Raw genomic sequence first — 1,084,334 nt, forward strand, 5'->3', positions numbered from 1 at the left:
TCTCGTTCTGACTGGTCTCATTAGTAGCAAAGTGTAAGTGGCAGCCCTGGCAAACATGGCATCGATCACCTGGGAGATGCACATGTGCACCTCAGATTATGAAATCCTGCAGATGTCACCAGCAGATCCCTGGAAGGAGCCAGGGTTGAAGAAGTTCAGGGCTGTGGTGACATTGACTGCCACTGGTAATGCGTACCCACCTGGTCCACTTGGAAGGAGGTCTTGTTTCAGGAGATTGCAGATGTCAGCAATGACATCTTGAGCCACTGTTGGCTTTGTCATGTCCAGAAGGCTGATCCTCTGTAGATATACCCTGTGTTGGGGGTAATGCCACCTGCAAGCTTAAGCTCTGTGTTCATCCACTCTGACCTGTGGAGTGGTAGGTTTTTTTTTATTCATTCATGGGATGTGGGCATCGCTGGCCGGGCCAGCATTTATTGCCCATCCCTAATTGCCCTTGAGAAGGTGGTGGTGAGCTGCCTTCTTGAACCGCTGCAGTCCATGTGGGGTAGGTACACCCACAGTGCTGTTAGGAAGGGAGTTCCAGAATTTTGGCCCAGCGACAGTGAAGGAACAGCGATATAGTTCCAAGTCAGGATGGTGTGTGACTTGCTGGGGAACTTGCAGGTGGTGGTGTTCCCATGCATTTGCTGCCCTTGTCCTTCTAGTTGGTAGAGGTCACGGGTTTGGAAGGGGCTGTCGAAGGAGCCTTGGTGCGTTGCTGCAGTGCATCTTGTAGATGCTGCCACTGTGCATCGGTGGTGGAGGGAGTGAATGTTTGTAGATGGGGTGCCAATCAAGCGGGCTGCTTTGTCCTGGATGGTGTCGAGCTTCTTGAGTGTTGTTGGAGCTGCACCCATCCAGGCAAGTGGAAAGTATTCCATCACACTTCTAACTTGTGACAGAGGAGCAGGCACCTGCTGCTCCTGCTGCTGGTGTTGCTGCTGTTGCTCCTCTTGTTCCTCATCAGAGGTCCAAGGTAGAGCTGCTCCTATCTTGCTGTGAAGACTGGCAACTAGGAAATGCAGATCAAAGTCAAAAAAGTCTAACAGCAGAAGTGACCTCCAAAATGCTGGAAATCACCTGCAAAGCCATGAAAGCACACTCTTAGAACAAGTCCTGTGAGCAAAAGCCTTTCACTTAGGCAAAGAAACAGCTGTCCTGAATCAGTATTTAAAGGCTTTCCAGCCTGTCAATTTCACAACTTTGTCAATCCCTGCTGTGCTCTCACTTTGTTGACCCTGTCAGGTTTCACACAGCCCAGGAAACCTCTGCGGTGGCAGTTAAAGCCAGAATGCGGGATTAAATCTTAAATCAGTTGCCTCTTTACATATTTAAATTGCTGCCTGGATTGTCCCACAGGTGTTTACCGCACGTCTCCAAAAGAGCACTGGCTAAATCTGGAGGTTGGTGGGTTCCTGTCAAGCTCCCGACACTCCAGCAATGTTTGGGAATTTATCCCCTTGCCTGCACCTTAAAATCCCCCATTTAGGTCTCAGCTTCCCTAGGCGCTTTCTCTTGTAATTTTTCTTGTACTGAACTTACTTATCTAACTTGTTTCAATTAGATATATAAAAATACACAGTATTCAACAATGATAATTTTGAAGCTTTAGAATTGATTCCATCAAGACAGAACGTTTGATAGTAATTTATTTCAAGTCCACCAGGTGGCAGCAATATTTTCCATTACATGATGTATGATGTAATGTCGGGAAAACAGGCCTCTGCCTAATATATTCATCACCAGCTGTCAGATTTCAGTGTTATAATGCCTTTAAAAATATCTTAAATATTTCAGAATATCAGGGCTTTGTGTGTAGATGTACTGCCTGTTGTGGCATCAAACCAATACACGTTGAATAGAATCCGAAATGGAACCAAAGACTGACAGGAAAATTGGTAACAGAACAATGGGTCATCTTTAAGGAACAGACTAGGTACATTCCAACAAGGGTGAAAGATAGGGGAACCAAAGCCAGGACTTCTTGGATAACAAGAAAGATAGAGAATATGATGAAACAAAAAAGAGGGTGTATGATGCATGTCAGGTGAATTCTTCAAGTGAGAACCAGGCCATATAACAATAAGTTGAGATGGGAACTGAAGCAGAAGATAAGACTGACAAAGAGAAAATATGAGAACAGAATGACAGTTAACATAAAAGGAAACCCAAAGATCTTCGACCAGCATATAAATAATAAGCAGGTAGTAAGAGGCAGGTTGGGGCCTATTAGGGACAAAGAAGGTGATATATGCTTAGAAATGCAGGGCAAGGCTAGAATACTTAATAAGAACTCGTATCAGTGTTTACAAAGGAAGAGAATACTGACAAAATATCGGTAGAAGCGGAGATGGTAGAGGTAAAGGATGGGGTGAAAATTGATAGGCAGGACGTACTGGAAAGGCTGGCTATGCTTAGAGTGGATAAGTCACCTGGTCTGGATAGCTTGCATCCCAGGTTGCGAAAGAAAGTGGAGTGGAGATAATGGAAGGACTTGCCATAATCTTCCAATCTTCCCTCGATACGAGGGAGGTGCCAGAGGACTGGAGTGTGGCAAATGTGACACCCATATTCAAGAAAAGGTGTAAGGACACTGTGAGTAACTGCAGGCCAGTCAGTTTAACATCATAGGCAAGGCTTTAGATACAATATTCAGGGCAAAAAATCACAAGCACTTGGAGAAGTTGGAGTTAATTCAGGAGAGCCAGCATGAATTTGTGAAAGGCAGATTGTTCTTGACTAATTGATTTTTTGGTGAAGTAACAGAGAAGGTTGATGCAGGGAATGCAATGAATCCACTTGCCAACCAATCAGCATTCTCTTCTCATACAGTATAAATTTGTTGCTTCTCTTACATTGGTATTTTGTCCTGATGAGTGCAAGATGAAAAGCTTCGACAAAATGTCTCTATTTCCAGCAATACTCAAGTTCTGTACTACCAAACAACTAATCTATTTTTGTAAGAAACGTGGCACTGCCCACTCTGTGAATACAGTCTTCCAAATGAGGAATTGGGTAGGAGTCTGCCTTTGTTACTACATTAAACTTTCTGTAATCTATGCAGAATCTAGTTGAACCATCAGGTTTAGGTACTAACATGACTGGGGAACTCCAGCTGCTTTAACTGGGTTCAATTAGGTGGTTTTCCAACATGTATTGGATTTTTGCTTTTACCTGAACCTGTTGCTCTGGACTTAAGCGATAAGGATGCTGTTTTATAGGAAAGGATTCCCCTACATCCACGTCATGTGTGGCTAAGGTTGTACATCCTGGCTTATCCCGACAGACTTCTTTAAATGTTATGAGCAACCTTGTTAGGTCTTCTCATTGTTCTGCATCTAAATATGAAAGCACAGTGTCCAATCTCCCAAACAGTTCAGTATTAGCTAACCAGACAGTAGGAGGTTCAATTTGAGAATGGTCTAGGCCTCTTCCAGCCTCATCCTCACTATCCCTTTCATCCTTCACGGTCCCTATTACCTGACATACCAATGCTTGCTTATTCTCCTCCCGGCGTTACTATTGTTTCAACATATTGATGTGACACAGCCGATTCTTTTTCCAGCAATCTAGAGTATCAATCAAATAATTTACTTTACCAATTCTTTTGACTCCCTTATATGGACTACTGAACCATGCATTCAGCAGTTCACCCTGCACCTCATCCCCTGGTTGAAATGTACGATCTTGTCATGCTTGGCTGTCCATTTCTTCATGGTTGTTTGGGAAGCTTTCAGGTGTTCCTGAGCCACTTTGCAGCCTCTCGTGAGCTGCTCCCGGAACACGGGTACATAATTTAATACAGAAGATTCGTCCCTGTTCTAAAAACTTTAATTAGTTTTAGAGGACCTCTTATTTCATGTCCATAAACTAATTCAAAAGGACTAAATCCCTAGTGGCAAACAAAATAAATTCTACCTCTTTATCCCAATCATGGGGTATTCATGACAATATGCCCTGATCATTGTTTTGAGGGTTTGATGGTACCATTCTACCGTTCTGTGGGTGGTATGCTGAAGACTTTAATCGTGTTATACCCAAATTATTCATAACTTGCTGAAAAATTTTGGAGATGAAATTGGGACCTTGATCCAACTGAATCTCAATCAGTAATCCATATCTAGTGAAAAATTAGGTTAACTTTTCTACCACTACCTTAGCAGAAATTGTTCTCATGGGAATGGCCTCTTGGAACTGAGTAGCCATATCCATGATAGTGAGTATATATTGGTATCCTGCTTTTGTTTTCAAATAAAGGTTCTACACAGTCCACCAACACCCTACTAAATGGTTCCTCAAAAACTGTTATGGTAATTAGAGGTGCTTTGTTTATGGCAGGTTGCAGTTTTCTCACAATCTGGCAGTATGGCGCGTTTTACAAAACTGCACCATGTCCCAAGAAAGACCTGGCCAGTAGAAATGTCGCCATATACATGATTGGGTGTTTTGGATCTCCACATGTCCCGCTGTAAGAATTTCATGGGCTATCCCTAATATTTCTCGGCGATACTTGGGCGGTACTACTATCTGATGAACAACGTTTCATTCTTTGTCCGCAGGTCTGTGAGGAGGTCTTCATTTCCTCATCAGAATCTCATTTTTAATATGGTAGCCTTCCTGAACTCCCTTTGCTTCAGCTTCAGTTAGAGCTGATTGCGCCCCTTTATTTAACTTTGGATCGGTTTGCTGAGCCTTGATCACAGAAAACTTACTGAACATTTCCTTCAGAATATCCAAATCCCCAAAGAAAGTTTTAGATATTAGGCTATCGGTCTGTGGTGCCACTTTTACCTCTGACAATGGAACTTGTTTTAGCCATTGCTTGGGTCACTACACATGAAGGAAAAATTCCTGGAACCTTTTCCTGGAACTGTTCTGTCTCTTTAACTTCACTTGGTTTTTCTGTGACTACTGGAGAAACTACTACCTTCACTCTGGCCAAATCATTTCCCAGGAGTAGGTCAACTCCATCTACAGGCAAACTATGGACAACTCCTACAGTGACTGTTCCAGACATTAGGTCACACTCTATGTGCACCCGATACAAATGTACGGGTATATACTTCCCGCCAATACCATTCACTAAAACCTTGGCATCCAATGCGCTCTCTGGTGTAAAAGTTATGCCTTCTACCAGCAAAAGAGTTTGGGTGCCATCTGTATCCCTATAAGTTTACCTGCCTCACCTGAGGAATAAGGTGCTACTTTTCCTTTTGACAAGCATTCCCTATAACTCTCAGATATCCTATTCACATTCCCTGCACTCTCAGCGGTTTTTGTATTTCGCCTTACAGCTGCAGTCAGAGCTACAGCCTGATCTCTCATCCTCCCAGTCAAGGCCCCTTTCTCTGCATTGGCCTTGTGCACCCCAATAGGTCCCATGGGTTTACCCCACAACTTCCAGCATTCTGCAAGAAGTTTTCCCACCTGATGGCAATGATAACACTTAGGCTTCCGGACTTCACTTCTACCTTCAGCACCTTCCTTTATGGCCTGAGGAGGAGATCCTGGGGCATTTCAGCTGTCCCTTCTTGTCCCCAGCTACTTGCCTTCCTTTCACTCTCCCACCTTCTATCCTTCTCAGGTTTGGGCTTGTAAACCAGCTCGTAATTATTAGCAATTTCCGCTGCCTGTCTGGCCATTGAAACCTTTTGGTTCTCTACATGGGTTCTTACTAACGAAGGGAGTGACCTTTTAAATTCTTCCAGGGGAATTATTTCCCTAAGGTTTTCATCGTAGCCGCTACCTTTAGTGCCTGCATCCAACAATCAAAATTAATTTGCTTTATCCTCCCAAATTTTATAGAAGTCTGCCCAGGCTGTCACTGGAGGTTCCGAAATCTCTGCCTATACACTTCAGGGACGAACTCATAAGCAGTGAGAATAGCTTTTTTTTGCATCTCATAATCTGCAGATGCCACCTCAGAAAGCATGGCATAAACTTCATGAACTCTGCTTTCAACCTGCTTTGCATAAGCAGTAATAAAAACAAGAAATGCTGGAACCACTCAGCAGGTCTGGCAGCATCTGTGGAAAGAGAAGCAGGGTTAACGTTTTGGGTCAGTGACCCTTCTTCAGAACTGTTCAGAACTGTTTCGGTTTCGGGGCGGCACAGTGGCGCAGTGGTTAGCACCGCAGCCTCACAGCTCCAGTGACCCGGGTTCAATTCTGGGTACTGCCTGTGTGGAGTTTGCAAGTTCTCCCTGTGTCTGCGTGGGTTTCCTCCGGGTGCTCCGGTTTCCTCCCACATGCCAAAGACTTGCAGGTTGATAGGTTAATTGGCCATTATAAATTGCCCCTAGTATAGGCTGTTGGGGAGGGTTTAAACTAATGTGGCAGGGGGATGGGAACCAAAGGAGGTCAGTGGAGAGTAAGGATGTAGTAACTAAAGCCTGTAAGGAACCAGATAATGAAATCAGCGTGACTAAGGGAAAGAGTAAGCAGGGAGCAGATGATGAAAGCAAAGGGACTGGTGGTCTGAGGTGTATTTGTTTTAATGCAAGAAGTGTAATAGGTAAGGCAGATGAACTTAGGGCTTGGATTAGTACCTGGGAGTATGATGTTATTGCTATTACTGAGACTTGGTTAAGGGAAGGGCATGATTGGCAACTAAATATCCCAGGATACCGATGCTTCAGGCGGGATAGAGAGGGAGGTAAAAGGGGTGGAGGAGTTGCATTACTGGTCAAAGAGGATATCACAGCTGTGCTGAAGGAAGGCACTATGGAGGACTCGAGCTGTGAGGCAATATGGGCAGAACTCAGAATTAGGAAGGGTGCGGTAGCAATGTTGGGGCTGTACTACAGGCCTCCCAACAGCGAGCGTGAGATAGAGGTACAAATATGTAAACAGATTATGGAAAGCTGTAGGAGCAACAGTAGGGTGGTGGTGATAGGAGATTTTAATTTTCCCAACATTGACTGGGATTCACTTAATGTTAGAGGTCTAGATGGCGCAGAATTTGTAAGGAGCATCCAGGAGGGTTTTCTAGAGCAGTATGTAAATAGTCCAACTCGGGAAGGGGCCATACTGGACCTGGTGTTGGGGAATGAGTCGGGCCAGGTGGTTGACGTTTTAGTAGGGGACTACTTTGGGAATAGTGATCACAATTCCGTAAGTTTTAGAATACTCATGGACAAAGACGAGAGTGGTCCTAAAGGAAGAGTGGTAAATTGGGGGAAGGCCAACTATACCAAAATTCGGCAGGAGCTGGGGAATGTAGATTGGGAGCAGCTGTTTGAAGGTAAATCCACATTTGATATGTGGGAGGCTTTTAAAGAGAGGTTGATTAGCGTGCAGGAGAGACATGTTCCTGTGAAAATGAGGGGTAGAAATGGCAAGATTAGGGAACCATGGATGACAGGTGAAATTGTGAGACGAGCTAAGAGGAAAAAGGAAGCATACATAAGGTCTAGGCGGCTGAAGAAAGACGAAGCTTTGAAAGAATATCGGGATTGTAGGCGCAATCTGAAACGAGGAATTAAGAGGGCTAAAAGGGGTCATGAAATATCTTTAGCAAACAGGGTTAAGGAAAATCCCAAAGCCTTTTATTCATATATAAGGAGCAAGAGGGTAACTAGAGAAAGGATTGGCCCACTCAAGGACAAAGGAGGAAAGTTATGCGTGGAGTCAGAGAAAATGGGTGAGATTCTAAATGAGTACTTTGCATCGGTATTCACCGAGGAGAGGGACATGACGGATGTTGAGGTTAGGGACAGATGTTTGATTACTCTAGGTCAAGTCGGCAGAAGGAGGGAGGAAGTGTTGGGTATTCTAAAAGGCATTAAGGTGGACATGTCCCCAGGTCCGGATGGGATCTATCCCAGGTTACTGTGGGAAGCGAGAGAGGAAATAGTTGGGGCCTTAACAGATATCTTTGCAACATCCTTAAACACGGGTGAGGTCCCGGAGGACTGGAGAATTGCTAATGTTGTTACCTTGTTTAAGAAGGGTAGCAGAGATAATCCAGGTAATTATAGACCGGTGAGCCTGACGTCAGTGGTAGGGAAGCTGCTGGAGAAGATACTGAGGGATAGGATCTATTCCCATTTGGAAGAAAATGGGCTTATCAGTGATAGGCAACATGGTTTTGTGCAGGGAAGGTCATGTCTTACCAACTTAATAGAATTCTTTGAGGAAGTGACAAAGTTGATTGATGAGGGAAGGGCTGTAGATGTCGTATACATGGACTTCAGTAAGGCGTTTGATAAGGTTCCCCATGGTAGGCTGATGGAGAAGGTGAAGGCGCATGGGGTCCAAGGTGTACTAGCTAGATGGATAAAGAACTGGCTGGGCAACAGGAGACAGAGAGTAGCAGTGGAAGGGAGTTTCTCAAAATGGAGACGTGTGACCAGTGGTGTTCCACAGGGATCCGTGCTGGGACCACTGTTGTTTGTGATATACATAAATGATTTGGAGAAAAGTATAGGTGGTCTGATTAGCAAGTTTGCAGACTACACTAAGATTGGTGGAGTAGCAGATAGTGAAGGGGACTGTCAGAGAATACAGCAGAATATAGATAGACTGGAGAGTTGGGCAGAGAAATGGCAGATGGAGTTCAATCAGGGCAAATGCGAGGTGATGCATTTTGGAAGATCCAATTCAAGAGTGAACTATACAGTAAATGGAAAAGTCCTGGGGAAAATTGATGTACAGAGAGATTTGGGTGTTCAGGTCCATTGTTCCCTGAAGGTGGCAACGCAGGTCAATAGAGTGGTCAAGAAGGCATACGGCATGCATTTTCCTTCATCGGTCGGGGTATTGAGTACAAGAGTTGGCAGGTCATGTTACAGTTGTATAGGTCTTTGGTTCTGCCACATTTGGAATACTGCGTGCAGTTCTGGTCGCCACATTACCAAAAGGATGTGGATGCTTTGGAGAGGGTGCAGAGGAGGTTCACCAGGATGTTGCCTGGTATGGAGGGCGCTAGCTATGAAGAGAGGTTGAGTAGATTAGGATTATTTTCATTAGAAAGACGGAGGTTGAGGGGGGACCTGATTGAGGTGTACAAAATCATGAGAGGTATAGACAGGTTGGATAGCAAGAAGCTTTTTCCCAGAGTGGGGGATTCAATTACTAGGGGACACGAGTTCAAAGTGAAAGGGGAAAAGTTTAGGGGGGATATGCGTGGAAAGTTCTTTACGCAGAGGGTGGTGGGTGCCTGGAACGCGTTGCCAGCGGAGGTGGCAGACGCGGGCACGATAGCGTCTTTTAAGATGTATCTAGACAGATACATGAATGGGCAGGAAGTAAAGAGATACAGACCCTTAGAAAATAGGCGACAGGTTTAGATAGAGGATTTGGATCGGCGTAGGCTTGGAGGGCCGAAGGGCCTGTTCCTGTGCTGTAATTTTCTTTGTTCTTTGTTCTTTGTTCTTTGTAGGTGATAGGGAAATATAGGGACAGGTGGGGATGTGGTAGGAATATGGGATTAGTGTAGGATTAGTATAAATGGGTGGTTGATGGTCGGCACAGACTCGGTGGGCCGAAGGGCCTGTTTCAGTGCTGTATCTCTAAACTAAACTAAATGTAAACAGCTCTCCACTGGGTCCTGGGCTGGAGTCCGATCTTTCCACACCAAAACTTTCACTAGAGTCAAGACCGCCCCTTCGTCTTAGTTCCATCTTTTTTAATTTGAGTTCCCTTCCTTCTCTTTCACTTACTCTTTGAAATTCAAGCATTAAGTTTTTCCAATTCTATTTCTTTTTCTTTTCCTTTGTCAAGTTCAAGCTGCCTCATCTGCAACTGAATTTTAGCTAATTCAACTGTACTACCATGTGGTTTGCCTTCTTTTTCTTCTCACTGCAAATGCTGTGCTATTACTGCAATTATGTCTGCTTTCTTAGCTCCTGTTTTAACTCTAACACCAAGCATTCTGCCAAATCCTTGGTTAAGTTTCTCAAATCACTCAGGGATACATCCTCCTTCCCCAGAAAGGTCGTAGCAACTGACAAAGACATTCCAGTAGTGTAATCTTCACTCTACTGCATAAGAAACCTGTTTTTTTCTTTTCCTCATTTCAGTTAGTATCACCCCACTTGTCTGTACACCCTGTGCACAGCAACGGTTTTCGGCATCCCGGACGATGAGCCCCCAAATAGATGTTGCAACTGAAGTGGGAGCAGTGCACTGTCTTTTCTAGTTCCACTTCTCTACAGGTCACAACATCTATTTAAATATTTACCCAGTTACCAATACCAATGATTTGGAGGAAAATGTAGCTGGTCTGATTAGTACGTTTGTGCACGACACAAAGGTTGGTGGAGTTGCGGATAGTGTTGAGGATTGTCAGAGGATACAGCAGGATATAGATTGGTTGGAGACTTGGGCGGAGAAATGGCAGATGGAGTTTAATCCGGACAAATGTGAGGTAATGCATTTTGGAAGGTCTAATAAAGGTGGGAAGTATACAGTAAATGGCAGAACCCTTTGGAGTATTGACAGGCAGAGAGATCTGTGCGTACAGGTCCACAGATCACTGAAAGTGGCAAAGCAGGTGGATAAGGTAGTCAAGAAGGCATATGGCATGCTTGCCTGCATTGGTTGGGGCATAGAGTATAAAAATTGGCAAGTCATGCTGCAGCTGTACAGAACCTTAGTTAGGCCACACTTGGAATATTGCGTACAATTCTGGTCGCCACACTACCAGAAGGATGTGGAGGCTTTGGAGAGTGTACAGAAGAGGTTTACCAGGATGTTGCCTGGTCTGGAGGGTATTAACTATGAGGAAAGGCTGGATAAACTCGGATTGTTTTCACTGGAACGATGGAGGTGGAGGGGCGACCTGATAGAGGTTTACAAAGTTATGAGTGGCATGGACAGAGTGGATAGTCAGAAGATTTTTCCCAGGGTGGAAGAGTCATTTACTAGGGGACATAGATTTAAGCTGAGAGGGGCAAAGTTTAGAGGGGATGTGCGAGGCAAGTTTTTTAAACAGAGGGTGGTGAGTGCCTGGAACTTGCTGTCGGGGGAGGTGGTGGAAGCAGGTACGATAGCGACGTTTAAGAGGCATCTTGACAAGTACATGAATAGGATGGGAATAGAGGGATACGGACCCCGGAAGTGCAGAAGGTTATAGTTTAGACAGGCATCATGATCGGCGCAGGCTTGGAGGGCCGAATAGCCGGTTCCTGTGCTGTACTGTTCTTTGTTCTTTGTTCTTACAGCCAATCATATACTCTAATTTTTAAATCCCAGAACAAAATTACAACCAAGTTTCTCTAATAAACAACAAAATTATCAGTTTATTGTAAAACAAGAGTTAACCAGTAATGAAACAAAGCATTAACACACCGATTAAAAAATGAAAGTTCCCTTTTTAAAAATTTTCCAACTACATTCACACTGGGAAAAATACAGAAATTCATCTGCAGAGGTCTGTTACAAAAAAAGACAAAAAAAACTACTTTGGCCAAATACTTGCTAACTCTTGATGATAAAAGAAAGAAGATATGGAAGGACAGTCAGTTGTCCTTTTTTTGGTCTGGCATCCGGGTATATGGAAACAGGTCACTCGGATTGTTTCAGAAGCAGTCCATTCTGGCGATGTCAAGAAATATTCTAGTTGGCTTTCTAGGAAAAATGTGGCATGAAGGTTTTTCTGCCAGTGCACACTTAAATCGCATGATTTTTTCTCAGCTCCTCAGGAGCTTTATGGCACCAGGGATCTTTTTTCCACTAAATTTTGGCAGGCTTTCTTCAAAAAGGTGGAGTTGGAGGTGAGCTGGGTGGTTTCCTTTTCCTTAGCAGTTCACATTCTTCAAACAGTTCCCACCACAACTAAAACTGAAAAAAATGTTCAAACCCCAAACAGAGAGTCGACCTCCTGACCTCCATAAACCTTGACATGTGGCTTCTCTGCAACCATTTCTTTTCCAGGCCACCAAGAGTTCTGCTGTTTTCTGAGCCCAAATCAAAAGTGGCCTCCAGCACAGGTGGCTTTCAAACAACATGTCCTGTCGGTGAATATGGTTAAAAAAAAAAGTCACGTGCATGGAGCTTTTCAGCTTTAACACAGTCCTCAAAAAATAAAAATATTAAAAATAATAGTTACAGCAGGGAAGGAGGCCAGTTGGGCCATCGTGTCCATGCTGGCTCTCCGCAAGGGCAACTCACCTAGTCCCACTTCCTTGCCTTTTCCCCATAGCCCAGCAAATGTTTTCCCTTCAGGTAATTATCCAGTTCCCTTTTGAAGGCCTTGACTGACTCTGCCTCCACCACACTCTCAGGCAGTGTATTTCAGATCCTAAACACTTGCTGCGTAAAAAAGTTCTTCCTCATGTCACTGTTGCTTCTTTTGCCAATCAGCTGAAATCGGTGTCCTCTGGTTCTTGATTCTTCTGCCAGTGGGAACAGTTTCTCTCCATTTACTCTGTCCAGACCCCTCATGATTTTGAACACCTCTATAAAATCTCCCCTTCTCCAAAGAGAGCTTCTCCAACCTAACCATGTAACTGAAGTTCCACATCCCTGGAACGATTTTCGTTTCATTTCATACTTCATCTCATTTGGTGCTTTAACAAAAATTGTTCTATCTTCCTTTCGGGCATGAAGAATCTCACCCCTTGGTGTGTATTCATGATACCCTCTGATCTTCCTCTCTCTGAGTCTGAACAATCTGTCCTTAGCAAAGGCCTCAGGTTCATCCCCTTTCCCTCCACTTCAATGAATTCCGAATACGGCACGATGCAGAGCTCTTCTTCCATCACCTTTACCTCCGTGTCCACATCTTTAGCCAGGAGTCTTCCCCCTACACAGCGACTCTTTTACCCGTCTCCAGTATTCTCGCTCTATCTGGAGGCCTCCCTCTGCTTCTTACCTTCTCTAGATCTTTTCATTGAGAACTACCTCTGCTACCATCATTCACGCTAACCTATCTCCCTCTGAACTTGCTGCACTCTGTCCTCTCAGGTCCAACCCAAACACCGTCATCAAACCTGCTGACAAAGGTGGTGTTGTTGTTGTCTGGTGTTTTGACCTCTACCTTGCAGAGCCTCTGACACTTCTTTCTACCTTCCCCTGGACCATGACCCCACCATTGATCATCAAGCCATCAGCTCCAGGGTTGTCATTGACCTCAGCTCCTCTAGAGATCTTCCCTCCACAGCCTCCAACCTAGTAGGCCTCCAATCCTAAACAACCTGCTCCTAACAGCCTTCCCAGAATCCACAAATCAGGGCTGTCCTTGTAGACCTATCGTTTCAGCCTGTCTTGCCCCACTGATTTCTTCTCAGTGTGACTGTTTTTCTAGCCTTTTCCAGTCCTTTTCCACCTACATCTGTGACTCTTCCGATGTCTCTGTCTAACAGTTTCCTGGCCCTAATTGTCTCCTTTTCACCATGGACATCAAATCTCTCTACACCTTCGTCCCCCACCAGGACCATCTGAGGGCTCTCCCCTTTTTCCTTGAACAAAGGCCCAACCAGTTCCCATCCACCACCCTTCACTGCCTGCCTGAACATGTTCCCACATTGAACAACTTCTCTTTCAACTCCACTCACTTCCTCCTAATAAAAGGTGTTGCTATGGGTACCTGCTGTACCTGCCTCTTTGTGGGATATGTAGAACATTCTTTGTTCTAGTCCTACTCAGGCCCCCTCACTCACCTCTTTTTCCAATCAGTTGATGACTGTATTGGTGCTGTTTCTTGCTCTCCATCTGAATTGGAAAATTTCATCAACTTTTTCCCAGTTCCCACCCTTTACTTATCTTCACATGGCTTCCTTTCCTTGACTTCTCTGTCTCCATTTTTGGTGCTAGGCTATCAACCACTGTAAGCCCACTGACTCTCACAGCTACCTTGACTGTATCTCCTCACACGCTGCTTCCTGTCAGGACTCTTTTCCATTCTCCCAATTTTTCCCTGTTGCATCTGTTCAGGTGATGCAACCTTTCATACTGGCACTTCCGATATGTCTTTCTCTTTCCTCAACCTGGTGGGAATCTCCCCCACCATGGTTGATGGGACCCTCAGCTGTGACCGTTCTATTTCACACACATCTGCTCTCATTTCTCCTCCTCCCTCCTAGAACCATGATAGGGTTCCCTTTATCCTCACCTTCCACCCCACCAGCCATTCAGTTCACAAGTGTGACCCCGAGCTTCCAGTCACCTATCATTTTAATGCTCCACCTTGCTCCCACGCTGACCTTTCTGTCCTCTACTTCCTGCAGTGTTCCAATGAAGCTCACTGCAAGCTTGAGGAACAGCATCTCAACTTTCGACTGAGCACTTTACAGACTTCTGGACTCAACATGGAGTTCAACAAAAATTTTTAGATCATAATCTCTGCTTCCATTTTGTTTTGTTATTCTCTTCTGCTTTTTCCCTCTTGTTTCTCTCTTCATTTCCATTTCTTTGCTTTTGAGTGGTAGCTCTTCAGGATCCTGCCATTCACACCTCTTCTAGACACATCATTTGTTTTTTCATTTGTCCCATTACCATTCCCTTTGGCCTTGCACCATGAAACCTTTTGTTATTTAATCTCTCCTGTCTTCCACCCTGTCACAGACCTTCCCTTTTCCCACCCTTCCCCCTTTCACTTGCTCAAAACCTATTAGTTCTAACTTTTCCCAGTTCTAATGAAAGGTCACCGACCTGAAACATTAATTCTGTTTCTCTCTCTTTAGATGCTGCCAGACCTGCTGAGTATTCCCAGCATTTTCTGTTTCTAGGTATGTTTCAGCATTTCTAGGTATGAAGTTTGAATCCAACTCTGTAGAAGGGCTTAACTCATCTAATGAGTTTGAATTAAACTGCACACTTAGAAAGCTGTCCATGATGGAAGGCAGGTATTACGTCAGTTGATCATTGGGATGTAGCCACAGTATTACGCACAGACCTTGGAGCTGGCATTGGCTGGAAGTTGTGACTGAACCAATTGAGATTGGGCATGGTAATTTTAATGGGGTAAATTTGATGGGATGCTATGTTGATGCCCATGATAGAAGTGGTGGTACACGTGAAGAGCTTTACAATGTTGCACAAAATAAAGTAAAATAAAAACTTTCGATGGAGCCAAGAGACTATAGGTTTACTGAGGTCTGTAGAAGAGAATCAAAGAAACTGATATGGAACAACTTCATTCATCCATTTTTCTTCTTTGTTGTCCATTTATGGGATGTGGGCAGCACTGGATGTGCCCATCCCTAACTGCCCATGACATGTTTATCTTCTTAAACTGCTGGGGTTTGTTCCAGTAGTTTTGATACAAAGAATGAGAAGTGATCTCATTGACATCTACAAAATTCTTACAGAGTGTGACAGGGCAGATGTGGATAGGATGTTTCCTCCGGCTGGTGAGTCGAGAACCAGGGGACTCAGTCTCAGAATAAAGGTAGGCAATTTAAGACTTAGATGAGGAGGAATTTCTTTACTCAGAGGATGGTGAATCTGTGGAATTCTCTACCCCAGAGGGCTGTGGAACCTCAAACACTGAGAATTTAGATTGGGGGCGGCTGTTTGAGGGTAAATCAACATGTGACATGTGGGAGTCTTTCAAACGTCAGTTGATTAGAATCCAGGACCAGCATGTTCCTGTGAGGTAGAAGGATATGTTTGGCAAGTTTCGGGAAGCTTGGATAACGCGGGATATTGTGAGCCTCGTCAAAAAGAAAAAGGAAGCATTCGTAAGGGCTGGAAGGCTAGGAACAGACGAATCCCTTGAGGAATGTAAAGACAGTAGGAAGGAACTTAAGCAAGGAGTCAGGAGAGCTAAAAGGGGTTATGAGAAGTCATTGGCAAACAGGATTAAGGAAAATCCCAAGGCTTTTTATACGTATATAAAGAGCAAGAGGGTAACCAGGGAAAGGGTTAGCCCACTCAAGGACAGAGAAGTGAATCTATGTGTGGAGCCAGAGGAAATGGGCGAGGTACTAAATGACTACTTTGCATCAGTATTCACCAAGGAGAAGGACTTGGTGGATGATGAGCCTAGGGAAGGGAGTGTAGATAGTCTCAGTCATCTCATTATCAAAAAGGAGGAGGTGTTGGGTGTCTTGCAAAGCATTGTGGTAGATAAGTCCCCAGGGCCTGATGGGATCTACCCCAGAATACTGAGAGAGGCAAGGGAAGAAATTGCTGGGGCCTTGACAGAAATCTTTGCATCGTCATTGGCTACAGGTGAGGTCCCAGAGGACTGGAGAATAGCCAATGTTGCTCCTTTGTTTAAGAAGGGTAGCAAGGATAATCCAGGAAATTATAGGCCGGTGAGCCTTACATCAGTGGTAGGGAAATTATTAGAGAGGATTCTTCGGGACAGGATTTACTCCCATTTGGAAACAAATGGACTTATTAGCGCGAGGCAGCATGGTTTTGTGAAGGGGAGGTCGTGTCTTACTAATTTGATTGAGTTTTTTGAGGAAGTGACGAAGATGATTGATGAAGGAAGGGCAGTGGATGTTATCCATATGGACTTCAATAAAGCCTTTGACAAGGTCCCTCATGGCAGACTGATACAAAAGGTGAAGTCACATGAGATCAGAGGGGAGCTGGCAAGATGGATACAGAACTGGCTCAGTCATAGAAGACAGAGGGTAGCAGTGGAAGGGTGCTTTTCTGAATGGAGGGATGTGACTAGTGGTGTTCCGCAGGGATCAGTGCTGGGAACTTTGCTGTTTGTAGTATATATAAATGATTTGGAGGAAAATGTAGCTGGTCTGATTAGTAAGTTTGCGGACGACACAAAGGTTGCTGGAGTTGCGGATAGTGATGAGGATTGTCAGAGGATACAGCAGGATATAGATCGGTTGGAGACTTGGGAGGAGAAATGGCAGATGAAGTTTAATTCAGACAAATGTGAGGTAATGCATTTTGGAAGGTCTAATGCAGATGGGAAGTATACAGTAAATGGCAGAACCCTTAGGAGTATTGACAGGCAGAGAGATCTGGGCGTACAGGTCCACAGGTCACTGAAAGTGGCAACACAGATGGATAAGGTAGTCAAGAAGGCATACGGCATGCTTGCCTGCATCGGTCGGGGCATAGAATATAAAAATAGGCAAGTCATGTTGCAGCTGTACAGAACTTTAGTTAGGCCGCACTTAGAATATTGCGTGCAATTCTGGTCGCCACACTACCAGAAGGACATGGAGGCTTTGGAGAGGGTACAGAAGAGGTTTACCAGGATGTTGCCTGGTCTGGAGGGCATTAGCTGTGAGGAGAGGTTGGATAAACTCGGATTGTTTTCACTGGAACGATGGAGGTGGAGGGGCGAAATGATAGAGGTTTACAAAGTTATGAGTGGCATGGACAGAGTGGATAGTCAGAAGCATTTTCCCAGGGTGGAAGAGTCAGTTACTAGGGGACATAGGTTTAAGGTGAGAGGGGCAAAGTTTAGAGGGGATGTGCGAGGCAAGTTCTTTACACAGAGGGCGGTGAATGCCTGGAACTTGTTACCGGGGGAGGTGGTGAAAGCAGGTACCATAGAGACGCTTAAGAGGCATCTTGCCAAATACATAAATAGGATGGGAATAGAGGGATACAGACCCCGGAAGTGCAGAAGGTTATCGTTTAGGCAGGCATCAAGATCGGCGCAGGCTTGGAGGGCTGAATGGCCTGTTCCTGTGCTCTATTGTTCTTTGTTCATGTTCAAGACAGAAATCAACAGATTTCTGGATACTAACGAATTCAAGGGATACGGGGATAGTGGGAAAAACGGCACGGAGGTAGATGATCAGCCATGATCTGTTTGAATGGCGGTACAGGCTTGACGGGCTGATGGCCTACACCTGCTTCTATTTCCTTTAATCCTATGACACTGATTTAGTGAGATACCTGGCATTATTTTGCTTGCACAAGTAGCCAATGTCTGATCACACACTTGTTGCAGCGATGTGCAGCATTCCAGATAGATGTTCATCTGTCAGGAGTGATCTTGATCGTTCTCTCTCCCTCCTCTATCAGTCTTTCTCACCTTCCCTCTCTTTGATCCCCCCCCTGTACTGTTCCCCTCTGACACCCGCCCCCTCTCTCTCTGACCTTTATCTCTTTCCCCTGCTCAGTTCCCTTCTCTCTGCTCCTGACCCCCTGATCCTCTGCCCCTTCTCCCCTCTCTCTACCCCCTTCCCTCTCTCTGTTTCCTCCCCCCTCCCCCCACTTCTCTGACTGTTGCTGAGAGCAGGAGTAACAGTTTTGGAACTTCTGACAGCTTTGTGGTTTTCCTGTGGTCTTTAAAAACGACAATTGAAACCCTTCTGAAAATCCTGAAGCTGTCCTGACAGGTGCTGGGAGCTGGAACAGCAGTTCCCAAACTTTGGAAAGATTCTGGGTTTCTGGCAGATTCTGATGTTTTGAAAGCTTGCTGGAAATCCCCAAATCTGTATCAAGTTCAGAAACTGCTGTTACCGCCCTCATGCAGTACCTGTCAGCAGTGAACATGGAAAGGAGAGATAAAGATATGAGCTTAGAAATTCCAATTCAGCTGTGAAATGGACAGTATGATTTTTTTTATTTTAAAGCGTCTGGTCGAAAAGAAGCCAATGGGAAATTTCTCATCCCTGAAATTACCAGTCGTGGACCTCAAAATATTTTACCACAGAAACTGGTGTCTGTGTATGGACACACTGCTGACCCCTGCTACCATTCATAATGGCAAGACTTGACTTCAATAAAAACGTACAGCATCTCACCCAACACCTGGTCAGATTAATTACCTGGCTGGCAGGTGGGAGGGGAAATCCTCAGCAACAGGTCACATCTGGGGACCTGGCAATTAGTGTGTGGTCTGGCCGTGATCTTAGAAGGGGTGAGGGTTTGGCTGCAATCAACAACTTGTTTTCATATAGTACCCTTAACATAGTAAAATGTCTCAAGGCACTTTACAGGAACGTTATCAAACAAAATTTGACAATGAGCCACAAAAAGAGGTATGAGGACAGATGGTCTAAGCTTGATCAAAGAGATATGCTTTAAGGCATGTCTTAAAGGAGAAAAGAGAGGGAGAGCGGTTTAGGGAGAGAATAGTCTTGGCAGCTTAAGGCATGACCACCAATGGTGGAGTGATTAAAATTGGAGACAGTCAAGAAGTTAGAAATGGAGGAGCTCTAGTATCTCAGTGTTCTAAGAGATTACAGAGGCAGTGAGGGGGCGAGGCCACGGAGGGATTAAAAAAGTGATGTTGAGCAAGCTCTGACAATTTAGAGACAGTGGAGAGGGACGTGGTGGTGAGGTAAAGCTAGGTGTCAGCAGCGTACATGTGGAAACCAATGCTGTGAATCTGTATTATGTTTCTGAGGGATGCATATCGATGAGAATTGGAGAGGAGTCCAAGTTCAGATCTTTGGGAACACAAGAGGTAAAGGTGTGGGAATGGGAAATGAAGTCATTGTGGGTAATTAGATTAGATTAGATTAGAGATACAGCACTGAAACAGGCCCTTCGGCCCACCGAGTCTGTGCCAAACATCAACCACCCATTTTATACTAATCCTACACTAATCCCATATTCCCAACAAACATCCCCACCTGTCCCTATATTTCCCTACCACCTACCTATACTAGTGACAATTTATAATGGCCAATTTACCTATCAACCTGCAAGTCTTTTGGCTTGTGGGAGGAAACCGGAGCACCCGGAGAAAACCCACGCAGACACAGGGAGAACTTGCAAACTCCACACAGGCAGTACCCAGAATCGAACCCGGGTCCCTGGAGCTGTGAGTCTGTGGTGCTAACCACTGCGCCACTGTGCCGCCCTGGTAACGACTGGCTAGATAAGAATGGAAACAGGCAGGTGCAGTCCCATCCAGTTTGGCAATGGTGGAGAGGCATTGGAGGAGGACAGTGTGGCCAAAGGCTGCAGACAGGTAGAGAAGGATGAGGAGGAATAGTTTACATTTGTCACAGTCATTTATGACTTTGATAACAGTTGTTTTGGTACTGTGGCAGTGCAGAAATCTGATTGAAGGGATTCAAATATGGAGTTCCGGGAAAGATAGGCACCGATTTGAGAGTTGACAGCACGGTCAATGACTTTGGAGAAGGGAGGTTGGAGATGGGCCAACATTTTGCAAGGATGGAGGGGTCAAGGATTGTTTTTTGAGGAGAGAGGTCATGACAGCAGATTTGAAGGAGAGAGGGACTTGAGGAGAGAGAACCATTAACAATATCAGGGGAGCCAGGGAGGAAATTGATTTGTCAGCAGTTTGGTGGGAATAGGATTGAGTGAGCAGGAGGTCAGTCTCACAAACAAATGAGGTGAGAGAGCGCATGAGGGGAGATAGGGGCAAAACTAGAGAAAAATATGACTTCAGGACTGGGGCAGAGAGGAATGAACAGGAGGTTTGGCTTGGTGGGCTCAGGGAAGGGAGGGAAGCAGCAGAGCCAGCTGATTGGATAGTCTCAATCTTGGTGACCAAGTCCATGAGCTCCTTGCACTTGTTGTGAGTTGAAGGTGGAGACTTTCCTTAGAATCACTATAAAATATGTTGCGCAGCTTATATTATTCTTTCAGTAGTCCAATAATAGCCCTCTTTTGCACTGAAGCACAAGGAGTGGACAAACTGAAACTGATGCAGTAAAATAAAAATCTGTGTTGCGTAAGTTTAATTTTAACAAACAGATGGCAGAAAAAATATTTACAGCACATATTTGGGGAAACACTTACTGGATGTTGTACAAAAGAAACATACATGCAAAAACAGATTTCAAATTAAAAAGCAGACTAGCAGGCTATATAATACATTAAAAAATAATAATGCGAGGTTGACGTGACAATACATCCAGTTTTGAGTTCCCATTTTCCTTCTCTCACAGATTTATTTCTTGAGACCCTACAGTACAAGTTTATGCTTGATATAAAAACATACTGCATAGCTAAAAAAAATACTGGGTTTGGTTCATTGTTCATGTTTCACAATGACTAGATTGTGATGCAATTCCTAGTAGTCAAGCACCTTTTTTAAAAGGTCAAAGCGATAAAGAAATCAAACCACTGTGTAGTTTGCAGTACGAAGTACGTGCTTTTTTAATATTTATTACAGGTACAACAGAGGTCTTCATAAATAGAGTTGCATAAAATGTTAAAGCCACAACATTGCACATGATATGAATTAAAACATAAAATACAATGAGTGCATTTACAGTACATATTCCTCCTTAACTGCTCTGCAATCTGATTGGCAGGTAAAACTCCAAAACCCCCCTCCAGAAATAAAAGAGCATTTGCCTCTTGGCTTGGGGGAGTTTGGGGAAAGGTTCCAGAATGGCAAACCAGCATTAAAAATACAGACTGAAGGCAGATAACGGTTTTTATACAAGTAAGGCTTATATATAATCAGAGCAACACAATTTGTTTCTATTATATGCAAAAGGTCCATGGTTCAACTTGCAGCAGTAAAAACTTGAGCCATATCTGGCTAAATGCAAGGGATTATAATTTAAATTCATCAGTGAGACAATTGGAAAGCTTTATGACCAGTAAAAATCAGACGTTTCACAGGAGATCATATTCAGTGGCTGTCTTGATTAAAATCAGTCAAGGGGGGAAAAAAAACCTTGTTCTTTGTTGGCTAATTTTTAATCACATAATTAAATTTTCAAAGTCCAGCGAGTTAATTAAATACATTAACAACAATGATTTGTTCTCTAAATTTTCCTAGGCGATGTGTGACAAATGGTTTCCTGCGATCAAAAACAGAATACTGTCAAAATAATGAGAATCCAGCTGGTTGTGCAGAGCTTGTGAAGTCCTCCCCACCAGCTTTGCATTGCATGGGTGGCACTGAATCCCAAGTACTGTTTGTGCAAGGTTCCTTGGCATGCAATTCCACACAATGACACATGTATAAAGCAGCTGATTTGCTGTCAGTTTTATTTCAAGTGAACAGCTGACTGGCTGAAGACACAGTCTCCAACCGTATTGGCAGGTGAAAGAGAATGAGCAAAAAAATCTCCACGTTAGGGTCACACTCTTGGCAACAGTCTACTTTGTAAGAAGTTCTTTATACTACCAACTGGCCGAACATCATTCTGGTGTTTGCGCCGTTCAATGAATGAAGTCAGTCTTGATGTGTTTAGATTTTCCGTATCTCTGTTGAAGCCTGGCTGCAGCCAAGGATCCTGGAGGCACATTGCAGCCGAGGGACGTTTGTTTGGATCTCCCTGCAGTAAGAAACAAACAAAATCTTTGGCAGCTTGACTGACCCCTCTGAAGTAGTCGTCAGGGAAGCTAAAGTCCAAACGGCATATGTTCAAACATGTTTCTTCTACACTCTCATCCAAAAAAGGAGACACACCACTAAGAAGGACGTAGGCAAGTACCCCAACACTCCATGTATCTGATGTAAGACAGGCAGAATTTCCTAAAATAATTTCTGGCGCTGCAAACTCAGGGTTTCCGAGCAACTGATGGGTGTAATATGTTGTGGTTAGCTGCATGGTATCCCCAAAATCAGCAAGCTTGATGAGTGGTTTGGCTCTGCTGTGGTCCACCAGCACATTTTCTGGCTTTAAATGATGGAAATATATAACAGATTAGTATTCAATAGCTCACTAACATAACAGTTTACCATAATAAACCAATAATAACTCACTAAAGAAATCATTTAACAAACACAAATATTTCAAGGTATGATTTAATCAGTAACTAACAAAATACAGTTTTAATTTCGAAACATAAAATCAAAGAAGGTTTAAGGCACAGAAAGAGGCCACTTGGCCCATCGTGTCTGTGCCGGCTGAAAAATGATCCAACCATTCTAATCCCACCTTCCAGCATTTGGTCCGTAGCCCTGCAGCTTACGGCACTTGAGGTGTATATTCAGACTCCTTTTGAATGAGTTGAGGGTCCCTGCAGGCAATGAGTTCCAGACCCCCACCACCCTCTGGGTGAAAACGTTTTCCCCTCACCTTCCCTCTAATTTTTCTACCAATCACTTTAAATCTATGCCTTCTCATCACTGACCTCTCTGCTAAGGTGAATAGACCCTTCGCCTCCACCCTATCCAGGCCCCTCAAAAGTTTGTACATTTCAATCAGATCTCGCCTCAGCCTTCTCTGTTCCAAGGAGAACAATCCCAGCCTATCCAATCTTTCCTCAGAGCTGCATTTTCCCAGTCCTGGCATCATCCTCATAAATCTCCTCTGTACCCTCTCTAGTGCAATTACATCCTTTCTGTAATAAGGTGAACAGAGCTGCACACAGTACTCAAGTTGTGGCCTAACCAATGAATTATACAGTTCCAGCATAACCTCCCTGCTCTTGGATTCTATACCTCGGCTAATAAAGGAAAGGATACCATATGCTTTCTTAACCACCTTATTGACCTGTCCTGCTACCTTCAGGGATCTGTGGACATTCACTCCAAGGTCCCTTACTTTCTCTACACTTCTCAGTATTTTCCCATTATTCCTTTGCCTTGTTTGACCTCCCCAAATGCATCACTTCACACTTCTCCAAGTTGAATCCCATTTGCCACTTTTCTGGCCATCTGACCAGACCATCAATATCTTCCTGCAGCCTACAGCTATCCTCCTCGCTATCTACCACACGGCCAATCTTTGTGTTGTCCGCAAACATCTTGATCATGCCCCCCACATTTATGTCCAAATTATTAATATACACCACAAAATGCAGGGGACCCAGTAGTGAGACCTGTGGAAGACCACTGGAAACAGCCCACCAGTCGCTAAAACAGCCATCAACAATTACCCTTTGTTTCCTGCCACTGAGCCAATTTTATATCCACCTTGCTGCATTTCCCTGGATCCCATGGGATTTTATTTTTTTAATCTGTCTGCCATGTGGAACCTTGTCAAAAGCCTTGCTAAAGTCCATGTAGACCACATCAACTGCACTACCCTCATCTATCTTCCTTGTTACTTCTTCAAAAAATTCGATCAAGTTGGTAAAACAAGATTGGTTAACAAATCCATGCTGACTAACCTTGACTACCCTGTGCCTTTCTAAGTGACAGTTTAGCCTGTGTCTCAGAATAGATTCCAATAATTTTCCCACGACTGAGGTCAGACTGACCGGCCTGTAATTATTCAGTCTATCCCTCACTCCCTTTTTAAATAGAGGTACAACGTTAGCAATTCTCCATATAAACAGTATTGAAAGAGAAGGGAAAAGGCCATATACTGGATTCCCAACAAGCTGCTCCATGAAATGGTAGGATTCAAGATGAAATAAAATATTGGGCGAGATTTTGTTGTGAGCATCGAATGTCCATTTGATTGCACTTGCCGTAGACTTTCTATGCTATTTTGCACAGCAAGTTGATGTCAGTGGAACATGCAAACAGTGCAGCACCCTCTACAGGGAATCAGGGACTTGTGTGAACAGGGCAAGCAACTGTGTATCTCCTTTACCAATCAGATTGAAGAATTGTTAGTATAGGAATTTCACACCATTCAATACATTTGAATGGTGAATCACATAGCGAGATGCTGTTTTCTCGCAGTCTACATAGGAGCAGTGCATCTTGGACAGCAACTTGCAGATTTTTGCTTTTACCTGTGCATGTGCTAAAAGTTGCTGTTCAATTTGTGCCTAAATAAGCACTGTTAGCCTCACCATTATTTTCACAGCAAAATCCAGCCCAATGTAGATGAGTTCTGAAATGGGTCTGACCTGTATATGCCAGCATATTATATTTTCAATTGCATTAAAAGTGGTGTCATTTTTTAGTAAATTTTACAATTGGATTACAAAATATAGATCAGAAGTTGGTATTTTTGTAAGTCATTTATTATTTTCCTGTTTTTTTCCATAGCACTTACTGTGCTACACAGTATCTCTGCATAAGTTGGGACCCAGGCCACTGCCATTGCCTTTCCAAATCAGCTACCAAAATGTGGTCCAGAACGATTGTCAGAGATCCTTCCTCTGCTTTGCCTTTATTCTTGCCAGTAGTATACCTGCTCTCTACTTAACACTTACCCACAATTTGTGGCTGAGTTGGTATCTGAGAATGTTAACCCACACCCTACCACTGCACCATATAGCGCATTACAGGTCCAATGTGCCATACAGAATTTGACACATTGCAGAAATTCAAAGTGAAAGAATTAAGTTATCCCTATTAGTTACAACATATGCCAGTAAAAACACATCATGTTTTCTGAAATACAAATTTTACAAAGTTGTTAAATGAGTCGATCTCACCAACCTTTATATCCAGATGAGCTATTCTGCAGTGGTGTAGATACTGCACAGCTTCGAGAGTCTCTCCAAGATATGATGTCACCTTCTCTTCAGTCAGATTCCCCCACTCTATTATATAGTTAAGAAGGCGACCTTGGTCTGCTCTGGAAAATAAAAATATTAATTAGTATTACTAACAAACCCTACTTTGCAATTATGGTGAGAAAATTCATTTTTAAAAAACTTTTTTATTTATTTCCCCTCTTTTAAGCACTGACCCTGAGGAGAAGCAAATGATCTGCTCTCACATTTCTGAGGTGTACCGACTTCCTCTTGGAACTGCTCAAATGATGGTGTTGCTAAGTTTGAACTGTGCAGAATTGCTAGTGTAAAAGAATAACAGTTCTACTGTACAGTGTTTGTGCACTTCATTTAAGTAAATCAACATTGAAAAAATTACTACCTTGGCCAATCCGATACAAACACAGCTTTAAAGAAGCAATAAGTAGAAAATTCCTGTTGGTGAAATCTGCTTTTCTTTATTGAACATCAGTAGCCTCAGCACTCTGCAGATGCACCAGAGAGTTTATTATTTCCATTTACTTGATGCACATAAAGATAGGACTAAAAATGCTCCCAAAAACCAACTGCAGATACTGAGATAGGCCCTGATTTATTACGCCCCAACATGTCCTCCAGTTTCTAAAATCATTGCCCTTCTACCTCAGTAAGACATTTTAAACTTAATGGTAAAATAACAAACTCACGATTCTATTGTGTCTTTCATGACATCAAGATGTTCCAAAATGCATCAGAACCTTTTGAAGTGCAGCCACTGTTGTAGTGAAATGTGGCTGACAATTTGTGCATAGCAATGTCCCACAAACAGCAATGAGATAAACAATCAGACAACCTAAAGTACAATTAGCTGCAACATGCAGAAGTTACCACACTGGGCTGGAATATCGGGCCGGGCCGCTGGGAATATCGGGCCGGGCCCTCCTGGCATCAGGGTGCAGCATGGTGGCCCTCTCCTGGAGGTATTTTCTGGCCCCACCCCCGCACTCCAGGCATGAAACCCGACGTTGGGGGGGTCGGTAAAATCCAGCTCACTATCTCAATTATAACATGTAAATTTATGGAGCAAAACTAATTCCAGACTTGATCTGTTCTGTATACCTCACTTTATGACTTTTCATTTCTGTATTTGTGATCTGCAAATACTTTTTTCAGTCAGTGCAAATGTTAGCCAATGATCAGAAATACTATTTCTTTTAGAAATATTATTTAAAACCAGTTTACATAAATGAGTTGAGAAAATTTATAGGAAAAATACACAGTAAAGTCTGATTGTGAGTACCGCACTCCAACATTTAAATCCACGTCAACAGCTTGAAGGAAGATCAGCAATGGTTCAGCAGATGATACACAGGTCTCAGGATCTTAATTATGATAAGAGACTGGGTATATTTGGGTAATAGTCCTTAGAGATGAGGGGGTTAAGGGGTGATCTGAGTTTAAAATAATGAAAGGAATTGACAAGGCAGATAAGGAAAGACTTCTTTGCAGATCCAGAACAAAATGACATCATCCTCAAATTTGAACTAACCCAGTTAAAAGTGAAACCAGGAAAAAAATTCTTCACACAAAGCATTGAGAATATGTGGAATGTTTTTCATCGAATCAATTGAGGTGTTTAAAAGGGCAATAGATACTTATTTTAGAAATAAGGGAATTAAAAGAATTGGAAAAAGAGTAGGAAAGTTGGAATTCTAAGATAAAGTGCTGTCACAGTTAATAACATGGCAAAGTAGGCTTGAAGGATTGAATGGCTTACACATAATTCTGTAGACTCAGTAAAAACACATATAGTGAAAACACAGACAGTAAAAACACATAAGAACTTAATTAAAACAAAGGGACCAGTAACACAACAATGAACAGCGTGTTAAAGCATAGGGAGAATGGGTAAAAGAGGCCACAGCACACAGATGACCAAGGAGTTGTAGATATGATTATAGAAAAGGTATTGAGGAGGATCCCAGAAACTAGGAGTCGTCATGGACACCAGATATGATTAAACTCATAATAGACAATGGGAAACTGTGAAGTTTTGAACAGGTTCTCACTGAGCCAAATAAGGAATTATCATTATACCAGACCCCTATGAGTAAGTAAGAGGGGTGGTCTTAGAAACAAGATTTAACCCCTGACTGAAACTGAGGAAGGTACGAGAACCCCGGGGAAGAACACTCGAGAAGATACCCTGAGACAGGGGCTCAGAGAACAGAAGAGCAGCCGCAAGTCCGAGACTGATCACCTCGTGTCTTGACAGGTAGTATACTGTACAAGCAGTGAGAGCTTGTACTTTGATGAGTTTTGATAATGTACAAGCAGTGAGAGCTTTTACTTTGATGAGTTTTGATAATGTACAAGCAGTGAGAGCTTGTACTCTGACGATTTAGTGTGTGAATAAAATATTGATATACCTTTCACCAAACAGATTCCGTGGATTCTTTAAGAGTAGAGTGCGTGTTCGGCACAACAGTTCCCATGTCAGAGTTACTGCTGACATAAAAATACAATAATCCTTTCCTCACAACGCACACAACATATATGACACCAGGGTGTTAAGGTGTTCAGATAATGGTCAAACCGTGTCTACAGGGTTTATGCTATCTGAAATAAAAGCAAAATACTGTGGATGCTGGAAATCTGAAATAAAAGCAGCACTTTCTGTTTTTATTTATGCTATCTGAATTGCCTAACTGGTTACAATAGTCTTGCAGTCAGCTCCCAGGTACTTATTACACTGCATGGAATCGATAACATATATGTTCATGTTACTCCACTCACTCTTTTACAACCGATGCAATTTGAGGCTTTTTTTAAAATTTAAAAACCATATATATATATATATATATATGAACACAAGATTTATAATTTGCTCCTTGATTGGATCATTAACTAAAAACAGTTAAGTGGTTTATTCACAGATGAATTTTTAGTAACCAGACACTAAGGGCTGGATTATATGTGCCCCGCCCGAGGTGGGATCGGAGGTGGGGGAGCCATAGAAACGTGAAGGGAGATGGGGGATGGGGTGGGGCGGAGCGCCCGTCGTCAAGCGATTTTCCTTGGGCTAGAAGAGACCAACGATGGCCTTCCAGCCCAAATACCAACTGAGTCTCTTAAATGGCCCACAGGGAGGGCGCCTTGTAAAATGAGGTGCCCTCTCTGCGGGTTTTGGGGAGTTGTGGGGGGAAGGGAGGTTTCCTTCTCCATGAGCAATCTGTGGCCCACGGAGGACCCCCGCCGGCAAAACCTACACCTCGATGGAGCCCCCCCCGCCTCCACCGGACTTCATGCTCACCCTCCTCACACTTCCCTCCCCCCCGCTTCCAGACCGGCCCTGGCGACCCCGCCTCACTTACCTGAGGTCTGGGGTCTCCAGTGCTGGACCTGGGTACAAGGCAGTACTGGTGGTGGCCACTGCTCCCCGTGGTGCTGCTGACCCTCTGATTGGCCATCCCAGCGCCGGGCACTTAAGTGCCTGAAGGACGGAGGATCGGTCTGCTGGGGGATGGGCTCAAAAAGGCCGAGACGGGGTTCCTCCTGCCTTTTTGGCCCAGTGGCTGAGCTCCACCACCTCCACAAAATCCAGAAATAAATCTATATTAAACAGAAAATGTTGGCAATACTCAGCAGGACTGGCAGCATTTGTGGAGAAAGAAAAACTCTGTGACCTTTCTGATGGAAGGCCACCGACCTGAAATGTTGACTGTTTCTCTCTCCATAGATGCTGTCAGACCTGATGAGTATTTCCAGCATTTTCTGTTTTTATTTCACATTTCTAGCACCTCCAGTATTTTGCTTTATCACTAAACCTGTACTGCTTTGTATGTGGACACAGGTTTTTATTTTACTAGGTGACTATTTGATATAAAATGTAAAGCTATTAATAATCAGACCTGTTTTTTGGCAAATAGTAGTTGCTTTCATCCAAAATATACATGCATCCTTGTGATGCAGCTAACATCTGTTATTTTCACATGCTAAATCACCAGCTGTCACTTGTGTATTAGCAACTACTCAACAGAATAATATAGAAACATAGAAAATAGGAGCAGGAGTAGGCCATTCGGCTCTGCGAGCCTGCTCTGTCATTCATTATGATCATGGCTGATCATCCAACTCAGTAACCTGTTCCGGCTTTCCCTCCATACCCTTTGATCCCTTTAGACCCAAGAGCTATATCTAACTCCTTCTTGAAAACAAACAATGTTTTGGCCTCAACTGCTTTCTGTGGTAGCGAATTCCACAGGCTCACCACTCTCTGGGTGAAGAGATTTCTCCTCATCTCAGTCCTGAAAGGTTTACCCCGTATCCTTAGACTATGACCCCTGTTTCTGGACTCCCCCACCATCGGGAACATCCTTCCTGCATCTACCCTGTCAAGTCCTGTTAGAATTTTATAGGTTTCTATGAGATCCCCCCTCACTGTTCTGAACTCCAGCGAATATAATCCTAACCGACTCAATCTCTCCTCATGTCAGTCCCGCCGTCCCAGGAATGAGTCTGGTAAACCTTCACTGCAGTCCGTCTATAGCAAGAACATCCTTCCTCTGATAAGGAGACCAAAACTGCACACAATATTCCAGGTGTGGCCTCACCAAGGCCCTGTATAATTGCAGCAAGACATCCCTGCTCCTGTACTCAAATCCTCTCGCTATGAAGGCCAACATACCATTTACTTTTTTTACCGCCTGTTGCACCTGCATGCTTACATTGTGACTTGTGTACGAGAACACCCAGGTCTCGTTGCATATTCCCCTCTCTCAGTTTATAGCCGTTCAGATAATAATCTGCCTTCCTGTTTTGTTACCAAAGTGGATTACCTCACATTTATTCACATTATACTACATGTGCCATGCATTAACCCACTCACTCAACTTGTTCAAATCACCCTGAAGCCTCTCTGCATCCTCCTCACAACTCACCCTCCCACTCAGTTTTGTGGCATCTGCAAATTTGGAGATATTACATTTAGTTCCCTCATCTAAATCATTAATATATATTGTGAATAGCTGGGGTCCTATCACCGATCCCTGCAGTACCCCACTGGTCACTGCATGCCATTCAGAAAAAGACCCATTTATTCTTACTCTTTGTTTCCTGTCTGCCAACCAATTTTCTATCCATCGCAATACACGATCCCCAATCCCACGTGCTTTAATTTTACACGCTAATCTCTTATGTGGGACTTTGTCAAAAGCCTTCTGAAAGTCCAAATAAACCACATCCACTGGCTCCCCCTCATCAACTCTACTAGTTACAGCCTCGAAGAATTCTAGTAGATTTGTCAAGCATGATTTCCCTTTCGTAAATCCATGCTGACTCTGCCCGATTCTACCACTGTTCTCTAAGTGCTCTGCTATAAAATTTTTGATAATGAACTCTAGAATTTTCCCCACTACCGATGTCAGGCTGACTGTCTATAATTCCCTGCTTTCTCTCTACCTCCCTTTTTAAATAGTGGGGTTACATTAGCTACCCTCCAGAGTCTATAGAATCTTGGAAGATGACCACCAATGCATCCACTATTTCTTGGGCCACTTCCTTAAGTACTCTGGAATGTAGATTATCAGGTCCTGGGGATTTATCGGCCTTCAATCCCATCAATTTCCCGAACACCATTCTCGACTAATACTGAGTTCCTTCAGTTTCTCTCTCTCACTAAACCCTGTGTTCCTCAATATTTCTAGTATGATATTTGTGTCCTCCTTTGTGAAGACAGAACCAAAGTATGCATTTAGTTGGTCAGCCATTTCTTTGTTCCCCATAATAAATTCCCCTGTTTCTGACTGTAAGGGACTTACATTTGACTTCACCAATCTTTTTCTCTTCACATACCTATAGAAACGTTGTCAGTTTTTATGTTCCCCGCAAGCTTACTCTCATACTCTATTTTCCCCTTCTTAATCAATCCCTTGGTCCTCCTTTGCTGAATTCTAAACTGCTCCCAATCCTCAGATCTGTTGTTTTTTCTGTCAAATTTATATGCCTCTTCCTTGGATTGAATGCTATCCCTAATTTCCCTTGTAAGCCATGGTTTAGCTACCTTTCCCGTTTTACTTTTGCACCAGACAGGAACAAACAATTGTTGCAGTTCATCCATGCGCTCTTTGAAAGTTTGCCATTGGAAAATGGAAGTGTATTCTGCTGAAATACTGCACAACGCAAATTGTTATAAATTTGACCCTAAACTGATGTGTCTCATTTCTGTTGCAGAAATGTTAGAGGCAGTCAGCATATAGACATTCATGTCACAGGTGGAGGGGCGACATGATAGAGGTTTACAAAGTTATGAGCGGCAAGGACAGAGTGGATAGTCAGAGCTTTTTCCCAGGGTGGAAGAGTCAGTTACTAGGGGACATAGGTTTAAGGTGCGAGGGGCAACGTTTAGAGGGGATGTGCGAGGCAAGTTTTTCACAGAGGGTGGTGAGTGCCTGGAACTTGCTGCCAGGGGAGGTGGTGGAAGCAGATACGATAGCGACGTTTAAGAGACATCTTGACAAATATATGAATAGGAAGGGAATAGAGGGATATGGGCCCCGGAAGTGCAGAAGGTGTTAGTTTAGGCAGGCATCAAGATCGGCGCAGGCTTGGAGGGCCGAATGGCCTGTTCCTGTGCTGTACTGTTCTTTGTTCTTTTTTTCTAGGACACTTTACCACATTAAATGTGCTATCTAAATCCAAGTTGTTGTTGAAAAAGACTTACACATACAACATTAGGGGTGTTACATCAATATTTCACTCAGACTCCCACTAACCAGTAACTTTAAAGCATTTCCTAAGGTAAAAAGGACCAGTACATTGATGATTATCAAGCTATCTTCCTTTATAAAATTTAGAATTATATATAACAAATCAGTGCAAGACACTTTCCCTTCAAACCATCCAAGTAACAGGTATCAAAACATCACCACAGATGTTATTCCTGCTCTTCATGAACTCCAGGAAGTTGAGAATCACTAGAAGTTATGATAGCCCAATTTCATTAAGGTGTTTTTTTTTTACGTTGTTCACAAGCTTTGTGAATTCTGTCAGCAAGACGTGTATGTGAATGTTCACAGCAGTGAAATTACTGACACTGAAATGGAAATGGTAAACTCAGCCTTCACAATAACCTTTCATCAATTTTTAGAAAAAAGCTCAGAAGAAACATTGAAAATTCTGGTCTGTGGAAATTAAACATTTTTAATAAGTTCTACGCCAACATAGATCTAATGATCAATCTGCTGCTGCTGTGGCAACACCACAGCAACATGGAATTCAAGGACTTTATTACATTTCGCTGAGTTTTTTGTTTCTAAACATAACAATTCTTGCGTGAAAATTAGGAGGTTTCAACAATAGTTGCACATTTAGAAATCCTAAAGGAAATGTGAATTTTACTCATGGAAGCACACAGCCTTAAAACAAAAATAGAATGGGCTGAATTTGAATCTGCCAGGGGAGCGCATGTGGGAGGGTAAAGAGGCAAAAAATGCTGGTGTGTCAGGAAGTTGACAGAAACCTGCTGATTTCTGCATTTAACTTGTATATGTTTGTTAGTGCGCGAGAAATCTCTGTGAGCAGGTGGGTCAGTGATTTAATTTGCTAAAAGGCAACTAGCTGTATCTTTAACCGTTGATTTTGACTTTAACCGCCAGTGCACTGGTTTCCCGGGCTGTCTGAAATTTGCCAGGGTTAACAGGCGAGATGACAGCAGGCATTGATGGGGCTGAGCAATTGACAGGCTGGAAAACCTTTAAATACTGAGATCTGACAGTTGCCTCTTTGCCTATGTGAAAGACTTTTGCTCACAGGACATTCTGAGCGCAAGCTTTCACTGCTTTAGCGGTGATTTCCAAGACTACCTTGGATTTTTTGACTTTGATCTGCCCAGCCCTGTTTTCAGCCTTCACGGTAACATGGGAGCAACTTAGACACCTCTACCTTGGACCTCTGACGAGGAACAAGAGCAGGAGCACCAGCAACACCACCAGCAGCAGCAGCAACAGGTGCAGGAACAGCAGCACCCTTCTCTTCAGTCAGGGCAGAGGGGATGAACTCAGAGCTCCAGTTTGCAAGATATATTTACCTCCAACACAGGGTATATGTGGAGAAGCTGAGCACCAGTACCTCAGGAGGCTCAGACTTTCACAACAGGTCGATGCTGACATTTGCATGTGGCCTCCTGCCAAGTGGGCCTGTGCCAGTGTCTGTCAAGGTCCTTGCAGCCCTGAATTTCCTTGCCTCTGACTCTTTATAGGGGTCTGCTGGTTATATCTGTAGAATTTCATAATTTGCTGCGCACAAATGCATCTTCCAGGAGACCAATGTCTTGTTTGCCAGGGCCGCCACTTCACATCCACTTCGCTACTGATGAGGCCAGTCATATTGAGAGGGTCCTCAGATTTGTTGCTCTGGCTGAATTTCCACAGGTGCAGGGAAACACAGAGTGCACGAATATGGCAATCAAGGCATCCTCAGATCAACCAACAGTCTTCATCAATAAAAAGGGATTCCACTCCATTAATGTTCAGCAGGTGTATAACCACTGAAAGACTGGCATGAATATTTGTGCAAGATACCCAGGAAGTTGCTATGATGCCTTCGTTCTGAAACCAGTCAAGTCTGCCAAATATTTGCATCTCCAAGCTGAGTCAGTTGGTGGCTCCTTGGAAACAAGGGCTACCCTCTAAGGACGTGGTTGATGACACCTGTGAGCAGCCCTACTACTGCCGCACAGGGAATGTACAACAAGAATGGTTATTGAGCAAGCAATCGGGATGCTGAAGATGTTATTCAGGTGCCTAAACAGATCTGAGGGTGCCCTTCAGTATGCACCAGCAAGCATGTCCAGAATGGAAGTGGTCTGCTGTGTCTTGCACAACATAGTGCAGCAGAGAGGAATGCAGCTGCAGAAGAAAGAAGGTGCTGGCCGCTCTGCATCTTCAGAGGAGGAGGAGCAGGAATAACCTGCTATCGCCAAGGCTTCCGTAAGTGCAAACTTAGCTGCCAGGGATGCCTGGATGGACTCATTCAGGCTGTTTCAGCGAAACTGAGGCAATGCAGCCATCTCGCATACCAATTCTGGATCCACTGTGCCCATCCCTAGCACAAAGCAGTTCCACAGTCAACAATCCATCCCTCCAACTGACACCCATTTCTTGTCTTCTACTCATCATAGCATTTTCCTCAAGGCTGAAGACCAGTTAGAAAGTGCCAGTTAACAATGGGAATGACTAGACGATGGAGCTTTGAAATAAAGTTTATAGTGCATAAACATTGACAATAAAAGTGACTTTTAAACACGCAAGTGATTTATTTCCCTTGTGAAACTACAAAGTCTTTCTCTTCTTTTTCCTATTAATCCTATGTGGTGCTCCCCTGTGGTTTCAGCAGAGCTGGAGGCAGGCTGCTTGGTGCCCATGGCCGATGTCCTCTGGATTTTGGAGCTTGTGAGAATCCCGTCAAGGATTGCCACACCTGCACCTGTGCAGGGGCAGACTCAGCCATCTGGATAAGATCAAGCATGTGGAGTTCTGACTGAGGAAGGGTGTGGGCTGGGAGTGATGGAGTGAGTGCATTTTGTGCAGAGTCCCCTCTTCCTTGTGCTGTTTCTCCATCTTCCCTTTTATTGCCCACCAGCAGTTCCCTATGAGGCAAGAGCTGCAGAGCACTTTGCTGCACTTCAGTGAGGCATTGAACAGGTTATCCTCCATTCAATTTAAAGCAGCAGACTGAATATGCAGGCCATTGGTAAGGGCAAGCATGCACTCGGTTGCCTATCATGTCTGATGCTCCATGCAAATCGCCACTTCCTCCATGGAGTTGGACATCAGCGCAAATGCCTGAGACATCATGGCACTCAAAGTGGAGATGGACTCCTTCAATCTCTCTCCAATTGTGTGCAATGCCTCTGGAAATGCTGACAAATCCTCACATTTTCGGCTGCTACTCCAGAATAATGCTCTCCGTCGATGACCTCCCAAGGCACAGCACCTGCGCCCAACTAAGCACAGCTTGGAAAATCTTGCACCCTTCGACGGGGACTTTCCACTGCTGTTCCTATTTCCAACACCTGCTTCTATTCACTTGTGATGTGTGGCTCACCATGTGACAAAACAGCTACCTTGCCAAGGCTCCTTTGACAGCACCTTCCAAACCTGCGACCTCTGGGCAAGGGCAGCAGATGCACAGGAACACCAACACCTGTAAGGTCCCCTCCAAGTCACACACCGTCCTTACTTGGAACTATACTGCTGCTCCTTCACTGTCACGGAGTCAAAATCCTGGAACTCCTTCCCTAACAGCATTGTGGGAGTTCCTACACCACATGGACTGCAGCAGCTCAAGAAGACTGCTCACCACCACCTTCTCAAGGGCAATCAGGGATAGGCAATAAATGCTGCCTTGCCAGCGATGCTTACATCCAAAGAATCAAATAAAAAAACCTGTCTTGGAGATCCCACCAAGGTACATGTGTCCGACTGGTGGAGGGTGTGCATGAGTTGTGAAATGGTGCTTCCTCCAAGTGCGTAACCTCCTCTGAGGAGTCTTCCTCCTCCAGCACCAGCTCCTGAGTGACATTTGAAGGACCTGAGAAAGATGAAAGACATGAACTGACAAGGTGAAAGGTTTCAAAGTCAGAATAATGTCGCTCATTATATTTCAGTTGCTGTTGCCATGTGGCTGCGTGATATCCAATTTTGTTATCAATTTTGTATTGAGATCTGGGACAGCCCCATCTTTCCATTGCCAATAGCTATGCATTCCGAGACTCTGCGTATCTCCAGTGCTTCATTCTTTGTAGCAGTCAGGATGACTATCCCTAGAGTGCCACCCCTGGTGTTCTGCACTATCTTCTCCTGCAAGGAGAGAAAAAGAGTTATGAGTGTGAGAAATGGAATATGTTGAAAGGATGGAATGACGCCTTTGTGGATCATGACTGTGATGGAAGGGTATGAGATGGCAATAAAATGAGGGTGAGTGGTAGTGGTGGCTGTTCGCATGAGGTTGTGAGCAAGAGGGCAGGATGGACGAACCTGAAAGGCGTGTTTGTCTGAGGAGTGCTGTGCAGGAGAAGGCTGCTGAAGTCAGACTGAGAGGGTTGGTACTTGAATGTGGCATGTCACTCACTGTTCCAGCCCTGATGAGGTCATTGAACCTCTTGTGGCACTACATCCACAAGCGAGGGAGCACAATCTTGCTGCTCACATCCTCAGCCACTTCTAGCCATACCTGCTTGGCTTCAGAGGCAGGCATCTTTCTCCTGTCGGCTGACAACAATATTTCTGCCTGCAGCATGATCTCCAGGGATGCATTAGAGAAGCTGGAGGGGCAGACTCTCTTTGAGACTCCATCAATCCAGTTGTTGTCTCTCAGTTTCCAATTGTAGAATGCTTCCATTCTGTACCTCATTGAGGCCCCTTTAAATACTGAGACTTCAACAGTCAGGTGCGAGTGTTGATCACGCCTGCCCGTTCCAATTGGACGGGAATCCAAAGTGGGATGCTCATGCTGGCCTGCCCTGTTGTGAATGGGTCCGAACATTAAAATTTAGCCCAATGTACCTCTTATTATAATGGAGAATGACAAAGTACTATATAAAAGTGAATCATAAAATGTATGAATAGATACCATCAAGGGGCATTTAGGAAGACTTTAGTAACCTGATTTTCGTGAGTATATAAAATTCTGGGGAGACCACATGCAGATTGGGTGACCGCTTCACGGAACACCTCCGTTCAGTCCAAAAGCATGACTCCGAGCTTCCGGTTGCTTGCAATTTCAACACACTTCCTCACTATCCAAGGCCCCAAACATTCCTTTCAGGTGAAGCAACGATTTACTTCTTTCAATTTAATATACTGTATTCGCTGCTCACAATGTGGTCTCCTCTACACTGGGGAGACCAAACGCAGATTGGGTGACTGCTTTGCGGAACACCTCCGCTCAGTGCGAAAGCATGACTCCGACCTTCCGGTTGCTTGCCATTTCAACACACCCCTGCTCTCATGCCTACATCTCTGTCCTGGGATTGCTGCAGTGTTCCAGTGAACAACGCAAGCTCGAGGAACAGCATCCCATTTACCGATTAGGCATGCTACTGCCTGCCGTACTGAACATTGAGTTCAACAATTTCAGAGCATGATGGGCCCCCTTTTTATTTTGTTATTTTTTCTTTCTTATTTATTATTTTTATTTGTTGTTTTTTTAGTTTGTTTCATCATTCATTTTTTTTTTACCATGTGCCTACCTATTGTTTTTTTCATGTTTGTGCTTTGGGCCGGGGTGTTCATTTTTCTGTCAATTAACACCCCCTCTCCACTAACACTTTGTCTTTCAACACACCTTTAACATACCCTTTGCCTTTGCTCCATGACCTTCTGGTCAGTTATTCTCTGTGACCCTCTGTCCTATCAACACCTTGCCCTTTGTAATCTCTTGCCCCACCCCCACTTTATTTGCTTAAAACCTAATAGATTTCTAACATTTGCCAGTTCTGTGAAGGGTCACTGACCTGAAGCGTTAACTCTGCTTCGCTCTCCACCGATAAGGCCAGACCTGCTGAGTAATTCCAGCATTTCTTGTTTTTATTTCAGATTTCCAGCATCTGCAGTATTTTGCTTTTATAAAATGTATCGAATTTAAACTTGGAAGATTTCAAGAAATAGCATTATTCGAGAACAAGTCACTTGATGCCTTTTTGTGAAACTTTCCTTTGCCAGTTTTTACTTGCAATTTGCTGTAACACTGAGATTCAACTGTTCAGTGCCTGTTTTTCGGTGCTAAATATAGCCATTAGTTTGATGAACAGAAGAAGCTGCACAAAAAAAACTCCTGCCTTAAAAAAATAACAGATGGTGATGACATCATACCAACAGCAAACTAAACTGTGAATACATCCGGAATGATGTATTTTTGGAAGGCTTAAAAACAATTTGAAAAATTCCAAAGCAGCAGGATGTTGTAGTGTTCATTACATTTGTGTGGATTTTCTTGCAGCAATACCATACTGCAACTTAAGTCCTAAAAGTTTAGAGTTCAAAACCCTTTACCGGTGGGCTTCATTAGCTTTTTCCATTAGGATCTTTCACAGAAACACAGTGCTCCATTTCAGAAAAAGTTACTGGGAGCTGAACCCCTCTAGTTTAGGAATTACAATGTGCCACTGATGATGGGGTGGAGAAGATAGTTTGCCCTGATAAACTGAGCCAACTGCTTTGAAGTGAAATAGAGAATGAAGGCTACAACTGGGTTATGACAATCATCACTTACAGTTCGAGTATGACTATGTAGTTGGATGAGGTTTCAAAGGTATCCAGAAGGCTAATGAGCTGGGGATGCTGGAGATTCTGCATAATCCCAAGTTCATGTGTAACCTGGTCCCGTTTCATCATTTTTTTGTTGATGAACTTTGCAGCCACCTCTCGTTTTGTTCCTTTTTGGTCACATCTTTTAACCACAGAGAATCTTCCTCTGAAACAAAATCAAATTACTGTCAATGTAAACAGTCTTCTATATCTCACTATCTATTATTCAAATATACACATAAAAAACCATTGCGTACAACATAGTTCATTTATTTGTAACGACTGGACTTTAAACAGTTATGAATATATTATAATTCAGAGTGGTAGGTTCAAACTTCAATCCAGCACTTGAACCCATAATCTAAGATGACATTTCAGTGCAGTCTTAAAAGAATGCTGCATTGTCAGAAGTGCTCATTTTTGAAAGAATTGTTAAACCCAAGTGCTGTCCATCTGTTCAGGTACAAAGAACAAAGAACAGTACAACACAGGAACAGGCCATTCGGCCCTCCAAGCCTGCGCCGATCTTGATGCCTGCCTAAACTAACACCTTCTGCACTTCCGGGGTCCGTATCCCTCTATTCCCATCCTATTCATGTATTTGTCAAGATGCCGCTTAAACGTCTCTATGGTACCTGCTTCCACCACCTCCCCCGGCAACAAGTTCCAGGCACTCACCACCCTCTGTGTAAAGAACTTGCCTCACACATCCCCTCTAAACTTTGCCCCTCTCACCTTAAACCTATGTCCCCTAGTAACTGACTCTTCCACCCTGGGAAAAAGCTTCTGACTATCCACTCTGTCCATGCCGCTTATAACTTTGTAAACCTCTATTATGTCGCCCCTCCACCTCTGTCGTTCCAGTGAAAACAATCCGAGTTTATCCAACCTCTCCTCATAGCTAATGCCCTCCAGACCAGGCAACATCCTGGTAAACCTCTTCTGTACCCTCTCCAAAGCCTCCACGTCCTTCTGGTAGTGTGGTGACCAGAATTGCACGCAATATTCTAAGTGTGGCCTAACTAAGGTTCTGTGCAGCTGCAGCATGACTTGCCTATTTTTATACTCTATGCCCCGACTGGTGAAGGCAAGCATGCCCTATGTCTTCTTGACTACCTTATCCACCTGCTTTGCCACTTTCAGTGACCTGTGGACCTGTATGCCCAGATCTCTCTGCCTGTCAATACTCCTAAGGGTTCTGCCATTTACTGTATACTTCCCACCTGCATTAGACCTTCCAAAATGCATTACTTCACATTTGTCCGAATTAAACTCCATCTGCCATTTCTCCGCCCAAGTCTCCAACCGATCTATATCCTGCTATATCCTCTGACAATCCTCATCACTGTCCGCAACTCCACCAACCTTTGTATCGTCCGCAAACTTACTAATCAGCCCAGCTACATTTTCCTCCAAATCATTATTATATACTACAAACAGCAAAGGTCCCAGCACTGATCCCTGCGGATCTAGTCACATCCCTCCATTCAGAAAAGCACCCTTCCACTGCTGCCCTCTGTCTTCTATGACCGAGCCAGTTCTGTAGCCATCTTGCCAGCTCCCCTCTGATCCAATGTGACTTCACCTTTTGTATCAGTCTGCCATGAGGGACCTTGTCAAAGGCTTTACTGAAGTCCATATAGATAACATCCACTGCCCTTCCTTCATCAATCATCTTTGCCACTTCCTCAAAAAACTCAATCAAATTAGTGAGACATGACCTCCCCTTCACAAAACCATGCTGCCTCTCGCTAATAAGTCCATTTGTTTCCAAATGGAAGTAAATCCTGTCCCGAAGGATCCTCTCTAATAATTTCCCTACCACTGACGTAAGGCTCACCGGCCTATAATTTCCTGGATTATCCTTGCTACCCTTCTTAAACAAAGGAACAACATTGGCTATTCTCCAGTCCTCTGGGACCTCACCTGTAGCCAATGAGGATGCAAAGATTTTTGTCAAGGCCCCAGCAATCTCTCAGTTCCGATGAAGGGTCGCTGACCCGAAACGTTAACTCTGCTTCTCTTTCCACAGATACTGCCAGACCTGCTGAGTGGTTCCAGCATTTCTTGTTTTTATCCCAGCAATCTCTTCCCTTGCCTCCCTCAGTATTCTGGGGTAGATCCCATCAGGCCCTGGGGACATCTACCTTAATGCTTTGCAAGACACCCAACACCTCCTCCTTTTTGATAATGCGACGACTGAGACTATCTACACTCCCTTCCCTATGCTCATCATCCACCAAGTCCTTCTCCTTGGTGAATACTGATGCAAAGTACTCATTTAGTACCTCACCCATTTCCTCTGGCTCCACACATACATTCCCTTCTCTGTCCTTGAGTGGGCCAACCCTTTCCCTGGTTACCCTCTTGCTCTTCATATACCTATAAAAAGCCTTGGGATTATCCTTAATTCTGTTTGCCAATGACCTCTCCTTTTACCCCTTTAGTACACATTAAAGATTCCATTAGGGAGTTCTTGTGGTGTCCTTGCCAACATTGTTGTTGTGGGATTTTGGTGTTCACAAATTGGCTGCTACGTTTGCCTATGTAACAGTGACTCCACTTCAAAAGTAATGTGTGAAGCACTATGAGAAGTTTCTCAGATAAATAACTATTTAAATAGATACAAGTCTTTGCTTCAGTTTAGAAAGAAATTAGAACAAATCAGAACTACCAAGAAAACTAACAATGTGCAATCCTGTTGTTGAAGCAGATTCTAATGAAAAAAATCTCAAATACTGCAACATTGTATCTTTTAGCAATACCATCAAAACAGCATAAGAACTAAATTATGTCATTTAAATAGGACTGAGTTATTAAATTCTTAACAGCAGAGCCTGAAATATGGTTATTTTTAATTTGTTCATGGGACGTGGGTATCACTGGCTAGGCCAATAATCATTGCCCATCCCTAATTCCTCTTCAGAAGGTGCTGGAGAGCAGCCTTCCAAACAGCTGAAGGTCCATGTGGTGTAGGTACATCCACTGTGCTATTAGAGAGGGAGCGGCAGGATTTTGACCAAGTGACAATGAAGGAACCACGATATAATTCCACGTCAGGATGATGCGTGCCTTGGAAGGGAACTTGCTTTTGATAGCTTTTGACAAGGTCATAAAATCAAAAGTTCATGGAATCCAAGTGAAAGATGCAAGTTAGATCCAAAACTGACTAAGTGGTAGGAAGCAAAGGATAATGGTTGACGAGTGTTTTTGTGACTGGAAGAAGTTTGCAGTGGTGTTCCACAAGGCTCAGTACTGGGTCCCTTGCTGCTTGTGGTATATATCAATAATGTAGACGTAAATGTAGGGAGCACGATAAAGAAGTTTGCAGATGATACGAAAATTGGCCATGTGGTTGTTCATGAGGAAGAAAGCTGTAGACTGTAGAAAGATGTCAATGGACTGGTCAGGTGGGCAGAAAAATGGCAAATAAAATTCAATCAACAGAAGTGTGAGGTAATGCATTTGGGGAGGACAAACAAGGCAAGGGAATAGATAATAACTGGTAAGATACTGACAAGTTTAGAAAAATAAAGGGATCTTGGGCTCCATGTCCACAGATCCCTGAAGGTAGCAGGACAGGTAGATAAGGTGGAATGAAAACAAAAAGTGCTGGAAAATACTCAGCAGGTCCAGCATCTGTGGAGAAAGAAACAAAGTTAACGTTTCAGGTCAGTGACCTTTCATCAGAACCGCTGAAGGAAATGAGGTAGATAAGGAGGCATACGGGATACTTGCCTTTATTAGTCGATGCACAGAATATAACAGCATGGAGGTTATGCTGGAACTGTATAAAATACTAGTTAGGCCACAGCTGGAATACTAAGATGTGATTGCACTACAGGGAGTACAGAGGCGATTTACACGGATGTCATCAGGAATTAAGAATTTAAGGTATGAGGAAAGTTTGGATAGGCTGGGGTTATTTTCTTTGGAACGGGGGGCTAAGTGGATGTTTAATTGAGGTGCATAAAATAATGGGGGGGCCTACACAGAGTGGATAGGAATGTCCTTTTTCCATTAGAGTAGAGATAAGGAGAGTTTGTCTCCCATAATACTGAGGGAGGCAAGGGAGGAAATTGCTGGGGCCTTGACAGAAATCTTTGTATCCTCATTAGCTATGGGTGAGGTCCCAGAGGACTGGAGAATAGCCAATGTTGTTCCTTTGTTTAAGAAGGGTAGCAAGGATAATCCAGGAAATTACAGGCCAGTGAGCCTTACATCAGTGGTAGGGAAATTATTGGAGAGGATTCTTCGGGACAGGATTTACTCCCATTGGGAAACAAATGGACTAATGAGCGAGAGGCAGCATGGTTTTGTGAAATGGAGGTAATGTCTCACTAACTTGATCGAGACTTTTGAGGAAGTGACGAAGATGATTGATGAAGCAAGGGCAGTGGATGTTGTCTACATGGACTTCAGTATAGCCTTTGACAGGGTCCCTCATGGCAGACTGGTACAAAAGGTGAAGTCACACGGGATCAGAGGTGAGCTGGCAAGCTAGATACAGAACTGGCTCGGTCATAGAAGAGAGGGTAGCAGTGGAAGGGTGCTTTTCTGAATGGAGGGCTGTGACTAGTGGTGTTCCACAGGGATCAGTGCTAGGACCTTTGCTGTTTGTCATATATATAAATGATTTGAAGGAAAATGTAGCTGGTCTGATGAGTAAGTTTGCGGACGACACAAAGGTTGGTGGAGTTGCGGATAGTGATGAGGATTGTCAGAGGATACAGCAGGATATAGATCGGTTGGAGACTTGGGCGGAGAAATGGCAGATGGAGTTTAATCGGGACAAATGTGAGGTAATGCATTTTGGAAGGTCTAATACAGGTGGGAAGTATACAGTAAATGGCAGAACCCTCAGGAGTATTGACAGGCAGAGAGATCTGGGCGTACAGGTCCACAGGTCACTGAAAGTGGCAACGCAGGTGGATAAGGTAGTCAAGAAGGCATACGGCATGCTTGCCTTCATCGGTTGGGGCATAGAATATAAAAATAGGCAAGTCATGCTGCAGCTGCACAGAACTTTAGTTAGGCCACACTTAGAATATTGCGTGCAATTCTGGTCGCCACACTACCAGAAGGATGTGGAAGCTTTGGAGAGGGTACAGAAGAGGTTTACCAGGATGTTGCCTGGTCTGGAGGGCATTAGCTATGAGGAGAGGTGGGATAAACTCGGATTGTTTTCACTGGAACGACGGAGGTGGAGGGGCGTCCTGTTAGAGGTTTACAAAGTTATGAGTGGCATGGACAGAGTGGATAGTCAGAAACTTTTTCCCCAGGGTGGAAGAATCAATTACTCGGGGACATAGGTTTATGGTGCGAGGGGCAAAGTTTAAAGGGGATGTGCGAGGCAAGTTTTTTAAACAGAGGGTGGTGAGTGCCTGGAACTTGCTGCCGGGGGAGGTGGTGGAAGCAGGTACGATCGCGATGTTTAAGAGGCATCTTGACAAATACATGAATAGGATGGAAATAGAGGGATACGGACCCCGGAAGTGCAGAAGGTTTTAGTTTAGACAGGGATCATGATCGGCGCAGGCTTGGAGGACCGAAAGGGCTGTTCCTATGCTGTACAGTTCTTTGTTCTTTTGTCTCACTTAGACAGTGGCGGGATCCTGGAATTCACTGCCTTAAAGGGTAGTAAAAGCAGGACCACTCGTCGCATTTGAAAAATACTTGGATATAGATTTGAAGTGCCATAACCTACAGGACTCTGGACCAAATGTTAGAAAGTGGGATTAAGCTGGATAGTTCATTTTCAGTCAGCACAGTCACAGTGGGCCGAATAGCCTCCTTCTGTTCCATAAACTTTCTATGTTTTTAGGCCTTGGCTAGTTGCTGCAGTGTATTTTGTAGATGGCACACACTACAGCCACGGTGCTCTGGTGGTGGATGCGGTGCATATCAAGTGGGTTGCGTTGTGCTGGATGGCGTTGAGCTTCTTCAGTGTTGTTGAAGCTTCACTCACCTCGGCAAGGGGAAAGCATTCCATCACACTCCTGATCTCTGCTTGTAGATGGTGGAAAAGCTTTGGGGATTTAGGAAGTGAATTACTTACCATAGAATGCTCACCCTCTTATTTGCTCTTGTAGCCACAGTATTTATGTGGCTGGTCCAGTTAAGTTTCTGGTCAATAGGGCTGTTAAGAAGGCATATGGTGTGTTAGCTTTTATTAGTAGGGGGATTGAGTTTCGGAGCCACGAGGTCATGCTGCAGCTGTACAAAACTCTGGTGAGACCGCACCTGGAGTATTGCGTGCAGTTCTGGTCACCGCATTATAGGAAGGATGTGGAAGCTATGGAAAGGGTGCAGAGGAGATTTACTAGGATGTTGCATGGTATGGAGGGAAGGTCTTACGAGGAAAGGCTGAGGGACTTGAGGTTGTTTTCGTTGGAGGGAAGGAGGAGGAGAGGTGACTTAATAGAGACATATAAGATAATCAGAGGGTTAGATAGGGTGGATAGTGAGCGTCTTTTTCCTCGGATGGTGATGGCAAACACGAGGGGGCATAGCTTCAAGTTGAGGGGTGATAGATATAGGACAGATGTGAGAGGTAGTTTCTTTACTCAGAGAGTAGTAAGGGCGTGGAACGCCCTGCCTGCAGCAGTAGTAGATTCGCCAACTTTAAGGGCATTTAAGTGGTCATTGGATAGACATATGGATGAAAATGGAATAGTGTAGGTCAGATGGTTTCACAGGTCGGCGCAACATCGAGGGCCGAAGGGCCTGTACTGCGCTGTAATGTTCTAGTTCTAATTCTAATGGCAAACCCCAGTATGTTGATGATGATGGTACTGGTGTTGAATGTCAAGGGGTGGTGGTTAGACTCCCTCTTGTTGGAGGTGGTCATTGTCTGGCAATTCTGCAGTGCGATTATTACTCGCCACTTATCAGTCTAAGCCTGAATGTTGCCCAGGTCTTGCTACTTGCGGGCACAGATTGCTTAATTATCTGAGGAACGGCAAGTGGAACTGAACACTGTACAATCATCAGTGAACATCCCAACTTCTGACGTTATGATGGAGGAAAGATCATTGATGAAGCAGCTGAAGATGGTTGAGCCCTGGACACTGTCCTGAGGAACTCCAGCAGTAATGTCCTAGGGTGAGATGATTGGCCTCACAACCACAAGCATCTTCCTTTGTGCTAGGTGGAGCACCACCAGGCATACCTAAAAATGAGGCGCCAACCTAGCAAAGCTACACATAGGACTACATGCATTTGCAACAATCTACATGATCCATCTCGGCCTCCTCCTGAAGTCCCCAGTGTCACAGATACCAATCTTCAGCCAATTCGATTCACTCCGTGTGATATCAAGAAACAACTGAAGGCACTGGATACTGCAAAGGCTATGGGCTCTGACAACATTCTGGCAATAATACTGAAGACCTGTGCTCCAGAATTGCCGTGCCCCTACACTGGCATCTACACAGCAATGTGTAAAATTGCCCAGGTATGTCCTGTACACAAAAAGCAAGACAAGTAAAACCTGGCCAATTACCTCCCCATCAGTCTACTCTTGATCATCAGCAAAGTGATGGAAGGTTTCGTCGACAGTGCAATCAAGCGGCACTTGCTTCGCAATAATCTGTTCAGTGACGCTCAGTTTGGGCTCCATCAGGACCACTCAGTTCCTGACCTCATTTCAGCCTTGATTCAAACATGGACAAGAGAGCTGAACTCAAGAAGTGAGGTGAGAGCGACTGCCTGTGACATCAAGGCAGCATTTGACCAAGTATAGCATCAAGGAGCCCTAGAAAAACTGGAGTCAATGGTAATCAGAGGGAAACTCTCTGCTGGTTGGAGTCATACCTCGCACAAAGGAAGATGGTTGTGGTTGTTGGAGGTCAATCATCTCAGCTCCAGGACATCACTGCAGGAGTTCCTCAGGGTAGTATCCCAGGCCCAACCATCTTCAGCTGCTTCATCAATGACCTTCCTTCAATCATTAAGTCAGAGGTGGGGATGTTCGCTGATGATTGCACAATGTTCAGCATCATTCGTGACTCCTCAGATATTGAAGCAGTTCATATAGAAATTCAGCAAGAGCTGGACAATATCCAGGCTTGGGCTGATAAGTGGCAAGTAACATTTGTGCCACACAAGTGCCAAGCAATGACCATCTCCAACAAGAGAGAATCTAATCACCTCCCCTTGACATTCAAATGCATTACGATCGCTGAATTCCCCCACTGTCAACATCCTGGGGGGGGGTTACCATTGACCAGAAACTGAACTGGAGAAGCCATATAAATACCGTGGCTACAACAGCAGGTCAGAGGCTAGGAATCCTGTGGCGAATAACTCACCTTCGGACTCCCCAAAGCTTGTCCATTATCTACAAGGCATGTTGGAATACTCTCCACTTGCCTGGACGGGTGCAGCTCCAACAACACCGAAGAAGCTCAACACCATCCAGGACAAAGCAGCCCGCTTGATTGGCACCCCATCTACAAACATTCACTCCCTCCACCAGAGACGCCCAGCAGCAGCAGTGTGTACCATCTACAAGATGCACTGCAGCAACGCACCAAAGCTCCTTAGACAGTGTCTTCCAAACCCGCGACCTCTACCACTTAGAAGGACAAGGACAACAAATGCACGGAAGCACCACCACCTGCAAGTTCCCCTTCATGCCACACGCCATCCTGACTTGGAACTATATCACCATTCCTTCACTGTCACTGGGTCAAAATCCTGGAACTCCCTTCCTAACAGCACTGTGGGTGTACCTACCCAACATGGACTGCAGCAGTTCAAGAAGGCAGCTCACCTCCACCTTCTCAAGGGCAATTAAGGATGGACAATAAATGCTGGCATACCCAACAATGCCCACATCCCATAATCTAATTTAATAAAAATGAAGATCACAGCTCGCTAGCATTTTAATAACAATCACGTGGTTATTCCATCCTTCTCAAACCATCACGCACCACATATTGGGCATGTGAAATAACTGAATTCAGTATAAATGTTGAACCTTACAAAAGATTATTTTTAAAATAAAAGACCCAGGCCATCACTATGTATCATAGCTAACATAAAAACAAAAAAACATTTTTCATTACAGCATTCATAAAGTAACATGTACTTGCTGAGTATTTATCTATCAGTCTGTGGAATCAGTTCAGAGATTTAGTTTCAGCCTGTTTCTGCCCCACTGAACTTATTTCCTCCTATCTTGACTCTATCTTTTCTCCCCTGGTCCCACCTACATTCGTGACTCTTCTGACGCCCTTCGTTATTTTGACAATTTCCTGTTTTCTAGTCCTAACCGCCTCCTCTTCACTACGGATGTCTATTCTCTCCACACCTCCATCCCCCACCAGGATGGTTTGACGGCTCTCCACTTCTTCCTTGAACAGAGGCCCAACCAGTCCCCATCCACCACCACCCTCCTCCACCTGGCTGAACTTGTTCTCACATTGAACAACTTCTCCTTCAACTCCACTCACTTCCTTCAAGTAAAAGGTATTGCTATGGGTACCCACATGGGTCCTAGTTATGTCTATCTTCTTGTGGGATATGTTGAACATCCCTTGTTCCAGTCCTACTCAGGCCCCCTCCCCCAACTCTTTTTCCGGTACATTGATCACTGTATTGGTGCCGTTTCCTGCTCCTGCCCTGAACTGGAAAACTTTATCAACTTTGCTTCCAGTTTCCACCCTTCTCTCATCTTTACATGGTTCATCTCCGACACTTCCCTTCCCTTCCTCGACTTTTCTGTCTCCATCTCTGGGGATAGGCTGTCTACTAATATTCATTATAAGCCCACCGACTCCCACAGCTACCTCAACTACCCTTCTTCACACCCTGCCTCCTGTCAGGACTCCATTCCATTCTCCCAGTTTCTCTGTCTCCGACGCATCTGCTCTGATGATGCAACCTTCCACAACAGCGCTTCTGACATGTTTTCCTTTTTCCTCAATCGAGGACTCCCCCCCCCCCCCCGCTGTGGTGGACAGGGCCGTCAACCATGTCCAGCCCATTCCCTGCACTTCTGCCCTCACCCCTTCCCCTCCCTCCCAGAATTGCGACAGGGTTCCCCTTGTCCTCACTTTCCACTCCACCAGCCTCCAGATCCAAAGGATCATCCTCCGCCATTTCTGCCACGTCCAGCGTGATGCCACTACCAAACGCATCTTCCCCTCCCTTCCTCTGTCAACATTCCGAAGGGATCGTTCCCTCTACGACATCCTGGTCCACTCCTCCATTAGCCCCGACACCTCGTCCCCTCCCCACGGCACCTTCCCATGCAATCGCAGGAGGTGTAATACCTGCCCATTTACCTCCTCTCTCCTCACTATCCCAGGCCCCAAACACTCCTTTCAGGTGAAGCAGCGATTTACTTGTACTTCTTTCAATGTAGTATACTGTATTCGCTGCTCACAATGTGGTCTCCTCTACATTGGGGAGATCAAATGCAGATTGGGTGACCGCTTTGTGGAACACCTCCGCTCAGTCCGCAAGCAGGACCCTGAGCTTCCGGTTGCTTACCATTTCAACACCCGCTCCCTGCTCTCATGCTCACATCTCTGTCCTGGGATTGCTGCAGTATCCCAGTGAACATCAATGCAAGCTCGAGGAACAGCATTTCATTTACCGATTAAGCACGCTACAGCTACCAGACTGAACATTGAGTTCAATAATTTCAGAGCATGACGGGCCCCCCATTTTACTTTTATTTTTAGTTATTTTTTTTCTTTTTCCTTATTTATTTATATGCATATTTTTTGTGTTTATTTTATTTTATTTCATCTTAGTTTGTTCAGTTTGCTTACCCACTGGTTTTTTTTCATGTTTGTACTTAACGGCTGTTCGATTTTCAGTCCGTTAACACCCTATCCGTATTAATGCTTTGTCTTTCAACACACCACTAACATATTGTTTGCCTTTGCTCCACGACCTTCTGGTCAGCTATTCTGTGACCTTGTCCAATCTACACCTTCTCCTTTGTTATCTCTTGCCCCACCCCCGCTTTACTTACTTATAACCTTTTACATTTCTAATATTTGCCAGTTCTGAAGAAGGGTCACTGACTTGAAACGTTAACTCTGCTTCTCTCTCCACAGATGCTGCCAGACCTGCTGAGTGTTTCCAGCATTTCTTGTTTTTATTTGCATTTTTATATTGCTAGCAGATCTCTCAGGACTTCCTGAGATATCTTTATCACTGTAAAGTTTGCTTTAACAATAAGTAAAGGATGACATGCCATCTGCTTTAACCTCTTCTTGGTAGTTTAATTTCTTTTGTTCTTATTAGTTAATCACGTAACTTTCCTGTTTTTGTTATCAGAGAAACATTGCCTGATGAATCTAAATTAACAGACATTATAATGTTCTCAATGCCTTCAAGTTATGAGTGTCTGATATTAATTCAATCTGAATAGTACATCAACAAGAATGTTGATCGAGATATAAGAAACTGACAGCAACATATCAAAAAGGACCACTGAGAGTATGTAGAGGACAAAATGGGACTCTGAAAGGTTTTCAAAAGAAAAATAAAATCAATGGAAATTATGAGAATTAAAACGTTACCTGCCAATTTCTGCTACTTCAGTATAAATAGAATCAAAGTTGTCTTTCCAGATGACCCTGATTCCATCACTTCCAGGTCCTGAAAGACGAAAAAAGAAAACTTTTATACCATTAATCAAATGAAAGTTTAAGAAATTAGTTCAATGTCTGCTTTGGAAGTGAAAGCAGCCAGAATATCAATGGATTGGCTTCAAAGAATCATGACTGCAAATTATCTTTATCTCCTACTGTATCTTTCCACGAAATACATGGCACTCAATATTTGTTTGTGTGTTTCTGTGAGGGGGTGCGGTTTCTTCACATGTATTGGGTACATAGAGCATTTGAAGCACTTAGCCAACAGGCTTTTTACCTCCTCTCCAGACCTACTCATTTTCTACTTGCCCTGTATACCTAGTGGTAATTACAAAATATGGAGTGGTTGAGTATTCTTAATTCTGGATGATGGAGCAGCATTAATTTAAAGATTATTGGCTAGATAGGTGGAGCTGAAGATTTGATGGAGTGAGTAGTGGGAACCTGGTGGGATATAGGGTCATAATTATGTAGCGATTAATCCAAGGGAAGTGAGAAAATAAATTGGAAAATTTGTGGTAGAAGCAAAATGAGGGGGAAGATCAGAGATTGTTATGGGTGAAAGGAAGAACAAATCAATTGTTAGTTTTTGCAAGATCATCACAAATTACATGGAATACATAGAAGCTACAACATGAAAACAGGTCATTCAGTTCAACCAGTCAGTGTTGTATTTATCTGCCACACGAACGAATAGTTCTTATCATGTTTACCCACCTTATTCTTACATCCCTTCATCCACCTATTTCCCTCAGAATTCAGAGCTCCCCAGCTCTTTCACTCTTCTATCATCACGGTATGGCCCCGGAAAAAATTACTCCTTAGCTTCCTCTCCACCACATAGTTTAACTTGCAACTTCCTTTCCTCAGGCTTTTCTAGAGATGGTTGCTGCCGTCAACTCACCGAAAAGGCACACACTGCTAATGTCTTGTGCTGCTACTGCTCAGCATCTGTTTTTCACCTTCCTGAAAAGCCTTGTGACACTATATTCCATTAAAAACTCAAAGGCCTAGATTTTGCTGTCAGCATCAAAGGAATGGCACTCGCCTGCAGAGTTTTTGCAGGTTATTAAATTTAGACTTGCTGTTATTGGGCGCCTGATCGGTTACAGCACCCTCTTAAAGGGATGTGTGGCGTCTGTGAGTAGGGCAAGAAACAGCGAGGCCCTTCAGCCAATCAGATTGAAGAATCCTCAAAGAGGCATGACTGGGGTGCTCTGTGTTAGCAGAGGGGTGGTGGGGGGGGGGATGGTGGAACATGGTCCCTGCCCGGAAACTAGAACCAGCCTGATTGACAGACTTGGCTCCCTGTCAGGTGGGAAACACTCTGGTGGAGGACGCAGCTGCAGGTAGGGAACCTGCACTAGTGAGAATGTTGGGGGTCTGACCCCTGAAGGGGTTGCCTTTTGATGGGTGGCATCTGATGGCAAGAAATGGGGGAGCCGTGGGATGGGAAGCACCCCTTCTCCTCCTGGGCAACAAGCAGTGCTGTTAAGGCACTTATCATTTTTATGAAGCAGTCCTTGCTTCCCTTTGGCTGTCAAGTTAAATCTGGAAGGCAGGTTAAATCTGAGCACACAGCCTTATTATAATATTTAAATGGTCAGCCCAGCTCCTGGGAATGGGGTGGTCGTCTGCCCCTCGGTTCCACCTCCTTTAAACTTGGAAGTGGGTAGGGTGGAGGCGGGTTGGGGTCACGTTTGTAGTTTTAAAATTTTTCACATCTCTCCTGACCTCAACTCATCCGTTTTTGGAGTTAAAATTACCCCCGCAGTATAAACCAGTAAGTATAAATTAGATTTAAACCAAGTACAGAAAACAAGAAAGAAAGATGGAATTAAGAAAGATGAGACAGAAAATGCAAAAAAAATGCAATTAGACTTTTAAAAAGATCTCCAACTCTAATTAAATTCTGAAGGAATGCGACTCCACACTTGTAAAATTAAACTTTCAGGGCCAGATAGGTTGCTTGTCAGTAATTATCACTTATCAAGCCATTAAAAATGTACTTACTCCTGAATGCACCGACTTTTACTTCATCTAGTGTGCTTAGTGGGTGACTATTAGCTAAGTACCACAACTTCACACTGTTACATTAATTTCAGCATTAAGTCTATTGGAGAGGACCGTGGAAGAGTGGTGTATTTCTGGCAGCAACTTCTGGATTTCCATGCTTAAATTTGCATGCATGGACATTGGAAGTTGCTGTCCGATTTACTCGATAACAGTGAGTAATCTTAGCCCCACCATTATCAATGCAAAATCCAGGCCCATATAAATAATTTTCTGATGAAACCCTAGGGTTCTAATATTCTCCTTGTTTTTTTTAAAACTCATTCTCACGATGTGGGCAATTATGGCAAGGCTGGCATTTATTCCAGATCCGAAGTTGCCCTAAGCAGGTGGTGGTGGACATTCTTCTTGAATCACAGCCAGCCGTTTGATACAACTGAATGGTTTGCTAGGCCATTTCTTTGGGCAGTTAAGAGTCAATTAAGTTGCTGTGAGTTTAGAGTGACATATAGGCCAGACAAGGCAAGAACGACAGCTTTCCTTCCTTAAAGAACAGTGAGCCAGTTGGATTTTTATGGCAATCTGACAGCTGCATTGTCATTTTTTGCTGATACCAGATTATATTTCCAGATTTAAAAAACTAAATTTACATTCTTTACATAGAATTTACATAAAGTTACATTCTGTAACTATCGTGATCTGAATTTATTATTGGATTAATAGCCCAGGCTTCTGCATTATTAATGTAACCACTACGTCCCACAAGATCATTATCATATAGGCGAGTAGCATAGGGACTAACTCGAGACCACACTTGAATTCCTGGACTTATCCACCTGTGGTAAAATAAAAATATGCAATGGACTTCTCATTTATTCATATAAACACTAAGGTCTGGATTTTATGGGCCCCCTAAGATGAGGTCAGAGGTGTAGGGGCCCACCAAATCACGACGTGTCTCCAAGCGATTTTGTCGGGGGCAGGATAGCCGATGACGGCCTTCTCGCCCAGTGTCCAGTTGAGGCCCTTAAGTGTTCTATTAACAGTCACTTCAGGGCGGCTTCCCCCCACCACTGGGATTTAATTAGCAGCAGGGGGTGCCTCTGCCACGCGAGGAGGTCACCTCTGAATACGAGGCGCCTTTCCTGTGGGCTGGGGTGAAGGAAAGTTCCCTCCTCTGTGGCCCACAGAGGACCCCTGCTGGCAAAAACTGCACCTCCCTGCCACCCCACCCATCCACCTCCGGACTTCATGACCACCCCCCACCCAGAGCCTTCCAGACTGGCCTCAGTGACCCCGTCTCGCTTACCTGAGGTCCGGGGTCGCAAGTACTCGGCTTGGGTGCAAGGCCTCTGCAGCATCAGCAGTAGCCATCGCTCTTGGTGGCATTGCCAATACTGCTGAGCTGCCAGCCCTGTGATTGGCTGGCAGTCCTGAAGGCAGGATCCCCGTCTTTAAAGGGACGGGGATCCCAGCTGGGCACTTAGGTTCCAGAACGACGTAGGATCACGCTGACGTGGGCTCAAAAAGGCCGAGGCGGGGCTCCCCCCACCTTTTCAGCCTAGTGCTGGGAGCCCCGCTGGCACCACAAAGTTCAGCCCTAAGAATGTGAAACATCATTAACAGCCAAAGTCAATGACTAGCCAGCAATGCAATGAACAGGATATCCTGGAAAAAGGTATTAAAAGACCACCTAAGAAATCAATAAGAAATGCCATACAGCCTTTACAGAGAATAATTTAGACAAATTAGATTCTGTTATGAATATTATGACGATGATAAAATGCCAAAAGTCTCACCTAGAACTCGCAGTATTGCAGAAGAGGAGGTTGATCCCATATCATTTACAGCTACACAAGTGTAAGTGCCATCGTCATCAGTGGTTACGTTCAGGATCTTAAGTGTAGCTTCACCAGAATCACTGTAACCACCATCATGTAACAAAATTATATTAATAGTCATTGGTAGTACAGAATTTGAGTACTGCTGAAAACAGAGGCATTTTGTTGAAGCTTTTCGTCATGCACTCATTAGGACAATTTGCAAGAATACCAATGTAAGGGAAAGCAACAAATTTATACTATATGAGAAGAGAGTGCTGACTGGTTGGCAAGTGGACTCTGATTGGTAGAGGCATTGCCATGGAGAATGCACCAGTTTATAGTGACTGACAAGCTTTGTTTGAAATTTAATCCAGGCAGCTTGACTCTGATTGGTCAAGGCGTTGCTGAGGAATGACCCAACGAATGGCTGTCACTTATTTTGTTTAGCTGAAACAGGCGTAATATTGTACATGTCCTTTCTGTCTGCAAAGAACAGGGTCCTGTATATTAACATATGTAGCTTCCAGTACACGCAAATGCGCCACACTGCGAGTCCGACTGACAATCTTAAATTGGTTGTCAGTGTAATTCTAGCACACTGAGGATTATTTAGCAAATGTTGTCCAATTGCGGAATCACATCTAATGTTGGACATTGTGTTTTCAGTTTTGCAAGCACAGGCTGGTTGGTTACGGTCTGTACATTGCCCGTGCGAACAGTGGAAGGGACTTTCTGCCTATCACACAAATGAGTAATTTGATATATGAATTTTAAAGCCACTATGATACTAGGTATATAAGCCGTACGTCCCAAAGGCGATCGTATCAAACAACGTGTCCCTTCCACTGTTCGCATGTCCTGATGAGTGCAAGACGAAACGCTTTGACAAAATATCTCTGTTTTCAGCAATACTAAAATTACATTAGTTGTGAAACTATCCCGAAAACCAGCAACATACTTTCTCATAACAGAAGATTTGTTCTTTACCTGTATAAAATGCTGTTACGGCCATCATTGCTCAAAATGCTGTGGTCTGGGGCCTTCCACGTTATCGTAGCTTTGGGACGACCACAGACTTTGCATTTCAGTGTAATTGTCTCCCCTGTCTCACAGGTCACATCAGTCAGTGGGTTGATGAACTCAGGGGGAACTGGGGGAAAAACGTAGTTTACAGAATTAGTCAGTAAATATATAAGGTATGAAAAGCTGCAAGGAAGTCATGAAGTACTTTATAATACAATCCTATTCCAACAACGACATATGACTGTGTTGCCTGGATGGCACACTCACTTTTATATGAATAAGTTAAGTACAAACCAGTAATGTTACAATCAGCTACACCTTTTCAATTAACCTGGATAGTATTACATGAATTTGCTTGAATTTTACAGGCATGAGTCTCCTGTTGAAATAATGTGACAGTCCCATATTAAATGGCAGGAAGGGACAAGAGTAGAAGCAATGGGGAGCAGAGCTGACATGACAGGAGGATTAGGCAAAATTAGGCTGAAATTGGCCATCAACCTGCTCAGCACTACTTCTGAACTGTCTGACTCAAAGATGATCTTATGACAGAAACAAGTCAAATACACATTTATTTTGCTAATTAAAGCCTGAATTTAAGATCTACCCAAGCTCTGTGTGTGTAATCAAGATAATAAATCTATGCTAGTGTAATGATTCCCTGGTTTCAAATGCAGTTCCCTTTTAGAAATTCCTTACTAGTATGTGATTCTGATATATCGAGCCCAAAGAAAAGCTCACATTTTTGGTGCAGACTACACCACCCACTTGAATATATCTAATATATTGCACAGAGCCATGTGAATCACTGAGAGGAAGCTGAGAATTTTGTGGGAATTTGGTGGTGAGGACGATAATGGCTTCTCACGACCAAATCAAAAGGAATAGAGCCACAGAACAGAGGATTCTAAGATAAGCATCTTGGTTAAGTATTTAGATATCTGATATTTAGGTCTTTGTGTTCAGTATCTTAGTAGTTATTGTTAAGCTTGAGTAAATAATTTAGCCTTCGGTTAGTTTGCTTGCAGGAGAAAATAGAAATATAGCTGTGTAGTTTAGACCTAGTGAACAGCAATTATATGAATAATCACCTTGTATCTAAGGAGTTTATTTTAAGTTTCTAATTAGAATGAACTGACAGCTGTGGCCCGTAGTCTGCAATTCCTGCATAATGTAGGAACTTCAGGATACTTCATGTGTCCTGGAAGTCCATGATTGCAGCATGCGCTTCCAGCTGTTCAAACTCACGCTGAGGTTTTATGAGCTTGAAAGGCAGCTGGATTCACTGCAGGACATATGGATGGCTGAATGTTTCCTGGATTGCAGGTTCCAGGAGATGGTCACCCTACAGCCAGATAGAATTCAGACTAGCAAGTGGATGGCCACTAGGAAAGGCAGGAAGAGGCAGGCAGTGCAGAAATCCTTCAGGTGTGTGACACACTAAAACCAATATTCAGCACTGAATACTAGTGAGGATAACAACACCTCAAATGAGTGCATTAGACTTTTCTTGATCAGTATGTTCCCTGCCCAATGAGCAGGGAGGCGTTACAGGATTAGTCCTGGGGAATGAAGTGGAGAATGTTCACCTTGGGAACAGAGATCATAGTATTGTAAGGTTTAGAGTCGTTATGAAGAAGGAAAAGGAGAAATCTAGAATAAAAATACTTAACTGGAAGAAGGCCAGTTTCAGTGAACTGAGGAGGGATCGGGACCAGTAAGTCGGTATCAAAGACCAGCAGGTAGAAATGTAATGGAGCAAAGGGCAGTCTTCAAAGAGGTGGTTTGGATACAGTCCAGGTGCATTCCCACAAAGGGGAAAAGGAGAGCAACCAAAGCCAGAGCTCTCTGGATGGCAAAGGAGTTCGAGAGTGGGGAAAAGCAGAAAAAGGGGGTTTATGACAGATAGCTTGATAATTCAAGGGAAAATCAAGTTGAATACAAAAAGTATGAAGGAGAAATGAAAAAGGAAATAAGAAGGGCAAAGGGGCAGTACTACAATAGATTGGGGGCTAGCATAAAAGGAAATCCAAAGGTCTTCTATAGACATATTAACAGCAAAAGGGTTTTCAGAGGAGCGGTGGGCCAATGAGGGACCAAAATGGAGATCTACTGGTGGAGACAGAAGTCATGATTGAATTACGAAATTAGTACTTTACATTGGTGTTTTTCAAGAAACAGGACTTTGTCAAAGCTATGGTAAAACGAGAAGGTTGCCGAAATACCGGATGAAATAAAATTAAAGAGGAGGTACGAGGAATGCTGACAGCAATTAAAAGTAGATAAGCCACCCGGTGCGCATGGGATGTATCCCAGGTTGCTGAGGGAAGTAAGGGTTGAAATCGTGGAAGTGCTAGCCACAATCTTTCAATCCTCCTTAGATACAGGGCTTGTGCTAAAGGACTGGAGGATTGCAAATATTAAAGCATGGTTCAAAAAAAACCCTGGCAATTACAGGCATTAGTTTAATGTGGGGAAGATTTTACAAACAATAATCTGGGAGAGAATCTGGACAAACAAGGACTAATAAAGGAGATGCAGCTCCGATTTGTTAAGGGTAAATTATGTGTGACGCGTTTGATTGAGTTTTTTTGATGAGTTAGAGAGGATGGATGAGGGCAATGCAGTTGATATGTATATGGACTTTTAAAGGGCGTTTGGTGAAGTATCACATATTAGGCTTGTTCACAAGACTGGAGCCCATGGGATAAAAGGGGCAGTAGCAGCATCGATAAAAAATTGGCTAAGGGAGGCAAACAGAGAGTTGTGGTGAATGGCTGTTTTTTGGATGCAGGGAGTTCCCCAGGGTGCAGTACTAGGACCATTGCTTATTTTGATATACATTAATGAGTAGGACTTGGGGGTATAGGCCACAATCTTGAAATTTGCAGATGACATGAAACTTGGAAGTATAGTAAATACTGAGGAAGATATTAATAGATTTTAAGAGGATACAGAGAGGCTGGTGAAATGGGCAGACACAGTGCAGATGAAATGATGAGGTGATACATTTTAGCATGAATTCTGAACAGTCCAATTTTTGAGGGGGTGCAAGAAGAGAGAAAGGTGTGCTTGTGCATATATCTTTGAAGGTGGCAGGACAGGTTAACAAAGCAGTTAATAAAGCTTTGTAAATGGAAGATAGAGTGCAAGAGCCAGGAAGTTATGCTAAGCTTATGTAAAACATTAGTTCAGCCCTAGCTGAATTATTGTCTCCAATTCTAAGCACCACATTTTAGGAACGAGGTCACGGCTTTAAAGGCGATTCAGAAGAGTGGGTTAGTTCCAGGGATGAGAGATTACAATTACGCAGATAGACTGGAAAAGCTGGGGTTGTTCTCCTTAGTGCAGAGAAGACTAAAAGGAGATTTTGTAGGGTTGTTTAAAATAATGCAGGGTTTAGACAAACTGTTCCATTGGCAGAAGAGTTGAGAACCAGAGGGCACAGATGTAATGTGATTGGCAAAAGAACCAGACGTGACACGAGGAAAAACTTTTTCACGCAATAAATGGTTGGGATTTGGAATGCATTGCCCGATAGGGTGGTGGATACAAATTCAATAGTAGCCTTCAAAGGGAATTGGATAAATACCCGAAGGAGAAAGAAATTGCAGCGATATGGGGGAAAGAATGGGGAAGTGGGACTCTGAAAGAGCCAGTGCAGACTCAATGGGCCAAAACATCTCCTTCAATGCTGTACTATTCTATAATTCTGTGATAATGTTTCTCACTCAATTTTCACCCAAGAAACGTGTAAATATTTTCTGCTTTCAATGGCTATTCCCAGATGTGTAACTGTGGAAAAGCTCAACCAGTATATTCAGGAAAATTGCATTGTAAAAGGGAAAGAAAATAACGATAGCCTATTGTACTGAAGCAACTCACTTTTAATCAGTCCCTCCCTGCTTGGGGAAGAGCTGACATGGACTCTTATTTAACAAATTCACAGCACAGTACATGGGAGCACCAACCTGCTGTACAAAATCCCAACCTTTAAGACAAAACTGTTTCCTTGTGCTTTGTGAAATGCGAAGTTATTTTGATAACTTACCATCATAGATATAATTAGGGTTCAAGAGCTGAAAAGAAAGAAATGAGAATAATTTAACACAATATGCATCTTGCTATTCACCTCAATCACTCCTTGCAATAGCAATGTTCCACATTCTCACTACTGAGTAAAGAAGTTTCTTCTGAATTCCTTCATTGACCGGCATTACCATACATTGGGTAATAGATTACTGAATGTAAGAACTTAAAATAAAAGCACAGCCAAAATTTGTATTAGCTGTGTAAAAGTCACTAGTCCATTTTTGAGAATATATTAAATGGCAGTTATTCTACATGTCTTTCGTTGGCAGAGTAACTTTTGCTGTGTAGAGATTTTATAACTTTAAAATGCAATTAGGAACTAGGTGAACATAGCACCATGCATTTATTTAAATATAATATAAAGGGGGAGTGGGACAACTAAGTTGCTCTTGCAGAGAGCCAGCACAGACATGAGGGGCTGAATGGCCTGCTTCAGTGCTGTAACCATTCCATGATTCGATGAACTGTGCCCTGCTGGCCAGTAAACAACGTGAGCAGGCAGCATAATTGTTGTTTCCTTCTACTACTCTAAAAATGACACTAGAATTATAAATGCAGCGGAAGACCAGCAACTCATTCACCAGGTCTTAAGAGTAATTATCAGATTATAGTGTGACACTTGGCAATGACTGTTAATTAAGATGTTTCAAAAGCAGATGGCATAATTGAGTTTACTCTGCATGGCCTCTAACTATTGCCGCACAATATTCCCCCTGCTAAGGCAGTTACAGAGTTAATGATTTTAGTCACCAGATGCGAATGAGAAATGCGCCGGCTAACCAAGGAAATGCATTTCTTACTAGTATTTACCCAATAGGTATATTATGGAATATTAGTGCATGTTTGATTACCTCATCGTCACTTAAATCATGATATTAGCCCCAATCTGAGGGAAAATGGAAAACCAAGCCCAAGTACTTGCCCACAAGATGGGGAGAAATTAAAAAAGAGTTGGCCCATTGCTGCTTTCATAGGGTCATCCCGTTGTCAGTTCAAGAATGACACTGACAGAGACCCATTGATGGACTGCCAACCGGCTTAAATTTGACTGGTGCATCAACAAACAAGGGAGATAAAGGGTAGTTTACCCTCATATTTACATAAGAACATAAGAACTATTTGAGGGCTAAAATAAAAAATAAATAAAGGATGGGCGCTTCAATTAAAAGGTTTCTAAATGTAAAGTAGTTCCAGGACTTCCTAAATTAACTGAAAGCAGCAACATTGTTATATTTTTATGTATAGTGTGAAACTGGCCAAACTGCACAATAAACAATAAACTGTTGGTTAACGGTTGTGAGTTTAGTGGAAGTTAATGATCAGAAACACAAGTCAAGGTGAATTTGACCTGATTAACTGAATGTTCGGCCATATTTTGAAAACAAAACAATTAGCTTTACCGCCAAAAATCTAGCATAGCAGATATAATATTTAGGGGGAGGAACTGAAAGAAATCAGTACTAGTAGAGAAATGGTGTTGGGAAAATTGATGGGATTGAAGGCCAATATATCCCCAGGGCCTGATAATCTACATCCCAGTGTACATAAGGAAGTGGCCCCAGAAATAGTGGATGCATTGGTGGTCATCTTCCAAGATTCTATAGACTCTGGAACAGTTCCTACAGATTGGAGGGTAGCGAATGTAATATTTAAAAAGAGAGGTAGAAAGAAAACAGGGAATTATAGACCAGTCAGCCTGACATCGGTAGTGGGGAAAATTCTAGAGTCCATTATCAAAGATTTTATATAAAAGCACTTGGAGAACAGTGGTAGAATCGAACAGAGTCAGCATGGATTTACGAAAGGGAAATCATGCTTGACAAATCTACTAGAATTCTTCAAGGATGTAACTAGTAGAGTTGATGAGGGGGAGCCAGTGGATGTGGTTTATTTGGACTTTCAGAAGGCTTTCGACAAAGTCCCACATAAGAGATTAGCATGTGAAATTAAAGTGCATGAGATTGGGGGTAGTGTATTGCGATGGATGGAAAATTGGTTGGCAGACAGGAAACAAACAGTAGGAATAAACGGGTCTTTTTCCAAATGGCAGGCAGTGATTCGTGGGGTACTGCAGGGATCGGTGCTAGGACCCCAGCTATTCACAATATACATTAATGATTTACATGAGGGAACTAAATGTAATATCTCCAAATTTGCAGATGACACACAACAGGGTGGGAGGGCGAGTTGTGAGGAGGATGCAAAGAGGCTTCAGGGTGATTTGGAGAAGTTGAGTGAGTGGGCAAATGCATGGCAGATGCAGTATAATGTGGATAAATGTGAGGTTATCCACTTCGGTAGCAAAAATAGGAAGGCAGATTATCTGAATGGCTACAAACTGAGAGAGGGGAATATGCAATGAGACCTGGGTGTTCTCGTACACCAGTCGCTGAAGGTAAGCATGCAGGTGCAACAGGCAGTAAAAAAGGCAAATGGTATGTTGGCCTTCATAGCAAGAGGATTCGAGTACAAGAGCAGGGATGTCTTGCTGCAATTATACAGGGCCTTGGCGAGGCCACACCTGGAATATTGCGTGCAGTTTTGGTCTCCTTATCAGAGGAAGGAAGTTCTTGCTATAGACGGACTGCAGTGAAGGTTTACCAGACTCATTCCTGGGACGGCGGGACTGACAAGAGGAGAGATTGAGTAGGTTAGGATTATATTCGCTGGAGTTCAGAAGGGTGAGGGGGGATCTCATAGAAACCTATAAATTTCTAACAGGACTTGACAGGGTAGATGCAGGAAGGATGTTCCTGATGATGGGGGAGTCCAGAACCAGGGGTCATAGTCTAAGGATACGGGGTAAACCTTTTAGGACTGAGATGAGGAGAAATTTCTTCACCCAGCGAGTGGTGAGCCTGTGGAATTCGCTACCACAGAAAGCAGTTGAGGCCAAAACATTGTATGTTTTCAAGAAGGAGTTAGATTTTGCTCTTGGGACGAAAGGGATCAAAGGATATGGGGGTAAGCGGGAACAGGTTAATGAGTTGGATGATCAGCCATGATCATAATGAATGGAGGAGCAGGCTCGAAGGGACGAATGGCCTACTCCTGCTCCTATTTTCTCTGTTTCTATGAGTGATTGAAGTGATGGCTATAAAATGTTCCAAGTGCTACACATAACAAACCAAAGGAATCTGCATACACTTCTGCGAAATAAGAAGCCCAAGTAATATTTTTGCGGTCATCACTTGTTGTATATTGGGCTGAATTTTACGCCACCCCAGCGGGTCAGATGACGGCATGGGGTGGCGTAAAATTGATCTGCGCTCTGGGAGGCCTACTCACCCCACTTCCGCCTCCGGCCAAGTTTACGGGGGTGGGTGGGAAATGGCCCGCCAGCCCGAGGTCAATCAAAGCCCGTATGTGGCCACTTAAAGGTCGTGCTGGGGAGGTGAAGGGCCACCCAGCGATAGCTGCCAGCCTTTCCGCGCCCCAGGGGAGGGTGCCCGATTGAGGGCTGCCCCCGCCTCCCAACCCACCCCCAGGACCCAAGACACTCCCCTCTCCCCAAACGACCACTCCAGCCTCACCAATGAAGGACTGATCCCCCTGGTGAGGCAAGCCCTACTTACCTTCCCTCCTGGATCCATGGCGTTGGCTGGACTGCAGTCCCAGCAGTGGCCATCACTCCCAGTGGCACTGCTGGGACTAAGAGCAGCTGGCCTGCTGATTGGCCGGCAGCTCACTGAGGTGGGACCTCCTCCCTCAAGTGAGTGGAAGTCCCGCCTCGGGACAATTAAAGCCCGGGGACCCATAAAATGCGGGAAGGATCCCCGGGTTAGGCGGAAGCGGGTTTGCCACCGACATTCAATTGCCAGCCCATTGTTTTCGATTTTAACATACACATCAATCCAATTCCTACTGATCAAAAGCAGTTACATGGGAGACATTTTATTTATTTATTTATTTAGAGATACAGCACTGCAACAAGCCCTTCGGCCCACCGAGTCTGTGCCGACCATCAACCACCCATTCATACTAATCCTACACTAATCCCATATTCCTACCACATCCCCACCTGTCCCTATATTCTCCTACCAACTACCTCTTCTAGGGGCAATTTATAATGGCCAATTTACCTATCAACCTGCACGTCTTTTGGTGGTGGGAGGAAACCAGAGTACCCGGCGAAAACCCACGCAGACACAGGGAGAACTTGCAAATTCCACACAGGCAGTACCCAGAATTGAACCCGGGTCGCTGGAGCTGTGAGGTTGCGGTGCTAACCACTGCACCACTGAGAAAACCAAGACCAATTGAGTGCATAGTGAAGCAAAAAGGGTCCATTATTCTGCCAACATTCTCAATCAGACTCAGAGGCGGTACATGAACAAAAGACCAAAGAACAGTACAGCACAAGAACAGGCCTTTCGGCCCTCCAAGCCTGCGCCGATCTTGATGCCTGCCTAAACTAACACCTTCTGCACTTCCGGGGCCCATATCCTTCTATTCCCTTCCTATTCATGTAATTGTCAAGATGTCTCTTAAACGTCGCTATCATATCTGCTTCCACCACCTCCCCTGGCAGCAAGTTCCAGGCACTCACCACCCTCTGTGTAAAAAGCTTGCCTCGCACATCCCCTCTAAACTTTTCCCCTCTCACCTTAAACCTATGTCCTCTAGCAACTGACTCTTTCAGCCTGGGAAAAAGCTTCTGACTATCCACTCTGTCCATGCCGCTCATAACTTTGTAAACCTCTATCATGTCGCCCCTCCACCTCCGTCATTCCAGTGAAAACAATCCGAGTTTTTCCAACCTCTCCTTTTTAAAAACACAAACATCTAATGAAATATTAGCAGCAGATTCAGGAAAATTAAAACAATTCAGCATATATTTCATGCTGATCCCATAGAATGCAAATTTCTTTGGGGACACTGAACAAGCAACATTTTCACCTGGGCCCTGCACTAGTTGAGACTATCGCAGTTCTTGGTCTGAGTTGTTAATCAGTTAGGAGTTAGGATTTACTATGATCAGTAAATGGGAACATAAGCTTCACTCCCGAGTCCTATTTATTTATTTAGAAATACAGCACTGAAACAGGTCCTTCGGCCCACCGAGTGTGTGCCGACCATCAACCACCCATTTATACTAATCCTACACTAATCCCATATTCCTACCACATCCCCACCTTCCCTATATCCCCCTACCACCTACCTATACTAGGGGCAATTTATAATGTCCAATTTACCTATCAACCTGCAAGTCTTTGGCTGTGGGAGGAAACGGAGCACCCGGCGAAAACTCACGCGGTTCACTGGGAGAACTTGCAAACCCCGCACAGGCAGTACCCAGAATTGAACCCAGATCGTTGGGGCTGTGAGGCTATGGTGCTAACCATTGCCAACCACTGCGCCGGCTATCTAAAAGCAGGCCTGGTGTCCCTCTTTAACTACCTACAGAGCTACTTTTCCCTGACTTAGCTTGAAGAAGTGTGCAGTTAACAAAGAAAATTAAGTTGTATCTTATGGCATTTGTGTCTGCCTAATCATGTTTTACTCCCACTTCATATTTTGTTGGATAGCTAAATGATTTAATTGCTAAATGGGGCAACGAACCTAACTCTCCTCGACACTCCCCCCGCCAAAAAAAATTTCATTTAACAAGAGAAATGGACAAAAGACTTTTCAGCGACAATGGTTTTCTCATGAATACTTTGAGGGAATTGTAATCTCATTGTCAGTATGTTGACTGTTTAACTTCAAAAGATGCTGGATGGAATGTAGGCTGATACACTATTGTGGAGAATTTCCAAACAATTTAACTAAGGACTGCTACTAGGACCTACCTTAACTGATACCTTATTGGGTAATCCTTCTCGTGACTTTCGGAAGCCATTCTCCAGCTTTCCTTCTTTTTTGCCATCTTTATCCTTCTTCTCATTTTTCTTTCTTAAACGGAGTGCAGTGTGCCAAGATGTTGACTTTCTAATGTGCCAAATTTCAACCCAGAGGAAAGAGGACAGGAGAAAGAACACATGCCATTTTAGAAATGTAAATGTAAAAAAAGACTGATAATCAGTGCATATAAAATTCACATTATAATTAATAAATTCTATTTACTTTGGAATGTAGCACATTGGAGGACCAACGCACTGATCGAGAATGATGGGATGTTTGTTCCCCCAGATACTGAGGCAATGATTGGAGGCTAAGTACTTTCACTGTAGTGTGGTTGGAGGCAGGGGTAATAAAAATCAGATCGCATTTTCCCAAGGTATTCTCATGTAGCTTCCTCTGGTTTTTAAAAAAAAGCCCATGGGATCCAGGGAAATGCAGCAAGGTGGACACAAAATTGGCTCAGTGGCAGGAAACAAATGTTAATTGTTGACGGCTGTTTTTGCAACTGGAGGGCTATTTCCAGTGGCATTCCGCAAGGCTCAGTACTGGGTCCCCTGCTTTATGTGTTGTATATTAACGACTTGGATGTAAATGTAGGGGGCATGATCAAGGGGTTTGCAGACGACACAAAGATTGGCCGTGTGGCAGATAGCGAGGAGGATAGCTGTAGGCTGCAGGAAGATATTGATTGTCTGGCCAGAGATGGGGAAATGGTAAATCAGTCAGGGTTCCTGCTTCTGATTGCTATTCAGTGCTTTCTGCTGGAAAGTGTGCATGTGTGTGGACTTTGGGGAAGGTTAGGATAGAAATAAATGTAATTCTTATGCTCCTGCTCTCTCTCACCACCCACCACCTGTTAATATTGGCTGTTAAAAAGCTCGAACACAGGCGGTACAGTGGCGCAGTGGTTAGCACCGCAGCCTCACAGCTCCAGCGACCCGGGTTCAATTCTGGGTACTGCCTGTGTGGAGTTTGCAAGTTCTCCCTGTGTCTGCGTGGGTTTTCTCCGGGTGCTCCGGTTTCCTCCCACAGCCAAAGACTTGCAGGTTGGTAGGTAAATTGGCCATGATAAATTGCCCTTAGTATAGGTAGGTGGTAGGGAAATATAGGGACAGGTGGGGATGTGGTAGGAATATGGGATTAGTGTAGGATTAGTATAAATGGGTGGTTGATGGTCGGCACAGACTCGGTGGGCCTAAGGGCTTGTTTCAGTGCTGTATCTCTAAATAAAATAAAAAATAAAATAAAACAAAGTACAGCCACTTGCATCAAGTACCAGAAAGCTGTATCCATGTAGCCATACCTCAGGCAAGAGAGGGCAAGAGAAAATTAGGATAGAGAAAAGAATTCTGCCCACTTGTTATCAAATGTAAAGAAGTAAGGGAAATAAGAGATAATTTTTGGATGATTTGGAAGAAATTGCCTGAAAGATTGACAATTTAGAATTATGCAACCAAACTATAAATGAAAACAGACTAACTTTAATGTTCCTTCAGGGTTGTCTGGGATTATAATAGTTGTGTGACCTAGTACATAGCCAGGAATCCATCCCTCAGCTGCAGGGCACTGGTCAGTGGCTGCCCGAAACACCAAAAACATGTTCTGTTGGTTGCTGGCCAAAATCTGCACCACCTCGCCCTGGCAGACATTGATCTCATCCTCTTTCACGGCGGTGTAATCATGTGTTACCAGCATGGTGGAGATATTACTGCTGCTGCTACTTTCACTCTACGGGGAGGAAAAGACAAGGTTGCAAAAATAAAATGTGTCTATAGCAATTCACATAATAATTCATAAATTGGTAATTTAAACATGGCTCACTGCTTAAATTTCATAAAGAAGTTGCTTCCTCACCCTCCATCAATTAAAAAAAATGGCTTTAACATGAACCTCATTTTATTGGCTTGCAACATTTCAAATAATGCAATACTTTTGCTTTTATTAAGACTTACACAAATACACAGATACAACAAACTGACAAGTAAAACATTAAAAATGGCCAAAGCACATTACAAAATATCTGTTCAGGATTCTAATACAATTAAATAAAGAAAATGTTTCTATCAGATAATACTTCTTTTAAGGATGGAGTTTGTACTTGTTTCCTAATACCTACCTCTCGGGCATTTCAGCTCCTTTACATTGACCACTCAAAGATTAAATATACAGTTTTAACAAAAGATGAGAAAACTCTGGAGTCTGGGCTGTTTGTAAGTTTCAGAATTTCCCAATTTTGATAAGCCTAAAACTAATACTTTATGAAAAAAATGCTGCCACCTTCCAGTTTATTTTAACACTGATATTGATGCCCTTCTTTTTCTCCCACCAGTGTTCTTTTTTCCCTTCCTCCTTTTGAAGCATTGCTTCTTTGTTGAGGCACAGTTCCAGAGGTAGCAAACACCTCAGTTATTTGGTACAATCAGCCAGACTTCAGGTAGGAACCTGGATGGGGTACTCAACTATGCGGGGCATCACACAGGCTCACTTCCCCTTCCTTTAAACAGAGACATTGAAGCCAATTGTCCTGCCTTTACTGCTGCCTTAGCTAAGATCAACTAACTCAGCACAGACTGTAGACACAGCTGTGACTTTCCTGATCTGTATGGGCTCAGTTATTCGATGTGTTAAAATGAGCTATTGAGACAGCTCTTCAAAATAATACAACTTGCCTACATATGAATCAAACAACTTGTGGAAGAATGATGAGTAGCCCTTATTTTAGTAATAGTAGGACAGTTCCAGAAATCAATTAAAACATGGACAATTTATAAACAAGGCCTGTCAAATCCAAATATATCCCTTCTCCATAAATTTGCAGTTGGAACAGAATTTGGAAAAGTGGCTTAAAGTTCCATTCCAAGGTCTGCTCTCTACAGTGCTTAATTTACTTAGTACCAATATAAGTTATTTTGAAACCCAACAGCCCTTTTCTTTTGAAAACAGAGAATGCTGGAAATACTAAGTATGTCTGGCAGCATCTGTGGAGAAAGAAACAGATTTAACATCTCAGGTCGATGATTTTTCATCAGAACCGGAACAAGTCAGAGATGTAACAGGTTTTAAGCAAGTATAGAGACAAGGGAAGGAATGGGGGGGAGGTTGCGGAGGAACTAAAGGGAAGGTCTGTGATAGGTTGAAAGGCAGGAGAGATTAAATGACTAAAGGGTTGAAGGTGCAAGGCAAAATTAGAGGCTAAATTGGGAGACAACAGTAATGGGACAAATAAAGAAGCAAAAGATGGGTCTAGAAGAGGTGTAAATGGGAAAATCAGAATCACCACCAACAATTGCCATCCAAAAACAACAAAAAAGGAGTGGAGGTTATGATCTGAAATTGTTAAATTCGATATTGAGCCTGGAAGGTTATAAAGTGCCTAATTGAAAGATGAAGTGCTGTTTCTCGAGGATCATATTTCATTAGGCACTTAACAGTCTCAGTCTTTTTTTTTTGTCTTTGGATGGCAGCTGTTAATCATGCTGTTTTTCCCATTTACATCTCTTCTAGACCAATCTTTTGTTTTCTTCTGCTCATCCTATTACGATCCCCTTTTGACTTCCTGCTTTCCACCCTCTCAGAGATCTTCCCTTTTGTTCTTCCAACCTCCCCACTTTCCCTGCCTCTGTACTTGCTTAAAACCTGCTACACCTTTAACATTTTCTAGTTCTGATGAAAGGTCATCAACCTGAAGTGGTTGCTCTGTTTTTCTCTCAGATGCTGCTGCACATGCTGAGTTTTTCCAGCATTTTCTGTTTTTATTTCAGATTTCCAGCATCCACAGTATTTTGCTTTTGTATTAGCCTGTTTCATTTGTTCTATTATAAGTTTAAAACTAATGGGGACTTGCAAGGATTAATACCTATCAAGGTACATTTACATGCACCTGACCCAGAGATTGAGGATACGCATGGACAGAAGGTGAATGATTCAGCTACATGTTGCAACTGGCAATGGGAGCGGGTGGAGGGTGGGGGAGAGGGCGGGGAGGTGGAGAATACTCTCACCTCTTCACTCATGCATATTTCCTCAGTCAAGATGAAGGGCAGGCAACCAACTATGAGGCCTTTGCAACTACCCTTCATGAGGTAGCTGCTAGGAACCAAAGAAAATGGACTACAGAGATTCACACTCTTTATCTCCTCTGTGGCAGAACTGTTTCACCTCTCCTTGTCATGTATTCTTTCCTGCACCATACCCCAATAACCCAGCTGCTATTAGGGTATTTATGACATGTACCTGTGTCTGTGGCATAGTATATAGGTAATGTCAATATTCTGCCTTTTGTACTGCCTGCAGGAACAAATTCTCATACAAAACAAATATCTGCCTTAATTTTTCTGTGCTTAATGTATGAAGTCATTATTACTAAAAACAACCAAGTATTATAGTCCTTTAGGGGTCAAATTGACATCCAGTTTTTGACCACAATGTTTCATAACCTCACTCCCACCTACATGACAAGTCAGCACCATGAGAACTCTGCACATTTTAATTGTGGATTACATAAGACCATTTTTGACAAACAAAATACAACAAGAATCATTTTTTTTTGACACAGCTGGTACAAAGTTGCTCCCTTAATTGAGACAGAAAAAACATACAAATTGAAACAAAGATGAAGGGAAAAAGGAAAGTTAAAGACTAGAACATAGAAAATGGAACAGAAGAATGCCATAGTGTACATATTATTCTAGCATCTGCTAATGCAGCAAGAAGCACATGCTTTCAAGCAAATTGGATCAATACAGTGGAACTTAACATCCTTTCCAAAATGCTGTGCTAGGAAACTGAGGGACATGCAATGCATAGTGAGCATGCAAGAGTTTAAAATAAATAAGCTAGCTAAAAATATAAGTAACAATGCTTTTGAGAATTGTTACACTGTTCAGTGAAACATTTTCATCTTGATTATTTGTATTGTAATTGATACAATGGTTCCTAAGCAAACAAATAATGGAAAAAACAAATTTTGGAATGACATTAGATAAAATTGCTTTTTCTTTGGAAGGGAATACTGTGTCCCATACCATAAGGTAAAGCATTACAGATTTACAAGATATTGAAAAACAAAGTATGCTTGTGAAGAATTCTGAGATTAAAAAAAACTAAAATTAATCTGAGACGGTCAGTGCATTTAAACCTTCGGATGTTATGGCACCCTTAAGCAGTTTCAATGTCTTACATTGTAAGCTGGACAGCTTCTTGAACAGAGGACTCCATATGTCAGCTGCAGAAACTGGGCTGAACAAGATGGGAGATGATGCATTGAATCAGCAACTGGCAATAAAAAAAAAAGTTGCAACTAGCAAATTTAAAGTAGCGCGACCAGTCCAGAGAAATGCCCCGTTAATATATGCGATATGCTGGTCTATAAGGGAAAAGGGTGAAGATGCAGGTTTTTTTTGCCGAAAGTTGCATTAGCTGTTATTTGCCTTCTGTAAGGGAGGCAGTTGCAGGAGCAGTGGTTAGTAGATGTTTAGGCTGATAAGTTTTTTTTAATAAAGATCTTGACAGGTAGACAGTCACAGCGATGAGTAGTTAGGCAAGTTTTAAAGTTTCAGAACAGAGCAGTTTTTTTGCAGAGCCAGGAGGAATTAGTACGGAGAGTGATACTGACGCACAGAAGGAGAGCGTGGGAAGGTTTTAGAGGAGCTCACAGGACAGACGTGCTCCGCTCTTACCCCGTTGCTCTGGGTGGAATGCACCGACTGCTCGCTGGTCGAGGAGCACGTGCTCATACGATCAGTGTCCTTGCTGTGCGTGGAGTGGCGGTGGACCTGGCGCTGCAGGGAGTCCATGTCCCCTGGGAAGGTGAAGGAGCCGGGGCGGCTGGCAGGTGAAGCTGGGTGTGAGCTCCAGAAGGAGCCCTTAAGAACAGGACTGCTGGGAGGGAAGGGTTCTTTGTTGAAGGGAGAGGTAGGGAAGGTTGTAGACAGTGGTGAATTCAAGGGTGAAGTAGTGCCTGGCCGTTGCTTTCCTATTGTCAGAGAGCCCACACTCCCTCTTGGTGATCGGTTCTCTTCTAGACTACCTCGTGATTCCTTTAGGCTTCCATCTCCTGTGTTGGTGAGCGGTCCTAATGTTTTCCGGGGGCTCTCAAGGACTTTTTTCCTAGGAATCTGTTCCAAGTCCCTTTCGCTGCCTTCTCGTTCCAGGTGCCTGTCAGATTGGCTGCAGCCAGAATCTAAGGTGCTGTTGAGTGTCGTCAGGGTAGGGTTGCGAGCGGACATACCTGTCAATCTGTCTGCCTCTGCCTGGGCCGAGGCCGCAGAGGAGACCAGGACTGGGGAATGGTGCCGGATGGGTTGGGGGATCCGAGATGGTCTGGAACGGCTTGTGCTGCTCATTCCACTACAGCTATTGGGTCCACTAGGGCCGACATGGTTCCTCTGGTACTCAATCGGAGATGTCAAAGCTGAAGTCAAAAAAAGGTTAATTAGACAAATTGAATATTGTAAGGTTGGGATGAATGATAAGTGTGGATTAAAGAAGCCAAGTTGGGATGAATGGCAAATGTGGATTAGAAAGGCCCTCTCACGGGTCATTTATACTCAGCCATTTTCAAATATTTCCTGATTATGTGAATGTCGTAGTTTTGTGAATTGAATATCATGGATGTCTGTTACTGACATGAATTACACAAATAACTCAATCCGAACAGGTGATATATTATACAAATGCAATTTTTCAATAAGTTCAAATTTTCGAGGACTGCCCATTGAAAGAGTTCAATTATTAATCAGCAACCTTCCTATAACATTACCACATATGATGAGAATGCTTTCATAAATTTCCATTGGGAACTCTTACGATATCATAGGAACAGAAGTAGCCTATTCAGTTCCTCAAGCCTGCTCTGTAATTCAGTTAGATCATGGCTGATCTGTATCTCAATTCCATTTACCCATCTTAGCTCCACGTCCCTCGATACACTTAGCTAACAGTTATGGGCTGTACTATGCAGGTGATTTTGAAAAGTTCAGTTAGAACATAGCTAAAGCTGAAACATTACAGCATACCTGTGCATTCAAACTGATGTTCCACAGTTTTCTAGTGCTCAAGTTTCCAATGCCAAATTGCCCTAATTCACAATATTCACTGACTAAATAGAAGATGTTAAATTTCCATAATAGGAAGTTACTGCATTTTTAAATACTTAAAAGTTTAAAAAAGTTGTTCTTGCCAGGGGATCCATGAAGTGATGGGATGCAGGTTTGATCTTTCACTCTGTTAAGTTCACAATTGCAGCCAAGTCACTGTGGGCATATGATGGTTGGAAGCTAAGTATTTCCCAAATGGAAGGGAGGATGAAAATCAGTAAATTACTTCTTCACTTCTTGGGTGAAGCTCATGGCAGCTAACTCACAGAGACCACTTCATCTTTCCCGTGGCCACAATTGCTACATCTCTTGGGGGAAATCAGGACTGAAAAATAGGATGGAGGGCAGGCGGGGGCGAGGAAATAAGACTGAAATCACCTTCACTTATTACAATTTAAAAAAATTGTGTTTTACAAAAACATTAAATATTCTAACTTATCCACACGCTACAAAAATATAGTAAACACCATTTATGCCTATATAAATACACTTTTATATATATATATATATAATGTTCATGAAAAAGTCCATTAAAAAAAAAAATCATAATCACTGTTAGAACCCTAACAGAGAACCCTTAGGGCAAGGGAAGAGAAAAGACCAGGAAGAGAAAAGACCAGTCTGTAGTTTCCAAGACAGTTATTACATTACAGCCTAGCCTCAAACAATTTAATGTGATACTGACTGGACAGACTTGATTATATGAATCACAATTTAGGTTATGCAATTAAGTAATGTAGATGCATATGTATATATGTATGAAGAGTTAACAGGGATGAGGAACAATGAGGTTCTGTTTAATGTATTTGTTGTAAGAAACTCTCCAAGTACCATTTAAAAAGTTGCGCTGGTTTTCCAGAATTTGGTTGATTTCATGGATCCACATTTGGCGGACTGTAGGACTTGATGCTTGTAGAATGTAGATTTCCACACCGCCTTCAGCTGATCGTGAGGTAAGCGCAAATTTACATGGATCGTTCTCCACATTCTCTTCTAGGCCAAGGCAACTCACCTGAAACACAAACCAATAAGCCCTCAGGCATTAAATGGTCTGACTTCTAAGTCCAGAAGATCAAATTTCACCTACCTAAAATGCCACATGTTAGGTTATTCATACAGAGGTAAAAGCTCTACTTGTATGCTTCATGACATATTGCAAAATTGTTCAACACCAGGCCATGATTCTCTGTCTATTAAAATTAATCGGGAGGATTTAAACTAGTTTGGCAGGGGGATGGGAACCGGAGCTACGGATCAGTGGATGGGGTAGCTGTTGAACAGGCAGATACCGAGTGCAGAGTCTGTGAGGAAGGTTAGACAATTGACACGACAAAGTTGCAGCCAGTATGATGGGTTGAAGTGTGTCTATTTTAACGCAAGAAGTGTCAGGAATAAGGGTGATGAACTTAGAGCATGGATCAGTACTTAGAGCTACGATGTTGTGGCCATGACAGAGACGTGGATATCACAGGGGCAGGAATGGATGTTGGATGTTCCGGGGTTTAGATGTTTCAAAAGGAATAGGGAGGGAGGTAAAAGAGGTGGGGGAGTGGCATTGCTAATCAGGGATAGTATCACAGCTGCAGAAAGGGAGGTCGTCGAGGAGGGTTTGTCTACTGAGTCATTATGGGTGGAAGTCAGAAACAGGAAAGGAGCAGAAGTAACAGGGTTGTTGTCATGGGTGACTTCAACTTCCCTAATATTGATTGGAACCTCCTTAGTGCAAATAGTTTGGATGGAGCAGTTTTTGTCAGGTGTGTCCAGGAAGGTTTCCTGACTCAATATGTAGATAGGCCGACTAGAGGGGAGGCTATGTTGGACTTGGTGCTTGGCAACGAACCAGGCCAGGTGGCAGATCTCTCGGTGGGTGAGCATTTCGGTGATAGTGATCACAACTCCCTGACCTTTACTAAAGTCATGGAGAGGGTCAGGAGCAGACGGGAAGGGAAAATATTTAATTGGGGGAGGGGGAATTACAATGCTATTAGGCAGGAACTGGGGAGCATTAATTGGGAACAGATGTTCTCAGGGAAATGCACGACAGAAATGTGAAGGTTGTTTAGGGAGCACCTGCTGCGACTGCTGGATAGGTTTGTCCCGATGAGGCAAGGATGGGATGGTAGGGTGAAGGAACCTTGGATGACAAGAGATGTGGAACAGCTAGTCAAGAGGAAGCTTACTTAAGGTTGAGGAAGCAAGGATCAGACAGGGCTCTAGAGGGTTACAAGGTAGCCAGGAAGGAACTGAAGAATGGACTTAGGAGAGCTAGAAGGGGACATGAACAAGTCTTGACGGGTAGGATTAAGGAAAATCCCAAGGCGTTCTACACTTATGTGAGGAACAAGAGGATGGCCAGAGTGAGGGTAGGGATGATCAGGGATAGTGGCGGGAACTTGTGCCTGGAGTCGGAGGAGGTAGGGGAGGTCCTAAATGAATACTTTGCTTCAGTATTCACTAGTGAGAGGGACCTGGTCGTTCATGAGGACAGCATGGAACAGGCTGATATGCTCGAACAGTTTGAGGTTAAGAGGGAGGATGTGCTGGAAATTTTGAATGATATGAGGACAGATAAGTCCCTGGGGCCAGACGGGATATACCCAAGGTTATTACGGGAAGTGAAGGAAGAGATTGCTGCCCCTTTGGCGATGATCTTTGCGTCCTCACTGTCCACTGGAGTAGTACCGGATGATTGGAGGGTGGCAAATGTTATTCCCTTGTTCAAGAAAGGGAATAGGGATAACCCTGGGAATTATAGACCAGTCAGTCTTACGTCGGTAGTGGGCAAATTATTGGAGAGGATTCTGAGAGACAGGATTTATGATTATTTGGAAAAGCATGGTTTGATTAGAGACAGTCAGCATGGCTTTGTGAGGGGCAGGTCATTGCCTTATTGAATTCTTTGAAGATGTGACAAAACACATTGATGAAAGAAGAGCAGTGGATGTGGTGGATAAAATATGGATTTTAGCAAGGCGTTTGATAAGGTTCCCCATGGTAGGCTCATTCAGAAAGTAAGGAGGCATGGGATACAGGGAAAGTTGGCTGTCTGGATACAGAATTGGCAGGCCCATAGAAGACAGAGGGTGGTAGTAGATGGAAAGTATTCAGCATGGAGTTCGGTGACCAGTGGTGTTCCACAGGGATCTGTTCTGGGACCTCTGCTCTTTGTGATTTTTATAAATGACTCGGATGAGGAAGTGGAAGGTTGGGTTAGCAAGTTTGCCGATGACACGAAGGTTGCTGGAGTTGTGGATAGTGTGGAAGGCTGTTGTAGGTTGCAACGGGACATTGACAGGATGCAGAGCTGGGCTAAGAAGTGGCAGATGGAGTTCAACCTGGAAAAGTGTGAAGTGATTCATTTTGGAAGGTCGAATTTGAATGCAGAATACAGGCTTAAAGACAGGATTCTTGGTAGTGTGGAGGAACAGAGGGATCTTGGGGTCCATGTCCATAGATCGCTCAAAGTTGCCACCCAAGTTGATAGGGTTGTTAAGAAGGCGTATGGTGTGTTTGCTTTCATTAACAGGGGGATTGAGTTTAAGAGCCACGAGGTTATGCTGCAGCTCTACAAGGCCCTGGTTAGGCCACACTTGGAATATTGTGTTCAGTTCTGGTCGCCTCGTTATAGGAAGGATGTGGAAGCTTTAGCGAGGGTGCAGAGGAGATTTACCAGGATGCTGCCTGGACTGGAGGGCATGTCTTACGAAGAAAGATTGAGGGAGCTAGGGCTTTTCTCATTGGAGCGAAGAAGGATGAGAGGTGACTTGATAGAGGGGTACAAGATGATGAGAGGCATAGATAGAGTGGATAGCCAGAGACTTTTTCCCAGGGTGGAAAGGGCTATCACCAGGGGACATAATTTTAAGGTGATTGGAGGAAGGTTTCGGGGAGATGTCAGAGGTAGGTTCTTTACACAGAGAGTGGTGGGTGTGTGGAATGCGCTGCCAGCGGTGGTAGTAAAAGCAGATACATTAGGGACATTTAAGCGACTCTTGGATAGGTACATGGATGATAGTAGAATGAAAGGTAGGTCGGTAGTTTGATCTTGGAGTAGGTTAAACGTTCGGCACAACATCATGGGCCGAAGGGCCTGTACTGTGCTGTATTGTTCTATGTTCTAATAGTGGGCTCTCAGTCCACAATTTACAGCAAGTGCTCTTGGCTTGTGTCGGGAGCACAGTAGAACCTCTACCCCACTTTTATAACGTGGCTGATATTTTACACCCCCCAAAGAGCGGGAAGGTGGCCGGGGGGCGTAAAATGGAGTGGGAGGCTTGGGGGCCCATTCCGACCCACTCCACTGCCATTTTACACGGGGCAGCGGAGGCGGAAAATGGCCCGCCCATCCCAGGCCAATTAAGGCCCTTGAGTGGCCAGTTAATGGCCACTTAAGGGGCTCCGTTCACCAACAAGGGGATTTTATTGTTGGTAGGCGGGTGGCCCAGGCCTGAGGAAAAAGTAGGCGGCATTCTGACAGCCTGGGGGGGACGGGGTGCGGGGAGGGGTGGGGGCTCCCTCCTGATCGGACCAATCACCCCTGGCAAGGCCCCAAAAACTCACCTCTTTTCTGGGGCCATCCTCTTCACCTTGAGGCTGGCTTGCAGTCCTAGCAGTGGCCACCGCTGCCAGGACTAACAGCTGCCACCTGCTGATTGGCCGGCAGCTTCATTAGGCAGGACATCCTGCCTCAATGAGGTGGAAGTTCCGCCTCAATCAATTAAAGGCCTGGGGACCATAAAATGCGGTCTGGATCCCCAGGCCCGGTGGAGACAGGATTGCCATCGACTTCTTGGTCGGTGGCCGGCTCCTGTCCGATAAGAGTAAAATTCCGGCCTATGTTGCAGAGTGAGCTGTTTTTTAATGTAGTATATTTGTTTAGATAACTATATAAAAATCATCCCAACAATACAATTTTTAAACAAATGGTGAGAAAATTATTTTAAAATGGTATATTGAATCTGAAAAATGTATACAGAACATTATGCAGTGAGGAGAGATGATCAAGGTAGGTGTATTCTCATTAAAAAGACTTGCTCAGTTTATAACCATTATCTGAACCCTGAAATTAAATTGACACCTCAATAACTCACCTAACATTTTTTTAGTAATGTATTCTATGAAGGTGGACAATGCTGTAGTCAACGTTCTCTCTAATTTTTTGGGGAGTGCTTGGGTGATTTAAATGCGTGGACCCAAAGAACAAAGAAAGTTACAGCACAGGAACAGGCCCTTCGGCCCTCCAAGCCTGCGCCGATCCAGATCCTCTATTATTTTGTGCAGTAACTTAAAGGGGCCAACCTGTGCGCAGGCACTTTCAGGATTGATTTGTTCTCTGATTTATTTCTCCCCAGGGTAAGCGTCTCGCCGTAGCAGCCTACTGAGGTCAGAGAAATCCTGCGAATGATGCTGGACTGTATCATATTGAATCATCAGCACCTCGTAATACCAAGCAAGAATATGGCTGTGACGGTGATATTTCAAATTATGACACTGTCACAATACCAGGAGTCACATGATAGTTTGTGCACAGTATCTTACCGACGGCAATATCACACATTTCACAGGATGTGAAATCACCTGTGATTAGATTACATGATACATCTGTGATAATTGACCTTCTTCTTGATGATACTGATAAATTTAGCCACCCAAACTGTAGCGCAAATCCTTTGTAGATTTAAAGGTCAGTCATCAATTGGGGCATAAGCAAGATAACCATGAATAAATTAAATCTGCCTAAATTATATGGAGTAACGCATTATTCTTGGGGTATTTTTAATAGCATGAAAAGATATCCCAGGACTCTACAGATAGAATATTTGATTACCTTGACACTGTTCTTAAATAAATAGCCAGGCATGGAGAAGCCTTTTTTCTTATCTAAAGGCTCACTGAATATTGCAATCTGTTCAAACAGAAAGACTCTCCGCTCTTTACTGCGTGAAAGCAGCCCAGCGTCTTGATCAGCAACAAAGAATGTGTCCTGGAGAAGCAATCTTCCCTGGGCTATAATTTTACCCTGAAAATAGAGGGAAAAACATCATATACCTTTACAATTTCACAGAATTTAGGATGTCCAATATAAAGATTTGAAAAATACCTTAGTCATCCATGGTCTATATAACTCAAAAAGGGATTCTGGCACATCTAATGAGAATGGCTAAGATTTGCAGTAAATAAATGGACTGCTAGTCTTCCTTTGTCTATGCTGAGATCACAAACCTATTAGTAAACCATACCTTTCCCACACATAGGGAAGAGAAATTCTCATTCACACTGCAACTATCTCTTACAGGACAACCATGGCACATCAAAACTGATAATAAAAATAATTACAGCAAGATAAGCAATTCTGAGAAGTTTCATTATAATCCTGTTTTGAGTATGGTTTACCATTATACATTATTTATGAAGTTGTGAAATACCCAATGTCGTGAAAATGGTTATACATTTACAAAATACCAAACATATAATATATAATAAAAAAATCATAGTTAAACTTATGTTATTTTCATCCTTGCTGTTTTGCTTCATGTAATACATGGAATAATACACATTAAAACAATCCACTTCAGATTTAGAAAATGAAGCCGAGCTGTTGCAAATAACAACAGGGGACGCTTTCCTAAAACACGATGATTGAGGAAAATCAAACTGTCCAAATTACATCGAATCCTTGCAGCCGTCCAACATTCATCATATCGTTGCATCGTTTTGGTACAACACACATGACCTCCACAGCTTTCTATATATAGAAGATAGAGGAAAGAAAATATCAGCTTTTAACATTCTCAGCGATGGTTAGTTTTAAGGCATTTTAATAAACATATAAAAATATTGTCATCCTTCCATGTGTATCTTTCTTAATGATATTATTCTCTGATAGTTGTAAACATATGAAAAGTAAAGTTCGAAATCCCAATAGTGTAAGATTACACTGGCTTACATTACAAGTTCATAACGTCTTCTGAGCATTCTTAGCCACAATGTAAGATAGTGAAGATTAAGTGACGCCGGGCAGTGGGGCGGAATGGAGTGACCTCAAGCTGGTAAATCGACTTGGTCTAATTCCAACGCCACCCATGAACCATTGTCGCTGGGTTGTTTGGGGGGGGGGGGGGGGCTGTTGGGGAGGTGGTTTAAGTAGAGACCCATGTGTTTTCCCTAGAGAATTCAACTGATATTGCAAAACTTATGATTGCTTCATGGAACACAGGAGCAATACTAGCTCTTTAACATCTTATACAGCATAATCTTTTGCAACCATTTGTGTTACACTGACTTCTAAACCAATCAGACTACATATGTCATGTTTACTCTCTACTCAGTATGTTTAAGATTCAGCAACAAGACTTGTTTTCTGATTACACCTCTGTTTTTCTGTGTCAAAGGTGCGATATAAAAGCAAGTTGTTGCTATATCTAGAGATTTACATGTTGTCCTCTGGGTAGAATAGTTTATTCAATATTACAATGCTATCCAGCTTATATATTGATGACGTTTCCATTACATGATAAGTATCAGTTTTGGCACTGATGTGATAAAACAATACCTCCAGCTCTGCTGTGTCTACAGCAGCCTTCCTCGAGTATTTAAGGAAGTCCTGCACAGAGAAAAGAAACAAAATTAGTCAATGTGTCTCTGCTAATTCAGAAATCTAACTTCACGTTAATTAAAGCTCAAGAAGACAGCTTTCCCCTCATCATAAGAAGATTGCATAAATTATTTGTAATTTTCATTGTCAAAGAGTCATAGAGAGATACAGCACTGAAACAGGCCCTTCGGCCCATCGTGTCCATGCCAGCCATCAAGCACCCAACTATTCTAATCCCATTTTCCAGCAATTGGCCGTAGCCTTATATGCTATGGGGTTTCAAGTGCTCATATAAATAGTTCTTAAATGTTGTGAGGGCTCCTACCTCTACCACCTCTTCAGGCAGTGCGTTCCAGATTCCAACCACCCTCTGGGCGAAACATTTTTTCCTCAAATCCCCTCTAAACCTCCTGCCCCTTACCTTAAATCTATGCCCCCTGGTTATTGACCCTGCTGCTAAGGGAAAAGGTTTCTTCCTATCTAACCTATCAATGTCCCTCATAATGTTATATACCTCAATCATGTCCCCCCTCAGCCTTCTCTGCTCTAAGGAAAACAACCCTCGCTTTTTCAGTCTCTCTTCATAGCTGAAATGCTCCAGCCCAGGCAACATCCTGGTGAATCTCCAGTGCAATCACACCCTTCCTATAATGTGGTGCCCAGAACTGTACACAGTACTCCAGCTGTGACCTAACTAGCATTTTATACAGCTCCATCATAACCTCCCTGCTCTTATATTCTATGCCTCGGCTAATAAAGGCAAGTATCCCATATGCCTTCCTAACCGCCTTATCTACCTGTGCTGCTGCCTCCAGTGATCTATGGACAAGTACACCAAGGTCCCTCTGTACTTCCTAGGGTCCTACCATCCATTGTATATTCCCTTGCCTTGTTAGTCCTCCCAAAATGCATCACCTCACACTTCTCAGGATTAAATTCCATTCGCCACTGCTCCGCCCATCTTACCAGCCCATCTATATCGTCCTGTAACCCAAGGCTTTCCTCCTCACTATTTACGACACCACCAATTTTCGTATCATCTGTGAACTTACTGATCATACCTCCTATATTCACGTCTAAATCATTAATGTACACTACAAACAGCAAGGGTCCCAGCACTGATCCCTGTGGTACACCACTGGTCACAGGCTTCCACTCACAAAAACAACCCTCGACCATCACCCTCTGCCTCCTGCCACTAAGCCAATTTTGGATCCAATTTGCCAAATTACCCTGGATCCCATGGGCTCTTACCTTCTTAACCAATCTCCTATGTGGGACCTTATCAAAAGCCTTACTGAAGTCCATGTATACATCAACTGCTTTATTCTCATCTACACATCTAGTCACCGCCTCGAAAAATTCAATCAAGTTAGTTAGACACGATCTCCCCCTGACAAAGCCATGCTGACTATCCCTGATTAATCCCTGCCTCTCCAAGTGGAGATTAATCCTGTCGCTCAGAATTTTTTTCCAATAATTTCCCAACCACTGATGTTAGACTCACTGGCCTGTAATTACCTGGCTTATCCCTCCTATCCTTTTTGAATAATGGGTAAATAGACTAAAAGGCATGGCAGTAAATAGAATCACAGAATGGTTACAGCACAGAAGGCTGCCATTTGGTCTGTTGTCTTCATGCTGGTTCTCTGCAAGAGCAACTCACCAGGTTCAACTCCCCCACCTTTTCCCTGTAGCCCTGCAAACTTTTTCTCTTCAGATAATTATCCAACTCTCTTTCGAAAGCCACAATTGAATCTGCCTCCATCACACTCTCAGGCAGTGCATTCCAGATCCTAATCACTCGTTTTATCAAGGTTTTTCCTCATGTTGCCATTGCATCTTTCGACAATATCGGTGCCCTCTAGTTCTTGATCCTTCCACCAACAGGAACAGTTTCTCCCTCGCAACTCTGTCCAGGCCCCTCATGTTTTTGAATACCTCTATGAAATCTCCTCTTAATCTTCTCTTCTCTAAGGAAAACAGCCCCAGCTTCTCCAATCTATCCACGTAACTGAAGTTCCCCATCCCTGGAACAACTCTCGTGAATCTTTTCTGCACCCACTCTAATACCTTCACATCCTTCTTAAAGTATGGCGCCCAAGAACTGGACACAATACTCCAGTTGTGGCTAAAGGAGTATTTTATACAGATTCATCTTAACTTCCTTGGTTTTGTACTCTATGCCATATTTATGAAGCCTAGGATCCGATATGCTTTATTAGCCACTTTCTCAACCTGCCCTGCCACCTTCAATGATTGGGACACAGATATCCCTAGGTCCCTTTGTTCCTGCACCCCTTTTAGAATTATAGCCTTTGTTTTATAAAAGCAAAATACTGCGGATGCTGGAAATCTGAAACAAAAACTAGAAATGCTGGAATCACTCAGCAGCTCTGGCAGCATCTGTGGAAAGAGAAGCAGATCTCTTTCCACAGATGCTACCAGACTTGCTGAGTGATTCCAGCCTTTGTTTTATATTGCCTCTCTTCTGCCTAACAAATGAATCACTGAATCACAGTGGGAAACATTTAAAGAAAGAATTCAACTTGTTCACCAAAAATACATTACATTAAAAAAACTCAGCAAGAAAGATTCATTCTGCGGCTTACTACGGAAATTAAGGATAGTATTAGATTAAAAGAAGAGGCTCATAATATTGCAAAAAATAGTAGTAAGCTTGAGGATTAGGAGTGTTTTAGAAACCAGCAAAGGACAAACAAAAAGTTGATAGAAACAGGAATATAAAAAACAAATTGTAAGAGCTTTACCAAGTATATAAAAAGGAGAGTAGCTAAAATAAACATTGGTCACTTAGAGGCAGAGACACAAGGAATTATCATGGGGAACAAGAAAATGACAGAGATATTAACAAATATCTTGTGCCTGTCTTCACAGTAGAAGACACAAATAACATACCAGAAATAGAAGGTGGTCAAGGAACTAACAAGAGTGAGGAACTTAAGATAACTAATATTGGCAAAGAAAAAGTATTCCAGAAATTTAAGGGACTAAATGCCGATAAATCCGCAGGACCTGATAGCCTACATCCTAGGGTTCTAAAAGAGGTAGTTGCAGTGATAGTGGATGGACTGGTTGTGATTTTCCAAAATTCCCTAGATTCTAGAATGATCCAAACAGATTGGAAGTTAGTAAATGTTTTTCAAGAGAGGGAGAGAGAAAACAGGGAACTACAGTCTCATTAGCCTGACATCAGTCACTGGTAAAATGCTACAATCTATCAATAAGCTAGTCTTAACGCTGCACGTAGAAAATCATAGTATGATCAGACAAAGTCAACATGGTTTTACGAAAGGGAAATCATGCTTGGCAAATTTATTAGAGTTTTCTGAGGATGTAACTGGTAGGGCAGATAAAGGGGATCAGCAGATGTAGTATACTTGTATTTTCAAAAGGCATTCAATAAGGTGCCACACAAAAGACTAATACACAAGATAAGGGCACATGGAGTTGGGAGTAATATATTAGCACAGATCAAGGATTAGTTAACAGTCAGGAAGCAGACAGTACGGATAAAAATAGACCATTTTCCAGTTGGCAAACTGTAATGGTGGAGTGCGACAGGGATCAGTGCAGGGGCTTCAACTATTCACAATCTATATTAATGACTTGGATAAAGGGGCTGAGAGTATTGTAGCCAAATTTGCTGATGATATAAAGATAGGTAGAAAAGCAAGTTGCGAGGACATAACGAATCTGCAAAGGGATATAGATAGGTTAAGTGAGTAGGGAAAAATTTGGCAGATGGAGTATAATGTGGGAAAATGTTACGTTGTCCACTTTGGAGGGAAGAATAGAAATGCATAATATTACTTAAATGGAGAAAGACTGCAGAATGTTACAGTACAGAGGGATCTGGGGTGTCCTCACATATTTTTTTTTTAGAATTAGAACATTACAGCACAGTACAGGCCCTTCGGCCCTCGATGTTGCGCCGACCATCTGACCTATACTATTCCATTTTCATCCATATGTCTATCCAATGACCACTTAAATGCCCTTAAAGTTGGCGAGTCTACTACTGTTGCAGGCAGGGCGTTCCACGCCCCTGCTACTCTCTGCGTAAAGAAACTACCTCTGACATCTGTCCTATATCTTTCACCCCTCAACTTAAAGCTATGTCCCCTCGTGTTTGCCATCATCATCCGAGGAAAAAGACTCTCACTATCCACCCTATCTAACCCTCTGATTATCTTATATGTCTCTATTAAGTCACCTCTCCTCCTCCTTCTCTCCAACGAAAACAACCCCAAGTCCCTCAGCCTTTCCTCGTAAGACCTTCCCTCCATACCAGGCAACATCCTAGTAAATCTCCTCTGCACCCTTTCCAAAGCTTCCACATCCTTCCTATAATGCGGTGACCAGAACTGCACGCAATACTCAAGGTGCGGCCTCACCAGAGTTTTGTACAGTTGCATCATGACCTCGTGGCTCCGAAACTCGATCCCCCTACTAATAAAAGCTAACACACCATATGCCTTCTTAACAGCCCTATTAACCTGGGTAGCAACTTTCAGGGATTTATGTACCTGGACACCAAGATCTCTCTGCTCATCTACACTACCAAGAATCTTCCCATTAGCCCAGTACTCTGCATTGCTGTTACTCCTTCCAAAGTGAATCACCTCACACTTCTCCGCATTAAACTCCATTTGCCATCTCTCAGCCCAGCTCTGCAGCCTATCTATGTCCCTCTGTACCCTCCAACACCCTTCGACACTATCCACAACTCCACCGACCTTCGTGTCATCCGCAAATTTACTAACCCACCCTTCTACACCCTCATCCAGGTCATTTATAAAGATGACAAACAGCAGTGTCCCCAAAACAGAACCTTGTGGTACACCACTAGTAACTAAACTCCAGGATGAACATTTGCCATCAACCACCACCCTCTGTCTTCTTTCAGCTAGCCAATTTCTGATCCAAAGCTCTAAATCACCTTCAACCCCATACTTCCGTATTTTCTGCAATAGCCTACCGTGGGGAACCTTATCAAACGCCTTACTGAAATCCATATACACCACATCCACGGCTTTACCCTCATCCACCTGTTTGGTCACCTTCTCGAAAAACTCAATAAGGTTTGTGAGGCACGACCTACCTTTCACAAAACCGTGCTGACTATCGCAAATGAACTTTAAACCAAGTTCTTGCTTGCCAGTGCCCTCTTGCGTCCCTGTAACCTTACCCCTACCTCAATACTCTCAACAGCCTGTGCACTGGAACTACAATTTAGGTTCCCATTCCCCTGCTGATTTAGTTTAAACCCCCCCGAAGAGCACTAACAAATCTCCCCCCCAGGATATTGGTACCCCTCTGGTTCAGGTGAAGACCATCCTGTTTGTAGAGGTCCCACCTACCCCAGAAAGAGCCCCAATTATCCAGGAAACCAAAACCCTCCCTCCTACACCATCCCTGCAGCCACGTGTTCAACTCCTCTCTCTCCCTATTCCTCTCTTCGCTAGCACGTGGCACGGGCAACAACCCAGAGATAACAACTCTGGTTGTTCTCGCTCTAAGCTTCCACCCTAGCTCCCTGAATTTCTGCCTTAAATCCCCATCTCTCTTCCTACCTATGTCGTTGGTGCCTATGTGGACCACCACTTAGGGGTGCTCCCCCTGCCCCTGAAGGATCCCAAAAACACGATCAGAGACATCACGTACCCTGGCACCTGGGAGGCAACACACCAACCGTGAGTCTCTCTCGTTCCCACAGAACCTCCTATCTGTTCCCCTAACTATGGAGTCCCCAATGACTAATGCTTTGCTCCTCTTCCCCTTTCCCCTCTGAGCAACAGGGACAGACTCTGTGCCAGAGACCTGCACCCCATTGCTTACCCCTGGTAAGTCATCCCCCTCAACAGTATCCAAAACGGTATACCTGTTGTTGAGGGAAACGGCCACAGGGGATCCCTGCACTGCCTGCTGGTTCCCTTTCCTTCCCCTGACGGTAACCCATCTACCTACTTCTTTTACCTGAGGTGTGACTGCCTCCCTATAACTCCTGTCAATAATCCCCTCCGCCTCCCGAATGATCCGAAGTTCATCCAGCTCCAGCTCCAGTTCCCTAACGCGGTCTGCGAGGAGCTGGAGTTGGGTGCACTTCCCGCAGATGCAGTCAGCAGGGACACTCTTGGCGACCCCTACCTCCCACATTCTGCAGGAGGAACATACAACTGCCTTTACCTCCATTCCCACTATTCTAGATTCCCAACAAATCTACTGAAAAACCACAAAACCACCATAAATCACAAAAAGTTAGCATGCAGGCACAGCAAATAATTAGGAAGGCTAATAGAATGTTGGCCTTTATTACAAGGGGGATGGAGTATAAAAGTAGAGAAATCATGCTACAACTGTGCAGAGCATTGTTGAGACCACATCTGGAGTACAGATTTGGTCTCCTTATTTAAGGAGGGATATACTTGCATTGGAGGCAGTTCAGAGAAGGTTCACTAGGTTGATTCTTGGGATGAAGAGGTTGTCTTTTGAGAAAAGGTTAAGCAGGTTGGGTCTGAACTCATTGGAGTTTAGAAGAATGAGGGGTGATCTTATTGAAATATGTAAGATGCTCAGGGGGCTTGACAGGGTAGATGTTGAGAGGATGTTTCCCCTTGTGGGGAAATCTGGAACACAAGAACATAAGAAATAAGAGCAGGAGTAGACCATATGGTCCCTCAAGTGCTCCACCATTCAAAACGATCATGGCTGATCTTGGGATTCAACTCCACTTTCTCGCCTGCTCGCTACAGCCCTTGATTCCCTGAGAGACCAAAAATCTGTCTATCCCAGCCTTAAATGTAGTCAACGATGGAGCATCCACAACCCTCAAGGGCAGAGAATTCCAAAGATTTACAACCCTTTGAGTGAAGTAATTGCTCCTTATCTCAGTCATAAATGATCTTATCCTGAGACTTTGCCCCCGTGTTTTAGATTCCTCGACCAGCGGAAATAATCTCTCAATGTCTACCCTATCCAGCCCCTTTAGAATCTTATATGTTTCTATGAGATCATCTCTCATTCTTCTAAACTCCAGAGAATACAGGCCCAATTTACTTAGTTTCTCATCATATGACAACCCCCTCACCCCAGGGACCAATTTATGAACCTTCGGTGCACTGCCTCCAATTCAACTATAGCCTTTCTTAAACATGGAGACCAAAACTGCACATAGTATTCCAGATGTGGTCTCACCAAAACCCTGTATAATTGTAGCAGTACTTCCTTATTCCTGTACTCCAATCCCCTTGCAATAAAGGCCAACATGCCACTTGCCTTCCTAATTGCTTGTTGTACCTGCATGTTAACTTTCTGCGTTCCTTGTACAAGCACACCCAAGTCTCTTTGAACATTGACACCTACGAGTTGCACACCTTTTAAAAAATATTCTGCTTTTCTATTCTTATGACCAAAATGCATAACTTCACACTTCCCTACATAGACTCCATCTTGTTGCCCACTCACTTAACCTGTCTCTATCTCTTTGCAGCCTCTCTGTGTCCTTCCCACAGCTTACCTTTCCACCTACCTTTGTATCATCAGCAAATTTAGATACATTACTCTCTGTCTCTTCATCCAAGTCATTAATATAGATTGCAAAAAGCTGAGATCCCAGCACTGATCTTTTCGGCACTCCACTAATTACTGTCCGTCAACTTGAAAATGTCCCGTTTGCGTCCACTTGTTGCTTCCTGTCTGTTAACCAATCATCTATCCATGCTAATATATTACCCCCAACTCCCAGAGCCCTTATCTTGCCAATTAACCTTTTGTGTGGCACCTTATCGAATGCCTTTTGGAAATCCAGGTATACTACCTTTACTGGTTCCCCTTTATGTACGCTAATAGTTACATCCTCAAAAAACTCTAATAAATTTGTCAAAAAGGATTTCCCTTCAGTAAAACCATGTTGACTTGTTCTAATCATACTGTGCTTTTCTAAGTGCATTGTTAGGATTTCCTTAATAATAGATTCCAGCATTTTCCCAACGACTGATGTTTGACTAACTGGCCTGTTTTCTCTCTTCCTCCTTCCTTGAAAAGCTGTGTAACATCTATCAACTTCCAATCTGATGGGACCGTTCTTGAATCTAAGGAATTTTGGAAAATCATAACTAGAGCATCCACTATACTGCAGCAATCTATTTTAGAACCCTAGGATGTAGGCCTTCAGGTCCTGGAGATTTGCCAGATTTTAGTTCCTTAAGTTTCTCCAATACTTTTACTCTGCTGATATGAATTTCCTTAATTTCCTCACTCTTTTTAGTCCCTAGATTATTGCCTATTTCTGGTATGGAACTTGTGTCTTCTACTGTGAAGCTGACACAAAGGGCTGGATTTTACGTGGCCACCGCGACCTTAAATGTGGCAGCTTACTAACGTGAGCAGGGCGGCCAACCCCCACCCCCTGATGACGTGGAGGGGACGGATGAGCCGTCCCTGGCAACGACGTCCGGCACCACTGCGATGGTGCCAGCACCACTTTTAAAGGGCTTAGAGCCCCCAATGACTGTTTCAAATCTTAACAGCAAATTTCATTTAAAAGTCTTAAAAATAACTTTAAAAATCTTTCCGTCCCCTCCCCCCCCCAATAGACTTAAATTTAATTCCTTGCCCACTCACTCCTCAAAAAACTTGACTACATGACCTACCCCCCAAAACAAAGTTCACAAACTCTAACCATCAACCCCTTCCCACCATCCCCCCAACCAATCCAAAGAGTTTGACCTCGCTCTCCTCCTCCCGCACTGAGAAAAGTACCTCCTACCCCCTCCCCATAGGAGTCGTGCCTCGTTTCCAGGAACGGGGATCCAAAGGTGTGTCAATGCTGGCCACCAGGATGAAAATCTCAACCTGCTGTCTGAATCGCAGTAGCCGGCATGTTAATGAATGGTAAGTGCCCATCTGCCGAGTGGTGGGTGGGTGCTGACACGAGGCTTTGACGCCGTCACAGAGATTGGGATGGGCCCTGCCGAGTGGAAGCTGTGTCATTAAATATGTTGAAGGATGACCGAGACAGATTTTTGGTCTACAAGGGAGTAAAGGATTATAGGGGGCAGGCAGGAAAATAGAGTCAAGTCCACAATCAGATCAGCCATGATCTTATTGAATGGTGGAGAAAACTCAAGGGGCTCAATGGCCTACTCCTGCTCCTATTCCTTACATTGTTATAAACAGGGCATTTTCAAGTTGGCAGGCTGTAACTAGTGGAGTGCTGCAAGGATAAATCTACATTAATAAGTTAAACTAAGTGACCAAGAGTAATGTAAAGTTTGCTGACGATACAAAGCTAGGTGGGAATGTAAGCTGTGAGGACACAAAGAGGCTGCAAAGAGACAGACAGGTTAAGTGAAAGGGGAACAAGGTCGCAGATATTGGCAAGTGTGAAGTTAGGCACTTTGGCAGTAAGATCAGAAAAGTAGAATATTTTTCAAAAGGCTGGAAAGTTCTAAATGTTAATGTTCAGAGAGACTTGAGTGTGCTCAGACATGGAACACAGAAAGTCAAAATGCAGGTACAGCAAGCAATTAGGAAGGCAAATGGCATGTTGGCCTTTATTACCAGGGGATTGGAGTATAAGAATAAGGAAGTCGTGTGACAATGTACAGGGCTTTGGTGAGATCACACCTGGAGTAGTGTGTGTAATTTTGGTCTCCATATTTAAGGAAGGAAACACTTGCCCCGAGGGCAATACAGTGGAGGTTCACTAGATTGGTTCCTGGGTTCAGAGGGTTGTCCTATGATGACAGGCTGAGTAAATTGGGCCTATAATCTCTGGAGTTTAGAAGAATGAGAGGTGATTTCATTGAAACATGCAAGATTCTGAAGGGAATTAACAAGGTAGACACTGAGAGGTTGTTTTCCCCTGGCGGGGGAATCTAGAACATGGGGCACAGTCTCAGGATAAGGAGACGATCATTTAGGACTGAGATAAGGAGAAACTTCTTCACTCAAAGGGTTGTGAATCTTTGGAATTGACTACCCCAGAGGGTTGTGGATGCTCAATTGTTGAGTATATTTAAGGTTGAAATAGACAAATTTCTGGTCTCTCAGGGAATCAAGGGATAAGGGGAGTGGGCAGGGAAGTGGAGCTGAGGCAAAAGATCAGTCATGATTGTACTGAATGGCAGAGCAGGCTTGAGGGGCCATATGGTCTATTGCTGCTCCTATTTTTTATGTCCTTAATTGCAGGGTTCCCATGAAGTACTAACCTTCAGCAGGAGCTGGTATTTCATTATCCGTTGCACTGGTTTTATTAGCAGGTCTGTCAGTTGCAGTCGATGACCAAGCCGCTGTTTTAAGTCCTTAAGGATTACATTAAAAAGTATTATTTAAATCAGATTTTTTAATGCAGGTGTAATAAAGATGTTTCTTTTTCTACTCATGTCCTATTCTTCTGCATCTCAATTGCATTATATTATATTATATTATAAGTATGACACATACTGGATGGTTATCTTTGGATAATTGTAGATGTACAGTAAAGCAAACACAATCATGAAAATGGGGAGGCAGTGGCGTAGTGGTAATGTCACTGGACTAGTAGCCCAGAGGCCCAGGCTGGTGCTCTGGGGGCATGGGTTTGAAACCCACCATAGCAGATGGTGAAATCTGAACTCAATTAATTAAAAAAAAATCTGGAATTAAAAAGACAGTCTAATGATGATCATATAACTATTGCCAGATGGTAGTAAAAACCCATCTGTAGGTCTGGCCTAGTGGTTGACTCTTAAATGCCCTCTGAGAATCAAGGCAATTCGGGATGGGCAATAAATGCTGGCCTAGTCAGTGATGCCCACATCCCATGAACCCATAAAAATAAACAATACTTGGAAGCCTTTTGCAAATATTGGGCTGAACTTAGCGAGCCCGCTGCAGGGTCCGGTAGAAGATCCGGCTGTGCGTCGTTCCTGCTAGTCATGTGGGCAGCTGGCCTACCATGATCATGCAGCGGACAGCCACTTTGCACAATGAAGCGTGGGGCCTGGGCTATCATGTGGCAGAGGCGGGATGGGAGATGCCGAATACAGCGTCAGATGACTCCGGTGCAGGTGCTGGCGCCATATTTAAAGGCGTGCCAGCCCTGCTTGCATTGCTTCCTTGCACTCATTTGCTGCTACCTCTTCACGACAGAGACTTGACATCACTCCACATGATATCAAGAAACGACTGAAGGCACTAGATACTGCAAAGGCTAGGGGCCCTGACAACATTCCGGCAATAGTACTGAAGACCTGTGCTCCAAAACTTGCTGCGCCCCTAGACAAGCTGTTCCAGTATCGCTACTACCCGGAAATGTGGAAAATTGCCCAGGTTTGTCCTGTACACAAAAAGCAGGACAAATCCAACCCGGCCAATTAACGCCCCATCAGTCTACTCTCGATTATCAATAAAGTGATGGAAGGTGTTGTCGACAGTGCTATCAAGCGGCACTTGCTAAACAATAACCTGTTCAGTGATGCTCAGTTTGAGTTCCGCCAGGGCCACTCAGCTCCTGATCTCATTACAGCCTCAGTTCAAACATGGACTAAAGAGGTGAACTCAAGAGGTGAGGTGAGAGTGACTGCTCTTGACATCAAAGCAGCATCTGACCGAGTATGGCATCAAGGAGCCCTAGCAAAACTGGAGTCAATGGGAATCAGAAGGAAAACTCTCCGCTGGTTGGAGTCATACCTAGCGCAAAGGAAGATGGTTGTGGTTGTTGGAAGTCAATCACCTGAGCTCCAGGACATTACTGCAGGAGTTCCTCAGGGTAGTTCCTAGGCCCAACCATCTTCAGCTGCTTCATCTATGACTTTCTTTCAATCATGTCAGAAGTGGGGATGTTCGCCGACGATTGCACAATGTTCAGCACCATTCGCGACTCCTCAGATACTGAAACAGTCCGTGCAGAAATGTAGCAAGACCTGGACAGTATCCAGGCTTGGGCTGATAAGTCGCAAGTAACATTCGCGCCACATAGGTGCCAGGCAATGACCATCTCCAACAAGAGAGAATCTAACCATCTCCCCTTGAAATTCAATGGCATGACGATTGCTGAATCCCCCACTATCAACATCCTGGGGGTTACCATCGATCAGAAAATGAACTGGAGTAGCCATATAAATACTGTGGCTATAAGAGGTCAGAGGCTAGGAATCATGCGGCGAGTACCTCACCTCTGACTCCCAAAAGCCTGTCCACCAGCTACAAGGCACAAGTCAGGAGTGTGATGGACTACTCTTCACTTGCCTGGATGGGTGCAGCTCCAACAATACTCAAGAAGCTCGACACCATCCAGGACAAAGCAGCCCACTTGATTGGCACCCCATTTACAAATGTTCACTCCCTCCACCACTGACGCACAGTGGCAGCAGTGTGTACCCATCTACAAGATGCACTGCAGCAACGCACCAATGCTCCTTAGACAGCGCCTTCCAAACTCGCGATCTCTACCACCTAGAAGGACAAGGGCAGCAGTTGCATGGGAACACCACCACCTGCAAGTTCCCATCCAAGCCACACACCATCCTGACTTGGAACTATATCACCATTCCTTCAGTGTCGCTGGGTTAAAGTTCTGGAACTCCCTTCCTAACAGCACTGTGGATGTGCCGACCCCACATGGACTGCAGCGATTCAAGGAGACATCTCACCACCACCTTATCATGGGCAATTAGGGATGGGCAAGAAATGCTGGCCTGGCCAGTGATGCCCACATCCCCATAAAAATGAATTAAAAAAAGAGACCCTACTGCAGTGACTCTGGATCCCCCATCCCTCTGAGGCAGATCCCACAGGATGGTAGAGGCAAGACACAGAGTGGCCCCATGGTTTAGCAATGCCTCACTCAAGATACTCCTCCAGGTTGCAAGGGAAAGGTGGGAGGTCCTCTTCCCCAACAATGGCAAGTAGAGGTCCTCCCGCCTGATCAAGCAAACATGGATGGAGATCGCCGAGGAGGTCAACAGCCGCAGAGTCATCCCCGAACATGGGTACAGTGCTGCAAGAGGCCTTTTTAGTGATTGCAAGTGGCTATGTAGGAGGAAGCGGGACATGGGAAGGAGGCACTACAAAGTTGATTGCAGAGGGGATTAGGCATCACCTCATCCTGACAGATGCATGGCTGTATCTCAGTCACAAATCACCTTCTTTCACAACTCACCCCCATTAACTCCCAAGAGTGGATGGGAGCATGAGCTATATGTGATACCCTAGTAGAGGACGAGGGGTTCACAACAGCAGAACTGCCATGGTGATCTCTCTGCGAAATATGACAATCTCCCTCTTTCCACTTGCAGGACAAGAGGGCCCATAACAGAAAGAGACAGCATGGACTGGCAGAGGCATCCCAGATCTTCGACCTCTCTCCACAACAGAGGAAGAGACATTAGAATTGGCAGGGACCCAGGGCAGCCGCTCAATATCTGATGGAGAGACTGGAGTCACCCGCAAGATAATGAGGATTGGCTTCCATTAACATACAGTTCACTTCACTTCTGGAAACTCACATGATGAATGGTTGGCATGATGAGATCTGCACAGCCCAACCCATATGTCTGCATTCTTTCATGCAGGTTGGCGTCTGCAGGAAACTCAGCTAGAAAGTGGACAGCGCTGAGGATGAGGAGCACTCAGACTCTCTTGCACCTTCCACCAGGGCAGATACTTTCACCTCAGTGGGTTTCTGCTCGGCTGTAGAATCAAGGTCACAAGCTGGTGAGAGCACAGCACACGCGCCCGAGAAGCTGCCTGAGGTTGAGACAGCTGAGGCCTGGAGACTTATCCAGCTCCTCGTCCTTCTCTCGTGAGCAGGGAGGTTCAAGTGAGCTTTGAAAGGGAGGAAAAGTGGCTGTCCTCCACGGCTGGGGACTGCTCTCAGGATGTTCCGTGTGGACCCTGGCTCCTTACCCCTCTGCCATTGGGCCTAGCTCCAGCAGCCGCAATGCCTGAAGAGAGTCCTGCAGGAAACCCTCAGGCAGCTGGGGCCCTCCAGGCCTCAGGCAGCTACAGGACAGCCGCCGAAGTCATCCCAGGCCAAGGGGCATCCTGCCTCCAGCACAGCTGCTAGCGATGGGTTCACACCTCGTAGAAGCACTCGTAAACGTATAAAGAAAACCACCTGAAGACACCTGGGTGCTGACGGATGTTTGAAATTTGACGTGTGCTGTATCACATAAGGTTCTTTTGTTCAACCAATTAACCTTCATTGTTTAAAACTGATTATTCTAACAGGCATTAATTGTGAGCTACTGACGTCACCTTTCCCCCTTAGCGGAATACCAATGTGGACACAGCCCTCATTTGAATATGATCTCCCATGGGCACTAGTACATGGCTTAACTGGGCGCTAGGCATGGATCACCAATAGAAAGGAGGCGACAGACTGCATGCATTGAAGTGAGTCTTTATTGTTTTTTTCTCTGAGCAGCCTTCAGGGTGGCTGGAAGAGGGTAAATATGAAACTGTCTCTTTCCTCCTTGGCCCAATGCTCAATCTGCCTGGCCTCCAGTACAAGGGCTTCAGCAGCCAGTGCTGTTTGCTCATCACCCTCTTCGTCCTCCTCGTCAGTAGAGGAATGTTGCTCAGCCATATTATCATCATGCAACGGCTCCGCCTTCTGCAGTGCTGGATTGTGCAGAGCACAGCAGACCACCACGATATGCGAGACCCTCACTGGGGCATTCTGCAGGGCTCCACCGGATTGATCTAGGCAACAGAATCGGTGGACTCATGGCAAATGTTGTACCTCTTCTCTGCTGCATTGCGAGGGTTCCTCACAGGCATGAGTAGCCAAGTCTTCAATAGGTAGTCCTTGTCCCCAGGACTCCATCCCTGAAGGCGAATGTGGGGCATGAAATGTTGTGGCACCTGGGACTGCGACGTATGTAGGCATTGTGGCTGCTTCCCGGGAAGTGGGCACAAACCTGCAGGAAACGCTTTTGGGGGTCGCAGATCAGTTGAATGTTGATGGAATGGAAGCCCTTCCTGTTGAAGGCGACGACTGGCTGGTCCGTTGGAGCCTTGAAGGCCACATGCATACAATCTATCACACCTCACACTCGGGGAAATTCACTGATGGCCCCAAACCCAATGGCCCTCTCGGTCTGACTGTCAGGGTCGGTCTGGTAGTGCATATAGCCACCAGCCCTCTTGAACAGGGCACTGATCACCTTGTTGATGCAGTGGTGGGCTGCTGCCTGAGAGACCCACACATGTTCCTAGCAGATCCTTGGAATGTTCCAGATGTGTAAAAGTTTAGCACCACTGTGATCTTCAGGGTCACTGGCACGAGGTGACCCCCCGAATCCCATAGGTTGCAACGCATCCTGCAGCACGGCACATAAGTCGGTGACGGCCTCCCTGGAGAGTCGTAGTCTTCACTGACAATGCCGCCTGGACATCTGGAGGTAGCTAATGCGAGTCCGGTACACCCTCTGGTGTAGGTGCGCCCTTCTTGGCATGGCCAGCTACTGCGGCTCTCGTCGTGGAGCTTCGTGGTCAGGCGCAGCTGCCTCTTGGCCCTGTGTCAGAGGAACTGCATCATGCCATGGGGGTCTAAAAACTCAGGGTGTATAAGACCCATGCCCATTGATCAGTGGGCCTACAAAGTGCTGTCAACGCAGAGATGACCCTGCTTTGACAGCTGAGCTTTTGTTATTTCTCCTGGCAGAATCCGTGAGAGCTCTCAGTGCCCACCTTTGCAGCTGGTGACCCTCTCATCCAGCAGCATTGGCAACCAAACACCTCACAACAGTTTAGTCACCCGATACAGCCACACCCGAGACCCACGAACCCCCTTGTACAGAGCCCCCCGATCCCCTTACAGAGCCCCCAAGACCCCGACTACCCTTGCAGAGCCCCCGAGACCATGACCACTCTTGCAGATTCCCCGAGACCCCGACCCCCTGGCAGAGCACCTGAGTCCCTTGCAGAGCACCCGAGACCCCGACCCCCTTGCAGAGCACTCGAGAACATGACCCCCTTGCAGAACCCCCGAGAACACGACCCACCCCGCCCCCTTGCAGAGCATCCGAGAACACGGCACCCCCACCCCTTGCAGAGTGCACAGCACTATGGTCCAACAATGGCCTCCCCATCCCCCCTTCCCCTAATCAGTGCTAGATATGACTGTACGTCATGGCACTGAGGTCTCGACATGGTGCCGCCAGCTTTTAATGATTGGGAATCCCAAGGCATGGGAGGGCCGCCTGCCGTCTTAATCCCATTGAATCGCAATGAATTAGATGCAAATGTATAAAAAGTAAGCTCTCCAATTTAAATTACTTTCCCGTTGCGTCAGGCTGGCGATGCCATGTTGGTGCCTTCCCGCCACTGACTAACTCCGGAACTGACGTCATGACACTGAATTTCCAGGCGGACGCTCCTGATGCGATTCTCCGTCCCCCAAGCCACCATTCCCACTCCAAATGGCCGTACTAAATTCAGCCCATTATCACTGCTTTGAATTATAATACAAAGTTTCTTCAGCATGTTATAATGGCAAAAGATTGGCAATAAGTTGGTCACCCTCATTGGCGAGTTCCTCACTGTAGTTATGCTGCTGTGGGAAGGAAATGTCTGAAGGACAATCAATCTGGGGCTGCTCAGGCACCTCTTAATTGTTCAGAGCAGCACTGGAAGTGGCCAGAGAGAAAGCCACAGCCAACTACTTGGGCAGAGTCAGTGGTGCGGCCTGGGGAGGAAAGGACGTGGGAACAAAACGGGGGACTTCATACTCTCAAAACAATATAAAGCCATCGGTTTTTTCTCAATATTTTGTAGCAGAAAAGCACAGAAGAGAAAAATAATATTTCCCATGTCACAAAAAACATTACATTAAATCCTGGGCTGGCGAACTTACAAAATGGCTGGTGCAGACACTCTCCCCTCCCCTCCATCTCCCAATAACGTGTCCAGTGCCACTGCGCAGGCACCGGCGCCATTTTTCAAGGGCTTCCAGCTCTTCAGTTTAATTAAAATTTTTCAAGTTACAGGAGTTATAAATTTAAAGAGAAAAATTTAATAAAAGCTTCAAGCCCCTCTCCCGCCCCACCATTGACTAAAAAATGTATTACTTTCCATCACCCCCACAAAAAAAACTTACCTTGCGATCACGACCTCCCCGCCCCCAAAGTTTATAAACTATGAACTTAACCCCTTCCCACCAGCCCCTAGACCAATCAGAAATGTTTAACTCTGCTCCCCCACCCCCTGCCCTGAAACCTTACCCACTCCCCATCAGCCACCGACTGTAATATGGGAGCGGGATGGCCGGCGCGATGAGGTATTAATTCTTTAATTTACATGCATTAACATATTTTAATTATGTTCCTGTTGCTGAGCGGCTGGGGGGTTGCCGCCACAAGGCAATATGGTGCTGGGCCTTCCCGTCGACGAGGCCCAAGGCGGGCCTCTCCCGGAGGTAATTTCCAGGATCCCCGGCACGACCCCCAATATCGGGGGCCTAGTAAAATTTGCCCCCTGAGCTTGTTTAAGTTCTAGAAATATCAAATGTCAGTATCAAAGCTCACATCTATCATATTTATTTAAAACACAGAACAAAATGTTTCTAAAATTCTCACCTCAAAATAAGTGTCAATATATTCAGACACAATGTACTCAGATTTGGGCTTGTTTTGACAGTAAACTATATACATATGCAATCTTCTCTCCTTTGTGGTTGATGAGAAAAATAGAAAAGGTTGTAAGTAATAGCATTACTGAAAAAGTACATTTTAAAAAATACCAACAAGCCCTCTTTGCTTAGCTATCCTAAGTTGAGGATATATTTTCAATTTGCATTGCATGTTGTCATTCAGGCTTTTAAAAAATTTCTCAGGAAATCCGGCTGGCTGGCGTTACTACACAAGTTTTCACCCAATATGTTTACTTGCTACATATTTCAGTGTGTGAGAAACACTTACAAGAAGGATGCTACAATCATGCCTTATTAAAGGAAAATTAATATATCATAGGATGTCAACAGTACATTGAACATATGGCTTGTTAGTATTAAGTTCCTTTCCTGTAACAATGGCCTGATATTGTGGCATCAATCACACTGAAGTAAACTCTGCTTGTATGAATGTCAAAGCTATCTGAATTTGGAATGTTTATTGAAGGCTGAAATCATTTTTCTGCAGTTACTATAGCAATATCCAATTTCTGCATTTTAACTATTCCTTAAAAATGGAAGGATGGAAAGGAAGAAAAATATTTTATTTTTGCAGAAAACGCAACTTACATGTTTGACAAAGAGGGAAGCTAATTTATCAGGATCTTCAAGGCACTTCTCTAGCTCGCCGAGAAAGAAGCTAAAAATCAAAAAAAGAAATAAAAATCAATTACACAATAGGGCAGATGTTGCTGTCAAAATAACGGTGAGTTGATCTCCCTTATTTAAGCACAAAATGGTACAGGAACTTCAGGAGCAGGTTAAATGGCAAGATCAAAAAGTTGCTGTCCGAGTTGTTGTAACCGCTCTGCTGTTAGCTTTGCGAAAATTAATTTTGCTCTCTGCCTTACCACTGAATTGCACTGAATGTTTGCATGGTGGATACAAACTAAACTCACCACAGTAAGTGAATACTTGTTATTTGAAACACCTGCACCTGCAAGTTTCCCTCCAAGTCACACACCATTCTGACTTGGATCTGTATCGCTGTTCATTCACAGTTGCTGGGTCAAAAGCCTGGAATTCCCTTCCTAATGGCAGTGTGGGTGCACCTACACCAAATGGTCTTTAGTGGTTCAAGAAGGAAGCTCACCTTCTCAAGGGCAAGGGATGGGCAACAAATGCTGGTCTTGCCAGTGACACTCACATCCCATGAATGAATTTTTAAAAAAATGCTTTTATGACGTGATAATTGTTAATTACTACCAATCAACCCTCTTGCACTGAAAATTAACTGCAAGGGAGGAGCCTCATTCCTTCAAATAGTAATTGTTATTGGAAGATTTTAAGAATGACAACTTTATTTTAAAAATATTTTCCTTGCTTTTTTTTACCGCTCTGACTTAATCCAATCTTTTTCTCCCTCTCTTTATTTTTCTTTTTGTACCCGATTTGAATTCTCCCACTCTATTGACAGAGAGATCTGGGCGTACAGGTCCACAGGTCACTGAAAGTGGCAATGCAGGTGGATGAGGTAGTCAAGAAGGCATACGGCATGCTTGCCTTCATCGGTCGGGGCATAGAGTATAAAAATTGGCAAGTCATGTTGCAGCTGTACAGAACCTTAGTTAGGCCACACTTAGAATATTGCGTGCAATTCTGGTTGCCACACTACCAGAAGGACGTGGAGGCTTTGGAGAGGGTACAGAGGAGGTTTACCAGGATGTTGCCTGGTCTGGAGGGCATTAGCTATGAGGAGAGGTTGGAAAAACTCGGATTGTTTTCACTGGAACGACGGAGGTGGAGGGGCGATATGATAGAGGTTTACAAAGTTATAAGCGGCATGGACAGAGTGGATAGTCAGAAGCTTTTTCCCAGGGTGGAAGAGTCAGTTACTAGGGGGCATAGTGGGCGGCACAGTGGCGCAGTGGTTAGCACCGCAGCCTCACAGCTCCAACGACCCGGGTTCAATTCTGGGTACTGCCTGTGCGGAGTTTGCAAGTTCTCCCTGTGTCTGCGTGGGTTTTCGCCAGGTACTCCGGTTTCCTCCCACCACCAAAGACTTGCAGGTTGATAGGTAAATTGGACATTATAAATTGCCCCTAGTATAGGTAGGTGGTATGGGAATATCGGGACAGGTGGGGATATGGTAGGAATATGGGATTAGTGTAGGATTAGTATAAATGGGTGGTTGATGGTCGGCACAGACTCGGTAGGCCAAAGGGCCTGTTTCAGTGCTGTATCTCTAAATAAAATAAATAGGTTTAAGGAGCGAGGGGCAAAGTTTAGAGGGGATGTGCGAGGCAAGTTTTTTTACACAGAGGGTGGTGAGTGCCTGGAACATGCTGCCAGGGGAGGTGGTGGAAGCAGATACGATAGCGACGTTTAAGAGACATCTTGACAAATATATGAATAGGAAGGGAATAGAGGGATATGGGCCCTGGAAGTGCAGAAGGTGTTAGTTTCAGCAGGCATCAAGCTTGGAGGGCCGAATGACCTGTTCCAGTGCTGTACTGTTCTTTGTTCATTCTAATTTAGACTTCCTTCTTTGTCCTTCCACTGTTTATTTCCCAATCCTTCATTCTGATTGGTTAAGTTGCTCACCCTGTTCACTCAGGTCGCAAATCCCTGTTTTCCTCACTACACTGTTATCAGCTCCCACTTTCAGTAACTTATTAGGTAAAAATGTTTTGAACTGAAGTATGCAAATCGAACTAACGGAAGATGCCATTAGATGCCCTGTCACATCAAATTTGACCCAATATGCATACTTTGCCAATACATGCGGGTGGAATTTGCTTTTAATAGCGATTATTTTGCACTTGAAATATCGCCCTGTTGTCAAATAATTTTGTTTTCCTAGTAGAGATCAATTTTTTCCAACATATAAATAAACCACTTGTTTATGGCCTCCACTAGTCATCCTGTTTATTATCAATCACAGAGGTTAGCATTAAGAGTAAAAAAAAATAAGGCTTAGAACATAAAAAACACGGATCAATAAAAGGCAATTGGGCCATCAGAGAATTTTCTTCCCCACGTCCAGCAGTACATTAACCAATTTGTGCCACTAAGCATCTGATTGTCTCAGCCAACACTTCTATTCCTATCGATACCACTTCTACCACTAAATAATCATTTATCTTACTCCTTTTTAAAGGAAGATAGAATGGCTGGGTAAAACCTTGTAATCTTTACCCTCATGTGAGCTTTGTTAAGTTTGAACCTACACCCCAAGCTCTGTGCTCAAAGTCCATGTCCAATAGCCAAATTATGTTACCAGTTCTGCCTCCTAACATGATCATATTCCTGTCTCCCTTGAATCTACTGAAACCAAGTTCAGCTTTTTGTAGCTCTCTACAGAACCTGGGATCATCCTTGTCACTTTTCTCTGAACAATCTCCAATGCATTAAGTGATTTGTACAAAGTTAAAATAACTTGAAGAGCTCTGCACACAAAAAAAAAGTTAAGTATTTGGTAAAAACAATTCAGTTGAAGTTTAATGGGCTAAATAAAACCCTATTAATACAAAGCTTTAACATGTAATAAAAGGTGATTTTAGGCTGACAACAGGCAGAACCTTGTAGGATTTATTTTATGGTTTTCAAATGCCTCAGATCTGTCACGACACATTTCCCTCGAATAAGAAACAACATTATCATGTAAAAATCAGTGTAACATCAAAATACATTAAAAAGTACCTGCTTCAAGTCAGATATAATTATAGTTAGCGTCTCTATTATAGTGAAAAAAAAAGAAAAGACTTGATTTTATATAGTGCCTTTCATGATCTCAGTTGTCCCATAATACTTTACAGCCAATGATGTACTGTTGAAGTGTAGTCACTGTTGCAATGTAGGAAATGCAATAGCCAATTTGCACAAAGCAAGCTGCCACAAACAACAATATAATGAACAGATAATCTGTTTTAGTGATACTGATCGAGGGATAAATATTGACCAGGTCCCCTGCTCTTCTTTGAAATGGTGTCATCGGATCTTTTACGCCGACCTGAAAAAGCAGCTTAACGTCTCATCTGAAAGATGACAACTCTGACAGTGCAGCACTCCCTCAGTACTGCTCTGGAGTGAGTCTCATGAATTACAGTGCTGTAAAAAATTTAATCCGCTCTAATAAGACAAATTTGATGAAGAGTGAAAATGTTTAAATACCAATAATCTTGCGGATACAACAGTGGGGTTAAAAAGCTATTGTCGGGGGCCACTATTTTCAAAACTTTTATAAATTGAATATTTTCCTACCTTTAATATTTTAACAGTTTTAAATAAAACTTGCAACACCCATGCCTGCTCTGATGGTTTGTGGGATAAATGCGCTGTTAAGTGTGGTACTGAGACATTCAGACCAGAAATGTTCTAGATCTAATGCTATTACCTGAGGTTAAGGCATCATAAAAATGGCTTTTCATCTTCAACTGTCAGGTTAGGAAATAATGCCTGCTTAAACATGTGTTACTCAGCACAATTTTTTTATGCCAAGAGAAAGCTTACATGTTGATGTAAGATATGACCACAGCGCATGTGGAATGAGCTTTAATTCTACTTGTTGCTCCTGATTCCAATGAAACAAAGAGAATTTTTATTTTACAATCCAATTTGCCTCTGTGTATTCATTGGTTCACTGAAACTAAATGAAATGAACAACTGCTTAGATTCATAGTAACTCTTAACTAGTCTGTATGAACCATGAAGTATACATTCTTTCAGTGCAAAAAACATTGGGTAAATGGTAAAACTTCAGTACCTAATCCTAAAATAAATGAAACTCAGATACAATCTCAGGCAAGATTGGTAGATGCTGTTTTAAGACATATTATAATGCCGATCATGTCAAAGTGGGTCTCTGAGCAGAGCATAAATTTTATTAACCCTCTGATTTGACATAAGAACAGATTTGAAATAAAGAATTTTAGGTTACAAACATACATAACATAAGTTTATCATATGTATTTTGATGTTAAGGTGGCTTCCATGAACACCAGTCAAATTTCCCAATGGTGGTAACAGGCTGAAACAGTTACCACATGAACACTCAATAATCTGTCTAATTGGCATTCAGTAAGAGCTGAAAGTGAATTATAATAGTCACATCGTCACAACATATTTGCCCAGATCTTATGTTAAGAATAATGGTGAGGCTATCAGCACACACCATTATTGGTGAGTAAATCAGACAGCAACTTCGAGCACCCACATACGCACAGTTAAATGCCGAAATCAGGAAGTTGCTGTATAATTTGTCCTGCTCTTCCACAAACCTCGCTACACCAGTACCTTGCCGACTCAGTATTAAAACACATGAAGGGCATGAAGTTACCCACTAGGTATCCACTAAACATGCCAGAAAAGTTAGGGTTTGTCCATTCAAGTGTAAGTGAATTTTGAATGGCATGGTAAGTCTAATTACTTCCAAACATCTCACTGTCACTGAAAATTTATGTTACAAGGTGAAGTCTCGTTCCTTCAGATTTTAATCATTGGAGATTTAAAAAAAGTTAAAATAAAAACTTCTTTTAAAATAATTCTTTGCCTCTTTTATAACTCTTAGTTAATCCTATCTTTCTCTCGATTTTGCTTTCTGTGCATGATTTTACATTGAATGAAATATTCTAATTTAAACTTCTTGGTTTAGGTTTTGCATGTTTCAGTAAGGATTCTTTAATCTAATCTGACTGGTTGAAGAACCACAGTGTCGCTTGCCCTGTTCACACAGGTCCCAGATACCCAGTAACAGGCGCCATGATGAAAAGTTCTTTGATTAACGTAAGTTGCCAAAATAAGCCAACTAAAAATGTGTGGGTAGCTGTAAGCATCATGAATTGCAACTGTTGTTTGTTTGTTGCCGACTACAAAATCTGGGTCAATGAATTTTTGTTGCACTTTTGACACCAATGTACATTTTCTTTCCCCTGTAGCATTATAACATATTAAGATAGAAGCTTTTGGAGATTCTAATGTATACACCACTGAATGAAGGAAATCTTTTTTGGTTAAGCAACAGTTTTGTTGCTAGTCCAACGAGAAACGAGGCACTGCTAAACTTGGTTCATGGGAATGAGGTGGGCCAAGTGGATCAAGGACAGCATTTAGGGGATAGTGATCATTGTATCATAAGTTTTAGGCTGACTATGGAAAAGCAGTCTAGGGTAAGAATAATTAACTGGGGGAAGGCCAACTTCAATAGGGTAAGAATGGAGCTGGGGTGAACAAACTGGCGTCAAAAGCTGGCAGGAAAATCAGCAGATGAACAATGGGCTACCTTCAAAGAAGAGATAGTTCGGGCACAGCCAAGGTATGTTCCCTCGAAGGGGAAAAGTAGAGCAAACAAATCCAGACCTCCCTGGATGACAAAAGAGGTAGAGATTAAGATAAAGAAGAAAAAGTGTGCTTATGACAGATGCCAGGTAGAAAATACTATTGAGAACCAGAGGGGAAGTGAAAAAGCAAAGAGAGAGCATGAAGAGAGACTGGCAGCTAGCATTAAAGGAAATCCCAAAGTTTTCTACAGGTATATAAATAGTAAAAGGGTGGTAAATGGAGGATTGGGGCCAATTAGGGACCAGAAAGGGGATTTACACATGGAGGCAGAGAGCATAGCTGAGGTATTAAATGAATATTTTGCATCTGTCTTTACTGAGGAAGATGATGCAATCCAGGCAATATTGAAAGAGGAGGCAAGTCGTCTTACTAGAGGGCTTTAAAATTGCTAAAGAGGAAATATTAGGTAGGCTGTCTGTACTTAAAGTGGATAAAACACCAGGACCAGATGAGACGCATCCAAGGATACTGAGGGAAACGAGGGAGGAAATCGCAGAGGTGCTGGCCATAACTTTTCAGTCTTCCTTAGACTTGGGGGTGGTGCCAGTGGACTAGAGAATTGCAAAAGTTACACCCTTGTTCAAAAAAGAGTGCAAAGATAAGCCCAGCAACTACAGGCCAGTCAGTTTAACTTCGGTGGTCGGAAAACTTGTAGAAAAAATAATTCGGAACAAAATCAATAGTCACATGGACAAATGCGAGTTAATTAAGGAAAGCCAGCATGGATTTCTTAAGGGAAAATCATGTTTAACAAACTTGGAGTTTTTTGAGGAGGTAACAGAGAGGGTTGATGACGGCAATGCTGTTGATGTGGTGTACATGGACTTTCATTTGATATAGTGCCACACAACAGACTTGTGAGCAAACTTGTAACTCAACATGGATACGAAATTGGCTGAGTGACAGGAAACAAAGAGTAGTGCTTATCAGATGTTTTTCAGGCTGGAGGAAGGTTTGTAGTGGAGTTCCCCAGGGATCAGTGTTGGGACCCTTGCTTTTCCTGATATCTATTAATGACCTAGACCTTGGTGTACAGGGCACAATTTTAAAGTTTGCAGATGATACGAAACTTGGAAAGCATTGTGAACTGTGAGGATAGTGTAGAACTTCAAAAGGACAGAGACAGGTTAGTGGCAGATGAAGTTCAACGCAGAGAAATGTGAAATGATTCATTTTGGTAGGAAGAACATGGAGAGACAATATAGAATAAAGGGTACAATTCTAAAGGGTTTGCACAAGCAGAGGGACCTGGATGTGTATGTACAAGTGTCACTGAAGGTGGCAGGGCAGGTTGAGAGAGTGGTCAATAAAGCATAGTGTCCTGGGCTTTATTAATAGGGGCGTAGAGTACAAGAGCAAGGAAGTTATGTTGAACTTGTGTAAGACACTAGTTTGGCCTCAGCTGGAGTTTTGCGTCCAGTTTTGGGGTTGCACTTTAGGAAAAATGTGATGGCATTGGAGAGAGTACAGAAAAGATTCACGGGAATGGTTCCAGGGATGAGGAATTTCAGTTATGAAGATAGACTGGAGAAGTTAGGACTGTTTTCCTTGGAGAAGAGAAGGCTGAGAGGTGATTTGATGGAGGTATTCAAAATCATGAGGGGTCTGGACAGAGTAGATGGAGAGAAACTGTTCCCACTCGTGAAAGGACCGAGAACGAGAGGGCACAGATTTCAAGTATTTGGTAAGAGAAGAAAAAGTGACATGAGGAAAAACGTTTTCATGCAGCAAGTGGTTAAGGGCTGGAATGCATTGCTTGAGAGTGTGGTGGAGGCAGGTTCAGTTGAAGAATTCAAAAGGAAATTAGACAGTTATATGAAAAGGAAGAATGTGTAGGGTTACGGGGAGAAGGCAGGGGAATGGAACTGAGGGATTGCTCTTTCGGAGAGCCAGTGCAGACATGATGGGCAAATGGCCTCCTTCTGCATTGTAATGATGCTGTAATTCTGTGAACTTGGTTGGCCTGACTCCTACAACTAACTACCAGAAATCTTTCATTCTTAAAGAAGGATTTTGTGATAGAGTGATTGAGGAAAGACTAATTCCTCGGTGAAAGCAGTAATAAGAGATCATCAATTTAAAATTGCCACAAATAGAGTCATGAGAAAGCTTACAAGAAATGTCCTTACACAGAGAATTGTTGGAGTGTGGAATGCTTCACCACAGGGAAGTAAGGCAGAGACAATGGAAATGTGGATAAGTATTTGAAACAGAAGATGATGCAGGGCTACAGGGAGAGAGTGTGGCACAGTGCAATTAGTTTTGGATTATTTCAGCATAGAGCTTGCAAAGACACAGTAGGCCAAATTGTATACTTCTGTGCTGTAAACTGCCACAAGATCTATTTCTGGACAACTTTACCACTTGAAGATTTAAGACTCATGATGGAATGTTATTTTTTTATGGGTGAACCTTGCCTTAAGGACATCCACTGTGACACTCAGTGCCATGTGACATGATTGAGTGGTCAAGGCTGTGACATTTTGCTGACATCAGTTGTCATGACATTGAAGGTTGCGTAGTCATCCTATGAAATGAGGTCTCACTTGTCTATAGGTGGTCTGATGTAATCCTCCAATATCAGACTTGTCAAGTAGTATTAGTGGAGGAGAAAGCAGGAAGGTCTACTTCCTTTCTGGATCCTGACTGGATCCTTGTTTGAATTTGAATGTAATGCTCCCTCTGGCGTAAAAGGATCTATCCATGCACTGGAAAGCAGGAGTTTAGCCATACATGAAGTGGTCCAAACCTTTCCACAGCTTCCCAATGTACCTTGAATTGGCTGCTAAACAGACTTTTCTTCAGTGAGATAAGAATTGTTAAACGTTTGAAGTGCTGAATAACAAAATTTGATGTCTTAGTACAGTAGTAACTGCTAATATTAGATCTGAATAGGGATATTGTACTATACATAGTTAACAAAGTTAACAAAAAGTCCTGCACTGGCTGGCTTGAGCCATGATCTGATCTAGAAATGCTTAATGCAGATTCTTAGTAGAGTTAATAAAGAATATTTTCCCTCACTTTGATAAGGACAAAGAAATGAAAATAAATAAATTTACATACTCTCTGTGCCAGTCGTAGATCTGATGTATGTTACCAAACACAATCTTATCCTTTCCCTTCATGTCATCAGGGACACCATCTTCTTTCATCACGGTTATGTAGCCCTGAAGAGAGAAACCGTTGCCTGAATTAACACTCTTTGTTCTATTAAACTTCTGCCTTGAGAAGATGTAAACTTGTGCATTTAACTGTCACGGAAAACAGTAGAACCATAGAAAGTTACAGCACAAGAGGCCATTCAGCCCATCGTGTCTGCGCCGGTTGGAAAAAAACTAGCCGCCCATTCTAATCCCACCTTCCAGTAATAGCATTCACAACTGCATTAGTGTACAAGCGATAAATTGAATTAGTGATCTGCCACTTCTGGTCTTACACTGATGGTGACAATACGTTTTTGGCACTCTTTATGCAGTGGCATGAGGACGAAGCACACTAACATGCTGCATACGACTGGATTGAAGGCAGCCGGCAATCTATTTTCTATTGATTAAAAAAAGATAAGTGAGGTTGCACCAGCTGCATTTATACTACTGCCAGTGTGAAACAAAGCCTCTGGCAGGTAGTTTCATTAAAACTGATACATGCCAACTTGATCTTGAATATATCAGTAGTGCTGTGCTGCATGTTTGCCACCTGGATAGTTCAAAATTCTCACCACGGAGCTCATGCCAGATATGTTATATAACTGCACCATCTGTTGCTCTTAAAATATGGACATCACGATTCTTTCGTTATAAAGTACGGAATAAATGGATATAACTAGTAATTTCTTATGAATTATACATATATTCACCTCTACCACGCATCCCAGATCCCGTACATAATCGCGCTCAGTTTCCACCAACTCCTGTAAGACATAGCTAGAAGAAAAGACCAAGATTATAAGACGATGCAATCATAAAAATCAGCTATATATAACGCTATCTCACATCAAAAAAATCTATCTACTTCATAAAAATAGATACTGTCATCACCAGAAGCATCTAAATATAGTTTAAAAAGATAATATTTAATGAAGTTATATGTGGATGGCATTTAAATACTTTTAAACCCACCTAACGACATTAAATAGCAGCTATAAAAATGAAAATAAATTAAAAAGAAATAATTCCATTCTACCATAAATGCTCACTGCAATCTCCAAATGTAGCCCTTATTACAACTCATAGCTTGTCTAATAACTGCATTTATGTCTCAATCTACAATTGAACACACTGAAAATTGCCAAATCCTCACTGATTGGCTTATGGTCTGAAACGAGTTTCCCAAATCAAGATCAATGAAAAATGCTTTGTTGCAGATGACTTACTGGCGCCTTTTTAAGGAACTAGATTTCCTTTCTTCCATTTCATCAATGGGAGAGGAGGAGGAAGTACATAGCAGGGAGTTATCAGATGGGTTGAAAGATGGACTGCTGCTGTCTGCCTGATCCACAGAGAGGGACGTTGGACGATCCTCCAGTGCCTGCAATTTTTTGGGGTGGGTGGAGGGGAAAAGATATTGAATATTTTTAATAGCTGTAATATAAGTAAAAATAATTAAAGAAAAAAATTGAAATAGCTTAATGCCAAAAGTGCTTTAGATTGCTGTCACCATATTTACCAGGTTACATTTTGAAAATATAATTCTTTGGGATGTGGGCATGACTAGCAAGGATGCGTTTATTGCCCACCTCCAATTGCACTAAAGATGATGGTGCCGGGCCTTCTGTAGCAATCTGTGTGGTGAAGGATTCCCGCAATACTATTATCTAGGCAATTCCAGCATGTTGATCGAGCAACAATTAATCATTTTGTACTGGATAGATATCACACTGGCTGCCCTTTTATGTCTGAGACCTGAGTTTGAATCCAATCCTGATTAGCAAGAAAGTCACCTCTGCCGCATCTTGTGGACCAAGGACCACAGTACTAAAGTGCTTATAATTTGGTAGAAATTGGTTAAAACTGGCAATCACACTTAGAATAGCCATGAGGATAATTAATATGGAAAATACATGATGCTATACAGGGGATGCTCTTCTGAAGTTGGAGTTAAGGCATGTTTTTGGAGCAGAATTGTAGGAGATTTACGTTGCAGCTGGCCATGCTGAATCAGACACAAAAGCAAACTACTGTGGATGCTGGAAATCTGAAGCAAAAACAGAAAGTGCTGGAAATACTCAGCAGGTCAGGCAGCATCTGTGGAGAGAAAAACAGAGTTACTGTTTCACTTCGGTGTGACCTTTCATTAGAACTGGCAAAAGTTAGAAATGAAACCTTTTTTTTTTTATTACATCTCTCCTACACTCCACCTTATCACAAACCTTCCCTTTTGATCATCTTCCCACCCACCCCCCCCTTTCACTTGCTCAAAATCTATTACCTTTCTAACTTTTGCCAGTTCTGATGAAAGGTCACACAGACCTGAAACATTAACTCTGTTTTTCTCGCCAAAGATGCTGCCCGACCTGCTGAGTTTTTTCAGCATTTTCTGTTTTTGCTGATGCTGAATCAGACAATGGGTTTAATACTACAGTGGGTGCTAATCATTGAAAAATGCTCCATTTGCTGGCATGGAGATCTTCAATGTAAGGAACGCAAAAAATACCCCCATAAATATAAATACAAAAGAGAAAAATTTGGACAGTATATCATTAATTCTCAACTTTTTTGGAGGACTTATATGAAGAAATGACATATACACTGAGAACTTAGCATTCAAAAGCAATACTGAGTGTTAAAAACAATGGATTTGGGAGAACCTGATTGAGTTTTATCTGTGACAATAAATGGTAATATCTCTTACCATTTTACTTTTCACAAGTTCTTCAATAGCACTAACAAGCTCTGCTGCGCTGGGTGTCTCTGAACTTGTGGGGCGCACTGATAAACGAGAGGATGTCTGAGAAAGAAGATATAGAGAATGTTGATAGACAGAATAATGTGACTTTTGAAAACTCCTGTGTTGATAGTAGCTAAAGAAAAAATAAAAAGAGCATTACAAAAATACTGTATAAAATCGTTTATGAAGGGTATCCAGGCATTTCGAGTAAACAATTGCTGAGTTTTACTTTTTTTTTTAAAGGGGACAAGGCTCACCATTTCTGAGGCATCCTCAAAGTATATTCGGATGTATGGATTTGTTTCCAGACCAGGACTGCAGGAATTTAGGAGATCTCTGGCCTCAAAAGCAATCTGACGTCAACTTATGTCTAGTTGTATGGAATTGCATGTAGCTGGTAGAATATTGTGGGAACCAACAGTAAGGTTTTCTGGGTAGGGACATTTAGCCAATCAGAGTAAAGTACAAGTACATGGCCTTTATGTGCTTCATGTACCATTAAGTGCACAACAGACTGGATTTCCACATAATGACTTTTAATAGAAAACGAAAGGTATTTGCGACACAGGAGGTTCATTAAACACAACAAACAACTTCCAACATACTGTTTTTTAAATAAAAGATTGACATGGTTAAGTTGAACCTTGCAACAAAGCAAGCTTCACACAAATGTTGGCCAATATGGTATAGAAACAACAAAATCAATTAAAGAACAAATGGGCCAAGACTGGGGAAACATAATGATTTAAATAGAAAGATAAGGAAACTGAGAAAATACAGAGACAGAACATAAATCAACATAATGCTGTGATGAGTACATTTAAAAAAAAGAGAAAACAAAGCAATTAGTTATAGCATATAAGTTATCTTTCCACATAATGAACAGACTTCACGTGATACACCATTACATATTAATTATTCTTCAGTAACCACAAATTTCTGTGAAGCTCTAAATAGACTGCAGGATAATTAGTTAGGGAATGTCTAGCAATGTTAGTCAAAACCACTGATGCAAACTTCAGTTTTAAATACAATGAAAATAATTTACCTTTCATTGTATAACATCAATCTTAACACCTAGTATTCACCATTTATGCACGCATTGTATGCCTGGGCAGCAATTTGACAATTATGTTACTGAAGAGAAATTTGTTCTGATGCAGTAAGATTTCCATTATTTGTTTACATAGGTAAAAAAAGCATTCAAAATGATTTTTCTATTTTTTCTAAAAATTTGTTGTTAATAATCAATACATAGAAATTTAATTTTACTACTTTAAATTTTATAAGAATTAAACATTAAGAAGGAAATTTTTAAAATCAAATATTTAAATTAGAAACTTGGATTTTTGAAAGAAATGTCCAACAGACATTACTTCAGAAATGTTACAATTTGCCTTTTGTTGTTTAAATATGTAGGGATGTGATGACGATGTCTTACCTTATCATCCTGCGAGTCAGGCTGGAGAAGACTGTGTTGCTGAATTGCCATTGGAGGGGGAAGAGGCACTGCATCTGCCCCCTCTTCACCTTCCTCTTCCCCACAGCTCTGCATCCCTGAAGAAGAGGATTTTGACAGTGTTCCACTGCTGAGTCCTTCATTGCGCCCCCTCTGTGGGAAAAAAAATCGAAGCAAATAAAATCATGGGTCACGAATGCAAACCTAGTTAAGTGCTGCATAATGAGTAGTTCTGCAAAAAGACATTCAAATCACCTGTGCTTGCATTGTGTTCAGCTCTGTTCTGCAGGTGCAGGCATTTTCCAATTTTATTGGTAAGACTTGAAATGACACCACATTTATCCCATTGCTGTATTTTAAAATTAATAATTTCTGCCTATCCTTTTATGTTCTGAAGTGAATACAGATCTTTTTAGCTAATTTTGCTCCTTTAACTCTAAATTTGATGATTTTGGTAAACACATTCCCTCAGTTTAATCACCATCAGGTCGGTTTGATCCTCTGCACTTTAGACTATGGCTATGATGGCATTTCTTCCATTGCCCTTAGAGCTAACGCCAATCCAAGCTGTTTCTTATTTTTAGTCTATGTTTCCTTCTTCTTGGAAATTTTCCAAGGTTCACTCTATCCCTTAAGAAAGGTGACCCCACTAATTTCTAACTACTACTCCATTGCCCTATTTCAGAACATTATAAGGTTAGGGAATTTGTTGTTAACTTACAAATTAACATAATCTGAAAGTTCTGATCTTTGGTAAGATTTTCAGCAAGGTTGGTCTAGTGGTAATTTTGTTGTCCACACTATGCATTTCTGGAACTCTGCTCTTCAAAACTTTTAGTCACTGGACATCTCCAAATCCCTTGATAGGGTCTGGCATCATACACTTCCAAACAAGTAATCATTAGCATTCCATCAAACCTACGTTTATAACCATTTAGTTTCCTCCTAAAACTTTAGCTTGTGGCTCATCTTTCAACTTGATTTGCCATTAACTCAGGAGAATCTTGGACCTCTGTTCTTCTAGTAACATCTTCACTCATCCTTCAACACAATTAATTATTTTGCTGATAATTCCACTCGACATTAATCAACCTCCTTCAGATTGCACAAACTGATCACAGCAACTTGTTCTTCTTGCAGTAGAATGAATGAATCACTATATTGTGAACTCATCCAAGCTCTTCAACTGGACATTAAAATAACTGTTTCTTTCAATCCTTCAAATACTTGTTTTGCAACAGCGATCACCTCTTACCTTTGATGGTTCTACTGTTAGTAGTGCTTCTTTATTGACACTCTTGGTCTTTCTCCTCTGACTTCACAAGGAACACTACCATATCTTCCATTGCTGGTTACCCCCAAAGAAGCTGGGTTTCCATATCATCTGACTGACTTTTCCTTTAGCAACTTGTTTATGAATTTCAAGTCTGTTCAAGACTTAAATAGTGCCCCTGTATCTGGAAGGCTCTTTTAGTATCTTTCTTACACTCACAGATAGGATATAGGAAAACATTGTGTCTGATAGATTATACCTATTATTTTGCATGTTATCAACACTAATGGTTAGCACTACTCTGTTGTTTTGTTCTATCAAAGTTGCAAAAATGCCATCCTATTGACTCTTTCGCTTCCTGGCATCCCATGATGTTGAAATTGCGGTGCATCAGTCTTCTATTTTAACTAATTCCTTCCTAGGATTATAAAACTGCAAAACTATTAACATTACCAGTCTTTCCTCCCTTCTACAATCCTTATGTTTTTAAAATTCATACTGCATTGTAGTTCACCTCATGGAATCCTTTCAACTCCTGAACTATGGATCTTGGCCCTTCATTTTGGCTTCTCTGTTAAAAAAAAATGTTGTTCTTTAATGTCATTTTCTAATATTTTGAAAGTTATTCAACAGAGTGGGATGTTTCTGTTAGATCATCAGGGGCCATTGTTATCATTACACAAAGAAAAATCAGAAAGTCTCCTGGATTTTTCACATTTCATGCAATTTTTCATATATTTTACTAATTCTCAAAGTAAACTATGAAATATGATATATTTAGATAGCGTTAAATTATGTAATTAATGTTATAATGTTTCTGTTTAACTGCTGACCAGATGAAACCTGAATGCAAAATGTTTTATCGGTTTCAGAAAGAGCTCAATGCCTTTTTGGGCTTCTGGGTATCGAAATCAGATCTGCTTTTCTGCTTGCTTAAATTGTGCAAAGTTTCAACCAGATTTTAAAGTTCTCTGTTACTGACCTCATCCACAGTTTCTTCCTGGGGTGTAGCAGCACTCTCATCAGAGTCTTTCTGCGCCCCAGTATCGGCACTTTTCCGGACATCTCTGCTCTTTTTATGTTTGTGAGCCAGTTTCTTCACATGGCCATCTGCTTTTCCACTGCTGAGACGCCTTACAGGGCTGGTGAGCCACTTCCGTAGAGTGTTACCAGGGCGCTTTGGTCCTGGTGAGCTTTGCGTTGTACTCACAGAGTGGGGCTGAAGTGAGGTCACTGAGGCAGGGGGGCTTGCATCATTGCTGGACACGGAAAGTGAGTCTGTAGAAGAAAAACACACAATAACGATAACACTGGATACAGAAGTGATCAAGTATTAGATTTATTTTGGAAAGCCATCTTCTTCAAACAGTTTGTTGGTGAACTATAAAAAACAGTAAGCATGTAATATTCACAATGCAAACTATTTGAATTTTGCACAATTTTTTTTTTAGAATTAGAACATTACAGCGCAGTACAGGCCCTTCGGCCCTCGATGTTGCGCCAACCTGTGAAACCATCTGACCTACACTATTCCATTTTCATCCATATGTCTATCCAATGACCACTTAAATGCCCTTAAAGTTGGCGAGTCTACTACTGTTGCAGGCAGGGTGTTCCACGCCCCTACTACTCTCTGAGTAAAGAAACTACCTCTAACATCTGTCCTATATCTATCACCCCTCAACTTAAAGCTATGTCCCCTCGTGTTTGCCATCACCATCTGAGGAAAAAGACTCTCACTATCCACCCTATCTAACCCTCTGATTATCTTATATGTCTCTATTAGGTCACCTCTCCTCCTCCTTCGCTCCAACGAAAACAACCTCAAGTCCCTCAGCCTTTCCTTGTAAGACCTTCCCTCCATACCAGGCAACATCCTAGTAAATCTCCTCTGCACCCTTTCCAAAGCTTCCACATCCTTCCTATAATGCAGTGACCAGAACTGCACGCAATACTCCAGGTGCGGTCTCACCAGAGTTTTGTACGGCTGCAGCATGACCTCGTGGATCCGAAACTCGATCCCCCTACTAATAAAAGCTAACACACCATATGCCTTCTTAACAGCCCTATTAACCTGGGTGGCAACTTTCAGGGATTTATGTACCTGGACACCAAGATCTCTCTGTTCATCTACACTACCAAGAATCTTCCCATTAGCCCAGTACTCTGCATTCCTGCTACTCCTTTCAAAGTGAATCACCTCACACTTTTCCGCATTAAACTCCATTTGCCATCTCTCAGCCTATCTATGTCCCTCTGTACCCTACAACATCCTTCGGCACTATCCACAACTCCACCGACCTTAGTGTCATCCGCAAATTTACTAACCCACCCTTCTACACCCTCTTCCAGGTCATTTATAAAAATGACAAACAGCAGTGGCCCCAAAACAGATCCTTGTGGTACACCACTAGTAACTAAACTCCAGGATGAACATTTGCCATTAACCACCACCCTCTGTCTTCTTTCAGCTAGCCAATTTCTGATCCAAAGCTCTAAATCACCTTCAACTCCATACTGCCGTATTTTCTGCAATAGCCTACCGTGGGGAACCTTATCAAACGCCTTACTGAAATCCATATACACCACATCCACTGCTTTACCCTCATCCATCTGTTTGGTCACCTTCTCGAAAAACTCAATAAGGTTTGTGAGGCACGACCTACCCTTCACAAAACCGTGCTGACTATCGCTAATGAACTTTTTCTTTTCAAGATGATTATAAATCCTGTCTCTTATAACCTTTTCCAACATTTTACCCACAACCGAAGTAAGGCTCACAGGTCTATAATTACCAGGGCTGTCTCTACTCCCCTTCTTGAACAAGGGGACAACATTTGCTATCCTCCAGTCTTCCGGCACTATTCCTGTCGACAATGACGACATAAAGATCAAGGACAAAGGCTCTGCAATCTCCTCCCTGGCTTCCCAGAGAATCCTAGGATAAATCCCATCTGGCCCAGGGGACTTATCTATTTTCACACTTTCCAAAATTGCTAACACCTCCTCCTTGTGAACCTCAATCCCATCTAGCCTAGTAGTCTGAATCTCAGTATTCTCCTCGACAACACTTTCTTTCTCTACTGTAAATACTGACGAAAAATATTCATTTAACGCTTCCCCTATCTCCTCTGATTCCACACACAACTTCCCACTACTATCCTTGATTGGCCCTAATCTAACTCTAGTCATTCTTTTATTCCTGATATACCTATAGAAAGCCTTAGGGTTTTCCTTGATCCTATCCGCCAATGACTTCTAGTGTCCTCTCCTTGCTCTTCTTAGCTCTCCCTTTAGATCCTTCCTGGCTAGCTTGTCACTTTCAAGCGCCCTAACTGAGCCTTCACGTCTCATCCTAACATAAGCCTTCTTCTTCCTCTTGACAAGCGCTTCAACTTCTTTAGTAAACCACGGCTCCCTCGCTCGACAACTTCCTCCCTGCCTGACAGGTACATACTTATCGAGGACACGCAGTAGCTGCTCCTTGAATAAGCTCCACATTTCGATTGTGCCCATCCCCTGCAGTTTCCTTCCCCATCCTACGCATCCCAAATCTTGCCTAATCGCATCATAATTTCCTTTCCCCCAGCTATAATTCTTGCCCTGCGGTATATACCTGTCCCTGCCCATCGCTAAGGTAAACCTAACCGAATTGTGATCACTATCACCAAAGTGCTCACTTACATCTAAATCTAACACCTGGCCGGGTTCATTACCCAGTACCAAATCCAATGTGGCATCGCCCCTGGTTGGCCTGTCTACATACTGTGTCAGAAAACCCTCCTGCACACACTGGACAAAAACTGACCCATCTAAAGTACTCGAACTATAGTATTTCCAGTCAATATTTGGAAAGTTAAAGTCCCCCATAACAACTACCCTGTTACTCTCGCCCCTGTCGAGAATCATCTTCGCTATCCTTTCCTCTACATCTCTGGAACTATTAGGAGGTCCATAGAAGACTCCCAACAGGGTGACCTCTCCTCTCCTGTTTCTAACCTCGGCCCATACTACCTCAGTAGACGAGTCCTCAAACGTCCTTTCTGCCGCTGTAATACTCTCCTTGATTAACAATGCCACACCCCCCCACCATTTTACTTTAGATTCCCTCTGCTTCACCTCTTCCAGTGTGTCAGCAGCCACAGCTTATGTCACTCGGCATTCTTCTACAAGTATGAGTGCCATGTGACAGGCTCACTTTGCAATTTCCCCTTTCCTACAGGAAGCATCCAGGGGCGAATTTTACCAGCCCCCGACTTCGGGGGTTGTGGCGGGGGCCCTGGAAAATGCCTCCGCAGAGGCCCGCCACGGGCCTCAATGACGGAAAGGCCCTGTCCCATATTACCAGCTGTGGTGAGGCCTCGTGGCAGCCCCCCCACCACTCGGCGATGGGAGCAGGATTTAAATATTGAGATGAATGTAAATTAATGAATTAATGACCTACCTGGTGGTGGGAAGGGGTAAAGTTCATAGTTCATAAACTTTGAGGGGGGAAAGGTTAGGATCACAAGGTAAGTTTTTTGTGGGGGAGAGGGCAAATAATAAATTGTTTGTCATGGGAGTGCGGGAGAGGGGCTTGGAAACTTTTATTAAAGTTTTTACTTTAAATTTATAATGCTCTCACTTGCCGGCGCCTCCATTGTGGCGCCAGACGCATTTGCCGGGGACGGAGCACCCTCCCACTCCCACGTCATTGGTGGCGGGGGTCCGCCCCGGCCATGTAAATGAGCCGCCGCGTCTAATATCGCAACGGCTCCACGAAGCAAATTCCGCGCATGCGCCTCACCATCTTAGGAGCTTGCCGCCAAGATTGGTGGAGAGCTAGTAAAATTCAGCCCCTACTCTGCAATCAGTACTTCCCTTTGACCAGACTAGATTTGAGCGGAAACTCAACATGTTGAATGCTTAGATGGAAGCGCTAGGGTACTATAGGGGTGGAGTTGGGTTGAATGGCCTTTTTGTACCCTCGCTATTTGTGTTGTGCCATGCATTGTCGGAATAAATAGGTTAAAATTGAGGCAATTGGATCTAAATCTTTACGTATACCTTTTAGTTGAACAAAACAATTTTTGCCAGTTCATACTAGAGTATTGCATCCAGTTCTGGGCGTCATACATTAGGAAAGATGTGAAGCCATTAGAGAGAGTGCAGAAAAGATTCATGAGAATGGTTCCAGGGTTGAGGAACTTCAGTTACGTAGATAAGATTGGAGAAGCTGGGACTGTTTTCCTTGGAGAGGAGAATGTTGAAAGGAGATTTGATAGAGGTATTCAAAATCCTGAGGGGTGTGGGAAGAGTAGATAGGGAAAAACAGTTCCCATTGGTAGAAGGATCAAGAACAAGAGGGCACAGTGGTGGAAGTGGAGACAATCAATGATTTCAAAGGAAATTGGTTGGGCACTTGAAGGAAATAAACTTGCAGGGTTACAGGGATCGAGCGGGGGAGTGGGACTGACTGGATTGCTCAGCAGAGAGCCAACATGGACTCGATGGGCCAAATGGTCGCCTTCTCTGCCGTATATATGACTCTATGACTCACAGATTTAAGGTAATTAGCAAAAGAAACAATGGTGCCATGAGGAAAAACCTTTTCATGCAGCGAGTTGTTAGGATCTGGAATACACTGCCTGAGAGTGCAGTGGAGGCAAGTTCAATCCAGGCATTCAAGAGGGAATTGGATTGTTATCTGCTCTTTCCCCATAGCCGTGCAAGTTTTTCCTTGTATTTATCCAATTCCCTTTTGAAAGTTACTGCTGAATCTGCTTCCACCACTCTTCCAGACAGTCTATTCCAGACCATCATATTACACTGTGTGAAAACAATGCCCCCTCATTTCTCCTCTGGTTCTGTTGCCTATTTTCTTAAATCTTTTACATCCTTTGGTTATTGACTCTCCTGCCACTGGAAACAGTTTTTCCTTATATACTCGATCAAAACCCTTCATAATTTTGAACTGGATGCAACAAAGGCTACGGGCCCAAAAACATCCTGGCTGTAGTGCTGAAGACTTGTGCTCCACAACTAACCACACTCTATCCAAGCTATTCCAGGACAACTACAACACTGGCATCTACCTGACAAAGTAGGATATTACCCAGGTGTGTTCTGTCCACAAAAAGTAGGACAAATCCAATCCAGCTAAATACCGTCCCATCGGCCTACTCTCAACCAACAGAAAAGTGAGGAAAGGTATTGCCGATAATGCTATCCAGTAACACATAACAATACTCAGACTGGGTTTCGCCAGGATCACTTGGCTCCAGCCCTTATTACAGCCTTGGTCCAAACTGACTTCAATGGAACGAGACTGAGACTGTCCACAGTAAAATGGGCAAATCTGTTAATGGGTAAAATGACAGAAGACCAATGGGAATTGTTCAAAAAAGAATTTAACGTGATACAGAACCCGTTTATACTCTGAAAGCACAAGGTGATGACCTGAAACGTTAACTTTGCTTCTCTTTCCACAGATGCTGCCAGACCTGCTGAGTATTTCCGGCACTTTTTGTTTTGTTGCTAGAGAACAAGGGGTTGGAAGTCATGCTTCAGCTATGCAAAGCCCTGGTTAGACCACACATGGAGTACTGTGAGCAGGTCCAGGCACCACACCTTCGGAAGGTTATACTGGCCTTGGAGGGAGTGCAGCACAGAATTACCAGAATACCTGGACTCCAAGAGTTAAATTATGAGGCGAGATTACATAAACTAGGGTTGTATTCTCTGAAATTTAGAAGGTTAAAGGGCAATTTGAGCAAAGTTTTCAAGATACTAAGGAGATCAGATAGGGTAGACCAGACCTTTCAGGAGTGAAATTAGGAAACACTTCTACACGTAAAGGGTGGTAGAAGTTTCAAACTCTCTTCCACAAACAGCAATGGATGCAAGATCAATTGTGAATTTTAAAACTGAGATTGATAGTTTTTTCTTAACCCAGGATATTATAGGATATGGGGCCAGTATGTGGTCTCAGATCAGCCATGATTTCATTGAAAGGTGGAACAGTCTCATAGGGCTAAATGGCCTACTCCTGTTCCTATATTCCTGGGGGTCATCATTTACCAGAAACCTAACTGGATCAGCCACATACATATTGTGGAAAAAAAGATCGGAGACTGGGGTATTCCAGAGTGGGTGACTCACCTCCCGGCTTCCCAAAGCCTTTCCACCACCACAAGTCATGAGTGTGATGGAAATACTCTCCACTTGCCTGGTTGAGTGCTGCAGATCCAACACTCAAGAAGCTCCCCACCATCCAGGCAAAGCAGCCCACTTGAATGCCACTCCCTCCACCACTGGACATTCTGGCTGCAGGGTCCATCATTTACAAGATGCACTGCAGCAACTCGACGAGCCTTCTTCAACAGCACTTTCTAAACCCGCAACCTCTGCCGTCTCGAAGGACAATGTCAGCAGGCGCATGGGAATACCACTACCTCCAAGTTCCCTTGCTCGTAATACACCATTCTGACTTGGAAATATATTGCCATACCTTCATCTCTGCTGGGTCAAAATCCTGGAACGCCATACCTAATAGCACTATGGGAGTACCTTCACCACATGGACTTCAGCAGCTTGGAAGGCTGCTCACCACAACCTACTCAAAGGCAATTAGGGATGGGCAAAAAATGCTGGCTTTGTCAGCAATGTCCACATCTCCAGAATGAACAAAAAGAATCACATAATTTAACACTTGTTCTTCAGTTATTCTTGCTGGAAAAAACATCAGCTGTGAAGGCCAGTGGCAAGTGCCATTCCTCAAAAAAAACTGCCCAAGATGATTTAGTAGGTTCTAGAGTGTAGGCTTCCCCTCTACTGACATCAGGTTCAATTTGGTGCCTTCTGCGGGGACTGTGTTGAGTTCAGCACCAGGGCAGGCGGCAGGCAGTAGGAAGGCTGATCAGCCAATCAAATTGAAGAATTCATAGAATGGTTACAGCATAGAGGGAAGCCATTTGGCCCAATACAGCCATGCTGGCTCTCTGCAACAGCAAATCAGCTAGGCCAAGCAAATCATTTTCTCTTCAGGTGCTTATCCAAATCCCTTTGGAAAGCCATGATTGAATCTGCCACCACCACACTCTCAGGCAGTGCATTCCAGATCCTAACCATTTTCTGCATAAAAAAGGATTTTCCTCATGTCATTGCTGGTTCTTTTGTCAATCACCCCAAATCAAGTGTCCTTTGGTCGCGACCCTTCCACCAATGGGAACACTTTCTCTATATCTACTCTGTCAAGGCCCTTCATGATTTTGAACACCTCTATCAAATCTCCTCTCAACCTTCTCTTCTCGAAAGAGAACATGCCCAGCTTCTCCAATCGATCCACATAACTGAAGTCCCTCATCCCTGGAATCATTCCAGTAAATCTTTTCTGCAACCTCGCTAAAGCCTACACAGCCTTCCTAAAGTGCGGTGCCCAGAATTGAACACAATACTCCAGTTCAGGACGAACCAGCGTATTATAAAGGTTCATTATAACTTCCTTGCTTTTGTACTCCATGTCTCTATTTATAAAGCCCAGGATCCCATAAGCCTTTTCAACCACTTTCTCATTCTGCCCTGCCAACTTCACCGATTTATGTACACATATCCCCACATCTCTCTGTTCCTGCACCCCTTTCAGAATTGTATCCTTTATTTTGTATTGCCTCCCTTTGTTCTTCCTACAAAAATGTATCACATTACACTTCTCTGCATTAAATTTCATCTGCCACGTGTCTGCCCATTCTACCAGCCTGTCCTCTTGAAGTCTATCAATATCCTCTTCACAGTTCGCAATGCTTCCAAGTTGTGTCATTTGCAAATTTTGAAATTATGCCCTGGATACCCAAGTCGAGGCCATTAATATATATCAAAAAAAGCAGTGGTCCAAGTACTGACCCTTGGGGAACCCCCTGTATATTTTTGTCCAGTCCAAAATACAGCCATCCACCACTACTCTCTGTTCACTGTCACTCAGTCAACTTTGTTTCCATGCCACCACTGTCCCTTCTATTCAACTGGCTTCAACTTTGCTGGCTAGCCAATTATGTGGCACTTCATCAATTACCTTTTGGAAGTCCATGTGCACCACATCAACTGCATTACCCTCATCAACCATCTCTGTTACCTCATCAAAAAAATCAATCAAGTTAGTTTAATACGATCTGTACTCGCTTTCTTTAATTAACTTATTAGCGAGAGACAGCATGGTTTTGTGAAGGGGAGGTCGTGTCTTACTAATTTGATTGAGCTTTTTGAGGAAGTGACGAAGATGATTGATGAAGGAAGGGCAGTGGATGTTGTCAAGATGGACTTCAGTAAAGCCTTTGACAAGGTCCCTCATGGCAGACTGGTACAAAAGGTGAAGTCACACGGGATCAGAGGTGAGCTGGCAAGATGGATACAGAACTGGCTCGGTCATAGAAGACAGAGGATATCAGTGGAAGGATGTTTTTCTGAATGGAGGGATGTGACTAGTGGTGTTCCGCAGGGATCAGTGCTGGGACCTTTGCTGTTTGTAGTATATATAAATGATTTGGAGGAAAATGTAGCTGGTCTGATTAGTAAGTTTGCGGACGACACAAAGGTTGGTAGAGTTGCGGATAATGATGAGGATTGTCAGAGGATACAGCAGGATATAGATCGGTTGGAGACTTGGGCATAGAAATGGCAAATGGAGTTTAATCTGGACAAATGTGAGGCAATGCATTTTGGAAGGTCTAATGCAGGTGGTAGGTATACAGTAAATGGCAGAACCCTTAGGAGTATTGACAGGCGGAGAGATCTGGGCGTACAGGTCCACAGGTCACTGAAAGTGGCAACGCAGGTGGATAAGGTAGTCAAGAAGGCATACGGCATGCTTGCCTTCATCGGTCGGGGCATAGAGTATAAAAATTGGCAAGTCATGTTGCAGCTGTACAGAACCTTAGTTCAGCCACACTTAGAATATTGCGTGCAATTCTGGTCGCCACACTACCAGAAGGACGTGGAGGCTTTGGAGACGGTACAGAAGAGGTTTACCAGGATGTTGCCTGGTCTGGAGGGCATTAGCTATGAGGAAAGGTTGGAAAAACTCGGATTGTTTTCACTGGAACAACGGAGATGGAGGGGCGACATGATAGAGGTTTACAAAGTTATGAGCGGCATGGACAGAGTGGATAGTCAGAAGCTTTTTCCCAGGGTGGAAGAGTCAGTTACTAGGGGACATAGGCTTAAGGTGCGAGGGGCAAAGTATAGAGGGGATGTGCAAGGCACGTTTTTTACACAGCGGGTGGTGAGTGCCTGGAACTTGCTGCCGGGGGAGGTGGTGGAAGCAGATACGATAGTGACGTTGAAGAAGCATCTTGACAAATACATGAATAGGATGGGAATAGAGGGATATGGTCCCCGGAAGTGCAGAAGGTTTTAGTTTAGGCAGGCATCAAGATCGGCGCAAGCTTGGAGGGCCGAATGGCCTGTTCCTGTGCTGTACTGTTCATTGTTCTTTGTTCTAATCCACACTTGTTCGAGTGACCTGTTAATTTTGGGTCCCGGATTATCGTTTCTAAAAGCTTTCCTACCATAGAGGTTAAACTGATAGGCCTGTAGTTGTTGGATTTATCCCTACACCCTTGTTTGAACAAGGCTGTAACATCTGCAATTCTCCAGCCCCGAATCTAAGGAGGATTGGAAAATTAAAGCAATACCGTGTCAATTTCCAACCTTACCTCCCTCAGTATCCTTGGATACATCCCATCTGGTCCTGGTGACTTTAAATGCAGCCAGCCTAATGCCTCTTCTTGATCAATTTTCAACCCATTGAGTATCTCAACTACCTCCTCTTTCACTATGACTCTGGCAGCATCTTCTTCCTTGGTAAAGACAGATGCAAAGTATTCATTTAACACCTCAACCATGTCCTCTGCCTCCATGCGTAGATTCCCTTTTTGGTCCCTAATCATCCCCACCCCTTCTCTTACTATTTATGTGTGTATAGAAACCTTTTGGATTCCCTTTTACATTAGCTGTCAGTCTCTTCTCATTCGCTCTCTGTGCATTCCTTATTTTATTTTTCACTTCCTCTCTGAACATTCCACATTCAATCTGAATTTCACTTGTATTCTGAACCTGACATGTGTCATATTATCCCTTTTTTTCTGGTTCATCTTACTCTCTACATCTTTCTTCATCCAGGGAGCTCTGGCTTTGGTTGCCCTATCTTGCCTGCACGTGGGAATGTACCTTGACTGTATCCAAACCATCGTCTCTTTAAAGGCAGCCCATTGTTTTGTTACACTTTTGCCTGCCAATCTATGATTCCAATTTACCTGGGACAGACCTGTTCTCACCCTATTGAAATTGGCACTCCTCCAATTAAGTGTTTTTACTGTAGATTGCTCCTTGTCCTTTTCCCTAGCTAGTCTAAATTTTATGATACTATGATTGCTGTTCCCGAAATGTTCCCCGACTGACACTTGATCCACCTGGCCCACCTCATTCCCCAGAACCAGATCTAGCAATGCCTCTTTCCTCTTTGGGCCAGAAAGGGCGGCACAGTGGCGCAGTGGTTAGCACCGCAGCCTCACAGCTCCAGCGACCCAGGTTCAATTCTGGGTACTGCCTGTGTGGAGTTTGCAAGTTCTCCCTGTGTCTGCGTGGGTTTTCGCCGGGTGGTCCGGTTTCCTCCCACCACCAAAGACTTGCAGGTTGATAGGTAAATTGGCCATTATAAATTGCCCCTAGTAGGTGGTAGGGGAATATAGGGACAGGTGGGGATGTGGTAGGAATATGGGATTAGTGTAGGATTAGTATAAATGGGTGATTGATGGTCGGCACAGACTCGGTGGGCCAAAGGGCCTGTTTCAGTGCTGTATCTCTAAATAAAATAAATAAAATTCTCCTGAACACACTTCAGAAACCCTTCCACCTCTCTGCCCTTACACTATTACTATCGCAGTCTTTATTAGGATAATTAAAGCCCCCATTATCACTACTCTATAGTTTTGCACCTCTCTGAAATTTCCCTGCAAGCTTGTTCCTCTATTTTTTCCCCTCTAGTTGGTGGTCTATAGAATACTCCCACCAGTGTATGGTACCGCTATTGTTTCTTAACTTCAACCAAATAGATTCTCTCCCTGATCCCTCCAGGACATCTCTCTCTCCAGTACTATAATATTCTCCTTAATCTACCACCCTTCCTCCTTTCTTTCCTTCCCTATCTTTCATGAACACTGTATATCTAGGAATATTTAGTACCCCCAGTCCTATCCTATTTTGAGCCAGGTCTCCAATATTGCCACAACATCATATTCCCACATGGCTTTCTGTGCCTGCAGCTCACTAACCTTATTTACCATGCTTCATGCATTTACACACTTTAGAACATAGAACATACAACAGTACAGCACAGTACAGGCCCTTCGGCCCACGATGTTGTGCCGAACCTTTAACCTACTCTAAGATCAAACTACCTACCTACCCTTCATTCTACTATCATCCATGTACCTATCCAAGAGTCGCTTAAATGTCCCTAATGTATCTGCTTCTACTACCACCGCTGGCAGCGCATTCCACGCACCCACCACTCTCTGTGTAAAGAACCTACCTCTGACATCTCCCCCAAACCTTCCTCCAATCACCTTAAAATTATGCCCCCTGGTGATAGCCCTTTCCGCCCTGGGAAAAAGTCTCCGGCTATCCACTCTATCTATGCCTCTCATCATCTTGTACCCCTCTTTCAAGTCACTTCTCATTCTTCTTCGCTCCAATGAGAAAAGCCCTAGCTCCCTCAATCTTTCTTCGTAGGACATGCCCTCCAGTCCAGGCAGCATCCTGGTAAATCTCCTCTGCACCCTCTCTAAAGCTTCCACATCCTTCCTATAATGAGGCAACCAGAACTGAACACAATATTCCAAGTGTGGTCGAACCAGGGCCTTATAGAGCTGCAGCATAACCTCACGGCTCTTAAACTCAATCCCCCTGTTCATGAAAGCCAACACACCATACGCCTTCTTAACAACCCTATCAACTTGGGTGGCAACTTTGAGCGATCTATGGACATGGACCCCAAGATCCCTCTGTTCCTCCACACTACCAAGAATCCTGTCTTTAAGCCTGTATTCTGCATTCAAATTCGACCTTCCAAAATGAATCACTTCACACTTTTCCAGGTTGAACTCCATCTGCCACTTCTCAGCCCAGCTCTGCATCCTGTCAATGTCCCGTTGCAACCTACAACAGCCTTCCACACTATCCACAACTCCAGCAACCTTCGTGTAATCGGCAAACTTGCTAACCCAGCCTTCCACTTCCTCATCCAAGTCATTTATATAAATCACAAAGAGCAGAGGTCCCAGAACAGATCCCTGCGGAACACCGCTGGTCACCGAGCTCCATGCTGAATACTTTCCATCGACTACCACCCTCTGTCTTCTATGGGCCAGCCAATTTTGTATCCAGACAGCCAACTTTCCCTGTATCCCATGCCTCCTTACTTTCTGAATGAGCCTACCATGGGGAACCTTATCAAACGCAGGAAGGATGTTCCTGATGATGGGGGAGTCCAGAACCAGGGGTCATAGTCTAAGGATACGGGGTAAACCTTTTAGGACTGAGATAAGGAGAAATTTCTTCACCCAGCGAGTGGTGAGCCGGTGGAATTCGCTACCACAGAAAGCAGTTGAGGCCAAAACCTTGTATGTTTTCAAGAAGGAGTTAGATATAGCTCTTGGGGCAAAAGGGATCAAAGGGTATGGGAGGAAGCGGGAACAGGTTACGGAGTTGGATGAGCTCCATGATCATAATGAATGGCGGAGCAAGCTCGAAGGGCCGAATGGCCTACTCCTGCTCCTATTTTCTATGTTGCTATATAATATATACTGTCTCTCCCTATCCCTTCTGTGAAAATACATCACTTTGCACTTCTCTTAGATTCCATCTGCCCATTCTGCTAGCCTATATGCTGTTGCAGTCAACTGAATCATCCTCACTGTCTGCCACACCTCTAAGTTTGGTACCATCAAAAATTTTTGAAATTCCACTCTGTATTCCAATATCCAAGTCACTAATTTCTATCAAAAAAGTAGTGGGCCTAGAATTGGCCCTTGGGGAACCCCACTGCCTACCATCCTCCAGTCTGAAAAACAACCATTTACAACGAATCGCTGTTTTCTGTCCTTAAGCCAATTTTTTATCCAAGCTGACACTGACTCTCCTATTCCATCAGCCTCAATTTTGTTTACCAGCCTTCTATGTGGTTCTTTGTCAAATACTTTCTTAAAATCTATATCGAGAAAATCCATTGTTTCCTCTTTTACTTCATCTAAACTAGGGCACTCTTTCAAATTAGAAGCCAGAAAATTCTTAACCTCAAGCAAGCTGCATATATCAGTGAGTGAACCAATATGAGTTGTAGCGCAGAGCCATTCTAGAGGCATTAGTTAAAATTAATAGTTTAAACAAGGTACCAACTAGACTATAGAGCGGCACAGTGGCGCAGTGGTTAGCACCGCAGCCTCACAGCTCCAGGGACCTGGGTTCGATTCCGGGTACTGCCTGTGTGGAGTTTGCAAGTTCTCCCTGTGTCTGCGTGGGTTTTCTCCGGGTGCTCCGGTTTCCTCCCACAAGCCAAAAGACTTGCAGGTTGATAGGTAAATTGGCCATTATAAATTGTCACTAGTATAGGTAGGTGGTAGGGAAATATAGGGACAGGTGGGGATGTTTGGTAGGAATATGGGATTAGTGTAGGATTAGTATAAATGGGTGGTTGATGTTCGGCACAGACTCCGTGGGCCGAAGGGCCTGTTTCAGTGCTGTATCTCTAATCTAATCTAAAAGAAGGAGCAAAGGTTTTTTTTAGATCATGGATGGGCAGCTGTGACCTGTTGCTTGCAATTTCTGCACCATGTGGGAACTCCAGGACATTTCACTGAAGTGTACTGAAGCATTTCTTAGAGTCATAGAGAGATACAGCACTGAAACAGGCCCTTCAGCCCACCGAGTCTGTGCCGACCATCAACCACCCATTTATACTAATTTATGCTACATTAATCACATATTCCCTCTCAGATCCCCACCTTCCCTCAATTCTCCTACCACCTACCTACACTAGGGGCAATTTACAATGGCCAATTTACCTATCAACCTACAAGTCTTTGGCTGTGGGAGGAAACTGGAGCACTCGACGGAAACCATGCGGTCACAGGGAGAAATTGCAAACTCCGCACAGGCAGTACCCAGAACTGAACCCGGGTTGCTGGAGCTGTGAGGCTGCAGTGCTAACCACTGCGCCACCCTTAAAGATAACCCATTGTTCCATTACAGTTTTCCCTGTCCATCTTTAGTCCCATGTTATCTATATGTATTTTAAGAAGGCATTTGATAAAGTACCACATAAAAGGCTGGTTAACAAAATTGAGGCTCATGGAATTGGAAGGTCAGTATCTAACTGGATAAAAAATTGGCTTCAGGACAAAAAACAGTGAGTCGTGATAAATGGTTGTTTTTCCGACTCGAGGATGGTAGACATTGGTGTTCCCCAAGTGTCAGTGCTAGGACCACTACTTTTTATGATGTATATAAATGAACTGGATATTTGAATACAGAGTAGAATTTCAAATTTTGTCGATGATACCAAACTTGGAGGAATGGCAAACAGTGAGAATGATATGAATCAACCGCAACAGGACATGGATAGCTAGCAGAATGGGCAGATAAGTAGTAGAAGTAATTTAATACAGAGGAGTGTGAGGTGATGTATTTTTGGCAGAAGGAATAATGTGAGGCAATATGGACTTAATGGCATATTTCTAAAGAGTATGCAAAAACAGAGGACCTGGGGGTTCATGTGCATCGATCTTCGAAGGTGGCAGGACATATTGAGAGAGTAGTTAGCAAAGCATATGGGATCTTGGGCTTCATAAATAGAGGCAAGAGTACAAAAGCAGGGAAGGTATGCTGAACCTTTATAAAGGTCTGGTTAGTCCCCAACTCGAGTAGTTGAAGGTGGCAGGACATATTGAGAGTTAGCAAAGCATATGGGATCTTGAGCTTCATAAATAGAGGCAAGAGTACAAAAGCAGGGAAGATATGCTGAACCTTTATAAAGGTCTGGTTAGTCCCCAACTAGAGTAGTTGAAGGTGGCAGGACATATTGAGAGAGTAGTTAGCAAAGCATATGGGATCTTAGGCTTCATAAATAGAGGCAAGAGTACAAAAGCAGGGAAGGTATGCTGAACCTTTACAAAGGTCTGGTTAGTCCCCAATCCAGTTCTGGTCACCACACTTTAGGAAGGATGTGAGGGTCCCTGAGAGGGTGCAGAGGAGATTTACTAGAATGGTTTCAGGGTTGGGGGATTTTAGTTACAAGGTTAGGTTGGAAAAAGTAATGTTATGTTCCTTGAAGCAAAGGAGATTGAGGGGAGTTTGATAGAGTTGTACAAGATTATGACAGCCTTAGATAAGTTAGATAAGGAAAAACTGTTCCCATTAGCTAATGGTACAAGGACTGGGGGACATAGATTGAAGGTTTTGGGCAAGAGATGCGGGGGAAATATGAGGAAGAACTTTTTTTACGCAGCAACTGATAATGACTTGGAACCCAATGCCCACGAGGGTCGTGGAAGTGGAAACAATCAATGATTTCAGAAGGAAATTGGATGGGCATTTGAAGGAAATAAACTTGCAGGGCTACAGGGATTGAGCAGGGGAGTGAAGCTGACTGGATTGTTTCACAGAGAGCCGGCATGGACTTGATGGGCTGAATGGCCTCCTTCTGTCTCATAAATGACTCGATGACATAGTTGCCAAAGTAGCATATTTGATTTGCGGAGTAATTCTGTCATGATATCATTGCATTTTATAATCAAGATTCAAAAGTTGAAAAAAAGTCTTTCTAGTTTAAAACTAACCCTGAAAATCTGCATGTCCAAATACTTGCTCAGCTCTAAAATGTAAATATTTAAAAGTGATACTTAATTTATCTGCTTGTTTCTCATTGTTTGCTTGATATGTTCACTCACACTGCCAACATTGGACACTTAAATCATCAATAGGCAGATACATAGCATTCCCTTGTAAATCACTGGCCCCGTTCCATATGGACTATGAAACCTTTTTTTCCTTTTATGTAATTTAGTGCCTTATCTTGCACCAGATACAGGAAGACAGCATTAGGGCTATGCTATTTTATTTGTAACACAGTGTCTGACTCCCAACTGTGGCTGCAGCAAAGGGTCAGAGGATTCAGTGACAACATACATCTGGTACTGTTGAAATGAAAGGCGGGTGGGAGTAAGAAGCTCCACAGCCATGTATGCTGTCCCCCTTCCCCTCTCTTTCACATATGGTTATTCAGTTCCCAAGCCTTAATTTGATGAAGTCACAGTTCATACAAAGTTCACACTGGCCACTAAGTTTTAATATTAGTTATTGTTTGTTTAGCATATGTGGAGTCAGCATACAATTCCAGCCACCTTAAAGCATTGTCATTGAAGCCTGGTTTGGGTATAAAATTAAAACCCGACAAGGGCCCGACCCGACAAAAGCCAACCCGAACCCGTCCTTTAATTTTTTAAAATGCCCGACCCGACCTGAAAATAACAAACATATTTTTGAAACAGAAGAAGATCACAGACTAAAACAAAAACAATACGAAACAACAGTACAGCCCGACCCGAGCCCGAATGCTGGCAGCCGAATTCAGACCCGACCCGACCCATTTGTAGGTTTTAATTGTCATCACCAGTATACAAAGTGTGTAGCCCAACAGTCTAGTTCGTGGGCAAGATTCAGTGACGTGGGACATGGTTTATATTTTCCTGCACGGACATTTGTCTTGGCATGAAGGCCCCACACATTTGAGATCTTGCCCAATTCATAAGAAGTTGAGAGGTGATCAACTGCTTTGTATCAGCGTTCTTGTCGCACCCTCTCTGAGTAATCTTTTTATTGGGGGAACTAATGATGAAACCAGCAGAGTGAATCAGAGAATCTTCAAATCCTGGTCAATTGGCCAATAACGATAATTAATAAATAAATGTAGATAGGGAGGGAAAAGGATCCGAGAAAGTAACTAGTTTTTAGTATTTCAGCTTGAAATACATTTCTCTGGATAATGCTCGATTAAGCCCTGTCAGCTGAAGCAGATTTTGGCTGCTTCCCTTACTGATGTTATATTGTTTTCTCTCTTGAGAGAATACAATATGAAATGACCCATTTACTCACCGATTCATTCACATGCCAATTGTGGCATTATTCAAACTGATTCAAATCTGGCCATCTTGAACCATTTAAAACGAGTACCATGTTACCTCGGAACACGAAGGCAAAGTTTTTTTAAACTTAATAGCTTTGAACGCAGAATTCTAGTTATATCCCAACAAGATCACTGGCCCTTGCTAGTTGTGTGAAATAAAAACCATAAAAATAGGAAGCTTTTCAGAGTATTTACAGAACTTCAGATTTTATCAGGTGACTCTCATTTTCAAAATGCTGAGGAAGAGTTTTAAATAAAATCTATGCATCCCTAAACCATCCAAATAACATTTCATTACTACCTCCAGAAAGGCATGAACAGCTGTTCTTCTGTTGACACCTCAGAAAGTACATTCCAGCAATGGCTGATGTGACCATATCCTGGACAAGATTTTCTTTTCTCCCTTTGCCAGATAGGATCAATGAAAGACTTTCAGAGAAACCTTAAGTGTGAAATAAGTTGTCACAGGTTGGAATTTTACTGGCACGCCATGGGTCACACTGCCAGGACCAAATGCGGGTCCTGACACCACGCAGGTGAATGGCAGGCTGTCTGTACGAGCTGCCGGTCCAGTCAGATGGCCGACAGCTCTGCAGCGCCACTGATAGAGGTGGCCACTGCTGAGGTTGCAGGGAGAAGGAGAAGCCGCGGCCATGATGAGGTGCCCTCGAAGGGCTGGTGAGAATTTTTTTTTTAATGTGCTGGGATCAGACAGGCAGATCCTGGCGATCACAGGGGTGAACCTACCAGCAGTGGTGGTGGATTGTCACCTGGGAGCCCCTCTGTGGGACATAGAGCCTGAAGGAAGGAAGGAAGGAAGGAAGGAAGGCAGGCCCCCCCCCACCGGGCGGCTGCTGGAAGTTGCTCAATGTACGTGGCAGTCTCCCCTCGTGGCTGTTCCAATGCTGGTTAAATGTTGTCGGGGACATAAAATGGCTATTAATAGGCCACCCGTCTTTGATCAGCTGGTGGCCAAGCCACTGCCATTCCAGCCTTTGGAAATATCCTGTGGCGATGGGAAGACATCGGGCTTCCCTCTGGCACCTTCCACTGCTATTTTACCAACCCTCCTGCCTTCCATCTCTACAGAACTGGTAAAATCCCAAACACAAATTCTGCTTTGATTCCTAGTTGAGATGTGGATTCTATTTTGGCTATTATAGCCCCTCAAAATTCTGTTTTTCCATGGAAACTGCTCTTTAGTAATATTTTTTTATTAGATTGATTCACTAATAAACAAAACTCATAATAAAAGGTTACTTTCTGTAAAAATCAATATAAAACCAAAAAAAGCACTAAGCTAAGTGTATAGCCATGTCTTCTTCTTCGGCCTCCTTGTCAATGGGTAAGCGCCTGGAGGTGGTCAGTGGTTTGTGGAGCAGCGCCTGGAGTGGCTATAATGGCCATATATAACATAGTTTTGTTGTAATATATATATATATTTATTTTAACATTTAGTATCTTGGTAAAAGATTACATACTGAACAAACTTCAGTTCTGTTTGCAACATTTATTCAACAGCTTTCTCTGTCTCTCCTTTCTCTCCTCATTCGAGTAGCAGTAAAGAAGTATTAGTTATTTTTTCTATAATTTTCTATAATGATTTGGAAAATCATAAAAGAAAACAGATTCATCAGTGCTTATGGCAGAATCATGTTTTAATTCGTTGAACGTGACTGTACACCTCAGTGCTCTCAGAAAGAAAGTACAGTGTTGTTCTAAAGGTTCCGTGCCACATGCTGGAGTCATGGCAGACCGTGCCCTGTTGAGCATTGCTTTTCATTCCCACCATTTCAGTGCTTATTTGCTTGTTCCAGACTGTGCAAGACACTGCACAGACCATGAGCATAAAAGCACAAAATAGAACCATCTGACAGTCACTGGGTTTTAACTGCTGTCTTCAAAAAGTTTTCCTTCCTTTTAATTTCTTTGAATGCAGCTTAAATCTCTGGGAATAACTGACTTCCTGCAGTCAGCTGTAAAGTGAGCTTGCCTGAGTCTACAATCATAAATCTCGAGTGTCTTCTGACAATATATCAGCTTCACCACTAAATAAAAGCTAAAATCATGACCATAAGACCCAACACATTCTCACTTCATGCACAACTAAGTACATACTATCAGTACATATGCCAAATTATAATTTCATCCAAGCACTACAGAAACATCAATTAATTAACTGAATTAGCGCTCGATCAAATTGAAGGAAGAAAGCTTCACCAATACACCCCCATAAGTTGCTCAAGGGATGAAAAATACCCAGCTGCCCCAAATTTAACAAATGCTAATTTCAGTGTTTAACCTGTGACAGAATAATTGAGTATTTTATTTAACAGTTATCATCACATGGAATTTAATACTGTTTAGGAACGGCAAATATAAGTAAATGCCATGTTCCTTTCTAGTGTCAGACAAATCTTTCAACAACAGGGATCAGTTCTGGGTCCTCTCCTGTTTGTGATTTTTATTAACGACTTGGATGAGGAAGTCGAAGGGTGGGTCAGTAAATTTGCAGATGATACAAAGGTTGGTGGAGTTGTGGATACCGAGGAGGGCTATTGTCGTCTGCAAAGGGACTTGGATAGGTTGCAGTGCTGGGCTGAAAAGTGGCAGATGGAGTTTAACCCTGAAAAGTGTGAGGTCGTCCATTTTGGAAGGACAAACACGAATGCAAAATACTGGGTTAACGGTAGGGTTCTTGGGCATGTGGAGGAGCAGAGAGACCTTGGGGTCTATGTGCATAGATCGTTGAAAGTTGCAACTCAAGTGGATAGGGCTGTGAAGAAGGCATATGGGGTGTTAGCGTTCATTGGCAGAGGGATTGAATTTAAGAGCCGTGAGGTGATGATGCAGCTGTACAGGACCTTGGTAAGGCCTCATTTGGAGTACTGTGTGCAGTTCTGGTCGCCTCATTTTAGGAAGGATGTGGAAGCCTTGGAGAGGGTGCAGAGGAGATTTACCAGGATGTTGCCTGGAATGGAGAATAAGTCTTACGAGGAAAGGCTGAACATTCTAGGCCTCTTCTCGTTAGAACGGAGAAGGATGAGGGGTGACATGATAGAGGTTTATAAGATGATCAGGGGAATAGATAGGGTAGACAGTCAGAAACTTTTTCCCCGGGTGGAGCAAAGCGTTACAAGGGGTCATAAATTTAAGGTGAAGGGTGGGAGATATAGGGGGGATGTCAGGGGAAGGTTCTTTACCCAGAGAGTGGTCGGGGCATGGAATGCCTTGCCTGGGGAAGTTGTTGAGTCAGAAACTTTAGGGACTTTCAAACGGCTTTTAGATAGGTATATGGATAAAGGAGAATGATGGGGTATAGATTAAATTGTCCTTGACAGAGGACAAAGGATCGGCACAACATCGTGGGCCGAAGGGCCTGTTCTGTGCTGTATTTTCTATGTTCTATGTTCTATGTTAACACTGATCAAGGAGAACCCTGTGTAGAAGCAAAAGCCCTTGAAAGAGACATTGGGCTGGATTTTACATCGGGCGGACAGGAGCTGGCCACCGACATAAAAGTCGGTGGCGAACCTGCTTCCGTCTAGCCCGGGGATCCGTCCCGCATTTTACGGCTCTCCGGCTTTAACTGATCCGAGGCGGGACTTCCACCCGCTTGGGCGAGGAAGTCCCACCTCACTGAGCTGCCAGCTAAACATCGGGCCAGCAGCCCTTAGTCCCAGCAGCACCACCGGGAGCGGTGACCACTGCTGGGACTGCAGCTTAGCCAAGGACATGGAGCCAGGACTGCAGGTAAGTTTGGGTTGCCTTGCCGGGGTAATCGGTCTGACCCTGGCGAGGCAAGGGTGGTCGTTTGGGGGTGTCTTGGGTCCTGGGGGTGGTTGGGGAAGCGGGGGCGGCCCAGGGCGTGGAGAGGCCGACAACTCTCACCTAGTTGCCTTTCCCGGCTCCGGGACATTCGCTTGCCACGGGTAAAATCGCTGTGGAGGAGGGCGAAGGCCCTAAAGTGGCCGTTAAGTAGCCACTTAAGGGCCTTGATTGGCCTGGGGTGGGCGGCCTGTTTTTCACGCCCCCGTTGCCCTATGTGAAATGGGGCGGAGGCAGGAGTGGGTCGGGAAGGCCTCCCGGATCCTCCCGCTCAATTTTATGCCACCACCATCCGGCTCGCTGGGGTGGTGTAACATTCCGGCCATTGGGTCACTTGTTTTTTTTTTATTTCCAAAATATACGTTATTCATAAAAATCTGTAAAAATTACATTGCCAAACAGTTTCCAAACAGCACCAAAAAATACAAACATTGCAAGGGAGATCAGTTTCCTTCAATACTGTCATGAGTTTCTTCCCAACCCTTCTGTTTCACAATTGTCATGTCAATTACAGTTTTACATTTACAGCAATTGAGAATATTAACGATACAGTTCGAGGGGTTTCCCATTGATCCAGCCCCTCAGTCCAGCTTGGTGGGGGAACCTTACACTGTGGTCTTTCCCCATTCAGCCTTTGCTGCGGCTGCCCCAAGCTTTAGTGCGTCCCTCAGCACGTAGTCCTGGACCTTGGAATGTGCCAGTCTGCAACATTCGGTGGTGGACAACTCTTTGCGCTGGAAGACCAGCAAGTTGTAGGGTCTTTCAAAACAGTTTGTCAGAAAAGACTCATATCTTACAAGTGATACATAGGCCAGTCAGTTATGATGACTACACAGTAAACAAATGCTGGTCACACAATGTCAATGGTGCATAATTTGATTTGTTCCATCGATTAGTCACATTTCAAGTTTTAAAGGCATTTTAGAACTGAACTGCTGACTGATAACTTAATTCAATAAAGAGTTCCCTTTAATTTCACTACTGTAAATTATTGTGGTCCTGGATAAATAAAAAAGGAAGAAAGGAAGAAATTATCACTGGTGAAGCAACTACCAATGTGTTTTGAAGACCATAAGCAACTCAGAACTGACAAGTATCAGGGAGTCAAATGAGTTGTGATGTTTTAATGCAAGAGTCAAAGAAGACCTGGAACTTAATGTCACCACTGAAATGTTTGGTTTATTCTGTAGAGGTTAATAAACCCTAGAATGTTAGCATATCCTTTATGTGAGTTCAAGAACTTGCCAGGCTGCTTGTCTGTTACTCTAAAGAAATTATACTGTGCTTGTGTGTTATATTATTTTTCAATTGTGTTCTGATAAAAGATCATTGACCTGAAATGTTAACTCTGTTTCTCTCTTGTTGCTTGTGTTATTTTGCTTGTACAAATTAACTGCCATATTTGTCTTCATAACAAGCCCCTGCACTTCAAAATAATACATTATATGAAGTGATACAGAATACTTCAGTGAGACAAGATAAGCCACTATATAAATGCAAGTCCCAATTCCACTACTAAACTCTCTGCAAGTAGGCAGCTTCGCATTTTTGTAATCTAATCCACCCTTGTGCAGCAGAAAAGCCATCATCAAAATGGCCTGATTTATTTATGCATAAAATGAACACCAACAGAGATAAGCAATAAAGTACTATACCAAAATATATCAGTGGTTATGAACATTCTCTTCAACAACTTTACTGCTGTTCACGGAACACACTGATATTTAATTTCATGGATGTGGTCCAAACAAATGTGTGCCAGAACTGGGGGTTCATGTGCATAGATCGTTGAAGGTGTTGCTAGTTTACAATTTCTATTCATGAACCAATCACATGGAGGGAAGTCCAATTACAGGGAAGAAACATTTTTTGAATGTTGTTCCATCAATGCTACACCTTTTAAGAAATATTTTATATCTAATAGTGATTTTTCCATCTTTTTAACAGAAATCAATTTTGATTTTATATAAGACTAGCTTGAATCAGCATCCTGCTATGAAAATCAACATCACTCAATCAGAATGCTTGATTAGGTTCTTCTGAAAAAGGCACAAGTTGAAGATTTATACAAATTTTGGACTAAGATTAAACAGCCAACAGCTTCGTAAGAAACAGAATCTCAGACTATTACAACATGGGCAAATCTCTACAAAATGAAATACAAAATGGGATATATAGATGACTAAATTGAAGATGCAGGAGGAAGCTGTTTAACAAAATTAAGGGTCATGCAATCGGAGGACCAGTGTCAGCTTGGATTAAAAAAAATGGCTTAAGGACAGAAAACAATGAGTCATGGTAAATGGTTGTGTTTCAGACTGGAGGAAGTAGAAAGTGGTGTTCCCTAAGGGGCAGTACTAGGACCACTGCTTTTTTAAAATATATATATACAAGTGATTTGGATATTGGAATACAGAGTAAAATTTCAAAATTTGCCAATGATACCAAACAGGAAGTGTGGCAAACAGTGAGGATGATATGAATCAACTGCCATAGGACATAGATAGGTTAGCAGAATGGGCAGACTAGTGGCCAATGGAATTTAATACAGAGAAGTGTGAGGTGATGCATTTTGGCAGAAGGGATAGGGAGAGACAATGTCGATTATAAGGCACAGTTCTGAAGAGTGTACAGGGACAGAAGGACCTGGGGGCTCATATGTACAGATCTTTGAAGGTGGCAGGACATATTGAAAAAACGGTTAGCAGAGCATATGATATCTTGGACTTCATAAATAGAGATACTGAGTACAAAAGCAGGAAAGTTATGCTGAACCTGTATAAGGTTCTGCTAAGGCCACAACTAGTGTGTCCAGTTCCTTTCACCACACTTTAGGAAGGGTGTGAGGGCCCTTGCAGAGGAGAATGGTTTGCAGGGATGAGGGACTTTAGCTACAAGGTTAGGTTGGAGAAGCTGGGGTTGTTCTCCTTGGAGAAATGGAGATTGAGGGGAGATTGAAAAGAGGTGTACAAGATTATGAAAGGTTTGGATCAGGAAGACAAAGAAAATCTGTTCTCATGAGCTGATGGTAAAAGGACGAGGGGACACAGATTTAAGCTTTTGAGAAAGAGATGCGGGGGGATATGAGAAAGAATTTTCTTTATGATCTGGAACTTGCTGCCTACGAGGGTGGTGGAAACAGAGACGATGTATGATTTCAAAAGGAAATTGGATGGGCACCTGAGGGAAATAAACTTCCAGGGTTATGGGGACAGAGCACAGAGCGGGGGAATGGGACTGATTGGATTGCTCTACAGAGAGCCGGCATAGACTCAATGGGCTGAATAGCCTCCTCTGTGCTGTTATGACTTTATGTTCATTAAAATGACAGCAGCGCATTTTTAGTTTGTGGAGTTGGAAGTGGTTGCACCTGAAACAACTACCTTCTGTGACTTGGACAGTGTAAGTTCCATTCAGAGATAGAGATATATACAGAGTTAAGACTGGCGAGGTAGAGTATGGAAACGAGCAAATTTAGCCATAACTTGTTTACATTTAAGCAACTTGCCAAGCCTCCTTCGACAGCCCCTTCCAAACCCGTGACTTCTACCATTTAGGAGCACAAGGGCAGTAGACATATGGGAACACCACCACCTGCAAGTTCCCCTCCAGGTCACACGCCATCCTGACTTGGAACTATATCACCGTTCTTTCATTGTTGCTGGGTCAAAATCCTGAAACTCCTTCCTTAACAGCACTATGGATGTACCTACACCACATGGACCGCAGCGGTTCATGAAGGTGGCTCACCACCACCTTCTGAAGGGCAATTAGGGATGGGCACCAAATGCTGGCCTTGCCAGCGATGTTCACATCCAAGCATGCTTTAAAAACATTTTTACAGTAATATTTCCAGTATGGGTGAAATGCAAGTGTCATTCTGTAGCAAGGAGAATCATGTACACACCATCATATGCTAACAAACCATAATAACAATAAAAGTAGACTGCAACGGTGAAACTCTGCATTCTGGGATCCAACTGGTTCATGATAAAAGTATGACCACCAATCTGATTGGCCTGTTCCATTAGCAGTGGCCCTCAGCACAGCGAGAGGCTCAACCAGCACTCCTGCTGCTATCCCTAGCCTGTGGTTGCTGATTTCTCCTCGGCCTCTTCTCATCTTTCCCATCACTGCTCTGAGCTTCACTGATATTTTCAGGCCCCTTTTCCAAGACATATCAAGAAGTGGTGATTGAGGAGATGGGAGACTGGCTTACAAGAGAAATATGGAGAAAAAGAGCTTCAGCTCTGAGCACATGGGTTACATTCTACTTACAAGCAATGCTAGCGGCTATCACTAGTATTTTATAATAAATACCACTCACTGTTTAATTTAGTAAGCCAATAACTAAGACTAATGCACCTAGATAACCTCAGGTAGACACAGCTACAGACTGGAAGCCTGACGGACTCTTTAAACTGAAGTCAGAAATAGAATTTGCTTGGAACAACAATGCCCATCCTGACTTTATGAAATGGCAGAGATGAAGTAAATTGTCATATTTTTTAAAGTACTAGCTAGAGCTAAGTTGCTGTTCTACAGTTCTGCAATTAGTATAATATGATCAGGGACACTTGTTTATGGTGACAGTGAATCAACACTATGTTTTTATTACATGGGATTCCAAGATTTTAAATAGTGTCTCAGGACTGCATTCACAATTCCAGCTTTTTTTCTGTGAAAAGCAAAAACGAGGCCTTGACTATGTACTATTATATCATAACAGTTTGTAAACTTACGTACAAGAATCAAACAAAACTTAAGTTACATTAAAATACTTTCTATTGACAAAAGAAAAACATTATTACAGTTTTTCCATTATGTGTATAAATAATTATTTTTAAATTCTACTCAAATGCGGGAAATCAGAGAAAACAAAAGCTTTATTTTGAATGCACTGGAGAAAGAATTTGTGATGATCATGATAAAATCAACAGAAATACAGCTGTGAAACATTTTTGTTTGTGAAAATACCACAGTGGAACACTCCATGATACCAGAGAATGTTTATCACTTAGGCAGACATATGATCCCTTTAGTTCTGGACAAATCAGCCTGATATCATCACAAATTTTGAAGGGCTGGCCCTTTCCATATAGTTCTTCAATTACTCTTGTTCAAAAGTTGCCACCCCTTCCTTCTCTCCCTCCCCAAGCCTGCACATTTTTGGTTGGGGTACATTTAAATTTTTCTTAAGTTGGAAATGGTCATAAGGGACTAAAACAGAATTGGCAGATGTCCTGAACAGAAAAGCACAACCACAACTCCAAACTGTCCAGTCAACTGACTAAATATTTTGTCCAATTTTCATAATTAAAAACAAACTGTAAGGGATCAGTGGTGGTCAACAAAAGGAAGAGCTTATTGCAGTGAGGTACTTTCAATCAAAATAATTCTCCCAACTGTTGGTATACCAATACTGTAGAATTATAGAATAGTGTTTCAAGCATATGATTTATCAAGCACCTCTGCTCTTCTTGGGACCCAAGGAACCTTAAGAAATTTTTTTTTAAATCAAGTTACTTAAGCCTCTGCTGGCTGGATGCTGATTGCTACCAGCTTTTGCCCCACCTAGGCCTTCTGATCACGGGAATTAAAATTGTCTCATAGCACTGATGATGTCATCTGTGACTTTCCCATTAAATTAGGCCACCAGCAGGAGGTCTATATGCTGTCGGAATACCAGTAGTTAAAATTTCTCGGTGCAGGAAAACGTCAGGAATGCAGGGTGAACACACCACCACCACTCCTTATGCCTCCTGCTCAGTTCATGCTGGGTGGGTTGGATTAAAATGTGGTTTTAGATGTGTGGACAATTGCAGATATAAACTTGAACCCAATATCACACTACAAAAACATTAAGACTTCTGTATCAAAGAGGGAGGATCACTAAAAAGAATTCTAATTAACTAACATTTTATTGTTTTTCGTTTGTTGTAAATATGGAATATTTTTATTCAAACTTGCCAGTTGCAAAATTAATACACTAGCAGATATGGTCATCATTCCAAATACCTCAGCCATATTCTAATTTCAACTGTTGTATAAATTCAACTTCTCATCTGATAAATAGTTTCTCAAATCTAGATGCCCTTTGTCATCTTCACTGGCACTTAATTTTAAACAAAAAGTGGTTCTTTTCATCGCAGTTTTGTGATCAGTTATACCCATATGTACACAAACTAGAGCTCTCGCTTGGTGATGTTCACAGTGAGTTGGGGGGGGATAACATTTTATGCAAGGTACTGTAAAAGTTCTGATAATCTGCTGATTCTTGGTGATTGAATAAGTGAAATTATACTTTTATTATAAGGCATCATGGGAGTGTTAGCAGTATTTTCAGGCTCAAATGTGATTAAATACCCAGGTAAAAAATAAATAAAAATGGTAAATGGAATGTTAGCTTCTACCTCAAAGGGGGCTGGAAAGGATATTTGCCTGGGAGGGTATTCATCTGTACCTCAACTCCATTTAACCACCTTTTCTCCTTAACCTTTGATACCCTTACCTAACAAAATTCCATCAATCACAGTCTTGAAAATTTCAACTGACTGAGTCTTTTGGGGGAAAAAGTTCTAGACTTGCACGACCTATCCTGATTTATCTCCTAACTGCATTCAAACAAAATAGTTCTACCCTATGGAATCCCTTTAACATCACGATTAGGTTACACCCTCAACCTTCTAAATGCAGGGGAAGACAAACCTGTCCTCATAATTTAATCCTTTAAGCTACACCCCCCCTCCAAGGCCAATAAACCTTTCTTGAGGGGTGCTGCCAAAACTAAACACTGCCCATCATACTTTATTTTCATTTTAAAAAAACCTCTGACAAGTTAAAAAGAGTTGCAAGGATGCATTTAATTTGAAAATAGAATACAAGGCTTCCATGAAAATAGTTTATTTCACATAGAGTTATACAGCACAGAAACAGGCCCTTTGGTTCATCGTGTCCGTGCCGGCCATCAAGCACCTATCTACTAATCCCATTTTCCAGCACTTGGCCCATAGCTTTGTATGCTATGGCGTTTCAAGTGCACATTTAAGTACTTCTTAAACGTTGTGAGGGTTCCTGCCTCTACCACCCCTTCAGGTAGTGTGTTCCAGATTCCAACCACCCTCAAAGAATGTGGATTTTTTTAAAGATTCCAGCCAGCTTGCTTGTCCTGTACAGGTTGAGCGGATATTCACTTGTGAGTTTCGAAATACTGTTACTTTGGTCTGAAGAAACTATCTCCAAATGTTTATCTTTGACCTTGGAAAACACACAGCTCATACAGCCCAGTAGTTCTGACTGCCTGATACTCTGCTGAATTTGCAGGAGAAGGGGTGTGCCCACCCAGCATTCAAACACTTGCTGCCCCAGTTTGGTCTTGTATTGTATTGCAGCTCTTTGGTCATTGTCTTGCAACTGGGCTGAATCTTATGGAAACATGGAAGAAGTATACTTTTTCTAAACGTACAAAAGTAAGAATGACCATTTGGAAAAATGAAATAATTACAATGATTGCTTAGGTAAGAAAATGGGAAAAACCATTTGCCTAGACAAGAAGTCACTGGGGGAAAGTAGAGGAGAATGCAGGTGGAATCAAAGCCCAATGCCTTTGAGTGAAAAAGCAGAGAAGATAAAAGTAGTAGGGAAAATTTATATACAGTAGAAGTCTACCAGAATATTGGAGTCAGAGCTATCTTGTTTAACTGGAATAATTTTGAAGAAGGGTTTCAGTGACGACAGTTGGAGGAGAAGACGATAATAACAACAGTACAGAAGGGTACAGATTTAAGCTACTAAGAGCTTATTCAGACAACTGCAACTTCTGAAATTAATCAAACTGAAGAGGTACTTTGAAAGCCTGTTGAAATTGCTTAGTCAAGCCTAACTGCAGGTGGTAAATCAATGTCATGGAGCTATGCTATTGTGTGACCTATTGTTTTAATCTTGCTTTACTTTGTTCGTGGTACTGTTTAGGTAACTCATTCACCATGAAACCCAAACATCAAAATCACAAACCTGAAAGGGATAATAAAATAAAATTTTAAAAAGAAATACTAGTCTTTGCTGCAGCTGATTAGTCAAGTCAAACCAAATTGGTCTTCTGTACAAAATCTCCTCCAACCATTACAATGAAATATTTTATAAATATATAAAAGAGGACAGGGTAAGACCAACTCATTCAATGGACCTGTCCATCCTACCATGGTGTAATGTCTGCACAGCATCAGCTCTATGCAATTTGTTGTTGTTCCATACCTTTCCAAAGTATAAAGCCCCAATTCTTTGAAGGCTCTTTGAATATTTTCTAAAGCTTCTATATGGAGGGGATCAAAACTGGATATTGGACTCTGAATGTGCCTTGGCAAGGTCTTATACAATGAAAATACAGTATTTCTCATCTGATAGATTAATTGTTGTGGCAATACATCCTAAAACCCTATTTTCTTTCAATAGTAGCTTCACAGCACTGGTCATGGACTTTCAATACTCCTGACATATAATCCGCAGGGTCTTCACCTGCTCAGCAGCCTTGAGCTCAAGACCCTGTGTGGAACTGCCCCGACCCAAGCGCTTAATGCTACATTTATGTATTAAAAAAACTCTGCCAGAAAAGTGTCCATCCTTCCATCACATCCAAATTCACTTGCAACTTACTTCTTCTAATATCCCTATAATTGCACATATCTTCATGTCATCCGCAAACATGTTGGTAATTCCCCTGATGCCTTCACCCAGATTGCCGATAAATATGGTGAAGAATGACAGCCCTAAGACAAATTCTGTGGGACTCCACTAATTATTTGTCCTAACAGAATGTCTACTATTCAGAATTAATTTCTGTCGACAGAAATGCAATCAGTTCCTTATCCAGTCCAAAATTTACCAACAAATCCACAAGACTCAACCTTGCTAAGTAGTCTTTTGCAAGCCACTTTGACAGAGGCTTTTTTGAAAGGCTTCCAACATCCACCAACTTTGTGACCTCCTCATAAAATTCAACCAAGTTTTCAAAAAGCCATACCGAGGTTCCCTACTAAATCCTTTGCTTTCAAAGTGGACATGTGGTGCATCACTAACAAGAGGCACATGGCTACCACATGTGCCTCTGTCCAGTCCATGGGAAGAATGCTAGACCCCAGAGAACTACTAAATATGACATACTGACAGCACAGGAACAGGCCATTTGGCCATATGCTGGCATTTATGCTTCGACCCACTTTATTTATTTCATCTCACCCTATCAATTTATCCTTCTATCCCTCATGTATTAGCTAGTTTCTCTTTAAATGCACCTATATGAGCTTTTAGAACACAGCCTCTATTTATTTGACCATTCTAGAGAATGCAGTCAGGGCCCGCAGCCTGATTGTAAACAGGAGCAACAGTCCTATGTGGTATGTTGCCTATCTGGTGCCGGAGTGAGGGCCATCTCTTTAAAGGATATTGGAAAGGAAGGAGGAGAGGGAGGATCCAGTTGGTGTGATCCATGCTGGGGCCAACAAAATTTGCCAAGAAGAGGCAAGTGGTCCTGTTTTGAGAGTACCAGAAACTAGGAGCTAAATTGAAGAACAGGACCTTAAGGGATATAATCTCTGAATTATTACCCTAGCTGCTGTGATATTGCCTTAATAGAATATGTAAATAGTGAGTGTGCATCATCACTGCAGGAAGTGATGTCATCCAGCAGTAGGAGTTGTGTTGAACCCTCGCAAGATGTGCATATAGAGCTCTACTGTAACTTGTATATGGTATTATGAGTTTTCAATAAAAGAACCCAAAGTATTTGTTACCATTCATCAGTGTGTGACAGGTAGGTTTGTGTGAAGAACCCTGTAACACAATATGGTGGCAGCTATGCGGTTTTCAAGACCACATTCAAGAAGTCAAAATACAACAGTGAAGATCGGAATCGTGGTGATTCGCTTCAATGCAGAGATCATGGTGTAGAGCCAGTCTGAAGATCGGGAGAAGTCAGAAAAAAGAAATTGGGACAACGCAAGCTGTCTGCTATAAATACAGAAGCAATACAGTGAGACACCAAGAGGTAGAAGTACTCTCAAGGATCAGTGCTTGAAAAAACAGTAAGTACCCGATTCGGAGGATAAGTGGATCGGTGCTCAGTATGAATACAAAGTTAGCTTGGAAATGGGCTGAAAGGTTGTGCAGCCACTGGGGCGTCGTGGTGCGATTCCCGGTGAAAACAGTTTCGTGGACAGGTCCAAAGGAAAAGTACACAATACAGGCTACAGCACCAGAGAGCTACAGCGATTGAGAGCCTGGGGCTGGGCGTGGCGAGGACTCAAGCTGCTGGCACAGCAGTTCTGCAGTACTGTTTAGTGTTTCCAGTGAAGGAAACCCCAACCCACAGTAAACCAGAAGGATCCTTGAGAAGCAAGGAGCATCGGAACAATCACTACTAAATTTCCTGTCATGAATTAGAAGGCCACAGAAGTTCCATCTGAGTTTAAGCTTTATTCCCAAAGAATGGAGTTATATTTCTTGGATTTACTCGTCACTGAACCTCACAGACAGGCAAAGAAGATTAAAATAGCCATTAGATATGAGGGACTCCATCGAATTAATATATCAGAGCGATCCGATGAGAGTCAAAAAGATCTGGTGAAGCTCTGGGATACACTGGAACATCAAATCTGCGTAAAGTATGAGGCCACTGTGGCAGGTAAGCAACACTTGCAAGTGTTGGGTGTGGCTATGACTATTGGTGAAGTGACTAAGGCCCCAAAGCAGTGGGTGGTGTGGTCTTCTACATGAGCCATGGAATTGTCCAATTGTTTCAAGACCACTGCAAGGCTTGTGGCTTTAAAGGGCATTGGGCACGTCAGTGCAGGAAATTTGGCTGTGACAGTGTGGTCAGAGGCTACAATAAGCCACGGTCAAATAAAAAGTGTGCACAGCATACTGGCAGCAGCAACAAGGGACTAGATTTTGTTCCCGGCCCAACATCGGCTTACATGGCGGGGGTACTGGAGAATCAGAGCAGCAGTGGCTGCCAGGGAACCCGACACCAGGATTGCCAGGCCCAATCTTCCCAGGGGCAGGATAGGCCGACATTGGCCTTCCTGCTCAGAGGCTAATTGAGGCCCTTAAGTGGCCTAATGACGGCCAATGAAGGGCCTCTTCCCGCTGTCGCTGGGATCTCATCTGGAGTGAGGTGGGGTGGGCATGGCCTCCGCCAGGTAAGATCCCAGCAGGGAGGAAGGCTTGGTAAACGAGGTAAACGTGGGGGGTGTCACTCCTTTGTGGGCAATTTGCGGCCCACGGAGGATCACCCCCACCCCCAGGAACCACTATGCCCCCTGGGATCCCCCTCTCCCTGGACCGACCCCCCACCCCACCACGAGCCCTCATTGGGGCCTTCTGGACTGGTCCCAGTGACCCCACCTCACCTACCTTGAATCCAGAGTTCCAATTTTGGGACTGGGTCCGAGGCCTCTGCAGTACTGGCAGCACTGCTGATACTGTTGAGCTGCTGGCCCTGTGATTGGCCAACAGCTTTTGGGGGCGGGGTTCCTGTCCCAATTAAAAGTTTAAAGGCTCAGGGATCCCACCTCCTTAAACGTTGACCCCAAAAGACCGGAGTATCGCTCCAGGAGTCAGAAAAAATGCAAAGGCGGGGTTTCCCCCATCTTTTCGGCCCAGCACTTGAAGCCCCGCCTCCTGCATAAAATCCAGTCGAAGGAGTGTGCCAGAGGTCTGGTGTAGCTCTATTACTTGTGTACTGAAGAAAGATGGTACAATTCAGGTGTGTTCAGATCCAAGATCTTTGAATTGTGTGCTTAAAAGGTGTCCACATAAATTTCTGACATTGGAAGAATTAAACCCAAGATTTGTTGGAGCAGTTTTTCTCCAATTAGAGGCAAAACAAGGTTATTGATCTGTGCATTTATCAGAAGGATCACAGGAACTAACCACATTTACAACACCATTTGGAAGCTATTGCTTCCAGAGATTACCATTTGGCTTATCTATAAGTCAAGATCTATTCCAGCAACATATGGACAGGATTACCAAAAATGTCCCAGGTTGTATATATATAAGGGATGACATTGCAGTCATGATTAAATTGTCATGAGTTGATGGAAACAGCTAGAAGGGAAGGTCTTGCTTTCAGCAGCAAAAGTGCAAAATAAATGTAAGCCACATCAACTTCTTCTGCTCGATTTACTCTGGAAATGGAATATGTCCTTATCCAAGCAAAATAGAAGACTATGTCTACACTCCAAGACCAAGAAGATTTGCAACTTCTTTGCACCCGGGTGGCGCAGTGGTTAGCACCGCAGCCTCACAGCTCCAGGGACCCAGGTTCAACTCTGGGTACTGTCTGTGCGGAGTTTGCAAGTTCTCCCTGTGACCGAGTGGGTTTTCGCCGGGTGCTCCGGTTTCCTCCCACAGCCAAAGACTTGCAGGTGATAGGTAAATTGGCCATTATAAATTGCCCCTAGTGTAGGTAGGTGGTAGAGAATATGGGATTACTGTAAGGTTAGTATAAATGGGTGGTTGTTGGTCAGCACAGACTCGGTGGGCCGAAGGGCCTGTTTCAGTGCTGCATCTTTAAATAAATAAATATACCCAACTTTGCCGAGAGACCATCATCATTGAGAGAACTGCTGAGAAAAGGTGTTCCATTTGTTCAGGAAGACCACCTGCAAGTATTTGAATCACTTAAGCAATCACTGTCAGAGAAGACAAGTCTTCTTCAATACTAGAAACCAAGAAAGAAAATGGTCTTGGAAGTTGATACATCATAGAAAGGGCGAGGTGCATACCTTATGCAGGAAGGAAAACCAATAATGTTTGGATCAGAGGTGAGCTGGCAAGATGGATACAGAACTGGCTCGGTCATAGAAGACAGAGGGTAGCAGTGGAAGGGTGCTTTTCTGAATTGAGGGCTGTGACTAGTGGTGTTCCGCAGGGATCAGTGCTGGAACCTTTGCTGTTTGTAGTATATATAAATGATTTGGAGGAAAATGTAGCTGGTCTGATTAGTAAGTTTGCGTACGACACAAAGGTTGGTGGAGTTGTGGACAGTGATGAGGATCGTCAGAGGATACAGCAGGATATAGATCGGTTGGAGACTTGGGCGGAGAAATGGCAGATGGAGTTTAATCTGGACGGCACAGTGGCACAGGGGTTAGCACCGCAGCCTCACAGCTCCAGCGACCCCGGTTCAATTCTGGGTACTGCCTGTGTGGAGTTTGCAAGTTCTCCCTGTGTCTGCGTGGGTTTCCTCCGGGTGCTCCGGTTTCCTCCCACAGCCAAAAGACTTGCAGGTTGATAGGTAAATTGGCCATTATAAATTGCCCCTAGTATCGGTAGGTGGTAGGAGAATATAGGGACAGGTGAGGATGTGGTAGGAATATAGGATTAGTGTAGGATTAATATAAATCGGTGGTTAATGGTCGGCACAGACTCGGTGGGCAGAAGGGCCTGTTTCAGTGCTGTATCTCTAAATCAAATCTAAAAATCAAATGTGAGGTAATGCATTTTGGAAGGTCTAATACAGGAGTATACAGTAAATGGCAGAACCCTTAGGAGTATTGACAGGCAGAGAGATCTAGGCGTACAGGTCCACAGATCACTGAAAGTGGCAACGCAGGTGGATAGTCAAGAAGGCATATGGCATGCTTGCCTTCATCGGTCGGGGCATAGAGTATAAAAATTGGCAAGTCATCTGCAGCTGTACAGAACCTTAGTTAGAATTAGAATTAGAACATTACAGCGCAGTACAGGCCCTTCGGCCCTCGATGTTGCGCCGACCATCTGACCTACACTATTCCATTTTCATCCATATGTCTATCCAATGACCACTTAAATGCCCTTAAAGTTGGCGAGTCTACTACTGTTGCAGGCAGGGCGTTCCACGCCCCTACTACTCTCTGCGTAAAGAAACTACCTCTGACATCTGTCCTATATCTTTCACCCCTCAACTTAAAGCTATGTCCCCCCGTGTTTGCCATCATCATCCGAGGAAAAAGACTCTCACTATCCACCCTATCTAACCCTCTGATTATCTTGTACGTCTCTATTAAGTCACCTCTCCTCCTCCATCTCTCTAACGAAAACAACCCCAAGTCCCTCAGCCTTTCCTTGTAAGACCTTCCCTCCATACCAGGCAACAATCTAGTAAATCTCCTCTGCACCCTTTCCAAAGCTTCCACATCCTTCCTATAATGCGGTGACCAGAACTGCACGCAATACTCAAGGTGCGGCCTCACCAGAGTTCTGTACAGCTGCAGCATGACCTCGTGGCTCCGAAACTCGATCCCCCTACTAATAAAAGCTAACACACCATATGCCTTCTTAACAGCCCTATTAACCTGGGTAGCAACTTTCAGGGATTTATGTACCTGGACACCAAGATCTCTCTGCTCATCTACACTACCAAGAATCTTCCCATTAGCCCAGTATTCTGCATTCCTGTTACTCCTTCCAAAGTGAATCACCTCACATTTCTTAGGCCACACTTGGAATATTGCATGCAATTCTGGTCACCACACTAACAGAAGGATGTGGAGGCTTTGGAGAGGGTACAGAAGAGGTTTACCAGGATGTTGCCTGGTCTGGAGGGTATTAGCTATGAGGAGAGGTTGGATAAACTGAAGATATTGCAGGTGCAAATTCACCTTGTACAGCAAGACATGGTAGTCATTTCTGAGACATGGCTGCAAGTTGACCAGGAGCGGGAACTAAATATGCCAGGTTATAAGGTCTACAGGAAAGACAGGGAAAAAGGTAGAGGAGAGGCATGGCCTTACTGATTAAAGATGAAATCACTTCAATGATAAGAGAGGATATAATGAGAGGTAAGCAGGCAGTGGAGACTTTAGGTAGAATTAAGAAATATAACAGGATTTAAGACTGAAGTGGGAGTTCTGTACAGGCCTCCTGCAGCAGCTTTGAAGAGGGATGCTGCATAAATGCAGCGATTAGATAAGCATGTAGGAAAGGCAGAGTCGTTTTAATGGGACATTTTAACTTTCATATAGATTATGTTACGAGTTTACTTCTATTTTTTGTAAAATATGTTTTTAAGGTCTAATAGTTGAATTATTAACATTGATTCATCTGGAAGCTTGAAGAGATGCTGAACTTGGTGGGGTTTTTTTTAAGAAGAGGTCACCAGAAGGTTTTCTGCACTTGGCTTGTAAACAAGCCCTTAGTGGAAGGCACCTGTTTTCAGATCAAATACCAGCAGGGAGCTTGTTGTTCTGACTTGGATTACAGAGAAGTGACAGGTCAAGAATTATAGAGCTTAGGAGGCTTGACTTCTGGAATGTTTCTGGTTTCACTTTGAATTGTTAAAAGTGACAGTTGATTTTTGCCAGCTCATGTCTTTCTCTCTCATGGAAAGAAACCCTGCATATCCAGTGTCAGTCTCCACTTTCCTCCTGTATTTGAAGAAACCCTCATATCGAATGTGGGAACCGAAACCCTTGTTGCCGCATTTCTGCTGTAAGGCCTATCTGAAGCCTCTGTTTGCTGCATTTCTACAAAAGTCTACCCAAACTTATCTTCAACATTACTTGGAAAGAACTGTTCTAGGAAGATGCCAGTGACAGCGGTCTATACGCATTTGCAGCGCCAAACTAAAACAAAGGACATCTTTCCATATCTTCTCTTTCTTCTTCAAGAATTAGCAAGTATTTAACCCAAGTGTTTTTCTTTTTGCCTATTTTGTTTTCTAACAGAGCTCTAAACAAAAATCCCTTTTACTTTTCTGGTGAACCAGTGAGGGGCTAAAGTAAAAAGGGAACTTTAATATTTCAATCTGTGTTTTGCTTTGCTTCATTACTGGTTAAGACTTGTTTTATAATAAACTGATAATTTTGTTGTCTATTAAAGAAACCTGGTTGGTGTGTTTTATTCTGGGATAAAAATAAAGTCTATGATTGACTGTATCGCTAAGTGGGAAAAAAATTAAATATAGGTTGTGACCCGTGGAGAACTGGAACTAGAATAAACAGTGCACTCCTCCCGCCTCGGTCGTAACAATTGGGAGAAGCAGACCAGCACAAGTCAGAAAGGTAGTAAATTTGTTAAGTGTATCTGGGATAGTTTTCTGTAGTAATACAGCCTAGAACCAACAAGAGAGCTTGTGATATTAGATTTAATATTGAGTAATAAGTCAGATTTAGTTAACAGCCTAACGGTGTGTGAACATTTATCTAACAGTGATCATAATATGAACAAGTTCAACGTAGTGTTTGAAAGGAAGAAACATGAAACAGCTGCTAAGATTCTAGATTTAGTTAAGGCTGACTTCAATGGGATCAGACAGACACTGTCCACAGTAAACTGCACAAATCTGTTAAAAGGTAAAATCACAGAAGATCAGTGGGAGGTGTTCAAAAAACAATTTAATGAAATGGGGAACGAATTTATACCCCCAATGGCCAAGAGCTCCACTTTCTAAAAAGACAATCATGGACAACTAAAGAGGTAAAAGGCAACATAAAACTAAAACATAAAGGATACTAAAATGCAAAATAACCACAGATCTTGGCCAAAGTGAAAAATATAAAGAACAGCAAAGGGTAACAAAACAGATAGGAAGAGCTACAGAAATGAAGTATGAAAAGAAACTTGCAAGGGATATCAAAATCAACACAAAACATTTTTATAATTACTTTAGGGTAAAGAGGGTGGCAAGGAGCAATGAGGGCCGCTTGAAAACTGACAAAGGTGATATTGTCAATGAAAGTAAAGAACTGGTGGACATGTTGAATAATTACTTCGCGTCAGTACTTACAGTAGAGGAAGAGGTCAGCATGCCAGACATCCCAAGGAAACTATTAGGGCCCTGACAACATCCCAGCAGTAGTACCGAAGACATGTGCTCCAGAATTAGTAGCGCCCTTAGCCAAGCTGCTCCAGTACAGCTACAACACTGGCAACTACACAACAATGTGGAAAATTGTTCAGGTATGTTCTGTGCACAAAAAGCAGGACAAAGCCAACCAGGCCAATTACTGCCCCATCAGTCCACTCTTGATTATCAGCAAATTGATGAAAGGTGTTGTCGAAGGTGCTATCAGGCAATACTTACACTGAAACAACATGCTCACCGATGCTCAGTTTGGGTTCTGTCAGGGTGACTCAGCTCCAGACCTCATTACAGCCTTGGTCCAAACATGAACAAAGAGCTGAATTCCACAGGTGAGGTGAGAGTGACTGCCCTTGACATCAATGCAGCATTTGACTGAGTGGGGCATCAAGCAGCTCCAGCAAAATTGAGTCAATCGGAATCAAGGAAAAACCTTCCACTGGTTGGAAGCATACATTGCACAAAGGAAGATGGTTGTGGCTGCTGGAAGCCAATCATTTTAGCCCCAGGACACCACTGCAGGAACTCGGCCCAACCATCTTCAGCTGCTTCATTAATTCCCTCCATCATGAGGTTCGAAGTGGGGATGTTTGCTGATGATTGCAGAGTGTTCAGTATTATTTGCGACTCCTCATATACCGAAGCAGTCCATGTCCACATGCAGCAAGGCCTGGACAACATTCAGGCTTTGGCTGATCAGTGGCAAGTAACATGCACGCCACACAACTGCCACGCAATGACAATCTCCAACAACAGAGAATTTTAACCATCTCCCCATGACATTCAACAGCATTACCATCGCTGAATTCCCCACTGTCAACATCCTGGGGTTTACAATTAGCCAGAAACTGAACTGGACCAGCCATATAAAGACTGTAGCTATGCAAGGAGGTCAGAAGCTGGAAATCCTGCTGTGAGTAACTCACCTCCTGACTCCCCAAAGCCTGTCCACCATCTACAAGACACAAATCAGGAATGTGATGGATTACTCTCCACTTCCTTGGACGAGTGCAGCTCCAGCAACACTCAAGCAGTTCAACACAATCCAGGACAAGGCAGCCTACTTGATCAGCTCCCCATCCACCACCTTAAATATTCACTTCCTTCACCACTGGTGCACAGTGGCAGCAGTGTGCACCATCTGCAAGATTCCCTGCAGCAACTTGCCAAGCCTTCTTTGACAGCACCTTCCAAAACTGCAACTTCTACTACCTAGAGTAACAAGGGCAGCAAATGCATGGGAACACCACCATCTGTAAGTGCCCCTCCAAGCTGCACACCATCCTGACTTGGAACTATATTGCCATTCCTTCATTGTCGCTGGGTCAAAAACCTGAACTCCCTTCCTAACAGCACTGTGGGTGTACCTACACCAGATGGAATGCAGCGGGTCAAGAAGGCGGCTCAGCACCACCTTCTCAAGGGTAATTATGGATGGGCAACAAATGCTGGCAATGCCAATGATGCTCACATCCCATGAAAAAAAAATCAGGGAGAGGATTTCACCAAAATTAATGTTAACAACAGTAATGAAGAAAATAATAGCACTGAAGAGTGACAAATCTCCAGACCACACTAGTTCCATCCCAGGATTTAAAGGAGGTAGGTGCGAGCATTGCAAATGCCCTAATTATAACCTTCCAAAGTTCTTTTGATTTGGGAACCGTTCCTTTAGATTGGAAAACTGTGCATGTCACTTCGCTATTTAAGAAGGGTAACAAAGGGAAACCAGGAAAATATAGACCACTTAGCCTAACATCTGTTGTCAGGGAATTTCTAGGGTCTAAATAAGTAAGGATATGGTGACTGAACATCATGAAAATTTTCAGCTGATCAGAGAGAACCAGTATGCCTGATGAACCTGATAAAACTTTTTGAGACATGGAACGGTTGCAGCACAGGAAGCCATTCGGTCCATTGAGCCCGTGCCAGAAAAAGCAATCAGCTAGTCCCACTCCCTCACCCTTTCCTCTGTAAATTCTTTCCCTTCAGATGTTTATCCAATCCCTTTTGAAGATCATGACTGAATCTGCCTCCACCATCATCCACATAGTGCTTTCCATATTTTAACCACTCACTGCATGAAAAAGATTTTCCTCATGTCAGCTTTGGTTCTTTTGCTAATCATTAAATCTATGTCACAACAACAAAAAGTGCTGGAAATACTCAGCAGGTCTGGCAGCATCTGTGGAGAGAGAAGCAAAGTTAACGTTTTAGGTCTGTGACCTTTCATCAGTTCTGATGCTGCCAGACTTACTGAGTATTTCCAACACTTGTTGTTTTTGTTTCAGATTTCCAGCATCTGCAGTATTTTGCTTTTACTAAATCTATGCCCTCTGGTTCTGAACCCTTCTGCCACTGGGAACAGGTTCTCTCTCCCTACTCTGTCTGGATCCCTCCTGGTTCTGAACACCTCTATCAAATCTCCTCAACCTTCTCTTCTCTAAGGAGAATCCTCAATCTATCCACGTAACTGAAATCCCTCATCCCTGGAACTATTCTTATAAATCTTTACTGCATCTTGTCTAAGACCTTCACATCCTTCCTAAAGTGCGGTCGTGGTGACTAAAGTAGTCATAGAGAGATACAGCACCGAAACAGGCCCTTCGGCCCAATGAGTCCGTACCGACCATCAACCACCCATTTATACTAATCCTACATTATTAATTCCATTTCCCTCTCAGATCCCCACCTTCCCTCAATTCTCATACCACCTACCTACACTAGGGGTAATTTACAATGGCCAATTTACCTATCAACCGGCAAGTCTTTGGCATGTGTGAGGAAACCGGAGCACCCGGAGGAAACCCACGCGGTCACAGGGAGAACTTGCAAACTCCGCACAGGCAGTACCCAGAACTGAACCCGGGATGCTGGAGCTGTGAGGCTGCAGTGCTAACCACCACAGGGGAATGTCTATGGATGTTATTTATATGGACTGCCAGAAAGTATTTGACAAAGTCCCTCATAAGAGACTGTTAGCTAAAGTTGAAGCTTATGTAACTGAAGGCAACTAATTGACCTGGTTAAGAAATTTGCTGAGTGGGCGGCACAGTGGCACAGTGGTTAGCACCGCAGCCTCACGGCTCCAGTGACCCGGGTTCAATTCTGGGTACTGCCTGTGTGGAGTTTGCAAGTTCTCCCTGTGTCTGCGTGGGTTTTCGCCGGGTACTCTGGTTTCCTCCCACCACCAAAGACTTGCAGGTTGATAGGTAAATTGGCCATTATAAATTGCCCCTAGTATAGGTAGATGGTAGGGGAATATAGGGACAGGTGGGGATATGGTAGGAATATGGGATTAGTGTAGGTTAGTATAAATGGGTCGTTGATGGTCGGCACAGACTCGGTGGGCCGAAGAGCCTGTTTCAGTGCTGTATCTCTAAATAAATAAATAAAAAAATACGAGACAGAGAATAGGGGTAATGGGCAGATACTCTAATTGGCAGGATTTGACTAGTGATGCATCGAAAGGATCTGTGTTGAACCCTCAACTATTCACTATATTTATTAATGGCTTAGATGATGTGACAGAAAACCACATACGCAAATCTGCTGATGACACAAAGATAGGCAGCATTGTAAGCAGTGTAAATGGAATCACAAAATCACAAGGAGATATTGATAGATTAAGTGAAAGGGCAAAGTCATGTCAAATGGATTTCAATGTAGGTAAATGTGAAGTTATCTGCTTTGGGCCTAAACAGAATAGAACAGAACACTAATGAAATGGTGAAAAGCTAGAAACAGTGGTGATCTATCGAAGTAAAAACTGAAAGTGCTGGAAATATGTAGCAGGTCTGGCAGCGTCTGTGGAGAGAGAAACAGAGTTAGCATTTCAGGTTTGTGACCTTTCATCAGAGCTGGCAAAGGTTAGAAATGTAATAGACTTTGAGCAAGTTGGGGGGGGGGTGGGGAGAACAACAAAAAGGAAGGTCTGTGATAGGGCAGAGGGCAGGAGAGATTAAATGTCAAAAATGTTACGGAACAAAGGCAAAGAGAGTGCTCATAGTTGTATTAAAAGACAAAGCATTAGTCCAGAGAGAGTGTTAATGGCAGAATAATTGACAGTTCTGTCCAAAAGCAAAAACCTGAAAAACAAGTTTAAGATAGGCCCATGGTTAAAAAATAAAATAAAATAAAGTAAAATAAAATAGGCAGTCATGCTCTGAAATTGTTGAACTCAATGTTGAATCCAGAAAGCTGTAGAGTGCCTAATCGGAAGATCGAATTGCTGCAGTGATCCAGTGAACCTCAATGCATGCTTGAGGAACAGCACCTCATCTAGGGTGGATAGGAAGGACCTAGTTCCCTTAGCAGAGAGGTCAATAACCAGGGGGCATAGATTTAAGTGATTGGCAGAAGGATCAGTAAAAGGATTAGAGGGGAGTTAAGGAGAAATGTTTCCATCCTGAGGGTGTGGGGGCCTGGAACTCATTGTCTGAAAGGGTGGTAGAGGCAGAAACCCTTAAGCGTGGCATTTAAAAAATAGTTGGATATACACTTTTGTGGCTGGCACAGACACAGTGGGCCAAGTGGCCTCCTTCCGTGTCGTAAAATGTCAATGTTTCTATTTCTTCATTTAGCAAAAACAATACGGTACAAGTCAAAGGAAGTCATGCTTAAAATTGTAGTGTGTTCTGGTCAGACCACACCTTGAGTACTAAGTCCAGTCGGGTCCTTGAAACACAAGAGAGATCCTTAAACCCTGCAAAAGTTAAGAGAAGAATTTTGAGACTGATCCCGGTAGTCAAAAGACTGAATTGAGGAAAGACTGGAGAAACTCAGGCTTTTTAGTTTTGAAAGGCAATGATGGAATGAAGTTAGCGAAAGGTACCGCAAAAGGTAAATCAGAACATTATTTCAACCTAGGCCATTGCAGTAGGACAAGGACACATGCTCAAGTCCGTAAACGGCACATTTAGATGAAATGTCAAGAATTCTCCACGCAAATTGTGATCAGCACAAGTGGACTTCCAATTAGGGTAATGGAAATAAAATGTTGGGAAGCATGTAAGAAGCAGTTGAATATTGTGATGCATGGACTGTAGGATATTTCAGGATAAATGTGAAGATGGTTCTTGAGATGGTAGCTCCTCACTGAGTTCCACTCCTTTGTAATTATATTCATGGCTATCTATTGCAAGCCTGTGCCCTTAAGCCAATTCCCTCTCTCCTCTCCACTACTGCTAAAGATCCCTTAGCACTAATCGTGGATGCATTTTATCTCAATCTACATTCAAACTATAAGTTTAAAGATACCTGTGCAGAGCACACTGTCCAACCCCAGACATGTTCATTTTTACTTTGCTCTTTGAAACAGCTGGAATTCTGTTGGTGTTTGTGTTGCCAGACAACTCTGCTATCAGGACTGCACTGCTCTGTTGGCCTATATTGTATGCTGAGGTTGCTATCACATTGCTCTACCACTTAGTCACTTTAAACTTAATGTAATCTGTTCCAGCCTACCATACCAACTGCTGCTGGTATCTGTTGAGCTTCAGGACTGTACTTCAGTGTTTTGCTAGTTTTTAATCTACTCTGCTGTTCTGCTAAGTCCTGAACAGAAATCCACTTTTTCATGAGCTGAAGTCCATTTCTCGACTGTCATCTGGGCCTTACTCCACCTTCACTGCTTTCTACTGAAATTGTATTCTCTGCTGGACTGCCTTTATTCCAGTATCTGCTTTGCTTTTGTCGGCTCAATATTCTATTTTTCTGCTGGGAATTTCGCACTCTATGCTGAGTTAGCCCTGATCTGTCCACACTGGATCTGATCCTGTTCTGAATTATCTAGTGTGCTCCTTACCTCCCTGCATCAGCCCCTCGAACAAGCTCTCTCATCTGCATTGATCCCATGGATTTACCTTCCACTTGCCCTCACTTCCTGGACTTCACTGCTTTTGGTCCTTGTGTTTCATTCCCTCTGTTCCTTGGTCCTCTGCTGGTGTACACTGCTAACACGTGAGGCCACCATGCATGTCTGCTGGATCAATAGTGAATGCTCATGATCAAATGTGCACTTTTTCTTCCCTCCGTTTCAACTGAACAACTTCCAGGAATGACCCCACTAATACTCTAGCTCTCAAATAGCTCCTGGATTCACATTGTCCCAACAATGCTTTCTGAACTGATTTGTTGCTGCTCCAAGCTGACTCCATCGTGTCTACAAGTCAACTTTATTCCACCAAGAACTCAGACTTTAACTTTGAAGTCTCTAACAACTTCTCCATGTCCACTAGTTATATATAGAACATGTCTGCCCTAACCGATGCTATTTTAAATATTGCCATTCCTATGCAACCTTATACCCTGTGTATCCATTCATGTATACATTTTGGTTGCTACTCCAGGCCTGAGCTTATTCCTTCTATCTTCCTTTTTTTAATCTCTCATCCTGTCTGTTCCTTCTCTTTTATCTCCTCCTCTTCCTGTCAGCCAGTCATGCCACCTTTTATTTATCCCCTCAGCTACTTTCAATCCCAAATCCCTACCACAACTTCTGCATATCTATTTTCCTACTGACCCTAGACTTGAAACTGCTTTGGATGCCAGACCTGCTAAGCATTTTCCAGCATTTCTGTTTTTTTAATTTCAGTTTTATTTTTGTTTTGTGCATCCGCAGAACTTTGTTTTGATTTTAGTCCATTTTTCATATTTCATTGCTCGTGCCCTCCTCAAATGTGTCATTTATCACAATTAAGCCCAATTCTGTCGTTACCCAGCATACTCATATGTGTATTTCCAAAAGGGGTCACTGAATATTAATCAGAAGTAGGAACCTTGCCTAATTTTTTCTTCGCCCTGATCCATAAGGTGCTAAAGCCAAAGCAGCATTATTTTTGCAGCAGAATCAAACCTAGAACCTTCCTTGTTCATTTGGCTCAGTGGCAAACTATATAACAGTTATTGCACCCAGTGAGTCACTCAAATGGAACTGCTGTTTAAAAGTATAAGAAAAGCATCTACTAATAAACAACAACCACCTATATTTATATAGCGCCTTTAACGTAATAAAACCTCCCAAAACACTTCACAAGAGCAAAATATGACACCAAGCCACATAAGAAGATATTAGATCAGATGACCAAAAGCTTGGTCAAAGAGGTAGTAGGTTTTAAGGAGTGTCTTAAAGGAGGAAAGTGAGGCAGAGAGGTGTAGGGAGGGTATTCTAGAGCTTAGGGCCTAGGCAACTGAAGGCACAGCCACCAATGGTGGAGCAATTAAAATCGGGGATGGTAGGTCATGGAAAGATTTAAAAGCAAGGATGAGAATTTTAAAATCAAGATGTTGCTTGACTGGGAGCCAATATAGGTCAGCGAGCACAGAGGTGATAGGTGAATAAGACTTGGTGTGAGTTAAGACATGGGCAGCAGAGTTTTGGATGACCTCAAGTTTACGGAGAGTATAATTTGGGAGACCAGCCAGGAGTGCGTTGGAATAGTCAAGTCCAGAGATAACGAAGGCATGAATGAAGGTTTCAGCAGCAGATGTGCTGAGATGGGGTGAAGTCGCATGATGTTACGGAGATGAGGTCGCAAGCTCATCTTGAGGTCAAATGTGACACCACGGTTGCTAACAGACAGGCTTAATCTCAGACTGTTGCCAGGAAGAGGAATTGAATTGTAGCTAGTGACTGGAGAGAGTTAAAGAGATACACCATCTTGAAATCGACAGAAAAAAGGCAGTCCTAATGTGTAAGTACCATTTCTGTGTTTGTTAACATGAAATCTGGTACATAGCGTGCACTGTCAATGTTATTATTATTCAAGCAGCTTTACCAAAATGGTAATTCTAAGACAGGGGAGTAACTTGTGTGCCAGTTTAGTATATAAATCAGATCTCTGATTTCCTGACATCATCACTCAAATAAATATATGAACAAAGTGCATTTTTTCCTATTTCATATCGCATACACAAAGTACAGCTAAATTTATGTAATTATGTAAAAATGGAACAAAATTCAACATACGAAGGTGAAAATTGTAAATAGTAAGGATACATTAATTATTGCATTTCTGAGTTATACAACACATAAATAACTTTGTGCACTTGCTATCACCTTTTTCTTTGTTACTTTGCGAAATAAATTTCTCCAGCATTAGAAATATAAAGCTCTATTTCAGCAATGGATACAGCCAATTGAACAAAAACATTGCTAGTAAATACTGTTACTAAAGTGTGAACAAATCAAAGGTTCAGTTCTTTATCATAAATATTTATTGAATAAATCAAAATTAATGCTTACTTCAGTCTGTTTTTAAAAAGTCCAAAATGGATCCGACCACAGTGTCCATAATTATGTAAAAACACAAAAAAGGTAAAAACTTGAGACAATCTAAAAATTGCCACTGACTCTTACCCAAATCAAGAATCCAGAATTTGCAGTTGCTGGAGGTTCTGGGACTACAAGAAGAATTAACTGAACAAACAGACTGCAGTGCATGGATCTCTTTTCTGCCTTTTGGCATGGTTAGGGCTCAGAAGCTGACAGCATCTAACTTAAATATCTAGGAGACTGCACTTCTCTTTATCCTACACTACTACTTCAAGCTCCTCATAAAAATACTTTCATTGTTTAACATTCTTGACCCATTGTCATGACTTCATGAAGCAGATACCATCCAGAGTGACTCAGACACAGCTCTGGAGGCTAAGCCTTTCATCGGAGGATAGTTATATATGCATGATTCACATACTACCGTAATTACTTTAGTTGCAGCTCCAACTTACCATTATTTGGTCATATTCAGTATGGAAAGCTACTAAACCAAGAAATATATGCAATACTAGTTTATATACATTCATTCTGATGAGGTTTACTATACTTTATTAACTCTGATTTACTGATTACATTCTGTTCAAGCTGGATTTTGAGGGGTGTTGGCATTTTGAATCAACTTGTAAAACTTAATGCTTAAAGCTATGAATAACAATAATTACTTGCATTTATATATTGTTTATGAAAAAACACAAACTGGAAGCTTTTCCCCCTTGTTAAAAAAATGAACATTAGAACAACACATACTGTTTTGTGTAATCAAATCAAAAAGATAGTGTAAATCCTTGTACTATTGAGGAAAACAGCACACTATTCTGATCAGGATGGCTTCTAGAATGCTCATAACATAACAAATGTAAAAATAAACTGCTGTAGAGCACAGAATTGCAGTTTGGTTAGGCAAACGACATTGGAACATAGATTCCATCAAATTGAGGGGGGTAGTCAATACAGAGGAGGACTGCAACAAATTATTGGAGGACATTAATAAACTTGCAGAATGGGCAAGTAATTGGAAAATGAAGTTCAAAACAGATAAATGTGAAGTAGTACATTTTGGTAGGAAGAATAGGGAGATCCACTTAATACTTAGGAGGTGCGTGTTTAGGCGGGGTAGAGGAACAAAGTGATCTTGGAGTATAAATACAATTACTGAAAGTTGCGCCATAGGTTAGCAAGGCCATAAAGAAAGAAAACCAAGTGCTAGGCTTTATTCTAGAGAGATAGAATTGAAAAGTAGGGAAGTCATGACAAACCTGTATCGAACCTTAGCAATGCAGTTCTGGTCACCATATTATAACAAGGATATAGAGGCACAGAGAGGGTGCAGAGATGATGATACCAGAAACGTGTGGGTATACATATCAGGAAAAGATGAACAGGGTCTGTTTTCTCTTGAAAAAAAGGCTGAGGGCTGATAATCGAGGACTTTAAAATAATGAAAGGTTTTGATAGACCGGATACAGAGAGAATGTTTCCAATTGTGGGGAAATGCATAACTAGTGGCCATCAATATAAGATAGTCACCAAGAAATCCAATAGGGAATTCAGAAAAAATGTCTTTATCCAAACAGTGGTGAGAATGTGGAACTCGCTACCACAGAGAGTGGTTGAAGGGAATAGTGTAGATGCATTTAAGAGGATGCTAGACAACCTATGATGGAGAAGGGAATAGGAGGTTACGATGATAGATTTAGAGGAGGAAAGATAAGAGGAGGCTCTAGTGGAGCATAAATGCAAGCATGGACTGTTTGGGTTGAATGGCCTTTTTCTGTGCCTATATCCTATGAAATCGTATGTAAGTTTGAAAATAGAAATGCTTCTTGTTTGATCTTACTTTTATGAGGGTTTGATACAAAGATCTCTGCAATAATCTGATTTACCTAGTACTTAATTCAAGTAGCAGGAACACATTTAAAAAGTTCCAATGCATGATACAAATCATGTGTAAAATAAAACAGCCCAATTCAGTTTTTTTTAAAAATAAACAGACTTTCCATTGAGCATTATCAGCAAAATGCAGAGTAAAGGAATTCTTTATTCAGCAGTCTATATTCTACAGTACAGACGTGGTAAAAGCTAAATTACTCACACTTCACATTTTGTGAATGGAACTGCTAAAGGTGCTCAATAAATGTACATCAACAGTCTTACTTCCCAGTCATCCAAAATTAGATATTTCACAAAATAATTCCATAACAGGTAAGATCCTTAGCTCGTCAAAGGATTGCCTGTACCTGGTATAATGTTAGATTATTTACTTCAAATACAAAAAAAATTAACATGAGTCACTTTTCAGAATTATGTGGTGGATTACGACTGAAACAGCAGAACTGCTAACAGATTGTCATTTTACAGGGTAAGGGAAAAAAAATAAACAGCCTCACGGTGAAAATGGAAACAAACAGAACAGTACTAACACTATAAAATGTTCACTACTATCAGCAGACTATTGGCAGCTGAAATTCACTAAATTATTGCACTTATATGATGCAGCAACTCTGTAGATTAATTACTCGAATCAGATGTCCAGGAGCAATATAATTACAGTTCAACAAATAATATTTGTTTTACCAGTATTTCATAGACATGGTTTGGTATAATTTTGTAAAACACCGTATAATCTTAGCACAATTCCTGCAGAACTTAAGTGTCGAAACTGCTGCAATAACTTGACTTCAACTCATGATTTATTAGGTTTAAGACTCAATTCCCGATCACTTGAATGATGTGTATTTGCTTATTACAGGTCAGCACATCCAAACTGTAGCTCAGCTGAAGGCTAAGACTGACTTAAGTAGTTTAAATTAAGATGATTGGGAGAGAATCTATTTGGCTTGTATAAATAAACCCTGTAAGTCTATAACTCAGAGAGTAATTCTTGTGCCACCACAGACCTATTGTTTTAGCTCTGGATGGCTTAAACCTATATTTACTACTTGTTGTGTAGAAGACATGCACACTGAGTGCAATTTTATACATTTGTCACTTTGTGCATTAAATCTATAATAGTAACACTCAGTTTTTGTCTTTCTGGATTGTTTTGATTGGTCAATTTAAGGGGGGCATCTGTTGGTGGGTTTATTTGGTTGGCGTGGCTGGTTCACGCGGAGGCACGTTGGGTGAATGGAGGACTGGAGCACATGATGCACCATGTGCCTGCTAACGGTTGCTGGAGAACAAAAACAGCAGAAGGTAAGGAGATCCCAAGAATGGTTGCTCTGGCTGGACAGATTGTTTCCATGAGGGATGGGATGGGACTAATGGGAGGGATGGGGATGGCATGGAATTGATGGAAGGAACAGGATGGACAAGGCAGGGAAGGGATGCCGCGGGAAAAATGGAATGGCGTGGGATGAGGATGGCATGGGAGGGGTGTCATGGGAAGGGTGATGAGATGATGGAATTGCTTAAGTGTGGCAAAATGGCAGGGACAATTATTTGATACAACTTATTATTCGAAAGATATTGTGATGGAATCCATGGTTTGCGAGAGCAGTGGAGGAGTGTGTACAAACTGTTGTCTGAACAAATGACTTGTTGAATGTTCTGTTATGTGCACAGGCTCTGGTTTCAAAGCTTGTTTTTTTGAGATGGTCCCTAAATAAAAGTGAAGCAATAAACTTCAGGGTTCTGGGGAGACAGAATTAGTTGGAACCAGATAAAACAGATTTTCTGAGCCATCCACGCTGATATCACAAGACTGCAATGTGCAGGTAAGCTGAAGAGAGTGGAGGCTGAATCCAGGAGATGGCCATAGGCAAATACGACTGGTTGCAGCTGTTTTGGCTACTTAAGGTAATGCTGCTGTATCCACACCATCAAGACTGTCGTGAGCAGAGCTGAAGAGGTTCTAGAGTAGTGTGCTGTTTTTGGTGAAGAGCATACCCATGGAGTTCGGGTTGAAGGGAAACCACTGTCGGATGAGAATCAGTGGCTACATCTTGAAAGAAAGAAGATGGAGATCTACCTGAGGAAGTTCTAGCTTTGAAGGACTTTGTGGCCGTAATTGGTGCCATATATGCTGAGTGGACTGCCCAGTAAATCTGTGAGACCTACCTTTGTTATATCCAAAAGTTAATCTGTAATTTGTAATTTAATATTTTGACTTTGATTTGTCTGTTAATTCATGTTTAATTTATGTTGATTTTGGTTTGATTGTTAAAGTAAAAGTTCTTAAAGTGAAATCATGTCCATTGGTTTTTCTGTTGGGGTCGTTCAATAAATTTGGTCCTTTTAGTTGTTGATCTCCACAGGGATCATAACTATTCTTTGTGCTAAAAATGAAGATTCACTAGATTTGAATGAAAACGTATTTAGAAAAGCTGTCAGGGGAATTAAAAGAATATATCAGCATTGATTCTATAGACAAAGATGTAACAGTCTATACCTTCCAGAGTTTTTACACAGTTTAACTCCAATGGGCATGACACTGCACAAACTTAGACTCAAGGAAGGAGCAGCTATAATGTTGCTACAAAATGTGAATCCTAAACAAGGACATTTTCATTGAACAAGATTGGCAGTTAGGAAGCTGTTTCCTTTGTTGATGGATGCTGAAATGATAACAGAAATAGCGTGTTTATTCCTCGAATATTATTGAGTTCATCAGATGAAAACCTGCCTTTTCAACTCAGCAGAAAACAATTCCCAATTAGAGCTCATATTCTATGACTATAAACAAGTCAGAAGGCCAGACTCTTGACAAAATTTGTATTTATATTCCTAAGCCTGTTTTTCCACATGGACAGCTTTATGTAGCTTTTTTCAGAATGAGAAGTTTTGACTCTGTTCAAGTCTTTGGTGAAAGAGTAACTAGAAATCCTGTATGTAAGGAAGTTCTGTTGCAATAAAGATAGTAATTTGACAGCAAATGTTTTGCAGGTCTCTGCTAGTTCACATTAATTTGATATGACTGAATGGAAATATTATCAAAATTATAAACTAATGAAGAAAACGACCAAAGAAGCATTCAGAGACAATATATAGTAACCTCAATGGTAAATTAAATAGCTAATGCAAGTTACAAATTTATATTTTCTGCATCCCTATAAGTTCTATTTGAACTAAGGAAATGCACTGCAGATTAGTCATGAAGTTATTAAGAAATTCTTCCAGCCACTCATCTAAACCAGCACAGATGTCTGCATTGAACCTTGGCTGCAGTGAAGACAATTCATCTTCTACATACTGAACTGTTAAGCAAAATTAAACCAAATTCCCTGACAAAGACCGTCACTTGATCCCATGCCCAAATACATAAGAAACAGCAGATTTGATTCTAGCCTGTTCTGATGAAGCACCATATTAACCCTTAAGGGCTAGCTGTACTCTTATTACATCAGAAATACATTTGTGAATGAAAAGTCAAGATTTACCACAAAGTTCTGTTCTTTTTCTGAATTGGTTTACTGAAACAAGTAACCTTTCAATTTGCACTCTAGACTTTACTTCAAGATAATCCTAAGTGTGGATTTAATCCTGAACAAAGTATGTAGAATAAAAAGATTGAAAGATGGCACAGGAACCTGGCTCCAATATCATATCTAGTCCCTAATGCCTGCAGTATAAAGGTTGCCCTGAATGCATGCACATACAGGTGCGTTGGTGTCAAGCTATTATCCTATGATCCAAATCCTCTCTAATGTGCTCCACATACAAGTGTTGAAAAGAGCAGTTTCCTTTTCTTTTTAAAAAAACATTTTTTTACCTACAGTCTCTCCCCATATCACAGACCGTTTTATAGATCAGGACAGTGGCCAATTTACTTATTCACAGCAGTATGCCTGTGCTATTTTAGGACCAGGTTGACTTGTCCTATAATTTTTCATTTCAAGAAAGCATAATGACTTCACAGTGCCTGGTGCCTTTTCCAATTAAGATGGTGAACTTGCTAATTGGGCAGTCACATAACGACATGGGAAATTATAATGATGTTTCAAGTGACACCCATAGTTGCCCCAAGTCATGTAATCAGAATAAATAACATTGGAGTTGCTCCATTTACAAATATCAACAAGGTTAGGAATAATTTGATTGTATTATATATAGTTTACACCAGGGATGTCCTTTTCGTGTGAGGGACCACGTTACAACTTTTGCCCTACACGGGGGGGGGGGGGGGGGGGGGGGGGGGGGCGCCGGTGAGCAAATTTTGGAAAGATAAAGACATTCAAAATTTATCCTACTATCAAAACAACAACTAATGTTGTCAAGAAGTTTTAAATGAGAAGACTAATTTATTGACTTACTTTCTCATCATTATATTGAAAACGGATTTAGTGACATACCTGGCATTGTTTTTGCTTGCATATGTAGTCAATCTCTGCCCGCACACTTGATGTAGCGATGCAGAGTATTGTGGATAGATTTTCATCTGTCAGGAGAGAGCTTGATCTCTCTCCCCCCGCTCTCATTGTATGTCTCTCTTTCCCCCTTCTCCCTCTCCCTCTCTAGGACTAGGGGACACAGATTGGAAGTTTTGGGCAAAAGACGCAGAGGGAATATAAGGAAGTACTTTTTTATGCAGCGGGTGGAGAGGACATGGAACTCACTACCCACAAGGGTGTGGAAGCGGAAATGATCGAAGACTTTAAGAGGATGTTTGGTCACCTGAGTCTATGGTGGATCGAGATGGGGAGTGGGACTGACTTCACAGGTGAGTTGGCAAGGACCTTATGGGCCCAATGGCCCTCTTCTGTGCCATAAATAAATGACTATGACTCTCAGGCTCTCTCTCCACCCCCCCCCACCCCCACCCTCTCTCTGTCTCTTCCCCTCTGTCTGTCTGCCTCTCTCTCCCCCCAGCTGTCTCTCTCCAACACCCCCATCTCTTTCTCCTGCTCTCTCTCCCTCCCTCTCTCTGTGACTCCTTCGCTCCCCGCTGTGTTCCCCACTCCCTGCTCAGTGTTCCCTGCTCCCTACATCCCACTCTCTCTCAGTGTTCTCCACTCCTCGGTGTCCCTGTTCCCCACTCCCTAGTGGTCCCTGTTACCCGCTGTAAACCGTGTCGCGCAGTCAACTCCCCCTTGGCCCCTTTATTCCCTTCACCCACTTGATCCTGGCCGTCACGTGGGACTAAGTCCTCTTAATTCAGGCTCAGGCTGGGTGTTTGGGATATCGGGGTTACAGGAGAGCCACCCTCCACCTAATCCACCGGCTACGGTTAATGGCTTAGTACAAAGAGGAGGAAACTCAGTCCTTTCTTTAACTATCAATTTACTTTATTTACGTTGTTGTACAATGTAAGAATAAGGCTTATACACTTGGTTAGACAAAAGCATGCAACTCAAACTGGGTTATACAGTTAATAACAAAGCTAGCTAGAATCGATCAGCACACCCACTAGGTTCCTCTGACCTTTCCCAGACCTAGTCACAGAAAACAAAGGATAATACTCGAAAAAGGGGAGAGCTGACGCTGGCCAGGCGTTCCGTTCTCTCTCTCTTTTACGTCGTCGCCGCGTTGCTCACGCAGGGTCTTCCACTTCCGCGATGGTTGGTCTCCGGAGTTTCTCGTTGGCTCTATGCCCGAGATTCTCCATACTTATTCTCTTTCTTATCTCTTCAAACTGTGCTGTCTCTTTCCTGTTGGTTTAGGCCTGCTCACCTCATTCGTATCTTCTCCTTATTGGCCCAGGCCCAAAGACCCCAGTATCACTCCGTGTCCAAATAAGGCTCAATTCCTGTGATCTCTCCCTTGTCTTTCACATAAATTAATTAGTTCAAACTGGTTTTTTTCCCACCACAGGCCAGTGTCTGAGCTCAGGTTACTTCAGTTCATGAGCTATGCAACAGTTTGTAACAGACTCTGTACTTCTTGCAGCCCCTGGCCAACACCGCAGTGTTCCCCACTCCCCAGTGGTCCCTGTTCCCCACTCCCCAGTGGTCTCTGTTACCCAATCCCTGCTCAGTGTTCCCCACTCCCCAGTAGTCCCTGTTCCCCGCTCTTCAGTGGTGTCTGTTACCCGCTCCCTGCTCAGTGTTCCCCACCCCCCAGTGGCCCCGTTCCCCTCTCCGCAGTGGTCTCTGTTACCCGCTCCCTGCTCAGTGTTCCCCACTCCCCAGTGCCCCCTGTTCCCCACTCTCCACTCAGTGTTCCCTGCCGACGGACTCTACTCCCCACTCTGTTCCCCGCTCCCCACTCAGTGTTCCTCGCAGCAGCCATTTCCACAACTGGATAATTACCATGCCTGTTTTATTTAAGTTGCGGCGAGTGGAGGTGGAACCTGTCCAGTGTGCAGGATATGGGACATTTACTAAACCGTGCGAATGCACAGGGGCGGCCGATTCCAGGGTGCCTGCGCCGCTTTCCACCAATCAGCGCTAATACCGTGCAGGCAGCACACCAGTCACAAGAAGTGACCAATCACAGACTGGGGTCCCCGCACATCAGACACAGGTCCCGCCTACCCCTTCCGCCTGATGGGAGCCATCAATCAGAGCGAAGCCATAGGCAGATTGGAGTTGCCGGATGGAATCCTTCGGCGGGCCGGATTCTGGCCCACAGCTGTATGTTGGACAACACAGTACCCTTCATGGATTTGTGAGCTGAGATAACATTACATTGGGCAACACAAAATTCCAGATAGGTTCTTGATTAAAGCTTTAGTGATTGAATTCTTTTGCAGCATAATTTCTGTGCTTCCTTTTACCAAAAATAATTTAAAAAATCTTTGTTCTGTAGATCCTTGCGATTTTTTGCCTTCAAATTGTCCAAAGAAGGGCAAGATTCCCACAAGAACTTTTTTGATTTGGGAGCAACTGTAGTAAAATGAATGTAAAACTTCAGACATGATCAGGCAGAAACATACCTAATGCTTTGTATTTTTTCATAACATTTAAAGCAAGGACACAACACGGCTGGGGTTTTAGTCTTAAGGCACAGATGTGCAATTAATGGGATTCTTTCGGGTTTCTTTGTGCCCACAATGCCAATATTACACACAAAGATGCTGCAGTTCTAGGAGGTAGTTTTTGCTGAATTTACTTTTTCCACAGTAATATATAGGATGGACCCTTCCTTTCCAATTTACGCACCACAATACTTGCGCTCATTGCTTCATTCACTTTGGTCAAAAACAAAGAACGCTATATTGGACAATCCAGGCTTGCAACTGATAAACCATTACCCAGTCAGCAATGATATTTTGGAGACGTTGGAGAGGACATACATGGTTAGTAATAAAGCAAACCTGACAGCACCCTAAACTACTTTATTTAAATAGGTGAAATTGTGTTAAGTCACATCACAAAAATAATCTGTGATTTAAATATCAGATTGTTTCACTTTTCAGAACATTGTAAGATTCTCCTTCCTCCCTTTATAACATAAGATCAAGTTGAACCACAGGCTTCTTTAAGTTATACAGAAAGGGCAAATTCAGCAACAAATACACATCTTTCCTGAGTGCACACTGTAAATTGAGGTGCTTTGGAATCAGCAATTTTCAGCTACCAAAGCTTGAATTTTATACCCTTGTGCTGTCTGAATCTGAGAATACCAAACCCCCATTGTTTAAGTTGGAGTGTGAGATTTCAGGAGGGTGGAGCATAAAAATGTTGCTAATTTGATTAAAGGTACAAAGGGAGTACACAGATTTTATAATGTGGCAAAATGTTTCAGTACATCAGTCAAAGTGGGAGTGCTTTCTGTTCATTGCACACCCCATTTCTATGTAAAAAAAGATTGATAAATAAACATGTTAGCATGAAATCATAATTGACTATCTTGCTTGTTGAAGATCTACAAATTGAAGTTTCTTTTGCTTAGAAAATAACATAAGAAATAGGAGCAATAGGCCATTCAGCCCTTCAAGCCTACCCCATTATTCAATAAGATCATGGATGATCTTCTACCTCAACTCCACCTTCCTACACTATCCCCATATCCCTTGATTCATTTAGTATCCAAAAATCTATCAATCTCTGCATTGAAGATAATCACCGACAACTCTCTAAGACAAGGAATTCCAAAGTTTCACAACCCTTTGAGTGAAGAAATTTCTCATCTTAGTCCTAAATGTTCGTGCCTTATTCTGAGACTGTGACCCCCTAGTTCTAGACTCCCCAGCTAGGGGGAACATCCTTCTAGCATCCACCCTATCAAGCCCCTTAATAATGTTTTATGTTTCAATGAGATCACCTCTCGGTCTTCTAAACTCCAGGGAATATAGGGCTGGACTACTCAATCTCTCCTCATTGGATAATCCCCTCATCCCAGGAGTCAGTCTTCTGAATCTTCTTTGCACTCCCTCTAAGGCAAGTATATCCTTCCTTAGGTAAGGAGACGAAAATTATACACAGTACGCCAGGTGCAGTTTCACCAAGGCCCTAAAGAACTGTATTAAGACTTCTTCACTCTTGTATTCCAATCCCTTTGTTATAAAGGCTAACATACCATTCATTTTCCTAGTTGCTTGCTGTATCTGCATGCTAACTTTCTGTGATTCATGTGCAAGGAAACTCAGGTCCCTCCGAACACCAACATTCCCAGTATTTCAACTTTTTAAAAATATTTTGATTTTCTATTTTTCCTATTAAAGTGGATAACTTTACACTTCTCCAAATTATGTTCCATCTGCCATGTTCTTGCCCACTCCCCTTTGCAGCCTTTTTGCATCTTCCTCAGTTTATTTTCCCACTTAATTTTGCATCAGCAAACTTGGATAAATTACATTCAGTACCCTCATCTAAGTCATTGATATACAGTTTAAAAGAGGCCCAAGCACTGATTCTTGTGGTGTTCCACTAGTTGTGTCAACCCGAAAATGACCTGTTTATTCCTACTCTGTTTTCTGTCCTTTAGCCAATCCTTAGTCCATACTAATATATTACTCCCACTCACATGAGCCCTAATTTGTGTATAATAACTTCTTGTTTGGCACCTGATCGAATTTTAAAGCTATTTGATGATATCAAGTATTGGAAGGGGTGACCTGCATTCGAAAGCAGCACCAATCATTCCAATGGAACTTAAAATTGACTGGAACTCGAGTCCAAGGACAAATACACTATTGTTGGCAGCAGCACATTCAGCGAAGGAGGATTTCTCAGAGTTGAATTACTAGGGATCAGTTCCCACGCCTGTCCACGTTTTTGGCCTTTTCAAAAATGAATGGCAGCTCTGGAGCACATGTACCACTCCCCATGACTGATATCACTAGATTGGCTTTGGAGGGCAGGAGATCCAAAATGACATGCGTCTGTCAACCATCAATTTAATGATATTGTACTAATAACAGGTATGTGCGTGTGTGTAGATATATATATATATATATTCCTCGAAATGTTCTCTCTACATGAGCCTATTTAATTTTGATCCACCCTGTGAAAAGGGCTCCAGAATCTGTGGATCAAGTCTAGGTTATCACACACATAGCAATTATGCTAAAAGCAGTTCTGATGAAAAGTCACAGACTTGAAATGTTAACTCTGCTTCTCCCTCTACAGATGCTGCCAGACCTGCTGAGTATTTCCACCACTTCCTGTGTTTATTTCAGATTTCCAGCATCTGCAGTATTTTGATTTTATTAGAGCAATTATGCTACTGGGTATTAATACAAGTTTGGGCTCAGAGAAATATTCAGATTTTAATAGGGTTCAAAGCAACCGTGAAAATAGTCCTTCTCAGTGGCGATTTCATAGTGATAAACAGGTGTTTATTAATAATGAATCTGCCTTCTCTGCAAATTTCAATTTGCAAAGGAGCAGATGGAAAATGGAAAAAAAACCTATGTTAAATAATAATCAGACTGGGTGAGCAGAGAAAGGGAGCGATTGAAAATTTACAAAGGAAGAAATTATATTATTGGTAGCTAAGGCAAACAGAAGCAAATAAAATCAAAACAATTTCCCATGTCTAACAAAATGACTACTTTGGCTCTCTGAAAGACTTCTGTTATCTTTATATTTGTGAATGCTGGAAGAGCTACCTTAGATACCATGGAGAATAAATATTTATCTTTAGCGCTCCTGTCGTGCAGCTTTGTTTGCTGGCACAGCATATTGATAATTTAGGCAAGTGCCGAAAGTGCAGGAGAGACATGTTCCTGTGAAAATGAGGGATAGAAATGGCAAGATTAGGGAACCATGGATGACAGGTGAAATTGTGAAACTAGCTAAGAGGAAAAAGGAAGCATACATAAGGTCTAGGCGGCTGAGGAAAGACGAAGCTTTGGAAGAATATCGGGAATGTAGGACCAATCTGAAACGAGGAATTAAGAGGGCTAAAAGGGGTCATGAAATATCTTTAGCAAACAGGGTGAAGGAAAATCCCAAAGCCTTTTATTCATATATAAGGAGCAAGAGGGTAACTAGAGAAAGGATTGGCCCACTCAAGGACAAAGGGGTAAAATTATGCGTGGAGTCAGAGAAAATGGGTGAGATTCTAAACGAGTACTTTGCATCGGTATTCACCGAGGAGAGGGACATGACGGATGTTGAGGTTAGGAACAGATGTTTGATTACTCTAGGTCAAGTCGGCATAAGGAGGGAGGAAGTGTTGGGTATTGTAAAAGGCATTAAGGTGGACAAGTCCCCAGGTCCGGATGGGATCTATCCCAGGTTACTGAGGGAAGCGAGAGAGGAAATAGCTGGGGCCTTAACAGATATCTTTGCAGCATCCTTAAACACGGGTGAGGTCCCGGAGGACTGGAGAATTGCTAATGTTGTCCCCTTGTTTAAGAAGGGTAGCAGGGATAATCCAGGTAATTATAGACCGGTGAGCCTGACGTCAGTGGTAGGGAAGCTGCTGGAGAAGATACTGAGGGATAGGATCTATTCCCATCTGGAAGAAAATGGGCTTATCAGTGATAGGCAACATGGTTTTGTGCAGGGAAGGTCATGTCTTACCAACTTAATAGAATTCTTTGAGGAAGTGACAAAGTTGATTGATGAGGGAAGGAAGGGCTGTAGATGTCATATACATGGACTTCATTAAGGCGTTTGATAAGGTTCCCCATGGTAGGCTGATGGAGAAAGTGAAGGTGCATGGGGTCCAAGGTGTACTAGCTAGATGGATAAAGAACTGGCTGGGCAACAGGAGACAGAGAGTAGCAGTGGAAGGGAGTTTCTCAAAATGGAGACGTGTGACCAGTGGTGTTCCACAGGGATCCGTGCTGGGACCACTGTTGTTTGTGATATACATAAATGATTTAGAGGAAAGTATAGGTGGTCTGATTAGCAAGTTTGCAGACGACACTAAGATTGGTGGAGTAGCAGATACTGAAGGGGACTGTCAGAGAATACAGCAGAATATAGATAGATTGGAGAGTTGGGCAGAGAAATGGCAGATGGAGTTCAATCAGGGCAAATGCGAGGTGATGCATTTTGGAAGATCCAATTCAAGAGTGAACTATAGTGAACTATACAGTAAATGGAAAAATCCTGGGGAAAATTGATGTACAGAGAGATTTGGGTGTTCAGGTCCATTGTTCCCTGAAGGTGGCAACGCAGGTCAATAGAGTGGTCAAGAAGGCATACGGCATGCTTTCCTTCATCGGACGGGGTATTGAGTACAAGAGTTGGCAGGTCATGTTACAGTTGTATAAGACTTTGGTTCGGCCACATTTGGAATACTGCGTGCAGTTCTGGGCGCCACATTACCAAAATGATTTAGATGCTTTGGAGAGGGTGCAGAGGAGGTTCACCAGGATGTTGCCTGGTATGGAGGGCGCTAGCTATGAAGAGAGGTTGAGCAGATTAGGATTATTTTCATTAGAAAGACGGAGGTTGAGGGGGGACCTGATTGAGGTGTACAAAATCATGAGAGGTATAGACAGGGTGGATAGCAAGAAGCTTTTTCCCAGAGTGGGGGGTTCAACTACTAGGGGTCACGAGTTCAAAGTGAGAGGGGAAAAGTTTAGGGGGGTTATGCGTGGAAAATTCTTTATGCAGAGGGTGGTGGGTGCCTGGAACGCGTTGCCAGCGGAGGTGGTAGACGCGGGCACGATAGCATCTTTTAAGATGTATCTGGACAGATACATGAATGGGCAGGAAGCAAAGAGATACAGACCCTTAGAAAATAGGCGACAGGTTTAGATAGAGGATCTGGATCGGCGCAAGCTTGAAGGGCCGAAGGGCCTGTTCCTGTGCTGTAATTTTCTTTGTTCTTTAGAGGATCCATATTTTATCATCCATAAAAATTAAAACAGAAATTGTGGGTTTGCAAATCAGGCATGCACCCAAATTCCCAATATATGGTCTCAGCAGGGGTCGGCAACATGTCCATGATAAAAATATTTTGAGGTCCATGACTGGTAATTTCAGGGAGAAATTTCCCTTTGGCTTCTTTTTTCCGAACAGATAGGCTTTAAAAAAAAAATTGCAACCATCGGTTTCAGCTGACAGGTGCTGAGAGCAGGAAGGGTGGCTTCCGAACTTCGGACTTCTTAGGGGTTTTCTGGCGGCTTCCGATTTTATTTTTAAACGCCCGCCAGAAAACCACGAGGCTGTCTGAAGTTTGCAGACCACTGTTCCAGCTCTCAGCAAAGGTCAGAGAGAGAGAGAGAGAGAGAGAGGGGCAGAGAGAGAGTAAGGGGGGCAGAGAGAGAGGGAGCAGAGAGGGCGCAGAACGAGATAGAGAGGGCAGAGAGGGGGCAGCAAGAGAGGGCAGAGAGAAAGAGGAAGGGGGCAGAGAGAGGGAGAGAGAGAAAGGGGGCAGAGAAAGAGAAAGGGGCAGAGGGCACGAGCAGGGGAATAGGCAGAGAGAGAGAGGGGAAAAAAGAGAGGGGAGAAAAAGGGGGGACAGAGAGAGTGGGATGACACAGAGCCGGGAAACAACACAGAAAGGGGAGGTCGACGCAGAGTGGGGGATGACATGGGGTTGTGGGGATGACATAGTGAGGGAACAATGACATAGAGCGGGGAAACAATACAATGGGGATGATGCAGAGGGTTGGGACAACATGGAGGGTGAACAGAGGGAGGGGACACATAGAGGGAGGGGGAGAGAGACAGAGAGAGAGGGGAGGGAGAGAGCGCGATCAAGATCACTTCTGACAGATAGACATTTATCCAGAATACTCCGCATTGCTACAAGAAGTGTGCGGGCAGACATTGACTACTTGTGCAAGCAAAAATAAAATGCCAGGTATCTCACTAAATCAGTGTCCGACATAGTGATGAGAAAGTATGTCAATAAATTTGTCTTCACATTTAAAGCTTCTTCACAAAAATGCACATTTGTTGTTGTTTTGATTAATAGTAGATAAGTTGTTAATCTTTCTGAAATTGTCTCACCGCCCCCCCCTATCTAAGACCAAAATTATAATGTGGTCCCCTAAGCAGAAAGGTCATTAAAGGACAGGTTTTACAAGTATGTCAAAGATCAGTAACTGGAATGTGCATTATTTATTATCCAGTTTGAGGACAGATAATCTGAGTGGCCAATGTCATTTGAAAGTTGTTTGTATCATATAATTACATTACGTTAAAAGTGTACCTTTGCTAACAGGTAAGAGATATGGCTTGGAAATAAATTGGTTAGTCTGAAGTACAATCCCACAGACAGTGACGAAACATTTTGTAAGTGAATAATACAAGCAGGAGCAACTGCTCAATTTTTTGTCGGAAAGCTTTTTGTTAATTATCTTTTCAGAGCTGAATCGGAATAGAAAATGATAGACTGCGATATAGACATAAGTGAATTTGAGAGAATGACTTTATTGGAAGAACTGAAGGGCGCTCTTCATTTGTAATCGTGGTTATCTAATTTTGTCACCAGCTTTGGTAAGTGCTATTTTGCCCATGAGAGATGCTGTTGTTTCTGCAGTTTACAATCCAGGACTTAGTTTAACAGCTTGTCAAAATGAATAAACTAGTCTTAGTTACTTACTGTTAATCTCTCTGTCCCTTCCTGTCCCACTCTGCTTTTCTGTTTTACATGACTCTTCTGAAGTACTATCTGCTCCGTCCTCTAAAATTCGCCTGATTTGGAGCTCATTGCTCTTTTGTTGGATGCCCTGTTTTCAGACACACAGGGTTGAGTTTTACAGACTCCCTGACATCAGGGGTCGTAGCGGTGGGAGCTGGAAAATGCCTCTGGGAGAGCGCCGCCACACACCCCGATGCCAGGAGGGCCTGGCCCAGTATTACCGGCGGTAGCGAGGCCTCGTGGCAACCCCCCACTGCTTGGCGACAGGACCGTCATTTAAAAAAATTAAAATCAATAAATTAATTATATTTACGCTCCTGCCGTTTGTCATGGTGCATTCTTCATGCCGCTGGCTGGCAATCCCAAGCCTTTGGATCCCCATCCAGGGAAACGAGATGTAACACTGGTGGGGAAGGGGGAGGAGGTAAGTTTCTCGGTGCGGGAGTGGGGTCAAAGAAACATCACTGGTGTAGGGGATGGTAGGCAGGGTTTTCGGTTAAATTTTATGCACTTTGTGGGGGGGTGGGGGGGGAGGGAGGGAAGGAAGGTCAGGTGGTCAAGTTGTGATTTGGCAGGGGGAGAGGGCAAGTATTTAATTTTATGGTTATTGGGTGGGTGGGAGGGGCAAAATAAATGTATTTAATTTTTTATTAACTGTTTCCTTAAATATTCAAATTGAATGGTAGGGATCAAAGCCCTTTTAAAAGTGGCGTCAATGCTTGCACACAGGCAGCTGACGCCATTGCCCGGGATGGACAGCCCGCCCCGGCTATTTAGATAAGACGCCGCGCTTAATATCGCGGCGGCTCCGTGATGTATAGGCCGCCATTGTTTTCGCCTGCCGCCGTAGTATAAGCAGGTGGAGAAGTTGCACAAACATCGACCAACACGGGTTGAACTGTCTTGTGACAACAGCAGTGTGAGAAATGGTCCATATTCCTATTGCTGATTTTTCTACTGCCTTTGCTCAATGACCACAATAATAATCCTCTACTTGAGTTTCATGGTTTATTGGAAGAATCTGCACTCATTGGCACAGTGTGAATCCACAGTGGTCCTCCGATAAGGTCCATCTACCACCCCATGACATGGTGTAGCTAGCTCTATTCTGTAAACAAAAGTAATTTGCATTGGCATTGCATATTATTTTGCTTGCTAGCTAGATAATACAATTGTGCTGCTCTCCAGTGATGTTTGTATGCTTAGCTACTTTATTTATAGGGAGAAATGTGTTATAAATCAGACTGTGTTTTGATGGTATTAGATTGGCTATACACTTTATATACAGATTAATTGCCCCCATGTCCGTGGCTGAGTCAATAATTTTGTCAAATATCCATGGTGCAACATGTTGGTGCCTATCCTTGGGTCTCAACATGCAAAGCCCTGTGTCAGGAGTGTTAAAGAGAAATACATGTTACCACTTGTGTGAAGTGGGATGTAAATTAAATGTGCACTAATTCTTCAGAAAACCACTTGTCAAAAACATACACCTGAACTCAATCCTAAATACAAATGTCAGAGACATCAATTGTCTTTTTGGTTGAATTCCAATTTAAATAGCGGAAATAACTTCACTACTGATTCGCTCTCTGGACACTGCATTTGACCTTGTTAAAACTTTTTACAAATGATACAAAGTTTAGGCTTTTCAGTTCAAAATCAAAAGTTTGAATTGAAAATTCTTGTCATAGTTTACCAATCTCTCCAAAGCCCACTCTGCAACCTGTGTATCCCTCACTCATTGCTCCTCCTTATGTCGCATACTCAATTTCAATCCTACCATCTGGAACTCCTCCATAAACCTCTTTGCTTGTCTACTTCTCTTCCCACCTTTCAAAACTGACCTTTTTAAACTGCATTTGGCTACGGCTCTAAATTTCTACTTCTGCTTAGTGTCTGCATTCTTCTATGAGAGACACTTGGGATGTTTTATTGTATCAAAGATGCCATGATAAATACAGCCAGCTGTTTTCTGTATAATAAAAATATTTTTGCACAACATGTAAATATTAGGTGTTTATTTTGTCTTCAGATCATGCTTGTTGTACATGTTATATAGTTGATAAATCTGACATAAGGGGGATTCATAGTACATGTAGAAAGCATAAAAGTTCAAATACATGGCATGCAGTTATTCATGATCTTAGTGACTATGCTCCTTGGGTGGGGTTGGGAGGACAGCAAGGTTAGTATAAGGGATCTTTTGGAGATCAAGTTGGCTGCCAAATGAAAAACTGGCAATGGAAGATTGGAACTGAACCAATCCTCTGTGGTAGACTTGGTAGTCCAATATCTATGCAAAGCAGGTATGCTGTAACTCCAGGGCATTGTTGATGATGGATAAGCCAGCCTGTTTTTTGAAGGTACTTTTGTGGATTACAATCCACTGGGCTTTGAAATTGTTTCCATGTAGAACCAGACAGGCAAGACAGTGCCCCCAGTGGATAGCATGTTCTAAACAGGACAAATGGTGATAAGCATATCTGTGGTAAACTGTTCTTTTTTAGCTGGTTAAACTCTAGCAGTACCTCTGCACACCTGAAGTTTCCTAAGCCCTGACCAATTTATATTTAAATTTTTTGTGTTTCTCACAGAAATTATGGCTTAGGAAGACTCACTGGCCCCATGATATTTTAAACCCACATCGTGCATGTTTTTTGCTTTAAGAAGATTCCCCGCCTGGAAGCCAGCTTGATTGACAGAAGAGGCCACTGCCCAGGAGCTCCTTGGAGAAGTGATTGTGGGGTGGGTAGGTGGTACAGTTGGGTTTGAAGTGTCAAGGAGTAATCCCAGGGAGTCAGAGAGAGAACAGGAGCAGAAATGGGGTTCAGTGATTGCGGGGGAGGCAGGAAGCAAGCTAGCATCAGGGACCGATGGGTGGGGGGAAGCATTCCTGATCCTTCTAGCCTACAAGCAGTGCTGGAAAAGTACTTCACTCTTCCATGTAGAAGTCCTCACCTCCCTTTAGCTGCTGGGTTTTGTAAAGGCTGGGAGACCTGGCTGGCCAGTGTTAAAAGCTGGACAGATAAAATTTGAGACACACAGCCTCATTCAACTCTTTAAATGAATCACCCGCCTTTTGGTAGTGAGTTGATTTCCCACCTCCTGTTCCATCTCTGTTAAAACCCAAAGTGGTTGGGTTCAAGGTGGGTTTGGTTTGGGTTTGAACTTTTAAAACTTTAACATTCCATGTGATACAAACCTATCCATTTATGGGGGTTAAAATTAGCCCCGTTGTGCTTGTGCTGGTCCAAGATCTTCATTTAGAACTCTCTACTCTAATCCTATTTCCCCCTCACCTTTTATCTTCTGCCTTTTCAATTACTTATCCGTTTTATATACTTTCCTCTTCAAACATGTATCCAGTTCTCTTTTAATCGTGTGAAAAAAATCTTCTATTTCCCCCCTCATTCTTCTAGTAATAACATGCCCCTTGGTTAGTGGAAACAATCTTTCGCTTACTTATCCTCTCAAAATCTTTCATAATTTTGAAAACCTCTATTTGATCTCTATTAATTTTCTGTGTCTGTGAATAAAACACAAGTATTGAACTTTTCTTCATAATGATAACCTCATATTATTTGAGTGAACCTGCATCATATTCTTTCCATAATGGAACGTCTAGAACTACATGAAATACATCAATGTGGCCCAACCAATGGCTTATACAAATTCAACACAATTCTCTCACTTTTCTATTCAAAGCCCTATACATAAAACTACTTTGTTGCCTTTTCAATGGCTTTTCCTTCCTGTGCTCCCACCATTAAAGACCTATTTGTTTCCTTAGATTGCTGTCAACTCTTAATAATCTTACTGTTTAGGTACACTTCCTTTGACAGTTTCTTCTCCCATCAAAAAAAAATTACTTCATGTTTCTCTAAAGGTTAATGCCAAAGGAAAGAACACCAATCTTATGTAAGTCTCAGGAAAATTGGATGAGTTCTACTGGCAAGAGTTTACACTCCTTAGATGCCTAAAAAAACGTTGCCAATTTCTCAGTAGTTTGGGGAATTCTTACAATTGTATTCGGCTTTTGCCTGTTTCCGATACTCAGATGATCAAAAAGAAAAATTTATGTTTAGTTCTGCAGTTCAATCAGTTTTGAATTCTTGGGATAACGACACAGACTCTACCTTCTCATTGACAGTGGCCTCTCAGTACTTTGGTCCAGCAGCTCATAAGTTTCAGTAATATTTAGAAGCTGGTATTAGTTTTGTCAAGAAATAATATGCTTAACTTCACTTCAGTTCACATATATATAGCCACACATCAGCACCAGGTGCGCACTACTATCACTTACATGAATTGAAGGGAAAGATTGCTAGATCACTAACTAATTGAGCAGCTGGATTATTTTTAATATGAGATGTATATAAACAATAAAAAAGGATGTAATCTCTAAACAGATTATAAATTAGTCACTTGTCAAACCAAGTGAGATTAGAGATATGGGGAAGTGCAACCAAAATTCAATATTTCAAATCCACTCGGTGAATTATAATTAGAACATTACAGCGCAGTACAGGCCCTTCGGCCCTCGATGTTGCGCCGACCTGTGAAACCATCTGACCTACACTATTCCATTTTCATCCATATGTCTATCCAATGACCACTTAAATGCCCTTAAAGTTGGCGAGTCTACTACTGTTGCAGGCAGGGCGTTCCACGCCCCTACTACTCTCTGCGTAAAGAAACTACCTCTGACATCTGTCCTATATCTTTCACCCCTCAACTTAAAGCTATGTCCCCTCGTGTTTGCCATCATCATCCGAGGAAAAAGACTCTCACTATCCACCCTATCTAACCCTCTGATTATCTTGTACGTCTCTATTAAGTCACCTCTCCTCCTCCATCTCTCTAACGAAAACAACCCCAAGTCCCTCAGCCTTTCCTCGTAAGACCTTCCCTCCATACCAGGCATCATCCTAGTAAATCTCCTCTGCACCCTTTCCAAAGCTTCCACATCCTTCCTATAATGCGGTGACCAGAACTGCACGCAATACTCCAGGTGCGGTCTCACCAGAGTTTTGTACAGCTGCAGCATGACCTCGTGGCTCCGAAACTCGATCCCCCTACTAATAAAAGCTAACACACCATATGCCTTCTTAACAGCCCTGTTAACCTGGGTAGCAACTTTCAGGGATTTATGTACCTGGACACCAAGATCTCTCTGTTCATCTACACTACCAAGAATCTTCCCATTAGCCCAGTACTCTGCATTCCTGTTACTCCTTCCAAAGTGAATCACCTCACACGTTTCCGCATTAAACTCCATTCGCCATCTCTCAGCCCAGCTCTGCAGCCTATCTAGGTCCCTCTGTACCCTATAGCCTACCGTGGGGAACCTTATCAAATGCCTTACTGAAATCCATATAGACCACATCCACTGCTTTACCCTCATCCATCTGTTTGGTCACCTTCTCGAAAAACTCAATAAGGTTTGTGAGGCACGACCTACCCTTCACAAAACCGTGCTGACTATCGCTAATGAACTTATTCTTTTCAAGATGATTATAAATCCTGTCTCTTATAACCTTTTCCAACATTTTACCCACAACCGAAGTAAGGCTCACAGGTCTATAATTACCAGGGCTGTCTCTACTCCCCTTCTTGAACAAGGGGACAACATTTGCTATCCTCCAGTCTTCCGGCACTATTCCTGTCGACAATGACGAAATAAAGATCAAGGACAAAGGCTCTGCAATCTCCTCCCTGGCTTCCCAGAGAATCCTAGGATAAATCCCATCTGGCCCAGGGGACTTATCTATTTTCACACTTTCCAAAATTGCTAACACCTCCTCCTTGTGAACCTCAATCCCATCTAGCCTAGTAGTCTGAATCTCAGTATTCTCCTCGACAACATTTTCTTTCTCTACTGTAAATACTGACACAAAATATTCATTTAACACTTCCCCTATCTCCTCCGATTCCACACACAACTTCCCACTACTATCCTTGATTGGCCCTAATCTAACTCTAGTCATTCTTTTATTCCTGATATACCTATAGAAAGCCTTAGGGTTTTCCTTGATCCTATCCGCCAATGACTTCTAGTGTCCTCTCCTTGCTCTTCTTAGCTCTCCCTTTAGATCCTTCCTGGCTAGCTTGTAACTCTCAAGCGCCCTAACTGAGCCTTCACGTCTCATCCTAACATAAGCCTTCTTCTTCCTCTTGACAAGCGCTTCAACTTCTTTAGTAAACCACGGCTCCCTCGCTCGACAACTTCCTCCCTGCCTGACAGGTACATACTTATCAAGGACACGCAGTAGCTGCTCCTTGAATAAGCTCCACATTTCGATCATCCCCTGCAGTTTCCTTCCCCATCCTACGCATCCCAAATCTTGCCTAATCGCATCATAATTTCCTTTCCCCCAGCTATAATGCTTGCCCTGCGGTCTATACCTGTCCCTACCCATCGCTAAGGTAAACCTAACCGAATTGTGATCACTATCACCAAAGTGCTCACCTACATCTAAATCTAACACCTGGCCGGGTTCATTACCCAGTACCAAATCCAATGTGGCATCGCCCCTGGTTGGCCTGTCTACATACTGTGTCAGAAAACCCTCCTGCACACACTGGACAAAAACTGACCCATCTAAAGTACTCGAACTGTAGTATTTCCAGTCAATATTTGGAAAGTTAAAGTCCCCCATAACAACTACCCTGTTACTCTCGCCCCTGTCGAGAATCATCTTCGCTATCCTTTCCTCTACATCTCTGGAACTATTAGGAGGTCTATAGAAGACTCCCAACAGGGTGATCTCTCCTCTCCTGTTTCTAACCTCGGCCCATACTACCTCAGTAGATGAGTCCTCAAACGTCCTTTCTGCCGCTGTAATACTCTCCTTGATTAACAATGCCACACCCCCCCCCTTTTACCATCTTCTCTGTTCTTACTGAAACATCTAAATCCCGGAACCTGCAACATCCATTCCTGCCCCTGCTCTACCCATGTCTCCGAAATGGCCACTACATCAAGATCCCAGGTACCAACCCATGCTGCAAGCTCTCCCACCTTATTCCGGATGCTCCTGGCGTTGAAGTAGACACACTTTAAACCAAGTTCTTGCTTACCAGTGCCCTCTTGCGTCCTTGTAACCTTATCCCTGACCTCACTACTCTCAACATCCTGTACACTGGAACTACAATTTAGGTTCCCATTCCCCTGCTGAATTAGTTTAAACCCCCCCGAAGAGCACTAGCAAATCTCCCCCCCAGGATATTGGTACCCCTCTGGTTCAGGTGAAGACCATCCTGTTTGTAGAGGTCCCACCTACCCCAGAAAGAGCCCCAATTATCCAGGAAACCAAAACCCTCCCTCCTACACCATCCCTGCAGCCACGTGTTCAACTCCTCTCTCTCCCTATTCCTCGCTTCGCTATCACGTGGCACGGGCAACAACCCAGAGATAACAACTCTGTTTGTTCTCGCTCTAAGCTTCCACCCTAGCTCCCTGAATTTCTGCCTTAAATCCCCATCTCTCTTCCTACCTATGTCGTTGGTGCCTATGTGGAACACGACTTGGGGCTGCTTTCAGATCTATAAAAAAATAGTTTTGTGCAAACAATCTATAAAACAAAATCACTTTAACCATATTGACTGCAACTATGGATTGGAAAGCTGTAAGTTGTGATGTAAAAGACAAGGTGAAACTGGGGGCATTTGACAGGTGCTACTAGAGGGCAAACTGTTGGCAAGTTTGTCGAACATTTGTCTGTAACCCCTGAACTGTATCTTCAGGCTGACACCAATATGGAACAGGTAAGCCAACAAGTAGTAGCAAGTCTCATTTTAAAAAAAGAGTATCTTCTGCCTCCTACCACATCACAGACCTTCCCTTTTGTTCTCCACAACCATGTCGCTACATCCCTTCCTCTGTACTTGCCTAAAACCTGTTACATGACTAACTTTTTCCAGTTCTGATGGAAGACCTGAAACATTAATGCGGTTTCTCTCTCCACAGATGACTGACCTCCTGAGTATTCCTGACATTTTCTGTTTTTATTTCAGGTTTCCTACATCCACAGTAATTTGCTTTTGCTCACATGCTTGCTTTAAATGGATTCCAGAACTTTACATAGAAACATAGAAAATAGGAGCAGGAGTAGGCCAGTCGGCCCTTCGCTCCTGCTCCGCCATTCATTATGATCATGGTTGATCATCCAACTCAGTAACCTGTTCCTGCTTTCGCCCCATACCCTTTGATCCCTTTAGACCCAAGAGCTATATCTAACTCCTTCTTGAAAACATACAATGTTTTGGTCTCAACTGCTTTCTGTGGTTGCGAATTCCACAGGTTCACACTCTCTGGGTGAAGAAATTTCTCCTCATCTCAGTCCTGAAAGTTTACCCCGTATTCTTAGACTGTGACCTCTGGTTCTGGACTCCCCCACTATTGGGAACATCCTTCCTGCATCTACCCTGTCAAGTTCTGTTAGAATTTTATAGGTTTCTATGAGATCCTGTATCTTCTGGCTGACACCAATATGGAACAGGTAAGCCAACAAGCAGTAGCAGGTCACATTTTAAAAAAGAGTATCTCCTGCCTCTTAGCATATCACAGACCTTCCCTTTTGTTCTCCACAACGACACCCCCACATCCCTTCCTCTGTACTCTGTATTTGGCCGGCACAGTGGCGCAGTGGTTAGCACTGCAGCCTCACAGCTCCAGCGACCCGGGTTCAGTTCTGGGTACTGCCTGTGCCGAGTTTGCAAGTTCTCCCTATGACTGCTTGGGTTTCCGCCGGGTGCTCCAGTTTCCTCCCACAGCCAAAGACTTGCAGGTTGATAGGTAAATTGGCCATTGTAAATTGTCCCTAGTGTAGGTAGGTGGTAGGAGAATGCTGGGGATGTGGTAGGGAATATGGGATTAATGTAGGATTAGTATAAATGGGTGGTTGTTGGTTGGCACAGACTCGGTGGGCCGAAGGGCCTGTTTCAGTGCTGTATCTCTCTATGATCCCCCTCACTCTTCTGAACTCCAGCGAATATAATTGTATCTGACTCAATCTCTCCTCATACGTCAGTCCTGCCATCCCAGGAATCAGTCTGGTAAACCTTCACTGCACTCCCTCCATAGCAAGAACATCCTTCCTCAGATAAGGAGCCCAAAACTGTACACAATATTCCAGGTGTGGCCTCACCAAGGCCCTGTATAATTGCAGCAAGACATCCCTGCTCCTGTACTCGAATCCTCTCGCTATGAAGTCCAACATACCATTTGCCCTTTTTACCGCCTGTTGCACCTGCATGCTTACCTTCAGTGACTAGTGTACGAGAACACCCAGATCTCGCTGCATATTCCCCTCTCTCAGTTTATAGCCGTTCAGATAATAATCTGCCTTCTTGTTTTTGCTACCAAAGTAGATAACCTCACATTTATCCACATTATACTGCCTCTGCCATGCATTAGCCCACTCACTCAACTTGTCCAAATCACCCTGAAGTCTCTCTGCATGCTCCTCACAACTCACCCTTCCACCCAGTTTTGTGTCATCTGCAAATTTGAAGATATCACATTTAGTTCCCTTTCAAACAGTAAAGGCTATTTTGTTACAAATTAGTCAAAATCTGTGTGTAATTGCAGTCTGATAACACTCAAATACTGAGATTCTTACTAATGATCACTGAATTGATAAGTTTTCAATTTGAACCGCTTACAACAGATTTATGCTTTAGGTTCTTTCTGCATTCAGAAATTTCTGGTAGTTTCATTTAAGAATTGAGAAATTAGTTTACTGTAATATTTATTTGTGAATTTAGTCATCATGTGCCCTGATGATTGTGTTACAGCTACCAAGAAGGACAGCTCTCGAAGTCCAGCTTTGCAAAGTAGTAATTTGTTAGAATTGACCAGATTTTATTCTTTCAGCTAGTGTTATGAAAATGCTTCCTTTTTTAAAATATTTTATTTTTTGAGGACTTGTGTTAAAACTGAAAAGATTCCATGGATGTGTTTTTTTACCAAATTCATCGAAGCGACACTTGGACATATTGTTTGAAAGCCACCTGTGCTGGAAGTCATGTACTTTGGGCTCAGTAAACAACAGAAACCTTGGTGACCTGGGGAAAAATGGTTACAGAGAAGCCACTTGTCACGATTTATGGAGGTCAGGAGGTCGACTCTCTGTTTGGGGTTTGGACCTTGTTTTCAGCATTTGGGTGTGAAGTGCTTGAAGACAGTTGGTGTTTTCCTGCCAGGGTAAAAAAAAAGAAACCACGCAGCTCATCTCCTTCTCTACCTCTTTGAAGAAATCCTGCAAAGATTCAGTGTGGGAGAGCTAAAGTCTCTGGTGCTGCATAGCTCCCGAGAAGTTGAAAAAAATCCTGCAATTCAAGTGAGTGGTGGCAGAGAACCCTGATGCCACATTACTCCTAGAAAGCCTGCTAGAATAATTCACAACACCTCCAGAACGGACTGCTTCTGAAACGATCCCAGTGATCCGTCTCCGTATACCCGGATGCCAGACCAAAAGAGGGACAACTGACTTCCTTCCATATCTTCTCTTTTTTCCATCAAGAATTAGCAAGTATTTGGCCAAAGTGGTCTTTTTTTGTCACAGACCTCTGCAGAGAGAATTGCTGTATATTTTCAGTGTGTGTGGGAGTGTAATTGGGGAATTTAAAAAGGGGACTTTCATATTTCGATCTGTATGTTTATGCTTTGCTTCATTACTGGTTAAAACTTGTTTCATAATAAATTGATAATTTTGTTGTTTATTAAAGAAACCTGGTTGGTGTATTTTATTCTGGGATACAGAAAATAGGGTATAAGATTGGCTATATCGGTCACCGGTTAAATATTTAAATATATGTTGTGACCTGTGGAAAAGTGGAACTAGAAAAGACAGTGCACTCCTCCCGCCTCAGTTGTAACACTAGATTGATTGGAATTTAAACTGGGAAGACACAAAAACTAAGACCCTACAAAATATTGACTGTTAAATTCAATAATTTTTAACAGAAGTTAGGTTTCATTATTTATCTCTGGTAAACATTGTAATTACCTATATACTTAATGAATGTATGGTATTGATAAAAATGTATTGTGTCATGCCTGCATTATGTTTGGTGTTTAATAAGACTGTTTTCTAGCACTTCCTATTCTTATTTCATATTTCCAGTATCTGCAGTATTTGTTCCTGTTGCTGATTCCACTTTTCCTATCTACAACTCCTCTAGACCCACCTTTCGTTTCTATACATAACCATCTCCTTTTGCCTTGCACTAGTGTCACTTTTGCCATTTAATCTCTCCTGCCTGCCAACTTATCACAGACCTTCCCGTTTGTTCTTCTCCACCCATTCGCTGCTTGCTCAAAACATGCCACATCTCTAATTTTTGCTAGTTTTGACAAAGGGTCATCAACCTCAAAAATTAATTCTGTTCCTCTCTCCACAGCCTGACTTGCTGAGTATTTCTACTATTTTCACAATTTATTAAACAAATAAGCAGACTGTACAAAAAATATAGTTTTCAACTAGAAAGGACAGCACAACAAAACAAAGCTTAAACTCCATATGTATTACAGTATGGTCTCCATAGACAACAGCATAACTTAGCAATCACTAAGGCATGAATCTATTAAGGGAGAGAACGGAAATCAGTCCCAAAGGTCAGCAACATGGACAGACTAGACAGAAAAATGAAAGGGTTTTGAAACCGTGGCTGACTTGTCTCTGGTTTCATTTAAGACATCATTAAAATGATTAGTTTTGCAGCTTATGGTGCTAGACGTTAATAGCCAAGACATTAGTTCTGCATCATGTGAACAGAATTATTGCCAAGTCCATCACATGAATGTTCAGTAATGACCTAACAATCTGACCCAGTATTTCACTGAGCAATTAACAAAGAAGCTGCATAAACAACTAAAATGAAATGCCGTAACTAGCACTGACAAAACCAACTCAGCTATCACTTTGAGCTAATTTGTTGGAATTGTTTTGTAATTTATTTCTGCTCCCCCACTGCGCTCAACAACCCCAATCATACAGTCTTATCCCACATCCCATTTTCAGGCTTATGAGTCAGGGATATGTCAATGCCCTTCTGCAAAGCCCTCTAGGTAGTATGTAAAAACAACCTGGGAACCGACTGACCTGGGTTGTTACTCAATTTGGAATGGATTAGAACTTCACAGTGAAACTATGAAATATGTTGGGCAATTTATAGTGTTTATGTGTTGTTAAAAGTGACAATTGTTTTTGGGGTATTTTAACTCCTTCAAATTTCTTGGTCTTCCCCACACCAGATATCATACCCACAAACACGATGAGTAACATGCTCCTTGGTCTCCACTACTGCCGTCCTGAACCCAGCTGTTAGGAGCTACATGAAATGACCTGGAGTAAACTCCACCCTCCTTTTTTAGGGAAACCCCGGTCTTCCAACTGCTGCCCTCCAGCTAGATGCAGCAGAGATTGGTGCTCCAATATGCTCCATAACATAAAAAAATTGGAACCATTATATTCAAATAGTATTATGTTTAATAATTTAGGAAGTGTCAATATTTCACAGAGATGCACATTAATTAATTCTCTTCGGCATCATTCTTCTTTTGTCTCATTAGGAGGTAAACATAAAGCTTGCAAGAAGGTCAGTAACTCAGCTTTGAAAAATGATGAACAGTTGATATTTAGAAAGGTCATCTGCTTTATTCCAGGTACTTAAAAACCATCACTTCCTTTCACTTCTGGAAAACTAGGTGTTACTTCCCCAGCAATTAAAGGGGAAGGTGAGTCAAAAGTGAATACTATTTGTGCAGAGTACTATGTTATTCTATAGTAAAGAAAATGTCAATTATTTTCTTTGACAATTTTATACCCATCTTAAGAGAATCTCAAATCAATTTTCCTTCTCATTAGGCTGCTCTGATAATATCAGTCCTGGAACAGTTCCATTAGAAATAGGAGAGATTACTTCGGACCAGCCTTCAGCTATAGGATCTTGAGACATCACTCTACAGGCTGAGTACTTTGATCTCTTATCAGCCACACAGGGACAGAGTTGAACTGAGAGCCTCAATGCACAGAAATTCTATTGAGTATATTATGTTTTCACGCTACAATTAGGGCATACTTTGAACAAAAAGTATCCCCCTAGACTTGGTTTTTGTTTTTAAGCATCAGGTAAGCAATATTTGAGCCTATTTGAACACCACTTCCTAAATGGTGAGAGGCTAGAAACTGTAGAGGCCCAAGTACAAAAGTCACTAAAAACTAGTAGACAAGTTCAAAAAATAATTTAAAAGGCCAGTGGAATGTTGGCCTTTACCTCAATGGGGATGGAACACAAATGGGTGGAAGTTATCTTACAACTGTATAGACTGCAGCTGGCACCTCACCTCAGGAAAAAGATAGTGGCTTTGGAGGGGGTGCAATGTAGATTCACCAGAATGATACTGGTGCTAAAAGTGTTAAATTATGAGGACAGGTTGCACAAACTAGGCTTGCAATCCTTAAATATGGAAGATTAAAGGGTGATCTAATTTAGGTATTTAAGATGATTTGATAGGGTAGAGAGAAATAATTTCCTCTGGTGGGGAGTCCAGCACCAAGAGGCATAACCTTAAAATTAGTGCTAGGCCATTTGGGGTGATATTTGGAAGCACTTCTTCACAGAAAGGGTAGTGGAAATCTGTAATATTTGGAGTTGTAGATATTTTAGATATGGAGTTAAGTTACAAATCAGTCATAAACAAATTGAATGGTGGAACAAGCTCAAGGGACTGAATGGCTTCCTCCTGTTCCTAACCTATTATCTCCTAACTTGTAAGAGTCAAATTTAAACCCAGATCCTTTAAATCCAGATGCAGGAACATACTGTTAACTTACACTCAGTTGAACTCTGGATAAATATAGACCTGTTTATAAACCTGTTAAAAATGCCTGTTTTATAAACCAGCTTCACATTGCACTCAAAGTTACTCAGCTGTGCAAACACAGATGCTTGTTCAGAATAATTTTGCTGTATAAACAGAGAAACTTCCTAGAGAAATTAAGAGGGAAAATGTCGTACAATTCAGGATGTAATTAGTTTGCAAGAACTGGCAGAGAAAGCAAGGTTAATTCCGAAGGGAGAGTATGGGGTAAAGGGAAGAGACACCTACAGGTTTAGATCATGCAGAACCAAAGCAGGAGAGATTTGCTGTGTAAAACTTTTCTCTACCTCCCCATTTTTAAGGCATTTTGTTGTCAATGATCTGGAGATTCCCAGACTTGAGAGAGATTGGGAGGTAACCTGCTCCTGAATTTCTGTCAAAGCTGCCATCACCCAATAATTTCCTCCTCCTTTCTAAGGGGAAACACCCAGGCTACATGTTTGCTTCATTGCTGCAACATACTGTCTGGTAGTTGTTGACAAATAACACTGCCTCACCATTGTGTGGAATGATGTTGCAATACATTATATAAGGCAAGGGCCACTCACATTCAGTTCTGAACAACAGTATGGTGAACAAAGTCTCGACTTTTGCAAAAGCATTGGTCAAAGTTTGCACCTGTACTTTTCCCTACAATACTGAATATTCCAATAATTTTAATAAAAATCAGGAGACTCCTGGATGAAAGAAATGGGTGCCTCCAAGCTGGAACGTGTTGTTTTTGTCTCATACAATTCTCCACCCTACCTCCCCCACTCCTGCTAGAACTGTAAAGTTGGAAAAAAATATCTTGGAACAACAGACACCCAACCACTGTCAGTCTGCCTTATGATGCAATCAACATGTGCATTCAAACCATATCATGTTAAAAATCTAAAAAGAAAAAAAGTATCTTTGTCAAGTTCCTACCCCTTCCAATGTTTATTAAGAAGCTTGTGGAACCGCTGCCTATTTTTGATGAAAAGAAAATTACAAACTCTCCATTGTCATTGCTTACATGTAATCTGTTGATGCAATACAGTTGTGAAAATATAAAATAAAACATTTGACTCCACTGATAACTCCATGCAGATAAAATACTTAAATTACTACAATTGATGCCCTTCTTGGAATATTCTGTATTGCAGGGAAAAGTACTCCTTGGTACAAGACACAGTGCCTGGACTGTGAGAGGCTGTGTTAGGTTAACTTGTGTGCCTCAGGAGAAACGTATCGGTATGGCTGGAACATAATTAAGCCATTGAACACTGGTTGTAAGGATTTTTAACCAAAATCACAGAGCTGTAAACATTTTTGAAATTCCAAATATTGGTTTATGTAGTGGAATGCATGAACAGTTTCCTAGATACTAATTATTGAAAGTCATTAACTATATCAGCAGTATTTGTAAACTGGCCCCTCTTGCCTATTCTATCTCTGGGCCTTTATTCTAGCTATGCAATATTGCCAGATCCGGGATTTAGTGCTGTTGCTTCTTTTGTGATCGAAGGAGTAAAAACCAAAATGTGCTAATAGGAAGTAGGAGTTTCCCAGCATCCACGATAGGTCCTGTAGTTTTAAGAGAAGTTGATTCTATGCCTTTTGTCATGCTCACGTGAAGTGCAGCGATTGAAATACAGAACCCAAACTGAACAGTTATTAAAAAAATTGACTATTCCTTTAAAAGGTGGACAATGTGCTGCAAAATGGCCACTGAAGATCAAATTGTCAAACTGGCGAACTTCGAACTGTCTTATTGTCTGGTAAGGACAAAAGGATACATTCCAAGCTAAGAGGTGTCAATTACACCCATCTTGAACCCATCAAGCGACATTTTTGCATTGAATGGGTTCTTCTGAAATAAAGTAGGTAATAAGTAGCCACATCCTGGGCCATTGTTTGTCACCACAGGGAGAGGGCTCTATGTCTCCCAACAGAAGCAAGATGTGAGGAATTTTTAACCTTAAAAATGAGCTCTCTGGAGAGGGAGAGATCAAACAAACATTACAAAAGCCTGTCCAGCTGAGAGCTGAAGAAATCCAGCAAAAGCCAAAGAAGGTGCCCTGTTGTGAATTCTACACTTCAACTTGTGAAGCAGAGAACTGAAAGTGACCCCCCCCCCCCCATCTCCAGATTGAAATCCCAACTAAAAGAAAAATCTACAAACAACCCAGGTTTGCAACTTTAAAAGAGAAATGACCTCCAAGAAGATTCAATAGGTTTACCGTGAACCCCGAAAACCTACCTCACTTCAAACCACTTACCCCCTTTCCCTCTCTATCAATCTTTTCTTGTGTGTGCGCGCGAGCGAATGTGTGTGGGGAAGCGGTTGCGACAACTTCAGGAATGAATATTGCTCAATAAATAGTTAATCTTCTGTTTTACACCTACCAAAATACCTACTACTGTCTGTTTATTTGAGAAAGAAAACACAAAGGGGTAAAAACCCTAGTAACAAAGACACTTGCTGCGGTCAGTTGGGAGTTGAACAGTGGGAATGACCCACACCCCTGATCATCTGGGCGTAACACCCTTCCCCAGGTGAATAAATGCAGCATGCTTCTGGGCTGAGAATGGTCTCTGAGCAAGTTAACAAGGTTGTGACATAAACTTATTGAAGTATACTGAATTATAGAAAGGGTATTTAATTTATTACAATTGTGAAATCTAATGCATGCTCATTTCTGTTTGGATTGCTTTTTTATAATTAGAAAATTATTTATTTAACCCATATACTTCCACCTTCCTCCACCAGCTCAGTCATTTTACCAAGGGGTAACTGATAGTGCAGGGAGGTCTGCTACTGCTGGGATTGAATTTTCAGATGTGCAAGTACTTGAATTGATAATGGTCAAACCAAAAATGATTTGGATGAGATCAGGATAACAACAAACACAAAGAGAAATCACAGAAGGAGGCCATTTGTCCTACTGTGTCTGTGTTGATTCTTTGAAAGAGCTATCCAATTAATCCCAATCCCCTGCCCTTTCCCCATAGCCTACAATTGTTTTTTCCCTTCAAGTATTTATCCAGTTTCCTTTGGGAAAGTTGTTATTGAATCTATTTCCACCACTAGTAAGAAGAGTTTTAAATGTGTTCAAGATTCCTTTCTTATCCAGTAGGTAAGAAACCCAGGAAAGCAGGAATAACTGATTCAGAAAGACATAAGTAGGACAAAGGCCAAAGTAATAAATTGCAAAGAAGCTAATTTTGAAGGTATGAGAATGGAACTATAGGAGATTAACTGGAAAAGGTTTTGGCAGACAAAGAGATAGAATAGTAACATAGCACAGTGGCGCAGTGGTTAGCACTGCAGCCTCACAGCTCCAGCGACCCGGGTTCAATTCTGGGTACTGCCTGTGTGGAGTTTGCAAGTTCTCCCTGTGTCTGCGTGGGTTTTCTCCGGGTGCTCCGGTTTCCCCCAAGCCAAAAGACTTGCAGGTTGGTAGGTAAATTGGCCATTATAAATTGCCCCTAGTATAGTATAATACCGTGACAGGTGGGGATGTGGTAGGAATATGGGATTAGTGTAGGATTAGTATAAATGGGTGGTTGATGGTCGGCACAGACTCGGTGGGCCAAAGGGCCTGTTTCAGTGCTGTATCTCTAAAGTAAAAACAGTGAACATGTAAATATCCTTGTGAAAAGTCAAAGCTTCCATTTACAACTGATGTCACACTAAAATAACAGGTTTTGTTTGGTCAGCTGGATGCCTTGCATGCCCAGACACCCACAACCATGGATAAGAATCTCCAGAGTACTGGAAAATTTGTCCATGTAAAAATTGTGTTTGCCCAATGTGAAAAGCACTCACATTGTGCTGGGAGTAGCTGGGAGTAGCTGACTCATTCAAATCCGAGGTTTAAGGCCACCCAATTGTGGACAGGAATATTGCTGGAGTTGAATAGCTAAAACCATGCATCTTACCAGTATGGAGCAATTGTTAGCTTGCAAAGTTGCCTGCAGCCAAATAAGAATCTGCACCCCCCACCTCCCTAAACAATTTTACCTTTGTCAACTCGCAATGACTTCCTGGTGGTATTGAATTACCTAAAGTGTCATAAATGATTGACTCAATTCAAAACTTTCACCAGGTTTGCCATCCTGCAGCCAATTCGACCCTAAAAAGAACCCGCTTACCTCCAGTCCCAAGGGAGATAGTCACTTGTTTGCCATTAAAATAGATGAAAATGAAACATTTGATTGATATGGTACTTTGGAAAGCTATTCTATCAGAATTCTAAAAGTTTAACTAAGCAAAGAATTCTGACTCAGAAGTGTGACATTTTCCATGATTTGAGTGGCCTTTCTGAAGGTACATTTTAGGATTTTTCTTAAAAAAACAAACCTCAGCCAGTTCCCTTCCTTTGTCAGATTACCTGGTTGTGAGACTGGCAAAACATCCCCACTGTGGGAATCACAGATGTGTGAAAGTCAATGGATATAGGAATTTGCAATCAGTTCTCTAATTTGGAGGCTGCTTCCAAACACAAGGACAAATACAATATTAGGCAGAACTGCCAAGACTGGACAATTTCCAGATTTGACATTTTCAGTTGTGATTCAGCCCTACATTCAAAGTATTACCTTAGCCGAAAAACAAAATATAGATATTGTTAAAAACAGCAAGTAGTGTCACATGGACTGCAACTAATCCCTCTTCGGGTGTTTTTTTCACTCTTCCTTCTTTTTGGTTCTCTCTTACTTACTGTGCTCCTGTGGTATTTCCTTTTGACTAGATTTATCTTTTCCTCCCAGTCGTCTTCCTATGTATAAGCATGCACATTATCTCGCTCTCTGATTCTGTGCTTAAAGCAAATTATTGCCCAGCATGGAAGCTTGTTTCAGGAGATAAACATGCCACAAGGGCTTGTTTTCTTTTGGCTTGGATTTAAAAAGATTTAATATTTAATAGAAAAAGAAACAACCACATAATACACTGTTCTACGCCAATATTCCAGTGGTGAATTGAAAAGCAAAATTTACTAAGAAACTGATTTAAATACATCACAGAGAGGATGGTGGTGCAGCCTATGGCCAATCAAGGTCAAAAATCATATAGTGCCTTTGTATAACTGATAACACTCAGAAAAATCAGGATTAGTGAATTAAAAAATAAAAATAGCCTTGATTGCTTTTAATTTTGTTTAATGAGATGTTTACAGGGCTGACTGTTTGTAACTCTTTCATCTCATGTAAGCATCAGGTGATTTGTGGATGCAAATCTTGGTAGCCATATCCATACTTGACGAGCTGCTGTTCTACCCAACATACTGGGTTCAATTTCAATGCACACGGATACATATAAACTCTCTGTAGCGACAGCAATGCAAAGGCTTGCTGCCATTCTATGTGCTGGAGAACAATATTTCACAGAAAATTCTAGAGAGACCTTCTAATGCAAAGGGAATTGAATTATTTTGTTTAAATCTCTATAGAAACGGCACACCAGTAACCATTTACCAATCAGACTGGATAGTTCCATGCCATCAGTGTGTGTGTGTGTCTTTCTGCTTTAAGATTAAAAATCTAGCGTGAATCAATACATTTTGCCATCACTACTGTTTTGAATTTTTTTTTGGGGGGGGGGGCAGTGTGTGGGTGGGAGGGGGTAGGTGAACAACTATTATAATGAACTTAATTAGCTTTTACCTGTTTCCATGAGGATATTGGCAGAACAGCGCAAATGGCATAAAAAAGATAACACTTCATACTTTACAGGACCTTCTGCACTAGAATAATGGTGCACATTTTCATTCTAGGCAAATGCTTCTAGGAAGATTTTCCTGCGCATAGACACCCAACATTCCCTCCCCAGCCCCCACCCACCCCCCGCCCATAAACTGCTGTAATTTTCACCTGCCTGTACAATTTTAAAGCAGGATAGTATGTTTTTTTGTGCAACTCTACATATGGTAATTAGAATTCTCCATCATAATCAAGTGACAATCCTCAGATAAGAATAAAATTGTGATCTTGCATGGGAGTTGTTAAATTTCTATTTGCACAAACAGTTTGTATACATTTAGCATCAATATTATGATTGAACTAAATACAGCAGAACCTTTATCTGCCATACAGCAGTGGCCCTCCAAGTAGATAATACAAATTAGTAACGACAATTCCCAAATTACAGTGCTGATTACAGAGAAAATTTAAATGTGTTCCTTCTCCTCACCCACTTGCTTGAGCCTTTTCTAGCAGTGTTCCCCTGTGTTACTCTGCTTCTACTAGCATGATCACAGTCGACACTGGAAAAGTTGAAGCGTCAGCTCAATGTCCTCCCATGCACTTACTTGTGACTTCAGCCATTGGACCTGTGCATCCCCAACACCATCCATAGGCATACACAGGTTCAGAGATGAGTGCTAAAGACAATGTGCTCACCTCCAGTTAAGCTGTCAATAGCCTACACTAATGTCAGTGTAGCTGTAACTGACTCCACACTGCCTTATCTCTATAAACAAAAACAAGAAATGCTGGATTCACTCAGCAGGTCTGGCAGCATCTGTGGAAAGAGAAGCAGAGTTAACGTTTCGGGTCAGTGACCCTTCTTCGGAACCGCCTTATCTCTATAGTTGGGAGACTGTGAATTGCGTAAAAGGAGCAGTTTGGGCCATCTCTCTTGGGTCTCTGCGAAGTACAGTAGTTAGAGTTGCAGGTGGGTGCCACTGGGAGAGCACTGAGCCAGTAAATCAACAAATTATTCTCGTGGCATCTAGCCTTGCCGGCAAGAGCACAATACAGATAGCCCTGCTCCCAAAATGACGATAATAGGAGTCTGGCTAATTGGGTTCCACTGTAAATCCAAATAAATAATTACGAAACAGAAATACTGTGTTTGGCTTGCTGACTTCAAAACACCTCACCCAGGTGAACCAGATTCTGCATTATGTTTTTCCTATGTAGCTCATCAACAAAGATAAACACAATATAAATTGGAATCATAATTAATGAATCCTACCTTTGTGGTTGAAAATGCCCTCCATTTCCATACTGCTACGTGAATGTGCAATACATAGAACACTGCTGGGAACAACTCCTTCTGCAGCAGGAGATCGATCAGTTGTCCGGACCAGGCACCAGTCTGGCTTATCATGAGGCCTCTCTAAAACCTCTACGGTCTGACCCCGACGAATGCTCAGCTCATTGCTGTTGGTTGCTGAGAAATCATGAATGACGACTGTTAACTCGCACCCACCGGACAGCTGTGAAGGAGAGAAAGGAAAGACACAAATGATGCAACGCACTGACCGTAACAAAAATTAAATCTTCTGAAATGGAAAAACTCCACAGTGATCTACTACAAAAAGCATGATGCATCTTTGTCTCAAAAAAAAGTCAGACATTACAAAGTATTTAAACACTACATAAGTCACACAATTTATTTCAAATACAATCATGCAAAAAAGTTTGTGTCAGAAATCTAAACTTAAGACTAGTTTTTTTACAGTTCCACCAGTGCATCTTGTCAGAGTGGCATCTAGGTTGAAGAGGAGACTGGCCTGCCCATGCAGTGATGTCAGGTGTGTAGAAGGTGGGCCTGGGTAGAGGGAGCTCAATTGGTGATGCCACATTCGTGTTCCCCATATTACAACAGTGACTACACTTCAAAAGAGCATTTAATTGGCTGTAAAGTGGTTTGAGATGTCCTGAGGTCCTGTAAGGGGCTATATAAATGTAAGTCTTTCTTGCTTCCTCACTCACTCACTGACACCTCATTTACGCAAGTTCCCCATTTTGCTACCTCCGGGTCATTCATTACCTCAAGGTAATGGATCAGTGGTAAAACTCAAAGTGAGAAAGTTGTGGATTCAAGTGCCACTCCAGAGGCTTGAGCACATATCTAGGCTGACACTTAAGTTTATTATGAAGGGAGTGCTCTACTGTGGGAGGTGCAGATAAGATGTTAAACTGAGGCTCAGTCTGCCCTCTCAGATGAATATAAAAGATCCCATGACACCATCCAAAGAAGAAGAGTTCCCTCATTGTCTTGACAAATATTTATCTCTCACCCAACATCACTAAAACAGATTACCTGGTCATTATTCCGTTGCTGGTTGTCAGACCTTTCTGTTTCCTACATTACATTAAGGAATTCAGGAGAAACTTCTTTGCTCAGAGAGTGTTGAGTATGTGGAACTCACTACCACATGGAGTAATTGAGGCAATTAGCATAGATAAATTTAAGGGGAAGCTGGATAAGTGCATGAGGTAGAAACAAATAGAAGGATATGTTGATAGGGTGAGATGCAGTACAGTGAAAGGAGCATAAATAATAAATAATGGAAAATGGGATTAGGATAGGTGTATGATGGCCAGCATGGGCACGACAGGCCGATGGGCCTGTTTCTGGGCTGTATAACTCTATGACTCTATAAATACCAGCACAGACCTACTGGGCTGAAAGGCCTGTTTCTGTTCTGTAACTTCTATGTAATATAATTGTCACTACACTTCAAAAAAAGTACTCAATTAGCTGTAAAGTGCTTTGGATATCTTAAGGTCATGAATAATGCTATATAAATACAAGTTTATTGCTTCTTGAATTGAACAAATGTTCTCCACTGGTGTGAGCCCAATCTTCTTCCTGATTTTAGGCAGTTTGGAACTGCAAAGCTAGTGTTAATTAGGTACAATGGTGAGCTCCCAACAATACCTGAATCCCCAGCATTAAAAGTCTCTGCTACCCATGTAAAGAGTTGATCTCCCTCTTCTCACTCATTCCCACCAAAGAGCTCAGGGGGCGGGTACCTCGTGGACTGAGGTGTGAGGTGGAGCTACAGAGAAGGGGGTCTGAGACTTGGGACTTCAAAGTAACAGACAGCCCAGTGTGGGATAATCTGGACCCAGAGCTAGGACTGGAATGGATCATATAGTGGTCACTGAGAGAATATGAGTTTGACACCAAGGTTTGGAAGATTAGGGCCGAGGGTTACAGGCCAGGGAGCTAAATAACTGCTGATAAATACTTTATCTTGGACACCCAGAGATCATATTTACCAGAAATAAGGACAGATTTTGAAGTTGTGATGGTGCAAAACAGGTGATACCAAATCAACAGCCTGTTTTACATCTTCGCCGATTTGCTATTAGCCATTTTACACAACTGCATACCCATATTTCAATCACAGTACTCAAACAATTGCACATACATCTAGTGCATTCTATATATATTATATAGAGAGACTGCTTTAACTACTCAGGTATTGTTCTTTTAATTAAATTGTGCAGCTCCTTTATTGGCTCTTAAAAGAGTCCAAACAGTGAAAATGTTTCATTTCTGAAGTGTGTGACATCTTAACACCCGGATCTAACTTACAGATCTTAAGTCTCTGTTCATCAATCACTTCTGGTGAAAACTGACTGTAGATGAGGCAGTCAACGATGCATGTATGTCTGGGCAGAAGCTGTCCTTTACAAGTTTTCACAAATATACTTGTTGCAAATTTTGGGTCTGCCTTCTACAACATCTCAAGGGCAGAGGTGCTGATTACTCCTGTAAATGGTCCAGGCATCTTTTGTATTGTGTCCAGTACCTTCTTATAGAATCGCATAACTCAGAGGTGGAACAGTAAGATCCCTTGTGATCTGAACATGTCTTTAACACATGCCCATTTCCAATCTTTGAGTGCAACTAAAACAATTAGTGAAAGGCCAATTACAAATTAATTTATATTTATGATACATTTAATGAATGACACATGTACAGAAAAATTGATGCAAGTAAATTTCATCTTGATTCAACTAACTACAGAAATCTTAAGAACAAGGAAACTAATTTAAAAACTGCCACACGGGCGACTGTGCGCTCACTCAATTCTTCCTGGTCACTCTTCCAATTCTGATCAGTTCTGGGCTTCAGATGAATGATTTTCCCTTCACTTGGTCAGAATTATTCCCTAGACCTAGCTGGGTGATTGACTTATTATGCGTCCCTTTGTCCTCGACTGTCTTCCCAGCCAGTAGAGAGCTATTCCTGTGACACCTTTTTTATTTTATTTAGAGATACAGCACTGAAACAGACTCTCCGGCCCACTGAGTCTGTACTGACCATCAACCACCCATTTATACTAATCCTACATTAATCCCATATTTCTACCGCATCCCCACCTTCCCTACATTCCCCTACCTACACTAGGGGCAATTTATAATGGCCAATTTACCTATCAACCTGCAAGTCTTTGGCTGTGGGAGGAAACCGGAGCACCCGGCAAAAACCCACGCGGTCACAGGGAGATCTTGCAAACTCCGCACAGGCAGTACCCAGAACTGAACCCGGGTCGCTGGAGCTGTAAGGCTGCGGTGCTAACCACTGCGCCACTGTGCCGCCCTGTATCTTCACCAAGCAAAAATTCACCAGTAGGTCAGTCAAAAAAGATGGCAACATCTCCTGCAAATCTCTATCCCAAATTCTTTCCATGAAAAGAATGATTAAAAAAAAGTCCGAAAAATGATATCACCATTAGCTTTGTTAAGGGTGGAGTGCAGAGACTGTGGCGAAGGTTATAGAGTCATACAGCATAGAAACAGGCCGTTCGGCCCACCGCATCCATGCCGACCATAATGCCTATCTATACTAATCCCACATGCCTGCATTCATTCCATATCCCTCTATGCCCTGCTCATTCAAGTACCTGTCCGGATGCCTCTTAAATGCCACTACTGTTCCTGCCTCCACCACCTCCTCAGGCAGCTCATTCCAGATACCCACTATTCTTTGTGTGAAAAATTTACCTCTTTGATCCCCTTTAAACCTTCTCCCTCTCACCTTAAATCTATGCCCTCTAGTTTTGGTCACCCCTACCTTGGGAAACAGACTCTGGCTATCTACCCTATCTATGGTTGTTTACATACACACTAGGAACCACAATGTCTTCAGAGTTATGTACTTCAAATCTGATGCAAGTATCATATGGGGTTTTAAACATGTATTTCAGATGTTTATTCTGACCATGGTGGTGGTTACAATTTGAAGCATGGGTTTAAGGGACTAAAAGCTAAGCTTTCGTCAATACATTTCTCATGATATAAAAAGAATTCCTAATATCTCACATAAGACTTTACGTAGGCATCAAATGGTGTGGAAGTGGTTCAGATGATTTCTGCACCGCCTCCCTCCCTCCCAGGAGAGGCATGACAAATGGAGGGATTGCAACACATGGATGATGAATCTGAATTTTAAAATCAAGGTGTTAGTGGACAATGACCTATGTAGGTCAGCAAAATCATGGATGATTATTGAGTTGGACCTGGTGCCGGGTAAGATAAGTATAACAGAGTTTTGGATGATGCGACAAAACCACACCTACCAAATGGAAACATATCAATTTTGTCATATGGAACACTATTTGGACTTTTACTGGATATTGAACATAACTTATTTAAAAAGCCGACAGAGCTGAATGGCTGAAAACATGGCTGCACATTTGCATTCTGAAAGACAGTTGCATAGAGACAATGGGCGTGCTCCCTGATTCAATTAGCCAGGTGGGTTTTGTCAATAGTGATGATCAAAAGACACTGAGAATCATTGCCCATGTAAGAGCCAGCACTCCAGCCCTCGCCCTCCCCCCCCCCCGGCCCCCCCCCCACCACCGAGTGTGTCCAGTAAGCTTTGAAGAATCAACAACTCTCGCAGGCGATACTGTTTCAAACAAAGAGCAGGTCACATGACTAACCTGCTGGCCAACCTGGGAATTGATTGAATTGTGCCTCACAGAAAGGTTTGGGGCAGACTGCAGTTGAACTTAAAAAAGAAAGTACCCCTCTCTCTCCAGCAAAGTTTCAGGGACCTACGGAAGCAACTTAAGCCTCAAGACAGGGGACCCCACCCTACAGCCTTCTGGTACCAGTGAAACAAGTTTGAAAGTGTGCACTGGGCCCCAACAAGAATTGAAAGACTTAACTTCAATCAAGAACTTTACATCCAGACTAAAACCAGTAACTGAGTTCCATTTATTACTCCAACCACCACCCCGTTTACTGTTTCTCCCCTCCGTATCTACTTGTGTGTGTGTTTGTCGCATATGCATGCTAGCATGGTTGTATCGCGTCTTTTTAATAGTTTCAACTGAGTTAGAGTGTTAAGGTTAATAAACTTACATCTTACAGACATAACAGATTTTAAGTAAGTAGAGTCGGAAAGGTTGGGGTGACAACAAAAGGGAAAGTCTGTGATAGGGAGGAAGGCAGGAGACATTAAATGACAAAAGGGATAATGGTGTTAGGCAAAAGGAGATAGTAGTGGGACAAGTAAAGAAACAAAAGATGGGTCTAGAGGAGGTGTAAATGGGATATAGCAGAATCATCATGACCAGCTGTAGCTGTCCGACAAAATGGGGGCAGCGGCCATGAACTGAAAATGTTGAACTCAATGTTGAGTCTGGAAGGCTCTAAAGTGCCTAATCAAAAGATGAGGTGCTGTCCCTCAAGCCTACATTCAAATTCATTGGAACAGTGTAGGAAGGTGAGAACAGAGAGATCAGTGTGGGATGGGGAATTAAAATAACAAGCAACTGAATACTTGCTGACTAAGCGGAGATGGTCCACAAAGTGGTTCTATCTGCATTTGGTGTCCACAGGGTAAAGGAGATTGCTTCGTAAGCAGCAGTATACAAAACTGAAAGGAGTGTAAGTAACCCACTGTTTCACCTGGAAGGAATTTTTGGGGTCCTGGACGGTGATGGGGCACGGGTTGTTCCAGGAGCGGATCAGCACATCACAGAGGGTAATGTCCCTTCGGAATGCTGAAAGGGGAGGGGAGGGCATTCTGGAGGTGGCAGTAATGGCGGAGGATGATCCATTGAATACATTGGTAGGATGGAAGGTGAGGACAAGAAAAATCCTATTATGAGTCTGGGAGGGACAGGAAAAGGGAGAACAAAAGTCTGGGAAATGGAACAGACATGGTTGAGGGCTGCGCCCATTACGGTGGAGGGGAATCCTGGGTTGAGGAAATAGGAAGACATATCTGAAGCACTGATATGGGAGGTGGCATAGTCAGAATAGATGCAATGGAGATGAGAAAGTGTGGTGGAATGGAATCGACTCCTGACAAGAGGTATAGTCAAGGTATCTGTGGGAGTCAGTGGACCTACAGTGGATATTGATAGCCTATTTCCAGAAATGGAGACAGAGAACTTGAGGTAAGGAAGGGTCGGAAATGGACCATGTAAAGGTGAAGGGTGAAAACTGAAAGTAAAGTTGATGAAATTTTACAGCTCAGGGTGAAATCAGCTAACAGCACTGATATAGCAGAAAAAAGATGAGGGAGAGGACCTGAAAAGAACTGGAACAAAGAATGTTTCACATATCCCATAAATAGGTAGGTGGTTGGGCCTCTGTTCAAGTAAGAAGAGAAGAACCCTTAGGCCATTCTAGTAGGGGATGAAGGTGTAGAGGGATTGGACATCCATGGTGAAAAAGAGACAGTTCAGGACAGGAAACTATTAGATTAGATTAGATTAGAGATACAGCACTGAAACAGGCCCTTCGGCCCACCGAGTCTGTGCCGAACATCAACCACCCATTTATACTAATCCTACACTAATCCCATATTCCTACCAAACATCCCCACCTGTCCCTATATTGCCCTACCACCTACCTATACTAGTGACAATTTATAATGGCCAATTTACCTATCAACCTGCAAGTCTTTTGGCTTGTGGGAGGAAACCGGAGCACCCGGAGAAAACCCACGCAGACACAGGGAGAACTTGCAAACTCCACACAGGCAGTACCCGGAATCGAACCCGGGTCCCTGGAGCTGTGAGGCTGCGGTGCTAACCACTGCGCCACTGTGCCGCAGAGTGTGTCAGGATTGTTGGTATAGATGGAAGAGACTGGACATGGAGAGAAAAACAGACTTGAGGGCAAGAAATGGCTGAAATGATGGGCTGAATTTTACCAGCCCCTCAATAGCGCAAATCGCGGTGCGGGGCCGGTATAATGCTGCGGGGAGCGGCCCGCCTCAACCCGCGGCGTCGAGACTGGCCCGCTGCATTTTACCAACGGCAGCAGGACCTCAGTGCGCCTCACCCCCCCCCCCCCCCCCCCCCCCCGCCCCCCGCTTCACGGTGGCGGCACCACAATCAACATGTGGAAATGCTTACTTACCTTTGCTGATTATGTAGCCCGCTGCCTCTCTACCGACACTGCCGGATTTTTCTTTGAACGGGCAGCCATCACGTGCCGTCCCTGAAAATCTGGTGGGTCCTCACTCTGCATTACGGAAGGGTGGAGGGAGGGGGGATACACAGGGGTCTAACTCCGCATTCTGCAAGGGAGGAGAGAGGGGGGGATATACAGGGGTCTCTCTCTGCATTTCTAAAGGGGGGGAGGGGTAATACACAGTAGTCGCATTCTGCATTCTGAAAGGGAGGGGGTCTGCGATTACTGGAGTGAAAGCTGAGCTGGCATGAAGGGAGGTACCGTGTACCCTCCATTAACAGTGTACGCTCTGTGTTTGTGAGGGGGCAATGGCACAGTAGGCACCCTGTGTGTGGGGAGGGTGCCAGAAAGGGCAGAAGCATTAAGGTTTTATGGACGGTGGGGGCAATTAATTCAGCTTGTAGGATCTTGATGTGGTCATGCTGTGCCACTCTGAGTGTTGACCAAGATGGGCAATGCCATGGTATGCCACATAGTTGATCCATGAAAGCAGCTGATGTACCCGTCAACACCAATCCATGCCTTGTCAGGTACCTTCGAATACTTGCAGGGTTCAACTTTATTTATCAGTTGGAAATAGGTATGGCTCATCCTACATTGTGTGATCCTCTGCACGTGAGGATCTGTATGCGCCGCAGGCAATATCAACAAGCAAGTGTGATCCACGTAGAGACCCCCAGTCATGAGCAGCAGCCCCCAAGGGGAGCCCGCCATTACGTTTGCCATGCAACTACAGGCCCCACATGAAATTCCATCGGATGTCAGAGCATCAGTGTCAAAGGAGATTGTGCATATCGAGAGGGTGGTGACACGTCTCTGTGCCCTGCTCAAGGATGATGTGCAGCCCATGGGCTTTGGTGGACATCCTATGCCTTTGTTCCTCATAGTGGTGGCGGTTCTCAAGCCTGATGCCTCTGCAGCCTTTTAGGGGCCCACCAGTGATCTTTGTGGGGTCACAGAGTCAGCATGGAACCACTGCATCAGGAAGATCACCAATGCCCTGCACCGGAGGGCCAGTGAGGATGTCCGCTTCAGGATGGACTCTCACAGCCAGGCCTGGAGGGCCATTAGTTCTGGCAGCATTGCCAGAGAACTATAGGTTGTAATGTTCACAGAATGCACTCGTGTGGCCATCAGGCCTACTGCCATGCTACCACCTGCAGAAATCACCATTAAAGGAGCCCTCTCAATCTAGTTGAAGTTGGTATGTGAACACCGCAGATGCGTGCAGCGTATGTATGACCGCTTCTCAGGCAACTGACATGACATCTGGGTCTTGCGCCAGTCGGGCTGCCACCGCTGTTCACTGAACTGGCTCAGATGGAGTGGTGGTTTCTTGGAAATTAGGGCTATCCTTTGCAGACATGACTCCCGACACCGGTGAGAGATTCCACCACTGCTGCAGAGGAGAGATACAATGCCAGCCTCTGAGCTACATGAGCCTCCATTGAGCAGGAGATCGGCATGCTGAAAGCGCGCCTCCAATGCCTGTTTGGATAGGATGATGCCCTGCACTACGGGCCAAAAAGGCCAGCTCCTTTCTTTGCTGCTCACACACCCAATAAGCCTGGCATGATGAGGAGAGACGTCAACAGGACTGCTCCTTGGACTATGAGGACCTACAATATGAAAGACGCATGGGAGGGCAGATGGCATCCAGGGTCTGCACGCAGGGCTAGCAGTGAGATTGGGATATATGGAGGTGGCTTTTCAGACAAAGGCTGTCGTTTCCTATGGAGCAGACATGAGCTCTGCAAGCCACACATCACCCTCGCTCACCTGCTGTGCACCAGTCCACATCTGCAGCATCCCTGTGTATACCATTAGAGGCAGCAGCTGACTGAGCCAATGTCCATGTCACTGCATCCGTGGAGACGCTCATGTGTAATGGTGGCATGGCAATGCTGTTATTGCAAACGTCGGCTCTTCTGAAGGGCCAACGGTGCAACGGGATGTGACATTGGCGCTACATGCTGGCACACATCATTCGCACAGAGAAAAGGACACACATGTTGGTGAGGAACATTTAGTGAAAGTCGTATTTACATTGCTGTGACACCCGTGCATTACAATGTGTTCTCTGTAAACCTCTGTAATACCTTTTATGGTCTATTTAAGTCTCACGTCCTGGAATGTGCAAATTTAAGATTATTCACCCAGGTGCAGCATGCCTTCAAGAAGAAATGTTACACTTGAGGGGGAGAAGAGGAGCGCAACTGGGACACAGCAGGGTAAGAATGTGGCAGCAAAGTGGAAAGTGCTGGGGTAACTCAGCAGGTCAGACAGCATCTGTGGGGAGAGAAGCAGAGTTAACTTTCAGGTCTATGAATTTTGACAAGTTAACTCTGCTTCTCTCTCCACAGATGCTGCCTGACCTACTGGATTTCTCCAGCACTTTCTGCTTTGCTGCCAGATTGACAGCAGCCCCACTTTTCAACAGAGGTAAGTATTTCTTTGACAGCTGTCAGGAAGCAGGTGCTGGGGCACTTAAAATAGGGCCCCAGCATCTGCTGCACAGCTGTTGAAGGGTTCCTCACTGCGATGAATGTCCCGCCTCTCCCCACGTAATATCGGGGTTGGGGGGCTTGGTGTAGTGATGCTATTGAGCCCACGTGCGTAATCATGGGGGCTCTGTGGCAGCCGCTAAATGTGAAATATTAACTGTTTCTCCATCCCCAGATGCTGCCTGACTTGCTGAGAATTTCCAACATTCTTTGTTTTATTGGAATAGTTGAGCCTGGAGTTGATAAAGCTATGGATGAGGGTTTCAGCAGCAGACAAGCTGAGGCATGGGCAGATTCAGGCGAAGTGACAAAAGTGTAAGCCGGCTGTCTTTGTGATTGAGAGGATATGAGTCTGAAGCTCAGCTCAAAGTCTAATTCTTACAACACTTCAAAAGTACCCATTGGCTGTAAATGAACAATTTAGACATAGGTACAGGGAAACACAATATTAAAATCTGATGACATAAAAGTGGAGGGGTTGACAAACAATAAAGTAAAGTGCAAAAATCTTCAATTGGACATCAACATATTAGCAGAATAGATAGACAGTTGGCAGATGGAATTTAGTGTGGGCGTCTTAGGTTATTTATTAAGGGCATTAGTTGGCAGATTTTGGGTTGGATAAGGAATTGGTTGCAGTCTTGTAGACACAATCATTATCAATGGCAATGGCTCGGCATAGGGAATAGTTATGAGTGAATTCCCGCTGGGATCAGTATCAGCTCTCTTCACCATCTTTGTCCATGATCCAGCTGTAGGTATTTGGGGAACTGTCTGCAAGCTCACTCATGATACATAGATCTGTGTGGCTGTTATGACCTTAGTTGAGAAAAATGGATTACCGGCAGATCTAGATGCGATAGGGGAATGGTTCTGCATTGGAAAGATATAATTTAATTGTTGTTTCGTGCACATGGGTAGAGCCAAGCATGTGTATGCCACACGTTGCAAGCTTAAGACTGTTCAGCATGAAAGATCTATGTGTTATAGTACATGAATCTCTGAAGGTTCACTACCAGTACTGTGAGAATATTGCAAATGCAAATACAGTGCTGGGATGTATTGCATGGGTGATTAAATACAAGACAAAAAAAAACTATCCTTGTATAGGACAAAAGGAACTATACTATCCTTATACAAGACCTTGATCAGGCCTCATTTAGAATACTGGGGTTAACTTTCAATTTTGGAGGTATACAACTGGTAAGATCAGATATGCCTATTATTATACACACTTTTGTATTTTCTTCTCCACTGACTTCAATGTATGGGAGGTTTGGTAGATGGCTGTGTCCATTTTTTCCCCAATACCACCCCGCCCCCACCGACCCCCTCAGATGGTTGGTATAGCTCTGGAAAAACTTCAGAAGTGGGCCAGTGGATTAATGCCCAGTTTAAAGGCCATTGGTTACCACGATACAATGAGATCTGAATCTAGCTAGTGTTCGTAACCCAGACTTGAAACCGCATGGGTAGCTATGGGAATTGATGGTTGAACCAATTAACATTAAACTATAATTGAATGGCATATAACTCTAAAATATCTCTTCCAGCCCTAACTGTCTTCTACCCATTGAAAAGACTGATTGATTCATTTATACTTATAAATGGTAAGAGATTAGAAATTGTAGATGTACAAAGGGACCTGGGTGTCCTTGTCAATAAGTCACTGAAAGCGAACATGCAGGTGCAGCAAGCAATTAGGAAGGCTCATGGTATGTTCGCCTTTATCGCAAGAGGATTTGAGTGCAGGAGTAGTGAAATCTTGCTTCAATTGTATAGAACCTTGGTTAGACCACACCTGGAGTACTGTGTGCATTTTCTGTTCCCTTACCTTAGGAAGGATATTATTGCCATAGAGGGAGTTCAATGAACGTTTACCAGATTTGTTCCCAGGATGGCAGGACTGTCCTATGAAGAGAGATTGGGGAAATTGGGCCTGTATTCTCTAGAGTTTCAAAGAATGAGAGGTGATCTCATTGAAAGCAACAAAATACTTAAAGGGATAGATAGGGTAGATGCAGCGAAGATGTTTCCCCTGGTTAGGGAGTCTAGAACCAGGGGACACAATTTCACATTAATGGGGAAGCCACTTCGGACAGAGATGAGGAGAAATTTCTGTACCCAGAAGGCTGTGGAAACTCAGTCATTGAATATGCTTAAAGCAGAGATTGAGATTTCTAAATACCAATGACATAAGGGATATGAGGATAGTGTGGGAAAAAGGCATTGCAGTGGATGATCAGCCATGTTCGTATTGAATGGCAGAGCAGGCTCGATGGGCTGAATGGCCTGCACCTATATTCCTACTCTCTATTTTCTGCTTGTTAACCAATCCCTAATCCATGCCAGTATGTTACCTCCTATCCCATGTGCTTTAATTTTGCTAACCAACCCCCTGTGGGAGATGTTATCAAAAGCCTTCTGAAAATCCAAGTATACCACGTCCACCAACTCCCCTTTGTCAATTCTGTTACTAACATCCTCAAATAACTCCAACAACTTCATCAAACATGATTTCCCATTCATAAATCCATGTTGACTATGCCCAATCAGATCGTTATTATCCAAGTGTCCATTTATCACATCCTGCAGAATAGATTCTAGCATTTTCCCAATGACTGATGTAAGGCTAACAGGTCTGTAATTCCTTATTTTCTCTCTCCCTCCCTTCTTAAATAGTAAGGTGAGATTTGTTACCTTCCAATCTGCAGGAACTGCTCCAGTATCTATAGAATTTTGGAAGATGATCACCAATGCATCCACTATTTCCATAGTTACCTCTTTCAACACTCTGGGATGTAGGATATCAGGTCATGGGCACTTATCAACCTTCAGCCCCATTAATTTCTCCAATACAACCTTCTTACTAATACTAATTTCCTTCAAATCCTCATACTCCCTACCCCCTTGGATCTCTAATTCTGGGAGATTTCTTGCATCTTCCTCAGTGAAGACAGACATAAAGCTTCTCTGCCATTTCTCTATTCCCCATTATAAATTTTCCTGACTCTGCCTTTAATGGATCCACATTTGTCTTAGCCAAACGTTTCCTTTTTACGTACCTATAGAAGCTTTTACAGTCCATTTTATATTTTTTGCTAGCTTACATTCATATTCTACTCTCCCTCTCTATCAGTTTCTTTGTCCTCCTTTGCTGTATTTTAAAATCCTCCCAATCCTCAGATTTACTACTATTTCTGGCAACTAAATAGCCTTTTCTTTTAATCTTATACAATCCTTAACTTGCTTTGTTATCCACAGTTGACTGCCTTTTCTTTTGGGGTTTTTGTGCCTTAAAGGAATCTATAGTTGCTGTAAACTATGTAATATTTCTTTAAAGACTATCCATTGTCTATGTACTGTTATATCCTTTAATGTATTTTCCCAATCCACCTCAGCCAATTTGCCCCTCACACCTTCATAATTTGCTTTGTTCAAATTTACCACAAATTTTAATTCAAATGTAAAATTCTATAATATTACGGTCACTCATCCCTAAAGGTTATTATTAATTATCCCTTTCTCATTACATAATACTAGATTCTACAAAAGCCTGTTCTCTAGTCGGTTCCTGAACATACTGCTCTAGAAAACCATCCCTAACACGCTCCAGAAACTCGCCCTCCACGGCATTCGTGCTCAATAGGTTTACCCAGTCTTTATGCAGATTGAAGTCAGCCATGATTACTGTATAATCTATGCTACATGCTTCTCTAATCTCCTGATTACAACCATGCCCATACTACCACAACTGTTTGGTGGCCTATAAACAACTCATACCAATGTTTGCTGCCCCTTGCTGTTTTTTTAGCTCTACCCAAACAGATTCCACATTTTGTTCTTCTGATCTGAGATCCTCCCTTACTAATTACTGCTCCCAGCCCTTATCAGTGCAACACCACCTCCTTTTCTTTCTTGCCTGTCCTTCCTAAATGTCGAATATCCTTGAATATTCAGTTCCCAGTCTTGGTCACGCTGTAGCCATGTTTTCATGATGGCAATTAGATCATACCAATTAACCTCTATTTGGGCCTTTAAGTCATCTAAATTGTTGTGAATGCTGCGTGTATTCTTGATGGCAATTAATTCGATGAAACTTGTCCAAAACGCAGACCAAATACAGTGAAAGTAATGAAAAAAAAAATTCTCTTATTAACAAATTATAAACTTTGCACACACGTTTTTAATGCTCCTGATTGTGTGATGGAGAAAAAGACAATCTGCAGCTTTATTATAGAAATTGGTTGAAAAAAAAGAATATTTCATGAGAGAGGTTATTTATAACGCAGGAAAACTTATTCCAATGGAAAGGAAAATCAGACACAATGTAAAATGGGCTACTGATTCATTGTGAACTCTTTTCCCACTACTGGTGTAGACGAATTTCGCTCCAGAGTGTCTAATTTTCTACGACTAGTGGGGTCCTTGCTGCCTCGTAGAGGATAACAAAAATAGGAAAAATGCAAATCTTAGATCTCCTTTGGCTTTTCTGGTGGGACTTGGAAATATGGTTTGACGTTTATCAAGGATTCATCACAGCCAAAATTTAACATTGTGTAAACTGCTACTGTAATACAGCAAACATGAAGAAGCCATATATCACATGGCTGCTAAGTAAAAATATGACACAGCTTAAAAGATACAGGGCCTCAGATATATTTGTAAATACAATTTTATTTACCTACAGCTTTACAAAACTTGTTTAAGATACAAGTAATCATGTTTTTCTTTGCCCAACACCTCTTAGTCAGCTATTTTCATGATGTATATTATTTGTTCTCCCACCCATGGTGGATTTGTATAATTTTCTGAAGATTTTTTTGGTTTTAATCTCCTCCAACCCCAGAAAGATATTTCTTCTCATTTGTATTTCTCTGGTGGATTTGTAGATTCTACTAAAGCAGTAGTCAATGTGTTGCTACACCAAGGTAACCTTCCTAAAGTCAAGTCTCTAATGGCCAGCAATTTGAACAAGAGGTCATTTGCTATAGACCAGGCTTATTTAACTGACTGACTGCATCCACAATATCCAAGTTCAACTTTCAAGCCTTTCTCTCACCTCAGTGCAAACGTGTCAACCTATCCTAAAGTAAGACATTTATCTAACAATTTTTTATTAAACGTCTTAAATAGAATCTTCTGTATGGCTGATTTGTGATTGTTGTTAGAAAGGCTCGGTTGCTCTATAGGAAAGGTGTGGAAACTCCAATTATGGAGCTCCCTCTCTCTCATACACACACAAAAAATCTATCAACAGAAGCTAGAACTCTGTGGATTCAAGGTCTCGAAACAGAATGGAACTCAAACCTCTGGCTCCCAAAAGGCACTTGAATGTATTTCTAATTTGTTCCGGGAATATAGAAAAGACTGCATTGATTGCACATCTCTAGTTGCCCTAAAGTGGCAGTGAGCCTTCTTTTTGAACCTCCGCAGTCCTTGTGGTGATGGCGCTTCCAAAATGATGCTAGGTAGGGATTTCAGAATTTTGACCCAGAGGCAATAAGATAAATGCCAAGTCAGGATCGTGTATTACTTGATGGGAATGTGGAGATGATGGTGTTCATACAACACTGCTGTTCTTCTTCCTATGGTAATGGTCATAGAGGAGGGAGGTGCTGTTGAAGTAACCTTAGTGAGTATCTGCAGTACATCCTGTAGATCGTACATAGTGCAGCCACAGTAAATCGATGGTAGATGGGTGAATATTGAGTTCAGTGTCGGTGCGTCAATCAAGTGAACTATCCTATCCAGCATGGTACTGACCTTCTTGAGCGTTGCTGTGGCTGCACCTTTCCAAGCGAGTGGCGAGTATTCCATCACACCCTTGAGCTTTGTAGATCGTGGAAAGGCATTAAGGGAGACGAGTCCCTATTTCCAGAATACCCAGTAAGGTAATATCATAGCATAGAAGTTTAATTTCTAAAACGTAATAACAACTTGCCTTTATAGAGCAGCTTCAATGTACAAAAATGGTACAAAGTGCTTACGAAAGACTAGCAATGAGTCAAAGGAACAGAAACTAGAAGGGATGACCAAAATCTTGTTTGAAAAGGTGGGTTTGAAGGACGAAAAGAAGGTATGAGGCTGATAGGTAGTGAGGAAATTCCCTTGTGTGGGATCTAGGCAATTGAAGACATCGCCACCAATATTGGGCGGGGTGGGGGTGGGGGGGGGGAGATTGGCGGGGAATGGGGAGGGATACACAAAAGGCCAGAGTGGAAGGAGCAGTGTTCTAGGGGCAAGGGGATTTTAAGGCAGGAGGAGGTCACAAGATAGGGAGGTGTAAGGCCATGAAGGGATTTAAACAGGAGAATGGGAACTTGGGGGAATGGGAACCAATGTAGGGCAGATGAAGGGTCACTGACCTGAAGCGTTAACTCTGCTTCTCTCTCCACAGATGCTGCCAGACCTGCTGAGTATTTCCAGCATTTCTTGTTTGTGAAGGACAGTGATGATGTGAGAGTGGGACTTGGTGCGAGATAAAATAGACAGCAGAATTTTGGGTGAGCTACAGTCAATGGACGATGGCAGCCTTGCCAAGACGATATTAGAATTGTCAAGTCTGAAGACCTAAACAGCCTTTATGATGGACAGGAAATGGGGTCAGAAACTCAGTTTAGGGTTGAATTGAAAACCAAGGTGGCGAACAGAGTGTCTTTACCTAACACAGTGGCAGCAGGGGAGAGGGTGGTTGGAATCGCTGAGGAGAGGGAGTCATTTACAATGTCAGCGAGCCTGGGGGCTAGTGAAGCTTGAGTGATTAACAATTTAGTTTTAATGGGTCAAGGGAGCAGCAGGTGGGTGCTATGGGCAAGATGAGTTTGGAGAAGACACAGGGGGAGATGGGAGAAAAACTAGAGAAAGATGGGGTTCAGGTCTAGAGCTGGAAGGTGGAGCCAGTGGGAGGGTGTGGGTATCAGGTTGGTGGAGGTTTAGCTTGGCTGGTGATGGGATGAAGAAGCAGCAGTTGAATGGATGGTCTCTATGATCAGATTAGATTAGAGATACAGCACTGAAACAGGCCCTTCGGCCCACCGAGTCTGTGCCGAACATCAACCACCCATTTATACTAATCCTACACTAATCCCATATTCCTACCAAACATCCCCACCTGTCCCTATATTTCCCTACCACCTACCTATACTAGTGACAATTTATAATGGCCAATTTACCTATCAACCTGCAAGTCTTTTGGCTTGTGGGAGGAAACCGGAGCACCCGGAGAAAACCCACGCAGACACAGGGAGAACTTGCAAACTCCACACAGGCAGTACCCGGAATCGAACCCGGGTTCCTGGAGCTGTGAGGCTGCGGTGCTAACCACTGCGCCACTGTGCCGCCCTCTTAGTGATAAAAATAAGTCCATAAGCTCCTCGTACTTGTTGTAATTGAGGATTAAGGAAGCAGGGAGACAGATGTAAGGAAAAGGTGACAGTGCAGGAAATAAGCCAGGATATTCCTGAAGTAGTGGTCAGTTTTGGCAGAGGTCTTAAGGGCTTGATTTTATCCAACCAGATTTGGGATGGGTGGCAAATCAACCGAATGCCAAATATAGTCAAATCTGTACACCTTAGACGTGAGGTAGAAAACACGGAACCATACGGCGGCACAGTGGTTAGCACCGCAGCCTCACAGCTCCAGGGACCCGGGTTCGATTCTGGGTACTGCCTGTGCGGAGTTTGCAAGTTCTCCCTGTGACCGCGTGGGTTATCGCCGGGTGCTCCGGTTTCCTCCCACCGCCAAAGACTTGCAGGTGATAGGTAAATTGGCCATTGTAAATTGTCCCTAGTGTAGGTACAAAGAACAAAGAACTGTACAGCACAGGGACAGGCCATTCGGCCCTCCAAGCCTGCGCCGATCTTGATGCCTGCCGAAACTAACACCTTCTGCACTTCCGGGGCCCATATCCCTCTATTCCCTTCCTATTCATATATTTGTCAAGATGTCTCTTAAACGTCGCTATTGTATCTGCTTCCACCACCTCCCCTGGCAGCAAGTTCCAGGCACTCACCACCCTCTGTGTAAAAAACTTGCCTCGCACATCCCCTCTAAACTTTGCCCCTCGCACCGTAAACCCATGTCCCCTAGTAACTGACTCTTCCACCTTGGGAAAAAGCTTCTGACTATCCACTCTGTCCATGCCGCTCATAACTTTGTAAACCTCTATCATGTCGCCCCTCCACCTCCGTCGTTCCAGTGAAAACAATCCGAGTTTTTCCAACCTCTCCTCATAGCCAATGCCCTCCAGACCAGGCAACATCCTGGTAAACCTCCTCTGTACCCTCTCCAAAGCCTCCACGTCCTTCTGGTAGTTGGTAGGGAATATGGGATTACTGTTGTGTTAGTATAAATGGGTGGTTCTTGGTCGGCACAGACTCGGTGGGCCGAAGGGCCTGTTTCAGTGCTTTATCTCTAAATAAAATAAAATAAATAAATAGCAAGGGACACGAGCAACAAAGGTGAAAATGAGGGAATGATTAAGCAACTTGATGGCTACAAGATGGCCGCAACAAATGGAGAGCCGAAAGCTAAGCATTTGGGATTTTCAAAGTGAAATTGTAAGTGACTTGGGAAGATGTAATTGTGGGTTCTGCAGGGATACAGCATGGGTATTTAAAGGATAAAGAAAACCATCAGCTGCTTCTTTTTGATTGCTAGCTTTTTCACAGCTGCTTTCATAGCTTTTTAGTGAATACTAATATTTGTAAAGTAATGTAGGGACTTTTAAAATTGATAGTGATTTGTGGTTGGTACATGCTTAATCACCAGAGCATTTCAGTTAATCAGCATGGTTTGCTTACCAGATCATGATGTCATTTTTTTGAAACATTGGAACATTAGAACTAAACAGAACTTTCTGCCTTTCAGAGACTTTTAAGTTGAGACCTTAGAGACAAATTTTCCCATACCCTATACATTTTCCAATAGATGCAAACTTAATTCTGTTGCTGCAAAAAAGCAACATTTGATAGAAAAGACTTCCTGTGTTCCTGGTAACCATTCAGATCAAACTGCGACACATGTACTTGCACAGTTGTTAAGCTGCACACTGATATGCGAGACTCAAGGAAAATCCATAGATATATAGGTTTCTGCTATAATATTAAGAAAGTAAAAGTTCTTCACCATATGTTGCCAGTTCACTTAATAAGTAGTAATTGTGCAGAACATTTTGAAGTGTGCTGAAGACATCTAGTGGCAACTGAAAAGAGCTGCATCCAGCTTCAAAAATATGTCAGATCACTCTGTAAATATGACACAAATGGCTAATCACAAAGTCTTCAATACCTTTGACAAGCATTAGAAAATTAATAGATAATTTGTTTTTCATCACTAATATTAAGATTTGATGAAAGTTATTTAACAAAACATCCAAACAGGATGAGATAACTGCCACTGCATCACTTGGCACTATTAAGATTAGTTCATGGCCATTGTCAGATTATCAGGGCTTTTTCCAGGTTTTTATCAACATATTTAGAGTTTTATTATTAAAGCAATCAACAATTTTATCTTTGTCAACTATATACAATTATAACCCAAAAACAAAGGTCACGCAAAAGCTAATATTAATTAGAAAAATACAAATTGTAGTCTTGAGATCAGTGGGCTAAAAAGTCAATTTTATTCAGCCTTGCAGCAGAAAGGGATACCACCACCATAACAGATGTAAAAATGATAAAAGAGATGGCAGCCCAATCCTTCAGCTGGTTATAGAAAATGGCAGTCTTAATCTGAATGCTAATCACTAGCTTTTGATCTTTTTGCTAACATAAGGCTGTGAGGCACACACGTTGAAGTAAGTTTTCAGTTCAGTTTAATTCAAAGAATACTAAGTATTTGTTGCGAAGACATGGTCAAGAATAAAACCACAAAGATATGGATTGATTGAGAGAAGATATTGAGGAGCATGAGAGTGTCTAATCAAAGCAATTATTGGGGCATATCTCAAAAAATCCAGGTGTCTATCTAAAGTATGTGGCAATGCATAGAACAGTACAAAGAAGCCAAGGCACAAAAAATGCTTCTGTTTCCAGCAGTTATACAAGGAATGCTTGAGATATTCCATATGGATTTGTTGTGTTGACATGATAATAGACAAATTGCAATAAAACAGAATACATTTTTACAGATTCTACAAATTGTGAGTACATGCCACATTTCTCAAAATTTGTAATGAACAGAATCACGTCTTTAGGTTCCTCCTTTAAGTCATACAATTGCTAAGTGAAATGCTTGTGCGCTGACAAAGTCATTTAAAAAGTCCTCAGAGATTTTTTTATTTCCTGCCATTGACATCAATAAACTTGGATTGTTTTGAGGCTTTAATATTCTTCTTCACTTTTGTTGAGTTTTTAAACCAGTAACAGCAACTTAAAGATCACAGTCATGCCATTTTAAAAATTATTCAATAACTCACTACATTCCAGCTCTTCCAAAATTTCTGCAATGACATTATTGAATAATGACGACTACTTTTGGGACTTATTTATACAGCTGTTAGGTACATCAGATTTACTTTGACTGAAATAAATTGTTTTTACAATTTCACTTTGTTTTGATAACAATCTGTCAATTTTTTTAGATCTTAAGTATAATAATCTAATTAACTATGTTAACATAAAAGAGAATCCAAAGATCTTCTATAGGCATACTAACAGTAAAAGGGCTATCAGAGAAGTGGTGGGGTTCTTTAAGGACTAAGACGGAGATGTATTGGTAGAGCAGAAAGCATGGCTGAGGTACTAAATGAATACTTTGTATCAGTGCTGGTCAAGGAAGAGGACTTTGCCAAAGCTTCAGTAAACAAGGAGGTTGTTGGAATAATGGATGAGATTAAAAATTAAAGAGGAGGTAATGGAAAGTCTGGCAGTATTTAAAAGTGGATTAGTCACCTGTTCTGGATGGGATGCATCCTAGTTTGCTCGGGTAAGTAAGGGTAAAAAGTGCAGAGGTGCTGGCCCGAATCTTCCAATTCTCCTTAGGTGGTGCCAGAGAACTGAAAATGTTGCACCCTTGTTCAAAAAAGGGGAGAAGGATAATCCTGGCAATGACAGACCAGTCAGTGTAACGTCAGTGGTGGGGGAGCTTTTAGAATCAATAATCTGGGAGAAAATTAACAGCCACTTGGACAAGCATGGACTCATAAAGGAGAGTCAGCATGGATCTGTTTGACTAACAGAAGTTTATGAAGTTACAGAAAGGGTGGACAAGGGCAGTGATGCTGCTGATGTGTACATAGACTTTCGAAAGGTGCTTGATAAAGTACCACATATTAGGCTTGTTAGCCCATGGGATAAAAGGGCAGTAGCAGCATAGACAAAACTGGCTAAGGAACAGAAAGCAGAGAGTTGAGATGAATGGTTGTTTTTCACATTGAAGAGACGTATCCCGGGGTTCAGTTTTTGATATACATTAAAGACTTTGATTTGGGGGCACAGGGCACAATTTCGAAAGTTGCAGATGACACAAAACTTGAAAGTGTAGTGAGCAGTGAGAAAGATAGTAATAGATTTCAAGAGAACATAGGCTGGTGGAATGGGTGGACACATGGCAGATGAAATTCAATGCAGAAACATGTGAGGTGACACATTTGGCAGGAGAATGAGGAGAGGCAATACATTTTAAAGGGGGTACAAAAAGAGACAGATCTGGGGGTGCTTGTTCACAAATCTTTGAAGGTTAACATAGCAGTTAATAAAGCACATGGGATGCTGGGCTTTATAATCAGAGGCATACAGTATAAAAGCCAGGAAGTTGTGCTAAACATATATAAAACACTAATTTGGCCCCAGCTGGAATATTCTGTCCAATCTTTTGAGGGAATTAACGTTAAGATGTATAATGATGAGAACAACAGGCAAGTTATTCCTTCAGGAATTGTAATTCAAGGTAATTTATGGCCAATTACAGCTAAGCATGTCTCCACAGTAGCAAATAATGATGTTTTTAGATCTCCTATTTAATAAACACAAATTTTAATACTATAGCTTTTTGCCACTTGTGAAGTGAATCAATAAATGAAGAAATCATATTTATTTTCAGGGTCGTAAACAACTTGAAGAGCTAATCTGAGCTTCATTATAAATAAACTTTCTTCTGAAGGAAATAGAATGATAGGGCATTTTCTGCTGAAGGTTGCATAATGCCAGGGTTCCCAAATTTCATAAAAGAAAATCAGATTACTGGCAAGATATAACCCAATGCCCTCTCTCTCATTCTCACCTTGCAAAAAAAAAACTGATGAGATATGCAGTAATAAAATTACTGTTTATTGATTTTAGAGGTGAATTTACTTAATTTTATTTACTTACAAAAAAACTATCGAAAATAGAGGGCTACGGCACAATACTCCAAATTCTAGGACGAAACACTGCATTAACCTAAAGTGATTAAAAAAAAAATGAAGTTGGATTATTTAGCCATTTTATGGGATCTGAAAATGGTGACATCCCACGTCTGTAATGATAATACAAGGAACACAAATTGAACAGTGTCCTTTGTCTTGGTTCCATAAGGAAAGGAAAATCTAAAGTTTCACTTTTTGTAATTGGATTCTAAACAAAGGGACTAAAGCTAGTTGAACTATCCATTAACATTTTATGCTATTCTTACCCAGTTACAATTTGAAATTAAATGGTATTTAATCCAGATATTCAATATAAAAATAATTCAAGGACTTCCTGAAGCCTACTGTTTTTCTGGGGAAACAAAATCCTTACTCATACAGTGGCAGGGACAGAAAACCACCCAGTAAACAATATTTACAAATTAACATGCTAACATTTTCCAAATGTTATCAGCAATGACCAATGTGATTCTTAAGGTCAAACATATGCAGTTCATAAAAGACAACTGAAATCTAACACTTTACACCCGTCTCATGCTAAACAAAGCTTTGAGAAAGTGAAAGGATTGTCACATTTATTTTTCCACAAAAAACTCCAAAATAGTTCATTATATTTGAACATTGGGTCAAGTGACAATAGTTATTAATATTGAAAACACTAGAAATTTTATATATAATAGTTCTCTTAAATTCAATTGATGACCTAAATCATCTTTGTATTGATGGACTTCAGATTATATATTCGGATTATGTAACATTTCTGGAATTATGTCTCTTTATATCAAAAATACCACTAGGGAAATTCATTAGAATGAAACTATGGCTGAATTTTACTTTCCCACCACTGGGAGTGGCAGCGGGCGGTATAAATGGCTGCCTGCATGTGTGGGCCACGCAGCAGCTCATCTGCATATGCTGGGGGCGATCCACCCCCCACAATCATGTGGCGGGGCGGGCTCTGTGACGCCAGCAACGGCATCAGCTGCCTCTGCTGGCACCATTTTTAAAGGGCTGCCAGACCTGCACATTTGAAGCCCTTACCTCCCCCAATCCCAAAACACTGTGAAATGATTTTTGGCCCATACGCCCACCCCCTCAATACAAAGGAAATAAGTGGCATTCCCGTTCCCCCCCCACCCCCAAACACTTGTATGTAATCATCCCCCCACAACTGTGCGAAATGCAGAGGTCACCCCTTCCCATCTCTCCTACACTACACATGCAGACTTGACACCTCCCCCCACACTACACTAAAAATCCTAAATTTCCCTCACTTCCCCACCTCGGCGGCGGCGGCGGCAGCTTTCCCTGGACGGGAAGAACACAAGATCGTGGACAACCAGCAAGATCGCAGTGAAAGGTCTGCTAATTTATTCATGTCCTTTATTGAAATATTTAAAGTTGGGTCCCATCGTCGATCGGTGGGGGGACCGCCACGGAACCTTGCCGCCGCTGGTAAGATCGGGCCCGGCAATCCTGGCATAGGGCTCCGTGGCGGGCTACTGCTGGTGCGACCTTCCAGCAACCCCCCTGCCCCCCGGCCACGGAGCCCTACATCGGTAGCTGAACAAAATTCAGCCCTTTGAGTGCAATTTTCCAATAACAGTAACTTTGACAAAACTGAAGGACAAAACTCTAAAATTAAATGAGATAATTCAATTGGATTAAACTCAAGATAAAAAGATTCAAACAACTTGTGGCGGCACAGTGGTTAGCATCGCGGCCTCACAGCTTCAGCAACCTGGGTTTGGTTCTGGGTACTGCCTGTGCAGAGTTTGCAAGTTCTCCCTGTGACCGTGTGGGTTTCCTCCGGGTGCTCCGGTTTCCTCCCACATGCCAAAGACTTGCGGGTTGATAGGTAAATTGGCCATTGTAAAAACAAATTGCCCCTAGTGTAGGTAGGTGATAGGAGAATTGAGGGAAGATGGGGATGTGAGAGGGAAAAAAATGGGATTAATGTAGGATTAGTATAAAATGGGTGGTTGATGGTCGGCGTGGACTCGTTGGGCCGAAGGGCCTGTTTTGGTGCTGTAACTCTCTCTGACTCTATAACCCTGGGTTCTGTTTCACTTTTGTAAAAAGAATGGCGAAGCTTTATGCATGTACTTTAAATATTCACAATGCATTTTTACCTGAATATATAATTATTGAAATTGTTTCTATAGAATACTGAATCCATCAGCTTACAAACGATCTTACAAAAGCAAGAGCTTTTTGTGCCCACGCCATTGTCATTTTTCACTCGCTCTTTACAATTTGCATTTACCTCTTGGTGAATTTATTGCGACCTTTCATAATGACTGACCCTTTATCCAATTAGAAGGCTACATTTTATTAAGTGAAAAAAATGCAACCAAGCTCACAAAGCTTTCTGATGACTCATTATTAAGCTTGTGGTGAATGTTTTGCTTTCGGTTTTTCAACACTGTCATTATGACAAATTACTGCACTTAGGTATATATAACTCAATTTGTGGCATTTCAGAATCCATAGCCAATTCCAAACACAGTTCCATATAATTGACATGTTAAGTGTTTACCAAATAAGAGTACATCCTGATTATTATGCATGGCGTGAAAACCACAGGTAGCTTGCAATTATAGCAATTAATACCTTCAGTCTACCAACAATTTGATAATGTTTTAAGATGTTTAAATATAAAAGTCATCCATCACCTCAGATAACAAATTATTTCGTTTACTTTTAACTTTTACTTTCAATTAATTATTAAGCTGAGTTATTCATACTTATTTGAGAATAAACTGATTATTTTGTGAAGAGATTACATTAATAGAAAGGCAACAAACGTTCTTTAAACTGCATACACTAATTTTTCACCTTCTCTCTACATTTCCCTACATTAAAAATAAAAAAAGCATCTACATTTAGTACTATTTCAAATTAAGATGACAGTGTACAGTTCCTCCGTGCACCCTGCTCCCATGTCTAGCCCTCCATGTATTCACCCCTCATTACAATATAGCTCCAAGACGGTCATTCACTCTCCACTACCTTGCCCAAATGTCCATTATTCCTGCGTGAGCCTCGGGCATTGAGAGCAGTCTTCCATTTCATTTTCTAAGCATAATCTCTAACAAGGCAACTTACTTTAAACATAAATTGCCTTATTTTAATCTCCTCCAAGCATGAGGCCAAATGAAAACATTGATAACACTGCCTTGTGAAACAAAGAATTCTCACAGAAATTAAGCTGAACAAATTGATATATAACTTGACAGTGTTACAACTCAAGCTTGGCAAATACAGACATTTTAAAAATGGATACTTTAGACATTTACTCCATTAGATGTTTGAATGCAAATTATTCATAACGTTGGATCAAAATAGATTTAAATAATTTTTATAACCTCCTCACTAACACAATTCTGAAAGTCAATACTCAGAGCTTTATAAAGCTCAGAAGATTTTTATTTTGTTGAAGGACAACATTTGAACAGTGACTAAAACAGATTATTAAGACTTTTGAAGAAAAAGTCCTTCCACAAAATATGTTATTCTCTTTCAAATTTCTCCCCAGAATTGGATAATTTTTGGGAAGTTTTCTTAATTCTTCCAGACTACTTTGGTTGTACTGAAATTAAAGTCACAGAATGGTTGCAGAAGGAAGCCTGTGCTAGTAGAAAAAGAGCAGGCTAGCATTCAAATAGATGGGCATTCGGTTATTTCTCTTCATTTGAATGTTTAATACCACTGAAATTAAAATTCAACAAGCTGAAGTGTTGTAAGGCTATCATAGGACTTACATGAATATGCAGAGTTTTGTTTCCCAACAGGCAATTTTTTATATTTTTCACAAAGGGCAGTAAGTCTCTTCTCTCTCAAAACAAAAAAAAACTTCTGCTTAATTATATGAAGTGGCAAGGAGGTTCAAGGAATTCCCCGCACACTTATATATTTCATGGGATATCAACCCCAAGTGGTGTGATGTAGCCTCCACAAGGCAATCTCACACCACTCCATTGTAGAGTCAGATCAGAACCTGACTCTGGAATCATACTGGTACCCTTAATTTCTTTTTAAATAACTATATATAAAGGGGAGGCAATGGTGCAGTGCTAATGTCAGTGGACTAGTAACCCAGAGGCCCAGGGGGCATGGGTTTGAATCCTACCATGACAGATTGTAAAATTGAATTCAATTAATCTGGAATTAAAAACCCATCTGGTTCACTAATGCCTTTCAGGGAAGGAAATCTGCCGTCCTTACCTGGTCTGGCCTATATGTGACTCTAGACCCACAGCAACGTGTTGACTCTTAAAATGCCCTCTGAAATGGCCTAGCAAGCCGTTCATTGTATCAAAACATTACAAAGCCTAAGAAAAGGAACAAAACTGGACAGACCACCCAGCATCGACACAGGCATGGGAAAAAACAAAGGGATGAAAGGGAAACCCAGCTGCAAAGTCCCCCATACTAACACCTGGGGGCTTGTGCCAAAATTGGGAGAGCTGTCCCACAGATTAGTAATTATAAAATCATACCTGACAAACAATGTCCCAGACACCACTATCACCATCCCTGGTCTTGACCTGCCGGCAGGACAGACCCACCAGAGATGGTAGCACAGTGGTATACAGTAGGGAGGGAGTTGCCCTGAGAGTCTGCAATATTGAAGTCTCATGGCATCAGGTCAAACATTGGCAAGGAAACCTTCTACTGTTTACCACCTACTGCTGCTGCCCACCCCCACCCACCTCAACTGATGAATCAGTGCTTCTCCATGAATTGGAAGAAGCACTGAGGATAGCAAGGGCACAGAATGTACTCTGTGTGGGGGACTTCAATGTCCATCATGAGTGGCTTGGCAGCACCACAGCTGGCTGAGTCCTAAAGGACAGAGCTGCTAGACTGGGCAGGTGGTGAGGAAACCAACAAGAGGGAAAAACCTACTTGACTTCTCCTCAACAATCTACCTGTCACAGATGCATCTGTCCATGACAGTATTGGTAGGAGTGACCACCGCACAGTCTTTTTGGAGACAAAGTCCCACCCTCACATTAAGGATACCCTCCATTGTGTTGTGCAGCACTACCACCATGCTAAATGGGATAGATTTCAAACATATCTAGCAACTCAAAACTGGGCATCCATGAGATGCTGTGGGCCATCAGCAGCAGAATTGTATTCAACCACAATCTGTAACCTCATGGCCCAGCGTATCCCCCACTCTACCATTACCATCAAGCCGGAGGACCAACCCTGGTTCAATGAAGAGTGCAGGAGGGCATGCCAGGAATACCTCAAAATGAGGTGTCAGCCTGGTGAAGCTACAACACAGGACCACTTGCATGCCAAATAGTGGAAGCAGCATGCAATAGACAGGGCTAAGCGATCCCACAACCAACGGATCAGATCATCTCCTTCCTCAGTGACTGTCTCCGGCTCCGACTGATTCCACGTGGATTCCAACTATAATCTGTGACTTTTCTAATATTTGTCAGTTCCGAAGAAGGGTCACTGACCCGAAACGTTAACTCTGCTTCTCTTTCTACAGATGCTGCCAGACCTGCTGAGTGAATCCAGCATTTCTTGTTTTTGGATCAGATCTAAACTCTGCAGTCCTGCCACATACAGTCCTGAACGGTGGTGGACAATTAAACAACTAACAGGAGGAGGAGGCTCCACAATATCCCTATGCTCAACGATGGGGGAGCCCAGCACATGAGTGCAAAAGACAAGGCTGAAGCATTTGTAACCACCTTCAGCCAGAAGTGCCGAGTGGATGATCCATCTCGGCCTCTTCCTGAGCATCACAGATGCAAGTCTTCAGCCAATTCGATTCACTCTACGTGATATCAAGAAACAGCTGAAGGCATTGACTACTGCAAAGGCTATGGGCCCTGACAACATTCCGGCAATAGTACTGTAGACTTGTGCTCCAGAACGAGCCGTGCCCCTAGCCAAGCTCTCCAATACAGCTACAACACTGACATCCACCTGGAAATGTGGAAAATTGATCAGGTATGTCTGGTCCATAAAAAGCAGAACAAATCCAACCCAGCCAATTACCGTCCTATCAGTCTACACTCAATTATCAATAAAGTAATGGAAGGTGTCATCCACAGTGCAACAAGTAGCACTTGTTCAGCAATAACCTGCTCATTGATGCTCAGTTTGGGTTCCGCCAGGGCCACTAAGCTCCTGACCTCATTACAGCCTTGGTCCAAACATGAACACAAGAGCTGAACTCCAGAGGTGAGATGAGAGTGACTGTCCTTGACATCAAGGCAGCATTTGACCGAGTATGGCATCAAGGAGCCCAAGCATAACTGGAGTCAATGGGAATCAGGGGGAAAACTGGCCACTGGTTAGAGTCATATCTAGCACTAAGGAAGATGGTTGTGGTTGTTGGAGGTCAATCATCTGAGCTCCAGGACATCACTGCAGGAGTTCCTCAGGGTAGTGTCCTAGGCCCAACCATCTTCAACTGCTTCATCATTGACCTTTCCTCCAGCATAAGGTCAGAAGTGGGGATGTTTGCACAATGTTCAGCACCATTCGCGACTCCTCAGATACTGAAGCAGTCCATGTCCGGGTGCAGCATCCAGGCTTGGGCTGATAAGTGGCAAGTTACATTTGCACCACACAATGACCACCTCAAACAAGAAAGAATCTAACCATCTCTGCTTGATGTTCAATGGCATTACTATCACTGAATCCCCCATTATCAACATTTTGGGGGTTATTATTGACCAGAAACTGAACTGGATCAGCCACATAAATGCTGTGGCTACAAGAGCAGGTCAGAGGCTGGGAATTCTGTGGCAAGCGACTCACCTCCTGTCTCCTCAGTGCCTGTCCACTATCTACAAGGCACAAGTCAGGAGTGTGATGGAATAGTTTCCACTTGCCTGGTTGGGTGCAGCTCCAACAACAGTCAAGATGCTTGACACCATCCAAGACAAAGCAACCCGCTTGATTGGCACCCCATCCACCACCTTCAACATTCATTCCATTCACCACTGACGCACGGTGGCAGCAGTGCATAGCATTTACAAAATGCACTGCAACAACTCACAAAGGCTCCTTTGACAGCACCTTCCAAACTCACAACCTCTACCACCTAGAAGGACAAGGGCAGCAGATGCATGGGAATGCCACCACCTGCAAGTTCCCCTCCAAGTCACACACCATCCTGACTTGGAACTATATCGCCATTCCTTCACTGACGCGGGGTTAAAATCCTGGAATTGCCTTCCTTACAGCACTGTGGGTGTACCTATTCCCCAAAGACTCCAGTGGTTCAAGAAGGCAGTTCACCACCACCTTCTCAAGGGCAATTAGGGATGGGCAATAAAAGCTGGCCTGGCCAATGACACCCACATCGCATGAACGAATAAAAAATAGTAATTAAGGAGAAACTGATTACTGTCAACTATACACAGACTTTGTAATCATTATTGATCCTGTTTTCTTTACCTCCAACACACACAAATACTTTTTAACATGCTATCCATTATTTCCTCTGGTGCATTCTGCAGGAATACCTGTGGGCCTCTGCATGGAATAATAATGGATATAAATACTCATTTCATCCTGCAGACAAAATTCTTCTTTCATCAACTATATCAAAAGTACATGAAGCAGAATGACCTTTTCTCCAATTTATGATGACTTTTCACCAACACACATTTCAGTGGGCTTTACAATCTTTGCCCGAGGTGGGAAACCACTGCTGGGAATTATTTTGTTGGGCAGCTTGTTTTTGCAATGGCTTAAATGCAATAGATAAATGAAATATAAAATATAAAACCTTTTCCTGATTTTGGCTTAAAAAGCATAAAGTTTAATTCAATGACTAACTTACATTGGATTTCAACTTGGGCTTGCATAAAATCTGAATTTAACATCTTAATAAAATTAGATCAATAAAGATTTCATATTTTATTTTACTGTACAGATAATGTACAGTTTATCTATAAATTAAGTACCAGCTGTAAAATGTACATTCTTATAATTATATTTTATAATTTATGCTTTACGTTACTGGATTAATAACCCAGAGGCATGAACTAATGATCTGGAGACCTGAGTTCAAATCCCACCACGGCAGTTGTGAATTTAAATTCACTTAATTCAATAAATCTGGAATAAAAAACGATATCAGTAATGGTAACCATGAAATTACTGGATTATCGTAAAAACCCATCTGGTTCCCCAATGTCCTTTACAGAAGGAAATCTGCCACCCTTATCCAGTCTGGCCTATATGTGACGCCAGATCCACAGCAACGTGGCTGACTCTTACCTGCCTTTTGATATGGCCTAGCAAACCACTCAGTCGCATTCAAAGTAGTGGCTCAGCACCACCTTCTCAAGGGCATTGAGGGTTGGGCAATAAATGCTGGCCTTGCCAGAGACACCCACATTCTGTGAATGAAAGAAGTCTCTTATCTATGGATAAATAAGTAGCAGTAAAGTAACAAACTGAGGTGTATACAGTTTCGGCACATGCTCTAGCAGTAGATCACTCTTCTTGTTTGACTATTTTGTGTCCCCTGTTTTCTGGTTTAATAAATACAGAGGATATGATTTCATGTTGTGTCTAAAATAAGGATGAGCAATACATTAAATGCACAGTATACCATTTCACCCAACATATCAATTCTGATATGCTGGCACTGTCAATAAATCAATAGTGAGATATTCAGCCTTTAAATATCCACTGATCACTGGGTTCCCTTAACAGAATACCCAATTAATCAGAACAAATCTAAATGTCATGCTGGGAAGGAGCCGTGATGAAATAAACACTAATTAGAGGAATTATGAAATAAAAGTCAACTGTTGAATTGAACCACAAGAAAATGGGCATATTTATACCACAGACAAAATGTAGTACAGGTCAGGTGACCCTCCTATCTGCTCAATAAACACATCCGTCTGTTGAGGATGAAACTCGTTAACCTCTTCTGAATTAGCTCTGGGGAGAACCCACTGAAATTGAAAGGAGACAATTACATATTGATGACTCCTTTCTACAGGAATGAACTAACAAAGGTTCGGTTGATGGACTGATTCCCAGCCCAAACCAAGATGAATAAGTGCAAGGTGGCACCATTGTAATAGAATGGTCCCCACCCAGACGTTTCCATATCCTAGACTATTGAGTGATCACACCAGGGGAGAGAGCCCTTTGTCACCCGACAGTGACTCAAATGTGATGGATTTTAACCTTAATAGGTTGCTCTCTGGAGAGAAAGGGCAGATCAACAAAAGACCACAGAAAGCCAGTTCCAGCCACAGGCTATGAGATACTGTCCAGCTAAGTAGAAGATCCCTGCTGAATAATAACTTGAACAAACACTGCAGCAGAGAAATTGCAAGGTGACTTTGAGACTCTCCTATCTGTGAAAGTAAACCAGATTCACACCACCACCTTTGGGCTGAATTTTAACCACAGAAGACTATAACACTTCAGCTACTCTAAGACAAGGAACATTCAGGCCTGTAACACCATCATACAATTTACTCCCGAAAGAAACTCTTTCATTTTTTCCCGCATCCGACCCGACCCAACCACCGGAATAAAGTTAATTGTATTAAAGAGGTTGTATTCTACCTTGGATGGAATCGCTCACTGCAGTACTCTTATAGAGTAATTTGGACTTTAATTGCATTCTACCATTTTCTCTCTATCTATCTATTCTTGTGTATGCATGTGTGTGTGAAGGAGTGTGTGGGTGAGGTTGCGACCATTTGGGGAATTCTTTAAAAATAAATAGTTATCTTCCTTTTTTTGGCCTATGAGGACACCTATTGTTTGTTTATTTGACACTACAAACACTCAGGGACTAATGCAACCTTTTTAAAAAACATTATCTGCGGTCAGTTGGGAGGTGAAAAGTGGAAGCCACCCACACCACTTACCATCTGTCCGTACTATAATACAGTCATAGTAAGTTCTGGCACTAAGTAGCTCTGCACTAAATGTACAGTTGTAATAATTAAAAACATGGTATAAAAAACAAAAGCTCTAAGAATTGTGTATTTTCTATAAACTAAATTAGAATTGATGAAACAGTCAGGGTCGTGCAAATGACTACTTATCTGTGGACTGAGATACAGATGAATGTAACAATAAAAGAGGCATGGATACTTAATATTGTAAAAAGAACAGAAAGACTTGCATTTACATAGCCCCTTTCACAACCTGAAGATGTCCCAAATGTGCTTTACAGCCAATAGTGTTGTTGTAATGTACATTGTTGTAATGTAGGAAATGCAGTAGCCACTACATGCACAGCAAGCTCCCACAAACAGCAATGGGATAATGACCAGACAATCTATTTTAGTGATGTTGGTTGAGGGACAAGTATTAGTCAGGACACTAGGAAGAACGCCCCTATAGAGCATGGCTACCCGACCCGAACCCGACGGGACCAGACAACATGTGTTGGGTTCGGGTCGGGTCACTCGTCCGGGTCCGGCCTTCGGGCTCGGGTCAGGTTGGGCCGGGTCAGACACAGTGACAGCCAGGGCGTCAAGGCGGGAAACACTCCGCACTAGTCTGCAGTGAGGGATTCCATCCAAGGTAGAGCACAACCTCTTTAATATAATCAACTTTATTCCAGTGGTCGGGTCGGGCGCGGGAAAAAATGAAAGGACTCGAGCTGGGTTGGGCTCGGGTCGGATGCGGTTCTGTCGGGCTCGGGTCGGATTTCATTTGCTGTACTTCAAAAGAGTGCCAAGTGATCTGTTACATTTATCTGAGAGGGCAGATGGTACCTCAGTTTAATGTCGCATCTGAAAAACAGCACCTCTGACAGTGCAGCATGACCTCAGGATTGCACTGGTATGTCAAGAGAGAGTGCTATCACTGAGCCAGTTAACACCAATGTTCTTTTCTTTCTTTTCTTTTGGGCCTCCTTATCTCGAGAGACAATGGATACGCGCCTGGAGGTGGTCAGTGGTTTGTGAAGCAGCGCCTGGAGTGGCTATAAAGGCCAATTCTGGAGTGACAGACTCTTCCACAGGTGCTGCAGAGAAATTTGTTTGTCGGGGCTGTTGCACCAATGTAGTCACATGATAACACAGTAAAACTCCTTTATAGACAAATTCTATTTGCTACAACAATATCAAGAGAATCAAATTCAGTAGTGGTTATGCAGACATTTTAACTGGATGTTGCTACATTGCTGGCTAGGATTCTGAAGGCAAAATGGAGACTCTGAATATTGAAACACAGTGGGATCTTATGCTCGATGTGGTTCGGTGAAATGTTCTACATAGTTTGTAATAATAAAAACTGAATCCTGAAACTGAACTAAACTGAACAATTAATAAAAAACCTCTTAATACACAGATAAAATATTACCTCCCCACGACAGGATACCAATTTCCACCTGTGAGTCACATACGATTGCTCTTTCTGAACTCAACTACAGATTGCCACTAGGATTTTCCTTGTGAGCGCTACTTCTTTATATCAGAAGGATCATTCTCATCATACACACAGACGTACTCAAACTGTAAAGATGCATGAATCAGTGAAAGATCAAAATCTAAATGCAAGAGTTATCCTTGTAACTGTAATGTACCTATAAATTGTTACACGTTCACTCAAAATGACATTTTTAAAAAATCATTTGAATTATATTCAATGAGGAAGTAAAATAAAGACACATTGTTTTACTATAAATTGGCTACACTGTAAAATCACAGAGCTTTTTTTTTTACATTATTCTTAGAGTTTCCTCCTAGGCTAGGATTTAACCTATTTAAATATCAAAATAATGGAATTTCAGCTCAGTGGATATGGAATTAATTGAGGATCAAGGCATAATTAAAACATAAATAGAATTAAAAACATATATTGGCGAGGAAGAAATAATTTGGCAATTTAACTTTCCACAACCATACAGAGATCAACCAGGTTTTAAGTGGGCTCCATCGGGCAAGCACTAATAAAGAAAAACTTGCATGTATATAGTTTTTTTCATGACCACTGAACGTCTCAAAGTGCTTTACAGCCAACAAAGTACTTTTTGACGTATAAGTCACTGTTGTAACGTAAGAAGCACAGCAGGCAATTTGTGCAAGCTCCCACAAACAGCAATGTGATAATGACCAGATAATTTGTTTTTTGTGATGTTGATTGAGGGACTGAGTGTTTTCACTGGTCAGGACACCAAGGATAACTCCCCTACTCTTCTTCAAAATAGTGCCATGGGATTTTTTACATCCACCTGAGAGGGAAGACGGGGCCTCAGTTTAATGTTTCATCTGAAAGGTGGCACCACTGACAGAGCAGCACTCCCTCAGTACTGATTTTTGTGTTTAAGTCCACGAGTGGGACTTGAACCCAGAATCCTGTGGCTCAGAGGCGAGAGTGCTGCCAACTGAGCCATGGCTGACATTCGTAATCTATCATTCATTCTTTTATTAGCATGGCCATTCACTAAATCATGGCTAATCCACAACATGAAAAATTAATTGTTTTGAAGACGTAACATTTTTAGCTATATGAAAAATATCTGATTATTTCATATACTACCATGATGAATTCTGACCTGAAAATAAAATTTTATACAAATTTGTTAAGGGTTAATATATTATCTATACCTTTAAGATATGCATATTACACATGAGGTAGAGTCAACAGGAATTTCAAGAATTGGAAGATATCTCATAAATTGAAGAGGAACAAAATTAGGTGATTAAGGTTGAATTATTCTCTTCTACACACAATTTTATGCAATTCCAAATGCCACATAATTATTGCACAATTATTTGATTACTGGAGTTAGATTAGGTACACTCTGACCAGCTAACAATGTTGTAAAAAGCATAAGAAATGAAAGCCACTGGTACATTTTATTTGATATAGAGACATGTGTACCCTGGAAGTATAAACATGGTACAAGAAACTTACCCAATTTTGATGAGGCACAGCTAATGAGCTCAGAAGCTGGCTCACAGATTCCATGCTTCTACTTGTACTTCCAGCGGAATCGTTTAAATCCTTCATTGTTTTCTCGTATTACTTCAAAGACTGAGATTGCTTCAGAGGTTTGCACCCACACTGATTAGGATCCTTTGCTTATTTTGCATCAAAGAGGAACTACGTTCATGCCCAAGAATTCTGAGCACAATGGGTAGTCTTTTCAATTCCCTTCACATTAAAGGTAAAATATCATAACTAAAAGGCTCTGTATTAATGCAATTTCCAACTGAGGGCATATATAGTTGTACAATAACAGTGCTTGATGAATACTCTTAACAGCCGCACCAGTAACTGCAGAACAGCTTTTCCTACCTTCAGCTAATGGGTCTGCATTAAAAGCAGTGAGCGGGCAGTGGCTGCCTTCTGTCATTATAAGGGACTGCCTATTTAACTTATTGTTCACCACAGAGGACCTACCCAATTATACAAACACATTCAGACAAGTTCATCAAAAAGAGGATGGATGAAAGAAAATCTAGCGAAAGACTGTAGCCCTGATTTGGGAGCAATCTCGGTGCAACGCATGCTGCACATACCTAATGAGGTCATTGGCAGGACAGTGGCAAACTGATCTGTTGGCCTCACTGGGATAGTATTGGTGAGCTGCGGTTTCCATCTACATCCCCAGAGGCGGCTCGCTGGTTGTAGGGGCAGCAGGATAGGCCTGTTTAGGTGCCGGTTGAGGTCCTCAGGTCAGTCTGGGGGCAGGGAGGAAAAGGAGGCAGGCAATCAGGAAGGGGGCCAGCGGTGGCCTACAGATCACCATACGGAACCTCCTAGTTCCACATTAAAAAAAGCAGAAAACTTAGAACTTTCCTTTCAGGTGACAGCCTCCAGCTGTCCCTTTAAGGACTGCCAGTTTGGCTGCAAGTCACAAAATAGTTACAGCACAAGCAGTCATTTGGCCTGTCGTGTCCCTCCGTGCCAACTCTGCAAGAGCAATTCATCTAGTCCCACTCCCCTGTCTTTTCCCTGTAGCCCTGCAATTCTTTTCTCTTCAGATGATTATCCAATTCACTTTTGAAGGCCTCCAATGAATCTGCCTCCACCACACTTGCATTCCAGATGCTCAGTACTCGCTGTGTAAAAAGGCTTTTCCTCATGTCGCCGCTACTTATTTTGCGAGTCACCTGCAATTGGTGTGTTTTGGTTCTCTACCTTCCACCAACAAGAACAGTTTCTCCCTATCTACTCTGTTCAGACCCCTCCCTGATTTTGAACACCTCTGTCAAATCTCATCTTAATCTTCTCTTCTCCAAGGAGAACAGCCCTGGCTTCTCCAACCAATCACGTAACTGAAGTTCCTCATCTCTGAAACCATTTCTGTGACTCTTTTCTGCACACTCTCTAATGCCTTAACATGGGATGGTGTGTTGACCTGTCAATTTTGGGATGAAGGTCTGGACTCAGTTGAGAGTGATGGGATGAATATTTAATTTTTTGATGGCTGTGAATGCCCTATGTGAAAATGATTTATGCAGTTGCAATTCATTTTGCAGTCCGCAAAAACCTACTCAGAATCTAGCATTAGTTATCAGTCACATTCAAAAATATCACAAGGGTGTCCAGAGTAGTACACTGTCTTATCTCTTATTTCTTTTGAAGTCATGGTTAAGACACAGTCTAATGTGAAGTGCTACCCTGAATCTAATGTGTTCCATCTGAGCTTGGGAAGGGTAAGAGGAGAGAGACCTTCCTAATACTAGGTGGAAAAGCAGGAAAGATATTCCATTGCCTGGTACTACCACTTAATAAAGGATTGCTAAGGAACACAGGAACATAGGAAATAGGAGCAGGAATAGGCCATTTGGCCCCTCAAGCCCATTCCACCATTCAACTAGATCATGGCTGATTTTCTCCCTCAATGCATTTTCCCGCACTATCCCCATATCTCTCGATGTCTTTCATATCTAGAAATCTATTGATCTCTGTCTTGAACATATTCAATGACTAAGCCTCCACCACCCTCTGGAGTAGAGAATTCCAAAGATTCACCACCGTTCATCACAGTGAAGAAATTCCTCCTTACCTCAGTAGTAAGGGCAGCACAGTGGCGCAGTGGTTAGCACCGCAGCCTCACAGCTCCAGCGACCCAGGTTCAATTCTGGGTACTGCCTGTGTGGAGTTTGCAAGTTCTCCCTGTGTCTGCGTGGGTTTCCTCCGGTTTCCTCCCACATGCCAAAAGACTTGCTGGTTGATAGGTTAATTGGCCATTATAAATTGCCCCTAGTATAGGTAGGTGATAGGGAAATATAGAGACAGGTGGGGATGTGGTAGGAATATGGAATTAGTGTAGGATTAGTATAAATGGGTGGTTGATGGTCGGCACAGACTCGGTGGGCCGAAGGGCCTGTTTCAGTGCTGTATCTCTAAAACTAAAAAAAAAACTAAAAAACTAAATGGCCCATCTCTTATTCTGAGACTGTGTCCCCTGGTTCTAGACACCCAGCCAGGGGAAACATCCTTCCTGCATCTACCCTGTCGAGCTCTGTAAGAATTTTGTATGTTTCAATGAGATCACCTCTCTTTCTTCTAAACTCCAGAGAATGACAGGCCCAGCCTCCTCAATCTCTCCTCAAAGGACAATCCCACCATCCCAGAAATTAGTCTGGTGAACCTTCGTTGCACTCCCTCTGTGGCAGGCATATTCTTCCTTTGAAAAGGAAACCAAAACTGTACAAATACTTCAGATGCAGTCTCACCAAGGCTCTATACAATTGCAGCAAGACTTCTTTACTCCTGTACTCAAATCCTCTTGCAATAAAGACCACCATACCAATTGTCTGCCTAATTGCTTGCTGCAACTGCATGTTAGCTTTCAGTGACTTACAAACAAGGACACCCAGGTCCCTTTTTACATCAACACTTCCCAATCTCTCATTATTTAAGAAATACTCTGCATTTCTGTTTTTCCTACCAAAGCGGATAACTTCACATTTTTCCACATTATATTACATATGTCATGTTCTTGCCCACTCACTTAGCCTGTCTAAATCCCCTTGAAGCCTCTTTGCATTCTCCTCACAACTCACATCCCCACCTGGTTCTGTGTCAATAGCAAACTTGGAAATATTATGTTTGGTCCCCACATCCAAATCATTGATATAGATTGCGAATAGTTGGGGCCCAAGCACTGATCCTTGCGGTACCCCACTAGTCACAGCCTGCCAACCTGAGAATGACCCGTTTATTCCTACTCTCTGTTTTTTGTCCGTTAACCAATTCTCAATCCATGCCAGTATATTACCCCTAATCCCATGTGCTCCAATTTTGTTTACTAACCTCCTGTGTGGGACCTTATCAAAAGTGTTCTGAAAATCCAAATACACCACATCCACTGGTTCCCTTTACCTATTTTGCTAGTTACATCCTCAAACAACTCCATCAGATTTGGCAAACATGATTTCCCTTTCATAAATCCATATTGATTCTGCCCAATCCTACCATTATTTTCTAAGTATACAGTTATCACATCCTTTATAATAGATTCTAGCATTTTTCCTACTACTGATGTCAGGCTAACAGGTCTATAGTTCCCCGTTTTCTCTCTCCCTCCTTTCTTAAATAGTGGGTTACATTTGCTACCTTCCCATCTGCAGGAACCATTCCAGAATCAACAGAACTTTGGAAGATGACCATCAATGCATCCACTATCTCAACAGACACCTCTTTCAGTACTCTGGGATATAAATCATCAGGTCCGGGATTTACCAACTTTCAGTCCCATTAATTTTTCCAGGACTACTTTTTTTTTTAACTAATACTAATTTCTTTCAGTTCCTCATTCTCACTAGTCCTTTGGTTCTCCAGTATTTCTGGGAGGTTTTTGTATCTTCCTCTGTGCAGACACAAAGTATTTGTTTAGTTTCTCTGCCATTTCCTTGTTCTCCATTATAAATTCTCCTGTCTCTGCTTGTAGTGGGCCCACATATGTCTTTGCTAATCTCTTCCTTTTCAATTACCTATATAGAGGCTTTTACATCCCTTCTTATGTTTCTCGCTAGTTTACTTTCATATTCTGTGTTCCCTTTCTTTAACAGATTCTTGGTCCTCCTTTGCTGAATTCTAAAATGCTCACAATCCTCAGGCTTACTACTTTTTTTTGGCAACTTTATAAGCCTGTTCCTTTGATATAATACAATAGTTAGCTTCTCTTGTTAGCCACAGCTCGATCACTTTTCCTGTTGTGTTTTTGTGCCTCAAAGGAATGTGTATTTGTTGTATACTATGTATTAATTGCCTGTCTACCATCACACCTTGAAATGTAGTTTCCCAATCTACCACAGTCAATTTGCACCCATACCTTCGTAGTTTCCTTTGTTTAGATTTAAGACCCGAGCTTTGGACTGAACAACAACACTTTCAAACTTAATGTAAAATCATATCATATTATGGTCACTCTTCCCCAAAGGCTCCTTTATGACAAGATTATTAATTAGCCATTTCTCATTGCACAATACTAGATCTAAAATAGTCCGTTCTCTAGTTGGTTCCTCAACATACTGTTCCAGAAAACCATCTCATGTATGTTCCAAGAATTTGTCTCCACAGCATTAGTTCTAATTAGGTTTACTCAGACTATATGTAGATTGAATTCCCCCATGATTACTGTATTACCCCTATTACATACACCTCTAATTTCTTGCCCTACATTACCACTACTGTTTGGTTGCGTTAAAAAAACTGCCTCATCATATTCCCCCTGCATTTTTTACCCAAAACTTTCAATCTGTGTCCCTTAGTCCTTGCACCATTAGTTAATGCGAACAATGTTTCCTTATCAAACCTTTTTTTCTTTCATGGGATGTCGGTTCAGTCGGAGCAGCGCGAATCAGCGGGGCTATAAACAGTGAGGGAAAGGAGGGCGAGAGTTTAGTTGCAGCAGCGCGCATCAGCGAGACCAGCGGGGCTACAATCAGCGAGACCAGTGGGGTTACAATCAGCGAGACCAGCGGGCTAGCTGTTGCCTGTAACCAGTCAGAGCCCGCATTCGGAACGAGAAAAACCGTGTGACATCACAGGGAAGCCAGTAGGTGATTGGTTGGTGAGAAGGGCAGCTTCGGTGTTGTGTCTCAACAACTGGCAGACTAAAAGTTATAAAAAAATTAAGTATTAATAAAATAGGACAAGTGAGTAGCTGGGGAGTATTTTTTTTAATGAAGGTTTATTTTAACTAGTGAACTGTGTTGATTAGTAGTAGAATTTATCAGTACTAGTAAGGGGTTATTAATAGTTGTAAGGTGTTTTAGTATTGGTAAGGTTTCTTTTTTAGCAGTAGCAAAGGGTCAACTAATAAATAAAGGAATGGCAGGGTTGCTTCAACCTCGAGAGTGCACCTCCGGTGCTATGTGGGAGCTCCTGGATGTTTCCAGTACCCTGGATAACCATTTGTGCAGGAAGTGTCATCAATTGCAGCAGCTTGAGCTCCAGGCTTTCGAACTTGAGTAGCAGCTGGCGACACTGCGGTGCATTCGTGAGGATGAGAGCTAAATGAATAGCACGTTTATGGATGTGGTCACCCCACAGCTTAAGAGTATGTAGGGAGAGAGGGAACGGATGACTGCCAGGCAGTCAAAAAGAACCAGGCAGGTAGTACAGGACACCCCTGAGTGCATGTCACTCTCCAATAGGTATTCAGTTCTGAATACTGATGAGAGCGATGGTTCATCTGGGAAGTGCAGCCAGAGCCAAGGCCATGGCACCATGGGTAGATCAGCTGCATGGGGGGGGGGGGGGGGGGGGGTTACAAGGAAGACTGGAAGAGCCATAGTAATAGGTGATTTGATAGTCAGGGAAAGACAGGCATTTCTGTGGCCACAGACGTGAATCCAGGATGATGTATTGCCTCCCTCATGCCAGGGACAAGGATGTCACTGAGCAACCACAAAGCAACCTGAGAAGGGAGGGTGAACAGCCAGCAGTCGTGCTCTACATCTGAACCAACGACATAGGCAGAAAGAGGCATGTGGTCCTGCAGTCAGAATTTAGGGAGCTAGGTAGAATATTAGCAAGCAGGACCTCAAAAATAGTAATCTCCAGATTACCTGCAGTACCACGTGCCAGGGAGGATAAGACAGATGAATGTGTGGCTGGAAAGTTGGTGCAAGAGGGAGGGATTTAGATTCTTGGGGCATTGGGACCAGCTCTGGGGGAGATGGGACCGCTACAGGCTGGACGGGTTGCTCCTGAACAGAGCTGGGACTGAGTTCCTTGCTGGACGTTTTGCTAGTGCTGTTGGGGAAGGTTTAAACTAGTTTGGCAGGGGATGGGGACTCGATGGTAGATTCTGTTGGGACAAAATCAGAAATGAAAATGGAAGGCATAAAATTAGTGGATGAGCCTGGAAGGCAGAGGAAACAAATGTTAGAAAATAAAAATAGGTTTGGCAGTGAGCAAGGGTATGTGCACCAATGCAAGCAATATAGTAAATAAAGCAGATGAGCTGATGGCACAGATGGAAACATGACAGTATGATATCATAGCTACTACAGAAACATGGCTTAAAGAGGAACAGGAATGGCAGCTCAACGTTCCTGGTTACACGATTTTCAGACACAATACAGAGGGGGTTAAAAGAAGGGCGGCACAGTGGCGCAGTGGTTAGCACCGCAGCCTCACAGCTCCAGCGACCCGGGTTCAATTCTGGGTACTGCCTGTGTGGAGTTTGCAAGTTCTCCCTGTGTCTGCGTGGGTTTCCTCCGGGTGCTCCGGTTTCCTCCCACATGCCAAAAGACTTGCAGGTTGATAGGTTAATTGGCTATTATAAATTGCCCCTAGTATAGGTAGGTGGTAGGGAAATATAGGGACAGGTGGGGATGCGGTAGGAATATGGGATTAGTGTAGGATTAGTATAAATGGGTGGTTGATGGTCGGCACAGACTCGGTGGGCCGAAGGGCCTGTTTCAGTGCTGTATCTCTAAACTAAACTAAACTAAGGAAGGGAAGCGGCAATTTCGGTCAAAGAAACAATTACAGCTGTGAGGAGGGATGATATATTAGGATCATCAAATGAGGCCATATGGATTGAGCTAAGAAACAAAAAAGGGGCAGTCATACTGCTGGGAATGAGACCCCCAAACAGTCAGAAGGAGATAGAAGAGCAAATATGTAGGCAAATCTCTGCGAAGTGCAAAAACAATAGAGCAGTAATAGCAGGGGATTTTAACTACCCCAATATTAACTGTCATGAAGGTGCTTCCATTACTCATATTTTTTTTGAGGACCTGTGTGTGAAAGACTGTGGAAAATACCTGAGAAGGTGCCTGGACATTTTTTTTTTTTAAAGTGTCACATGTCTGGAGCTAAGTAAACAGCTGGAGCCTTATGGACTATGGAACTATTTGGACTTCGAGAAGTCACATGTCTGGATTTAAAAAAAATTCATTCATGGGATGTGGGCGACGCTGGCCAGGCCAGCATTTATTGCCCATCCCTAATTGCCCTCGAGAAGGTGGTGGTGAGCTGCCTTCTTGAACCGCTGCAGTCCATTTGGGGTAGGTATACCCACAGTGCTGTTAGGAAGGGAGTTCCAGGATTTTGACCCAGCGACAGTGAAGGAACGGCAATATAGTTCCAAGTCAGGATGGTGTGTGACTTGGAGGGGACCTTGCAGGTGGTGGTGTTCCCATGTATTTGCTGCCCTTGTCCTTCTAGTTGGTAGAGGTCGCGGGTTTGGAAGGTGCTGTCTGAGGAGCCTTGGTGCATTGCTGCAGTGCATCTTGTAGATGGTACACACTGCTGCCACTGTGCGTCGGTGGCGGAGGGAGTGAATGCTTGTAGATGGGGTGCCAATCAAGCGGGCAGCTTTGTCCTGGATGGTGTCGAGCTTCTTGAGTGTTGTTGGAGCTGCACCCATCCAGGCAAGTGGAGAGTATTCCATCACACTCCTGACTTTTGCCTTGTAGATGGTGGACAGGCTTTGGGGAGTCAGGAGGTGAGCTACGCGCCTCAGGATTCCTAGCCTCTGACCTGCTCTTGTAGCCACAGTAATATGGCTATTCCAGTTCAGTTTCTGTTCAATGGTAGCCCCTAGGATGTTGATAGTGGGGGATTCAGCGATGGTAATGCTGTTGAATGTCAAGGGGAGATGGTTAGATTCGCTCTTGTTGGAGATGCTCATTGCCTGGCGCGAATGTTACTTGCCACTTATCAGCCCAAGCCTGGATATTGTCCAGGTCTTGCTGCATTTCTACATGGACTGCTTCTGTATTTGAGGAGTCACGAATGGTGCTGAACATTGTGCAATCATTAGTGAACATCCCCACTTCTGACCTTATGATTGAAGGAAGGTCATTGATGAAGCAGCTGAAGATGGTTGGGCCCAGGGCACTACCCTGAGGAACTTCTGCAGTGATGTCCTGGAGCTCAGATAATTGACCTCCAACAACCACAACCATCTTCCTTTGCGCTAGGTATGACTCATAGCCAGCGGAGGGTTTTCCCCCTGATTCTCATTGACCTCAGTTTTGCTTGGGCTCCTTGATTTCCAAAAGGCCTTCGACAAGGTGCCGCACAAGAGGCTGCTGCATAAGATAAGGATGCATGGCGTTAGGGGTAAAATATTAGCATGGATAGAGGATTGGTTGACTAACAGGAAGCAGAGAGTGGGGATAAATGAGTGCTATTCTGGTTGGCAATCAGTCACTAGTGGTGTGCCTCAGGGATCGGTGTTGGGACCGCAATTATTTACAATTTATGTAGATGATTTGGAGTTGGGGACCACGTGTAGGGTGTCAAAGTTTGCAGATGACACTAAGATGAGTGGCAGGGCAAAGTGTGCAGATGACTGTGAAACTTTGCAGAGGAACATAGATACATTGAGTGAGTGGGCAAAGGTCTGGCAGATGGAATACAATGTTAATAAATGTGAAGTCATTCATTTCGGTAGGAGTAACAGTAAAAAGGATTATTATTTGAATGGTAAAAAGTTGCAGCATGCTGCTATGCAGAGGGACCTGGGTGTCCTTGTGCATGAATCGCAGAAGGTTGGTCTGCAGGTACAGCAAATAATTAGGAAGGCAAATGGAATTTTGTCCTTCATTGCTAAAGGGATTGAGTTTAAAAGCAGAGAGGTTATGTTGCAGCTGCATAAGGTACTGGTCAGGCCGCACCTGGAGTACTGTGTGCAGTTTTGGTCTCCTTACTTGAGAAAGGATGTACTGGCACTGGAGAGGGTGCAGAGGAGGTTCACTAGGTTGATTCCGGAGTTGAGGGGGTTGGCTTATGAGGAGAGACTGAGTAGATTGGGATTATAGTCATTGGAATTCAGAAGAATGACGGGGGATCTTATAGAAACATATAAAATTATGAAGGGAATAGATAAGATACAAGTAGAGAGGATGTTTCCACTGGCAGGTGAAGCTAGGACAAGAGGGCATAGCCTCAAGATTAGAGGGAGCAGATTTAGGACTGAATTAAGAAGGAACATCTTCACCCAGAGGGTTGTTAATCTATGGAATTCGTTGCCCAGTGAAGTAGTTGACACTTCTTCAGTAAACGTTTTTAAAGCTAAGGTAGATATCTTTTTGAACAATAAAGGAATTAAGGGATACGGTGAGAGCGCGGGTAAGTGGATCTGAGTCCACGAAAAGATCAGCCATGATCTTATTGAATGGCGGAGCAGGCTCGAGGGGCCAGACGGCCTACTCCTGCTCCTAGTTCTTATGATGTTATGATCTTAAGATGCCATACTCGGTCAAATGCTGCCTTGATGTCAAGGGCAGTCACTCTCATCTCACCTCTGGAGTTCAGCTCTTGTGTTCATGTTTGGACCAAGGCTGTAATGAGGTCAGGAGCTGAGTGTCCCTGGTGGAACCCAAACTGAGCGTCACTGAGCAGGTTATCGCTAAGCAAGTGCCGCTTGATGGCACTGTTGATGACACCTTCCATCACTTTACTGATGATTGAGAGTAGGCTGATGGGGCGGTAATTGGCCGGGTTGGACTTGTCCTGCTTTTTGTGTACAGGACATACCTGGGCAATTTTCCACATTGCAGGGTAGATGCCAGTGTTGTAGCTGTACTGGAACAGCTTGGCTAGGGGCGCGGCAAATTCTGGAGCACAGGTCTTCAGTACTATTGCCGGAATATTGTCAGGGCCCATAGCTTTTGCAGTATCCAGTGCCTTCAGTCGTTTCTTGATATCACGTGGAGTGAATCAAATTGGCTGAAGTCTGGCATCTGTGATGCTGGGGACTTCAGGAGGAGGCCGAGATGGATCATCAACTCGGCACTTCTGGCTGAAGACTGTTGCAAATGCTTCAGCCTTATCTTTCGCACTGATGTGCTGGGCTCCCCCATCATTGAGGATGGGGATATTTGTGGAGCCATCTCCTCCAGTTAGTTGTTTAATTGTCCACCACCATTCACGGCTGGATGTGGCAGGACTGCAGAGCTTCTATCTGATCCGTTAGTTATGGGATCGCTTAGCTCTATCGCATGCTGCTTACGCAGTTTTGCATGCAGATAGTCCTGTGTTGTAGCTTCACCAGGTGAACATCTCATTTTGAGGTATGCCTGGTGCTGCTCCTTGCATGCCCTCCTGCACTCTTCATTGAACCAGGGTTGGTCTCCTGGCTTGATGGTAATGGTAGAGTGGGGGATATGCCGGGCCATGAGGTTACAGATTATGTATCAGTACAATTCTGCTGCTGCTGATGGCCCACAGCGGCTCATGGATGCCCAGTTTTGCATTGCTAGATCTGTTCGAAATCTATCCCACTTAGCACGGTGATAGTGCCACACAACACTGCTCCGGTTTCCTCCCACATGCCAAAGACTTGCAGGTTGATAGGTAAATTGGCCATTAGCAATTGCTCCTAGTGTAGGTAGGTGGTAGGGAAATATAGGGACAGGTGGGGATATGGTAGGAATATGGAATTAGTGTAGGATTAGTATAAATGGGTGGTTGATGGTCGGCACAGACTCGGTGGGCCAAAGGGCCTGTTTCAGTGCTGTATCTCTAAACTAAACTAAACTAAACTAAACACAACGGACGGTATCCTCAATGTGAAGGCGGGACTTTGTCTCCACAAGGACTGTGCGGTGGTCACTCCTAATAACAGTCATGGACAGAAGCATCTGCAGCAGGCAGATTGGTGAGGACGAGGTCAAGTATGTTCTTCCCTCTTGTTGGTTCCCCCACCACCTGCCTCAGACCCAGTCTAGCAGCTATGTCCTTTAGGACTCGGCCAGCTCGGTCAGTAGTGGTGCTACCAAGCCACTCTTGGTGATAGACATTGAAGTCCCCCACCCAGAGTACATTTTGTGCCCTTGCCACCCTCAGTGCTTCCTCCAAGTGCTGTTCAACATGGTGGAGTACTGAGTCATCAGCTGAGGGAGGGCGGTAGGTGGTAATCAGTAGGAGGTTACCTTGGCCATGTTTGACCTGATGTTATGAGACTTCATGGGGTCCGGAGTCGATATTGAGCACTCCCAGGGCAACTCCCTCCCTACTGTATACCACTGTCCCGCCACCTCTGGTGGGTCTGTCCTGCCGGTGGGACAGGACATACCCGGGGATGGTGATGGCAGTGTCTGGGACATTGTCTGTAAGGTATGATTCCGTGAGTATGACCATGTCAGGCTGTTGCTTGACTAGTCTGTGGGACAGCTCTCCCAACGTTGGCACAAGCCCCCAGATGTTAGTAAGGAGGACTTTGCAGGGTCGACAGGGCTGGGTTTGCCGTTGTCGTTTCCGGTGCCTAGGTCGATGCCGACTGGTCTGTCCGGTTTCATTCCTTTTTATTAACTTCGTAGCGGTTAGGTACAACTGAGTGGCTTGCTAGGCCATTTCAGAGGGCATGTAAGAGTTAACCACATTGCTGTGGGTCTGGAGTCACATGTAGGCCAGACCAGGTAAGGACAGCAGATTTCCTTCCCTAAAGGACATTAGTGAACCAGATGGGTTTTTACAACAATCGACAATGGTTTCATATGACTGTTAGGAGTTCTGGTTTCATTTTTGAATATTGTTTGGAGTTCAGTTGGTGTGTATCCTGCTGAGAGAGAAGCCACCCAACTCATCCTCTTCTACTTTGAAAAATCTCCTGCGAATCCAGTGTGATAGCTGAAACCATGGATGCAGTAATTCTCCCGAAAAACCTGCAAGACTACTCCTCAACGTCTCCTGAATAGAAGTGCTTCTGAAAAGATCCCAGTGACAACTGTCTATGTGTACCAGGACACCAGATCAAAGGGCCATCTGGAGCATTCCATATCTTATCCTTTTTCTTCAAGAATCGACAATAACTTGGCCAAAGTATTTTTTTAAAAGTTGATCTCTGCAGAGCCAGCTTCTTTCATTTTTCTTTATTTTTTTCTTTAACTGGTCTGTGTGTGGGTGGGTGTGGTCGGATATTTTAAAAGAACTACTTTCATATTTCAAACTGTGTGTTAATCAGCTTTGCACTTTTATTGAAAGTCTTGTTTTATAAGAAGTCAACAATTTTGTTGTTTATTAAAGAAACCTGGTTGGTGGATTTTTATTCTGAAACTAATAAAGTACATAATTGGCCGTATTGGTAAATGGGTAAAACATTTAAATATATGTTGTGACCAGTGGAGTAGTGGGACTAGAGAAAGACAGTGCATTCCTCCAACCTCGGTCCTAACAACTGGGATAATTGTAGTGTGAAAGGAATTGAGGGAGCAGAATTCTTCAGGTGCATTCAGGAGAACTTTTCTGGCCAGTATGTAGCAAGTCCAACAAGAGAAGACGCAGTTTTGGACTTAGTTTTAGGAAATGAAACTGGGCAGGTGGAAGGAGAGGCAGTGGGAGAGCATTTTGGTGGTTGTGATCATAATTCAGTCAGTTTTAGCATAATTATGGAAAAGGACAAAGATAGAACACAAGTTAGAGTTCTTAATTGGGGCAAGGCCAATTTTACTAAGCTGAGGAGTGATTTAGCAGAAGTGGACTGGAGACAGCTACTTGAAGGTAAATCAGTGCCAGAGCAGTGGAAGGCATTCAAAGGGGAGATTCAAGAGGTACAGAGTAAACATGTTCCCACAAAGAAAAAAGGCGGGACTGTCAAATCGAGAGCCCCATGGATGTCAAGCTGCTTACAAGGTAAGATAAGGCAGAAAAGGAAAGCTTATGTGCAACACCGAGAACTCAATATTACAGAAAGCGGAGAGGAGTATAGAAAGTAGAGGGGTGAAATCAGAAAGGAATTAGAAAAGCAAAGAGCAGGCATTAAAGAATATTGGCAAGCAAAATCAAAGTGAACTCAAAAATGTTTTATCAATATATTAAGAGTAAGAGGATAACTAAGGAAAGAGTAGAGCCCATAAAAGTAACCTATTTGTAGCGGCGGAAGATGCTGGTATGGTTCTTAATGAATCTTTGCGTCTGCCTTCACAAAAGAGGGAGACGATGCAGATATTATAGTTAAGGAGTGTGAAGCATTGGATGTGATAAGCACAGGAAGAGAGGAAGTGTTAATGGGATTAGCATCCTTGAAAGTGGTTAAATCATCAGCACCAGATAAAATGCACCCCAGGCTGTTAAAAAGCCAGGGAGGAAATAGCGGAGGGTCTGTCCATCATTTTCCAGTCCTCACTGGATACAGGTGCGGTGCCGGAGGATCGGAGGACTGCTAAAATTGTACCTCTGTTTAAAAAGGGGGCAAGGAATGGACCAAATAATTACAGGCCAGTCAATCTAACCTCAGTAGTGGGCAAATTATTGGAATCAGTTCTGAGAGACAGGATGAACTGTTACTTGGAGGGGCACAGATTAATCAAGGATAGTCAGCATGGATTTGTTAAGGGGAGATCTTGTCTGACTAACTTGATCGAATTTTTTGAATTAGTAACAAGGAGGATTGATGAAAGTAGCGCAGTTGATGTGGTCTACATGGATTTTAGCAAGGCTTTGACAAGGTCCCACATGGCAGACTGGTTAAAAAAAATAAAATCCCATGGGATGCAGGGAAATGTAGCAAGGTGGATACAAAATTGTCTCAGTGGCAGGAAACAAAGAGTAATTGTTGATGTGTGTTTTTGCGACTGGAAGGCTGTTTCCAGTGGCATTCCGCAGGACTCAGTACTTGGTCCCCTGCTTTTTGTGCTATATATTAACGATTTGGACGTAAATGCAGGGGGCATGATCAAGAAGTTTGCAGACGACACAAAAATTGGCCGTGTGGTTGATAGCGAAGAGGATAGCTGTAGACTGCAGGAAGATACCAATGGACTGGTCAGGTGGGCAGAAAAGTGTGTCACAAGAATTTTTTTTAAACTAAGAGATCTGTGTGCCTTTCAGACTGAGAAAGAAGGAATTTCTGTGACCACTGAATGCTGACACTTGGTGTTTGAAATGCAGGCTGTAAAACATGCATCCAAGCAACCAGACTGTCTTGTGACAAAAACAAGAAATGCTGGAATCACTCAGCAGGTCTGGCAGCATCTGTGGAAAGAGAAGCAGAGTTAACGTTTCGGGTCAGTGACCCTTCTTCGGAACTTCTTCGGAGTTCCGAAGAAGGGTCACTGACCCGAAACGTTAACTCTGCTTCTCTTTCCACAGATGCTGCCAGACCTGCTGAGTGATTCCAGCATTTCTTGTTTCTGTTTCAGATTTCCAGCATCCGCAGTATTTTGCTTTTATATTAGACTGTCTTGTGAATTGGTTGTTGAAAGTTCAGTTTCACTTTTGAGTGGAGCCAGTTGCTGCTGGAGACCTGTGTTTGCAGACCAGAACAAGACCACTCCCTGAAAGAAAGGCTTGTGTCTCTCGCAAAAAGGGAATCTTACATTGGAGTTGGGGCTGTGTTCTGCTTAAAGAGAGAGAAAAGACCCAGGAAAAAAGGACTTGCAGCACTCTGTGGAGAAACACTGCTTTGGAGAAAGGAAGCCTTGTGTTTCGGGTGTAACAGATTGCTGTTGCCTCCAGTCTCAAGAATCCCTGCCTCAAGAGTGAGTCCTGTTGCCTTTTCGGGAGATCCTGAAATCTCAAGAAAGTTTCTGCTGTTAGACTGCTACTTTAAAATTTAAGTAGATCTGTTGCTGCACCCTTCTGCTGAAAGAACTATGAGACCATCATATCACAGACTGTTCATTAATTTCACCAATAGAGACTCTGAGCGGCATCTGACTATTCGATTCTGGGACACCTCACCGATCTGGAAATATCCGACCAGAAGTTATCCAGTTATGCTATTATTCCTAAGAAACAGTTCTAATTTAAAACAACCCTTTAAAACTGGTTAACAGAATTTTGAATGTATGTGTGTGTGCATGAGGGTTGGAAGTTATAAGAAGTTATAAAATTTTTTCATACATATAGATTTATCTCATCATTTAAAACTTGGTTTATTAATAATTAGTTAATTTTGTCGTTTGAAGAAATCTGGTTTGGTGTGCTTTATTCTAGGGGATAAATAAAGTGTTTAATTTGGCTATTTTTTCGGTAGGTGGGAAGCTTTACTAATATGCTGTGACCTGTGGAGTAGTGGGACTGAATTAACAGTGCATTACTCCCGCCTTAGTTGTAACAAGTGGCAAATGGAATTCAACCCGGAGAAATGTGAGGTGATGCATTTGGGGAAGTCAAACAAGGCAAAGGAATATACAATTAATGGGAGACTACTGAGAGATGGAGGGGAAGTGAGGAACCGTGGAGTGAATGTCAATGAAGGTAGCAGGACAGATCGATAAAACGGTTAAGAAGGCATATGGAATCCTTTCCTTTATTAGCCGATGTATAGAATGTAAGAGCAGGGAGATTATGCTGGAACTGTATAAATTATTAGTCAGGCCACAACTTGAGTACTGTATGCAATTCTAGTCACCTCATTACAGAAAGGATGTAATTGCGCGAGAGAGGGTACAGAGGAGATTTACAAGGATGTTTCCAGGACTGGAAAAATGCAGCTACGAGGAAAGATTGGATATGCTGGGGTTGTTCTCCTTGGAACAGAGGAGGCTAAGGGGAGATCTGATTGAAATGTATAAAATTGTGAGGGGCCTGGATAGAGTGGAGGTGAAGGGCCTATTTACCTTCGAAGAGAGGTCAGTGACTAGGGGGCATAGATTTAAAGTGATTGGTAGAAAGATTAGAGGGGAGAAAAGGAAAACTTTTTTTAGCTAGAGGGTGGTAGGGTCTAGAATTCACTGCCTGAAAGGACAGCAGAGGCAGAAACCCTCAACTCCATTTAAAGGTGTCTGGATAAGTGCTGTAATTTTCTTTGTTCTTTACATGTTTAGATAGAGGATCTGGATCGGCGCAGGCTTGGAGGGCCGAAGGGCCTGTTCCTGTGCTGTAATTTTCTTCTTTAACCTGCAGGGCTATGGACCAAATGCTGGAAGGTGGGATTAGGCCAGGTGGCTTGTTTTTCGGCTGGTGCAGACACGATGGGCCAGGTGGCCTCTTTCTTTGCTGTAAATTTTCTATGATTCTATGTGGGCATCGCTGGTAAGGCCAGCATTTGTTGCCCATCCTTAATTGCCCTTGACAAATGAATGGCTTGCTCGGCCATTTCAGAGGGCAGTTAAGAGTCAACCACATTGCTGTGGGGCTGGGGTCACGTGTAAGCCAGATCAAGTAAGGATGGCAGATTTCCTTACATAAAGGACATTAGTCCTTGTACCATTAGTTAATGCAAATAGTTTTTCCTTGTCTAACTTAACTGTCATAAGCTTGTACACTTCTACTAAATCTCCCCTCAATCTCCTTTGTTCGAAGGAGAACAAACCCAGCTTTTCCAACCTAATATTGTAATTAAAATCCCCCATCCCTGGAACTATTCTGGTAAATTGCCTCTGCATCCTCTCAAGGACCCTCACATCCTTCCTGAAGTGTGGTGCCCAGAACTGGACACAATACACCAGCTGGAGCCCAACCAGAGCTTTATTAAGGTTCAGCTTAACTTCATTCAAGAGTAGGCATGTTTGGAAGAAATTAAAAACTTGAATAAAAGCTGCACACCTGCTTAAAATGGTCCAGGAAAAATAATCAAGCATAGAAGATGTGTTGACACTGTCTGAACAGAACACCTATTGACAAATAATTATTGAATTGAACCGACTGCCTTGGTTCTGTGCTAACTATTTTCAGGAATATGATTGATGAAGTCCATTTTATGGCATTCTGGGTTAAACCTCATGGATATTTTAAAGTTTTTCATGTAAAGCCTCCCAAAAAGGCTATTCCAATGTCAACCTTCCTGGTGAAGTTGGTTTAGTTGAGTGTTTTGCATGGGAATAAAAGTATTCTCCATCCTTTCTCAAAACCTTAGCTATCTAATAATATGTAATAACATGTTGTTTCCAGGTAGCACCATTAGTATCTGCATCCTAACAAGCACAGATATTATGCAATCAAAGGTATCCTGCATTGGAAAAGATCCCCAAATAAGGAGGTAAATCACCAATATAGAAAAGCAAACTTCAAATATTTTTCATTAAGAGGAAAACTATTTACATACAAGTTCCACAGAGATGAACAATTAAGGGAGGAGCTCCTCAAATAGAAAATATATATTTGCTAAAATTCTGCATTATTTTAGATGACTATTAGTTTTGTTAAAATTTTACAAGTCAATAAATGTTGAGAAAAGCACAGTAAATGTTTGTTCTAATTAAATACTTAATTAAAAAACTGCTGTTGGCAGGCTTTAATTTAGATTTGGAAACTCAACTGTTTATAGGTGCAATATTCTTAACATCGTACAACCGAACATCCAAAACGGTATTTACAGCTTCAACACATATTATACATAAAATATATATCCCTCAAGCAAAGTTTGATAGATCAAAGTTGTTTCTGATCATTTTATATTGGTCCAAATCTTGCTGGAGCAAGACACCTCATGCTGTGCGCTGTTAGTTAGACTTGCTCCTGAACCCTTCAGCTCATATCATTTTTGCCCTTTAAGTGTGAGCTGATGGCAATGGGGCATCTGGGACCTTGGCAAATGACAGGGCCAATAGTATATCTCCTTAATCCACGAAATTTAAGGATTGAGAAAGAAAGATAAACAATTAGGAGCAAGGGTGAATTAAAGTGGATGAATTAGTGTCAATTTAGGTACAGAATGAGTAGCAAAGAGAAATTGAATGAAGAGAGAGAAAGTTCACAGATGACACGAAAATTGGTGGTGTTGTAAATAGTGAGGAGGAAATCCTGAGATTACAGGGAGATATAAATGGGCCGGTAAGATGGGCGGAGCAGTGGAAAATGGAATTTAATCCTGAAAAATGTGAGGTAATGCATTTTGGGAGGACTAACAAGGCAAGGGAATATACAATGGATGGTAGGACCCTAGGAAGTACAGAGGGTCAGAGGGACCTTGCTGTACTTATCCATAGATCATTGAAGGCATCAGCACAGGTAGATAAGGTGGTTAGGAAGGCATATGGGATACTTGCCTTTATTTGCTGAGGCATAGAATATAAGAGCAGGGAGGTTATGATAGAAATGTATAAAACGCTAGTTAGGCCACAGCTGGAGTACTGTGTATAGGAAGGATGGGATTCCACTGGAGAGGGTGCAGAGGAGATTCACCAGGATGTTGCCTGGGCCACAGCATTTCAGCTATGAACAGAGATTGAAAAGACTAGGGTTGTTTTCCTTGGAACAGAGAAGGCTGAGGGGGGACATGATTGAGGTTAACAAGATTATGAGGGGCATTGATAGGTTAGATAGGAAGAAACTTTTTCCTTTAGCGGAGGGGTCAAGAACCAGGGGGCTTAGATTTAGGGTAAGGGGTAGGAGGTTTAGCGGGGATTTGAGGAAAAAAATTTGCACCCAGTGGGTGGTTGGAATCTGGAACGCACTGCCTGAAGTGGTGGTAGAGGCAGGAACCCTCACAACATTTAAGAAGTATTTAGATGAGCACTTGAAACGCCATAGCATACACGGCTACGGGCCAAGTGCAGGAATATGGGATTAAAATAGTTGGGTGCTGGATGGCTGGCACAGACACGATGGGCCGAAGGGCCTGTTTCTGTGCTGTGTAATTCTATGACTCTAAAAGGCACAGGAAAGAAAAGAAAAAAATAATAATATTTTTAAATCTCCAAGAATTTACTATATGGAGGAATGAGGTTCAGCAGTTTAAATAGTGCACTTTCTGGCTGGAGAGGCTGTTTAGCATTGAATTAACAATGATCATATAATCATAAGAACATAAGAAATAGGAGGAGTAGTTAACAATACAGCCCCTCCAGCCTGCTCCGCCATTTGATACGAATTGCTGATCTGCCTCAACTCCACTTTCCTGCTCGCTCCCAATATCCCTTGATTCCATGAGAAACCAAAAATCTGTCTATCTCAGCCTTTAGTATACTCAACAATGCAGCATCTACAAACCTCTGAGTAGAGAATTCCAAAGACTTATAACCATCTGAAGAAATTTCTCCCTTTCTCAGTCCTATATGATCGATCCCTTATCCTGCGACTGTGCCCATGTGTTCCAGATTCCCCAGTCACAGGAAACAATTTCTCAGTGTCTACCCTGTCAAGCCCCTTCAGATTCTTGTATGTTTCAATCAAAACACCTCGCATTATTCTAAACTCAAGAGAGTATAGGCCCAATTTACTAAGCCTCTCATTGAGCAACTGTCCCATCCGAGGAATCAATCCAATGAACCTTCACTGTACTGCCTCCAATGCAAGTATATCCTTCCTTAAATATGGAGACCAAAACTGTACACAGAATTCCAGATGTGGTCTCACCAAAGCCCTAGTACAATTGTAGCAAGACTTCCTTATTCTTGTACTCCAATCCCCTTGCAATAAAGGCCAACATGCCATTTGCCTTCTTAATTGCTTGCTGACTCTCTGTGTACCCTTGTACGAGTACACCCAAGTCTCTCTGAACATCAATATTTCGAAGTTTCACGCCTTTGAAAAAATATTCTGCTTTTCTGTTCTTACTACCAAAGTGAATAACCTCACACATCCCCACATTGCACTCCATCTGCCACCTTGCTGCCCACTCAGTCAACCTGTCTCTTTTTTTAGCCTTTTTGTTTTCCTCACAGCTTATTCAGACTTAGCTTTGTATCAGCAAACTCTCGATCTCTTTGTCAAACTCATTAATATAAACCGGGAATAGCTGAGGCCCCAGCACTGATCCTTGCAGCACTCCGCTAGTTACAGCCTGCCAATTTGAAAATGCCCCGTTTAGCCCTACTCTGTTTGCTGTCTGTTAACCAATCCTCTCTCCATGCTACACTCAACTCCATGCACCCTCATCTTGTGTATCAGCCTTTTGTGTGGCACCTTATCGAATGCCTTTTGGAAATCCAAGTATACTACATCTACCGGTTCCCCTTTATCTACCTTACTAGTTATTTCCTCAAAAAACTCGAATAAGTTTGTCAAACACTATTTCCCTTTCGTAAAACCATGTTGACTCTGTCTGATCATTCTATGATTTTTTAAGTGTGTTGTTAAGACTTCCTTAATAATTGATTCCAACATTTTCCTGATGATTGATATCATGCTGCCCGGCCTGTTGTCCCCAGTTTTCTCTCTCCCTCCTTTCTTGAATAGCAGTGTTATATTTGTTAACTGCCAATCTGCTGGGAGATGAGTTGAGAGCACTGATTGACACATGGCAGTATATTATTTTAGCTATTACTGAGACATGGCTGAAAGAAGGACAGGAGTGGCAGCTCAATGTTCCTGGTTACAGGGTTTTCAAATGCGATAGAGGCAGATAACAAAAATGGGTGGAGGGGGTCGCAATATTGATTAAAGAAATAATTATAGCTGTGAGGAGGGAAGATATGGTAGAGGAATCATCAAATGAGGTTGTACGGGTTGAACTGAAAGAAAAAAAAAGGGGCAATCACACTACTGGGAGTGTATTATAGACCCCAAAACAGGCAGAGGGACATAGAAGAATATATAGGCAAATCTCTGAGAAGTGCAAAAACAATAGGCCAGTAATACTGGGGGATTTCAACTACCCTAATATTAACTGGGATGGAATTAGTGTGAAAGGCAGAGGGAGCAGAATTCTTAAAATGCATTCAGGAGAACGGTTTTAATCAGTACGTAGCTAGCCCAACAAGAGCGGGCGATTCTGAACTTAATTTTAGGAAATGAAGCTGGGCAGGTGGAAGGGTATCAGTTGGGGAGTACTTTGGTGGAAGTGTTCATAATTCAGTTAGATTTAGGGTCATAGGATAGATACAGCAGGAATAAAAGTTCTCAATTGGGGAAAAGCTAATTTTACTAAGCGGAGATGTGATTTAGCTAAAGTGGACTGGAAACAGCTACTTAAGTGCTGATCAGTGCCATATCAGTGGGAGGTGTTCAAAGAAGAGATAGTGAAGGTTCAGTGCAAATATATTCCCTCAAGGAAAAAGGGTGGACTAACAAATCTGGAGTTCCCTGGATGTCAAGGGGCTTAAAGGAGAGGATAAAGAGAAAAAGGAAAGCTTATGACAGATACCAAGGGCTCAATTCTGCAGAAAATCTGGATGGGTATAAAAAGTTCAGGGGTGAAATTAAAAAGGAAATAAGGAAAGCAAAGAGAGGGCATGAAAAATATTGGCAAGTAAAATCAATGAAAACACAAACATTTTTATAAATACATAAAGAGCAAGAGGATAACTAAAGAAAGTGTACGGCCTATTAGGGGCCATAATGGCAACCTGTGCATGGAGGCGGCAGACGTTGGAATGGTTCTTTATGAATACTTTGTGAAATATTCAATGAAATATTCATAGTGACAGAGAGAGGATTGACATTTTTGAAAGTGGATAAATCCCCAGGCCAGGATGAAATAGCGGAGGCTCTGACTATCATTTTCCAATCCTCTTGGGTTACAGGTGTGGTGCCAGAGGACTGGAGGGCAGCTAACATTGCACCATTGTTTAAAAAGGGAGAAAGGGATAGACTGTGTAATTACAGGTCAGTCAACATAACCTCGGTGGTGGGGAAGTTACTGGAAAGAATTCTGAGGGACAGGATAAATCATCATTTAGAGAGATACAGATTAATCAAAGTCAGCATGGATCTGTGAAGAGAAGTTTGCGTCTGACTAACATGATTGAATTTTTTGAGGAGGTAACATGGAGAGTCGATGAGGGTAGTGCATTTGATGTAGTCTCTTTGTATTGTAGCAAGGCTTTTGATAAGGTCCCACATGGCAGATTGTAAGTGAAAGTCCCTAGGATCCAAGGTGAAGTGGCAAGATGGATGCAAAACTGGCTCAGAGGCAGGAAGCAAAGCGTGATGGTCGATGGATGTTTTTGTGACTGGAAGGCTGTTTCCAGTGTGGTTTCACAGGACTCTGTACTAGGTCCCTTGCTTTTTGTGGTATATATCAATTATTTGGACTTGAAAGCAGGGGGCTTGATTAAGAAGTTTGCAAACGATACAAAAATTGGCTATATGGTTAATAATGAAGAAGCTGTTGACTGAAGGTAGCTATCAATGGACTAGTCAGGTGGGTGGATAGTGGAAAAAGAAGTTCAATCTGAAGAAATGCAATGGAATGCATTTGGGGAAAGCTAACAAGGCAAGAGAATACACAATAAATGGTAGGATGCTGAGAAGTGTAGAGGAACAGAGGGGCCTTGGAGTCCATGCCCACAGATTCCTGAAGGTGGCTGGACAGGAAGGTATATGGGATACTTACCTTTATTAGCCAAGGTCCAGAATACAAGAGCTGGGAGGTTATTATGAAACTGTACAAAATACTAGTTAGGCCACAGCTGGAGTACTGTATGCAGTTCTGATCACCGCACTATAGGAGGGATGCACTCAGAGAGAACACAGAGGAGATTTACGAGGATGCTGCCTGGACTGGGGAATTTAAGTAATGAGGAAAGATCAGATAAGCTAGGGTTGTTTTCTTTACATCAGAGAAGGCTGAAGGGAGACCTAATTGAAGTGTATAAAATTATGAGGGGTCAAGATAGAGTGGATAGGAAGGCCCTATTCCCCTTGTTTGTTTGGATATGCATTTCAAGTGCCGTAACCTACAAGGCTACGGACCAAGAGCTGGAAGGTGGGATTGGGCTGAATGGCAAATTGTCAGCCAGTGCGGACACGATGGGCCAAATGGCCTTCTTCCATGCCATAAATTTCTATGATTCCTTAATTTACAAAGCACTCTGCTTGCCGATCACTCTGTGCTCCACATTATGTGTGGTGGCAAACACTGTCTACTTATATGGAGAGCTTATGACTCCCCTGAAGTTACAACTGCCAAGTAAGCTTCCTGATACAGTTATTAACATTGTATTATCACGCAACATTTTATGGCATATCTCGTTAAATGAGAAGGATCCCCCGAGCACCAGTGATTTAAATGGAACAGTGGGAAGAAAATAGCAGCTGAAACTAGACAAACAGAGATAAAAACTCAAGAGTTACGTCATAGTCAGCACTGCGTGAGGAATGGCTGAGCACGAGGAATTAGCGATAAATGCTTAAGTTATCATTCATCTAAGTATTAAGAGCATAGTAACCTTTAGGTAAACAAATAAACCTCAGAAGCTAAGTCGCCCAAGTAGATCCAATGAGTCAGAATGAACTAAGTGGAAGAAACCAAAGTTAAACGGATCCAATTTGCATTGAATAAGTAATTGCAGTATTGCAGTACATAAAGAATTGTTCTGAATGGCAGAGTAAGCTTCAAGGGTCAGGTAGCTGTACCAAGTAGAGATAACATAATGCCAGTAGAAAAAAGGGACATAACAAACAGTAGGTTAGAAACAGAATCTATATGGATTAAAACAGAAGAAGGGATCAATCACACTAATGGGGATACACTCCAGACCACCAAACAGTGGATAGGAGGTGGAGAAATAAATGTGCCGTCAAAGATATGCAAGATAAGGGCTCATGGAGTTGGGGGTAATATATTAGCATGGATAGAGGATTGGTTAACGGACAGGAAGCAGAGATTAGGGATAATTGGGGCATTTTCAAGTTGGTAGTCTGTAGCTAGTAGAATGGCACAAGGATCAGTGCTGGGGCCTAGAATATTTACAATCTATTTTAGTGAGTTAGACAAAGAGACCAAGAGTAATGTATCCAAGTATGCTGACAATATGATGTTAGATGGTAATGTAAGCCATGAAGAGGACACAAAGAGGCTGCACAATGATAAAGACAGGTTAAATGGGTGGGCAACAAGGTGGCAGATGATGTATAATGTGGGGAAGTGTGACGTTATGCACTTTGGTAGTAAGAAAAGCAGAATTTTCTTAAAAGGTGAAAAACTTCTAAAAGTTGATGTTCAAAGAGACTTGGGTGCACTCGTACAAGAAACACAAAGTTAGCATGCAGGTACAGCAAGCAATCAGGAAGGCAAATGGCTTATTGGCCCTTATTGCAAGGGGATTGGAGTCCAAGAATAAGGAAGTCTTGCTACAATTGTACAGGGCTTTGTTGAGACCACACTTGGAGCACTGTGAGAAGTTTTGGGGTCCATATCTAAGGAAGGATATACTTTCATTGGAGGCAGTACAGCAAACGTTCACTAGATTGGTTCCTGGGATGAGAGGGTTGCTCTATGATGAGAGGCTGAGTAAACTCTCTGGAGTTTAGAAGAATGAGGGGTGATCTCATTGAAACATACAAGATTCTGAAGGGAATTGACACGGTAGACACTGAGAGGTTGTTCCCACAGACTGGGGAATCTAGAACATGAGGATACAGTCTCAGGATAAGGGATTGATCATTTAGGACTGAGATGAGCAGAAATTTTTTCAGATAGTTGTAAATCTTTGGAATTGTCTACCCCAGAGGGTTGTGGATCCTCTCCAAAGGCTGAGATAGACAGATTTTTGGCTTCTCAGGGAATCAAGGAATATGGGGGTGGGTGGGAAAGTGAAGTTCAGGCACATCAGGCATGATTATACTGAATGGCAGAGTCGGCTTCAGGGGTCGTATGGTCTACTCCTCTTATTTCTTATGTTCTTAAATATGTGAAATGAGAAAAGGACTTAGAATAATAATCATAGGAGATTGTAACTAACCCCAAATAAACTGCTAAGAATAGGTACCAAATGGGAATTGAGCTTTTACAACGTATACAGAATTCCTTCATTACCCAAAATCTAAAGTGCCCAACAACAGAGGGAGCACTGCTGGATCTAGTAATGGGAAATGAACCAGAACAAATAAGAGAAGCAGTCATAGGGGAAAATGTAAGCACTAGCAATCACAACATAAGATTTACCATCAAAATTGAGAAAGACCTAAGTAAGACAAAGACCAAAGTAATAAATTGGAAAAAAGTTGATTTTAAGAGGATGAGAATGGAACTGGGAAAAGTAAACTAGAAACATTTACTGACAAAGAAATAGAACAGTAGTGGGAAACGTTATAAAATGGTGATCAAGAAAATCCAGGAGAACTATATCTCACTGAAAAGCAAGAACAAACTAACTCCATGTAAATCAGTGTCAACCCACCAACTGTGAGTCACCCAATGTTTAAATTACTGAAATTGACTTCAAAAAAATACAAAAAACTGTTTTCCAGTTTAATTGGGGTACAGTAGTCAGCTCCTTAGTAAATTAAAATGATGCAAAACCTTTTAAAACATATGTATTAGTGTCCAGCTTAATTTTTGGAGCTTTGTAGAATGCCTGCAAATGAGTACAATTAGCAGAGACTCCCAATGGTGATTAATTCACCTGGGGCCATGGCCTGCTTCCAGCGTGATTTTTTAAAAAACGAACACTAAAGGTCATGGAAACTCGATTTATGCTGAACAAAACTTGTGCTTAAAACTCCGCAGTCTTTTGCGCTGGAATCAGGGAAATTGCACTGAAAAAAACAGTGCAGTTGAGTGGAAACTCCAGGCCATATTATCAATTAGCTTTATCTCTGGCACTCAGCTTTTAGAAGTATTTCCAGTGGTGATTTCAGTTTACTGCATGCAAATTTCCTTCTTTGGAAGGTGGCTCTTGCTTAGTTTAGCTCTAAAAGTTGTAGTGTGACAACAGTTAAACCCTAATGTGAAGTGAAGCCCTTCAACTTTTGGAAGTTTGTCTGATCACATGAGAATCATAACAGAGCTTCATTATGTCCTCATCCAATGTCCAGATATAAGCATTCTTTGGTTTGGTTCACTGGATAAAGATCAGTATCCAGAACCATGATTTATTATTGCTTTCTCTAGCCAATTATGGTGTTTCAGCCACCATTCCATCTAACTCAACACAAATCAAAGATTGAACCTGGTACTTTCCTCATTCATATGGCTCAGCACCATACAGTATTCTTGTTGATCGTTTTCCAGCTGTTTTCTGAAGTACTTTGATGCTTCCAAAGCTTCACTGTCACTTTCAACTGAAACATTGTGAAATTGTGAGCCATAGAGGGCTTAAGGAAATAAGGTGCATGCTGAAATCGGAGGCCTGGCTTTCAACCATTTAAATATCCATACTTCTGGTTATAGGCCAGGAAAATGAATCTATACCCAGCCTTCTTTGTTTTCTTACAAGCAGTATTTTTCTCTGTGAATAACACTGAAGGTACAAGAATGTAATCAGCAAAAGCAACTTCTTTGGACTTGCAGCTTTTTAAGCACCAGCACAATAATCATAAATTACAATTTTTAATTAATTTTTTCTTGCTGCAAGCATATAACATGCTTCACCTTCCTCTTTGTAGCACATCAGTGTTTACGTTCACATAAACCTTTCAAGGTTTGTAGTGGCATTTTGACAGCAAAATAAAATATTACATAAGCTTAACACATCTTAGTTTCTGGTCACAAATTCATCGATGTGATGTTGGTGACCTCTAACCACAAAAGATTCATGAAAATCCTACCTATCGGTTGACAACTGCATTTTAATTGTGAACAGTACTGTTTCTGGAGTCAATTCATTGCAATGAAGTCAAACTGTGAAAGCTTAATGTCGCTTGGTTGAAAATTACAGAATGTCACCTACCTTGTCACTGTCCAGTGTGTTCTGTGAAGTCCGCGATGCAATGGAGATTGTGTCGGGCTGACTGCTTGCATCTCCCTGACTGTCTAGTTCTTCTCCATCCCTGAAATAAAATAAAATGTCTCATTGTCATTAGTACTTCAGATAAATGTTAACACAGATTGTAGTTCTTAATTGTGAAGATATCTTCCTGCTCAAGCAGATGTTAAAGATCCCATAGCACCATTTTGAGAACCAGCTACTACTCTTACACTGTGACCAACATTTATCCCTCAAACAGCTTATGTTTAGATAGAGCACCGTTAATGTGGTAGAACACCCCAAGGTGCTTCACAGGAGCATTATCAAACAAAATTTGACAGCGAGCCACATACGGAGATAATTAGGACAGAAGACCAAACGCTTGGCCGAAGAAGTAGGTTTTAAGGAGCATCTTAAGAGGAGGAAAGAGAGGCACAGAGATTTAGGGAGAGAATTGCAGAGCTTAGGGTGCAGGCAGCGGAAAGCACAGCTGCCAAAGGTGCAGTAATTAAAATTGGGGATACACAAGAGGTCAGACTTGGAGGAATGCACAGATCTCAGGGGGTTATATGGCTGGAGGAGTTTATAGGGGTGAGGCCATGGAACGATTTGTAAAAAAGGATCAGAATTTTAAAACTGAAGCACTGATGGACCAGAAGTCAATATAGGTCAGTGAGCACAGGTGCAAGTTAGTATATGGGCGGCAGAGTTTTGGATGAACTAAAGTTTATGGAAGGCGGAAAATCAGAAGCTGGCTAGGAGAATGCTGAAATAGTTAAGTCCAGAGGTAACAAAGGTATGGATGAGGGTTTGAGCAACAGATGAGCTGAGGATCCAGCACAGTCAGGCAATGTTACGGAAGCGGACGTTGGTGGTCTTGGTGATGGCGTGGATAGGTAATCGGAAGGTCATCTCAGAGTCAAATATGACACCACGATTGCAAACTTTTGTATGATTGCTTTAAGAGTGATGTCCCCTTAAGAACTCAGTATGCTAATGAGCTATGTACCAGGATGTAGTCATGTGACTAGAAGCCATAGTCACTCTGCACTGGAAACAAAGTTCTGTATATAGTTTGCTCTGTAATGTATATACTAGTTTAACTGTTAATAAATCCTCTACAGATCTTCAAGGAACTGGAATCCAGGTATCTCATAGTGTTGCTTAAGATTACACAAAGAAACTCATGACACAAACAGTCTAGTTCAGCCTCACCAAGACCAACAGAAACAGAATAACTAGTCATTTAACTCATTGCCATTTGTGAAACATTGCTGCGCACAATTTCACTGCCGCATTTGCCTTCAAAACAATAACTACAATTTAAAAACAATGAATTAGTTATAAAGCACTATGGGATGCCCTGAGGGCATTAAAGATGCTACATATCCCCAGTCATATCTCTCCCAACACGACAGCTCCTGAGTGGAAACAGAAAGTGCTGGAAATACTCAGCAAGTCTGGCAGCATCTGCGGACAGAGAAACAGAGTTAACATTTTGAGTTGGATATGAATCTTCTTCAGAACCGAAGGAAGGTAGAAGGATGGGTTTTATGCTGTTGAAAGGGGGGGGGGGGGGGGGAGGGGGAGGAAGAACAAAAGGGAAGGTCTGTGATAGGGTAGAGGGTGGGAGATATTAAATGACAAAGATCTCATGGAACAAAAGGCAAAGGAAGTGGAAATAGTTGTAGTACCATACAACCATATGAATTAGGAGCAGAAGTAGGCCATTCGGCCCCTCAAACTATTCAATAAGATCATGGCTGATCTGTTTCTGACTTGAATTTCACACTCCCATCTACCGCCGATAATCTTTGATTCCCTTGCCTAACAAGAATCTGCCTTCTGTCCAACCTTTCCTCATAAGACAACCCGCTTTTTCCTGGTATCAATCTAGTAAACCTCCTCTGAATCGCCTCCAATGTCTTTACATCCTTCTTTAAATAAGGAGACCAAAACTGCACACAGTATTCGAGATGTGGTCTCACCAATGCCCTGTATAACTGACGCATTTGTCCAGATAGAGTTTTAATGGCAGAATAATGAACAGTTCAGCTGGAAAGCAAAAACATGAAAAACAAGTTTGAGATTGGCACATGGTTTAAAAAAAAAACATAATAAAAATGGGGGTCATGGTCTGAAATTGTTGAACTCAATGTTGAGTCCAGAAGGCTGTAAAGTGCCTAATCGGAAGATGAAGTTCTGTTCCTCAAGCTTGTGTTGAACTTCACTGGAACACTGCAGAAGGCAAAGGACGTGACAGCAAAGTGATGAATTAAAATGGCAAGTAACCTGAAGCTCAGGGTCATGCTTGCGGACTGAGTGGAGGCGTTCTGCGAAGCGGTCTGCATTTGGCACCCCCAGTGTAGAGGAGACGGCATTATGAGCAGCACTGTTCAATATTCGGCTATTAACACTCTCTCTGGACAAATGCTTTGTCTTTTACTACATCTATTATCACTCCCTTTGCCTTTTATTCCATGACATCCTTATCATTTAATCTCTCGCCTTATACTCTATCACAAACCTTTCCTTTCGTTCTCCTCCCGCCCCCACCGCCAACCCCTGCTTTCAACGAGATAAAACCAATCACATTTCTATTATCCTTCAGTTCTGAATAAGTCATATCCGACTTGAAACGTTAACCCTGTTTCTCTCCGCACAAATGCTGCCAGACCTGCTGAGTATTTCCAGCACTTTCTGTTTTTATTTCAGATTTCCAGCAACCGCGGTATTTTGCTTTTATCTCCAAAAGTGAATTCTCTTCTTGCTCCTGCATAGTTACAAGCAGGAGTTTTACAAGCATCTATCCTCAGCCTCTTCCTGTTTCTCATCTTCAGACAGCCCCTCAGTGCAGTCAAAACGTCAGCTTCCAAATGCTCACACCACCCAGCCGACCACTGCATTACTAGCCTCAATTTCCCTTGTGCTGTCAGATTGTCTGCCTGCCTGACATGAAATCAAGGATGAGAAAATTTCCTCCAACTTGAATATTAGGACAACCCTTTGGCCCCACCATAATATTCACTCCCTTGCTGCTTATTCTACTCCCTCTATGGTTACTCATTCAGGTCAAATTAGGCTGTGCAACACCAAGGCACCTTTCAGGATCCAGAATGAATTTTTGAACCACCAACCTATCCATCACAAAGGTTGCCTACATCCACATCTGTGTCCTGAATGCCTTCCACCTTAAACCACTGCTAACAAAATCCTTATCCATGGTTTTTGCCACATCCAGATTTAATTCCCCTACATTCTCCTTGCCCTCTTTCCAACCTCCTTCGTTCATAAACTGCAATTTATGTAAAACTGAGTCAGCTGTATCCTATCCCATATGAAGGTTCATGTGCCCATCACCACTACCCATGCTGATCTATACTGGTTCCCTGTACCCCAATGCATTGAGTTTCAAATCTTTGCTCTCATCTTCAAACCGTTTTACCGGGCTATGTCTCACCCTAACTCCAACTTGGCCTTTGCTGCATACCCATTCCCTTACCATTGTTGGGGGGCGCCATGGGCCACCTTCACCTTACTCTCTGGAGCTCCCTCCCCAAAACCCTACAATTCTCTTCTGTTCCACCTACGTTGAAAACCCTTGTTGTGATCCATATTTTCAAACAAGCATCAGTCACCTCTTCTCATCATGGCTCAGTGTACATTCCTTTTTTATTTTTCCCCTCTATAAAGTGCCTTGGAACAATTTTCTACATTAAAGCTACTATACAAATACAAGTTGTTGAAGAATAGTATATTCTGACAATTCCCAAAAATCAAGATATTTTCCTTTTAAAGAAGTTAAAAATATTTTATATTCATGCCATTTTCTAAAGAAAAAAACCTGACCGATAACTGTACAAGAAATAAGGACGATTTTTTGTTTACCTGTGCAGAGGAAATGAACTGAAATGTGATAAAGCTGGACTCTCTGGCTATTTGGCAACATAATTATTCACTGCTACTTTATCCACTCACAAGTCAGGCCACTATATTTGAGGTTTGAATAATTGCTCACATTGTATGGCACACAGAAACCTAATTTTCATACACCTGCTTTAGTTCTGCTTCTTCTGTCAAAAAAGTAAAAACAAATATTCCTGCAAGAAATATCATGTCAATATGTAATGAGGCAAATTAAATTTAGAAACAATGGGCCAGAGTGGATTGAAATGGAGTAATATCAGTGATTGAATGATCTACTCTAGAACGAGAAGCTAAATGCAAGAGGTTTAGGACAGAGAGTAAGAGCAACCTTTCAACACAAAGGATTTAAGGAGTTAGGAGCTAAATTAAAAAGCAGGACCTCAAAGGTAGTAATCTCAGAATTACTTCCTGTGCCTTGTGTTAGTGGGTATAGGAACAGGAGAATAGACCAGATGAATGCGTGGCTGGAGAAATGGTGCAGGTGGCAGGAATTTAGATTCCTGGGACATTGGGACCGGTTCTGGGGAAGGTGGGATCTGTACAAGACGAGTTACACCCAGGCAGGACCGGAACCGATGTCCTCGCAGGGGCATTTACTAGTGCTGTTGGGGAGGATTTAAACGAGAATGGCAGGGGGATGGGAACCTGAGCGGGGAGACTGAGGAGGAGGAAACAAGGATAGAAACGAAAGACAGGAAACAAAAAGGCAAAAGTGGAAGGCATAGAAATCAAGGGCAAGAAACAAATAGGGCCATAGTGCGAAATAATGCTAAGATGACTAAGAAAAGTTAAAAAGACGAGTCTAAAGGCATTGTATCTCAATGTGTGGAGTATTCGCAATAAGGTAGGTGAATTAACTGCGCAAATAGATGTAAATGGATACGATATAGTTGCGATTACGGAGACATGACTGCAGGGTGACCAAAGATGGGAACCGAACATCCAACGGTATTCAATATTTAGGAAGGATAGGCAAAAAGGGAAAGCAGGAGGAATAGTGTTGTTAGTAAAAGAGAAAATCAATACAACAGTGAGGAAGGATACTAGCTCAGAGAATACTGATGTGGAATCTGTACGGGTGGAGCTAAGAAACATCAAGGGGCAGAAAACGTTGGTGGGGATTGTATATAGACCTCCAAACAGCAGTGATGTAGAGGATGGCATTAAACAGGAAATTAGAGACGCATGCAATAAGGGTGCAACTATAATTATGGGTGACCTTAATCTACATATAGATTGGGCAAACCAAATTAGCAATAATACTGTAGAGGAGGAATTCCTGGAGTGCGTTCGTGATGGTTTTTTTGGACCAATTCATTGAGGAACCAACTAGAGAACATCCTAGACCAGGTATTGTGTAATGAGAAAGGATTAGTTAACGATCTTGTTGTGCGGGGTCCCTTCAGAAGAGCGACCATAATGTTCTAGAATTCTTCATTAAGATGGAGAGTGAGCAAATCTGAGGACTGGGAGCAGTTCAGAATTCAGCAAAGGAGGACAAACAGATTGATTAAAAAGGGGAAAATACAGTATGAGAGTAAGCTTCCAGAGAACATAAAAACTGACTGTAAAAGCTTCTATAGATATGTGAAGAGAAAAAGATTAGTGAAGACAAATGTGGGTCCCTTACAGTCAGAAATAGGGGAATATATAATGGGGAACAAGGAAATGACAGACCAATTAAATACTTGCTTTGGTTCTGTCTTCACAAAGGAGGACACAAATTACCTCGCAGAAATGTTGGGGAACATAGGGTCTAGTGAGAAGGAGGAACTATATGAAATCAGTATTAGTAGGGAAATGGTGTTAGGGAAATTGATGGGACTGAAGGCCAATAAATCCCCAGGGTCTAATAATCTGCATCCTAGAGTAATTAAGTGGCCCTAGAAATAGTAGATGCATTGCTGGTCATTTTCCAAAATTCTACAGACTCTAGAACAGTTCCAACGGACTGGAGGGTAGCTAATGTAACCCCACTATTTAAAAAAGGAGGTAGAGAAAAAACAGGGAATTAAAAGATAAAACAGTGACAGGATCGGACAAAGTCAACATGAATTTACGAAAGGGAAATCATGCTCGACAAATCTACTGAAAATTTTTGAGGATGTAACCAGTAGAATAAATAAGGGAGAACCAGTGGATGTGGTGTATTTGGATTTTCAGAAGGCTTTTGATAAGGTCCCACATAAGAGATTAGTGTGCAAAATTAAAGCACATGGGATTGGGGGTAAGGTACTGACATGGATAACGAACTGGTTGGCAGACAGGAAACAAAAGAGTAGGAATAAACGGGTCTTTTTCCAAGTGGCAGGCAGTGACTAGTGGGGTACCGCAGGGATCAGTGCTAGGACCCCAGCTATTCATAATATATATTAATGATATTGATGAGGGAATTAAATGCAATATACTTGGAGAAAACAGACTAGGTGAACAATAAGAAATAACTCAATGTATACAAGTTTGATGTTTAGAATACTTTAATTCAAAAATAATGTTTTTGTTTAAAAGGGGGAAAATGTGATGCTTGATTGATCTGGGTTTGATTGAACTAGTCTGTCCACTTATCAGTGTTCACTCTGTTTGATTGTTTAAGCCTAGTTGAAACTGAAACTAAAAGAGACAGAGACGGTTCTGAGAAATGCATTGTAATGAAATCTTGTAAGTGCTGTGACATTTTAAAGTACTGTAAATAAACCAGTTGGTGATTTAATACAACTGTGATATCTGCATTGATCTGAGATAAGTCAGCTATATTATATATCCAGCAACCTGGCGAAAACATAACACAGGCCATGGAGGAATCTGAAAATAAGGGTTGGGAAATTAAAATTGAGACATTGCTTAACCGGAAGCCAGTGTAGGCTAATGAGCACAGGGGCGATGAACAAATGGGATTTAGTGAGAATTAGGATACAGGCAGTTGAGTTCTGGATGAAAATATGGGAGGCTGGCCAGGAGTGCACTAGAATAGTCAAAAGCATGGATAAAGGTTTCAGGACCAGAAGAGCAGAGGCAGGGCCAGAGTTGGGCGATGTTACAGAGGTGAAATAGGGCAGTCTTAGTGACAGCGCGGATATATGGTTGAATGCACAATTCAGGGTCAAATATGACACCGAGGTTGTACACAGTCTAGCTCAGCCTCAGACAGTTGCCAAGGAGAGGGATGGAGTCAGTGGTGAGGGAGTGGGGTTTGTGGTGTGCACTGAAGACAACAGCTTCTCAATATTTAATTGGTGGAAGTTTCTGTTCATCCAATACTGGATATCAGACAAGTAGTTTAATTTAGAGACAGTACAAGGGTTGAGAGGGGTGGTAGTGAGATAAAGCTGGGTGTTGTCAGCAAACATGTGGAAACTGGCATTCTGTTTTCAGTTGATGTCACCGAGGGGCAACATGTAGATGAGAAATAGGAGGGAGCCAACAAGTCCTTGGCAGACGCCAGAAGTAACTGTGCAGGAATGGAAAGAGAAGCTATTGATGGGAGATTCTTTGGCTACGATTAGACTGATCAGCATGAAACTAGGTGAGTGCAGTCCCATCCAACTAGATGATGTTGGCGAGACATCGGAGGAGGATGGTATGATCAACTTTGTCAAAGGCTGCAGACAGATTAAGGAGGTTGAGGAGGGATAGGTTTGCCTTGGTCACTTCCACATAGGATATCATTTGTGACATTGATAAGAGCCGTTTCAGTGCTGTGGCAGGGTGGAAACCTGTTTGGAGTGACTTAAACATGGAATTCTGGGAAAGATGGGCACAAATTTGTGAGGCTATAACATGTTCAAGGACTTGAGAGAGATTGGAGATGGGTCAGTAGTTTGCAAGGACGGAGGGGTGAAAGGTTTGTTTTTTGAGGAGGGGGTGATGATGGCAGATTTGAAGGACAGATGGACAGAACCTGAGGAAACAGAACCATTAACAACTTCAGCAAACATGGGGGCCAGGAAGGGAAGTTTGGGTGGTCAGTGGTTTAGCGAGAATAGGGTCGATAGAGTAGGAGGTGAATCACATGGACATGATAAGCTCAGAGCGGGCATGAGAGTAGGTTTGGGCCAGTGGCAATATACAAAGGTGCTGTACATAAATGTTTATAAAATCCGGAATTCTAACAGGAGTTATTGCCCCACAAATGCTCAAACCTGAGAGTCGCATAACTGGAAGAGAATAGAAAAAAAATCCTACAATTTTACTGGCTCAGTGTTGAAGATGAGAGATGGTGAAATAATCTGCAGAAAAATAATTTAATTTTACAAATATCTTGTGGGGCAATGAAACTTTTAACTATGCTAGGAGGAATGATTTTTTAAATAAATGTTGTTCCAAGGAAACTATGTGTTAAGAAATATTCTGCATTTTTGTACACTTATTTCTGTGACTGAATAAATATATTTTAAGTTCTTTTTGCTGAATTCAAAAAATCACAATTTGAAGGGAGCAAAAGATGTTCCGTGTTCATCGGGTGGCACTACAAAGGCTCACACAAAGCACTTATCCAAGGGAAATTCATTTACCTGTCCAAATGAACAGCCAATTTATTGAATGCAGAAATTTCTTTACAGAGTGATGTGGGACACGCAGCGTTATACAGTGATTGAAGCAAATAGCATTGTCACATTTAAGGGGAGGCTTAATGCATAAAGAACATAATAGAGGGATAGGGTAGGTAAAGATAATCAGAATGGGAGGAGGCCTGTATGGCTTATAAACATTGGCATTGAACAGCTGTGTTCAATGTCCTGTTTCTGTGCAGTAGATTCTATGTAACACTTTGTAAATGAAGGGATATATGGTAAATCTGAATTATGAAACCTAACTTAAATCCCTGTGAAATCACTCTGTTGTGAATTTAGGCTCAAACCAACATACCAGCAAGATGGTTGTGGTTGATGGAGGCCAATCATCTCAGTCCCAGTACATCACTGCAGGAGTTCCTCAGGGTAGTATCCTATCATCCTGACTTGTAACTATGTTGCTATTCCTTCATTGTCGCTAGGTTAAAATACTGGAATTGCCTTCCTAACAGCACTGTGGGCGCACCTACACCACATGGCCTGCAGTGGTTCAAGAAGGTAGCACACTGCCAGCCTCTCAATGGTATTAAGGATGGGCAATAAATGTTGGCCTTGCCAGCAACACTAACATCCCATAAACGAATATAAAAATTAGTAAATTAATATTTAATATTAACATGCATCAGCATATCTCCAACATCCCTTTTTATATTTTACCACATTGTTGATAAAAACACACAAATAGTGACACACAAACAATGCCCTTGGTCATCTCTCCAATTCAAATTAAACAATTACTGAGTCAGCAGGTTTTGGAAAACAAGTTATAGAAATCAGTAAATGTCCCTTTGAGCCACATCACATTCTTCTGCTATAAAACAGGGGCAGTATATTTTGTTACCTCTATACTACAATATTTGGAGGTGGAACATCAATAGAATTTGAAAGCAACCATAAAAATGAAACAAAAATAATGAACCAGAGAAAAAGCCAAGCCTAAAGTTCAGATTTTGAACTGTGAATCAAGATTAACCTGTGTTTCCTGATTATAAAAATACTTCTAGACATCACACAGTGCACAAAAATACTTCTTTAAATGTCGGGCCCATTGTCAGGTGTTGCTGCAGTCAAATTGCTCTCTAATTTGGCGGTTGCCGTGGCAGCCCACTAACATTTGTGATATTCAGTACTACTCAGTAATATTTACTGAAAATGTCTTCCTTCAATTTGCAAGACAAACAGAATTATTTAACTACAAATTCTGTGCTGTGGACATCAAAATCTTGTGAAATTTCACTTTGTTTAGCAAATGCCCTCTGTCTCTTCACAGTGCAATGGTAAAGTTTGTAGCAACCCCCAGATGGCCCATGGACCTGTGCCTGTCATTACCTGCTTGCATATCCAATACTATTATTGCTAAACAATCATGCTGCTAAAGATTTAACTATAGACATGCAGCTAATACTTCACAAATAAAATTATCTTCTTTAGCAAAGGAGATATAGCACACAAATGTCAAAATATAATTTACAATCTATTCAAGATACTTCTGCATTTTCTGACAATAATATTCTTGCAAGCTACACACCTATCTACTGGAAACTGCAGACTCTTCTACAGATATGTACAAGACATGGATGCCTTCCACTCCTGCCATGTTGTCACACACCAGTAGTTCCCTTAGTAGTAGCACCAACTCAAGTGAACAAAACCAGCAGTCAATTAACACAATGTGCACTTCCTTCTGCAGCAGCTCAGTTTAGCTTTGCGTGGTTTTTCATCCACTCGGTGACACTGTATTTGCATTGTTAACATTAAATTATGTGCATTTTCAAACGTGGGTGAAAAAGAAATATATGTATTGTCGAGCAGTCTGCACTGAAACTTAAATCAGATTTACAACAACCTAACTCTTCATCTGTCACTTAAGGAGTTAGCTAACTCAGACCTAATGCAGATGCACAAAATAAGTTAGTTAGTCAAGCGACTTGACTCTTACATTCTGATGAGTAAGCAGTTGTTGTAAATTTGGTTTTAGTTTCACTGTTCAACATGCATATAACTAATTTGGGCATTTACATAGGAAGGCAGGTTTAAATGGTGTCACTAAGATGTCTATTTGCTTGATTTAGTCAGTGATCGTGTCCCCTGATTTAGACTTGAGGGGGGCAATCTTTTTGATGGTTGGCCCAAAAGCTCTCCTAATGCCATCATACAGTCTGATGTTTCCGGTGTCGGAGGTCAGCTGAATACGACTGCATAGGTGTTGCCAGTAGTCATTTCCACAGCGCCTGGCTGTTCTTTGTGCTGCGCATCTGGCTACTTTAAGTACTACGGATGTTAACTCGCTCGGGGCTTTCTTGTAGTTCAACAGTGCAGTGCGCTTAGCAGCTATGACAGGTTCCAGCTCTTCAAAGTGAGATTGAAACCAGTCTGCATACTGCTTCTCACGTTTGCCAAAGGTGGTCATTGCTGAGTCATAGATGGCACCTCTGATGTGGGCCCACTTGGTCTCTGCATCCCCTGCAAGAGTGTTTTGAAGGGTTTTTTCAAGTGAATTTAGAAACTTATGTAACAGCTGTGGATAAGAAATTCTGTTAGTGTTGATGCACGGGCGGCCATTCTGCTTGCAGTGATGCAGCTTCTTTGGTTTGAGTCCAACTTTGCTGCACATCAGGGAGTGGTCGGTGTCGCAGTCCGCACTGTGGAAGCTGCATGTGATTTGGATGATGAGGTCCAGCTGGTGCCAACGACGTGATCTTGGGTGCCTCCAAGAAACCTGGTGACAGGGTTTATTATGAAAGAACGAGCTGGTGATGCAGAGGTTATGATAGGTACACAACTCCAGCAGTCTCTGTCCATTCTCATTCATCCTTCCAATGCCATAGCGCCCAAGGCAGGAGGGCCATGAGTCATGGTCGGCCCCAACCCTGACGTTAACGTCCCCCAGCAGGAACAAATGTTCGGTGTTGGGAATGCTGCGAATGATATTATGGAGTTCCTTGTAGAACTGGTCTTTAACTTCAGGTGAGGAGCAGAGTGTCGGAGCATAGATGCTGAGTAGGTGTACTGGACCAGAGGCAGTGAGCAGTTGGATGGACAGTATGCGTTCCGAGCCATTTGAAGGTGGCTCTAACATGCTGAGTGAAGAGATTTTGATGGCAAAGCCCACTCCATGCTGTCTTGGTTCTTCAGAATCCCTACCCTGCCAGTAGAAGGTGTAGTCTTGCTCTCATAGAGATCTGCTCGCAGGGAGGCATGTCTCCTGAAGTGCTTCAATGTCCACAATGAGTCTACTGAGCTCGTTGTTAATTATGGCGATCTTCCGAGAATCTTGATTTGTGTAAGGTTTTCCAACAGGCCAGGACACATAGTTTTGACATTCCAGCTTGCAAAACAAAGGGCTGGTACCTTCTTTCCTTTTTTTGTGGTGCTGTTTGGTGCGGTGTTACAGTCCACTTGTTGGGCAATGACTGGCTGGGTGGAGCACTACCTAGAACAGTACTCCAGGGAAAATGTTGTCACCGAGACCACCCTCAATGCAGCCCAGTCTCTGCTAGTCATGGATGAGCTGGACAAACAGCCAACAAAATCGGAACTCTGTGATGCCATTGATTCTCTAGCCAGTGGAAAAGCCCCTGGAAAGGACGGCATTACCCCTGAAATAATCAAGAGTGCCAAGCCTGCTATACTCTCAGCACTCCATGAACTGCTTTGCCTGTGCTGGGATGAGGGAGCAGTCCCTCAGGACATGCGCGATGCCAATATCATCACCCTCTATAAGAACAAGGGTGACTGTGGTGACTGCAATAACTACCGTGGAATCTCCCTGCTCAGCATAGTGGGGAAAATCTTCGCTCGAGTCGTTTTAAACAGATTCCAGAAGCTGACTGAGCATGTCTACCCCGAGGCACAGTGCGGCTTTTGAACAGAGAGATCCACTACTGACATGCTGTTCTCCCTTCGCCAGCTACAGGAGAAATGCAGTGAACAACGAATGCCCCTCCACGTGGCTTTCATAGATCCAACCAAAGCCTTTGACCTCGTCAGCAGACGTGGTCTCTTCAGACTACTAGAAAAGATTGGATGTCCACCAAAGCTACTAAGTATCATCGCCACATTCCATGACAATTTGAAATGCACAATTCAGCATCGCGGTGCCTCATCAGACCCCTTTCCTATCCTGAGTGGCGTGAAACAGGGCTGTGTTCTCGCACCTACACTGTTTGGGATCTTCTTCTCCCTGCTGCTCTCTCATGCATGCAAGTTTGCAGAAGAAGGAATTTTCCTCCACACAAGATCAGATGGCAGGTTGTTCAACCTTGCCCGTCTTACAGCGAAGATCAAAGTACGGAAAGTCCTCATCAGGGAACTCCTCTTTGCTGACGGTGCTGCATTAACATTCCACACGGAAGAGTGTCTGCAGAGACTCATCGACAGGTTTGCGGCTGCCTGCAACAAATTTGGCCTAAACATCAGCCTGAAGAAAACGAACATGGGACTGGACGTCAGAAATGCTCCATCCATCAATATCAGCGACCACGCTCTGGAAGTGGTTCAAGAGTTCACCTACCTAGGCTCAACTATCATCAGTAACCTGTCTCTCAATGCAGAAATCAACAAGCGCATGGGAAAGGCGTCCGCTGCTATGTCCAGACTGGCCAAGAGGGTGTGGAAAATGGCGCACTGACACAGAACACAAAAGTCCGAGTGTTTCAAGCCTGTATCCTCAGTAGCTTGCTCTACGGCAGCGAGGCCTGGACAACGTATGTCAGCCAAGAGCGACGTCTCAACTCATTCCATCTTCGCTGCCTCCGGAGAATCCTTGGCATCAGGTGGCAGGACCATATCTCCAACGCAGAAGTCCTCGAGACGACCAACATCCCCAGCGTATACGCCCTACTGAGCCAGTGGCACTTGAGATGGCTTGTCCATGTGAGCCGCATGGAAGATGGCAGGATCCCAAAGCACACATTGTACTGCGAGCTCGTCACTGGTATCAGACCCACCGGCCGTCCACGTCTCCGCTTTAAAGACGTCTGCTAACGCGACATGAAGTCCTGTGCCAGTGATCGCCAGAGCTGGCGGACAGCCATAAGGGCGGGGCTAAAGATTGGCGAGTCGAAGAGTCTTAGCTGTTGGCAGGAAAAAAGACAGAAGTGCAAGGAGAGAGCCAACTGTGTAATAGCCCCGACAACCAATTTTATCTGCAGCGTCTGTGGAAGAGTCTGTCACTCAAGAATTGGCCTTTATACCCACTCCAGGCACTGCTCCACAAACCACTGACCACCTCTCGGCGCTTCCCCATTGTCTCTCGAGACAAGGAGGTCAAAGAAGACGAAGAACAAAGATGTCTGAAAGATTACACACACCCCATTTCATGATTTTTAAAAAAGGATTTTCTTAACAGTCAATGGACACAAAGAATTGATGTTATTTTAGTTTACTAGCACAAATATGCAAAACAAGTACCATATTGGTGTGCAATGCTGCAATATGCCTGCACTCACCTTCTCCCTTTATGTTTGTGAGATGTAGGTTTGGGAAGGTGGATTGCTTCTTTCAGGGCACCTTTCAGATGAATGGTCCGTTCCTGTATAACCTCTCGTATATGCTTGATCCAATCTTGTTTATTTTCAATGCTGGATGCCTTCAACACAAACAGGAACATTCAAGAGCCAAGTGTGCACACAAGAAAATAACCAAGATGAAAGATTTCCTTTGCACACTGTGTGTAAATGAATTGTAATGCAATTGTATAAAAATGGGCTTCATTTATAAAATTTAAATCTTACAAACATTTGTACATTATTTCCAAAGGTTAATAGAACTAAAATGGGGTGGAAAATTAAATGATAATCTGTTGCTTCACTATAATGAACAAATTATGAATTCATTCATTTAGACTATTGTGTTACTATCTTCTTGTTGAGGTCCAAAATCTCAACCAATGTTTTGATCAATGTTTAATCTACATGGACTTCAGTAAGGGTTTTGCTAACGTCCCACATGGGAGATTAGTTGAAAAGGTAAGAGCCCATGGGATCCAGGGCAATTTGGCATATTGGATCCAAAATTGGCTTGGTGGCAGAAGGCAGAGGGTGATGGTCGAGGGTTGTTTATGCGAGTGGAAGCCTGTGATCAGTAGTGTACCGGAGGGATCGGTGCTGGAACCCTTGCTGTTTGTAGTGTACATTAATGATTAGATGTGAATATAGGAGGTATGATCAGTTCGCAGATGACATGAAAATTGATGGTGTCGTAAATAGTGAGTAAGAAAGCCTTAGATTACAGGACGATATAGATGGGCTGATAAAATAGGCAGAGCAGTGGCAAATGGAATTTAATCCTGAGAAGTGTGAGGTGATGCATTTTGGGAGGACTAACAAGGCAAGGGAATATACAATGGATGGTAGGACCCTAGGAAGTTCAGAGGGACGTTGGTGTACTTGTCCATAGATCACTGAAGGCAGCAGCACAGGTAGATAAGGTGGCTTGGAAGGCATATGGCATACTTGCCTTTATTAGCCGAGGCACAGGGAGGCTATGATGGAGCTATATAAAACACTAGTTAGGCCACAGCTGGAGTACTGTGTACAGTTCTGGTCACCACACTATAGGAAGGATGTGATTGCACTGGAGAGGGTGCAGAGGAGATTCACCAGGATGTTGCCTGGGTTGGAGCATTTCAGCTATGAAGAGAGACTGGGTTTTATTTATTTTTTTATTTTATTTAGAGATACAGCACTGAAACAGGCCTTGCAGCCCACCGAGTCTGTGCCGACTATCAACAATCCATTTACACTAATCCTACATTAATCCCATTACCCTCTTACATCTCCACCTTCCCTCAATTCCCCTACCACCGACCTATACTAGGGGCAATTTATAATGGCCAATTTACCTATCAACCTGCAAGTCTTTGGCTGTAGGAGGAAACCGGAGCACCCGGCGAAAACCCACGCGGTCACAGGGAGAACTTGCAAACTCCGCACAGGCAGTACCCAGAATTGAACCCGGGTCGCTGGAGCTGTGAGGCTGCGAAGCTAACCACTGCACCACTGTGCCGCCCAATGGGTTGTTTTCCTTAGAGCTGAGAAGGCTGAGGGGAGACCTGATAGAGGTATACAAAATTATGAGGGGCATAGATAGGGTCGATAAGAAGAAACTATTTCCCTGAGCAGAGGTCTCAATAACCAGGGGGCATAGATTGAAGGTAAGGGACAAGAGGTTTAGAGGGGATTTGAGGAAAACATTTTCACCCAGAGGGTGGTTGGAATCTGGAACACACGGCCTGAAGGGGTGATAGACGCAGGAACCCTCACAATATTTAAGAAGTATCTAGATGAGCACTTGAAACGACATACCATACAAGGCTACGGGCCAAATGCTGGAAAATGGGATTAGAATAGATAGGCTTGTTGGCCAGCGCGGACACGGTGGGCCGAAGGTCCTGTTTCTGTGCTGTATAACTCTATGACTCTAAAGTCCAATCTTATGAATGGTGCAATGGAGTGATGTAACTAAGTTAGGCGTCTGGGTTTCTTCAGGTGGTGAGCTTTTGCCTATTTAAACTCGTATTTAAAAATTGTGGAAATGGATCCATTTGAAAAACAGAAAGAGATTCCACAGATGCTGGACTTAGTTTTTTTTTTAAAAAAAAGGTCACTTGAGATTTTGTTTAAAAACAAACCCTTACTGGATGTCGCATGTCTTAAGCTAAGTAAACAGCAGGAGGCTTGGTGACTCGGGGAGTTGTTTACAGAGAAGTGACATGTCAAGATTTATGGTGGTCAAGAGTTGGTTTCATTTTGGATATTGTTTGGAGAAGCCACCAGCTCATCCTTTTTCCACTCTTTGAGAAACCCTGAGAATCCAATGTGATAGCTGAAACTCCAATGCAGTGATTCTCCTGGAAAGCCTGCCAGACTAACTCCCTTACAGTCAGAAACAGGGGAACAAAGAAATGGCTGACCAACTAAATGTTTGGCTCTGTCTTCACAAAGAAGGACACAAATATCATACCAGAAATGTTAGGGGACAGGGGGCTTAGTGAGAGAGAAATGGTGTTGGGCAAATTGATGGGATTGAAGGCCGATAAATCCCCAGGGCCTGATGGTATGCATCCCAGAGTACTTAAGGAACTGGCCCTAGAAAAAGTGGATGGTGGTCATCTTCCAAGATTCTGGAACAGTTCCTACAGATTGGACGGTAGCTAATGTAACCCCACTATTTAAAAAGGGAGGGAGAGAGAAAGCAGGAAATTATAGACCAGTTAGCCTGACGTCGTAAGTGGGGAAAATTCTAGAGTCCATTATCAAAGATTTTATAGCAGAGCGCATTAGAGAACAGTGGTAGAATCAGGCAGAGTCAGCATAGATTTACGAAAGGGAAATCATGCTTGACAAATCTACCAGAACTCTTCGAGGATGTAACTAGTAGAGTTGATGAGGGGAAGCCAGTGGATGTGATTTATTTCGACTTTCAGAAGGCTTTCGACAAAGTCCCACATAAGAGATTTGCGTGTAAAATTAAAGTGCATGGGATTGGGGGTAGTGTATTGCGATGGATAGAAAATTGGTTGGCAGACAGGAAACAAAGAGTAGGAATAAATGTTTTTTTTCCCGAATGGCAGGCAGTGACTAGTGGGGTACTACAGGGATCGGTGCTAGGACCCCAGCTATTCACAATATATATTAATGATTTAGATGAGGGAACTAAATGTAATATCTCCAAATTTGCAGATGACACAAAACTGGGTGGGAGGGTGAGTTGTGAGGAGGATGCAGAGAGGCTTCAGGGTGATTTGGACAAGTTGAGTGAGTGGGCAAATGCATGGCAGATGCAGTATAATGTGGATAAATGTGAGGTTATCCACTTTGGTAGCAAAAACAGGAAGGCAGATTATTATCTGAACGGCTATAAACTGAGAGGGGGAAACCTGGGTGTTCTCGTACACCTGAAGGTAAGCATGCAGGTGCAACAGGCGGTAAAAAAGGCAAATGGTATGTTGGCCTTAATAGCGAGAGGATTAGAGTACAGGAGCAGGGATGTCTTGCTGCAATTATACAAGGCCTTGGTGAGGCCACACCCGGAATATTGTGTGTAGCTTTGGTCTCCTCATCTGAGGAAGGATGTTCTTGCTATAGAGGGAGTGCAGCGAAGGTTGGTGGGACTGACGTATGAAGAGAGATTGAGTCAGTTACGATTATATTCGCTGGAGTTCAGAAGGGTGAGGTGGGATCTCATAGAAACCTATACAATTCTAACAGGACTTGACAGGGTAGATGCAGGAAGGATGTTCCCGATGGTGGGGGAGTCCAGAACCAGGGGTCATCGTCTAAGGATACGGGGTAAACTTTTCAGGACTGAGATGAGGAGAAAGACTCCAAAGACTTGCAGGTTGATAGGTAAATTGGCCATTGCAAATTGCCTCTAGTGTAGGTAGGTGGTAGGAGAATGGTGGGGCTGTAATAGGGAATATGGGATTAACGGAGGATTAGCATAAATGGGTGGTTGTTGGTTGGCACAGACTCGGTGGGCCAAAGGGCCTGTTTCAGTGCTGTATCTCTCTGTGACTCTATAAATTTCTTCACCCAGAGAGCGGTGAGCCTGTGAATTCGTTACCACAGAAAGCAGTTGAGGCCAAAAGATTGTCTGTTTTCAAGAAGGAGTTAGATATAGCTTTTGGGTCTAAAGGGATCAAAGGGTGCGAGGCGAAAGCAGGAACAGGTTACTGAGTTGGATGATCAGCCATAATCATCATGAATAGCGGAGCAGGCTCGAAGGGCCGAATGGCCTACTCCTGCTCCTATTTTCTATGTTTCTCTGTTTCTAATCCTTGGCGTCGCCTAAAAAGAACTGCTCCAAAAAGATCCAAGTAACAGCTGTCTATTCATATCTGGACGCGAGAATAAGGGACCACCAGGGAACATACCACATCTTATCCTTTTCCTTCAAGAATTAACAAGTATTTGGCCAAAGTTTTTTTTTTTGTAAACAGATCTCTGCAGAGAAAACTTTTTTTTTCTTTAACTGGTGTGTGTGCACGTTAATGCTTTGCATCTTTATTGAACAAGTCCTGTTTTATAATAAATTAATGATTTAGTTGTTTGTTAAAGAAACCTGGTTGGTGGATTTTATTCTGAAACTAAAACAGGTAAAGTAAATAACTGGCCATATTGGTAACTGGGTAAAACATTTAAATATATGTTGTGACCCGTGAGAAGTGGAACTAGAGAAAGACAATGCACTCCTCCAGCCTCGGTCGTAACAAGAAAAAGAAATAAAAACAGGACCAACACTTTTATTTGAAGGTTCTTTTACTTGCTATATGGAAGGGGTCCTAATCTTGATCTATATTACCATTTTTTCATGAAGAACAAGAAAAGGATATGGAACAGTGCTGAATCTCAGTCAACTTTGCACAACTGAGCAGAGCATGAACAGAACTAGGCCACAAATGAACTTGTGCCAATTTATCATAAACTTCTCAAATTCTAAAAAAACAAAATTACCTTTAAAACAATTTTGTTGTCTGAAGTCGGAGTCCGTCCAACCCACAATGCAAACTTACAATGATCTCCTTCAACATGTTCTGTGACCCCAAGTTCTGAAGTCTATAAAACAGAGGAAAGTATTTGCTCAATTCTCACTCGTTTCCAAACTGTTAATGCATGCATGGGCAAGAAATATTTATATTTTACAGGTCTATTTTCTAGATTATTATTGCTACACCAATTAAATTTCTGAATGAAGCATAGCAGGTGCATTTGTACATATACAAAACTAACAAAATAAAACATAAAGGGTACAATTCTAAATGGGGTGAAGGAGCAGAGGGACCTGGGGGTATATGTGCACAAATTATTAAAGGTGGCAGGGCAGGATGATAAAGGGATCCTGGGCATTATAAATAAGGGTATGGCGTACAAGAACACAGATGTTATGACAAACCTGTATAAAACACTGGTTCAGCCTGAACTGGAGTACTGTGGCCAGTTCTGGGCGCAAAAAAAAAACTGTCTGAAGGGGTGGTGGTAGAGGCAGGAACCCTCACAAAATGGGCGGCACAGTGGCGCAGTGGTTAGCAACGCAGCCTCACAGCTCCAGCGACCCGGGTTCAATTCTGGGTACTGCCTGTGTGGAGTTTGCAAGTTCTCCCTGTGTCTGCGTGGGTTTTCGCCGGGTCCTTCGGTTTCCTCCCACCACCAAAGACTTGCAGGTTGATAGGTAAATTGGCCATTATAAATTGCCCCTAGTATAGGTAGGTGGTCGGGGAATATAGGGACAGGTGGGGATGTGGTAGGAATACGGAATTAGTGTAGGATTAGTATAAATGGGTGGTTGATGGTCAGCACAGACTCGGTGGGCTGAAGGGCCTGTTTCAGTGCTGTATCTCTAAATAAAAAAAAATAAATAAAAAATTTAAGAAGTATTTAGATGAGCAGTTGAAACGCCACAGCATACAAGGCTACGAGCCAAGTGCTGGAAAATAGGATTAGAATAGATAGGTGCTTGATGGCTGCACAGACACGATGGACCGAAGGGCCTGTTTCTGTGCTGTATAACTCTATGACTCTATAAAATACTAATACCAAAATGATAGTTGCCTGGATGAACATGATTATTTGCTGCACTACTGTCTAATTATCTTCACAAAACAGCCACCAAAAAATTAAGTATTGCACTGACTTCACCAAAATATAACACAATTTTTTTTTACTTGGAGAATATTTCAAATAATGTAGAGCAGAAGAAATATAATGCTATGTTGAGTTTACATAGGATGTTATTTAAGACATTGCAAATTGTTCAGTACTCTGAGGGTTTCTACTAGTGCCATACTAGTCAAAAATATTTCAGAAAGGAAGAAGTATAATGTAAAGCACTGTTTACTACCATGCATTTTTTGTGGGATGGACTGCACATCATGACTATATGCCACCATGTATTCAGCATATAGGGCAACATTTTGTAATGATGTCCCTCCATTTTGGCTGGGACTCTGTAGCGGGTCAAGAAACTGTTGGAATCTGCTGTGGAGTTTGCCATAGCTTTGTAACTGAACTGTAATTGGTATCCTGCTTCCGGGTTTCCTGACCAGGCAGGGTGGGTGGGATGACTTGCTGAATCTGTCAAAGGAAGGATTTCTAGTTCAAGGGACCATGGCAGAAATCAGAATGGATGAAGTCATTATGGATTCCAGAGTTTCAGCAATGACTGAAATGGAAAAAAGACCTGGAAATTCTGCCCCCCGGGTCTTAGCTGGAGATCCTGTTGTGGGATCTGAGAGACTGAAACTGATGTTTGCCAAGGATGGGAGGAAGAGGACAGTTTCTCAAGGCAAGCAAGCATGGATGACGTAGCCGTGATAGTGAGTCACAGAAATGTGGTCCCTTAAACCTGGAGACTGTGCCCCAAGAGATTCAAGGACCTCAGGATAGCATAACAGGTGAGTGGCATAACACTTTTAGGTGCCAAGCCTGACACTCTGACTTACCCAGCATTTTTTGTACAGTACTCCTTCGACCAAAGCACCTTGTATCTGCACTCATTCCTCTCTCTCCAGGCAAGTCCTCACATCCTCATCTGAACAGCCAATACTCACACTCACCTTTCTGCAATTTCACACCCATGCCTCACAGTCACCCTCCACAAATGTTGTATTTCTTTCCTCTCCATACAATTCATTTCTCAGACTCAAATCTCTGTTTTCTTTCCTTGCAGAAGAGATTGCAGAACTCTAGGGAGAGACAGAGAACTGGGGGAGGGGGATGGCCCTCCAGTGATAGTTACCTAGATGGCCACTGGCACTCCATGCCCATCTGGTCCACTGGGGAGGAAGTCTTGTTCCACGAGGCTGCAGATATCAGCAATGAGCTGCTGTGAAAGCCTGAGCCTTCTTAGGCATGTGTGCTCACACATGTCAAGACAGCTGAGTTGATCCTCTGCCTATAGAACCCGTGTTGGGGGTCCCACCTCCTTCGAGCAGGATTTTTGTGCCCACCCCCCGTCCTGTGAAATGGCATGTGTTGCCTCTGTGTTGCAAACATTAAAAAGGGTTCATCAAGAAAATGGGCTTATAATCTTGGTTGGGGACCTTGGGAGAGGCTGCAGCTGTCGAAGAGGCAGCTGTTACTCCTGCTGGTGTTGCTCCTGCTTCTCCTAATGCTGTTGCTAGTGCTGTTCCTTTAGTTCCTCATCAGAAGTGCAAGGAAGCGCTGCATAAGTTGTTCAAATGCCACAGCGAAGGCTAAAAGCAAGAAAGTGCAGATGAAGGTGAGTGAAGTGCAAGACAGGTGAAATGGTATCCAAGAAGTTTGAAATCACCTGTTAACCAGTGTAAGCACTCTTTCAGAAGTGCTGTGAGCCTCACACAGGAGGGCTGCAGCTCTTCAGTTTCACTCTCTGATGGATTCCCAGCCTGTCAGTTTCAATGCACAATGGCTCCCCGCTGTGCTCTCTCCGAGTTGCATACAGTTTGTGAAACCCAAGCTCTGGCTGTTAAAGCCAGAACTCTGGGTTAAACAAGAATCAACTGTCTACTTGATTATTTAAATCACTAACCCAACGGATCCACAGGGATTCCCCACTCAGCTCCAATCCTGCTCCAGTGAAACCCAGAAGTGGGCAGGATCTCGTGTTGGGTTCCAGCCCACTGCCACTTTTCGGGATTTTAACCCACTACCCGCACCTATACCCCCTGCCCACCGGCAGTCAAAATTCCACCCATACTATCACTTAAATTAACTCCTCATGGCCAATTAAGTCATGGAGTGTGAACTTTCAATACTAAATTGATCCTTTTGCAGTCACACAGAGAAGGAAAATTAAATTTTAATGTTCAACTATGTATTTAATATATGCCAGAATGAACAAATTCACTGGGGTTTAAAAAGTATTTTAGTAAAAGTATCTACATTTTAATTACTGGAAATATAAATACCATGCCAAAAATTGTAAAACGAAGGATATATTGTATTTTAGCCTGATAAAATGTAGAAAATAAAAATGTAGTTGTGTGCCTTGAGAATCTGAGTGCTTTGCAATCTAGTTGACTATTTCAATAACAGACCTATCCAGTGTGACTTATTAATACTTCAAAAAATAGTATCCTATTGTTCAAATGTTTGTACTCCGTACACACAGAAGCCTTGTGAAGTATGAATCAATACTCCGAATTACCTGTTATTCTTACAGATAGGGTGGATAGTGACAGTCTTTTTCCTCGGATGGTGATGGCAAACACGAGGGGACATAGCTTTAAGTTGAGGGGTGATAGATATAGGACAGATGTCAGAGGTAGTTTCTTTACGCAGAGAGTAGTAGGGGCGTAGAACGCCCTGCCTGCAACAGTAGTAGACTCGCCAACTTTAAGGGCATTTAAGTGGTCATTGGATAGACATATGGATGAAAATGGAATAGTGTAGGTCAGATGGTTTCACAGGTCGGCGCAACATCGAGGGCCGAAGGGCCTGTACTGCGCTGTAATGTTCTAATTCTAATTCTAATAATTTTAACTCTCAAATTTGTTAATTCTGATTGTTTTCTTGTATACTCTTTCAATGACATGAAAAGTTGCCATGAGACAAACGTGGAACTAGTCAATTTTCGGGCCTGGGGACAAGTACTTTCATTACAGTTGCAGAGATAAAAGATAATTCCTACTTAATTAGTCACCATATATGATTCAACATCCAGAAGGCATTTTTAAAGTAAAACCCCTACCCCAAGCCTTCTGCACTCCTCGACCTTCCTGCTGCTGTCCCAGGCTTGACTCCCTCTTAGATAAGCCTATAACTTCCCTTTGTGCCTTTCTTGGCATCCTCCATTGGCGCACTTGTTGCCACCTCCTTAACTCCTTACAACCAGCAAACCAAACTGCCTGTTACGGTCAAGTGAGGAGGGGTCAAAGGGCTTCCCTCTTTTCGCTCTCCTTGTTTGACCAGAACAGGTTTAATTCTTTCTGAAAGTGGATGTACTGGCCAATTCAGTAGGTGTTTAATTACATACTTGCTATGATCATAACAAGAACCAATCGGTCAGGTTTTCTTAAATTAAAAAAGGGAGGTGGAAGAGCAGATTGGGAAACAGATTTTGGAAAGGAGCAGAAGTCACAGGGTAGTAATTATGGGGGATTTCAACTTCCCAAATATTGATTGGCAACTCTTTAGATCGAATAGTTTGGATGGGGTAGTGTTTGTGCAGTATGTCCAGGAAGCTTTTCTGACTCAGTATGTAGACTGCCCGACCAGAGGGGAGGCAATATTGGATTTGGTACTAGGTAATGAACCAGGGCAAGTGATAGAGCTGTTGGTGGGCGAGCACTTTGGAGATAGTGATCACAATTCTGTAGCATTCACTGTGGTAATGGAGAGGGATAGGTATGTGCAACAGGGCAAGGTTTACAATTGGGGGAAGGGTAGATATGATGCTGTCAGGCAGGAACTGAGGAGCATAAGTTGGGAGCATATGCTGGCAGGGAAGGGCACGGTCGAAATGTGGAACTTTTTCAAGGAGCAGATAGTAGGGGCCATTGATAAGCATGTCCCTGTCAGACAGGGAAGGGATGGTCATGTGAGGGAACCGTGGTTGACAAGAGAGGTTGAGAGTCTTGTTAGGAAGAAGAAGGATGCGTATATAAGGTTGAGGAAAAAGGGCACAGGCATAGCTCTGGAGGGATACAAGATGGCCAGGAAGGATCTGAAGAAAGGGATTAGGAGAGCTAAGAGAGGGCATGAAAAATGCTTGGCGGGTAGGATAAAAGAAAACCCCAAGGCCTTTTACGCGTATGTCAGAAATATGAGGATGACTAGGGGGACCGTAGGTCCGGTCAAGGACAATAGCGGGAGACTGTGTGTTGAGCCGGAAGAGATAAGTGAGGTTTTGAATGAGTACTTCTCTTCGGTATTTACGAATGAGAAGGGGTGTATTACTGAAGAGGACGGTGTGAAACAGACTGGTAAGCTCGAGGAAGTGCTCGTTAGGAGGGAAGATGTGTTGGGGTTTTTGAATAACTTGAAGATAGACAAGTCTCCCGGGCCTGACGGGGTATATCCAAGGATGTTATGGGAAGCAAGGGATGAAATTGCAGAGCCGCTGGCAATGATCTTTTCATCTTCTCTGTTGACGGGGGTGGTACCAGGTGATTGGAGGGTGGCAAATGTTGTGCCCCTGTTCAAGAAAGGGAATAGGAACAACCCTGGGAATTACAGGCCAGTTAGTCTTACTTCGGTGGTAGGCAAGTTGATGGAAAAGGTGCTGAGGGATAGGATTTCTGAGCATCTGGAAAGACACTGCTTGATTCGGGACAGTCAGCACGGTTTTGTGAGGGGTAGGTCTTGCCTCACAAGCCTGACTGAATTCTTTGAGCAGGTGACCAAGCAAGTGGATGAGGGTAAACCAGTGGATGTGGTGTACATGGATTTTAGTAAGGCATTTGATAAGGTCCCCCATGGTAGACTTATGGAGAAAGTCAGGAGGCATGGGATAGTGGGGAATGTGGCCAGTTGGATTAAGAATTGGCTAACTGATAGAAGGCAGAGAGTGGTCTTAGATGGTAAATACTCAGCCTGGAGCCCAGTTACCAGTGGCGTGCCACAGGGATCAGTTCTGGGTCCTCTCCTGTTTGTGATTTTTATTAACGACTTGGATGAGGAAGTCGAAGGGTGGGTCAGTAAATTTGCAGATGATACAAAGGTTGGTGGAGTTGTGGATACCGAGGAGGGCTATTGTCGTCTGCAAAGGGACTTGGATAGGTTGCAGTGCTGGGCTGAAAAGTGGCAGATGGAGTTTAACCCTGAAAAGTGTGAGGTCGTCCATTTTGGAAGGACAAACACGAATGCAAAATACTGGGTTAACGGTAGGGTTCTTGGGCATGTGGAGGAGCAGAGAGACCTTGGGGTCTATGTGCATAGATCGTTGAAAGTTGCAACTCAAGTGGATAGGGCTGTGAAGAAGGCATATGGGGTGTTAGCGTTCATTAGCAGAGGGATTGAATTTAAGAGCCGTGAGGTGATGATGCAGCTGTACAGGACCTTGGTAAGGCCTCATTTGGAGTACTGTGTGCAGTTCTGGTCGCCTCATTTTAGGAAGGATGTGGAAGCCTTGGAGAGGGTGCAGAGGAGATTTACCAGGATGTTGCCTGGAATGGAGAATAAGTCTTACGAGGAAAGGCTGAACATTCTAGGCCTCTTCTCATTAGAACGGAGAAGGATGAGGGGTGACATGATAGAGGTTTATAAGATGATCAGGGGAATAGATAGGGTAGACAGTCAGAAACTTTTTCCCCGGGTGGAGCAAAGCGTTACAAGGGGTCATAAATTTAAGGTGAAGGGTGGGAGATATAAGGGGGATGTCAGGGGAAGGTTCTTTACCCAGAGAGTGGTCGGGGCATGGAATGCCTTGCCTGGGGAAGTTGTTGAGTCAGAAACTTTAGGGACTTTCAAACGGCTTTTAGATAGGTATATGGATAAAGGAGAATGATGGGGTATAGATTAAATTGTCCTTGACAGAGGACAAAGGATCGGCACAACATCGTGGGCCGAAGGGCCTGTTCTGTGCTGTATTTTCTATGTTCTATGTTCTATGTTAACTGTACCTAAACCAAACTAATAAAAATAATAAATAATGTGCCAACTTTCACTCACACACACACTCTGAAGGGTTCCACACACACAAGTAGGTTACAGAACGGGGAAAGGTAGATTGGTTGAGTTAGGGTCCGTAGAAAAAAAGTCTGTGGCATTTGGTGATTTGGCTGGTTTCTAGCTGAATTCGGTGGTCCTGAGGCTTTTTGTTTGAAGAGGTAGATAACTGGTTCAGTGGGTCTCTTGGAGACAGCGATGCAGATGATTTCCACCAAATGGGTTTCTGATTGTAGCCGGAGTATGCCGAATTGATCAGTCAACAGGCAGAATTTGAATGCTTTCAAGCTGGAATGGAGAGAGAGAGAGAGAGAGAGAGAGAGACAAACCCCCATTCGAGTCTGCACGTGTCAGAGTCCAGTTGCTTCTCCTCTTTCTGCTGCAGAAACACACAAGCTTAAAACCACAGATGGGGAGAGGCCTGTCACATGACAGTCACTCAGTCATTCAAACATAGCAGTTCGCAGTATTTCTCTCTTGCTAAAAAGAACAGGTAGTTCCTTTAAACTTCCTGGCTCGTAGTTCTTGCTGGGGCATGTGCAGACATTTCACCCCCCTCCTCACAAGCACTGATTACAGTGTAGGATACAGTGTTGAAAATGAGGTAGCCATCTTAAGCCGCCAACAAAGTCATCATTTTAGCTGGTCTTTTTAAAAGGTCTTGTAAAAAAAAAATTCAAATCTCCAGTCAGTGGATTCAACAAAGTACATTGACGTAACACTGCCCTATCCTACTTTCTCGCAGACATTCCCATCCAGCGCTCCCACTGGGGGATAATCTTTCCTACCTCTTTCCCACCCCACTCACTACTCCCAATGCTGACTGAGAACTCTGCCAACAGGTCAGCTATCACTGACCCTCTCCACATCACCCTTCAGAATGGCTCATTCACGTATGAACAAGGCCCTTGCCATCCATGAACTTATAGTGAATAATTGTATCGACATCATGGCCTGAACAGAACCTGGTTGAAGGATGATGACACCTTGCCCCTAAATGAAGCCTCCCTGCCTGACTGTAACTTCCACCACTTGTCCATCCAAACAGCCATGGTGGTGGTGTGGCTCCAATCACAAAATCATACCTTGGTCTGTCCCCCTGCTCCTCTGGAACTTTCTCTTCCTTTCAGCATCTCACCTCTCCAAAACCTTGAATGTGCTTTCGCCTCCCAAATCTGTGCCCATCTTTACTGAAACTCCATGTTTGAATCTCTCCAATCAGGTTTCCACCCCTGCCACAACAACAACTTATTTTATATAGCACCTTTAACATTATAAAACCTCCCAAGGCGCTTCCAAGGAAGTTATAAAACAAAATATGACACCGAGCCACATAAGGAGATATTAGGTAAGATGACCAAAAGCTTGGTCAAAGAGATAGGTTTAAAAGAGTGTCTTAAAGGAGGAAAATGAGGTCGAGCAGCAGAGAGGTGAAGGGAGGGTATTCCCAAGCTCAGGACTGAAGCAACTGAAGGCATGGACACCAATGGTGGAGCGATTAAAATTGGGATGCTCAAGAGGCCAGAATTAGAGGAGCGCAGATATCTCGCAGAGTTGCAGGACTAGAGGAAATTACAGAGACGGGGTGGGGGTGGCAAGACCACAGAAGGATTTGAAAGCAAGGATGAGAATTTTAAAATCAAGACATTGCTTGACCGGGAGCCAATGTATTCAGCAGCACAAGGATGGTAAGTCAATGGGACTTGGTACGAGTTAAAACACAGGCAGTAGGATTTTGGATGACCTCACGTTTACGCAGGGTAGAATGTGAGAGACCAGTCAGCACAGCATTGAAATAGTCAAGCCCATAGGTAACAAAGGTATAAATTAAGGTCTCAACAGCAGATGAGCTGAAACAGGAGCAAAGTTACAGAGATGGAAATAGGCAGTCTTTTGATGGCAAAAATGTGAGTTCGGAAGCTCATCTTGGGGTCAAATGTGACACCATGGTTGCGAACAGACGAGCTTAATATCAGACTGTTGCCAGGGAAAGGGATTAAGTCATAAGAGTTATACAGCACAGAAACAGGCCCTTCGTGTCTGTGCCGGCCATCAAGCACCTATCTATTCTAATCCCATTTTCCAGCACTTGGCCTGTAGCCTTGTATGCTATGGCATGTCAAGTGCTCATCTAAATACTTCTTAAATGTTATGAGGGTTCCTGCCCTTCAGACAGTGTGTTACAGATTCGAACCACCCTTTGGGTGAAAAGAATTTCCTCAAATCCCCTCTAAGCCTCCTGCCCTTTACCTTAAATCTATGCCCCCTGGTTATGGATCCCTCCGCCAAGGGAAAAAGTTTCTTCCTATCTATCCTATCAATGCCCCTCATAATTTTGTATACCTCAATCAGGTCCCCCCTCAGCCTTCTCTGCTCTAAGGAAAACAGCCCTAGCCTATCCAGTCTCACTTCATAGCTGAAATACTCCAACCCAGGCAACATCCTGGTGAATCTCCTCTGCAATCACATCCTTCCTATAGTGTGGTGACCAGAACTGTACACAGTACTCCAGCTGTGGCCCAACGAGCGTTTTATACTGCTCTATTATAACCTCCCTGCTCTTATATTCTATGCCTCGGCTAATAAAGGCAAGTATCCCATATGCCTTCCTCACCACCTTATCTACCTGTGCTGCTGCCTTCAGTGATCTATGGACAAGTACACCAAGGTCCCTCTGACCCTCTGTACTTCCTAGGGTCCTACTATCCATTGTATATTCCCTTGCCTTGTTAGTCCTCCCAAAATGCATCACCTCACACTTCTCAGGATTAAAATTCCATATGCCACTGCTCTGCCCACCTTACCAGCCCATCCATATCGTCCTGCAATCTAAGGCTTTCCCCTCCTCACTCTTCACTATTTACGACACCACCAATTTTCGCGTCATCTGCGAGCTTACTGATCATACCTCCTAGATTCACGTCTAAATCCAGGGAGGCAAGGGAAGAAATTGCTGGGGCCTTGACAGAAATCTTTGCATCCTCATTGGTGACAGGTGAGGTCCCAGAGGACTGGAGAATAGCCAATGTTGTTCCTTTGTTTAAGAAGGGTAGCAAGGATAATCCAGGAAATTATAGGCCGGTGAGCCTTACGTCAGTGGTAGGGAAATTATTAGAGAGGATTCTCCGGGTCAGGATTTACTCCCATTTGGAAACAAATGAACTGATTAGCGAGAGGCAGCATGGTTTTGTGAAGGGGAGGTCGTGTCTCACTAATTTGATTGAGTTTTTTGAGGAAGTGACAAAGATGATTGATGAAAGAAGGGTAGTGGATGTTATCTATATGGACTTCAGTAAAGCCTTTGACAAGGACCCTCATGGCAGACTGGTACAAAAGGTGAAGTCACACGGGATCAGAGGTGAGCTGGCAAGATGGATACAGAACTGGCTCAGTCATAGAAGACAGAGGGTAGCAGTGGAACGGTGCTTTTCTGAATGGAGGGATGTGACTTGTGGTGTTCCGCAGGGATCAGTGCTGGGACCTTTGCTGTTTGTAGTATATATAAATGATTTGGAGGAAAATGTAGCTGGTCTGATTAGTAAGTTTGCGGACGACACAAAGGTTGGTGGAGTTGCGGATAGTGATGAGGATTGTCAGAGGATACAACAGGATATAGATCGGTTGGAGACTTGGGCGGAAAAATGACAGATGGAGTTTAATCCGGACAAATGTGAGGTAATGCATTTTGGAAGGTCTAATGCAGGTGGGAAGTATACAGTAAATGGCAGAACCCTTAGGAGTATTGACAGGCAGAGAGATATGGGCGTACAGGTCCACAGGTCACTGAAAGTGGCAACGCAGGTGGATAAGGTAGTCAAGAAGGCATACGGCATGCTTGCCTTCATCGGTCGGGGCATAGAGTATAAAAATTGGCAAGTCATGCTGCAGCTGTACAGAACTTTAGTTAGGCCACACTTAGAATATTGCATGCAACTCTGGTTGCCATACTACCAGAAGGACGTTGAGGCTTTGGAGAGGATACAGAAGAGGTTTACCAGGATGTTGTCTGGTCTGGAGGGCATTAGCTATGAGGAGAGGTTGGATAAACCCGGATTGTTTTCACTGGAACGACGGAGGTGGAGGGGTGACATGATAGAGGTTTACAAAGTTATGAGTAGCATGGACAGAGTGGATAGTCAGAAGCTTTTTCCCAGGGTGGAAGAGTCAGTTACTAGGGGGCATAGGTTTAAGGTGCGAGGGGCAAAGTTTAGAGGGGATGTGCGAGGCAAGTTCTTTACACAGAGGGTGGTGAGTGCCTGGAACTTGCTGCCGGAGGACGTGGTGGAAGCAGGTACGATAGCGACGTTTAAGAGGCATCTTGACAAATACATGAATAGGATGGGAATAGAGGGATATGGTCCCCGGAAAGAAGGATTTAGTTTAGGCAGGCATCAAGATCGACGCAGGCTTGGAGGGCCAAATGGCCTGTTTCTGAGCTTTACTGTTCTTTGTTCTAAATCATTAATGTACACTACAAACAGCAAGGGTCCTGTGGTACACCACTGGTCGCAGGCTTCCACTCACAAAAACAACCGACGACCATCACCCTCTGCTTCCTGCCACTAAGCCAATTCTGGATCCAATATGCCAAATTGCCCTGGAACCCATGAGCTCTTACCTTCTTAAACAATCTCCCATGCGGGACCTTATCAAAAGCCTAACTGAAGTCCATGTAGACTACATCAACTGCCGTACCCTCATCTACACATCTAGTCACCTCCTCGAAAAATGCAATCAAGTTTGTTAGACACGATCGTCCCCTGACACAGTCATGCTGACTATCCCTCTCCAAGTGGAGATTAATCCTGTCCCTCAGAATTTTTTCCAATGGTTTCCCTACCACTGATATTAGACTCACTGGCCTGAAATTACCTGGTTTATCCCTGCTACCATTCTTGAATAACGGTACCACATTCGCTGTCCTCCAGTCCTCTGGTACCTCTCCTGTGGCCAAAGACGATTTGAAAATTTGTCAGAGCCCCTGCAATCTCCTCCCTTGCCTCACAGTGGCGCAGTGGTTAGCACTGCAGCCTCACAGCTCCAGCGACCCGGGTTCAATTCTGGGTACTGCCTGTGTGGAGTTTGCAAGTTCTCCCTGTGTCTGCGTGGGTTTCCTCCCACATGCCAAAGACTTGCTGGTTGATAGGTTAATTGGCCATTATAAATTGCCCCTAGTATAGGTAGGTGGTAGGGAAATATAGGGACAGGTGGGGATGTGGTAGGAATATGGAATTAGTGTAGGATTAGTATAAATGGGTGGTTGACGGTCAGCACAGACTCGGTGGGCCGAAGGGCCTGTTTCAGTGCTGTATCTCTGAACAAAAAAAGAATAAAAAGAATAAAATCCCCCTCCCTGATCTCTACACCTACATCGTCCTTCTCCATAGTGAACACAGATGAAAAGTAATCATTTAAAACCTCACCTATGTCCTCCGGCTCCACGCACAGACTGCCACTCTGGTCACTAATGGATCCTACTCTTTCCCTGGTTATCCTCTTGACCTTAGTATACTTATAAAATGGCTTGGGATTTTCCTTTATCTTGCCCGCTAATGTTTATTTATGCCCCCTCTTCGCACTCCTAATTATTTTTTTTTAAGTACCCCCCTGCACTTTCTATACTCGTCTAATGCCTCTGCTGTTTTCAGCGCTTTGAATCTGTCATAAGCCTCCTTTTTTTTCCCTTATCCAATCCTCTATATCTCTTGACATCCAGGGTTCCCTGGACTTGTTGGTCCCACCTTTCACCTTAACGGGAACATGTTGACCCTGAACTCTTATTATTTCCTTTTTTGAATGACTCCCACTGGTCTGATGTAGACTTTCCTACAAGTAGCTGCTCACAGTCCACTTTGGCCAGATCCTGTTTTATCGTATTGAAATCGGCTTTCCCCCAAGTCAATACTTTTATTTCCGGTCCCTCTTTGTCCTTTTCCATAACTGCCTTAAATCATAGAGAGTTATGGTCACTATCCCTGAAATGCTCCCCCACTGTCACTTCTACCACTTATCCGGCTTCGTTCCCCTGGATTAGCTCCTTCTCTTGTAGGACTTTCTACGTACTGGCTCAAAAAGCTCTCCTGTATGCATTTTAAGAATTCCGCCCCCTTTAAGCCTTTTGCACTCAGATGATCCCAGTTGATATTGGGGAAGTTGAAATCCTCTACTATTATTACCCTATTATTTTTTACACCTCTCTGAGATTTGCCTACATATCTGCTCCTCTATCTCTCCCTGACTGTTTGGAGTCAGTAGTAAGGGAACAGAGTTTGCAACGGGAACTGAAAACAATGGCTTCAGTCTTCCTAATATTTAATTGCAAAAAATTTCTGCTCATTCAGTACTGGATGTTGGATAAGCGGTCTAATAGCAGGGATAGGCACCAACATGTTGCACCATGGATATTTGATAAAATTATTGACACAGCCACAGAAATGGGGGTAATAAATCGGTATATAAAGTGTATAGCCAACCTAATGCCATCAAAACACAGTCCAATTTAAAACACATTTCTCCCTATTTAGTGAGATACCTGGCATTGTTTTAGCTTTCACAAGTAGTCAACGTCTGCCCGCACACTTGATGAGCAATGCAGAGAATTTGGATAGATGTCCATCTGTCAGGAGTGATCTGGATTTCTTTCTCTCTCTCTCTCTCCACCCCTCTCCCCTTCTGTCCCCTCCCTCTCCCGCTTCTTTACCGCTCTTCCCCAACACCCCTCACTCTCCCCCCATGCAACACATTGCCGCTCAGCGCTGGCCACGTGCTCTGAGGGAAACCAGTGTGTTTGGAGAGCTGAGAACGTGGACTGGCTGCCGAAATTAAAAAAAACAGTTTGCTCTGGCTCAAAGAAGTCTCTCCTTTCCAGTTCTATCATTGCTTTCCTGTGTGCTATCCTATCTGTTCTACTCACACCAACACTCTCCATGGCTGATTCTGCAGGTTGGACACGAGCAGGGAGCAGCTGATTGACGGCTCCAGTCTTCCCAGAAAGTCCCACCTCCCCTGCGGTCCGATTGGATGGAGGTTCACGGGCAGGCAAACCATTCGCGCTTTTGATTGGCGGGCCGGACACAAAACTTTGGCAGGCTGTCGGAACTAGCCCAATGCCCCGATCCTTTGTAATTACTTTCGCTCCTGATAATTATAATTGTCTTGCTGCAAGCCTTTAAACTTGTGTTTTAAAATAAACTAGCCATGAAGTTATTTTAAAAAACAAGTTTAGAGGCTTGGAGCAAGACAAATAAAATTACCATGGACCTCAAAATTTTTACCATGGACACTGGTGTCCATGTATGGACACATTGCTGACCCGTCTGATAGTTTCGCAACATTGGAGGAGTCGAGAGGTGGTGATGAGGTAGAGCTGGCTGCCGTCAGCATACATGCCACAGTACCGAAATGGCTCTCATCAAAGTCACGAATGACATATTATTTGACTCAAACTGTGGCAAACTATCCCTCTTTGTCCTATCTGTAGCATGTGACATGGTGGATCACACCATCCTCCTCCAACACCTATCCTCCTTCATCCAGTTGGGCGGCACTGCCCTTGTCTGGTTCCATTCTTATTTATCCAGTCGTAACCAGAGAATCCCCTGAAATAGCTTCTCTTCTCAGTTCTGCAGCATTACCTCTGCAGTACCCCAAGGATCTACCCTAGGCTTCCTTCTATTTCTCATCTACATGCTATGCCTCGGCAACATCTTTCGAAAATACATCATCAAGTTCCCCTTGCATGTTGATGACACGCAGCTCTACCTTACTACCACTTCCCTCAAAGCCTCCACTGTCTAAATTGTCAGACTACTTGTCCAACATCTAGTACTGAAAAAGCAGAAATTTCATCCAATTAAATATTGGGAAGATCAAAGCCCCTGTCTTCAGTTCCCTGACATAAACTCCAGTTCCTCTCCCTGGCAACTGTCTGAGGATAAACCAAACTGCCCACAACCTTGGTGCCATATTTGACCTCAAGATGAGCTTTTCACCACAAATCTGCACGAAGACTGCCTGCCCCACTTCCGTGACTTCACCCGACTCTGCCTCAGCTCACATGATGCCAAAACCCTCATCCATACCATTGTTACCTCTGGACTTGACTAGCCCAAAGCACTCCGAGCTGGCCTTCTATCTTTCACCCTTCATAAACTTAACCTCATGCAAAACTCTGCTGTTCATATTCTAACTCGCACCAAATCCAATCAACCCATCACTCGGTGCTCACTGACCTACACTGGCTTCCAGTTGAGCAATGCCTCGAGTTCAAAAATATCCTTGCCTTCAAATTCCTCCATAGCCTTGCTCCTCTCAATCTTATACCCTCCTCCAGCACTACAACCCTTCGAGATATCTGTGCTCTTCCAATTCTGGACTCTTATGCATCACTGATTTTAACTGGTTCACCATTAGCAGCCGTGACTTCAGCTGTCGAGGCTCTAAGCTCTGGAATTCCCTGCCTGAATCTCTCCTTCATCCTTGAAAACACTATTTAAAACCTACCTTGTTGGCCAAGCTTTTGGTCATCTGCTCTTGTCATAGAGTTATACAGCACAGAAACAGGCCCTTTGATCCATCGTGTCTGTACCGGCCATCAAGCACCTAATCTATTCTAATCCCATTTTCCAGCACTTGGCCCGTAGCCTTGTATGCTCTGGCGTTTCAAGTGCTCATCTAAATACTTCTTAAAGGTTCCTGCCTGTACCATCTCTTCAGGCAGTGTGTTACAGATTCCAACCAGCCTTTGGGTGAAAAAGGTTTTCATCAAATCCCCTCTAAACCTCCTGCCCCTTACCGTAAATCTATGCCCCCTAGTTATTGATCCCTCCGCTAAGGGAAAAAGTTTCTTCCTGTCTATCCTATCAATGCTCCTCATAATTTTGTATACCTCAATCAGGTCCCCCCCTCAGCCTTCTCTGCTCCAAGGAAAACAACCCGAGCTATCCAGTCTCTCTTCATAACTAAAATGCTCCAGCCCAGGCAACATCCTGGTGAATTTCCTCTGCACACTCACCAGTGCAATCACATCTTCCTATAGTGTGGTGACCAGAAGTGTACACAGTACTCCAGCTGTGGCCTAACTAGCGTTTTATACAGCTCCATCATAACTTCCCTGCTCTTATATTCTATGCCTCAGCTAATAAAGGCAAGTATCCCATATGCCTTCCTAACCACCTGATCTACCGGTGCTGCTGCCTTCAGTGATCTATGGACAAGTACACCAAGGTCCCTCTGTACTTCCTAGGGTCCTACCATCCATTGTATATTCCCTTGCTTTGTTAGTCCTCCCAAAATGCATCACCTCACTCTTCTCAGGATTAAATTCCATATGCCACTTCTTCGCCCACCTTAGCAGCCCATCTATATCGTCCTGTAATCTAAGACTTTCCTCCTCACTATTTACGACACCACCAATTTTCGTGTCATCTGCGAACTTACCATACCTCCTATATTCACATCTAAATCATTAATGTACACTACAAACAGCAAATAGCTTGTATTTCCTTATGTGGCTCTGTGCCAAATTTTGATGGGTATCACTCCTGTTAAGCACCTTGCGACGTTTGGCAACGGTAATGGTGGTATATAAATGCAAGTAGTTGTAAAAACAATGAAGAATTTAAATGATGAGGTTGCTTAAAACTTTAAACACTAATGTAGAAGCTGCTGAACATGAACAACTGATTAATCAGCAACTGGAAGAGAATGATTAGCTCCATCTGAAACGGTAACCTTTCATCAGAGTTCAAACTTCTGCGCTCCAGTGAACAGTCACACCTGAAATACTTTCTGATCAGCCACATCCTAACTGCACAAGACAGAATTTCCATCCTCATTCTGGAGAGCGGGCATTCCAGCTTCCATTAATTGTACTTACAAGCAGCTTGTGTTTGTAGATATATTTACTCCTCCCATTGGAATCTTTTATTTCTTTGCTGAAGACGAGTGACATTTCAAACAGGAAGAGGTGTCTCTCTCGGCCTTTACGGATCAAAGATTTAGGATCCCACACTTGGAAGGATTCTTGGAGGATCAGCTCTCCCTGGGATTCCAGATTTTCATCAAAGCCTAATGACAACAACAACTCTTTCATATTTTTTCTTTAAGATCCAAGAACAAGTCATTCCCTTCACATTCTGATTTTGCTAAAAAAGGCCTTTGTGCAAATATTCTGATCAATCAGTCCTTCATGAGTGCGCCTTTGCATTAAACACAATGAACAGAGTGCAGATTGCAAGCTGAGTGTGGAGATTCGAGTTTGGTGAGTGGGGATTTTAAGTGTTGCTATCTTTATAAAAGTCTGGTCTGCAGTCAGTATTTAACTGGGACTTACCCTCTAGTTAAAGTAGGGGTAAGCAAGTAAAGTAAGCTTCGTATATTCATGGGCAGGGATAACAGGCTCTACTACAGAGTAGCTGATTAGTTAAGCAGTTGACCAGTCTAATCTGGTTTCTGCAGTTCCAGCTTTGAAAGGTATAAATAGGTCTGGGTGCAGCCTGTAAAAGGTGTGCAGATTGCAAGCTGAGTGTGGAGATTAGAGTTTGGTGAGTGGCGAGGTCAGTGAAGTGATGCTCCATTTTTTGACTTTTTTCACCCTCCAGTATTTGGTTCCTCCTTCAGTGCAGGGGAAGGAGCTGTTTGGTGAGTAGCTGGTAAGCTATTCTACTTATAATAGATAGTCCGTAAAGATAAGGTATGGCAGGGCAGCTCTGCCGAGTGGAATGTACATGCCTGTGGCATGTGGGAAGTCATGGACGCACCATGTGTCCTAGACAAGCACATCTACAGGAAGTGTCACCAGCTGCTTGAGCTCCGGGTTTCAGAACTTGAGTGGCGGCTGGAGTCACTGTTGTGGATCCACGTGGCGGAGGACTACGTGGATAGCATGTTTAGGGAGGTGGTCACACCACAGGTTAGGAGCATGCAGCCAGATAGGGAATGGGTCACCACCAGGCAGTTTAAGAGAACCAGGCAGGTAGTGCAGGAGTCCCCTGATATAATCTCACTCACTAATTGGTTTTCCGTTTTGGATACTGGCGTGGGTGATGGTTCCTCAGAGGAGTGCAGTCAGAGACACGTATGTGGCACCACAGGTGGCTCAGCTACACAGGAGGGGAGGAAGAGGAGTGGAAGAGCAGTAATGATAGGGGATTCGTTAGTTGGGGCAACAGACAGGCGTTTCTGCAGCAGTAACCGTGACTCCAGGATGGTGTGTTGCCTCCCTGGTGCCAGGGTCAAGGATGTCACAGAGCGGCTGCAGGACATTCTTCTGGGGGAGGGTGAACAGCCAGAGGTAGTGGTCCACATTGGTACCAATGACATAGGTAAGAAGGGGGATGAGGCCCTGAAAGCAGATTTTAGGGAGCTAAGAAGGAGATTAAAAAGCAGGACTTCAAAAGCAGTAATCTCAGGATTACTCCCAGTGCCACATGCAACTGAGCATAGGAATAGGAGAATTAAGTGATTGAACACGTGGCTGGAGAACTGGTGTAAGAGGGAGGGCATCAGATTTCTGAGACATTGGAATAGTTCTGGGGCAGGTGAGACCTATACAAGATGGACGGGTTGCATCTTAGCAGGACTGGGACGAATATCCTCGCAGGGAGATTTGCTAGTGCTGTTGGGGAGGGTTTAAACTAAATTGACAGGGGGATAGGAACCTGAGAGGGAACTCAAATTGGAGGGAAGCAAAACTGGTAACTTGTCAGGGGTGTGGGACCAGGAGCAAGTATCAGAGAGGAATACCAAGGTGCACAGAATACTGGGGGGCATAGAGAGCATGAGAGTAGGGAACAGTAAGTTATTAGGTGGGGTCAGAGTAAGGGAGAAAGTAATAAAGTTTGAATCAGGGTTAATATATGTATGTGAATGCACGGAGTGTGGATAATAAGACTGGTGAGGTACAGGCGCAGATTGCATATGGAAATATGATGTTGTGGCTATCACAGAGACCTGGCTCAAAGAAGGGCAGGACTGGGTGTTAAATATTCCTGGATAAAAGGTGTTCAGGGAAGATAGGAAAGGGAAAAAAGGGGGGAGGGGTGGCAGTATTAATTAAGGAGAGCATTGCAGTGCTGGAGAAAAAGGATGTCCCAGAGGGGTTGAGGACAGAATCAATTTGGCTAGAGCTAAGGAACAAAAAAGGTGCTGTTACATTGCTCGTTGTTGTCTATAAGCCACCAGCTAGTAGGAAGGACGTGAAGGAACAAATCTGCAAGGAAATTACAGAGAGCTACACAAATTATAGGGTAGTTATAATGGGGGACTTTAATTATCCAAACACAGACTGGGATAAGAGTAGTGTAAAGGACAGTGAGGAGCAAGAGTTCCTAGAGTGTGTTCAGGAAAATTTTCTACAACGGTATGTTGCTAGTCCAACGAGAAAGGAGGCACTGATAGACCTGGTTCTTGGGAATGTCGTGAGCCAAGTGGATCAAGTATCAGTAGGAGATCATTTAGGGGATAGTGATCATTGTATTATAAGGTGTAGGCTGATTATAGAAAAGGACGAAGAGCAATCCAGGGTAAGAATAATTAACTGGGGGAAAGCCAACTTCAGTGGAGTAAGAATGGGGTGAATAAATTGGAGTCAAAACCTGGCAGGAAAATCAGCAGATGAACAATGGGCTACCTTCAAAGAACAGACAGTTTGGGCACAGTCAAGGTATGTTCCCTCGAAGGGGAAAAGTAGGACAAACAACTCCAAAGCTCCCTGGATGGCAAAAGAGGTAGATATTAAGATAAAGAAGAAAAAGTGTGCTTATGACAGATGCCAGGTAGAAAATACTGATGCCAGGCTGAATATAGAAGGTCTAGAGGGGAAGTGTAAAAGCAAATAAGAGAAGCAAAGAGACAGCATGAAAAGAGACTGGCAGCTAACGCTAAAGGAAATCCCAGTTTTCTACAGGTATATAAATAGTAAAAGGGTGGTAAAAGGAGGAGCGGGGCCAATTAGGGACCAGAAAAGGGATTTAAACATGGAGGCAGAGTGCATAACTGAGGTATTAAATTAATATTTTGCATCTTTCTTTACCAAGGAAGATGATGCAACCCAGGCAATGTTGAAAGAGGAGATAAGTCAGAGACGAGAGGGCTTTAAAATTGATAAAGAGGAAGTATTAGATAGGCTGTCTGTACTTAAAGTGGATAAAACACCAGGACCAGATGAGATGCATCCAAGGATACTGAGGGAAGTGAGGGTGGAAATCGCAGAGGTACTGGCCATAATTTTTCAGTCTTCCTTAGACTTGGGGGTGGTGCAAGAGGACTGGAGAATTGCAAATGTTACACCCTTGTTCAAAAATGGGTGTAAGGATAAGCCCAGCAACTACAGTTTAACTTTAGTGGGGGGAAAACTTCTAGAAAGAATAATTCGGGACAAAATCAACAGTTACATGGACAAATACAAGTTAATAAGGAAAGCCAGCATGGATTTCTTAAGGAAAATCATGTTTAACAAACTTGCTGGAGTTTTTTGAGGAGGTAACAGAGAGGGTTGATGAGGGCAATGCTGTTGATATGGTGTACATGGAGAGACAATATAGAATAAAGGGTACAATTCTAAAGGGGGTGCAGGAGCAGAGGGACCTGGGTGCATATGTCATTGAAGGTGCCAGGACAGGTTGAGAGAGCAGTCAATAAAGAATACAGTCTCCTGTGCTTTATTAATAGGGGCATAGAGTACAAGAGCAAGGAAGTTATGTTGAACTTGTAAAAGACACTTGTTCGGTCTCAGCTGGAGTAATGCATCCAGTTCTGGGTGCTGCACTTTAGGAAAGACATGAGGGCATTGGAGAGAGTACAAAAAATATTCACAAGAATGATTCCAGATATGAGGAACGTCAGTTATGAAGATAGATTGGAGAAGTTAGGAGTGTTTCCCTGGGAGAACAGAAGGCCGAGAGGTAATTTGATAGACCTATTCAAAATCATGAGGGGTCTGGACAGAGTAGAGATAGAGAAACTGTTCCCATTCGTGAAAGGATTCGCAACGAGAGGGCACAGATTTAAAGTAATCGGCAAGAGGGGCAAAAGCGACATAAGGAAAAACTTTTTCCCGCTGCGAGTGGTTAAGATCTGGAATGCGCTGCCTGAGGACGTAACGGAGGCAGGTTCAATTGAAGCATTCAAAAGGGAATTAGACAGTTATATGAAAAGGAAGAATGTGCAGGGTTAGGGGGAGAAGGCAGGGGAATGAAACTCAGGGAATTGCTCATTTGGAGAGCCAGTGCACACATGATGGGACGAATGGCCTCCTTCTGCATTGTAATAAACCATGGATATTTATATGGACTTCCAGAAGGCATTTGATAAAGTCCTACATAAGAGACTGTTAACTAAGGTAGAAGCCCGTGGAGTTGAGAGCAAATTATTTACATAGTTAGGAAGTTGGTTGAGTGGTAGGCGACAGAGAGTGGGGATAATGGGTAAGTACTCTCATTGGCAGGATGTGACTAGCAGTGTCCCTCATGGATCTGTGTTGGGGCATCAATTATTCACATTATTCATTAACAACTTGGATGATGGCATAGTAAGTCATATATCCAAATTTGCTGATGATACAAAGTTAGGCAGCATTGTAGACAGTCTAGATGACAGCATAAAATTGCAAGGATATGGACAGACTAGGTGAATGGGCAAAACTGTGGCAGATGGATTTCAATGTGGGAAAGTGTGAGGTTATCCATTTTGGACCAAAAAAGGATAGAGCAGGGTACTTTCTAAATGGGAAGAGGTTAACTACAATGGATGTGCAAAGAGACTTGGGGGTTCAGGTGCATAGATCTTTAAAATGCCACGAGCAAGTGCAGAAAATAATCGAAAAGACTAAAGGCCTTTATATCTAGAGGATTGGAGTATAAAGACACAGAGGTTATGCTGCAGCTGTACAAAACCCTGGTTAGACCCCACTTGGAGTACCGTGAGCAGTTCTGGGCACCACATCTTAGGAAGGATATACTGGTCTTGGAGAGAGTGCAATGTAGGTTTACAAGAATGATACCTGGACTACAGGGGTTAAGTTACGAGGACAGATTACACAAATTATGCCTGTTTTCGCTGGAATTTAGAAGGTTATTGGGTGATCTGATCGAAGTCTTCAAGATATTTAGGGCGGCACAGTGGCGCAGTGGTTAGCACCGCAGCCTCACAGCTCCAGGGACCCGGGTTCGATTCCTGGTACTGCCTGTGTGGAGTTTGCAAGTTCTCCCTGTGTCTGCGTGGGTTTTCTCCGGGTGCTCCGGTTTCCTCCCACAAGCCAAAAGACTTGCAGGTTGAAAGGTAAATTGGCCATTATAAATTGTCACTAGTATAGGTAGGTCGTAGGGAAATATAGGAACAGGTGGGGATGTTTGGTAGGAATATGGGATTAGTGTAGGATTAGTATAAATGGGTGGTTGATGTTCGGCACAGACTCGGTGGGCTGAAGGGCCTGTTTCAGTGCTGTATCTCTGATCCCAAAAAAAATAATATTAACAGGAAAAGACAGGCTAGATAAAGATAAACTATTTCCACTGGTTGGAGATTCCAGAACTAGGGGGCATAGTCTAAAAATTAGGGCCAGACCGTTCATGAGAGACGTTAGGAAGCACCTCTTCACGCAAAGGGTGGTAGAGGTTTGGAACTCTCTCCCACAAACAGCTGTTGAAGCTCGAACAGTTGTTAACTTTAAATCTGAGATAGACAAATTTTTGTTAAGCAAAGTTATTAAGGGATATGGGCCAAAGGCAGATATATGGAGTTAGGCTGCAGATCAGCCATGATCTCATTGAATGGCGGGACAGGCTCGAGGGGCTGAATGGCTTACTCCTGTTCCTATCTTGCTATGTTCCTATGTAATGATTCTGTGAACAGGTTACACACAGCATTTGTTTCTAAATGGCATGGAAGTCTGTTTTACTGTAGAACAGAAGGAATTTTGCTATGGCTTTAAGTGTTTTATTTCCTTAACAAGCTTAATACCTTCAAGTATAAAACCTGGTTAAATAAGACAACTTTCAAGTATTTCATACAATTCAATTTTTACTTTGAGATATTAACTCAATATAGGCACCTGAACATAAAATGAAAAATATATGATCTCTTTTGACCAATTTCTTAATAATTTTGAAATTGTGTTCAATTGTAAATAAAAAGCACACCTTCTAGCATGCTGAGATGCATGGCATCGTTGGCTCGTTTTGGCACGCTCAGCATCACTTCCAGGCCATCTTTAATTTCTCCCTTTCCTTCTTCACAGCATGTTAACAGCTCCTACAAGTTAACAAACCAATGCAGAACTCAGATTTATTGCTATTTAGAAACCTTCATGAAAGTGGAGACACAGAAAGTCTCAACAGATCTAGTTCCACTGAATGACATCATTTTTGATTTATTGTGTCATGCAGGCCCCCACCTGCCAAGAATTAGGCACATTAATTTTTCCACATGCACATTAAATTTCAAACTGTTGCTGGGGAGAAGAGAAGGCCCTTGGCTGGAAAGACATTTTTGCATATTAACAGACAGTGTTTGTAGACAAAGGACCATTCCCTGGCACACAAAGCCAGAAGTGGTTATACTAGTCCGTCACTTGACTACCCTGCTGGCCAACTTGGGAGTTAGAAATTGTAGAAACAGTGTCTGAACTGTCAGAAAGCTGAATGCTCTTGGACTGAAGCAGACCTCCTCTCCTGTCTGCTCCCATCTCTTTCTCACAAAACTGAATCCACTGAAGACACATGAACCCCAAGAGAGAAAAGACTCCTACAGCCAAAAAGGTTTAAGAAGAATACTGGGCCCCAATGAAAAGCAAGATCTCCCTACAACCAAGGACTCTATATAGTGAGCTCGAACACCCGTAACAAAAACTCTTCAGCTATTGCTTCAAACGTTTCCACTTTATTTTTCTTCTGCACTTTTCTGTCTCTATTTGCATGTGTGTATCGCGTGGGCGCGTCGTGTATCCATAGGCGTCAACCAAATTAGAGTATAAATTTAATAAAATTTCACTTTTCTTCTTTAAACCTGAAAAAAAACCTGTTGTGCTGGTTTCTTTGCCTTATAATTGGAAAGCAGTGGAAAAGGATTCACCAAGGGGGAGCTGAAAACACAGTATGTTTAAAAATTAAACCCTGTTACAGTAGGACCAGGTGAAAGCTGAAAGGGAACCCTAGACCTCTTTCTCACCTGGTCGTAACAACTGAAAGTCCAGGCAGCAGTACAAACACACAAAAGAGGTATGCTGATATTGCAAAATAGGGTATTTAGTTCTGAAGTGCATTCTAATAAAGCACAGCTGCCCATCTGTAGATGGAATATGCAGACCCATTACTCACATAAACGATTAGACACGCTATATTTGAAGCTCCGCAAAACAACTGGTTAGTCCTGTCTTAAGACATTCCCAAAGGTTACTTTTTCCTACCTTTAAAAGCAGCTGATATTTAGTTATTCGCTGTACAGGTTTGATAAGATAGGAAGAGATTGAGTTGGCCAGTCCATGACGATGTTGTATTTCCTATTTTTAAAAAAAGTATTTTTAGACTGCAATAATCATATAGTAGTTAATACTACAAAGATAGAAAAAATGTAATAACTCTCAGGTAAGACAATTTCTTAGGTACAAACAGCTCTCACTGCCTCCAAATGTTTGATAGCTGAAAATCTGTATTGAGAAAACCCGCATTGCTGTTGGTACATCTTCTAGAAACACTGGGGTTTAAATTCAACATCGTTGTTCCCAATTTCCAGGTGTAAAGTTGGTGCAATGGTAACCAATTTAACAGGGCAGAGGCCTGCACCTGATCTGCATAGCTTTTAAGGGACCTTTGGTTTTCAGGCAGTTCTTTCCGAGCTGGCATGCCATTGCTGCTCAAATGCTGAGATCATGCCCAATGTTGGATGCCCTCCAATTTCTACCCCATTTTTTTGTTGATTTATGACAAGTTTAGCACTGATGTGCTTTTTCATTTTAAAGCACTGTAGCCCATGTTATTGCTGCAAGGGTGGAGGGGGAATTAAGGATATAGACCACACTGAAACCCATGGATCAAAGTTCCGTCTAGCAGACAATGATCTTACAATGTCTATGGTTCTCCCTCTCTCCCACTTCATGGTACTGCGTTTCCAATCCTAATGAAGCCACTTTGGGAAAGTGACAGCTAGAGGCAAGTTTTTCACCATGAGGGGAAAATATTAATGGAACAGTTTTTACCTTTAGGTAGCATTATTAGACCACAGGGCAGGTTGCCTGCCTATCTGTAACATAGGAACAGTAGGCTATTCACCACCTCGAGCCTGTTCTCCCTCCCCCCCCTCCCCCCCACCCCACCACCCAAGGTTGATCACAGTTGATCAGTATCTTAACTCCATCTGCTTTCCTTGGGTTCAAAACACTCAATATCCTTGGTTAACAAAAATCACTCTCAGTTTTGAAATTTTACTGAAAGGAAGTTAAAATATTACTAAGAATGACCATCATAAGCAATGGGAACAGGGAGGGTTAAAAAGCACCATGCCTATAAATGGTACTGACATCAAAGTATGCTCCTGCATGCTCCAGTATGAGCTGGGTAGAGTCTGGCTTGTTCCTACAGTATGTTACGTACATCTGGAACTTGTCAGCCTGTTTGGGGGAAAGAAAAATGACAAAGTCACAAACCATATCCTTTTGCTTCATTCATCAAATTTTGAAGGAATGTTAACATCTGGACCATCAGTTTACATGGGAAAAATAAAATTAAACAAAAATCATTTGTTAATAACTGTTCAGACAATAAAATGCAGAGACAAGCCAAGCATTTCAATTTTAAAAAGTAATGACTTTTAAATGTGACTTAATGGTGAGGGAAGAGTAGAGAGACAGACAGCTATGACGTACACCTTCACACTGGTCACCTTTTACATAGGAAATCAAGCAGCATCCCTTCGTATGGGTCGGGACAGAAAAAGGAGAATTTCAGATTTTTCAAAAGCATGTGCATTGCATTTTGGCAAGTTTGTTTTGAAGATATGCATACAGTACATACACGAAGAGCCAATGTTGCCAACTAACTTACCCCATTCCCTTTCATGGTCACATAAACATCACAGCAGAATACACTCTTGCCTCTGAGTCAGAAGGTTGAGGGTTCAAATCCCACATAATCTAGACTGACATTCCGCTGTTGGAGGTGCTATCCTCTCGGATGTCTGTCATCGCAGGCCGACGCAAAAGTTCCCAAGGCACTATTTTGAAGAGCAGCAGCGGAGTTCTCTCTGGTGTCCTGGCTAATATTTATCCCTCAGCCATCATCATTAAAAAAATTACCTGGTTATCATCACATAGGCATTGTGGGACCTTGGCTGTAAAATGCTTTGCTACATCCTGAGGTTGTGAAAGATACTATATAATACTAGATACTATATACTATATGTTGGTGTGGTCCTGATACAATAACTTGCATTTATATAGCAGCTTTAACATAGTAAAATATCACAAGGTGCTTCATAGGAATGATTATCAAACAAGATTTGACACCGAGCCACTTGAGAATATATGGGACCGATGCTGAATTATTGGTCAGAAATAAGTTTTAAGGAGCAACGCAATGAGGTAGAGAGCCGGAGAGGTTTAAGAAGGGAATTGCAGAGCTTAAGGCCTGGGCAGCTGAAGGCACGGCTGCCAATAGTGCAGTGAAGAAAATCAGGGATGTGCAAGAGGCCAGAACTGGAACTACACAGTGTCACGCAATCCAGAAGTGCGATTATACAAATTATGGACTAACTCTGACAAGTTATGAAAAACTGACTTTGTCTTAAAAAAAAATGAACTTTATTTTAAAAAGTGAACAATGGTCCAAAAAGGTCACCAAAGAAAAAAGGGACTGGCCTTTTTTGTATTCAAAACTGTCTGACAAAGACAAAGAACAAATCTTCAAAACTAAGAGGTGTCAACTGCACCCCATCCGAAAATTATTCCAGAATTGAATGTCTTCTTCTGAAACAAAGAAGGTGTGAAGTAGCCACGCCCTGGGCCATTGTGTGATCACCATGGGGAAGAGATGAGAATGTTTCATGCCAGGAATTGGCAACTTTAAAAAAAGACAGCCAGAGAGAGAGATAGAGAAGCAACATCCTAACAGCTTGTGTTCCAGCCAAGCCAGTAGGCATGTGCCCTGCTGCAGAATCCTACATCTACATTATTCGGCACTGAGAACTAGAAATGACTCACCGTCTTCAACTGAACCTTCAATCAAGAGAGAAATCTATAATCATCTCAGGCCTGCACCCATCGAGAACTTGATTTCCAAGAAAATTCTCCTGCCACTAAAAGTCACCTTCCTTTTTTCCTTCTCTATCTGTCTCTTGTGTATGTGCGTGCGTGAGCGAATGTGTGAGTGGATGCACTTACGACAATTTCAGGTTAAGGTTAAACAATTGATTTTCTGTTTTTTAAAACCTACAGGAAAACCTGTTGTTGCCTGTTTATTTGAGAAATAAAACACCAAGGGGCTAAACCCTAATAAAAATACACTTGTTGCGATCAGGTAGGGAGTTGAACAGTGGGAACCACCCACATCACACTACGTGGCTGTAACAACAGAGATATGACGGTTGCAGGGCTGGGGAAGGTTATACAGATAGGGAGGGATGAGGCCATGGAGGGATTTAAAACATGGCGGAAAATTTTAAACTCATGGCTTTGCCAAATGTGAGCCAATGTCGGTCAGCGAGCACAGGGGTAATGGGTGAAAGGGACTTGTTGCAAGGTAGGGTATGGGCAGCCGAGCTTTGTTTATATAGGGTCCAAGGTGGGAGGCCAGCCAGGGAACTACTGGAATATTAAAGTCTAGAGGTAACAAAGGCTTGGTCAAGGGTTTCAGCACCAGTTGAGTTGAGAAGTGGAGTCAGGTGATATTTTGGAGGTGGAAGTAGGCAGTCTAAGTGATGGAGAGAATATGGGGATGGAAACTCAGCTCAGGTTCAAATGGAACATAAAAAACACCAGAAATAGGTGGAGTAGGCCGTAAAGCCCTCTGAGCCTGCTCTGTCATTTAGTAAGATCACGTTTGATCTTCAATCTTAGCTCCTCTTTCCGGCTGATCACCATATTCCTTGGTTCCTTTAGAGACCAAAAATTTATTGACCTCAACCTTGAATATATTCAATGACTGAGCATCCACAGTCCTCCCGGTAGAGAATTCCTAAGATTCACAACCCTCTGAGTGAAGAATTTTCTCCTCATTGCTGTCTTAAATGGCTGACACCTTATCCTGAGACTATGCCCACAAGTTCTAGAATCTTCAGCCAGGGAAAACAACCTTTCTACCCTGTCAAACCCTCCAGAATTTTCTATGTATCAATGAGATCACCTCTTATTCTTCTATACTCCAGAGAGTACAGGCAAATTCTACTCAATCTCTCCTCTGAGGACAACCCTGTCATTGCAGGAATCAATCTAGTGGACCTTTGTTGCATGCTCTCTAACACAAGTATATTCTCCTTCAGGTACAGAGACCAAAACTGTACACAGTACTCCAAGTCATGCAGCAAGACTTCGTTACTTATGTACTCCAACCCCCTTGCAAATCGGACGCCAATGGTGCAAACAGTCTGGTTCAGCAGCAGACAGTGGGCAGGGAGAGAGATGGAGTCGAAGACAATGGCGTTGGTCTTCCCAATATTTAGTTAGGACACACACAGAACAGGAACAATATTTAATTTCTGATTCGTTAGCTGATCTCAGTCCCTGCAGGTCTGCGGACAGTGGACTGAAAATCAGCTACTGTTCCCCTTCAAATTATTATTTGGTGAATTGTGCTGAAAAGCGTGCATGTAAACATCAGGTGAAAATAAAGGCAGACACTCTTTGTCTAGCTTCACACAAGATGAATAGTCACTTGGATGAGGTATCAGAGAGCTGCTACTGCTTATAAAAGTTAATCCAAACAATGAATGACTGTTGAAGTGGGGAAAAAAAACATTTTGAACAAGCAAGGGCATTTGCAGGATGCCAAACCGGAATCATACTGCTAGGGGGTTGGACAGAGCAGTGGTTAGTGACCGTAACTCAATTTCCAATCATTAACAGTTAAGACCGTCACTGTTACTGACCTCATCTCCTCTGGAGATCTTCCCTCATGGCTTCCAACCTCACAGATCTCCAACTCCAAACAGCCCGCTTCTACCTCTTTCCGAAAATCTACAAACAGAACTGCTTCAGAGATCTATCGTTTCAGTCTGTTCTTACCTGTTCTTTACCCTGACTCTACTGTTCTCCCACCTACATCTGCAACTCTTTCAAAGCCCTCCGCCACTTGAACAGTTTCCAGGTCCTAAAATTAAACAATAGGCGTCCAATCTCTTCACAACTCCATTCCCAACCAGGACAGTCTGAAGGCTTTCCTTTCTTTCTTGAATGGAGGCCCAACCAGTTCCAAACCACTACCACCCTCCTCCACCTGACGAAACTTGTTCTCACATTGAACAGTTTCTCCTCTAACTCCACTCACTTCCTCTAAATAAAGGGTGTTGCTATGGGAACTCATGAGTCCCCAGCTATGCCCTTCTTTCTTTAGTACATATAATTTAGTATACTGCATTCGCCACTCACGATGTGGTCTCCTCTACATTGGAGAGATCAAATATAGATTCTGTGACCACTCTGCAGGAACATCTTTGTTCAGTCCACAAATGTGACCCAAGCTTACAGCAATTTAATTCTCTGCTCCACTCCAACGCTATCCTTGGCCTACTACACTGTTTCACTGAAGCTCAAGGTAAGCGCAAGGAACAGCACCTCATCTTTCAAAGAAGCATTTTATAGCCTTCAGGACTCAACACTGAGTTTAACAATTTCAGATCGTAACCTCTTTCTCACGTTTTGTGTGTTTTTTTTTCCTTTATTCGATTTTGGGATGGCCACTCACAGAATGGTTACAGTGCAGAAGGAAGCCATTCGGCCCATTGTGTCCGCACTGGCTCTCCGAAAGAGCAACTCCCTCAGTTCCATTCCCCTGCCTTCTCCCCGTAACCCTGCACATTCTTTCTTTTCGAATAACTGTCTAATTCCCTTTTGAATGCTTCAATTGAACCTGCCTCCACCACGTCCTCAGGCAGCGCATTCCAGACCTTAACCACTTGCTGCGTGAAGAAGTATTTCCTCATGTCACTTTTGCTTCTCTTACCAAACACTTTAAATCTGTGCCCTCTCATTCTCGATCCTTTCATGAGTGGGAACAGTTTCTCTCCATCTACTCTGTCCAGACCCCCTCATGATTTAGAATATCTCTATTAAATCATCTCTCAGCCTTTCTTCTCCAAGGAAAACAGTCCTAACTTCTCCAATCTATCTTCATAACTGAAATTCCTCATCCCTGGAACCATTCTCGTGAATCTTTTCTATACTCCCGCCAATACCCGCATGTCTTTCCGAAAGTGCGGCGCCCAGAACTGGACGCAATACTACAGCTGAGGTCGAACTAGCGTCTTATACAAGTTCAACATAACTTCCTTGCTCATGTACTCTATGCCCCTATTAAAAAAAGCCCAGGACACTGTATGCTTTAGTAACCACTCCCTCAACCTGTCCTGCCACCTTCAATGACTTATGCACACAAACACCTAGGTCCCTCTGCTCCTGCACCCCCTTTAGAATTGTACCATTATTCTATATTGTATCCCCATGTTCTTCATACCAAGATGAATCACTTCACATTTCTTTGCATTGAACTTCATCTGCCACTTGTTTGCCCATTCCACCAACTTGTCTATGCCCTTTTGAAGTTCTACACTATCCTCCTCACAGCTCACAAAGCTTCCAAGTTTCGTATCATCCGCAAACTTTGAAATTGTGCCCTGTACACCAAGGTCTAGGTCATTAATATGTAATGGGAAAAGCATGGGTCCCAACACTGATCCCTGGGGAACTCCACTACAAACCTTCTTCCAGCCCGAAAAACATCCATTAACCACTACTCTTTGTTTCCTGTCAATCAGCCAATTTCGTATCCATGTTGCAACCGTCCCTTTTATTCCATGAGCTACAAGTTTGCCACAAGTCTGTTGTGTCGCACTGTATCAAATGCCTTTTGAAAGTCCACGTACACCACATCAACAGCATTGCCCTCATCAACCCTCTCAGTTACCTTCTCAAAAAACTCCAGAAAGTTAATTAAACATGATATTCCCTTAAGAAATCCATGCTGGCTTTCCTTAATTAACTCACATTTGTCTATATGACTACTGATTTTGTCTCGAATAATTTTTTCTAGATGTTTTCCCACCACCAAAGTTAAACTGACTGGACTGTAATTGCTGGGCTTATCTTTACACCCTTTTTTGAACAAGGGTGTAACCTTTGCAATTCTCCAGTCCTCTGGCACCACCTCTGAGTCTAAAGATGACTGAAAAATTATGGCCACTGCCTCTGCGGTTTCCACCCTCACTTCCCTCAGTATCCTGGGATGCATCTCATCTGGTCATGGTGTTTTATCCACTTTAAATACAGACAGCTTATCTAATATTTCCTCTTTATCAATTTTAAACCCCTCTAGGGATGACTTACCTCCTCTTTCAACATTACATGGTTGCATCTTCTTCCTTGATAGACAGGTATTCATTTAATACCGCAGCTATGCCCTCTGCCTCCATGTGTAAATCCCTTTTCTGATCCCTAATCGGCCCCACTCCTCCTTTTACCACTCTTTTACTATTTATATGCCTACAGAAAGCTTTGATTTCCTTTACTGCTAGCTGTCAGTCTCTTTTCATGCTCTCTCTTTGCTTCTCTTATTTGCTTTTTCACTTCCCCTCTGGACCTTCTAAATTCTAGCTCCTGAAAATCTCTTTCAGGACCTCATCCCCTTCTTACCTATGTCATTGGTATCAATGTGGACCACGACCTCTGGCTCCCTCCCCCAGAGGAATGTCTGCAGCCGCTCCGTGACATCCCTGACCCTAGCACCAGGGAGGGAACACACCACCTTGGAGTCATGTTTACTGCCGCAGAAACACCTGTCTGTTCCCCTAACTAATGAATCCCCCATCACTACTGCTCTTCCACTCTTCTTCCTCCCCTCCTGTGCAGCTGAGCAACCTGTGGTGCCACAAACATGGATCTGACTGCACTCCTCTCAGGAAACATCACCCTCACCAGTATTCAAAATGGAAAATTGATTAGCGAGTGAGATCCTATCAGGGGACTCCTGCACTACCTGCCTGGTTCGCTTAGACTGCCTGGTGGTCACCCATTCCCTATCTGGCTGCATGCTCCTAAACTGTGACTCCAGCCATCGCTCGAGTTCCAAAACCCGGAGCTCAAGCTTCTGCAGCTGGTGACACTTTCTGCAGATGTGTTTGTCTAGGACACATGGTGCGTCCATGACTTCCCACATGCCACAGGCTATATATTCCACTCAGGTGAGCTGCCCTGCCATACCCTAACTTTACAGACTATTATAAGTAGAATAGCTTACCAGGTACTCACCAAACAGTTCCTTCCACTGCACCGAAGCAGCAATCAAATACTGGAGGGTTAAATGGGTTAAAAAAGTAGAAAAGAGGTCGAAAAATGGAGCACCTCCTCCCTCCTTCAGCGAACTCACCACTCACCAAACTCAAATCTCTACACTCAGCTTGCAATCTGCACACCGTTTCAAAACTGTTGGTAATGATTCTGCTATTTCCATTCACAGCTCCTCTGGACACAACTTTTGTTTCTTTACCTGTCCCATTACCACTTGCCTTTGCATTGTACCATCATCCCTTTTGTCATTTATCTCTCCCGTCTTCCACTCTATCACAGACTTTTCCTTTTGTTCGTTCCTACTCTTCCCCCTTTTCCCTGCCTCAATACTTGCTGAAAACCTGCTACACCTCAACCTTTTCGAGTTCTGATGAAATGTCATCGACTTGAAACATTAACTCCACAGATGGCTGATCTATGAGGAGCAGACTAAGAAGAACTATGAAGAATACAAGGATAGGTTCAGAATGATGTAGGGAATATGATGTAGTGGCAATAATGGAAATGTGGCTCAAAAATGCTGAGGGCTGGACGCTTAATATTCAAGGGCTCAAAGTGTTCAGAAAAGATAGAGAAGGAAAAAAAGGGAGTTGGCGCGGCAGTACTGATCAGGGAAGACATTGTCATGTTCGAAAAAGAGGATGTCCTTGAAGGGGTAAGGACAGAATCCACTTGGTTAGATTTGAGAAGCAAGAAAGTATGATCGTGCAACTGGGGATATGCGATAGGCCTCCAAATAGTGAGAGGGGGAAAGAGGGGCAAGTCTGCAGGGAAATCTCAGAGATATGAAAGAATTATAGAGTGGGCGTACCCAAGTATTGATTGGCATAGGGTGGCGCAGTGGTTAGCACCGCAGCCTCACAGTTCCAGGGACCCGGGTTCGATTCTGGGTACTGCCTGTGACTGCGTGGGTTTTCGCCAGGTGCTCCTGTTTCCTCCCACAGCTTGCAGGTTGATAGGTAAATTGGCCATTGTAAATTGCCCCTAGTGTAGGTAGGTGGTAGGGAATATGGGATTACTGCAGGGTTAGTATAAACGGGTGGTTGTTGGTCGGCACAGACTCGGTGGGCCGAAGGGCCTGTTTCAGTGCTGTATTTCTAAATAAAAATAAAATAAATAATGTTGTAATAAAGTAGGGGGAGGAATTTCTGAAACGTTGACCAGCACATTCTCAGTCGAACTAGGAAGGAGGCATTGCAGGATCTGGTGCTGGGCAATGAGGTGGACCAAGTGGACCAAATGACAGTGGAGGAACATTTGGGTAAGAGTGATCATTGTATCATAAGGTTTAGATTAGTAATGGCGAAGAGCAAGGAACAATCAAAAGTAACAATTCCAAATTGGAAGAGGGCTAACTTCAATGGGATGAGAAGGGATCTAGCCAAGGTGAAATGGAACCCACGACTGACAGGGAAACTACCATGGAACAATGGGTGATCTTTAAGGAAGAAATATTTCAGGTACAGGTTAGGTACATTCCAACAAGGGTGAAAGGTAGGGGAACCAAAGCTAGGGTTCCTTGGATGACAAGGGGTATAGAGAATATGATGAAATAAAAAAAAAAAGAGGGTGTGTGATGCATGTCAGGTGAATTCTTCAAGCAAGAGCCAGGCCAAATACAAAAAGTTGAGAGGGGAACTAAAGAGGAAAATAAGACTAGCAGAGACAGAATATAAAATATATTGGTAGTTAAAATAAAAAGGAACCCAAAAATCATGTACCAACATGCAAATAGTAAATGGGTAGTAAGAGGCGGGTGAGGCCTATTAGGCACGAGGAGAATGCAATATGCTTAGAGACGCTGGGCAAGGGTAGAATACTTAATCAGTACTTTGTATCAGTGTTTATTGAGGAAGAGGATACGGATAAAATATCAGTAGAAGTAATGGGTGGGGTGAAAACTGAGGGGCAGGATGTATTGGAAAGGCTGGCTATCCTTTGAGTGGATAAGTCGTCTGCTCTGGATGGCTTGCACCCCAGGCTGCTAAGGGCAGTGGGCGTGGAGATAGCAGAAGGGCTTTCTAAAATCTTCCAAAGATGCCTTGATATGGGATAGGTGTGAGAAGATTGGAAAGTGGCAAATGTGACACCCTTATTCAAGAAAGGGTGTAAGGGCAGTACTAGTCAACACAGGCATCAAAGGAGGGTAAGGTTTTAGAAAAAATAATCAGGGAATGAACGAATAGGTACTTAATTAAGGAGAGCCAGCATGGATTTGTCAAAGGCCATTTGTGCTAGACTAGTCTAATTGAAGTTTTGATGAAGTAACAGAGAAGGCTAATGAAAGGAATGCGGTGGATGTTGTCTATATAGATTTTAAGCGTGTGACAAAGTACCACATAAAAGGCTGGTTAATAAAATTTGAGGCTCATGGAATAGGAGGGCCAGTGTCAGCTTGGATAAAAAAATTTGGCTTAAGGACAGAAAACAGGGAGTTGTGGTAAATAGTTATTTTTCAGACTGCAGTATGGTAGACAGTGGTGTTCCCCAAGGGTCAGTGCGAGGACCACTGCTTTTTTTTGATATATATAAATGACTTGGATGTTGGAATAGAGAGTAAAATTTCAAAATTTACCAATGATACTAAACTTGGAGGAGTGGCAAACAGTGAGGATAATACAAATTGATTGCAACAAATCAATGATAAGTGAGAAGAATGGGCTGACAAGTGGCAAATGGAATTTAATAGAGAGAAGTGTGAGGTGATGGATTTTGACAGAAGGAATGGGGAGAGACAAAGCAGACTTAAAAGCACAGTTTTAAAGTGGGTTCAGGGACAGAGGGACCTGGGGGTTCATGGACATAGATCTTTGAATGTGGCAGATCATACTGAGAGAGTGGCCAGCAATGCATATGGGATCTTCATCAATAGAAGTATTGAGTACAAAAGCAGGGAAGTTATGCTGAACCTTTAAAAAGCTCTGATTAGGCCACAATTAGAGTATTGTGTGTAGTTTTATTCACCACACCTTAGGAAGGATGTGAGGGTCCTTGAGGGGCGCAGAGGAGATTTACCAGAATGGTTCTAGGGATATGGGATTTTAACTACAAGGTTGGAAAAGCTGGGATTGTTCTTCTTGGAGCAAAGGAGATTGTGGGGAGATTTGATAGAGGTGTACAAGATTTTGGCAAGTTTGGATAAGGTAAACAAAGAAAAACTGTTCCCATCAGTTGATGGTACAAGGACTAGGGGACCCAGATTCACGGTTCCGGGCAAGAGATCCAGAGGGGTGTGAGGAAAAACATTATGCTAGGTGAAATAATGACCTGGAATTCGCTACCAACATGGGTGGTGGAAACAGAGACAATGATTTCAAAAGGAAACTGGATGGGCACTGAAGGACATAAACTTGCAGGATTACATGGACAGAACAGGGGAATGGGACTGACTGGATTCTCTATGGAAAGCCTGCATTAGCTCAATGGGCCAATTGGCCTCCTCCTATGCCATAAATGACTCTATGACTCGCCATAAGTACTTCTTTAAATCCACATCCCATGCTATTCCATTCCACTGTTGCTAAACTCATCCATTCCTTTCATCCCTCTCATGCATCCCCCTTCCCAGTCCTTCTTCCTAGCAGATCCCCTATTTTATCCCTTGAATGCCACCATATCCTCATCCTCTCTCTCCTGTCTCATCAATCCAATGACTGCTTCATAAAGTCTCCTCTCATCGGCCCAGCACATGGGTTTGGGGAGGGGGGGGGGGGGGGGGGGGGGGAAGAGAATGCATGGGTAGTATGGAATGAGGGATGGGGTGGCATCGGAAGAAGAGGTGGGATGGGGAATGGGATGGGGATGATGAAGGGATGAAAGGAATGGGATGGGTCTGGCAGGAGAGAGCTGGCAGTGGAATTGCATGGGATGGGGATTTAAAGAAGTACTGTTGCAATAGAGTTGGAGGGGTGGATGACATCAAGGTGGGGGGAAACGGCATGGGGGGAGTAAGAAACGGCATGGTGAGAGTGAGAGACAGCATGAGACGGGGTGCGGGGGGGGGGAACAGCATGGGAGGGGTTGGGGGAATGGACTCTCTCTCCCTGGGGTATGGTCAGGCGTAGTGTCGCCTCTTTCTCTCTCTGCCGTACAGTCTGGCAAGGTGCTGACTCTCTCTTTCCCTCAGGGGTATGGTCAGGCAAGGTGCCGGCTCTCTCTCTCACTCCCTCTGGGGCACGGTCAGGGCAGGTGCCGATTCTCTCTCTCCCTCCCTCTGGGGTATGGTCAGGCGAGGGACCGACTCTCTCCCTCCATCTGGGGTACGGTCAGGGGAGGTGCCAACCCTCTCTGTCCTCTGGCTTATGGTCAGATGAGGTGTCGACTCTCTCTCCCATGCCACCTCACCCTGGTTATGGTCAAACAAGGTGCTCCATCCCTAGGGTACCGCACCAGCCTTTAAAGCAGCTCACCGATGTGCCCGTTCCTCATGCGTATACCCGATCAGCAAATGTCCTCAAGTTATTCGATCATCAGGACATCGCAGCCCAGCCTGACCCTGACACCACCTTATGTCCAAACATAGTTACTTTCTGCTGGAGTGAACTGTAGCCTCACTACATAGATCAAAGCTCCCACTTGAAACATGAACCTAACTTTGAGATTGACTAATCTGCATATCACATGCACCACTGCAGGAGGATGCAGTGTTGTTCCATAACTATCCTTTACATCATGGGGGGGACAGGGGGGGAGAATGGCAATGAGTTTGGGGGGGATGGGGTGGGTGAGTGGCATCAGATGGCATAGGTGTAATGGGGATGGGATGGCATGCAAGGAATGGAATGGGGAATGGAGATGACATAGGAAGAGGAGTTGGGATGGGGGATGGGATGGGCATATGAGTGCGATGAAAGGAATGGGATGGAGATGGCATGAAAGGGAAGGATGTAATGGCATGGGATGGGGATTTTAAAAATTACTGTTGCAATAAACATACTAATTTTACCGCAAATGGTTTGTGGTCTCTGCTAGTAATTAATCATAATGGAGACATTTAATAATAGACCACAAAAATAAAATTATTTTTTCAGGGCAAGATCTGTTGTTCAGCAATAGTTATTATTCAGAATACCATTATACTCAGTTACACCTGATTGTAACTTTTTATGGGGTTTCTAAGAGCAATTTGAGAGTGGAAAACCAGAAGTCCTCGTCAGATCAGGTGATTTCAATGATTGCTGGCTCTGGGTGGGGTTCACAGCGCAGACTGTGGCAGAGCAGTGAATGACACAACACAACTTCAGGATTTCCATGTTAATCTGTGCTTGCGCTTAATTCTGACGTTGCAGTCAGTTTCAGAGGGTAACAACAGCAAATGCTGATAGTTCACTATCAAAAATGTCCAAAAAATCTGGGACATTAACAATTACCTGTATTTTTAATTAAAGCAAAATACAGCAGATGCTGGAAATCTAAAACAAAAACAAAAAGTGCTGGAAATACTCAGCAGGTCTGCAGCATTTGTGGAGTGAGGAACAGAGTTCAGGTCAATGTTTCAGGCCAATGACCTTTCATCACGCCTGAATTTTTAAAATGCTTTTAACATAAACATCTCAAAGTGTTCCATGGAGGTGACAACAAAGCACTAACTTGCAATGAGAGAACAGTTAGATGATGTAATTAAACTCACTGATGGTCTTAAGGAAGCTTTTGAAGGTCAGAAGCGAGGCAGCAAGACTGACAATTCAGGGAGAGTGTGGAGCCAAGACAGGTGGAGGCTTGGGGAGTAAACTGCAGAAAGTAAGTTCATGGGGACTGCATTGAGAAATCTCTGGCTATTGCTCTGGAAATGTTCTGCAAAGCAAGGGGATCTTAAATAGAAGTCAGAGGACAGTAAGAGTGTGGGAGGGGATACAGTAGCTGACAAGGCTGCAGAGTATGTGTGGTTCCCTGTCCCCCAAAGCATTAAATTTAAAATCTTAGCTCGCATCTGAAAACCCTTCCACAGTTTTGACCCAAAATACACAGGAATGTAGAGTCTTAGAAAAGACCAGTGCAGCGCATCAACCTAGATTTTCTTACTACTACGGACTATGCTCTCACTTATTTGGGCTACCAGCAGCCTAGATTTTTCAATCCTAATGTGCAATAATATCTCACATAATCCTGTATCAAACTTTTGGCCTGGTACTTTTCTAACTTTCTCTTGAATTCACTGGTACAATCAGTCCCCATTGCCTCTCTTGGCAGCCCATCTCAAATATGTACCACCCTCTATGTAGTTAAATGAAAAGTGTCTGCTCAAACCATTTTCTAATTTTGGGCCTGTGCCCTCTGGGTGCAGAATCTGCAATTAAACAGCATCAACAAAAACTCATATTTATGTAGCACCTTTAACATAATAAAATGCTCCAAAGCTATTCACAGGAATGTTATAAAACAAAATGTGACATTGAGCCATATAGGAGAGATATTAGGGCAGATGACCAAAAGCTTGGTCAAAGAGGTAGGTTTTAAGGAGCATCTTAAAGGAGAGAAGAGACGTAGGGAGGCAAAGAGGTTTAGGGAGAGAATTCCAGAGCCTTGGAAGTTGAAGACACCAATGGTGGAATGAATAAAATCAGGGATATGCAAGAGGCTAGAATCAGAGGAGTGCAGATACCTTGGAGGGTTGTGGGGCTGGAGGTGATGACAGAGACAGGGAGGAGCAAGGCCATGCAGGTATTTGAAAACAATGAGGAGAATTTTAAAATCAAAGCATTGCTTAACCAGAGCCAATGTAGCTCAACGAGCATAGGGTGATAGATGAATAGAACTTGGTGCGAATAAGGACACGGACAGCAGAGTTTTGGATGACCTCAAATTTACAGAGAGTAAAACATGGAAGGGTGGTCAGGCATGCACTGGAATAGTTAAGTCTAGAGGTAAACAATGCATGGATGAGGGTTTCACAAGCAGATGAGATGCGATGGGGCGGAGCCAGGCAAAGTCATGGAGGTGGAAATAGGCTGTCTCACTGACAGAGCAGATATGAGGTCAGAAGCTCACCTTGGGTCAAATATGACATCAAAGTTGCGAACAGTCTAGTCCAGTCTCAGACAGTTTCCAGGGGTAGGAATGAAGTCAGTGGCCAGGGAACATATTTTTTGGCAGGGACCGAACATGATGCTACTGGGTCTTCCAAATATTTAGTTGGAGGAAATTTCTGCTCATCCAGTACTGGATGTTGGATGAGCAGTCTGATAATTTACAGGTAGTGGAGGGGTTGAGCAGAGCGGTGATGTTGGTAGAGCTGGGTGTCGTCAGCGCACATTCGGAAACTTACACTGTGCTTTCATATGACGTCACATGTAGATGAGAGACAGCAGAGGGCCAAGGATAGGTCCTTGGGTGTGGGGGGGCCGGGAGGTTGTCAACAAAGGTGGGAGTGTAAAGAGAAGCCAATGTAGGTGATCCTTTGGCTACTATTCGGTAGATAAGAATGGAATCAGGAGAGCAAAATCCCACCCAGCTGTCTGCCATCGGCAAGGTCATGTAAGGATCCTCCTCAATCACCTGCTCCTAGTGGCTGAAGAGCTCCTTCTGGAGTCGCAGTATGGTTTTTGCCCATCAAAAGGCACCATAGTCATGATCTTCACTGTGTGGCAAATCCAAGAAAAATGCTGGAACAATGCCAATTTTGTACATGCCCGTTTTCGAACTCACAAAAGTCTCTGACTCTGTCAACTGCGAAGGCTTATGGAACTTCCTGTTCAACTTTGACTTCCCTCAGAAGTTTGTCACTATCCTCCATCTACTCCACGATGACATGTAAGCCACGATCCTCACCAATGGAACCAGAACAGATCCTATCTCAGTCAAGACCAGGGTCATACAAGACTGAGTAACTGCACCAACTTGCTTCTCCATTTACCTTGCTGCAATGCTGCACCTCACCTCCAGCTAACCACCTGCAGACACAGAGATAATCTGCAGAACAGACGGGAAAATGTTCAAGCTACGCCATCTTCAAAATCTCTCCTTCAGTTGTCGAGCTTCAGTATGCAGACGATGTTTGTGTGCGCACTCAAGCTGAAACAGAGCTCCAGGACATTGTTGACTCCTTCTCCGAAACATATGAGAAAATGAGTGTCACACTCACAACAGTGTTACAAAAAATAGAACAATTTAAAAAGACTAGTACACTTGCCTTCAACAAGATGGAGGGCAAAGACACATGATGCATACCTTCTGCACTGAAATACACATCCATGTCTGCTAGAACTGAAACTCATTAACCTCGTCTGCATTGAAATTAAACAGACCACACGTGGATGTGAGCTATCAACCAAGTGAGCTAAAAGAAAGTGTGACGGAAAACCCACATGCCAAATGGAAAATATTAATTTCGTCGTATGGAACGTTGTCTGAGACTTTTTACTGGACATTATAAATAATTTTTAAAAAGCAGAACAGAACAGCTAAAGATGGCCACTCAATTTGCATATGAGAAGTCAAAGGCCGGCTGGGAGACAGAGGTAATTACCCAGTCTAGCTAGAACAATAGGGGTACGCTCTGATTCAATTGCCTAGAATGTTTTTTGTCAACATTGTCCATCAAAAGCCTCAACACCCATTGACTTTGAAAGAGCCAACCCCCCCCCCACTCCACCAAGTATGTTTGCAGAGAGAGAAGAACTTGGAATTTCAAAAAAACCTTCCAGAAACATATTTCAAAGAAAGAGGTGTTCACATGACATAGCTGCCTGTGTAACTCTTGAGTTTGTGAACTGTGCCTCAGAAGGAACACAGTAACTGAACTCCAAGCAAGGAATATCTCTCTCTCCTGTCTCCCTCTCCAACAAAGTCCCAAGGGAGCCTCAGCTGCAGCTAAACTTCAAATCTACAGACCCTCATAGGCAACAACCAAGAGGATGGATAAAGCCTCTCTTCGGCCTTCCAGAACCAGAGAAGCAAGCCGAATTGTGCGTGGCCCAGCGAGGATTTCAAGACTTTAACTTCAACTAAGGACACTGAAACTCAGCATTAGAATTCCATTTATTACAGACTTTACTTCAATCTCCCAAATCTTTTTCCCCTCTGTATCTATTTGTGTGTGTGCCTCTCACATGAATGTGAGTGTGAATGCATCGCGTATTTTAGCAATTTTAACCAGTTTAGAGTGATAAGGTTAATAAACTTACATCATCTTTCTTGTTTAAACTCAAGAAAACCTGTCTGATTGGATCATTCGTAATTATAATTGAGGAACAGTGAGCAAGTGCTCACTGAAGTGGTAAGCTAAATCACTGTGTTAAAAGAATAAACCCTGTTGCGGTCAAACCAGAGAAGGGGCAAAAGGGGAGCCTGAGACCCCTTCCTCACCGGGTCATAACAAAAGGCATTAGCAGATGTTCCGTCTCCAACTACAATCACTACAGTAAGATGTGGACATCCTATTACATCTTCCAACCTCACAGTCACGCAACCCCGGACAGCCCGCTTCTACCTCCTTCCCAAAATCCACAAACAGGACTGTCCTGCCAGACCCATTGTTTCAGCCTGTTCCTACCCCACTGAACTTATTTCTTCCTATCTTGACTCTATCTTCTCTCTCCTGGTATAGTCTCTTCCCACCTACATCCGTGACTTTTCTGACGCCCTACGTCATTTTGACAGTTCCAGGTTTCCTGGCCCCAACCACCTCCTCTTCACTATGGAGGTCCAATCTCTCTACACCTCCATCCCCCACCAGGGCGTTTTGAGGGCTCTCCGCTTCTTCCTTGAAAAGAGGCCCAACCAGTCCCCATCCATCACCACCCTCCTCCGCCTGGCTGAACTTGTTCTCACACTGAATAATTTCTCCTTCAACTCCACTCACTTCCTTCAAGTAAAAAGTGTTGCTATGGGTACCCGCATGGGTCCTAGTTATGCCTGTCTTTTTGTGGAATATAGAACATAGAACAGTATAGCACAGTACAGGCCCTTCGGCCTACGATGTTGTGCCGAACCTTTAACCTACTCTAAGATCTAAGTAACTACCTACCCTTCATTCTACTATCATCCATGTACCTATCCAAGAGTTGCTTAAATGCCCCTAACGTATCTGCTTCCACTACCACCGCTGGCAGCGCATTCCACGCACCCACCACTCTCTGTGTAAAGAACCTACCTCTGACATCTCCCTGAAACCTTCCTCCAATCACCCTAAAATTATGCCCTCTGGTGATAGCCCTTTCCACCCTGGGAAAAGGTCTCTGACTATCCACTCTATCTATGCCTCTCATCATCTTGTACCCCTCTATCAAGTCACCTCTCATCCTTCTTTGCTCCAATGAGAAAAGCCCCAGCTCCCTCAATCTTTCTTCGTAGGACATGCCCTCCAGTCCAGGCAGCATCCGGGTAAATCTCCTCTGCACCCTCTCTAAAGCTTCCACATCCTTCCTATAATGAGGCGACCAGAACTGAACACAATATTCTAAGTGTGGTCTAACCAGGGCTTTATAGAGCTGCAGCATAACCTCGCGGCTCATAAACTCAATCCTCCTGTTAATGAAAGCCAACACACCATACGCTTTCTTAACAACTCTATCAACTTGGGTGGCAACTTTGAGCGATCTATGGACATGGACCCCAAGATCCCTCTGTTCCTCCACACTACCAAGAATCCTGTCTTTAAGCCTGTATTCTGCATTCAAATTCGACCTTCCAAAATGAATCACTTCACACTTTTCCAGGTTGAACTCCATCTGCCACTTGTCAGCCCAGCTCTGCATCCTGTCAGTGTCCCGTTGCAACCTACAACAGCCTTCCACACTATCCACAACTCCAGCAACCTTCGTGTCATCGGCAAACTTGCTAACCCAGCCTTCCACTTCCTCATCCAAGTCATTTATAAAAATCACAAAGAGCAGAGGTCCCAGAACAGATCCTTGTGGAACACCACTGGTCACCGAGCTCCATGCTGAATACTTTCCATCTACTACCACTAAATGTCGAACATTTCTTGTTCCAGTCTTACTCAGGCCCCCTCCCCCAACTCTTTTTCCGGTACACTGATGACTGTATCGGTGTCGATTCCTGCTCCCACCCGGAACTAGAAAACGTTATCAACTTTGCTTCTAATTTCCGCCCTTCTCTCACCGTCACATGGTCCATCTCTGACACTTCGCTTCCCTTCCTCGACTTTTCTGTCTCCACCTCTGGGGATAGGCTGTCTACTAATATTCATTATAAGCCCACCGACTCCCACAGTTACCTCGATTACACTTCTTCACACCCTGCCTCCTGGAAGGACTCCACTCCATTCTCCCAGTTTCTCCGTCTCATCTGCTCTGATGATGCTACCTTCCACGACAGTGCTTCTGATATGTCTTCCTTTTTCCTCAACCGAGGATTCCCCCCCACTGTGGTTGTCAGGGACCTCAACCACATCCGGCCCATTTCCCACACCTCTCCCCTCACCCCTTCCCCTCCCTCCCAGAATCGCAACAGGGTTCCCCTTGTCCTCACTTGCCACCCCACCAGCCTCCACATCCAAAGGATCATCCTCCGCCACTTCTGCCACATCCAGCGTGATGCCACTACCAAACGCATCTTCCCCTCCCCTGTCAGCATTCCGAAGGGATCGTTCCCTCCGTGACACCATGGTCCAACCCTCCATTACCCCCAACACCTCGTTCCCTTCCCACGGCAGCTTCCCCTGCAATTGCAGGAGGTGTAATATCTGCCCATTTACCTCCTCTCTCCTCATTATCCAAGGCCCCAAACACTCCTTTCAGGTGAAGCAATGATTTACTTGTACTTCTTTCAATGTAGTATACAGTACTCGCTGCTCACAATGTGGTCTCCTCTGCACTGGGGAGACCAAACATAAATTGGGTGACCGCTTTGCGGAACACCTCTGCTCAGTCCGTAAGCATGACCCCGAGCTTCCAGTTGCTGGCCATTTCAACACCCCCACCCACCGCCCCGCTCTCATGCTCACATCCCTGTCCTGAGATTGCTGCAGTGTTCCAGCAAACATCAACGCAAGCTCGAGGAACAGCATCTCATTTACCGATTAGGCACGCTACAGCCTGCCGGACTGAACATTGAATTCAATAATTTCAGAGCATGACGGGCTCCCCCTTTTATGTTTAGTTATTTTTTATTTTCTCTTTTTTTTGGTTATTTTATTTTAGGTTTTTTTAGTGTTTAGTTTGCTTCTACTGTGCCTTCTGTTCTTTAATTTTTTTAATGTTTGTGCTTGGAGCGCTTTGTGTTTTACAGTCTATTCAAACCCTCTCTGTCTTTCAGCACATCATTAACATACCATTTGCCTTTGTTCCATGACCTTCTGGTCAGTTATTCTGTGTGACCTTGTCCTATCAACATTGTCCTTTTGTCCTTCTGTTATCTCTTGCCCCACCCCCTACTTTACTTGCTTCAAATCTTTTAAATTTCTAATATTTGTCAGCTCTGAAGGGTCACTGACCTGAAACGTTAACTCTTGCTTCTCTCTCCAAAGATGCTGCCAGACCTGCTGAGTATTTCCAGCATTTCTTGTTTCTATTTCAGATTTCCAGCATCTGCAGTACTTTGCTTTTATTAAGATGTGAACATCCCTCATCTTATCGAAATGGGCTAAGATCAGAAGCCATTGTTTAGCCCCTCAGGAACTGAAAGCCTAAAGTCACATGGGTGAAGCAAACATTTTATGAATTTACCTTTAAAGGTAATCTTTTTGGAGAACAAAGGGTGCCAATCAGTGATCAAGACGCCAGAATATCAGTCTGGGATCTCTTGCCACAGAGAGACTATCGAAAGCCATCTTGAATTCCAGCATAAGGCTGACAGCAAGAGCAAGACCAATTCTGGCTAAGGCAGTTGAACCCTGCTGAGATGAGTTGGCAACCAGCTGCCTTTTGAACAACTCCTCCATCTGTGCAAATTAAACGAAGAAATACCAGCACCTTCTTTGAACTGAAGTATTGACTGCCAGGAGACTTCTTCAACCCAGCAAGGCCAAGACAACCAGCAAAACAGGCCTGCAACTTTAAAATTTAGCTTCCAAGAGGATCCCACAGTTTTGTTCCTGAAAACAGCAGGCTTTTACACTTTGAACTCTTAACGCCTCTTACCCTTTACCCTATCTAACTTTTCTTGAGTATGCATGAGAGTGAATGCATGCGTGGGTGGTGTTGCAAACATTTCAGGTGATTATTATTCAATAAATATTTAATCGTCTGTTTTAAATTCACGAGAAAACCTGTCCCTGTCTGTTTATTTGGGCAACAAAACATAGGGGCTGAAACACTAGTTTAAACAAAAGCACTATCTGTGGTCAGTTGGGAGGTGACCAGTGGAAATCAGCGATGCCATTTTCCATCTGTCCATAATATGGGTCTTTCACTAAGCACTTGGAAAACAAATGTTATTGTTCAACCAGCTCCCACAGTACAATACCTACCCATGTCAATCAAGATCAATGGCAAGGTCCTGGAAAACGTGGACCATTTTCCATACCTTGGGGCCTCCTTTTGGCGAAGGCAGACATAGATGACGAGGTTCATCATCGCATCCAATGTGCCAGCTCAGCTTTCGGCCAACTGAGAAAGAGAGTATTTGAGGATCAGGATCTCAAACTTGAGACTAAGATCATGGTTTACCAGGCAACAGTGGTCCCTGGGCTTCTATATGCTTTGGAGACTTGGAAAACTTATAGCAGGGACCTCAAAGCAGTGGAGAAGTACCACCAGAGGTGACTCCACAAGATCCTCCAAACTTGGTGGCAAGAAAGGCAGTCCAGCAGCAACGCCTTCTTCCAAGCCAACCTGCCCAGCATCGGGGTGTTAATCACCCAAAACCAGCTCTGCTGGGCGGGACATTTCATTCACATGCCTGATACCAAACTCCTGAGGCAGCTGTTCTACTCAGAAGTTAGTCGCAGCAGGAGACTCCCAGGAGGACAGTGGAAATACGTTAGAGATGTTTTCAACGTATCCCTGAAGAGATCAAACATCCCTGTCAACTGGTGTTGAGTCCCTGGCTCGTGACCATCCTAGAATGAGAAGGCTCATTCGGGAAGGTATTGTACACCTCTAGGGACTTCCATCGGGAACATGCAGAGGTGAAGTTGAGGCGTCAGAGGGAGCGCACAAACTTCCAAACTACTCATCTACCTGACCCTTCAAGCATCACTTGCCCCTCACGTGGCAGAATCTGCAGATTACGCATTGGACTTATCAGCCATCTCAGAACCCACTGAACCGGAGTGGAGCAAGTTATCCTCAATCCCGAGGGTCTACCTAAGAAGAAGGGATGAAGGTAGAGAGACACTGGAGGAGGATGGTGGTAGTCAACTGTGTCAAAGGCTGCAGACAGGTCAAGAAGGATGAGGAGGGATAGTTTATCTTTGTCACAGTAACACAGAATGCCATTTGTGACTTTGATAAAAGTCATTTCAGGTCTTTGGTAAGGTAGAAACCTGATTGGTGGGATTTGAACATGGAGCTCTGGGAAAGATGAGCTCGAATTTGGGAGGTGAAAACACATTCAAGATACTCTGGAAAGGGAAGCAAGGTTGGAGATGGTAGTTCGCAAGTATGGAGGGGTCAGGGATTGGTTTATTGAGGAGCGATGATGGCAGATTTGAAGGGAGAGAAATGGTACCTGAGAAGAGAGAACCATTATCAATATCAGCTAATACAGGATGCAAGAAGGGAACAAAAACAAGAAATGCTGGATTCACTCAGCAGGTCTGGCAGCATCTGTGGAAAGAGAAGCAGAGTTAACGTTTCGGGTCAGTGACCCTTCTTCGGAACTGACAAATATTAGAAAAGTCACAGATTATAAACAAGTGAGGTGGGGGTTGGGCAAGAGATAACAAAGGAGAAGGTGCAGATTGGACCAGGCCACATAGCTGACCAAAAGGTCACGGAGCAAAGGCAAACAATATGTTAATGGTGTTTTGAAAGACAAAGCATTAGTACAGATTAGGTGTGAATATACTGAATATAGAACATCAGCAAGTGCAAACCTGAAGAAAAACAACCTGGTTTCTTCAGGTTTGCACTTGATGTTCTATATTCAGTATATTCACACCTAATCTGTACTAATGCTTTGTCTTTCAAAACCCCATTAACATATTGTTTGCCTTTGCTCCATGACCTTTTGGTCAGCTATGTGGCCTGGTCCAATCTGCACCTTCTCCTTTGTTATCTCTTGCCCAACCCCCACCTCACTTGTTTATAATCTGTGACTTTTCTAATATTTGTCAGTTCCGAAGAAGGGTCACTGACCCGAAACGTTAACTCTGCTTCTCTTTCCACAGATGCTGCCAGACCTGCTGAGTGAATCCAGCATTTCTTGTTTTTGTTTCAGATTTCCAGCATCCGCAGTATTTTGCTTTTATGCAAGTAGGGAAATTGGGTGGTCAGCAGTTTAGTGGGAATAGGGCTGAGAGAGCATGGGGTGAGTCTCATGGGCTAGATGAGCTTGGAGAATGCATCATGGGAGATAGGAGAGAAACTATCTGGAGAACAATGTAAGTTCAGGGTTAGGGCAGGTGGCAGTTTGGCTCAGTGGGCTAGGGGAAGGGAGGGAAGTGGCAGAGGCAGCTGATCAGATGGTTTCAGTCTTAGTGACAAAGAAGTCCTTGAGCTCCTTGCACTTACAGTCATAGAGAGATACAGCACTGAAACAGGCCCTTCGGCCCACTGAGTCTGTGCTGACCATCAACCACCTATTTATACTAATCCTACATTAATCCCATATTCCCTACCATCTACCTACACTAGGGACAATTTACAACGGCCAATTTACCTATCAACCTACAAGTCATTGGTGGTGGGAGGAAACCGGAGCACCCGGTGGAAACCCACGCAGTCACAGGGAGAACTTGCAAACTCCACACAGGCAGTACCCAGAACTGAACCCGGGTCGCTGGAGCTGTGAGGCTGCGGTGTTAACCACTGCGCCGCCCAATGTTAGAAACATTGAAAATTTACAGCACAGAAGGAGACCATTTGGCTCATCGTGTCTGTGCCAACTGAAGAACAGCTACCAAGACTAATCCAACTTTCCAGCTCTTCGTTTGTAGCCCTGTAGGTTACGGCACCTCAAATGCATAACCAAGTATTTTATAAATGTGATGAGGGTTTCTGCCTCTACCACCCATTCAGGCAGAGTTCCACATCTCCATGACTATCTGGGTCAAAGAATTTCTCCTCAACTCCTCTCTAATCCTCCTGCCAATTGCTTTACGTCTATGCCCCCTGGTAATTGACCTTGCTGCTAATGGAAATAGGTCCTTCCTATCCACTTTATCTCGGCCCCTCATAATTTTATACACTTCAATTAAATCTCCCCTCAGCCTTGTTGTTGGAGGTGAGGCTGGAGGAGACGAGGGAGTAGAGTTTAAGACGACAGTTTGCAGTAGAGAAAATAAGCCAGCTTTGTATTCCAAGATGATTCTGAAAGTGAGCAGTTTCAGCAGATGAGAGCAGGAGCTGATAGTATTTTATGTGGTCTAGCCAGATCTGGCCATGAATGGCTAAACCAATTGTCTGCCAAACCCATTCAAGTCTTCATACCTTGGACTTAAGGGAGCTGAGATGAGGGTTGTTCCAGGGACAAAGACCAGGCTGAGAAACATTAATAGTTTTAACGGGAACTAGAGCATTCAAGGTTGTGTCCGTCCTTGTTGAGCTGGAAATGTACGGATCAAGAAAGTTCTCCTGAGCACAGTTCAGAAGTTTTTCCCCCTCTCAGCCTTTTACATTATTACTATTCCAGTCTATATTAGGACAATTGAAGTCCCCCAATTATTGCTAATCGATAGTTCTTGCACCCCTCCCTGCGTATTTACCCCTCTATAACCTTCCCACTAGTTGGTGGCCTATAAAATACTCCCAGTATTGCAATGGTACTTCTATTTTTTCTTAATTCTAACCAAACAGATTCTGTCCTTGACCCCTCCAGGACATCCTCTCTCTCCAGCACAATAATATTTTCTTTAATCAGTACCGCCACCCAAATTCCCTTCTTTCCTGAACACCTTGTATCCAAGAATATTTAGTACCCAATTCTACCCTCTTTGGATCCAGGTCCCCATTATCGGCACAATATCATATTCCCATGCGGCTATTTGAGCCAGCAGCTCACCCACCTTATTTACCACGCTTTGTGAGTTTACACATATGCATGTGATTTTTTAAGAAGTTAAGACATTAAAATAGTTTATATTTTTAAACAAAATTACATAATTATGGGTTTTGAAGACCAACACTTAGCAGGTTTGAATAATTAGTATACACATGTGAGCTCTCATCAACTTGTCAAACCTATATTGCCAGCTGGAAAATGTAAATATATCAGTGCAACAAGAGAAAAATCACAAAGAACCTTTCTTGATATGCAGATCTCAAGAGATGTGATGCAACCATCTTTCATCTACAAATACTAATTAACTTTATTCATATCTAGACATGGCAAAAGGGAAAATATTTTCCACTGCATAATATAAACTACAATTTTTTGATGATGGTAAAGTACACTGCATTTAATCATTTGATACCTGAAAAATAAACAACTTCTGATCAAGAAAGTTCTCCTGAGCACAGTTCAGAAATTCTTCCCCCTCTCAACCTTTTACATTATTACTATTCCAGCCTATATTAGGATAATTGATGTCCCCCCAATTATCGCTACTCTATAGTTCTTGCACCCCTCCCTGCATATTTGCTCCTCTATAACCTTCCCACTAGTTGGTGGCCTATAAAATACACCAACTAATGAGTACTTAAGATCATAAGAAACAGGACCAGGAGTAGGCCATACAGCCCCTCGAGCCTGCTCCGCCATTAATAAGATTATGGTTGATCTGATTGTGGCCTTAACTCCATTTTCCTGCTTACTCCCAATAACACTCAAAAATCTGTCTAACGCAGCCTTGAATATTTTCAATGTCCCAGCATTTTGGGTAGGGAATACCAAAGATTAATAACCCTCTGAGAAAAGAAAAATTCCTCCTCACTTCTTAAATGGGAGACCCCTTATTTTGAAACTCTGTCCCCTAGTTCTAGACTCCCCCACGAGGGGAAACATCCTCAGCATCTACCCTGTCAAACCTCTTCAGGTTATCTGTTTCAATAAGATCTCCTCTCATTCTTCGAAACTCCAATGAATATAGGCCCAATCTGTTCAATATTTCCTCATAACACAACCCGTTCATCCCAGGAATCAGCCTAGTGAACCTGCTCTGAATTGCCTCCAATACAAGTATAACCCCTCCTTAAAGAAGGACACCAAAACTGTACGCTGTACTCTCGGTGTGGTCTCACCAGCGCCCTGTACAGTTGTAGCAAGACTTGCCTCTTATACTCCATCCCCCTTGCAGTAAAGGCTAACATTCCATTTGCCTTCCTAATTACTTGCTGTACCTGCATGCTAACATTTTGTGATTCCTGCACAAGGACACCCAGATAATTCTGTAATGCAGTATTCTGCAGTCTCTCTACATTTAAATAATATTCTGCTTTCTATTCTTCCCATCAAAGTGACCAAAGACAACCTCATAATTTCCCACATTATACTCCATCTGCCAAATTCTTGCCCACTCATTTAACCTATCTATATCCCTTTGCAGACTCTTCGTGTCCTCCTCACAACTTCCTTTCTACCTATCTTTGCATCGTTAGCAAATTTGGCTATATACACTCGGTCCCTTCATCCAAGTCATTAATATAGATCACAAATAGTTGAGGCCCCAGCACTGATCCATGTGGCTTTCCACTAGTTACAGTTCGCCAATCAGAAAATGACCCATTTATTCCAACTCTGTTTCCTGTTCGTTAGTTAATACTCGATCCATGCTAATATATTACCCCCAACACCATCAGCTTTTATCTTGTGCCGTAACCTTTTATGTGGCACCTTATTGAATACCTTCTGGAAATCTGAGTCCACTACATCGACTGGTTCCCTTTTATCCACCCTGCTTGTTACATTCTCAAAGAACTCTAATATATTTGTCAAACATGATTTTCCTTTCATAATACAATCAAGCAGAGTCAGCATGGTTTTATGATTTTCTAAATGTCCTGCTGCGATTTCCTTAATAATGGATTGCAGCATTTTCCCAATGACTGACGTTAGGCTAACTGGCCTATGAATTCCTGCTTTTTGTCTCTCTCCTTTCTTGAAGAGAAGTGTTACCTTTGCAGTTTTCCAATCCGCTGGGACCTTTCTAGAATCTAGGGATGTAGGAATCGAAGTACTGCTGTGGAAGGCTCAGTTACACCTGTTTTAACCAACTAATCCTTCAGGGAGCTCGAACAAATTATTTTAACTTATTTAGATAATAGAGGAGGATTCTGGATACTAGGATGTGTTTATTAGAGAGTTGTGGGTAAGCCAATTTTCAACTGCAACACAGAATCCGAATTGTGGCTTGATGAAAATACAACTTTTTAATATACTGCCACTCAGATTATGGTTTTAAGTGGTGGACTATATTATTTTTGCACTATATAAATAAATAATTTAACTGCATAGATACACTGCACCAACTGTCCATCTTGTTGTCATAATTTTTATAATTACCTGGTGCAAAGAGTCTCCTGAAAGCAACAAGTGACTTACCCAGGTGACAAAACAATGCCCCACATCTTCTGGCAGCTGCTCATACTTCTCCAGCTCTTTCAGAAATAAACTGCAAAGATATTTTGAAGTACATAAAATCAAACAATTGAAAAATATAGTTTCAATTACGGTTTACAACCAGGATGCTCTGCACTCAGATCAATATGATGAGGATATCCTGCCAGTCAATTTACAACTGGCTTGTAAAGGAGGTGGACAATGTTTTGATAAAGATTTCAAATTAAAACCCTTAATTCATACTGCACAGTTTATATATTTTCTTTAAAAGAAATTCAAGCAAATTTATTCTAAAGGTAGAACTGTTCACTTTTATTTACCTATATAATCTATCTATACTTACACATTTTTACTGCACCAAAATTTCCCTTACTCTAATTTGTTGCAGTATCTTGTAAACGAAACATGGTTGTAGACTTCTAGACAAACCAGTTAACCCCATCCAAACCAATGGTATTATGAGAGCTAGGATACGTATGTCAGGCTCATTTAGCTGTACTATGGAAAAAGCTGTTGAAGCATCCACTTGGGAAATCCTCAGCTGAGTCATTATAAAACTGGAAATGTGCGAATGTTCAGAAAACTTTCTTGAAAGCAGTCAACAGAGTAATGCTGGAGCTTGGTCAATTAAATGCAAACATGTCATATAAAGGAAATAGAAACATCTTCTAGTATATGTCTATTATTTTAGCATCTGCATTCTGTCCATGATGCTACTATCCAGATTCTCATGCTGCATTCTCCCATTCGTCACTTGCCATCACTGGCCTCCATTGCGTCACTAACTCCAATTAATTCAAAATCCTCATTTACAAATCCTTCCATGGCCATTCTATTTCTGGAATTTCCTTTAGCCCACGACAGCTGGTGCCTTCTGCATTTCCAACTCTGGTCTCCATGTAACCCCCTCCTTCCTTCACTCTACATTTTATGGCAGTGCTTTCAGCCAACTTAGCCCTACACTCTGGAACTCTCCCCCTATCTTCAAACCATACTCAAAACCTACCCCTTCAACTCTTTCATTAGTTACCTCTCCTATTATTGCTCAGTATTAATTTCCTTCCCTGTTATGTGCTGTAGACATTAATGACAAGTTGCTGTTGATTATAATTTGAAAACATGCATTTTGCACCAGCATTATGTATTAGGTAGTTTTTCAAATAAGCTTTATTTCAGAATAATGGTGAGGGTGTTTGCAATCATAGATGGAAGTTCATTCTAATTCATTATTTTTAATTGATCCAATGTCTGATGATGGACAAATACTTGGATTACAATCCAATCAAGCCTTCAACTTGCTGGATGTTGGAAGTCATTGGGCTGGATTTTCCCAACCCTGTGGAGATAAGGTTGGAGACTGGGGCAGGGGGATGACCAGGAAAATAGGGAAGAACCATGTCGGGACAGCTCCCCAACACCTTTCTGCCACCGGGGAACTAGCCTGGGACGGGCTGGGAAGAGGACTGTCTGCCTGCCACACAGAGGCGGGCAGCCAATTAGGGTGATTAAGGCCCAAATTTTGCAGCGTCACCAGAACTTTCCCACCGGTGGAATGGCCCCCTCACTGCATGCAGAGACCGCCATCTCATTGGAGGTGGCCTCCCTGTGGCAGATGAAAGGGACATTGGAGCCAGAAGCTCCATGCCCCAATGATGGGGTTGCAGGGATGAAAGACCACAATTACAGCCATGCCCAATCCCACGGAGGGATTTCCCCTCCACCCCAATGGCCCAAACGGTTTCGGGATCTTTTAATCATTATCTTCTCTGCAGGCAAATGAGGGTGCCTCCATGTTGAGGCTCTCCTGGTGGGACTGCCAAGACTCCAGGGCTGCTGGCTCTCTGATTGGGCCTGCAGCCTCAGGGACCCGCATACTGTCCTCAATAGGATGGCAAGTTTGGAAGCGGCCAATTAGGAGGCTGCTACGCAGGAAGTTACCAGCCAGTCTTGCTGCTAACAAGTTTGGGCTCCGCACCCCATATGGTCCCGACATCAGGGTCACAAGGCCTGCAGTAAAATTCTACCCATTATTTCTATGAGAAGAGAAACATAGGTAAATGAACTGAGTTTGATGAGAATCACGTCCTTCTCAAGTTTGATGACATTATCCAATAATATAATGTGTTGAACTTCACTTATTTTATGTTTTAATCCTCGCAGCTGCTGCTGCTCACGTCTGACTCCATCAGGTGTTTTAAGCTGTCTTTCTCCTAAAAGGCTGACTTTTGTTTCCCCCTGCAGTGTGGACCAGATCGTCCATAATATTTCAATTTAGTCTTGTTTGAATTTTTGTTTTCCAATAACACATTTGTATATTAACGGGGCTACAAGTTTATATTCAAATGCAGAAAGTTATCAAACAAATCATTTGACAATGTTCTAAATAGTTCTAAAAGTCTTCTATGTTGCTGAGGTGTGCTATTACTTAGAAGATGGGAAATTATCCCACCTGACCTTGGGAAGCTTTTCACAGCATGACTGCGATCAGGTGATTCAGTGGAGTAAGGCATCAACATGACATTTCACCATTCCCTGTGACAATTTTATTTTTATTTAGAGATACAGCACTGAAACAGGCCCTTCGGCCCACCGAGTCTGTGCCGACCATCAACCACCCATTTATACTAATCCTACACTAACCCTATATCCCTACCACATCTCAACCTGTCCCTATATTCCCCTACTACCTACCTATACTAGGGGCAATTTCTCTTCTTTTTCTCTTCTCTTTGGCCTCCTTATCTCGAGAGACTTTGGGTAAGCGCCTGGTGGTGGTCAGTGGTGTGTGGAGCAGCGCCTGGAGTGGCTATACAGGCCAATTCTAGAGTGACAGGCTCTTCCACAGGTGCTGCAGAAAAATTTGTTTGTCGGGGCTGTTACACAGTTGACTCTCCCCTTGCGCCTCTGTCTTTTTTCCTGCCAACTGCTAAGTCTCTTCGACTCGCCACACTTTAGCCCCGCCTTTATGGCTGCCCGCCAGCTCTGGCGAACGCTGGCAACTGACTCCCACGGCTTGTGATCAATATCACAGGACTTCATGTCGCGTTTGCAGACGTCTTTAAAGCGGAGACATGGACGGCCGGTGGGTCTGATACCAGAGGCGAGCTCGCTGTACAATGTGTCTTTGGGGATCCTGCCATCTTCCATGCGGCTCACATGGCCAAGCCATCTCAAGTGCCGCTGACTCAGTAGTGTGTATAAGCTGGGGATGTTGGCCGCCTCGAGGACTTCTGTGTTGGAGATACGGTCCTGCCACCTGATGGGGCAATTTATAATGGCCAATTTACCTATCAACCTGCAAGTCTTTGGCTGTGGGAGGAAACCGGAGCACCCGGCGAAAACACACGCAGACACAGGGAGAACTTGCAAACCCGGGTCGCTGGAGCTGTGAGGCTGCGGTGCTAACCACTGTGCCGCCCATGCAGGTCAATTCCAATATACTACCCTTGACAAAGCATTTTGAAGTTTTTGAAGTGAGGATTTATTATGCTTGGATAGACGACACAAGAACATAAATCTCTTCCTAACATCATCCCAGCATCATAAGAAACATAATGGGTAATTTGAAAAACAGATTGTTTATGGTTTATGTTGCAATTTGTTCCAAGAAATTCCAAATGTGTGCTGTGCAAGAAAAATATTGCCAAATATGAAGCCTACTTACTTATTATGGAATTCATAGATTTCCTGCATGTTACCAAATATTACATGTTCTTTATTTACAATCCCAGGTGGAATTTCATCTACACCGCTCGTCATTTCCCAGAGATATGTCTAGTTTGGAAAAAGAAAAACATTTTTGAGGAGTGCACACTGAACACAGTAATTGTAAGCAGTTATATCTTTATCAGAGTGAAACATCATTAATTAATAAGAATTTCAGAAACTTCTAAAGCAAATGGTCACGCTCTCTCTCTCTTGAAAAACTTATGATCCAGGTAAAAGGACAGAATGATTTTTTAAATTCTTCTCAGAGTTATATTTGATAATGCTTAAAGCGTGTTACTTTCAAGAAATCCACACTGAAACAGTAGTTTCAAGTTTCTAAGCAAGATCTAGATCTGCAAATGCAGTAGTTTCTGGTTCTCATCATCCAGAGTAAATGGTGCCAATAGATGACAGCCTAGTTTGTTCAAAGTCGGACAAATGTTAAAGAAAACTACTTCCGTGAAAATACTGCAACCGTAGCTGAAAAAAAATTGATTACAAATTTTCAAAAATAGTGAATAATAGTGAATAAATCTATGCAAGACTTCATAAAATTTTCCAAACTAATTTTTAATATTAATGTTATTTTTAAAGTCATTAAATATACCACTCAATAAGTGGAAAAGACAACAGAGTTACAGGATTTCTGCAACATAGCACACCATTTCTATAAGTGTGTCCTATAAACAGTTATAATAAGATAAACTTACTTCCAAACACTCCCGAAGATCTCGCACATAAGCTTTTTCAGTTTGGATCAGTTCTGCCATAATAAACCTGAGGACAAAGCGGTCGATTACATTGTCGGAATTCATAACTATTATTATTTTCCAACTAGAGTCATAGAGAGATACAGCACTGAAACAGGCCCTTCGGCCCACCGAGTCTGTGCCGACCATCAACCACCCATTTATACTAATCCTACATTAATCCCATATTCCCTACCACATGCCCACAATTCTCCTACCATCTACCTACACTAGGGGAAATTTACAATGGCCTATCAACCTGCAAGTCTTTGGCTGTGGGAGGAAACCGGAGCACCCGGTGGAAACCCACGCAGTCACAGGGAGAACTTGCAGTGCCCAGAATTGAACTCGGGTCGCTGGAGTTGTGAGGCTGCGGTGCTAACCAATGTGCTGCCCAAATTGCTGAAACCCAGGACTGAACCTGGGACCTTTAAATCTTCAGGCTAACGCTCTCCAAACTGAGTTATTTCAGACCCGCTGTTTAAAAATAATCTTAATCAATTCCCACCTACCCACTCTGACTTAAAGAAACCAAATTTGTATTAGGCATTTAACAGTCTCAAGGTTGCATTATTTCACCAATTATACACGACTTAAAGCAGAGAAGCCAACATAGTCTGAGCATTAAATATTAATAATTTTGACAAATGTTCTATCATTACTTCTTCATAGAATATTCCTTCCATTTTACAATAAATATTAATTTACAGTGCTATTAAACATAGTCAACATTCATATGCCAATACCCATGACTATAGATTTGTAAAGATGTAAAATGAGTAGATCCTGTAAAACAATTAAATACAATTTTGTTTTCCTATATCAGAACTGGGAAACTCAGACAACTTGACAGAAATCAGAACATACTCTTTCCTGCGAGCTGATTTTCGCCTTTCTTCATTGAGCTCATGTGCGGCATCACGGAGTTTCACCTCTGAACCAGGAGCACTTGCCGGGATGATGTCCAATTGTAAGTCTTTGCTCTGCATTGGGAGGTGGAGAAAACAGTACAGGAGTTCTCTAAGCATGAGAGAAACATAGTGGAAGTAAAAGAACAGAATATCTGGTTGCCACATTAACTCACCGCTTTGGAGTCTGAGATTCCCAGTGCTTTTTCTAATGCTACACGATATTTCTCCATGCGAAGGGAGAAATCCCGATATCGCTTATCAACTGCTGTGACCCAATTTTTAATTTCCACTGCATGGGAGTGCCCTTTTTCACAAAAGCCATCAGCCAGTTGTATCAACAGTTTCACACGATCTTTGGTTTGCTGTAAACAAGAACAGAACAAATTTCAGACATTGGCATTTTCTCTTTACGAAAAGCCATGACAATTCAAGTGTTAGCATTAAGGTTACCCAGTGTAAGAGTACCATATATTAAAGCACTGATATTATGGGCTGATTAAAAGTTTTATTTTCATACAAGTCCATTTAAAAAACAATGCTAAGATGTAAGCAAGTTGCATGAAACTAAAAAAATTTAACTTTGTGCATAACAGCGCACTGAGAACTGAACTAACCAAGAAAAATGAACAAGAATTAATATGTGTGATGATGTTACATCCTTAAACATCATTAATCTGGTCGAAATATACTACATTCACTAGAAAGTGCAACTAAGCATAAGTGTCCTCCAACTGTTCCTCCATTGTAGCTTCTGAACGCTCAAAATGCTCAAATTATTAAAATAAATTTCAGGCACTGAAAGTCTAATTTTTAAAATGGAGGTATTTTTTCCCCATTTACACCTATGCCCTATGTGAAAACCCAGCTATCAAGAGCGTTAGTACATTTTCAACATCAACAGATGAAACATCAGAACTCAAGCTACGATCTTACCCGTCATGGTCCTATTCTACCTCTTATCCTGCTTTGAGTTCAGCAAAAAATGGCAACGTTGCCATTCAGGACTAAGTAAAAATCCAGGTTTTGCTTCATGTGTGGACTGAAAGTACATAATTCTTTCAAACCCAGGCATCTTGCTTACCTTTGCAGTAATTTGGAATTCTTCATGTTCTTTTAAAAGCTCTTGAGTGTGTGGAATGCTGGAGCCTGTGGATGTGTGTGTGGACAGATAGAACTCTCCAGTATCATGGATCCACTCTAGAGCCTACAAATAATTGAAGCATATTGTGTCACAAGTAGCCATTTATAGCCATTAATATGAGGACCAATTTCCATTAAAACTTTTAACTTAATTTTTCAGTAATGTTGGATTAAACTCTTCTGGATATACTTTCCACCTGCAGTACAGGCCTCTCTTTCCACACACACACAAAGCGTTACCATATTACTTTTTAAGCTACATGAGACATTATAGCATGTAACTTGCTAGAATGTACAATATGCTCAATTTACGGGGATTGTATTAAATGTGGGTTTGACTTTTTGAATCAATCATTCTGAATTATTACAATTTCTAAAATTGGTGTGCGACAATCTCTAATGTTATGTTGATACATAGATTTCTCTACATTTTAGCTTAATTAGAAACTGTAAAGTGTATAGCATGTACTAGGCAAGGAACTGATACATGTATTTAGAGTCAGCTGCAATATTACAACCTGTACGCTACTTATTTTGTTACAGACATATTCATGTAATAGGCTTGAAACTCAGCTAAGGCAAGTACTGAGTTCTAGTCCATATTGTGAGTATATTTTCAGTTAGGGTTATTTATTAAACTAAACAGATCAGGTTACAGAAGTTAAAAACTACAGAAAGACTAAATTAACACTTATTTTCCCTATTAGTGTGTAACGTATCATTCCATACTACTTACATAACATGCAACATATTTTAATATAAATTTAATCTATACTGAATTAAATGTAATTTGTTTATGCGAAGTGCAAATAATTGTGAGCAACCATGTGAATTAAGATATATCAGTTAATTGCCATATATTTCCCATTTTATTTTCAGATAAAATATTTTACTGATCGCACATCTCTATTGTCTGCACAATGGAAAAAATTCTGATATTTTCAAAACATGAACATTTCAACTTGTTTAAGACTATGCTTTCATTAAACACATGCCATTGCTTTAAAGTTATATTTGTTGTTGTCAATTCAAGAATGTAAAGCAGTGAGTGTGAAAGAGTGAATAAGAAAAAGGAACATAAGAAATAGAAGCAGGAGTAGGCCATTCAGCCCCTCAAGCCTGCCCCATCATTCAATAAGATCATGGCTGATCTATCCCAGGCCTCAACTCCTCTTTTGGGCCTGCTCCGCATAACCCTCGACTCCCCGAGATTTCAAAAATCTATCTACCTCCTCCTTAAATATATTTAGTGACCTAGTCTCCACAACTCTCTGAGGCAGAGAATTTCAGAGAATTTCCTTCGCATCTCAGTTTTAAATTTGTGACCCTTATTCTATGTCCCCTAGTTCGAGATTCCCCACCAGTGGAAACATAGTCTCAACATCTACCTTGTCAACCTCCCTTAGAATCTGTTATGTTTCAAAATAAGATCATCTCTCATTCTTCTAAACTCCAATGAATAAAGGCCTAACCTGTTTAGCCATTCTTGATAAGACAACCACTTCATCCCAGGAATCAGCCTAGTGAATCTTTTCTGAACTGCGTCCAAAGCTAGTATATCCTTCCATAAATACGGGGACCAAAACTGTACGCAGTATTCCAATATCACCAACACCCCGTACAGTTGTAACAAGACTTCCCTACTTTTAAACTCTTAACCCCCTAGCAATAAAGGCCAAAATTCCGTTTGCCTTCCTAACTACGTGCTGCACCTGCATGCTAACCTTTTGTGTTTCATGCACAAGAACACCCAGACCCCTCTGTACTACAGTATTTTGTAGTCTTTCTCCATCTAAATAATAATCTGCCTTTTTATTCTTCTTACCAAAGTGGATGACCTCACACTTTCCCACATTGAACACCATCTGCCAAGTTTTTGCCCACTCACTTAAACTATCTATATCTCTTTGCAGATTCTTTGTGTCCTCATCACAACATGCCCTCCCACCTATTTACGTATCGTCAGCAAATTTGGATACTCTGCACTCTGTCCCTTCCTCCAAGTCATTAATATAGATAATAAATAGTTGAGGCCCTAGGTCCGATCCTTACGGCACCCCACTAGTTACGGCTTTCCAACCTGAAAAGGACCCATTAATCCCGCCTCTCTGCCTTCCGTGTGTTAGCCAATCCTCAATCCATGATCCCCAATACCCTGAGCTCTTATTTTGTGCAATAACCTTTTATGTGGCACCTTATCGAACACCTTCTGAAAATCTAAATACACTGCATCTACCGGTTCCCCTTTTTCCACGCTGATTGTTATATCCTCAAAGAACTCTAACAAATTTGTCAACCATGATTTCCCTTTCATAAAACCATGCTCTTTTGTCCAAACTTCTATTGTCTCAGAGTTAACATTTATTGAAGGAATTTCAAATAAAGATGAAAAACTGGAAATGCTAGAAATTCAATTTTAAAAATTTACTGAAAATAATCGGATTTATAGGAGTTAAGAGACCATAGGATTGAATGGGACAGCACTGTCTCATTAGACATGTTTTTTTAATCTTAAATTTCTGATGTTTGGAGGTCTGTTAGAATATATCAAGGGAAAGACCAATTCTAATGCTTCAAGCATTTCTTGTTTTGTTTCAGAAGTTTCATTTACTGAGTGAAAGAATAATTCTGATTGTTATTAATTCAGTAAAACTATCTCTTAACACACACAAAAAAGCTACAAAGTACATTACTTACTTGTTTAGCACTCCTCTCAAAAACCACATACTGCTGGCACTGGTCCAGTCTCTTCTTCCTCATGGTCCAAAAATGCAACACCCGGTTCTCCCTTTGTAACAACTCGTTAAGAATGTCTATAATATGCAAAGATTTTACCACATTAAAATCAGAAAGTCTATATGACTACACCAATTTGAGTTCAAATGAGAAAGGAAATCTCTAAGAGTCAACATGGATGTACAAGGATTTACAGTAGGAGGGTGCTACAGATTCCTAGGAAGGATGACAACTTGCATTTATAGTGTATAATTTAGAAAAATGTTCCAAGTACTTCTAAGAAACATGATCAAAAATATTAAGAGGGGTTAAAGAGATACATTTTAACAAGAGTGTCAAAGGAGGAGGTGATGGAGAGATTTAGGGAGTAAATTCCAGAGCACTGGGCCTAGGCAGCTGAAGGCACATCTATCAATGATAACATGGTCAGAAGGAACGGAAATACACAAGAGGCCAGAGTCAGAGGAATGCAAAGCCTCGGGGGAAGGGTTGAAGGGCTCGAGGGGTTCACAGAGACACAAGGATGAGGCCAGCAGAGCGGGCTTCTTGCTCCTGACCCCAACAGAGTTAACAGGAAGTAAGCTGTTGGAGACAGGTCGTGCGTAAAGTCATTAAAACTTTTCATAAGATACAGATGTTGTACCCAGGAAAATTTACATAAACATCCTCCAAAATGAATGAACATGCCAATTAAGATGGGTATTAAAAGAAATTACACCAAGCTTGCAGGGTAAAAAGGAGCATGTTCTGGGAGGAGTATAGGAATTTGCTAAAACAAGTGAAAAGCAATATTAGAAGTGCAAAGAGAATCTTAGAGATGAGTACAACTGACAATGTTAAGCATATTACTAAAAGGTATAGAACTGCCAGAATCAGAACTATAAAACCACAGTTAGAAGTTAGAAAAGCAGATGATAAAACATACCAGTGAAGATAAAATAGCTAAAATATTTAATAAACATTTAATAATTTCCAGAAGTGTTGCTTTGAAAGGATAATACTAACTCGCCATTCTGCAGTACACCCAACACAGTAATATAGAAGATTTTGAAGACAGTGTGACTTATGACAGGCAAATCTTGTGGCCAGATCATATATATCCTAGGCTGCTGAAGGAGAGCAGGGAGGAAATTGTGGGGTAAAACTAAAAAGTGTTGGAAATACTCAGCAGGTCTGGCAGCAACTGTGGAGAGAGAAGCAAAGTTAACGTTTCAGGTCAGTGACCTTTCATCAGAACTGACCTGAAACATTAACTTTGCTTCTCTCTCCACAGATGCTGCCAGACCTGCTGAGCATTTCCAGCACTGTTTGGTTTTATTTCAGATTTCTAGCATCTGCAGTATTTTGCTTTTATTTTAGGAAATTGTGGGGCATTGGTATTGTCATGAAAGAACCATTAACCACTGGTAAGGTTCTGCAGGACTAATAATAGTCAAAAGTAATACTTAACAGTAACAAATAGAATCCCTAAGAGATAGATGTGTTTAACACTGGATTTAGATGGGAAAGATGCTGCCTGACTTCTTTAAATATGTTACAGATAAAATGAATAGTGTATATTGGAGTTGCAGGTAGTTTTGAACAAAGTTCCATATTAAAGTCTTCCAATTAAATTAAACACATGAATATAGGACTGAATTAGGAACCAGCTGAAAAAAATAAGAAACAGAAAATATTTATAATAAGTCAGACAATGAGTGTAAGTGTTCAGTGGAATCCTATAAGATTCAGTACTTTCACCACAGTAATTTCTAATCTTTATAAATAATCTGGGCATCAAGCTAACTGCAGGGTAATCACACTTGCTGATGACAGAAAAGGAGGGATAGCATTACAGACAGGGGATACGGCAACAAATTTTAAATAGAATATATTTCTAAGCCAGGATAGTGTGTGATTTGGAGGTGATGGTGTTCCCCCATGCACTTGCAGCCCTTATCCATCTAGGGGGTGGAGGTCACAGAAGTAGGAGTTGCTGCTGAAGAAGCCACAGTGACATCCTATAGATAATACACTGAAGTCATGGTACAATGGTGGTGCACAGGATGGATATTTAGGCTATTGGATTAAGTGTTGATCAAGCATACTGCTTTATCTTGGATAGTGCTGATCTTCTTGAGTGGCATTACAGCTGCATCCATCCAAGCAAGTGGAGAGCATTCCGTCACAATCCTAATTTGTGTTTTGCAGGTGGTGGAGATGCTTTGGGGAGACAGATGGCGAGCCACACACCACAGAACATTCAGCACTTCTGACCTACTCTAGTTGCCACCAGCTTGGTCCAGTTGACATGAAATGTCATTCAATACCAAAGGGAGGTGGTTAGATTCTCTCTTGTTGGAAATGGTCATTGCCTGGCACTGGTGTGGCATGAATGTTACTGGCCACTTGTTGTCTAGGTCTTGCAGCATGCAGGCATAGACTGCTTTATTAGCTCAGGGGATTACAAATGGAACTGAACACTGTACAATTATCAATAAACTGCAACACTGCTGACCTTATGATGGAGGGAAGCTCAGTGACAAAGCAGCTAATAGTTGGGCCTAGGATGCTGCCCTGAGGTACTTCCACAGGAATGACCTGGGGCTGAGATGATTGGCCTGCAACAATCACACCCATCTTCCTTTGTACCAGCTATGACTCCAATCAGTGGAGAGTTTTCCCCTGATTTCCATTGGCATCAATATTGCTAGCGTTGTCACACCTGGTTGATTGTTGTCCTGATGTCAAGACAGCCTGTCACTCTCACTTCACCCCTGGAATTCAGCTCTTTTGTCCATGTTTGGGCCAAGACTATAATGAGCTTTGGAACTGAATGTCCTGGGAGAACTGAAACTGATACATTCATTAAGTGCTGCTTGATGGCACTGTTAATGATTCTTTCCGATATGTTGCTGATGAATGAGGAGGTTGCTGGCGTGGGAAATGGTCGGGTTGGATTTGTCCTGACTTTTGTGCACAGGACTTGCCTGAGCAATTTTCCACATTGTTAGGTACATGCCAGTGTTGTAGGTACAGAAGAACAGTTTGGCTAGAAGCACAGCTAGTTCTGGAGCACCACATCTTAGTTCTATTCTTAACTTTGGCAACACTGCACAATGTCTCAGGTATTTGCATTGGAAAATACAATAAACAAATATGAAGAAATTTGTGATATGTCATAAAGCGAGAAAGGTAAGTCATAATAAACTAAAGTCATAATAAACTAAATAATAAAACATAATAAACTATATAATAAACTAAACCTGGTTCTGGTCCAATCTACTAAACATGCCTAGATATGATACAAAATCTAAACTATGTCACTAATCGACTAAAACAAACAGGTAAATATCCATTACAGACTTTCTCCTGATGAAGATTAGTTCAGGTTATTGCTCCCCTCTCTAGCACCACAAAGCATTATATAAAGAGAGAGAGAGCAAGCCTGTGGGAAATCCATGTGAGAGACCAAAGATAAAAGAGAATCAGTGACAGCAGAGAGAGAAAGCCTGAGGGTAAACAGTGTGAGAGTCAGTGAGAATGGAGAGCACAAGCCTGAGTGGAAAGAGTGAGAGTAAATGAGAGCAGAGAGTGCAAGCCAGAGAGGAAAGAGTGAGAGAGTCAGTGAGAGTGGAGAGCACAAGCCTGAGTGGAAAGAGTGAGAGTAAATGAGAGCAGAGAGTGCAAGCCCGAGAGGAAAGAGTGAGAGAGTCAGTGAGAGTGGAGAGAGCGAGCCTGAGGGGAAAGGGTGCAAGAGGGCAAAGTCAGAGTCAAAGCAAGACTGAACCCGGAAAACTGAGAAAAATTCAAAAATGCTGTCACTGCCACAGAGGTAATGGATTGGTGGGTAATAGTTAAGTTGGTTTACTAAATTGTTCATTTTTTTTTTACACTGGAGAAATTCACTTTATGGTTGCTTCCATTGTGGTTTAGATTTGTAGATACAATTGCCCTGCCTTTAGCTAATATTTTACTATTTTAAAATCTCAGAGGTCAGTTTCTTAAGAGTTTTATAGGACAGTGTCTTAGACATCAGTTTCTTAAATCTTTAGAGTTCAGTGTCACGTGTTTTAGTGGTTAAGGTCTAGGTAATTTTAAGGTCAGTGGATTAACTACCATGGCAGGCCAGCAGAGATGTGTTGCATGCACACCCTATTCTATGTGGGAACTCAAAGACACTACATGCATCCTGGATAACCATGCATGCAGGAAGTGCCACTAGTTGCTTGAGCTCAAGCTGGAGGCACTGCAGTGCATCCGGAAACCTGAAAGCTTCCTCAAACTTACGTTCCAGGAGGTGGTCACTCCACAGTTACTAAAAGTGCAGGAGGTGAGGATGTGGGTGACTACCACACAGGGTAGGAGAAAGACACAGATAATGGAACTCACTAACCAGTTATCAATTTTAAATACCGAGGAGGGTGATGACTCTTTGGAGGAATGCAGTAAGAATCAAACCCCCGGTACCACAGGTGATTTGACTGCACACAGGAAAAAAGAAAGTAGAAATGCAGTCGTTGTAGAGGACTCAATAGGGACACAGAAAAGTTTTTCTCTAACTGTAAACATGATTCCCGAATGGTTTGTTGTCGTCCTGGTACCAGGGTAAAGGATATAAATGACGGGGTGTAGAACATTTTGTGAGGGGAAAGGGAACTGCCAGATGTCATGGCTTATATTGGAAGGAATGATATAGGTAGAAAAAGCATTGAGATCCTTCAGGCAATGTTTAAGGAGCTAGGAAATTTTTTTAAAAAAGGACCTCAAAGGTAGCAATCTCAGAATTACTCCCAGTGGCACATGCTCATGAGTTCAGAAACAGGAAGATAGTGCAGGTAAATGCATGGCTGGAGAAGTGGTGCAGAAGAGTTTCAGATTCTTGGGGCATTGGGTCTGATTCTGGGGGAAGGGACACCTGTGCAAAATGGATGGGTTGCAAGTGAACAAAGCTGGGACTAATGTTTGTGCTGAGAGGTTAACTAGTAATGTCAGGGAGGGTCTGATCTAATTAGACAGGGGGAGGGAAACCAGAAGAAGCATAAATTAGATCAGAGAACAGAGAGAGATAAACAACAGTAAAATTAGAAATATCCCAAAAATTGCAGCAGCCAGATAGAGGAAAATAGCAAAAGTAGCAAAGGAGGGAGTAAATTGTATGTACATCAATGTCCGTAGGTAACTAATATGGTTGATGAAGTACAGGCACAAATTGCGACATAGGATTATGATGTGGTTGCATTAACAGAGAGATGGCTCAAACAAGGACAGGAATGGGTTTTCAATATTCCTGGTTACCAAATATTCAGGAATGATAGAGAAGGAAAATCAGGAGGGGTGTGGCAGTATAGAACATAGAACAGTACAGCACAGTACAGGCCCTTCGGCCCATGATGTTGTGCCGAACCTTTAACCTACTCTAAGATCTAAGTAACTACCTACCCTTCATTGATCATTGATCTAGGACTGATTCTATGCGGCTTGAGTTACGGAATGGCGGGGGTGGGGAAGCTGCTCCATTATTGGGAGTTCTTTTTTTACAATTCCATACAGTGAGGAGATAGATGAGCAAATCTGTTGGCGAATTTCAAAGGTGTGTAACATGAATAAAGTTTTAATATTAGGAGACTTTAATTAGCCTAATATAAACTTGGAAAAACATAGTGCTAATCAGGGGAAGGTGAAGAATTTCTGATATGTGTACAGAAGAATTTTCTCAATCAAAATGTCTCCAGTCCACAAGGAAGGAAGCAGTGTTGGATCTGCTTCTGGGAAATGAAGTAGGGCAAGTGGAATGTGTTACAGTAGGAAATTATCTAGCTAACAGTAACCACAACATTATTCGGTTTAAAGCAATTATGGAAAGAGACCAAAAGAAATCAAAGGTAAAAATGCTCAACTGGAAAACAGCTAATTTCAGTAATTAGGGTAGATTGGAAAAAGTAATTGCAGGGTATTGCAGGAACAGAGCAATGGAGGACATTCAGGAAAAAGGTAGTTCAGGTACAAACTAGACATGTTCCTTTGAAGGGAAAAACATCCAAAGCTAATGCAACCTGAATGACAAAAGAAATAAAAGTTGAAATAAAACGGACAAAGTAAACTTATGACAAATATCAGGAGAAAGATTCAGTTAATAACCAGATTATGGAAAGTACAGGAGAGATTAAGAAATTACGAGAAAAGATTAGCGAGCAACATTAAATTGAACCCTGAAATATTTTATAAACATATAAAGTGCAAGCAATTAGGAAAAAGTTGGCCTATTAAGGACCCAAGGAAAATCATCACGTAGAGGCAGAGGAAGTACATAGCTAAAGTATTAATGAGTACTTTGCATGTGTCTTCACAAAGGAAGTGGATGATGTGAAGGTTATACTAAGAGAAGAAAGGGAAGTTACAGACAAGATTGTAATAGATAGAGAAGACATGTTAAAATAATTAGCATTACTGAATATCTCCTAGGCTGCTGAGGTACCATTACACTACTGGATGTATTCTGTAGGCCACCAAATAGTGGAAAAGATAGAGAGGAGGAAATTTACAGGGAAATTACAGAGAGATGCAAAAACTATACAGTAGTGATAATTAGTGATAATGGGGGAATTCAATTATCCTAATATAGACTTGGATAGTAATAGTGTAAAGGGCAGAGAGGGGGAAAGAGTTTCTGAAGTGTGTTCAGGAGAATGTTCATTATCAGTATGTTTCCAGCCCAAGGAGGAATGAGGCATTGCTGGATTTGGTTCTGAGGAATGAAGTGGATCAAGTGTCAGTAAGGAAACATGTAAGGAACAGTGATCATAGTATCATCAGGTTTAGGTTAGCTACAGACAAGAACAAGAAGCAATTTATAGAGTAAAAATACTTAATTGGAGGAGGGCCAATTTCAGTGGGATGAGAACAGATCTATCCCAAATAAACGGGATTCAAAGATCAGCAGGCAAAACTGCAAGGGAACAGTGGGCTCCCTCTAAAGAGGAGATGGTTCAGGGATGGTTGAGGTACAATCTCATGAGGGGGAAAGTTAGACAACCAAAGCTCCCCGGATGATGATAAAGATAGAGAGTTAGGTGAAGCAGAAAAAGGATGAATATGACAGATGTTAGGTTGATAATTCAAGTGTGAACAGGTTGAAAAAAGAAAGTTCAGATGGGAAGTGAAAAAGGAAATAAGAGAGACAAGGAGAGAGTCTGAGAAGTGGGACTGGCAGCTAACATAAAATGGAATCCAAAAGGCATTTAAATGGTAAAATGGTAGTAACAGAAGGGATGGGGCCGATTAGGGATCAAAAAGGTACTAAATTAGTACTTTGCGGTATGTTTTTACCAAGGAAAAAGATGCGGCCTAAGTCATAGTGGTGGAGGAGGTAATTCAGATACTGGATGGGCTAAAAATTAAAAAGGAGATATTAGCAAGGTTGGCTGTACTGAAAGTTGATAAGTCACCAGAACTAGATGGGATTCATCCAAGGATGGCCATAATCTTCCAATTCTCCTTAGATATGGGTGTGGTGCCAGAGGACCAGAGAATTGCAAATATTTCATCCTGTTCAATAACAGTGTAAGGATAAATCCAGCAACTACAGGCGAGTCAGTTTAATCTTGGTGGTGGGAATGCTTTTTGAAACAATAATTGGAATAAAATTAAAAGTCACTTCGACAAGTGTGGATGAATTAAGGAATGCCAGCACGGATTAGTTAAAGGCAAGTTGTGTTTGACTGAGCCAGATGAAATTTAATGCAGTGAAGTGATACATTTTGGTAGGAAGAACAAGGACTTGTGATAAATAACGGGTACAATTCTAAAAGGGGCTGCAGGAATACAGAGACCTGGGGTTATATGTGCAGAAATCTTTGAAGGTGGCAGGGCAGGCTAACAAACTGGTTAAAAAGGCATACAGGATCCTGGGCTTTATAAAGAGAGACATAAGAGTACAAAAGCAAAAAGGTTATGATGAACCTTTATAAAACACTGATTCAGCCTCAACTGGAGTATTGTGTCCAATTCTGTGCACCACACTTTAGAAAGGCTTTACAAGGGTGCCTAAAAGTATTACAAGAATGGTCCCAGGATGAGGGACTTCAGGTATGTGGATGGACTGGAGAATCTGGGTTGTTCTCCTTAGAGAAGAGAAAGTTGACAGTAGATTTGGTAGAGGTGTTCAAAAATCATGTGGGGTCTAGACAGAGTAGAACAGTCAAGAACCTGTGGACACTAATTTGAGGTGATTGCTGCTTTTGCCAATGACGACATCAGAAAAACATTTTTACGTAGCGAGTGGTTAGTATCTGGAATGCACTGCCTGAGAGGGTGGCAGAGGCAGGTTCAATCATGGCTTTCAAAAAGGAACTGAATAAGCACCAGAAGAGAAAAGTATTGCAGGGCTATGGGGGGAAAAGGGCAGGGGAGTGGGACTCCCCTGTTTTTGGAAACCATCATCAAGAATAAAATAAACTTTCATTGGGAAAAGCACAGGTTAACCAAGGAAAGCCAACATGTATTTGTTAAAGGTAAATCATGTGTAATAAACTTGTTTGAATTCTTTGATGAGGTACCAGGCAAAACTGATCAAAGTAGTGCAGTGGATGTATACAAATGGACTTTCAGAAGGCATTCAACAAAGTGCCACACAGAAGGTTTATTAAGAAGCTGGAAGCTCATAGAATTCAGGGGAAAGTAGCAGTATGGATACAAAATTTTTTCAGTAACAGGAAGCTAAAAGCGGTAGTGAATGAATGCTTTTCAGATTAGAAAATGGCTTGCACTGGTATTCCCCAAGAGTCAGTTTTGGGTCTATTATTCATTTCATTTTTTATAAGCAACATTAAAAAGTTGGTGGATGATATGAAACTTGGTAAAGTAGTAGATAGTGAAGATAGTTATGGATTACAGGATGACAGACAGGATGGTGAAATGATCATAAGCATGGCAGATGGAGTTCAATACAGAGAAGAATGAAGTGATGCACTTTGGGAGGACTAATATGGAAATACAGTATATTATAAATGGCACTATTTTGAAAAATGTGGATGAGCAGAGATACCTTTGTGTCCATTAAGATCCTTTAAGATGGTATGGCAAGTTGATAAGGTGGTTAAAAAAGCATAATGGTTACTTGAATTTATAAATAGAGGGGTAGAATATAAAAAGCAAGAGATCATGCCAGAACTTTATAAATTACTGGTTAGCCTCAGTCGGAGTACTGTAGACAATTCTAAGCACCACACTTCAGGAAAGATGCAAAGGCCTGTGAAAATGTACAGAACAGGCTTAAGAGGATGTTACCAGGGAAGAGGGACTTCAGTTATAAGGGGAGGAGGGAAAGTAAGGAGGTTTTCAAGATGAGAGATTTTGATACAGCAGATAGAGAAAAACTATTTCCTCTGGTGGATGGGTCAATAACCAGAGGTCATAGATTCAAAAGATCTAGAAGGGAGACGAGGAGAAATGTTTTTACTCATAGTTGGTGCAATCTGGAATGCTCTATCTGAAAAAGTGGCCCATAAATAATTCTAAAAGGGAGTTGAGAGACAGGTACTGTAGGATGAGAAACTTACAGGGTTACAAACAAAAAGTGGGGATTAGGGACTAAGTACAACTTCTCTAAGAGCCAGCAGAGGCACGACAGATCAAGTGGCCTCCTTCTGTGCTGTACATTTCTTTGATTGTGATAAAGCTCTCGTTTTCTATCTGCAGTAAAAGAGGTCTTACTTTTTACTTGCTGCTCAGGTGCTTTGACATGACTCATCATTCCTGGCATGTTGACACTATTTCTATGGAGATACTTCAGGAAAACATCAGCATTCCTCCTTGCTAAAGTGCAGGCCTATAAGAAAAGGTTAACTAAAATTAACCAAAGAAACTAAATGTCACTTGATTAGCTCAGTTTTGCACACAAGCACAATTTTACTCATCACATATAGATATCGAACCGCTTTAAACGATTCATGCCCACATGACATTTGATTACAAATTATTAAATATTGCTAACAGTATTAACAGAATCCAAGAGATGATTTAAAATACTCATTCTCAATACCATGAAGGAGGAGCCAGTCTCAAGGCAAGCATGGCTCCTTATCAAAACTCATCACATAGGAACCTGGATTTAGTTGTCACTAAATAAATATGTTATAGAGCAGTAAACCTGTGCATCTAGCAGAACAAGCTGCCATGTGTAGGTCTTGCCAATACGCTGAAAGCAGATGTCCATTTTTTGACAGCTGAGGCAGATCTGAGATTTGTAACAACAACTGCTGGTGTTATTTGGAGGCCGGATATGAGAACAAGTGCTTGTATAATCCAGGGGCTTGCACCTACAAATTTGGCTCATAGAGAGATAAGCAACTACTGATAAAACTTTGGACCTCCAACAAGTGGAATCACTATTCAAAGGGTATCATTTGCATCCACATTGTGGCCAGAAGGGTGGTGGACGAACATATTTTATGCTAAATGGTGTTGCATTTGAGGAACTATTCACACCTGCAGACCATCTAGAGAATACTCAAACCCTTGCAAGAATAGACTTGTCCTTGGGGGTTGGGATTTTTTGCTAATCTGCACCTCAAAGTCCTTGAAGAGTAGGGTGGTCTACTGTATGAGTAGCAGGAAGCTTATTGGGATATGTGCTGGTAAACTGTGTGGTCTTAGCTAGCTGTAGTCCAGCAGTACCCCGTACACCTCAGGATTCTGATGTAAAGTTTTCATACCATCCCTTTATATTTTTGAATTTTAATTATTATTTTCGGGGTCTCAGTACTTTCTCTGTTCTTTCCAAACAATGCCTCTAATGTTCTGGTGTAACATTTCTATTTCCTACTCCAGGCAATCTGCTGCTGGCTTCAACAGAAACAGAAAATGCTGTAAATACTCAGCAGGTCAGGCAGCATCTGTGAAGAGAAAAACAGAGTTAACGATTCAGGTCTGTGTGACCTTTCATCAGAACTGGCAAAAGTTAGAAATGTTTGAGCAAGTGAAGGGGGAGGGAAGAAGAACAAAAGGGAAGATCTGTGACAGGGTGGAGGGCAGGACATATTCAATGACAAATGGTTTTGTGATACAAAGCCAAGGAAGACATAATGGGACAAGTAAAAAAACAAAAGATGCATCTGGATGAGGTGTAAATGGCAGGACAGCAGACACCCAAACAGAAAGTAAAGGTATTAAGAACGAAACAATGGGGCGGGGAAAAACGAGCCAGTAAAATAAAAAGGAAATAAGAAAAAAATGGGGGAGGGGGTGAGGGGGGCAAAGGTTATGTTGAGCTTCATTGGAACACTGTAGCAGACCAAGGACAGAAAGGTCGGGTGTAGGGGATGGAGGTGTAGAGGGTCTCGATATCCATGTGGAATAAGAGGCGGTAACAGCCAGGAAACTGGTAACTGTTGAAGTGGCAGAGGGCATCGCAAGAGTTATGGATGTAGGTGGGAAGAGACTGGACAAATGGATAAAATATACAGTCAAGATAGGATGAAATCAGTTCACTTGGGTAGGAAGGCGCTGAAACAATGGGTCTACCAGGCAAATCATGTTTGTGGATTGGGGAGACTAAACGCAGACCGGGTGACCGCTTTGCAGAACACCTTCATTCTGTAAGCGCGATCCCGAGCTTCCTGTCTCTTGTCATTTTACTTCTCCACCATGCTCTCACTCTGACCATTCTGTCCATGGTCTGCTGGAGTGTTCAAAGCAAGCGAGAGGAACGGCACCTCATTTTTCCAGCATCCACAATATTTTGCTTTTGTAAACTTGTGGCTTCTCTGATCCCTTGATAGACAATTACATTTGTGATAAATTTACAGTCATTATGATAAAAGAAACGTTAAAAATCACAGCACAGAACTGCTAAATTGTATTTTGCAGTATTGGCAATACAAAATTCCATTCAGGTGGTAGTCGGGTAGTTAAATAACATTATGTGGGCTCCAGTATAATAGCTAATGCTGATGCAAAATCCTCAAATCCAGTGTATGCTATGACATATTGACACCATTCTACAACAACCTACCATGACAAATCCAACCCCATCAGCACATTGATTTATACTATAGGTAGATGAAATGTGTGTACAGATAAGCTATTTTGGCATCCTTTGATAGTCAAAGATCCACTGCACATGGGTAGGTATGTACACATGCTGTGGCATTATTTAATGTATTTCACTTGAGTTTTCCACATTCGTATAACAATGTTAGTCAGAACCAAATGCACGTACATGATGCCACCACTCAACTAATGCGATGATGTAATTAGTGCAATATGCACGTGTCGCATGATCCACAAGCAGCTGGAGATTTGGGCAAAAAAATCAGTTTTTAAATGTCTGTTTCAATCCAGAAATATCCTGGAACTTATTGGTTCAAATCAGTATAAAAACAATTATAAAGATCTCTTCCCCACCTACGTCACTGATTTCTAGAAGAGAAATTTTTAAATGCCCACTTTAGAACTGAAAGTGGAACGGCTGCGTATAAGTATTAAATATTGTATCCGATACCTTTTACATGTTTATTGTATATTTCTGAAATCACACTTTCCCCTTCACCTGGTGAATGTCTATCTGGAAACGACTAATAGTGAGCAAGCACACATTGTGTTTCCACCTACTTTGAGAAAGGCTTCTTTTTGTTCCAGATGTTTGCTGATCATGGGTGTCACGTGATCACACTCTGAATTTGGACCAAGCTTATCGATTCCTCCACACCAGTCCTCTTCTCGTTTGTACTCCTGCTCCAGACTTTCCAGAACACTGCAGACCTATGCACAGAAACCACATCAGCAGTTGTAAATTCAATTAAAGTCTTTCATGGGCGGCTAAAAGCAACAATAATGACATTACTGTGCCGAGGTGGGGATCTGTGACAATTAGAAGGCATTTTACAATTGTAGATATGGAACTTAGAGAGAGACTGTGAGGTTCTGATGTAGATACGGAACTTAGAGAGAGACTGTGAGGTTCTTGCGCAAATTGTCATAGGGAGTGACAAGGTATTGGAGGTTTTGGAAGGCTTAAAAGTGGACAAATCTCCAGGTCTGGACGATTTGTGTCCCAGGATGCTGTGGGAGGCGAGGGTGGAGATTGCAGGGGCTCTGACCCTAATTTTTAATTCCTCTCTGGCCACAGGGGAGGTGCCAGAGGACTGGAGAACAGCTAATGTAGTCCCACTATTTAAGAAAGGTTGCAGAGATAGGTCAGGGAACTACAGACCAGTGAGTCTCACGTCAGTGGTAGGGAAACTATTGGAGAAATTTCTGAAGGAGAGAATCTATCTCCACTTGGTGAGGCAAAATTTGATTAGGAATAGTCAGCATGGCTTTATCAGAGGAAGGTCATGCCTAACAAATTTGATTGAATTTTTTGAGCATGTGGCCAGGTGTGTAGATGAGGGTAGTGCAGTTGATGTAGTTTACATGGATTTCAGCAAAGCCTTTGACAAGGTCCCACATGGGAGACTTATCAAGAAAGCAAATGCACATGGGATACAAGGTAACTTGATAAGGTGGATTCAAAATTGGCTTAGCTGTAGGAGACAGAGAGTGATGACAGACGGCTGTTTTAGTGACTGGAAGTCAGTGTCCAGTGGCATACCACAGGGATCTGTGCTGGGTCCCCTATTGTTTGTCATTTATATAAACGACATAGATGACTATGTGGGGGGTAGGATCAGTAAGTTCGCGGATTACACAAAGATTGGACGAGTGGATAACAGTGAGGTGGAGTGTCTTAGGTTACAGGAAGATATTGACGGGATGGTCAAATGGGCAGAAAAGTGGCAGATGGAACTTAACGCTGAAAAGTGTGAGGTGATTCACTTTGAATACTTCCGTGTCACATTACTCCTTCCAATGAATGGCCTGACACTGGGAAGTTCTGAGGAACAAAGGGACCTTGGCTTGCTTGTCCATAGATCTCTGAAGGCAGAAGGGTAGGTGAATAGGGTGGTGAAAAAGGCATATGGGACACTTGCCTTTATCAATCGAGGCATAGATTACAAAAGCAGGGAGGTCATGTTGGAGTTGTACAGAACTTTGGTAAGGCCACAGCTGGAGTAGTGTGTGCAATTCTGGTCGCCACATTATAGGAAGGATGTGATTGCATTGGAGGGGGTGCAGAGGCGATTCACCAGGATGGTGCCTGGGATGGGACATTTAAGCTATGAAGAGAGGTTGGATAGGCTTGGGTTGTTTTCACTGGAGCAGAGAAGACTGAGGGGTGACCTGATCGAGGTGTACAAGATTATGAGGAGCATGGACAGGGTGGATAGGGAGCAGCTGTTCCCCTTAGTTGAAGGGTCAGTTACGAGGGGTCACAAGTTTAAGGTGAGGGGCGGGAGGTTTAAGGAAGAACTTTTATACGCAGAGGGTGGTGACGGTCTGGAATGCCCTGCCTGGGAGGGTGGTAGATGCAGGCTGCCTCACATCCTTTAAAAAGTACCTATATGAGCAGTTGGCACGTCATAACATTCAAGGCTATGGGCCAAGTGCTGGCAAATGGGATTAGGTAGACAGGTCAGGTGTTTTTAATGCATCGGTGCAGACTCGATGGGCCGAAGGGCCTCTCTGCACTGTATTATTCTGTGATTCTGTGAATTGTGCATATAATTTACTGATATCGCTTATATTAAAAAAACGTTCTTAACATGAATAATACTCCATTGTTTTGGTTTTATATTAAACAAAAAGAAAACTTCATTTTATATCTTGGTCTCTTTTGATACTTTTGTAGACCCCAAAGATAATATTTTACTCCAATGAAAAGCATCGGAAGTACAAAAGAGCACTTAACAGTTTACATCAGGTGTCGTGTCGTGTTAAAGACTGTTTATATCTTCAGCCCTGCAATGGTCATACAATAAAAGGATCTCCCACACAAGATCAAAGTTCAAGTTTTTCTGCGGCCTTGCTTTTGAGGTTAAATGATCTGGATATTCTCAGAGCCAAATGTGAAGATGCAATCCTGCTACTTTTTATTCAAGTCTCCCTAGACCAATCGGGAACAGAACTAACGGCATGCTCATCTCCATACCATCATGAAACTAATGCATAATACTGGCCAATCAGCATACAGAACCATTAACCATTATCAATGTCGACTATGCCTCATCATCAGCAAGAAAGGAAACCAGAAGTGCATAAGACTACTAAAAATCCAACTATACATACGAAACCAAGTGAATACATGCTGACCTGACAGATTTGGTTCACCATTTACCTCTTTGGGGAAAATAGTGCACATCCAATAAAATCACCACCTTTTGAGTTAAAAAAAAAATTAGCTTTAGCTCTGGAAATTTTTGGCAGTTGCTTGCTTGCTGCCAGCCATGAAAATCTATGGTAGTCATGGACACATAAACAGAGGGATACTCATGAAAAAAAAACTGAGTTCCAATTCCCAGTCAGGATCCAGTGATCTCTTAGAAATGTGGGTTTGTGCATGTGTGGATTATGCAGTCAATTAGCCTGCCCACACTCACCACCAAAGGTCCAACTTGAATAACTACTACTTGGAAGAGCTATTGGAGGGTATATTACACTCATGGAACAATAATTCAGTAAGAAATCAACCAAGAGGGCACAGCATAAAAAGGTGAAAAATGTTGATTAAAGGAATAAATTTGAAAAAAAAAAGGCACGTCAACAATTCTTAGGAGAGAATTCTATATGAGCAATTTAGAGAACTTAAGACTCCTAAATTTTGGTCAATTCAGGCTTGGAATTTTTCCTTATGAAAGGTCATTGACCTGATATGTTAACTCTGTTTCTCTCTCTACAAATGACGCCTGACCTGCTGAGTATTTCCAGGTTTTTCTGTTTTTATTTCAGATTTGTAGCATTCGCAGTATTTTCCTTTTGGAATTTTTCCATACTGTTTTGGATGCTACCCCAAGTTGTTTATTCACTTGCAATAAAGGCATTCATAGTCTGTTGCATAGATTGCATTTAAGGACCCACGATCATCAATGGAACTGTCTCATCAATGGTGTAATATACAGATTATCTCAGTATCACCAAATAAAAATGTTTCCACAGCTTATTCAAATTAGTACTATGGCATCACTGATACTTTTACAGCAGTCTTGTTTGCAATTGAGTCAACAGCCAAAAGCAGTTTTTATTTTTTGTTAGACAAGGCGGCCAAAACTAATAGTTAAACATGATAATTTCATTTTTTTGGGTTGTCAGGCCATCCCCTACCATAAAAGTAGACAGTGGACAAATGACTCTTTCTCAAGTATTTTTGTGCTTGATCTAGTCCCTAGAAGATGCGTGACGGTGACAGTGATCAGATATACCTTTCAGCACTCCTTATGAAACAAACTGTCTCTAGTTAATGACTACAACTACAATCAGAAACCTAGTACATGCAAATTGGTTGGAGTTGCACCCAGCACAAAGAAAGATGATTGTGGTTGTTGGATGTCATCATCTCAGTTCCAGGACATCACTGCAGGAGTTCCTCAGGGTAGTGTCTTAGGCCCAGCCATCTTCAGCTGCTTCACAAATGACCTTCTGTCAATCATAAGGTCAGAAGTGGGGATGCTCACTGATGATTGCACAATGTTCAGCACCATTTGCAACTCCTCAGATACTGAAGCAGTCCGTGTAGAAATGCAGCAAGACCTGGACGATATCCAGGCTTAGGCTGATAAGTGGCAAGTAACATTCGCGCACACAAGTAACAGGCAATGACCATCTCCAACAAAAGAGGACCTAATCATCTCCCCTTGACATTCAATGGCATTACAATCACTGAATCCACCACAATCAACATCCTGGGGGTTACCATTGACCAGAACCTGAATTGGAGTAGCCATATAAATACCATGGCTACAACAGGTCAGAGGCTAGGAATCCTGCGGCGAGTAACTCACCACCTGACTCCCCAAAGCCTGTCCACCATCGACAAGGCATAAGTCAGGAGTGTGATGGAATACTGTCCAGTTGCCTGGATGGGTGCAGCTTCAACAACACTCAAGAAGCTCGACACCATCCAGGACAAAGCAGCCTGCTTGATTGGCCCCCCATCTATAAATATTCACTCCCTCCACCACCGACGCACAGTGGCAGCAATGTGTACCATCTACAAGATGCACTGCAGCAACGCACCAAAGCTCCTTAGACAGTACCTTCCAAACCCATGACCTCTACCAACTAGAAGGACAAGGGCAGCAGATGCATGAGAACACCACCCACCTGCAAGTTCCCCTCCAAGCCACACACTATTCTGACTTGCAACTATATCGCGATTCCTTCACTGTCGATGGGTCAAAATCCTGGATCTCCCTTCCTGACAGCACTGTGGGCGTACCTACTCCACATGGACTGCAGCGGTTCAAGAAAGCAGCTTACCACTACCTTCTCAAGGGCAACTAGGAATGGGCAATAAGTGCTGGCCTGGCCAGTGACCCCCACATGCCAAGGTCGAATAAAAATAAATTTAAGAAAAATCTAAATTAGATAACTTCAGATAGGAATACACCAAAGTAGTCTGCCACTTGAATTGTGAACTTTTAAAAAATGTTGAACCACATCCATTAAAAATGTTGCAAAGCTTTAGATTTTTGAGCAACAATATCAACCACCCCACCCCCAAACCACTTCATCTGTACTATTAATCCAAAGCAATTTTCCACAAATAATGGAGTCGATCGAGTCATGTTTCACATTTTAATATAATCAATCATAATTATTCCAATTTTAAGGTCCAATCTGAACTCAGAGCTAAACATCAAAGCTGCAGTACAGTAAAATGCTTGAAGATAGCATCACTCTCATTCTGATGTTGCAAAATAGACTTGTCCCAATAGCTATAGATGAATATTTGTTATGGTTCACATGTTCATGCTATTTCATGCATCATTCAGCCTTACATTTTACATTTGCCTCCACTCAAGGGCAGTGTGCTCGCTTTTTGAAATACCCAATGAACCCTGTATCATCATTGCTTGCAAAATGTAGCCATACAATGAAGATTTGAGTCAGGACAAAACACCCCTGGTATAAGGCTTTAGAATTATTTGTTTACCTGCTCAGAAGTTTTATAGAATGCAACAGACGCATTGACAAGTTTCAAACGATCTTCCATCTTTAGCATGAGCTGTTGCCAATTGGAAGCCACCTTCTCTGCGCATTCCCGAATCATTTCCATATCATAGTGATTGGCCTGCAGCATGCCTTCTGCTTTCTGCTGCACTTGAAGTGCACTTTGATGGGTTTTCTATTACAAAGAAATGATAGGAATGTCAGAAAATAATTTCAAACTTCAAGTTCATCCATTAACATTTTGTGTAAGCAGAACTCATCAATGCAAGTAGCTCCAGCAAAATTGACCATTTAAATGTACCTTATTCATTACCTTAATAGCTTCTGGACTTCATTCACAACACCAGTCTCCGAAATCAGACAACATTTCACTAATGCTCCATCCCACCTACCTCATCGTTATCCCACCATGGGATCTCTGACCTTGACTCTGGACTCCTTCCTATTATCTCCTATCTATTTCCTATTTCCTGTTTACTATCAGGCTTTATGTATCAAAATCTCTCGCCATTTCAGCTTACAAGCTTCAAACTCTGCCTGTTGACTGATCACTTTTACACACTTCGGCTAAAATCAGAAACCCCGTTGGAGGAAATCATCCACATCACTGTCTCCAAGAGACCCACTGAACCAGTCACCTACCTCTTCAAGCTCAGGACCACCAAATTCAGCTAGAAGCCAGCTGAATCACCAAACCCTACAGACTGTACATCCCTTTTTCTATGGACTCTAAGTCAACCGAATTACCTTTCCCCACTCTGTAACCTATTTGAGTGTGTGTAAACCTCTAGTGTGTGTGCGTGAGTGACAGTTGGCACATAATTTATTATTTTTATTAGTTCAGTTTAGGTACAGTAAAGTTAACCTCTTTCTTTGTTAACTCAAGAAAACATGTCCGATTGATTTCTTATTTGCTATGATCATAACAAGAACCAAACACCAGAATAGGCCAATGCATCCACTTTAAGAAAGAATTAAACCTGTTGTGGTCTAACAAGGAGAGGGAAAAGAGGGAAGCCCTTTGATCCCTCCTCATTTGGCTGTAACAATTACATTGATTTCATGCCCTTAATGGAAACCTGACTGATGGCTGATGACACCTTTCCCCTTTATGAAGCCTCCCCGTTTGACTATATCTTCCACTACTTGCCCTGTAAAGACCGTTGCAGTGGCAGTGTAGTTCTTTATCACCAAATATAATCTTGGCCTGATCCCCAACTCCTCTGGCACTTATTCCTCATTTGAGCATATCACCTTATTCCACCCCTCTTATCTCATTCAAAATCTACAGCCATCCCAATCACAATAAAAATTTTATCACCGAGATATTTTCACTGCTTTCCTCCCTCAGCACCGAATGACTTCTCACCCTTGGTGATTTCAACCTCCATCTCAAGTCATCATGCTTTTTCTCCTCTGAGTTCACTGCCCTCTTATCCTCCCTAAATCTCTCCCTCCATGTAAACTCCCCAACCCATATTTACAGCCATCCCCTTGACCTTGCCATCTTACATAGTCTTGCTAGTCATATCGATCACAGACAAGGCCATTTCTCATCAATTCCTTGTATCACTCTCCACCCACATCCCCCTTCCACTCCCTATCTCCTTCTGTATCCACCCCTGGAAAAAACTATCCCCAATTCACTTACAACTGCACTTACAAAATCCCAACTATCTAGCCTTTGGCCCTCCATTTGCCACAACATTTCTGCAGCTACTGATTTACTCAACCGCACCCTCACCTCCACCTTTGATGGCCTAGTACCTAATAAAACCATTACACTCTCACCCTGGCTGTTCCACTTGGTACGGCCCTCATCTCTGCCCCCTTAAGTCCAAGGGACGCTGACTTGAAAGAATGTGGCAGACAAGTCATTTAGTTGGCTGGACCACAAAAAGCATTATTGGGTCCTGTTCTCATCTGCTAAAGCTGCTCACTCCTGGAATGCAAAGACAACTCCTGGCCTTTTTCTCTACTGCAAACCATCTTCTTAAACCCATTTCCCCTGCCCCCTCCACCCTCACTTCCAGCATTGTGCGAGGAACTCATGGACTTCTTTGTCATCAAGATCAAGACTATCCGATCGCTGCCTCTGTCACGTCCCTCCCTTCCACCAGCCCACTGGCCAAACTTCCTCTAAAGTTCCCCACTGCCCTCACCCTGAACTAGCATTTTTTTCTAGTTTCCTCCCCTCACACCCTCTCCATGCTCATCTTGTCCATGAGACCCACCTCCTCCTTGCTTGACTCTATTCCCACTAAACTGCTGACCACCCAACATTCCTCCTGGTCCCATGTTAACTGATATTGTTAGTGGTTCTCTCTCTTCAGGTGTTGCCCCTCTCTCCTTTAAATCTGCTATCATCACCCTTCTCTTCCAAAAAACAATCCTTGATCTCACTGTCCTTGTAAAGTATCACCTGAGGTCCAACCTCCCTTTCCTCTCCAATGACCATGAATGTGTTGTTGCCTCCCAAATTCATGCCCATCTTTCCCAGAATTCCATTTCTAAATCCCGTGGATCAGGTTTCCACCTCACTACAGTTACGAAATGGTTCTTAAAGTCACAAATGACATCCTATGTGACTGTAACAAATGTAAACTCACATTCCTCATCCACCGCGACATGTCTGCAGCCTTTGATATGACTGACCACACCATCCTCCTCGAAAGTCTCTGCATTGTGGTCCAGCTGGGTGGGACTGCTCTCACTAGTTCCATTCTTATCTGTCTAATCACAGCCAGGGTAACATTTGCAAGGCTTCTCTTCCTGCTCCCACATCGTTACCTATGGTGTCCCTCAAGAATTTATCCTCGGCCCCTTTCTATTTCTCATCTACATACTGCCCCTCAGCAACATCATATAAAGCACAACATTAGTTTTCACATGTACGCTGACCGCACCCAGCCCTACCTCATCGCCACCTCTCTCGACTCCTCCACTGTTGCTAAATTATCAGACTGCTTATCCGACATCCAGTAAATATTGGGAAGACTGAAGCCAATTGGCATTTGCCCCCACTACTAACTCGGTTCCCTAGCTACTGACTCCATTCATCTCCCTGGCAACAGTTTGAGAACAAAACCAATCTGTTTGCAATTCTGGTGTCATATTTGTCCGAGATGAGCTTCTGACCACATATTTGTGCCATTACTAAGACCACCTATTTCCACCTCTGCAACATCACCCAACTTTGCGCGTCTCAGCTCATCTGCTGCTGAAACGCACACTCATGCCTTTGTTATCTCTAGACTTGACTATTACAATGCACTCCTGGCTGGGCTCCCACATTCTACCCTCCTTCAACTTGAGGTCATCCAAAACTCTGCTGCCTGTGTCTTAATTCGCACCAATTCCCGTTCACCATCACACCTGCAATCGCTGAGTAACATTGCCATAGAGTTAGAGTCATTACGGCACAGGAAGAGGCCATTCAGCTCTGTTAGAACAATCCAGTCAGTCCCAATCCCCCACTCTAACTCGACAGCCCTGCAAGCTTATGTCCCTCAAGTGCCCATCTAATGTCCCTTTGAAATCATTGTCTCCGCTTCCGCTACCCTCGTAGGCATCAAGTTCCAGGTCAGTACTACTCATTGCATAAAAAAGTTCTTCCTCACATCCCTCTTGCATCTCTTGCCTAAAACCTTAAATCTATGTCACCTTGTCCTTGTGCCATCAGCTAATGGGAATAGTTTTTCTATGTCTACCTTATCTAAACCGGCCATAATCTTGTACACCTCAATCAAAACTCCCCTAAATCTCTTTTGCCCCAAGGAGAACAACCCTAGCTTTTCCAACCGAAGATTGTAGCTAAAACCCTCATCCCTGGAACCATTCTGGCAAATCTCTTCTGCATCCTCTCAAGAACCCTCACTTCCTTCCTAAAGTGTGGTGAGCAGTACTGGACGTAATACTCCATTTGTGGCCTAACCAGAGTTTTATAAAGGTTCAGCATTACTTCGTTGTACTCAATATCTCTATTTATGAAGCCCAAGATCCCATATGCTTTGCTAATTACTCTCTCAATATGTCCTGCCAATTTGGCTCCTGGTCAAGCAACGCCTTGATCTTAAAATTCTCATCCTTATTTTCAAATCCCTCCATGGCCTCATCTCTCCCTATCTCTGCGATCTCCTCCAGCCCCACAACCCTCCAAGATAGCCTTGCTCCTCTAATTCTGGCCTGTTGAGCATCACCGGTTTTATTCGCTCCACCATTGGTGGCCGTGCCTTCAGCGGCCCAGGCCCTAAGCTCTGAAATTCCCTCGCTACACCTCTCTGCCTCTCTACTTTGCTTTCGTCCTTCAAGACGATCCTTAAAATCTACCTCTTTGACCAAGCTTTTGGTCATCTGACCTAATATCTCCTGATGTGGGTCGGAGTCATATTTAGTTTTGTAATGTATCTGTGAAGCATCTTGGGACATTTTATTATGTTAAAGGCGCTACACAAATATAAGTAGTTGCTGTTATTTTGTTGTTGTTATAACTGACATGTTGCAGATGTTTTTAAATGATCAAAGGCACAGCTTCCATTTTGGAGAAAATTTAACAATGCAAGAAATCTTTTTAAATATGTTTCTAAGCACTAAATAGAAAGAAAATCCAACACACCAAATTTGGTTAATGTATTTTTAAGTGGTTATTGGCAATTTCAAAATGGTTAAAAATCAGCAACTTTCTGGCCTACGAAATATACATCTTTTAACAACTGCCGACAGCCAGAACAACTGCAAGTGACAGCTGAAAAACATATCTGACCATTATAATTAACAGTCAAAAATGAATTTGAGTATCCTGGGTTCATCAGTGATATCAACATTAGAGGAGCCAGGGAGGGGTTCGCATAACTCTTTAGTCCTCAAGATTGGCAAATACAACATTCAGTTTGGTCTGCTGCAGTTTGATTAATAAGATTAGTCAGGATGGGGAGGGTTAAGAGCCAGACTGTTGTCAGATGGTACTGGAAACAAAATGAATTGCCAGTAAATTTCACACTGTACTACTAATTTTTTTTATCAGTTGATGCCAGAATTCTGGTGCCTTTTATCTGAAAATGAGAACACCAATAGATCATTCCCTACTATTCCCTAGATGATGAGTCAATGAGCTGCTCATTTCAGCTGTACGTCAGATAAAGGTGAAAAGCAAACAAGACTGCGGGCTAATATCAGAATGCAAGTCATCCATAATGTTTTCATTCTCTTCATAGCGCTGAATTCAAAACATTCATCAGCAGAAATCTTGGAGTAGGCCATTGGTCCGCTCTCTCAGTCCAGGCTAGTGTATACTGTGGAAAATGATAGAGAAGGCCTGGGAAAAAAAAACTAGAGAAATGGCGAAGGCTCCTGTGGTGGAGATAATGCTAAGTTCCAGGTCTTCTAGTCCAAGCCGTTAAGCGTCACCACAGCTGCAGAAAATCAGACTACCAGTTGCTCTGACCACCAACCAGTTTACTCTCCCAAACACTAGCAGTAGATCCGCATTACTGAAACAAAAATAGCTTGATTTTACTCCTCCCAATATTCAGCACCCCAAGCTGTATATCACATTACAATGAATGTCCTTCAAAGAGAACTTGCACCAGGTACAGAGAAAATAAGAACAAAATATTCCAGCAAAACAAAAACTAATTTAATAAGAATATAGGAGGTATGATCAGTAAGTTCGCAGATGACACGAAAATTGGTGGTGTTGTAAATAGTGAGGAGGAAATCCTCAGATTACAGGGAGACATAGATGTGCTGGTAAGATGGGCAGAGCAGTGGCAAATGGAATTTAATCCTGAAAAGTGTGAGGTAATGCATTTTGGGAGGACTAACAAGGTAAGGGAATACACAATGGATAGTAGGACCCTAGGAAGTACAGAAAGTCAGAAGGACCTTGGTGTACTTGTCCATAGATCACTGAAGGCAGCAGCACAGGTAGATAAGGTGGCTAGGAAGGCATATGGGATACTTGCCTTTATTAGCCGGGGCATAGAATATAAGAGCAGGGAGGTTATGATGGAGCTATATAAAATGCTAGTTAGGTCACAGCTGGAGTACTGTGTACAGTTCTGGTCACCACACTATAGGAAGCATGTGATTGCACTGGAGAGGGTGCAGAGGAGATTCACCAGAATGTTGCCTGGGCCACAGCATTTCAGCTATGAAGAGAGACTGAAAAGGCTAGGGTTATTTTTCTTGGAGCAGAGAAGGCTGAGGGGGGGACATGATTGAGGTCTACAAGATTATGAGGGGCATTGATAGGTTAGATAGGAAGAAACTTTTTCCCTTAGCGGAGGGGTCAAGAACCAGGGGGCATAGATTTAGGGTAAGGGGCAGGAGGTTTAGGAGAGATTTGAGGAAACATTTTTTCACCCACAGGGTGGTTGAAATCAGGAACGCACTGCCTGAAGAGGTGGTGGAGGCAGGAACCCTCACAAGGTTTAAGAAATATTTGAGTGGTTCCAGCATTTCTCGTTTTTATTTAAGAAATATTTAGATGAGCACTTGAAATGCCATAGCATACAAGGCTACGGGCCAAGTGCAGGAATATGGGATTAGAATAGTTGGGTGCTGTATGGCCGGCACAGACACGATGGGCTGAAGGGCCTGTTTCTGTGCTGTAATAACTCTATGACTCTTAAGTATTTGACTCTGGTTTCTACCTAAGAATCCACAATCTAGCCACTGTACTGTATTCAACTGAATTTAGTGTGCAAAATATTTATATTTCTCTTCATTATGGGTACTTGCATACCCGAGTTAAATGGAATTCAATATTTATGGTTTCTCTGCTGGCAATAAATACCCTCTTTTTGATCATTTTAACCTAGAGAGTGGTTAGTATGTGGATGTGCTACCACAGAGTAATTGGGGCGAACAGCACAGATGTATTTAAGGGGAAGCTAGATAAACACGAGGGAGAAAGAAATAAAAGGATATGTTTAAAGTGTGAGTTGAAGTAGGGTGACAAAAGGGTTGTGTGAACATAATCTCAAACATGGGCCAGTTGGGCTGAATACCCTGCTTCTGTGCTGCACATTCTATGGTAAGTGTGCGACTATTCCTATTAAACAGCCAATAGATAGCTGGTGCTTTTAGCACCATAGCAACAGGAGGAAAATGACACTATAATAACAAGAAAAAGCTGCTGAGCAATACGAACCGTGTGAATGAATGCATCCCACTGGAGGAATAAACAGGGGTCAGAAGAGCTCCATTTTTCTGGGGTAAAAGCAGCAAAGTTTGCCACTGGTGTTATTTCCCTCATAATTAGTTATGAGTGATAGCATGTATAGATTATTTCTAATACTTTCCCACTTACAGCTCCCATTTCAAGGCACATCCAGGCTCTGAAGGAATGCTCTGCTCCACAGTGCCACATTGTGGCCTCAATATTATTAATCTCATCAGCCATCATGTGTTTCTTCATAGTAAAGGGGGAAATAAAAAAGCTGGTCATTCCAAACTAAATAGAGTCATAGAGTTATACAGCACAGAAACAGGCCCTTCGGCCCAACGCGTCTGCGCCGACCACCAAGCATCCATGCAATCTAATTCCATTTTCCCACACTTGGCCCGGAGCCTTGTATGCTATGGCGGTTCAAGTGCTCATCTAAATACTTCTTAAATGTTGTGACAGTTCCTGCCTCTACCACCCCTTTAGGCAGTGCGTTCCAGATTCTAACCACCCTCTGAGTGAAAATTTTTTTCTTCACTCCCCTCTAAACTTCCTGCTCCTTACCTTAAATCTATGCCACCTGGTTATTGACCCCTCCGCTAGGGGAAGAAGTTTCTTCCTATCTATCCTATCAATGTCCCTCATAATTTTGTATACCTCAATCATTGACGTTAGGGATGTTCCTGGGCTGCCTCCTCTGGTTAGTTGTTTAAATGTCAACCATCATTCACGACTGGATGTGGCAGGACTGCAGAACTTTGATCTGATCTGTAGCTTAGCTCTGTCTGCAGCATGCTGCTTCTGCTGTTTAGCATGCATGCAGTCCTTTGCTATAGCTTCATCAGGTTGGTATCTCAAGTTTAGATATGCCTGGTGCTGCTCCTGGCATGCTCTCCTGCACCCATTATTGAACCAGGGCTGGTCCACTGGCTTGATGTTAACGGTAGAGTGAAGGATATGATTGGTCATGAGATTACAGATTGTGGCTGAATGCCGTCCGCTGTTGTTTATGGTCCACAGCGCCTCATGGATGCCCAGTTTTGAGCTGCTAGATCTGTTCTTCATCTATCCCATTTAGCACAGTGGAGGTGTCACACAACATGATGGAGAATGTCCTCAGTGTGAAGACGAGACCAAGACCTTTATGGACAGATGCATTTGCGATAGGTAGATTAGTGAGGATGAGGTCAAGTAAGTTTTACCCTCTTTCTGGTTCTCTCACCACCTGCCGCAGGCCCAGTCTGGCAGCTATTTTAAACTCATGCATTTCTCTGGTCGGCAGTTTCAAATGGCCTTGTAGCTTTTCCAGCTCTCTCTCACTGCAGTATTGCATGTGATAGGAGGAGACCAAAAGGGAAAAGAGCAAAATACAAAGTAACTTGCAATCCATAAAACGTTACTATTTATCTTTAATTAGGGAGATTTTCTATTAAAATAAATCTAATAAAACTAGCTTCTCCAATAGCTAATTCAGTAGCTTATTCAAATGCTAAAGTCCAATTGTTTCACTTATTTTTACAAAAATTCCCAAAAGGAATATATAGCTTGTTGGCTCCATTTATAAGTAACTTAGATTTCAGATAATGTGCAAGATTTTAAATACTGACTGTATAAGTGTAGAAAAACAGCTGTCTAATGATAATTGGGCAAATTACCTTGTCAATTGGACAATTCTTGTGGTAAAAGAGGCATTTTTGCACAAAAAAACTTTCTTTCCTGTTGCTCACCTACACCTTGCATTTATATAATAACTTTACATGTCCCGAGGCCTTTCACAAAGGTGTTGGAAAAGTCAGATGCCAAGAATAACAGAGAGAGAGATTTGCAAGAGGTGATAAAAGATCAAAGGGAAGGGCTTTAAAGAGAATCTTAAAAGAGGGAAAGATAGAAAGGTGAAGAGGTTTGGGGTAGAAATCCAGAGACTGGGACATCAATGACGGGAGGCACAGTCGCCAATGGTGAGGCATAGGGAGATTGAATCTGGAACAGCCTAGAGTCAGAGGGACAGAGAATTTCAGTGGTGGGGGGTGGTTACAGAGGTACAAAGAGGTAAGGTCATTTGGAAACTAGGACAAAAATTCAAATTGAGATTTTGGTGAACTAGGAGCTAATGTAAGTCAGTGAGGAAAGGGCTAATGGGCAGACAGCAAGCTAGCATCAGTACAGGTTTGGAGTTGGAGTATGTTGACAGAGGCAGATTGGAGGCTGATAGGGAGTGCATTGGGATAGTCAAGTCTGGAGGTAGCAAAGGCACAATTTAGGATTTGAATGGTTGAAGTACAGGCAGAGCTGGGCAATGTTACAGACATGGTAGCAGACTGCGGCGGGGGGGATTGGATGAACAGATCTCCCTCCCTACCATCGCAATATGGAGCACTCTGTTCCTCCAAAACAATCCTAGCCAACTGCTACAAAAGTCACCTGGGTCAAGAGAACTGAAGAGAAGCTTTAAGTTGAGGGGTGATAGATATGGACAGATGTCAGAGGTAGTTTTTTTACTCAGAGAGTAGTAGGGGCGTGGAACGCCCTGCCTGCAACAGTAGTAGACTCGCCAACTTTAAGGGCATTTAAGTGGTCATTGGATAGACATATGGATGAAAATGGAATAGTGTAGGTCAGATGGTTTCACAGGTCGGCGCAACATCGAGGGCCGAAGGGCCTGTACTGCACTGTAATGTTCTAATTTTAATTCTAAAGACCGGAAATTCTGAGATTTAAGCCCAGAGTCATGCCATGTGCACTTTCGGATGTGGTCTAAAATAAATAGGTTATGTTGACAAACATAACCATTCTCTTTTGATTAGACAGAAAAAGATAATCCTAAACCATGTATGAAATATGTCTGAAATCTATTACTGTTTTAGACTAGGAAAGTATCAGAGTTTTACTAGGAAAATATCTAAATTGCTTGAAGATGCATTTAAGCTGTTCACCAGTGCAATAACAACACATTATTGCTAGCAACTGTCTTACCTCAATAGCATGTTGGAACTGCTCATGCTCACGCTGTAGCTGCTCAGCTTCCTGAAGTGAGCTAGCAGTGATAAGGCCTGCATTTAGCATGGATTCTCCATTCCGAATCCAACCCAGTACCTGCAACAATAAATAAATAAGCTGATGTGTATAATGAGGCCTCAGTTGTAAAGAAGTGGGTTTTAAGGAGGAACTTAAAGTGGGAGCAGGAGGAGAAGACGCAGAAAGGTTTAAGGAGAAGATTCTAGAGTGTGCGGCTAGACAACTGAACACAAACTGCCAGTGGTGGAACAAAGGGAGAGAGGAATGCACAAGACAGTACTGGAAGAGCCAGCAAGTCACTGTTAATACAACTAGCACCAAAAAGTATTGTTTTATACTAAGCCTCAGTATAATGTACTTTAACGAAATTGCAACTACATGGCATAGAGAAGTGCTTACCTTTCGCCTCTGATCCTTTACCTTTAGTATCAGTATGAAGCAACACATTTACAACATGCTACATTTACCATTATGACCAGTGAACAAGACGAAAATTTATAGCAAGCGAACAGAGACATTAGCAAGTCCCCACATTGCAAGAGTTGAATATAAATGGGAGCATAAGTTTAGGAGTGTGTGTGACTATATGGAGTACTCCAGATAAAAAGATTTATCCCAGCTTTGACACCTAAAATCTGTTCCTTAGCAAACTTAGATCTATTCCGTTCAACATAAGTAATCTATTTTTCTATTCAGGCCCATCATGTGAAGTGCATCCATTATCTGAATTGGTAAACAGCAACTGTACCCTGGAAATGTGTCGAAGCAGGTCTTACATCGCAACTGCAGACGATTGAGGCAATCGTGGTGATTTGTCATAAACTCCATTTGATGTAGAGTTAATCTAGGATAATCCAACTATAATTACAGGAAGTGAGTAAGAAGGAAATGTGATGTGCTTTACGAGACTAAACTGGATGGTAAACAAATGGAGAAATGAAAGGTTGTCGACCTGAAATGTTAACTCTTTCTCCCTCCACAGATGTGCCTGACCTGCTGAGCATTTCCAGCATTCTCTGTTTTTATTTCACATTTCCAGCATCTGCATTATTTGGCTTTTGTAAAAGGAGAAATTATGCAGTTTTTCAAAATCACATAACCATTGCCTTTAATATTTCCCCAACATCTGTGTTACAACTCACAGGATGGCTATAAGACAATCTCAGCTCTATCTGAAAGTGATGATTTCCAATCACCTTCGCCTAAAATAAAACTCAGTGGAAGTAAATGACAAACGTGTTGCACTGTACCCCATATAAAATCATTATCTCAGCTGCAGAAGCAGAAGGTCCAGAGTTAAATATCCACCACTTGGAGAAAATGGGAGCTTCCTAGTGTATTGATCTCAATCAGCAAGCACAGAATTCTGCTAGCATTCACACATCAGTGCTATTAACATCTCTGAAACCATATTTGCACCAGAGGAGAACGAGAGTTCTGTGACAGTGGATCTTTTTTATGGCAACAACAAAATCTATTTGAATATTTGCTGGAATTCATCTATTTATGAACAAAGAGCATGGTTGGTTGGTTGACATCCTTCCATCCACGAAAGGTAGTCAAGAAGGCATACGGCATGCTTGCCTTCATCGGTCGGGGCATAGAGCATAAAAATTGGCAAGTCATGTTGCAGCTGTACAGAACCTTAGTTAGGCCACACTTAGAATATTGCGTGCAATTCTGGTCGCCACACTACCAGAAGGACGTGGAGGCTTTGGAGAGGGTACAGAGGAGGTTTACCAGGATGTTGCCTGGTCTGGAGGGCATTAGCTATGAGGAGAGGTTGGAAAAACTCGGATTATTTTCACTGGAACGACAGAGGTGGAGGGGCGACATGATAGAGGTTTACAAAGTTATGAGCGGCATGGACAGAGTGGATAGTCAGAAGCTTTTTCCCAGGGTGGAAGAGTCAGTTACTAGGGGACATAGGTTTAAGGTGCGAGGGGCAAAGTTTAGAGGGGATGTGCAAGGCACGTTTTTTACACAGCGGGTGGTGAGTGCCTGGAACTTGCTGCCAGGGGAGGTGGTGGAAGCAGATACGATAGCGACGTTTAAGAGACATCTTGACAAATATATGAATAGGAAGGGAATAGAGGGATATGGGCCCCGGAAGTGCAGAAGGTGTTAGTTTCGGCAGGCATCAAGATCGGCGCAGGCTTGGAGGGCTGAATGGCCTGTTCCTGTGCTGTACTGTTCTTTGTCTTCTTTTGGTTCACCTTTGCTGATGGCTATGAAGGCCAATCCATGAAAGGCAGGTTTTGCCACAAGTGCTGCACGTGAAGCTGCCAAGTGACACTGTGAGTTGTTGTTTTCGACATTGACTCCTGTTGTCAAGCTGCCGTAGCAACTGGTCATCGTGGTAGTGCACGCCAGTCCACAGGATGCGTCACCATTTCCCTCTTTCGCCAGCTAGTGACTCCCAAGTGCGATAGTCAACATTTAGGACCTTCATGTCATGCTTGTCAGTATCCTTGAAGCAGAGCTTTGGGAGTTCCACTGGTTGTCTGGCCCCGGCTACCTCACCACACAGAAGGTCCTTAAATATGCGACTGTCTTCCATCCATGTCCGATCCACCAAAGCCACCTCTGTTTGATTAATGCCAACACACTTGGAATCTCTGCCTTTGAGAGGACTGCCACATTTGTGATTTTGTCCTGTCAGGATATAACCATAATGCACCGCAGGCAGCAAAGATGGAAATTACTGAGCTTCTTTTCCTGGTAGCTCTAAGTTGCCCATGTTTCACAGGCATACAGCAAGGTGCTGAGAACGCAGGCCTCATAAACCATCAGCCTGTTCCTAAGGATCAGCTTGGTGTTATCCCATGCACATTTTGCAAGTCGGCCAAAGGCGGTAGCTGCTTTCCCTATGCGTGTACCGAGCTCTGCATCAAGGGACAGATTGTCACCGTGGACCCAAAGTAGCATAATTTGCTAACCACTTCCAGTGGGGTATTATTTAGTGTGATCAGGGATCAAAGAGCTTACTATAATGTATTTCAGCACCCCAGGATTAGGTAAAGAGAAACTATTCCCCTGATAATTCTTCAAAGATCTAGCTGGAAGTGTGGGCAGGTGGGTGCAGAAAGCAAACGATCCGGCTTTGCTATAAGGCTCCCGCAATAACATTCACTGCCGAGATGACTGAAAGGTGACAGGAACCCAACTCTGGCAACGCTTTCAGAAGGGAGGGAGAAATTGCCAGAGTAAATTGGGAAGATTTAAAAAATAAAAAGAAGCAACCTCCGTCTCCACAAGTCTTATCTACCAGCAGTTTCTTGAAATGAAAGGGAATTGAACTTTTTGTTTCTAATTATTCACTTTGACCAAGCATTTCCTTTAACAGAATAAAGCAATATGGCATGTGTCCCATTTATGAGAAATTTCCATACTTGGCTTTTGTACCCAAAATTGCAAACATATTTTGCAACAATTAATTTGTACAATACACAGGAATTCAATTAGTGTACCAACTCATGTATAATGACTAGCTGGTCAACAGCATGGTACTACTGTTTCACTTGTGGGATCCAGGCTTGAATCTACTTCAAATGGAAGAGATGAAGGATTCCGCTCTCTGCTCACTGCAAGGCCTTTCACAGAATGAATTCAGGCAGTCTCAATCCAGCTGCTAATCAGCTTTGAATCTGAAAGTCCAAAGCTGTCCATGATTTAGCAATAAATGTGTAATCATGTTCAGACCATTAGGATGGCTGCTGTGAGAAACATGTGGCAACCTTATAGTCATGACAGAGCTCATTACAGCCTTGGTCCAGTCATGAACAAAAAAGCTGAATTCCAGAGGTCAGGTGAGAGTGACTAGCCCTGATATCATGGTAGCATTTGAGTGTGGCAGCAAGGAGCCCCAGCAAAACTGAAGCCAATGTGAATCAGAGGGAAATCTCTCCACTGGTTGGAGCCATACCTATCACAAAGGAAGATGGCTGTGGTTGTTGCAGGCCAATCATCTCAGCCCCAGGATATCACTGCAGGAGCTCCTCAGGGTAGTGTCGTAGACCCAACCATCTTCAGCTGCTTCATCAATGACCTTCCCTCCATTATAAGGTCAGAAGTGGGGATGTTCACTTATGATTGCACAGTGTTCACTTTCACTCTCAACTCCTCAGATACTGAAGCTGTCAATGCCCACATGCAGCAAGACCTGGACAACATTCAGGCTTGGGCTGATCAATGGCAAGTATCATACGTGCCACACATCTGCCGTCCAATGACCATCCCCAAAGAGAAAATCTAACCATCTCCCCTTGGCGTTGATCGTTGAATCCCCCCACCATCAACATTCTGGTGGGGTACCATTGACCAGAACTTTAACTGGGGACCAGCCATATAAATACTGTGTCTACAATAGCATGGTAGAGGCTAGGAATTCTGTGGCGAGCAACACCTCCTAACTCCCCAAAGCCTATCCACCATCTACAAGGCACAAGTCAGGAGTGTGATGGAATACTTTGTACTTGCTTGGATGAGTGCAGCTCCAACACTCAAGATGCTGTGCACCATTCAGGACAAAGCAGCCCACTTGATCAGCACCCCACCCACCACTTTAAACATTCACTCCCTCCGCCACAGCTACACAGTGGCTGCAGTGTGTACCATCTACAAGATGGCCACAACTTGTCAAGGTTTCTTTGACAGCACCTTCCAAACCCACAAACTCTACCACCTGGAAGAACAAGGGCAGCAGATGCATGGGACACCACCACTTAAAAGTTCCCCTCCAAATTATACACCTTCCTAACTTGGAAATATATTATCATTCCTTCACTGGCACTGGGACAAAATCCTGGAACTCCCTCCCTAACAGCACTGTAGGTGTACCTATTGCAGTTGATTCAAGAAGCCAGCTTACCACCACCTTCACAAGGGAAATTAGGGATGGACAATAAATGCTGGCCTTGCCAGCGATGCTCACGTTCCATGAACTAATAAAAAAAAAAGTCAACCTAAAGTATATCGCAGTCCAGATTTTTCAATTTCTCACAGCCAAGGGTATTAGTGCTAATGAACAGAAAACATTCTTTTTCCATTGATGGCTGTCCAATGTCAACATCATGCATTCCCAGATCTGGTATAGCATGCCAAGATGTGCAGAAAATCAACTTTTACTGCACCCAAACAATGCACCAAAAGCGGAACCTCAGAACAGCAACTATTAATCTATCAATGTGAGATTTCCAAGTTCCCCCTATACAAATGCTGCACTATCAAAAAACAAATTCACTCACATTTTTGCTCATAATCTTGCAAAGCACCCTGAATGCTAACCTGTTTGACCTCAGCCTGTAGGTGCCTCAGCTGCACACACTGCTCCAAGTGTCGGCGGTGCTGTTCTGCAGTGAGGTCCAGCTCCTGCTGCTTCTCGTGAAGAAATTCTAGCAGGTCCTGCACACGGGTAGCCATATCGACATCTCTGTCACAGGTTAACTCAACACCTAAAAGGTAATAGCAAATACAAAACATAATTTATTTGAAACTTTTATTCATTCCTGAACATCTGCCTTCCTCTCATTACAGGCTTCATTACAGTATTAATCATTTAGGTTTTTAATTTATTTTTGTAATGAACTATTTAAATTGTTCTTTGACGAAGAGGAAGTATACATGGTCTAAAGGCTTCTAAGGTTTTTGTCAACACCTTTGTAACCTATGTTAACAGGCTCACAAGAGCGACCCTTTATTATTCTTTGATCCTGTCAAGAAGCAGTGTTACTTATTATCTATCCCAGGCTGAGATGAGAAATTCACCAGCTAAAGTGTTGGTCTTTTACGTGGAAGTAATTTCCATCTGTGGCAAGCTGTGCAGGTTAACATTGTGCTCACTGAAAATCCTACAAGCTTTCTCAACATGCACAGCTTCCAACATGCTGTGCCATGGCATGCTGGATGTGGGTTGATACCAATAATATATGGTAATTTCCTAGTTTCAATTATACTTAAGCCACTTTTCTCCAGGGAGAAAATATCTGCACCTTCTCGTGACCAGGTAAAAACTGGAGTTCTTCTTCAGGCCATCCTGCCAGCTGGGAAAACACACAATACAGTAAGACTACGATAAAATCTAAGCATTTAAAATAAAATAAGCATCGCTATTTTCTTCATTAAATAAAAGCTGAAGTCATACACACATATTGACTTAACAAGAACTTCTAATATGATCACAAGATACCTATAAAGATCCATAACTAGGAAACTGTTACCTATTCCAAACAGATACCTTATTAAAATGGCCCAGTTGTTACTGTGCTCTTCTTTTTGTGTATGTCTGAATCCATAAATAGGAATTACTTTAATCGCAAGGTTTTGACAAAACAAACAAGGCACAAAATAACACCTTACCAGGATAGATAATACAAACCTCGTGTCAAAAACACTGGAACTTTAAATCTACTCTTTGTATACTGCTAAACCCTATTTCATAGTAATCCTCAACAGAAAACTGCAGCAAGTGATAAAAGTAAAAAAGATCATTTGTTTCGGTTAATTGAGGAAGTTCTGACAATGTCCATGTTTCCTAATTACTATTCAATAAAATTAGTTTCTCAATTATTCAATTAAATATTGGGAAGCCCAAAGCTATTCTTCGGTCCTGATTACAAGCTCTGTTCCCTAGCTACCAACCTCATCCTTCTCCCTGGTCTCTGTCTGAGGCTGACCCAGAATGCTTGCAGCCTTGGCGTCCTATTTGACCCTGAGCTGGGTTTCTGACCCCTTTTCCTCTCAGTCACCTAAACCACCTACTTCCACCTCCAACATTGGCTGTCTCTGCCCTTTCCTCAGCTCATCAGCTGCTGAAACCCTCATGCATGCCTTTGTCAACCCTAGACTTGACTATTCCATTGTTCTCCTGTATGCCTCCCATCTTTCACCAACTGTAAACTTGAGCTCATCCAAACTTCTAAGAATGACCCCTTGTCAACTATCCAATTTTAAACATTTCCCAATGTGGATACAATCTAGTCCCTTCATTATTTTATAGACCTTAATCAAATAGCCCGAGTTTGGAGTTAAAACACAATGAGTGGAGCATACCTGAGGCCTGTACTTCATTCACATACTGGAGTAACTCCTGCCCCTGATGGATGACGTCAAAGGTCAAATTGTTCATGGTTAGGGCTTTATCAGCATGGTGCTGCAACCTCTGTTCCGCAAGGGTCAAATCTTCAGTGTCAAAGTCATTCATCTGTTGAGACAGCTCATCATTCCAAGACTCGAGGTCTGAAATGATCTGAAAGAAGCAAGCCATTATAATTTATGGAAAACTATGCTGAACTGGTGCACTGACTTGAATGAAATCTTCATCTGCAAGGAACACTTCCAAGGTGAATAGTTTAGCATCAAAAGCTTAACACGGTCACATAGACACTGGTTTATATATAATGTTAATATGTAATGTTGCAAACATAATGTCCTATATTAAAACAAAACAGATTAATGAACACTGAGCTTCAATATACAACAATTTTTAGGCAAAATCAGAAGATGTAAAATTAAATTCATTAGAAAACATCAATTACTGCAGCATTCATTTATACACTTGTTCAGTCTCAAGATAATCAGACCAAAATATTATATAATAGATTGGTTCTCAGTTGAAATAGTTTCATTCAAATTACACTAACGTTCATATTATGAAGGTGAACGTTAGGATTATCAGCTTTTAACAAAAGCAGCATTTCAAAGTAATTATTTCATGGTCAAGGTTTGGCTCTGCATTATTTAAATTATAAAAACGTCACCTTTTATAAACTACCGTAATTTCACAAAATAACCCTCACTTCAATAGAGCCATAAATGCAACTTTCAATTCTATACATATATATTTTTAAAACCCCAAGTCTGGCCTGTATGAACATGCCCTCTGGCCTAAACTCTACAGCACAAGATGCAGCTGATCATATTTTTCCATTAGCTATGTACCAAATCTGAAGTAAAACCAATTAGCTTGGGTCATATACCGACCACAGCATTTCTAACTAAGTTAATTTAATGTATTATGCAAATATGTGGTAAAAAAAAATAAGACTACTGACTTTGGAATTTAGGGATACAGAAAATAGTTGAACACGAAGGGGGTAGCCCTGTTGATAACCTGATGGAGTAGTTTGCCCGCCCATTGGAGTGCCTGCCTGATCTTCATTCCATTAAAATCAATAAAGGGCGAGTGATTTGCATCCCAGGTTATTTCAGTAAAGTTGAAAAATTAACCTCTAAATGTCAAAAATGTTATCCCAATGCCACTTTATGGAATACTTCATTCTCTATTGGTAATTCTATAAACGGACACTGACTGCTAATTCATATTTACATAGACTCACATGTAAATACTGATTCACTCACCCTTACAGATGAACTTCACAATCACCTGTTTACACATACAAACACAATCCAATCCATTTCCACACTTACAAATTCTTACCTGTGAACTGTAGGGAAATTGGAACTGGCCAACCTTCTGCAAAAAAAGTCACATTTATAACCCAGACACAGATGTAACCTGAATCACATCCAGACAAATTGAATGGTTCATTTTGCATAACCTATGTAGGTTAGTTTTGTGAAATTACGGTACTGTTCTGAAAGGCAGCACAACTCAAATTACACACCAATAGAAATTGATTTTAAATATTTCTTGATTCTAGTTATTAGCATTAATTTAGCATATGTGCAGTAATTTTGATGTGTTAAATTGTTACTGTATTTCATTTTCATTTACAATTTTTTCCCTCCTCTGCTGCAAGTATCAACTCTTGCTGCAGTATAATTCCTCACAAGCTGGGTACCCATTATCACCATTCTTCTTGCGTCAGTACACACAGTGTATGTTGGCAAACTATTTGACTGTGGAGGACACCACAGCTGAGCCCAATTTTGGCTTCACCCAACATTCAAACACATGTATTTTCTAACAAAGGTCACCAATGGGAGTGAGAAGCTTGACTGATTCAAGGCATTAAAGCCAGCTGAATGTTCGACTGAGAATAGCTGACTCAGCACAAATCAGAGATTGGACCTGCCAATTTCTGGTCAGGAGAACTCGATCACATTGGGGTCAGATTTACTTACTCAGCTATTAGGAACATTACTTCATTTTGAATACTATTAAAAATTGCCCTTTATTTGCTAAATATTTGCTATTGCTCCTAGAAATATCATGCATGCTGTTCTCTTTTCCTTTGAGTTTAGAATACAAAGCTATAGCCATTGTTTGTTCTTACGCAGTTACAGCAGCAGGGGGAAAGGCACGAGCAAAGAAAAAAGTAATGGGCATAACAAATATTGGCCATCTTCCCTCCAGAACGAGCCATTTACTTAACAACTGCAGAAAGCAAAGATCCACAACACAGACGACTAGGGATGATACACTGAGATGAAATATGTTGACTCTATCTCTACAAAGAAAAACGGATTCCTTTTTCAATCTACTTTTTTTGTTAGCATGTCCTGAGTTTTTTTTTTTTACTGGAGATTACTAATTGCACATCACTACATTTACATTTGTAATTCCAAATCAGGTTGTTGGAAATGGCCAAAAACAAAACAAAATGGGGCGGCACAGTGGCTAGCACCGCAGCCTCACAGCTCCAGCAACCCGGGTTCAATTCTGGGTACTGCCTGTGTGGAGTTTGCAAGTTCTCCCTGTGTCTGCGTGGGTTTCCTCCGGGTGCTCCGGTTTCCTCCCACATGCCAAAGACTTGCAGGTTGATAGGTTAATTGGCCATTATAAATTGCCCCTAGTATAGGTAGGTGGTAGGGAAATATAGGGACAGGTGGGGATGTGGTAGGAATATGGGGTTAGTGTAGGATTAGTATAAATGGGTGGTTGATGGTCGGCACAGACTCGGTGGGCCGAAGGGCCTGTTTCAGTGCTGTATCTCTAAACTAAAAAACTAAACTAAACAAAACATAAATTGTAAAATGTCTGGAAGGCAGCAGTGAAACACAGTATTTATGCAATTTAGGAGTATATTAACCCACAACAATCTAGTCCAAATATGAACTTGACCATCAGATAAAAATCCATGCTGAAGATTCACTCTCATGAGTGAAGAAAATGACTGATAAATATTTGATCACTCAGTTGCCTAGCAAGAGTTCATTGGAGCCCTTAAAACGGTAATCATAGAAACTCAGATTTTAAGATTGTTATCCCAAAGTGAATTATCGTTTTAAAAAATGGATTAAGCCATGCTCCCTCCATGCATCCAGGCCAAAGAGCAACTTTACTGTGCTCATGAAAGATTAACTGATCGCTGCTGATCAACAGCTAACATTACAGGGTTATTGTCATTTTAAAGTGACAACTAATTAGTAAAACCAATTATGATTGATCATTCCATTAATCAAAAAGTGTACCAATATGGTTGGGGCAATTCTTTTAAGTATCAAAGGTCTTTGAATCCCTTATTGGTACATTTTTTAAACCATTTATTATTGTCAGTTCTGGCTGTATGTTGAAAAAAGCTATACCAAAATTCAGCTCTGGTAATAAAGCAGCTAAAATTTTTAAAGACCAGAGTTTGTCTGCAAGTGGTTCTCCCGGTGTAAAGACACATCACTGCAGTTTTTTTGGGGGGTGCAGGATGGTGGTTATTTGAGGGATATATCAGAAAATAATTTTCCCAAATGTTACTGTGGCATAATATGAATCTAAATTGGATTAATTTCATATTAAAACAGTCAATGTTTATATGCTCAATATTCAATTAATTTAGGTGAAGCTCTTACAAAGGGGCTACCAGTGTCAAATCTAAGAATTCACAAACCGGATTAATGTTTGGGAGGCCAATTATATATATATATATTGAAAACCTGTTTGATTTTTGTATACATTTATCTAGACAGACACAGAAGGCACTCATAGAGATGTAAGAAATAGCAGAGAAGATGAGAATTGGTGTTGTTGATTGGTGCATAGGGGAGTGGAAATTAAAGCCAGCGGGGAATTATTGGAGGCTAGAGAAACTTGGACTTTTTGACCTAGGAGAAAATTTTGGCAAGCAACAGCTAACTGTAAAGACTGACAGGGGACAAATGAAGCACAGCAAGAGAAACTATGCTTACTTGCACATGAGAGGATCAAGCATTGGAAGTCCGACAGCTGGAAGTGATTGTGAACTCTCTATCTTTTTGAAAGTAGTATTATTTAATTTGAAGGTTAAAACTTAAAATATATTCATATGAGCAAATCCAATCTCTGCTCAAATTAAATATTTATTTTTTCACGTGAAGGTAATCAATATTTCACTGAGTTTAGCAACTACAGCGACATCAATACTGCATGTTGTCGCACGATTCAGAGAAACTATTATCACAAGTTATATTTGTCCTATTAACAAGTGACAATTTGTGAGACAAAATCAACAGGATTTCACCTCAAAATAAGACAAGTACTTTGAGGTAACTGTGACTGCAATCTTGTTGAGCTTTTGAATACCAGGTCATTTAAGGGGAGCTATGAGAACTTTTTCCAACTGGTGTGATAAATCGTGACAATGGTGTAACCTGCTAGTGCTGTGCCAAAGTGCAACGAGGGCATGGGTGTATCTGTTTGTGGACCTGTCTTGTAGCGTAGGAGATTGCATTTATTCTGTGTACATGTCATGTACTTTCCTGCCAAGAAGGAAGGACAAAACCAAAGAGATATCAGCATGGAAATAATTACCCAAGAACTTCAGAGATCTATGAGTTAAAGCAGATGCTTAAGAAAACCGATATGTTTCTCTATGTGACACCTACATCTATTGCATCCCGTTCAAATACTCGGAGCTGAAGGAAGAGATCCAGCTTGATCTTGCGCTCCTGAAAAAGATCTTCCATCTGAGCCTGGGCTTCATCCAGTTGCTGAAGAACACTCTCTATGTGATTAATGGAGCTGTTGTGTGGAGTTTTGTTGCTTGAAATGGCTGAATCCCTAATAAGAAGATATGACAGTAAGGTAACTGCAACAGGTAGTACACACAATGACTGAATTCCTGGTACATTTTGCAAACAAAATTCTTTAAATCCTTTGATATCATTACTTAGAAGTCAACTGAATGTTCCTTTTAGCGTCCTATTGTCCTATCAGTAAGATGTAAATACAACAATCATATTTCAAGTGAGAAGTGCACTGTAACTTTGTTTACAGAATCACAGAATTGTTACAGCGCAGAAGGAGGCCATTCGGCCCATCGTGTCTGCACCAGCTCTCCAAACGAGCAATTCACTTAGTGTCATTCCCCTGCCTTTTCCCCATAACCCTGCACATTCTTCCTTTTAAAATAACAATCTAATTCCCTTTTGAATGCCTCAATTGAACCTGCCTCCACCACTCTCTCAGGCAGCGCATTCCAGACCTTAACCACTCGCAGCGTGAAAAAGTTTTTCCTCATGTCACTTTTGCCCCTCTTACCCATGACTTTAAATCTGTGCCCACTCGTTCTCGATCTTTTCATGAGTGGAAACAGTTTCTCCCTATCTACTGTGTCCAGACCCCTCATGATTTTGAATACTTCTATCAAATCACCTCTCAGCCTTCTCTTCTCCAAGGAAAAACAGTCTCAACTTCTCCAATGTATCTTCATAACTGAAGTTCCTCATCCCTGGAACCATTCTTGTGACTCTTTTCTGTACTCTATCCAATGCCCTCACATCTTTTCTAAAGTGTGGCGCCCAGAACTGGACGTAGTACTCCATCTGAGGCCAAACTAGTGTCTTATACAAGTTCAGCCTAACCTCTTTGCTCTTGTACTCTATGTTAATGAGAAGTAATTTAAATGGAGAGGAGGGAGAGGACAATGGGAGGGCTAACAATTGCAGATCACCAGCAGACTCTCCATAATGTATTTTCCTCCTATCTCCACAGGATTTTTTATTCAAAATTACGTTTTAGTAGTAGTTGCTGCTTGGGCTGTAGTGACCAAATTTACAATGGCCAATTTACCTATCAACCTGCAAGTCTTTGGCTGTGGGAGGAAATCGGAGCACCTGGCATAAACCCACGCGATCACAGGGAGAACTTGCAAACTCCACACAGGCAGTACCCAGAACTGAACCCATGTCGCTGGAGCTGCGAGGCTGCGGTGCTAACCACTGCACCACTGTGCCGCCCCATGGTGTTTTGGAGAGGAGTGGGGACGTTGACCCCAGTGTCCTTGCCAGTGTTTATCCCTCAACCGACATCACAAAAAGACAGATTGCCTGGTCATTGTCGCCTTGCTGTTTTGCGGGAGCTCAGTGTGTGCAAATTGATTGCCACTACACTGCAGCAGTGACTGCCCTTCAGGAGAGCTTCATTGTCTGTTAAGCGCTTTGGGACAACCTGAGATTGTGAAAGACACTACATAAGCCAAAGTCTTTCCTTCTTTACTAATTTAGTGGTAGGGTCCTGAAACAGGTGCTATGCCCTCCATTTAGATATATAAGGGAGCTAACACCTGTTTCAGGCAAGCGCCTGGGCAGCCGTCTATACTGATATGGTGGCAGCCATGCTCCTGAATTGAGTCTGCTGTGGGATGTTGCTCCCAAGACTGGCCCTTATTGCACTCTTTTACATCAGTAAAAGGGTGCAACAATGCCCAGTTTCTATCCCTCAATGCCTCCTGCTGGACCACTGACCAGAAACATTCATCAATGGCAAACAACTATTTTTTCCTCTTTGTAATGCACTGGAAATAGGTGGGCACAATGCATTAGTCAGAGGAAAATCAGCCCCTGTATGCTAAAATCAACAAAAATATAAATTTTAAAGAATATTATGTGGGTGTGGGAATGCTGTTTATTTTATGCTGTTGCATATGTGACAGTGAGAAATAATTATTGCAGAAATTTGAGTTAAGAGTGCCAACTTAAATAAATGTGTGCTGGCAGTGAGAGCCTTACCCATCATAATCACATCTTAGAATACCATAAGAAGTACAATGACAATTTTCCAACATCTATGATGGTATGTACGTGGTATTTCTAATGCGTCCTCTCACTAGTAGCAAGTATCCATAAAAAAATGACCTGATATAATTAATTCCAGGTGTGAGAATAACAACCAAACCAAAACTACTTGACTATAATGCACAGGCACTCTGAGTATAAGCAGCTCTGCACTCACAATAAGCACCAATCATAGAAACTTTCATACACTAACTAGCTGACTAAGTTACTGAATAAGCAGACACTTTCCACCCTTAACACAGAACACGCTGGACCAAAGACAAATTAAATAATCCAAACATTCAAGTAACTATAATACCCAACGGCACATCCTAGTCAGGATTATTGCTGCATCATCCAAGTACTATTTCACTGTTAAGAATGACTAATGACACACTTAAGATGACATCACACATCACTTAAGAAGTCATGCTTGACACTGAAACAAAGGTAGTAGCATATATATATATATATTTTATATTTATAAAATCTGTAGAGATACAACGCATTGAAAATGTTTAATCATGCAATTATCCAGGGATGAGGGATTACAGTTATGTGGATAGACTCGAGAAGCTGGGATTGTTCTCCTTGGAGCAGAAAAGACATGAAAGAGGTGTTTATAATCATGAAATGTTTAGATAAAGTAAATAAAAAGAAACTGTTTCCAGTGGCTGAAGGGTCAATAACCAGAGGGCACAGATTTAAGGTGATTGGCAAAAGAACCAGAAGCAACGTGAGGAAAGAGCTTTTTACGCAATAAGTAATTAGGATTTGGAATGAACTGCCTGATAGGGTGATGGATATAGATTCAACAGTAGCCTTCAAAATGGAATTGGATGAAGACTTGAAAGAGAAAACAATGCAGGAAAAGGGGTAAAGAGTGGGACTAACTGGCTTGTTCTTTCAAAGAGCTGCCACAGACTTGATGGGCCGAAAAGCCTCCTTTTGTGTTGTATTATTCCATTCTATCTGAGACAGCTAGCTGCTTCTTGTCAGGTGTGGCAAAGTTAAATGCAGAATCAAATTCCCTTAGTTCTGCCCCAATTATATGCCTCAGCCCTAACTGGCGCAATGGGCGGCACAGTGGCTAGCACCGCAGCCTCACAGCTCCAGCGACCCTGGTTCAATTCTGGGTACTGCCTGTGTGGAGTTTGCAAGTTCTCCCTGTGTCTGCGTGGGTTTCCTCCGGGTGCTCCGGTTTCCTCCCACATGCCAAAGACTTGCAGGTTGATAGGTAAATTCGCCATTATAAATTGCCCCTAGTATAGGTAGGTGGTAGGGAAAAATAGGGACAGGTGGGGATGTGGTAGGAATATGGAATTAGTGTAGGATTAGTATAAATGGGTGGTTGATGGTCGGCACAAACTCGGTGGGCCGAAGGGCCTGTTTCAGTGCTGTATCTCTAAATCTAAAAAATAAAAAACCTTAGCGGAGCACCCTCAACTGCACTGGTGTGTCACCTTTCAATTTCCCATATCAGCTGTCCTATGACAAACTGAAGTGCAAAATGAGGGATAGTATTTTGCTCTGGACCCATGCCTACAAAGAACTGGACTGACATGGTCCAAATTCATTGCATGCAAGACATTCAGAACGATGAGCCACTGATTTATGACAAATCAAATTCCATTTTTATTACACCTATTAATTACATTTCTAACCTTTGCCAGTTCTGATGAAAGGTCATCAACCTGAAAGGTTAACTCTGCTTTTCTCTCCATAGATGCTGCCTGAGCTGCTGAGTATTTCCAGCATTTTCTGTTTTTGTTGCAGATTTCCAGCATCTACAGTATTTTGCTTTTATTCCACTGGGATTTTTACCAGTGTTTTAACCCAGAGATACTGAGGCCAGCTGTGATGCCATTGTAGCTGCACTAGCTAAGAACAACTAACTCAGCAAAGATCAACTAACTCAGCAAAGACCAGAATCCGTAAAGAATATTGCTTCTTTGCATGGTATTTTTAAAATGAAAAGCATGTGTTCCTTCAAATCATGCCTGGGTAACATTGTATAGTAATGGTATAGATGTAATAAATAAATTCCTCATGTGCTTGAGCAAGGAAGGCATGATGTGAAAGAGAGCAGGCTTTCCATTTTAAAAGCAGTATCATGAAAAGGAACAATGTCCTTGATGGCAATATCATTCATGAGGTATACCAGCCAGTGCTGATTAAGAAAAGTTTATGTTGCTATTTATGCCATAAGTTTTACTTAAGAAAAGTACATCATACTTCCCCTGCATATTGTGTAACTGTGACTTCACATACAATTTACTGCCCATGAAACCTCATTGAATTCTTACTTAACACAGGATTTGTTCCATGCAATAATATTCTCATATGTGACAATTTAACTCTGCCATCAGGTTACTGTTAGAATGATCTTTGATATATCAGAAAGAAAAATGATCACAAACTGAAATTAAATCAAAGGAGTCAGATCACATTTGCATCCAAATGCATGAAAGGTCTGTGTTTTACAATAGCAATCAAGATCCCCAAACTCTGATGTCTTGAATTTTCTTCGTTCTTGCATTTATTTTAAATTGAAAGAAATGCAGTTTTTAAGATTTATATTTTTCAAGAAAAATACATTCCCGCTCCGTTTATTAAAATTAAAACAAAAATATGCTGGAAATACACAACAGCTCCATCAGCATTTATAAAGAGAAAGACAGGATCTGTTGAGCCTGGTTAGCATTTTCTATTTTTATCTCAGGTTTCCAATATTTGTACTTCCTTTTAGCTCCCATTTCACTAATCTCTGCGTGCCAAGCACCTTTCATAGTAGAATCTCACTGCTGAGTGCAGAAGTAAGCGCAGTGAACAGATAAGGCATAAACTTGTAGATGATCTGCTCCTAGGACTCTGCGATTCTGCTGGAATATGTGCAAGAAAAGGCTGCAGTGATTAATTTTCTCTCCCTGAAGGGAAGGACCTGCATGTCTGCTCAGTTGAGTCTGACAAAATATATGTCCTGCAGATTTTTTATAATCGCTCATGGGATGTGAATATCGCTGGCAAGTCCAGCATTTATTGCCCATTACCAACTACTCTTGAGAAGATGACGGTCAGCCGCAGCCCGTGTGGTATAGATACACCTAGAGTGCTGATAGATCGGGAGTTTCAGGCTTTTGACCCAGCAACAGTGTTCCCATGTGTCTGCTGCCCCTGTTCTTCTAGGTGATAGAAATTGCTGGTTTGGAAGGTGCTGTCAAAGCAGCCGTGGCAAGTTGTTGCAGAGCATCTTGGAACTGGTACACACTGTCGCCACTGTGCCTCCACTGGTGGAGGGAGTGAATGTTTAAGATGGTGAATGGGGTGCCGATCAAGTGGGCTGCTTTGACCTGGACAGTGTTGAGCTTCTCGAGTGTTGTCGGAGCTGCACTCATCCAAGCAAGTGGGGAGTATTCCATCACACTTCGGACTTGTGCCTTGTAGATGGTGGGCAGAGAGTCAGGAGATGAGTCACTCGCCACAGAATTCCCAGCCTCTGACCTGCTCTTGTAGGCACAGTATTTTTATGGCTGGTTCAGTTACATCCCCCAGGATGATGGTGTTGGGGGATTCAGCGATGGCAATGTTGAATGTCAAGAGAGATGGTTAGATTCTCTCTTGTTGGAGATGATCATTGCCTGGCACTCGTGGGGTGCCAATGTTACTTGCCACTCCTTAGCCCCAGCTTGACTATCGTCCAGGTCTTGCTGCACACAGGTACGGACTGCTTCAGTATCTGAGGAGTTGTGAATGATACTGAACACTGTGCAATCATCAGCAAACATCCCCATTTCTGACCTTATGTTGGAGGGAAGGCTATAGATGAAGCAGCTGAAGATGGTTGGGCCTAGAGCACTACCATGAGGAACTCCAGCAGTGATGTGTTGGAGCTAAGATGATTGACTGTCAACAACCACAACCATCTTCCTTTGTGCTAGGTATGACTCTTGACCAGTGGAGAGTTTTCTCCCTGATTCTCACTGACTTCAATTTTGCTAGGACTCCTTGATGCCACACTCAGTAGAAAGCAGCCTTGATGTTAAGGGCAGTCACTTTCACCTCACCTCTGGAATTCAGCTCTTCTGTCCACGTTTGGAGTAAGGCTGTAATGAGGTCTGGTGCTGAGTGGCCCTGGTGGAACCCACACTGAGCATCAGTGAGCAGGTTATTACTGTGTAAGTGTCAGTTGATAGTACTGTCAATGACCCCTTCCATCACTTTGCTGATGATTGAGAGTAGCTTGTTGGGGTGTTAATTGGCCGCTTGGATTTGCCCTCCTTTCAGTGGACAGGACATAGTGGGCGATTTTCCACATTGTCGGGTAGATACCAGACCTTTAGTTGTACTGAAACACCTTGGCAAGGGGTGCAGCTAGTTCTGGAGCACAAGGCTTCAGTACCACAGCCAGGATTTTGGCAGAGCCCTTAGCTTTTGCTATATCTAGTGCGATCAGCCGTTTCTTGAAATCACGTGGAGTGAATGGAATTGGCTGAAGACTGGCATCTGTGATGCTGAGCAACTCAGCAGGAGGCCGAGGTAGATTATCTACTTAGTACTTCTGGCTGAAGATGGTTCCAAATGCTTCAGCCTTATAGAAACATAGAAAATAGGAACAGGAGAAGGCCATTCGGCCTTCAAGCCTGCTCCGCCATTCATGATGATCATGGCTGATCATCCAACTCAGTAACCTGTTCTCGCTTTCGCCCCATATCCTTTGATCCCTTTAAACCCAAGAGCTATATCTAACTCCTTCTTGAAAACATACAATGTTTTGGCCACAACTGCTTTCAGTGGTAGCGAATTCCACAGGCTCACCACTCTCTAGGTGAAGAAATTTCTGCTCATCTCAGTCCTGAAAGGTTTACCCCGTATCCTTAGACTATGACCCCTGGTTCTGGACTCCCCCACCATCGGGACCATCCTTCCTGCATCTACCCTGTCAAGTCCTGTTAGAATTTTATAGGTTTCTATGAGATCCCCCCTCACTCTTCTGAACTCCAGCGAATATAATCCTAACCGACTCAATCTCTCCTCATACGTCAGTCCCGCCATCCCAGGAATCAGTCTGGTAAACCTTTGCTGCACTCCCTCTATATAAGCAAGAACATCCTTCCTCAGATAAGGAGACCAAAACTGCACACAATATTCCAGGTGTGGCCTCACCAAGGCCCTGTATAATAGCAGCAAGACATCCCTGCTCCTGTACTCGAATCCTCTCGCTATGAAGGTCAACATACCATTTGCCTTTTTTACCGCCTGTTGCACCTGCATGCTTACCTTCAGTGACTAGTGTACGAGAACACCCAGATCTCGCTGCATATTCCCCTCTCAGTTTATAGCCGTTCAGATAATAATCTGCCTTCCTGTTTTTGCTACCAAAGTGGATAACCTCACATTTGTCCACATTATACTGCACCTGCCATGCATTTGCCCACTCACTCAACTTGTCCAAATCACCCTGAAGCCTCTCTGCATCCTCCTCACAATGCACCTTCCCACCCAGTTTTGTGTCATCTGTAAATTTGGAGATATTACATTTAGTTCCCTCATCTAAATCATTAATATATATTGTGAATAGCTGGGGTCCTAGAACTGATTCCTGCAGTACCCCACTAGTCACTGCCTGCCATTCGGAAAAAGACTCTTTGTTTCCTGCCTGCCAACCAATTTTCTATCCATCGCAATACACTACCCCCAATCCCACTGACATGCTGGCTCCCCCATCATTAGAGTCACAGAGTTATACAGCACAGAAACAGGCCCTTCGGCCCAACGCATCTGCGCTGACCACCAAGCATCCATGCAATCTAATTCCATTTTCCCACACTTGGCCCGTAGCCTTGTATGCTATGGCGGTTCAAGTGCTCATCTAAATACTTCTTAAATGTTGTGAGAGTTCCTGCCTCTAACACCCCTTCAGGCAGTGCGTTCCAGATTCCAACCACCCTCTGGGTGAAAATTTTTTCCTGAACTCCCCTCTAAACCTCCTGCTCCTTACCTTAAATCTATGCCACCTGGTTATTGACCTCTCCGCTAGGGGAAGAAGTTTCTTCCTATCTATCCTATCGATGCCCCTCATAATTTTGTATACCTCAATCAAGGACGTTGGGGATGCTCCTGGGCTGCCTCGTCTGGTTAGTTGTTTAAATGTCCACTATCATTCACAACTGGATGTGGCAGGACTGCAAAACTTTGATCTGATCTGTAACTTAGCTCTGTCTGCAGCATGCTGCTTCTGCTGTTTAGCATGCATGCAGTCCTTTGCTATAGCTTCACCAGGTTGGTATCTCAATTTTAGATATGCCTGGTGCTGCTCCTGGCATGCTCTCCTGCACCCATTATTGAACCAGGGCTGGTCCACTGGCTTGATGGTGATGGTAGAGTGAAGGATATGATGGGTCATGAGGGGCGGCACAGTGGCGCAGTGGTTAGCACCGCAGCCTCACAGCTCCAGGGACCCGGGTTCGATTCCGGGTACTGCCTGTGTGGAGTTTGCAAGTTCTCCCTGTGTCTGCGTGGGTTTTCTCCGGGTGCTCCGGTTTCCTCCCACAAGCCAAAAGACTTGCAGGTTGATAGGTAAATTGGCCATTATATAAATTGTCACTAGTATAGGTAGGTGGTAGGGAAATATAGGGACAGGTGGGGATGTTTGGTAGGAATATGGGATTAGTGTAGGATTAGTATAAATGGGTGGTTGATGTTCGGCACAGACTCGGTGGGCCGAAGGGCCTGTTTCAGTGCTGTATCTCTAATCTAATCTAGTTACAGATTGTGGCTGAATGCAGTTCTGCTGCTGTTTATGGTCCACAGTGCCTCATGGATGCCCAGTTTTGAGCCGCTAGATTTGTTCTTCATCTATCCCATTTAGCACAGTGGAGGTGTCACACAACATGATGGAGAGTGTCCTCAGTGTGAAGACGAGACCAAGATTTTTATGGACAGATGCATTTGCGATAGGTAGATTAATGAGGATGAGGTCAAGTAAGTTTTATCCTCTACCTGGTTCTCTCACCACCTGCCGCAGGCCCAGTCTGGCAGCTATGTCCTTCAGGACACGCCAGCTCGGGCAGTAGTGGTGCTACAGAGTCACTCCTGGTGATGGACATTGAAGTCCCTTACCCAGAATAGTTTCTGTGCTCTTGCTACACTAAGTGCTTCTTCCAAGTAATATTCAACATGGAGAAACACTAATTCATCAGCTGAGGGAGGGTTGTAGGTTGTAATCGGCAGGAGGTTTCCTTGCTCATACTTGACCTGTTGCCATGAGACGTCATGGGGTCCGCAGTCAATGTTAAAGACTCCCATGGCCACTTCTTCCTGACTGTATACCACCTCTAGGATGGTGGAAGAGGAGTCTGGGACATTGGCTGTAAAGTATGATTCTGTGAGTATTATAATGTCATGCTGTTGCTTCACTCATCTGTGGGACAGCTCTCCCAATTTTGGCACAAGCCTCCAGAAGTTAGTTTCCGATGCCAAGGCGGTCAGTCCAGTTTTATTCTTATTCAACTTTTCTATAGCGGTTGGATACAACTGAGTGACTTGCTAGACCATTTCAGAGGGCAGTTTAGAGTCAACTACATTGCTGTGGGTCTGGAGTCACATGTAGGCCAGATGGGTAAGGACAGCAGATTTTATCCTTGTAAGAGATGAGTGAACCAGATGGGTTTTTACGACAATCCGGTAGTTTCATGACCATCATTACTGAGACTGGCTTTTTATTCCAGATTTAATAATTGAATTTAAATTCCCCCAGCTGCTGTGATGGGATTTAATTGCACTCCAAAAGAGGGAATATACTGCTCTTCAACTGTATTTTTCATTCTAATGCAGCAGTCCAGTCTCAGAAAAGAATATATTTAACTTCTGCAATAAGCTGCATGAAGTCTCATGACAATAAGCTGCATTTTTATTGTTGCTTATTTAGTTTACACAGCTATAACAGCCTCTTCTCCCAGCAACAGAAACGTAAACCCGGTTTTTCATCCATCTATAATCTTGTCACTAAGATAAGAGGGGGATTTAGCTGTGAAAATGGACACCAAGCTCCACAAATTCAAACTAAGTGAGAGTGACAAGCCTAAAGACTGTAATAACCTGATTGCCAACCTCAACTGTTGGATTAGGTCCTCCCCTTCTTTGATGACATTCACTGTCACTTGCAGGGTGGTCTGCTGCTGCTGCCCAAAGCGCTTGATCAAATCCTGCACTGCCTCCACAGATTCAGCATACACATCATCCAGGAGCTCCTTCTGTAAATCCTCCAGCCATGTCCAGAGCTGCAAAACAGCAAACACCCACAGGCAAAACATTAACAATGTGGAATATGATAGAGGCCTGTGACTAAGAACAGGTTTGAGAGGAAAACTACTCTGCTGTACACATCTCTTTAAAGCTCCAGTTGAAGTGATTACCTGCCACACAGGGTTCGGATTTTTTGTGTGGACCAGTGACGACAGAATTGTGTCTTCAGATTTCGAAAACAACAGGCCTACTTTGTTTTATTTCCTGCTTTGCCAGCAGCCAAGCACAATCAGCACTGGCTTCCCACTTCAAATTTATTGCAAAATGATCTACTAATGGACTTTTTACAGCATTCGCTGCTGCTATTCAACATGTTCACCTTCTGAGGTTCAGGTTCAGGGCCATGGCTAAACTGCTGAGATTACATTGAAATGAGAACAATGTAACAAAGGGAAGAAGAAATCGCTCAGCACACAACCAAATTAAAATGTAAAACTCCACACTACTCTGAAAAGCTGTAGGCGGGCAGGCAAGGTCACAGGACAGTGTGACAACTTGCAGCACCATGGAATGATGGAACGCAGGCTCAACCCTCCCATTCTGCCAAGTTCCTGATAAACTACAATGCAATGATGGGACAGGAACAAGAGAGTGCTTCTTCAATGCACACTTAATTTCCTGCTAGCAGTTAGCCAAAAGCCACATTAACTGTGATGAGGCAGAAAGGCTAATGCATCTTCTCATTTTTGTGCTAAAATAATAGCGAACTACTGCTGTTGCTGGAAATCTGAAATAACAACAGAAAGTGCTGGAAATAGCAGATCTGGCAGCATCTGTGGAGAGAGAAACGCAGTTAACATTTCAAATCGATGACCTTTTATCAGATCTGGCAAATGTGAGAAATGTAATAGGTTTTGAGCAGGTGAAAGGGGGGGAAAGTACAACAAAAGAGAAGGTCTGTGATAGGGCAGAGGCCGAGAGAGCTTAAATGACAAAGATGTCATGGAACAAAAGGCAAAGGGAGTGTAATAATTGTCGTAAAAGACAAAATATTTGTCCAAACAGAGTGTTAATGGCAGAGTAATGAGCAGCTCTGTCCAAAAGCAAAAACATGAAAAACACGTTTAAGACTGGCACACGTTAATAAAAAAAGGCGGTCATAGTCTGAAATTGTTGAACTCATTATTAAGTCCAGATGGCTGCAAAGTGCCTAATCAGAAGATGAGGTGCTGTTCCTCAAGCTTGCATTGAGCTTCACTGGAACACTGCTGCAGGCCGAGGACGTGTGACAGCAAGATGATGAATTAAAATGGCAAGCAACCAGAAGCTCGGGGTCATGTTTGTGGACTGAGCAGAGTCTCAGAGTTCTGCAAAGCGGTCACCCAATCTGCGTTTGGTCTCCCCAGTGTAGAGGAGACCGCACTGTGAGCAGGGAATACCATATACTAAATTGAAAGTACAAGTAAATCGCTGCTTCACCTGGAAGGAGTGTTTGGGGCCTTGGTTGGTGAGCAGAGATGAGGTAAAAGGGCAGGTGTTACACCTCCTGTGATTGCACGTAAAGGGGCCATGGGAAGGGGACGATAAGGTGTCTTGGATGATGGAGGAGTGGACCAGGGTGTCGTAGAGAGAACAGTCCCTTCGTAACGCTGACAGGGGAGGAAAGAGGAAGATGTGTTTGGTGGTGGCATCATGCTGGAGGTGCAGTGGATGATCCTTTGGATGTGGAGGCTGGTGGGGTGGAAAGCGAAAACAAGGGGAACCCTATCGCATTTCTGAGAGGGAGGGGAAAGGGTGAGGGCAGAAGTGCGAGAAATGGGTCAGACACAGTTGAGGGCCCTGTTAACCACAATGGGGAGAATTCTCGGTTGAGGAAAAAGGCATATCAGAAGCGCTGTTGTGGAAGGTTGCACCATCAAAACAGATGCGACAGAGACAGAGAAACTGAGAGAATGGAATGGAGTCCTTACAGCAGGCAGGGCGTGAGGAAGTGTAGTCGAGGTAGCTGCGGGAGTTGGTGGGCTTATAATATTAGTAGATAGCCTATTCCCAGAAATGGAGACAGAAAATGGAAATGTCAGAGATGAACCATGTGAAAGTAAGATAAGGGTGGAAATTGGAAGCAACGTTGAAGAAGTTTTCCAGTTCCAGGTGAGAGCAGGAAACGTCACCGTTACAGTCATCAATGTACTGGAAAAAGCATTGGGGGGAAAGGGCCAGAGTTGGACTGGAACAAGGAATGTTCGACATACAAAAAGACAGGCATAACTAGTATCCAAATAAAAGCAAAGTACTGCAGATGCTGGAACCTGAAATAGAAACAGAAAGTGCTGGAAATACTCAGCAGGTCAGGCCTTCATCAGAACCATCATAGACCTGAAACGTTAACTCTGCTTCTCTCTCCACAGATGCTGCCTGACCTGCTGAGTATTTCCAGCACTTTGTTTTTATAACTAGGATCCAGGCAGGTACCCATAACAACACCCGAAACATTAACTTTGCATCTCTCTCCACAGATGCTGCCAGACCTGCTGAGTATTTCCAGCATAAAAACAAGAAATGCTGGAAACACTCAGCAAGTCTGGCAGCATCTGTGGAGAGAGATGCAGAGTTAACGTTTCAGGTCAGTGACCCTTCATCAGAACTGTATTTCAGTATTTCCAGCACTTTGTTTTATTTCTTATTTTTGTGGCTGTCACGAGTCAACCCAGCAGCTCTTTCAAGAGGGAGAGACACACCACAATGGTTTCAAAATGTTCAAAATTGAAGAATGAAGATACGTTTGCCCTTATTGATCATTTTTAGGCTCCAGTTCTCTTCCCTAAAATGCTGAGGGAAATGTTTGAGGGTTCCTTTGTCACAGTTACCAGCAGCCTTCTCATAGTTTCAGCCAAGGACATTCTTAATGTGTCAGTATTAGGTTAACAGTGAACGCTTAACAGCTAAGCTCAATCCTGCCCTCCTCCGACATTCACACATTCCTAAGATGCGTAACTAACAGTAATAAACTTACAACACAATCAGCTGTTCTAATACAAGTGTGCATCACATTTCTCCTTCTCCCGACTATGCTGTACTCCCATTCAGCTCTCAACCATTGCATTTTTATACAAATAACAGCTCAACATGCTTAGTATAACAAACATTGTGACTAGAATTGCAGCAATTATTATAGAACCAAAAAAGTGCCATTAAGCAGGTAAAGTGCCTGGAATTATAACAAACATCACAAGGCCGATTTAAACCAGCTCTGCAGAGACTGGTTAAGATGGAGTGGAGGTTTACTCACTTCTTTACTGCCCTGATCTGACCAACTGCAATTTTAAACATTGGGCCACCCCGCTACAGGTTTCCCTCACTAGCCCCACAACCCCTCTGCTGACCAGAACTCCCCTCCGGAGCACATACACTGCACCAGGGACATTTCCCAGGGTCCCCGATAGCAACCTCCAGATATTCGACTTACAAAGCTGGGCAGCCATGTCTGACTGACTTCAGGGTCATTTTGGTCAGTAGGTCGGCAAACTGCATGATAACAAGACATGGCCGTTAAGATCAGCTGAACCTTTCTGCTACTGCTCCTGGTTGGACAAACTGCAGAGTTCATTGCATCTTGCCTGGGAGTTAAAATTGAGCCCAATATTTCCAAGGAATAACTAATGGGAATTGCAACTGCCCGTATGATTTATGTCTATGGTAAAAGAGTATTTCACTTGATTTTTGGGGACGATAATAGTTTTGCATTTGATTCCAATTCATGATCATAATCTGAAGTAGTATTGCAATTTTAAAACCGAACTAAACAATGTAAATTTATTACAGGTAAGATATAATTCTGCAATATCCTAGTTCTAAAAGAGGTGACTCTTTTACTAGTACAGGAAACACAGCACAGAAGTTATATGCCAACAAACAAGATCTATTTAACATCACACACAAAGCATGGGAAACTGGTATCTCTCCTTTGTGGAACAGCACAGTCCAGGGTTCTTTCACAGTGCTAATGCGGAGATACTAAAATGGTTTCCCATTTCAACTGACTACCTGCTTGTACAAGCTCTAATATTTGGGGCAGGATTTTATAGAGGCCTTGATGTCAGGATCAGTGGTGGGGGGGAGACATGAAGATTGCCCCGGATGAGGCCCGCCGCCACTGACCTCAAAGTCAGCAGGGCCCATCCTGATATTGCTGGCGATGGCAAGGCCTCGTGGCTGCCTCCCTGCCGCTCGGCAACGGGACGTAATTTAAATAGACAAATAAATTGACTTAACTGCATTAATAACTTTCCCATTGCCTCCTGAAGCGCCGCCGCAATCTTCATCCTGGCGGCTGGCACTTCCATGCCTTCGGACCCCCGTCGGGGAAGCGAGGCACAACATTGATGGGGAGGGAGGAGAAGGTAAGTTAATCAGTGTGGGGTGAGGGGGGTCAAATGAATGTCATGGGTGTAGGGGATGGTGGGAAGGGTTAGAGTTGAAAGTTTGTGCAGTTTGGGGGGAGGGGAAGGTCAGATTGTTAAGGTAAGTGTTTTTGGGGGTGAAAAAGGCAAATCATTAACTTAATTGATATTGGGGGAATGGGGGAGGGGCAAAAAAAATGTATTTATTTTCTTTCATTCAATGTTTCTTTAAATATTTAAATTTACTGGTAGGGCTAACAGCCCTTTAAAAATGGTGTCAGCGCCTGTGCACGGCGGGGGGAGAGAAGGGGGGCAGCCCTCACCCCAGCTATTTAAATGAGCCGCTGCGCTTAGAATCGCAGCGGCTCTTTGGCGGGCGTCCCGCCATTATTTTCGCCCACTGCCAATTTCGGCGGCGGGCATAAAAATTCAGCCCGTGGTCTTTTTCTTGAAATTTACATAATAGATGTATTTTAATTGATGGTAAAGTTCAAGGGGAAAGGTTGACTCATACTGTAATCAAAACAACTGTCCTCTATTCAGAGTCTAAATGCATTGAATAATAGCAAAATATTTCATAGGTACTAATTATAGCATATACCTGTCAAAAGGAACATCTGTTCAAGCATTAACTTATTCTTCATTATGCCAATGAGGTTAGGAACAAAAGAGGGGAAAACCGCAGTAGTAGTTCCATGCGTTATGTGTAGTGTTTAACAAAACAAAAGCAAAATATTGCATTATGCTGAAAATCTGAAATAAAAACAGAAAGTGCTGTAAACACTCAGTAGGTCAGGCAGCATCTATGGACAAAGAAATAGAGTTGGCATTTCAGGTCAATGACTTTTCATTGTTTCATCGACCTGAAATGTTAGTTCTGTTCCTCGCTCAACAAATGCCGTTGTGCTTAACAATAGATTGCCTTTAATGTGGAGACAAATTCCAAGGTGCTTCATACAAGTGCAATGAAAAGAATAGGATTTGTTTAGACTGAGCTTGGAAATCTATTCTAATGAAACTGATGAGGAATCTGCATAGGTAAAATTTCCATTTACCTCACAGGGAGCGCTACCTGACTCGTCATATTTTGTCACACTTTACATATCAACATTTTTCATTATAAATTCCGGTATTAACATTTATCATAGAGAATGCCTGTGTAATCTGACCACTGGGTTGCCACAAATTGTTTCAAAATATTTCCCCAAAAAAACTTAATCCACCATTTTTTCTCCTCAGTAACTGAAATTTATAGGGTTAGAAATTGCATAGTCCTGTTTTTCGGGCCTGGGAATCGAGAAGGCCAACATGCAAACTTGGCGTGCCCACCTCACCTGAACATCTGTAGCACTGGGCTGAGCGGCTCCCACGCTGCTTTCTACTCCCGTCACTGCCTGCTGCCTCGGCACACAGGAGGGGGGCCTTGCAGCATTGTTTCCAGACCATGTGGTACTACCAGCCTGCTCTTTTTTACAGGCAGACTCTGCTTTAAAGGGAAGTTGCACTCAGTAATATTGCTGCAAAGTAAATTATTGCAAAGTGAACATCAGGACAGAGAGAGGGTTCAATAGGGGCAAATGCGACGGTGGAGGCATTAGTGGTGAAGATGGACAGGAGGCGAGACACCTTGGGTCCATAGGGGACCTGAAGCCCTCAAGAACCACCCACAGAAGGGTATGGGAGCAGGAAGCCAGGAAGGTCAACTCCCAGGGTCTGGACCTGGCAGCAGTGCCACAAGCGGTCTAATGAACTCATTCGGGTGGTCAATGCCAGTGAATTCATCTTTACCTGACATCGCCGATCCACCACAACACCAGCCTCTTAAGCTGCTCAACACTCCACACCTCCATCACTCACCCAACAGCACTCCCCAACACTAGGGACTCACACCTAAAACCCAGATACTCCACCTTACCCTCACAGACCTACCAAAGCTGCCAGCTTCACACCCACCTCTCATTGCCTCCACATACTTCCAGCTATTCAGCTGTGGCAGGAACATCACCCAAACACAGTGCTAAAAAACCACAAAAATTCTGCTCTTTCTCTTGTTGAACAAGGTGGCACACAACAAAACAGAGCAGAACAGAATTGGCTGGGGACAAGAATGCCTGCATCTTCTGAGCCGTATAGAGGAGATGGTTTTTCACATCATGGGGCTCGGTGCATCAACACCCATGGCAGCTGACATCACTGTGAACACTGATGATGATGACATGCTCCTGTCTTCTGCTCCTTCTCAACTCCCAGCACACCCTCATCCTGCTTGCTGGCCTGATAAGCAAGTTATTGATGGCATGACCATGGACCTCTTCCTTCCCACCCCATCCACCCACTTCACCCCCCAGCCCCCACCCACCCCCCCAACCCCCCCACACCAACCTTCCCCTTCTGAGTTCCTCCTTTCAGGTATCCAAGTACTGCCTCCTGCCCAGCCCCAGTAAGAAGAAAGAAAGCAACAGTACAGCATTAATGAAGAGGCCCCATGACTTGATCTGACACTCGCAGCCACAGCTCAGACATAGGCACTACAGGTACCTTGGAGGCTCGAATAGAGTTGGGATCAGCACATGGTGAGTCACTAGGCATCAGTGGGCTGCAGCCAGACCAGGGGTAAAGGATGGTTCATTTGCTAGCTCAGTGAAGGGCAAGGTGGCAGGTGAGTACTGCTGCACAGGACTCAGATAAGGATCTCGATGGAGGGGCATACAGCAATGATGGACATGCGCACCAAGATACTGGGTGCATTGCCTGGCATGCCAGACAGCCTCCTGTCACCACATGCCGGACAGTCTCCTGTCACTGTTGAGGAGCATGGTGGAGTCCGGCTCCAACATGGCAGAGGGCACAGCGCAGAGTTGCACATTCCACAGCCTTGGGTCCAATTCCTTGTCATCCTCCAGACCCAGACCACTGCCAATGTTACCTTAAATCTGTTGCAGTCTTTGTGTGGACAGGTCACCTACTCCTCTGCCCCCACCCCAACCTACTGTGAGGCTGCAGCAACACTCTCTGGCAAATCCACTTCCAAAAATACTCCAGAGAACATCCAGACACTTTGCAATAGAAAAAGTTCCAAAAAAAACCTGCCTTATCTACAAGTTGGGTGCCTGGCCCTTTAAATAGTACTGGTGTGGGGCCCATCTTGCAGTTGCGCACTTCTTGTTTGCAGAGTGAAAACTAAGAGGCTGCCTGCACATTTATTAACCAAATTTGGGATCCTGACATCACATGAGCTGGTTGGGTTGTGTGATGTCAGGATAGCAACCATTGAAGGTCCTCCAGCGCATGCAGGCAATGCACCAGTGCGCACCGCTCCTCCAGCAATGCCACACGGACCACACAGGAAGCAGCTTGCAGCGCGGGCAAACAGGTAGAGTGAGCAATTCTGTGCCCGCAAAGGAAGAAAAATATTTTAAAAACCTGTCACAATAATATGATTAAACTTATCCATTGAGTTATCTTTTGCGTCTTTTAATAACTTTGTGAAGTTTTGACTTGAAGGAACAGCCTCTCCCAAAAGAGAAAGCTAGCCAAGTGGTAATGTTACCGGACTAGTAATCCAGAGGCCTGGATTAATGCTCCGGTGACACAAATTCAAATCCCACCACAGCAGCTGAGGGAATTTTAATTCAATTAATTAATAAATCTGGAACATAATGATCATGAAACTACCATGCCTCACCTACATGCGACTCCAGACCCACAGCAATGTGGTTGACTCTTAACTGCCCTCTGAAATGGCCTAGCAGGCCACTCAAGTTGTATCAAACCACTACAGAAAAGTTGAATACAAGAATAAAAATGGACAGACCACCTGCTATCGACCTAGGCACTGGAAATGACAAAGGCATACTGTGCCCAGTTGACCCTGCAAAGTCCTGCTCACCAACATCTGGGGATTCATTTCACTCTACCGTTACCATCAAGCCAAGGGATCAACCCTGGTTCAGTAAAGGGTACAGGAGGGCATGCCACAAGCAGCACCAGACAGACCTAAAAATGAGGTGTCAACCTGTTGAAGCTACAACACCGGACTACATGCATGCCAAACAATGGAGGTAGCACGCAATACACAGAGCTAAACAAACCCACAACCAACAGATCAGATCTAAGCTCTGCAGGCCTGCCATATCCAGTCATGAATGGTGGTGGACAATTCAACAACTAATCGGAGGAGAAGGCTCCATAAATATCCCCACCCTCAATGATGGAGGAGCCCAGCACATCAGTGCAAAAATGCTGAAGCATTTGCAATCAACTTCAGCCAGAAGTGTGGAGTGGATAATCCATTTAGGCCTCCTTCTGAGGTCCCCAGCATCACAGATGCCAGTCTTCAGCCAATTCCATTCACTCCATGTGATATGAAGAAATGGCTGAAAGCACTAGATACTGCAAAGGCTGGATTTAGTGCAGGAGGTGGGGCCCCCAGTGCCAGGCTGAAAAGTTGAGGTAATGCCCCTTGGCATTTTTTCAGAACCTCCGGAGTGATTCTCCAGTCTTTTGGAGTCCAAGTTTAAGGAGGCGGGATCCCCGTCCCTTTAAACACTTCATCAGGACGGGGATCCCACCCCCCAAGAGCTGCCAGCCAATCACAGGGCCGGCAGCTCAGCAGTATCGGCAGCAGTCTCACCATGAGGTGAGAGTGATTGCCTTGGATATCAAGACAGTATTTGTCCAAGTGTGACATCAAGGAGCCCTAGCAAAATTGAGAATGGGAATCAGGGGGAAAACTCTCGTTCCTGACTGCACAATATTCCGCACCATTCGCAACTCCTCAAATACTGAAGCAATCTGTGTCCATACGCAGCAAGACCTGGACAACATTCAGGCTTGGGCTCATCAGTGGCAAGTAACATTCGCACCACATAAGTGCCAGGCAATGACGATCTCAAATAAGAGAGAATCTAACCATCTCCCCTTGACATTCAATGGCATTACCATTGTTGAATCCCCCAGTATCAACATCCTTGGGGGCTACCATTGACCAGAAACTGAACTCCTGAAGCCACATAAATACTGTGGCTAAAAGAGTAGGTCAGAGGCTGGGAATTCTGCAGTGAGTAACCCACCTCCTAACTCCCCAAAGCCTGTCCACCATCTATGAGGCACAAGTCAGGAGTGTGATGGAATACTTTCACTTGCCCGGATGGGTGCAGCTCCAACAACACTCAGGAAGCCGACACCATCCAGGGCAGAGCAGCCTGTTTGATCGACACACCATCCACCATCTTCAACATTTACTCCCTCCACCAAAGACGCACAGTGGCAGCAGTACCATATACAAGATGCATTGTAGCAATTCACCAAGGCTCCTTCGACATCATCTTCCAAACCCACAACCTGTTCCACCTAGAAGGATAAGGGCAGCAGACACACAGGAATACCACCACCTGCAAGTTCCCCTCGAAGTCACACACCTTCCTGACTTGGAAATATTTTTAAAATTAATTCATGGGATGTGGGCATCGCTGGCTAGGCCAGCATTTATTGCCCATCCTGAATTGCCCTTGAGAAGGTGGTGGTAAGCTGCCTTCTTGAACCGCTGCAGTCCATGTGGGGTAGTACACCCACAGTGCTGTTAGGAAGGGAGTTCCAGGATTTTGACCCAGCGACAGTGAAGGAATGGCGATATAGTTCCAAGTCAGGATGGTGTGTGACTTGGAGGGGAACTTGCAGGTGGTGGTGTTCCTATGCATTTGCAGACCTTGTCCTTCTAGTTGGTAGAGGTCACGGGTTTGGAAGGTACTGTCTAAGGAGCCTTGGTGCGTTGCTGCAGTGCATCCTGTAGATGGCACACATTGCTGCCACTGTGCGTCGGTGGTGGAGGGAGTGAATGTTTGTTGATCAAGTGGGCTGCTTTGTCCTGGATAGTGTCAAGCTTCTTGAGTGTTGGTGGAGCTGTGCCTATCCAGGAAAGTGGAGAGTATTCCATCACACTCCTGACTTATGCCTTGTAGATGGTGGACAGGCTTTGGCGAGTCAGATGAGTTGCAGGATTCCTAGCCTCTGACATGCATTTGTAGCCATGGTATTGATATGGCTAGTGCAGTTCAGTTTCTGGTCAATGGTAGCCCCGAGGATGTTGATAGTGGGGGATTCAGCGATGGTAATGCTATTGAATGCCATGGGGAGATGGTTAGATTCTCTCTTGTTGGAGATGGTCACTGCCTGGCACTTGTGTGGCGCGAATGTTACTTGCCACTTTTCAGCCGAGGCCTGGATATTGTCCAGGTCTTGCTGCATTTCTACACGGACTGCTTCAGTATCAGTTATTCCTTCTCTATCGCTGTATCAAAATTCTGGAACTCCCTCTCTAACAGCACTGTGGGCGCACCTGCACCAGATGGACTACAGCAGTTCAATAAAGTAGCTCAACACCATCTTCTGAAGGCAATTAGGGATCGGCAACAAATGCTGGCCTAGCCAGCGACGCCCACATCCCATGAAACGAATAAAAAAATTAGGAGAGATGCCCCACAGACTCGTCAAGCAACAGCCTGACAGTCGTGCTCATCGAATCAGTCAATCTCCCAGACCTCTCCATCACCATCCCTGGGTATGTCCTGCCCCATCAGCAGGACAGAGTCGGGAGGGACTGGCCCTGGGGGTCCTCAAAATTGACTCCAGACCCCATAAAGTCTCATGGCATCAAGTAAAACATGGGCAAGGAAATCACCTGATTAGCACCTACTGCCCTCCCTTAGCTAGAGAATCTAGAACTAGAAATCACTATTTAAAAGTACGGGGTTGTCCATTTAAAACAGAGATGAAGAGAAAATCTTTTCTCTCGAGGGTCGAGAATCTTTGGAACTCTCTTCCTCAAAAGGCGGTTCAAGCAGAGTCTTTAAATATTTTGGAAGGCAGAGGTAGATAAATTCTTGATAAGCAAAGGAGTGAAAGGTTATCAGGGGTAGGCGGGAATGTGGAGTTGAAGTTACAATCATATCAGCCATGATCTTGTTGAATGACGGAGCAGGCTTGAGGGGTCGAGTGGCCTACTTCTGCTCTTAATTTGTGTGTTCGTTTGACTACAATGTCCATCACCAAGTGTGTCTCAGTAGCACCAGTACTGACCAAGCTGGCTGAGTCCTGAAGGACATATTTGTCAGACTGGGCCTGCGGCAGGTAGTGAGAGAACCAAAAGAGAAAACCTTACTTTAACTCATCTTCACCAATCTAACTGTCGCGCATACACCTGTCCATGGCAGGTAGGAGTTGACCACTGCACAGCCCCTGTGGAGACAAAGTCGAGTTTTCACACTGAGGACAATCTCCATCGTGTTGTATGACACCACCACTGTGCTAAATGGAATAGACTCAGAATAGATACAGCAGCTAAAACTGCACACCAATGAGGCACAGTGGGCCAGCAGCAGCAGAATTGCATTCAAACACAGCCTGTAATCACATGGCCCAGCATATCCCTTACTCTACCATTACCATCTAGCCAGGGCACCGACCCTGGTTCAATGAGGAGTGTAGAAGAGCATGCCAGGAGCGGCATCAGGCATATCAAAAAAAAAAAGGATGCCAATCTGGTTAAGCTACAACACACAACTACATGCATGATAAACAGCAGAAGCAGCATGCCTTAAACAGAGCTAAGTGATCCCACAAGCAATAGATCAGGTCAAAGCTCTGCGGTTCTGCCACATCCAGCCGTGAATGGAGGTGAACAATTAAACAACTAACCAGAAAAAGAGGCTCCAAAAACATCATCAATAATGGGGAAGCCCAGCATGTCAGTGCAAAAGACAAGGCTGAAGCATTTGCAACCATCTTCAGCCAGAAGTGCCAAGTGGATGATCTTTCTCGGCCTTCTCCTGAGGTCCCCACTATCATAGCCAAATGGAGTCACTCCACATGATATCAAGAAACAGCTGAAGGCACTGGATACAGAAAAGGCTATGGGCCCTGATAACATCCCAGCTGTAGATCTGAAGACTTCTGCTCCTGAACTCGCTGCACCCTTAGCCAAGTTGTTCCAGTACAGTTACAACATTGGCATTTAACCAACAATGTGGAAAATTACCCAGGTATGTCCTGTCCACAAAAAGCAGGCCAATTACTGTCCCATCAGTTATTCTCAATCATCAGCAAAGTGATGGAAGGTGCTGCCAACAATGCTATCAAGCGGCACTTACTCAGCAACAACCTGCTCACTGATGCTCAGTTTGAGGTCTGCCAGGGCCACCCAACTCCTGACCTCATTATAGCCTTGGTCCAAAAATGGACAGAAAAGTGCAGAATTCCAGAGATGGGGTGAGAGTGACAGCCCTGGACATCATGGCAGCATTTGACCGACTGTGAGCAGCTAATTGTAGGAAAGTCTACATCAGGCGAGTGTAAGTCATTCAAAGAGGAAATATTCAGGGTTCAGAGCCAACATGTACCCGTTAAGATGAAGGGTAGGACCATCAAGTCCAGGGAACCCTGGATGTCAAGGGATATAGAGTATTGGATCAGGAAAAAAAAGGAGGCTTATGGCAGATTTGGAGCACTGAAAACAGCGGAGGCATTAGAGGAGTATAGAAAGTGTAGAGGGGTACTTAAAGTAATTAGGAGAGCAAAGGAGAGCGAAGAGGGGACATGAAAAAACATCGGTGGTCAATATAAAGGAAAATCCTAAGGCATTTTATAAGTATATTAAGGGCAAGAGGATAACCAGGGAAAGAGTGTGACCCCTTATGGACCAAAGTGGCAATGTGTGTGTGGAGCCGGAGGACATAGGTGAGGTTTTAAATGATTACTTATCATCTGTTTTCACTGTGGAGAACGACAATGTAGATGTAGAGATCAGGGAGGGGAATTGCGATATATTTGAACGTACTAACATTGAAAGGGAGGAAGTATTAGGTTTTAGCGGGCTTAAAAGTGGATAAATCCCCAGGCCCAGATGAGATGTATCCCAGGCTGTTGTGTGAGGCAAGGGAGGTGATAGCAGGGGCACTGACACAAATTTTCAGGCCACGGAAGAGGTGCCAGAGGACTGGAGGAAAGCGAAGGGTAGCAGGGATAGACCAGGTAATTACAGGCCGGTGAGTCTAACATCAGTGGTTGGGAAACTACTGGAAAAAATTCTGAATGATAGGATTAATCTCCACTTGGAGAGGCAGGGAATAATCAGGGAGAGTCAGAGGGAGATCGTGTCTAACTAACTTGATTAAATTTTTCGAGGAGGTGACTAGATGTGTAAATGAGTGTAAAGCAGTTGATGTAGTATACATGGACTTCAGTAAGGCTTTTGATAAGGTCCCACTTGGGAGACTGGTTAAGAAGGTAAGAGCCCATGGGATCCAGGGCAATTTGGCAAATTGGATCAAAAATTGGCTTGGTGGCAGGAAACAGAGGGAAATGGTAGAGGGTTGTTTGTGCGAGTGGAAGCCTGTGACCAGTGGTATACAACAGGGATCGGTGCTGAGACCCTTGCTGTTTGTAGTGCACATTAATGAATTAGTCGTGAAAATAGGAGGTACGATAAGTAAGTTCGCAGATGACACGAAAATTGGTGGTGTCGTAAGTAGTGAGGGGGAAAGCCTTAGATTACAGGATGGTACAGATGGGCTGGTAAGATGGGCAGAGGTGTGGCAAATGGAACTTAATCCTGAGAAGTGTGAGGTGTTGTATTTTGGGAGGACTAACAAGGCAAGGGAATATACAATGGATGGTAGGACCCTAGGAAGTACTGAAGGTCAGAGGGACCTTGGTGTACTTGTCCATACTGAAGGCAGCAGCACAGGTAGATAAGGTGGTTAGGAAGGCATATGGGATACTTGCCTTTATTAGCCGAGGCACAGAATATAAGAGCAGGAAGGTTATGATGGAGCTGTATAAAACGCTAGTTAGGCCACAGCTGGAGTACTGTGTACAGTTCTGGGCACCACACTATAGGAAGGATGTGAATGCACTGGTGAGGGTGCAGAGGAGATTCACCAAGATGTTGCCTGGGCTGGAGCATTTCAGCTATGAAGAGAGAATGAAAAGGCTAGGGTTGTTTTCCTTAGAACAGAGAAGGATGAGGGGGGACATGATTGAGGTATACAAAATTATGAAGGGCATTGATGGGTTAGATAGGAAGAGACTTTTTCCCTTAGCAGAGAGGTCAATAAGCAAGGGGCATAGATTTAAGGTAAGGGGCAGGAGGTTTAGAGGGGATTTGAGGAAAAGAATTTTCACCTAGAGTGTGGTTGGAATCTGGAATACACTGCCTGAAGTGGTGGTCGAGGCAGGAACCCTCACAACATTTAAGTAGTATTTAGATGAGCACTTGAAACGCCATAGCATACAAGGCTACGGGCCAAGTGCTGGAAAATGGTACTAGAATAGTTAGGTGCTTGATGGCCGGCACAGACACGATGGGCCGAAGGACCTGTTTCTGTGCTGGGGCGGCACAGTGGCGCAGTGGTTAGCACCGCAGCCTCACAGCTCCAGCGACCCAGGTTCAATTCTGGGTAGTGCCTGTGTGGAGTTTGCAAGTTCTCCCTGTGTTTGCGTGGGTTTCCTCCGTGTGCTCCGGTTTCCTCCCACAGCCAAAAGACTTGCAGGTTGATAGGTAAATTGCCCCTAGTATAGGTAGGTGGTAGGGGAATATAGGGACAGGTGAGGATGTGGTAGGAATATGGGATTAGTGTAGGATTAGTATAAATGGGTGGTTAATGGTCGGCACAGACTCGTATGGGCCGAAGGGCCTGTTTCAGTGCTGTATCTCTAAATCAAAACAAAAAAAAATCCCCTTGACATTCAATGGTATTACCATCATTGAATCCCCCACCATCAACATCCTGGGGGTTACCATTGATCAGAACTGGTCAAGCCATATAAATACTGTGGCTACAAGAGCGGGTAAGAGGCTGGGAATTCTGTGGGGCATAACTCACCTCCTGACTCCCCAAAGCTTGTCCATCATCTACAAGGCACAAGTCAGGAGTGTGATGGAATACTTTCCACACTCCTGGATGAGTGCAGCTCCAACAACAGTCAAGAAGCTTGAAACCATCCTAGACAAAGCAGACCACTTGAACGGCACTCCATCCATCACCTTAAACATTCACTCCCTCCACCACTGGCACACAGTGGCAGCAGTGTGTACCATATACAAGATGCACTGCAGCAACTTGCCAAGGCTCCTTCGGCAACATCTTCCAAACCCATGACCTCTACCACCTGGAAGGACAAGGGAAGCAGACGCATGGGAATACCACCAACTGCAAGTTCCCCTCCGAGTCACACAGCATCCTGACTTGGAACTGTACCACCATTCCTTCACTGTCACTGGGTCAAAATCCTGGAACTCCCTCCCTAACAGCAGTGCGGGTATACCTACACAACATGGACTGCAGCAGTACAAGAAGGCAGCTCACCATCACCTTCTCAAGGGCAATTAAGGATGGGCAATAAATGCTTGCCTTACCAGCGATGCTCACATACAGACAACAAATTTAAGAAAAAGCTTGGCCTCGGATTTGATACTTTTGCCCAGAGTTACAGCTTTGGAAACTTAAGTTGGATTGTGCCATTGCTGCACGTGCAGTGTTCCAGGATGCTTCAGTAACTTTCAATCAACTATACTGATTGAATATTTTTTCATTAATTTCTGGCAGATCCTGACAGAGAAAGAACCAGCAACAAGACAGCAAAGACCAGCAAGAGATCATATTCTCTGAATTCTCTTGTGCAATGCCATGAAAAATTGATTTATATATGTCTAGCTTGCATCTTATCCAATGCACACCAGATGCAAAATAATCTCAAGAAAATGAAAAATAAGGCCCTACATTTATATCATGAATTAGCTAAGTAACTAACATAAAAGCTTCAGATGGTGATTCCAATTCATGGCAGAAATTATATGGGAGAAATTTAAATGCTTAATCACAGAACATACTACCTCCCCACAACATGGCATAAAGGAACGTAGCTAGAAAGCCATTTAAACCAACAAAAGTCCTGAAATGAACTAATCTCTGAGAATCCACCCAGGAGTTCCAGGAAATTGCTCTCAAATAGAGTATCTGAACTAATCTTCCCAGGAACATCAGGGAACTTTCTGACTGAGCACTTGAAGAGGCACGCCTAGCACCCAAAGAAGACAGAAGCGTAATTACTGGTCCCAGTAAAGGTTACTACTTTCCTCAGAGTGAGGACAACGACCCCAGCTGAAGTAGAGCCAATGCCATAAAATCTCTGAACAGAAAGCGACAAGCAAACCCTGATACAACCAAGAGATTAAATAAACGACCCATTGTCAGGAGTAGAAAAATCTCCTCTGACACACCAGGCTAACTATTATGAGCAGGGTGACTAGTCAGCAAAACTCCCACCCTCCTAATTCACCAAGGAGGTGCAGTCACTGGACTCCCCAGTAGCAAAAGAAACATCCAATATGGGAACGTTCCTCACCTAGCTAGCTATCCAGTCGTATTCTACAAGGCAATAGTTCCCCAAATGACTTTAACTTTTCCAACATGATGAACAGACAAGCAATCTTCCAGAAAACTTGCAACAATCAACACTAATCCACAAAAAGCCCATGAGCCACCAGTTCTTCATCTTGCAGACCCACATTACTGCTCAACACAGACTACAAAATATTGTTTAACATCCTAGTTAGCAGACTGGACGCAGTTCCCTGACCATTACCAAAGCCAGTCAAACAGTATCACCATTCGAGACTGCAAGATATGCTTGCAGTGACCGTTTCAATTATAAATGTGGTCACAAAAGTTTCAAATGGAAAATGTTGATCGGTTGTATGTGCAGAAATTAGACTTTGAATATATTAAGTAGATATACTTAACAAAAAAATAATTTTGCCTCACCTCTTTGACATGGGTATGAAAAGAGACTGACATATCCAATAGAATCTTCCGCTGCTCCACTCTTCTCACAAAGTCCTGAATCCGATCTTCCAGTTGATGGGCTGCTTGGTAAATCTCTTCAGGGTCACACTCCCCAGTCTGAGCCAATTGCTCTGCTGCTTCCAGGAGTTTATCTGCATTGGTGTATGTGTTCTGAAGAAGAAAAGAATGTTTCTATATTTCCTGGCATCATTCAATTGAGCTCTGCTGCAATACAATATCAATTATATAAAACGTTAACTCCCAACAGCAGCTGCTGTGTTTATTCAAAAATGTTAACTTTAAATATTTAATTAGTAATTTATTTTCGAAACTTGGAGAACACACATGAAAATTTGGATAGCTTTTGCTGAAAATCTCAAGTTTTCACATAAAATAAAGGAGGTTTTCTTCTCAGTTTAATTATAGACTGAATGTTACATTTTCCCAACATGCTGGTGCTCTACAGAATGACAGGGTAGGATTTGCACAAGTCCTTAGATAATGAGCTCCGAATACAAGTTGTGCCATGAAGGGATTGAAATGAGTGAAAACTACGCTTGGAGTTATGAAGAAAGAGCAAGTGTGAGAGTAAAAGACAGAACAAACTTCAATTAGCTCATGATGGACAGGCCCAGTGATGAAACAGCATATACACTCTTTATATTTAGAAAATATTGATATTTGGAATTATCTACATTTGGAAGCAAATTTGGCTTTTTTAAGTTAATGACAAAGACTTTTAACATTGATTCTACACTGGGATCCCGCAATAGTGCGGAATTCGGTATAACGCGGGTCCTTCTTGGACCGCAAAATTTTCATTTAAATAGGATTTGTCCCATGTGGTATTAAAGTACACAAGTCAGGAAGGCTTCCAGCTTAGTAAACTGAGCTCTGCTGAGGCAGCAGTAAAGGCATTTCAGTTGACCTCAGCATCCGTTAGGAAAGAGACGAACCTGCTAGTGTCTCTGCTGGCTGTCCAGTAACTCCTGCTGGATAGCGTATGTATGTGTAAGCCTGAGCACAAGGAATCAGCAAAAAACACAGTTACGAGTGGCCCCAATGCATACACATCTTCCTAGCCTGAGAAGAAATGCTGATTGATCTAGGAAATAAAATATGCACATACCTATATCATTTATACCAAGCCAGATGTGTTTCCCAGCAAATACTCTGAGGCTCTGTTATAACGCGGTCTCACCTAGAATGCGGACTCGAGGTATGAACCCCATGGACCGTGTTATAGCCAGCTCCCAGTGTTCTACTAAACACGCCAGCAATTAAGACAGCTCCCTTAAATATACCTTATGTTCACCTTATCATAACCAAATAAGCCAGCTGTTTATAATTTACCCTGCTTCACCTTTTCTAGCCAACAAATGAAAAATATTTGTCATTAGAGGTATATGGTGGTGAAAAACTATACTAACTTTTGTACTGGTGACATCCACAGGATTTTAAGTTATGCTGGGAGATATATTGGCCGGGATTTTGTTGAGCTCCCGACGTCGGGCTCTGTGGCGTATGGGGGCGGGAGGGTGCCAGAAGATTGCAGCAGCAGCGGCCCGCCACAGAGCCCGACGCCGAGATTGCTGAGCCCGATCTTTTTGGCAGTGGTGAGGCTCTATGGTGGCTCCCCTAACCATTCGGCGATGGGACTCAACTTTAAATATTTAAATAAAGGAAATCAATACATTTAAATACCATTCACTGCGATCTTACCGGCTGTCTGGGATCTTCTGTGCGATGGGCTGCACTCATGCGCCTTCACTTTCCCATCCAGGGAAAGCTGGTGCCACCGAGGTGGGGAAGGGGAGATCTTAGGATTTTTAGTGAAGTGGGAGTGGGGTCAACTTTGCATTTCTACTGTGAGGGGGTGGGTGGGAGGGAAGGGATGACCTCTGTACTTAGTGTAATTGTGGGGGTGGGGGCGGGGTTGGGAAGAGGTCAAATCTTCAATGCAAGTGTTTTGGGGGTGGGGGTTGGGAAATGGGGCGACCATTTATTTTCATTGCATTGGGGGGGAAACAGGTCAGAAATTTATTTACAGTGTAGTGGGGGGGGGGGGAGGGTATGGGATTCAACTCTGTAGTTTCTGTGCAGGTCTGGCAGCCCTTTAAAAATTACGCCAGCGCCTGCGCAGAGGCAGCTGATGCCATTCACAGCATTGCTGTGGCCACCTCCACCACGTGATTTGGGGGGGGGGGGGGGGCCTGTGTATTTCAGTGAGCCACCGCGTGCTAGATTTCAGGGCATGGTGGCGCATGGCCCGTGTGTGTGGCCTCGCATTTTTTCCGCCCGCCACCGCTCCTGGCGGCGGGAGAATAAATTTCAGCCCATCATCTTTTAAATAATGATGAAGCTGTTATGCAAAATCATCTGCAGCCTGCATCTTAAGTGTCAACAGTGTTGTGGGCAAGCTACAGGACTCGCAACCCAGGAGTTGAGAATTTAAATCCCAATTTTGCAAGTTGTTACATAGATTTGAACAAATCTGGTAATTTGTTATCTAGGTTGGCACAGAAAATGAAACTTGAATTTCTGTAAAACTTCAACTGATTGTCTATTGTCCTTCCCTTCGGAGAAGGTAACCAGCCATCCCTACCTGGCTTGGCCTACATCTGACACCAGTCTCACACTGCATGCTTGCCTACAAAAGCCTTCTCCAACAAAAGCCCTCTAACTTCTGTCACTCCCTCACAATCTTATCTGCTCTATGCTGAGCTGGGCAAACCTCAATGGGTTTGGTCTTTTAACAAGTGTTAATAGAATAGCCAAAACCAAATAGGAGCTGATTCAGGGATAGATAGTATGGGTTTGTAAAGAGTAAGTCATGTCTAACAAAGCCAGTTGAATTTTTTGACGCAGTAGCAAACATGGTAAACAAGGGACTGCCTGTGCATATTACTTATATTGCTGTTTAGAAGGCATTCAACAAGGTTCCACAAAAGATACTGTTGACCAAAATGTTTGGATTTGGAGGCTACCTATTGTCTTAGATGGGGAATTGGTTAGGAGGCAGGAAACAGAGAATAGGTATAATGGTTATAAAAACAAGAAATGCTGGAACCACTCAGCAGGTCTGGCAGCATATGTGAAAAGAGAAGCAGAGTTAACGTTTCGGGTCAGTGACCCTTCTTCAGAATAATGGTTATGTGCTTAAGTTGACAAGATATAACAAGTGGTGTCCCTGAAGGATCTGTACCGAGGCCAAAGCTTCTCACAATAGTTACATATCATAAATAAAAACAGAAAGTGCTGGAAATACTCAGCAGCTCAGGCAGCATCTGCGGAGAAGCAGAGTTAACGTTTCAGGTCGGTGACCTTTAATCAGAACTGGCATAGGTTAGAAAAGAATAAGGTTTTAATCAAGTGAAGGGGACAATCATAGAATGGTTATGGCACAGAAAAGGCCATTCAGCCCGTCGTGTCTGTGCCAGCTCTCTGCAGGAGCAATTTAGCAATCCCACGACCCTGCCCCTTTGCCATAGCCCTGTTTTTTTCTCTTCAGGTGCTGATCCAATTCCCTTTTGAAAGCCATGATTGAATCTGCCTCCATCATACTCTCAGGCAGTGCATTCCAGATCCTAATCACTTGCTGCGTAAAAAAGGTTTTCCTCATGTTGCCGTTGCTTCCTTTGCCAATCACATTAAATCAGTGTCCTCTCTTGACCCTTCCGCCAATAGGCGCATTTTCTCTCTACCTACTCTCTCTAGACCCCTCATAATTTTGAACACTCCTATCAAATCTCTACCCAACTTTCTCTTCTCTAAGGAGAACAACCCCAGATTCTCCAACTTATTCACGTAACTGAAGTTCCTCATCCTCTGAACCATTCTCATAAATTTTTTCTTCACCCTCCCTAAAGCCTTCACATTCTTCTTAAAGTGCAATGCCCGGAATTGGACACAATATTACAGTTGAGGCCGAAGTTGTGTTTTATAAAGGTTGAACATAACTTCCTTGCTTTACCCTCATCAACCTGCTCGGTTACCTTATATAAAAAAAACGCAAGCAAGTTAACTAAACACGATTTGCCTATAACAAGTCTATGCGGGCTTTATTTAATTAAACTACACTTGTCTGAGTGACTGTTATTTTTGTCCTGGATTATTGTTTATAAAAGCTTTCCCATCACTGAGGTTAAATTGACTGGCCTGTAGTTGCTGGGTTTATCCTTACACCCTTTTTTGAACAAGAATCTAACATTTGCAGTTCTCCAGTCCTCTGACACCACCCCCTGATCTAAGGAGGATTAGAAGATTACAGCCAGTACCCTCCGCAATTTCCTCCCCTACTTACCTCAGCGTCCTCCAAAGCATTCCATCCAGTCTTGGTGACTATCAATTTTAAGTACAGCCAGCCTTTTTAATACCTCCTCTTTACCAATCTTTAGCCCATCCAGTACTCAACTACATCTTTTTCCATTGTGACATTGACAGCACCTTCTTTCTTGGTAAAAGCAGATGCAAAGTACTCATTTAGTCCCTGAACCATGTGCTCTTCCTCTATGCGTAGATTCCTTTTTGGTCCCTAATCAGCTCCATCCCTCCTCTTACTACCCTTTTAATATTTAGAAGACTTCTGGATTCCCTTTTACGCTAGCTGCAGTCTCTTTCATACTCTCTCTTTGCTTCCTTTTTCATTTCCCTTCTGAACTTTCTATATTTGGTCTGTCTCTCACTTGTATTATCAACCCCACATCTGTCATACACCCCCCGCCCCTCCACCCTCTTTTCCTGCTTCATCTCACTCTCTACCTCTGTTGACATCCAGGGAGCACTGGTTTTGGTTGGCCCACCTTTCCCCCTGTGGGAATGTACCTGAACTGTATCTGAACCATCTCCTCTTGAAAGGCAGCCCATTGTTCCATTACAGTTTTGCCTGCTAATCTTTGATTCTAATTTACCTGGGGCAGATCAGTTCTCACTCCATTGAAGTTGGCCCTCCTCCAATTAAGTATTTTTACTCTAGATTGCTCGTTGTCCTGTTCCATAGTTAACCTAAACCTTATAATACCATGATCATTGTTACCCAAATGTTCCTCTGCTGACGTCTGATCCCTTTGACGCAGCTCATTCCCCAGAACCAGAAATGCCTCCTTCCTCATTGGGTCAGAAACATACTGATCAGGAAAATTCTCCTGAATACACTTCAGAAACTCTTCCCATGTCTGCCTTTTAAACTATTACTGTCTAAGTTTATGTTAGGTTAATTAAAGACCCGATTATCACCACTTTGTAATTTCCCTGCAAATTTACTCCTCTGTATTTTTCCCACTATTTGTTGACCTATAGAATACACCCCGTAGTGTAACAGTGCCTCTATTGATTAACTCTAACCAAATTCTGTCCGTGACTGCTCTTACAGCACTGTAATAGTCTCCTTAATCAATAATGCCACACTTCCTCCTTTCTTTCCTTTGTTATCTTTCCCTAACAGCTTGTATCTGGGAGTATTTAGTACACAATCCTGTGCTTTTTTTGAACCAGGTCTCCATTATCACCACAACATCAGATTCCTATGTATCAATTGTGATGGAATCTGCAGTCTGCAATAGCCATGAGGAAACATGTACGAGCTGTTATCTGGACAGATGGCTTTTCGAATGATCTGGCAGGTGCATTAACCCTGTCTGCAACAGATTGTTTCTGTTTTTGGAACAGAATGTCCTAATAGAAATTGAAAAGAAATACGTCAGGTTGCTGAGGTAACTGACCTGCGAGTCACTGACCTGAAACGTTAACTCTGCTTCTCTCTCCACAGTTGCTGCCAGACCCGATGAGTATTTCCAGCATTTCTTGTTTTTATTTCAGATTTCCAGCATCTGCAGTATTTTGCTTTTATTATTATGCTGAGGTAACTACAACTGGTTGGGACCAGAGAAAAGGATGAGAACAGTGCCATCCAAGCAGACGGCAGGAAGACTGGATCCAGGAGCAGGTTTTTATTTAGATGAAATGATTACCCAGACCTGGCCAAACAGTGCAAAGGGTTTCCACTGAAGTGCACAGATAACAGTGACACTGGGAATCCACGCCTTCAAGCCTGTCTTGAGGAGAACTGAGGTGGTTCTGGAAAAGTATGCAGTTTTCGTTTGGTAAAGACTGCACCTGTGGAGTTCGGGATTAAAATGAAACTACTTTCAGTCTGTCAGTCACTGTGACTGTATTTTAGGGTCATAAATGCTGAAAGGACTACTCAAGGACTCGTGAGACCCATCTTTGTCACATCTGATCTTGTAATGTAATCTTTAAGATAAATGATTTAATTGCAAGATCATGTTTAATTTATGTTGGTTTGAGTGTTAAAGTAAAATCTATGAAAGTGAAATCTTGTCCACTTGGTGTTTGGTTCCTAAATTGGGGTCAGTTATTGGATTAGATTCTGTTGGTTTGTTGGTGATCTCTATGGGGATCATAAGACTATCTGCATCGGCACCTCATCAACTTTATTCGCCAAACTTGTGCGTTTACATACATGCACTGTAAACCTAATTTAGACTTTATTGCATTCCTTCTTAGTTTGACCAGACCTAATACCTTATTATTTCTTACTCTACAGCTATCTTATAATCTATTGCTAACTGTCTCTTCCAATCCTTTGTTCACCTTGTTTCTCCTTCCAAATACTACTTCCTGGTTCCCATCGCCTTGCCAAGTTAGTTTAAACCCTCCCTAAAAGCACTAGTACAAGGACATTGGTCTTGGCTCTGTTGAGGGCTTGTATAGGTCCCACCTCCTCCAGACCCAGTCCCAATCTCCCAGGAATCTAAAGCTCGCTCTCCTGCACCCTCTCTCCAGCCACACATTCATCTGCTCCATCTTTCTATTTCTATACTCACTAGCATGTGGCACTGTGAGTAATTCAGAGATTATTACCTTTGAGGTCCTGCTCCCTAAAATCTGCCTGCAAGACCTCATCCCTCTTTCTATATAATTGATATCAATATGAACCACAACCTCTGACAATTCACCCTCCCACTCCTAGGATGTCATTCAGTGACATCCTAGGCGCTAGCACCAGGAAGGCGACATACTTTCCAAGAATCATGCCTGTGGCCACAGATATGCTTGTCTGTTCCTCTACCACTGTTGCTTTCCCAATCTGCCTCCTGCCCTCTCTGTACAGCTGGGCCTCTCATGGACTTGTCCCTACTTCCTCTGGGCAGCTATCACCCTCATCAGTACCGAATGGAGAGCATAGTGCACTCACAGGACTCCTGCACTACATGCCTGGTCCTCCTTCACCCATTCCACCTCTGCCCGCACACCTTAAGCTGCAGGGTAACTACCCTAAAAAGCACAATCCATGTAGCTCTCAGCTTTGTGAATGCACCAGTGAGTCCAGCTGCTGCTCAACCTCCGAAACCCAGAGTTCAAGCTCCTCCAGCTGAGGACACTTCCTGCACATGTGGTTGTCCAGGACAGAAGTATCCTACAGTCCCCACATGGAGCAGGATGCACATTCCACAGAACTGAGATACCCTACCACATCTCTATTAATTAAACTTAACTAAATTAACAGAAGTAAACTAAAGACTTTAAAAAAACACTCAGCAGCTACTCATTAATCTGCACCTTCCTTTGTGCAGACGTCACTTCAGGTTTTTTTTTTTAACCTCACTCCCTGACATTTGTGCTCTCTCCAGGTTCAGGCCACTCTGGCTTCTCCTACCCCAAACTCTTCAGGTCCACACTGCTTACCTTCAGGCTCTCCTGCTGTCCTGTAATGTTGCTCCAGATTACTCCCTCTATCACATGCTAAGGGTAGAAATTGTGGAGGTACTGGCCATAATCTCCCAATCCTCCTTAGTTCCAGGGGTGATGCCAGAGGGCTGGAGAATTGCAAATGTTACACCCTTATTCAAAAAACAGTGTAAGGATAAACCCTACAACTACAGGCTAGTCAATGTAACCGTGGTGGTGGGAAAGATTTTAGAAATGAAAATCGTGGACAAAATTGACAGTCATTTGGACAAGTGCAGATTAATTAAGGAAAGCCAGCACAGATTTGTTAAAGGCAAATCGTATTTAACTAATTTGCCTGAATTTTTATTTTTGATAAGGTAATGAAGTGGGTTGATGAGTGTAATGCAGTTGATGTGATGTATATGCACTTACAAAATGTGTTTGATAAAGTGCCACGTTAATAGGCTTGCCAGCAAAGTTGAAGCCCATGGAATAAAAGGGACATGGCTGCATGGATATGAAGTTGGCTGAGTGACAGGAAACAGAGTAGTGGTGAACGGTTGTTTATCAGACCGGAGGAAGGGGTCATTACTATGACCACTGCTTTTCTTGATCTATATTAATGACTTAGGCTTAGGTGTACAGGGTACAATTTCAAAATCTGCAAATGATAAAAAACTTTAAGTATATTCAACTGTGAGGAGGATAGTGATAGATTTCAAGAGGACACAGACAGGCTGGTAGAATGGGTGGACAGGTGATAGACGAAATTTAATGTAGAGAAGTGTGAAATTATACATTTTGGTAGGAAGAGTGAGGAGAGGGAATATAAGGGTACAATTCTAAAAGGGGTACAGGATTAGAGAGAGCTGGGGGTATATGTACACAAATTGTTGAAGGTGGCAGGGCAGGTTGAGGAAATGGTTAAAAAGGCATATGGAATCCTGAGTTTTATACATAGGGGCATAGAGTACAAAAGCAAGGAAGTTATGGTGAACCTTTATAAAACACTGGTTCGACCTCAACTGGAGTATCGTGTCTAATCCTGGACACCTCACTTTAGGAAGGATGTGAAGGCTTTAAAAAGGGAGAAAACAATTACGAATGGTTCCAAGGATGTGGATAGAAGCTGAATTGTTCCTCTTAGAGAAGGCAGAGAGGAGATTTGATGGATGTGTTCTAACACATCAGGGTGATAGACAGAGTACCTAAAGTAAAACTGTTCCCATTGTTTTTTAAAATTTATTTAGAGATACAGCACTGAAACAGGCCCTTCGGCCCACTGAGTTTGTGCCGACCAACAACCACCCATTTATACTAATCCTACATTAATCCCATATTCCCTACCACATCCCCACCATTCTCCTACCACCTACCTACACTGGGGGCAATTTACAATGGCCAATTTACCTATCAACCTGCAAGTCTTTGGCTGTGGGAGGAATCCGGAGCACTCAACGGAAACCCACGCGGTCACAGGGAGAACTTGCAAATTCCATATAGGCAGTACCCAGAACCGAACCCGGGTCGCTGGAGCTGTGAGGCTGCGGTGCTAACCACTGCGCCACCCAAAGGGCAAGTTCCTAAGGGCAAGAACCAGAGGACACCAATATAAGGTGAATGGCAAAAGCAGCAACGGCGACATGAGGGAAAACTTTTTTTTTTACGTGAGTGGTTAGAATTGGGGGCTGAATTTTATGGGCTCCCCTGGGACGGGCTCGGAGGCGGAGGGACTCATAGAATTGCGATGGGAGGCAGTCACAACGCAGTTTTGACCGGGACGGGATAGGCAGAAGACAGATTTCCTGTCCAGAAGCCACTTGAGGTTCTTAAGATGCCTATCAACAGCCTCTCCCCACCACCGCTGGTTTAAGCCCACCGGCGCAGGCTTGGAAGGCCGAAGGGCCTGTTCCTGTGCTGTAATTTTCTTTGTTCTTTGGTCCCCCCCCCCACCCCAGCTTCGCCGGTACCAGTCCGGCAGGCCCCGACGGCCCCGCCTCACTGACCTGAAGTCCGGGTCTCCAGCGCTGGGCCTGGATCCAAGACCTCCACAGTACTGGCAGTGGCTACCGTTCCTGGTAGCATTACCAATACTACTAAGCTGCCGGCTCTGTGTTTGGCCAGCAGCTTTTGGAGGCAGAATCCCCGTCTTTAAAGGACAGGGATACCAGTGCCGGGCTGTTAGATGACCTGGCGCATAGAATCACGCTGGGGTGGGGGGGGGACTCCAAATAGTCGAGGCAGTGTCCCCGCCGGCTTTTCGACCCTGTGCTGGGAGCCCCACCGTCGGCACAAAATTCAGCCCTTGGAATGCACTGCCTGCAAATATGCAGGAGGCAGATTCAGTCATGGTTTTCAAAAGGGAATCAGATAAGCACCAGATTTAAAAACATTTGCAGGGCTACGGGTAAAGGGTGGAGGAGTGGGACTAGTTGAGTTGCTCTTGCAGAGAGCCAACACGGACATGATGGGCCAAATGGCCTGCTTCTGTGCTGTAACCATTCTATGATTCCATGTTACTACTTTTGAGGTCCTGCTTGCTAGTCTCCTTCCTAGCTCCTTCAAATCTGCCTGTAGGCCCTCATCCCTCTTTATACCTATGTTGTGGATGACTTGGATGAAGGAATTGAGAGCTGTATATCTGTTTACTGACAACGTTAAGTTAGGTGTCAAAGTAAAATGGTATAGATGGGAACAGAGAATTGCAAAAAGACACTGATGCATTAAGTGAGTGGGCACCCTGAGCTCAACATAGGAAAGTGTGAGGCCATCCACTTTGGACCCAAGAAAGATTGATGAGTATTTTCTAAATGGCAAGAAGCTAGGAGCTGTGGATGCAGAGAAATTTACAGGTCTAAGCAAATTAATTACTAAAAGCTAGTGAACAGGTGCAAAAATTAATTTAAAAAGCATGTTGGCTTTTATTTCAAGAGAGATTAAATACAAAGGGGTGGAAGTTATGTTGCATGCATTGTTTACACCCCATCCAGAGTACTAACTTAGTTCTGGGCACCACACATCAGGAAAGGTATATTGGTCTTGGAGGGGGTGCAGAGCAGATTCACTAGAATGATACTTGGGCTAAAAGGGATAAACTATGAGCACAGGTTGCATAGACTAGGCACTTATTCCCTTGAACATAAAAGACTTAAGGGGTGATGTAATTGAGGTGTTTAAGATTATCAAAGGAGTTTATCGGGTAGATAGACAGAAACTGTTTCCTCTGGTAGAGGAGTCCAGAGTAAGTGTGAACCTTAAAATTAGAGCTCAGCCATTCAGGGGTAATGTCAGAAAGCACTTGTTCACATCAAGAGTAGTGAAAATCAGGAACTCTCTCCTCCAAAAAGCTGTTGAAGCAAGGTCACTTGAAAAATGTCAAAACACTGATGGCTAGATTTTTGTTAGACAAATGTTAAGGGTTACTAACCAAGATGGGTAGATGGAATTGAAATATAGATCAGCCATGATCTAATTGAGTGGCCAAACAGGCTTGGGAACTGAATGGCCTACTCTGTTCCCATTTTCCGAACTGAACCACAGGAATAAATTGTTAATGTAAAAAGCAGAGATGATTTTTAATTTAAAAAAACCTGTAAATGATACAGAACCATGATTAACTAATTATCTTATACCAATTATATTAAAAATCTCAAGCACAACCTCTCTGATACTCTGCACTTTCAAACCAATTTTTCTTTGGATCAGAACATATTAAGGACTAAATTAATCCAAAGCACAGATACGGATTTCAGTCTCAGCATTTTCATTTATTAAATTCTCCTCACATCATACTCTTTAGATTAACCGCCTATATATTTTACAGTATGTTTCTGTGAGATGCCTATGAATTTAAATTCTCACATAGGTTTTCATACTTAGTTTCAAAGGTCATCTGAGTAGCTTCTTTTTTGATCATTATAACTGTCTGACCACTACACATGAAGCTGTTGTATACAGTTCTGCTTAAAAGTTATCTAATCTTACAAAGGTATTACCTGTGTATATATGGAGTGTTTTGTTGAAAGTAACACCAACCGGTTACACATGTGCTCCACTGCTGGCACTTGAGATGCCCTCTTCTTTAAAACTGTCACTATCCCCAGTGACCTTATCACGTGTTGCTAGATAAAGAGCAACCAGCTGGTATTATCTTCAATGATGCACTCCATTCATTGGCATTTTAAGCATATAGAACTTTAATTTCAAATAGCAGTGCCAGGGAGCAGACCATCAGAGCAGAATATTAGTGCACTAGTGCCTATTCAGCATCACACACTCCAATTGCTAGCCCTCAAAGGATTTTTGCTCATGTCAGGCAGGTTTGAGAGAGATTTGAGACTCAGATGGATGTGTAAAGAGAAGATTGCGAGCAAATCTATGCTTGTGTTCTGATACTAGCCTTTGCTTTGCAAAGGCAACAAATTAGCAGCAATGCTGATAGTCTATGTTTCAAGTGTGTACACCCTTTCAGGAAATGTACCCAAAACAAGAATTGTTCTCTCCATAGGTGCTAAGTGATCTGATGTGCATTTCCAGCTTTTGCGATTTTTGTTTCAGGTTTCCAGCATCTAGAGCAGTTTGTTTTTTTTTACTTAACAGTAATGTTCCTCTAATCAGTGTCTTTTATTTCACCACAGGAAAGAATTTCACAACTTGGTGACAGAATGAGCTGCAAACTCTCATGCTGAAACTAGCTAACTGATCAAAGCATGGATCATTATGAACAAAAACCACAGGGTTTTGTCAAAGATGTCAGACTAGATTACTCGAAGCAATCATCAATAAAAATAACCCTAAATATGACTGAACAAAATTACTCAGATAGAATGCAGCAGTAGCAATAACAAAATGTGTAATTTGGACAAAATGTAGTCATCTAAATGACTTTATGACAAAATGAAAACAAATAAAGACAAGAAAAACTGCAAATACAAAGAACAAAGAACAGTACAGCACAGGAACAGGCCATTCGGCCCTCCAAGCCTGCGCTGATCTTGATGCCTGCCTAAACTAACACCTTCTGCACTTCCGGGGCCTATATCCCTCTATTCCCTTCCTATTCATGTATTTGTCAAGATGTCTCTTAAACGTCGCTATCATATCTGCTTCCACCACCTCCCCTGGCAGCAAGTTCCAGGCACTCACCACTCCGTGTAAAAAACTTGTCTCGCACATCCCCTCTAAACTTTGCCCCTCGCATCTTAAACCTACGTCCCCTAGTAACTGACTCTTCCACCCTGGGAAAAAGCTTCTGACTATCCACTCTGTCCATGCCGCTCATAACTTTGTAAACCTCTATCATGTCGCCCCTCCACCTCCGTCGTTCCAGTGAAAACAATCCGAGTTTTTCCAACCTCTCCTCATAGCTAATGCTGTCCAGACCAGGCAACATCCTGGTAAACCTCCTATTTAATACCATAAATTAAATACAGAAAATGCTGGAATTACACATTAGCATCTAAAAAGATAGGTTTAATATTTCTGGTGTGAACCCTTTTCCAGTTTCTGGTATTTTCTGTTTTTACTTAAGATCATTGGCAGATTTGTTTCATAGTCTCGACTAAAGGTGAATGAAAACAAATCTTCACATTTAGTGAATTACAAATTTCTAATTCAATAAGCTGAGGCCAACCACCAGGTGGTGCTGCAGTAACAAAACAACTTTTTCAAAAAGGTATTGCTTGCAAGAAACATCAACTCTTCTTGCCACACCTAATGAGTACATCCAGCATTTTCTGTTTTTATTACGTTATTACTTCAGTAGCAAGTGTGATTACTTGTAATCATTGTCTTTTCTTAAAATACAAAAGCAAAATACTGCAGATGAAGGAAATCTGAAATAAAAACAGAAAATGCTGGAAATATTCAGCAGGTTAGGCAGCTTCTGTGAAACAGAGTTAATATTTCAGGTCCATGACCTTTTGTCCGAACTGGAAAAACTAGAGATAGAAGAGATTTTAGGCAAGTGCAAAGCCAAGGAAAGGGTTGTGGGGGGGTGGTGGGAGGAAGAACAAAAGGGAAAGTCTGTGACAGGGTGAAAGGCATTTAGAATCATAGACAGATTAAATGATAAAAGGGATGATGGCGCAAGGCAAAAGGAGACAGTAATTTTAAATGCTGATTCAAATGCATAGCCAACAGAGTTCAGCACAAGCAGAGCCTGGATCAGGATTTTTTTGTGGAGGTCAACATTTGTAAATCAGAGAACACAATAGTAGTTTCTAGAGGAGGGTTGAGATGGGGGGGGTGGGGAGGGGGGGAGGGTGGGGAGGTGGGAAGAGGGAACAAAAGTAGATTCCATCTGTAAATTACTACGCTTAATTTCTTAGTTTTCTTCAAGGCGGGAATTCCAGAAAAAATATATGGGGAGCTCTCTCATCGTGGAGTAGAAAAGAGAATAGTCATTTATAAACAAGAAAGTTACTTCAAAAATATACAACTGAATTGATTTCAGAGATGGGAACAATTTGCTTTCATGCCTTAGATGTACTTTTAGGCACTTCCTGTAGTGTGCGACAGCTCAAGACTGACATTTTTATGAAGAAACCTTTTAATAAAGCTTACAACTTCTAACTTCCTCGACTTAACTTTTTGTTAAGAAAACAAAATTATTACAAGCTTTATCAACAGTGAAATGACGCAGAATAAACAAAGTTTCAAAGTGAACAACATTGTAAAACTGTTGACAGCTGTAACTTGACTTCTGTCAGCTTGGCCCACTGACAGCACGCTCACCTCGAATCCAGTAACAATTGGTGACATTTTTCTTTACAGTTGAGGCACAGCTATACTTGCCCAACCAAGTCTGCATAGTACCAAGTAACACACAAAGCATTTATTTTTCTGTCCAAAGACTCAAAGAAATATCAGTTTGTGCTTGTCCTATTGGGGTAACTTATTATGCAGTTAAACTAGTTTAGTTTAGTTTAGTTTAGAGATACAGCACTGAAACAGGCCCTTCGGCCCACCGAGTCTGTGCCGAACATCAACCACCCATTTATACTAATCCTACACTAATCCCATATTCCTACCACATCCCCACCTGTCCCTATATTTCCCTACCACCTACCTATACTAGGGGCAATTTATAATGGCCAATTTACCTACCAACCTGCAAGTCTTTTGGCTTGTGGGAGGAAACCAGAGCACCCAGAGAAAACCCACGCAGACACAGGGAGAACTTGCAAACTCCACACAGGCAGTTCCCAGAATTGAACCCGGGTCACTGGAGCTGTGAGGCTGCGGTGCTAACCACTGCGAAAGAACTCCAATAAATTGGTTAAACATGATCTCCCTTTCACACAACCATGCTGACTCTGCCCGATGACCCTGAATCTCTCCAAGTACCCTGCCATAACATCCCTAATAGCTTCTAACATGCTCTCCATGACAGATGCCAAGCTAACTGTCCCGCAGCTTCCTGCCCTCCGCCTCTCACCCTTTTTGAATAAAGGAGTTACATCCACCACTTTCCAATCCAATAGAACCTTCCCCGAATCCAGGGAACTTTGGAAAATTAAAAGCAACACATCAACCATCTCATTAACTACCTCTTCCAAGACCCCAGGATGAAATCCATCAGGACCCGGGGACCCGTCAGCCCGCAGCTCCAACAACCCGCTCAGTTTTACTTCCCTGCTGATTGTCATTTTCTTAAATTCCTCCCTCCCTTCCATTTCCAGACTTACAGCTATTTCAGGGATGTTCCTCATATCCTCTAAAGTGAAGACCAATGCAAAATACTGTTCAATTCATTTTCCATCTCCTGATTTTCCATTATTAATTCCCCAGACTCACTTTCTGGAGGACCATCGCTCACTTTGTTAACTCTTTTTAAAATATCTATAGTGTTGGCCAGGGGCTGCAAGAAGAACTGAATCTGTTACAAACTGTTGCACAGCTTGTGAACTGAAGTAACCTGAGCTCAGTTGCTCATCTCTGCCTTGCCACAGCCAATCTGATGCTGAAACCAACATCCTTGCCTTTTAGACTTGCAGAATCTATTTTGCCAATCTTTTCCTTGCCAGCCTCCTAACCCCACTCTCCAGAAACTTCAGCTGATCCAAAACTGCACCACATTCCCACTCACCCATCGCTGCTGTGCTTGATCGACACATTCATCCATTGCTGCTGTGCTTGATCAACACATTCACCCATCACCCCTGTGCTCGATCGACACATTCACCCATCACCCCTGTGCTCGATCGACACATTCACCCATCACCCCTGTGCTCGATCGACACATTCACCCATCACCCCTGTGCTCGATCGACACATTCACCCATCACCCCTGTGCTCGATCGACACATTCACCCATCACCTCTGTGCTCGATCGACACATTCCCTCATCCCCCCTGCTCGATCGATACATTCACTCATCACCCCGTGCTCAATCGACGCATTCACCCATTACCCCTGTGCTTGCTGATCGACATTGGCTCCCAGTCCCCCGATGCCTCTAGTTAAAATATTTTCCTGGCATTTCAGACTCTCCAACTGATCAGAACATTTAAATAGTGGCTTAACTGCATCCACTTCTTTTGCATGGATGATAAATTATGTTTCTGTCTAAAAAGAATGCATTAGATTTTAAAACAATATCCCTTAATTAGCATTGTTAACAGCAAAATTTCTATGCTACCAATTAAATTAAAATATTTAATGTTAGTGAATCCCAACATAAGTTGCAAGCTTCAATCAAAGGAAGAAATAGAATGAGAGAGAAAGCTAATGTCCAGGAGGGAACGGTGAGAAACAGGCATGTTTGGCGAAATAGGAAAAGACAGGAAAAAGCAATAGGAAAACTCCAAAGAACTCCAGCAGAGAGAACACAGATCAGTCCTCAAGAAGTCCAAAACTTGGACAAAGTCAGAAAACGAAGCTGAGGCAAAAATATAGAGTTATTATTGAAGAAATATTATGACTGTGAGAACTGAACTCATTCTATCCCACAGTAAATAAACACATGTTTGGCATTAATGTTTAGCGACTTTAGTTGCTCTAAGCATTTTAAGTGTTACAAATTGGCTTTACTTCATGCAGTTTATGGCATCAGCTAAGCAACCTGTTGACATTATTTCCGGATCATGTTTCTCTCCAGAACATTTTATTTCAATTACAATTTTAAAAATATTACTGTTATTCCAGCAGATTATCACCTTGACTTCCCTGTAAGAGCCTACATTTTGAATCTCAATGATTCCAACCATAGAGTAATAGGAAACGATGGATCCAGTACATTCATTATGATATAAAAACAAGAAATGCTGGAAATACTTAGCAGGTCTGGCATCTGTGGAGAGAGAAGCTGAGTTAACTTTCCAGGTCAGTGACCCTTCATCAGAACTGGCAAAGGTTAGAAATGTAATAGGTTTTAAGCAAATAAAGTGGGGGTGGGGCACGAGATAACAAAAGTAAAGGTGTTGATAAGACAGAGGGTCACAGAGAGTAACTGACCAGAAGGTCATGGACCAAAGGCGAACGGTATGTTAATGGCATGCTGAAAGACAAAGCGTTGGTGCAGAGAGGGTGTTAATGGACAGAAGAATGAACAGCCCTGGCCCAAAGCACAAACATGAAAACAACAGTGGGCGGGCATCTCTTTAAAAAAATTCAAAAACTTACCTCTCCGTCCTCCAAGCCTGCATGAGCAAGAATATTTTCATACAGGCTTTGCATATCCTCACCTGTGCAACTTCTTCAAAATCTTCATGCCGTTTCTGTAAAGCCCTGGCTCTGTGCAGTGATTTTCCTACTCCAGTGTGTTTGCTGAGAAAGGCCTCCCCATGGTTTTCAATCCAGTCTAATACCTGCAAAATTTAATGAAAGCACTGGATTAGGAACACTCCATCAGATATGAAATTCTAGTGATCATCAACAGATTCTCACTTTTTGTAACAAATGTAATCATCAATTAAAATAAGGACCATTAGCAGACAGATAAATCTCTTTGTATATTTATCTACCACAGTTGACATGTTGTAGACTGCCGTAATGAAGAGGCAAAAACAATGACAATGACGAGAACAACTTGCACTCCTATAGTGCCTTTAACATAGAAAAAAGTCTCAAAGTACTTCAAACATTCCTTCTTTGATATGGGGTTTCACAGATGGCATATTGATGGCCTGAGATTTTTTTAGTTTTTTTTAATTCCTTACAGTCAAAGTCTATTCTCACTTGCGCACATGTTTTTATGACCTGCAAACCTGGTGATATGTTTATGCACTGGTGAAACTTTTCTTTTTCCATCCAGCAATCTATAATAAAAGTTGCAGATGGTGCAATCTATGCACCAGATTTAAGCTAACTACTGAGGGAACATAGCTAAAGGGGGCGCAGGAGCAGTGGGACGTGTGTGTGTGTGTGTGTGTGTGTGTGTGTGTGTGTGTGTGTGTGTGTGCATAAGTCACTGAAGGTAGCAGGACAGGTTGAGAGCGTGGTCAATAAAGCATACAATATCCTAGGCTTTATTAATAGGGGCACAGAGTACAAGAGCGAGGAGGTTATGTTGAACTTGTATAAAACACTAGTTTGGCCTCAGCGTCCAGTTCTGGGTGCCACACGTTCAGAAAGATGTGAAGGCATTGCAGAGATTGCAGAAAAGATTCACGAGAATTGGTCCAGGGATAAGGAACTTCAGTTATGAAGATAGATTGGAGAAGTTGGGACTGTTTTCCCTCGAGAAGAGAAAACTGAAAGGTGATTTGATAGAGGTATTCAAAATCATGAGGGGTCTGGACAGAGTAGATAGGTTGAACTGTTCCCACTCGTGAAAAGATCGCGAACAAGAGGGCAGTTTTTAAATAACTAGCAAAAGAAACAAAAGTGATAGGAGGAAAAACTTTTTCATGTAACAAGTGGTTAAGTTCCGGAATGCACTCCCTGAGAATGTGGTGCACGCAGGTTCAATCGAAGCAGTGAAAAGAGAATTAGACTGTTATCTGAAAAGGAAGAACGTGCAGGATCATGGGGAGGTGGTGAGGGAATGGCACTAGGGAAGAGCCAGTGCAGACATGATGGGCCGAATGGCCTCCTTCTGTGCTATAACAATCCTGTGATGTTTTAAAAAGACAAAGCATATAAAATACAAAAGACAAAGCAGAACAACCTAAACAGGAAAAACATTTCAATTAAAGCAAAATACTGCAGATGCTGGAAATCTGAAACACAAACAAGAAATGCTGGAAATACTCAGGAGGTCTGGCAGCATCAGTGGAGAAAGAAGCAGAGTTGAAAAACATTTCAATGCTTTCAACAACAGCTTATATTTAAATCATGCCTTTAATGTAATAAAAAGTCCCAAGGTGCTTCACAAAATATCAAACAAAAGCTGAGACCGGTTTTAAAGAGCATCTTAGAGGAAAGCGAGGTAGAGATGTTTAGTGAGGGAATTGCAGATATAGGTCCTAGGCAGCTGAAGGCACATTCGTCATTAGTGGAAAGATTAAAATCAGGGATGCATTCAAGGTCAGAACTGGAGCAGTGCTAAGATCGCACAGGGTTGTCGGGTTGGAGATAAGGGGTGTGCAAGGCCATCGGAATTTGGAAACAAGGATGAGAATTTTAAAAACAAGGTGTGCCCAGATGCAGAGCTAATGTAGGCCAGTGTGCACAGGGGTGATAGGTGAACGGGACGCAGTGCGAGATAGGATATGGGCGGCTGAATTTAGGATGAGCTCAAGTTTATGGAGGGTGGATGATGAGAGGCCAACCGGGAGAATATTAGAATAGTCAAGTGTAGAGATAACAATGAGTGTTTCAGCAGATGAACCGAGGCTGGGGCGGAGTCAGACGATGCTAGGGAGGTGGAAGCAGACAGTCCTGGTGATGGAGCAGATTATTTGGTTGGAAGCTCATCTCGGGGTCAAATACAACACTGAGTTTGCAAATGATCTGGTTCAGCCTCAGACAGCTGCCAGAGAAAGGGATGGAGTTGGTGGCTAGATAACGCACTTTGTGATGGAGACTAAAGACAATGACTGGGGTTCTTGCAATATTTAGCTGGAGAAAAAATCCAACAGTACTATATATTTCTGTCAATTTGTAAAAGAAAAAGCGATTTGACTACACAGTGCCATGCTTTTTTCCTGCTAGCACAAATGTCAATGCTGGAAATAAAGCTGTATGTATATTTTATTGCATTACAGGCAAAATAGGAAATAAAAGTAATTCTGTACAACATACACAGCTGCATACACAGTTCTGAAGTGAAGTTGCTGAAAACAGACTTCTCTTACAAATAGAAATTGTAAATCTCAGGTTATATTTAACTCTGAAATCCATTTCCTAACTGTACTGCGACCTAGCCCTTTAATATTACAGAGAAGTGTTTCAATGATTGTGCCAGTTCCTGCTGCGTCAAATCTGGAGGTGAAATGAAAGAAGTTACTTAATCTCATGGTTTATATGACTATTAAGGCACCAAACACAGGCACTGTGATCTGAACTTGCCTCACACAAAGTTTAAGATTCAACCAACTTATCTGCAATTATTCACCAGTATGATACCCAATTGTGTTCAACCACAATCTGTAACCTCATGGCCCAGCATATTCCACACCCTACCATTACCATCAAGCCAGGAGACCAACCCTGGTTCAATGAAGAATGCAGGAGGGCATGCCAGGAGCAGCACCAGACATTCCTAAAAATGAGATGTCAGCATGGTGAAGCTACAAAAGGACTACTTGCGTGGCAAGCAGCATGCGACAGACAGGATTAAGCGATCCCACAACCAACAATTCAGATCTAAGCTCTGCAGTCCTGCCACATCCAGTTGTAAATGGCAGTGGACAATTAAACAACTAACAGCAGGAGGCGGCTCCACAAATATCCCCATTCTCAATGATGGGGGAGCCCAGCCCATCATTGCGAAAGATAAGGCTGAAGCATTTGCATCAATCTTCAACCAGAAGTGCCGAGTGGATGATCCATCTCAAACTCCTCCTGAGGTCCCCAGAATCACAGATGCCAGTCTTCAGCTAATCCGATTCACCCCACGCGATATCAAGAAATGGCTGAAGGCACTGGATACTGCAAAGGCTATGGGCCCTGACAACATACCAACAACAGTACTGATACTTGTGCCCCAGAACCAGCTGTGTCCCTAGCCAAGCTGTTGCAGTACAGCTACAACACTAGCATCTACCGGCAATGCGGAAAATTGTCCAGGTACGTCCTGTTCACAAAAAGCAGAACAAATCCAACCTGGCCAATTACCGTCCTGTCAGGATACTCTCGATCATCAGCAAAGTGATGGAAGAGGTCGTTGATAGTGCGATCAAGCGGCACTTGCTCAGCTATAACCTGCTCACTGACACTCAGTTTGGGTTCCACCAGGGCCACTCAGCTCCTGACCTCATTACAGCCTTTGTCCAAACATGGACAAAAAGCTGAACTCCAGAGGTGAGATGAGAGTGACTGCCCTTAACATCAAGGCTGCATTTGACCGAGTATGGCATCAAGCAGCCCTAGCAAAACTGGAGTCAATGGGAATCAGGGGGAAAACTTTCTGCTGGTTGGAGTCATACCTAGCACAAAGGAAGATAGCTGTGGTTGTTGGAGGTCCATCATCTCAGTCCCAGGACATTACTGCAGGAGTTCCTCAGGGTAGTGCCCTAGGCCCAACCATCTTCAGTTGCTTCATCAATGACCTTCCCTCCAACATAAGGTCAGAAGTGGGGATGTTCGCTGATGATTGCACAATATTCAGCACCATTCGCGACACCTCAGATACTGAAGCAGTCCGTGTCCAGATGCAGCAAGACCTGGACGATATCCAGGCTTGGGCTGATAAGTGGCAAGTAACATTCGTACCACACAAGTGCCAGACAATGACCATCTCAAACAAGAGAGAATATAACTATCTCCTCTTAATGTTCAAGAGCATTAACTTTGCAGAATCCCCCACCATCAACATCCTGGGGGTTACCATTGACCAGAAACTGATTTGGACCAGGGATGGGCAACAAATGCTGGCATAGCAGGCGACACCCACATCGCATGAACGAATAAAAAAAAAGTAATTCTCTACTCTTCCCCATCTCGAAAAGTTCAATATATTTGCTGTAAATTTCTATGAATAGCAGCGAATTCCAATGTATACTGATCCTGTTGGATCCTTACATAATACATCCTGCACCAGATGCCACAGTTTACTCTGTCTTTAATATTAAGTTAAATAACCAAAGACATTAATAATGTGTCCCACTTTCTCTAAAACAGCTCCAACGATTATCTTTGGGTTCTCCTGAGTGGTCTCGGCACTGGAACTGTTGTTTTAGAATACCAATGGTTTGCTCCATGACGTTCCTGGTGGCAGCATGACTCTCGTTGTACGTGTGCTGTCCATGTGTGATCAGGTTGTGGAGAACACAGAGGCCCTGTACACAAGGAGAGGGACTTAGTAGTCTTTTCTCTGAGCGTGTTCAACTTAACGTGCTTCAGAGAGGGCATTAACAGGACCTGCAAGGTCCAAAATGGCAGGTCAGGCGCCGAATTTGCATTAGAGGCTGAGTGCACTCTGCATGCTCCTGTACGACACACCCACACTATTGCTATTCCCAGCATGGCAATCCGCGTGAACATCGCTGGAAGTGGCCGGAAGCAGATCGGTCGCCATTTTCAGCATCGCTAGACTCCCATAGCAACGGCGCTACGGAGCCCAATTTTGCAGCCATAACCTCCTAAACAAAATTATTTGGGTGCATATTTCTGGATCTGCAGGATCAATACAATATTGAACAGGATTTCACTTCAGGGTTGAAGTTACAAGTAACCAAGATATAGCAAAACAAGTCCCCATTATAATGAGAAATCAAAAACTTTTGACATAATATTTCTAGTTAAAAACTATGGTTCGATTTCCCGAGAGGTATTCCTCCATACACATTCAGCATTTCCTCCACCAATGAAATAACTAAAGAGCTGTTGCAGCTGTGTGAAGGAAATAGCACAGAGGCAGGTGGTCAACTTTGCAACCATGTAGCATGCTCTCATTGCTTTGCATTTGATTATGTTCTCTCTATAACCTCCACACCCCCGCATCCCCCCCCATCACCGTTACCAGCACCAATTCCCAGCAGAGAGAATCTGCAGGGCACTGTACTCAGCAATGAGCCCCAATATGCCCCCAGTTCACCATTTTCTAGCCTAGGACAGCTTCAAACAATGTGGTCTACAGTTTCACATTTCAAATTTCCACTTCCACCATGGCTGTATAAGAATGACATCTGCTGAGAAAGCAGTTTGAGTGGGAAAGCACTGTAGAAGTGCAATGGAGCTATTTTCAAATGATGCAGGTGCAGCAGCCTCTGGAGGTGCCTCCATTGGCACCTCGACAATGAGGACAACCACCATGTGCACCTCAGACACAGGCAGAGACAAGTGAGCAGGCTGCCTGCACCTCCTCCACAAGGGGAGCACCGCATAGAAGTGGCCGAGAGCAGAGGCCCAGAAAACTGAGTGTGTCATTGGGACGTCTTCTGCCTGTAATGGTGCACTGTTTGCCTTTATAAGCACCATGTAAATTTTGACACATGAAGGCAGACGGGTGAGTCTCCTTTTATTAATGGCAGGACAAGAAAAGAGGTATGAAGTGGTGAAGGCAAGCAAGGGTCCATATACAGTGACGGTGAAAACTCTGGACAGATGTACATCCTTCATTGGCGACACAAGTTTACATATTCAAGGCTGCATCTTCAATAGAAGCATTCGCACAGGCAGCTCAGAGTGAATTCCAGACCATGCTGTTCCTGTTGGTTCAGAGCAGCTCAGTCAAAAAGAGCCTGAACCAGATGATCCCTAATGTTAATGACATCCTGACGAGATCTTCGCGCCCCGCACCGGGCCCGGGCACCTCCCTGTGCAGCCGGGGCACCTTCATGTTCTGCATCTTCCCCCTCCGCCTTCTCTTCCATGTCCTGTTCCTCCATTGAGCTGTGGCCCTCCAGGGCCTCAACCTCTTCAAGGTCCACACCTCTATGTTATGGAGAGAGCAGCAGACTACCACAATGACAGACACTTGCAGGAGTATATTGCAGGGTGCCACCTGACCAGTCCGGGCACCGCAACTGCATCTTCAAAAACCCAATGGCTTGCTCATTGGTTGTCCTCGTGAGCAGATGGCTTTGGTTGTACCACGATTCTGCCTCTGTCTTCGGCTCTTGTAGAGGGGTGAGTAGCCAACTCTTCACGGAATATCCCTTGTCCCCTAGAATCCATCCATGCAGTTTGGGGGGCAGGGAGGGGTGAAGAGCTGCTGCAGCCTTAACTGCCAAAGGATGAAGGAGTTCCGGCACTGCCAGGAAAGCAAGCGCACACATGGGGAAGCTCGTGTTGTGGTCGCAGACCAGCCAAACATTGAGGGAGTGGAAACCCTTCCTGCTGATGAATCTCACTGGCCAGTCAGCAGGTTCCTTGATGGCCACATGGGTGCAATTGATGATGCCACGTACCTGGAGGAATCCAGCTAGGGAGGCAAAATCCACTACCCTCTGTGCCTGTGATGCCACATCTGTCTGGAACTGAATGTACTGTTCAGCTCTCGCAAATAGGGCATCAGTGACATGCGAAATGCAGCGGTGTACAGCCAATTGCAAGATGCCAAAAAGTCTGCAGCTGATCCTTAGAAGGAGCCAGAAATGAAGAAGTTAAAGGCCACAGTAACTTTGACGGCTACTGGCAAGGCACGATGAGCAGTGCTGTGAGGTATGAGGTCTTCAGCAACGAGGGCACAGATCTCTGTGACTGTCTGCCTGGAAAGTCTCAGACTCCTGCAGCACTGGACCTTGGTCATCTCAAGGTAGCTTCTATGCTGAAAAATAAGCTGAGGGAAAGGAACTCACACTTCAGAAATATCTTTCATAATCTGGGCCACCATAGGGTGCTCCCCCATTGTAGATAACACCAAAGTTTGGTGCAGAAAATGCAGCACACAGAATGCTAACTCAATTTGGAGATGGTCACCGATGAGCTACACTTTTACATGCTGGGTAAAATGGGGTTGAACTGACGCTATGTACAGGCTTGCCTCTGGCATGTAATCCCTTACCATTGCCACAGGCACAGGAAAGGTTTGACCATAAAGTGTGGTCTATGGCACAGAAAATCCAGTGAAGCAGCAGCTAGCCATTACAAAGCACCAACAAGTGGAGAAATTGATTTCATTTGTACAGTTATATGGGCAACACTGCTCCCCTCTGATGTTAAAGAGGGAGCTGTACTGTTGGGCCGGGCTTCACTTGAACTGTGCTGGGATTAGTGTCCTGGCAAAACATACAGCTAGGGCTGTAGAGGCTGCAGGGAGGGCTTAAAACAAAATAGTGGGGGGGGGGGTGCACAGTGGCTAGCACCGCAGCCTCACAGCTCCAGCGACCCGGGTTCAATTCTGGGTACTGCCTGTGTGGAGTTTGCAAGTTCTCCCTGTGTCTGCGTGGGTTTTCTCCGGGTGCTCCGGTTTCCTCCCACATGCCAAAGACTTGCAGGTTGGTAGGTAAATTGGCCATTAGCAATTGCCCCTAGTATAGGTAGGTGGTAGGGAAATATAGGGACAGGTGGGGATGTGGTAGGAATATGGAATTCGTGTAGGATTAGCATAAATGGGTGGTTGATGGTCGGCACAGACTCGGTGGGCCGAAGGGCCTGTTTCAGTGCTGTATCTCTAAACTAAACTAAACTAAAGGACAAGGCAATAGTGCAGGTTAGCAAAAAAGGTAATGATAACCAGATTGTGACAGAAAGGAACACAAGAGTGCATCAGCAAATAGAGTCAGACTAGTAAGATAAAGGCTCTTTATCTAAATGCACATAACATTCGTAACCAGATGGATGAATTGATAGCACAAATAGAAATAAATGAGTATATGATAGCTATTACAGAGACACGGATACGCGGTGACCAAGGTTGCGAACTGAATATTCAAGGGTATTTGACACTGTGGAAAGATAGAAAAAAGGAAAAGGAGGTGGGCTAGCTCTGTTAGTAAAGAATGAGATCAGTACAGTAGTGAGAAATGATCTTGGCTCAGAAGATCAAGATGCAGAATCAGTTTGGGTGGAGATAAGAAATAGCAATGGGAAAGAAGTCACTGGTGGGAGTAGTTTCTGGTCCATCAAACATAGAGAGAGAGAGAGAGAGAGAGAGATACAGCACCGGAACAGGCCCTTCGGCCCACCGCGTCTGTGCCAACCAACAACCACCCATTTATACTAACCCTACATTAATCCCATATTCCCTACCACATCCCCACCATTCTCCTACCACCTACCTACACTAGGGGTAATTTGCAATGGCCAATTTACCTATCAACCTGCAAGTCTTTGGCTGTGGGAGGAAACCAGAGCACCCGGCGGAAACCCACGCAGTCACAGGGAGAACTTGCAAACTCTGCACAGGCAGTACCTAGAATCAAATCCAGGTCGCTGGAACTGTGAGGCTGCAGTGCTAACCACTGCGTCACTGTGCCACCCAAGAAATATCAAGAAATAAATCTGGCAGATGGAGTATAATGTGGGAAAATGTGAAGCTGTTCACTTTGGCAGGAAAAATAAAAAAGCAGAGTATTACTTAAATGGAGAACAACTGCAGAATTCCGAGGTGCAGAGAGATCTAATGTTCTAGTGCATGAGTCACAAAACTTTCGTATGCAGGTACAGCAAGTAATAAAGGCGGCTAATAGAATGCTATCCTTTATTACGAGGGGAATTGAAAATAACAGTAAGGATGTTATGCTTCAGTTATACAGGGAATTGGTGAGACCACATCTCGAATACTGTGTGCAATTTTGGTCTTCTTATTGAAAGAAGGATGTAAATGCGTTGGAGGCAGTTCAGAGGAGGTTTACTAGATTGATACTTGGTATGAGCGGGTTGTCTTATGACGAAAGATTGGACCGACTGGGCCTGTTTTCACTGGAATTTAGAAGAGTGAGGGGAGACTTGATTGAAGTATATAAGATCCTAAATGGTCTTGACAAGGTGGATGTGGAAAGGATGTTTTCTCTTGTGGGTGAGTCCAGAATTAGGGAGCACTGTTTTAAAATTAGGGGTTGCCCTTTTAGGACAGAGATGTGGAGAAACTTTTTCTCTCAAAGGGTTGTGCGACTTTGCCTCAGAAGGTGGAAGAGGCGGGCTCATTGAATATTTTTAAGATGGAGGTAGATAGATTCTTGTTAGGCAAGGGAATCAAAGGTTATCGGAGGGTACATGGGAGTGTGGAATTCGAGACACAAACAGATCAGCCATGATCTTATTAAATGGCAGAACAGGCTCGAGGGGCCGAATGGCCTAGTTCCATTCCTATTTCGTATGTAAGACATAATTTGTAAGAAGGGTACTGCAATAATCATGGGAGATTTTAATCCTCATCTCGATTGGACAAATCAAACTGGCAAAGATAGCCTTGAGAGTGGGTTCATGGAGTGTATCGGGACAGTTTCTTAGAACAATACGTTCTGGAACCAACAAGGGAACAGGCTATTTTAGACGTGGTAATGTGTAATGAGACAGGATTAATTAATGATCTCATAATGAAGGGTCCTCTAGGCAAGAGTGATCATAACATGATAGAATTTCACATTCAGTTTGAGGGTGAGAAACTTGGATCTGAAATGTAAATAAAGGCAATTACAAAGATATGAAGACAGAGTTGGCTAGAGTGGACTGGGAAAATAAATTAAAAGGTAACACTCTAGATCAGCAATGGCAGACACTTAAGGAGATACTTCATATCTCTCAACAAAGATATATATCATTGAGAAAGAAAGACTCTATGAGAAGGATGCACCATTTGTGGTTAACTAAGGAAGTTAAGGATGGTATCAAATTGAAAGAAAGGGCGTACAATGCTGCAAAGATTAGCGATAGGCAAGAAGACTGAGGAAATTTTAGAAACCAGCAAAGCGTGACAAAGAAAATTAACAAAGAGGGAGAAATTAGAATGAATAAACTAAGAAACATGAAAGCAGATATTAATAACTTCTACAAGTATATAAAAAGAGAGTAGCTAAAGTAAACATGGTCCCTTCAAGGATGAGATTGGGGAATTAATAATGACAAGCAAGGAAATGGCAGAGACTTTGAACAAGTATTTTATATATGTCGTCATGGTAGAATACACAAAAGAAACCCAAGAGCAGCAGAAAATAAAGGGGCAAAAGGGAGGCAGGAACTTAAAACAATCACTATCACGAGAGAAAAAGTACGAGGAAAACTAATGGCGCTAAAGGCCGACAGGCTCCTGGACCTGATGGCCTGCATCCTAGGGTCTTAAAAGAAGTGGCTGCAGAGATTGTGGGTACATTGGTTGTAAATCTTCCAAAATTCCCGAGCTTCTGGAAAGGTCCCAGCAGACTGGAAAACTGCAAATTTAACACCAACAGTCAAGAAAGGAGGGGGACAGAAAGCAGGAAACAATAGCCTATAGCCAATTAGACTAACATCTATCATTGGGAAAATGACGGAATCTATTATTAAGGAAGTAGTAGCAGGACTTTTAGAAAATCATAATACAATCAAGCAGAGTGCAAGCTATTTTTTTAAAAATTTATTCATGGGATGTGGGCATCGCTGACCAGGCTAGCATTTATTGCCCATCCCTAATTGCTCTTGAGAAGGTGGTGGTGAGCTGCCTTCTTGAACCGCTGCAGTCCACGTAAGGTAGGTACATCAACAGTGCCGTAAGGAAGGGAGCTCCAGGATTTTGACCCAGCGACAATGAAGGAACGGCGATATAGTTCCAAGTCAGAATGGTGTGTGGCTTGGAGACGAACTTGAAGATGGTGGTGTTCCCATGCATTTGCTGGCCTTGTCCTTCGAGGTGGTAGAGGTCGCGGGCTTGGAAGGTGCTGTCAAAGCAGCCTTGGTGCATTGCTGCAGTGCATCTTGTAGATGGTACACACTGCTGCCACTGTACGTCTGTGATGGAGGGAGTGAATGTTTGTAGATGGCGTGCCAATCAAGCGGGCTGCTTTGGCCTGGATGGTGTCGAGCTTCTTGAGTGTTGTTGGAGCTGCACCCATCCAGGATAGTGGAGAGTATTCCATCACACTCCTGACTTGTACCTTGTAGATGGTGGACAGGCTGACAGGATTTGGGGAGTCAGGAGGTGAGTTACTCGCCGCAGGATTCCTCGCTCCCGACCTGCTCTTGTAGCCATGGTATTTATATGGCTACTCTAGTTCAGTTTCTGGACAATGGTAACCTACAGTATGTTGACAGTAGGGGTTTCAGCGAGGGTAATGCTATTGAATGTCAAGGGGAGATGGTTAGATTCTCTCTTGTTGGATATGGTCATTGTTTGGCGCGAATGTTACTTGCCAGTTATCAGCCCAAGCCTGGATATTGTCCAGGTCTTGCTGCATTTCTACACGGACTGCATCAGCGTCTGAGTCGTCGCGAATGATGCTGAACATTGTGCAATCATCAGCGAACATTCCCACTTCTGACCTTATGATTGAAGGTCATTGACGAAGCAGCTGAAGATGGTTGGGCCTTGTACACTACCCTGAGGAACTCCTGCAGTGATGTCCTGGAGCTGAGATGATTGACCTCCAACAACCATAGCCATTTTCCTTTGTGCTCAGTATGAGTCCAGCCAGCAGAGAGTTTTCCGCCTGACTCCCATTGACTAGAGTTTTGCTAGGACTCCTTGATGCCATACTCGATCAAATGCTGCCTTGATGTCAAGGGCAGTCACTCTCATCTCACCTTGAGTTCAGCTCTTTTGTCCATGTTTGAACCAAGGCTGTAACGAGGTCAGGAGCTGAGAGGCCCTGGCGGAACGCAAACTCAGCGTCACTGAGCAGGTTATTGCGAAGCAAGTGTCGCTTGATGGCACTGTTGACGACACTTTCCATCACTTTACTGAAGATTAAGAGTAGACTGATGGGGTGGTAATTGGCCAGAACAAAGAACAGAACAGGCCAAGTTGGATTTGCCCTGCTTTTTGTGGACAGGACATACCTGGGCAATTTTCCACATTGCCGGGTAGATGCCAGTACTGTAGCTGTACTGGAACAGCTTGGCTAGGGACGTGACAAGTTCTGGAGCACAGATCTTCAGTACTATTGCTGGAATGTTGTCAGGGCCCATAGCCTTTGCAGCATCCAGTGCATTCAGTCGTTTCTTCATATCAGGCGGAGTGAATCGAATTGGCTGAAGATGGCATCTGTGACGCTGGGAACCTCAGGAGGAGGCTGAGATGGCACTGCTGGCTGAGGATTGTTGCAAATGTTTCAGCCTTGTCTTTTGCACTGATGTGCTGGGCTCCCCCATCATTGAGGATGGGGATATATTTGGAGTCACCTCCTCCAGTGAGTTGTTTAATTGTCCACCACCATTCACGACTGGATGTGGCAGGACTGCAGAGCTTAGATCTTATCTGTTGGTTATGGGATCGCTTAGCTCTGTCTATCGCATGCTGCTTATGCTGTTTAGCATGCAAGTAGTCTTGGGTTGCAGCTTCATCAGATTGACACCTCATTTTGAGGTATGCCTGGTGCTGCTCCTGGCACGCCATCCTGCACTCTTCAATGAACCAGGGTTGGTCTCCTGGCTTGATGGTAATGGTAGAGTGGGGGATAAGCCGGGCCATGAGGTTACAGATTGTGGTTGAGTACAATTCAGATGCTGCTGATGGCCCACAGCGCCTCATGGATGCCCAGTTTTGCATTGCTAGATCTGTTCGAAATCTATCCCATTTAGCACAGTGGTAGTGCCACACAACATGATGCAGGGTATCCTCAATGTGAAGACTGGACTTCGTCTGCACAAGGACTGTGCAGTGGTCTCTCCTACCAATACTGTCATGGACAGATGCATGTGCAGCAGGCAGATTGGTGAGAACAAGGTCAAGTATATTTTTCCCTCTTGTTGGTTTCCTCACCGCCTGCTGCAGACCCAGTCTAGCAGCTTTGCCCTTTAGGACTCAGCCAGCTTGGTCAGTAGTGGTGTTACCAAGCCACTCTTGGTTATGGACCTTGAAGTCCCCTACCCAGAGTACATTCTGCACCCTTGCTTCCTCCAACTGCTGCTCAACATGGAGGAGTACTGATTCATCAGCTGAGGGGGGGGGGGGGGGGGGGGGAAGTCGGTGGTAATCAGTAGGAGGTTTCCTTGCCCATCTTTTACCTGATGCCATGAGACTTCATGGGTCTGGAACAAATGTTAAGGACTCCCAGGGCAACTCCCTCCCGACTGTATACCACTGTGCCGCCACCTCTGCTGGGTCTGTCCTGCCGGTGGAACAGTGTCTGGGACATTGTCTGTAAGGTATGATTCGGTGAGTATAACTATATCAGGCTGTTGCTTGACTTGTCTGTGGGACAGCTCTCCCAACTTTGGCACAAGTCCCCAGATGTTGCAGGGTGGACAGGGCTGCGTTTGCCGTTGTCGTTTCTGGTGCCAAGGTTGATGCCGGGTGGTCCATCAAGTTTCAATCCCTCTTGACTTCGTAGCAGTTTGATACAACTAGATGGCTTTCTGGGCCATTTCAGAGGGCATTTAAGAGTCAATCACATTGCTGTGGGTCTGAAGTCACATGTAGGCCTGACCCAGTAAGGATGGCAGATTTCCTTCCCTAAAGGACATTAGTGAACCAGATGGGTTTTTACAATAATCATCAATGGTTTCACGGGCATCATTAGACTAGCTTTTTTTAATTCCAGATTTAATAATTGAATTCAAATTCCACCTTCGAACCCCATGTGCCCAGAACAATATCCTGGGTCTCTGGGTTACTCGCCAGTGACAATACCACTATGCCACCGCCTCCCCATAGAGCTGCATGGAGATAGGTTGCTGATCAAGTCTATCCAGTCATCCGTGTCCCTTACACCTGGGTGCAGCCCCTTCAGTCAAAAAGGGAGAGAGACAGAAAGCAGGAAACTACAGGCCAGTTAGCTTAACAGGAAAATGTTAGAAGTTATTATTAAAGACGGAAAAGCAGGGCATTTAGAAAAATTCAAGGTAATCAGACATGGTTTTGTGAAAGCAAAATCATGTTTAACCAATTTATTGGAGTTTTTAAGGGAGTTACATGTGCTGTGGATAAAGGGAACCCAGTGGATGTATTGTACTTAGATTTCCAGAAGGCATTTGATATCAAAGGTTATTGCAGAAAATAAAAGCTCATGGTGTAGTGGCTAACATATTGGCGTGGATAGCAGATTGGCTAGCTAACAGGAGAGAGTAGGCATAAATGGGTCATTTTCTGGTTGGCAAGATGTAACGAGTGGTGTACCACAGGGATCTGTGCTGGGGCCTCAACTTTTTACAATTTATATAAATGAGTCAGATGTAGGGACCGAAGGTATGGTTGCTAAATTTGCTGATTACACAAAGGTAGGTAGGAAAGTAAGTTGTGAAGAGGACATAAGGGGGCTACAAAGGGATATAGATAGATGGAACGGGCGAGCTGTCTTACGAAGAAAGATTGGACAGGCTAGGCTTGTATCCGCTGGAATTTAGAAGAGTAAGAAGCAGCTTGATTGAAACATATAAGATCCTGAGGGGTCTTGACAGGGTGGATGTGGAAAGGATGTTTCCCCTTGTGGGAGAATCTAGAACTAGGGGTCACTGTTTAAAAATAAGGGGTCGCCCATTTAAGATGAGGAGAAATTCTCTTTCTCAGAGGGTCATGAGTCTTTGGAATTCTCTTTCTCAAAAGGCTGTGGAAGCAGAGTCTTTGAATATTTTTAGGCAGAGGTAGACAGATTCTTGATAAGCAAGGGGGTGGAAGGTTATTGGGGTTAGGTGGAAATGTGGAGTCCTCAGTTCAGCCATGAACTTATTGAATAGTGGAGCAGGCTCGAGTGGCCTACTCCTGTTCCTAAATCATATGCTCGTAAAACCCTGCCCACATGGGTGCCATATGTAACGCAGCGTCCTATAAGCTTATGTCCTATCTATGATGAAAGCGATGTAAGTGGTGCCCCTTGCAAACACAGCATTTATTATCTGCTTGATACAGGCCTGCATAGCAGAATGATTGACTGGGACATGTCCCTGGGACAGCTTGGAAGGATCTGGTAACATTAAAACTTTGTATTCTGCCAACTGGCTCCAAAAGCTGTCTGTGTGTCATCCTGCAATGATACAACTGTGAAAATCTGACTTGATGCAAAGTCAGTGCAGACAGGGCACCTCCGACAAGTTCAAGTGCTGTAAAGGAGACTAGAATGTACATGCTAGTGTAGTAATGGGTAGGAATACATCACCTCAGGTACATAGGAACATAGGAGCAGGTGTAGGCCATTCAACCTGTCGAGCATGCTCCACCATTCAATTAGATCATGGTTGATCACGTACTTCAATGACAATTTCCCATACTATCTCCCTATCCCTTAATGTCATTAGTATCCAGATATCTTTTGATTTCTGTCTTGAACATGCTCAATGATTGAGCTTCCGCAGCTCTCTGGGGTAGAGAATTCCAAAGATTCACCACGAATTCCAAAGATTCTCAGTCCTAAATGGCCTACTCCTTATTCTGAGACTATGGCCCTTCGTTCTAGACTCACCAGCCAGGGGAAACATCTGATCAACATCTACTCTGTCACGCCCTATAATAATTTTGTAAGTTTCAATGAGATCACCTCTCATTCTTCTAAACTAATGCCGCATCCCAGGGATTAGTCTGGTGAACCTCCATTGCACTCCCTCTATGGCAAGTATATCCTTCCCTAGTTGAGGAAACCAAATCTGTACACAATACTCCAGGTGCAGTCTCACCGAGGCTCTATACAATTGCAGAAAGACTTCTTTACTCCTGTACTCAAATCCCCTTGCAATGAAGGCCAACATACCATTTGCCTTCCTAATTGCTTGCTGCACCTGCATACTAGTTTTTAGTGACTCATAAACCCAGGTCCCTTTGAACATCAACACTGGGCGGCACAGTGGCGCAGTGGTTAGCACCGCAGCCTCACTGCTCCAGCAACCCGGGTTCGATTCTGGGTACTGCCTGTGTGGAGTTTGCAAGCTCTCCCTGTGACCGATGAGATGTAGCTCATCTGGTCCAGAGGATTTATCAACTTTCAATCCTGTTAATAAAGAGGTAGTATTCAAAAAATTAATACTAATTTCTTTCAGTTCCTCATTTCCACAAGTCCCTTGGTTCCCTAGTATTTCTGGGAGATTTTCTGTATCTTCCTCCATAAAGACAGACACAGAATAATTGTTTAGTTTCTCCGCCATTTCTCTATTCTCCATTATACATTCTCCTGTGTCCACCTGTAATGGACCCACATTTATCCTTGCTAATCTATTCCTTTTCACATACCTAAAGAAGTTCTTACAGTCCACCTTAATGTTTCTCACTAGCTTGAATTCTCTTTTCCCTTTCTTTATCAGTTTGCTTGATTCTAAATTGCTCCCAATCCTCGGGCTTACCACTTTTCCTGGCAACTTTATAAGCCACTTCCTTTGATCTAATGCAATCTTTAACTTCTTTTTGTTAGCCACGGTTGATTCATCTTTCCTGTTGGGTTTTTGTGTCTTAGTGGAATGTATATTTGTTGTAGACCATGTAATACTTCTTTAAAAACTAGCCACTGGCTGTCTACCGTCCAATCTTTCAGAGTATTTTCCCAATCCACCATAGCCAACTTGCCCCTCATACCATCACAGTTTCCTTTGTTCAGATTTAAGACCCTAGTTTCAGAATGAACTATATCACTTTCAAACTTAATGTAAAATTCTATTATGGTCACTATTTCCCAAAGGCTCCTTTATAGCAAGATTATTAATTAGCCCTTTCTCATTACATAATACTAAATCTAAAATAGCCTGATCCCTAGCTGGTTCTTCAACATACTGCTCCATGAATCCATCCTGTACACAATCCAGGAATTCATCCTCCACAACAATAGTGCCGATTAAATTTACCCAGTCTTTATGTAAATTGATGTCACACATCATTACTGTATTATCCATGTTTCACGCAGCTTTAATTTCTTGATTTATACCGTGCCCAACATTACCACGACTGTTTGGTGGCCTATAAACAACTCCCACCAATGTTTGCTGCCCTTTGCTGTTTCTTAGCTCACCCCAATTGAGACTATACCTTGATCCGTCAATCTAAGATCCCCTCTCACTAAAGAACTGATTTTGTCCCTTATTAAGAGCGCTACCCCACCTCTTTTTCCTTTTTGTCTATCTTTCCTAATTGACGAATATCCTTGAATATTCAGTCTTGGTCACCCTGTAACCATGTCTCTGTAATGGCATTTAAATTGTTCCCATTTACCTCTATTTGTGCCTTCAAATCATCTACCTTGCTGTGAATGCTGTATGCATTCAGACAGAGTGCCCTTAACTTTGTCTTTTTAATATTATTCCGCATTCTGATCCTATTTGATGCTTGCCTTCGCTTTGTCTGTCTTCTAATTTCGCTTAGTACTTTTCTACTTGCTGTTACCAGTTTTCCTTCCCTCCAATCTTCCCTTCCTGCCACAATCAGATTATCAATTCCCTTATTGCTACCTTGCTCTCCTGCCTTCTATTTCTTTAAATTATCACATCTTCCCTCACTTGATCCCTCGCCCCCACTATTTGGTTTAAGATCCTCTCCAGCGCCCTAGTTATATGACTCACCAGAACACTGGTCCCAGCACGGTTCAGGTGAGGACCGTCCCAACGGTACAGCTCCCACTTTCCCCAGTACTGGTACCAGTGCCCCATGAATCGAAACCCATTTCTCCCACACCAATCTTTGAGCCACGCATTTAACTCTCTAATTTTACTTACCCTACTCCAATTTGCTCTCATGCTGACCTCTCTGTACTCGGCCTACTGCGGTGTTCCAATGAAGCTCAAAGTCAGCTCGAGGAACAGCATCTCATCTTTCAATTCAGCATTTTACAGCCCTCCAGACTCAACACTCAGTTCAACAACTTCAGAATGTAATCTCTGCCCTATTTCATGTCGTTTTCTTTGCAGGATTCTGTTTTAGTTTCATTTTTCCGTTGTTTCTGCTTTCAGATGGCAACTGTTCATCATTCTGCCATTCACACCTCTGCTAGACACATCTTTTGGTTCTTTACTTGTCTCATTGCCACTCCCTACGGCCTTGCACCACCAATTCTTTTGTCATTTAATCTCTCCCGTCTTTTACCCTATCACTGACCTTCCATTTTTGTTCTTTTTCCACTCTCCCCCTTTGCTTAAAACCTATTACATTTCTAATTTTTTCCGGTTCTGACGAAAGATCAAATGTTATCTGTTTCTCTCTCCATAGATGCTACCTGACCTGCTGACCCTTTCCAGCTTTTTCTGTTTTTATTTCAGATTTCCAGCAGCTGCAGTATTTTCCTTTTGTATCAGTGGGGAAGTTTCCTTGCCCATGTTTGACCTGATGCCAAGAGACTTCATAGGATTCACAGTAAATGTTGAGGAATTCCAGGGCCCTGATTGTTTGGTCTCCCTCTGGTGGGTCTATTCTGTTGGCGGGACAGAACATACACAGGGATGGTGTTGGAGGAGTCTGGCTGTAAATTATGATTCTGAGAGTATGACTATGTCAGGCTACTGCTCAACTAGTTTGCGGAATAGGTCTCTCAATTTTGGCACAAATCCCCAGATGTCGGAGAGGAGGACTTTGCAGGATCACTGAGCTGAATTAGCTTAGAGCTTGGATTAGTATTTGGAACGATGATGTTGTTGCTATTACAGAGACTTGGTTGAGGGAAGGACAGGATTGGCAGCTAAATGTTCCAGGATTTAGAAGCTTCAGGCGGGATAGAGGGGGGTGTAAAAGGGGCAGGGGAGTTGCATTACTGGTTAAGGAGAATATCACAGCTGTACTGCGGGAGCACACCTCAGAGGGGTCATGCAGCGAGGCAATATGGGTGGAGCTCGGGAATAGGAAAAGTGCAGTCACGATGTTGGGGGTTTACTACAGGCCTCCCAACAGCCAGCGGGAGGTAGAGGAGCAGATATGTAGACAGATTTTGGAAAGATGTAAAGGTAACAGGGTTGTAGTGGTGGGTGATTTTAACTTCCCCTATATTGACTGGGACTCACTTAGTGCTAGGGGCTTCGATGGGGCAGAATTTGTAAGGAACATCCAGGAGGGCTTCTTGAAACAATACGTAGATAGTCCAACTGGGGATGGGGCTGTACTGGACCTGGTATTGGGGAATGAGCCCGGCCAGGTGGTCGAAGTTTCAGTAGGGGAGCATTTCGGGAACAGTGACCATAATTCCATAAGTTTTAAGGTACTTGTGGATAAGGATAAGAGTAGTCCTCGGGTGAAGGTGCTAAATTGGTGGAAGGCTAATTGTAACAATATTAGGCAGGAACTGAAGAATTTAGATTGAGGGCAGCTATTTGAGGGTAAATCAACATCTGACATGTGGGAGTCTTTCAAAAGTCAGTTGATTAGAATCCAGGACCAGCATGTTCCTGTGAGGAAGAAGGATAAGTTTGGCAAGTTTCGGGAACCTTGGATAACGCGGGATATTGTGAGCCTCGTCAAAAAGAAAAAGAAAGCATTCGTAAGGGCTGGAAGGCTAGGAACAGACAAATCCCTTGAGGAATATAAAGACAGTAGGAAGGAACTTAAGCAAGGAGTCGGGAGGGCTAAAAGGGGTTATGACAAGTCATTGGCAAACAGGATTAAGGAAAATCCCAAGGCTTTTTATACATATATAAAGAGCAAGAGGGTAACCAGGGAAAGGGTTGGCCAGAGAAGGGAATCTATGTGTGGAGCCAGAGGAAGTGGGCAAGGTACTAAATGAGTACTTTGCATCAGTATTCACCAAGGAGAAGGACTTGGTGGATGATGTGCCAAGGGAAGGGAGTGTAGATAGTCTCAGTTATCTCATTATCAAAAAGGAGGAGGTGTTGGGTGTCTTGCAAAGCATTAAGGTAGATAAGTCCCCAGGTCCTGATGGGATCTACCCCAGAATACTGAGAGAGGCAAGGGAAAAAATTGCTGGGGCCTTGACAGAAATCTTTGCATCCTCATTGGCTACAGGTGAGGTCCCAGAGGACTGGAGAATAGCCAATGTTGTTCCTTTGTTTAAGAAGGGTAGCAAGGATAACCAGGAAATTATAGGCCGGTGAGCCTTACGTCAGTGGTAGGGAAATTATTAGAGAGGATTCTTCGGGACAGGATTTATTCCCATTTAGAAACAAATGGACTTATTAGCAAGAGGCAGCATGGTTTTGTGAAGGGGAGGTCGTGTCTCACTAATTTGATTGAGTTTTTTGAGGAAGTGACAAAGATGATTGATGAAGGAAGGGCAGTGGATGTTATCTATATGGACTTCAGTAAAGCCTTTGACAAGGACCCTCATGGCAGACTGGTACAAAAGGTGAAGTCACACGGGATCAGAGGGGAGCTGGCAAGATGGATACAGAACTGGCTCAGTCATAGAAGACAGAGGGTAGCAGTGGAAGGGTGCTTTTCTGAATGGAGGGATGTGGCTAGTGGTGTTCCGCAGGGATCAGTGCTGGGACCTTTGCTGTTTGTAGTATATATAAATGATTTGGAGGAAAATGTAGCTGGTCTGATTAGTAAGTTTGCGGACGACACAAAGGTTGGTGGAGTTGCGGATAGTGTTGAGGATTGTCAGAGGATACAGCAGGATATAGATCGGTTGGAGACTTGGGTGGAGAAATGGCAGATGGAGTTTAATCTGGACAAATATGAGGTAATGCATTTTGGAAGGTCTAATGCAGGTGAGAAGTATACAGTAAATGGCAGAACCCTTAGGAGTACTGACAGGCAGAGAGATCTGGGCGTACAGGTCCACAGGTCACTGAAAGTGGCAATGCAGGTGGATAAGGTAGTCAAGAAGACATACGGCATGCTTGCCTTCATCGGTCGGGACACAGAGTATAAAAATTGACAAGTCATGCTGCAGCTGTACAGAACTTTAGTTAGGCCACACTTTGAATATTGTGTGCAATTCTGGTCGCCACACTACGAGAAGGACGTGGAAGCTTTGGAGAGGGTACAGAAGAGGTTTACCAGGATGTTGCCTGGTCTGGAGGGCATTAGCTATGAGGAGAGGTTGGATAAACTCGGATTGTTTTCACTGGAACGACGGAGGTGGAGGGGCGACATGGTAGAGGTTTACAAAGTTATAAGCGGCATGGACAGAGTGGATAGTCAGAAGCTTTTTCCCAGGGTGGAAAAGTCAGTTACTAGGGGATATAAGTTTAAGGTGAGAGGTGCAAAGTTTGGAGGGAATGTGCAAGGCAAGTTCTTTACACAGAGGGTGGTGAGTGCCTGGAACCTGTTGCCGGGGGAGGTGGTGGAAGCAGGTACCATGGAGATGTTTAAGAGGCATCTTGACAAATACATGAATAGGATGGGAATAGAGGGATACGGACCCCGGAAGTGCAGAAGGTTTTAGTTTAGGCAGGCATCAAGATCGGCGCAGGCTTGGAGGGCCGAATGGCCTGTTCTTTGTTCTTTGAATGTGCTTTTGTTGTGTCCGGTGTCCAGATCAATACCTAGTCCGTTGGGTTTTATTCTTATTCGACTTTTTAAAGTTGTGGTTTAATCTAAATGAGTGGCTTGCTCGGCCATTTCAGAGCACAGTTAAGAGTCAAGTACATTATTGTGGGTCTGGAGTCATATTTAAGGCCAGCCTGGGTCAGGAAGGCAGATTTCCTTCCATCAAGGACATTAGTGAACCAGATGGGTTTTTGTGACAATCCGGTAGTTTCATGGTCACTGTTATTGATCTGAGCTTTTCATTCCAGGTTTATTGAATTAACTAAATTTAAATTCCCCAGCTGCCATGGTGGGATTTGAACTCATGTGGCTGGATCATTAGCTTAGGTCTCTGGATTACTAGTCCAGTAACATAACCACTATGCTACTATATTATTTAAATCAGTGGCTCTGGATGTAATTTTAACATAATGCAGAGAAATCAGTTTTCCACAAATAGGGAAAAAGACTTTCAAAAATAAAACAACCTGTTTAAAATTCCAAAATGCATCAGTACTTTATCAGTAGCCCGAAAAAGACACCAATATACATATACCTTCTTGTTAATTGTCCAATTAACTGTTGACTTTCAGACAGAAACTATTGAAAATGTAATGCATGAAAAAAGCGGAGTTAGAAAAAACATTCAATTCTTGAACTGCCAGAATAAGCACTCCATTGCTTTCATTTTACGTCAAGAGCAGCAGCAAACCTTTGCACTCACCTGATGTACATCCTGTTGAAAAACGCAAAGCTGAAGCCGCTGGTGAAGTCGAACCTTTCGATGCTGCCAGATGTTCTCAAGCTGTCGCTGATGGTGGAGGACTTCGTGAATAATATCCAAGACATGATGAACAGCTTTTGAATAATTAGCTGTTGCCATTAGTGAGTCAGCACTGCCAGGGGTCAGGGGTCGCTGGAGTTTATCCAGCAGAGCTTTCCCATCTTGACTCACCTGCACAAGTTAAAACATCATGAACATGAATTTAAAAAATAGATACAAGCAAAAATTTAAAATATAAACTGATCTAAAGTGAAATCCATTTTCCCTTCTGCTTCTGAAGGCAGTACATAGTGGTATACAGTTCAACAGTGGAATTATTCTTTATTTATGAACCATGACAATGAGTGCCAGCGGACCTTTTGACTGCATCAGCCGTGGGCTCAGTTGGTAGCATTCTCGCCTCTGAGTTAGAAGGTTGTGGGTACAAATCCCACTCCAGGACTTGAGCACAAAAAGCAAGACTGACACTCCAGTGCAGAACTGAGGGTGTACTGCATTGTTCGAAGTGCCGCCTTTCAGAAGAGACGTCAAATCGAGGCCCCGCCTGCCCTCTCAGATGGTAGCAAAAACAGGAAAGCAGATTACTAACTGAACGGCTATAAACTGAGAGAGGGAAATATGCAACGAGACCTGGGTGTTCTCGTACACCAGTCGTTGAAGGTAAGCATGCAGGTGCAACAGGCTGTAAAAAAGGCAAATGGTATGTTGGCCTTCATAGCTAGAGGATTCGAGTACAGGAGCAGGGATGTCTTGCTGCAATTTAACAGGGCCTTGGTGAGGACATATCTGAAATATTGTGTGCAGTTTTGGTCTCCTTATCTGAGGAAGGATGTTCTTGCTATAGAGGGAGTGCAGCGAAGGCTTACCAGACTGATTCCTGGGATGGTGGGACTGACGTATGAGGAGAGATTGAGTCGGTTAGGATTATATTCGCTGGAGTTCAGAAGAGTGAGGGGGGATCTCATAGAAACCTATAAAATCTTAATAGGACTTGGACAACAGAGTGGCGCAGTGGTTAGCACCGCAACCTCACAGCTCCAGCGACCCGGGTTCGGTTCTGGGTACTGCCTGTGCGGAGTTTGCAAGTTCTCCCTGTGACAGCGTGGGTTTCCGCCGGGTGCTCCGGTTTCCTCCCACAGTCAAAGACTTGCAGGTTGATAGGTAAATTGGCCATTGTAAATTGCCCCTAGTGTAGCCAACTGCGTTGGGCGGGTCACGTTGCTCGGATATACAACAGTCGTGTTACATGGAGAGCTGACCACTGGTAAAAGGAACAGAAGGGCCCCATGCAAACGTTTCAAGGACTCCCTGAAGAAGTCCCTTTCTGTGTGCCACATCGATCATCGCCAATGGGAAGTGCAAGCCATAAATCGTGATGCCTGGAGATGCTATATCTGGAGTGCTACAGACACCTTTCAGACTGAGCAAAGAACCAGCATGAAAAAGAAAAGGAGAAGGTAAGATCCATTTGCCCCCAGCAGCGACTACACCTTCACTTGCACCCGCTGTGGGAAAATCTGCTGGTCACGGATAGGCCTGATTAGCCAATAGCGGGCCTGCAACTGATGAGTACAACCTTCCAAAAATAGTCATTCGTGAAGAAATGCCAAGAGAAGAGCTGCTTGAGCTCAAGCTTAGGGTTTCCAAGCTTGAGGAGCAGCTGGAGTCACTGCGGAGCATCAGGGAGCAAGAGAGTTTTCTGGATTGTTTGATCCAGGAGGTGGTCACCCCACAGGCAGCGGAAGTTTTGGGATAGTGGATGGGTGGCCACTCGGACAAGTAGGAAGAGGCAGAACGTGGAGGAGTCTTCGGGGTGTGTGCCACTCTCAAACTCAAGATTGGAGACTGCTGGGAGTGACAACACCTTGAAGGAGAGCATTCCAGACCATGAGACCAATGGGCAAGGAACTGCACAAGGGGGAACAGCAAAGTGTAGAAATGAGGTCGTTATAGGGGATTCAATATAGGGGACACACAGGCGTTCCTGTAACCGTCATCGTAAGTCCCGCATGGTGTGCTGCCTCCCTGGTGCCAGAGTATGGACATCATGGAATGGGTGCAGAATATTCTGCAGCGGGGAGTGAGCCAGAAGTTGTGGTACATGTTGGTACCAATGACAGAAAGGACAGGTACTGAGGTCCCACTGTCAGATTTTCAGCATTTAAGGAGGAAGTTAAAAAGTAGGGCCTTGAGGGTAGTAAACATTGGATTATTCCTCCAGTCCCATGTGCCAGCAAGGGAAGAAATAGGAGGATAGGGAGGATCAGTGTGTGGCTTGAGGCATCATGCAGGAGGGAAGGCTTCAGATTCTTGAGGCAATGGGACAGGTTCTGGGGCAGGAGTAACCTATTCAAAAGGGACAGGTTGCACCTAAATGGAAATGGGACCAATGTCCTCACGGGGAGGTTGACAAGTATCATTGAGGAGGGTTTAAACTAAATTGGAAGGGGGGTAGGCACTAGCATATAGATATAGAAGAGAAGTAAGATGCACAGAGGAGTGAGAATATATTGGATAATGCTAGAGAAGGAAGTAGTACCATATTAGAAAGGAGCAGACTTAGAAGGACTACGAGGAATACAAAGTTAGGTTTAAAATATATGGTGAATATGGTTGGTGTGCTAGAACTGCATATAGCTGTGTGGGAATATGATGTAGTGGCAGTAACGGAAATGTGGCTTAAAAATGGCGAGGACTGAGTGTTTAGTATTCATGGACACAAAGGGCTGAATTTTAGAGCCCCCCCCAGCGTAACACTGGTAGGGAGGGGGCAGCAGGTAGATTTTGCAATGCGGGAGGGGTGGGAACGGGGTCTAACTCATCTGATTGATTTAGGGATGGTGGGAAGGGGGTAAAAACTAAATTTATGACCTTTGGGGGGAGGGGGAAGGTCAGGTGGGCAGGCAATTGTTTGGGGGGGGGTGGAGGGCAGGTAGTTAATTACATGGTTATTGGGGGGTTGGGAGAGGGACAAATTAAATGTTTTTAAAAAAAAAATTCCAACATTTCTCTTTAAAAATTTTAATTAAATGGAAGGACTCAAAGCCCTTTAAAAATGGCGTCAGCACCTGCACAAAGGGTGCTGATGCCATTGCCAGGGATAGACCGCCCACCCACTCCACGTCATCGGGGGGGGGGGGGGGGGGGCGACTCCACGACATGCAGTGTGCACGGGCGGACCACCATTGTTCACGTCCACCAGCCAGCCCAAAGTGTGCAGAAAACATAGGAAAGGATGAAAGGAAACTGGGGTCGCGGTACTGATTAGGGAAGACATTGAAATAAAAACAGAAAGTGCTGGAAATACTCTACAGGTCTGGCAGCATCAGTGGAGAGAGAAACAGTGTTAACCAGGTCTGTGACCTTTCATCAGAAATGGCAAAGGTCAGGTTTTATCCGTGACATCTTTGTCATTTAATTCCTCTTGTCCTTCTTCCCTCCTCCTCCCTTACACTTGCTCAAAGCCTATTACATGTCTAACCTTTGCCAGTTCTCAGGAAAGGTCACAACCAGAAACGTTAACTCTGTTTCTCTCTCCATAGATGCTGCCAGACCTGCTGAGTTATTTCCAGCATTTTCTGTTTTTATTTCAGATTTCCAGCATCTGCAATATTTTGCTTTTATTTTAGCAAAGACATTGAATTGTTTGAAAGAGAGGATGTCCTTCAGAGGGTAAGAACAGGATCCATTTGTTTAGAGTTGAGAAGCAAAAAGGGTATGATCACGTTACCTGAGGAATTCTATCAGCCTCCAAATAGAGAGAGAGAGGGAGAGATAGAGAGCAAATCTGCAGGGAAATAACAGAGATGTCCAAGAACAAGAGTGGTGATATTGGGTGGCTTTTTTTACCCCGAATATCGATTCAGATAATGTTCAAGGGTAAGGAGAGAAGGAATTTCTGAAAGGTGCTCAGTCCAACTAGAAAGGAGGCATTGCTGGATCTGGTGCTGGAGAATGAGGTGGGCCAAGTGGATCAAGTTTCTGTGGAAGAACACATGGGTAAGAATGATCATCGTGTCATAAGGTTGCAATTAGAAATGGCAAATAGAAGGAGCAATCTAAAGTAGAACTTCTACATTAGAAGAGAACTAACTTCAATGAGACCAGAAGGGATACAGCCAGGGTAAAATGGACCCAAAGATTGACAGGAAAATCTGTAAAGGAACAATGGACGATCTTTAAGGAAGAGATGTTTCAGATGCAGGCTAGGTGCATTCTACAAACAAGAAACGGCAGGCCAACCAAATCCAGGCTCCGTGGATGACAAAGGAGATAGAAAATATAACGTAACAAAGAAAAAGTGCATGATGCATGGCACGTGAATTCTTCAAGCAAGAACCAGGCCAAATACAATAAGTTGTGATGGGAAGCGAAGAGCAAAGCAAGACTGACAAAGAGAAAATATGAGAAAAGAATGGCAGTTAATATAAAAGGGAACCCAAAAATCTTCTACCGACATGTAAATAGTAAGCGGGCAGTAAGAGCAGGGTGAGACCTATTAAGACAAAGAAGGGCGGCACAGTGGCGCAGTGGTTAGCACCGCAGCCTCACAGCTCCAGCGACCCGGGTTCAATTCTGGGTACTGCCTGTGTGGAGTTTGCAAGTTCTCCCTGTGTCTGCGTGGGTTTCCTCCGGGTGCTCCGGTTTCCTCCCACATGCCAAAAGACTTGCAGGTTGATAGGTAAATTGGCCATTATAAATTACCCCTAGGATAGGTAGGTGGTAGGGAAATATAGGGACTGGTGGGGATGTGGTAGGAATATGGAATTAGTATAGGATTAGTATAAATGGGTGGTTGATGGTCGGCACAGACTCGGTGGGCCGAAGGGCCTGTTTCAGTGCTGTATCTCTAAAAAAAAAGGTGATTTATACATTCAGAGACGCAGGGCAAGGCTACAATACTTAATGAGCACTTGCATCAGTGTTTACTAAGGAAGATGCTGACAAAATATTGGTAGAAGTGAAGATGGTAGAGGTAATAGATGGGGTGAAAATTGATAGGGAGGATGCACTGGAAAGGCTGGCTATGCTTAGAGTGGATAAGTCACCTGGTCCAGATGGCTTGCAACCCAGGTTGCTAAGGAAGAGGAAGTGGAGATAGCGGAAGGGTTTGCTATAATCTTCAAACCTTCTATAAATATGGGGGAGGTGCCAGTGGATTGGAAAGTGGCACATGTGACCCTTGTGCAAGAAAAGGTGTAAGGACATTCTTAGTAACTACAGGCCAGTCAGATTAACATCAGTGGTGGGAAAGGTTTCAGGAACAATAATCAGGGAAAAAAATTAACAAGCATTTGGAGAGATTTGACTTAATTGAGGAGAGCCAGCTTGGATTTGTAAAAGGCACATCCTGTTTGACTAATCCAACTGAGCAAAGAAGGGAATGCAGTAAATGTTTCCTATACAGATTTTAAGAAAGCATTTGACGAAGTCAAAGAGTCACAGAGAGTATACCACATTAAAGGCTGATTAATAAAATTGAGGCTCATGAAAAAGAAGCGTCAGTGTCAGCTTGGATAATAAATTGGCTGAAGGACAGAAAACAGCGAGTCATAGTAGATGGTTGTTTTTCAGACCGGAGGATGGTAGACAGTGGTGTTCTCCAAGGGTCAGTGCGAGGACCACTGTTTTTTTTATTTATATAAATGACTTAGATCTTGGAATACAGAGTAAAATTTCAAAATTTTCCAATGATATCAAATTTGGAGATAGCAGTGAGGATAATACCAATCCAATGCAACAGGACATAGGTAGGCTAACAGAATGTGCAGACAAGTGGCAGATGGAATTTAATACAGAGAACTTAAGATGATGCATTTTGGCAGAAAGGATAGGGAGAGGACATATATACTTAATGGCACAGTTCTAAAGACTGTACATGGACAGAGGGACTGCGGGGATACACATACATAGATTTTTGAAGGCGGCAGATCATTTTGAAGAGTAGTTAACAAAGCAAATGGGATCTTGGGCTTCATAAATAGAGGTTTTGAGTACAAAAGCAGGGAATTTACGCTGAACATTTATAAAGTTATGGCTCGGCCACAACTAGAGTATTGTGTCCAGTTCTGGTCACTACACTTTAGGAAGGATGTGAGGGTTCTTGTGAGGGTGCAGAGGAGATTTACCAGAATAATTCCAGAGATGAGGGAATTTTGCTACAAGGTTAGGTTGGAGAAGCTGGGGTGTGTTCCTTGGAGCAAAGGAGGTTGAGGGGATGTCTGATAGAGGTGCACGAGATTATGACAGTCTCAATAAGTTAGACAAAGAAAAGCTGTTCCCATTAGCTAATCGTAAAAGGTCTAGGGGACATAGGTTTAAGGTGTTTTGGCAAGAAATACAGGGCGGATGTGAGCAACAACTTTGTTATGCAGTAAGTGATAATATATGGAACTCACTGTCCACAAGGGTAGTGGAAGCAGAGAAAATCAATGATTTCAAAAGGAAATTGAACGGACACTTGAAGGAAATAAACATGCAGGGTTATGGGCATACAGCAGGAGAACACATTATGCTCCATCTGCCAAATTCTTGCCCATTCACTTAACCCATCTACATCCCTTTGCAGACTCTTTGTGTTCTCCTCACAACTTGCTATCCCACCTATCTTTGTATCAACAGCAAATTTGGCTGCAATACACTCGATCCCTTCATCCAAGACATGAATATAGTTTGTAAATAGTTGAGGCCCCAGCACTCAGCTCTGTGGCAACCCACTAGTTACAGTTTTCCAATCTGAAAAAGATCCATTTATCACAACCACTGTTTTCTGCTAGCTAGCCAATCCTCTATCCATGCTAATATTCTTTTTTCTTTTCTTTTGGGCCTCCTTATCTCGAGAGACAATGGATATGCGCCTGGATGTGGTCAGTGGTTTGTGAAGCAGCGCCTGGAGTGGCTATAAAGGCCAATTCTGGAGTGACAGGCTCTTCCACAGGTGCTGCAGAGAAATGTGTTTGTCGGGGCTGTTGCACAGTTGGCTCTCCCCTTGCGCCTCTGTCTTTTTTCCTGCCAACTACTAAGTCTCTTCGACTCGCCACAATTTAGCCCTGTCTTTATGGCTGCCCGCCAGCTCTGGCGAATGCTGGCAACTGACTCCCACGACTTGTGATCAATGTCACACGATTTCATGTCGCGTTTGCAGACGTCTTTATAGCGGAGACATGGACGGCCGGTGGGTCTGATACCATATTACCCCCAATATCATGAGCTCTTAGCTTGTGCAGTCACCTTTTATGTGTCATTTTATCGAATGCCTTTTGGAAATCCAAATGCACTACATCTTCTGGTCCCTCTTTATCCTGTTTGTTACATCCTTAGAAAATTCTAATAAATTTGTTAAACATGATTTCTCTTCCATAAAACCATGTTGACTCTACCTGATTGTATTATGATTTGCTAAATGTCTTGCTCGCTACTACTTCCTTAATAATGGTTTCCAGCATTTTGCCAATGACAAATGTTAGACTAACTGACCTACAGTTTCTGGCTTTCTTAAATAGGGGCTTTAGATTTGTGGTTTTCCAATCTGCTGGGACCTTTCCAGAATATAGGAAACTTTGGAAGATTACAACCAATGCATCCACTATCTTTGCTGCCACTTTTTTTTTTAAGACCCTAGGATGCTGGCCATCTGGTCCAGGGGACCTGTCAGTTTTTAGTCCCATTTGTTTGCCTAGTATTTTTTCTCTAGTGAGTTCTCTCTCCCTTTTGCCCCCTGATTTTCTACTACTACTGGGATGCTTTTAGTGTCCTCTACTGACGATACAACGGTCGTGAACAGCCTGGTTCAATGTATGGTAGTAGCTGGGGATGTGGATGGAGTCAATGGTGAGGATAGGGAGCTTGCAAGAGTTGACGTAGATGGCTTTGGATTATCAATTGCACAGCTGCAGCAAAGTTTGCCTTCTCCAAGACTGGGTGTTGGAAAAGCAGTCAGATAGCACAATGGAGATGAGACGGCGATTGTAGAGAGGTAGCATTATGTATCATCAGAAATCAAATAAGTTAAAAGTCATGGAGTTTGCGGTCAGCAGCGAAGAAGGGTTCTCAAGGCTGACCTTGAAGTAAGCCTCGCTGAGAGAACTAGCGATTTCTCTGGCAAGCATTTCACCTCTATTGCAGTGCAGTGGTACTGCACCTGATTGCAGCATTCTTTACTTGGGAATTGCCAGCATAGGGCTGGATGGATGTCATTATGCCATCTAAGCAGCCAATCAGATTAAAGAATTTTCCCAACCACGAAACATAAAGCAGTAAAATAAAATCACTTTTAAAAATGATTACATAGAGCAAATTAAAGATTTGGGGCATACACATGGGGAAAAGGTAGATGCTAAAATCATGGAATTATAGAATGATTACAGCACAAAAGGAGTCCATTCGATCCATCAAGTCTGTGCCAGCAATCTGTAAGAGCAACTCAGCTAGCCCCACTCCCCTGCCCTTTTCCCATAGCCCTGCAAATTTCTCTCTTCAGGTGCTTATCCAATTCCCTTATGAAAGCCACGATTGTACCCGCCTCCACCACGCTCTCAGGCTGTGCACTCCAGATCCCAACTTGCTGCATTAAAAGAGGCTTTCCTTCTTTTTGCCGTTGCTGCTTTTGCCAATTACCTTAAATTGGTGTCCACTGGTTCTTGACCCTTCCGCCAATGAGTAGAACTTCTATTTACTCTGTCCAGACCCCTTATGATTTTGAGCATTTCTATCAAATCTCCTCCTCTAGGGAGAACAACCCCAGCTTCTCCAATCTATTGCATAACTGAACATCCTCATCCGTGAAACCACTCCTGAAAATCTTTTCTGCATGCTCTATAAAGCCTTCACATCCTTCCGAAAGTGCAGTGCCGAACCAGAGCTTTATAAAGGTTCATTGCAACTTCCTTGCTTTTGTACTCTATGCCTCTACTTATATAGCCCAGGATCATCTTCTTAACCACTTTCTCAACCTGCCCTGTCACCTTCAATGATTTTTACGCATATACCCCCGGTCTCTATGTTCCTACACACACTAGCGAATGTGCCCTTATTTTATATTGCCTCTCTGCATTCTTCCTACCAAAATGCACCAATTCACAATTCCCTTCATTAAATTTCATCTGCCAAATGCCCATCTGTTCCACCAGTCTGTCTACGTCCTCTTGAAGTCTATCACTATCCTCTTCACAGTTCACAATATTTCCAGTTTTGTGTCATTTGCAAATTTTGGAATTGTGCCCTGCACACCCAAGTCTAGGTCATTAATATACATCAGGAAAAGCAGTGGTTCTAGTACCAACACCTGTTGTAGCCCAACCTTCCTCCTGTCCGAAAAACAACCGTTCACCACTAGATTGTTTCCTGTCACTCAGTCAACTTCATATCCATGCTGCCACTTCCCTTTTTATTCCATGGGCTTCAAACTTTGCTGGCAAGTCTATTTTGTGGCACTTTATTAAATGTCTTTTGGAAGTCCATATGCACCTCATCAACCACAATACCCATCAATCCTCTCTGTTAACTCACCAAAAAAAACTCAACCAAGTTGTTTGAACAAAATTTGCCTTTAACAAATGCATACTCTCTTTCCCTGATTAATCCACACTCATCCAAGTGACTGTTAATTTTGTCCCAGATTATTATTTCAAACACTTTCCTACCACTGTAGTTAAACTGATTGGCCTGTAGTATTTTTTGAATGAAGGTGTAACATTTGCAATTTTCCAGTCCTCTGGCACCACCCTCTCATCTCAGAATGAACGGAAGATTATGGCCAGTACCTCTGCAATTTCCACTCTTACTTACCTCAGCACCCTCAGATGCATCGCATCCAGTCCTGGTGATTTATCACCTTTAAGCACAGCCAACCTGTCTAATACCTCCTCGTTATCAATTTTTAAGCCCATCCAGTATCGCATCTACCTCCTCTTTCACTTGACTTTGGTAGCATCTTCTTCCTTGGTAATACAGGGGCAAAGTGCTCATTTAGTACCTCAACCATGCCCCCTGCCTCCAAGCGTTTTTTTTATTCGTTTATGGGATGTGGCTGGTTAAGCCAGCATTTGTTGCCCATCCCTAACTGCCCTTGAACTGAGTGGCTTGCTAAGCCATTTCAGAGGACATTTAAGAGTCAACCACATTGCTGCAGGTCTGCAGTCACATGTAGGCCAAACCAAGTGAGGATGGCAGATTGCCTTCTCTGAAGGACATTAGTGAACCAGAAGGGTTTTTACAATGGTCGACAATGGTTTCATGGTTGCCATTAAATTAGCTTCTTTTAAAATTCCAGATTTATTAATTGAGTTCAAATTTCATCATCTGCCATGGTGGAATTTGAATTCATGTCCCCAGAGCATTAGCCTGGGGGTATGGAGAACTAGTCCAGTGACACTACCATTACACCATGGCCTCCCCTTTTTGGTTTCTAATTGTCCCCACCCATCCTCTTACTACCCATCCGTTACTATTTATATGCTAATAGAAGACTTCTGGATTCCCTTTTATTTTAGCTCACAGTCTCTTCTCATACTCTCTCTTTGCCTTTCTGATTTCCTTTTCACTTCTTCTCGGAGCTTTCCATATTCAGCCTGGTTCTCACTTGCATTATCAACCTGACAGCTGTCTTACACCCACTTTTGCTGCTTTATCTGTGGCGCAGCACTAAATGACACACTGCAACTTCCAGATTTCTGTGCATGTGCTACATTCTGAAGCTGCTGTCAGTTTCAGAGGAGTAAGGATGTTGAATGCTGACAGTTTACCATTAACTCCCCCACTCTTTCCCACCCTCCCCCACCCCACCCCCCCCCAACCCTAAGCTAAGTCGCGACCATTGCTTCAGGTCGATGACCTTTGGTTGAAAGCAATCTGAAATCTTAACTTTGTTTATCTTTCCACAGATGCTGCCTGACCTGTTGAGCATTCCCAACATTTTCTGTCTTTATTTCAGATTTCCAGCATAGATGTATATGCAAACATCAGATATTGAAAGAACATTTTATTTAGCATAATCTTTTTAGTGACAGAATTGCAAAACGTTTACTTCAACATTCAGCTCAAAATGAAGGCATGACTATCCTTTAACAGTAATATTCCTCTAAAAACATTCATCATTGTTAGTTTTTTCAAAAAATTATTCCGAACATACAAATTTGGAGCAGGAGTAGGCCGCTCGGCCCCCCGAGCCTGCTCCACCATTCAATAAGATCATGGCTGATCTGACTGTAACCTCAACTCCACATTCCTGCCTGTCCCCAATAACCTTTCACCACCTTGCTTATCAAGAATCCATCTCTGCCTTAAAAATATTCAAAGACTCTGCTTCCACTGTCTTTTGAGGAAGAGAGTTCCAAAGACTCACACCCCTCAGAGAAAAAATTTCTCCTCATCTCTGTCTTAAATGGGCAACCCCTTATTTTTAAAACAGTGACCCCTAGTTCTAGATTCTCCCACAAGGGGAAGCATCCTTTCCTAATCCACCCTGTCAAGACCCCGCAGGGTCTTATATGTTTCAATCAAGTTGCTTCTTACTCCTCTAAACTCCAGCAGATACAAGTCTAGCCTGTCCAACCTTTCCTCAAAAGACAACCCGCACATTCTAGGCATTAGTAAACCTTCTACACAATATTTTACGTGAAAGCACACAGAGCATTTGTATCTGTCTAGTGGAAAGCTGACTACCCAGTAATCAATCTAATAAAAACCTAACTATCAGAGTATTCTCACTTCAAATTGTACAAATTATATAGACTCTAATATTCCAAACTAGACTTCTGGTTTGTAAGGAGAGTAGCAATAGGTTGCTCCTTGGATTAAAGAGTTTAAAAAAAAGTCAAACTTCTTGCTCTTGACCACTTTCCACTGGTCCCTGCTGGAAAGTGCACACATGTACACTTTGATTGAGAACAGGATTTAGCTTGGCTTAATACCCTCACTATCGAATCAGCTAATAAATAAACATAAAAGAAATTCTTAAGACTGGCCACTCATGACTGTTGAAACCCATGAAATCGCACCACATCGACAATTAGTGCTGTCAGAAGAGGGTAGAAAAGTTAGGAAAATAATTATAAGCATGTCATCCCCTCCAAAAATGCTAGTTGTGGTAAACTAAGTTTTTGTAGGCCATTTTGATTCATTTTCTGATCATTTTCAAAACTCTCACGCTTCATAAGTCGTATAAGAAATTTAAGCACAAATTCTATTTGCTTTTCACAAATTGAGCTTCCTGAAATATAGAGACAACATTTACTCATTAATTATGACAAAGGTTATTAATTTGACAAACAAAAAGTTCAAAAACAATCAGTCCCAACAAAAGACTGACTTGGAAGTCTCAAAAAGGATTCTTCATTTAAAACCACTACAGATCTCACAGGGGAATATTTTGAATTCCCTCAAAACGTGTGAAAAACAATGGCCTAGGTGCGGCGTAATGTTGATGTTCAAAACACAAAAGATTGAGTAAATTTGTATGCAAGTGCCCTAAGGCAATTTTTATGCTATGTCCGCATTCCCTTTTACAGCAATTTAACAAAACCTCTGCCTAAATGCTCTGTCTCACATTAATAAAACTCAGTCATCCATGTAAAAGGCCAGGGGAAGGTCACTTCTGAGTGGGCTGTAAATTTTAGGTGCAGCTAGATCCAAAGTCATATTTCTGGTGTTTAATGGTGATATTTTAAATTTCTCACTGATACCTGTGTTGTATTTTCCTCCACACAAGATCAGAGGGCAGGTTGTTCAACCTTGCCCGTCTAAGAGCAAAGTCCAAAGTACGGAAAGTCCTCATCAGAGAACTCCTCTTTGCTGACGATGCTGCTTTAACATCTCACACTGAAGAGTGCCTGCAGAGTCTCATCGACAGGTTTGCGTCTGCCTGCAATGAATTTGGCCTAACCATCAGCCTCAAGAAAACAAACATCATGGGGCAGGACATCAGAAATGCTCCATCCATCAATATTGGCGACCACGCTCTGGAAGTGGTTCAAGAGTTCACCTGACGGGGTGAAAAGTGTGAGGTCGTCCATTTTGGAAGGACAAACATGAATGCAAAATACTGGGTTAACGGTAGGGTTCTTGGGCATGTGGAGGAGCAGAGAGACCTTGGGGTCTATGTGCATAGATCATTGAAAGTTGCAACTCAAGTGGATAGGGCTGTGAAGAAGGCATATGGGGTGTTAGCGTTCATTAGCAGAGGGATTGAATTTAAGAGCCGTGAGGTGATGATGCAGCTGTACAGGACCTTGGTAAGGCCTCATTTGGAGTACTGTGTGCAGTTCTGGTCGCCTCATTTTAGGAAGGATGTGGAAGCCTTGGAGAGGGTGCAGAGGAGATTTACCAGGATGTTGCCTGGAATGGAGAATAAGTCTTACGAGGAAAGGCTGAACATTCTAGGCCTCTTCTCATTAGAAAGGAGAAGGATGAGGGGTGACATGATAGAGGTTTATAAGATGATCAGGGGAATAGATAGGGTAGACAGTCAGAAACTTTTTCCCCGGGTGGAGCAAAGCGTTACAAGGGGTCATAAATTTAAGGTGAAGGGTGGGAGATATAAGGGGGATGTCAGGGGAAGGTTCTTTACCCAGAGAGTGGTCGAGGCATGGAATGCCTTGCCCGGGGAAGTTGTTGAGTCAGAAACTTTAGGGACTTTCAAAAGGCTTTTGGATAGGTATATGGATAAAGGAGAATGATGGGGTATAGATTAAATTGTCCTTGACAGAGGACAAAGGATCGGCACAACATTGTGGGCCGAAGGGCCTGTTCTGTGCTGTATGTTCTATGTTCTATGTTCTACCTAGGCTCAACTATCACCAGTAACCTGTCTCTCGATGCAGAAATCAACAAGCGCATGGGTAAGGCTTCCACTGCTATGTCCAGACTGGCCAAGAGAGTGTGGGAAAATGGCGCACTGACACGGAACACAAAAGTCCGAGTGTATCAGGCCTGTGTCCTCAGTACCTTGCTCTACGGCAGCGAGGCCTGGACAACGTATGCCAGCCAAGAGCGACGTCTCAATTCATTCCATCTTCGCTGCCTTCGGAGAATACTTGGCATCAGGTGGCAGGACTATATCTCCAACACAGAAGTCCTTGAAGCGGCCAACACCCCCAGCTTATACACAATACTGAGTCAGCGGCGCTTGAGATGGCTTGGCCATGTGAGCCGCATGGAAGATGGCAGGATCCCCAATGACACATTGTACAGCGAGCTCGCCACTGGTATCAGACCCACCGTCCGTCCATGTCTCCGCTATAAAGACGTCTGCAAACGCGACATGAAATCGTGAGACATTGATCACAAGTCGTGGGAGTCAGTTGCCAGCATTCGCCAGAGCTGGCGGGCAGCCATAAAGACAGGGCTAAATTGTGGCGAGTCGAAGAGACTTAGTAGTTGGCAGGAAAAAAGACAGAGGCGCAAGGGGAGAGCCAACTGTGCAACAGCCCCGACAAACAAATTTCTCTGCAGCACCTGTGGAAGAGTCTGTCACTCCAGAATTGGCATTTATAGCCACTCCAGGCGCTGCTTCACAAACCACTGACCACCTCCAGGTGCATATCCATTGTCTCTCGAGATAAGGAGGCCCAAAAGAAAGAAAGAAAGAAAGAAAGAAAAAGAATTTTCTGTATCACTGAATGCATTTTTATAGAATCAGAACGAATTACATTAAAAACTTCTACAATTGCATTTTCTTAAATATGATGTGCCTAATTCGTGTCAAAGATGATTTGACACTTTAATCTTTCCATGCTATCCTTGGGCCCATAATGATTATGCTTATTTCCACTTGTTTACTTTTACATTCTGGCGTATGCGAATGAGTTGATCTGGAAATTTCAGTATAAATACTGATCAGCAAGATGGTTATAGAGACCTGCATTAAATCTGGTGTAACTTGTTCTAATTTACCCAATATCTCACCATTTGCTCAACATTAGATCACTTACCTCAGAGTATGCCAACGTTATTTGTTCATATAAACCTTGATGATGGTGAATGGAATCTTCCAGATCCTGCAGTTCAGAGGGAAGTTCGACCTCTCCACAGGCCTTACACCATGAATCCACATTGCTCATGTACTGAGGAATAGAAATCCATTGTCAATGATTGTCTCTTCAGTTTATAGCACCTTGTTCTGAAAAAGTTTCTGGGGGAGAAATTTATTTGTGTAGCACCATTTCTTATGCAGACTACATTGATTCCTATGGGGCAGGCAGCACCACGCATGGCATTCTTCAATGATATCAATCGTTGCCAGAAGTGGCACTACACAAACAAATTTCCTCCCACCCGTGTTACCGTATATTTTTATTTTAAACAAAACAGAAATTTTAATAAAACAGAGCAGAAGTGAACTTTACATCTACTGTACTTACAATATTAGGATATTTCCCATGGCGTTACTTACAGTAAGTCAGGGTGTACACTGTTTTATAATGTTAAGAACAATAGATTCGGTGCAGTGTAGGTGTAGCCCTTTAAGAGTCACTGGCATAGAGTCATTTACGGCACTTAAGTAGCCCATTCGGCTCATCGAGTCAATGCCTGCTCTCCTTGGAGCAATCCAGTCAGTCCCACTCCCCCGCTCGATCCCTGTAGCCCATCCAATTTCCTTTCGAAATCATTGATTGTCTCCACTTCCACCACCCTCAAGGACAGCAAGTTCCAGGTCATTACCACTCACCGCGTTAAAAAGTTCTTCCTCACATTCCCCCTGCGTTGCTTGCCCAAAACCTTCAATGTGTGTCCCCCAGTCCTTGTACCATCAGTGAATGGGAACAGTTTTTCCTTGTCTACCTTCACTATAAAGTACTTACCTAGCGATTCGGCAGCTTCTTTTTGAACAGCGGTAGCAGTGGGAGTGCGAGCCGGGGGCAGCTGGGAAGGTAAGTTTCACTATAAAGTACTTACCTAGCGATTCGGCAGCTTCTTTTTGAACAGCGGCAGCAGTGAGTGTGCGAGCCAGGGGGCAGCTGGGAAGGTAAGTTTCACTAAAAAGTACTTACCTAGCGATTCGGCAGCTTCTTTTTGAACAGGGGTAGCAGTGAGAGTGCGAGCCAGGGGGCAGCTGGGAAGGTAAGTTTCATTATAACGTACTTAACTAGCGATTCAGCGGACACGGACACGGGGACTGCGGGGTAAGTGAACTTATATATTCGGGCAGTGGCTAAACCCGACACACTACACCTGTAGTGTCTCCCACCCATCCTCCTCCTCGAACCAAAAAAAAAGGACTCTTGTGTGGAGGGTTTGGTAAGGTAAGGTTTTCCTTTATTTTTACTTAATCTCTGTGTCAATTTAGAGCAGAGGGGATGGAAGCTAGGGCAGTTGCATGCTCCTCTTGCAGGATGTGGGAGGTAAGGGTCACCACTTGTGTCCCTGCTGACTTCACCTGTGAGAAGTGCACCCAACTCCAGCTCCTCACAGACCGTTAGGGAACTGGAGCTGGAGCTGGATGAACTTCGGATCATTCAGGCGGCTGAGGGGGTGATAGAGAGCAGTTATAGGGAAGTAGTGACACTTAAGATACAGGATAAAGGTAGCTGGGTGACCGTCAGGGGAGGGAAAGGGAATAGGCGCACAGTGCAGGGATCCCTTGTGGCCGTTCCCCTCAATAATAAGTATACCGTTTTGGATACGGTTGGGGGTGGGGGGGGGGACCTACCAGGGGAATGCCACAGTGGCCAGGTCTCTGGCACTGAGCCTGGCTCTGTGGCTCAGAAGGGAAGGGGGGAGAATAGGAGAGCGATAGTGATAGGAGATTCAATGGTTCGAGGAACAGACAGGAGATTCTGTGGTCACGAACGAGACTCCCGGATGGTATGTTGCCTCCCGGGTGCCAGGGTCAGGAATGTCTCGGATCGAGTCTACGGGATTCTTAAGGGGGAAGGGGAGCAGCCAGAAGTCGTGATACACATCGGTACCAATGACATAGCTAGGAAAATGGATGAGGACCTGAAAAGCGAATATAGGGAGTTAGGTTGGAAGCTAAAAGGCAGGATAGTAATCTCAGGATTGATACCGGTGCCACGTGCTAGTGAGGCTAGAAACAGGGAGCGAGTGTAGCTGAACACGTGGCTACAGAGCTGGTGTAGGAGGGAGGGCTTCAGATATGTGGATCATTGGGATACATTCTGGGGAAGGTGGGACCTGTACAAGAAGGACGGGTTGCATCTGAACTGGAGGGGCACCAATATCCTGGGTGGGAGGTTTGCTAGCGCTCTTCGGCAGGTTTTAAACTAGTTTGGCAGGGGGATGGGAACCGGAGCTACGGATCAGTGGATGGGGTAGCTGTTGAACAGGAAGATACAGAGTGCAGAGAGTCTGTGAGGAAGGTTAGACAGTTGACAGGGCAAAGTTGCAGCCAGTATGATGGGTTGAAGTGTGTCTATTTTAATGCAAGAAGTGTCAGGAATAAGGGTGATGAACTTAGAGCATGGATCAGTACTTGGAGCTACGATGTTGTGGCCATTACGGAGACTTGGATATCACAGGGGCAGGAATGGATGTTGGATGTTCCGGGGTTTAAATGTTTCAAAAGGAATAGGGAGGGAAATAAAAGAGGTGGGGGAGTGGCATTGCTAATCAGGGATAGTATCACAGCTGCAGAAAGGGAGGTCGTCGAGGAGGGTTTGTCTACTGAGTCATTATGGGTGGAAGTCAGAAACAGGAAAGGAGCGGTCACTTTATTGGGAGTTTTCAATAGACCCCCCAATAGCAACAGAGACACGGAGGAACAGATTGGGAGGCAGATTTTGGAAAGGTGCAGAAGTAACAGGGTTGTTGTCATGGGTAACTTCAACTTCCCTAATATTGATTGGAACCGCCTTAGTACAAATAGTTTGGATGGAGCAGTTTTTGTCAGGTGTGTCCAGGAAGGTTTCCTGACTCAATATGTAATAGGCCGACTAGAGTGGAGGCTATGTTGAATTTGGTGCTTGGCAATGAACCAGGCCAGGTGGCAGATCTCTCGGTGGGTGAGCATTTCGGTGATAGTGATCACAACTCCCTGACCTTTACTATAGTCATGGAGAGGGACAGGAGCGGACGGGGTGGGAAAATATTTAATTGGGGGAGGGGGAATTACAATGCTATTAGGCAGGAACTGGGGAGCATAAATTGGGAACAGATGTTCTCAGGGAAATGCACGACAGAAATGTGGAGGTTGTTTAGGGAGCACTTGCTGCGACTGCTGGATAGGTTTGTCCTGATGAGGCAAGGAAGGGATGGTAGGGTGAAGGAACCTTGGATGACAAGAGATGTGGAACAGCTAGTCAAGAGGAAGAAGGAAGCTTACTTAAGGTTGAGGAAGCAAGGATCAGACAGGGCTCCAGACGGTTACAAGGTAGCCAGGAAGGAACTGAAGAATGGACTTAGCAGAGCTAGAAGGGGACATGAAAAAGTCTTGGCGAGTAGGATTAAGGAAAATCCCAAGGCGTTCTACACTTATGTGAGGAACAAGAGGATGGCCAGAGTGAGGGTAGGGACGATCAGGGATAGTGGAGGGAACTTGTGCCTGGAGTCGGAGGAGGTAGGGGAGGTCCTAAATGAATACTTTGCTTCAGTATTCACTAGTGAGAGGGACCTGGTCGTTTGTGAGGACAGCGTGAAACAGGCTGATATGATCGAACAGGTTGATGTTAAGAGGGAGGATGTGCTGGAAATTTTGAAAGACATGAGGACAGATAAGTCCCCGGGACCAGACGGGATATACCCAAGGATATTATGGGAAGCAAGGGAAGAGATTGCCGCGCCTTTGGCGATGATATTTGCGTATCACTGTCCACTGGAGTAGTACCAGATGATTGGAGGGTGGCAAATGTTATTCCCTTGTTCAAGAAAGGGAATAGGGATAACCCTGGGAATTATAGACCAGTCAGTCTTTCGTCGGTAGTGGGCAAATTATTGGAGAGGATTCCGAGAGACAGGATTTACGATTATTTGGAAAAGCATAGTTTGATTAGAGACAGTCAGCATGGCTTTGTGAGGGGCAGGTCATGCCTCACAAGCCTTATTGAATTCTTTGAAGATGTGACAAAACACATTGATGAAGGAAGAGCAATGGATGTATATGGATTTTAGCAAGGCGTTTGATAAGGTTCCCCATGGTAGGCTCATTCAGAAAGTAAGGAGGCATGGGATACAGGGGAAGTTGGCTGTCTGGATACAGAATTGGCTGGCCCAAAGAAGACAGGGTGGTAGTAGATGGAAAGTATTCAGCATGGAGCTCGGTGACCAGTGGTGTTCCGCAGGGATCTGTTCTGGGACCTCTGCTCTTTGTGATTTTTATAAATGACTTGGATGAGGAAGTGGAAGGCTGGGTTAGCAAGTTTGCCGATGACACGAAGGTTGCTGGAGTTGTGGATAGTGTGGAAGGCTGTTCTGGGTTGCAACGGGACATTGACAGGATGCAGAGCTGGGCTGAGAAGTGGCAGATGGAGTTCAACCTGGAAAAGTGTGAAGTGATTCATTTTGGAAGGTCGAATTTGAATGCAGAATACAGGCTTAAAGACAGGATTCTTGGTAGTGTGGAGGAACAGAGGGATCTTGGGGTCCATGTCCATAGATCGCTCAAAGTTGCCACCCAAGTTGATAGGGTTGTTCAGAAGGCGTATGGTGTGTTGGCTTTCATTAACAGGGGGATTGAGTTTAAGAGCCGCGAGGTTATGCTGCAGCTCTATAAAGCCCTGGTTAGACCACACTTGGAATATTGTGTTCAGTTCTGGTTGCCTCATTATAGGAAGGCTGTGGAAGCTTTAGAGAGGGTGCAGAGGAGATTTACCCGGATGCTGCCTGGACTGGAGGGCATGTCTTACGAAGAAAGGTTGAGGGAGCTAGGGCTTTTCTCATTGGAGCGAAGAAGGATGAGAGGTGACTTGATAGAGGGGTACAAGATGATGAGAGGCATAGATAGAGTGGATAGCCAGAGACATTTTCCCAGGGTGGAAAGGGCTATCACCAGGGGGCATAATTTTAAGGTGATTGGAGGAAGGTTTCGGGGAGATGTCAGAGGTAGGTTCTTTACACAGAGAGTGGTGGGTGCGTGGAATTTACTGCCAGCAGCGGTAGTAGAAGCAGATACATTAGGGACATTTAAGCGACTCTTGGATAGGTACATGGACGATAGTAGTATGAAGGGTATGTCGGTAGTTTGATCCTCGAGTAGGTTAAAGGTTCGGCACAACATCGTGGGCAGAAGGGCCTGTACTGTTCTATGTTCTATGTTCTTACCTAAACTGTTGTAATCTTGTACACCTCTATCAAATCTCCTCTCAATCTCCTGTGCTCCAAGTAGAACAACCCCAGCTTTTCCAACCTAATGTTGCAACTAAAATCCCTCATCCCTAGAATCATTTCGGTAAATCTCCTCTGCATCCTCTCAAGCACCCTCACACCCTTCCTAAAATGTGGTGACCAGAACTGGACGCGATACTCTAGTTGTGATCTAAGCAGAGCTTTATCAAAGGTTCAGCATAACTTCCCTACTTGGTACACAATGCCCCTATTTATGAAGCCCAAGATCCCATATGCTTTGCTGACCACTCTTACTATGTCCTGCCACCTTCAAAGATCGATGCACACGCACCCGAGTCCTCTGCTCCTGCACACATTTTAGACCTGTGCCATTAAGTCTATATTGCTTCACCCTATTCCTTCTGCCAAAATGCATCACCTCACACTTCTCCGGGTTAAATTCCATCCGCCACTCGTCTCCCCATTCTGCTCGCCTATGTCCTCTTATAAGCGATTCATATCATTCTCACTGTATGCCACTCCTCAAGTTTGGAATCATCATCAAATTTTAAAATTCTACTCTGTATTCCAAGATCCACGTCATTTATATAAACCATAAAATGCGATGGTCCCCGCACTGACCCTTGGGAACACCACTGTCTACCATCCTCCTGTCTGAAAAATAACGATTTACCACAACTCACTGTTTTCTGCCCTTAAGCCAATTTCTTTTTATCGAATTAGACACTGACCCTCATATTCCATGAGCCTCAATTATGTTAAGAAGCTGCTATTTTCAAGTAAACACTGAATGAGTTCATTTGGTTATACTCTACTTTGAAGTACGGCACAAAACTATTGATTCACTCCTACCTGTAACGAGTGCCACTGCTCCCACCTTCTTTCCACAAAGCTCGGTATCATCATCCATTTGAAATATTTGTCCAATTTTTCTTTTAAAAATGCAATGGTTTCTGTTTTAACTACTTTCTGTGGAAAACTACTCTCATGCTCAAAACAACCCTCTATATTTAGAAAGCCCTCCTCACTCACTGATAATTTTACATTGATAACCTCCGTCACTGACACACAAATCAGAGTAAATAGTCTTTTCATGTTCATGACCGAAAACCTTCATAATATTAAAAAGTATGTTAAATCTCCTAGCCTTCTCTGCTCCAGTGGAAACAGTCCGAGTATCTCACTTTTAATAAGCTTTGCATTATTAAGGTTTTCCATTGCTAACATCATCTGGTGAATCTTTGCTACAGGCTCCCTATGGCTTTTGATGATAATCTTAAATTTATCGCTGAGTTACACGCCAACAAGTAGATACAATTCTATTACGATTTACCTTATCAAAACCCCCTACCAGATCTCAATTTCTTTTATCGTTCATATTCCTGGTATCATCTCAGTGAATCTCTTGTCGACCCTCTTCATGGTTTTAGCATCCTTCCTAAATTGAGATCCCCAAATCTGGTCAATGCTCTATCTTTAGCCTAACTAATAATTTGTATTGATTTTGTACTCCCTGTCCCAATATATATAAAACCTGAATTTCCATATGCTCTTTTACAGCTTGATTGCGTCTTCCCAAGTTTAAAGACTTATATATCTGAACCCCGAAGTCTTTCTGCTCCTCTAACATTTGAACTTATATCAGAGTGACAATGCCCTTTATTTATTTTTCTTCCCAAAACTTATTACCTCCCAATTCTCCACATTTGCATCTGACATCAATCTGCCCAACCTAACCAAGCTATGTCCTGCTATAGTTGCATACAGTCCTCATCGCATCATGCTCCCTTTTGTGCTGTTTGCAAATTTTGTTATTGGCCCAGACTTTACAGTAGTAATGACTGCACAATTGTCAGCGTTCATAGAACATAGAACAGTACAGCACAGTACAGGCCCTTCGGCCCACGATGTTGTGCCGAACGTTTAACCTACTCTAAGATCAAACTAACTACCTACCCTTCATTCTACTATCATCCATGTACCTATCCAAGATTCGCTTAAATGTCCCTAATGTATCTGCTTCTACTACCACCGCTGGCAGCGCATTCCACGCACCCACCACTCTCTGTGTAAAGAACCTACCTCTGACATCTCCCCGAAACCTTCCTCCAATCACCTTAAAATTATGCCCCCTGGTGATAGCCCTTTCCACCCTGGGAAAAAGTCTCTGGCTATCCACTCTATCTATGCCTCTCATCATCTTGTACCCCTCTATCAAGTCACTTCTCATCCTTCTTCGCTCCAATGAGAAAAGCCCTGTCTCCCTCAATCTTTCTTCGTAGGACATGCTCTCCAGTCCAGGCAGCATCCTGGTAAATCTCCTCTGCACCCTCGCTAAAGCTTCCACATCCTTCCGATAATGAGGCGACCAGAACTGAACACAATATTCCAAGTGAGGTCTAACCAGGGCTTTATAGAGCTGCAGCATAACCTCATGGCTCTTAAACTCAATCCCCCTGTTAATGAAAGCCAACACACCTCACGCCTTCTTAACAACCCTATCAACTTGGGTGGCAACTTTGAGCGATCTATGGACATGGACCCCAAGATCCCTCTGTTCCTCCACACTACCAAGAATCCTGTCTTTAAGCCTGTATTCTGCATTCAAATTTGACCTTCCAAAATGAATCACTTCACACTTTTCCAGGTTGAACTCCATCTGCCACTTCTCAGCCCAGCTCTGCATCCTGTCAATGTCCCGTTGCAACCTACAACAGCCTTCCACACTATCCACAACTCCAGCAACCTTCGTGTCATCGGCAAACTTGCTAACCCAGCCTTCCACTTCCTCATCCAAGTCATTTATAAAAATCACAAAGAGCAGAGGTCCCAGAACAGATCCCTGCGGAACACCACTGGTCACCGAGCTCCATGCTGAATACTTTCCATCTACTACCACCCTCTGTCTTCTTTGGGACAGCCAATTTTGTATCCAGACAGCCAACTTCCCCTGGATCCCATGCCTCCTCACTTTCTGAATGAGCCTACCATGGGGAACCTTATCAAACGCCTTGCTAAAATCCATATACACCACATCCACTGCTCTTCCTTCATCAATGTGTTTTGTCACATCTTCAAAGAATTCAATAAGGCTTGTGAGGTATGACCTGCCCCTCACAAAGCCATGCTGACTGTCTCTAATCAAACCATGCTTTTCCAAATAATCATAAATCCTGTCTCTCAGAATCCTCTCCAACAATTTGCCCACTACCGACGTAAGACTGACTGGTCTATAATTTCCAGGGTTATCCCTATTCCCTTTCTTGAACAAGGGAATAACATTTGCCACCCTCCACTCATCCAGTACTACTCCAGTAGACAGTGAGGACGCAAAGTTCATCGCCAAAGGCGCAGCAATCTCTTCCCTCGCTTCCCATAATATCCTTGGGTATATCCCGTCTGGCCCCGGGGACTTATCTGTCCTCAAGTCTTTCAAAATTTCCAGCACATCCTCCCTCTTAACATCAACCTGTTCCACGCTGCCCTCACAAACGACCAGGTCCCTCTCACTAGTGAATACTGAAGCAAAGTATTCATTTAGGACCTCCCCTACCTCCTCCGACTCCAGGCACAAGTTCCCTCCACTATCCCTGATCGGCCCTACCCTCACTCTGGCCATCCTCTTGTTCCTCACATAAGTGTAGAACGCTTTGGGATTTTCCTTAATCCTACCCGCCAAGACTTTTTCATGTCCCCTTCTAGCTCTCCTAAGTCCATTTTTCAGTTCCTTCCTGGCTACCTTGTGACCCTCTAGAGCCCTGTCTGATCCTTGCTTCCTCAACCTTAAGTAAGCTTCCTTCTTCCTCTTGACTAGCTGTTCCACATCTCTTGTCATCCAAGGTTCCTTCACCCTACCATCCCTTCCTTGCCTCATCGGGACAAACCTATCCAGCAGTCGCAGCAAGTGCTCCCTAAACAACCTCCACATTTCTGTCGTGTATTTCCCTGAGAACATCTGTTCCCAATTTATGCTCCCCAGTTCCTGCCTAATAGCATTGTAATTCCCCCTCCCCCAATTAAATATTTTCCCACCCTGTCTGCTCATGTCCCTCTCCATGACTATAGTAAAGGTCAGAGAGTTGTGATCACTATCACCGAAATGCTCTCCCACCGAGAGATCTGCCACCTGGCCTGGTTCGTTGCCAAGCACCAAGTCCAACACAGGCTCCCCTCTAGTCGGCCTATCTACATATTGAGTCAGGAAACCTTCCTGGACACACCTGACAAAAACTGCTCCATCCAAACTATTTGCACTAAGAAGGTTCCAATCAATATTAGGGAAGTTGAAGTCACCCATGACAACAACCCTGTTACTTCTGTACCTTTCCAAAATCTGCCTCCCAATCTGTTCCTCCGTGTCTCTGTTGCTATTGGGGGGTCTATAGAAAACTCCCAACAAAGTGACCGCTCCTTTCCTGTTTCTGACTTCCACCCATAATGACTCAGTAGACAAATCCTCCTCGATGACCTCCCTTTCTGCAGCTGTGATACTATCCCTGATTAGCAATGCCACTCCCCCACCTCTTTTACCTCCCTCCCTATTCCTTTTGAAACATCGAAACCCCGGAACATCCAACATCCACTCCTGCCCCTGTGATATCCAAGTCTCCGTAATGGCCACAACATCGTAGTTCCAAGTACTGATCCATGCTCTAAGTTAATCATCCTTATTTCTGACACTTCTTGCGTTAAAACAGACACACTTCAACCCATCATACTGGCTGCAATTTTGTCGTGTCAATTGTCTAACTTTCCTCACAAACTCTCTGCACTCGGTATCTGCCTGTTCAACAGCTATCCCATCCACTGATCCGTAGCTCCGGTTCCCATCCCCCTGCCAAACTAGTTTAAACCATTACTACTCCTCTGAAACTGAAAGCACCGCCTGCGGTCTGCACATGTGCAGTTAAACACGAAAATCCAGAAGTTGTTGTCAATGATTCTACACTTCCCCGTGGGGTGTGCTGTTGAAGTCCCCCCAAGACAGCAATCAAGTAGAAATCACTCAGCTGATGAGAACTTGCCCTTTTACATTATTAGCCTCACAGTAACAAATCCTTGAAAAAGCTACACCCTATTCAATAAAGTGTAACTGAGTTTTTAACTGAGTACTAAGCTAATAATTACTGTTGAGCAGCCTCACTGTTCCCTGTAAAGCTACTTTTATATTTGTGGAAGGTTAAACTTCTCCATTATGATAAAATATCCTTTTAGAACAATACTTTTTAAAGTTTGTTTGATTTTTCAGATTCTACCTTAATTCCATGTGTATGTCCCAATCATTTGTTTTGCTCTCTGTAAAATGTTTAATTAGAAGTAAAAAATTCAGTGCATTTTACGTCCTGGTGTGTGTATATACACACACAAATACATGCACACATATTGAGAATAGCGATTGTTCCAACACTGATTCATGGGGACACAAATGTTTACCTCCTTTCAAGCTGAGAAACATCCATTGATAGCTACACTCTGGCAGGGATTTTATGTGGCCCCGAGGTGGGATCGGCATGGAGTATCGCAATGGGTGGGGGGGGGGGGGGGGGTGCTGGAGGGCCTGTCGCCAAGCCATCTTGTTGGGGGTGGGATAAAGATGGGTAGGAATGTAAGTTGTGAGGAGGACACAAGGAGTCTGCAAAGGGATATAGATAGATTAAGTGAGTGGACAAAAATTTGGCAAATGGAGTATAATGTGGGAAAATTAGGTTATCTACTTTGGCAGAAAGAATAGTGAAGCAGCATATTACTTAAATGGAGATAGATTGCAGAATTCTCAGGTACAGAGGGATCTGGATGTCCTGGTACATAAATCACAAAAAGTTGGTATGCAGATGCAGCAAGGCACAAGTCAGGAGTGTGATGGAATACTCTCCACTTGCCTGGATGGGTGCAGCTCCAACAACAATCAAGAAGCTCGACACAATCCAGAACAAAGCAGCCCGCTTGATTAGCACACCATCCACAAACATTCACTCCCTCCACCACCAACGCACAGTGGCAGCAGTGTGTACCATCTGCAAGATACACTGCAGCAACGCACCATGGCTCCTTCGACAGCACCTTCTAAACCCGCGACCTGTACCACCTAGGGTGGCACAGTGGTTAGCACCACAGCCTTACAGCTCCAGAGACCCGGGTTCAATTCCGGGTACTGCCTGTGTGGAGTTTGCAAGTTCTCCCTGTGTCTGCGTGGGTTTCCTCCGGATGCTCCGGTTTCCTCCCACATACCAAAGACTTGCAGGTTGATAGGTGAATTGGCCATTATAAATTGCCCCTAGTATAGGTAGGTGGTAGGGAAAATACAGGGACAGGTGGGGATGTGGTAGGAATATGGAATTAGTGTAGGATTAGTATAAATGGGTGGTTGATGGTCGGCACAGACTCGGTGGGCCGAAGGGCCTGTTTCAGTGCTGTATCTCTAAAACTAAAAACTAAAACCTGGAAGGACAAGAGGAACAGATACATGGGAACACCACCACCTGCAAGTTCCCCTCCAATCCACACACCATCCTGACTTGGAACTATATTGCCATTCCTTCACTGTCGCTGGGTCAAAATCCTGGAACTGCCTTCCTAACGGCACTGTGGGTGTACCTAACTCACAGGGACCGCAGTGGTTCAAGAAGGCAGCTCAAGGGCAATTCAGGATGGGCAATAAATGCTGGTCTAGCCAGCGACACCCACATCCCATGAATAAAAAAAAAGCAAGTGATTAGGAAAGCAATGGAATATAAAAGTCGGAATGTTCTGCTACAGTTGTATAGGGTATTGGTGAGACCACATCTGGAGTACTGTGTACAGTACTGGTCTCTTTATTTGAGAAAAGATATAAATGTGTTAGAGGCAGTGCAGAGAAGGTTCACTCGACTGATACCTGGGATGGGGGAAGGTTATCTTATGAGGAAGGGTTGGACAGGTTGGGTCTGTATCCATCGGAGTTTAGAAGAATGAGACATACAAGATCCTGAGGGGACTTGACAAAGCGGATGCTGAAAGGATGTTTCCCTTTGTGGGAGAGACTAGAACTAGGGGATACAGTTTAAAAATAAGGGGTCGCCCATTTAAGTCAGAGGTGAGGAGAAACTTTTTCTCTGAGGGTTGAGAGTCTCTTCCCCAGAGAGCGGTGGAGGCAGGGTCACTGAATATTTTTAAGACAGAGGTAGATAAATTCTTGACTAATAAGGGAGACAAAGGGTATCGGGGTAGGCAGAAAAGTGGAGTTGAGGCCACAATCAGATCAGCCATAATCTTATTAAATGGCGGAGCAGGCATGAAGATGCCAAATAGCCTGCTCCTCCTCCTAATTCATATATTCGTATGTTTGTATAGGCCGACGACGGCAGTGGCGGGGAGTGCAGGGATCCCGGCTCGTGAAACTTGGAGGTTAAAAGACTGGAGGATCCCTCCAGGAGGTGGGTGTCGTGAAAAGGCCAAGGGCGGGCATCCCACCCTCTGTTTTCTGTCCTTTGGCCAAATTCCTATCCATTTCGCTACATTCCCTTTAATGACTTAATTATATTCGCTTGCCTCCTTTCTAGCACCATTCAAATACCTTTTGAAAATCCATATACCCAACAGCCATTGCACTTCCTTTACCAATCAACTCAGTTTTTGACATTTTGTCAGACACAATTTGCCCTTTACAAATGCATGTTGGATGCCCTTAGTTAAGCCACAATTTTCTGGGCAAGTATGAATTTTATCCTTTATTATGGCCTCTAAAAACCAACCGCTACCAATGTTAGTTACCTGGCTTAGCACTTCTTTCTTTTTTGAATAGAGACATTGTATCGGCAACCAACATTCCTTCTAAGATGTACACTTATCATGCACTGAAATAAACAGGACACTCACAACTTTGTCAGTTCGCCAGGAGAAATTTCCAGCGCAAGGTAAGTCATGATTTTTAAAATGTAAACTGCCTGTGGACAAAAAAGTCGTGCTCAGAGGAATTTGCAGCCTGCCAGTACAAAGAAAATTTAGAGGGAACATTGTTGGCAACCCTCCAGTCCTCTTACGCAACTTCCACTTCCCAAGATGTCTGAAAGACTTTGGTCAGAGCCATTACTACTCCCTCTCTGACGTCCCTGCGCATTTTGGAATGCTGACTGTCAAGGAGTTTTTCCACTCAAGTTTCACTGCTACTTTTTTTATCTGCAATTATCCTATCTAATTGTTCCACATTCTCTTTGTATCTTTTCATTCCCACGAGCACACCCTTCTTGAAAAGTGAGGCAAACTATTCATTTAGTCCTGTTACTATTCCTTCATCCTCCATAAAATGATTTTCATTTTATCACTTGTAGCTGGCCCTAATTTTCCTTTGATTTTTGTTTATCCTTTTATGTGTTTATAAAATCCTACACGATTTCTGTTTATGTTGTCCATCAGTTTTTCTTCTTACCCCGGTCTTGTCATAATAAATAGGAATTTAAACAGCAAAAATGAAAGTATCTTCAAGCTACTTTCAATAACAACTCCAGGAAAATATCTTTTCACTCTGCTGACCTCTTTAATGCCCTTACGCTTCCAAGTTCTACTTAAACTCAATAAAGCAGCAGTCAACAATCAAATAATTTAAACGTAAGTACTGCTTACAAAACAGCTGTTCAAACTTCATCGATCCACCATACTTTCAAACCTAATCATCTTAAGATACTTCGCATAGATCATCTGCGAACAACATGAATCAGTCTCATTGCTTTTCCTGTATCGTCTCCAGGGGAAGGGCAGCCTCTTGCGTCACAACACAACGATATGTAGCATTCCAGATGGGCCGAACCAAAGCACTGACAACATTAGTATGAACTCTGGGGATTTAAAAATAAATGATCTGACAACATAATTCAGCATGCTGTACCCTTTATTGCTATGGGGCGGCACAGTGGTTAGCACCACAGCCTCACAGCTCCAGCGACCCGGGTTCAATTCTGGGTACTGCCTGTGCGGAGTTTGCAAGTTCTCCCTGTGACCGCGTGGGTTTCTGCCGGGTGCTCCGGTTTCCTCCCACAGCCAAAGACTTGCAGGTTGATAGGTAAATTGGCCATTGTAAATTGCCCCTAGTGTAGATAGGGGATAGGAGAATGGTTGGGATGTGAGAGGGAATATGGGAGTCATGTAGGATTAGTATAAATGGGTGGTTGTTGGTCGGCACAGACTCGGTGGGCCGAAGGGCCTGTTTCAGTGCTGTATCTCTCTATGACCTCAGTCAGTTTGGACACGGTAAGTGATGGCTCAACTGACACTCCCGGTCTTTTACACTTAGTATTTGGTGAGCTCTTTCCCAACCAAGGAAAAATGCCTTCTATTTTACATCCGATGTCCAACATATACCTTCAGCATTAATGGTATTACTGCCTTCCACCTGACCCCACCACAAAAACAGTTCAGTGTCAGAAGTGACTGTAGCTTAGATATGGGTGCCCTGAACCAGGGTTTGAATTCATTCTAAATACAACAGGGAAACAAGGATTTATACCAACAAATTTGAAATTTGCATAAGTTTTCTATAATTCCAAATCGTTTAAGTGCCATTTGCATTTTAATCTTCCAACATGTACTCTTGCAGTTTCATGGGGTATGCAGTGCAAAACTGTTAAATAATGGGCCAAATCTTGCTGGAGCAGCGCATCTAGCAGTGTGCGACGTTAGACTTTTTCCTCTACTTTTCAGCTCAGAAATAATTTGTGTGATAATCAGCTCGCACTTTCAACAAGTTAACAGCATGGGGAGAACAATGACACCAATAATGTATCTCGATAACTTTAAACAATGAGATTTCAGAAGTGAGAAAGCAGAGAAGGAGGGTGAATTAGATTGGGTGAATTAGAGTGAGATCAGGTAAAGAAAGAGAAATAAAGACAGAAAAAAATTGACTGAAAAAAGACAGGTAAAGAAAGAAAAAATAGAAGATTTTCAATTTTTCAAACCTTTACGGGGAATTTACAACATGCAGGAATGAGACTCAATAGTTTAACTGCTCCATTTCTGCATGGCCAAAGAAATTAAGTGGAATTGCTTTAACAACTACCACGTCATTAAAAGGGTACTTATGTTGTTAATTATGAGCCCTAACTTTCTGTGGCAAGTTTAATGGACAGTTAATGTGAAAACCCATCTGTCAAGTTCTTACAAAAAACTGGGGGGGGGGGGGGTGCAGGGACGTTGAGGGCAAGCTGCCTCATGTGCAGTTAAGGAGATTTGCAACCCACAGCGTATCTTATCTTCGCTTTAACTTGCTGGATAATTTACACGTTAATATCATAAATCGTGAACTTACTGCTAAGTTCCCAGGATTATTTGGCCCAATGATTGGCCAAGTAATTTTATTTAATTAACCATTCTATTCTTTTAACCGTTTTAACAGCTGCATTCAAGCTTAGCAAGAATGTATCAATGGAACTTAAACTGGATTGCAATTACAGCTCTGTAGAAATAGTCACGTGGATAGCTGAAAGTATATTTGTCATTTGCTTCATTGCAATCCATACAATATAATACAGTTCAACAAATCTTTTTTAAAAGGACCTAAAACAGATTAATCACATCTACCAGTACTGCACAGTATTTAACAATTCATCATTTATAACAAAGTTCTTTGTTTATCACATGCCCTTTAGCAAGCCACATGATGAACTGTTGAGTAAGTTATAGGCGTCACAAAGCTTCAACATTGGCACCTGATGAAGGGTTTTTTCACATCTAAACAAAAGAGCTTGTCACACTGATTGCCAAAAGGGCCGGATGAGGTGAAAGACTGTGTTCCATCACTGAATTGGTAACTGGGCAACCTTCACATCTACAAAAACAACTTATATTTATATAGCACCTTGAACGTAATAAAACATTCCAAGGCACTTCACAGGAGCATTAAAAAAATTATGATAGTAAGAGTTTCTATATTTAAAAAAGAAAAGAATTAACAAAGTGACTGTAGGTCCTATAGAAAGTGAGTCTGGCTCGAGAGTCCGAGTGGCCTACTGCTGCTCCTACTTCGTATGTTTGTAGTCAGGCATGAATAAGGGTTTCAACAGCAGATGAGCTGAGACAGGGGTGAAGTCAGGTGATGTTACGGAGGTGGAAATAGGCGGTCTTAGCGATGGCACGAATAGGAGGTTGGAAGCTCATCTCGGGGTCAAATGTGGCACCAAGTTTGTGAAAAGACTGGCTTAATCTCAGACCGTTGGCAGGGAGAAGGATGGAGTTGGTACCTGGAGAATGAAGTTTACAGCAGGGACCAAAAAAATAGCTTCCTTCCCAACATTTAATTGGGAGGAAATTTCTGCTCATCCAGTGCTGAATGTCAGATAAGCAGCCGAATAATTTAGCAACAGTGGAGGAGTCAAGTGAAGTGGTGGTGAGGAAGATCTAGATAAAAATGTTTATATAAAGTGCTTAATTGGCATAAGGGGGCTTAACACATTGGCTTCAGCAAGATGGTACAACAATTAAATGAAAAGATCCAGACTTTTGCAATTCATTTAAATATTCTATTCAGTTAACAAGGACAGAAAACATTGGAAAAGATAGAAAATGGAAATGTTCTTAAACATTTTATTATTTTATCAATTATTCATTTAAATAGATGTGATTGCAGCCAGTTTTGTTTCCTTTAAAGACTTCCCTCCACTAATTTTATCCTGAAGGTGCTGCAGGGTAAGGTTCTGCAGGTGCTGACAGTTGAGACTAGACCAATGTCTTGTTCTTAACCAACATATATGCACACAATCAAATGCATATTATAAACAGCAACCGGGAGCAGGAACTGGCTGATTTCTTTCCTGCTTCCCCACACCTGCAATATCCCACCCAAGTTACCATTTTCTCCTTACGCTACTGACTCATAGAAGAAGATCAGTTAGTTCATCAAACACCAGGAATTTTATTGGTCTATATGACCCTATACCACAATAAGCAGTAAGCTTAGTGCACTGAGCCATTGGGGAGCCCCAATTCCATTTTTGTTCATGTTTCACTTCCAGATCTCCATTGCATGTGATCCCCAACCAAAGCAATTTAAGTAGTCTGACAAGGTCCATGTGTTTCTCGGCCTGTTATTCCTGATCGGTTAAAAAAGACTTCAATGAGTATCTGTGCTTATTATATTTTACCACAATTTAATCAAAATTACCAGTAAGACAACTGTCCTTTAACAATGAAGAATAAAGCAGAACGTTTATTTTTGGAAGGCTCGATTTATGAATCTTAATTGGGTTTCAACAATGTCAAAAGTGCTGCTATAAGATGCAGCAACTACTATTTAAACCAATAATATCACTGCACATTCTTTGCTGGGTGAATACAGAATTTCTTTGGTCTTCCTGATTCAGAAATTGATCAAACAGAAAATAGGTATTCAACATATAGCACAGCATAAGAAATTATACGCATGGTGAGAATGATTTCTCCTTTACTAGTTTCCTTATTGGCTCCTTCAGATATTATTATAACGGGAGCAATCTGTAGCAGCTGCAATTAATGCTGCACAAAAGGGTTCTTAAGAAAATTAACTTCATACAGCAATGTTTCAAAAATATGTATGATAAAAATTCGCTACTAGAGATATGAACATATTGGCCAGAATTTTACAGCCCCCAAACGTGTGGGCTGGTGGCGGTGGGAAATAAAATTAAGTGGGAGGTGGGGGGGGGGGGGGGCCGTTCCCGCTGCAAGTTTACATGAGGCGGTGGCAGCGAGAAACGGCCCACCCGGCCCAGGCCATTCATGGTCCTTAAGTGGCCAATTAACTGGCACTTAAGGGCCTCCTTCCACCGCCACGGGTATTTTACCCTCAGCGGCTGAATGGCAAAGGCCTCAAGAACCCTGCTTAGTAAAACCAGGCGGCCTTCTTGCGGGCTAGGGGGGCCCTCCTGATTTGGCACCCTGGGCCCCACGGAGAGCCGCCCCCAACGCTCAGTACTACCCGCCCGCCACAATCCCCATTGCCTCACTGGGGCCCAGCCAATAGTCCCTGGTGAGGCCCTAAAAACGTACTTTTTATCCAGGGCCCTTCTTCCTGTTGCCTGGGTGCAGTCCCAGAAGTGGCCACCACCCGGTGGCGCTGCTGGGACGAAGAGCTGCCGGCCCGCTGATTGGCCGGCAGCTCCATTAGGCGGGACGTCCTGCCTCGAGGAGGTGGAAGTCCCGCCCAAGACCAAGTAAGGGCTCGGGGAGCGAAAAATCCCGGCCTGGCTCCCCAGGCCCGGCAGAGGTGGGCTCGCCATCGACTTTTCGGCTACGCCCAACGTAGAATTCTGGCCATTATCTTAAACTGACAATTCAGTGCAGTACTGCGAGAGTGTCTGACTGTAGGAGGTGCTGTCTTTCAGTTAAGACGTTAAACCAAAGCCCTGTCTGCCTTTTCACGTGGACAGCAAAGATCCCACAGCACTATTCAAAAAGGAGCAGGGGAATTCTCCCAGAGGAATGGCTAATATTCATTATTTATCCTTCAAGTATCATCACTAAAATAGATTATCTGGTCATTTATCTCATTGCTGTTTGAGGAAGAAAGGCTAACAAAAAAAATCAAGGACTGAATTAGATCAAAGGAAGAGGTGTATAAAGTTGCCAAAAAATGGTAAGCCTGAGGATTGGGAGCATTTTAGAATTCTGCAAAGGAGGACCAAGGAAAAGATTAAGAAAGGGAAAATGGAATAGGAGAGTAAACTCACGAGAAACATAAAAACGGACTGTATAAGCTTCTTTAGGTATGTAATAAGGAAAAGATTAGCAAAAACAAATATGGGTCCACTACAAGGGAAGTCAGGAGAATTTACAATGGAGAATAAGGAAATGGCAGAGAAAGTTAAAAAATACTTTGTGTCTGTCTTCAGAGGAAAATACTAAAAAGCTCCCTGAAATAATGGAAAATCAAGGGACTAGTGTAAATGAGGAACTGCAAGGTATCAATATTAGTAAAAAAAAAAGTACGAAGGAAATTAATGGGAATTAAAGTAGATAAATCCCCTGGACCTGATAATCTACATCCCAGAGTGTTGAAAGAGGTGATGTAGAAATAGTAGATGCATTGATGGTCATCTTTCAAAATTCTATAGACTCTGGAATAGTTCCTGCAGATTGGAAGGTGGTGAATGTAACCCCACTATTTAAGAAAGGAGGGAGAGAGAAACGAGGCAACTACAGTCCTGTTAATCGAACATCAGTCGTAGGGAAAATGCTAGAATCTATTATAAAGGATCGATAACAGGACACTTAGAAAATAATGGTAGGATTGGACAGAGTCAACATGGATTTATGAAAAGAGCTTAAAGCCGTGGTTTGCTCCTCTTGCTGCATGTGGGAATCCGGGAACATTTCCAGTCCCTGGGACCAGCATGTGTGCAGGAAGTGTGTCCAGCTGCAGCTCCTGGAAGCTCGGGTTTCAGAGCTGGAACAGTGGCTGGAAACACTGTGGAGCATCCGCGGGTCTGAGAGCATCATGGATAGCACGTTTCGAGAGGTGGTCACACCGCAGCTGAAGGGACTTGAGAAGGAAGGGAATGGGTGACCACCAGGCAGTCCAAGAGAAACAGGCAGGTAGTTCAGGAGCCCCCTGGGGACCCGCCTGCATATCGGTATTCCATTTTGGAGGCTGATGAGGCTGGTTCCTCCAGGGAGTGCGGACAGAGCCAAGCTTCTGGCACCACAAGCAGCCTGTCTGCACAGGAAGGGGGAAAGAGAGGAAGAGCAATAGTAATAGGGGATTCTATAGTCAGGGGAACAGATAGATGCTACTGTGACCGTCAACGTGACTCAAGGATGGTGTGTTGCCTCCCTGGTGCCAGGGTCCGGGATGTCACTGAATGGCTGCAGGGCATCCTGAAGGGGGAGGGTGATGAGGCAGAGGTCATGGTACATGTTGGTACCAATGACATAGGTAGAAAGAGGGATGAGGTCTTGCATCAAGAATTCAGGGAGTTAGGCAGTAGACTAAAAAGCAGGACCTCTCAGGTTGTAATCTCTGGATTACTCCCAGTGCCACGTGCTAGCGAGGATAGAAATAGGAGAATAGCACAGTTGAATGTGTGGCATAAGAGTTGGTGCAGGCGGGAGGGTTTTAGATTCTTTGACCACTGGGTCCATTTCTTGGGAAGGTGGGACCTGTACAAACGGGACGCTCTACATCTGAACCAGACGGGGACTAACATCCTTGCTGGCGGGTTTGCTAGTGCTGTTGGGAGGAGTTTAAATTAATTTGGCAGGGGGAGGGGATGCAGACTCCTAGCAGAATAGGGACACAGCTAAACACAGGAAAGTAAACAAGTCAGAGGGAATAGAGCGGAAGTAGGTTTCAAGGGAGTAAGACCAGGATGGATGGCCTCTACTTTAATGCCAGGAGTATTACAGGTAAAACGGATGAGTTAAGAGCAAGGATTGACATGTGGAATTGAGATATAGTAGCCATCACGGAGACATGGTTGAGGGAGGGGCAGGATTGGCAGCTCAATATCCCGAGATATAGAATCTTCAGGCGAGACAGAGGAGGGGGTAAAAGAGGAGGGGGTATTGCAATATTCGTTAAGGAGTCAATTACTGCAGTAAGGAGAGATGATATCTTGGAGGGGGCATCAAATGAAGCTTTACGGGTAGAGTTTAGGAATAAAAAAGGGACAGCCACATTGCTAGGTGTTTATTATAGACCCCCAGATAGTCAGCGGGAAATTGGGAAGCAAATATGTGCGCAATTCACAGAGGTGTGTAAAAATAATAATAGGGTAATTATATTAGGTGATTTCAACTTTCCCAACATTAATTGGGATAGTCATCGTGTTAAGGGCTTAGATGGAGTGGAGTTCTTAAAATGTATACAGGAGAACGTTTTAGCTCAATATGTGGAGGATCCAACAAGGAAGGGTGCAGTGCTGGACCTAATTCTGGGGAATGAAGCCGGACAGGTGGTTGATGTGTTGGTGGGGGATCATTTTGGTGATAATGACCACAACATGGTACAATTTAAGCTTGTTATGGAGAAAGAAATAGACAAGTTGCAAAAAAAGATTTTGGATTGGGGGACAGCGAATTTTAGTAAAATAAGGCAGGATCTGGCCAAGGTAGACTGGAAAGAGTTACTTGTCGGGAAATCTACAGAAGAGCAGTTGGGATCATTCAAAATGGAAATGGGGAGGGTACAGGCCCAACATGTTCCCTCTAGGGTAACAGGTAGGAGCAACAAGCCCACAGAACCATGGATGACCAGAAACATTCAGGGAACGATGAGAAGGAAAAGAGAGGCTTTTAGCAAATATAAGGAGAGCAAATCAACGGAAGCATTAGTGTAGTACAGAAAGTGCAGGATGGAGCTTAAGAAAGCAATTAGGAGAGCAAAGAGGGAATATGAGAAAGCTCTGGCTGGTAAAAGTAGGGAAAATCCCAAGATATTCTATAAGTATATCAATGGGAAGAGGATAACCAGGGGAAGAGTAGGACCCATTAGGGACCAAGGGGGAAATCTGTGGGTGGAGCCAGAGGACATTGGTAGGGTGTTGAATGAATACTTCACATCTGTCTTCACCCAAGAGAATGAAGATGTAGATATGAAACTGAGAGAGAGAGACTGTGAGGTTCATGAGCAAAATGTCATAGGGACTGACAAGGTATTGGAGGTTTTGGCAGGCTTAAAAGTGGACAAATCTCCAGGTCCGGACGATTTGTGTCCCAGGATGCTGTGGGAGGCGAGGGTGGAGATTGCAGGGACTCTGACCCAAATTTTTAATTCCTCGCTGGTCACAGGGGAGGTACCAGAGGATTGGAGAACAGCTAATGTGGTCCCACTATTTAAGAAAGGTTGTAGAGATAAGCCAGGGAACTACAGACCAGTGAGTCTCACGTCAGTGGTAGGGAAACTATTGGAGAAAATTCTGAAGGAGAGAATCTATCTACACTTGGAGAGGCAAAATTTGATTAGGAACAGTCAGCATGGCTTTGTCAGAGGGAGGTCATGCCTAACAACTTTGATTGACTTTTTTGAGCATGTGACCAGGTGTGTAGATGAGGGTAGTGCAGTTGATGTAGTTTACATGGATTTCAGCAAAGCCTTTGACAAGGTTCCACATGGGAGACTTATCAAGAAAGCAAATGCACATGGGATACAGGGTAACTTGATAAGGTGGATTCAAAATTGGCTTAGCTGTAGGAGACAGAGTGATGACAGACGGCTGTTTTAATGACTGGAAGCCACTGTCCAGTGGTGTACCACAGGGATCTGTGCTGGGTCCCCTATTGTTTGTCATTTATATAAACAACATAGATGACTATGTGGGGGGTAGGATCAGTAAGTTCGCGGATGACACAAAGATTGGCCCAGTGGTTAACAGTGAGGTTGAGTGTCTTGGGTTACAGGAAGATATAGACGGGATGGTCAAATGGGCAGAAAAGTGGCAGATGGAATTTAACCCTGAAAAGTGTGAGGTGATACACTTTGGAAGGAGTAATGTGACACGTAAGTATTCAATGAATGGCCTGACACTGGGAAGTTCTGAGGAACAAAGGGACCTTGGCGTGTTTGTCCATAGATCTCGGAAGGCAGAAGGGCATATGGGACACTTGCCTTTATCAATCGAGGCATAGATTACAAAAGCAGGGAGGACATGTTGGAGTTGTACAGAACTTTGGTAAGGCCACAGCTAGAGTACTGTGTGCAATTCTGGTCGCCACATTATAGGAAGGATGTGATTGCATTGGAGGGGGTGCAGAGGCGATTCACCAGGATGTTGCCTGGGATGGAACATTTAAGCTATGAAGAGAGGTTGGATAGGCTTGGGTTGTCTTCACTGGAGCAGAGAAGACTGAGGGGTGACCTGATCGAGGTGTACAAGATTATGAGGGGCATGGACAGGGTGGATAGGGAGCAGCTGTTCCCCTTAGTTGAAGGGTCAGTTACCAGGGGTCACAAGTTCTAGGTGAGGGGCAGGAGGTTTAAGGGGGACTTGAGGAAGAACTTTTTTACCCAGAGGGTGGTGACGGTCTGGAATGCCCTGCCTGGGAGGGTGGTAGAGGCAAGTTGCCTCACATCCTTTAAAAAGTACCTGGATGAGCACTTGGCATGTCATAACGTTCAAGGCCAAATGCTGGCAAATGGAATTAGTTAGACAGGTCAGGTGTCTTTAATGCATCGTTGCAGACTCGATGGGCTGAAGGGCCTCTTCTGCACTGTATTATTCTGTGATTCTGCGATTATTGTTATTCTATGAAAACGAAATCACGTTTAACAAACCTGTTGGGAGTTTTTTTGAGGATGTAACTAGCAGAATAGATAAGGGGGAAACTGGTGGATGTGGTATATTCAGATTTTCAGAAAGCTTTTGATAAAGTCCCACAGAGGAGGTTAGTAATCAAAATTAGAGCACAGAAGATTGGGGGGAATATGCTGGCATGGATTGAAAACTGGTTATGGGACAGTAAATAGAGAGTAGGAATAAATGGGTCATTTTCAGGTTGGCAGGTTGTGATTAATGAGGTACTGCAAGGATCAGTGTTTGGGCCCCAGCTATCAATAATTTGGATGTGGGGCTAAATATATTTCCAAGTTTGCAGCTGACACAAAATGAGATGGAAGTGTGAGTTGTGAGGAGGATGCAAAGACACTTCAAGGGGTTTGGAGAGGCTAAACGAGTAGGCAAAAATTTGGCAGATGGAATACAATGTGGAGAAATGTGAAGTTATCCTAATGCTAATATAAATGCTAATTCAAAAAGGGAGGGAGGCAGAAAGTAGGAAACTATAGACCAGTTAGTTTAACATCTGTCATTGGGAAATTGTAAGAATCCACTATTAAGGAAGTAATAACAGGACATTTAGAAAGCAAAAATGCAATCCGTCAGAGTCAGCATGGTTTTATGAAGGGTAAATTGTGTTTGACTAATTTGCTAGAGTTCTTCGAAAATGTAACAAGTAAAGTGAATAATGGGGATCCTGTAGATGTATTATATCTGGACTTCCAGAAGGCATTTGATAAGGTGCCGCACAAAAGTTTAATACACAAGGTAAGATCACATGGGGTTCGGGGCAATTTATTAGCTTGGATAGAGGATTGGCTAACCAACAGAAAACAGAGTCAGGATAAATGGGTCCTTTTCTGGTTGGTAAGACATAACTAGTGGGGTGCCACAGGGTTCGGGTCCTCGGGCCCCAACTATTTACAATCTATATGAATGAATTGGATGCAGGGATAGAAGGTACTATAGCCAAATTTGCTGATGACACTAAAATAGGTGGCATAGTAAGTTGCAATAAAGAAATAAGAAATTTACAAATGGGTATGGATAGGTTAGGTGAATGGGCCAAAATTTGGCAGATGGAGTTTAACATGGATAAGTGTGAGGTTATTCATTTTGGTTGGAATAGAAAGACAAATTATTATCTAAATGGAGAGAAGCTTCAGAGTGCTCGGGGCAGAGAGATCTGGGTGTTCTCGTGCATGCATCGCAGAAAACTAGTATGCAGGTCCAACGGGTAATAAGGAAGGCAAATGGAATTTTGGTATTTATTGCTAAAGGAATAGAGTATCAAAGTAGGGAAGTGTTGCTGCAACTGTAAAGGCATTAGTGAGACTGCACCTGGAGTATTGCGGACAGTTTTGGTCCCCTTACTTGAGGAGGGATGTAGGTGCATTGGAGGCAGTTCACAGGAGGTTCAGTAGATTAATTCCAGAGATGAGGGGTTTGTCTTAGGAAGAGAGATTGAGCAGTTTAGGCCTTTACTTTCTAGAGTTTAAAAGAATGAGAGGATATCTAATTGAGGTATATATGATTAAGGGGATTGGCAAAGTAGACGTAGAGAAGATGTTTCCTCTGGTGGGGCAATTAGAGGTCATAGTTTTAGGATAAGAGGTAACAGATTTAAAACAGAGATGAGGAGAAATTATTTCTTTCAAAGGGTCTTGAGTCTGTGGAATTCACTACCCCAGAGTGCGGTGGATGCCGGAACATTGAGTAAATTTAAGGAGGAGATAGACAGATTTTAATTAGTGATGGGTTAAAGGGTTATGGAGAACGGGCAGGAAAATGGAGTTGAGGCCGAGATGAGATCAGCCATGATCGTATTGAATGGCGGAGCAGGCTAGAGGAGCTGAATTGCCTACTCCTGCTCCTAGTTCTTATGTACTTAGGTATTTTGGTAGGAAAAACAGAAATACACAGTATTTCTTATTTTTTTTTCGTTCATCAGATGTGGACGTCGCTAGCTAGGACAAAATTTATTGCCCATCCATAATTGCCCTTGGTGGTGAGCTGCCTCTTGAACCACTGCAGTCCAGGTGCGGTAGGTACACCAACAGTGCTGTTAGGAAGGGAGATCCAGGATTTTGATCCAGTGACAGTGAAGTAAAGGTGTTATAGTTCCAAGTCAGGATGGTGTGTGGCTTGGAGGGGAACTTGCAAGTGGTGGTGTTCTCATGAGTCTGCTGCCCTTGTCCTTCTAGGTGGCAGAGGTCGCGGGTTTGGAAGGTGCTATCTAAGGAGCCGTGTTGCTGCAGTGCATCTTGTAGATGGTACACACTGCTACCACTGTGCGTCGGTGGTGGAGGGAGTGAATGTTTGTGGTTGGGGTGCCAATCCTGCTTTGTCCTTGATGGTGTCGAGCTTCTTGAGTGTTGTTGGAGCTGCACCCATCCAGGCAAGTGGACAGTATTCCATCACACTCCTGACTTGTGCCTTGTAGATGGTGGACAGGCTTTGGGGAGTCAGGAGGTGATTCACCCACCGCAAGTTACGTAGCTTCTGACCTGCTCTTGTAGCCATGCTCTTTTGTACTTCCAAAGCTTTTCATTGGAGTAAAATATTACCTTTGGGGCCTACGAAAATATCAACAGAGGCCAAGATGTAAAATTAAGTTTTCTTTTTGTTTAATACAAAACCAAAATAATGGAATACTATTCCTAGCCTCTGACCTGCTCTTGTAGCCAAGATACTTATATGGCTACTCCAGTTCAATTTCTGGTCAGTGGTAACCTCCAGCATGTTGACAGTGGGGGATTCAGCGATCGTAACACCATTGAATATCAAGGGGAGATAGTTAGATTCTCTCTTGTTGGAGATAATAATTGCCTGGCACTTGTGTGGCGCCAATGTTACTTGCCACTTATCAGCGCAAACCTGAATATTGTCCAGGTCTTGCTGCATTTCTACACGGACTGCTTCAGTATCTGAGTCGTCGCGAATGGTACTGAACATTGCGCAATTATCAGCGAACGTCCCCACTTCTGACTGAAGGAAGGTCATTGATGAAGCAGCTGAAGATGGTTGGGCCGAGACACTACCCTGAGGAAATCCTGCAGTGATGTTCTGGAGCTGAAATTATTGATCTCCAACAACCACAACCATCTTCCTTTGCGCGAGGTATGACTCCAACCAGTGGAGAGTTTTCCCCGATTCCCACTGACTCCAATTTTGCTAGGGCTCTTTGATGCCATACTCGGTCAAATGCTACCTTGATGTCGAGGGCCGTCACTCTCACCTCACCTCTTGGAGTTCAGCTCTTTTGTCCATTTTTGAACCAAGGCTGTAATGAGATCAGGAGCTGAGTCGCCCTGGTGGAACCCAAACTGAGCGCCAGCGAGCAGGTTATTGCTAAGCAAGTGGCGCTTGATAGCACTGTTGACGACACCTTCCATCAGTTTACTGATGATCGGGAGTAGACTGATGGGGCGGTAATTGGCCGGGTTGGATTTGTCCTGCTTTTTGTGGACAGGAATTTTCGAAATTGCCAGATAGATGCCAGTGTTGCAGCTGCACTGGAACAGCGTGGCTAGAGGCGCAGCGAGAGGCTGGGAAGTGCTGAACTTCAAAGGGACTTGGGTGTCCTTGTTCATGAGTCACTGAAAGCTAACATGCAGGTGTAGCAAGCAATTAAAAAGGCAAATGGTATGTTGGCCTTTATTACAAGAGGATTTGAGTATAGGAGTAAAGATGTCTTACTGCAATTATATACAACCTTGGCGAGACCGCACCTGGAGTACTGTGTGCACTTTTGGTCTCCTTACTTTAGGAAAGATATACTTGCCAGAGAGGGACTGCAACGAAGGTTGACCAACCTAATTCCTGGGATGGATGGACTGTGCTATAAGGAAAGATTAAATAGACTGGGCCTTTATTCTCTGGAGTTTAGAAGAATGAGAGGTGATCTCATTCAAACATACAAAATTCTTACAGGGCTTGACAAGGGTATATGCAGGAAGGATGTTTCCTCTGGTTGGGGTGTCTAGAACCAGGGGACACACTATTTAGGACTGAGAGGAGCAGGAATTTCTTCACTCAGAGGGTGGTGAGTCTTTGGAATTCTCTGCCCCAGAGGGCTGTGGAGGCTCTACCGTTGAGTATGTTCAAGACTGAGATAGATAGATTTCTACATATTAAAAACACCAAGGGATACGGGGATGGTGCAGGAAAATGGTGTTCAAGTCGAAGATCAGCCATGATCTCATTGAATGGCAGAATGGCCTACTCCTGCTCCTATTTCCTATATTCTTATGTAATATGTCAGCAAATTTACAGGTATGCTTGCCAACATTAGAACTTTGACTTCATTAGTTGTGAAGCACGTTAGGACCTCCAGAGGTCATAAAATGTGCTATATGAATGCAGGTTCTTTCTTTCTTACTTATTTAAGTAGGAGAGAAAAAGGTCTTCTGTCTGAAGCACTCAGACATACAATGAAATGTAAGATACTAATGCAGAGAGACAATTAGTTCTTCAATTGTATTTGCCAATAAAAAGATTAAAGATTAAAGAGAAGCTCCCTGCTGAACTACTTTAACTGTACCTGCTACCATCACATCTGCCTTTCACTAAGAAATGGTTCAGTTTTGCACCTTACCCAAATTAGCTATCTTGAAATTTATAATGGGTGATCTATAAATGGGGCAAAAGTTTTGTTTTCGGTGCAATAGGTGATCAGGGCACAAAAATTTGCATTGGTTTTGACAAACATTTTTTCCCCAAATTTCAGCACAAATTTCTTTTGCGTATCGCCGAATGTAAAATTTTCCATGAACCACCTCAATTGGTAGCACATTTTAGAATATAATATTTTTTAATTTTGCGATAAAAATTTTTGAGACATATTTAAGAGTGGTAACCAGGTGTCACTTTATCAATACAACTAAAAACAGATTTAACAAAAAATTAACAATTTTTAATCAGAGTGTCCAGTCCACCACCTGTAAATAATTAAAAATGACTCTAAAAAGCTGTACAGAACCATTTACTAGTTACATTTGGTGCACAGCAGTCAGTTTTGTAGAACATTAAAAAAACGTAAAAGCTTTAAATCGTGCCTATTAGTGTCATTGTGGCTTAAAAAAAGGTCCATTTAAAGAGCCTCCTCAGCGGTCCACAAACAAGGTGCAATTAGTGGAAACTCGTACTGGTGATTAATTCATCCTGGAGGCATGGTCACTTTGTGGGCGAGGCCAGCTTTTACTGTGACGTTCTTTAAACTATATCAAAATATCGCAGAAACTCAATTTGCACTTAGCATAATGGAAGCTTCAAATTCCATGATCTTTTGCACTGGTTTGGTCGATCTCGGGCAAATTGCACTGAAAAAACCTCGCACAAACTCCTGCCCATAAACTTTTGATGCATTTTGAGTGCACGATCCCAGCCTTGCTGTTTACTTAAGATCTATCCAGTCAATTTTTATTTTCCAAAATCTTTCTAACCTGCACCATAATTTGTTTTTTAGACGCTCCAATTTAAGCTCCCCTAACAGCTTTGCCAAAGCCATTCAGTAATTGAGACTTCAGGAAGCAAGGTGAATGCTGTGTGGTGATTTCCCACACCACCAGCTGAAGGTCATAGAGAGATACAACACTGAAACAGGCCCTTTGGCCCACCGAGTCTGTGCCAACCATCAACCACCCATTTATACTAATCCTACATTAATCCAATATTCCCTACCACATCCCCACCTTCCCTCAATTCTCCTACCACCCAGCTACACTAGGGGCAATTTACAATGGCCAATTTACCTATCAACCTGCAAGTCTTTGGCTGTGGGAGGAAACCGGAGCACCCGGAGGAAACCCACGCAGACACAGGGAGAAAGATGGTGCAAACCTACATCTTTGTAATTTTGGGGATATCTTATTGGTTACACTGATATTCCCCCAACTTTACCTGTAGTTTTATGTACAATTCCTCATACAATAATTACAGATCTATTACAGTAATAGCCAGATGACAATGAATTTGCATGTTACATATGTCACTGAAATTACTTTCTGGTGGACAAATCTGGTTATAACAAATTCTTACCACATTCAATGCAGGTTCCATTCTATGAACCATGAAATCTAGGGCTTTTCAGCCTTGAAAACAGGTAATGAGAAGGAATTACATAATGGTATCTAAAATAGTAACTGATGTAGAAAATATAAATCCAGAGTACAACTTCAATGTGAACTACAGGAGCAGCAGAAGGGAACACAATTTCCTTCAAGTGACCATCCAATTTCCTTTTGAAATCATTGATTGTCGCCACTTCCACCACACTCATAGGTAACGAGTTCCAGGTCAATATCACTCACTGCGTAAAAAAGTTCATCCTCACATTCCCCCTGCATCTCTTGCCCAAAACCTTCAATCTGTGTCCCCTTGTCCTTGTACCAACAGCTAATGGGAACAGTTTTCCCTGGTCTACCTTATCTAAACCTGTCATAATCTTGTACACCATTACCAAATCTTAATTTCCTTTGCTCCAAGGAGAACAACCTCAGCTTTTCCAACCTAACCTTGCAACTTGCAAAATCCCCCATCACTGGAATCATTCTGGTAAATCTCCTCTGCACTTTCTCAAGGACCCTCACATCCTTCCTGAAGTGTGGTGACTGGAACCGAACGCACTACTCCAGAGTTAAGTTAAACTAAGTAGCACTCCCTTAACTGTATTTATTTTGTGATCAGTTCAGGCCTGCAAACTTTAATGCCACAAAACATGCTTGCACACTGTCAATTTACACTTTTACAGGAACCACTGTACAAATCTGATCCGGCTGACTACGATTTAGTTACTAATGCAAGTAGCATGGCTTTTGGCAATTGTGACCAATTAGCAAAATGGGCTACTAAGTCTTTCATGACTTTCATCCACAGAAGATGTCCCATCGCGCTGATCACAGCAAGTTGGATGATGCACTTTTTCATAAAAATAGAAGTACTATTCCACCTGCTGCACAATGTATTATTCTATTGTTACGTTTAACAATACTATCGACAGAATTTTATTCTCGTTGGACGAGAGCCGTCCACCAACCGAAAAGTCGGTGGTGATTCCGCCTCCGCCTGGCCTGGGGATCCAGACCGCATTTTACAATCCCCAGGCCCTTAATTGGTCTGAGATGGGACCTCCACCTCATTGAGGCAGCAAGTCCTGCATAACGGAGCTGCCGGCCAATCAGCAGGCCGACCGCTCTTAGTCCCAGCAGCGCCACTGGGAGCAGTGGCCACTGCTAGGACTGCAACCCAGCTTCGAGAAGAAAAGGAAGGACGGCCCAGGAAGAGGTAAACTTTTGGGGCCTCGCCGGGGGTGTTCGGTTGGGCCCTGGCAAAGCAAGGATGGTCAATTGGGGGCACGCGGGGTGTGTTGGGCGTTGGGGGTGGTTGGGGCATCGTGGACAACCCTCCGTCGGGCACAGGCCGTCTGATCAGGAGGGCTCCCCCCTCCCCAGGCTGTCAGAAAGTCACCTGCTTTTCACAGCCGGCTTTTCTCGGGTCTGGGCCGCCTGCCAATGGTAAAATTCCTGTGGCGGCGGGCGGAAACCCTTAAGTAGCCTTTAACTGACCTGGGACGGGCGCGCCATTTTTCATCTCCGCCGCCCCATGTAAAATGGCAGCAGAGGTGGGAGCGGGTTGGGAAGGGCCCCCAGAGTCTCTCAGTCCATTTTACACACCCCACTTTCTCCCCCAACCCATCACCCACCCCCCCCAACCCGCCACAATCTTGCTCTTTGGGGGGGTGGCTGGGGGTGGTGGAGAGCGTAAAATTCCAGCCCATGTCCTGTCTGTTCTATTAAAGGTCACAAAATCTATTTCTGTAAATAGTCTCATGCCAATTAGTGGCACAGTGGTTAGCACTGCAGCCTCACAGCTCCAGCGACCCGGGTTCAATTCTGGGTGATGCCTGTGTGAAGTTTGCAAGTTCTCCCCGTGTCTGCGTGGGTTTTCTCCGGGTGCTCCAGTTTCCTGCCACATGCCAAAGACTTGCATGTTGATAGGTTAATTGGCCATTATAAATTGCTCCTAGTATAGGTAGGTGGTAGGGAAATATAGGGACAGGTGGGGATGTTGGCACAGACTCGGGGAGCCGAAGGGCCTGTTTCAGTGCTGTATCTCTAATCTAATCTTACGTATGCTATTATTTCTCTCTAGACTGACAGCTGCCAATCTCAATCTTCTCAAGGCCAGAAAAAAAAGCAGGAAATGACGAGCTTTTATTCTAATTTTTTTATATATACTAGCTGCTGCTTTTGCATTTCAATTATATACCTGCAGTCATAAATTCCATGTGGCAAATTTCAGGATTATTTGGCCATTTTTTTCCAAAGAAAGAATTGAAAAAGAGTGTTAATTTTTTTAAGTTAAGTGTATTCTTACAAGTCTTAAAGCATCTGGACAAAAGCTGATAATATGTTAAATGGACATTTTAAATAAAGAAATTGTTACCTTTTGTCTGGGTAATCAAAAGGATATCAAACTCACTGTTTTTAAGTCTTATACTTACTTCAGCAAATGAATAACACGAGATAAAACAGAAACTAGGACAGAGGCTGGCAGAGAAAGGCTTTTTGAAATAGGAAGACAATCAAATTTGTTGAAGGAAAATTGAGAGATTTCACTGAGGTGAAGAGGTTACAAATGCTGGAGTATCGTTAGGAGCCATCTTGCTTAAGTCAAGTGAGATAATTAGGTACCTACAGCAACCTAAATTTGTAACAATGGAGAAATCGTCTAGTCATAAATTCATAACACTCATCATTCATCTTGTGAATGGATAATAAATAATGCAAAGCAGGGAGGATTTCTCGCCGAAAACAGAATTTAAATCCAGGAAGTGGTAGTGTAACAAGAGGTGGACCTGGTTTTTAAAATTTTCCAGCTTTCTTTAACCTACTAGAGAACAATGAACTGTCACAGTCGCCACAGTGCTAACTAGTCCTACTTTGCATTTTTAAAAGCGTGCATTGTGAAGCCAAACTGCAAACGACGAACCTTTATCAAAACATGCACACACCTTAGAATTCATCATAGAAATCAAAACCCAAATTTTAGAATGCCATTTTAAGATTTTAATTGGACCTATTGCTAAGTATGTTGATAGAAGCATGGAATGGTAATGGTTAGCTACAAATCATAAAAAGTTGTAAGAATAAATATGCTCCATATTTGACAAAACCACTTGGTATTGTTACAAGAAGTCTTATTTTTGCACGAAAATCTTAGAATTCTGTGTGTTTTAAAAAACTGAAAAAAGGATGATCAGTGGACATGGACACCTGCAAATTTTTGGATGTTGACTTTGTATACAAGAATAGGAAAGCAAGCAGTTTCAAGGAAGCCAGCTAGGGGTTTTGACCTCCTCAGAGCAACACTTTGAATGACAGGGAGGACACTGTGTCTGGTCATGTGATCGGCTCAGGAAGGTTTCCTTTCACTTTGGACCCTTTTAAAAACCAGTGAGTTGGACAAATAGCAGGCATTTGAAATTTGGTTTCTGACCTGCCTGGAAATCAAAGTGGAAGACCCAGAAAAAGATCTGTCTCTATAAAAAGGAAACCTGCCTCTCCTGAAAAGAAATCTTGTATTTGAAAGATGACAGATTCCTATTGCCTCCTGTCTCTTAAGAATTCCTGCAAAGAATGGTGCCTGTTGCCTCCTGTGTTTTGGAAAATCCTGGAACCTGATGAAAGCTTCGACTGCTATACGGCTGCTGAGAGTCCTAAGCAGACCTGCTGCTACACCCCTGCTGAAAGATCTACGTGCCGCTTGCTATCGTCGAATTGCCTTGAACGTCTTCCCATCACAGACTGTTCATCAACCTCACTTGGAGAGGCATCGAGTGGTATCCGACTATTCGACTCTGGGACACCTTACCCTACTGAAGAATTTCCTACCAGAACGTGACAAACTGAATTATTTTATTCCTTTTATTCATATATAACAGCTGTAAATCAGAAGCCTTTTTTTTCCAGATTAACTTTTTTTTGCGTGTGTGTGTGTGTGTGCATAAGGGTTAGGGAAATAAAGAGTTTTTCATATATATGGATTTATTTCATTAGTGGCTATGACTTTTTTTTCTAATAAATAGTTAATGTTGTTGTTTAAAGAAAGCTGGTTGGTGTGCTTCATTCTGGGGGACAAATAGTGTGTCTAATTAGTTACTCTGCGATAGGTAGGAAAAATGTATTGATATGCTGTGATCCGTGGAGAAGTGGGACTGAATTAAGAGTGCATTTCTCCCTCCTTGGTCATAACAGTATTTAAAAATCATTCCATACCAGTGAGATTTTCATTCACAGGAACTACAAAGAAACCTGAAGAACTATAGCAGAAATATACAAATTTTTCTTTGAAAGATAAAATGTCAATAAAATACAGAATTCAATGCCTAAACAAATAGCAGAATGTAACCTTGGACACTCAAACACTTTAAGGCCATTAAATCTCATTTTACCAAGGTATGACTATGAAGCTCAATGGTCATTTGGAGATACAAAAATTCTCTATGGTAATTAATTGGGCAGAATCTATAATATGAATGCTGGGCTGTTACATTCAACACAAATGGACTACGGCATTAGGAACTCACAAAAAAAATCAACCACTAAGTATTCAGTTATTTTCTTGAAATAATTTGTTAGTCTCTAAATATGTCAACTAAGACTCGTGCATAGTAGAAAAAAAAACAGGCTATTTCATGACAATATCCCATTATAGTCAAATGTCTTATCGTTAACTTTGATGCATGTTTTACGTTACAATTACAGTAATGGGTTTTGCTGTCAACTAACAAAGATATTTGGCACAAGACGTACCAACAGCTAGTTTTTTCACAGTAACAAGCAGTTGTTAGAACAGACAATTGGTGGCTCCGCTATATATTTCAGACTTTTAGTTAAATCATAGGCCTCCAGGCTAAACCACTATATCAGACTACAACTAAAGCATGCATAACAGACTTCAGTACAAAGAAAAGAGTGGCATATTTTTCCCTGAGAGATAAATATTTTTTTTTAATGATCACAAGTTAATGATAAAACTTTGGACAAATAACAGCCAATTTCTGACATAAGAAGTGACTAGACAGGTCTTTCTTGCTTACTTCTTGGTAAAGGGCTCCATTAGTTGTAGTCTGATTACAGAATTCATTACAACACAGACATTGAGGTGCCAATGAAAAGTCAGCCAATGAACAGGGGATAAAGTTCTATGTATGGTAACCACTTAACTCTAAGGCTGTCGCAGGTAGCTTTTTTTTTTAAACACCAATTATTTTTCAAAATATTCAAATTTACAAACATCCTCTATGGAGCCTATAACGTTGAATTGCTATGTTGCTGGGAGAAGGATAGAAAACAGACTGCAGCTTCCAAAGGCATTTATTGAGTATGTCTAGTTGAACGAATTGGTGGAGGTCACCCTGAATGAGGGGGACCAGGTAACTCAGTTGGCTAGATGGCTAGTGTGTGATTCAGATCAACAGCGCAGGTTCAATTCCCGTTCTGGTCTGATGAAGGTAATGGGAAACCACCTCATATCCCCTCTTCCCTAGTCATGCTCATCTCTCCTGGTGGAGAAAAAGAGCAGACAACCTGCCCTCGGGCACACCACCACCACGGCACCCTAAATGGCAATACCCCAATGTAGTCAATCCCATTGTTTCATGAACAAAATGCACAAATAATACAAACTTACCACCAGCATTCCATTAACAGCAGTTATTGTCTTCTATAAGTCAATTCCCACAATATAATTTTTTAAAATATTTTTGAGGTAAATTACTCAAATTAATTATTTGATGTCCTTTGCAAGGCAGCTGTTCTCTACTCTAGATCATGCCACTGAAAAGTGGACAGTGGGAGATTTGAAATAACTTTAGACTGCTTTTAGAATGAAAGAACTTGCAAGGAATCAGCTTGCCCTGAATCTTATCTATTTAGTGCAAAATGGGTCAATATTAGTCTGCCTTGCCCAGCTGAAATGTTCTGACTCTATAAGAAACCTATAAATGGAATAAAGCACCTTAAAATAAAACAGAATGGCTTACAAATTACCTGTGGTGCACTGTCCATATAAACAGCAGTTGCATATATTGTGAACATTTACTGACCTGTTCAGCTTTCTGATGAAAGACAGCAGACATGTCAAGCAAGGTGCTGCGTTCATCTAGTGCTGCTGCAAATGCCTTCCACTCCAGCTCCAGCTGACTGGCAATCTGCTTGATTTGCTGAGATGCGTAATGGTTAGATTCCAGTAATCGATTGGCCACTGACATTATGCGGTTGATGTTTACATATACATTCTATGGAAAGACACACAGAACAAACAACTGTTGGTCTTTGTCAAATAATATATATTTGGATAATATATGAGTCTTTTCTTGTGATGGTACAAAGCAACATGGAAAGAATCATCACACTCCTGAGTTTAGGAATTCCAAAAAGAATTTAAACTTAATTTTCACTTTTCTTAAAACAAAGGCAGGGATTTAAATTGTCAAAATAAAACTTTTTTTTTTGCTTAAGAGCAAAATACTGCGGATGCTGGAACTCTGAAATGAGAACGGAAACTCTGTTTCTCTCTACACGTCCTGCCAGACCTGCTGAGTATTTCCGCCACTTTCTGTTCTCATTGTTTTTTTGCTGAACTGAAATTTGCACCGAGATGGATAACAGGCTCATCAAATGTATATTTGCAAGGTCTAAACAACTAACATGTTCAGATTAGCGATTAAAAGATTTTATGTTATAATATAAAAAGCTTACTATCACCATCTTTATAAAGACAGCTGTGTTTTTACACTGAAGGCCAATATTAGGAACACCTGGCTAGCGTAATCATACTGATGATGCCTGAACACCTACCACAGCCCCCTGTATTTCTGCCAAAGATACTTCAAGATCAGACGCGCAAATATTAGGGGTCACTGCCATGCATTCTTGAAATGGGTCCCTGCTGAGAAAAGTCAAATATTTGCAGAATAGCTATTACTATATATAAATGTTTTTAACAAGTGTGCTCCTCAAGCTCCAAGTTGTACAGTAAAGAAATTACCAAATTCCAAATATAAATTAAAAAGGTAAATGTTGGTATATAACTATTATGTATTATAAATAGTGAGTCACTTCAAGGTTCCATATGACCTGCAACGTTAGGTAGCACTGTAAAAATAACACTAATGACAGATTGAAAACAATGGGGTACCATTGAACATTATGGGTCAACCCCAAACATGACCCTTAGCAATCAACTTGTGTTATTTCATATATATATTTAAAAAATCACAAGTACCATCTTCCAGAATTGGTAAAACAAATGTGCAGAAATGCAAAGCAATGCATGCGGTCTGAATGTGATGGCCACAGCTGAAAAAACAGATGTGGGTCTCCTAAAATCTTAAACAAGAAGTCAAAGAGCCGAATTAAGAAGTGGAGATGGAATCAAATAAACATAGAAAGTGCAGCCATGCCAGAGGAGCTTCATGGTGGACAAGGTTGTCGACAGTTTAAAAAAGTAAATCAAACTGGCAATGTTCCAAACAGCCCATTGTTACAAAAGGTTTTTTTTTGTACTAAAATTTTGGACTTCTATGTGTTTCAAAAAAAAACTGGAAAAAAGGATGCTGCTCGGTGAAAGATACCTGCAACAATAATTGGAATTCCAGCAATGTTTTGAAAGGAAGTTCAGAACAAAGAGTTGAACTTTATGGGTGTTTTGAAAGGAAGTTAAACTTGTAAAAGGACAGGAAGGTCAGCAGTTTCAAGGAAATCACAGGGGTTTGACCTATCTTCAGAGCAGCGTGAGTGACTAAGGGGAGACATGTGACCATGTTCAGGAAGGTGCTTTTTTCACTTTGGACCCTTTAAAAGCCTGTGAATTGTACAAAGAGCAGGCATTTGAAGTCTTTGCTTGACCTGCATGGAGCCAGAGAGACAAGACCCAGAAAGGTGTTACCTCTCCCTGAGACGCGCATCTCTTGAGACTCTGCATTTGAAAGGTTGCCTCTGGCCTCTGAAGAATTTCTGCAGCCAGTGAGATCCCTGCTGCCTCCTGTGTTCTAAGCAAATCCTGAAATCTGAAGAATTCTTCTACTACGAGACTGCTGTTTCAAAACCCAAGTAGACCTGTTGCTGCACTCCAATGGAAGACCAATGTGATGCCTGCTGCAGTTAAATTGCCGTGAACACCTACCCATTACAGACTGTTCATCAACCTCACCTGGAGAGACTTCGAGTGGCATCCGACTATTCGACTCTGAGACACCTCACTGTACCAAAAACATCGTAACAGAACGCAATCGTACTCAATCATTTTATATTATTCCTCCTATTCCTAAGAAACAGTAATAATCCAAAACCCCCCTTTTGAAACCGGTTAAACGTTTCTTTTTGAAAGTATGTGTGTGTGCATGAGGGTTAAGGGAATAAGGGTTTTTTTTTCCATGCATAGATTTATCTCGTTAGTAGTTACAACTTATTATTTCTTTTCTAATGAATAGTTAATGTTGTTATTGTTTAAAGAAACCTGGTTTGGTGTGCTTTATTCTGGGGGAAAAATACATAACAAAGCTGATTACCTCCGAGCTGACTCGGAGGGCGGAGTTCCGGAGCGGTGAGTATATAAAAAAAACTTACCTCGGGGATTCTCGGAGCAGACTCGGAGGGCGGAGTTCCAGAGCGGTGAGTATATAAAAAAACTTACCTCGGGGATTCTCGGAGCAGACTCGGAGGGCGGAGATCCAGAGCGGTGAGTATATAAAAAAAAACTTACCTCGGGGATTCTCGGAGCAGACTTGGAGGGCGGAGTTTCGGAGCAGTGAGTATACAGAGTAAGTTACCTCGGGTGGGAAAAAAAACTGAAAAAGTGACGTCACAGGAAAGCTGTGACCTGATTGGCTGGTAGGGAATCTGTACCGAATTTGAAAATAAAACTGATAAAAATTGATTAAAACACTAATTAACTAATTAATAAGTAGAGTAACTAAACCAGAGGGAGGAGATTACTGTATTTAGACAGCATTGAATATTTATTGCAGAAATTTAGCACTAGGGACCACATAGTGAAGTGGATTTAATAAGTATTTATTTTATATCAATTAACTAATTAGTGATAGAAATGTCAGTTAGAGGGGTGAAGTGCTTCACCTGTGAGATGTGGGAAGTCCGTAACGCTTCCAGCATTCCGGGCGACTACATCTGCAGGAAGTGTACCCAGTTGCAGCTCCTCACAGAGCGCATGGATCGGTTGGAGCGGCAACTGGATGCACTTAGGAGCATGCAGGTGGCAAAAAGCGTCATAGACAGGAGTTTTAGAGAAGTGGTTACACCCAAGGTACAGGCAGATAGATGGGTGACCGCTAGAAAGGGCAGGCAGCCAGTGCAGGAATCCCCTGTGGCTATCCCCCTCTCTAACAAGTATACCGTTTTGGATACTGTTGGGGGGGATGGCCTATCAGGGGAAAACAGCAGCAGCCAGAGCAGTGGCACCACGGCTGGCACTGTTGTTCAGCAGGGAGGGACAAAGCGCAGAAGAGCAATAGTTATAGGGGACTCTATAGTCAGGGGCACAGATAGGCGCTTCTGTGGACGTGAAAGAGACTCCAGGATGGTATGTTGCCTCCCAGATGCCAGGGTCGAGGATGTCTCTGAACGGACAGAGGGCATTCTGAAGGGGGAGGGTGAACAGCCAGTGGTTGTGGTACACATCGGTACCAATGACATAGGCAGGAAGAGTGATGAGGTCCTGCAGGGGGAGTTTAGGGAGTTAGGTAGTAAGTTAAAAAACAGGACCTCAAGGGTTGTAATCTCTGGATTACTCCCTGTGCCACGTGCCAGTGAGGCTAGGAATAGGAAGATAGTGCAGCTAAACACGTGGCTGAGCAGCTGGTGTAGAAGGGAGGGTTTCAGATATCTGGACCATTGGGCTCTCTTCAGGGACAGATGGGACTTGTACAAGAAGGACGGGTTGCATCTAAACTGGAAGGGCACTAATATCCTGGCTGCAAGGTTTGTGAGCGTCACTCGGGAGGGTTTAAACTAGTGTGGCAGGGGGGTGGGAACCAGAGCAGTAGGACAGCTAGTAAAGTAAATGAGGAGGACATAGTAAATAAGGCCAGTAGGACTAAGAGGAAGAGCAGGCAGGGAGATGTTGCAGAGCACAACGGGACTGGTGGTCTGAAGTGCATTTGTTTCAATGCGAGAAGTATAACAGGTAAGGCAGATGAACTTAGAGCTTGGATTCGTACTTGGAAATATGATGTTGTTGCTATTACAGAGACTTGGTTGAGGGAAGGGCAGGATTGGCAGCTAAATGTTCCAGGCTTTAGAAGCTTCAGGCAGGATAGAGAGGGATGTAAAAGGGGTGGGGGAGTTGCATTACTGGTTAAGGAGAATATCACAGCTGTACTGCGGGAGGACACCTCAGAGAGGTCATGCAGCGAGGCAATATGGGTGGAGCTCAGGAATAGGAAGGGTGCAGTCACGATGTTGGGGGTTTACTACATGCCTCCCAACAGCCAGCGGGAGGTAGAGGAGCAGATATTTAGACAGACTTTGGAAAGATGTAAAGGTAACAGGGTTGTAGTGGTGGGTGATTTTAACTTCCCCAATATTGACTGGGACTCACTTAGTGCTACGGGCTTGGATGGGGCAGAATTTGTGAGGAGCATCGAGGAGGGCTTCTTGAAACAGCATGTAGATAGTCCAACTAGGGATGGGGCCATCCTGGACCTGGTATTGGGGAATGAGCCCGGCCAGGTGGTCGAAGTTTCAGTGGGGAAGCATTTCGGGAGCAGTGACCATAATTCCATAAGTTTTAAGGTACTTGTGGATAAGGATAAGAGTAGTCCTCGGGTGAAGGTGCTAAATTGGGGGAAGGCTAATTCTCACAATATTAGGCAGGAACTGAAGAATTTAGATTGGGAGCGACTGTTTGAGGGTAAATCAACATCTGACATGTGGGAGTCTTTCAAACGTCAGTTGATTAGAATCCAGGACCAGCATGTTCCTGTGAGGAAGATAGACAAGTTTGGCAAGTTTCGGGAAGCTTGGATAACACGGGATATTGTGAGCCGAGTCAAAAAGAAAAAGGAAGCATTTGTAAGGGCTGGAAGGCGAGGAACAGATGAAGCACTTGAGGAATATAAAGACAGTAGGAAGGAACTTAAGCAAGGCGTTAGGAGGGCTATAAGGGGTCATGAAAAGTCATTGGCAAACAGGATTAAGGAAAATCCCAAGGCTTTTTATACATATATAAAGAGCAAGAGGGTAACCAGGGAAAGGGTTGGCCCACTCAAGGACAGAGATGGGAATCTATGTGTGGAGCCAGAGGAAATGGGTGAGGTACTAAATGAGTACTTTGCATCAGTATTCACCAAGAAGAAGGACTTGGTGGACGATGAGCCTAGGGAAGGGAGTGCAGATAGTCTCAGTCATCTCATTATCAAAAAGGAGGTGGTGTTGGGTGTCTTGCAAAGCATTAAGGTAGATAAGTCCCCAGGGCCTGATGGGATCTACCCTAGAATACTGAGGGAGGCAAGGGAAGAAATTGCTGGGGCCTTGACAGAAATCTTTGCATCCTCATTGGCTACAGGTGAGGTCCCAGAGGACTGGAGAATAGCCAATGTTGTTCCTTTGTTTAAGAAGGGTGGTAAGGATAATCCAGGAAATTATAGGCCGGTGAGCCTTACATCAGTGGTCGGGAAACTATTAGAGAGGATTCTTCGGGACAGGATTTACTCCCATTTGGAAACAAACAAACTTATTAGCGAGAGACAGCATGGTTTTGTGAAGGGGAGGTCGTGTCTTACTAATTTGATTGAGTTTTTTGAGGAAGTGACGAAGATGATTGATGAGGGAAGGGCGGTGGATGTTGTCTATATGGACTTTAGTAAAGCCTTTGACAAGGTCCCGCATGGCAGACTGGTGCAAAAGGTGAAGTCACATGGGATCAGAGGTGAGCTGGCAAGATGGATACAGAACTGGCTCAGTCACAGAAGACAGAGGGTAACAATGGATGGGTGTTTTTCTGAATGGAGGGATGTGACTAGTGGTGTTCCGCAGCGATCAGTGCTGGGACCTTTGCTGTTTGTAGTATATATAAATGATTTGGAGGAAAATGTAGCTGGTCTGATTAGTAAGTTTGCGGACGACACAAAGGTTGGTGGAATTGCGGATAATGATGAGGATTGTCAGAGGATGCAGCAGGATATAGATCGGTTGGAGACTTGGGCGGAGAAATGGCAGATGGAGTTTAATCCGAACAATTGTGAGGTAATGCATTTTGGAAGGTCCAATGCAGGTGGGAGGTATACAGTCAATGGCAGAACCCTTCGGAGTATTGACAGGCAGAGAGATCTGGGCGTACAGGTCCACAGGTCACTGAAAGTGGCAACGCAGGTGGATAAGGTAGTCAAGGCGGCATACGGCATGCTTGCCTTCATCGGTTGGGGCATAGAGTATAAAAATTGGCAAGTCATGTTGCAGCTGTACAGAACCTTAGTTAGGCCACACTTAGAATATTGCGTGCAATTCTGGTCGCCACACTACCAGAAGGACGTAGAGGCTTTGGAGAGGGTACACAGGAGGTTTACCAGGATGTTGCCTGGTCTGGAGGGCATTAGCTATGAGGAGAGGTTGGATAAACTTGGATTGTTTTCACTGGAACGACGGAGGTGGAGGGGCGACTTGATAGAGGTTTACAAAGTTATGAGCGGCATGGACAGTCAGAAGCTTTTTCCCATGGTGGAAGAGTCAGTTACTAGGGGACATAGGTTTAAGGTGCGAGGGGCAAAGTTTAGAGGGGATGTGCGAGGCAAGTTCTTTTACACAGAGGGTGGTGAGTGCCTGGAACTTGCTGCCAGGGGAGGTGGTGGAAGCAGATACGATAGCGACGTTTAAGAGACATCTTGACAAATATATGAATAGGAAGGGAATAGAGGGTTATGGGCCCCGGAAGTGCAGAAGGTGTTAGTTGCGGCAGGCATCAAGATTGGCGCAGGCTTGGAGGGCCGAATGGCCTGTTCCTGTGCTGTACTGTTCTTTGATAATCCTCCCCCATAAAGTCAAATATGCACCAATGTATCTCAGATAACACAACAGGAATTACCTAGTACAATGTTAAATGCATTTAGTTTCACTGTTCAATTCAGGGAATTTATGTTGATCGCTTCCCTCTGCTAAAAGGTTCTTAACTCTGATTTTCGGCAGCTCGTTTTCATACACTGCCTGCGACTCCGTTATTCAGCAACAAACCATGCCCACGAGCATACTTAACACCCTGTGTTCTCGCTTCACAAGCATTGTATGATGCAACATCTTTTGGGAAAGCCAACCCTGTATGGAACAAAGCTTCACCACCCCATAACAAAAATGTAACACTGCTAACCAGCATTCATGATACCAAACGACCACTGTAACTATATTATAATTGAAGTTATGGCATTGGCCTAGCCATATTCTAACACCATCAGGTCCTGGCCTCGACAATAGAACTTATATATTCAGATACCGTAACAATCCTCAAGAACAAATATTTTAAAAAACATGAAGCTATAAATAAAAGTTAATGTGCAAAAATAGTTCTGTAGCATTTCAGTAATTTGAAGTTGGCTTTTCTGTTTAACTAAATATATTTTAATCCTCATTACAATGTGATGTTCGAGTCAGTCATGACAGTTGTATACAATAATCTCGAGAAATGTTGGAGGCTGCAACAACAAGTGTTACACAACATTTTCAGTGTCACTGTTTTACAGTCACTGAACAAAGATAGCCAAGAGCAGAGACAGAAGGCTTGATTTTTAGGTCCTGCTGGGGCTGGGATCAGAGGCAGGCATATGCTAAAAATAGCACCACCAGCCTGCGTGCTGGTTCCCCAAATCCATTCTGCCCCTGGGCCGTTTTTAGTTTTAGTTTTAGTTTTAGAGATACAGCACTGAAACAGGCCCTTCGGCCCACCGAGTCTGTGCCGACCATCAACCACCCATTTATACTAATCCTACACTAATTTTATATTCCTACCACATCCCCACCTGTCCCTATATTTCCCTACCACCTACCTATACTAGGGGCAATTTATAATGGCCAATTAACCTATCAACCAGCAAGTCTTTGGCATGTGGGAGGAAACCGGAGCACCCGGAGGAAACCCACGCAGACACAGGGAGAACTTGCAAACTCCACACAGGCAGTACCCAGAATTGAACCCGAGTCGCTGGAGCTGTGAGGCTGCGGTGCTAACCACTGTGCCGCCCCTTTTTGCTGACACAGGATTGGACATGCGGCAGGTAGCCGACACAGCCGTTGAGGGCCACTTAAGGCCAATTAATGGAGGCCAACTGGGATTTTCCAGTCGGCCTCCAGGTTTCGGCAAGTGTTGGGGGCCAGTTTAACTACTTGGAGGCGAAGTCCCTGCGACAGAACAGGGGCCAACACTCCAGACACCCAGAAGTAGAAAACAGAAACAGAAGGCAAGACAAGAAACAGTATCAGACACACAGGGCTGAATTTTACCAGCTCGCTGCCATTCTTGACAGCCAGCTGCAAAGATGGCAGGGCACACGTGCGGGATTTGCTCCGCGGAGCCACCACGATATTAAACGGGGTGGCTCATTTACATGGCCTGGGCAGAACCCTACCCCTCCCGATGACGTAGAGGGGGTGGGTGATCCGTCCCCAGCAATTGCGGCTGCACCATTGTGCAGGCGCCAATTTTAAAGGGCTTAGAGCCCGAAATGACAAATTACATTTTTAAAGAAACCGGATTTTAAAAAACAGAATAAAAACATCCCCCACTGACCTTAAAATTTATTACTTGCCCTCTCCCCCCACCCCCGCAAAAAAACACCTTGCGATCCCAACCTTCCCCCCCCCCAACAAAGTTAGTGAACTGTGAACTTTACTCCTTCCCACCACCCCCAGACCAATTAAAAAGATTTGACGCCGCTCCCCTACCGCCCTGAAAACTTACCTCCTCCCCACCAGTGTTCGGCCATACTTCACTTATCGGGGATCGGACTGCGCGGGAATGCCGGCCATCAACCATAACATGGGAGTGGGACGGCCAGCGTGACGAGGTGAGTAATTATTTCTTCATTTGCATTCAGTAACATATGGAAATGTTGATCCCGTCGCCGAACAGTGAGGGGGCTGCCATAAGGCCTGGTCGCCACCAATAATATAGGGTGGGGCCTTCCCGGTGTCGAAGCCTGTGGCGGGCCTCTAGTTTGAGTCACCCCTACCATGGGAAACAGACTCTGGCTACCTACCCTATCTATGCCTCTCATAATTTTATATACCTCTATCATGTCCCCTCTCAGCCTCCTTCGCTCCAGGGAAAACAGACCCAGCCTATCCAATCTCTCTTTATAACTCAAGCCCTCCAAACTAGGCAACATCCTTGTGAACCTTTTCTGCACCCTCTCCAGCTTAGTCACATCTTTCCTGTCGTGCGGCGACCAGAACTGCACACAGTACTCCAAATGCGGCCTAACCAATGTTATGCACAACTGTAACATGACGTCCCAACTCTTGTACTCAATGCCTCAGCCGATGAAGGCAAGCGTGCCATATGCCTTTTTCACCACCCTGTCTACCTGTATTGCCACTTTCAGGGAACTATGTACTTGCACCCCAAGGTCTCTCTGCTCAACAACAATCCCCAGGGCCCTGCCATTCACTGTATATGTCCTGCCCTGGTTTAACTTCCCAAAATGCATCACTTCGCACTTATCTGCGTTAAATTCCATTTGCCAATCCCTTGCCCACTTTCCCAGTTGATCTATATCCTGTTGTAACCTTAGACAACCTTCTTCACTGTCCACGATACCACCAATTTTGGTGTCATCTGCAAACTTACTAATCATGCCCCCTACATTCACATCCAAGTCATTAATATATATGACAAACAACAGAGGGTCCAGCACCGATCCTTGCAGCACACCACTCGTCACCGGCCTCCAATCTGAAAAACAACCCTCCACTACCACCATCTGTCTCCTATCACCAAGCCAATTTTGTATCCAATTGTCTAACTCACCCTGGATCCCATGTGTTTGAACCTTCTGGACCAGCCTACCATACGAAAGTCCATGTAGACAACGTCCACCGCCCTCTGCCCTCGTCAATCCTCTTGGTCACCTCCTCGAAAAAGTCAATCAAAGCCATACCGACTATCCCTAATCAGACCTTGCCTTTCCAAATGCATATAAATCCTGTCTCTCAGAATCCCTTCCAATAACTTTCCCACCACTGATGTAAGGCTCACCGGCCCGTAGTTCCCTGGCTTATCCCTGCTGCCCTTCTTAAATAAAGGCACAACATTAGCTATCCTCCAGTCTTCCGGTACCTCACCCGTGGCTAACGATGATACAAAAATCTCTGCCAGTGCCCCAGCAATCTCCTCCCTTGCATCCTAAGATACACCTGGTCAGGCCCTGGGGACTTATCCACCTTAATGTGCTTCAAAACCTCCAACACCTCCTCCTTTGTAATGTTGAAAATGCTCCAGGATATCGCTGTTCCCTCCCTTGAACTCACTAGCTTCCATGACCTTCTCCATGGTAAATACAGACGAGAAGTATTCATTTAAGACCTCGCCCATTTCCCGTGGCTCCACACATAGATTACCAAACTAATCCTTAAGACGACCTACTCTCTCCCTCACTACCCTTTTACTCTTAATATACTTACAGAATCTTTTAGGATTCTCCTTTATCTTATCTGCCAGGGAAATCTCATGGCCCTTTTCCGCCCTCCTAATTTCCTTCCTAAGTGTACTCCTACATCCCTTGTACTCCTCGAGGGACTCGCTTGATCCCAGCTGCCTCCTTCTTTGTCCTGACCAGACCCTCAATATCCCCCGTCAACCAAGGTTCCCTAAACTTGCCAGCCTTGCCCTTCCATGTAATAAGAACATGCCGGCCCTGAACTCTTCCTATCTCACTTTTAAAAGTCTCCTACTTGCCTGACGTCCCTTTACCTGTAAACGGCCTCTCCCATTCAACTTTTGAGAGTTCCTATCTGATGCCATCGAAATCAGCCTTCCCCCAATTTAGGACGTCAACTTGAGGACCAGTCCTATCCTTTTCCATAACTATCTTGAAGCTAATAGAGTTTATTTCTTTATTTATTTAGAGATACAGCACTGAAACAGGCCCTTCGGTTGTTTTTCGGACAGGAGGAAGCTATACAATAGGGTTCCACAGAGGTCAGTACTGCAACCGCTGCTTTTCTTGATAAATATTCATAACCTAGACTTGGGAGTGCAAGACATAATTTAAAAATTTACAGATAACACAAAACTTGGAAGCATTGTGAACTCTGAGGAAGATAGTGATAGACTTTTAAAGGACATTAGCTGCTGGAATGGGCCAACATGTGGCAGATGAAATTTGATGCAGACAAGTGTGAAGTGGTACATTTTGGTAGCAAGAACAAGGAGCGGCAATAGAAAATCAAGGGTACAATTCTAAAGTGTGTGCAGGGGCATATGTGCACAAATGACCTATTGTTAAATTAATATTTCACTTTGTAGGTATCTATAATATTAATGACAATTCTCCTCATGTTCCCAGTCAATTTCTCTTCATACCTCTTCCTAGCCTTTTCAATCTCTATTGTTTACCTCTATATTTTCTAAACTCTTTTGTATTGGGAACTCCACCACCTGCAAGTTCCCCTCCAAGTCACACGCCATCCTGACTTGGAACTACATCGCCGTTCCTTCACTGTCGCTGGGTCAAAATCCTGGAACTCCCTTCCTAACAGCACTGTTGGTGTACCTATACCCCAAGGACTGCAGCGGTTCAAGAAGCCAGCTCACCACCACCTTCTCAAGGGCAATTAGGGATGGGCAATAAATGCTGGCCTAGCCAGCGACGCCCACATCCCATGAACAAATAAAAAAAACTCATTGCATATGATAGGAATTAAACTTTGTTGTGTCTTATACAGTATGGAAGTGTATTGGAAGAAGTTTGTAAAATGTCTCCAAAAACGACAGCAAAATATTAGAAGGCAACGACATATTTATGGCCTACACCCACTGTGATTAGCCCAAGGCTAAATCTATTGTTACGACCGACCGCTCCACTCAAAGCCCCCAGTCAAAATATACGATTCTGATTGTGGTGGGAGAGACGCACTGATAATTCAATCCTGTTGTTCCACAGATCGGCTAACATATCATTTAAAACTTTCCAAATTTAAGAAAGACCCAACCAAATTGTGCCATCTATTAAACCCCAAATGAGGCTAACCAAACCAGGTGTCTTTAAATCAACAAACTAACTCTTTAATTAGAAGAACTAAATTCTTAAACACTGAGAAGATATAAATAACATTTAAAATAGAAAAAATTAGAGTCCTTGCAAATTTACAGTCCAATGTTGCTCAAAGTCCTCACAGGATGTTGCTCAAAGTCCTCACAGGATGTTGCTCGAAGTCCTCACAGGATGTTGCTTTCCTTCTTCAGCGAATTTCAACGATTAACGACTTGCAAACACTTTCAACAGAATCAATCTGACTTGGGTTTTTGAGGATTAAAAGATTGTCACAGTCTAACTTCCCTTCCTTCGGTTTAAATTACCAGAGATCTGTGTTTTGGCTTGACTTTTTTTTCATGAATTTTGAGAGATAATAATAAACAGACAAAAAATCCTATTCCTTCAGTTTAAATGGTTGAGAGTTCTTTTTCAAGTGCTAAATACCACAGCTATGTTCTCTGCGTCTTAGAACAAACTGTCTTCAACTAAAAGCCAGTTCAAAACTGAACTGGAACAAATGTATCGTATGAGACTCACTCCCAGTGGTTGTATCTATGGTAATGAGGATGTACCCTTTGAATTGCAGTCTCCAAATGGCTGTTTCCAACGGCAACCGAAAATACACCTTTCTATAACTCCTAAGGCTTGCTGCTTCTTAAAGCAATACTGATCCTCTGCAAACCTCAAAGGCAAACCGGATGCTCCCGAAAAAAAAAACTACAGGACCATGACACTATAGACTAGGTCTTAATGAGATTTGTAGCACAGTTTTTTTTCTTACTCCAGCACCTTAAAGCTGTAAAATCTAGAAAAGCAAGAGGAAATTGATTTCATTCCCAAGAGAATTTTATCTTCAATAAACTATGGTGGCACTCAGAAAATTATGTCAAGTAAACAGAATATCCTGTGAATAACTGCTCTGAAATGTTTTCTCGAACAATTGTCCTTGATTTTTCTTTTCATTGTGTACAATCTTTGTGGTCATTGTAACAAGAGATCCTAAATAAACTTATGGCATGTGGATCTCCTGTGACATTGTTGACAGATAAAAATGTAACAGTCATTAAATAAATCTATTTCCTTTCCTACCCCATCTTACTTACAAGAGTAACCAGTAATAATTCTTGCAATTATCACAACAGAATCACAGAACTTTTACAGCGCAGAAGGTGCATCATGTCTGCACCGGCTCTCCGGATGAGCAATCACCGTGTGCCATTCCCCTGCCTTCTCCCCATAACCCTGCACATTCTTCCTTTTCATATAACAGTCTAATTCCCTTTTGAATGCTTCAATTGAACCTGCCTCCACCACACTCTCAGGCACAGTGTACATGTATGGTTTGCTTTATATGAATCAGTTATTTCTACGAAAGCACAATATCATATACAGTTATTAGGTGTTCAGATGTTAGTTCACAATTACAGTTTTCCAAAGGTGCATTCTTCACTTCAGCTGTGCTGTTATAAGATGTCCAGCCATGTTCCCTTGTAGATGAATGAAAAATTAAAGTGACAGTTGTTCGCTGCTGTTGAAAATGTCCTAATTGACAGTCACAGAGCAAAAGGGGCACATCGTTTTGTTGCCTTATCAGCAGGGAAAGATGTATTCAACACATGTAAGGATATGGTTTTTATTGTATTCTCCTCTTGCATCATCAAGGTAAAGGTAGTTAAGGGCCTGGTATCTGTCCAGCATTTCCATTAACAATAATCCATGTCCTCCAACAAGGTGTATTGCTTCTTCCATGCAGAAGATATGTTTAGAGATACAGCACTGAAACAGGCCCTTCGGCCCACCGAGTCTGTGCCGACCATCAACCACCCATTTATACTAATCCTACACTAATCCCATATTCCTACCACATCCCCACCTGTCCCTATATTTCCCTACCACCTACCTATACTAGGGGCAATTTATAATGGCCAATTCACCTATCAACCTGCAAGTCTTTTTGGCCGTGGGAGGAAACCGGAGCACCCGGAGGAAACCCACGCAGACACAGGGAGAACTTGCAAACTCCACACAGGCAGTACCCAGAATTGAACCCGGGTCGCTGGAGCTGTGAGGCTGCGGTGCTAACCACTGCGCCGCCCTTGTCTTCCATTCTAACATGCTAAGCTTCCTGCTATGAGAGCAACTGGTTTAAATGTCAGTAAACGATGGATGTTAATTAAGTAGACAAGAAACCACGTTATGCAGATTTCTGAATACCTGTTCAAAATGTTTCATATTATTTTTAAGTGCAAAATACGTCACTGACCATATTTGGCTTTAAAACTATTTAGTAACCAGTGTTACAAGTCACTTTACTACAACAGTTTGCAATTTTATAGCACCTTTAATGTAGTAAAACAGACGAAGATGATTTCAAACAAAATGTGACACTGAGCAACATAAGGAGATATTAGGGCAGGTGACCAAAAAGCTTGGTCAAAGAGGTAGGTTTCAAGACGCGTCTTGAAGGAAAAGAGTTAGGTAGAAGCGGAGAGGTTTAGGGAGGAAATTCCAGAACTTAGGGCCTAGGCAACTGAAGGCATGGCTGCCAAAGGTAAAGTGATTAAAAATTTGGAGTGTGCAAAAGGCCAGAACTGGAAGAGTGCAGAAATCATGGGGAGGGTTGTAGAGCTGGAGAGGATTACAGGGATGGGAGGAGGGGGGTGGCAGGCGAGACCATGGAGGGATTTGAAAATGAAAATAAGAATTTAAAAGTCAAGGCATTGCTGGACTGGGTGTCAATGTAAATCCACCTTTGTTCCTATGTATTCTGTTTTTAGAGAAAGGCAACAACCACCCAGGAACCCACTCCTATTCTGTGTATAATTCTACTTACAGTGATTAAAATTTATTGTTCTATGAAATGTCAATTCCAAGTAAAAATGTAACATGCTGGTGGATTTTCTTTTAGGTCTCAGTGAACGACACTGCATTTGGGTTGTCAGACTAGCTTTGGAGAACTGCCGCTTCTGGCATTTCCAAGCTCCATCTAATGGTTGACGTCTGTCACTGCAGAAATGAATGAAGGTGGCATAAATAGTTTGCAAAGTCGATTTCTAAAGAGAAAAATCTGGCAAGTTGTGAACAGTCGAAAAAGCTTAAACTAGGGTCACTATAGTAGGAATAACATCTTAACAGGCATTCAAAGGAACCAGGAAGCAATAAAAGATGAAAACAGGTTGCATAAGGTAGTGGGAGATTGCAAGAACAGCCTACAGAACAGATTTCTCAAGGCTAATAGTTTTGTGAATCATTTACTTACACATAGGGGGAAAAAGTGAAGCAAAGAAAGAAGGAAACGATGAATAAATGAATAACTTACTATTATCCAGGAGAAGGTTTGGAATGTTGGTAGTGTCTTGGAGGTTGTAATGCTGTCTGAATAGTGCTGCTGTAAATTTAGGTACAAGAATCTGTAACTTCCGAAACTCATGAGATTGCATCTAATGGTGAAAGTGCAGGACTGCAGAAGTAACTGTGTGTGTGCATGTCACAGTGGTAATGCCCAAATAAGGAGTGTCATCCATATCAAATGTAGTACTACATAAATTTGTAGGTAAAACTAAGCAATTGAATTAGTTACAATAGCAGACATTAATGTCATTATCTACTGAAAGTAGCAATGAATGCCCTACTACTTAAAATTACAACAGTATCCATTCAGACAAAAGGCATCCAGATTATTCATCACTAAAATAGCATTCACCTTGGAGTGAGTTGCAGAGCTAAAACCTAATTCGGGCGAAGGCTAACGCCACCAGACATAAAAGTATGAACTGCAGTATTAAGTTACAAGTTTTGCTTCAACCATAGTATCTTATTTTGTACAGTATGTTCTATGTGTTATAAATTGAAGGATTTCTTGGCATTTGAAAGTATCTCAATTTCAGTGCAGTGTTGAATGGCACTAAACTCATTGCACTGAAAGATTTCACATAAAGGGATTGTACTGTTCTGTGGCATAGTCCAAGTTTATTGGAAAATATCTTGCTGTTGATAACAAGGAAACCCAATACATAGTACAGAATCTAACGGAAAACAGATGCTTATTGATTACAAGAACAAAGAACAAAGAACAGTACAGCACAGGAACAGGCCATTCGGCCCTCCAAGCCTGCGCCGATCTTGATGCCTGCCTAAACTAAAACCTTCTGCACTTCCGGGGTCCATATCCCTCTATTCCCATCCTATTCATGTATTTGTCAAGATGCCTCTTAAACGTCTCTATGGTACCTGCTTCCACCACCTCCCCCGGCAACAAGTTCCAGGCACTCACCACCCTCTGTGTAAAGAACTTGCCTCGCACATCCCCTCTAAACTTTGCCCCTCTCATCTTAAACCTATGTCCCCTAGAAACTGACTCTTCCACCCTGGGAAAAAGCTTCTGACTATCCACTCTGTCCATGCCGATTATAACATTGTAAACCTCTATCATGTCGCCCCTCCACCTCCGTCGTTCCAGTGCCAACAATCCGAGTCTATCCAACCTCTCCTCATAGCTAATGCCCTCCAGACCAGGCAACAACCTGGTAAACATCACATTTGTCCGGATTAAACTCCATCTGCCATTTCTCCGCCCAAGTCTCCAACCGATCTATATCCTGCTGTATCCTCTGACAATCCTCATCACTGTCCGCAACTCCACCAACCTTTGTGTCGTCTGCAAACTTACTAATCAGACCAGCCACATTTTCCTCCAAATCATTTATATATACTACAAACAGCAAGAGGACATGGATAACTGATGTTATTATCCTTCCATATACTTGCCATAGAGGGAGTGCAACAGATGTTCACCAGACTAATCCCTGGAATGGCGGGGTTGTCATAAAAGGAGAGATTGCAGAAACTGGGCCTGTATTCTCCAGAGTTTCGAAGAATGAGAGGTGATCTCATTGAAAGCTACTAAATTTTACAGCGCATGACAGGGTAGATGTGGATAGGATGTTTCCTCTGGCTGGTGAGTGGAGAACAAGAGGACACAATCTCAGAATAAGGGGCAGGCCATTTAAGACTGAAATGAGTGTTAATTGCGTGTCGATGGTTTGATTATATGCAGGTGAAGGGTGTTAATTGGGGGTTTAGTTCAGCACTTATAAGCAGACACACAGTGGGACTGGGAAGGGTTTTGAGTGAGGAGCTGCATGTTTATAATCCTTTTATCCTGTGTGAGGGAGAGGGTTTTAGATTCCTGGAACATTGGGACCGGTTCTGGGGGAGGTGGGACAAGTACAAACTGGACCGGTTACACCTGGGCAGGACCGGGACTGATGTCCTCGGGGGAGAATTTGCTAGAGTGATTGGGGAGGGTTTAAACTAAAATGGCAGGGGGGTGGGAACCTTTGCAAGGAGTCAGCGAAGGGGGGATCAAAGACAAGAACAAAAGACAGTAAGGGAAATAAGAAAAGTGAAACAAAAACAAGAAATGCTGGAATCACTCAGCAGGTCTGGCAGCATCTGTGGAAAGAGAAGCAGAGTTAACGTTTCGGGTCAGTGACCCTTCTTCTGAACGTTAACTCTGCTTCTCTTTCCACAGATGCTGCCAGACCTGCTGAGTAATTCCAGCATTTCTTGTTTTTGTTTCAGATTTCCAGCATCCGCAGTATTTTGCTTTTAAATAAGAAAAGTGATTGGCAGAGAAATCAAGGGCCAGAATCAAACAGGGCCATAGTGAAAAATAGTGGGAAGGGGACAAGTAATGTTAAAAAGACAAGCCTTCAGGCTTTGTGCCTCAACGCGCAGAGGATTCGCAATAAAGTGGATGAATTAATCGTGCAAATAGATGTAAACGGGTATGATATAGTCGGGATTACGGAGACATGGCTGCAAGGTGACCAGGGATGGGAATTGAACATCTAGTGATATTCAGTATTTAGGAAGACAAAAAGCAAAAGGCATTGCTGGTTAAAGAGGAAATTAACACAATAGTGAGGAAGAATATCAGCTCTGACGATGTGGAATCTGTATGGGTAGAGCTTAGAAACACTAAGGAGCAAAAAACGTTAGTGGGGGTAGTACAGAGACCCCCAAACTGTAGTGGTGATGTTGGGAATGGCATTAAACAGGAAATTAGAGATGCATGTGATAAAGGAACATCTGTAATTATGGGTCACCTTAATCTGCATATAGAATGGGCAAGTCAAATTAGTCACAATACCGTAAAGGAGGAATTCTTGGAGTGTATACGGGATGGTTTTCTGGACCAATACGTTGAGGAACCAACTAGAGAACAGGCCAGCCTAGACTGGGTATTGTGTAATGAGAGAGGAATAATTGACAATCTAGTGGTGTGAGACCCTTTGGGGACGAGCGACCATAATATGATAGAATTCTTCATCAAGATGGAGAGTGACGTAGTTGATTCTGAGAGTAGGGTCCTGAATCTTAGTAAAGGAAACTACGAAGGTATGAGGCGTGAGTTGGCCATGACGGTTTGGGAAACGTGACTTAAAGGGATAACGGTGGATAGGCAATGATAAACATTTAAAGAGCGCATGGATGAACTGCAACAATTGTTTATCCCTGTCTGGCGCAAAAGTTAAACAGGAAAGGTAGCCAAACCATGGCTTACAAGGGAAATTAGAGATAGCATTAGATCCAAGGAAGAGGCATACAAATTAACCAGGAAAAACAACAGACCTGAGGATTGGGAACAGTTTAGAATTCCGCAAAGGAGGACCAAGGGGTTGATTAAGAAGGGGAAAAATAGAGTACGAGAGCAAGCTTGCGGGGAACATAAAAACTGACTGTAAAAGTTTCTATAGGTATGTGAAGAGAAAAAGATTGGTGAAGACAGGTCCCTTACAGTCAGAAACAGGGGAATTTATTATGGGGAACAAAGTAATCGCTGACCAACTAAATGCATACTTTGGTTCTGTCTTCACAAAGGAGGACACAAATATCATACCAGAAATATTGGGGAACACAGGGTTTAGTGAGAGAGAGGAACAGAAGGAAATCAGTATTAGTAGAGAAATGGTGTTGGGGAAATTGATGGGATTGAAGGCCGATAGATCCCCAGGGCCTGATGGTATGCATCCCACAGTACTTAAGGAAGTGGCCCTGGAAATAGTGGATGCCTTGGTGGTCATCTTCTAAGATGCTGTCGACTCTGGAACAGTTCCTACAGATTGGAGGGTAGCTAATGTAACCCTACTATTTAAAAAGGGAGGTAGAGAGAAAGCAGGGAATTATTTTAATTTATTTATTTTTTTATTTAGAGATACAGCACTGAAACAGGCACTTCAGCCCACCGAATCTGTGCCGACCATCAACCACCCATTTATACTAATCCTACATTAATCTCATTACCCTCTCACATCCCCACCTTCCCTCAATTCCCCAACCACCTACCTATACTAAGGGCAATTTATAATGGCCAATTTACCTATCAATGTGCAAGTCTTTGGCTGTGGGAGGAAACCGGAGCACCCGGCGAAAACCCACTCGGTCACAGGGAGAACTTGCAAACTCCGCACAGGCAGTACCCAGAATCGAACCCGGGTCTCTGGAGCTGTGAGGCTGCGGTGCTAACCACTGCGCCACTGTGCCGCCCCAATTATAGACCAGTCAGCCTGCAGTCGGAGGTGGGGAAAATTCTAGAGTCCCTTATCAAAGATTTTATAGCAGAGCACTTAGAGAACAGTGGTAGAATCGGGCAGAGTCAGCATGGATTTATGAAAAGGAAATCATGCTTGACAAATCTACTAGAATTCTTTGAGGATTTAACTAGTAGAGTTGATGAGGGGGAGCCAGTGCATGTAGTTTATTTGGACTTTCCGAAGGCTTTCGACAAAGTCAAACATAAGAGATTTGCATGTAAAATTAAAGCACATGGGACTGGGGGTAGTGTGTTGCGATGGATAGAAAATTGGTTGGGGGACAGGAAACGAGAAGGGGTAAATGGGTCTTTTTCCGAATGGCAGGCAGTGACTAGTGGGGTACCGCAGGGATCGGTGCTAGGATCCCAGCTATTCACAATATACATTAATGATTTAGATGAGGGAATTAAATGTAATATCTCCAAATTTGCAGATGATGCAAAACTGGGTGGGACGGTGAGTTGTGAGGAGGATGCAGAGAGGCTTCAGGATGATTTGGACAAGTGGGCTAATGCATGGCAGATGCAATATAATGTGGATAAATGTGAGGTTATCTACTTTGGTAGCAAAAACAGGAAGGCAGATTATTATCTGAACGGCTATAACCTGAGAGGGGAATATGCAGCGAGACCTGAGTGTTCTCCTACACCAGTCGCAGAAGGTAAGCATGCAGGTGCAACAGGCGGTAAAAAAGGCAAATGGTATGTTGGCCTTCATAGCGAGAGGATTCGAGTACAGGAGCAGGGATGTCTTGCTGCAATTATACAGGGCCTTGGTGAGGCCACACCTGGAATATTGTGTGCAGTTTTGGTCTCCTTATCTGAGGAAGGATGTTCTTGCTATAGAGGGAGTGCAGCAAAGGTTTAACAGACTGATTCCCAGGATGGCGGGACTCACGTATGAGGAGAGATTGAGTCTGTTAGGGTTATATTCGCTGGAGTTCAGAGGAATGAGGGGGGATCTCATAGAAACCTATAACATTCTAACAGGACTTGACAGGGTAGGTGCAGGAAGGATGTTCCCGGAGGTGGGGGAGTCCAGAAGCAGGCGTCATAGTCTAAGGATACAGGGTAAACCTTTCAGGACTGAGATGAGGAGAAATTCTTCACCCAGAGAGTGGTGAGCCTGTGAAATTCCCTACCACAGAAGGCAGTTGAGGCCAAAACATTGTATGTTTTCAAGAAGGAGTTAGATATAGCTCTTGGGTCTAAAGGGATCAGGTTACTGAGTTGGATAATCAGCCATGATCAGAATGAATGGTGGAGCAGGCTCTAAGGGCTGAATGGCATACTCCTGCTCCTATTTTCTATGTATGTTTCTATGTATTCTGCACAATAAATGTGAAACTGAGTTTCCAGCTCCAGCATTATCTTTCCATAACAAGCTTTCTGGAATTTAACATGGTAGCAGAGAATGGTTGCCTAAAGCTGAAGGTTGTAAAATAGGACTTTTTTTTTTGGATAGAAAAATAAAATTTCAAGGGCTATTGTGAAAAATATGGCAGAAAGCAAGTGCAAATTATCAGGGTCTGATTACTGTTATGACCTAGTGAGAAAGGAGTCTAGGGTTCCCTCTCAGCCTTCACCTAGTCTTAACGCAACAGGATTTAATTTTAAACACACCGTTTTTAGCTCCCCCTTAGTGAATCCTTGTTCACTAACTTCCAATTATAAGACAAAGAAACTAGCCAAACAGGTATTCTTAGGTTTAATGAAAAAAGGTTGAACTTTATTAAACTTAAGCTCTAACCCGGTTAACGCCTACGGACATGCGACGCGCCCACTCTCGCATGCATACGCGATACACACATGCAGGTAGAGACAGAAAAGAGAAGAAATAAAGTGGAAAGGTTTGAGGCAATGTCTGAAGATGGTTTTGGTTACTGTTCTTCAAGCTCACTGTAAAGTCCTTGATTGTCGGTCGGTCTTGTTTTTCGTTGGGCCCAGTATTCTTCTTAAACCTTGTTTGATGTCGGAGTCTTTTCTCTCCTGAGGTTCATGTGTCCTCAGTGGGTCCAGAGGCTTGTGAGAAAAGAGATGGGAGCAGACAGGAGAGATCTTCACACTCCAGCAGCCAACAGTCTTTGAGTTCAAAAACTCTGTGGCTAGTTCAAAAAAAACCCTGGACCAGTCATGTGACCAGCTGGTTAAACCAGTCCTGGCTTTTGTGGATTGTATCACCTTAGCAGTCTCTGGAATGCTCTTCCTTACACTTTCAATGTCTGGTGATCAAAATCCATTGCGTGTTGAATGTGTCAGGGAATGGTCTTTTTATCTCCACAAGCACTGTCTGTTCGCATGCCAATGTTTTTCAGCTAAGTGTCTGGCAGCGCTTGTAACAGGCCTTCTCTTCTTCCTAGCCGGTTTAAAATCAATGTTCATATGCCAAAATTAATATGCCTCATTCTTGGCAGGTGGGGGCCTGCATGACAATTACCCTCCAGTGTTTTCAGAGTCTGAACCATATGACCAGTGGTAGAATGAAGTGGAGATGTGGACACGGGTTACATCGCTACCAAAATGGAAACAAGGTATGACCTTGGCGTTGTCACTTCCTACCAAAAGTAAAATCAGAAGTGTTTTTTGAACTGGATGATCGTCAGTTGGATACTGATGAATGGTTGGATCTTCTGGGAGAATTTTTGGGTGAAAGTTACAAGAAAGATGACCTATTGAATACGTATGAAGCATGGTCAGACTTTGATAGATTTCGGAAAACAGATGGTTATTCAATGGAGGAATATATCATGGACTTCAACAGGCTGGATAAAAGATTGAGGAAATTCAATTGGAGATCCCTGGTTCAGTGCCAGCTTTTAAACTGCTAGATTGTGTTAGGGTGTCGCATATGGACAGGCTCCGAGTTCTAACTGGGGTTTGGTTCTTGGACAAAGACTCCACGTTGGACCAAATGTCCACGGCCTTAAAAATAAAGTCTTGGGGAAACAGTCATTTCCTGCAGTCCTGGTATGGAGAACTCAGGGTTTACAAGATTTAGAAATAATCCAGGTACTGGAAGCAGGTCGAAGTACAATGGGAGAGTTAAAGACAGGAGGAATGAGGATGAAAGCACCTTTAGCAGGTCCAAGTATTACATTGGAAGACAGGGTTGGAACAGCAATCAAAGGCGAATGAATCCCAGGAATGCCGAAGAAACAGTTAAAAGGTACTTCAGATGTGACTCAAAGTATTATTAAGCAATGAACTGCCCTAAGTGGAGGGGCAGAGTCTTCAAAATAACACATGACGCAGAGAATTCTGAGGCAGAAGAGTAAGATACTGATGGATCTGAACGAAATGTAACAGTCACAAGGAGTTTTAGTCCTGTGATGAATGTGTTGGTTGTGGATTTGTTCAATTGTGCAGTACTGGATAGTGCTTGTACTTCGACAGTATGTGAAACTGATTGAATCCAGATAACACTGTAACCACTCAGTAGTGAGGATCGACACAAGGTTAAGGAGTATAAAAATACTACCAGCTTTATGTTTGGTGATGAGAACACATTGAAGTCACTGAAGAGAGTAGTAATCCCATGCAAAATAGCTGGTGTAAGCCACTTTATCAGTACAGATGAGATACGTTTACTCTTGAGTCAGCCTTCAATGTAAAAGGCACAGATGAAACCTGATATGGAACATGATAAGGCAATTGTTTTTGGGAAGCCAGTGAATTTGAAATTTACCCAGTCAGGGCATTATCGTATCCCCTTAACAAAACCTGATATTTCTAGTCAGAGTGTTAGAGAAGTATTGATGGCATCAGGTGTTACGAATCAGGGATAGAGGCAAATTGTCTTAAAGTTGCACAGACAATTTGCTCATCCTTCTTGTCAAAGATTAAAAACCCTACTAAAAGATGCAGGTGTGATTGATGAAGAGTCTTCTTCTTCGGCCTCCTTGTCTCGAGAGACAATGGGTAAGCGCCTGGAGGTGGTCAGTGGTTTGTGGAGCAGCGCCTGGAGTGGCGACAAAGGCCAATATTAGAGTGACAGACTCTTCCACAGGTGCTGCAGAAGAAATTGTTTGTCGGGGCTGTTACACAGTTGCCTCTCCCCTTGCGCTTCTGTCTTTCTTCCTGCCAACTGCTAAGTCTCTTCGACTCGCCATACTTTAGCCCCACCTTTATGGCTGCCCGCCAGCTCTGGCGATCGCTGGCAACTGACTCCCACGACTTGTCATCAATGACACAGGACTTCATGTCGCGTTTGCAGACGTCTTTAAAGCGGAGACATAGACGGCCGGTGGGTCTGATACCAGTGGCGGGCTCGCTGTACAACGTGTCTTTGGGGATCCTGCCATCTTCCATGCGGCTCACATGGCCAAGCCATCTCAAGCACCGCTGACTCAGTCGTGTGTATAAGCTGGGGATGTTGGCCGCCTCGAGGACTTGTGTGTTGGAGATACGGTCCTGCCACCTGATGCCAAGGATTCTCTGGAGGCAGCGAAGATGGAATGAATTGAGACGTCGCTCTTGGCTGACATACGTTGTCCAGGCCTAGCTGCCATAGAGCAAGGTACTGAGGACACAGAAGAAGGGTTCCGAAGAAGGGTCACTGACCCGAAACGTTAACTCTGCTTCTCTTTCCACAGATGCTGCCAGACCTGCTGAGTGATTCCAGCATTTCTTGTAGAGTTCCGAAGAAGGGTCACTGACCCGAAACGTTAACTCTGCTTCTCTTTCCACAGATGCTGCCAGACCTGCTGAGTGATTCCAGCATTTCTTGTTTTTGTTACCGAGGACACAGGCCTGATACACTCGGACTTTTGTGTTCCGTGTCAGTGCGCCATTTTCCCACACTCTCTTGGCCAGTCTGGACATAGCAGTGGAAGCCTTTCCCATGCGCTTGTTAATTTCTGCATCTAGAGACAGGTTACTGGTGATAGTTGAGCCTAGGTAGGTGAACTCCTGAACCACTTCCAGAGCGTGGTCGCCGATATTGATGGATGGAGCATTTCTGACGTCCTGTCCCATGATGTTCGTTTTCTTGAGGCTGATGGTTGGGCCAAATTCATTGCAGGCAGCCGCAAACCTGTCGATGAGACTCTGCAGACACTCTTCAGTGTGAGATGTTAAAGCAGCATCGTCAGCAAAGAGGAGTTCCCTGATGAGGACTTTCCGTACTTTGGTCTTCGCTCTTAGACGGACAAGGTTGAACAACCTGCCCCCTGATCTTGTGTGGAGGAAAATTCCTTCTTCTGAAGACTTGAACATGTGAGAGCAGCAGGGAGAAGAAAATCCCAAACAGTGTGGGTGCGAGAACACAGCCCTGTTTCACGCCACTCAGGATAGGAAAGGGGTCTGATGAGGTACCGCTGTGCTGAATTGTGCCTTTCATATTGTCATGGAATGAGGTGATGATACTTAGTAGCTTTGGTGGACATCCGATCTTTTCCAGTAGTCTGAAGAGACCACGTCAAAGGCTTTGGTGAGATCAATGAAAGCAACGTAGAGGGGCATCTGTTGTTCGCGGCATTTCTCCTGTATCTGACGAAGGGAGAACAGCATGTCAATGGTCGATCTCTCTGCACGAAAGCCACACTGTGCCTCAGCCAGCTTCTGGAGCCTGTTTAAAGCGACTCGAGCAAAGACTTTCCCCATTATGCTGAGCAGGGAGATTCCATGGTAGTTGTTGCAGTCACCACGGTCACCTTTGTCTTTATAGAGGGTGATGATATTGGCATCACGCATGCCCTGAGGTACTGCTCCCTCGTCCCAGCACAGGCAAAGCAGTTCATGGAGTGCTGAGAGTATAGCAGGCTTGGCGCCCTTGATTATTTCAGGGGTAATGCCGTCCTTCCCAGGGGCTTTTCCACTGGCTAGAGAATCAATGGCATCACTGGGTTCCGATTTTGTTGGCTGTACGTCCAACTCATCCATGACTGGTACAGGCTGGGCTGCATTGAGGGCGGTCTCAGTGACAACATTCTCCCTGGAGTACAGTTCTAGGTAGTGCTCAACCCAGCGGTCCATTTGCTTGCGTTGGTCAGTGATTGTGTTCCCTGATTTAGATTTGAGGGGGGCGATCTTCTTGATGGTTGGCCAATAAGCTCTCTTAATGCCATCATACATTCCTCTGATGTTTCCGGTGTCTGAGGCCAGCTGAATATGACTGCATAGGTGTTGCCAGTAGTCATTTGCGCAGCGCCTGGCTGTTCTTTGTGCAGTGCTTCTGGCTGCTTTAACTGCTACGGATGTTAACTCGCTGGGGGCTTTCTTGTAGTTCAACAGTGCAATGAGCTTAGCGGCTATGACAGGTTCCAGCTCTTCAAGATGAGATTGAAACCAGTCTGCATTTCTCTTCGCACGTTTGCCATCGGTGGTCATTGCTGAGTCATAGATGGCGTCTCTGATGTGGGCCCACTTGGTCTCAGCATCCGTGGGAGCCTCTACCAGTCATGGATGAGCTGGACGTACAAGTAAATTTAGAAATTTTTGTAACAGCTGTGGATAAGAAATTCTGCTCGTGTTGATGCGCGGGTGGCCCTTCTGCTTGGAGTGATGCAGCTTCTTTGGTTTGAGTCTAACCTTGCTGCACACCAGGGAGTGGTCGTCACAAGGCGAGCCTCCTTAAACAGTGTTCAAGTGATGAAGAGTATACAAAGATAAAAGAGATTAGTGAAAAATGTGAAATTTGTAAAAAGTATGGGAGGATACCATCACGTCCTATTGTCAGCCTTCCATTGGCACATGGCTTTAACAAAGTAGTTGCCATGGATTTCAAGGTATGGGACAAAGACAAGAATATTTTCATTCCACATTTTATAAACCTAGTAACGAGATTTAGACTTTCTACAATAATAAATAGTAAGGCCAAAAGGGTGATTATAGAAATTATGGAGAAATGGGCAGGGACTGGGCTTGGGGCACCAGCTAAGTTTCTGACTGATAATGGAGGGGAATTTAGATTCAGATTCAGAGATACAGCACTGAAACAGGCCCTTCGGCCCACCGAGTCTGTGCCAACCATCAACCACCCAGTTGTACTAATACTACACTAATTCAATATTCCTACCACATCCGCACCTGTCCCTATATTTCCCTCCCACCTACCTATACTAGGGGCAATTTATAATAGCCAATTTACCTATCAACCTACAAGTCTTGTGGCATGTGGGAGGAAACCGGAGCGCCCGGAGGAAACCCACGCTGGGAGAACAGGGAGAACTTGCAAACTCCACACAGACAGTACCCAGAATTGAACCCGGGTCGCTGGAGTTGTGAGGCTGCGGTGCTAACCACTGCACCACTGTACCAATGACAAGTTCGGGGATATGTGTGAAAACATGAACATTACAGTTATGAATACGGCAGCTGAAAGTACTTTCAGCAATAGGCTCTGTGAAAGGAATCACACAGTGGCTGATGAAATGTTACATAAAATCTTAGCTGACCAGCCAAACTGCAAGTTGACAACTGCTCTGGCATGGGCGGTTCATGCGAACAATTTGCTTCAGATGGTTGGAGGATATCGTCCCTATCAATTGGTCCCTGGTAGGAATCCTAAATTACCTTCTGTACTGTGTGACAGTCCGCCTGCTCTAGAAGGTACGACAATTAGTTCCATTTTTTCTACACATTTGAATGCTTTACATGCAGGACGACGGGCTTTCATCAAGGCTGAGGTCTCTGAGAAAATTCGCAGAGCTCTGAGGCATCATATAAGGGCATCTGAGGGGGAATTTAGTTCAGGAGATTTGGTGTATTATAAAAGAGAGGGCCATAGGGAATGGAAGGGCCATGGTAAGGTATTCGGTCGGGATGGTGAGACTATAATTATCAAACATGGAGATCAAACTGATATGGTTCATTCTTCACGATTAACTGGGGTTGATTACAAAATCTCAGAATCTGAGCAGCTGATAGAGGGAAGAGAGGCACCTTGTACCTCAAATACCCATGTGTTTTGTGATGAAGGTCCTGAGGCACAGAAAGATCAAGAGTTGGATAGTAATGTAACTGATCATGATGCTCAGGAAAGAGCTATTCAAAGGCCAATTGCCTCGAGTAGATAATCGGGTGACATATATTCCAGAGGGGTCTGATAAATGGAGGGATGCGACAATTGTGGGGCATGCAGGAAAATCTACAGGCAAGTTTAAATATTGGTTAAATGTTCAAGAGGATGGCCAAGAAGCCAGAGCCATGGACTGGCAGAATGGGGTGAAAGAGTGGAGGGTAAGAAGCACAGTGCAAGTTTTGACAGTGGGTCTGAAAGTGACTCTTGCGTAAGGAAGCGATCACGTACTGGAGAAAGAGCCTACGATAATGTGCGAGGGAGATCTTCTAGCAGTAGTTCCAAAAGACATCGAAGTGCTAATAGAGGCCATAGTATGAACAGATTCCACATCGAAACGAAGGCTAGAGGCCAGTCTCGGAATAAAACTAGAAGCAGAAGTCCTCATGATCGTGAAGTTTTAGTGGCTGCCAATAAACTTGAGGATAAACTCATAAGCGAAGCAAAACATAAGGAATTAGCGAGTTGGAGAGAGTTTTGGAGTTTATCCTGAGGTACCAGATAGGGGACAGCCAGCCTTGTCACAGACAGATTTGTACTGAAAAAGTCCTTCCCGATGGAACTTATAAGACTAAAGCGAGGTTAGTTGCGAAGGGTTTTGAAGAGGGACTGGGTGATACCAATGTTAGAGTGGACTCTCCTACAGCTGGAAAAGTAATCCTGAAAATCTTTTTTGCTCTTTTGGCCACATATTCATGGGAGTGTAGATCCAGATAAAAGCTGCATTTCTGCAGGGTGATACTTTTCAGAGAGAAGTGTTTCTGAAACCACCCAAAGAGGCAGCACATGCAGAAGGAAAACTATGGAAACTGAATAAATGCATCTTTGGCCTTAATGATGCTGCCAGGGTGTGGTATTTCTCGGTGAGATATGTTTTGTTGAAAATTAGTTCAACTAAAAGGAGAACCAGCAATGTTTTATTGGTATTTCTGAAGGGGGAGGGTGAACAGCCAGTTGTCGTTGTGCACATAGGCACCAATGATATAGGTAAAAAACAGGATGAGGTCCGACAAGCAGAATTTAGGGAATTAGGAGCCAAGTTAAAAAGTAGGACCTCAGAGGTAGTAATCTCCGGATTGCTACCAGTGCCACGTGATAGTCAGGGTAGAAATGAAAGAAGAGTCAGGATGAATGCGTGGCTTGAGAGATGGTGCAGGAGGGAGGGGTTCAGATTTTTGGGACATTGGGACCGGTTCTGGGGGAGGTGGGACTATTACAAATTGGACGGACTACACCTGGGCCGGACTGGAACCAATGTCCTTGGGGGTGCTTTTGCTAACGCTGTTGGGGAGGGTTTAAACTAATGTGGCAGGGGGATGGGAACCAAAAGAGGTCAGCAGAGAGTAAGGATGTAGTAACTAAAGCCTGTAAGGAACTAGATAATGAAGTCAGCGTGACTAAGGGAAAGAATAGGCAGGGAGCAGATGATGAAAGCAAAGGGACTGGTGGTCTGAGGTGTATTTGTTTTAATGCAAGAAGTGTAGTAGGTAAGTCAGATGAACTTAGGGCTTGGATTAGTACCTGGGAGTATGATGTTATTGCTATTACTGAGACTTGGTTAAGGGAAGGGCATGATTGGCAACTAAATATCCCAGGATACCGATGCTTCAGGCGGGATAGAGAGGGAGGTAAAAGGGGTGGAGGAGTTGCATTACTGGTCAAAGAGGATATCACAGCTGTGCTGAAGGAGGGCACTATGGAGGACTCGAGCAGTGAGGCAATATGGGCAGAACTCAGAAATAGGAAGGGTGCAGTAACAATGTTGGGGCTGTACTACAGGCCTCCCAACAGCGAGCGTGAGATAGAGGTACAAATATGTAAACAGATTATGGAAAGCTGTGGGAGCAACAGGGTGGTGGTGATAGGAGATTTTAATTTTCCCAACATTGACTGGGATTCACTTAGTGTTAGAGGTCTAGATGGAGCAGAATTTGTAAGGAGCATCCAGGAGGGTTTTCTAGAGCAGTATGTAAATAGTCCAACTCGGGAAGGGGCCATACTGGACCTGGTGTTGGGAAATGAGCCCGGCCAGGTGGTTGAAGTTTCAGTAGGGGACTACTTTGGGAATAGTGATCACAATTCCGTAAGTTTTAGAATACTCATGGACAAAGACGAGAGTGGTCCTATAGGAAGAGTGCTAAATTGGGGGAAGGCCAACTATACCAAAATTCGGCAGGAGCTGGGGAATGTAGATTGGGAGCAGCTGTTTGAAGGTAAATCCACATTTGATATGTGGGAGGCTTTTAAAGAGAGGTTGATTAGCGTGCAGGAGAAACATGTTCCTGTGAAAATGAGGGGTAGAAATGGCAAGATTAGGGATCCATGGATGACAGGTGAAATTGTGAGACTAGCTAAGAGGAAAAAGGAAGCATACATAAGGTCTAGGAGGCTGAAGAAAGACGAAGCTTTGAAAGAATATCGGGATTGTAGGCACAATCTGAAACGAGGAATTAAGAGGGCTAAAAAGGGTCATGAAATATCTTTAGCAAACAGGGTTAAGGAAAATCCCAAAGCCTTTTATTCATATATAAGGAGCAAGAGAGTAACTAGAGAAAGGATTGGTTCACTCAAGGACAAAGGAGGAAAGTTATGCGTGGAGTCAGAGAAAATGGGTGAGATTCTAAACGAGTACTTTGCATCGGTATTCACCGAGGAGAGGGACATGACGGATGTTGAGGTTAGGGACAGATGTTTGATTACTCTAGGTCAAGTCGGCATAAGGAGGGAGAAAGTGTTGGGTATTCTAAAAGGCATTAAGGTGGACAAGTCCCCAGGTCCGGATGGAATCTATCCCAGGTTACTGAGGGAAGCGAGAGAGGAAATAGTTGGGGCCTTAACAGATATCTTTGCAACATCCTTAAACACGGGTGAGGTCCCGGAGGACTGGAGAATTGCTAATGTTGTCCCCTTGTTTAAGAAGGGTAGCAGGGATAATCCAGGTAATTATAGACCGGTGAGCCTGACGTCAGTGGTAGGGAAGCTGCTGGAGAAGATACTGAGGGATAGGATCTATTCCCATCTGGAAGAAAATGGGCTTATCAGTGATAGGCAACGTGGTTTTGTGCAGGGAAGGTCATGTCTTAACAACTTAATAGAATTCTTTGAGGAAGTGACAAAGTTGATTGATGAGGGAAGGGCTGTAGATGTCATATACATGGACTTCAGTAAGGCGTTTGATAAGGTTCCCCATGGTAGGCTGATGGAGAAAGTGAAGGCGCATGGGGTCCAAGGTGTACTAGCTAGATGGATAAAGAACTGGCTGGGCAACAGGAGACAGAGAGTAGCAGTGGAAGGGAGTTTCTCAAAATGGAGACGTGTGACCAGTGGTGTTCCACAGGGATCCGTGCTGGGACCACTGTTGTTTGTGATATACATAAATGATTTGGAGGAAAGTATAGGTGCTCTGATTAGCAAGTTTGCAGACGACACTAAGATTGGTGGAGTAGCAGATACTGAAGGGGACTGTCAGAGAATACAGCAGAATATAGATAGATTGGAGAGTTGGGCAGAGAAATGGCAGATGGAGTTCAATCAGGGCAAATGCGAGGTGATGCATTTTGGAAGATCCAATTCAAGAGTGAACTATACAGTAAATGGAAAAGTCCTGGGGAAAATTGATGTACAGAGAGATTTGGGTGTTCAGGTCCATTGTTCCCTGAAGGTGGCAACGCAGGTCAATAGAGTGGTCAAGAAGGCATACAGCATGCTTTCCTTCATCGGACGGGGTATTGAGTACAAGAGTTGGCAGGTCATGTTACAGTTGCATAGGACTTTGGTTCGGCCACATTTGGAATACTGCGTGCAGTTCTGGTCGCCACATTACCAAAAGGATGTGGATGCTTTGGAGAGGGTGCAGAGGAGATTCACCAGGATGTTGCCTGGTATGGAGGGCGCTAGCTATGAAGAGAGGTTGAGTAGATTAGGATTATTTTCATTAGAAAGACGGAGGTTGAGGGGGGACCTGATTAAGGTGTACAAAATCATGAGAGGTATAGACAGAGTGGATAGCAAGAAGCTTTTTCCCCAGAGTGGGGGATTCAATTACAAGGGGACATGAGTTCAAAGTGAAAGGGGAAAAGTTTAGGGGGGATATGCGTGGAAATTTCTTTACGCAGAGGGTGGTGGGTGCCTGGAACGCATTGCCAGCGGAGGTGGTAGACACGGGCACGATAGCGCCTTTTAAGATGTATCTAGACAGATACATGAATGGGCAGGAAGTAAAGAGATACAGACCCTTCGAAAATAGGCGACAGGTTTAGATAGAGGATTTGGATCGGCACAGGCTTGGAGGGCCGAAGGACCTGTTCCTGTGCTGTAATTTTCTTTGTTCTTTTGTTCTTTGGTATCATAAAGGGAAACTTTCAGGCATCTTCATGGTGCATGTTGATGATTTCTTCTGGGGTGGCATCGCGGATTTTGAGAAATATGTTATTAATAAAATTAGGGCAGAATTTAAGATTGGGAGTCAGGCTTGTGGGGCCTTTAAAGATATTGGTTAAGATATTAAACAGACTAAGTCTGGAATAACTTTAAATCAACAATCCTATTTAGAGAGTGTTACTCCCATCCCGGCTAATCGTGTTAGGTCATCACAGAAAGATGATGATATATCTAAAGCAGAGATTGAGCAATTGCGAAGCCTGGTGGGTCAATTAAACTGATTGTGCTCTCAAACTAGGCCTGATGTAGTTTTGATGTGCTGGAGTTAAGCACGATGTTGAAACATCCAAAAATTTACAATGTTTTAAGGGCAAATAAAATGCTGAAAAAACGAAATCTGGAGAAATGTGTACTGAAGTTCCCATCCTTAGGTGACCCAAAGAACATGAAGCTAATAATTTTTAGTGATGCTTCACATGCTAATCTTGCTGATGGGTCTTCGAGTGCAGCTGGCTTCATAATATTTCTGAGTGGTGAAAATGGGAAATGTTGTCCTTTAGCTTTGGAGGCTAAGGAAATAAAATGGGTTGTTAAAAGCACGTTAGCTGCGGAAACACTGTGTCTTGTGGAGGCAGTGGATGTGGGGTTCTATTTGTCAAATATTTTGGGTAAAGTTCTGAACAAGGGTCATCCGGAAGACAGGATACCCGTTGAATGTTATGTGGATAATTGTTCTTTGTGGAATAATGTACACTTCACAAAAAGTGTGTGTGAGAAAAGACGACATAATGACGTTGCTGGATTGAAACAAATGCTGGAAGAGAAAGGAAATCTCCAAACTTAAATGGGTAGATGCAAGTCATCAGCTATCTGGTTGTACTAGCATTTCTTTTTGTGAAACAAAGAAATTGTTAGAGGTGTTAGAGAAGGGGCATCTCACAATGTAAAAAAAAACTTGATACCCAATATGGAATTTATTTTGATTTAATTTGAAATATTCTTTGATCATGTTAATGCTTTTGTGCATATGAAATTTACTTTGAAATATCGTTCGAGTGTGTTGATCTAAATTGTATTGCAAGAGAAAGAAGGGAATCTGTTCATTGTGTGTCAATGGTTCGATTATGTGCAGGTGAAGGGTGTTAACTGGGGTTTTCGTTGGTCTGCTCCTATTTCCTATAATCCTATACAGTACAAGAAGCAAGGCACTATGTCAAATTTGATCCAGCTGCAACTGAATATAGTCACATGACCTATGGCAGCAACTCAAAATGGCTTTATATGTCAAATATGTTTTTAGTTTTTTAGTTTTAGTTTTAGAGATACAGCACTGAAACAGGCCCTTCGGCCCACCGAGTCTGTGCCGACCATCAACCACCCATTTATACTAATCCTAGTCCAGATAAATTGGCGTAGAAACTGGGCGCCACGGGTTGCCTTTGTCGGTGGGAGAGGTCATTGCACCTCACTGGACAGCTACCGCCCGCCTCAAACCGGGCAGCCCCCGGTCAATAAGGTTCTGTCCCGCCACAGTCTGCCTGCTTCAATGGGTACTTGGAGCTCAGGGTCATTGCCCGAAAGGTGGACTGATACACCGCACCAAACAACATGAAAAAAGGAAAGAAGGTACCAGCCCTTCGCTTTGCAAGCTGGAACGTCAGAACTATGTGTCCTGGCCTGTCGGAAGACCTTACACAAATCAACGATTCTCGGAAGACCGCCATCATTAACAACGAGCTCAGTAGATTCAATGTGGACATTGCAGCACTTCAGGAGACTCGCCTCCCCGCGAGTGGCTCTCTAGCAGAGCAAGACTACACCTTCTTCTGGCAGGGCAGGGATCCTGAAGAACCAAGACAGCATGGAGTGGGCTTCGCCATCAGAAACTCCTTGCTCAGCATGATAGAGCCTCCCTCAAATGGCTCGGAACGCATACTGTCCATCCGACTGCTCACCACCTCTGGTCCAGTACACCTACTCAGCATCTATGCTCCAACACTCTGCTCCGCACCTGAAGCTAAAGACCAGTTCTATGAACAACTCCATAACATCATTAGCAGCATCCCCAACACCGAACACCTATTCCTGCTGGGGGACTTTAATGCCAGGGTTGGGGCCGACCATGACTCATGGCCCTCCTGCCTTGGGCGCTATGGCGTTGGAAGGATGAATGAGAACGGGCAGAGACTGCTTGAGTTGTGTACCTATCATAACCTCTGCATCACCAACTCGTTCTTTCACACTAAACCCAGTCACCAGGTTTCATGGAGGCACCCAAGATCACGTCGTTGGCACCAGCTAGACCTCATTGTCACAAGGCGAGCCGCCTTAAACAGTGTTCAAATCACACGCAGCTTCCACAGTGCGGACTGCGACACCGACCACTCCCTGGTGTGCAGCAAGGTTAGACTCAGACCAAAGAAGTTGCATCATTCCAAGCAGAAGGGCCACCCGCGCATCAACACGAGCAGAATTTCTCACCCACAGCTGTTACAAAAATTTCTAAATTCACTTGTAACAGCCCTTCAAAACACTCCCACAGGGGATGCTGAGACCAAGTGGGCCCACATCAGAGACGCCATCTATGAGTCAGCTTTGACCACCTACGGCAAAAGTGCGAAGAGAAATGCAGACTGGTTTCAATCTCATAATGAAGAGCTGGAACCTGTCATAGCCGCTAAGCGCATTGCACTTTTGAACTACAAGAAAGCCCCCAGCGATTTAACATCCGCAGCACTTAAAGCAGCCAGAAGTACTGCACAAAGAACAGCTAGGCGTTGCGCAAACGACTACTGGCAACACCTATGCAGCCATATTCAGCTGGCCTCAGACACCGGAAACATCAGAGGAATGTATGATGGCATGAAGAGAGCTCTTGGGCCAACCATCAAGAAGATCACCCCCCCCCTCAAATCTAAATCGGGGGACATAATCACTGACCAACGCAAACAGATGGACCGCTGGGTTGAGCACTACCTAGAACTGTACTCCAGGGAGAATGCTGTCACTGAGACTGCCCTCAATGCAGCCCAGCCTCTACCAGTCATGGATGAGCTGGACATACAGCCAACCAAATCGGAACTCAGTGATGCCATTGATTCCCTAGCCAGCGGAAAAGCCCCTGGGAAGGACAGCATTACCCCTGAAATAATCAAGAGTGCCAAGCCTGCTATACTCTCAGCACTACATGAACTGCTATGCCTGTGCTGGGACGAGGGAGCAGTACCCCAGGACATGCGCGATGCCAACATCATCACCCTCTATAAAAACAAAGGTGACCGCGGTGACTGCAACAACTACCGTGGAATCTCCCTGCTCAGCATAGTGGGGAAAGTCTTTGCTCGAGTCGCTCTGAACAGGCTCCAGAAGCTGGCCGAGCGCGTCTACCCTGAGGCACAGTGTGGCTTTCGTGCAGAGAGATCGACTATTGACATGCCGTTCTCCCTTCGTCAGATACAGGAGAAATGCCGTGAACAACAGATGCCCCTCTACATTGCTTTCATTGATCTCACCAAAGCCTTTGACCTCGTCAGCAGACGTGGTCTCTTCAGACTACTAGAAAAGATCGGATGTCCACCAAAGCTACTAAGTATCATCACCTCATTCCATGACAATATGAAAGGCACAATTCAACATGGTGGCTCCTCATCAGAGCCCTTTCCTATCCTGAGTGGTGTGAAACAGGGCTGTGTTCTCGCACCCACACTTTTTGGGATTTTCTTCTCCCTGCTGCTTTCACATGCGTTCAAATCCTCTGAAGAAGGAATTTTCCTCCACACAAGATCAGGGGGCAGGTTGTTCAACCTTGCCCGTCTAAGAGCGAAGTCCAAAGTACGGAAAGTCCTCATCAGAGAACTCCTCTTTGCTGACGATGCTGCTTTAACATCTCACACTGAAGAATGCCTGCAGAGTCTCATCGACAGGTTTGCGTCTGCCTGCAATGAATTTGGCCTAACCATCAGCCTCAAGAAAACGAACATCATGGGGCAGGATGTCAGAAATGCTCCATCCATCAATATTGGCGACCACGCTCTGGAAGTGGTTCAAGAGTTCACCTACCTAGGCTCAACTATCACCAGTAACCTGTCTCTAGATGCAGAAATCAACAAGCGCATGGGTAAGGCTTCCACTGCTATGTCCAGACTGGCCAAGAGAGTGTGGGAAAATGGCGCACTGACACGGAACACAAAAGTCCGAGTGTATCAGGCCTGTGTCCTCAGTACCTTGCTCTACGGCAGCGAGGCCTGGACAACGTATGCCAGCCAAGAGCGACGTCTCAATTCATTCCATCTTCGCTGCCTTCGGAGAATACTTGGCATCAGGTGGCAGGACTATATCTCCAACACAGAAGTCCTTGAAGCGGCCAACACCCCCAGCTTATACACACTACTGAGTCAGCGGCGCTTGAGATGGCTTGGCCATGTGAGCCGCATGGAAGATGGCAGGATCCCCAAAGACACATTGTACAGCGAGCTCGCCACTGGTATCAGACCCACCGGCCGTCCATGTCTCCGTTATAAAGACGTCTGCAAACGCGACATGAAATCGTGTGACATTGATCACAAGTCGTGGGAGTCAGTTGCCAGCATTTGCCAGAGCTGGCGTGCAGCCATAAAGACAGGGCTAAATTGTGGCGAGTCGAAGAGACTTAGTAGTTGGCAGGAAAAAAGACAGAGGCGCAAGGGGAGAGCCAACTGTGCAACAGCCCCAACAAACAAATTTCTCTGCAGCACCTGTGGAAGAGCCTGTCACTCCAGAATTGGCCTTTATAGCCACTCCAGGCGCTGCTTCACAAACCACTGACCACCTCCAGGCGCGTATCCATTGTCTCTCGAGATAAGGAGGCCCAAAAGAACACTAATCCCATATTCCTACCACATCCCCACCTGTCCCTATATTTCCCTACCACCTACCTATACTAGGGGCAATTTATAATGGCCAATTTACCTACCAACCTGCAAGTCTTTTGGCTTGTGGGAGGAAACCGGAGCACCCGGAGAAAACCCACGCAGACACAGGGAGAACTTGCAAACTCCACACAGGCAGTACCCAGAATTGAACCCGGGTCGCTGGAGCTGTGAGGCTGCGGTGCTAACCACTGTGCCGCCCTATAGGGTTTATAGGGTGAAGCAGCTTTCACTCCATGCATCACAGCCCAACATTAAACATATTTCTTCATGAAGTGAAATAGATGACTTATACCATCATTCAGAGTAACAGCAATAATTAACAAGAAAGAATGTTACATTAGATAGGACAAGATAAATCTACATTTAACCATTCTAATTAAATCAGCTGCATGCTTTTAATTTTCCAAATGTACAAACTTAGCAAATCATCTTTCCTCATGAGAGCAGTTTTAAAAAATATTGTTCAAAAACGGCTGTCAAATTTAAATAATTAGGGAATCATGCAGCTCGCCTTCTCTCCCTACAGATGAGTTGCAGTAAGAATGAGCTACTCGTTCTGCCACAGTATCTCACTCTATTAGGGAAATAGGTCAAATTGCAAATGCATGGGAACTTAAAGCATTAGTTGAGGAAGGAAAGTTAAGGAAGTACTCATCTTGCACTGCAAATAGATAGAAAAATATTTGGGTCTTTCTTTTTTTAAAATAAGTCCACTTTCTATTTAGAATGGTGATCTGCCATGTTGCCAGTGTGCATGACAGGTCAGTTCACAGATATGTTCAAAGATAGGCCCAATGGAGCCATTCTGGATGTCCAATCATCTATGATTGCATCCTCAGCAGCAAAAAGACTCAGTTTCCATTGAAGGATAGAAAATTAATTTTAAAAAGCAAATATTTTTGTTCCTATTGTTTGTATACATTGAACAAAAAACACTCCCTACAGACTTTCATTCTTGCTTCAACTACCACCCTGCTTCTTGTGTCCTGGAGAACCACATGTGCAGGAACTGTCGTCAGCTACAGCAGTTCAAACTCCAGGTTTTGGAGCCCGAGTAGCAGCTGATGTCATTGCGGCATATCAGTGAGGTTGAGTGTTTAGTGAATAGCATGTTTATAGATATGTTCACGCCACAGCTTAAGGGTATGCAGGCAAAGCAGGAATGGGTGACCTCCAAACAGTCAAGATGACCAGACAGGCAGTGCAGGGGTACTCTGAATGCATCTCACTCTCCAACCAGTATTCAATTCTGAATACTGATGAGAGTAATGATTCCTCTGGGGAGTGCAGCTGGGTCAGCTGTGTGGGGCAGCAAGAGGAAGATTGGGAAATCAACAACAACAGGGGATTCGATTGTTAGGGGAACAGAATGGTGTGTCTGCAGCCAGATATGTGAATCCAGGATGGTGTGTTGCCTCACTGGTGCCAGGGTCAAGGATGTCACTGAGCGGCTGCAGAGCACTCTGAGGGGGGAGGGTGAACAGCCAGCGGTTGTGGTGCATTTCAGTACCAACGACATAGGTAGAAAGAGGGATCACAACCTGCAGGCAGAGTTTAGGGAGCTAGAAAAGAAACTCGCAAGCAGGACCTCAAAGGTAGCAATTTCTAGACAACTTCCAGTGTAGAAATAGAAGGATAGAGTAGATGAATGCATGGCTGGAAAGATGGTGTAGGAGAGAGCTTTTGACTTCTGGGACATTGGGATCAGTTCTGGGCAACATGGGGCCTGTACAGGTCAGACGGCTTACACCTGAACAAAACCAGGACCAATATCTTTGTGGGGCAATTTGCTAGTGCTATTAGGGAGGGTATAAACTAACTTGGCAGATGTATGGGAACCAAATTTTAATACTGACGAGGAAAAACAAGGTGCACAGAGAAAGGAGAGAGACAGATAGCACCAGAGTAGGAAATAGTAAGGTACTAGGTTGGGTCAGAGTAAGAGAGAATGAAAGAAGGTCTAAATTAAGTTTATTGTGATGTATGTGAATGCGCGAAGTGTGGTAGATAAGATCAGTGAGCTGCAGGCACAGATAGCCATGTGGGAATATGATGTCATTGTGATAACGAAGACCTGGCTCAAAAAAGGGCAGGTCTGGGTGCTAGATATTCCTGGATACAAGGTGTTGAAGAACGATAGGAAAGGAGGAAAACGGCATAGGGCTAGCTGTATTGATAAAGGAGAATAATACAGTGCTGGAGAGACAGCATGTCCTAGAGGGTTCAAGGACAGAATCTATTTGGTTAGAGCCAAGAAACAATAGAGGTACCATTACATTGCTGGGGTTACTCTAGAGGCCACCAACTAGTGGGAAGGGTATAGAGGGCCAAATTTTCAAGGAAAATACAAAGAGGTGCAAGAATTATAGAATAGTTATAATGGGGAACTTTAAGTACCCAAATATAGATTGGGATATTAATAGTGTAAAGAGCAGAGAAGGGGAAGAGTTTATGAAGTGTATTCAAAATAATTTTTTACATCAGTATGTTTCTGGCCCAATGAGGAAGAAGGCGCTGCTGGATCTGGCTCTGGGGAACTAAGTGGATCAAGTATATGCAGAAAAACATTTAGGGGACAGTGATCATAGCATCATTACATTTAGGTTAGCTATGGAAAAGGACAAGGAGCAATCCAGAGTAAAAATAATTAATTGGGGGTGGCCCAACTTTAATGGGGTGAAAACACATGTGACCCAAGTAAATTGTAATCAAAGATTGGCCTGCAATACCGTTGCAGAACAATGGGCTGCTTTCAAAGAAGAGATAGTTCGGGTACAGTCACGGTACATTCCCATGAGGGGAAAGGTAGGACAAACAAATCCAGAGTTCTCTGGATGATGACAGTGACAGAGAACAAGATAAAACTGAAAAAGAGTGCGTATGACAAATGTCAGGTCTGTAATACAAGTGAGAACCAGGCTGAATATAGAAATATAGGAAGTTCAGAGGGGAAGCGAAAAAAGAAATAAAAGCAAAAAGAGAGTATGAGAAGAGACTGGAAGCTAACATAAAAGGCAATCCAAAAGTCTTCTGTAGGCATATAAATAGTAAAAGGATGGTAAAAGAAGTGGGGCCAATTAGGGGCCAAAAAGGGGATTTACGTATGAAGGAAGATAGCATGGCTGAGATACTAAATGAGTACATCTGTCTTTACCAAGAAAGAAGATGCTGCCCAAGCCAGTAAAAGAGGTACTTGAGGCACTGGATGAGCTAAAAATTGATGAAGAGGAGGTTTTAGATAGGCTGGCTTTACTTAAGACAGAAGACTGAAGAACTGCAAATGTTACACTTTGAACAAGGGTCGAAGGATAAGCCCAGCAACTACAGGCCAGTCAGATTAACCTCAGTGGTTGGAAAGCTTTTATAAACAATAATTCAGGACAAAATTAACAGTCACATGGACAAATGTGGATGAATTAAGGAAAGCCAGCACAGATCTGTTAAGGCCAAATCGTGTTTGACTAACTTGAGCTTCTGATGAGCTAACAGAGAGGGTTAATGAGGGTTTTACGGTTGATGTGTGTACATGGACTTCCAAATGGCTGTTGACAAAGTGCTACATAACAGGCTTGTCAGCAAAGTTAAAGCCGCATGGATATGAAGTTGGCTGAGTGACAGGAAACAGAGAGTAGTGGTGAATGGCTGTTTTTCAGACTGGAGGTAGGCATAGAGTGGAGTTCCCCAGGGGTCAGTGTTAGGGCCACTGCTTTTCTTTATTTATATTATTGACCTAGACTTTAGTGTACAGGGGACAATTTCAAAACTTGAGGATGACCCAAAACTTGAAAAATTGTGAACTGTGAGGAAGATAGTGATAAACTTCAAGAGGACTTGGACAGACTAATGAAATGGGCAGGTACGTGACTGATGAAATTTAATGCAGAAAAGTATAAAATGATTCATTTTGGTAAGAAGAACAATGAAGAGAGGCAATATAAATTAAAGGATGCAATTCTAATGTGGGTGCAGGAGCAGAGGAACCTGGGGGTATAAGTTTCAAATCACTGAGGTGACAGGGCAGGTTGGAAAAAAAGGTTAGAAAAGCATACAGGCTTTATAAATAGAAGCATAGAGTACAAAAGCAAGGAAACTATGATAAACCTGTATAAAACACTGGTACAGCCTCAACTGGAGTAGTGTGTCCAATTCTGGGTGCCACACTTCAGGAAGGATGTGAAGGCATTAGAGAGGGTGCAGAAAAGATTCACCAGAATGGTTCCAGGGATGAGGAACTTCAGTTACGTGGATAGATTGGAGATGCTGGGGCTGTTCTCGTTGGAGAAGTGAAGATTAAGAGGAGATTTGATCATGGAGGGGTCTGGACAGCATAGATAGGGAGAAACTGTTACCATTGGCAGAAGGGTCGAGAACCACAAGACACCGATTTAAGGTGATAAGCAAATGAAGCAATGGCGACACGAGGAATAACTTTTTGTTACACATCACGTGGTTAGGATCTGGAATGCACTTGCTAAGAGTGTGGTGGAGGCAGATTCAATTGTGGCTTTCAAAAGAAAATTGGATAATTATCTGAAGCGAAAAAATTTGCAGGGTTACGGGAAAAAAGTCGGGGAGTGGGACTAGGTGCCCTTCCAGAGAGCCAGCACGGAAACAATGGGCGAAGTGACCTCCTTCTATGCTGTAACCATTCTATGATTCTATAAAATGGCAGTGATGATGGGATAACAGAATTGCTACTCTTATTTTACTTCCATCTTTTTGAATTAGATATTATTTGGCAGATTTATTTTATTACCAACAATGTGACTATTTTTCTCCTTGCCTTGCACTATATATAGTCCAGAAGTCAAGCTACTTGCCCCGTGGCATTTGTCAATACTACTCTGAAATTGGCGATGTAACTCTCCCTACAATTTTCCTAAACTATATACAGGGAAGAAATTGGTCGTCACCTAACAACACAAATAATACTTGTATTTGTACAGTATCCTAATGTAGAAAATTTTCTGAAACCATAGGAGAAATTAGAAAGGATGGCTAAAAACTTGGCCAAAGGTATGGGTTTTAAGGAGGGTCTTAAAGAAGGAGACGGAAATGATTTGGGATTAGTAGCTCAGATTGGAATCAAATAGGATGCTGAGTTTGCAAACAATTTGGTTCAGTCTGAGACACTGGCTAAGGTGAGTGGAATTGATGGCAATATCCCAATACAACACCATTATTGTCAAAATCCCAATGTGTGCGAACACAGACCCATATTCCTCTCTATACTATCACAACCTACTTGGTAATATATTATTTCTTTCACCCTTTCCCTCCACTTAGAAAGCAGCGACTTCTACTGATCTACAGCTCCACAGAGAGAAAAGCTCAATAGTATCTCAATCAAGTAATATATCAATTTAAACAGTTCTGTTTAACCTCATTAGTCACCAGAGCGAAGTCTAATCTTGTCTTGATCCAAGATGCACAACCCTGTACTTATATCAGCAACTGTTGGGCAGCAATAGACAAATTAAGAGAAAAAATCCAAGACCGCTTTCATGTCAGAAATGCCAAGATCTATACGAGCATTCAACATACTCAGTCATCTGGTGCTTCAATATATTATTTAATAATTACATGTCAGAGAGTCAGAGTCGTACAGCAAAGAAACAGGCCCTTCGGCCCACCGCGCCCATGCCGACCATAATGCCTATCTATACTAATCCCACCTGCCTGCATTCCATATCCATGTAGTTTGGGTAGTATAAAAACTGGAGATCTGGATCAAAACTGTTGCATATAATGTGTGTCCTCCATTAATACTTGATTGAACTCTTTCATCAGCGGAGTTAGTAATTTGCCATAACACAGCATCCCTCACTAAATCCCACGATTGTCTACCAGGTGCATTGCAAGTTGGTATCAGAATACTGTTAATCTTGCATAAAAAGTATCAGAGCTGGTGAAAATCTTTTCGAAGGAATCCAAGCAATAATAAATCACTTGCCTTATTAATTAGTGAAACACATCACAGTTCTCAGCCAAGCACTTCTCTTTTTGCCCCACCTGAAAAGGAGGAAAGCTATATCTACTGCATCAACCTTTATCTGTTTCTCATCTATAGGCCCTTACCATGCAGTTCATTGCAAAGTGATTGTGCTGTGTTTGAAGTTCCATCGCGTGCTGATGAGTAGCACCAATCTCTGTGTAGCTGTTCAAAAAGAGGCCTTTGTTGTGAGAGATCCAGTCAAACATCTGAATAGAAGCAAGAAATTTATTAGACACATTGAATCTCAATTATCTTTATGAAACAACTCATCACAATTGACACTGGGTTACTTTTAAGTGATCGCACGTCAATGACTGAAAACAAAAAAGGTACAGCATGCAAGATAGACCAGTCTAATTTAAAACAGGCTGCTTCTCCTTCAGCTTCACATTTCCTTTATAAACAACTTGTTTGAATAGCAACAGGCAATTTTACCAGGAATTTTGGGCACCCTTTGATGATGGAGTTATGGCTGCAGCACTACACATGCATAGTAATAGCAGAATAACTTGAGAATTTAAAGGAACCTGACATCTGGCAAACTGTTTTCCAAGACAACAAAACTGTTTTAGTAAGTACAATGATGACATTACATCAACTGTTTGAAACTAGTTACAAGTAGGAAAATAACCTGACAACTTCACTGCAAATTCATGTTGGAGCATATATAGCTGTACTACTGATTAATCACTGTAGATACAGTATAATGGAAAAGAAATCATATAGCTGAAGGATTTTTTAATTATTTGAATGACATTCAAGCTTCACAGACTGTAGTATAGCCTCATTTGATAGATTCTGGGGAAACTATGCATTGAACACACACACAAAATGAGAAAGACTTAGCTCAGTTAGTAGTACTCTTGCTTCAGAAAATTGTGGATTCAAGCCCTATTCCAGGACTTAAGCACATAAGCTAGGATGATACATCAATGGAATGCTGAAGGAGTTCTAGGTGGTTGGACGTGCTGTCTTTCGGCTGAGATGTTAAATTGCTGCCTGATCAGGTGGATGTTAAAGAATCATTATCATTGTGCCAGATTTTGCAGTCAGCGGCAAAACAAGGGCACTTGCCATTGACCATGAACTAAGTCTCACTGAGAGGTTCAGCGATCTCCCTGGTGAGAATTTCACCTCCAGTGCCATGCAATGGTACTGCAACTGACTGCAGCATTCTTTACTGGGTATTCACAGCGTGGAGTTGAAGTGATGTCACCACTAAGCAGCCAATCAAATTAATGTCTAAGCAGCCAATCAAATTAATGAATATTCTCAGAACCCCTCCCTGCAATAAAAGGAAACTAAAAGCACTAAAATAAAATCACATTTAATTTATTTTACGAAGAGCAAACTAAAAGATTGGGACATACACGAGGTGATGGTAGAAGATAAAATATTCTGATTTTTTTTAAGTTATTAAAAGTATTTAGTTTTAAAAATCTACTAATTAATCATTTAATGGCACGCCACGATTATGACATTATTTTTTCAGGGCTAATTCTGTTAATCACATTTTATGAATCAAATCAGTGTTTAAAACCTAGTTACTCCTGACTGAACACAGTGTAACTTTTTAAGGAATTTTTAATGAATGCTGACAGCTTGCCATCAACCACCTCCAACCCCCAACTGCAAAACCGGTCCATTATTCAGCAGGCATGTATTTGTCCATTTACGATATCTGGATGATGTACATCAAGAACGAGGGCAACCTTACTAAGTAGGTATTCTTAAGTTTCTTCTTGACTTAGCATCCTTCACATGTCATAGGTACTCAAAGCAGTAAGGTACATGAGTCATTACACCATTATAACAACTCTGCTAGTATGCTGCAGCTAAATTTAAACAATACTAATTTGAAATGTGAGAGCATTGCTCCACGTGGTAGACTTACATGTGCTATCAAATGTAAGCTGATTGAAAGAAGACTAGGAAGCACCCATGTGTTACATTTAGAAAACTATTGAGGTTATTGCAGCAGTAACGTAAGATTTGGGGCCTTCCGGGAGATTGTTACTTTTTTTTGACAAATTTCCTGAATTGGCTACAGGTCTCTCTTTTTGTCAGAATGTCTCAGAGGAGGGAAGGAACATAGGACTTAGGAGCAGGAATAAGCCATTCGGCCCTTCGAGCCTGCTCTGCCATTCGACAAGATCATTGCTGATCTGGTATGGTCTCAACTCCATTTTCCTGTCTGCCCCCATAACCCTTCACTCCCTTGTTGATCAAAAATCTATCTAACTCAGCCTTGAATAAATTCACCAAGGTCCTGTACAGCTCTAGTAAAAGTTCCCTACTTTTATACTCTTGCAATAAGTGCCAAAATTCCATTTGTCTTCCTAATTGGGCAGCACAGTGGCGCAGTGGTTAGCACCGCAGCCTCACAGCTCCAGGGACCCGGGTTCGATTCCGGGTACTGCCTGTGTGGAGTTTGCAAGTTCTCCCTGTGTCTGCGTGGGTTTTCTCCGGGTGCTCCGGTTTCCTCCCACAAGCCAAAAAGACTTGCAGGTTGATAGGTAAATTGGCCATTATAAATTGTCACTAGTATAGGTAGGTGGCAGGGAAATATAGGGACAGGTGGGGATGTTTGGTAGGAATATGGGATTAGTGTAGGATTAGGATAAATGGGTGGTTGATGTTCGGCACAGACTCGGTGGGCCGAAGGGCCTGTTTCAGTGCTGTATCTCTAATCTAAAAATCTAATCTAATCACTGGCTGTACCTGATCCTAATCTTTTTGTGATTCATGTACCAGGACACCCAGATCCCTCTTTACCAGAGTTCAACAATCTCTATCCATTGAAATAGTATGTAGCTCTTCTATTCTTCCTGACAAAGTGGACAACTTCACATTTTTCCACATTATACTCCATCTGCCAAATTTTTGCCCACTCACTTAACCTATCTATATCCTTTTGTAGACTCTTTACCTCCTCTTGACAACTTACTTTCCTTTCTATTTTGGTATCATCAGCAAATTCAGCTACCATACATTCATCCAAGTCATGATATAATTGTAAATAGTTGAGGCCCCAGCACTGATCCCTGTGACACTCCACTAATTGCAGCTTGCCAACCCAAAAAAGGCACATTTATCCCTACTACAATAAATAAAAACAAGAAATGCTGGAAATACTCAGCAGGTCTGGCAGCATCTGTGGAGAGAGAAGCAGAGTTAATGTTTCAGGTTAATGACCCTTCATCAGAACTGGCAGAGGCTAGAAATGTAATAGGTTTTAAGCAAATAAAGTGGGGGTGAGGCAAGAGATAACCAAAAAGAAGGTGTTGATAGGACAAGGTCACAGAGAATAACTGATCAGAAGGTCATGGAGCAAAGGCAAATGGTATGTTAATGGTGTGCTGAAAGACAAAGCGTTAGTGCAGAGAGAGTGTTAATTGACAGAAAAATAGACGAACCTGGCCCAAAACACAAACATGAAAAAAAGTGGGCAGACAGCTCTTTAAAAAAATTCAAAAAGCAGTGGGAAAAAAATGAATGATGAAACATAATGAAATAAAGTAAACAAATAAAAAAAAAGAAAAAATAGCTCTGAAATTTTTGAACTTAATGTTCAGTCCGGCAGGCTATATCGTGCCTAATCGGTAAATTAGATGCTGTTCCTCAAGGTTGCATTGATGTTCACTGGAACACTGCAGCACTCCCAGGACAGACATGTGGGCATGAGAGCAGGGCTGTGTGTTGAAATGGCCAGCAACTGGAAGCTCAGGGTCATGCTTTCAGAATGAGCGGAGGTGTTCCACAAAGCGGTCACCCAATCTGCGTTTGGTCTCCCCAGTGTAGAGGAGACCACATTGTGAGAAGCGAATACAGTACACTAAATTGAAAGAAGTACAAGTAAATTGCTGCTTCACCTGAAAGGAGTGTTTGGGGCCTTGGATAGTGAGGAGAGAGGAGGTGAATGGGCAGGTATTACACCTCGTGCGATTGCATGGGAAGGTGCCGTGGGAAGGGGACAAGGTGTTGGGGGTGATGGAGGAATGGACCAGGGTGTCGCGGAGGGAACGATCCCTTCAGAATGCTGACAGGGAAGGGGAAGATGCGATTGGTAGTGGCATCACACTGGACGTGGCGGAAATGGCGGAGGATGATCCTTTGGATGTTGAGCCTGATGGGGTGGAAAGTGAGGACATGGGAAATCCTGTCGCGGTTCTGGGAGGGAGGGGAAGGGGTGAGGGTAGAGGTGCGGGAAATGGACCAGACACAGTTGAGGGCCCTGTCATTTATCCCTACTCTCTGCTTCCTGTTAGCTAACTAGTCCTTTATCCACACGAATATGTTACCCTACACCAATGTGCTCTTATCTTGTGTAGTAACTTTGGAAGTAACCAGGAAGGGAGGCTGCCGGAATACAGGATTGAGCCCAGTAAGGAATAAAGGAAGCTTGCATTGGGCGGATTGCCTTTTCTCATCCTGAGTACATAGAATATAGTTATGTCCAAAAACATGGTTCTTATTGATTCTGAAAAGTCACTGACAACTCATGGAGTCAAATCAGTCCTGTGGTGTCACTTTGCTCCCTTGAATATTGTCTGGGCAGAATGCAGGTTTCACCTTTCTTTCCTCAAGTACTTTCCCTTAGTGGGAGTCAGTAGAAGTCTGGCAAATGGACATCCCCAACGGTTTGGATTAACACTGAACGGCAAAAATAGAAGTGTGTTGTGCCCACATTGGGAAACTAATACAAATTCAGGATTATTTCAAAATACTTCCTTGGGCTATGGTTCACGAGCATAATACTCAATGCTTGCAGGTGGTGTTGACATCTCTGAGCCAAGGAGGTCCCTATCTAAGGGGAGTACCATGCTGTTAGACTGTAAGTAACCCTTTGACACCTAGGGCCAGAAAACAGCCTGTGATGCCTCTTAGTACCACCATCATTTTATGCTGGTGAACTCCCATAGAGCGCTCAACACCTTCAGGTCAATAAAGTGGAGTTTGGCAACACCCAAATTGGAGTATCTGAATTTTCTCCACTTACTGTGTTCACTTATCTTGTTCTGAATAATATGGCAAATATGATGCATGATTCTTTACGGTTGTGTTTCATTAACCACAGGCAAATGTGGCAAGTCATGAAATTGTATGTTGGCAACAAGAATTTTATATAGTGATCATGGGAAAAACAAATGTGAATTAATCATTGCATTTTAGACAATATTTAAAATCTGTGGGCAGTGTTAAAAATCCAATCCTACTGTTAACAGCAAGCAGTTGAGTAACAATATTACAAATCACTGATGGTAAAAGTCTTCACCATAAAACAAACCAGATTTGAGCACATGTGGTCATGGAACGTGTGATCAACTAGAGATCAAAGGAAGAACTTGCATTACATAGTCCTTTTTACAACTTTAGGATGCCCAAAGTAGTTCACCACCAATTAATTACTTTTAAAGTGTAGTCGCTATGGTAATGTAAGGAAACACAGTGGTTAATTTTCATTGTGCAAAGTCTGACAAACAGAAATAAGATAAATGATCAGATTTTTTGGATGGTGTTGGCCAAGGAATAAATATTAATCAGGACACAAGAAATTCCCTGAACTCATTTGAACAGTGCCATGGGATCTTTTATGTCATCTAAGAAGGCAAACGGAACCTCAGTTTCATGCCTCATCTGAAAGATGACACCTCAGACAGTGTAGTACTCCCTCAGCACTGCAAAGAAGTGTCAGCTGAGATTATGGGCTCAAATCTCAAGTGATCCACACCCTTCTGTGTCAGAGGTGAGTATGTGCTACCACTGAACCAAGGCTGACATTTCAAAACAGATATTTACAAATACAATAATGATCTCAACAGGGGAGAAAATCTCTACTATAAATATTTATACATTTCACATTTACATATATTGTGTGTATTTTTAATTAATTGTGTGGAGGAACTTTTGCCTTATCAAAGTGAGCATGACAATGCTAGAAAACAGAATGGTAATTTTTTTCAAAGATATTACAATTATAGTGAATAATGCAGGATTATGCCACTACTCCCATCTGCATTTGTGCAAATGTGGTGGGGGGGTGGGGGGGGGGGGGGGGGAGGGGTAAACTCTACAATTTTAGTGCAGTGGAGGGGGTGCAAGCATTATTTTCAATGTAGTGGGGGGGGGGGGGGGGGGGGCAACTCTGCATTCTCTACGCAGCCCTTTAAAAACGGCGCCAGCACAGACAGTTGATGCCGTTCACAGCGTCACCAAGGCCGCCCCCATCACGTGATTGGGAGGGGGCGGCCATCCTGTATATTCTAATGGGCCACCGGGCTCAAGATCGCAGCGGCGTGGCACATGTGTGCCGACCAGCATTTTTTTTTTTACAGTCGCCGTCGCTCCCAACAGTGGGAAAACAAAATCTAGCACATAGAATGATACAGAAAAGAAGGAGGCCATTTGGCCCATCATGCATGTGCTGGCTCTTTCGTAGAGCTATCCAATAAATTCCACTCTCCTGCTCTTAGAGCACATTAAATTTATATAAATTTATATAAAGTTTCGATTAAAAATGTGGACAATAGGAATTTACAGCGCAAGTATAAAAATAAGGACAGAATATAGGACTTTAAAATGGTGACTCAAGCGTGATTGTATGCTCTGGTTTAATTATCCCCTACCGTCTAGCCCTGCTTCTCCTTGGTCTTGACTCCAGGGGTCAGCAACTTGTAATATATTAAAACCGCTATATGCATCACATATTCCATTGAAAAATTCAATCTAAACACCTCCTATCCCATGTGAAGATATGTGCATGTTTTCTCGTGATGCAAATAAATGGTGCTATATTAGAATGGAAAGATCAAACTTGACTGTCACATTACAATCAGTATTCTCTCGGGTGCTGAACTGTTCCAATAGATTCAGTGCAGCAGCATCTTCTTTTTAACTGATGAGTTTAAAAAGTATTTTTAAACATTTAATTGTTTTATATTTTTCAATTAAAATTTTAATTGGTTAGGGGGCAGCAGACAGAGAGTAGAGCTAATAGGTATGCACTCAAATTGGCAGGATATGACTGGTGCTGTCCCCCAGGTATCTAAACTGGGCCTCAGCTTTTCACTGTATTTATAAATGACTTAGATGAAGGAAAAGAGAGCCACATATCCAAGTATGCTGATGACACTAAGTTAGGTGGCACAGTAAATAGTGTAGATTGGAGAAGAATGTTGCAAAGGGAGATTGTTAGATTAAGTGGATGGGTAAAACTATGGCAGATGGAGTACAATGTGAAGAAGTATGATGTCATCGACTTTGGACCTAAGAAAGATAGATCACAGTATTTTCTAAAAGGTGAAGAAGCTAGGAACTGTGGAGGTTTAGAGGTCTAAGTACAGATATCACTAAAAATTAATGGGCAGGTACAAATTATAATTAAAAAGGCTAATGGAATGTTGACCTTTATCTCAAGAGGGTTGGAATGAGGACTGGAATACAAAGAGGTGGAAGTTATGTTACAGTTATATAAAGTTTAGGTTAGAACCCATTTAGAGTACTGCATTCAGTTCAGGGCACCGCACTCCAGGAAGGATACATTATGGCCTTGCAGTGGGTGCTCCTGAGATTCATCTGAACACCTCTGAATAGCCTAGCTATAATTTTAAGGTTTATTCCGGATTCCCCTACCAGAGGAAATGGTTTCATTCTATCTACTCTATCAATTCCTTTAATCATCTTAAACACCTCACTTAGGTGTAGCGTCCTTAAATTTTTTTTACACAAAAGGGAGTAAAGGCCTGATACAGAATGATACCGAGGCTAAAAGGGTTAAATTATGAGTACCATTTGCATTGGCTAGGCCTTTAGTCCCTTTCGTGTAAAAAAAAATTAAGGACGCGACACCTAATTCAGGTGTTTAAGATGATTAAAGAAATTGATAGAGTAGATAGAATGAAACTATTTCCTCTGGTAGGGGAATCCAAAGCTGTTGAGAGGTGATGTCTGGAAGCACTTCTTCATACAAAAGGTATCGGAAATCTGGAAAATATTCCCCCAAAAAGCTGTTGAGGCGAGGTCAACTGAAAATTCCAAGACAGATTAATAGATTTCGATTAGGCTTATGGAACCGAGGCAAGTAGATGGAGTTAAGATACAGACCAGCCATGATCTAATTGCACAGTGGAGCAGGTTTAAAGGGCTGAATGTCCTATTCCTGTTCCTACATGCTATTTAGATTAGTTGAAGGTTTGCTTTTCCCCCCATCTCCTGCCACCACTAATAGCAGAGTGCTAAATTGTTAAGGATTGCCCCTTTGTGGTAGTTGGTACCCCAGCTTGCCCAAATCCACCCATCTCCGAGAGAATATTGAGAATGATATTTTATTTTCATGTATACAAATATATATTTTTAATTGAGAGGGAAGAAATAATTTGCATGAATATAAAGCGCCCATCAAACCCTCAGGACATCCCAAAATACTTTGCGGTCTGTGAATTACAGCAATATCTCACAAAAGCAATTGATATAATTGACCAGTTAATCTATTTTAATGATGTCTAAAACCTAATTTTTGGCCAGAAGAACTCGGCAGCTGTTTTTTGAATAGCGCCTGAACAGCTAAACTGGACCTCAGTTTAATATCTCATCCAAAAGACACCATTCTGACAATGTAGCACCGCTCAGTACTGCACTGAAATGTCAGCATAATGTGCAGAAGTAAAAGCAAAATACTGCAGATGCTAGAAATCTAAAATAAAAACAGTGTTGGAAATACTCAGCAGGTCAGGCAGCATCTGTGGAGAGAGACGCAGAGTTAACGTTTCAGGTCAGTGACCTTTCATTTTATTTATTTTTATTTTTTTATTTTATTTAGAGATACAGCACTGAAACAGGCCCTTCGGCCCACCGAATCTGTGCCGACCATCAAACACCCATTTATACTAATCCTACACTAATTCCATATTCCTACCACATCCCCACCTGTCCCTATATTTCCCTACCACCTACCTATACTAGGGGCAATTTATAATGGCCAATTTACCTATCAACCTGCAAGTCTTTGGCATGTGGTAGGAAACCAGAGCACCTGGAGAAAACCCACGCAGACACAGGGGGAACTTGCAAACTCCACACAGGCAGTACCCAGAATTGAACCCGGGTCGCTGGAGCTGTGAGGCTGCGGTGCTAACCACTGCGCGTGCTGAAGCCCTGGAATGAGGCTTGAACCCATGAACCTCTGACTCACATGTGAGAGTGTTATGAGTCAATCAGGCACTTAGCTGTTTGTGTACACTTCATATTTTTATAATTTGTTGCTGTAAATTATTGCCTTGCTGCCTTTTTGTGTCTTAGCTCAATATTTGCTGCCCCACTCCCAAGGATTTTTGATCAGACCCAGACCTTGGAGTTAGCAGCAGGATATCTCCTGTTCTGCCCCAATGTTACGTGCATCTTCCCACTAGCGTGTCTGTCCATTTCCCCCAGTCCATCTCTGCAGATCTAATACTTCCCTTCTATTCCTTGTACGTCTCTACATATTGCTGTAGGTTCCTCTTTGCCATGCATCTCCCACTCACCAATTTCTTGATTTGCTCCCTGCTGTTTTAGACCTCTTCTCTTCACTACATGATTATAGATCCCTCTAATGCATCTCCTGGCTTCTGGTTCCACACTTCCCTACCTGTCAATCTCGCTGCATTGATGTGCATCTCACCTTCCCTTTTGTGGAGCTTCCAGCCCGCTCTGTCATGCTAACAGTTTCTGTCATACATTAAATTTGGCAAAAGATGGCAGTGCTTGGCAACTGACTGCCTTCATAGCTTGGCTTTTGATGCCGCCAAATGAATTTTGGACCCACCTCCAACTTTCCACCCCCATCCTAAATATGCCAGGGTTCGTCACTTCTGTCGACTATGCCACAGACAATTTAAAAACATATAAATAAAAAACAGGACTTTATTTTGCGTCTTCACTCCAAATAGCCTCCTTTAGACTCCATTTTCTGATAAATTATATGAGCAGCATGGCGCAGCAAAAGCATCCTGGGACCATAACCAGGAGGTCAATGCATCAAAACCATTATCTGCTATTCAATCTCTCTACGGTGAGGGAATAGGACTGACTAGATTTCCCTACAAAGATCCTGCATGGACTCGATGGGCCAAACTGCCCCCTCCTTTGTCGTAATGACTCTACTCACTCTAAATACGTTTGCAAGAAATTGTAAGCCCTATCAGCACTCCTTCATAGTACAGTATTCTCAATTGTTTTGAATAATCCATGAAAAAGATGCTCAACTTATACAGTTCTGTTTTAAAATACTTACAAATAAAGTTTAGATGTTAAATGTACAATGTATAAATTCAAATTAAATTAATGAATCTAGACCAGGAATAACATAATTGCTTCAAGGCCAATGAAGGTTGTTGCTAAAAATGGAAAATGCTGAAGGGCCATCCACCTGAAACATTAACTCTGTTTCTCTCTCCACAGATGCTGCCAGACCGGCGGAGTATTTCTGTTTTTATTTCAGATTTCCAGCATATGCACTATTTTGCTTTTGTATGAAGGTTGTTAATGTATTCTGAATGGTTCATTTATCCTCACCTTTTCTGCATCTTGTTCAAAGAGCCTGAGCTGAAAGCACTGATCCAGTTTCAGCTTGCGTATATGCCACATCTGATGCAGATGCTGCCTGGTTGAGTGCAGTCTGTCCAGCATACTGGACACTTTTGGTACAAGGCCCTGAAAGTCTGCATTCCCTGATATAGAATTCTTATGGGGAAAACTTTCACTACTTTGAATCCTTTGCAGCAATTTTTGTCCTTCTAGGTCTAGCTCTTCAATTGGAGCTTTGATGACTTTCTTCTTCAGTAGCGTATGCTCATCAATCATCTTTCTAGCTCCTTCCAAGTCCTGAGGGAAGTCCTTTTTAGCTAGCATCTCCTGTAGCTCTTCCAGTCTGGACAACATGTGTGATGCATTGCTTATGAAGTCTTCAAAGGCCACATGGATCTCAATCCACTCCTCGTGGTTGTACTCCAGACAGCCATCAAACTCAGGAGTGAGCTGGGATGGGTCAACAACTTTGGTAAGACCTTCTATGGACACCATGGTGGTCTAAAAACAGACAGAATAAAAAGCATGTGTTATCCTAGCTAGTTATTAAGTCACTATTAAAAATTTCTCTTTAATGCACATAATATAGCTCTGACTTCACTTGCAGGTCAACTTGCATTCAACCCGGCAAACTCTTGCTTTATGCTTTTCACACCAGAGCTTTTACCTCTCTGCTGTACAGTCAGAGAAAGCAAGGGAATATAATTAGGAGGTAAGACTATAGATAGAACAAGTTAAACATTTTAAGAAAATTGCAGGACCTATAGTTGACAAATACCAGTTCTAAAGATTCCTCTCCAATTCTGTGGGGAAATGCCTGGTTTCAAAACAAGAACACATTACCAAGCAATAGGTTATGCAAAACTCATACCCCATGTAGAGTTTTGGAGTATTCTCAAAAATAGTCTGCAGCAAAACAGTGCTGGTACCACTGTGCTAAATGGTTCATTGTTTGCAAATTATCTGTAAACCAATTAACTGGCAAACATTGCAACCTTCTAAAGTTTTCATGGTTCTTATTTGTTAGGAAAGTGAAGCAACCATTGCAGTATTTTTTAATTACTTAAAAACAGGGCTCCCTTTTTAAACTTTACCTCATGTGTCTTCTGTCAATGGAAACATCAGGCAGAGAAAAAACAGATTTTAAGAACGTGGTCAAAGAGGGCTCTTTTTTACATTGGCCGTATGCCAGTAACTGGATTTTTTAATGCTAATATATTAATATACCGAACATAGAACTGTTCACAGTTGAAGCTATATCTTCAGGAGGAAGAGATGAGAAAGGGCTAATTAATAATCTCATTGTAAAGGAACCTCTAGGAAAAAGTGACCGCATTATGACAGAAGTTTACATTAAGTTTGAAAATGATGTAGTTCAATCCGAAACTAGGGTCTTAAATCTAAACAAAGGAATCTACGAAGGTATGTGGGGCAAATTGACTATTGTAGATTGAGAAACTACATTAAAAGGTATGACGGTAGACAGGCAACGGCTAGCATTTAAAGAATTAATACATGGTTTACAACAAATTCACATTCCTTTGAGGCACAAAAACCCAACAGGAAAGGTCATACAACCATGGCTAACAAGAGAAGTTAAAGATTCTGTTACATCAAAGGAACAGGCTTATAAAGTTGCCAAAAAAAGTAGCAAGCCTGAGGATTGGAAGCATTTTAGAGTTCAGCAAAGGAGGACCAAGAAACTGATAAAGAGAAAATAGGATATGTAAGTAAACTCACGGGAAACATAAAAACGAACTGTAAAAGCTTCTATAGGTATATAGAAAGGAAAAGATTAGCCAAGACAAATGTGGGCCCACTACAGGCAGAGATAGGAGAATTTATAACGGGGAACAAGGAAATTGCAGAGAAACTAAACAAATATTTTGTTTCTGTCTTCACGGGGGAAGATACTAAAAAACCTCCCAAAAATACAAGAGAACCAAGGGAGAATGAGGAACTGAAAGAAATTAGTATTAGTTAAAAATACTGGAGAAATTAATCGGACTGAAAGTTGATAAATCTCCAGGACCTGATGATCTACAGCCCAGAGTGTTGACGGAGGTGGCTGCAGAGATAGTGGATATGTTGGTGGTCATCTTCCAAAATTCTACAGATTCTGGAACGGTTCCTGCAGATTGGAAGGTAGCAAATTTAACCCCACTATTTAAGAAAGGAGGGAGAGAGAAAACGGGGAACTACAGACCTGTTAGCCTGACGTCAGTAGTAAGGAAAATGCTAGAATGTATTATAAAGGATGTGGTAACTGGACACTTAGAAAATAATGGTAGGATTGGGCAGAGTCAACATGGATTTATGAAAGGGAAATGTGTTAACAGTTTTTTGAGGATGTAACTAGCAGAATGGATAAGAGTGAACCAGTGGATGTGATGTATTTGGATTTTCAGAAGGCTTTCGACTAGGTCCCACACAGGAGGCTAGTATGCAAAATTAGAGCATATGGGATTGGGGGTAATATACATGAATTGAGAATTGGTTAATGAACAGTAAACAGAGTGTCGGAATAAATGGGTCATTCTCAGCTTGGCAGGCTGTTACAAGTGGGGTAAGCACAAGGATCATTGCTTGGGCTACAGCTACTCACAATCTATATCAATAATTTGGATGTGGGGACCAAATGTAATATTTTCAAGTTTGCTAATGATACAAAAGTAGGTGGAATGTGAGTTGTGAGGAGGATGCAAGGAGGCTTCAAGGGGATTTAGACAGGCTAAGTGAGTGGGCAAGAACATGGCAGATGGAAGAGAATGTGGAAAATTGTGAAGTTATCCACTTTGGTAGGAAAAACAGAAATGCATAGTATTTCTTAAATGGTGAGAGATTGGGAAGTGTTGATGTCCAAAGGGACCTGGGTGTTGTCCTTCATAAGTCACCGAAAGCTAACAGGCAAGTGCAGTAAGCAATTAGGAAGGCAAATGGTATGTTGGCCTTTATTGCAAGATGATTTGAGTACAGGAGTAAAGAAGTCTTGCTGCAATTGTATAGAGCCTTGGTGAGACCACACCTGGGGTACTGTGTACACTTTTGCTCTCCTTACCTAAGGAAGGATATACTTGCCATAGAGGGAGTGCAACAAAGGTTCACGAGATTGATCCCTAGGATGGCGGATTTGTCATATCAGAAAAGATTGAGGATACCAGACCTATATTCTCTAGAGTTGAGAGAGAGGTGATCTCACTGAGACATACAAAATTCTTACAAGGCTCAAAGGGGTAGATGCAGGAAGGATGTTTCTGCTGGCTGGGGGTGTCTTGAACCAGGGGACACAGTCTCAGAATATGAGGTAGGCCATTTAGAACTGAGATGAGAAGGAATTTATTCACTCAGAGTGGTGAATCTTTGGAATTCTCTACTCCAGCAGGCTGTGGAGGCTCAGTCATTGAGTATGTTCAAGTCAGAGATTGATAGATTTCTAGATATTAAAGATATCTAGAGATATGGGGATAACGTGGGAAAATGGTGTTGAGGTAGAAGATTAGCCATGTTCTAGCTGAATGGCGGGGAAGGCTCAAGGGGCTGAAGGATCTACTCCTGCTCCTATTGCCTATAATTAAAACAGGTAGTGGGGGGTTGAGGTGCCAGGACTAAATTCAGACTTTATTTGCTGACATTACTTCTCGATTTCCCTGCAGCATTTCATAAGGTGTATCATAACAGTTCCTCATTTGTTTCTCCTCCATTGTTTAGCTCCATGGAACTATCTATTTAATTGGAACCAACGAATGTCAAGCAACACATCAAAGCTTCACTCCCAGAGTCCCCCTAGGTATTATAATCAGCTCTTCTCCTCTTCCTCAGCTACATGCTGCCCCCTGACGCATTATTTGCAAGGAAGGGGGTAGTTTCTATATTTCTGCTGATGATACCAAGCTTTACTTTTGCATCACTTACTCTTTCTACCACTTTCATGCTACCAGACTGTTTATCCAACGTCAAGTCATGGATGAGCAACAAGGTGCTTATCCAATTCCTTTTGAAAGCTAGGATTGAACCTGCATCCACCACCCTCTCAGGCAATGCATTCCAGATCCAAACTACTCGCTGCTTAAAAATGTTTTTCGTCATGTCACTTTGGTTCTTTTGCCAATCACCTTAAATCTGTACCCTCTGGTTCTCAAGTCTTCCGCCAATGGAAACAATTTCTCTATCTACTCTGCCTCCCTCCTAAGCATCTATCAAATCTCCTCTCAACTTTTTCTTCTCTAAGGAGAGCAACCCCAGCTTGTCCAATCTATCTGCTCTGTCGCTCAAGCCTTCACATCTTTTCTAAAATGCAGTGCCCCGAACTGGGCCAAACCAATGTTTTATAAAGATTCATAACGTCCTTGCCTTTGTACTCTATGCCTCTATTGATAAAACTCTCGATCTCCACCTTTTTAACCAACTTCTCAACCTTCCAACAATTTGTGCACATATATATTACCAGATCACTCTGTTCCAGCACCCCCTTTAGAATTGAACACTTCACTTTATATTACCTCACACCTTTCTTCCTACCAAAATGTTTTATTTCACACTTTTCCACATTAAATTTCATCTGCCACGTGTCCACCCATTCCACCAGCCTATTCATGCCTATCGCTATCCTCCTCAAATTATCAATACTTCCAAGTGTTGTATCATTTGCAAATTTTGAAATTGTGCCCAGTATACCCAAGTCTGAGTCATTAATTTATCTCAAGAAAAGCAGTGGTCCTTGTACCTACCCCTGGGGAAGCCCACTGTATACCTTCCTCCAGTCTGAAAAACAGCTGCTCACCACTACCCTATGTTTCCTCTTAATCATCCAACTTCATATCCATGTTGCCACTGACCCTTTTATTCCATGGGCTTCAACTCTGATGACAAGTCTATTACGTGGCACTTTATTCAATTACCTTTTGGAAGTCCAAATGGACTACATCAACAGCATTACCCTCATCAACCTCTCTGTAAACTTAATTAAAAAACTCAATCAAGTTCGTTAAACACGATTTGCCTTTAACAAATCCGGGCTAGCTTTCCTTAATTAATCTGCACTTGTACAAATGACTGTTAATTTTGTTCCAAATTATTATTTCTAAAAGCGTTCTCACAACCCGAGGTTAAATTAACTGGCATATAGTTGCTGGGCATATCCTTACACCCTTTTTTGAACAAGGGTGTTAACATTTGCAATTCACCAGCCTTCTGAAATCACTCATGTATCTAAGGACGATTGGAAGATTACGGCCAGTACATCCGCAATTTTCATCTTTACTTTCCTCAGCATGCATCCCATCCGGTCCTGGTAACTTATCAACTTTATGTACAGCTAGCCTTTCTAGCGCCTCCTCTTTTATCAATTTTAAACCCATTCAGTATCTCAACTAGCTCCTCATTTACTATGACCCCAACAGCATCTTCTTTCTTGGTAAAGACAGATGGTAAGTAATAATTTAGAGGTTCTTTAACTGGCAGAGTAAAGCCCACTAGCTCCATGAGTGGATCCCTTTTCTGTTCCCAATCATCCCCACCATTGATCTTGCTATCCTTTTACTATTTACATACCTACAGTTCCTTTTATGCTAACTGCCATTCTCTTTTCATACTTCTTTGCCTTCCTTATTTCCTTTTTCACTTCCCATCTGAACTTTCTAAATGAACCTGGTTTGCACTTTTATCATTAAGCTGGCATCTGTCAAATGCACCCTTTACCTGTTTCATCTTACTCTATCTCTTTCGTCAAACACAGAGCTCTGGATTTGTTTGCCCTACCTTTCCCCTATGATTGAACCAGACTGTCCAAACTTTAGTGACTTCTCTGATCCTGAATTGAGCTCTAAATCCCACAATATGTAAATCACATAAATTACCTATTCACAACTGTACATTACTCTATTCAATCCCTACCACAGCCCTTGCACTGCTGAAACCCTTATCCATGCTTCTGTCGCCCTTGATTCGCTTGTTCCATTGCCTATCTTTCTGGGTCCCCATCCTCCACACTCCACAAATTCCCAGTTGCTCAAAATGCAACCACCTGCAATCTATCCCACATTCAGCACCATTTGATGTCCTCCAACATATTAAACTCCTCATCCTTGTTTTCAAATCCCTCCATGTCCTTGCCCAACCAATCCCTGCAACTTACATATCCCCCCCCATTAAGCCCAACAGTGCACGATCCTAGCATTTTCTATATTCCTCTCTCCTTTCACCTCCATGTTTGGTGACCCTCTGTGTTTCTACTTTACTCTGCCAGTTAAAAAGCCTCTAAAACCCTTCTGTTCAACCAGACTAATAGTAATCATGCCCTCTCACAATTCTAATCTCTCCTTCCACAGATCAACTTCCATCCCCTAAAAGTTGTTGTTAAATGAAAAGCATCGCTGTTGTCACATAGTTAACAAAAAATGTTCTCATGTGACTGGACAGCCAGAAAGCATGTTGTGAACCATCGTAACTTTCGTATTGCAGTCCAGCTCTTGAATTTTCCGACTGAGCTATTCTTCTACATTTAGCTTCGCAACATGCAGCTAATTTTTAGAAACTAGTGTGCAAAATAGTGGCGTCACAACCTCAGCCCAAACCAAACCTACTCAAGAGGCGGCACAGTGGTTAGCACCGCAGCCTCACAGCTCCAGGGACCCGGGTTCGATTCTGGGTACTGCCTGTGCGGAGTTTGCAAGTTCTCCCTGTGACCGCGTGGGTTTCCGCCGGGTGCTCTGGTTTCCTCCCACAGCCAAAGACTTGCAGGTGATAGGTAAATTGGCCGTTGTAAATTGCCCCTAGTGTAGGTAGGTGGTAGGGAATATGGGATTACTGTAGCGTCAGTATAAATGGGTGGTTGTTGGTCGGCACAGACTCGGTGGGCCGAAGGGCCTGTTTCAGTGCTGTATCTCTAAAGAAAAATAAAATTAGGGATGGACAACAAATGCTGGCCTTGCTAATGACACTTACATTCCATGAATGAATAAAAAAACTGCTGCATTTTACTAGCCTCCGCAAGGTTAACTGTAGTTAGGAAAACCAAATGAAAAACAGGTTTTCTTTGCCACCATTCTAAACGAAAATGCAACAGATTTACTGGGTTGATATGGCTGTAGCTGTGGTAGACTTGTGCAGCAAAAACTGATGCTGTATAAAAGCAACTAAAGCAACCAAATAAATCTTGCATTCCACCAGGGAGCACAATGAGATGAAGCTATCTTTGCCATACCAAAATACAACTGAGAAGCTTGCATCCCTATGATTGTTCTACTGAGCCTGGGATTCTTGTGGATGGAAATGTTAGAATCAAACTCAAAGTAAACAGTATACTTTATCAGAAGAAATTCACTAGTTGGTCCTCCAGTACCCTAGCATTGTCTTAACAGCTCATGAGACTAGTTTCTTAAACTTTCCCGAAGCACTGTTTAACTGGGTTAAATAATTGAAGGGGTTAAGAAGAAATAACATGTGAATTAGAAAGGCAGCTCAGCAGAATGTACTCCATCAGAATGAGTAAAAGACAAACAAGCTGCTAGGATGGTGGCAAGGTTAGGAGGTGAGTGTTAGAAACCGGGATGCGGTCTCGGCTGCACAATCAGCAAGTTGTGGAAGGTCACACAACAAAGTCTTGTTTCACATTAACCAGCCAAAGGCCAGAGACATCTGCTGAACACTGGTAAGAATAAAACTGTGTAATCATAAGACTACGTGACAAACTGCACATGGTATAACTGCATTGTGTGACAAAGAATGTATATAAGTTTGCAACTTTGAGTGTAAAATTAGAGTGCTATCTCGGACTGCTCAAGACGGTCTCTCCCTACGCTTGAATAAACGATCGAAACCTATTCCTGAGTCTCCTCGTGTGGTGATGTACACTAGCATTGTCTTAACAGCTCATGAGACTAGTTTTTTAAACTTCCCCTAAGCGCTGTTTAGCTGGGTTAAATAATTATATTACATAATGGATGGGTTTTCACAAAATGTGCTTAGAAATGTCAGCATTTCTCTACATTATAAAAATAATTTTGTCCTGTACAGCATTGCTAAAATCTAAAATAAGCTTTCAAAACTTTTTATATAGGAAGAAAGCACATAGTTAAATGACGTAGCCATAAAAGTTACTTTGGAAGCAGAGGAACATAAAAAAACTCTTTTTATTAGTCTAATATCTGTATCCAAAAGTACCTCAAACTCGAACTTAGAACTGCCAAAGTTAGTTCTTTGCTTCTGCCAGAAGTTGTCTGGCTTGATGATCAGTGCAACATGAATACAGCCAGGAAATGACTCCTGTAGAATCTTCAGCAGCGGTTTAATGGAGTCCCATTTGGATCCACGCATGTCAACTATCACAGTGAACCCTCGCTTACACACTTCCTCACTGGAGAAAAGAAACACAAGTCACATCCTGAGTATAAATATACACAAGGCAAACCAGATACCATGTTAATAGCAGCAGCAAATGAAGTTTGACAGTGACATGGTTTTAGATTTTGGCTGACGCCCTTTCATCAAAGTTTTTTGAAAGGTCAGAGAGAGAATACAGAATGGTTTTGTTCAAATAAGTGACCTGAAGCAGCTTTTGCTTTTCCTCTCTTTTTTCTGTCAATTTTCTTGCTTCCTTCTCCCTGGAACTCCTTGCTAGAATATAGTTCCAAAGATACTGAGCACCCTCCATCATCCAATACTCATCCAAGTGGTTATTATTCATGTGTGAGACAGGTGTCAGCAGGTTATATGAACATCACAGCTGTCCTAGCATTTCTAGCAGGGGCAATGGATAATGATTAGGAGTTAGAATCAAGTCATTTTTCCTCGTCCTTAATGCAGAGTGCTGAATCAATTTCAACATCACTAGCACCACTCTGGTTGAGATTAGCTAGTGCAGCACAGAATAGGGACCAACAGAGGATCTTATTCTATATCAAGGAGGATGAGAAGTGATAGAACACCACAATCAGAGACAAACGATGTAATTGGTGACTTAACAAGGTTAATTTTCATACAGTGGATAAAATGCAGGAATGCGGAGAGAAATGAGCGCAGACCTGGGTGACTCAATTTTGAGGATTTCAAAGAAGATTTCACCTCTCAAGACTTGGGCCTCAGCCATCTCAGGTCAGCAAGGTAAACGTCTCTTCGTCTCTTCACATGAAAGGTTTCAGAAATCTTAAGTGAAATGACTGGCTAATCTTAACCAGTTTTTGTGACACCAATCAACAGGCACAAAATTTGTAAACCTCATTCATAATTACAACAGCTTCTATTTCCTAATCATTTTGGTTCAGTTAGAAACATCTTCCAAGGATCTGATTCAGGCACATTGTTAAAGCAGAATGAAATAAATGTTTCTCTATATAACCATTGTGCTAAACTTGCCTTAGGAATATTTGATGCTGGCACTGAGTGCTGAAAATAAGAAAACCCCTTTGCCTTCAGCACTAACATCCGTCAATTTAACGCGCACAAAACATTACTGAAATATAAAACAGAAAATCCTGTACATGTGCTTGCATGCAGGGCTATATCTGATGGGAATATGAAGGAAATCCAGATACCACAATAAGTCCAACAATGCTGCTCTGTGACCAGACAGACTTGATGTATAACTGGAAGTAGAATGCCTGCCAATTTTATTTTCCTTGTTTTGTTTCCACTCAATTAAGCAATAGCATTCAAACCTTCTCTTATTTATCACTTGTTACAACTGAGGTGGGAGGAGTGCACAGTCTTTTCTATTCCCACTTCTCTGCGGGTCATAACATATATTTTTAAAACGTTTACCCAGTTACCGATTCGGTCAATCATATACTCTACCCTTTATCCCAGAACAAAATACATCAACCAGGTACTGCTATAGTTGACTAGAATAATACAGGTGTTAAAATGGAATCTAGGCAGTAATTGATTTTCTAGGAACAAGGATGTTAAAAGCACAGGCAAAAGGAGCATTTTAATAGGTTGCAACAGCAGAGATATTGTGGCAGGTGAAGACAGATGCAATGACAGAAGAAAGGGAGCTGTGAGTTTGAAAGTGAATTTGTGAGAGAGCTAGAAGAGAGTTCTTTCCAGAGGCAGATGGAAAGAGTACTGAGATTGGAGGTGAGGATCAGGTAAGGAGATGTGACTGTTAAGTGAGATGAGGAAGCAGTCAAGAGATAGTCTTGTCAGTGGTCAAGATATCAGGAGTGGCGAGGTGCATGAAATGATGAGATTGAGGGGGAGTTTATATCAAGGGTGAAATTGAATGAGACTTGGCAGGGCAGCAAATGATCAGGATTTTGAGTGAGAGGTGGCCTTCCATCCTACAATAAAAGCAAAATACTGCAGATGCTGGAAATCTGAAATAAAAACAAAGTGCTGGAAATACTCAGCAGGTCTGGCAGCATCCGTGGAGAGAGCGAAGCAGAGTTAGCATTTCAGGTCTGTGAGCTTCCATTCAAAGGAAGTTTGAAACACCACCTAAAATTTTCGAAATATCTTCAAAATAAATGAACATATCAGCAGGATATGATACAGCTGCATGGATCTGACCTTTGAACTCGCATGGCATCACTAGTTCTCAACATAAGCAGGGTATAAACAGTGCTTTGATTGGTGAATTATTTCAGATGATTTCTCCATCTCTCAATTATCAGACTCACTTTTTTTTAATTCATTCATGGGATCTGAGTGTCACTGGCAAGGTTCACTGCCCATCGCTAATTGCCTTTGAGGTGGTTACAGCGAGGAGCTGCCTTCTTAAACCACTACAGTCCACATGGTGTAGTACACCCACAATGTTGTTAGGAAGGGAGTTCCAGGTTTCTGACACAGTGACAGCGAAAGAACAGCAATATAGCTCCAAGTCAAGATAGGTATGTGGCTTCAAGGGGAACTTGCAGGCGGTGGTGTTCCCATGCACCTGTTGCCCTTGTGCTTCTAGATGGTAGAGGTTGCGGGTTTGGAAGGTGCATTCAAAGAAGCCTTGACGAGTTGCTGCAGTGCAGCTTGTAGATGGTACACACTGCTGCCATTGCATATTGGTGTTGGAGGGAGAGAATGTTTAAGGTGGCGGATGGGGTGCTGATCAAGCGGGCTGCTTTGTTGTGGATGGTGTCGAGCTTCTTGAGTGTTGCTGGAGCTACACTCATCTAGGCAAATGGAGAGTATTCCATCACACTCCTGACTTATGCCTTCGAGAAGGTGGACAGGCTTTGGGGCGTCAGAATGTGTGTTACTTGCTGCTGAATTCCCAGCCTCTGACCTGCTCCGGTATTTATATGGTTGGTCCAGTTAAATTTCTGGTCAATGGTCACACTCAGCATGTTAATGGTAGGGATTCAGTAATGATAATGGTGTTGAATGCCAAGGAGAGATGGTTAGATTCTCTCTTGTTGGAGATGGTCTGACACTTGTGTGGCATGAATGTTACTTGCCACTTATCAGCCCAAGACTAAATTTTATTTATATTTATATTTAGAGATACAGCACTGAAACAGGCCCTTCGGCCCACCGAGTCTGTGCCGACCAACAACCACCCATTTATACTAACCCTACAGTAAATCCCATATTCCCCATCACCTACCTATACTAGGGGCAATTTACAATAGCCGATTTACCCATCACCTGCAAGTCTTTGGATGTGGGAGGGAACCGGAGCACCCGGCGAAAACCCACGCAGACACAGGGAGAACTTGCAAACTCCACACAGGCAGTACCCAGAATCGAACCCGGGTCCCTGGAGCTGTGAGGCTGCGGTGCTAACCACTGCGCCGCCCCAACTAAATGTTGTCCAGGTCTTGCTGCACACGGGCATGGCCTGCTACACTATTTAAGGAGTCGCGAACTTTCCCACCTCTGACCTGAAGATAGAGGGAAGGTCTGTGATGAAGCAGCTGAAGATGGTCGGGCCTAGACACTACCCTGAGAAACCCCTGCAGTAATGTGCTGGAGATAAAACTCTACAACAGTTGTGGCCAAGAAGCTTCAACTTGACTCCAAGCACCGACGAGCACTTCGGTCTGCCAATCCAATCCACCAGAAAAAATGTCGATGGCACCCAGTCCACATACATCAGTCTTAAACAAGTGGGATCCTTAATGACAGGATATACACATTTTGGGAGTGGGGGATGAGACAAAGAAATAGACATAAGTGTAAGTATAGACCATGCTATATTGAATATGCTCTGGGTGACTACTTATACAGCCCTGATTTAAACAAGCTTCGCAAACATAGCATTTGCAGTTACTATTTATACTGGCACACTAAGCAACACTGCTGTCTAACTGTACTCTTACAGCTAACAATTAGTGCAGGCCACTGTAGGATATACTGAACTCTTTCCTACATTACAACAGTGACTACCATTTAAAAGTACTTAATTGGTTGTAAAGCACTTTGGGACATCCTGTGGTTGTGAAAGGTGCCATATAAGTCTTTCTTGTTTTTAATCTTACTGTATTACCGTCCTTGCAAAAAGGCAATGCCAATTCATACTAGATGTAAGGTGTGAAAGAACTAAGGAATTCAGTGCCCTTCACCAAGACAACAAACCTCCACCAAGCAAATACACAACAGTTAATTCAGTATTTCAATTGTGGGATATTCTTTGTATCTAAGTGAAGAGAAACTGAAAATCTGTCTTCACAATGACAAATATAAATACTGACAAAAGAGAGAACATTTTTGAGTAGGTTTCAAGAACTGCTTTTGGATCTGGAAGACAGTATATTTATTTGTGCAAGACATTTAATATTTATTGAAAAGCAACATCTGGCAAACACTATGACTGAATTTTTAAATGACCGCGGAAGGCAGACGGGCCCGCACATTCCCCATTCCAACCGGCGTGCCAGCGTGTCCTCACCTCCAGGCCATTGTAGAAGTGGATGCAAACAGTGGGTAGCCAATTAAAGGGCCTATTAAGGGCACAGTGTAGATACTGAGTAGAATTTTCCAGTTGGCAGTCAGGCCCCCCACTGAGGCCAAAACATGGCACAGGGACTGAGGCCAAAACATGGCACAGGGACGGAGGCAGCAGACGAGGGCCAGCGCTCCATCTAACATTTCTGACCGACAATGTGGCCACGAACACAAGAGGAAATCCCTCCTCTGTAGCAATCTGGTAGCTGTACCCAGCTTTATTCTCACCTTTGAACAAAGTCTTCAGAGGGCACCTCCATCTTGAGGCGCCATCTCTCTCTCCTACATGAATCAGTAGCTCCCAACTCCGACTGCAGGGCCTCTTATCAGACCTCCAGCCTCAGGAGCCCGTCTGCCATTCTTAATTGGATGGTGAGCATGCTCCTTGGCCACTAATTGGCCATCCCTTCAAAAATCACATCAGGCGTCTGATGCCAATGCGATGCTGGGTTGAGACCTGGCTAGGCACCCGGCATTGGGTCTTGACCCCTGGAACAAAAATTCAGTCCTATGTGGCAACAAAGCCAGAATATAAACCATACTTAACTACAACAAAATATTCCTACAATTGTGATATATGAAGAACACATTTATCCTCTTGCTAAAAACCTGAATTCTGCAGCTGGTTTCTGTTACACAACAGCAGTTTCCAAAATCTAGCTATGGCTAAAATGTGAATTTTAACAAATATATCTACATTTTAAAAAGACAATGATGTTGAAGATTTTCCAATGTTGAGAACTCAGTGTAATTTTGTTCATAAAAGGTAAATCAAATTAAAATCTTTAAAAGATGAAACATGAATGGTTGAGAGAAAAATTCCAGCATGCAATTATGAATGCCAGCTAACAAGATCAGCCAATGCCACAAATAACTGCCAAATTCCCAACCACTCAAAGCCTTGTAAAAGTGGATTCAAGTAACGCAACAGGCAGACTGCCTCTACAGTGCAACTTTCTTTAATATGGGAACAAGTTCGAGGAAGTTGGCTAGCGTATTATTTAATGGGGAAAATGTGTAAAAAAGGCACATCAAATAATGGTAGCCATCATCCCTGTTTGGTGTACCTTATTAAAAGTAATTTGAGACCACAGTTTTAAACATACTGAGTATTTGGGGCTTCCACACACATGGCAGCTTGGAACATTTGTTTCAATTTTACAGAATAGAATGTCTGACTAATTTACAATACACATTTTGTACTCAAATAAAGTAGCTAAAGAAGTGAATATGTAACATTCACACCCCAATGCCCATTCCAATTTTTGGGTATTACTGGAATCAGCTGCCTGCAACCTACATTAGGAGGAAAATCTAGGTCAATTACTCAGCTGTCGTATTTTGAAATGAATTAACAGTAACCCAGAAAATGCATAAGTTCCAAATTTTATAAACAGGTAATAAAAAGTTGTTTTCAGAGGACAAGTTTGCAGTCTCAGTTTTCCACTGTGTTGCCAACAATTTCATTCCTGCTGTAAACATTCGTGCTCAACCAATGTAAACAGCTACAGCCCAATGATTTACAGAACACTGAAATGAAATACATAAAAAAAATTATGGCGATCTAAAGAGTCAACTTTCATGTTGCTGTCAAACATATGTACTTGCAATTTTCAATTAGCCAACTGATCTGCACAGATGGCAAATTACGTCTCAAAATTAAGTTTTAAACTACATTTTGCAGTAACATGTCAAATTAGATCTCTGTTACATCACTAACAGTTTATTCGCTGCACAACTTCAATGTAAAAGCACATTCAAAGATCACTGTTATTTATTCAGTTCACCCTTTTTGAAGCAACCAATAACCAACATACTAATTCTCAATGAATAAAACTTAATATCACAAATTCTTAGGTTTAAAAGATCAATTATAGCATGTGGTTTACATTACAGATACTGAACAACAGAGGTGTAGAAATTTACAAAAGCAAATTTTATAACTATGACAATAGCTCTGGATAAGATTAATGGGAGCAACAGAAATCTGCATTTATGTAGTGCCTTTATCATAGAAAACAGCCCCAAGGTGCTTCACAGAGGACAAAAGGTGCAGGCAATAAGCTTCTGTGGGTGAGATAGGTGGGATGACCAAAAGCCCAGTCAAAAAGATGTGGTTTGTGAGCTTTTAATGGTGGGGTGAGTTTTATGGAGTAAGTTCTAAAGAGTACAGCCAAAGCAGATGCAAGTTCTGCCAACAAAGGTGGAATGGAGAGAGAGGGAGAAGAGGGAGAGAGAGGGAGAAGAGGGAGAGAGAGGGAGAAGAGGGACAGGAGTCAGTCAGCCAGAGGACGAGCAAGAAACAAAGAGCTAGATCAGGTTCTACAGGTAGGGTGAGCAAAACAGAAAAATTTGAAAGAAAATCTGAATTTTAAGTGTTATGAAAAAAAGTCATAGCAAGATCTCAACCAGGAACTAAAGAAGAAAACACAAATGCTGGAAATCTGAAATAAAAACAGAAAGTGGTCTAAATGCACAGCAGGTCAATCAGCATCTTTAATCAGAGATATTTTGGTGTTTTGTTGGTGATTCTTCATCAGTTCTACACTGAAAATATTTTTATTTGAGCCCTAGGTCATAATGTGCACACAAAAGGTCAAACACAAGACAGGGACTAAACTGAAATATTTGAGATGATACAAGAAAACAAATTATGGTGAGGATTGTGTTTACAATCATTGAGGCTATCCAAAATGATCATCAGAAGTCATACCTGCACATAGTAGTAACAGAGATACAAAGTAATTATTTTCTATTTATGTAGACGCGTGGTTATAAAAAATAACAAATTCTAACCTTGTATGAATCATTGATGAGGCCACACTTGCAATACTTAAAAGGGATAGGCTTCTTAAGGAGTGTTCTCGTAAGACTAAGACTAAGTTCTCACAATTAGCATGAGAAACACAAAAGCTAAATTTGTTTGCATTAGATTTGTAAAATGTTGATGAAATCTATTTGACTTAGCACAGTGGCGCAGTGGTTAGCACCGCAGCCTCACAGCTCCAGCGACCCTGTTTCGGTTCTGGGTACTGCCTGTGCGGAGTTTGCAAGTTCTCCCTGTGACCGCATGGGTTTCCGCCGGGTGCTCCAGTTTCCTCCCACAGCCAAAGACTTGCAGAGTGATAGGTAAATTGGCCATTGTAAATTGCCCCTAGTGTAGGTAGGTGGGAGGGGAATTGAGGGGATGTGGTAGGAATATGGGATTAATGTAGGATTAGTATAAATGGGTGGTTGATGGTCAGTACAGACTCGGTGGGCCGAAGGGCCTGTTTCAGTGCTGTATCTCTAAATAAATAAATGAAGGCAGAACTAGAAGTCATAGATGGGAGTTCTGAAAAAAGGTGATCGACCTGAAACATTAACTCTGTTTTTGTGTCTCCACAGATGCTGCCCGACCGACTGAATGTTTCCAGCATTTTCTGTTTTTTAAGTCATAGATGATTCTTGTGTTGCTGTGATAAGACCCTCTGCGAATGGCAGGCAGCTACGGTTAAATTAGAAAGACCGAAGCATCAACTTCAGCCAGTACCATAAACACCAGATCCTCGCCATTGACTCAGTCACTTTGCTTGGCAACTGTCGCACAGGCTGAGCCAGATTCTTCGCACCCTAGCATCCTATTTGGCCCAAACTGAGTTTCTGAACCCATATTTTCTCTATCATTAAGGCTGTTTCATTTAACCTCAGTAACACTGAAGCCTTCACACCCACCTCAACCTTTTTGCGACTATTCCAATGCTTTCCTGGCCGGCTTCTCAATACTCACCCTCTTTGACCTTTAGTTCATTCAAAACCTGTTGTCCCTCTTCATGGCCTGCTTTCCCTTCATCCCATTCCTGACCTACAATGGCTTTCTGTTCCCAAATAGCTCAAATTAAAAAAAATCATCCTTTTGTTTAGCTCCTTTCTATTTCTAATTTCTTCCTCAAACTCTCTGGTCTTTGACTCCAGCCCATTACACAATCTCTCTCCCTTCATCCCACCTTGGCGGTGGTGCGTTCAGCGTCTTAGGTCCCCCAACAATCTAGAATTCTCTCCCTAAACCTCTCCACTGTTCCCCATTTCCTACTGTAAGAACTTCCTTAAAACTAACCTCTGTGACCATTCCTAACGTGATGGCGTCCATTTCATTCTTTATGCCTCCGTGAAGTGCCGAGGCATTTTAATTATGTTAAAGGCACTATATAAATGCAACTTGTTTTTGTTCTGGTTGTAATTGGCAAACTTCACAATCTCTGCATATCTGAGTGGGTGGAAACACGCATTTGGATCAGCATATTAATGAATTCAGCATTTTGGTAATCCAACATGCATGTCACAGTCACGGTTAAATAAGCCATGTTAAGTTTATTTTTGACTTGCTGTACGTTTTTAATAAATCAGTTGGAAGTATTTTACATTTCCATACATCAGTAAGATGGCAAGAGTAATAATACAATGACATGAACCATATACTAATTATTATGGTTAAGGAAATTAGTTCATTCTAATTAGAAATCTTAAATTCCAACCTCCTTCATTTGATAACATCTTTCTTCAAGGTTTAGAAATCCTTTCCTGAGCACTACTCAGTCTCCTTGAAAAATCATTAGCAGTATTATATATTTCAGTTTTGTAGATTAAATAACATCCCTTAATGAATTCATCAATTTTCAGCAAGACTCCCTTTCTGTTTGGATACTGGAAATGGCAATGATTATTACATCAATTCTACTTTCTCATGACAATTGGTAAGAACACCAGATATTGTTCCCTCACCTTTGATTGGACTTTAAAAATGAATCCAAACTAGGCCACCAAAAAGCGACACAGCATTTTTAAATCACAGGATGAATTAAAAATTGCTCCAATTTCTGCAACCGCCAAAATGTGCTGAAATTAATCTATATTTATTATTCTCGATCAATATATATCTGTTAATTTTCATTCCAGGAATTATTTTTCAGATCAGCTGTATGATTCAAACCAGAAACAACACAGCAGAGGTTACAGTTTATTTTTAGTGTGGGCACTGGTTACAATTTTGAATCAAAGCTGAGGAATCCAAAATCAATGACATGAGATAGGATAAATATGCCAAATCTGGACTGGCAGAAACAAAGCATGACCTGACACTTTAGCTCTGCTTCTTCTTTCTTCCATCCCCCGACTCCAGTCCGAACATTTTATTTTATTTTATGATACAGCACTGAAACAGGCCCTTCGGCCCACCGAGTCTGTGCCGACCAACAACCACCCATTTATACTAACCCTACAGGGCGGCACAGTGGCGCAGTGGTTAGCACCGCAGCCTCACAGCTCCAGCGACCCGGGTTCAATTCTGGGTACTGCCTGTGTGGAGTTTGCAAGTTCTCCCTGTGTCTGCGTGGGTTTCCTCCGGTTTCCTCCCACAAGCCAAAAGACTTGCAGGTTGATAAGTAAATTGGCCATTATAAATTGCCCTTAGTATAGATAGGGGAATATAGGGACAGGTGAGGATGTGGTAGGAATATGGGATTAGTATAAATGGGTCGTTAATGGTCGGCACAGACTCGGTGGGTCGAAGGGCCTGTTTCAGTGCTGTATCTCTCTATCTCTCTAATCCCATATTCCCTACCACCTACCTACACTAGGGGCAATTTACAACAGCCAATTTACCTATCACCTGCAAGTCTTTGGCGGTGGGAGGAAACCGGAGCATCCGGCAAAAACCCACACGGTCAGAGGGAGAACTTGCAAACTCCACACAGGCAGTACCCAGAATCGAACCCGGGTCCCTGGAGCTGTGAGGCTGCGGTGCTAACCACTGTGCTGCCCCACATAAACTTAACATAACTTACAAATATTCAGCTTTCAAACCTTGCAGAACAAAACCATTCAGTAAATAATATAAATTGCATTTAAACATAATCAAGACTCCTCTTCAACTCGGGGAAGTATTACTGAAGTGCGCATTATGATGTTGCTCAATAAATTTCGGATTTGTACATGTACAAAGCCTTTCAAACTGCAAAAAAGACAAGCCAATATCAGATTAAGAGCAAAAAATTCACCATCTTCAAGTCATGTTGTTGATATCCTGCAACATGTTATGCCACAGGTTCTTGCAATCCTATATTACCAGTCACAAGACACTACTTTTCAATGCTATATATATAGTTACCGTCCCTTTAGTGTCTTTCACTAGTGTCTAAGTATAATTCTATATGTATGTTTGATAGAATAGTTATCCTTTCATTAATGGCTCATTTTGAAGATTGCGAATTAAGAGTTCTAGAGGGAAAAATGTGATTTCATGTAAGACAGATAGTTGTACTGGTATAAAAATCCTAACACAGGTACATTTTTCAGAATAAAAGAATGCAGTGCATTTGTCATACCTGGGGATATTAGCTAAATAGGAGATAAGCCGCCTAAGATCTTCTTGTCTTATTCTGTCATGGTTGCTACGTGCTGGAAATGTCAAGACAGGACCTCCACGCTTATCTCGTCCACCTGGAGAAAAAAATATCCAAGGACAAATAAAGACAAGCAAGTAATAACAAATACAATCTCTTCTGTCTTCTCTGAAAAATGCTCCTGCAGCGAGTTTCCTTACCAGATTATTTGAAAGGAAATTGACCTTTTTACAAGGGATTAAGTGTTTAAAAATGTAGCAACGCCAAATAGAGCAAAAGAGAATAGCAAATACTGATTGTAATCACTATAATATCTATAGCTGTAACACCTGTGCCAGTCTGAGATGGTCAATGGATGAGGAACCAGGCAAGGCTGTATTTGACTATTCCAATGCATTCCTGGCTGGTCTACCACATTCTAGTCTCTGTAAACTTGAAGTCATCCAAAACTCTCCTGCATGTGTTTTAACACACACAAGTCCCATTCGCCAATCACCCCTGGGCTCACAGACCTATACTGGCTCCCAGTCAAGCAATGTCTTGATCTTAAAATTCTCATCCTTGTTTTCAAATCCCTCCATGGCCTCACCCCTCCCATTCTCTGCAATCTCCCCCAGCCCCACAACCCTCCAAGATATCTTCACTCATCTAATTCTGGCCTCTTGAGCATTCTTGATTTTAATCGCTCCACCACTGGTGGCTGTGCCTTCAGTTGCCCAGGACCTAAGCTCTGGAATTCTCTCCCTATACCTCTCTGCCTCGCTTTCCTCCTTTAAGACACTCTTTAAAACCTACCTATTTGACAAGTCTTTAGTCATCTGACCTAATACCTCCTTACATGGCTTGGTGTTAAAGTCACAATATAAATATAAGTAGTTGTTGTTGCTATTGATGACCCCTGCCCACATTTCATTGGTACACAGAAGTCACTCCTCACAGTAGTGCAGTACAGATCAACTCCTTGTCAGACTTAAAATGGGGTGCTCCAACATTCTACAGTGTCACTCTGCCTCAAGTGAAAATTCCTGATTGCATACATGCTAAGTAGCAAAATAAAGTCAGTCTCATCATCTGGTAAGTACCACAATGAGTTTTTTTTTATCCTTTAACTGAATCCTTCAGGATTTGGCTTCAAACTTAGTCAGGCAAAACTTAGCAGCAGTTGTGGTTCCCCATATTTGTAGTTTTCCATTTGTCAGAAGAAAAATATGTACGACTTGAAAGATCTGTATGAGATCACCTTGCAGGAAATAATGTACTTAGAATCCATGTGTCCAAATGCAAGGAAAGTGATCACTAGGAGCTGACTGATCATCTAACTTTCATTTCAAGTATATTAACATGCAAAGCAGCCTCAAAGAAATATGCGTGATAGATCCAAAATCTGACGAAGTTTAGTTCAAAGCCAATTTTATATAATTGTATATTTTAACTTTTCATTCTAGATAGATCAAAATGGGCAAATTTAATTGGTTTCTGTAAACAGTTGGGGGAAAGGGTTTTCTGCCTTACTGGATGTGTATGTGCAGGGTTCCTGTCTGAAGACGCTGCAAATTTAATTTTCATTAGGAATTTGCTCCAGGCTATACAAATTCTGGATTCTACTTTGAACTACAACTAACCAAATTATAGATCATTTTCAGATCAGAAAATGAATTTGTAGTTTCCCATCATATGGTTGCTTAGAACCATAGAACTATCTGATGTTGATGACCCGCCGTTCTACTTCTCCAACAATTCTCTCAAATTGCCTCTGCACTATCAGACTTATCTTGGATAAGCCAGCAAGACAACTGAGAAGACTGAAACATTGTCTTTGGCCTTCATTACAAACTCAATGGTCTCACCAGTGTTATGACCTCAATGAGACCATTAACATGAAAAATACAACAATGAACCCCAAGACCAATTTAAACAATTACACAAGATTTCATGTTTTAAGACTTTTATTACAACAAATAAACTAAAACAAATCCCCATTAACCGAATAAGTGGCTCATATCCCAAATTAGAAGGAAAGGTATTTTCTTTACATATTCAAACACTTGACAACCTCACACCACGCCTATACGTTACACAGGCCTCTTTGATGGTAAAATCTTTGTGATTAAAGGTCCCAAACTCCTGCCAGTTGCAATAGCTGGATCTTACAGACCTTTTCAAAATCAATGTCCTCTTCGCTCACTTCTCCGAGCACTTCTGACCTGGGCATCCATGAATAAGGCTGGTCCTGTTGGGCTTTTACTTCTCCGCAAACTTCAACTTTCAAAACAGGTTCAAGTCTCAGCAGCCTTTCACTGTATCAGGCTTCTGAGAGCAGCTGTTCGTCCTCTCCACCTCTCTCTCTCTCTCAAGTCTGCCACCGCTCGTTTTCTTCTGTTCTTACAGTCTGCTTTGAGGCGGTCACCGCTGGTCTTCTGTGCAGCCTGCCTTGAAAAAATCTGTTAAATTTATTTGGAATCAAACGTCAATAGCTTATTGTCCTTTTCCAATATGCAAAGACCAGAAGTCTGGTTTCACAGAGCCATCTGGGCCTTCAATTGTTTCCAGGTGTTAACAGCTGGTAGACTGCATCCTTGTTTATGATCCAAACGTCTGGGAGGGTGAAACCCTTCAGGTGTTACCCATGCAGACCCTGTTTCCCCCCCAAAAAACAGTTTTTGATCTGAGTTCTCTGTTGTCCTGGTAATCAAGATTTCTGTCTTGTCCTTGAGCAGAGTGGGTGTGAAGACACCTGACCTCTCAGACTCCAGCTTAAACTTTTAAAAATCACTGTTTTTAGAACATAAACATGTTACCAACTCCAGCATTCATACCACCACCAATACTACTTCCTTCCCCAGCCACTGTCTCAAATGAAGCCACTGTTCAAAGTTCTATTTGACTCCGAGCTGAGCTTCCGACAGCACACCCTTCCTATTGCAAAGACTGCCTAATTCCACCTCCCTAACATCACCTGCTGATGCCCCTACCTCAGTCCATCTGGCACTGATCAATCCAGACTCGACTATTCCACTGCTTTCCTGACAAGCCTCCCATCCTGAACTCACTAAGTTTTTTGAATGAACTAAAGCTAATATTTGTGGTGAACACAAATAAAGCCAATTAGGAAATAGCCTGAATTGCAACAGCCCATATTACATATCTTTAGAATTGTACTCATGGATCAGGTATCAAACCATGTGTAATTAAGTAGAACTCCAAGCACAAAATATTTCTAGTTGCTCAATCCACTGAGTGCATTCAGTCAAGGAACATAAATCATCATTCCCAAACTAATACGTTCTTGTTAAAAGATCCCAAAACAAACATTTTAAGTTAGATTGCAATGTCCCATAAGTGATCAAACAAGTTTCACGTGCAGCATCTTTTTCTTTAATGAGTCATTAGACTTAAGAGTTTTCTCGTGAAAGACATGATTTACTTTTGCAACATAATAAATGAATGCAGCACATGTAACCTTAACAACAGGACTGTTACTAAGAGCATTGTCAAGTTTGCAGTTGCCTGGGGTCATTCTTAGATGCGTCTCTGGGATTTTTGTCCAGGCCAAAAACCTTGACAGACCACCAATAACTAAGAGCTGTCAGCTTCGCTTTGTGGTGAAATCCTGCAGATGAATGTGTAATTATAATTCTACCAAAGGGCTTTGGATAGAACTACTGTGATAAGTCTCACCTGGCACAAGCATCACGTCGGTGTGTCAGTAAATAATACTGCTTGTTTATCATTAACCTCAAGGATTCCCAAGTTTTGGAATCAATTTTATTATTAAAGGGCTACTTGATTAATATACTACTTAAGTGAATAACCTGGCAGAAATATAGTTATCCATAAAGATATGCTTGCATATTTTTCATGGAAACTCCCAAGGTTTATGAGGAATGATTGATGGGTGAAGTAATGTTTCAATTTTGATAAGCTGCATTATTGAGAAGGTTTTTGCCTTAAATTTCAGAAGTCAGGACAAGATTATTCAAGTAAAATAAAAGAAAAATACCATGGATGCTGCAAATCTGAATTAAAAATACGAAGTCCTGGAAATACTCAACAGGTCAAGCAGCACTTATGGAAAGAGAAACTGTTCTGATGAAAGATCATTGACCTGAAACATTAATTCACAAATGAAGTATAGTTCAGAGTATCCAACAGTGGTGACAGTTTTCAGAGTATGTGAACAGTGTAATCTAAACAGTAATATACGCTAGGAGAAGCAAAAATATAACATATAAGGATGGGCATAGCGTTAAGCTAGGCATTGGGAAAAAAAGCCTGAAAAACTAGAAAAGGAAAAAATTTAAATGTCTTACTGAAGATGTGTTCCAGAGGCTGGAACCACCATAATGCCAACAGTAGCTAAATTTGCAGATGACACAAAGATAGGTAGGAAAGAATGTTGTGAAGAGGACATAGGGAGGTTGCAGACTGACACAGATAGGTTGAGTGAGTGGGCAAAAATCTGGCAGATGAAGTATAACGTGAGAAAATGTGAAGCTGTTCACTTTGGCAGGAAGAATAAAAAAGCAGAGTATTACTTAAATGGAGAACGACTACAGAACTCCAAGGTGCAGAGGGATCTAAAAGCAAAATACTGTGGATGCTGGAAATCTGAAATAAAAACAAGAAACGCTGGAAATACTCAGCAAGTCTGGCAGCATCTGTGGAGAGAGAAGCAGAGTTAACGTTTCAGGTCAGTGACCCTTCTTCAGAACTGGCAGATAAAAGAAATGTAAAAGATATTGAGCAAGTAAAGCGGGGGTGGGGCAAGAGATAACCAAAGAGGTGTTGATAGGACAAGATCACAGAGAATAACTGACCAGAAGGTCATGGAGCAAAGGCAAACAATTCACAATTAAGGCCCTTCCATTCCCTCTTTTACAATACACCAAATCTCCTAAATTAAATTCTGCCTCAGATGGCCTAATACGAGGCCCTCCAAATTTTCTCAGAGACCTCAGCCTTGATGAAAGCCTGTCTCCCTGCATGTAAAGCATTCAAATGTGCTGAAAAATGGAGCTAATTGTAGTATCGTCTAGAGCAGGAGGACTGTCGCACAGTACAGAAGGCAATTTGGGATTCTGACCATAGACTAATTGATAGGGACCATATCCCCCAACCATCTGAAGTGAATTTTTTGCATGAACCACCCATGCCAGGGCGGTGGTCAACCTGCAGTTTGGTTGGTCAGCTAAGGTTATATGCAGCATGGCATCAATCACTGTGTGATTCATTTCAGAGCTCATTGCTGAAAGGTCTTCAGCTGCAGTATTCATAACCATAATGTTCTTGTTTTCACACATGATCTGAACTTGTCATTGGCAAATTCCCCTCCATTATCAGTGAGAAACTTAGCTAGTGCCCCAAGTCCAGTTCCTATCCATTTCTCCATGACTTTATCTATAATCATATTTTTGTCCTCGCCATTCATTATTGCAGAAAGACTAAATCTAGTTGCTCGGTCTATAAAATGTCAAATGAAAATATACTTGTCTTTGTCCCATACCTTTAAATCCATCGCAACCACCTCTTTAAAGTCATGTGCCAATGGAAAGCTTACAATAGGACATGATGGCATCCTCCGATACTTTTTATTTTACAGATTTCACACCTTTCACTAATCTCTTCTGTTATCCTTGTACACTCTTCATCAATCACACTTGCATCCTTTAGCAGGGTTTTTAATCTTTGACAAGAAGGGTTAGCAAATTGTCTGTGTAACTTTAAGACAATTTGCTTTTTATCTCTCTGATTTTTATCACCTGATGCCTTTAATACTTCTCTAACACTCTGACAAGAAACATAGGGGTTTGTTATGGGGATACAATAATGCCCTGACTGGGTAAACTGCAAATTCACTGACTTTCCAAAAACAACTGCCTTATCATGCTCCATATCAAGTTTCATACATGCCTTTTTCATTGATGGCTTACTCAACGGTAAAGGTATCTCACTAGAGACTACATCAGTACTGATATGGTTACTTACTCCAACTATTTTACACGAAATTACTACTCTCTTCAGTGGCTTCAATGTGTTGTCATCACCAAACCTAAAGCTGGTAGTACTTCTCTGCTCCTTAACCTTGCATCAATCCTCACTACTCAGTGAATCCAGATAACACTGTAACCAATCTGTTCCTCATACTGTTGATGTGCAAGCACCATCTAATACAGCACAGCTGAATGAATCCGCAACACGTTCATCACAGGACTAAAACTCCTTGTGATTAGTACAATTCATTCAGATTCATCAGTACCTTCCTATTCTGCCTCAGAATTCTCCGTGTCATGCACTATTTCCAGGACTCTGCCCCTCTGCTTTGGGCAGTTCATTGCATAATGATACCTCGAGTCACACCTGAAGCACCCATTAACTGTTCCTTGGGCATTCCTGGGATTCATTCACCTATGATTGCTGATCTAATTCTGTCTTCCACGGTAATGGTCAGACCTGGTCGGTGCTTTCATCGTCATTCCTCCAGTCTTTAACTCTTCCATTGTACTTATGACTGCATCCAGTATCTGGACCATTTCGGAAGCCAGTAAACATCAAGTCCTCCATTCTATATGTCACCACAGAATGCCCGGTTTGTTCTACTAAGGCTGCAGGAAATAACTGTGCCTTTTTTTGTTTTGTCGTATTCTCTATCTCTCTCATCAGCCTAAGGGCTCTGGCTTTAGTTCCTCTACCTTTCATGCCTGGTAGAATGTGCCTAGCCTGTACCTGATGCATTTCCTCCTTTGTTCCATTACAGATTTTCTTGACAGTCTTTGATTCCATTTTACCCTGGCTAGATCCCTTCTCATCGCATTGAAAATAGACCTCTTCCAATTTAGACATTCTACTTTAGATTCTTCCTTGCTCTTCTCCATTACTAGTCTAAACCTTATGATACGATGATGATTACTCTTACCCAAGTGTTCCCCCACAAACACTTGGTCCACATCTTGCCCCAGCACCAGACCCAGCAATGCTTCCTTCCTAGCTGGACTGATAGCATACAGTCAAGGAAGTTCTCTTGAATGCATTTCAGAAATTCCTCCCCTTCTTTACCTTTAACTCAAATACCAGCCCAATCGATATTTGGGTACCCAGTGTCACCACTCTATAGTTCTTGCAAATTTCTGTGATTTCCCTGTAGATTTGCTCCTCTGTCTCTCTCTCACTATTTGGATGCCTCTCGGCTACCCCAAGTAGCGTGATCATACCCTTTTTGCTTCTCAACTGTACCAAATGGATACTGTCTTTGCCCCCTCAAGGACATTCACTCTTTCCAACACTGCCATGTCTTCCCTAATCAATATCGCCATCCCACTTCCCTTTTTTCCTTCCCTATCTTTTCTGAACATTTTGTATCGTTGAATATTAAGTGCCCAGTCTGCACCATTTTTAAGTCACGTTGCCACTATTGCATCATATTCCCAGATGGCTATTTGTGCTGGTAGCTCAGCATTCTCATCCCCCCCCAAAAAACTGATTGTTCTTGCTAGAAGAGAGAGAGAAAAAAAGAACAGGGTGAGACATCTCTTTTATGTCTGTGGGAATGCACTGAGAACTTTTGAAATCTGTCGAAATATCAATTATAAACCTCTTTTACTATTATTGAGTATTGAGCTTTGCTAGATTATAGTTTAATATTGAAGTTGTTAGTCTACAGTTTTATCACTTTAGTTTTAATTCCATGTTAGCATTAGGAAAAGGAAATGTCTGAATCTAGAATTTAAATTACAATTAGAACTCTTGTAGTCTTCGAAGGTTTATAGATTGCATCATCAACTGTGAAAACAGAAAAGGCTTGTGCTAAGGCTAAAAGCAGATAAGAGAGGCTGAAGGACTATGCCTGGGCACAGAACTTGCAGAGCCTATGATTGGATGGATTTTTCTGTAGTTCAGTTTTTTCGGGTATATCCTGGGGGCTTTGGGTCATTCTCAGTGCACAAGGGCTAAGGAGGACACCAGATAAGTGTCCATGAGTAAGTGGGACGAGGAATGGGTCATGCCTTTTACCCAAGGATCAACAGAGTTATGCAATTCTCAACTGTTCCTCGCAAACTGCTGCTTAAATAAATCTGCTTAAAAATCATAGCTATATTGGAGTCAGCTTCGAACTACTGGAAAGACAGTCTAAAGTGACTTCTAATTTCTTTTGGGGCCTCCTTATCTCGAGAGACAATGGATACGCGCCTGGAGGTGGTCAGTGGTTTGTGAAGCAGCGCCTGGAGTGGCTATAAAGGCCAATTCTGGAGTGACAGGCTCTTCCACAGGTGCTGCAGAGAAATTTGTTTGTTGGGGCTGTTGCACAGTTGGCTCTCCCCTTGCGCCTCTGTCTTTTTTCCTGCCAACTACTAAGTCTCTTCGACTCGCCACAATTTAGCCCTGTCTTTATGGCATGCGCCATGGAGAGGTCACTCCATAGTTGCCTCACAGCGACTTCTAATTTATTGCACATGAAAACCCTACCAACAAACCTAAATCCCAATCCATTATTCCTAACAATAGCCTATAGCCTTGAGTTTACAAATTTGCATTAGAGTCACGATGAGGTTCATTCATTTGTGATTAAATTTTAATTAAATCCAAAATCTTAACTTTCAAATTTTCTTTGTTCGTGAATTGGACATACTCTCATCGCACTCTTTTTCCCCACACCACAGCCACAAACGGTCAAAAACATTGCTTTAAAGGAAGGTGGAAAGTGCAAAAACAAAAACCAGATCTGATAAGAGGTGTGGCCATTGCAAAGTAAAAAATCTATTCATGCATATGTAATAAAATGCTTAATCCTGGAATCAAAATCATCCTTCTACTGAATCTGGGCATATTGATCCTGGAATCAATTTTTTTCAGCTAAAATTTTAAAAAGACTGCGTTTGCTGACAAGGCCACCACTAGGTGACGCTGCAACAGCACATGCACAAATGCAGCCTGTGCCACTAAAACGTCACAGTCTGCGACGTCAGGCAGCTGCCAGGATTAAAGATGGCGCTGCACAAATAATCACACGATGGCAACCTAAATACATGGCAGCACACGATGGCCGGAGGGGAGGGAGTGGGCGGGTAGGTGAGCCAGCAGGCAGTGAGCGAGCGGACGGGGGGGTGGGGTGATCGAGCGGGCGGGCAGCGGGGGTCGGAGCGGGCGTTGGGGGGGGGGGGAAGGAGGAGAGCGCACCTGCCACCAGCAAGGTCTTCGGCCGCACTCTCCCCGCACCCACTCTCTACCCGCTCCCCAGACCCCCTCTCCCCCCACCCTGCTCTCTCCGGCCCGGGTCCCTCCACCATCTGCCCGCGTTATGTGATGACGTAATCTGTGCATGCGCCAACCAGTCCTGGCACTGCAGAACGCAGCGCATGCGCAGAGGGTAGGAACCAATCTGTGCATGTGCGCAGATTGACACAGTCGGATGACGTAAGCTGCCGGCTGCGTTGTCAGTAATCACTTTGTTAAAGAAAACTAGTGTAAAAACGAAGTCAGAGGCACAGGAGGGGAGTGAAAGGCACAGGAATTTACAACACCCTTCCCAGTATCCCCAGATGCTTTAGCGGGTAAATGCGCTATCCGGTGTGAGGCACTTGCCTCCATTAAAACCATTACTTTCTCTCATTCGGATTGCTCCACTGGTACGGCTTTCATCTCCATTCCTTCAAGTCCAAGGGACGTAGTCTTCAACTCCAGCAGACAACTGGTTTAGCCATTCATCACTAGACCACGTAAAGCACTATTGGGTTCTACTCTCAGACAAAAACTGCTCACCATTCCAGGATCATCCTGAAATGAAAAGATAACCACTAGCTTCTCTTCACCAATAAAAACCATCCTCTTAAACCCCTCCCCCCGCCCCTTCCACCCTCAGATCCAATAATAAGTACGAACAGCTCATGGACTACTTCTTCACCAAGATTAAAACAAGCCATTCAGTTGCTTTCCTTCCTTCCCCTAGCCAACCAAGCCAAACTTCCCCGATGGTTCCCCCTGCCCTAGCCCCTGGCGCGGGTAGCTTATTTACTATGCTCCGTGTATTCATATACATGTACAGCAAATCTAGTTTAGATATTATCACATTCCCACTTACTCTGACCCTATCTAATGCATTGCTATTTATATGAACATAAGAACTAGGAGCAGGAGTAGGCAATTCAGCCCCTCGAGCCTGCTCCGCCATTCAATACGATCATGGCCGATCTCATCTTGGCCTCAACTCCACTTTCCTGCCCGTTCTCCATAACCCTTCAACCCATTACTAATTAAAAATCTGTCTATCTCCCTCCTTAAATTTACTCAATGTCCCAGCATCCACCGCACTCTGGGGTAGTGAATTCCACAGACTCACAACCCTTGAGAGAAGTAATTTCTCCTCATCTCGGTTTTAAATCTGCTACCCTTATCCTAAAACTGTCATCTCTCATTCTAGATTGCCCCACAAGAGGCAACATTTGCAAGCATTACATTGAAATAATCAGGGGTCACTCTGAGAATGGGGACTTTTATCATACATTGGGACACTTTCCATAGCTAGTGAGATCACCAAAGAACAAAGAACAAAGAAAATTACAGCACAGGAACAGGCCCTTCGGCCCTCCAAGCCTACGACGATCCAAATCCTCTATCTAAACCTGTCGCCTATTTTCTAAGGGTCTGTATCTCTTTACTTCCTGCCCATTCATGTATCTGTCTAGATACATCTTAAAAGACGCTATTGTGCCCGCATCTACCACTTCCGCTGGTAATGCGTTCCATGCACCCACCACCCTCTGCGTAAAGAACTTTCCACGCATATCCCCCCTAAACATTTCCCCTTTCACTTTGAACTCGTGACCCCTTGTAATTGAATTCCCCACTCTGGGAAAAAGCTTCTTGCTATCCACCCTGTCTATACCTCTCATGATTTTGTACAATCAGGTCCCCCCTCAACCTCCGTCTTTCTAATGAAAATAATCCTAATCTACTCAACCTCTCTTCATAGCTAGCGCCCTCCATACCAGGCAACATCCTGGTGAACCTCCTCTGCACCCTCTCCAAAGCATCCACATCCTTTTGGTAATGTGGCGACCAGAACTGCACGCAGTATTCCAAATGTGGCCGAACCAAAGTCCTATACAACTGTAACATGACCTGCCAACTCTTGCACTCAATACCCCATCCGATGAAGGAAAGCATGCCGTATGCCATCTTGACCACTCTATTGACCTGCGTTGCCACCTTCAGGGAACAATGGACCTGAACACCCAAATCTCTCTGTACATCAATTTTGCCCAGGACTTTTCCATTTATTATATAGTTCACTCTTGAATTGGATCTTCCAAAATGCATCACCTTGCATTTGCCCTGATTGAACTCCATCTGCCATTTCTCTGCCCAACTCTCCAGTCTATCTATATTCTGCTGTATTCTCTGACAGTCCCCTTCAGTATCTGCTACTCCACCAATCTTAGTGTCGTCTGCAAACTTGCTAATCAGACCACCTATACTTTCCTCCAAATCATTTATGTATATCACAAACAACAGTGGTCCCAGCACGGATCCCTGTGGAACACCACTGGTCACACGTCTCCATTTTGAGAAACTCCCATCCACTGCTACTCTCTGTCTCCTGTTGCCCAGCCAGTTCTTTATCCATCTAGCTAGTACACCTTGGACCCCATGCGCCTTCACTTTCTCCATCAGCCTACCATGGGGAACCTTATCAAACGCCTTACTGAAGTCCATGTATATGACATCTACAGCCCTTCCCTCATCAATCAACTTTGTCACTTCCTCAAAGAATTCTATTAAGTTGGTAAGACATGACCTTCCCTGCACAAAACCACGTTGCCTATCACTGATAAGCCCATTTTCTTCCAGATGGGAATAGATCCTATCCCTCAGTATCTTCTCCAGCAGCTTCCCTACCACTGACGTCAGGCTCACCGGTCTATAATTACCTGGATTTTCCCTGCTACCCTTCTTAAGCAAGGGGACAACATTAGCAATTCTCCAGTCGTCCGGGACCTCACCCGTGTTTAAGGATGTTGCAAAGATATCTGTTAAGGCCCCAACTATTTCCTCTCTCGCTTCCCTCAGTAACCTGGGATAGATCCCATCCGGACCTGGGGACTTGTCCACCTTAATGCCTTTTAGAATACCCAACACTTCCTCCCTCCTTATGCTGACTTGACCTAGAGTAATCAAACATCTATCCCTAACCTCAACATCCGTCATGTCCCTCTCCTCGGTGAATACCGATGCAAAGTACTCGTTTAGAATCTCACCCATTTTCTCTGACTCCACGCATAACTTTCCTCCTTTGTCCTTGAGTGGGCCAATCCTTTCTCTAGTTACCCTCTTGCTCCTTATATATGAATAAAAGGCTTTGGGATTTTCCTTAACCCTGTTTGCTAAAGATATTTCATGACCCCTTTTAGCCCTCTTAATTCCTCGTTTCAGATTGCGCCTACAATCCCGATATTCTTTCAAAGCTTCGTCTTTCTTCAGCCGCCTAGACCTTATGTGTGCTTCCTTTTTCCTCTTAGCTAGTCTCACAATTTCACCTGTCATCCATGGTTCCCTAATCTTGCCATTTCTACCCCTCATTTTCACAGGAACATGTCTCTCCTGCACGCTAATCAACCTCTCTTTAAAAGCCTCCCACATATCAAAAGTGGATTTACCTTCAAACAGCTGCTCCCAATCTACATTCCCCAGCTCCTGCCGAATTTTGGTATAGTTGGCCTTCCCCCAATTTACCACTCTTCCTTTAGGACCACTCTCGTCTTTGTCCATGAGTATTCTAAAACTTACGGAATTGTGATCACTATTCCCAAAGTAGTCCCCTACTGAAACGTCAACCACCTGGCCCGGCTCACTTCCCAACACCAGGTCCAGTATGGCCCCTTCCCGAGTTGGACTATTTACATACTGCTCTAGGAAACCCTCCTGGATGCTCCTTACAAATTCTGCTCCATCTAGACCTCTAACATTAAGTGAATCCCAGTCAATGTTGGGCAAATTAAAATCTCCTATCACCACCACCCTGTTGCTCCTACAGCTTTCCATAATCTGTTTACATATTTGTACCTCTATCTCACCAGTATTCAATAATGCATCTACGGCATGTATAGCATCACACATTTCTGTTTAAAATGTTATCCCCATTCAATCTTAATAGATTGCCAATTTGATGAATTATTTGGTCTTTTATGCAGCTTAATTAATTTTTCATTACTCCCCCTGCAACTATAGGTTAAGATGCAACCATGGCACCATATATATATATGAACATGGATGTGAGCTCTTAAAAAATATAGCTTAAAATTGAAAATAGTTTGCCTTACCCGAGAGGAATGCAACCTTCTCCTTCAGTACTGGAAGAACTTCCATTGCCTTCATCTCATCATTTTTACGAAAGCCTGAAAAGCAATTAGATTAAAATTAGTAAAAGTCCTTCCCACTAATTTATTTCAAGTATTTAACACAAATCTAGAGAAACCCTATAGTTTTCCAAATATTGTAATTATGCTACATTAAAATACCCATTCGAAGTTTTTGCTATTTTAGATGAGAATATTTTGTACCTGTTAATACTTGTAGACACTTGGTAAAGACTCTCAATCCAAAAAAAAGTCACAAATAGATCTACAATAAATTATTAATAGCAGAAATCCAGATTAATAGCTGAAATTAATAACTGGATCTTAGCCAATGAAGCTACGCAAAGTCTCACGATTCATTCTTTCTGTGGAACCATCATCATTCACTTCAATATCTGCGACTTGTACACTGTTTTCTAACAGACTTTTAAGATTTATTTTTTCTCTATGTCCAAGAAAACATCTGCATTACTATACCATGGTTCTCTAAGTCATGAAAGTGCTGGCCAGAGTAGATATGCAATCTCCACCTTCACCCGATACCATCAAAAGCAATACGGCCTCCTTTCATGTAGCCAATGTCTATTCAAAAACATCTTCACATATTTTTTCTTCTTACTAGTAATAAGCCATTCCTATACTGCTGAGCAGAAGTGATACCACTCTAAAGCTTGCAGAGTTAGGTTTCATGCTATGGAACATGACCGGGAACCAGAACCGACTCCACCTCATCACAAAGAGGTTCTAGCACCTTTACAATTGTTCACTTTTCAACTACTATAGATTTTCCCAAAAAGGCAATTTAACTTGGACTGTAAACACAGACATAGAGGACATATTTTTAAAACAACTTGCATTTATGTAGTACCTTTAATGTAGGTCAAAGTCCCAAGGTACTTCACAGAAGTGTATCCAGACAAAACAGTCAAAGGAGATGATATTAGGAGGTGTGAACAAAAACTTGATCTAAGAGATGGGTTTTAAGGAGCGTCTTAAATCTCAGGGTCAAACTTGGGATGGGGGGTGTGTGGCAGAGGGATTTTAACGGAGAAATGAGTCCACAAACAAGAGGAGGTGCTGACTTAGATATCACTTATCTATACTGTTAATATTTCAAATGCTTCATTCATGTTCCCCCCAGTCACTGCTTAACTGCTTACTTCCAGACAATATAGCTTGAACTTTTTTTCTCAAAGTGACTCCTTTTCGTCTTAAGGTCTGTTTCGTTCTTCTCTGTATGTTCTTCAGTGTGTGAACATGTGTTATGATCCCCATGGCTATCAATTAACCAAAGGAATCGAATTGACCGACCCAATTTAAAAGTTTGTCTTGTTGCCTCTCAAACGACCCTGGTCCTGCTCTCCACAGTCTTGATAGAGTCGCTCTTTAGGTCACTGGAAATAGTTGCAGCAAGTCATATTTGCCAATGGACAGCTCCCAGAATCAAGTCTTTTCTCTTTGCAGCCTACCTTTGTTTGAAGACCAACAGCTTGCAGCCTGTTTCAATTCTGCAGTCTTGTAAAATTGAGCGTGGATCGCTCTGGACACACCTCTGGCCATATGGCTCTGTCTCCCATGTTTTTAACTGGTCCTAACCTATTTTCCCAGAACTCTGGAGCTTTTAGTTTCATTTTCCAGTGAAGAACAATTTCAAAAAGCAAGCTTTGAAACCAGAGTAAGTGCACCTAACAGTGCATTCAACAAGTTAGCTGTTCAGATAACAGGCTGCACACCTGGACTCCGTCAGATGGGTCTGCTGTTGTATGGGAACTAGAAGTGTATAATCTTAACGTCACAGCTGAAAACATGTACTCTACTGTTGAATGTTGGTTGTTAGCACTCTTACTTCTTCAGTTAAAAATGTACTTCAGGACTTGAGAACATAATCTAGCACTTCAGTGCAGTAGCAAGGGAGTGCTGCATTGATGGAGGTGCTGGCTTTTGGATGCGGTGCGAAACTGAGTCCGTGTCGACCTGTTAACAACAATTTATGTTTACAGAGCATCTTTAATGTAATAAAATGTTCCAAAGCACTTCATAGGAGCATTATAAAACAAAACATGACAACGAGCCACAAAAGGAGATATTAGGCCTGATGACCAGAGGTACGTTTTAAGGAACGACTTAAAGGAAAAAAGCGAGGTAGAGAGCCAGTGAGGTGTCGGGAAGGAATTCCAAGCTTAGGCCCAAGGCAACTGAAGGCACAGCTGTTGATGGTGGAGCGATTAAAATCAGGGTTTTGGGGCTGGAGGAGATTACAGAAAGAAGGGATTTTTTTTTATTCGTTCATGGGATGTGGGCATCGCTGGCTAGGCCAGCATTTATTGCCCACCCCTAATTGCCCTAGAGAAGGTGGTGGTGAGGTGTTGTCTTGGACTGCTGCAGTCTTTGGGGCGTAGTTACATCCACAGTGCTGTTAGGAAGGGAGTGCCAGGATTTTGACCCAGCGACAGTGAAGAAACGGTGATACAGTTCCAAGTCAGGATGGTGTGGGGCTTGCAGGGGAACTTGCAGGTGGTGGTGTTCCAATGCAAGCGCTGCCCCTGTCCTTCCAGGTGGTAGAGGTCGCTATGTGGAAGGTGCTGTCGAAGGAGCCTTGGTGAGCTGCTGCTGTGCATCTTGTAGATGGCACACACTGCTCCCACTGAGCGTCAGTGGTGGAGGGAGTGAATGGTGAAGGTGGTGGATGGGGTGTCAATCAAGCGGGCTGCTTTGTCCTGGATAGTGTCGAGCTTCTTCAGTGTTGTTGGAACTGCACTCATCCAGGCAAATGAAAAGTATTCCATCAAACTGCTGACTTGTAGATGGTGGACAAACATTGGGGAGTCAGGAGGTGAGTCACTCACCGCAGAATTCCCAGCCTTTGACCTGCTCTTGTAGCCACAGTATTTATGTGGCTGCTCCAGTTCAGTTTCTGGTCAATGGTAACCCCCAGGATGTTGATAGTGGAGGATTCAACGATAGTAATGCCACTGAACATCAAGGGGAGATGGTTAAATTCTCCCTTGTTTGAGATGGTCATTGCCTGGCACTTGCGCGAATGTTACTTGCCATTTATCAGCCCAAGCCTGGATGTTGTCCAGGTCTTGCTCCATATAGACGCGGGCAGCTTCCGTATCTGAGGAGTCGCAAATGGCACTGAACATTGTGCAATCATCAGCGAACATCCTCAATTCTGACATTACGATGGAAGGAAGGCCTTTGATGAAGCAGCTGAAGATGGTTGGACCTAGGACACTACCCTGAGGAACTCCTGCAGTGATGTCCTGGGACTGAGATGATTGACCTGCAACAACCACAACCATCTTTCTTTGTGCTAGGTATGGCTCCAACCAGGGAGAATTTTCCCCGATTCCCACTGACTTCAGTTTTGCTAGGGCTCCCTGATGCCATACTCAGTCAAAAGCACCACAGCCTCACAGCTCCAGCGACCCGGGTTCAATTCTGGGTACTGCCTGTGTGGAGTTTGCAAGTTCTCCCTGTGTCTGCGTGGGTTTCCTCCGGGTGCTCCGGTTTCCTCCCACATGCCAAAGACTTGCAGGTTGATAGGTAAATTGGCCATTATAAATTGCCCCTAGTATAGGTAGGTGGTAGGGAAATATAGGGACAGGTGGGGATGTGGTAGGAATATGGAATTAGTGTAGGATTAGTATAAATGGGTGTTTGATGGTCGGCACAGACTCGGTGGGCCGAAGGGCCTGTTTCAGTGCTGTATCTCTAAACTAAACTGATGTCAAGGGCAGTCACTCTCACCTCACCTCTGGAGTTCAGCTCTTTTGTCCATGTTGGGACCGAGGCTGTAATGAGGTAAGGAGCTATGTGGCCCTGGCAGAACCCAATCTGAGCGTCAGTGAGCAGGTTATTGCTGAGCAAGTGCCACTTGATAGCACTGTTGACGACGCTTTCCATCACTTTGCTGATCAAGAGTAGACTGATAGGGCAATAATTGGCCGGGTTGGATTTGTCCTGCTTTTTGTATATGACTATGTCAGGCTGTTGCTTGACTAATCTGTGGGACAACTCTCCCAATTTTGGCACAAGCCCCCAGATGTTAGTAAGGAGGATTCTGCAGGGTCGACAGGGCTGGGTTTGCCGTTGTGATTTCCAGTGCCCAGGTCGATGCTGGGTGGTCCATCCGGTTTCATTCCTTTTATTAGACTTTGTAGAGGTTTGATACAACTGAGTGGCTTGCTTGGCTATTTCAGAGGGCATTTAAGAGTCAACCACTTTGCTGTGGGTCTGGACTCACATGTAGGCCTGACCAGGTAAGGATAGCAGATTTCATTTCCTAAAAGGACATCAGTGAACCAGATGGGTTTTTAACAACAATTGACAATGGTCACCATTAGACTAGCTTTTTTTAATTCCAGACTTATTAATTTTATTCACCTGCCATGGGTGGAATTTGAACCCATGTCTCCAAAGCATTTGCATAGGTCTCAGGATTACTAGTCCAGTGACACTACACCATCGCTTCCCCAATCAAGAAGTTATTGAAAATTAAGTTATTTTGAGAACTTACACTTCTGATGAAGTAGACATTCATACATGACAGCAGTAATACATCAGGAAGTATTACTTGACCTTTTTTAAACAAGTAATGCCACAGGAAATTGATCCTTTGAATTACAGCAAATCACAACCTGCCGGAAAAGTTGTTCAGCAAATGAAACTATTTTGTGAATTAAAGAATTTATATCAATTTAAAAATAAGAAAAATTGTGAATTCTTTACTTCTTCTGAAGGTGTGCAATTTAATAAATCAAAGTTTGAAGTTCTGTGCAGTACATCTTTAAACTCATTTAAAAGTTAAACAGACTATAAACTTTACATTAATTCATTTGGCAGTTATACAAACTAAATGGTTTTCAAAAGTAACACATTTAAATTCCCATTTGTGGAACATAAATTATTTTAAATCACTTTTTTCTACCATTCCTTCTGTCTCATCTGTCACAATTCCCCCAATATAAAACCATTGCTGCATAGGTGGGATGAATTGATGATCTCTAAGCTATTTCAACTTAACACTGTACAATTCCAAATTCTGCTTTCAAAAGTATAATTAATTTTCCAATTGCTTGAATAATATTTCGAAAGACTATTTTTAAAATTATACATAAAAAACTGTATTGATGAATAAGCAGGTGCTTCACTCTAATTTTCAACATAATTATAATTATTACCCAAAGAGAGGAATGCTTCCAGCTTCATGCTCCATGGCAGGTAAACAACAGGAGCTCTCTACATTCTCTGGAGCACGAATCAGCCCAGCCAGATAAAATTAGTAATATCAATACACAAATGTGCAAAAGTAATAAATTATGAGAACTGGAACAAGTCATCCAGTTATACCACTTCTAAACAGTGGTAAAAAAAGCCAAATTCAGGCAGACTATAGCATTGCGTTACATGCATTTAGTTATCAAACTTAAGAGCCTATTTTTATTTATTTGGATTTTCAAACATACTGGGCCAGAGTTTCGTGGAAAAATAACTGTTATTGATGCACTCCATTATTAACATGCAAAACAGCCAACAACTTCAGGGGATTCAAAGAGTCGCTGTGATTTGCGAATCTCCAGAACTTTCTGGTCAATTTACACCGCTCCACCACTTGCTTTGTACAAACAGCATCTCACCCTTAGCTAGCCCCACTGTTTTTATAAACTTCCTGGATTTTCACATGAATTAACCATTAAACTCACTGCAGAAAGTCAAGTCCAGTAATCAACAATGTAGGTGCTTTTCAATGATGTGATAATTGCTAATGCAACGCCAATCAACCTAACTTGCTCAGAAATTGAACAATTTCAACTGTGCAGTCTCATTCCTTCAGGTGGTAAATTGCTTTCAGAGATTTTAAAAATTTAATGTTATTACTTTCTTACTTTTCCTTGCCATCTCTTTCTTTTCTCTCTCAATGCAATTTTCCCTCCTTTTTTCTTTTTGACTTGACCTATTTCCTTCTCAGTTTCTCTGATTCTTTCTCAGTCCTTAAACCTCATTGGTTAAGAAGATAGACTGTTGCCCTACCATTCACAGAGGTCCCAGCTGTTCCGTTGCCCTCACTTGCACTTACAGTAACTTACGGCGCAAAATGCTTTTTCGTTGAAGGGTACAGAAAAATGTTTGACTAACCAGGCTCATCCTACCCAGCAAGTTCCATTCCATTGTAATGGCACTTACCTAACCGCAACTCAACCCCAAAAGAAACTTTAAAACTCTACTGCAGTCCTCCTCATGGTGACACTAAGCCACAGAAAGGAGACACCATGCTCAACCTGTTCAGTTTCGGTCTGAACTAAGCTGACTGAGCAAATGCAGGGTGGCAGCAGCGGTGTTACAATTAATTAGGATGAGATAGGAAAAAATACGCCAGATTCTTGTTCCTTTGGTGTCTGCTGTTAATTAAGACAGGGAAGAAAAGTGTGTGTCTATGTGCGCATTTATTGATTATAGGATCTGGCTGGTGGTCATACAAATGTCAGGGGTAGTGCTGTAATTAGCAACCTCTAAAACACAGTCCATTTGGGAGATGGAGCTAATCAATTAAATTTTAAAAACAGCTATAATTCTTTGTGGTAGTCATCTTTATTAAAGCTACAATTTAAAAAATCAAATTGGTCCTCCAGCATCATACTCTGAGCATTATTCAGGTACAAAACTATAATCCAAAGTCATGTTTTAAAGCAGTACTGAAGGTTTTACTGCACACTGCATTTTTGATCCAAATCGGAATGAATGCGTGTGAATGACTAGGAGTTAGTGTCAGAACATAAGTATTCATCGTGGCTCATTAATAAGCCGAAGAAGAACTACAAAAGCAAAAAACTACAGATGTTGGAAATCTGAAATAAAAACAGAAAATGCTGCAAATATTCAGCAGGTCTGATGGCACCTACGGGGGGAGAAAAGTGTTAGCTCTTCAGACTGATGACCCTTCATCAGAAATGTTAGAAATGTAATGGATTTTAAGTAGGTCAAATGGGGGAGGGGAAAAGAACAAAAGGCAAGATATGAGAGAGGGCGGAAGACAGGAGACATTAAATGACAAAAGAGTTGGTGGGGCAGAACCAAAGGGACTAGTAACGGGACATGTGAAGAAACAAAAGATGCATCCAGAGGAGGTGTCAATGGCAGAATAATGAACAGCTGCCATCTGAAAGCAAAAACAAGAGAAAAAGGGAAAAATAAGATTAAGGCCGAAATCTGCCAAAATAAAGAATCAAAATGGGGCCAGAGGTTATAATCTGAATTTGTTGAACTCAATGTTGAGTCCAGAAGGCTGTAAAGTGCTGAATCAAAAGATGAGGTGCTATTCCTCGAGCTTGCGTTGAGCTTCATTGGACCATTGCAGTTGGCTGAGGACAGAGATGTCAGCATGACAGCAAGGTGGAGAATTAAAAGAGCAGGCCGCAGAAGCTCGGGGTCATGCTTGCGGACTGACTGGATGTGTTCCGCAAAGTGGTCACTCAATCTGCGCTTGGTCTCCCCAGTGTAGAGCAGACTGCATTGTGAGCAGCGAATACAGTATACTAGATTGAAAGAAGTACACGTAGATCGCTGTTTCACCTTGAAGGAGTGTTTGGGACCTTAGACAGTGAGGAGAGAGGAGAAAAGGGGCAGGTGTTACATTTGTGCTAAGTGAAGACATACCAAGCTTTGAAATTGCAACATGAGCAAGATAGAAAGAACCCAATTCCAAGTGCATTAATCAATGTCTTTAAGGCAGACAAGTGGAATAAACATCTCAAACCCAAATTCTAGATCGAGTCCAATAGTGCAGTGCTGAGGAAGTGCTGCATTATCTGAGATGCTGCCTTTGTGATTAGACATTAAGCTAAGGACCAATCTTGCTGGTAGGTAGGCGTAAAACATCCTATGGCACTAATGTACAAAATGCAGGGTTTTCCTTGGTGCCCTGACCAACACTACCAAGAGATGATCATTTGTTAACTGACTCATTTGCTGTTTGTAGGACTTCTAACATACAAATTGGGGGATCACATTTGCCTACATAACAGTGACTGCACTTCAAAAATAAATCCATTAGATATAAACACTTTGGGACATGATACAATGCCTTATGTATGCAAGGTTTTTTTTCCTCCACAAGTTTGCCACTTCCCAGTTGGTGATTTGGTTTTTATCAATTGTAAAATCAATCCCCCAAAAGGCAGAGCAAGCACAGCTGCATGAAAGCAAAAGGTTCCACTACATTAAAAAAAACATAAGCATATACACAGTTGACCATACTAGTTTCCACCAATTCCATTCTTCTGTTGTCCAGCTTGATGGGGTTGCCCTCACTTGGTTCCACTCTTACCTATCTGAACTATCCACATCTTCAACATTGCTGTCTATTCCTGCCGTTGTATCATTACTTCTGGAGTCCCCAGCCTATTGATAGTCCCCACCTCCATTACAAGTGACTACACTTAAAAATTACTTAATTGGCTGTAAAGCGCTTTGAGATATCCAATGTCGTGAAAAGCACGATATAAATGCAAGTCTTTCTTTATTTTTCTTCCTCATTTAAACGTTGTCCTTGGTAAAATTAACCACAGACACTGGATCATGTGCATTGCTGACACTCATGTCCATTTCTCCACCTCTCTTAAAAGCCTCCACTAGCTCGATGCTGTCAAACTGTCTGTGTTGGATGAGCCGCAACTTCCTACAGCTAAACATTGGGAGGACTGAAGCCACCATCTTCAGCCTCCACCACTAACTTCATACCCTCACCACAAATGCTACATCTTCCCCTTTGGCCACTATCTCCGGCTGAAACAGAATGTTCACAACTTCAACATTCTATTCGACCTTGAGCTGGCTTCCAACCTCAGATATCTCCATGACAAAGGCTGCCTATTTCCACTTCTTAAGAATTATCTATCTACCTACCTACCTCAACTCATCTTCCACAGAAACTCTTAACAATATAGCAATTTGAAGATGAGCCATCTCCAGAGAACTTGGTGTCAGCCTGGCTCACTTAGTAGTACTCTCACCCCTGGGTCAGAAAGTTGTGGTTCAAATCAACACCAGGAATTGAGTACATAAACAAGGCTGACGCTGCATTGAATTACTGAGGGAATGCTGCACTGTCAGAGGTGTCATTTGCTGGATGCCTTTCCTATGAGCATTAAAATTACTTTGTACTACTCAAAAGAGAAGTATGGAGTTTTTTCAGTATCTGTGCAAATATTCTTCTCCCAACAAATTTTACTTGGCACAGATTTTGAGAGAATATATCTCATTTGTTTTTTTCTGGGAAGTTCCTAATGCAGTCTGACTACCACACTTACCAACAGTCAAAGCACTACAAAGTGTTCACTGCGTGAAGCATGTTGAGACAATGTGACACCACAGTAAGATGCTATAATCAATGCAATATCTTTTCTTTCAGTGTCGTGTATCTCCTAGCATCTGCTGCAGAGTGACACTGACAGAGGCCTTGGAGTTAGGCAGCTGTTACCCCACCTCAACCATGAGTGGTCCAATGTTTTTTTTTAAATATCACTGAAAATATATTTCTTCAATATTGATACCAGGGACATTTTAACAAACTGGTGCAGTACAGCTGTTTCAGCCGGTTAGGACCAGAACCAGGGCGGCACAGTGGCGCAGTGGTTAGCACCGCAGCCTCACAGCTCCAGCGACCCGGGTTCAATTCTGGGTACTGCCTGTGTGGAGTTTGCAAGTTCTCCCTGTGTCTGCGTGGGTTTCCTCCGGGTGCTCCGGTTTCCTCCCACATGCCAAAAGACTTGCAGGTTGATAGGTAAATTGGCCATTATAAATTGCCCCTAGTATCGGTAGGTGGTAGGGAAATATAGGGACAGGTGGGGATGTGGTAGGAATATGGAATTAGTGTAGGATTAGTATAAATGGGTGGTTGGTGGTCGGCACAGACTCGGTGGGCCGAAGGGCCTGTTTCAGTGCTGTATGTCTAAACATAAACTAAACTAAGCAGGTGAACTAGATTTGAAATCTCAACAGAGCTGGCACCATAAATAACTGTACTAGTCCACCAACGTATGCCCTACCAATAACTGAGCCAACGTCCTCTACCCAAAACAGGGCTGCAGTCATCCAGTCAAACTCAGTTGCAATGCAAGATTGCAGGAAGTTATCATGACATTTACTGCAGTAACTATAGCGAGCACTGTCTCAGGACAGTAAAGAGATTTACTAGAGCCTACAGGACTGATTACCACAACCAAGTGTTTACTGACTATGCCTCAAAATGGTTAGCACATGAACACAAAAGATTTTCTGCTTTTGTGGAAGACGACGAGCTATTGGCCCAATCAGTCAACAATTTGAGTTAAATGATGCTCCTGTCACTGAACAGAAATTATCGTATAAATTACAGTTGTTAATGTCTAAGAATAGGAAAGGGCACACACACATACTTGCAATGCTTTTACCACCCAAATGGCACCACGACTTAAAGGGTTAAATTATTGAAATAGATTGCATAAACTCAGTTTGTATTCCCTTGAATTTAAAAGATTGAGAGATGCTCTGATCGAGGTGTTCAAAATGATGAAGGATTTTCTACGGTAGGTATACAGAAATTACTTCCTCTAGTGGGGGAATCTAGAACAAGGCAGCACACACTGGAAATTAGAGCTAGGCCATTTTAGAGACAGATCAGGAAGCATTTTATCACTCAAAGGGTGGTGAAAATCTGGAATTCTCACCTCCAAAAGACTGGTTGCTACATCAGTTAAAACTTTCAAGACAAATTATAGACAGATATTTATTAGGTAAGGATATCAAGGGACATGGATCAAAGGCAAATAAATGGATTCGGGGAATAGAATGACAGAATGGACTCAAGCAGTTGAAATGCCTACTCCTGTTCATATGTAATGGAACACATATGGGAATACACACAAAGCTTTAATCCAAGTTCTCAGAATGCTAAATTAAATCAGAGTACTGCCTTCCTACTAAATAATCATACTTTATTTTAATCAACTGCACATTCATGGTACAAGTAATTTATGGTCAAACATATAATTCACTTTCATCTTGCAAAACAGAGCTATCCTTTCATTATACAGAGTATAGAATTGTATCAGTAGCAAAGTTACCATAATTTCTTTTCTCATTGCCTGCCAATAAGGATGCAGGTACTTAAGTCTTGGGTGAAATATCATCAGTTAAGTGCTCAAATAATCCCCAAACATCAGGGATATCATGCATCACCTTGCACAATCTCTTTCTCCCCGTCTTTTCTTTCTTAAAAGCTTCAACTCTTATCTGCAGTACACTTCCATGGATGCCATTGATCTCTGAGCACTTTTTCCAAAGTGCCTATTCTTCACATGTAAGTCTAGACAGAGTTGGCAGGCTATTTAGCTCTAAGGGATATCATTCCCAAGTCCGGTTCTGTTCTCTTTTGGCATACATACACTTCTAGCAGGGATTCCCATATCATGAGGAGCAGGAAGCCTGGTGCTTTTCCTCGTGCTGCCGAGGCCAGTTGTAGCACTTCACTGCCATCCTGGATTAAATGAGGTTAATTAAACACAACTGGTCTATAGAACTCAGCTTCTCACTACCTGAACTAGCAGAACCATCAGGGGAGTCTACTGGACTCCTTCTAGCTCAGGGGTGTCCAACCTTTTCACATGGGGGGCCACGTTACAATTTTTGTCCTACAAAGTGAGAAAAGTTCAGAAAGATAAAGGCATTAATAATTTATCAAATGAGATGATGAATTTATTGACATACATTCTCATCACTAGGTTGAACATTGAGTTAGTGACATACCTGGCATTGTTTTTGTTTGAATAAGTACTCGATTCTGGGTACTGCCTGTGTGGAGTTTGCAAGTTCTCCCTGTGTCTGCGTGGGTTTTCTCCGGGTGCTCCGGTTTCCTCCCACAAGCCAAAAAGACTTGCAGGTTGATAGGTAAATTGGCCATTATAAATTGTCACTAGTATAAGTAGGTGGTAGGGAAATATAGGGACAGGTGGGGATGTTTGGTAGAAATATGGGATTAGTGTAGGATTAGTATAAATGGGTGGTTGATGTTCGGCACAGGTGGGCCGAAGGGCCTGTTTCAGTGCTGTATCTCTAACCTAATCTAATCAATCTCTGCCCACAGGCTTGATGTAGCAATGAGGAGTATTCCGGATAGATGTTCATCTGTCAGGAGTGATCTTGATCTCCTTCTCCCTGCCCCTCTCTCTCCCCCTTCTCTATGTCTCTCGCCCCCCTCCACACCTCTCTCTCTCCCGCTCTCTCCGTATCTCTCTCTCTCCGTATCTCCGTCTCCCTCTCCCCGCTCTCTCCGTATCTCCATCTCACTCTCCCCGCTCTCTCCGAATCTCCCTCTCTCCAATTCTCCCACTCCCTCCATCCCTCTCTGCCCCTCTCTCTCTGCTCTCCCCGCTCTCTCCTCTCCATATGTCTCTCTCCCCGCACTCTCCGTCTTTCTCTCTCTCTTTCCCCCTCTCTCCATCGCTGTCTCTCTCCCCAGCCTCTCCATCTCTGACTCTCTCCCCACTCCGCTCCCCTCCTCACTCTCCCCTCCCTGCCTGTGCAGTCACCAGGAACGTGGATAACAGAGGCAGGCTGTGAATGTCATCTATTCGCTGGGTGCAGCCATGTTGTGTGGGAGCGAGGTCTGAGCAAACCTATAGCTGCCCACCGAGGTGCCTGACATTCTGGCAGTGTACATCCCAAGTCGGATGGAAAATTTTGGAGCGTCAGATTCTGGCCTGCGGGCCGTATGTTGGACAACCATGTTCTATATCATGCAAATTTTAGTTGTTATCTTTCGATTTTAGACATGTCACTTGATTATTTAATTTACTGCTCTCCCCACACTGCCCCCACCCCATCCTTGACAAAAATCTTTGGCTCTGATTTATAAATGTGAGGGGGAAAATAATAAAATCTGGGAAGTAGCTTAAGTGGAAGTTTTCACAGAATCACAGAATTGTTACAACCAGAAGGAGGACATTTGGCCAGTTTTGTCCGCACTGGCTCTCTGAAAGAGCAATTTACCTAGTGTCACTCCCCCACTTTCTCCCTTAGTTCTCCACATTCTTCCATTTCAGATAACAATCCAATCCCCTTCTTGAATGCCTCGACTGAACCTGCCTCCACCACACTTTCAGGCAGTGCATTCCAGATCATAACCACTCACTGCCTAAAAAAGATTTTCCTCATGTCGCCATTGCTTCTTTTGCCAATTACCTTAAATCTGTGCCCTCTTGTTCTCGATCCTTCCACCAATGGGAACAGTTTTTCCAGACCCCTCATGATTTTGAATACCTCTATCAAATCTCCTCTCAACCTTCTCTTCTCCAAGGAAAACAGTCACAACTTCTCCAATCTATGTATGTAACTGAAGTTCCTCATCCCTGGAACCATTTTCATGAATCTTTTCTGCACTCTCTCTAATGCCTTCACATCTTTCCTAAAGTGTGGCACCCAGAACAGGACATAATATTCCATTTGAGGTTGAATCAGTGTTCTATACAAGTTTAACATAGTTAAAATTGAGGTGAAAAGCTAAAGGGATGCGGCACATAGGCAATACCATAACAACATTCTCTTTTGAGAAATGATGGGAGTTTTTTTTTATGTAGACAAGCTCAGTAGAACTCAGCACAATGTGCTGTTAGTTTTCTTAAATATCTTCAATTGGAGATGGTGCATTGTCTGGTAACTGCATTATATGTGAACTGCACCTGCAATTCTTCAATTGGTGAGTTTGTGACAGCAGTTATGTTTCCAGCAGAGGCAATGAGCAAAGATAATGTCCTTACCAAAGGAAGAGGAAAACCGAAGGACAAGTTCATCTGGAGTACTCTTGTATGTACCTTAGCAAATGACTTACTGCACCACACCCAAAACTAGAATCCAGGGAGTAGGTTAATTGTGACAGACTACTCAGCTGGGAAAAGATGAATCGTACTTAAAGTTTTCTTTTCTGGGGGTGGGGTGGGGTGGGAAGGCTGGCTATTTTGTATAGTTACATAACTGGAAGGAGAATTTGAAGAGTATTTGAACCACTTTCAACCCTGCTGTCCAGAACTCTCCCAATTTCATGCATCAATTGGGTTAGTGGTTTCTCAGTTTATATAAATGCATTCAAGTAACCCAACAGAAGAACATGTACGAATGAGATGTGTCCAAGGTCAAATCACTTTATATTTACATTAAAACAGGGTGCTTGCATCTGGCTAGCATTTCTCTGCTACAACCCAGTCACAATGTTGCTCATGTTTGGTGGTGTCTAAATATGTTTAAAAAAAAACTCTTTGGCTCCTATTTGTAATTCAGGAATGGAAATAAAAAAAATCTGAATAGACAAGTGATGGTCACTATATCTTTATACCTGATCAAATGGAAGATTCTGCAGAAGTGTTTTTAAAAACTACTCTGTGCCAGGATACAAAAAAGCTATAAAGCTGAAGGGGTGCAGAACAATACCAACATGATGAAGGCAAACTTAATTCTCCAATCAAACTGCTCCAAAATAAGAAAGGCTTGCATTGCAGAACAGTTTGCAATACCTTTAGATATTATTCCATTACAAGTCAAAATATCTTGTATGTGTTATGTGTAGACAATACGGTCATCGCGATACAGAAAGCGCTAAAGCATGGTCTTTTTAGAAACCGAACGTCTATCGGGCACTTTCCAACACTGCCCTTAAAGACCATTTTTTCCAAAGATCACATCCATGACTTGCCCTTTTAATTAAGATTGGATGAATTTTAAAAAATCAGAAGTGACTGGTACTGTAAAATCACTGCACCTTTCCCATTGTAATAATAAGACCCATCACAAGACTATTTACTATATCAATACACCCTTTTGACAGTGACCTTGTTTGCTGCTCCTTCCAGCCAGCAAACTAATCGCCATTGTTTTCAAGTGACTAACAGGCAAATTAGGCTTCAAGGTCTCTGAAGTCAGCTGAATGATCATTAAGGCTGTTCATAACCATTTCAAGGTGTTCTCACCAACAGCTTAACTGCTTTCTGCTGGTCTTACCAAAAGGTATATGGAGAGGTTGTGCTGAGTCAATTAGCATACCATCTAATCACCACATCATGATGCCCTTCATTCTAGTTAAATTAAGATTCATCAATATTTTTCAATCGTGTAATTAAAATTCAACATCTAAACTGTCAAAGAATTTTCAGCATTGATGAAGTAACATTCATTTTTGCTCTAATTATTTGAATACAACGTAATATAATGAATCGCCGTCAGTATAATAATGACAGGTTCAAAAGACCTTAATTTGGGCTATTTGCCAATTTCATCCAGAAGGTTAATGTTCCAGATATAATTTAGACATACATTTTTAAAAACTGCTCTTTTTAGGTAGCTTGAAGCAAAGACTATTTCTGGTACTCTGCAGAGGAGGTGACAATTATTGCTGGTATTTACTTGTTTCATTGTAGTATTGCACTTGTACCATTTTTATTTCATTTTCCCCAAGTGTCTCCTTTTCTCCACTGACTCAAGTTGATGTTCAGCTCACTGTATGCCATCAGCCTTCTGGTACCTTGTCCCAGTGACTATTCTTTATATGTAAACAAAGTGAGTGTCCATTGATCTTTGATTGAAATAATGTATTTTCATTTTTTTCTGCTTTCTTTTATTTTCTTCATGGCCTGTTGTCCTGAATATATCTATGTGACTGAGTGGCAAACTAAAGAAATTAACAATATTTCAAGAGCATGAGTATACTATGAAAATTGTGTAAATAAGAACATTGCAGAAGCTGATAATATTAGCAGTAAAGGTTTACAAGCTGAATTTTGGAAATTTTTCACTCAAAATATTATTTTAAAGCTTGATATATTAATATTTTGTGAAGTAACACTTTACAAAGTCAGTTTTCATTACATTTGACATCAACATCCCAACAGATTATGTCAGGGAAAGACCTCCAATGCATTGTGGCCAATGTCACAGCTACTGTACATTTCTGCATCACAAAATATTTCCTGTGTACTATCATTCATTCTCTTTGGCCTCCTTATCTCGAGAGACAATGGATACGCGCCTGGAGGTGGTCAGTGGTGTGTGCAGCAGCACCTGGAGTGGCTATAAAGGCCAATTCTAGAGTGACAGGCTCTTCCACAGGTGCTGCAGAGAAATTTGTTTGTCGGGGCTGTTACACAGTTGGCTCTCCCCTTGCGCCTCTGTCTTTTTTCCTGCCAACTACTAAGTCTCTTCGACTCGCCACACTTTAGCCCCGCCTTTATGGCTGCCCGCCAGCTCTGGCGAACGCTGGCAACTGACTCCCACGACTTGTGATCAATGTCACAGGATTTCATGTCGCGTTTGCAGACGTCTTTAAAGCGGAGACATGGACGGCCGGTGGGTCTGATACCAGTGGCGAGCTCGCTGTACAACGTGTCTTTGGGGATCCTGCCATCTTCCATGCGGCTCACATGGCCAAGCCATCTCAAGCGCCACTGACTCAGTAGTGTGTATAAGCTGGGGATGTTGGCCGCCTCGAGGACTTCTGTGTTGGAGATACGGTCCTGCCACCTGATGCCAAGGATTCTCCGGAGGCAGCGAAGGTGGAATGAATTGAGACGTCGCTCTTCGCTGACATACGTTGTCCAGGCCTAGCTGCCATAGAGCAAGATACTGAGGACACAGGCTTGATACACTCCGACTTTGGTGTTCCGTGTCAGTGCGCCATTTTCCCACACTCTCTTGGCCAGTCTGGACATAGCAGTGGAAGCCTTTCCCATGCGCTTGTTGATTTCTGCATCTAGAGACAGGTTACGGGTGATAGTTGAGCCTAGGTAGGTGAACTCTTGAACCACTTCCAGAGCGTGGTCGCCAACATTGATGGATGGAGCATTTCTGACGTCCTGCCCCATGATGTTCGTTTTCTTGAGGCTGATGGTTAGGCCAAATTCATTGCAGGCAGCCGCAAACCTGTCGATGAGACTCTGCAGGCACTCTTCAGTGTGAGATGTTAAAGCAGCATCGTCAGCAAAGGGGAGTTCTCTGATGAGGACTTTTCGTACTTTGGACTTCGCTCTTAGACGGGCAAGGTTGAACAACCTGCCCCCTGATCTTGTGTGGAGGAAAATTCCTTCTTCAGAGGACTTGAACGCATGTGAAAGCAGCAGGGAGAAGAAAATCCCAAAAAGTGTGGGTGCGAGAACACAGCCCTGTTTCACGCCACTCAGGATAGGAAAGGGCTCTGATGAGGAGCCACCATGTTGAATTGTGCCTTTCATATTGTCATGGAATGGAATGGAATCATTCATTAGTCAGTTCTAAATGACTGAATCATAAATTGCCTTCACCACATTCAACATTTCATATGCAGAAAGAAAAATCTTGTTCACCACTTTCCCAAAACGTTTTGTCACTATATAATTTTAAATGTGATCAGCAGAAACCTTCCTGCAATCGGATGTTAATAAATCAGCTTTTACTAATGTTTTAACCTCAATGCTCTGAGTTGGGGAAAACGTGTGACTTTCAACTAGGAGTCGCAGTTTTTAATATTTTGTGCTCACCTCCACACCAACAGACAAACAGTAAGTCCGAAAGGAAAAAGACATAAGCCAACTGACAAAATGCAGGCTGGAAATGAGAAATAAGGCAAGCCCTCAGAGCCACTGCAGTCAGCAAAGTGCAAGCAGGGTAATCAAAAAAAAATACTGAATACACCACACTGTATGAAAACTCCACCCAAGTGAGTGTTGGAAAGCTTAGAAATAACTTTACACACTTTTGCACTTTTTCTGAATGACATGTTAAACCTAGGCCCCAGTTGTCCTATCAGGTGGATGTTAAAAAAAATCCCATGGCAGTATTCGCAGAGGAGTTCTCCCCAATGCCCTAGCCAATATTTATCCTTCATTCAGCACCACTAAAAACAAATTATCTGGTCATCTATCTCATTGCTGTTTATGGGATTTTGCTTTGCGTAAATTGGCTCCCATGCTTCCATTACAACAGTGACTCCACTTCAAAAGTACTTCCTTGCCTGTAAAGCACTTTTGGATGTCCTGAGGTTATGAACGGCGTTACATAAAATGCAAGATCTTAAGCCTGGTCCTGCACTCAAATCCAACCATCCTAGACAGCTACCCAAAATACCAAAGACCATCAACAGCTTCTCATCCCCTTAGATACACTCCCTTGTCTAGTGAGCTTTCCTGACTAAACTCCCTACACCACACAAACTAGCAGTCTCAATGCCAAAGACAAGGAATGAAATACAGAGTTAACATCTAGGTGCGGCACAGTGGTTAGCACCGCAGCCTCACAGCTCCAGCGACCCGGGTTCGGTTCTGGGTACTGCCTGTGCAGAGTTTGCAAGTTCTCCCTGTGACTGCGTGGGTTTCCGTCGGGTGCTCCGGTTTCCTCCCACAGCCAAAGACTTGCAGGTTGATAGGTAAATTGGCCATTGTAAACTGCCCCTAGTGTAGGTAGATGGTAGGAAAATTGAGGGAAGGTGGGGATGTGGTAGGGAATTTGAGATTAATGTAGGATTTGTATAAATGGGTGGTTGTTTGTCGGCACAGACTCGGTGGGCCGAAGGGCCTGTTTCAGTGCTGTATCTCTAAAAAAAAAAATACGAAGGCTAATGGCATGTTGGCCTTTATTGCAATAGGGTTGGAGTACAAGAATAAGGAAGACTTGCTGAAATTGTACAGGGCTTTGTGAGACCACACCTGGAATACTGTGTACAGTTTTGGGTTCAGTACCTAAGAAAGGATATACTCACCTTGGGGACGGGGGAGGGAGGGGGGGGATGCAATGGAGGTTCACTAGATTGATTCCAGGAATGAAAGGTTATTGACCTGTAATGTTAACTCTGTCTCCCTCCACAGATGCTGCCTGACCTGCTAAGTATTTCCAGCATTTTCTGTTTTTATTTCATATTTCTAGCATCCACAGTATTGTGCTTCTGGAATGAGCGATGAGGACAGATTGAGTAGAATTGGCCTATACTCTCTGGAGTTTAGACGAATGAGAGGTGATCTCATTGTGAGAGGGCTTGAAAGTGTAGATACCGAGTGTCTATTTTCACAGGCTGGAGAGTCTACAACTAGGGGTCATGTTCTCAAGATAAGGAGCCAAACATTTATGACTGAAATGAGGAGAAATTTCTTCACTCAAAGGGTTGTAAATCTTTGAAATTCCCTACCCCAGAGGGTTGTGAATGCTCAGTCATTTGAGAATATTCAAGGCTGCAATGGATAATTTTTTGCACTCAAAGGGAATGAAGGGATATGGGATCAGGCACAAAGGGGCGTTTAAGTCCAAGACCAGCCATGATGTTAGTGAATGGTGGAACAGGCTCATGGGGCAGTACGGCCTACTCCTGCACCCATTTCTTATGTTCTTAAACACACACTCAAAGGTCTTTTGCAGATGTGACTCACCCATAAAACTAATCTGAAATATGAAAGCTGGAACAATCTAGGATGAGGTGGTTTAAAAGACCCAAAAAGTAATACTTTCCTTGCCCTCCTGTCTTCCTCCACTCCCTTCAAGGTAACTCCCTATTCAGCCATAAAAAAGCCACAATTCATGGCAAGTTAGATCCCATCAGGATCTGAACCCCAACAGAACACACACAACCATAACAAGAAAAGATTAGCAAGCCTGCAGAATCGGGGTGTAAATGGCAAATTAATCTCAATATAGATATGGAAAATAAGAAACTAAATGGTGTCAAGGAGCAAAGAGATCATGGGGTACAGATTCACAAATCATTAAAAGTAGCAACGCAGGTTAATAGGGCTATAAAATGCAAGCAAAGCACTGGGGCTCATTTCTAGACAACAGAACTGAAAAGCAGAGAAGTTATGTTAAACTTGTATAGAACTTTGGTTCGACTACATTAGTGCACAGCTCTCATCGCCATATTAGAAAAATGGTACAGAGCACTGGAGAAGGTGTAAAAAGACTTACAAGGATGATACTAGAACTGAGGGGTTATAGCTATCAGGAATGAATGAACAGACTGGGGTTCTTTCAGTTAGAAAAATGAAGGCTGAGGCGTGAGGGATAACCGAATAGAGACCTTGAAAATTATGAAGGGCTTTGATTGGGTAGGTGTAGAGAAAATGTTTCCGCTTGTGGGGAAATCCAAAACTAGGGGCCATAAATATAAGATAGTCACAAATAAATCCAAGGATTTAAGGAATTCAGAAGAAATTTCTTTACTCAGAGTGCAATTTGCCACCGCACAGAGTAGCTGATGCAAATGGCATAGATGCATTTAACGGGAAGCCAGATAAGTACATGAGGGAGAAGGTTATGCTGATAGGGGCAGATGAAGTATGGTTGGAGTAGGCTCCTGTGGTGCATAAACACCAACACAGTCCAATTGGACTGGAAGGCATGTTTCTGTGCTGTAACTTCTTTATAACAGCTGGTTGAAACCTAATGCAAGTCATGTTTCATCATTTGTTACTTCCCTCTAAACCAATTATACTCCGGTTGTAAGAAAAAAAAAATTGGTATTTAAGTTCTAAGAGGGTCATTAGAGAAATGAGAATCATAACAGATGCAAACAGACTCATAACAGAGGAAGAACACAGGATATTTAACATTCTGAATGGCTATTTGCTCCAGTATTCACAAGGAACAACAAATAACATGCTCTCCTCAAACAATGTAATCCCAAACAAAATTAACTACTTCAATACAAGTGAAATGGACATCCTAGATGGTTGAATGGACTCAAAAAGAGTAAGCCCTCAGGGATATAAATAAGCTTTCCCAGGGTGCGACAGAAGCCTTGGAAGAATTTATAATGCATGGACAATCAATGTGAGGGAAGTGCTGAGCACTGGGAAAATACCAACAGACTGGAAATAGGCCAGTGTCATGTTTATGTTTGAAGGGATACTAAACCAGATTCTGTCATCTACAATCCATTGTTCTTCCTTACATCCCATTCAAATAATGGAATTGCTTCTCCAGTATAAACTGGAAGAAAAATATGATAATGAATAGCATGAATTTCAAAAGGGAAATTCTTGCTTGGCCAAACTCACTGAATTCTCTGAAAAGGTAACAGAGAGAGTAGACAAGAGTGATACAGTAGATGCAATTTATCTACATTTCCAAAAAGCCTTCGACAAGGCACCACATAAAGGCCGGCTACCCAACCCAAACCCGACGAGACCCGACGACAAGTCGCACTTCTGGGTCCAGCATTCGGGCACAGGTTGGACTGGGTCGGACACGCGCTATTACAGATAAGTGGCTCCAATGTTAATTTAATTTTTGGACTAGAAAAGTGGTTTTGTTACAGTTATTTCAAGCTTGTGCAGATCAGCAACAAAGTAAAAAATGGAAGGTAAGTTAACTGATGGTCGGGGCGGGTCAGGTCAGGCGCGGGGAAAAATGGAAGGACTTGGGCCAGGTTGGGCTCGGATCGGGTTTTTTTTGTAGACCCGAGCAGGCCTTTAGCGCCGCATACACATAGTAGACAAATGAATTCGTTTGGAAAATACAGGATCCGGGGATAAGTAGCAGAATGGATAGTGCATGCAGAGAGTAGGAGTGAAGGGCAACTATTCAGAGTAGCAGAAGGTAAAAAGTAGGATCTCCGTAGGATCAGTGCTGGTGCTACTGTTGTTCACAATTTATATTAACAATTTAGACTTTGGAATCTATAAAACAATCTCTAAGTTTGCGATGATACCAAAATTGAGGCAAATAATCAATACTGAGGGGGACAGCAACTAATTGCAAGAATATATTAATAAACTTGCAGATTGGGCATATAATTGACAAATGAATTTCAACAGATAAATGTGAGGTATTACATTTTGGTGATAAAAAGGTCACATATTATTTGGAAAATAAGAATCTAAACGAGATACAGGAGTAAAGGGATTTGGGAGTACAAATACAGAAATTACTAAAAGTAGTGATGCAGGTTAATAAGGCCATAAAAAAGCAAACCAAGCACTAGGATTTATTTCTCGAGGGATAGAATAGTAGAGAAGTTATGCTAAACTTGTACTGTACCTTAGTTAAATCACACTTGGAGTACTATGTACAGTTCTGGTGTGGTGAGTTGATGTAGTGCACCTTGTATATGGTATACCTGCTACCACTGTGCATCAGTGGTTGAGGGAGTGAATGTTTAAGATGATGGATGGGGTGCCGATCAAGCGGGCTGCTGCATCCTGGATGGTGTTGAGCTTCCTGAATGTTGTTAGAGTCATCCTTAGTCAGCTAAGTGGAGAGTATTCCATCACACTGTTGATTTGTGCATTGTCGATGGTGGACAAGCTTTGGGGAGTCAGGAGGTGGGTTACTCACCACAGAATTCCCTGCCTCTGACATGCTCTTGCACCCACAGTATTTATTTGGCTGGTCCAGTTCAGTTTCTGGTCAATGGTAATCCCCAGGATGTCGATAGTGAGGGATTCAGCGATGGTAATGCCACTGAATGCCAAGGAAAGATGGTTAGATTCTCTCTTGTTGGAGATGGTCATTGCCTGGCACTTGTGTGGAGCGAATGTTACTTGCCATTTACCTGAATGTCGTCCAGGTTTTGCTGCATATGGACATGGACTGATTGATTATCTGAGTCGTCGCAAATAGCACTGAACATCGTACAATCATCAGCGAACATCCCCACTTCTGACCCTATGATGGAGGGAAGGTCACTGATGAAGCAGCTGAAGATGGTTGGGCCTACGAGACAACCTTGATGAACTCTTGCAGCAATGTCCTGGGGCTGAAATGATTGGCCTCCAATCTTCCTTTGTGCTACGTATGACTCCAACCAGTGGAGAGTTTTTCCCCTGATTCCCATTGACTTCAATTTGGCTAGAGTTCCTTGATGCCACACTCAGTCAACTGCTGCCTTGATATCAAGGGCAATCACTCTCACCTCACGTCTTGAGTTCAACTCTTTTGTTCATGTTTGGACCAAGGATGTAATGAAGTCAGGAGCCGAGTGGCCTTGGCGGAGCAACTTGCTAGGCCACTTCAGACAGCAATCAATAGTCAGCCACATTGGTACAGGACAGAAGTCATATTCAAGCCAGACCTGACTCGAACATGACCTTACCTTCCCTAAAGAATATTAGTTGAATTGAGGTCATCCAAAACTCTGCTACCCCTGTCTTAATTCGCACCAAGTCCTGTTCACCTATCACGTTCATCTATCACCCCTCTGCTCATTGACTTACACTGGCTCCCAGTCAAGCAATATCTTGATTTTAAAATTCTCATCCTTGTTTTCAGATCCCTCCATGACTTCACCTCTCCTTATCTCTGTAATCTCCTCCAACCCCACAACCCCTCCAATACATGTGCACTCATCTAATTCTGGCCTCTTGAGGATCCCATATTTTAATCACCACCATTGGTGGCCTTGCCTTCAGTTGCCTAGGCCCTAAGTTCTGGAATTCCCTACCTACACCTCTCCACTAATTATCTCACTTTCCTCCTTTAAGACACTCCTTAAAACCTACCTCTTTGACTAAGCTTTTAGTCATCTGACCTAATATCTCCTTACGTGGCTCATGTCACATTTTGTTTTATAATGTTCCTCAGAAGTACCTTGAGATGGCCAGAACAAGCAGCAAACCTGAGGATTGGGAGCAGTTTAGAATTCAGCAAAGGAGGACAAAGGGATTGATTAAGAAGGGGAAAATAGAGTTGGAGAGTAAGCTTGCAGAGAACATAAAAACTGACTGTAAAAGCTTCTAAAGATATGCGAAGAGAAAAAGATTAGTGAAGACAAATGCGGGTCGCTTACAGTCAGAAACGGAGGAATTGATAATGGGGAACAAAGAAATGGCAGACCAATTAAATACATACGTTGGTTCTGTCTTCACAAAGGAGGACACAAATTACCTCCCAGAAATGTTGGGAAACATAGGGTCTAGTGAGGAGGAAGAACTGTATGAAATCAGTATTAGTAGGGAAATGGTGTTAGGGAAATTGATGGGATTGAAGACCGATAAATCCCCAGGGCCTGATAATCTACCTCCCAGAGTACTTAAGGAAGTGGCCCTAGAAATAGCAGATGCATTGCTGGTGATTTTTCAAAATTTTATAAACTCTGGAACAGTTCCAACGGATTGGAGGGTAGCTAATGTAACCCCATTATTTAAAAAAGGAGGTAGAGAGAAAACAGGGAATTATAGTGGTTAGCCTGACAACAGTAGTGGGGAAAATGCTAGAGTCCAATTTAAAAGATGTAATAGCAGAGCACTTGGAAAACGATGACAGGATCGGACAAAGTCAACATGGATTTACATAGATTTGTCATGCTTGACAAATCTACTGGAATTTTTTGGAGGATGTAACTAGTAGAATAGATAAGTGGATGTGGTGTATTTGGACTTTCAGAAGGCTTTCGATAAGTCCCACATAAGAGATTAGTGTGCAAAATTAAAGCACATGGGATTGGGGTAAGGTACTGACATGGATAGCGAACTGGTTGGCAGACAGGAAACAAAAAGTAGGAATAAACAGGTCTTTTTCCAAATGGCAGGCAGTGACTAGTGGGGTACCGCAGGGATCAGTGCTAGGACCCCAGCTATTCACAATATATATTAATGATATCGACAAGGGAATTAAATGTAATATATCCAAGTTTGCAGATGAGACAAAGCTGGGTGGGAGTGTGAGCTATGAGGAGGATGCAGAGAAGCTCCAGTGTGATTTGGGCAGGTTGAGTGAGTGGGCAAATACATGGCAGATGCAGTATAATGTGGATAAATGTGAGGTTATCCACTTTGGTGGCAAAAACAGGAAGGCAGATTATCTGAAGGCGATAAATTGGGAAAGGGCGAGGTGCAGCGAGACCTGGGTGTCCTTGTGCACTAGTCACTGAAAGCAAGCATGCAGGTGCAGCAGGCAGTTAAGAAGGCAAATGGTATATTGGCCTTCATAGCGAGAGGATTCAAGTACAGGAGCAGGGATGTCTTGCTGCAATTATACAAGGCCTTGGTGAGACCACACCTTGAGTAGTGTGCGCTGTTTTGGTCTCCTTATCTGAGGAAGGATGTTCTTGCTATGTAGGGAGTGCAGCGAAGGTTCACCAGACTGATTCCTGGGATGGCAGGACTGACATATGAAGAGAGCTTGAGTCGATTAGGCTTGTATGCGCTAGAGTTTAGAAGAATGAGAGGGGATCTCATAGAAACCTACAAAATTCTAATAAGGCTGGACAGACTAGATGCTGGAAGGATGTTCCCGATGGCGGGGGAGTCCAGGACTAGGGGTCACAGTCTAAGGATAAGGGGTAAGCCATTTAGGACTGAGATGAGGAGAGATTTCTTCACCCAGAGAGTGGTGAACCTGTGGAATTCTCTACCACGGAAAGCAGTTGAGGCCAAATCATTAAATATATTGAAGAAAGAGTTAGATATAGTTCTTAGGGCTAATGGGATCAAGGGATATGGGGAGAAAGCAGGAACAGGTTACTGAGTATGGATGATCAGCCATGGTCATATTGAATGGCGGAGCAGGGTCGAAGGGCCGAATGGCCTACTCCCGCTTCTATTTTTCTATGTTTCTATGAGCCAGTGTATTACATTAAAGGCGCTATATAAGTTGTTTTTGTAATTGACCAGATTTTATTTTAGGCTGTCCGAGAGCTTCATGATCATGTTTATTAATTCCAGTTTTTTTATTTTATTTAATTTAAATTCCGAAAATGTCATGGAGAGATATGAAATCATGTCAGGTTAAAAAAAAGAGAAGTTTGCATTTATATGGCACCTTTTACAATATCAGGATGTCCCAAAGCACTTTGCAGCCAATTATGTACTATTGTAATATAAAATTAACCCTCTGGATTATTAGTCCAGGCCTCTGAATTACTGCTTGACCAGTAACATAACCAATGCATTACTGTACCCGTTGTGGACAGAGCAATGGCAGATGAAGTTCAATACAGACAAATATGAAGTATTACATGCTCGATGGAAAAATGCGTAAATACAAGCACCACAAATGGTTTTGAAATAGCTATGAAAGAAGTTGAAAAAGATAGGAGTATCAGTAGATTTAAAGTTCAGAAGTCTAACCAATGCACAGCAGCAAACAACAAAGCCAAACAGAATGTAGATATGTAGACAAAACAGTAGAATACAAGTCAAAGAAAGTTATGATCTCACTGTACACTGCACTGATCAGTCCACATTTTGGAGTAGCTGGTCACTGAGCAATGGAGATTATGCAGAGATGAACCATAAAGTGAATCCCTGGTCTTAGAGGTCTCAAAAGGAGAGAATGGGAAAACCTAGGCTCTTTAGTCTTCAAAAGGCTATGTCTAAGAAATTATATAACAAAGGAATGCAACTTTTATGATACAGTGTGGAAAAGCTCAATCCAGAAAATTACTTTAAATTAAACAGAGTAGAAAGGTTTACCGGCTTAAAGTAGCAAAAGGTAAATTTAGGTCTGATATCAGGAAATTACTCTTCATACAGAGTAATCAACATACGAAATGAACTTATAGATAAAGTGGTGAAAGCAAAAATCCTGGAATCGTTTAAGAACCATTTGAATGCTGCAGCAAGGGGACGTTTAAGATCTTTCCGGATGAATGAGCTGAAATGGACTGAATGCGCCCCCTCATCTATAGCTATCTTGCAAACGTATGAAGATGAAACAGAATCATCTGAATCCATCCATGCACCAGCATGACATCAATCTCTTCAAGCTCTTAAACAATGAATTTCCTGAGAATCCCATAGCTTCCCTCTTCGTTTAAAAAAATTATAAATAATTTCTCCCCATCATATCTACTAATATCCTCCTATATGTCAACTTCCTTCTGACTATATCACAGTTAGCATTATATATTAGCTGAAAGACCAATTTTTACTTCCCTCCATCTCACCAAAATATAAAATCATCACTCTCTACATACAAGAAACTTCATCTAAGTAGATGAATGCCATTTAAAAATCTGAACCCAAGTACTGACCATGGGAGTCTGTCACTCTTCCATTTCATCTGTGATGAGTACAGCATATTTAATAGCTCAATGGCCCAAAACTATATTCTCTATTTACAGGCACAGAGGCTTACTTGCTCTCTCTCACACACATTAATACAATCATGAGTGCATCTGCAACACAATAGGAAAGACTGCTGGATGCTTCATAAGGGCAGCATAGTGGCACAGTGGTTAGCACTGCAGCCTCACAGCTCCAGCGACCCGGGTGCAGTTCTGGGTATTGCCTGTGCGGAGTTTGCAAGTTCTCCCTGTGACTGCGTGGGTTTCCGCCCGGTGCTCCGGTTTCCTCCCACAGCCAAAGACTTGCAGGTTGATAGGTAAATTGGCCATTGTAAATTGCCCCTATTGCAGGTAGGTGGTAGGGGAATGGTAGGGATGTGGTCGGGAATATGGGATTATTGTAGGATAGCATAAATGGGTGGTTGTTGGTCAGCCCAGACTTGGTGGGCTGAAGGGCCTGTTTCAGTGCTGTATCTCTCTATGACTCTATAAAACTGGAGTGAACATCAACGCAAGCTCGAGAAACAGCATCTCATTTACCGATTAGGCACACTACAGCCTGCCAGACTGCACATTGAGTTCAATAATTTCAGAGCATGACGGGCCCCCCATTTTACTTTTATTTTTAGTTATTTTTTCTTTTTTTTGTGTTTATTTTATTTCATCTTAGTTTGTTCAGTTTGCCTACCCACTTTTTTTTCATGCTTGTACTTGCGGCTGTTCAGTTTTCAGTGCATTAACACCCTATCTGTCCTAATGCTTTATCTTTCAACACATCATTAACATATTGTTTGCCTTTGCTCCATGACCTTCTGGTCAGCTATTCTGTGACCTTGTCCTATCAAACCTTCTCCTTTATTATCTCTTGCCCTACCCCTGCTTTACTTGCTTATAACCTTTCACATTTCTAATATTTGTCAGTTCTGAAGAAGGGTCACTGACCTGAAACATTAACTCTGCTTCTCTCTCCACAGATGCTGCCAGACCTGCTGAGTATTTCCAGCGTTTCTTGTTTTTATTTCAGATTTCCAGCATCCGCAGTATTTTGCTTTTATTATATAAGAAAACTGGAAACTGATAAAGCTACTGAAAAGTTACCCGTATAATCTCCTCCCAAACAGTGAAACAAAGTTTACCTCGAGAACTGCAGAGAATGAAATATTAATTTATAATTTCTCAAATACAAATATTGGCAAACCATGAAAATTTCTGCACATTTGCAATTAAAGGTGGTGTTGTTGCATTTGTGGGTTTAAGTAGGCATAATTTCTGACACACCTTCCCCCAAAACAACTGAGGAAAGTGATACATTGACCTTTACTCAAAGTTTATGCCACAGTAAATGTTTTATCTACCACACACAAACTTTTATTATGTACATCGTGGAAACAAGTCCTGTTGAAACAGCTTTAGTTTAGTTTAGAGATACAGCACTGAAACAGGCCCTTCGGCCCACCGAGTCTGTGCCGACCATCAACCACCCATTTATACTAATCCTACACTTTAACCTTTAATTTCAAGATGGCTCCTGGGCTGGAAGCTCCCTAGGAAGCTCCCTTGCTGTTCAACTCTATCCATGGCCATCTGCTCCCATCCCTAACGTTTTCTCCCCCAATCTGCCCTCTTAAACTGTTTAAATTCCCCTGGCTCTTTAAATCAGTTCATTTTAGCCCTATCTAAAAGTTAACAGTTAGTTTAGTGTATGTTACCTGGGCCCACTGCCCTCCCCCAGCCACACCTGCTCTTTGTTTTCTCAATGAAATTGATCCGGATGAAACTGACGAGCACAGCTGCCGATACTTTAATCTCCGATCCTGCTGTCTTCACAGTCCAGAGTGTCTGCAGCCACGGCATGCGGTAAGTCCATTGAGGTGAAGAAGGAGCTGCGGGACCCGAGAGAAGTCCTGTGAAAAGGTGCCCCGAACACCCAAAACATCCACGAACGGCCCCCCCGGCCGCAACTTCAAAGCGCCCGCGGGAGATGGCTCGGAGAGCATCTGCAGCGCACTGTCGGCAATGCTGCATGCCTTTATTTAAAGCACTGCAAAAAAAAAACCCTTAGCAAATGTAATCACCTCTAAGTCTGCCAAATGATGCTTCACCTCCCGAAGGACGTGGATGAGCTTTCCGGACGTCGATGGTGGGCACTGAGGAAATGGCTTATTACCTGCACCAGATTCCACCCCCCCTCCCCCCCCCTCCCCCCCCTTTACCCCCCTTCCACCCCCCCCCCCACCCCCGTCCCCTTCCCTGCTCCACCCTCTCAGCTCACCCCCTCACAACCCCGTCCCAGCCCGCCCCCCCCTCGCACCATCTTCACCCCGCACCCCCTTCCCCTGCACCCCCCCCCCCACCCCCTCCCTCTACCCCTCCCCCTTGCATCCCCTCCTCCCACCGGCACCATCCTACACCTGTGTAGGGGCCCCAACAACCCCACTGCCTTGTGGGCGTCTCGGGAGAGACCAAGGCTAAGGGAGTAAACCCTAACAGAAAATCCGGAGCGGAACCCCGTAGGCGGTCATGTGTCACCTTTGGCATGTTTCCGGCAGTTCCTGCAACCATACTGGTGCCAAACGTCGTGTCCTGCACTCCTTTGGACCCCACCAGAAAGGCCGAGAGGGGGGTTTTGACGACTGGGCAACTCTCAACCTCCATAAATTTGCCCAGGCATGCGCCATGGAGAGGTCACTCCATAGTTGCCTCACAGCGACTAAAACAACACGGAAGGCAGCAGTTACGGGTTATAAGTCCAGATAAATTGGCGTAGAAACTGGGCGCCACGGGTTGCCTTTGTCGGTGGGAGAGGTCATTGCACCTCACTGGACAGCTACCGCCCGCCTCAAACCGGGCAGCCCCCGGTCAATAAGGTTCTGTCCCGCCACAGTCTGCCTGCTTCAATGGGTGCTTGGAGCTCAGGGTCATTGCCCGAAAGGTGGACTGATACACCGCACCAAACAACATGAAAAAAGGAAAGAAGGTACCAGCCCTTCGCTTTGCAAGCTGGAACGTCAGAACTATGTGTCCTGGCCTGTCGGAAGACCTTACACAAATCAACGATTCTCGGAAGACCGCCATCATTAACAACGAGCTCAGTAGACTCAAGGTGGACATTGCAGCACTTCAGGAGACTCGCCTCCCCGCGAGTGGCTCTCTAGCAGAGCAAGACTACACCTTCTTCTGGCAGGGCAGGGATCCTGAAGAACCAAGACAGCATGGAGTGGGCTTCGCCATCAGAAACTCCTTGCTCAGCATGATAGAGCCTCCCTCAAATGGCTCGGAACGCATACTGTCCATCCGACTGCTCACCACCTCTGGTCCAGTACACCTACTCAGCATCTATGCTCCAACACTCTGCTCCGCACCTGAAGCTAAAGACCAGTTCTATGAACAACTCCATAACATCATTAGCAGCATCCCCAACACCGAACACCTATTCCTGCTGGGGGACTTAAATGCCAGGGTTGGGGCCGACCATGACTCATGGCCCTCCTGCCTTGGGCGCTATGGCGTTGGAAGGATGAATGAGAACGGGCAGAGACTGCTTGAGTTGTGTACCTATCATAACCTCTGCATCACCAACTCGTTCTTTCACACTAAACCCTGTCACCAGGTTTCATGGAGGCACCCAAGATCACGTCGTTGGCACCAGCTAGACCTCATTGTCACAAGGCGAGCCGCCTTAAACAGTGTTCAAATCACACGCAGCTTCCACAGTGCGGACTGCGACACCGACCACTCCCTGGTGTGCAGCAAGGTTAGACTCAGACCAAAGAAGTTGCATCATTCCAAGCAGAAGGGCCACCCGCGCATCAACACGAGCAGAATTTCTCACCCACAGCTGTTACAAAAATTTCTAAATTCACTTGTAACAGCCCTTCAAAACACTCCCACAGGGGATGCTGAGACCAAGTGGGCCCACATCAGAGACGCCATCTATGAGTCAGCTTTGACCGCCTACGGCAAAAGTGCGAAGAGAAATGCAGACTGGTTTCAATCTCATAATGAAGAGCTGGAACCTGTCATAGCCGCTAAGCGCATTGCACTTTTGAACTACAAGAAAGCCCCCAGCGATTTAACATCCGCAGCACTTAAAGCAGCCAGAAGTACTGCACAAAGAACAGCTAGGCGTTGCGCAAACGACTACTGGCAACACCTATGCAGCCATATTCAGCTGGCCTCAGACACCGGAAACATCAGAGGAATGTATGATGGCATGAAGAGAGCTCTTGGGCCAACCATCAAGAAGATCACCCCCCTCAAATCTAAATCGGGGGACATAATCACTGACCAACGCAAACAGATGGACCGCTGGGTTGAGCACTACCTAGAACTGTACTCCAGGGAGAATGCTGTCACTGAGACTGCCCTCAATGCAGCCCAGCCTCTACCAGTCATGGATGAGCTGGACATACAGCCAACCAAATCGGAACTCAGTGATGCCATTGATTCCCTAGCCAGCGGAAAAGCCCCTGGGAAGGACAGCATTACCCCTGAAATAATCAAGAGTGCCAAGCCTGCTATACTCTCAGCACTACATGAACTGCTATGCCTGTGCTGGGACGAGGGAGCAGTACCCCAGGACATGCGCGATGCCAACATCATCACCCTCTATAAAAACAAAGGTGACCGCGGTGACTGCAACAACTACCGTGGAATCTCCCTGCTCAGCATAGTGGGGAAAGTCTTTGCTCGAGTCGCTCTGAACAGGCTCCAGAAGCTGGCCGAGCGCGTCTACCCTGAGGCACAGTGTGGCTTTCGTGCAGAGAGATCGACTATTGACATGCTGTTCTCCCTTCGTCAGATACAGGAGAAATGCCGTGAACAACAGATGCCCCTCTACATTGCTTTCATTGATCTCACCAAAGCCTTTGACCTCGTCAGCAGACGTGGTCTCTTCAGACTACTAGAAAAGATCGGATGTCCACCAAAGCTACTAAGTATCATCACCTCATTCCATGACAATATGAAAGGCACAATTCAACATGGTGGCTCCTCATCAGAGCCCTTTCCTATCCTGAGTGGTGTGAAACAGGGCTGTGTTCTCGCACCCACACTTTTTGGGATTTTCTTCTCCCTGCTGCTTTCACATGCGTTCAAATCCTCTGAAGAAGGAATTTTCCTCCACACAAGATCAGGGGGCAGGTTGTTCAACCTTGCCCGTCTAAGAGCGAAGTCCAAAGTACGGAAAGTCCTCATCAGAGAACTCCTCTTTGCTGACGATGCTGCTTTAACATCTCACACTGAAGAATGCCTGCAGAGTCTCATCGACAGGTTTGCGTCTGCCTGCAATGAATTTGGCCTAACCATCAGCCTCAAGAAAACGAACATCATGGGGCAGGATGTCAGAAATGCTCCATCCATCAATATTGGCGACCACGCTCTGGAAGTGGTTCAAGAGTTCACCTACCTAGGCTCAACTATCACCAGTAACCTGTCTCTAGATGCAGAAATCAACAAGCGCATGGGTAAGGCTTCCACTGCTATGTTCAGACTGGCCAAGAGAGTGTGGGAAAATGGCGCACTGACACGGAACACAAAAGTCCGAGTGTATCAGGCCTGTGTCCTCAGTACCTTGCTCTACGGCAGCGAGGCCTGGACAACGTATGCCAGCCAAGAGCGACGTCTCAATTCATTCCATCTTCGCTGCCTTCGGAGAATACTTGGCATCAGGTGGCAGGACTATATCTCCAACACAGAAGTCCTTGAAGCGGCCAACACCCCCAGCTTATACACACTACTGAGTCAGCGGCGCTTGAGATGGCTTGGCCATGTGAGCCGCATGGAAGATGGCAGGATCCCCAAAGACACATTGTACAGCGAGCTCGCCACTGGTATCAGACCCACCGGCCGTCCATGTCTCCGTTATAAAGACGTCTGCAAACGCGACATGAAATCGTGTGACATTGATCACAAGTCGTGGGAGTCAGTTGCCAGCATTCGCCAGAGCTGGCGGGCAGCCATAAAGACAGGGCTAAATTGTGGCGAGTCGAAGAGACTTAGTAGTTGGCAGGAAAAAAGACAGAGGCGCAAGGGGAGAGCCAACTGTGCAACAGCCCCAACAAACAAATTTCTCTGCAGCACCTGTGGAAGAGCCTGTCACTCCAGAATTGGCCTTTATAGCCACTCCAGGCGCTGCTTCACAAACCACTGACCACCTCCAGGCGCATATCCATTGTCTCTCGAGATAAGGAGGCCCAAAAGAAAGAAAGACACTAATCCCATATTCCTACCACATCCCCACCTGTCCCTATATTTCCCTACCACCTACCTATACTAGAGGCAATTTATAATGGCCAATTTACCTACCAACCTGCAAGTCTTTTGGCTTGTGGGAGGAAACCGGAGCACCCGGAGGAAACCCACGCAGACACAGGCAGAACTTGCAAACTCCACACAGGCAGAACCCAGAATTGAACCCGGGTCGCTGGAGCTGTGAGGCTGCGGTGCTAACCACTGCGCCGCCCTTTGAAAACTATTTTCTTTAAAAAAAAGTCAGTATATTTTCCTCTATACAGAAACATGGTAAAGACATCTTCCATTGCAACAACATATCTGTAAGGATATATAACAAGCAGGGATATTTAATAATTCTCCAAGGTCCAAACACTAGTAATGAAAGTGACTCGACTCTTTATAATGTAAGACATACATTTTCTTAGCCCAAGCATATTAGACAGTAGGCAGCAAAAGGGGAGAAGTCACAAAAAGCTTAACTGAAAAACTGGTATGTGAAACAGAGCAATTGAGCAGAACCAATCACCATGTTAAATATATACAGATATATTCAATGTATCACTTTCCTCAGTTGTTTTGGAGGAAGGTGTGTCAGAAACAATGCCTACTTAAACCCACCAATGCAACAACACCTTTAAATGAAAGCATAATTTTTCACGTCTGCTAGTATTCGTGTTTGTGAAATTGTAAATTAATATTTCATTCTCTGCAGTTCTTGAGGTAAACTCTATGTTCCACTTTATTTGGGAGGAGATTATGCAGGTGACTTTTCATATATAACCTGTGAAAACTAATCCAAGGGTAAAGCTGGTTTATATGGGTCACAGTGGTCACACTGCATACGATTTGCAGCTGTTCTACCTTGTACCCTTGTAAAAGTGTGTAAGTTACAGAACAGATCCAGATGTAGTTCCATTCAATACTTCTGTCTTCAACAACGTCTGCTATACTTAAAAAAAAACCTTGGTATATTGACCCAGATTTTACGATTAAAAACTGCAAGGCTGTCAGCACTCAGTGTTATTACGCAGTAGACCAGAGAAACTTCCGGCATGCACAACTGGACATGAAAATCAGGAGGTTGGTGTCCAAGTTAGCCTGCTCCAGAAGTTTCACGATACCAGTTATCTTGGCAACACATAGAAGGGTGTGAAGCTGCACTAATTATCCACTAGTTACCCACTAAACATGCCAGAAAGAGTTAGGGCTTGTCAATCCAGTTTAAGTAAATTTTTAACGGCCTGTTAAGTCTCAATTACTGCCAAACAAACTCTCTGGCACTGAAAATTAACTTTTACAAGTGTGGAGCCTCATTCTAAACAAAAAGATTTTTAAAAAACTTTTTCCATCTCTATTATCTCTGTCCCTTAATTCAATCTTTCTCACCCTTTATTTCACTTTCTGTGCATGACTCGTCATTGTATCCACTATTCCATCTTACACTTCATGGCTCAGACTCTGCACACCTCATTAATAATTCTTCAATCTAATTGGTAAAGGAGATAGACAGTTGCTTGCTCTGTTCACACAGGTCCCAGACCCCTGTAGAGGGCACCATGCTGAAATGGAATTCTAATTACAGCAAATTATAGTGTAAAAGCCCATAGAAAGTCTGTTGGGATGTTTAAGTACAATGAACAGCTGGTGCTGTTCGTTCACTGCTGACCACAAAATTCAGGCCATTCTGTATAGCAGTGCCATGCCTTATAGCAGAATGAAGTACAGTGCAGGTCAGTTAAATGGGCAATTCAACAAAAATGACAATTTTGGCATTTCATTATCTCGCAGTTTCTATTAAAAGTACTTACAAATATTGTGCTTAAAAAAATCTTAACATCCTATAAGGGTTGGGAAACAGTCACCTCGTTCCGTTCACTCAACCATTAGTTCTGTAATCAATTGTCAATAAATGCCTTTTGGTTATAAAAAAAAAAATCAGATATGAAGCAATCAAATTGTACAGTTCTGTGTGCACATTCCAGATGGGTAATACATTGAGTAATGGTTCTGCATTAATGCTTAATCTAGTGATGATGAACATTTTTGTTTTATATCAAACTGACATAAATATAACTTTACTCAGGAATAAGTCCAGATCAAAAGCTATTTATTTCCTGTCCAAAAAAAAACTATGCAGAAACATTCAAGATTACGCACAATAATACACCACGCATCACAGGCAAATTTACACCAACCACATATTTCTCTGCTGTATAAAATCTCAGAATACAAGCCTGTGGTAATCGATATACCTTTCAACCAAGAAACTGGTCATTCAGAATCCTCAAAGGCAGTGATGAGTGAGATATACAACAACAAAATACCTTTACCGAAGATTACCTTCATCTGTTTTAAAAATAGACGCAAGCGCCTCCACGCACATGCAACTAACAATAAATCAGCATGACAAACAGGAGAGCGTTGTGGTCTCAATTATACATTCTCATGAACAGTTCAAATGAAGAGAAAACTGAATCTTATAGTATCTCTTCCTTGTCTTCTTTATACAAGAAATCTCAACTCAAATAGGTCACTTTGATTCCACGCAATACAATCCACGACATATCTTCTGCTTTTACACAGCAGCGGGCTGACTTTTCCTGAGGGAGAACTTAATTTAGTTCACATATTGGTGCCAATGGTGTGCTGCTGATTTCAGCTGCATCATGTACGTTTTTTAAAAATTTCAAAAAAGGTTCTGCATACAGGGTTAGCTTTCCCCATTATCTGTACATTACAACCTTAAAAACATCAAATTATTATGGATTGAGTAAGTACAGGCAATTTCTTACTGCAATTGAGATAGTGATGAAGATAGTTGCAGACTTCAGGTTGACAGACAGGATGGTGAAATGGGCAGAAGCATGGCAGATGGAGTTTTATGCAGAGAAGTGATGCGCTTTGGGGAGTCTAATATGGAAAGACAGTATACTATAAAACAGCACTATTTTGAAAAGAGTAGATGAACAGTAGATGACCTTGGTGTCCATATACACAAATCCTTAAAGGTGGTAGGGCAAGTTGATAAATCAGTTAAAATGCATTTGGGTGACTCAGGTTTATAAATAGAGGCATTGACCAGAACAACTTGCATTTATACAGCATCCTTAAGGTAATAAAATGTTTCTTGGGGCTTCACAGGAGTGCAGGCAAACAAAATCTGACACTGAGCCAGATGAGATATTATCACAGACGACCAAAAGTTAAGGAGCATCCTCAAAGAGGAGAGAGAGGTAATGAGGCTTAGATATTTAGCTAGGGAATTCCAGAGCTTAAAGCATAGGTAACTAAAAGCATAACTGTCAATGGTAAAGCAATTAAAATAGGAGATGCACAAGATGCCAGAATTGGAGGAGCACAGAGTTCTTAGAGGGTTGTAGTGCTGGAGGAGGTTACAGAGGAAGGAAAACTTATTCGAGCTTCATAAATCACCGGTTAGATCTCAGCTGGAGTACTGTGAACCATTCTATGCACCACACTTGAGGAAAGATTCAAATAGCTCAGAAAGGCCACAGAGGTGGTTTACCAGGATGTTACCAGAGATGAGGAACTTCAGTATGAGAGGCTGGAAAAGTTCGAACCGTTATCGGATGGAAGCTCGGGCAGTTGCATGCTCCTCTTGCAGGATGTGGGAGGTAAGGGTCACCACTTGTGTCCCTGCTGACTTCATCTGTGAGAAGTGCACCCAACTCCAGCTCCTCACAGTCCACGTTAGGGAACTGGAGCTGGATGAACTTCGGATCATTCAGGCGGCTGAGGGGGTGATAGAGAGCAGTTATAGGGAAGTAGCGACACCTAAGTTACAGGATAAAGGTAGCTGGGTGACTGTCAGGGGAGGGAAATGGAATAGGCGCACAGTGCAGGGATCCCCTGTGGCCGTTCCCCTCAATAATAAGTATACCATTTTGGATACGGTTGCGGGGGGGGGGGGGAACTTACCAGGGGAAAGCCACAGCGGCCAGGTCTCTGGCACTGAGCCCGGCTCTGTGGCTCAGAAGGGAAGGGGGGAGAATAGGAGAGCGATAGTGATAGGAGATTCGATGGTTAGAGGAATAGACAGGAGATTCTGTAGTCGCGAACGAGACTCCCGGATGGTATGTTGCCTCCCGGGTGCCAGGGTCAGGAATGTCTCGGATCGAGTCTACGGGATTCTTAAGGGGGAAGGGGAGCAGCCAGAAGTCGTGGTACACATCAGTACCAATGACATAGCTAGGAAAAGGGATGATGACCTGAAAAGCGAATATAGGGAGTTAAGTTGGAAGCTAAAAGGCAGGACAAGCAGAGTAGTAATCTCAGGATTGATACCGGTGCCACGTGCTAGTGAGGCTAGAAACAGGGAGCGAGTGCAGCTGAACACGTGGCTACAGAGCTGGTGTAGGAGGGAGGGCTTCAGATATGTGGATCATTGGGATACCTTCTGGGGAAGGTGGGACCTGTACAAGAAGGACTAGTTGCATCTGAACTGGAGGGGCACCAATATCCTGGGCGGGAGGTTTGCTCGAGCTCTTCGGGAGGTTTTAAACTAGTTTGGGAGGAGGATGGGAACCGGAGCTACGGATCAGTGGATGGGGTAGCTGTTGAACAGGAAGATACAGAGTGCAGAGAGTCTGTGAGGAAGGTTAGACAGTTGACAGGGCAAAGTTGCAGCCAGTATGATGGGTTGAAGTGTGTCTATTTTAACGCAAGAAGTGTCAGAAATAAGGGTGATGAACTTAGAGCATGGATCAGTACTTGGAGCTATGATGTTGTGGCCATTACGGAGACGTGGATATCACAGGGGCAGGAATGGATGTTGGATGTTCCGGGGTTTAGATGTTTCGAAAGGAATAGGGAGGGAGGTAAAAGAGGTGGGGGAGTGGCATTGCTAATCAGGGATAGTATCACAGCTGCAGAAAGGGAGGTCGTCGAGGAGGGTTTGTCTACTGAGTCATTATGGGTGGAAGTCAGAAACAGGAAAGGAGCAGTCACTTTATTGGGAGTTTTCTATAGACCCCCCAATAGCAACAGAGACACGGAGGAACAGATTGGGAGGCAGATTTTGGAAAGGTGCAGAAGTAACAGGTTTGTTGTCATGGGTGACTTCAACTTCCCTAATATTGATTGGAAACTCCTCAGTGCAAATAGTTTGGATGGAGCAGTTTTTGTCAGGTGTGTCCTGGAAGGTTTCCTGACTCAATATGTAGATAGGCCGACTAGAGGGGAGGCTATGTTGGATTTGGTGCTTGGCAACGAACCAGGCCAGGTGGCAGATCTCTCGGTGGGTGAGCATTTCGGTGATAGTGATCACAACTCCCTGACCTTTACTATAGTCATGGAGAGGGACAGGAGCAGACGGGATGGGAAAATATTTAATTGGGGGAGGGGGAATTACAATGCTATTAGGCAGGAACTGGGGAGCATAAACTGGGAACAGATGTTCGCAGGGAAATGCACGACAGAAATGTGGAGGTTGTTTAGGGAGCACTTTCTGCGACTGCTGGATAGGTTTGTCCCGATGAGGCAAGGAAGGGATGGTAGGGTGAAGGAACCTTGGATGACAAGAGATGTGGAACAGCTAGTCAAGAGGAAGAAGGAAGCTTACTTAAGGTTGAGGAAGCAAGGATCAGACAGGGCTCTAGAGGGTTACAAGGTAGCCAGGAAGGAACTGAAAAATGGACTTAGGAGAGCTAGAAGGGGACATGAAAAAGTCTTGGCGGGTAGGATTAAGGAAAATTCCAAGGCGTTCTACACTTATGTGAGGAACAAGAGGATGGCCAGAGTGAGGGTAGGGCCGATTGGGGATAGTGGAGGGAACGTGTGCCTGGAGTCGGAGGAGGTAGGGGAGGTCCTAAATGAATACTTTGCTTCAGTATTCACTAGAGAGAGGGACCTGGTCGTTTGTGAGGACAGCGTGGAACAGGCTAATATGCTCAAACAGGTTGATGTTAAGAGGGAGGATGTGCTGGAAATTTTGAAAGACATGAGGACAGATAAGTCCCCGGGGCCAGACGGGATATACCCAAGGACATTACGGGAAGCGAGGGAAGAGATTGCCGCGCCTTTGGCGATGATCTTTGCGTCCTCACAGTCCACTGGAGTAGTACCAGATGATTGGAGGGTGGCAAATGTTATTCCCTTGTTCAAGAAAGGGAATAGGGATAACCCTGGGAATTATAGACCAGTCTGTCTTACGCCGGTAGTGGGCAAATTATTGGAGAGGATTCTGAGAGACAGGATTTATGATTATTTGGAAAAGCATGGTTTGATTAGAGACAGTCAGCATGGCTTTGTCAGGGGCAGGTCATGCCTCACAAGCCTTACTGAATTCTTTGAAGATGTGACAAAACACATTGATGAAGGAAGAGCAGTGGATGTGGTGTATATGGATTTTAGCAAGGCGTTTGATAAGCTTCCCCATGGTAGACTCATTCAGAAAATAAGGAGGCATGGGATACAGGGAAAGTTGGCTGTCTGGATACAAAATTGGCTGGCCCATAGAAGACAGAGGGTGGTAGTAGATGAAAAGTATTCAGCCTGGAGCTCGGTGACCAGTGGTGTTCCGCAGGGATCTGTTCTGGGACCTCTGCTCTTTGTGATTTTTATAAATGACTTGGATGAGGAAGTGGAAGGCTGGGTTAGCAAGTTTGCCGATGACACGAAGGTTGCTGGAGTTGTGGATAGTGTGGAAGGCTGTTGTAGGTTGCAACGGGACATTGACAGGATGCAGAGCTGGGCTGAGAAGTGGCAGATGGAGTTCAAGCTGGAAATGTGTGAAGTGATTCATTTTGGAAGGTCGAACTTGAATGCAGAATACAGGCTTAAAGACAGGATTCTTGGTAGTGTGGAGGAACAGAGGGACCTTGGGGTCCATGTCCATAGATCGCTCAAAGTTGCCACCCAAGTTGATAGGGTTGTTAAGAAGGCGTATGGTGTGTTGGCTTTCATTAACAGGGGGATTGAGTTTAAGAGCCGCGAGGTTATGCTGCAGCTCTATAAAGCCCTGGTTAGACCACACTTGGAATATTGTGTTCAGTTCTGGTCGCCTCATTATAGGAAGGATGTGGAAGCTTTAGAGAGGGTGCAGAGGAGATTTACCAGGATGCTGCCTGGACTGGAAGGCATGTCTTACGAAGAAAGATTGAGGGAGCTAGGGCTTTTCTCATTGGAGCGAAGAAGGATGAGAGGTGACTTGTTAGAGGGGTACAAGATGATGAGAGGCATAGATAGAGTGGATAGCCAGAGACTTTTTCCCAGGGCGGAAAGGGCCATCATCAGGGGGCATAATTTTAAGGTGATTGGAGGAAGGTTTCGGGGAGATGTCAGAGGTAGGTTCTTTACACAGAGTGCTGGGTGCATGGAATGCACTGCCAGCGGTGGTAGTAGAAGCAGATACATTCGGGACATTTAAGCGACTCTTGGATAGGTACATGGATGATAGTAGAATGAAGGGTATGTAGGTAGTTTGATCTTAGAGTAGGTTAAAGGTTCGGCACAACATCGTGGGCCGAAGGGCCTGTACTGTGCTGTACTGTTCTATGTTCTCCTTTGAACAAAGGCAGTTAAGAGGAGACCTACAGAGATTTTCAAAATGTTGAAAGGCTTTGACAGAGTAGATGGAAAAAAGCTATTCCCTCTGGCAAGTGGGGCAATAACCAGAGGTTATATATTCAAAATCATTCGTAACAGATCTAGAGGGGAAATCAGGAGAAATTTTTTCAAGGTGTTGGGATGTGGAATGCTATGCCTGAAAAGGTGGCAGTGGACTGTGATTCCATGAATAATTTTTAAAAGGGAGATGGACAGGAACTTGAAGGTTAGGAACTTAGAGGGTTATGGACAAAAAGCAGGGTGCGTGAGACTAAGTACGACTGCTCTTCCAAAGAGCCAGCATAGGCACAATGGGCAGAATGGTCGCCTACTGTGCAGTAATTTTCTACGATAATATGAATGCAAAATAATACTGCATGATTCACAAGAAATGGAACATAAGCAGGATATTAATGGACGACCACCTAAAATTTGTCCAAAATATTGAGATACTAAGACTGAATTGAAGGGCAAAACAGCAGTTTAAGTCCATTATGGCTATTTGGTAAGTTTCTGCTACTACTGAATCATACATATTTTGATTTGACATTTATCACATTGAAAATTAACTCTGCAACGTGAGAGGGATAGGGCATTTGGTCTGTACCAGAGTGACTGAGACAATTTTCTGAGCTTCTGAATCAATCCTATATCTACTGGCCACTGTAATCAGATCATTAAATGCACACAACCTATTGCTCCTAATATGTTTTTAATATTAAATGTACTTTGAATATTAAAAATACTGAAAGAACTTGCATTTCCATAGCACTTGTCACATCCTCAAGACATCTCAGAGCAATTTAAAGCCAATTAATTACTTTTGATTTTTTTTTTCTTATTCGTTCGTGGGATGTGGGCATCACTGGCTAGGCCAGCATTAATATCCCATCCATAATTGCCCTCGAGAAGGTGGTGGTGAGTTGCCTTCTTGAACTGCTGCAGTCTCTGGGGTTTAGGTACACCAACAATACTGTTAGGAAGCGAGTTCCAGGATTTTGACCCAGTGACAGTGAAGGAGTGGTGTTATAGTTCCAAGTCAGGATGATGTGTGGCTTGGAGGGGAACTTGCAGGTTGTGGTGTTCCCATGCATCTGCATCCTTCTAGGTGATAGAGGTCGCAGGTTTGGAAGGTGCTGTCGAAGGAGCCTTGGCGAGTTGTTGCAGTGCATCTTGTAGATGGTACACACTGCTGCCACTGTGCGTCAGTGGTGAAGGGAATGAATGTTGAAGGTGGTGGATGGGATGCCAATCAAGTGAACTGCTTTGTCCTGGATGGTGTTGAGCTTCTTGAGTGTTGCTGGAGTTGCACTCATCCAGGCAAGTTGAGCATATTCCATCACACTCCTGTCTTGTGCCTTGTAGATGGTGGACAGGCTTTGGGGAGTCAGGAGGTGAGTTACTCACCACAGAATTCCTGACCTCTGACCTGCTCTTGTAGCTACAGCATTTATGTGGCTGGTCCAGTTCAGCTTCTGGTCAATGGTAACCCCCAAGATGTTGATAGTGGGGGAATTCAGCATCTTGTTTGAGCTGGTCATTACCTGGCACTTGTGTGGCGCGAATGTTACTTGCCACTTATCAGCCCAAGCCTGGATGTTGTCCAGGTCTTATTGCATCTGGACACGGGCTGCTTCAGTATCTGAGGAGTCACAAATGGTACTGAACGTCGTGCAATCGTCAGTGAACATCCCCAATTCTGACCTAATGGAGGGAAGGTCATTGATGAAGCAGCTGAAGATGGTTGGACCTAGGACACTACCCTGAGGAATGGTTGTTTTGTAAGGAAATGTAGCAGTCAGTTTGTGCAGATCAAGGTGCCATAAACATCAGGGAGAAAAATGACACGGTGATGTTGGTTAAAAGATAAATGTTGACCAGGAGGCCAGAACTCCCCTCATCCCCTTCAAATAGTCCCATGGAGTTATCACCATCCACTTGAACAGCAGGATAGGAAATCGGTCTCAAGTCGAAAGTCTAAAACAATGCAGTACTTTACTGCAGTGACGTGTCAACCTAGAATTTTGTGCTCAGGTTCTGGCAAGGGGCTTGAATCTAAAACTTTGATTCAAACAAGAACATGTATTTATATAGCATCATCAATGTAATAAAACAACCCAAGGGGCTGCACAGGAACGTTACAAAGCAAAATTTGACACCAAGCCACATAAGGCAATATTAGGACAGATGGCCAAAAGCTTAGTCCAAAGAAGCAAGTTTTAAGGAGTGTCTTAACGGAGCAAAGAGAGATACAGAGACGGAGATGTTTAGGAAGAAAATTCCAGCGCTTAGGGCCGAGGCAGCTGAAGGCACCGCCACCAAACATGAAGCAATTAGAATCAGGGATGCGCAAGTGCATAAAATTAGACATGTGCAGATATTTCAGAGGGTTGTGGGCAATAATCCTTTTTTTTTTATAGTGCCTTTAAATTTTTTTGCATTTTTTGCATGCAGTAATTTAAAGGGGATGACTTGTGTGCAGGACTTACAGGTTGCTGCGCAGCTTCCTAGGAACATAGAAAGTTTACGGCTTAGAGACCACTTGGCCTATTGTGTCTGCGCCAGCCAAGAAACGAGCCACCCAGCCTAACCCCACTTTTAAGCATATCCAGACATCTTTTAAATGAGTTCAGGGTTTCTGCCTCTACTGCCCTTTCAGGCAGAGAGTTCCAGACCCCTACCATCCTCTGGCTAAAAAAAATCTTCCCTCATTTCCCCTCTAATCTTCCCATCAATCACTTTAAATCTATGCCCCCTAGTTACTGACCTCTCTGCTAAGGTAAATAGGCCCTTCACATCCACTCTATCCAGGCCCCTCAAAATGTTGTACATTTCAATCAGGTCTCCCCTCAGCCTTCTCTGTTCCAAGGAGAACAACCCCAGCCTATCCAAACTTTCCTCATAGCTGCATTTTTCCAGTCCTGGCAACATCCTTGTAAATCTCCTCTATACCCTCTCTAGTGCAATTACATCCTTTCTAGACATAGTACTCAAGTTGTGGTCTAACCAATGAGTTACACAGTTCTAGCATAAGCTCCCCACTACAATATTCTATACCTCGGCTAATAAAAGGAAAACATTCCATATGCCTTCTTAACCACCTTCTCAACCTGTCCTGCTACCTTCGGGGATCTGTGGACATTCACTCCAAGGTCCCTCACTTCCTCTACACCTCTCCCATTAATCGTGTATTCCTTTGCCTTATTTGACCTCCCCAAGTGCATCACCTCACACTTCTCCAGGTTGAATTCCATTTGCCACTTTTCTGCCCACCTGACCAGTCCATTTGATATCTTCCAGCAGTCTACAGCTATCCTCCTCGCTAACAACCGCACGGCCAATTTTTGTGTCGTCTGCAAACTTCTTGATCATGCCCCCGACATTTACGCCAAATTGTTTATAGCACAAAAATCAGGGGACCCAGTGCTGAGCCCAACTTCACTGGAAACAGCCCTCCAGTCACGAAAAGAATTACCCTTCGTTTCCTGCCAATGAACCAATTTTGCTACATTTCCCTGGATCCCATGGGTTTTTATTTTTTTTAACCAGTCTGCCATGTGGGACCTTATCCCAGGGGAATTTATGATGGGGAACAAAGAAATGGCTAACCAACTAAATGCATACTTTGGTTCTGTCTTCACAAAGGATGACATAAATATCGGCATTTTGACCGTTTCCAGTTTCCTGGCCCTCTTTACTCTGGACATCCAATCTCTCCACACTTCCAACCCCACCAGGGCAGTTTGAGGGCTCTCCGCTTCTTCCTTGAACAGAGGCCCAACCAGTCCCCGTCCACTACCACCCTCCTCCGCCTGGCTGAACTTGTTCTCACATTGAACAACTTCTCCTTCAACTCCACTCACTTCTTTCAAGTAAAAGGTGTTGCTATGGGTACCCACATGGTAAAGGCCTGCCCGACCTAAACCTGACGGGACCCAACGACATGTGTTGGGTTCGGGTCGGGTCAGGTCACACTTCCGGGTCCAGCATCCAGGCTCGGGCCAGATCGGACACGCTCTATCACCACCTCAGATAAGTGACTCTAAAGTTAATTTACTTTTTGGACTTGAAAGGTGGTTTTGTTACACTTATTTTAAGCTTGTGCGGGTAAGGAACAAAGTGAAAAACAGTTGGGGAGGGCACGGGAAAAACGGAAGGACACAGGCTGGGACGGACTCGGGGTCAGATGGGGTTCTGTCGGGCTCGGGTCGCGTCTCACTTGCAGACCCGAGCAGGCCTTTATCGCATGGGTCTCAGATATGCCTGTCTTTTTGTGGGATATGTCGAACATTCTTTGTTCCAGTCCTACTCAGGCCCCTCCCCAACTCTTTTTCCGGTACATTGATCACCGTATCAGTGCCATTTCCTGCTCCTGCCCCAAACTGGAAAATGTCCTCAACTTTGCTTCCAATTTCCACCCTTCTCTCACTTTTACAAAGAACAAAGAACAGTACAGCACAGGAACAGGCCATTTGGCCCTCCAAGCCTGCGCCGATCTTGATGCCTGCCTAAACTAACACCTTCTGCACTTCCGGGGCCCATATCCCTCTATTCCCATCCTATTCATATATTTGTCAAGATGTCTCTTAAACGTCACTATCGTATCTGCTTCCACCACCTCCCCTGGCAGCAAGTTCCAGGCACTCACCACCCTCTGTGTAAAAAAACTTGCCTCGCACATCCCCTCTAAACTTTGCCCTCGCACCTTAAACCTATGTCCCCTAGTAACTGACTCTTCCACCCTGGGAAAAAGCTTCTGACTATCCACTCTGTCCATGCCGCTCATAACTTGGTAAACCTCTATCATGTCGCCCCTCCACCTCCGTCGTTCCAGTGAAAACAATCCGAGTTTTTCCAACCTCTCCTCATAGCTAATGCCCTCCAGACCAGGCAACATCCTGGTAAACCTCCTGTGTACCCTCTCCAAAGCCTCCACGTCCTTCTGGTAGTGTGGCGACCAGAATTGCACGCAATATTCTAAGTGTGGCCTAACTAAGGTTCTGTACAGCTGCAACATGATTGCCAATTTTTATACTCTATGCCCCGACCGATGAAGGCAAGCATGCCGTATGCCTTCTTGACTACCTTATCCACCTGCGTTGCCACTTTCAGTGACCTGTGGACCTGTACGCCCAGATCTCTCTGCCTGTCAATACTCCTACGGGTTCTGCCATTTACTGTATGCCTCCCACCTGCATTAGACCTTTCAAAATGCATTACCTTACATTTGTCCGGATTAAACTCCATCTGCCATTTCTCCGCCCAAGTCTCCAACCGATCTATATCCTGCTGTATCCTCTGACAATCCTCATCATTATCCGCAACTCCACCAACCTTTGCGTCGTCCGCAAACTTACTAATCAGACCAGCTACATTTTCCTCCAAATCATTTATATATACTACAAACAGCAAATGTCCCAGCACTGATCCCCGCGGAACACCACTAGTCACATCCCTCCATTCAGAAAAACACCCATCCACTGTTACCCTCTGTCTTCGGTGACTGAGCCAGTTCTGTATCCATCTTGCCAGCTCACCTCTGATCCCGTGTGACTTCACCTTTTGCACCAGTCTGCCATGCGGGACCTTGTCAAAGGCTTTACTGAAGTCCATATAGACAACATCCACCACCCTTCCCTCATCAATCATCTTCGTCACTTCCTCAAAAAACTCAATCAAATTAGTAAGACACGACCTCCCCTTCACAAAACCATGCTGTCTCTCGCTAATAAGTTTGTTTGTTTCCAAATGGGAGTAAATCCTGTCCCGAAGAATCCTCTCTAATAGTTTCCCTACCACTGACGTAAGGCTCACCGGCCTATAATTTCCTGGATTATCCTTACCACCCTTCTTAAACAAAGGAACAACATTGGCTATTCTCCAGTCCTCTGGGACCTCACCTGTAGCCAATGAGGATGCAAAGATTTCTGTCAAGGCCCCAGCAATTTTTTCCCTTGCCTCCCTCAGTATTCTAGGGTAGATTCCATCAGGCCCTGGGGACTTATCTACCTTAATGCTTTGCAAGACACCCAACACCACCTCCTTTTTGATAATGAGATGACTGAGACTATCTGCACTCCCTTCCCTAGGCTCATCATCCACCAAGTCCTTCTCCTTGGTGAATACGGATGCAAAGTACTCATTTAGCACCTCACCCATTTCCTCTGGCTCCACGCATAGATTCCCATCTCTGTCCTTGAGTGGGCCAACCCTTTCCCTGGTTACCCTCTTGCTCTTTATATATGTATAAAAAGCCTTGGGATTTTCTTTAATCCTGTTTGCCAATGACTTTTCATGACCCCTTTTAGCCCTCCTAACTCCTTGCTTAAGTTCCTTCCTGCTGTCTTTATATTCCTCAAGTGCTTCATCTGTTCCTCGCCTTCCAGCCCTTACAAATGCTTCCTTTTTCTTTTTGACTAGGCTCACAATATATCGTGTTATCCAAGCTTCCCGAAACTTGCCAAACTTGTCTTTCTTCCTCACAGGAACATGCTGGTCCTGGATTCTAATCAGTTGACTTTTGAAAGACTCCCACGTCAGATGTTGATTTACCTTCAAATAGCCGCCCCCAATCTAAATTCTTCAGTTCCTGCCTAATATTGCTATAATTAGCCTTCCCCCAATTTAGCACCTTCACCCGAGGACTACTCTTATCCTTATCCACAAGTACCTTAAAACTTATGGAATTATGGTCACTGCTCCCGAAATGCTCCCCCACTGAAACTTCGACCACCTGGCCGGGCTCATTCCCCAATACCAGGTCCAGAATGGCCCCATCCCTAGTTGGACTATCTACATACTGTTTCAAGAAGCCCTCCTGGATGCTCCTCACATGGTCCATCTCCGACACTTCCCTTCCCTTCCTCGACTTCTCTGTCTCCATATCTGAGGATTGGCTGTCTATTAATATTCATTATGAGCCCACCAACTCCCACAGCTACCTCAACTACACTTCTTCACACCCTGCCTCCTGTAAGGACTCCATTCCATTCTTCCAGTTTCTCCGTCGCATCTGCTCTGATGATGCAACCTACCACGACAGCGCTTCTGATCTGTCTTCCTTTTTCCGCATTTGAGGATTCCCCCCCACCATGGTTGACAGGGCCCTCAACCCTGTCCAGCCCATTTCCTGCAACTCCACCCTCGCCCCCTCCCCTCCCTCCCAAACTGCGACAGGGTTCCCCTTGTCCTCACTTTCCACCCCACCAGCCTCTACATCCTCCACCATTTCCGCCACGTCCAGCGTGATGCCACTGCCAAACACATCTTCCCCTCCCCTCCCCCGTCAGCATTCCGAAGGGATCGTTCCCTCTGCGAAATCCTGCTCCACTCCTCCATTATCCCCAACACCTTGTCCCCTTCCCACGGTACCTGCCCCTGCAATTGCAGGAGGTGTAATACCTGCCCTTTTACCTCCTCTCTCCTCACTATCCAAAGCCCCAAACACTCCTTTCAGGTGAAGCAGCAATTTACTTGCACTTCTTTCAATTTAGTATACTGTATTCGCTGTTCACAATGTGGTCTCCTCTACACTGGGGAGACCAAACACAGAATGGGTGACCGCTTTGCAGAACACCTCCACTCAGTCCGAAAGCATGACCCCGAGCTTCCAGTTGCTTGCCATTTCAACACACCCCTGCCCAGGCCCACATATCTGTCCTGGGTTTGCTGCAGAGTTGCAGTGAACATCAATGCAAGCTCGAGGAACAGCATCTCATTTACCAATTAGGCACACTACAGCCTGCCGGACGGAACATTGAGTTCCATAATTTCAGAGCATGACTGGCCCTTTTTATTTTTAGTTATTTTTTATTTTAGTTTGTTTCATCGTTCATTTTTTTTTTTACCATGTGCCTGCCCACTGTTTTTTTTCATGTGTGCGCTTTGGGCCAGGGCTGTTCATTTTTCTGTCAATTAACACCCTCTCTGCACTAACACTTTGTCTTTCAGCACACTATTAACATACCGTTTGCCTTTGCCCCATGACCTTATCAGTTATTCTCTGTGACCCTGTCTTATCAACACCTTCCCTTTTGTTATCTCTTGCCCCACCCCAGCTTTATTTGCTTAAAACCTATTACATTTCTAACCGTTGCCAGTTCTGATGAAAGGTCAGTGACCTGAAACATTAACTCTGCTTCTCTCTCCACAGATGCTGCCAGACCTGAGTATTTCCAGCATTTCTTGTTTTTATGCCAACAATACAGCCCCTGGAGGACGTGGAGGAGAGCTTAGAAAGCCCTCAGAATATTTCACAAGGGAAATATTCAGTTAATCAAGTACAAAAAGACATGAAAGAGGGAAAAAGACAATCATCTTCATAAACTAAACTATCACAGGAACTCAACTATTCTGGGTTTTTCACTTAACTGCACAATACAGTGACAACAACTGAAAATAATTTTTTAATTAATATCAACATTGTTTTACAATTCTTATGAGCAATAACATTTATAAAAAGCTCTGACTGAAAACCCATTGAAACATGTCTTAAAGCTAAATTGGCAGGTGCTTGCTGGAGGCAACACTGTCAAGAATTGCAAGGATTGTGCTCTAAAGCACTACGTGTAGAGTGGCACCTGACAGAAATGACTGCACCCCAGACATTAATGTATGCAGATCATCAATGATGAGGAGAAAAATTTATGCATCTATTCAGGTGAGAAAACGATTTCCTGGGTCCCGCAGCACACCAGCAATAATTCTATTGAATTACAAATGAAGCTGCTTTAAACAGCTTTCAAGATGATGACGCCTGGCACCACTATCGGTGTGACTGCCAGTTACAATACACCTAACCACATGATCAATAGGTTATGGAGCCTAGCAAATGAAGTCATCCTCTCTCCCAACCGTCCTCTGGGTAATGCTCAGAATCTGTGGCTCCCAACCACTCTGCAGCAAGCACAGCTATCGCTCATGCTGTTTATTTCAGTCAGGCTATTACAAATGGTCACAGCTGCAACTTGCAACACCTAATCCAACCTGAAAAGGGAAACGCTACCACTGCAAATTGAGTACTGCCAATAGAATGCAACAGGAACCGCAGTCCACCAGTACAGCTGTGCAAACCACTATAATGTACTTTAAACCATCAATTTTGATTTTACATTCCAAAATCGTTTCTAATTTTAGTTGAGGCTCCCAGCACTGTGGAATCTAGCCCACTTACATTGCTGGGCATGCGCCATAGTACGAGTGACAATACAAAAATTAACTTCACACAGTTCGCCTGCATGGGTGGAATGAACTTTAGCCTTCCTGCTGCAGGAAGAAAATGGGAGGTGGTGCCACTGGCAGCTTGCTGCTTATGTTCTGCTGCCGATGACAGCACAGTGAAAAATTCCCTTAAGATCGGTCTCCACCTCCCTAAAGGCACTGCATTATTTACCTTGCAGGGCTGCCACCGGTGTCAACACTGAGATGTAACTGCACAGAGTATGTTCAGTAACATAAATTGTTTTCCTTGATATATTAATTTGATCCATTTTTTTCCTCAAAAATTATCTCCCACTCTCCTGAAGGGGTTATTGGATACGGATCAGAGCCACGAACAATTTCCCCTCCTAAAACCAAGGTGCAAAGATCACCTCACCTTGCATAGGAACATGGGAACAGGAGGGGGCTATTCAGCCCATCGAGCCTGCTCGCCATTCAATACAATCATGGCTGATCATCCACTTCAATGCCTTTTTCCCACACTATCCCCATATCCCTTTATGTCATTGGTATTTAGAAATCTGTCAATCTCTACTTTAAACATACTCAATGACTGGGCTTCCACAGCCTTCTGGGAAAGAGAATTCCAAAGATTCACAACCCTCTGAGTAAAGAAATTTCACCTCATTACGGTCCTAAGTGGCTTCCCCCTTATTTTGAAATTGTGTCCCCTGGTTCTAGACTCCCCAAACAGGGGAAACATCTTAGCTGCATCTACCCTGTCTATCCCTTTAAGTATTTTGTAGGTTTCAATGAGATCACCTCTCATTCTTTGAAACTCTACAGAATACAGGCCCAGTTTCCCCAATCTCTCTTCATAGGACAGTCCCGCCATCCAGGGAACAATTCTGGTGAACCTTCATTGCACTCCCTCTCTGGCAATTATATCCTTCCTAAGGTAAGGGGACCAAAACTGCACACAGTACTCCAGGTCAGCTCTAACCAAGGTTCTATACAATTGAAGCAAGACTTCACTACTCCTGTACTCAAATCCTCTTGCGATAAAGGCTAACATACCATTCGCCTTCTTAATTGCTTGCTGCACCCTGCATGTTAGCTTTCAGTGACTTATTGACAAGGACACCCAGGTCCCTTTGTACATCTACACTTTCTAATCTCTTACCATTTAAGAAATATTCTGCACATCTATTCCTCCTACCGAAGTGCAAAACTTGACATTTTTCGACATTATATTCCATCTGCCATGTTCTTGCCCATTCACTAAGTCTATCCAAATCCCCTTGAAGCCGCTTTGCATCTTCCTCACAACACACATTCACACCTAGTTTTGTGTCATCTACGAACTTGGAAATATTACATTTGGTCCGCACATCCAAATCATTGATATATATTGTGAACAGCTGGGACCCAAGTACTGATCGTTGCGGTACCCCACTTGGCACAGCCTGCCAATGCAAGAATGATCCGTTTATTCCTACTCTCTGTTTTTTGCCTGTTAACCAATCCTTAATCCATGCCAGTATATTACCCCCTTGCTGGCATGGTTCCAGTGGCAGCAGTTATCCACCACTACAGTTGCCAAGTAGCTACTAAACACATATGAGCCTAAACAGTGAGTATTTGTGGTCATTATACCATGAGGGGCATCACATCAAGCCTGAAGATACACTCACACTTTCAGCAGGGGTTACTAAACATTGTTCAGGAGCAACAGCCCTGGCCAATTTCCATTGTCTACAACAGGGCATTGAAGCAAACTGCACTGCTCCTTCCAGTCTCCTGGCTGAAATCAGCCAACTCAGACTGGGGAATTAAACTGGGATCTCCTTGGTTTGTATGGCTCAGCTACTCACGAGCTAAGCTCACTGAGCCATAGAGAAAAGCTGAACATAACATCTCAAACACCATCAGCATTTACTGGCCTGCTGATTGGAATCTATGCACTGGCAATTTTTTTCAACCTTGGAATTATAAGTTGTTTAACTCATTTTTACCACTAACCACTTTACTTTCTTACATTGATTAGAGAATTTTTTTGCTGAAAAATCCATTTTAGATTATCAGTAGACTGCAGTTAAAATTACAGTTTCAGGAATACTTTGTCATGCTCATGGGAAGTGCAGCGATGGGAATACAAAAACAAACCGGTGAGTAAAATAAAAACATTTAAAAGACTGGTACACTTGCCTTCAACATGATGGAGGACAAAGTCACATGACATACACCTTCCCCCGCACTGAAATACACATTGATGTCTGCTAGAACTAAAACTCATTACCCCATCTGCATTGGAATTATAGATAGCTCAGCACATGTGGATCGGAGTTATCCATAAAAATGAGCTAAAACAAAGGCACTTGCAGACACCCCATCTCCAGCTACAATTATTACAATAAAGAGTGAATGTACGTCTCTTATCCAAATGGTCTGCAATCAGAAGCTATTGTATAGCCCCTCAGGAACTGAAAACCTAAAGTTACATGGACAAAACTAACACTTAATGAGTTCACCTTTTAAGGTAACCTTTTTTTGGAGAACAAATAGATCAGATCAAGAGATCAGCCACAGATCTCCAACCACAGTGAGAACATCGAAAGCCATCTTTAACTCCAGCACAAGGCTGAGAGAAAGATCAATTCCAGCCAAGACAATTGAACCCTGCTGAGACGAGTTTGTAACCAACTGCAGCACAGAAATAAGATTGACTTTTAAACAACTCCTACACCCCTCAAAATTGAACTAAGAAATACCAGCACTGTTTTCAAACGAAAGTGTCGACTGCCAGAAGACTTCAACATCCCAGCAAATGCGAAACAACCAGCAATCAGGCCTGCAACTATAAATAAAAGCAAAATACTGCAGATGCTGGAAATCTGAAAGAAGAACAGAAAGTGATGGAAATACTCAGCAGGTCAGGCAGAATCTATGGAGAGAGAAGCAGAGTTAATGTTTCAGGTCTGTGACCTTCCATCAGAACTGGCAAAGGTTTGAAATGCATTTGGTTTTAACAAGTGTAGAGAGAGAGGTAGAGAAGAGAACAAAAGAGAACAGAGGGCAGGAGAGATGTCATGGGACAAAGGCAACTTTAAAAACTTAACTTTCAAGAGGATCCCATAGGGTTTTCCTGAAAACAGCAGACGTTTATACCTAAAACTCTTAGCACCTCTTACCCTTGACCTTCTATCAATCTTTTCCTGAGTGGCAAGTAAGAGTGAATGTGTGCCTGGGTGGCGTTGCGATCATTTTGGATGATTATTGTTCAATAACTATTTAATCTTTTGTTTCAAATCTACGAGAAAACCTATTATTGTCTGTTTATTTGGAAAACAAAGCAGAGGGGCTGAAACACTAGTTTAACAAAAATCACAATTTGCAGTCAGTTGGGAGGTGACAAGTGGAAGCCAGCCAGCCCAATTCCCACCTGCCCATAACAATTTACAATTTGAAACAATAGGTTTTGATGATGGAAAGGTTCTGAAGAGTCAAGCAGATTTTTCTTTTTCATTATGGCAGTACAAGAACATTTCTGAGAACTGCTAAAGTTTTATCTCATATTAAAAACAATAAACTCTTACAAAAATACAAATTAAATTGGTGAGAATTAAATACCACTGAGCCATGTTCAATGGGCATTAGTCAGGTGATGGAATAATGCATGGAGCATTTGCTTTCTAACATGTTCCACATATGCTGAACCAGATAACCAGCACCCTACCAAATTCATGGCTGTGAAAAACGTTTGCTTCTGTCTTCACTATAGAGGATACAAAAAACATTCCAGTAATAGCTGCAAATCAGGTGGTGAAAGAGGAGAGGAACTTGGTGAAATTACAATCACCAGGTATGCAGTACTGAGCAAAGTGATGAAGCTGTGGGCTGACAAGTCCCCAAGTCCTGATGGGCTTCATTCTCTGGTCTTAAAAGAGGAGGCTAATGAAGTAGTAGATGCGTTGGTGTTAATTTTTCAAAATTCACTAGATTCTGGAAAGGTTCCATGAGACTGGAAAGTAGCTAACATAAGTCCTCTATTCAAGAAGGGGTAGGTTGGGGGGGGGGGGGGGGTGGGAGGGGGGCAGGAGGCAGAAAACAGATAACTATAGGCCAGTCAGCTTGACAGCTGTCATGGGGAAAGTGTTAGAATCAATCATTAAGGAAGTTTTAACTGGACACCTAGAAAAACTCACAGTAATTGGGAATAGTCAGCATGGTTTTGTAAAAAGGATATCATGTTCTACCAATTTATTGGAGTTCTTTGAAGGAATAACATGTGCTATGGATAAAGGGGAGCCCATCGACTGTACTTGGATTTCCAGAAGGCATTTGACAAGGTGCCACATAAAAGGTTATTGCGCCAAGTAGGAGCTCATGGTGTAGGGGGTAACATATTAGCATGGATAGAAGTTTGGCTGGCTGGCTGGCTGAAAACAGACAGTATGCATAAATGGGTCCTTTTCTGAGTGGCAGGATGTGATGAGTGGAGTCTCACAGGGGTCTGTGCTGGGGCCTCAACTTTTCACAATTTATATCAACGACTTAGATGAGGGGAGCGATGACACGGTTGCTAAATTTGCAGATGACAAAGATAGGTAGGAAAGTATGTTGTGAAGAGGACAGCCGGAGGTTGCAGATCGATATAGATAGGTTGAGTGAGTGGGCAAAAATCTGACAGATGGAGTATAATGTGGGAAACTGTGAAATTGCTCACTTTGGCAGGAAGAATAAAAAAGCAGACTATTACTTAAACAGAGAACGACTGCAGAAGTCCAGGGTGTAGAGGGATCGAGGTGTTCTAGTACATGAGTCACAAGAAGTTAATATGCAGGTACAGCAAGTAATAAAGAAGGCTGATGGAATGCTATCCTTTACTATGAGAGGAATCGAAAATAAAAGTAAAGATGTTATGCTTCAGTTGTACAGGGCACTGGTGAGACCACATCTCGAATGTGTGCAGTTTTGGTCTCCTTATTTAAGGAAGGATATGAATGTATTGGAAGCGGTTCAGAGGAGCTTTACTAGATTGATACCTGGAATGAGCGGTTTGCCTTATGAGAAAAAGTTGGACAGACTGGGGTTGTTTTCACTGGTGTTTAGAAGAGTGAGGGGAGACTTGATTAAAGTTTATAAGATCCTGAATAGTCTTGACAAGGTGGATGTGGAAAGGATGTTTCCTCTTGCGGGTGAGTCCAGAACTATGGGGGGCACTGTTTTAAAATTAGGGGTCACCCTTTTAGGACAGAGATGAGGAGAAATTCTTTCTCTCAAAGGGTTGTGCGACTTTGGAACTCTCTACCTCAGAAGGTGGTGGAGGCGGGGTCATCGAATATTTTTATGGTGGAGGTAGATGGATTCTTGTTCGGCAAAGGAATCAAAGATTATCGGGGTAAATGGGAGTGCGGAATTCGAAACACAAAAAGATCAGCCATGATCTTATTGAATGGCGGAGCAGGCTAGAGAGGCCAAATTGCCTACTTCTGCTCCTAATTTGTATGTTTGTATGTTCGCATGTCATGGACCATAAAATCTTGAGTCCTCCGTGAAATAGGCCATTTTGCAAACATCGCGTGTTTTACTGATTGACACAAGGCTCACTTTCTGATTGGTAGATGAGGGAGCGCTTCCAGTGCAGTTTTAAAAGTAGCAGTCGCAGACAAGTGAGAATGCCAGAATGAACAAGTTAAAAACGGCCACAACCCTTACTGCAGCACATCAAATGAAAGAATCTGGAAGCCAAATTCTGCATGCCGATGGTGGTATACTGTTTTGTGCAAGCTGCAATGTTTCATTGGCTTACACACGGTAGGTAACGGTTCAGCACCACTAAGAGTCCGAAAGCCATCACAGCAGAAACAGAGCACCTGACACCCTACTTTTGGAAAACAAACATGCAAAAAAACATTTCATCTCTTTTTAAGAAGTTGACAGAGAGCTCAGAAAATAATCCCTTGGTTACAATGGAACTTGTGGATGCTTTTATAAGTGCCAACATTTTCTTCTTCTTTGGCCTCCTTGTCTCGAGAGACAATGGGTAAGCGCCTGGAGGTGGTCAGTGGTTTGTGGAGCAGCGCCTGGAATGGCTAATGAGGCCAATTCCAGAGTGACAGACTCTTCCACAGGTGCTGCAGATAAAATTGGTTGTCGGGGCTGTTACACAGTTGGCTCTCCCTTTGCCCTTCTGTCTTTTTTCCTGCCAACAGGAAGTCTTCGACTCGCCACTCTTTAGCCCCGTCTTTATGGCTGTCCGCCAGCATACCATTGGAAAAACTTGATCACCCAAATCTGCGAGTATTCATTCAATGCAATGTAGAAAATGGTGGTTACTTGCCAAGTGCAAATAAACTATGACAGGGCTACCTACCGAAGGTCATTGCTACACACTGTGAGATGAAGTCTCAGATTAACACTCAAGTATTTTGCAATTATTTGTGATGAATCCACCAATGAGCAGGACAACTAAAATAAATGCTGTGTGTATCTTTGACCCTACACAAATATACCTGATGATGATGTATTTAAACTCGTTTGATGTGATTCCCGGCTTTGACAAGAACTGTAGGCTGGAGATTCCTGCTTATAAAAACATTGCAAAAGAAGTGGATTGTACTTTGCCTGTGCTGTAGTTCTGGAAGTCTGTGGAATGCAGAATCCCCCACCTTGCAAGTCTGCCAATTCCAACAAAATCTGTGTCTAAACACAGTGCAGAGACAGGTGCAATGCCCAGCAAAGTCGCATCATTCAATGGGAACTATTTGAAATTGACTTTTCCTTTAAAAAAAGTGGACAGTGTGCTGCAAGATGTCTGCCAAAGGTCAGATTACCTGGCCTGTGTATTCAAAAACTGTCTCACTGTCTTGAAAGGACAAACAATACATTCCAGACTGAGGTGCTGACTACACCCATCCTGAAACCATCAAGAGACATGCCTGAATTGAATGGTTTACTTGAGACAAAAAAGGTATGAAGTAGACACATAACAGAACGATACTCATCTAGACATTAATAGATAACCATAGATTCCACATCCTGGTCCATTGTGTAGTTACACCAGGGGAGGAGGCCATGTGTCAAATAACAGAAATTCTAATTTGATCGGTTGTGACCTGAAAAGGTAACCCTCTGGAGAAAGAGGGAGAGATCACAGCCACATCATAGAAGGCAGTCCAGCCAGGGGCTGTACAAAGAACCAGCCTAAACAAGAAGCAGCCCTGCTGCTAATTCTACATTTCAGCTTGGTGCCGCAGAGAACTGAAAGTCACCGCCACCTCCAGTCTAAAATCTTAACCAGCAGAAAACTATAACACCTCAACAAGTTCAAGACGACAAACAAACTTAGAAGATTCGACAGGTTTACCGTAAACCATGAACACCTATCACACCTTGAACTCTTACTCTTTACCTTCTATTTTCTCTTGACAGTGCATCTGTGTGAGTGGTGTTGCAAACATTTTGGAGAATAAACATTCAACAAAATAAACCTACAAGAAAACTTGTCATTTGTCTGTTTATTTAACCTTATAAACACTCAAAGGCTAACTCATCATTTTAAAACATGACTGCGGTCAGTTGGGAGGTGAACAGTGGGAACCACCAATACCCCGTCTATAACACAGGGAATGAAGAAAGAGATAGGTGCAGGTTGCTCCATTCTCACTTCAGTGAGCAAAGAATGTGACCTGCTGATAGTCAGCTTTTTATAACAGTTTTGGAGTGTACAATTAATGCCATTTGAAATCAGAAACCTCCAGTTATTTTTTTGTTTTAAATGGATCATTTTCATGGCTTGTTGAGACACCGTGAAATTTATAATTCAATTGCGAGATTCACAATTCTTAAAATGCCGTTAACAGGAAATTTGTAAAATTTGACCGTGAATTTGGGAGGGCCCTACAGATAACTTATGCTTATTTCTTTAGTTACTAATGTTTGCAGTAAAATATATGTAAATAATTACATAAATTAGCAGAGACCCGCAAAACATTTGCGGTGAGATCGATCTACTTAACCAATTCACAAACACACACAAAGAATCCATCCTTGCATGGGGATAGCGACACACCACCGTTGGCAGCAGCACATGCACCACACACTCCAGCTCTCCGCATGGCCGTGTCTTCGCGTGCACGAGGTACTGCTCACCAAATCAACCACCAACCAATCAAAACAGTGCAGACTGAAACATTTTTCACCTCTGTCAGTTTAACGCATTACTCATAAGGTCATAAGAACTAGGAGCAGGAGTAGGCAATTCAGCCCCTCGAGCCTGCTCCGCCATTCAATTCGATCATGGCTGATCTCATCTTGGCCTCAACTCCACTTTCCTGCCCATTCTCCATAACCCTTCAACCCTTCACTAATTAAAAATCTGTCTATCTCCTCCTTAAATTTACTCAATGTACCAGCATCCACAGACTCACGACCCTTTGAGAGAAGTAATTTCTCCTCATCTCCGTTTTAAATCTGCTACCCCTTATCCTAAAACTATGACCTCTCGTCCTAGATTGCCCCATAACAGGAAACATCCTCTCTACGTCGACTTTGTCAATCCCCTTAATCATCTTATATACCTCAATTAGATCTCCTCTCATTCTTCTAAAGTCCAGATCTGTTCTGGGACCTCTGCTCTTTGTGATTTTTATAAATGACTTGGATGAGGAAGTGGAAGGCTGGGTTAGCAAGTTTGCCGATGACACAAAGGTTGCTGGAGTTGTGGATAGTGTGGAAGGCTGTTGTAGGTTGCAACGGGACATTGACAGGATGCAGAGCTGGGCTGAGAAGTGGCAGGTGGAGTTCAACCTGGAAAAGTGTGAAGTGATTCATTTTGGAAGGTCAAATTTGAATGCAGAATACAGGCTTAAAGACAGGATTCTTGGTAGTGTGGAGGAACAGAGGGATCTTGGGGTCCATGTCCATAGATCGCTCAAAGTTGCCACCCAAGTTGATAGGGTTGTTAAGAAGGCGTGAGGTGTGTTGGCTTTCATTAACAGGGGGATTGAGTTTAAGAGCCACGAGGTTATGCTGCAGCTCTATAAGGCCCTGGTTCGACCACACTTGGAATATTGTGTTCAGTTCTGGTCGCCTCATTATAGGAAGGATGTGGAAGCTTTAGAGAGGGTGCAGAGGAGATTTACCCGGATGCTGCCTGCACTGGAGGGCATGTCTTACGAAGAAAAATTGAGGGAGACAGGGCTTTTCTCATTGGAGCGAAGAAGGATGAGAGGTGACTTGATAGAGGGGTACAAGATGATGAGAGGCATAGATAGAGTGGATAGCCAGAGACTTTTTCCCAGGGTGGAAAGGGCTATCACCAGGGGACATAATTTTAAGGTGATTGGAGGAAGGTTTCGGGGAGATGTCAGAGGTAGGTTCTTTACACAGAGTGGTGGGTGCGTGGAATGCGCTGCCAGCGGTGGTAGTAGAAGCAGATACATTAGGGACATTTAAGCGAATCTTGGATAGGTACATGGATGATAGTAGAATGAAGGGTAGGTAGTTAGTTTGATCTTAGAGTAGGTCAAAGGTTCGGCACAACATCGTGGGCCGAAGGGCCTGTACTGTGCTGTACTGTTCTATGCTCTCAGCTGGCCAGTCAGTGCCTTCCTTATAAGATTCTTAGCTGCAGGAGAAGTCGTAACAAGGAAAGGCCATTAATCCCCTGTAGTTTGCTCTGTTGCTGATTGTCCCTAAAGACAAAAAAGATTTGCATCTATTCAGCACTCTCTTCTGTCTTTTGAATGTCCAAAAGCACCTCACAAACAGTTAATTATCTCGTGCAGTTCTGTGATAGAAGTGGCAAGCATTTTGTGCACAGCAAGGTTTCACAAAACTACTCCAGGTGCCATGTATCAGATGGATCAAAATACTGTTATACTCAGTAGATTAAGTACCCAAATGTTACAATAAAGTTTTAAAACTATCTAGTTAACCAACTGTCATCCCATAGGTGCAGACAGGCACTGCCCACCAAATCAACCCACTGATCAATCAAAACAGTGCAGACAGACAAAAACTGATTATTATAAATTCTAAAATTTTCACCCAGCAGTGATGTGTCAACCAAGTAGTGTAGGCACTTGTTTGAAGTAAGCATAAACTCTTTTATCCAGTTGACCGAGATCCTTTTTTCCCCTTCTTGACATTTTCAACCCGAGAAACTTGTGATAATTAGGGTCACAGTAATCAGCTGAATAAATCAAAGTATACTCAATTCTTCACTGAAGAAATAATTTTTTCCATAAGCAACCTGTGTGAATCCTCTCACGTGAGTTAGACACTGTATTTAACTACTTCACATCAAGGTTTCTGTTTCATGCAAGTAACAAAAATACACCCTACATTTCAGACACAATTCCCCAAAAAGTCCACATGGGCCACTGCATTCTAACAAGCTGAGCTACAGTCTGTCAAGAATTAAGATTCAGAACCCTATTATTCTTCTGTTTATTTAATGTAAAGAGCTTTCATACCTTTTGTAATAAGTGGGTCAAAACTTGACAGAGGGTACAGTCTGCCAACTGGACTGCCTGATAAGGAAAAGGGATGAAGAAAAAAAAACAAAGAACAAAGAAAATTACAGCACAGGAACAGGCCCTTCGGCCCTCCAAGCCTGCGCCGATCCAGATCCTCTATCTAAACATGACGCCTATTTTCTAAGGGTCTGTATCTCTTTACTTCCTGCCCATTCATGTATCTGTCTAGATACATCTTAAAAGACGCTATCGTGCCCGCGTCTGCCACCTGCGCTGGCAACGCGTTCCAGGCACCCACCACCCTCTGCGTAAAGAACTTTCCACGCATATCCCCCCTAAACTTTTCCCCTTTCACTTTGAACTCGTGACCCCTTGTAATTGAATCCCCCACTCTGGGAAAAAGCTTCTTGCTATCCAACCTGTCTATACCTCTCATGATTTTGTACACCTCAATCAGGTCCCCCCTCAACCTCCGTCTTTCTAATGAAAATAATCCTAATCTACTCAACCTCTCTTCATAGCTAGCGCCCTCCATACCAGGCAACATCCTGGTGAACCTCCTCTGCACCCTCTCCAAAGCATCCACATCCTTTTGGTAATGTGGCGACCAGAACTGCATGCAGTATTCCAAATGTGGCCGAACCAAAGTCCTATACAACTGTAACATGACCTGCCAACTCTTGTACTCAATACCCCGTCCGATGAAGGAAAGCATGCCGTATGCCATCTTGACCACTCTATTGACCTGCGTTGCCACCTTCAGGGAACAATGGACCTGAACACCCAAATCTCTCTGTACATCAATTTTGCCCAGGACTTTTCCATTTACTGTATAGTTCACTCTTGAATTGGATCTTCCAAAATGCATCACCTCGCATTTGCCCTGATTGAACTCCATCTGCCATTTCTCTGCCCAACTCTCCAGTCTATCTATATTCTGCTGTATTCTCTGACAGTCCCCTTCACTATCTGCTACTCCACCAATCTTAGTGTCATCTGCAAACTCGCTAATCAGACCACCTATACTTTCCTCCAAATCATTTATGTATATCACAAACAACAGTGGTCCCAGCACGGATCCCTGTGGAACACCACTGGTCACAAGTCTCCATTTTGAGAAACTCCCTTCCACTGCTACTCTCTGTCTCCTGTTGCCCAGCCAGTTCTTTATCCATCTAGCTAGTACACCTTGGACCCCATGCGCCTTCACTTTCTCCATCAGCCTACCATGGGGAACCTTATCAAACGCCTTACTGAAGTCCATGTATATGACATCTACAGCCCTTCCCTCATCAATCAACTTTGTCACTTCCTCAAAGAATTCTATTAAGTTGGTAAGACATGACCTTCCCTGCACAAAACCATGTTGCCTATCACTGATAAGCCCATTTTCTTCCAAATGGGAATAGATCCTATCCCTCAGTATCTTCTCCAGCAGGCTGAACAGACATAGATTTGAATCTGCAAATTTGAAGTGCAACTCTGAGATATGATGCATTCTGGTACTAATTCACAATGCAGAGATACGGGCAAATACCATGTTTCAGGGATCACATTCTAACCAATTTCAGGTCCAATCTAACCTCTGAAACTGAGTATAACCAACGTCCAGGTAACAATCATTAACATAACATAAACAGATCAATTAAGCCCTTGTTCAAAAGTTTTAAAGACTGAAATGTGAAAAACTTAAGAGATAAACGAAAACTTATATACTGCGGCAATGCTTTTATATTGGTCTTAAGTACCTTTTTAATCGTAGAATGCGAGATCCATCAATAGAAGTATACTGGCAGGACATAATTACAAATTGCTTAGTTACGTCTGTCCAATGCGTTGTATTGAAAAGCCACAAGCAATTAAGATTATTTAAATACCATGTGGTGGTGAAAATAACCACAGAAATGCTTTTTTTAAAAAAGAAGAAATGCATCTGTTAAAAATAAATCGAAGAAGAAATCTTCACTATGAAATATTAGATAGAATGCATTCCTACTTCGGGCAATGATCTCATATACTGTCATTTTTACTCCCCTTGAAGTAACATTTCCCTGGAAAATGGCTTTCAATTTCATAGCTTCCTACTGTGTGGAAATAGCAATATTAGATTCTATTTGCATGCATTACTTTGGTGTGGCACTGCATTAACTTCTAGTTGAAAAGTCAATATGTGTTAGCGCATTAAACTCTGTTTATACAACACAGACCCAAAAGACTGAACTCAAGTCAAATTAATTGAGATCTCCAGTCCCAGTAAATCTGTGTGGGGTGTCATCGAATTAGTTTTCACACCAACAAACTAAATTAAGTTGCCTACATAAACGCATGCAGCAATTTTTAATTTCTCATCCAAGCCGGAGAGATACACATCAGTTGTTTCAGGTGATGGGCTGAAATTTATACTCACGCTGCCGAATTGGTAGCAGGCGAAAACAATTGTGCAGAGCCACTGCGATATTAAACGCAGCAGCTCATTTAAATAGCCGGGATGGGGCGGGCCAGGCCGGACCTCCCCCCCCCCCCCCCCCCCTCATGACGTGGAGAGGGAGGGCTGTCCGTCCCCAATGGCATCAATTGCCCATGCGCAGGTGCTGATGCCATATTTAAAAAGCTTCGAGCCCTATCATTTAATTTAAATATTTAATAAAAAAATTAAATACATTTATTTTGCCCCTCTTTCCCCCTCCCCCCCCAAAACCATGAAATTAGTAATTTACCCTCTCCCTCCCAAAACAGTTACCTTGTCCACCTGACCTTCCCCACTTCAAAGTACATAAACTTTAAACTATAACCCTTCCCACCATCCCCGACACCAACGATATTCCTTTGACCCCGGTCACCAACCTCACCCCCCAGCACTGACAAACTTACCTCCTCCCCATTCCCTACCAATGTTCCATCTCAGTTCCCCGGACGGGGATCCGAAGGCACGGGAGTGCCAGCCAGCAGCAGGAAGATCCCACCAGGACAGACGGTGGGAGCGTACGGGTAATTAATTCATTGATTTTAATTGATTTAAGTATTTAAATAGGGCTCCTGTTACTAACCGGCGAGGGGCCGCCGCCAGCAATATTGGGCCGGGCCTTCCTGGCATCAGGATGCATGGCAGCCCTCTCCCAGAGGCATTTTCCACGCCACACCCCGCCCTAATTGCGGGGTCGGGGGGGGTGGTCAGTAAAATTCAGCCCAATATGAATCAGGTTGAACAAACTAGGAGGAGAGGGGGTGGCATGGAGGAGGAGGGGCTGTAGTTTTCCTGTTTCCACTGTGTGATGAAAAGCTTTACAACTATAAATGTAACTACTTAGAGAAAAAGGTATATAGTTGTAACAGCATGAATGCAATAATCTGTGTGTGCTTTACCTATGCATGTGTTATGCTTTCTTCCTTGCCACCTCACATTTTTTTATTTTTTTAGAGATACAGCGCTGAAACAGGCCCTTCGGCCCACCGAGTCTGTGCCGACCAACAACCACCCATTTATACTAACCCTACAGTAATCCCATATTCCCTACCACCTACCTACACTAGGGGCAATTTACAACGGCCAATTTACCTATCACCTGCATGTCTTTGGCTGTGGGAGGAAACCGGAGCACCCAGCGAAAACCCACGCGGTCACAGGGAGAACTTGCAAACTCCGCACAGGCAGTACCCAGAATTGAACCTGGGTCCCTGGAGCTGTGAGGCTGCGGTGCTAACCACCTCACCACTGTGCCGCCCATTCTGACATTCCCTGAACTTTTGAATCAGAGTCTCAAGTTCTTTCTTTGGACCTTCCTGGATGGAGGACAAAAATGCAGATTCAACTCGGAATCATACTTGAAACCTCATTACTGGACACTGCAATATTAGTTTTACATACATAGAATGTACAGCACAGGAACAGGCCATTCAGCTCAACTGGTCCATGCACCCTATTTATGTTATACACGAGCATCATCTCACCTACCTTCCTCCAACTCTATTGACATATCCCTCAATTCCTTTCTCACTTGGGTAAAGAAGGTGCTCATGAATTCCTTATCGGCTTTATTAGTGACTATCTTATATGCACGACACCAGCTGTGGTCTTCCCCAAAGGGGAAACATCTTCTCATGTCTCCTCAAGCAAACCCATTCGTAATCTTAAAGACCTCACCGCTCATGCTTCATCTTTTCTCGAGAGAAGAGGTTCAGCCTGTTCAATCTTTCTCAATAGATATATAGAGATGCATGCGATAAAGGAACATCTGTAATTATGCGTGACTTTAATCTGCATATAGATTGGGCAAATCAAATTAGTCACAATATCGTAGAGAAGGAATTCTTGCAGTGTATAGATCATAGAGAGATATAGCACTGAAGCAGGCCCTTCGGCCCACTGAGTCTGTGCCGACCAACAACCACCCATTTATACTAATCCTACGTTAATCCCATATTCCCTACCACATCCCCACCATTCTCCTATCACCGACCTACACTAGGGGCAATTTACAATGGCCAATTTACCTATCAACCTGCAAGTCTTTGGCTGTGGGAGGAAACCAGAGCACCCAGCGGAAACCCACGCAGTCACAGGGAGGACTTGCAAACTCCGCACAGGCAGTACCCAGAACAGCACCCGGGTCGCTGGAGCTGTGAGGCTGCAGTGCTAACCACTGCGTCACTATGCCGCCCGGATGGTTTTCTGGACCAATACGTTGAGGAACCAACTAGAGAACAGGCCATCCTAGACTGGGTATTGTGTAATGAGAGAGGAATAATTGACAATCTAGTGGTGCGAGACCCCTTGGGGATCAGCGACCATAATATGATAGAATTCTTCATCAAGATGAAGAGTGACATAGTTGATTCTGAGACAAGGGTCCTGAATCTTAGTAAAGGAAACTACGAAGGTATGAGGGGCGAGTTGGCCATGACGGATTGGGAAACGTTACTTAAAGGGATGACGGTGGCTAGGCAAACATTTAAAGAGCGCATGGATGAACTGCAACAATTGTTTATCCCCGTCTGGCACAAAAGTAAAATGGGAAAAGTAGCCAAACCATGGCTTACAAGGGAAATTAGAGATAGCATTAGATCCAAGGAACAGGCATACAAATTAACCAGAAAAAACAACAGACCTGAGGACTGGGAGCAGTTTAGAATTCAGCAAAGGAGGACCAAGCAATTGATTAAGGAGGGGAAAATAGAGTACGAGAGCAAGCTTGTGGAGAACATAAAAACTGACTGTAAAAGTTTCTACAGGTATGTGAAGAGAAAAAGATTGGTGAAAACAAATGTAGGTCCCTTACAGTTAGAAACAGGGGAATTTATTTTGGGGAACAAGGAAATGGCTGACCAACTAAATGCATACTTTGGTTCGGTCTTCACAAAGGAGGACACAAATATCATACCAGAAATGTTGGGGAACACAGGGTTTAGTGAGAGAGAGGAACTGAAAGAAATCAGCATTAGTAGAGAAATGGTGTTGGGGAAATTGATGGGATTGAAGGCCGATAAATCCCCAGGGCCTGATGGCATGCATCCCAGAGTACTTAAGCCCTAGAAATAGTGGATGCATTGGTGGTCATCTTCCAAGATTCTATAGACTCTGGAACAGTTCCTACAGATTGGACGGTAGCTAATATGACCCCACTAATTAAAAAGGGTAGAGAGAAAGCAGGGAATTATAGACCAGTCAGCCTGACGTCGGTAGTGGGAAAATTCTAGAGTCCATTATCAAAGATTTTATAGCAGAGCACTTACAGAACAGTGGTAGAATCGGACAGAGTCAGCATGGATTTACAAAAGGGAAATTATGCTTGACAAATCTACTAGAATTCTTCGAGGATGTAACTAGTAGAGTTGATGAGGGGGAGCCAGTGGATGTGGTTTATTTGGACTTTCATAAGGCTTTCGACAAAGTCCCACATAAGAGATTAGCATGTAAAATTAAAGCACGTGGGATTGGGGGTAGTGTATTGCGATGGATAGAAAATTGGTTGGCAGACAGGAAACAAAGAGTCGTGATAATGGGTCTTTTTCCGAATGGCAGGCAGTGACTAGTGGGGTACCGCAGGGATCGGTGCTAGGACCCCAGCTATTCACAATAGACATTAACGATTTAGATGAGGGAACTAAATGTAATATCTCCAAATTTGCAGATGACACAAAACTGGGTGGGACAGTGAGCTGTGAGGAAGATGCAGAGAGACTTCAGGGTGATTTGGACAAGTTGAGTGAGTGGGCTAATGCATGGCAGATGCAGTATAATATGAATAAGTGTGAGGTTATCCACTTTGGTAGCAAAAAGAGGAAAGCAGGTTATCTGAACGGCTATAAACTGAGAGAGGGGAATATGCAGCGAGACCTGGATGTTCTCGTACACCAGTCACTGAAGAAAAGCATGCAGGTGCAACAGGCAGTAAAAAAGGCAAATGGTATGTTGGCCTTCATAGCGAGAGGACTCAAGTACAGGAGCAAGGATGTCTTGCTGCTATTATACAGGGCCTTGGTGAGGCCACACCTGGAATATTGTGTGCCGTTTTGGTCTCCTTATCTGAGGAAGGATGTTCTTGCTATAGAGGGAGTGCAGCAAAGGTTTACCAGACTGATTCCTGGGATGGTGAGACTGACGTATGAGGAGAGATTGAGTTGTTTAGGGTTATATTCGCTGGAGTTCAGAAGAGTGAGGGGGGATCTCATAGAAACCTATAAAATTCTAATAGGACGAGACAGGGTAGATGCAGGAAGGATGTTCCCAGTGGTGGGGGTGGTCAGAACCAGGGGTCATAGTCTAAGGATACGGGGTAAACCTTTCAGGACTGAGAAGAGGAGATATTTCTTCACCAGAGAGTGGTGAGCCTGTGGAATTCCCTACCACAGAAAGCAGTTGAGGCCAAAACATTGTATGTTTTCAAGGAGGAGTTAGATATAGCTCTTGGGTCTAAAGGGATCAAAGGGTATGGGGCGAAAGCGGGAACAGGCTACTGAGTTGGATGATCAGCCATGATCATAATGAATGGCGGAGCAGGCTCGAAGGGCCAAATGGCCGACTCCTGCTCCTATTTCCTATGTTTCTATGTTTCTAACCTCTCAGTTTCGGTATCATCCTTGCAAATCCTTTTTGCACCTTCAACTGTGCCTGCATATATCCTATTTATAATATGGGCACCAGAACTGTGCACATTACTCTTAAGTGTGATCTAAACAGGTTCTATAGAAGCTTAACATAACTTCTTTGCTTTTCAATTCTATCCCTCTAAGTTTTTAATCTGGTGTATTGATGAGCTTTTTTCCATCACCACATACATAGAGTTTGGTTTGAATGCACATTAAATAGGATTAGTTGAGATCTCTGTTCTAATGTTTTCCTTACTTATTCCAATTTCACAAAATTGTATATTTGGTGAATCAAACAGATTTTAAATGGAAAATAATGGCAATTCATTAAAACATGTCAAAACCAGCATACAGACATAAGTACACAGCAGCAAAAACTGATGTATCTATGTGATCAGGAGCAACCAGTGGGGAAAATTAAAATAAACCTCTCTTAAAATAACTTGTTATTCCCTTATAAACAAAACTGCCTTATGGGTAAATAACACTATTACTAAAGTGGAATTAAATTTTATAATAACATGTCATGAGCACCACTTGACTAGCAGAATAGCAGTACCCTAACAGATGGAACACAAATGGGAGCATTTTCATAATTAAATGCCAATAATTTTCCACTGCTGCACCATTATCTCTGGAGTCCCCTAAGGTTGTATCTTGGTTCCCTCCAATTTCTCATCTACATGTTGGCCCTCCACAACATCATCCTCAAACACATCATTAGGTCCCACATCTATGCTGACGCCACCCAGTTCTATCTCATCACCACCTCTCTCAACCCTGGCCCTGCCTTGGATTTGACACCTAGTATTAAATGAGCCGGAACCTTCTCCAACTAAATATTGGGAAGACTGAAGCCATTCTCTTCACTTCCATTTCCAACCAGAAACTACTATCTGAGGCTAAACCAGACCGTTCACAAAGTTGGTATCTTATTTGGCCCTGAGCTCAGTTTCCAACCCCATAACCTCTCCATCACCAAGATGGCCTAATTCCACCTCTGTAAAATCACTGATTTGATGAAAGGTCACAGGCCTGAAACATTTAACTCTGCTTCTCTCTCCCCAGGTGCTCCCATACCTGCTGAGTATTTCCAGTACTTTTTGTTATTATTTCTGTAAAATCGCCCAGCTGAAGCACTACCATAGTTTATCCAATCCTTTTGCTATCCATAGACATGACTATTCCAATGCTCTTCTGGCCAGCCTCCCACCTTGCACCCTTCGGAAATTTAAGCTATGCTGCCCATATTCTAACTCGCACCAAGTGCCGTTCACCCATCATTCCTGTGTGCACTTACCTACATTAGCTGCTGGTCCAGCAATGCCTTGATATTAAAATTCCCATCCTTGTTTTAAATCTCTCCATGGCTTTGCCTCTCCCAATCTCTGTAACCTCTTCCAGCCCTACGACCCTCCCAGTTCTCTGCACACCACCAAATTCTATCCTCCTGCAGATCCCTATTTTAATCTCTCCACCATTGGCAGGTGTGCCTTTAGCTATCTAGACTCTAAGCTCTGGAATGCCTTTGCTAAACCTTTTTGCCTCCATCTATCTTTCTCCACCTTTGAGACAGTCCTTAAATCTACCTACGTGACCCAGTTTTTGGTCACCAGTCCTGATATCTCACGTGGTACAGTGCCAAATTTTGTTTGATAACGCTTCTTTGAAGTGCCTTGGGGTGTTTTACTATATTGAAGGCAGTATATAAATGCAAGTTGTTGTAATTCATGATAATCAAATATATGCAATAAAAATACTTTCTATGGCTTAGTAAAGGGCAATCTCTTGACTAGAGCTGTTATTTTCACATATCAGTATTCAACCCCAAAGTTACTTATTGAGCCAAGAAATGTTTGGCATTATATGAAACGAAAAAATTTAATGTAGAACATGAAAAGTCCAAGATGCAAAAAGGCCATTCAGGTGACTGAAGCTCACACCCCCTAAAACATTCTTACTCTCATCTTGGTATCTAAATGTATTTGGAATAATTCCAATAATTTTGGCTCTAGACCACTTTAAGCTCCCTTGAATGCTCACGAGCTCACACTGGTATTGTGCATGATAAACATAATGGCACCCATAATTCGATCTCTAATAATATCAATACAGCAAAGGTCTCACTACTTATTCTTGTGTAATTACATAAAGCGATAGAAAATACCTTTATTTATAAAAAGGCATTTCTCAATTAGCAGAATTTGAATATACACACAAAAATACAGTGGGCAATTTCAAGCTAGTTCTTAAAGACTAAGTGTTGATTGGGTATTGTTTTGCATGCATTTTAATAATATTACCCAATACAAAAGTTTATAAATTTGTGCAATATGATTCATTTGACTGAAATAGTACTGTGCTCTTTAATGTTTATCTGGCCCCCTTTAGCCATTCCAAAATACTAAATCAGCTGTTTTGTAACAACACTGAGAACAAATCTCAAAGTAATATCCTTGTACATTTTTTCCCAGTATTTAAACATTTTCTAAGCACAATTTGCATATCTAGTAAATGTTCAAAATAAAGTCTTTTCCAATCATCTTCATTTCTACCGTGATCTCACCATTTAGGCAAATTGCAGTTTTTCTAATAGGATCAATTATAAATCATAGCCCAGCTTGGGCAAAATACCTTAATTCATCGAGCCACTTCTCCCTGTTTAGGTCCATACAAATTTGAAATTTTCGTGTTATTAACTTTAAATATACTATTAAGCTCATTATGATAAGGTACTCCATTTTTAGCTTTAGATTGAAGGATTTTGTCAATCATTTATTTTGCTGCTCCAAGTCGATTTCCTGCTCCTTCCAAACACAACTTTAGTCTTAGAGGCCTTTTTGTCAAACAACTGCCATCCATCAGTACCATGTTTTACTGCCTCCTTTACTCTGCTCCATCATTTAATACTAAGTTTCTCCTTAAAATTTAAGTGCCTCCCTTTTACCTATTTTTGACTGTCAATTGCAAAATCAATTCTTCATTAGTCTTCTTCCTGTGGCTTATTATCTATTCATTTATATCTCTGAACTTCAACCAGGTCTTATGGGAAAAGCTGAAAATTTTTATTGTTGCCATTTCAGCTGATCATCCAGCACAAATGTAAATTTTTTTTTTAAGTCTCTGTCATTACTGTAAACCTTCATTAGCACCTTACAACAGACCTTCAGCATATCTAAATTCTGATATTATTATGCAGTCAAGCAGAATTTTTATTTAAAATTTTCTGTTAATGCATATAGTTTTGACTTTTTTTGAGTTATTGTATTGGATTTTGATTTTCATATTGGAGTTTGAATACTAGATAAGGTTTCACTTTACATTTTGTTAGAAACTGTATAATTTATCATTCTGACAATACAGTGCAGTCGACCCATTACCTCCATTTGCATTTTTATAAGCAGATCTGTTCATCTGTTGAAAATAATTTTCTCCCCCCACCAAATTACTGAACTGCTAGAGATCAGTTGACATAAGCGTCAGGCTGGCTCACATTGTTATTCCTCTGAAATAGTCTCTAAACAATTTGTGCATACATTTTACAAAAACTGAAAGTCAGTTTGTAACCAATGCAGAAAGCACTGTCTTCACATATATCCTATTAAGAGTGTCAAAACAAATTTAGAAGTAGAAGGAGAAAGGATTCCAGTTTTTACTTTAGAGTAAAGGTCGCCAAACTGAGTACCCCTTGCACCCACCCAAGTGGGGGTGCAATGAGATTAGAGGGGGTTAGAGGTCTGGGAGAATGGGGTGCAAAACAGACGGGCTGGCATAAAGATCAAAGCCCACCCACTCCAACTGTATGTTCCTACAGAGCATCCTCTCATTGGCACTGTGAGCAGCCCACAACTTGAACGATCTTAGCACAAGAGCTTACTGGCTTCACAAATTGTATTTATATAGAGTCTTTAGCATAGTAAAACATTCCAAACACTTCACAGGAGCAGTTATCATCCAAAATTCGACACCGAGCCATATAAGGAGACATCAGGATGAGTCTGATCAAATAGCTAGGCTTGAAGGGGCATCTTAAAGAAGGAGATTTAGCGAGGTAAAGAGGTTTAACGAAGGAACGTCACAGCATAAGCATTTTAACCATCCTAGTTTCTAGTTTACTTCTATGAAGAGTTTAGTGGAAGACAATTTCTTTTGATGACTTTTTGATATTGTATGAGTTCTTTGGCATGACAAACTAGATTTTAGTTGATACTCTGAAAGGCACTCAAAACCATATCAGTTGGACAAATAGCTTGGTTGTATACAAAACGCAACAGTATTTTTTTTTTAGACAAAACTGGAAAAAAAGCGACGTGCCAGTAAATGAAAACTGAAGAACTTACATTAGATGTATGTTTAAACAGCTTGGAATTTCTGATTGGTGTTAATTTTAACAATGATAGTTTTTACAGTGTTAAAAAAAGTGTTTTTTTAAGTCCAGGCATCAGGTTTCATTTTAAAACATCATTACAAGTAACTGCAATAATCATTAACATCTTAGTTACATTCTATCCTATTCTTCATAAAATGTTTTTAAAAATGTTATAACAGCATACTACAGACAAAGCTAAGCGACCCCACAACCTACGGATCAGCTGAAAATATTACAGTCCTGCCATATCCAATCATGAATGGTGGTGAACAATTAAGCAACTAACTTGAGGAAGAGAAGATAAAAACAGAAAGTGCTGGAAATACTCAGCAGGTCTGGCAGCATCTGTGGAGAGAGAAGCAGAGTTAACGTTTCAGGTCTGTGACCTTTCATCAGAACTGGCAAAGGTTAGAAATGTAATAGGTTAAAAGCAAGTAAAGTAGCAGTGGGGGCAAAGAGAACAAAAGGGAAGGTGTGTGATAGGAGAGAGGGCCAGAGAGGTTAACTGAGAAGGAAGTCATGGGGCAAAGGCAAAGAGAGTGTGCTAATGGTGTGGTGAAAGACAAAGCATTCGTGCAAAGAGAGTGTTAACAACAGAATAATGAACAGCCCTAGCCAAATGCACAAACATGAAAAACCTAGTTTAAGGCAGGCACATGGCAAAAAAAATGTTTTTAAATAAAATGAAATAATTTTAAAAAGGACCAGGGATGCTGTGAAATTACTGAACTCAATGTTCAGTTCGGAAGGCTGTAGAGTGCCTAATCGGAAGATGGGGTGCTGTTCCTCATGCTTGCATTGATGTTCACTGGAACATCAGGCCAAAGACAGAAATGTGGGCATGCACGCAGAAGGGTGTGTTGAAATGTCAAGCAAATGGAATCTCGGGGTCATGCTTGTGGACTGAGTGGAGGTGTTCTGCAAAGCAGTGACCCAATCTGCATTTGGTCTCTCAGAAGAGACCACATTGTGAGCAGCGAATATAGTACACTAAATTGAAAGAAGTACAAGTAAATTGCTGCTTCACCGGAAAGAAGTGTTTGAGGCCTTGGACGGTGAGGAGAGAGGAGGTAAAAGAGCAAGTATTACACCTCGTGCAATTGCTTGGGAAGGTGCCGTGGGAAGGGGATGAGGCGTCAGGGGTAATGGAGGAGTGGACCAGGGTGCCGCAAAAGGAACGATCCCTTCGGAATGCTGACAGGGGCGGGGAGGGGAAGATATATTTGGTGGTGGCATCACGCTGGAGGTGACGGAAATGGCGGAGGATGATCCTTTGGATGTGCAGGCTGGTGGGGTGGAGAGTGAGGACAAGGGGAACCCTGTCGCGGTTCTAGGAGGGAGGGAAGTGGGTGAGGGCAGATGCACAGGAAATGGATTAGACACGGTTGAGGACCCTGTCAACTACAGTGGGGGGACTCCTCGGTTGAGGGAACAGGAAGACAATATCAGAGGCGCTGTTGTGAAAGGTTGCAACATCAGAACTGATGCGTCGGAGGAGGAGAAACTGGGAGAATGGAATGGAGTCCTTACAGGAAGCAGGGTGTGAGGAAGTGTATTCGAGATAGCTCTCGGAGTCGGTGGGCTTATAATGAATATTAGTGGACAGTCTATCCCCAGAGATGGAGACAGAGAAGTCGAGGAAGGGAAGGGAAGTGTCAGAGATGGACCATCTGAGAGATGTGAAAGGTGGAAATTGGAAGCAAAGTTGAAGAAGTTTTCCAGTTCGGGGTGAGAGCAGGAAATGGCACCAATACAGTCATCAATGTACCAGAAAAAGGGTTGCTGCACTCCATTCGCTCAGGTCAAACCTGCTGACAAGGATGGTGCTTGTTGTCTGGCGTACCGACCTCTACCTTGCAGAGGCTGAGTGCCAACTCTCAGACACTTCTTCCTATTTCCCCCTGGACCATGACCCCACCACCGAGCATCAAGCTACTGCCCTCAGGACTGTCACTGGCCTCATCTCCAGAGAGCTACCCACCTCATAGTCCCGCAACCCCTCCTTCCCAAAATCCACAAATAGGACTGTCCTGGGAGACCCATCATTTCAGCCTGTTCCTCCCCCACTGAACTTATTTCTTCCTACCTTGACTCCGCTGGTCCAGTCTCTTCCCATCTACATCCGTGACTCTTCTAACACCTTAAGTCTTTTTGACAATTTCTAGTTTCCTGGCCCTAACCACCTCCTCTTCACAATGGAGGTCCAATCTCTCTACACCTCCACCCCCAACCAGCATAGTTTGAGGGCTCTCCGCTTCTTTTTTGAACAGAGGCCTAACCAGTCCCCATCCAGCACCACCCTCCTCTGCCTGGCTGAACTTGTTCTCACATTGAACAACTTCTCCTTCAGCTCCACTCACTCACTTCAGCCCGACTCCCACAGCTACCTCGAATACACATCCCCACACCCTGCGGTGAGTAACTCACTTCCTGACTCCCCAAATCCTGTCCAACATCTACAAGGCACAAGTCAGGAGTGTGATGGATGAATGCAGCTCCAACACTCAAAAAGCTCGACACCATCCAGGACAAAGCAGCTCACTTGATTGGCATCCCATCCACAAATATTCATTCACTCCACCACCGACACACAGTGGCAGCAGTGTGTACCATCTACAAGATACACTGCAGCAAAACACCAGGACAGCACCTTCCAAACCAATGACCTCTACCACCGAGAAGGACAAGGGCAACAAATGCATGGAAACACCATCTGCAAGATCCCCTCCAAGCCACACACCATCCTGCTTGGAACTATATCATCGTTCCTTCACTGTCACTGGGTCAAAATCCTGGAACTCCGTTCCTCACAGCACTGTGGGTGTACCTACCCCACATGGACTGCAGCAGTTCAAGAAGGCAGCTCACCACTACCTTCTCAAGGGCAATTAGGGATGGGCAACAAATGCTCGCATTGTAAACTATTTGAACAAATAACAATAAAAATTGTGACATATGTATCATATAAACATATATTAGGTATGAGTGGTTTATGAAAAATAAACCACTTGTATCACTGCCAACATACCTCACTCCCATAAATAAAATAAAGCCAATGCTGGAAACACTCAGATCAGGCAGCATCTATGGAGACAGAAGCAGAGTTATCTTTCAGGTCAATGATCGTTCATCAGAACTGGAAAAAGTTAGAGATGTAACAGGTTTTAAGCAAGTACGGAGGCAGGGCAATCAGGGAAGAGGGAAGAACAAATGGGAAGATCTATGATAGGGTGGAGGGCAGGACAAATTAAATGGCGAAAAAGGATGATAGTGCAAGGCAAAAGGAGATGGTAATGTGACAAAAAGAAACGAAGTTGGGCCAGGAAGAGACGCAAATGAGAAAAGCAGAATCATCAGCAACAGCTGCTGTACTAAAAAGGAGGGGGCATAGATTATGGTCTGAAATTGTTGAACTCAATGCTGAGTCCAGAAGGCTTTAAAAATTGAAAGATTCTCACACTCAGTTATGCAACCACTCAGTTTATTTTCTGTAAGCTGTAGTCACCCAACTTGCATCCTGCACATATTTATATATACGTACATGTATATAATGCTATATGTAATGTCACTTTTGTTATGCCACTTCTGTGAAAACTGATATTAGTTTAGTTTAGAGATACAGCACTGAAACAGGCCCTTCGGCCCACCGAGTCTGTGCTGACCATCAACCACCCATTTATACTAATCCTACACTAATTCCATATTCCTACCACATCTCTACCTGTCCCTATATTCTGCTACCACCTACCTATACTAGGGGCAATTGCTAATGGCCAATTTACCTACCAACCTGCAAGTCTTTGGCATGTGGGAGGAAACCGGAGCACCCGGAGGAAACCCACGCAGACACAGGGAGAACTTGCAAACTCCACACAGGCAGTACCCAGAATTGAACCCGGGTCGCTGCAGCTGTGAGGCTGCAATGCTAACCACTGCACCGCCATGGGGAAGACAGAATAAGAACCCCAACATGATATACTCAGTTCTAATGACCTGTACTGGACATGAAAATCAAGGATTTGGAGAAATCCACAAGATTACAAACTATGGTTTCGCTGCAATAATTATGTGCTGTCCTTTCAGTGCTTTTAAACCAATTATCGCAAATGTAACTTCCTGCAGCCAGCAATTCCTGTTGCCAATTTCTAACAGTTAATTGAACATCGGTAGATTTTTCACCTGCTCCTTCCGAATGCAGCACACCTGCTGCTGAAACCCTCATCCATGCCTTTGTTACCTTGAGACTTGACTATTCCAACGCATTCCAGGCCTGTTCACCCATCAGTCCTGTGCTCGCTGATCTACACTGACTCCCAGTTAAACAACCATTTTAAAATTCTCATGCCCGTTTTCAAATCCCTTCTTGGTCTTGCCCGTCCCTATCTCTGTAATCTCTTCCAGCCCCAGAGCTCTTCGAGATATCTGTGCTCATCTAATTCTGGCCTCTTGAACATTTGTGATTTCAACAGCTCCACCATAGGTGACTGTGCCTTCAGTTGCCTTGGCCCTAAATTCTGGAATTCCCTCCCCAAACCTCTTCCCCTATTTACCTCTTTCCTCATTTATGACGCTCCTTAAAATTTACCTCTTTGACCAAGCTTTTGGCCATCTGCCCTAATACCATCTTATGTGGCTTGGTGTAAAATTTGCATTATAAAGCTCCTGCAAAGTGCCTTGGGACATTTTATGATGTTAAAATAGCTATACTAATACAAGATATCATAATCTCTCCCTATCACAGACCTTTCCTTTTGTTCTTTCCCACCCTCCCTTCCCTGTCTCTGTACTTGTTTAAAACCTGTTACATCTCTCACTTTTTCTAGTTCTGACTAAAGGTCATTGACCTGAAACATTAATTCTGTTTCTTGCTCCACAGATGCTGCCTCGTTTGCGCAGTGTTTCCAGCATTTTCTGTTTTTATTTCAAATTTCCAGCAGCTGCAGTATTTTGCTTTTATATTGATACTCCAGATACCCCATCGGGGTTGCTCATTTGCAAGAATACTGGATCGACTGTGGGTCCAAGGGCCTGTTTCAGTGCTGTATCTCTCTATGACTGCAGCTGCATGTTCCCAAACATTTCATGGACAGCTTAAAATATACTAAAAGAATGCCAAATAAATAAAATGGATAGAATTAGAAATTAAGTACAAGTCAAGAAATGCAAACATCAGGAAATGGTTCGTTCATTCGTTGGTGTCATCATCTTCCCAGAAGGCTGACTGCCATGGATCTCCACCTCTGTCTGTCCTGTGCTGTCCTTACACATTCTGCACAGGTCAACTGCATCCAGTCCATTATATCTGTCATCTATTTTCTTCTCTGCTTCCCCCTCCTACGCTTTATGCCAATCTTTCTTTCGAATAATTGTCACTGTCTACCGTCTAATGATGTGACCGAAGTATTGTATCTTTCTCTCTTTGATGTTCTGCACTAATGATGTTTAGAACTATGAAAAAAGTAGAAAGAGTGAGCACGCACTGTATAAGTACAGCATCCAAATTACATTCTTTAAACATTTATCCTTTAAGCATTTTCAAAGATTTCACCATCAGTAATCCTTTTTTAAAAATTATCAAGAATCCTGCTTCATTTCAACATCTTTACAGACTGGAAAGGCCCAGGTTCAATTTTTGATCTGTGCCAAGTTGAGATGATCTTGGCAAGATCAGCAGTACAGGAATTGCAACTGACCTTTGCCTGAATTCCCTTGCTTCAGTGACTTCTGCTTCAAATATAAGTGTGAATGCCAGATACAGCTTGATTGTGACATTTCACACAATCAAACAGCTTGCTAACATTACATGTCCAGGCTTCTGCATGAAGAATGGCCACTAGAGCAAAGTACTGGAGGTGTCAGGCACCCATACTCCCAAAGGAGTCAGTAACTCTCAGGAAAGAGGGATGAAAACTGCCCAAAAAAGTGCCCTTTTACTTTTCTGTCCATTTTGGTTTGTCAGAATAAGTGTCTGAACAGTGAACTTAACTGGTTTCAGGGATTTAGTGATCGAGTAAGCTGAATTAACGCCAAGTCAAAATGACACAATTACTGAAGCACACTCAGTAATGATATTTCACAGCTCCCATTCGTTCCTCAAAATTAATTCCCTAGTGAGGCCATTAACCTCACCAAAGACAAAAATACCAGAAATAAGGAATGATGGTGAATGAAACTGTTGTACAGAAAAGAATCCCACTACAGTTACCAGCACTGATCTCTGTAGTATTTCAATATTATGCTTTTTAGTCTTAGTGAACAAATTTATGTAGCTCTAGGCAAGGAAGACGCCTTACTTTCAGATATCCCAGATTTCAATGCAGTTCATATTCGGACAGATCTGAGTGTCCTTGTACTCAAATCACAGAAAGTTAACACAAAGGTAGAGCAAGCGATTAGGAAAGAAAATGGTAAGTTAGCCTGTATTACGAAGGGTTTGGAGTCAAGGAGTAACGAAGTCTTAATGCAATTCTATGGGGCCTTGGCAGGACCACACATACTGTTCCGAAGAAGGGTCACTGACCCGAAACGTTAACTCTGCTTCTCTTTCCACAGATGCTGCCAGACCTGCTGAGTGATTCCAGCATTTCTTGTTTTTGTTCCACACATACTGTGTCTAGCTTTGGTCTCCTTACCTAAAGGAGGACAGATCTGCCTTAGGTGGAGTGCAATAAAGATTCACTAGACATTCCTGGGATGAGGAATTGTCCTCTGAAGAGAGATTGAGTAGACTAGGCCTACATTCCCCGGAGTTCAGAAGACTGAGAGGCGACCGCATTAAAACATATAAAATTCTTAAGGGACTTGTCAGGGTCGATTTCTTCACTCAGGGTTGTCAACTTTTGGAATTCTCTACCCCAGAGAGCCCAGTCGTTGAGTATATTTAAGTCAGAGATCGTAGATGTTTGGACACTAAGGGAATCAAGGGATATGGGATAGTGTGGGAAGGTACAGCTGAGGTAGAACAACAGCCATGATTGTATTGAATGGCGGAGAAGGCTCAAGAGACCGAATGGCCTACTCATGATCCTATGTTCTTATGTATTTTCTGAGTTGGTTATAATTGCAGTGAGCAGTGTTTAGAAACAAGTCAGGGCACAGATGAACAGTTGATGGTACAATGTGTGACTGTACAGGGATTCATCGTGAAGTTCTTGTTACTTTGTAAACACACCTTAGGTAGTACATTTCGACTTTGGAGAGGGTGAAGAGGTTTACTGGAATGGATCAGGGATGAGGAATGACATTTACGTGGAGAAGACAGGAGAAGGGTTGTTCTTAGAACAGAGAAGACTAAGAGGAGATTTGGTCATGGTGTTTAAAATCATGAAGGGTTTATATCGAGTAAGAGAGATTGTTCCCAATGGCTGAAGGGATGATCACCAAAGAGCACAAATTTAAGCTAACTGGCAAAAGAACCAGAGGTGACATGCGGAAAAACTTTTTCCACACAAAGAGTGGTTAGAATTTCAAATGCACTGTCTGACAGTGGTGGATACAGATTCGATAGTAACCTTACTTACCTGGAAGACCAGAGCAGCAGTCGGCGGACCTGGGAGGAACCGGGACTGGAGCGGCAGATAAAAATCAAGAGCGGGGCTCGAGGCCCTCACTTACCTGGAAGATCAGAGCAGCGGACCTGGGAGGACAGCTCTGGCTGTGTCAACGCGCACCAGGTTTGAAAAGTGGGAAAAAAACTAACAGTGACATCACGGGAAATCGGTAAGGTTAGTAAGTAACGGCAGTTAGTGCCAAACACATCGGCAGGAGCTTCAGCTCTGGGTTTCGGAACTCGAGCCATGGCTGGAGTCACTGTGGTGCATCCGCGAGGCAGAGAACTACGTGGGTAGCACGTTTCAGGAGGTAGTTACCCCAGAGCTTAAGAGAGCAAAGGAAGAGAGGAACGGGTGGCTGCCAGACAGACAAGAAGATCAAGGCAGGTAGTGCAGGAGTTCCCAGAGGGCATCCCACTTTCTAATCGGTATTCAGTTCCAAGTACTGAAAGGAGAGAGGGTTCCTCTTGAAAGCATAGCGACAATCATAACCAGAGCACCAAGGGTGGCTCAGCTGCGCAGGGAGGCAGAAGAAAAGACAAGGCAGCAATAGCGTTTCTGTGGTCACAGACATGATTCCAGGATGATATGGTGCCTCCCTGGTAAAGGCCTGCTACCCGACCCGAACCCGACAGGACCCAATGACATAAAAGCAAAATACTGCGGATGCTGGAAATCTGAAATAAAAACAAGAAATGCTGGAACCACTCAGCAGGTCTGGCAGCATCTGTGGAAAGAGAAGCAGAGTTAACGTTTCAGGTCAGTGACCCTTCATTGGAACCGGGTCGGGTTCGGGTCGGGTCTGGCCCAGCTTTCGGGCTCGGGTCGGGTCGGGTCGGGCTGGACGTGCACGGTAAGTGCTCTGCTGGTAAGTATTGAAATTTTTTTTTAAAACTTGCCTCAGCTGGGAGTCCGGGATGAAACTGCGTCTGCGCAGTGAGCGAGTGACATCACTATGACGTCATCACGCAGCCGCTGCAGCTTCCTGAAAGTTCGGTGTCAGGAAGGTAAGTAAAGGGTGGTCGGGTCGGGCTCAGGTCAGGACAGGGTTGGGCTTGGGGCAAAATCGGAGGGACTTGGGCCGGGTCAGCTGTGGTTCGGTCGGGTTTGGGTTGGATTCTTTTTCCCGACCTGAGCAAGCCTTTACTCCCTGGTGCAAGGGTCATGGATATCACCAAGCAGCTACACAGCATTCTGGAGGGTGAGGGCGGACAGCCAGAAGTAATGATCCACATTGTTACCAATGATATAGGAAGAAAAGGGGGATGAGGTCCTGCAGGCTGAGTTTAGGGAGTTAGGAATGAGATTAGCAAGCAGGACCTCAAGGGTAGTAATCTCTGGATTACTCCCAAGGCCACGTGCCACTGAGTATAGAAATAGGAGAATACACCAGATGAATACGTGGCTGGAGAGATGGTGCAGGAGGGATGGCTTTAGATTTCTGGGGCATTGGGACCAGTTCTGGGGAAGGTGGGACTTGTACAAGCCGCACGGTCTACACCTAAACAGGACTGGGATGAATATCCTTGCAGGAAGGTTTGCGAGTGCTATTGGGGATGGTTTAAACAAGCTTGGCAGGGGGATGGGAACCTGAGGGCAGTTTCAGATAGGACAATTTCAGGACAGGGATCAGGAGGCAAGTGACTCTGAAAGACAGAAGAAGCAAAGATTAAAAAGTGTGCAGCACGGGAATTTGGCAATGTTAAAAGGTATTTATTTAAATGCAAGGAGTATAGCAAATAAAGCCGATGAGCTGAGAGCACAGATAGAAACACAGCAACACAATATCATTGCTATAACGGAAACTTGGCTTAAGGAAGGGCAAGAATGGCAGCTCAACATCCCTAGATATAGAGTTTTCATGAGGGATAGAGAGGGGGATAAAAAAGGAGGGGGTGTAGCATTACTGGCTAAGGAATCAATTACAGCTGTGAGGAGGGATGATATGCGAAGTGAACCATCAAATGAGGCCATATGGGTTGAGATCAGAAATTTAAAAAGGGCCATATGGGTTGAGATCAGAAATAAAAAAAGGGCCGCCGCACTACTAGGAATGTACTATACACCCCCAAATAGTGAGAGGGAGACAGAAGAACAAATATGTAGACAACTTTCTGAGTGTGAGAACTATAAGGCAATAATAGTTGTGTGAATGGCACCGAGGGCATGAAATTCTTGAACTGCATACAAGAGAACCTTTTTAGCCAGCACATAACAAACCCAACGAGAGGGGACACAATTCTAGATATATTCTTCGGCAATGAAGCTGGGCAACTGGATGAAGTAGCAGTGGGTGACCATTTTGGAAATAGTGACCATAATACAGTAAGTTTGAGCATAATCATGGAAAAGGACAAAGATAAAACAGGAGTAAAAGTTCTAAATTGGGGGAAGGCAAAGTTTACGAAACTGAGAGGTGATCTGGCGAAAGTAGACTAGATACAGCTACTTGAAGGAAAATCAGTGGCAAAGCAGTGGGAGGCATTCAAAAGCGAGATTCTACAGGCACAGTGTAGACATGTCTCCACAAAGATAAAGGGTGATACAGCCAAATCTAGAGCCCGCTGGTTATCTGGAAGCCTATTGGGTAAGTTAAAGCAGAAAAAGAAAGCATATGATGGTCACAAAAAACTTTAGAAAGCCTGGAGGAGTACAGAAAGTGCAGGGGTGAAGTTAAAAAAGCAAATTAGAAAAGCAAAGAGAGGACATGAAAAATTATTGGCAGGTAAAATCAAGGAAAACCCAAAGATGTTTTATCAGTACATTAAGAGGAAAAGGATAACTAAGGAAAGGGTAGGGCCCATCAGAGATGTACAAGGGAACTTATGCGTGGATGCAGAAGCTGTGGGCAGGGTTCTTAATGGGTTTTTTGTCTCTGTCTTCACAAAGGAGAGGGATGATGCAGACTTCGTAGTTAAAAAGGAGAGAGCGTGAAATATTAGTTACGATAAGCATAATGAGAGAGGAAGTACGAGAGGGTCTGACGGCCTTGAAAGTGAATAAATTGCCAGAACCGGATAGATTGCATCCCAGGTTGTTAAAGGAAGCCTGGGAGGAAAGAGCAGATTAGAAAGGCACAGATTAATCAGGGATAGTCAGCATGGATTTGTTAAGGGAAGGTCATGTCTCACTAACTTGACGAGTTTTTCTGAGGAAGTAACAAGGAGGATTGATGAGTGTAGTGCAGTGGATGTGGTCTACATGGATTTTCGTAGGTCATTTGCCAAGGTCCCGCATGGCAGACTGGTTAGAAAAATGAAAGCCCATGGGATACAGGGGAATGTGGCAATTGGATGCAAATTTGGCTCAGTGATAGGAAACAAAGGAGTAATGGTTGACGCATGTTTTTGCGAATGGAAAATGGCTTCCAGTGGCGTTCCACAGGGCTCATTGTTGGCTTCCTTGCTGTTTGCGGTATATATTAATGATTTGGACTTAAATGTGGGAGGACTGATTAGGAAATTTGCTGATGACACAAAAATTGGCCGTGTAGCTGATAGTGAAGAGGATATCTGTAGACTCCAGAATTATATCAATGGTTTGGTTGAGTTGAGAAGAAAATGGCAAATGGAGTTCAATCTGGAGAAGTGTGAGGTAATGCACTGGCATGGTTGGGGGGGGGGGGGGTCGGAGAAACAAAGCAAGGGAATACACAATAAACAGGAGGATATTGAGAGGTGTAGAAGAATTGAGAGATCTTGGAGTGCATGTCCACAGGTCCCTGAAGGTGGCAGGACAGGTAGAAAGAGTGGTGAAGAAGGCATAGGAAATGCTTTCCTTTATTGGTTGAGGTATAGAATACAAAAGCAGGGATGTAATGCTGGAACTGTATAAAACACTGGTTAGGCCACAGCTGGAGTATTGCATACACTTCTGGTCACTGCATTCCAGGAAACACATAATTGCTCTGGAGAGAGTACAGAGGAGATTTACAAGAATGTTGCCAGGGCTTGAAAGTTGCAACTATGAGGAAAGATTGGATAGGCTAGGGTTGTTTTCCTTAGAACAGAGGAGGCTGAGGGGTTACTTAATTGAGGTGTACAAAATTATGAGGGGCCCAGATAGATAGGAAGAACCTGTTTCCCCTAGCGGAGAGGTAAACTAGCAGGGGGCACAGATTTAAGGTGATTGTTAGAAGGATTAGAGGGGACATGAGGAAAAACTTTTTCACCCAGAGGGTGGTGGGTGTCTGGAATTCACTGCCAGGATTGGTGGAGGAAGCACAAACCCTCAACTCTTTTAAAAGGTAACTGGACATGCACCTGAAGTGCTGTAACCTGCAAGGTTACGGACCAGGTGCTGGAAGGTGGGATTAGATTGGGCAGCTAGTTTTTTTCGTTCAAAGCAGACACGGTGGGTTGAATGGCCTCCTTCTGTGCTGGAATTTTTCTGTGGCTCTATGGTTCTACCCTTCAAAAGGGAATTGAATACTAGAAGCAGAGAAATTGCAGAGATCTGAGGAAATAGCAGGAAAGTGGATCTAATTAGATTACTCTTCGAAAGAGCATGCACAGACTTGATAGGCTGAATGGCCTTCTTCTGTGCTGTACTATTTTATGATTTCTACTAATTTTACATTCTTCAATCTTGAAAGTTAGGTTGCAATAAATCATCAAGCAATACTTAATAAACCCATACATGGTGAAATCCTGTGCAAATTCAATTTGGGTCAGATAACAACATTTTAGACAACCATCTATACTATTTAAATAAATGTAATATTACAATTCATCTTTGAATTTTTATACACGTAGAAAGGCAAAATTTGGAGTCACTCTAAACTCAAAAAACATGCACAAATTTTAACCGCATCCTCAATTTGTCAGATTAAGACAGGTGTATAACAATTTGTTTGAGATTCTTAACATTAACACTGAGATTCTTAACATTTTTAAAATAAATCAAGTCAGTGGCAAATACAGGAAATAGGCTTAACAAAAAAATATGATTCAATAAACTGGTATGCTGAATGTTCTATGCAGTACTTAATGGAGGTTTACCGAAAAACATAAATAATTAATGGCATGACTTCAAATGATTCATTTCCGTTTACGGTGCAAAAGCTTTTATGCTGAGACTGTCTGCACAATGAATTGAGTTCCAATCAGACTAGTTTATTTAATTATAGAAATTTTGAAATTATTGTGCACTATTCCACACTTTCAGGAAAAAGTTCATTTATCGATTGTGTTAAACAATTTTTATGTGCCCTTCTTAAATCTCCAAGTCATGCGCAATGCCCCCTTATCAAAGACTAAACAGGTAACCTACTTGCAGGCTTCTAAATATGCTACTGAGTAACTTGTCATTAGAAGTGTAAATGAGGTCAGCTCTCCCTCTGCTACTGCTTGTGTAGCAAATTGGTCATATGGTTAATTCTTAAAGATTTCACCTCATCTCAGTGTCTGGTTTCAGATTACCATAATAGGAAACATGGAAGCAGGTTCTCAGACAAAAAAGCATAGAGTGAGACCCAAGATAAAAAAAGGTAAAACAAATTGGAAGAAAAAAGGGAAAAATCCATTAAAACTGAGAACTGGCCTGACGAAACATATTTACCTTAGGTGGTCTCTCAATGAGATTACACAGTCTCATTTAGTTATAATTTTTTCCCCCAAGCCTTGCTGTATGAGGCAACTACATACGAGAACAAGGAATCCAAGAGAGAACCTAAACCACTTAAACCGGGCTGGGATCATTGTCCTGGCAAATCGTATAACTAGGGCTATGAACAGGGCTTTAAAGTAAAAGGGTTGGGGGGGGAGTGGTGGAGGGATAACGTGACGCAAGAATTTGAAATCTGAAGACAAAAGTTGAGCCAATGGAGCAGTGTTGTGATTTGGGTAAAGACAAGCAGAGTGGAACAGGGAGGGACAGGGAGTTTTACTGTAATAGTGCATCAGCAAATAAGCTCCTCGCAAAGAATAGTTTAAAAAAAGACTCTTTATTTGAATGCACAAAGGGATTTGTTACCAGATAGACAAATGAGCAGCACAAATATGGATAAATGGGCTTGATATAATTGCCATTAGAGAGACATGGCTGTAAAGTGACCAAACTTGGGAAATAAATATTCCAGGGTACACAACATTTTGAAAAGACAGGCAGAATGGAAAAGGAGTAGTAGTCCTGTTAATAAAGAATGACATAAGTGTTAATCTAAGTTATTTTTTGCCTTCAGTCTGGTTCAGTAAATATACCGAGTCGGATGTGTAGGTAAAATCAATTACTTTATTTGCACAGTCGCCAGCGGACTTACTCTGAGAACAGCGGCACTGACTCCACCAGAGTCTGTCGGGTCCCCCCCAGAGTAAGTGAAGTTTGTGATACAGGTACTACTGTTTATACATTAAGATTCATGCTACACCTCCTTGTTTAACCAATCAGTGTGGTACAATTCGACTTCACCCACGTGGTGACATGCAGTACATCTGTTACTGAGGTTAACAATACACTCCATTCTCAATACATACTTGTTACTAATAAAATATTGTTTTGTACCAGCAAGATAAAACAAAGCGGATAAGCAAACTAATTAGCAAGAGCATAGGAATCATCAATAACCATGCTGGTCTCACTCCCTACATGGATCATGAGTCTGTCTCTACCTTGTGACAAGTAATTGCGGCGCATCCTGCTATCTCTATTAGGTGTACATTCCTGAGTGTTTCGTGCAGTGTGCAGCTACATCAAGTAGTGGCAGTTCACGAAGAGAAGAGGGGCCTAGCGCTTCTTATCACTCACACAGGGATGGACATCATTTGATTCATATGAGTCCATCTGCTTCAAACCACAGGGAGTCATACACTCAGGCCATAAAGAACAGATGTCCTGGCAATTACCAGTGTCGGCTAGTCTTTACTGTCTCACGCTTCCAGCTTTTACTTTTAACTATCTCATTGTGGTTTCTGCCACTTAAAATCAAAGCTCAGCAAAGCTACTATTCCTAACTTGGCTATTTTTCCCATTACGCATAGTGCCATGCCTTTCTGCTCACTTCCACATAAGGACAGTAGTAATGAATCTTGGCTCAGAAGATCTCAAAGTAAATCAGTATGGGTGTAGATTAGGAACAACAAAGGTCAGAAAATGCTGGTGGGAGTGTTTATCGGCCCCTAAAAGTAGTTATACTGTTGGACAGAGCATTAAGCAAGGAATAATTGGAGCTTGTAACAAAGGCAATGTAATAACGGTCAGCAACTTTAATCTCATATAGACTGGGACAATTCAAATTGGCACAAGTAGTCTGGAAGATGAGCTTGTAGAAAGCTTTTGTGACAGCTTCCCAGAATAAGACATTGTGGAGCCAGCTAAGGGCAAATCTATTTTGGATCTAGTATTGTGTAATGATGCAGGGTTAATTAGTAATCTCATAGTAAAAGATCCTCCGGGGAAAAAGTGATCATAATAAATTGAATTTTGAGAGCGAAATACTCCAGTAACAAACAAGAACCTTAAACTTAAACAAAGCCAATTACATAGGTATGGGACCTGCTCAGGTTGATCGGGTAAATGAATTGAAAGCGATGGCAGTAAATATCCAGAGAAACATTTAAGAAATTATTTAAATTGTTCAACAAAAATACATTCCATTAAAAAACAAAAACTCAGCACGAAAGATCCATCCGTGGCTTACTAAGGAAGTTAAGGATAGTGTCAGATTAAATGAGGAGGCTGATAATGTTGCAAAGAATAGTAGTAAGCTTGAGAATTGGAAAGGTTTTAGAAACCAGTAAAGGGGAGCCAAAAAGTTGATAAAAATGGGGGAAAAAAGTGAATAAACTAGCCAACAATATAAAAACAGATAAAATCGTTTACAAGAATCTAAATATGAGGAGAGCAGCTAAAGAAAACATTGGTCCCTTAGAGGCAGAGACAGGCAAAATTATCGGGAAAGAGGAAATGGCAGAAGCATTGAACAAATATTTTGTGTCTGTCTTCACAGTAGAAGACACAAATTACATACCAGAAATAGAGGGTAACTAAGGGGCTAATAAGCGTGAGGAACTTAAAGTAATTAATATCAACAGAGAAAAAGCATTAGAGAAACTTAAGGGACTAAAAGCTGGCAAATCCCCAGGACCTAATGGCCTAAATCTTAAGAGTTCTAAAAGAGGTAGCTGCAAAGGCAGTGGATGCACGAGTTATGATTTTCAAAATTCTCTAGATTCAAGAATGATCCCAGTGGTTTGGAAGTTAGAAAATGTAACACCGCTCTTCAAATAAGGAGGAAGAGAGAAAACAGGGAACTATAGGCCAGTTAACCTGACATCAGTTGTCAGGAAAATGCTGTAATCTAATTATTAAGGTAGTCTTAACAATGCACTTAAAAATGTCATAGTATGATCAGACAAAGTCAACATGGTTTTAGGAAAGGGAAATCATGTTCGACAACCTTAAGAGTTTTTTGAGGACGTAACTAGTAGGGTAGATAAAGGAGAGTCAGAAGATGTAATATACTTGGATTTCCAAAAGGCATTTGATAAGGTGCCACACAAAAGGTTAATACACAAGATAAGGACTGATGAAGTCGGGGGTAATATTTTCAAGTTGACAGGCTTGTGGATTGCCACAAGGATCATTGCTGGGGCCTCAGCTACCTCCAATCTCTAATAATGACTCAGACAAAGAGACCGAAAGTAAAGTATCTAAGTTTGCTGACAATACAAAGCAAGGTGGGAATGCAAGCTGTGAATACACAAAGATGCTGCTAAGAGATTCTTCTTTGGCCTCCTTATCTCGAGAGACAATGGATAAGCGCCTGGAGGTGGTCAGTAGTTTGTCAAGCAGTGCCTTGAGTGGCTATAAAGGCCAATTCTAGAGTGACAGGCTCTTCCACAGGTGCTGCAGAGAAATTTGTTTGTCGGGGCTGTTACACAGTTGGCTCTCCCCTTGCGCCTCTGTCTTTTTTCCTGCCAACTACGAAGTCTCTTCGACTCACCACACTTTAACCCCGTCTTTATAGCTGCCCGCCAGCTCTGGCGAACGCTGCCAACTGACTCCCACGACTTGTGATCAATGTCACAGGATTTCATGTCGCGTTTGCAGACGTCTTTCAAGCGGAGACATGGACGGCCGGTGGGTCTGATACCAGTGGTGAGCTCGCTGTACAATGTGTCTTTGGGGATCCTGCCATCTTCCATGCGGCTCACATGGCCAAGCCATCTCAAGCGCCGCTGACTCAGTCGTGTGTATAAGCTGAGGATGTTGGCCGCCTCGAGGACTTCTGTGTTGGAGATATGGTCCTGCCACCTGATGCCAAGTATTCTCCGGAGGCAGCGAAGATGGAATGAATTGAGATGTCGCTCTTCGCTGACATACGTTGTCCAGGCCTCACTGCCGTAGAGCAAGGTACTGAGGACACAGGCCTGATACACTCGGACTTTTGTGTTCCGTGTCAGTGCGCCATTTTCCCACACTCTCTTGGCCAGTCTGGACATAGCAGTGGAAGCCTTTCCCATGCGCTTGTTGATTTCTGCATCTAGAGACAGGTTACTGGTGATAGTTGAGCCTAGGTAGGTGAACTCTTGAACCACTTCCAGAGCGTGGTCGCCAATATTGATGGATGGAACATTTCTGACGTCCTGCCCCATGATGTTCGTTTTCTTGAGGCTGATGGTTAGGCCAAATTCATTGCAGGCAGCCGCAAACCTGTCGATGAGACTCTGCAGGCACTCTTCAGTGTGAGATGTTAAAGCAGCATCGTCAGCAAAGAGGAGTTCCCTGATGACTTTCCGTACTTTGGACTTCGCTCTTAGACGGGCAAGGTTGAACAACCTGCCCCCTGATCTTGTGTGGAGGAAAATTCCTTCTTCAGAGGACTTGAATGCATGTGAAAGCAGCAGGGAGAAGAAAATCCCAAAAAGTGTGGGTGCGAGAACACGGCCCTGTTTCACGCCACTCAGGATAGGAAAGGGCTCTGATGAGGAGCCACCATGTTGAATTGTGCCTTTCATATCGTCATGGAATGAGGTGATGATACTTAGTAGCTTTGGTGGGCATCCAATCTTTTCTAGTAGTCTGAAGAGACCACGTCTGCTGACGAGGTCAAAGGCTTTGGTGAGATCAATGAAAGCAATGTAGAGGGTCATCTGTTGTTCACGGCATTTTTCCTGTATCTGACGAAGGGAGAACAGCATGTCAACGTTCGATCTCTCTGCACGAAAGCCACACTGTACCTCAGGGTAGACGTGCTCGGCCAGCTTCTGGAGCCTGGTTAGAGTGACTCGAGCAAAGACTTTCCCCACTATGCTGAGCAGGGAGATTCCACGGTAGTTGTTGCAGCCACCGCGGTCACCTTTATTTTTATAGAGGGTGATGATATTAGCATCGCGCATGTCCTGGGGTACTGCTCCCTTGTCCCAGCACAGACATAGCAGTTCATGTAGTGCTGAGAGTATAGCAGGCTTGGCACTCTTGATTATTTCAGGGGTAATGCTGTCCTTCCCAGGGGCTTTTCCGCTGGCTAGAGAATCAATGGCATCACTGAGTTCCGATTTGATTGGCTGTATGCCCAGCTCATCCATGAGGCTCATCTAAGAGATACAGACAGGTTAAGCATTCATCGGCTTCAACTAATGCAGTGTAAATGATTGTGATGCCACCAGGACTGGATCTCTCAGGGTAAGAGTGCAATATGTGGGCAATGGTCTGACTTGAATGGCCACAGTCTCAATTTCCTAGATTCCTAATGTCACACTCACAAGTGCAGTGACAAAAATACAAAAGAAAAGTAAAAAAATTAGAACAATTTTAAAAGATTGGTACATTTGCTGTCAATAAGATGGAGGACAAAGTCACATGACCCATACCAATTCCTGCACTGCAATACATATCCATCTCTACGAGAACTAAAACCAATTAACCCCGTCTACATGGAAGTGAGACAGCTCATCACACATGGATGTGAGCTATATGCAGAACAAGCTAAAACAAAGGCAATCCCAGACGCTACATCTCCAACTACTCTTCACCACGATAGTGTGTAAACAGCCCTCATATTAGCATGATGGGGCCATCAAAAGCCATTGTACCAGCACATCAAGAACTAAGACCTAAAATTACATGGGCGAATCTAACACTCAATGAGATAACCTTCAAAGGTTCTGATGAAAGGTCACAGACGAGAGTGGTCCTCAAGGAAGAGTGCTAAATTGGGGGAAGGCCAACTATACCAAAATTCGGCAGGAGCTGGGGAATGTAGATTGGGAGCAGCTGTTTGAAGATAAATCCACATTTGATATGCGGGAGGCTTTTAAAGAGAGGTTGATTAGCGTGCAGGAGAGTCGTGTTCCTGTGAAAATGAGGGGTAGAAATGGCAAGATTAGGGAACCATGGATGACAGGTGAAATTGTGAAACTAGCTAAGAGGAAAAAGGAAGCATACATAAGGTCTAGGCGGCTGAAGAAAGACGAAGCTTTGGAAGAATATCGGGAATGTAGGACCAATCTGAAACGAGGAATTAAGAGAGCTAAAAGGGGTCATGAAATATCTTTAGCAAACAGGGTTAAGGAAAATCCCAAAGCCTTTTATTCATATATAAGGAGCAAGAGGGTAACTAGAGAAAGGATTGGCCCACTCAAGGACAAAGGAGGAAAGTTATGCGTGGAGTCAGAGAAAATGGGTGAGATTCTAAACGAGTACTTTGCATCGGTATTCACCGAGGAGAGGGACATGACGGATGTTGAGGTTAGGAACAGATGTTTGATTACTCTAGGTCAAGTCGGCATAAGGAGGGAGGAAGTGTTGGGTATTGTAAAAGGCATTAAGGTGGACAAGTCCCCAGGTCCGGATGGGATCTATCCCAGGTTACTGAGGGAAGCGAGAGAGGGAATAGCTGGGGCCTTAACAGATATCTTTGCAGCATCCTTAAACACGGGTGAGGTCCCGGAGGACTGGAGAATTGCTAATGTTGTCCCCTTGTTTAAGAAGGGTAGCAGGGATAATCCAGGTAATTATAGACCGGTGAGCCTGACGTCAGTGGTAGGGAAGCTGCTGGAGAAGATACTGAGGGATAGGATCTATTCCCATTTGGAAGAAAATGGGCTTATCAGTGATAGGCAACATGGTTTTGTGCAGGGAAGGTCATGTCTTACCAACTTAATAGAATTCTTTGAGGAAGTGACAAAGTTGATTGATGAGGGAAGGGCTGTAGATGTCATATACATGGACTTCAGTAAGGCGTTTGATAAGGTTCCCCATGGTAGGCTGATGGAGAAAGCGAAGGCGCATGGGGTCCAAGGTGTACTAGATAGATGGATAAAGAACTGGCTGGGCAACAGGAGACAGAGAGCAGCAGTGGAAGGGAGTTTCTCAAAATGGAGACGTGTGACCAGTGGTGTTCCACAGGGATCCGTGCTGGGACCACTGTTGTTTGTGATATACATAAATGATTTGGAGGAAAGTATAGGTGGTCTGATTAGCAAGTTTGCAGACGACACTAAGATTGGTGGAGTAGCAGATAGTGAAGGGGACTGTCAGAGAATACAGCAGAATATAAATAGATTGGAGAGTTGGGCAGAGAAATGGCAGATGGAGTTCAATCAGGGCAAATGCGAGGTGATGCATTTTGGAAGATCCAATTCAAGAGTGAACTATACAGTAAATGGAAAAGTCCTGGGGAAAATTGATTTACAGAGAGATTTGGGTGTTCAGGTCCATTGTTCCCTGAAGGTGGCAACACAGGTCAATAGAGTGGTCAAGAAGGCATACGGCATGCTTTCCTTCATCGGACGGGATATTGAATACAAGAGTTGGCAGGTCATGTTACAGTTGTATAGGACTTTGATTCAGCCACATTTGGAATACTGCGTGCAGTTCTGGTCGCCACATTACCAAAAGGATGTGGATGCTTTGGAGAGGGTGCAGAGGAGGTTCACCAGGATGTTGCCTGGTATGGAGGGCGCTAGCTATGAAGAGAGGTTGAGTAGATTAGGATTATTTTCATTAGAAAGACGGAGGTTGAGGGGGGACCTGATTGAGGTGGACAAAATCATGAGAGGTATAGACAGGGTGGATAGCAAGAAGCTTTTTCCCAGAGTAGGGGATTCAATTACAAGGGGACACGAGTTCAAAGTGAAAGGGGAAAAGTTTAGGGGGGGATATGCGTGGAAAGTTCTTTTCGCAGAGGGTGGTGGGTGCCTGGAACGCATTGCCAGCGGAGGTGGTAGACGCGGGCACGATAGCGTCTTTTAAGATGTATCTAGACAGATACATGAATGGGCAGGAAGTAAAGAGATACAGACCCTTAGAAAATAGGCGACCAGCTAAAATTTCAGTCCTCGTCATTCTTTCAACAGTTGCTATGCATATTCTTCTCCAGATTCACAAATGCTAGATTTCCATGTATTCGCATCTGATCACCCGAACGAGTAATGGGCTTCTGCCAGAAACAACTACATTTCTGTTTTTATACATTAAAGAATTAGTGACAGCAAGACGGGTAGACACAGGTGAGATTCAAATCAATCATGATCTAACTTAATTGCAGAAAAGGCTCGAGAGGCAGAATGGCAGACTCCTGTTTCTATGTTACACTTCCTTCGGAAAACCTTAGCATTCCTTACATATTTGCAGCTGAAGTGTTTCCCTGGTATTTACTGCACTCTAAAATTGGAAAGAGGTAAGTGCTGTAACAAAATAAGTTTCATTTTCATTTTGAAGTGAACAGGTCCCTGACAGTAATAATAACTGCCTGACAGTAATAACCACTGCCCTGTAACACAGGTGATATTACCACTCCCCCTGGAAAACTACTGCAGCAAAAGATACATTGATGATTTTATCTATTTAGTACTTAATAACCTATAATACTTAGCAGAATGCAAACTGAATACATCCAAGCAAAGAATGCATTTCAGGCAAATATTTGGATACTACAGAAGCCACTCATGTGTGCCTGCTCTTTCGTAATGCAGGCACCACAATACAACATTTAAGCAACAGTTGCAACAAAATACACCTAAATTATTTGCAGTAATCATTCAGTTGTACCAATATTAAGAGTCAATGCTAAGGTTTGGGATATTGGATTTCAACCTGAGGTTTCTCCCATGCTGCCACTGCAGAGGACATCAAACCAGAGGGACTTCAAGAGGAAGAACAAATTAAAATTCAAAACATCTGTTGTCCTATGTTAAGAAGTTGTTTCCAGACTGCAGCACAGTTGAGTACCACCCATTTATGTTGACTGCCCTTCATTTAATTCCATATTGCAATCCTGAATTCTAACACTTGGAAATCTAGAATATAAACATCGTTACATTCACTGCTCTTCATTACATTTCTCATTGCAGGCTTGAGTATTTTGAGAAAAAATTAATATAATTAACCATAGATTAACACGTCAGTGCAGCACTGAAGGATTGCTGCATTCTAGAGATGCCTGTACTTGGGTTCAGATGTTAAACTGAAGTTCCATCTGCCTGTTAGATGGATGGTAAAGATCCCACAGCACTATTGGGAAAAGAACAGAGAGTTCTCAGTGTCCAGATCATCACTGTTCTCTGAATCTATATCACCAAAAAGAAACAGATTAACTGGGTCATTCCTCTCATTTGTTGGTGGGATCTTACTGTACGCACACTGGCTGCCATTATTTGCCTGCACAACAACAGTAACTACATTTCAAAAGTAATTCATTGGCTGTGAATTGCTATGGAACATCCTGAAAATCTGAAAGATGATATTGAAGTGCAAGTTGTTCTTTCTTTTTGCCCTATTACAACCTTGACCACCATACTCATGTATTCACTGCTCCTCATTGCATTTCTTATTACAGGAACAGGTATTAAAAGCTTATTTATTGTCCCACAGCCCCATGTTCAGTATTTCTTTACACTCTCTGTCCCTCACCATTACAGTTCATATCACCCACAAAAACGAGAAATGAATGAGGAATTTGCGAACTGCAAAAGACACTCAGAAGACGTCAGATGGAAACTATACACATATACACATTGTTACTCATCACAGAATTCGAGCTATCCAATTGTCTCAGAGGTTTCTTCTAACTTGTTACCCTCACTCTGTGGTCACAGCATGTGCATGTATGGCAGTATTCCGCCCCCCCCAGAAGTCAATCAAAACAGCAATTTTAAATTGGGAGAAAAATATTTTGAGACCTAACTCCAAACATCCTTGAACAGTTGAAATATATTCCTGTAAATGACGAGACTATGGTTTATCAATTCAGAAAACTCAGATATTTCTGAGTGCTTCTATCCCACTGTTTAGACATTAAATTCTATATTTTTATTGACATTTAATCTTTCAAAGAAAAATGTGTATATATCTGCTATAGTTCTTCAGGTTTCTTTGTAGTTCCTGTGAATGAAAATCTCACTGGTGTGGAATGATTTATAAATATCAAATGGTTAGGCCAGAATTTTGTCAAATGTTTTAGAGATACAGCACTGAAACAGGCCCTTCGGCCCACCGAGTCTGTGCCGACCATCAACCACCCATTTATACTAATCCTACACTAATCCCATATTCCTACCACATCCCCAACCTGTCCCCATATTTCCCTACCACCTACCTATACTAGGGGCAATTTATAATGGCCAATTTACCTATCAACCTGCAAGTCTTTTGGCTTGTGGGAGGAAACCGGAGCACCCGGAGAAAACCCACGCAGACACAGGGAGAACTTGCAAACTCCACACAGGCAGTACCCAGAATTGAACCCGGGTCGCTGGAGCTGTGAGGCTGCGGTGCTAACCACTGCGCCACTGTGCTGCCCACTTTTTATGATTTGTAGCTAACCATTACCATTCCATGCTTCTATCAAAATACCTAGCAATGGGTCCAATTAAAATCTTAAAATGGCATTCTAAAATGTGCGTTTTGATTTCGATGACAAATTCTAAGCCGTGTGCACATTTTGATAAAGGTTCATCGTTTGCAGTTTGGCTTCTCAATACACGCTTTTAAAAATGCAAAGTAGGACGAGATAGCACTGTGGCTATTGTGACAGTTCATTGTTCTCCAGTAGGTGAAAGAAAGCTGGAAAATTTTAAAAACCAGGTAAGCCTCTTTTTCCACTACCACTTCCTGGATTTAAATTCTGTTTTCAGCAAGCATGAAAAATGAAATGGAAGGGTTGTGAGGCAACTCATGATTGTATTGAAGGAAACTGACCTCCTTTGCACTGTTTGTATTTTTTTGACTTGCTGCTGTTTGGAACTGTTTTGTCATGTATTTTTGTTTTACAGATTTTTGTGAATAAAGTATATTTTGGAAATAAAAAAAATTCCGTTTTCAGCGAGAGATCCTCCCTGCTTTGCATTATTTATTATCCATGGGTCATGTAATGTTAATATATTTGTCGAAAATGATGTACAAAATGTCCCAGTTTACTACAAGTCTGCTCTAATCTGTTCAATTTTGGAAATGTGAACTATTCCAAACTTAAATCCTATGTTGAAATATATTCCTTTTTACCATATTTATTTTCACAAGACCTGTTATTTTAATACCTTATATAAGAGGTGTTATCAATTTAATGTTTCAGCAGATGAATGATGAGTGTTATGAATTTATGACTAGACGATTTCTCCATTGTTACAAATTTAGGTTGCTGTAGGTACCTGATTATCTCACTTGACTTAAGCAAGATGGCTCCTAACGATACTCCAGCATTTGTAACCTCTTCACCTCAGTGAAATCTCTCAATTTTCCTTCAACAAATTTGATCGTCTTCCTATTTCAAAAAGCCTTTCTCTGTGAGTCTCTGTCCTAGTTTCTGTTTTATCTCGTGTTATTCATTTGCCGAAGAGCAAGTATAAGATTTTAAAACAGTGAGTTTGAGATCCTTTTTGATTACCAGACAAGGTAACAAATTCTTTATTTAAAATGTCCATTTAGCATATTAACCAGTTTCTGTCCAGATGCTTTTAAGACTTATACACTTAACATAAAAAATTAACTCTCTTTTTCTATCCTTTCTGTGGAAAAAATGGCCAAATTAAATTTGACACATGGAATTTATGGCTGCGGGTATATAATTGAAATGCAAAAGCAGCCGCTAATATATATTTAAAAAAACAGAAAAAAAGCTGGTCATTTCCTTCTGGCTTTTCTGGCCTTGAGAAGATTGAGATTAACTGACAGCTGTCAATCTAGAGAGAAATAATAGCATAAGTAAGCTCAAGAGATGTCTAAGAAGCCACTAATTGGCACTAGAATATCTACAGGAATAGATTTTGTGACCTTTTATAGGACAGGACATTGTATTGTTAAATGTAATAACAGAATAATAGCGTGCAGTACGGGAATAATGAATTATGAAAAAGTGTATCATCCGACTTACTGTGATCAGCGCCATGGGATATCTTCTGTGGATGAAAGTCATAATATTTGCTGAAGGAACAGGTTCATTCATCTAATGTTTTTTCCTGCTAAAGGGATTTTAAGATGGTATCCTGTCACCTTGTTGCTGTTAAATGTAAGGATTTACTTTATTTGTCTTAGTAGCCCACTTTGCTAATTGTTCACAATTGCCAAAAGCAATTGTGTTACTTGTGTTAGTAACTAAATCGCAGTCAGCCAGATGAAATTTTTATGGTGGTTCCTGTAAAAATGTAAATTTACACTGTGCAAGCATTGTGGCATTGAAGTTTACAGGCCTGACCTGATCACAAAATAAATACAGATAAGGGAGTGCTACTTAGTTTACCTTAACTTGGGTTAGGCCCCAACTAGAGGATTGCATCCAGTTCTGGTCACCACACTTCAGGAAGGATGTGAGGGTCCTTGAGAAGGTTATCATGGGAGTGTTGTTATTTTTTTTGTGAAAAACTAAGGGGGTCTTGTATGCCTTTTTTTCTCTCTCTCTGGGACAGTGAGTGTAAGCTGCAAGCCTGTTTCTAGGCAGCTGCAAGAGAGATATGGTCATATGCTGTATTGTATCAGTTTGACTGAGTGTAAAACTGGCTGGAACCGGTTTGTTCTGGTAGTTCAGAAGAGCTTCTCCCCCTGAAGGAAGATTTGTCCCTCTCATCAGAAAATCTGCTTTGACCTGCAGGCTGTGTTTCACCTTTCTTTCTTTTTTCTTTTGGGCCTCCTTATCTCGAGAGACAATGGATACGCGCCTGGAGGTGGTCAGTGGTTTGTGAAGCAGCGCCTGGAGTGGTTTCACCTAAAGAGGAAAAAAGACCCTGGAAAGGAATCGTTGTATTGTTGGAGGTAGCAAATTCCTTTTTACTTCCAGTCTCGGAGAAATCTCTGCCTCCGGAATGACTTTCTGTTGCCTTTTGTGTTTCTGGGAGTTCTGGAATTCTCAGGAGAGTTTCCACTGTTAGACTCCTAATTCAAAATCCAAATACACCTGTTGCTATACTCTTTGTTGAAAGATGCCTGCAGTAGCCAAATTACCTTGACTGCATATCCATTACAGACTGTTCATCAAATTCACCTGAAGACTTCGAGTGGCATCTGACTATTAGTCTCTGGAACACCTCACTGATCCAGGAAAACAACCCACCAGGACTTACAACCCAGTTATTTTAGTATTCCTAAGAGCTCTGATTTAAAAACTTGTTTTTTTTAAATGGTTAACCGTAGGTTTTTGAATGTGTGTGTGTGTGCATGAGGGTTAGGAGGAATATGAAGTTATAAAGTTTTTTCAGACATAGATTTATTGCAATATCGTTTAAGATTTAGTTTATTAATAAACAGTTAATTTGTTGTTGTTTAAAGAAATCTCGTTTGGTGTATTTTATTCTGGGGGTTAATAAAGTGATTAATTTGGCTAATTTCCAGTAGGTAGGAAACTTTACTGATATGCTAGGACCTGTGGAGTCGTGATACTGAATTAGTGCATTACTCCCACCGCGGTCGCAACAAGGGTCAGAGCAGATTTACCAGAATGGTTCCAGTGATGGGGGATTTTGCAAGTTACAAGGTTAGGTTGGAAAAGCCGAGGTTGTTCTCCTTGGAGCAAAGGAGATTGAGATTTGGTAGAGGTGTACAAGATTATGACAGGTTTAGATAAGGTAGACCAGGGAAAACGGTTCCCATTAGCTGATGGCACAAGGACGAGGGGACACAGATTGAAGGTTTTGGGCAAAAGATGCAGGGGGAATGTGAGGAAAAATCTTTTACGCAATGTGATAATGACCTGGAACTCGTTACCTATGAGGGTGGTGGAAGTGGAGACAATCAATGATTTCAAAAGGAAATTGGACGGGCACTTGAAGGAAATAAATTTGCAGGGCTATAGGGATCGAGCAGGGGATTGGGAATGACTGGACTAATCCACAGAGCCGGCATGGACTCGATGGGCCAAATGACCTCCTTCTGTGCCGCAAATGACTCTATGACACTCCTTTTGGCCTCTTTATCTCAAAAGACAATGGGTAAGCGCCTAGCGATTTGTGGAGCAGTGCCTGGAGTGGCTATAAAGGTCAATTCTAAAGTGACAGACTCTTCCACAGGCGCTGCAGGTGAAGTTGGTTGTCGGGGCTGTTACACAGTTGGCTCTCTCCTAACACTTCTGTCTGTTTTCCTGCCAACTGCCGAGTCTCTTCGACTTTCCTCTCGTCAGCCCCCCCCTTTATAGCTGTCCGCCAGTTCTGGCGATCGCTGGCAACTGGCTCCCAAGACCTGTGGTCAATGTGCAGGACTTCATGTCGCGTTACGGTCAGATTATATCAGTAATGCATTTCCGCACAGCTGCTCAAGTGCTTTAAAAAAAAACTGCCAGGTATTTGAGCCTTACAAATCCAAAGGAGCTGGACAGAGGACTACAATCAATCAACAGAATAACTTTTTCAAAACTACTCAATGTCCATTTTGTGGCAATTTGAAGGAAGACTGCAGACCTCAGTGAAGTCTTATGGTACAATTGTGGTTGGGAATCGATTGCTTCTCATTTACTTCTTGCTTCCTGGGAGTTGCGTTAACAACACACTACAGAAACAACCACCTCAGTCTGCATTCGAAAGTTCTATTTCAATTGCTTTCTACAGTTTGAACTTCTCGATCCTCCCAACATCACCATGCTTCAATACTGTAGCATTAACAGGGGTCACCATCAACAGTTAATGCAAAATTAATTCTGTACTGCTGTGAAATATTTTTCAATCGTTAAAATGTAGCTGTATATCTCAAAGATATACATGAAAAGCTGCCTAAAAGATATCTATTCATGTACCAGCTTTAAAAACCACAAATCATTGTGAAATGCACAAAGAGACAAGTAGTTCAGATAACACTGCAGGCTACCTTTTCACTTAGTTAAGTATTCCATTATCAGTCTCATTTATGGGTAATAAGAATTGTAAAAAATAAAGTTTACTTCATTCAATACTTTCTTTCAAACAACAAATGTGGCTTCATTCTCAAACGATGGGTCAAAGATTATGTAATTTTGTTCAACTTAACTTCACATATTTCTGCCTAGACCACCTAAAGGATTATAATAGATTCTATCACTATTTGTAGCTTGGCCCAAGATAGACTAAGGGTTTAAAAAATGGATCTGTTTGGCTTGAGCCACCCCAACCCATTCTCATGTGGATCTAAGGGGGCAAATTTTACTCGTCTGCACTGCTGATGGGGAGCCTCGCCTGTTGTCAGTGCATACTGGATATTTAAGTATGCATGCTGCCCATGATTTTCTGGCTGAATTTTCAAAGCAGTGCTGCCAACTGGTGAGGCTTTCTCCTGCTGGTGAAGAACTTGTGAAATCATCCCACCACTCAACAGTCTCTATCTCGGAGATAGCACCAATAAAGACTTGGGGTCAGATCCTGTAAACTCTGTGAGGAAAATCTACAGAGAGAAGGGAAATAAATTTATAAACAGAAGAATGAGCAAATTGGGCTGAAAATAACGCAGTTGCTGAAAATAACAATGTTATTTTAAAGAAAGCAACTGAAAAGTTGCAACTGACACTAATAATACTGTCCAGGGAAGTACAGATACTGTTTGAGGTCCACAAACAGTACTACATGTTCTGAACAAATGTAGACACTTGATGCTTAACTTCTGCAACTTACTCTCTCCTACTAATGGAACAAGCAAGTTCAAATTTAAGGAGATTACCTGCAAATTATGGTGCAGAATCTGAAATTGGTCTCACTATTGACTGAACACACATAGCTTTTATTGGTACTATAACTTTGTTACTTGACTTACATACATTCACATTTTTGTCCTCACGAGAACACTTCATAAAATGCATACCCTCCAGAATACAGATGAGTACAATCATCATGTAGATTCAAACACAAAGTGTTTACCAGCAACATGAATTACGAACAAGAGCACTTTTTTACTTTCAACTTTTATAAAAGCAATATAAACTCATGTAATCTCTGGGTTCTGTTAATCAATCTCAAAGTTCCCTTCTTGTCAGAGTAATTTGGCACAGTGCAGCGCTTCCACAACCCCGTTCAAATCTGGTTCATAAATAAATTCCACTAGAGATTTAAGTACAGCAGCTGGAATGGCTGATATGGACATTTTACTTTCAATTCCTATATTAAAATCGTTTGTAGCAAAAGCTTTAGTATCAGATCACATTTCTGGGATTCTTCAGACAGACAGGTGGAGGAATAAACTGTCCACTGTTAAACTAAGAATTATGGTTATCTTCTGACATAATGAGCACACTGAACGAATCTGGTTGAGCAAAAAATTCAGACATTCAGAAATGTGGTTTTGAATACATGGCACTTGCTTTCAATGTGGAGGCAAACAATGATTAGACCTGACTTTATAGAAGGAATGTGTTACGCAAGTTGAGTTTTATTAGCATTACTCGGGTCTCCAAAAGAGAATGTTTTCAGTTTTAGGCCATGTTGTCATGCCTTGTTTAAGGAAACTGGTTCCCTTTTGTGAAACACTGTAGCTCCTAACCCCGATGGTCCAGGCGTCTTTGCGCATGTGCACTCGGCTGCCAGCACATGCACACTCGGTCACCAGCTCATGTGCAGTTTCTCCCACCGTTTACGTTATTGGTGTGCGCACATCAGCCAGTGTCAGTAGTGGTATGTGCCTGCCTTTAGTGACATCATCACACACCGGCAATTGCCAACTGCGCTCTCTGGCTCTGGGTAAGGGCGCGCCAGTCACTCCACCTCTCGCTGCCTGCAGCACGGGGGTGGGGTGGGGCCGTCCTTTACACTGCTGCCCCGCTCCCTCTGCCGCCTCTCACTCGCCCCCTCTCCAGAGCCCTCACCGCCGTGCGAGGCCCCAGTCTCCGGCCATTGCCAGTAGCAGTCTATCGGGCTCTGCCTTGTTGCGCAGGGACTCGGCACCTCGCTCTCTAGCCCGGCAGACCCACTCCTTCCCTCCTTCTCTCTTGGATTTTCCTAGTTACAGTGATGGATCAAACCCCTTCCTATTCACTGCCACTGTACACATTCCCGCTGGACCAAACACTTTCCCATTCACACCCATTGCACACAATCCCAATGGATTAAGTCCCTTCCTATTCACTCCCACTGTACACATTCCCAATGGACCATCCCATTGCTAAATCTATGCCATCTTTGATCCAGATAGCTACCTAGGACGTCGCTGGCTTTGACGTCACAGGCACTGCAACTACATGTGCAGGAAGTGTTCCCTCTGCAGTTGCAACGTCACCAAACTCAGCCTTTGTGAAATCTGAGCACGGGTACAGTTCCTTTTGCTTCACTAAGTTCGCCTCATCTCGATGAATTCTGATCCGCCACCAGTAATTTGCCCAATTCATATGTGAACTTTTTCGATGAGTGTCAATAGATTATTCAATCAGAGAGGACATCACAGTCCTTGCCCATTGTGGGTTGTTGTACAGCAATAAGAACAAAGAACCTTAGCCAATTTATGCCAGGTACAGAGAACAGTGCAAGGCTTCTATCACCACACTTTTAAATCAGCAAAATCTGCTTAGATCAGCAAACCAACCTGGGACCTTCTTAGTCCGGATAGCTATCCTAACTCGCACCAAGTCTCATTCATCCATCACCCTTTGTGCTCCCAGTTGATCAATGCCTTGATTTTAAAATTCTCATTCTTGTTTTCAAATCCCTCCATGGCCTCACCCTTCCCTATCTCTACAACCTCCTCCAGTCCTACAATCCTCCAAGTTACCTGCTCTCTCCTCCAATTCTGGCCTCTTGCACATCCCTGATGTTAATTGCTCCACCTTTGGCTGCTGTGCCTTCAGCTGCCAAGGCCCTAAGCTCTGGAATTACCTCCCTAAACCTCTCCACCTCTTTTTCCTCCTTTAAGGCACTTCTTAAAACCCATTCCTTTGACCAAGCTTTTGGTCATCTGCCCGAATATCTCGTGGCTCGGCGTGAAATTTTGTTTGATAATGCACCTTGGGAAGTTTTATTATGTTAAAGGCACTATACAAACACAAGTTGTCGTTATTTATGGCTCAGATACTCATGTAACCATAGGGGGAATGTCCAGCTTAGTTACAGAATTACTCCAGTATCACTTTTAATACGCTTTTTAAATGATTTCAACTCGAGTCAGCCATCACAATATAAATACTTTGATTGCCTAGTTGCCTAGGCCGTAACTTCCAGAACTCCCTCCCTACACCCGTCAACCTCACTTTCCTCCTTAAGACACTCCTTAAAAACCTATCTCTTTGGCCAAACTTTTGGTCATCTGACCTAATATGTTCTTATGTGGCTCGGTGTCATATTTTATTTTATAATGCTCCTGTGAAGTGGCTTGGGATGTAAAAGGTGCTATATAAATATATGCTGTTTGAATAGAATTAAAATAAATTTCCAAATCCACAATATTGTCCTTTATTAGGTAGGCTTGAAGAACATTTCTGCATTGTAAGAAAATTAGCTCTGCAAGGTACAAGCACTTGCATCTCTTGCCAAACAGGCGGCATTGATGTTCAAAGAGACTTGGGTGCGCTTATACAAGGAATGCAGAAAGTTAACGTGCAGGTACAGCAAGCATTTAGGAAGGCAAATGGCATGTTAGCCTTTATTGCAAGGGGACTGGAGTACAGGAATAAGGAAGTATTGCTACAGTTGTATGGGATTTTGGTGAGACCACATCTGGAGTAGTGTGTGCAGTTTTGGATATACTTGCATTGGAGGTGGTACAGTGAAGGTTCACTAAACTGGGCCCTGGGATGAGGGGGTTGTCCTATGAGGAGAAGCAAAGTAAATTGGGCCTGTATGCTCTGGAGTTTAAAAGAATGAGAGGTGATCTCATTGAAACATATAAGATTCTAAAGGGGCTGGATAGGGTATAGACACTGAGGGATTATTTCTGCTGGTTAGGGAATCTAAAACACGCGGGCACAGTCTCAGGATAACGGGCTGATCATTTAGGACTGAGATGAGGAGAACTTACTTCACTCAAAGGGTTGTGCATCTTTGGAATTCTCCACCCCATAGGGTTGTGGATACTCCATTGTTGAATACATTTAAGGCTGGGATAGACAGATTTTTAGTCTTGCAGGGAATCAAGGGATATGATGAGCAGGCGGGAAAGTGGAGTTGAATCCTAAGATCAGCCATGATCACTCTGAATGGTGGAGCAGGCTCGATGGGCCAAATGGTCAACCCCTGCTCCTAATTCTTGTGACCTTGTGTCACTTAGAGTCATAGAGAGATACAGCACTGAAACAGGCCCTTCGGCCCACTGAGTCTGTGCCGACCAACAACCACCCATTTATACTAATCCTACATTAATCGGCGAGTAACTCACCTCCTGATTCCCCAAAGCCTGTCCACCATCTACAAGGCACAAGTCAGGAGTGTGATGGAATACTCTCCACTTGCCTGGATAGGCGCAGCTCCAACAACACTCAAGAGGCTCGACACCGTTAAGAACAAAGCAGCTCGCTTGATTGGCACACCATGCACAAACATTCACTCCCTCCACCACCAACGCACAGTGGCAGCAGTGTGTACCATCTACAAGATGCACTGCAGCAACACATCAAGGCTCCTTAGACAGCACCTTCCAAATCCGCGACCTCTATCACCTCGAAGGACAAGAGCAGCAGATGCATGATGGGAACATCACCACCTGCAAGTTCCCGTCCAATTCACACACCATCCTGACTTGGAACTATATCGCCGTTCCTTCACTGTCGCTGGGTCAAAATCCTGAAACTCCTTTCCTAACAGCACTGTGGGTGTACCTACTTCACATGGACTGCAGCGGTTCAAGAAGGCAGCTCACCATTGTCTCAAGGGCAATTAGGGATGGGCAATAAATGCTGGTATAGCCAGTGTCGCCCACATCCCATGAATGAATACAAAAAAAATCCCATATTCCCCACCGCATCCCCACTATTCTCCTACCACCTACCTACACTAGGGGCAATTTACAATGGCCAATTTACCTATCAACCTGCAAGTCTTTGGCTGTGGGAGGAAACCGGGGCACCTGGCAGAAACCCACGCTGGTCACAGGGAGAACTTGCAAATTCCGCACAGGCAATACCCAGAACCGAACCCGGGTCGCTGGAGCTGTGAGGCTGCGGTGCTAACCACTGCGCCACTGTGCCACCCCGAAGCAAAAATTATTTCACTGAAGTAAGTACTGCATACATACATGTTTTAAGAAACAAACACTGAGGCAGAGTTTATCAGTACAAACTGATTTGTTCTTACACCTACAGAAATATCAATTCTTTGGCGCTGCTGCCTTCAAGCACCAAAAATACAAAATACATCAATGAGTTGCACTATATTAAAACCCTAGAGAAAAAGGTTACCAATAGAACCACCATATGCAGTACACATTTTTTTTTTTTAAAAGTAACTATACTCCAGTGAAACTTAATGGCTACAATTTCATTTTAAGATTCTGGTCAGCTATAAAGAGTTTGATTAGTTTACAGCATCATCTAAACTTCACAATCCAATTACAGTGCAACTGGTATACACATTTGATCCACGCTGGTCTGATTAATCCAGCATTTTTAAAAATCTGTTGTAGCAGACATTAATGTTAAATTACTTTTTGAACATGGCTTGAGAGTGGATGGCTTTTTTGATAATACAATTCAGATGCCATAGAAATTATGGCTTGATAGAGACAGGTGCATGTGGAGGGCTTTGAAAAAGACAGCAGATTACCAGAGAGACAAGAGTTGCAACATTAACTCCCACACTAAAAAAAAGTTTTTTTTAATGCAAGCTGAATAACTAAAAACAATGTTGGGGAAAATCAAAAAAATTCATTATGTTTAATGCACGTGATGTGGGCCAAGGCAGCTTGTCTATTTTATCAGATTGTCCCAACAAATCCCATTCACTACAACTACCTTATAATTATCCCCAGGTAACTACTTTTTTCTATATAATGCAACTCATCAGCCGTTTCAAAAAATACAATGCCAAAAATATAATAAACGGGAATTTGGATATGAATAGAAATGTTGACAATTAGTAACATTCTTAAAGCACATATAACAGGAAAACTATTATTGATGCAAAAAAGCTTGCACTTATATAGCACATTAAATGTAGAAAAACATTCCATGACTTTCTACAGAGACACAAGGAAAAAAATTAACACCGACTCAAAGAAGATATTAAGAGTGGTGGACCAACAGATCAATCAGAGGTGGGTTTAACGAGAGTGCTAAAGGAGGACAGAGAGGTTAAGGATCAAAGGGGTTTTAACAAGGAAATTTCAAAGCGTGGAACCTAGGCAGTTGAAGGCAAGGCTGCCAGTGGTGGGGTGAAGGGAGAAGATGCATAAGAGGCCAGAGTCAGAGGAATGTAAAGCTCTGGCAGAGGATAATAGCACTAGAAAAGGTTAAGCATAGGGAGGGATAAGACCATAGAACATTTAACACGAGGATGAGAATTTTAAATTTGAGGCTTTGGGGGAATTGGGAGCCAATGGGCGAATAGGAACTGGTACAGGATAGGATATGGGTAACTTTAAGTTTACAGAGAATGGACGATGTCATGAGAGAATTGAAATAAAAGTGACAATGGCATGGAATGAGGGTTCAGCATTGATGGGCCGAGGTTGGGGCAGAGGTGGACAATGAGCATGTGACCAGGTGTGTAGATGAGAATAGTGCGGTTGATGTAGTTTACATGGATTTCAGCAAAGCCTTTGACAAGGTCCCACATGGGAGACTTATCAAGAAAGCAAATGCACATGGGATACAAGGTAACTTGATGAGGTGGATTCAAAATTGGCTCAGTTTAGGAGACAGAGAGTGATGACAGATGGCTGTTTTCGTGACTGGAAGCCAGTGTCCAGTGGCATACCACAGGGATCTGTGCTGGGTCCCCTATTGTTTGTCATTTATATAAACGACATAGATGACTATGTGGGGGGTAGGATCAGTAAGTTTGCAGATGACACAAAGATTGGACGAGTGGTTAATAGTGAGGTGGAATGTCTTAGAATTAGAACATTACAGCGCAGTACAGGCCCTTCAGCCCTCGATGTTGCGCCAACCTGTGAAACCATCTGACCTACACTATTCCATTTTCATCCATATGTCTATCCAATGACCACTTAAATGCCCTTAAAGTTGGCAAGTCTACTACTGCTGCAGGCAGGGCGTTCCACGCCCCTACTACTCTCTGAGTAAAGAAACTACCTCTGACATCTGTCCTATATCTATCACCCCTCAACTTAAAGCTATGTCCCCTCGTGTTTGCCATCACCATCCGAGGAAAAAGACTCTCACTATCCACCCTATCTAACCCTCTGATTATCTTATATGTCTCTATTAAGTCACCTCTCCTCCTCCTTCTCTCCAACGAAAACAACCTCAAGTCCCTCAGCCTTTCCTCGTAAGACCTTCCCTCCATACCAGGCAACATCCTAGTAAATCTCCTCTGCACCCTTTCCAAAGCTTCCACATCCTTCCTATAATGCGGTGACCAGAACTGCACGCAATACTCCAGGTGCGGTCTCACCAGAGTTTTGTACAGCTGCAGCATGATCTCGTGGCTCCGAAACTCGATCCCCCTACTACTGAAAGCTAACACACCATATGCCTTCTTAACAGCCCTATTAACCTGGGTAGCAACCTTCAGGGATTTATGTACCTGGACACCAAGATCTCTCTGTTCATCTACACTACCAAGAATCTTCCCATTAGCCCAGTACTCTGCATTCCTGTTACTCCTTCCAAAGTGAATCACCTCACACTTTTCCGCATTAAACTCCATTTGCCATCTCTCAGCCCAGCTCTGCAGCCTATCTATGTCCCTCTGTACCCTACAACATCCTTCAGCACTATCCACAACGCCACCGACCTTAGTGTCATCCGCAAATTTACTAACCCACCCTTCTCCACCCTCTTTCAGGTCATTTATAAAAATGACAAACAGCAGTGGCCCAAAAACAGATCCTTGCGGTACACCACTAGTAACTAAACTCCAGGATGAACATTTGCCATCAACCACCACCCTCTGTCTTCTTTCAGCTAGCCAATTTCTGATCCAAAGCTCTAAATCACCTTCAACCCCATACTTCCGTATTTTCTGCAATAGCCTACCGTGGGGAACCTTATCAAACGCCTTACTGAAATCCATATACACCACATCCACTGCTTTACCCTCATCCACCTGTTTGGTCACCTTCTCGAAAAACTCAATAAGGTTTGTGAGGCACGACCTACCCTTCACAAAACTGTGCTGACTATCGCTAATGAACTTATTCTTTTCTCGATGATTATAAATCCTGTCTCTTATAACCTTTTCCAACATTTTACCCACAACCGAAGTAAGGCTCACAGGTCTATAATTACCAGGGCTGTCTCTACTCCCCTCTTGAACAAGGGGACAACATTTGCTATCCTCCAGTCTTCCGGCACTATTCCTGGCGACAATGACGACATAAAGGTTACAGGAAGATATAGACGGGATGGTCAAATGGGCAGAAAAGTGGCAGATGGAATTTATCCCTGAAAAGTGTGAGGTGATACACTTTGCAAGGAGTAATGTGACATGGAAGTATTCAATGAATGGCCTGACACTGGGAAGTTCCGAGGAACAAAGGGACCTTGGCGTGTTTGTCCATAGATCTCTGAAGGCAGAAGGGCAGGTTAATAGGGTGGCGAAAAAGGCATATGGGACACTTGCCTTTATCAATCGAGGCATAGATTACAAAAGCAGGGAGGTCATGTTGGAGTTGCACAGAACTTTGGTAAGGCCACAGCTGGAGTACTGTGTGCAATTCTGATCGCCACATTATAGGAAGGATGTGATTGCATTGGAGTGGGTGCAGAGGCGATTCATCATGATGTTGCCTGGGATGGAACATTTAAGCTATGAAGAGAGGTTGGATAGGCTTGGGTTGTTTTCACTGCAGCAGAGAAGACTGAGGGGTGACCTGATCGAGGTGTACAAGATTATGAGGAGCATGGACAGGGTGGATAGGGAGCAGCTGTTCCCCTTAGTTGAAGGGTCAGTTACAAGGGGTCACAAGTTTAAGGTGAGGGGTTGGAGGTTTAAGGGGGATTTGAGGAAGAACTTTTTTACCCAAAGAGTGGTGACGGTCTGGAATACCCTGCCTGGGAGGGTGGTAGAGGCGGATTGCCTCACATCCTTTAAAAAGTACCTGGATGAGCACTTGGCACGTCATAACATTCAAGGTTATGGGCCAAGTGCTGGCAAATGGGATTAGGTAGACAGGTCAGGTGTTTTAATGCATCGGTGCAGATTCGATGGGCCGAAGGGCCTCTTCTGCACTGTATTATTCTGTGATGCTGTGATTCTGTTATGGAGGTGTAGGTCAACAGTCCTGGTGATGGAGAGATATGGGCCAATAGATCAGATCAGGGTTGAATGGGACACCAAGGCTGTAAACAGTCTGGTTCAGCCTGAGGTAATGGCTAGGGAGTGTTATGGCGTTGATGAGTAAACTAGCAAGAAATATATGAACAGACAGTAATAGCTTCTACTGGTCCCTTAGAGGATGAGACTGGGAATTAAAAATGGAAAGCAACAAAAAAAGGCAGAGACTTTGAACAAACATTTTGTATCTGCCTTCAGGGTAGAAGACACTAAAAGCATCCCAACAATCATAGAAAATCAGGGGCAAAATCAGGCGGAATTTGCTTGGTCAAAAAGGTAGGTTTTCAGGAGGGGTGTAGGGAGGGTATTCTAGAGTTTGTGGTCGGATGCTCATCTCTGGGTCAAATGTGACACCAAGGTTGCAAACAGACTGGCTTAATCTCAGACTGTTGGCAGGGAAAGAGATGGAGTCGCTAGTGCAGGAACGGAGTTTGGAGTGGAGACCAAAAACAATGGCTTCGGTCTTCCCAATATTTAATTGGAAGAAATTTCTGCACATCCAGTTCTGGATGTCGGAAAAGCAGTCTGATAATTTAGCAACAGTGGAGGAGTCGAGAGAAGTGGTGGTGAGGTAGAGCTATGTTTCATCAGCATACATGTGAAAACTGACGCTGTGCTTTCGGATGATGTCGCCGAGGAGCAGCATGTAGATGAGAAATATGTGGGGGCCAAGGATAAATCCTTGGGAGACACCACAGGAAGTGTGCTCTCTGCAGTTGCAGCATCGCCAAACTCAGCCTTTTTGAAATCTGAGCAAGGGTACGGTTCCTTTTGCTTCACTAAGTTTGCCTCATCCCGATGAATTCTGATCCGCCTGCATAAATTGGCTAATTCATATGTTAACTTTTCCGATGACTGTCAATAGATTATTCAATCAGAGGGGACATCATAGTCCTTGCCCATCATGGGTTGTTGTATAGCAATTAGAACAAAGAACCTTCGCCAATTTAGGCAAGGTACAGAGAAAAGTGCGGCAGCAGAAAGAGAAGCCATTGCTGGTGATTCTGTGGCCACAATTAGTTATCTATCTGTATGGAATGAGGTGACAGCAGTCCCCACCCAGTTGGACGACAGTGGAAAGGTGTTGGATGATGGCGTGGTCAACTATGTCAAAGGCTGCACACAGGTCGAGAAGAATGAGGAGGGAAAGCTTATCTTTGCCACAGTCACAGGATGTCATTTGTGACTTTGATAAGAGCTGTTTCGGTTGCGGCAGGGGCTGAAACCTGATTACAGGGATTCAAACATGGGAGTTCCTGGAAAAATGGGAATGGATTTGGAAGTTGACAACACGTTCAGTAACTTTGGAGAGGAAAGGGAAGTTGGGGGTATGGCAGTAGCTTGCAAGGGCAGTGGGGTCAAGGGTTTGTTTTTTGTGGAAAGGGGTGATGACAGCAGATTTAAAGGAGAGATGGACAACACCTGAAGAGAGAGAAACATTTACAATATCGGGCTAACATAAGGACCAGGAACGGAAGTTGGGTGATCAGCAGTTTAATGAGAATAGGGCCAAGGGAGCAGGAGGTGGGCCTCATGGACAAGATGAGCTCAGAGAGGGCAAGAGGGGAGATAGGAGAGAAACTAGAGAAAGATGTGAGTTCAGGGCTAGGGCAGGGGTGAGAGTTCAGAGGAAGTTTAACCAGGTGGGCCAGTGGAAGGGAGGGATGCAGCAGAAGCAGCTGATCGGATGGTCTCAATCTTAATGACAAAGAAGTCCATGAGCTCCCCGCATTCATTGTTGGAGGTGAGGGTAGAAAGGACAGCAGAGAGGGGTTTAAGAAGACAGTTTGCAGTAGCAAAAAGAAGCCAGGGAGGTCTGTGTCCCTTGGACTTAAGGGAGCGTAGATGAGGGCCAGGGTGAGTGAGGCTGATCTTTTTATTGGGGACTGGGACATCAAATGTGGAGGTGAGGGCATGGTTGAGCAAATAAGTACCTGCAGAAATGTTATGGTGAACACAAGGCCAAAGGCTAGCTAGCTGAGACTTTGAAAAGTGCAGTTGTAAGAGAATAGGGGGATAGTTTTTTTCCAGGGATGGATACAGAATGAGGTAGGGTTGGGGATGTGGGTGGAGAGTGATACAAGGATGTGATCAGATGGCCTCCTCTGTAATTGACATGATGGGACTAGCATGACCACGTGAGATGGCAAGGTCGAGGGGGTAGCCGTGAATATGGGTTGGGGAGATTCGGGGAGGATAAGAGGGCAGTGAACTCAGAGGAGAGAGAATATGATGAGTTGAGATGGAGATTGAAAACACTGAGGATGAGAAGTCACTCAGTGCAGAGGCTGAGGGAGGAAAGCAATGAAGCTATCTTGGTGATAAAAATTTTGGCGTGCTTGGGAGAGTGGTAGAGAACAACAATTTTGAAAGAAAGGTAAGAGGGGTGGAATAAGGCGAGATGCTCTAAGGAGGAGAAAGTGCCAGAGGAGTAGGAGGTCAGGCCAAGTTGTGATCTGGTGATAAATGCCGCACCGTCACCACAATGGTCTTGCAGGGCACATGGTGGAAGACGTAGGCAAGCGGGGAGGCTTCATTAAGGGGAAAGGTGTCATCACCCCTTAGCCAGGTTTCCGTTAAGGCCATGATGTCGATGCAATCATCCACAATAAGTTTGTAGATGGCAAGGACCTTGTTCACAAGTGAATCGACATTCTGGAGACAGATGCACAGAGGGGCGCTGAGAGCTGATCCACTGACAGAGCTGGGGGAGGGGTGAGTTGGACATGAAGAAGATTGGCAAGATTAGCCCCCTACAGGGGCACTGGACGGGAGGTTGATGAGAGTGGAATGGGGCAATTGGGGTTACTGCTCAAAATGAGGCAGTGCCAAGTGCCTCAAGAGCCCATGGGAGGATGCCAAGAGAGGCAGAGGGAAGCTGTAGGTTTATCTAATAGGGAGTCAAGCCTGGGATGGCAACAAGACAGCAGGAAGGATGAGGAATACTGAAGAGTAGGTGTAGGGAATTGGGAGGGCAGAAGACCTGAGAGTGGAGAAGTGAAAGAAGGCATGGCAATAGAAGAGAGTCTAGGATAAACAGAAAAAAACTGTAAAAAAAGAAAACAAAAGTGGAAACAGATTGATGGGCTCAGGTCGGAGCAGCAGCCAAAACACAAATGAACTCAGGAACAGCTCAATTTACATAGGTTTTTTAACCGAGACATCACCTTGCTTAGTATTGTGGGGAAGGTCTTTGCTCGCATTGCTCTGACCAGATTGCGTCACACATCTATCCTGAATCTCATTGCGGCTTCAGAGCTGGCAGATCGACAATTGACATGACTTTCTCACTTTGGCAGTTACAGGAGAAGTGCTGCAAACAGCTCAGACCACTCTACATTGCCTTCACAGACTTCACCAAGGCCTTCGCTCTTGTCAGCAGAGACAGAATCAATAAGCTGGGACAGATAAAAGGCTGCCTTCCTGGACTCTTGGGTGGCATCAAGCAGTGTAACAAGCAGGATAGATAAAGGGAAATCACTAGATATATTGTATTTGGATTTCCAAAAGGCATTCAAATAAGGTGCCACATAAATGGTTACTGCACAAGGCAAGAGCTCATGTTGTTGGGGGTAATATATTAGGACGGATAGAGGATTGGCTAACTAACAGGCAACAGAGAGTTGGGAAAAATGGGACATCTTCAGATTGGCAGGCTGTAACTAGTGGAGTGCCACAGGGACCAGTGCTGGGGCCTCAACTATTCACAATCTATATTCATAACTTGGATGAAGGACTGATTGTTTGTAGCCAAATTTGCTGACTATCTAAAGATAGGTGGGAAAGCAAGTTGTGAGGAGGACACCAAGATTCTGCAAAGGGATGTAGGTAGGTTAAGTGAGTGGGCGAAAATCTGGCACATGTAGTAGAATGTGGAAAAATGTAAGGCTATCCACTTTAGCAAGAAGAACAGAAAAGCATATGAACATACAAACATACATACGAACATATGAATTAGGAGCAGGAGTAGGCCATTTGGCCCTTCGATTCTGCTCCGCCATTCATGAAGATCATGGCTGATCAGATTGTAACCTCAACTCCACATTCCCGCCTATCCCCAATAACCTTTCACCCCCTTGCTTATCAAGAATCTATCTACCTCTGCCTTAAAAATATTCAAAGACTCTGCTTCCACTGCCTTTTGAGAAAGAGAGTTCTAAAGACTCACGACCCTCTGAGAGAAAATAATTTAAATGGGCAACCTCTTAATTTTTAAACAGTGACCCCTAATTCTAGATTCTCCCACAAGGGGAAATATCCTTTCCACATCCATCCTGTCAAGATCCCTCAGGATCTTATATGTTTTAATCAAGTCGCCTCTTACTCTCAAACTCCAGCAGATACAAGCCTAGCCTGTGCAACCTTTCCTCATAAGACAACATGCCCATTCCAAGTATTAGTCTAGTAAACCTTCTCTGAACTGTTTCCAAAGCTTAAATAAGGAGACTAATACAGTACTCCAGATGTGATCTCACCAATGCCCTGAATCACAATGCCCCAAGAACTGCAGCAGTTCAAGAAGGCAGCTCACCACCACCTTCTCAAGGGCAATAAATGCTGGCCTAGCAAGCAACGCCCACATCCCAGGAATGTAGTAAAAAAAAAACGAAGCATAACCTCCCTACTTTTGTATTCAATTCCCCACGCAATAAATGATATGAATAAATAAATGATTAGCTTTCCTAATTACTTGCTGTACTTACATACTAACCTTTTGCGATTCATTCACTAGGACACCCAGATCCCTCTGCATCTCAGAGCTCTGCAATCTCTCACCTTTTAGATATGCTTTTTTATTCTTCCTGCCAAAATGGACAATTTTACATTTTCGCACATTATACACCATTTGCCAGATCTTTACCCACTCACTTGACCTATCTATATCCCTTTTTAGCCTCAAGTCCTCTTCACAACTTACTTTCGTACCTATCTTTGTGTCATTAGCAAATTTAGCAACCATACCTTCAGTCCCTTCAAAGAACAAAGAACAGTACAGCACAGGAACAGGCCATTCGGCCCTCCAAGCCTGTGCCGATCTTGATGCCTGCCGAAACTAACACCTTCTGCACTTCCGGGGCCCATATCCCTCTATTCCCTTCCTATTCATATATTTGTCAAGATGTCTCTTAAACATCGCTATCGTATCTGCTTCCACCACCTCCCCTGGCAGCAAGTTCCAGGCACTCACCACCCTCTGTGTAAAAAACTTGCCTCGCACATCCCCTCTAAACTTTGCCCCTCGCACCTTAAACCTATGTCCCCTAGTAACTGACTCTTCCACCCTGGGAAAAAGCTTCTGACTATCCACTCTGTCCATGCCGCTTCATCCAAGTCATTTGTATAAATTGTAAAATGTTGAGGCCCCAGCACTGATTCCTGTGGCACACCACTTGTTACATCTTGCCAACCAGAAAATGACCATTTATGCCTACTGTTTCCTGTAGGCTAGCCAATCTTCTATCCATTCCAATATGTTACCCACTACACCATGAGCTTTTATTTTCCACAGTAACTTTTGGTGTGGCACCTTATCAAATGCCTTATGGAAATCTAAGTACAGTACATCCAATAGTTCCCCTTTATAACAGCACGATATTTAGTTTAGTTTTTTTTTTAGTTTAGAGATACAGCACTGAAACAGGCCCTTCGGCCCACCGAGTCTGTGCCGAACATCAACCACCCATTTATACTAATCCTACACTAATCCCATATTCCTACCACATCCCCACCTGTCCCTATATTTCCCTACCACCTACCTATACTAGGGGCAATTTATAATGGCCAATTTACCTACCAACCTGCAAGTCTTTTGGCTTGTGGGAGGAAACTGGAGCACCCGAAGAAAACCCACGCAGACACAGGGAGAACTTGCAAACTCCACACAGGCAGTTCCCAGAATTGAACCCGGGTCACTGGAGCTGTGAGGCTGCGGTGCTAACCACTGCGAAAGAACTCCAATAAATTGGTTAAACATGATTTCCCTTTCACATAACCATGTTGACTCTGCCTGATGACCTTGAATTTTTCTAAGTACCCTGCTATAACATCTTTAATAGCTTCTAACATGCTCTCTATGACAGATGTTAAGCTAACTGTCCTGTAGTTTCCTGCTTTCTGCCTCTCACCCTTTTTGAATAAAGGAGTTACATTCACTATTTTCCAATCCAATAGAACCTTCCCCGAATCTAGGGAATTTTGGAAAATTAAAAGCAACACATCAACTATCTCATTAACTACTTCTTTTAAGACCCTAGGATGAAATCCATCAGGACCTGGGGACTTGTCAGCCCGCAGCTCCAACAATTTGCTCAGTTTTACTTCCCTGCTGATTGTCATTTTCTTAAGTTCCTCCCTCCCTTCCATTTCCAGATTTACAGCTATTTCAGGGATGTTCCTCATATCCTCTAAAGTGAAGACCAATGCAAAATACTGTTCAATTCATTTTCCATCTCCTGATTTTCCATTATTAATTCCCCAGACTCACTTTCTGGAGGACCATCGCTCACTTTGTTAACTCTTTTTAAAATATCTATAGTGTTGGCCAGGGGCTGCAAGAAGAACTGAATCTGTTACAAACTGTTGCACAGCTTGTGAACTGAAGTAACCTGAGCTCAGACACTGGCCTGTGCTGGTAAAAACCAGTTTGAACTAATTAATTTATGTGAAAGACAAGGGAGAGATCACAGGAATAGAGCTTTATTTGGACACGGAGTGATACCGGGGTCTTTGGGCCTGGGCCAATAAGGAGAAGATACGAACGAGGTGAGCAGGCCTAAACCAACAGGACAGAGACAGCACAGCTCGAAGAGATAAGAAAGAGAATAAGTATGGAGAATCTCAGGCATAGAGCCAGCGAGAAACTCCGGAGACCAACCATCACGCAAGTGGAAGACCCTGCGTCAGCAACGTGGCAACGGCGTAAAAAAGAGAATGGAACACCTGGCCAGCGTCAGCTCTCCCCTTTTTGGGGTATTATCCTTTGTTTTCTGTGACTAGGTCAGGAAAAGGTCAGAGGAACCTAGTGGATGTGCTTATCGATTCTAGTTAGCTGTGTTATTAACTGTATAACCCAGTTTGAGTTGTATGCTTTTGTCTAACCATGTGTATAAGCCTTATTCTTACATTGTACAACAACGAGAATAAAGTAAATTGATAGTTAAAGAAAGGACTGAGTTTCCTCCTCTTTGTACTAAGCCATTAACCGCAGCCAGTGGATTAGGTGGCTCTCCTGTAACCCCGATATCCCAAACACCCAGTCTGAGCCTAAATTAAGAGGACTTAGTCCCACGTGACGGCCAGGATCAAGTGGGTGAAGGGAATAAAGGGGCCAAGGGGAGGTTGACTCCCCGCCACGGTTTACAATAGAAACTCTTACTATCTGTTTTGATAATACTAGCTAGCTTTCTCTCGCAATCTAATTTTTCCCTCCTTATTAATCTTTTAGTCATTCTTTGTTGTTTTTTATATATTGTCCAATCTTCTGACCTGCACCCATCTTTGCACAATTATATGCTTTTTCTTTAAGTTTGATACTATCTTTAACTTTTTTAGTTAACCACGGATGGTGGGTCCTCCCCTTGGAATTCTTCTTTCTCGTTGGAATATATCTATTCTATGTATTCTGAAATATTCCCTTAAAATGTCTACCACTGCATCTCTATTGACCTATCCCTTAACCTAATTTGCCAGTTCACTTTAGCTAGCTCTGCTTTCATCCCCTCATAATTGCCCTTATTTAAGTTTAAAATACTAGTCTTCGACCCACTCTTCTCTCCCTCAAACTAAAAGTAAAATTCAATCATATTATGATTGTTGCTGCCGAGGGGCGCTTTCACCATGAGGTCATTAATTCATCCTATCTCATTGCACAATACCAGGTCTAGTATTGCCTGCTCTCTGGTTAGCTCCAGAATATGCTGTTCTGAGAAACTATCCCAAAAATATTCTATGAACACCTCATCCAGGCAACCTTTGGTTTTTCCAGTCTACATGTAGATTAAAATTCCCCCATGATTATTGCTGTACCTTTCTGACAAGCTCTCATTATTTCTTCCTTTATATCCCATCCTACTGTGTGGTTACTGTTAGGGAGCCTGTACACCACTCCAACAAAAGACCTCTTGCCTTTATCATTTCTCATCTCTACCCCAAACCACTTCTGCATCTTGGTTTCCTGAACTTAGGTCATCCCTCTTTATTGTGCTAATACCATCATTAATTAACAGAGCCATCCCTCCACCTTTTCCTAGCTTCCTGTCCTTCCTAAATGTCATGTACCCTTCAATATTCAGGTCCCAATCTATGCCATCCTGCATGTCTCTGTCATGGCTATCAGATCGTACTTATTTATTTCTATTTGCGCTATCAGTTCATCTGTTTTGTTTCGAATGCTGCGTGCATTCAGATACAGCCTTTAGTTTTGTCCTTTTATTATTTTTGTAACCTCTAGCCTTATCTGATTTACTCTTAGATTTGTACTCTCTGTCCCTTCCTGTCACAGTCTGTTTATCATTTCCCATATTAATACCTTTCTCTCTTGCCTTGTCGCTACTCTTTTATTTACCACATCTTCACAAATTTGATCCCTTGCCCCCACTATTTAGTTTAAAACCCTCTCTACTTCCCTAGTTATGTGGCTTACTGGAACACTGGTCCCAGCATGGTTCAGATGTAGACCGTCCCAACAGTACAGCCCCCAGTTTCCTCGGCAATGGGGGTGCCAGTGCCCCACGAACCAGAACCCACTTTTACCACATCAATCTTTGAGCCACGCATTTATTTCTCTAACCTTAGTTGCCCTATGCCAAATTGCACATGGCTCAGGGAATAATCCAGAGATTAATACCTTTGAGGTTCTGCTTTTTAATTTAGTCCCTAGCTGCTCATACTCCCTCAGCAGAACCTCTTTCCTCATTCTATCTATGTCGTTGCTACCTACATGGACCACGAACACCGGATCCTCCTCTTCCGAGTGCAAGTTCCTCTCAAGCCCAGAGCAGATGCCCCGAACCCTGGCAACACAGCCGTCTGGACTCTCGCTCTCAGCTGCAGAGAACTGTGTCTATCCCCCTGACTATGCTATCATTGACTGCCACAACACTCCTATTTACTCCCACTGCTTGAATGGCTTCCTGTACCATGGTGCCATACTCAGTTCGCTCATCCACCTTGCGGCCCCGGTTTTCATCCATACAGGTTGAGAGAACCTCAAACTGTTAGACAACTGCAAAGGCTGAGGCTCCTCCGCGTCTATATTCTGGGTTCCCATGCTGCCTCTTGGTGTAAAGTGTCCAAAAAACGTTCCCCTTCCCACGTGTCGCAGTGTCTGCAGCTCAGCCTCCAGCTCATTAACTCTGAGCCGAAGTTCCTTGAGCCACAGACACTTACTGCAGACGTGGTTGCCGTGGATCACACTGATGTCCACGAGCTCCTACATACTGCAGCTGCAACACATCACCTGCCCTGTCATCCTTAGTCTTTTAAATAAATAAATATTTACTTACTTAACGTATTACTTAATGGCTCTCTTCACCAGCACTTACAATGCCAATTTAAACCTTGGTAATACACTAAGCTTAAACTGCTTAACAATAAAACAGAACAGTAGACTCACCAGCTTCTTACTTCCCTTCTGCTTGTGTGCCTTCAGTAATTATAAGGTAGGTACATAAATTTTAATTTAATTTTTCTAATTTCTAGCTATTAACACATACACCCTAACAGCAGTGTACTAACCTAGCTATTTACAGATGCTCCCTAACAGCAGTTACTTACCAACCAATCACCTTACAGCTTTCCTGTGATATTACTGTTTGAATTTTTTTCAAGCTCAGTCAGCGCATGCTGACTCCTGAAGAGCCCCTCTCTCGCAAGTCCGACTCCACACCTCTCCCGAAGGTAAGTGCAGGCCTCAAGCCTGGCGCTGTATTTATCCTCACTGGGTTCTAGGTGCACCCTCACAGATCTGACTCCACTCCTCTCCCGAAGATAAAGAAGATATTATTTAAATGGAGAGAGATTACAGAATGCTGGGGTAGAGAGGGATCTGGGTGTCCTCATACATGAAACACAACAAATTGGCATGCAGGTATAGCAAGGAATTAGGAAGGCAAATGGAATGTTGGCCTTTATTGCAAGGGGGAGGAGTATAAAGGAGAGAAGTCTTGCTCCAACTGTACAGAGCATTGATGAGACCAGACCTAGAGTACTGCGTACAGTTTTGGTCTCCTTATTTAAGAAGGGATATACTTCCATCGCAGGCAGTTCTGAGAAGGTTCGCTCAGTTGACTGCTGGGATGAAGGGGTCATCTGATGAGGAAAGGTTGAGCAGGTTGGTCCTATACTAATTGGAATTAATAAGAATGAGGTGATCTTATTGAAATATATCTGAGGGAGCTTGACAGGGTAGATGCTGAGACGTTGTTTCCCCTCGTTGGGGAATCTGGAACTAGCGGTCATTGTTTCAGAATAAGGGGTCTCCCATTTAAGACAGAGATAAGGAGGAATTTCTTCTCTCAGAGGGTCATGAATCTTTGGAAATTCTCTACCCCAGAAAGCAGTGGAGGCGGAGTCATTGAATAGATTCACGGCTGAGATGGACAGATTCTTGAACTATCGGGGAGTCAAGGATTATGGGCAACAGGCAGGAAAATGGAATTGAGACCAAGATCAGATCGGGCATGATTTTATTGAATGGCGGCACAGGCGCAAAGGGCTGTATGGCTTAATCGTGCTCCTATTTCTTACGTTCTTATTGGGATGGGTACACAGTTTATGTTGGGGGCTGAAGATAGTGGCTTCAGTTTTTCCAATGTTTAGCTGGAGAAAACTGCAGCTCATCCAACATAAGATGTTGGACAAGCAAACTGACAGCAAAGAAGCAGTGGAGGGATCAAGAAAGGTGGTGGAAAGGTAGAGCTGGATGTCAGCAGCATACACGTGAAAGCTGACCTCCCAGGTCTGCAGATGATGTTGCCAAGGGCAGATGACGAAGAGGAAGGGTGAAACACTTTAGTCGAAACCAGGAAGCCAACACAATCTACGACAATTAAGTTAGAGATGATAAAGGCCTAGCTGGTCTTTCTGCAAGGAAATGTGGGAAAGAGTAGTAACTGTTGATCCACTGGAACAGCCCAAGCGGGCAGTGTTGGATGGGATGAGCAGGATGAAGTAACTTAGTTTAGCTTCCAGCAGGCACAGGCCAGGAATCTTGGCAAGGAAAGAGGATGGGGTAGTTTGTGTTGCTGCTCCTAAGGTGGCAGGAGCAAAGGCCCCTGTGGGCTCTTTGGAAAATGAAAGGCACTATTTTTATGCACTAATTCTACTTGCCTTCAAAACCATTCACATTAAGCCTTTTTACAAGCGTTAATTTAGGCCATTAATTAGAGGCTCCAGTGCATTTCTTTTTTAAAAAGTAAATCAAACTCAATGTAATGCGCATCTTTTATTTATACTTGGGTAGTTCTTAAAACCTTACCAATGTGATGGATTGTACTGTGCATTTAATGCAGCTGTGAGAGTTTTAAGCAATTTTTATCTTGCATAATGTTATATCACCATCACAGTGAAGCATGTGGAAACAACTAAATTTTAACATACCACTTTATGCAGTCTTTGTTGATTTCAAATAGGCCTTTGATTTGAAGCTAGTGCTAACAAATATCAGTGGGCCAGCAAAGGATTTGTGAATAATTCAATAGTTACGCAGCAATAACAGTAACTATATTCACTTTGATACACAACTTAACAACTGCATTTCATGTTAAGTCAGGTAAGTTCATCAAGGAGGCATTAACACTCAGAGCTCTCAGTCATATACAGAATTATGACAAAAATTATGGTTGGGCAAACAGTTGAAACGCGCATCAATAACACTTATATTACGAATATGTGCAAGCCTAAGGGTGGCCATTTTTGCAACAAATACACGGACATTAATCCAAAGAAACTGGCAAGTTTAGAACAATCAACTGGCCTAAGGCTTCTCCCTCTGAACTTGTTGCACTCCGTTCTCTCAGGTCTAACCCTGACATTGTGACCAAACCTGCTGACAAGGGTGGAGCTATTGTTGTCTGACACACCAACCTCTACCTTGCAGAGGCTAAGCGCCAACTCTCAGACACTTCTTCCTACCTCCCCCTGGACTATGACCCACCACAGAACATCAAGCTACTGTCTCCAGGACCGTCACTGACCTCATCTCTTCTGGAGATCTTCCCTCTGCAGCTTCCCACCTCATTGCTCTGCAACCCTGAAGTGCCTGCTTCTATCTTCTTCCCAAAATCCACAAACAAGACTGTCTGGGAAAACCCATCATTTCAGCCCCATTGAACTTATTTCCTCCTATCTTGATTCTATTTTTTCTCCCCTTGTCCAGTCTCTTCCCACCTATGTCCATGACTCTTCTGATGCCCTAGGCATTTCAACTGTTTCCAGTTTCCTGGCTCTCTTTACTCTGGACATCCAATCTCACTGCACCTCCATCCCACACCAACATGGTCTGAGAGCTCTCCACTTCTTCCCTGAACAGAGGCCCAACCAGTCCCCATCCACCACCACCCTCCTTCGCCTGGCTGAACCTGTTCTCACATTGAACAACTTCTCCTTCAACTCCATTCACTTCCTCCAAATAATAGGTGTTGCTATGGGTACCCGCATTGGTCCTAGTTATGCCAGTCATTTTGTGGGGTATGACAAACATTCCTTGTTCCAGTCCTACTCAGGCCACCTTCCCCAACTCTTTTTCTGGTACATTGATGATTGTATCGGTGCCATTTCCTGCTTTCGCCCTGAACTGGAAAACTTCATCAACTTTGCTTCCAATTTCTGCCCTTCTCTCATCTTCACATGGTCCATCTCTGACACTTCCCTTCCCTAACTTCTCTGCCTCCATCTCTGGGGATAGGCTCGTCCACTAGTATTTATTGTAAGCCCACCAACTCCCATGGCTACCTTGATTACACTTCCTCACACCCTGCCTCCTGTAAAGACTCCTTTCCATTATCCCAGTTTCTCCATCTCAGACGCATCTGTTCTGATGATGCAACCTTCCAAACTGCGTCTGATATGTCTTCCTTTTCCCTCAACCGAGGATTCCCCCCACTGTGGTTGACAGGGCCCTCAACCGTGTCCAACCCATTTCCCGCACTTCTGCCATCACCCCTTCCCCTCCCTCCCAGAACCGCGACAGGGTTCCCCTTGTCCTCACTTTCCGCTCCACCAGCCTCCACATCCAAAGTATCATCCTCCGCCATTTCCGCCACCTCCAGCGCAATGCCATCAACAAATATATCTTCCCCTCCCTTGTCAGCATTCCAAAGGGACCGTTCCCTCTGCGACACCCTGGTCCACTCCTCCATCAACCCGACGCCTCATGCCTTTCTCACGGCACCTTCCCATGCAATTACAGGAGGTGTAATACCTGCACTTTTATCTCCTCTCTCCTGACCCATCCAAAGCCCCAAACACTCCTTCCAGGTGAAGCAACAATTTACTTGTACTTCTTTCAATTTAGTACACTGTATTTGCTGCTCACAGTGTCTCCTCTACATCGGGGAGACCAAACGCAGATTGGGTGACCGCAAGCATGATCCCGAGCTTCACCACCTTGTTCTCATGCCCACATTTCTGTCCTTGGCCTGCTACTGTGTTTCAGTGAACATCAATGCAATCTGGAGGAACAGCACCTCATCTTCCGATTAGGCCTTCTGGACTCAATAATTTCAGACCATGAGCCCCATTATTTTTTGTTCATTTATTTTTTTAACATATATATTTTCTTCTTTTTTAATTATTTATTTTTTTCACCATGTGCTAGTCTTCAACTTATTTTTCATGTTTTTGTTTTCGTAGAGCTGTTCATTACTCTGCCATTAGCACTCTCTCTGGACTCATGCTTCGTCTTTTGCTACAACTATTTAGCACTCCATTTGCAATATGTTCCACAACATCTCTAACATTTAATCTCTCCCCCCTCTGTCCTATCTTCTTGTTCTTCTTCCGCCCTCCCCCTTTCACTTGCTCAAAGACTGTTACATTTCTAAATTTTGCCAGTTCTGATGAAGGGTCACAGAACGTTAACTATGTTTCTCTCTACACAGAAGCTGCCAGACCTACTGAGTATTTCTGGCACTTTCTGTTCTCATCACTAAGGCAAAAGCACTTTATCTCCACCAACAGCTGTCTGTTGCTCGTCTGAAAGTCAGAAACAACATTAACTGTGTCAAATTACTCATCCATCTTGGCAGCAACACCCCCCTACAACAACATATCACAGAGGTGAACTGAAGAATCAGTTTTAAGGGATCAATTATGTAAAATTGAGTAAAGCATTGAATAGCAACAGTGGTGAGGTCGAACAGTTAGTCTGCAGATGGAAATATGAATCCTTCACACTTGGGCTTACCAACAATGTTGTACAGCACTAAAACCTGGACGGTGGTTAAGGCCAACTATAGGATGCCTCAGCATTCGAAATATGATTTCAATGCCACCTACTCGGCACAACTGGGAATACCATATTACAAATGTCAACATCCCTCAACAGAGTAATGCTGATCCATTATTTCCAAAACTGGACAACTGATGTTATGCTACCTTGAATATGGTGCTCAACAACCAGTATGGATGGTGGTTAACCAGTTTTTGTGTTGCCAAGATGAAACCATCAGAATGAAAGCATCCACACCAGGAGTACTGCATGCTCCCTGCACTGATCACCTCAAGATAGACACACAAACAACTGTCAGACACACAATAGTTATCTGCAACTACTTTTAACAATTCACAGGCACAAGTTCCAAATCAACTAACTCCACAGGTTGCGACTTGTGAAATTAAATATACTCAGTCTTCATTAGATTAGGTTAAAAATGATGTAGAAATAATTAGGACATTGAATCCCTTATCCATCTGCTTCCACCTCTTCACAGATAAACTTAAGTGGCAAGACACAAAACTGAGACTAAAGCATCTATCGATGCACTATATACATTGTTCCCAGTAAGGTAACCAGATGCCAATCTCCCTAAATCTAAACTGAAACAGCAGCAATACAAAAAGTATAATGCAACTAAACTACTGACTTGGGCTAATTCTCAAGGCATCAGTAAAACAATTCAAGAGTTCAACTACAAAGCATGGAAGGGGTACACTACGATTCCACAAAGGTGAAAGCCCAGCAGTTAATGATTCTAATTTACAACAACTTATATTTATATAGCACCTCTAACGTAACAAATGTCCCAAGGCTCTTTACAAGAGCATTATAAAGAAAATATGACACTAAATTATATAAAATATTAGGTCAGATGACCAAAAGCTTGGTCGAAGAGGTAGGTTTTAAGGAGCATCTTAGAGGAAAGTGAGGTAGAGAGACGGAAAAGTGTAGGGAGAGTCCTCCAGAGATTAGGGCCTAGGTAACTGAAGGCGCAGCCGCCAGTGGTGGAGTGATTAAAATCGGGGATGCTCAAGAGGCCTAAATTAGAGAGGCACAGATAACTCGGTGGGTTGTGGGGCTGGAGGAGATTATAGAGATAGGGAGGATATCAACATCATTGACCAGAAACTGAACTGGGCCAACCACATAAGTACTGTGGCTACAAGAACAGGTCAGAGGTTGGGAATTCTGTAGCAAGTAACCCACCTCCTGATTCCCCAAAGCCTGTCCATCACCTACAAGGCACAAGTCGGGAGAGTGATGGAATACTCTCCACTTGCCTGGATGGGTGCTGCTCCAACAATACTCAGGAAATTCAACACCATCCAGGACAAAACAGCCCGCTTGATCAGCGCACCATTCACCACATGCGCACCATCTACCACATTCACTCCCTCCACCACCAACACACAGTGGCAGCAATGTATACCATCTGCAAGATGCACTGCAGCAACTCACTAGGCCTCCTTCAACAGCACCTTCTAAATCCGAGACCTCTTCCACGTCGAAGCACAAAGACAGCAGGCACATGGGAACACCACCCGTTCCGAAGAAGGATCACTGACCCGAAACGTTAACTCTGCTTCTCTTTCCACAGATGCTGCCAGACCTGCTGAGTGACTCCAGCATTTCTTGTTTTTGTTTCAGATTTCCAGCATCCGCAGTATTTTGCTTTTATTATACATGGGAACACCATCCTGACTTGGAAATATATCGCCGTTCCCTCACTGTCGCTGGATCAAAATCCTGAAACTCCCTTCCTAACAGCACTGTGTGTGTACCCACATCAGATGGACTGCAGCGGTTCTGCAAAGCAGCTCACCACCACCTTCTCAAGGGCAATTAGAGATGGGCAATAAATGCAGGCTTAGCCAGCGATGCCCACTTCCCACAAATGAATAAAAAAAGTCATATATATAGAAATTAATGCTTCTGCCAGGTGCTATTATAAAATGTCATAGCATGCATCACGTATGTTACATACATTTGATTCATTTACATTCCTTTTCAAATGTAGTCCATAACCCAAGTGGCTGAAGGGAAAAAGGAAATAGCGAACCCCTCCTGTCAATTTAAACTGACCAAAACTTGCCCCCTATGGATAAACTACTATCCAAAAGATAAGTCTTGGGCTCAGCATAAAAATGAGTTAAATTGCAAGAAAGTTCTGAAATGATTACATTACTTTGAGACCTTATCATTTCTGTGCTTTTATTACCCTTTTGGTTAGTCAGCCACAACATTTCAGCTGTGGTCAAAGGCCAGGTTTCAGCCACGGGACAGCATTTTGCAGTTGTCAACTGGCTTAATCTGTGTCACGCATGGAGACAGTCCGACTCCACCTTCTCCATCGAAGCACAGCTGTGACTACCACAGATCTCCCTTGAGGCATTTATTATTAATGAAATTTCCCAACTCACTAATCAATGTACTGCAGACAACTGAGGTTATTAAGATGACTAGGCTGACCAGTGGCCTGAACAGGAACTGGAAGCAACTAACAGAAGCCTGGCCCAACATTAAAAGTCAAAGACCTGATTCAGAACAAATTAACACTGCAAAGATAAGATAGATACAGAATAGTTTATATTGATATTCAGATTCCATTAAAGCTCCCCTATCTGTACAATTAAACATTCTTTCAATATCTGTACTGACAAAATGTTACAAAAATTCTGTTCTCAAACTTTAAATACACAACAGTACCATCAGCTGCCCCAAGGACTTAGTGGATAAACGTACAATCCCACAAAAAATAGGAAGACAATACAATCACAACAATTGGGCTCAGAATCCCTGAATTAGAAGGGAAAAATTATCTAGGATTCCTGCTCCTGGTCACTATGCAGAAATTCCTGCTGTAAGTACGTGTGGGGAAAATGAGCTCACCAGCAACATTCCTGCAGTTAGACAGCCTGCCAATGCTCACTGTCTAGGTGAAACGATAGAACAAGGAAGTACGAGTGAGATAATGGTCAGTAACTACTCCTCATTGAAATGCACCCCATCAAGGATCAGTACCTTCGGAAGTGGAGATGGGTCAAGGGAGATAAATTGATGGGAAACTAGACTTTTTTAAAAATTTTGTTAAAAGGACCAAGGATGTGGAAAACAGCAATACAGACAGGATATACTGGAAATATGCAGATCTGGCAACATCTGTGGAGAGAGAAACAGAGTTAACATTTCAGATCAATGGCCTTATATCAGAAATGGAAATCAGCACTGCCTTGAACAAATTCTTTGTAGTAGCAAATAGGAATGGATCCAAGGACAATAAGACTGAGTTTGGAAAGGAGGATATACAAAAGAAAGCATGGAAGTTGAAAAATCAATGCAGCCATCAAACCTACTTCTATCACAAACCATCAGTAATCTATCCAATCATGAACCCTAACCCAGTTTGTAAAATCGACAACACAAAGGATCTTCAAAGTTTCTCCCTAAACTCCAAAGACAATCAAACAAAACTCCATAATAATAAATCACTTATGCCACTTTTATTTAATATGTCTATGCTCAAAACATAGGAACTGGTGCATTTCATAATGTATTGCAGTCAGTGAGCATTTTCTGAGGACAGCCAGTAACTCATTCTCTTTGCATCTCTCCCCACACCCCTCCCCATCACCATTCACCCACCTGCTACACTTTTAGTACCCAGCTATTAAAAATGTTGCAAATTTGAACAAATTTTATCAAGAGCATGACTTTGCTGCTTTGTTCCATAGACTAGTAGACGCCATTCTAATCCCAGGCTTAATTAGCACTTGCACTCACTTCCCCCAGACAGTAAGTCGTTGATCTCAGCTGGATCATCAACTACAGCACTGAACAAAGCATAGGCAAAGTGCCTAGACAACTGGTTGCACTTAAGAACTCCGACTCCCCCTTTACTGACATGCCACAGATGGCATCACCAGAGACTATGTAAATGTATGCCCTTATTCATTCATTCCAACAGGCAGGGTCTAGGTTACAGAGCCATGGGAGGCAGGCAACAAAAAGAGAAACACTTCCTGATTTCCAGTTTCTCAAAAGAATATATTTCGTTAGCTTAATGATCGCATTTTGGAAGAGATATATATCCTGGCAGCCTATATGAATGTTTAAGTTCAGTTTCCCTTTTCCAATCCCCATGCCTAAAAGTAAACCTAGAATAACTGTCTATGAGAGGATGGTAAACATAGACCTTTTTAATTGTTCTTTATAGATATCATCTTTATTTGATAAAATTAGATTACCAGAACTTTTCAATCTGGTTCATAATATTCTCCGAATGCAATCTTTATACAACACTGTGGGTTGGAGGCAAAGAAAAGGTGTTCAAAGATGAATCATGTAAACATTCACCAAAGCTACTGGCAGATAACAGAATTCAGTGATTATCAACCGCAGTATAGGAAAATACCAGCACATTATGAAATTCCTTTCTCTCCCAGGGATGTACTGCTCTAGCACCCCTCCCCTTTCTCCCATGGGCTCTGCACAGCACAGACCAACTGCTCTTCCAATTATCCATGTAATATCGCCCAGTACTGCTGTGTTCTATATCACAGCATGTGTGTGTCAAAAGTAACACTGAACTATAACACGTTCATAGCAAATCAGTGCAGGAACAAAGCAACCAAATCATGGTTGTGGCAGAAACTCACTGAAAAATTGAGCAAATAATTGAAATCTTGCTCAAATTATTAGATTTAGTTATACAGCAAAAACAGAAAATGCTGGAAATACTCAGCAGGTCAGGCAGCATCAGTGGAGAGAAAGACAGAGTTAACATTTCAGGTCTCTGTGACCTATCATCAGACCTGTCAAAAGTTAGAAACGAAATAGGTTTCGAGCCAAGTGAAATGGGGGAGGGGGAGGAAGAAGAACAAAAGAGAAGGTCTGTTATTGGCTGGAGGGCAGGACAGATTAAATAACAAAAGGTTTCATGATACAAAGCCAAAGGCAGTGGCAATGGTCAAGTAACTGGATAGCAGCTGTCCAAACACAAAGTAAAGGGATTAAAAAAACAAAAGGAGGAAAAAAAACCCAGCAAAAAAAGGGAGAAAATGGGGGTAGAAGTTATGATCTAAATTATTGAACTCAATATTGAGTCCAGAAAGCTGTAACGTGCCCAGTCAAAAGGTGAAGTGCTGGGAACATAACAGGAGTAGGCCATTCAGCCCGTCAGACCTGCTCCGACATTCAATTAGATTGTGGCTGATCATCTACCTCAACGCCACTTTCCCGCACTATCTCCATATCCCTTGATGTCATTTGTCTCCAGAAATCAATCAACTTCTGTCTTGAACATGCTCAATGACTGAGCTTCCACAGCCCTCTGGGGTACAGCATTCCAAAGATTCACCACCCACAGAATGAGGACATTCCTTTTCATCTGTCTTAAACAGCCTATCCCTTATTCTGAGACTATGTCCCCTGATTCTAGACTCACTTGCCAGGGGAAACATATTATCTACATCCACCTTGTCACACCATGTAAGAATTTTGTAAGTTTCAATGAGATCACATCTCCTTCTTTGAAACTCTAGAGAACACAGGCCCAGTTTCTTCAATCTCTCCTCATATGACATTCCTGCCGTCCCAGGGATTTGTCTGGTGAACCTCCTTTGCAATCCCTTTATGGCAAGTATATCCTTCGTTAGATAAGGAGACCAAAATTCCAAGGCTCTCTACAACTGCTGAAAGACATCTTTACTTCTGTACTCAAATCCCTTGCAATGAAGGCCAACATACCATTTGCCTTCCTTATTGATTATTGCACCTGCATGCCAGCCTTGTGACTCATGAACAAGGACACCCAGGTCCTTTTGGACACCAACACTTCCGAATCTCTCACCATTTAAGAAATATTCTGTTTTTTCTACCAAAGTGGATAACTTCACACTTATTCACATTATATTCTATCAGCCATGTTCTTGTCCATTCACTTAGCCTGTCCAAGTCCCCTTGAAGCTTTCTTGCATCCTCCTCACAACTTGCATTTCCTCCTGGTTTTGTCTCATCAGCAAATTTGGAAATATTACATTTGGTCTCCACATCCAAATCATTTATATAATTGTGTACAGCTGTGGCCCTAGCACTGATTTGTGCTGTACCCCAATAGTTAAAGCCTGCCATCCTGAGAATGACCTGTTTATAAATATGTTACAACTGACCGCTCCTGTCAAAGCCCCCAACCAAACTTTACAATTCTGACTGTGGTGGGACCAACGCACTGTTAATTCAATCCCGTCGCTCCACAGATCGGCTAACATATCATTTAAAACTTTCCAAATTAAAGAAAGACCCAGCCAAATTATACCATCTATTAACCCCCAAATGAGGCTAACCAAACCAGGTGTCTTTAAATCAACAAATTAATTATTTAATCAGAAGAACTAAATTCTTAAACACTATGAAGATATAAACACTTAAAATAGAAAAAAATAGAGTCCTTGCAAATTTACAGTCCAATGTTGCTTGAAGTCCTCACAGAATGTTGCTTTCCTTCTCCAGCAAATTTCAACAATTAACGACTTGCAAATACTTTCAATGGAATCAAGCTGACTTTAGAGTTTTTGAGGGATTAAAGATTGTCACAGTCCAACTTCCCTTTCTTCAATTTAAATTACTGGAGGTCTCTGTTTTGGCTTGACTTTTTCTTAGAATTTTGAGAGATAATAATAAAACAGACTAAAATCCTATTCCTTCAGTTTAAATGGTTGAGAGCTCTTTTTCCAAGTGCTGTCATCACAGCTATCTGTATCCTCTGTGTTCTGTTATAACAAACTGTCTTCAACTAAAAGGCCAGTTCAAAACTGAATTGTAACAAATGTATCACATGAGACTCACTCCCAGTGGTTGTGATCTATGGTAACAAGAATGCACCCTTTGAATCACAGTCTCCAAATGGCTGTTTCTAAGGCAATGAAAATGCACCTTCCTATAACTCCTGAGGCTTGCTGGTTCTTAAAGCCATATTGATCCCTTGCAAGCCTTAAAGGCAAACCGCATATTCCCGAAAAAAGAACGACAGGACCATGACAATTCCCACTCTCTGTATTCTGTCTGTTAACCAATTCTCAATCCATACTAGTATATTATCCCCAATCCCAGGCGCTCTAAATTTGTTCACTAACCTCCTGTATGGGACCTTATCAAAAGCCTTCTGAAAATCCAAATACACAACATCCACTGTTTCTCCTTTATCTACGCTACAAGTAACATCCAAAAAAAAAATCCAACAGATTTGTCAAACATGATTTCACTTTCATAAATCTAGGTTGACTCAGCCTAATCCTACCATTATTTCCTAACTGCCCAGTTATCAGATCCTTTATAATAGATTTTAATGTTTTTTCCTACTACTGACGTCAAACTAACAGATTTGTAGTTCTCCATTCTCCCTCCCTTCTTAAATAGTGGGGTTACATTTGCTACTTTCCAGTCTGCAGGAACTTTTCCAGAATCCACCCTATCACAGACCTTCCCTTTTGTTCTTCTTCCACCACCCCACCCCCCATGCAACCCCCTTTCGCTTGCTCAAAACCTAGTAACATTGCTAACTTATACCAGTTCCGGTGAAAGGTCAGAAACCTGAAACAACTCTGTTTTTCTCTCTATAGGTGTGGCCTGACCTGCTGAGTATTTCCAGCATTTTCTGTTTTTGTTTCAGATTTCCAGCATCTGCAGCATTTTGCTTTTGTCTAAATAGAGCAGCTCATTGGCTGACAAATACAACCATCAAACTCTGTCAATTGCCGAGGTAAAACAATGTACCTCTGTTCATCTGCGTCATCAGCGGGGGCTTCCATTCCTGATTGCTATCCTGGTAGAAAGGTGCATGTAGAATTACACAGAATTTTACAGCACAGAAAAATTCGGCCCAAAGGGTCGTTGCCCGTGTGTATCATGAAACACACAGGATTAGGGTCATCTTTGATAGATCCCCTCTTGAGTCAAATAGCTTGCTGAAACTCACAATCTAGGCTCACACAAAGAATTTCCGCTCAGGCAAAGTACTCTGAGTAGCGTGTAGCACCGAACATACCCAACAAAAAGTCAGGAGAACACGGGAAAAATTGGCAAAAATGTAATTATTAATTTGAAGTTTATTTAATTTGTTAGCACAAGAAAAATGTTTGACAGCTGATGTGACTAGTACGGTTTTTAAAAAAAAGCTCAAACCATCAACAAAAAAGATCAACTTGTGCGTAAGTTAGATGAACACAAATGTGAAGGATGGAAGTCTTCACTTCCTGCCAATGTTCAAATTCAAGACAGTATCCAGTTGTCCTAATTCTTTGCAGGCCATTCAGTCTGAGGGACTATCAGAATTCCATTAAATACTTACATTCAAACAGTAAATACAGTGAGAGCCAATTTCTCAATGAAGAATTGTGATTTTCTAACAGTACAGCATCATGAAGGCAGTGTTTTACAAAGATTATGGGGGAATTTTATGGTGGCAGCAGGGGTCTCGAAGTCAGGGGAAACCGACACCAAGATCCCCGCGTCCACCCTTTTCCCAAAGGCCCGCCGAATTTAGTGCCAATCAGGCACTTAACTGAACAGTTAACTGAGCAGCGGGCCTTCCATAGGATTTAGGATCCTGTCGCTGATGTCCCGGCCTTGCAGAGTCAATCAGAGGCCGGCAGCTGCAGCGTCCAGACACTGCGGAACAGCACTGGATCCAGGCTTAAGGTACATCAAGGCGGGAGGGGTCTCACAGGGTGTGGGTCATGGGAGAGGGGAGTCGGCAGCAAGGACAGGGAGGTGGCCTTTGGGCCCCCTCCGACCCCCGAGCTGGGAAGCGGCCCACACAGTTTTTCCTGCTGTGATTCCCGTGTGGCGACAGGGCCACCTGCCGCACAGGTAATTGTGGCTGCAGCAGGAAGAGGCCCTTAACTGGCGGTTAATTACCCAGTTAAGGGCCTTAATTAGCAGTGGGGTGGGAAGGCCATTCACAAGCCTTCCCACCCCGGACTAAATTTCAGCAGAGACGAAATGGTGGCAGCGGTCCCCCCCATCACCACCATCCCACCGCCTCCAAACCTGCCACAGGCAGAGCATAAAATTCCACTCGAAGAGTTTAGAAAGCTAGGAAACTAACACTGATAACATTAGAAAAAACAGTTCAAAATTAAATGCATACTCTTATTCAAAGAATTGCCTGTACAGTATTGTAAATACCTGGAAAATATTTTTGTGAAAATGCCAACTTGTGTCCACAGCCTGGGGCTCCATCAGAAATACAAGACTCAAGCTCCACTTACTTGGGTTGGCTTAGTTGGGTTTTTTTTAAAAAAAAGATAAATGTTTGATCCTCTTCAATTTGCTACAGTACCTGCCAAATCATAGCAACCCTCTTCAGGTTGATGCCACCCATAAGCTCTACAGAGTTGCAATTAACTCAAACAACTCCGGTTCCCATCAGTGATGATGGCTCTGCGTAGGTGGAGACAGAATGGGAACAACGTCAAGCAGAGCAGATCAGACTGTGCAGGTTTCTTGCCCACCCCAAATGCTATTTGGCCTGCTTGCCTGCACTACCAACCAGAATGATGGCCTACTCACTCACATACCAAGAGTTTACTGGTCCAATCGATCACACCCCCAAAATTGCCCACCTGCTTGTTACTCAAAGTTCTGCCCAACTGCCCTACTGGCTTGCTTGCCCAACCAAAAATACACTCTAGCCTATCAAGACCAGCAAGTGGAGGAAGAAAGCAAAATAGAGTAGGAGGTAAAAAGAGCAAAGGATCTTTTACGCCCACTTGAGGGGGCAGACGGGGCCTCGGTTGAACATCTCATTTGAAAGATGGCACCTCCAACAGTGTAGAACTCCCTCAGTTCTACACTGGAGTGTCAGCCTTGATTTTTATGTTCAAGTCCTGGAGTGGGACTTGAACCCAGAACCTTGATAGATAGACAGAAGACACAAAAGGAGAACAGGAGTGATGGAAAAGAAGGAAGAGTCACACATATAAAGTGAAAGAGAAGGACAGGAAAAGAAAGATGCAAGTGAAGGATAAACAAGAGAGACTTTCTGGAAGACTGCCTAGCACCAGTATCCTTTTCTTTTTTTAAGCAACAGTGGCATGAGGAACACTTCCCTGACATATTTTCATAGGTGGGTTTTGCAATCTATGATTTTGATAGGTGCCTCCTGTTCTGTACCATTAAATGAACAAAAGGCAGTTTGTCAATTTATGTGCGGACACAAAATTGAGACTTCCTCAGTTCCAGTTCCTGTCACTTCTGCATCTATTATGGTTTGGCATGAAATTAGATCCTAGCACTGGATCTTCATCCCAAAAATCTGCCTCAAACAGACTTACAAGAGCTGTGCCAAATGAAAAGTGATAACAACATAAAATACTAGTAGGAGTGCACTGAGGTCTTTAATGTGTTGATCTGTGGGAACCAAATCACTAAAGCAAACAAGGCTTTTAATCCTCCAATCAGCAATCTACATCAGTCAAGATTTCAATGGTGTCATTTTGAGGATTGAAAAGCAAACTCCCGCCTGAAGTAACTTGAATTATAACTGTTCATCCAAGCTTGATAAAGTGATGCATCAGATGAAGATAAATACAGCATTATCGATGTTTCGACATATTTGCAAAGTTATTATGAGAACCTGACATAATGCTAACTTTTGGAAAACAGGCCCAATTTCTAAAGCAACTATGCTCCCTAAATTCCATTTTTTCTGCTGCCACAAAGATGGCCCATAAAGTACTGCATCAACAGCAAACAAATTCCAGAAAGGCTGTGTCAGGCACCATTTGACCGCCATGGAATACAGAGGTTACCCTCACAAACAAATGGTCTACCAATATTCACTGGCCTCACATGTAAAGAATGGTTATTTATTGGATAAGATAGGCTGACAACATTCATGTAATCCTACTCCAGCATGAAATGGCACATTTAGGACAGAAGGTGACAAAATCTGTTTGGGGTGGGACAATCGAAGTGCTGATATGAAGCAGAAATCAAAAACAGTTGAGTAAAGATGTATGTGAACTTCTACTAAATGAACTTCGAGATTCTTTGCAAACCAAGTACTTCCTAGTGTCATGGTCCTGTACTTTTTTTTCCAGAATATGCAGTTTGCCTTTAAGGCTTGCAAGAGATCAGTATTGCTTTAACAGCCGGCAAGCCTCAGGAGTTATAGGAAGGCGCATTTTCGTTGCCTTAGAAACAGCCATCTGGAGACTGCGATTCAAAGAGTGCATTAGATACATACAGATACATCGAGAGATACAGCAGTGAAACAGGCCCTTCGGCCCACCGAGTCTGTGCCAACCATCAACCACCCATTTATACTAATCCAAATTAATCCCATATTCCCTACCACATCCCCACCTTCCCTCAATTTTCCTACCACCTACCTACACTAGGGGCAATTTACAATGGCCAATTTACCTATCAACCTGCAAATCTTTGGCTGTGGGATGAAACCGGAGCACCCGGCGGAAACCACGCGGTCACAGGCAGAACTTGCAAACTCCGCACAGGCAGTACCCAGAATTGAACCCGGGTCGCTGGAGCTGTGAGGCTGCAGTGCTAACCACTGCGCCGCCCTATTCTCGATACCATGGAAACAGCCACTGGGAGTGAACCTGATGCGATACATTTGTTACAATTCAGTTTGTACTAGCAGTTAGTAAGACAGTTTGTCTCAACTGAACACACACAGAAGACAGACAGCTATGGTGTCAGCTCTGAAAAAGAGCTCTCAACCATTTAAACTGAAGGAAATAGGATTTTTATCTGTTTAATTATCTCTCGAAATTCTAAAAGTCAAGCCAAGACTGAGATCTCTGGTAGTTTAAATTGAAGAAAGGGAAGTCAGAATGTGACAATCTTTTAGACCGTAAAAAACTCTAAAGTCAGACTGATTCCATTGCAAGTTGTTAATTGTTGAAATTTGCTGGAGAAGGAAAGTATCACCTACTGAAGTTAGACTACGGACTGTTCTACTGTGGAAGAACCTTTTTTCCCGCATCAGACAACTGCAAAGGACCTCGAACAACATTGGACTGTAAATTTGCAAGGACTCTAATGTTTCTATTTTTAAATGTTCATATTGTTTAAGAATTTAGTTCTTTTAATTAAAAAGAGTCAATTTGTTGATTTAAAGACACCTGGTTTGGTTAGCCTCATTCAGTACAATTTGGTGGGTCTTCCTTTAATTTGGACAGCGACCCGGGTTCGATTCTGGGTACTGCCTGTGCAGAGTTTGCAAGTTCTCCCTGTGACCGCGTGGGTTTTCGCCGGGTGCTCCGGTTTCCTCCCACAGCCAAAGACTTGCAGGTTGATAGGTAAATTGGCCATTATAAATTGCCCCGAGTATAGGTAGGTGGTAGGGGAATTGAGGGAAGGTGGGGATGTGGTCGGAATATGGAATTAATGTCGGATTAGTATAAATGGGTGGTTGATGGTCGGCACAGACTCGGTGGGCCAAAAGGCCAGTTTCAGTGCTGTATCTCTAAATAAATAAATAAATCTTTATTATTTAATCTCCCTCTGTCATAGCAAACACCTTCCCCTTTGTTCTCTCCCCCACTCCCTCCCCCTTCACTTGCTTAAAACCTAATTATTTTCTAACCTTTGCCAGTTCTGATGAAAGGTCACAGACCTGAAACATGAACTTTGCTTCTCTCTCCACAGGTGCTGCCAGACCTGCTGAGTATTTCCAGCACTTTTTGTTCTGTTTCAGACTTCCATCATCTGCAGTATTTTGCCTTTATTTTAGCTAATGACAATGCCAGCCAACTCTGCAGAGCCTGACATGTAGCAGTGTGACTTCCTGCCAGCTGCTGCACTCTCAATGATACGAGTGCGTGCATTTTAGGCACACTTCACTGAGAGAGCATGCAACATGAGCATTCAAACAGTTCAACAATTTGGAAAGAAAGAAACTGAAGGAAATGGACCACAATGAGGAACTGCAAATGGAAGACTGAGAAGCACTCATCAGTCACTATTATCTCACATCATACAGGGGACTAACACTCAGAAAGGTTAGCTCACACAATCTTTATGATTATCCAACTGCGAAAACAAAGAAACAAGTTTGGCGCAATAACTACCATGAGTCTCAAAGCTAAACCACTAATAGCAATAATGTAAAATATGAATCATTAAATTACAATATCCAGAGTATTAAACTATTTAAACATCCTGTAGATGAGAAGGAACATCTAAGGACAAGCACGAGGAATGCTAAATAGTTATCCTTAGATGTATGGCAAAGATTAGGAGTTTGAAAGAAAGCTAACACACCTCTTCCAACAGGCTAATGGGACACTATACAGGAATGTTATATCCACCCCATTTGCTAAAAGCATTGTGCAACCAATGGCCAAGTGCTTGTGGTGGCATTGGATTTATGCAATGTCAAAAATTAACAATCTATACAGAAGAGAACAAAGAACAAAGAAAATTACAGCACAGGAACAAGTCCTTTGGCCCTCCAAGCCTGCGCCGATCCAGATCCTTTATCTAAACCTGTCGCCTATTTTCTAAGGGTCTGTATCTCTTTGCTTCCTGCACATTCATGTATCTGTCTAGATACATCTTAAAAGACGCTATCGTGCCCGCGTCTACCACCTCCGCTGGCAACGCGTTCCTGGCACCCACCACCCTCTGCGTAAAGAACTTTCCACGCATATCCCCCCTAAACTTTTCCCCTCTCACTTTGAACTCGTGGCCCCTAGTAATTGAATCCCCCACTCTGGGAAAAAGCTTCTTGCTATCCACCCTGTCTATACCTCTCATGATTTTGTACACCTCAATCAGGTCCCCCCTCAACCTCCGTCTTTCTAATGAAAATAATCCTAATCTACTCAACCTCTCTTCATAGCTAGCGCCCTCCATACCAGGCAACATCCTGGTGAACCTCCTCTGCACCCTCTCCAAAGCATCTACATCCTTTTGGTAATGTGGCGACCAGAACTGCACGCAGTATTCCAAATGTGGCCGAACCAAAGTCCTATACAACTGTAACATGACCTGCCAACTCTTGTACTCAATACCCCGTCCGATGAAGGAAAGCATGCAGTATGCCTTCTTGACCACTCTATTGACCTGCGTTGCCACCTTCAGGGAACAATGGACCTGAACACCCAAATCTCTCTGTACATCAATTTTCCCCAGGACTTTTCCAATTATTGTATAGTTCACTCTTGAATTGGATCTTCCAAAATGCATCACCTCGCATTTGCCCTGATTGAACTCCATCCGCCATTTCTCTGCCCAACTCTCCAGTCTATCTATATTCTGCTGTATTCTCTGACAGTCCCCTTCACTATCTGCTACTCCACCAATCTTAGTGTCGTCTGCATACTTGCTAATCAGACCACCTATACTTTCCTCCAAATCATTTATGTATATCACAAACAACAGTGGTCCCAGCACGGATCCCTGTGGAACACCACTGGTCACACGTCTCCATTTTGAGAAACTCCCTTCCACAGCTTTTTTTACATTAGAGATACAGCACTGAAACAGGCCCTTCGGCCCACCGAGTCTGTGCCGAACATCAACCACCCATTTATACTAATCCTACACTAATCCCATATTCCTACCAAACATCCCCACCTGTCCCTATATTTCCCTACCACCTACCTATACTAGTGACAATTTATAATGTCCAATTTACCTATCAAACTGCAAGTCTTTTGGCTTGTGGGAGGAAACCGGAGCACCCGGAGAAAACCCACGCAGACACAGGGAGAACTTGCAAACTCCACACAGACAGTACCCAGAATCGAACCCGGGTCCCTGGAGCTGTGAGGCTGCGGTGCTAACCACTGCGCCGCCGCGACTCTCTGTCTCCTGTTGCCCAGCCAGTTCTTTATCCATCTAGCTAGTACACCCTGGACCCCATGCGACTTCACTTCCTCCATCAACCTACCATGGGGAACCCTATCAAACGCCTTACTGAAGTCCATGTATATGACATCTACAGCCCTTCCCTCATCCATCAACTTTGTCACTTCCTCAAAGAATTCTATTAAGTTGGTAAGACATGACCTTCCCTGCACAAAACTATGTTGCCTATCACTGATAAGCCCATTTTCTTCCAAACGGGAATAGATCCTATCCCTCAGTATCTTCTCCAGCAGCTTCCCTACCACTGACGTCAGGCTCACCGGTCTATAATTACCTGGATTATCCCTGCTACCCTTCTTAAACAAGGGGACAACATTAGCAATTCTCCAGTCCTCCGGGACCTCACCCGTGTTTAAGGATGCTGCAAAGATATCTGTTAAGGCCCCAGCTATTTCCTCTCTAGCTTCCCTCAGTAACCTGAGATAGATCCCATCCGGACCTGGGGACTTGTCCACCTTAATGCCTTTTACAATACCCAACACTTCCTCCCTCCTTATGCCGACTTGACCTAGAGTAATCAAACATCTGTTCCTAACCTCAACATCCGTCATGTCCCTCTCCTCGGTGAATACCGATGCAAAATACTGGTTTAGAATCTCACCCATTTTCTCTGTGACTCCACGCATAACTTTCCTCCTTTGTCCTTGAGTGGGCCAATCCTTTCACTAGTTACCCTCTTGCTCCTTCTATATGAATAAAAGGCTTTGGGATTTTCCTTAACCCTGTTTGCTAAAGATATTTCATGACCCCTTTTAGCCCTCTTAATTCCTCGTTTCAGATTGGTCCTGCATTCCCGATATTCTTCCAAAGCTTCGTCTTTCTTCAGCCTAGACCTTACGTATGCTTCCTTTTTCCTCTTAGCTAGTTTCACAATTTCACCTGTCATCCATGGTTCCCTAATCTTGCCATTTACATCCCTCATTTTCACAGGAACATGTCTCTCCTGCACGCTCATCAACCTCTCTTTAAAAGCCTCCCACATATCAAATGTGGATTTATCTTCAAACAGCTGCTCCCAATCTACATTCCCCAGCTCCTGCCGAATTTTGGTATAGTTGGCCTTCCCCCAATTTACCACTCTTCCTTTAGGACCGCTCTCGTCTTTGTCCATGAGTATTCTAAAACTTACGGAATTGTGATCACTATTCCAAAAGTAGTCCCCTACTGAAACTTCAACCACCTGGCCGGGCTCATTCCCCAACACCAGGTCCAGTATGGCCCCTTCCCGAGTTGGACATACTGCTCTAGAAAACCCTCCTGGATGCTCCTTACAAATTCTGCTCCATCTAGACCTCTAACACTAAGTGAATCCCAGTCAATGTTGGGAAAATTAAAATCTCCTATCACCACCACCCTGTTGCTCCTACATCTTTCCATAATCTTACATATTTGTACCTCTATCTCACGCTCGCTGTTGGGAGGCCTGTAGTACAGCCCCAACATTGTTACCGCACCCTTCCTATTTCTGAGTTCTGCCCATATTGCCTCACTGCTCGAGTCCTCCATAGTGCCTTCCTTCAGCACAGCTGTGATATCCTCTTTGACCAGTAATACAACTCCTCCACCCCTTTTTCCTCCCTCTCTATCCCGCCTGAAGCATCGATATCCTGGGATATTTAGTTGCCAATCGTGCCCTTCCCTCAACCAAGTCTCAGTAACAGCAATAATATCATACTCCCAGGTACTAATCCAAGCCCTACGTTCATCTGCCTTACCTACTACACTTCTTGCATTAAAACAAATGCACCTCAGACCACCAGTCCCTTTGCGTTCATCATCTGCTCCCTGCCTACTTTTCCCCTTAGTCATGCTGACTTCATTATCTAGTTCCTTACAGGTACTACCTCCTTACTGTCCACTGACCTCCTCATTTGGTTCCCATCCCCCTGCCACATTAGTTTAAACCCTCCCCAACAGCGTTAGCAAAAGCACCCCCAAGGACATTGGTTCCAGTCCGGCCCAGGTGTAGACCGTCCAATTTGTAATAGTCCCACCTCCCCCAGAACCAGTCCCAATGTCCCAAAAATCAGAACCCCTCCCTCCTGCACCATCTCTCAAGCCACGCATTCATCCTGACTATTCTTTCATTTCTACTCTGACTAGCACGTGGCACTGGTAGCAATCCTGAGATTACTACCTCTGAGGTCCTACTTTTTAACTTGGCTCCTAACTCCCTAAATTCTGCTTGTAGGACCTCATCCCGTTTTTTACCTATATCATTGGTGCCTATGTGCACAACGACAACTGGCTGTTCACTCTCCCCTTTCAGAATGTTCTGCAGCCGATCTGAGACATCCCTGACCCGTGCACCTGGGAGGCAACATACCATTCGGGAGCAAAAACAAGAAATGCTGGAATCACTCAGCAGGTCTGGCAGCATCTGTGGAAAGAGAAGCAGAGTTAATGCTTTGGGTCAGTGACCCGAGTTCTGAAGAAGGGTCACTGACCCAAAGCATTAACTCTGCTTCTCTTTCCACAGATGCTGCCAGACCTGCTGAGTGATTCCAGCATTTCTTCTTTTTAGAGCAACCGTGCGAGATTTTTTCGCTACGTTTCTTAACCCTAACCCTCACATAGTGTTACTAACCCTAAGCCCTAACCTAAAGTAGTCACCACAAACCCCTCTGCATGTCAGCCTGTGGCTGCTCCTGCACCCAGGAAGACAAGAAGGGCCTCTAGGTCTGCCGGAAGTGCTAGCCCCCCAGCCTGACGCCAGGAGGCCACTTACAGGCATCTAAACTTGCCCCCACCACCTGCAGGAACCTGGAGGCCAATTGGATAATCCCACTCAACCTCCTTTAGTTGGACTCAATAGGCTTTTAATGAGCGGTGATGGCTACCCGCCGCAGGAGGGCAGGTAGCCCTGCCACCCCCATTATGGCTCCGCAAACATGGCCCAGAGCCAGGATGAAGCCGGGGAACCGTTACGCTGGCGTGTGCAGCTATTTTTAGCTCCCGCCCACCTCCGTTCACAGCCCCAGCGGCGGCTCAAAATTCTGCCTGTGTCTTAGTGAGAATTCTTCAATCTGATTAGAGCAAGCCCTCACAAACTTTGTGGGCAACTTATCAACGTAGTTAAAGTCAAGTGCCGTTCCTTCGCCGCTAACCACAAATTCCGGCCGTAACTTTGCCACTGCTTGTCTCAGCAATTGCACTCTCATCTTTCAGTCAGAAAATTCCATCATCTGGGCTGGAATATCAATGCAATACAGAGTGCTATATTGTCAGAGGTGTCATCTTTCAGATGAAAAGTTAAACAGAGGTTGCCTGTCCACTTGCACATGTGGACACAAAAGATTCCATGATACATATTATTCAGAGAAATGCAAGGCACTCCGGTCATAAGCAAGATGCTTCCCTAAAACTAGATTATCTGGTCAATGTAGCTCATTTGCTGATTGTTTGCCTGCACACAGACACTGACTGCACTTTAAAGTAATTATTTGGCTGTGAAACACTTTGGGGCATCTGGAAAATGTGAAAGGCACCATAGAAATAAATAAAAAGAAAAAAGAAAGACTTGCTTTTATGAAGAGCCTTTCATGACCACTGGACGGCTCAAAGAGCTTTACAGCCAATGAAGTACTGCCAAAGTGCAGACACTGTTGTAACGTAGGATATACAAGTTCTCTATGGCTTTAGCTTTGATATAATAAAAAGAAAGTGTTAAATGGGTTAAATTAGCAAGCCCAAATTGCCCACAGCACATTAAATTGAACAACGTTTGTGAGAAAATAGTAGTACTAAATGAACATTTTCCAAAATGTGCCGGAAACAGGAATTCAACAAAATTATTGAAGGGAAGTGAATAGTACATCCCTATTTCCCTAAAATAGGGAAAGGATAAAACATACCAGTTGGCTTCACCCTGGCAGCAGAAAAACTGTAGAAATCGTAAGAGATGTTAATGAGCACTTAGAACGGTATGGACTAATCAACATGGAGTTACAAAGATCAAGTCATGCTTGTCTAATTTAATGAATTCTTTAACAAAATGATGGAGTGAATGGACACAGGGAATGTTGTGGATATATCTGTATTTCAAACAAGTGTTTGATAAAGTGCCACACAGAGATTTGGTACGAAGATTGAGGCCCATGAGATCAGAAGTAAGCTAACAGCCTGGATAGAGGCACAACTGAAGAACAGAAGAGAATGTGGAATTAAATAGATTTTTCTTAGATGGCATAGTGAGTGTCATCCCCCAAGGATCTCCACTGGGACCTATCTTTTCTCAGCTCAGAAAGATTTAGAAATATATACCGCATCAAAATATGCACATGATATCAAATAATAGGATCGTTTCATACTGAGAGAAAAAATGCAGAAAATTATGGAAGGACTAGATAGGTTAGAAAAGTAGCCTTGGTTCAGTGGTAGCAACCTCACTTCTGAATCAGAAGATTTTGGATTCAAACTCCAATGCCGGGACTTGATTTGATTTAGATTTAGAGATACAGCACTGAAACAGGCCCTTCAGCCCACCGAGTCTGTGCCGACCATTAACCACCCATTTATACTTCTTCTTTGGCCTCCTTATCTCGAGAGACAATGGATACGCGCCTGGAGGTGGTCAGTGGTTTGTGAAGCAGCACCTGGAGTGGCTATAAAGGCCAATTCTAGAGTGACAGGCTCTTCCACAGGTGCTGCAGAGAAATTTGTTTGTCGGGGCTGTTGCACAGTTGGCTCTCCCCTTGCGCCTCTGTCTTTTTTCCTGCCAACTACTAAGTCTCTTCGACTCGCCACATTTTAGCCCCGTCTTTATGGCTGCCCGCCAGCTCTGGCGAACGCTGGCAACTGACTCCCACGACTTGTGATCGATGTCACAGGATTTCATGTCGCGCTTGCAGACGCCTTTAAAGCGGAGACATGGACGGTGGGTCTAATACCAGTGGCGAGCTCGCTGTACAATGTGTCTTTGGGGATCCATTTATACTAATCCTACACTAATCCCATATTCCTACCACGTCCTCACTTGTCGCTATTATTTCCCGACCACCTACCTATACTAGGGGCAATTTATAATGGCCAATTTACCTATCAACCTGCAAGTCTTTTGGCTGTGGGAGGAAACCGGAGCACCCGGAGGAAACCCACGCAGACACAGGGAGAACTTGCAAACTCCACACAGGCAGTACCCAGAATTGAACCTGGGTCGCTGGAGCTGTGAGGCTGTGGTGCTAACCACTGCTTGAGCTCATAATTTACACTTGAGCTCATAATCTACACTGAGACTTCAATGCAGTGCTGAGAGACTGTTGAAATGCCAGAATGCCAGTTTTTATGGACTCCCCATTTGACCCCAAAAGGAGTTGATGATAATGAATCTGATCAGTTGGTTGGGCTACAGTTGGAACATTTTCTGTATTTTTAACCACCCCATATAGAAAGTACATTGTAGAGATAAAAGAGGTATCATGTAAATTCACTGGAATGGTAACGGGGTGAGAGAACAAGTTATGATTAAGGACTTGAAAAACTGTAGCTAATATCAAAGGGATAAAACAATAAAGATTACTTCCACTGATCAATGAATTAGTAACAGAGGGTACAGTTTTAGGATTAACAGAAGCATAAAGCAGAGGTTACAAGTATTTCTTTTTATACAAACGGCAATTAGAATATGAACTACATTTCCACAAGTAGGCATTGAAAATGATTCAATCATGGCCAAGAATTAATTAGGTAAAAAGCTAAAGAAGATGGAATGTGGGAAAAGGCAGGAAAATAGGATCAGAGTAAATAGCTTGAATGTGCAACTAACAGCGACGCAAGCAAATAAACTGACATGGCCATTTCCTTTGCTTAAATATCTGTTATTCTAGTAAATAAGCTTCCTAACTAAATCCAGCACAACATTCTTTATATTTTCATGAATCAGCTACATACAAGAGAAGTTAACTGGCTACATGCAAGGACAGGTCCATGTCACTGGCCAGGCATACACACATCATATACCAATTTTCAATGGTTGAAGGAAAGAGGGGAGGAGTGATTGTTCTAAATTATATCAACATTATCAAACTCATCCAGAAACATAAAAAAAAAGTGAAATTAAATCTAATTACATCATAAACTCTTTTGGATTCAAAAAAATGATACTGCACAGTGGCGCAGTGGTTCGCACTACAGCCTCACAGCTCCAGCGACCCGGGTTCAATTCCGGGTACTGCCTGTGTGGAGTTTGCAAGTTCTCCCTGTGTCTCCGTGGCTTTCCTCCAGGTGCTCCGGTTTCCTCCCACATGCCAAAGACTTGCAGGTTGATAGGTAAATTGGCCATTAGCAATTGCCCCTAGTATAGGTAGGTGGTAGGGAAATATAAGGACAGGTGGGGATGTGGTAGGGAAATATAAGGACAGGTGGGGATGTGGTAGGAATATGGAATTAGTGTAGGATTAGTATAAATGGGTGGTTGAAGTTCGGCACAGACTCTGTGGGCCGAAGGGCCTGTTTCAGTGCTGTATCTCTAAACTAAACATTACCATTTCAGCTCGGAATCCATATTGGAAGAGACAAATAGTACTAGAATAGGAAATAGCAAAGTATTAGGTGGGGTCAGAGTTAGAGCGTTCGACCGTACTCGAAGAGGGAATAGTTCTGTATTAGATGGGAGTGGACTGAGCAGGCCTACGAGGAATGCAAAGGCAAGATTACAATGCATGTGTGAAAACGCAAATAGTGAGAGAGAGAGAGAGGAGCAAATTTACAGGAAAATCACAGATGTGCAAAAACTATAGAGTGATGATATTGGGGGACTTTAATTACCCAAATATCGATTGGGATAATTTTTAGAGTAAAAGGTAAGGAAGGGAAGGAAGTTCTGAAATGTGTGCAGGAAAACTTCTTTGATCAGTATGTTCTCAGCCCAACTAGAAAAGAGGCATTGCTGGATCTGGCGCTGGGAAATGAGGTGGGCCAAGTGGACCAAGTGTTTGTGGGGGAGCACTTGGGTAAGAATGATCATTGTATCATAAGGTTTAGACTAGTAACGCAGAAAAGCAAGAAACAAGAAAAGGTAGGATTTCTAGTTTGGAAGAGGGCTAATTTCAACACCATGAAAAGGGATCTAGCCAGGGTAGAATGGCACCAAAGACTGGCAGGAACAGATGTATCAGAACAGTGGGTTTTCTTTAAGGAAGAGCTGCTTCAGGTACAGGCCAGGAACATTCCAAATAGGGTGAAAGGTAGAGAAACCAAGAATGGGGCTCCTTGGTTGAGGGAGATAGAGATTATGATGAAACAAAAAAGCAGGTGTATGATGCATGTCAGTTGAACTCATCAAGTGAGAACCAGGCCATATACAATAAGTTGAGAGGGGAGGCGAAGAGGAAAATAAGACTGGCAAAGAGAGAATATGAAAATAGAATGGTAGTCAACATAAAAGGGAACCCAAAGATCTTCTACCAGCATATAAAGAGTAAGTGAGTAATAAGAGGTGTGGGGCTTATCAGGGACAGAGACAGTAATATATGCTTAGAGGAACAGGGCAAGGCTAATATACTTAATGAGTACTTTGTGTCAGTGTTAATGAAGGCTGACAAAGTATCAGTAGAAGCAGAGAGGATAGAGACAATGGATAGGGTAAAAACTGAGAAGGGGAGATACCAAAAAGGCTGGCTATCCTTAAGGTAGATAAGTCACCTGGTCCAGATGGCTTGCATCCCCAGGTTGCTAAAGGAAGTGGGGAAGAAATAGCAGAAGGGCTTGTCATTATCTTCCAATCTTCCCTGATATGGGGGAGATGCCAGAGGATTGGAGAATCGCAAATGTGACACACCTATTCAAGAAAGGATGTAAGGACAATCCTAGCAACTACAGGCCAGTTAGTTTAACATCAGTGGTGGGTAAGGTTTTAGAAACGATAATCAAAGAAAATATCAACGGACACTTGAGAGATTCGAGTTAATTAAGGATAGCCAGCACGGATTTGTAAAAGGCAGACATGCTTGACTAATCTAATTGAATTTTTTGAGGAAATTAAAGAGAAGGTTGATGAAGGGAACGTGGAACAGAAGATAGCGTTTGATAAGGTACCACATAAAAATCTGGTTAAGAAAATGGAGGCGCATGGAATAGGAGGGTCAGTGTTCAACTGGATAAAACAAATTGGCTTAAGGACACAAAACAGCAAATAGTTGCTTTTCAGACTGGAGGATGGTTGACAATGGCATTCCCCAAGGGTCAGTGCTAGGACCACTGCTTTTCTTGATATATATAAATGACTTGGATCTTGGAATACAGAGTAGAATCTCAAAATTTACTGATGACACCAAACTTGGAGATGCGGCAAACAGCGAGGATGATATGAACCAGACAAAAGGACATAGATAGGCTAGCATGGGCAGAGAGGTGGCAGATGGAATTTAATACTGGTAAGTGTGAGGTGATGCATTTTGGCAGAAGGGATAGGGAGTGGCAATATTTACGTAATGGCACAGTTCTGAAGAGTGTGCAGGAACAGAGACCTGGGAGTGCGTGTGCATCGATCTTTGAAGGGGGCAGGACATATTATAGTGTCATTTACGGCACAGAAGGAGGCCATTCGGCCCATCAAGTCCAAGCTGACTCTTCAGTACCCAGCTCGATCCCCGTAGCCCTGCACGTCTATGAAGAATTATACTTACCTATTTAACACACAGGCTAAAAGTCAGCATAATGACTATATAGAGACACAGCGGTGTTATATTAGTATCTTCAACAGATCATCTCAAGTCATGTTGTTAGACTGATTACCGTTTTCCTTCAGGAGACACAACTCTCCGTCTCCCCTGGGCCATGGCCGCATTACTGAAAACCACACCATCAATTCTCAGATTGTCATTGAACTCATCTCTTCTAGATGAGAACTGAACCTAGAGAGTGGTTAACAGAGCATATGGGATCTTGGGCTTCATAAATAGAGGTATGGAGTACAAAAGCAGGGAGATTATGCTGAACATTTATAAAGCTCTGGTTAGGCCCCAACTGGAGTACTGTGTCCAATTCTGATCACCACATTTCAGGGAGGATGTGAGGATCCTTGAGAGGGTGCAGAGGAGATTTACCAGAATGGTTCCAGGGATGGAGGATTTTAGTTACAAGGTTAGCTTGGAAAAGCTAGGTTTGTTCGCCTCAGAACAAAGGAGATTGGAAGGAGATTCAGTAGAAGTGTACAAGATTATGACAGGCTTAGATAAGTTAGACAAGGAAAAACTGTTCCCACTAACAAATAGTACTCGGACTAGGGGATACAGTTTTGGGCAAGAGATGCGGGGGAATATGAGGAAGCACTTCTTTATGCAGCAGGTGGTAATGACCTGGAACTCACTACCCACAAGGGTGGTGGAAGCAGAGACAATCAATAACTTCTAGAGGAGGTTGGATGGCCACCTGAGAGAAATAGACTTGCAGGGCAATGGAGATTAAGCTGGGGAGTGGGAATGACTGCACAGCTCCAGGGACAGCCGGCATGTACTCGATGGGCTGAATGGCCGCCTTCTGTGCCGTAAATGACTATACCACGGTCCCATTTTAAACTGTGCAAACCTATTACTGATCAATTCTGCTTTGTTTTATATTGTACCAAAAATGAGACTGTCTCAAATACATACCCTGCAAATATTGACTGATCTGTTCTTGTTCAGCATTGATTCTCCATGTGGTGTATGTCAACAATGCAGAGCAGACAGAGAATTGACACAGACCAAGATTTGAATTTAGAACTGTAATTCAATCTGCAATTCCATCTGACAGGCCAACACTAAACACTGGGGTTAGAAGATGCTCAACAAAACATGAACAAAATCTTGTTCAATAGTATTTGGTCAATAGTCAAAAGAAAAGACTTAAACAGGAGTTAAAAGCTCTTGGAAATGAATGGCCAAAATTTATCCCTCAAATCAACATCACTAAAAAGAGATTATCTGGTCATTATCACATTGCTGTTTGTGGGAGATTGCTGTGTGCAAATTGGCTGTTGCATTTCCTACATTCCAACAGTAACTATGTTTCAAAAGTACTTAATTGTCTGTGAAGCACTTTGAGATGCCCTGTGGTGTGAAAGGCTCTATATATAAATGCGTCTCTTTTTCTTTTACATAGAATGAGCTCAGAGGTCAGGCCACTGATCTGTACGATAAGTTCCCAGTTCATGCTTTGATCACCTGTGGAAGTTGGAATGATATTCCAGAATTCTTTTCTCACATGAATTGACCAAGGTTTTTTTTTGTTGCTTCTTATTATTTGCTAGTGAGTGGACAGTACTTGATGTCACATTGCCTAGTAGCAACCGGTCTGAATATGACGGAGCAGTGGATGGGCTGGTCTTTTACTGTCTACATGTTTCATAAAAAATGTAAGATCAATTTTGATATGTTATGATCATTTGGTTCATGGTTTGTATTAATTTTCGAGGGGTAACTTTTAGTTTGGGAATTGAATTTTTTTTTAATGCAAGACAAATGAAAATACCTGGCTTGAAGAGCTGGCAAACACACCTAAGATGGTGACAAATTAAAGGGTGGCTCATGTTTATTTAGTAAGGTCACATTGGGAAGTGCAAAGATCCTAAACAATGGGAACCCCTCTTAACTTGTTGGTGGAGACGGTGTGTCTCAGTTAAGGGTTTAAATTATTCATATCATTTCCCAGAACAAAGAGAAGATTTGAAGTTGGAAATAATTAGTTTAAATTGCTATCTAGGACATCTCACTTGTACCACTTGGCTATGGAGATAGATGATGCAATGGGCGTCTATTGGTTTTTTGATCTGTGTGCTTGCTGACACAATCAGTTGGCTTTTGGAATGATGTTGCCTTTTGGAAGTCAGTTGGACTCAGGTGCAGAGAGGCCATCAGAAACTAGGGGTGTTTCTGTTTTGAGGCAGGCCCATGCTCAAGCTGGGAAATCCAGATTTGCGAGGTGTTGACGGTGAACTGGAGGATTTGCCTCACTGAAGCTCGAGGGAGAATCCACAGGAAATCTCAAATCCTGGAAGACAGCTGAGAAATTAAGGAAATGGAAGTGAATTCCTAAGAGCTGTGGTACACTTTGGATTAGTCCCAGGAGAAGTGAACAAATTGCCAAGATCCTGTAACGTACAGGGGGAATTCTTGGGGTGGAAGCAATTGTCAAACAGGAGTGTTCTATTGGGCTTTAGAGTTTAAAGTATGCATCTTCATGCTCTGTTAAGATTTTAAGCTTAAAATATAAATGTCTCAAGTTATAGTGTTAAGTTAGTAGTGTTTTGCTTTGTTTAACTCTTGTAAAGTTTTATGTCTAAAAACACGAAATCTTGAGGTGTAATTCTTTCAGGAATAACTGGGAACTCGACTTCCTCTTTTTAAAAGTTAACAGTCACTAAGAGATGGTAACAGATGTTATTTTCATTTTTGTCCTCCAAGTGAAGGATGATAGTTTAAACTGGTATTGATTGGACCAATATTTCCATTATATAACCCATATTAGTGTAGTCTAGCATCATTTCTGCTGTTGCGAGAATTTACATGGGTAGCAATGCTGCAAACACATACTAACGTGCGAGGTGTCAGAGTTCACTGAACAGATGTTTAAACACACGGAGCGCATCTTACCCTCTGCGCTATTGGCGTGTCGATTAGTAGTTGAGAAGAGCAACATGGTTGGTGATCTCATGTTCTCAGGGTTTATGGTACAAACGAATATTAAAAATGGGAACCAAATTAGACCAATAAAGGTTTCAAAATTTATCTGAATAGTTTGTACAAATCTAATTTTAAATGCTGTCCTGATGGTGAGTCTTTAGAGAGATACAATCTCATTGTTTTGGACACACTTTACTGCTTCTTTTGCTTTCCTCTACACATTTTCCCTTTCCAGGTAATTGCTTTTTTCCCTTTCCCTCTGAATACCCCACCCCCTGCCTGCCCAGCACATTACGCTTTTTTGTTCCTTTCCACTCCTTGGCCTTTTGCTTCTTACCACTTCTATATTTTCCTCCGATAGTTTGTTATTAGTTCTGAACAGCCTGAAATTACATGATGTCCATCTGAGCTGTGATAACAAAATCCAAAAGACCTTTAAAATGTCTTCAAAGCTTACCGAGTCATCCTGTTTAACACTCTCAAAATGCAATACATTCACCAAAAACGATGGAAGTTACTAGTTCACATGTTCACAGTTTAGAAAATTATGTTGGAATCCATGTCTTTTTGGGGGCAGGGGAAGGTTTATAACTGATTTACAACTTTCCACTTCAGCCAAGTTGTTAACCCTTATCCTACTAAATGTACAGGAATGCAATGTTTAGTACCACTAATGCTTGGACTAGAGCTCTAAGTATTCACAGATGTATGAGCAGGCAGTTCTCAGCTGGACTTTTCAAAAAGGAACCCAGGGTCTGATTGGAGATCATTATTTAAGTTTGAACAAAATCTAAACACTGTTTCCATGTTATTAAGTTGGCAAAATTAATTGCTCGATGAATGTTCACAATCAATAACTAAATTCCAGGCCCAGTTTTAGCACCATAGAAAACCATAAATGTAATTGTTAAATATCAATAATAACAAACCGTCATACCAAAATAAGGAACATCTGGCATTCATTAGGAAACAGCGTGAACAATCAACTGTCAAGGAAAGTAGCCCATGATTGCTGCAATGTTACATCTTGCAAGCCTACAAAGATTGACACCAATTCTATAGCCACTAAATGTGTCTGATCAAAATGCTGGGTTGTGTTGACATCATTGCATCATCCAACTCCCCCATAAGAGACATGAGAAAAAGCAAATTCAGCAACATAAGTTAATGCATCATTAGTTGTCCACCTATTGTTCTGGATGAGGAAGTGGGATGTAGTATAAGGGAACCTTTGGGAAGTGTAACATGAAACTTTTCAAAAAAATCAAACTTTCCTTTCCCTCATCAGACCAACCAGAAAACATCACAGCTGAACAAATGTCAGTGAGAAGACAGAAATTACTGGCAAAATGGAAGGTTGTTTCCATTAAATCCTAATTGTAACCATGAGTCAGAATCAAGCACACCTGTTATAGAAACCAAGGTAAATTAATTTGATTAGTCCGTTGTCCACATCGCATAATGCAGATACTACTAGTTATGTGGTTTAGAACAGTTTGATCTGTGCTCAAGAGCTGGGCAGTTGCACCTTGTTCAAAAACATTGCATTTAACAGATGAAATGGTGGATTAACAAAATATGTAACTTGAATAATATGCTATCATAGAATAGTTACAGCACAGGAGGCCATTCAGCCTGTCATATTCATGCTGGCTCTCTGCAAGAGTTCCTCAGCTAGTCCCACTTTCCTGCCTTTTCCCTGTAGCCCTGCAAACTTTTTCTCTTCCGATAATTATCCAATTCCTTTTTGAAAGCCACGATTGAATCTGCCTCCAACACACTCTCAAGCAGTGCATTCCAGAGCATAACCACTTGCTGCGTAAAAAAAGCTTTCCCTCATGTCACCTTGGGTTCTTTTTGCCAATCACCTTAAATTAGTGTCCTCCGGTTCTCAACCCTTCCGCCAATGGGAACATTTTTCCCTACCTACTCTGTCCAGACCCCTAATGATTTTAAACACCTGTAGAAAATCTCCTCTCAACTTTCTCTCAGAAGAACATCCCCAGCTTCTCCAATCTATCCACGTAACTGAAGTCTCTTATCCCAGAACCATTCTCATCAATTTTTTCTGCACTCTCTCCAGTGCCTTCATATCCTTCCTAAAGTGTAGTGCCCAGAACTGGGAACAATACTCCAGTTAAAAGGCTATCATGGAAATTCAAGTAGCTTAGTAAAATAAAAAAGAGTGCTGGAAATACACAGCAGGTCTGGTTTTAATGAAAGGTCACAGACTTGAAACGTTAACTCCGTTTCTCTTTCCAGATGCTGCCAGACCTGCTGTGTATTTTCAGTACTTTCTGTTTTTGTTTCAAATTTCCAGCATTGGCAGTATTTTGCTTTTAGCTTCGTAAAATAGTCAGGCTTTGCTCTCAGTCTACCGCACCTGAACCCCTCGATTAGCCCAAAACCAGCTATTATCTATCTGTTCTTTAGTCTATAATGCGAGTTTTGTCCAAACCTTTGTTGACTTGTTCCTGAAGAAACACAGGAATAACAAGTGACAATGCACAAAAGGATAGGAGTGCAAAAAGCATTATGTGGAGCACTAACTTAGACATACCCATTCGAGACAGCAACAACCACTGGCTCTTTGCATGCAGTAATCAAAACAAAAGCATGTTTAACTTACTGTGGGAAGGGGCAGCCATCTACATATTGTAAGGCTTCATCTTTATACCACCTGTCAGTTAAACGTTTACTAATTGATTTATTGTATTTATGTTTAGAGCACTTAGAGAACAGTGGTAGAATCGGGCAGAGTCAGCAGGGATTTACGAAAGGGAAATCATGCTTGACAAAATTTACTAGAATTCTTCGAGGATGTAACTAGTAGAGTTGATAAGGGGGAGCCAGTGGATGTGGTTTATTTGGATGTTCAGAAGGCTTTCGACAAAGTCCCACATAAGAGATTAGCGTGTAAAATTAGAGCACATGGGATTGGGGGTAGTGTATTGCGATGGAAAGAAAATTGGTTGGCAGACAGGAAACAAAGAGTAGGGATAAATGGGACTTTTTCCAAATGGCAAGCAGTGACTGGTGGGGTACTGCAGGGATCGGTGCTAGGACCCCAGTTATTCACAATATATATTAATGATTTAGATGAGGGAACTAAATGTAATATCTCCAAATTTGCAGATGACACAAAACTGGGTGGGACGGTGAGTTGTGAGGAGGATGCAGAGAGGCTTCAGGGTGATTTGGACACGTTGAGTGAGTGGGCTAATGCATGGCAGATGCAGTATAATGTGGATAAATGTGAGGTTATCCACTTTGGTAGCAAAAACAAGAAGGCAGATTATCTGAACGGCTATAAACTGAGAGAGGGGAATATGCAGCGAGACCTGGGTGTCCTCGTACACCAGTCGCTGAAGGTAAGCATGCAGGTCCAACAGGCGGTAAAAAAGGCAAATGGTATGTTGGCCTTCATAGCGAGAGGATTCGAGTACAGGAGCAGGGATGTCTTGCTGCAATTGTACAGGGCCTTGGTGAGGCCACACCTGGAATATTGTGTGCAGTTTTGGTCTCCTTATCTGAGGAAGGATGTTCTTGCTATAGAGGGAGTGCAGCGAAGGTTCACCAGACTGATTCCAGGGATGGCAGGACTGATGTTTGAGGAGAGATTGAGTCAGTTAGAACATAGAACAGTACAGCACAGTACAGGCCCTTCGGCCCACGATGTTGTGCCGAACCTTGAACCTACTCTAAGATCAAACTACCTACCTACCCTTCATTCTACTATCATCCATGTACCTATCCAAGAGTCGCTTAAATGTCCCTAATGTATCTGCTTCTACCACCACCGCTGGCAGCGCATTCCACGCACCCACCACTCTCTGTGTAAAGAACCTACCTCTGACATCTCCCCGAAACCTTCCTCCAATCACCTTAAAATTATGCCCCCTGGTGATAGCCCTTTCCACCCTGGGAAAAAGTCTCTGGCTATCTACTCTGGAGTTCAGAAGAGTGAGGGGGGAATCTCATAGAAACCTATAAAATTCTAATAGGACTTGACAGGGTAGATGCAGGATGTTCCCGATGGTGGGGGAGTCCAGAAACAGGGGTCATATTCTAAGGATAAGGGGTAAACCTTTCAGGACTGAGATGAGGAGAAATTTCTTCACCCAGAGTGGTGAGCCTGTGGAATTTGCTACCACAGAAAGCAGTTGAGGCCAAAACATTGTATGTTTTCAAGAAGGAGTTTAGTTTAGTTTAGAGATACAGCACTGAAACAGGCCCTTCGGCCCACCGAGTCTGTGCCGACCATCATCCACCCATTTACACTAATCCTACATTAATTCCATATTCCTACCACATCCCCACCTGTCCCCATATTTCCCTACCACCTACCTATACTAGGGGCAATTGCTAATGGCCAATTTACCTATCAACCTGCAAGTCTTTGGCATGTGGGAGGAAACCGGAGCACCCGGAGGAAAGCCACACAGACACAGGGAGAACTTGCAAACTCCACACAGGCAGGTACCCAGAATTGAACCCGGGTCGCTGGAGCTGTGAGGCTGCAGTGCTAACCACTGCGCCACTGTGCCGTTAGATATAGCTCTTGGGTCTAAAGGGATCAAAGGGTATGGGGCGAAAGCGGAAACAGGTTACTGAGCTGGATGATCAACCATGATCATAATGAATGGCGGAGCAGGCTCGTAGGGCCGAATGGCCTACTCCTGCTCCTATTTTCTATGTTTCTATGTATTTTCTCATTTCTAGCATTTAACTTTTGAGTATAAGTTTAGAATTTATTAGCAGAAGCATGATTACCACTATCCCTCCCCAGTTGTGCCACAGTTTGTTTAAATTTACATTACAAGTGCAGTCCTTAAAAAAAGTGAACACCAATTTTGAAGCAATATAAAAGTCTCAAATGCTGTAACAATACTAACACAATAGTGCTGTCAATTGAAAAGTAATGTGAGCTAAACACTGCAAAAGTTTGATGGAAAAAGAAAGCCCCAAAAAACCTTGCAACATCATATTGAACTGCATACTGCAAAGTACTCACTACATTTTTTGAAATCTGCAACTACAAAATCCTTGTCTCACTTTGTGTGCTTCTAATCAATACACACAGAGGAAACTCGGCAAGTTCGAGGCCATCCACTGCGTCATCAATAACATCTTACAAATGATAAAACATCAATATTAGTAGATTTTACAATTCACATTCCAGTTTTCTTTTAAACTTCCATTTTGGGCTCTTCAAGCTGATGGCGATTATTGCTCAGGAATGGAACACACAACGTTTAAAGGACATTGTGTCAAGCATCAAGGGCTCCCTGGTCAAGAATAGCAGTTAGATACAAAACAAAGGCTTCTCCTCTACTTTGACCCAGGAAGATGCCTTAGCCACAAAATCACTAACACCAACTTTAACACTTTTCCATATCTCACACCATATCTGATCCCTGTTGTCTCAACAAGTGAGATTGTTGATTTTTAAAAAGGTAGTTTGGTTATGCAGTCTGATTTCCTCTGCATACCAATTCAGCTCTGTCACACTGTCATGTTCAATGACTCTTTCAAGCCACACTCCTTTTAGATCCATGAGCCAGTTCCTGTCGTTAATAACGCCAACACATTTTTGATAACCAACTCAGACTCCATTATATCTAAAATGTCATCTTAGTTGCCAGTCTATTACCGGTTCCCACGTTGGCTTATTACAGTCGTGAGTCCCAATGGTTTTGGATTCATTTTGCAGCCAGCAGTGCAGGATCTGCACTTTTAGTAACTGATTTCACTTGTGCAGATCTCATGCAAACTAAAAGCGGGACAGGAAAACACTGGGAAAGAGCATGAATTCAAATTGCACTGACTGTGCAATGTGCACTGTGCAATGTGCACATTGTTACAGGCCCAGTATGTTCATTCACTGCAAAATTGTAACTGTGGCAAATAAGCTTTAGAATGGTCCAGTACAATCTACTGGGCTTGAAACACTGATATGTTGCAGAATATGTGACAACTTCCTGAAATTGTTTTAAAACAATCTACAGAAAATGCTAACGAATGAGCAATTCCAAATGTTCTTGTTAAAAGCATCGAGCCGATCACAAGTTCAAATCCCAGTCTCGCTCTTATGAAAGTGCTTCCATTTTTTAAAATATTTTATTTTTTGAGGACTTGTGTTAATTTAAAACTGAAAAGATTCCATGGATGTGTTTTTCTTTTAACCAAGTTCACTGAAAGGACACTTGAAATGTTGTTTGCAAACAACCCGTGCTGGAAATCATGTGCTTTAAGCTCAATAAACAGAACCTTGGTGACCTGGGACATGTTTACAGAGAAGCCGCATGTCAAGGTTTATGGAGGTAAGGCAGTTGACTTTCGGTTTGGGAAAGATATTTTCAGTTCAATCGGAGTGTGAACTGTTTTGAAGACAGTTGGTGTTTTGCCTGCCAAGGAAAAATAAACCACCCAGCTCACCCCTTTCTCTACCTCTTTGAAGAAACCCTGCAAAGATCCAGTGTGGAAGAGATAAAATCCATGGAGTTGCATCTCTCCTGAGAAGCTGGAAAAACCTGCCAGATTAATTCTCAACACCACCTGAAAAGAACTGCTTTCGAAAAGATCCCAGTGACCCATCTCCGTATACCTGGACGCCAGACCAAAAGGTACAACTGACCTCCTTCCATATCTTCTCTTTTTTCTTCAAGAATTAGCAACTATTTGGCCAAAGTATTCTTTTTTTGTCTTTTTTTGTAACAGACCTCGGCGGAGAGAAGGTCTGTATTTTTTTCAGAGTGTGTGTGTGTCTAATTTAAAAAGGAAACTTCCATATTTTAATCCGTGTATAAATGCTTTGCTTCGTTACTGGGCAAGTCTTGTTTGATAATAAACTGATAATTTTGTTGTTTATTAAAGAAAGCTGGTTGGTGTATTTTATTCTGGGATAAAGAATAGAATATATGATTGACCATATCAGTAACTGGGTAAACCTTTGAATATATGTTGTGACTTGTAGAGAAGTGGAACTGGAAAAGACAGTGCACTCCTCCCACTTCAGTCGTAACACTCTTCATAGACTGCCGTTATTTTCTCCTGAAATAGTTGCTCATACATGCTATACAGTAATTTATTTCTACATATCACCTAGAAAAGAACTGGAAGAGTTCAATCCTGCATTGGCAATTACCACAACCTAATTAAACACAAAGCAATGGGGACAAAAATATGATCTAGGATGAGCTGCAGCAGATAGAAAACATTTATCACAATCTGTCACCTCCATAAAAGCAAAATACTGCGGATGCTGGAAATCTGAAATAAAAACAAGAAATGCTGGAAGCACTCAGCAGGTCTGGCAGCATCTGTTGAAAGAGAAGCAGAGTTAACGTTTCAGGTCAGTGACCCTTCTTCTTCGAAGAAGAAGGGTCACTGACCCGAAACGTTAACTCTGCTTCTTTTTCCACAGATGCTGCCAGACCTGCTGAGTGGTTCCAGCATTTCTTGTTTTTATGTCACCTCCATATATGTGTACACTGATATTCACCAAAACGACCAACCTTTTTCTAACAGCAGTCAAATAAAAAATGTCAAAAACAGTTTTGCTGCAGCATAAAAGAAAAGAGGACTAGAGCAAAGATATCTAGGACCATTTGTGGTTCTCAAGCCCTTGAAGCTTAGGGATGTCAATTCTATTTATCTTTTTTGCACATGTGCGCTTTTTTTTTTAAAAGCCATGTTGCCTAATTGGTGGAAAAATCCAAATCAGAACACCTGGATCAGTTAGTATCTACAGCTTGAGATATATGCAAATTAATGAGACCAGAACAATTTGGATTTTATATGTGACCACCCCCAGCCACAATGCTCTATGGTACATGCATATACGACCCACAAAGCAAGAAACTGGACACCCCTGGGCGAGAGTACACACCTCAGACTGAATGACACTCTACATCCATGAAGATGGTAGGACAGATGTTACAGGTAGTTTCTTTACTCAGAGAGTAGTAGGGGCGTGGAACGCCCTGCCCTGCCTGCAGCAGTAGTAGACTCGCCAACTTTAAGGGCATTTAAGTGGTCATTGGATATACATATGGATGAAAATGGAATAGTGTAGGTCAGATAGTTTCACAGGTCGGCGCAACATCGAGGGCCGAAGGGCCTGTACTGCGCTGTAATGTTCTAATTCTAATTACTGTATATCTAGTGTTAATTGTATATCAATTGTGTTTAATTATATGTAGGTGGAGGGCATTAATTAGGGTTTCACAAGCACATATAAAGAGACACTTACTGAAACTGTGGGGAGATTGGGTTACGAGGTGTATGCTTTTAATGTTTCACTGTAAATAAATGTTAGACTGAGTAAAGATTGGATCCAGTACTATCCTTCACCAACTGGCTTTCTGGAGTATCACATCTGGCAAAATGTTACTGGCTAATATCACACCACGATTTGACACCTGATCACTGTAAGCATAGAACCTGCATCACCAATAATAATAAAATGACAGAAGTTGTAAATGTGGAAAATAATCAGTATACTGTGCTTGTCATTAAAAGAATCCAGCTATAATAAAGGAATTGTACTGAAGAGCAATCCTGATAATTTTTGTTCCATATACAGATCATCTGCTAATCAATTCTTTTAATCAATGTTGCCCGATGGGCCCCAAATTAGTTCCCTTAAAAGCAAGTTAATAAGCTCTGCTGATGGCTGGTAGATAGTGTATAGCCAAAGGTAGATAGCCATGCAAATCAGAAAGTCTGTGCTCACGTAATTGATCTCAAACAGAGTGGTGATGGAGATGATGCAAAGACCTGAATATTTGGTGGCTAGCAGAGAATAAAAGATCCCTGCTGGAAAGAACCCTTGCGGAAGTTGGTTAAGCATGAGAGAATCCTTGGTCTGGGTCTGGGGTTGGGGTTTATTCAGCGACATGAGTGACTTTAATGAGGGACATGTAGTAAGCTAATTCGTGGCTAATTGATTTTTTTTTAAGACATGGCTGTGATCTTAAAGACAAAGGGCAAGAATGAATTCTATGAACAAACAAACTAGAGTCACATTTAGCATTTGCCTGTCCCTAGACCTTGAAGAAGAACACATGAGAGGTTTTAAATTTCTGGTCAATTTCTGGAATTCCACTTGAAGAGCTTGTCAAACAGACTGCTTGTATGAGTAGCTTCTTTATGGACATATTTAGTATGACAAAGCATACAAGTTATCAGCATGATGTTATTTTAAATCAACTAGAAATTCAAGGGATCTAAGACATCTGCCAAAACTTCAAGTATAAATGATCAATATTTGTAACCAAGTCATTGAACATTCCTTTAGGGAATCTGCAAAATAAAGTCCCAGGCTGGCCTTGCTTCGGAGCACTCATCCAAAAAACTAAGACCTGTCACCAATAGATGTGGATGGCCCACCCTCAATTTTGTTGCTACTTCCATTATGTTTAATAGACTAAGCATCAAAATTTCCTCAATGAGACACAGCTCCAACCACCCCCACATTTCACTGAAAGCTAGAATTGCTAAGGCATGACTGTATTTCAGCTGTCAGGCTGCCGGAGGCAGAAGGGGGCACCTATCAGAGAAGTTTCTTTATGCAGAAAAAAAACTAGAAAGGCCCAAACTCCATTCACAGTCTGTGCTGAGTTAGCTGATAAAGGTTCTAGAAATCGATGTCAGTACTCTGGTTTGGGTAAGGGGAGTCAGTCAAGCCTCCCATGCCTCACTGCCATCTAATAACCCCTGTTGAACGCACGTATATTCCTGCACACGTGGTGAGGTTGGGCTGCAATGTCCATGTGGCTAAGTGGCAACTGAACACACTTTGTCAAGATTCACACATACAACGTGATGGCCACTTAGGTGAGACACCAGGAAAGCAAATGGCATTCATAGAACTGTATCCCAGTAAGGATTCAGGGCCTTCAGACCAGGAAGGGCTGAGAAAAAGTTGGCCATTAGTTACAAGAAAGACCTTTATTGTAATCAAGGACCTAGCCCACTCAGCCAGCAAATTGTGCATAACCTATACAGGGAGTAGGGAAAAGGAGAAAGGGAAAGAATATGAAGGGTGGAAAAGTAGCATGCTGCTGAGAAGGTATAGGAAAAAAATAGAAAAATAATAGTTCCATTAATGGTCAAACATATCAATTTGTCGAAAGCCTTACAACAATAGCAGCATTTGTCCTGTTGAACTTTACAGGTAACCTTACATCAACAGAAATGAAGCATTAGCACTACATAAAAAGAGTTGTAATTAACTCCCTCAAAACTCTTGCCAGAGCTTTTTGTTTGTAAGTACTACGGGTAACTGTCCAAGGAATGAAGTTGAAAGAGACCTAGGCTCAATAACCAACATGACCAAACAACAGAGAGCAGCAAACAACAAAGCCAATGTTGAACTATACATGAGCAAAACAGTAATTTGAAGATGGTAGTGTTTCCATGCGCCTGTTGCCCTTATTCTTCTAGGTGGTAGAGGTCTGGAAGGTGCGCCGAAGGAGGCTGACTGGGTTGCTACAGTACATCTTGTAGATGCTACACAAAACTGCTATGTGTGCTAGTGGTGGAGGAAGTGAATGTTTAAGATGGTGGATCGGGTGTCAATCAAGTGGTTTGCTTTGTCCTGAATGGTGTTGAGCTTCCTGAGTGTTTAGATTAGAGATACAGCACTGAAACAGGCCCTTCGGCCCACCGAGTCTGTGCCGAACATCAACCACCCATTTATACTAATCCTACACTAATCCCATATTCCTACCAAACATCCCCACCTGTCCCTATATTTCCCTACCACCTACCTATACTAGTGACAATTTATAATGGCCAATTTACCTATCAACCTGCAAGTCTTTTGGCTTGTGGGAGGAAACCGGAGCACCCGGAGAAAACCCACGCAGACACAGGGAGAACTTGCAAACTCCACACAGGCAGTACCCGGAATTGAACCCGGGTCCTTGGAGCTGTGAGGCTGGGGTGCTAACCACTGCGCCACTGTGCCGCCCTGTTGTTGGAGCTGCACTCGTCCAGGCAGGTAGGAGTATCCGATTATACTCCTGTCTTCTGCCTTCTAGATGGTGAACAGGCTTTGGAGATTCAGGAGGTTACTTGCCACAGAATTCCTCTGACCTGCTCTTGTAGCACAGTACTTATGTGGCTGGTCCAGTTAAGTTTCTGGTCAATGGTAATGCCCAGGACATTGATGGTGACATTTCAGCAATGAGAATGCTGTTAAATGTAGAGGAGAGATGGTCAGATTTCTCTTGTTGGAGATGGTCACTGCCTGGCACTTTTGTGCAGACAGCACTAACATACCTTCAAATGCCGTAAAGGCTTAGAATGTTTGAACAGAGGTGACAGTTGAGATGTAACTGGTAGTACACAGACCACCAGAGTTTGTTTTGTTAATTTTTAAAACATCTTTTTTGCTGAGCTTTACAACCTCTGCTTCTATACACATTGTTATTGGTGTAACATCACTTGTACAAATCCCAGCACTGATGTGAGATAAATATTTCTGTTGGGTTGGATGGGTCCAAGAAGTCTTGGCATGTGTGTTACAACTATGATATCAAAGCAGTATTAGGGATCTTGCCTCTGCTATTTCTGGCTAACAACTTAACTATTGACAAGCATGCAAACCAACTTTTAAAGTGACCATTTAAAAACATTTTATATAGTGATGTTTAATGTTCAAATAAATCTCTACATTTGTCCCAAAATTGAAGTTAAAAGCAACTGGTCAAATTTCTGCAAAAATATGAAATCTCAAAGCACCAACCACCAGTAGAGTATTAAATCATAAGCATCTAGGTTATTTACATATCTTTGGGAAACAACTAGATCTTGCTTCCCCTAAAAACAAACACATTCTCTCTGTGTCACTCACTGTTTCGGAATCAACTGCTTTCGGGCTTCCATCAATGCTGTGTGCAATCAGCGACTACATGATGAGCAAGAGCAGTGCGGATGGCCCAGATTCTCCAACCCTCCAAGGATCCACCTTGCCTTGGCTGCTTGTTGCTGTGAATCCTCCCCACAGTATAAAAGGGCTGAATTCACAGCATCACTCGCCAACGCTATCACAAGAAAACTTCCACTTAAGGCATTTCTGTGATAGAAAAGGGACATTGGAGTGCAATTATGTCCCAGATGAAGCCATAGGTTTTCTGAAAGATTTTTCTCAACACAAATACTCAATGTTTCACCTGCAAGTAAGAAATTGCCAAACCTTTCAAATTTAAAAATATATATTTAGATTATATCCAAATTTCAACCAGTAACTGCTGAGCTATAAGAAACTATAACTACAGAAACTTTTTGTTATTGGATTGCAGGAATGTACATTCATGTTTTATTAGGCCATTATACATATGAACAACTCCATAACATCATTAGCAGCATCCCCAACACCGAACACCTATTCCTGCTGGGGGACTTTAATGCCAGGGTTGGGGCCGACCATGACTCATGGCCCTCCTGCCTTGGGCGCTATGGCGTTGGAAGGATGAATGAGAACGGGCAGAGACTGCTTGAGTTGTGTACCTATCATAACCTCTGCATCACCAACTCGTTCTTTCACACTAAACCCTGTCACCAGGTTTCATGGAGGCACCCAAGATCACGTCGTTGGCACCAGCTAGACCTCATTGTCACAAGGCGAGCCGCCTTAAACAGTGTTCAAATCACACGCAGCTTCCACAGTGCGGACTGCGACACCGACCACTCCCTGGTGTGCAGCAAGGTTAGACTCAGACCAAAGAAGTTGCATCATTCCAAGCAGAAGGGCCACCCGCGCATCAACACGAGCAGAATTTCTCACCCACAGCTGTTACAAAAATTTCTAAATTCACTTGTAACAGCCCTTCAAAACACTCCCACAGGGGATGCTGAGACCAAGTGGGCCCACATCAGAGACGCCATCTATGAGTCAGCTTTGACCACCTACGGCAAAAGTGCGAAGAGAAATGCAGACTGGTTTCAATCTCATAATGAAGAGCTGGAACCTGTCATAGCCGCTAAGCGCATTGCACTTTTGAACTACAAGAAAGCCCCCAGCGATTTAACATCCGCAGCACTTAAAGCAGCCAGAAGTACTGCACAAAGAACAGCTAGGCGTTGCGCAAACGACTACTGGCAACACCTATGCAGTCATATTCAGCTGGCCTCAGACACCGGAAACATCAGAGGAATGTATGATGGCATGAAGAGAGCTCTTGGGCCAACCATCAAGAAGATCACCCCCCTCAAATCTAAATCGGGGGACATAATCACTGACCAACGCAAACAGATGGACCGCTGGGTTGAGCACTACCTAGAACTGTACTCCAGGGAGAATGCTGTCACTGAGACTGCCCTCAATGCAGCCCAGCCTCTACCAGTCATGGATGAGCTGGACATACAGCCAACCAAATCGGAACTCAGTGATGCCATTGATTCCCTAGCCAGCGGAAAAGCCCCTGGGAAGGACAGCATTACCCCTGAAATAATCAAGAGTGCCAAGCCTGCTATACTCTCAGCACTACATGAACTGCTATGCCTGTGCTGGGACGAGGGAGCAGTACCCCAGGACATGCGCGATGCCAACATCATCACCCTCTATAAAAACAAAGGTGACCGCGGTGACTGCAACAACTACCGTGGAATCTCCCTGCTCAGCATAGTGGGGAAAGTCTTTGCTCGAGTCGCTCTGAACAGGCTCCAGAAGCTGGCCGAGCGCGTCTACCCTGAGGCACAGTGTGGCTTTCGTGCAGAGAGATCGACTATTGACATGCTGTTCTCCCTTCGTCAGATACAGGAGAAATGCCGTGAACAACAGATGCCCCTCTACATTGCTTTCATTGATCTCACCAAAGCCTTTGACCTCGTCAGCAGACGTGGTCTCTTCAGACTACTAGAAAAGATCGGATGTCCACCAAAGCTACTAAGTATCATCACCTCATTCCATGACAATATGAAAGGCACAATTCAACATGGTGGCTCCTCATCAGAGCCCTTTCCTATCCTGAGTGGTGTGAAACAGGGCTGTGTTCTCGCACCCACACTTTTTGGGATTTTCTTCTCCCTGCTGCTTTCACATGCGTTCAAATCCTCTGAAGAAGGAATTTTCCTCCACACAAGATCAGGGGGCAGGTTGTTCAACCTTGCCCGTCTAAGAGCGAAGTCCAAAGTACGGAAAGTCCTCATCAGAGAACTCCTCTTTGCTGACGATGCTGCTTTAACATCTCACACTGAAGAATGCCTGCAGAGTCTCATCGACAGGTTTGCGTCTGCCTGCAATGAATTTGGCCTAACCATCAGCCTCAAGAAAACGAACATCATGGGGCAGGATGTCAGAAATGCTCCATCCATCAATATTGGCGACCACGCTCTGGAAGTGGTTCAAGAGTTCACCTACCTAGGCTCAACTATCACCAGTAACCTGTCTCTAGATGCAGAAATCAACAAGCGCATGGGTAAGGCTTCCACTGCTATGTTCAGACTGGCCAAGAGAGTGTGGGAAAATGGCGCACTGACACGGAACACAAAAGTCCGAGTGTATCAGGCCTGTGTCCTCAGTACCTTGCTCTACGGCAGCGAGGCCTGGACAACGTATGCCAGCCAAGAGCGACGTCTCAATTCATTCCATCTTCGCTGCCTTCGGAGAATACTTGGCATCAGGTGGCAGGACTATATCTCCAACACAGAAGTCCTTGAAGCGGCCAACATCCCCAGCTTATACACACTACTGAGTCAGCGGCGCTTGAGATGGCTTGGCCATGTGAGCCGCATGGAAGATGGCAGGATCCCCAAAGACACATTGTACAGCGAGCTCGCCACTGGTATCAGACCCACCGGCCGTCCATGTCTCCGTTATAAAGACGTCTGCAAACGCGACATGAAATCGTGTGACATTGATCACAAGTCGTGGGAGTCAGTTGCCAGCATTCGCCAGAGCTGGCGGGCAGCCATAAAGACAGGGCTAAATTGTGGCGAGTCGAAGAGACTTAGTAGTTGGCAGGAAAAAAGACAGAGGCGCAAGGGGAGAGCCAACTGTGCAACAGCCCCAACAAACAAATTTCTCTGCAGCACCTGTGGAAGAGCCTGTCACTCCAGAATTGGCCTTTATAGCCACTCCAGGCGCTGCTTCACAAACCACTGACCACCTCCAGGCGCGTATCCATTGTCTCTCGAGATAAGGAGGCCCAAAAGAATACATATAGATGTAAAATGCATAGATATATTTTATGAAGCTATTAGACAGTGCACAGTCATACATCTTACAATTAGGGGTGCGTTCATATTTTTATAAGGTCATAATATAATTAGTTAGACAATCATGCATGTTTTCTGAACGTTTACATTCCCATACATAGTTTTTGAATTGACTGCACTGTGCCTCCTGTAGAAATGCATCGCCACAGCTGGGAGCTATGCAGACCATGGCCAAGTCAGCTTGTTTGGTCCTGGATTCTCAGGGTTGGGTACCTGTGTACTCATGGTCATGTTGGTTGTTGCCAGTGACTACTGAGTTTTTGGGTCTTTGCACATCTTCTCATCCTACATTCTTTAGGCTCTTGTATTCTCATGGGCATGAGTGTGTTTATCTTTGCCTGGATCACTAAGAAAAGCTTTGCTAACATACCTGAGTAAACCAGCAGCAAATCCTATTCAGTAATAATGACTTAAGATATTCCAGCAACTCAGCCATCAAAAGATTTCCTTTGAGTTTTCAAAATTGTAGACTCACAATAGACAATGCATAAAATACAAAATCATGAAGCAATTAATGAACTTACAATGAAGTGAGTAATTGTAATAAGTTGACTGTAGGGCTGTCATCTAAATTCCTCGGAATAGTAGAATGAAGAGATCGTAACTCTGAGGACTATTCTAATGTTTTGTACTCAAGATCCATTGAGGAATTTTTTTTTTTAGTCTACTGGCAATTTTGGTCTTAAGTACATTCACCTTCAACAGGTCATCGTAACTGCCAAACCTGAAAAAACGCAATACCCACATTTTCTTGAGCAACGAGGATCATGTGTTTCTTACAGTGGCCCACAACCAACTGAGTGTTCAGAGGAAGCTCTACCTTGTATATCTGGAAATGAACAGGCTGGAGATATCCTGAGATTTGAACACCCAGCCTCTCAGATTTAACAAAGAACTTTGCATAAAATATAAACTGAACAAAGCAGAAGTCTGTTTATATTTCAAAACTGAGATTCAAAGATTCCCTCCAAAATTTGTTGCTGTGGTAACATCTTTTGGAACGTTAAAAGATGCCGTACAACGATGACATAAAGTGATAGCTAGCAAAACAGCTTTTAACAACCTCCTTTTCATCACAATGCCTCTCACAGCCAGAAAATGGATTTCTGCACCAACAGAGTACTGCCTGGCACTGGCAGAGTTTCAAGCAGAGGTCAAACATGACTCATTCGGATTGGTAGAAACTTTTTAATATCTTACTTAGTGCAGCATTTTGGAGCACAATTACATATCAGGAATAATAGGACACTCTGCAAAGTTTCTAATCTCAATCACACTGAAGTGAGAAGTTGGGGAGCTGAAGCCAGCTGACTCACCACAACGGAGAGGGAAACCACAGGCACTAGGTTGCTTTTATGCAATTATTTCCACCAGTTCATTGTAACAGTGTTAAGGGCCTGGGATCAAATGGCAGACCCATCCTCCCAGCTACAGTCAGTACATGTCACATGGAGAAAATAAAAAGCATTTGCATGTCCTAAAGAAAAAAAAATATTCTTTTAGCAGTTTTCAATGGACAATAACACTTCAAGTGCTAGTTCAAGGAGGAGGAATACTTTCACATTTTCTTCCTGTTTTTACCTCCCCACCACAAATAGAACATTTCCAGAAGATGATTCATGAAGAAACCAACACAAAACCCTCCACTAATGCCACTCTACAACCAGCACTGGAACATGGCCACACAGTGTCCCAGAGTGACCCACCCTCTGAGGTCCTATTTATGCAGGAACCAACCTGACTCCACACTCAGCATTTTGATGGTCTACTGAGGATTTTGCTACAAGAGTAAAATATAGCGAATGCTTTTTAAAATTTTTTTCACTGGATGTGGGGATCGCTGGCTAGGCCAGCATTTACTGCCCAGTCCTAACTGCCCTTGAGAAGATGGCGGTGTGCCACCTACTTAAACCACTGCAGTCCATGTGGTGTAGGTACACCCACAGTGCCATCAGGAAGGGAGTTTCAGGATTTTGATCCAATGACAGTGAAAGAACGGTGATATAGATCCATGTCAGGATGGTGTGTGGCTTGGAGGGAAACTTGCAGGTGATGGTGTTCCAATGCATCTGCTGCCCTTGTCCTTTTAGGTGGTAGAGGCTGTAGGCTTGCAGCATGCTGTCGAAGGAGCCTTGGTGAGTTGCTGCAGTGTACCTTGCAGATGGTACACACTGCTGCCACTGTGCATCGGTGGTGGAGGGAGTGATTGTTGAAGGTGGTGGATGGCGTGTCAATCAAGCGGGCTGCTTTGTCCTAGATGGTGTCAAGCTTCTTGAGTGTTGTTGGAGCGGCACTCATCCAATCAAGTGGAAAGTATTCCATCACACTTCTGAATTGCGCCTTGTAGAGGGTGGACAGATGGAATTCCCAGCCTCTGACCTGCTCTTGTAGCCGCAGTAGTTATATGGCTGGTCCAGTTCAGTTTCTGGTCAATGGTAACCACCCCCCCCCCCCCCCCCGCCCCAGGATATTTATAGCGGGGGATTCAGCGATGGTAATGCCATTGAACATCAAGGAGAGATGGCTAGATTCTCTCTTGTTTGAGATGGCCATTGCCTGGCACTTGCGTGGCGCAAATGTTACTTGCCACTTATCAGCCCAAGCCTGAATGTTCTCCAGGTCTTGTTGCATACAGACATGGCCTGCTTCAGCATCTGAGAAGTCACGAACGGTGAACATTGTGCAATCATCAGCGAAGATCCCCACTTCTGGCCTTCTTGGTTAATAGGGCTGTTAAGAAGGCATATGGTGTGTTAGCTTTTATTAGTAGGGGGATCGAGTTTCGGAGCCACGAGGTCATGCTGCAGCTGTACAAAACTCTGGTGCGGCCGCACCTGGAGTATTGCGTGCAGTTCTGGTCACCGCATTATAGGAAGGATGTGGAAGCTTTGGAAAGGGTGCAGAGGAGATTTACTAGGATGTTGCCTGGTATGGAGGGAAGGTCTTACGAGGAAAGGCTGAGGGACTTGAGGTTGTTTTCGTTAGAGAGAAGGAGGAGGAGAGGTGACTTAATAGAGACATATAAGATAATCAGAGGATTAGATAGGGTGGATAGTGAGAGTCTTTTTCCTCGGATGGTGATGGCAAACACGAGGGGACATAGCTTTAAGTTGAGGGGTGATAGATATAGGACAGATGTCAGAGGTAGTTTCTTTACTCAGAGAGTAGTAGGGGCGTGGAACGCCCTGCCTGCAACAGTAGTAGACTCGCCAACTTTAAGGGCATTTAAGTGGTCATTGGATAGACATATGGATGAAAATGGAATAGTGTAGGTCAGATGGTTTCACAGGTCGGCGCAACATCGAGGGCCGAAGGGCCTGTACTGCGCTGTAATGTTCTATGTTCTATGTTCTAATGGAGGGAAAGTTATTGATGAAGCAGTTGAAGATGGTTGGGCCTAGGACACCACCCTGAGAAACTCCTGCAGTGATGTCCTGGGACTGAGATGATTGACCTCCAACAACCACAACCATCTTCCTTTGTACTAGGCACGACTCCATCCAGTGGACAATTTTCCCCTGATTCCCACTGACTTCAGTTTTGCTAGGGATCCTTGATGCCATACTCAGTCAAATGCTGCCTTGATGTCAAGGACAGTTATTCTCACCTCCCCTCTTGAGTTTAGCTCTTTTGTTCATTTTTGGACCAAGGCTGTAATGAGGTCAGGAGCTGGAAAAATGAAATAAAGACACAAAATGCTGGAAATACTTAGCAGGTCTGGCAGCATCAGTGAGGAGAGAAACAGAGTTAAAAATTTCAGCTCAATGATTCTTCTGGGTTCTGAGACTTTTAATACGAAGTAAAGTTTGTGCACTCAGAGGCTAACAACAGTGCAAAAGTGAATGGAACTATATTAATTCCTAATACTGAAAAATGTAACCTAACACAGCAATACCAATACAATTTGTGCACTACTTTACTGTCAATGAATTTAGGATCTCTAATTTTATGACAAACAAAAAATTGAAGAAATAAACATAAGATTTTACAAAATAGAACAGGAATACCTATGCAATAAATCATAATGCACAAAACATAAACGATTGACCTCAACTTCCTCAACTAAAGGCGCAGCATCTTCGTACCTCTTATTTCTTTTTCATGTAGAGCGCCAAAAAATCAACTATAACTAGCTCATACAGTCACATTAGACTGCAGCAGCTCCCCATCACTTATTTTCAAATCTACTAACACAATCACGATAGCTTGAGCAAGCAGCACACAATTTCTGCTTAATCACAGGTCTTATCATTGATCATTGGACAAAACTTTTCTCATCTTCCAAGCAACTTATAGAGTTGGAATATCAATTGCTCCATGTGTCCCTTTTACTGAATAATTTTTGATGGACCCAAATGAACCAACAGTTTGTTAGTTCTACAGCTTCCAAAGATGGAATGTCGCCACATGTCCAGTTTTATGTTACTAATTACCAGTGATTCCAGTAGAATCTCCATTTTGCAGTCATCTGCCACCCATCCCAGTTTTTAAAACCCTCTGATCGTGAACCTTATGCAAATCAATTTTATAACATGGCAACACAGGTGTTGCTTTAGTATAATGCCAAGTCTGTAGGGAAGATCAAAAGCAAACTATTAACTTCATATGGATACCCAAAAAATATTAATGCAGTGACTTCTACTTAATGCCAAGTGTCGTTACATCAAGGATTGCATCTTTGCCATTTCCAATGCAATAAACATCATCCCTTCACTTGCATATGGCTTCAAGTCCCATTACTCTAAATTACGACTACATTATTCTGGGAATATTCCACATCATATTAAATATTCCCTTTTATTTAAGGAACATATTACTTAATAAAATAAATCTGTAATTTGTGTTGCAGTAGTTAGTCATGGCGTGACATTGGAACATTCTGTCAATTAAGTATCAGTCTGCAATCTGTGGTCACATCACTTCTGTAATATTAATTTCCCCACACACTTCCTAAATATAAATGAACAGATAGTTATTAGTAGCTCAAAGCAATCATCTTTATGATAGCCTAGAAATAGAATTACAGAAAAATCACCAAAAATGCAATTAACCCAGTTAACTAAAGCTATACAAAGCAAAAATCTAAATGCCCCAAGCAGTGTAATATGTTGGACAGACCACGCCACCCATTGGTGGGACATGGATTCAAACCGGCAGTTACCCATAAGCTGATTTACTTATCTCAGCCATGTAGCTACAGGAAAAGGTCAAACAAAGGCCATATATTTACTGTATATCGATTGGGGGTTAATTGTATTCAGGTGGTCGACATTAATTGGGGACTCACCTCCACTCAAAAATATAGGAACTGATTGAAAGAGGTTGGTTGGAGGTGCACAATATGTAACATGTGTCTCTGTACATAAAAGCTTGTAAGTACAATCAAGACTCAGCTTCATTTTTACCCTTCACTGCCTTGCTATGTGTTGTAACATCAGACACTAGCCCATGGCAAGGAGGGAGAGACAGACACAAAAATCACCATGAGCTGTTTTTTCATTCCCCCTATTAGTCTATCACAAAACAGCAACGCAACAGGCCATTAAATTGCATTGTCGCTCTCCCAGCTGTGGAAGGTGCACTGCATGGAGACTATTGATAATGGGAAAGAAAGCTCTTTCCTTGATGGCTCAGTACTCAGCATGGCTATGGGCTACTAGGGCGGAAATAGTGATACTACAATTGTGCCTCAGTGCATCTGGGCTTGGATGGGAAAATAACAAAACAAAAAAAAGCCAGGATTCCTCTTCACTATCCAGCAACTTCCGCTGGGAAGGGCTCTCATGCAGGTAGGATCTGGATTAACTGTGATGCTTCCCGTGCTCCATTGAAAAGCCTACTGATACTTGGATCAGATTCTCCTCTCTGAATTTAGGTGTAAATATTTGCCTAGGCAGAGTGCAGAGAGAAAGATTGGCCAGGGCAGATTGCACACCCATAATGGAACCTGCCCAATGTTGTTCATTTAACCTAAATCTGCCTCACAAGTATCTGCAGTCAGAAATGAAGAATTTTACCATAAGGATGGTATCAAAGACAGAACCATAAGCAATGCCTTCATTGGGAGATAAAAGGGAAGGAAAAACTTTTTAATATAAACATAGTTACAAGTGGATTTACCTAGGCTTCAGGTTTATGTCACATTTCATCTGGCCTGGGCATATGCTTCCAGAGACATTCAATTCAAATGTCATAACTCACAGAACTACATAAGGGTGCATATCCTAATGAAGCCATCGCCTTATGTACTGGTATGAATATAGCCATATATGTGTTTTAGTCTTTGGTGCTGTATAAGCAGAACATTCGATATACATAAAACACGGAAGGATTACTGATCCGCCATCCTGATCTGATCAGCCATTCGTAACACAAGGAGAGTCCACAAGGAGAGACAGTAATAGGGCAATGTGATGCAATGATGACCAACAAAGAGTCTTACTACATACAAATCTGCAGTCTGAATCAACACTGGGGGTTTTGTACTAGTTAGATCTGAATAAGGGTAATAAGACAGCAGATTTAGAGAATCTTATCTCTTTTCAATGCAGCACTGGAAGCTATAAATCAAAATGAGAAAAACAAAATGGAACATCTCCAGGCAACAGTGTCCTGCACAGGAAAGATTATCAAGGCACCTCACCTTGTCACCATTTACAAGCAGCTTTTTGTCAATGGTTCAATCAGAGATGTTCTTCAATTTAATTCAAGTTGTACTACAGATTGAGCACAACATGCCTCAATTCATCGAGTATCAAAAGGCTCTTTTTCACCTATTTTGAATAAATCCGCTGCAGCTTTTTTCTCCATTTTTGGAGAAAAAATCCTTTTAGTAAAGCCTAACTCAGTCAGTTATGCATATTTCTTTGGTGTTTAACATTAAATGGTAGCACAAACATCTCTGCTGATTGCACTGATCTGCCACATTCAATTTTAGTACATTTAGCAAATGAACCAATAAGTAGCACAAGGTGGATTAAGTGTTCTATTTGTTCAGTGCTTCCAATGGAACCAACATAAGTTATATTTTAGCAACATAAATTTTTTTTAAAATCTTTACCACTGGTAAAATAGGGTGAGAGATCCAGCTAGCAAAAATACCAGCTGCCTAGTAAGCAAAAAGCTTTGTTCAAAGCCCAGTAAGCCAAACCAGATAAATGAGTCTGGCATTTAGTCCTATAAAAGGGTGGTATTAGCAGCAAACAGTAAATGAAACATTTTCTAACACCTGCCTTTGGGTTGACTTGACAAATACAAGGATGGTTCAGTATTCTATTTTAAAGGTATACCCATGACTGCTCATTAATTTTGGTAGTTTCAAAGCAAGCTTCATCAAAATATAGTTAGCAATATTTCAGCGTTGAGATGCCCAATAGAGGTGTAGTTCAGCGCTTACTGATTCCAAATTCCTATCATCGTACCATCAACCAGCACTGTACATTTAACAAAATATTTTAAATGAAAGGATCAGTACATAAAACACTCCAGATAATGCTGAAGGAGAAATCAAACCCTTTCTTTGAATCCTAATTTTGTAGCGACACCAAAAGAATGCAAACAGCTTTCACAGCGATCAAGATGGCTCAAGACATTTGCCACTGCTCAAAAACATTTCCTCAACCCATCAGCCTCTTCTTAAAGCAAACCACCCCTCCCTCACTCTCTCTATTTTCGCCAGTTTGTGTTCTACGGCCATACATTAAAAACTCCACAATCCTGCTTAAATCTTTCCGAAGAACTTTGGCTCACGCTAAATTTTCTGCAAAGTTTTGTAGCATGGCTACATTGCACAGGTTGACTATAATTAGCTCATAAGAACATTAGAAATTGGAGCAGGGGTATCCTGCTCTGCCGTTCAATACGATCATGGCTAATTTTACGCCTCAACTTCACTTTCCTGCCCGCTGCCCATATCCCTCGATTCTGAGACACCAAAGATATGTCTGTCTATTTCAGCCTTAAACATATTCAACGATGGCGCATCCACAGCCTTCTGGGACAAACAATTCTAAAGAATCAACAAACGTTGAGTAAAGAAATTTCTTTTAATCTCAACCCTAAACGATCGGCCGCTTATCCTGAGACTGTGCCCTGTGTTCTAGATTCCCCAGCCAGAGGAAACAACCTCTCAATATCTACCCTGTCAAGCCCCTTCAGAATCTTGTAAGCTTCAATGGGATCACCTTTCATTCTTCTGAACTCCAGAGAGTATCGGCCCAATTTACTCAGCCTCTCATCTCATCCCAGGAACCAATCTAGTGAACCTTCGCTATACCACCTTAAAGCAAGCATATCCTTCCCTAAATACGGAGACCAAAACTGCGCACAGTATTCCAGGTGTGGTCTCATCAAAGCCCTCTATAATTCCAGCAAGATTGCCTTATTCTTGCACTCTAATCCCCTTGCAACAAAGGCCACGTGCCATTTGCCATCCTAATTGCTGACCATACCTGCATGCTAACTTTGTGTTCCTTGTACAAGTACACCGAAGTGTCTCTGGACATCGTTTAGAAGTTTCACACCTTTTCATAAATATTCTGCTTTTTTATACTTAGTACCAAGTTGAATAACCTCACACTTCCTCGCATTATATTCCATCTACAACCTTGTTGCCCACTCAGACAGCGAGAGCATAAAATCAGGTGAATGGTGGCGGGGGATCCCGGCACCAATTTGCATCCGTCGAAATTTAGTCCAAGGCGGGAAGGCCTGTGAATGGCCTTCCCGCCCCGCTGCCAGTTGAGGCCCTTAACTGGGTAGTTAACCCCTAATCAAAGGCCTCTTCCCACCACAGCAGCAATTACCCGTGTGGCAGGCGGCCCTGTCACTGCACAGGAAGCACTGCACAAAAAACACCATGGGCTGCTTCCCTGCTGCCGGGGGAGGTCCTTCGTTTAAAGCACTTAGTACCTAAATGAGAGAGCCAGCATCGGAACGGGGGAGCTCGCTGAGGGCCACACTGCTCCCCTTGCTGCCGAACCCCCTTCCCCCGACCTTGCGCCTGGTTCCAGCACCACTCCTCTAGTCGCTGCAGCTACAGCAGCAGCCACCACCTCTGCAGTGGCGCTGCAGCTACCAGCCTCTAATTGGCAGACAGCTCTGCAAAGTTGGGACTTCCGACGATGGGGTCCTAAATCGTATGGAAGACCCGTCGCTGTCAAGTTAAGTGCCTGATTACCACTAAATTCGGTGGGCCTTCCATACAAGAACCGATGTGTGGATCTCGGCATCGGTTTCCCCCGATGTTGAGATCCCCGCTGCCAGCACAAAATTCCACCTCGTTTCTGCAGCTACCTCTTTTAGAACCCAAAAATATAGGTCATCAGATCCTGGGGATTTGCTGGCTTTTAGTCCTTTAAGTTCCTCTAACACATTTTCTTTGCTGATATGAACTAATTTAAGTTTCTCACTCTTATTAGCCCCTTGGTAACCTTCTACTCCTGGTATTTAAGTTGTCTTCGCCCATGAAGACAGACACAAAATATTTGTTCAATGTCTCTGCCATTTCCTCATTCCCCATGATAATTTCTCTTGTCTCTGCCTCAAAGGGACCAATATTTGCCTTAGTTACTCTCCTTTTTACATACTTCTAAAAGCACTTATAATCTGTTGTTATACTCCTGGCTAGTTTACTCTCATATTAGATTATTTCCCTCATCAACCTTTTGGTCATCCTTTGCTGGTTTCTAACACCCTCCCAATCCTCAGGCTTACAACATTCTTTGCAACATTATAAGCCTCTTATTTTAATTTTATATTATCCTTAACTTCCTTAGTAAACCACAGACAGATCTTTCTTGCTGAGTTTGTGTTTTTTTTTTTAAATGGAATGTATTTTTGTTTAATATTTTTCAGTCATTTCTTTGAATGTTTCCCACTGTTTATTTACCACCATACCTTTTAGTCTTTTTACCCAATCAACCTTAGGCAGCTCTCACCTCATACCTATGTAATTGGCTTTAAGATTCCTGTTTGGGACTGGAGTATGTCACTCTCAAACTTAATATGGAATTCAATTGTAATATAATCACTGCATCCTCAGAGGATCTTTCACTATGAGATTACTGATGAACCTGCTTCTTCTAGATCTAAAATAGCTTTACTCCTAGTTGGTTCCACAAGGTATTGTTCCATAGAACCATAGAAAAGTTACAACACAGAAAGAGAACATTCTGCCCATCGTGTCTGCGCGGCTGAAAAAGCTAGCTGCCTATTCTAATCCCAGCTTCCAGCACCTGGTCTGCAGCCTTGCAGGTTACAGCATTTCAGGTGCAAGTCCAGGTACCTTTTAAATGAGTTGAGGGTTTCTGCCTCCACCACAGATCCAGGCAGTGAATTCCCCCTCTGGGTGAAAAGGTTTTTCCTCATGTTTGATTTAGAGATACAGCACTGAAACAGGCCCTTCGACCCACCGAGTCTGTGCCAACCATTAACCACCCATTTATACTAATCCTATATCCCTACCACATCCTCACCTGTCCCTCTATTCCCCTACCACCTACCTATACTAGGGACAATTTATAATGGCCAATTTACCTATCAACCTGCAAGTCTTTTTGGCTGTGGGAGGAAACCGGAGCACCCGGAGGAAACCCACGCAACTTGCAAACTCCACACAGGCAGTACCCAGAATTGAACCCGGGTCGCTGGAGCTGTGAGGCTGCGGTGCTAACCACTGCGCCACTGTGCCGCCCACATGTTCCCTTTAATCCTTCTACCATTCACCTCAAATCTGTCCCTCCCGGTAATTGACTTCTCTGCTAGGTGAAACAGGTCCTTCCTGTCTATTCTATCTAGGCCCCTCATAATTTTGTACACCTTAATTAAGTCGCCCCTCAGTTCCAGGAAACTGTGGCAAAAGCATTCTACAAACTCATCACCCAGACTACCTTTGCTAATTTGATTTGTCCAGTATATAAAGATTAAATTCCCCCACGATTAATACTTTGCTTTTGCTCCAGCTCCAATGATTTCTTGCTTAATGCTCTGTCCAATGACTACTGTTAGCAGGCCTATAAATCTACTCCCACAAGCATTTTCTGAACCTTGTTATTCCTAATCTCCACCCATACTGATTCTACTTCCTGATCTGAGCCAAGATTCTTTCTCACTACTGTCCTTATGTCCTTCACTATCAGGGCTACTCCTCTTTCTTTACCATTCTGTCTGTCTTTTTGAAATGTTGTGTACCCTGGAATATTTATTTCTCAACCTTGATCACCTTAAAAGTTGTTTGAAAGTTTTATGGTGACAGCAGGAGCGTTGAGTAAGATGGTTTTACAGTTTTTACACTATGTGCATTTGCTCTGAAAACAGCAGTTGTTTCCTTGAAAAATAAAGTCCTTAAAAGAACTGGAAGGCCTCAACATTTCGGGCAGCATACTCTGCCCTGTCATCTACAGAAATAACTGCAACGGATGGAAACAATGATGTCTGGCTATCCCTACTCAAGAAACACATCACAACTTGCTCTGCAGCCAACATACCTCGACAAGAACACTAGTATGTATTGACTTACCATGAGACACAATAGCTGAACAATCAGCAAGAAAAATAGCATGTACTGATCGATCACGGAACACAATTAGCTGACCAATAGCAGCAACAACATGTAATGACCAATCAGCAGCAAGATCCTACCCACATTTCCATTCTCCTTCACGTATCAACCCACTGTTTCCACCCGTTCCAATTATTTCTCCAGATGACGGGGCAGAGTGCGCTGCCTGAAATGTTGAGGCCTACCAGCTCTTTTAAGAGCTCCTTTTTTGGGGGGAAAACATCTGCTCTTTTCAGAGCAAATTCAGTGTAAAAACTGTAAAATTCTCTTACTCAACATTACTTGGTCACCTTGTAACCATGTCTCAGTAATGACAATTAGATCTAAACCATTTATCTCTATTTGTGCAGCTTGTTCATCTATCTTATTATGAATATGTTGCGCATTCAGATGAAGAACGTTTAATGTTATTATTCTTTGCATGGACCTTATTCAATGATGCACTATTACCATTAAACTCTCTGTCCCTTCCTGGTCCACTCCACTTGTCTACCTGAATTGCTGCACTGCTCTAGTGCCTCAACTTTTTTCTTTAAATTTCTAAATCTGACCCTACACCCACCACCCCCACCCCCCCATCACCTTTTAGTTTAAAGCCCTAGCTACATCCCTAGTTATACGATTCGCCAGGACACTGATCCCAGCCCAGTTTAAGTGGAGCCCATCCAATTGAACAGCTCCCTCCTTCCCCAGTACTGGTGGCGCCAGTGCCCCATGAACCGAAACCACTTCTTCCCACACCACTCTATAAACCACGTTTAATTCTCTGATCTGCTTCACCCTATGCCAATTGGCACTTGGCTCAGGTAACAACCCAGAGGTTCTGCACTGCATGAAGCAGAAGCAGGCTCATGGTGACGAAGCACAATCTTGCATGACAAATCAAATAGCTCCAATGCTACATTTTTATATAGATATACTTTTAACTGTAAAAAAAAGTTATGCTCTAAATTTCTCCCACCTCTCAATAATCTGAAGCTGCATACCACCAGCAGCCAAAGTTAATGCAAGTTTAAACAGAAGAATAGTGAAGAAAAAAAATTATTAGTTCTATACAGGCCATTGAATCACGAGGATCCATCACATTCAAGCCTTATACTCCCTGTGATTTACTGGAGGCATTTTTACCTTGAGTGCCACTGATTTCTCCCATTGTCTCCCAATGGCATTCTTTGCCATAAACAAGACATAACCAGATGACGCGGAGCCAGGGGTTAGAAAATGTTTCGATTCCCACAATGAACTATGGTGACTTTTTTTTTAATTTGCCACACATCCTCTCAAAGTCAAAGACAATTTAGTGCCAATAATTGCTCAAGTGGGGGCAATTCTGTTCTGAAAGTAATTGCCCACAGAATTTGGACTAAAACCAGCTGTATTCATTTCACACAGAACAATTATAACCAACAAGATGGAAACTTTGATTCTCATCAGTCAGGAATTGGATTTGAACCCATGTTCCAAAAATGAATAGCTACTGCTGAAGGCACTGCATCAACCAATTCCTCATCACTCCATTTGCTATTTACACCACATGAGGTAATTACATTTGAAATTATCATAAGGCAGAGGAAAACTTTATATTCATTTGTGTGATGTGGACATCGCTGGCTTGACCAGCATTTATTGCCCATCCCCAATTGCCCTTGAGAAAGTGGTGGTGAGCTGCCTTCTTGAACCATTACAGTCCTTGGATGTAGGTACACCAACAGCGCTGTTAGAAAGGTGGTTCCAGGATTTTGATCCAGCGACTGTGAAGGAACAGCAATATAGTTCCAAGTCAAGACAGTGTGTGGCTTGGAGGGGAACTTGCAGGTGGTGGTGTTCCCATGCATCTGCTGCCCTTGTCCTTCTCGGTGGTAAAGGTGGCAAATTACTCCTATGTTCTCTAGTGAGAATGCCAGGATATAGCTTATTTTAATAGTACCATCTATTAACAATTTTGATGTCACGACATCATAATATACAACAGCAAGAATATTTTGTAATAAAAAATTAGTGCTCATAGAATATTGGAACTTGGAGAGTGCAGTAAGTCAGATTACTGTAAAGTTTGGTGTACAAATTGTACCTCATGCTTTAATGTACACTAAATAGAGGATCAGATGTATTTGTGCGTTGCATAGCCACACCTGCAAGAAAAATATAGGATAACTTTACAGAAGATAATTTGTGCATAAAATGTTATAGTACCTTACCAGGGTCCAAAACAAGTCACTTTCAAACATCTGGGGCTTAAATTAGCTTTAAAAAGCAATGTTTTACTTTCCATATGCCAACTTCCTCCCCCAGATTGGATGGGTGAATAAAGGAATCGTGTTTGAAAGAATAAAGGAATATGGTGGAAAAATGCGACTGAATGGTTTGGTTGCATGGAAGTTAAACGTTCACGTGGACTTGGGTTATGCTGGCTTGCCTGTTTCCATGTTTTAACTTCTATGTACTTCTTGGTCTGGAGGAGAAGACTCCTTGCTGGGGTACAGGTCAAAGGTTGCTCACATTCTTTTCAGTAGTAATTATTCACATAAGTCTGGACAGAGCATGTCACAAGTCTATTCGAGCTCAGACAGCATTACAGTCAAGTCTCATCCTGTCCTTACTCAGTGTCTGCATGTGCAAACTTCCAACAGAGGTCACAGGACAGCAACTAGGAGCAGGTATCCAGATACGTTCCCTGCCCAACTCAACAGGATTGAGGCAAATCATAAAGCTCCCAATATCAGCTGGCTGTGTTAAACTAAAACTGCTTTTTATAAGCAGACCATGCCTTGGGAGAGCGATATAACTATGACACTCTCTCATATTTACAATTTAATCTACAGCCACTCTTCCAGTAAATCCACAGCATTATGGGAGCGCACCATTCTGCATGATATGTTGACAAGCACATATTATGGCAGGATATAACTGGAGAGAGATTAACAACATGCATTAATGATGATATCAAGATGTTGCATCATGACATCGCCAAGTATGCTGCTGCTGCTGTTGGAAGTGTGTTTATTAACCCCAAGGCGACTGGCAACCATTAGGAAGATCCGCAAAATGCAGGTTTTCCTGTGCGTGACACAAAAAAAAACAGGTTTATTTTAACTGAACCAACGCCAAATCTTAAGCCATGAGATCTGGTGACGAAGACCAATATGAAAGAGATCAACATTTCAAAATTAATCAACATTCAAACATTTGTTTGAACCTATTCAAACAAAAACCTTCAAGAGTTTTAGATGAAGGTTTCAGAATCCTGCCAGGATCTCTGGCTCATGTTACTGCTCTGAGCCTCAAACATCATTTCATAAGAATTAGGAGCAGGATTAGACCATACTGCCCCTCAGTCTGCTCCGCCAGGCTACAGGTAACAGGATGATGGACTCTAATGGAGCAAAATAGACCACCTGTGCATTCCATTCAGCTGACATTCAAACCCTTCTCCTACTCTTATGGGCCATTTGAACTCCTTAATTACATCTTGTACCCAAGCAACTATTTCAACAATCCAAAAAGTTTTATGCAATAGGCCAGCAGTATACTCAGCACTTATTGGTCATTGTTGTCTGGATTGCTTAGCTACTCATCAGAGAAATTTGCCCAACCATTGGGCAACTCCAATATTTTCAACAGAAAGCAGGTGCTCGCATTCACTACTTTTATTACAAAAAATAAACTGTTTTGACAAGATAAGCGATCATCGTGTACAAACTAAATAAAAAGCTAAAAATATCTGAAGTAGTCTTTTCCTCATAGAACTGATTTTTTTTTTATGTCGGTATGTTTAATAAGGTCAGATGTGACAATGACATTTCCAATCCAATACTGAGTACTCCCAGGTCAGGTACAGCATGATGAGATGCAGAGTATAGCTCGCACTACTTCAATTTAATAGTATGCCTTAACCTGAACATGGAAAAAGAAATGCCTAGCGCATCACTGAATGCTTCATTTGTCACAAAAGTCACCCCTGCTTGAACTTCCAAACTATGATCAGCTTTTTAATGACAGAAACTTGGTTGCGACCACCCAAACTCATTTTACATTGGACCCTAATCAATTACATGGACAATACAGGATAACTGGCAGTAGTAATACAACTATAAATCAACTGAAAACTAATCTCAGTAACAGTTTCATGGAACTATCATCGATTGTTGTAAAAACCTATTTGGTTCACTTTAGGGAAGGAAATCTTCAGTTCTTGCCTAGTCTGGCCTACATGCGACTCCAGGCTCACAGCAATGTGGTTGACTCTTAACTGACCTCTGAAATGGCCTAGCAAGTCACTCAGTTGTCAAAGGCAATTAGGGATGGGTAACAAATGCTGGCTTTGCCAGCGACGCCCACATCCCATGAAAGAATAAAAATGTTCTGATATCATAAAACTATAAAATTCAAACTCATATCAGTCGCCAGGTGAACCTTCAGATTCCAGTGAATAATCCACCAACAGACATCCAGTACTTTATTACGAATCATTCAAGAAGTCATGCATCCTCTCCCAGCCCTGGTTAGGGCTATGAGTTTGTATTATACATCACTAAAGAATGGGAGATAGAATACAAAGGCAGCATTTGTAATCTCAAGAATGATCTAAACTAGATAAAATTATATTCCAACTTGTTAACAATTCAAGCAAACAGGGAAAAAGACTGCATGCAATTAAGAGACAAAAACAGCCATAAGATTAGCCAAAAGACCTCTGGAAAGGAAGATGTGCATAATTGTAGCAGTAATTGAAAAAGCTTTTTCAACTGTGTCAGAAGACCATCAAGAACCATATAGGGTTATTAAAGGATATTGTAGGGCAGATTCAAACTAATAGCAGAACTGCTAAATGACTATGTTGCATCAGTCTATACTACCGTATATGATGCTCATGTTCCAGATGAGGGGTGCTCAGCATGGAATGGCATTAATATTGAAATAGATAGTAATGTCACCTTGGGTACATTAGGAAAGCTCAAAATTCATGTGACTCCAGATCCAGATATCCATCTAAGGGTGACTAAAGAGATTGGACAGGTACACTGTGAGCCCCTTGCCCATAGATTCAGTAGTTCAATAGAGTCCTCGAATAGTTCCCCTAGACTGGAAGCTAGCTCAAGATAGTCCCTATTTTCAAAAAAGCACACAAATCAGGGCCAGGGAAGTACAGGCCTATCAGCCTGACATCCATCATTGGAAATATGTTAGAACCAATCCTAAGAAATGCCATTTATGATCACTGGAAAGAAGTGGCCATTAGAATTTCACAACATTGCTTCTGAAAAAATAGGTTGCGCTCAACACAAGTTTTTTTTGAGTAAGTCACTAGGATAGTGAATAAAGGAAATCTGGCACTTTCAAGAAAGGTTTCTGCACAATATGGAATTAAAAAGTCATAGTTAATGGGTGTAGTTCAGCCTGGAGACATTTTATTAGTGGTGTCTCCCAAGGATCGGTCTTACCCCAGTGCACTCACTGTCTTTATTAATGGCCTCGACAGTGGTGGTGGGAGTCTGGCAAGTAAGTCTACAGATTACACCAAAATCAGTGAAAGGGTTAAGACACTAGAGGAGTGCAATTTAGATGTGCTAGGGGAATGGGCCACACAATGACAAATGGCATTTAGTTTCGATAAATGTAGTAGCATGCATATTGTTAGGGTCAAGAGAGAATATGCATATCATTTACAAGAAACAATACGGAAAGAGGTTGAGAAAGGGAAAGATCTTCGTGTTACTGTAGTCAACTAGCACCCAGCTCTACCTCACCAACTCTCTCGACCCAGCTATCGTCTTTAAATTGAAACACTGCTTGTCCAACATCTAATACTGGACGAGCAGAAATTTCCTTCAACTAAATATTGGGTAGACAGAAGCCACTGTCTTCAGTCCCTGCCACAAATTGTTTCCTAGCCACTGATTCCATCCCTCACCTTGGCAACGGTGTCATATTTGACTCCAGGATGAGCTTTCAACCACATAGCCATACCATTACTAAGACTGCCTATTTCCACCTCCAGTACATCACCTGACTCCAGCATAGCCTCAGCTCATCTGCTGCTGCAATCTTGATGCCGTGCCCTTTGTTCCTCAAGACTTGAATATTCCAACGCACTCCTGGCCTGCCTTCTGCTTTTTAGCCTCCATAAATGTGAGGTCATCCAAAACTCTGCTGCCCATGTCCTAACTTGCACCAAGTCATGTTCACCTATCACCCCTGTGCTTGCTGGCCTACATAAGCTCCCAGTTTAAACAACTCAATTTTAAAATTCTTAAAATTTTTAAAATTATCATCCTTGCTTTCAAATCCTTCCATTCAAATCCTTCCACGGCCTCAGCCAATCTCGAATCTCTTCCAGCTGCACAACCCTCTCATGCACCTGCGCTCCTCCAAATATGGCCTCAAGTATCCCTATTAATTGTTCTGTCATTGGCGGCTATGCTTTCAGTCACCAAGGCCCAAAGCCCAGGAATTCCCTCGCTAAACCTCTCCACTTCTCTAGCTCTCTTTCCTCCTTGAAGACGCTCATTAAGACCTACCAAGCTTCATACAGCCACCGTTGCTCCATATCTCTTAATACCTTTGATAGATTTTTGTTAACCCATCTCAGATTTGAATTAACAATTGATCTAGCATCAATTGCCATTTGAGGAAAAGAAATCCATTTCATAAAACTTCTATGTACCAATTGGTGCTACAAAATTATCAAAGTACAAACACTTGTCCAACTGTGTGGACTGTTAACAGTCTAAATCTTTTCATAGTATTCTGTAGCCATTCAAATATTTCAACACTGTGTAAAATATTATTGAATAGGTCAGTAGTATAGAAAGTCAAACGAACAAAAATGCAGAAATTCCGATTTCCCTCGTGCCTTATGAAGTTTAAGGGGCTACTGACAGGACGAGTACAACAATGCACACAATTGTAAAGCAGCAGAATGCAGCTTTGTGTTAATAACTTCCCAAACTAAAGTTTATCAAACTCTGCTGCGTAGTCAGCACAAGGCATAGACAAAATGCTAACTTGAGCAAGTGATAATGTAAGAAGGGTGGCAGGGCGGCAATAAAGAAATTAGTCTGCGAAAGGCCTTATTGATATTTTTAATTGAACAGTGGTGCTCAAGGCAAGCACTTTAGTCATGCAATCAGAGGAGAAAATACTATTGCTAATATTAGGTCTCTATCAATAAGAGGCAAATTCAAACCTATGGAACAACTGGATTCCACTGTCATGACATTGACACAGTGCACAGATAGTAAAATTCTCATTGTTTCATGGCAAGACCAAAAGATTGCCCTTTTTTCATTCATTCTAATGGTTTTCAGTAGTTCTTCTTTGGCCTCCTTATCTCGAGAGACAATGGACACGCGCCTGGAGGTGGTCAGTGGTTTGTGAAGCAGCGCCTGGAGTGGCTATAAAGGCCAATTCCAGAGTGACAGGCTCTTCCACAGGTGCTGCAGAGAAATTTGTTTGTCGGGGCTGTTGCACAGTTGGCTCTCCCCTTGCTCCTCTGTCTTTTTTCCTGCCAACTACTAAGTCTCTTCGACTCGCCACATTTTAGCCCCGTCTTTATGGCTGCCCGCCAGCTCTGGCGAACGCTGGCAACTGACTCCCACAACTTGTGATCAATTTCACAGGATTTCATGTCGCGTTTGCAGACGTCTTTAAAGCGGAGACATGGACGGCCGGTGGGTCTGATACCAGTGGCGAGCTCGCTGTACAATGTGTCTTTGGGGATCCTGCCATCTTCCATGCAGCTCACATGGCCAAGCCATCTCAAGCACTGCTGACTCAGTAGTGTGTACAAGCTGGGGATGTTGGCCGCCTCGAGGACTTGTGTGTTGGAGATACGGTCCTGCCACCTGATGCCAAGTATTCTCCGGAGGCAGAGAAGATGGAATGAATTGAGACGTCGCTCTTGGCTGACATACGTTGTCCAGGCCTCGCTGCCATAGAGCAAGGTACTGAGGACACAGGCCTGATACACTCGGACTTCTGTGTTCCGTGTCAGTGCGCCATTTTCCCACACTCTCTTGGCCAGTCTGGACATTGCAGTGGAAGCCTTTCCCATGCGCTTGTTGATTTCTGCATCTGGAGACAGGTTACTGGTGATAGTTGAGCCTAGGTAGGTGAACTCTTGAACTTCCAGAGCATGGTCGCCAATATTGATGGATGGAGCATTTCTGACGTCCTGCCCCATGATGTTCGTTTTCTTGAGGCTGATGGTTAAGCCAAATTCATTGCAGGCAGCCGCAAACCTGTCGATGAGACTCTGCAGGCACTCTTCAGTGTGAGATGTTAAAGCAGCATCGTCAGCAAAGAGGAGTTCCCTGATGAGGACTTTCCGTACTTTGGACTTCGCTCTTAGACAGGCAAGGTTGAACAACCTGCCCCCGATCTTGTGTGGAGGAAAATTCCTTCTTCAGAGGACTTGAATGCATGTGAAAGCAGCAGGGAGAAGAAAATCCCAAAAAGTGTGGGTGCGAGAACACAGCCCTGTTTCACGCCACTCAGGATAGGAAACGGCTCTGATGAGGAGCCACCATGTTGAATTGTGCCTTTCATATTGTCATGGAATGAGGTGATGATACTTAGTAGCTTTGGTGGGCATCCAATCTTTTCTAGTAGTCTGAAGAGACCACGTCTGCTGACGAGGTCAAAGGCTTTGGTGAGATCAATGAAAGCAATGTAGAGGGGCATCTGTTGTTCACGGCATTTCTCCTGTATCTGACGAAGGGAGAACAGCATGTCTACGGTCGATCTCTCTGCACGAAAGCCACACTGTGCCTCAGGGTAGACGCACTCGGCCAGCTTCTGGAGCCTGTTCAGAGCGACTCGAGCAAAGACTTTCCCCACTATGCTGAGCAGGGAGATTCCACGGTAGTTGTTGCAGTCACCACGGTCACCTTTGTTTTTATATTGGCATCGCGCATGTCCTGGGGTACTGCTCCCTCGTCCCAGCACAGGCATAGCAGTTCTGTAGTGCTGAGAGTATAGCAGGCTTGGCACTCTTGATTATTTCAGGGGTAATGCTGTCCTTCCCAGGGGCTTTTCCGCTGGCTAGAGAATCAATGGCATCACTGAGTTCTGATTTGGTTGGCCGTATGTCCAGCTCATCCATGACTGGTAGAGGCTGGGCTGCATGGAGGGCAGTCTCAGTGACAGCATTCTCCCTGGAGTACAGTTCTAGGTAGTGCTCAACCCAGCGGTCCATTTGTTTTTGTTGGTCAGTGATTATGTCCCCTGATTTAGATTTGAGGGGGGCGATCTTCTTGATGGTTGGCCCAAGAGCTCTCTTCATGCCATCATACATTTCTCTGATGTTTCCGGTGTCTGAGGCCAGCTGAATATGACTGCATAGGTGTTGCCAGTAGTCGTTTGCGCAGCGCCTGACTGTTCTTTGTGCAGTGCTTCTGGCTGCTTTAAGTGCTGCGGATGTTAAATCGCTGGGGGCTTTCTTGTAGTTCAACAGTGCAATGCGCTTAGCGGCTATGACAGGTTCCAGCTCTTCATTATGAGATTGAAACCAGTCTGCATTTCTCTTCGCACTTTTGCCGTAGGTGGTCAAAGCTGACTCAGAGATGGCGTCTCTGATGTGGGCCCACTTGGTCTCAGCATCCCCTGTGGGAGTGTTTTGAAGGGCTGTTACAAGTGAATTTAGAAATTTTGTAACAGCTGTGGGTGAGAAATTCTGCTTGGAATGATGCAACTTCTTTGGTTTGAGTCTAACCTTGCTGCACACCAGGGAGTGGTCGGTGTCGCAGTCCGCACTGTGGAAGCTGCGTGTTATTTGAACACTGTTTAAGGCGGCTCGCCTTGTGACAATGAGGTCTAGCTGGTAAGGTCTTAGCCTCTCAAAAACTAGCAGCCCTTTCCTTTTCTCTCCCACTGAAAACAATGAAATCAGGTGGCAACAATCTTAGGAAAAGGTGCAAATCTACTGCATTTGCACATTTCTTTTTCTTTGAAAGGATTTTTTTTTTAATTTCCAAAATATACTTTATTCATAAAAATCTGTAAAAATTACATTGCCAAACAGTTTCCAAACAGCACCAAAAAATACAAACATTGCAAGGGAGATCAGTTTCCTTCAATACTGTCATGTGTTTCTTCCCAACCCTTCCGTTTCACAATTGTCATGTCAATTACAGTTTTACATTTACAGCAATTGTGAATATTAACGATACAGTTCGAGGGGTTTCCCATGGATCCAGCCCCTCAGTCCAGCTTGGTGGGGGAACCTTACACTGTGGTCTTTCCCCATTGAGCCTTTGCTGCGGCTGCCCCAAGCTTTAGTGCGTCCCTCAGCACGTAGTCCTGGACCTTGGAATGTGCCAGTCTGCAACATTCGGTGGTGGACAACTCTTTGCGCTGGAAGACCAGCAAGTTTCGGGCAGACCAAAGGGCGTCTTTCACCGAATTGATAGTCCTCCAGCAGCAGTTGATGTTTGTCTCGGTGTGCGTCCCTGGGAACAGCCCGTAGAGCACAGACTCCTGTGTTACAGAGCTGCTTGGGATGAACCTTGACAAAAACCACTGCATCTCTTTCCACACCTGCTTTGCAAAGGCACATTCCAGGAGGAGGTGGGCAACCGTCTCTTCCCCCCCACAGCCAACGCGGGGGCACTGTGCGGAGGGGGCGAGACTTCGGGTGTGCATGAAGGATCTGACGGGGAGGGCCCTTCTCACCACCAGCCAAGCTACGTCTTGGTGCTTGTTTGAAAGTTCTGGTGATGAGGCATTCCGCCAAATGACTTTGACGGTCTGCTCGGGGAACCATCCGACAGGATCCACCGTTTCCTTTGCCCGTAGGGCCTTGAGGACATTCCGTGCAGACCACTGCCTGATGGACCGGTGGTCAAAGGTGTTTTTCCGCAGAAACTGCTCCACGAAGGATAGGTGGTACGGCGCCGCCCAACTGCATGGTGCGTTCCGCGGCAATGTGACCAGGCCCATCCTTCGCAACACCGGGGACAGATAGAACCTCAGCACGTAGTGACACTTGGAGTTTGCGTACTGGGGATCTACACACAGCTTGATGCAGCCGCACACGAAGGTGGTCATCAGGATGAGGGCCACGTTGGGTACATTTTTCCCGCCCTTGTCCAGAGATTTGAACATCGTGTCCCTCCGGACCCGGTCCATTTTAGATCCCCAGACGAAGCGGAAAATGGCTCAGGTGACTGCCACGGCGCAGGCGTGGGGTATGGGCCAGACCTGCGCCACGTAGAGCAACAACGTGAGCGCCTCGCACCTGATGACCAGGTTCTTACCCACAATGGAGAGAGATCGCCGCCCCCACATGCCCAACTTTTGTCGTACCTTGGCTACTCGCTCCTCCCATGTTTTGGTGCACGCCCCGGCACTTCCGAACCATATCCCCAGCACCTTCAGGTAATCTGACCTGACGGTGAAGGGGACAAAGGATCGGTCAGCCCAGTTCCCAAAGAACATGGCCTCGCTCTTGCCGTGGTTAACTTTGGCTCCCGAGGCCAGTTCGAACTGGTCGCAGATGCTCATCAGTCTGCGCACGGACAGCGGATCCGAGCAGAAGACGGCGACGTCATCCATGTACAGGGAGGTTTTGACCTGAGTGCCTCCGCTGCCTGGGATTGTCACCCCTCTTATGCACGCATCCTTCCTAATAGACTCAGCAAAGGGTTCAATACAGCAAACAAACAAGACCGGGGACAGAGGACAGCCCTGTCTGACTCCAGATTTGATCGGGAAACTTTCAGATTCCCACCCGTTGATTGAGACTGCGCTACTGATGTTTGTGTAGAGCAGTTGGATCCAATTGCAGATTCCCTCCCCAAACCCCATTTTGGAAAGCACGTCCATCATGTAGGTGTGCGATATCCTGTCAAAAGCCTTCTCCTGGTCCAGGCTGATGAGGCAGGTGTCCACCCTCCTGTCCCGTACGTAGGCGATCGTATCCCTGAGTAGCGTGAGACTATCAGAGATCTTCCTGCCAGGTGCAGTACAGGTCTGATCGGGGTGAACCACCAACTCCAGAGCAGACTTGACTCGACTGGCTATGACTTTGGACAGAATCTTGTAATCAACATTAAGCAGTGAGATGGGCCGCCAATTTCTGATTTCTGCCCTCTCCCCCTTCTGCTTGTAAATGAGGGTGATGATGCCTTTTCTCATGGACTCTGACATGCTGCCGGCCAGGAGCATACTCTCGTATACTTCCAGCAGGTCCGGGCCGACCCAGTCCCACAGGGCCGAGTACAACTCGACCGGTAAGCCGTCGCTCCCGGGGGTTTTACTCGTCTCGAAAGACTCGACGGCCTTTGTCAGCTCGTCCAGAGTTAGCGGCTTGTCCAGTCCCTCCTTCCTGCTGTCATCTAAGACCTCTGTGATAGATGACAGGAAGGACTGGGAGGCTCTGCTGTCTGTGGGCTTCGCGTCATACAGCCCAGCATAAAAGGATTTGCTGATCCTTAGTATGTCGGACTGCGAAGACGTTACCGAGCCATCTTCTTCCTTCAGGCTGCTGATAACAGAGCTCTCTCTGTGTACCTTTTGGAAGAAGTAACGCGAGCACGTCTCATCCTGCTCGATGGAGCGGACTCTGGACCGGAAGATGATCTTGGAGGCCTCCTTGGCAAAGAGCGAGGCCTGCTGGCTCTTCACCTCTTGGAGGTCCTCCTTGACCTCGACCCCCATTGACTGCAACCGGAGTAGATTTTGCATACTTTTCTGGAGTCGGGACAGTTCCCTCTGTCTCTCTCTCGCCTTCTGAACACCTTTGTGGATGAAGAACCTCTTGATGTTCTCCTTAATCGCTTCCCACCAGTGAACTGGAGACTCAAAGAGGGGTTTCACGGTCCTCCAACCTTTGTAATCCCTTTTGAGTTCCTCAACGTTCTCTGGGGTCAGCAGTGTCGCATTGAGCTTCCACGTCCCTCTGCCAACCCGCTGGTCGTCCTGTAAGTGACAGTCGGCCAGTAAGAGGCAGTGGTCGGAGAAGAACACCGGCTTGACGTCGGTGGATCCGACCGTGACAGCACGGGACACAAACAGGAAGTCAATCCTGGAACGGGCAGACCCGTCCGATCTTGACCATGTGTATCTGCGCTGCGCTCCGTCTGCAGGTTTGCTGAAGACGTCGTGCAGTTTGGCATCCTTAACTGTTTCTATTAGGAATCTGGACGTAGCGTCCAGTTTGCTGTCGTCACTGCCGGATCGTCCAGCCGCACCGATGATGCAGTTGAAGTCACCGCCTAGGATGACCGGCCTGGACGTCGCCAGCAGCAGTGGGAGCTGCTGGAAGACGGTCAGCCGCTCGCTGCGTTGTACCGGGGCGTACACGTTGATCAACCGGAGCGGAGCGTTGTTGTACATCACGTCTGCTACGAGGAGGCGGCCGCCCACCACCTCCTTAACTTCGGAGATGGTGAAGTTACCTCCCCGCAGCAGAATACCCAGGCCGGAGGAAAGGCAGTCATTACCCCCCGACCAGATCGATGGCCCGTGGGACCACCATCGCGACCACTGCCTGTAGGTGCTGAGGTGTGGTATTCCACACTCCTGCAGAAACAGTAGGTCAGCTTTGACCTTGGCAAGGTAATCCAAGGTTGAAACACATCGCGTAGTAGATTTAATGCTACGCACATTAATGGAAGCAATTCTTACACCCATTTTTTACTAAAAATTAGTTGTTGCTTCCCATACCATTTGTCCTCGCTAGTCCCAGTCCTTCCCCTTCGGGATGTTCCTGCATACCCATCGTATGCGCAAGCAGTTTCACATTGGTTGGGCTCAGAAACCCCTCCTGATTTTTCATGCAGGGTTTGTGCCGCTCGGGTGACATCGGGGGGGTCTTGTAGGCAGAGAGGATTGGGTTGTCCTCAGCTGCTTCCATCTGTTCCTCCTCAAAAACATCACAGCTCCCGGTCTCCCGGAGCTCAGGTGCGCCAGACGTGTCTTTGCTCCCGGTGTCGCAGAGCTGAGATGCGTTGGCCACTTCGTTACGTGTGGGTCTTTGAAAGGATGTTTTGTCGCATTTTTTTGTGCTTATCAAGACAAGGGTTCATAGTGCTAGGGAATGGAACATTTTGTGTTTCAGCAGCCAGCGTCACACCAAGGTCAAGCACAGCACAGTGAAATAGAAAGTAAAAGCTCCTGTACATTACCCAGGTCAGGTCAATGGAACTGTAGGACACCAATTCAACCTTTCATTCAATTGAAATCACTTTGTGTTGATGCCACAGTTGTAGTATGAATGCACCATGAATGACTCTTCAGTTTTATATTCTATTTAAACATTAAACTTCACATTTGAATAGGCCTCAACTGTGTCTGGAAAGACGGACTAGACAGTGCTTAATTTTAAAATCACATGGGCATCCAGAAATTTAAAGAGCTGCTAGACAACAGGACTTCCCAGCCTGAGTGCATCCAGATAAGATGACACTGCGCAATTACAATGTCAGTGAATATCATGAACTTCTGCTGCATTTTGAAAAATTTCTTAGTTGTAATTTAAAAAAAAACCTGTTGGTAGCTGGCATTGAAAAAAATGTTCTGGTTCCTGTGTAAATTTCACAAACCACATTACTAAGCAACTCCGTTTACTCCAAGTGCGTTGTGAATTAATTCTCTCTGTACTGGACATGACAACTCTCGTGAACACATCACAAGAGACGTTTTTTCAGCAGAATTAAGCCTCACTCATTATCTCGCAAGAGGGCTCTGAAATCTTGGTATTTTTCACAGATCTTCAAAAGCTCACCTGTTTCGTCCTGCACCAGAAAAACCATCGAAATAGAGTCCCAGACTGTTGCCGTTCAGCTCCAGGGTTGCAAGTATAAACGAGGCAGATTGGGCAAGTTTCAGTCATATGCAGAGTGTTTAGTGCCGGTTCCCATTGTTACTGATTGCCAGAATTTTAATGTAATCAGCAGCAGAATGTGCGTGAGGGCTGGAGGCCCAAGCATCTGCCAATAGTTGTCTCTCCTGGCAAGTGCCAGAGACACAAGAAATTGGACTCGCACCTTCTGGAACCCCATGCCTCAGGACAAAGTCTCAATCCACAAACAAAACACAAGCCACTGTCTTCTCATTTTCTGAAATATTTCAGCCTCTTTGATAAAACAAAGAATCCCTCTCTGACTCAGCAAATTCCATACACTGTCTCTCTGTCAAGGGATTGGGACCAGAGAGCGAACTTTCAAAACACTTTTCAAATGTCTCACTTTATAAGTGACTACTGGGCGCACCAGCTAATCAGGAACAAACAGAGAAATCCATTTAACTGAAGGAGGAATGGGTGGTGTTAAAAAGAAAGTTTAGTTGGAACTTTTAAAAGCAACAGATCCACATTTGTTTCATTGGCAGCCCATCCACCACCTTAAACATTCACTTCCTTCACCACCAACGCACCGTGGCAGCACTGTGTACCATCGACAAGACGCGCTGCAGCAATTCACCAAGGCTCCTTCGACAGCACCTTCCAAACCCACGACTTCTATCACCTAGAAGGACAAGGGCAGCAGATGCATGGAACATCACCACCTGCAAGTTCCCCTCCAAGCCACACACCATCCTGACTTGGAACTGTCGCTGAGTCAAAATCCTACGAACATCCGAATTAGGAGCAGGAGTAGGCCACTCAGTCCTTCGAGCCTGCTCGGCCATTCAACAAGATCATGGCTGATCTAATTGTAATCTCAACTCCACATTCCCGCCTACCCCTGATAACCTACTACCCCCAATAACCTACTACCCCCAATAACCTACTACCCCCTTGCTTATCAAGAATCTATCTACCTCTGCCTTCAAAATATTCGAAGACGCTGCTTCCACCGCGTTTGAGGAAGGGAGTTCCAAAATCCCACGACCCTCAGAGAAAAAATTTCTCATCTCTGTCTTAATTGGGCGACCCCTTATTTTTAAACAGTGACCCCTAGTTCCAGGTCCCCCCACAAGACAAGTAAGGTTTTATTAATAATTCTAAGGTTGTAGTATTGGTACATTTTTTTTTAGCAGTAGCAAAGGGTCAACTAATAAATAAAGGAATGGCAGAGGTGCTTCGACCTCGAAAGTGCACCTCCTGTGCTATGTGGGGGCTCCAGGATACTTCCCGTATTCTGGAGAACCATTTGTGCAGGATGTGTTCTCAATTACGGCAGCCTGAGCTCCGGGTTTTGGAACTTGATCGGCAGCTGGCGACACTGCAGTGCATTCATGAGGATGAGAGCTACGTGGAAAGCACATTTATAGATGTGGTCAGCCCACAGCTTAAGAGTATGAAGGGAGAGAGGAAATGGGTGACCGCTAGGCAGTCAAAAAGAATCAGGCAGGTAGTGCAGGAGATGCCTAAGTGCATCTCACTTCCAACAGGTATGCTGAATACTGAGGAAAGTGATGCTTCACCTGAGGAACGCAGCCAGAGCCAGGTCCATGGCACCATGGGTGGCTCAGCTGCTCAGGGGGGGTACAGGGAAGACAGGAAGAGCCACAGTGATAGGTGATTTGATAATTAGGGGACCAGACAGGTGTTTGTGTCGCCGCAGATACGATTCCAGGATGGTGTGTTGCTTCCCTGGTGTCAGGGTCAAGGATGTCACTGAGCGGCTGCAGAGCATCCTGAAGGGGGAGGGCGAACAGCCTCCACATCGGAACCAACAACATAGTTAGAAAGAGGGATGTGGTCCTGCAGTCAGAATTTAGGGAGCTAGAAATGAGCAAGCAGGACCTCAAAAGTAGTAATTTCCGGATTACTCGGTGTCACACGCAAGTGAATATAGAAATAGAAGGATAAGACAGATGAATGCGTGGCTGGAAAGATGGTGCAGGAGGGAGGGCTTTAGATTCCTGGGACACTGAGACCAGCTCTGGGAGAGATGGAACCTGTATAGGCCAGACACGTTGCACCTGAACAGAGCCGGGACTGAGTTACTTGTGGGACGTTTTGCTTGTGCTGTTGGGGAGGGTTTAAACTAGTTTAGCAGGCGGTGGCGACCTGAGGGTAGACTTAGTTGGGACAAAATCAGAAATGAAAATGAAAAGCGGAAAATTAATGGATGAGTCTGGATGACAGAGGAAACTAAGGTTAGAAAATTTTTTTTTAAATTTGGCAGTGCTCAAGGGTATCTATTTCAATGCAAGGAATATAGCAAATAAAGCAGATGAGCTGAGGGCACAGACACATGGCAGTATGATATCATAGCTGTTACAGAAAGATGGCTTAAGGAGGGACAGGAATGGCAGCTCAACATTCCTGGTTACAGGATTTTCAGACGCGATAGGGAGGGAGATAAGAAAGGGGGGAGGTGGTAATTTTGGTCAAGGAAACTATTACAGCTTTGAGGAAGGATGATATAGAACGTTCATCAAATGAGGCCATATGGATTGAGCTAAGGAACAGAAAAGGGGCACTCACACTGCTGGGAGTGTACTATAGATCCCCAAACAGTTAGAGGGAGGTAGAAGAGCAGATATGTAGGCAAATCTCTGAGAAGTGCAAGAACAATAGGGCAGTAGTAATCGGGGATTTTAAGTACCCTAGTATTAACTGGGATAGTTTTAGTGTGAAAGGAATTGAGTGAACAGAATTCTTGAGGTGCATTCAGGAGAACTTTTTTTGCCCAGTATGTAGCAAGTCCAACAAGAAAGGGCGCAGTTTCAGACTTGGTTTTAGGAAATGAAGATGGGCAGGTGCAAGGAGTGGCAGTGGGAGAGCATTTTGGTGGTAGTGATCATAATTCAGTCAGTTTTAACATAATTATAGGAAAGGACAAGGACAGGAGTTAGAGTTCTTAATTGGGGCAAGGCCAGTTTTACTCAACTGAGAAGTGATTTAGCAAAAGTGGACTGGAAACAGCTACTTGAAGGTAAATCAGTGTCAGGGCAGTGGAAGGCATTCAAAGGGTTCAGAGCAAACATGGTCCCACAAAAAGGGTGAGGCAGCCAATTCTAGAGCCCCATGGATATCAAGGAGCCTACAGGGTAAGATGAGGCAGAAAAGGGAAGCTCATGTCCGACATAAGTTATTTAAGTTTAAAATACTAGGCTTAGACCCACTCTTCTCTCCCTCAAACTGAATGTAAAATTCAATCATGATCGCTGCTGCCTAGAGGTGCCTTCACTATGAGGTTATTAATTAATCCTATCGCGTTGCCAGGTCCAGTATAGCCTGGTCTCTGGTTGGCTCCAGAACGTGCTGTTCTAAGAAACTATCCCCAAAACATTGTATGAACTCCTCATCTTGGCTACCTTTGCCCATCTGATTTTTCCAAGTCTATATGTAGATTAAAATCCCCCATGATTATCGCTGTAGTTCTTTCTTGTTTAAACTCAAGAAAATTTGTCCGACTGGTTTGGCCAAGGTCACAGTAAAGGAAAAAGGTAAAACACTCAGAGGTGGTACTGCTTAAAAGGAATAAACCCTGTTGCAGTCAAATAAGAGGAAGGGAAAAAGGGGTGACTGTGACCCCCTCCTCACTTGACCATAACAAAAATTTGGGGGCTATAGTCTGGGATCGTAACGTAAAGCCAAACGAGAATTTGAAAGTGGGAAACCAAATTGATCCCTAGTAAAAAAAAAATGTTAAAAACTTCAATATAGGTTTTCTTGTGTTTTTTGCTGCTGGGATATGAACGTGTCCATATTCGAGGCCAGTACCTTCCTAAGCTGGGGTGAAGTAACTTGGGACAGTTTAAAGGCCCTATCTATTGAAGAGTTGAGGAATATTGCTGGGCAGTTCGGGATTACTTTCCGTGTAAAAGTAAAGAAATTTGAATCCTAAGACTTGAGGCCAACCATTTTTCACTTGAACCTGAAGATTGAGAGACAGAGTTAGAGTCAGAAACTGACAGAGTAATGTTAGCTAACATACAATTAGAACAGAGGAAGCTACAGTTAGAATTCCAGACAGAGAAAGAGCAGAGAGAGTGTCAAGATAGGGAAAAAGAGACAGCTTTTCAGGAGAAAGAGAAAGAGAAAAGAGAACAAAGGCTGCTTGAATTAACTAGGGGGAGACCCAATACACCCAGTGAAGGCATGGCTAGTGAGGAAGCCACCCTTAGCTCAGGACCGTGTGCTGCGCTCTTAAAGTTCTCCCAACTGATTCCAAAGTTCAATGAGAGGGATGTGGAAACATTTTTTGTCACTTCTGAAAAGCTTGCAAGATAGCTGAAATGGCCAGCACAGAGCTGGACTCTGTTGTTACAAAGCAAGCTAACAGGAAAAGCCCATGAAGTTGTTTCCAGATGAAAGTTCATCAGATTATGAGATGACTAAAAATGCTATCCTGGGGGGCATATGAGCCCACCGCCAGAAATTCCAAACCCTCCCAAAGCAGCCTGACCAAACTTACCTCAAGTTTGAAAGAGTTAAGCAACTTGCTTTTGATCAGTGGATAAGGGCACTTAAAGGTACAACCCACACAGGAAAACCTTACAGGAGTGATCCTTCTCGAGGAGTTTAAAAACTCACTTCCCCTTTCGACTAAAACCCACGTAAAGGAACAAAAGGTTCAAAGAGCTAGACAAGCCACAATTCTGGCTGATGAATTTACTCTGGTGCACAAGACTTTACCCCAAGTGAAACCCTTCCCTGGTCAAACCCACAAACCCAAACAGGACAGAGAGGGTGATAGGAGCTTGAACAACCCTGGGCAATAAAGGAAAGCTGGACACAAAGGCAGTCCTCTTCAAGCCAAAAAAGATGGTGCTGAGAGCAGGAGTGAGACCCGAAGACCTGTGTGTTTCCACTGTAACAAGGCAGATCACTTCCGAGCTGACTGCTGGAAATTACAGGGAAAACCTGTAGGAATAATCAGGACACACCAGACCAGTGCAGGAGGAGGGGCTCTGATGGAGCAGGCTGTGGCTTTAACTGCAGCAGTAAGATCCAGTAATCCTACTGCTGAGAGTGTGGGAAAATTTGGCAAAATCCCTGAGAGTTACCAAGGAAAAGTGACCCCATTACCCTGGAGTGAGGCAAGCAACCCCATTAGTCATACTCAGGGATACAGGGGTCACCAAATCCGTTCTGCTGGGAAAAGGCATGACCTTTCCCCTAGAGAGTGCAGTGAATGCTAAAATTTTAGTCAATGGGATCAGAGGGCGATGTGTGCCCGTATCTTTATATCGGCTGCACCTGGAGTGTTACCTAGTTTCAGGACCGGTAACCGTGGCGATTGTTCCTAGTTTGCCTGTGGACAAAGTTGACCAGCTCCTGGGTAATGATCTGGCACAAGCAAAGGTGGTGGCTTCCCCAGTGGTTTTAGAGACCGAAAGAGGTCAGGGGGAACAGAACAGTTGCAAGAGAATGTCCCCGGCATTTTCCCTGACTGTGCGGTGACTCAGTCTATGGCAAAATAAGCTATCAGAGCAGGCTGAACTGGCACTGCAGACAGATGACCTTACTGTTTGGTTATGTTGCCCTTCATCGCAAGGGGTTTTGAGTACAGGAATAAAGAAGTTTTGCTGCAATTGTATAGTGTCTTGGTGTGATTGCACCTGGAGTATTGTGTACAGTTTTGGTCTCCTCATCTAAGGAAGGATAGATATACTTGCCATAGAGGGAGTGCAAAGATGGTTCACCAGACTAATCCCTGGGATGGTGGGATTGTCTTATGAGGAGAGATTGAGAAAACTGGGCCTGTATTCTCTAGAGTTTCGAAGAATGAGAGGTCATCTCATTCAAACTTACAGAATTTTTACAGGGTGTGACAGGGTGGATGTAGATAGGTTGTTTCCCCTGGCTGGTGAGTCTACAACCTGGGGACATAGTCTCAGAAAAAGGGGCAAGCCATTTAAGACTGAGATAAGGAGGAATTTCTCTCTCAGACGGAGCTGAATCTTAGGAAGTCTCTACCCCAGAGGGCTGTGGAAGCTCAATCATTGAGCATGTTCAAGACAGAAATCGATAGATATTTGGATACTACTGACATCAAGGGTTGTGGGGATAGTGTGAGAAAGTGGCGTTGAGGTAGATGATCAGCCATGATCTAACTGAATGGCTGAGCAGGCTCGGTGGGCTGAATGGCCTACTTTCCTATGTTCCAATATGATAGCATTACACGACCTGTCTTGATTCAACATTTTAAGACACCTCAAATGGTTTAAGGAAGAAATATCCAACCTTTATAGTGTCTCCAGAATACCACAGTAGCAATGGCACTCGTCACACTATTTTCTTCATATGAACATATGACCTAGCGGCGGGGGTAGGCCATTCGACCCCTCGAGCCTGCTCCGCCATTCTATAAATTATGGGCTGATCTGTTCGTGGACTTAACTTCACTTTCCTGCTTACCCCAAAATCCTTCGATTCCCTTGTTTGTCATTGGGCGGCACAGTGGCGCAGTGGTTAGCACCGCAGCCTCACAGCTCCAAGGACCCGGGTTCAATTCTGGGTACTGCCTGTGTGGAGTTTGCAAGTTCTCCCTGTGCCTGCGTGGGTTTTCGCCGGGTACTCCGGTTTCCTCCCACCACCAAAAGACTTGCAGGTTGATAGGTAAATTGGCCATTATAAATTGCCCCTAGTATAGGTAGGTGGTAGGGGAATAGAGGGACAGGTGGCGATGTGGTAGGAATATGGGGTTAGTGTAGGATTAGTATAAATGGGTGGTTGATGGTCAGCACAGACTCGGTGGGCTGAAGGGCCTGTTTCAGTGCTGTATCTCTAAATAAATAAATAAATAAAAGAATCTGTCTACCTCTGCCTTAAAAACATTCAATGACCCAGCCTCCACTGCTCTCCAGGGAAGAGAGTTCTAAGACTCACGACACTCTCTAAGAAAAAAATTCTCCTCATCTCTGTCTTAAATGGGAGACCCTTTATTTTTAAACTGCGCCCCCTAGTTTTAATCTCCCCACAAGGGGAAACATCCTTTCAATATCCACCCTGTCAATTCATGTTTCAATAAGATCACCTCTCATCCTTCTAAACTCCAATGAATACAGACCCAACCTTCCCTCATGATAACCCTCTCATCTCAGAAGTCAGTCGAGTGAACCTTCTCTGAACTGCTTCCAATGCAATTATATCCTTTCTTAAGTAAGGAGACCAAAACTGTACCCAACATTCTAAATGTGGTCTCAATAATGCCCTGTACAACTGTAGCAAAACATCTCTACTTTTATATAGGGAAGATGGCGACATAGTGGCAATATTACTAGTAATCCAGTTAAAGCTCTGGGGACATGGGTTCGAATCCCACCACGGCAGATGGTGAAACTTCAATTCAATTAATAAATCTGGAATTAAAAGCTAGTCTAATGGTGATCTTCGCCGATTGTTGTAAAACCCATCTGGTTCACTCATGTCCTTTAGGGAAGGATATCTGCCATCCTCACCTGGTTTAGCCGACATGTGACTCCAGACCCACAGCAATGTGGTTGACTCTTTAAAAAAAAGCCCTCTGAAATGGCCTAGTAAGCCACTCAGTTCAAGGGCAATTAGGGATGGGCAATAAATGCTGGCCGAGCCAGCAACAACATGTCACAAAAAACAAATTTGTAAAAAATCCATTCCCTTTGCAATGGGGCGGCACAGTGGTTAGCACCGCAGCCTCACAGCTCCAGCGACCCGGGTTCAATTCTGGGTACTGCCTGTGTGGAGTTTGCAAGTTCTCCCTGTGTCTGCGTGGGTTTTCCCCGGGTGCTCCGGTTTCCTCCCACAAGCCAAAAGACTTGCAGGTTGGTAGGTAAATTGGCCATTATAAATTGCCCCTAGTATAGGTAGGTGATAGGGCAATATAGGGACAGGTGGGGATGTGGTAGGAATATGGGATTAGTGTAGGATTAGCATAAATGGATGGTTGATGGTCGGCACAGACTCGGTGGGCCGAAGGGCCTGTTTCAGTGCTGTATCTCTAAACTAAACTAAACTAAACAACATTGCATTTGTCGTCTTAATCACTTGCTGTTCCTGCATACTAACTTTTTGTGTCTTGTGTATTAAAACACCCAGATCCCTCTGCATCTCAGAGTTCTGCAAACTCTCTCAATTTAAATATGCCACTTTTCTATTTTTCAAGCCAAAGTGGATAAGTTCACACTTTCCCACATTACACTCCATACGGCTAAATCAGGGGAAACGATCACTGACCAAAGCAAGCAAATAGACCGCCAGGTGGAGCACTACCTAGGACTGCACTCCAAGGAAAATGATGTCACTGATACCGCCCTCAATGCAGCCCAGTCTCTGCCAGTTATGGACGAGCTGGACGTACAGCCAACAAAATCGGAGCTCAATAATGCCATTGATTCTCTAGCCAGTGGAAAAGCCCCTGGAAAGGACGACATTACCCCTGAAATAATCAAGTGTGCCAAGCCTGCTATATTCTCAGCACTCCATGAACTGCTTTGCCTGTGCTGGGATGAGGATATGCGCAATGCCAATATCACCACCTTCTATAAGAACAAGGGTGACCGCGGTGACTGCAACAACTATCGTGGAATCTCCCCGCTCAGGAGAGTGGGGAAAGCCTTCACTCGAGTCGTTTTAAGCAGACTCCAGAAGCTGGCTGAGCGTGTCTACCCTGAGGCACAGTGCAGCTTTCAAGAATAAAGATCCATGATTGATATGCTGTTCTCCCTTCGCCAGCTACAGGAGAAATGCTGCGAACGATGCCCCTCTACATTGCCTTCATAGATCTCACCAAAGCCTTTGACCTAGTCAGCAGAAATGATCTTTTCAGACTACGAGCAAAGATCGGATGTCCACCAAAGCTACTAAGCATCATCACCTCGTTCCATGGCAATATGAAAGGCACAATTCAGCACAATGGTGCCTCATCAGACTCCTTTCCCATCCGGAGTGGCGTGAAACAGGGCTGTGTTCTCGCACCTATACTGTTTAGGATCTTCTTCTCACTGCTACTCTCTCACACGTTTAAAGCTTCAAAAGAAGGAAGTTGCCTCCAAACAAGATCAGATGGCAGGTCGTTCAGCCTTGCCCAGCTAAGGGCGAAGACCAAAGTATGGAAAGTCCTCATCAGCAAACTCCTCTTTGCTGACGAAGCTGCATTGACATCCCACACCGAAGAGTGTCTGCAGAGACTCATCGACAGGCTTGCGGCTGCCTGCAATGAATTTGGCTTAACCATCAATTTCAAAAAAACGAACATGGGACAGGAAGTCAGAAATGTTGCATCCATCAATATCGGCGACCACAGTCTGGAAGTGGTTCAAGAGTTCACCTACCTGGGCTCAACCATCACCAGTAATCAGTCTCTCGATGCAGATATCAACAAGCGTATGGGAAAGGCGTCTGCTGCTATGTCCAGACTGGCCAAGAGGGTGTGGGTAAATGACGCACTGGCACGGAACACAAAAGTCCGAGTGTTTCAAGTCTGTGTCAAAAAGATTGGTGAAGACAAATGTAGGTCCCTTCGTCAGAAACAGGGGAATTTATTATGGGGAACAAAGAAATGGCCGACCAACTAAATGTATGGCTCTGTCTTCACAAAGGAGGACACAAATATCATACCAGAAATGTTGGGGAACACTGGGCTTAGTAGGAGGGAGGAACTGAAGGAAATCAGTATTAGTAGAAAAATGGTGTTGGGGAAATTGATGGGATTGAAGGCTGATAATTCCTTTGGGCCTGATAATGTACATCCCAGAGTACAAGGAGTGGCCCTAGAAATAGTGGATGCATTGGTGGTCATGTTCCAAGATTCCATGGACTCTGGAACAGTTCCTTCAGATTGGAGGGTAGCTAATGTAAACCCACTATTTAAAAAGGGAAGTAGAGAGAAAGCAGGGAATTATAGGCCAGTTAGCCTGACGTCAGTAGTGGGGAAAATTCTCGAGTCCATTATTAAAGAATTTATAGCAGAGCACTTGGAGAACAGTGGTAAAATCAGACACAGCTCCAGCGACCCGGGTTCAATTCTGGGTACTACCTGTGTGGAGTTTGCAAGTTCTCCCTGTCTCTGCGGGGGTTTCCTCCGGGTGCTCCAGTTTCCTCCCACAGCCAAAAGACTTGCAGGTTGATAGGTAAATTGGCCATTATAAATTGCCCCTAGTATAGGTAGGTGGTAGGGGAATATAGGGACAGGTGGGGATGTGGTAGGAATATGGGATTAGTGTAGGATTAGTATAAATGGGTGGTTAATGGTCGGCACAGACTCGGTGGGCCGAAGGGCCAGTTTCAGTGCTGTATCTCTAAATCAAATCAGAGTCAGCATGGAATTACGAACGGGAAATCATGCTTGACAAATCTACTAGAATTCTTCGAGGATGTAACTAGTAGAGTTGATGAGGAGGAGCCAGTGGATGTGGTTTATTTGGACTTTCAGAAGGCTTTCAATAAAGTCCCACAGAAGAGATTAGTATGTAAAATTAAAGTGCATGGGATTGGGGGTTGTGTATTGCGATGGATAGAAAATTGGTTGGCAGACAGGAAACAAAGAGTAGGAATAAGTGGGTCTTATTCCGAATGGCAGGCAGTGACCAGTGGGGTGCCGCAGGGATCAGTACTAGGACCCCAGTTATTCACAATATATATTAATGATTTAGATGAGGGAACTAAATGTAATATCTCCAAATTTGCAGATGACACAAAACTGGGTGGGACGGTGAGTTGTGAGGAGGATGCAGAGGCACTTCAGGGTGATTTGGACACGTTGAGTGAGTGGGCTAATGCATGGCAGATGCCGTATAATGTGGATAAATGTGAGGTTATCCACTTTGGTAGCAAAAACAAGAAGGCAGATTATCTGAACGGCTATAAACTGAGAGAGGGGAATATGCAACGAGACCTGGGTGCCCTCGTACACCAGTCGCTGAGGTAAGCATGCAGGTCCAACAGGCGGTAAAAAAGGCAAATGGTATGTTGGCCTTCACAGCGAGAGGATTCGAGTACAGGAGCAGGGATGTCTTGCTGCAATTGTACAGGGCCTTGGTGAGGCCACACCTGGAATATTGTGTGCAGTTTTGGTCTCCTTATCAGTGGAAGGATGTTCTTGCTATAGAGGGAGTGCAGCGAAGGTTCACCAGACTGATTCCAGGGATGGCAGGACTGATGTATGAGGAGAGATTGAGTCAGTTAGAACATAGAACAGTACAGCACAGTACAGGCCCTTCGGCCCACGATGTTGTGCCGAACCTTGAACCTACTCTAAGATCAAACTAACTACCTCCCCTTCATTCTACTATCATCCATGTACCTATCCAAGAGTCGCTTAAATGTCCCTAATGTATCTGCTTCTGCTACCACCGCTGGCAGCGCATTCCATGTACCCACCACTCTCTGTGTAAAGAACCTACCTCTGACATCTCCCCGAAACCTTCCTCCAATCACCTTAAAATTATGCCCCCTGGTGATAGCCCTTTCCACCCTGGGAAAAAGCTATCCACTCTGGAGTTCAGAAGAGTGAGGGGGGAATCTCATAGAAACCAATAAAATTCTAATAGGACTTGACAGAACATAGAACATTACAGCGCAGTACAGGCCTTTCAGCCCTCGATGTTGCGCCGACCATCTGACCTACACTATTCCATTTTCATCCATATGTCTATCCAATGACCACTTAAATGCCCTTAAAGTTGGCGAGTCTACTACTGTTGCAGGCAGGGCGTTCCACGCCCCTACTACTCTCTGAGTAAAGAAACTACCTCTAACATCTGTCCTATATCTATCACCCCTCAACTTAAAGCTATGTCCCCTCGTGTTTGCCATCACCATCCGAGGAAAAAGGCTATCACTATCCACCCTATCTAACCCTCTGATTATCTTATATGTCTCTATTAAGTCACCTCTTCTCCTCCTCCTCTCTAACGAAAACAACCTCAAGTCCCTCAGCCTTTCCTCGTAAGACCTTCCCTCCATACCAGGCAACATCCTAGTAAATCTCCTCTGCACCTTTTCCAAAGCTTCCACATCCTTCCTATAATGCGGTGACCAGAACTGCACGCAATACTCCAGGTGCGGCCGCACCAGAGTTCTGTACAGCTGCAGCATGACCTCGTGGCTCCTAAACTCGATCCCCCTACTAATAAAAGCAAACACACCATATGCCTTCTTAACAGCTCTATTAACCTGGGTGGCAACTTTCAGGGATTTATGTACCTGGACACCAAGATCTCTCTGTTCATCTACACTACCAAGAATCTTCCCATTAGCCCAGTATTCTGCAATCCAGTTACTCCTTCCGAAGTGAATCACCTCACACTTTTCCGCATTAAACTCCATTTGCCATCTCTCAGCCTATCTATGTCCCTCTGTAACCTACAACATCCTTCGGCACTATCCACAACTCCACCGACCTTCGTGTCATCCGCAAATTTACTAACCCACCCTTCTACACCCTCATCCAGGTCATTTATAAAAATGACAAACAGCAGTGGCCCCAAAACAGATCCTTGTGGTACACCACCAGTAACTAAACTCCAGGATGAACATTTACCATCAACCACCACCCTCTGTCTTCTTTCAGGTAGCCAATTTCTGATCCAAAGCACTAATTCACCTTCAATCCCATACTTCTGTATTTTCTGCAATAGCCTACCGTGGGGAACTTTATCAAACGCCTTACTGAAATCCATATACACCACATCAACGGCTTTACCCTCATCCACCTGTTTGGTCACTTTGTCAAAAAACTCAATAAGGTTTGTGAGGCACGACCTACCCTTCACAAAACCGTGCTGACTATCGCTAATGAACTTATTCTTTTCAAGATGATTATAAATCCTATCTCTTATAACCTTTTCCAACATTTTACCCACAACCGAAGTAAGGCTCACAGGTCTATAATTACCAGGGCTGTCTCTACACCCCTTCTTGAACAAGGGGACAACATTTGCTATCCTCCAGTCTTCCGGCACTATTCCTGTCGACAATGACGACATAAAAATCAAGGACAAAGGCTCTGCAATCTCCTCCCTGGCTTCCCAGAGAATCCTAGGATAAATCCCATCTAGCCTAGTAGTCTGTATCTCAGTATTCTCCTCGACAACATTTTCTTTCTCCACTGTAAATACTGACGAAAAATATTCATTTAACACTTCCCCGACCTCCTCCGATTCCACACACAACTTCCCACTACTATCCTTGATTGGCCCTAACCTATCTCTAGTCATTCTTTTATTCCTGATATACCTATAGAAAGCCTTAGGGTTTTCTTTGATCCGATCCGCCAATGACTTCTCGTGTCCTCTCCTTGCTCTTCTTATCTCTCCCTTTAGATCTTTCCTGGCTAGCTTGTAACTCTCAAGCGCCCTAACTGAGCCTTCACGTCTCATCCTAACATAAGCCTTCTTCTTCCTCTTGACAAGCTCTTCAACTTCTTTAGTAAACCACGGCTCCCTCGCTCGACAACTTCCTCCCTGCCTGATAGGTACATACTTATCAAGGACACGCAGTAGCTGCTCCTTGAATAAGCTCCACATTTCGATTGTGCCCATCCCCTGCAGTTTCCTTCCCCATCCTACGCATCCTAAATCTTGCCTAATCGCATCATAATTTCCTTTACCCCAGCTATAATTCTTGCCCTGCTGTATATGCCTGTCCCTGCCCATCGCTAAGGTAAACCTAACCGAATTGTGATCACTATCACCAAAGTGCTCACCTACATCTAAATCTAACACCTGGCCGGGTTCATTACCCAGTACCAAATCCAATGTGGCATCGCCCCTGGTTGGCCTGTCTACATACTGTGTCAGAAAACCCTCCTGCACACACTGGACAAAAACAGACCCATCTAAAGTACTCGAACTATAGTATTTCCAGTCGATATTTGGAAAGTTAAAGTCCCCCATAACCACTACCCTGTTACTCTCGCTCCTGTCAAGAATCATCTTTGCTATCCTTTCCTCTACATCTCTGGAACTATTTGGAGGTCTATAGAAAACTCCCAACAGGGTGACCTCTCCTCTCCTGTTTCTAACCTCGGCCCAGACTACCTCAGTAGACGAGTCCTCAAACGTCCTTTCTGCCGCTGTAATACTTTCCTTGATTAACAATGCCACACCCCCCCCTCTTTTACCCTCTTCTCTGTTCTTAGTGAAACATCTAAATCCCGGAACCCGCAACATCCATTCCTGTCCCTGCTCTACCCATGTCTCTGAAATGGCCACAACATCGAGATCCCAGGTACCAACCCATGCTGCAAGCTCACCCACCTTATTCCGGATGCTGCTGGCGTTGAAGTAGACACATTTTAAACCAAGCTCTTGCTTGCCAGTGCCCTCTTGTGTCCTTATAACCTTATCTCTGCCCTCACTACTCTCAACATCCTGCACACTGGAACTACAATTTAGGTTCCCAGCCCCCTGTTGAATTAGTTTAAACCCCCCCGAAGAGCACTAGCAAATCTCCCCCCCAGGATATTGGTACCCCTCTGGTTCAGGTGAAGACCATCCTGTTTGTAGAGGTCCCACCTACCCCAGAAAGAGCCCCAATTATCCAGGAAACCAAAACCCTCCCTCCTACACCATCCGTGCAGCCACGTGTTCAACTCCTCTCTCTCCCTCACTTCGCTTGCACGTGGCACGGGCAACAACCCAGAGATAACAACTCTGTTTGTTCTCGCTCTAAGCTTCCACCCTAGCTCCCTGAATTTCTGCCTTAAATCCCCATCTGTCTTCCTACCTATGTCGTTGGTGCCTATGTGTACCACGACTTGGGGCTGCTCCCCCTCCCCCTTGAGGATCCCAAAAACACGATCCGAGACATCACGTACCCTGGCACCTGGGAGGCAACACACCAACCGTGAGTCTCTCTCGTTCCCACAAAACCTCCTATCTGTTCCCCTAACTATGGAGTCCCCAATGACTAATGCTCTGCTCCTCTTACCCCTTCCCTTCTGAGCAACAGGGACAGACTCTGCACCAGAGACCTGTATCCCATTGCCTACCCCTGGTAAGTCGTCTCCCCCAACAGTATCCAAAACGGTATACCTGTTGTTGAGGGAAACGGCCACAGGGGATCCCTGCACTGCCTGCTGGTTCCCTCTCCTTCCCCTGACGGTAACCCATCTACCTTCTTCTTTTACCTGAGGTGTGACTGCCTCCCGATAACTCCTCTCAATAATCCCCTCCGCCTCCCGAATGATCCGAAGTTCATCCAGCTCAAGTTCCCTAACGCGGTCCTCGAGGAGCTGGAGCTGGGTGCACTTCCCGCAGATGCAGTCAGCAGGGACACCCTTGGCGACCCTTACCTCCCACATTCTGCAGGAGGAACATTCAACTGCCTTAACCTCCATTCCCACTATCAGGGTAGATGAACAGAGAGATCTTGGTGTCCAGGTGCATAAATCCCTGAAGGTTGCTACCCAGGTTAATAGGGCTGTTAAGGCGGCATATGGTGTGTTAGCTTTTATTAGTAGGGGGATCGAGTTTCGGAGCCACAAGGTCATGCTGCAGCTGTACAAAACTCTGGTGAGACCGCACCTGGAGTATTGCGTGCAGTTCTGGTCACCGCATTATAGGAAGGATGTGGAAGCTATGGAAAGGGTGCAGAGGAGATTTACTAGGATGTTGCCTGGTATGGAGGGAAGGTCTTACGAGGAAAGGCTGAGGGACTTGAGGTTGTTTTCGTTGGAGAGGAGGATGAGGAGAGGTGACTTAATAGAGACATATAAGATAATCAGAGGGTTTGATAGGGTGGATAGTGAGAGTCTTTTTCCTCGGATGGTGATGGCAAACACGAGGGGACATAGCTTTAAGTTGAGGGGTGATAGATATAGGACAGATGTTAGAGGTAGTTTCTTTACTCAGAGAGTAGTAGGGGCGTGGAACGCCCTGCCTGCAACAGTAGTAGACTCGCCAACTTTAAGGGCATTTAAGTGGTCATTGGATAGACATATGGATGAAAATGGAATAGTGTCGGTCAGATGGTTTCACAGGTCGGCGCAACATCGAGGGCTGAAGGGCCTGTACTGCGCTGTAATGTTCTAATTCTAATGACACAAAACTGGGTGGGAGGGTGAGTTGTGAGGAGGATGCAGAGAGGCTTCAGAGTGATTTGGACAAGTTGAGTGAGTGGGCTAATGCATGGCAGATGCAGTATAATGTGGATAAATGTGAGGTTATCCACTTTGGTAGCAAAAACAAGAAGGTAGATTACTATCTGACAGCTATAAACTGAGAGAGGGGAATATGCAATGAGACCTGGGTGTTCTCCTACACCAGTCGCTGAAGGTAAGCATGCAGGTGCAACAGGCAGTAAAAAAGGCAAATGGTATGTTGGCCTTCATAACGAGAGGATTCGAGTACAGGAGCAGGGATGTCTTGCTGCAATTATACAGGGCCTTGGTGTGGCCACACCTGGAATATTGTGTGCAGTTTTGGTCTCCTTATCTGAGGAAGGATGTTCTTGCTATAGAGGGAGCGCAGCGAAGGTTTACCAGACTGATTCCTGGGATGGTGGGACTGACGTTTGAAGAGAGATTGAGTCGGTTACGATTATATTTGCTGGAGTTCAAAACAGTGAGGGGGGATCTCATAGAAACCTATAAAATTCCAACAGGACTTGACAGGGTAGATGCAGGAAGTATGTTCCCGACGGTGGAAGAGTCCAGAACCAGGGGTCATCGTCTAAGGATACAGGGTAAACCTTTCAGTACTGAGATGAGGAGAAATTACTTCACCCAGAGAGTGATGAGCCTGTGGAATTCGCTACCACAGAAAGCAGTTGAGGCCAAAACATTGTATGTTTTCAAGAAAGAGTTAGATATAGCTCTTGGGGCAAAAGGGATCAAAGGATATAGGGAGAAAGCGGGAACAGGTTATCGAGTTGCAAGATCAGCCATGATCATAATGAATGGCGCAGCAGGCTTGAAGGGCCGAATGGCATACTCCTGCGCCTATTTTCTATGTCCTCAATACCTTGCTCCACGGCAGCGAGGCCTGGACAACATATGTCAGCCAAAAGCGACGTCTCAACGCATTCCACCTTCGCTGTCTCCGGAGAATCCTTGGCATCAGGTGGCAGGACCGTATCTCCAATGCAGAAGTCCTCGAGGCAGCCAACATCCCCAGCATGTACGCCCTACTGAGCCAGCGGCGCTTGCGATGGCCTGGCCATGTGAGCCGCATGGAAGATGGCAGGATTCCCAAGGACGTATTGTACAGCGAGCTCGTCACTGGTATCAGACTCACCGGCCGTCCACGTATCCGCTTTAAAGACGTTTGTAAAAACGACATGAAGTCCTGTGACATTCACCACAAGTTGTGGGAGTCAGTTGCCAGCAATCGCCAGAGCTATAAAGGCGGGGCTAAAGAGTGGTGAGTCGAAGAGACTCAGCAGTTGGCAGGTAAAGAGACAGCAACTTAAGGAGAGAGCCAACTGTGTAACAGCCCCAACAACCAACTTTACCTGCAGCGCCTGTGGAACGGTCTGTCACTCTAGAATTTACCTTTTATAGCCACTCCAGGCACTGCTCCACAAACCACTGACAACCTCGAGGTGCTTACCCATTGTCTCTCGAGACAAGGAGGCCAAAAAGGAAGGACTCCATCTGCCAAATCTTTGCCCACTCACTTAACCTATCTATATCCCTGTACAGCCTCCGTATGTCCTCTTCACAACTTACTCTCCTACCGATAGTCGTTTGGCAGCACAGAACTTGAGTATTGCTGAAAGCAGAGACATTTGTCAAAGTTTTTCATCTTGCAGTCATCAGGGTAATTCGCAAGGCCTCAACCAGAGTCCACTTGCCAACCTATTAGCACTCTCTTCTCATACAGTACAAATTTGTTGCTTTCATTTACGTTGGTATTCCTGTGAAATGTCCTGATGAAGTGCAAGACTAAAAGCTTTGACAAAATGTCAAATATGGGTGGAGCTCAGGAATAGGAAGACTGCAGTCACGATGTTGGGGGTTTACTACAGGGCTCCCAACAGCCAGCGGGAGGTAGAGCAGCAGATATGTAGACAAATTTTGGAAAGATGTAAAGGTAACAGGGTTGTAGTGGTGGGTGATTATAACTTCCCCTATATTGACCAGGGGCTTGGATGGGGCAGAATTTGCAAGGAGCATCCAGGAGGGCTTCTTGAAACAATACGTAGATAGGCCAACTACGTATGGGGCCGTACTGGACCTGGTATTGGGGAATGAGCCCGGCCAGGTGGTCGAAGTTTCAGTAGGGGAGCATTTCGGGAACAGTGACTATAATTCCATAAGTTTTAAGGTACGTGTGGATAAGGATAAGAGTAGTCCTCGGGTGAAGGTGCTAAACTGGGGAAAGGCTATTATAACAATATTAGGCAGGTACTGAAGAATTTAGATTGGGGACGGCTGTTTGAGGGAAAATCAACATCTGACATGGGCGAGTCTTTCAAATGTCAGTTGATTAGCATCCAGGACCAGCATGTTCCTGTGAGGAAGAAGTTTAAGTTTGGCAAGTTTCGGGAACCTTGGATAACGCGGGATATTATGAGCCGAGGCAAAAAGTAAAAGGAAGCATTCATAAGGGCTGGAAGGCTAGGAACAGACAAATCCCTTGAGGAATATAAAGACAGTAGAAAGGAACTTAAGCAAGGAGTCAGGAGGGCTAAAAGGGGTTATGAAAAGTCATTGGCAAACAGGATTAAGGAAAATCCCAAGGCTTTTATACATATATAAAGAGCAAGGGGGTAACCAGGGAAAGGGTTGGCCCACTCAAGGACAGAGAAGGGAATCTATGTGTGGAGCCAGAGGAAATGGGCGAGGTACTAAATGAGTACTTTGCATCAGTATTCACCAAGGACGGCACAGTGGCGCAGTGGTTAGCACCGCAGCCTCACAGCTCCAGCGACCCGGGTTCGATTCTGGGTACTGCCTGTGTGGAGTTTGCAAGTTCTCCCTGTGTCTGCATGGGTTTCCTCCGGGTGCTCCGGTTTCCTCCCACCTCCAAAAGACTTGCAGGTTGATAGGTAAATTGGCCATTGTAAAATTGCCCCTAGTGCAGGTAGGTGGTAGGAGAATAGTGGGGATGTGGTAGAGAATATGGGGTTAGTCTAGGGTGAGTATAAATGGGTGGTTGTTGGTCGGCACAGACTCGGTGGGCCGAAGGGCCTGTTTCAGTGCTGTATCTCTAAATAAAATAGAAGGATTTGGTGGATGATGAGCCTAGGGAAGGGAGTGTAGACAGTCTCAGTCATCTCATTATCAAAAAGGAGGTGGTGTTGGGTGTCTTGAAAAGCATTGAAGTAGATAAGTCCCCAGGGCCTGATAGGATCTACCCCAGAATACTGAGGGAGGCACGGGAAGAAATTGCTGGGGCCTGGACAGAAATCTTTGCATCCACATTGGCTGCAGGTGAGGTCCCAGAGGACTGGAGAATAGCCAATGTTGTTCCTTTGTTTAAGAAGGGTAGCAAGGATAATCCAGGAAATTATAGGCCGGTGAGCCTTACGTCAGTGGTAGGGAAATTATTAGAGAGGATTCTTCGGGACAGGATTTACTCCCATTTGGAAACAAATGGACTTATTAGCGAGAGGCAGCATGGTTTTGTGAAGGGGAGGTCATGTCTCACTAACTTGATTGAGTTTTTTGAAGAAGTGACAAAGATGATTGATGAAGGAAGGGCAGTAGATGTTATCTATATGGACAAGAAATGCTGGAATCACTCAGCATGTCTGGCAGCATCTGTGGAAAGAGAAGCAGAGTTAACGTTTCGGGTCTCTGCTTCTCTTTCCACAGATGCTGCCAGACCTGCTGAGTGATTCCAGCATTTCTTGTTTTTGTTTCAGATTTCCAGCATCCGCAGTATTTTGCTGTTATCTATATGGACATCAGTAAAGCCTTTGAAGCCTTTGACAAGGTCCCTCATGGCAGACTGATACAAAAGGTGAAGTCACATGGGATCAGAGGGGAGCTGGCAAGATGGATACAGAACTGGCTCGGTCACAGAAGACAGAGGGTAGCAGTGGAAGGGTGCTTTTCTGAATGGAAGGATGTGACTTGTGGTGTCCCGCAGGGATCAGTGCTGGGACCTTTGCTGTTTGTAGTATATTTAAATGATTTGGAGGAAAATGTAGCTGGTCTGATTAGTAAGTTTGCGGACGACACAAAGGTTGGTGGAGTTGCGGACAGTGATGAGGATTGTCAGAGGATACAGCAGGATATCGATCGTTTGGAGACTTGGGCGGAGAAATGGCAGATGGAGTTTGATCCGGACAAATGTGAGGTAATGCATTTTGAAAGGTCTAATGCAGGTGGGAAGTATACAGTAAATGGCAGAACCCTTAGGAGTATTGACAGGCAGAGAGATCTGGGCGTACAGGTCCACAGGTCACTGAAAGTGGCAACGCAGGTGGATTAGGTAGTCAAGAAGGCATACGGCATGCTTGCCTGCATCGGTCGGGGCATAGAATATAAAAATAGGCAAGTCCTGCTGCAGCTGTACAGAACTTTAGTTAGGCCGCACTTAGAATATTGCGTGCAATTCTGGTCGCCACACTACCAGAAGGACGTGGAGGATTTGGAGGTTTACCAGGATGTTGCCTGGTCTGGAGGCCATTAGCTATGAGTAGAGGTTGGATAAACTTGGATTGTTTTCACTGGAACGACGGAGGTGGAGGGGCGACATGATAGAGGTTTACAAAGTTATGAGCGGTATGGACAGAGTGGATAGTCAGAAGCTTTTTCCCAGGGTGGAAGAGTCTGTTACTCGGGGACATAGGTTTAAGGTGAGAGGGGCAAAGTTTAAAGGGGATGTGCGAGGCAAGTTCTATGCACAGAGGGTGGTGAGTGCCTGGAACTTGTTGCCGGGGGAGGTGGTGGAAGCAGGTACCATAGGATGGGAATAGAGAGATACGGACCCCGGAAGTGCAGAAGGTTTTAGTTTAGGCAGGCATCAAGATCGGCGCAGGCTTGGAGGGCCGATTGGCCTGTTCCTGCGCTGTACTGATCTTTGTTCTTTGTCTCTCCTATCTTTGTGTCAAATTTAGCAACCATACATTCTGTCCATTCATCCAAATCATTGAAAGAGATTGTAAATAGGTGAGGCCCCAGCACAGATCCCTGTGGCACTCCACTCGTTAGAGCTTGTCAACCCGATAATGACCCATTTATGCCTACTCTGTGTTTCCTGTTAGCTAACCATGTTAGCTAATTAACTAATCCTCTTTCCATGCTAATATGTTATCCCCTACACCATGGGCTTTTATTCTGTTCAGCAACCTTTGATGTGGTACCTTGTCAAATGCCTTCTGGAAATCCAAGTACACCACATCCACAGGTTTCCCTCTTTCCACGTTGCTTGTTACATCCTCAAAGAACTCCAATAAATTAATCAACCATGATTTCCCTATCACAAAACCATGTTGACTCTGCCTGATTGCACTGAGATTTTCTAAATGACCTGCTATAACCTCCTTAATAATAGATTCCAGCATTTTCCCTCTGACAGATATTAAGCTAACTGGCCTGTAGTTTCCTGTTTTCTGTCTTCCTCCTTTCTTTAGTAGCGGAGTTACATTTGCTATTTTCCAACCTAATGGGACTTTTCCAGAATCTAGGGAATTTTGGAAAATTAAAACCAATGCATCCACCAACTCAGCAGTCACTTCTTTTAAGACCCTAGGATGAAGGGATGGGTACTTGTCAACTTTTAATTCTAATAATTTTCTCAGTACCCTATCCATGGTGATAATTGTTTCAAGTTCCTGCCTCCCTTTCAACTCTTATTTCACAATTATTTCTGGGATGTTATTTGTATCCTCTACAGTGAAGATAGCTGTACAAAATCTGTTCAATTCCTCCGCCTTTTCCTTATTTTTCATTATTAACTTATTAATTCTTCCACTAAACTCCCCAGAACACCACCACGCTAACACAAATATCCTGTGCTATTACCTACACCGATTAAGCAGCTTCTCCTGGACAGCTTACAAACATAAATGCAAACTATTCTTATTGTTTGAAACATGAGTGCCTCAGATTGATATTTCTGTTACTGCTTATTTGCTAGATAGAATATGCAAATACAAGTGATCTCATCTCATTTCAAAACATTGTCCAACACAACCATGCTGGTACTAGATGGCACTCCTACCGATTCCAGACAACTTAGAAACTCAGTATGAATACACAAAATATATATATATTTTTTTAAACAGTAGTTTTTTTTTGCTGTCTACAAACTTGGGCAACTCGAGGGTTACACAAATTACGCACCAGATTTTTAATGTTAATACAAGGTCATTTCTTCTTACAAAGCCAATGTTAAGTGTAATATCAATTCTATATTCATTGTGAGGTCACTAAAGGCCATATTTTTAATGATCCATATTCTCACTGACAATGAAAGAAAAAACTGGAGAGGTCACATTTATCTTTCCAGTATTGCTAAACATGAGGACCAAAGTCAATTTGTAAAACACATAACTAAAAACCAATGGGAATTTTACTTTTTTTTAATTTAATGCATTACTGTGTTTCTTTTGGAGGGCTGCAAGAAATTTACAGCCCAGATTTTGCAATAGTAATGAGGGTGAAACTGTCAGCATCTGAAAAGTTTGCTTTCTACACCGATGGGGGCTGGCCTGCTGAATATTTCCAGCTATTTTCAGAAACCTAACTTGCTTAGGTTAACTACACCAAAATGAAAGATGCCAACTTGTTTTACACTTTCTCAACACACATTATGCATATACGTTCCACACTCTATTTTTCATCAAGTTTGCATTAGAATTAATCTTAAAGTCATTTTTGTACAGGCTGCATTAGAAAAGATGTGTACTTTGAACGTCACGAAGATTCATTCAGTTCTCCAAAGGATTAAGCAAACAAAGAACGTCAAATTCCCCAAATCTAGCAAGGCTATGGCCCAAATATTAGACATCACTTTTAGGAACTGCTAACAACTTGTAGCTATGGATTGTCCCATTGGAAACATTCTGACAACATCTGTTTACAAACCAACTTAAATCATTGTTCAGATTCAATGAGCCAACCAATTCCAAAAGTTTTAATGCTCATATGAACATTCAAGTTTCCCTAAACAACACTTGAAGAAAGACTGATCTATTGCCAAACCAGCTCCAGCTCTCCACATGGCATACCTTGCTGCAACTTTCAACCTCAGAAATAGATTAATGTGGTCAATACAACTGTGGCAAACTGAAGCCCAGACTTTGATCCAGGCCTGGTGTGTGCATCTTTGGCCTGGACAGTAGCAGGGCATAAGCTGAAAAAACCTGCTTTCCCACCATAAAGATTTAGTGTCCACACCAGTTTTCTACTACATTTCAGGAAGGTACATTATCTACCACATACTTCCCTATGCTAATAACGGCAGTCATAAATAAGCCTGCTAACCAGTCATCACCTGGATGTTGGAAAGTCAGCTTTTCTATTTCAGGCACATTGTGGATTATGTATGTCTCATCAGTCTCAAAAGTCTCTAAAATGTTAGTCTTGTAAATGTATAATTAGTGGCACTTTACTCAAAATGTACACAGAGGCAACACAAAGAATATCAACACCAAAGCATATAAGGAAGCTCCTGTGACAAACAGCATTTTTTTTTTATAAACCATCTATAGCAGGCCTCTGGCATTCAGGAAAAAAAGTGTTAAAACTTGGATTGCAAATCACGTTACAATCCTAACAAAATACAGGAGGATCTGTAAAGTTTATCTCTGCTTTAGCCAAGTAAATGGCAACAGACATGAGACTTTATTTCTTTATTTAGAGATACAGCACTGAAACAGGCCCTTCGGCCCACTGAGTCTGTGCCGACCAACAACCACCCATTTATACTAACCCTACAGTAATCCCATATTCCCTACCACATCCCCACCATTCTCCTACCCGCATGGGTCCTAGTTATGCCTGTCTTTTTGTGGGATATGTCGAGCATTCTTTGTTCCAGTCCTATTCAGGCTCCCTCCCCCAACTCTTTTTCCGGTACATTGATGACTGTATCGGTGCCGTTTCCTGCTCCCGCCCCGAACTGGAAAACTTTATCAACTTTGCTTCCAATTTCCACCCTTCTCTCACCTTTACATGGTCCATCTCTGACACTTCCCTTCCCTTCCTCGATTTCTCTGTCTCCATCTCTGGGGATAGGTTGTCTACTAATATCCATTATAAGCCCACCGACTCCCACAGCTACCTCGACTACACTTCTTCACTCCCTACCTCCTGTAAGGACTCCATTCCATTCTCCCACTTTCTCAGTCTCCGACGCATCTGCTCTGATGATGCTACCTTCCATGACGGTGCTTCTGGTATGACCTCCTTTTTCCTCAACCGAGGATTCCCCCCCACTGTTGTTGACAGGGCCCTCAACCGTGTCCGGCCCATTTCCCGTACCTCTGCCCTCAACCCTTCCCCTCCCTCCCAGAACCGTGACAGGGTTCCCCTTGTCCTCACTTTCCACCCCATCAGCCTCCATATCCAAAGGATCATCCTCCGCCATTTCCGCCACCTCCAGCGTGATGCCACTACCAACCGCATCTTCCCCTCCCTTCCCGTCAGCATTCCGAAGGGATCGTTCCCTCCGCGACACCCTGGTCCACTCCTCTATTAACCCGCCACCTCGTCCCCATCCCATGGCACCTTCCCCTGCAATCGCAGGTGGTGTAATACCTGCCCATTTACCTCCTCTCTCCTCACTATCCCAGACCCCAAACACTCCTTTCAGGTGAAGCAGCGATTTACTTGTACTTCTTTCAATGTAGTATACTGTATTCGCTGCTCACAATGTGGTCTCTACATTGGGGAGATCAAGCGCAGACTGGGTGACCGTTTTGCGGAACACCTCCGCTCGGTCCGCAAGCAGGACCCTGAGCTTCCGGTTGCTTGCCATTTCAACACTCCCCCCTGCTCTCATGCTCACATCTCTGTCCTGGGATTGCTGCAGTGTTCCAGTGAACATCAACACAAGCTCGAGGAACAGCATCTCCTCTACCGATTAGGCACACTACAGCCTGCCGGACTGAACATTGAGTTCAATAAATTTCAGAGCATGACAGCCCCCCATTTTACTTTCATTTTCAGTTGTTTTTTTCTTTTTTCTTCTTTTTTTCTTTTTTACATTTTTTACAACCTGTTTTTTTTGCATTTATTTCATTTCATCTTAGTTTGTCCAGTTTTGCTTACCCACTGTTTTTTTTCATGTTTGCACTTGCTGCTGTTCAATATTCAGTACGTTAACACCTTTTCTGTACTAATGCTTTGTCTTTCAACACACCATTAACATACTGTTTGCCTTTGTTCCATGACCTTTTGGTCAGCTATGTGGCCTTGTCCAATCTGCACCTTCTCCTTTGTTATCTCTTGCCCCACCCCCGCTTTACTTGCTTATAACCTGTGACATTTTTAATATGTCAGTTCCGAAGAAGGGTCACTGACCCGAAACGTTAACTCTGCTTCTCTTTCCACAGATGCTGCCAGACCTGCTGAGTGGTTCCAGCATTTCTTGTTTTTATTAAACATTTGTGGGAGTTGTTTATATGCCAAACAGTAGTGGTAATATTGGACACTGTATAAATCAGGAAATTAGAGGTGCATGTAACATGGGCATTATAGTAATAATGAGCGACTTCAATTTACATATAGACTGGGTAAACCTGATCAGAACTAATGCTGTGGAGGATGAATTCCTGGACTGTGTACAAGATGGATTTCTTGTTGAAGAGCCAGCTAGGGATCGAGCAATTTTAGATTTAGTATTACGTAATGAGAAAGGGCTAATTAATAACCTTGCTGTAAAGGAGCCTTTGGGAAAATAGTGACCATAATATGACAGAATTTTACATTAGCTCTGAAAGTGATATAGTTCATTCTGAAACTAGGATCTTAAATCTGAACAAAGGAAATTATGAAGGTATGAGGGGAAAGCTGGCTATGGCGGATTGGCAAAACACACTAAAAGATGTGAAAATAGACAGGCAATGGCTACTTTTTAAAGTGGTATTACATGGTCTACAACAAATATGCATTCCTCTAAAACAGTAAAACCCAAAAGGAAGATGCATCAACTGTGGCTAATAAAAGTTAAAGATTGCATTAAATCAAAGGAAGTGGCTTATAAGTTTGCCAGAAAAAGTGGTACGCCAAGGATTGAGAGCAATTTAGAACCCAGCAAAGGATGAGCAAGAAACTGATAAAGAAAGGGAAAAGAGAATATGAATGCAAGCTAGTGAGAAATATAAAGGCAGGCTGTAAAAGATTCTTTAGGTATGTGAAAAGGAAAAGATTAGCAAGGACAAATGTGGGTCCATTACAGGCGGAGACAGGAAAATTTGCCATGGAGAATAGGGGAATGGCAGAGAAGCTAAACAATTACTTTGTGCCTGTCTTCCGGAGGAAGATACAGAAAATTTCCCAGAAATACTAGAGAACAAAGGGATTTGTGAAAATGAGGAACTGAAAGAAATTAGTATTAATAAAGAGGTAGCACTTGTGGATGCATTGGTGCTTATCTTTCAAAATTCTATAGATTCTGGAAAGGTTCCTGCAGACTGCAAAGTAGCAAATGTATCCTCACTATTTAAGAAAGAAGGGAGAAAGAAAATGAGGAACTACAGACCTGTTAGTTTGACGTCAGTAGTAGGAAAAATGTTAGAATCTATTATGAAGGATGTGATAACTAGACACTTAGAAAATAATGATGTGATTGGGCAGAGTCAACATGGATTTGAGAGAGAAAGCATGTTTGATAAACCTGTTGCGAGTTTTTTGAGGACGTTACTTGTAGCATAGAAAAAGGAGAACCAATGGAGGTGGTGTATTTGGATTTTCAGAAGGCTTTTGATAAGGTCCCACACAGCTAGTTAGTAAAGAAAATTAGAGCACATGGTACTACTGGTATGGTTTCAGAATTAGTTAACAGACAGAAAACAGAGTAGGAATAAACGGGTCATTCTCAGGATGGCAGGCTGCTACTAGAGGGGTGCCACAAGGATCAGTGCTGGGGCCACAGCTATTCACAATCTATACAAATGATTAGGATGTGAAGATCAAATGGAATATTTCCAAATTTGATCTTGACCACAAAACTAAGAGGGAATCTAAGTTGTGAGGAGGATGCAAGGAGGCTTCAAGGGAACTTGGACAGTCTAAGTGAATGGGCAAGAACATGGCAGATGGAATATAATGCGAATAAGTGTGAAGTTACCCACTTTGGTAGAAAAAACAGAAAGACAAGAGTATTTCTTAAATGGTGAAAGGCTAGGAAGTGCTGATGTCCAAAGGGACCTGGGTGTCCTGGTTCATGATCACTAAAAGCTACCATGCAGATGCAGCAAGCAATTAGGAAGATAAATGGTATGTTGGCCTTCATCGCAAGGGGTTCGAGTACAGGAGTAAATAAGTCTTGCTGCAATTGTAGTGAGCCTTAGTGTGACCACACCTGGAGTATTGTATACAGTTTTGGTCTCCTCATCTAAGGAAAGACATACTTGCCACAAAAGGAGTGCAACGGCGATTCACCAGACTAATCCGTAGGATGGCGTGATTGTCTTATGAGAGATTGAGGAAACTGGGCCTGTATTCTTGAGGGTTTTGAAGAATGAGAGGTCATTAGAACATTACAGCGCAGTACAGGCCCTTCGGCCCTCGATGTTGCGCCGATCATCTGACCTACACTATTCCATTTTCATCCATATGTCTATCCAATGACCACTTAAATGCCCTTAAAGTTGGCGAGTCTACTACTGTTGCAGGCAGGGCGTTCCACGCCCCTACTACTCTCTGCGTAAAGAAACTACCTCTGACATCTGTCCTATATCTTTCACCCCTCAACTTAAAGCTTAAATCTCATGGAAACTTACAGAATTCTTACAGGGCGTGACAGGGTAGATGTTTCCCCTGGCTGGTGAGTCCACATCCAGGGGACATCATCTCAGAGTAAGGGGGAGGCTATTTTAGACTGAGATAAGGAGGAATTTCTTCACTCAGAGGATGGTGAATCTTTGGAATTCCCTACTCCAGAGGGCTGTGGAAGCTCAATCATTGAGCATGTTCAAGACAGAAAGCAATAGATATTTGGATACTAATGACAATCAAGGGTTGTGGGTATAGCATGGGAAAGTGGCTTGAGGTAGACGATCAGCCATGATCTAACTGAATGGCGGAGCAGGCTCAACAGTCTGAATGGCCTACTCCGGCTCTTATGTTCCTATAAATGGTGATTTCAAGACAGCATGAATGGATACTGCTCCAATGAGAAGATAAACAGGAGGATAAAATGAGGGGGTTCTCCCACTAACATACATTCTGGCTTCCAAAAGCTCAGGCTCCACTGATCCAGGATTAGCTATGGGATTTGCACATTAGAGTGGAAGTACCTGTACTGGCAAAAAAACTTGTCGTGATCTCAGTAATTATCTGGTTTGCTGCAGGGATACAAAAGAGACAAAAATGGGCCCTGGTCCACCAACATTAAACCATGCAAACCCAAAAGGCCTGAGGATTGATGGCGGGTAGGAAAGAAGGAATCATACTATTATAGTGCTATAGATTCTAGCTTGCACTTTGAACAGCTAACTTCTTACAGAACGAAATCCGGTGCAATAAATTCAGCTTCGTGGGGTGAGGGTGATGTATGCAGAGACCAAGTGGGCCCACATCAGAGACGCCATCTATGACTCAGCAATGACCACCTATGGCAAACGTGTGAAGCGGAATGCAGACTGGTTTCGATCTCACTTCGAAGAGCTGGAACCTGTCATAGCCGCTAAGCGAATTGCATTACTTAGCTACAAGAAAGACCCCAGCGAGTTAACATCCGTAGCACTTAAAGCAGCCAGAAGTGCTGCACAAAGAACAGCCAGGCGCTGCGCAAATGACTACTGGCAACACCTATGCAGTCATATTCAGCTGGCCTCTGACACCGGAAACATCAGAGGAATGTATGATGGCACTGAGTGTGCTTTTGGGCCAACCATCAGAAAGATCTCCCCCCTCAAATATAAATCAGGGGACACAATCACTGACCAAATCAAGCAAATGGACCACTGGGTGGAGCACTACCTAGTACTGTACTCCAGGGAAAATGTTGTCACTGAGACCGCCCTCAATGCAGTCCAGTCTCTGCTAGTCATGGATAAGCTGGACGTACAGCCAACAAAATCGGAACTCAGCGATGCCATTGATTCTCTAGCCAGCGGAAAAGCCCCTGGGAAGGACAGCATTACCCCTGAAATAATCAAGAGTGCCAAGCCTGCTATACTTTCAGCACTTTACGAACTGCTTTGCCTGTGCTGGGATGAGGGAGCAGTACCTCAGGACATGCACAATGCTAATATCATCACCCTCTATAAGAACAAGGGTGACCGCGGTGACTGCAACAACTACCGTGGAATCTCCCTGCTCAGCATAGTGGGGAAGGTCTTCGCTCGAGTCGCTTTAAACAGGCTACAGAAGCTGGCTGAGCGTGTCTATCCTGAAGCACAGTGTGGCTTTCGAGCAAAGAGATCCACCACTGACATGCTGTTCTCCCTTCGCCTGCTACAGGGGAAATGCCATGAACAACAGATGCCCCTCTACGTTGCTTTCATTGATCTCACCAAAGCCTTTGACCTCGTCAGCAGACGCGGTCTCTTCAGACTACTAGAAAAAATCGGATGTCCACCAAAGCTACTAAGTATCATCACCTCATTCCATGACAATATGAAAGACACAATTCAGCATAGCGGCGCCTTGTCAGACCCCTTTCCTATCCTGAGTGGCATGAAACAGGGCTGTGTTCTCGCACCTACACTGTTTGGGATCTTCTTCTCCCTGTTGCCCTCACTTGCGTTCAAGTCTTCAGAAGAAGGAATTTGCCTCCACACAAGATCAGGGGGCAGGTTGTTCAACCTTGTCCGTCTAAGAGCGAAGACCAAAGTACGGAAAGTCCTCATCAGGGAACTCCTCTTTGCTGACGATGCTGCATTAACATCTCACACTGAAGAGTGTCTGCAGAGACTCATCGACAGGATTGCGGCTGCCTGCAACGAATTTGGCCCAACCATCAGCCTCAAGAAAACAAACATCATGGGACAGGACGTCAGAGATGCTCCATCCATCAATATCGGCGACCACGCTCTGGAAGTGGTTCAAACGTTGGGCTCAACTATCACCAGTAACCTGTCTCTCGATGCAGAAATCAACAAGCGCATGGGAAAGGCTTCCACTGCTATGTCCAGACTGGCCAAGAGAGTGTGGGAAAATGGCGCACTGACACGGAACACAGAAGTCCGAGTGTATCAGGCCTGTGTCCTCAGTACCTTGCTCTATGGCAGTGAGGCCTGGACAACGTATCAGCCAAGAGCGACGTCTCAATTCATTCCATCTTCGCTGCCTCCGGAGAATCCTTGGGATCAGGTGGCAGGACCGTATCTCCAACACACAAGTCCTCGAGGCGGCCAACATCCCCAGCATATACACCCTACTGAGCCAGCGGCGCTTGAGATGGCTTGGCCATGTGAGCCACATGGAAGATGGCAGGATCCCCAAAGATACATTGTACAGCGAGCTCGCCACTGGTATCAGACCCACCGGCCGACCATGTCTCCGCTTTAAAGACGTCTGCAAACACGACATGAAGTCCTGTGACATTGATCACAAGTCGTGGGAGTCAGTTGCCAGCGATCGCCAGAGCTGGCGGACAGCCATAAAGGCATAAAGAAGATGATCAAAAATAAAGTCCTTTAAAATTTCTTCAAAACTGCAAATCATCTAAAACTTTCAGAGATAGCATATTATGTATATATCCATATGTATTTTCTCTCGAGATAAGGAGGCCAAAGAAGATTTTACAATGCAGGAAATTCTATCATGCATAAACCTGAACATCAATACTCAGAAGGATGGGACGAAATGTTCATTGCTTTCAGCTCTTTGACGAGCACAAGCCTATATTAAGAGTGCCAAGTCACAAATGTTAAGATTAGTGACTTGGACAGTGAACCTGTGCCAATTTCATCACCTATATTTATTTCCCTCCCATTAATAAGCTAGTAAAAGCTTGAAAGTAGTCTACATGTTTTAGGAATAATTCAAACAAAGAAAGCATTTCATGCTATGCTTTTGAAATTATACTATAATAAAACTATAATACAAAACTGTAATTTCAAGCATATTTACAACTGAGATTTTGAATAATGTCACTGAAATTTTGAAACCACCACCAAAGACAATTTAAAAAAAGATAACGTTTGGCATTAGGTCTCGACAACCTGTAATTGTTAGAGTTGCAATAAAAGACAAATCATAGCATAGTACTGCATAGAAGGAGGCTATTCAGCCCATCAAGTCTGTGCAAGCTCTTTCGAAGAGCAATCCAGCTAGTACTACTCCCAGCTCTTTCCCCACATCCATGCAATTTTTTCTTATTCAACTATTTATTCAATTCCCTTTCGAAGGCTAGAACTGAATATGCATCCAGCAAGCTATCAGGCAGTGCATTCCAAATCCTAACCACTCACACTACATGAAAAACAATTTTCCTCATCTCGCCTCTCAAGTTGCAATAACTTCACAATGAACCCCTGTACTGTCACACATTGCGACTTCAACTGTTCATCTCCACCCTGACTTGTTTCTAAGCACTGCTCATTGCAATTATAACCAACTCAGAACACACATATCAACATAGGAGCAGGAGTAGGCCATACGGCCCCTCGAGCCTATTCCACCATTTAATACATTCACAGTTGTTCTTCTGCCTCAGCTATAGCTTCCCACACTATCCCATATCCCTTGATTCCCTCAATAGTTCTTGAATATCCAGAACATCTATCCATCACAGACTTGAATATAGAACATAGAACAGTACAGCACAGTACAGGCCCTTCAGCCCACGATGTTGTGCCGAACCTTTAACCTACTCTAAGATCAAACTAACCATTTGCTCAACAACCGGACATCCACAGTTCTCTGGGGTAGGGAATTCCAAAAGTTCACGATCCTGAGTGAAGAAATCGTTTCTCAGCTCAGTCCGAAATGGCCGACCCCTTATTCTGAGATTGCGACCAGTGTTTTTGACTCCCCAGCCAAATGAAACATCTTCCCAGTATCTACCCTGTCAAGCCCCTTAAGAATTTTCTATGTTTCAATGAGATCACCTCTCATTCTTCTAAATTCACAGAAATGTCTACTCCCTCTGTCCCGCATCCCAGGTAAGACGACCAAAACTGTACACAGTACTCCACATGTGGTCTCACCAAGACCCCATAGGATTTACTCGTATTTATTTGTAATGAAGGCTAACATACCATTTGCTTTGCTAATTGTTTGCTGTACCTTCATGTTAATTTTATATACAAGGATACCAAGCTCCCTCTGAATATCAACATTTTCCAGTCCCTCACCTTTTAAATCTTTCATTTTTCTGTTTTTCTTACCAAAGTAGATAACATTACATTTCTCTGCATTATGAAACAACAACTTGTATTTACATAGCACCTATAATGTAACACAATAATATTATAAAGAGGTAGGTTTTAAGGAGCGGTTTAAAGGGGGAAGCAATTTAGGGAGAGAAGTCCAGGGCTTACAGCAATGGCAGCTGAAAGCACAGCCACCAATAGTGCAGCAATTAACCTTGAGGAACCTGAAGAGGCCAGAACTGGAGAAGAACAGGTATCTTGGCGGGTTATGCAGCTGGAGGAGATTACAGAGATAGGGAGGGGTGAGGCCATGGAGAAATTTGAAAACAAGGATCAGAATATTAAAATTAAGGCGTTGCCACCACTGGAGCCCATGTAGGTCAGCGAGCACAGGGGTGATGGATGAATGTGACTTTGTGCGAGTTAGGACACAGGCAGCAGAGCTATGGATGATCTCAAGTTTATGGAAGGCAGAATGTGCGAGGCCAGCCAGGAATGCATTAGAATAATCAGGTTCAGAAATAACAAAGGAAAAGAAAGTTTCAGCAGTACATGAGCTGAGGCAGGAGCAGAGTCCAGACAACCATAGAAAAGTTACGGCACAGAAAGAGGCATTCAACCCATCGTGTCTGCGCGGGCTAAAAAAAAAACTGGTCACCTAATCTAATCCCACTTTCCAGCACCCGGGCCGCAGCCTTGCAGGTTACAGCACTTCAGGTGCATGTCCAGGTCCTTTTAAATAAGTTGAGGGTTTCTGCCTCTATTACTAATCCGGGCAGTGAATTCCAGACACCCACCACCCTCTGGGTGAAAAAGTTTTTCATGTCCCTTCTAATCCTTCTACCAATCACCTTAAATCTGTGTCCCCTGCTAACTGACCTCTCCACTAGGGAAACAGGTTCTCCCTGTCTACCCTATTGAGGCCCTACATAATTTTGTACACCTCAATTGAGTCACCCCTCAGCCCCCTCTGTTCAAAGGAAAACAATCCGAACCTATGCAATCTTTCCTCATAGCTGCAATTTTCAAGCCCTGGCAACATTCTTGTAAATCTCCTCTGTACTCTCTCCACAGCAATTACGTCCTTCCTCTAATGTGGTGACCAGAATTGTACGCAATACTCCAGCTGTGGCCTAACCAGCGTTTTATACAGTTCCAGCATTACATCCTGCTTTTGTATTCTGTACCTCAGCCATTAAAGGAAAGCGTTCCATATGCCTTCTTCACCATTCTATCTACCTGTCCTGCCACCTTCAGGGACCTGTGAACAAGCATCCAAGGTCTCTCACTTCTTCTACCCCTCTCAATATCCTCCTGTTTATTGTGTATTCCGTTGCTTTGTTTGCCCTCCCAAATGCATTACCTCACACTTCTCTGGATTGAATTCCATTTGCCACTTGTCCACCCATTCAACCAAAGCATTTCTGGAGTCTACAGCTATCCTTTTCACTATCAACTACACAGACAATTTCTGTGTCATTAGCAAATTTCCCAATCATGCCTCCCACATTTAAGTCCAAATCATTAATATATACCATAAATAGCAAGGGACCCAACACTGAGTCCTGTGGAACGCCACCAGAAACCGCTTTCCATTCGCAAAAACATCCGTCAACCATAACCCTTTGCTTCCTGTCACCAAGCCAATTTTGGATCCAATTGCCACATTCTCCTGTATCTCATGGACTTTTACGTTTCTCACTAGACTGCCATGTGGGATCTTGTCAAATGTCTTACTAAGATCCATGCAGACAACATCCACTGCACTACCTTCATCAATCCTCATTGTTACTTCCTCAAAAATTGCAATTCAGTAAGACATGACCTTCCCTTAACAAATCCATGCTAACAGTCCCTGATTAATCCATGCCTTTCTAAGTGACAGTTTGTCTTATCTCAGAACTGATTCTAATAATTTGTCCACCACTGAGATCAGACTGACTGGCGTATAATTATTTGGTCTATCCCTCGCACCCTTTTTAAACAATGGTACAAAGTTTTCAGACCTCCAAGCCTCTGGTACTCGCCTGTATCCAGTGAGGATTTGAAGATGATCCTCCGAGCATCCGCTATTTTCTTCCTGGCTTCCTTTAACAGCCTGGGATACAATCCATCCGGCCCTGGTGATTTAACCACTTTCAAGGCCATCAGACCCTCTCGTACTCCCTCTCTCATTCTGCTCATCGTATCTAATATTTCACACTCCTCTTTAATTACAATGTCTGCATCATACTTTTCCTTTGTAAAGACTGAGACAAAATCCTTCCCAATATCCACAAACGGGACTGTCCAGGCAGACCCATTGTGTCAGCCTGCTCCTGCCCCACTGAACTTATTTCTTTCTATCTTGACTCTATCTTTTCTCCGCTGGTCCAGTCTCTTCCCATCTATATCAGTGGCTCTTCCGATGCCCTCCTTCACTTTAACAGTTTGTAATTTCCTGGCCCTAACTGTTTGCTCTTCACCATGGGCGCCCAATCTCTCTACATGTCCATCTCTCAGCAGGATGGTCTGAGTGCTCTTCGCTTCTTCCTTGAATGAAGGCACAATTAGTTTCCATCCACCACCCTCATTTGCCTTGTTGAACTTGTTCTCACATTGAAAACTTTTAACTCCATTCACTTCCTTCAAATAAAAGATGCCGCTACGGGTACTTGCATGTGTCCTAGCTATGCCTGCCTTTTTGTGGGATATGTGGAACATTCCTTGTTTTAGTCCAACTTGGGGGCCCTCTCCCTCACCTCTTTTTCCAGTACATTGATGACTGTACCTGTGCCGTCTCCTGCTCACCCTGCGTTGGAAAATTTCATCAACTTTGCTTCCAATTTCACCCTTCTCTCACTTTCCAACTCCAACTCTCCCGTTCTGTTTCGTGACTTCTGTCAGCTCTCTATTATTTCAGTTTCTCCATCTCCGTTGCATCTTTTCTGATGATGCAACCTTCCATACCACTGCTTCTGATACATCTTCCTTTTTCCTCAACCTAGTGGATTCCCCTGCACCGTGGTTGACAGGACCCTTGACTGTGTCCATTCCATTTCTTGCACTTCTCTCACCCCATCCCATCCCTCCCAGAATGATGATAGGTTCCCCTTGTCCTCACCAACCACCCATATTCAATGGATCATTTCCGCCACCTCCAATGTGGCGCCACCACCAAATACTACTTCCTCTCCCTTTCAGCATTCTGAAGGAACTGTTCTCTCCGCGACACCCAATCATCCCATACAACCCTCTTCTCCGTACTTCCCACGGGGCGTTTGCATGCAAGCGCAGGGGATGCAACACCAGTCCTTTCACCATCTCTCTCCTCATCGTCCAAGACCTCTCCTTACAGTTGAAGCAGCAATTCTCGTGTACTTCTTTCGGTTTAGTTTACTGCATTTGCTGCTCACAATGCGGTCTGCCTCTATATTGGGGAGACCAAATGCAGATCCGGTGACCGCTTTACGGAACACCATTGTTCAATTCATAAGCGTGACCTTGAGCTTCTGGTTGCCTGCCATTTTAGTTATCCACCTTGCTCTCATGATTACCTCTCTTTCTTTGGCCTCCTGCAGTGTTCTAATAAAGCTCAATGTAAACTCGAAAAACAGCACCTCATCTTCAGATTTGGCACTTTACATCTTTCCGGACTCAACATTGAGTTCAACAATTTCAGACCATAACCTCTACCCCCATTTTGTTTATTAATTCTTTGCAGGTTTTTGTTCTACTCTTGTTTTTCTCTGGATTTTGCTTTCAGTTGGCAGTTGTTCATTCTGCCATTCACACCTTCTCGAGACACATCGTTTCTTTATTTCTCCTGTTACCACGCCCTTCAATTCAATCTCTCTTTTCTTCCATCCTATCACAGACGTTCCCTTTTGTTCTTCCCCCCACCCACCAGCCCTTGCAGTTGCGAGAGACCTGTTATATTTTTAACTTTTCCCAGTTCTGATGAAAGGATTTTGGCTTGAAATGTTAACTGTTTCTCTCTCCGCACATGCTGCCTGACCTGCTGAGTATTTCCAGCATTTTTTGTTCTTATTGCTGGTTTTTACGATTGCTATATTGGTCTTCCAAATGACTAAACATGCGGAAAACATACCTTTTGAAATCATTACTTTTGTATGCAAGCTAAAGTTCTCTGTGTGCATTCTGCCCTAACAGTGTGCTTTGATTTCACCTTGTTCAAAGATGCATTCTAACCGCATCATTGTGATTTTCATTTCCCACTACCTTAAATTCTTCCAAACTTTGAAGTTGTGATGAACTGTGTGCACTTGTGCTGTGAATTTGCACCTTTCAGGAATTGAGTTTGGATGGCCCAAACTTATTTCACCGAGCTTAGAGGTGAGGGGGGAGGGGGAGGAGACATAATTTGCTTTTATATTGTTTTCATGCCATGTCCTTGTTGTTCACTCCCAATGCACATGTCCTGTGCGTCCAAAGATAATGCTTTTAACAAGGCCGCACAAGGTAGACTGGTTTAAAAAAATAAAAGCCCATGGGATCCAGGGGAATGTAGCAAGCTGGATACAAATTTGGCTCAGTAGCAGAAAACAAAGAGTAATTGCGACTGGAAGGCTGTTTCCAGTGGGGTACTGCAGGGCTCAGTACACGGTCCCCTTTTTGTGGTACATATTAACGATTTGGACAAAATGTGGGGAGAATAATCAAGAAATTTGCAGATGACACAAAAATTGGCCGCGTGGTTGATAGCAAGGAGGATAGCTGTAGGTTGCAGGAAGATATCAATGGACTGGTCAGATGGGCAGAAAAGTGTCAAATGGAATTTAACTCAGAGAAGTGTGAGGCGATGCATTTGGGGAAGTCAAACAAGGCAAAGGAATACACAATAAATGGGAGGATACTGAGCGGTGTAGAGGAAGTGAGGGACCATGGAGTATATGTCCACAGATCCCTGAAGGTAGTGGGACAGGTTGATAAGGTGGTGAAGAAGGCATATGGAATTCTTTCCTTTATTAGCTGAGGCGTAGAATATGAGTAGGGAGGTAATGCTGGAACTATATAAAACTTTAGTTAGGCCTTTAGTACTGTGTGCAGTTCTGGTCACCTCATCACAGAAAGGATGTGATTGCACTAGCCAGGGTACAGAGGAGATTAATGATGTTGCCAGGACTGGAAAATCGCAGCTATGAGGAAAGACTGCATAGGCTAGGGTTGTTCTCCTTGGAATAGGGGAGGCTGAGAGGAGGTTTGATTGAGATGGACAAAATTGAGAGGGGCCTGGATAGAGTGGATGTGAAGGGCTGATTTTCCTTAGCAGAGGGATCAGTGACTAGGGGCACAGATAGGAAGTGATTAGTAGAAGGATTTGAGGGGAGATGAGGAAAAACCTCATCCTATTTAAAAGGTGTGTGGATATGTACCTGAAGTGCTGTAACCTGCAGGACTATGGACCAAATGCTGGCAAGGTAGTGTTAGGACCAGGTGAGAAAGAGGTCTAGGGTTCCCTTTCATCCTTCACCTGGTCTTATTGTAAAAGGGTTTAATTTTAAACACATCGTGTTTTTAGCTGCCCCTTGATGAATCCTTAGGAACATATGAATTAGGAGCAGGAGTAGGCCACTTGGCCCCTCGAGGCTGCTCTGCCATTCAGTAGGTTCGTGGCTGAACTGATTACTCCATACTCCACATTTCCACCTACCCCCGATAACCTTCCACGCCCTTGCTTATCAAGAATCTGTCTACCTCTGCCTTAAAAATATTCAAAGACTCTGCTTCCACTGCCTTCCACTGACATCCTTGTTCACTGCTTTCCAATTGGAAGGCAAAGAAAGCAGCACCAGCAGGCTTTCTTAGGTTTAAAGAAGAAAAATTGAAATTTATTCAACTTAAACTCTAATCAGTTAATGCCTACAGTTACACTACACACCCACACTAGCGTGCACACGTGATACACACATGCAGATCGAGACAGAAGGGAAATAGAAGAAATAAAGTGGAAAGGTTTGAGGCAGAATCTGAAGAGTTGTTATGGTTCTTTGAGCTCACTGTAGAGTCCTTGATCCTAATTAGATCTTGCTTTTCATTGGGGCCCAGTATTCTTCTTAAACCTCGTTCGCTTTAGGAGACTTTTCTCTCTTGGAGTTTATGTGGCTTCATTGGATTCAGAGGCTTGTGAGAAACAGATGGGAGCAGACAGGAGAGAGATCTTCTCAGTCCAGGAGCAAACAGACACTCTGCCATCAAACTCTCTGTGGCCAGTTCAAAAGAGAACCCTGGAACAGCCAGGTAGTTACGTGACCAGCTGATCTGACCAGTCCTGGCCCTTGTAGGTTGTAGCGTCTTTAGCAGGCCTTGGAATGCGCTTCCTCACCTTCGATGTCTGTTAGTGTGTAAATGTTGTTTTTCCAGCCACAGCTGATCTGTTTAACAAGTCATTTCCTCACTCCAACAACAGTTAAAAATCAATGTTCATGACAAAATTAACGTACCTCATTCTTGGCAGGTGGGGGCCTAGCATGACAGTGGGATTAGGCTGGGTGGCTCTTTTTTTGGCCGACACAGACACGATGTGCCATAAACTTTCTATAATTCTATTCTATGATAAGGACCAACTGCTGAGTTGACAGAGTAATGTGTGTTTGGAAAGCTAGTGTCATAAAACCAGCGTCGGTGGTGGAGGGAGTGAATGTTTGAGGTGGTGGATGGGGTGCCAATCAAGCGGGCTGCTTTGTCCTAGCTGGTGTCGAGCTTCTGAATGTTGTTGGAGCTGCACCCATCCAGACAAGTGGAGAATTTTCCTTCACATTCTTGACTTGTGCCTTGTCGAGGGTGGACAGGCACTGGGGAGTCGGGAGACGAGTTACTCGCCGCAGAATTCCCAGCCTCTGATCTGCTCTTGTAGCCAGAGCATTTATGTGGCTGGTCCAGTTCAGTTTCTGGTCAATGGTGACCCCCAGGATGTTGATATTGGGGGAGTCAGCGATGGTAATGCCATTGAACATCAAGGGGAGATGGTTAGATTCTCTCTTGCTTGAGATGGCCATTGCCTGGCACTTGTGTGGCGCGAATGTTACTAGCCACTTATCATCTCAAGCCTCGTGTTGTCCAGGTCTTGCTGCATGGACTGTTTCAGTATCTGAGGAGTGGTCAATGGTGCTGAACATTGTGCAATTATCAGCGAACATCCCCACTTCTGATCTTATGATGGAGGGAAGGTCATTGGTGAAGCAACTGAAGATGGATGGGCCTAGGACACTGACCTGAGGAACTCCTGCAGCAATGTCCTGGGACTGAGATGATTAAACTCCAACCATCTTCCTATGTGCTGGGTATGACTCCCAACAGCGGAGAGTTTTCCCCCGATTCCCATTGACTCCAGTTTTGCTAGGGCTCCGTGATGCCATACGACGTCAAATGCTGCCTTGATGTCAAGGGCGGTCACTTTCATCTCAACTTTGGAGTTCAGCTCTTTTGTCCATGTTTGGACCAAGGCTGTAATGAGGTCAGAAGCTGAGTGGCCCTGGCAGAACCCAAACTGAGCGTCAGTGAGCAGGTTATTGCTGAGCAAGTGCCGCTTGATAGCACTGTCGACGATCCCTTCCACAACTTTGCTGATTATGGAGACTGATAGGGCAGTAATCAGCTGGGTTGGATTTGTCCCGATTTTTTAGGCAGGACGTATCTGGGCAATTTTCCGTGTAGATGCAAATGTTGTAGCTGTACTGGAACAGCTTGGCTTGGGGTGCAGCTAGTTCTGGAGCATAGGTCTTCGGTACTATTGCTGGAACGTTGTCAGGTCTCATAGCCTTTGCAGTATCCAGTGCCTACAGCCATTTCTTCCTATCAGGTGGAGTGAATTGGGTTGGCGAAGACTGGCATCTGTGATGCTGGGGACCTCAGCAGGAGGCCAAGATGGATCATCCACTCAGCACTTCTGGCTGAAGATGGAGGCAAATGATTCAGCCTTGTCTTTTGCACTCATGTGCTGGGCTCCCCCATCATTGAGGATGGGGTCATTTGTGGAGCCTCCTCCTGTTAGTTATTTAATTGTCCATCACCATTCTTGACTGGATGTGGCAGGACTACAGAGCTTAGATCTGATCATTGGTTGTGGGATCGCTTAGCCCTCTATGGTATGCCGCTTCTGCTGTTTGGCATGCAAGTAGTCCTGTGTAGTAGCTTCACAGGCTGACAACTCATTTTTAGCTATGCCTGGTGCTGTTCCTGGCATGCCCCCCTGCACTCTTCTTTGAACCAGGGTTGGTTCCCCGGTTTGATGGTGATGGTAGAGTAGGGAATATGCTGGTCAATGAGGTTACAGATTGTGGTTGAATACAATTCTGCTGCTTTAGATTAGATTAGAGATACAGCACTGAAACAGGCCCTTCGGCCCACCGAGTCTGTGCCGAACATCAACCACCCATTTAGACTAATCCTACACCAATCCCACATTCCCACCAAACATCCCCACCTGTCCCCATATTTCCCTACCACCTACCTATACTAGTGACAATTTTATAATGGCCAATTTACCTATCAACCTGCAAGTCTTTTGGCTTGTGGGAGGAAACCGGAGCACCCGGAGAAAACCCACGCAGACACAGGGAGAACTTGCAAACTCCACACAGGCAGTACCCGGAATCGAACCCGGGTCCCTGGAGCTGTGAGGCTGCGGTGCTAACCACTGCGCCACTGTGCCGCCCACTGTTAATGGCCTGCAGCGTATCATGGATGCCCTGTTTTTGAGTTGCAAGATCTGTTCGAAATCTATCCCATTTAGCACAGTGATAATGTCACACAACACGATGGTGGGTATCCTCAGTGTGAAGACAGGACTTCGTCCCCACAAGGACTGTGCAGTGGTCACTCCTACCAATATTGTCATGGACAGATGCATCTGCAATGGGTAGATTGGTGAAGACGAGATTTCTCCCTCCTGTTGGTTCCCTCACCACCTGCCACAGACCCTGTCTAGCAGCTATGTCCTTTAGGACTCAGCACCACTACTGACCGAGCTGGCCATGAGCCACTCTTGGCGATGGACATTGATGTCCCCCACCCAGAGTACATTCTGTGCCCTTGCTACTCTCAGTGCTTCTTCCAACTGGTGTTCAACATGGAGAAGCAATGATTCATCAGCCAAGGCAGGGGTTGGGTGGGGGGGTGCGGTGGCGGTAGGTGATAATCAGCAGGTTGTTACCTTGCCCATGTTTGACCTGATGCCATGAGACTTCATGGGATCCAAAGTCAATGTTGAGGACTCCCAGGTCAACTCCCTCTCAACTGTAAACCACACTGCCGCCACCTCTGGTGGGTCTGTCCTGCCAGTGAGACAGGACATGCCCAGGGATAATGATGGTTGTGTCAGGGACATTGTCTGTAAGGTATGATTCCATGAGTATGACTATGTCAGGCTGTTGCTCGATTTTGGCACAAGCTCCCAGATGTTAGTAAGGAGGACTTTGCAGGGTCGTCTGGGCTGGATTTGCCATTGTCGTTTCCAGTGCCTCGGTTGATGTCGGGTGGTCCATCTGGTTTCATTCCTTTTCTTACACTTTCTAGCAGTTTGAAACAACTGAGTGGCTTGCTAGGCCATTTCAGAGGCCATTTAAGAGTCAACCACATTGCTGTAGGCCAGTTAAGTACAGCAGATTTCCTTTCCTGAAGGGCATTAGTGAACCAGATGGGTTTTTACAACAATCGACAATGGTTTCATGTCACCAACAGACTAGCTTTTTAATTCCAGATGAATTAATTGAATTCAAATTTCACCACCAGAGCATTAACCTAGGTCTCTGGATTACTAGTTCAGTGACATTACCACTATGCCACCGCCTCCCGCAGTTGTGCATTGTGATGAGGTAATTGCTTGAAAGGACAGTAGTCTATGATTCTGCAATCCAACCAGTCATAAAGATTCTGCAGTACTGCATCACAGAAATGTTTTTAAATACAGATAGACAGGCAAATAGATAAATTGACAGACATATTTTACTTTTCAGTTGATATCAAAGAACAGATTTTGCAATGTCAGTGGCCCTTACTGAGGATGCAGCTTTTTAAAAATAAAAATATTGAGCACCATCTCATCTTTTTCCAATCTCGCACATCTACAATGAATTCAGAACACAGTATGGTATAAACAAGTATATCCTGCCAATTCATGCAATATTACTTTCTTGAATTATTTCATGAAGACTCACTTTCAATGAAGCTCGATGGTGTAAAATTGGGACACGGCAAATAGGATCACATGTTGTGTTATTGTGGTTCACAGTTTCAGCCCGTCTCCTATCAGTTTCTCACTGAAAATATTCCCATTTTCTTTTTAAATGACATTCAACATTAGAAAGATTTGTCATTGGCCGCTCGGGTCATGAAATCCCGAAACAAACTATGTTAAAAATGCACACTTCCTCCACTCTTTCTCCAGTTTACTTTCTCGATGCAAAAAACATTTCTTGCCCCTACTAATATTTCTGGTGGCTGATCTAAATTGACAGTTTCCGCAATGTCAGAATCAACCAATGTTTAAAAATATATAAAATGTTTTTATAGAGAGGCTGCTTTTTCTCTCCTTGTCTCAAGAGACAATGGGTAAGCGCCTGGAGGTGGTCAGTGGTTTGTGAAGCAGTGCCTGGAGTGGCTATAAAGGCCAATTCTAGAGTGACAGACTCTTCCACAGGTGCTGCAAATAAAATTGGTTGTCGGGGCTGTTGCACAGTTGGCTCTCTCCTTGCGCTTCTGTCTTTTTTTCTGCGAACTGCTAAGTCTCTTCGACTCGCCACGCTTTAGCCCCGCCTTTATGGTTGCCCGCCAGCTCTGGCGATCGCTGGCAACTGACTCCTACGAATTGTGATCAATGTCACAGGACTTCATGTCGGGTTTGCAGACGTCTTTAAAGCGGAGACATGGACGGCCGGTGGGTCTGGTACCAGTGACGAGCTGGCTGTACAATGTGTCCTTGGGGATCCTGCCATCTTCCATGCGGCTCACATGGCCAAGCCATCACAGGCGCCGCTGGCTGCACCAGAGGCTTAATGGGTAAACTGAATTTGCTACGGAGCCATATTGATCAGGAAAATCCGCGAACTGTGCTGACTTTGCCAAGTTTAGTCAGTGCAGCAGAATTTGCCACAACAGTTGGCCTGAGCAGCCTTGTGCTGGAAGAAGAGAAAAATGGCACAGCTGGGCTTCTCAATTCTGATCAAAATCCAATGACTTCTGCCAGAAAGTGTGTGTCTCTTTTTATTTAAAGATGATTGAATAGGCTTAGCCATGATACCATAACCTTATATGCTCCTCTCTGCCATCCCACCCCTCAATCAAACCCACCCCCCAGCACCCCACAACAGTCAAAGCTCACTGCGTAGGCTGCAAAATAAAGAACGGTTCTCGAGCGAGGTAAAAAAACAACAGTGGGCATTCAGCAAACTGTACTTCATGAATCAGTCTGCAAGGAAATGGTTGGGGGAATAAAAAGGTGTGCAACAAAACAATTAAGTCATACTGATAGATTCTGTGAAGTACAGGTTAAATTAAGATAGTGTTGGATCAACATACGAGGCCAACTTTTGAAACAAGAAATGTGAATGAAAACTACCAATATCAACCAAGCATTTGTAACCTGTGCAAAATAACTACTTTTTAAACCCCGTCCTTTTTTTAAATGAATAAAGACTTTCCACTTCATGCCTCATTTGCTGACCGAGACAACGTTCTCTCCCTCAATGCTCCTTTGACTATCCCTGAGGTAGCGTATGTAGCCACTGCAGTTTGGCTCGTCCTATGATTTTCCCTACTCCCTCTTTCGTGTGGAATGCCATCTAAGGCAGTACATCTCTCTTGTCTGGGGAAAAGAAACACCTGCCCTACCAAACATTGTTGTCGGAAGTCTGGAAAATAATTGCATTCGGAATTTTGATAGTTATGTTCACTTTAATAGCTCTTCTGCAACTGTATTCTCTTCAGGAGCTAAACCTCTTGCTTTTGTTAATTAAAAAAAGGAATATATTTGCAAAATTGCCAAAGATTCAAAACTGCCCATTTGACTCCCCACTCCCCAGCCAAAAAAGGATGTTTAAGACGGAACATTTTTCATATATTACCGATTTCTTCCAAACCATGTTTAATTTAGAGAAAATCCAAGAGTAATTAAAGCGATATAGCTGGAGGCTATACTGCACCAACATGTGTTTATAATCAGCAATATTGAAGGAAAACTCCACTGGCTTCCTGTGTTATTGAAAATCAACCTAAAGATTCTTAACCTCAAATTTAAATGCCTTCATGGCTCGTCCCTCCCTCCCACTGATCTCCTCCAGCCCCATGAACCTATGTACACATTTTAGTCTTCCACTGTCATCCTAATTTTTGTTCCCTCTGTTAACAGTCTATCAATTTGCTGTTAATTGGGGACTCACTGGAGCTTATATATGAGAAGGCTGAAAGCAGGATTTTGGTGGAGGTGCATGGCATGCAATACGTTTCCCTATAAACAAAAACTTGTAAAGACGAGGCTCCAGTATTCTATCCTTCACTACCTGGCTATCTGAGTTTTGACACATTCCCTTAACATCTCCACCCTACTGGATCCCTTCCTGCCTTCAGAAACCTAAACAGATCCTGCTCGTCAACCAGATGCAAGTTATAATAAACCTATATAAACACTAAGGAAGTCATAATGCACCTTTATCAAAACACTGGTTTGGCCTCAATTCTTGGCACCACACTTTAGGAAGGCTGTGAAGGCTTTAGAGAAGCTACAGAAAATGCTTACAAAAAATAGTTCCAGGAATGAGGAATTTCAATTATATGGTGAGAATGGAAAAGCTGGGGTTGTTCTCCTCATAAACGGTTCAGAGATTTGATAGAGGTGTTCAAAATCATGAAGGGTCTAGTCAGAGTCAAGGGAGAGAAAAACTGTTCCCATTGGCAGAAGGGTCAAGAAGCAGAGGACACAGATTTAAAGCAATTAGCAAAAGAACCAGAGACATCATGGGGAAAAACTCTTTTACGTAGCAAGTGGTTACAATCTGAAATGCACTACTTGAAGGGTGGTGGAGGCAATTGAGGTTTTCAAAACGGAATTAGATAAGCACTTGAAGGGAAAAGATTGCAGGGATACGGGGAAAGGCCAGGGGAGTGGGACAGGCTAAATTGCAGAGAGTCAGCATGGCTGAATGGCCTTCATTTCTGCTATAACCATTCTATGATTCAATACTTTATGATCCTCTTCTTCCTCCATTCACTATCTGCTGCTCTGTAAAATGCTCCAAACCCTTGTGTGTTATGGAAATGGAAGCTGTCATTGTTGAAAGGATCAATATCACATGGTATAAAACAATATCAAAGAAAAATTTGTTGGAGGAAAGGTTTAGCAAGTCCTGAAATTTATTAATTTAAAAAGACATACCATTACAATTAACAGGTGTTTAAAAACAAATGATTGAGTTGATCATGGGAAAGTAGTGCAGCAAATTGCCGTGACAATATGCAGCATTGCTGAGCAGTAGTATCCACAATTATACATATGATTTCCCACTCAGCAACTTTCTAGTTTTGGAAAGCCAGTGTTTTTTTTATTTTGGGTCACATGTCCCACAGGCCTATGGTACAAAGCTCACATAATTTAGCCTTAATTGCATTCTCCTTCATACTTTCAAAGCAGACATGAAAAAACTCTATCGCATTAACCATATGCAAACTTAATGAAATAAAATACGATAAAAAGCATTTCCACAAACTGATTCTGCTCTGTATTCCAAAATCATTATTTAATACACTCTTTGGTCACTCGATTCCCCTTGAGCAACTACTCGACACCAGCCATTTTTCAAAAATGATTTTTATAGGTATTTGCAAAGATAAAGGACTGTACATATTTCTACCATGTGAGAAATTATTTACACACAATACATGCATGTCAAAACACATTTCAATTCTGAGCTCATTAATATGAATTGTGGACACTACCTTGCTCACAAAGATACTTAATTTTCTCTTTCATGTCGCCTTCTACAATAAACACTAGTTCATGAAGATGTAGTTGTAAGATAAAGGAGCAATGGATATTTCCCAATAAATTGTGTGCAACATGCTGGTGCAATGCAAAGGTGTTGAGGAACATAAAGGAGGAAAAGTAAGTACAGGTTTATTAAAAATATTGTTGTAAAATTAATACTGCACTAAACTTTAAGCTTTGAGGGAAACACAACAGAAGCACTTTACTGTGATTTTTTAAAAGTATAAACTTACCTTAACTGAAAAAAGATTCCATCTGGTGCCCAACAATGTTAGTACTAACCTGGGAAGGACAAATATTAATTGAGATACACAGATTTTCTATTGTGATTTCTGGCCACAGAAGAAATGCAGTCATGTACAGAAGTTACTCCAAGCTCTCATCCACTTGGAGTAGGGCTGAGCTACAATCCTTCAAGTGAACTGCACAAGGTTATTTCCTTGCTTCCAACAGATTCGAATGCTGTTAAGAGTGCATATTCACTACTCCCCTCTGACCATTAAATAAATTCTGTTTGCCAATTAGTGAAGTGTGTGATTAAAAGGTAATAAAATGTAAAGCTGATAAATGTTTATACAGCATCTGTAAACGTTCATCTACTAAGACACCAACCAGCCTCCCAACAAACGTGCTTTCCTCAAGATGTTGTCAACTCCAAAGAGACTGCGATCTTCAAAAGATCAGTATCACAACAACCAAAGCTGATCTTTTCAGACATTAATGACTGAAAAAATAGTTCTATGTTACCACATATATTAGAGGGGATGGGGTAGCATAGTGATAATGTCACTAGACTAATGCTCTGGGGACATGGTTTCGAATCCCATCAAGATAGATGATGGAATTTGAATTCAATTAAGAAATCTGGAAATAAAAAGCTAGTCTAGAGCTGATCATGAAACCATTGTCAATTGTTGTAAAAACCCATCTGGTTCACTAATATCCTTTAGGGAAGGAAATCTGCCATCCTTACCCGGTCTGGCCTACATGTGATCCAGACCTACAGCAATGTGGTTGACTTTTAAATGCCCTCTGAAAAGTCACCCCACTACAAAGTCTAAGAAAAGGAATGAAACCGGACGGACCACCAAGCATCGACCTAGGCACTGGATACGACAACGGCAAACCGAGCCCTGCCAACCCTCCAAAGTTCCCCTTACTAACATCTGGGGGCTTCTGCCAAAATTGGGAGAGCTGTCCCACAGACTAGACTAGTCAAGCAACATTCTTACACAGTCATACTCATGCAATCATACCTTGCAGGCCATGTCCCAGACACCACCATCACCATTCCTGGGTATGTCCAGTCCCACCGGCAGGGCAGACCCACCAGAGGTGGCAGCACAGTGGTATATAGTCAGGAAGGAATTGCCCTGGGAGTCCTCAGCATTGACTCCAGACCCATAAAGTCTCATGCCATCAAGTGAAACATGGGCAAGGAAACCTCCTGCTGATTACCACCTACTACCAACCACCACCATCCCCCCCCACCCCACCCCCCCGGCAACCTTGGCTGATGAGTCAGTACTTCTCCATGTTGAACACCAACTAGAAGAAGCATTGAGGGTAGCAAGGGCACAGAATGTACTCTGGGTGGGGGACTTCAATGTCCATCATCAAGAGTGGCTCAGCACCACCACTACTGACTGAGTTGGCAGAGTCCTAAAGGACATAGCTGCTAGACTGGGTCTGAAGCAGGTGGTGAGGGAACCTACCTGACCTCGTCCTCACCAATCTATCTGTCACAGATGCATCTGTCCATGACAATATTGGCAGATGTGACCATCGGACAGTCCTTGTGAAGACACAGTCCCATCTTCACACAGGGGATACCCACTATTGTATTGTGTGGCACAACCACCGTGCAAATGAGATAGATTTCAAACAAATCTAGCAACTCAACACTGGGCATCTATGGGGTGCATCTATGGGGGGACCAAACGCAGACTAGGTGACCGCTTTGCGGAACATCTCCGCTCATTCCGAAAGCATGACCCCGAGCTTCCGGTTGTTTGCCATTTCAACACTCCCCGCTGCTCTCATGCTCACATCTCTGTCCTGGGATTGCTGCAGTGTTTCAGTGAACATCAACGCAAGCTCGAGGAACAGCATCTCATTTACCGATTAGGCACACTACAGCCTGCCAGACTGAACATTGAGTTCAATAATTTCAGAGCATGACAGGCCCCCCCATTTTACTTTTACTTATAGTTATTTTTTATTTTATTTTATCTTAGTTTGTTCATTGCCTATCCACTGCTTTTTTTTCTTTTTTTTCATGTTTTTCATATTTGTACTTGTGGCTGTTCAGTTTTCAGTCCGTTAGCACCCTACCTGTACTAATGCTTTGTCTTTCAACACACCATTAACATATTGTTTGCCTTCTGGTCGGTTATTCTCTGTGACCTTGTCCTAGCTACACCCTCTCCTTTGTTATCTCTTGCCCCACCCGCACTTCACTGGCTTAAAACCTTTCATATTTCTAATATCTGCTAGTTCTGAAGGGTCACTGACCTGAAACGTTAACTCTGCTTTTCTTTCCACAGATGCTGCCAGACCTGCTGAGTATTTCAAGCATTTCTTGTTTTTATTTCAGATTTCCAGCATCCGCAGTATTTTGCTTTTATTGCTCAGTAATAACCTACTCATTGACGCTCAGTTTGGGTTCCGCCAGGGCCACTCAGCTCCTGACCTCATTACCGCCTTGGTCCAAACATGGACAAAAGAGCTGAACTCCAAAGTTGAGATGAAAGTGACCGCCCTTGACATCAAGGCAGCATTTGACGTCGTATGGCATCAAGGAGCCCTAGCAAAACTGGAGTCAATGGGAATCGGGGGAAAACTCTCCGCTGCTGGGAGTCATACCCAGCACATAGGAAGATGGTTGGAGTTTAATTATCTCAGTCCCAGGACATTGCTGCAGGAGTTCCTCAGGTCAGTGTCCTAGGCCCATCCATCTTCAGATGCTTCACCAATGACCTTCCCTCCATCATAAGATCAGAAGTGGGGATGTTCGCTGATAATTGCACAATGTTCAACACCATTGACCACTCCTCAGATACTGAAACAGTCCATGCAGCAAGACCTGGACAACACGAGGCTTGAGATGATAAGTGGCTAGTAACATTCGCGCCACACAAGTGCCAGGCAATGGCCATCTCAAACAAGAGAGAATCTAACCATCTCCCCTTGATGTTCAATGGCATTACCATCGCTGACTCCCCCAATATCAACATCCTGGGGGTCACCATTGACCAGAAACTGAACTGGACCAGCCACATAAATGCTCTGGCTACAAGAGCAGATCAGAGGCTGGGAATTCTGCGGCGAGTAACTCGTCTCCCGACTCCCCAGTGCCTGTCCACCCTCGACAAGGCACAAGTCAAGAATGTGAAGGAAAATTCTCCACTTGTCTGGATGGGTGCAGCTCCAACAACATTCAGAAGCTCGACACCAGCTAGGACAAAGCAGCCCGCTTGATTGGCACCCCATCCACCACCTCAAACATTCACTCCCTCCACCACCGACGCTGGTTTTATGACACTAGCTTTCCAAACACACATTACTCTGTCAACTCAGCAGTTGGTCCTTATCATAGAATAGAATTATAGAAAGTTTATGGCACATCGTGTCTGTGTCGGCCAAAAAAAGAGCCACCCAGCCTAATCCCACTGTCATGCTAGGCCCCCACCTGCCAAGAATGAGGTACGTTAATTTTGTCATGAACATTGATTTTTAACTGTTGTTGGAGTGAGGAAATGACTTGTTAAACAGATCAGCTGTGGCTGGAAAAAAAACATTTACTCACTAACAGACATCGAAGGTGAGGAAGCGCATTCCAGGACCTGCTAAAGACGCTACAATCTACAAGGGCCAGGACTGGTCAGATCAGCTGGTCACGTAACTACCTGGCTGTTCCAGGGTTCTCTTTTGAACTGGCCACAGAGAGTTTGATGGCAGAGTGTCTGTTTGCTCCTGGACTGAGAAGATCTCTCTCCTGTCTGCTCCCATCTGTTTCTCACAAGCCTCTGAATCCAATGAAGCCACATAAACTCCAAGAGAGAAAAGTCTCCTAAAGCGAACGAGGTTTAAGAAGAATACTGGGCCCCAACGAAAAGCAAGATCTAATTAGGATCAAGGACTCTACAGTGAGCTCGAAGAACCATAACAACTCTTCAGATTCTGCCTCAAATCTTTCCACTTTATTTCTTCTATTTCCCTTCTGTCTCGATCTGCATGTGTGTATCACGTGTGCACGCTAGTGTGGGTGTGTAGTGTAACTGTAGGCATTAACTGATTAGAGTTTAAGTTGAATAAATTTCAATTTTTCTTCTTTAAACCTAAGAAAGCCTGCTGGTGCTGCTTTCTTTGCCTTCCAATTGGAAAGCAGTGAACAAGGATGTCAGTGGAAGGCAGTGGAAGCAGAGTCTTTGAATATTTTTAAGGCAGAGGTAGACAGATTCTTGATAAGCAAGGGCGTGGAAGGTTATCTGGGGTAGGTGGAAATGTGGAGTATGGAGTAATCAGTTCAGCCACGAACCTACTGAATGGCAGAGCAGCCTCGAGGGGCCGAGTGGCCTACTCCTGCTCCTAATTCATATGTTCCTAAGGATTCATCAAGGGGCAGCTAAAAACACGATGTGTTTAAAATTAAACCCTTTTACAATAAGACCAGGTGAAGGATGAAAGGGAACCCTAGACCTCTTTCTCACCTGGTCCTAACACTACCTTGCCAGCATTTGGTCCATAGTCCTGCAGGTTACAGCACTTCAGGTACATATCCACACACCTTTTAAATAGGATGAGGTTTTTCCTCATCTCCCCTCAAATCCTTCTACTAATCACTTCCTATCTGTGCCCCTAGTCACTGATCCCTCTGCTAAGGAAAATCAGCCCTTCACATCCACTCTATCCAGGCCCCTCTCAATTTTGTCCATCTCAATCAAACCTCCTCTCAGCCTCCCCTATTCCAAGGAGAACAACCCTAGACTATGCAATCTTTCCTCATAGCTGCAATTTTCCAGTCCTGGCAACATCATTAATCTCCTCTGTACCCTGGCTAGTGCAATCACATCCTTTCTGTGATGAGGTGACCAGAACTGCACACAGTACTAAAGGCCTAACTAAAGTTTTATATAGTTCCAGCATTACCTCCCTACTCATATTCTACGCCTCAGCTAATAAAGGAAAGAATTCCATATGCCTTCTTCACCACCTTATTAACCTGTCCTACTACCTTCAGGGATCTGTGGACATATACTCCATGGTCCCTCACTTCCTCTACACCGCTCAGTATCCTCCCATTTATTGTGTATTCCTTTGCCTTGTTTGACTTCCCCAAATGCATCGCCTCACACTTCTCTGAGTTAAATTCCATTTGCCACTTTTCTGCCCATCTGACCAGTCCATTGATATCTTCCTGCAACCTACAGCTATCCTCCTTGCTTTCAACCACGCGGCCAATTTTTGTGTCATCTGCAAATTTCTTGATTATTCTCCCCACATTTTGTCCAAATCGTTAATATATACCACAAAAAGGGGACTGTGTACTGAGCCCTGCAGTACCCCACTGGAAACAGCCTTCCAGTCGCAATTACTCTTTGTTTTCTGCTACTGAGCCAAATTTGTATCCAGCTTGCTACATTCCCCTGGATCCCATGGGCTTTTATTTTTTTAAACCAGTCTACCTTGTGCGGCCTTGTTAAAAGCATTAGCTTTGGACGCACAGGACATGTGCATTGGGAGTGAACAACAAGGACATGGCATGAAAACAATATAAAAGCAAATTATGTCTCCTCCCCCTCCCCCCTCACCTCTAAGCTCGGTGAAATAAGTTTGGGCCATCCAAACTCAATTCCTGAAAGGTGCAAATTCACAGCACAAGTGCACACAGTTCATCACAACTTCAAAGTTTGGAAGAATTTAAGGTAGTGGGAAATGAAAATCACAATGATGCGGTTAGAGTGCATCTTTGAACAAGGTGAAATCAAAGCACACTGTTAGGGCAGAATGCACACAGAGAACTTTAGCTTGCATACAAAAGTAATGATTTCAAAAGGTATGTTTTCCGCATGTTTAGTCATTTGGAAGACCAATATAGCAATCGTAAAAACCAGCAATAAGAACAAAAAATGCTGGAAATACTCAGCAGGTCAGGCAGCATGTGCGGAGAGAGAAACAGTTAACATTTCAAGCCAAAATCCTTTCATCAGAACTGGGAAAAGTTAAAAATATAACAGGTCTCTCGCAACTGCAAGGGCTGGTGGGTGGGGGGAAGAACAAAAGGGAACGTCTGTGATAGGATGGAAGAAAAGAGAGATTGAATTGAAGGGCGTGGTAACAGGAGAAATAAAGAAACGATGTGTCTCGCGAAGGTGTGAATGGCAGAATGAACAACTGCCAACTGAAAGCAAAATCCAGAGAAAAACAAGAGTAGAACAAAAACCTGCAAAGAATTAATAAACAAAATGGGGGTAGAGGTTATGGTCTGAAATTGTTGAACTCAATGTTGAGTCCGGAAAGATGTAAAGTGCCAAATCTGAAGATGAGGTGCTGTTTTTCGAGTTTACATTGAGCTTTATTAGAACACTGCAGGAGGCCAAAGAAAGAGAGGTAATCATGAGAGCAAGGTGGATAACTAAAATGGCAGGCAACCAGAAGCTCAGGGTCACGCTTATGAATTGAACAATGGTGTTCCGTAAAGCGGTCACCGGATCTGCATTTGGTCTCCCCAATATAGAGGCAGACCGCATTGTGAGCAGCAAATGCAGTAAACTAAACCGAAAGAAGTACACGAGAATTGCTGCTTCAACTGTAAGGAGAGGTCTTGGACGATGAGGAGAGAGATGGTGAAAGGGCTGGTGTTGCATCCCCTGCGCTTGCATGCAAACGCCCCGTGGGAAGTACGGAGAAGAGGGTTGTATGGGATGATTGGGTCTCGCGGAGAGAACAGTTCCTTCAGAATGCTGAAAGGGAGGGGAAGAGGAAGTAGTATTTGGTGGTGGCGCCACATTGGAGGTGGCGGAAATGATCCATTGAATATGGGTGGTTGGTGAGGACAAGGGGAACCTATCATCATTCTGGGAGGGATGGGATGGGGTGAGAGAAGTGCAAGAAATGGAATGGACACGGTCAAGGGTCCTGTCAACCACGGTGCAGGGGAATCCACCAGGTTGAGGAAAAAGGAAGATGTATCAGAAGCAGTGGTATGGAAGGTTGCATCATCAGAAAAGATGCAACGGAGATGGAGAAACTGAAATAATAGAGAGCTGACAGAAGTCGCGAAACAGAAGGGGAAAGTTGGAGATGGAAAGTGAGAGAAGGGTGAAATTGGAAGCAAAGTTGATGAAATTTTCCAACGCAGGGTGAGCAGGAGATGACACAGGTGCAGTCATCAATGTACTGGAAAAAGAGGTGAGGGAGAGGGCCCCCAAGTTGGACTAAAACCAGGAATGTTCCACATATCCCACAAAAAGGCAGGCATAGCTAGGACACATGCAAGTACCCGTAGCGACACCTTTTATTTGGAGGAAGTGAATGGAGTTAAAAGTTTTCAATGTGAGAACAAGTTCAACAAGGCAGATGAGGGTGGTGGTGGTGGATGGAAACTGATTGTGCCTTCATTCAAGGAAGAAGCGAAGAGCACTCAGACCATCCTGCTGAGAGATGGACATGTAGAGAGATTGGACGCCCATGGTAAAGAGCAGACAGTTAGGGCCAGGAAATTACAAACTGTTAAAGTGAAGGAGGGCATCGGAAGAGCCACTGATTTAGATGGGAAGAGACTAGACAAGGGGAGAAAATAGAGGGTGGAGATAGGAAGAATTCAGTTCAGTAGGGCAGGATCAGGCTGAAACAGTAGCTCTACCAGGGTAGTCCTGTTTTTGGATCTTGGGAAACTGGCAGAGGTGAGCCGTACAGGGTGGGGTACCAAGCGGTTTGAAGCCCTGGAGTTAAGATCTCTGGAGCAGCTCAGGTCAGTGAGTGACCTGGAGACGATGTCAGAGAGTTGGCATTCGGGCTCTGCAAGATAGAGATCGGCTCACCAACCAACAACAGCACCACTCTTATTCAGGTTTGATGACAATGTTAGGGTCAGGCCTAAGAGAATGGAGTGCAGCAAGTTCAGAGGGATACAGATTAGAGTAAGTGAGGGGTAAAGGCCTGCTCGGGTCTGCAAATGAGACCCGACCCGAACCCAACAGAACCCCATCCGACCCCGAGCCCGACCCTGCCCAAGTCCTTCCATTTTTTCCCCCGCTCGACCCGACCACCAGTTAACTTACCTTCCATTTCTCACTTTGCTCCTTACCTGCACAAGCAGCAAAACCAACTTTAAAGTCCAAAAAGTAAATTAACATTAAAGTCACTTACCTGTGGTGGTGATAGTGTGTGTCTGATCTGGCCCGGCCCGAGCCCGAATGCCGGACCCGGAAGTGCGACACGACCTGACCTGAACCCGGTAAAACAGCGATTTACGTATACACGTCATCGGGTCCCATTGGGTCCAGGTCGGGTAGCAGGCCTTTAGTGAGGGGAGCTGAGAAATTGAGACGCCAATGGTATGCTGGCTGTTCTCAACGAAAAGTGTAAGAGATGGTAATAGGCCAGAGGGAAGGGTCGAGTTAAGGCCGGCCACCCAACCCGAACCCGACGGGACCAGACGACGTGTGTCGGGTCGCACTTCCGGGTCCGGCAGTCAGGTTGGGCCGGATCGGACACGCGTCATCACAACCTCAGGTAAGTGGCTCCAATGTTAATTTACTTTTTGGGCTTGAGAGGTTGTTTTGTTCAAGTTATTTTAAGCTTGTGCAGATCAGCAACAAACTGAAAAACGGAAGGTAGGTTAACTGATGGTCAGGTTGGGCGCAGGAAAAAAATGGAAGGACTGGGGCCGGGTCAGGCTCGGGGTCGGATGTGGTTCTATCGGGCTCAGGTCGGGTTTAATTTGCAAACCCAAGCAGACCTTTAGGGTCCAGATGCAGAGAGAATACTGGAGACAGGTAAAATGGTCCACTGTGTGAAGGGAAGCAACGCGTGGATCGGGTATAAAATTAAAACCCAACCTGGGCCCAACCCGACCACAGCCAATCCAAACCCGACCGGGGCCCTGAGTCCTTCAATTTTTTTTCATGCCCGACCCAACTCGAAAATATCAAACACCGACCCAAACACGTTATTAGTACAGAAAAAAAATGGCGTCAAAATGCAGATTAAAAAGAACACAAAACAAAACCCGACCACAGCCAACCAGACACCGAATGCTGGACACAGAATATAGACGCAACCCGACCCAAACCCGACACACGTCGTCAGGTCCCGTCTGGATCGGGTCGGGTAGCAGGCCTCTATTTCTGCCACCTTCAGCAAGATATCACCACCAATCACACCTTCCCCTCCCCTTCACTTTAAGCATTCCAAAGGGACCGTTCCCACCACGGCACCCAGGTCCGCTCCTCAGTCACCCCAAAACATCCCTTCCCCTTCCCAAAGCGCATTTCGATGCAAGCACAGGAGTTTCAACACCTGCCCTTTCACCTCTGTCCTCATCGTCCAAGACTCCAAACACTCCTTCCAGGTAAAACAGCAATTTCCGTGTACTTCTTTAAATTTAGTATTCTGTATTTGCCGTTTACAAGGCTGTCTGCTCTTCACTGGGGAAACCAAATGCAAATTGGGTGAACGCTTTGCAGAACCCCACCGTTCAGACTGCAAGCATGACCCCAAGCCTCCGCTCGCCTGTCATTTTAATTCGCCACCTTGCTGTAACGGAAACCACACCTGCCAAAATGAGACATGTTAACTTCATCATATGGAACATTATTTGAACGCTTACTGGACATTGAACATAACTATTTTTAAAAAGACACAGCGGTGCAGTGGTTAGCACCGCAGCCTCACAACTCCAGGGACCCGGGTTCAATTCTGGGTGCTGCCTGTGTGGAGTTTGCAAGTTCTCCCTGTGACCGCGTGGGTTTTCGCCGGGTGCTCCGGTTTCCTCCCACAGCCAAAGACTTGCAGGTGATAGGTAAATTGGCCATTGTAAATTGCCCCTAGTGTAGGTAGGTGGTAGGGAATATGGGATTACTGTAGGGTTAGTATAAATGGGTGGTTCTTGGTCGGCACAGACTCGGTGGGCCAAAGGGCCTGTTTCAGTGCTGTATCTCTAAATAAAATAAAAAAAACAGTAGCAGAAAACATGGCTGCACATTTGCATTCTAAAAGAGAGTGGCATTGAGCGACAATGGGAATACTGCCAGATTCAATTAGCCAGCTGGGTTTTGTCAATAGTGATGATCAAGAGACATTGACAGTCATTGAATGTGTAAGAGCCAGCATTCCACCACACCACTACGCACCCCCCCACCCCATAGAGTGTGAGGGATCCACAAACCTCACAAGCGAGGCTGTCTCAAGCAAAAAGCTAGTCACATGACTAACCTGCTGGCCAACCTGGAGTTAATTGAATTGTGCTCACAGAACAGCTTTGGAAGAGACTGCAATTGAACTTCAAGAAGCGAGCACTCCCTCTCTCTGTCTCTCTCCCATGCAAAGTTCCAGGGACCCACGCAAGTAACTTAAGCCTCAAGACAGAAGACCAGCGAAACAAGTTTTTAAGTGTGCACTGGGCCTAACGAGAACTGCAAGACTTAACTTCAATCCAAGACTTTATATCCAACCCAAAACCAGTAACTGAACGCTATCTATTACTTCAAACCTTTCCCCTTTAATTCTTTCTCCTCCTCTGTCTCTATTTGCATGTATGCATGCTAGCATGGTCGCATTGCATAATTTTAGTAGTTTTAACTGAGTTACAGTTTTAAGGTTAATTAACTCGCACCTTTCTTGTTTAAATTTGAGAAAACCTATCTGGTTGATTTCTTTGCAATTACAATTAGAGAACAGTGATTAAGAACTCACTGAAAGGAAGCTAAAAACACGGTTTTAAAAGTTAAACCCTGTTACGACCAAACCAGGAAAAAGCTGAGAGGGGTGCCATTGACCCCTTCCTCACCTGGTCATAACATTGCTCTCACGCTGACCTCTCTGTCCTTGGCCTCTTGTCTTCTTTCTTTTCTTTGGGCCTCCTTATCTCGAGAGACAATGGATACGCGCCTGGAGGTGGTCAGTGGTTTGTGAAGCAGCGCCTGGAGTGGCTATAAAGGCCAATTCTGGAGTGACAGGCTCTTCCACAGGTGCTGCAGAGAAATTTGTTTGTTGGGGCTGTTGCACAGTTGGCTCTCCCCTTGCGCCTCTGTCTTTTTTCCTGCCAACTACTAAGTCTCTTCGACTCGCCACAATTTAGCCCTGTCTTTATGGCTGCCCGCCAGCTCTGGCGAATGCTGGCAACTGACTCCCACGACTTGTGATCAATGTCACACGATTTCATGTCGCGTTTGCAGACGTCTTTATAACGGAGACATGGACGGCCGGTGGGTCTGATACCAGTGGCGAGCTCGCTGTACAATGTGTCTTTGGGGATCCTGCCATCTTCCATGCGGCTCACATGGCCAAGCCATCTCAAGCGCCGCTGACTCAGTAGTGTGTATAAGCTGGGGGTGTTGGCCGCTTCAAGGACTTCTGTGTTGGAGATATAGTCCTGCCACCTGATGCCAAGTATTCTCCGAAGGCAGCGAAGATGGAATGAATTGAGACGTCGCTCTTGGCTGGCATACGTTGTCCAGGCCTCGCTGCCGTAGAGCAAGGTACTGAGGACACAGGCCTGATACACTCGGACTTTTGTGTTCCGTGTCAGTGCGCCATTTTCCCACACTCTCTTGGCCAGTCTGGACATAGCAGTGGAAGCCTTACCCATGCGCTTGTTGATTTCTGCATCTAGAGACAGGTTACTGGTGATAGTTGAGCCTAGGTAGGTGAACTCTTGAACCACTTCCAGAGCGTGGTCGCCAATATTGATGGATGGAGCATTTCTGACATCCTGCCCCATGATGTTCGTTTTCTTGAGGCTGATGGTTAGGCCAAATTCATTGCAGGCAGACGCAAACCTGTCGATGAGACTCTGCAGGCATTCTTCAGTGTGAGATGTTAAAGCAGCATCGTCAGCAAAGAGGAGTTCTCTGATGAGGACTTTCCGTACTTTGGACTTCGCTCTTAGACGGGCAAGGTTGAACAACCTGCCCCCTGATCTTGTGTGGAGGAAAATTCCTTCTTCAGAGGATTTGAACGCATGTGAAAGCAGCAGGGAGAAGAAAATCCCAAAAAGTGTGGGTGCGAGAACACAGCCCTGTTTCACACCACTCAGGATAGGAAAGGGCTCTGATGAGGAGCCACCATGTTGAATTGTGCCTTTCATATTGTCATGGAATGAGGTGATGATACTTAGTAGCTTTGGTGGACATCCGATCTTTTCTAGTAGTCTGAAGAGACCACGTCTGCTGACGAGGTCAAAGGCTTTGGTGAGATCAATGAAAGCAATGTAGAGGGGCATCTGTTGTTCACGGCATTTCTCCTGTATCTGACGAAGGGAGAACAGCATGTCAATAGTCGATCTCTCTGCACGAAAGCCACACTGTGCCTCAGGGTAGACGCGCTCGGCCAGCTTCTGGAGCCTGTTCAGAGCGACTCGAGCAAAGACTTTCCCCACTATGCTGAGCAGGGAGATTCCACGGTAGTTGTTGCAGTCACCGCGGTCACCTTTGTTTTTATAGAGGGTGATGATGTTGGCATCGCGCATGTCCTGGGGTACTGCTCCCTCGTCCCAGCACAGGCATAGCAGTTCATGTAGTGCTGAGAGTATAGCAGGCTTGGCACTCTTGATTATTTCAGGGGTAATGCTGTCCTTCCCAGGGGCTTTTCCGCTGGCTAGGGAATCAATGGCATCACTGAGTTCCGATTTGGTTGGCTGTATGTCCAGCTCATCCATGACTGGTAGAGGCTGGGCTGCATTGAGGGCAGTCTCAGTGACAGCATTCTCCCTGGAGTACAGTTCTAGGTAGTGCTCAACCCAGCGGTCCATCTGTTTGCGTTGGTCAGTGATTATGTCCCCCGATTTAGATTTGAGGGGGGCAATCTTCTTGATGGTTGGCCCAAGAGCTCTCTTCATGCCATCATACATTCCTCTGATGTTTCCGGTGTCTGGCCTCTTGTATAGTTCCAATAAAGCACAACATAATCTCAAAAGAACAGCACCTCATCTTTCGATTCAGCACAGCATAGCCTTCAGGGCTCAATGCTGGGTTCAACAATTTCAGACCATAATCTCTGCCCCGATTTTGTTTCCCTTCTCTTTCCAGGTTTTGGTTGTACTCTTGTTTTTGGAACATTTGAACATATGAAATAGGAGCAGGAGAAGGTCATTCAGTCCTTTGAGCCCACTCCGCCATTCAATGGCTGATCTACTTCAACACCATTTTCCTGCACCATTCCCGTGTCCCTTATGTTTTTAAATGTGTAAAAATTTATCAATCTCCATCTTGAACATACTCGACAACCAAGCCTCTGCAGCCCTCTGGCACAGAGAATTCCTAATATTCATCACCCTCTGAGTGAAGAAATTTCTCCTCATCTCAGTCCTAAATGGTGTGCCCCTTATTCTGAGACTGTGTCCCCTGGTTCTAGACTCCCCAGCCAGATGAAACATCATTCTTGCATTCACCCTGTCGAGCCTTGTAAGAATTTTGTATGTTTGCTTTTTGGGTTTTGCTTTCTGACAGCAGCTGTTCATCATTCTACCATTCACACCTCCTCTAGACATATCCTTTGTTTCTTTATTTGTCCCATAACCATTTTGTTTAGCCTTGCACCACCAACTCCCTTATCATTTAAATCTCCTGTCTTCCACCCGATCACAGACCTACCCCTTTTACCACCCTCCTCCCTTTTACTTGCTCAAAACCTTTTATCAACCTGAAACATTAACTCTGTTTCTCTCGTCACAGATGCTGCCTGACCTGAGTGTGTCCAACATTTTCTGTTTTTATTTCAGATCTCCAGCATCCGCAGTATTTTGCTGTTGTATTTAAAAAAAACAGCAGATGGGTGGGGTGCAAGAGAATAAGAGGCAATAGTGATATTATAAAATCCTGCAAGTCAGAAACTCAAGCCTTTCAGTTGTGAAGTGAAATACAGCATTACAGTAAGGATTTTATTCAAATAACCTCTGCCCATCAATCTTTTGTGACAATTCTGAATACCTCATTTGCCTCAAAATCAGCTTGTGTGAGCTGCTGTTTTCTATTTCTGAAGTGACACCGACCAATAAAATTGCAGGAAGAACATAAACCAGATGCTAAATATAGAAAGATACAGAAAACATTGATTCCCATTTGAAATGACATATTCATCATCATTTAATGACTAACCCCATAGAGATCAAAATCCCTTCTTTTGAAAGGAAATTTCATTCTTGCCCATGATTCTAATATCTTCCTGACTCATGAAGTCATTTCTCATGATTAAAACAAACACTGCCAAAAATCTTATTTTATGATTCACATCCATTAATTAACACTTACCACTTTCATTATCAAATATACCACAACATGTTACATTCACATTCATAATGTGCTACTGGACAGTCCAGAAATAACTTTGTATGTTTATTAAGGCAGAGAATACACAGTGCTATAGTGACAACAAAGCATTCGTGATGGCCATAAACCCCAAAGAAATAATTCCCTCCCACTTCTTCTCCCAGCCCTCACCCATTTCATGTTAGTAGTGGGGTGGGGGATGGAGAGATAGCCCAGATCATGGATGGGAGTGGGGGAAGAGGGAATGGGGATTCAAAGACCAGGGTCAGGGGTGGGGGGGTGCTGCAAGGAGGTAAGCTTATTGAGACTGGAGGAAATACTCCTGGCTCCTCCTGGCCCCCCAAGCAGTACAACAAATGCACTTACCGCATGGATCCAGCCCATCCTTCCTCCTTTTACCTGCCAGGTTTTCTGTGGCCCGAGAAACCCTGCATCCACGGTTTAAAAATAAAAATCTTGTTAAAATAGAGGCAGGTGGCCTCCTTAAAAGCTTTAACTGACTGACCTGCTCAATGACAGCTAATTGGTCACCTACTTCCTGGAGGCAGGTTGTGGTCCAGTTTGAAATTTTATACATTTTTACTTCCCAACTGGCCTTAACTTACCATCTGCACTTGAGGGTTAAAGTTTCTCCCATGATCACGATCAATGGACTCATGGATAAAGAGAGCAGCGATGGCCTCCAGGTCACATAGTCCAGTAAAGGTTCATAAATAATGACCATTTGGCACTATGTCAGCTGTGGCTCAATTGGTAGCACTCTTGCCTCTATGTGACAAGGTTCCGGGTTCAAGTCGCACTCCAGGACTTGAGCACAAAAATCAAGGCTGGCATTCCAATGCAGTAGTGAGGGAGCTCTACACTGTCTGAGGTGCCAGCTTTCAGGTGAGACATTAAACTGAGGCCCAATCTGTTTGCTCGGGTGGATGTAAAAGATACCACAGCACTATTCCAAAGAAAAGCAGCAGCAGAAGAGCAGGACAGTTATCCCCAGTGTCCTGGTCAATATTTATCCCTCAAGCAACATCAACAAAAAAAATTATCTAGTCATTATTACATTGCTGTGCGCGTACTGGCTGCCACATTTCCTGCATTACACAGTGACTACACTTCAAAAAGTACTTCATTGGCTGGAAAGCGCTTTGAGACGTCTGGTGGTCGTGAAAGGTGCTATATAAATGCAAGCCTTTCTTTCTGTACTGGAGCAAATGCACCCATAGAAAATTACCACATTAAGGAATAAGCTCCTTCAGGAAAGATAGGAAGAAAATCAGGAAAAGAAAGACAAGGTTGCAGCAATTAATGTTCTCACTTATAAGAGGCTGTTTCCCCTGCCTGGAGAGTTTACAAGCAGAGATCACATATTCAAAATAAGGGGTTGGTCACTTAGGCCTGAGATGAGGAGAAATTTCTTTACTTAAGGGGCTGTGAATCTTTGGAATTCTTTACCTCAGAGAGCTCAGTCACTGAGTATATTCAAGACTTCAAGATTGTCATGCACTAAGGGAATCAAGGGATATGGGGACAAGAAAGTGCAGTTAATGTCAAAGCTCAGCTATAATTTGACTGAATGGCAAAGAGGCCATATGGTCTACTCATGCTCCTATTTCTAATGTGGATGTTCTTGTGGGAATTTGTTTTGTGGGGGGGGGGGGGGTGGAAAAAGAGAGGGAGAGTCCAAAATGTCTTGCCAATTTTTATTTTTCTAAATAACTGTGGAAATCAAGAAATGCATTGGCACGGAACAGGGCGTGCCACAGAAAACATTTTAACTTCCCACCTGGCCCTAATCTACCAATCTGCCCTTGATGGTTAAAGTTCCTCCCATGATCACAGTCCATGGACTCATGGGTAAAGAGAGCAGCGATGGCCTCCAGGTTCATAGGTTCACAGGCAAAATTTGTCACACTATTGCTGTCAACAGGAGCTACTAAACTATGGCAGAGGCCTCCCCACAGAAAGGGATGGAATATCTAAGAGGAATCATTCCCAGGCTACTCTAAGTCATAGCAGAAGGGGTCCATCGTATATCTGAGCTCTTAGCCAAGAAATGGGGCTAGTCAGAAGTAATGGAGAAAACAATGGTAAGTTAATTCACTCAAGCAAAATACAGCTATAACTGTGATCCCTTTAAATACAACATATTGCATTATCTTCTAGGGCTACTATTAATGTAACTTTGGATCATGACAAGAAATATTAACTCTGTTTCTCTCTGCACAGATTTTGCCTGACCTGCTGAGTATTTCCAGCATTTTCTGTTTTTATTAGCAATTTCCAGAATCCAGAGTATTTTGTTTTTTGATCACTGTATTAACTTGTTACTCTATGTTGTTTAGGATTGTCTGTCAACTATGCAGTTCTAGGAATATTGTCAGAGTCTGTTTCAATTCAGTTTATAGACAATAGTCTAATCTGCCTGCATCTTCATCAGGACAAATTCCTTCAGCCTGGCCCTCTGTCCTGAAATACTGTGGGTAGCGCATCAATACAGTGTCCTCCTATCCCTGTTGAGACAAACTAAATGCTTTACATGGATGGTGGCACTGAAAAACTCAGTAGTTTCTTTACACTGGGGAGCTGCATCACCATATTCACCCTCCACAAGATATTTATAATTATTCCTGTTATGTCCACATTTGGTCCGACTAGACTTTGGGAAGCTTTGTGCCATTCATAGTTTCCCAAAGAGAAGCCCAACTCTTATTAGGCAGCCATTAAGAATGAGCACTTGGGCTAGATACCAATGGGACCTGGCACTCATGGAATAAAGTGGCAGGACAAGTTAGTGTAGAGTCATAGTGCCATAACAGCATAGAAGGAGGCCATTCGGCCCATCAAATTTATGCCGGCTCTCTAGAGAAATTCAATCAGTCGCATTCCCTGACTCTATTTCCTAACTTTGTCTGTTAATTTCCCTCAAATGCCCATCCAATTTCCTTTTGAAATCATTCATCGACTCCGCTTCCACCACCCCCATAGGCAGAAAGTTCCAGGAAAGGAGGGAAGAACACTGGAGTTGGTGGCAAGAAAAAAAACTTCACTTCTTTTATCCCTCAGTACATATGATCGATCAGCCTTTAGCCAATGCATATGTGCATCCAATGCATATATTTTTTTCATCCTCGCTCCCCTTCTTTCCCAACAGTGAAGTTACGCTGCCATATAGGTACCAACTATTGTCCTCTACTCTCCCCACAGAAGAACACAAGAATTAGGAGCAGTAGGCCATTCAGCCCCTCCAGCCTGCTCCACCATTCGATAAGATTATGGCTGATCGGATTGTGGCCTCAACTCCACTTTCCTGTCTGCTCCCATAACCCTTGTCGATCAAAAATCTACCTAACTCAGCCTTGAATATATTCAATGACTCAGCCTCCACTGTTCTCTGGGGAAGAGAATTCCACAGACCAACGAGAGAAAAAATTTCTCATCTCAGTCTTAAATGGGAGACCCCTAACTTTTAAATTGTGTCCTCTAGTTCTAGACACACCCACACCCTCTCAGCATCCACCCAATCAAGTCCTCTTAAGATCTTATATATGTTTTAAATAAGATCACCTCTCATTCTTCTAAACTCCAAGATTATAGGGCCCAACCTTTCCTCATAAAATAACCCCTTCGTCCCAGGAGTCAGTCAAGTGAACCTTCTCTGAACTGCTCCAAATGAAATTATATCCTTTCTTAAGTAAGGAGACCAAAACTGTACACAATTGTTAGAGAAATCTCCAAGACTGTTTGTGAAAAAGACACTGAAACTAGGATGCTTTGGTGTAGATTGCTTACTGCTTGTCACAGAGCTTATTTCTACTCTCCAAAGAACACCCCCAACCAGTGCTGGCTGGCTCGTCTTTATATATACACACACTTGAATACAATCAACTAATTGACACCCAAAACCTGTTCACCCTATAATCTTGAACGACCAGGTATTTATCATCCATTAACAGAACTTCAGACCCTAACACAGTACTCCAGATGTGGTCTAACTAAGGCTCTGTACAGCTGTAGCAACACTTCCCTACTTTAATGCTCGATTCCCTCTAATAAATGCCAACATTCCATTTGCTTTCCGAATCACTTGTTGTACCTGCAAGCTAACTTTTTGTGATTAATGTACCAGGACACCCAGATCCCTCTGTATCATAGAGTTGTGCAGTCTCTCTCCAGTCAAATAATATACTGCTTTTCTATTCCTCCCGCCAAAGTGGGCAAGTTCACATTTTCCCACATTATATGCCATCTGCCAAATTTTTGCCCACTCACTTAACCTATCTAAATCCCTTTGTAGGCTCTTTATGTCCTCTTGACAGTTTATTTTCCTACCTATCATTTAGCAAGCATACGTTTGGTCCCTTCATCCAAGTCATGGATACAGATTGCAAATAGTTGAGGCCGCAGCACTGACCCCTGTAGCATTCCACCAGTAACTTTTATTTTAGCCCTCCAATATTTGGTTCTTACTTCGGTGTAGTGGAAGGAGCTGCTTGGTGAGTAACTGGTAAGCTATTCTGCTTATAATAAATAGTCTGCAAAGTTAAGGTATGGCAGGGCAGCTTGGCCAAATGGAATGTACAGCCTGTGACATGTGGGAAGTCATGGATGCACCATGTGTCCTCGACAACCACATCTGCAGGATGTGTCACCGGCTGCACAAGCTTGAGCTCCAGATTTCAGAACTCGAGCAGTGGCTGGAATCACTGTGGTGTATCCGTGAGGCAGAGAACGACATGGATAGCACGTTTAGGAAGGCAGTCACATCGCAGGTTAGGAGCATTCAGGCAGATAGGGAATGGGTGACCGCCAGACAATCTAAGGTAGTGTATGGGTCCCCTGAGACGATCTCACTCACGAATCGGTTTTCCATTTTGGATACTGGTGAGGGTGATGGTTCCTCAGAGGAGTGAAGTCAGAACCACGTTTGTGGCATCACAGTTGGTTCAGCTGCACAGGAGGAAGGAAGAAGAGTGGAAGAGCAGTAGTGATAGGGGATTCGTTAGGGGAAACAGACATTTCTGCAGCAGTAGAAGTGACTCCAGGATGATGCGTTGCCTTCCTGGTGCCAGGGTCAAGGATGTCATGGAGAGGCTGCAGGACATTCTTCTGGGGGAGGGTGAACAGCCAGAGGTCGTGGTCACATTGGCACCAATAACAAAGGTAGGAAGGGGGATGAGGTCCTGAAAGCAGATTTTAGGGAGCTAGGAAGATTAAAAAGCAGTAATCTCGGGATTACTCCCAGTTTCACATGCGATTGAACATGGTGGGAGAACTGGTGTAGAGGGAGAGCATCAGATTTCTGAGGCATTGGGACCAGTTCTAGGGCAGGCGGGACCTGTACAAGATGGATGGGTTGCATCTTAGCAGAACTGAGACCAATATCCTTGCAAGGAGATTTGCTAGTGCTGTTAGGGAGGGTTTAAACTAGATTGTCAGGGGGATAAGAACCTGAGAGGAAGCTCAGACTGGAGGGAACTGGTAACTTGTCGGGGTGTGGGAACCAGGAGCAAATATCAGACAGAAATACCAAGGTGCACAGAATACTGAGAGAGATAGATAGAAATAGAGTAGGGAATAGTAAGTTATTAGGTGGGGTCAGAGTAAAGGTGAAAGTAATCAAGTCTAAATCAGGCTTAATGTGCATGTCTGCGAATGCACGGAGTGTGGTAAATATGACTGGTGAGTGGAAGTATGACGTTATGGCTATCAGAGAGACCTGGCTTAAAAAAGGGTGTTAAATATTCCTGGATACAAGGTGTTCAGGAAAGATAGGAAAGGGAAAAAAAGGGGAAGGCGTGGCAGTATTGATTAAGGAGAGTATTGAAGTGTTGGAGAAAAAGGATGTCCCAGAGGGGTTGAGGACAGAATCAATTTGGTTAGAGCTAAGGAACAAAAAGGTGCAGCTACATTGCTCGGTGTTGTCTACAGACCAACAGCTAGTGGGAGGGATTTGGAGGAATAAATTTGCAAGGAAGTTACAGAGAGGTGCAAAAATTATAGTGTTGTTATAATGGGGGACTTTAATTATCCAAACATACACTGGGTCAGTCGTCATGTAAAGGGCAGTGAGGGGCAAGAGTTCCGAGAGTGTGTTCAGGAAAATTTTCTGCAGCAGTATGTTGCTAGTCAAATGAAAAAGGAGGCACTACTAGACCTGGTTCTCGGGAATGAGGTGGGCCAAGTGGATCAAATATCAGTAGGAGAGCATCTAGGGGACAGTGATCAGTGTATCATAAGGGTTTAGGCTGATTGGTATGGAAAAGGACAAAGAACAATCCAGAGTAAGAATAATTAACTGGAGGAATCCAACTTCAATGGGGTAAGACTGGAAGCTGGGGCGAACAAATTGGAGTCCGAAGTTGGCAGGAAAAACAGTAGCTGAACAAAGGGCTACCTTCAAAGAAGAGGTAGTTCGGGCACAGTCAAGGTATGTTCTGTCGAAGGGAAAAGGTCGGGCAAACAAATCCAGAGCTCCCTGCATGACAAATGAGGTAGAGGTTAAGATAAAGAAAATAAAAGTGTGCTTATGACAGATGCCAGGTAGAAAATACGACTGAGAACCAGGCTGAATATAGAAAGTCCAGAGGAGAAGTGAAAAAGCAAATAAGAGAAGCAAAGAGAGAGCATGAAAAGAGACTGGCAGCTGACATTAAAGGGAATCCCAAAGTTTTCCATAGATATATAAATAGTAAAAAGGCGGTAAAAGGAGAGGAGCACATTAGGAACCATAAAGGGGATTTGCACATGGAGGCAAAGGGCATAGCTGAAGTATTAAATGAATACTTTGCATCTGTCTTTATCGAGGAAGGTGGTGTAACCCAGGGAATGGTGAAAGAGGTGGTAATTCGGACACTGAGAAGGCTTTAAAATTGATAAAAAGGATGTATTAGATAGACTGTGTGTACTCAAAGTAGATCAAGCACCAGGACCAGATGAGGTGCATCTGAGGATACAGAGGGAAGTGTGGGTGGAAATCGTGCAAGCGCTGGCCATAAATTTTCAGTCTTAAACTCGGGGGTGGTCCAGAGGACTGGAGAATGGCAAACATTACACCCTTGTTCAAAAAAGGGTGCAAAGATAAGCCCAGCAACTACAAGCCAGTCAGTTTAACTTCGGTGGTGCTGGAACTTCCAGAAAAAATAATTCGGGACAAAATTAATAGACACATGGACAAATGTGGGTTAATTGAGGAAAGCCAGCATGGATTTTGTAAGGGAAAATCATGTTTAATTAACCTGCTGGCGTTTTTTGAGGAGCTAACAGAGAGGGTTGATGAGGGCAACACTGTTGATGTGGTGTACATGGACTTCCAAAAGGTGTTTGATACAGGGCCACACAACAGACTTGGGAGCTCATGGAATAAAAGGGACGGCAGCAACATGGATCCGGAATTGGCTGAGTGACAGGAAGCAGTGGTTAATGGATGTTTTTCGGGATGGAGGAAGGCTTGTAGTGGAGTTCCCCAGGGGTCAGTGCTGATATATATATATGACCTAGACCTTGGTGCACAGGGCATAATTTCAAAGTTTGCAGATGATACGAAATTTGGAAGCATTATGAACTGTGAGGAGGATAGTGTAGGACTCCAAAAGGACATAGACAAGTTGGTGAAATGGGCAGACAGGTGGCAGATGAAGTTCAATGCAGAGAAATGTGAAGTGATTCATTTTGGTAGGAACAACATGGAGAGACTATAAAATAAAGGGTACAATTCGAAATCATAGAAAATTTAAGGCACAGAAAGAGGACACTTGGCCCATCGTGTATGTGCCGGCTGAAAAACGACCCACCTATTCTAATCCCACCTTCCAGCATTTGGTCTGTAGCCCTGCAGATAACAGCACTTGAGATGCATATCCAGACTCCTTTTAAATGAGTTGAGGGTTTCTGCCTCAGCTACCCTTTCAGTCAGTGAGTTCCAGACCCCCACCGCCCTTTGGGTGAAAACGTTTTTCCTCATCTCCCCTCTAATTTTTCTACCAATCACTTGAAATCTATGCCCCCTTGTCGCTGACCTTTCTGCTGAGGTGAATAGACCCCTCACCTCCACTCTATCCAGGTCCCTCACAATTTTGTACATTTCAATCAAATCTCACCTCAGCCTTCTCTGTTCCAAGGAGAACAACCCCAGCCTACCCAATCTTTCCTCATAGCTGCATTTTTCCAGTCCTGGCAACATCCTCGTAAATCTCCTCTGTACCCTCTCTAGTGCAATTACATCCTTTCTGTAATGAGGTGACCAGAACTGCACACAGTACTCAAGTTGTGGCCTAACCTATGAGTTATACAGTTCAAGCATAACCTCCCTGCTCTTATATTCTATACCTTGGCTAATAAAGGAAAGGATTTCATATGCCTTCTTAACTATCGAACTGTCCTGCTACCTTCAGGAAGCTGTGGACATTCACTCCAAGGTCCCTCACTTCCTCTACACCTCTCAATATTCTCCCATTAATCGTGTATTCCTTTGCCTTGTTTGACCTCCCCAAATGCATCACTTCACACTTCTCCAAGTTGAATGCCATTTGCCACTTTTCTGCCCATCTGACCAGACCATCAATACCTTCCTACAGCCTACAACTATCCTCCTCACTATCTACCACACGGCCAATCTTTGTGTCGTCTGCAAACTTCTTGATCATGCCCCCTACATTTATGTACAAATCGTTTATACCACAAAAAGCAGGGGACCCAGTACTGAGCCCTGCGGAACACCACCAGAAACAGCCCTTGAGTCGTTAGAACAGCCAACAACAATTACCCTTTGTTTCCTGCCACTGAGCTAATTTTGTATCCACCTTGCACCATTTCCCTGGATCCCATGGGATTTTATGTTTTTAACCAGTCTGCCATGTGGGACCTTGTCAAAAGCCTTGCTAAAATCCATGTAGACATCAACTGCACTATCCTCATCTACCTTCCTTGATACTTCTTCAAAAATTCAATCAAGTTGGTCAAACAAGATCTTCCTTTAACAAACCCATGCTAACTATCCTTGATTAACCTGTGCCTTGCTAAATGGCAGTTTATCCTGACTCTCAGAATAGATTCCAATAATTTGCCCACTACTGAGGTTAGACTGACTGGCCTGTAATTATTCGGTCTATCCCTCGCTCCCTTTTTAAACAGAGGCACAACGTTAGCAGTTCTCCAATCCTCCAGCACTACACCTGTAACCAGTGAGGACTGGAAAATTATGGTCAGACCTTCTGGTATTTCCTCTCTTGCTTCTTATAACAGCCTAGGGTACATTTCGTCTGGCCCTGGTGATTTATCAAGTTTCAAGGATGCTAATCCGATTAATACACCCTCTCTCCCTACGGTTATCACATCCAATACTTCACACTCCTCCTCCTTAACGGCAATATGGGCGACGCAGTGGTTAGCACCGCAGCCTCACAGCTCCAGCAACCCGGGTTCAGTTCTGGGTACTGCCTGTGCGGAGTTTGCATGTTCTCCCTGTGTCTGCGTGGGTTTCCGCTGGGTGCTCCGGTTTCCTCCCACCTCCAAAGACTTGCAGGTTGATAGGTAAATTGGCCATTGTAAATTGCCCCTAGTGTAGGTAGATGGTCGGAGAATGGTGGGGATGTGGGAGAGAATACGGGGTTAATGTAGGATTAGTATAAATGGGTGGTTGTTGGTCGGCACAGACTCAGTGGACCGAAGGGCCTGTTTCAGTGCTGTATCTCTAAATAAATAAAAATAAATAAATAAAAATAAATATCTGCATTGTCCCCTTCTTTTGTGAAGACAGATGATAAATATTTATTAAGAACCATACCAACATCTTCCACCCCTACACATAGGTTACCTTTTTGGTCTTTTATGGGCCCTACTCTCTCCTTAATTATCCTCTTACTCTTAATGTATTGATAAAACATCTTTGGGTTCACCTTGATTTTGCTTACTAATATCCTTTCTTGCCCTCTCTTTGCTTTCCTAATTTCCTTTTTGATTTCACCTCTCCACTTTCTATATTCCTCTCGGCTTTCTGTAGTATTAAGTTCTCTATGTCGGACATAAGCTTTCCTTTTATGCCTTATCTTACCCTGTAAGCTCCTTGACATCCATGGGGTTCTCGATTTGGCAGTCTCACCCTTTTTCTTTGTGGGAACATGTTTACTCTGAACCCCGTGAATCTCCCCTTTGAATGCTTTCCACTGCTCTGACACTGATTTACCTACAAGTAGCTGTTTCCAGTCCACCTTTGCTAAATCACTTCTCAGTTTAGTAAAACTGGCCTTGCCCCAATTAAGAACCCTAACTCCTGTTCTATCTCTGTCCTTTTCCATACTTATGTTAAAACTGACTGAATTATAATCACTACCACCATTGCCACTCCTTCGATCTGCCTATCTTCATTTCCTAAAACTCAGTCTATAACTGCGCCCTCTCTTATTGGACTTGCTACATACTGGGCAAAAAAAGTTCTCCTGAATGCACCTCAAGAATTCTGCTCCCTCAATGCCTTTCACACTAAAACTATCCCAGTTAATATTGGGGTAGTTAAAATCCCTGATTATTACTGCCCTATTGTTCTTGCACTTCTCAGAGATTTGCCTACATATCTGCTCTTCTATCTCCCTCTGACTGTTTGGGGGTCTATAGTACACTCCCAGCAGTGTGATTGCCCCTTTTTTGTTCCTTAGCGCAATCCATATGGCTCATTTGATGAACCTTCCAACATATCATCCTTCCTCACAGCTGTAAGTTTCCTTGACCAAAATTACCACCCCCCCATATCGCGTCTGAAAACCCTGTAACCAGGAATGTTGAGTTGCCATTCCTGTCCCTCCTTAAGCCATGTTTCTGTAATAGCTATGATATCACACTGCCACGTGTCTGTCGGTGCCCTCAGCTCATCTGCTTTGTTTGCTATACTCCTTGCATTGAAATAGATGCCCTTGAGCACTGCCAAACTCTTCTTTAAAATTTTCGAACTTTTGTTTCCTCTCTTCCAGACTCATCCATTAATTTTCTGCCTTTCACTCATCTTGTCCCAACTGAGTCTACCCTCAGGTCCTCATCCCCCTGCCAAACTAGTTTAAACCTTCCCCAACAACACTAGCAAAACGTCCCGCAAGGAACTCAGTCCTGGCTCTGTTCAGGTGCAACCCATCCGGCCTGTACAGGTTTCATCTCCCCCAGAGCCGGTCCTAATGTCCCATGAATCAAAAGCCCTCCTTCCTGCACCATCTTTCCAGCCATGCATTCATCTGTCTTATCCTTCTATTTCTATACTCACTTGCAAGTGGCACTGGGAGTAATCTGGAAATTACTACTTTTGAGGTTATAGAGAGATACAGCACTGAAACAAGCTCTTCGTCCCACTGAGTCTGTGTCGACCAATAACCACCCATTTATACTAATCCTACATTAATCCCATATTCCCTGCCACATCCCCACCATTCTTCTACCACCTACCTACACTAGGGGCAATTTACCTATCAACCTGCAAGTCTTTAGCTGTGGGAAGAAACCGGAGCACCCAGCGGAAACCCAAGCGGTTACAGGGAGAATTTGCAAACTGCACACAGGCAGTACCCAGAACCGAACCCGGGTCACGGGAGCTGAGAGACTGTGGTGCTAACCACTGCGCCGCCCTGCTTGCTCATTTCTTACCTAGCTCCCTAAATTCTGACTGCAGGACCACATCCCTCTTTCTACCTATATCATTGGTTCCGATGTGGAGTACGACTGCTGGCTGTTGCAGGAGCCAAAGGACCTGGGTGTATATGTGCATAAGTCATTGGAGGTGGCAGGACAGGTTGGGAGAGCGGTTAATAAAGCATACATTATCCTGGGCTTTATTAACAGAGGCATAGAGAACAAGATCAAGGAAGTTACGTTGAACTTGTATAAGACACTAGTTCGGCCTCAGCTGTAGTACTGCGTCCAGTTCTGGGCGCCTCACTTTAGTAAAGACTTGAGGGCATTAGAGAGAGTACAGAAAAGATTCAAGAGAATGGTTCCAGGGATGGGGAACTTCAGTTATGAAGATAGATTGGAGAAGTCAGGACTGTTTTCCTTGGAGAAGAGAAGGCTGAGAGGTGATTTGAAAGAGGTATTCAAAATCATGAGGGGTCTGGACAGAGTAGATAGAGAGAAACTGTTCCCACTCTTGAAAGGATCGAGAACCAGAGGGCACAGATTTGAAGAATTTGGTAAGAGAAGCAAAAGTGACACGAGGAAAAACTTCTTCACGCAGCAAGTGCTTAAGGTCTGGAATGCACTGCCTGAGAGTATGGTGGAGGCAGGTTCAACTGAAGCATTCAAAAGGGAATTAAACTGTTATATGAAAATGAAGAATGAGTAGGGTCATGGGGAGAAGGTGGGGGAATGGAACTGCGTGAATTGCTCGTTCAGAGACCCAGTGCGGACACGATGGGCCGAATAGCCTCCTTCTGCACTTTAACAATTATGTGATCTCACCCAACGTTCAAAATCTAAGTCCAGTTCCTCACCCAATATGATTTTGAGCAGTAATTTCTGAATAGCGTTCAAGAGGGGGAACCTTTCCCTTCCCTAGTATAAGGGCAATGAGAACAACTGAAGTAATCCATCTGCCATCCTTACTCTGATTAGCTAATTCAGCAAGCAATGAACCTGGCATCTTCCTGATCTGGACAGCAAAGTATCATACTGGGCACTATTCTTACCAAGTCTATCACAAGGCCAGCATCAATGCAGACATTTTTGATAATGCTTCATTTGGTGCAATTTCATCCTTATATTGCACCATTGATTAGATTAGATTAGAGATACAGCACTGAAACAGGCCCTTCGGCCCACCGAGTCTGTGCCAAACATCAACCACCCATTTATACTAATCCTACACTAATCCCATATTCCTACCAAACATCCCCACCTGTCCCTATATTTCCCTACCACCTACCTATACTAGTGACAAATTATAGTGGCCAATTTACCTATCAACCTGCAAGTCTTTTGGCTTGTGGGAGGAAACCGGAGCACCCGGAGAAAACCCACGCAGACACAGGGAGAACTTGCAAACTCCACACAGGCAGTACCTGGAATCGAACCCGGGTCCCTGGAGCTGTGAGGCTGCGGTGCTAACCACTGCGCCACTGTGCCGCCCATTGTTGCCACAATGAGTACTAATTTCATTATTATTCATATAGTTTTTTGCTTTTTTGAACAAATGAGTCCAATTCAATTTTTATTAACTAATACATTCAAATTTGTGAGGTCGACCAACAAAACACAATATTCCATTACTGTATTAAAATGGGGGAATTAAACAAACACTGGATAACATTTTTGCTACTGATTACTGGAACCTAAATGGATTTTTATATTGCTAACAAACTGGGTTCAAGAACAGTTCTCACGCAACCAGCTGCAAGCCAAATGTAAAAGTTGCTGAACAGGTCTGATTAATTTTAGCCAAAAAGGCACTTTAAAAATATAACTTGCATTTCCACAGCATCTTTCATGTTATTTATGAAGCATAGTCACTCTTGTTTTGTAGGCAATCATGGCAAATGATTTGTACACTGCAAGTTGGCACAAACAACAATTCTTAACAGGAACAGGAGTAGGCCATTCAGCCCCCTCGAGCCCGATCTGCCATTCGATTAGATCATGCTCTGGCCCTCCCAACCAGAGCAAATAGGGCAGATAGAAACTATCAACTGCTTTAATCATCTTCAACACCTCAATTAACGTTCTGTACTTGAGGGAATCTGCACTGCAACCCCTCCAAGGTCATTATAATTCCTGAGGTGTGGTGCCCAGAATTGAATGCTGTACTTTGGATGCAGTCCAACCAGACTGTACAAATGTACCATATCTTACACCTATTTGTATTCCATCCTGCTTGAGACAAAGGCAAACATTTCATTCGCCTTTTAGAAAACAGCAATGTGGTAAATGGCCAGATAATCTGTTCTGATGTTGGTTGAGGGCTGAATGTGGATCAACACACTGTTTTACATTTGAGTTGCAGCCAGCAGTTCAATGTGAATCCCAGACATGAAAAACAGGGCAGCACGAACACAAGAGTTACACAATATAAAAGTATCTTCAAAGCGAACCAGCTCTAGGCATTCTCCTGTTAGATGTGAAGATAAACACAAAAAGGAATTTTCACCTACAACATCAATAATGAAAGCCTCAGCAATTAAATAAAAATAGAAAATGCACAACAGGTTAATCTGCATTTAAAATATCTGTTAACGTTTTTGGTAATTGCTGTATATCTTTCCTTCAGTGGCTAACATACCTGCTGTGCATTTGCAAAGGTTTCTGTTTTTTAATTTCATATTTCCCCCAATTGCCATTGCCTATTATTACACACTTATTGATCAGACCTACAAATGAAGAAAGTTTTGTGAGAAGTCTTTTTTACAATAATAGTAAACCAGTTTAACCCTTTTCCTCATGATGTATTCATCAATGGCCTAACAGAATTAATGTTCTAAATGGCACCCTTGGAATTTCAGTATGTGAAAGACTGTTAAGACAGGAATCAAACTACAGAGTGCTAACTAACCCTCTGAAACCAAACTCTAATGGGAGCCTGAGGTAATTAATAAATGCCTTCTCAATTTACTGAATAACCAAAGCATTTTCATAATAATATAAAAGCAAAATACTACGGATGCTGGAAATCTGAAACAAAAACAAGAAATGCTGGAATCACTCAGCAGGTCTGGCAGCATCTGTGGAAAGAGAAGCAGAGTTAACGTTTCGGGTCAGTGACCCTTCTTCGAAAGCATTTTCATATCTGACTGACCTTTAATGAATATGAATGCACATTTCAAAACCTTCTCCAATTCCCAACAATAGAATGAATCTTATCTACATCTCATCTGGCTGAAGTTACTGGGAGGACATCGCTGTTTGCAACTTGTTTACAGAAAGCTAGTCTTGGCACCAAGTTGACATTTTTGAGCAAGAACCCCTCCCTTCAAATCAACAGCTTGTTAGTAACAACAATCTGCTCCCGTCCATAACTCTAATTTGGTACGGAAAAGTATGGAATGCAAACTGCACGCTTGTCAATAAGACATCAAATTAGCGAGCCAACCTCCACCTTGCAGAGGCTGAACACAAACTCTCCAATACTTCTTCCTACATCCCCTGGACTACTACACCACCACTGAACATCAAGCCTTCGCTTCACCTACTGTCACTCACCTCATCTGGAGAGGTTCCCTCCCCATTTCTAACCTCATAGTGCCTCAACTGCACAATGCTCACTCCTAGCTCCTTCCCAAGATCCACAAACAGGACTGTCCTGACAGACTCATCGTTTCAGCCTGCTCCTGTCCCATGGAAGTGATTTCTTCATATTTCTTTCTCCCTTTGTCCAGTCTCCTCCAATCTACATCAGTGAATCTTTCGACATCCTCTGTCACTTTTAAAGTTCCAGTTTCCTGACCCTATTTTTCACTAAGCGCATCCAATCCCTCTACACCTCCATCTGCCAACAGAACAACCTGCAGGCTCTCTGCTTTGTCCTTGAACAAAAACTGAATCAGTTCCCATCCACCACCACCCTCCTCTGCCTGGCTGAATTTGTTAATACATAGGAACAGGATTAGGCCATTTAACCCCTTGAGCCTGTCCGCCATTTAATAAGATCATGGTTTATCTGTGATATAACTCCATATACCCACCTTTGCCCCATATCCTTTAATACCCTTCGTTAACAAAAATCTATCAAACTCAGGTTTAAATTTAACAATTGATCTAGCATCAATTGCTGTTTGGAGAAGCGATTATTAAAGACCTGCTCGGGTCTGCAAAAACAAAATCTGACCCAAGCCTGACAGAACCACATCCAACCCAAGCCCGACCCGGCCCAAGTCCTTCCATTTTTTCCCGCACCCGATCTGACCCACCTAACAGTTAACTTACCTTCCGATTTTCACTGTTGCCGATCTGCACAAACTTAAAATAACTGTAACAAAACCACCTTTCTAGTCCAAAAATTAAATTAATAGTGGGGCCACTTACCTATGATAGAGCATGTCCGACCCGGCCTGACCCGAATGTCGGACCCGGAAGCGCAACCTGACCCGGTTCGGGTCGGGTAGTAGGCCTTTAAAGACTATGCCCTCATAGTCCTAGACTCCCCAACCACCAGAAATACTTTCTATCTACTCTATCTGTTCCCTTAATATCTTGAAAACTTGTATCAAATCACCCCTTAAACTTCTAAATTTCAATAAATGCAACCATAGTTTGTGTAATCTCTCCTTGTAATTTAACCCTTACAGTCCAGGTATAATTCTGGTAAATCTACGCTACACTCCGTCCAAGACTAACACATGCTTCCTAAGGTGTAGTGCTCATAACTGCTCACAATACCCCAGGTGTGGTGTAGCTGGAGGTGGAGGGGCGACATGATAGAGGTTTACAAAGTTATGAGTGGCATGGACAGAGTGGATAGTCAGAAGCTTTTTCCCAGGGCGGAAGAGTCAGTTACTAGGGGACATAGGTTTAAGGTGAGAGGGGCAAAGTTTAGAGGGGATGTGCGAGGCAAGTTTTTTTTACACAGAGGATGGCAAGTGCCTGGAACTTGCTGTCGAGGGAGGTGGTGGAAGCAGGTACGATAGCGACGTTTAAGAGGCATCTTGACAATTACATGAATAGGATGGGAATAGAGGGATACAGACCCCAGAAGTGCAGAAGGTTTTAGTTTAGGCAGGCATCAAGATCGGCGCAGGCCTGGAGGGCCGAATGGCCTGTTCCTGTGCTGTACTGTTCTTTGTATTTCCCTGGTTTCCCTCTCTCATCTTTCTTAAATAGCAGAGTGACATACACAATTTTCCAAACCAGAGGTTCCCAAAACAAGAGAACTTTAGAAGATTATAGATAGGGCGCCTGCAATGTTCTCATCTATTTCCTTCAAAACCCAGGATGGATACCAGCTAGTCCTGGGAATGTCACTTTTTAGTGCCATGATTTTCTTCATTACTGTTATTTTGCTTACGTTAACTTTGGTGAGTCCCTAACCTCTTCCTCTACGGTAAATACTGATGCAAAGTAATTATTCAGCATATTTACCATGTCCTTATTTTCATTGACAATATCACTGTTACCAGTTTACAAGGAACCCACATTGCTCCTGACCGCCCTCTTTATCCTAATTGTGACAGAAATCACACCTGCCAAACATATTAATTTCGCCATATGGGACATTGCTTGAAACTTATTTACTGGACATTGCAAATGACTTTTTAAAAAGAAAAGCAGAACGGAACAGCTAAAAGATGGTCACACATTTGCATTCTGAGAAGACAAGGACTAGCTGCGGGACAGTTGAATAGACACAATGGGAGTGCTCACTGATTCAATTAGCGAGATGGGTTTTGTCAATAGTGATCATCAAAAGACATCGACAGGCCTTGACGTTGTAAGAAACAAAACTGCACCCCCACCCACCCGCCCCGAGACTGTCTGAAAGATTGAAATTGCAACCTCAGAAAGGAAGCAGACTGCGACTAGACTGGCAGAAGTCCCCCCTCTCTCTCTCTCTAGCAAATTCCCAGGGAACCCACAGTGGCAGCTTAAACTACAAGACTACAGACAAAGCCCCTCTTCGGCCTTCTGGTACCGGAAAAGCAAATCTGGAATTGTGCACCTGGCTCCAGTAAGTACTCCAAGACCTTTACTTCAATCAAGGACACTACGAACCATACCTGTAATCCATTCATTACAAACTCTACTTTAACCACCACCCCGCCCTCAATTCTTTCTTCCCCTCTATATCTATGTGTGTGCGTTTGTGTGCGTGTGCTTCTCGTATGCATGCAGGTGTGACTGCGTCGTGTATTTTATTAATTTTAACCGGGTTAGACTGATAAGGTTAATAAACTTATATCTTGCTTGGTTAAACTCAAAAAAACCTACCTGATTGGTTCATTTGCAATTACAATTAGAGTGCAGTGAGCAGGGGTTCATGGAGGTGGTAAACTTAAATCACTGTGTGTAAAAAGATAGACACTGTAACGGCCAAACAAGAAAAGGGGCGAGAGGGGAGCCTGAGACCCCCTTCCTCACCTGGTCGTAACAAAATGTAAAGCAGGGGTGGGGCCAGAGATAACAAAGGAGAAGGTGTAAATCGGACAAGGTCACAGAATAGCTGACCAGAAGGTCGTGGAGCAAAGGCAAACAATATGTTAATATTGTTAATATGCTTTACTTGCTTATAACCTTTTACATTTCTAGTATTTGCTAGTTCTGAAGAAGGGTCCCTGACCTTTAGATTTAGATATACAGCACTGAAACAGGCCCTTCGGCCCACCGAGTCTATGCCGACCATTAACCTCCCATTTATACTAATCCTACACTAATCCCATATTCCTACCACATCCTCACCTGTCCCGAGATTCCCCTACCACCTACCTATACTAGGGGCAATTTATAATGGCCAATTTACCTATCAACCTGCAAGTCTTTTGGCTGTGGGAGGAAACCGGAGCACCCAGAGGAAACCCACACAGACACAGGGAGAACTTGCAATAAAAGCAAAATACTGCAGATGCTGGAAATCTGAAATAAAAACAAGAAATGCTGGAACCACTCAGCAGGTCTGGCAGCATCTGTGGAAAGAGAAGCAGAGTTAACGTTTCGGGTCAGTGACCCTTCATCGGAGCTCATGAGAACTTGCAAACTCCACACAGGCAGTACCCAGAATTGAACCCATGTCGCTGGAGCTGTGAGGCTGCGGTGCTAACCACTGTGCCACCCTGAAACGTTAACTCTGCTTCTCTCTCCACAGATGCTGCCAGACCTGCTGAGTATTTCCAGCATTTCTTGTTTTTATTTACTGCATCACCTTAAATTCTTTTCAGTACACCTCCCACTGATCTTTTGTCCAATAATAGATTTGTCCACCACCATGGACAGTCTCCATCTCATCCTACTGAAATCAGCCTTACTTAAATCAAGAATCTTTGTAGCTGTTATGCATTTCTCCCTTTCAAGCACAACTTTTTTTTATTCTTTCATGGGATGTGGGCATCACTGGCAAGGCCAGCATTTGTTGCCCATCCCTAATTGGCCTGAAAAAGGTGGTGGTGGTGAGCTACCTTCTTGAACTGCTGCAGTCCATCCTGCAGGTACATCCACAGTGCTGTTGGAGAGGGAGTTCCAAGATTTTGACCCAGCGACTGAAGAAACAGCGACGTGTTTCCAAGTCAGGATGGTGTGTGACTTGGAGGGGAACTTGCAGGTGGTGCTGTTCCCATATGTCTGCTGCCCTTGTCCTTCTAGGTGGAAGCGGTTGCGGGTTTGGAAGGTCCTGTCTACGGAGACGTGGTAAGTTGTTGCAACGCATCTTATTTATGGTACACACTGTTGCCACTGTGCGTCGGTGGTGGAGGGAGTGAATGTTTAAGGTGGTGGATGGGGTGCCAATCAAGTGGGCTGCTTTGTCCTGGATGGTGTCGAGCTTCCTGAGTGTAGTTGGAGCTGCACTCATCCAGGCAAGTGGAGAGTAGTCCATCACACTCCAGACTTGTGCCTTGTAGATGGTGGACAGGCTTTGGGGAGATGGGAGGTGGGTTACCCTCTGCATAATTCCCAGTCTCTGACCTGCTCTAATAGCCACAGTATTAGTGTGACTGGTCTAGTTCAGTTTCTGGTCAATGGTAACCCCAGGATGTAGGTAGTGGGAGATTCAGTGATAGTAATGTCATTGAATGTCAAGGGGAGATGGTTAGATTAACTCTTATTGGAGATCGTCATGGCCTGGCACTTAAGTGGCAAGTAACATTCATGCCACACATCAGCCCAAGCCTGAATGTTGTCCAGGTCTTGCTGCATATAGACAAAGGCTGATTCAGTATCTGAGGAGTCACAAATGGTACAATGTTCAGTACAATTAGCGAACAGCTCCATTTCTGATTTTATGGTGGAGGGAAGGTCATTGATGAAGCAGCTGAAGATGGTTGGGCCTTGGACACTGCCCTGAGGAACTCCTGCAGTGATGTCCTGGGGCTGAGATGATTGGTCTCCAACAACCATAACCTTCTTCCTATGTGCTAGGAATGACTCCAACCAGCAGAAAGCTTTTCCCTCAATTCCCACTGACTTCAGTTTGGCTGGGGCCCCTTAATGCCGCACTCAGTCAAAAGCTGCCTTGATATCCAGGGCAATCACTCTCACCTCACCTCGAAATCAGCTCTTTTGTCCATGTTCGGACCAAGGCTGTAATGAAGTCAGGAGCCGAGTGGCCCTGGCAGAATCGAAACTGAGCATCGATGAGCAAATTATTGCTGTTTAAGTTGCGTTTCATAGCACTACAGACACACCTTCCATCACTTTGCTGACGATCGAGAGTAGACTGACGGGGCAGTAATTGGCCAGATTGGATTTGGCCTGCTTTTTGTGAAGAGGACATTCTTGGGCAATTTTCCACATTGTCGGGTAGATGCCAGTGTTGTCACTGGACTGGAACAGCTTGACTAGGGGCGCAGCTAGTTCTGCAGCACGAGTCTTTAGTACTACAGCAGGGATGTTGTCAGGACCCATAGCCTTTGCAGTATCCAGTACCTTCGACCATTTCTTGGTTTCACATGGAGTGTATCTATGATGCTGGGAACCTCAGGAGGAGGCAGAGATAGATCATCCACTCGACACTTCTGGCTGAAGCTGGTTGCGAATGCTTCAGCCTTTTCTTTTGTTGGGCTCCCCCATCATTGGGATGGGGATATTTGTGGAGCTTCCTACTCCTGTTAGTTGTTTAACTGTGCACCACCAGTCACGAATGGATGTGGCAGGACTGCAGAGCTTTGAGCTGATCCGTTGGTTGTGGGATCGCTTAGCTCGATCACATGCTGCTTCCACCGTTTGGCATACATGTAGTCATATGATTTGCCTTCGCCAGATTGGCACCTCATTTTTACGTATACCTGGTGCTGCTCCTGACATGCTCTCCTGCACTCCTCATTGAGCCAGGGTTGATCCCCTGGCTTGATGGTAATGGTAGAGTAAGGGATATGACGGGCCGTGAGCACAGATTGTGTTTGAATACAATTCTGCTGCTGCTGATGATAGTCTGCAGCGCCTCATGGATGCCCACTTTTGAGCTACCAGATCTGTCATAGAAATACAGAAACATAGAAAATAGGAGTAGGCCATTCGGCCCTTCGAGCCTGCTCCCCCATTCATTATGATCATGGCTGATCATCCAACTCAGTTACCTGTTCCCGCTTTCTCCCCATATCCTTTGATCCCTTTCGCCCCAAGAGCTACATCTAACGCCTCCTGTTCTGTTCTGAATCCATCCCATTTAGCACAGTGGTAGTGCCACACAATATGATGGAGGGTATCCTCAGTGTGAAGACGGGACTTCTTTTTCACAAGGATTGTGTGGTGATCACTCCTATCAATACTGTCATGGACAGATGCATCTGCAACAGGTATATTGGTGAAGACGTCGAGTAGGTTTTTCTCTATTGTTGTCCTCACCACCTGCCGCAGGCCCAGTCTGGCATACATATTCTTCGGGACTCAGTCCACTCGGTCAGTAGTGGTGCTACCAAGCCACTCTTGATGATGGACACTGAAGTCCTCCACCCAAAATATATTCTGTGCACTTGCCACCCCCAGTGCTTCTTCCAAGTGGTGTTCAACATGGAGTAGTACTGATTAATTAGCTGAGGGTTGAACTCTATCATATTACGATCACTATTAGGTAAATGTTGATGTTAAGCTGTTAGCTGAATCTGCCTCATTACTAAATTTCAGTTTGCGAAATACTCACCTATACTTAACAGAGAATTCCCACCCTCACCAAAATTGTTTGCACTCTGTTCATGCTGCACTCTTTTCACAACCAATCTGTGCTCCACTCATTGAACAATTACCTCCAAGTAAAAGGTGCTGCTATGGGAACCCTTATGGACCCTAGCTATGCCTGCTTTTTCATGGGGTATGTGGAACATTCCTTGTACCAGTCCTACTCAGGTCCCTTCCCTTACCTCTTCTGGTACACTAATGACTATTGGTGCCATTTCCTGCTCTCGCCCTGAACTGGAAAATTTCATCAACTGTCTCCAAATTCCACTATCCCTTGCCTTCACATAGTCCATCTCCGACTCCTCCATTTCGGGGAATAGGCTGTCGGTCAACATCTACATAAAAGCCCAACTCCCACAGCTACCTTGACTATACTTCTTCCAACACGGCTTCCTGTAAGAACTCTCTTTCATTCTCCCAGTTTTTCCATTGCATCTATTCTGATGATGTCACCTTCCATATCAGTGCTTTCAATATGTCTTCCTTTTTCCTCAACCAAGGATTCCCCTCTAAAGTGTTTGACAGAGCTCTCAATCACGTCAGTCCCATTTCCCGCACTTCAGCTCTCGTTCTTACCCCTCCCTCCCAGACCATAATAGGGTTCCCTTTGACCTAACCTTCCACCCACCCAGCCTCCATTTACATTGGATGATCCTACTCCATTTCTGCCACCTCCAGCATAATGCCACATTTTCCCCTCCCCTCCCAGCATTCAGAAAGGACTGTTCCACCCATGAAACCCTGGTCAACTCTTCAATCACCCCCAATACCTTCCCCTGCAAGAGCAGAAAATGCAACATCTGCCCTCTGACATCCTCCCTTCCCACTGTCCAGGGCCCCAAACCTTCCTTCCAGATAAAACAGCAATTTGCTTGTACTCCTTTCTATTTACTGTACAGTATTCACTGCTGATGATCTTTAGGGAGACCAAACACACATTGGGTGATCACTTTGCGGAAGACCTCCATTCAGTCCGCAAGCATGACCTGAACTTTCCAGTCGCCTTTCATTTTCATTCACCGCCCAACTCCCACTCTGACCACTCTGTGTTTGGCCTCCCACACTGTCCAAATGAAGCTCAACAGAAAGTCAAGGAATAGCACCTCATTCTTTGATAAGGCACTTGACAGATTTCCAGATTCAACACTGAATTCAACAATTTCTGATCATAACCATTGCTCTTATTTTTTCAGACAGCAGCTGCTGGTCATGATTATGCTTTTGCCGCTTTCAGCTCCTATAGACCGATCTCTGCTGCTTCTCTACTTATCCCGTGAGCATCCCCTTTTGCCTCGCACCATCATTCCTGTCATCATTTAATCTCTCCTTTCTTCCACCCTCTCTCAGATCTTCCCTTTTGTTTTCTTTCCCTCCCCCTTTCCCTGCCTCTGCTTGCATAAAACCTGTTACACTCCAACATTTTCCAATTCTGACAAAAGGTTATTGAACTGAAATGTTAACTTTGCTTCACTCTCCAAGATGCTGCCTGACCTGCTGAGTATTTCCAGCATTTTCTGTTTTTATATCAAATTCGGCAGCTCTAGCAAGTGCTGACAATACTAAGAAACTTGTCAAAAAAGGAATATTTATTTTGTTAGTTATATGGCCAGAATTTTCTACCTCTTGTTGCCCTATATAATCAATTTAGTTTAATGCGCAGTATTCTGTATTTAATCTCATAGATCACAAAATTGAGATAATCAAGCTATTCTGGAATTCAATTTGTGAGCAATGATGTACGTCCGATATTGCACTCAATAACCTTGCAGAAAATTGCTACACAAAGTCACTAGCAACAAGTTTAGGAATGAATGTTGTGTTCAGTGAGCCAATAAGTAATGTCAGACTGCCTTGTTTGTTAATGTAATTTAGTAGCAAACAATGAAATCTTTCATCTTTCAATTTCTCACTTTCTCTCCCTGAAACCCTGCAAATTAAAGCCTGGCTTGAGCATAAAATTAAAACCCAACCCGGTCCCGACCCGACAACAGCCAACCCAAACCCAACCAGAGCCCGCGTCCTTTAATTTTTTTAAATGCCCGACCCGACCCAAAAATAACAAACATATTATTGAAACAGAAAAAAATCGTAGATTAAAACGAAATCAATACGAAAGAAAACAGTACAGTCCAGCCCGACCCAACCCAACCCGAGCCCGAATGCTGGACGCAGAATACAGACCTGACCCGACCCGAACCCGACACATGTAGTCGGGTTTCGTCGGGTTCAGGTCGGGTAGCCGGGCTTTACTCCAAATGTGCTTGGATAGGGCTGAATAGGCACTGAGAGTCATAGAGTCATAGAGAGATACAGCACCAAAACAGGCTCTTCGGCCCAAGTCCGCGCCGACCATCAACCACCCACTTATACTAATCCTACATCCCTTCATAGTCTCACTCACATGGGGACACGCTTCATCCCTGAGCCTAAACAGGAGGGCCAAAAGGCTAACTGGCCATAAAGGTGGTGGGGGGGGCAATCACAGCTAAATCTGACCTCATCCTCACCAGACGTTCACAGGGATGCAGCTGTTACCAGATAGTAATGAGGAATAGGAACATTGCCCAATTTTTCAAACCCCTAGTCCGGCAGCACTAAGATCCTCATAGATTACAAGAGATATCTTTAATATCTCCCTTCAGCAAAATTTTCAATTTTTGGAACGATATACTTCAACAAACCAAGCAGCAATATCAGGTAGCTGCCCAATTTGCAGTTTTGGAAGAAAAGGGGAGAAATGGCACATTTGAACACTGCGCTTCTTTGACGACAATAAATCTCTTTTGCCCATGTCCATGAGCATCATTCTCATCCTCAAGGTCCCATGAATTTCAGAAGCCTTTAAACGCACACACATCTACAAATAACACCACACTAATACAACAATGCTGTGGGGTATGTTTTGCCTTCAAATAATTTCCCTCTCATTGCTTCATTTCTGAACAGAAAATCCGACAGCGTAACAACATCTTTAGCAGACACAGGTGTCTGCACAGAATGAATTCTGTCACTATGTGCAAAATATACATTCACAGTACAAGCTGTATCACAGTTCGCCAGCCAATTCCGCAGCTGTTATGGCTGGCTTTTGGAGACAAGCCTTCATACTATTCTTTAAAATGAAAACTAAAATGAGGTAGAGTTCAAAGATGGCATTTTCTAAACCAGTGTGAAGTTAAATACATTTTCTCTAATGTTCAGAAATCTTAGATTTTCCATTAATATGACTCTTTTACACATGTATTCAAATGAATACAGATCAAGAAGGTACCAGATTTGATCACCAATTGTCTGTAACAAGTTACCTGATCTCAGTTGTGTCAGTGGTAGAGATAATACAAGTGACCTCAGTGCTCCAGGGAAACAGCGGGAAGGTGAGGAAGAAAAAAAATCTCGCTAGAGTTCCTGCTTCCAGTTTCTATCCAGTGAATTCTGCTGCTAAGTTTGCATTACTGGATATTGGGAAAAAGGAGGTGCAGGCTTGGCTATGAAAGCCCTCATGATCAAACAGAGTGCCAATACTTGGATCACACGAACAACAGTATTTGGATGTGGAACTGTGGCGTGGTAAACTGCACTTCAGCAGTCAATGCCTTGGGTGGGGGCGTAACATTAAAAAAAAAATGTGCATTTTCCAACATCTTTCCTTCTCATTGTCCTGGTTTTGTTCCTTTCAAACCAGCAATATGATTGGAATTGAAAAGAAAAATTCAATTTCCTGAATCATGCTTACACGTTCATAGACTCTCACTCTTTTAACCCTATTCAATGCGGTTGACTCTTAAATGCCCTCTAAATGGCCGAGCAAGCCACTCAGTTGTATAAAAGTGCTACAAAGTTGAGAAGGAATGAAACTGGACCACCCGGCATCGAACAAGGCACCAGAAATGACAAAGGCAAACCGAGCCCTGTCGACCTTGCAAAGTCCTCCTTACTAACATGCGGGGGCTTGTGTCAAAGTTGGGAGAGCTGTCCCACAGACTAGTCAAGCAGCAGCCTGACATAGTCATACTCACGGAATCATACCTTACAGACAATGTCCCAGACACCACTATCACCATCCCTGGGTATGTCCTGTCCCACCGGCAGGACAAACCCACCAGAGATGGCGGCACAGTGGTATACAGTCGGGAGGGAGTCGCCCTGGGAGTCTTCAACATCGACTCTGGACCCCATGAAGTCTCATGGCAACAGGTTAAACATGGGCAAGGAAACCTCCTGCTGATTACCACCTACTGCTCCCCCTCAGCTGATGAAACAGTACTTCTCCATGTTGAACAGCACTTGGAGGAAGCACTGAGGGTAGCAAGAGGACAGAATGTACTCTGGGTGAGGGACTTTAATGTCCATCATCAAGAGTGGCTCGGTAGCACCATTACTTACCGAGCTGGCAGCGTACTAAAGGACATAGCTGCTAGACTGGGTCTGCAGCAGGTAGTGAGTGAACCAACAAGAAGGAAAAACATACTTGACCTCATCCTCACCAATCAGCCTGTTGCAGATGCATTTGTCCATGACAGTATTGGTATGAGTGACCACCGCACAGTCCTTATGGAGACCAAGTCCTGCCCATTGAGGATAACCTCCATCATGTTGTATGGCACTACCACTGTGCCAAATGGGACAGATTTCGAACAGATCTCGCATCGCAAAACTGGGCGTCCATGAGGCGCCATCAGCAGCAGCAGCAGAATTGTACTCAACCACAATCTATAACTACATGGCCCGGCATACCCCCACTCTACCATTACCATCAAGCCGGGGGATCAACCCTGGTTCAATGAAGAGTGCAGGGGGGCATGCCATGAGCAGCACCAGGCATTCCTCAAAATGAGGTGTCAACCTGGTGAACCTACAACCCAGGACTACTTGAGTGCCAAACAGCGTAAAGCAGCATGCAATAGACAGAGGTAAGCGATCCCATAACCAATGGATCAGATCTAAGCTCTGCAGTCCTGCCACATCCAGTCAGGAATGGTGGTGGACAATTAAACAACTAACTAGAGGAGGTAGCTCCACAAATATCCCCATCCTCAATGATGGGGGAGCCCAGCTCATCAGTGCGAAAGATAAGGCTGAAACATTTACAACAAGCTTCAGCCAGAAGTGCCGAGTTGATGATCCATCCTGGCCTCCTCCTGAAGTCCCCAGCATCACAGATGCCAGTCTTCAGCCAATTATATCTAAGTGATATAAAGAAACGACTGAAGGCACTGGATACTGCAACGGCTATGGGCCCTGACAATATTCCGGCAATAGTATTGAAGACCTGTACTCCAGAACGTGACGCACCCCTAGCCAAACTGTTCTAGTACACAACAACACTGGCATCTTCCTGGCAATGTGGTAAATTGCCCAGCTATGTTCTGTCCACAAAAAGCACGACAAATCCAACCCAGCCAATTACCACCCGATCAGTTTACTCTCAATCATCAGTAAAGTGATGGAAGCTGTTGTTGACAGTGCTATCAAGGGGCACTTGCTTAGCAATAATCTGCTCAGTGACACTCAGTTTGGGTACCGCCAGGGCCACTCAGCTCCTGACCTCATTACAGCCTTTGTTCAAACATGGACAAAAGGGCTGAACACCAGAGGTGAGGAGAGTGACTGCCCTTGACATCAAGGCAGCATTTAACTGAGTATGGCATTAAGGAGCCCTAGCAAATCTGAAGTCAATAGGAATCAGGGGAAAACACTTCGCTGGTTGGAGTCATACCTAGCACAAAGCAAGATGGATGTTATTGCAGAAGGTCAATCATTTCAGCTCCAAGGCATCACTGCAGGAGTTCCTCAGGGTAGTGTCCTCGGCCCCACCATCTTCAGCTGCTTCATCAATGACCTTCCTTCAATCACAAGGTCAGATGTTCGCTGATGATTGCATAATGTTCAGCACCATTCGCAATCCTCAGATACTGAAGCGGTCCGTGTAGAAATGCAACAAGACCTGGACAACGTTCAAGCTTGGGCTGATAAGTGGCAAGTAACATTCACGCCACACAAGTGCCAAGCAATGACCATCTCCAACAAGAGAGAATCGAACCATCTCCCCTTGATGTTCAATGGGATTACGATTGCTGAATCCCCCGCTATCAACATCCTGGGCGTTACCATTGACCAGAAACTGAACTGGAGTGGCCATATAAATACCGTGGCTACAAGAGCAGGTCGGAGGCTAGGAATCCTGCTGCGAATAACTCACCTCCGAACTCCCGAAAGCCTGTCTGCCATTTACAAGGCACAAGTCAGGAGTGTGATGGAATGCTTACCACTTGCCTGGGTAGGAGCAGCTCCAAGACTCAAGAAGCTCGACACCATTCGGGAGCAAGCAGCCCGCTTGATTGGCACCCCATCCACAAACATTCACTCCCTCCACCACCAACGCACAGTGGCAGCAGTGTGTACCATCTACAAGATGCATTGCAGCAAATCACCAAGGCTCCTTAGACAGCACCTTCCAAACCCAGGACCTCTACCATCTAGAAGGACAAGGGCAGCAGATTCATGGGAACACCACCACCTGCAAGTTCCCCTCCATGCCACACATCATCCTGACTTGAAACTATATTGCCATTGCTTCACTGCCACTGGGACAAAATCCTGGAACCTCCTTCCAGCACTGTTGGTGTACCTACAGTACATGGACTGCAGCGGTTCAAGAAGGCAGATCACCACCACCCACTCAAGGGCAATTAGGGATGGGCAATAAATGCTGTCCTAGCCAGCGACGCCTACATCCAATGAAGAAATTTTTAAAAAGCAGTCTGGGTGATGATTCCATAAGTACTGAGCACCCCGCGTACCTCAGCCAAATAGGCTCGGGGGCACTACAAGATATTCAACTGTGGGGCTGTCACAGTCAAGCAAAATCTGTCCAATTTTAATGACCACATCCAGTAGGGGCCTCTGTATATTGTTCAAGAGTAGGAACCCTAGACTATTCACTTACCTAAGAGCAGGAACCCTGGCCAATTCGCCCACCCTAACCCAGCTACACTGAGGACAACTGAGCACCCTGACTAATTTGGCACAATTAGGGACCAAACCTGGGATTTTCTTCATTGGTATGGCTCAGCTAATCACTGGCTAGACTCACTGAGCCATTTGCTCTACATTTTTCCTGGACATTTTCTGTCTTCCATTTTGCCTACGAAAGTGCATTTTGCTTCCAATCTCCTCTTGAAATAGCCAGCAGCACCAAAAAAAAATTATTTTGAGAACAGCTGTGTAAAATTCAGGAATAAGAGGTGGAAGGCCAATGTTTTTCTCTTTTCATCTTTCTGATGCTTGCTTCTTGTTATTTGCTTTGCTCTCCTCCAAAATAGGAAGGTAAAATCTTTCTTCCAGCACTTAGTCACTTCCTTTACCAAATTCCATTATCCCAAAAAAACTGTCTTGCATGAACAACGGCTTTATCATTTCCTGTCTGAATCACGGCTCTCCATCCTACCCAAGACTGAAACATCACAGCTGATGGCAAGCAACACGATTCACTTCAATCTGTAAACTTTAAAAAATGTGACTACCAGCCAATACCAAGAAATACCAATAGTCAGAATAAGTAAATTTAATTGTTAGTATCCCTTGAAACAGACATGTAACAGAATAGCTGTTTTGCTGAATATTTTAAGTAAAATATCAAGGAAATTATGCATCATAAAGGCTATGAGTTGATTTAGAATGATCACACAAGGTACTAATCCACAAAGTGAACATAGTTTCTCAGTTTCCCTTTTGCCAGAATAAGACAACTTTCTTTTCTTAAGTACTCTGGAGTTCAAACTACAGCCACATGCACAATCACCTGGAAAATAGCAAAATTCACAGTCAGGGGCCAAATAATTAGTTAAGGTCAGTAACATCAGTTATGAATGGCTTTTTGAGAGTAATTATGGCAGATGAAGGAGATATACAATGAAAGGAAGGCAACAATTGCACTATACAACTAGCCCAAGGATATTTTAAAAACCCTGATTCTTGACTCAAAGAAAAGTCACGCAGTATTTTACATTTTTCACAAAGAAAAAAAAAACTTAATTCACATATATCAAACCAAACATCAGCAGCTTTAATTTGCCATAACCAAAGATACAAGAAATGCAGAAGGAAAAAAATGTAACATTGACAGAATCCACATACAGCAGCAATAAAAACAGAAAATGTGCAGCTAGTTGATCAGCATCTAAAAGCGACAAAAAGGGAAGCATCACTGACCTGAAACGTTAACTCTGCTTCTCTCTCCACAGATGCTGCCAGACCTGCTGAGTATTTCCAACATTTCTTGTTTTTATATTATTAAAAAGATTAATGCTTTGCATGAAAAAACACAACATAGTTACACAAGAATATAAGAAATAGGAGCAGGAATAGGCCACTTGACCCCTCGGCCTGCCCCAGCACCCAATAAGATCATGGCTGATCTGATTGTAGCCTCAACTCCACTTTCCCCTCCACGCCCCATAACCCTCGACTCCCTTGTCAATCAAAAATGTATCTAACTCAGCCCTGAATGTATTCAATGACCCAGCCACCACTACTCTCTGGGAAAGAGAATGCCACAGACTAATGAGAGAAAACAATTTCTCCTCATCTCAGTCTTAAACGGGAGCCCCCTAATTTTTAAACTGTGTCCCCGAGTTCTAGACTCCCCAACAAGGGGAAACATTCTCTCAGCATCCACCCTGTCAAGTCCCCTCAGGACCTTACATGTTTCAAAAAGATTAGCTCTCATTCTTCTAAACCCCAATGGGTACAGGCCCAACCTGCTCAACCATTCCTCATAAGTCAACCCCTTCATCAGAATTTAATTGATCTGCTATGCATTTCCAGCACTTAATGCTTTTATTTCAGATTTTAAGCGTTCGCATTAACTGCTGGACGAACAGAGCATGCCCATCAGCACCTGAAAAGGCAGATTAATGGTCTGGTGTAGATTCTTTGCCAGTTCAGTTTTCATTACAGATTTCCAACAATTGCTGATTTACTTTTTACTTCAGTATTTGCTGTCTTTCTTTTAAGCTGCTTTTATATTGTGAGAGACAATTTGTATTTATACAGCACCTTTAACAAAGTCAAATTCGCCAAGGTGCTTTGCAGGAGCACTATCAAACAAAAATTTGACATCAAGTCATTTCAAAAATATTAGGACAGATGATCAAAAGCTTGGTCAGAGTTAGATTTTAAGGAGCATCTTAAAAGGAGAGAGAGGTAGAGAGGCAGAGGGATTTAGGGGGGAAATTCCAGAACTTAGGATCTAGGCAGCTGAAGGGATGAACATCAATGGTGCACCAATTAAAATTGAGAATGTGCAAAAGGCCAGAATTGGAGGAGCTGGTGCATGTTTCCCACAGATGGCTGGAAATGAATGTAAACTACATCTAACTCAACCATTTAAAGTCGGTTTAAAGGTAGCAAAAATGCATAAAAAATATGGGGGTAAAAAAAGTAAAATAAATCTCATACACAATTGGGCGGCACAGTGGCTAGCACCGCAGCCTCAAAGCTCCAGCGACCCGGGTTCAATTCTGGGTACTGCCTGTGTGGAGTTTGCAAGTTCTCTTTGTGTCTGCGTGGGTTTTCGCCGGGTACTCCGGTTTCCTCCCACCACCAAAAGACTTGCAGGTTGATAGGTAAATTGGCCATTATAAATTGCCCCTAGTATAGGTAGGTGGTAGGGGAATCTCGGGACAGGTGGGGATGTGGTAGGAATATGGGATTAGTGTAGGATTAGTATAAATGGTCGGCACAGACTCGGTGGGCCGAAGGGCCTGTTTCAGTGCTGTATCTCTAAATAAAATAAAATTTTTAAAAAATAAAAAATTAACTGTAGGCAAGAGAAAAGATTTGGATTTATGTAGCACTTTTCATGATCTTAGGATATGCCAAAGCATTTACAGCCAAGAGTACAATTTAAGTATAGTCACGGGTGTATTTTAGGAAGCACAGCAGCCAATTTGTGCACAGCAAGTTCCCACAAACAGCCATGTGATGATGACCAGACAATCTGTTTTTAGTGATACTGATTGTGGGATAAATATTGGCCAGGACACTGGAGATAACTCCCATGCTCCTCTTCTTCTTCGAGTGCCATGCAATCGTTCATGTCCACCTGAGAGCAGACAGGGCCTTGTTTTAACATTTCATCTGAAAGACGGCACCTCCAACAGTGCAGTACTCCCTCAGTACTGCAATGGAGGTCAGCCTAGATTTTTGTGCTCAGGTCTCTGGAATGGGACTTGAACCCACAGCCTTCTGACTCAGAGGCAAGAGTGCTACCAAATAAGCCACAGCTGACACCATTTCTTTGGATTTCAAGCATTCTGAGGTAGACAAATAAGAAGTCCGTTTAAGAATAACTACCTATCTAAATGAAAACAAAATTGCATTTATCTAGTGCCTTTCACTACCTCAGCGAATGAAGTACTTCTGAAGTGTAGTTAACGTTGTAATGTAGAAAACGCACCTAGAAACCATCCTGTTTTACTCTTACTTTCAGCATGACAATTCCAGAGTCATGTATGCAAGCTTGAACATTGCAGTTCTGGGTGCCATGGTATAATTTTAGGGGCACATTTTCCTGGATAGCAGGTGTTAGTCATACAAAATGGTTGCACCAGAGCAGCTGGGAGGGGAGGTGGTGTGTGTTGGTGCTTGGGGTGGGGTGAGTATCAGTGTACAACTGGCAGGGTGGTTCACACTCATGGGTCTACTTGTCTCTTTTCATCCACTTTCCTGGGACATTGGAGCTTTCTCTTTGGAAGATTTTTCATGCTTCCCCTGCGCTACCTCTGCTGTTCCACTGACACCTCTTCTGGACACATCTTTTGTTTCTTTACTTGTTCCCATTACCACCTACTTTTGCCTTGCACCCTCATTACCTTTATTTAATCGCTCCTTCCCTCCAACCATCACAAACCTTTCCCTTTATTCTTTTCCTGCCCACCACATTTGCTTAAACACTGTTAATCTTCAGTTCTGATGAAAAGTCATGAACCTGAGACCTTAACTCTGTTTTTCTCGCTCTACTGATGCTGCCTGTCCGGCTGAGTGTTTCCCAGTATTTCCTGTTTTTATCTCAGATCAACACATCTCTATAAGCATGGCTGCTCAATGGAGGCACTGACCCTTACATCCAGTGAAGCCATCTGCCAGCAAGTTCCACAGATCACTGAATAAAAATGCACAAATGTGGGGTGGCAGCAGGAGAGAGAGAGGTGCAATCAACAAGAACTGCTCCCATGCTACTCCTAGCAATAGCCTCAAAGTAGCAAGAGTGAAAGCTTGGGAGCAAGTCAGCTGCAATGAAAACAAAGATATTCACACAGAATGGTCAGGATTTTTTTTTTTTTAAATACTTAATCTATTATATGATATTGCTGTGATGATCCAGATCCTTTTTCTGCATCCTGGAGGCCAAACATATAATGCATTCCATTTAAACCATCTAACAGGAACAAAGGCATTTCTGAGGTTGCAGTCATTAAAATAATGTAACCACAATACAATTACTACAGATATCTTCACAGTGCAAAGTTACAGAACTAAGTTCATTCTTGTTAACACATTATAGTTTGAATGCAGCAAATCCCAATGCAAAGCCTTTTATACTCCGTGTTAAGTGGCCACCAAGGGTGCAGCAAAGGGGGAGCAGAATGCTCAGGAGAGTTAGAGAGTTGTCGAGCTGGAGGAGGTTATGAAGATAGGGAGAAGCAAGGCCGCAGAGGGATTTTAAAGCCAGAATGAAAATCTTAAAATTAAGATGTCAATGTAGGTCAGCGAGCACAGGGCTTATGGGTTAAAGGGATTTTGTGCAAAGTAGGATATGGGGAGCAGAGTTTTGAAGTTTATGGAGGGTGTAAGGGGACAGCATTGGAATAGTCAAGGCTACAGTTAACCACAGATGTGAAAATCACTGAATATACACATAACCAAAATAATGCATAAAAATATTTTGTTGAATTCCAGAAAACAATCTTCAGTATTGTTTATGACTATAAACAAAAATGTTACTGTACACAGAATAACTGGCTTGGTGCTATATTTAAGCCTGTCCTACAAAAAGGCAATGGTGGGGGCGGGGGCTGGGGATGCGGGTAGAGAAACATACATTCTAAATATTAGTCTGTGGTTCTTCAAAATGACATGAAATGATATTACCTTTCAGGAACTGATGACAAGCAAAAACTGGATGTTGAAGCAGCATCAAGAGTAGCCAGAATGGCTCTCGTCACTGTACATACTCCTCTCTCTGAATTAGAGAAGTGTGCGACAAAGCTGCATCGGTCATTTTCAGACGCTAAAGGTGCAATGTACTATCATTAAAGCAACAGTAAAAATGATGGCAGCAAAAGAATATAAAGATGAGTCATCTTAAACCAAAAACCCAGGTGGTTTAGAGGAAAACAAAGTGTTTACCTTTGATTTTGGACATACCAAGCAAAAACATGTGGTGATGTCATGACAATAGAATACTGCAGAAATTCTATAATAGCTGTTCACTTGTGAACAAGGCATCAACATCCATGAACTTATGTAGATGATGATACCATCATAGCAGCCTAAATGTAAATGCAAAAGGAAAAGAGAGCAGAGGAAAGAATAAAGTAAGGGAGGAAATTGATGGCAAGGTAGGAAATAAGGTTCTATAAGAGTCTAAAAAGATGGCAAAACATAAAGTGGGAGGAAATCCTAACAAAAATGAGTTAAACTGTCTATGCAACATGCAAACAGTGTCCATAATAAAACAGGGAAGCTGGAAGTAAGCATGCATAGGAACAAAGGAGCAGGCCCGATGGGCTGATTGGCCGACTGTTCCTATGCATGCTTACTTCCAGCACTGAAAGTGTGTTCAGGATAGACCGGTCCACTACTAACTGCTGAAACAAAAATGACCTCAGCAGGAACAAAGACCCTAAACAGTCATGGCAATGGGCAAACTGAAGAAAAACTTCCCCAAAGAACCAGATAGTTACTGAGATGCCAAAAAGGGGACAATTAATGCAGCACTGACACCAAGAATAGACAGTTTTAATAAGCTTTAAGATTTATGAATGAATGAGAGAAATGTATGGTTTTCTGTATCTTACATATTTTTCTCTCAACCCTTTTAATGAAATGCACCTTTTTTCAATTCGCATTTCATTCCCCAGGTGTGGATGTGTCATGCAGGCCCCCACCTGCCAAGAATGAGGCGCATTAGTTTCGTCACATGGACATTAAATTTCAATTTGTTGCTGGGAAGAAGAGAAGGCCTGTGAGAAAGACTTGCCAGGTCCCTGGCCAGAAAGACATTTTTGCATATTAGCAGAGAGTGTTGGAACAAAGGAGCTATCCCCTGCTCCCATACAATACACAGAACAGACCCGGTCAACCCAGTCAGTCACATGACCACCCTGCTGGCCAACGTGGGGAGTTTTAAATTGTAGAGATGGTGTTTGAACTGGCAGAAAGCTCTTAGTTCCTGGATTGAAAAGAGCTCGCCTGTCTCCTCCCATCTCTTTCTCACTAGCTTCAGAATCCATTGAAGACACATGAACCCCGAGAGAGAAAAGTCTCCTACAGTGAACAAGGTTTAAGAAGAATACTGGGCCCCAACAAAAAGCAAGGATTACTTACAATCAAGGATGCTACAGTGAGCTCAAAGAATCGTAACAACTTTTCAGATATTGCCTCAAAACTTTCCACTTTATTTTTTCTTCTGCTCTTTTCTATCCCTATCTGCATGTATCGCGTATGCATGCCAGCGTGGGTGGATCGTGTATCCGTAGGCATTAACCAAATTTGAGTTTAAGTTTTAATAAATTTCACTTTTCTTCTTTAAACCTAAGAAAGCATGCTTGTGCTCATTTCTTTGCTTTATAATTGGAAAGCGGTGAATAAGGATTCACCAAGTGGGAGCTCAAAGAATAGTGTGTTTAAAAATAAAACCCTGTTACAGCAAGACCAGGTGAAGGCTGAAAGAGACCCCAGGCCTCTTTCTACATGGGCATGAAAGTACAAATTCAAAAAACTCAGGTTGCCCAGCAGGTTAGTCATGTGACTAGCTGGTTTGTGTATTCGGCCATCTTAGCAGTCAACTTGGAATGAGAGCTCCCCAACTTCAATATCTGGTGATCAAAAGTACATTGTGGGTTGAATATCAAGGAATGGCTGCTTTGTCCTTCCAAACACCATCTGCCAATATGCAAACGTCCCTTCCAGCCACGGCCGATCTGTTCAACAAGTCCTCCCTTCACTCCAGCAACAGTTTAAAATCAATGTTCATGAGAAAATTAATGTGCCTCATTCTTAGCAGGTGAGAGCCGAGCATGACACTCACCAATCAGCTTCTTCCCCTGTACCAAAGAGACAGGCAGCTACTGGAGGCTGAAAAAAGGTAGAAAAAGGAGCTCCTCCCTCACGCACCAAACTCCCGCTTTACACTCAAAGCAGTTCTCAGTGCAGACAATATTTTTTTTCTGAATTTAGGAGTTTCCCTCCTGACCGAACTCCCTTACTTACCAAACTCCCTTCTCCACCCTCTGTGCCCTCCAGCAGCACTTAGTGCAGACAAGCAGCACTGAGAGTCCCCTGAATTTGTGCTCCCGAAAAACAATGTGTCAGCTCTCCTTGAGCTCTGATAGAGCTCAAAAACCAGTTTAAGCTACCTACCTAATTAATTAGCTACAGCTACTCTCAGAAAGCTTGTATACCCCTGTTTAAAACTGGAAGAAACCTAACTTAACTCTTAACCTAAACAGTCATTTTAATTAATTGCTAGATGTAAACAAAACAAAAACTAGACTTCAGAGATTAATCCTTAAAATCCACTCACTTACCAAACTCCCTTCTTTACACTCTGTGCCCTCCTGCAGCACTCAGTGCAGACCTAATTTACAGTTGGTTTTCATCCATTTGTGACATCCCTCAGTACTGCACTGGAGTGGTAGCCTTGATTTTTGTGCTTAAGCACTGAAGTGGAACTTGAACCCAGTACCTTCTGATTCAGAGGCAAGTGCGCGACCAAAAGGGCCACAGCTGGCACTCCATTGGGAAGAACCAGACATAGCAGGGATTAATGATTCGTGACCACAGAAAAATCAGGACTGGGAATTAAATATTGCAGGGTACAATATATTTAGAAAAGATAGAGGGGGGAGAAAAGGGGAGCTGGAGTAGCTGCACTTAGTAGGGATAACAGTAGAAAAAAGGGACGCAGCTATCAGCAAGACAGAAATAGAATCCACATGGCTAGAGGATAGATGGGGATGTAAAAGGGGTGAGGGAGTTGCATTACTGGTTAAGGAGAATATCACAGCTGTACTGCGGGAGGACACCTCGGAGGGGACATGCAGCGAGGCAATATGGGTGGAGCTCAGGAATAAGAAAGGTGCAGTCACGATGTTGGGGGTGTACTACAGGCCTCCCAACAGCCAGTGGGAGGTAGAGGAGCAGATATGTAGACAGATTTTGGAAAGATGTAAAGGTAACAGGGTTGTAGTGGTGGGTGATTTTAACTTCCCCTATATTGACTGGGACTCACTTAGTGCTAGGGGCTTCGATGGGGCAGAATTTGTAAGGAGCATCCAGGAGGGCTTCTTGAAACAAGACGTAGATAGTCCAACTAGGGAAGGGGCCGTACTGGACCTGGTATTGGGGAATGAGCCCGGCCAGGTGGTCGAAGTTTCAGTAGGGGAGCATTTCGGGAACAGTGACCATAATTCCATAAGTTTTAAGGTACTTGTGGATAAGGATAAGAGTAGTCCTCGGGTGAAGGTGCTAAATTGGGGGAAGGCTAATTATAACAATATTAGGCAGGAACTGAAGAATTTAGATTGGGGGCAGCTATTTGAGGGTAAATCAACATCTGACATGTGGGAGTCTTTCAAATGTCAACTGATTAGAATCCAGGACCAGCATGTTCCTGTGAGGAAGAAGGATAAGTTTGGCAAGTTTTGGGAACCTTGGATAACGCGGGATATCGTGAGCCTCGTCAAAAAGAAAAAGGAAGCATTCGTAAGGGTTGGAAGGCTGGGAATATAAAGACAGTAGGAAGGAACTTAAGCAAGGAGTCAGGAGTGCTAAAAGGGGTTATGAGAAGTCATTGGCAAACAGGATTAAGGAAAATCCCAAGGCTTTTTATACGTATATAAAGAGCAAGAGGGTAAACAGGGAAAGTGTTGGCCCATTCAAGGACAGAGAAGGGAATCTATGTGTGGAGCCAGAGGAAATGGGCGAGGTACTAAATGAGTACTTTGCATCAGTATTCACCAAGGAAAAGGACCCGGTGGATGATGAGCCTGGGGAAGGGAGTGTAGATAGTCTCAGTCATCTCATTATCAAAAAGGAGGAGGTGTTGGGTGTCTTGCAAAGCATTAAGGTAGATAAGTCCCCAGGGCCTGATGGGATCTACCCCAGAATACTGAGGGAGGCAAGGGAAGAAATTGCTGGGGCCTTGGCAGAAATCTTTGCATCCTCATTGGCTACAGGTGAGGTCCCAGAGAACTGGAGAATAGCCAATGTTGTTCCTTTGTTTAAGAAGGGTAAACCAGGAAATTATAGGCCGGTGAGCCTTACATCAGTGGTAGGGAAATTATTAGAGAGGATTCTTCGGGACAGGATTTACTCCCATTTGGAAACAAATGGACTTATTAGCAAGAGGCAGCATAGTTTTGTGAAGGGGAGGTCGTGTCTCACTAATTTGATTGAGTTTTTTGAGGAAGTGACGATGATGATTGAAGGAAGGGCAGTGGATGTTATCTATATGGACTTCAGTAAAGCCTCTGACAAGGTCCCTCATGGCAGACTGGTACAAAAGGTGAAGTCACATGGGATCAGAGGGGAGCTGGCAAGATGTATACAGAACTGGCTCGGTCATAGAAGACAGAGGGTAGCAGTGGAAGGGTGCTTTTCTGAATGGAGGGATGTGACGAGTGGTGTTCCGCAGTGATCAGTGCTGGGACCTTTACTGTTTGTAGTATATATAAATGATTTGGAGGAAAATGTAGCTAGTCTGATTAGTACGTTTGCGGACGACACAAAGGTTGCTGGAGTTGCGGACAGTGATGAGGATTGTCAGAGGATACAGCAGGATATAGATCGGTTGGAGACTTGGGCGGAGAAATGGTAGATGGAGTTTAATCCGGACAAATGTGAGGTAATGCATTTTGGAAGGTCTAATGCAGGTGGGAAGTATACAGTAAATGGCAGAATCCTTAGCAGTATTGACAGGCAGAGAGATCTGGGCGTACAGGTCCACAGGTCACTGAAAGTGACAACGCAGGTGGATAAGGTAGTCAAGGCGGCATACGGCATGCTTGCCTTCATCGGTCGGGGCATAGAGTATAAAAATTGGCAAGTCATGCTGCAGCTGTACAGAACTTTAGTTAGGCCACACTTAGAATATTGTGTGCAATTCTGGTCGCCACACTACCAGAAGGACGTGGAGGCTTTGGAGAGGGTACAGAAGAGGTTTACCAGGATGTTGCCTGGTCTGGAGGGCATTAGCTATGAGGAGAGGTTGGATAAACTCGGATTGTTTTCACTGGAACGACGGAGGTGGAGGGGCGACATGATAGAGGTTTACAAAGTTATAAGCGGCATGGACAGAGTGGATAGTCAGAAGCTTTTTCCCAGGGTGGAAGAGTCAGTTACTGGAGGACATAGGTTTAAGGTGAGAGGGGCAAAGTTTAGAGGGGATGTGCGAGGCAAGTTCTTTACACAGAGGGTGGTGAGTGCCTGGAACTTGTTGCCCGGGGAGGTGGTGGAAGCAGGTACGATAGCGACGTTTTAAGAGGCATCTTGACAATTACATGAATAGGATGGGAATAGAGAGATACGGACCCCGGAAGTGCAGAAGGTTTTAGTTTAGGCAGGCATCAAGATCGGCGCAGGCTTGGAGGGCTGAATGGCCTGTTCCTGTGCTGTACTGTTCTTTGTTCTTTGAAACATAATAAAGGATCAATCACACTTACAGGTGTAGTCTCAGACTACCAAACAGCAGAAGAAATAGGTAGACAAGTTCAGAACAGAGTAAAAAACATTCCCGTATCCCCTTTATATACCTCCTCTGTCCAATTGTCAGGATAGTTGAAATCCGCCGTGTTTATTATTCTAAGGGAATGGAGTTCTTACAATGTGTACACGACTTCTTTCTCACCCAATAACAAGTCCAATAGTAATGGGGAAATGAGAAAAGAGAAGTAAAGGTAGGGGAACATCTCGGCTATAATGCCCAAAATATAATACACTTTAGGATGATAATAGAGAACGACATAATTATGATGTAAACCAGGTTAATAGATTGGAGAAAAGCTGATTTTGAGGGACTGAGAATAGAACCTGGGAAAATTAAATGGGCAATATTGGCAAAGAACAATGTTAAACAATGGAACACATGTAAAAGTGTTCAACAGAATGCAGGAAAAATATATTCTACTGAAAGGCAAGAAGAAATTAAACAGTAAAGAGACTTCATGGATGAATATGGACATAAGGGAACAACTGAGGGTAAGAAAGAGACGTACATTAAGTACATAGATGGCAGAGGAGCGCATGATAAAAGCAAATATGAAGAGATTAGGATAGAAGTCAAAAAACAATTAGGAAGCCAAAGAACAACTATGAAATTAAATTATCAAGGAACATAAAACAAAATAGCAAAGTATTTTACAGCATATCAAGAAAAAAAGGAAGGCTGGGATGGGAATAGAGCCATTAAGGGATAGACAGGATATTACCTGGATAAAGAGATGGAAGAGATATTAAATAATTATTTTGCTTCGGTATTTACCAGGGGGATAGAACAGATAGACATGACATTGGATGATGAGATGAGTAATGAGTTGAGTGCATTTAAAACTAAAGGGGTTGCATTAAATAAACTTGGATAAAGCCTCTGGTCTGGATGGATTGCATCAGTGCATTTGAAAAGAATCTTGGGAAGAGATAGCAGAGGCATTACTAAACATATTTAATAATTCATTGGAAAAAGATGTAGTGCCAGAGGACTGGCTAATAGCTAAAGTAATACCTTTATTTAAAAAGGGGGATAGAACACGTCCAGGCAATAGACCAGTCAGTTTAACAATAGTGGTAGGAAAAATAACGGAATCCCTAGAAAAGGAGAGAATAGAAGAATATCAAGAAGCAAAAATATAATGAACAGTTGGCATGGATTTCAAAATCTTGCTTGACCAACCTTATGAATTTTTTGAGATAGTGACAGAGAGCGCAGACAATGATATACAGTAGATGTAATTTATCTGGATTTTCAAAAGGCCCTAATAGGCTAATGAATAAGGTCAGAGAATGTGGAGTCAGGGGACAAGCAGCAGTTAGCTTGAAGACAGAGAGCAAGAGTAAAGAGTGGCTATTCAGAGTGCCGGAGGGTGGGTAGTGCTGTTCCACAAAAATCAGGGCCGGGACCACAGATGTTCACAATTTACATTAACATTTTGGACCTCGGAATCAAAAAATACAATTTCTAAATTTGCGGGTTACACCAAATTAGTGAAAGGCCACAGACCTGAAACTTTAACTTTGTTTATCTCTCCACAGATGCTGCCTGACCTGCTGAGTATTTCCAACACTTTCTGTTTTTAGACCAAATTGGGAGGGTTAGTCAATAGAGAGCAGGACGACAACAAATTACAGGAGGAAATTAATACACTTGCAGAATGGGCAAATAATTGGCAAATAAAGCTTAACAGATAATTGTGAGGCAGTATATTTTGGTAGGAAGAATAGGGAGGTCACTTATTACTTGGAAGATGCAAGTCTAGGTGATGTAGAGGAACAAAGGGATCCGAGTACAAATACACCATGGACTGGTTAGGCCGAATGGCCTGTTTCTGTGCCATAAATCTAATGTAATCATGACCTTAACAGAAACCTCGCTGAGGAGTGATGACACCTTTCTCCCTAATGAAGCCTTTCTGCCTGCTTATATCTTCCACCATTTGCCCCGTCAAGATCGTTGCGGTGGTGGCGTGACGCTTATCACCAGATCACACCTTGGCCTGACCCCCTCCTCCTCTGGCACTTGCTCCTCCTTTGAGCATCTCACCTTGTTCTATCTCGCTCATTCAAAATCATTCACTACCGCCCTCCCAAGTATGATAAAAATTTTCTCACCATGATATCTTCAGTTTTCATCCCTGAGCCTCTGTACCAAATGACTTTTTATCCTCGATGATTTCAAGCTCCCTCTCAACTCATCATGCTCTTTCTCCTCAGTTTACTGCCCTCTTATGTTGCCTAAATCTTTTCCTCCATGTCAATTCCCCAACCCATATTCATGGCCATGCCCTTGGTCTCGGGACTAGCATGACCATGTGAGATGACATCATCAATCACAGATAAGGTCGTCTCCATCCATATCCCCCTTCCACGCCCCAACCCAATCTCCTCCTGTATCCGCCACGGAAAAAATTTTCCCCCATTTCACTTACAACTGCACTTTCAAAATCTCAACTATCTAGCCTTTGGCCCTCCATTCACCACAACATTTCTGCAGCTACAGATTTGTTCAACCACACCCTCACCTCCGCCTTTAATGCCCTAGTCCCCAATAAAACCATTACTCTCTTTCACCCTGGTCATACCCCCACGTACAGCCCTCATTTCTGCTCCCTCAAGTCCAAAACGCGCAGATTGAAAAGATCTGGTTTAACCATTCACTGCCAGATCTGGCTGGACCACACAAAGCACTATCAGGTCCTGTTTTGTCTACTAAAACTGCTCACTATTCCAGTATCATCCGGCTTCCTTTCTTTAGAGCAAATTGTCTTCTTAAACCTGTCTCTTCCACCCTCACCTCCAACAATAAGTGCAAGGAACGCATGGATTTTCTTGTCATTAAAATCAAGACCATCCGATCAGCTGCCTCTGCCGCTTCCTTTCCTTCCACTAAACCACTGGGCCATATTGCCTCTAAAGCTCCCTCCCAGCCCTGCACTCTCACCTTTCTCTAGTTTCTCTCCTATCTCTTCTCATGCCCTCTCTGAACTCACCTTGGCCATGAGATCCAACTCCTGCTCCCTCGACCTATTCCCACTAAACTGTTGGCGGCACAGTGGCGCAGTGGTTAGCACCGCAGCCTCACAGCTCCAGCGACCCGGGTTCAATTCTGGGTACTGCCTACCCGGGTTCAATTCTGGGTACTGCCTGTGTGGAGTTTGCAAGTTCTCCCTGTGTCTGCGTGGGTTTTCGCCGGGTACTCCGGTTTCCTCCCACCACCAAAAAGACTTGCAGGTTGATAGGTAAATTAGCCATTATAAATTGCCCCTAGTTTTGGTAGTGGTAGGAGAATATAGGAACAGGTGGGGATGTAGTAGGAATATGGGATTAGTGTAGGGTTAGCATAAATGGGTGGTTGATGGTCGGCACAGACTCGGTGAGCAGAAGGGCCTGTTTCAGTGCTGTATCTCTAAATTTAAAAAAAATTAAACTACTGACCGCCAATTTTCCCTCTTGGTCCCCATGTCAGCTGATATTGTTAACATTCTCACTCTTCAAGTGTTGTCCCTCTCTCCCTTAAATCTGCCGTCATGAATACTCTCCTCAAAAACCAACATCTGACCCAACAGTCCTTGCAAACCACTTTCCTCTCCAAAGTCTTTAAATGTGTCGTCGTCTCAAATCGGTATCCATCTTTCCTGGAACTCCATGTTTGAATCCCTCCGATCAGGTTTCCGTCCCTGCAACAGTACCGAAACTGCTCTTATCAAGGTCACAAATGACATCCTATGTGACTGTGACAAAGGTACATCATCCCTTCTCATCCTGTCTTCAGCCTTTGACACAGTGGACCACGCCATTTTCCTCCAACATTTCCCCACTGCCGTCCAGCTGGGTGGGATTGCTCTCACATGGTTCCATTCTTATCTATCTACTCGTAGCCAGAGTATCAGTTACAATGGCTTCCCTTTCTGCTCCCACATCGTTACCTCTGATGCACCCCAAGGTTCTATCCTTCCCCCCAGCACTGACTATTTCTCATCTACATGCTGCCCCCTACGACATCATCCAAAAGCACATTAGTTTCACATGCATTTTGATGACACCCAATTCTACCTCACCACCATCGACTCCTCCGCTGTTGCTAAATTATCAGACTGTTTATAGAATCATAGAAAGTTTACGGTACAGAAAGAGGCCACTTGGCCCATCATGTCTACGCTGGCCTGAAAAAAAAAAGCCACCTAACCTAATCCTACTTTCCAGCATTTGGTCCATAGACCTGCAGGTTATGGCACTTCAGGTGCATATACAAGCACCTTTTAAATAAGATGAGGTTTTCTGCCTCTACCATCCTTTCAGACAGTGCGTTCCAGACCCCCAACACTCTCTAGTTAAAAAACCTTTTCTTCATCTCCCCTCTAATCCTTCTACCAATCACTTTGAATCTATGCCCCCTAGTCACTGACCTGTCTACTAAAGTAAATTGACCCTTCCCATCTACTCGCAATTTTGTACATTTCAATCAAATCTCCCGTCAGCCTCCTCTGTTCCGAGAACAATCCCAGCCTATCCAATCTTTCCTCATAGCTGCAATTCTCCAGTCCTGGCAACATCCTCGTAGATTTCCGCTATACCCTCTCTAGTGCAATTACATCCTTATGCTTAACCAACATCCAGTAAGAGATGAGCAGAAATTTTCTCCAATTAAATACTGGGAAGACTGAAGCCATTTTTTTTTGTCCCCACTCCAAACTCCGTTCCCTGGTTACTGACTCCATCCTTCTTCCTGACAACTGCCTGAGACGAAAAATCAGACTGTTCGTAAACGTGGTATCATATTTGACCCCAAGACGAGCTTCCGACCGCATATTCGCACCATCACTAAGACTGCCTATTTCCACCTCTGTAACATCAATGACTTCACCCCTGCCTCAGCTCACCTGCTGCTGAATCCCTCATGCATGCCTTCGGTCACGTGTTAGTGAGTATAGGAATAGGAGGATAGAGGAGATGAATGCGTGGCTGAAGCAGGGCGGCACAGCGGCGCAGTGGTTAGCACCGCAGCGTCACAGCTCCAGCGACCCAGGTTCGGTTCTGGGTACTGCCTGTGCGGAGTCTGCAGGTTCTCCCTGTGACTGCGTGGCTTTCTGCCAGGTGCTCCAGTTTCCTCCCAAAGCCAGAGACTTGCAGGTTGATGGGTAAATTGGCCATTGTAAATTGCCCCTAGTGTAGGTAGGTGGTAGGAGAATGGTGGGGATGTGGTAGGGAATATGGGATTAATGTAGGATTAGTAAAAGTGGGTGGTTGTTGGTTGGCACAGACTCGTTGGGCCGAAGGTCCTGTTTCAGCGCTGTATCTCTCGATGACTATTCCAATGCACAACTGGCTGGTCTCCCAAATTCTACCCTCCATAAATTTGAGGTCATCCAAAACTCTGCTACACGTGTCCTAACTTGCACCAAGTCCTTTTCACCCATCACCCCTGTGCTCGCTGACGTACATTGGTTCCCGGTCAAGTGATGTCTTGATTTAACATTCTCATCCTTGTTTTCAAAGTTTTCCATGACCTCACCTCACCTGTAACCTTCTCCAGCTCCACTACCCTCCAAGATATCTGCGCTCCTCTAATTCTGGCCTCTTGAGTATCCCTGATTTTAATCACTCCACCATTGGCGGCCATGCTTTCAGCTGCCCTAAGCTCTGAAATTCCCTCCCTAAACCTCTCCACCTCACATTCCTCCTTTAAGACACTCCTTAAAACCTACCTCTTTGACCGAGCTTTTGGTCATCTGCCCTAATATCTCCTTTTGCAGCTCCGTGTCATATTTTGTTTTATATTGCTATTGTGAAGCATCTTGGGGTGTTTTATTCCATTAAAGGCATTATATAAGTTGTTGTTTCTTTGGTTACTTCTTTCTTCCTCCCCATACACAACAATTGCTAAGCATACATATTTTGTGCAATAAGGTAACCCAACTGAACTGTAAATCATCACTCTAGAAAATTGCCATCTCTATAACTACATTTTGCTTCTCCACCAGGAAGCTTCAGCAAAACTACTGCAACAGGGAGGGAATAATACTGCAACACAACAATACAGAAACCAGAATAGAAGATCTCTCTTGTCTGCAATTAAAATTACATTACTATTCTTACCTAGATATAGTGCTGTAGAACAGACTTCAACTGGTAAACCTGCAAACCGCTAGGAGTTCAATCAGATGAAACAGTTCATTATGAAGCCCTGTTTATCGGAAACTTCCATTATCATAAGCTGACAAGAGAGTAACTTTATTCCTTAATGATTATTGTGCTGGCTAGCCTCTTCAGGGCTCAGTAATCAAATAGGACAGAGGAAGTTTCTACAAAACTAGCGATATCAATGCTAAAATCACCTCCACCAAGTAAGAATATGAACCAATGCACATTTGCCACAAGGCAACTGCCCATTATTGCTGCCAAGATTAGTAGGAGCAGGGAAAGGGCACTCACCCCTCAGGCCATTCAATTAAGACCCTGACTTCCGTTACCCACCTTGTTCCTGTAACCTATTATATCCTTGCGAACAAAAATCAATCTGTTTAAAATTTTCAATTGACCTAGCCTCAACAGCTTTTGAGGGAGGAAGTTCCAGATTTCCACTACCCTTTGCATGAAGAAATGCTTTCTGACATAACCCCAGAACAGCCACTGTTTTGCATTTGACTTGCAGCCTGTTTTGTGAGCCCCAGGTATGAGGAACCTGGAAGCACGAACACAAGTGTTGGCCAAAGACTGGAGTTCCTTAACACAATAGAGTAGTATGTGAGAAATATGCCCGCCTTTAATCAGCATTAAACATTTACCTTTTAAAGCAACTAGTCCAAATGGAATAACAAAAGAGGCATAACATAAAATTAATGACAGAAGATACAAAGCAAAACACAACATGCCTGTATTCAGACTCTAACAGCTTTCATTCATGGTTCATTACAGAAAAACAATCAGTCCTACCATTCAGAAAAATAAAGTTGCATCTATTAAATTAAGTTACGTCTCTATCCTTATAACACAAAGTTACATATTTTTGATAATCTGTCAGGAAAATCTGCCTCATGCAAAGTCATTTCAAACAACATGCAAACAAAAATTAGAGATCTAAAACAAGTCAAAGGATTTATTCAGTCAACTCAATCCATATGGACTATTTTCAGCACTTGCTATCTTATATGGTTAACAAATGCTGTACATGGAAACACTCCCATCACGTTACACCAAGTCAAAGTATGCTGTCACCCCAAAGGCCTTGTAATTGCAATACAGGACATTTTAACTCTTCTACCACATTATTATATTGCATCTGTTCCAGCATAAAAGTTTCAGTTGTCAATCTGGAAGGTTCCAAACTTAAGTCAAATAAGCTATTGCATAAGTTGTCTACATGATGTAAGCAGCAAAATCTCTCATTTATTTTTTTCATTTGGAGATACAGCACTGAAACAGGCCCTTCGGCTCACCGAGTCTGTGCCGACCATCAACCACCCATTTATACCAATCCTACACCAATCCCATATTCCTACCACATCCCCACCTGTCCCCACATTTCCCCACCACCCACCTATACCAGGGGCAATTTATAATGGCCAATTTACCTACCAAACCTGCAAGTCTTTTGGCTTGTGGGAGGAAACCGGAGCACCCGGAGAAAACCCACGCAGACACAGGGAGACTCATGTTCCATTACAATTGATCAACCATTTGTTTAAGCATATTGTAGCTAAAAATACTGAGTGTCCAGTATCTTTCACGGTACTTATATTGGAGCAGGTACACTTCATTCACATTTACATACCATTGGATCACTTGCTGAAAATCCAGCTTCTGCTTCTAATAAATGCCCAAAACTAAGTAAACCCAAACCTTTTCAGGAACAGGTTTTATGCTAATGCCAATTGAGAAACATGGCAATATTATTCAGCAGTGGAATATGCCATTTATCCACTCTTCCTTTGTTCATTCACATGATGTGAGCATCACTGGCAAGGCCAACATTTATTGCCATCCCTAATTGCCCTCAGGATGGTGGTGGTGGTAAGCTGCCTTCTTAAACCACTGTAGTCCATGTGATAAATGTACTTTCACAGTGCTGTTAGGGAGGGAGCAATGTTTCCTCTAAGCTGCTCAAGGTCGCAGGATTGGAAGGTGGTGTGAAAGTACTCTTGGCAAGTCGCCGTCGTTCATGCAGCCATGGACGACAGTGATGAGGGAGTGAATGTTTAAAGTAGATAGTGTGTCGATCAAGCAGACTGCTTAGTTCTGGATGGTGTCTAGTTTCTTGAGTGTTGTCGGAGCTGCACCTAGTCGGGCAAATGGGTGCCATCTCCCTCACACTCTTGACATGCCTTGTAGATGGCGGAAAGGTATTGGGGAGTCAGGTGAGCTAACCATCGCAGAAAACCCAGCCTCTGACCTGCTCTTTGTAGCCACAGTATTTATATGGCTAGTCCAGTTAAGTTCCTAATTAATACTGAGGATGTTGACGATGGAGGAATTCGACAATTGTAATGCTGCTGAAAGTCAAGGGGAGGTAGTTAGACTCTCTCTTGTTGGAGATGATCAATGCCTGGCACTTGTGTGGCGCGAATGGCATTTCCCACTTATCAGTCCAAGCATGAATGTTGTCCAGGTCTTGCTGGATGCGGGCATGGACTGTTAATTGTGTATCAGTTGTTTAATTATATGCAGGTGGAGCGTGTTAACTAGGGGTCTTACTGAGCACTTATAAGGAGACTCTTACTGTGACGAGGGGAGGGTTTGAGTGAGTAGCTATATGTTTGTATCCTTTTACTCTGTACAACAAATGTGAAACTGAGTAAAGATAGGCTCCATTATCCCTCCACAAAAAGTTTTCTGGAGTTGAACATGGACTGCTTCATTACCTGAACAATTGCTAATAGAACTGAACACTGCAATCATCAGCGATCATCACTTTTTGAGGATAGGACATATGTGGGCAATTTTCCACTTTGACGAGCAGATGCCAGTGTTGTCGCTATAGTGGAACAGTTTGGCTAGCGACACAACTTGTTCTGGAGCACAAGTCTTCAGTACTGCAGCCGGAATATTGCGGGACCACACCCTATGCTGTATCCAGTAGAGTGAATCGAGTTGGCTGAACACTGACCTCTGCAATGCCACTTCAGGAGGAGGCCAAGATGCATCATCCACTCGGCAATTCTGGCTGAAGATGGCTGCAAGCAATTCAGCCTTGTCCTCTGTACTCACATGTTGGCTATGCCATCATTGAGGATGGGGATAATCAAGGATCTGCCTTCTCCCATTAATTGTTTAATTGTCTACCATCATGAACTTGATAATCAACTCATGCAACCTTCCTTCTACACCATCCACAGACTCTGGTTTCATGGTGCATAAGCATTTTAACTTGCATAATGAGTTTGTGCATTTTTTATTAAGGAGTTGAGTCGTATCACTTATATTATTGGACAACTCTTCTAAATTGAGCCAGATTCCACCAGGGCTTTGACATACGTGATATGAAAGACCCTTTAACAGTTATCATTATTAGATTCTAGCCCAGGATATAAAAGCAAAAATGACAGAATAGTTATCAATTTCCCTCCATTGTGCAAACAGAATGCAACAACCCTAGCACCATCAAGCAGACTGTAATCCATGGTGGAGTTAACAACATGCTGCCACATATAAGAGTGAAATGTGATCTGGTGCAATCCACAATCAATTTACAGCACAGAATTAATAAGAAAGCTTAACCTGTAGCACACATCAAAAGCTCCCCAGTACCATCTGGGGTTACTGTACAATTTTACCAGCATCAGAATGTCCCCTCCTCCAGCTCAAACCACAACATTAGCACACAAACCAAGCACTGTTGTTTTTTTTTCTGTTGTGGGTCATGTTATGTCACTAATTCCCATGTCTTCATCTTAAGGCAAACATGCTATGTTCCCTTTAAAATATTTACCAAAACCTCTGCTGTATTAAAACCTTACCTTTATCCACACACATCATGATGACCTTAATCTGACTCACGACCATAAAGCATACTAAACTGACCAATTTTTGTTCTGCAGTCCACCTTTTCATAAAAATTTCAATTATCTAGTTTTTTTAAATTACTACAGTATTCAAAGTTTTTTTTGAAAGAAATGCATCTAACATGTCGTTTATTGCATTCAAATGGCTAAGTGAACAAACCCTAATTTACCTATACAGGGGCTAGTATATTGCTTTATATGTAGAATCTTTGGAGTTTGTGAATTAGAAAAACATAAGCAGCAAACATGATCGTTTGAACATATCATTGTGAAACTGAATCATTATATCTGAATTTTTTTAACCCTATATATTTAAAATTTCTGGCTCACTAAGTGGTTTAGTCTTGCCCTTAAATATGTCACTGAAGCTAATTAGTAAATGCATTGAGGCACAAATGTTTAATTTACCAGATATCCACTGTGGAAAGGGGCAGTTGTCAATCTAATTCAAGAATTCAAAATACAAGTAAATAATTGCTGGATTAATTGGTAATGAACCAGAATAGATAGGAGAAGTAAGAGTAGAACAGCATCTTAGGAGTAGTGTTCACAACATATTAAGTTTCAAGATTAGGATCAAGATTGATGTAAGTAGGACAAAGACGAAGGTAATAGATTGGAAAAGAGCAAATAACGAAGAGGATGGAACTGAAGAAGGTAAACGGGGAGAAAATCTTGAAAAACAGAGAGACAGAGAAACTGTGGGACTTCTTTAAAAAGGTAAATTAATCCAGGTCAAGAGAAAGGTATTCCATAAAAGCCAAAAATAAGCAAGCTTAGAGGGCACTATGAATGAATAAAGGAGATAAAAAGAAATCTGAATCTAAAGAAAAAGACATAAAAGTAGTACTTGGATACTAAAATGATAGAACAGAAAGAAATGAGAAACTTGAGAAAAGTTCAAAAACAATTCCTTCAGGCAGACAGAGAAATTACAAAATCAAATGATCAAAGAATATGAAAAGAAACAATAGTGTTCCATTGACATGTAAAAATACAAAAGGAAAATTAAAGTAGGGATAGAGCCACTAAAGGATGAGCAAGATAAGCTCACAGGTAAAGACAGAGAAATGACAGAAGTGCAGAATAACTACTTCACCTCAGTTTTTACTAAAGGTGGTAATGAAATACAATTCACTAGAGATTGAACCTAAAATGAATATTAATACAGTCAGGATAGAAAGGGAGACTATAATTGACAAACGAGCAAAACTAAAAGAGGATAAAACTCTGTCAGCCATAAACACTCAAGGAAACTACAGAGGAGCAAGCATAGGCAATAAATAAAACTTCCATTGATGAGGGAATACTGTCAAACGACTGGCGGACAGCTAATGTTGTTCCTGTATACAGAAAAGACAGAAGCTGGGAACTGTCAGCTTAATGTCAGTGATAGGAAAGATACTAGTATCTATGCTAAAAAAAAGTGATAGAAGAACATTGAGACAGAAAATATAATAAAAGATACTGAGCATGGATTCCAAAAGACGAAATCATGCTTAACTAACTGGATTTAATTCTTTGAAGAGGTAATGGAAAGGGTAGACACGGGTAACGCAGTAGATGTCATATACCTGAATTTTCAAAAGGCCTTTGCTAAGTAATGACAGGCTTATGACAGAGATTACAGCACGTGGAGTCAGGGAAGATTGCTGAATGGATAACAAATGGGCTTAAAAAATAAGCAGTGAGAAGGGGTAAAGGATAGTCATTCAGGTTGGAGGAAGAGAGAAAGCAGTGTTCACAAGGATCAATGCTAGGACACAGCTATTCATAATTTACTTTAATGATTTAAGACTTACGGACATAAGAATTAGGCCCCTCTAGCCTGCTCCACCATTCAGTAAGATTATGGCTGATCTGTTTGTGTTTCAAATTCCACACGCCCATCTACCCCTAATAATCTTTGATTCCCTTACCCAACAAGAATCTATCTACCTCCGCCTTAAAATTATTCAATGACCCCGCCTCCACCACCTCCTGAAGTGGAGAGTTCCAAAGTCACACAACCCTCTGAGAGAAAGTATTTCTCCTCATCTCTGTCCTAAAAGGGCGACCCCTAATTTTAATACAGTGACTCCTAGTTCTGGACTCACCCACAAAAGGAAGCATCCTTTCCACATCCATCTTGTCAAGACAGTTCAGGATCTTACATACTTCAATCAAGTCTCCCCTTACTCTTCTAAACTCCAGTGAAAACAAGCCCAGTCTGTTCAACCTTTCCTCATAAGACGACCCACTCATTCCAGGTATCATTCTAGTAAACCTCCTCTGAACCACCTCCAACGCATTCACATCCTTCCTTAAATAAGGAGACCAAAACTGCACACAGTATTCGAGATGCGGTCTCAACAATGCCCTGTATAACTGAAGCGTAACATCCTTACTTTTATTTTCAATTCCTCTCGTAATGAAGGATAGCATTCCATTAGCCTTCTTTATTACTTGCTGTACCTGCATACTAACTTTTTGTGACTCCTGTACTAGAACACCTAGATCACTCTGCAACTCAGAGTTCTGCAGTCATTCTCCGTTTAAACAATACTCTGCTTTTTTATTCTTCCAGCCAAAGTGAACAACTTCACATTTTCCCACATTATACTCCATCTGCCAGATTTTTGCCCACTCACTCAACCCAACTATATTAGTCTGCAACCTCCTTATGTCCTCTTCACAACATACTTTCCTACCCATCTTTGTGTCATCTTCAAATTTAGCTACCATGCCATCATTCCGCTCATCTAAGTGGGACTCCACTCGTCACATCCTGCCAATCTGAAAAGGCCCCATTTATGCATACGCTCTGTTTTCTGCCAGCCAGCCAATCTTCTGTCCATGCTAAGATGTTACCCCCTACACCAAGAGCTCCTACTTTACGTAATAACCTTTTATGTGGCATCTTGTCAAATGCCTTCTGGAAATCCAAGTATAGTATGTCAACGGGCCCCCCTTTATCCACAGAGCATATTATTCCTTCAAAGAGCTCCAATAAATTGGTTAAACATGATTTCCCTTTCACAAAGCCATGCTGACTATTCCCGATTACCTTAAGTTTTTCTAAGTGCCCAGCTATAGCCTCTTTAATGATCGATCCTAACACCTTCCCCACGACAGACGTCAAGCTATCTTAGGAAAAAGTAACTTAATACGAAAACTTGCAGATGCTACCAAATTGAAGGGTATAGCCAACAGTAAGGAAGAAAGCAACATAATACAAGACAATATTAGAAAACTTGCAGGCTGAGTATTTAAGTGGGAAACGAACTTTAACACAGATAATGTGAGGAGATGCACTTTGGCAGGCAAAACAGAAACATCACCTACACCTTAGAAAATAAGAAACTGAATGGTGGAGAAGAGCAAAGGGATCTAGGGATACAAGTGAACAAATCATTAAAAGCAGCTTACAGGTCAGCTAAGCAATTAAAAATGCTAACAAAGTGCTGGGATTTATTTCTAGGTATACAGATTTCAAAAGTAGGGAAGTTATGTTAAACTTGTATAGGACCCTGGTCAGACCACACTGCTACGCACAGTTCTGGTCTCCATACAATAAAAAGGACATGAAATCATTGGAGAAAGTGAAAAAAATATTAACAATGTTTATACCAGAACTGAGAGATTACAGCTATCGGGAAAGATTGAACAGGTTGGGGTTTTTTCTTTCGAAATACATAGAAGTGACTTGATAGATGTCTTTAAAATTATGAATGGGTTGGACAGGGTAAGCCTGGAGAGAATGGTCCAGATTTTGCAGTAAAAATAAAAGTAAAACTATAATTAAACATTAATCAAACCAGACATGTGCATGTTTAACACGGAAATCAGAAAATTATTGCCCGAGTTGCCTTGTCCCTCCTGAACTTTTCTATACCGGTGTCTTGCCGAGACACTCGCCATTGAAACACACGGAGGAGTATGATGTTGCGATACTTTCTGATAGATGCCCACTAGATTCACCAGAAAAATTTAGGCCTTGTCTATTCTAGTGGATATACATTTTTAAATGGCATATTAAGTCTTAACTACTGCCAAACAGCCTCTCTGGTACTGAAAATTAACTTTTACAAGTATGGATCCCATTCGAGGTGAGTACATGAGAGAAAAGGGAATAGAAAGATATTCTGAAAGACTGAGATGAGGCAGATGAAATGAGAGGAGACTCGTTTGGAATATTCGCACCCGCACAGACTAGTTGGGCCAAATGGCCTGTTTCTGTGCTGTATCTTCTATGTAGTTGGGCAGTACAGTGGCACAGTGGTTAGCACCGCAGCCTCACAGCTCCAGTGACCCGGGTTCAGTTCTGGACACTGCCTATGCAGAGTTTGCAAGTTCTCCCTGTGATCGCGTGGGTTTTCGCCGGGTGCTCCGGTTTCCTCCCACAGCCAAAGACTTGCAGGTTGACAGGTAAATTGGCCATTGTAAATTGCCCCTAGTGTAGGTAGGTGGTAGGGAATATGGGATTAACGTAAGATTAGTATAATGGGTGGCTGATGGTCGGCACAGACTCAGTGGGCCGAAGGGCCTGTTTCTGTGCTGTATCTCTCTATCTAATTCTATGTAATTACTAAGCCAATGGCAAATTTTCTGTATGAGACAATTTTAGACAAATTTAAAAACACAGAGTTCAGCTGGAAAGATGTATGTCAGGGTGCACTGAATAGAGTGAAAGACCTTTTTTCATTCTTTCCGTATCCTACGTAAAGTATCTAATGTCACTAAAATAAAAGCTAAATACTGCAGATGCTGGAAATACTCAGCAGGTCTGGCTGCATCTGTGGAGACAGAAACAGAGTTAACGTTTCAGGTCAGTGACCTTTCAACAGAACTGGCAAAGGTTAGAAATGAACAAGGTTTTAAGCAAATAAAGCAGGGGTGGGGCAAGAGATAACAAAGGTCACAGAGAATAACTGACCAGAAGGTCATGGAGCAAAGGCAAACGGTATGTTAATGGTGTGCTGAAAGTCAAAGCATTAGTGCACAGAGTGTGTCAAGTGACAGAAAAATGAACAGCCCTGGCCCAAAGACAAACATGAAAAAAGTGGTAAAAAAATGAATGATGAAACAAACGAAAATAAAATAAAAACGAAAAAAATAACTAAAAATAAAAAGGGGGGGGCCCATCATGCTCTGAAATTATTGAACTCAATGTTCAGTCCGGCAGGCTGTAGTGTGCCTAATCGGTAGATGAGATGCTGTTCCTCGAGCTTGCGTTGATGTTCACTGGAACACTGCAGCAGGCCCAGGACAGAAATGTGAGCATGAGAGCAGGGGCGTGTGTTGAAATGGCAAACAACCGGAAGCTCGGGGTCATGCTTTCCAACTAAGCGGAGGTGTTCAGCAAAGTGGTCTCCCCAATGTAAAGGAGACCACATTGTGAGCAGCGAATACAGTATATTAAATTGAAAGAAGTTCAAGTAAATCGCTGCTTCACCTGAAAGGAGTGTTTGGGACCTTGGATAGTGAGGAGAGGGAAGGTAAAAGGGTAGGTATTACACCTGCAATTGCATGGGAAAGTGCTGTGGGAAGGGGACAAGGTGTTGGGGGAGTGAACCAGGGTGTCGCGGAGGGAACGATCCTTTAATTCCGAAAGTGAAATTCCCAGGTGAAAATACAGAGTATGATATTGATGTCAAAGGTTACATATCATAAATAGAACTCAATGAATACTAATCTCAATTACTACTTTCCTTCCCCCAGAAAGGGCCAAGTACAAGTAAGACAGTCCTATTATATAGTCCAAATACACCACATTTGTTTAGAATCTTTAGCCCAATGCAGTTTCATAGATTTAGTCCGAAGAATCCAGTATGTGAGAAGTGTCAACAAAGCAACATTAGGAACATTTCACTAAGCAAAAGGTTTCACCCATGGTTACAAATCCACAATCAGCAGCAAACAGGAAGATTTGTGTTGCAGTTTAATTTGATGTCATAAAATGTAAGAATGAGAAATATTCAGGAATCTGGAATGATGGTAAACTCTTCAGGTTATCTGATACAGAAACCAAGAAAACTGAAGTGTCTGACTGTTGAATTTATTAAAGTTCAAATGTAAGTTACTGACAAGACTATCCAGTTTATGGTGGCATACTTTTTGTGGCTTGGCCATGTGAGCCGCATGGAAGATGGCAGGATCCCCCAAAGACACATTGTACAGCGAGCTCGCCACTGGTATCAGACCCACCGGCCGTCCATGTCTCCGCTTTAAAGACGTCTGCAAACGCGACATGAAGTCCTGTGACATTGATCACAAGTCGTGGGAGTCAGTTGCCAGTGTTCGCCAGAGCTGGCGGGCAGCCATAAAGGCGGGGCTAAAGTGTGGCGAGTCGAAGAGACTTAGCAGTTGGCAGGAAAAAAGACAGAGGAACAAGGGGAGAGCCAACTGTGTAACATCCCCGACAAACAAATTTTTCTGTAACACCTGTGGAAGAGCCTGTCACTCTAGAATTGGCCTTTATAGCCACTCCAGGCGCTGCTCCACACACCACTGACCACCTCCAGGCGCTTACCCATTGTCTCTCGAGATAAGGAGGCCAAAGAAGGACTTTTTGTATGTGTGCGGGCAGTGAACTATGTAGAGTGCAATACATTCAAAGATCTCTGCCACAAAGGTGCATCAATTTTATTTTTTAAAAAACATTGATTTATGTCTAGAAGCTCTCAATTTAGCAAGGATAAGAATTTTCAACAGAAGCTAGATAATTCTTCACAGTACTTAACTCTTAGAAACAAAATTATAAAATCTGATTCTCTTCCTCTGTAGATTAACCTTGACAGAGTACACAAATCAGACTGTCAAAGATGTTCAAACATAAATTATTCATGTTTGCGATGGTGTATTATTTCAACACATTTTACCTTCTCCCACATATCAAGTTTTATGAGATTCAACATTTTCAATCATAGCACAAAATTAAGCAACATGCATTCAATGTCCACCCAAGTAGAAAACGCTTGTTTGTTTTCAAGTTTGTAAAGCCATTCACAGCTGACCACATCACCATCCTTTTAGGCCAGGTGAGAGAGAATATTATGTTCCACTTCTACAAACATTATTCAAAAACAAATCAGTTTTTGTAACTTTTAAGAAAACCTCTTTGTTCCCTTCTAAAAAAGATGACAATTGCTGGTGGACTCTTGAACCCAATGGATAACACAATCATCTCCTAACAAAATAACTGACACCCATTTCTAAATAATCACTGAGGAAAAAAAGCCAAACATTTGTTTGTCCATCCATCTTCTTTGTTACCCAGCCCAATTTCTATAACAGGTACGCAATAATTGTTGGAAATCTTCTGTGAATTATTATGGTTTGTAGCTGGACAGGCAAATCTGCAGATACAACCAGAAGCCTCAGTGATTCAGGCCAGTCCGAAGATGTTATTACTTCCTTCCAGTTACTGCGACACTAAGAAATCATTCTTCAAAGCAAAATGTGAAAAATAAACAATCAGAATACCCACGTCCGGTTAGATGAAGTCTGCTGCAGTTCCCACTATGGACGCCCTCAATTTCAGAAACTTTTCATTTTGTCACAATTCCCTTCCTTTCACAAAAGCAACTTCCCTCCTTGATATGCATGTTGCTTCTAGCTCACTTCATTCATTCACTTCTTCTCTCCTCCCAAATGTGTAAGCAAAGTCAGCAGTTTCCACATAGTCCCTATAATTCCCCTTGTTGCATCCTCTTGCTCATGCACGACTGTACTTCCCACCTCCCTGATCACACATTTGAAATCCAAGTCTCTCCCACATATATAAAGGAGTCAAAAATATGACAGCCTTTACTCATTCCATTCTTTTCATTGCTCCATCTTTTCTCTCCCCCTCTATCTCCCCATTTCACCATTCCTTCCCCTTTTTCTATCTCTCTCTCTTCTCAATCTGCCTCTTCCCTGCTCTCACTCCACAAATCGATTTTCTATTCCCCACAATCCCCTTCTTCCGTTCTAATTTCCACCCTCTCACTGTAAGTGTTCAAAACAACTATATTTGAAATTTCCTCCATTGTTTCAGTTGGTTGTTTCACTACCCATGTTAGTACGGAGCCATTTAAGCCACAAGATCCAAGCTTCAATTCCTTCTCTACACCAAGCTGGCAGCATTCTGTCAAGATTGCAGTAGGAGCATAATTGGCCCCAGAATAGCTAGACTAAGGAGGGAAAATATAAAATCAGCCCTCCTCCTGATCAGGATTTAGTGACCTGCTGAAAAGTGCACATGGGTATGAGGTAAGGTCAAAATCAAGCTCAGGTTTGATGCTTGTTATTATCTAGACTCACACATGACTTTTAAGGTTAAACTCAATATTACTTACCAAAGATGTATCCCAAAGTTATCCCAGCTCCCCTGCATCCCTCTCTCCCCCTCAACATTTCCACATTCTCTCTCTCTCATGCGCCCCAGTTCCCCATTCACTTCTATCTTGTTTCTCTCTGCTCATTTCAATGTTTCCTCTATTCCTTTTTTTCATCTCTTCGTTTACCTCATCAATTCTTCCCCATCACCTTTTTCTGTCTATTCAGTTCTTCCACACTTCCTCCCTCTCCAATTCCCGTTAGCATCTTCGTCATCCTTTCAGTATCAGCCTTTTCCCTCGTTGTCTCTCCTCGTTCCCCATCCCCCTCTATCATTCTCCCCAGTGTTCACACTTTTCCTTCGTCTCTTATTTCCTTATCTCCCCTTTTATATCCTCCATTTCCTGCTCTTTCCCCCATACACGCCTTTCCCTTCTCCTCCCTTTCAGGTTTGCACTCTGTATATTTGCCCACAATTTCTGGGCCCACGCCCGGGCCCAGCCCATCCCCGAGCTCCCGGAGCCGGGCTGCAGTCCTGCGTCTCCCAGTCACTCACCCGATCGGAAAAACGCGGCGATATCGGCATCCCCGGCCGCCTCCTCCGCCCCCTCTGCAGAGCTCATGGCGGCGGCGGCCTCCTCCTCCTCAGGCTGAGCGGTTACAATCCTCCCGTGAAGCGGGGATCCCGATCCTGACTGGCAGCCACCAAGCGGAGGGAGGGAGAAAGCAGCAATCGCTGCCACCTCTACCCGCTCTCCTCCATCTTGGAGCCGTGAGTCACCGTCCGGCAAACATCGGCAACTTCCGCAAATCCAGCCATCCCATCCCAAGGTCACTGCTCCTCCAGCAGGAAGAAGCCGAAAAACGACAGCAGCAGCGCAAGAGCACTTACCACACAATGTGCAGGCAAATAGAAAGATACAGCGATGCGCCAAGAGACCGAGAGATACGAACATAAACAATATACAAATTGATCCTTTCGCATATTCAGAGAGATACAAACTCTCTCAGGCTGTATGATATATGCAGAGACAGAAATGGATACAATTCACAGATGCACTACATTACCAGTAATCAAAAATACTAGCAAACGGAGAGCATTCGGCTACGCGTATGCTAAATAGAAATTGAAACATACACGAATTGGAAATTTACAGTAACCAAAGTCACGAATATGCATTGTAAACAGAAAATACATAATATATGGACAGTTGTATAGTGCTAGAGATATAAATAATTTGCAAATTAAGCACATTTTGAAAATGTAGAGATACGGACATGCATGTTACAAAGCATACGAATATATTTATAGAAAAGGATGGAAACATACACACTTTACGAACTGGGTACATTCACAATAGCCAAGGTTACAAAAATGCATAATTACATAAAGATGCAACGAAAACAGAAATAGACAATATAGAAATATTGCGTACATATAGAATATATTGCATTCGCAATATAGATATACAAGCAACACAGTTTAAGATTTAGAAGCATTTGCAATATATGCAACTGCAGAATTTTATGCATTTTAGAAATATAATTACACATAAATGTAATTAAATTGTACAGAAATGTACAAATATATACAATCAATAGATTAACAATATAGGGATAGATGGATTCATAATATGCAGAACAACATGAAGCACAATATACAGAAGGGCACATTCTATAGTATTTAGAAATAAGTCTACTATTTATAGATTCATGCATTGTACACAAGTAGACACAAAATAGACAATAATCAGATAGATGTGTCAGAGAGATGCATGTACATAAACAACATTAAATGAATTGCAGTCAGTCACAGCATGTACACAATATGTGCATTGGATATGAAATATGCAAATACAGGATGGATGGATAGATTAATATAGGTGAATGCCGAATAAACTCAGTCATAAACTTTATCTTCAGTTAATGAAATTTGAGAGACCATGCAAACTTGAACTTGTCAGCCTTGGAAGCAGGTGACTGAGATATGAGTCTATAGAGGTATATAAAATAGTAAATGATAAAGAATGATTCAGAAAACTATTTAAAATAAATAATGGAAGTAGGTACCAGAACAAATCAGTAAAAGGCAAACTTAAGATTGATGTTGTTATTGTCAGGTGAGGAGGGGTCAAAAGACTTCTCTATTTCGCCTCTCCTTGTTTGACCACAACAGGTTTAATTCTTTTTTAAAAAGTGGATGTACTGGCCAATTCATTAGGTGTTTGATTACTTACTTGCTATGATCATAACAAGAACCAATCGGACAGTTTTCTTGAGTTTAACAAAAAAAAGAGGTTAACTTTATGGTATTTAAACGGAACTAAGTAAAATAATAAACTATGTGCCAATTTTCACACAAACATACATACACACACTAGAGGTTCACACACACACAAATAGGTTACAGAGTGGGGAAGGGTAAATTGGTCAAGTTAGAGAACATAGAAAAAAGGGGTATACAGTCTGTGGAGTTTGGTGATTTGGCTGGCTTCTAGCTGAATTCGGTGGTCCTGAGGCTTTTAGTTTGAAGAGATAGGTGACTGATTCAGTGGGTCTCTTGGAGACAGCGATGCGGATGATTTTTTCCAAAGGTTCTGATGAAGGGTCACAGACCTGAAACGTTGACTCAGCAGCTTTGGCAGCATCAGTGTAAAGAGAACAGAGTATTTCTGGCACTTTCAGTTTCTTCTCCAATGGGGTTTCTGATTATAGCCGGAGCTTGCAGAGGGGGTCAGTCAGCAGGCAGTGTTCAAAGCTTGCAAGCTGGAATGGGAGAGAGAGAGAGGGACCCTCACTTGGGTCTGCCTGTGTCAGAGTCCAGTTGCTTCTCAACCTGCTGCCGAGAAAGACCTGCTTAAAACCACAGATTGGGGGGGGGGGTGAGGGGGTACTTGTCACATGACAGTCACCCAGTGATTCAAGCATGGTGGTTAGCTGTGTATTTCTTCTTCCTAAAAAGAACAGGCAGTTCCCTTAAACTTTCTGGGTCTTGGTTCTTGCTGGGATTAACAGACATTTCATATTCACCTCACAGGCCTTGCAATGTAGGATACAGTGTTGCAAATTAGGTGGCCATCTTAAGCTGCTAGCAAAGTCACCTTTTATCTGTTCCTTTCTAAATTTCTATAAAAAATATAAATTCAGATCTCCAGTCAGTGGATTAATGAAAATTCTAATTCAACAAAGCACGTTGGTATGACACCTCCACACCACGCGAAATGTTTTGTGACAACAGCAGCATGTCATTAGGAGGTCGTATACTAAAAAGAAACTACACACACATTCATTCTCAAACACTCATTTATCAGTATCATTGTCATAGCCATGCTCTGGTTTAGTTTCCTTTTATCCAGGATTGGGCATGAGCACAACTGGGGATCTCCAACTGGTCTGACTGGGCTCAATCAGCTTGTGCTCCAGCATATATTGAATTTCCTCCAGAACCTGGGTCAGTTTCCTAAGATCTAGGTGATAGGGATTTTCTTTTATGGGAGGGGTCTCTCCTACATCCACATTGTGTAGTGTTAGGGTTGTGCACCCTGGTCTGTCCCTGCAGATCCCTTTAAATGCTGTGAGCTGCCTTGTTAGGTCTCTTCTCAGATCTGCATTTAAATAGGGGAATATTAGTGTCTAATTTCCCTAAAGTTTCAGTGTTAGCTAGCCGGATGGTAGGGGGTTCGATTTTGGGATCCTCCAGGCCTCCCTCTAACTCATCCTCACCGTCCCTTTTGCCCTCCTCTTTCCTGACTGCCTGACAGACTTGTGCTTGTTTGTCCCCTTCCCGGCTGGGATACCATTTTAATATTTTGATGTGGCACAGCCCTCGCTTTTTCCTATGATCTGGGGTGTCAATTATATAATTCACCTTGCTAATGCTATTTACTACTCTGCATGGGCCACTGAACCGGGCTTTCAATGGTTCACCCTGTATTGGTAGTAGCACTAATACATGGTCTCCAGTCTGAAATGTTCTGGCCTTGGCATGTTTATCCGCCTGCCTTTTCATCGTTGTCTGGGAGGTTTTTAGGTGTTCCTGAGCCACTGCACAGGCTCTTGTGAGTTGTTCTCGGAACATGGAGGTATCGTCTGTGTCCTAAAAATCTCTCCTTGATTAGTTTTAGAGGCCATCTCACCTCGTGTCCATGAACTAATTCAAAGGAAGTAAAGATAGTGGACTCATTGGGTGAGTCCCTGGTAGCAAACAGAAGAAATCCCAGCCCTTTGTCCCAATCATGGGGGTACTCATAGCCATATGCCCTGATCATTGCCTTTAGGGTCTGGTAGTACCTCTCCAAAGTCCCTTGTGACTGTGGGTGGTAGGCTGAGGACTTTAGCCAGGTTATGCCCAGGTTATCTATGACCTTTTGAAAAATGCTGGACATAAGATTTGTGCCCTGATCCAACTGGATCTCAGCAGGCAGCCCATATCAAGTGAAAAATTGGGGTAGCCCCTCCACCACTACCTTGGCAGAGATAGTTCTTAGAGGGATAGTCTCTGGAAATCGGGTAGCCACTTCCATTGTGGTGAGAAGATGCTGGTAGCCCCCTTTTCTTTTTGGCAGGGGCCCCACACAATCCACCAGCACTCTGAACAGTTCCCCAAAAGCTGGTATGGGAATTAGGGGTGCATGTTTTATTGTAGGTTGAGGACAACCTGGCACGTGTGGCATGACTTACAGAAGTTCATCACATCCTTGTGGAGTTGTGGCCAGTGAAAATGCTGTCTTATGCGGGCTTCAGTTTTTATGATACCGACATGTCCAGCCATTGGAATCTCATGGCCTATTCTCAATATTTCCCTATGGTACCTCGGCGGCACCACTACCTGGTGAACCACTGTCCAATCTTTGTCTGCAGGTCTGTGAGGAGGTCTCCACTTTCTCATTAGAACCTCATTCTTTAAATAGTAGCACTCTGGAACTCCTTCTGCTTCAGCTTCAGTCTCGGCAGCCTGTGCTAATTTTTTTAACCCTGGGTTGGCTTGCTGAGCCTCGACCAAGGAAGACCTGCTGAACATTTCCTTTCGTTCCTCTAAATTCCCGAAGAAGGTTTCAGATAACCAGACAGCAGGGTTATCCATCTGCAGTGCCAGTTCAGCCTCCTCTGATGAAGCTTGTTTGACCATAGACCGGGTCAACGCACAGTCAAGGAAAATACCAGGGACCTTTTCCTGTAACTGCTCTGTCTCCCTGACCTCATTCAATCTCTCTACAACCACTGGGGAAGCCACCACCTAGGTCCCCGCCAGATCATTACCAAAGAGCAGGGCGATCCCGTCCACAGGTAAACTAGGGACAATCCCCACGGTTACTGGTCCTGAAACAAGGTCGTGCTCCAAGTGCACCCAGTATAAAGGTATGGGCATAAACTTTCCTCCAATACTGTTTGCTAGCACTCTAGCATTCAATGCACTCTCTGGGGGAAAGGTCATGCCTTTTCCCAGAAGAAGGGATTGGATGGCCCCTGTAACTCAAATATGACTATGGGCTTGCTCATCTCATTCGAGGGGTATGGGGTCACTTTTCCTTGGGACATAAAATCCTTGTAATTCTCAGGGATTTTAAATTTTCCCGCGCTCTCAGCAATAGGTTTACTGGGTCTTACTGCTGCAGTTAAAGCCACAGCCTGGTTTGCTGTGCTTTCCATCAGGGCCCCTTTTCCTGCATTGGTCTGGTGCGCCCTGATTAATCCTACAAGTTTTCCCGATAACTTACACAGTCAGTTCAAAGGTGACCTGTCTTGTTACAATGGAAACATACAGGCTATTGGGCATCACTCCTGTTCTCAGCACCTTCCTTTTTGGCCTGAGGAGGGCCCCCTATGTTTCCAGCTCCCCCTTCTCACCCATGGCTGTTCATCCTCCTATCACCCTCCCACCTTCTATCCTTTTCAAGTTTTTGGAGGTGACTGGAGAAGGGTTTCCCTTCGGGCAAGGGCTTATGAACAAGTTTATAATCATCAGCCAGGATTGCTGCCTGCCTGGCTCTTGGAACCTTTTGTTCCTCATGTGCGTTTTTATGGAAAGGCAAAGCGAGTTTTTGAACTCCTCGAGAAGGATCAACTCTCTCATGTTTTCATACGTAGGCTGTATCTTGAGTGCCCGTATCCACTGGTCAAAAGCAAGCTGCTTAACTCTTTCAAACTCGAGGTAAGTTTGTTTAGGCTGCTTTCAGAGGGTTCAGAATATTTGGTGGTACGCATCCGGTATTAGCTCATATGCGCCCAGGATAGCATTTTTAGTCATCTCATAGTCTGATGAACTCTCATCAGGCAACAGTGAGTAAACCTCATGGGCTTTTCCTGTTAGTTTGCTTTGCAATAATAGTGTCCAGCTCCCTGCTGGCCACTTCAGCTGTTTTGCAAACTTTTCAAAAGAGACAGAAAAAATGCTTCCACATTCCCCTCATTGAACTTTGTTATTAACTGGGAGAACTTTAAGGCCTCAGCACTAGGTCCTGAGCTAGGGGTAACTCCCTCACTAGCCTTCACTTCCTTTACTGGTCGTACTGGGTCTTCCCCTAATTAGTTCAAGCCAGCTTAACTCCCATTCCTCCTTCTTCTTCTGGAAAGCTCTCTCTTTATCTCTTTCCTGAAACTCTCTCTGTTCTTTCTCCTCTGGAATTCTAATTCTAGTCTCCTCTGTTTTAGTTGTACCTTAGCTATTGTTACTTTGTCTGTTTCCGACTCTAAACCTGTAGCTGAGTCTTCAGGTTCAAGTGCAAAATGGTTGGCCACATGTTTTAGGATTTCGGGTTTCCTAGCTTTTGGACAGATAGTAATACCTAACTGCCCAGCGACATGCCTCAACTCTTCAACAGATAGAATGTTTAACCTGTCCCATTTTGGTTTAGAAAGGTACTGGCCTCAAATATGGACAATTTAGTACTCTAGCACTGAAAACCACAAGAAAACCTGTATTGAAGTTTTTAAATTGTTGCTAGGGATCAATGTGGTTTCCCACTTCCAATTTCCCATTTGTCTTTGGGTTTGATCCTGGACTAGCCCCCAAATTTCTGTTATGGTCAGGTGAGGAGGGGTCGAAGGGCTTCCCTCTTTTCCTTCTCTTTGTTTGACCACAACAGGTTTAATTCTTTTTGAGAGTGGATGTACTGGCCAATTCAGTAGGTGTTTGATTACTTACTTGCTATGATCATAACAAGAACCAATTGGACAGGTTTCCTTGATTTAACAAAGAAAGAGGTTAACTTTATTGTACTTAAACCGAAATAAGTAAAATAATAAACTTGGTGCCAACTTTCATACATAAACGCATACTCTAGAGGTTCACACACACTCAAATAGGTTACAGAATGGGGAAAGGTACATTGGTCAAGTTAGAATCCATAGGATAAAAAGGGGTATACAGTCAATGGAGTTTGGTGATTCAGCTGGCTTCTAGCTGAATTCGGTCCTGCGGCTTTTAGTTGGAAGAGGTAGATAACTGATTCAGTGGGTCTCTTGGAGACATGAATGATTTTCTCCAAAGGGGTTCCTGATTGTAGCTGGACTGTGTAGAGTTGGTCTGTCAGCAGGCAGAGTTCGAACATAGGAACATTCAGCCCACCGAGCCTGCCATGCCATTCAGTATGATCATGGCTGATCATCCACTTCAATGCCTTTTTCCCACACTATCCTCATATTCCCTTATGTCATTGGTATTATAGAAATCTGTCAATCTCTGCTTTAAACATATTCAATGACTGAGCTTCCACAGCCCTCTGGGGTAGAGAATTCCAAAGATGCACAACCCTCTGACTAAAGACATTTCTCCTCATCTCTGTCCTAAGTGGCTTCTCCCTTATTTTGAAATTGTGTCCCCTGGCTCTAGACTTCCCAACCAGGGGAAATATCTTAGCTGCATCTAACCTGTCTATCCCTTTAAGTATTTTGTAGGTTTCAATGAGATCACCTCTCATTCTTCGAAACTCTAGAGAATAAAGGCCCAGTTTCCCAATCTCTCTTCATAGGACAGTCCCACCATCCTGGGAACAAGTCTGGTGAATCTTTGTTACACTCCCTCTATGGAAATAATATCCTTCCTAAGGTAAGGGGACCAAAACTGCATACATTACTCCAAGTGCAGTCTAACCAAGGTTCTATACAACTGAAGCAAGACTTCACTACTCCTGTACTCAAATCCTCTTGCGATAAAGGCTAACATTGAAACATATAAGACCCTGAGGGGTCTTGACAGGGTGGATGTGGAAAGGATGTTTCCCCTTGTGGGAGAATCTAGAACCAGGGGTCACTGTTTAAAAATCAGGGGTCGCCCATTTAAGACAGAGATGAGAAGAAATTTTTTCTGTCAGAAGGTCATGAGTCTTTGGAACTCTCTTACTCAAAAGGTGGAAGCAGAGTCTTTGAATATGTTTAAGGCAGAGGTAGATAGATTCTTGCTAAGCAAGGGGGCAAAAGGTTACCGGGGGTCTGTGGTAATGTGGAGAAATCAGTTCCGCCATGAACTTATTGAATGGCGAAGCAGGCTCGAGGGGCCGAGTGGCCTACTCCTGCTCCTAATTCATATGTTGGTATACCATTAGCCTTCCTAATTGCTTGCTGCACCTGCATGTTAGCTTTCAGTGACTTATTGACAAGGACACCCAGGTCCCTTTGTACATCTACACTTTCTAATCGCTTACCATTTAAGAAATACTCTGCACATCTATTCCTCCTACCAAAATGGATAACCTCACATTTTTCCACATTATATTCCATCTGCCATGCTCTTGCCCACTCACTCCGTCTGTCCAAATCCCCTTGAAGCCACTTTGCGGTTCCTCACAACACACATTCCCAACGAGTTTTGTGTCATCCGCAAACTTGGAAATATTACATTTGGTCCCCACATCAAAATGATTGATATATATTGTGAACAGAGGGGGCCCAAGCCCTGATTCCTGCGGTACTGCAGTAGTCACAGCCTGCCAATGTGAGAATGACCTGTTTATTCCTACTCTCTGTTTTCTGCCTGTTAACCAATCCTTAATCCATGGCAGTATAGTACCTCCTATCCCATATGCTTTAATTTTGCTAGCCAATCTTCATTGGGGGACTTTATCAAAAGCCTTCTGAAAATCCAAGTATACCACATCCACTGACTCCCCTTTATCAATTCTGTTGGTAACATCTTTAAAAAAACTCCAACAGGTTCATCAAAAATGATTTCCCATGCACAAATTCATATGCTTGCAAGCGGTAATGGAGAGAGAAGAGAGAGAGTGAGAGAGAGGGACCCCCACCTGAGTCTGCACATGCCAGAACCCAGATGCTTCTCAACCTGCTGCAGAGGAACACCAACTTAAAACCACAGATGCACGGGGGAGCTTGTCACATGACAGTCACCCAGTGATTCAAGCATGGTACTTAGCAGTGTACTTTGCTAAAAAGAACAGGCAGTTCCTTTAAACTTCCTGTGTCTTGGTTCTTGCTGGAATGAGCAGAAATTTCATATCCACCTCACAGGCCTTGCAATTTAAGATACCGTGTTACAAATTAGGTTAATTTAAGCTGCTAGCAAAGCCATCTAATATCTGTTCCTTTTTAAATGTCTTTAAAGAATATAAATTCAGGTCTCCAGTTTTTGGATTAAAGAAAATTATAATTCAACAAAGCATGTTGGTGTGACAATATCAAGAAGTTTTTTTCACAAAGTGACCAACACATGGAATAGTTGGTATTATTAAAAATCCTGAAATCAAATAAGAAACAATTAAATGCAATGATAGAGGACTGTAAAGTCCATCAAGAAGGATGAGATAAGATAAGCCAATAACCTTTCTTATCTGTATCAAACTTCTGATCTTGTGACATAGATTGATACCTTTAGACTATACATAGATACGCAGAATTATTAGGAACATAGGCAGGAACTTGGAACAGGATTAAGCCATTCAGTCCCTCAAGCTTATTAGAGTCATAGAGTTTTAGATCATGGCTGTTCTGTATCTTCACTCCATCTACCAACCTTGACCCTATAATCCTTAATGTTCTTAACTAACAAAAATCTATTCATCTCAGTTTTGAAATTACCAATTGGCCTAGCTTCAACAGCTTTTTGGGAGAAAGGTTTCCAGATTGCTGCTACCCTTTGTGGGAAGAAGTGCTTTCTGATATCACCCTGGAATGGCCAAGCTCTAATTTTTAAGTATTGTCTCACTCTGAACTCTTCCACCAGAGGAAATAGCTTCTCTCTATCTACCCTATCAAAGCTTTTAATCATTGTAAACACCTCAGTTATTTCTTAATCTTCTACATTCAAAGGAATACAAATCTAGTTTACAAAATGTGGTCTCATAAGTTAATACTTTTATGAATTTGTACAGTGTACAGAATGATGAATTACATGCACAGTATGCAATTAGGCAAAAAAACCAAAAATAAATAAAAATACAATATACACATATCACAGATACACATCTGTGCACAAAATACAGAATACTAATTCCTAACACACACATATATACAATATACAGATCTATGCATGATATAACCAACCAGGGGCGATGCCACATTGGATTTAGTACTGGGTAATGAACCCGGCCAGGTGTTAGATTTAGATGTAGGTGAGCACTTTGGTGATAGTGATCACAATTCGGTTAGGTTTCCCTTAGCGATGGGCAGGGACAGGTATAGACCGCAGGGCAAGAATTATAGCTGGGGGAAAGGAAATTATGATGCGATTAGGCAAGATTTAGGATGCGTAGGATGGGGAAGGAAACTGCAGGGGATGGGCACAATCGAAATGTGGAGCTTATTCAAGGAGCAGCTACTGCGTGTCCTTGATAAGTATGTACCTGTCAGGCAGGGAGGAAGTTGTCGAGCGAGGGAGCCGTGGTTTACTAAAGAAGTTGAAGCGCTTGTCAAGAGGAAGAAGAAGGCTTATGTTCGGATGAGACGTGAAGGCTCAGTTAGGGCGCTTGAGAGTTACAAGCTAGCCAGGAAGGATCTAAAGGGAGAGCTAAGAAGAGCAAGGAGAGGACACGAGAAGTCATTGGCGGATAGGATCAAGGAAAACCCTAAAGCTTTCGAGAGGTATATCAGGAATAAAAGAATGACTAGAGTTAGATTAGGGCCAATCAAGGATAGTAGTGGGAAGTTGTGTGTGGAATCAGAGGAGATAGGGGAAGCATTAAATGAATATTTTTCGTCAATATTTACAGTAGAGAAAGAAAATGTTGTCGAGGAGAATACTGAGATTCAGACTACTAGGCTAGATGGGATTGAGGTTCACAAGGAGGAGGTGTTAGCAATTTTGGAAAGTGTGAAAATAGATAAGTCCCCTGGGCCAGATGGGATTTATCCTAGGATTCTCTGGGAAGCCAGGGAGGAGATTGCAGAGCCTTTGTCCTTGATCTTTATGTCGTCATTGTCGACAGGAATAGTGCCGGAAGACTGGAGGATAGCAAATGTTGTCCCCTTGTTCAAGAAGGGGAGTAGAGACAGCCCTGGTAATTATAGACCTGTGAGCCTTACTTCGGTTGTGGGTAAAATGTTGGAAAAGGTTATAAGAGACAGGATTTATAATCATCTTGAAAATAATAAGTTCATTAGCGATAGTCAGCACGGTTTTGTGAAGGGTAGGTCATGCCTCACAAACCTTATTGAGTTTTTCGAGAAGGTGACCAAACAGGTGGATGAGGGTAAAGCAGTGGATGTGGTGTATATGGATTTCAGTAAGGCGTTTGATAAGGTAGGCTATTGCAGAAAATATGGAAGTATGGGGTTGAAGGTGATTTAGAGCTTTGGATCAGAAATTGGCTAGCTGAAAGAAGACAGAGGGTGGTGGTTGATGGCAAATGTTCATCCTGGAGTTTAGTTACTAGTGGTGTACCGCAAGGATCTGTTTTGGGGCCACTGCTGTTTGTCATTTTTATAAATGACCTGGATGAGGGTGTAGAAGGGTGGGTTAGTAAATTTGCGGATGACACGAAGGTCGGTGGAGTTGTGGATAGTGCCGAAGGATGTTGTAGGGTACAGAGGGACATAGATAGGCTGCAGAGCTGGGCTGAGAGATGGCAAATGGAGTTTAATGCGGAAAAGTGTGAGGTGATTCACTTTGGAAGGAGTAACAGGAATGCAGAGTACTGGGCTAATGGGAAGATTCTTGGTAGTGTAGATGAACAGAGAGATCTTGGTGTCCAGGTACATAAATCCCTGAAAGTTGCTACCCAGGTTAATAGGGCTGTTAAGAAGGCATATGGTGTGTTAGCTTTTATTAGTAGGGGGTTCGAGTTTCGGAGCCACGAGGTCATGCTGCAGCTGAACAAAACTCTGGTGAGACCGCACCTGGAGTATTGCGTGCAGTTCTGGTCACCGCATTAGAGGAAGGATGTGGAAGCTTTGGAAAGGGTGCAGAGGAGATTTACTAGGATGTTGCCTGGTATGGAGGGAAGGTCTTACGAGGAAAGGCTGAGGGACTTGAGGTTGTTTTTGTTGGAGAGAAGGAGGAGGAGAGGTGACTTAATAGAGACATATAAGATAATCAGAGGGTTAGATAGGGTGGATAGTGAGAGTCTTTTTCCTCGGATGGTGATGGCAAACACGAGGGGACATAGCTTTAAGTTGAGGGGTGATAGATATAGGACAGATGTTAGAGGTAGTTTCTTTACTCAGAGAGTAGTAGGGGCGTGGAACGCCCTGCCTGCAACAGTAGTAGACTCGCCAACTTTAAGGGCATTTAAGTGGTCATTGGATAGACATATGGATGAAAATGGAATAGTGTAGGTCAGATGGTTTCACAGGTCGGCGCAACATCGAGGGCTGAAGGGCCTGTACTGCGCTGTAATGTTCTAATTTATAAAGTAGATATACAAAAATTGCATAGGTGATATAGACGCACCCTTAAAAACTTAGAAAATCTATGGAGTCATTAACATCAGATGACAATTATCTTTTTTATGTCTGATACAGAATTAATTCCACATAGTAAGATAACTGCAAACAACAAGAACAACTTATATTTGCCTTTAATGGAATAAAATGTCCCGAGATGCTTCACTGGAGCATTATAAAACAAAATTTGATGCAGAATCATATATTAGGGCAGATGACAAAAAGTTTGGTCAAGGAGGTAGGTTTTAAGGAGCATCTTAAAAGAGGAATAAGAGGTAGAGTGGCAGAGAGGCTTAGAGAGGGAATTACAGAAGTTAGGGCCTTGGCAGCTAAAGACATGACCACCAAAAGTGGAGCAATTAAAATTGGGGATGCTCAAGAGGCCAGAATTAGAGGAACGCAGATATCGTGAAAGGTTGTGCGCTGGAGGAGATTGGAGAGATAGGGAGGGGTGAGGCCTCGGAGGGAGTTGAAAACAAGGTCGCAAATTCTAAAATTGGCATGGTGCTTAACCTGGAGCTGAACATACGAATTAGGAGCAGGAGTAGGCTACGCGGCCCCACGAGCCTGCTCCACCATTCAATAAGTTCATGGCTGAACTGATTACTCCACATTTCCACCTACCCCCGATAACCTTCCACCCCCTTGCTTATCAAGAATCTATCTACCACTGCCTTAAAAATATTCAAAGACTCTGCTTCCACCGCCTTTTGAGGAAGAGAATTCCAAAGACTCACCACACTCTGAGAGAATAAATGTCTCCTCATATCTGTCTTAAATGGGCGACCCCTTATTTTAAACAGTGAGCCCTAGTTCTAGATTCTCCCACAAGGGGAAACATCCTTTCCACATCCACCTTGTCAAGACTCCTCAGGACCTTATATGTTTCAATCAAGTCACCTCATACTCTTCTAAACTCCAGCGGATACAAGCCTAGCCTGTCCAATCTTTCCTAGTAAGACAGCCTGCCCATTCCAGGTATTAGTCTAGTAAATGTTCTTTATACTGCCTGCAATGCACTTACATCCTTCCTTAAATAAGGAGATCAGTACTGTACACAGTTCTCCAGATGTGGTCTCACCAATGCCCTGAAACGAGGAATTAAGAGGGCTAAAAGGGGTCATGAAATATCTTTAGCAAACAGGGTTAAGGAAAATCCCAAAGCCTTTAATTCATATATAAGGAGCAAGAGGGTAACTAGAGAAAGGATTGGCCCACTCAAGGACAAAGGAGGAAAGTTATGCGTGGAGTCAGAGAAAATGGGTGAGATTCTAAACCAGTACTTTGCATCGGTATTCACCGAGGAGAGGGACATGACGGATGTTGAGGTTAGGGACAGATGTTTGATTACTCTAGGTCAAGTCGGCATAAGGAGGGAGGAAGTGTTAGGTATTCTAAAAGGCATTAAGGTGGACAAGTCCCCAGGTCCGGATGGAATCTATCCCAAGTTACTGTGGGAAGCGAGAGAGGAAATAGTTGGGGCCTTAACAGATATCTTTGCAACATCCTTAAACACGGGTGAGGTCCCGGAGGACTGGAGAATTGCTAATGTTTTCCCCTTGTTTAAGAAGGGTAGAAGGGATAATCCAGGTAATTATAGACTGGTGAGCCTGACGTCAGTGGTAGGGAAGCTGCTGGAGAAGATACTGAGGGATAGGATCTATTCCCATCTGGAAGAAAATGGGCTTATCAGTGATAGGCAACATGGTTTTGTGCAGGGAAGGTCATGTCTTACCAACTTAATAGAATTCTTTGAGGAAGTGACAAAGTTGATTGATGAGGGAAGTAGATGTCATATACATGGACTTCAGTAAGGCGTTTGATAAGGTTCCCCATGGTAGGCTGATGGAGAAAGTGAAGGCGCATGGGGTCCAGGGTGTACTAGCTAGATGGATAAAGAACTGGCTGCGCAACAGGAGACAGAGAGTAGCAGTGGAAGGGAGTTTCTCAAAATGGAGACGTGTGACCAGTGGTGTTCCACAGGGATCCATGCTGGGACCACTGTTGTTTGTGATATACATAAATGATTTGGAGGAAAGTATAGGTGGTCTGATTAGCAAGTTTGCAGACGACACTAAGATTGGTGGAGTAGCAGATAGTGAAGGGGACTGTCAGAGAATACAGCAGAATATAGATAGACTGGAGAGTTGGGCAGAGAAATGGCAGATGGAGTTCAATCAGGGCAAATGCGAGGTGATGCATTTTGGAAGATCCAATTCAAGAGTGAACTATACAGTAAATGGAAAAGTCCTGGGGAAAATTGATGTACAGAGAGATTTGGGTGTTCAGGTCCATTGTTCCCTGAAGGTGGCAACGCAGGTCAATAGAGTGGTCAAGAAGGCATACGGCATGCTTTCCTTCATCGGACGGGGTATTGAGTACAAGAGTTGGCAGGTCATGTTACAGTTGTATAGGACTTTGGTTCGGCCACATTTGGAATACTACTTGCAGTTCTGGTCGCCACATTACCAAAAGGATGTGGATGCTTTGGAGAGGGTGCAGAGGAGGTTCACCAGGATGTTGCCTGGTATGGAGGGCGCTAGCTATGAAGAGAGGTTGAGTAGATTAGGATTATTTTCATTAGAAAGACGGAGGTTGAGGGGGGACCTGATTGAGGTGTACAAAATCATGAGAGGTATAGACAGAGTGGATAGCAAGAAGCTTTTTCCCAGAGTGGGGGATTCAATTACAAGGGGACACGAGTTCAAAGTGAAAGGGGAAAAGTTTAGGGGGGATATGCGTGGAAATTTCTTTACGCAGAGGGTGGTGGGTGCATGGAACGCATTGCCAGCGGAGGTGGTAGACGCGGGCACGATAGCGTCTTTTAAGATGTATCTAGACAGATACATGAATGTGCAGGAAGTAAAGAGATACAGACCCTTAGAAAATAGGCGACAGGTTTAGATAGAGGATTTGGATCGGCGTAGGCTTGGAGGGCCAAAGGGCCTGTTCCTGTGCTGTAATTTTCTTTGTTCTTTGTTCTTTGTATAGCTGATGCATAACCTCCCTACTTTTGTATTCAATTCCCCTCGCAATAAACAATAACATTCTATTAACTTTCCTAATTACGGGCTGTGCCAGCATATTAACCTTTTGTGATTCATGCGCTAGGACAACCAGATCCCTCAGCATCTCAGAGCTCTGCAATCTCTCACCATTTAGATAATATGCTTCTTTTTTTATCCTTCCTGCCAAAGTGGACAATTTCACACTTTCCCACATTATAGTCCATTTGCCAGGTCTTTTCCCACTCAATGAACCTATCTATATCCCTTTGTAGCCTCTTTATGTCCTCTTCACAAGTTATTTTCCTACCTATCTTTGTGTCACCAGCAAAGTTAGCAACCATACCTTCAGGCCCTTCATCTAAGTCATTTATATAAATTGTAAAAAGTTGAGGCCCCAGCACAGATCCCTGTGCAACACCACACATGACATCTTGCCAACCAGAAAATGGCCCATTTATGCCAACTCTCTGTTTTCTGTTAGCTAGCCAATCTTCTATCCATGCCAATATGTTACATGGATAACAACATGAGCTTTTATTTTCTGCAATAACCTTTGATGTGGCACCTTATCAAATACCTTCTGGAAATCTAATAATAATACATCCACTGGTTTACCTTTATCCACAGCACATGTAACTCCCTCAAAGAACTCCAGTAAATTGGTTAAACATGATTTCCCTTTCACAAAACCATGTTGACTCTGCCTGATTACCTTGAATTTTTCTAAATGCCCTGCTATACCGTCTTTAATAATAGCTTCTAACATTTTCCCTAAGACAGATGTTAAGCTAACTGGCCTGTAGTTTCCTGCTTTCTGTCTCCCTCCCTTTTTAATACAGGAGTTACATTCGCTATTTTCCAATCTAACGGAACCTTCCCCGAATCTAGGGAATTTTGGAAAATTAAAACTAACGCATCAACTATCTCACTAGCCACTTCTTTTAACACCCTAGGATGAAGTCCATCAGGACCCGGGAACTTGTCAGCCCACAGCTCCAACTATTTGTTCAGTACCACTTCCCTGGTGATTGTAATTTTCTTGAGTTCCACCCTCCCTTCCATTTACTGACTTGCAGCTAATACTGGGATGTTATTTGTATCCTCAATAGTGAAGACCGATGCAAAATATCTGTTCAATTCATCTGCCATCTCCTTATTATCCATTATTAATTCCCCAGACTCACTTTCTATCGAACCAGCACTCACGTTGTTAACTCCTTTCTTTTTAAAATATCTATAGAAACTCTGACTATCTGTCTTTATAGTTTTTAATAGCTTTCTCTCATACTCTAATTTTACCTTTCTTATCAATCTTTTAGTCATTCTTTGCTGTTTTTTATATTCTGTCCAATTTTCTGACTTGCCTCCCATCTTTGCGCAATTATAGGCTTTTTCTTTAAGTTTGATACTATCTTTAACTGTTTTAGTTAACCATGGATGGCGGGTCCCTCCCTTGGAATTTTTCTTTCTCGTTGAAATGTATCTATTCTGTGTATTCTGAAATATCCCCTTAAATGTCTGTCACTGCATCTCTATTGACCTGTCCCTTAGGTCAAGGAGCACATGGATGATGGGTAAACAGATCCTGGTGTGAGTAAGGACATGGTCAGCAGAGTTTTGGATGACAGCAAGTTTACAGAGGGTAGAATATGGATGAGAATCCCAATGAGAATTACTTTCCTACAGACCACTGTCACTTGAAAAGAAATCAGCAAAACTACATTCACTCAGCACCAGTAAGCATCAGCCATAAGCTTAGCCATATCTTGCATGACAACTGACTTGTGCTTTTTGTGACATTAGTACTACAAACGAAGAATGCTTGCACTATGCAACTGACCCAAATTAAAAATAGAACATCTTCATGCTGGCTTTCAGGGTCCATGAGTGTCTTATCTGTCACCATGCCAACAAACCACATTTGCTCTTACAACCCTTTATCAGTGCTTCCCCATTATCCTTACCATTCATTAAGAAAAACGCTCACACAGTGAAACTAATATATATTGCCTTTATTAGTACTACAATGAATTATAGTATTTCACTTAATAGCCCATAGCTCTCCAGATTATTTTCTAATTTAATTTATTGTCATTAAATAAACCAACCAGCAAAATAAAATCAAATAATGCAAGCCTCCCCAGCATGTTGCAAAGCTAGCTGGCATACATTAACTTCTTCATGCTACTCCCTTCTTATACCACTTGCCAACTGATGATCAAATAAACCATAAAAATTGCTGAGAAGCATCCTGAATGAACAAGAACAAAACTCTACCATATTGTATCAAAGTCCATACTGAAAAGTAAATTTAAATTAAAATTTTAAGAAAATAACATGAACCTCAAATGTATACATCATATAAATAGAACATGAGAACACATTGATAACTCAGTTAACAAGTTCTCTGTTTAGTGTAGATCTGCACAATATAGACCAGGAAGGCTCCAAGTTGAATCCCTAGTCAGCGCTGACTTTGCAGATAGGAGTAAAAGTGCTACTATCCCCAAAGTGAGGATAATGTCAAAGCAGAAACATGAAGTGAGATATGCATGTAGCCAACCTTTAACTTTCTAGTGAGGCCACTGATTTTCTTCCTGCACTTGTTCTCTGACAGTGCTTCTCATATTAATGACTTTGGCTACCTCCAGCCAAGCTCTTTGATCACAATCTTGCTCATTTGACATCCATGGCAAGGAAAGAGGACCTCCCTAATCTGTGCTCAATGCTGTTATCATTAAAGCGGGGAGCGGGGGTGGGTGCGGAGAGCTGTTCCAGCAATTACACAGGGACCATGCCCACTATCGACCTCTGCCATTGATCCTGCAAGAGTATGTGTGGGCAGATGAAGTCATTTGGATGGCAGCGGCCGGCACCTGCATCTCTAGGGGCAACCCAAGAGACTGTTGGGGCTACTTCCAGAGATTACAGACTGGGACCGTGCTCCTAAAAAAAAGGTTTTTGGCATAATTCTCCTTGGGGTATTCAGACTACAACTCAGGCTGTGGCCCCACGACTGCCATCCTGAAGCTGTTTTGCCAATTTCTTCTTGGTGTACTGGCTGCCAACTCCCGAATCAGCATTTCCCAGATTTGAACCATGAGAACATCCAGGATTTGGAGTGCCTATTCCCATCCCAATTCTCCACATCAATGGGCAGAGACTCTGCTCTAAACATAGACCAATGGAAATGCTAGGTTCTTTTGTGGCCCATTTGCCACAGTCCTGCTAGACTGTGACAGAAATGTTTTGGAAGGCCATGGAGTTTCAGTTAAATTGTAGGGAAGGTAACCAAACTAGGTGTGTCAGTGTTACGACCAGGTGAGGAAGGGTTCTCAGGCTCCCCTTTTGCCCCTTCTCTGGTTTGACCGCAACAGGGTTTAAATTTTTTAGCACAGTGATTTAACTTACCACCTCACTGAGCACTTGTTCCTGTTCCTCTAATATAATTGCAAATGAACCAATCAGACTGGTTTCCTTGAGTTTAAACAAGAAAGATGTAAGTTTATTACCCTTACCACTCTAAACCGGTTAAAAATTACTAAAATACGCTATGCATCCATGCCCCACATTCACACAAGCGCCCCCCACACACACAAATAGATTATAGAGGGAAAAATAGATTTGGGAGGTTGCAGTAGGGTCCGTAATAAGTGGAATTTAAATACTGAATCTCAGTCCCAGAGTGCTTAGTTGAAATTGTTACCTTGCAGTCCTTGCTGGGCCACATGCACGGTTCGGGCTTGTTTCTCAGGTTCCGGAAGGCAGAAGAGGGGCTTTATCCTTGTCCCCTATTTGCTGGCTGTGATGGGCTTTCGGTTTGAGGCTTAGCAGTTGTAGCCGATGCTTCTCTGGGTCTTTACAGTACAGAGGGAGAGAGCTGTTCCCTTGCTGGATCTCTGTTACAGTCTGCCTTCTGAGTCACCACTCACAATCTCCAGAGGGGCACATGCAGTCACATGATATGACCACCTCTGTGTGTTTTCATGGAAATCTTCTGGAATTTTCTCTGACATTTAAGGCTCTCCTCTTAGGCTGCCCAGACATACTTGATGGGGTGGGGGTGGGGGGGGGGGGAGCAGGTGGCGGGGTGATGTGGTTGGCTTTTTCAAAGTCAGTGGGTGTTGATGGCTTTTGATGACCACATTGATGAGGTTATCTCAAGTAATTGAATCAGAGAGCACCCCATTGTTCTGGCTAAGCGGAGTCAATCATGTTTGTCTCCAGTCTGCTCTGTTGCTGATTCACGTGCAAATTGCCATGGTCATTTTGGTTGCTAGCTGTTGCTTTTAAAAAGTTATTTGTAACAATTTCCAGTAAAAATCTCAGGCAAAAATCCACTCAACAAAATTAATATTTTCCATTTGGCGTGTGGGGTTTTCATCACACCTCCGTACCATGCAGAATGAAATGCGACAATGGGAGCATTTCATTATAGGAGTTAAAAGAGAAAACAGGAAAACAAGCATGCATTTTTCATTCACCGTCATTTACTCAGAAACCTTGAAATTGTTGCAGCTTGTCTTTTTTTCATGCAGCAGCAGTGCTGAATTTTATTGCCCTTTTTCTCTTGAGATTGGTCTGGGATGGCTAGGTGCTGTCCAATTTGCACAGCTACGGGGAAAAGGCAGGGGAGTGGGACTAGCTGAGTTGCTCCTGCAGAGAGATGGCATGGACACGAAGGGCCAAATGGCTTCTGTCTGTAACCATTCTATAAGTTTTATAGTGGTCAACTCCATGAGAACACTGGATGCAACCATGATGCAGCATCTGATGGCTAATGTCTCAGCTTCCACTGCAGCACAGTCATGCAATGTCTGACTGCTGCAGTGGGACTCAGACTGAGGCCATCATGGCTCTGTGAAGCATGAACCTGTTATCCTCTCTCAGGATGATAGCATTCGTTCACCCACTCCAGCCACTCCGCCAATGCCCTTGTTCTTGCCTGTCTGTCAACTAGCCCAGACTGCTGCTGTCCATAACAAGGTGGTACAATCTGAAGCCAGGCCATCTAGGACCAGAGCTGCACGTGGTAATCCTGCAAGGCCATCTGCAGTCTCCTCCACTCAAAATCAGCAGCCTTCACCAACCACACTGGAGTAACTGGAGTAGCATTGTTTTGCAGCACTAGGACAGACAAAGGCACACAAAAGATAGGCACTAAGGGAATTCACAAGGGGGATTTTTTTGACTGTTGTATGGAATATTGGTTGGTTGGTTTGATAAAGTTGGTTTGGAACGTTCTTTTCTGTTGTGATTTCTACTGCAGCATTGTGACCAAGAGGATGCTGTGATGGTCCATAACAAGGGTAGTAAGGCATGTGACTGCTGTTGAATGGAGGATTGGAGTTGCACTCACTGGTACCACAGTCAGATGAGCCAATCACAGATAGCCTGTCCCGAACAAAGATGTGTTGGTTGCTTCCTCCCTTCCTCCTCTTCCTCCTCCTTCTCACCTCAGCTGCTCGCCGTATCCCTGGTGGCAAGTGCTCTACTTCTAACATGGTGGGGTGGTGCAGGATGCAGCAGACTAAGACACTCTGGAGAGTACTGCAGGGATCCTCCAGAATGGTCTAGGCAATGGAAACATTGCTTAAGCACCCCAATGGTCTGCTCGATGACATCTTGTGTGGCAGTATGACGCTCATTATGTGTATGCATGCATGGGTTGCGCATTAGAGCCATGGGCCAGGTAGTCAGCGGATAGCCATTGTCATCCAGTAGCCACCCTCTGGTCTCTTCTGGTAGCTAATGGTACAGCGGAAATAAAGTATCGTGACTGCTATGAGTTCCGGAGAAGGGTCACTGACCCGAAACATTAACTCTGCTTCTCTCTCCACAGATGCTGCCAGACCTGCTGAGTATTTCCAGCATTTCTTGTTTTTATGCCAGGATAACAGGCATTAACAAGCATGATGCATTGAGTATGGTAGCACATCAACTGGAAATTAAAGAAGTGGAACCCTTCCAGTCGATGTACATCTCGAAATTAGATGTGGCGCTGCAGAGCAATGTGTGTGCAGTCAATGATACCCTGAACCATGGGGAAGCCCTCTATCCTAGTGAAGCCATATGCTCATTCCACCTGGAAGGAGAAAATGAAATGTGTACAGCTGTCCTTGCACTAAGAGCCTCAGTTATCTCCCTTATACAATAGTGGACGGTGAACTGCGAGATGTTAGAAATATAATCTGTATTAGCCTGGAGAGAGTTTGACACAAAGAAATTCATGGCCATGGTCACCTTCACTGCCACTGCCAATGCCATCCTCACCCTGCCCTGAGACTGCAGGTTCTGCCTGCAACAGGTGGTAAATTTCAATGAGTGCCTCCTTAGAAAACGGAGACATTACACACATTGTTCCTCACTGAGGTTCAGATAGCGAATTGTTTCTTGAAGGCCCTGGGTGCTGAGAGTTCTTCCTCCCATCATCCTCCGTCTTGCAGCATCTTGTCCTCCTCTGTGTCACCTCTGCTTACTCTCCCTGTAATGCTGCAGGACAAGGTGGATGGAAACTTCTACACCAAAAACTGAGAGCACGTGGTCTGAGCAGAACCCTTGAATTGAGTACCAAGGCCTTCACCACGTGCCACAGCGCTCCATATAGACTTCACCAAGTAGCAGTACAAAATATCTAATACTTCTACTAACTCAGCATCAGCCAGTAGAAATCAAGTAGCAACTAACCTGAAAGTGGTTTATGAGCTTGAAATAGCATTGGTGGGGGGGGGTCCTTCCTGCTGCTGAATGCATGTTCTGTTCTGTGAGATTAAGAGGAAGCATTAGCTGGAGTTGAGGACGAAAATGGCACCGCAAGAGTTAGTGTTACGCGCTGACTGACATGGTGTTTTACCTGCTCTGTTCTGGCACATGCTCGCAGCACCTGTACTGAAGTCCTATCCAAAGTGTGGCCCACACCAGAAGTATGCGCATGCGACGCAGATGCCATTTTGGGCCTGAAACAGCACCCATAGCACCGAAAATACAGGCGCTGCAAATGTAGCTTCTGCTCAGCTTGTGCTTCATTCTGCGAGGAACTACAGGCACAACCCTTGCATTTAAGTAGAAACGCGGTGTGCCACCAGACTCATGATGCCAGGGCCACCATAAAGTGTAACTGTACAAATAAATCAAATCTAGCAGCCAACTGAAAACTGAAGAAAATAAGAACATCAGAAATAGGAGCAAGAGGAGAACATATGGTCCCTCAAACCTGTTCCACTATTCAATATGATCATGGCTGATCTACTGTCTCCACTTTCCCATCCTCTTCTCATATCCATCGATTCCCTGAGAGACCAAAAATCTGTCTGTCTTAGCCTTAAATATATGTAATGATGGAGCATCCACAACCCTATGGGGTAGACAATTCCAAAGATTCACAACCCACTGAGTGAAGAAATTTCTCCTCTCTCAGTCCTGACCCTGTTTCCTGAGGCTGTGCCCCTGTGTTCTTGATACCCCAGCCAGGGAAAACAACGGCTCAGTGTCTACCCTGTCACTTCAGAATCTTGTATGTTTCAGTAAGACCACCTTTTATTCTTCTAAATTCCAGAGAGTATAGCCCCAATTTACTCAGCCTGTCTTCATAGGACAACCCTCTCATCCCAGGGACCAATCTAGTTTCCTTCGCTGTACTGCCTCAAATGCAAGTATATCCTTCCTTAGATATGGAGACCAAAAATGTGCACAGTACTCCAGGTTCTCATCAGAGAACTCCTCTTTGCTGACGATGCTGCTTTAACATCTCACACTGAAGAATGCCTGCAGAGTCTCATCGACAGGTTTGCGTCTGCCTGCAATGAATTTGGCCTAACCATCAGCCTCAAGAAAACGAACATCATGGGGCAGGATGTCAGAAATGCTCCATCCATCAATATTGGCGACCACGCTCTGGAAGTGGTTCAAGAGTTCACCTACCTAGGCTCAACTATCACCAGTAACCTGTCTCTAGATGCAGAAATCAACAAGCGCATGGGTAAGGCTTCCACTGCTATGTTCAGACTGGCCAAGAGAGTGTGGGAAAATGGCGCACTGACACGGAACACAAAAGTCCGAGTGTATCAGGCCTGTGTCCTCAGTACCTTGCTCTACGGCAGCGAGGCCTGGACAACGTATGCCAGCCAAGAGCGACGTCTCAATTCATTCCATCTTCGCTGCCTTCGGAGAATACTTGGCATCAGGTGGCAGGACTATATCTCCAACACAGAAGTCCTTGAAGCGGCCAACATCCCCAGCTTATACACACTACTGAGTCAGCGGCGCTTGAGATGGCTTGGCCATGTGAGCCGCATGGAAGATGGCAGGATCCCCAAAGACACATTGTACAGTGAGCTCGCCACTGGTATCAGACCCACCGGCCGTCCATGTCTCCGTTATAAAGACGTCTGCAAACGCGACATGAAATCCTGTGACATTGATCACAAGTCGTGGGAGTCAGTTGCCAGCATTCGCCAGAGCTGGCGGGCAGCCATAAAGACAGGGCTAAATTGTGGCGAGTCGAAGAGACTTAGTAGTTGGCAGGAAAAAAGACAGAGGCGCAAGGGGAGAGCCAACTGTGCAACAGCCCCAACAAACAAATTTCTCTGCAGCACCTGTGGAAGAGCCTGTCACTCCAGAATTGGCCTTTATAGCCACTCCAGGCGCTGCTTCACAAACCACTGACCACCTCCAGGCGTGTATCCATTGTCTCTCGAGATAAGGAGGCCCAAAAGAAAAGAAACTCCAGGTATGGTTTCACCAAAGTCCTGTACATCATTCCTAGATCCACTTAGGTCACATTGGTGTACATGTAAGTGCCTGTTAAGAATTAAGCCTGCGATCTGTTATGTAGAGGCATATAACTATCACCAGTGGCTCGCAGCCTTTTTCAAAGTCATTTCATATTTAAATCTGAAAATCAAAATGTTTCTCTTGACTCATCATGTGACTTAAAGGGACAATTGAGCAGTTGTTAGGTTACAAATTGATGGTTCAGAGGACATTGGATCATGCTTAATGATACTGGAGCTTTGTATCCAGTAAAAACGCAGGTTCAATCCCTGAATCATGCAAATTAACTCAATAGGGACAATAGTGGAAATCCTACCAACGGTCTCAATGCCCTGGGCTTGGGAATGGAAAAATCAACAGTGTTCCTATCCTTTATTGCTATCCAGAGAACTTACTGGAAAATATGTGTCTAATTACATAGATATTGGGTGAGGATACGGCTGGGCTTGGCTGTAAAGCTCTTCACAATTTAACAAACAGCAATGTTTTCTGTCTGGGCTTACATATAAGGAGTAATTACTGGATGAGGTGCATGACTCATGGAACCTCTCCCAACATGAGTCACCACCTTCTGGAGTAGGGGAGAAGTTGGAAGAAAAAAAATTTGGGAATTTTTTTAGTGTAATTTAGTTACATGTAAACAAATGACCAAGAAATTCAGCAAATGTGTTTCTGCAATAAAGTGAATCAAAATAAGATAAGGTATACAGATATATTATATATGAAAAAGTGAGTGTGGTTGTGTAGAAATGCATCATAAACTTTCCTGTCACAGTCAGTGCAATGCAATGTTTGCTAGCAATCAATATTGCACCTCCAAAACAACAACAACTTGTAATTATATAGAATCTTTCTGCAGCAAAATGTCCCAAGGTGCTTTACATGAACGTAATCAGACAAAAATTGACAGTGAGACATAGAAGCAGATGTTAAGACAATCTTACGGTTAGGTTTTAATGAGTGTCTTAAAAGAGGAGATAGAGATGTAGAGAGGTTTAGGGAAGGACTTCCAGAGCTTAGGGTCTAGATAGCTGAAGGCACGGCTGCCAATGGTGGAGTGAAAGAAGTGGTGAATGCACAAGAGGCCAGAATTGGAGGAGTGCTGAAATATCGAAGGGTTGTAGGGCTGGAGAAGGTTACAGAGATAGGAAGGGACAAGGCTATGGACAAAGCTGTTTGAACACAAGCATGGAAATTTTAGGAGTTGGTGGACTGGAAGCCAATGTAGGCCAATGAGCTCACAAGTTAGCAGAGTTCTGGCTGTGCTGATTTTTATGGAAGGTGGATTATGGGAGGTTGGCCAGGAGAGCCTTAGAATAGTTGAGTCTAGAGGTAACAAAAGCATGGATGAAAGTTTCAACAGTAGATGGATTGAGGGGGGCAGTCACGGGTGATATGATGAAGGTTTTGGTGATGGAGAAGCTATGGGCTCAGAAGCTCAGCTCAGTGTTAAAGGATGCCGAATTTGTGAACAATTTAGTTCAATCTGAGACAATGGCCAGGAAGGGGGATGGAATTGGTGGCTAGAAAATAAGCTTTGTGGTTGGGGCCAAAAGCAATGACATCAGTCATCCCAATTTTTAAATGGAGGAAATTGTGGCCCATCCAGGAGTGGATTCTGGACAAGCAGCATGACAATCAGAAACACTGAAAGGATCAAGAGAGGTGGTGGTGAGGTAGAGCTGGGTGATTTCAGTATAGATATGATACTTTTTAAATGGTGAAAAACTAGAAACAGTGAAGGTTCAAAGAGACTTGGGGGTCCAAGTTCATAGATCATTAAAATGTCATAAACAGGTACAGAAAATTATCAAAAAGGCTAATGGAATGCTTGCCTTTATATCTTGAGGACTGGAGTACAAGATGGTAGGAATTATGCTTTGGCTATACAAAGTCCTGGTTAAAGCACACTTGGAGTATTGTGAGCAGTTCTTGGCACCACATCTTAGGAAGGATATATTAGCCTTGGTGGGAGTGCAGCATTTATTTACCAGAATGATACCTGGACTCCAAGAGGTCATAGAATCATAGATTGGTTACAGCACAGAAGGAGGCCTTTCAGCTCGTCGTGTCTGTGCCAGCTCTCTGCAAGAGCAACTCACCTAGTTCCACTCCCCTGCCTCTTCCCCGTAGCCCTGCAATTTCTTTCTACTCAAATAATTATCCAGTTTTCTTTTGAAGGCCTTGATTGAATCTGCATCCACCACACACTCAGGCAGTACATTCCAGATCCCAACCACTCGCTGTGGAAAAAAGTGTTTCCTCATGTTGCTGTTGTTTCTTTTGCCAATCACCTGAAATTGGAGTCCTCTGGTTCTGGATCCTTCGGCCTCATGATTTTGAGCACCTCAGTCAAATCTCCTCTTAATCTTCTCTTCTCCAAGGAGAACAGTCCCAGCTTCTCTAACCTATCCACATAACTGAAGTTCCTCATCCCTGGATCCATTGTTATGAACTTTTCTGCACCCTCTCTAATGCCTTAATATCCTTCTGAAAGTGTCGTGCCTAGAAATGGACAGAATCCTCCAGCTGAGGCCGAACCAGTGTTTTGTATAGGTTTATCATAACTTCCTTGTTTTTGTATTATATGCACCTATTTATAAAGCCAGGAGACCATAAGTTTTACGAACTGGTTTTTATCAACCTGCCCTGCAACATGCAATGATTTGTGCACATATACCTCTAGGTCCCTCTGCTCCTTCTGTTTTATTCATTTCATGGGATGTGGGCATTTCTGGCAAGGCCAGCATTTGTTGCCCATCCCTAACTACCCTTGAGAAAGTAGTGGTGAGCTGCCTTCTTGAACCGCTGCAGTCCATCTGGTGCGATTACACCCACAGTGCTGTTAGGGACGGAGTTCCAGGATTTTGATCCAGTGACAGTGAGGGAATGGCGATATTGTTCAAAGTCAGGGTGGTGTGTGACTTGGAGGGGAACTTGCAGGTGATGGTGTTCCCATGCATCTGCTGCCCTTGTCCTTCTAGGTGGAAGTGGTCACAGGTTTGGAAGGTACCATCGAAGGATGTGTGGTGAGTTGCTGCAGTGCATCTTGTATATGATACACACTGCTGCCACTGTGCATCTGTGGTGGAGGCAGTGAATGTTTAAGGTGGTAGATGGGGTGCAGATCAAATGGGCTGCTTTGTCCTGAATGGTGTCGAGCTTCTTGAGTGTTGTTGGAGCTGCTCCCATCCAGGCAAGTGGAGAGTATTCCATCACATCCTGAGTTGTGCTTTGTAGATGGTGGATAGGTTTTGGGGAGTTCGGAGGTGGGTTACTTGGCACAGAATTCCCAACCTCTGACCTACTCTTGTAGCCACAGTATTTATGTGACTGCTCCAGTTCAGTTTCTGGTCAATGGTAACCCCGAGGATGTTGATATTGGGGGATTCAGTGATGGTAATCCCATTGAATGCCAAGGAGAAATGGTTAGATTTTCTCTCAATGGAGATCGCCATTGCCTGGCACTTGTGTGGCGCGAATGTTACTTGCCACTTAATCTCCCAAGCCTGAATGTCTTCAGTCCACGTGATATCAAGAAACAGCTGAAGGCACTGGATACTGGAAAGGCTAGGGGCCCTGACAACATTCTGGCAATAGTACTGAAAACTTGTGCTCCAGAACTAGCCGCGCCCCTAGCCAATCTGTTCCAGTACAGCTACAACATTGGCATCTACCCAGCAATGTGGAAAATTGCCCAGATATGTCCTGTTGACAAATAGCAGGACAAATCCAACCTGGCCAATTACTGCCCCATCTGTCTACTCTTCATCATCAGCAAAGCGATGGAAGGGGTTTTCAATAGTGCTATCAAGCAGCAATTGCTCAGCAACAACTGCTCACTGCCGCTCAGTTTGTGTTCCGCCAGGGCCACTCAGCTCCTGACCTCATTACAGTCTTGGTCCAAACATGGACAAAAGAGCTGAATTGCAGAGGTGAGGTGAGAGTGACTGCCCTTGACATCAAGGAAGCATTTGACCAAGTATGGCACCAAGGAGCCCTAGCAAAACTGGAGTCAATGGGAATCAGGGGAAAACTCTCTGCTGCTAGGAGTCATACCTAGCACAAAGGAAGATGATTGTGGTTGTTGGAGGTCAATCTTCTCAGTGCCAGGTCATCACTGCAGGAGTTCCTCAGGGTAATGTCCTAGGCCCAACCATCTTCAGCTGCTTCATCAATGACCTTCCTTCAATCATAAGGTCAGAAGTGGGGATGTTTGCTGATGATTGCACAATATTCAGCATCATTCGTGCATCCTCAGATATTGAAGCAGCCCATGTCCATATGCAGCAAGATCTGGATAACATCCAAGTTTGGGCTGATCAGTGGCAAGTCACATTTGTGCCACACAAGTGACAGGCAATGACCATCTCCAACAAGAGAGAATCTAACCATCTCCCCTTGACATTCAATGGCATTACCATCATTGAATCCTCCATTGTCAACATCCTGGGGGTCACCAATGACCAGAAACTGAACTGGACCAGCCACATAAATGCTATGGCTACTAGAGCAGGTCAGAGGCTGGGAATTCTGCGGCGAATAACTCACCTCCAAAGTCCCCAATGCCTGTCTACCATCTAGAAGGTACAAGTCAGAAATATGATGGAATACTCTCCACTTAGCTGGATGAGTGCAGCTCCAACAACACTCGAGAAGCTTGATACCATCCAGGACAAAGCACACCTTCCACAACTTTCAACCTTTACTTCCTCTACCACTGAGGCAAAGTGGCAGCGGCGTGTACCATCTACAAAATGCACTGGAGCAACTCACCAAGACTCCTTCAACAGCACCTTCCAAACCAGCAACCTCTACCACCTAGAAGGACAAGGGCAGCAGATTCATGGGAACACCACCACCTGCAAGTTCCCCTCCAAGTCACACACCATCCTGACTTGGAACTATATCGCCGTTCCTTCACTTTCGCTGGATCAAAATCCTGTGTCAAGAAAACCCCATATGCCAAATGAGAAATATTAATTTCATCGGTTGGAAACACATTCAACTTTTAATGGAAAAAATCCTACAGTAACTTTTTAAAAATTAACAGCCAAGATGGCCACTGCAATTTGCATCTGAAATACCAGGAGATTGAACTGCAGACAGTCGTCTGAAAAGCCCTGGACCCAGAACAATGGCTTGTTCTAAATAATTGAATTACCTAGGATTGCTTCATTAGCGCAAAGTCAAGGCCAGCTGGACACATTGACTTTAAAAGAGCAAACCCGCCCGAGTGTAAATATTGTGGAGCCAATTCTGAACCTTGTATCTCATTAAAAACAAAGGGGATTGAGAGAACCATGTGATCCTCTGTCCAACTCTGGGAAAAAAAGCTGCATGCTTCCCTTTCTCTCTCATTCTCTCTCCCCAGAAAGCATCAAGTTTGAAAACCGTCTGTGACTGTGAACCCTCCAAGCCTACAAACTGTTACAGCCAGAGACTGTGGAAGAGAGGCAAATACAATTCTGCCTTCAAGAAAACTCTGAACAAAGCAGGCCAACCAAAGTGCAATTTGACCAGTGAGGACTTCAAGAATACGGTTTCAGCCGAGGACTACCAGATCATCCACTTCACAGACTGTATTTAAGTTCCAATTATTCTGGACTTAAATCCAAGCACCAAATCTATTTTTCCCGCTAAAATCTATTTGTGTACGTGTGATTCTCATGTGAATGTGTGTGTGAATGTGTAGCGTAATTTAAATTATTTAAATTGTGATTAGAGTGTTAAGTATAATAAACTTATCTCTTTATTTATTTTATTTTATTTAGAGATACAGCACTGAAACAGGCCCTTTGGCCCACCGAGTCTGTGCCGACCAACAACCACCCATTTATACTAACCCTGCAGTAATCCCATATTCCCTATCACCTACCTACACTAGGGGCAATTTACAATGGCCAATTTACCTATCAACCTGCAAGTCTTTGGCTGTGGGAGGAAACCGGAGCACCCGACGAAAACCCACGCGGTCACAGGGAGAACTTGCAAACTCCGCACAGGCAGTACCCAGAATCGAACCCGGGTCCCTGGAGCTGTGAGGCTGCAGTGCTAACCACTGCGCCGCCCCTTTCTTAATTAACTTCAAGAAAACCTGTCCGTTTGGTTATTTCATGATCACAGTAAAGGTAAAAAGGTAAAACACTCACAGAGAGGGTAAGCACAATCACTATCTAAAAGGAATAAACCCTATTGCAGTCATTGCAGGCAAGAGGGGAGCCTGAGACCGCCTCCTTACCTGCCATAACACCTGGAACTCCCTTTCTAACAGCACTGTGGGTGTACCTACACCCCAAGGACTGCAGCGGTTCAAGAAGGCAGCTCACCGCCACCTTCTCAAGGGCAATTAGGAATGGGCAACAAATGCTGGTCTAGCTAGCAATGCCCCCATTCCCTCGAACGAATAAAAAAAATGTTGTCCAGGTCTTGCTGAATATGGATACAGACTGCTTCGTTACCTGAGGAGCTGCGAATAGCATTGAACATCGTACAATCATCAGTAAACATCCCCACTTCTGACTGTATGATGGAGGGAAGGTCATTGATGAAGCAGCTGAAAATGGTTGGGCCTAGGACACTACCCTGAGGAACTCCTGCAGTGATGTCCTGGGCTGAAAAGATTGGCCTCCAACAACCAGAACCATCTTCCTTTCTGCTAGGTATGACTCCAACCAGTGGAGATTTTTCCCCCGATTCCCATTGACTTCAATGCTGCCTTGATATCAAGGGCAATCACTCTCAGCTCGCCCCCTTTAGAATTGTAACCTGTAATTTATATTGCCTCTCTCGTTCTTCCTACCAAAATGAATCACTTCACACTTTTCTGCATTAATTTGCATCTGTCACTTGTCCATCCATTCCACCAGCCTGTTTATGTCCTCTTGAAGTTTCCCACTATCTTCCTCACAGTTCACAATACTTCCAAATTTTGTGTCATTTTCAAATTTTGAAATTGTGCCTTGTATGCCCAAGTCTTGGTTCCAAAACCGACCCCTGGGGATCCCATGATATACCTTCCTCCAGTCCGAAAAACAACCATTCACAACTACTCTCTGTTTCCTGTCACTCAGCAAATTTCGTACCCATGCTGCCACTGTCCCCTTTATTCCATGGGCTCTGACTTTGCTGACAAGTCTGTGATGTGGCACTTTGTTTAATGTCTTTTTGAAGTCCATGTACACCACATCAACCGCATTACCCTCATCAACCCTCTCTGTAACCTCATCAAAAAACTAAAGCAAGTTAGTTAAACACGATTTACCCTTAAATCTGTGCTGGCTTTCCTTAATTAATCCACAGTTGTCCAAGTGACTAGTAATTTTGTCCCAAATTATCGTTTCTAAAAGCTTTCATACCATTGAGGTTAAACTGACTGGCCTTTAGATGCTGGGCTTGTCCTTACACCCTTTTTTGAACAAGGGTGCAACATTTGCAATTCTTCAGTTCCTCTGGCACCACCCCTGTCTGTCAGGAGAATCGGAAGATTAGAGCCAGTGTCGCCGCAATTTCCACCTTTACTTCTCTTAGCATCCTTGGATGCATCCCATCCAGTCTTGGTGGCTTTTCAACTTTATGTACAGCTTGCCTTTTTAATACCTCTGTTTTATCAATTATTAGCCAATCCAGTATCTCAACTAACTCCTCTTTCACCAGTACTTGGGTAGTATCTTCGTCTTTGGTAAAAACAGATACAAAGAACACATTTAGTCCTTCAGCTAAGCCCTCTGCTTTTTTATTTGTTCATGGGATGTGAGTATTGATGGCAAAACCATCATTTACCATGCATCCCTAATTACCTTTGAGAAGGTGGGTGGTGAGCTGCCTTCTTGAATCGCTGCTGTCTGTGAGATGTAGGTATGTCCACAGTGCTGTTAGCAAGAGAGTTCTATGATTTTGACCCAACGACAGTAAAGGAATGGTGATATAGCTCCAATTGGGAGGTGGCGGCGTAGTGGTAATGTTACTGGATTAGTAATCCAGAGTCCAGGCTAGTGCTCAGGGGACATGGGTTCGAATCCCACCACAGCAGATGTTGAAATTTGAATTCAATTAATAAAAATTTGGATTTAAAAAGCTAGTCTAATGATGCAATGAAACCATTGTCAATTGGCCTAAAAATGCACTTGGTTCACTAATGCCCTTTAGAGAAGGAAATCTGCTCTCCTTACCTGGTCTGGCCTACATGTGACTTCAGACCCACAACAAGATGGACTATAAATGCTGGCCTAACCAGCGACGTCCACATCACTCAAACAAATAAAAAAAAATGTCAGGATGGTGTGTGACCTGGAGGGTATCTTGCAGATGGTGGTGTTCCCAAACATCTGTCACCCTTGTCCTTCTAGGTGGTAGAGATGTGCATTTGTAAGGTGCTGTCGAAGGAGCCTTGGTGAGTTGTTGCGGTGCATCTTGTAGATGGTGCACACTGCTGCTTCTGTGAACAGAGTGAATGTTGAAGGTGGTGGATGGGGTGCTGATCAAGTGGGCTACTTTGACCTGGTTAATGTTGAGCTTCTTGAGTGTTGTTGGATTGCACTCATCCAGGCAAGTGTAGAGTATACCATACACTCTTGACTTGTGCCTTGTAGATAGTGGACAGGGTTTGGGAGATCAGAGGTGAGTTATTTGCCACAGAATTCCCAGCCTCTGACCTGCTCTTGTAGCCATGGTATTTATGTGGCTGGTCCAGTTTAGTTTCTGGTCAATGGTAACCCCCCAGGATGTTGATGGTGGGGATTTGGGGATGGTACTGCCATTGAATGCCTCGGGGAGATGGCTAGATTCTCTCCTGTTGGAGATAGTCATTGTCTGGCACTTGTGTGACGCAAATGCTACTTGCCACTTACCAGCCCAAGCTTGAATGTTGTCTAGGTCTTGTTGCATGCGGGCACGGACTGCTTAAATATCTGAGGAGTTGCTAATGGTACTAAACACTGTGCACTCATCAGCGAACATCCCCACTTCTGACATGGCATCTATTTGTAGATCCTTTTTTGGTCCCAAATCAGCCCCATCCCTCCTCTTACTACCCTTTTACTATTTATGTGCCTCAAGAAGACCTTTGGGTTCCCTTTTATTTTAGTTGTCAGTCTCTTCTCATACTCTCCCTTTGCCTCTCTTATTTCCTTTTTCACTTCCTCTCTGAACTTTTTTATATTCAGCCTGATTCTCACTTGAGATCTGTCATTCATACCTTTTTTCTGCTTCATCATACTTTCTATCTTGTTCGGCATCCAGGGAGCTCTGGCTTTGGTTGCCCTACCTTTTCCACTTGTGGGAATGTACCTCGACTTCACCCGTATCACTCCTCGTTACAGGCAGCCAATTGTTCTGTCACAGTTTTGCCTATCAATCTTTGATTCCAATTTATCTGGACAGATCCAATTTTGCCCAATTAGCCCTCCTCCAATTAAATATTTTTACTTTAAATTGCTCCTTATCCTTTTCCATTGCTAACTTTTTTTTATTCATTTGTGGTATATGAGCATCATTGGCAAGGCCAGACGCTGTTTTGTAATTTTCCTTTCATCCCTCAGGGTCAGTGCATCAATATAGTAGGCGGGAGAGTCAGCCCTTTCCAACGAGCCATCCCCGGCGGAGATCCAATGCGGGACTCTGGAGCAAACCGCGTCTGATTGCAGTGACCCAGACCCCATTCTAGTCAATGGGGAACCAGACACTGAGGCAAGGTCGCATTTCGACAAGCGGATGCGAACCTGAATTCCCACGGGTTTTGGTGGTCCAACTCAATAGGTTTAGAAGCCTCCCAACATTTATTGCCATCCCTAATTGCCCTTGCGAAAGTGATGGTGAGTCACCTTCTTGAATCACTACAGTTCAGGTGGTGTTGGAAGGGAGTTCCAGGACCTTCTTGAATCACTACAGTTCAGGTGGTGTTGGAAGGGAGTTCCAGGATTTTGACCCACCTAAACCTAATGATACTATGATCACTGTTCCCTAAATGCTTCCGTTCTGACACGATTCATTTGATCCACCTCATTCCCCAGAACCAGATCCAGCAATTCCGAAGAAGGGTCACTGACCCGAAACGTTAACTCTGCTTCTCTTTCCACAGATGCTGCCAGACCTGCTGAGTGGTTCCAGCATTTCTTGTTTTTATTCCAGCAATGCCTCCTTCCTTGTTGGACCAGAAACATACATGATCAAGAAAATTCTCCTGAATACATTTATAAAACTCTTCTATCTCTCTGCACTTTACACAATTACTATCCCAGTATATAATGGGATAATTAAAGTCCCCATTACCACTACTCTATAGTTTTTGCACCTCTCTGTAATTTCTTTGCGAATTTGCTCCTCTATATCTTTCCCACTAGTTGGTGGCCAAAGAATGCACCCAATAGTGTAATGGTACCTCTACAGTTTCTTAACTCTAACAAAATAGATTTTGTCCTTGACCCCTCTCGGACATCATCTCTCTGCAGTACTGTTATATTCTCCTCAATCAATACGGTCCCCCTCCTCCTTTCTTTACTCCCACATCTTCCCTGAACAGCTTGTATCCAGGAATACACCCAGTCCTGCCCTTTTTTGAGCCTGGTCTTCATTATCGCCTCAACATCAGATTCCCATGTGGCTATCTGCAACTGCAGCTCACCAACCTTATTTATCATGCTTTATGCATTTACATAGAATCATAGAATGGTTACATCACAGAAGGAGGCCTTTTGGCCCATTGTGTCATGCCAGCTCTCGGTAAGAGCAACTCACCTTGTCCCACTCCCCTGCCTTTTTCCTGTAGCCTGCAATTTTTTCTCTTCAGATTATTGTCCAATGCTCTTTTGAAAGTCACAATTGAGTCTGCCTCCACCACAGTCTCAGACAATGCATTCCAGATACGAACCACTTGCTGCGTAAAAAGGTTTTTTCTTATGTTGTTTCTTTTGCCAATGAATTTAAATCAGTGTGGTCTGGTTCTTCACCCTAACGCAAATGGGAACAATTTCTCCTTATCTAGTCTGTCCAGACCGCATGTGATTTTGAACACCTCATTACATATATCCCTTTAAACCTAATTTTGACCTTATTGCAGTCCGTCTTAGTTTGACCCCAGCTTACACCTTACTATTTCTTACTCTCGTGCTATCTGGCTCTCCTACTCCTTTGTGCACCTTGTTTCCCTTTCTATTGCTACATCCTGGTACCCAGCCCCCTGCCAAGTTAGTTTAAACCCTCCTCAGGATCATAAGATCATAGGACATAAGAGCAGGAGTGGACCATTTGGCCTTGGCCTCTCAAGTCTATTCCGCCATTCAACAAGACCATGGCTGATCTAATTGTGGTCTTAACTCCACTTTCCTGCTGGTCCCACATAATCCTTGGCTGCCTTGCAGATCAAAAATCTGTCTAACTCAACCTTCAATGACCCATCCTTCACTGCTCACTGGGGAAGAGAATTCCAAAGATTAATGACCCTCTGAGGGAAGAAATTCCTCCTCATCTCCGTCTTAAATGGGACACCCCTTATTTTTAAACTGTTTCCCTAGTTTTAGATTCCCCCATGAGGGGAAACATCGTCTCGGCATCTACCCTGTCAAGCCAACTCAGAATCTTATATGTTTAATATGATGATCTCTCACTCTTTTAAACTCCGATAAGTATAGGCCCAACCTGCTCAACCTTTCCTCATAAGGCAACACCTTCATTCCAGGAATCAGCCCAGTGAACCTTCTATGAACTGCATCCAATGCAAGTATATCCCTCCTTAAGTTAGGAGACCAAATCTGTACACAGTGCTCTAGGTGCCATCTCACCAATGTCCTGTACAGTTGTATCAAGACGGCATTATTTTTACACTTCATCCTCCTTAGAGTCATAGAGTCATCGAGTAATTTTCCTTTCTAATTACTTGCTGAACCTGCATGCTAACTTTTTGTGATTTCTGTACAAGGACACCCAGATCCCTGTGTACTGCAGCATTCTACAGTCTCTCTCCATTTAAATAATATTCTGCTTTTCCATTCTTCTTGCACTTTCCTACATTATACTTCATCTGTTAACTTTTTCCCCACTCGCTTAACCTATCTATATCCCTTTGCAGACTCTTTGTGTCTTCCTCACAACTTGCTTTCAACCTATCTTTGCATCGTCAGCAAATTTGGCTGCAATACACTCAGTCCCTTCATCCAAGTCATTAATATAGAGCAGAAATACTTGAGGCCTCAGCACTGATCCCTGTGGCACTCCACTAGTTACAGTTTGCCAACCTGAAAATGACCCATTTATCTCAACTCTCTGTTTCCTGTTAGTTAGCCAATCCTCTATCTATGCTAATATATTACCCCAACATCATGAAGTCTTATCTTATGTAGCAATCTTTTATGTGATACCTTATCGAATGCCTTTTGGAAATCCAAATACACTACATCTACTGAATCCCCTTTCTCCATCCTGCTAGTTACATACTCAAAGAACTCTAATAAATTTGTCAAACATGATTTCCCTTTCATAAAACCATGTTGACTCTGCTTGATTGTATTATGATTTTCTAACTGTCCTACTACGACTTCCTTAATAATAGATTCTAGCATTTTCCCATTGACAGATGTTAGGCAAACTGGTCTATGGTTTCCTGCTTTCTGTCTCCCTCCTTCTTTGAATAGAGGTGTTACATTTGGAGTTTTCTAATCTGCTGCGACCTTTTCAAAATTTAGAGAATTTTGGAAACTTAAAACCAAACACTATCTCTGCAGCCACTTCTTTTAAGACCCTAGGATTGGAGGGCATCAGGTCCAGGGGACTTGTCAACCTTTAGTCCCATTAACACTAGCAAACTGCCCCGTGAGGACATTCGTCCTAGTTCTGTTGAGGTGCAGCCCGTCCAGCCTGTATAGGTTCCATTCCCCCAGAACTGGTCCCAGTGTTCCAGGAATCTAATACCCACCCTCCTGCAGCAACTCTCCAGCCATGCATTCATCTGTTCTAACCTCATATTTGTACACTCAGTTGAGTGTGGCACTGGGAGTAATCCAGAGCTTATTACCTTTGAGGTCCTGCTTGCTGGTCTTCTTCCTAGCTCCCTAAAATCTGCCTGCAATACGTCCCTTTTTCTACCTATGTCGTTGGTACCAATTTGGACCACTACCTCTTGCTGTTCATCCTCCCCCCACAGAATACTCTGCAGAATTGCTTGTCTGTTCCCCTAACTATAGAATCCCATATTGCTTTTCCAATCTTGCTCTTGCCCCCCTGCACAGCTGAACCACCCATGGACTTGGCTCTGACTGCACTCCCAGAGGAATCATCACTGTCACCAGTACTGTTTGGAGAGTGAGATCCACTCAGGGGACCCCTGCATTACCTGCCTGGTCCTCTTTGTTTGTCTGGCAACCACCCATTCCCTCTCTGCCTGCACACTCCTAAGCTGTGGGGGTGACCACATAGCTCTCAGCCTTGTGAATGCACCATAGTGACGCCAGCTGCCATTGAAGCTCAGAAACCCAGAGAAGTGTCCCTGAATTCCCATATGGAACAGGATGCACATTCATGGGACTGAGATGCCCTGCCATACCTCTATTTATTGGAATATTAATGAAATTAAGAGAAATAAACAAGACTAAATAAATACTCACTGCTTCCCTTGTGCTGATGTCACTTTACTTTATATGTAGATTAATTTAAATGCTTGACTTAACTCTTATTATCTTTCTGTCTCAGATGTTAAATTAATTATAAATTAGGAACCCTTTAATGTTACTATCCCTCTTGATTTAATTTTAACTTTATTCCCCTCACTCTAATTAATTAAACACTGATCATAATTATATGATAAATTATACAATGTGCAATGTATAAAATGTGATCAGTTAAAGTTTATATATTTTATCAAATTGCCTTACTTTTAATTTTTATATGTTGATTATCCATGGCTTCATTGGAGAACCTTGGAAGGACACACTTTGGTCTTCCTGAAATTGCTGGTCTTCCAGTGCAAAGAGTTGTCCATGACCGAGTGCTGCAGACTGGCACATTCCAGGGTCCAGGACTACATGCAGAGGGATGCACTAAAGCTTGGGGCATCCGCCGCAAAGGCTCAATGGGGATGGGCCACTGTGTAAAATCCTCCCGCCATAGTATACTGAGGAGCTGGAACCTATGTAAAATCCTTTGGGCTGTATGCACCAAAATGTTTTTTTACGATGTAACACCAATGTACATTGCATTTAAAATGGAATGGCAAGAATTGTGAGGCACTTCATGTTCCTGTATCGAAGAAATCTGATCTGTATTGTACTTTTCCGAAAGGTGAAATTTGAACTGTTTGGAACTGTTTTGTAATGTATTTTTGCAAATTTTTATGAATAAAGTATATATTTTTGGAAAAAAAGAGAACCTTGGAGTGTGCTCTCTGTCATGTTGTGCCATTCTTGTGCCGTTCCCAGTTCAACCTCATTTAGAAAGACTTCTGCACATGCTCTTTTCAAAATTCACTTGCCTTAAGAGGCACTTTAAGTGGTACAGGCTAGCTTGAACTCATGCTAGCTTCTCATGATGTTGCGGTCCCTGCCCAAGTGTGCAGCTACACAACAGCATGCTTAGCATTGGTTGCACACAACAATAATGTAAATGAACTGGCAATATGAAGTTATCGTGCTGCCTGCATTGGAAAGAACGAGCATGGGCTAATTGTGTATCATGAACCCGGTGATCGTTTTTGGGGGCTATTTAATTTTTCCTCCAGATGCTTCCTCATAAAGAGATCTTTCTTTTTGTGCAACCACCCCCAACCCCGAGTGCTTTTCTGCAACCTCTAATGAGCAATTACAGATAATGTATTGATAGAGGTCATGTCACCTCCCTTCTCTTAGCCCAGTATTATTTCATGGTTTGTAAGGAAAAGAGGAATTGTTGTTGTTTGCTTTTTCAAAGGGGTCTTTCTTTTAAGCTGTCTACAGAAATGCAACTATCATTTTAAAGTTTGCGTACAGTTATGCTTTCCAACTTCCACTCTTTTCCCACCACCTATTCGTTCCTTGAACTCAAGATACCAACCATGCAGACTTCACTGGACATGCTGTATCAAAACATCTGGGCAAACTTGCAATGATCAAGCAATGCTCTGAATTCCTTCCTGGTGCTGCAGAGATGAAGTTTCAATGAATTTGTACAGCTTCCTACATAATGACCAGGATAATGTACTGTTGTCAAAGTTGTTTTGTGGTTTCAATGTATAAATAGTTAAGAACAGGAGGGAGAATTTACAAATATTAAAGTTAGGCTGAAATATAGGAAAAAGCACAAGCTGTTCCCAAACAGAACAGAAATAGGATCATTCAACTCTCAACTGTATGGCATTCCCAACTTCAGATTTATTTGTTTTTTTCTCCAAGCTTTGGCTCTTCTCTCCTGAAATGATTGACTCATAGCTCTGTTGTCAATGGCAGTAGTTTGTCTCATTGCCTATACCGTGGGTAACCAACCATAGTTTACACAAGTGCATTTTGTCTCGAATCACTAGTGACTAGAAACAGAAATTCTGGCTGATTTCCTCCTCACAAGCCCAGAGGGAATTATACATTTCCCCCCAGTTGCTGTCCTGGTGATATCAATGAACTCAGCATGGACATAGAGTCAAATCTGAGACTGTTTGTTTTGTATGACAGTGTCTTTATCCATTGAGTCATTGAGAGTGTTGAAAGGAAGAGGTAAGATGGAACCTTAGAAAAGGAACATATCACTCGAATTACGTTATTTAGTTACATTATAATCTTCCATTATATCATTCTTTGATAATGTAAATACTATCAATAACCGGGAAAAAGAAAAAAATTCAATTCTGGTCCCACTTGTGACTGCTATGCAGTGATTTGCTGCTGGAAAGTGTGGTATGTTTGTGAAACGGAAACCCCACATGCCACATGGAAATATTAATTTTGTCGCATGGAATTTTGCCTGAGACTTTTACTGGACATTATTACAAATAATTTATTTATTTAGAGATACAGCACTGAAACAGGCCCTTCGGCCCACCGAGTCTGTGCCGACCAACAACCACCCATTTATACAAACCCTACAGTAATCCCACATTCCCTACCACCTCCCTACACTAGGGGCAATTTACAGTAGCCAATTTACCTATCACCTGCAAGTCTTTGGTTGTGGGAGGAAACTGGAGCACCCGGCGAAAACCCACGCGGTCACAGGGAGAACTTGCAAACTCCGCACAAGCAGCACCCAGAATCGAACCCAGGTCCCTGGAGCTGTGAGGCTGTGGTGCTAACCACTGCACCACTGTGCTGCCCATAACTTTTTAAAAAACAGAACAGAGCAGCTAAAGATAGCCACGCATGAATTTGCACATGAAAAGCCAAAGGCCAATGGGAGACAGAACTCATTACCCAGTCTAGCCAAAACAATGGGGTGCTCTCTAATTAAATTACTTAGAGTGATTTTGTCAATGTTGATTGCCAAAAGCCATCGACACCCATTGACTTTGAAAGAGCCAAACCACCCCCCTACCAAGTATGTCTGAACAGCCTTGAATTTCGAAGATCATTCCAGAAGGTGCTGTTTCAAATAAAGAGGTGGTCACATGACATGACTGCCTGTGTAACTCTGAGAGTTTGTGAATTGTGCCTCAGAAAGACAGTAACTTAACTCCAGGGAAGGAGCATCTCTCCCTCTCCAGCAAATTCCCAGGAAGCCTTGGCGGCAGCTAAGCCTCAAGTCTACAGATCCTCACAGTCAACAACAAAGAGGACATGGATAAAGCATCTCTTCTGCCTTCCGGAACCAGAGAAGCAAGCCCGAATTGTGCATGTGGTCCAGTGAGGACTTCAAAACTTTAACTTCAACTAAAGGCAGAGACTCTGTATTTGAATTCAATTTATTACAAACTTTACTTCAATCTCCCAACTCTGTTTTCCCTCTGTAATTTATTTGTGTGTGTGTGTGTCTCTCGTGTAAATATGAATAGGGATGCGTCGCGTATTTTAGTAATTTTAACTGGTTTAGAGTGATAAGGTTAATAAACTTATATGTTTCTTGTTTAACTCAAGAAAACCTGTCTGATTGGTTCATTTGCAATTGTAATTAGAGGAACAGGAGCATGTGCTCACTGAGGTGGTAAGCTAAATCATTATGTTAAAAGAATAAACCCTGTTGCGGTCGAACCAGAGAAGGGACAAAAGGGGAACCTGAGACCACTTCTTCATCTGGTACATAACAGAAATTTAGGGGTTCTAGACCAGCATTGTACCCACAGATAAATGTGAAATTGGAAGTGGGAAACCAAATTGATCCCAATCAAAAACAAAGGACTTCAATACAGGTTCTCTTGTCGTTTGCGTTGCTAGAATACTAACATGTTTGCATCCAAAGCCAATACCTCCCCAAGCCAGGGTGAAGTAACTTGCGATACGTTAAAGGCACTATCAGTGGAATAGTTGAGGAATTTGGTTGGTCAATGTGGGATCAATTTCCGTGCCAAAGCTAAGAAACCCAAACTCTTAAGACTTGTGGCCAACCATTTTTCCCTCGAATCTGAAAAGTCAGAGATAGGGTTGGAATTAGACTCAGACAGGGTGACATTCACAATTTGAACAGAGGAAACTTGAATTGGAATTCCAGAGAGAAGAAAAGGAAAAAGAGAGAGAAGAGAAAGAAAAAGAGACAGGAGAGAGAAAGAGAAAGAATTTTCTAGAAGGAGCAGGAGGAAAGGGAGTTAAGCAGCTTGGGTTAGCTAGGGTGACAGGGTAACCCCAGTGAAAGCATGGCCAATATGGAGACTATACTTAATTCAGGGCCGTGTGCTGAGCTCTTAAAATTCTCCCAATTGATCCCACAGTTCAATGAGGGAGATGAGGAAGCATTTTTTGTAACTTTTGAAAACTTTTGCAAGACAGTTAAAATGGCCGGCCGAGTGCTGGACATTACTGCTACAAAGCAAGCTAACAGGAAATGCCCATGAGGTTTATTGCCTGTTACCAGATGAAAGTTCATCAAATTATGAACTGACTAAAAATGCTATCCTCGGGGCATATGAGCTAGTATCAGAAGCCTACCGCCAGAATTTCCGAACCCTCCGGAAACAAGCTGATCAAACTTACCTGGAGTTTGAGAGACGTAAGCAGCTGGCTTTTGTCAAGTGGTTAAGGGCCCTGAAGGTACAGCCCATGTATGAGAACTTGAGAGAGGTGATTCTTCTCAAGGAATTTAAAAACTCTCTTCCCCTCTCTATAAAGACCCCTGTGGAGGAACAAAAAGCGCACAGAGTGAGGCAAACCACAGTTCTGGCTGATGAGCTTGCTCTTATATACAAGTTGGTTCCCCAGGGGAAAACCTTTCCTAGTCACCCCCACAACACCAAAAAGGATAAGAGGTGGTAGGGTAATAGGAACCCAAATAGCCCTGGGAGAGAAAGAAAAGCGGGACACTCAGGGGAAATGCAGGGGACTTTCTCTCTGACCTCCTTCGGTCTACCACTACTGGGAAGCTACCACCTTTGCCCCCACCAGATCATTACCTAGGAGCAGGTCAGCCCCGTCCAGAGGCAAACAACCCAAAAAAATGTACTGCTGAAAGCAGGATTGAGACCTGGAGACCTGTATGCTTCCATTGTAATAAGGCAGATCACCTCAGAACTGACTACTGGAAACTACAGGGAAAGCCTGTAGGGTTAATCAGGGCTTGCCTGACCAGTGCAGGAGAAGGGACCCTGATGGAAAGCACAGCAGAGCAGGCTGTGGCTTTAACTGCAACAGCAGTAAGACCCAGAAAAAATACTGCTGTGGGTGCAGGAAAATTTAATGAAATCCCTGAAGGCTACCAGGATTTTGTGTCCAAAGGGAAAGTAACCCCATACCCCCCGAGTGGGGCAAACAAGCGCATTTTCATACTGCAGGATACAGGGGCCACCAGATCCCTTTTGCTGGGAAAAAGCATGACCTTTCCCCCAGAGAGTGCAGTAAATGTGAGGATGGTAGTGAATGGTATTGGAGGGCAATGTACGCCTGTACCTTTACATCAGGTGCACTTGGAGTGTGACGTAGTTTCAGAACCGGTGACCGTGGGGATTGTCCCTAGTTTGCCTCTGGACGGGGCTGACCTGCTCCTAGGTAATGATCTGGTGGGGGCAAAGGTGGTAGCTTCCCAGTAGTGGTAGACCGAAGGAGGTCAGAGAGAAAGTCCCCTGCATTTCCCCTGAGTGTGTAGTGACTCGGGCTATGGCCAAACCAGCTCCCTCAGAGGAGACTGAACTGGTACTACAGATAGATGACCAGGCTGTCTGTTTGTCTGAAACATTCTTTGGGAAATTAGAGGACCCGGGAATGGGTTAAACGAATTTTCCCTCGTTGAGGCTCAGCAAGCCGACCCAGTATTAAAGAAACTAGCACAGGCTAACTGAAATTAAAGCAGAGGGAGTCCCTGATTACTACTATGTAAAGAATGAGGTGCTGATGAGGAAACGGAGCTCTCCTCACAGACCTGAGGACAAAGAGTGGACAGTGGTTCACCAGTTAGTGGTGCTAACAAGGTATCGTAGAGAAATATTAATAGCTCATGAGCTCACAATGTCTGTACATGTCAGTGGATGAAAAACCAAAGCCCGCATCAGACAGCTGTTTGACTGGCCAAAACGCCACAAAGATGTAGTGGAGTACTGTAGAAGTTGCAACACGTGCCAGGTTGTGAGGAAGCCCTAACTTGCTTAAAGTCTGCACCCCTAATTCCTGTACTGGTGGTTGGAGGACCCGCCAGCAGAGGGCTGGTGAATTGTGAGAAACATAGGAATACAGGAACATAGGAGCAGCAGTAGGCTATTCAGCCCATCGAGCCTGCTCCGCCATTCAATATTATCATGGCTGATTATCCACTTCAATGCCTTTTTCTCACACTATCCTCATATCCCCTTATGTCATTTGTATTTTGAGATCTGTCAATCTCTGCTTTAAACATACTCAATGACTGAGCTTCCACAGTCCTCTGGGGTAGAGAATTCCAAAGATTCACAACCCTCTGAGTAAAGAAATTTCTCCTCATCTCTGTCCGAAGTGGCTTCTCCCTCATTATGAAATTTTGTCCCCCATCCTAGACTCCCCAACCAGGGGGAACATCTTAGCTACATCTACCCTGTCTATCCCTTTAAGTAAGTATATATTGTGAACAGCTGGAGCTCAAGTACTGATCCCTGCGGTACTCCACTGGTCACAGCCTGCCAATGTGAAAATGACCCATTTATTCCTACTCTCTGTTTTCTGCCTGTTAACCAATCCCTAATCCATGCCAGTATATTACCTCCTATCCCATGTGCTTTAATTTTGTTAACCAACCTCCTGTGGGGGACTTTATCAAAGGCCTTTTGAAAATCCAAGTATACCTCATCCATCGACTCCCCTTTATCAATTCTGTTAGTAAAATCCTCAAGAAACAGATTCGTCAAACATGATTTCCCATTCATAAATCCATGTTGACTATGCCCAATCAGATCATTATTATCCATTTATCACATCCTTTAAATCGGTTCTAGCATTTTCCCAACGACTGATGTAAGACTAACAGGTCTGTAATTCCCCTGCTGAGAACAAAAGGGGACAGACAAGTGCAGGTCGAGCAGACAGTTGGGGAGGAAGGAGACAAAAAGGACAAAGAGGACAGGTTAAAGAAGGTCTGGGAGGATTCCCAAATGGAACCCCATACTGTTCGGTCAGCCAACCCCAAAATGTTGGAAAAATTAGATCCCACACCCTCCAACGTAAATACAGGGAAATGGAGCACCCCTACCAGGGCTGCTAACAGCATTCACAGAAACCTGCAGGGACAGGCAAAGTCCCCAAAAAGGCAGAGAAACAGTGAGTGTGATACCTTACCTAGTCGAAGTGCCGCAGGGAAGTGCAGTGGAATTTGGACAGATACCTGTGGGCAGGAATATCCCAGAGGACATGGGGGAGATTAGCAAAGAGGCCCTCCTCACCATCAAGAAAAGGGGGAAACAAAAATGCCCAAAAGTGAGCAGCACTTGGATGACTCACCAGAACTGTCAAAGTGAGGTCAGGGTGAATCTATCCACTGCAGAGTCCCATAATCAAAGTCATGCCCAGAGCTAATTAAATCCAACAATCTCACTTCAGACTCCAACAGGAACAAAGGCCCAGAGGAAATCTCAGAGACCTCACAGAGGCTTAAAACCCACTCATTCCCCAACACTACCATCAGGAGAGAAATTAGGAAGGTACTGGGACTGAAGAGTTAGAACCACATGCTGCAGAAAGAGAGGCTGAGGGGTTAAAGTTTGTGCACTAAGAAGAACTTACCCTGGACAATTATGGAAATTTGCAGACACCAAGCTCCCCCAGCACCACATGTTTATTGGGATGCCCATTCCCAGCTTATTAGAAACTAATCCTAAAGAAACTTTAAATCCATTGGACAACACCTAAGCATCTCAGACCAACCTCAAGGAAAAAGGGCAGTTTGAATCAGCACTGCTACAGAGAGATAAAAACAAGCTGCAACAATATTAAGATTTCTGAGTGGATGAGAGTGAATGAAAAAATGCATGTGTGTTTTTCTGTGTTTTCCCTTTTTAACTTATAATGCGGCCCATTGTCGCATTTCATTTGGCATAGTACGGAGATGTAACCGAAACCCCACATGCCACATGGAAATATTAATTTCATCGTATGGAACTTTGCCTGAGACTTTTACTGAACATTATTACAAATAACTTTAAAAAAAACAGAACAGAGCAACTAAAGATAGAACATAGAACATTACAACGCAGTACAGGCCCTTCAGCCCTCGATGTTGCGCCGACCATCTGACCTACACTATTCCATTTTCATCCATATGTCTATCCAATGACCACTTAAATGCCCTTAAAGTTGGCGAGTCTACTACTGTTGCAGGCAGGGCGTTCCACGCCCCTACTACTCTCTGTGTAAAGAAACTACCTCTGACATCTGTCCTATATCTGTCACCCCTCAACTTAAAGCTATGTCCCCTCGTGTTTGCCATCACCATCCGAGGAAAAAGGCTATCACTATCCACCCTGTCCAACCCTCTGATTATCTTATATGTCTCTATTAAGTCACCTCTTCTCCTCCTTCTCTCTAACGAAAACAACCTCAAGTCCCTCAGCCTTTCCTCGTAAGACCTTCCCTCCATACCAGGCAACATCCTAGTAAATCTCCTCTGCACCTTTTCCAAAGCTTCCACATCCTTCCTATAATGCGGTGACCAGAACTGCACGCAATACTCCAGGTGCGGCCGCACCAGAGTTCTGTACAGCTGCAGCATGACCTCGTGGCTCCTAAACTCGATCCCCCTACTAATAAAAGCTAACACACCATATGCCTTCTTAACAGCTCTATTAACCTGGGTGGCAACTTTAAGGGATTTATGTACCTGGACACCAAGATCTCTCTGCTCATCTACACTACCAAGAATCTTCCCATTAGCCCAGTATTCTGCAATCCTGTTACTCCTTCCGAAGTGAATCACCTCACACTTTTCCGCATTAAACTCCATTTGCCATCTCTCAGCCCAGCTCTGCAGCCTATCTATGTCCCTCTGTAACCTACAACATCCTTCGGCACGATCCACAACTCCACCGACCTTCGTGTCATCCGCAAATTTACTAACCCACCCTTCTACACCCTCTTCCAGGTCATTTATAAAAATGACAAACAGCAGTGGCCCCAAAACAGATCCTTGCGGTACACCACTAGTAACTAAACTCCAGGATGAACATTTACCATCAACCACCACCCTCTGTCTTCTTTCAGCTAGCCAATTTCTGATCCAAAGCACTAATTCACCTTCAATCCCATACTTCTGTATTTTCTGCAATAGCCTACCGTGGGGAACTTTATCAAACACCTTACTGAAAATCCATATAGACCACATCCACGGCTTTACCCTCATCCACCTGTTTGGTCACCTTGTCAAAAAACTCAATAAGGTTTGTGAGGCACGACCTACCCTTCACAAAACCGTGCTGACTATCGCTAATGAACGTATTCTTTTCAAGATGATTATAAATCCTATCTCTTATAACCTTTTCCAACATTTTACCCACAACCGAAGTAAGGCTCACAGGTCTATAATTACCAGGGCTGTCTCTACTCCCCTTCTTGAACAAGGGGACAACATTTGCTATCCTCCAGTCTTCCGGCACTATTCCTGTCGACAATGACGACATAGAAATCAAGGACAAAGGCTCTGCAATCTCCTCCCTGGCTTCCCAGAAAATCCTAGGATAAATCCCATCTGGCCCAGGGGACTTATCTATTTTCACACTTTCCAAAATTGCTAACACCTCCTCCTTGTGAACCTCAATCCCATCTAGCCTAGTAGGCTGTATCTCAGTATTCTCCTCGACAACATTTTCTTTCTCCACTGTAAATACTGATGAAAAATATTCATTTAACACTTCCCCTATCTCCTCCGATTCCACACACAACTTCCCACTACTATCCTTGATTGGCCCTAACCTATCTCTGGTCATTCTTTTAATCCTGATATACCTATAGAAAGCCTTAGGGTTTTCTTTGATCCTATCCGCCAATGACTTCTCGTGTCCTCTCCTTGCTCTTCTTATCTCTCCCTTTAGATCCTTCCTGGCTAGCTTGTAACTCTCAAGCGCCCTAACTGAGCCTTCACGTCTCATCCTAACATAAGCCTTCTTCTTCCTCTTGACAAGCTCTTCAACTTCTTTAGTAAACCACGGCTCCCTCGCTCGACAACTTCCTCCCTGCCTGATAGGTACATACTTATCAAGGACACGCAGTAGCTGCTCCTTGAATAAGCTCCACATTTCGATTGTGCCCATCCCCTGCAGTTTCCTTCCCCATCCTACGCATCCTAAATCTTGCCTAATCGCATCATAATTTCCTTTACCCCAGCTATAATTCTTGCCCTGCTGTATATGCCTGTCCCTGCCCATCGCTAAGGTAAACCTAACCGAATTGTGATCACTATCACCAAAGTGCTCACCTACATCTAAATCTAACACCTGGCCGGGTTCATTACCCAGTACCAAATCCAATGTGGCATCGCCCCTGGTTGGCCTGTCTACATACTGTGTCAGAAAACCCTCCTGCACACACTGGACAAAAACTGACCCATCTAAAGTACTCGAACTATAGTATTTCCAGTCAATATTTGGAAAGTTAAAGTCCCCCATAACCACTACCCTGTTACTCTCGCTCCTGTCAAGAATCATCTTTGCTATCCTTTCCTCTACATCTCTGGAACTATTTGGAGGTCTATAGAAAACTCCCAACAGGGTGACCTCTCCTCTCCTGTTTCTAACCTCGGCCCAGACTACCTCAGTAGACGAGTCCTCAAACGTCCTTTCTGCCGCTGTAATACTTTCCTTGATTAACAATGCCACACCCCCCCCTCTTTTACCCTCTTCTCTGTTCTTAGTGAAACATCTAAATCCCGGAACCCGCAACATCCATTCCTGTCCCTGCTCTACCCATGTCTCTGAAATGGCCACAACATCGAGATCCCAGGTACCAACCCATGCTGCAAGCTCACCCACCTTATTCCGGATGCTCCTGGCGTTGAAGTAGACACATTTTAAACCAAGCTCTTGCTTGCCAGTGCCCTCTTGTGTCCTTATAACCTTATCTCTGCCCTCACTACTCTCAACATCCTGCACACTGGAACTACAATTTAGGTTCCCATCCCCCTGTTGAATTAGTTTAAACCCCCCTGAAGAGCACTAGCAAATCTCCCCCCCAGGATATTGGTACCCCTCTGGTTCAGGTGAAGACCATCCTGTTTGTAGAGGTCCCACCTACCCCAGAAAGAGCCCCAATTATCCAGGAAACCAAAACCCTCCCTCCTACACCATCCCTGCAGCCACGTGTTCAACTCCTCTCTCTCCCTATTCCTCACTTCGCTAGCACGTGGCACGGGCAACAACCCAGAGATAACAACTCTGTTTGTTCTCGCTCTAAGCTTCCACCCTAGCTCCCTGAATTTCTGCCTTAAACCCCCATCTGTCTTCCTACCTACGTCGTTGGTGCCTATGTGTACCACGACTTAGGGCTGCTCCCCCTCCCCCTTGAGGATCCCAAAAACACGATCCGAGACATCACGTACCCTGGCACCTGGGAGGCAACACACCAACCGTGAGTCTCTCTCGTTCCCACAAAACCTCCTATCTGTTCCCCTAACTATGGAGTCCCCAATGACTAATGCTCTGCTCCTCTTACCCCTTCCCTTCTGAGCAACAGGGACAGACTCTGCACCAGAGACCTGTATCCCATTGCCTACCCCTGGTAAGTCGTCTCCCCCAACAGTATCCAAAACGGTATACCTGTTGTTGAGGGAAACGGCCACAGGGGATCCCTGCACTGCCTGCTGGTTCCCTCTCCTTCCCCTGATGGTAACCCATCTACCTTCTTCTTTTACCTGAGGTGTGACTGCCTCCCGATAACTCCTCTCAATAATCCCCTCCGCCTCCCGAATGATCTGAAGTTCCTCCAGATAGCCACGCATGAATTTGCACATGAAAAGCCAAAGGCCAATGGGAGACAGAACTGATTACCCAGTCTAGCCAGAACAATGGGGTGCTCTCTGATTAAATTACCTAGTTTAGTTTTGTCAATGTTGATTGCCAAAAGCCATCGACACCCATTGACTTTGAAAGAGCCAAACCACCCCCCACCAAGTATGTCTGAACAGCCTTGAATTTCAAAGATGATTCCAGAAGGTGCTGTTTCAAATAAAGAAGTTGTCACATGACATGACTGCCTGTGTAACTCTGAGAGTTTGTGAATTGTGCCTCAGAAAGACAGTAACTGAACTCCAGGGAACGAGCATCTCTCTCTCTCCCTCTCCAGCAAAATCCCAGGAAGCCTTGGCTACAGCTGAGCCTTAAATCCACAGATCCTCACAGTCAACAACAAAGAGGTCATGAATAAAGCATCTCTTCTGCCTTCTGGAACCAGAGAAGTAAACCCGAATTGTGCATGTGGTCCAGCGAGGACTTCAAAACTTTAACTTCAACTAAAGAAACTAAGACTCTGTATTTGAATTCCATTTATTACAAACTTTACTTCAATCTCCCAACTCTGTTTTCCCTCTATAATTTATTTGTGTGTGTGCCTCTCGTGTAAATGTGAACAGGGATGCGTCGCGTATTTTAGTAATTTTAACTGGTTTCGAGTGATAAGGTTAATAATCTTACATATATCTTGTTTAACTCAGGAAAACCTGTCTGATTGTTTCATTTACAATTATAATTAGAGGAACAGGAGCAAGTGCTCAATGAGGTGGTAAGCTAAATCACAGTGTTCACACAATCACAGAATTACAGAACTGTCACAGCACAGAAGAAGGCCATTCGGCCCAGGGTGTCTGCACTGGCTCTACGAATGAGAAAGTCATCCAGTGCCATTCCCCTGCCTTCTCCCCATTGCCCTGCACATTATTCCTTTTCAGATAACATTCTAATTCCCTTTTGAATGCCTCGATTTAACCTGCCTCCACCACACACTCAGACTGTGCATTTCAGATCCTCACCACTGTATGAAGTTTATCCTTATTGCCCTTTTGCTTCTTTTGCATCTTTGAATCTGTGCCCTCTCATTCTCGATCCTTTCACAGTGGGAACAGTTTTTCCCTATCCACTCTGTCCAGACACCTCATATCTTTATATACCTCAATTAAATCTTGCCTCAGCCTCCTCTGTTCCAAAGAAAATACCCCCAGTCTGACCAATCTTTCCTCATAGTTAAAATTCTCTATTCCTGGCAACATCCTTGCTCATCTCCTCTGTACCCACTCTAGTGTGTTCACATCCTTCCTGTAATGTGGTGACCAGAACTGTACACTGTGCTCTAGCTGTGGCCTAACTAGTGTTTTATACAGTTCGAGAATAATCTCTCTGCTGTTATATTCTATGCCTCAGCTAATAAAGAATACCATATGCATTCTTAACCACCTGTCCTCCTACCTTCAGGGACCTCTGTAACATGAACAAGTAACAAGTAACAAATATTAGAGGCAAAAGGCAGCACCTCCTTCTCCCTCTACGCCAAATTCCCACTATGGTAAAAAAAAACCCTGTTGCGGTCAAACCAGAGAAGGGGCGAAAGGGGATCCTGAGACCCCTTCCTCACCTGGTCATAACAGTTTGAAAGGAAACAATTGCATGTTAATAACACCTTATCACATTGAACAAAAACATCTCAAAGCACTGAATATAAAATTAATCACTTTGATACATAAGGAGCGATTTTAGCCTTGTGAGCCAGGCAGAAACCGAATGGGCGGGTAGTTAAAATTTTCCAATTGACTTATCCACGAATGCTTCACTTTGTTTCCAAGTCTTCCATCTTAACCTGTTCACTGAGCAGACAGGAAGGTGAACCTAGCAGGAAGAAGAGTCGAGACCAAAGGAGGCCCAAACTCATTGAACCTTTTTTCACTTTTCTTGTGGGACCAGGAGGAGCAGGAGTGCTCCTCTCCAGATAATGAGGCCATTGCAAAACCCTCTTTCCCAACATTCCTCTGCTACCCACTGGCCAGCTGCTTCTTCCCACTCATTTCCAGTGGGCAGCTGGCTGGGGCCATGTAGATGGGACCTGGGAGTTAAAATCTATGGGGCCTCACATTGCTGAGGTCATGACATTTTGCTGTGCACCTTGTCCTTACCTGTTTGATTCCCATCTGAGTGAAGCTTGCAGCTATACTGACAGCTGTTATGTGATAATAGTTAACAGATAAACAGATAAGCTGTTCTTGATGGTAATGCCTTATCTTCTCTAGAAAGTCTCATGGGATGTCTAAAGTCCAGTTGAATATGCCAATATGCTCTTGGTTTAACAATTCACCTGAAGGGGGGCCTTCAAAAATATAATACCTTTCAGTACTTCGTTGTCAGCCTAGGTTTGGAATGTAGTTTAAACCCATACCTTTTTGACCCAGAGGAAAGTATGCTGCCAACCAAGTCATGATGATACCTTACCTGTAAATACTAGGATCAGACTTGGTTTCCTCTCTCTTGCATGGTAGAATAGCCTGCCAAGAATCACTACCTGGACTCATACAGGGTAAGTTGTAATTTGGGTGACATAGCAGGTCTGTTCCCTGTTTCTCAGTAAGATGATAGTAGGGGTCATTTTCAACTTCCTTGCCTGGACAGTTACCTGGTGTAGGATCTTCTATTTTCAGTTGCAATCCAGGCTATCCCTTAAGAACTCAGTATGCTAATGAGCCAAGTACCAGGATGTAGCCATGTGATTAGAAGCCATAGTCACTCAGCACAGCAACAACCTGGACAAAGGTTCTGTATGTAGTTTGCTCTGTATTGTTTGTACTAGTTTAGCTGTTAATAATCTTTCTAGAGATCTTCAAGGAACTGGAATCCACGTACCTCATTGTGTTGCTTCAGATTACACAAAGAAACTCATGACAATATACTACAGTTTTGTTTGATTACCTCTGCACATGAGTTAGCTAAATGTGCTCCCAGCAGTGAAGTGCCACAGTGGGAACACAAACTTTCTTAAATGTAACTTACAGATTCTATCGCAGTGCTTTGTGTCATTATGTCTGTTAAATGGCCTCTTTCATTCCCTGGAATGTTTGGTGCATTAACACAAGGCTGTTGTCATAGTGATGCCATCTGCGGGATATCATACTTATTACTGGTGAATTAATTGCATACTTTTTCCCTTCGAAGCCAAACAGCTTGGGGAAGATGTAGGGGGAGGGAGTGATTGTACAAAGTGCACAACATCAACAATAAGCATGGCATCACTAAAATAAAGTTTAAACAGATTAATTGAATAAAAAATGAAAAATGAAAAAAATTAAATACTAAATGTAATAAATTAAAAGTTATCAGAAAAAGACAATTTAAAACAAAGCATTTTGTATTAAAGCAAAATTTTACACATCAGATTGCAAAAGTATGAAAAGAAATACAATGAAAAGGATTTGCATTTGTATAGTATCTTATCACGTCTCTCAGGAACATCCCAGAGTCCTTCACATGCAACAAATTACTTTGTAGTGTAGACTGTGTTGTGAGGTGTGACACTTATTTTGGGTACCGGAAGCTTCAACAGCACACATTCTTTGTTGATAACAGAAATTGCTTTTTGCCTTTTATAGCTTAATGCAAATAACAGTGAGGAAGATGAAGATAGAGTCAGAGGGATGGATTTTTAAAGGCTGCTGGGTGAAAGGACGCGTACAAGCTTGATTTGAAGATCACATTCTTGGAAGTAGGCACTGGGTCTGACCGCCTCCGGAACAGCACGCCTCCAATTGTTGAGCTCATTAACAGGCTTGTCATTAGCAGTTTACAATTTTTAAAGGAAGGGAATGAGGAAAATGTCATGTCCGGAATACAGCAGGGTGTACAAGTTGTGAATACTGTGGAGGGCCATGAGGGCTATGTGAAGGGCTGATTAAAATTATGCAGAAGCCTAAAAGAAAGTTCAGCTCCTGTAAAAGTGCCACAGAGTAGCCATTTCTGCAGCTGGAAGACTTGTTTTTCTCTGTGGTGAGTGGGAAGAATCCAGAAAAGGACATTAGCCCACTGGCATCGCTTGGGCACCTGGGGTCAGTAGGTGAATGCACAAAGCCCAATTGAGGGAGGCCAGATGGAAACAGTGCTGATAGGCACAGAAGAGGCTGAATTTTATGGGCCCCTGGAAACAGGTTTGGAGGTGGTGGGGGGGGGGGGGGGGGGCCCATAGAATTGTGATGGGAGGTGGGGGGCATCGGGCCCATTGCTTCCCCATCACAGCGCAATTTTGTCAGGGGTGGGATAGACTGAAGATGGTTAATAAAGTATACAGTATCCTCGGCTTCATTAATAGGGGCATAAAGTACCAAAGCAAAGAAGCTATGTTAAACGTGTATAGACCACTGGTTTGGCCTCAAGTCGAGTATTGTGTCCAGTTCTGGGCGTTACACTTTAGGAAAGGTGAAGGCTTTAGAGAGAGTACAGAAAAGATTCAGGAGAATGGTTCCAGAATGAGGAATTTCAATTATGTGGATAGATTGGAGAAGTTGGGACTGTTTTCCTTGGGGAAGAGAAGGTTGAGAGGAGATTTGAGAGAGGTGTTCAAAATCATGAGGGATCTGGACAGAGTAGATAGGGAAAAACTGTTCCCATTGGTGGAAGGATAGAAAACAAGAGGGAATAGATTTAAAGTAATGGGTAAGAGCAGCAAAAGCGACATGAGGAAAAATCTTTTCACGCAGCAAGTGGTTAGGATCTGGATTGCACTACCTGAGAGTGTAATGGAGACAGAGTCAATTGAGGCATTCAAGATGGAATTGGATTGCAGGGCTACAGGGAGAAGGCAGGGGAATGGCACTAAGTAAATTGCTCTTTTGTAGAGCCACGCAGACAGGACGGGCAGAATGGCCTCCTTTTGCGCTGTAACAATTGTTAATCTGTGATAGTACAGGAAGGCACCAACAACTTCCTTTGTGTAGCATGACCAAAACAGTGCAGCAATAAATAGTTGGTAAGAGATACAGAAATAACAACAAGAACCCAACTGAAGGGAATAGGCCACCTGTTCTATGTAGGCGGTCATCATATCAAGTGGTACTACCACCTCCCAATCATATCATGGGAAAGCTTCTCATTTAACTAAAATAATATGAATATCAGCACATTGGGCATCAGTCATTGAATTTTCAACCCCTTTAGTATCAATGCTCACGACAAATATGCGTTTGGATGAGTTACCAGAACGGGTAGATTCAGGAATCATCACTTTTAGGAAATGACGGGGTAGATGGAGAGATAAGCGGAATAAAATATATAAAAAATTACAAACAAGAACAAACAAAGAACAAAGAACAGTACAGCACAGGAACAGGCCATTCGGCCCTCCAAGCCTGCGCCGATCTTGATGCCTGCCTAAACTAAAACCTTCTGCACTTCCGGGGTCCATATCCCTCTATTCCCATCCTATTCATGTATTTGTCAAGATGCCTCTTAAACGTCTCTATGGTACCTGCTTCCACCACCTCCCCCCGCAACAGGTTCCAGGCACTCACCACCCTCTGTGTAAAGAACTTGCCTCGCACATCCCCTCTAAACTTTGCCCCTCTCACCTTAAACCTATGTCCCCTAGTAACTGACTCTTCCACCCTGGGAAAAAGCTTCTGACTATCCACTCTGTCCATGCCGCTTATAACTTTGTAAACCTCTATCATGTTGCCCCTCCACCTCCGTCGTTCCAGTGAAAACAATCCGAGTCTATCCAACCTCTCCTCATAGCTAATGCCCTCCAGACCAGGCAACATCCTGGTAAACCTCTTCTGTACCCTCTCCAAAGCCTCCACGTCCTTCTGGTAGTGTGGCGACCAGAATTGCACACAATATTCTAAGTGTGGCCTAACTAAAGTTCTGTACAGCTGCAGCATGACTTGCCAATTTTTATACTCTATGCCCCGACCGATGAAGGCAAGCATGCCATATGCCTTCTTGACTACCTTATCCACCTGCATTGCCACTTTCAGTGACCTGTGGACCTGTACGCCCAGATCTCTCTGCTTGTCAATACTCCTAAGGGTTCTGCCATTTACTGTATACTTCCCACCTGCATTAGACCTTACAAAATGCATTACCTCACATTTGTCCGGATTAAACTCCATCTACCATTTCTCCGCCCAAGTCTCCAACCGATCTATATCCTGCTGTATCCTCTGACAATCCTCATCACTGTCCACAACTCCACCAACCTTTGTGTCGTCCGCAAACTTACTAATCAGACCAGCTACATTTTCCTCCAAATCATTTATATATACTACAAACAGCAAAGGTCCCAGCACTGATCCCTGCGGAACACCACTAGTCACATGCCTCCATTCAGAAAAACACCCATCCACTGCTACCCTCTGTCTTCGTAGCCAGCTCTGTATCCATCTTGCCAGCTCCCCTCTGATCCCATGTGACTTCACCTTTTGTATCAGTCTGCCATGAGGGTCCTTGTCAGAGGCTTTACTGAAGTCCATATAGATAACATCTACTACCCTTCCTTCATCAATCATCTTCGTCACTTCCTCAAAAATCTCAATCAAATTAGTGAGACACAACCTCCCCTTCACAAAACCATGCTGCCTCTTGCTAATAAGTCCATTTGTTTCCAAATGGGAGTAAATCCTGTCCCAAAGAATCCTCTCTAATAATTTCCCTACCACTGACGTAAGGCTCACCGGCCGATAATTTCCTGGATTATCCTTGCTACCCTTCTTAAACAAAGGAACAACATTGGCTATTCTCCAGTCCTCTGGGACCTCACCTGTAGCCAATGAGGATGCAAAGATTTCTGTCAAGGCCCCAGCAATTTCTTCCCTTGCCTCCCTCAGTATTCTGGGGTAGATCCCATCAGGCCCTGGAGACTTATCTACCTTAATGCTTTGCAAGACACCCAACACCTCCTCCTTTTTGATAATGAGATAACTGAGACTATCTACACTCCCTTCCCTAGGCTCATCATCCACCAAGTCCTTCTCCTTGGTGAATACTGATGCAAAGTACTCATTTAGTATCTCGCCCATTTCCTCTGGCTCCACACATAGATTCCCTTCTCTGTCCTTGAGTGGGCCAACCCTTTCCCTGGTTACCCTTTTGCTCTTTATATACGTATAAAAAGCCTTGGGATTTTCCTTAATCCCTGTTTGCCAATGACTTCTCATAACCCCTTTTAGCCCTCCTGACTCCTTGCTTAAGTTCCTTCCTACTGTCTTTATATTCCTCAAGGGATTCGTCTGTTCCTAGCCTTCCAGCCCTTACGAATGCTTCCTTTTTCTTTTTGACGAGGCTCACGATATCCCACGTTATCCAAGGTTCCCGAAACTTGCCAAACTTATCCTTCTTCCTCACAGGAACATGCTGGTCCTGGATTCTAATCAACTGACGTTTGAAAGACTCCCACATGTCAGATGTTGATTTACCCTCAAATAGCTGCCCCCAATCTAAATTCTTCAGTTCCTGCCTAATATTGTTATAATTAGCCTTCCCCCAATTTAGCACCTTCACCCGAGGTCTACTCTTATCCTTATCCACAAGTACCTTAAAACTTATGGAATTATGGTCACTGTTCCCGAAATGCTCCCCTACTGAAACTTCGACCACGTGGCCGGGCTCATTCCCCAATATCAGGTCCAGTACGGCCCCATCCCTAGTTGGACTATCTACGTATTGTTTCAAGAAGCCCTCCTGGATGCTCCTTACAAATTCTGCCCCATCCAAGCCCCTAGCACTAAGTGACACATTATAATTTTTTTTGAACTGTGAACTCTTGATGCAAATAGCATTTGTAACAAGTCAGTTATTCATTTAACAGAAATTGAATGCAGAATGAAATTGCCTTAATTTAGATATCTTACTGTTTAAAATCAGAATTATCATAGTTATAAAAAAAATGACAACTACATCTCTTCACTTTGCAGGTTAAACTTACTTGGGGCTCATTTGTCACAATACTTCGGACTTCACCAACTATTTGAAATTGTATGTCAAGGAAAGAAAAATGGAAATCTGCCATCGATTCTAAAAAGCAGAAGGTTGTGAGAATTCCATATCAACATCATCAACATCAATCTCATTGTAGTCACAATAGTTCGATTTTACATTTATTATAATCACAATTTATTGCAGCTTTCTTAGTTTTTAAAAACAGGATTTTCAAACATATTTTGGAATTAGTACTTTATTGTACAATGGAGGACACAATGTCATCAAACTGTTTTGTGACAAGAACATCAGATGGCATATGGTGCCGTATGGCATTAAAAGCCATGAAAATATGTTCACGTTGATCTCTGTTGGGTCATGGCCTTCTTTCTATGAAGTAAGAGTTTTACATTTTTATAGAATGATAGTTTGCAATTATTAGCTGATGCAGCATATCTATTATATATTAAAAGTAGTGTTTGCGAGCACACTTTCTCTTGTATAAATCCACTTCTTGCAAATTTATAGAGCTAAAAATTCAATAAGGCCTGATAACAGGCATGGGGATTGCGATGTGTAATTAACCCACGCCCGTTGAAAGTAATGTAGGCAGCACACAGAGTTTGTGCTACCTGCTCATTTCCATGACAGTGGCAAGCAGTCCAGTCTAACTGCACTGCTGAATGGCTGCATTCTCAGCACGGGGACAAGTTCATGCGAGGCTAGCACCAATTAAAGCTAGCCTGCACTTCTTAAAGCCAGCCTACAGCTCTTAAAAGGGAGGTGCAGTCGGCTGCAGAAGCTCATTCAACTGTCTAGTAAACACACTAGGAGCCAGAAGAAACATGAGTGATGGTGCAGCAGGCCAAAGGGAGAGGGCTTCTAATTTCTCGGATGCAGGAGGTTGAAAGGAGGAGAAAGGTAATCTATTTGCAGGGGCCAAGGAGGCCTTCTAGAAAGACCCTGTGAAGATAGTGGGAGAAAATAGCCACAGAAGCCAATGCCAGGAGTCTGGCCTTGAGGACCTAGATTCAGTGTTCGAAAATGGTCAATGACCTCACATGAGTGGTCAAAGTCAGTGAATGCATCTTCAAATGCCATATTCCAATCTCACATACTGCTCAATGCACTACAACTCCATCACTCACCTATCAATAATTTATTGTAATCCTCATACACTTACCACTGCTACAAGCCTCACATCCATATTTCACAGCTTCCATATCCTGCCAACTATTCAGCTATGGCAGACACATCACTCAAACACATTGCAGCACCCTCATTGACACTCTTCCCTCTCTTTTGCAGGACAAGGTGGAACATAATAGACGGCAGTAGCAGCAAACTGGTGAGGGGCAGTCATGGCTACATGTGCTGACCCCCATGGAAGAGACAGAGCTGGGGATAATTGGAGTGGCTGTCACTGAGGCCGTGGCAAGCGGCATCACTGCAGCCATTCAGGATGGCGGTCTGTTCCTGTCTTATGCACCTCCCAAAATTCCACTTCCCCCTCATCCTGCAATCCAGAACTGCTTGTGGGCATCCTGGAGGGCCATCTGCAGTTTCTCCCATTGAAAGTCAGCCCTGCTGCAGCCACTGGGGTAATACTGTGGAGGAGTACCAGACTAGGCAAAAGCACCCACAAACCAGGCACTAAGGGAATGCACAAGGGTGATCAGGTGAGTTTGGTGTGGAGTATTGGAGGATAAAGTTAATGAGGAATGGTAAGGACTGGTTGTTTTGTTGTGTCTTTTCGATCACGATTGTGGCCAAGAGGATATTGTGATAGTTCGCAACAGATGGATGGTCAGTGTTGAGCAACAGGGATCTGGGATTCATTGAAGGGAACAGGAGTCTGATAAGACGCTCACTGACAGCTTGTCCTGGCCGTGGATGTGCCGGCTGTCTCCTCCCTTTTCCTCCTCCTCTTTCTCCCGAGGCCATGTTGGCAAGGGTTGCGCCTTCATGATTGTCAGGTTGTTAAGAAAGCAGTAGACCACCACAAATCATGAGATGCACTCCACCGAGTACTGGAGGGCTCCCACACCATCCCCCAGCCGAGTGCTCCAGGCAGTGGAACCGTTGCTTCAGGATGCCATTGGTCTGCTTTATGACATTCCTCGTGGCAGCATGGCTCTTGTTGTATGAGCACTGACCATGTTTTGTGAGGTTGCAGAGGGAGGTCATTAGCCCTTGTCACACTCTGGTTTGATGTAGTGGCTTGATGATGGCTGGAACTGCAGACTACTGCAGCATGAAAGCATCATGACTGCTGCCAGGATAGTGGGCATTCACCAGCATAATGTTCTGGGCAGATCACACACCAACTGCATGTTCAGTGTGTGGTACCCCTTGCAGTTTTGGTACATCTCCCTCTTGAAATGCAATACCTATATGAGGCCAAGTGTGCACATTGATGTCTTCCTGCATCCTGGGAAGCCATCTATCCTGGCAAAGCCATGTGCCCATTCCTTCCACTTCTCTCTGTTAAAAGAGAAGACAATGAAGCCCTCTCTCCTGGCATAGAGAGCCTCTGTGACCTCCTGAATGAAATGATGATCGCAAACTGCAATATGTTGATGATGTCACCTGTTCCAGTCTGGAAGGATTTGCTGATGTAAAATTTCAGGGCCATGATCACCTTGACAGCCATTGGCAGCGCTGTCCTTACTCTGCTCTGAGGCTACAGGTGGTGCAGTTGCAAGAAATGGCATAGTTCTGTGACCACCTCCGTGGTTAAGAACAGCTGCCAAACAAACTGCAGGCTGGAGAAGTGCCCCCTGAAGAGCCCAGGTGGGTAAGGCCTCCTGCTGAGAGCCCTTCTTCTCCCTTTTTGAGCAGCTTGCCTTCTCTGCTTCATCTTCCTCTAATGCTGCACCCCAAGGGAAATTGCAATTATAGGCCTCATGACTGTTGCATTGTTGTGCTTGTGTAGTGTTTCTGGGGTATTCTAGAGAAAGTCTTCGACTCTGGTAAGGGTTAACTAACAACTCTATTATTTCCAGTTACTATATACACTATGTTACAAGATGGCTCCTGGGCTGTAAGCTCCCTCGGAAGCTCCCTTGCTGTTCAACGATATCCCTGGCCATCTGCTCCCATTCCTAGTGTTTTCTCCCCCAATCTACCCTCTTAAACTGTTTAAACTCCCCTGGCTCTTTAAATCAGTTCATTTTAGCCCTAACTAAAAGCTAACAGTTACTTTAGTGTATTTTACCTGGATCCACTGCCCTCCCCCAGCCACACCTGCTCTTTGTTTTCTCAACGAAATTGATCCGGACGAAACCGAAGAGCACAGCTGTCGATACTTTAATCTCTGATCCTGCTGTCTTCACCGCCCAGAGTGTCTGCAGCCACGGCGTGCGGTAAGTCCATTGAGGTGAAGAAGGAGCAGCGGGACCCTAGGGAAGTCTTGAGAAAAGGTGCCCCGAACACCCAAAAAATCCACGAACGGCTCCCTGGCCGCAACTTCAAAGCGCCCGCGGGAGATGGCTCGGAGAGCATCTGCAGCGCACTGTCAGCAATGCTCCATGCCTTTATACAAACCACTGCAAAAAAAAACCCTTAGTGAATGTAATCACCTCTGTAAGTCTGCCAAAAGATGCTTCACCTCCCGAAGGACGTGGATGAGCTTTCCGGACGTCGATGGTGGGCACTAAGGAAATGGCTTATTACCTGCACCAGCTTTCCCTCGCCCCTTTCCCCCCTTCCACCGCACCCCCCCGTCCCCTTCCCTGCTCCACCCTCTCAGCTCACCCCCTCACAACCCCGTCCCAGCCCCCACCCCTCGCACCATCTTCCCCCCGCTCCCCCTTCCCCTGCACCCCCCCACCCCCTTACAGCCCCCATCCCAGCTCCCCCTCGCACCCCCCTCCCTCCACCCCTCCCCCTCGCATCCCCTCCTCCCACCGGCACCATCCTACACCTGTGTAGGGGCCCTAATAACCCCACTGCCTTGTGGGCGTCTCGGGAGAGACCAAGGCTAAGGGAGTAAACCCTAACAGAAAATCCAGAGCAGAACCCCTTAGGCGGTCATATGTCACCTTTGGCATGTTTCCGGCAGTTCCTGCAGCCATACTGGTGCCAAACGTCGTGCCCTGCACTCCTTTGGACCCCACCAGAAAGGCCGAGAAGGGGGTTTTGACGACTGGGCAACTCTCAACCTCCATAAATTTGCCCAGGCACGCGCCATGGAGAGGTCACTCCATAGTTGCCTCACAGCGACTGAAACAACACGGAAGGCAGCAGTTACGGGTTATAAGTCCAGATAAATTGGCATAGAAACTGGGTGCCACGGGTTGCCTTTGTCGGTGGGAGAGGTCATTGCACCTCACTGGACAGCTACCGCCCGCCTCAAACCGGGCAGCCCCCGGTCAATAAGGTTCTGTCCCGCCACAGTCCACCTGCTTCAATGGGTGCTTGGAGCTCAGGGTCATTGCCCGAAAGGTGGACTGATACACCGCACCAAACAACACGAAAAAAGGAAAGAAGGTACCAGCCCTTGGCTTTGCAAGCTGGAATGTCAGAACTATGTGTCCTGGCCTGTCGGAAGACCTTACACAAATCAATGATTCTCGGAAGACCGCCATCATTAACAATGAGCTCAGTAGACTCAATGTAGACATTGCAGCACTTCAGGAGACTCGCCTCCCCGTGAGTGGATCTCCAGCAGAGCAAGACTACACCTTCTTCTGGCAGGGCAGGGATCCTGAAGAACCAAGACAGCATGGAGTGGGCTTCGCCATCAGAAACTCCTTGCTCAGCATGATAGAGCCTCCCTCAAATGGCTCGGAACGCATACTGTCCATCCGATTGCTCACCACCTCTGGTCCAGTACACCTACTCAGCATCTATGCTCCAACACTCTGCTCCCCACCTGAAGCTAAAGACCAGTTCTACGAGGAACTCCATAACATCATTAGCAGCATCCCCAACACCGAACACCTATTCCTGCTGGGGGACTTTAATGCCAGGGTTGGGGCCGACCATGACTCATGGCCCTCCTGCCTTGGGCGCTATGGCGTTGGAAGGATGAATGAGAACGGGCAGAGACTGCTTGAGTTGTGTACCTATCATAACCTCTGCATCACCAACTCGTTCTTTCACACTAAACCCTGTCACCAGGTTTCATGGAGGCACCCAAGATCGCGGCGTTGGCACCAGCTAGACCTCATTGTCACAAGGCGAGCCGCCTTAAACAGTGTTCAAATCACACGCAGCTTCCACAGTGCGGACTGCGACATCGACCACTCCCTGGTGTGCAGCAAGGTTAGACTCAGACCAAAGAAGTTGCATCATTCCAAGCAGAATTTCACACCCACAGCTGTTACAAAAATTTCTAAATTCACTTGTAACAGCCCTTCAAAACACTCCCACAGGGGATGCTGAGACCAAGTGGGCCCACATCAGAGACGCCATCTATGAGTCAGCTTTGACCACCTACGGCAAAAGTGCGAAGAGAAATGCAGACTGGTTTCAATCTCATAATGAAGAGCTGGAACCTGTCATAGCCGCTAAGCGCATTGCACTTTTGAACTACAAGAAAGCCCCCAGCGATTTAACATCCGCAGCACTTAAAGCAGCCAGAAGTACTGCACAAAGAACAGCTAGGCGTTGCGCAAACGACTACTGGCAACACCTATGCAGTCATATTCAGCTGGCCTCAGACACCGGAAACATCAGAGGAATGTATGATGGCATGAAGAGAGCTCTTGGCCAACCATCAAGAAGATCGCCCCCCTCAAATCTAAATCAGGGGACATAATCACTGACCAACACAAACAAATGGACCGCTGGGTTGAGCACTACTTAGAACTGTACTCCAGGGAGAATGCTGTCACTGAGACTGCCCTCAATGCAGCCCAGCCTCTACCAGTCATGGATGAGCTGGACATACAGCCAACCAAATCGGAACTCAGTGATGCCATTGATTCTCTAGCCAGCGGAAAAGCCCCTGGGAAGGACAGCATTACCCCTGAAATAATCAAGAGTGCCAAGCCTGCTATACTCGCAGCACTACATGAACTGCTATGCCTGTGCTGGGACGAGGGAGCAGTACCCCAGGACATGCGCGATGCCAATATCATCACCCTCTATAAAAATAAAGGTGACCGCGGTGACTGCAACAACTACCGTGGAATCTCCCTGCTCAGCATAGTGGGGAAAGTCTTTGCTCGAGTCACTCTAAACAGGCTCCAGAAGCTGGCCGAGCGCATCTACCCTGAGGCACAGTGTGGCTTTCGTGCAGAGAGATCGAGCGTTGACATGCTGTTCTCTCTTCGTCAGATACAGGAGAAATGCCGTGAACAACAGATGCCCCTCTACATTGCTTTCATTGATCTCACCAAAGCCTTTGACCTCGTCAGCAGACGTGGTCTCTTCAGACTACTAGAAAAGATTGGATGCCCACCAAAGCTACTAAGTATCATCACCTCATTCCATGACAATATGAAAGGCACAATTCAACATGGTGGCTCCTCATCAGAGCCCTTTCCTATCCTGAGTGGCGTGAAACAGGGCTGTGTTCTCGCACCCACACTTTTTGGGATTTTCTTCTCCCTGCTGCTTTCACATGCGTTCAAGTCCTCTGAAGAAGGAATTTTCCTCCACACAAGATCGGGGGGCAGGTTGTTCAACCTTGCCCGTCTAAGAGCGAAGTCCAAAGTACGAAAAGTCCTCATCAGGGAACTGCTCTTTGCTGATGATGCTGCTTTAACATCTCACACTGAAGAGTGCCTGCAGAGTCTCATCGACAGGTTTGCGGCTGCCTGCAATGAATTTGGCCTAACCATCAGCCTCAAGAAAATGAACATCATGGGGCAGGACGTCAGAAATGCTCCATCCATCAATATTGGCGATCACGCTCTGGAAGTGGTTCAAGAGTTCACCTACCTAGGCTCAACTATCACCAGTAACCTGTCTCTAGATGTAGAAATCAACAAGCGCATGGGAAAGGCTTCCACTGCAATGTCCAGACTGGCCAAGAGAGTGTGGGAAAATGGCGCACTGACACGGAACACAAAAGTTCGAGTGTATCAGGCCTGTGTCCTCAGTACCTTGCTCTATGGCAGCGAGGCCTGGACAATGTATGTCAGCCAAGAGCGACGTCTCAATTCATTCCATCTTCGCTGCCTCCGGAGAATACTTGGCATCAGGTGGCAGGACCGTATCTCCAACACACAAGTCCTCGAGGCGGCCAACATCCCCAGCTTGTACACACTACTGAGTCAGCGGCGCTTGAGATGGCTTCGCCATGTGAGCCGCATGGAAGATGGCAGGATCCCCAAAGACCATTGTACAGCGAGCTCGCCACTGGTATCAGACCCACCGGCCGTCCATGTCTCCGCTTGAAAGACGTCTGCAAACGCGACATGAAATCCTGTGACATTGATCACAAGTCGTGGGAGTCAGTTGCCAGCGTTCGCCAGAGCTGGCGGGCAGCCATAAAGACGGGGCTAAAATGTGGCGAGTCGAAGAGACTTAGTAGTTGGCAGGAAAAAAGACAGAGGCGCAAGGGGAGAGCCAACTGTGTAACAGCCCCGACAAACAAATTTCTCTGTAGCACCTGTGGAAGAGCCTGTCACTCTAGAATTGGCCTTTATAGCCACTCCAGGTGCTGCTTCACAAACCACTGACCACCTCCAGGCGCGTATCCATTGTCTCTCGAGATAAGGAGGCCAAAGAAGAGATATACACTCTCTGCAAACCACCTAAGCTAGCATCCTATGTGCCTCTCTTTCTTCTCCAGCCTATCTCATGTGACCGCTACATCATTGCTTATACAGTGGGAGGGGTCTCTCTCACTGTCTTCTGCATTAACCCTATACATCCTTATACTACAACAACTGGGAGCAAATGGTTTACTCAGAGGCCTTTCAGAAGCACACATCCTTCCAGCATCACTCTCTTCTGATTTAAACGATTTCTCACAACTTCTGCAACACAGTACTTCCACTCACTCCGCAGCAGTAAGTCAAAAGCATCTTCCCTACAAGATAGGTGGTGATGTCTTTAAGTAGCACTGTTGCGGGGGCGGGGGAAGGGATGTGTGTTAAAAAAGAGGGTATTAAGGTCCAAATGTCTGGTTGGGCATCAAATTAGCATTACATGCTGACTGGCACCATGATCAGCTCTCTCTGCATACTTCCAGTGCATGCACAGGATGCCTGCACGATAGCCCTCCATAGTATGGTGATCAGCACGGGTTGTACCAGAAGTGGCCTGGAGCAGACCCACCCCCTTCCCCCTGCCCCACCATTTTTTCCCTCATCTGTTTCAGAGCTGCGTTTTGTGGCCATATTCTCCTTATTGCACTTCCCCATTACACTTGACATGTCACAATATTTTGACTGACTCAAAGTAAAACAGTTGCCAATCACAACTGAGGAAGTAGTTGGGGGAGTTTTGTGTCGAAACTCATAAAGCAAAGTTGGAGTCATTAATTACATTCTGAACCTTGGATAAGAAAGAAAGAACTTGCACTTTGTAAAACTCCACTCATGACATCAGGGAGTCCCAAAGTGACATAGCTGATAAAGTATTGCTGTAATGTCGGGAAATATGGCATCTAATTTTCTCAGAACAAGGTCTCAAAAAGAGCAATGACATAAATTTTAATGATGTTGGCTAAATGATAACTGTTAGCCATAATATCCTGTAACCCCGTAAAACTGAACGGTCCAATCTCATGGCTGTTTTGCTCTGATGACAACGGTGATGTATTCCTCAACTCTCCTGTAAAGAGCATCAATCATCTGACAAATGCATGCCCATTCTGGCTAATCATACAGAGATCATCTGTGGTTACCTGAAACGAGGTTGTGCCAGAGAGAGAACAAAGTGGGCAGGTGAAACTGACTTCATGTCTTCATTCAATAGGTGGCAGCGTTGCCCTACTGCATACTTAGTGAAGTGCACTCTTCTGCACAATTCTTCAGAAAAGTGCTCACTTGACATGTATTGCTTGTATATTCTGATGGGGTGCCTTCTCCTTAAATGTTGCCTGTCTCTCCCTTTATCCATCCTGTGCTGCTGCTCCTCCTCCTCCTCCTCTTCCTCCATAATAATGGCACACGGTGGTATTTCTATAGTGAATACCATACCTACTCCTGCAAAGCCCTCATGGTGTGTGGTGGCAGGGAGGTGGTGGGCAAAAATCTCTTGGTCAGAAGCAGTGAGAAAAAATCCAGATCTGTGCAGACAGAATGGGAAAACAGAAATCACTTCACAAAATAATTCCTGTAATGAGAAAACGTTTATGTTGTCTGAGGCAACATAAATGAGATGCGTGGAGTTCAGAGCTAACTATTTACAGAAGCTGCCTCTAGGTGTTACAGTAGCAGAGAATCTGGCTCCCAGTCACAGGACTGCATCCTGGTATTTGTCTCATTAGCATATTAAGATTTTTTTTTCCAAAATATACTTTATTCATAAAAAACTGTAAAAAATACATTACCAAACAGTTTCAAACAGCATCAAGTCAAAAATTACAAACAGTGCAAAGGTGATCAGTTTCCTTCAATACAATCATGAGTTGCCTCACAACCCTTCCATTTCACATTTGTCATGCCAGATACATTTTTACATTTTACAGCAGACAAAATTTTCCGGATACAGTTCAAGGGGTTTCCCATGTATCCAGCACCTCAGTTCAGCTTGGTGGGGGGACCTTATACAGTGGTCTTTCCTCATTGAAACCTTTGCTGCGGCTGCCCCAAGCTTTAGTCCCTCAGCACGTAGTCCTGGACCTTGCAACATTCGGTCGTGGACAACTCTTTGCGCTGGAAGACCAGCAAGTTTCGGGCAGACCAAAGGGCGTCTTTCACCGAATTGATAGTCCTCCAGCAGCAGTTGATGTTTGTCTCGGTGTGCATCCCTGGGAACAGCCCGTAGAGCACAGACTCCTGTGTTACAGAGCTGCTTGGGATGAACCTCGACAAAAACCACTGCATCTCTTTCCACACCTGCTTTGCAAAGACACATTCCAGAAGGAGATGGGCAACCGTCTCTTCCCCACCACAGCCACCGCGGGGGCATTGTGCGGAGGGGGCGAGACTTTGGGCGTGCAGGAAGGATCTGACGGGGAGGGCTCTTCTCACCACCAGCCAAGCTACATCTTGGTGCTTGTTTGAAAGTTCTGGTGATGAGGCATTCCGCCAAATGACTTTGGCGGTCTGCTCGGGGAACCATCATTAGCATATTAAGATCTTTAAGGGACATCACTTTTAAAGACAATCACACAACAATTCCCAGCTGCAGTAATCACCAGGCAACCACAGCACTCTTCAGCCTCAAAGGTTTTTCACCTTCATCTGCATCAGCTTATGTTAGCAACAGCTGCGCCTTAGAGTTTTCAGTCTCAGTCACCCAGAGTTCCTTGTGGCTGTAAAAGGAGGAAACCTGGAGCTGCAGGACCATTGGCCCTCATTATAATATATGCAAATATGCTCACTCAGGACTTAGTCGGTAGATCACAGGAAGGGCCAAAATGCATGAAGGAATTTGGGGGGGGGGGGGGGGGTTATGATTTTTGGGTTGGAAACTGGTTTAATTAGCTTCCACCTCATTTCCCTGCCACAAAATGTTACCTGTGCTGAAGTTGTATTGAAACCAGTGTGTAAATTCTCCAAAATAAAAACAGAAAGTATTGGAAATACTCAGCAGATGAGGCAGCATCTGTGGAGAGAGCAGAGTTAACATTTCAGGTCTGTGACTCTACACTGATTCTGCCTGATCTGCTGAGTATTTCCAGCGCTTTCTGTTTTTATTTCAGATTCCAGCATCTGCAGTATTTTGCTTTTATTTTAGTGTAAATTCTCCTCTCAGGCACCTACCTCTAAACTGGCATATCTTGTATACCATCTTGCTGAGTGGGGCAAAAATCAAATCGACTAATCAATGGCCCTGACGACACATTGAGGATAATTTTAACTTCTGCAAGCGGGTACAAATGGGTGACAGCAAATCAGCAGCCCGTTTGATACCTTGTCCAATTTTCTTTTCCTAATAAGGTGAGGGGACTCACCTTTCGACTTCAACTCAGGGAAACTACAGATGCATGTTGAGTAATTGTGTAAACTGCAGATGCTCAGAATCTGCAGGTATAATTGTTATCTCTGCAGAATATTGAGTCAAAACTTTGGCTCTGACACAGACTGATAACTTGATGTAAAAACTTTAATCAAAGTAGTAAAAGACATAAATATTAGGACTAGTAAAGCCATGTTTTAACCTATAGATGTCTTATTTATTGAAGAAAGAATGAAAGGCAACTTTTAAAAAATATGTTTTGAATGAAATGGTCGGTTCACATCTTTCTTTTATTCATAGGTTCTCTTGGATCATCATCATTTTCATAAGTTTACAGCTTTTCTTTGAACTTTTTCTAGCCACTTTTGATTTGTTTGTTCTCTTTTGTTCCAGTTATCATGTGCTATAGTTTTTTTGAGCTAATCAACAAGGCGTGGTAGAGTAAGTGTGGCAGCAGAATTATTGTATTACAGGAAGTAAATGTTAAAGAACTAGAAATGCATGGAGTGTAAAGTGTTTAATATTATATAGATGTATGTTTCTATCCAAAATGTCAGCTTTGGCTCAGTGGTTGCACTCTTATTTCTGAGTTAAAAGATTATAGGTTCAAGCTCTGCTCCAGAGACTCAAGGACACAATCGGCTGACACTCTGCTGAAGTATTGAGAGGTGCATTATACCTTCCCTCTCAGATCTAAGACATTCTGTGGTACTATTTATGGAGTGTCCCAGCAGTTTGGTCAATACTTATCCCTCAACCAACATCACTGGAAAAAAACAGATTATCTGGTCATGTATCTCATTATTGAGACATTGTTGAGGGCCAATTAATGCCATGCTTTCATGTATTATAATAGCAAAAAACACTTCAAGAGTACGACATTGGCTTTGAAACACTTTGGGACATCCTGAGGTCATGAAAAAAGGTGTATTTGTTGCCTATTATTCTGGAAGGGTGACAGTGCAATTAGCGTTGCCTAAAATAGACAGTTCCACTTTGTTTTGATGGTTACAAAATATATACATAAATATACTTTTTAAGCTATTCCCTTGTTTCATTCGTATTACTTCTGAAGAACAGAATAAATTGATGGCTAAAGAACACTCTTGGTGCCAGTTGCTTTTTAAGAGTTTCTTTGGCAATACTGCCTTCTAGTGGTGGTAATAGTGACATTAAATTAAAATGTTCACAAACAACTTCAGTGGAAAACAGGTGGAAGAAGGGACGAGACCCTGTTCTTTTAATGAACCTATTAAAGTGCATATGGTGTTCAAATATGGTAATTTCTAAAGCCATGTCAGTTTGATCCATCCTTAAATTTTCAAGTAATTTAGATTGTGCATTGCTTTAAATGGAATTGAAGCAAAAATTTGTTATTTGTCTCTGAAGAGACTTCCCACTCTGGACTACCTGGGCCTTATATGTATCTCTGTTTGCAGGTTTCCAATGAAGCATAGAAACACAGAAAATGTATGGCAGAGAAATAGACCATTCAGCCCACCATATCTGTGCCCGCCAAAAAAGAGCGATCCAGTCTAATCCCACTTTCCAGCTCTTGGTTCACAGCCTTAGCACCTTAAAAAAGCATATCCATGTCTTTGTGTAATTGCGATGAGGCTTTCTGCCTCTACCACCCTTTCAGGCAGTGAGTTCCAGATCCCCACCCACTTTGTGTGAAAAAATTTCTCCTCAACTCACCTCTAATCTTTCTCTGCTAACAAAAAAGGCCCTTCCTATACACTGTACCTAGGCCCCTCACAATTTTGTATACCTCAATAAAGTGACCCCTCAGCCTCCTCTGTCCTACAGAAAACAACCCCAGCCTATCCAATCTTTTCTCACAGCTAAAATTCTCCATTCCTGGCAAAATCCTCATAAATCTCCTCTGTACCCTCTCTATTGTGATTACATCCTTCCAGTTGGTGACCAGAACTGTACGCAGTACTCTACATGTGACCTAACTAGTGTTTTATATAGCTCAAGCATAACATTCCTGCTCTTGTATTCTGTGCTTTGGCTAATAGTGACAAGGCTGAAGCATTTGCAACCACTTCAGCCAAAAGTGCCAAGTGGATGATCCATCTTGGCCTTCTTCTGAGGTCTCCAACATCAGAGATAGCAGTATCAAACAATTCAATTCATTCCATGTGATATCAAGAAACAGCTGAAGGTACTGGATACAGCAAAGGCTATGGGCTCTGACAACATCCCAACTGTAGTACTGAAGACATGTGCTCCAGAACTAGTCATGCCCTTAGCCAAACTGTTCCAATACAGCCACAACAAAGGCATCTCCCCGACAATGTGGAAATTGCCCAGGTATGTCCTGCCACAAAAAGCACGGCAAATCCAATCTGGCATATTACCACCCCTTCAGTCTACTCTTAATCAACAGCAAAGTGATAGAAGGTGTTGTCCACAGTGCTATCAAGCGGCACTTACTCGGCAACAACCTGCTCACTGATGCTCAGTTTGAGTTCTGCCACAGCCAATTAGCTCCAGACCTCATTACAGCCTTGGTCCAAATATGGACAAAACAGCTGAATTCCAGAAGTGAGGTGAGAGTGACTGCCGTTGACATCAATGCAGCATTTGACTGAGTGTGGCATCAAGGAGCCCTAGCAAAATTGAAGTCAATGGGAATTGGGGGAAAACTCTCCACTGGTTGGAGTCATACCTAACAAAAAGGAGGATGGTTGGAGCCAATCATCTAAGCTCCAGGACATCACTGCAGGAGTTCCTCAGGATAGTGTCCTAGGCCCAACCATCTCCAGCTGCTTCATCAATGACCTTCCCTCCAACGTAAGGTGGGGATGTTTGCTGATGATTGCACAGTGTTCAGTACCATTTGCAACTCCTCAGATACTGAATAGTCTATGCCCACAAGCAGTAAAACCTGGACAACGTTCAAGTTACAGCTTATATGTGGCAATTGACATTTGTGCCACACAAGTGCCAGGCAATGACCATCTCCAACAAAAGGGAATCTAACCTTCTCCTCTTGACATTTAATGGCATTACCATCGCTGAATCCTCCACCATCAACATCCCGGGGGTTTCCATTGACCAGAACTTAACTGGATTAGCCACATAAATACCAGCAGGTCAAAGGGTAGGAATTCTGCAGCGAGTAACTCATCTCCTGACTTCCCAAAGCCTGTCCACCATCTACAAGGCACAATTCAGGAGTGTAATGGAATACTCTCCACTTCCTGGATGAGTGCAACTCCAACAACACTCAAGAAGCTGGACACCACCCAAGCCAAACCAGCCCACTTGATCAACACTCCATCCACCAAATTAAACATTCACTCCCTTCACCATAGACGCACAGTGGCATTAGTGTGCATCATTTATGAAATGCAATGCAGCAACATGCCAAGGTTCCTTTGACAGCGCCTTCCAAACCCGTGACCTCAACCACCTTGACGGACGAGGGCATTAGACACATGGGAACATCAACACTTGCAAGTTCCCTTCCAAGTCACTCACCATCATGACTTGGAACGATATCACCGTTCCTTCACTGTTGCTGGATCAAAATCCTGGAGCTTCCTCCCTAACAGCACTGTGGGTGTACCCAGCAGTTCAAGAAGGAGGCTCACCAGCACCTTCTCAAGGGCAACTAGTGGTGGACAATAAATGCTGGCCTTGCCTGTGATGCCTAAATCCCAAGAACAAATAAAAAAATCCCATATGCCTTCTTGACCCCCTTATATATCTGTCCTGCAAGGATCTGTGGATATGCTCTCCAAGGTCCCTCTGTGCCTCTGTTCCTCTACACCTTTCAGTATCTACCAGTTATTTAGTATTCCTTAGTCTTGTTTGTCCTCCCCAAATGCATTACCTCACACTTCTCTGGACTGAATTTCATTTGCCATTTTTCTGCCCACCTAACCAGGCCATTGCTGCCTTCCTGCACACGGCCAATTTTTGTATCATCTACAAACATCCCCTACATTTAAGTCAAAATTATTGATATATACCATGAAATGCAAGGGACCTAGTACTGAGCCCTGTGGAACCCCACAGGAAACAGCTTCCCAGTCTCAAAAACAGCTGTCGATCATTACCCTTTCCTTCCTGCAGCTAAGCTGAATTTAGATCCAACTTGTGACTTTCCCTTGGATCCCATGAAAACTTACTTTTCTGAATAGTCTGTCATGTGAGACCTTGTTAAAAGCCTTGTTAAAACCCATATAGACTACATCAAATGCACTACCCTCATCAACCTTCCTTGTTACTGCCTCAAAAAACTCAATCAAGTTAGTCAGAAATGACCTTCACTTAACAAATCCTTGCTGACTGTCCTTGATTAATCTGTGTCTTTCGAAATGATGATTTATACTGTCGTTCAGATTTTTTTCCAATAATTTGCTGGCCTGTGAGTTAGGCTGAATGGCTTGTAATTACTTTGTCTATCCCTTCCTCACTTTTTTAAACAATGGTACAACATTAGCTGCTCTCCAGCTCTCTGACACTAAGCCTGTAGCCACAACGGATTGAAAAATAATGGTCATCGTCTCTGCTAGTTCCTCCCTTGCCTCTCTTAGCAGCCAGGGATACATTTCATCTGGGCCTGGTGATTTATCCACTTTCAAAGATGCTAGATTCCTTAATACTTCCTCTCTCACTATGTTTATACAATCCAATATTTCCGACACCTCTCTTTAACTATAATGTTTGCATTGTCATCCTCTTTTGTGAGGACAGATACAAAGTATTCGTTAAGGACTATGCCTACATCTTCTGCTTCCACCCATGTAACTTTTTTGGTCTCTAATCAGCCCTTATCTTCTTGCTCTTTATGCATTTATAAAACATTTTGGGTTTTGCTTGTCAATATTTTTTCATGCCCTTTCTTCACCTTCCTAATTTTGTTCTTAATTTTCTGCATTTTCTATACTTCTTTAGGCTTTCTGCAATATTGAGCTCTCACTATCTGGCATAAGCTTCCCATTTTTGCTTTATCCTATTCTATATGCTCTTTGATATCTGAAGTGGTGTTAGGGAGTGGGGCTCTAGATTTGGGAGTCCCACTCTTTCTCTTAGTGGGAATATATTTGTTCTTAATCCTCTCAATCTCTTGCTTGAATACCTCCCGTTGCTTCAATACTGATTTCCCTTCATGTAGCTGTTTCCTATCCACCTTTGCCAAATCTCATCTCAGCATAGTAAAATAGGCCTTTCCCCAATTTAAAACTTTTTATCTTGGTCTATCTTTGTTCTTTTCCATAACTACATTAAATCTAACTGAATTATGATCACTACCAACAAAATGCTCTTGCACACCTGCCACCTTCATTCCCTATAAACTAAATCCAGAACTACCCCTTCTCTTGTTTGGCTTGCTATGTAACAGGAAAATAAGTTCTTCTGAATGTATTTTACCTACACCTTTTACACTGATTTTATCCCAGTTAATATTAGGGTAGTTGAGATCCCCTTCTATTACAGACCTATTGTTTCTGCACTTTTCAGCAATTTGCAGGCATGTTTGCCCTTCTATCTCTCTCTGACTGTTTGAGGGTCTATAGTACACTCCCAGCAGTGTTTTTGCCCCTTTTTTCTTCCTCAGTTCAATTGATATGGCCTCATTTGATGATCCTTCTGGCAAATCATCCCTCCTCACAGCTGTGATTATTTCTTTAACCAATATTGTGACCCCTTCCTTTTTTATTCCCCCTCTGTCTCGTCTGAAAACCCTGTATTCAGAAATGTTGAGCTGCCATTCCTGCCCTCTAAGTCATGTTTCAGTAATAGCTATTATTTCATACTTCAAAGTGTCTGTTTGTATCGTCAGGTTATTTGCCTTATTCACTAGACTCCTTGCATTGAAGTCTATACCACTAATCACTGAACAACTCCTTTGTTGTACATTTTCTAGCCATTGTTTTTTCTGCCCTCCATACTTGCTTACTAATTTTCTGCCTTCCATTTCCCTTCTCTCCCTTTTGAATCTACGCTTAGGTTCCCATCCCGCTGCCAAGCTAATTTAAACCCTCCCCAACAGCATTAGCAAATCCACCCACCATGATACTGGTCCCATCCCTGTTGAAGTGCAACTCGCCTGGCTTCTAAAGTTTGCATCTCCCACAGAACCAGTCCCAAAGTCTCAGAAATCTATAGCCTTTGCTTCTGCACCATCTCTTCAGCCACGCATTCATCTGCAGTTTCTACCTATTTTTCTATTCATTAGCATGTGGCATCAGGAGTATTCCTTTTAAAGTCTTGAATTTTAATTTCTTTCCTAGCTCCCTAAAATCTGCCTGGTACCAATATGGACCATGACCTCCTGCTGTTCAACCTCTCCCCTCAAAATGTTCTGCAGCCACTCAGTGACATCCTTGACCCTGGCACAAAGGAGGCAACATGCAATTCCTGGAGTCACATCTTCAGCTACAAAACACCTGTCTGTTCCCTTAACTATTGAATTCACTATCAGTATTGCTTTTCTGATCTTTCTCCTGTTAATCTGTTAATTGTGTATCAATTGTTTAATTAAATGCAGGAGGAGGTTGTGAATAGGTGTTACTTGAGCACTTATAAGCAGACACTTACTGAGACTGGTGAAGGTTTTTGAATGAGGAGCTACATGTTTGTAATCCTTTTATTCTGTACAATAAATGTGGAACTGAGTGAAGATAGGCTCCAGCATCATCCTTCCACAACAAGCTTTCTGGAATTTAACACCTCCTCCCCCACTGTACAGCTGAGCCACCCATGGTGCTATGGACTTGGTTCTGGCTGTATTCCCCAGAGGAACCAACACCCTCACCAGTATTCAAAACTGAATATCAATTACAGAACAAGATGTATCTGAGAATTCCTGCACTACCTGCCTGCTCCTCCTTGTCTGTCTGGCAGTCACCCATTTCCTCTCTGCCTGCATACTCTTAAGCTGCTGGGTGACCTCCTCCAGAAATGTGGTATTGACATAGCTCATAGCCTCATTGATGCATTGCAGTGATGCCAACTGCCAAAACTTGGAGCTTGAGTTCCTTCAGCTGACAGCACTTGCTGCCAATGTGTTTGTCCAGGACAGAAGAAGCATCCTGGACTTCCCACATGGCAAAGGATGTACATTCGACAGAACTGAGATACTCTGCCATGCCTCTACTTATTAGATAACCAGCTAAACCTACCAATAATAAATTTAAGACTTGTCCCTGATCTGGACAAAAAGAAAAGAAAACTCACCAGATACTCACCAATCACTTCATGCTCCTTTACCTCTAGATTCTTTGATTGAAGATTCAAATTTACCAGAAATAAAACTTAAGACTTAAAAAAGTTTGGATTTAAATCTTAAAAGCTCATTCTTTTGAAACTCAATTTTATTACTATAGTTCTTTATCATAGATTCTTATTATCTCAATACTTACCTTTGATACCGATCTTAGATCCCTCAGGTTCTACCACTCCTTCCTCTCTGCCTCTCTGACCATCAAGAGGCCAGGCACAGTACTGTGTTCATGTGATAAATATCCAATGGTATTGCAACAGTTCAATCTTAAGGTTAATTCATTTTTTTAACAGTTGTATTAACATCCCAGTTGCTATCAACGCTAAATTCCAAGCTCACCTGTCTAAAGATAAAACTGTTTTCCCTGGCTGCGGTATCTAGAACTAGGGGCCAAAGTGTCAGAATAAGCGGGTGGCCATTTAGGACTTAGACGAGGAGAAATTTCTTCACGCAAAGGGTTGTAAATCTTTTGAATTTTCTACTCCAGAGAGCTGTGGATCTGCAATCGTTGAGCATATTCAAGACAGGGATAGATAGATTTTTGGTTAATAGGGAGATCAAGAGCTATGGGGATAAGGCGGGAAAGTGGAGTTGATAAAAGATGATCAGCCATGATCTTATTAAATGACAAAGTAGGCTCAAGGGCTGAATGGCCTACTCCCACTCCTATTGCGTATGTGCTTATCTTGCAAATAAAAAACAGGAACAGGAGTAGCCCATTCAGTCCTGCTCCGCCATTCATGAGGAAATGCGTTATGCTTGTTTTCCATTGTATGGAGAGTCTCATTGACCTCCCTTGTACAGGAGTCAACTGCAAACTTGCTTGTATCTCCAGCAACAGCCTGATATTAGGCTGAAAAATTAAGAGCTCCAGTCACCTTGACAGCCACAGGTAATGCTGTCCTTATTCAACTTTGAGGCTGCAGTCGCATCTGCAGCAGTTGACAGATTTCAGTTGCTACCTCCTATGTGAAGCAAAGCAGAATCTTGCACTGGTCCTGACTGGAATTGAGGTAAGAGAGTTGCTCGACCATCCACAGATATTGGCTCTTGTTGAGTGCCTTGGTTTCCCTCCTTCTCCTCCCTCTTCTAGCAGATGGCCTTGCTCTGTATGACCACCGTTATTCTCCCAGTAATATTCAAATCCCAGTGGAAGCTCGACCAGGCCATTCATGCCTAGAAACAACCTTTTTCAGCACTATAAGCCAGACAATTCTGTATAGAATATTCAAACTTTAAGAGTATAGAAAACCTCTGAAAATGTGTAGAATTTCATGAGCAACAAGAAGAAATAATCCTGCAACTAACCTCTAAGTAGTTCATGATCCTTTTAAATAGCACTGGTGGCAGGGATGGGAGAGGTTGTTCATGACGTTGAACATTGTATTCAACCAGTGGTTGTCAGGCACATGTGCACAAGCCTTTTTACCAAGTGCACACGTGCATCTTGGACATCATTTTGAAACCTTAGATGGCCACATGTGTGCTAGGTGGCCCAATTTAGCCAGTATCAGTTTTCTTCTTGGTGTGGGTCAAATGTACCTGTTGCCAAATTGGACTTTGTAAAATTTGACAGTTCACAATGGCAATTATTGACTGAAAATGGGGTAAATTGACCTCTGCCACTATAAATTAGATATGGTACAAGATCAGGAATTTGTCCTCCTTAATGTAACCCTATTTATGTTATTAACCATGCCAGTAACATTAGCAGACTTAAAGGCCACAATATTTGGTTCCGTAGTGCTGCTTGTTTCTGTGCTGTGGGTGAAATGGCATCTGCACCTCTTCCACCCACCTCTGGTGTGGCTCGTGCTGAACGGCATCTTGGTGAAGGCATTAGTGTGGGCGTTACGTGTGTGCACTGACGGTATACAGAGTAGGAACATTGTGACGCCAATGAGCATCTAATGCCAATCTGATCCCAGCGCTCCCATTTTGGACCTCACCGCTCTAGTTAATGCCCTTTCTTAAACACACACAGCTAAACATGAATTCGGCAGCGGGAAAGACCCCCACCTATTGCTATTTAAATGCATCATCCTCCAATTTGCAGATCAGTTCATTATTACTTTCTACGGGCTCTGTTTGCGTTTGTGGAGGTACAGGGTGTTTGGAAGAGTTGTAAAGTTGGTGAAGACTGCAGGGAGTGGTGCTGCACATGGGGAAGGTGTTTATTGTCACTGTTTGGGCTCTGGGCAGACCAGTTGCTCCCAGTCATGGATGCCATAGTAGTTGTCTTGCTTGGGCTGCAAGCTGAGAGGGAAATGGTGCAGAGGCAGCAAAGAAAAATAGAAGCTGCTGCAGAAGGAGGAGGGTAGGTGGGGGGGGAGAGCTCCCAGCAGGAGATCTTATCTACCTATGGTTTTCCGAGAGCACTTTTCCTACCACCACCTAAGCCAGGAGTAGTGTGTTCGGCAACTGTGATTCATTAAGGAGGTGCTCACCAAACTCTGCCACTTCTTGGAACTGGACCTGCAGTTTCAGAGTTGTGTGAGGACAGTGCTAACAGTGGCCATGAAGGTGACAGTGGCTCTCAACCTCTCCGCATCGGGATCCTTCCAGGCTGGAACAGGTGACATATTTTACAGTTCACCAACCATCGTTGTATCCGAGAGGTGACAGAGGCTCTGTACGTCAGGAAAGGGGACTTCATTGTCTTCTGTCTGAACAGGGAGAAGCAGGTGGAACATGCATGTGGCTTTGCCAGGATAGCAGGGGTGCAGCTTGCCATTGACTGAATGCACATGACCTTGCGGGCACTGCATCGCAACGCTGAGATGTACTGTAACCACAAAGATTACCATGTGCTCAATGTGCAGTTGATGTGCAACCACTCTCAGCACATCATGCTGGTGAATGCCCGCTATCGAAGCAGCAGACATAATGTGTTCATGCCACGCCAGTTTGCTGTTCCAGCAATCTCTCAGCCACATGTCAAAGCAAAAGCTGGCTGCTGGACAATCTTCAGGGATTTATGTACCTGGACACCAAGATCTCTCTGTTCATCTACACTACCAAGAATCTTCCCATTAGCCCAGTACTCTGCATTCCTGTTACTCCTTCCAAAGTGAATCACCTCACACTTTTCCGCATTAAACTCCATTTGCCATCTCTCAGCCCAGCTCTGCAGCCTATCTATGTCCCTCTGTACCCTACAACATCTTTCGGCACTATCCACAACTCCACCGACCTTCGTGTCATCCGCAAATTTACTAACCCACCCTTCTACACCCTCTTCCAGGTCATTTATAAAAATGACAAACAGCAGTGGCCCCAAAACAGATCCTTGCGGTACACCACTAGTAACTAAACTCCAGGATGAACATTTGCCATCAACCACCACCCTCTGTCTTCTTTCAGCTAGCCAATTTCTGATCCAAAGCTCTAAATCACCTTCAACCCCATACTTCCGTATTTTCTGCAATAGCCTACCGTGGGGAACCTTATCAAACGCCTTACTGAAATCCATATACACCACATCCACTGCTTTACCCTCATCCACCTGTTTGGTCACCTTCTCGAAAAACTCAATAAGGTTTGTGAGGCACGACCTACCCTTCACAAAACCGTGCTGACTATCGCTAATGAACTTATTCTTTTCAAGATGATTATAAATCCTGTCTCTTATAACCTTTTCCAACATTTTACCCACAACCGAAGTAAGGCTCACAGGTCTATAATTACCAGGGCTGTCTCTACTCCCCTTCTTGAACAAGGGGACAACATTTGCTATCCTCCAGTCTTCCGGCGCTATTCCTGTCGACAATGACGACATAAAGATCAAGGACAAAGGCTCTGCAATCTCCTCCCTGGCTTCCCAGAGAATCCTAGGATAAATTCCATCTGGCCCAGGGGACTTATCTATTTTCACACTTTCCAAAATTGCTAACACCTCCTCCTTGTGAACCTCAATCCCATCTAGCCTAGTAGTCTGAATCTCAGAATTCTCCTCGACAACATTTTCTTGCTCTACTGTAAATACTGACGAAAAATATTTATTTAATGCTTCCCCTATCTCCTCTGATTCCACACACAACTTCCCACTACTGTCCTTGATTGGCCCTAATCTAACTCCAGTCATTCTTTTATTCCTGATATACCTATAGAAAGCCTTAGGGTTTTCCTTGATCCTGTCCGCCAATGACTTCTCATGTCCTCTCCTTGCTCTTCTTAGCTCTCCCTTTAGATCCTTCCTGGCTAGCTTGTAACTCTCAAGAGTCCTAACTGAGCATTCACGTCTCATCCTAACATAAGCCTTCTTCTTCCTCTTGACAAGCGCTTCAACTTCTTTAGTAAACCACGGCTCCCTCGCTCGACAACTTCCTCCCTGCCTGACAGGTACATACTTATCAAGGACACACAGTAGCTGCTCCTTGAATAAGCTCCACATTTCGATTGTGCCCATCCTCTGCAGTTTCCTTCCCCATCCTACGCATCCTAAATCTTGCCTAATCGCATCATAATTTCCTTTCCCCAAGCTATAATTCTTGCCCTGCTGTATATACCTGTCCCTGCCCGTCGCTAAGGTAAACATAACCGAATTGTGATCACTATCACCAAAGTGCTCACCTACATCTAAATCTAACACCTGGCCGGGTTCATTACCCAGTACCAAATCCAATGTGGCATCGCCCCTGGTTGGCCTGTCTACATACTGTGTCAGATAACCCTCCTGCAGACACTGGACAAAAACTGACCCATCTAAAGTTCTCGAACTATAGTATTTCCAGTCAATATTTGGAAAGTTAAAGTCCCCCATAACAACTACCCTGTTACTCTCGCCCCTGTCGAGAATCATCTTCGCTATCCTTTCCTCTACATCTCTGGAACTATTCGGAGGTCTATAGAAGACTCCCAACAGGGTGACCTCTCCTCTCCTGTTTCCAACCTCGGCCCATACTACCTCAGTAGACGAGTCCTCAAACGTCCTTTCTGCCGCTGTAATACTCTCCTTGATTAACAATGCCACACCCCCTCCTCTTTTACCATCTTCTCTGTTCTTACTGAAACATCTAAATCCCGGAACCTGCAACATCCATTCCTGCCCCTGCTCAACCCATGTCTCCGAAATGGCCACTACATCGAGATCCCAGGTACCAACCCATGCTGCAAGCTCACCCACCTTATTCCAGCTGCTCCTGGCGTTGAAGTAGACACACTTTAAACCAAGTTCTTGCTTGCCAGTGCCCTCTTGCGTCCTTGTAACCTTATCTCTGCCCTCACTACTCTCAACATCCTGCACACTGGAACTACAATTTAGGTTCCCATCCCCCTGTTGAATTAGTTTAAACCCCCCCGAAGAGCACTAGCAAATCTCCCCCCCAGGATATTGGTACCCCTCTGGTTCAGGTGAAGACCATCCTGTTTGTAGAGGTCCCACCTACCCCAGAAAGAGGAAGAGGAGGAGGAGGAAAAGGAGAAGAAGGAGGAGGAGGAAGAGGAAGATGAGCAGGGTTTTGCAGTGGCGAAGCATTCAATCATCAGCACTGTCTTTATCCACGACAAGGTTGACATAATTTGCCTTGCAGAAACCGACATTGCAATATATGAATTTCGCCACTTCACCATCGATGGATTAGATTTGGTATGTCATGTAAAGTATGCACCAGCTATCGATATCCGTAATAACATCTTTGATGCAACTCTTGTCCTATCTACTAATCATTGTGATGTCATACAAGTTGGTGGTTTCTAGATTGCCAACATGTGTAAGGCACCAGGTGAAACCTGGGAAAACAACCTACTCCCATCTCTTTCTCACCCAGGAATCTATGTTATAGAATCATTGAATCATAGAATGGTTACAGTACAGAAGAAGCCTTGTTCCCCGCAAGAACAATTCAGGTCATCCCACTCCCCCACCCTTTCCCTGTAGTCCTGTAATTTTTTTATCTTCAGGTGCTTACCCATTTCCCTTTTGAAAGCCATGATTGAATCTGCCTCCACCATTCTCACCGGCAGTGCATTTCAGATCCTAACCACTCGTTGTATAAACATTTTTTTCCGCATGTTGCCTTTGGATCTTTTGCCAATCACCTTAAATCTGTGGCCTCTCATTCTCAACCCCTCCGCCAAAGGGAACTGTTTCTCTCTATCTACTCTGTAGAGACCCCTCATGATTTTGAACACCTCTATCAAATCTCCTCTCAACCTTTCCTTCTTTACGGAGTACAGCCCCACCTTTTTCAATCTATCCCTGTAACTGAAGTTCCTTATCCCTGGAACTATTCTTGTAAATCTTTTGCGAAACCTCTCTAAAGCCTTCACAGCCTTCCTAAAGTGTGGTGCCCAGAATTGGACACAATACTCTAATTGAGGCCGAACCAGTGTTTTATAAAGATAACATTCTTGCTTTTGTACTCTATGCCTCTATTTATACATAAAGCCCAGGATCCCGTATCTCTTTTTAACCACTTTCTCAACCTGCCATGCCATCTTCAATGATTTGTGCACATGTACTCCAAGGTCTCTCTGTTCCTGCACCCCATTTAGAATTGTACCAGTTAGTTTATATTTCTTCTCCTCGTTCTTCCTACCAAAATATGTTCACATTTCTCTGCATTAAATTTCATCTGCCACATGTCCGCCCATTCTGTCAGCTTGTCTATCGTCCTCACAGTTCACAATACTTCCAAGACAATTGCATATTTTGAAATTGTACCCTGTTACATCCATGTCTAAGTCATTCATATATATGAAGAGAAGCAATGGTCCTAGTACTGACCCTGAGGAACACTACTTATATCCTTCTTCCTATCCGAAAAACACTACTCTGTTTCTTACTACTTAGACGACTTCATATCCATGCTGCCCTCTGTCCCTATTATTCCATGGGCCTCAACTTTGCTGTGGCACTTTATCAAATGCCTTTTGGAAGTCCATATACACCATATCAACTGCAATACCCTCATCAACTGTCTCTGTTACCTCATCAAAAATCTCAAATCAAGTTAGTTAAACGTGATTTACCTTTAACAAATCTGTACTGGCTTTCCTTAATTAATCCGCCCTTGTCTAAGTGACTGTTAATTTTGACCTGGTTTATCGTTTCTAAAAGTTTTCCCACCACCGAGGTTAAACTGACTGGCCTGTATTTGCTGGATTTATCCTTAGATCCTTTTTTTTGTGATGACTTTAATGGGGTTACCCATAATGGAGATGGGTGTTGGTTACAAAGTTAGGAATCTAGTAATGACCTTGCTCTGATATAGGAAGCTAAACAGCATGGCACCTTCTGCTCAGCATGATGGGTGTCACGACTACTTCCCTGACATCTGCTGGGTCACATCAGTAAACAGTCACCTACAACTCGCATCATGCATTGTTCTCAACAATATTCCAGTAAATACCGAGCATCATTTGTCTGTTTCCATCAAAGTCACAAATGGCATTGTATGGTTTATTATCCTTCCTCATCCTTTACAACCTTTCTGCAGTCTTTTATATGGTTGATACCAACATCTTCCTCCAACCCCTCTCCTGTGTTGTGCAGCTCAGTGAGACTGCCCTTGATTGGTTCCACTTTTAACCATCTAATCATAGCCAGAGCATCTCTTGAAATGGCTTTTCCTTATGTCTGCATCATTACCTCTGGATTCCCTCAAGGATCTATCCTTGGCCACCTCCCATTTCCCATCTACATGCTGACCCTTGGTCACATCATCCGAAGACATGACATCAGTTTCCACATGTATACTGCCTGACACCTGCTCTACCTCACCACCACTTTTCTCGATCCCTCCACTGCCTCTATGTTGTCAGACGGCTTGTCCGATATTAAGTACCGATGCATCACAATTTTCATCAATTTAATATTGGGAAGGCCTAAACTATAGTGCTCGGCCCCCCACCAGAAACTCTGTTTCTTCTCCACCTATTCCCTCCTCATCCCAGGCTATTCTCTCCAGCTGAACCAGACTGTTTGTAACCTTAGCATCTTACTTAACCCTGAGCTGAGGTTTCGACTCCATATCCTCTCCATTATAAAGATCACCTACTTTCACCTCCGTAACATCATCCCTCTCCACTGCTGCTGAAGCTCTCATTGATACTTTAATTAATTTTGAACACCCGGCCAGCCAGCCTTCCATCTTTTACCCTTCATAAATTTGAACTCATCCAAATCTCTGCTCCCCGTACCATGCATCACCCCATTTTTTTTTTCTTTCTTTTTTTAGAGGGAGCTTTACTCTGTATCTAACCACGTTTTTTTTTTAACCCCCGTTTTTTTTTCTTTTCTTTTTTTCTCCAAGGTGGCCTTAATACCTCAGGCCCCTTTTATATTTTTCATGTTGAGGGGGCCTTTATTCCTCAGGCCCCCTTTATATACATATTTACAAAAATAACTTTATTAAAAACAGAAAAATAAACCAAAACTAAGATTAAAATGCCATTCTCGGCATCGACGATGCACTCCAGTCCCTACGGTGCCCACCAGTCGTGGAAGGCCTCAGGCGTGCCGGCGGACACCGCATGCTCCCTCTCCAGGGACACCCGGGTGCGAACGTAACCGCGGAAGACGGGCAGGCAACCGGGGAGGACAGACCTCCCGACGGCCCGCAGCCTGGACCTGTGAATGCATCACCCCATGTGCTCACTGACCTACATTGGTTTCTCGACCAGCAATACCTCCATTTTAAAATTCTCATCCTCCTTTAAGTTCAAATTCCTCTATGGCCTTGCCTCCCACTATCTCTTTAACCTCTTCATTGCATAGCCATTCTGGCACTAGGGGAACTTGCACTAACAGCCACAGCTACCTCCCTTCAGATGATTGGAATTACAGACCCCAGTGGTATCTTGTTACCCAATCCAAATACCCCACCTCTCCTTTGTTGCATGTGACTCAGAAAAACCTGTAAATCTCTGTTGGAGAAATTTGTTATGCACTGTTTTCTTGCTGCTTCCCTCTTGTAAGGAAATCTTGGCCTACCCTCTAACCTAAACCTGTTGCAGGGCTTTAATTTCAGCAGCTGAGCCTGTGCTCTTCCCCTATTTGGATTTTCCTCCCCACCAGTCACTAACAGAAAATATTTTCATTTTGGGTAGGGTCAGTGTTGCAAAGCATTGGAGTATGCATGACACGCAGTACTACTCTTCTACTGGATCAGATCCACTCGAGATTTGAGCCGCCTTCTTGAACCGCTGCAGTCCGTGTGGTGTAGGTGCACCCACAGTCCTGTTAGGAAGGGAGTTCCAGATTTTTGGCCCGGCGACAGTGAAGGAGCAGCGATATAGTTCCAAGTCAGGATGGTGTGTGGCTTGAAGAGGAACGTGCAAGTGTTGGTGTTCCCATGTGCCTGCTGCCCTCGTCCTTCTGGGTGGTTTAGGTCGTGGGTTTGGAACGTGCTGTTGAAGGAGCCTTGATAAGTTGCTCCAGTGCATCTTGTAGATGGTACAGGCTGCTACCACTATGTGCTGATGGTGGAGGGAATGTATGTTTAAAGTGGTAGATGGGGTGTTGATCAAGCAGGCTGCTTTGTCCTGGATGGTGTTGAACTTCTTGTGTGTTAGAGCTGCACTCATCCAGGCAAGTGGAGAGTTTTCCATCACACTCCTGACCTGTGCTGTGTGGATGTTGGACAGGCTTTGGGGAGTCAGGAGGTGAGCTACTCACTGCAGAATTCCCAGCCTCTGACCTGCTCTTGTAATCACAAAATTTATATGGTTGGACCAATTAAGTTTCTGATCAATGGTAACCGCCAGGATCCTAACTTGGAAATACATTGCTTTTCCTTCACTGTCGCCAAATCAAACTCCAGGACTCCCTCCCTTACAACACTGTGGGTGTGCCTGCACCAGATGGACTGCAGAGGTTCAAGAAGGCAATTCCCCACTATCACATATTTTAATAGGACAGCATGCCTACTTTTTCTCCAGTTAATTTGTGTGCATTTGTTATGAAAGCTCCCCTATCCACAAACCAACACAATTCTTTCTTTGTTCTCTAAGTTTTAAAACACCATTTGATTACCCTTCCTTATTCTTTCTCGGTTGAGGGGAAATAGTTGATCCACAATTGGTGCCTCCCTGCTCTGGCACAGCAGAGAATAAGACCTCGACTTGTGCAGACTTGCAGTTGTGAATTCATATCTCACTACTAGGAGTAACTTTCTAAAACAAGAAAAGCTATGGCAGTCAAACAGCATAGAAGCACAGTTTCAATGCCATACATAGCTAACAGAGTACATACCATACCTTAATTTGTAAAGTTTTAATTTTATTTCTCCTTTCCTTTTCTTGGAATTCTGATTGCCATCACCATCAAAAGGGCAGGCTGTCATCATTCCAAACAGACACATTGGGATAATTATAACTTTTATTGCTGTGCAAAAAATGGGTGATTGTGAATCAGCAACCCATTTTACAACTTGCCCAATTTCCTTTCGCTCAATGGAGCAGTAGGTCAGTATGAACAGGAGATTTTCTTGACCTTGTTTAATCTGAAGCCATGACAGTTCATGGGATCAGGAGTCAATGTTGACGGCCACTGTCATCTGACTGTGGAACAGGACATACCCTGGAATGGTTATGGTGGACTCTGGAATGGTTACTGATAGATTTGATTCTATGAGTCTGATTACATCAGGCCACTGCTTGACTAGTCTGTGGGACACTTCTCCCAACTTGGGTGCCCTAGGTATGAAATTCCTCTATGCATTATTTTATGGCAGAGCCAGTGCTGAAGACGATTGACAGGTGGAAATCTCACCAGCAGGCACAATACCGGCATAAATGGCCTATGTGTTTTTGGGGCCAATATGATTTAGCAATTTTACTTGTTTTTGTGATTTGCTGCTTCAGAAGGTTGCAATTTCCCTGACTTTTCCTCTAGCAGTGAGTGCGTGTGGGAGAGAGAGAGAAAAGTGAGTCATGAAATGCTTCATTAGGGAGGGGCTATCCCAGTCTTTGAATTTCACTACAGAGAATAAAGCATTTTCCACAGTTTGAGAACAAGAATGGTAAGAGACACCTACTTACAAAGTTCAGGTCAGCACTATTATTTGGATGTCTTTAACATAATGGGACAACATTTCAAAAAATACTTCATTGAGCAAAATTATGATTTCTATATAATGATTTAGCAGGGAGGGGCATTCCAATGTAAAATAAGAGTCATCTAATGGTTAATCATACTTTTTTCCCCTGAACTTTGCCTGACTGAACAATTAGGGAGTTAACAAAAAAGTACTGACTAAGGATAATTTTACGTGACATGGGAGATCAGTGACCTAGCCCCATTATCTCATTGAGAAACACCCCGTCAGAGCAACAATACTGAAAGAGGCACAGAAACTAACTCAGAGAATAGGAACAGGAAAACAGATTGTGCAGCTTTTTCGTCTTGCAGTGCAAAAACAGGTAAATAACCATAACTGTGGTTTGCAGTAATTTGCATTAGTTAGGTGTCCAGATTTAGTAATGTAATAAATAAACATAATCATCAAAAATAAGCAGAAGGCCATCAAATAAATGCTTAAGGGGATGCAGCAAAAATGCTTCATTTAAAACATGATTTAACTATTGTCAATATCGATAAATTCATTAATTAGAACAAAAGACTTGCATTTATTTAGCGCATTTATTTAGCACGTCGCAAAGTGCTTTACAGCCAATTATTAAAGTGTAGTCGCTGTTGTAACGCACGAAAGGATGGTAATATTGTTGCTAATGATGCATTGAATATTGCGATATTAGTAAACTGCTTGTCTCAGTTACTTCTTTCTATCTTTGCTTCAGATATATACATAAATACTGTTACTATCGGATGATTCTAAAGCTCCCACCACTCCGGTTCATGGGTGTTTTGAGCTCCTGAAAAAAACTAGTCACAGCCAGGGTTCTGCCGTGCATGCCTGATTTGTAATAAATCTGACCTCAATGGTACAGCGTAGGGTCTTTGTTCGTGTAGTGAATGAGTCTGTAGTTACATTTATGGATTGTTTGGCATCTGTAGCAATTTTAATTACACGGAACTGTAAGGTCTAAAACAATGTGCTCCATTGAGAGATAACACATACTGTAACATATGCAGAGGATAATTGTTTCTTGAATAAACAAAGTTTGTTTAATTCGAAAGTGGGATAAGTATAATTTATGGACCAGTTTCTAGTTATTAGTGCCAGCATTCAGAGTTCCCGGATGAGGCGTAGTATGGCTAGATAGAAAATAAATTCCCCCTTTACTCTAAAATATGCCACAGTTCCAACCTCAGATGAACAATCCTATGCCATTGTACACCAGCCATTCTTTTGGTCTCCTTCAATCAGAATGGTAATCTGATGCCAGAATTTCTGCTGAATTGTAGATAGCTTTGTAGTGTCGGCCCAGTACGCACTGGAAGGTGGGCAGAGATTGCATTTTATTTACAGGTGGGAGAGAGGGCAGAGGAATCTGGGCTGATTTTAAACCCAGGAGCCTAAATGTGAAGGGACTTTTTTTTCCGCCCAAATAATTTCTTGTTCCTAAAGTGACATTCCCACATTACATTAGTTTTACTGAATTCACAATTTCTCTCTGTGTCATAGAGCCTTTGATTGAAAGAATAGATGGACTGCCACTCTGAAACAGCTGATGGAAGGCATGTGAGTGCAGCCTGGCAACTTTTGTTTAGATTTTCCTTCCCTCCAATAGGGAAGTGTCTGAAATTTGGTCAGTGCTTCTGCGCAAACACATGACTGAGATCAGTAACTCAATGTCAGGGGATTGTGGAATTACTTCTATAGTGCAGCACATCATTGCCTCAATACGCTTTGCTAAAATAAACCTTTAACTTTTGAATATATTTTGTTTTCTCCTAGCTTTTAGCAATGGATTCTCTGATTGCTGCAAATAGCACATTTGCCTTTGATCTCTTCAAGAAAATAAATGAAGACAAAAGAAATGAGAACATATTCCTGTCTCCGTTAAGTATCTCAGCTGCTCTAGCCATGGTGTATCTCGGTGCTAAAAGCAACACTGCAGCTGAAATGGCTAAGGTGAGTGAGGCTTGAATACATCATCAAATCATGAATGGGGGCTTCATGGGGTAAATTTTACACATCTCCACTTGTGGTAGAGGCTTTGTTGGACAGGAACACAGAATTGGTTCTTCAGTGTCAAGTGACCTATCAGTGAACCCACTCCAGCAATGTTCTATACCTAGTGAGGAGCTTCACAAAATCCTCATGACTAAGGTTGATAATTTGGACCTTTCAACTTACAATCACTGCCAAATTATGTTATGACGTTCCACCTCCATGCATGCACCATTAACATTCTCTGAAATTTTTCATCAAGCCTGCTTTGTTTGAAATTTTCAGTATAATAGTCTATGTACAGGTTTCTGTTAATAGTATTATGTACCAGTTTTATTCACATAACAGTGCGACGTACACAGATTTCTTGAATATAATGGACCTGGACTTCCTGGGCAGCTGCTTGGCTACCAGGCTCCAGCATTTCTGATCCTATCTCAAATCCAAGGGGATGGGGCATTGAATGTGGAGAGTGGACACCTATGCTGCTTTGAAAACTGTGATACAGGGAATGCTCTGAATGAAGACAGTAAGAAAAGGATAAGGAGAGGATAAAGAGAAAAAGAAAAGCTTATGACAGATACCGATGGCTTAATGCTGCAGAAAACCTAGAGGAGTATAAAAAGTGAGGGGTGAAATTAAAAAGGAAATTAGGAGAGCAAAGAGAGGGAATGAAAAAATATTGGCAAATAAAATCAAGGAAAACCCAAAGGTTTTTTTAATAAATAAAGAGCAAGTAGATAACTAAGAAAGAATAAGACCTATTAGGGACCATAGGGTAAACTGTGTAAATTCTCATCCCTGGAACCAGTCTAGTAAATCTCTTCTGCACCTGCTCCAAAGCTTTCACGTCCTTCCTAAAGTCTGGTGTCCAGAATTGGACACAGTACTCCAGCAGGGGCTGAACTAGTGTTTTGTATAGGTTGAACATAACATCCTGGCTTTAGCACTCTATGCTTCTATTTATACAGCCCAAGATCCCAAATGCTTTCTTAACTTTTTTTTAACCTGTCCTGCCATCTTCAAAGATTTTTACACATATACCCCCAGGTCTCTGTTATTGCATCCCCTTTAAAATTGTACCATTTAGATATAGGATTAAATATTACAGATTTAGAACAGAGGGCAAGAGAATTGTCACATTTAGATATTACCTTCTAAGATTGGTAGTTTTGCAGAAACTATACCAATGTTCAAGATTATATTGGATCGATAGATGGCAGAAAATGGGATAAAGGGAAATGGTAACATGATACAGAAATATGATTAGCATTATTTGCTTGTGTGGAGGATAAATGCTGACATGAGCTGGTTGAGCGAAATGACTTGTTTCTGTGTCATAACTTCAGTGTGTATGAAATATATACCCAGTGTACTGTATGTAGTAGACATCTCACAATCTTAGAATAAATATTAAAAACACATGTCCCAAAAACAGTAGTATTTTACTTGTTGTCAAAAGGGGTTGTGGTCTGACCTCAGTCACAGTTGTCTCTCCTACTGAGTCCAATATCAGGCATGCATCATCTTTCATACCATGAGATCCTCTGATATCCAAATTTAGGGCAGAATCAAACTTGAGGCTGGGATTTTGTGCAGGAGGCGGGGCTCCCGATGCTGGGCCAAAAAGTCGGGGGAACCCTGCCTTTACATTTTTTCTGAAACCCGGAGTGATCCTTTGGCCTTTTGAGGTCAAAGTTTGAGCAGGATCCCCATCCCTTTAAACACTTAATAGGGACAAGGATCCTGCCCCCAACAGCTGCCGGACAATCTCTGACCCAGGCTCAGTGCTGGAATCCCATTCAAGAGGTAGGTGAGGTGGGCTGGCCAGGGCCAGTCCAGAAGGCTCTGACTAGTGGTGTTCCGCAAGGATCAGTGCTGGGACCTTTGCTGTTTGTAGTATATATAAATGATTTGGAGGAAAATGTAGCTGGTCTGATTAGTAAGTTTGCGGACGACACAAAGGTTGGTGGAGTTGTGGATCATGATGAGGATTGCGAAAGGATACAGCAGGATATAGATCGGTTGGAGACTTGGGCGGAGAAATGGCAGATGGAGTTTAATCCGGACAAATGTGAGGTAATGCATTTTGGAAAATCTAATACAGGTGGGAAGTATACAGTAAATGGCAGAACCTTAGGAGTATTGACAGGCAGAGAGATCTGGGCGTACAGGTCCACAGACCACTGAAAGTGGCAACGCATGTGGATAAGGTAGTCAAGAAGCCATATGGCACGCTTGCCTTCATCGGTCGGGACATAGAGTATAAAAATTGGCAAGTCATGCTGCAGCTGTACAGAATCTTAGTTAGGCCACACTTAGAATATTGCGTGCAATTCTGGTCGCCACACTACCAGAAGGACGTGGAGGCTTTGGAGAGGGTACAGAAGAGGTTTACCAGGATGTTGCCTGGTCTGGAGGGCATTAGCTATGAGGAGAGGTTGGATAAACTCAGATTGTTTTCACTGGAACGACGGAGGTGGAGGGGCGACGTGATAGAGGTTTACAAAGTTATGAGTGGCATGGACAGAGTGGATAGTCAGAAGCTTTTTCCCAGGGTGGAAGAGTCAGTTACTAGGGGACATAGGTTTAAGGTGAGAGGGGCAAAGTTTAGAGGGGATGTGCGAGGCAATTTCTTCAACCCAACATGAAAAGCTGGATTATCCTGGAAGTGGCTCAATGCGATAACTCACTGGGTCAAGAGATTGGAAAAGGACTGTGATATTTTGTTGGCATTAAAACAACTGTTGTAAGCAAATAATGAGAAAGATAGGAAGGGGGAAAAATGAAACCATGGTCAACATTCACCAAGCACTGTTTCAGAGGTAACAATTGCTTTAAAATTATGTTCCAATATTCAAACATTTGCACTGCAGATCACTAAATGAGGTGTACACCAGTACAAAATTCCATTTGCAGTGTTGTAGTAAAAAGAATCAACAACAATTTGTATTTACATAGCACCTTTAACATAATAAAATACCCCAAGGTGCTTCATGGGAAAATTATAAAACAAAATATGTGAGGTAGAGCTGGGTGTTGTCAGTGTACATGTGAAAACTAATACTGTGCTTTTGGATGATGTCGGCGAGAGGTAGTGTGTAGATGAGAAATAGGAGGGGGAAAGTGTTGCTCTGGCTCTGAGTAGATAAATAAGAATGGAACCAGGTGAAAGCAGTCCCACCCAGCTGGACGACATTGGAGAGGCGTTAGATGTGGATGGTGTGGTCAACAGCATCAAAGGCTGAAGACAGGTTGAGAGGACGAGGAGGGATAGTTTACATTTGTCACAGTCACATAGGATGTCAGTTGTGACTTTAAGGGCTGTTTTGGTACTGTGGCAGGGGTGGAAACCTGATTGGAGGGATTCAAACATGGAGTTCCAGGAAAGATGGGCATGGATTTGGGAGGTGACAACACATTCAGGGACTTTGGAGAGGAGGTTGGAGATGGGATGGTAGTTTGGTCGAGGGTTTTTATTTTTGTGGAGAGGGGTGATGATGATAGATTTAAAGGAGAGAGGGCCAATGCCTGCAGAGAGAGAAATGCTTACAATATCGACCTAACATGGGGACAAGGAGGGGGAAGTTACATGGTCAGCAGTTTGGTGGGAATGGGGTCAAGGGAGCAGGAGATGGGTCTCATGGACAAGAAGAGCTCAGAAGGCTTGAGCAGAGATAGGAGAGAAACTAACCATATCCAAAGCAGAACAATTCAAACCCATGATGTACAAAATTTGTTGTATCTGATTTAATGTTTCTTGTTGTTGCATGTAGAATAAAGGATGGGCTGTTGTCAGTCTGGTTTTGTTGAGTGAACATTTTGACTTGTAAGTGCCAAAGTATTTTGGGTGTGACTGTAGATATTTGAGAACATTTCATGTCTTTAAATGTAATCTGAGGTAAAAGGATTTTGTACAAAAAACTGGAAATATTCAAGAGTGCTAGTATATTTAATTTGGAAATTGAAAATACCAACAAATTTCCCTTGGAGTTGCTCATGACAAGTAAGAGGGTACATTAATTTATTATGACAACAATATTATACCATGAGGCTTTCACTTTAATCAGCACTATCTTTTAAAATGTAAGTGTTCTGCCTTTCTCAACTGACTGAATAGTAATTGAAGTGACCAGCTGGTTACTGCACAACACTCAAAAGCAAGTCAAGCTCTAGATTTAATTGCCTGGAAGTTGAACACTTGCAAATATACAGCCAGCTGTTAGAGTAACAAGACGGAAATACCTTTCAATGATCTACTGCTGAGGGTGAGTTGTTGAAAAGTATGGTGAGGCCAGTGAAATGCATGCACACTTGATCAGGGTGCAGGATGATTACACTTGCACTAATTGTTATCACCTTACCACACTCAAGCAGCGACAAGAAAGCAAAAAGGGGAAGGGCAACAAAAATACAACAGGAAAAGGAAAGGGTGCCAGAAGTTTTAGTCAGCAAGGCAGTAAGAATGAGGCCCCAGGGCTGAAACTAATCAGCTACTTTTCCAGAGGGAAAATTGGATAAGGCCCAATAATGGGCTTTCGGAATATGCTGCCAGCTAATTTAAATGACAATAGCGAGCAACCTAGCACTAAACATTTAGATGAGCGACTGCCGCCTCAGCAGGGAGCCCAAGTTTGTGCGAGGCTAGCACCACTTAAGGCTAGCCTGCAGTACTTAAAGCCAGACTGCACCTCAAAGGGTAGGTGCATTTCTGGTTGCAGCAGGTGCTGGAACTGTTTGTGGAAGAGTCACTGACAGGAAAAACAGTGCAAATGGTGCAACAGGGAAGAAAACGTGCTCCAAGATTCTCTGATGAAACTCTGGAGGCCTTGGTACAGCAGGTAGTCAGGAGAAAAGAGGTCCTTTGTCCCACAGGGGGCTAGGAGGCCCTTCAGACAGACACTGAAAAGGCAATGGGAGCAGATAGTATTTGCTGTCAATGTCAGCAGGCTAGCCTTGAGGAGCTGGATGCAGTGCCAAAAGACGTTTAGTGACCTCACACAAGTAGTCAAGCTAAGTGAATGTATCTTCAAATGCCATATCCGTACAAATGAACCATGAGCCTCACACACTGCTCCATTCACTCACCTACTACCATTCTGTATCAAGCACAACTCATACCTAACATTCATAACCTCACTTCACCCTCACACACTTAGCAGTGCTGCAACCTTCACACCTACATCTCTCAGCTTTCACACACTGCCAGCTATTCAACCATGACAGCCACATCACCCAAACACATTGCACCACAAATGACTGCTAATTTTGCCCCAAATTATTGTTTTTAAAAACTTTCCTACCAACAATGTTGAACTGACTGGTCTGTAGTTGTTGGGTTTATCCTTACACCATTTTTTGAACAAAGGTGTAAAATTTAAAATTCACCAGTCCTCTGGCACTACCCCTATCTATAGATAGAGAGATACAGCACTGAAACAGGCCCTTCGGCCCATTGAGTCTTTGCTGACCAACAACCACCATTTATACTAATCCTACATTAATCCCATATTCCCTACCACATCCCCACCATTCTCCTACCAGCTACCTACACTAGGAGCAATTTACAATGGCTAATTTACCTATCAACCTACAAGTCTTTGGCTGTGGGAGGAAACCAGAGCACCCAGCAGAAACCCACACGGTCACAGGGAGAACTTGCAAACTCTGCACAGGCAGTACCCAGAACTGAACCTGGGTCACTGGAGCTGTGAGGCTGTGGTGCTAACCACTGCACCACTGTGCCACCTGGGTCTTACTGCTATAATGGGGGCACCTTCCAGTGGGTGCTGAAACGCTACCCAGCCCAACCTGTCTCAGGCCCTTCTCCAGTGAGCCTCTGACTGGAGGAATAACTTCTCAAGGGGGCCTTGACCCCAAATAAATGGTTGCCCTACTCCTTCATGGCAATGAAAGTCAAATGTCTCACTGCATGACTGCCGAGTGCAGCAACATGAACAGTTCCACTCTGTTGCCATCCATTAAAGCTGCTGAGGCTCTGACCCCCTATAATGCTTGTGCAGTACTTGAAAAATTCAGAGGGCCATGGAAAATCAGTTTCAATTGCCTTTTTGATCATCTAAATTACCTTTTAAGTACTTGTGAATTCGCGTCCTGGCTTGATTACGTCGAGGGCCTGACCTGACACCGTCTCATGCAACTTTACAGCACACGCCTCCATCACCGTCCACTTTATCCCTATTAAATCCCGGCCTATGTTTCAGGCTAGGGTGAACGAACATCTTGAAAATTTCCAGCTGATCAGAGAGCCAGCATGGATTTGTAAAGGGTAGGTCATGCCTGAAGAATCTGACGAAGTTTTTGAAGAGCTGACAAAAGTAGTGCACAGGGTATAAAAACAAGAAATGCTGGAACCACTCAGCAGGTCTGGCAGCATCTGTGGAAAGAGAAGCAGAGTTCCTGAGAGAATTCTGCTTCTCTTTCCACAGATGCTGCCAGACCTGCCGAGTGGTTCCAGCATTTCTTGTTTTTATTTCAGATTTCCAGCATCCGCAGTATTTTGCTTTTATTTTAGTGCACAGGGTATATGGATGTTATTTATATGGACTTCCAGAAGGTATTTGATAAAATCCCTGATAAGTTGAAGCTCATGGAATTGAGGGAAAATTATCAGCCTGTTTAGGAAATTAGCTGAGTGGTAGGGGACAGTGAATAGGGATATGGACAGGTACTTTAATTGGCAGGATGTGACTTGTGGTGTTCTGTAAGGATCTGTGTTGGGGCCTCAAATATTCACCATATTTATTAACAACTTAGATGATGGGATAGAAAGCCATATATTCAAATTTGCTGTGTAAACACTGTAGATGGAAGCATAAAATTATAGAGATATTAATAGATTAAGTGAATGGGCAAAACTGTGGCAAATGGATTTCAAAATAGGAAAATGTGAGGTCATCCACTTTGGACTTCAAAAGAATAGAGCAGGGTACTTTCAAATAGTGAAAAACTAGTAAGAGTGGAGGTTCAAAGAGATCGGTGATCCAGGTACATAGATCATTAAATGTCATGAACAGGTACAGAAAATATTCAAAAAGGCTAATGGAATGCTGGTCATTATATCTTCTTTCTTTTTTCTTTCTTTTGGGCCTCCTTATCTCGAGAGACAATGGATACGCGCCTGGAGGTGGTCAGTGGTTTGTGAAGCAGCGCCTGGAGTGGCTATAAAGGCCAATTCTGGAGTGACAGGCTCTTCCACAGGTGCTGCAGAGAAATTTGTTTGTTGGGGCTGTTGCACAGTTGGCTCTCCCCTTGCGCCTCTGTCTTTTTTCCTGCCAACTACTAAGTCTCTTCGACTCGCCACAATTTAGCCCTGTCTTTATGGCTGCCCGCCAGCTCTGGCGAATGCTGGCAACTGACTCCCACGACTTGTGATCAATGTCACACGATTTCATGTCGCGTTTGCAGACGTCTTTATAACGGAGACATGGACAGCCGGTGGGTCTGATACCAGTGGCGAGCTCGCTGTACAATGTGTCTTTGGGGATCCTGCCATCTTCCATGCGGCTCACATGGCCAAGCCATCTCAAGCGCCGCTGACTCAGTAGTGTGTATAAGCTGGGGGTGTTGGCCGCTTCAAGGACTTCTGTGTTGGAGATATAGTCCTGCCACCTGATGCCAAGTATTCTCCGAAGGCAGCGAAGATGGAATGAATTGAGACGTCGCTCTTGGCTGGCATACGTTGTCCAGGCCTCGCTGCCGTAGAGCAAGGTACTGAGGACACAGGCCTGATACACTCGGACTTTTGTGTTCCGTGTCAGTGCGCCATTTTCCCACACTCTCTTGGCCAGTCTGGACATAGCAGTGGAAGCCTTACCCATGCGCTTGTTGATTTCTGCATCTAGAGACAGGTTACTGGTGATAGTTGAGCCTAGGTAGGTGAACTCTTGAACCACTTCCAGAGCGTGGTCGCCAATATTGATGGATGGAGCATTTCTGACATCCTGCCCCATGATGTTCGTTTTCTTGAGGCTGATGGTTAGGCCAAATTCATTGCAGGCAGACGCAAACCTGTCGATGAGACTCTGCAGGCATTCTTCAGTGTGAGATGTTAAAGCAGCATCGTCAACAAAGAGGAGTTCTCTGATGAGGACTTTCCGTACTTTGGACTTCGCTCTTAGACGGGCAAGGTTGAACAACCTGCCCCCTGATCTTGTGTGGAGGAAAATTCCTTCTTCAGAGGATTTGAACGCATGTGAAAGCAGCAGGGAGAAGAAAATCCCAAAAAGTGTGGGTGCGAGAACACAGCCCTGTTTCACACCACTCAGGATAGGAAAGGATAGAGCACTAGAATACAAGGGAGTAGAAGTCATGCTTCAGCTATACAAAGCCCTGGTTAGATCACATCTGGAGCACTGTTAGCAGTTATTGTAACAGAATTTAATTTTTAAACACACTGTGTTTTGAGCTTCCCCTTGGTGAATCCTTGTTCATCACTTTCCAATTATAAGGAAAAGAAATGAGAATAACCAGGCTTTCTTAGGTTTAAAGAAGAAAAATGAAATTTATTAAACCTTAAACTTAAACTCTAATTCGGTTAATGCCTACGGATACACACCGCGCCCATGCCAGCATGCACACACAATACGCACATGCAAAAAGGGACCGAAAAGAGCAGAAGAAAAATAAAATGGAGAGGTTTGAGGCAATCTCTGAAAAAGGGTTTTTACTGTACTTCTAACTCGCTGTAGTCCTTGATTGTAGGTAGTCTTGCTTTTTCTTGGGGCCCAGTATTCTTCTTCAACCTTGTACACTGTAGGAGACTTTTCTCTTTTGGGGTTCATGTGTCTTCAATAGGTCTTCAGTTCCATGAGAAAGAGATGGGAGCAGACAGGAAAGAGGTCTTTTCAGTCCAGGAGCAAACAGTTTTCTCAGTTTCTTTCTCTCAGCAAGTTCAAATTCAAAAATCTCCAACAGTCAGTTAGTCATGTGACTAAACTGGTCTGACCACTTCTTCTGTGTATTGGAGAAGCAAGGTCTGGGTCCCTTGTTCCAACACTGTCTGCTAGCATGCAAATGTCTTTCCAGTCAGGGGCTTGGCAATTCCTTGTGATAGGTCCTCTTTTCTTCCCAGCCACAATTTTAAGTTTTAATGTTCATGTGGCGAAAACAAGTGTAGATAAATTAAGTAAAGCAAGCATGGATTTTTTTGCAGGCAAATCTTGTTTAACCAACTTCAGTTTTTTGATTCGGTAACCTAGAGGGTTGATGCTGGCAATGTGGTTGATATAGTCTATATGGACTTCCAAAAGGTGTTTAGTAAAATGCCACATAATAGGTTTGCCAGCAACGTTGAAGCAAATGGAATCAATGACAACATAGATACAAAGTTAGCTGAGTGACTGGAAACAGCGTAGTGGTGAACATTTGTTTTTTGGACCGGAGGAAGGTATATAATGGGGTACCTGAGGCGTGGATACAACTGACCACTGCATTTCTTGATATATATGTTAATGACTTAGACTGAAGTGTACAAGGCACAATTTCAAGATGACACAAAACTTGGAAGTATTGTGAACTGTACGAAGGATTGTGATAGACTTCAAGAGGATACAGACAAGTTGGTGCAATGGGCAACCACATGGCAGATGAAATTAATGCAGAGAAGTGTAAAGTGATACATTTGGTAGGAAGAATGAGGAGGGGCAATATAAACTAAATGGTACAATTCTAAGGGGGTTGCTGGAGCAGAGAGACCGGGGGTATATGTGCACAAATCATTGAAGGTGGCAGGGTAGGTTCAAAAGGCATAGGGGTTGGGTTCCTGGGCTTTATAAACAGAGGTATCGGGTACAAAAGCAAGGAAGTTACAATGAACTTTTATAAAACACTGGTTCGGCCAACTCTGTGCACCACACTTTAGGAAGGATGTGAAGAATTTAGAGACAGTGCAGAAAAGATTTACAAGAATGGTTGCAGAGATGAGGAGCTTCAGTTACGAGGATAGATTGGAGAAGGTGGGGTTTTTCTCCTTAAAAAAGAAGTCGAGAGGAGATTTGATAGAGGTATTCCAAATCATGAAAGGTCTAGACAGAATAGAGAGAGAGAGAAATTGTTTCCATTGGAGGAAGAGTCAAGAAACAGAGGACACAGATTTAAGGTGATTGGTTGGACCCTACCAAATTCATGGATGTAAAAAATGTGTCATGCACTGTGAAATCTTGGGTCCGCAATGAAATCAGCTATTTTGCAAACTTCGCGCATTTTACTGATTGACACAAGGCTGAACTCACTGATTGGTAGATGAGGGAGGGTTTCCAGTGCAATTTTGAAAGTAGCAGCCTGAAGTGTGAGAATGTCAGAATGAGCAAATGAAAAATGGCCACAACCATAATAAAAGAAAAATACTGCAGATGCTGGAAATCTGAAATAAAAACAAAGTGCTGGAAATACTCAGCAGTCAGGCAGCATCTGTGGAGAGAGAAGCAGAGTTAACATTTCAGATCTGAAACATTAACTCTGCTTTGCTCTCCCCAGAAGCTGCCCGACCTGCTGAGTATTTCCAGCACGTTCTGTTTTTATTACAGCCACAACCAATACTGCAGCACATTGAGTGAAAGAATTTGGAAGTCAAATTTTGCACGCCGATGGTGGTATGCTGTTTTGTATAAGCTGCAGTGTTTGGTTGGATCGCACACGGCAGGCAACGGTTCAGCGCCACTTAGAGTTTGAAAGCCATCGCAGCAGAAAGACAGCATCTGACTGCTGGAAAATGAACACATAAAAAAAAGCAACGTCTCTTTTTAAGAAGTCAACAGAAGCTCAGAAAATTGTCATTTGGTTACCTTGCAAGGCTAGCGTGACACTGTCTGACAATTCCAACAAACTCTGTGGACACGGCGAAAGCTGTGTCTAAATACAGACAGGTGTTCACAGCTCAGAGACAAGGAATGAAGAAAGAGAAGTTGCAGGCTGTTCTATGCTTACATGCAACCAGTGACTTCACCAAATAAAGAATGTGACCTGTTTATACTCAGCTTTTATACAATAGTTTTTGAATATACAGTAAATACAATTTGAAACCAGAAACCTTCTTTGTCTTTTTTCTGTTTTATGTGAAATTGTGAAATTCACCATTCTTGAAATGCCATGATTGTGAAATTTGTAAAATTTGTCCGTGAATTTGGTAGGGCCCTAGTGATTGGCAATGAAACCAAAGCGACATGAGGGAATACTTTTTTACGCAGCAAGTGGTTAGTGTCTGGAATGCTCTGCCTGAGAGGGTGGTGGAGGCAGATTCAATCCTGGCCTTCAAAGGGAAAGGCATCTGAAGATAAAAGGTTTGCAGGGTTATGGGGAAATGGCTGGGGAGTGGGACTAGCTAAATTGCTCCTGCAGAGAGCTGGCATGGACTTGATGGGCTGAATGGCCTCCTTTTGTGCTGTAACCATTCTATGATTGTATTCTATGATTCCAGTGTAGATTTACCAGACTGATACTGGGATTCCAAGGGTTAAATTACGAGGAAGGATTTCACTAACCATGGTTGTATTCCCTGGAATTTAGAATGTTAAGGGGTGATTTGATGAATTAAGGGAAACAGATAGGGTAGATAGAGAGGAATGATTTCCACTGGTATGGAAGTCTAGGTCAAGGGGGCATTGGCTTTCAGGCCTTTCAGGAGTGAAATTAGGAAACACTTTTTCACACAAAGGATGGTAGACATTTGCATGCTGCAATTGATGCTGTATCAATTGTTAATTTTAAACTGAGATTGATAGATTTTTATTACCCAAAGTTATTAATGGATATGGAGCAAAAGCAGGCTTATAGAGTTAGGTTGCAGATCAGCCATGATCAGCCATGGTGGAATAGGCTTGAGGGGCGAAATGGCCTAATCCTGTTCCTCTGTTTCTATGTTCCTATGCTGACCAGGGTCTCAGTTCTGGTCGTACCAATGATTGCCAGCACAGTTACATCCATGGGGGTGAGGACATGCAGCCATCCCTGTCTTCTGCCAGTTCGGTGCTGCTGCCTGCAGTTATGTGCCAACTTGTCCTGTGAGAGAGAGGGAAATGTGCCAATGAGTGTGGTGCAACGTGTTTGGGTGATGTGCCTGTCATAGTTGAATAGCTAGCAATGTGTGTAAGCTGAGGAATGTGGGTGTGAGGCCTGCTGCAGTGCTAATTGTGTGAGTGTGAGGTGAGGTTATAAATGTTAGGTATGAGTTGGCAGGTGAGTGAAGTGGGAGTGGCGAATGGAGCAGTGTATGTGTGTCTAATGGTTCATTTGTAAGGCTATGTCATTTGAAGATGCATTCATGACCGTGACTCTTGTGTGAGGTCATTAAACTTCTTCTTGCACTGAACTTAGGTTCTCTGGTCTGGACTACTGGTATTGACAGTGATAGCTACTCTGTTCCCATTGCTTCATCAGGATCTGTTTGGAGAGCCTCCTGGCCCACTGTGGGAACAGGACCTCTCTTCTCCTGTTCGCCTGCTGTACCAAGGCCTCCAGAGCTGCATCAGAAAATCTTAGAGCACACTGTTGTTCCCTGTCAAGTAGCAGCCATGGCTCAGTTAGTAACACTCTTCCTTCAGAATCAGAAGGTTATGGATTTAAATCGCACTCCAGACCTTGAGTACACTAATCAAGGTTGATACTCCTCAGTACTGAGGGAGTGCTGCACTGTCCAAGGTGCTGTCTTTCACAAGAGATGCTAAATTGAGGCCCCAGCTGCTTGCTCCAGTGGATATAAAAGATCCCATGCCGCTATTTTGAAGAACAGCAGGGAAGTTATCCCTGGTGTCCTGGTCAATTTTTATCCCTCAATCAACATTACAAAAGGACAGATTATTTGGTCTTTATCACATTACTGTTTGTGGGAGTTTGCTGTGTGCAAATTGGCTGCCATATTTCCTAAATCACAACAGTGACTACACTTTAGAAGTTCTTCATTGGTTGTCCAGTGCTCATGAAAAGTGCAATATAAATGCAAGTGTTTTTCTCTGTTGCACCATTTCCTGCTCAGTGACCCTTCAATGAACAGTTCCAGCACCTGCTGCAGTCAGAATTCACCTCCTCTTTAAAATGTGTAGGCTGGCTTTAAGTAGAGCAGGTTAGTTTTAAGTGGCATTAGACTTGCAAGAACTTGGGTCACCTGCTGAAGCGTGCAATCACTCAGCAGTGCCTTTAGTGCTGGCTGCAAGCTACTATAATTTAAATTAGAAAGGATTATAAAGTTTTCTTGCTGCCTTCATTGCAACAAGCAGGCATGGGTAAATCATGCATCGTGATCAGACTTTATCTAATTTTTCTCTCTTTAACTTTCAATATCCCTACACTGTCACCATAGTAATGCTGGATTGAGGAATGAACAGGCACTAGTATTTTCAGGGAATACTATCTGTGCCATACACAATGCCAGACAAGTGGGGGAAGATTAGACACTTGAATGTATAATTAGAAGAATGAAGTGGAAGTGATGGTTTGAAGTTAGTCATTGAGCCATTCTGATATGGAAGGAGATCAATCAGCCCATCGAGTCCATGCCTGTTGTCTGTAGAGGAATCCAGTCAGTCCCATTCCCCGGCTCTATCACTGTAGCCCTGCAAGTTTATTTCCCTCACGTGCCCATTCAATTTCCTTTTGAAATCATTGATCATCTCCGCTTCCTCCACCCTTGTAGGCAGCGAGTTCCAGGTCATTATTACTCGCAACTTAAAAAAGATCTTCCTCACACCCACCCAGTATCTCTTGCCCAAAATTTTAAATCTGTGTCCCCTAGTCTTTGCACCATTAGTGAATGGAGACAGCTTTGCTTTGTCTACCGATCTAAACCTGTCATAATCTTGTACACCTCCATCAAACCTCCCATCAACCTCCTTTGCTCCAAGGAAAATAACCTCAGCTTCTCCAACTTAACCTTGTAGCTAAATTCCCAAATCCCTGAAACCATTCTGGTAAACCTCCTGTGCAGTCATTCAAGGACCTTCATAACCTTCCTAAAGTATGGTGAGCAGAACTGAAGGCAATGCTCGACTTGTGGCCGAACCAGAACTTTAAAAAGGTTCAGCATAACTTTCCTGCTTTTGTACTCAAAACCTCGATTTATGAAGCCAAGATCCCATATACTTTGCTAACTACTCTCTCAATATGTCCTGCTACCTTCAAAGATCTGTGCACATGAACCCCAGGTCCCTCTGTCCCTGTACACTCTTTAGAACTGTGCCATTAAGTATATAAAAGCAAAATACTGCGGGTGCTGGAAATCTGAAATACAAACAGAAAGTGCTGAAAATGATGAAAGGTCACAGACCTGAAACGTTAACTGTGCTTCTCTCTCCATTAAGTATATATAGCCTCTATCTATCCCTTCTGCCAAAATGCATCACTTCAGACTTTTCTGTACTAAATTCCATCTGACATACCTCCAAGTTTGTTATCAGCAAATTTTGAAATTTTACTCTGTATTCCAATATCCAAGTCATTTATATATATCAAAAAAGCAGTGGTCCTAGCACTGACCCGTGGGGAACATCATCCTCGTTTATCATCCTCCAGTCTGAAAAATAATCAATTATCATGACTCACTGTTTTCTGGCCTTAACCAATTTTTTGTCCAAGCTGACGCAGACCCTCCTATTCTATGAGACTCAATTTTTTTAACCAGGCTTTTATGTGGTGCTTTGTCAAACACTTACTTAAAATCCATATAGACAAAATCCACTGCAATCCCTTCATCAACCTTCTCTGTTATGCCATCAAAAAATTAAATTCTACTAGTCAAACACAATCTGCCTTTTATAAATCCATGCTGGCTCTCCTTAATTAACTCAAACCTCCAAATGCCTGTTGATTTTTTCCCCTAATTATTGTTCCTAAAACCTTACGCACCACTGATGTTAAACTGACAGGCCTATAGTTACTAGGAATGTTCTTACACCCTTTCTTGAACATTTGCCACTCTCCAATCCTCTGGCACCTCTCCCCGTATCTAGGGAAGACTGGAAGATTGTGGCAAGCCCTTCCGCTATCTTCACCCCCACTTCCTTTAGCAACCTGGATTGCAAGTCATCCTGGCCAGATGACTTATCCACTCTAAGCATAGCCAACCTTTCCAGTACATCCTCCCTATCTATTTTCTCTCCATCGATTATCTCAACCATCTCTGCTTCTACCAATATTTTGTCAGCATCCTCTACCTTAGTAAACACTGATACAAAGTACTCATAAAGTATTCTAGCCTTGTCCTGCGTCTCTAAGCATATAATCACCCTCTTTGTCCCTAATAGGCCCCTTGCACCTCCTACTACCCACTTACAATTTACATGCCAGTAGAAGATTTTTCGTTCCCTTTCATGCTAACTGCCATTCTATTCTCATATTCTCTCCTTGCCAGCCTTACTTTCCTCTTCACTTCCTCTCTCAACTTATTGTTTTTGGCTCTGTCATCACTTGAAGAATTCACCTGACATGCACCCTCTTTTTTGGTTTCATCATATTCTCTATCTGCCTCATCATCCAAGGAGCCCTGGCTTTGGTTTCCCTGCCTTTCCCTTTGTTTGTGAGCCATTGAAACCATTTTGGAGCAGAAGATAAGTTTGTGAAGTGGAAACAGTGGTGGTGGCAGGGCGGAGAGTAGGGGGTGGCAGAATTTGAACCTCAAAAAACATGTGGGTTTGTGTTGGGTGGGAAGTTAAAGTGTTAAAACATGAATCCCTACCCAAACCTGCCCCCCGACTTCAGGTTTTAACCAAGGAAGAGGTTGCCACATTAAATATTATAATGAGGCTGTGTTATTACCTATTTTATAATGCTATTACCTATTTTGAATTTAGCTGTGGATAGCCAACTTTCCTTTGTACTGCTAATATGCCTATAGAAGACATTTGGATTCCATTTAATATTAGCCCTCAATCTATTCTTGTACTGTCTCTTTAGCCCTCTTATTTCCTTTTTCATTTATTTTCTACTTTTTTTTATTCAGCATGATTCTCCCTTGTATTATCAAGCTAACATCTGTCATATGTCCCTTTTTTCTGTGTCATCCTACTCTCTAACTCCTTTGTCATCCAGAAAGCTCCGGTTTTGGTTGCCCTACCTTTTTTCCTTGTGGAATGCACCTAAACTGTACCCAAACCATCTCTTCTTTAAAGGGCACTATTACATTTCTGCCGCTCAGTCTTTGACTCCAATTTACCTGGGCCAGATCTCAAATTGCTGAAAATAACTCTCCTCCAGTTAAGTATTTTTATTCTAGATTGCTCCTTGTTTTTCTCTGTAAATAATCCAAACCTTACAATACTATGATCGCAATTCCAAGGTGCTCTCTGACCATAACATTCTCAACTTGACCCACTTCATTCCCTATGTCCAGCAATGCCTCCTTCCTCGTTGGACAGGAAACATACTGATTAAGAAAATTCTCCTGAAAGCACTTCAGCAATTCCTCCCTTTCTCTATCCTTACACAATTACTGTCCCATTCCAATTTGGGATAGTTGAAGTCTCCCATTATCACCACTCTATAGTTCTTGCACCTCTCAGTAGTTTCCCTGCAAATCTGATCCTCTATCTTCTTCTCATGATTTGGTGGCCTCTAAAATACAGCAAGTAATGTCATAGCTCCTTTACTGTTTCTCAGTTCCAACCAAATAGATTCTGTCCTTGATACCCCAAAGACATTGGCCAGAATTTATGTGGGGCAGGGGGGGTGAGCCTGCCTCCTGGGGAGCCACACCAGGATTTTACATTCCCCAGGCCCTTAATTGGCCTTGAGTGTGACTTTCTGCCTTGTCCCACCTAATGGAGCTGCTGACCAATCAGCAGGCTGGCAGCTCTCAGTCCAAGCAGTGCCACTAAGAGTGGTGGCCACTGCTGTGACTGCACCCAACCAACAGAAGCAAGAGGGTCGACTTCCCCGGAACCAAGGTAAGTTTTTGGGGCCTCGCTGGGGATAATTGGCCAGGCCAGAGAGCTGTCCCAGACTGGTCAAGCAACAGCCTCACCGAATTATACCTTGCAGCTAATGTCCCAGAATCTTCCATCACCATCCCTGGGTAGGTCCTGTCCCACCAGCAAGACAGACTAACCAGAAGTGGTGGCAGAATGGTATGCAGTTGGGAGGGTGTGGCCTCGGGAGTCTTCAGCATTGACTCTGGACCCCGTGAAATCTCATAGCATCAGGTCAAATGTGGGCAAGGAAACCTCCTGCTGATTACCACCCATTACCCTCCCTCAGCTGATGAATCAGTACTCCTCCATGTTGTACACCACTTGGAAGAAGCACTGAGGATAGCAAGGGCACAGGATGTACTCTCGGTGGCGGACTTCAATATCCGTCACCAAGAGTGGCTCGGTAGCCCCACTACTGACAGAGCTGGCTGAGTCCCAAAGGGCATATCTGCCAAACTGGGCCTGCAGCAGGTAGTGAGAGAACCAACAAAGGGAAAAAGTAACTTGAACTCACTCTCTCCAATCTACCTGTCACAGATCCATCTGCCCATGACAGTATTGGTAGGAGTGATTACAGCATAGTCCTTATGGAGATGAAGTCCCATCTTCACACTGAGGATACCCTCCATTGTGTTGTGTGTCACTGACACCCTGCTAAATGGGATAGATTCAGAACAGATCTAGCAGCTCAAAACTGGACATCCATGAGGCGGTGTGGGCCATCAGCAGCAGCAGAATTGTATTCAAATTCAATTTGTAACCTCATGGCCCGGCATATCCCTCACTCTAACATTACCGTCAAGTCAAGGGATCAACCCTTGTTTAATGTGGAGTGAAGGAGAGCATGCCAGAAGTAGCATCAGGCGTACCTAAAGATGAGGTGCCAACTTGGTGAAGCTACAACACAGGACTACATGCATGCTAAACAGAGGAAGCAGTATGCAATAGACTAGAGCTAAATGATCTCACCGTCAATGGATCAGATCAAAACTCCGCAGTCCTGCCACATCCAGGCATGAATGTTGGTGGATTAAACAACTAACAGGAGGAGGAGGCTGCACAAATATCCCCATCCTCAGTGATGAGGGAACACAGCATATAATGCAATAGCCAAGGCTGAAACATTTGTAACCATCTTCAGCCAGAATTGATGAGTGGATGATCCATCTCGCCTCCTCCTGAGGTTCCCACCATCACAGATGCCAATCTTCAGCCAATTCGATTCACTCCACATGATAGCAAAAAACGGCAGAAGGCACTGGATACAGCAAAGGCTATGGGCCCTGACTACATCCTGGTTGTAGTACTGAAGACTTGTGTGCTCCAGAGTGAGTTGCACCCAGAGCCAAGCTGTTCCAATACAGTTACAACATTGGCATTTACCTGACAATGTAGAAAATTGCCCAATTACGTCCTATCCACAAAAAGCAGGACAAATCTAATCTGGCTGATTACCACCTGTCATACAAGTGCCAAGAATGAGGCACATTAATTTCGCCACATGGACATTAAATTTCAGATTGTTGCTGAGAAGAAGAGAAGGCCTGTTACAAGAATTGCTAGCCTTTGGCTGCAAAAAAAACATTTACATATTAACAGACAGCGCTTGTAGACAAAGGAGCTATTCCCTGCTCCAAGACAATTCACAAAGCCAGAAGTGGTTATACAGGTTGGTCACATGACTACCCTGCTGGCCAACTTGGGGAGTTTTAAATTGTAGAGACAGTGTTGGAACAGGCAGAAAGCTCTTTGCTCCTGGATTGAAAAGACCTCTCCTGGCTGGCTAGCCAGGGAAAAAGTGACCAAGAGGGCAGGTTAAAGGAAGTACGGGAGGAATATCAGATGAAAATCACTACTGTCCAGTCAGCCAATCCCGAAAAATGTTAAACGTTAGACCCCACATCCTCCTACGTAAATTCAGACACTAGAAGCACCCTACCAGAGTTGCTAACAGCATTTACAGGAACCTGCAGAGACAACGAAAGACCTCTAGGGGGCAGAGAGACCATGAGGGTGATACCTCACCTAGTCAAGGTGCCGCAGGGGAGTGCAGTAGAGTGTGCACAAATACCTGCAGGCAGGCATGTCCAGAGAACAAAGGGGAGATTAACAAACAATCCTCCCCCACAGTCAGAGGAAAAGGGAACAACCCATCCCCTGAAGACAAAAGTCTTTCCATGACTCAGCAAAGCACTAACAGAGAGTTCAGGATAGACCCACCTACAACTGACTCTCTTGGAAAAAAATTCCAATTTAGGGCTAATTAAATCTAGCTCCCACCTCCCCCTCCCCTTTGGCAGACCTCAACAGGAATAAAGACCCTAGGCAGTCATGGCAATGCGCAAACTGAAGAAAAACATCCCCAAAGAACCACACGTTTACTGGGATGCCAAAAAGGGGCAATTAAAGCAGCACTGGCACCAAGAAAAGACAGGCAGCTTTAGGATTTATAAATGAATGGAAATGAATGAGAGAAATATTTGGTTTTTTTCTATATCTTATATTTTTCTCGACCCTTTTAATGAAATGTACCTTTTCTCAAATCGCATTTCAATACCCTGGGTCTGGAGGTGTCATGCAGGCCCCCACCTGCCAAGAATGAGGCACATTAATTTCGCCACATGGACATTAAATTTCAAATTGTTGCTGGGAAGAAGAGAAGGCCTGTTACAAGAATTGCCAGACCTTGGTTGAATTTTTTTTTTACATATTAACAGACAGTGCTTGTAGACAAAGGAGCTATTCCCTGCTCCAAGACAATCCACAAAGCCAGAAGTGGTTATACCAGTCGGTCACATGACTACCCTGCTGGCCAACTTGGGGAGCTTTAAATTGTAGCGACAGTGTTTGAACTGGCAGAAAGCTCTTTGCTCCTGGATTGAAAAGACCTCTCCTGGCTGGCTCATCAAAGCCTCTCCTGTCTGCTCCCATCTCTTTCTCACGGAACTCCAAAAACCCACTGAAGACACATGAACCCCAAGAGAGAAAAGTCTCCTACAGTGAACAAGGTTTAAGAAGAATACTGGGCCCGAACGGAAAGCAAGATCCACCTACAAACAAGGACTTTACAGTGAGCTCGAAGAACTCTTCAGATATTGCCTCAAACCTTTCCACTTTAATTTGTCTTCTGCTCTTTTCTGTCTGTATTTGCATGTGTGTATCGCGTATGCATGCTAGTGTGGGCGCATCATCTATCCGTAGGTGTCAACCGAATTCTTCTTTAAATCTAAGAAAGCCTGTTTGGTTCATTTCTTTGCCTTATAATTGGAAAGTGGTGAACAAGGATTCACCAAGGGGGAGCTAAAAACACAGTGTGTTTAAAATTAAAACCTGTTACAGTAAGACCAGGTGAAGGCTGAAAGGGAACCCCATACCTTTTTCTCACCTGATAGTAACACCACCCCATCAGTCTACTCTCAATCATCAGCAAAGTGATGGAAGATGTCATTGACAGTGCTATCAAGCAGCTTACTCAGCAACACCCTGCTTAACGATGCAGTTTTGAGTAGATCACGGCCACTCAACTCAACACCTTATTACAGCCTTGGTTCAAACATGGACAAAAGAGCTGAGTTCCAGAGGTGAGGTGAGAGTTACTGCCCCTGACATCAAGGCAGCATTTGAATGAGTATGGCATCAAGGAGCCCTAGCAAAATTGAAGTCAATGGGAATCGGAGGGAAAACCCTCCACTGGTTGGAATCATACCTAGCACAAAGGAAGATGGTGTGGTTGTTGGAAGCCAATCATCTCAGCCTCAGGACATGGCTGCAGGCGTTCCTCAGGGTTGTGTCCAAGGCCCCACCATCTTCAGCTGCTTCATCAAAGCCTTCCCTCCATCATAAGATCTAAAGTGGGAATGCTCTCTGATGATTGCACAATACCATTTGTGACTGTTCAGATACTGAAGCAGTCTGTGCCCACATGCAACAAGACCTGCACAACATTCAGGCTTAGGGTGATAAGTGCCAAGTAACATTTCCACCACATAAGTGCCCATCTCCAACAAGAGAGAATGTAACCATCTGTCCGTGATGTTCATCTACATTATCATCACTGAACACCCCCATTAACATCCTGGGGGTCACCATTGACCAGAAACTTAACTGGACCAACCATATAAATACTGTGGCTACAAGAGCAGGTCTGAGGCTGGGAATTCTGTGGCTCATAGCTCATTACCTGACTCCCCAAACCCTGTCCCCAAGGCATAAGTTAGGAGTGTGATGGAATACTCTCCACTTGCCCGGATGGGTGCAGCTTTAACGACACTCAAGAAGCTCGACACCATCCAAGACAAAGCAGCCCACTTGATCGGCACCCTACCCACCTACTTAAATATTCACTTGTTCTAACACCGGCGCGCAGTGGCAGCAGTGTGCACCATCTAAAAGATGCACCGCAGAAACTCGCCAAGCCTCCTTTGACAGCACTTTCCAAATCTGCGACCTCCATCAGCTAGAAGGACAAGGGCAGCAGACGCATGGGAGCAGTCGCACCTCCAGGTTCCCTTCCAAGTCACACATCATCCTGTCTTGGAACTATATCACCACTCCTTCACTGTCACTGCGTCAAAAACCTGGAACTCCCTTCCTAAAAGTACTGTGGGTGTACGTACACCACAGACTGCAGCAGTTCAAGAAGTTGGCTCACCATCACCTTCTCAAGGGCAAATAGGGATGGGCAATAAATGCTGGCCTTGCCAGCGATACTCGCATCCCGTGAATGAATAAAAAAATCCTTTGTGATTGTGGTGCATGACTGCTTCTCATTATCCTCAACTGCTCTGCACTCTTTGACACACTCGACCGCACCAGCTTCTGCAAGACCTCTCCTCCGACGTTCAGATCTATGAGAATTCCCATGCTTGGTTCCACTTTTACCAATCTGATCATAGCCAGGCAATCTCCAACAATGGGTTCTCTTTCTGTCTTCAGATTGTTGCATCTCAAGCCCACCAAGGATCTATCCTTGACTCCCTCCTCTTCTGCATCTACGTGATGCCCCTTGCAACATCACCTATAGAAATGGGATCAATTTCCACATAAAAGAAAAAAAGAAGACTTGCATTTATATAGCACCTTTCACTACCACTTGATGTCTCAAAGCACTTCACAGCCAATGAAATACTTTTGAAGTGTAGTCACTGTTGTAATGTAGGAAACGTGGCAGCCAATTTGCACACACCAAACACCCACAAACAGCAATGTGAAAATAACAAGATAATCTGTTTTTGTGATGTTTATTGAGGGATAAATATCGGTCAGGACACTGGGGGTAGCTCCAGCTGCTCTTTTTCAAAATAGTGCCATGGGATCTTTTACATACTCTTGAGCAGGCAGATGGGGCCTTTGTTTAACGTCTCATCTGAAAGACAGCACCTCTGACTGTGCAGCACATGAATGACACTGAGATCTAACCCTCCACCATCTCTCTCAGCTGTTTCCATATTGTCACACTGCTTGTCCAACTTCCAGTCATGGATGAGCTGCAAATTTCCTCAGGTGAAACATTGAAAAGACTGAAGCAGTCATTTATACCCTCATAAACTTCGTACCTGTACGACCAATTACTTCCCTCTCCCAAGTGACTGTCTCAGACTGAACCAGATTTTTACAAGCTCAGCATCCGATTGAACCCCAAGTTAAGATTTCAACTTTATATCTTCATGACAAAGACTACCCAGTTCCACCTCTGTAACATCACCCGTCTTCACCCAAACTCAGCCCATCTGCTGATGAAACTCCTATCTGTGCCTTGACTCCAGACTCAATGATTCCAATGGTATTCTGGCCAGTCTCCCATTCTTCATTCTCTGCAAACTTTAGTTAACACCAAACTCTGCTGCCTATATTATATCCTGCACCAGGCTTCACATACCCATGGTTCCTGTTTTTCCTGATGTGTGTTGGCTCCCCGTTTCGCAATGCCTCTAATTTAAAATTCTTATCCTTGTGTTTCAATCCCTTTATGGCCTTGACCCTCCCTCCTTTCAAGTTGTGTAATCTTCTGCAGTTCCAAAGACCCCCTGAATTCTCTGTTACTTTGACTCTGGCCTTTTGTGAATCCTTCCCTTTGCCCTATTATTGCCTTCAGCTTCCTTAACCCCATATTCTTGAATTCTCTTCCTAAACCCCTCTGCCTCTCTATCTCCCTCTAGTCCTTTAAGACCCTTGCTAAATCCCACCTCTTTAATGAAGCTTTTGGTTATCCCAACTGATAGCTTGTTCTTTGGTTCAGCATCCAATTTTTTGATTCCGCTTCTGTGAATCTCCTTGCACAATTTTGTATGTAAAAGGTGCTATATAAATGCATATTATTCTTGCCTTTTCTACTAGTTGGTAAATTGGTGTCATAGGAAAAATTAGAAGAATGTTTTCACACAATCTGTTATTAGAATATGGAATATATATCACAAGTGGCTTTTGAAGTTGATTGAATTGCGGATCAGCATGTGAACCCTCCCCCCCCCGCCCCGCCCCCAACACTCATTGGAACCTTGCAGCTCACCTGTGCCACTTAAATCAGCCCAGGGCCTCAAATTGGCTCTGGACTCGTTGGACTGAATTTTAGTTCCAGGTTCCCAAGCCCGATGCCGGGCTGAATTCCAGGTCGGGAGCCCAGAAGCTGTGGTGGGACCCTGGAGGAGATTTTCGAGGAGCTGGCAAATTAACAGGCCACTTCTGGGAGTCCTGTCCAATTATGGACAGAGGGCAGGCTCTGCAGCTGGGAGGGCTAAAGGGAGCGCCCAAGGCTCTGAGTGTCCAGCAGCCCCATCATGAAAGTTGGGTGCTGCTGCTGTAGGTGGGAGGCCGAGAAGGTCTCTCAAGATGTAGGCACCCTCTGAAAACTTATGAATGTTTCAAAATATACTGTGGCCACAGCTACCAGGCCACCATTGCGAAGAGGGAACCCCCCCACAGGATGGCCTGTGGTCACAGCTCTGGCCCTTGCACTCTAGTGATCTATGCTAGGCTGCTTTGCAGGATGTGCCTCTGGCCCTCTGGTCTGCTGCCAGGAGGCCACCACCATGCCATCTACAGGTTCCAGCCACATTGGGAGGCCTGTCCAGTGTCTTGAAAATCCAAACTGTGTGTGATGAGTGCCCTCAATTGGCACTTGAATTGGCCTAATTGGCTACCCACCATTGGCTCATCACCCCTGCAGAACCCGCCTTCCTGAAAATAGGCTAGAGGCAGTAACATGCGGCATCCCTGCACTCTGACTGGTCGTGCAAAATTACCAGCACACAACGCTTTGTCTCTGGAATGGGCAGGCTTCTGGCACGGTCTACCAGTAGGTTGCCCAAAAACTAAAATCAACTGCATAGTTATTTCGGTCTGTTATTTTAGATTAGTGCACAGATTACCTGCAAATTGTCATACCAATCGATACTGAGAGCTTTCACTTTAGAGATTTTTTGCACAGGTGCATACTGGGATTCTCTTGAACTGTTAGTGATGGTTCTAGGGAGAACACTGCTGGAGGGTTCATTTGTTTGGCAGTTGAAGAATTTATTTTTTAAAAATAGCAAAAACTTGGGCATGGAGAGTGCAAACTTTTGGCTTTCTGCCCTAGTATTGCCTTAAGTGGGGCGGCATAATGTCGCAGTGGTTAGCACTGCAGCCTCACAGCTCCAGCGACCCGGGTTCAGTTCTGGGTACTGCCTGTGTGGAGTTTGCAAGTTCTCCCTGTGTGTGCGTGGGTTTCCTCCGGGTGCTCCGGTTTCCTCCCACATGCCAAAGACTTGCAGGTTGATGGGTAAATTGGCCATTATAAATTGCCCCTAGTATAGGTAGGTGGTAAGGGAATATAGGGACAGGTGGGGATGTGGTAGGAATATGGGATTAGTGTCGAATTAGTATAAATGGGTGCTTGTTGGTCGGCACAGATTCGGTGGGCCGAAGGGCCTGTTTCAGTGCTGTATCTCTAAATAAAATAAATAAGTGTCTTGGTGTCAAATTTTTGCTTTGAAGCACCTTGGGACTTATTATTACCTTAAACATGCTATATAAATACAAATAGTTATTGTTGTTAGGCAGCCTTCTTTGAAGTCAGTGGTCTGCACAGTCACTTTGCTGCTGACCGTGAAATCCAGGCCTTTGTTTCCAGTAGCAATATGCCATTTTAGTGTAGAAAACCAAAAGGATTTAGTAAAAATATTTGAAGCTGTTTAATTGGTTCCTTTTATTCCTTTTACTGGTAGACTTTGCTGATGTGCTTCTATTTGATTTGATTGCTTTCTCATTTGGTAGTTCGTCAACGCTGTTTTATGTCCCCCCCACCTCCCCCCCGCAAGTTTGCTTCACATTTGATTCACTTATTCCCTACCTCTTCAGACAAATTTGTTGCTCATTCATGAATATATTTGTCCTAATTAGCTGCAAGAAATTTGCTCAAACATATGTCTGATCCAATGCACCCAAGTACAGGAACAGGGTAATCTGCCCATTTTATAGACTCAGCTAGTCAGCTTGCCAACTAGCTCAAAGATTGGTGTGGGACAAATGGGTTCCAATTCATGGGGCACTGGCACCAGTACTGGGGAAGGAGAGAGCTGTTCCATTGGGGCGGGCTCCATTTGAACCATGCCGGGACCAGTGTCCTGGCGAATTGTATAACTAGGGTTGTAGATAGGACTTAAAATTAATTCGTGGGAGGTGGATTCAATTGAAGGGAAGTTTAAAAAATCAAAAAGAAACGAGAGAGCAGAGGTGCAGGGTAGTGAAGAGGCGCACGGTAATCAAAGTATGACAGGAAGGGGCAGAAAATATAAACAGAAGAGTGCAGCAGATATTAGAACCAGAATGAGTAATAATGGTAAAAAAATCAAAGCGTAAGGCTCTTTATCTGAATGCACACAGCATTTATAACAAGATAGATGAGTTGACGGCACAAATAGAAATGAATATGTATCACTTGATAGCTATTATCGAGACGTGGTTGTTGGGTGACCAAGACTGGGAACTCAATATTCAAGGGTATTTGACGTTCTGGAAAAATAGGCAAAAAGGAAAAAGAGGTGGGGTAGCTTTGTTAATAAAGAAAGGTATCAGTGCGGTGGTGAGTAGTGATATAGGTGCAATAGATCGTGATATGGAATCAGTTTGGGTGGAAATAAGGAATAGCAAGGGGAAGAAGTCACGGGTGGGAGTCGTCTATTGGCCCCCGAAGAGTTGCCTCACTGTAGGACAAAGTATAAATCGGGAAATAATGGAGGCGTGTAAGAAGGGCGCTACAATTGTCATGGGTGATTTTAATCTGCACATTGACTGGACAAATCGGATTGGCAGAGGTAACATGGAAGATGAATTTATAGAGTGCATCAGGGATTGTTACTTAGAGCAATACGTTGCAGAACCTACCAGGGAACAGGCTATTTTGGGTCGAGTAATGTGTAATGAGGTAGGATTAGTAAGAGATATCGTAGTTAAGGATCCTCTAGGGGGTAGCGATCACAACATGGTAGAATTTCAAATTCAATTTGAGGGCGAGCAACTCGGGTCTCAAACCAGTGTCCTCAATTTAAACAAGGGCAGTTACAGAAGTCTGAAGAAAGAGTTGTCTAAAGCGGGCTGGAAAAATAGACTCAGGGGAAGGTCAGTGGATGAGCAGTGGCAGACATTTAAGCAGATATTTCATAATGCTCAGCAAAAATTTATCCCAGTCAAAAAGGACTCGATGGGAAGGATGAACCACCCTTGGTTCACAAAGGCAGTCAAAGAGGGTATCCTATCAAAAACTAAGGCATACAAAGTGGCGAAAACTAGTGGTAGGCCAGAGGTTTGGGAATTTTTTTCGGAACCAGCAGCGGATGACTAAAAAGCTAATAAAGAGGGAGAAAATTGATTATGAAAGTAAACTGGCAAGAAATATAAAAGCAAACAGCAAGAGCTTCTACGGGTATATAAAAAGAGAGTAGCTAAAGTGAGCATGGGACTCTTGGAGGATGCAACTGGAGAATTGACAACGGGGAACAGGGAAATGGCAGATAATTTAAACTAATACTTTGCATCGGTCTTCACGGTGGAGGACACTATAAACATCCCACAGATATCAGATAAGCAAGGAGCTAATGGGAGGAAGGATCTTGTAACAGTCTCTATCACAAGAGACAAAGTATTTAACAAACTAATGGGACTAAAGGCAGACAAGCCGCCAGGACCTGATGGCCTACATGCAAGGGTTTTAAAGGAAGTGGCCGCAGAGATAGTGGAGGCATTGGTCGAAATATTCCAGAACTCACTGGATTCCGGAGGGTCCCAGTGGACTGGAAAATTGCTAATGTGACGCCCCTGTCCAAGAAGGGAGGGAGACAAAAAAGCAGGAAACTATAGGCCAGTTAGCCGAACATCGGTCGTTGGGAAAATGCTAGAGTCCGTTATTAAGCAAAAAATAGCAGGACATTTAGAAAAGCTTAACACAATCAAACAGAGTCAACATGGTTTTGTGAAAGGGAAATCATGTTTGACAAATTTGCTAGAGTTCTTTGAGGATATAGCCAGCAAAGTTGATAAATGAGAACCAGTAGATGTTGTGTATTTAGATTTCCAGAAGGCATTCGATAAGGTGTCACATAAAAGATTATTTGCACAAGATAGGAGCTCACGGTATTGGGGGTAATGTATTAGCATGGATTGAGGATTGGTTAACTCACAGAAGACAGAGAGTCGGGATTAATGGGTCTTTTTCAGGTTGGAAAGACGTAACAAATGAAGTGCCACAAGGATCAGTCCCAGGGCCTCAATTATTTACTATCTGTATTAATGACCATCTGCTCCCATCCCTAACGTTTTCTCCCCCAATCTGCCCTCTTAAACTGTTTAAATTCCCCTGGCTCTTTAAATCAGTTCATTTTAGCCCTATCTAAAAGTTAACAGTTAGTTTAGTGTATGTTACCTGGGCCCACTGCCCTCCCCCAGCCACACCTGCTCTTTGTTTTCTCAATGAAATTGATCCGGATGAAACTGACGAGCACAGCTGCCGATACTTCAATCTCCGATCCTGCTGTCTTCACAGTCCAGAGTGTCTGCAGCCACGGCGTGCGGTAAGTCCATTGAGGTGAAGAAGGAGCTGCGGGACCCGAGAGAAGTCCTGTGAAAAGGTGCCCCGAACACCCAAAACATCCACGAACGGCCCCCCCGGCCGCAACTTCAAAGCGCCCGCGGGAGATGGCTCGGAGAGCATCTGCAGCGCACTGTCGGCAATGCTGCATGCCTTTATTTAAACCACTGCAAAAAAAAAAAAACCCTTAGCAAATGTAATCACCTCTAAGTCTGCCAAATGATGCTTCCCCTCCCGAAGGACGTGGATGAGCTTTCCGGACGTCGATGGTGGGCACTGAGGAAATGGCTTATTACCTGCACCAGATTCCACCCCCCCTCCCCCGCCTTTACCCCCCTTCCACCCCCCCCCCCACCCCCGTCCCCTTCCCTGCTCCACCCTCTCAGCTCACCCCCTCACAACCCCGTCCCAGCCCGCCCCCCCTCGCACCATCTTCACCCCGCACCCCCTTCCCCTGCACCCCCCCCCACCCCCACCCCCTCCCTCTACCCCTCCCCCTTGCATCCCCTCCTCCCACCGGCACCATCCTACACCTGTGTAGGGGCCCCAACAACCCCACTGCCTTGTGGGCGTCTCGGGAGAGACCAAGGCTAAGGGAGTAAACCCTAACAGAAAATCCGGAGCGGAACCCCGTAGGCGGTCATGTGTCACCTTTGGCATGTTTCCGGCAGTTCCTGCAGCCATACTGGTGCCAAACGTCGTGTCCTGCACTCTTTTGGACCCCACCAGAAAGGCCGAGAGGGGGGTTTTGACGACTGGGCAACTCTCAACCTCCATAAATTTGCCCAGGCATGCGCCATGGAGAGGTCACTCCATAGTTGCCTCACAGCGACTAAAACAACACGGAAGGCAGCAGTTACGGGTTATAAGTCCAGATAAATTGGCGTAGAAACTGGGCGCCACGGGTTGCCTTTGTCGGTGGGAGAGGTCATTGCACCTCACTGGACAGCTACCGCCCGCCTCAAACCGGGCAGCCCCCGGTCAATAAGGTTCTGTCCCGCCACAGTCTGCCTGCTTCAATGGGTGCTTGGAGCTCAGGGTCATTGCCCGAAAGGTGGACTGATACACCGCACCAAACAACATGAAAAAAGGAAAGAAGGTACCAGCCCTTCGCTTTGCAAGCTGGAACGTCAGAACTATGTGTCCTGGCCTGTCGGAAGACCTTACACAAATCAACGATTCTCGGAAGACCGCCATCATTAACAACGAGCTCAGTAGATTCAATGTGGACATTGCAGCACTTCAGGAGACTCGCCTCCCCGCGAGTGGCTCTCTAGCAGAGCAAGACTACACCTTCTTCTGGCAGGGCAGGGATCCTGAAGAACCAAGACAGCATGGAGTGGGCTTCGCCATCAGAAACTCCTTGCTCAGCATGATAGAGCCTCCCTCAAATGGCTCAGAACGCATACTGTCCATCCGACTGCTCACCACCTCTGGTCCAGTACACCTACTCAGCATCTATGCTCCAACACTCTGCTCCGCACCTGAAGCTAAAGACCAGTTCTATGAACAACTCCATAACATCATTAGCAGCATCCCCAACACCGAACACCTATTCCTGCTGGGGGACTTTAATGCCAGGGTTGGGGCCGACCATGACTCATGGCCCTCCTGCCTTGGGCGCTATGGCGTTGGAAGGATGAATGAGAACGGGCAGAGACTGCTTGAGTTGTGTACCTATCATAACCTCTGCATCACCAACTCGTTCTTTCACACTAAACCCTGTCACCAGGTTTCATGGAGGCACCCAAGATCACGTCGTTGGCACCAGCTAGACCTCATTGTCACAAGGCGAGCCGCCTTAAACAGTGTTCAAATCACACGCAGCTTCCACAGTGCGGACTGCGACACCGACCACTCCCTGGTGTGCAGCAAGGTTAGACTCAGACCAAAGAAGTTGCATCATTCCAAGCAGAAGGGCCACCCGCGCATCAACACGAGCAGAATTTCTCACCCACAGCTGTTACAAAAATTTCTAAATTCACTTGTAACAGCCCTTCAAAACACTCCCACAGGGGATGCTGAGACCAAGTGGGCCCACATCAGAGACGCCATCTATGAGTCAGCTTTGACCACCTACGGCAAAAGTGCGAAGAGAAATGCAGACTGGTTTCAATCTCATAATGAAGAGCTGGAACCTGTCATAGCCGCTAAGCGCATTGCACTTTTGAACTACAAGAAAGCCCCCAGCGATTTAACATCCGCAGCACTTAAAGCAGCCAGAAGTACTGCACAAAGAACAGCTAGGCGTTGCGCAAACGACTACTGGCAACACCTATGCAGCCATATTCAGCTGGCCTCAGACACCGGAAACATCAGAGGAATGTATGATGGCATGAAGAGAGCTCTTGGGCCAACCATCAAGAAGATCACCCCCCTCAAATCTAAATCGGGGGACATAATCACTGACCAACGCAAACAGATGGACCGCTGGGTTGAGCACTACCTAGAACTGTACTCCAGGGAGAATGCTGTCACTGAGACTGCCCTCAATGCAGCCCAGCCTCTACCAGTCATGGATGAGCTGGACATACAGCCAACCAAATCGGAACTCAGTGATGCCATTGATTCCCTAGCCAGCGGAAAAGCCCCTGGGAAGGACAGCATTACCCCTGAAATAATCAAGAGTGCCAAGCCTGCTATACTCTCAGCACTACATGAACTGCTATGCCTGTGCTGGGACGAGGGAGCAGTACCCCAGGACATGCGCGATGCCAACATCATCACCCTCTATAAAAACAAAGGTGACCGCGGTGACTGCAACAACTACCGTGGAATCTCCCTGCTCAGCATAGTGGGGAAAGTCTTTGCTCGAGTCGCTCTGAACAGGCTCCAGAAGCTGGCCGAGCGCGTTTACCCTGAGGCACAGTGTGGCTTTCGTGCAGAGAGATCGACTATTGACATGCTGTTCTCCCTTCGTCAGATACAGGAGAAATGCCATGAACAACAGATGCCCCTCTACATTGCTTTCATTGATCTCACCAAAGCCTTTGACCTCGTCAGCAGACGTGGTCTCTTCAGACTACTAGAAAAGATCGGATGTCCACCAAAGCTACTAAGTATCATCACCTCATTCCATGACAATATGAAAGGCACAATTCAACATGGTGGCTCCTCATCAGAGCCCTTTCCTATCCTGAGTGGTGTGAAACAGGGCTGTGTTCTCGCACCCACACTTTTTGGGATTTTCTTCTCCCTGCTGCTTTCACATGCGTTCAAATCCTCTGAAGAAGGAATTTTCCTCCACACAAGATCAGGGGGCAGGTTGTTCAACCTTGCCCGTCTAAGAGCGAAGTCCAAAGTACGGAAAGTCCTCATCAGAGAACTCCTCTTTGCTGACGATGCTGCTTTAACATCTCACACTGAAGAATGCCTGCAGAGTCTCATCGACAGGTTTGCGTCTGCCTGCAATGAATTTGGCCTAACCATCAGCCTCAAGAAAACGAACATCATGGGGCAGGATGTCAGAAATGCTCCATCCATCAATATTGGCGACCACGCTCTGGAAGTGGTTCAAGAGTTCACCTACCTAGGCTCAACTATCACCAGTAACCTGTCTCTAGATGCAGAAATCAACAAGCGCATGGGTAAGGCTTCCACTGCTATATCCAGACTGGCCAAGAGAGTGTGGGAAAATGGCGCACTGACACGGAACACAAAAGTCCGAGTGTATCAGGCCTGTGTCCTCAGTACCTTGCTCTACGGCAGCGAGGCCTGGACAACGTATGCCAGCCAAGAGCGACGTCTCAATTCATTCCATCTTCGCTGCCTTCGGAGAATACTTGGCATCAGGTGGCAGGACTATATCTCCAACACAGAAGTCCTTGAAGCGGCCAACACCCCCAGCTTATACACACTACTGAGTCAGCGGCGCTTGAGATGGCTTGGCCATGTGAGCCGCATGGAAGATGGCAGGATCCCCAAAGACACATTGTACAGCGAGCTCGCCACTGGTATCAGACCCACCGGCCGTCCATGTCTCCGTTATAAAGACGTCTGCAAACGCGACATGAAATCGTGTGACATTGATCACAAGTCGTGGGAGTCAGTTGCCAGCATTCGCCAGAGCTGGCGGGCAGCCATAAAGACAGGGCTAAATTGTGGCGAGTCGAAGAGACTTAGTAGTTGGCAGGAAAAAAGACAGAGGCGCAAGGGGAGAGCCAACTGTGCAACAGCCCCAACAAACAAATTTCTCTGCAGCACCTGTGGAAGAGCCTGTCACTCCAGAATTGGCCTTTATAGCCACTCCAGGCGCTGCTTCACAAACCACTGACCACCTCCAGGCGCGTATCCATTGTCTCTCGAGATAAGGAGGCCCAAAAGAAAAGAAAGAAAGAATTAATGACTTGGAGGAGGGGGCAGAGTGTAATATATCCACATTTGCTGATGATACAAAAATAGGTGGGAAGGCAATAGAACAAAGAACAAAGAACAGTACAGCACAGGAACAGGCCATTCGGCCCTCCAAGCCTGTGCCGATCTTGACGCCTGCCTAAACTAAAACCTTCTGCACTTCCGGGGTCCGTATCCCTCTATTCCCATCCTATTCATGTATTTGTCAAGATGCCTCTTAAACGTCGCTATTGTACCTGCTTCCACCACCTCCCCCGACAACAAGTTCCAGGCACTCATCACCCTCTGTGTAAAGAACTTGCCTCGCACATCCCCTCTAAACTTTGCCCCTCTCACCTTAAACCCATGTCCCCTAGTAACTGATTCTTCCACCCTGGGAAAAAGCTTCTGACTATCCACTCTGTCCATGCCGCTTATAACTTTGTAAACCTCTATCATGTTGCCCCTCCACCTCCGTCGTTCCAGTGAAAACAATCCGAGTCTATCCAACCTCTCCTCATAGCTAATGCCCTCCAGACCAGGCAACATCCTGGTAAACCTCTTCTGTACCCTCTCCAAAGCCTCCACGTCCTTCTGGTAGTGTGGTGACCAGAATTGCAAGCAATATTCTAAGTGTGGCCTAACTGAAGTTAAGTAGGTTGAATGAGTGGGCAAAAACTTGGCCGATAGAGTTTAATGTAGGAAAGTGTGAGGTCATGCACTTTGCTAGGAAGAATCAAAAAACAGACTATTATTTAAGTGGAGAGAGACTTCAAAAAAGTGCAGCACAGAAGGATCTGGGTGTTCTTGTGCATGAAACACAAAAAGATAGCATTCAGGTGCAGCAAATAATTAAGAAGACAAATTTTGGCCTTTCTTGCCAGGGGGTTGGAGTTTAAATATAGGGAAGTCTTGTTACAACTTGACTTATCAAGAACGGCTAAACAGGTTAGGCCTTTATTCAATGGAGTTTATAAGAATGAGGGGTGATCTTATTGAAACGTACAAGATTCTGAGGGGGCTTGATAGGGTAGATGTTGAGAAGATGTTTCTACTGGTGGGGGAATCTCGAACTGGGGACATAGTTACACAATAAGGGGACACTCATTTAAAACTGAGATGCGAAGCAATTTCTTCTGTCAGAGAGTAGTGAATGTCTGGAATTCTCTACCCCAGAGAGTTGTGGGGACCAGATCACTGAAAGTATTTAAAGAGGAGGTAGATAGATTTTTGAAATATCGGGGGCGTTGAAGGCTATGAGGAGCTGGCACAAAAGTGGAGTTGAGGCGTGGGGCAGATCAGCCATGATCTTATTGAATGGTGGGCAGGCTTGAGGGGCCGAATGGCCTACTCCTGCTCCTATTTCTTATGTTCTTATATTCTAAATATATGGTCAGATAAATATATTTTGGCTTAAGTCTTCTTGATTCTCATCTTAAATGTTATTTTCATAACAGGTTCTACATTTTGACACAATAGAGTGGGATGTCCATCCAAGATTCAAGGAATTGATGGCTTATATCAACAAACCTGACACACCTTATCTGCTGAAACTGGCCAACCGTGTATATGGAGAGGAAACATTCAAATTTTGCAGAGTAAGATCAGATTGATGAAAATTAGTCACACCCATTGGGCATAATAAGCCCTTAGAAACAATTTAGTACAAAGTTAATGCCAAGGAACTCAAATATAACAACATTGAAATGCAATATACAGCAGTATCACAAGCCCTGCAAAATAACAAAGACCACAAAAATTAAGAGAACCAGTTCAGTCAGTTTTTACTTCTGCATTTGCAGCAACTACTGTTTCCAAGGTAATTAATACTTTAGGAATAAAAGGCTTACCATTATTTTAAGCCTTCAATATTGAATTGTATTTTGTATTTTTTCCAATCTCTAATACCCTGAATTATATGACTTTGTACCTCCAATGCTTGAGCACCGCCTTCAGGAGCACACAATGTTAATTCAGGCACTTATCACACATTATTTTTCAACTATTTAAATAAATGACCTGAAAATCAGGCATAGCATGAGCCCAATTTTATGGGATGTATCCTAATGGGCAAAGTTAAACACTAGAATGTAAGCTTCTCTTAAAATTTCATGCCTGCTTCCCAATGAGTTGTCACGGTGCCTTAATTTGCCAGAAAGGCAAGTTCCTGGAAGAATCCTCATAGGTCAAGGCTATCCCAATAGCTGTAGATAATGAAACCTGTGTGATGTTCCAGGATTCCAGCTGAGCAATGCTGCAAAAGGAAACAATCAATCAGTGGACCAACAGAGAGCATAGCAGAGGCATACTTCAGGTGCCTGGGTATTCTGCAGTAGATGTGGTCCTCAGGGATCACGCTGCACAACAATTTTGCCCAATGAGGCCCCCCAGTAGTCAGAGGGAAGTGGAGGAGCATATATGTAGGGAAATCACAGATAGGTGTAGGAATTAAAGGGTTGTAATAGTAGGTGATTTTAACTTCCCAAATATCGACTGGGACTGCCTTAGTGCTAAGGGATCAGATGGGGAAGAATTTGTTAAGTGTGTCCAGGATAGTTTTCTGAAGCAGTATGTGGATGGCCCGACTAGAGAAGGGGCGACCTCGACCTCCGCTTAGGAAATAAGGATGGGCAGGTGGTTGATGTGTCAGTGGGGGAGCACTTTGGACTAGTGACCATAACTCTATTAGCTTCAAGATAGTTATGGAAAAGGATAGGACTGGTCCTCAGGTTGAAGTCCTAAATTGGGGAAGGCTAATTTTGATGGCATCAGACAGGAACTCTCAAAAGTTGAATGGGAGAGGCTGTTTACAGGTAAAGGGATGTCTGGCAAGTGGGAGGCTTCTAAAAGTGAGATAGGAAGAGTTCAGGGCCGGCATGTTCCTGTTAGATGGAAGGGCAAGGCTGGCAGGTTTAGGGAACCTTGGATGACGAGGGATATTGAGGGTCTGGTCAGGACAAAGAAGGAGGCATAGGTCAGGTATAGGCAGCTGGGATCGAGCGAGTCCCTCGAGGAGTATAGGGGATGTAGGACTACACTTAAGAAGGAAATTAGGAGGGCGAAAAGGGGCCATGAGATTTCCCTGGTAGATAAGATAAAGGAGAATCCTAAAAGATTCTATAAGTATATTAAGAGTAAAAAGTTAGCTAGGGAGAGAATAAGTCCCCTTAAGGATCGGTGTGGCAATCTATGTGTGGAGCCATGGAAAATGGGCGAGGTCTTAAATTAATATTTCTCGTCCGTGTTTACCGTGGAGAAGGTCATGGAAGCTAATGAGTTCAAAGGAGGGAACAGTGATATCCTGGAGCATACCAACATTAAAAAGGAGGAGGTGTTGGAGGTTTTGAAGTGCATTAAAATGCATTAAATCCCCAGGGCCTGACCAGATGTATCCTAGGATGCTATGGGAAGCAAGGGAGGAGATTGCTGGGGCCCTGGCAGAGATTTTTGTATCATCGTTAGCCACAGGTGAGGTACTGGAAGACTGGAGGATAGCTAATGTTGTGTCTTTATTCAAGAAGGGTAGCAGGGATAAGCCAGGGAGCTACAGGCCGGTGAGCCTTACATCAGTGGTGAGAAAGTTATTGGAAGGGATTCTGAGAGACAGGATTTATATGCATCTGGAAAGGCATGGTCCGATTAGGGATAGACGGCATGGCTTTGTGCGTGGGAAATCATGTCTCGCGAATTTGATTCAGTTTTTCAAGGAGGTGACCAAGAGGATTGACGAGGGCAGGGCGATGGACGTTGTCTACATTAGCAAGGCCTCTGACAAGGTCCCGCATGGAAGGCCAGTCCAGAAGGTTCGAACACATGGGATCCAGGGTGAGCTAGCAAATTGGATACAAAATTGGCTTGGTGATAGGAGGCAGAGGCATTGTAGTGGAGGGTTGCTTTTCAGATTGGAGGCCGGTGACCAGTGGTGTGCCGCAGGGATCGGTGCTGGGCCCTCTGTTGTTTGTCATATATATTAATGACTTGGATGTGAATGTAAGGGGCATGATTAGTAAGTTTGCAGATGACACCAAAATTGGTGGTATAGTGGACAGTGAAGAAGGTTGTCTAAGATTACAACAGGATATAGATCAACTGGGAAAGTGGGCAAGGGAGTGGCAAATGGAATTTAATGCAGACAAGTGTGAAGTGATGCATTTTGGGAAGTTAAACCAGGGCAGGACATATACAGTGAATGGCAGGGCCCTGGGGAGTGTTCTTGAGCAGAGAGACCTTGGGGTGCAAGTACATAGTTCCCTGAAAGTGGCAACACAGGTAGACAGGGTGGTGAAGAAGGCGTATGGCATGCTTGCCTTCATCGGCCGAGGCATTGAGTACAAGAGTTGGGACGTCATGTTACAGTTGTACATAACGTTGGTTAGGCCGCATGTGGAGTACTGTGTGCAGTTCTGGTCGCCGCACTACAGGAAAGATGTGATTAAGCTAGAGAGGGTGCAGAAAAGATTCACAAGGATGTTGCCTGGTTTGGAGGGCTTGAGTTATAAAGAGAGATTGGATAGGCTGGGTCTGTTTTCGCTGGAGCGAAGGAGGGTGAGAGGGGACATGATAGAGGTATATAAAATTATGAGAGGCATAGATAGGGTAGATAGCCAGAGTTTGTTTCCCTTGGTAGGGGTGACTAAAACTAGAGGGCATAGATTTAAGGTGAGAGGGAAGAGGTTTAAAGGGGATCAAAGGGGTAAATCTTTCACACAAAGAATAGTGGGTATCTGGAATGTGCTGCCTGAGGAGGTGGCGGAGGCAGGAACAGTAGCGACATTTAAGAGGCATCTGGACAGGTACTTGAATGAGCAAGGCATAGAGGGAAATGGAATGAATGCAGGCAGGTGGGATTAGTATAGATAGGCATTATGGTCGGCATGGACGCGGTGGGCTGAAGGGCCTGTTTCTATGCTGTATGACTATAATTTTATTTCAATCAGAGCTTTAGTTGAAAAGCTGTGCGTGTGCCCAATGCTTCTTACCACCATGCTTTGTATGCAGCTGATGGGAGGGCTGTGAGTCCTATTGTGCCCAAGTTTACATGTCTTGATTTGGGGACCTCTATAGAAGCTGCACTTCACCATGCAACTGTCTCATTTACATTTAAAATAGGCCTTGAAAGACACCCATGACATTCCCTTAACTCTGCTATGTTTTAATTTTTTTTATCAACAAGTCAACATGTCCTTCCCATGATTTCCCATCCATTCATTTTACTGGCTGAATAATATGTGAATAAAAAACATGCAATGTTTTGGTCCGACAAAAACCTGGGCAATTGATGGGAGTTGCAGAATTTCTGATGGAGAGTGGATTTTCAGTGGATATACTTGCCAACATCCACAGTTCTGAGTAAACAGGAAGAACACCCGCTGGAAATTGGCCTTATTTAAATATGCAAATATTTAATGATGTCATTGAGGCCTGACTACTATTTTAACCTGAAGCTGTTGTGGCTTTTTCACCAAGTCATATTAGGGGATGAGGGACTAGGACGAGAAGAAGCATTTAAACTTTAAAAAAAACTTTTTGGGTTGAACAGAACAGAAGTCCTGTCCAGCCACACTTCCAGTGGCAGAGGGGATCATCAGAATGTTGAGGTCAATATTTTTAAGTCAGGGCTTAATTTTGTGTCCACGATACACAAGGGCAATGTGGTTTAAAAAAATGTTTACCAATAGTAACATCTATTAAATTGAGGAATGCAAAATTTATCTTTAAAATTAACATTTCTTGGAGCCAAAAGAAGTTAGTACACAGAGGATGGTTTTTATGGACAAAAGTAGTATGCGGGAGGACACCTCGGAGGGGTCATGCAGCGAGGCAATATGGGTGGAGCTCAGGAATAGGAAGGGTGCAGTCACGATGTTGGGGGTTTTCTACAGGCCTCCCAACAGCCAGCGGGAGGTAGAGGAGCAGATATGTAGACAGATTTTGGAAAGATGTAAAGGTAACAGGGTTGTAGTGGTGGGTGATTTTAACTTCCCCTATATTGACTGGGACTCACTTAGTGCTAGGGGCTTCGATGGGGCAGAATTTGTAAGGAGCATTCAGGAGGGCTTCTTGAAACAATGTGTAGATAGTCCAACTAGGGAAGGGGCCGTACTGGACCTGGTATTGGGGAATGAGCCCGGCCAGGTGGTTGAAGTTTTAGTAGGGGAGCATTTCGGGAACAGTGACTATAATTCCATAAGTTTTAAGGTACTTGTGGATAAGGATAAGAGTAGTCCTCGGGTGAAGGTGCTAAATTGGGGGAAGGCTAATTATAACAATATTAGGCAGGAACTGAAGAATTTAGATTGGGGGCAGCTGTTTGAGGGTAAATCAACATCTGACATTTGGGCGTCTTTCAAACGTTAGTTGTTTAGAATCCAGGACCAGCATGTTCCTGTGAGGAAGAAGGATATGTTTGGCAAGTTTCAGGAACCTTGGATAACGCGGGATATTGTGAGCCTTGTCAAAAAGAAAAATGAAGCATTCGTAAGGGCTGGAAGGCTAGGAACAGACGAATCCCTTGAGGAATATAAAGACAGTAGGAAGGAACTTAAGCAAGGAGTCAGGAGGGCTAAAAGGGGTCATGAAAAGTAATTGGCAAACATGATTAAGGAAAATCCCAAGGCTTTTTATATGTATATAAAGTGCAAGAGGGTAACTAGGGAAAGGGTTGTCCCGCTCAAGGACAGAGAAGGGAATCTATGTGTGGAACCAGAGGAAATCGGCGAGGTACTAAATGAGTACTTTGCAACAGTATTCACCAAAGAGAAGGACTTGGTGGATGATGAGCCTAGGGAAGGGAGTGTAGATAGTCTCAGTCATCTCATTATCAAAAAGGAGGAGGTGTTGGGTGTCTTGCAAAGCATTGCGGTAGATAAGTCCCCAGGGCCTGATGGATCCACCCCAGAATACTGAGGGAGGCAAGGGAAGAAATTGCTGGGGCCTTGACAGAAATCTTTGCATCCTCATTGGCCACAGGTGAGGTCCCAGAGGACTGGAGAATAGCCAATGTTGTTCCTTTGTTTAAGAAGGGTAGCAAGGATAATCCAGGAAATTATCGGCCGGTGAGCCTTACGTCAGTGGTAGGGAAATTATTAGAGAGGATTCTTCGGGACAGGATTTACTCCCATTTGGAAACAAATAGACTTATTAGCGAGAGGCAGCATGGTTTTGTGAAGGGGAGGTCGTGTCTCACTAATTTGATTGAGTTTTTTGAGAAAGTGACAAAGATGATTGATGAAGGAAGGGCAGTGGATGTTATCTGTATGGACTTCAGTAAAGCCTTTGTCAAGGTCCCTCATGGCAGACTGGTACAAAAGGTGAAGTAACATGGGATCAGAGGTGAGCTGGCAAGATGGATACAGAACTGGCTCAGTCATAGAAGACAGAGGGTAGCAGTGGAAGGGTGCTTTTCTGAATGGAGGGATGTGACTAGTGGTGTTCCGCAGGGATCAGTGTTGGGACCTTTGCTCTTTGTAGGTAATATAAATGATTTGGAGGAAAATGTAGCTGGTCTGATTAGTAAGTTTGCGGACGACACAAAGGTTGGTGGAGTTGTGGACAGTGATGAGGATTGTCAGAGTATGCAGCAGGATGTAGATCGGTTCGCGACTTGGGCGGAGAAATGGCAGATGGAGTTTAATCCGGACAAATGTGAGGTAATGCATTTTGGAAGGTCTAATGCAGGTGGGAAGTATACAGTAAATGGCAGAACCCTTCGGAGTATTGACAGACAGAGAGATCTGGGCGTACAGGTTCACAGGTCACTGAAAGTGGCAACGCAGGTGGATAAGGTAGTCAAGAAGGCATACAGCATGCTTGCCTTCATCGGTCGGGGCATAGAGTATAAAAATTGGCAAGTCATGTTGCAGCTGTACAGAACTTTAGTTAGGCCACACTTAGAATATTGCGTGCAATTCTGGTCGCCCACTACCAGAAGGACGTGGAGGCTTTGGAGAGGGTACAGAAGAGGTTTACCAGGATGTTGCCTGGTCTGGAGGGCATTAGCTATGAGGAGAGGTTGGATAAATGCGGATTGTTTTCACTGGAATGACGGAGGTGGAGGGGTGACATGATAGAGGTTTACAAAGTTATGAGTGGCATGGACAGAGTGGATAGTCAGAAGCTTTTTCCCAGGGTGGAAGAGTCAGTTACTAGGGGACATAGGTTTAAGGTGAGAGGGGCAAAGTTTAGAGGGGATGTGCGAGGCAAGTTCTTTTCACAGAGGGTGGTGAGTGCCTGGAACTTGCTGCCGGGGGAGGTGGTGGAAGCAGGTACCATAGAGACGTTTAAGAGGCATCTTGACAAATACATGAATAGGATGGGAATAGAGGGATATGGTCCCCGGAAGTGCAGAAGGTTTTAGTTTAGGCAGGCATCAAGATCGGTGCAGGCTTGGAGGGCCGAATGGCCTGTTCCTGTGCTGTACTGTTCTTTGTTCTTTGTTCTTATTACAAAGACAGATCTTTGTGAATATTTCGTTATTTCTCTTAAACGTAGAGAAGAATTCATCTAGTTGTCTGTGAATTACATAGAATTACATAGAATGGACAGCACAGAAACAGGCTATTTGGCCCAACTGGTTCTTGTTTATGCTCCACACAAGCCTCTTCCCACTTCTCTTCATCTCACCCTATCAGCATAACCTGCAATTTTTTCTCCTTCATTAATTTACATATGTTCTGATGTCTCTCTTAGCTAGAAGTAAACTTTCTCCCCTTTGTATTTAAAGAGTTTCTGAACATTTATGTTCATTCTTTTTCAGAAATTCCAAAGCTCCACTTTGAAGTTCTATGAGGCAGAGTTGGCTGCTGTTAGTTTTGGAAGTCAGCCAGAGGCTGCCAGAAAGGAGATCAATTCTTGGGTGGAGAACAAGACTGAGGGTAAGATGTATTCAACAATTCAATGCAGTTGCACTGTCTACTTGAATTAAACCAGGAAAAAGGTAGTTCCACCCCTATTAAAATCAATGGTAATCCTGAATTTGCTGAATTGACACTGTGCTGATTGTCACTGACTGTTAAGCCATAATTAAATGGTGCTGATGTGTCACAGAATGAAGCTGGTGGGATCAAAATGAGTAAAATTATTGCCCAGCAGGGCTTCATTTTATAATAAACTTAAAGTTTAACGTTATATTGATCTTGAAGGAATTCTTATGGAAAACATTTTTACTGCCTGTTGGGTAGATGGAGTTAAGATACAGATCAGTGTTATGACCAGGTGAGAAAGGTGTCTGGGGCTCTCTTTCAGCCTTCACCTGGTCTTATTGTAACAGGATTTTTACTTTTTAACACACTGTGTTTTGAACTCCCCCTTGGTGAATCCTTGTTCACCACTTTCCAATTATAAGGCAAAGAAATGAGAACAAACAGGCCTTCTTAGGTTTAAAGAAGAAAAGTGAAATTTATTAAAACTTAAGCTTAAACTCTAATACGTTTAATGCCTACAGGTGCACGCTGCGCCCCATGCTAGCATGCATATGCGATAAGCACATGTAAATAGAGACAGAAAAGAGCAGAAGAAAAAATAGAGAGGTTTGAGGCAATATCTGAAGAGTTTCTTGTTACTGTGCTTTGAGTTCACTGTAGTCCTTTTGTAAGTAGTCTTACTTTTCGTTGGGGACCAGTATTCTTCTTAAACCTTGTTCACTACAAGAGACTTTTCTCTCTTGGGGTTCATGTGTCTTCAATGGGTCTTCAGTTCCATGAGAAAGAGATGGGAGCAGACGGGCGAGAGATCTTCTCAGTCCAGGAGCAAAGAGCTTTCTGAGTTTTAAAACTCTGTGGCAAGTTCAAATTCAAAACACTCCAACCACCAGTTCGTCATGTGACTAAACTGGTATGACCAGGCCTTCTGTGTATTGGGGAAGCAGGGACTGAGTCCTTTGTTCCAACACTGTCTGCTAGTATGCAAAAAAGGTCTTTCCGGCGAGGGGCTTGGCAATTCCTTGTGATAGGCCCTCTTTTCTTCCTAGCAGCAATTTTAAGTTTTACTATTCATGTGGCGAAATAATGTGTGCCTCATTCTTGGTGGGTGGGGGCCTGCATGACATCAGCCATAATCTAAGTGAATGGCAGAATAGGCTCAAGGAGCTGAATGGCCTTCTCCTGTTCTTATGTTCCTATGTTCAAGTAACTTCACTGAATACTAAACCCAATTAAGTAATAAGTGTTTGACAGCCAGGCATGTTTGAGCCAGTACACCAGAGAATTGCTGCTCAGTTGATTGAGACATTCAAGAGGGGATTGGATGGTTATCTGAAAAGGAAGAATGTGGAGAGCTAAGGGGAGAAGGTGGGGGAGTGACACTAGGTAAACTGCTCTTTAGAAGAGCTAGTGCAGACACGATGGGCCGAATGGCCTCCTTCTGTGCTGTAACGATTCTGTGATTCAAACCTTATTGAAGTGACAGTCATGTCCTCTTGAAACTGACTCCCGTAAGAGACCCACATCAAACATACAGATAGTGAAAATTGGTTATAAATTCGATGCTTAGACAGAAATCTATGGAAAGGCATGTCTGATTCAGAGCAAATCATAGACTGTGTGCAAGCCCACGAATTATTTTATTGGATCGTCATCCATAGAGAGGTACTGTGTTATAATTTTTTTACATTCAATTGCAGCACGGCTTGTAAAACATTAATTTAGTTGGACTTGAAATAGCTATGCAAATATGCATCGTGGTCACCTGTAAATTGGGGGAAATCAATATAATATTTACACTAATCATTCCTATATTAATCTATTTTAAATCTATTTATACTAACCAACTCAGTAAAGGAGATTTTAAAAATAGGAAAACTGGATGAACTCTCACTGCAATGTATTCAAATGAATTCTCCAGCAAATTTTGAGGTAAATTCGTCACTGGAGGATCGGGGAGCACAACCTATCGTGTCAGGGCAAAATGCACTGTTCTAGGAAAATATGAGCCCATCTGATGGGTCTGAGCAAAACATAAGTCTCTGAAAGTTACCTCCTCTCTCCTCACTATCCCTGGCCCCAAACACTCCTTTCAGCTGAAGCAGTGATTTACTTGTACTTCTTTCAATGTAGTATACTGTATTCGCTGCTCACAATGTGGTCTCCTCTACACTGGGGAGACCAAACGCAGACTGGGTGATCGCTTTGCGGAACACCTCCGTTCAGTCCGCAAGCAGGACCCTGAGCTTCTGGTTGCTTGCCATTTCAACACTTCCCCCTGCTCTCATGCTCACATCTCTATCCTGGGCTTGCTGCAGTGTTCCAGTGAACATCAACGCAAGCTCGAGGAACAGCATCTCATTTACCGATTAGGCACACTACAGCCTGCCGGACTGAACACTGAGTTCAATAATTTCAGAGCATGACGGGACCCCCATTTTACTTTTATTTTTAGTTATTTTTTCTTTTTTTACATTTTTTTTGTATGTATATTTCATTTCATCTTAGTTTGTTCAGTTTGGTTACCCACTGTTTTTTTTTCATGTTTGTACTTGCTGCTGTTCAATATTCAGTCCGTTAACACCCTATCTGTACTAATGCTTTGTCTTTCAACACACCATTAACATATTGTTTGCCTTTGCTCCATAACTTTTTGGTCAGCTATTCTGTGGCCTTGTCCAATCTATACCTCCTTTGTTATCTCTTGCCCCACCCCCGCTTTACTTGCTTATAACCTTTGACATTTCTAATATTTGCCAGTTCCGAAGAAGGGTCACTGACCTGAAACATTAACTCTGCTTCTCTCTCCACAGATGCTGCCAGACCTGCTGAGTATTTCCAGCATTTCTTGTTTTTATTTCAGATTTCCAGCATCCGCAGTATTTTGCTTTCAGTTTCTGAAAGTTACTGTTCTCAAATTGAGCATTGCTGTATAATGTAACATAATAGTACCAGAATTGTCAGCTGCAAATATATTTTTGTTTTAAACCTTATTGTACCATCTTGTTAAACTGAAGCAACTCATTTGTGTGCTTTCATTTAGGTACAATCCAAAATTTACTGCCAGTGGATGCTATTACTAGTCTCACAAAACTTGTTCTTGTAAATGCCATCTACTTTAAAGGGATGTGGAACAGCAAATTTAATGAAAATAACACATATGTAAAGCCATTCAGGCTAAACAAGGTATGTTACTCTGGTGATAAAGTACTTGTTAGTGAAATTTTTTAGTTTTTGCTCTGTCACGTTTATACTGATGTTAATTCATATCTTTCTTCTTAGACAGACTCCAAGCCAGTAAATATGATGTTCCAGGAAGCAAGCTTCCATTTTGGTTATATTGAGGAACTCCAAACGAAGGTTTTGGAACTCCCTTATGAACAAAATGAGCTGAGTATGATTGTCCTGCTGCCTGATGGCATCAATGATAGCTCCACTGGACTGGAACAGGTAACTGAAAGAACAAAACAACAGGAAATATGGAAGTTGACATATGGGAAAGATTTTAACTGTCTGTGGGTTTCTGTCAGGAGCTGCTAGTTTCAGTTAGTTTTCCCACCTGCTTGTGGCAGTATGAGAGCAGGCCTCATTAACCACCCCCCACCCCTCCCCCAACTGGAATGGATAAGGAACATAGGAACAGGTGTAGGCTCTGGAGCCTGTACTGCCATTCAATGAGATTGTGGCCGATCTGTGACCTAACTGCATATACTCATCCTTGCCTCATATCCCTTAATACCTTTGGGCAACAAAAATCTATCTTAAGTTTGAAATTAACAACTAACCTAACATTAACTGCCATTTGCAGAAGAGAATTTGAAACTTCTACCAATCTTTGTGTGTCGAAGTGTTGCTTAACTTCACTCCTGATAGGCCTGGCTCTAATTTTTGGGCTATGATCCTTGGTCCTAGAATCCCCAACCACTGGTACTAGTTTCTCCCTAACTACCCTGTCGGTTCCCATTAATATCTTGAAAACTTTGATCAAATCTTTTAAATTCTGGGCAATACAGCAAGTTTGTGCAATCTCTCTTTGTAATTTACCCTTTAAGTCCATGTATTGGCAAGTCATGCTGCAGCTTTACAGAATTTTAGTTAGGCCACACTTAGAATATTGCGTGCAATTCTGGTCGCCACACTACCAGAAGGACGTGGAGGCTTTGGAGAAGGTACAGAAGAGGTTTACCAGGATGTTGCCTGGTCTGGAGGGCATTAGCTAAAGGAGAGATTGGATAGACTTGGATTTTTTTCACTGGAACGACGGAGGTGGAGGGGCGACATGATAGAGGTTTACAAAGTTATGAGTGGCATGGACAGAGTGGATAGTCAGAAGCTTTTTCCCAGGGTGGAAGAGTCAGTTACTAGGGGACATAGGCTTAAGGTGCGAGGGGCAAAGTTTAGAGGGGATGTGCAAGGCAAGTTCTTTACGCAGAGGGTGGTGAGTGCCTGGAACTTGCTGCCAGGGGAGGTGGTGGAAGCAGGTACGATAGCGACGTTTAAGAGGCATCTTGACAAATACATGAATAGGATGGGAATAGAGGGATACGGTCCCCGGAAGTGCAGAAGGTTTTAGTTTAGATAGGCATCAAGATCGGCGCAGGCTTGGAGGGCCGAATGGCCTGTTCATGTGCTGTACTGTTCTTTGTTCTTTGTTTGTTTTGTATTATTCTTGAAAAGTCTATGCTGCACTTCCTCCTAGACTAATATAGCCTTCTGAAGGTGTGGTGCACAGAACTGAAAACAGTACCTCTAAGTGTGGTCGACCAGGGCTTTTTAGAGCTATAGCATGACTTCTCACCACTTGTATACTTGTGCTTTGGATATAAAAGCCCGAATTCCATGAGCCTTTTTGATTATTTTCTGTACCTGCTCATGAGGACTTTGGAGAGGAAACAGATGGTAGAGATGGGACAGTAGCTTGCAAAGACAAAGAGTTTTAGGATGAGGAGTTGGTAGTGGTGGCTATTTGAATGGGGGATGGTCAGTACCCGTGGAGAGGAAACCATATACAATGTCAGCTAGCCTAGGGATCAGGGAGGGAAGTTATGTGGTCAGCAGTTTAATGGGAATAGGGTTGAGAGAGCAGGAGATGGGTCTCATGCACAAAGTGACCTCAAGTGCCATAACCCGCAGGGCTCTGGACCAAATGCTGGAAGGTGGGATTAGACTAGGTGGCTCGTTTTTCAGCTGGTGCAGACACGATGGGCCAAGTGGCCTCTTTCTGTGCCGTAAACTTTCTCTGATTCGATGAGCTCAGAGAGCACATAAAGGGAAATAGGAGAGAAACAAAGGAAAATTGGGGATGTTAAGGCAAGAGAGGAGGAGCCAGGAGGTTTTGATTGGTGGCATGAGAAAGGAGGGGAAGAAACAGAGCTGAACAGGTGGTCTCTGTCTTAGCCAATGCAATAAAAGGGACAGTGACAGCATGGATACGAAGTTGGCTGATTGGCAGGAAACAGAGTGGTGGCTAACGGTTGTTTTTCAGACTGGAGGAAGGTATTTACTGGGATTCCCCAGGGATCAGTATTAGGACAACTGCTGTTCTTGATCTATATTAAAAACCTAGACTTGGGTGTGTTGGGCACAATTTCAAAATTTGTGGATGACACAAAACTTGGAAGTATTGTGAACGGTGAGGAGGATAGTGATAGACTTCAAGAGGACATAGGCAGGCTGGTGGAATTGACGGACATTTGGCAGATGAAATTTAATGCAGAGAAGTGTGAAGTGATACATTTTGGTAGGAAGAATGAAGAGAGGCAATACAAGATAAAGGACACACTCCTGAAGGGGGTGTAGAAGCAGAGGGACCTGGGGATATATGTACACAAATCATCGAAGATGGCACGGCAGGTTGAGAAAGTGGGAAAATAGGGCATACAGGATCCTGGGCTTTATAAATACAGGCATAGAGCAGAAAAGCAAGGAAGGTATGGTGAACCTTATAAAACACTGGTTCGGCCTCAACTGGAGAATTGTGTCCAATTCTGTGCACGACACTTTAGGAAGGATGTGAAGGCATTAGAGATGGTGCAGAAAAGATTTACGAGAATGGTTCCAGGGATGAGGGACTTCAGTTACATGGATAGATTGGAGAAACTGGGACTGTTCTCCTTAGAGAAGTGAAGGTTGAGAGGAAATTTGATAGAGGTGTTCAAAATCAGGAGGGGTGTGGATAGGGAGAAACTGTTGCCATTGGTGGAAGGATCGAGAACTAGAGAATACCAGTTTAAGGTGAATGACAAAAGGACCAAAGGTAACATGAGGAAAAAAAGTTTTTATGCAACAAGTTGTTAGGATCTGGAATGCACAGCCTGAGAGTGTGGTGGAGACAGATTCAATTGTGGCTTCTATGTCCCAATGCAATAAGAGAAAAATCCCATTTCTCTCCTAACCACTCCAAAAGGTGTGATCTTCCTCTTCCATCTGTGTGGAGTATGATGCCAGTGGAATGACTGCACCACATGCTCAAAGCCAATCTTAGGTGGCCTGAACCATTTTCACGTTTGGACCTCACATGTTGCTGCTTTGCAAAAGCAAAATACCTCAGATGCTGGAAATTTGAAATAAAAACAGAAAATACTGGAAATACTCAGGAGGTTGGGCAGCATCTGGGGAGAGAGAATCAGTTACAGGCCAGGATTTTATGAGTCCCACGGTGTTCCCGACGGTGGGACCGGAAATAGGCATAACTTACGCTTCTGCCACTTTTCCTGATCCCACGCGATTCTATATTTAAATGAAAGGCGCAGCAATGGGCACGGGCCACACATGGGATCATGTGGTGGGGACAGCCTTTCATTGGTGGGACCTGCTGTCACTAGGTCGTGCATCATGATCGTCACGGATATAAAGCAGTCGGTGTTTGCAGCCTCAAGGAGCAGCAGCCCTCCTGTCATGTAAGTCTCTTCAAATTTACCAAAATTAAATCTTTAACTTATTTGAAAATGCCGTTTTTCTCCCTTAATACGCGAAACCCAGCACCAACTCCCCATTATTTTTTCTCCTGCAGCAAAAGCAAAGCAGATGTCAGCCAGCAGGCCGCGTCCCATTCCACGGTTCAGTGATACCACCCTGCAGGTTCTCCTCCAGGCCGTCAGGGAAAGGCGGTTGGTCCTCTTCTCAGCAGATGGAGTCAGAAGACCCTCCCGCCTGACCAAGGCGGCCTCAATGGAGGTAGCAGAGGACGTCTTGAACACTGGAGTGACACGCAGAACCTGGGTTCAGTGTTGGAAACATATCAATAACTTGCTTTGATCGGCGAGGGTAAGTGGTCTTGGCGAAGCAGCTCCATTGTTTTTCTCCCTGACTCTGTGACTTTAACATAGAGGGTAGACAAGGCATGCAGTAGAATGCGTGAGCAACCTTGGTGCCATATACTAAATGATTGTGCGCCAAGATGATGATGGGTATTGTTTATGTGCTTGGATGTGTCATGCGAAAGCCACTCTGGAATGAGTGATGTCGATGCATGTATGCAATGGCTGTGATGCATCTTTTGACATGTCGTTAAATCCATTGCCGCGCCTTTCATTTAAATTTAGAATCGCGTGGGATCAGGAAAAGTGGCAGAAGCGTAAATCTTCAGAATAAACGGACCCACAACCAGCGCGAGTGTGCTAAAACGAGAGGAGGTGTCCCTGACATCGGATGCTGACACCAGCTGTGGAGGAGGCATCAGAAATTGTGAGAGAGGAGGGAGGCAGGGCGATCGCAGATGGCGAGGAAGGATCCTCAAGGCATAAGGATGAAGTGTCATCTCCACTCTTGCAACCAAATGTACACACCAGAGGAAAGTGTGTGAACTCATGTGCATCTGATGCTTAAAGTCTTTGTTTGTGTCTCCACTGCAGGTGCCTGCACTCAAGTTGGGGACGCCACAAGGCCCAAGACTCCTCCTCTAGGAAGGAATGAAGCCAATGCTCAAGAGGTCGCACTGTCACCTGCCTGTTCTTCCACCTCCGCCAGCACAGATACAGCCACACGGTCTGTGGAGGGTTTAAGATTAGAATCCAGGTCACAAGCTGGTGGTCACGACACAGAGACATCCCAGCAGCTGAGGGAGCATGTGCCAGCCAGGCTCCCTGCCAATCAGAGGACTACTGAGGACCAGGCCCCTGCTCAGCCCCATGCTTATGATTGATGATCCTCTGTTTGTTGCTACGAGAAGTCTGCTGGATGTGCAGCAAAGCCATGTGGAAAATAGGTTGGAGATGCCTGAGGTCATGGTGTGTGCATGCCATGGAGGAGTCCGTGCAAACCATGACGTCTGCCACGTCCCAGGCATCTGAGTGTATGGCTTCCTCAGTTGAGAGTCTGGTGAGCTCCATGGCAAGTCTGGTTGAGCACTTGAGCCATATGCAATCTGACCTGCACACCATCGCTTTTGCCATGGGCTGCATGCAGCAGAGTCTAAGCGAGAGGGAGACAAAGAACTTGGACCTCCCTACGGGTGCGCCTTCCCCTCAGGGAGACAGGCAGGTGCCATTGTGCACACAGATGGAAGAGGAGCGCATGCCAGCTGCCCCAGGGCCTCCCTCTCAGGAAACCCCCAGGGCAAGCAGCGTCTTGTCCTCTCCTGCAACATTGACTCCCTTACCTCCAGAAGCACATGGGGGATATTCAATCACCCTTGCTGCAGACCCCCAATAAGATGGAGCCATCAAGGCCCCGTGCCTCCTGAGGATGCCCGCCACAATTATACACAGTAACGGGGCAGTGCACTGAGCAGACTGCCTCCACCTCAGCTGCTAATGATGGGGTTGCATCTAAACGTAGTGGTAGGAAACGTAAGAAGAAACAGTTTTGAGCACAAAGGTGGCACAGGTGCTGTAAATATTGTGCACATGTTACTCGTTTTTCAATATATATTCGTTTAGTTCAATATTTGATGCATTTGCATAAGTCATTTGTTTGGCTTCATTTGAAAAGGAAAATATTTATTGGAGGCATATGGCAAGAACGCCTTGCTGCTTGCAAAGCATTTCAGAAAATGTCCTGTGCCCATTTTTCAGTTTGATGTTAGCCTTCCGTCCTCAATGATGGCTGTATCTCGTCTGCATATTTTTCAATTATAAAACTACCAAATGCCTTCCATTCGTGGTTCTGCGGTCACACCCTTACTTTCCTTGCATAGTTGTGTTCTCAGTTTCATTGTAACCCAGGGAAAATTAGATCTCCTGGTCACATCAAAGTGCTGCAGCATTGTAGCTTCCTATGTGTGCAGGTTAATGCCTTGATGCTGTGCAATATTTTCAATGGAGACACATGGTGCTTTTAATGAAGTGGCTAGCAGACAGGCTGTTTGGCACACCTCTACTGCAGGTTCATGTGCTGTTGTCAGAAGAGTCCTTTCTGATTGCAGCTGTGACGAAGACCTGAGGCATATGTGAACATATTTGGAGAATGTTTGTTTTTCCTCCCAACGTTCCTTTTTGAAGTGGCTTTTTGTTAGCTGAAACGTGCAAATATGAGGTCCCTCTCCAGGACCCTTATATCTATAGTGACATTGTTTGTATTGTTGTTCTCCTCCTCACCCTCTTCAAGGTCATCCTCACCTGAGGAGGACTGGTGTCACTCTTGTTCCTCTGCCTGTAGAAAATAGCCATGTCTAATTGCCAGGTTGTGTTATGCACAGCAGACGATGATTACTTGTGAGACCCTCTCTGTCGTGTCATGAAGAGCCCCTCCAGACCGCTCAAGGCACGTAAGCGCATTTTCAGCATGCCAATGATGTTTTCAATGTTGGCTCTGCTGGATGCGTGAGTAGCATTGCATCTCTCTTCAGCAGTGCTTTGGCGATGCTGCACTGGTGTCATCAACCGTGTACAAAAGGGGTAACCCTTGTCACCATGGATCCAGCCATCCACTTTGGCTTGTTCATCAAAACCTCCAGGCAACTGTAATTTCCTCAAAATGTATGAGTCGTGACTGGTCTCTGGGAAATGTGCGCAAACCTGCTTTATTTTTCTCCTGTGATCACAAACCAGTTGTACGTTCAAAGATTGGAAGCCTTTGCGATTCGCAAATGCAGCAGGCTGGTCCCAGGGAGCTCCAATGGCCACATGAATGCAGTCGATCCTGGAGGATCCTGGAGAACCATTTGTTCACGAAGTGTTGTCAATTGCGGTAGCTTGAGCTCCAAGTTTTGGAACTTGAGCAGCGGCTGGTGATACTGCGGTGCATTCATGAGGATGAGAGCTACATGGATAGCATGTTTATAGATGTGATCACCCACAACTTAAGAGTATGCAGGGAGAGAGGGAATGGGTGACCACCAGGCAGTCCAAAAGAATCAGGCAGGAAGGGCAGGAGACCCCTGGGTGCATCTCACTTTCCAACAGGAATTCAGTTCTGAATACTGAGGAAAGTGATGCTTCACCTGGGGAGTGCAGCCAGAGCCAAGTCCAGGCACCACAGATGGCTCAGCAGCACAGTGGGGTACAGGGAAGATTGGAAGAGCCATAGTGATAGCTGATTCAATAGTTAGGGGAACAGACAGGCGTTTCTATGGCCGCAGATGTGAATCCAGAATGGTGTGTTGTCTCCCTGGTGCCAGGGTCAAGGATGTCAATGAGTGGCTGCAGAGCATCCTGAAGGGGGAGGGTGAACAGCCAGCAGGTGTGGGCCACATCGGAACAACGACATAGGTAGAAAGAGGGATGTGGTCCTGCAGTCAGAATTTAGGGAGCTAGGTAAGAAATTAGCAAGCAGGACCTCAGAAGTAGTAATCTCCAGATTACTCGCAGTGTCATGCGCAAGTGAGAATAGAAATAGAAGGATAAGGCAGATTAATGCGTAGCTGGAAAGATGGTGCAGGAGGGAGGGATTTAGATTCCTGGGACATTGGGACTGGCTCTGGGGGAGATGGGCCCTGTACAGGCCAGATGGGTTGCACCTAGACAGAGCCGGGACTGAGTTCCTTGTGGGACATTTTGCTAGTGCTAGTTTGGCAGGGGGATGAGGACTTGAGGGTAGACTCAGTTGGGACAAATTCAGAAATGAAAATGGAAGGCAGAAAATTAATGGATGAGTCTGGAAGACAGAGGAAACTAAGGTTAGAAAATTAAAAAAATAGTTTGGCAGTGCTCAAGGATATCTATTTCAAGCAAGGAGTATAGCAAATAAAGCAGATGAGCTGAGGGCACAGATAGACACGTGGCAGTGTGATATCATAGCTATTATAGATACATGGCTTAAGGAGGGACAGGAATGGCAGCTGGTTACAGGCTTTTCTGACGCGATAGGGAGGGGGATAAGAAAGGAGGGGGAGTGGCAATTTTGGTCAAGGAAATTATTACAGCTGTGAAGAGGGATGATATGTTGGAAGGTTCATCAAATGAGGCCATATGGATTGAGTTAAGGAACAAAAAAGGGTCAATCACACTGCTGGGAGTGTACTACAGACCCCCAAACAGTCAGAGGGAGATAGAAGAATGGATATGTAGGCAAATCTCTGAGAGGTGCAAGAACAATAGGATAGCAATAGTAAGGGATTTTAACTATCCCATATATTAACTGGGATCATTTTAGTGTGAAAGGAATTGAGGGGGCAAAATTCTTGAGGTGCATTCAGGGGAACTTTTTTGCCCAATATGTAGCAAGTCCAACAAGAGAGGGTGCAGTTTTAGACTTAGTTTTAGGAAATGAAGATGGGCAGGTGGGAGAGCGTTTTGGTGGTAGTGATCATAATTCAGTCAGTTTTAACATAATTATGGAAAAGGGCAGAGATAAAACAGGAGTGTGAGTTCTCAATTGGGGTAAGGCCAATTTTACTAAACTGAAGAATGATTTAGCAAAAGTGGACTGGAAACAGCTACTTGAAGGTAAACCAGTGTCAGAACAGTGGGAGGCATTCAAAGAGCAGATTCAAGGGGTTCAGAGTAAACATGTTCCCACAAAGAAAAAGGGTGGGATGGCCAAATCTAGAACCTCATGGATGTCAAGGAGCCTACAGGGTAACATAAGGCAGAAAAGGAAAGCTTATGTCTGACACCAAGAACTCAATACTACAGAAAACCGAGAGGAGTATAGAAAGTGGAGGGGTGAAATCAAAAAGGAAATTAGGAAAGCAAAGAAAGGGCATGAAAATTGTTTTTCTTAGTTTCGAACCTCCATTTTTAGCAATCATTCCCTGCTACCGTGTTCTACGATAGGAAGCCAGGTGGTGAAAGATAGAGCTAGAGCCAATATTTACACACTTTTATAAGCATTAATTTACAGAGATACACTTTAGGAAAGCAAAGAGAGGGCATGAAAGAATATTGGTAAGCAAAATCAAGGTGAACCCAAAGATGTCAATACATTAAGAGTAAGAACTTAACTAAGGAGAGAGTAGGGCCCATAAAAGACCAAAAAGGTAACCTATGTGTAGGGGCGGAAGATGTTGGCTGGTTCTTAATGAATACTTTGTGTCTGTCTTCACAAAAGAGGGGGAATGATGCAGATATTGTAGTTAAGGAGGAGGAGTGTGACGTATCCAGTATCCTCACTGGATACAGGTCTGGTGCCGAAGGATTGGAGAACTGCTAACGTTGTACTTCTGTTTAAAAAGGGAGCGAAGGACAGACCGAATAATTACAGGCCAGTCAGTCTAACCTCAGTAATGGGCAAATTATTGGAATCTATTCTGAGAGACAGGATAAACTGTCACTTCGAAATGCACAGGTTAATTAAGGATAGTCAGCATGGAATTATTAAGGGAAGATCTTGTTTGACCAACTTGATCGAATCTTTTGAAGAAGTGACAAGGAAGATAGATGAGGGTAGTGCAGTTGATGTGGTGTACATGGATTTTAGCAAGGCTTTTGACAAGGTCCCACATGGCAGACTGGTTAAAAAAAAATCCCATGGGATCCAGAGAAATGCAGCAAGTTGGATACAAAATTGGCTCAATGGCAGGAAACAAAGGGTTCCGCAGGGCTCTGTACTGGGTCTCCTGCTTTTTGTGGTGTATATTAATGATTTGGATGAAAATGTAGGGGGCATGATCAAGAAGTTTGCAGTCGACACAAAGATTGGCCATGTGGTAGATAACGAGGAGGATAGCTATAGGCTGCAGGAAGATATTGTTGGTCTGGTCAGATGGGCAAATGGCAAATGAAATTCAACCTGGAGAAGTGTGAGGTGATGCATTTGGGGAGGTGAAACAAGGCAAAGGAATACACGATTAATGGGAAAATACTGAGAAGTGTAGAAGAAGTGAGGGACCTTGGAGTGAATGTCCACAGATTCCTGAAGGTAGCAGGACAGGTCGATAAGGTGGTTAAGAAGGCATGTGGAATGCTTTCCTTTATTAGCTGAGATATAGAATGTAAGAGCAGGGAGGTTATGCTGGAATTGTATAACTCATAGGTTAGGCCACAACTTGAGTACAGTGTGTAGTTCTGGTTGCCTAATTACAGAAAGGATGTAATTGCACTCGAGAGGGTACAGAGGAGATTTATGAGGATGTTGCCAGGACTGGAAAAATGCAGCTATGAGGAAAGATTGGATAGGCTGGGGTTGTTCTCCTTGGAACAGAGAAGGCTGAGGGGAGATCTGATTGAAATGTACAAAACTTTGAGGGGCCAGAATAGATTGGAGGTGAAGGGTCGATTCACCATAGCAGAGAGGTCAGTGACGAGGGGGGCATAGATTTAAAGTGATTGGTAGAAAAATTAGAGGGGAGATGAGTAAAACCTTTTTCATCCAGAGAGTGGTGATGGTCTGGAACTCACTGCCTGAAAGGGCAGTTGAGGCAGAGACCCTCAACTCATTCAAAGGGAGTGTGGAAATGCACCTCAATTCCCGTAAGCTGCAGGGCTACGGCCCAAATGCTGGAAGGTGGGATTAGAATAGGTGGATCGTTTCTTGGCCGGCACAGACATAATGGGCCAAGTGGCCTCTTTCTGTGCCTTAAATGTTCTATGATTCTATGATCACCCCTTGTACTCTAGGGAAACCAGCGATGGCAGACCTTGCTGCCTGGATGTCCTTGTCTACAGGTAAGTAGATGAAATCATTGGCATGACGAAATCGGGCAATGGTCACCTCTTTGATACACCAGTGGGTCGTAGACTGTGATATGCTGCATATGTTGCCCGTTGATCCCTGGAAGGTGCTGCTAGCCAAAAATTGAGTGTAGCAGTCACCTTGAGGGCAAGTGGCATGGGTTTCCCACCTGGGTTTCCCACCAAACCCAGGTGGTTGCAGGTCATGCCGCAAGATTCTACAAATTCCTTCAACCATTTCATAAGACATCCTTAGGTGTCGCTGGCACCGCCTCTTTGACATTTTAAGGTGATTTGTCTTTGTCTTGAGGATGTGATGTACCAACGCCCAAGTTTGATAATGCTATTCCTGGATGTTGTCATTTGCAGCATCCGCACCTTTTTATTCTGCCTGTTGCTGGCATTCAGGCATCATTCATACGTTGAGGGAAAAGATCCATCCTTAGTCGCTCCCTCTGCTCTTCTTCCTATGGGAGTAGACAGATTGGTTGTATGAGACCCATGTCGCTGCAGCTTTGAAAATAATGGAATGAGCAGAACGTTCAAATTCAGCCTTCTGCTGCCAATCAGCTGAACCATTGAGGCAATAAGCAGTTCTCTTTTCTGTGCCTTAAAATTGAAGCCAGATTGAGGACCCACCCACCATCATTTGTCTCCTCCCACTCACCTTGCAATCCTTCACTGGCCATGTGATTTTCATTATCGTTTGAGAAAATGGTGCCTGTACAATTTCAGGCAAGTCTCCCCACATTCCAACCTCCTCCTGCCACCTTCTGGCCTGCACCCATCACCCATTGAACCTCCCCCCATTACCGTCCACAGTGTCACAATCAATTTATTCATGCCATCCCTCCCCCCGTTCCTAATCCCATTACCATCGAAATGCCCACTCTGACCCTTGCTCTGATCCTCCTGAAATCCACCTGAATATTATTGCCAAGTCCCATTCCCCTCCCAATGATGCTGTAGAATACCCAACTCTAAGTCTCGACCTTCCCCCCACCCCCCCAGCAACAGAATCTATTTGCCCCCTCTGACTGTGACCATTTGCTCTGCCAGCCAGTACCTTGAATTTGGCCCGCAGGTCCCCAGCTTTGACAGCACTCATCCCTCCCTTTAGGCCCCTCATGACCATCTGTTGACTGTAAAACTCAAATCAACTCCCCACCCCTGCAGCCGTCCACATCCAGTTTCAGCAGCAGTAACAACCACTACACACACTGGACACTCCCCTCCTCCCTCCCTGCTCCTCCATGCACCTGATCACCCCACCCTTTGTCCTCCCAGAGTACCCTCCCCTGCTCCTCTATGTAGACCCACCCATGTCTTCACTGCCATCCTCTGAGAAGAATCGCCCTGGAGGCAAACATCCATTCCATGTTGGCGTTCCTTTTGCCGATGAGTTCAAGAAAGAAAAATACTAACCTCAGACACAACTGCACAAAGCTGACACATGCCACGTTCAAATGAACATGAACCGGGCAGCATGGGAATGCTGATTACTGTTCACTTAATCTGGCAGGTAGGACTTAATTGGAACAAAGTGTAGGGCAATGAGTATTCATGCTATGGAAATGAATGCAAAGCTGCAATCTGCCACTGTGCGGGGGGAGCCCCAGACCATCGCAAACACGCCACTTAATTTCGCTAAAAAATCCCGCCGTTGGAAATCTGAAAAAACAACTCAAGCCTGATTAAATCACCCCGCACGCCACCAAAGCCATAAATTTACACCCAATGTTTTAGTTTGATAACCTTTCATCAGACTGTATCTTTGCTCTGTTTCTCTCTCCACAGTTGCTGTCTGACCTGCTGAGTACTTCCAGCATTTTCTATTTTTATAGGCTGCTGCTGTGGATGGGCGGGAAATCACGTTAAGCTTTCATGTTAAGCCATGCCCATCTTAGACCTTCCCAGCCTTATTGTTAAATTTACACAAAGTGCTATGTATTAGTTTGTATGGATACACAAAGATGGTCTGTCTCTCTCTAATTGTACACAATAACAAAATGGGGTGATTGCAGCAGTGAGAGACCAGTATGGCATTGCTCTCCTAAAATTGGTGCAATAACTTATTAATGCCTTTCCAGGCAAATGTTTTCAATTTACTTGTGTTTTTGGGTGTTTAAAACATTGTATATTGGCAGGCAAGGGTGGATTTGGATGCAGGACCTGACTGAGTCCCTCGAGGAGTATAGGGGATGTAGGAGTACACTTAAGAAGGAAATTAGGAGGGTGAAAAGGGGCCCTGAATTGCCTCCAGGGCGATTCTTCTCAGAGGATGGCAGTGAAGACGTGGGTGGGTCTACATAGAGGAGCAGGGGAGGGTACTCTGGGAGGACAAAGGGTGGGGTGATTTCCCTGGCAGATAAGAAAATGAGATTTCCCTGGCAGATAAGATAAAGGAGAATCCTAAAAGATTCTATAAGTATATTAAGAGTAAAAGGGTAGATAGGGAGAGAGTAGGTCCCCTTAAGGATCGGTGTGGTAATCTATGTGTGGAGCCACAGGAAATGGGCGAGGTCTTAAATGAATACTTCTCGTCTGTATTTACCGTGGAGAAGGGCATGGAAGCTAGTGAGTTCAAGGGAGGGAACTGTGATATCTTGGAGCATATCAACATTACAAAGGAGGAGGTGTTGGAGGTTTTGAAGCGCATTAAGGTGGATAAATCCCCAGGGCCTGACCAGGTGTATCCTAGGATGCTATGGGAAGCAAGGGAGGAGATTGCTGGGACCCTGGCAGAGATTTTTGTATCATCGTTAGCCACGGGTGAGGTACCGGAGGACTGGAGGATAGCTAATGTTGTGCCTTTATTTAAGAAGGGCAGCAGGGATAAGCCAGGGAACTACAGGCCATTGAGCCTTACATCAGTGGTGGGAAGGTTATTGGAAGGTATTCTGAGAGACAGGATTTATATGCATCTGGAAAGGCATGGTCTGATTAGAGATAGTCAGCATGGCTTTGTGCGTGGGAAATCATGTCTCACGAATTTGATTGAGTTTTTCAAGGAGGTGACCAAGAAGATTGACGAGGGCAGGGCGATGGACGTTGTCTACATGGACTTTAGCAAAGCCATTGACAAGGTCCGGCATGGTAGGCTGGTCCAGAAGGTTCGAACACATGGGATCCAGGGTGAGCTAGCCAATTGGATACAAAATTAGCTTGGTGATAGGAGGCAGAGGGTGGTAGTGGAGGGTTGTTTTTCAGATTGGAGGCCGGTGACCAGTGGTGTGCCGCAGGGATCGGTGCTGGGCCCTCTGTTGTTTGTCATATATATTAATGACTTGGATGTGAATGTAGGGGGCATGATTAGTAAGTTTGCAGATGACACCAAAATTGGTGGTATTGTGGACAGTGAAGAAGGTTGTCTAAGATTACAACAGGATATAGATCAATTGGGAAAGTGGGCAAGGGATTGGCAACTGGAATTTAATGCAGACAAGTGCGAAGTGATGCATTTTGGGAAGTTAAACTGGGGCAGGACATATACAGTGAATGGCAGGGCCCTGGGGAGTGTTGTTGAGCAGAGAGACCTTGGGGTGCAAGTACATAGTTCCCTGAAAGTGGCAACACAGGTAGACAGGGTGGTGAAGAAGGCGTATGGCATGCTTTCCTTCATCGGCTAAGGCATTGAGTACAAGAGTTGGGACGTCATGTTACAGTTGTACATAATGTTGGTTAGGCTGCATTTGGAGTACTGTGTGCAGTTCTGGTCGCCGCACTACAGGAAAGATGTGACTAAGCTAGAGAGGGTGCAGAAAAGATTCACAAGGATGTTGCCTGGTTTGGAGGGCTTGAGTTATAAAGAGAGATTGGATAGGCTGGGTCTGTTTTCGCTGGAGCGAAGGAGGGTGAGAGGGGACATGATAGAGGTATATAAAATTATGAGAGGCATAGATAGGATAGATAGCCAGAGTCTGTTTCCCCTGGTAGGGGTGACTAAAACTAGAGGGCACAGATTTAAGGTGAGAGGGAGGAGGTTTAAAGGGGATCAAAGGGGTAAATCTTTCACACAAACAATAGTGGGTACCTGGAATGAGCTGCCTGAGGAGGTGGTAGAGGCAGGAACAGTTGTGACATTTAAGAGGCATCTGGACAGGTACTTGAATGAGCAAGGCATAGAGGGATATGGAATTAATGCAGGTCGGTGGGATTAGTATAGATAGGCATTATGGTCGGCATGGACGCGGTGGGCTGAAGGGCCTGTTTCTATGCTGTACGACTCTATGACTCTATTATGTTGGGCCATTTTCCTTTCTTTTCCTGTCAAAGTTTCTGGTCCATTTGGTGATGGGGCCGAGCCCCAAAAGGGAATACTGAAATTACGTTATATGATGTAATTCCCTCCCTGCATCTGAGGCAGGCACCTCAGGTATGCTATAAATGGCATACACATGATAGATACCCTTAATGCTTGATTTGCCTTGGGATTAGGGGTGCATTAATGGGGCAGGCCTCCAAAAGGTGTCTCTAGAAATTCAACCCCAAATTTGACAATGTAAGAGATTTAGGAGTTATGTTTGAGTTTAAAGGAGATGGAAATGGACTATGGGTGGAGACACCAAAAAGGCAGAGGTGGTAGCTGCCGATTATGTTACGAGAGACTTACTGAAGTTGGTGTGGACCTGAAGTTCTGTAAGACTACTGTGTAGTGCTAGTGCAACACTGATTGCCTGATTCAGGTGACTTCATGGACAAATTATACCAGACGTTTTACCCTGATGGAATGTGAAACTATTTTGCATTGGTGCACAATGCGTAGTTTAAGTGGCAATGAGATTTCCTTTCTGGAGGTGATTCTACACTACCCAGTAAACACCTTTATTTTTATTAATTGATTTTTCTTTTTGATAGCTTGAACAGGTGATCACCTATGAAAAGCTGCTCGATTGGACCAACCAGGCAAACATGATGAAAATTAAGGTCGAAGTTCATCTGCCCAGATTTAAGCTTGAAGACCAATTTGACCTTGAAGTCATACTTCGAGCAATGGGGATGGTTGATGCCTTTGTTCCATCAAAGGCCAATTTTACTGGAATGTCTGAAAAAAATGGTCTTTTTTTGTCAAAGGCTATTCACAAGTCCTTTGTGGAAGTTAATGAAGAGGGCACAGAAGCGGCTGGTGCAACTGCAGCCATCATTTCCCTTAGAACAGCAATATTAATTGAAACAAAATTTGTAGCTGATCATCCTTTCCTGTTTTTCATCAAACATAACATAACACAGAGCATTCTGTTCTTTGGCCGATTCTCTTCCCCAGTTGGTGATATCAGTGAAAGTGGAGGTGCAGCTAACATAATGCAGCAGGTTCAAAGCTGCACACAAATGGGTGATGAGTGGAAAAAAGTATACTTTTGATTGAAATAAATATGTTGCACCCAATAAAAGATTACAGGGTGTTTTTCAGTTACTAATCGCCGAATGGTGACAATTTGGCAAATTGAATGTTTTAATCTGCATAAGGACATCACATTTAACAGACTTCAGCTCCTTTGCCTGCTAGTTTAGTTTAGTTTAGAGATACAGCACTGAAACAGGCCCTTCGGCCCACCGAGTCTGTGCCGACCATCAACCACCCATTTATACTAATCCTACACTAATCCCATATTCCTACCACATCCCCACCTGTCCCTATATTTCCCTACCACCTACCTATACTAGGGACAATTTATAATGGCCAATTTACCTATCAACCTGCAAGTCATTTGGCTTGTGGGAGGAAACCGGAGCACCCGGAGAAAACCCACGCAGACACAGGGAGAACTTGCAAACTCCACACAGGCAGGACCCAGAATTGAACCCGGGTCGCTGGAGGTGTGAGGCTGCAGTGCTAACCACTGCACCACTGTGCCGCTAGTTATATTATGCTTGTGTAATAATTGTGGTGTTCAAGATTTCAATTTTTAACATGATTTTTAAGATGACAAAATGTTTTTAGTATACTTTGCTTTCACTAAATTGGGAATCTTAATTTGCAAAGTAGTATTCTTGTGCAGCACTCTCCTGTTAGTCCAAAGCCATTTTTGACCCAACAATTCAAATTATCTAGTAATTCAAATTAAATAATTGAAATAAAATGGCAGAGAAGGCATTCTTGACACTGGAATAAAATTGAATTACCCAGCAATTCAATTTACTTAATTAACAGGAATAAGCAACAAGATATATTGCATTTTCTTTATTTTAATATATTCGTGTTTAGTGGGAGAAATTGCAACAGTAAGAATTTGACAATATTTTTGATTGTACGATATTTTTCTTTCCAAAAATAAATTCCTTTAATAGTGGTCAATGCCAATATTTGATTTTCACTCTAAACGTACCCAAAAATAAACATCAAATGTTTACTGCAGTTTTTGTTCTGCATGTTTATCATATGCATAAAATTTGCACAAAAGCAGCCTGAATGTTTTGTATTCATTTGTATACCTTTGTATTCCAGCCAGATAGAGTGGTTACAGCAGCTTACTTTCCTGAAGTTTAATCATTATGAAGCCAGGATAGTAGATGGAGCAAGCGGTATCTTGGAAACAACTTGAGGAGCTTTATTGCTGCCGCTCAAATCCTGTCCCTCCCACTGACTGACCACAGAATGACATAAACAGTAAAAAAATTGCTGTCCACCTCATTTCATGTGACTGTAGGAAGATGATTGGTGGCATGCAGACTGTAAAATGGATAAAACATAGGTAAAGAAAACAAGGCCTATTTTTGTCTCTGTAGCATGCATTCAATCGGGCCATTACACAGCAGTTACACACCGGAAATGTGCGCTGGATCTCCAGACATAATGTAAACTGCATGCACTTCTGAATTTCACACTTCTGAGCATCAATTAGGTTAGGGAATCCCTGGTTCCAGGTTATCTTAGTCAAATTCTCCAGCATATTAAAGCTTGACAAGGTAGCCCAACACATCTATAGTAGCAGTTTGAGCATTAATGAGGGACTTTTTTCTACTGAGGGATCTGTTTGTCCTGCCCAAATGCTATAGAAGTGGCAAAGCTCTAAACATCACATCACACCTCGGCCTCCTCAAAACTCCTCTGGCACCTTTTCTTCCCTCAAACACTTCATCCAATTCCATCTTTCCACCTCACTTTAAAAATTCTTGTCATGTATCACCTTCCAAAGCCTTGTACCAACTTCCTCACCAAGACATTCCTCACCAAGAGGCTCAGCCTCTTGGAGACTTTAACCTACACCAAAGTAACCCTAGCCCTCTCTTCTCTGACTTCTCCATTGGACTATTCTTGCTTAATTTCATCCTTCACATAAACTTGCCACCCATATTCATGGTCATCCTCTTGACCCCATCTTCTGTCACTGTCTCTTCCCCCAAGGTCTCAATCATCGACAAGGTTATTTCCAAGCACCACCCACTATGTCTTACTTCCCATCAATCCTACTACCCTTACCATATGTCATAGTTCCCTCACAAATTGATGCAAACTCAAACTCCCTCTTCCCTGGGCCTCCACATGCCAAGATACTTCTGTTATTGTGAACCTGTTTAACGATTCTCTTGCCTTGCTAATGCAAATCAAGAATTTCCTACTCTGCTTTTTCCAACTTCATTCCCTCAAGTTCAAGGGCTGCAAACTTGAGTAAGCCGGGTGCACATTTAGTTCAGTAAGCTATCGCCAGATTTACCTTAACCATGCCAAGTATTACTGTGCCTTGCTGTCTTCAACTAAAACCACATACTATTGCAGGATAATCCTGGAGGCCAAGGACAACCTAAGCACCTTGTTCTTCATAGTGGTTTAGAATACAAACAAAAGAAGGTAATGCTAAATCTAAATGCCGAATATTTTGCCCAATGTAGGTATCTTATTATGAAGGATGTTAAAGCCATGGAGAGGCTGCAGATTCACTAAGATAATGTCAGGAAAGAGAGGCATTAATGAAGAGGGTAGACTAGAAAAACTGGCTCTCTTCTCATTACAGCACAGAAGATTTAGGATTTCATAGATATGCTCAGAAGTATGAAGGGTTTTGATAATGTAAAAATGAAAATATATTCCAGTGGTCAATGACTTGAAGATGCAAATTTAAGATCATCATCAAAGAACAAAAGGACAAGTTACTAGAAATTTCTTTACAGAGAGGAGTGTCAGGGCATAGAATACTCTACCTGAAGCTGTGGTGAAAGCAGAATACATAATAGCTTGAAGAGAGAAGTTTTTTCATTTATGCCATGTGGGCATCACTGGCAGGTCATTGCCCATCCCAATACAACTTAGTGGCTTGCTAGGCCATTTCAGAGGGCAGTTAAGAGTCAACCACATTGCTCTGGGTTTGGATCATATTTAGGCCAGACCAGGTATGGATGGAAGATTTCCTCCCCTAAAGGACAGTAGTGACCTGATGGGCTTTTACGGCAATCTGGTAGCTTCATAGTGATTGAACCTAATATTAGCTTTATATTCCCCCGCCGGACACCTCTCCCTTCCCCCCCTTGCACCCCCTTCCCCCCCACACCCCCTTCCCCCACCCGCTCCCCCCCTCGCACCCCCCGCACCCCCTTTCCCCCCAACCCCTCCCCCTCGCACCCCCTCCCCCCTCGCACCCCTTTCCCAGCACCCCCCCCCACCCCGGCATCCCCCGCACCCCCTTACCCACACACCCCTTCCCTCTCCCTCCATGAAACCACACAGCTTACTTGTTAGGGCCCCTGCTCAGGGATAGGAGCCACCAACCCCACTGGCTTATGGACATCTCGGGAGAGACCAAGGTTAAGGGAGTAAACCCTAACAGAAAATCCGGAGCGGAACCCTGCAGGCGGTCATGTATCACCTTTGGCATGTTTCCGGCAGTTCCTGCAGCCATACCGGTGCCAAACATCATGCTCTGCACTCCTTTGGACCCCACCAGGAAGGCCGAGAGGGTGGTTTTGCCTGGGTAACCCACAACCTCCATACATCCGCCCAGGCATGCGCCATGGAGAGGTCACTCCATAGTCGCCTCACAGTGACCAAAACAACATGGAAGGCAGCAGTTACGGGTTATAAGTCCAGCTCAATTGGCGTAGAGATTGGGTGCCACGGGTTGCCTTTGTCGGTGGGAGAGATCATTGCATCTCACTGGACAGCTACCGCCCGCCTCAAATTGGGCAGCCCCCAGTCAGTAAGGTTCTGTCCCGCCACAGTCCACCTGTTTCAATGGGTGCTTGGAGTTCAGGGCCATTGCCAGAAAGTGGATTGTAACACTACATCAAACAGCACCACAAAAAAAGGAAAGAAGGTACTATCCCTTTGCTTTGCTAGCCGGAACGTCAGAACTATGTGTCCTGGCCTGTTGGAAGACCTTACACAAATCAATGATTCTTGGAAGACCGCCATCATTAACAATGAACTCAGTAGACTCAATGTGGACATTGCAGCACTTCAGGAGACACACCTCCCTGTGAGCGGATCTCTACGAGAGCAAGACTACACCTTCTTCTAGCAAGGTAGGGATCCTGAAGAACCAAGACAGCATGGAGTGGGCTTCGCCATCAAAAACTCTTTGCCACCTTCAAATGGTTCAGAATGCATACTGTCCATCCGACTGTTCACCGCCTCTGGTCCAGTACACCTACTCAGCATCTATGCTCCAGCACTCTGCTCCCCACCTGAAGTTAAAGACTAGTTCTATGAGGAACTCCAGCATTCCCAACACCGAACATTTGTTCCTGCTGGGGGACTTTAATGCCAGGGTTGGGGCCGACCATGACTCATGGCCCTCCTGCCTTGGGCGCTATGGCATTGGAAGGATGAATGAGAATGGACAGGGACTGCTGGAGTTGTGTACCTATCACAACCTCTGCATCACCAACTCGTTCTTTCATACTAAACCCTGTCACCAGGTTTCATGGAGGCACCCAAGATCACATCGTTGGCACCAGCTGGACCTCATCGTCACAAGGCGAGCCTCTTTAAACAGTGTTCAAATCACACGCAGCTTCCACAGTGCGGACTGCGACACCGACCACTCCCTGGTGTGCAGCAAAGTTAGACTCAAACCAAAGAAGCTACATCACTGCAAGCAGAAGGGCCGCCCACGCATCAACACTAACAGAATTTCTTATCCACAGCCGTTACGTAAGTTTCTAGATTCACTTGAAAAAGCCATTCAAAACACTCCGACAGGGGATGCAGAGACCAAGTGGGCCCACATCAGAGATGCCATCTATGACTCAGCAATGACCACCTACGGCAAACGTGAGAAGCAGAATGCAGACTGGTTTCAATCTCACTTTGAAGAGCTGGAACCTGTCATAGCCGCTAAGCGCATTGCACTGTTGAACTACAAGAAAGCCCCCAGTGAGTTAACATCTGTCGCACTTAAAGTAGCCAGAAGCGCTGCCCAAAGAACAGCCAGGCACTGTGCAAATAACTACTGGCAACACCTATGCAGTCATATTCAGCTGGCCTCCGACACCAGAAACATCAGAGGAATGTATGATGGCATTAAGAGAGCTTTTGGGCCAACCATCAAGAAGATCGCCCCCCTCAAGTCTAAATCAGGGTACACGATCACTGACCAACACAAGCAAATGGACCGCTGGGTGGAGCACTACCCAGAACTGTACAGGGAAAATGTTGTCACTGAGACCGCCCTCAATGCAGCACAGTCTCTGCCAGTCATGAATGAGCTGGACGTACAGCCAACAAAATCGGAACTCAGTGATGCCATTGATTTTCCAGCCAGTGGAAAAGCCCCTGGGAAGGACGGCATTACCCCTGAAATAATCAAGAGTGCCAAGCCTGCTATACTCTCAGCACTCTATGAACTGCTTTGCCTGTGCTGGGACAAGGGAGCAGTACCACAGGACATGCGCGATGCCAATATCATCACCCTCTATAAGAACAAGGGTGACCGCAGTGACTGCAATAACTACCATGGACTCTCCCTTCTCAGCATAGTGGGGAAAGTTTTCACTCGAGTCGTTTTAAACAGACTCCAGAAGCTGGCTGAGAACATCTACCCTCAGACACAGTGTGGCTTCCGAGCAGAGAGATCCACCATTGACATGCTAGTCTCCCTTTGCCAGCTACAGGAGAAATGCCGCGAACAACAGATGCCCCTCTACGTTGCTTTCATAGATCTCACCAAAGCCTTTGACCTCGTCAGCAGATGTGGTCTCTTCAGACTACTAGCAAAGATCGGATGTCCACCAAAGTTACTAAGTATCATCACCTCATTCCATGACAATATGAAAGGCACAATTCAACATGCCTCATCAGACCCCTTTCCTATCCTGAGTGGCATGAAACAGGGCTGTATTCTCGCACCTACACTGTTTGGGATCTTCTTCTCCCTGCTGCTCCCTCATGCGTTCAAGTCTTCAGAAGAAGGAATTTTCCTCCAGACAAGATCAGATGGCAGGTTGTTCAACCTTGCCCGTCTTAGAGCAAAGGCCAAAGTACGGAAAGTCCTCATCGGGGAACTCCACTTTGCTGACGATGCTGCATTAACATCCCACACAGAAGAGTGCCTGCAGAGACTCATTGACAGGATTGCGGCTGCCTGCAACGAATTTGGCCTAACCATCAGCCTCAAGAAAACGAACATCATGGGACAGGACGTCAGAAATGCTCCATCCATCAATATTGGCGACCACGCTCTGGAAGTGGTTCAAGAGTTCACCTACCTAGGCTCAACTATCACCAGTAACCTGTCTCTCGATGCAGAAATCAACAAACGCATGGGAAAGGCATCTGCTGCTATGTCCAGACTGGCCAAGGGAGTGTGGGAAAATGGCACACTGACAGGGAACACAAAAGTCCGAGTGTATCAAGCCTGTGTCCTCAGTACCTTGCTCTATGGCAGCGAGGCCTGGACAACGTATGTCAGCCAAGAGCGACGTCTCAATTCATTCCATCTTTGCTGCCTCCAGCCATGTGAGCCGCATGGAAGATGGCAGGATCCCCAAGGACACATTGTACAGCGAGCTCGTCACTGGTATCAGACCCACTGGCCGTCTATGTCTCCGCTTTAAAGATGTCTGCGAACGCGACATGAAGTCCTGTGACATTGACCACAAGTCGTGGGAGTCAGTTTCCAGTGATCGCTAGAGCTGGTGGACAGCCATAAAGGCGGGGCTAAAGAGTGGCGAGTCGAAGAGACTTAGCTGTTGGCAGGAAAAAATACAGAAGTGCAAGGATACCGCCAACTGTGTAACAGCCCCGACAACCAATTTTATCTGCAGTGCCTGTGGAAGAGTCTGTCACTCTAGAATTGGCCTTTATAGCCACTCCAGGCACTGCTTCACAAACCACTGACCACCTCCAGACGCTTACCCATTGTCTCTCGAGACAAGGAGGCCAAAGAAGAAGAAGAAGATATTCCAGATTTATTTAAGTCACTGAATTTAAATCCCCCAGCTGGAATTTGAACTCATGTCTCCAGATCCGTAGTCCAGGCCTCTGTATTACTAGCCCAGTTATATAATCACAATGCTACCATACCTCATCGTGGATTAGTTTTGAAAAATAAATGTTTTAAAGAATATGGAAAAAGGGTAGGAGAATGGAACTGAGCAAATAGTTCTCAGAGAATCAACACAGGCACGATGAGCCAAATTGCCTCCGCCTTTGAGGCACAAATTGACCTTCTTTGATACTAAGAAGGGCTTTGGGAGTGCTTCATCTCTAAGTTTGAAAGCATCCATGCACCTGTGTCTGCCATTACCTCCTCTTGCTCTCCTACTTCGTTTCTGACATGAAAATAAAGACTTCCTCTTCATGACCTCTGGATGCCCCGAAGTGCTTTACTCTCAATTAAGTACTTTTGAAGTGTAGTCACTATGGTAATTTAGGGGGAACATCACCCTAGACCCACAATAACTCAAGTCATGATCCCATGCCATTTTGCAGTTTTCCCCCTGTTTCTCTGCAAGTCCTCAAATTGATTAACTCCTCCATGAGAGAGACCCCCTGCTCCTCTGATTCACACTACAGGCACAATGCCTGAAAAGTGTCTTAAGGATGCACGAAAATGAAGTCAATAGCCAGATGGAACTGCGGGATGTAATAAAGAGCTGAGTTGTAAATGCCTGTGGAGCAAAGCATTTTCACAGAATGGTGAGAAACATGCCATCAAGGCCACAGACCGGAGATAGCTCAGAGCAAGGAGATAAACTTGCAATTCCTTAACTGCTAAGCAAACACGGGTCATTTGTTCTGTTGGAGACTGAGAAGATAAGGGCGTGAGTAACAGCGACATGTACCTCACTGTGCTCTAAGGTTCCTGGAAGACTTAGGTGCCTCCCGGTTCTGTTGCAATCTTGCTCAAACTGTTAATATGACATCAAGGGTGTGAATATCTGGCACTACAGAAACCTAGCGTCCTTTCGCTGGAGCGCGTTGTATCACAAGCTCCTTCCAGCATGGCCTCATGGCGCACCCTCTTGAGAAGGATGCCCACGTCGGTGTCCCCAGCACGCACCGGAAACCTCACAAGGAGTGCTATCCTGAGTTCACACAGCCTGACTTCACATGGGACATCAGGATGTTTAATTTGGACCAAGAAGGTCCAGACAATGAATTCACACGTCACTTTCCAAAACTCAACTGCTGAGCTGTAAGATGGGCCCTGAGCCAGTACTATTTATGGGTAAGACACACAACTTGCTGATAAGGTGACTTTGCTTAACTTCTGCATTGTAAAATATCTGGAGGTATTCTGGAGTGTTTTTGGAGTTGTTATGGTGTGTTTCTGGATTTGCCAGTGTGTGTTGCTGCACCCTCACAGGGAGGGCAGAGGCGCAGGTCAACTCTCCACACAAAGGCTGCAACAGATATGGGGGCAGCAGTTGCAGTTAACATACGAACATATGAACATACGAATTAGGAGCAGAAGTAGATCATTCAGCCCCTCGAGCCTTCTCCGCCATTCAATAAGATCTGTTTCTGTCTCGAATTCCACACTCCCATCTACCCCCGATAACCTTTGATTCTCTTGCCTAACAAGAACCTATCTTCCTCCAGCTTAGAAATATTCAATGACCGTACCTCCACCACCTTCTGAGGCAGAGTTCCAAAGTCGCACAACCCTCTGAGAGAAAGAATTTCTCCTCATCTCTGTCCTAAAAGGGTGACCCCTAATTTTAAAACAGTGCCCCCTAGTTCTGGACTCACTCACAAGAGGAAACATCCTTTTCACATCCACCTTGTCAAGAACATTCAGGATCTTGTATACTTCAATCAAGTCTCCCCTCACTCTTCTAAACTCCAGTGAAAATAAGCCCAGTCTGTCCAACCTTTCATCATAAGACAACCCGTTCATTCCAGGTATCAATTTAGTAAACCTTCTCTGAACCGCCTCCAACGCATTTACATCCTTCCTTAAATAAGACCAAAACTGCACACAGTATTTGAGATGTAGTCTCACCTGTATAACTGAAGCATCACATCCTTAATTTGATTTTCAATTCCTCTCATAATAAAGGATAGCATTCCATTAGCCTTCTTTATGACTTGCTGTACCTGCATACAAACTTTTTGTGACTCATGCACGAGAGCACCTAGATCACTCTGCACATCGGAATTCTGCAGTCGTTCTCCGTTTAAGTAATACTCTTTTTTTTATTCTTCCTGCCAAAGTGAACAACTTCACATTTTCCCACATTATGCTGCATCTGCCAGATTTTTGCCCACTCACTCAACCTAACTATATAGGTCTGCAACCTCCTTATGTCCTCTTCACAACATACTTTCCTACCTATCTCTGAGTCATCGGCAAATTTAGCTTTCAAGCCATTGCTCCCCTCATCCATGTCATTGCTTTAAATTGTAAAAAGTTGACACCATTCATCACATCCTGCCAAACAGAAAAGGACCCATTTATGCAAACTCTCCGTTTTCTGCCAGCCAGTCAATCTTCTATCCATGCTAATATGTTACCTCCTACACCATGAGCTCCTACTTTGCACAATAACTTTTTATGTGACACTGTGTCAAATGCCTTCTGGAAATCCAAGTACAGTGTATCAATGGGCTCCCCTTTATCCACAGTGCATTCCTTCAAAGAACTCCAATAAATTGGTTAAACATGATTTCCCTTTCACAAAACCATGCTGATTTTTCCTGGTTACCTTGAGTTTTTCTAAGTGACCAGCTATAGTCTCCTTAATGATCGATTCTAACACCTTCCCCATGACTAGATGTCAAGCTGACTGGCCTATAGTTAGCTGTTTTCTGTTTCCCCGCTTTCTTGAATAGAAGACTTATATTTGCTACTTTCCAGTCTGATGGAACATTACCAGAATCCAGCGAATTTTGAAAAATTAACACCAACACATCTACTATCTCATTAGCCAGCTCTTTTAAGACCCTAGGATGAAGCCCATCAGGACCCAGGGACTTGTCAGCCACTGCTCCATCAGTTTGCTCAGTACTGCTTCCCTGGTGATTGTAATCTCACCAAGTTCCTCTCTTCCTTCCACCTCCTGATTTACAGCTATTACTGGAATGTTTTTTGTATCCTCTATAGTGAAGACAGAAGCAAAATATTTGTTAATTTCATCTTCCATTTCCTTATTATCTACTATTAACTCCCCATTCTCATTATCTAGAGGAGCAACACTCACTTTACTTACTCTTTTCTATTTTAAATACCTGTAGAAGCTCTTGCTATCTGTTTTTACATTTCTAGCTAACTTCCTCTCATATTCTAACTTCTTTCTCCTGATTAACCTTTTAGTCATTCTCTGCTGCTCTTTATATTCTGACCAATCTTCTTTGCGCAGTTGTATGCTTTTTCCTTAAGTTTGATGCTTTTCTTAACTTTTTTAGTTAACCAGTGCCTCTGGTCTGAACCAAGATAAGGGGATGGAGCAGAGGCTGCGGAGAGGGAAAGTTCTATGCGATACCCTCTGCTAACTTGCAGCTCGTCTCCTCCATGCTTCCTGGCAGTGGCAGGAGGCTTCAGGCAGGTCAGCTAATGGCACCCAGCATCTCAGTGTGCGTGCCCATCAGCGCTATCATGTATGCTGTCCCATCGAGGTCCCCATCTGAGTCCTCTGCAGCACCTTTGGGGAGCTGGCAAACATTCTTTACCTCTGGCTGCAGTCCACTCATGTCTGGTGCCTCACCACATACTGATCTCTACTCCATGCTAGCCTCCAAGTTAAGTGCAGTGACAATATTTGAGCTGGTGGCTGTAAGTACCAGATCAAGTAACAGGGTATCTTCATCAGTGCTGCGCGGTTGCTCTCTCTTTTCCTCCTTCGGCTTCTGTGACTAGGCAGGTGGCAGTTCATGGGTGTCTGAAAACAGGAAGTCAGAAGGGGAAGGTTGGTGTGAAGAAAGAGGACTAGGGTGGGAGGAAAGAGGTCCAGGGTCACAAGATCAGCAGCTTGTTTGTCATGCCAGATTGTAGGATGAGGGGTTGCTGGGAGTTGAGAAGGAGCATAAGGAAGGAGCATAACGTCATACTCAATGTTCTCAGTGACATCAGATGACACTGACTCTGTCGCAGTTGGCCACATGATACTGAGAGCCATTTCCTCCATAGGGCTCAGGGGATGCAGGCATCATTGTCCCCCGCCAGTTCTATTGTGCTCCTTTCTATTGTGTGCCAACTTGTCCTGCAAGACAGAGAAAAGAATGTCAGTGATTGTGTAGCGCCATGTTTCAATGATGTGTCTGCCATAGCTGAAAAACTTGGAGGTATTTGGAGACAGAGAGGTGGGTGTGAAGCTTGCAGGATTGGTAGGTGTGTGAGGGTGAGGTAGAGTATCTGGATTTTAGGTGCGTCCTGAGTGCCAGGGAGTACTGCTGGGTGAGTGATGAGGGTGTGGTGCAGTGAGCAGTATTGAGAGGTTGGTGTTCTGGTGAGTATGAGATGTCATATGAAGATGCATTCACTGACCTTGACTACCCACGTAAAGTCATTAGACTTCTTGTGGTGCTGTTGCCAGGACCTTAGGTCAAGTTGCTGGTAACTGAACTCTGTGGCCACCTGCTACCACTCCCTTCTGAATGTGGTCCTTGATGGCCTCCTGGCTCCCCACAGAACCATGGCCTCTCTCCTCCTGCCTGTTCTAGCACCATATCCATCACCCTGGAACCCTCTCTCTGCCTTGGTGTTCCATTTTCAATGTTGGAAGTTGCAGCGATAATTCAATGCAGCTTCCCATTAAGAGGGGCAGACTATCTTTAAGGCTGCACCATATGCTGTTAGAATAACAATGATTGGCCCCCTGCTGAGCGCATGAACAGGCAGCCAGCAGTGAGGCAGAAGCTCAGCCCTATGCTACAATCATGGTAATGAGGTGGGAGCACCAAATTTACATTTTCCATCTCCAATGGAATCAGCACAGGCAGTTTACAAAGCATGATCCCTGCACCTGGAAAACAGTTTTTGGCCTTTAATCTTTGTTAAGTCACAAATCGCATACCTTTGAATCTATGGCAACTACCTCATTAAAGTAAAAGCAAAATACTGCGGATGCTGGAAATCTGAAACAAAAACAAGAAATGCTGGATTCACTCAGCAGGTCTGGCAGCATCTGTGGAAAGAGAAGCAGAGTTAACGTTTCGGGTCAGTGACCCTTCTTCGGAACTGACAAATATTAGAAAAGTCACAGATTATAAACAAGTGAGGTGGGGGTTGGGCAAGAGATAACAAAGGAGAAGGTGCAGATTGGACCAGGCCACATAGCTGACCAAAAGGTCACGGAGCAAAGGCAAACAATATGTTAATGGTGTTTTGAAAGACAAAGCATTAGTACAGATTAGGTGTGAATATACTGAATATAGAACATCAGCAAGTGCAAACCTGAAGAAAAACAACCTGAAAAAAACAGTGGGTAAGCAAACTGAACAAACTAAGATGAAATGAAATAAATGCAAAAAATGTAAAAAGGAATGCAAAAAAAAAGGAAGAAAAAATAACTAAAAATGACTAAAAATGAAAGTAAAGAGGGGGGCTGTCATGTGCCAATGGGAGTCTTCCAATAGGATGTGGCTGCTTCAGGGACTGAATTTTACAGTCCCCCCACAATGTCAGGGTAATGGCGAGAGGGGTGCTGGAAAATGCCTCCGGCAGAGGCCTGCCATGGGCCTTGACGCCGGGATGGCCCGGCCCGATATTGCTGGCGGTGGCGAGGGCTTATGACGGTCTCCCTGCTGTTCGGCGACAAGAGCAGAATTTACATATGTAAAGTTATTTAAATAAATGAATTAATTACTTACCCGCTCCCACTGTCCATCCTGGAGTAATATTGGTGCCGGTGATCTGAGGCGGAACACTGGTCGGGAGGGGGGAGGTTTTTCAGTGTGGGGGGGGTGGCGAGGTGGGAGCAGCGTCAGAGTAATTTCATTTGTCTAGGGGGTAGTGGGAAGGGGTAAAGTTTACAGTTGATGAACTTTGGGAAGGGACGGTCGGGAACAGAAGCCCAGTGTTTTGGCGGGGGGTGGAGGGCAGGTAATTAATTCTATGCTTATTGGTGGGGGGGGGAGGGGTGGGAGAGGGTCAGGATCACTTTATTTAATTTTTTAAAATCAATTCCTTTAAAAATTTAAATTGCAAGTTAGGGCTTGAAACCCTTTAAAAATGGCATCAGCGCCTGTGCAAAGGTGGCTGACGCCATTGCCGGGGATGGACTGCACACCCCCTCCATGTCATCGGGGGTGGGGGGGGTTGGGGGTCATCTGCCCCAGCCATTTAAATGAGCTGCCATGTTTAATATTGTGGCGGCTCCGCCATTGTTTATGCCCGCCGCCGATTATGGCAGCCGCAACATAAATTTCAACCCCAGATTTCACAATTCTCACTTAACTCTTCTATTAGCCTCATATACTCTTCATCAACCACACCTGCATCTTTTAGTCAGATTTTTAACCTTTGACAAGGAAGAGGGAGAATGTTGTCTAAGTTGTTAAGATATTTTTTCTCTCTGATTGTTGTCACCTGATGCCATTAATACTTGTCTCACACTCTGATGAGAAATATCAAGTTTTGTTAAGGGGATACAATAATGTCCCGACTAGGTAAAGTGCATATTTACTGACATTCCAAAAATTGTTTCCTTATCATGCTCCATGTCATGTTTTAATTGTGTGTTTATCAAAGAAGGTTTACCCAACAGCATAGGCATCCCATTAGATACTACATCAAAACTTATAAAATGGCTTACTTCAGCTATTTTACATGGAATAACAAGTGTCTTGAATGACCTCAAAATGTTGCCATCATCAAACCTTAAAGCGACAAGTATTTTTATATTCCCTAAACTTGTATTAATCCTCACTACTTTGTGAATCAAGATAACATTTTAACCAATCTATCCCATATAATGTTGAAGCACTAGCACTATCTCGTAGTGTACAGTTAAATAAGTCTGCAACTAACACATTCATCACAGGACTCAAACTCCTGCTTCAAGTACACTTTGTTCGGATTTATAATTATCTTCATCCTCTTCCTTAGAATTCTCTTGGTCATGTGTCATTTTGAGGACCTCTTCCCTTTGGGCAATTCAGCAGATAATGATACTTTGAATCACACTGAAGCACCTATTAACTGTTCCTTGGCCATTCCTGGGATTCATTCACCATTATTTTTATTTCAATTTTGTCTTCCGATGTAATCTTCTAAATCTTCCCATTCCACATGTATTTAATCCTTCTGTTGTTTTGATGCCTGTGTCTGGTATCTAGACTATTTTGACATCTGGCAATCATTGAATATTGCATTCTTTGTGTAACTGTGGAATGTCTTATTTGAAGGCTGAAGGAAATGATTGTTTCCCCGGGACTATTTAAAGTGTCCTCAGTACCTTGCTCTATGGCAGTGAGGCCTGGACAACGTAAGTCAGCCAAGAGCGACGTCTCAATTCATTCCATCTTCGCTGCCTCCGGAGAATACTTGGCATCAGGTGGCAGGACTATATCTCCAACACAGAAGTCCTTGAAGCGGCCAACACCCCCAGCTTATACACACTACTGAGTCAGCGGCGCTTGAGATGGCTTGGCCATGTGAGCCGCATGGAAGATGGCAGGATCCCCAAAGACACATTGTACAGCGAGCTCGCCACTGGTATCAGACCCACCGGCCATCCATGTCTCCGCTTTAAAGACGTCTGCAAACGCGACATGAAGTCCTGCGACATTGATCACAAGTCGTGGGAGTCAGTTGCCAGCGTTCGCCAGAGCTGGCGGGCAGCCATAAAGGCGGGGTTAAAGTGTGGCGAGTCGAAGAGACTTAGCAGTTGGCAGGAAAAAAGACAGAGGCGCAAGGGGAGAGCCAACTGTGTAACAGCCCCGACAAACAAATTTTTCTGCAGCACCTGTGGAAGAGCCTGTCACTCTAGAATTGGCCTTTATAGCCACTCCAGGCGCTGCTCCACAAACCATTGACCACCTCCAGGCGCTTACCCATTGTCTCTCGAGATAAGGAGGCCAAAGAAGAAGAAGATTTAAAGGCAGCAGACATCTGATCCAACAAAGTTGCCTTCTCTGAGAACCGAATACCAGTTAGAACCTGCTGCCTATCTATATGAGATATCTTAGCATAATCCTGTAATTTAAATACTAGCATCAATCCAGGGATCCCCAAATTTAATTTTGTCAATCTTTTATGCTGTATGTTTAAGTCCACAATACATTCTTCCATTGAATGGCCATCTGTTTTCCAAAATATATCAAATTCTGACCATCCATCATAGGCATGTCAATCATGGCTTAATTGTTAGCACGCTCGCCTCTGAGTCACAAAGTTCAGGATTCAAGTCCCACTCCAGGATTTGAGCACAAAAATCAAGGCTGACACTCCAGTGCAGTACTGACGGAGTGCTGCACTGTTGGAGGTGCTGTCTTTTGGATGATGTGTTAAATCAATGCCTTATCTGTCTGCTCGGGTGGAATTAAAAGATCCCAAGGCATTATTCTGAAGATGAGTAGGGGAGTTATTCCCAGTGACCTAGCCAATATTTATCCTTCAATAAACATGGCAAAAACAGATTATCTGGCCATTATCACATCTCTGTTTGTGGGAGCTGGCTGTGAGTAAATTGGCTGCCACATTTCCTACATTACAACAATGACTACACTTCAAAAAGTACTTCATTGACTGTAAAGTGCATTGAAATGTTTGGTGGCTCTGAAAGGTGCTATCTAAATGCAGGTCATTCATTCTTTTTATTTAACAGATCACCTTTCTTGTAGATTTCATCCAAGAACTCTAACAGAAGGTCCAAACCTTCATTAGTACCCTCCTGACAGGCATCCATCTCACAAAATACTTTACTTCTGATTTTACTTCTTGGAAGAAGTGACAATGCCATAGTTATACCTTATTTTCTCTTTGGTTGGGACATAACCCATGCCCACACATCCACTTCATTCTTCCATTGGTTATATAGTCCAGACTCTGCGACCATCAGAGGGTAATCATACCCCAACAATTTGCACTTACTTTCTATCATTTTCCACAATGGCCACTGGAATTTTACTTTTCTGTCTGAAAATTGTTTTTCTTAATTGCTAACCTCCACTTTTAGCAATCATTCCCTGCTGCTACGTACTACGATAGGAAGCCAGGTGGTGAAAGACAGAACTAGAGCCAATATTTTTACACACTTTTATAAGCATTAATTTACAGAGATACACATTAGGAAAGCAAAGAGAGGGCATGAAAGAATATTGGTAAGCAAAATCAAGGTGAACCCAAAGATGTCAATACATTAAGAGTAAGAACTTAACTAAGGAGAGAGTAGGGCCCATAAAAGACCAAAAAGGTAACCTATGTGTAGGGGCGGAAGATGTTGGCATGGTTCTTAATGAATACTCTGTGTCTGTCTTCACAAAAGAGGGGGATGACGCAGATATTGTCGTTAAGGAGGAGGAGTGTGAAGTATTGGATGTGATAAACATAGGGAGAGAAGGAGTATTAATGGGATTAGCATCCTTGAAAGTTGATAAGTCACCAGGGTCAGATGAAATGTACCCTAGGCTGTTAAAAGAAGCAAGTAAGGAAATAGCAGAAGGTCTAACCATCATTTTCCAGTCCTCACTGGATACAGGTGTGGTGCCAGAGGATTGAAGAACTGCTAACGGTGTACCTCTGTTTAAAAAGCGAGCGAAGGACAGACCGAATAATTACAGGCCAGTCAGTCTAACCTCAGTAGTGGGCAAATTAGTGGAAGCTATTCTGAGAGGCAGGATAAACTGTCACTTAAAAAGGCACAGTGTATGACCAACTTGATCGAATTTTTTGAAGAAGTAACAAGGAAGATAGATGAGGGTAATGCAGTCGATGTGGTGTACATGGATTTTAGCAAGGCTTTTGACAAGGTCCCACATGGCAGACTGGTTAAAACAATATCCCATGGGATCCAGGGAATTGCAGCAAACTGGATACAAAATTGGCTCAGTGGCAGGAAACAAAAGGTAATTGTTGATGGTTGTTTTAGCGACTGGAGGGCTGTTTCCAGTGACGTTCTGCAGGGCTCAGTACTGGGTCTCTTGCTTTTTGTGGTGTATATTAACGATTTGGATGTAAATGTAGGGGGCATGATCAAGAAGTTTGCAAACGACGCAAAGATTGGCCATGTGGTGGATAGCAAGGAGGATAGCTGTAGGCTGCAGGAAGATATTGATGGTCTGGTCAGATGGGCAGAAAAGTGACAAATGGAATTCAACCTGGAGAAGTGTGAAGTGATGCATTTGGGGAAGTGAAACAAGGCAAAGGAATACACAATTAATGGGAAAATACTGAGAAGTGTAGAGGAAGTGAGGGACCTTGGAGTGGATGTCCACAGATTCCTGAAGGTAGCAGGACAGGCCGATAAGGTGGTTAAGAAAACATGTGGAATCCATTCCTCTAAGCCGAGATATAGAATATAAGAGCAGGGAGATTATGCTTGAACTGTATAACTCATTGGTTAGGCCACAACTTGAGTACTGTGTGCAATTCCGGTCACCACATTATAGAAAGGATGTAATTGCACCAGAGAGGGTACAGAGGAGATTTATGAGGATGTTGCCAGGACTGGAAAAATGCAGCTATGAAGAAAGATTGGATAGGTTGGGATTGTTCTCCTTGGAACAGAGAAGGCTGAGGGGAGATCTAATTGAAATGTACAAAATTTTGAGGGATGAAAACAAGAAATGCTGGAAATATTCAGCAGGTTTGGCAGCATCTGTGGAGAGAGAAGCAGAGTTAGCGTTTCAGGTCAGTGACCCTTCTTCAGAACTGGAAAATATTAGAAATGTGAAAGGTTTTAAGCAAGTAAAGCGGGGGTGGGGCAAGAGATAACAAAGGAGAAGGTGTGGATAGGACAAGGTCACAGAGAATAACTGACCAGAGGTCATGGAGCAAAGGCAAACAATATGTTAATGGTGTGTTGAAAGACAAAGCAGACAAAACAGTGGGTAGGCAAACTGAACAAACGAAGATAAAATAAAATAAAATTAACACAAAAAATATATAAAAAATAAAAAATAAAAAATAACATAAAATAAAAGTAAAATGGGGGGCCCGTCATGCTCTGAAATGACTGAACTCAATGTTTAGTTCGGCAGGCTGTAGGGTGCCTAATTGGTAAATGAGATGCTGTTCCTCGAGCTTGCGTTGATGTTCACTGGAACACTGCAGCAATCCCAGGATAGAGATGTGAGCATGAGAGCAGGGGGGAGTGTTGAAATGGCAAGCAACCGGAAGGTCGGGTCATGCTTTTGGACTGAGCGGAGGTGTTCCGCAAAGCGGTCACCCAATCTGCGTTTGGTCTCCCCAATGTAGAGGAGACCACATTGTGAGCAGCAAATACAGTAAACTACATTGAAAGAAGAACAAGTAAATTGCTGCTTCACCTGAAAGGAGTGTTTGGGGCGAGGGATAGTGAGGAGAGAGGAGGTAAATGGGCAGGAATTTCACCTCCTGCGATTGCAGGGAAAGGTGCCATGGGAAGGGGATGAGGTGATGGGGGTAATGGAGGAGTGGACCAGGGTGTCACGCAGTGAATGATTCTTTCGGAATGCTGACAGGGGAAGGGAGGGGAAGATGCGTTTGGTAGTGGCATCACGCTGGAGGAGGTGGAAATGGCAGAGGATGATCCTTTAGATCTCGAGGCTGATGGGGTGGAAAGTGAGGACACGGGGAACTCTGTCACGGTTCTGGGAGGGAGGGGAAGGGGTGAGGGTAGAGGTGCGGGAAATGGGCCGGACACGGTTGAGGGCCCTGTCAACCACAGTGGGGGGAATCCTCGGTTGAGGAAAAAGGAAGACATATCAGAAGCACTGTCATGGAAGGTAGCATCATCAGAGCAGATGTGTCGGAGATGGAGAAACTGGGAGAATGGAATGGAGTCCTTACAGGAGGCAGGGTGTGAATAAGTGCAGTCGAGGTAGCTGTGGGAGTCGGTGGGCTTATAATGGATATTAGTAAACAGCCTATCCCCAGAGATGGAGACAGAGAAGTCGAGGAAGGGAAGGGACGTTTTGGAGATGGACCATGTAAAGGTGAGAGAAGGGTGGAAATTAAAAGCAAGGTTGATAAAGCTTTCCAGTTTGGGGTGGGAGCAGGAAATGGCACCGATACAGTCATCAATGTTCCGGAAAAAGAGTTGGGGGAGGGGGCCTGAGTAGGACTGGAACAAGGAATGTTTGACATATCCCACAAAAAGACAGGCATAACTAGGACCCATGCGGGTACCCATAGCAACCCCTTTTACTTGAAGGAAGTGAGTGGAGTTGAAGGAGAAGTTGTTCAATGTGAGAACAAGTTCAGCCAGGCGGAGGAGGGTGGTGGTGGATGGGGACTGGTTGGGCCTCTGTTCAAGGAAGAAGCGGAGAGCCCTCAAACCATCCTGGTGGGGGATAGAGGTGTAGAGAGATTGGATGTCCATAGTGAAGAGGAGGCAGTTAGGGCCAGGAAACTGGAAATTGTCAAAATGACGTAGGGCGTCAGAAGAGTCACGGATGTAGGTAGGAAGAGACTGGACCAGCGGAGAAAAGATAGAGTCAAGATAGGAAGAAATAATTTCAGTGGGGCAGGAGCAGGCTGACACAATGGGTCTGCCGGGACAGTCCCGTTTGTGGGATTTTGGGAAGGAGGTAGAAGCGGGCTGTCCGGGCTTGCGGGACTATGAGGTTGGAAGCTGTAGAGGAAAGATCTCCAGAGGAGATGAGGTCAGTGACAGTCCTGTGGACAGTCCCTTGATGTTCGCTGGTGGGGTCATGGTCCACGGGGAGGTCGGAAGAAATGTTTGAAAGTTAGCGCTGAGCCTTTGTAAGGTAGAGGTCAGTACGCCATACAACAACAGCACCACCCTTGTCTGCAGGTTTGATGATCATGTCGGGGTTAGACCTGAGAGAACGGAGTGCCTCAAGTTCAGAGGGGGACAGGTTAGAGTGAGTGAGGGGGGCAGAGAAATTGAGATGACCAATGTTTCACCGACAGTTTTCAATGAAGAGATCAAGAGCGGGTAAGAGGCCGGGGTTGGGGTTCAGGTAGAGGGAGAATGCTGGAGGCGGGTCAATGGGTCTGCTGGTCGGGGGGAGGACTCCTGGTCAAAGATGTAAGCCCGGTGACGGAAGAAGCGCTCAACATCATGCCGAGCACGAAATTCATTGAGGTGGGGGCATAAGGGGATAAAACTGAGACCTTTGCTGAGTACAGAATGTTCAGCGTCAGAGTTGGGGAGGTCAGAGGGTATAGTGAATACGCGGCAAGGGGTCAGATCAGAAGGGGTGGGGTCAGAGGGAAGTGAAGGGAAGAAGGACCTGGCAGGGCATTAGTCCCCATCAGCTGTTGGAGCTTGCGTTCCTTGACACCAGAAAGGAAGAAAAAAAGTTTTTTGTTAATGCATCAGATGAGACGAAGGATGAAATTAAACTGCAGAGTAGACCAGCTTTGAGATAAGGTGAGGCGGTGCTGCTGGAGAGAGAGGTCCAGTGTATACATGTGGCGTCGCAGATTACTGAGTTTGGATCTCAGAATGCGGCGAGAATAGCAGTCCGAGGAATGTTGTATTTCTCGGAGATACCTGTAATCCTGGGTGGATTCAAAACATGATGGGTGAAACTGCAGTTGGAATCCACGTGGAATAAGTCGGAGCTGGAGACAGTTACTGAGGAAGGAGATGTGGCTGTGAAAATGAGTTTTGGTAGACACTTTATCAAACACCAGGAGGGAAATAGAAAGCAATGAATGTGAACAAGGTAAAAGAGACAGAACAAGGTACTTCTTTCAATGTAGTATACCATATTCGCTGCTCACAATGTGGTCTCCTGTACATTGGGGATACCAAATGCAGACTGGGTGACCGCTTTGTGGAACACCTCCGCTCAGTCCGAAAGCATGACCCCGAGCTTCCGGTTGCTTGCCATTTCGACATCCCCCCTGCTCTTATGCTCACATCTCTGTCCTGGGATTGCTGCAGTGTTCCAGTGAACGTCAACGCAAGCTCGAGGAACAGCATCTCATTTACCGATTAGGCACACTACAGCCCGCCGGACTGAACATTAAGTTCAATAATTTCAGAGCATGACGGGCCTCCCATTTTACTTTTATTTTTAGTTCTTTTTTCTTTTTTCTTTTTTATATATTTTTTTGTGTTTATTTTATTTTATTAGTTTGTTCAGTTTGCCTACCCACTGTTTTTTTTCATGTTTGTACTTGCGGCTGTTCAGTTTTCTGTCTGTTAACACCCTACCTGTACTAATGCTTTGTCTTTCAACACACCATTAACATATTATTTGCCTTTGCTCCATGACCTCTGGTCAGTTATTCTCTGTGACCTTGTCCTATCTCCACCTTCTCCTTTGTTATCTCTTGCCCCACCCCCGCTTTACTTGCTTAAAACCTTTCACATTTCCAATATTTGCCGGTTCTGAAGAAGGGTCACTGACCTGAAACGTTAACTCTGCTTCTCTCTCGACAGATGCTGCCAGACTTGTTGAGTATTTCCAGCATTTCTTGTTTTTATTTCAGATTTCCAGCATCCACAGTATTTTGCTTTTATTTTAATGCTAAAATTTTGAGGGACCTGGATAGAGTGGGTATGAAGAGTTTATTCACCTTAGCAGAGAGGTCAGTGACGAGTGGGCATAGATTTAAAGCGATTGGTAGAAAAATTAGAGGGAAGGTGAGTAAAAACTTTTTCACCCAGAGGGTGGTGGGGGTCTGGAACTCACTGTCTGAAAGGGCAGTTGAGGCAGAGACCCTCAACTCATTCAAAAGGTGTCCGGATATGCACCTCAATCTGCAGGACTATGGACCAAATGCTGGAAGATGGGATTAGAATAGATGGATCATTTTTTGGCCGGCACAGATACGATGGATCAAGTGGCCTCTTTCCGTGCCTTAAACTTTCTATCATTTCTATTCTATGATTTCAAACATGCACCTCCTAACCCAACCATCAGATTTTCAGTCTATTCTTATTTATAGGGGCACAAGTGAATTCCCAGTTAATATCCACCACCTTTTTAAAAATTCATTCATGGGATGTGGGCGTCACTGGCCAGGCCAGCATTCATTGCCCATCCCTAATTGCCCTTGAGAAGGTGGTGGTGAGCTGCCTTCTTGAACTGCTGCAGTCGATGTGAGGTAGGTACACCCATAGTGTTGTTAGGAAGGGAGTTCTAGGATACCTGCATACAATTAAATACAATGAATATGCAATTCACAAGTTGCACAATATTCTTAGGGCTGAATTTCAATTTTTGGTCCTCCGTGCAGTGGGGGAAGCTGGCAGCGGGTCAGAAACCTGAAGATCCTGGAGCGGGTTTTGCAGTGACTCTTTAACTCAGCCACAGCATTAGCATCCTGCTTATGGGTTTCCCAACCAGTTGGACCAAGCAGGTGTGATCAGAATCCACACCTGACTGTGAAAGCCTTGGGATTAAAAGGGGACAAAATGGATTGATTCTACAATTGTCAGGAGAGACACAGCAACTGTACTGATGGAGTCCCAACATGGGAAGGTTGCCCCCCTCCACCCACCGCCCCCCCCCCCCCACCACCACCCACACTGTTTCTCGGAGAATTTTCCTGGAGATAATGCCGTGGGCTATACAGACTGCAGAGAAATATTCCCTACAGACCAGAGGAAGATGCAGCCTCTGAAGAAAAGAAGGCAAGGCTGGAAGTGGCTGAGGAGCTAAGCAGCAGGAGTATGATCCCTTGCTCATGGATACAGTATTGCAAGAGCTTCAGTGACCTCATCTGGGCAGGAAAGGTGAGTGGCATGCCATATTCAAGAGTAACCCCCTCACTCTGCCTTCCCCAGCATTCTGCTGCACAGCATTCCTCGGAAAAACACACCCTGCAGCTCCACCCATTCCTCGCTCCTGAGGTACATCCTCACACCACCATTTGAACAGTCACTGACACTCACCCTCATCTTATTGCCATCTCATACCCTTGCCTGACCATCACCCTCCACAAATGTTGTGATTCCATCCTCTCAATATATTCTATTTCTCACACTCATAACTCTTCTTTCTCTCCTTGCAGGAGAAGACAGCGCAAATCAGCAGGGAAAGCTCTGAGAACTGGGGATGGCCCTCCAGTCATCGCCACTTTGCCCACAGAAGAGGAGGACGCACAGGAAATCAGTAGTTCAGTCGTGTCAGGATGCAAGACCATTGGAGATGGAGAGATAGGGGTCTCCTAGATACCTGATGACATAATTAGATATCACAAAGCCACATGGCACACAGCACTCACACTTTTTGACTTGATGCCAGCAGCCATTGAAAGATGGCCATCTGCACACTTGACTTAGAACCCAATTCACCTTGAGTTCTAATTGTTGTCTTTCATCTCTCACAGGTCCTTTGAGCATCATGCAGGAGCTGCTGCAGATGGAGGATGAAGACTTCTCAGAGGAGGTCGTGCACTTTGAGGAAGCTTGTCTATGACTCATGCGTGCCCTCCACTAGCTCTTGGCTTGTCACATAGTGAGCCATGCAAGTGAGCAGGAGTAGGTAGTGGAGACAGGGACTGCAGTGGAAAGTCCCCATCAGAAGGTGCAGGAGTTTTCAAGCTCTGTTCATCTGGATGCAGGTGCCGAGCCTTGGGGGTCATTGAGGAAGAGAATTATCCTGGAGCAGCAGCAGAAAATTGTGAGGTTCTGTCTGTACTTCCACAGATTGGAGATTGCATGAGTCTGTCTTTGGCATGAGTGCTACGATGTCTCAGGTCTCTGTGTGGATGTCCACCTCCATGGAAAGAGTGGCTACCTGCACGGAGCATCAGATGTGGCAGGTCACTGAGTGCATGCTGGCCTTCACTAATGGTCTGCACACCAACGTATCTTCTAATTTTTTTTTGTAGTGTACAGCAGATTTCATGAAGTGTGCAGGCCCCCTAAATTTTGTTATGCGGTCGCACATGTGCAGTAACGTAAAGAGGCTGACTTGTGTGTAGCCTGCGCAGAACTGCTGCGTGTGGCCATGCTGCTTAGAGGGAACCTTGCTGCAAACTCAGTCTGCCAGCTGAAATAGGATGGAGGAAAACCTTACCTTGGCCATTCAGCACTTTATTGAACTGCAGCAAAGTGCTCTGCAGCTCTTGGCCAGTAGATAAGTGCAGTTGGGCCATGAGAGGAAAGATGGAGAAAGGGCACATGGAAGTAGGGATTCTGCTCAAAGTATTCCATTCCTCCCCCTTGTCTCTCCCTCAGTCAGAGCCCTACATGCTGATTCCTGTTCTGATGGGTGAGACTGTCCCTGCATGCGGGGCAGTCTTTGGCAGGGCTGCCATAAGCTCCAAAACCCAGAAGGCATCTGGCACAAACATCTGGGCAGTTAGAGCAGGGATTTGAGGAGACTGCCTCTAGCTCTGCAGAAGCCACAGAGGTAGCACCATGTAGAAGTAATAGGATAAAGAAGAGAAATACATTGTAGTTTCACAAGGGAAAACACTTGAGTGTTTGAAAACTGTTAGGTTGTCACTTTTTGTTGTCAATGCTAATGCACCATAAATTTTATTTCAAATCTCCTTCAATCAGTCATTTCCATTATAGCCTCTTGCATGCCACGTGGCTATCAGACTTGAGGAAAATGGTAAGACAAGAGCAGAAGAGAAGCAATGGCTGAGATGGAAGGATTATTGATAGTGGGAATGCTTTGTGTTATTAGGGGTGGGTGGGGGGGGGGGGGGTGATGGGGAGCGGCACATGGATTCAGCAACGGTGTTCCATATGGCTGCACAGCCTCAGGTTATCTGGATTGTGCCTGTATGAGTCCGCCTTGGGTATCTCTGGCAGCTAAGTGAGCAGCTGCAGGAACCCTGGCTACATCAGGCTCCTCTTCCGCCTCCTCCTATTGCTGCGCCTCTTTATTCTCCAAAGATGCAGAGCGGTCCTCACCTTCCTCCTCCAGTCCTCTCTGCGGTGCTCTGTTGTTCACAGTGCAGCAGATCATTATCCTTCTGGACATCTTTGCTGATACATACAGAAGGGTTCCCCCAGAAATGTCCAGGTGAATCAAATCTTCAGCACCTAATGGCTTGCTCAATGACAACTCCGGTGCTACATAAGAAATAAGAGCTGGAATAGGCCCTTGAGCCTGTTCTACCATTCAACAAAATCATGTTTGATCTTCTACCTCATCTCCACATTCTCACATTCTCCCCAAATCCTTTAATTCCCTTAGTATCCAAAAATCTATTGATCTCTGTCTTGAATATACTGAATGGCTAAGCATCCACATATCTCTGGGATAGAGAATTCCAAAGATTCACAAGTGAAGAAATTTCAACTTATCTCAGTCCAAAATGGCTGATCTTTATCCTGAGACTCTGACCCTGTGTTCTAGATTCCCTCACCAGGGGAAAATTTTCTCAGCATCTACTCTGTCAAGCCCCTTAAAAATTTTATATGTTTCAATTAGATCACCCCTCATTCTTCTAAACTCTAGGGAATATAAGTGTAGACTACTCAATTTCTCTCCATAGGACAATGCCCTTTTCCCAGGAACCAGTCTAGTGAACCTTCATTGACACCCTCTAGGGCATGTTTGTCTTTCCCTAAGTAAGGAGACCAAAACTGCACACAGTATTCCAGGTATGGTCTCACCAATTCCCTGTCTGATTGTAATGTGATTTCTTTACTGTTATCTGCCAATCCCTTTGCAACAAAAGCTAACATACCACTAATTGCTTACTGTACCTGCATGTTAACTTTGTTATTCATGTACAAGAACATTCAAGTTCCTCTGAATGCAAACTTTTCCAAGTCTCTCGCCATTCAAAATCTATTCTGCTTTTTTATTTTTCCAACCGAAGCGATAACTTCACACTTCGCCACATTGTATTCCATCTGCCATGGTCTTGCCAACTCATCCGACCTGTCTATATCCCTATGCAGACTCTTTATATCCTCCTCACCGTGTTCTTTCCCATCTAACTTTGTAACATCAGCAAACTTGGATATAATGCACTTAGTCCCCTCATCTAAGTCATTAATATAGATTGTAACCAGAGGTACCCGGCTACCAGCTAGTTACAGCCTGCCAACCCAAAAATGCTCCATTTATTCATACTCTCTGTTTTCAGTCCATTAGCCTGTCCTCAATCGATGCTAATATATTACCTCAAACCCATTAGTTCTAATTTTGCATAATAAACTCTTGTGTGGCAGCTTATTAAATGCTTTCTGAAAAAACACTTCATCCACTGGTTCCCTCTTATCCATCCTACTAGTTACATCCTCAGAAATCTCCAACAAATTTGTCAAACATGATTTCCCTTTCATAACTCAGTGTTGACTCTGCTTAAGCATATTATTATTTTCTAAGTGCCATGTTACCACGTCCCTAATAATGGATTCTAGCATTTTGCCTACTGCAGATGCTAGGCCTATGGTTTCTCCATTTTCTCTCTTCTCCCTTTCTTAAATAGTGGAGTTATGTTTTTTTACCTTCCAATCCTTGGAAACTGTTCTAGAATCTGAGGAATTCTGGAAGATCAAAATGAATGCATTCACGTCTCTGCATCTACCACTGGCAATGCGTGTCCATCTGGTCCACTTGGAAGGAGACTTGTTAGAACAGGCTGCAGACGTCAGCAATGACCTGCTGTGAAAGTCTGTGCTTCCTGAGGCACTGGTGCTCACTCATGTCCAGAAAGCTTAAACTCTGCCTATATACTCTGTGTGTGGGAGTTTTGCCTCCTGTGAGCTGGAGCTCTGTGTTCATCCCCTCTGTCCTCTGGAGTGGCAGGTGGCTGAGGAGAAGGCTCAGTTGCTCTTGTTGCTGGTTGTGTTGCTGGTTCTGCTCCTCTTGTTCCTTATCAGAAGTCCAAAAGCTGTATAAGCTGATCCAATGTGTTACAACCAGGTGAGAAGGGGTCTAGGTAGGGGTACTCTCAACCTTTGCCTGGTCTAAGTTTAGGTTTAAGTTTAGAAACACCGTGTTTTTAGCGCCCCCTCAGTGAATCCTTGTTCACCGCTTTCCAATTGTAAAGCAAATAAATCGGACAGGTTTTCTTATATTTAAATGAGAAAGGTGGAAGTTTATTAATCTTAAACTCTAAATGGGCTACAAATACGCGATGCGACCATGCTAGCATGCAAATGCAACAAACACACACGCAGATAGAGACAGAAAAAGTAGAAACGAATAAAGGGGAAAAGTTTGAGGCAATAGATGGATTGTAGTTACAGTCCGTTGAGTTTGATGTTGAATCTTTGGTTGCCGGTAAGTTTTGCTGTTTGTTGGGACCCAGCGCATGCTTTAACTTGTTTCGATGTCGGAGTCTTTTCTTTCTTGAGGTTTATGTGTCTTCAGTGGGTATGGAGGCTTGTGAGAAAGCAAGAGATAGCCAGCCAGGAGAGAGGCTGTCTTGTTCCAGGTTCGGTTACACTCTCAGTCTGCCCAAACTGTGCTGTGAGCACCATTCAAAACTCCAAGTTGGCCAGCAGGTTAGTCATGTGACTAGCTGGCTTAACCACTCCTGCGTTTGTGGATTTCAAAGCTCTTGGTGGGGAGGGGGTGTAGTGCTGTCTCCCACTCCGACAAGATGTGGATCACCATTGCCCAACTCAATCTCTGTTAATTGAATCAGTGAGCAATTCATTTCTCTTTCCAAGCACTGTCTCTTAGTATGCACATATCCTCCAGCCAAGTGCCTGGTGATCTCTTGCAAAACAAGTAATTTCTTCACTCCAGCAACAGTTTAACATTAATGTTCATATGACAAAATTAATATGCCTCATTCTTGACAGGTGGGGGTCTTCGAGACAAATGACATCAAGAAGGCTGACATCTGGGAAGTGCAGAGCAAAGTAAAAAAAAACAAGGTAGCAGAACTGACCTCCAATGTCTTGGAAATCACCTCAAATGCAGTGAAAGCACACTCTCAGAACAAGTCCTGTGAGCAAAAGCCTTTCATTTAGGCAAAGAAGCAGCTGCCGTAGTTCAATATTTAATGGCTTTCCAGCCTGTTAATTACTCAGCCCCATCAATCCCCACTGTGCTCTTGCCTTTGTTGAACCTGGCAAGTTTTATAAAGCCTGGGAAACTTGTGCGCTGGCAATTAAAGCCAGAATCCAGGGTTAAAGCTGCAGTCAATTGGTTTTTGGGGCTTTAAGAAATAAAGACATGGATAAGGTTTTTGGCACAGAAGGGAAAATGGGAGATGTTTCAGAGGCAAAGGAAAGCTTGTCTTGGTAATGGATTGAATGTGAATGAAGAAGCTGAGCTCTTGTAAAAAAAATCTAAGCCCAATTGGGTGTCCAATGGAAGTTGGCCATTTTGTCTGTCCTTTTCTTCATGGCCTTTTAGGTGTTGTCTGTCAGAAGGCAGGTAGGCTTGTGCCTACCATTGTGGAAGAAAACCTCCAAGAGAGCCAGTGTGGTTTCAGACCAAACAGAGGCACCACAGACGTGGTATTTTCACTCAGACAATTACAAGAAAAGTGTCGGGAGCAAAACAAAGGCCTTTACGTTACTTTCGTAGACCTCACCAAGGCATTCGACACTGTGAGCAGAGATGGACTTTGGAAAGTCCTTGAAAAACTTGGATGCCCACCCAGGTTCCTGGCGATGGTGAAGCAGTTTCATGAAAATCAGTAGGGACAAGTCAAGCAAAACAGCGACCTCTTGAGTCCCTTCCCTATCTCCAATGGTGTGAAGCAGGGATGTGTGCTGGCCCTGACCCTAGTCACCATCTTTTTCAGCATGATGCTGCAGCAGGCAATGGAAGAACTTAAGGAGGGAGTTTACATACGCTTCCAGACTGATGGAGGCCTTTTCAACCTCATCTTGAGTCATCTTCAGGCTCACACAAAGACACAAGAAAAACTCATCCATGAACTTCTGTTCGCCGATGACTGTGCTCTCCTGGTCAGTCCGTATAACAACACATTTTTCTGAGGCTGCACAACTCTTGAGACTAAAAATCAGCTTAAAGAAAACTGAAGTCCTGCACCGCAAGACGAATATAGACCACCAAGCATTGTCATCGAGGGAACCAAGCTGAATGCTGTCAAGCAATTTGCTGATTTGGGGAGCGTCATCTCATTTCATGCCACCATGGACAAGGAAGTGGACATTATGTTTTCAAAACCAAACAGAACATTTGGCAGACTGTACAAACGTGTGTGGAGCAACTACAGCCTCAGAGCACAGACCAAACTCAAAGTGTACAAAGCCATAGTCCTCACCACCCTTCTGTATGGCGGCGAGTCACGGGTCCTATACTGCCGTCATGTATGCCTACAAGAGCGCTTCCATCAGTGCTGCCTCTGCAGTATCCTCAAGATCCGTTGGCAGGACCACATCACAAACATTGAAGTCCTGGAAACAGCCAACATCACCAGCATCGAGGCCATCCTTGTGCAAAGCCAACTGCGTTGGGTGGGTCATGTTGCCCGGATGGGCTGCTCAAGATCGTGTTGTATGGAGAGCTGACCACGGGTAAAAGGAACAGAGGGGCTCCCATGCAAATGTTTCAAGGACTCCCTGAAGAAGTCCCTCTCTGTGTGCCACATCGACCATCACCAGTGGGAAGTGAAGGCCATAGTTCGTGATGCCTGGAGATGCGACATCAGGAGGGCTACAGACTAAGCGAAGAACCAGCATGAAAGAGAAAAGGAGGAGAAGGATAGATCCAATTGCTCCCAGCAGCGACTAAACCGTCACTTGTACCGCTGTGGGAGAATCTGCCAGTCACAGATAGGCCCGACTAGCCACCAGCGGACCTGCAACCGATGACGACAACCTTCCCAAAATCTTTGTCTCTGAAGAAATGTCAAGAGTCAGAAGGAGGTGTTCTTAGTGCCCTAGAGTGTTTCCATTCATTTTAACAGGGACCATAATTCCATGAAACCAACCTTGGAGTTGACCTGCAACTATTCAACCAAGCCTAGTGGACAGCCAACTATGTTTTTTTATCAGACCGGGTGGCCTTGGAGCAGAAATAAATTAAACTGTTTTGGAATGTAGGTGACTGCTCTCTAAAATTATTACATATGTGACTCTGAAAGGAATGAGGTTGATAATGCTTGGACTTTCACAGCCAACAAACTGAGGTTTTTAATATAGGCAATAAATATTTTGTATATAAATATATTATACAGTAAATTTATTGTGTTGTATGATTGCCTTGAAGAGTGATGTCCCTTTAAGATCTTAATATGCGAATGAGCCAAATACCAGGATGTAGTCACGTGACTACAAGCCAGATTCACTCTATAACTGTAACACCCAGTTCTGGGTTCTGTAAATAGCCCTGTACTATATAATAGTTTAGCTGTAAAAAACCTGCTTGAGATCTGAACTCCGCGCATCTCATTTATGTTGCACCAGACAACATAAAAAGGACACAGCGGCGCAGTGGTTAGCACCGCAGCCTCACAGCTCCAGTGACCCGGGTTCAATTCTGGGTACTGCCTGTGTGGAGTTTGCAAGTTCTCCCTGTGTCTGCGTGGGTTTCCTCCGGGTGCTCCGGTTTCCTCCCACAGCCAAAAGATTTGCAGGTTGATAGGTAAATTGGTCATTATAAATTGCCCCTAGTATAGGTAGGTGGTAGGGGGAATATAGGGACAGGTGAGGATGTGGTAGGAATATGGGATTAGTGTAGGATTAGTATAAATGGGTGGTTAATGGTCGGCACAGACTCGGTGGGCCGAAGGGCCTGTTTCAGTGCTGTATCTCTAAATAAAAATAAAATAAATAAAGAACTCATTACATGGTGGCAGCTGTGGTGAGAAGATAAGATCCAAGATTGAAGACCACAGGAAAACAGCTTTAAAAACTACTTTCCTACAGCTAAAAGAGAGAACGTTAAAAAATACTGGGCCAAACAGGGAAAGAAGAAAACACTTATCTTAGGTTGTAGAAGACAGAGCTGACCGACAGGCTGAAAATCAATCACTGTGATCAGGTGAGTCATTGTCCCAGGAATCCCCATTGAAAAAAAGCTTTGAGGTTAGAGTCATAGAGAGATACAGCACTGAAACAGGCCCTTCAGCCCACCGAGTCTGTGCTGACCATCAACCACCCATTTATACTAATCCTACATTAATCCCATAATCCAAAGGTGCTTGTGAAGTTTTTCTTAAAGGCCCAGTTAAAAAAAAACAGGGAAAACCCAATCCTGTCTCATGCGAATTGATTGTTTTCAAAGGCTCCCCTCCCAGGTTGATTGAGGTTCGCGCCATTACAAGAGGCGCCTGATAGCAAAAAGCGCGAGAATCCTCCATTCACACAGCTCTCAGCTAAAGCTTTAAAAAAAATCATCAAACACCTCGAGCGTGAAAATCTTGCATTCACTCAGCCAAAGTTTAACAAAAAAACAAAGTAACACTCAAGTGTGAAGAATTGCCTATTGACCAGCTTTATAAACAAAGTCAGTAGAGCAGTAAAAAGCACTTGAAATAACTATTGCACAGGCTGTGTAAACATACAGACTGGAGTGCGGGAAGCTAGATAAACAGACAAGCACAGGCAAACACCTGCTCCTGTCAGTCAAATCAGCCAAGAGAGCTTTTAAAGGGAAAGCATCACAGAGGCACAGAACCATGACTTAAAGCAAGTTCTAAGCAAAAGAACAGCAGGAAGAGGGATACCAAATTTCCCAGCATGAACTCCAAGGCCATGGATATCCTATCTGAGTTCCAACTTTTCAAACAGAGAATGCAGTTATGTTTTACAGACCAAGTAATTGTAGAACCAGAGAAACAGGCTGCTAAAATAATGATAGCAATTGGAAATGAGGGATTGCACAGAATCAATACTTCAGGCTTATCTGATGAGGACCAGAAAGATCCCACAAAGATATGGAAAGTGGTAGAAGATCAGCTCAGATTAAGAGTGAATTTTAGAATTCACTGCCTGGAATTGATGTCCTGCAGGCAACAGCCACAGGAATCAATTGACCAGTTCATCAGTAGATGCCGAAGCAAGGGCAGCAAATGAGATTGTTCAAAAACTGAGCTGCCGCACCGAATAATGGAGTTTGTGATTGTATCAATGGCCTATCGGGGGCAGGCTGCAGTGAACGGGCCTCTGGCACGGGGTCCTGCACTGTGGCTCAGAAGGGAAGGAGGGAGAACGGGAGAGCACTAGTCATCGGGGACTCGATGGTGAGGAGTACCGACAGGCGGTTCTGTGGGCGCAAGCGAGACGCACGGATGGTTTGTTGCCTACCTGGTGCCAGGGTCCGTGATGTTTGTGATCGCGTCTTCAGGATCCTTAAAGGGGAGGGGGAGCAGCCAGAGGTCGTGGTGCACATTGGCACCAACGACGTAGGAAGGAAGGGTGGCACAGATGTTAGAAGTGAGTTTAGGGAGTTAGGCTGGAAGCTGAAAGCTCGGACGGACAGAGTTGTTATCTCTGGTTTGTTGCCGGCGCCACGTGATAGTGAGGCTAGGAATAGGGAGAGAGCACAGCTGAACACGTGGCTGCAGGAATGGTGTAGGAGAGAGGGCTTCCAGTTCTTGGATAATTGGACTGCATTCTGGGGAAGATGGGACCTGTTCAAACAGGACGGGCTGCATCTGAACCAGAGGGGCACCAATATCCTGGGAGGGAGGTTTGCTAGTACTGTTCGGGAGGGTTTAAACTAGTTTGGGAGGGGGATGGGAACCGGACTTGTAGTCCAGGGACCAGTGGGTCCACTCAGAAAGACAAAGAGTGTAGTGAGGTATTGGGGAAGGTAGCACTGTCGCAGAGGACAGATGGGCACGGAGAAGGGTTAAAGTGCGTATACTTCAACGCAAGAAGCATCAGGAATAAGGTGAGTGAATTGAAGGCGTGGATGGGCACTTGGGACTACGATGTTGTGGCCATCACTGAAACGTGGATAGGTGAGGGGGAGGAATGGTTCTTGGAGGTACCTGGTTATAGATGTTTTCATAAGATTAGGAATGGTGGTAAAAGAGGTGGGGGGGTGGCATTGTTAGTTAGAAATAGTGTAACAACTGCTGAAAGAATTTTCGAGGAGGATCTGCCGACTGAGGCACTGTGGGTTGAGGTCAGGAACAGGAAAGGAGCAGTCACCTTGATGGGAGTTTTCTATCGGCCCCCCAATAGCAGCAGGGAGGTGGAAGAGCAGATTGGGAAACAGATTTTGGAAAGGAGCAGAAGTCACAGGGTAGTAATTATGGGGGATTTCAACTTCCCAAATATTGATTGGCAACTCTTTAGATCGAATAGTTTGGATGGGGTAGTGTTTGTGCAGTATGTCCAGGAAGCTTTTCTGACTCAGTATGTAGACTGCCCGACCAGAGGGGAGGCAATATTGGATTTGGTACTAGGTAATGAACCAGGGCAAGTGATAGAGCTGTTGGTGGGCGAGCACTTTGGAGATAGTGATCACAATTCTGTAGCATTCACTGTGGTAATGGAGAGGGATAGGTATGTGCAACAGGGCAAGGTTTACAATTGGGGGAAGGGTAGATATGATGCTGTCAGGCAGGAACTGAGGAGCATAAGTTGGGAGCATATGCTGGCAGGGAAGGGCACGGTCGAAATGTGGAACTTTTTCAAGGAGCAGATAGTAGGGGCCATTGATAAGCATGTCCCTGTCAGACAGGGAAGGGATGGTCATGTGAGGGAACCGTGGTTGACAAGAGAGGTTGAGAGTCTTGTTAGGAAGAAGAAGGATGCGTATATAAGGTTGAGGAAAAAGGGCACAGGCATAGCTCTGGAGGGATACAAGATGGCCAGGAAGGATCTGAAGAAAGGGATTAGGAGAGCTAAGAGAGGGCATGAAAAATGCTTGGCGGGTAGGATAAAAGAAAACCCCAAGGCCTTTTACGCGTATGTCAGAAATATGAGGATGACTAGGGGGACCGTAGGTCCGGTCAAGGACAATAGCGGGAGACTGTGTGTTGAGCCGGAAGAGATAAGTGAGGTTTTGAATGAGTACTTCTCTTCGGTATTTACGAATGAGAAGGGGTGTATTACTGAAGAGGACGGTGTGAAACAGACTGGTAAGCTCGAGGAAGTGCTCGTTAGGAGGGAAGATGTGTTGGGGTTTTTGAATAACTTGAAGATAGACAAGTCTCCCGGGCCTGACGGGGTATATCCAAGGATGTTATGGGAAGCAAGGGATGAAATTGCAGAGCCGCTGGCAATGATCTTTTCATCTTCTCTGTTGACGGGGGTGGTACCAGGTGATTGGAGGGTGGCAAATGTTGTGCCCCTGTTCAAGAAAGGGAATAGGAACAACCCTGGGAATTACAGGCCAGTTAGTCTTACTTCAGTGGTAGGCAAGTTGATGGAAAAGGTGCTGAGGGATAGGATTTCTGAGCATCTGGAAAGACACTGCTTGATTCGGGACAGTCAGCACGGTTTTGTGAGGGGTAGGTCTTGCCTCACAAGCCTGATTGAATTCTTTGAGCAGGTGACCAAGCAAGTGGATGAGGGTAAACCAGTGGATGTGGTGTACATGGATTTTAGTAAGGCATTTGATAAGGTCCCCCATGGTAGACTTATGGAGAAAGTCAGGAGGCATGGGATAGTGGGGAATGTGGCCAGTTGGATTAAGAATTGGCTAACTGATAGAAGGCAGAGAGTGGTCTTAGATGGTAAATACTCAGCCTGGAGCCCAGTTACCAGTGGCGTGCCACAGGGATCAGTTCTGGGTCCTCTCCTGTTTGTGATTTTTATTAACGACTTGGATGAGGAAGTCGAAGGGTGGGTCAGTAAATTTGCAGATGATACAAAGGTTGGTGGAGTTGTGGATACCGAGGAGGGCTATTGTCGTCTGCAAAGGGACTTGGATAGGTTGCAGTGCTGGGCTGAAAAGTGGCAGATGGAGTTTAACCCTGAAAAGTGTGAGGTCGTCCATTTTGGAAGGACAAACACGAATGCAAAATACTGGGTTAACGGTAGGGTTCTTGGGCATGTGGAGGAGCAGAGAGACCTTGGGGTCTATGTGCATAGATCGTTGAAAGTTGCAACTCAAGTGGATAGGGCTGTGAAGAAGGCATATGGGGTGTTAGCGTTCATTAGCAGAGGGATTGAATTTAAGAGCCGTGAGGTGATGATGCAGCTGTACAGGACCTTGGTAAGGCCTCATTTGGAGTACTGTGTGCAGTTCTGGTCGCCTCATTTTAGGAAGGATGTGGAAGCCTTGGAGAGGGTGCAGAGGAGATTTACCAGGATGTTGCCTGGAATGGAGAATAAGTCTTACGAGGAAAGGCTGAACATTCTAGGCCTCTTCTCATTAGAACGGAGAAGGATGAGGGGTGACATGATAGAGGTTTATAAGATGATCAGGGGAATAGATAGGGTAGACAGTCAGAAACCTTTTCCCCGGGTGGAGCAAAGCGTTACAAGGGGTCATAAATTTAAAGTGAAGGGTGGGAGATATAAGGGGGATGTCAGGGGAAGGTTCTTTACCCAGAGAGTGGTCGGGGCATGGAATGCCTTGCCTGGGGAAGTTGTTGAGTCAGAAACTTTAGGGACTTTCAAACGGCTTTTAGATAGGTATATGGATAAAGGAGAATGATGGGGTATAGATTAAATTGTCCTTGACAGAGGACAAAGGATCGGCACAACATCGTGGGCCGAAGGGCCTGTTCTGTGCTGTATTTTTCTATGTTCTATGTTCTATCCATTGTAGCCTTTCAGAAAGACCTCTTAGGGAAAAAGAAAGGTCACAGCATTGATGCACTGCTGGAAGATGGCAGGAAATACAAAGCCATTGTAGCTGGACAACAGCACCTGCAGGCACTAGGTGCAGCCAACTGTATTGGCACAATAACCAGGTCGAAAAGAGCAAGCCAGCTGTGTGGTAAGTGTGCATGGTCCCACTCATGGTGAAGCTGACCTGCATTTCAAGACCTGTGCAAGGCTTGCAGTGAAAAAAGGACACTGGGCCCGTCTATGCAAGAATTCTGGTTCCAAAGACATGGCCAGAAGTCACAGCAGGACACAGACAAACAGACAACAAGCGCAAAAACAGGGCAACAGCAGCAAGGAAAGCGCCAGAGACCTGTGTAAACCAAAGCCAATACATGAAGTCCATAGCAAAACAGACCCGAGACAAGATTCAGACAGAAGCAATTCTCAGCCAAAAGACGAACAAGCGTTCTCCATTGTGAAACTGACACATCATGTTGATGCAGTCAAACAAATGGAAGCTTTCAGCACCATTAACATTGTCAGGCAACGCCCCCACTCCTCTTACCGCAACTGCCAAGACTGAGGCACACATTACTTCACCACATGAACATTAAAACTTAAAATTACAAACCCCTGACTGGAAAGACATTTGCAGAGTAACAGACAGTGTTGGAACAATGGGGACCCAGTTAGAGTCATAGAGTCGTACAGCATAGAAACAGGCCCTTTGGCCCACCGCATCCATGCCGACCATAATGCCTATCTATACTAATCCCACCTGCCTGCATTCATTCCATATCCTTCTATGCCTTGCTCGGTCAAGTACCTGTCCAGATGCCTCTTAAATGTCACTACTGTTCCTGCCTCTACCACCTCCTCAGGCAGCGCATTCCAGATACTCACTATTCTTTGTGTGAAAAATTTACACCTTTGATCCCTTTTAAACCTCCTCCCTCTCACCTTAAATCTATGCCCTCTAGTTTTAGTCACCCCTACCATGGGAAACAAACTCTGGCTATCTACCCTATCTATGCCTTTCATAATTTTATATACCTCTATCATGTCCCCTCTCAGCCTCCTTCGCTCCAGGGAAAACAGACCCAGCCTATCCAATCTCTCTTTATAACTCAAGCCCTCCAAACAAGGCAACATCCTTGTGAATCTTTTCTGCACCCTCTCTAGCTTAATCACATCTTTCCTGTAGTGCGGCGACCAGGACTGCACACTGTACTCCAAATGCGGCCTAACAAACGTTATGTACAACTGTAACATGACGTCCCAACTCTTGTACTCAATGCCTCGGCCGATGAAGGCAAGCATGCCATATGCCTTATTCACCACTTTCAGGGAACTATGTACTTGCACCCCAAGGTCTCTCTGCTCAAGAACACTCTCCAGGGCCCTGCCATTCACTGTATATGTCCTGCCCTGGTTTAACTTCCCACCATGCATCACTTCACACTTATCTGTGTTAAATTCCATTTGCCACTCCCTTGCCCACTTTCCCAGTTGATCTATATCCTGTTGTAACCTTAGACAACCTCCTTCACTGTCCACTATACCACCAATTTTGGTGTCATCTGCAAACGTACTAATCATGCCCATTACATTCACATCTAAGTCATCAATATATATGACAAACAACAGAGGGCCCAGCACCGCTCCCTGCGGCCCACCACTGGTCACCGGCCTCCAATCTGAAAAACAGCCCTCCACTACCACCCTCTGCCTCCTATCACCAAGCCAATTTTGTATCCAATTGGCTAGCTCACCCTGGATCCCATGTGTTCGAACCTTCTGGACCAGCCTACCATGCGGGACCTTGTCAAAGGCCTTGCTAAAGTCCATGTACACAACGTCCATCGCCCTGCCCTCATCAATCCTCTTGGTCACCTCCTCGAAAAACTCAATCAAATTCGTGAGACGTGATTTCCCACGCACAAAGCCATGCTGACTATCCCTAATCAAACCATGCCTTTCCAGATGCATATAAATCCTGTGTCTCAGAATCCCTTCCAATAACTTTCCCACCACTGATGTAAGGCTCACCGGCCTGTAGTTCTCTGGCTTATCCCTGCTGCCCTTCTTAAATAAAGGCACAATATTAGCTATCCTCCAGTCCTCCGGTACCTCACCTGTAGCTAACAATGATACAAAAATCTCTGCCAGGGCCCCAGCAATCTCCTCCCTTGCTTCCCATAGCATCCTAGGAAACACCTGGTCAGGCCCTGGGGAGTTATCCACCTTAATGCACTTCAAAACCTCCAATACCTCCTCCTTTGTAATGCTGATATGCTCCAGGATATCACTGTTGTCTTCCTTGAACTCACTAGCTTCCATGGCCTTCTCCACGGTAAATACGGATGAGAAGTATTCATTTTTATTGCTTCCCCAATACACAGAAGAAGTGGTCAGACCAATTTTAGTCACATGACTAAGTGGCTGTTGCAGAGGTTTGAACTGAGAGTTTTAAATTGGAGAAAATAGTGTTTGAAAGCAGAAAGCTCCTGGCTCCTGATTTGAGAACATCTCTCTCCTGTCTGCTCTTATCTCACTCACACCAGCTTTGGAAACCACTGAAGACATGAGAACCTCAAAGAGAGAAAAGTCTCCTATGTTGCACAAGGTTTAAGAAGTATACTGGGCCCCAATATAAAATAAGAGCTGCCTACAATCAACGACTCTGCAGCAAGCTGGAACCACAGAAACAGTAACCAGAAACCTCCTTGAGAGAATGCCTCATACCTTTCACTTTATATTTTCCTCTCCTCTTTTCTGTCCCTATCTGCATGTGTGTATCACGTGTGCATGCTAGCTTGGGCATGTCATATACCTGTATTAAAGTTTAAGTTTAAGGTTTAATAAATTTCTCTTTTCTCCTCTAAACCGAAGAAAGCCTGTTTATGCTCATTTCTTTGCCTTATAATTGGAAAGCTGCGAACAAGCATTCACAAAGGGGCAGCTCAAAACATAGTGTGTTTAAAAATCAAACCCTGTTACAATAAAACCAGGTGAAGACAGTAAAAGACCCCTCGACACCTTTCTCACCTGGTCGTAACAACATCATGGGCTGGATTTTACCTTAGGCAGACAGGAATTCGCCACCAACATGAAAGTCGATGGTGAACCCGCTTCAGCCTAGCCCGGAGATCAGTTCTGCATTTTACTGGACCCCGGGCTTTAATTGTCCCGAGGCGGGACTTCCACCCACTTGAGGGAGGAGGTCCTGCCTCAGTGAGCTGCCGGCCAATCAGCGGGCCGGCAGCTCTTAGTCCCAGTAGTGCCACCGAGAGTGGTGGCCACTGCTGGGACTGCAGCCCAGCCGATGCAATGGAGCCTGGAGGGAAGGTAAGTTGGACTTGCCTCACAGGCCGGATCGGTTCTTCCTGGTGAGGCTGGAGTGGTTGTTTGCGGGGAGGGAGTCGTCTTGGGTCCCGGTGTGGGTTGGGAGATGGGGGCAGCCCTCAATTGGGCACCCTGTGCCTGACTGCCATGCCGTCCCCTGGGGCGCGGAAAGGCCGGCAGCTATCGCTGGGCGGCCTTTCACGTCCCCAGCACGCTCACTTGCCACGGGTAAAATACCCATGGAGATGGGTGAGGGCCCTTAAGTGGCCACTTAATGGCTTTGATTGGCCTCGGGCGGGCAGGCTGTTCCACCCCTCCGCCGTAAACATGACCGGAGGCAGTAGCGGGGCGGGTAGGCCTCCCAGAGTGGGTCACCGCTCCCTTGCAGTGGCTCACTAAAAGTGCAATGCAGCTATAGCAAGTTGGTACTGTCATGCCAAGAATGAGGCACATTAATTTTTTCATGAACATTGATTTTGTTCACTGTTTGTAACTGTTACTGGAGTGAAGAAGACTTGTGAAACAGATCAGCTGTGGTTGGAAAAGACATTTATATATTAACAGACAGTGTTTGGAAGGACAAAGCAGCCATTCCCTGACATCAACCCACAATAGACTTTTGATCACCAGACGTTGAAGTTGGGGGAGCTCACATTCCAGGTTGACTGCCAAGATGGCCGAATACAGAAACTGACATGGTCAAACCAGGTAGTCACATGACTAACCTGCTGGGCAACTTGAGTTTTTTGAATTTGTACAAACAGTTTGGGCAGCAAGCTGTTTGCTCCTGGACTGAGAAGATCTCTCCTGTCTGGTCCCATGTTTCTTACACGCCTCTGAATTGGTTGAAGATACATGAACCCCCAAGATAGAAAAGTCTCCTACAGTGAACAAGGTTTAAGAAGAATACTGGGGCCCAACGAAAAGCAAGATCTACCTACAATCAAGAACTCTATAGTGAGCTCGAAGAACCGTAACAACTCTTCAGATATTGCCTCAAATCTTTCCACTTTATTTTTCTTCTGCTCTTTTCTGTCTCTATTTGCATGTGTATATCACGTATGTTTGCTAGTCTGGGGCGCGGCATGTATTTGTAGGCGTTAACCGAATTAGAGTTTAAGTTTACTAAATTTCAACTTTTCTTCTTTAAACCTAAGAAAGCCTGTTTGTACTGGTTTCTTTGCCTTATAATTGGAAAGCGGTGTACAAGGATTCACCAAAGGGGGAGCGAAACAAACAGCGTGTTTAAAAATAAAACCCTGCTATGGTAAGACCAGATGAAGGCTGAAAGGGAACCCTGGACACTTTTCTCACCTGGTCGTAACAGTATGGAAACGGCAAACATTCTACCTTGTAGACACAAGCAAACCAGCAGTGGCAGGACTACCACCATGTAAGGACCTCAACATTATAACTATCCATGAGAGTATTGCCAAGGGGAAATCTCCAAGGACCGGAACTTGCTCGCAGACTCTGGCCAGCATCAGACGGTATAGTCTGGAAACCCAACAACAGCACAACTATGCCGTGCCTTCACCTGCTCTTTGGAGAACTGCCAGCACTACAACAAGCTGGAATGGACAGGTACCTCCATGAGACCAAGTATTCTTCCCCCATGTCCTCGATGTTGAGCCGCAAGCCTTCAAACGCAGAAGATGAGGAGAAGCGTAGGACATGCAATGTCCTGAAGAGGCAGAGGAGGAATGAGTTGTAGCATTGTCTGTTAGCTCTACGAGAGCAAATGCCAGAACTGTCCAAGTATGACAAGACCTCAAAAGTGGTCAAAAGCAATAGAGCATATTAGCAGGCTGACAGCAGAGCGACAGAGACTGAATGCAGAAAGGGAGAAGCCTCAGAAAAAAACAGCGACAGCTAAATTCCCCAAGCAAGAGCTGTCAAACCACTGAGACTATATATTGACTTTTGAGCCTCTATATTTGTTCAGTTCATAATCTCTATTCCTGTGTAAATAATTTTGATGTTATCTAATTTTATGTATTTTTACTTTTAGCATATGAGACTTCTCTTTGGAACGGAGATGTATTGCCTTTAAGATCTTAGTAAACTAATGAGCCAAGTACCAGGATGTTTTCATGTGATTACAAGCCAGATTCACTGTAGCGAACAG

At 43.5% G+C, this 1,084,334-nt stretch overlaps 2 protein-coding genes across 5 annotated transcripts; one reads left to right on the top strand and one right to left on the bottom strand.

Annotated features, from left to right (window-relative positions):
* Positions 1-20,541: 20,541 nt before the first annotated feature.
* Positions 20,542-894,116, bottom strand: LOC137384483 (triple functional domain protein). 4 transcript variants are annotated; one of them, XM_068058631.1, is made up of 58 exons: positions 893,858-894,116; positions 582,598-582,672; positions 569,270-569,384; positions 558,189-558,381; positions 550,017-550,529; positions 539,549-539,671; positions 496,414-496,605; positions 460,782-460,913; positions 445,795-446,025; positions 423,307-423,429; positions 405,908-406,099; positions 388,552-388,721; positions 378,274-378,448; positions 374,954-374,989; positions 373,567-373,762; positions 371,803-371,969; positions 366,475-366,594; positions 356,317-356,508; positions 350,898-351,047; positions 348,000-348,114; positions 338,268-338,383; positions 335,512-335,634; positions 334,604-334,792; positions 334,387-334,502; positions 333,481-333,547; positions 332,727-332,836; positions 329,045-329,114; positions 302,531-302,620; positions 301,421-301,513; positions 300,156-300,267; positions 293,894-294,084; positions 276,886-276,987; positions 271,879-272,018; positions 257,913-258,012; positions 196,007-196,250; positions 113,119-113,414; positions 110,846-111,016; positions 109,369-109,464; positions 107,891-108,045; positions 107,375-107,441; positions 106,582-106,685; positions 97,807-97,876; positions 97,145-97,234; positions 89,792-89,884; positions 79,515-79,565; positions 78,630-78,707; positions 77,790-77,981; positions 72,794-72,974; positions 70,544-71,277; positions 66,346-66,593; positions 64,826-64,952; positions 58,981-59,008; positions 54,894-55,056; positions 53,883-54,004; positions 49,996-50,074; positions 38,418-38,618; positions 25,111-25,249; positions 20,542-22,444 (listed from the first exon to the last, which is right to left on the bottom strand). In XM_068058631.1, exons 1-58 carry the CDS (start codon positions 893,922-893,924, stop codon positions 21,902-21,904), a joined length of 9,168 nt encoding a protein of 3,055 aa, XP_067914732.1. In that variant the 5' UTR covers positions 893,925-894,116; the 3' UTR covers positions 20,542-21,901. The 4 variants fall into 4 exon arrangements, with proteins under 4 accessions (XP_067914732.1, XP_067914726.1, XP_067914746.1 ...); XM_068058625.1 differs by having other exon boundaries at positions 64,814-64,952; XM_068058645.1 differs by lacking the exon at positions 109,369-109,464 and having other exon boundaries at positions 64,814-64,952.
* An 86,828-nt stretch (positions 894,117-980,944) lies between these two features.
* LOC137380606 (leukocyte elastase inhibitor-like) lies at positions 980,945-1,044,329 on the top strand. Its single transcript, XM_068052690.1, has 8 exons — positions 980,945-980,968; positions 982,408-982,584; positions 1,016,391-1,016,531; positions 1,023,689-1,023,806; positions 1,026,895-1,027,037; positions 1,027,134-1,027,301; positions 1,042,700-1,043,191; positions 1,044,288-1,044,329. Exons 2-8 carry the CDS (start codon positions 982,417-982,419, stop codon positions 1,044,327-1,044,329), a joined length of 1,272 nt encoding a protein of 423 aa, XP_067908791.1. The 5' UTR covers positions 980,945-980,968; positions 982,408-982,416.
* Positions 1,044,330-1,084,334: the final 40,005 nt, after the last annotated feature.

This window comes from Heterodontus francisci, chromosome 2 (assembly GCF_036365525.1).
Source record: "Heterodontus francisci isolate sHetFra1 chromosome 2, sHetFra1.hap1, whole genome shotgun sequence".
Taxonomy (NCBI): domain Eukaryota; kingdom Metazoa; phylum Chordata; class Chondrichthyes; order Heterodontiformes; family Heterodontidae; genus Heterodontus; species Heterodontus francisci.

Bases quoted from the DNA above. Each gene is read 5' to 3' on its own strand.
- LOC137384483 (XM_068058625.1), bottom strand. From the start codon at position 893,924: ATGAGCTCTGCAGAGGGGGCGGAGGAGGCGGCCGGGGATGCCGATATC. The intron at 423,430-445,794 runs GTGAGTGCAAAG...TAAATTTTGCAG, and splicing joins TTCAACAGGATGTACATCAG to GTATTAGACTGGATTGAAAA. The intron at 55,057-58,980 runs GTAAGTTATCAA...TTTTTCCCCCAG, and splicing joins CCCTAATTATATCTATGATG to TTCCCCCTGAGTTCATCAAC.
- LOC137380606 (XM_068052690.1), top strand. From the start codon at position 982,417: ATGGATTCTCTGATTGCTGCAAATAGCACATTTGCCTTTGATCTCTTC. The intron at 1,023,807-1,026,894 runs GTAAGATGTATT...GCTTTCATTTAG, and splicing joins GGTGGAGAACAAGACTGAGG to GTACAATCCAAAATTTACTG. The intron at 1,027,302-1,042,699 runs GTAACTGAAAGA...TCTTTTTGATAG, and splicing joins GCTCCACTGGACTGGAACAG to CTTGAACAGGTGATCACCTA.